This window comes from Ambystoma mexicanum, chromosome 8 (genome assembly GCF_040938575.1).
Source record: "Ambystoma mexicanum isolate Mex_15411 chromosome 8, UKY_AmexF1_1, whole genome shotgun sequence".
Classification (NCBI taxonomy): Eukaryota; Metazoa; Chordata; class Amphibia; order Caudata; family Ambystomatidae; genus Ambystoma; species Ambystoma mexicanum.
The window spans coordinates 216,120,599-217,274,031 of NC_090929.1; the positions used below are offsets into that span (position 1 = coordinate 216,120,599).

General features: G+C 46.7%; 1 protein-coding gene across 1 annotated transcript; it reads right to left on the reverse strand.

Annotated features, from left to right (window-relative positions):
* Positions 1–268,326: 268,326 nt before the first annotated feature.
* Positions 268,327–917,069, reverse strand: DBH (dopamine beta-hydroxylase). Its single transcript, XM_069609630.1, has 12 exons — positions 916,680–917,069; positions 805,837–805,983; positions 803,344–803,601; positions 644,574–644,750; positions 640,932–641,034; positions 501,359–501,525; positions 453,699–453,842; positions 451,806–451,844; positions 445,767–445,826; positions 401,480–401,607; positions 385,369–385,528; positions 268,327–268,924 (listed from the first exon to the last, which is right to left on the reverse strand). Exons 1-12 carry the CDS (start codon positions 917,019–917,021, stop codon positions 268,793–268,795), a joined length of 1,857 nt encoding a protein of 618 aa, XP_069465731.1. The 5' UTR covers positions 917,022–917,069; the 3' UTR covers positions 268,327–268,792.
* Positions 917,070–1,153,433: the final 236,364 nt, after the last annotated feature.

The following is a 1,153,433-nucleotide window of genomic DNA, read 5'->3' on the forward strand; positions in this document are numbered from 1 at the left end:
GTAACAGGGGAGACACGGGGCATGAGCGGGTGGTGGGGGTAACACAAGGGAGACACGGGGCATGAGCGGGGCGGTGGGGGGTAACACAAGGCAGACACGGGGCATGAGCGGGGGGTGGGGGAACAGGGGAGGCACGGGGCATGAGCGGGGGTGGGGGTAACACAGGAGACACGGGGCATGAGCGGGGGATGGGGGTAACACAAGGGAGACACGGGGCAGGAGCGGGGTGTGGGGGGTAACACAAGGGACACACGAGCATGAGCAGGGGTGGGGGGTAACAGGGGAGACACGGCGCATGAGCAGGGGGTGGAGGGGAAAGGAGGGGGACACGGGGCATGAGCGGGGGGCGGGGGGAGGAGGGGACACGGGGCATGAGCGGGTGGTGGGGGGAACAGGGGAGACATGTGGCATGAGCGGGGGGGTGTGGGGAACAGGGCAGACACGGGCCATGATCCGGGGTGGGGGGAATACGAGGGAGACACGGGCCATGAGCGCGGGGTGGGGGGAACATGAGGGAGACACGGCCATGAGCAAGGGGTGGGCGGGAACACGAGGGAGACACGGGCCATGAGCAGGGGGGGGAACACGAGGGAAACACGTGGCATGAGTGGGGGGTGGGGGTACAGGAGGGAGACACGGGGCATGAGCAGGGGGTGGGGGAACAGGGGAGAAACGAGGCATGAGCGGGGGGTGGGGGGTAACACAGGAGACACGGGGCATGAGCAGGGGGTGGGGGGTAACACAAGGGAGACACAGGCATGAGCGGGGGTTGGGGGTAACACAAAGGAGACACGGGGCATGAGCGGGGGGTAACACAAGGGAGACACGGGGCATGAGCAGGGGGTGCGGGTAACACAAGGGAGACACGGGGCATGAGCGGGGGGTGGGGGGTAACAGGGGAGACAGGGCATGAGCGGCGGGTGGGGGGAACAGGGCATGAGCAGGGGTGGGGGGTAACAGGGCACACACGGGGCATGAGCGGGGGGTGGGTGGGGAGAACAGGAGAAGGACATGGGGCATGAGCGGGGGGTGGGGGCAACAGGGGAGACACGGGGCATGAGCAGGGGTGGGGGGGAAAGGAGGGAGACACGGGGCATGAGCAGGGGGTGGGGTGGAACAGGGGAGACACGGAGCATGAGCGGAGGGTGGGGTGGGAAAGGAGAGAGACATGGGGCATGAGCGAGGGGTTGGGGGAAAGGAGGGAGACATGGGGCATGAGCGGGGGGCTGGGGGGAAAGGAGGGAGACATGGGGCATAAGCGGGGGGCTGGGGGAAAGGAGGGAGACATGGGGCATGAGCGGGGGGCTGGGGGGAAAGGAGGGAGACATGGGGCATGAGCGGGGGGTGGGGGGTAACCCAAGGGAGACACAGGGCATGAGTGGGGGGTGTGGGGGAAACAGGGCACACGGGGCATGAGCGGGGGGTGAGGGGGAAGGAGGGAGACTCGGGGCATGAGGGGGGTGGGGGGTTGGAGGGGAGACACGGGGCATGAGCGGGGGGTGGGGGGAAAGGAGGGGACACGGGGCATGAGCGGGGGGAGGGGGGAAAAGAGGGGGACACGGGGCATGAGCAGGGGTGGGGGGAACATGTGGGAGACACGTGGCATGAGTGGGGTTGGGGGGTAACACAAGGGAGACACGGGGCATGAGTGGGGGTGGGGGTAACACAAGGGAGACATGGGGCATGAGCGGTGGTGGGGGGTAACACAAGGGAGACACGGGGCATGAGCGGGGGCGTGGGTGGTAACACAAGGGAGACATGGGGCATGAGTGTGGGGTTGGGGGGATCAGGGCAGACACGGGCCATGAGCGGGGGGTGGGGGGAACATGAGGGAGACACAGACCATGAGCGGGGGATGGGGGGAACACGAGGGAGACACGGGCCATGAGCAGGGAGTCGGGGAACAGGGGAGACACGGGGCATGAGCAGGGGGTGGGGGGTAACACAGGAGACACAGGGCATGAGTAGGGGGTGGGTGGTTACACAAGGGAGAAACAGGCATGAGCGGGGGTGGGGGGTAACACAAAGGAGACACGGGGCATGAGCGGGGGGTCGGGGGGTAACACAAGGGAGACACGGGGCATGAGTGGGGGTGGGGGTAACAAGGGAGACACGGGGCATGAGCGGGGGGTGGGGGGAAACAGGGAGACAGGGGATGGGGGAACAGGGCACACACGGGGCATGAGCGGGGGGTGGGGGGAACAGGAGAAGGACACGGGGCATGAGCGGGGGGTGGGGGCAACAGGGAAGACACGGGGCATGAACAGGGGGTTGGGGGGAAATCTGGGAGACACGGGGCATGAGCAGGGGGTGGGGTGGAACAGGGGAGACAAGGCGCATGAGCGAGGGGTGGGGAGAACAGGGAAAACACGGGGCATGAGCAGGGGGTGGGGTGAACAGGGGAGACACAGAGCATGAGCAGAGGTTGGGGGGAAAGGAGAGAGACACGGGGCATGAGAGAGGGGTGGGGGGAAAAGGATGGAGACACGGGGCATGAGCGGGGGTGGGGGGGAAAGGAGGGAGACATGGGGCATGAGCAGGGGTTGGGGGGAATGGAGGGAGACATGGGGCATGAGCGAGGGGTGGGGGAAAGGAGGGAGACATGGGGCATGAGCGGGGGGTGGGGGGTAACACAAGGGAGACACGGGGCATGAGAGGAGGGTGGGTGGTAACACAAGGGAGACACGGGGCATGAGCGGGGGGTAACACAAGGGAGAAACGGGGCATGAGCGGGGGGTGGGGGTAACACAAGGGAGACACAAGGCATGAGCGGGGAGTGGGGGGTAACAGGGGAGACAGGGCATGATCGGGGGTGTGGGGGAAACAGGGCACACAGGGCATGAGCTGGGGGTGGGGGGAACAAGGCACACAGGGGGCATGAGTGGGCGCTGGGGGGGAACAGGGCACACATGGGGCATGAGCGGGGGGTGTGGGGAACAGGAGAGAGACACGGGGCATGAGCAGGGGTGGGAGGGGAAAGGAGGGAGACACGGGGCATGAGCGGGGGGTGGGGGCGAAGGAGGGAGACTCGGGGCATGAGCAGGGGTGGGGGAACAGGGGAGACACGGGGCATGAGCGGGGGGTGGGGGAACCGGGGAGACACGGGGCATGAGCGGTGGATGGGGGTAACACAGGAGACACGGGGCATGAGCGGGGGGGTGGGGGGGTAACACAAGGGAGACATGGGCATGAGCGGGGGTGGGGGGGTAACACAAAGGAGACATGGGCATGAGCGGGGGTGGGGGATCACACAAAGGAGACACAGGGCATGAGCGGGGGGTGGGGGGTAACACAAGGGAGACACTCGGCGTGAACGTGGGGGGTTGGAGGTAACACAAGGGAGACACGGGGCAAGAACGCGGGGGGTGGGGAGAACAGGGCACACACGGGGCATGAGCGGGGGGTGGGGGGTAACGGGAGACACAGGGCATGAGCGGGCGGTGGGGGGGAACAGGGCACACACGGGCATGAGTGGGGGGTGGGGGGGAAAGGAGGGAGATACGGGGCATGAGCGGGGGGTGGGGGGAACAGGGGAGACACGGGGCATGTGCAGGGGGTGGGGGGGAAAGGAGGGGGACATGGGGCATGAGCGGGGGGTGGGGGGAAAGTAGGGGGACACGGGACATGAGTGGGGGTGGGGGAGGAGGAAGACACGGGGCATGAGCGGGGGGGTGGGGGGAACAGGGGAGACATGTGGCATGAGCGGGGGGTGGGGGGAACAGGCAAAACACGGGGCATGAGCAGGGGGTGGGGGGAAATAGCACAGACACGGGGCATGAGAGTTGGGTGAGGGGGAAAAGGATGGAGACACGGGGCATGAGCGGTGGGTGGGGGGAAAGGAGGGAGTAACGGGGCAAGAGCGGGTTGGGAAACAGGGGAGACACGGGGCATGAGCAGGGGGGTGGGGGTAACAGGGGAGAGAGATACGGGGCATGAGCGGGGGGTCGGGGGAAGGGGAGAGACACATGAGGCATGAGCAGGGGGTGCGGGGAAGGGGAGAGACACACGGGACATGAGCAGGGTGTGGGGGGAAGGGGAGAGACACACGGAGCATGAGCGGGGGGTGGGGGGAAAGGAGGGAGACATGAGGCATGAGCGAGGGTGGGGAGGGGGAAGGAGGGAGACATGGGGCATGAGCGGAGGTGGGGGAAGGAGGGAGACATAGGGCATGAGCGGGGGGTGGGGGAACAGGGGAGACATGGGGCATGAGCGGGGGGTGGGGGCTAACACAAGGGAGACATGGGGCATGAGCGAGGGGTGGGGGGTAACAGGGGAGACACGGGGCATGACTGGGGTGGGGGGGAAACAGGGGAGACAGGGCATGAGCGGGGGGTGGGGGGAACAGGGCACACACGGGGCATGAGCAGGGGGTGGGGGGGAAAGGAGGGAGACACGGGACATGTGCAGGGGGTGGGGGGAAGGAGGTGGACATGGGGCATGAGCGGGGGTGGGGTGGGAAGTAGGGGTACATGGGGCATGAGCGGGGGGTGGGGGGTAACACAAGGGAGACACGGGGCATGAGAGGAGGGTGGGTGGTAACACAAGGGAGACACGGGGCATGAGCGGGGGGTAACACAAGGGAGAAACAGGGCATGAGCGGGGGGTGGGGGGTAACACATGGGAGACACGGGGCATGAGCGGGGAGTGGGGGGTAACAGGGGAGACAGGGCATGATCGGGGGGTGTGGGGGAAACAGGGCACACAGGGCATGAGCTGGGGGTGGGGGGAACAAGGCACACACGGGGCATGAGAGGGGGCTGGGGGGGAACAGGGCATGAGCGGGGGATGGGGGGAACAGGAGAGAGACATGGGGCATGAGCGGGGGTGGGAGGGTAAAGGAGGGAGACACGGGGCATGAGCGGGAGGTGGGGGCGAAGGAGGGAGACACGGGGCATGAGCGGGGATGGGGGAACAGGGGAGACACGGGGCATGAGCGGGGGGTGGGGGAACAGGGGAGACACGGGGCATGAGCAGTGGATGGGGGTAACACAGGAGACACGGGGCATGAGCAGGGGGTGGGGGGGTAACACAAGGGAGACACGGGGCATGAGCGGGGGAGTGGGGGGGTAACACAAGGGAGACATGGGCATGAGCGGGGGTGGGGGGGTAACACAAAGGAGAAATGGGCATGAGCCGGGGTGGGGGGTCACACAAAGGAGACACGGGGCATGAGCGGGGGGTGGGGGGTAACACAAGGGAGACACAGGGCATGAACGCGGTGGGTTGGAGGTAACACAAGGGCGACACGGGGTATGAGCGAGGGGGTGGGGAGAACAGGGCACACACGGGGCATGAGCGGGGGTGGGGGGTATCGGGAGACACAGGGCATGAGCGGGCGGTGGGGGGAACAGGGCACACACGGGCATGAGCGGGGGGTGGGGGGGAAAGGAGGGAGACACGGGGCATGAGCGGGGGGTGGGGGATACAGGGGAGACACGGGACATGAGCGGGGGTGGGGGGAGGAGGAAGACACGGGGAATGAGCGGGGGGGTGGGGGGAACAGGGGAGACAAGTGGCATGAGCGGGGGGTGGGGGGAACAGGCAAAACACGGGGCATGAGCAGGGGGTGGGGGAAACAGCACAGACACAGGGCATGAGAGGTGGGTGAGGGGGAAAAGGATGGAGACACGGTGCATGAGCGGTGGGTGGGGGGAAAGGAGGGAGTCACGGGGCAAGAGCGGGGGGTCAGGGGAAGGGGAGAGACACACAAGGCATGAGCAGGGGGTGCGGGGAAGGGGAGAGACACACGGTGCATGAGCAGGGTGTGGGGGGAAGGGGAGAGACACACGGAGCATGAGCAGGGGGTGGGGGGAAAGGAGGGAGACATGGGGCATGAGCGAGGGTGGGGAGGGGGAAGGAGGGAGACACGGGGCATGAGCGGAGGTGGGGGGAAGGAGGGAGACATGGGGCATGAGCAGGGGGTGGGGGAACAGGGGAGACATGGGGCATGAGCGGGGGTGGGGGCTAACACAAGGGAGACATGGGACATGAGCGAGGGGCGGGGGGTAACAGGAGAGACACGGGGCATGACTGGGGGGTGGAGGGTAACAGGGGAGACAGGGCATGAGCGGGGGGTGGGGGGAACAGGGCACACACGGGGCATGAGCAGGGGGTGGGGGGGAAAGGAGGGAGACACGGGACATGTGCAGGGGGTGGGGGGGAAAGGAGGTGGACATGGGGCATGAGCGGGGGTGGGGAGGGAAAGTAGGGGGACACGGGGCATGAGCAGGGGGAGGAAGACACAGGGCATGAGCAAGGGGGTGGGGGGAACATGGGAGACATGTGGCATGAGCGGGGAGTGAGGGGAACAGGGGAGATATGTGACATGAGCGGGGGGAACAGGGGAGACATGTGGCATGAGCTGGGGGGGTTTGGGGGAACAGGGCAGACACGGGGCATGAGCGGGGGGTGGGGGGAACACGAGGGAGACACAGGTCATGAGCGGGGCGTGGGGTGGGACAGGGGAGACAAGGGGCATGAGCAGAGCGTGGGGGAGACCAGCGGAGACAAGGGGCATGAGCGGGGGTGGGGGGAATGGGAGAGAAACACGGGGCATGAGCGGGGGGTTGGGGGAAGGGGAGAGACACACGGGGCATGAGCAGGGGTTGTGGGGAAGGGGAGAGACACACGGGGCATGAGCGGGGTGTGGGGGGAAGGGGAGAGACACACGGAGCATGAGCGGGGGGTGGGGGGAAAGGAGGTAGACACGGGGCATGAGTGAGGGTGGGGAGGGGGAAGGAAGGAGACATGGGGCATGAGCGGAGGTGTGGGGGAAGGAGGGAGACATGGGGCCGGGGGTAGGGGAACAGGGGAGACATAGGGCATGAGCGGGGGGTGGGGGCTAACACAAGGGAGACATGGGGCATGAGCGGGGGTGGGGGGTAACAGAGGAGACACGGGGCATGACTGGGGGGTGGGGGGTAACAGGGGAGACAGGGCATGAGCGGGGCTGGGGGGAACAGGGCACACACGGGGCATGAGCAGGGGGTGGGGGAAAAGAGGGAGACACGGGACATGAGCAGGGGTGGGGGGAACAGGGGAGACACAGCGCATGAGCGGGGGGGTGAGGGGAAAGGAAAGGGACACGGGGAATGAGTGGGGGAGGGGGAACAGGGGAGGCACAGCGCATGAGCTTTAGGGGTGGGGGGAAAGGAGGGGGACATGGGGCATGAGCGGGGGGGTGGGGGAACAGGGGAGACATTGGGCGTGAGCGGGGGGTGGGGGCTAACACAAGGGAGACATGGGGCATGAGCGAGGGGTGGGGGGTAACAGGGGAGACACGGGGCATGACTGGGGGGTGGGGGGTAACAGGGAAACAGGGCATGAGCGGGGCTGGGGGGAACAGGGCACACACGGGGCATGAGCAGGGGGTGGGGGGGGAAAGGAGGGAGACACGGGACATGTGCAGGGGGTGGGGGGGAAAGGAGGTGGACATGGGGCATGAGCGGGGGTGGGCGGGAAAGTAGGGGGACATGGGGCATGAGCGGGGGGTGGGGGGTAACACAAGGGAGACACGGGGCATGAGAGGAGGGTGGGTGGTAACACAAGGGAGACACGGGGCATGAACGGGGGGTAACACAAGGGAGAAACGGGGCATGAGCGGGGGGTGGGGGGTAACACAAGGGAGACACGGGGCATGAGCGGGGAGTGGGGGGTAACAGGGGAGACAGGGCATGATCGGGGGCGTGGGGGAAACAGGGCACACAGGGCATGAGCTGGGGGTGGGGGAACAAGGCACACACGGGGCATGAGCGGGGGCTGGGGGGAACAGGGCACACACGGGGCATGAGCGGGGGATGGGGGGAACAGGAGAGAGACACGGGGCATGAGCGGGGATGGGAGGGGAAAGGAGGGAGACACGGGGCATGAGCGGGGGTGGAGGTACCGGGGAGACACAGGGCATGAGAGGTGGATGGGGGTAACACAGGATACACGGGGCATGAGCGGGGGGTGGGGGGTAGCACAAGGGATACATGGGGCATGAGCGGGGGAGTGGGGGGTAACACAAGGGAGACATGGGCATGAGCGGGGGTGGGGGGGTAACACAAAGGAGACATGGGCATGAGCGGGGGTGGGGGGTCACACAAAGGAGACACTGGACATGAGCGGGGGGTGGGGGGGTAACACAAGGGAGGCACAGGGCTTCAACGAGGGGGGTTGGAGGTAACACAAGGGAGACACAGGGCATGAGCGCGGGGGGTGGGGAGAACAGGGCACACACGGGGCATGAGCGGGGGGTGGGGGGTAACAGGAGACACAGGGCATGAGCGGGGGGTGGGGGGAACAGGGCACACATGGGCATGAGCGGGGGGTGGGGGGGAAAGGAGGGAGACATGGGGCATGAGCGGGGGGTGGGGGATACAGAGGAGACACGGGGCATGTGCAGGGGGTGGGGGGGAAAGGAGGGGGACATGGGGCATGAGCGGGGGGTGGGGGGAAAGTAGGGGGACACGGGACATGAGCGGGGGTTAGGGGGAGGAGGAAGACACGGGCATGAGCGGGGGTGGGGGGAACAATGGAGACATGTGGCATGAGCAGGGGGTGGGGGGAACAGGCAAAACACGGGGCATGAGCAGGGGGTGGGGGAAACAGCACAGACACGGGGCATGAGAGGTGGGTGAGGGGGAAAATGATGGAGACACGGGGCATGAGCGGTGGGTGGGGGGAAAGGAGGGAGTCACGGAGCAAGAGCGGGGTTGGGAGAACAGGGGAGACACGGGGCATGAGCGGGGGGGTGGGGGTAACAGGGGAGAGAGATACGGGGCATGAGCGGGGGGTCGGGGGAAGGGTAGAGACACACGAGTCATGTCCAGGGGGTGCGGGGAAGGGGAGAGACACACGGGGCATGAGCAGGGTGTGGGGGGAAGGGGAGAGACACACGGAGCATGAGCAGGGGGTGGGGGAAAGGAGGGAGACATGGGGCATGAGCGAGGGTGGGGAGGGGGAAGGAGGGAGACACGGGGTATGAGCGGAGGTGGGGGGAAGGAGGGAGACATGGGGCATGAGCGGGTGGTGGGGGAACAGGGGAGACATGGGGCATGAGCGGGGGGTGGGGGCTAACACAAGGGAGACATGGGGCATGAGCGAGGGGTGAAGGGTAACAGGGGAGACACGGGGCATGACTGGGGGGTGGGGGGAACAGGGCACACACGGGGCATGAGCAGGGGGTGGGGGGGAAAGGAGGGAGACACGGGATATGTGCAGGGGGTGGGGGGGAAAGGAGGTGGACATGGGGCATGAGCGGGGGTGGGGGGGAAAGTAGGGGGACACGGGGCATGAGGGGGGGAGACACGGGGCATGAGCGGGGGGTGGGGGGAACATGGGAGACATGTGGCATGAGCGGGGAGTGAGGGGAACAGGGGAGACATGTGGCATGAGCGGGGGGAACAGGGGAGACATGTGGCATGAGCTGGGGGGGTTGGGGGAACAGGGCAGACATGGGGCATGAGCGGGGGATGGGGGAACACGAGGAAGACACAGGCCATGAGCGGGGGGTGGGGGGGACAGGGGAGACAAGGGGCATGAGCAGAGGGTGGGGGAGAACAGGGGAGACACGGGGCATGAGCGGGGGTGGGGGGAAGGGGAGAGAAACACGGGGCATGAGCGGGGGGTTGGGGGAAGGGGAGAGACACACGGAGCATGAGCAGGGGTTGCGGGGAAGGGGAGAGACACATGGAGCATGAGCGGGGGGTGGGGGGAAAGGAGGGAGACAGGGGGCATGAGCGAGGGTGGGGAGGGTGAAGGAGGGAGACATGGGGCATGAGCGGAGGTGGGGGGGAAGGAGGGAGACATGGGGCAGGGGGTGGGGGAACAAGGGAGACACGGGGCATGAGCGGGAGCGTGGGTGGTAACACAAGGGAGACATGGGGCATGAGTGGGGGGTTGGGGGGATCAGGACAGACACGGGCCATGAGCGCTGGGTGGGTGGAACATGAGGGAGACACGGACCATGAGCGGGGGATGGGGGGAACACGAGGGAGACACGGGCCATGAGCGGGGGGTTGGGGGTACAGGAGGGAGACACGGTGCATGAGCAGGGAGTCGGGGAACAGGGGAGACACGGGGCATGAGCAGGGGGTGGGGGGTAACACAGGAGACACGGGGCATGAGCAGGGGGTGGGTGGTTACACAAGGGAGACACGGGCATGAGCGGGGGTGGGGGTAACACAAAGGAGACACGGGGCATGAGCGGGGGGTCGGGGGTAACACAAGGGAGGCACGGGGCATGAGCGGGGGTGGGGGTAACAAGGGAGACATGGGGCATGATCGGGGGGTGGGGGGTAACAGGGAGACAGGGGGGGGGAACAGGGCACACACGGGGCATGAGCGGGGGGTGGGGGCAACAAGAGAAGGACACGGGGCATGAGCGGGGGGTGGGGGCAACAGGGAAGACACAGGGCATGAACAGGGGGTTGGGGGGAAATCTGGGAGACACGGGGCATGAGCAGGGGGTGGGGTGGAACATGGGAGACAAGGCACATTAACAAGGGGTGGGGAGAACAGGGAAAACACGGGGCATGAGCAGGGGGTGGGGTGAACAGGGGTGACACAGAGCATGAGCGGAGGTTGGGGGGAAAGGAGAGAGACACGGGGCATGAGCGGGGGGTGGGGGGAAAAGGATGGAGACACGGGGCATGAGCGGGGGTGGGGGGGAAAGGAGGAGGTGGGGGAAAGGAGGGAGACATGGGGCATGAGGGGGGGGTGGGGGAAAGGAGGGAGACATGGGGCATGAGCGGGGGGTGGGGGGTAACCAAAGGGAGACACGGGGCATGAGAGGAGGGTGGGTGGTAACACAAGGGATACACGGGGCATGAGCAGGGGGTAACACAAGGGAGAAACGGGGCATGAGCAGGGGGTGGAGGGTAACACAAGGGAGACACAAGGCATGAGCAGGGGAGACAGGGCATGATCGGGGGGTATGGGGGAAACAGGGCACACAGGGCATGAGCTGGGGGTGGGGGGAACAAGGCACACACGGGGCATGAGCGGGGGCTGGGGGGAACAGGGCACACACGGGGCATGAGCGGGGGGTGGGGGGAACAGGAGAGAGACATGGGGCATGAGCGGGGGTGGGAGGGGAAAGGAGGGAGACACGGGGCATGAGCGGGGGTGGGGGCAAAGGCGGGAGACACGAGGCATGAGCGGGGGTGGGGGAACAGGGGAGACACGGGGCATGAGCGGTGGATGGGGGTAACACAGGAGACACGGGGCATGAGCGGGGGGGTGGGGGGGTAACACAAGGGAGACATGGGCATGAGCGGGGGTGGGGGGTAACACATTGGAGACATGGGCATGAGCGGGGATGGGGGGTCACACAAAGGAGACACGGGGCATGAGCGGGGGGTGGGGGGTAACACAAGGGAGACACAGGGCATGAACGCGGGGGGTTGGAGGTAACACAAGGGAGACACGGGGCATGAGCGTGGGGGGTGGGGAGAACAGGGCACACTCGTGGCATGAGCGGGGGTGGGGGGTAACGGGAGACACAGGGCATGAGCGGGCGGTGGGGGGGAACAGGGCACACACGGGCATGAGTGGGGGGTGGGGGGAAAGGAGGGAGACACGGGGCATGAGCGGGGGGTGGGGGGAACAGGGGAGACACGGGGCATGTGCAGGTGGTGCGGGGGAAAGGAGGGGGACATGGGGCATGAGCAGGGGGTGGGGGGGAAAGTAGGGGGACACGGGACATGAGCGGGGGTGGGGGGAGTAGGAAGACACAGGGCATGAGCGGGGGGGTGGGGGGAACAGGAGAGACATGTGGCATGAGCGGGGGGTGGGGGGAACAGGCAAAACACGGGGCATGAGCAGGGGGTGGGGTGAACAGGGGAGACACAGAGCATGAGCGGAGGTTGGGGGGAAAGGAGAGAGACACGGGGCATGAGCGGGGGGTGGGGGGAAAAGGATGGAGACACGGGGCATGAGCGGGGGTGGGGGGGGAAAGGAGGAGGTGGGGGGAAAGGAGGGAGACATGGGGCATGAGCGGGGGGTGGGGGAAAGGAGGGAGACATGGGGCATGAGCGGGGGGTGGGGGGTAACAAAAGGGAGACACGGGGCATGAGAGGAGAGTTGGTGGTAACACAAGGGATACACGGGGCATGAGTGGGGGGTAACACAAGGGAGAAACGGGGCATGAGCAGGGGGTGGGGGGTAACACAAGGGAGACACAAGGCATGAGCAGGGGAGACAGGGCATGATCGGGGGGTATGGGGGAAACAGGGCACACAGGGCATGAGCTGGGGGTGGGGGGAACAAGGCACACACGGGGCATGAGCGGGGGCTGGGGGGGAACAGGGCACACACGGGGCATGAGCGGGGGGTGGGGGGAACAGGAGAGAGACATGGGGCATGAGCGGGGGTGGGAGGGGAAAGGAGGGAGACACGGGGCATGAGCGGGGGTGGGGGCAAAGGCGGGAAACACGAGGCATGAGCGGGGGTGGGGGAACAGGGGAGACACGGGGCATGAGCGGTGGATGGGGGTAACACAGGAGACACGGGGCATGAGCGGGGGGTGGGGGGGTAACACAAGGGAGACATGGGCATGAGCGGGGGTGGGGGGTAACACATTGGAGACATGGGCATGAGCGGTGATGGGGGGTCACACAAAGGAGACACGGGGAATGAGCGGGGGGTGGGGGGTAACACAAGGGAGACACAGGGCATGAACGCGGGGGGTTGGAGGTAACACAAGGGAGACACGGGGCATGAGCGTGGGGGGTGGGGAGTACAGGGCACACTCGGGGCATGAGCGGGGGTGGGGGGTAACGGGAGACACAGGGCATGAGCGGGCGGTGGGGGGGAACAGGGCACACACGGGCATGAGTGGGGGGTGGGGGGAAAGGAGGGAGACACGGGGCATGAGCGGGGGGTGGGGGGAACAGGGGAGACACGGGGCATGTGCAGGGGGTGCGGGGGAAAGGAGGGGGACATGGGGCATGAGCAGGGGGTGGGGGGGAAAGTAGGGGGACACGGGACATGAGCGGGGGTGGGGGGAGTAGGAAGACACAGGGCATGAGCGGGGGGGTGGGGGGAACAGGAGAGACATGTGGCATGAGCGGGGGGTGGGGGGAACAGGCAAAACACGGGGCATGAGCAGGGGGTGGGGGGAAAGGAGGGAGTCCCGGGGCAAGAGCGGGGTTGGGAGAAGAGTGGAGACACGGGGCATGAGTGGGGGGGTGGGGGTAACAGGGGAGAGAGATACGGGGCATGAGCGGGGGGTCGGGGGAAGGGGAGAGACACACGAGGCATGAGCAGGGGGTGCGGGGAAGGGGAGAGACACACGGGGCATGAGCAGGGTGTGGGGTGATGGGGAGAGACACACGGAGCATGAGCGGGGGGTGGGGGGAAAGGAGGGAGACATGGGGCATGAGCGAGGGTGGGGAGGGGGAAGGAGGGAGACACGGGGCATGAGCGGAGGTGGGGGGAATGAGGGAGACATGGGGCATGAGCGAGGTGTGGGGGAACAGGGGAGACATGGGGCATGAGCGGGGGGTGGGGGCTAACACAAGGGAGACATGGGGCATGAGCGAGGGGTGGGGGGTAACAGAGGAGACACGGGGCATGACTGGGGGGTGGGGTGTAACAGGGGAGACAGGGCATGAGCGGGGGGTGGGGGGAACAGGGCACACACGGGGAATGAGCAGGGGGTGGGGGGGAAAGGAGGGAGACACAGGACATGTGCAGGGGGTGGGGGGGAAAGGAGGTGGACATGGGGCATGAGCGGGGGTGGGGGGGAAAGTAGGGGGACATGGGGCATGAGCGGGGGGTGGGGGCTAACACAAGGGAGACATGGGGCATGAGCGAGGGGTGAAGGGTAACAGGGGAGACACGGGGCATGACTGGGGGGTGGGGGGAACAGGGCACACACGGGGCATGAGCAGGGGGTGGGGGGGAAAGGAGGGAGACACGGGATATGTGCAGGGGGTGGGGGGGAAAGGAGGTGGACATGGGGCATGAGCGGGGGTGGGGGGGAAAGTAGGGGGACACGGGGCATGAGGGGGGGAGACACGGGGCATGAGCGGGGGGTGGGGGGAACATGGGAGACATGTGGCATGAGCGGGGAGTGAGGGGAACAGGGGAGACATGTGGCATGAGCGGGGGGAACAGGGGAGACATGTGGCATGAGCTGGGGGGGTTGGGGGAACAGGGCAGACATGGGGCATGAGCGGGGGATGGGGGAACACGAGGAAGACACAGGCCATGAGCGGGGGGTGGGGGGGACAGGGGAGACAAGGGGCATGAGCAGAGGGTGGGGGAGAACAGGGGAGACACGGGGCATGAGCGGGGGTGGGGGGAAGGGGAGAGAAACACGGGGCATGAGCGGGGGGTTGGGGGAAGGGGAGAGACACACGGAGCATGAGCAGGGGTTGCGGGGAAGGGGAGAGACACATGGAGCATGAGCGGGGGGTGGGGGGAAAGGAGGGAGACAGGGGGCATGAGCGAGGGTGGGGAGGGTGAAGGAGGGAGACATGGGGCATGAGCGGAGGTGGGGGGGAAGGAGGGAGACATGGGGCAGGGGGTGGGGGAACAAGGGAGACACGGGGCATGAGCGGGAGCGTGGGTGGTAACACAAGGGAGACATGGGGCATGAGTGGGGGGTTGGGGGGATCAGGACAGACACGGGCCATGAGCGCTGGGTGGGTGGAACATGAGGGAGACACGGACCATGAGCGGGGGATGGGGGGAACACGAGGGAGACACGGGCCATGAGCGGGGGGTTGGGGGTACAGGAGGGAGACACGGTGCATGAGCAGGGAGTCGGGGAACAGGGGAGACACGGGGCATGAGCAGGGGGTGGGGGGTAACACAGGAGACACGGGGCATGAGCAGGGGGTGGGTGGTTACACAAGGGAGACACGGGCATGAGCGGGGGTGGGGGTAACACAAAGGAGACACGGGGCATGAGCGGGGGGTCGGGGGGTAACACAAGGGAGGCACGGGGCATGAGCGGGGGTGGGGGTAACAAGGGAGACATGGGGCATGATCGGGGGGTGGGGGGTAACAGGGAGACAGGGGGGGGAACAGGGCACACACGGGGCATGAGCGGGGGGTGGGGGCAACAAGAGAAGGACACGGGGCATGAGCGGGGGGTGGGGGCAACAGGGAAGACACAGGGCATGAACAGGGGGTTGGGGGGAAATCTGGGAGACACGGGGCATGAGCAGGGGGTGGGGTGGAACATGGGAGACAAGGCACATTAACAAGGGGTGGGGAGAACAGGGAAAACACGGGGCATGAGCAGGGGGTGGGGTGAACAGGGGTGACACAGAGCATGAGCGGAGGTTGGGGGGAAAGGAGAGAGACACGGGGCATGAGCGGGGGCTGGGGGGAAAAGGATGGAGACACGGGGCATGAGCGGGGGTGGGGGGGAAAGGAGGAGGTGGGGGAAAGGAGGGAGACATGGGGCATGAGGGGGGGGTGGGGGAAAGGAGGGAGACATGGGGCATGAGCGGGGGGTGGGGGGTAACCAAAGGGAGACACGGGGCATGAGAGGAGGGTGGGTGGTAACACAAGGGATACACGGGGCATGAGCAGGGGGTAACACAAGGGAGAAACGGGGCATGAGCAGGGGGTGGAGGGTAACACAAGGGAGACACAAGGCATGAGCAGGGGAGACAGGGCATGATCGGGGGGTATGGGGGAAACAGGGCACACAGGGCATGAGCTGGGGGTGGGGGGAACAAGGCACACACGGGGCATGAGCGGGGGCTGGGGGGAACAGGGCACACACGGGGCATGAGCGGGGGGTGGGGGGAACAGGAGAGAGACATGGGGCATGAGCGGGGGTGGGAGGGGAAAGGAGGGAGACACGGGGCATGAGCGGGGGTGGGGGCAAAGGCGGGAGACACGAGGCATGAGCGGGGGTGGGGGAACAGGGGAGACACGGGGCATGAGCGGTGGATGGGGGTAACACAGGAGACACGGGGCATGAGCGGGGGGGTGGGGGGGTAACACAAGGGAGACATGGGCATGAGCGGGGGTGGGGGGTAACACATTGGAGACATGGGCATGAGCGGGGATGGGGGGTCACACAAAGGAGACACGGGGCATGAGCGGGGGGTGGGGGGTAACACAAGGGAGACACAGGGCATGAACGCGGGGGGGTTGGAGGTAACACAAGGGAGACACGGGGCATGAGCGTGGGGGGTGGGGAGAACAGGGCACACTCGTGGCATGAGCGGGGGTGGGGGGTAACGGGAGACACAGGGCATGAGCGGGCGGTGGGGGGGAACAGGGCACACACGGGCATGAGTGGGGGGTGGGGGGAAAGGAGGGAGACACGGGGCATGAGCGGGGGGTGGGGGGAACAGGGGAGACACGGGGCATGTGCAGGTGGTGCGGGGGAAAGGAGGGGGACATGGGGCATGAGCAGGGGGTGGGGGGGAAAGTAGGGGGACACGGGACATGAGCGGGGGTGGGGGGAGTAGGAAGACACAGGGCATGAGCGGGGGGGTGGGGGGAACAGGAGAGACATGTGGCATGAGCGGGGGGTGGGGGGAACAGGCAAAACACGGGGCATGAGCAGGGGGTGGGGTGAACAGGGGAGACACAGAGCATGAGCGGAGGTTGGGGGGAAAGGAGAGAGACACGGGGCATGAGCGGGGGGTGGGGGGAAAAGGATGGAGACACGGGGCATGAGCGGGGGTGGGGGGGAAAGGAGGAGGTGGGGGGAAAGGAGGGAGACATGGGGCATGAGCGGGGGGTGGGGGAAAGGAGGGAGACATGGGGCATGAGCGGGGGGTGGGGGGTAACAAAAGGGAGACACGGGGCATGAGAGGAGAGTTGGTGGTAACACAAGGGATACACGGGGCATGAGTGGGGGGTAACACAAGGGAGAAACGGGGCATGAGCAGGGGGTGGGGGGTAACACAAGGGAGACACAAGGCATGAGCAGGGGAGACAGGGCATGATCGGGGGGTATGGGGGAAACAGGGCACACAGGGCATGAGCTGGGGGTGGGGGGAACAAGGCACACACGGGGCATGAGCGGGGGCTGGGGGGGAACAGGGCACACACGGGGCATGAGCGGGGGGTGGGGGGAACAGGAGAGAGACATGGGGCATGAGCGGGGGTGGGAGGGGAAAGGAGGGAGACACGGGGCATGAGCGGGGGTGGGGGCAAAGGCGGGAAACACGAGGCATGAGCGGGGGTGGGGGAACAGGGGAGACACGGGGCATGAGCGGTGGATGGGGGTAACACAGGAGACACGGGGCATGAGCGGGGGGTGGGGGGGTAACACAAGGGAGACATGGGCATGAGCGGGGGTGGGGGGTAACACATTGGAGACATGGGCATGAGCGGTGATGGGGGGTCACACAAAGGAGACACGGGGAATGAGCGGGGGGTGGGGGGTAACACAAGGGAGACACAGGGCATGAACGCGGGGGGTTGGAGGTAACACAAGGGAGACACGGGGCATGAGCGTGGGGGGTGGGGAGTACAGGGCACACTCGGGGCATGAGCGGGGGTGGGGGGTAACGGGAGACACAGGGCATGAGCGGGCGGTGGGGGGGAACAGGGCACACACGGGCATGAGTGGGGGGTGGGGGGAAAGGAGGGAGACACGGGGCATGAGCGGGGGGTGGGGGGAACAGGGGAGACACGGGGCATGTGCAGGGGGTGCGGGGGAAAGGAGGGGGACATGGGGCATGAGCAGGGGGTGGGGGGGAAAGTAGGGGGACACGGGACATGAGCGGGGGTGGGGGGAGTAGGAAGACACAGGGCATGAGCGGGGGGGTGGGGGGAACAGGAGAGACATGTGGCATGAGCGGGGGGTGGGGGGAACAGGCAAAACACGGGGCATGAGCAGGGGGTGGGGGGAAAGGAGGGAGTCCCGGGGCAAGAGCGGGGTTGGGAGAAGAGTGGAGACACGGGGCATGAGTGGGGGGGTGGGGGTAACAGGGGAGAGAGATACGGGGCATGAGCGGGGGGTCGGGGGAAGGGGAGAGACACACGAGGCATGAGCAGGGGGTGCGGGGAAGGGGAGAGACACACGGGGCATGAGCAGGGTGTGGGGTGATGGGGAGAGACACACGGAGCATGAGCGGGGGGTGGGGGGAAAGGAGGGAGACATGGGGCATGAGCGAGGGTGGGGAGGGGGAAGGAGGGAGACACGGGGCATGAGCGGAGGTGGGGGGAATGAGGGAGACATGGGGCATGAGCGAGGTGTGGGGGAACAGGGGAGACATGGGGCATGAGCGGGGGGTGGGGGCTAACACAAGGGAGACATGGGGCATGAGCGAGGGGTGGGGGGTAACAGAGGAGACACGGGGCATGACTGGGGGGTGGGGTGTAACAGGGGAGACAGGGCATGAGCGGGGGGTGGGGGGAACAGGGCACACACGGGGAATGAGCAGGGGGTGGGGGGGAAAGGAGGGAGACACAGGACATGTGCAGGGGGTGGGGGGGAAAGGAGGTGGACATGGGGCATGAGCGGGGGTGGGGGGGAAAGTAGGGGGACATGGGGCATGAGCAGGGGGTGGGGGGTAACACAAGGGAGACACATGGCATGAGAGGAGGGTGGGTGGTAACACAAGGGAGACACGGGGCATGAGCGGGGAGTGTGGGGGAAACAAGGCACACACGGGGCATGAGCGGGGGCTGGGGGGAACAGGGCACACACGGGGCATGAGCGGGGGCTGGGGGGAACAGGAGAGAGACACGGGGCATGAGCGGGGGTGGGAGGGGAAAGGAGGGAGACACGGGGCATGAGCGGGGGGTGGGGGCGAAGGTGGGAGACACGGGGCATGAGCGGGGGTGGGGGAACAGGGGAGACACGGGGCATGAGCGGGGGGTGGGGGAACAGGGGAGACACGGGGCATGAGCGGTGGATGGGGGTAACACAGGAGACACGGGGCATGAGCAGGGGGTGGGGGGGTAACACAAGGGAGACACGGGGCATGAGCGGGGGGGTGGGGGGTAACACAAGGGAGTCATGGGCATGAGCGGGGGTGGGGGGGTAACACAAAGGAGACATGGGCATGAGCGGGGGTGGGGGGTCACACAAAGGAGACACGGAGCATGAGCGGGGGGTGGGGGGTAACACAAGGGAGACACAGGGCATGAACGCGGGGGGTTAGAGGTAACACAAGGGAGACACGGGGCATGAGCGCGGGGGGTGGGGAGAACAGGGAACACACGGGGCATGAGCGGGGGGTGGGGGTAACGGGAGACACAGGGCATGAGCGGGCGGTGGGGGGAACAGGGCACACACGGGGCATGAGCGGGGGTGGGGGGTAAAGGAGGGAGACAAGGGGCATGAGCGGGGGTGGGGGATACAGGGGAGACACGGGGCATGTGCAGGGGGTGGGGGGGAAAGGAGGGGGACATGGGGCATGAGCGGGGGGTGGGCGGGAAAGTAGGGGGACACGGGACATGAGCGGGGGTGGGGGGAGGAGGAAGACACGGGGCATGAGCAGGGGGGTGGGGGGAACAGGGGAGACATGTGGCATGAGCAGGGGGTGGGGGAAACAGGCAAAACACGGGGCATGAGCAGGGGGTGGGGGAAACAGCACAGACACGGGGCATGAGAGGTGGGTGAGGGGGAAAAGGATGGAGACACGGGGCATGAGCGGTGGGTGGGGGGAAAGGCGGGAGTCACGGGGCAAGAGCGGGGTTGGGAGAACAGGGGAGACACGGGGCATGAGCAGGGGGTGGGGGTAACAGGGGAGAGAGATACGGGGCATGAGCGGGGGGTCGGGGGAAGGGGAGAGACACACCAGGCATGAGCAGGGGGTGCGGGGAAGGGGAGAGACATACCCGTGCATGAGCAGGGTGTGGGGGGAAGGGGAGAGACACACAGAGCATGAGCGGGGAGTGGGGGGAAAAGGGGGAGACATGGGGCATGAGCGAGGGTGGGGAGGGGGAAGGAGGGAGACACGGGGCATGAGCGGAGGTGGGAGGAAGGAGGGATACATGGGGCATGAGCGGGGGGTGGGGGAACAGGGGAGACATGGGGCATGAGCGGGGGGTGGGGGCTAACACAAGGGAGACATGGGGCATGAGCGAGGGGTGGGGGGTAACAGGGGAGACACGGGGCATGACTGGGGGGTGGGGGGTAACAGGGGAGACAGGGCATGAGCGGGGGGTGGGGGGAACAGGGCACACACGGGGCATGAGCAGGGGGTGGGGGGGAAAGGAGGGAGACACGGGACATGTGCAGGGGGTGGGGGGAAAGGAGGTGGACATGGGGCATGAGCGGGGGTGGGGGGGGAAAGTAGGGGGACACGGGGCATGAGCGGGGGGGAGGAAGACATGTGGCATGAGCGGGGAGTGAGGGGAACAGGGGATACATGTGGCATGAGCGGGGGGAACAGGGGAGACATGTGGCATGAGCTGGGGGGATTGGGGGAACAGGGCAGACACGGGGCATGAGCGGGGGGTAGGGGGAACACGAGGGAGACACAGGCCATGAGCGGGGGGTGGGGGGGACAGGGGAGACAAGGGGCATGAGCAGAGGGTGGGGGAGAAAAGGGGAGACACGGGGCATGAGCGGGGGTGGGGGAAGGGGAGAGAAACACAGGGCATGAGCGGGGGGTTGGGGGAAGGGGAGAGACACACGGGGCATGAGCAGGGTTTGCAGGGAAGGGGAGAGACACACGGGGCATGAGCGGGGTGTGGGGGGAAGGGGAGAGACACACGGAGCATGAGCGGGGGTGGGGGGAAACGAGGGAGACACGGGGCATGAGCGAGGGTGGGGAGGGGGAAGGAGGGAGACATGGGGCATGAGCGAAGGTGGTGGGGAAGGAGGGAGACATGGGGCAGGGGGTGGGGGAACAGGGGAGACATGGGGCATGAGCGGGGGGTGGGGGCTAACACAAGGGAGACATGGGGCATGAGCGGGGGGTGGGGGTAACAGAGGAGACACGGGGCATGACTGGGGGGTGGGGGGTAACAGGGGAGACAGGGCATGACCGGGGCTGGGGGGAACAGTGCACACACGGGGCATGAGCAGGGGGTGGGGGGGAAAGAGAGAGACACAGGACATGAGCGGGGGTGGGGGGAACAGGGGAGACACAGCGCATGAGCGGGGGGTGAGGGGAAAGGCGAGGGACACGGGGAATGAGCGGGGGTGGGGGGAACAGGGGAGACACGGCGCATGAGCTTGAGGGGTGGGGGGAAAGGAGGGGGACATGGGGCATGAGCTGGGGGTGGGGGGAAGGAGGGGGACACGGGGCATGAAAGGGGGTGGGGGGAAAGAGGGAGACACGGGGCATGAGCGGGGGGTGGGGGGGTAACACGGGGCATGAGCGGGGGGTGGGGGGAACACGAGGGAGACACGGGACATGAGCGGAGGGTGGGGGCAACAGGAGACACACGGGGCATGAGCGGGGGGTGGGGGGTACACGAGGGAGACTCAGGGCATGAGCGGGGGGTGGGGTGGAACAGGGGAGACATGGGGCATGAGCCAGGGGGTGGGGTAACAAAAGGGAGACACGGGGCATGAGCGGGGGGTGGGGGAACAGGGGAGACACAGGGCATGAGCGGGGGTGGGGTAGTAACCTCGAGGGAGACACAAGGCATGAGTGGGATTGGGGGGTAACACAAGGGAGAAACGAAGCATGAGAGGGGGTGGGGGGTAACACAAGGGAGACACGGGGCATGAGCGGGGGGTGGGGGGTAACACAAGGGAGACACGGGGCATGAGCGGGGGGGTGGGTGGTAACACAAGGGAGACATGGGGCATGAGCAGGGGGTGGGGGGTAACAGGGGAGACACGGGGCATGAGCAGGGGGGTGGGGGGGAACAGGGCACACACAGGGCATGAACAGGGGGTTGGGGGGAAGGAGGGAGACACGGGGCATGAGCGGGGGGGTGGGGAACATGGGAGACACGGGGCCTGAGCGGGGGTGGGGGGGTAAAGGAGGGGGACACGGGGCATTATCAGGGGGTGAGGGGATAGGAGCGGGACACAGGGCATGAGCGGGGTTGGGGGGAACAAGAGGGAGACACGGGGCATAAGCGTGGGGGTGGGGGTGAACAGGGGAGACATGTGGCATGAGTGGGGGGTGGGGGGAACAGGGCAGATACAGGGCATGAGCGGGGGGGTGTGGGGGAAAGGAGGGAGACATGGGGCATGAGCGAGGGTGGGGGAACAGGGGAGACCGGGGCATGAACGGATGGTGGGGAGAAGGAGGGAGACACGGGACATGAGCGGGGGAACGGGAAGGAGAAACGGAGCATGAGCGGGGGGTGGTGGGAAAAGGAGGGAGACACGGGGCATGAGCGGGGGGTGGAGGGAACGGGAGGAACACACAGAGGATCAGTGGGGGGTGGGGGGAACAGGGGAGACACGGGCCAGGAGCGGGGTGGGGGGAAGGGGAGAGAGACACGAGGGCTTGCGCCTCACTGCCTTGAAAGAAACATTACTGCCTACAGGTACACTCGTGGCCGATGCAGAGCCGACGCAGACCACGTCTACACTGTGCAGGCAGCAGATCCCGCTCCTATTGATAAAGCCTCTAATGCGATAAACAAAGATGGCGGGCGTCTCTGAAAATAGACGCACTGCACGCTTCACGGCAGCCAATAGAAAAGCACGTGAGATGTCTGCGGACATGGCGCAAGCTGCTTGCCCAATCCCCGTCCTGTCCGCGGAGCGAACAGGGAAGTGTGTCCGCGAAGCGAACACAGATATCACTTATTTTTTCTGACCTACTTTTTGGTCATTTAAATAAAAACTACTGGACGGATTTTGTCCAAATTTTCAAAAGCACGCTTTCGGGACCAAGCCGCTGCTCCTGGTCCAAATTTGGTGAAAATCCGTCCAACGGTTTGAGCTGTAGGCGTGAGCAACGTTTTTTCCCATTCAGTCGATGGAGAAAAAAAAATATTGGGACCCCCCTATAACTTTGCTCCCCCTGGACCGAACCTCACGAAACTTTGCAAGGAAATTCAGAGTGGGCCATATACTTTTTTTGCAAAGTTTGGTGAGGATTCGTCCAGGGAGAGCGAAGTTATAAGCCACCATGTGATATATATTCACTGAGAAATCTTTATTAAAGGGATATTATGGTTAAGTTGCACTAACAAAACCCATGAAATTCAGTGAGAGAACGTTTTTAAAGGGACATTATGGTTACAGTGAATTTCATGGGTTTTGTTAGTGCAACTTAACCATAACGTCCCTTTAACAAAGCCTTTTCAGTGAATTTCATAGGTTTTTACCAGTGCCTCTTTATTAAGCTAAACGTTCACTATATTATACACCCACCACCCCAATATGGCAGATACACAGTCCATGGACAGCACGGTATTCAGCGGACGTCGGGCAACATTTACAAGGCTCAGAAACGTAGGGGAGACCTAAAAAAGATGTACCTATCAACCAACAAACAGATGTACCTAAAATCACAACTAATGTTTACAACGTTCAAATATACCTTTTTGTACAAACAATCACGATAAAAAATACAAATTACTTTTTTTTATATAACACACATTAGAATGGAATGCACCAATCACAAACCATAAATATACACTTCATATAATCTCCTCACTACAACTCTGCATACAGATTAAAAAACACCAGGTGCTTATTGAACAACACATTCTCACTAAATAGCAATTGCATTGCATTTATTTTTGTTTTTATTAGCTTTCATTACATAAACTTGTGTTATAAGACATAAGCCCTTTTTTTCTCACAGAAAAGGCAGGCATGTTGAATGGTTAGAGGAGAAATTTCCAAAAGAAGAAATGAGTAACAATAACATCTCGAAAGGTATACAATAGATAATTTAATGTCACCAAACTATGTATTTTGTACACACCTCACTAAAATAATAATTTCCATTTCTCTTACAGTACATAGTTTTCATGAAGGAACACCACCCTGGTTTAATCATTCACAATCCCAAGAATCAGAAAGAGAAGTCCTTTCCCAACATTAAATACTGAAATCATGGATTAACCAAGTAATGATTTTAAGGAACTTTTACAGTACATCAACAATAATGTCATTAGAAATGTTCCCTACCACTGTTCTTCTTGCACCTTGCATGAGCATAAAGAACGGACGAACGGACGAACGTTGAGAACGGATGAGCGTAGAGTGCGGACGAGCGCAAAGTTCGAATGTGCGCTGAGATCGGATGAGCATGGAGAGCGGATGTGCATGGAGAGCGGGTGAGCGGATGAGTGTGGAGAGCGGATGAGTGTGGAGAGCGGGTGAGTGTGGAGAGTGGGTGAGTGTGGAGAGCGGGTGAGTGGGATGAAGCAGATGAGTGTGGAGAGCGAAAAAGTGAACGTGTAGTGTGGATGAGTGTATGGAGCGGATGTGTATGTGGAGTTGACGAGTGTGTGAAGCGGATGAATGCGTGGAGCGGACAAATACATAGAGCAGATGAGTGTGTGGAATGGATGGACATGCAGAGCAGACGAGTAGTATTGTCAAGCCGACGAGCAGTATGTTGTGCCGATGAGTGGTTGGACCGGATGAGTGTTGTGGACTGAATGAGTGTCTAATCTGGACGAGTATATAGACGCGGAAGAATGTATGTGGTGCTGTTGAGTCTGTGGAGCGGATGAGTGTACAGAACAAATGACTGTGTGGTGCGGGCGAACGCATGGAGCAGATGGATTTGTAGAGCGGATGAGTATGCTGAACGGAGCAGTATGCTGAATGGATGAGTACGTGGAGCTGAGGAATAGTATGTTGAGGGTATCAGTGGGTAGACCTGATGAGTGTGTAGATCATAAGAGCGTACTGAACAGAGGTGTATACAGAGCGGTTGAGTATACAGAGCAGACAAACGCGTGGCCAGTCAAAAGTACAAGCTCGGGGTAGACTGGAGTGCATGCGCAAGGACAGGAGTACATACGTATGGAACACATGAGAGCATGCGTGAAGCTCACTGGAGAATGTCTCCCCTGTTCCCCCACCCCCTGCCTCACTGGAGAATGAAGGACAGACTTGAGCACGCAAAGTGAACCAGAGTACTTGAATATGTCGAGTAGACATGAATGTGTAGGACAATCCTGAACACCTGAAATGAACAAAATGCATAGAAGGGACCTGCCCGCACGGAACTGCGTGACAAACATAATATGCTTTGGAATGCAGGGAACTTTTGAAAAAACATACATCATACCACACCCCACGCTTACTCTCTCCCTTACACCACCACTCAACTACAACACAGAGATACTATGACACCATTCGGTATAACTGTTCTCATATCTACATCTCCCGCTCACTCCACATCACTCTAAGTAAACATTGCTGGTTTCACACCCCACAGCCAGGCGTTCTCCTCAGGCCTAACGCAACCACACTCGCTCTGGATAAAGCCGGCCAGAGAACACATACTCCTGATCTCTCAACCACCACACCTACCGCTAAGAAGCAGCTACCACTTGAATTCCGCACCAGCTGCACACATACCTGGTGCGCACACGCACTTTTTGGACTCTCTCTACTCTCTCTACTGACCCGAACTTCTGTTCCCATGGGCGTTCAACCTACCAGCGCCTTCAGACCATACCAATGGTATATAAGGCGCTATATAAATGCAAAATAACATAACATAACATAACCTGTCCCCCTTGTCCCCAGCAATCATCCCCAACAAATTCTGAACATTTTAATCACAGACGATTTGATGAAACCTCTCACCCTTCCTCCCCTAATGATTATTGTACACAAGTTCCTAATTATCTCATTTATGTTTCCTATTCTGATACCCCATCCCTTTATTGAATAAATATTTGTTTTGTACTACAAATGTTTTCTTTATTGTTGTGTGGTATTAGCTTCTTTTTTTAAAACTCTCATTTTGAGTCCACGGACTACACTACTGTCCAGGGTGTCCGCACTCAAAATAGAGGTGACCCCCGGACAGGCACGATGTCCGGGCATGTCTGTTTTCGTGCAGCACATTTTTCATTAGTCTGCGGAGGTGCTCCCGGACAGGTGGGATGTCCGAACTTGTCCTTTTTCTTGTGACATACTTTTAATTAGTCCATGTTCTACAGACCTCTGGCAGCTGCGCCCTGGGATTCGCACCTGGATGATGTCTGGGAACACCCATCGGGGTCGCAGACGTCCGGCGACATCATGTGACCATGCCTGTGTGGCGTGATGGTGGTGTACGCGAATGGTGTCTGTGGCCGCTGTAAGGAACTCATGGTGGCAACAGTAAATACAGACACAAGTAAACACAGTTCAAGGGTGTTTATTGAACAATGAATGCAGGGTTTAAAAATGCCTAAACTAAACCTAAATCTAAAATGGGAACAAGTTTCGACCATCAAATGAAAAATAAGGCAGTCCTATTGGCGTTGCGTCAAAATAAAAGGCCTACGTAAAAAACAAAATATTGCCAAATTCTTACAACTAATTACAGAAAGAGTGTGGGATTGGGTTTTCAATAAAGGAAAAAGTGTTACCAAATAATAAGTCAGGATGTGATTGCCAGGGGTCTTCCTTCCCCATGTTTTGAGCTTTCCCAGCACGAGCCAACAGTTCCATACCAACTATCAAGTTCTTTGATGGTTAAGTCTCTTTTCAATAAAAAGTCTCTTGCCTTTGAGACCTGAAGTATCCAACAAACAAACACAAAGTTCTGTTTCGCGTAGACCTTGGGGGATGGCTTCTCCCCTGGGTCCCCCTCTTTCGGTCGTTGACCCTTCACAAATCGTATTCAACAAATAAACTAATAAGTTCCTTTTCCAATTAACTTTGGGTGGTAACTATTCACCCCTGGATCTCCCTCTTTCGGCCTCAAACCACTTTCACACAATTCTTCAGGCTTCACCCGTTTTTGTTGACTTCCCTCTGCCGGGTTCACTCTTGTCAACTTTTACAACACACTGTTCATGAGCTTATTTCACAAAGCGGGATTAATTTCCCTCAGCTTTTGCAATCATCTGTCAGTCAAAGACGGTACAGAGGATTTTACAAGACAGCTGTATGACCACTTTGAACTCTTTTCGCCTCTTCCCAAGGGCTTCTGGTGACGGTAGTTTCTACCATCAGGTAATCGCCCAGAGTTTCCTGCATTAGAACCCACGTGGTGCCTGACTCCTCTGTGGCTGGTTTTCTCTCTCTTTCCTCAATCGTATCTTTAAGACTTTCAATGTTCAAATGAACTGTTGGCTACTGTTCGTTCAACACAGTTCAGTTTCTTATCGATTCTCCCCTCGACTTACTGGCTGTGATGAACCGCTTGGCTTTATTTATACTTTTAGTCAAGGTTAGCACCACTGAGATCAGCGTCCTTCCCCGGCTTGGTTATCAGCGGAGGAGGGTCTCGCGTATCATTGACGTCTGTTGCAATACACGTTGGCTATTGTTCTTTAGTCTTAGGTTTCCATCTGCAGAGGTTTCACAGGCCTTGGTCGTGAAGGGAAAGGCTGTGTCTTTCCTTGTCACCCCCTCGGTATGCGCTTTCTTTCACCTCCTTTTGAACTGCCATTTTGAGTTAGCTCTCACGTTGTGCGGTCTGCCTTGCTCGTCCTGTGCTCTTGTGCTCCACTTTTATCACTGTGGGGAAGGGAAAGGGCTGTCATGTTTGTGTGATTCTGGTCAATTGCCTGACCATGCCTGATCCTTGAATTGGGACATGTCAGGTAAACAGCTCTGCTTTTAGTCTGTTGTCTTTCGATTTGTGGAAAAGTGTCAGTGTTGGAAAAGTGGGGGGCAGTGTTTTGTAATATCCTACATGGTAGGATTGGGAAAAGGTGTTGAAAGAAGGGGGATAATGCATCTCGGCCAGGGGCCTCCTGCTCCCCAAGGACAGCCCATCCATGTGATCCTCCCTCACTGATCCACCATCAGGAACTGGATCCAATAATGATCGCCATGTCCTGGCCACCTGGATGACAGATCCCTGGGGACTAGATAGGGAGACACCTTCAGGTTTCTCACATACCCTTCTTCCATGCAATGTAGTCACATTTGTTTTACAGGGGAACCTGGAAAGAAAAGTCACAGTTTCCTCGTCTTTTCCTTTTCGGTGTTCCACAGTGAAACAATAGGATTGTAGGTCTAGAAACCATTGTATGATCCTAGGGTTGAAGTCTTTACTTTGGCTAATCCAAACTAGGAGTGAGTGGTCTGTAAGAAGTCTGAACTTTTGTCCCAATAGGTTGTACCTAAGATGGATAATGGCCCACTTCATGGCCAGGGCCTCCAGTTCCAACAGAGTCATTTTTTTCAGGTAGGTACAGCTTGCAGCTGGTGAATAATATAGGATGTTCCAATCCATCGCAAACTTGTGACAGGAGGGCTCCTAACCATGTAAGGGAGGCATTCTTCTGTAAACCAACTCCTTAGAGAAGTCGACTACCTTTAGGATTGGGTTCTGACACAGTGTCTACTTCAAGGTGCTATAACATATCTCATCCTTGTCATTCCAATGAAGTTTCTGGGGTTTGGTATTCTTAAATTTATCTGTCAGCCATGCTGTTTTGTGTGAAAAGTTGGGGATACACTTTCGGTTATCCTATTAATGTGAGAAATGCTCTGAGATCTCTTTTGGTCTTGGGAGTTGGTGAATCTAAGGTGGCTTTTACCTTCTCATGTTGTGCTTGTACATTCCCGTTCCCTACAAAAAAGCCAAGATATTTATGGCTGATTGGGCCAATCTGCATTTAGCTGGATTAGCAGTTAGGCCAGCGTTTCTGAGGACTTTCATGAAGGTATAAAGATGGAAGAGTTGATCCTCCCAAGACTTACTATAAATGACGATATCATCAATATAAGCTCCACAGAAATCAGAATAAGGTTGTAGGATTTGATCACAAGGCTTTGGAAAGTGGCTGGCGCATTGTGTAGACTAACAGTTAGCACTTTAAATTTGAATAATCCTAGCAGCATTGAAAACACTGTATTTTCCTTATCTGGTCCATATACGGGAAGGGTTGATAGAAAGGTTGCTGCTCCGGATTTATCAATCAGGTCGTCGATGTATGGCATGTGATAGGCATTGAATTACAATATGGAATTAACTTGACAGAAGTTCATACAGAATCTCCAGGAACATTCAGGTTTAGTCACCAGCGCGATAGGAGAGGACCATGAACTTGAGGATGGCTCAATAATATTGGCTTTCACATTTTTTTTGACTTCCTCCATCACTACCTGCTTACGAGCTTCTGGGAGTCGATAGGGTTTTAAGTGTACCACTTTACATTTAGGTGTTCTAACATAGCGGTATGTACCTTTTACTCTTCCTGGTTTTTCCAAGAATACATCAGGAAATGAAATTACTACATCCTTTAAATCTTGTTGGTGTTGAGTAGATAACTCAGAAGGAATTAAATCAAAGTTATCTATGTCTTCGGGAAGCAGACGGGCTAGTACTTTGGCATGGGTGGCTGACGAGTTCTCTTTCCACTCTTTCAAGAGATTTACGTGATATAATTGGATTTTCTGTTTTCGATGTGATTGGGCTTCCTCTATAAGTACAGGTTCCCGTTCTTTCTACTACTTCATAAGGTCCATGCCACTTGGAGACCAGTTTATTTTCTGAAGTTGGTAAGAGGACCAGTACTTTCTGTCCTATGGAGAAAGATCTTACATTCACTTTCTTGTCAAAAGTAGCCTTTTGTTGGCTCTGAGCTTTTTCCATATGAGTACAAACTAAGTCTCAGACCAACTACATATGTTCTTGCATTCGGGTGGCAGTTTGTAAAATGAGAATAGGGGCCTCTTCTTATTCTTCCCAGGTTTCCCGGAGCATGTCCAGGACATCTCTCGGCTCTCTTTCATAGAGTAATTCAAAGGGAGAGAAACCAGTGGAAGCTTGGGTGGTTTTCCTCACTGCTAATAGTGCCCATGTGTTCATTCTGTCCCAGTCTTTCACATCCTTGTGTATCAGTTTTCGGAGAATTAATTTTAAGGTTTTATTTAATCTTTCTACTAAGCCATTGGTTTGGGGATGGTACACAGAAGTTCACAAGGTGGTAATGTGGAGTAGCTCTTTGACTTCGGCCATAAGCTTATTCATAAAATTTGAACCCTGGTCCGTTAGTATTTCCTTGGGAAAACCGACCCTGGAGAAATATGTTAGAAGATGTTTAAGGATCTGCTGGGTGGTATTATTTCACATTGGGAATGCCATGGGATATCAGGTTGCATGATCCATGATCACAAGGACATATTTATTGCCTAATATGGAGGTTTTAAGCGGTCCAATTATGTCCATAACTATTTTCAGAAAGGGGATTTCTATAATCAGCAACGGGTTCAGAGGAGCAGGTGATGGGATCTCCGTACTGGTCTTTTGACATTGTTCGCATGTCTGTATGAAAGTGTTTACATCGGCGTGGATACCTGTCCAGTATAACTTTCCACCAATATGTGCCTAGGTTTTTTTGGATGTCCTAAATGCCCCCCGATACCGGTAAGGTGGCAATGCATGATATCTATAACAATCTTTCGGTGGCTTTTGGTTATTACTAATTGCATTTTTACCATCCCTTCTGGGGAGGTTTCTTTTCTGTAAAGCAATCCTTGTTTTAGAAAGAAAAAGGAACTCCCCATCTCTAAGCTGCCTTCTCCTGGAATTTTGTTTCAAGCAGAAACTTTACTCTTGCACAGCTCCCAGACCCATTCTACGATGATCTGGCAACTTTTCACAACTTTTCAAGGCCTTTTTGCGACTCGGTAGTCCGCAGAAAGTATCACTATTTATTTATTTATTTATATTTATTTATAAGGCGCCAGTTAAAGGCCCAAAGGCAAAGTGGCATCAACAAAGACATACGAAACAGAAAGGCAGATTCCCATCAAATCAAAGGTCAGGTCCCGCATTAGCAGAACAGAAGGGTCTTAAATCACTATCTGCGGATGGTTCCTCAGAAGGGGCCCACCCATTACTTTTTCTCATTCTCAATCTGGCAATCCAGGAGAGAGCACCAGCTTTGCAGATCTGTTTGGCAGAATGTCTTGCAGACCATAATGGCATCTATTATGGCCATCTCTCCTTCCCAGCCACCCCCACCACCACCACCACCTCAACAACCCGGAGAGCCTGGAGAGGGGAACAGGTGTGGTAATGCAGAAGAGGAGGATCAAGAAGAAGAGGAGGATGAAGTGGAGGAAGTCTGTGTTACTAGTACTCAGAGTGAGTCCTGGGAGTGGCACTTTTTCACGTTGGAAATGTCTCAAAGGCTTGTGCAAGCAAGGTTCAATGCACTGAGTGCAAATTTGTAATCAGTCGCGAGAATACCTAGTTTGTATTCCTATGGGACTACACCAAATAGGCCCACCGGAGGGCTCTGAGGAAGGCAATAAATATCTTTCTCAGGTAAGAGCAAGTTGACTTCCTCCGCACCATCAACTTCATCTGCTTCTGTCACCACAAAGGATACTCCTTTGGGGCAGAGGATCCTGGCAGCGGCTTCACAGGCCATACAGAAGGCTGTTGACCCTTACCTTTTGAGTGTTACAGTACTATGCATATACTGTGATGCACCGATCTGTAGGGGGGAGCAGTTTCGGAGTGCTTTCGAGGCTGCGGTCAAGGAGCATAAGAAACACTGCCACCAACCTGATTAAAGCCCACCTAACATCTTCCTCTCTCCACATGCCCCTTTGTCCCTGTGGTTGGCACCACTCCCTTCCCTCCCCTACCTTGCCTCTACTGAGAAAAAATGCTGAACAAATACAACATTTTAAAAATACAAAGAAAGTTTCCTTTGGGAGCCACCTTTCACAGTTTAAAAATATATGTGCAAAAAAGAAGTTCCTGGCCCTTGTGCATCCTGCAAAGTCTGCGGACAGCACGGTAGTCCTCAAACAACCAAAGATTTGAGGCGTGGGACAGTTGGAATCATTGTAATTGTTTTGCGTTCGAAAACTGTGGCTCTGGAGGCCACCAAGGATGGGGGGTAACGGTTGCCTGAATGCGCTCCTCCGTCACCCAGGAGGTGGGCTTTACTCTGCCCGAAGTCCGGTAGAAATTGGTGCCAGTAAAGAAGAGATTCAGCTCCCCCACCACTTTAGATTTCACGCTGTTTGGAGAGAGAAGGCCCGGGGCACGGAGACACTGGAGTGTCTCTGACACTGCTGACCTGACTTGGAAGTAGACCGCCCAGCTCCTGCTCCCTTGCTAGGATATGAGGGAGCCAAAGGTGAGAAGGAGTCCCGGGTGTACACCCAACACACAGGACCATTTGCAGTGCTTCGTGCCCCCTCCCCATCTACAATACATAGACCCAGCCCCCCTTTGGGCCTTGAAGGAGGCTTCACGGGTCAACCTGGGCTGCCGGCATGGACATCAGAGCATGTAGTGCTCTCAGCTCCTTGCACCATGGTGCCTTGGAGCCAAGTCCCCTGGCAGCCGTTGGTGAAGGTAGCCCGAGCGCTGAGAGACGACCCTGGGCTGTAGTGTGTGTGAGGCCAACACATAAGGCTACAATGGGGTTGCAAGGACTACAATGGGGGTGCAAGGGGGGCCCCCAGAACTGGGGAGGGTGCCCACTTCACCCAGCAGGGCCCCAGGACCCATCTGACCTTTTTTGGTCGGGTGGTGATGAGCATACAATACTAGGATGCTCTGGAACACCTTGGGCCCTCCTACTGAGTGGGTGGCCCGAGCCAGGGACCAGAGCCAACCTCAAGACCATACAGAGGACCGGAGAGTGAGGTGAGGGCCCGCTGGACTGGGGCGTGTGCCTGCCTCACTGGATCTGGAGGCCTCAGGAGCGCAGTCGAGGGATGGTGTGGAGGTGTGTGGCCCCCGTCCTCAGACTCAATGGAAAGGGGAATGACAAACTGCAGGAAGAGGGTTAATGGAGACTGCAGACTGGGGCCAAACGTATGGAGAGCAGCTTGGTCCGGGGATCTTGCACAGGCCCCGGGGGCTTATAAATTGGGACTGTACAAGGATGACATGCTCCTGGATGTGGCAAACTCGTTGACCTCCATGCAGGCGGCTGTAGCTGTGTTTGAAGAATATGGCTGCAAGGAAGGCTTCAATATAAAAATGGGCAAGTCGGTCCTTTTCCCCTTGGATAGACGCAGGGATGGTGATGTTGAGCGATTCTCATATCTGGGCATGAGGGTTAGTATGGGGACGCTGAGGTACCTGGGCATTACAGTCACTAGATAACTGAAGGATCTGTATGAGGAAAATCCGCCCCCCCTGATTATTGGACTGGAGACGGACCTAGCAAAATGGAATAAGCTTAGCGTCTCATGGATGGGTAGGTTGAACGCAATTAAAATGGTAATATGCCCCAAGATCCTTTACATATTTGAGATGCTCCCAGTACAGATCCCTGACTCCTACTTTAAAATAACCAAGGGCACTCTCATGCGATTTCTCTGGCAGGGGAAGAAACCACGGGTCTCTAACATTGCACTTAGTCTCTCGAAGTCTACATATGTAGAGGGTTCCTGTACTTATCCTGTAGTAAGCTTCTCAATAAGCATCTTCTCTTTTTTAACCACTGTAGCAAATGCCATTCATTGCAACTTTCATCACTTGCTCACATGAAGCAACAATTAATTGGCATGCTCTGCATTTAAAAATGTTTCTTTTTACAAGCATGTTCATGAAACTTAAACAATGCATATGTGTATGTACAGCAGTACTGTGTCACTTTTTAATAAAATAAGGGAAAAACACATAAAATAGACCTGTGTACCATTTTAAAGTGGCACTTAGTGTCTGCCAGTTTAATATTTTGGCAGCACATGCATACATCCCAACATTACCCATTACAATGTGTAGGTGCTTCTTAAGTCTTTCTTTTTTCCTTTGCATTCTGTCATTTCCAATACCACTTCTCCCATTATACAACTGAAACTACAAATCCCAGAATGCAAAGAAAAAAACACGACTGATCTTCAAGATTTGAAATTGTGACATGTACATCAAATAAACATAGAAAATGTTGTGCTTTTCAAAATATTTTTTGGGAAGCATTTTACGAAAGTTAAAACATGCATATCTTCATTTACAGCAGCACCGTGGCATGTTCTCATAAAAGAAAGTAAAAGCAGAAAAACAATAGATTTGTACTCCATTTGAAATTGGCACTCAGTGAGTGCCAGTTTAATATATTAACAGTACATGTATACTTCCTAACATAAGAGGAAGAAGGTCCTATAGATAAAGACCCTCACACCCCCTGCAGACAGATTGTAAGCAGTGGAGGGTGATTATCATTCAACTGGATTCAAAGAATAAGGACTAAGGTAGGACATACTTTTGAGTTTTTCCTATAGCAAACACTGAAAGAGTCATATGTTCTCAGTACCTGAAATATTGCCATCTTTCTTAATTCAGTGGGGATCCACTTGTTTGAAATGTCCAAGGAGTGCACTTATACCTTTTGAGAATTGGAAATCCGTCCTGTTCGAGATAAGGACCCGAGTGTCCTGAAATCCAGGTGAATGATTACCCAATACTTGCAAGTTAGATCTCTTGACAATGGAATAGATATGAATTTGTACATTGATGAGATTATATTCTCTTTAGATTGTAGATTCTGATTAGAAGAGTTTGGATATATGCGTTATCAAGTTAACTGCTCCTGATGAAGGCTAGTTTAGCCAAAACACATAGAGCGTGTTATTAATGAAGGGACCAATTGATTGATTTTTTTGTTTCTCATACTTTTGTCATTTAAAGATTAAATACTATATACTGCTAGATATCAAATTGTTTGTTATTGAATACTGTATAAATGTTCTGCTTAAAAGTGATTACCAACGTTTCCTAACTACTGACTGGAATCAGTTGATTGGTGTACAGGGGGTGCAAGGGCCTTTATCTATAGGACTTTCTTCTTCCTCTTGTACATTGCTCTACCTTGTGCCAGGAGTGTTACTTCTCGCCCCCACCCGCACCCTGAATTTAATTTCTTACACCTACTTTGATTCCTCACCTTCTCTTAATTTTCAAATAAGGTGTGCACATATAGAGATATTTTGAGGTGATTTACTTCCTAACATAACCCATTTCAATCTTCAGCTGCTTATGCAGTCCTACTTTTTACTCTACATTCTGTGACTTGTGCTCCAACTTTCACAATGGTAAAAGTGGAACTACAAGTCCCATAATGCAATCACAAATCTAGGACTACATAAACACCTACAGATTAGAATGCATCATATTGGCACGTATGCATATACCCTTACACATTTCACTTCTAACCACCAACTGCCATTTAAAAGTGTACTACAAATATTTTCCATCAACTTTTCTTCTCTTTTTGCAAAATGTTACAGAGCTTCTACAAATGCACATACGCAGTTCTTAACTTTCTTGAAAATGATCCTAAAAGCCACCATTTTTAACCGTCCACCAATTTCATTATTTTTTTCTTCACCACTCCGCCTTCCATTGAAAATGTGAACCTTGCTTCGTAAAAGTACTTCGCCATTACCACATATCACCACTAACTTTCTTTTACAATAGTAGTAAAGAAGCACATCACTGCAATCAACAACCGAAAAATGAATACCCTTTGCATCCAACAAAGTAAATACATTAATGTACCAGGTACATGTATGTAATTAGAGCAGCACAGTTCCACTATATATACTACCCCAGACTTCTCTTTTCAAACCAACCTTTATTTCACTCTAGCCCATTATATTCCACCATTCACACTCCTACTATTCCCACCTACACACCACCATTGCAACACCCACTCTGTTCCTCAAAACAGCACAATCACCATATAGATTCCAACACACTACCACTACCTTCCGTACTAACCCAACACCATCACAGCTCTGTATGTTCGTAATCTTCCCACCCACACCTAATATAGCAACTCACAATCAAACAGCACTATATTCATCTCTGCAATCACACCCACACATCCATGCACCATATATGCATATACATTGCACAATTTTCACAACAAAATTACTACTAAACAGCAACTCCATAGAAAATTGTAATTGTTGTTGTTTATTTGTAAAGTGCTTCTACACAAGTGAAGTGCTTCATAGCACTTCAAGGCGGGAAGGGAACAAGGGAATACAGTCTTAATTCTTAGGCCTTGAAGATTCCGAATGATCTAACAACAATAAATAGCATACTAGGCCAGAGGCATATCTACTGGTGAAGTGCTTGACAAAGGGTGAGGGAGAAAATTAAAAAAAAGGGATGAGGGAAGGGACATACAGATCATGCACTACAGTACTGGTATGGAGAACTTTTCAGATTGCTTTGTGGTTGGTCATCCAATGCGCCTATGCATGAGTATTTGAAGCACAACCGAAACTAGGAGGGTACAAGAAGGAGGACTGGACAGACAGACTTGCTTGGCCTAGAACATTCAAGGTTGAGTAAGTGCGCAGAAGAGGAAGTCCAAGGGAGGGGGAGGGGGACAAGTGTGCTCAATCCAGTAGGGGGCAGGGTTAAGTGCAGAGTGGTTGCCCCTATCATGGGCATATTGCAGTAGCGGCAGGCAAAGTTCAGAGGCCCAGAGGCAAGTGCAGGACTGGTGGGGGAGCCTGGCACCTGTGAGGTTCTAGAGGTGCACCAGGTGACCAGTCAGTTAACTGAGCAGGGGGAAAGAGAGAGGAGGAGGGAGGGAGGGAAACAAGTGGAAAGAGGGATGCTGGCAGTGGAGAGTGAGAGAGAAAGAGGAAGATAAGAGGCAAGTCTTGAGGAGTTTCTGAAACTTGAGGAGGTCTGGCTCAAGATGAAGAAGTAGGGTAGCTGTTCCAGAGGGAAGCACCTGCCCAGTATAGGAATCTGCCCCAAATCTCTGTTTGGAGAAACGGCTCACCTGCAGAGAGTTGGAGGAGGCCGAGCAAAGGGCTCTAAAAGGAGACTATTTGGGAAGAGAGTGTTGTAGACAGTAAGGGCCCAGGCCCCAGAAAACCTTGTGGACTATGCAGAAGGTCTTGAACTTGATCCTTGCAGCCATGGGGAGCCAGTGGAGAGATTACAGCACCAGAGAGATGTGGTCCCTGGGTTTGAGGCCAAGGATAAGTCTTGTGTTTCTGTTCTGGATAAGTTGAAGAGGTTGGAGAGTAGAAGTAGGAAGACTGAGAAAGAGAGTGTTGCAGTAGTCAAGCCTGGTGAGAACCCTGGCTCTGGAGACAGTGAGCCTCTGGGGGAAGGTGAGAAAAGGCAGAATACCTCTATGGAGGTACAGCTGGTACTTGGGACTTTTTGGACATATTTGAGATGTGATAAGAGAAGGAGAGAGTAGAGTCGAAGATGACTCCCAGATTTTTTGCTTCACTGGTGGTTGGGGGCACAGGACCAAAGGGAGGCCAGCCAGAGTGAGAGTGGGAAAGTGGGAGCAGGGGTCCCAATGGGGACAATCTGTTTCTTGCTGGCATCAAGGCAGAGGTCGTTAGCAGCACAGCAGGACTGAATTCGGACAGACAGTCAGGAATGAGCAAGGAGGAGGAAGAGGCTGAGGGTAGCCTGAAAGAGAGCTATGTGTCATCCGTATAGCACTGAAAGGTGGAGGTGAAAGCAGAGATTTTGTGGGCCAAAGGGGCCATGTAGACATTGAAGAACTAGGGGGATAGATTAGATCCCTGGGGGACACCACAAGTAGAGATGGTAATAGCGAAGAGAAAGGACTCAAGTTCCACCTGAGAGGAACAGTCAGAGATAGAGGACACAAGCCACACTAGGGCTTGATAAATGATGACCAGGGTATCACGGATATGGGAGATCAGAATGTTGTGGTTTACTGTATCAAAAGCAGAGGAGAGGTCAAGGAGAATGAGGACAGAGTGAGAGTTTGAGTCAAGGTTTGAGAGCAGGTCTTCACAGGTGTTCAGAAGAACAGTTTCCATGCTCTGGATGCTCTAAAGCCAGACTAATGGTCATGGAGATAGTCAACAGATTCAGTGTGGAGGGTAAGCTGAGAGATATCCAGCTTCTCCAGGAGTTTTCCAAGAAAGGGGTGATGGAGATTAGCGATAGTTAGCCAGAATAGAAGGGTCGGCAGAGGGTTCTTTGAGCAGAGGGTGCACAATAGAGTGCTTGAGAAAAGTAGGGAAGACTCCAGTGGCATAGGAGTGGTTGCATAGGTCTGTCAAGGCTGGAGCTAGTGATTCAATGTTGTCCCTGATGGTTTTGGATGGGCAAGAGTCCCGCTGTTTGGAGGAGGCTTTCTTAGACCAGGCTTGTCTAGAAACCTCCTCAGGTGTGACAAGGGAGAGGGAGGAGAGAAGGGGAGAGGTGGGGTGGCTAAAGGGGGCCAAGGGGATGATGGTGCATCAGTGGGTGTGGAGGAGAGAGAGGACAGGATGTCCCTTATTTTGGCATTGAAGCGTGCAACCAGGGCCCCACAAAGGACCTGGGTGGGTGCAATCGAGGAAGAGGGTGAAGTAGGGTTGGCGAGCTCCTTACAGACTTTGGAAAGTTTGGCTGTATTGTTGAATGCTGCGGAGATGCAGGCTTGAATGAGATGTGGGCTTGAACATGGACTCTTTTCTTGTTCTGAATGCAGAATCTATATTGCCTTTGCAGAAGGCGGCAGGCCAGCTTATCAGAGGGTGCAACTGAACAGCCCCATTTCTGCTCCGCTGCCCTTGTGTTTACAGTCAGGTAGATCAGAGTCATACCAAGAGTCGGACCCTCATGATAGGGGCAAGGATGTTGAGAGTATTTGTGATGGAAAGGTGAAAGTTTGAGAGGGCTGTGTCAGGGTGGGAGTCAGCTGTAAAATTAGGCAGAGGCGAGTAGGTGGAGGTAAAGGAAGCTACTAACACTTTGTTCATGGGTCGTAAGACCTTGTAGGTGGGAGGCAGTGCCGGGTGTGCCAATATTAAAGGAGAAGAGAGCTTCAGGTGAAAGGAACGAAGATAGTGATCTGTCCATGACAGAGGAGTAGTGGGAGGGATAGAAAGAGGGATATCATTGGAGATGAGTGCAACCAAGGTGTGGCCAACAGTGTGTGTCGGACCAGAGGGTAGAATGGAGGGATAGAGCGAGTCACATAGATTGTGGAAAGCTCCTGAACAGTCAGGAGAGTCAAGATGGATGTTGAGATAACCCAGTAGGAGGAGTTGGGAGGCGGAGGACAAGAGAGAGGATGCCATGTCAGCCCATTCTGAGAGGAAGAGGGTGGAGTGGCCAGGCGGCTAATTGAAGGTGGCCGGAGTAAGACAGGAGACAGTGGAGAGAGAGAGCCTGTAGGATAGGCATTGAAAAGAGGAGTAAGCCTGAGTGAGAATGGTAGAAACAGTGATCCACACAGGATAGACCAGGGCAATTCACCTGCCTGGCCTGATGAGCCCGGTATGAGAGAGGAACTTGTAACCTTTTTGAAGGTCTAAGGATTTACGGGGGTGGGGTGTTCACCGTTCCCACCCATAACCGTTGCATGTGCCAAAGAGGTAGAGGCAAGAGAAGGCAGAGAGGCCAAAAGTAGTGCAGCCAAGGGAGGTGGGAGAGTAGTCAAATGTAATGGAGCCAGTGGAAGAGGGGCTGCCGAGGGCAGGGAGCCCAAGATCGGTTGGCAGCGGGTGGCATGGGTACCAGTGTGGGAGAGGACGTCAAGGTCAGTGCTGAGTGTGTGGACGAGGGATCCAGGATAGAAGATGTCAAAGGAGCCATAGTAAGAGAGGCAGTGTGGCAAGGTGGTGGCAACAATGCCAGGGAGGCTTTAAGTGCAGTTGGCAAGGCAGCCAGTGAATAGGAAGGTGGAAAGGTTATAAGGCGAGGGAGGATCCTATAAAAAAAGGAAGTTGAGCTGACTTTAATGATGGCCCTGGAAGTCGAGGAGGAGTTAAGAAGAACCCCCCAGTAGGTGCCACAATTGATGTGTGAGGAAGTGTAGGCAGAGAGCAGAGCAACCATATGCAGAGTCCATAAGTCGGGGAAGGAACGACGAAGAGGATGTCGGTGAGAGTCTCTCTGTCGGAATCACTGACATAGGTGTCAGTGATAGTTAGGCCTGGGCTGGAACCAAGTGTGTCCTTCTCAAGTTTCTTCCTGTCAGACTTAGTGAGCAGTGAAGGGTAGGAGATAGAGAAACAGTTGGAGAAGATAGGCAAGATGGAGAGCACCATGAGGGGTAAGAAGGAGAAGAGTCAACAGCTACCCCTTTTACAACCGTGCAATAGTGGTAGGCTTGAAGGAGGCAGATAGCTAGTTTATACAAATACTAGCTGATGCAGGTCACACATTGGGCCTCATTACTCGGATGGCGGTAAGGATTTAACGGTACCGGTAAAATACCGGTACCGGCAAATCTTTACCGCCTTACTACGAGGTCCCTTTGCGGGTTGGGGTTTTAACGCCTGCTTTTTGCAGGCGTTAAAAACCAACCCGCAAAGGGACCCAGGGAGCTAATTACGGTACCGCATTCATATTCTTATTTTTTTAAAGTTTGTACGTAGTCACAATTCGATTCCGTTGTATTTGATACATTTCGCGAGATAATTCATCGATTTTTTTCAAAGCTCTAAGAGCCTTATTTTTTTCACGCTTCTGGGCTTTGCAGAGAGGGTCAAATAAATGTCGATGTTTGGTGTCAGCGTTTTTTTTTTTTAGTAAAATGTTGTAATGCCGCATGAATTATTTCGGCATAGATTAACTCCATTGCACTAATGGAGATTCCCTCAGATATGTTGCGGTTGGAAATAGCCAACGTTACATATTGTACATATTGGTTACATAGGGCTTGACTCCATCTAAGAGAAACCTGTGGGAGATCTATTTTCGCACAGCATTGTAGAGGGATCAACTGTCAAAGTAGGACAGTTATTTTTTAACTTGCTCAGTATTTGTGCGTGAAATCCATAGGGCATCTGATTAATTATTAGCGGTGATGATGTTAAAAGCAAATTGTGCATAACGAATATAAAGTCAATATTTGATGATTTTGCGTCCCTTGACCATGTGGTCCAGGCCCCCTTTATTAATTGGTCTAGCCATGAATTCACATTTTTCCATAACGGTCTTAAGTGCCACAAAAATCGAGGACATCTCTTCGTGTATATCCTTAAAGAAGCCTCTGAAAGACCATATCGGGACATTGGTGAATATATATATATATATATATATATATATATATATATATATGTACGTATATATATATAACAGATTAGGTAACATGACCATCTTGATCACCGCTAACCGGCCACCTAGTAATAACGGTATGTGTCACCTGTTCTGCAGCTTGGGCCCTAATTGCTCAACACATACATAATGGTTGCGAGCACATACAACCTCCTTAGATTTAGCTATGTCAATGCCTATGTATATAACTCCGTCTGGATACCATTTCAAGTTGTAGCTGTCGAACGGTTCACATGACTCAGTAAGAGGAAACATCTCAGTCCTAGTATAAATGACTGTGAACCCTGAAAGCTAACCAAACACAGTGACGTCCCCCATTATAGGGTCCATATTCCTTTCCGGGTCTTCAATGTATATGAGGATATCGTTCGTATCTTGCTCCCCGCATGCCGTGCCCTAATTAAAGTGCGAGGTATCCCTCCCAAGCAACATTGGTTCTGACGGTAACCAATTTACTCTCACGCTGGCTGTGGGTTACGTATATAAAAGTTTCACATACCACACAAACTGCAGACCAAACCTGCATTTGCCAATACAGCAAACAGAAATTCCTAGAAAACCATATTAAAAGCCTTCTGGGCATCAATCGACATTGCTATAGCATTCAATTCAGGAGTAATTTGTGCCATGACATTAAACCGTCTATGTATATTAAGCACGGTAGATCTACCTGGGATAAACCCAGCCTGATCTGGGTGAATTATACGACACATCTAAGGTAACAACCTGTTTGGCAAAACTTTAGCAAAAATATGTGTGTCTGTATTAATGAGTCACAACTGTATATAGGAGCCATACTCCTCTGCCAATTTATCAGGTTTTAACAATAGAATGATAGTTGCTTCTCTCATGGTGCATGGAAGAGTCTTGGCCACTAATGCTCATCCTAGACTTCAATAAACGTGGGGCTGGAGTGTGCCACACACTTTGTGAAAATCCAGTCCAGGCGCTTTATCAGGGGTCATGTCTTCTATGGCATGTAGAATTTCATTGAGGTTAAGCGGTTGTTCTAGCTGCTCTCTGGTCACCCCAGATAATTTCGTTAGAGGACTACCATCCAATAATGCATAAATACCCCCATATTTTGAGCTAAAGTTTCAGTATAAAGGTTGATGTAGAACTCCCAGAAAGTTTCAAGAATATCTTTGTCTGCGTAACATATCTCCCCACATGTATTGCGTATCAAAGAACCAATTCCTGGGCCACTCTCCAGCTTACTTAAATGGGCTAAGCTCTGTGCAGGCAGATCTCTCTCCCCATATTTCATGGCTGCTTGCGGCCAGAAGAAATATTTGGTTTCCCTATCTGCTGGCTCTCAGTACTTATCCAAGGCTGCCTTGATGAGCGCAAGGTTCCCCACATTAGGTGCAGTCTCATGAGCGACTTCCAATTCACGGAAATTCATCCTTCTGCATTTCAATATTACTCCTTATGGTCTTAAGTACCCCTAGTTCAGTTGACATGGCAATAAAACCTATATAAGCTTTAAACACCCGCCAAACGGTGCTCACCTTTCAGCTCAACCCACGTTTCGATCAAAGAATAGATGTATTTGTTCCCCAATAGTCGTCTCAAATGATACATCTTGTAGCACCACATGTTTAAAGATCCATGGGGCTTGCATTGTCCACCTAAAGTTATGTGTAATGTTATGGGTGAATGGTCAGAATACTTTCATGGGAGTATCGTAAACTGTTGTACATTATGTAATAGTGGCCATGAAAGTCAATTCTAAAAGCCATATTATGCACTGAGGAATAGAAGGTATCCTCTGGGATGTAGGGATCTCAATGCATGTCCATTGTTGACATACCCCACAATACTGTTGATATACCACTCAATATTACCCGTGCTGCATGAGTAAGTGATCTTGCCCCGCACTCCGGGTGGGCCTCTGTAAGATTCCAATTAGAATTTTTCTCCCCACCACTAATGAGCAATGCTTATGAGTACGCCTCACACATGGCCAGAATCTGCGTATAACACTCTGAATCCTCATGTGTAGGGTCATAATGTCCACCAACATCAGTTCCACACCATGGGCCTCATTACGACCCAGGCGTTAATGGGCTAGCGGTGCCGTAAAAGGCTGCGGCGCCGTTAACCTATTAGCGCCTAATTACGAGGTCCCTTTCCGGGACCCGACCTTAACGGCTGGTTTTACCAGCCGTTAAAGTAGGGACCCGCAAAGGAACCTTGGTGCTAAGTACGGCGCCGTAATTTGCGGTACCGTACTTAGCGCCTTCCCCATTCCCATTGAGCCCTATGGGGCAAAAATGGGAATGGGGAAGGGCCATGGCGGCATGGGGAATTACCGCCCCGCCAACCTTGGAATGGGGTGGTAATTCCCCATTCCGCCATGGCGGACACCAGCATGGACCATGGTGCTAATTGCACCATGGTCCTCCGCCTGGGTCGTAATGAGGCCCCATGTATCTTACAGTGCACTATTCCAAACCTCCCTTCCAGGTCTGTGTGTTTTTAAACATAGGTGAATTTGATGTGTTTACGTACAAGAATGGAGACACCTCGCGACTGCATAGAGCAGATGGTAAAGAGCCTGTTAGCGCCCCAGGTCCTAGCAAAGGCAGTCCTAATTCTGTTTGTGGCATGTGTCTCTGGTAGAAATAGCACATTTATCTGATGCTGGTTTATACACACTTGTAGTTTGCGTAGTTTCACAGGGTTGTCCATTCCCTGAATATTCCGAAACATTACTCGGATGTCTGCCATGCACAAGCGCACACCCCTCGAGGATGATGCCTTTCATTCCTGGTCACTACAGCTTGCAGCAGCCTCGCAAACCGAATGTCCCAGCCAGGGGAGTTGCTAGGTCTGGAGAAGACCCGTGGCTAAGCTGATGTTGGAACTGTTGGCACTGGGGGCTAGCTAGCCTTTTGGCTCTAGCTCCTGGGATTCTATCCGGGGCTACAACGAAAAGATCAGGGGCTCTAGCCCCCTTAGCCCCCCCCCTAGCAACGCCCCTGGTCCCAGCCCAGCCATCAATGGCAGCAATGATGTGTTGGCCTCAATAATGTGCACAGCTAACGTGCAAAAATAAAGTTTCCCACAGTGTTATAGCCGGAGCTTGGCAGGAAAGAGCATAGCACATTGCACTGCACACTCCCAATGTAACTTCGTGACCCCAATGTTTTTATCCGTTCAGCTTGAACCAACATAGAAAAGTCCAGAAATACATGCACTCTACTCAAACCATACTGTAGTGTGCCCTTTTCTCTGGCTAATTACAGGATCCACTGATCTCTATCTTTGTAGCTGAGTATCCTTGCAATGATGAGTCGCAGAGCAGCACCAGGCCTAGGCCTGAGGGCCTGTGCCGTATGAGCCCGCTCCACCGCAAACTGCATAGAAAGGGCAGGGTCTCCTAGTATTTATTCTAGAAAGTCCTCCATCTTCCCCCTGTTTGTTGCCTCCGGAATACCCACTATCCATAAATTACTGCACCTCAAGCGCGATTCGATGCCATCACATTTTAGGGCAAGCTGTTTAACTTGTTTTTCCAGTGTCATAGTTTGAGCCTTGACCCCAATCATGTCACCCTCTGTGCCACTGATTCTAGCCCCCGCCTCTGTTTTTCTGGCACTTTCCTTATCCAGCTTGGAACGCAACAAGGTAATATTAGCTGTAATCTCATCCAGTTTCCCATTCACAGAGTTTAATTAAGATTGCATACTTGTGAGGAGCTGGTGCATTTCCAGAGTATCCACAGGTTGAAGGGTAGCCTCCATAGGTTCCTTGACTGCAAAAGCCCCCCTTGGCTTTGCACCCTGCTGGGTATAAGTCTCCACGCTACTTTGCTTCTTGGTTCCGCCACCTCCGTTAGTCATGGTTGTCTTGTGTGCAGTACTCCATTAGGGTCCTGCAAAACCAGCGAAATGAGGGTCCAACCACCTCCCCTATTCACCAGCAGGACCATTGAAGGTGCCCTCTAGTAGCCCCACCAGACACACACCAGCCAGGGGATCAGCACACGAGCGCACCAACCTGTGTTTTGTCAGCTGCCAGCTAGAAGCACAGTATCTTTTAGTAATGTGCAGTACCCTCATGCATGAAGTTGGTATCCATTCCAGAAACACCCCCCTACCAGATATCAGTCACTGTAGGAGGTCCAGTGCAGTCCAGGCTCAGTAGTATGCCAGTAGGCCTTCAGGATCACACATGCCATTGAGGAAGTCTACGGTTAGGTCTGGCAGGTTAATGAACCAGACCTGATAAAAGACTGGAAAGGTTCATTTTGTTTGGAGGATAGGAAAAGAGGTTCACTCCAAAAGATTGGGGAACAGTGTATTGCTTACAGAGAAGGTTCCCTCCAGTAGAAGGGTGAACTGTGTTTTATTTTATGATTTAGAAACTTAAGCAGAGAAAGAGGTTCCCTCCAAGTGGGAGGAGAGCCGTGTTTGTTTAAACAGACAAAGGAAATGATTCCTCTAGAAGATTTGAGGAACTGTATTTAGTTCATACAGTTTGTTCATGAGCAGAAGCAAGATTCCAAGAAAAGGTTCTTCCCCGGAGTTTGAGGAACAGTGTTTTATTTTTGTTGGTTAGAACTTACAAGCAATAAACATTTAACCATATATTCCTTGCTCAAGAACTTTGCCTTAGAGTCTACATCCATAGTGAGAGGGGCCTCCTTCCGGGTGAATAAGACATCCAGTTTTTCATTAGTGAGTTGAAAGTGAAAGGGACATAAATGGGTTTAGACACAGGATGGTGTAAATTTGACTTTCGGGACAACCTGACTGGGTTGTTAGTACTTTTGTTGAGGTAGGGCAACCCCTCATATTAATTAGAGCAAGATAGGCTTTTCTTTTCATTTGCAAATAAAGGTTGATAGCGAACCTGTAGTTATGCTTATGTTGGCTTTCCCATAGGAAGAGCAGTTTTGGGAAGGCTTTTAACTTTGGCGCTGTGCAACCAACCTGCACAAAACTTTGCAAAACAGATATAAACCTAACTCTCAATTGTTTGTGCAGTTCCGTCCAGGGGGACAATGTTGTATGGGGGACCTAAACTTTTTGAAATCCAGATAAACTTTAATTTAATGGGAAAATATTTTTTATGCAGCTAAAGCTCGAACCGTTGGAGGTATTTGCACCAAACCTGCATGAGGAGCAGCGTTCTGGTTCCAAAATCATGCTTTTGCAAATTTGGTAGGAATCCGTCCAGCAGATTTTTAAAAGATGGTTGAAACATAGATTCAAAGAAATTGTGATATCTAGTTTTTTTCCGCTGACTCACTTCCTGATTTGATGTCTATGGATGCGTCTGGACCAATCATGGAGCCTTGTAACATTCATACACATCGAGTAAGGGTGCTGATTGGTCAATTGAGAAATGTGAGGTCCACCAAAAATTTTGAAATGGATAACATGTTGGATTAGGGAACTGTGCCTGTAAAATCCACGAATGTTGCAGTAAGAACCAGATTACAAAACACAACAAACTTGTCTTACAAATGAAACAAACTCATTTGAGGCAATGGAGGGTGATCATGGGGTGGAATATGCCTAGAATAGGGCAAGAATGTCCCAAGACTGCGAACATCTGAGATGTTCAGCGACATTAATGCATAAGTATACATATATTGATTTTACAAGGTCTGCAGTACCAACCCTGTAATTATGGTTAATTTGGCTTTCCCATAGATAAAACACCTTTTGGGTGGCTTATGAATTTGGTGCTATGTGGATCTTCACCCAGGACCCAAAATCGGGCTTTTTCATAATTTGGTGTTAAGGGCCATGAGGGACCAGCTAAGTGGGCATTGGGCCTGGCCTGCGGTTAAATGATCCCAAAACTTGAAAAAATGTTGATTGACTTGAATGGGATAGAAATTTCCGGTGCAGTTGAAGTCCAAAATGGTGGTTGGATTTTCACCAGACTTGCGTGAGGGTCTTCAGTCATGTCCCAATAGTGTGCTTTTGCTAATTTGTGATTAATCCATCCAGTGTTTTATTTTTTCAAAAGTGCCAAAATGTAGGTATAAGAAATAGTGATATAACATTGGGGCCTAAGGCAGGGCCTGTGGCCAGATTGTCATGTGGGAAATGGCCCCAGACATTGTGGGCACTGGCCATGCCACAAGATAATGGCTATCGAGTTAAAGTGGGCACTGGACCTGGTCTGTGGCAATGTCCTATGTCTACTCTGAGATGCTTAGTGTGGCCTGCAACATGGCTGAAGCATATGCACCAGGGATTGTGGTCACTGTGAACAATGCCTTTATGGGGAATAGTGGACACCAGACCTGACAGCAGGCTATTTGTGGATATTGAGGGTGGTTTGGTGTGACTGTGGTCATGGTTAAGGCCTCATTCCCTTGGAAATTCAACTATGACTTGCATTCCCAACATGTGCTGCTCAGAGTAACACACAGACACACAGTATGCTCTGCAAAACATGTTTGTTAAAGGAGCTTTCTGGTTCTGCCATGCATGTTAAAAGTGGAATAATTAATAACATGCACGCATGCTGGAACATCATGAAACACCCTCAGCTCTGAAAAACGTTGAAATTCAGTAACCAACTTTGTTAATGGGTTATGCTTAAGTTGCCCATATAAACATATATGCAATTCAGCGAAGAAATGTTGTTAGAGGGACATTATGGTTAAGTTGCTCCAATGAAAACCTTTGAAATTCAATGAAAACACGTTGTTATAAGGGAAGTAATGGTTGCAGCGCAAAATCGAAAAACTAAATGAAAGTGCCAGTTATGGTGATCTATGCAACCATAATTTGTGCCCTGTACTGCTCAGGCTAACTCCCAGGACATTAATGGTGACATCACAAAGATGACATCCTCACAGTCCTTCTCCATCATCACAGTATTTGTCCATCACAATCCTTCCTCAGTCTTTTTTCATCCTTCTCATTCATCATAGTCCTTCCCCTTGTCACTGTCCTTCTCTTTCTGCACAGCCCTTCCTCCCAGTCCTTCTTAGCTTGTATGTTTTTAGCTCAGTCAATCCATTATGACTGATAAACATGCATACCTATAAATGTAAAATGCAATGAATAACTGGAAAAACCCAACTATTGGGTTTGCCAATGCTTGCTCTTATTTGTGTGTGCATTTGACATTTGCGAGTGAGAAAAGAAATCGGGATTCTGCACCCCTATTAACTGTAAATGTTAACTATTCCCCGTTACCCTAACTAGTATGCCGTTAATAAATGCCATGTTGGAAGGACTGGTCCCCCGTGCAAGCACAATAAATGCCTGTGACACCTACTGATGTACAGCACCCCATTGCTTCATAAACCTAGATTTGCATTCTGCAAACTCCCAAGATAACATAAATATGAGAAAGTGTTGACCAGCTAAGAAACAGAATGCTTAAAGCCATAGGCTCATTTAGACCTGACACAGATGCTGTGGCTGTTAATATTTCACAAAAGTTTCAATTCTTTTATTGCTATATGCTACATGTATTTAAGTGTGCTCTGAAGGCATGAAGAGGCAGCCCGTTGGCATTATAAAAAAGACTTTAAATAAATAAATAAAAACATTACAAGCTAAACAAGAATGTGGTTGGAGTGCTATAGACCAACAAGAACAGGTTCAGTGACATGAAGGACCTGGTGAACCCGGGCAAGAAAGGAAGCAGACAGTGCTTCATTTCACTTTATGCGAGAGAAGGATATTATTCCAAGCCTAAAAATGGAAATTTCAATCACCTTGCTCAACCGGCATCAATGCTGACCAGCTCTGACATAGTACATATGCATTCCCGGGTTACCCATCTACCTCCCTGGCACTTTGGACTGAGGGAGCAGTGTTGGTGATGTGACAGTGATCAAGCCATTGAATCTGTATATTGGCATCCTCCTGCGTGTTCTTAAGCAAAGACGAAAAATTATACACATATCTGTTAAAGCAGTTGCGCAAATGTGTTTTGCGCAATATGAGAAACCTGACCTCAAGAATCCCTTATTCAGGTGGCCAGGACACGACCATCTCTGTTGGATCCAGTTCCTGGGGGTGTACTAGTGGGGGAGGATCACCTTGATAGGAGAACCCGGGATTATGCTTGGGGGAATATCTAAAGTGAGACACAGTATTATGCTGAAGAAAGGGATGTGGAAGACAAGCTTCTTGAAGTGTTTATAGGTTGCACTCACACAACCTCCCTTTCACTTAGAAGGTCTCCTTTACTTAGATTCACCAACCCCTCCATACATAACCAATCCTCTAAAGCCCCAAACCCTGGTACACTCAGAAACCATCCCTCTCAGTATGTCTGTATTCCTGGTCCCTGCCCGAATATTCCTAGTCATTTGTGTCCCCATCCTTCTGATTATTACTTTCTACATTCCCAACCTGATCAGACAAAATACTACGATTCCCACAATCCCCTTTTTTCATGTCATGAACCCACTTATTCCTGCTTACCCAGCAAACCCTACCAAGCCCGCCCCTCTGATTGTCATCTTCCAAAATGCTGGTCTATTATGACAATACTACTGTTCCCACAACCCCCTATGTTCTGTTATTCATCCCGGTTATTCTCGTCCATTGCACAAACCTTCCCTGTCCTGTCCTACTTCAACCCCTACCTTTTCCGACACTAATACTTTTTCACACCTAAGACAGTGGACTAACATAAAACCTGTTTACCTGACATGTCCAGACACTAGAGACAAAGTCATGCAATTGACTTAGATCTCACATACCGGATGGCCCTTCCTTTTCCCCACAGGGATAAATGGTAGAGCAAGGGAGAACAGGGAGAGCAAGGCAAGCACATCAGATGCGCAACAGTTCAAGAGAAGGAGAAAGGCGGCAGGAATCGAGAGGGTAACGAGGAGAGAAGTGACCTTGCCCTTTTCGTCCCAGACCCTCAGAGCCTTTGTGGAAAAGAGCCTAAGACCGCAAACAATAGCACAAGTGGCCTGCAGCAGATGTTAATGGTACACAGGGCAAACCTACGCTTATAAGCAGGAGTGAGGGAAGCTCCCATGCCCATGGTACCTGGTACTGGCCTTGGCTCCAGAAAGGCAACAGCCAAGCGGTTCATCGCAGCCGGTGAGTCGAGGGCAGAACCGATACAAACCGGGCTGTGTTGAGTAAGAATCGTACGATGAATGAGAAGGATGAGTAAGTGGCACGTTTTTGAACCAAAGCTGATGAACATTGAATGAACTGTAAAAACTGTGAAGTGGAGACCAGCAGCAGAGGGAAACTAGCACCACGTGGGTGCTAACTCAAGAGACTCTCGTCGAGCCCCATGTGAGAGAAAACCACAGATACCAGAAGGCCATAGGAGGGCCAGCGAAGTAGGTTAAAGTGGTCATACAGAGGGTCAAGCAAAATCCCTGTACAATCGAAAGACTTTGATCTACAAGCACTGTGAAAGAAAGGGAAGTGAATCACAATGATGACAATTGTGAATGTGAAGTAAAGAGGGGTGAAACTGTCACCCAAACAAAAGACATTGAGAAATTGAGGAAGGAGAAATCCTGCAAAAGACAAGAGGGGGCTGAGCCTGACCGAGGGAGATCCAGGGGTTGAAGCCATCACCCAAATAAAAGACATTGAGAAATTGAGGGAGGAGACATCCCGCAAAAGACAAGAAGGGTCAGAGCCTGACCGATGGAGATTCAGGGGTGAGGCCATCACCCAAGAATATAAAGAGAAGAGGGCTTGAGCCCGACTGAGGGAAATCCAGGGGTGAAGCTATCACTCAAAGTTGTTTGATAAAGAAAGGGTGTTTATTTTGGAATACGATACGTGAAGGGTCAGCACCCAGAAGAGGTGGACCCATGGGTTAACCCATCACCCAGCGAACAAACTTTCATTTGTTAAAGGAACTTTAGTGTTTTTGTTAGTTGAACATGTCAGGACCCAAAGGCAAGAGGCTTTGGAAGGAAACGTGACTTGGCCATCGACGGTATGATATGATATGATATGATGGGTTATTTATGATGCGCTTAATACCCAGAGGTTTCTAAGCGCGGACCCGGGGATTGAACCTGTGTTGCTCTGTGTCATGTTGCTTCCAAGGTAAACACGTTGCCCCTGAGCTATTCTCCCGAGAACTGCCATTGGAACTATCATCTAGTGCTGGAAAGCCTGAGACTGTACTGTGCTCCTCGCTCCCATTTTACCCAGTGGTCAGAAAGTGGGGATGGGAGACCCAGGCTACTGCATCCTGACATATAATTTGAGAACACTTCTTTCTTTTCTTGAGAACTATCCCACACCCATTTTGTATTAAATGTAAAACTTGGTAATAGGTTCCTTAGTTTAGGCCCTTTTTTATTTGACACAAGGCTACTAGTACTGCCTTATTTTTCATTTGATGGTTTACGTCTGCTCCCATCGTAGAATTAGCTATAGAATAGGTGATTTTCCAACCCACATGCAGAATACATTGTTCAATAAACATCCTTGAACTGTGAGGGAAGATAGCTCAGGGGCAAAGTGCTCGCCTTGGAAGCAAGACGATACGCAGCAACACAGGTTCGATACGCGGACCGCACTTAGAAACCTCTGGGTATTAAGCGTGTTATAAATAACCTATCATATCATATCTGTATTACTTGTTGTCACCATGAGTTTCTCACAGGAAGCAGCATCTACGTGTGTGTGTATTCAAGTCCTAAGTGTGTTCACACCACTTCAACATGCACTGGACACCTGCCTCACGTGTGGGATGTTGTGGTCAGTCCTCTACCGATGCACGGTCTGGAAATACAATTGTGGTTATGTGCCTTAAAATGACTGTCCCTTCACATTTTTCATTTACAAAAATCCCAGATCCATTTGGGTGTTGAAATGTAAAATAATAATAATGTGATATTATTATTATGGTTGTTATTATTATTATTATTTTTTATTATTATTATTATTATTATCAATAATAATAATAATAATAATAATAATAATAATAATAATAATAATAATATATATTTTCTTTTTACATTTCAACACCCAAATGGAGCTGGGATTTATATTATTATTAATATTAATATTATTATTACTATTATTATTATTATTACTATTAATAATAATAATAATAATAATAATAATAATAATAATAATAATAATAATAATAATAATAAAATAGTAAAACACGAACAGGCTCATGAAAACATAAAAATGCTCTTTCTCTCTTTCTATTTTGGACAGATTAAGGGCTTGATTCATGGAATTTCATGCGCCGTGAACCTGGACTTTGCACGTCATTCTGCGCTTAAAATCCCCTTTGTCGATTACTGGAATCGGCATTGCAGGCCTTTTCGGGACCTTACAGGGACTTCACGCTGGTCGTGCACAACTCTGCATGCATTCAAGTGTGTTGCGCGAAGCTCCACGCAGAGTGTGGATCGGGCCTGTGCAGAGATTAAAATAGGGGGAAGCACATGTATATTCCCCATTCTCCATGCAGAATGAGGAATAACAAGGAATGACGTGGAGTGTCAAAGGACGTCCTGCGCAAGGAAATCACACACCCAGCACCACGCAAAACTAAGCATATTCATGGATCTGACCGCGCAACATCACGTTGGGGAAATTAGCACACAAATCTCCCGATGACACCCCCACGCGAAAGCAGGCGCAAGGCCCCAATCGCATAGGAACCATCTCGCAAAGGTAAGGTCCAGGCGGGAATTTAGGGGTGTGTGCATGAAGTTGGGGTGCCGATCGTAGCAAGGGGTGCACGTTTGCAGAGTAGCGGGGTGCAGCTGTGTTTGTGGGGTTTATGCAGTATTGCTGGGGTACATTACTTTGCTGATGAGGAGGGGCCAGCGGTTGGTGTACGTGCCTGGATTTGCTTTGCCTGGAGTCATGTCGTTGGCATTCTGGCTGCTACTTGTGCATAGTTTTACTTTTTTGGTCGAAAATCCATGAATACGCGCAGTGCGCACAGAATCTTTTACATACAGAACGTTGCATTATTTAATCACATTTCTATGAATCGGGTCTTAAATCTTTTAGGAGTACATATATAAGCATTTAATGTAGAAAACAGCAGTGCACTTTCCCACGCACTTTCCATGGCACAGAGTAGGCCCGGCACAGATCTGCTCCAAATGAAAGTGTACCGCACTGTGAATCAGGTTAAACATTGTTCTGTGGCATGGCCTGCTGTGCGCCCTCATCTTGAGGGAGGGTCAATTCTCGACAGTGACTGTGCCTGTACAAACAGATTTTGGGTGTGTATATTCACTTTTATGGATCTGTCCAACCATCGAAAGTGGGTGTGGACTAAACCTAAGAGTCTGGCCAAGGCAAATTCCTAGAGATAACTATCTGGAACTGAGCAGCTTACAACCTATCCCTGACGGCTACACACAGAAACTCATGGTGGGCCTCATTACGACCCTGGCGGAGAACCATGGTGCAATTTGCACCATGGTCCATGGCGCTAAGCTGCCAACTCCGCCATGGTGGTTGGCGGACTTACCGCCCCATTCCGACCTTGGCGGGGCGGTAAGTCCCCAATCCCCATTTACCCTTCCCCATTCCCATTTTTGCCCCATAGGGTATAATGGGAGTGGGGAAGGCGTTAATTACGCCACCGTAAATTACGGTGGCGTAATTAACAACAAGTCCCGTAGCGCCATGGATTTTTCCGCCTGCAAAAAGCAGGCGTAAAAATCACCATGGCGCTACGGGAACTCGTAGTCAGGCGGAAAGGGGCGCCATGGTTTACGCCGGCGTAAACCCCTTTCCGCCAGGGTCGTAATGAGGGCCGGTGTCTTGAAATATGCGTTCATGACCTTTATTAACTCATATTTTAAATTGATGGTGATGATGACTTTGAGTTATATGCATTGACATTTTGGCCACGATTCATGGAATTAATGTGCGCCGAAAATTCCGGCGCAGAAGTGGCAAAACGTGCGAATCACAGGAAAAGTGCAAAAATCGCAGTGCAACTGCGAAAATCGCAGGGAAACCAGCGCACATCGATTCATGGAAGTCCGTGCGCGAGAAAAATATTGGATGTGCGCTGAAAAAGTGTGCAGCGCACGCCGGCGCACAGGTCATCCAACGGCGTGTGCCACGGCCGTTGCGACATCGCACATAGCGCGGCGCACATAACAAAAGTAGGCGGAACACGGGGTGTAACACTCGGAATGGGGAACAACGCGTGAAAATATGGGCGTCACGGGAGAAGTACAGGAGGCAAGTGCGCGGAACGCCCACACGCTCGCCTACAACTCGTATTCATGGAATCGAATAGGGCAAACCAGCGCACGGTCAAAGACGTGCACAGGGCCAAACAAGTCCGCCACAAGAAAGCAGGCTGTAGCGTCCCTGCGCCTGAAATAAATGTGCGCCAAAATGTGCGCTAACAAAAAGCACCTATATACAGCTATGACGAATGATCTATACTGTGGCCCTCTAGGACAAATGAGGTGCAAAGGGGTACCGACAAACACGGACACCCGCTGTGTGAAAAATAGCGTGTGCGTGTATTACGGGGTGTGCGGGAAGTTTCACACGTGATTGGCCTGGGTACGTGTATTCCGGGGTGCGCGGGAAGTTTCACACGCGATTTCAGCAGGGTACGTGTATTCCAAGGTGCGCGTGAAGTTCCACACGCGAATTTGCAGGGTACGTGTATTTCGGTGTGCGCGTGAAGTTCCACACGCGATTTCAGCAGGGTACGTGTACTCCGGGTGCGCGGGAAATTCCACACGCGAATCCAGCAGCCTACGTGTATTTCTGGGGTGCCGGGGAGTCCTACATGTGAATTGACCATGTGGGTCCTCCCAGCTGTTCCCTCTACACCCTCCACGGCCCCTGCAGACGGCCCACACCACAGGGGACTACCCTGCACCCCTGCACATGTCCCGCAGGCAGCCCATCCACCATTGCCATGCCCCCCAGCCAACCCACATGTCACCTTGCACTACTGCCCACCAACGCAAGTCCCCCTGCACCCCCACCCCCCCACAGTGCAGGGCACCCTCCCCCAGGCCCCCACTCATGTCCCCCTGCACCACCACCCCCCAGCATCCAGGGGCACCCTCCACCAGGCCCCCACTCCTGTCTCCCTTCACCCCCACCCCCCAGCACTGTGGGGCACCCTCCACCAGGCCCCCACTCATGTCCCCCTGCACTCCCACCCCCCAGCATCCAGGGGCACCCTCCACCAGGCCCCCACTCCTGTCTCCCTGCACCCCCACCCCCAGCACTGTGGGGCACCCTCCACCAGGCCCCCACTCCTGTCTCCTTGCACCCCCACCCCCCAGCACTCTGGGGCACCCTCCACCAGGCCCCCACTCATGTCCCCCAGCATCCAGGGGCACCCTCCACCAGGCCCCCACTCCTGTCTCCCTGCACCCCTACCCCCCAGCACTGTGGGCCACCCTCCACCAGGCCCCCACTAATGCCCCCCTGCACCCCCACCCCACAGCATCCAGGGGCACCCTCCACGAGGCCCCCACTCATGTCTCCCTGCACCCCCACCCCCAGCACTGTGGGGCACCCTCAACCAGGCACCCACTCCTGTCTCCTTGCACCCCACCCCCCAGCACTGTGGGGCACCCTCCACCAGGCCCCCACTCATGTCCCCCAGCATCCAGGGGCACCCTCCACCAGGCCCCCACTCATGTCCAACTCTTGTCTCCCAGCACCCCCACCCCCCACCAGTCAGGGGCACCATCCACCAGGCCCCCACTCATGTCCCACTCATGTCCCCCTGCACCCCCACCCCCAGCACTGTGGGCCACCCTCCACCAGGCCCCCACTCATGTCCCCCTGCACCCCCATCCCCAGCACTGTGGGGCACCCTCCACCATGCCCCCTCTCCTGTCTCCCTGCACCCCCACCCCCCAGCACTGTGGGGCACCCTCCACCAGGCCCCCACTCCTGTCTCCCTGCACCTCCACCCCCCAGCACTGTGGGGCACCCTCCACCAGGCCCCCACTCCTGTCTCCCTGCACCTCCACCCCCCAGCACTGTGGGGCACCCTCCACCAGGCCCACACTCATGTCTCCCAGCACCCCCACGCCCCAGCATACAGGGGCACCCTCCACCAGGCCCCCACTCATGTCCCCCTGCACTCCCACCCCCCAGCATCCAGGGGCACCCTCCACCAGGCCCCCACTCATGTCCCACTCATGTCCCCTTGCACCCCCACCCCCCAGCACTGTGGGGCACCCTCCACCAGGCCCCCACTCATGTCCCCCTGCACCCCCACCCCCCAGCACTGTGGGGCACCCTCCACCAGGCCCCCACTCATGTCCAACTCATGTCTCCCAGCACCCCCACCCCCCAGCACTGTGGGGCACCCTCCACCAGGCCCCCACTCACGTCCCCCTGCACCCCCACCCCCCAGCACTGTGGGGCACCCTCCACCAGGCCCCCACTCATGTCCAACTCATGTCTCCCAGCACCCCCACCCCCCACCAGTCAGGGGCACCCTCCACCAGGCCCCCACTCATGTCCCACTCATGTCCCCCTGCACCCCCACCCCCAGCACTGTGGGCCACCCTCCACCAGGCCCCCACTCATGTCCCCCTGCACTCCCATCCCCTAGCACTGTGGGGCACCCTCCACCAGGCCCCCACTCCTGTCTACCTGCACCCCCACCCCCCAGCATCCAGGGGCACCCTCCACCAGGCCCCCATTCCTGTCTCCCTGCACCCCCACCCCCCACCCCCCAGCACTGTGGGGCACCCTCCACCAGGCCCCCACTCCTGTCTCTCTGCACCCCCACCCCCCAGCACTGTGGGGCACCCTCCACCAGGCCCACACTCATGTTTCCCAGCACCCCCGCCCCCCAGCATCCGGGGGCACCCTTCACCAGGCCCCCACTCATGTCCAACTCATGTCTCCCAGCACCCCCTCCCACCACCAGTCAGGGGCACCCTCCACCAGGCCCCCACTCATGTTCCACTCATGTCCCCCTGCACCCCCACCGCCCAGCACTGTGAGCCACCCTCCACCAGGCCCCCACTCATGTCCCCCTGCACCCCCACCCCCCAGCATCCAGGGGCACCCTCCACCAGGCCCCCACTCATGTCCCACTCATGTCCCCCTGCACCCCCACCCCCAGTACTGTAGGGCACCCTCCTCCAGGCCCCCACTCATGTCCCCCTGCACCCCCACCCCCAGCCCTGTGGGGCACCCTCCACCAGCCCCCAATCATGTCCCCCTGCACCCCCACCCCGCAGCATCCAGGGGCACCCTCCACCAGGCCCCCACTCCTGTCTCCCACCCCCACCCCCCAGCAGTGCGATTTGGCTGGGTACGTGTATTACGGGGTTCGCGTGAAGTTCCACACGCGATTGTCCGTGGTGCGTGTATTTCGGGGTGCGCGTGAAGTTTCACACGCTACTGGGCCTGTGAGAGTGGGGTACGTGTATTCCTGGGGTGGGCGGTAATATTTACTCGCGACTGGGCCTTGGAGAGCGTGTCACGTGTATTCCTGGGGTGGGCGGGGAGATTTAACCGGTCGCCTACAACGCGCCAAAAAAAAAGCTCCAATCCGGAAACACAGTGCACGTCCCGCGCAGCATAAAAGAGTGCGCAAATAACAAACAAGCTCAGACGCCAGGATGAACATACCGTTCCTAGCAGCAGTGGCCGTGGGATACCCCAGGAGGAGGAGGAGGATAGTCACGGCCCGAATCTTCACACCCAGAACCGGCCTATTTGGTATGCCTGATGACCAGGTGTATGGGAGGTACAGGTTTCCACCACACATAATACTCGACCTGGTCAGTGAGTGGGAGGATGACCTCACATCACCCACCCTGTGCACCCAAGCTCTCAGCCCCCTGGAGAAGGTCCTCAATATATTGCACTTCTTGGCTACCAGATCATTTCAGCGGACAAGTGCCATAGTGGGGGGGGGGTGTCACAGGCCACGCAGTCACGTGCCTACACCAGGTGTTGGCCATCATCACTGCACGCCCATCAGTCCGCAGGCACATATACCTGCCCAGAACACCTGCAGAAAGGCAGGCTGTCAGCCAGGATTTCTACAGGGTGGCACAATTCCCCAAAGTGCTAGGTGCCATTGATTGCACCCATGTGGCTCTACGTCCCCCCAGGGCATCTGAGCACATCTATAGAAACCGCAAGCACTGGCATTCCATCAACGTCCAGGTAGTATGTGATGCCAAGGGAATCATCACCTCAGTATATGCCAACTATCCAGGGTCCACCCACGACAGCTTCATTTACAGGATGTCAACCCTCAACCGGGACATGGAAGCTGGGCGGCATGGCGATGCATGGCTGCTTGGTGAGTATAAATGCCACAGCACACGCATGCATGACAGATACAGAGTAATGTCACTACCCCACTAATGATACCCATCACCACCTCCCCAGGGAACAGTGCCTAACCTCTGAGCACCCACATGATGACGCCAATTCGGATCCCCATCACGCCTCCCGATGTAAGATACAACACAGCCCATATTGCAACCTGGGGCATAGTAGAGCGCACATTTGGAGTGCTCAAGTCACGCTTTCACTCCCTTGACCGTTCTGGCGGGCAGCTGTTCTACGCTCCCCCAGTAGTGTGCAGGATCATAGTGGCAGCATGTGTCCTGCATAATGTTGCAACACGCCGGGGCCTGGCTGTGGACATGGAGGGGCCCCCACATCCCCAACCACATGCACGACCGCTGCGCATGGGAGGGGAAAGGGCACGGGGTGAGGCAGCCCGTACGCAGCTGGTGGCTAATTACTTCACATAGAAATCACACCCCTGTGGAGTGCACACAGCCCTGGCACATACCATCTGACAATCAATGATGACTTAATCTGACAATTCTGATGAATTAAGGGACAGTCAACTGTCAGAACCATAGCAGCCTGAGATTGTTCACCTGGAAGTGTCACAATGTGTGCATCCCTACCTACACAAACACCACCAATGCAGTGTTATCAAAAGCCACACTTCTATGCAGCAAAAATGAATATCCACTTGCAAAATACAACATGAGAACAGTGCCATGTCACCGAACCCCTCCCTGGCACCGCCACACAACACACCATGGCATGTCATGCTATGTGAGAGCAAAAAAATTAATCCCCACAACATGACACAAGTGTCACGAACTACAGTGTCCCTAATGGAACCTGGCCACACATGAAATGCTCACAGTAATGCAGGACCAACAACACACATTACCAAATACTTACCAATAATACTAATCACCTACACAACCTCCAACCTACCCTAAACATGAAAGTACGGACTTAAAGAATTGGTAGCCTCACTACCTGATAATGCCAACACTTCGAACACTTCCAACTATACAGTGTTAGCGCCAAGCAAAAGTGTAGGTGCACTGCTTACAACATGGACTCCAGTTCCAAAGTAGACCGCCTTGTGAAGACAAGAGAAATGGACCTGCAAATTAGGAGGATGAGATGGATGCAGAGGCACATATCAATACACCATGCAGTGTACAATACAACAAAAATATGCACTAGGAATGTATACACAGTATTGACTACAGACTGTGCACACATCAAATGGGAGTCCAACGTCACCGTGTAAGTCAATGTCACTTGGGCACACCCTTTGCAAGCCCATGGAAACGGGAAGCAGGAGGGGTGTGTGTCACACAAACCCAAGCATCTCACCCAAATTCAGGACAAGCCTCATGTGCCCAGCCACAATACAGCGTATGCTCACGGGAGCCACACAAGGCAACACACTGTCCAAAAAATCAAGAATAAAAATAAATAAAAATAAAATAAAAATAAAAAAATAAAAAATAAAAAATGGCCATTAATGGGCCCGGGGGGCTGGGGAGGCCACCCAGGAGGTCCGAGGACAGGGTGCACACCAAAACCCACCTGTGTGGATCTTACGGAAAAAAACACCTCCATGGGCTCATGGCCTGCACGGCTACCCTATTGTGGGAGAATCGCTGCTGTCGCTCTCCTCACCCTCTGCAGCTGCATCAGGAGATGGTGGCACTATGGGAGGCAGCCCACGCAAAGCCGTAGTCTGGTCCTCCATGGCAGCAAGCATGCGGGTGTGGAAGGTCTGGTTCTGGAGGATAATCGTGCGGAGGTCCCCATGCAACAACTCACGGGATGCCCGGACCTCCTCCCTAGTTGCCTGCATCTCAGCTGAGAGCGTACGTGTGAGCCGCTCCAGCTGCTGTTCTGTCCTCGTGTTAGCTGAAGCCTCAAGCTCAACCAGAGTTGCCCTGAGCTGACAGAGTTCCACCCTTAGGGCTTCCCTGTGGCCCTGGGACTCAATCGAAATGGCTTCCCGCAGAGTCTCCAGTGCCGCCCACCTGTCCCTGTTGGATGCCAACATGTCCTCCCTGTGTGACTGGCTAATGGAGTCTGTTGCCTGCTGTAGTTGTTCAATCAGCCTTTCTTGGGGGACAATGGAAGTGGCCACCCTATCCATGGCCTGAGCCATTATCTCAGTTGATGCTGCCTGTTGGTTTGCCATACCGTATATGGATTGCTCCCATGCGGTATTGCCAGGTGGCATACGGCCACCGCGTCGGCGGGCACCACACCTGTCTGGCGCAAGGCTAACTGCGCCTTGCTGTGCCGGCACTGCCTGAGGCTGCAGGACTGCATTCCCCCTCTGATCTGCTGGCCCAGGAACAGGATCAGATGTAGGGGAGTGTGACCCTGCATCCGTAACCACCAAAGGCGGACCTACCAACACTGACATCCACATTGAGGGTTCTACGCCTGGTGCAGGTGGGTTGGACAGTACAGAATCCCTCCCAGAAACACTTACCTGCGACAGCACATAGGTCTCATCATCCGAATCAACACCTGACTAGAGCTCGGGGGAGGTGCACCCAGAGACACCCCTTGAGATGACGGTCTGCAGCAAGTGTGGGTTCTCACCCACCACCACACCACGTCCCTCACTGGTGCCCGGTCGGGCCTGAGACCCCTCCTGGGTCTGCACCATCTCCACAACCCCAGCAGTATCAAATGCGTCATCCCCTGCAAAGACATGAAAGAAAAGAAATGGGAACAGGCATTAGCACCATGGAACACAATTAGGGCTGAGAAGCAACAGAAACAGTACTTCATTGACACATGTCCCACATGACTATAACCCTCCCATGCATGCACAGTTGCTGCGTATGAAGGGGAGGCAAATGGCACACATTGATGACACCAAGATGGAAGACCAACAAATTTGCTGCATGCTGGCTAGCAGTGCCATCACACATTGGCCTGTGATTGGCATGTCCTATACACATACATGACACATGCCATCACACAGATGGCATGTACCCTAACCATGTCACACATGTGACAATAGGACTGAGAAATGCCTAGTGAAAGTGGTGGAATGCAGACAATCAGCCTGAATGAACACAGAATAATGTGCAACTATGTTGTGGCAAGATGACACTTCAAGGGCAACTGGCATGAGGTTGGGCTGAATGTCTACTGTTGCCAGAAGGGATACTGCAACACCCAAATCCTGGTGCGCAGAATGTATTGGATGAAGCACATGGGTGACCCAAACCACTCAGGCACACACCCCCTCACCTGGCACGCAATCAGAAGCACTCACACACAATGCACATGGATGACACACACATGCATGTGCACTCACCGGACAATGCCTCGTAATCTGGCAGGTCTCCCACGCCTTGGATCTGTTCCTCCGTGAAGTAGGTCCCAGCAACATACTCATGTGGAGTGAGTTTTATGTCCTTTGCCGGAGACCCACCTCCAGTCACTAGAGTTGCGGCATGACTTGAGGCCAGCTTTTTCTTTGCCCTGCGCTTAAGGTCATTCCAGCGCTTGTAGCAATCATTAGCTGTGCGCCTCACGAATCCAAGGGCACTTATGAGTTCCGCAATGGTCTGCCAGTGTGCATGACGTTGTGCAGGTGTGGTCTTGTATCCTGCAGTAATCACCATTTTGCTGTCATGTGCGGACACATACTCCACAAGTGCATCAAGTTCGGCCTGATTGAAGCTGGGCTTCCTTGGTGGGCCGGACTGTCAGCCGTGTCTGGGACATCAGCCTGTACTGGACGAGCACTCTTCCTCTTCCGCTTGGAAGGTGGTGGTGATACTGAGTGTCCTACGCCGCTCTGGACACTAGGGGCAGGAGCCCCGGTCGACTGTGGACTAGGAGTGTGGGAATGAACACTCACCATGGGACTTGGTGCAGGCATTAGCTGAAGAGTGATGTAGTCAGGGGGAACATCAGCAGGATGGACTAGGACCGACACTGTCCTGGCTGGGAGACTCAGAGCTGGGGTGGATGGAGCCGCAGCTGCCCCTGCAGCCTCCCCACCCTGCCTACTCGGGGCAGCAGATGACATAGCTGCCCCTGATCCACGTGGGCTGGTGACACCAATGTGCACCGCCACACGTGGCCTAGACCTGCTGACCTGGAAGTCAGCCATGGAGTCACCCTGTGCCAGGTCTGGTGCCACAATGGGCTGGTCCAACAAGGGCTGAGCAGGGATGGTGTCAGCCACGTTACCCTCAACCAGGGGGGGGGCATGGGTGTCCCTGACTGGTCACTCACACATGGGGGGCTAGGGGCACCCTGCAAGTCCTGGCCACGTCCCCTACCATATCCACCACGGCCACCTCTTGTGGCTCGCCCACCTTTGCCACCCTTACCGCATGCTCGCCTCCCAACCATGGCACTGATGTTGTTGTTTGTATGGGAGTTGCAGTAAACTATTGTCCTGGGCAATTGGGGGTCAAAGGGGTAGGGTACTAGATGGAATTCGCACCCTAGTGCTCTAGCAAGGCTGTATGTGACCCCTGGGGGAAGATGACAGGTCACGCAACGCACAGGCACCCCGAAAAAGGGAGATAATGTGCATGCAACCCCTCCTAGACCACGTGCGTGGAAAAAAAACCCTGCACTACGCTGTGGGACCCAGAAACACAAAAATTAACGTATGCTTGTCACACGCAGCCTAGACTGACCTCTGAAGGGGTAGGCAACACACGGGGCAAGCACAGATGTCAAATACGTGCGTGACTCACCGTCTGCCAGGAAAAATCGCATGGAAAAGAATTGTACGCTGTCTGAGGAGACAGGACAACAGGAGAAGTGAACGCTGTTTGAGGAAACAGGCCCAGGAAAAAGACAAGAAGAGAAAACGCTGTCAGAGGTAACAGGGAGTATGAACTTGGAACGCTGTGAAGTAAATCGCGTGTGAACCGACAAGAAGTACAGATTTCACCCACTCGCTCTCCATAAAAAGCACATACAAGGAAATGGCGTTCTACACGTACCTTTTAAACATGCCCACACTTCCAGCGTCACTTCCGCGTGTACGCACTAAGGCCCCATCCTCCAATTACACGAGCTGACACTCTGACGTGCAGTCATTGGACGTGTAACATGCACCCGTGTACAGGGAAACGCCCGCGCACGCACGTCACAGACGCGCATACGTGCTGGTGGCCTTTGGGCCAATTAATTCGCGTACGTGTGCTGACGCGCTTACGCGCTAAGGCCCTTTCCTCGAATTACATGCAGACATGCTGGATTTTCACGTGCCAAATCACTCCGTATCAAGCTGGCCACGTGTAAGCACACGGAAGACCACGCTCCTGCCCAGAAGGCCGAATTACTGCCCCCCAGAGCCCCAAGCACGCTCCCACCTGCCATCTGCTGCTGCCTGATTGCCTGCTGCCCACGTGCCCTGCCATTTGCTGCCTGCACATCAGCCAGGGGTACTGTTGCTGTGACCACCCCTGCTGGGATTCCATCGCTCCACAGCCCAGCCCCAGGACCCAGTTGCCCACCCACTCCTGCCTCTGGGGTTGTCATGTCGGGCACTGCAACATCTGGCACCACTGGCAATCCCCGGCCAGAGAGGCAGAGGGGCACCAGCTTCACTGCCACCGAAGTTGGTGCCCTGGTGGAGCAAGTCCTGGGGCAGTATGATGCCCTCTTCGGAAGTTTGACAAGGAAGGACGGACTCGGATCTGGACGGACATTGTGACTGCCATCAACATGGAGGGGGTGGCAGTCCAACTATTCCATCATGTCAAGAAGCGCTGGGAGGACTTCAGGTCCAGGACCCTCAACAAGGCCCAGCACCTCTTGAAGGCAGCGGATGCTAAGGGGCGCCGGTGCCACTTGTCCGACGATCAGATGAGGGTCCTGGAACGCATATCCCCAGCGCTCCATGTCCAGGTCCTTGAGAGGCAGACCCGTCTGGAGTCGAGCGGTAAGTGTACATGCATCATGATTGTAAGCTGTGCGTGTGGTGATGTGCCAGTAGTTTGCAGGTTGCACATGTGTTTTTATGGGGCCAAGTATGGGTAAGGGGTGTACAGGGCCGTGAGGCTAACACATGCAAGGGCTCTCATGTGTGAGACATGGATGGTGCTTGTGTGTGTAGGCTTGCATGCCAAATGCAGTTGTGTGGACACACATGTTTGGATGAATGTGTATGTAAGTAGGCATGTTCGTGATGTCACACATGGATGTTGTTTTCAGCTGCATGTATCAGCACTGTGTACATGTGCATGTGTGTGTATTTGGCAAGGGTGCAACAGTGATGCAACATGGATGCATGTGACAGCGGGATGTGGAAGCCTGATTGGCAGATGTGACATGGATGCCGATCTGAACACTGCGACAGTTGGCAGAGGTGTACACATGCATGCAAGTGTGGTGGTGTGTGTGCATGTGTAGTGCACTCCCTGTGTTGCATGTGATGTATGGCTCACCTTTGCCTGGTCATGCTGTTGTATGTGTATGGATGGTGCTGGCTGTTGCGATATGGCTGTCGTATGGCTCCTGTGTGCGAGTTGAAATTACATGTGTGTTGGCAATTGTGATGCCAGGTCTGAGGTTTGCCAATGCCACTCATGTACAACTGTCATGTGTGTATGTGTCCATTGTACAGTGCCCTGATGCCTGTGTTTTATTTCTCCCTGTCTGCAGCGTCAACTGATGAAGAGGGCGGAAAAGGTGCTGTGGAGCACAGCGGCGTGGATCGCACCGCCAGCCGGAGACGCAAGGCCTGGCTCCCCTCCCAGGTTGTGATCTCGTCGGTGAGTGAGGAGTCCGATGCCACGTCCCAGGCCACAGCTGCCGGGGGGAGGTCCAAGAGGCGGAGGTCGGAGTTGGACTCCTCGGCAGCAGAAGGGGCAGCTGGGACCCCACAGGTCCAACGGGGGAAGATGGCACGGAGTCATCCAGGTTGGTGGGGGGTTTGGTGGAGGAGGAGGCCGTGCAAGCAACAGAGATGGGGTCTGGAGGTGGGGATTCCACTGGTGCTAGTGGTGCAGTGCAGGACCAGGGACAGGAGGCAGCACAGGCCGCCGCAGAGGTGCCTGTGTGCAATCTGTCCCTGATCCTGTCACTGCATCATCTTGCAACAGCAGGGATGCCTACGTCCAGACCCGTTTTCAGGCAGGGGAAGAGCTCACAACAACTGGCCTTCCTCTGCCTGCGGACGTGGCTATCCAGGTCCGGGTTGAGCCTGTCCTGACTGGTGTGGCGTTGCGTCAATGGGCCATGCGAGGTGACCTGCAGTCTTTCCATGAGGAGACTGCACGTCATCTCGAATGGCTCGTTGACCGCGTCGGCCTACTGGGACAGGTCACCCAGGCCGGATTCCTCCGTTTGATGGGGCTTGCTCTGACCCCCTCCTCAACTGAACCCCCTATGCGCCAGCCGTCCTCCGTGCCATCTTCCCAACCATTAGTCACCTGGGTGCCCTGTGGAGCTGCCTCTGACGGTGCGGCCAGGCTGGTGGAGGAGGCATCCCTGCCACAGTCGGGAGTCGGACGTCCAGCAGGGGTGGCCACATTAACGACTGCACCCCAGCCGGTGGAGAATGTGCAGGCAGCAGGAGCCAGTGCACGGGCACAGGCACAGCAGCAGCAGCAACGAGGTGGGAGCCATGATGGCTCGGGGCCTTCGACATCGGAGGGGCAGGCATCGGCCAGAGGGCAGGAGGACCCAGGACGGGAAGTGTCTTCCGTGTGGCAGCGGTTGGGCCACGTCATAGATGCGGAGCGGCAGCGGGCGGAAGAGGCACGGCTCACGATGGTCAGGGTGGAGAACTCCATGCGGAGGGCCCTGAGGCGGGCCGAGTGCCTCGAGGCAATCTGCAGGGAGTTGGAGGTGAACATGTCGACGGCCCTGCGGACCCTCGGGGCCATGGAGGAGGACCGCCTCCGGGACATTGAGAAGGAGTTCGATGATGCCCTGGCCCGGAACATCCCGAAGTGAGCCGTCGGACTGGCCCGCTCCCCTTGGAAATAGTTCTGTAGTTAGTGTTAGGTTTCCTTTGGTTTTGCATTTTTTTTGGACATTTTGGACAATGGGCCACATTTTTGTATATAGTTTTTTTTATTAGGTAGTGTTATTAGATTAGGTTTCATTTCTTCTGTTGGGATCATGGACCCTGGATTGTTTATCTGTATATAGTTGACTGTTGGATTTTCTATTTTTTTTTTATAATTTACCCATGGAGCAATGGTTTTCGATTTTAATTTTCCATTGGATTTACTTTTGTGAACTGTGACTCTGGACACCTTTCCTTTGGATTATGATTTGTGGTTTTACATTGTTTTACGGACATGCTGCTTTCTTTTTTTTAATTCCCATTTTCGTTGTTTATTTTTGATTCAATTTATGTTGCTTTTAATACATATTTTTTCTTCAAACTTCAATATGTAGTATCATCTCATTGGTTTCATGCATATCATGATATGGGTTTTGACATTCACTGACACCCATTGTGTGTATGTGATGGACATGTGTTCATTTACAAACTTGCCATTGGGGTTGTATCATGTAATTGCCATTTCTAAGTGGGTGGATGCAATACTTGCGTGGGTGTTTGGAATTTGGAGGCTGCCCATAAGGCCCAGGGATCTAGATTGTGATGACGTGTTGGCTGGGGGACATGTGTGTGGGCCTGGTGGAGGGTGCCCCTGGATGCAGGGGGGTGGGGGTGCAGGGGGACATGAGTTGGGGCCTGGTGGAGGGTGCCCCACAGTGCTGGGGGGTTGGGGTGCAGGGGGACATGAGTTGGACATGAGTGGGGGCCTGGTGGAGGGTGCCCCTGACTGGTGGGGGGTGGGGGTGCTGGGAGACATGAGTTGGACATGAGTGGGGGCCTGGTGGAGGGTGGCCCACAGTGCTGGGGGGTGGGGGTGCAGGGGGACATGAGTGGGGGCCTGGTGGAGGGTGGCCCAGAGTGCTGGGGGGTGGGGGTGCAGGGGGAAATGAGTTGGACATGAGTGGGGGCCTGGTGGAGGGTGCCCCACAGTGCTGGGGGGTGGGGGTGCAGGGGGACATGAGTTGGACATGAGTGGGGGCCTGGTGGAGGGTGCCCCTGGATGCAGGGGGGTGGGGGTGCAGGGGGACATGAGTTGGACATGAGTGGGGGCCTGGTGGAGGGTGCCCCACAGTGCTGGGGGGTGGGGGTGCAGGGGGACATGAGTGGGGGCCTGGTGGAGGGTGCCTCTGGATGCTGGGGGGTGGGGTGCAGGGGGACATGAGTGGGGGCCTGGTGGAGGGTGCCCCACAGTGCGGGGGGGTGGGGGTGCAGGGGGACATGAGTGGGGGCTTGGTGGAGGGTGGCCCACAGTGCTGCGAGGTGGGGGTGCAGGGGGACATGAGTGGGGGCCAGGTGGAGGGTGGCCCACAGTGCTGGGGGGTGGGGGTGAGGGGGACATGAGTTGGACATGAGTGGGGGCCTGGTGGAGGGTGCCCCACAGTGCTGGGGGGTGGGGGTCCAGGGGGACATGAGTTGGACATGAGTGGGGGCCAGGTGGAGGGTGCCCCTGGATGCAGGGGGGTAGGGGTGCAGGGGGACATGAGTTGGACATGAGTGAGGGCATGGTGGAGGGTGCCCCACAGTGCTGGGGGGTGGGGGTGCAGGGGGACATGAGTGGGGGCCTGGTGGAGGGTGCCCCTGGATGCTGGGGGGTGGGGGTGCAGGGGGACATGAGTGCGGGCCTGGTGGAGGGTGCCCCACAGTGCTGGGGGTTGGGGGTGCAGGGGGACATGAGTGGGGGCCTGGTGGAGGGTGGCCCACATTGCTGGGGGGTGGGGGTGCAGGGGGACATGTGTGGGGGCCTGGTGGAGGCTGCCCCTGGATGCTGGGGGGAGGGGGTGCAGGGGGACATGCGTTGGTGGGCAGTAGTGCAAGGTGACATGTGGGTTGGCTGGGGGGCATGGGCATGGTGGATGGGCTGCCTGCGGGACATGTGCAGGGTAGTCCCCTGTGGTGTGGGCCGCCTGCAGGGGCCGTGAAGGGTGTCGAGTGAACAGCTGGGAGGACTCACACGGCCGATTCACGTGTAGGACTGCCCGGCACCCCCGGAATACACGTAGGCTAATGGATTTGCGTGTGGGATTTCCCACTCACCTTGGAATACACGTACCCTGCTGAAATCATGTGTGAAACTTCACGCGCGTCCCGAAATACACGTGCCCAGGGCAATCACGTGTGGAACTTACCGCGCATCTTGGAATACATGTGCCCTGCTGAAATCGCGTGTGGAACTTCCTGCGCACCCCGAAATACACGTACCCAGGGCAATCGCGTGTGGAACTTCCCGCGAACCCCGTAATACACGTACCCTGCTGATAACGCGTGTGGAAGTTCACGCAGACCCATAAGACATGTACCCTGATGAATTCGCGTGTCAGACTACACATGCACCCCTGATATACACGTACACAGGCGAATCGCACTGCTGGGGGGTTTTGGGGGGTGGTAGAAAGGAGTGGGGGCCTGGTGGAGGGTGCCCCTGAATGCTGGGGGGTGGGGGTGCTGGGAGACATGAGTGTGAGCCTGGTGGAGGGTGCCCCACAGTGCTGGGAGGTGGGGGTGCAGGGGGACATGAGTTGGACATGTGTGGGGGCCTGCTGGCAGGAGCCCCACAGTGCTGGGGGGTGAGGGTGCTGGGAGACATGCGTTGTTGATCAGTAGTGCAAGGTGACATGTGGCTTGGCTGGGGGGCATGGCCATGGTGGATGGGCTGCCTGCAGGGTAGTCCCCTGTGGTGTGGGCTGGCTGCAGGGGCCGTGGAGGGTGTAGAGGGAACACCTGGGAGGACCCACACGGCCAATTCACGTGTAGTGCTCCCCACGCACCCCTGAAATACACGTGCCCTGATGGAATTGCGTGTGATACTTCCCGCGCACCCCTGAAATACACGTGCCCTGATGGAATCGCGTGTGTTACTTCCCGCGAACCACTGAAATACACGTTCCCCGCTTGGCGTTTGCTGTTTGGCAGCCCTGTGAACTGGTCCAGGGTTAGCGCAGCCCTTTGCGATGAATTGGGAATTTCAATGGCTTTTCCTTGCGCGAGGGTGTTCTTGGGTGCGTAACTGGCGCTGCTGCAGGGTCGCTGCGCCACTCTGTGCCATGGCTGGTTTTGGAGGCTAAAATCCATGATGAATACGCTGTGCGATGAAATGGATTTTATCGCACGCGGCTGGCACAGTGTATCGCACGGGGACACTGTGCGCCAGCCGCGTGCGCCACTTTTGTGCGAAATTATATCAATTACCCTGTTTGTGTGAAATGACAAATTAGAAAGTGATATGTCTAAATATTGCAAATCAGATAACTTAAAAAATGAACCAAAATAATGTTTGTTTCTGCATTGATTTGGAATCCCATGATGCCTATTTTACAGACTTTGTAAATGACTGTGACATTGGTATGTTGGTTCAATAGGACAAGACATGTGTTAGCATCCTACCTAACATGATGCTTGCAGAGTGGAGCAGAGACTGCACTGAATGAAGAGGCAGTTAAGCAACTGTCGCATAATAAATCCAGCCAAGTAACGCAAGCCAGGATTTAGGGTATGCCTGAATGAGGATACTGCGTGACACAGGCAGTGCATCCTGAAGCTTAGCGGGCAGAAGTTTCACTGCTGCTTGCTTCTCCTTACTCCACCATATGAACCAGTGGGGTTGGGAGGAGGGAGCTGGTCGTAGTGTGGCAAGCAATGCTACCATCACTATCTGATTGCAGGTGGTGGTGCCCCCTTTCCCCACCGATCGCATAAGGGTTCCCCTCCACTCTGACATGCTTGAACCACTGTGCAAGGTGAAGCCACAGAGGCAGGGACTTCATTTCACCAAAATGCCAGCGGTAGCAGAAGTGACATCACACGACCCTTGACCCCTGATGACATCACAGGAAGTGATGTCATTTGACCCCACCCCGAAGTGATATCGCAGGAAGCGATGGAACATGACCTTTTACCCGTTGACAAAACAGGAAGTGGCATCACATAGCATTGTACACTACGGAAAATATGGTTACGATATCACTATAATGTGATGTGCATTTCATACAAGAATGGATCGCCATATGTATCGTTAAGATCAGTGTGTATAGGCCCATATTACCAAATTACTGTGAATGCAAGCAGACGTTCATGACCAAACGATAATGATGTGTTATTATATAGCACTTAAGCGCTTTATATAGAAAAAATATACACTCAGTATCACCCAGCCTGTGTTGGTACTCATTTATCGACCTCAGAAGGATGAAAGGCTGAGTTGAGGCGTTTAATAACAGACTATATCAGTGACTCGCCCCCTGAAGTGTGCCTGAAATAAACCTTTAATGAGTTTAGCAATTATTGTATAGAATTCAAGAAAGACACATTGTTTGGTATTCCTATTCTTTCTTATTTAGGGTCAGTGCTAAAAGTGTTAGACTTGTGGCACTCCTGTCCTTATTTTTTTTATTTTTTTTAAGGGGCCTGAACAAGAAAGCCAGCCACTCCAGAAGTAAAGAGCCACATGGTGCTGGCCACAGCCCAGGAGCTTGCATTACAAAAAATGAAAATTTAAAAAAATAGAACAGTTTTTTTTTTTTTTTAGAGATCGCAAGGGAGACCACAGAAGTCGCAAGGGAGACCTCAGAGGTCGCATTTGCGACCTCTGGCGACCCCTAAATGACGTCCCTACACAGAGGTCTCTCGGGTGAGCTGTGGGCCACCTCTGGTTACCCCAGAACTCTGTGTTCTCTGTCCCATGAGGCAAGTCTGCTGTGCTGGAAGAATGCCTGTTGGAAACTCTTCCTCCTGGCAGGTTCTTGCTGGCTGGAGGGATGCCCTCGAAAGTCAGGACACTTCTCTGCTTCCAAGACTTGGGAGGCATATCACAGGTTTTTCAGAGGCACCCTTCTGCCAGACATGTAGCTTGAGGCGAAAGAGTTATAACTCATGTATCCTTTTGCTTGCTCACCTGCTTCCAGTGCTCCAGTTAAGTCCTTTTTGGTCAATGTTAAGTCTACAAAAAGCAACGATGTTCACAGAGTGTACAGTGTTACAAATATGACTTCCGATTGTGAAGCCTCAGAAGCATTCGTAATGGTGGATATGCTATTAGGTGTTTTCCTTGTTTGCATCCCAAAGTTACGCTTTCCACTCTCTTTGTCTGGACTGGCAGTTTTAGAAGTAAAATGGATATTATTTCTTGCATTTAGCTATCGGAGCTCAAAAGCCGAAGTTAGACGAATTCCACTTTGTTGATTTCACCTGACAATTGTCTGAATTTTTTTTGTTAGCCTGGAAGTCTACTTCCTGAACGATACACTTGGACGTATTTTGACATCCAAATACATGCAATAACTTTCACATTTGTAGGCTTGAAATGTTATCCTTCTCTGCCAACAAGCTAAACGAAGCACTGCCGCTCCCTGTTGTGTCCTGGAGTGAGGAACTCATGGTGGCAACAAGTAAGACAGACACAAGTGATCACAGTTCAAAGGTGTTTATTGAACAATGGATGCATGGTGGAAAAACACCTAATCTGAACCTAAATCTATGATGGCAGCAAGCGTCGACTATCATATGGAAATAATGCAGTCTTCATGGCGTCATGTAAAATAAAAAAGGCCCTACAATAAGAAACCTATTGCCAAACTCACAACTAATACAAGAAGGGTGTGGGGTGGTTTTCAAGAAAAGAAAGAAGTGGTCATAAATAATATGTCAGGATGCTGAAGCTTGGATCTCCCTTGACCACATTTTGAGCACAGGGTAAGGTGGGACCATGGAGCACAGCACACACTCAAGCTTTCCCTGTACGAATAGACAGTTACACTCGCAGATATCAGGACCGTCGATGGACAAGTCTTGTTTCCTTGAAAGTCTCTTGCCTTCGAGGGCCTGATGTGTTCAAATAACAAAACAAAAGTTCCTTCAATAATTGAACAAAATGAAAGTGTGTTTTCTGCTTTTGCGTTGGGTGAGGATTCTACACCCCTCGGCTCCCCTCTTCTGGGGCTGACACTTGTTCCTTGGTGGTTTGGGTGATCGGTTGTCACCCCTTGGATCTCCCTCTTCCAGTTTTAGATACTATAACAGTTCTTATCGATGTCAAAACCTTTGGGGTTGGGATTTCCTGATCCTGTGAGCCTAATAGGATTCTCAAGAAAAAACAACAAACACAAAGTTCTGCTCTATATATTTCTCGGGTGATAGATTCACCCCTTCGGTCCCCCTCTTCTGGGCACTGACCTTTTCACAAATTGTATTAATAAATTGTATAACAGTTCTTTTCTCCTTGAATTATGGGTGGTAACTTTCCACCCTTGGGTCTCCCTCAGCGGGGCTCAGACTTCTAAAATGACAGGTTGGATAGTGCTTCTCGTTGCCTTATACTGTCTCTTGGTTTCTCCCTCGGTCGGGCTCGGACCCCAAATGACAAGCAGGACAATGCACCTCTCCTTGTCTTCCTAATGTCTTTTCAAACAGTTCTTAGTGGACATCCCTTGGCCAGGCTCACGTTTGTCAACATACTATTCCCTGGGACTTTAGACTTGCCCCCTTCTTGTCAGCATCTCTCGGTCGGGTTCATACTTGCCAACTTCACATTCACATTTGTTTGCAGGATTCACTTCCCTTGCTTTCTCAAGTTTGTAGATCAAAGATTTTCGACTGTACGGGATTTTGCTTGACCTCCTGTATGACCACTTTGACCTAACTTGGCAGCTTTCCTATGGCCTTCTGGTTTCTGTAGTTTTATTCACATAGGGATCAACCAGAGTCTCTCGCGTTAGCAACCACGTGGTGCTGGTTCCCTCTGCAGCTGGTCTCCCCTCAACACTTTTACAGTTCTTTTGAACCTAGTTCACTTTGCCACTTTGCATCTTTGCAACTTTCATCCACCACAGCCTGGCTCTTATCGGCTCTCCCCTCAACTCACTGCCAGTGATGAACCACTTGGCTTTCTCCGTAACTGGGTTCAAGGCCGGTACCATGCTAGCAGAAGTTTCCCACGCTCCCGCTTATCAGGTCGATACGCCGCGTAGCATTGATATCTGATGCAGCATATTTGTGCTATTGTCCTCGGTCTTACGATTTCTTCTGTGGAGGTTTCGCGGGTCTGCGCCGGAAAGGGCAAGGTCATGTCTCTCCTTGTCAGCCTCTCAATATTCGCTGCCTTTCTCTTCCTCTTGAACTTCCGGACCTAGATAGCTGTCTCGTTGTGCAGTCCACCTTGCTTGTCCTGTGCTCTCTTGCTCCACCTTTTTTCCCTGTGAAGAAGTGAAAGGACTGTCAGGTGAGTGTGATTCTGATCAATTGCCTGACTTTGCCTGACCCTCGGGTTGGGACATGTCAGGTAAACAGGTTTAACATTAGTCCATTTATATTGCAAGAAAGTGTTCTGGTTGAAAAAGGAAGGTGGTAGAGTGCTTGAGTATCCTACGGGATGGGTGAGGGAAAAGGTGTTTTAGGAAATGATAGCCTTATTGGTAGGGTTTTTGATAAAAACTCAGAAGGGTGAGATTGGTAGGTTTTGTGAAGCAACCGGGAATGACCAGGATTATTATTATGAAATAAACAAGGAGGATTGTGCGGACTATAGTGTTTTATCAGAGGAGGTTGGGAGTGCAGGAAATAATAATTAAAGGGACGGGGGATGACTGGGAGTGTTCGGGTATGTAACAGAAATACAGGGATCTTGGGAAATATAGTGTCCCATGGCACTGGGGTTTGGGTTCTTAAAGGGTTTACCATAGGCAGGTGATTTGTTGGCTTTGGATGAGCAGGATTTGTTGGGAGGAAGGGGGGTGAATTTGGAGTAGCCTACAAAAGCTTCATGGACTTCACCCTCCTCACCTTCTTCCCGGTATAATACTGCATCTCTCCCGGGATATTTTCCCAAGCCCAACCCCCGGTTTTCCCATCCAGGTGATCCCCCCTCTCTATCTCACTATCCTAGAGTTGGCAGCTGTGGGCATCGGTCCTCTCCAGGCCACCTGAATAAGGGAGTCTCGAGACTGGCCTGGGAGATTACCCTCAGGGTTCTCACACTGGGTTTACCAGGACACTTGCCACTCAACCATTTCTTGTTGGTCTAGAGGCCACTGCCACTGCCTAATTCTTAGTTTACTTGTAGTTTTCTACTTTAGGTTCTGCTGAGTTTTATTATTCTATTGTTTCGTGATATATGATCCCCGCCAGTTTAGTTAGTTTCGGGTTAGATGCGGACAGCTGTAGGCTCCACACATGTATCCTCTCCTTGGTATATTCAACGGCATTACCGTCTTGGTAATAGAAGTGTTTTTAAAGTAATTGGATGAATTCCTGGAGTTTGAGCTATTGATGACGTTCTAGAGGCTCGTGTGGTTGGATGACATCCCAGAGGTTTCTTGCATTGGATGCGTTCCATTGGGATCATGGGTGTTAAATACATTTAATTGGATTCACTGGCTTCCGAAGGATAGTCGAAGCGTCTGCGGTTGTTGGATGAATTCCCAGAAGTTCATGGGTGTTTAATTAGATTTGCAGACATTGGAAAAGATCTCACATGTTCTTGGAATTTGCAGGCGGATGCGTGAAAATATTGAGTTAACTATGCAGAAGAGTAAAAATCTTGATTGGAAAATGTGGGATAGGAAAATGCATGGTGCATATGCCTTACATTTGAAATAGTGCAGCATCTAAGAATAATGCAGATTAAAAAATATATATATACCCTCTCCACAGGCATTGAAGTAACAAACGGGGAATACTCCCTATGCCCCCCCATATCCTCTGCATTCCCCTACCCACCCAAAAACCCTCTCCCAAGAATCTAAACTATCATTCACATAATAGCTATTTCTGAAAATCCACGCTTAACCCAGATCAAACTAAACTCAGACCAGATGCGTTTTGCTGAATTGCTGGAAACGTTTGAGGATTCAATCTGTCAAGGCCCCTCCTCCCCCCCCGGAGAATTCCTTCGAAGGCCCTAAAACAATGCTTCATGGCAATGTCTTGGCCGGGCAGGCCACCGTACGACAGTGGGCTATGCTGCCTATTCATTGCCCAGACCCTGTACTGTTTTCTTCAGTTTACAGCACGCGCGGTCCTGCTCATGCTACAGAGAGGGAACATACTTTTTTCAAATTTTAGAATACGTGGATTTGCATGTGCTTGAAATAGAAAATGCTTTTTTCTTTGTCTGAAATGACAATGGTGCTGGTAGTAGAAAACTAGGCTCACCCACTCTCCACCCACCTAACCTATGACTGGGCGATATGCTGCCCCCTGTTTCCTTCCATGGTTGCTTCTTGACCCCTTGCTGCCAAGTTAGCTCTAAAATGGGAGTAATCCATGTATCACACGACACATCACATAGCATGTGCAGCACATACGATTTAGCACATAGCCCTTCCTACAGGCCCCACCTCAACTTGACATAGGTAAAAGAAAATTGGTGCCAAACGTGAGTGGGTCCACTCATGCTAGGCATAGGAAAAATACTTTGTCTATCAGGGTAGTGGAAGGGTGGCACCACTAATTCCTAGAGAAGAGGGTTAAAGAAAGGGCACCTGTTGAAGAGACCTTGGGAGATGGGTTTCTGCTGGTTCATCCTTCCTCTCAAGAGACCTGCAAATAATTGTGGGTCGCCACATTTTTAAATCATGGTTCTTCAATATCCATCCCATTTAGGGGACAGTTCAGCCCATCAGCTCATATCCTACTCTGTTAACATAATTCAGTAGAACATTTGGAATGTGAGAAAAACATAATCCAAACCCTTCAGACACTTGTTTTTCTGTTTTCTTTATTAGTAATTCAACATGTGTTCCACATTTTCTTTTTTGGTAGCATACATTAATTAATAAAGGGGCCCTGTTGTTAGATGAGTTTAATGGACATTTTGAGCTTCGAAAATATTACATGTTGTGATTTTATGTTGACATTTGTATAGCCCTTACCATGAATAAAATCACCCCAAATCACTGATGTTAACCCTATAAGTGCCGAGGAGATTACACATACACCACTCTGAAGTCCTAATAAAGAGCCCTTACTATAGCTTTTGGTTGTATGTATATGTCCTAAATTAAGGGGTTAGACAGTGAGATCTGTGCACACCTAAATTCCAGGGACGCACAGTGTAATGTGTTTTTCTAACCAAAACTTTGGGGGTCCTCACTGGGGGTCCTCAGTGAGTGTGGGACTGAAAGGGCGGTGCTGTGATTGTTACGGTTACAAGTAATCAGAGAGCAGCATTGACAGAGGCTTAACCTTGATGTGGCGCCCAGCCTGGTATTTGGAGATATACTCTGTCAATGTGTGTGTCCAGCTGGAATGTTGCCCTCACATTGAGGGTACATGAACTATAGGGGGAGGTGAAGGGTACTGGGCAGGCTCAGCAGGGGATGCTAATGTTATGACACACATTTAAGGGCCCATGTGACATAGCTGCAGGATCTACAACTGTGTTTATTGCTAACTCTTCGTCAGTTCTTACAGCACACTGTATCAAATGCATAGAGTGATCAGCACTACCAACAAATCAGTGGCCGGCATGCAAAAATAAACATTGGCTCGGTACCACAGGAAAAAAGAAACAGATTATTAGTTTTAATATGAGTATAACCCTTTTCATGTAGGAAGGCTGTTTTTCCAGAAAAATAATTAATGTGCATTCTCGGCAAAAGAAGCTGTTAACATTTTTAATTGTTGTTACAAGATATTCTGTCTCTTTTAAAAATTGTAAAATGTACATTTCTAATTATCATTTCCAGTATATATTGTAGTCATAATACGAATGTTACACTTGTCTTACTGAGCAAAGCACATTATCAAAACAGAATGACTATATAATGATGCTATGATAGAAGGCTTTAATTTCAATATGAACAGCACACTGCAATTGTACTATTTTAAAACAGCCCTATGAAAAAAGGGGGAAATGTACCAATGAAGGTTCTTAGATGCTTTCCATAAACTCAAAGAACATTTGGGGAACATAAGAATGACCACAGGTTTTTATGTTGGACAAATATGTATGTGATAAAAGGGTTACATGCTTGTATCACTCGATGCACAATTCCCACGGAGCGTGGTACTCATTTCATTTGCCGAGAGGTTAAAGTCACTAAATAAAATCGCACCATAACATTAATGCTTTTGTAGCTATGAACCACATATACTCATTTGGACCAGCTCTGGGATGGGACATCAGGCTGAAAAGGTTGCAAAATCGGTCCCTCAATTGAGGTCCAAGATCCTGGGAGCTGTTGTGCATCTAATTTCTGGAGAAGCATGATGCATGTGGGATTCTCTCCGAATTTTAGAAGGGGAAGGGCTGACAGAAGAAGCCATAGTCTCAGGGCAAAGATGATTGTGCAAATGCACAGACATTTGTAGATAATTATACATATATGTATTTATATGTTCAAGGAAAAAACTTAGTTGCAGGGACGTTAAGGTGAGAATTTAACACAACAAAACCCCTGAAATTCAGCTAAAGCCACTTTAACTTCACGCCTCCTGTTGCACAGCCTATGACCACAATGATGACATCACAGATGACATCACTAGGAACTTCACTAATGACATACACAAAAGTCAATGTATTGGATAATATTTAAAGATTACTGTTACTTTGTACAGTATGTGTTTTATTTCAATTTTGGCATGCTAATCACTTACAAAAGACACACATAAACCAATATGCATCCATGTGCATGTTTTAAAGCGAATGTTGAATTTTAAAACCTAATTTCTTTTCTATAGATATACAAATTTAGAGTAATAATCACTTTTTTGTACAATACACGTATGGAAATCTTAAATATGTGTGCACATTATTTTACAATAAAACAATTGAGTATTAACATGTTTATTGTAAAACATAGTAAATAATTATGGTTCAACATGTGTCTATTTAGTTATACAATTTTTGTTGTATATGTATATAGACATTATATTATAGTGAACATGTCTTAGATATATGTGGCACAAACAGGAACATTTTTGCGCTTTGAAACCCTTGTGTATAAGCGTATAATAAATCAACATTCTAAGCAGTGTACTATTTATAATTCAGATATATTTTACCAAAGTACTATATAGGAAAGATTCACGTAGTGATATGATGCATGTGTTGCTCTTTACTGTTTTAAACAATGTACTCACTGTTATGAACTATTCTAAAATGCTATGTACAAACGTAAGGGTGGTCTAAATATGGGCAAATACCTAGAGTGATCGCATGTCTGATGCCATTAGTTAAATAATCATTGATGCCATATATGATGTGATTAGCAATGTCACCAGTGATGCTATCAGTGATGTCATCACTGAAGTTAAAGATGACGTCAGCATTGATGTCATCATTGTGGTCATAGGATACGTGCAACAGGGGGTGCAAAGTTAAAGTGGCTTTAGCTGAATTTCAAGGGTTTTGTTGCATTAAGTTCTCACCTTAATGTTCCTGGAATGTTTTTTGCTTGAATTTCAAGGATTTTGCTATTCCATAGATTTGTTCCGCACAAGGCCAGTCAGCACAGACTTCAGCCATGCCCACTGTCCATTTTAAAACAAAACCAGACCACTAGCCGTGGCCTTTGGCCATGGCCGGTGGCACGACCACTCTATATTTTAAAACACTTGCAACCCATCGCTCAAAGACCTTCATCAATCACAAACTGATTTTGACCTGTTTTGACAGTGGTATTGTTATGTATAAAAGATTGCAGGCTTTAAGAACTAACAATGTTTTTAGACAATGCGCACTGAGATAAAATGATTTGCCATGGATTACAGACTTTGGCTAAGCAGCGTGCTACAAGCCCCTTGTTTCTGGCTGGTCTCGTGGTGACTGTTGTGATACATCTCATAACCGCAACCAACCGCATTAAAGCAGAACGGAAAAGGTAAACAAATGACCGGCTGCAAGAATAACATATGGCCCCATAGCGAAAATCAAAAGCAGGCACCCATGAATGTACAAACAGTAAGTGAACATGTATCATAAAGTGAAATATAGAAATGTAGTTCAATTGACATTCCCCTTAGAAGAATGTGCGCAAGACAAAATAGCATTGGACTTTTAAAAAAAGTAATGAACGCCAGAAAAATAACCTTAGAGGGGAAATGTTCCAATAAATATGCTGGCACAGTATAAAATGTGCTCACATTTTAAATCCAGCAATCTGTGCTGAAATATTTCCTTGAAAACGAAAATCCCAAAATGAAAGTGTTTGCGGTCTTGTACGTAATTGTCTGCACTGGGAACATGACAACCTGAGTAAACTCATGGTAGCCAAATACTTGAGCAAGCTTGCCAACCTCAAAACACCCCAAGGGGTTGAGTCTGCCCTTTGAAAAAAATGTAAGCTGTGCACCCACATGTGTTCTTTACGTGTGCTCTGAAAAGCAGCCACAATCAGGGGCAAACAACTGCACCAGTCTCCAGGATTGCAAACTCTTTTCACATTGTGGGCAAATACTCATGCCTTACTTGCCCTCTCCTCATTTCTCCTCCTAACCCCTGTGCTTGGCTTTCAACCATACTCTGCATTATAAAGATAACTTGAAAATTACACATACCATAGTGTCACACAAATTTGCAAACCCATATAGAACTATGTTAGGCAAAATGTGTACAACAGTGGCATTATTCCCCCATCTTGAATGGGAGGCTTCAAATAGCAGAATACAATTCAGCAAAAGGCAATCAAATGGTCTCCGATTGCAATACTTTCAAGGACTGACAGTAGCACAGTTTAAGAAACAAAATAATGCAAATGCTGTGTGTTTTCTTAGTGTGTTATGAGATATTTAAAACTAAGAAAGCACACAGCATCCATGTATGTGGGCTGTCTCCCAAACCATGGAGTAACTGGGACAACCCCTGCTTAGCTTGAAAGCGAGAAAAGCGATGGCCCGCTCAGGCCATGTTGATCTAAGTGGTCTTATAACTTGGGCTCATTTATTAGGCAACATTGCCTGGAGGGGCTAGCTGGCCTCTTCCTTGCTTTGAAGCTAAGTAGGGTTGGTCCCGGTTACTGCAGGGATGGGAGACCAGGATGCTTAGGGCCAGTGGTTTTTCACCCCTGAAATAGCTGTAAAAATATAGTTTTTAAAGAATTATGTATAAAGGTTTGCAGGCGTTTTGAGCTCACAATGCTTTTCTGCAATGTGCAGTGAGATTCAATTATTTGCCATGGATCACACACTTTGGTTAAGCAGCATGCTACTAGCCCCTTGCTTTATGGCCAGTCTCTTGGCGACTGTTTTGATACATCGCACAACCCCAACCAACTGCATTTAAGAAGAACAGAAAAGGGAAAAAAGTCACTGGCTGGAAGAATAACATATGTCCAGGTACTTTTGGCGCATAGCGAAAAATTAAAAGCAGTCACCCATTAATATACATAGAGTAAGTGAACGTATTTCTTAAAGTGAAATATACAAATCTAGTTCAATTTACCTTCCCATTAGAAGAAAGTGTGCAAGTCAAAATAGCATCGGACTTTAAAACAAAATAATGAACATCAGAAAAATAACCTCAGAGGGGATATGTTCCAAATAATATGCTGCCAAATTATAAAAGGTGAACACATTTTAAACCCAGCAGTCTGTCATGAAATATTCTGTGGAAAATAAAATCCCAATATGAAACAAGGGTTTGTGGTCTTGTACGTAAGGGTCTGCACTGGGAAAATGACAACCTGAGTAAACACATGGTAGCCAAATACTTGAGCAAGCTTGCCAACCTCAAAACACCCCAAGGGGTTGAGTGTGCCTTTTGATAAAAAGTTATGCTGTGCACCCACATGTGTCCTTTACTTGTGCTCTGAAGAGCAGCCACAATCAGGGGCAAATAACTGCACCATTGACCAGGTTTGCAAACACTCTTGCCACATCGTGGGAAAATACTCATGACTTACTTGCCCTCACATCATTTCCCCTCCTCACCCCCATGTCTGGCTTTCTACAATACTCTGCTTTATAAAGATAACTTGAAAAGTACACATACCGTAGTTTCACTCAAATATATAAATTCTCATAGAACTATGTTAGGCAAAAAGTGTACAAGTGTGGCATTATCCCCCCCCCATCTTGACTGGGAGACTACAAATACCAGAATGCAATTCAGCAAAATGCAAGAAAATGGTCTTTGAGAGCAATACTTTCAAGGACTGACAGTAGCATGGTTTTAAAAAAAATAATGCTGTTGCCATGTGTTTTTTTAGTGTGTCATGAGGTACTTAAAACTAAAAAAAACACCTGACCTGTCTCACATCTATACAGTAACCAGGACCAACCCTGCTTAGCTTCAAAGCAAGTAAGGGCCCCTCAGGGCATGCTGCTCTAAGTGGCCTTGTAACTTGGATCATTTATCTGGCAACATGGCCTACATGGTCTGGCCCATTCCTCACTTTGAAGCTTATTATTATTATTATTTTATTATTAAACAGGTGCCGTCTCGGATGGGTGACCAGGATGTCTATCGTGTCACTGGCCATGGCCATTGATTTATTCACCCCTAACATCACATAGCTGTAAAAATATCTTTTTTTTTTAAAAAAAAACATATTTTTCTATAGCCGCTGGTACAGAACTCCAGATACCCTTAGCTATCTGTAGTCGTATTAATGCCACACATATCAGAAATACGTCCAGAAAAAAATGCTTTCCTCCCCATGAGGCCTTCACCAATTGACCCCCTCCTCTACCTCTGCTTCCCACACACCCATGATGGGTTACTCACCGTCCCTGCCCTCTTCCATTCCCTCCTTTCCGTGACGCAGTTTGCTTTTAAATGCCGGCTGTTTGCAGCTATTCTGTCCATAGCGGAGGCTACAGAAAAGCTTTGTGTTGCAAACACAGTCGTTAGACCTCCTCCAACTCCCAAATGTCACTTGGTGTCCTCTTGCCTCCCACCCCCACCTCTAGACTGATGGCATTTGCATGTTTATTGACCTACAAAAGGCTTTTTCGCTGCGTTTCATTTTCCGATACCTTCGACTATAGCCGTGGCTATCTCTCACATCGAGCAAAAACAAAGGTGTCTGTTTCACTTCTAAAAAACACCTGGTTTTGGAAATGTATCAAAGACATAGCTATCTATTTGGAGAAGGGAGCACCCCATTCTCCATCAAATATTTAAAACACGACTGGACAGAATGACCCCAATCCACAAAAGGCCCCAAGTCAGCGCTTCGTGCCCAATTTGTTTCAGAGCTGGTCCAAATCCGTTTAGCGGTTTGGGCTGTGTGGTCTGGCAAAAATTGACCTTTTTTCTCTATTGGAAAATGAATGGGAATGAGGATGCAACTTTGTTTTTTTCTTTTTATTGTTTTCTTCATAACTTTTTTTAAATAAAAAATCCAAAATGTGCAGTCTGGAGGGGGCGGGGGTGGGTGCTAGCATTCCCAATTGACTTGAAAATTCTGGACAAATCCATTGCATGAGTCAAAAGTTATTAGCAATTCATTTTTTCGATGTTCTTATGGAGTCCGACTCACCTTAAATATAGGGCAGCAACTGTATATTCAATGAAAAAACTTAGTTAAGGGGACGTTTGTTATGGTTTAGTTGCACTAATAAAAACCTATGAAATTCAATGGAGAAACGTTGTTACAGGGACATTATGGTCACAGGTAAAACCGAAAAACCACAGAAATTTGACAGTTATGGTAAGCTAAGCAACCATGAAACAGAAGGTGATGCCAGGAGAAGAACACTATTCAGCAGAAGGAAGGCAAGAAGCTAGTGAAATCAAATCATTTGTCTCATTTTATTTTGACTAGAATATGTAAAAAATTCATTAAACATTTTAATCACTTAACGTTTATAAAAAACATTTGTAAAAAACATCCTAAATGTCAAACATCCATACATTCACTCAATCTAAGTAATTTCATAAAACATTCAATTATTCAAGGGTATTCCAAAAAAGGAAATATACTTCATTTCCAGTAAACAATTAGAAATATTTCTAATTGTTTCTGTTCCATTGTATGTGCTTACCTCAAGACGCCAGTGAATGCTGAGGTTCCCAACTTGGGTTTTGTAAGCTATTCAACCATAACATCACTGATGGCATCACATGTGAAATTAATTTTTATGAAAAGTCCCTACAAGGGGTTGTGTTTATAATGTTGGTAAAAAGATGTCAGGGGTGATTGTGTAATGTTAAACATGTAATAACTAGCTAACAATTCAAGACTTACCAAACACTTGTGCTAGTACAAACAATACATACGAAGACCCACAATGCATACAAATTAGAGGCACATACAGGGAAACTAAAGTAAGGAAGAAAGAAACAGCATCATTAGAAAAGGTTAATAGCATTAAAGTTTATCTTCATGTATACACATGAATTGTGTGTTTGAGGCCTGCTATTGCCCCATGTATGTGCACCATGAGCTGAGACCAAACCCTAAGGAATGTACTTTAAGAACATATGACAAGGTTAACGTCTAGATATACAGCACCTTTTGAATTTTAATATTCTGAATGTCAGTGAACAAAACCACCTGGCCTAGATATTTCAATGAACAAAAATAAATGAGCCAGATATGTGATGTCATGTGTGATGTCATCAATGACATTTGTGATATCATTTTTTATGTCCTGGGTGTTAGTCTTAGCAGTGCATGGTGGTGGTGCGAGTTATGGTTTCTTAGCTTACCATACCTGGCGAATTCCTGAGGTTTTTCTGTTTTACCTGTAACCATAACGTCCCTGTAACAACAATTTTCCATTGAATTTCGTAGGTTTTTATTAGTGCAACTTAACCATAACCTCCCTTTAACAATATTTTTTCATTGAATTTCATAGGTTTTTATTAGTGCACCTTAACCATAAAGTCCCTTTAACAAAGTGTTTTCATTGAATTGTATAGGTTTTTATTGGTGCAACGTGACCATAACGTCTCTTAAACAATGTTTCAGAGAATTTAATGTGTTTTTACCAGTGCATGCTATTTCCCTACAACTTACTAATATCATACTTACCCCAATAAAGCAACGTTTGTGACCAATTTACATTTCACCTTAAAACTCTGCCATTTCCCACCTTCTAGCATCATTTTTAACACTTCTATACTTTTTCCACTGTTTTTGCTTCCGTCGACGTCCGCGAAAGTCTGACGTCACTGTTGACCTTCCGGACAGTGCCACGTGACCATACAAAGTCTCAATACGTTTTTCCAACATTTCCATTAGCATTTTGTGTTATGCTAATGAGAATAATGTGGTGTTCATCCCCCGTTCCACTGACTGGAACAGGGGATAACGGCCCAGCAGCCCAAGTTATCGGCCCAAGCAAAGTGTGTCTGTTGCGCCCTGATGCCTGCAGGCTTTGGCATGTTATAAATAAGTAAATAAATAATGAGGGTACCGGACCATTATCCTCCATTGCAGCCCCTGCAATGGTGGATAAAGGCCATTAGGACCCCTGGTTCCCAAAGCGAGAACCCAGTGTGCTAAAAAATTGATTTTTCTCCCAACAGCGGTACACATGCAGCGTTCCGCTTTAGGAAGGAAAATCCTCTTCCAAGATGTCCACCATGGAAATTGAAGGCGGGGCTCAGTACAGAGCCCCTCTTCCCTTTGCGTGGCAGCCTGCAGAAGGCGAAGTCAGAACCCTATGACCAAATTACTACAAGCACATTTTTTCTCTTTCAAACCTATCCCACCTGCGAATAACTTTATCACATAGCCGGTGCCAGGTGGACATGGCCACTTTAACACCATTTTTCTTCCCTCGCGGTCAAGGCCAGTAGACAGATTGCCCGAGTCATGACCTTATACAATGACCCAGACAATCTGGCCACTGCCCATGGCTACAGGCTATACCTCAGTAACCAAAGGGATATCACCATTTTTTGTACCTACATTATGACACTTGTCAAAAAATAAAACACAGGCACGTTTGCAAAAACATGCTTTCAGGTCCTTGCCAATGCTCCTTACACGAGTTTGTTTGAAATCCGCCCATGTTTTTTTTTTTTTAAATGTGAAAATGTATGTACATACAATAGTCATATAACTTAGCCCCCAAATTGACAAAATTCATTCAAACTTTACACAAACATTCAAGGATGGGTCTATAATCTTTCTGAAAACCTTTGTCCTCATTCCTCAAACATCAACAAAGATAAGAGCCATCTAAAAATGTTAAGACCCCCTCTAAGTTAGCCATCTCTTGAGAAAATCCCACCAAACTTTGCAAAACCGTCTATATCTAGATGTAAAATCGCCTTGCAATCTTTTGTGCTGTTTCATCAAATGGCACCACATTTATAAGCCTTTACATTATTTTGGGAACCCCCTCTAATTTCGCCCCACTTAACAGAATCCCACCAAACTTTGTAAAGCCTTTCAGTACCAGGTCTAGAATTCCCGTTTCATTGAGTGGCGCCAATGTTATAAGCCATCCAAGAACTGCTGCTGAACATCTGAAGTGTCCCTGAACTTCACAGGACTGTTTGCGAATACACGGACCGTTTGCGGACTTTTAGGGCGAAAAACACCTGTTTTTTTGGCTTCTTATGGCCATATCCCATCCCATCCTCATTACCCCCAACTCCCCAGAGATTGTTTATTGAGTTTGACAAGTGCAATGTTGCGTTTATTTACTTTTTTCTACCGCAGTGTCCGCAGACATTGGTAAAAGTCTGCAAATCCAACATGGCGGGCGTTTCAGGAAAACCAACGCATTTCATGCGTGTCCCCATCCAATCTGCAGGCGTGCCCGATGTCCATGGACTTCGTGTCGCCCGATGGGCCAATCAGATCACTGTCCACGGACTGAACAGGGAAATGGGTCAGCGGAGCGAAGCCAGATATCAGTTTTTTTTAACCTACATTTTACCTGTTTTTAAAAATACTACTGGACATATTTTCACCAAATTTACAAAAGTACGCTTTCGGGACCAAGCCGCCACTCCTGCCACAAATTTGGTGAAAATCCATCCAGCGGTTTAGGCTGTAGGCGTGAGCAAAGTTTTTTTCATTCAGTCTATGGAAGAAAAAAAATTGTGGGTCGCCCCTTATAACTTTGCCCCCCTTGACTAAACCTCACCAAACTTGCCAAAAAAATTCAGAGCGGGCCATATACTCTTTTTGCAATGTTTGGTGAGGATTCGTCAAGGGGGAGCGAAGTTATAAGCCGCCAAAAAGTGTTCTTCCTATGAGTTGAGCAACTTAACCATACCTACACAGCTGCTACCGCAGGCCGTGTAATTTTTATATATATACAGCGGTTGCGGTCCTATATTTAAGATGAGTGCCATGAGCCATAGGAAATCCCAGGATTCTATTGCCAATAACTTTTGACTTGCTGTCCTGATTTGGCTAACATTTACCAAACAACATTGTTTCATACCCATCCCCCCCAGACTTGACATTTTGGGATACATTTGTAAACATTTTAAAAGTTATTAAGAAAGCAAAGAAATGCTATTTTCGGCCTACTCCCATTAATTTTCGGATCAAGAAAAATTCAAAAAGTTGTCAAGCCGAAGTGCAAAAACCGCTGTACGGAATTGGACCAAATAAGAAACAACTTGGGCACGAAGCATTGCCTTAATTTCCGGGACAGGTTTGGGGTTATTCCGTCAAGTAATTTTAAAATATTTGATGGGGAAGGGAGTGCCCCCTTTTTATTGCTCGATGGGAGCGATTACCGTGAGAATGTGAAAATGATATGTGCAAAAGAAGCTCTTTGGAGGAGGAGAAAGGATGACATTGCATTAGGTTAGAGGTGGGAAGCAGGAAAGAGCACATCATGTGAAATTGGGGAGCTGGGGGTGGTCTGGGGAGTCAGTTACAGTGTGGGTGTTTTCGCATATCTCACAAGATTAACACAGTAATAACACAAGACACCCTTGGAAATGAAAATGCGTCGCACAAAGCAAAGAGAGAAAGGGAGTAATGGGCAGGGGCCAAGGAGGCTGAAATAAATTGAGGTTGGTGGGGTCACCTAGGGAAAACGATGGAAGCACATGGGGTAATCCCCCCTACCTTTCTTCCCTCCTCTCTTTTTATTCACCCTCCCGCTCTCTCTCCGCTCAGCAGACCACTACCTCCTCACTGTACCCCCAGCCCCATGTGCCTCCTTGCGCTTCCGCTCCTTCCAACTCTTGGCCCCCCTACACTGGAACTCCCTCCCACTCTCCATCCGCTCCACCCCCACCTACTCATCCTTCCGCTCCTCCCTAAAAGCCCTTCTTCTTCTCTCCCCCCCGACTCCCCTTCCCTACCCCTCTCCCCTTCTAACCAAACCCCCCCTTCCCCTCCCTCAGGATCTCAAATTCACCACTGATACCACTTATGACCTTTAAGGTCAACAGATCACTCCCCCTTCCCTAACCCTCCCCATCCCCCCTTCCTCCCACTCCCAGACCACAATACAAACTCTGGAACCCCCTTCACCTTCCCCCACACACCCCCTCCTCCTTGTAACTTGTTCTACATTTTGTGCTAATGACTTGACTCATGTGTGTAAATATGCTTCTCTTACTGTTGTACCAGTTGTTATATTGTAAAGCGCTTTGGCTTAAAGCGCTATATAAATTCAATAAACATAAGATTACTACGAAATTACCTCTGCGATTATCGGGGGATAATCAAGGAAATGGGACCTGAGGAAAAACAATAAATGGGGACTTCTGTTGTGATCACATCTACTAGGCAGGGGGAAATTGGTCTTTGTGCCAGTGGCCCTTGTGAGTGGGCCCCAAAGAAACCTATTGATGCAACATGTGCAGCGGCCACAGATGTGGTAAGTGATGTTGATCTTAACTGGCATCCCCTCTGTCTCAAAGCCCATGAGCACATACATAACAGATGAGATTCACAATGACCAACAAAATTGGAGGCTGGCAAGATAGCTCAATGGGATGAGCGATTGCTGCTTTGATCTGTGTGTGATCTGTAGGTCGCAGTTTTGAATACCGGCTATGCCAAATCAGCTTTTCATCCTTCCAAGGTCAATAAATGGGTACCAACTCCCATTGGGTGATATTGTATGTATATGTGTTCTATGTAAAGTGCTTAGGCATAAGCACTAAAAATATAACACATGATTAGATTCTTGGGGTCATCATCAGGGGGACACTGAGTTAAGATGATCATCACTTCTGACATCTGCTGAAATTCAAGGGTTTTGTTGCGTTAAATCTGATCACCTTAACTGTGCCTTAACTAAAGATTTTTCAATTCATTTATCTATATATTCAATGAAAAACCTTAATTAAAGAGACTTTAAGTTGAACATTAAATCCAACAAAAGCCTTGAAATTCGTCATTAAATTCGTGCAAAGCTACCTTAATCCCTCGACCCCTGTTGTGCAGCGTATGACCAGAATGATGAAATCACTAGTGTCATCACTAAATAAATCCTATATGACATCACTGATTACATCACTGATGACATCAGACATAGCATCATATTTGACTTGACTGATAAAAGCACTGATTATATCAATCACATTTTCCACTTTTAGGACTATTTTCTTTAACATAAAATATATATACATCATTTATATGTCCATTTTATTCTGCTCTAATTTCTTTAAATTTAGTGTATGGCCCACAATTTGAAGTACGTACAAAAATGAATACAACAAGAAAATAGTATAGTATGTAAAGATTCAGTTCCTTTGGCATGTCATCTGTTAGAGTGGAATAACAAGTCATAATTTAGAAAATAAATAATTGAAAGTAATATATGTAATGTAATGTAACTGAATTTGTAGAGCACTGACTAAGGGCCGGAGGCATCTAGCCGCTGGGAGAACAATGGGTGAACAATGGTGAAATTAACTAGAACTCAACAGTAACATAGACACATTCCATTTAATAAAGTGTGTTTTCAAAGCTTTCCGGAAGCTTTGAAGATCACTTATCTCCTGTAACTGCCTCAAAGCTGGTGCCAGATAAGAACAAGCTCAACCTCCTGCCCTGGCAAGACGGGAGCGTGGAACTAAGATTCCTTGTGGGGGCAAAAGGAGTCTATTTGTCCTGGAGATATTCTTAACAGGCACATCGGTAATGCCGGTGAACAGTCCAGAAAATCTTAAATTTGACATGACTGCTAATTGGTAGCCAGTGCAGCTGCTGAAGAAGGTCCTTGCAGTGAGCCAAGTGTCTAGCTCCCAAGGCCAGCCTAGCTGCCGGGTTTTGCAATAGCTGCAACATCTGGATTAGTAAGTTTGGTTGACCAAGATAGATGCCATTGCAATAGACTATTGATCCTAGTATGGAAGCTGATACAACTTTGGCTCGAGAATCTGGCAGAAAAAAAGGTAGTGTTTTTTACTACATATTTAACTTTAAAAAACCTGAATTATAAACCGCTGAGACTTTAAGCTCTCAGGAGCCAGACGTTAAGATTTTGATACCCAAGCTTTTTACTGATTTGCTAGGGAGAGGGCAAGATCTGAGTGATTCACACAAGCATTCCTTGGTCCAGGCAGTCTGCGCTGTGACAGGGCCTGTGAACATGATCTCTGTTTTTTCTCCATTATGTTTTAACCAATGTTTAGCCATCCACTCCTCTACTGCTTCTAAACAGTTACAGAGCTTGCAGAGGGAGTCCAGAGTTTGGGAGTCTAAGCAAAAAAGTAACTGAGTGTCATCCGCATATGTGTAGAACCGTATCCCATGTTCCAGGATAAGATCTGCGAGTAGACAGAGATAAAGATTAAAAGGAGAGGGGACAGTGAGGCCCCTTGGGGGACACCACAAGTGAGAGCAATTATTCGGATAAAAAAGAAGTGAACCAAGCCAGGTGAGGCCTGAGATTCCTGCCTGTTGCAGGCACTGAAGCAGGATGGTTTGGTCGATTGTATCAAATGCCACGGAGTGTCAGTGAGAATTAATACTCCGACCTCTCCACGGTGCTGGAGAAGAGCAATGTCATTCAGGACAGAAATCAACACCTCCTCAGTACCCCTAGCAGTAGAGTAGCCAGATTGAACTGGATGCAGAAGAGCCTGGGAATCAAGCCATTGCTTACCCCCCCCTTGGGGAGTAACAGTGGCTTCCATGAGCTTAATGATACAGGCCAGTAGTGAGATGGGCTGATAGTTGACCGCAAGGCCCGCATCAAGCTGTGGTTTCTTCAATAGAGGAGAAACAAGTGCATGCTTGAGGGTAACAGGAATAGAACCCATCATAAAAGACTAAAAGACACATGAACTGCTGCTGTAAAGAGGGGAACAACAACCATAGGCAGAGACTGGATAAACCAGAGCAGAATCGAGTATGCTGGTGAGCAGGATTTAATCTTTGTTAGAGATAATAATATCATATGTAACAGGCTCAACGGAAGACATCCTGGCCATATTACTCATTTGAACAGAGTCAAGCTAGATTGTCTCTAGACACCTCAGACCACAATCCGCTACTGCTTGCAGGATTTTTTTAATCTTTTCATCGAAAAACAAACTAATAGTGTCACATTGTGCTTGTGCCTGCAAAGGGTCAATTGTCAGAGAAACACTTGAAAGCCCCTTTGCAACTTCAAAAAGATCATGAGCCGCACAGGTGGTTGATAAAATGTGATTTTTCTTTTTCACACTTTTCATTTAGAAAACAATATGTCTATATACTATTTTTATAATAAGCACAATAGAAAATGTACATCTGTACATTTAGCACACAGTATTCAACATGTTTCTATTTTTATCTGTTCCTGTTATCATTGTTTTTGCTAATGTATTTACATATTATATTATCTTACAAATATCTAAAGTACATTTGCAACAATCAGGTAGATTCTATGGACTAGACTATTTTAATTGCTTGCTATTAAACAACATTAAAAATATTTCTAAAATAGAACATGTTTATATTTTAAATGTCATTCTTTAATAAATGCTACAAATGAATGCTCAACAAGTACGCATATCATAGGTGTGTACCCTTCTATTGTTTTATGTCATGTTCTTATTTTTATTAAGTATACTGATATAACATATGTAAGTGAGTGACCCAAAAATATTTTAACATATATAATGAGTGATCTCGCATCTGATGTCATCAGTGATGAAATCAGTGATGTCATATATGATGTAATTAGTGATTTCACCAGTGATGTAATCTCTCATGCCATCATTGTGGTCATACGCTGTGGAACAGGGGGTGGTAGTTAAGGTGGATTTGCCTGAATTGTCTGTCGAATTTCAAGGGTTTTGTTGTGTTAAATTTTCTCCTTAACGTCTCTTTAACTAAGGGTTTTTCACTGAATTTGAAAGGTTTTGTTGCAATCTATTGTTCATATTAACTGTTTTCAAACAAAGTTTTTTTTCTGTGAATTTCAAAGGGTTTGTTGCTATGTGTTTTTCACATTAAATCTGATCACTTAACTCTCTCTTAACTAATGGTTTTCACTGAATTTCCAGGGTTTTGTTATACCATAGTTTCTTTAGGGCCCACTAGCCATGGCCTTCTGCCATGGTCAGTGGCCGCTGTGCATCTTGCACCAATAGGATTCTTTGGGGCCAAATTGCCATAGCCTTCAGCCTTGGCCACTGTACATATTGCACCAATAGGTTTGTTTAGGGCCCACTAGCCATGGCCTTCAGTCATGACAAGTCAGCACGTCTATCCGCGATTCAGGATTGGTGCGCCTCCAACGATCTCTGCCTTAGTGCCAGTAAGACAGAGATCCTTCACATTGGGAACTCTGCGCCTGCTTTCCCTCTCTCACTCTGGCCGCCTGCCTTGGGCCCTCTTCCTTCGCCTTCTTGCGAGTCAAAAAACCTTAGTGTCATCTTCGACTCCACTCTCTCTTTCTCTACTCACATCTCGGATGTTGCCAAGAAGACACACTACCAGCTGTACCGCCTCAAAGGGACTCTTCCCTTTCTCACTATCCCTCAGAAGCTCACTGTCTCCAGAGCCCTGATTCTCTCTAGGCTGCACTAATGCAACAGCCTCTTTTGCAATCTGCCTTCCTGTACTCTTGGCCCTCTGCAACTAATGCAGAACAGGACTCCGAGACGAATCCTTGCCCACAAGCCCAGGGACCGTAGCTCTCCAGCCCTGAAATCTCTCCACTGGCTCCTGTAGCTGCAGGGATCAAGTTCAATACCCTTTGCATTGTCCACAAGGATTTCTGGGGCCGGGCCCACACTATATCCGACTCTCTCTTCCAAAATACCTTCCTTCTCAAGCCCTTCCCTCAGCTACCTCCAACTCTCTAAGGGTTAGACGGTTCTCCAGGCATAGAGTGGGCGAAGATCTCTCTCCTCTGCAGGTGCCATCATCTGGAATGGCCTCCCTGCCCATCTCAAACTTGAGCCGGACCACCTGAAGTTGCAGAAGCAGCTCAAAACCTTCCTCTTCTCTGATTTCTCTCTCTCCCTCCCCTGCTGACCTACCTGTCTGCTTTACTGACCGCTTGGCTACCCTTAGAGTCTCACTGGGTTCCAGGCTCTTTCTTGGTCAGTCACCCTTGTACTGCCTCCGGGCCTACCACGCACTTAGGGGATGTAACTGTAACCCTACAGTCCCTTGTTCTCCTTGCACTACCCAGAGCTGCGCTGCCCTGGCTGCACTTACTCAGAGCATTGCTGCCCTGTTTTCCTCTCCTCCCTCACTTGCACTTCCCCCCTCCCTTTCCCCTTGCACTTCTCATTCTTGCACTTGCATGATCTGAATGACACAAGGTCTAGTAAGATCATTTGTCTTGTCCTCCCTCTGTCTTCCCTCCCTTGTCTTGTCACGCCTAGAAACACTTGTGTACAGGCGAGTTATAAATGACTAATCATATCATGGCCTAAGGTCTTGGCCACTTTATATGTTATTCCAATAGGTTTCTTTGGGGCACACTAGCCATGGCTTTTTGCCTTGGCCACAGTGCATACTGTACCAATAGCTTTCTTTGGGGCCCTCTATCCATGGCCTTCAGACTTGACCATTGGCCTTGGCCACTGTACATGTTACACCAATTGTTTTCTTTGGGTCTCACTAGCCATGGTCTTCCATCCTGACCAGTGGCAATGGAATTTGACCGTGTCCACTGCACATGTTGCACCAATAAGTTTCTTTGGGTCCCATAGCTATGGTCTTCGGTTGTGGTCACTATACATGCTACATCAATAGGTTTCTTTGGGGCTCTCTTAGCCATGGCATTCGTCCGTGAACATTGGTCACGGCCTCTGGCTATGGCCACTGTTCATATTGCACCAATAGGTTTGTTTGATATCCATGGACACTGTTTACATCACACATTACATCATTGATGACATCTCTGATGTACTGTTGCATCAGTAATCTTGTGAGATTCCGGCAGTCTTCTTCAGATAAACCAGATCTTTTCAACCCGTAACTTGCTCCCCAACCCATCATAACATCCTCAACTTCACATGGTGTTGTCATGGCCACTGGTCACGTGCCAGTTACTTTACATCCTGCAGGGTCCCAATGGACCCAGTCTTGGCGCCTACTGCAGCAAGCTCATTATAAAGTGTGCTCTGCACACGGAATGTTGAAGGCACGTGCATCTGGACTGGGTGGGGCTCTAGCAGTGCATGGATGGCACGTGCAGAAGACAGGAGGATTGGCAAGGTCGGGCCTCAAGGCAGGGCCTAAGGGGAGTGGCTGGGGCCAGGCTATATAAACCGGACCCACCTGTATGCTGGCGCTTCAAGTTAGTCTGCTAGAACAGCGTGATGCTTACCGCTGTTCAGAAGACCTTTACCTGATTCAGCACAAGCATCTTCAGTCTCCAGAACCCTCCAGCATCTTACCTGGAATCAGTCAAGCCCTCGCTGGAAGCGTTGCTATCGCTTCCCCTTCTGCAGCTCCCGTGCGAATCTTACCTTGAGGTCAGCCACACCATCGCTGGAAGTTCAGCTACCTGCTTTTACCTCTGAAGTCTACGCGCGCATCTTACCTGAGTCATCCACGCCATCGCTGGGAGTATTGCTACTCACTTCCGACCCTGCAGCAGCCGCACGCATCTTACCTGCTCCTCCGATCCTCCGCGGGTACCGCCTAGCATCCTTACCTGTCCCGAACTCTCATCAACACGGGACATTATTCCGTCGCAGCACCCTCGCGGATCTTCATCTCCGGCACCCGGCAGGAGTTCGGAAACTGCTCACCACCAAACACTGTCCCGCTGCACCTGCAAAGGGAAGGGGAAACACAAGGTTAGCAATTGCATAGACTTTAACACGCTAAGCAGCGAGCTTCTGGGAGAGGCTACTTACCACAAGTAGGTCCTCCAGAATAGATCTTTATCACCACACTCTCCTGGGTCATCTTCATACCCATGAGAGAGAGAGCAAGGACAATCACAGGTTACGGACAATAATCATTGGGGAAGATTTTCACAACCAATACAAACAATAATCATAGTTATAAAAACCTACCTTCAAGACGGAATGGTCGCAGCCGGTCTGGAACTCCACGCTAAGGACCAGTGACCCAACTAGGTCCATCTACAGTGCCCCTGCTAGGAGAGAGCAGGACGGAGAGCTCACCCTTACATCAAAACAGGTGAGCCTGCATGGGCAAACTCTTGCTCACTACTTTCTGTCACGACAGGGTTGAGGGGAATCACGATGCCACCACGCCCTTCTCACTGCCTCTCATCTTCTCTCAGGAACAGTGCCAGTATCCAGGGAGGGCTCCAACTGCGCTCCAATGTCCCCGCAGAGACCAGGTGAGCGTAACAGAATGCGAAGCCTCTCCAAATCTCTGCCTGGGGGTTATGAATACCTCAGAGACTGACCAGTTTGCCCAATTGCTAGGGGAACTATGAGCTGAAGTGCATGCCTCCAGACAAGAGACAAATTCGTTAAGAAGGGATCTCAATGTAGCACGAGAACGAACCGACAAACTGGCAAGGCAGGTGCTTCAAACTCATGCGGGGCAAGTCCCGTTACCTGGAATCGCACCAACCCCTTTGCCACCATCACCACCAGTGCAAGATGTTCTCTGAGGGGCTGTACCGTTGGCTCCACCTGAACTGTTCACTGGCGACCCCAACAAATATGCAATATTTATGAATCATTGTCGCCTGCACATTTTGTGCCATCCAGGAGCATTCCCGAACGACAGTTCCAGAGTGGCTTTTTCATACTTTCGTATTTAGGAGGCAGTGCAGCAGACTGGTCAATACCATTGGTCAATCAGGATGACCCAGTACTTCAAAATTTTGGGGAGTTTCAACGGGAATTGGAAAAGTTGTTTGCAAGACACTCCCAAGGACAGGCTCTAGATAACGAACTATTGTCCCTAAGGCAGGGTAATCATGATCTACTGACATATATAGTCACCTTTAATCGCCTCATTGCACATACCAACTGGCCTGAAGAAAAAAGGACCACATTATTCTACCGAGGTCTACGTGGGGAACTACAGGACGTGCTAGCCCACGTGGTCAATCCTCCTGCATGTTGTGCAGAGTACATTAACCTGACGCTGCAACTGGATCATAGATTACAAGACCGAAAATTAGATCGCACAAGAACTGAAGGGAGATCAGTCTACATGCGACCCCGGGACAACCAAGGCAAGGCTCATGAAGCAACTGAACCCATGCAAATCGGGGGGTTAGGGGCCCCTATATCTAAGGCAGAGAGGGGGGAAAAAGGAGGCAACAACAACTTTGTTTATATTGTGGCAAGGCTGGACACTTTCTGCTAGATTGCCCAACAAAACCACCCAGGAAAACTGTAGGGGCAATGGACAATAACGATAACGAGCAAGACCAGGACCTGGAAAACTCCAGCACCCGACAAGGGTAGGGGTCCCCTTGTCGAGCGAAATGAAGAATGTAGTTCAGACCTCACATCTAGTCATTCCGGTACTTATAGTCCACCATCAGCAACCATTGAGGGTACACGCCTTGGAGGCGTATATCGACAGTGGAGCAGTAGGTAACTACATTGATCAGGATCTAGCCGCATGAATTGGCCTCCCTCTTCGGCATAAATCACAGGCGGAAAATGTAACTGCAGTGGATGTCTCTCAATTATGCTCTGTACACGTAACGCAGCACACCGAAAAAGTTATGCTAATATGTCAGGACGGTCATCGAGAAGATATCTATTTGATCTTATTAGAGCACCACAGTTCCAGATGATCCTAGGAATGCCGTGGCTGGAGACCCATAATCCCAGAATAGACTGGAAAACACAAGTGCTGACCTTTCCGCAGGAATGTGCCAAAACCTGTTATCCTAAGAACTTGCAGAAACCCAAAATTAAGGCAAAAGAACTTCTGGCTCTTACAAGCACCTTACCCCCGGAATATTTGGACTATCAGGACGTAGTCCAAAAAGAACAAGCAAATACTTTGCCCCTGCATAGACCCTATGACTGCCAGATCGACCTGATACCCTGGGCTCAAATCCCGTGCAGTCGAATATATTCTTTGTCTGAGCAAGAAAATCAAAACCTACAAACCTAGCTAGATAAGTACCTATCAAACTGATTCATTTGTCCATCTAAGTCCCTGGCGTCCTCAGCGCTCTTCTTCGTACCCAAGAAGGAAGGTGACCTCAGCTCGTGCATCGATTACAGAGCATTGAATCAAATTACGGTTAAGAATATATAACCTCTGCCACTCATCCCAGAATTACTCGATCAGGTAAAGAGCGCTCAAATCTACACGAAGCTATACCTCCGGGGGGCCTATCACCTCGTATGTGTTAAAAGTGGTGACGAGTGGAAAACAGCATTTCGGACCAAATACAGACTTTTCGAGTATCAGGTGATGCCCTTCGGGTTATGCAATGCACCAGCGGCATTCCAGTTCTTTACAATCGATGTACTTCACAAACTATTGGATGTTTGTGTTTTCGTTTACATCGACAATATCCTGATTTATTCGCAGTCCAAGGAAGATCATGTTGGCCATGTAAGAGCAGTGTTGGAGAAGCTCCGTCAGCACCGATTGTTAGCCAAACTGGAGAAATGCTCCTTCTACATCACGGAGGTCAATTTTTGGGATTCATGCTTACTCCACACAAGTTCCAATGGACACACGCAAGGTTGAAGCTATCCTCAAATGACCATCCCTGACATCTACCAAAGGGGTACAAAGTGTGCTAGGGTTTGCACATTTTTATAGACGATTTATACCACAATTGACCGTCCATCCAATCACATCCCTTCTAAAGAAGAATAAAACATTCTTTTGGTCCGTCGAGGCTGAGAGCGCCTTTCAGGAATTAAAACAAGCCTTCACCTAAGCACCTTTACTTCGACATCCTCGGCCGGATGTACCCTACGTGGTTGAAACGGATGCCTACAGTATTGCCATTGGAGCCGTGTTATCGCAAAGGGACCCTGAGACGGGGCAACTCCATCCCATAGCCTTTTGGTCCCGAAAGTTTTCTGCACCTGAAAAGAACTATGCAATTACTGACAAAGAACCCCTTGCGATCAAAGGAGCTTTCAAGACTTGGAGACACTACCTGTTAGGGGCAAAACACACTGTTACTGTTATTACTGATCACCGTAATCTACAATATTTAAAAACAGCCAAAGCTCAATCCCCACGTCGACTCTGTTGGGCTTTATTCTTTGCTGAGTACGACTTTGTAATAACCTATCGACCAGGAGTGCATAACAGAAAGGCAGACGCTCTATCAAGAATCAGAGAGGACTAAGACGCCTTCAACCCATCCGACCCCATAGCCATTATTCCCGAAGAATGGATTCAACATCAGATAGCCTTAACTACTTGCTGGGAAGACTTAAAGATTGATCTCCAAACTCAGATGGACCAGACAGCCCAAAAGAAATGGTTGAGTAAGAGGGATCAATACTCCATCAGAAATAATCTGCCATACTTTCAGGGAAGGCTATATGTTCCAGACAAGGAAATATGCACTAAAATAATAGCAAACTATCACGAGTCATTGGTGGAAGGACACCCTGGGATCACTAAGAATAGAGCCAAAATCCATAAAAACTATTAGTGGCCCTCTTGGAGGAAGGATGTGGCCCAGTTTGTTACCACTTGCGGTGTCTGCGCACAAAACAAAGCCCAAAAATTAAACCCTGCGGGGCTATTGAGACCATTAGGAGTACCACCAGCACCATGGCATACATTGTCAATGGACTTCATCACCAACCTGCCACCCTGTGATGGATTTAATACAATACTGGTCGTGGTAGATCTATGCTCCAAAATGGCACATTTTATTCTGCTGAATTGACTCCCCACCGCTGCTACTCTGGCCACAGTATTCCTGGAACAGATCATCCGACTACATGGTTTCCCATCTGTACTGGTTTCTGACCGGGGAACTCAGTTTGTTTCGTCCTTCTGGAAAAGATGTTGTAAACTAACCCAAATTGACCTGCGTCTTTCCACGAGTCACCATCCCCAAACCGATGGTCAAACGGAAATAACGAACCAGACTCTGGAACAATACCTGAGATGTATGTTGCAACAAACAATAGAGTCCTGGAAATACATCTTCTGGTTATGTGAATTTACATACAACAACTCTATTCATACCAGCACTGGAGAGACCCCATTTTACACAATGAATGGGCGACACCCAAGAACATCCTCCTTTGATCCCCTTGACGAGTTGGAGATGCTAGCTGTTACATCATTGCATAAGATACTCGCTCAGTCTCTTAAAGAAGCCACCGAAAACTTGAAAAGCGCTAAGGAGCAACAAAAGAAATTTGCAGACCGACATAGGAGAGAGGCTCCACAATATCACGTTGGAGATAAAGTGTGGTTGGCATCCAAAAACATCCCATTAAAAGTACCCCATGCCTTTCGGCCATGATACCTGGGACCATACCCGATTAAAGCCATCATAAACCCTGCAGCCATGAAATTGGATTTGCCAGCCAACATGCAAATCCACCCAGTTTTTCATATCTCTCTTCTAAAACCAGTGAAACCAGACACTCGAATTTCAACACCACCAGAACCGGAGATCATCACAGGAGAACTTGAGTATGAGGTAAAGAACATCCTGGACTCCAAGAAAGTACGCTCAAAACTTTATTATCTCATTCATTGGGAGGGCTACAAGCCCCAGGATCGTACTTGGGAACCAGCCGAATTTGTTCATGCTCCACAACTCATCAAACAATTTCACCGGAATAACCCCACCAAACCGGGACCAGAGAGAAAGACCGGCTTGAGAGGGGCCTTGAGGGGGAGTGCTGTCATGGCCAATGGTCATGTGCCAGTTACTTTACATCCTGCAGGGTCCCAATGGACCCAATCCTGGCGCCTATGGCACCAAGCTCTTTATAAAGTGTGCTCTGCACACAGAATGTTGAAGGCACATGCATCTGGACTGGGTAGGGCCCTAGCAATGCATGGATGGCATGTGCAGAAGACAACAGGAGTGGCAAGGTGGGGCTTCAAGGCGGGGCCTAAGAGGAGTGGCTGGGGCCTGGCTATATAAGCCGGCCCCACCCACATGCTGGTGCTTCGCGTTAGTCTGCTAGAGCAGCGTGACGCTTACCGCCATTCAGTAGACCTCTACCTGATTTAGCACAAGCATCTTCAGGCTCCAGGACCCTCCATAATCTTACCTGGAATCAGCCACGCCATCGCTGGATGCGTTGCTATCACTTCCCCATCTGCAGCTCCCGCGCGCATCTTACCTTGAGGTCAGCCACACCATCTCTGGAAGTTCAGCTACCTGCTTTTACCTCTGAAGTCTACGCGCGCATCTTACCTGAGTCATCCACGCCATCACTGGGAGTATTGCTACTCACTTCCGATGCTGCAGCAGCCGCACACATCTTACCTGTCTCCTCAGATCCTCCGCGGGTACCGCCTAGCATCCTTACGTGTCCCAAACTCCCATCAAAACGGGACCTTCTTCCGACACAGCACCCTCGCAGATCTTCATTTCCGGCAGCCGGCAGGAGTTTGGAAACCGCTCACCAGCAAACACTGTCCCGCTGCACCTGCAAAGGGAAGGGAAAACACAAGGTTAGCAAATGCATAGACTTTAACACGCTAAGCAGCAAGCTTCTGGGAGAGGCTACTTACCACCAGTAGGTCCACCGGAATAGATCTTTATCACCACACACTCCTGGGTCATCTTCCTACCTAAGAGAGAGAGAGAAAGGACAATCACAGGTTACAGACAATAACCATTGGAGAAGATTTTCACAACCAATACGAACAATGATCATAGTTATAAAAACCTACCTTCAAGATGGAATGGTCGCAGCCGGTATGGACCTCTACGCTAAGGACCAGTGACACAACTAGGTCCATCTACAGCGCCCCTGCTAGAAGAGAGCAGGATGGAGAGCTCACCCTTAAATCAAACAGGTGAGCCTGCATGGGCAAACTCTTGCTCACTCCTTTGTGGCACGACCGGGTTGAGGGGAATCACGACGCCACCACGCCCATCTCACTGCCTCTCATCTTCTCTCAGGAACAGTGCCAGTATCCTGGGTCCTCGATAACACAGCGGCTGAGGGAGAGAGTCGGTCCACAGGAGCCAGGTCCAGGAAGGGCTCCAACTGCGCCCCAACCTTCTCTGCCACTCCTGACCTCTATCCTGATATGAATGCTATTGCTAGGGGTATTTATATACCGTCTACATCCAGGCCATCTAAGCGCTGTTGTTCAAAACAATCCGTGTTCCCCTAGGACTGACTGCATAAAAAAAAGAGTTTTGAGTCTCTTTCTGAAGTCGAGACTGTTATTAAACTCTGTAACGTTGTGGGGAGTTCGTTCCAAAGTTTGATGGCATCCTTTTTCCTCCTCCAAATAGCGCTTTGAGTTCTTTAATTTGCCGCTTCAACCGGTAATATCGCAGGAATATTTTGAATCGAGCAAAAAAGAAATGGCAGCTGTTAATTCCAGAAAAGTCTCTCAGCCTCTCTGCTGCAAATCTACAAAGCTGATACAGGGGTCACCCTCATGTCTCTGTCGAATATTTTAAAAACTACTCGATGGATTTACCCCAAGACAGTCAAGGATATTAAGTCAACGCTTTGTGCTGTTCAAAAATGTAACTTTTTTTCTATGGGAAAATTAATGGGCTGAAAACTGTTCGGTTTTGTTTTCTTAACATCTTTTTAATTTCATAATGTATTGTTCCCAACAGTTGCAGTTCGGGGACTCTTGATAAATATTTCCTTTGAAAAATGTCATCCAAGTCCATCCAGCAATGCCAAAGTTATTAGCAATAGAAATATGCAGTAAAATTGCTGCTTTTTCATTTTTGAAAATCCTCTCAGCCTTTCGGCTGCAAAGCACAGTGGGAAAAACGCAGCTATAATTTTGGGAGAAGGGTGCACCCTCTTCCCCGTTAACTATTTTCAAAACTATTGAACGGTATAACCCCAGACCTCTCCTGGATATCGTTCTTCCTATTTGGTCCAATTCTGTCCAGCGTTTTTTGCCCTGCACTGCACAGACATTTTGACTTTTTCTCTGTGGGAAATTGAATGGGAGTAGGCCGAAAACAGTGTTTTTTGCTTTCTTAGTAACATTTTCATTTTTTAACAAACCTTTCCCAAAATGTCCAGTCTCTGGGATAGGGGAAGAGGAGAGGGCCTAACAAACATTTTGTTACCAAAATAACAGCAAATTCCGTCCTGCAAGTCAAAAGCTATTAGCAATAAAATGTTCAGGTTTCCTACGGGACTAGTTACACATCTGACCTATAGTGCTGCGTCTTCTGCAATATAATATATATATAAAAAGAAAAGGGGTGAGGCGCGCACTCCAAGTGCTGGCCAATATACTACCTGAAAAAAGAATAACTGGGTTAAATCCCAAAGTGTCCAATTCACTGGGTTAGATCCCAAATGTTGCAAAAAATGTTCACAGGGTTGGATCCATTCTGCTGCATTTTTACTGATGTTCTCCTCCTCCTAGCGCTTTCGTGTCCCAACACTCTTCAGGGAGGCTGTGTTGACTTTCTTTACAGGTGATTCAATTAAATTGCTAACCCAATTATTATTTTTAATCGGCTGCACAATTTCAAAGTGCCCAGTGTATTGCACATATTAAACACAGTTCATCCTCAGCCTCAATGATTAGTGCCTTCTGCCCGACCATACACATATGTGTACATGTATCCAGAACGCTATTACACACCACTTGCTTTGGCAACGTAAGGCTCAGGCCCATCTATTATCATTTTTGTTCCGTTAGGGTACTTTCTGTCACCCAGATGCCCCAATTACCAAGATTATTTCTGCATGAAGACGCTATGTTGTCAGATTTGGTATCTTTCTAAAAGTGGAAAAATGAGGTCAGGTGCAGTGAAAGTGTTTGCTATACAGAAACATTTCAAAAGCAATGCTTCCTTATACCTTCTCACTACACATTTCTTCACCCATTTCACCTTGTGGTACTTACACAAAAAAGTGTGCACAGGTCAGTGGTAATGGTGTTGCTTGCAATATTTCTGCCATTAGTGCACTTCACTTCACAAGGTTTGTTGTGATTTTGTGCACACGTTAGAAGACTACTTCTTTGCCTTCTGTACGCACATTTTTGCCAAACATATTCACTGTATGTTCCACACATTTATGTCAAGTTCATTGCGCACGAACAAACACCTTTGTGTTTTACATGTGGTAGTGTTTTCATACTTCACAAGTATCGTCATGTACATAACAAATCAGCGGTACGCCTTTCGTCTCTGAAGGATAGGATGTAGGTATGCTTACTGACCACAATGTCCGGGAGGTAAATACTGCCATTTACTGGTTGGGTCAAAACATTGTATTGCAGTCGCCATGTCCACCAGGCACTGCCTTTCTGTTAAAGGTGTTGCTGATAACCACACATTTTAGAACAAATACAAATCTTCTTCACCCACTACGGTCACACGTTTTCCTTTTTTACTTTCTGGCAACTGTAATGGAAAGCGCAAAAAGACTTTCTATGCAGCGGCCGCCTTCCCTTTCCATGAAGGCCATCTTGGAAAAGGATTTGTTTTCTTCAAACGGGAATGCCGGAGGCGTTCCGGTTGAAGATAAAAAATCCTTTTTTTTGGTGCAATGGGTTAGTGCCATAAAATCTGTATTGGTAATGGCATTCATCCCCCATTTCTTTAGGGTGGAATGGGCTTTACTGATTCAAAGACCTCTTTATGCACTCTTGCTTCTATTGTGGTGCAAACTTGCCCTGTTGAGTTGTGAACGGGAAGTGTTGCAGTTACAAGTTCGTACAACAATATACAATGTCCTTCCGCACTATCAACGACTCACCCATATTATTTTGAAGTGTGTATGAGTTCTGCACCATGTGGCAATGCTGTGCAACAGCATATGCTACTGTGCAAATCGTAGAAAGATGGGCAGTGAAGTCAAATGTTGCTTTACAGTATGCTTATGTGTTACTATTGGAATCCTTCTAAATGCTCAACAAAGATTTTGGTCAACTTATGTTATGAATCACTTACAGTACTGCCAACCTATGCAAATAATTCAAAAAACGTTTGTCAAAGGGACATTATGGTTATGTTGCCCTACTAAAAATGTCCAAAATTCACTACATAAAAAAAAAAAACATTGTTAAAGGGACATTATGGTTAAGTTGTCCTATTAAAAACCTATGCCATTCTGTACAAAAACTTTGTAAAAAGGATGTTATGATTACAAGTAAAATCTAAAAACCCCTGAAATTTGGCAGTTATGGTAGGCTAATCACCCATTGTTCCCATCAGCACTCTGCACTGCTACCACTACCACCCCAGACATAAAAGATGCCACCACACATGTCATTGATGCCATCACTGACACCATCACATCTTTAGCCCCTTTCTTTTATGTCAGCTAAGCAACCATAACTCGCTCCACCACCGTGCACTGCTAAGACTAACACCCAGGATATCAAAGACGACATGACAAATGTCATTGATATCACTGATGACATCAAATGTCTGGGTTACTTATATTGTGTCATTGAAAAATTTAGGCCAGGTGGTTTTCTTCACTGACAATCACAATATAAAATTCAAAAGGTGCTGTACATGAAAACATTAACCTTCTCATATGTTCTTAAAGTACATGCCTTATGGTTTGCTCTCAGATCATTGTACACATGCATGGGGCAATAGGAGGCATCCAACAGAGAATTCATTTGCATACAGGAAGATAAACTTTAATGCCATTAACATTTTCTGATGATGCTGTTTTTTTCTTCCTTCATTTAGTTTCCCTGTGTGTGCCTCTAATTTGTATGCATTGTGGGTCTTCATATGTATTGTTTCTACTACCACAAGTGTATATGCAGTCTTGCATTGTTAGCTAGTTATTGCATGTTTACCATTACATAAACACCCATCACATCTTGCTACCAACATAATACACATAACCCCTTGCAGGTACGCATTTTTAATTGCCATTATTTTCACATGTGATGTCATCAGTGATGTCATCAATGACATTTGGTGCCGAAAGCCTGCTTTTGTAAATGTGGTGAAAATCTGTCCAGTAGTTTTTTTTTTAAAATGACCAAAAAGTATGTAAAAAGAAAATTGTGTTATCTATGTTCGGTCCGCGGACACTTTTCCCTGTTTGCTCCGTGGACAGTGTCCTGATTGGTTAAACGGCTTGCGTCATGTCCGCGGACATACGACATGTCCGCTGATGTGATAGTGAAGAGCGTGAAGTGCGTCAAATTTTTGGAAACGCCCGCCATCTTGTATCCGCGGATGTCCGCGGACAGCGCAGTGTCAAATGGTGGGGAAATACAATTTTGGCAAGTGTGTTGGTCTGTAAGACTGTTTGGGGATGGTTGGGGTGTAAGAGATGGTTCGAATATTGTATCTATTTAGGTGGTAGGCACCGCTGTTGTGTTTGTTGGGTCCGCGGACAGTAGCGCTGTCCTTGATGTCCGTAATCGTCCCATATAGGAATGTCCTAAGGACACTATACCTGTCAGTACTGTTCGCAGGCAAGTTGAAACTGTTCTAAGAACACACGCGGTGTCCGGGATATCCGTAATTAAACGGAAATGGAGGTGTCCTAAGGACACTCTACCTGTCAGTACTGTTCGCAGGCAAGTTGAAACTGTTCTAAGAACACACGCGGTGTCCGGGATGTCTGCAAATAAATGAAAATGGAGGTGTCCTGAGGACAATATACCTGTCCGTACTGTTCGCAGGCAAGTTGAAACTGTTCTCAGAACACACGCCGTGTCTGGGATGTCCGCAAAGAAATGAAAATGGAGGTGTCCTGAGGACACTATACCTGTCCGTACTGCTCGCAGGCAAGTTGAAACTGTTCTAAGAACACACGCAGTGTCCAGGATGTCCGCAAATAAATGAAAATGGAGGTGTCCTGAGGACACTATACTTGTCCGTATTGTTTTCAGGCAAGTTGAAACTGTTCTAAGAACACACCTGGTGTTCGGGATGTTCGCAAATAAATGAAAATGGAGGTGTCCTGAGGACACTATACCTGTCTGTATTGTTCGCAGGCAAGTAGAAACTGTTCTAAGGACACCCAAGGTGTCCGCGGACATTAGAAATGCCATGAAGCCTAGTTAAAAATGTTTGATTCTGTGGGTGTGATCATAGTTAAAATGTTTGATTATATGGGTGTGATCTATGGGTCGAAGGCCATGCACTCAAGACTGACTCTAGGCCCTGGCAGCAACTACCGCAGCATATCACACTCATCGATCACACACATAGAATCAAACATGGGTGTGATGTATGGGTGTGATATGTTTTGGAGTTGTGGCCAGAGTGTACTCAAGTCTGAAGTTATAAGTACTGAAGTTATAAGCTACTATGGGTGTGATATGTTGTGGTGGTTGTGGCAGGGTGCATGGGTGAAGGCTGTAGGCTGTAGGCTGTATACTCAATACTCTAGGTCCTGACCACAACCACTGCACCATATCACAGCCATAGATCACACCTATGGATTTGATTATTTTTCAAATGGTTTCAATTATACTTACTGCCTAATTTGTTGACATTCAATACATTTTTTACATGAGTTTGGTACCTGGAGGAAGTATTTTTTTTCACGTTCTGTGATAAAAGAAAAGAGCATGTTAGTGTATGTATTCTATAAAGACTTATTACATTTCATAATAGATATTTAAGCTTTTTTTTTAACCATCGTATTTGGTTTACAAACCAGTGTACTGTGCATTTTGCTCAGTTTCTGTTTTTGTTTTTGAAATCATTGGGTCTGTGGGAAAAAAAATCCTTGTCGGATTAAAAAACCCTTTTTTGTTATTCTACAGTCTATTTGTTTCCTTTCAGTGTTTACTTCTTGTTTCTGGTTATTATTCTATCTGTTGGATTGTTGCAGATTTCTGAAGCAGTTACATATCTGTTGGTGTATTGTAACTGTCTATTTTTTTGTTACAATTTATTGGTATTTGTTTATCTCTTTGGTTGTTATACAATCTTGGGCTAGTTAAATACCTCTTGGCGTATTCTAACAGTTTATAGTTTTTTAATAGAATTTTTTTTAATGTTGAAGTACAGATTAGTTATTAAATTTTGGTTTTAAGAAGATTAAAAAAGTGTTTGTAAGATTTCCTGGTAATCTCTTCTTTAGAGTAACCATCCACATTTTTGGTTGCAGATTTCTGAAGCAGTTAGATACCTGTTGGCGTATTCTAACTGTAATTATTATTTTTTTTAATTTAGTGGTGTTGATTTATCTGTTTGGTTGTTGCAAAATCTTGGGGCAGTTAGATACCTGTTGGCGTATTCTAACAGTTTTTTTCTTGTTATAATTTAGTGGTATTCATTTATCTGTTTGGTTGTTATAGAATCTTGGGATATTAGGATACCTGTTGGTGTATTCTAACAGTTTATAGTTTTCTAATTGAAGTTTTGTTAATGTTTAAGTACACATTAGTTATTAAATGTTGGTTTTAAGAAGATTAAATAAGGGTTTATAAGATTTGCTGGTAATCTCTGCTTTAGAGTAATGGTACTATCATTACATTCGAACCATCCACATTTCTTTTTTATATATGCAGTGTAGTGACCTGCATTGGTTATGGCTCCTGCGTGGTAGATTATACCTATTGTTGTGAAGGTTTTTCTACCAAGTGATTCTTGAGCATGTGTGAATCCAGTCAGCTTGCAGTGTTTTTGGTACCATCTGCATTGTAACGTAGAAACATTAGTATTAAGTATTTACTATGTGTTTGTATTAGTAAGGTGGAGGGATTATCTGTATTGCAGTTAGTACATAATCTGCCATGGTTTGCATGTTGTACAAGTTGCTGAAATGGAATGGATTCACAATTTGGTATGGATACATACACAAAGCGCTTGTTAGGGATTTCTTCTTGTGTAACATTGTTGCAGAGAGTGCAGGTATGTTTCCACATGTATGAAATATGGAAGATTTCATTTATAGGTATGTTTTTTGTTTTCCAATACTTGTAGTAAGTACATTAGAAATTCTTGTGGATCTTCGTGTGAGTTTATAGTGAGTTTTAACATTCCAGCACAGTAGTCCAATTTTTGTCTTATTCCGTGAACACTATACGTGTTGTCAGGATTGTTTTTTGAGTTTCTGTGAAGGACTAACATTTGCAAACAAAATTGGTCTATACTGTGTAGGTAAATGTTGTCAACAATTGGTGGCAATTGAAATAGAATAATCATTGCTACATTTGCATAACAATTTACACCAGTTACATTTGAAAATTTAAATGGTCCAGGTAGTTCTGTGTCCAAGTCATTTTTTCAGAGTGTATGTTGCCTCTCTGAAGAAGTATCTAAGAAATCTAAGTATCTAAGTTACTTTGACTAATAGGTTCTTCTTAACTTATGGTATGAAGTATTAGCTTCTTTTACTCTCTTTGGAGGATTTGTAGTCAGATTTTGTTGCATTTCTGTTTGAATTAGTTTTCTTTTACGCTTTATTTTTTGCGGAACAGGATATGCTTTTAGATTGGGGGTGTATAGTGAACATAGTCTATTGTATTCTAGAATGCAAGGAATATCAGCGTTGACTTTACTTGCATCGAAGTTGATTAGAAATAGACCTTCAAGTGTATGTAAGCGTGATAGGGCTACGTAGCTCATGCTTTCTTTAAAGTCTGTGCTACCAATATCTATCAATGCTTTGTCTAGGGTAAGACCTTGGGATTTATGAATAGGGACTGCATATGCAAGAGTTAGAGAAAATTGTTCTCTACGTAGATACATGTCTTTGAAGAGAAGGAATCGAGCTGTTGAGCGCCCTATCCTTTTTACTTCTGAAAGTTTGTCAAAGAGTATATTGACAAACTGAATGTTGTTGTCACGTGGGTATGTTTGAAAGCCAACAACTGTACCCAGTGCCCCATTAACTAGTCCTTGCTCCATGTCCAGGTTACATTTAAGCATTACTCTACAGTTTAAGGATAATTTTAATATTTTGTCCAAGCCAGCTGTGTTGGAGATTGAATTTTCTAAGGTATTTAGTCTTGTTGTGGCTTGTTGACACATTGGTAGTGTAATACCATGTACGTCCAGTTTGTCTGTGGAGGAAATTTCAATTATTGGTTGCATTTCTTTTTTTTAGCATTGTTTCATTGAATTTGGAACAGCTTGCAAGAGTTGGCATGAAGGCCATACAATTGACATTTTTTTGCGCTAATTGTTCCATACCATCAGTAGCACATGAGTTATCGCCATAAAGTGCATGGATGTGCTGGGTTTTTAATATTGTTTGTGCTTCTTGAGATAGTACACCAACTCTAATACTTTTTAAAATGTTGGCGTATATGAGGTCTGTAGATTGGTGCATGTTTTCTGTTAATTCTTTGTATTGGAAATGTTGCCAAAGGTTGACATTTCCATTAGGTTGGAGACAATGCTCATTTCATCTATTAGTAGCATTTTCATTTGTTTTAACACTCTGTGTAGTTCTATTGCAGCTTCTGTAGAACGTTTATAATAATCTAATTTGTTTTGGTGCTCTACTGGAAGGAGTAGTAATCGGTGTAAAGTGACGCCACCTATGTTGTAGGCAGCTAAACCTGTGGGGGCAGTTACAACAGCTGACAGTTTGTTGTTTGTCAATTGTTGAAGGAACTTGCTTATGATTTTGATTAAGAATGTTTTACCTGAACCAGCTTCACCGCTGACGTATAGTAGTCTAGGTTTGTAATTTTGGCAGGTACATTTTTTATTTTCATGTTGTACACCATGTGCAATTTCTTTTGTTACTTCTTCAAAAATGGTGCGCTGCTCTTTGTTTAGTTTTGATTGTAGTGCAGTTAAGTATTCTGTATCTTCTTCATAGTGACACATGGTATTTTCTACTTCTGTCATAGCTAATTCTGCCTCATTTGCTATTAGTGGCTGTCCCAGTGGTTCTTGGCTTCCCGTTACAGAAGGTTGACTACTGTCGGGAGTGTCCTTATCTAGTTGGGCCTGGAGTTCTTCTTCATGTTGCTGTTCATTTTGCAACATTGTTTTGTACTGCATAAGGTTCACATCGGTGATAGTGCTTTCATTTGCTTTGAAAGCATCTTCGTAGCCGTCATAGTTATCTAGTAACTCTTCTTCTTTTCTTCATGGTTTAAAAAGTTGTAGGAGGGACATGTAATATAGTTCTTTCTGTTGAGGAGTTTTTAATGACAATTAGATATGATTAATTAAACTTGGTTTGGTAAGTTTTACTAAGCTGCCTTCACAATCTGTTACTCTATATCTACCTTTGCTTTCATCAGGTTTTATATTATTTTTGTATGCAAAGTTTTGGGCTATGCAGTATAGACACATGTTTTCCAAAGTGGTACTCCTGTTGGGGTAGTATGTGTCTAGTAAATTGTTTTTCAAAATGCCTTGATGGCTGTTTGGATCATTTTTGGCTATTGTTTGTCATCATATTATTTGAGAACTCTTTTTCTAGATTTAGCAGGACCAAGACTTAGCCATACTATATTTTCAGATTTTCCATACAAAGCAGTACCGGTTAAATGATCGGCAGCTTCGTAGGCACCACATTCTCTATGAGTGAGCATTTTTATGTCTAAGCTGTACAATTTCTGAGATAGTGTTTTGTCTGATGATAGGTCATTCCAGAGGTCTTGAAGCTCTGTTTTTTTCTGCTTTTGTTAAGTATGATGTAACATATCGTGCAACTTCAGTGGAATTGTCTGCAATGTACTGCACATCTATGTGTGCATTCCATAAGTGGGCAATGATTGCATTGTAATCATTGATATATTTTGATTCTTCTGTTCTTTTTAAGTAATACGTGTTCTTAGGTGATTTACCTTTAACACTATGTCTAACTGAAGACATGAAGTTGTTTACTTCACCTGTTTCTGTAACTGGTCCAGGGAAACGAAACCGGCATTTGGTGTAGTATTTCCCTTTCTTTTTGTATTTGCGACGACAATATTGGCCACATTTGTGTCTTTGAAATTGTACAATTTGTGCATGAAGGTCACTATTTGTTGTTTGTGAAGGGATTTCACAAGTGACATATTTTTGGATGAACTGCAAAACAGTGGCATCACTGTCCTGACCGAATTTAGGAGCATCTTTAATCCATAAAAGCATGTGGATATGTGGTGCTCCTTTGGCTTGATATTCTTTTCTCCAAAAGAAGTGTTCCACTTCTCCGAGTGGAGGAACAGTTTTATTACAAATAAAGTGCAGCACAGCAATGAAACGATGATGGAAATATCTTGAAACATTAACAGGATCTAGAGAGCAAAGTTCTGCAGGTGTTAGTATATCTATGTTTGTTTTGTTTTTGTTTGCTATGCGTAGGAAATCATGTAAATCTTCCCATGCATATTCTGCACAACTTAATGTAACAACCCAAGTGGGTGGTCCAAGGTTTCTGATCATACAACGTACATCTCTGTGACGTCGGAACCAGTATTCTTTTGTACCACGCATGTTTGCAAATAGATTTGTATACCTTGATTGTAAAACCTCACCTTTTTCTTGCACTTTTTGTATTAATTGTGTAGCTGACATATTTTGAAACTGTGTTCCCGATTTCAATATGTGTGCAACTCCGTAACATAAAGTTGCTAGTTCACTTTCAAAGAGTAGGTGGAATATGTATTCCACATTTTGTCTAAATCTGGGAACTTCAGAATACATTTGTAATGAACGGTATTCTGATGCTGTTATTTGGGTGGGTCTGTCATCGTATCTTCCTCCTTTGCCAGTAGGAAATAGTAGAGGAAAAGCATGTGCTTCTATACTTTTTTCCCATATGCTCTTTGGTGATCCTTTGGTTTGTCGCATTTGGTACGTTTCTAGTGCATCATCTATGCTGTCTTTAGAGTGCAATGGATGAATTGTATAATGGTCTAAAATATTGGATACTGCAGCTGGATCCAGAAGTTCAAATTGACCAGTTTCTCGTGACTCTAGAATTATTTCAGTTGTTCCCCTTAAGTTTTCTCCAATATTTATTTCTTTGTTGTACTCATTATTGTCTTTTAGATATTGCAAGGCTTGTCTAACGTTATGTAAATTGACGAGTTGTTGCCAAATTGTTTTGTCTTTTGTTGGTGCACCATTTACTAAGATAATTCAAGATTGTTCTATTGGACGTTGTACTCCTAGAGTGTGTACATTTTCTGTCAGATTTAATGGTAAATAAACTACTTTGCCACAAATACCTTTCACCAATTCAGAGGGAGGTAATTTTGCTGTTTTTGGTTGAAGACGTATTATTGCTTGAAATGGGTGTACTGTTTGAATTATGATGCTCTCATATAAATTGAGTTGTTGTAGGGGTTTTGGTAGTGGAAATAATTCCAAATTATTTGTGATAGCACATGAAGGAGTTTGGTTGTTGTCAAGTTTTGTAGTGCAGTAACAGCAAAGTATTAAAGGGTAAGTTATTTCATATTTGTTTTCTGCTATAAGGTAGAGAGCTAATTCAAACCATTTAGAATCTTCATTGTCGTCTATTTTGTATGTTATGTCTATAGTTTTTGTATTAGTTTTATAAAAAGTTCTGCGGCAACACACACACACATGGTTAGGTATTTCAGCGGATGTACTATTACATTTTAGTATTTCTTTTGTGTATGTGTATAGTAGAAGGTTGCCATGTGTACAATTGTTGCTAGTTTGTTGTAAAGGTATTGCATATTGTAAGGGGCTTTCACTTTCAAAATATTTTTTCTGGATATGGTCAATTTATTCAAGTAGTTCTTTGGCTGTACCATGTAGAAGATTGTTATTTTAATTGGCTAGTGCTAATGCAGGACTTTTAGCATACTATGTTTATAGACTAGATTTCTTATAGTTGGATGATGTGTTGATATCATTTTGATATGATGGAAGGTGCTTTTGCAAATTGGTCCTGAAATGCAGGCTAATGAATGTCCTTGTAGCCCTGTGTATGTACACACTAGACAGGTATCCATATTTTGTAGCAGTTTCATTTTGATTTTGTCTTTGCCTTTCACATATTGATTGAGAAATTGGCGTCAAGATTTGAAAGATTTTTTGGGAATGTTACACATTGATGTGCATGACCATTTGTATACTGGATGTTTTCGTCCAGTCAAATGGAGAGGTAATTCTGAGTTTTCAGGGGATATTTTTGTAAGCAGTTTTTCTTGTTCCATTATGGTATTATTCATTTTTTCATAACCTCGTCCACTGCTACGTATAGCAATCGTATTTGTTTGCTTTTGTTTGTATGCTTCTTCATTAAAATATGGTTCTGTGTTTGTGGTGTGACTCCATTCACCTCCACAGATATTTAAGAAGTTATTTTTGTTGACATTCCGTTTATTGAGAAGTCTTTTTTGTAATTTACTTATTAGTTTTGTTAGTGGTTTCATTCTTTTTAACACTAAAATAAATAATTTTCTTTTGAGTAGGATTGCACTGTCTATCAAAGCTTCTAATATTAATTTTATACGGTAGGTTTTAAGGGTTGTGTATGATTTCTCTCCTGTTTTTATAAGATTTTGAATGACTCTGTGGCGGAAAATTTTTGCTAAAATATTTGTTTTGGTTTGTTTACTTGCCATTATATCAAGATTTATAGGAGCAGTTTTAGCAGTAGTGGTATCTGAATTCTTGATAATCGTTTTCTGTTTCGTTTTACATATCGATAGAGGAGGCAAAGTTTCTGTACTTGAAACATGTTTTGTTTTGCTAAATGACTGTATTAGCTATTTTGTTTGATCTTTTTGTACAAATTCTGCTAGAGATGATGCTTATTTTGGATACTTATTTTTTTCATTTGCTCTTCTTCTACGTTGTTTTCTACGCACTTGTTTTTTGGTAGGCATTCTTTGGGGTCTGTTGAAAAAAATAAAGAAGGTATGGGTTGGGTTGTTCTGCGATGCATGTGTGCTGTGTGCATGAGTGTCTGAGTATGATGGTAGAGATGTATGTGATGGTGTGTGAAGGCTATTCTTCTATTTGAGTGTTACTATACTGGGGTTCAGATGACAGTAGAAAGTAAGCTAGTGGTGAGGAGAAGCACAAATACTACATCTAATGGTATAGAATTAAAACAGTTCTTTGTTCTGCAATAATAACATTCTGGAGGCTGAGTTATGTCATTTGTGCGCGGAAAAACGGGGATTTGTGCAGCATTCTGCCTGCAAATCCCTGTTTAACAAATGGGTATTTGTGGGCATGATGGTGCACTAATCTTTTTTTTGGTGCACAAATACCATGAATCAACCGCACAGTGTGTTTGAGAAACAGTAAGAATATTATGGTAGTATTGTACTTACCTTTTTGTGTGGAAAGATTAGGTTTCTTCTGAGTTGTTGTTAGTACTTCGGATTCTGCTGCTTTTCAAGAGAGTGCTCTTCACTGTAATTGTAAAGGAAAGAAGTTAGTAATTTTGTGTGTATATAGTATGTAGTTTCCTTTGACTATGTGCAGCCTTCATATTGTATGTACATTATGTTAGTTCAACATGCTATGCAAATAAGTAGAATAGAAAGTGCATGAAGCGTGATTGGTTTCTTAAGGCTGTGTTATTGGATGTTAGGAGACAGAAGAAATAATGATATACTTATGTTGCAATTTTTATAAGGTAAATGGCAGATACTCTATAGAAAAGTATGGAATGTATGCATTTGTGAAGGTGTGGGTAATAAATCAGAAGGATGTGATGTACAGGTAGTGGTGGTATTGCAGTTGGGAGTTTTTCAATGTTAGTGTTTATCTGTGTGAGTGTTTGAAAGTGCTTGACCTTATCCTGGCTGTGTGTAATTTTTTATATAGCTGTGTATGTAAACATTTGTTTAGATAGCAGACAGGTTTGGAAGTAACAGTTGATTATAGTAGATGGGAAAAATGACAGTAAATTCATTTTATAGATTATACAGATTAAGTGACAGTTACTCTGTTTATATGCATTCATAAAATGTGTATTTGGACTGTGCAGAAAATATGCACACCTGTAGTTTGTATTCATGCATGTGGATATGCATGCAGCTGCAAGTAGAAATCTTGGAGACTTGTACAGTAGTTTTTGTAGTAGGTGCTTTCCAATGATATTAGACTTGTACTCAGAGTAATCTACAGTACATTTGAAGTGCTGAACTCTGATGATGCAGTTAGATGTAGAGGTCTTGAATGTGATTGGTGGATGGTTGTGTGACTGTTTAGCTGTATCCAATGAGGGAATGGCACAGAGAGTGAAAGGGAAATGGTAGAAGGGCTGTCTAGCTTACGATATGTCAGCGGACATAACGGAAATCCGCGGACACCGTGAATTACATACAGGGATTTTGGGGTGGAGAGGCATGCAAATGAGAATGAGCAGAGGAATTGACTGTTCAGTAAAGCTTGGTGGGTGTGTTGTGTAAGAAGACAGTTTGTCAGAAGGTCTTTTTCCTGAGAGAAGAACAGTTAGCTATGGCTGTGTGGTTCAGAAAACAGATTGTCTGGATTTTGGGAGACTCATGGATACATTGGTTGGAGGTGCATGCACAACGCTGTGGAGTAGCTGCAGATCTTGGATTCCCTCATGTGGAAGTACACTGGCATGGAGTATGCGGAATGAAGTGGCTAGACTTGCTACCTCTCTGTGCTAGTTTGCAGACAGAGCATCATCCAGACATAATTATAATTCATTGTGGCAGGAACAGTTTGGGACATGTGTCAGGAATTTCTTTGCAATTTGTGATGAAAGAAGGACTTGGGAAGGTCATGGATATGTTTCCAAATTCCCAAGTAATTTTTTCTCGTATTGCCCAAAGACAAATATGGCTGCGTTCTTCTTCATTTGGTCCACAAATGGAGAAAGCGAGGTGTAATGTCAATAAGGCTGTTTGTGCCTTTCTAAGAGATGTTGGCATATCCTCTTTTCACAATGCAAACATTTTGTTTCGTAGCACAAACATTTTTGATAGAGATGGAGTCCATCTTACTTATGCTGGTAATCAGATTTTTCTGAGAAATGTACAAGATGCATTGCGTCCTTTTGTGAAATTACAGCAAGCTTTTTTGCAGTAGGTGTTGATTTTTTAAATTTTTTCAAATACAAAAAAATACCACAAAAGGCTCTTTTCAGAGCCACCACTTCTTCCCAGATAAAAGTGAAATAATTTTGATAGGGTAACACCCCAAAATTTTAGAAGTTTGCAAACTGTCCGCGGACTTCTAAAAAAAAAAAATCAGTAGCCTGCTCAATTTATTTCCCACTTCTATTTTTTGACTGTGAAAGGCGGCTCTGAAAAGAGCCTTTTTTTTAAAATTTGTGTTGTTTTGTATTTTTTTTGGTTTTTTACACATGACACACTGGGAGAGGAGGGGAAAGGAGGGTGAGGGGGGACACCAACAACAGGGATAAGAAAGGGCGGGTGGAGAGAGGAAGATGTAGGGTGGGGCTTACTTAGGTAATGAGCAGGTCTTCTCGTGCTCTGAGATCAGAGTCTCAAAAGCACTTTGAAGTCTTTCCCCCTGCACAGTACTGCATCGCAGTACACACACAAAACTGTGACCCTCGAAAGGTAAGGCTCATCAGCATTGTGAATGGACTGTGAGGCAGCTGGAGGGATGCCCTCTCCCACAGGAGTGTCTCTTGTGGTGAGAGGAGCGGAAACAGAGGATGAAGTAGAGGAACTCAACCTACTACGCTCGTTGCAAGGTACAACATTACGAACGGCCCTACCGTGGAACAACTTTAGGTGACGCTTCATAGTAGTCATACCAAAGCTGTACGAACCAGGCCTCACGCGACTCAGTACCATTTTGCACTCATTGCAGGTGAATTTGTTCGTTCGCGCCTTGGATACATTACCATGAATGGGTAATAACCACCACACCCAAGAATCACGGCGAGTGCTGGTAGTAGGGACTTTCACTACCTCATCCTCATCATCCTCTTCATCCTCCTCTGCATCCTCACGCCTGTTCCCCTCTTCAGGCCCTTGGGGAGGTGGTGGTGGTGGTGGTGGAGGGGGTGGGGGTTGTGCTGAGGCAGATGTAGCACCAGGTGGCAGTAGAGGAGCCATGGATGCCATCAGGATTCAGAAGAAAATCTTCAAAAATTGGCAGCAAAATGCACCGTGTTCTGTAAGGTAGCCAGAAACACAATGAGGATGAGCTCTGTGGTGTGGCCTTTTATAGGGGTGCTGGTGCACGGTTTGCGGACACTCGCGCTGTCCGCGGACAGGGTGAACATTCAAAAAGTGCTCATTTTTAGTATAAAATACTGTGGATTGCCAGAAAAGGTACTTTTAAAATGTTCGGGGAGCCGGACAGTGTCCGCAATTTAGGACACATGCTCAGCGTGGGTGCAGTCACATGATGGCACTGCGAACATGTCTGCGAACAGAAGAGGTGTTCGCAGGACATCAAATGCACGGGAACAGTTGTGCGCATGCGCGTGGGTGTTCGACGGACAGTGTTTGGGACCTGAAATTAATTAAAAGTGCGACACAAGCGACGCGAACACTAATGGACAGGCGCAATGTTCGGAGAACTTACAGGTGTGGTGCGCATGTGCGTAGATGTTCTTTAGGCAGTATGGACAGGTATAGTGTCCTTAGAACACCTACATTTTTGTTAATTGGACATCCGGGACACTGAGTGTGTTCTTAAAACAGTTCCAACTTGCCTGCGAACAGTACGGACAGGTGTAGTGTCCTTAGGACACCTCCATTTTGATTAATTGCGGACATCCCAGACACCGAGTGTGTTCTTAGAACAGTTTCAATTTGCCAGCATACAGTACCGACAGGTATATTGTCCTTAGGACACCTCCATTTTGATTAATTGCGGACATCCCGGACACCGAGTGTGTTCTTAGATTAGTTTCAACTTGCCAGCCGACAGTACGGACAGGTATAGTGTTCTTAGGACACCTCCATTTTGATTAATTACGGACATCGCGGACAACAAGTGTGTTCTTAGAACAGTTTCAACTTGCCAGCGAACAGTATGGACAGGTACAGTGTTCTTACGACACCTCCATTTTGGTTAATTGCGGATATCCCGGACACTGAGAGTGTTCTTAGAACAGTTTTGACTTGCTTGCGAACATTACGGACAGGTATATTGTCATTAGGACACCTCCATTTTGGTTAATTGCGGACATCCCGGACACCTTGTGTGTTCTTAGAACAGTTTCAACTTGCATGCGAACAGTACGGACAGGTATAGTGTCCTTAGGACACCTCCATTTTGATTAATTACGGACATCACGGACACCTTGTGTGTTCTTAGAACAGTTTCAACTTGCCTGCAAACAGTACGGACAGGTATAGTTTCCTTAGGACGCCCCCACTTTCGTTTGATTACGGACATCCCGGACACCGAATGTGTTCTTAGAACAGTTTGGACTTGCTTGCGAACATTACAGACAGGCATAATGTTCTTAGAACATCTCCATTTTGGTTAATTGCGGACATCCCGGACACCTCGTTTGTTTTGCCTGCGAACAGTACGGACAGGTATAGTGTCCTTAGGACGCCCCCATTTTCGTTTGATTATTGACATCCCGGACACCCGCACTGTCCGTGGACACCTCAACTGCTTTTTTTTTTAAATAAAAAAAAACAAGAAATGAATGAGGACACATATAATAATTTTACTTTATTATATATAGATGTAAAATTTATGAAAGAAAAGGGGAAGCAGAAACTGAGACAAACACAGGAGAATTGGGGGTTTCAACAGGATTCATAGGAGGTGAAGAAGGGATGGAAGTCTCATCAAAACGTTTTTGTTCATGGAGAGGGTTTGGGGATAATTGACTGGGATATGGTGAGGGGGGACAGGTACATGTGGGACAATGGTATCTAGTTTTTTCTTTCAAGTGATCCTCCACAAAGTTTTTCAAATTGTTGAAATTTGCCATGAGCATGTCAATTTTTTCTTCCATGTGCTGGAGAGTCTTATCCAATATTTCTTTTGGTGTACTATTTTCAATGTTTGTATGGTCTGTACAAAAAAAATGATTTATATGTTATAAGTAATACTTATGAATTGGTTTATATGGAGAAGTGTCTACTATTAGGTTCACTATCTTCAGACATTTCCTCACGTGGGAAATTCTCCTCAAGCCACTCCAACGTACTGGACATTTCTGTGAGTAAAGAAAATGATATCACTTTTTTTGTCTCTAATACAAAAATTTTACAAATATATAATAAAAATGAAGTACACTTACTAGCTTCTGGTAAATTGTGTTCTTACTGGTTTGTAGCTCTGCTGTTGCTTCTAGTTATGCAGTTTCTGTGAGGTAATTATGTTGGAAGCCTATCTTTCTTCTTTTGGTATATTCCATTTTAGTACTTATTCAAATGAATGGTTGATGTGTTACATATATGGGTTACACTTCTTATTTATTACTAGATTTAGAGGGTAATTCATAGAAATTCGCACAAAAGTGGCGCACGCGGCTGACGCACAGCGTGCCCGTGCGAATGTCTGCACCAGCCGCGTGCGCTAAAATCGATTTCCGCGCACAGCGTATTCATGGATTTTCGCATCCAAAACCAGCCGTGGCGCAGCGTGGCGCAGCGACCCTGCAGCAGCGCCAGTTACGCCCCCAAGAAGGCCCTCGCGCAACGAAAAGCCTTCAAAATCCCCAAATAATCGCAAAGGGCTGCGCTAACCCTGGACCAGTTCACAGGGCTGGCAAACAGCAAACGCCAAGCGGGGAACGTGTATTTCAGTGGTTTGCGGGAAGTTCCACACGCGATTGTCCTGTGTACGTGTGCATCAGGGGTGCGTGGGAAGTAACACACGCAAAAGCAGCAGGGTACGTGTATCTCAGGGGTGCGCGGGAAGTATCACACGCAATTCCATCAGGGTACGTGTATTCCAGGGGTGCGCGGGAAGTATCACACGCAAAAACAGCAGGGTACGTGTATTTCAGGGGTGCGCGGGAAGTATCACACGTGATTCCATCAGGGTACGTGTATTCCAGGGGTGCGCGGGAAGTATCACACGCAAATACAGCAGGGTACGTGTATTCCAGGGGTGCACGGGAAGTATCACCCGCAAAAGCAGCAGGGTACGTGTATTTCAGGGGTGTGCGGGAAGTATCACACGCAAAATCAGCAGGGTACGTGTATTTCAGGGGTGCGCGGGAAGTATCAAACGCGATTCCATCAGGGTACGTGTATTACAGGGGTGCGCGGGGAGCACCACACGTGAATTGCACGTGTGGGTCCTCCCAGGTGTTCCCTCTACACCCTCCACGGCCCCTGCAGGTGGCCCACACCACAGGGGCCTACCCTGCACATGTCCTGCAGGCACCCCATCCACCATGGCCATGCCCCCCAGCCAACCCACATGTCACCTTGCACTACTGCCCACCAACGCATGTCCCCCTGCACCCCCAGCCAAAAGGGGCAGCCTCCACCAGGCCCCCACCCATGTATCCCATCACCCCCACCCCCCAGCCACCAGGGGCAGCCTCCACCAGGCCCCCACTCATGTCTCCCATCACCCCCACCCCCCTGCCACCAGGGGCAGCCTCCACCAGGCCCCCACTCATGTCCAACTCATGTCTCCCTGCGCCCCCACCCCCCAGCCACCAGGGGCAGCCTCCACCAGGCCCCCACCCATGTCTACCACCACCACCACCCCCAGCAGTGCAGGGGCAGCCTCCACCAGGCCCCCACTCATGTCTCCCACCACCCCCACCACCCAGCAGTGCAGGGGAAGCCTCCACCAGGCCCCCACTCATGTCTCCCACCACCCCCATCCCCCAGCTACCAGGGGCAGCCTCCACCAGGCCTCCACCCATGTCTACCACCACCCCCACCCCCCAGCAGTGCAGAGGCAGCCTCCACCAGGCCACCACTCATGTCTCCCACCACCCCCACCCCCCAGCCACCAGGGGCAGCCTCCACCAGGCCCCCACCCATGTCTACCACCACCCCACCCCCCAGCAGTGCAGGGGCAGCCTCCACCAGGCCCCCACTCATGTCCCCTATAACCCCCACCCCCCAGCTACCAGGGGCAGCCTCCACCAGGCCCCCACTCATGTCCCCTATCACCCCCACCCCCAGCCACCAGGGGCAGCCTCCACCAGGCCCCCACCCATGTCTACCACCACCCCCACCCCCCAGCAGTGCAGGGGCAGCCTCCACCAGGCCCCCACCCATGTCTCCCACCACCCTCACCCCCCAGCAGTGCAGGGGCAGCCTCCACCAGGCCCCCACTCAGGTCTCCCACCACCCCAACCCCCCAGCCACCAGGGGCAGCCTCCACCAGGCCCCCACTCATGTCCAACTCATGTCTCCCTGCACCCCCACTCCCCAGCCACTAGGGGCAGCCTCCTCCAGGCCCCCACCCATGTCTACCACCACCCCCACCCCCACCCCCCAGCAGTGCAGGGGCAGCCTCTACCAGGCCCCCACTCATGTCTCCCACCACCCCCACCCCCCAGCCACCAGGGGAAGCCTCCACCAGGCCCCCACCCATGTCTACCACCACCCCCACCCCCCAGCAGTGCAGGGGCAGCCTCCACCAAGCCCCCACTCAAGTCTACCACCACCCCCACACCCCAGCAGTGCAGGGGCAGCCTCCACCAGGCCCCCACTCATGTCTCTGTGCACCCAACCCCCCAGCCACCAGGGGCAGCCTCCACCAGGCCCCCACCCATGTCTACCACCACCCCACCGCCCAGCAGTGCAGGGGCAGCCTCCACCAGGCCCCCACTCATGTCTCCCACCACCCCCACCCCCCAGCAGTGCAGGGGCAGCCTCCACCAGGCCCCCACTCATGTCTCCCACCACCCCCACCCCCCAGCCACCAGGGGCAGCCTCCACCGGGCCCCCACTCATGTCCCTATCACCCCCAGCCCCCAGGGGCAGCCTCCAGCAGGACCCCACTCATGTCTCCCTGCACCCCCACCCCCCAGCAGTGCAGGGGCAGCCTCCACCAGGCCCCCACCCATGTCTCCCACCACCCCCACCCCCCAGCAGTGCAGGGGCAGCCTCCACCAGGCCGCCACTCATGTCCCCTATCAACCCCACCCCCCAGCCACCAGGGGCAGCCTCTACCAGCCCCCCCCCATGTCTACCACCACCACCACCACCCCCCAGCAGTGCAGGGGCAGCCTCCACCAGGCCCCCACTCATGTCTCCCACCACCCCCACCCCCCAGCAGTGCAGGGGCAGCCTCTACCAGGCCCCCACTCATGTCTCCCACCACCCCCACCCCCCAGCCACCGGGGGCAGCCTCCACCAGGCCCCCACTCATGTCCAACTCATGTCTTCCTGCAACCCCACCCCCCAGCCACCAGGGGCAGCCTCCACCAGGCCCCCACCCATGTCTACCACCACCACCACCCCACAGCAGTGCAGGGGCAGCCTCCACCAGGCCCCCACTCATGTCTCCCACCACCCCCACCCCCCAGCCACCAGGGGCAGCCTCCACCAGGCCCCCACCCATGTCTACCACCACCCCCACCCCCCAGCAGTGCAGGGGCAGCCTCCACCAGACCCCCACTCATGTCCCTATCACCCCCACACCCCAGCCACCAGGGGCAGCCTCCACCAGGCCCCCACTCATGTCCCCTATCACCCCCACCCTCCAGCCACCAGGGGCAGCCTCCACCAGGCCCCCACTCATGTCCAACTCATGTCTCCCTGCACCCCCACCCCCCAGCCACCAGGGGCAGCCTCCACCAGGCCCCCACCCATGTCTACCACCACCCCCACCCCCCAGCAGTGCAGGGGCAGCCTCCACCAGACCCCCACTCATGTCCCTGTCACCCCCACACCCCAGCCACCAGGGGCAGCCTCCACCAGGCCCCCACTCATGTCCCCTATCACCCCCACCCTCCAGCCACCAGGGGCAGCCTCCACCAGGCCCCCACTCATGTCTCCCACCACCCCCACCCCCCAGCCACCAGGGGCAGCCTCCACCAGGCCCCCACCCATGTCTACCACCACCCCCACCCCCCAGCAGTGCAGGGGCAGCCTCCACCAGACCCCCACTCATGTCCCTATCACCCCCACACCCCAGCCACCAGGGGCAGCCTCCACCAGGCCCCCACTCATGTCCCCTATCACCCCCACCCTCCAGCCACCAGGGGCAGCCTCCACCAGGCCCCCACTCATGTCCAACTCATGTCTCCCTGCACCCCCACCCCCCAGCCACCAGGGGCAGCCTCCACCAGGCCCCCACCCATGTCTACCACCGCCCCCACCCCCCAGCAGTGCAGGGGCAGCCTCCACCAGGCCCCCACTCATGTCTCCCACCAACCCCACCCCCAGCCACCAGGGGCAGCCTCCACCAGGCCCCACCCATGTCTACCACCACCCCCACCCCCCAGCAATGCAGGGGCAGCCTCCACCAGGCCCCCACTTATGTCTACCACCACCCCCACCCCCCAGCCACCAGGGGCAGCCTCCACCACGCCCCCACCCATGTCTACCACCACCCCCACCCCCCAGCAGTGCAGGGGCAGCCTCCACCAGGCCCCCACTCATGTCTCCCACCACCCCCACCCCCCAGCAGTGCAGGGGCCGCCTCCACCAGGCCCCCACTCATGTCTCCCACCACCCCCACCCCCCAGCCACCAGGGGCAGCCTCCATCAGGCCCCCACTCATGTCCCCTATCACCCCCACCCCCCAGCCACCAGGGGCAGCCTCCACCAGGCCCCCACTCATGTCTCCCTCCACCCCCACCCCACAGCAGTGCAGGGGCAGCCTCCACCAGGCCCCCACTCATGTCTCCCACCACCCCCACCCCCCAGCAGTGCAGGGGCAGCTTCCACCAGGCCCCCACTCATGTCCCCTATCGCCCCCACCCCCCAGCAGTGCAGGGGCAGCCTCCACCAGGCCCCCACTCATGTCTTCCATCACCCCCACCCCCCAGCCACCAGGGGCAGCCTCCACCAGGCCCCCACTCATGTCCAATTCAGGTCTCCCTGCACCCACACCCCCCAGCCAAAAGGGGCAGCCTCCACCAGGCCCCCACCCATGTCTACCCCCACCCCCACCCCCCAGCAGTGCAGGGACAGCCTCCACCAGGCCCCCACTCATTTCCCCTATAACCCCCACCCCCCAGCCACCAGGGGCAGCCTCCACCAGGCCCCCACCCATGTCTACCACCACCCCACCCCCCAGCAGTGCAGGGGCAGCCTCCACCAGGCCCCCACCCATGTCTCCCACCACCCCCACCCCCCAGCAGTGCAGGGGCAGCCTCCACCAGGCCCCCACCCATGTCTACCACCGCCCCCACCCCCCAGCAGTGCAGGGGCAGCCTCCACCAGGCCCCCACTCATGTCTCCCACCACCCCTACACCCTAGCCACCAGGGGCAGCCTCCACCAGGCCCCCACCCCTGTCTACCACCACCCCCACCCCCAGCAGTGCAGGGGCAGCCTCCACCAGGCCCCCGCTCATGTCCCCTTTCACCCCACCCCCCAGCCACCAGGGGCAGCCTCCACCAGGCCCCCACTCATGTCCCCTATCACCCCCACCCCCAGCCACAAGGGGCAGCCTCCACCAGGCCCCCACCCATGTCTACCACCACCCCCACCCCCCAGCAGTGCAGGGGCAGCCTCCACCAGGCCCCCACCCATGTATCCCACCACCCCCACCCCCCAGCAGTGCAGGGGCAGCCTCCACCAGGCCCCCACTCATGTCCCCTATCACCCCCACCCCACGCAGTGCAGGGGCAGCCTCCACCAGGCCCCCACTCATGTCTCCCACCACCCCCACCCCCCAGCAGTGCAGGGGCAGCCTCCACCAGGCCCCCACTCATGTCCCCTATCACCCCCACTCCCCAGCAGTGCAGGGGCAACCTCCACCAGGCCCCCACTCATTTCTCCCATCACCCCCACCCCCCAGCCACCAGGGGCAGCCTCCACCAGGCCCCCACTCATGTCCAACTCATGTCTCCCTGCACCCCCACCCCCCAGCCACCAGGGGCAGCCTCCACCAGGCCCCCACCCATGTCTACCACCACCCCCAACCCCCAGCAGTGCAGGGGCAGCCTCCACCAGGCCCCCACTCATGTCTCCCACCACCCCCCAGCCACCAGGGGCAGCCTCCACCAGGCCCCCACCCATGTCTACCACCACCCCACCCCCCAGCAGTGCAGGGGCAGCCTCCACCAGGCCCCCACTCATGTCTCCCACCAACCACACCCCCCAGCAGTGCAGGGGCAGCCTCCACCAGGCCCCCACTCATGTCTACCACTACCCCACCCCCCAGCCACCAGGGGCAGCCTCCACCAGGCCCACACCCATGTCCACCACCACCCCCAACCCCCAGCAGTGCAGGGGCAGCCTCCACCAGGCCCCCACTCATGTCTCCCACCACCCCCACCCCCCAGCCACCAGGGGCAGCCTCCACCAGGACCCCATCCATTTCTCCCACCACCCCCACCCCCCAGCAGTGCAGGGGCAGCCTCCACCAGGCCCCCACCCATGTCTACCACCACCTCCAATCCCCAGCAGTGCAGAGGCAGCCTCCACCAGGCCCCCACTCATGTCTCCCACCACCCCCACCCCCCAGCCACCAGGGGCAGCCTCCACCAGGCCCCCACCCATGTCTACCACCACCCCCACCCCCCAGCAGTGCAGGGGCAGCCTCCACCAGGCCCCTACTCATGTCTCCCACCACCCCCACCCCCCAGCAGTGCAGGGGCTGCCTCCACCAGGCCCCCACTCATGTCTACCACCACCCCACCCCCCAGCCACCAGGGGCAGCCTCCACCAGGCCCCCACCCATGTCTACCACCACCCCCAACCCCCAGCAGTGCAGGGGCAACCTCCACCAGGCCCCCACTCATGTCTCCCACCACCCCAACCCCCCAGCCACCAGGGGCAGCCTCCACCAGGACCCCACCCATGTCTACCACCACCCCCACCCCCACCCCCCAGCAGTGCAATGGGCAGCCTCCACCAGGCCCCCACTCATGTCTACCACCACCCCCACCCCCCAGCAGTGCAGGGGCAGCCTCCACCAGGCCCCCACTCATGTCTCCCAGCCAACATGTCACCACAATGGAGATCCCTGGCTCTTATGGTCAGCCTCCAAATGGCAAACACCTACCCGAGTATTGCATCCACCCACTTAGAAATGGCAAAAACATGATAGAAGCCCAATTGCAAGTTTGGAAATGAACACATGTCCCTCACATACACCCAATGGGTGTCAGTGAATGTCAAAACCCATATCATGATATGCATGAAACCAAAGAGATGATACTACACATTGAACTTTGAAGAAAAAATATGTATTAAAAGCAACTAAATTGAATAAAAAGTAAACAAACAATAATAGAAATTAAAAAAAAGAAAACAGCAGGTCCGTGAAATAATGCAAAACCACAAATCATAATGCAAAGGAAAGGTGTCCAAAGTCACAGTCCATAAAAGTAAATCCAATGGAAAATTAAAATCGAAAACCATTGCTCCATGGCGAAATCATAATAAAAATTGAAAATCCAAAAGTCAGCTATGTACAGATAAACAATCCAGGGTCCATGATCCCAACCGAAGAAATGAAACCTATCTAATAACACTACCTAAAAAAAAATAACTATATACAAAAATGTGGCCCACTAACTATATAACTATTTACAAGGGCAGCGGGCTAGTCCGACGGCTCACTTCGGGATGTTCCGGGCCAGGGCATCATCGAACTCCTGCTCAATGTCCCCGAGGTGCTCATCCTCCATGGCCCTGAGGGTCCGCAGGGCCGTCCACATGTTCCCCCCAAACTCCCTGCGGATTGCCTCGAGGCACTCGGCACGCCTCAGGGCCCTCCGCATGGAGTTCTCCGTCCTGACCATCGTGAGCTGTGCCTCTTCCGCCCGCTGCCGCTCCGCATCTATGGCGTGGCCCAACCGCTGCCACACGGAAGACACTTCTCGTCCTGGGTCCTCCTGCCCTCCGGCCGATGCCTGCCCCTCCGATGTGGAAGGCCCCGAGCCATCATGGCTCCCACCACGTTGCTGCTGCTGCGCCTCTGCCCGTGCACTGCCTCCTGCTGCCTGCACATCCTCCGCTGGCTGGGGTGCAGTCGTTGATGTGGCCACCCCTGCTGGACGTCCGAATCCCGACTGTGGCAGGGATGCCTCCTCCACCAGCCTGGCCGCACCGTCAGAGGCAGCTCCACAGGGCACCCAGGTGACTGATGGGTGGGAAGATGGCACGGAGGACGACTGGCGCATAGGGGGTTCAGTTGAGGAGGGGGTCGTAGCAAGCCCCATCAAACGGAGGAATCCGGCCTGGGTGACCTGTCCCAGTAGGCCGACGCAGTCAACGAGCCATTCAAGATGACGTGCAGTCTCCTCATGAAAGACTGCAGGTCACCTCGCATGGCCCGTTGACGCAACGCCACACCAGTCAGGACAGGCTCAACCCGGACCCGGATAGCCACGTCCGTAGGCAGAGGAAGGCCAGTTGTCGTGAGCTCATCCCCTGCCTGAAAACGGGTCTGGACGTAGACATCCCTGCTGGTGCAAGATGATGCAGTGACAGGATCAGGGATAGGATTGCACACAGGCACCTCCGCGTCGACCGGTGCTGCCTCCTGTCCCTGGTCCTGCACTGCACCACTAGCACCAGTGGAATCCCCACCTCCAGACCCCGTCTCTGTTGCTTGCACGGCCTCCTCCTCCACCAAACCCCCCACCAACCTGGATGACTCCGTGCCATCTTCCCCCGTTGGGCCCTGTGGGGTCCCAGCTGCCCCTTCTGCTGCCGAGGAGTCCAACTCCGACCTCCGCCTCTTGGACCTCCCCCCGGCAGCTGCGGCCTGGGACGTGGCACCGGACTCCTCACTCCCCGACGAGATCACAACCTGGGAGGGGAGCCGGGCCTTGCGTCTCCGGCTGGCGGTGCGATCCTCGCCGCTGTGCTCCACAGCACCTTCTCCGCCCTCTTCATCAGTTGATGCTGCAGACAGGGAGAAATAAAAAACAGGCATCAGGGCACTGTACAATGGACACATACACACATGACAGTTGCAAATGAGTGGCATTGGCAAACCTCAGACATGGCATCACAATCGGCAACACATATGTCATTTCAACTTGCACACAGGAGCCATACCACAGCCACATCGCAACTGCCAGCACCATCCATACACATACAACAGCATGAGCAGGCAAAGGTGAGCCAGACATCACATGCAACACAGGGAGTGCACTACACATGCACGCACACCACCACACTTGCATGCATGTGTACACCTCAGCCAACTGTCGCAGTGTTCCGATGGGCATCCATGTCACATCTGCCAATCAGGCTTCCACATCCCGCTGTCACATGCATCCATGTTGCCTCACTGTTGCACCCTTGTCAAATACACACACATGCACATGTACACAGTGCTGATACATGCAGCTGAAAACAACATACATGCGTGACATCACGAACATGCCCACTTACATACACATTCATCCAAACATGTGTGCCCACACAACTGCATTTGGCATGCAAGCCTACACACACAAGCACCATCCATGTCTCACACATGACAGCCCTCGCATGTGTTAGCCTCATGGTCCTGTACACCCCCACCCATACTCGGCCCCATACAAACAGATGTGCAACCGGCACACTACTGGCACATCACCACACGCACAGCTTACAATCATGATGCATGTACACTTAACGCTCGACTCCAGACGGGTCTGCCTCTCAAGGACCTGGACGTGGAGCGCTGGGTATATGCGTTCCAGGACCCTCATCTGATCTCCGACAAGTGGCCCCTGCGCCCCTTACCATCCGCTGCCTTCAAGAGGCGCCGGGCCTTGTTCAGGGTCCTGGACCTGAAGTCCTCCCAGCGCTTCTTGACATGTTGGAAGTCGCGGACTGCCACCCCCTCCGCGTTGATGGCAGTCACGATGTCCGTCCAGATCCGAGTCCTTCCTTCCTTGTCCGTGCGCACACTTCCGTAGAGGGCATCATACTGCCCCAGGACTTGCTCCACCAGGACACCAACTTCCCTGGCACTGAAGCTGGTGCCCCTCTGCCTCTCTGGCCGGGGGTTGTCAGTGGTGCCAGATGTTGCAGTGCCCGACATGACAACCCCAGAGGCAGGAGTGGGTAGGCAACTGGGTCCTGGGGCTGGACTGTGGAGCGATGGAATCCCAGTCGGGAGTCTTCGGTTCCAGCAGGAGTGGTCACAGCAACAGCACCCCTGGCTGATGTGCAGGCAGCAAATGGCAGGGCACGTGGGCAGCAGGCAGTCAGGCAGCGGCAGATGGCAGGTGGGAGCGTGCTCAGGGCTCTGGGGGGCAGTAATTCGGCCTTGTGGGCAGGAGCGTGGTCTTCCGTGTGCTTACGCGTGGCCAGCTTGATACGGAGTGATTTGGCACGTGAAAATCCTGCACGTCTGCGTGTAAATCGAGGAAAGGCCCTTAGCACGTATGCACGTCAGCATGCATATGCGATTTCATTGGACTAAAGGCCCTTAGCGCGTAAGCGCGTCTGTGACGTGACGCTAGCGGGTGTTTCCCTCATTACACGTGATGACAGAGCACACCTGGATTTCCACCAATCGCGTGTGACACTTCCTGCGCACCCCAGAAATACACGTACCCAGGCCAATCGCGTGTACGCTCACTTCCCTCCGATTACATGCGATGACACTCTGACGTGCAGTTTTACCACGTGTGCTCGCATATGCGATTTCATTGGCCCAAAGGCCACCATGCGCAGCTGTGACGTCACGCGCATGGCCGTAGAGAATGGCGCGTGTAAAAAAAGAGATACACGTCCGAGTGTCAAAGCGCGTAATTGGTGGAAATGGCCTCATCGCGTATGCGCGTCTGTGACGTGTGTATAAAAGGTACGTGTAGAACGCCATTTCCTTGTAAGTGCTTTTCGTGGAGAGCGAGTGGGTGAAATCTTTACTTCTTGTCGGTTCACACGCGATTTACTTCACAGCGTTTCCAGTTCGTACTCCCTGTTACCTCTGACAGCTTTTTCTCTTTTCCTCTTTTTCCTGGGCCTGTTTCCTCAAACAGCGTTCCCTTCTACTGTTGTCCTGTCTCCTCAGACAGCGTACAATTCTTCTTTTGGCGGGGGTGTAGCCAACGCGCACATGCGCATATTTGCATATTTTTCACGCTTTTGTTCCTGGCAGACGTATTTAACATCTGTGCTTGCCCCGTGTGTCGCGTACCCCTTCAGAGGTCATTCTAGGCTGCGTGTGACACGCATACGTTCATTCTTGTGTTTCTGGGTGCCACAGCGTAGTGCAGGTTTATTTTTCCACGCACGTGGTCTAGGAGGGGTTGCGTGCACCTTACTTCCCTTATTTGGGATGCCTGTGCGTTGCGTGACCCGTCATCTTTCGCCAGGGGTGACATACAGCCTTGCTAGAGCACTAGGGTACGATTACCATCTGGTACCCAACCCCTTTGCCCAGGACAATAGTTCACATCAACTCCCATACGCACAATAACATCAGTGCCATGGCTGGGAGGCGACCAAGCCGTAAGGGTGGCAAAGGTGGCCGAGCCCCAAGTGGTGGCTGTGGTGGATCCAGTAGGGGACCTGGCCGTGACTTGCAGGGTGTCCCTAGCCCCCCATGTGTGGAGGAGCAGTCAGGGACACCCATGCCCCGCCCGGTTGAGGTTAACGTGGCTGACACCATCCATGCTCAGCCCTTGTTGGACCAGCCCACTGTGGAACCAGACCTGGCACAGGGTGACTCCATGGCTGACTTTCAGGTCAGCAGGTCTAGGCCACGTGCGCCGGTGAACATTGGTGTCATCAGACCACGTGGATCAGGGGCAGCTAGGTCATCTGCTGCCCCGCGTAGGCAGGCTGGGGAGGCTGCAGGGGCAGCTGCGGCTCCATCCACCTCACCTCTCACACACCCAGCCAGGAAAGTGTCGGTCCAAGTCCATCATGCTGACATTCCCCCTGACACCATCACACTTGAGCTAATGCCTGCACCAACTCCCATGCTCAGTGTGCAATCCCACGCTGCTGACCCTAGTGTCCAGAGCACCGTAGGACACTCAGGATCCTCACCACCTTCCAAGCGGAAGAGGAAGAGTGCTCGTCCAGTAGAGGCTGATGCCCCAGACACGGCTACACAGTCCGGCCCGTCAAGGAAGCCCAGCTTCAATGCGGCCGAACTGAATGCACTTGTAGAGTATGTGTCCGCACATGACCGCGAAATGGTGATTGTTGCAGGATCCAAGACCACACCTGCACAACGTCAGGCACACTGGCAGACCATTGCGGACATCATAAGTGCCCTTGGAATCGTGAGGCGCACAGCTAATGAATGCTACAAGCGCTGGAATGACCTGAAGCGCAGGGCAAAGAATAAGCTGGCCTCTAGTCATGCCGCAACTCTAGTGACTGGAGGTGGGTCTCCAGCAGACGACATAGAACTCACTCCACATGAGCAGGTTGCTGGGACCTACATCACGGAGGAACAGATCCAAGGCGTGGGAGAACTGGCAGATTACGAGGCATTGTCCGGTGAGTGCACATGCATGTGTGTGTCATCCATGTGCATGGTGTGTGTGGGAGGGCTTCTGTTTGGGTGCCAGGTGAGGGTGTGTGTGCCTGAGTGGTTCGGGTCACCCATGTGCCTCTTCCTATACATTCTTGGCACCAGCATCTGGGTATAGCAGCATCCCTTCTGCCAACATTAGACATCCAGCCCAACACCACGCCAGTTGCCCTTGGAGTGTCATCTTGCCACAACATTGTTGCTTATTTACCTCTGTTTATTCAGGCAGATTGTTTGCATACCACCACTTTTACTCGGGATTTCTCAGTCCTATTGTCACATGTCTGACATGGCTATGGTACAGTGGACTGGCTTAGTTTCCTGGACATGATTAGTTTAGACATGTCCCTGTGCTATAAGACCATTTTGGACTGGCAGCTGCAGGTTAAACATTTGAACCATTTCAATGAAAAAATCAATCAATTATATGAGCAAACTGGACTGAATGAACAATTGGTGACCTCCTCTCCCTCTTCACTTCATGGCTAGGGTACATGCCATCTGTGTGATGGCATGTGTATTTGACCTGCCTATCACTGGCCAATGTGTGATGCCACTGCTAGGCAGCATGCAGCAAATGTGTTCATCTTCCATCTTGGTGTCATCAATGTGTGCCTTCTGCCTCCCCATCACACGCAGTGACGGTGCATGCATGGGAGGGTTTTAGTCATGTGGGACATGTGTCAATCAAGTAGTGTTTCTGTAGCCTCTCAGCCCAAATTGTGTGCCATGGTGCTAATGCCTGTTTCCATTTGTTTTCTTTTATGTCTTTGCAGGGAATGACACACTTGATACTGCTGGGGTTGTGGAGATGGTGCAGACCCAGGAGGGGTCTGAGGGCCGACCGACCACCAGTGAGGGACGTGGTGTGGTGGTGGGTGAGAACCCACAACTGCTGCAGGTCGTGCTCTCAAGGGGTGTCTCTGGCTGCACCTCCCCCGAGCTGTATTCACGTGTCGATTCGGATGATGAGACCTATGTGCCGTCGCAGGTGAGTGTTCCTGGGAGGGATTCTGTTCTGTCCGACCCACCTGCACCAGGGTTAGAACCCTCAATGGGGATGTCAGTATTGGCAGGTACGCCTTTGGTGGTTACGGATGCAGGGTCACACTCGGCGACATCTGATCCTGTTCCTGGGCCAGCAGATCAGATGGGGAATGCAGTCCTGCAGCCTCAGGCAGTGCCGGCACAGCAAGGCGCAGTTCGCCTTGCCCCAGACAGGTGTGGTGCCCGCCGACGTGGTGGCCGTCAGCCACCTGGCAATACCGCATGGGATCAATCCATATACGGTATGGCAACCCAACAGGCATCATCATCAGAGATGATGGATCAGGCCATGGATAGGGTGGCCACTTCCATTGTCCCCCCCGAAAGGCTGATGGAGCGACTACAGCAGGCAACCAACTCCATCTGCCAGTCACACAGGGAGGACATGTTGGCGTCCAACAGGGACAGGCGGGCGGCACTGGCGGGCGGCACTGGCGACTCTGCAGGAAGCCATTTCCATAGAGTCCCAAGGCCACAGGGAAGCCCTGAGGGTGGAACTCCTTCACCTCAGGACGACTCTTGTTGAGCTTGAGGCTTCAACAAACAGAAGGACAGAACAGCAGCTGGAGCGTCTCACACGTACGCTCTCAGCTGAGATGCAGGCAACTAGGGCGGAGGTCCGGGCATCCCGTGAGTTGTTACATGGGGACCTCCGCACACTTATCCTCCAGAAGGAGACCTACCACACCCGCATGCTTGCAGCCATGGAGGAACAGACTAGGGCTTTGCGTGGGCTGCCTCCCATAGTGCCACCACCTCCTGATGCAGCTGCAGAGGGTGAGGAGAGCGACAGCAGTGATACTCCCACAATAGGGTAGCCGTGTAGGCCATGAGCCCATGGAGGTGTTTTTTTTTCGCAAGATCCACACAGGTGGGTTTTGGTGTGCACCCTGTCCTCGGACCTCCTGGGTGGCCTCCCCCACCCCCTCTGGCCCATTAATGGCCATTTTTGATTATTTTTTTGTTTTTTTATTTTTATTTATTTATTTTTTTATTTTTGGGACAGTGTGTTGCCTTGTGTGGCTCCCGTGGGCATATGCTGCATTGTGGCTGGGCACATGCAGGCTTGTCATGAATTTGGTTCAGATGTTTGGGTTTTTGTGACACACACCCCTCCTGCTTCCCGTTTCCATGGGCTTGCAAAGGGTGTGCCCAAGTGACATTGACGTACATGGTGACATTGGACTCCCATGAGCTGTGTGGGCAGTCTGTAGTCAATATTGTGTATACATTCATAGTGCATATTGTTGTTGTATTGTACACTGCATGGTGTATTGATATGTGCCTCTGCATCCATCTCATCCTCCTAATTTGCAGGTCCATTCCTCATGTCTTCACAATGCGGTCCACCTTGGAACTGGAGTCCATGTTGTAAGCAGTGCACCTACACTCTTGCGTGGCGCTAACACTGTATACTTGGAAGTGTTCGGAGTGCTGGCATCATCAGGTAGTGAGGCTAGCAAATTTTTAAGTCTGTAATGTCATGTTTAAGGTAGGTTGGGTGTTGTGTAGGTGATTGGTATTCTTGGTAAGTATTTGGTAATGTGTGTTGTAGGTCCTGCATTACTGTGAGCATTTCATGTGTGGACATGTTTCCATTAGGGACACTGTAGCTGATGACACTTGGGGCATGTTGTGGGGATTAATTTATTTCCTCTCACATTGCATGACATGCCATGGTGTGTTGTGTGGCCGTGCCGGGGAGGGGTTGGGTGACATGGCACTGTTTTCATGTAGTATTTTGCGAGTGGGTATTCATTTCTGCAGCATGGAAGTGTCTTTTGATGACACTGCATTGGTGGTGTTTGTGTAGGTAGGGATGCACACATTGTGACACTTCCACATGAACAATCTCAGGCTGTTATGGTTCTGACAGTTGACTGTCCCTTTGTTCGTCTTAATTGTCAGGTCGAGTCATCATTGCTTATCAGATGGTATGTGCCAGGCCTGTGTGCACTCCACTGGGGTGTGATTTCTATGTGAAGTAATTAGCCACCAGCTGCGTACGGGCTGCCTCACCCCATGCCCTCTTCCCTCCCATGCGCAGCGGGCGTGCATGTGGTTGGGGATGTGGGGGCACCACCATGTCCACAGCCAGGCCCCGGCGTGTTGCAACATTGTGCAGGACACATGCTGCCACTATGATCCTGCACACTACTGGGGGCGCATATAACAGCTGCCCGCCAGAACGGTCAAGGGAGCGAAAGCGTGACTTGAGCACTCCAAATGTGCGCTCCACTATGCCCCGGGTTGCAATATGGGCTGTGTTGTATCTTACTTCTGGAGGCGTGATGGGGTTCCGAATTGGCGTCATCATGTGGGTGCTCAGAGGGTAGGTACTGTCCCCTGGTGAGGAGGTGAGGAGGTGATGGGTATCATTAGTGGGGTAGTGACATACAGCGGCATTCATACTCACCAAGCAGCCATGTATCGCCATGCCGCCCAGCTTCTAGGTCCCGGTTTAGGGTAGACATTCGGTAAATGAAGCTGTCGTGGGTGGACCCTGGATAGTTGGCATATACTGAGGTGATGATTCCCTTAGCATTACATACTACCTGCACTTTGATGGAATGCCAGTGCTTGCGGTTCCTATAGATGTGCTCAGATGCCCTGGGGGGACATAGTGCCACATGGGTGCAGTCAATGGCACCTAGCACTTTTGGGAATTGTGCCACACCGTAGAAATCGAGGGTGGCAGCCTGCCTTTCTGCAGGTGTCCTGGGCAGGTATATGTGCCTGATGTTCAAGACCTGGTGTAGGCAGCGTGACTGCGTGGCCTGTGGCACCCCACCCACTATGGCACTTGTCCGCTGAAATGATCCTGTGGCCAAGAAGTGCAGTACATTGAGGACCTTCTCCAGAGGGCTGAGTGCTTGGGAGCACAGGGTGGGTGATGTGAGGTCATTCTCCCACTCACTGACCAGGTCCAGTATTATGTGTGGTGGAAACCTGTGCCTCCCATACACCTGGTCATCAGGCATCCCAAAAAGGCTGGTTCTGGGAGTGAAAATTCTGGCCCTCACTAACCTCCTCCTCGTCCTTTGGTAACCCACGGCCACTGCTGCTAGGAACGGTATATTCATCCTGGCGTATGAGCTTGTTTGTTGTTTGCGCGCACTTTTATGCTGCGCGGGTCGACGTACGCCTGCCTCATGCTGGCGTACGTGTTTCAGGAATGGACCATTTATTTTTCGGCACGTCGTAGGCGAACGTGTGAATCTTCCCACCCACCCCAGGAATACACGTAGCACGCTCTCCCAGGCCCAGTCGAGAGTAAATATTCCCGCCCACCCCTGGAATACACGTACCCCACTCTCACAGGCCCAGTCGCGTGTGGAAGTTCACGCGCACCCCGAAGTACACGTACCCAGGCCAATCGCGTGTGGAACTTCCCGCGCACCCCGAAGTACACGTACCAAGGCCAATCGCGTGTGGACCGTCACGCTCACCCCGAAGTACACGTACCCAGGCCAATCGCGTGTGGAACTTCCCGCACACCCCGTAGTACACTTACCCAGGCCAATCGCGTGTGGAACTTGCCACGCACCCCGAAGTACACGTACCCAGGCAAATCGCACGGCTGGGGGGTGGGGGTGATGGGAGACATGAGTGGGGGCCTGGTGGAGGCTGCCCCTGGTGGCTGGGGGGTGGGGGTGGTGGTAGACATGGGTGGGGGCCTGGTGGAGGCTGCCCCTGCATTGCTGGGGGGTGGGGGTGCAGGGGGACATGGGTGGGGGCCTGGTAGAGGCTGCCCCTGCACTGCTGGTGGGTGGGGGTGGTGGGAGACATGGGTGGGGGCCTGGTGGAGGCTGCCCCTGCACTGCTGGGGGGTGGGGGTGCAGGGGGACATGTGTGGGAGCCTGGTGGAGGCTGCCCCTGCACTGCTGGGGGGTGGGGGTGATGGGAGACATGAGTGGGGGCCTGGTGGAGGCTGCCCCTGCACTGCTGGAGGGTGAGGGTGGTGGGAGACATGAGTGGGGGCCTGGTGGAGGCTGCCCCTGCCTGCACTGCTGGGGGGTGGGGGTGGTGGGAGACATGGGTGGGGGCCTGGTGGAGGCTGCCCCTGCACTGCTGGGGGGTGGGGGTGGTGGGAGACATGAGTGGGGGCCTGGTGGAGGCTGCCCCTGCAGTGCTGGGGGGTGGGGGTGGTGGTAGACATGGGTGGGGGCCTGGTAGAGGCTGCCCCTGGTGGCTGGGGGGTGGGGGTGCAGGGGGACATGAGTGGGGGCCTGGTGGAGGCTGCCCCTGCACTGCTGGGGGGTGGGGGTGATGGGAGACATGAGTGGGGGCCTGGTGGAGGCTGCCCCTGCTCTGGTGGGGGGTGGGGGTGATGGGAGACATGAGTGGGGGCCTGGTGGAGGCTGTCCCTGGTTGCTGGGGTTGGGGGTGCAGGGGGACATGTGTGGGAGCCTGGTGGAGGCTGCCCCTGGTGGCTGGGGGGTGGGGGTGGTGGTAGACATGGGTGGGGGCCTGGTGGAGGCTGCCCCTGCACTGCTGGGGGGTGGGGGTGATGGGTGACATGAGTGTGGGCCTGGTGGAGGCTGCCCCTGCACTGCTGGGGGGTGGGGGTGATGGTAGACATTAGTGGGGCCTGGTGGAGGCTACCCGTGGTGGCTGGGGGGTGGGGGTGCAGGGGGACATGAGTGGGGGCCTGGTGGAGGCTGCCCCTACACTGCTGGGGGGTGGGGGCGATGGGAGACCTGAGTGGGGGCCTGGTGGAGGCTGCCCCTGGTGGCTGGGGGTGGTGGTAGACATGGGTGGGGGCCTGGTGGAGGCTGCCCCTGCACTGCTGGGGGGTGGGGGTGCAGGGGGACATGTGTGGGAGCCTGATGGAGGCTGCCCCTGGTGGCTGGGGGGTGGGGGTGATGGGAGACATGAGTGGGGGCCTGGTGGAGGCTGCCCCTGCACTGCTGGGGGGTGGGGGTGAAGGGAGACATGAGTGGGGGCCTGGTGGAGGTTGCCCCTGCACTGCTGGGGGGCGGGGGTAGTGGGAGACATGAATGGGGGCCTGGTGGAGGCTGCCCCTGCACTGCTGGTGGGTGGGGGTGGTGGGAGACATGAGTGGGGGCCTGGTGGAGGCTGCCCCTGCACTGCTGGGGGTGGGGTAGTGGGAGACATGGGTGGGGGCCTGGTGGAGGCTGCCCCTGGTGGCTGGGGGTCTAGGGGACATGAGTGGGGGCCTGGTGGAGGCTGCCCTTGCACTGCTGGGGGTGGGGGTGATGGGAGACATGAGTGGGGGCCTGGTGGAGGCTGCCCCTGGTGGCTGGGGGGTGGGGGTGGTGGTAGACATGGGTGGGGGCCTTGTGGAGGCTGCCCCTGCACTGCTGGGGGGTGGGGGTGGTGGTAGACATGGGTGGGGGCCTGGTGGAGGCTGCCCCTGGTGGCCCGGGGGCGGGGGTGCAGGGGGGCACGTGTTGGAGCCTGGTGGAGGCTGCCCCTGCACTGCTGGGGGGTGGGGGTGGTGGGAGACATGAGTGGGGGCCTGGTGGGGGCTGCCCCTGGTGGCTGGGGGGTGGGGGTGCAGGGGGACATGTGTGGGAGCCTGGTGGAGGCTGCCCCTGGTGGCTGGGGGGTGGGGGTGGTGGGAGACATGAGTGGGGGCCTGGTGGAGGCTGCCCCTGGTGTCTGGGGGGTGGGGGTGGCGGTAGACATGGGTGGGGGCCTGGTGGAGGCTTCCTCTGCACTGCTGGGGGGTGGGGGTGGTGGGATACATGAGTGGGGGCCTGGTGGAGGCTGCCCCTGCACTGCTGGGGGGTGGGGTGGTGGTAGACATGGGTGGGGGCCTGGTGGTGGCTGCCCCTGGTGGCTGGGTGGTGGGGGTGCAGGGAGACATGAGTTGGACATGAGTGGGGGCCTGGTGGAGGCTGCCCCTGGTGGCTGGGGGGTGGGGGTGTTGGGAGACATGAGTGGGGGCCTGGTGGAGGCTGCACCTGCACTGCTGGGGGTTGGGGGTGGTGATAGACATGGGTGGGGGCCTGGTGGAGGCTGCCCCTTGTGGCTAGGGGGTGGGGGTGCAGGGAGACATGGGTGGGGGCCTGGTGGAAGCTGCCCCTGCATTGCTGGGGGGTGGGGGTGGTGGTAGACATGGGTGGGGGCCTGGTGGAGGCTGCCCCTGGTGGCTGGGGGGTGGGGGTGCAGGGGGACATGAGTGGGGGCCTGGTGGAGGCTGCCGCTGCACTGCTGGGGGTTGGGGGTGATGGGAGACCTGAGTGGGGTCCTGGTGGAGGCTGCCCCTGCACTGCTGGGGGGTGGGGGTGATGGGAGACATGAGTGGGGGCCTGGTGGAGGCTGCCCCTGGTGCCTGGGGGGTGGGGGTGGTGGTAGACATGGGTGGGGGCCTGGTGGAGGCTGCCCCTGGTGGCTGGGGGGCGGGGGTGCAGGGGGACATGTGTGGGAGCCTGGTGGAGGCTGCCCCTGCACTGCTGGGGGGTGGGGGTGGTGGGAGACATGAGTGGGGGCCTGGTGGAGGCTGCCCCTGGTGGCTGGGGGGTGGGGGTGCATGGGGACATATGTGGGATCCTGGTGTAGGCTGCCCCTGGTGGCTGGGGGGTGGGGGTGGTGGTAGACATTGGTGGGGGCATGGTGGAGGCTGCCCCTGCACTGCTGGGGGGTGGGGGTGCAGGGGGACATGTGTGGGAGCCTGGTGGAGGCTGCCCCTGGTGGCTGGGGGGTGGGGGTGATGGGAGACATGAGTGGGGGCCTGGTGGAGGCTGCCCCTGGTGGCTGGGGGGTGGGGGTGGTGGTAGACATGGGTGGGGCCTGGTGGAGGCTGCCTCTGCACTGCTGGGGGGTGGGGGTGGTGGGAGACATGAGTGGGGGCCTGGTGGAGGCTGCCCCTGCACTGCTGGGGGGTGGGGGTGGTGGTGGTGGTAGACATGGGTGGGGGCCTGGTGGAGGCTGCCCCTGGTGGCTGGGGGGTGGGGGTGCAGGGAGACACGAGTTGGACATGAGTGGGGGCCTGGTGGAGGCTGCCCCTGGTGGCTGGGGGGTGGGGGTGGTGGGAGACATGAGTGGGGGCCTGGTGGAAGCTGCCCCTGCACTGCTGGGGGGTGGGGGTGGTGGTAGACATGGGTGGGGGCCTGGTGGATGCTGCCCCTGGAGGCTGGGGGGTGGGGGTGCAGGGGGACAAGAGTGGGGGCCTGGTGGAGGCTGCCCCTGCACTGCTGGGGGGTGGGGGTGATGGGAGACCTGAGTGGGGGCCTGGTGGAGGCTGCCCCTGGTGGCTGGGGGGTGGGGGTGGTTGTAGACATGGGTGGGGGCCTGGTGGAGGCTGCCCCTGCACTGCTGGGGGGTGGGGGTGATGGGAGACATGAGTGGGGGCCTGGTGGAGGCTGCCCCTGGTGGCTGGGGGGTGGGGGTGCAGGGGGACATGGGTGGGAGCCTGGTGGAGGCTTCCCCTGGTGGCTGGGGGGTGGGGGTGATGGGAGACATGAGTGGGGGCCTGGTGGAGGCTGCCCCTGGTGGCTGGGGGTGGGGGTGTTCGTAGACATGGGTGGGGGCCTGGTGGAGGCTGCCCCTGCACTGCTGGGGGGTGGGGGTGCAGGGGGACATGTGTGGGAGCCTGGTGGAGGCTGCCCCTGCACTGCTGGGGGGTGGGGGTGATGGGAGACATGAGTGGAGGCCTGGTGGAGGCTGCCCCTTCACTGCTGGGGGGTGGGGGTGATGGGAGACATGAGTGGGGGCCTGGTGGAGGCTGCCCCTGGTGGCTGGGGGGTGGGGGTGATAGGGGACATGTGTGGGAGCCTGGTGGAGGCTGCCCCTGGTGGCTGGGGGGTGGGGGTGATGGGAGACATGAGTGGGGGCCTGGTGGAGGCTGCCCCTGGTGGCTGGGGGGTGGGGGTGGTGGTAGACATGGGTGGGGGCCTGGTGGAGGTTGCCCCTGCACTGCTGGGGAGTGGGGGTGGTGGGAGACATGAGTGGAGGCCTGGTGGAGGCTGCCCCTTCACTGCTGGGGGGTGATGGGAGACATGAGTGGGGGCCTGGTGGAGGCTGCCCCTGGTGGCTGGGGGGTGGGGGTGATAGGGGACATGTGTGGGAGCCTGGTGGAGGCTGCCCCTGGTGGCTGGGGGGTGGGGGTGATGGGAGACATGGGTGGGGGCCTGGTGGAGGCTGCCCCTGGTGGCTGGGGGGTGACGGTGATAGGGGACATGAGTGGGGGCCTGGTAGAGGCTGCCCCTGCACTGCTGGGGGGTGGGGGTGGTGGGAGACATGAGTGGGGGCCTGGTGGAGGCTGCCCCTGGTGGCTGGGGGTTGGGGGTGGGCATGGCCATGGTGGATGGGTTGCCTGTGGGAGATGACCAGGGGTGCAGGGTAGTACCCTGTGGTGTGGGCTGCCGGCAGGGGCCGTGGAGGGTGTAGAGGGAACACCTGGGTGGACCCACATGGCTAAATCACGTGTAGCATTCCCCGGCACCACCGAAATACACGTACCCTGCTGAAATCGCGTGTGAATCTTCCCGCGCACCTCAGAATACACGTACCCAGGCCAATCGCGTGTGGAACTTCCCGCGCACCCCGAAGTACACGTACCCAGGCCAATCGCGTGTGGAACTTCCTGCGTACCCCGAAGTACACCTACCCAGGCCAATCGCGTCTAGAACTTCCCGCGCACCCCATAGTACACGTACCCAGGCTAATCGCGTGTGGAACTTCCCGCGCACCCCGAAATACACGTACCCAAGCCAATCGCGTGTGGAACTTACCGCGCACCCAGGAACACGCGCACACGCTATTTTTCACACAGCGGGTGTCCGTGTTTGTCGGTGCCCCTTTGCACCTCATTTGTCCTAGAGGGCCACTGTATGGCCCATTCATCATGGCTGTGTATGTGTGCTTTTTGTTAGCGCACATTTTGGCGCACATTTGTTTCAGTCGCAGGGGCGATGGGCCCGCAGTCTTGTGGCGTACTTGTTTGGCCTTGTGCGCGTCTTTGACCGTGCGCTGGTTTGCCCCATTCGATTCCATGAATACGGGTTGTAGGCGTGCGTGTGGGTGTTCCGCGCACTTGCCTCCTGTACTTCCCCCGTGACGCCCATATTTTCACGCGTTGTTCCCCATTCCGAGTGTTACGCCCCGTGTTCCGCCTACTTTTGTGATGTGCGCCGCACTATGTGCGATTTCGCAGTGGCCGTGGCGCACACTGTTGGATGACCTGTGCGCCGGCGTGCGCGGCGCACATTTTTAGCGCACATCGAATATTTTTCTCACGCACGGACTTCCATGAATCGATGTGTGCTGGTTTCCCTGCGATTTTCGCACTTGCACTGCGATTTTCGCACTTTTACTGCGATTCACATGTTTTGGCACCTCTGCGCGGAAATTTTCGGCGCACATTATTTCCATGAATCGACCCCATAATGTGTATGTGTGCTGGTTTGTGAACTTGTGCAGTGTTCATATGGTATGATATAACAATTTAAGATACCCCCTGACTTTTTGGGTAATGTTGCTGTTGTTCGCGTCTGTCCGCGGACATACAAAGAGTCCGCGGACATCAAATTCAGTAGCAGGGGTTCAGTATGTTCTAGGTTACATGTATATAAATTCAGGGATACTATTGTTAAGCTGTGCTACTAAACACCTATGAAATTCAGTAAAAAAAAAACTTTGTTAAAGGGACGTTATGGTTAAGTTGTGCTACTAAAAACCTATGAAATTCAGTAAAAAAAAACTTTGTTAAAGGGACATTATGGTTAAGATGCGCTACTAAAAACCTATGAAATTCAGTAAAAAAACTTTGCTAGGGGGATGTTAGGGTTCCAAGTGGAACCGAAAAACCCCTGAAATTTGCCAGTTATGGTAAATTAAACACCCATAACTCGCGCCACCACTGTGCACTGCTAAGACTAACACCCAGGACATCAAAGATGACATCACAAATGTCATTGATGACATCACTGATTACATCACATATCTGGCTCCCCCTTTATTCCTTTACCTGTATATCTAGGGCACATGCTTTTCTTAAGTAACAGGCAGGAAATAACAATTGAAAAGGTATTATATTTGTAGAGTTATCCCTCAAGTATGTTCTTACAGTAATTCTCTTAGGGTCCAGTCATATCATATGAAACATACACATAAAGGAAGACACAGGCTTGAAAGACAGCAATGGTTTCTGTGCATGAAGATAATCACTAGGGTTATCACCACTTTCTGATAGTTCTTTTTTTATTACTGTACTTTATCTGTATATATTCATATTTGTATACATTGTACTCACACTACTTTCTTTAGGGTGCAGTCACATCATATAGCATAAACATAATTAGTTAGGTTATGAACACTTTCTGCTACTACTATTGCTTTTTTGCTTACATTACTTTCCATGTATATACTCATATTTGTATGTGTTGTTATTTCTTTGTGTATTGTCTGTAGTAAGTAGGTTTTATTAGCTACTTATTACATGTTTGACAGTATGCAAAACTGTAATAAGAAAGTAGTTATCATTTCAGTATTGAATATGGCAAAATTATGAATATTTGCATTTCCATCATGTATGCTGCACACAATGCCTATGTTTCTACATGAGTACGTTATTAAACTTTGTAAGCAATATTCAATCAACACTACAGCTAAGTCAATGCCTAGCCTGGGATGCTGAGGAAAACCCTTATTGATGTATTTTTATAACCAGTTCAGTACTCTGGATGACAACCCTTGTATAACACCCCCCTCTTAGAATCCCCCTGACCCCACTGAGCCAAGAAGTAGGTTTGTTTTGCAAATTTAAAAGGTTTATTTGGACAATTCAACAATATATATCTATCACACTTTATAAATAAATTGATAACTGATATCACACTTCAGAATACGACCGTGATCAACAATGGATAATGTTACAGGGGTACACTGATTTGGTTACTTAGGAGTAGTGTAGAGAATGAGGTAGCTGAAAATGCTTGATGGTTTCAAGGAAATGCAAGGTGGAATAAAATGCAGTACAGAAATAACTTGTTATGATTTTAGCAAAAGGTAATATGATCACTTTTTCTTTTGACAATTCACTCCCCCCCTATGCAATAAAAGAAATGGAAGGAGAGCACACAGTCGTCAAGAATCCCAACAAATCACACTTTATAATGCAACACACAGTTCCAGTTCCCCCAGCAAGCTTAGAGAAAACAGGGATGAGTTTTAAACACAGGCGAATTACTTTAATGTGGTTTGCAAGGAAGTGAAAAGGTGCTAAAATTGCTTTTAATTCCCTCTAGAGGTTCAGGCTAGGTGATGGCTACTTTATATTAGTTCAGGCTCACTTTGACAATACTCTATGAATGATTAGCAGATTGCAAACGAATTTTAGCAAAGAGAAGCAAAAAGCTGCTGATTTGACAAGTGGAGAAAGTGAGCCAAATTCGCAAATCGCGGTAAATTTCGCGAGTGCGTGAAAAGTAAAAGGAAGTCGGTTCTAGGTTTGTTGGAAAGCCTAGAATCACAGCTTTAAAATTAAAGTTAAATTTTGTTCCTAGCCCAAACGGTTCCAGAGATACGGACGATTTAATAAAGGTAGATTTTCAGATTAAAGTAAAACTCAAAATGACAGGTGACAGCTTGCAGCTGCAGAATTGACAGGTGACAGTTGTGCAGCTTTAAAAATGACAGATGACACGATTTCTAGGAGGCTGTTCCACTTAGGTTAAAATAGTTTGGATTAGATTATTTTAACTAAGAGATTGGTTCTGCACAGTTCTGCTAGGTACTCACAATATCAATTTGAAATAGGCCTCGTCACGGTCTGGTCAGGTTGGACGGGACTTCCGGCGGGTGGTTCTGAAGTCCCGGCTATCTGGGTCAGCTCTGCTCTCTGGGTCTGTCAAGCACCGGATCTGCTCACAACGGTCTGGTTTGTGGTTCTCTCGGGTTCCAGATACAGCACTGCTTTCTGGGTAATGCTACAGGTTCTTGCAAAAATTCTTGGCAAAATTCAAACAGCTCGCCCGGCTGTTGAATAGTTTGGTTGGTTTTGAGGCCTGCTGAAGAGGATTCAGCTGGTGGATTCAGGCCTCTCTGCTACAAATTCTGGAGTTAATTTCTGCTACAGGTTCTGGAGATTGATGGATTTGAAGTCTGGATCTCTGGATGTGAAGTCGTCGGTCAGCATGCTCCGCAGCAAATGGAATTGACTGTCTCTACCTGTCCCAGCAGTCTCTTTTAATGTGTTTTGAAAAGTGGGTGGAGAGGCTAGCATCCCTAAGCCTGCCCCTCTCTTGATTTGATAGGTCAATAGATTCTTTGGTCCCTGATTTGGGAAGGGATAGTGTGTCAGAGTGATGTCATTTTTATGACCTGCAGAAATGACACTCCCCTGGTCAATGTGCACACAAATCTATTCCTGATACAAATACATATTTCCCAGGTACACAGTTGTTTGACATCACATACACACATCATATATTACAAAAGATAGTCCCTGTCCCGACTCTGGTGTTTCTAGGAGCTTGCATTCAAAAATGGCAACTTATTTTCGATTTTAGTGGGTTTTGCAACATTGGTTTTTCATCAAAAATTATACAAAGGTACATTTCCCTTCCACATATATCCCAGTAACTTTCCATGTCTCTAGCTTAAACACATTGTCTACAATAATAATAATTAGCTGGGTTTTGCCCCAGAACATGGTACAAATTGGAGTTTGGACTCAAATCGTGAGGGCATTTTTCAAACTAAGACTCTCAAAGTTGTACATTCCTGTCATTTGGTTACAATAAATTATCACTGTTTCTATAAAATATATATTTGTTGCAATTCAACCCCCCAAGTGTTTGGGTCCGCCTCCAGAAGTCTGGGTGGGTCAGTGATCACATGTCTCTCCTTGCTGGCAGAGGGCTGTTGACAGGAAACACTCAAAATTAACATACCCCATTCAACAGAAAGAGCCTTTTGCGTGGGCTCCAGCAGGCTGCCTGGAAGTCTCTCCTCAATCAATCAACAGTGTCATGTGATATCCTGCCTCCTGGGGTGGAATCTCTGAGGTGTTGAGGTTTCCCAGCCTCTTGGCCTCTGGGAACAGCAGGTGGCTAGATTTTCAATTAACTAACAAGCTTTGAAGTCCCTGCCCCTCTTGCAACTCCTAAATACAGTTTCCCTGTCAGAGTTTAGACCGCTAGCGCCACCTTGGGGAATTTGTCGGTACTGCATCCATTTTTGAGTTGTCTTGAATTACTGCATTTCAATAGAGTGGTCTTTTGCTTGATAGTATAGGACCCTTGCTTAACATTGTTTTGATGGCATCCTTACAGTAGAGTGGTGATGTGGAACCCCCCACAAGAAGGTTGTATCTTTGGAGTGGTCTCGTGCCAACTGCGCAGTTCTCCTATTCTGGCGTGAATGTGGGCGGCGATAGCTCATCCCCACATCCACCCAATCTATTGATTTAGTTTGTTCTGGGATAGAATAATGGGCGGCGACAGCTCATCCCCACATCTACCCAGTCTATTGATTCAACATGGGTCAAAACCCTTGACAACTTGATAGAATTTATAATAGAATGTATTTATAATGCATTAAGTAGCTCATGATATTTATTCCAAGGATCCTTGACACTTTTTTGTGAACATTATAATAAGAATCCATTGGACAGACTTTTTATGAAAAGTAAATGCACATGTCATGTAACCAGTGATGTCATCAATGACATGTGTGATGTCATCTTTGATGCCCTGGGTGTTAGTCTTAGCAGTGCACAGTGGTGGCGTAAGTTATGGTTGTTTAACTTACCATAACTGGTGAATTTCAGGGGTTTTTCGGTTTTACTTGGAACCATAACATCCCTTTAGAAAAGATTTTTTTACTTAATTTGATAGGTTTTTAGTAGCGCAACTTAACTATAACGTCCCTTTAACAAAGGTTTTTACTGAATATATATATATATATTACACAGGCTGCAGTAGCGGCCATGTAGTTATGGTTAAGTTGCTCAACCCATAGGAAGACAACTTTTTGGGAGGCTTATAACTTCGCTCCCCCTCGACGAAATTGCATCAATCTGAAAAAAAAAGTATATGGCCCGCTCTGAATTTCTTTGGGAAGTTTGGTGAGGTTTCGTCCAGGGGGACCAAAGTTATAGTGGGTCCCACGTTTTGTTTTTCCATAGACTGAATGGACAAAAATGTTGCGCACGCGTACAGCCCAAACCGTTGGACGGATTTTCATCAAATTTGCAGCGTGCTTTTGTAAATTTGTTGATAATCCGTCGTGTACTTTTTTAAAAAGCAGGTAAAATGTACATCTGAAGAAATTACTGATATCTGGCTCCGCTCCGTGTTCCCATTTCCCTGTTCGCTCCAACGTCAAAAGTCTGATTGGTCTGGAGTGTGGCGTGATGTTGGCAGAGATTGGACATGCCCGGTGGTTGGCTGGAGGGAAGCGTGATGTACGTCATCATTTTGGGGAACGCCGCCATGTTGTATCCGAGGATAGTGGGTGCTGAAAGGGACTGGAAAACTTGCTTTCCGGCATCTGGTGGTGGGAAGAGTGGATGGAAATGGTGGGGGAGTGTAGCCGTGCGTACTGCACCAATTCGTGGGTACCTCCTCAGGCGACTAGCTTGTGTGGTGAATGCAGGCAGCCTTTGTTAGGTCCAAAGGCAACCTCTTTCTGTGGTGAGTGATGTCAGGCTCAATTGCAGATGGGGAGTGGATTTCACATGACTATGTTGTGCGTGGTAAGCCCCTAGCACCTTGAATGCATGGCTGGAGGCGTTGCACCAAAATGTATGCCCACTGGTTGCAAGTAGGTTTCACATTGTTGCCTTGTGTGTGTGGTTTGTCAGCATTGTACACATTGTTGGTTGCATGAGTGTGGTGATTGTTAGCACATCCTACAGTTTTGGGTGCATGGCTGGAAATGATGCAGTCAACAGTCCTGTAGTGTGTCCACTGGGTGAAGTGTTGGAATACTGTGTGTATAGAAGAGCATAGGGTTTCAGTGGATGTTTTATGTGGTTGGGTTGTGGCCTTTGTGCAGATTACTGTGTACTGTACTGTACTGTGATGTATTAGTTCTGTGTACTTAATAGACTCCTGGGAGCAGGGGCAATGTTCTGAAGATGTTGTGGTTTGGTTGGCAGTAGTAAAATACTATGTGAATGGAAGTGGTTAAAGGTGCTAAAGGCTGTGTTATGTTTGTGGATTTTCCGAACTGCCTACATTTTTGCATGCATGGCTGTATTATGGTGCAGGGGTTGGGTAGGAGTGCCGGTGTTTGTATTACGTTTGTGGATTCTGGCACCTGGCCACATGTTCGCATGCATGGCTGCATTATGTTGTGGTGGGTGTGGCCAAGGCCTAGGCTCTTGGGTGCATGGCCAAAGGCCGTGGGCCATAGGCCATGCAACCAAGAGCCTAGGCCTTGACCACACCTACCGCAATGTAATACAGCCATGCATGCAAACACTGTGATACTGCTATATGGATGCCACAAGTATGTTTATGGAATCATTTATTTTTTCCCTTCGCTCCTTAGGTAAGTTGTTACAAGCATACGTTGCTGCATCGTACACAGTTTTAACTCTTCATCTCTCTGAGGGTGGTCACTTTTAAAGAATGGTTGTGTAGGACATTTTAGACTTGGTAGAGCACCAGATGTGAGCTGACATGCGTACACTACCATATGCTTGAGGTTATTGCCCTTGTTGCACACTAGGGAGCGACATGCCACAAATTGTGTTTGCTACGGTTTTCCCCTGATAAGAACCTTTATTTAGGAAGTGCAGTAAGATATTGCGCCATGAAAGGAATTCCTCTGCATCTCACATTTAAAAAATTGACACTGTACACAGCCACCCAAATACAGTTAAAGGTGTACTTCACATACGCATTGAAGAGATGTGTTCTTTATAGAAATACTTTGGAAATAAAACATATCCCATTACAACAAAAGGAGCAATTCACAATGGCCTACCCTTGGACTACATAATTGGGTATACAAATCTCTTTAGCTACATCTGTATGCTATTTTTCTTTTCTCCCCCATTCAGCATTGATCATCCAGATAACGATGAGCGTCTTCACACCGCTTATGGTACTCTTGTAATGATTGTTCCACAATCCGTTGCCATGTGAAAGGGGTCACACGGCCAGTAAGGTATCAGGTATATGCGAATGCAGAAGAATAAGAATACATTTCAGTAGCCATTTTCAGTGGCAGCATAAAGAACAAGGGCTCTGAGGGAAAGATGTCACACAGGGCCTTAGATGGCCGGTTCATGCACCTTAGGGTGAGGTACTGGGTGTTAATGAGTATTGCTGGATGTTCATCCACAGGCTTGCTGTCTGTTTTGTAGGTGCCACTCTCCTTCCACGGCTACACACATGCCCTTCCTCTTTCAAACGTTGCCAACAGACCCTTCTTTCATGTGTTTGCTTTTCACAACAGATGTCACTGGCAGTGAGTGTCGTCAGACCCACGGCACATTCTCTTTCTTTGTGCCCAAACAAACATACAAAACAAAATAATGCTCCTACTTGACCGCTCTGACTGCAGGAGGTGTTTTCCAAACCATTCAACAGTACAATATTAGCTGTTGGTGCCTGTCTGCCAGCCGAGTACTATATGCGCCTCTGACCGTTATTATTTTTAATACAATGAAGGTGCATAAAACTCTTCATTGTTTGAATGGTCATTGTAAGGACCATACCGCAAATCTTTTAGCACACGCTTGAACATACAGTGTAGTATTTCAGTGCAGCAGTTGCGTTAATTTTCACTGTTGTACTCCATACATAGGTTTGAATGCCCTGGAAAACCATGTGAACAAAACAAACACCAATCATAGTGCTCATTTCAGTTGAATGCTGCAGAAATGGTACTGTAATGCAGTATGCATGATTACTCTTATAAAAACCACTACATTGCAAACGGACAAAGTGTACGGTACGTTAATAGTTATGCACACAGAGCTGCATCCTACTACATTTGAATCCATACACACATGTTATGTATAGTTGTACTTACATAATTTCTGCAAATTCCATGGTTGCACTGTGTCTCCAGGAAATCGCACAGTACGGCGTAACTAAACATTTACAGACAACCTTTGCGGAAAATGTGCGCTGCGACAACACAAAGTTCCCTTTTATTTTCTTTTTAAATTGCATAGAACCTCTACAATTGGAGCAATTCATGCGTACCATTCAAGCCTATTTTACAATGAGCTTTTCCCCTGTTGATAGAGAGGTATGGTAGGTTTTCATTTCCGCCCACAATGCGGCTACAAAAACAAAATCAGGTGGCAACGTGTTCACATTTCATCATGTATTTCCGATGCTACGTACTCCAGTTACGTAGAACTTACTTTTACGTACATGGAGACATGCTGGTACTTTATACATGGTGCAAGGAATATACAGTTGACACAATATATGAATGTAAATGTACTTCCCCTATCTACTATTTATATGTGCAGTGTCTTACGAATCAACAGTGGATGTTGGCAGACTGTGTGTGCAATGGCTGCACATACGTGGGTGTTGGAGGGCCATTTTACGCACTTTTGTGGCTTTGGGGAAGGAGATGTTTGGGCCTCTCCTTCATGAAAGGAAAAAAAATGTCTTTACAACTTCTTCAAAGATTGTACGTGCTTTCTAATGTATGCAGTGTAGTGGCCTGACCTGGTTGTGTCACCTGTGTGCTAGATTACGGCTATTGGTGTGAACGTTTTGTTGCCTAATGATACCTGTCTGTGTGTGAAGGTAGTAAGCTTGCAGTTACTTTTCTTTCCATCTTCATTGTACGTTGAAAGCATTCATATTACATATTGCCTATGGGATTGTATATGTAAGGTGAAACGATTATCGGAATTGCAAGGCCTAGACAATATGCTATGGTTTGAATTTTGTACCACATGCTGAAATGGAATGGAATCACAGTTAGGTATCGATACATAGAGAAACATTGTTAGGGACTTCTTCCTGAATTACATGATTGCAGAGCGTGCATGTATGTTTCCACATGTAGGAAATATGAACAATTTCATTTATGGGTATGTTTTTGCTTTCCAATACTTGTACTACGTAGAGGGAACTTCCTGTGGATCTCCTTGTCTGTTTAACATGTATTTACCATTCAAGCACAGTAGTCCATTTCCTGCCTTATTCCTGAGACACTGCAACTGTTTCTAGGATTGTGTGCAGCATTTCTGTGCAAGCCTATTATTTCTAAACACATCTGGTCTGAGACGTTTCAATAAATGTTTTTAACAATTGCTGCCATTTTCAATACACCATTGCTTGATACATTTGCATAGTAATTTAGACCACTTGTATTGGAAAATTTGAAGCGACCAAGCAGTTTTGTGTCTGAGTACTTTTTGCTTGCTGCAATTTGTAAACTAGATTTCTTACACTACAATGGTGTTTTGCTAGCATTTTGACATGGTGGAAGGTGCTTTTGCAAGCAGCTCCAGAAATGGAGGCTAACAAATGCCCTCATACTCCTGTGCATTTGTTCACTGAACAGGAGTTCACAGTTTGTAGTATTTTCCTTTTTCCTTTGTCGTTGCCTTTCAAATGGTGCTTGAGGAACTGCTGCAAGGACTTGATAGGTTGGTTTCTTTGCTCTTGTTTGTATGATTCCTCATTCAAGCGTGCCTCTGTGCTGGTGGTGTGCTTCCACTCAACTGTACTGATGTACCACAAAATGAGGCTTACTATATTGAAATGGAAATAGACACTCACGAGTTCAAACAATAATATTTATTACAGCCCGGACTGGGTTCTCAGTGCCCCACGATGCATGAGTGCAGATACTGTGGCGGGAGAAAGCCCTGGATAGCCAAAGTCGCATACATATATTCTATACAGAATCACATATAATACACTTGATGAGCCCCCTCATGTGATAGGGTCCATAGGGTTCATGACCTTTCCACATAGGTGATATTACTGAGACAATGTTTTTGTATTCTTCCCCGTCCTCCTATTGACAATTTACTGTCTGTGAGCAGAGCAAAGCAGTGCGTGGGGGCATATTGTGTTCCCTGGTACAAGGTAACATTTGCTGTACAGTTTATCTATGTTGCTCTTGAAGCCTGAGGTCAGTCTGTACTAAAGCTTGGAAAACAGGATTTTCACCAGAGGAGCACATTGTAGCTGCACATTTTTACAATTAATGGTTCAATGGAGAAACATGGTTGAGACAGCCGGACATCTAACTTATAGATTAGCTTTGCATCTGCAAAAGCTTCAAGGTTCTACTGTGTAAGACAAACAACACGCTCAGCAGAATGTGCATTCCTGTCTTGTAAATAACAGATAGTTCATGCCACAGTCTTCTAGCGCGTTCAGCGTGAGAAAGGCAAAAATGAGCACTGAACTGAACATTGCACCCAAGATGGCAAATAAAAAAAATGGCAATGTGGCCACCATTAGTGTGGCAGTAGGTTTGAAGCATGATGCGAATATGCTTAGGCCAATATGCATACCTCTACGACACTTTAAACTAAATATATTTTCACAAAACCTCCTTTTGGCCTAGGGCAAGAGTATCATCCAAACATGGCATCCTAAGATTGCCAGGATGCAGAGTCATCATCAGAACACCCTGAATCATCACTATCATAGACACTGATGCCAATGAACTCTTTTATAGCAACATCCTGCATGATCAGTGCATTGGTGATGTGACCAGGCAAGTGTGGCTTTGGTTTCAATTTTACTAATGAACGTGCACAACAATCTCCTCTCCTGGGACCCAGGACAGGTAGACATTAGATGCAGCAGCAACAAAATAGAACTATACCAAGGATTATAGCCAGAACAAAGAGTATCTTCCATCCCAAAGTTCGTAGTTGATTCCCAAACCATGTACTAAGATCCCAATCCCCTCTGGGAATATGAACTTCTGAACCCAGAATATGTAGTTTTTTAATGGTTTGGAAAATGTTGGGGGTGGAGTCAGGTACGTAAATGCAACATGCGGACCCAACCATTTTGCATACACCACCACACTCAGCCAGGATGACGTCTAATACCATCCTGTTCTGAAGAGCCACTAGTCTAATGGCCTTTTGTTCCAGTGTCATATTGAACATGATATCGGTAGTTTCATTGATAGTTTTCTCCAATATCCTAGCCAATTTCCTAATATCTTGAGAGTTAATTATCTGTCCCCAGAACGGAATCATTGATTTAGCAATATCACCCAACACTTGCAGGGGAGTGTCACCTTCTATTTCCCTTCTAGGATGAGATTTCAAGATATCGGCAGTTGAAGGCATATATATTGCAGGCAAAAGTATCCCTAAATAGCAGGTACCCTGCCAATCTTTAGGTAACCAAGGATAATCTTCACTCCCACAGATGAAATAGATTTAACCCCCTATATACAGAGGCCTATCCTATTTCACTAAAACAGCTGTGTTCATGTATTTATCAAATGAGCCCATAGGTCAGGAACTTTCTTTTCGTGAACAGAATGTGACAGAGGCAGATTCATGGTTGACAGCGTATGATGGAGGAGGGACCTCCTTATTTCCTACAGGATCCCTGTGTCCTCCCTCTGGAACAGCCTCCCTGCCTCTCTGAAACTTGAGGAGAACCATCTCTGGTTCCGCAAGCACCTCAAGACCTTCCTCTTTGCTTCTGCATTCTCTCCTCCTCTACCCTGCTGATCACCTGTCTTAATCTGAAACTGCACTGGTTACTTGGCTACCCTCTGTTCTCGGGCCCAGGTTGTCCCCCAGCCAGTTGCACACCTGCCCTGCCCCCCTGGCAAACCTTGCACTTTGGGACTGTTTCTGTATCCCTACAGACCCTACTAGCACTTGATACCTGATGTCTGCAGTTACCCTTGCACTTGTCACCAGCTGGCTGCATTTTTATTTATTGTCTTTATTTATTTTACTGTTATCTTATGTATTGCACTGCCCCCTCCCCCTTTCCCCTGCACGTTTCCGCTTCCCCCCTCCCCTGCACTTGCGAGATCTCAATGTCACCTGGCCTAGTAGGATCGTTGTCTCTGTCTTCTCTCTGTGTCCCCTCCCTTGCCGCGTCATGCCTTGAAACACTTGTGTATATGTCCGTTATAAATGCCATATCATATCTTATCATATCATATCATATCATACAGGAGTCATTTTAAAGGAAACCATTGATTGGTAGGGTCGGAGATATTTGCCAGAATGTTTGGCAGTGGCAATATTGAGGGTGTTTTTGTTTGCAAACACTGAACATCCTAGAGGCAATAATACTAGTCGATCGAATTCATAAACATTCATTCCATCAAAATTACCAGTGGTGCTGTTGTTCCATCATCCAAAGAACAGCGCCCTGAATGCGGCATAACATGCAGTAGACAGAGGAAGAGGATGAATATACCAACCTATCCCCTTCTCGCCATGTTGTGGCAGATGTGAGCTAACCCAGCAATTGGTTTTATTCAGATCAGCATGTGTGGCATTCATGATCATCAGGATGGTGTTGTTACGATAACCCCCTCTGTGACTGAGGTCACGTGGACAAAGAGTGTTTGCGTACACGTGTAAGGGAGACATAGTGGATGCACTAACATTTGGCAATAGAGCATTAAGTGGATGTGCACTTTCCAAATACCATAGCACCGGTATCATTGTGACCATAATGTAGGGTATCACCGAAATTATTATCCATTTTGTCCTTGGGGACCATGGCCCTTGATATACAGGCCCATCAATCTGAAAATGTACCATGTCCTCATTTAAACGAGCCGCCCCAAACGCGGGCATAGTCCTTCAGTGTCCGTTAAGAAGCTTCACTGATAGGCTTTATAAGTTCATCCGTTGGTGGCACCTGACCACGTGGCCAATCTTGCTTGTAGTCTTCTTTGCCGCTCCCTGCCCCTTAGCTTGTCCAGAGGGGAATGATGAGAGAATGGCACAATGTTGGATTATTCGTTGGTGCAGTAGTCCTGCCACACTTTCCAATTATATTACAAAACATAATGTCAATCCCTCAACTAAATCCAATTTAGTGGTTGAAACTTGTACCTCAAAGCTCCAGGTACTGAATGGTCGATGAACAAGGGATCGTCGGCCTCCGAAGGAACCATGTCAGAAAATCCAGAGGGAGAAGAAATAACTGTTTCCCCAGGCCCCATGGACCCAGGAAGTGGTTTTGTATTACTCTTGGTGTCGATCAGTACAGGCACATGATGATCGACCGCCCTTCCTGTCGCAATCATTGAAAGGCAAAGGCAGTGGCACTCATTTCACATGCGTTGCGTGTATCCAATTTTTTTTGCCGGTCACACGTACTGCTGTCTGCGTGACCAATAGCACTCGGTAAGGCCCCTTCCAGCGCTGTGCAATGTACGTTTTCCTCTTGAAATTCTTCAATAGCACACATTCCCCAGGCCAAATTCGATAGCCTGGGCCTGCATATTTTCCAGGCAGGGCTGCTCGAACCTTTTGGTGAATCAAACGCAAGTTTTGAGTCAACTGGTCACAATAGTCAGACAGTAATGGGTATTCTATCTCAGCCAACTTTTTAGGTCTCGGTGCTTTCCATACATTTGCAGGCCTCCCCACAGTAATTTCGTCTGGGGAAAGTCCTGCTTTTGACTGTGCGGATATCTGCATTGAGAGTAAGGCTATTGGAAAAGCGTCAGGCCATTTCAAATTGCTGTGCGCACACACTTTCGCTAATTTATTCTTCAAAATACCGTTATGGTGTTCCACCAAACGGGCACTCTGAGGATGTCTTGCTGAGTGAAAACGTTTATCGATCTGTAATCCTTTACAAATTTGCAGAATGACATCAGCGATAAAGTGCGGTCCATTGTCGGACTTATTGACTCTCGGCAGGCCGGACCCAGGAAAATATTCCTTTAACATGGCTTTGGCCGTCGACAGCACAGTGTTGTCTTTCAGGGGGAAAGCTTCTACCCATTTTCTAGAGGCGCAAATCACAACTAACATGTATCTGTAGTTTTGGCAACGTTCCATCTCGATAAAATCAAAATGAATTACTTCAAATGGTATTGGGACGTCAAAAACTACACTTTGGTGTTGGCGTGCCCTTCTCAATGTTGTGTTCAAGACATATCATACAATTCTGAACTAAAAGTTCAGCAATTTTCAGGATATTATCATTATACCAAACGTGATCTAAATGCTGGAATATCTTTTTTGCACATATGTACGCTGGACCATGAACCATAGTGACTACAGCAGTGACATAAGCATTGGGCAGCATCCATCTTTGCTTCTCATTGTCTACACAACACCCTTCAACATCCAATACCGCCAGATTATTACTCCATTGTTTCAGCTACTCTGCTGTTGCTTCAGCCTGAATTTCTTTCACACTATAGACCCCTTCTTCCATTGAATTAGTGTCAGTAACCCTTTTCACCGAATCCAACACGTACATTCCCGAGTGTGGATCGGTAGCAGTCTGTTTGCCAATTCTATTGGCAAAAGCATTTCCTTTTCGTACATCGTCCGTCACTTTATGGTGTACAGCGCATTTCATTATTGCTAACTGTGTAGGAAACCTTAGTGCTGATAACAATTGTACTGTACTAGTAACGTACTTCTCGATTTCGTTCCTTCACTCTTCTTGCTCTGCTTACGTGGAACTTTATGAAATTTGATCCACATCCAAATCAAAGCTTTCAAAACTAAACTGAAAACACACCTCCTTGCTTCTGAACTCTCCTCTTCACCCACCACTCCTGCCCATGACACCCCTCTTTTCTCCCCAACCCATCACTTCCCTCGCTTCTCCCCTTATCTCTAGCACTTATAGATGATGACCTCATCCCTTTTCCGACCTGCTGGTCAGCCTACACACACTCTAAAAGTGGACAACTTCTTGTCCTAAGTATGCTCACCATGGTATCTGGTATCTGTTCCACTTACCCCTACACTAACCTGTTCATTTTGTCAGTTGAACACTTCCCAATTTTAAGAGGCTCGCTGCCTCCTGTACAACAGCTATAGCACCTCTGAACGCTCTTTTGTTATCCGATATGTGTTTGATATAAATAAATACACACTTTTCTTTTCAACAAAAAAAAGAAAGACAGGACAGTGACATTTGGTGAAGGAAAGGGGATGGTTTCATATCAGACTAGAAATGGGGAAGGGAAAAGAGGATCACATATCTAGATGGAAAGTAAGGGGTGTTCTGGAAAGCCCGTTTCTGCCATAATATTTTTACCCGGCGAATTCTGAGAGAATCTTGTGGGATTCTTATTATAACATTAGTAGATGGGGTCAGAAAAAAAAACATCCCACAAACCACTGAGTGGGGGTAAAGGGAGAGGGACACAGAGGATTTACACAAGAGTTTAAGTCAGAGGACCGTGAAAGGATAAGAAAACATTGGAATCTCAATAGGGGTTGGGAAGACCTTTACATTGTCTTTTTTTTAAACTTTCTTTATTGATTTTCAACAGATTGATAGACCACGAACATATCAGGTATTGCATATACATTACACGTCCATAACTTCCCCCATACCACCCTCCACCCCCACCCCACCCCCCAAGACTCCGATCAACTCCACTGTTCAATATCGAGCCAGTTCAGAGGTCAGGGCTGGCTGATCAACTGAGGGGTCATCCACCGCTCCAAGGTGGAGTAATGGCACGGTCAGCGACACCCAGCGATGTAATTCCTCACTGGAGTCCAGCCTCTGTTCGTGGATAGCGGTTTCCCACGCTCCGGTCTCGGCTGCCAACCACTTAGTGAGGTCGTTCCACCATTGTGCTTCAATCGGGCCTTTGGGGCTCTTCCAACACATGGCTATGCGTCTTTTAGCCGTGATATAAATTAAGTCTTTGAGTCTATTTAGGGGTTTGTTTTTGCGATCACGGCTGCACCTGCCCAGGATGCAGGCCACAGGGCTATGTACGTCCAGTTCAATGTCTGCTTTTGCCACCCTTCCCCGCACCTGCATCCAAAAGGAGCGTATCGCTGGGCAACCCCAGAACATGTGAGTCATTCCCGCCTTCGGCTCATTGCATTTAGGGCATAGCTGGATGGCTGCGCCCTTGAAAGACGATATAGTTTCCGGAGTTAGGTAAGCCCTGTTGGTAATGTATAGTTGGATAAGTTGCAGACGGGCGTTTCTGGAGATTTTCTTGTGATAGAGGGTTACTCCTTCCCATTCCTTGTCGTCAAATTCCCGGCCCAGTTCGTGCTCCCACTTCCCTCTGCTCCTGAGCTCATTCCTGGTCGTGCCTAACATTAAGGCTTCGTAGAGCCGTGAGGTCTCGTGGCCCCCCTCGGCGGTGTTCAACATAGTCTCAATAATCTCGTCCTCCGCTGCAAGAATGGTCGCCACCGGCCATCTGTCTTTCATGGCCTGGATCACTGCTCTGTGGAGCAGAAATTGTCCTGTAGGTAGCTCCGAGGACTCGCTCAGGTCGGAGAATGTTAGGATTACCCGATCCTGAACCAGGTCTCCGAGGGTGGCCACCCCGCAGGGCTCCCACTGTGCTCGCGTTTCCAGTTGCCCCCACGGGCGATGGGTCATGACTGCTGCTATGGGGATCTGTGGGGAGTACGGATCAGGGGACCCCAACGTTCTGCAAGCCCTTCTCCAGAGCCGAGTTCCGAGCTGTACCAGATAAGGGTGCTGCCTTAGGGCGTCCTCCTTGACCCAGAGTAGGTCCCTGAGTAGGAAGCCTGTCAGAGCTGGTTGGAGAAGTCTGGTATCTGTGGTGATCTCATCGGCCATCCATCGCATCACATGTCTTAGCTGGCTTGCAAGGTAGTATAGTTCGAAATTGGGGACTTTCAGACCCCCTCTTTCGTAGGGTCTTTGAAGTGTTTCCAGTGCTACCCTGTGCCTGCCCCCCTGCCAGAGGAACTGCCTGCATAGTTTATTGATGTCTCTAAAGAAGGAAGGGGGGATGTTGAAGGGCACGTTGGTGAAGTTGTGTAATAGGCGTGGAAGTGCTACCATTTTGAGGAGACCTGCTCTCCCGGCCACGGAAAGCGGAAGCTTCCCCCAAAAGTCCATGGAATTTGCTAGGGCATCTTTAGCTCTGACTGTGTTGAGGATGTGTTCTGTGTGGGGGTTACGGTGTATAGTGATTCCAAGGTATTTGAAGGAGGTCGACTGCCATTGCAGATCTAAGGAGGGCAGGGATCTGAAGTTTTCTCTGTATAGTGCAGCAAGCGGGTAGAGGCAGGACTTGCTTTTGTTAATACGGATTCCTGTGTGAATTTGGAAGCATTCTAGGGTTTCAAGAATGTAGGGCAAGAGGTGTTCGGGGTTGTGTAAGTATAGCAGGGTATCGTCAGCATACATGGAGACCAGATGAGTTATCCCGTCGATCTCAATGCCCCCATCGCCATACTCCTGTCTGAGGTATGCGGCCACGGGTTCACTGGCGATGATATAAAGCATCGGGGAGAGAGGACATCCCTGGCGAGTGCCCCTGTGGAGAGACCACGAGTCAGAGTATGTCTTGTTGGTCCGCACCCTGGCAGATGGGTTGGTGTAAATCAATTTAGTCCAATTTAAGAAAACAGGTCCTATTCCCATTTTTATCATGGTGGCATATAGCCACTCCCAGCGCACAGAATCGAAAGCTTTGGTGGCGTCTAATGACGCGACCGCGTATTTCTGGGGCCTCAGTTCCGTGCTGTATATAACGTGGTGCAATCTCCGCAGGTTCTCGGTTATGGAGCGCCCTGGCACATAGCCCGTTTGGTCCTGGTGGATTAAGTGTGGTATTACCCTACGCAATCTGTTCGCTAGGAGAGAGGTGAGGATTTTACCGTCAACGTTTAACATGGAGAGGGGCCTATAGGAGCCGCAGTCCGTACCTTCCTTGCCAGGCTTGAGAAGGGGGATGATAACGGCTTCCCTCATGGTGTCGGGGAGGGTGCCGCGCTCATAAGCTTCGTTATACACTTGGGTCAGCAGAGGAGCCAGAGTTTCCTCGTAAGTTTTGTAAAACTCACCGGGGAGGCCATCAGTACCAGGGGCTTTTCCAGAGGGGAGGGATCTAATGATTGCTTTTACTTCGTCGGGAGTGATGGGCTCGTCTAGTGTTTCGGCCATCTGTGAGTCTAATTTAGGCAGCTCAATGATGTCTAAGATGTCTTCAATGCTGGTATCAGCCTCGGGCGGGGTCTCGGAGTAAAGATTATGATAGAAATCTGAAAAAACTGAGTTGATTTCAATTTGGGTATGTGCCGTGGTGCCATCCGGCTTAAGAATTTGGCAAATGGGAGCTCGGGGGGTCTCACTTTTATACAACCAAGCCAGGAGTTTCCCGGGTTTGTCTCCTAGGGCGTGGGTTCTTTCAATGTGTTTAGTATAACTCGATTTACCCAGGGATTCCCAGTGTGTTAAACAGGTTTGCTTCAGGTCGGTTATTTTTTGTAGGAGTTCAGGGGTTAAATCAGCCCTGTTTTCCAATTCACCCAGCTCCGCTTCCGAGCGTTCCAGGGAGGATGTGATGGATCTACGGGCCCCTCCTATGGACGCAATCATCTCCCCTCTTATGACTACCTTGTATGCCTCCCATGCAGTGCCCATGTATCCGACGCTATTCAAATTTCGTTCCCAGTACTCCTCGGTGTAGTCGCTTACGTGTTCCCGAAGGGTCGCGTCATGGAGGGCTTCGGCTCTAAGCCTCCAAGTGGGGATCGGGGGTCTAGGCGGGAACACTTCCCAGGTGGCCAGCAGCGGGGAATGGTCAGACAGGACCCTGGGCAGGTAGAGGGCGTCGCTAAACATAGCTTGCTGTTCTTGGCTTACAAACAAGTAGTCCAGCCTCGTGTGGACAGCATGGGGAGGGGAGTAAAAGGAAAAAACTCGCTGATCAGGGTGCAGTTCTCTCCACAAGTCTCGGAGTAACAGCTGGTTAGTCAGTTTGGACAGAATCTTGGCCGGGGGGGATGGGCGGGTATGTTTATCATCAGATCTATCTTTTAGAGGGTCTAGGGTGCAATTGTGGTCACCTCCCCAAATCATGACGCCGTCCCTGTAGGGGCTGAGCCTTGGGTATAGGGAGTGGAAGAAAGCGGTAGCGTCGTGGTTGGGTGCATAGGTGCTAATTAGGCATACCTCTCTGCCTTCGATGGTGCCATACGCTAGTGCCATCCTACCTTCATCATCAGTCTTTGTGCTTATTAGTCTGAAGGGGGTGGTTGGGTCAACCCATATCAAGACTCCCCTTGCATAGGAGGAGTAGGAGGATCCTATCAAGGTTCCTCGCCAAGTTTTGGCCAATGCTTTAAGTTTATCAGCAGAGAGATGGGTTTCCTGAAGCATGGCAATCCCGGCTTTGCACCTTTTCAAGTATGCGTGGACGCGACGTTGTTTCACATAGCTATTCATGCCCCTGACGTTCCACGTGATGATTTTTATCGTGGCAGCCATGGGTAATAGGGGGTATAGCGTCTGTTTGGGGGTGCAGGTAGGGGCCGTGTCAGCGGCAAGAAGCATGTAGGGGATGTCAGTGGTCTAAGCGCTCTTAGATAAGGGTACATAACTGTGAAGCAACTGACTCTTGTTCCCCCACTCGGTGGCTTGGGTGTCGCTTGGCTTAGGGGCTGAGTGGTCCTCGGGTTATGTATTCTGGACGTCAGTGGTCTAGTGGTTTCCCTTCCCCGGCACCTAACCTTCGTGCCAACTCCCATATTCCCTCCCCCCCGTAACTTTAAACAACTCAAACTAATAACAAGTCGAGCGAGGTATCCCCCGTCATGACTATCCCGTTTCTGCTCCATTAGACCGTGCATTGGTCGCCTGGTGCCCTACGGGCGGGTATGGGTATACCCAAAAAAAAAAAAAAAACAGGAAAAGATTCCGGGGGTGGAAGAGTGTTCGACTCTGGTGCCTCGCTGCTAAGGATCTGTTCAGCTGTGACAAGCTGGCACTTGCGTGGAGGGGACCATGGGGGTCCTCGGGCCCAGCGCCGCCAGCGTGGTGTGGCTCAGCGCGGTCGTCGCCCCTTCGCCTCTATGTCGGGGATCTGTTCCCTATCCATCCAGTCGCGGGCCTCAGACGGAGTGTCGAATAGGTGGGCTTTGTTGTTGCGTATTACTTTCAATCTAGAGGGATAGAGGAGCATGTAGCGCAGTCCGGCGGCCTTCAATCTAGCTTTGGTATGTATGAATTGAGCCCTCTTCAGTTGGACCTGGAAGGTGTAGTCGGGGTAGATGGATATTTTGGCCGAGTCTCTGAGGATCTGGCCGCCCGACCGCGAGTAGGCCAGGATGGTCTCCCGGTCTCTGTAATTAAGAACCTTCGCTATTACTGGTCTGGGTGGGGTGCCAGGAGGGGGTCTTTTGGTGAGGGATCTATGGGCCCTCTCGATCGTAAAGCCTTGGGACAGTTTCTCGGCGCCAATCTCCTGTAGCATAAGGTTCTCCACGAAGTTCGTGGGGTCGGATCCCTCAATGCCCTCCGGCAGGCCCAGGAGGCGGATGTTATTTCGGCGTGCCCTCCCTTCTGCCTCTTCGGCCCTTTCCTCCAAGTTCTTCACTCTTTGCCGCAGTTCGTCAACATCTCTGAGGAGCTCCACTTTGGTTTCTGTATTTTCGCGCACTTGAGCCTCAAGTGTATCAGTCCTGTCGGCTAAGGAGCGGACGTCCTGGCGTAGGAGGCCCAGATCTATGGCCACCGCGTCAATTTTTTGCTCCATGGTGGTCTGGAACAATTTAATGGCCTCAAGGATTTGGGCATTGCTAGGTTCAGTGGCCGTTCCCGGGAGGTCGGGTTGTGCGTCCAAGGTTGTGCCGCTAGAGGTTTCGGAAGCGATGGGGCCCCCAGCAGTGAAGGTATCTATGGTGGTTTGGCGCTGTTTGGACCTGGCTCCTTTGGTGGACATGGCGGAGGGCCTGGCGGATCTTGTCTACGCTAGCGTGGGCCCGGGGCGGATGGAGCCGTTCGGGGTGTTACGCCTCGGGGTTCCAGAGGATATGGTGGGCAAAGGGGGTGGGGGAATGCAGGTCTTCCCCCGGCTCACCTCGTGGGCTCAGCGACGCCCGGGCCTTCCGTTCTTCTCTCCGGCCACCACTCCAGGGGCTCCGCTCTCGGCAGGCTGCGTGCAGCACCCAGGCCGCGCCGCCCTTCGATCTCCGCTCGCGTGTCGAGTCGCGTGTGCCCTCCGCTGGTCAGGTGCAGTATCGGGGCTCCGGGCCCCGCACGGGTTGATGAGGAGGAGCAGGGCGGGTAGGCCGCTCGGGACTCCGTCAGCGGCACTGGAGGCAATGCACGCGGCTGAAGGGCTTCCTCTCTCGGCCGGGCATCCAGGTCAGGCAGGATCGTAGGCACCGTATCCGATCAGCTCAGCTAGCGCGGCGCCGCGGTCCGGGCGCGGCTCTGGTGTAAGGGCTGCCGCGTATCTCAGCGCGAGGGAGCCGCCATTTTGGCTTTGGTGGGCGGCGATTTTCCGTGCGGCAGCTCTTACTTCCTAGGGTGCCTCCGGGCTTGGAAAAACAGCCAGCGGGTGCAGGATGGTAGCAGCGTTCGATGAGAAGGAGTGCAGGCTTCAGGGGTTCACATTTAAGTAGGAAAAACAGCTTATGTTGGTCGCATCGGACGGAGCGCACCCAGAGCACGTCCTCTTCACATGGCGGTTAGCCACGCCCCCCCAAGACCTTTACATTGTCAAGCGTTTTTCTGTTAACAAGTGAATGATTATTGTGGGACTAAAATACTGCATCGATGTACCCATGTATTCTTAGCATGATAATTTCTTGTGGGAATAAAAGGAGGAGGGTAAGGAGACCTGAACCAATGGGCACAGTGTTTTTGCCAAATTGGTGCAAAACGTACAGTGGTCACGAGGACCATATTGCCGAATTGTAGAAACCCAGCCAAAGCGATCTGGTTTCTTATATGGAGAGGAATAATTGGTGCAACATGGCCAATGGGCTCTTTGGAAGATATTGCTTAATTGTTGCAATGTGGACTGAGGGCACAGTCGTATCTGGTTAGTTACTAGGGAGGACTTGTGGGACAAAGTTGGTAGAATGGGGCTACTGGCTATGGCCAAAAGCATGGCAGTAGCCTTATATCCTTTTAAATAACTGGTGCAAAATACACATGGTGCACGGCTGAAGGCTGCAGCCAGTGGACTCTGCAGAAGATGTAGCATAACAAAACCTTTGAAATTCAGTGAACAAAACTTCAGTGAAAACAGAGTTAAGATAATCTAATTGATCACACGGTCAATTCTACAAACTGGCATTAAGAGGACTTTTATGAAGAATTGTTCAAATGTTTGAAATACATTTTTGCCCATAGCAAAGGCGCATCATGAATTTGAATTGAATATGAATTTTGAAGTATTTATAAATGCACACACAACAAACCAAATCGTATCCTGGTGCAGATGGAACAAAGAAATGAAACTCAGAAGGCCAGGAGGACCAACTGAGTAAACAATACTGTACAGCAAACAAAAATAATCAAAATCACAGGTTTATTTAAAAAGATGAGTTTTGAGACCTGCTCTAAAGGTCATCAGGAAGTTGGCTTGTCTCAGATTTAGCGGAAGACTGTTCCACAATCTGGGCCCGGTCACTGAAAAACACTGATCACCTCTGGACCTATACTTCATCCTAGGAATTACAAGGAGGAAGTGGTCCTCCGACCTAAGAGTATGAGTAGGTTGATATCGTCTCAGTTTGTCCATTAGGTATGCTGGTGCCATGAAGTGCAGACATCGATAAACCAAACAACCGTCTTAAATTTAATCCGATCTTCCATTGTCAGCCAATGTAGTGTTCGACGAAGACCGGATGTATGAGTATTTTTTGGTACACCAAAGACCAGTCTGACTCCAGCATTTTGTGCTTTCTGGAGACGATGAATTTGATTACTTGATGCTCCGTCCAAAAGACCAATGCAGTAATCGAGATTTGAATTGACCAATGCTCCCACCACTACAGCACGATCTACTTTAGGCACGTAGGGTAGGGCTTCGCGCAAGAGTTGGATGTTATAGAATACGGACTGTACCTTGGCTGAGACCTGGTCATTGCACCCCAGGTTGCTCTGCCCAATACAGCCCAAATTCTTGACCTTGGTGGAATATTTAAGGCTAGCCCCCAGAAATTGAGGAGGAGGGGGACATTTTCCTCCTGCAAGGAGATGTTTAGGCCCAAACAGAATCACCTCTGTTTTTTTTGGGTTCAATTGCAGCCAATTTTCCTCCATCCAGGTGCTGATCTCATCTAGACAACTAGTGACCACAGCAAGAGCATCCTCTACATCATCAAGTCTGATGTACAGCTGAGTATCATCAGCATAAGAGTGAAACCTGAGATTATATTTTTCCAGAATATTCATCAAGGCACGGAGATAAATATTAAACAGAAGTGGGGAGAGAGCCGATCCCTGTGGCACACCACAACACTGAGAAAGTATTTCTGAGAGGAATCCCCCTACTCGAACACTTTGCTGGTGGTCGGTAAGAAAAGATGTAAACCATTGGAGTGCCCCGGGACCCACATTGATTAGGTTTTTTAGGCGATCTAGCAAAATACTATGATCCACCATATCAAATGCGGCTGAGAGATCATGCATTACAAGCATGAAAAGTTTCACGGCATCTCCTGCCTGTAACATGTCATCCCAGTCCGCTGTGAGTGCAGTCTCTGTCCCGTGCAATGGGCGAAAACCTGACTGCAAAGGTTGAAGTAGGCAGTGATCTTCGACAAAGTCCTGCAACTGTTTAGTCACTACCTTCTCTAAAATTTTGCCTTGCCAGGGAAGACCCGCAATAGGGCGATAGTTGCCATAATCTTCTGGATCCAATCCAGTTTTTTTTAACAAGGGAGTAACAATCGACATTTTCAAAGTATCTGGGACAAGCCCCTGAGCAAGTGAAAGTTTGACGAATTTAGTCATAAAAGGTGTGAGTTCCAGACAAAGTCGTTTGGCAAACGAGGCTGGCAATGGTAAAAAAGAATCATTTGTGGGTTTAAGCTCAGATAGAAGTGGTGTTATATCCTCGGCTGAAACTTGCTTAAAATCAAACTGAATTTTTTGTCCCACATAATCTAAAGTAGAGCTAGACACCACAGATTCCGAAACCGTATCTCGCTTTCTATAGGACCTAATATTTTCTTGAATATTCAAAATTTTTCACTGAAAAAATTATTTCAACCATTAGCATGATTTACAGATGAGGTCTTCACTGGTGCATGTGTGCTTGGGTTAACGAGATCAGCAATGGTTTTAAACAATTTTTGAGGAATGCATTTGGGGCAGAAATCCAAACAAATCCCTTGAAATGCAGTGGGTATGAGAATTGGCAAACATCTTAACTTGGAGTGCCCCCATTATTCAGCCCATGAGTTCATACATGACATTCATGTAGGAATTAAGAATGAGATAAGCATTTCGAAGGCCAACAGTTTGGGATTTTGTGTAGGTGTGGGAAAGGCGTTTGTTACGCACTGACTTAAAGGTACTACCTGGCCTCAAGATCCCAACAGCTGGAAAATTGAGATTATCTAGCTGCATGATGTCAATACATGGACAATGACTACTACTCATTACTGTTGGTTTTGATGTTGTTTGTGTTTAACAGGGCTTCAGTGCATGGAACACATATAAATTAAGTGGCTGAGGGCAAACTTACTTAAGACTTTTTAATTACACCAGTAGCCATTTACAGGTGCAATTAATCCCTTGACGCTAAGCACAGTCCTGAGAAGATACACTGGCAGGCTAAAGTTTGATGTTACTGCCTGGTATAGAGAGAGCTCAAAGAGATCCCAGGGAAATGTGTTGTGGCGGGGAGAGGCAGGTGGCGGACGGGAATGGCCATAGGGATTGGCATGGCTATAGGCAGTGAAAGGGAGGCAAATAACCAAAATCCACCAACAAGCGGTGTGTCCCTCCTCAAATGTCATCTCCCTCCTACCTGTACTTCAATGCAATCGTTTTGGCTCAAAGGTGATGCTTAAGCCCAACCTAATTGCCAAACTAAATTTGATATAATGGGGACATCTATGGTGGGGACTCCAAGTTAAGATGGTCGCCATTTCCCATACCCACTGAATTTCAGGGGTTTTGTTGTGATAAATCTGATCATCCTGTAATAACTTAATTTTTTTTGCACTGAACATATAATAAATAATACATCTGAGAAGTCTTCAACCATATTTTATAGCGAGATCTTCCCCAAGCAAAGATTGTGGCTGCCAAAGTAACAGAAAAGCCTACGGTTAGCATTAGCCATTGCAGTAATGCTTTCCTGTGGTGGGAGAGTTTTATCTGACTGATGTTCATGTTTCTTAGTAGCATATGGCTATTGGAGGTTTTGGTCCCTCGTGGGTATGGTGTCTGATGAAGGCAGCTCACAGGTGCTGTAAAGTGCTAGAAGGAAAACAAAGCAATGCTGAAGCTAATTTTGGTGGTGTTCCTGGACCTCACGCTGGGAGTGTTGCAACTGCATTTTGTTCTCGGGGGGATAAGGGTTCTCTCTTGTCTTCCAGTGCCCATTATTAGTTCCTTGATTCAGGGGCTTCTCTACTTCTTCTTTTGTTACTCATCGGGTGCTGTGGTAGTGCACATTGTGGTTGGCAGGAAACAGCACAGACAGACCAGGAAGTGTGCCAAAAGTTTATGTAGGACACCAGTGGTCCTCCAGTTGCAGCTGTTGGAGATGAAGTTGCTGGTCAGCTTCCATGTTGGCATAGTCGTGTAACAGCAGTCCCATGGAGATTGCTTCAGTAGCAAGGCAGTATTTACCCTGACGAAAAAGGGGGTCCGTCCTGGTGGAGTGAGGCAGGCTGTGATGAGTGGGCCCAGCAACTGCAGTTATATAAAAATATAATGGCAGGATCTGTGTTTTTTGTCACTGGATGGACAGAAAGGGCAATTTCAGGAAAAGCAGATACTGGAATGGTGTTATTCTGAGATCCATGTGGATCTCCAATGAAGTGCAAAGTACTGGCTCAGGGTCCACCGTGCCTATCGGAAGATTGGGGTTGGGAAGGTGGTCATAGTCCCAATCCCATTTTCGCATACATTCAAAACTGAAGTTATGTCCCTCTGTGCCAATTACTTCCCATTCATTGTTTCTGACAAACACATTAGGCTGCATGGTGCAAACGGGTATGCGTGCTGGGTCTGGAAAGCCATACAAACGAAAATAATGAGTTATATGGACACCCTTCTAGCACAGAGCCAGCAATCCTAGAATGATCTCATGTAAATGGGGAGGGGAGAATCAGACAATTGCAGACTCTTCAAACTACTCGTCTCAGTACTTTTTGCCTCAAACTGAGTTTTAAACATTACTAAATTGAGTTGGGCCTGTAAATGATTGGTCTGACTTCAACAAGCAAGCCTACCACAGCTTCAACAAGCATCAGACCTCACCAGTGTACCTACCAGCTTGTCTGAGAAACTCTGTCTTGGTGTGTAATCAAAGTGCTGTCTCCAGAATCTATCTCTCCAGCTTTAGCTTCACTTCCCTGCCTCCCTTTTCACTCCCGCTTGCTCTTTAACTTTCTTTGCCTATAATCTGGCTCCTCCCTATCTCTCCTCGCTTCTATCTTTCTACTCGTTCTGTATGCTCCGAATCCTTGATCCTTGGGTCCTTTACTCTGCTGGCACCTCTTCATTGGAATGCACTTCCTCTTTCTCTTCATTCTTTTTCCTCCTACCCCATATTCCGGTCTCATATTAAGGATTATCTCCTTTTCTCCTAAATCTTTCAATACTTTATTTCACTATTTGCACCATTTGTGCTATTGTGTAAAGTGCTTTGGCGGAGAGCGCTATATAAATGCAAATAAAATACAAAATACAAATGTTTTGTGAATGGATGCGGACTATAAATTCAAAGGGGCTAATGAAAACAAACAAAAAAGAACACCCCTGTGCAACATATAAATGTCATGCTCCATAAAGTTCTCCCATTTTCTGTAATGAGCAGGTCACTTTTTTTCTCACGGGTGATGTGTAGCTTCTGGGATGACCAAGCAGCGAATACACATGCTGCAGCATGACCCCATGAAAACATACTTGTTGGGCTCCCAATGTTGATGTGGGATCGCAGTTCTACAAAACGGGGTTTGATGAGACCTTTGTGAAGAATTGTTAAAACGATTGAATTACATCGTGATTCATAGCAGAGGGCCATCATGCATTTTAGGCTGTCCTCCAGCTCGCTGCCTTCCCTCTTTCTAGCTCTTGCTATGTGCTTCTTGGTGCTGCTTTCTCCAACTCCCTCTCAACCGCAACCTTAAATTTCCCACCACAGACTAACGCTTGGAAATACAGGTGTAGGCGCACATTTGCAATGTCCTCTCCAGCGAGCATCTGCACTGAGGGAGCACTACAGTGGTAATGGGCGCGGTCTAAATGCTGATTACATTACATCACTACATCACATGACAGCAGCAGCGTATGGCATGCCTGTGCAGGCTGGGGCAATGCACAGAATTGTCCGGAATTGTCATTTTTTCACTGCATTTGCCCCTATTTCTGTTCCGAACAGGTGCAGGTGGAGGCCTGGGCATTTACTGATATTTGTGAGTGCAACACATTTGTGAATACAGGGTGCAGTCAGACATGTGAGGCGAGCCAGTGTTTCCCCATTTGCCGAATGTGCAAAAAGAGGCATGAGAATGCCCAAATGTCTGATGCCCATTTTCAAATGTCTCCTTATAAATGCATAATTGCACATCTCTGTACGTTCCCATTTGGATATGTTTATGCAAGTGCGAAAACAAATGGAAACAAGCTTTGGGAATCAGGCCCAAAGTTACTAAGGCAACAGTTGCTGTGCAATTTCCATCCGTCGATGGAGCAGTGGAGCAAATGGCACATTTGCAGCTTAAATTATAAACCGTGCAGCCTGTTGGAAACGATCAGTTATCTGTCTGCGGTAGAGATACTTAAAACGCCTGCACCTGCTCTGTGCGGAAAGCTGCCCGCAAAACCAGGCAACAGTGAGGCTTCATGGGTCTGCAACCTTGGCTCTCAAGATGTTTTGTACTATAACTCCCATCAGCCCTAAGCAGCATAGTCAATGACGAGGGATCATGGGAGTTGTAGTCCAAAACATCTGGAGAGCCACAGGTTGCAGACCCCTCCTTTAGAGAGATTCCCTGTCATCACACGAGACCTGGTTTCACATCTGGTAGTGTCTTGCAATGGTGCTGTCAGACTATTGGTAAAACATTGAATGTTGTCATAAACAATGCTTTGGTGTGCAGGATGCTATTTCTGTGTGCTGACCTAGACTGAGTTAACCGAGATCTTCTTTACTGCCATTGGTGAATTAGGATTAGCCCACGTGACCGTATATCGCTTAAACGCTGCGCCATGCTTCCATTGGCTGGCTGAAGCAGTATATGGATGGAGGCGCCAATCGCGAGTAGGGTGTGGGGGTTGCAGTCTGTAATCGGCGCACCATACTTCGCTGCATAAATTTGATGCATGAAAAGTAGTGATTCGTTTTCTGAGAGGCAAATGCACACCTTATTTGATTGGGAAAGACCAATTGAATGAAATGTCTATATTTCACTTGAACAACTGTTTACTTCCTGTAATGCCCCTTGTCACTGCATATGTTAATGAGGCCCCCACTTTTTGTTAGGACTTGTGACGTAACTCGGACTTCTATAGCGCTACGTTTGCCATTTGAGACTCCTCCATGTGCGTGATATTTATATTCAAGAAAGGAAATGCAAGGGCATAGGCATACGGGCACTGCCCAGACAATATAGGCAATGTGGATATATATAGATCCTGGTGAAGGGCAGACAGATGCAAAACCAAAGTCTTCGGCCTTCCACAGAGACCTCTGACAAATGACGCTTCTAGCGCTTAAATATGGCGTTCGTTGGCTGACGCCCACATTATGTGACTTCAGGGGAGGCCTGCGTCTCAGGGTGCCATGCAGTGGCCCAGGCCAGAGGCGCAGGGCCACTGCCTGATTCTTCTTCTGTCCGATGTGGCTGTCTGCGCTGCAACTCTTTCTAGCTATGCAGCCGTTTGCAGTTCCTAGACACGTTCAAAACAGGTATAAAACAACAAGTTGGCGATACCTAAAACATCCAAACAAACAGCCGGTCAGATAGCACAGCGAGTTGATGGCTCACTTTGACATACGTGCAGAGCCTGCCAATCCCAGCAGGGTCAAACTCAGCCTTTCATCCTTCCGAGGTCGATAAATGAACACCCTTCGCTCACCCCATGCGGGGGGGGGGGGAGGGCGGGGGCAGCCCCACAGTTTGAAGACCACTGCACTCTAAACAGACCTGAGATCACCAAATTCATGTTGCATAGTGAAAGGGTGATCCACTAAATTGTAGTGACCAGGGAGTCCCGACAGGGACGGCGTCAGGGCCTTCCAACTCCTTCAGCTGAAAGGGGCCTCAAGCCCCAGGTGGGCATTATATTCCATTCTATGTAACTTTCGTTCTTGGGCTAAAAATGTGCGCTTTGCAGTGCTCAGTTTATAAATTATGTTTGCTGGAGCCCTTCTGGCTGTCACTTTCCTGGAGTATAAAGAACTGTCATCACCTCTTTGCTTTTTTACACCTGGTCCTCCACATCATCCACTTGCTGACAAAGAAGGATGTATAGCTTTTAAGTGGGCATTTAGTGTTTCAGATCCCTTTTGGCTGCCATGATAATCTGCAGCTATTAACCTCCGGCTCTATTTCTTTGTCCAGATTAGAATGTATGCACCCCACGTGCGCCTAACACTGTTTCCCACTTTAAGCAAAAGGGCCCTCAACCAGCAGGTTGAAATGGGTGCAGCATATGCTCAGCTGGGCCTGGTAATGACATGTACAAACAACTCTGGATTGGGAATGCTATGAATTCTTTAGGGACTGGTCAGGGATTGGGGTCATGGCAAACGACCCTGTAATTTTAGAGGCCACCATGTTTCTGCCCGCGCTCAATGAGGCAACAGGCCTCAGGTGCAGCTCTTCTCATTGGTGCCCAGAATCAATAGCGCGGGGCTCGTGCACTGCCGTGAGACGGGGCTTCCTCTCGCTTCTCACTGCTTCATCAGGCAGCGTTCCTTGCTGAGGTTAAGTGCCTCGCCTGCTGGAGAGCTGCGCTGTCATAAGCAATTAGCTCCCACCACGGATACAAATAGAATGTGAGCTGCCGCACCTGGTGCTTGGATCCTTCCACAAAAGAGGACGGGGAAAGGGATTGCGGGGAGGGGAGCGCAGGGAGCTCCTGTAATAATAATGATACCATATCCCAAAACGCCAATCAGAGAGTCGTTCGAGTGGCAGGCAGGGGTAGGCTAGGTGAGCGCACGTCCCCAACGTCTGCATATCCACACTGACATTATTGCCTTTGAAAATGAGCACGAGAAATACTTGTGGAGGTGCATTGCATTTTGCCGTATGTGGGGATGGGTATCAATGTAGGGTGACCAGACTTCCCGGTTTTGCCGGGACTCCCTAGAATTGGCTGCTCTGTACCCCTTTCTCAGGAATTTTTTTCCATTGGAAAACTCAGTGGTCCCGGTTTTTGGTTTTAGGTCGTCATAGCTGTCATGCAGGAATGCACACTCTTGCACAGAAATAATGCATTCTACACCTTAAAACAGTGCTAGTTTGTAATAAATTACTTATAATATGTGTTTATTCGAACAGTAAGTAACACTTACTGAAGTCTAGTGCTTGGACAGCCACTGTTGAAAGTTACCCCTACTTTTATGTTAGTTGCCTTGTCTCGGTTTTTTATTTTTTAAATCTGGTCACACTATATCAATGAAAAGAACAGTTTCTGACAGGCAACAATGAGTAGCTTTATCATAGCGGTATCATCCCCCATTGCCTTCTCCCCCTGTCCAGTGGGGGGAGTTAGACCATCGACCATATCCCTTACTGTCCAATTAATAAACACAGACACGTGTTATACATTTGGAAACAAAAAGGTCACATTTATTGGAGCAATAACACAATACGGGACAGGGCCAGCCCTAAACAACATCATGGTTCACAACCTTAGACTTCTAAGGTAGCACATAAGCAGGGCAATGTCAAAGTTCTGAATGTTCCGGTGCCCCCTTGCCGCACATGGATTTATCAAGGCACCGGACATACGCTTCAGATTGTACTGCACGCCCATAAGCAGGGCAATGTCAAAATTCTGAATGTTCCGGTGTCCCGTTGCCGCATACGGCATACGGCTTTATCAAGGCACTGGACGTTCGCTCCATATTGTACTGCACGCAGTACTTCTTCCTCGGGCCACTGTTGGTGAGGAATCTCAACTGTCCCTAAGGGACCCAGTGGCCATCATCCAAATTTGGTTCGAACGCAGCCATCGGGACACCGCCCATGGTTGAACCTGCTGCGTCACACTCCTCCCTGGCTAGGACTGCCCCGAATGGCAGTGAGTGACTGGAAAGAGGCTGAGATACCAGTCCCCCGTACCTTATATCCCGTCCCCAGGCACGCACCGGATGTGCAAGCCCTGGCGACGCCCCTTCCTTCCGGAGGAGGAAAGGTGCGAGTTACCTGCACTGGGGAGGGGGCGGCCAGAGAGGTGGCCCGCAATGCGGGCTGTCCCTCTAGCGCCCCCTTCAGGAGTTGGGACATCCCCTGAGCAATGGGGCTGCTATACAGAGCTAGTTGAAGTGGGATAGGCAAGGTTTGAGATGGGTTTACAGAGGACACTATACATGCCAACATTATCCATTCAATTCGGGGGACACTAGTCCAGTCTCTGTTTCAACTTTCCTTCTGTATTTTTTTGCTTAGTCCCGGATTTCCACATTATAAAACCCAGGACTAAAAATCCCATAGTGCAAAGTTAAACCAAGCCTAAAATAGTGTTTTTCCCAAATGAATGGATAACGCTGGCATTAGTCACATGTGGGAACAGCAGTGGTGGAGGATTCTGCGATGAGGTGGCCTTTTTGAGCTGGGCGACTTGCAGTGCCGTGATAGCAAAGATTGAAGGACCTCATGTTTGTGGTGCATTGGGTGAGCTGAGTGTGACGTGTACAAGTAGGTTGGAACTGCATGGAAAGCGACTACTGAGGGTTGACGTCCCAAACCTATGAGTGATCTTCATTACTCTTATTTCCAGTGCAAGCCGGCTAATGCCAGAATTCCCCTGGAATGATACTCTAGGAAAAGCTGACTTCTCAGAGTGTGGCTCTGGGGAGGGTTGATCCCTGCCTGCCCAGCAACACCAAATGTGACCCCTTTAGCCAAGCACAGGATGAGAAGCTTAGAGCAGTGTGTGGCCACTGTAGGAAAACCATTATTGACGCAGGGCTCACCTCATGGGGGCGGGGGGGCTCACAGTTGCCTTACTTTCCCCAGAAAATTCCTCATGGGCAGGGGCGCCACCAATGGGTGGCCAAGTGAGACCATGGCCACCCTTAATAAAAACACTCCACCCCATCCCCACCAGCCCATTCAGTTATGTGTGTTTGTTTTGGCGTGCTACCCCAATATTTCCAGTTTGGCCTGCCACTCAATTCTGTGGTAGGGAAAGGTTTTGTATCTTTCCTATTTGAATTGATCCTGCAATGGGAGCTTGTGATCCATGGTATTGGGTGCTAAAATGAAATGTATAAGTGCAGTGCACTAGAATTGTCGAGCTGGCAGTTTATCCGCAATGTCAAGCTCAAACTGGTGGTTTTGTAGGAATGTCAAACTGGGAGCTTATTGGGAATACCAAGCATACTAGCAATGTCAAACTGGGAGCTATTTGAGAATATCATATTGGATGCTAATCGGAAATATCAAACCGGGAGTTTGCTGGGTATGTTGAGCATACGATGTATGTCTAACTGGGAACTTACTGGGACTGTCTACTGTGACAAATCAAGGAAAGTTGTCACTTCTTCCAAAGGGGGAGCACACCCCCTCTGAAGATAAGGAGGTGAGCCTGCTCTGCAACACCCTCCCTAGGGGTCGAGGCAAGTGGGATCTCACTGGGAGAGACTCCCTCTTAGGAGACAAGGACTCCCATTCCTGTGAGGAACTCCCTGGGACAAGAAACATGATGGCATAAATGGGACTGTCAAACCTGTCAAATCATGTTAAGAACCGGGTTGGGCTGAAGAAGAAGCTAACAGATGCAATTATTCAGAAGAAAGAGAAACTGTCTCTTTAAATGAGACAAACCAATTTACTTGGACAAGTGGTTTAAAAGACGCGCAGTCGTCAAGCAGTGTGACGAATTAACTTACGGGCAACAGTGGTCCAAGGATGAATATCGTTTTCTAAACCATCAATCAGCCCTGCACCACTAGTACATCATCTACGCAAGTTTGTGGATCATTGGTTAGTTGCAACACAGTGAAAATACAATTATTACCCAATGATAAAAGGGACTGTCCAGTCAAGGTTGTATAAACATATTTACTTTATTATTATGACACACATTTCTAGCACATTACAAAATACAACCCACCCAGTAAAAAAATGCAGAGGAAAGACAGTTTCAAAGAAGGAAAAGGGATGCACTCTAGATACTGACAGGAGGGTAGTCGGTAAAGTAATGAATCACAATAATTCAAGGATACTTGGTTTCAACACAAAGAAAGCAGTGGGTTGTAAAATGTCACTGGGGCCTTCAGAGAATGACCAGGGGGACAGAACCACAATGTGCTTCGTGCTTGTAGAAGTTCTTAGTGCTCGACAGCCAGAGCCAATTTCAAGGCGCTGTGCAGCTTCTGCGGCAGAGTTCAAGAAGGGAGACAGATGCGGGTATTAGGCGGCAGGCAGTTTAGCGAGAAAGGCTGGATGGACGGCTGCAGGCTGGCCTACATGGATTTGGGTGATAAAATCATAGCTGAAGTGTTCCAGGGAGAAAAGACGAGAAGTTATTTTACCGAAAATAACTTTTGGTATTCTCTCACCCAAACATTTCAGACAATCCCTTGCCGCCCATCCCCTTACTTACATGTGGGTGGCACACCTCCTTGTGTGCTGCCGTCTCCCACATCCGTCTGAGATGCTCGTTCACTTCAGTTACGTGTATAGGAACCGGTGCCGCAGGGTCCGGTTATCTTTTTTTTCTTTCTTTTTTTAATACTTCATTGAGTCGGGAGCGGGGGACACCCCCACGACCATTGCTCACATTACAGTGAAGAAGGGTGTGGGGCTAACATTCTTTACTGTAATGTTTTCTATGACATATTTGTTTGAATTTGTAGGTTATATGAGATTTTCATATACCCTAAATTCGGTCAAATATGCCTAAATTATTTTCCCAGTCTTTTTGGGTGTTACCGGCCTACACATTGGCTTAGGGTCAGCAATCGTTGTCTCAGTGCTGGTCGTCAGTTCCGAAGCACTGGTTGAGGTGTTTCAGATGGCTTTAGCAACTGCTGCATAGCAACAGTGAGCGGTGAATCGGATGCAGCACAAGGGGCTCAACTGGCTTGAAAATGACCTTTAAGGTCGACATCAATAGATGCTTGTCAATGCACTCTTCCTTGCTTCTCCACTGGGCTCATGTCATACTTTAAGGTGGATGGGCCAAAGCTGAGGAGAGTGTTGCAGGCAGATGCCTTGTTCTTGGTTTCGTTCAGAGATTCTCTGGCACTTTCCCACCTAGGAAACTGCTGCAGAGCCTTGCAGGGCACGCTGTGTGCTGGCTGGGTACCGGGTCTGGAGCTGCCGAGGATTCCCATGATTCACTATCTCCCTCTGTTCCCTGGGAGATGTTAAGGGGAGGGATTTTGCTTCCCTCTTGGAGGTCCTGGCCTCCTTCACTGGAGAAAGATTTAAGGCAGACTGTACTTTTAGCCAGGTTCAAATGCTGAGTTCTGCTTCTTATTCCTTGTAAAGTCTTCAAGTGATCTGCCCAAAAGAGGGTCTCAGCCTGACAGGGGGGACAGCGCCTGTAGGCTGTGTCCAGCCAGAGTACACTGTAATAGGCCAGAGGACAGGGTGGGGGGGGTCACATCAATATTGTCAACATTTAGCAGAGTATCTAGGCCCATCAAAACCAGAAATAATGGAAGACTCAGCCATGGGGCAAAGTTTTACTGTCTTTATTCTCCAATAGACAGGGATCATACAGGAAATCAAAAATCTCCAACAATCACAGCTCCTGACTGGGTGTCACCCGATTTTGTACCCCTGTGATGTCACAAAACATCAACTCCATCCCAAGAACCTATGAGATATCCCATTTGGGTTGCTCAAGTCTGTGTCCTATGGGGCCAATATACTTTAGAATCTTCATTGGTCTATCATGTTAGGGGGCCTTGTCTGAGACTTCCATAGAAATGATCTATTACATTGTTGCAGGGTTGCACGAAGACCATTGGCCTGTGCAACATTCTACATCACCCCATAATCAGAGCATCTGGGTTGGCTGAAGCGGGTCCTTCCAGGCCTGGGACCTGGTTCTGTTCACAGGGCTCGGTATACCTTTACAAGGTAATGGGAAGGCCTATGTGTCCCCATTGTTGCCACTGGTCTGATCACCTAGCTTGAGAGAGTGCCTTCAGGTTGCAAGTTTTGATGGGGAATGCATGTATCATTCTTCTCTGCTTCACTGGGAACTGCTTCTCTTCTTACCACGAGTAAATAGCCATTGTTCGATTCGGCCGGGTCACGTGTGTCAAAGACCGCAAAACAAATCCTTTTTGTCTGCAATTATGAGAATTTTATGGAGAATTCTTTCAGGTGGTTCACTACCATGGGAATCGGAATTTCCCACCTGCCCTTTTCCTTGGCTGCGAACACCGACTCTGTGCTTCATGCTGCAGAGCCTGCACCTCTCCCTCCATGTATTTGAGGCCTGTGGTCTCCTGTCTATTCACTAGTCATTGTATGGTTTTCCTATATGTAATAATATCTTCTTAGAGAATAGTCGCGACAGAGCCCTATAGGTTCCTTACATGTTCCCGTAGCTCCTTATGATTAGTGGCAATAAAGTGGTTGCAAGCTTGGTCCACATATATGTTTGGCTTTCTTGCGTTTCTGCATTTGCCGAAAGAAAAGAAAAGCTTTTGGCAGTTTTTCATGTATAACTTCTACAGAAGGTATAAGCATGTTCTTCATGTATACTTATGTGTGTCTGCGTATCGCCATGCAGGAATGCAAATTTGCTTCATGACTAACGCTGCTATGTCGTGATGTCACTAGTGTCGTTGTCAACGTTGGATTTTGCTGTCAGTCAACTTGGTCCATTGATGGGACTTCTGTCTCTTTGAAGCCGTCAATGGGATGTGGCTTGAAAGGTTGTCTGAGAGAATATCTCTTTGCACATGTAGGATACATTGGTGCACCTGGTGGCTGGCCGAACTGCGAGTTACATCTTTCATTCTTCATTCTGCGTGTTGACATTTACATAGGGCACATGCAGGCCATTCCAGGGACCCCTTCTTCAACACGAAACGTATGTGTATGTGATGCGGTGAGCATAGGTCAATGTTTGGATTAGCCCCACACCTTTTCCGGAGGTTGATCTACCATCATTCAATTTCATATACAATTTAAAAAGCCCAGGTGAGCACACAACTATTGTGCAGATTGTCAAATTCTTCACATGCCCACCAGCCTCAACATGCAAACCTCCACCGTCCTAAATGTCTGGTTCATCATCAAGACGAAAGTAGCAGCTGAGGCCATCTGCATTTCCATGCTGGGAGCCTGGCTTGTGCTGGATGGCCACATATAATGCCAGTAGGTATATGGCCCAACGCAAAAGTTTAGGGTTCTCCCCTTTCATGGCCATTTACCATTGAAGAGGCGCATGTTATGTCTAGATCATAAAGTGCAACCCAAAGATGTAGGGTTTCAGCTTCTTTATGGCCCACATGACAGTTTAAGCTTCTTTTTCAATGATGGTCCAGTTCCTTTCCCTTTTTGTCAATCACCTGCTAATGTAAGTGATAGGTTGCTCTATCCCTTAAGAGTTTAGCGGCACTAACACTGCTCCAATCCCAAAATCACAGGCATATGTCTGGATAATGAACTCCTGACCATAATCTGGCACTTTCAGAACTGGGGTCCTGCACAATCCATCAATCAAATCCTGAAAGAAGGTTTGACAGGCGGGGGTCCAAGCTACCTTCTTTGCAATTTTCTTGAAAGTTACATCATTCAGGGGCATGGCAATGGTCCCCTACCCGTTGATGAATGACCGGTAGTACCCAGTGAGACCTAGAAAGGCTCTCACCTGCGTCTGTGTGGTGGGGGTGTCACAATCCTTCACAGCCTGTACCTTTTCTTCAAGAGCTTGTTTCTTACCTCCACCGACGGGGTGTCCTAGTTAAGTCACTGTGGCTTGCACTATCTGGCACTACATGGCCTTGATGGTCAGACCTGCATTCTGCAGTGCCTAAATAACTTCTTTCAGGTGGGTTAAATAATCCTCCAAGGTGTGGCTGAACACTGCAATGCCGTTTAAATAGGCAACACTGACAATTTCCAGACCAGACAAAACCTGCTTAACCAACCGCTGAAAAGTGGCTCGGGCATTCTTCAATCTGAAAAGCATCACATTCTGAATTCATTGAATTCTCCTTAATACTCTCAGTATCAAACATTTCTGGAGAATATGCAACCCTTTTGGATACTGTTTGTGACTTTGTTCCCACAAGAGATAAAGTGTGTTCGTTTAGTATGCACTGTGCATTTATTGACTGCTATGGCTACTGGGAGCTGTAGTGCCTTCATAAGCCTGTCCAATAGAGACGCATGTTGCACTGGAGTGCTGTCTGCGTGGAGGTAGCTCCTCCTTTTCCAACGTGACAAGCCTGCGTGTATGGTTGATGTCACTGTACACCCTTCACTTCCTGCCCTTAATATTATTTAAGTGCGACAATACGTGCTACTAATTTTGCTGCTTGCGATGAAAAATGAGACGGTAGTCTTGCACTCGCTACCGCATCGAATTCCCCATTTAATCTGTGTCTTACTACAGCGGTGCCTGATTGCCTTTCCCCACTAGTATGATCAATTTTTGAAGAACCATCAATAAATAGAATCTCGCCTCTGGCTAAAGCATTCTCCTTCTCACATGTATATCTTCATAAAATTCAACATAATTGGCACAGTCATCCACATGATCCCCTTCTGCTATGGGTTCAGCTATAAATGTGGCTGGGTTCACTATTTTACATCTTACAATCTTAATCATCGGGTTAGAAATCATTACCTCATAAGTCAAAGCTCTTTGGGATGTTAATGTGCCCTTGGGTTTCTCTAAAATGGCAAACAAGGCATGCTCCACGTAAAGGGTCATAGAGCAGCCCATTACGATACTTGTGGACTTCTCAATTGCAAATGTGGCAGATGCCAAAGATTGTTCACAAGGGATGTGTCCTCTCATAACTTGGTCTAGATTTCCACTATAATATGGCAACGGTTTGTACCCCAATGTGATTCTTCGTGTAAGCACTGCGGTCATGACTGTCCCATTAGTGTGTGAAGACAAGTAAACTTCCTCGCCATAGTTGGGAATCCCTAAAACTGGGGCTGTACAAATTGCTCGCTTCAACTCCTCAAATCCTTTCTCCATTTCTTCAATCCATTGTATTTTTGCCTTTGCAGCTTGTGTTTTCTTTAATGCTTGCAAAGTGGTTTTGTGTACGTGATATAGTCAAATACCCAGGCTCTAATGTCATTACATAAAGCTAGAAACTGCTGCATTTGCCTCACAGTGTTCGGTTTGGGTGTTTAATAATAGCCTCAACCCTTTCAGGTGTCGCCTTCTGTCCTTCATCCGAGATTAGCTGACTTACTTATAACACCTCTTCTTGACAGTACTGTAACTTCTCCTTGTCCACCTTATATCCTTTGTCTGCTAAAATAGTCATTAATTAGACAGAATCTTGCCTACACTCATCCTCTGTGGTGCTACAAATCAATATGTCATCTACGTATTGTATCACCACGTTTTTAAGATTGATATTGCCTAGATCCATCTGCAGGACTGTATTCAAGATTGATGGGGACTCACAGTATCCTTTGGGCAGCCGAGTTTGTTTTAGTCTCTTTTGTTGAAACCTAAATGAAGTCAAGTCTTGGGAGTCCTTATGCAACAGGATGGAGGAAAACGCATTTTTCAAATTGATCACTGTGAAATATCGAGCTCCTACTGGGATGCTACACAATATTGTTGGCGGATTAGGGACTAAACGAAACTCTGCATCTACAATTGGGTTAAGAGGTCTCATATCCTGGATACATATCATGACCCCCCTTAGATTTCTTAATCAGATATACCACAGCATTGCACAAGGATGCTTATGGCACCAGAATCCCCTGATTCATCATGCTGAAATAGGCCCTCATTCTGACTCAGGCGTTAAGGGGTTTACGGCGCCGTAAACGGCGCCGACCCTTAACGCCTGATTACAAGGTTCCCTTTGCGGGATGGCTTTTAACGGCTGCTTTTTTGCAGCCGTTAAAATCCATGCCGCAAAGGGACCTTGGCGATAATTACGGCACCGTAATTTACGGTGCCGTAATTATCGCCTTTCCCCATTCCTATTATGCCCTATGGGGCGAAAATGGGAATGGGGAAGGGTAAAATGGGAAATGGGGATTTACCGCCCCACTCACCTTGGAATGGGGTGGTAAATCCGCCAACCACCATGGCGTAAACATAGTTTACGCCATGGTGGTAAGGGTACGACCCAGGCGGTAACTTACCGCCTGGGTCGTAATGAGGACCATAGTCTGATATATTCCTTCATCTGCTTCTAGAGACATGGGGTACTAATTTGCTCCTGGAAAAATTAGTCCTGGCTTAAGCTTTATTTTAACCTCCCCTATCCCCTTTAATAAACCTACATCATATGGGCCTGTAGTCCACAGTGAACTCAGCACCTTTAGGAGACCCTCCTGAAAGAAGGCTGGTTGTTGACGCATTATCGCCATTCTTTGTGGGATTTCCCTTTTCTCTATACTTATCCAGGATCTAATGATCATGAAGAACACTATTTCATAGTTTCGGTCTTCCCTGAACATATCATTATCAGTTATATCAATCAATTTGTACCCCTCCTCAAGAGCTATCACTGTTCTTCATGGTCCACCCTCATTGTCTATCTCTTTGAGCATTGCCATCTTTTTCGTGCAATAGCTGCTTTAAACTCTATCGAATAGTCTGTTCACCCTCCTCATCTATATGCATTTGTGGTCTAAATAAAAACTCATCAGGTATTCTCACAATCTTTCCTACCCGGCCAGGTAGCCATGTCAGTAAAATGCTTACCCCATGTACAATAATCTCTGAGTCTACTAGAACGCCTTACAGAGTCACTTGCCCTGTGAATGCCAGTATAAATTCTCACACGTTAAAATAGTGCATTCCTGGAGTGCAGCACACTATTCCTTGAACAGTGAATGAAATCGTCATGTGAGTTTTGTAATTAAATCTCTTCCTAAAATGTTAACTGTTGTCTGTCGTGAGAATAACAAAAGAACATACATGTCACATTCTCCTATGGAGACTGATAATTTATCAGTAAAAGGAACTCAACTCATAGCTCCAGAGAACCCTTGAGCATTCATGGCAATACCTGACATTGGATATTTCCCCTCTCGTATACACAAACAAGTTGTTCCAGTGTCTACAAGAAAAGAAAAGGATTTGCCTCCTATTGTCACATCGACCCTTGGTTCCTTTTAGGGGTCTGGTGTCACAGATAGTACTGAACACATCAAGTCACCCTGTGAGCTGTCCTATTGAGGATACAAGCTCATCCCTTTCCCTGTGAAAGGGTTTCCTCCTACCACAGTGACACCTCCTATTCTAGATGTCAATACTTGTCCTGTATTTGCATACTGCTGTGTCTGCCTAGGGGCTTGTTGCGACTGCCCTTGTGGTGGATTCATTTGTGCTTGTCCCTGCTGTTCCACCTGCTTTGCTTGTTGTCTTTGATAAGATGTGTGATCTTGAGCAAAGGCCCCTCTGATCTGTGTGCTGCATGGTGGAGAATAAGCTGTCCCCCCTCTGGAAAATTGGCCATTTTGTACATTCCTTTGACTCCTGCATACGCGCACCATATGTTCTGTCATTCTACAATTCCAACATACTGGGGGAACCCTTCTGTTAATCCCTCCTTGGTTATATCCTCTCTGGGAATTCTGGTTCTCATTATTTGTATTTTGAAACCCACCTTGGTTATTCTGAAATCTGCCTCCTCTTCCTCCATAACCCATACCTCTGCCTTGTGGTGTCAACCCATACCCACCTTGCTCTATCTGGTGCAAATTATTCGCCTGTAATGTACCTATTGTTTCCTGCATTCCCAATCCTTCTCCACTTGTCAGTACCGCCCCTTCTATGGCAAATATTGACAACTTTTTCTGGACTAACGTGGCTTCCTCAATCTTTCTATTATCATCTTTTTTCTTATTCTTTTCTTGTAATAACCAACAATGGCTCACTATTGTCAACTGTATCTCAAGGCCATGGTTTTGCTTCCATCCCTACTTGTTTTTTCATCTGTCTCTTTACTGGCTCAGGCAACCCTTGGCACTGAATGTGGTAAAATAATGCCACTGTCTTTTCCCACAGCTCGCGAGTTTCTAGCTGCCATTCTCCTGAATATCCTGAATGTAGGCAATAGGGTCTTCATCTTCCTTAATTTTTTGTGTCATAATTGCACCCATATCGATGTATCAGGATACTGTAGCCTGAGAGCCCTCTCTACAATTATTAAACGTTGCTCCATCGTGTGCTGTTTTTTGTGCAGTCACACGTGAATATCCCGCTCTCCTCCATATGTCATCAGCCCTCTCTCCAAGAATTTCAATAGTCTATTATTGGGATGACACACTCTGCCCTTGAACATAAATTGATCACAGTTACTGCTAATATATCATCAATGATATAAATGCAATTTGTATTTGTATGTTGTAATTATTTTAATAGCTTGAATATAGAAGGATGTCAGCTGACACGTGTTTCGACAAGCAGTCATTTTCAAGGCAGTAGTCCAATGCTATACTGTCTAAATTGGTATATTTGATCTTTCGCAGTAAATGTCTTTCCTAATTAAATTGGCGCCACAGTGATGTAGCATGTAGTTCTTTCAAAAAGTAGGAAAATTACATTTTCTAGAATGTCCGCCCCTTTCTGGAATTGAGGCATAATTTTCATAATTTCATCTTGTTGGTAAAATCCAACAAATAGAAACTATAGCAAGGGCTCGATCCCTGCACACACGCTTTAACAGGGATCAAGCCCTTGCTATAGTTTCTATCCATCGGGATAATATACCAAGAATGCTTACCTGATACATTTCTTGGATTTTACCAACAAGATGAAATTATGAAAATATTCAAGCTATTAAAATAATTACAACATACGAATACGAATTGCATTTATATCATTGATGATATATTAACAGTAACTGTGATCAATTTATTTTCAAAGGCAGAGTGCATTATGCCAATCATGTACTATTGAAATTGTGTAATCTGTAGGTGCTTATGGGTGCACTCACTTCCTGTTTTTGGCGACCCAAACTACTGGTCCAGTGAGCACAATGCACACTATTGGGCCCATTACCCATACCTTTACATTTAGTGTTCATTCTCTCTCCAAGAATGGCTGCCAAGAGACCTTTATATGCCGTATGACCAGCATATTTCCTCCTGTCATTTTTTCCAATGTGTATATTCATTTCCCAGCCCCCGAAGTCAAACTAGGGAGTTTGCATTTTAAATTATCCTTGTCCATCTGTGGCCATGGACTATATTGTGGTTGTGCCCAAGGGGAACTGTGTGAACCCCATTCCATAGTCAGATCCCATTATTAGTCTATCCATTTTATATTTATTTGTATTTATTTGTTTATACTGCGCCGAAGCCCGCAGCATCAGGGTGCACACAAAAAGACACAGACAACAAAAAGAAGACGGGACAGCGGATTTGTTATTACAGCTGGCTAGTCATTTATCTAAATAGTAGTGTTTTTTGTTCCTTTCTGAAAGTCATTTGGTTTGATTCTAGTCTCAAAAGACATGGTAGGCCATTCCATATTTGTGCTGCTTGTGCGGCAAATGAGCATCCGAGCCTTTTCCCTATTTTGGTGCATGTGTATCTGACCAAGCCTTGGGCTTCAGATCTCAATGGCCGACCCGGTTTGTAGAGAGTTATTTGTTATTTCAGATAAGCAGGAAATACTCCATAGATGCAGTGATGCACAATGGTCAAATATTTAAAGGTGATACGGTCCTCTAGTGCTAACCAATTAAGTGACCTTCTGTCTGCTGAAATATGTTCCCTTCTAGTTTTCTGTCTGATAGTTCTCACCCCGTTATTTCTTATGGTTTGACATTGCGCAATGAAGCCCTGATTAGTTCCAGGCAGCAGGGCATTACCATAATCCAATCTCAAGGGGATTGTGGCCCTGGCAATAGTGGCACAATTATTTTCACTCAAGAAGGGTCTAATAGATTTGAGGAGCCTCTGATAATACTGACAGTTTTTCTTAAAATAGGCCACGTGTGCTTCAGCTCCAAGGGATGCCTCCAGATACACACCTAGGTTTTAACTTTGGCTAATACCAGAACATTTGAATCTCTGGTACTGAAGGAGGTGTAATCCGGTTCAAGTTTGGACCTGGCCTGAGATCAACCAAAAATCATAAGCTCAGTCTTACTTCAATTCAGGCAAAGCCAGTTTGTCATCATCCAAGCCTCTATGATGTTGTAAATATTGGCAATTGTGATATTATCTGTGTTATGGCACCCACTCAGTTCAATCACCAATTGGGTGTCATCTAGATAGTTGGTAAAAAACACCCCTAGGTTGTTAAGAAGAGTGCAGAGACACCATAGGTATATGTTGAACAAAAGGGAAGAGAAACTCGCCCTTTGGGTTACTCCCCAGTTGATGGAAAAGGGCAGTGAAGACTGACCATCCCAGTAAATTTTGGAGCTCTGTTCCGCGATGAAGGATGTCACCCAGTCTATGGATTCCTGCGAGCAACTACCCGATAACTCTAAGGCCTCTTGAAGCTTTTGATGGTCTAGCAAATCAAAGGCTGCAGATAAGTCCAAAAGTACTAGCATGCTGGTTTTTCCCCTGTCCATCATGTTAAGCATGTTGGTTTTAAGATCTAGCAAAGCGGTTTCAGTACTGTGCGATCCTCTGAATTATAACTGCTGTTTATGGAGAAGATGGTTTTCATCCACAAACGCTTGAAGTTGCCTAGTTGCTGTCTTATCTAGGACCTTCAATAAGAAATTGCAGTTTATTATCGGGCGAAGGTTGGCCGTTTCTTGCTGGTCTAGTCCTGGTTTTTTAACCAATGGATTTACTGTGACCGTTTCTATAGCAACTGGTACCTTGTTATCTCTGAAGGCAGCATTAACCATTCTGATAAAAAAGGTGCAAAGGTGTCTATGTTTTCCAAGATTAATTTGTGAGGCAGGATGTTTACAGGGCACACAGTTTGTCTTATAGAGGAGAGAAGAGTCTTCATACCCTCTAGGGCTAGAAGGCTAAACTTGAATGTGCTCCTACCTGAAGGGTTAGGGTCTAAGCTGGTAAAGGTTGCTTGCACTTGGGGAGATACATGACAGGAATTTATAGCCTCACAGGCCTTTTGGATTTTATTGTGAAAGGCAAGCTCAACTTGCTCACAGTCTTCCTGAGAGGGTTGAAATGGAGGTTATAGCACTAGGGGTTTTTCGCTGATTTCAGTATCTGAAATAGTTTGCCCGTGGAGTTAGTGGCTGCAGAGATTTGTTTGTTAAAGAAATTCTTCTTTGCATCGACAGTTTTTCTTTGTATCATTTCTCCAATTCCTTCCATTTTACTTTGCTGACTTCTGAAGGATCTTTTAACCATTTTCTTTCCATTTTCCTCTTTTCTCTTTTGTAGTTGTAGGTTTCCATGGTAGGAATGATCATCCCTCTCTATCTCCTTGTCGTTAATGACATTAACATGCTTACATATGGTTGAGACTCTCCCTTCTCACTGTGTGATCATCCTCGGGGACGGTCAGGATATTCTATGGGGACTGATGTTCTATCTTTAGGCTGTTCCAGATTTGACCATCTCGCTTTTTTATCCATTTGCGTGCTTCCTTCAGGGGCGCATCCGCTCCCTCCTTCTGCCCCAAGACCGGACTCTCGTTCCTCGTCTGACATGTCCAGGCCCCCTCTAGTGTGACTATCATCCTTCTCACCCTTGTCTAAGTTCAGTCTGCTCAAAGACAATGCCCGACGTTCATCACTGAACAGATTTCCCTCCTCACTTCGTAACTGAGGTACTGGGGATCGATCATTGTTTCCTCGAGTTCCATACTCACTGCTTCGTCTTAACAGTTGATAGGCCTTATTTCTCCAATGCTTTCCGCATCAAATCTTTCTTCTTCTAGTGCTACTCTAAATACTGCTCACGTTACTTTCTTTATTGGAAGAATCCCTTCCACTCTGCCCCATCATATTTCTGGGCTCATCCTCATTTGTTCTTTATGAATGAGATTGGCATCAAAACCTTGCTGTCTCCTTTCACGTTCTATTTCTTCATCTACTTCCCTTCACTTTCTTGCATCCTTTCTAATTCTTTCTTTCCCTTGCCTTCTTTCTTCTTCTCCTCTTCTTACTCCTTTGCTCCTTTCCTCTTCTTCACTTTGTCCCTATAATCTTTTGTCCCTTAGTCTTTGTGCATCTTCCTCCTCTCTCTTTCTTTCCTTTCTGTCCCTTTCTTCTTTCACTCTCTGTCTATTGTCATACTTTCTTTGTTCTTCTGCCTTTTCTTCAATGTTCTCTTGCTCCTCATGATATATCTGTTCATGTCAATCTTTGCTTTTCCTTTTCTGCTCATCCTCTTTCAATCTTGTCTCTAGTTCTTTATCCTTCTTTTCTTGTTCATAATTATCTCCTCTTTGCCTAACTTCCTCGATACTTTTCCCATCTATCTTGAGTAATATCTGTCCTCCCATCCATTCATTTTGTTCGAGTGCTAGCCCGTCATGTCAGCCATATCATTTTCTCCTTCGCATCTCTTGATTTCTCTGTCTATATCTGTCTTTAAATTCGACCACTCACTTATACCTTCCTTGTCTTGTATGAATTCAAAAATATCTTCCTTTCTTTTGTCCCCAAGTCCAGGTCAATCCCTTGCGTTTTGCATCACCAACACAAAGGCTCCAAGCCCTTCAGCATAAACACAAAAGTTCCAAAGGGATATGTATTTTAAGTCTATATAGGCCCTCAACCGTGCCCCAGCCTCTCACTTTCAATTTCTTTCCTTGGTTCCCCTCATTTGGGCTCAAACCATTTCACTTTACTTTCCCGGGGTACCCTACCCATAGCTTTATTCTTTAGAGTTTGCTATGCCTTATGGGACTCGTAATCTTTTACACAGTTCAAATATTTGACAAGATTGAACAGTTCACACAATCTTCTCAGGCTCTCTTTAGCCTTGCCTTTAACAAAATAATGTCTCTTTAAACACAATTACTCAGTCTCCCTTGTTTGGACTCTGACCCATTTCAAACATAATTTCTGGGTTTCCCTCGTTCGAGTGCGGACCACTTTCAAACACAATTTTTGGTTCTCCGTCGTTCGAACTCATACCCGTTTGAAAAATAATTCCCCCCCACCCCCTTGTTCGAGCTAGGACCCCTTTGAAACACAATTTCTGGGTCTCCCTCGTTCGGGCTCAGACCCGTTTGGTTCCCAAAAAGGTTATCACAGCTCAATTCCTTTAGGCTTCCCTCATTCGGACTTGAGCCTAAACACAGTGTGCAGAGTTTTTCGAATGGGCGTACTTTCGTTTTCCCCCGGACCACTCTGTTACTTTTATTTTACACTTCAATTTCACTTCATTTAAAAAAGAACTTCAAGCCCCATAATGCCGTTGAAGGGTCTTTACATGTCCTGCTTTCATTCTGAAATTCGAAGCTCAGGTTCTCACTCCAGCCACACATGCGCTCACAAGGATTTCCTCTCTCTTGCCATGAGACTCACCCGGTTAGAGTGCCTCTGGTGAGCAACATCTCCAGAGTTCTCTGGGTTGAGGTCAGGGTGTTCCCAGCTGCCCCTCAGGTACCTGGGCTACCCTTCATATGCCCTGGGGAAACGAGTAATTTGGTGGGCAGAGTCAGCAGGATATGACCTTCCCTCTCTGGCTCTTGGAAGGCACAGCTCCTCAGCCCTGCTGCAGCCCTTCAACAACACAGGATCAGGGTCTCGGCCCTCAGCTCCCTTCCAGGTTCTCCAGGGTTCTTTCAGCACCCTGCTATGCTATCTAGCTCCTCTGGTCCACACTGCATCCCCAGCTCTCTCAAAGTGTGTCTCAGTGCGCCACATTTTATACTGATATGGAGGGTTAATTGGAGTCAGATGGGGTGGCTGACCCTGTCTGTCCTCGTTAATGGGTCAAGATGGAGACTGCCCATAGGAATCCCTGGTACATTGGTTCCTATTGGCAATCTTCATAGTTCTGTTTCTCTTGTTCTTCATCCCAGTGGTTTTGAAAGAAGGGAAAGGGGAGGAAGCATGGGAGTTGTAGTTTTCCCTAATGATGAAGGAAAACTTCTGTGTTTGTCAGGGTGAAGGGGGCAGATGTTTTGTTGTAGGTGAATGGGTTTTAGATGATAATGTACCAGAGCGACTGTGGGGATGTCAAATAGGGGTATAATTCTTCTCCTATGCCTCCCTTTAATGTTAGTTCCTGTTGGAATTGGGGAGGGGGCAACGGGACAGGATTCATAACAACCTATAAGGTGGAAGAAGTGTTGGTTAGAGGTTTATCAGAAAGGGGGGAATACCACATCTCTCCCGAGGGCATTCCTCCAACTGTCCTCAGGGACCCACTGCTCTGGTGATCCTCCCGCACTGGTCCGCCCCAGGGTCTGGTTCCAAAGGCAATGGCCGTGCCCTGGCCACACGAACAAAGAATCCCAGAGGGCCATAAGTGAGAAAGCCCACAGGTTTCTCACAGTACCTTCTGGACTCCGGCTTGGGTGTGGCCTGGGCCTGGGCAATAGAACTGCACCTCTAAGCCCTGGAAAGGTGCTTGCGCAACTGTGTCAATTCTCATAATGTGTTTGTCCATAAACACACTACTAGGCTCACAGGAGATCAGCTGCATGCCACATTCGCAAGCACTCAGTCTGAACAAAGAAATGGAAAGGTATTCTTCTCAACAATGTATTGGGCAGTGGAGGGGAACAGCATGTCCTCTCTTTACACTCATTCCAACCTCCCACTCAAATCTGCCCCATAGACATGTCACTGCAAAGCTTCCTACAAAGACAATTGTTAAAACAAATTCTACAAAGTGAACTCATTTATCAACACATTGTGACTTTGGAGACAAGTGCAGGATGACCCCTTCTTTCATACATGGGTGCCCCCTGCTAAGTCCACCATAGCTGAGCACCTTGTTGGTCTAATGGTAGCACCGGCCCTATCCATACCTATGTTGAAAAATGTTGGGCAGTTTCTCTCTATTTTCTTTAGGGAACCACAACTATCAGCAGCCCTAGCGGTGGACCATCAAGAGAGCATCCCACAGGAGCGACCAGAGAGGTGCTGTGTACCAGTACACCACAAATGGCAACACAATGTGATGAAGACTGTAGGCGACAGTAGACAGACGTCCAGAGAAAGTGTCAGCACATATGTTGGACGCCACAATCTACTCCATGGCTGCTCACTTGTAACCAAGCTCCTGCCTTCAGTGTTATGTGTACTGGTGTTACTCCCTTTAATAGCCCAACATCATGTGGGTTGGTGGTCCACAACTGCTCAGGTACATATTCTAAGTCTGCTTCAATGAAGGGGCAGTGGGGTCACAGCGGCCATCAGGGGGTATTGTACTCCTCGATGCTGTACCATGATCTCGCAGGGAATGCAAATCTCACAAATTATTTCTCCATCACTGTCATTATTCTCAAACAATTCTGCATCTCTCATTTCCTTAAGAGATACAGTGGGGTCAAGGCAAAACTCGCACCTGTGCCTGTCTGTCTCTAGTACAACCACTCTCTTTCCTGACACGAATTGCCCTTGCAGGCCTATGGACAGTATTGTGCCTGCCACCTATTCTGGGGACACTACAATGCAAAAGATAAAATCTGTCTGCATGCTCCAACTGCCCTTGGCAATTTGTGGCACCGCCGCCACAAGTACTGTTAGTCCATAAATAAACATGTCTGGGTCTACGGGTATCCCCCAGGTCACTACATCCCCTGCCATTACATGTATTATCATCATTGCTCTTATTGCACACATTCCTGGCATGGCACAAACAATACCTTGATCTGTGAATGAAATCATCATGATTAACTTGCTGAGCAGATCCCTGCCCAACAAGTTGACAGGAGAGCCTTCAGAATACAATAAGGAAGTGTGCACCACTTTCCCTGCCACCTTTAAGTCCAGATGCTTTGTGTACAGAAGCGTAGAAATAGCCCCAGAGAAGCCCTAAATGGTGAGGGTTTTGCCCGATAATGGGAAGTCCCCCTCACTGATACATGATTTTGCAGCACCCGAATCAACCAAAAAAATTAATTGCTTGTTTGCTATCTCTGCCCCCACCAAGTGTTCCTCGTCAGGGTTGAGGGTCATCGACAGGACAGGACACGCAAGAGTTCTCTGTGGGCTGTCCTAGTCAGGATATGTATTTGTCACGGGAAACAAATAGGGGCTTTCCCCCACTATGGCTGCACCTCACAAAGGGGCCACCATACCATTTGGTGTTCCGTTGAATGGGGTTGTACCACCTCCTGTTGGAATATGTGTTGGGGTGTGTATTGTTGTACTGCTTGCTGCTGCTGCGCAAGTGGACCAGATATATGTTGGGGTAATTCTGTGTAGGCCTGGTGTATTTCATAGGGTATGGAAGTCATGCTGGGTGTCAGCCCTTGTGAGGGCCCCTGAGTTGGGGGGCCATAGTTATACCCTATCCTTGGTCTGCTCCTACACTCTCTTGTAAAATGCCCCCATTTCCCAAAGTTCTAACATTGTGAAGGCCCCACTCTCCCCTCCCCCTCTGCACCTCATTCCCCCAAATGTCCCTCCCCTTGCTCCTTGAAACCTACCTCTTCCCCGCTGCTGTCCTCCTTATTGCCACTATGGGCCGGGGCACTGTGGAACCCTGCCCCACTATCCTTGCCCTCCCTCTGATGAAACCACAGCTTTTCTAATGTTTGCGAACTCTTGGTTGTTTCCTTCCACCCCTGTCGGCCCCCGCATCGATACTGATGTCTCCACTGCGATTTTAGCTAATTTGTTTGGGACTAGTTTCACTTCCTCTGCTTGCCGTCTCTGCGCTGTTTCCTTGTTGTGCTCCTTTTTTTCTCTTGCAATGGGGTATTATTATGCTCTTTATTTCGGCCCACCCCTTTGCCTCGATGCCCACAATTTTGTCTAGTGGCTTCTGCACTTCTTTGGGTAGGTCCTTTTTAATGATAAAGTAGAAAAAGGGTATTGACTAGTCCCACAAGCTACCCGTCTCCACTCTTCACATTTCCTGAACTTTAAGAATAAACTGAGAGCGGCCTTCATCATCATCCATAGTACATTGCATTATTGATTGTAGGTCAGGTGGGTCAGGGAACGCTCGCTGCAGCGCATCCCATATATGTGCCCGGATCTTGTTAAATAATGTTCCAATTTGCAGACTTTAAAAAACAGGACAGGGGGAATCTGTGTCACCCTGCATGGAATGATATTCTAGACTCTCATTTAAACTGTAGAATCACCATTGACTGAGTGCACTCTTCTAAACATGATTTAATCCAGCTAAAATACTTCCCATTTACCACAATATCCTGTAATCTGGTCAGGAATCTTTGACCTTCATAAATTAAACGCTGTAAAGCTGAAACCTTTAAAATCTCTTTAAAATAAGTTGCCAAGACACCGTCCATTTTGTATAAGAAATGAGGGATTGAGGTCAAAAAGCAAGGTCTACAATCAAATTATGATGGGTTCTTTGCCACAAATCTAGCATTTGTTAAAGCTGATTTACCATTGCTAACTTTGTTTGACATGTTTTGGATACATTTTAGGTAGATTTGTCGCAAATGATTTTGTGGTATCCATTGTGGTATCCATCGAGACTATATCAAGGTGCCACAGAGAATGCTGTGGTCGGGTTCCCCTAAGTGAATATTGTATTTATCTTCCTTATTAGTTATTTTACGCGTGTGCTTCCAAATATTTAAATTAGATAGGACTTCGATTACCTCCTTGTCCAGGGGAAATTAGACCTTTAAAAATTTCAGACGATCTCATGTGGGAAGTGATAAGCCTAATATAACCTCAACCTTGCAGATGGATGCACATGGGTTTGCCCCCAAAGCCAGCCTCTAAAAGCAAAGAAAGACAGACTCTGATCTACTCTTCCCTAGAACCAAATGAGCTAGTAATAATAAAATAAGATTTTAAAAGAACATGGAGACCAAGGCTGTGCTATGTGTTTATTGGCAATTTGTAAGGCAACTAAACACACCTAAAAAGAGTGCTGTAATGATCTTGTACATAGTGTGGTGTCTCGTAATGTGTTTTACCAAGCTGTCTGAATTTGCATGTAGCATCTTCTCCCTACCGTTCAATCTCCCAAAGCTTGCCTCCAAAAGAAGGAGAAGACAGGCTCCAGTATGTTCTTTTGATATTTTCAGAATGGGCTTGTATGACCCTGAAATGTCTGGGTTTCCAAGGAAAAATCCCAAAATCATAAAACAACATATAAAAACGAAACACAACTATCAAGTCACAGTTGGGCATATTATCAGTATTATGTGAGAAGGCTTAAAACACCCCCAAAATGTTTGTGATTGTTGCAGTGGGCATTGCCCTGTGTCATGTAGTGTTTATTAGTTATCCGACCCATGAAGCATGTGTCAGTTGAGGTTTTCACTGCCACTTTCTCACCTCCCCATTCCCCTTTGGCTGACTCTAACCCTCACGGGGCCCTTTCCTTGCTCCACTCTGCTATATCTGATACTCTTGATATTCTTGCCCCAGTCATGAGAATCCGCCTGAAGCCCAAAGCCAAGTGGAACTCCTGGTACGATCAGACCTCGCCACCCTTACACGCAAGTGCAGGGTGCCCGAGAGGAAATCGCTTGCTTCATGCACATCCTCTGAAAAATCGGCCTGCCGCCTGCTCCAAAGGCAATTCCGCCTCTCTGTCCTCACCAAGAAGAGAGCTCTTATCCAAGCCTGCGTCTCTGCAGCATCTAACAACTCAGCCGAACTATTTAAATGCTGCAAGGAACTGGCCTCTCCTACTCCAGTCCCTTCCCACAGCCCGCGCCTCTCTCTTCATCTTTTAAACTCGGGACATCCTGTCCTCATTCTCCTTCTCTCTCCTCCTTTGCTCTATTCCCTGCTCTTCCTCTGGCCCTTCTGCAGCCACCTCTCCTCCCTCCTTCTCTGCCTTTCCCCTGTTCTCCGCAGATGAAGTTTCGAGACAAGTCTGATCTATGAAAGTCTTGTCTAAACAGGTTCACCCCTGTTCCTCCAAAACCATCAAGGACCTCATCGACTCCCAGGCTCCTGCCCTGGCCAACTTCTGCAACCACTCCTTTGCCACTGGAGTCTTCCCATCTCCCCTGAAGCACTCCCTTGTGCACCCTCTTCTTAAGAAACATTATGCCAACCCCTGCAGTCCGGCTAACTATCGCCCAATCTCAACCACTCCCTTCCTGGGCAAACTCCTAGAAAAACTGGCCATCTTCCAGCTTAATCTTCACACTGAATCTGTTGGTTGTCTGCATGACCAGCATTCTGGCTTCAAAGCTGCGAGAAGCATGGAAACTGCTCTCCAATCTTGATTCTAACACTCCTTGTGTCCTCATCTTGCTTGATCTCTCTTCTGCCTTTGACAAGGTCCACCATGTCATCCTGCTCAATTGCCTTAGTGATAACCTGCGTATCACTGGTCAGGCCCTGGTTGGCTGACTTCTTTCCTCTCTGACCGACCCGCCCAGGTCCAACTTGGGCCCTTCCTCTCTGCCATCTTTTTCTCTACCTGTGTGTCCCCCAGGGGTCTAACTTCTCTCCCTGGCTTTTCAACCTATACCTGGCACTTTTTGCCCACCGCATTGCCACTCCCTGCCCCAACTTTCAGTGCTATGCGGATGATACTCCGCTCATTTTCAGGCTACCTTCGGCCACTTCTTCTCCATCTCTCATCTCTGACTGTCTGTCTGCTATCCAGGAGTGGTGTGCCGCCAATGACCTCTGCCTTAATGCCAGTAAGACTGAGATTCTCCTCATCGGCACACCCGCTCCCTCCATTCCTGTCGCTCTCTGGCCAGCCTCTCTTTGACCGCCTTCCGCTCCAACCTGCGAGACTAAAAACCTCTGGGTCATCTTCGACTGCACACTCTCCTTCTCTACTCACATCTCTGATGTCTCTAAGAAGTCACACTACCAGCTGCACCTCCTCACAGGTATTCTACCTTTCCTCTCCTTCCCCATTAAGCTCATTGTCTCCAGAGCTCTGGTTCTCTCCAGGCTGGACTAATGCAACAGCCTCTTTCTAAATCTGCCTGCCTCTACTCTCCGCCCTCTGCTACTCATCCAGAACAGGACTGCAAGACTTGTCCTTGGCCTCAAGGACAGAGATTGTATCTCTTTAGGACTGAAATCTCTGCACTGGCTCCCAGTGGCTGCGAGGATCAAGTTCAAAACCCTTTGCATTGTCCACAAGGCCTTCTGGGGCCTCAATACCTTCAACTCTCTCTTCCTAAATATCTTCCTTCTCGAGCTTATCACTCATCTACCTCCAACTCCCTCAGGGTCAGTCGCTTGTCCAAGCAACGAGTTGGTGGTAGATCTCTTTCTTCGCTGGGGCTTCCCTCTGGAACAGCCTTCCTGCCTCCCTTAAACTTGAGGAGAACCATCTCCTGTTCCAGAAGCACCTCAAAACCTTTCTCTTTGCTTCTGCCTTTTCTCCTCCTCTCCCCTGCTGACCTCCTGGCTGAAATGGTATCTGCCATGGTTACCTGGCCACTCTCTGATCCCAGGCCCAGGTCCCTCCCTCGCCATACACACACTTGCACCTCCTGCCTGGCAACCCCCACACTTGGTGACTGTTTCTGTATCCCTACAGTCCCACTACCAGCACTTGACACCTGATGTCTGCACTCACCTTTGCACTTGCCACCTGCTGGGCGTTACTTTTACTTATTGTTATTATTCTATACCCATGTACTGCACTGTCCCTTCCCCCTCTCCCCTGCACTTTGCCCCTCCCCCATCCCATGCACTTGTGCAATCTGAATGACACCTGGCATAGTATGATCGTTGTCTGTCCTCCCTTTGTCCCCCCCCCCCTTGCCTCGTCACGCCTTGAATCACTTGTGTATAGGCGTGTTATAAATACCATATCATATCATATTGATTTATGTTTTATTGAGAAGGGAACACCCTAGTTCTATTAGATGAAAGTGCATGGACACTGGCAGAGCTACTGACATGGAAGGGTCAGAGAGATGTGGCAGGATGTACAGTAATCTTTAAACGGCCCTGCTCAGGTTAATATAGTGGTAGTGCTAGTGGGCTTGTTGCCAGGAGGATAGCTCAAGGGCAACGTATTTGTTTTGGAAGCAAGACAATGCACAGCAACACAGGTCCGAATCTCTATCCTGCTCTTAGAGACTGGTCTCTGGTATTAAGAGCATTATAAACGATTAATTAGTTAAGTAATTAACTAATACAGCTGCTGTGTTTTTTCATGGTCAGTTTCTGTGCTGTGAGGGTGCTCGTAGATTGATAGGTGAGTGAGGTGTTTGGGAAAGGGAGAATTGGTTTGTGACCTTTGAGGAGTCTTGTTATTGGAGTTTTAGTTCTAGACTGAACCAGTTGCATTCCAGCCTTCTGTTGAGTTGAAGGAAGAGTTGCTCTTGCGCTATTACCCAATGGGATGAGTCGTTTTTGCTGTTCTGAGTGTTCCATTTTATGATTGTAGGGGGTGTAGTTGTCTTCTATCTGAGCGGAAAAAAGGATCTGGGGAAACCAATCTGGCTGAGTCTGCCCCTCAAGTTGTTCTTGGTTTAGGCTTTAAGAACAGACATGTTGCATATATTGGAGAGGTTGCTCCAAATGGGATCTAGCTCTATTTCATCCTGATTTGTGGAGTTGGTGCTCTGATCAGTCTTGGGTCCACATTTGTGATGGTTATTGTGTCTGCCCTTTAATTGTTGCTATTATATGTGACTTCACCGACCAAAATTACAGAGTGGTAGATTTAATCGAGAACGGAACACCGGCCCAAACCCCTGATTTTCTACCCTTATAACGCCACCCCAACCCCATACCGACCCATTTTAACCATTTACTCCACTTCCCTTTATATATTTATTGAATCTTTTCTGTGTTTTTCTGTGTTATTGTCCGCTTTGTTATGTACCACTCTGTAATGTTTGCAATAAATTGACTGGATACCAACTGTTGCATGTCCTTTCTGACTCAGCTGGGTGGTTCTGGTGGGTTTCTAAGAGCCTGGTTACAAGTTGTGTGGTAACAGTAATGAAGGAAGTATTTTGTCAGACTGCCGTTTTAGCACTCCATGAAACTATGTGTTTCGAGCCTCATATACGGAATAGTCATAGGGCTGGAAGAAGAGTATGAGAGTGGTTGTTGTGGTGTCACAATCGTATGTTCCATTTTAGTTGAGTTTAGTTTTAGTTGCATTGACATCATCCATGAATCAAACTGTGAGACGGCAAAAGGTTCCTGTAATGCGTTCAGAACAAGAAGAAGAAATTGGGATTATTCATGGGGCTCTGGTTAAGAATGTACATTTACACATTCTGGCTATCAGAACCAGCACCTCTGAACCGCCTAACATGGGGCCCAAAATCATCTGATAGCCACTCACTGGGAAATGACGAAGGACACTGCTGACCCAAGTCAAATGCTAAAAGAAAGAACAGTTTCATTCCCCTTTCTACACCATATTTGAAACAAGCTCCAAAGCATTTGGTAAGATGTCAGGGTGGAAGGACACCTGGAATGTTGCATGGGGAATGCCAAAGCCATAAGAATGCTCAGTCTAACTTGACCTTCCTGCTCAACCTCCATACTAACCAATTTATTGTCAGGGACCCACAAAACACCAGGGCAGGAGTCATGTGGAAACACTTCCCCACTGGCATGAATGCTGTTTGCATTGAGGATGGGAAGCAACCCCATGTAAGTCAGAAGGGAATCATTAATACTGCTTGAGCTCACAGATCTCCGTCCTTTGAGACTAGCAGTAGCAGAGGGATCCGTGGAAGAGGTGTAAAAGCAAAGAGCCTCTCATGCAAAATCTCAGAAGGAGAAATGTCTGCAGGGAAGCAACGAGTTGCAGGTTTGGAGTCCCAAATCTCTTGAACAGCAGACAATAAGTCTTCTGTCTCGGGGAGTGCTCCTTTGTAGTAGATGAAACTCCATATTGTCTGCAAGGAAATTTGTAAATTCCCTTGTGCGCTCAGCTTTGAGAGAAAGAAGGTGACTCTATGCCCACAGACCCATGATGAAAGTGACAACCATCAGAGTCCAACATTTTGGCAGCCCCAGCCATTTTAACTCACATCACAGCCTCATGTATTGTAGTTGTAGATCAGGACTTAATTGAACAGATAATAGTCATGAAATTCCCCAGAGAAAAAAAGATTAAAGCCCGCTCTTTCCAATTGGAATATGTTTGGCACTCTCCCCTGCACCATCCTGGATTCAAATCAGGCTAGATTCTAGGCACATAAGGGAATTGACACCAAGTACCAATTCACAGCAAACCAGCCACACTAAATAGAGGGAGTGCTTAGCCTTGGGAACCTGTTATGGATTAGCAGGGCCTAATCTGATGTCTTCATACAAATCCACCCTGCTTTCTGGAACAGGTTTACCTCCCTGATGCTATATACCCAACAACCTTGTAAAGTCGTCCTTGGATCAGTACAGCAAGTGATCATCCATGCAAGCAATGATTTCTAAGTGTAGGCACCTTTTTTCTCATGAATATTAATGAGGGACATCCTAAAGATCCATCAGAAGTCTGGCCCTCGAGGCCTGGAGTTGGACATCCCGGCCTGGAGGTCTAGCTGGTGATTTGATCCAGCAGATGTCTAGAGTCCTTAGTCGTGCTCATGCAGTAATTCCCTTCGCCAAGCATGGACATTTCCGCTTTCTGAAATTCACAGAGAAGAACCCTTAGATTTTTGTCCGAGCACAACAAAAATACATCACTGAGGGATTCTGGTGAGGTGAGGGTCAGTGAAATATTTCTCCTACGTTTTAGGAGGAGGAGCAAAAAAGAAAAAAATCACAGGAGATTGGAAACAGGGTTTGTCAGCAAAGACAGCTGTCGCCCAAAAGTAATGAGTGGGACGAAAAAAAGTAGCGAAGCTGCAAAATGCGGTGTCCAGACATTTGCTCGACTGAAAACTGGTCGAAAGACATTTGGTCGACGCAATTTGGTCGAAAACCAAATGGTCGAATGTTTTTTTTAAATTATATATACATTTTTTGGGTTTTCGTTTTTAAAAAAAGGGTTTTTTAGAAAAAAAAGGGGATTGGGGGGGACCAATCCCCCCCCCCAAAAAAGGGGTGAAAATAAAAATAAAAACAATTCGACAAAAAAATTCCGCAAAATGCATGTGTGTGTCTCAGAGGTAAAAGGGCTGACGTGGACACATTTCATTTCCATGTGGGAAACTTCACCTCTGCTGTGTTCCTAGCACTGAAAGTAATTTGAAGGTGCTCAAGACTCATTGGGGCTCATAAATATTTACCGGCACCTAACTTCCCGGTGCCACCAGGGATTTACAAACCTGGCGGCCCAGAAAGTCAGGCACTGGTAAAATGCTGTTCCCCATTCCCATAGAGTTCTATCTATGGGAGTGGGGACCACGGAACGACCGGCACCATTGCTAACAGTGCCGGTGCTTCTCTGACGGTCTGCCTACTGTGGCTGCTGTGCCCGGCAGGGTCAGACCTGTCATGCACGGCGGCTCCGGCAGGCAGACCTGTAGTATGCCACTTCAGAACCAATGGTGCTGGAAGCTTACCAGCACTGTTGTTTCTGGACCGGCATACTTGTAATGAGCCCCATTGTCATAAAAGTGCGCTGCCTGGGGACTAGTGCTCCAGAAGTTGACACATAAGTTAATTGTGCTTTCTTATGTCATCTTTTGCGGTGTTATGTTGAGCTATTTTAGAGTATATTTACAGGTACAAGTATGCTGGTATGCTATGTGTGGGTGTTTGGATTGTGACAACAACCAAACAAACCACAGATAGCCTCGCACAACAGCGTGTGAAGGCTACCAACCGAAAAAACAACTAAGCTCAGTGAACGGTGTAAACCGAATTGAAGCAGCATAAAACACATCACAGCTAACTCGCTCTTTTCTCCCACTCAGTCCCAGTAACCTCCCACCCAACTCACCCTTCTTGCCTTACAGATGCGCCATAGCGCCAGGCGGCCATGCAGGTGTTGATCATGTGCGGTATACAAATCATTTAACATAACGTAAAAGAAGCCTAGAATATCGTATGCAGCGCCTCTCTGCAAATTGTGAGTACATATTTTCCATACATCTTTGTAAGCATAGCAAGAGATGCTGATCAATATGTCACTGAAGTTGCCCATTCTGTCCCAGCGGAAGGATTCTCCCCTTTGCAGGATGCATTGTCAGCATGTCCACTGAGCAGTCAGGATGAAGATCTGCCAGGGATGACAGTTCTGCAGAGGCTTGGAGAAACTGCAGAGTTCATATAGCTCTATGAATAAGAGTCACTCACGAAAGGCGAGCCATTAAAGAATTCCCATAGCAGAGACACGTGTTACTGCTTGCGTCTGCACAAGCTCAGGTGGACACTTATTATGCATATATCAGAGCTCTGTTGAAGAAGGCAAGTAGAGAGGACAGCATCAGGAAGGCCTCATATGTCGTTTTATGGATTGTAAAATCATAAGACCATGTTTCTTTGTTATGATAATCTTTAAAAAGGTGATAACTCCTTGTTAGGTCTAGCTAGAGAGAGCTTGATCTCTGACAGATATCCTGAATGGGTATGTAGAGAGACCCTGCTGTCAACCAACTGTTCCATGATCAGCCGTGGACTGACTTACAGGGAACTCTCGAGATGTCCTGGTAGGCCTCTGCACCATGGTCATGGGCCACTTTTATGAGTGTACCTGGGTTTTATGTTTGCTTTGCCTTTCCTCCCATCCACACCACTCCTTCCTTGAACATTTCGTCCTCCCCTATCGAATTATAGAATTTATTATGAAGCTTCCAGTGTGTTTGTTAAAAAAAAAGTTGACCTATTTGTTCAGGTTTTCTTGTGGGGTAGCCCTGCTCACAAGGGATAATATTGCTCACTACGTTCGCACACACAGTGGGGCTCATTCCAAGCATGCCGGTCTGCAAACAACGATGCCAGTAAGCTTACCGGCACCATTGTTTCCAGACTGGCCTACTACGAGTCTGACTGCCGGAGCTGCTGTGCCTGACATGTTGGACCCTGCTGGACACAGCGGCCACAGTAAGCAGACTGTTACGGGAGCACCGGCACCATTATTAACAGTGCCGGTGTTTCCGTGTTCCCTATTCCCATAGAGTACTACCGGATTCTCTGTGAATGAGGAATTACAATTTACCGGCGCCTGACTTTCCGGAACGTTGGGGTTGTAATCCCCCGGTGTTACTGGCAAGTCAGGCAACAGTAAATCATTACGGGCCTTGCAGCAACCTTCTGGCAGTACCGACACGGTTACTGCCTGACTCTTAATGAGCCCCAGTTTAATGTAGCCACTTTCAAAAAAGATTCCTCAGCCACTTTTCGATTCCAACCCCTCACCACACATCCCCCTTTCATGTTTCAGAGAGTAACTTTCAAGGACAGTTTCATCTCTTGTAAAGAAGTATCTTTAAAGAGTAGGACACACCTGGCAATGTCACTGTGTGTGTGTGTGTGTGTGGTGTGTGCGTGGTGTGTGTGTTACAGCTACCTGATAATGTGTACAATCAGTCTTGGGTTTCCTTGCATGTGGCAACTCATAGCTTTAACATATAATGAGGCATTATAGTGAACAACGACATGCCAGGGGAAAGTGTTTGTCAGGTCGTCTCCTCTGCAAGGGCTTGCAGCCCGCCCACATCGTTGTGTGGGCAGACCGCTGTTGCAGTCTCATCTTCCCCTGTGAAGGGAAGTGACGTTGGGCTAGGGAGGGGGCGAAGGGAAGTTCGGCAGTTACTGCCTGTGTGAATAAAAAGAAGGTTGAGAGTGGTCTGGCTCCCGCGTGATACGTTCTTTGCTCGGTTACGGGGTCCGCGCAAAACCCGACACTGGCGACGAAGGGGTACATGGTACCCGCTCGTGCCGACAGGAGGACCGCAGTCGAGCGGTGTCAGCGCGTCGGCGCACCTCCGCTCCCGGAACCCGGGAGACACGCAGAGGACCGCGGCCGAGCGGCACAGGCGTGTCGGCGCTCCTCTATAACCTGCAAGATCCCGCCGCTGAACCCAGCGCACCTGCAGAGGCTGCCGGCACCCACGATTGGCACGGAAGGCCCACGGCGAGCGCAGGCCGTATGCGTGTGCGCAACCAGCCTGTGCGGAGGGCCCAGCTGGCCCACACGTGTCGCAGGCAGCGACCCAGCCTTCTCTCTCTCCTCTCTCCACCCGGCAAGCCCTGGGGGGCCACACAAGGATCGTCTGAAAAAGGCACAGGAGGCACGTGCTACAGCACATTAACCCTCAAGGCCACCAGGACGTCAAGACAGCACGAGGCCTCACAGAGACACATCAGGCCCCAACCAGAGCGTGCCTAGCACCGAGGACATGTCCGCCCCAACAAGCCCAGCAGCGTCCTCGTCCGGTGGATCGGGAGCCGCAGTTGCTGACCAGCAACAGGCACAAGGTTCAGGTAACACTTCTCAAAACCTGCCCATACCTGGCCCATTCAATGTCAGGGACACCTCCAACCTGGGACCCAGATGGGTCATATGGCTTAGAGATTTCAAATTTTACACGAGGGGCAATCGGCCTCACTGATGACGCAATGCTAAAAAACACCCTCTTCATGACGCTAGGCTCGGCCGTCAGGGACATAGCTGGTGAACTGATGAATGTAGACACCGTCACGTATGGAGAACTTCATGGGAAGCTTTCGGAATACTTCACACCCCACACAAACATCGACTACGAGCGCCATGTGTTCCATACCACAAGACAAGAAAAAGTGGAGTCGCTAGACAACTTTGTGATGCGCCTACGCATCAAGCTCAAATACTGTGAATTTCACAAATACTCCAACGAGGAAGCACTACGATCCCAGGTCATAGCTGGCTGCATATCTCAACAGTTTAGAAAGCAACTCCTCCAAAAGCAAAGGTCCCTCGAGGAAATCCTCACCCTTGCCAGAATGGAAGCGGCAGTTGAGTCGCAGCTGGACAGCCTTGGCAAGGTCACCATCCAACATCAGACGCCCAGTGCTGACACAATCAATAAACTATATGCCGCCCCCGCACAAGGTGTGAAACACTCGGATGCCACGTGCTACCGCTGCGGGTATGAATATCCACACGTGGGCGAGTGCCCAGCAGTTGGACAGAAGTGCGCCGCCTGTGGCGGAATGGACCACTATAGAGCAGTCTGCAAGAATGCACCCGGCCCAGGGCCCAGTAGACCGCGGCAACAGGAGAGAAGAAGAAGCTTGCGGCACAGCCCGCCCGCAGGGAGAGGAGAAGAAGACCAGACAGGTCCACGGAGAGAAGATAGGACCAGGAAGAGTTCATATGCAAGGGATGACCGGAAGACGTCGGACGGCTCTACATAATCCCAAAGGAGGATATTCGTCCGATACATCGAGATGCGCTCCCCATCAGGCAGCGAATCCCAGTCATCAGAGGACGACCAACGTAAAAAGAGGTATGTGTGGGCACTCAACAACGCCACAGCCACCCAACACAGTCCGACGCTCCCACTACAAGTCAACAACAGGCCCCTAGAATTTCTTATTGATACGGGAGCGACAGTCAACATAATAAGTGAACAAGCGTATGACTCACTCACCAACCCGCCAAAAATCCAAAAGGCAACAGTGGACATTTACCCATACGGAGCCACAACCCCACTACCCTGCAAAGGAACCATCTCTGCGTGGTGTGTACACAAATCGCACGCGGCAAAGATTCCCCTGCACATTCTGAAGACAGAAGCCAACAGCGGATGTATCCTCAGCTTTAAGACCGCGGTCGAGATGGGCCTGGTGCACATCCTGTACCAACTGATGGCCCACAAATATTTCGCCAGACCGGACGCAATAGAACTGAACTTATTCAAGGGTCTGGGAAAATTGAAACACAGAAAAGTACAGCTGCATATAAACACGGACATACCACCTGTCGCCCAACACTTTTGTGGAATCCCCGTGAACATACAGCGCCAAGTCGAAGAAGAACTAGACAAGCTCATCAAACTCAATGTCATCGAAAAAGTCTCAGGGCCCACTCCATGGGTATCCCCCATCGTCCCCGTCCCCAAAAAGTCACCCGACGGATCAATACGCCTGTGCGTAGACATGAGAAGAGCCAACGCAGCAATCGAAAGGGAGAGACATCAGGCTCCCAGGATCACTGACATGATCCACCTTCTCCACGGGGCGCAGGTGTTCTCTAAACTGGACCTCACAAAGGGATATCATCAGATCGAGATCGCCCCCGAGTCCAGGTACATCACGACTTTCGTCACGCACCTGGGCTTATTCCAGTATAAGAGACTCAGTTTCGGGATATCCTCCGCGGCCGAAATTTTCCAGGAGGAAATACACTGCGTAATCAGGCACGAGCCAAATTGTCTGAACTACTCAGATGATGTCCTGGTATTTGGCAAGACCAAGGAAGAGCATGACACTTCTCTTCACAGGGTGTGCGAAGCACTACAAGCAGCTGGACTAACCCTGAACAAGGCAAAATGTGAGTTCGGAAAAGGCTCATTACGATTTTTCGGCCACATCTTCTCCAGCAAAGGAATGCGCCCGGACCCGGAGAAAGTAGCCGCGCTCAACTCAGCCACACCCCCGACAAACACGACGGAGCTCCGGTCTTTCCTGGGTCTGGCCAGCTACTGTTCCAGGTATCTGAAGGACTACGCGACGATCAGCAACCCTCTGCGCTTGCTAAAGCGAAAAGATCAACCCTATACTTGGTCCATGGACTGTCAGAGAGCATTTGAGGCAATTCGGGACGCCATCACGAACGCCAAGGACATGGCCTACTTCGACGCCAAGAGATACACCGAAGTGGTCGTGGATGCCAGCCCCGTTTGCCTGGGTGCCATATTGACGCAAGTGAACCCGCAAGACCCCACGAACGTGTACGTGGTGGCGTATGCCAGCAGGCAGGAGCCTGACCCCACGGAACAAGCCTATTCCCAGGCGGAAAAGGAAAGCCTGGTGGTGGTGTGGGCATGTGAATACTTTCATTTGTTTTTATTTGCAAGGAGTTCACCATCATCATAAAGGATCACCAGGCTCTACTCACAATCTACGGGGACCCCAAATCAAGAATGCCACCGAGAATAGCCCGCTGGGGTTTACGTCTGCAGGATTACAAGTTCGTCATCAAGCACTGCCCCGGAAAGGAACACAACCCAGCTGACTACCTGTCCCGCCACCCCACCGGCCCGGCCAGCACACAGCCATCCATCGCCGATGAATACCTCAACTACATTGTTCACCACTTGCAGCCATTGCCCGTGGGTTGGGCGGACATCATCACCCATTCGGAGCAGGACCCCGCACTACGAATCGTACGTCACTGCATACAAGAAGACAGGAGGGCACACATGCATCTGCAAGCGAGACAGGAACCGGAAGAGATCCAAGAGGACATCAAGCACATAGATCAGGTCCGAGACGAACTCTCCATAGTCGATGATCATGTCATACTAAAGGGATGCAAGGTCCTCCTGCCCAAATCGCTTCGCACCAGAACGATCCAAGTTGCACATGAAAGCCACCGAAGAGTGGCCGCCACCAAGCGATTACTAAGGCAGAAGGTATGGTTCCCCAGGCTAGACGCAATGGTGGAAGAAATGATAGGCCAATGCGCGACGTGTGCACAAGTAGCACCCCTGCCGCACCCAAACCCTCTCCACATGTCACCACTACCAGGACACGTGTGGGAGGAGCTGGTGGCAGATTTCTTCGGACCCCTGAGAGATGGCACATATGTGATAGTGCTCATAGATGAACATTCCAGATTTCCAGAGGCACAAATCATTGACAGCACTGCAGCCTCCAGCGTCATCCCAGCATTGGACCGCATGCTGTCTATCTACGGAATACCCAAGGTCATTAAATCGGATAACGGAGCGCCGTTCATGAGTAAAGACTTCGAGAACTTTTCAAGATACATGGGGTTCCAGCACAGGAGAATAATGCCACGATGGCCACAGGCCAATGGCATCGTTGAGAGATTCATGGCCAACATCAAAAGGACACTACAAATAGCGGCTGTACTCAACAAACCTTTCGAACAAGCCCTCTATCAGTTCCTCAGAGATTATCGCCATACGCCCCACAGCACGACGGGCATATGCCCTGCTGACTTAATGTTCCGCAGACCGATCCAGACGCGACTGCCGGAAGACACGTACTCGGCAGAAGCAACGCCAATCGAACAGGAGGCCAGAGACAAGGACGAGGCTGCAAAAGCAAAAATGAAAGAGACAGCGGACCACAAGAGGAAAGCGCAGGAGTCACACATTGAACCTGGAGACCAAGTGTGGTTGCGGCAACCCAAACAAAGAAAAGAGGACGCCACGTTTGCACAAGACCCGCTGACCGTCACGCAAAGGAAGGGGACAATGATCACGGCACAGCGGACGGACCAATCCTCAGTCACTCGTAACGTGTCGCACTTCAAGCCCTGGAGGAACCACACAGAGCAAGTGCCAGTCAGATTTGGGTACAGCGATGAGGACCTCAGTCAAGATAATCCCTAACTGGGGGAGTGGGAGGCATCGGAAAGTGTCGACAATCAGGTGTCACAGGGACAGACAGAGAGGACACCGTGCAATCGCGGCCAACCCCAGAGAAGCCGCATAAAACCACACAGACTCATAGAAGAAATGGAATGAGAAGGGACAAGCATCTTACTTGTTAAAAAGGAGGGAGATGTCAGGTCGTCTCCTCTGCAAGGGCTTGCAGCCCGCCCACATCGTTGTGTGGGCAGACCGCCGTTGCGGTCTCTTCTTCCCCTGTGAAGGGAAGTGACATTGGGCTAGGGAGGGGGCGAAGGGAAGTTCGGCAGTTACTGCCTGTGTGAATAAAGAGAAGGTTGAGAGTGGCCCGGCTCCCGCGTGATACGTTCTTTGCTCGGTTACGGGGTCCGCGCAAACCCGACAGTGTTCATGTTCCGATTAATGTTTTTGAATGACATGTTCAGTGTTAGCCTGAAGTGAGAGGGAAGTAGAATGTGTCGTTTTGTTAGTGTATTCTTCTCATTACCCTATTATGCTTGACAAGCTTTTCCAAAGTAGAACACATTGTTGTGTATAGAGAACACTATGGGCCTCATCACTAGTTGGGCGGTAGCCCTCAAATGCGGTGGTAACAGGGTTATTGCCGCAATTAAGGGTTCACCAATCATGGGGTAAACACGCTTGCAAAATGCCGATTTTTGGCACAATTATCATGCAGTAATACCGGGGAGTAACATCTACCGGCCAACCCATGATCCAGCAGTAATACCGCCAGATGGGTGGGTGGTAATGTAAATAAAGTTGGACGGTACCGCCCAAATCGTGATGAGGCTATGTCTGAAGAATTTGACAGAGCTGGTAGCCATGTTTATTTTCCTGTCACTGTTCATCCTTTCAACTCTCTTCATTTGATCCTTTTTAAGCGATACTGTGTAAAAATAAAATAAAAAGATGCACGGGTATAACGTGACATGGCTTCAAATCCAAACACGAGAATCAAGGGCATGCAAAAGAGTACTGGGTGCTTTCTTGAGCTGGTGTGATAGTTGGTGGTAATGGAAGTCAAAACACAATTAAGACTGCTAAAACAAACAGGGAGCTTAGAAAGATCTCAGGCTTTCATCAGTCCAAGCATTGGGAATTGTTATTAATGACAAGCATGTAGCAATACGCCATGGCTAAGATGGCATAAGACGTATTTGCCTTATGCAGGCTTTAAAACAAAACGTTCCCTCTTCTTTTATAAATCGCACATGTTGGATTTGCCAATGCTTGTTATGTTTGCTATGTAAACCCGGAGGCCAGGCCAATACACGCATTACAAAATACATTAAAATGACATGATTGGCAAGAATTACACCGATAATGTTTAGCTTATGTGAGAGGCTGGCTAAATATCATTGATAGAACATAGAATTCAGAGACTGAAGGTTATTAAAAACACAGTTGTGAGAAGGATAGGATGTTCTTAGTATCCTGATAAAGTGAACAGGGGCATCTTATGGAAGATAATTGCATATGCATGGATGGTTGCTCTTTATTTCCGTCCTTCGATACAGCTCCATTCATCATTGCTCCACCAGACTGCCTAGGTTGTACGTACATTCATTTGAGCTTTGTTTAACAGCTAGGAACCCTGATCTTCCTAGGAAGGTTGGTCTTGAGGGTTAAAGTGGAGAGCGATGGTCTGGAAGGTTTCCCAGAGCGATGCCAGAGGTTAAGATTAATTCTAAACCTTCCAGCCATCACCTCTTTTGTTTTACTTTACCTAAGGTGGGAACCAGGCCATTATCCATCCTCTTGCAAATGACGATCTCTTAATGGCCTGTTCATCCCGAGCCCAACAGAAATTAATTGACAGTGAAGCCACATTGATACAGGGTTGAGGTAATATTAGCCTCAGCATTAGTGTAATATTTTGTATTACATATTCTTTGCAGCAGTTTCACTGCAACAAATACCATTTGTGCTCTTTAAAGCACTTGTGTTAATGATTGAGATGTAAAATATTGGAAACATTTGTAACCCGATACAGATTTATATTTTCTATGTTTATTTGCCATGTGGCATGCCCGTTTTATCCAATTTATGGTTTGATCTGATGGATACATTTTGGGGGTAATTCATAGAATTCGGCGCACAAGTGGCGCATGCGGCTGGCGCACAGTGTGGGCGTGCGGCAGTCTGCGCCAGCCGCGTGCGCCAAAACCAATTTCAGCGCACAGCGTATTCATGGATCCTAACATCCATAACTAGCCGTGGTGCAGAATGGCGCAGCGACCCTGCAGCAGCGCCAGTTACGCTCCCGCCCTGTGCGCCATGAACAGCACACAAATCCAGTACATGGTGCAAAGGCCAGTGGACCAGCATACAGCCCCCCAACCACGAAATCACCTTTAAAACTCCCCACGCACCCCTCGTACCCCGCTCGCGCTAGCGAAATCGCGTGTAAAACTCCCCGCGCACCCCTCGGAATACACGTACCCCACTCACCGTAGCGAAATTACGTGTAAAACTCTCTGTGCACCCCTCGGAATACACGTACCCCGCTCAAGCTAGCAAAATCGCGTGTAAAATTCCCTGCGCACCCCTCGGAATACACGTACCCCGCTCACCCTAGCGAAATCGCATGTAAAATTCCCAGCGCCCCCTCAGAATACACGTACCCCGCTCGCGCCAGGTAAATAGCATGAAAAAAGTCCCCCCTGTGGTGTGGGCTGCCTGTGGGGCATGGCCAGGGTGCATGGGCTGCCTGTGGGGCATGGTGAGGGTGGATGGCAGCCTGCGTGATTTTCGGGGGTGCGCGGGAAGTTTCACATGCAATAGGCCCTGTGCGAGCAGGGTACGTGTATTTGTGGGGTGCGCAGGGAGTTTCACATGGGATAGGCCCTGTGCAGCAGGGTACATGTATTTGTGGGGTATGCGGGGAGTTTCACACGCGAAAGGCCCTGTGCGAGCAGGGTACGTGTATTTGTGGGGCACGCAGGGAGTTTCACATGCAATAGGCCCTGTGCGAGCAGGGTATGTGTATTTGTGGGGTACGTGGGGATTTTCACACGCGATAGGCCCTGTGCGAGCAGGGTATGTGTATTTGTGGGGTGCGTGTGAAGTTTCACACGCGATAGGCCCTGTGCGAGCAGGGTACGTGTATTTGTGGGGTATTTGTGGGGTATGCAGGGAGTTTCACACGCGATTTGGCATCATGGGCCCTCCCGAGCGTGCAGTTTCCCCCCTCAACATGCCCTGCAGGCAGCCCACACCACAGGGGACTACCATACAACCTTCACCATGCCCTGCAGTCAGCCCACATGGCACCATGCACTTGTAAGCACACTTGTGAGCCCCTGACTCATGTCCCCCACCCATCCACCCACCCAGCATTGACGGGCACCTGCCAGCAGGCCCCGACTCATGTCCCCCTGCACCCACACCCAACCAGAATTGATGGGCACCTGCCAGCAGGCCCCGACTCATGTCCCCCTGCACCCCCACCCACCCAGCATTGACGGGCACCTGCCAGCAGGCTCAGACTCATATCCCCCTACACCCCCACCCACCCAGCATTGACGGGCACCTGCCAGCAGGCCCCGACTCAAGTACCCCTGCACCCCCACCCACCCAGCATTGGTGGGAACCTGCCAGCAGGCCCTGACTCATGTCCCCCTGCACCCCCACCCACCCAGCATTGACGGGCACCTGCCAACAGGCCCCGACTCATGTCCCCCTGCACCCCCACCCAACCAGCAGTGACGGGCACGACTCATGTCACCCCCCAACACGTCATCACGATCCACACTGATGGCCCTTATGGCCACCCAAATCCCACCCTATGCCACCCCAGTCCAAACACCCAACCAAGTATTCCATCCACCCCACATTGAATCCCCCATCACATGATACATCCCAAATGGCAAGTATGCACACCAATACATGTCCATCACACACACACAATGGGTGCAAGTGAATGAGAAAACCAACATTGAGTCATGCATGAAACCAATGAGAGAATAACACACAAATAAAGTATGAAACCAAAATGTATTAAATATAAAAGCAAGGGAATTAAAGAAAATCACACAATAATAGAAATAATAAATAAAAGGCTGCATGTCCAAAATAAATGAAAAAAAATATATGAATGCAGAATCAAAATAAATCCAAATCAAAATGGCTCCAAAGGGTTCGTCCATCAAACCAAATCCAAAAGGAAAAAAAATCCATTGCTCCATGTTAAAAAAAAAGACAATATTGAAGTCGAATCCAGTCTTCAACTATATACAACGTACAAATCCAGGGTCCATGAGCCCAACAATCCAAATGAAACCTACAAAAAACCCTACCTAATAAACAACTATATACAAAAAGGTGGGGCATAGTCCATGCGCCCCAAATGAAAGAAAAATAGAAAGGAAACCTAACACTAATTAACTATATACAATGGCGGCGGGCAAGTCCTACGGCTCACATGTTGATTTCCCGGGCCAGGGCACGATTGAACTCCTGTTCTATGTCCTTGAGGCGGGCCTGATCCATGGCCCAGAGGTTTCACAGGGATAACGCCATGTCCACCTCCAACTTCCTGCAAATTTCCTTGAGGCACTTAACCCCCCTCAGCAACCTGAACATGGAGTTCTCCGCCCCGACCATAGTGAGCCATGCCTCTTCCGCCTGCCGCCGCTCCGCATCTATCTGCTGGCCCAACCGCTGCCACACAGAAGACACTCCCAATCCAGGGTCCTCCTGCCCTCCGGCCGGTGCCTGCCCCTCTGATGTTGATGGCCCCGAGCCATCATCGCTCCCACCTTGAGCTTGCTGCTGCCGTGCATGTGCCCTGCCTGTTGTTGCCTTCACGTCCTCCTCCTGCTGGGGTTCAGTTGTTTGGGTTGGCAGGGATGTGTCCTCCACCAGCCTGCCCGCTGGGTCAGGGGCAGCTCCACAGGGTGCCCAGGTGATACATGGGCAGGAAGATGGCATGGAGGATGACTGGCGCATAGGGGGTTCAGTTGAGGAGGGGGTCGCTAGAAGCTCCAGCACACAGAGGAACCCAGCACTGGTGACCCATCCCAGTAGGTCGACACGGTCTGCGAGGCATCCGAAATTATATGCATTGTCCTCACGAGAACCCTGCATGTCATCGAGATATGCCACCTACACACAACGCCACACCAGCCAGGACAGGCTCAACACGGTCCCGGATTGCCACGTCCGCAGGGAGAGGAAGGCCAGTTGTTGTGCGCGCATCCCCTCCCTGAAAATGGGTCTGGACGAAGGCATCCCGGCTGGTGCCGGATGATGCAGTCGCAGGATCGGGGACATGATTACACACAGGCACCTCCGTGGCCGCCTGTGCTGCCTCCTGTCCCTGCCCCTGGACTGCACCACCAGCACCAGTGGAATTCCCCCCTCCAGACCCCATACATGGGCCTTTCACAGCCTCCTCCTCAACCAAAGCCCCCACCAACCTGGATGACTCCGTTCCATCTTCTTCCATAGGCCCCTGTGGGGTCTCACCTGCCCCTTCGGCTGCCGAGGAGTCCACCTCTGACCTCCGCCTCTTGGACTTAACCCCTGCAGCTGCGGCCGCGGACGCGGCACCAGACTCCTCACTCCCCGACGAGATGACAACATGGGAGGATCCCTGCCGCTGTGCTCCACAGCACTGTCTCTGCTCTCTTCATCAGTTGACGCTGCAGACAGGGAGAGATAGAACACAGGCATTAGGGCACTGTACAATGGTCTGATATACACATGACAGTTGCACATGAGTGGCAGTGTCAAACTTCCCTCATGGCATCACAGTCCCCAACACACAAATCATTTGAACCCACACACATGCACAAATTAACATCAATGTAGCAAGCAACACCATCCATGCACATACAACAGCATGAGCATCCAAAGAATAGCCTGATGCTACTTCGTGTTGTTTCGCGCGCCATCACAACTTCACAGCGGATCAATGACGTATCTCTTCTTTTGGCGGGGGTATTGGCTATGCCTGTTTTTCATTATCACGCTAGCCTGACAGTGAGTCGCGCACGCTATTTGTCCCACTTCAAGTGCCCCTGTGTATCGCATACCTGTTTTCGAGGTCATGGTAGCCTGAGTGTCCTACACATACGTGTTTTTCGTGTCCCTGGGTGCCACTGCGTACTGCAGGAGGTTAATTCCACACACGTGGGCTACCAGGGGTTGCGTGCACAGTTTTACTGCAGTTTTGGGGTGCCTGAGCGTTGCGTGACCCGTCACTTTATCACCGGGGTCACATACAGCCTTGCAGGTGCAGGGGTGCTGTTAACATCTTGTCAAAAGTAATGTCATCTGCTGCCCCGACCAGCCGGGTGCTGGCAAGTGCATGGGCAAATGCAGCCGACACCACCCCAGTTGTGAGTCTACCAACCAGGACAGTCCCGGTCAATGACCCTGGCACAGCGGATGTTGCTGCGCGGGTCCATTCCAGGACACCCAGCAGCCACTGACGCAAGTCAGGGCTTCCGTCCATGTTCCAACTGCAACTCCCTCGGCTCATTCCATCAGCGCCACTTCCCATACTGATCAGGCTGGCATTTGCCAGCCAGGGCCCAGACCAGCGTCCAAGAGGAGGAAGGTTGCAGCTGCAGTAGAGGCTGGGACCTCAGACACAGCTACGGCCTCCGGCATGTTGAGGAAGAAGCCTTTCTGCGTGTAGGAACTGGACTTTCTTGTGGACTACGTGCGGGAACACAACTGTGACATGCTAGTGGGGCCGAATTGTCAAACTACGGCTGCCCATCGTACTACCCACTGGAAGCAAGTTACGGATCATGTGAGTGCATTCGGCCATGAGGTGCGCACAGCTCAAGAGTGGAAAAAGCATTGGGATGACCTCAAACGCAGCACTAAGGCGAAGCGTGCCTATAATTACAACATGACTGTGGTGACTGGCAGTGGGCCACCACCTGAGGAGGAAGACCTCACTCCGCACGAGTCAGTTGTTGCAGAGTTCATACCAACAGGAATGGTCGAAGGAGTGGGAGAGATGCTGGACTTCGATGCCCCGTCCAGTGAGTGTTGTTGCGTGTTTGTGGAGGCCATGTGTGTTTTGCTTGTGTGATGTGTTGTGCTTGACTGCCACTACATGTCATGTGTACATGGTTCTCATGTGCAAAATGCAATGCTTCACTGATGCATGCCTGCTGTGCAGGATAGTGGACATGTAGAGCAGACGGGGACTGTCCTCATCACCACACTTGCACCCTGCTCACATGCTAGTCACCCGGCTGCCCCTCCGGTCCATGTTCCAGCTCACTGGCTCTTCTGCATGTAGCCTGGGGTGTCTTTCCTCTCAGCACTGGGACTATGTCATTGCATGACTGACGTGCATGTGTCCTCTGCCTGCATGCGGGTACTCCACGTAGGCATGCTCCTTTGCCCCTCCACCCCCCCTGCACCACAATTTGACCATGGCACTGGTGTGCATCATGTTGGCGTACTGCCCTGGCCTGTTTAAGGCTCCTGTGTACATGCAAACTTCCACCAGCCAACCTGCCCGACACATGCAGTGGGGTACATCCTCTGTCCTTGATGCAGGGTGTCTCACTTGGACTGTGCAGATGGCAGATGCTCCGCAGGGACATGAGTGCCCATTCATGCTCCATGTGCATTCCATGCATGCCCCTACGTGTCCTTGACAGGATGATCATAGTAGTACGTGTCCAGGCTGACCTACATTTCATGGCAGTTGATCATCAATTTCATGCCCACTCTGGCTCAGGCCAGCATCACCCACAGGTTTAGGGTGTCACAGTCTGTGTAGGGCACAGGCCTCACCCTGTTTCTAGCCCACTGACTCTGTTCAACTGGTGTAGTAGCTTCTGCACACATGGGTGTACTACTGAGGGTTCAACATGTGTCCTGCTTACTGTCCCATCATCATCTGCTGTGTCAGTTGACTCAGATGATGCAATTGATGCTAGTCAACACTGTCTGGCAATAGACAGGTCTCTGGTCACCCTTTTGTTGCCATGCAATGCCTCCCTGCATTTTCACTTAGGGGGATTGGGGGGTTTGCCTGTAGCCATGCACCAATTGCATGCACATTGCACTTGATGCCTGAACTTGCCCTTGCACTGCCTACACGTGTATTGGTAGACTTCATAATGTACTTGTTCATGTAGATAGTGGGTCACATACACATGTTCTGCACTGCATCAACCCACCTCTGAGCCGGGTTACACAATTGTACATGACTACTCACTGATCCTATGTCAAAGTCACCTGGCATGTATGGACTGTTTTTCATCCCTTCTCTGTCATGTATGCGATGGGCACAGGTGCATCCTGTGACACATGCACTCAGTGTTAGGACTACCTAGTGGTTGTTTAGATGAGTTTATTGGTCAATGTCCGGCCTATTCCAACTGGCATAGGGCACTGATTGGATGTAGCCTGCCAATTGGGTTGTGATGACTGTGGAGCATCCTTCACGTGTGTATGTGTGCACTTCCACATACATCAAAGCAAGCAGCGTTATAGCTGCTTGCTTTGGTGTATTGGATGCTGGTCATGTTCACAATACAGGTGTATGGGGAAATGGGTGTTTTTGAATGCTTTCACACGCACATATGCAAGCAGTTTCAACGTTGTGTGGGGCAACATTGCGACTACTCACTCATGTGTTTGTGAAAGTGTCCAATTACACATGTGTCTTCCGCAGCTTTATTGTTGACAGAGTAATATGTAGTTGATAGACGTTTCTGCTGGTGAGATTTCTGCATTGCGCACGTTATGTGGCACTGGCATGATCCCAAAGGTTCACTGTTGTGCAGTATGTGTATGCCCAGGCCCACTTAGCTACTATGGTGGTTCCTGGGCATGTAGATTTCCACAGGGAATGATGTAAGAGGGCACATTCATAGCCCAATGTGGACAAACAGGACCTGAGGGCTGTTGTGGAGGCCTCATGTCCTGCTGCTCGGACAGTACAGGGCGTTATGGTCACTCATGCCTTTGCTTGTGACATTCACTATTTCTACATGGCCCATGCCACCCGGTACGGGGTGAGCTGCAGATGGATGTAGCTATACTGACGATGATGCTTCAGTGATGCATGGCTACATGCATATTACCTTTGTCATTGTGTGTTTGGATTCACTTGCAGCAGTGGCCAATTTGCAGTTCAGGCATGCTTATGGTGTGTTGCATCTCTTAGTTGCCATCTGTCTTTTCTGCCTGTGACATGTGCCGGACAGAGGTCGTGTCTGATGGAGTTCATATACTACATTTTGTAATAGTGTAGGCTTTGCTATTTACACACATCCATTTCTGCTTTTGGGATGTGTTTGCATATCAAGGCCATGGATGCATGCCAGGTTCTCATTTGTGTGTCACATGTCTGCTTCGTGTGTTGGCTGTGTATGTGATGTCTATGTGTGTGTGTTTCATGTGCTTCTGACATGTGTACTAATGATAATCTTTTCTCCATTTTCCAGATAATGATGCAATGGATCCAGAGGATGGTGTTGTCATGCCAGACACAAGGTTGCTATCACACCAGCAATCCAGCACAAGTGGGTTTTGTGGGGTGGTAGGCCACGAGAACCCACTTGTGTTCCAGACCATCTTGTCTAGGGCTGGCAACGAGTCTAGCTCGGGTGATCACTCTGACGACAATGTCGAGTTGGATGTGCATCGGGTCCATTCGTCAGGGGTGAGTGATTCTGATGTGGACGCTCCTCTGTCCGCGACACCTGCACAGAGGGGCCAGACGGTGGTGGGTCCTCTGCCTGGGGACACAGGGTCACCCTCCACTCAAGTTGCTGATGTGCCTGGGGCATCAGGTCGACGGAGGAATGTAGTCCTGCAGCAGCGGGTGGTGCCAACCCAACAAGGACGTCGGCTCTTTGGGCCCTGCAGGTGTCATGCCCGGCAACATGGTGGCCGCGCACCACTGGGATATACTGAGTGGGAGCAAGCCATGGTTGCCAATTCAGAACACCAAGGTGCAGCAATTGATAACATCGCTGAGAGCATGGAGCGTGTGGCCCAATCTGTGCTACCCCCTGCTAGGCAGGTGGAATTCCAGCAGCGGGCGGCACAGTCCATGGCCCGCTCGCTCAGGCTGGGCATGGCGGCCCAAGACAGGGCACACTGGGCTGAAATGGTGTCTTTGCGTCAAGCAATTGCTGCTCACCCACAGGCACACATGAATGCCCTGAGGGTTGAGTATGATTGCCTCAGATCTACTCTGGGTGTGCTCTTGATGTCCCAGAGGAAGTGGTCAGAGGGGAGGTTGGAGCAGCTAGAGAGTGTCATCTCAGCTGAGCTACGTGCTTGCCGGGAGGTATACCAGTTGTCGAGCCAGGCCATGCAGGAAGAAAGAACTCTGTGCTACACGTTCTACATTGCAAGTGGAAGCACGTGTATCAAGCGAGGTCAAAGGAGAGGTTGGAGCAGCTAGAGAGTACCATCTCTGCTGAGCTACGTGCTTGCCGGGAGGTATAACAGTTGTCCAGCCAGGCCATGCAGGAAGAACTCCGTGTTACACTTTCTACCTTGCAAGAGGAAGCATGCGTATCACGCAAGGTTCTACATGCTGACCTACGTGTCATCGCCGCACAGAACCAGATTCACCAGACCCGCAGACTTGCTGCCGACGAGGGGCAAGCTGCACCTAGGCATGGTCAGGGTACTGTGCCACATCAACCTTTTCAGCCAGAGGGTGATTTGGACGACGAGATATCTGCCACACAGGTCAAGCTGAGCAGGCATTGAGCCCATGGAGGATTTTTTTTTTGTCTCAACATCATTGCATGTGGGCGTTGAGGTGCACCCTGTACCTCCCCCCTCCTGAGTGCCTTCCCCCCGGGTAGTATGTGGCCATTTCTGATTTTTCTTCTTAGTTTAGTTAGTTAATATGGTTTATGATAGTTAGTTTAATTAGGTAATGTTGGTTTTTTATAGTTAGTTTAATTAGTTAATATAGTTTAAAATTGCTTGTCTATTGTGCATTCATGTGACGGTGTGGTGCTTTGTGGCTTTTGAAAGCATCCACTGTCTGTTCCAGCTGGGCCCTTCAAGCTTGTCTTGTGTATGTGTTTGCAGCTTGGGGTCCTTACTCACATAGGCCACTCCAGCTTCCCTTATCCATGGGCACGCAAGGATGGTTTGGTGTAACAAACATTTACACAAGGGATTTGGACTGTCATATCTGTGGACTGTCTGCTGCTGTACTACTTGTGTTAACACCCCTAGTGGGGATTGTGGAGGTTTTATCGACAGCATTTCTGTGATCAATTTGGGTGGGATCATGATTGATGTGTCCATTAATTGATCTAGATTGTGATGTATGTTATTTTCATTCCTGTATATGTCCTTGATGCACTTCATGCTGTAGACAGTAGCCTGCACCCTTTGCCTGTCAAAGTCACACTGATTGTGGGATGAGTTCTGATGTAGGTCTATAACATGGCTCAGTGACAACCAGCATGAAGACACACACACAGGGAACTTTCAAGCATTATTTATATGTTTTATGCTCTTTCTGCAGGACAATGAGCCTCCACACCACCTTTGCCAGCGGACACAGGGCTTGTGCTGAGACGTCCAATAGAGGCAGACGTGTTTCCAGGAGCTCCAAGCAAGGTGAGCAGCACAAGGGGGCCACACCGCACCCAACCTTCCACCAGGCCACTTGCACATGCATGCTAAGTAGCGCCACTGATGGGGAGCTTCGCCAGATATTGTTGTAGAAGCGCACAGTACAGCTAGGATGCGTTGAGAGACAAATGCCAAGTAGCTTTACAAGTTGTCAGTGGCACACGCAGGGGCCGTCGCACATATCCTCCAGTCCCCACTGATCCTTAGAAGCTGAGTTATTAGCGCAGTAGCATTCCGAGCCAGAAACCTATACAGCGCACAGGGACACCCAGCGAGGCACAGACTCGTGTGCAGTGCATATCATTTGCATGTGCAAATTGCCATTTGCACTACCTATTGTAATCCACGGCTGCCAGAACACGACTTGTACTGAAGTCGCACCTTGCTATACGCGTCTAGCAGGTCACCCAGGGACCATTCTATCATGTGTGATTCTTGACGCATTGGTCTTCCATTTACCACGCGCCCACGTGCGCCTGCCTTACTGCATTGACAATGTATGAACCATCTCAGGGGCAAGCTAACGTATATGTACATAGCAGCAGACAAGTGTGTTTGTTTGTGGAGAAGTCACTTACTTTGGGCAGGAATGTTGTTGTGTGTGTGTTGTAAACACACAGATTAGTAACTCACACTCTCTTTGCAGCATTGAACTGATCCTGTTACCGGACCTGAGAGTGCATAGGCAGGAGGCCAGCACTCACCCCAGAGATAAGTCTCTCTTTGTCTTGCATTTCACTCATTTTGTATTATGTGCATGTAGAACATGATTTCTCTGATTGAGTATGTGTTATTGTCAATAGTTGTATTTTGTATTTTGCCTACTTTCCCTTGCAAATCCAACTCCTCTCTCCTGCCCCTCTTTCCTATTATCCTGAATACCAATGCCTGTCCAACCAACGGATCCCTGACCCTCTTTCCCCACCGCGGTCTCGGAGGCCTGTGTAAGTTTTACCTTGCAGGCACCCAGACCACGTAGGGGGTGGTTGGTTCGTGCCACTCCTGCGCCTGGAGCTGTGACACTACCCATCAGTTGTTGCATTCTCATTGTATGTTGTTTCCGGAAAAAGGTACCCTTCCTGTTGAACCATTGTTGAACTGTGCCACCTTGGTAGTTCGATCATTCTGCTTATACATGTGCCAGGACTTTTTTTCCACTTCGAGTAATCTACTGGAGACTCTTCCAGGGTTTTTTTGTGCCGAGAGGCGTTTTACCTAGTTTGGGGGTTTGGCTCCTTGGAGTTCTCTGCGATTTTGTATTTTTACCAGTCAAGGAGGCCTCTGAGGGGGCTGGACCTTATTTACACGCAAGGTGGAACATGAAGACCAAGGGGTAGGAGGATCCTGTAGCCAGGTAGACTAAAAGGGAGAAGGCTACATACCCTAGACACAGTTGTTCAGAAAGTCATGATGATGTGTAAATGAGGGAGGGCCTCTTGTTGTTGGACAGTAAGCCTGGGCTATAGTGTTTGGGCACTCTCTGACAATGTCATTGTGGGGTACTATGTACATGATGTGCTCTGCTGGTCAATGGCTGTGTATAGGACACTGAGGGTCACTTGATTTGACATGAATATATTGAGTGCATGTCCCTACTGACACACACAGTTGCACAATGCTCCACCACACGTACAACCACCCTTCCATGCCCACAGGTGAACACATATATCCTTCTCGGGCACGCTGTGTCCCTGCAGCGCATGATCAATTAACATTTGGGGATCCAGGACATGCATCAATGGTAAAATGTGTTAATTTGTCCTTTTGATGTGATGCTCAAGGTATATCGCCAACACAATGGCTGCTCACTGTGCTCTGTGCTGAGCAGTGTGTAGCAGGAGACACACACAGCACACGGGTTTGGGAGTTGCAATTTTGCCTTGCCCAATGTGCATGTGAAGAGGCATTCAGTGCTGTGTTGAAGCTACCACTGGTGTACAGCATTTGTGTATGACTTGGCAGGTGTGGGAGGTTGTTGTCAGTCATTTCATCTGATTCTATTTCAGGCATCATTGTCTCAGGCCACTTTCCATTCATCACATGTCACTTCGTATATTATTGGTCATGTGTTGGCCTTTTGCTGTTACATGCCATGTCATGGTGTGCAGACAAGGGTGATGTTGTTTGGGAGGGTTTGGGTGACATACCACGGATTGTCATGGCCTGTTTTGCGGGGGGGGGTGTGATACACATCTTGGATGTGTTCCTTTTGGTCACACGGGATTGGTGTTGTGTAAGTAGCTGCGGATGCACACAATGTAGCACTCCCATGGCAACATCCTCAGGGTGGTAAGGTTGTGACAGTTGACTGTCTCTTTGTCATCATCGATTGTCACCTGGTATGTGCCAGGCCTGTGTGCACTCTGCAGGGGTGGGAGTTTAGGGGAAAAATGTGGCCACAAGCAGGGTCCTGGCTGCCTCGCCACTTGCCCTTTCCCCTCCCATGGGCAGCGCCTGTGCCTGTGGTTGGGGATGTGGGGGCACCACCATGTCCACCTGCACACCCTGCCGTGTTGCAACATTGTGCAGGACACATGCTTCCACAATGATCCTGCACACTACTCGGGGTACATATAGTAGCTGGCCGCCAGAGTGGTCAAGGAAGCAGAAGCGTGACTTGAGCACTCCTAATGTGCGCTCCACTATGGCCCTGGTTGCAATATGGGCAGCGTTGTATCTTACCTGGGGTGGTGAGGTGGGGTTCCGGATTGGCATCATCATGTGGTTGCTCAGAGGGTAGGCACTGTCCCCTGGGGAGGTCGTAATGGTTGTGATTAGTTGGGTTTGTGTATTTGTCTGTGTGTGGCATGCATGCATGTGCACAGGCATTTGTACTCACCTAGGAGCCATGTGTCGCCATGCTTCCCAGCTTCCAGGGCCTGGCTCAGGGCGGACATTCTGTATATGAAACTGTCATGGGTTGATCCAGGGTAGTTTGCATAGACAGAGGTGATGATTCCTTTTGCATCGCATACAACCTGCACGTTGATGGAATGCCAGTGCTTGCGGTTTTGATAGATGAGCGGCCACATGGGTGCAATCTATGGCACCGAGCACTTTGGGGAAGTGTGCCACCCTGTAGAAGTCCTGGACCACGGCCTGCCTTTGTGCGGGTAAAGATTGAAATAATACCAGGTATGTTAGTGTCCGTTTGAAAACTATCGCTCTTGTTTTGAGGCTAATGCCTTTCTGGGGAATCAATATTTCCATGTGCTCACAAGATTGAAGTACATGATACCAACAATGATTTTTTCTGTCTTCCCTTGGACAGTATGATGAAGTAGACTTGTTGCATTATTAAAAGGTGAGTGCGTGCATTCATTTTATTGAACCACTTGGTGTTTCATATAATTCAGAGTAACTGAAAGTAGCGTTTATTTTACCCTATTGTAGAGGCAATCTATGATGCCATGTGTGCTGGATGCTCAATGAGTCTAATCACCTCGCTGAACTCTTCAACCTGTCCTTTGTCTAGTCTATCTTTCTCTCTGTTTTGAAAACAGCCATAGTCAACAGTCACCTAAAAAACGCAAGGCACCGACCCGAACTGACCAGCACACTTTCACCATTTATCTCTACTTCCACACAACTCTAAAGCACTTAAAAGGGTTGTGTTCAATCGTCTTATCAATTTCTTAGACATCCACTGCCTTTGAGACCCCCCTACAAGCAGGTTTTCACTCCTGTCACTCTACAGAAACTCTCATGAGTGTGTCCAGCTTCATTGGCTTTGCTTAGCACGCAAACCTATCCTCTATACTAATGCTCATTAACCTGGCAGCTGCCTTTGACACTGTGATTCACACTGATCGCCTTAATACTCTTTTTCTTCTTTGGATTTGCGATCAAGCACTTGAAGCGATTGAATCCTACCTTGCACCTCACCAATTCTCTGTCTCCTGGAGCAACGACACCTCTCAATTCACTCCTCTAACTGTTGATGTTCCACACTCCTCTGTCTTTGGTCCGTTCCTCTTTACACTCTACACCTCTGCTCTTGGGTCATCAATCTCCTCCTTTGTGTTCTCATACCAACTGTTCACAGACAACACCCAGGTCTTCTTCTCTTTTCCAGAACTCTCCTCTGATCGCTCTAAAAAAATTCAACTGCCTCTCTGCCAATTAAATATGGATTTGCACTCTCTGATGTTCAACTCTACTAAAATAGAGTGCTCTAGTTTCCTGCAAATAGTGCTCTCTCATCTCTTCCTCTGCCTCTTCAGTTTTCATCTGACACTCTCCCCTACTCTTCTTCAGCTAGGAATCTCGGCATCATCTATGACCCTTCTCACACTTTCTAAAATGTACTCTCCAAAACTGAAACAGCAGCTCTCCTCAACCTCCTAAATATTAGGAAAATCAGGCATCTCCTTCCTTTCAACACCCCCAAACTTCTCTTAACAATCTTTGTCTTCTCTACACTGGACTACTGTGCCAGCATCCTCTTTGGTCTCCCCAACTATGCTTTTTTTCCTCTCAATAAGATAATTAACTTTGCTACAAAAACTCTCGTTGAACTCCCTCACTTCACACCCACTTCCTTGTACCATCACCAGGCTGGATGCCTGACGATGAAAAACAGTGCCATATTTCAATTTCTTCTCCTCATTCTCAAATTGATCCACAGTAAGGCACCACTGTATCTATGATTATCTTTCCAACTCTACAAGCCTTCTCATCATCTCTACTCTGCCTCCTCGACTATCCTTGTGGTTCCTCACCCTCCCTATGCTTCATCTCACTTCCGTTCTTTCTTTCTTCTATTCCTATTGCAGGGAATTTCCTTCCCCCAGACAGCCAAGAAACAGTCCACACAGATTTGTTCAAAAGCAAACTAACATCCTTCCTCCTTGCCTCAGAGTTTCCCTGTTAACCTATCTCTCATCTGCCTGCTATCTAAGGTGTTCCCTTGCCTTTAACCTGCCTCTGTCCATCACTTCCTCTGCCTCCACCCTAGCACTTCACCCATCATGGTCACATCCCAAGCACAGCTGGCCGTACCATCTACCTGCACTTAAAAATGTCAAATGTTAATTGTCCTGAATCTATGTATGTCCTTTTATGTATTGGTCCGGTCACTTGTCCATTTACTCCCCTCAAAACCTGGTCAGAATGTCCCTCTAACTCGTCCCATTGTAAGAAGCTCACTGCTTCCCGTCAAATCGAATTTCTTATCTATTGCATGTTCTTTTGTGATCAAAAGAGCATTGTTCGCCTGTATATATATATAAACAAATACATACATAAATACATAATGTCACTCTGTTGGGAATTAGTACAAGGTGTGGCTCTACCCTACAAATAATTAGGGTAAGCAGATAACATTATTATGGCTGGTGCGTTTCCGTGTGAACTATAGGGATTACTGCTCCTTCCAATTAGATTATTGAATCACTGTAGTGTTTATATATTTTCAAACTGGACTAAGGGAGTATTTTTTTCATTCTTTTTTTATGTTGTTTTATTTATCAGCCCTGAAGAAGACAAAGCCTCTGTATCACGGGCATTTGTCGAAACCTAGTAGTTAATAGACGTTGATTGTGAAACCTTTGAATGCCTTGAATATATCAATAAACATTGGTGTTTTTAATCTGACTTTGAGCTATTGAATACGTGGGAGAATCTCTTTGTCTGCTTCTTTATCTCAGGAGTATCTTTTTCTGAGAACTTTGAGTTTTGGGTAGCACTTTATTTGTATGTATTTATATTGAAATATTATTGAATGTTCTTTTAAGATGAATTATTGATGTATTGATAAAATGTACTCTTTGTATGTGTCTAAATGTATCATTTATTGAATGTGTGTGAATAAAATGTTGATTGTTTCTTTGCTCTCAATCCAGTGTTCAAATGATTGAGGATTAATGCCTATGTTAATTTAGTTCACTCCTCAATGCTTTGTATTTATTTATCTGATGTAGAGAATTTCCAGATACTATTGACGAGGCTCATCGTTTGGCTTGCAAACCACCTCCTTATTTTGGGTTCTGTCTTCTGGTCCTGGGTCCACAGTTATAAAGAAGCAAGAAGAAAAGGATGGAGTTCAAGGGTGGGATCGTCGGGGTTATCAGTAGAGGCTGAGTCCCGCCATCGCTTTATACAAAGCAAAGAAATGACAAACATGATGTTTGCAGGTGGATCACAGGGTTCAGAAAGGTAGACACGGTGGTAGCAGGGGACAATACTTACTTACTGCCCATTTTTTTTGGGCAGGGCAGACAACGTCAGTAGATATTTCTTTGATAGCATCGAAATTTGCCCTCTATTTTCGTGGTGCCCAATCTGTGCAACATACCAAAGTGATTCTGCACGAATAATCTGGTGTAAGTGGCACATTATTAAGGATAGGAAAGTGCACTGATTGCTGCCGAACGGGCAGCGTTTGCATATATTATTGAGACAGTCAACATTTTCAGGCACAAGTATGTTTTCTTTGTGAATTCGTCCAATTTCCGATACAAGCCCATAAAAGTTCCCTACCTTGAACACATTTCTTTGTGAATGTCAAGTTTTAGGCCTAACCTACTCCTTTTGTAGCATAGAAGTGCACTTGGCGTCCTTTCTCCATTGGACCCTCAGTGAATGCCGCTGCCTGCAAATGAGAGCTGGGCAGAAACTATTTATTTTCACAGACTCATTATATAGGGTTGAAGGCGGAAACATGTTATCCTCTCTTCCAGGAGTCTTGCTGTCTGGTATACAGGAAAATCAAATCAAGAAACAATTTGAACCACAGGTCAAAGTAGGCCAGAACTAAAGGCTATGACGTTCCCTTACTTTTCAGGGAAAGCTGCCACCGTTCCCTTACTTTTGTGAACCAGATTTTGGGGGAAAGCTGCCATCTTTCCCTTTTGTGAATCGGGTACCATTCTAGGTCAGCATGAAAGGGAACATTGTATTTTTTTTTCCTTCTCTGCTACAGGGGATTCGAACATGGTAACACTCCAGTGTACCACCATACTGGTGCGCTGTGTCACAGATGCTGGTGGAATGTTTTCATTAATTTATAGTAACCGCTTGGGTCATGATGCCCACTGCAGAGCAGCCACAAAACACCGCTCGGCAGAGATCTATGTTTGTCTTCTGCAATTAAGCATGGATTGCTGCAGACACAGGGCCTCATTACAAGTTTATCAGTAATTCCGTGGCAATTCTGCCAAATTACATCCAAACTCAATTACTGTTACTGGCACTTGGTCCCATGAAGCTACCAAGTGATTTCAATTTCAAGTGGGCTTAACTCCCCATGTGGTGGATTTTCGGCCGGCATAATTACTGTGCAGTGAATCCATTGATTTTTTACAGTATAGTGGAGGATTTACCTCTCTGGAGGTCAATCTGCTAATTGTCCTCAAAAAATCGTCTGATTTAACACGCAGTAATTACACCAGCGGTAAATCTGGCAAAAATTATTATTTGGCGATGTGGAAAAAATGGTGGTAATTCTGTTACTGCCTAAAAAAAGTGCCAGTAACAGAATCACTGCCACTTTTATTCCAGCACGGCCACATTTGTAATACGGACCATGTCTGTACAAAGGGCTGGATGTTTGTGTCTATAGGCCTGAGTATGTCCCTTAAGAGGTGCAAATGGTGGGTGATTGGAATGGAGAGGCTGCTTAAAGACATGCTAACAGTGGTCATTGAAATGCATTTTCTTTCACTGGTTTTAGTCAGTCTTGAGTTACTGTTGAAAACCACAGCAGAGTGGGGTGGAGTAGAGGAATGGAAGGACCCAGGTATAGGGTTTGAATTGGGCAGGGTGAGTATGGCGGTCGGTGGGGGTGGTGACCCCTCATTGGGATCAATATTGAGGTGCATTCATTTTTGTCAATATGGATTGGTACTACATGTCTGAGACTTTGTTTTTCCCCAAAGCCTTTAGACTCAGCAGCTGAAGACTGAAAACACCTGCTGCCGGTACTGCTATCATACGATCTGAAAAGCATTACAGTACTTTGTGCTTATGAACAAGTTTGACATGCATGATCAGAAGTTTGTAGAGTGCCAGTACTAAATTAGCGGAAATAAGTGCTCCCACGTTTTGGCCTTTAACTCATCGATGGCTCATCCACTGATTACCTGCTGTGGTCCTGGACGCTGTGAGAGTGGAGTAGGGTGATTGCGTGCTGTGTTCTTCCTTCAAATGAGTGTGCCCCTAAAGTAGAGAGGGGCAGTGTGTTCCCCCAGAGTACACATTTCAGAGGTCCATTTCATATGTGAAGTCAATTTTGACTTCCCATCCCAGCTTCAGAATACCTGGCCAATTGTGTAAGTACTTGTGCATTTGATGGGAAGCACTGTCAAAAGTTTGAGAATTTAGATTTCAAAACCTGCTAATGAAGTGAGTGTTAATGTGTCAGTGGTTTTGGTAGCAATATCAGGCATATGAAAGCAATGCCTGTCATATAATGCAGTAGAGCCAAGAGTGGTTGGCCCTCGGCATATGATCCAAACAGCAAGCACATGCATGGCAAATGTATGTGCTATACAAAAGCCAAAACTATTGGCTGTTTCAAGCTCTGTGATATTAAAATATCTGGAAGTTGTACAGGTCAGGATTGAGGCACTTGGTAAGAGCTGTGCAATGTCTGGAACTATCATGTCTGCTACTATCCTTCCTACTCAGACCTACTCTTCCTTCGAATGCCTCGCCTGCAGGCTTGATGTCTCGCCAACCCTCTTGTTGACTCTTGCCACCATCTAAAGGACCCCTGGTCCGGTCTCCCTCTCCCTCCTGGAGTGGTCTGAGCTCACATCTTTTCTTCTTGTCTCCACCACCAAGCTTCTCCTCCTCACAGACTTCAATATTCACCTTGACTCTCCTGACTCGACCTCTGGACTCTTATGCAGTCTCTGTGATTTTCTCCCCCTTACCATTCATCCCTCCAGTCTGATGCACTCAGCCGTACATACCCTGAATGCTCTCATCTCAGCAGCCAACCCCTTCCACAAGCCTCCCACTACACCTCTCACCTGGCCTAACCATTCTCTCATGTCCTCTCACCTGGATCCCTTTAGGTCCCCCGGATAAACCTCTGCCTGCACTGCCAGTCTCGTTATCTGCCATTCGACCGATGAAGCAAATGCCATTTTCTGCTTTTTCCTCCATTTCATTCCCCCCCCCACTCCTGCCATGGACTCCCACACTAACGTTGCCCTTGCTAATCTTCATCTCTCTGTCACCAACACCCTGGACATCCTTTCCCCTGTCATGAGGATCCGTTTGAAGCTTGCCTCAAAGTGCAATATCTGGTATGACTCTGACCTAGCCTCTCTGAAACATAAGTGCAGAGCAGAAATGCAGAAATGGTGGGCATCACGCACATCCTCTGACAGACTGGCCTGCCGCATGCTCCATAGGCAATGCAGACTCTCCATCTGCTCGAAGAAGAGGGCACATATCCAACCCTGCATCTCTGGAGCCTCCAAAAGCAGGGGCAAACTGTTTAAAATCTGCAAGGAATTGACAAACCTACTGCAGTCTCCTCTTCTCCCCTGCCAACCCTGACCCCATATACTTCACCGAACTCCCACTTCTTAATCCAAAACTCAGGACATCCTGTCCTCACTCTCCTCCATTCCCCTCCCTCATCCCTTCCCAGCTCTCAGGCCGCCCTCTCCCCTTCCATCCTACTCTCCTCTTTCTCGCCCATAGCACCGGAAAAGGTCTCAAGACAAGTCCTCTCTATGAAAGTCTCCTCCAAAGAGGTGCTCGGCTGCTCCTCCAGAACTATCAAGGACAACATTGCCTCCCTTGCGCCAGCCTTGAACGATTTTTGTAATCACTCCTTTGCCACTGCCTCCTTTCCGCTACCCCACAAACACTCCCTTTTTCATCCTCTCCTGAAATATCCATCTGTAGATCCCTCCTGCCCGGCTAACTACCGCCCTATCTCCATTACCTCCTTCTTGGGCAAACTCTTGTAGAAACTGGTCATCTCCCAACTGATCCAAAAAACTGAATCTGTTGGTTGTCTCCAGGATCTCCATTCTGGCTTCAGAGCAGCCAGAGGCATGGAAGCTGCTCTACTGAACACCATATAAGACATGCTCTCAAATCTTGATTCCAACACTTGATCCTTTCTTATCCTTCTGGATCTCTTCTCTGCCTTCCACAGGGTCAATCATGCCACCAAGACAAATCGGCTCTTTGACACCCTTGGCATCACAGGCCTGGCACTTGACTGGTTGACCTAATTCCTCTCCGACCGACCTTCCCAGGTTCAACTTGGCCCTTTTCTCGCCCCTATCACACTCTCCACCTGCAGCATCCCTTAAAGCTCTGTCCTCTCTCCATGGCTCTTCAACATCTACCTTGCCTCTCTGGCCCACCTGATCTCCTCCTTCTCCTTCTCTCCCTACATCCAGTGTTATGCAGATAGCACGCAGCTCTCCTTCAAGCTTCCCTCTACTCTCTCCTCTTTCGCCTCTCTCAGCTCTGACTGCTATTCTGGCATGGTGTGCTGTCAATGATCTCTGTTTTAAAGCCAGTTAAACTGAGATCCTTCTCATTGGGACCCCAGCTCCCTCCTTCCCTCCTACCGCCTGGCTGCCCTCTATGGGTCTCCTCCCTTCAACCTATTGTGAGTCAAAAATCTAGTTGTCATCTTTGACTCCTCTCTTTCCTTCTCTCCTCACATTGTGGACCTTGCCAAGAAGGTGCATTATCATATGCACCACCTTAGAGGCCTTCTCCCTTTCCTCACTTTCCCCCACAAACTCAATGTCTCCAGAGCTCTGGCCCTCTCTATGCTGGACTACTGCAACAGCTTCTTCCTCAATATTCCTTTATCCTCCCTTCACCCACTTCAACTAATCCAGATTAGGGCTGCAAGACTTATCCTGGGCCTCAAGCCCATGGATCACATCTCTCCATCCCTAAAATCTCTCCACTGGCTCCCAGTTGCTGCTACAATCAAGTTCAAGACCCTCTGCATCATCCACAAGACTTTCTTGGGCCTGCTACCCCACTGCATGCAACTCTCTCTCCCTAAATACCTCCCTGCTAGAGCCCTTAGTTCTTCTAGCTCCAACTCTCTGCAGATCAGACGCTTCACTAAGCTGAGAGTGGGGGACATATCTCTTTCCTCCTCAGGAGCCTCCCTCTGGAATGGTCGCCCTGCTCCTCTCAGGCTTGAGCCAGATCTCCTTAAGTTATGGATGCTCCTCAAGATCTTCCTTTTTTTTTCTTCTTCTTTCCATCTCCTCCTCCCATGCTACCCCCTGTCTGCAGCAGTGACTGGCAGCCTGGTTCCCTCTGAGTTCTACAGGACACCAGGCCCTCCCACCCAGTCCACCCTCCTCCTTGCACTTAGCATGTGGACCCTCACCCCCCTTCACCCCATGCAATCCCTGGCACTTGCCCTCCTGATCTCCCCTTGCACTTGCCTAGCCCCTTGGCCCTCTTTCCTCCCTCACCCTTCCCTTGCAGTCTCTCCTGTTTACCCTGAACATTCCTTCCCCCCTAGCACTTTGCATTTCACACAGAGCGGCACTGCCCCCCTTTCCACTCACTTTTTGTTACTGCACTTGCACGATCCGAACGTCACAAGGCTTAGTAGGACCGTTATTGTTATTGTCTCCGTTGCCCCCAGTTTTTTTTGCCTTGTGGCACCTTGAAACACCATTTGTTGTATATGCACCATACAAATATCCAATAAATAAAAATAAATAAAATGTGCACTCTTTTATTGATCTGGAGAGGAAGCCAGGACCAACACTCCTATCTAAATACTTAGGCTGAGGCAATAAACAACAAATCATCTATGCAACCTATAATGTCTGCATGAGATAGACTCCCCTACAGGGAAAGACCAGCGGCATCTGCATGAGCGCCTCATGCAAGGCTATATGAATTCTGTTGTCTGAAGGAGTGAATCTTCGTTGAGGACGTTCGAATGGGGGATGCTCATTTGATGTGGATGTTGGGCGAGCCACATCCAAATGCACGGATCTTCACTGAAGGATGAGACCCGGGATGTTTGAATTAGTGAGGCTCATTTATAATATGAGGAGTCTAATGTCAGAGTGAGTGAGGTGCTTTGAAGTTTAACGCAGTGATGCATGAATGAGTGAGACTAACTTGGAGTCGTAAACAAGTGGTTTATGAATGAGCGAGTCTTCATCATAGTGTATGAAGGTAATGATGACTGAATAAGTGAGCCTCCACTGTAGTTTTCAAAAGCGATGGTGATTGACTGAGTTAGGCCCCATTAAACTACAAAAGGCCAATAATGACTGAAATAAGGAGGTTCCATGGGGTGCATCAATGCAGCTTCTTTGAATGACAAATGAGGCAAGCAATAACTGAACGACTGAGTTTTCGATCACATATGAGGCCACAGATGTCTGAATGAGTGAGGAGCCATAGAACACAATGAGGGCAGTGGTATTTGAATAAGTAGATGCTACATTGAAGTATATGCAGCCAGTGAGGTCTGAATGAGTGACTCTACACTGAAGAAAGATGTATTCATAATTATGTCTAGGGGAGAAGAATGTTCTTTTGATCACAAAAGAACACACAATAGATAAGATATCCAATTTTGCAGGAAGCATTGAGATTCTTACAATGGCGTAAGTTTGATTGACGTTCTGACTGGGTTGTTGAGGGGGGTCAATGGAACAGTCAATGGGGACAATGCATGGGTGAACATACATTGCTTTAGGGTAATCAACATTAGTTATTTTTAAGTGCAGGTATTCAGTACGGCCATCTGTCTTGGGGATGGGACCATGATGGATGAAGTTCTAGAATGGAGGCAGAGAAAGTGAAGGATAGAGGCAGGTTAGTGACAAGTGCAGAGTCTTGTGAGAAGTGAGGTGTACGACATTCTGTGCAGCAGAATTGTCTTTGTAGACGTCTTTCCACTTTATTAATTGCCGGAGGAGGATTGTGAATCTGAAAGCATCCCGACCCATTGGAGCGGTCCATAGTCGGCTCAGAGTCTTGTGAGAGGTGGAGGTGTACGACATTCTGTGCAGCAGAATTGACTTTGTGGAAGTCTTTCCACTGTGTTCATTGCCGGAGGAGGAGCGTGACTCTGAAAAGCATCCTGACCCCGCAGAGCGGCGCAGAGTCGGTGCAGAGTCTTGTGAGAAGTGGAGGTGTACGACATTCTGTGCAGCAGAATTGGCTTTGTGGCAGTCTGTATTCATTGCTGGAGGAGGAGCGTGACTCTGAATGTATCCAGACCCCGCGGAACAGCGCAGAGTCGGGCTGAGTCTTGTGAGTCTTTGGAGGCTCTGGTGGTTCTGCTGTGTGCAGCCTCGGCAGTAGAAACAACTGCTAGATCAAGCAACGTACTTTACAATGGTTTATTGTATATTTGTGCAGGCCACAGATGGAAGCTGAGCAGACGACGCAGGCGAATCTGACGAGAACGCCCTTGCAGCCATTGACCTGGCTGCATTTGACGAGAGGAGCTGATGTTCTAAGGGATCTAAGGGGCGCATCGAATGATCTGCCAAAGCATAGAAGGGAATGCTCCATGTCACAAGTAAGCAGGTCTGTGAGCTGTCTGTGCGAGTGTGATGCCATATCGTCTCCTTGTGAACTTAATTGTTCAAATGATAATAAAGGAGAGACAGAAGAAGACTTGCACAGTAGATTGGACGGGGCATTTAAGTGTCACTGCACCTGCAGCAGTGTGAAGTTAAAGAGCTTGCCAAAAGACAATCCCAGCAGTAAGATTCCTTATGCAAGTGGAACGCCTAGTACATCAACAGAGCTGAGCAAGTCCAGCTGTGAGGTGTCGGAAGTAGTGCCCAATCTATTTGATATTGTCCACCTTCCGAACCTCTGGTTCTGTTATTACGTGTCTTGGCATGGAGAGTTTTACAAAGATGACAGAATATACAAAATTCATGCTCATGCACAGAGCGTGATCGATTGGAAGCCGTGCCCATGAAATCTGTCAGCAAGTCACCACAGAAATGCTGTGGTAATGATCATTCAAATGAGGAGGGGAATGTGACATCAGAATTTTTTCAACAAAATCTGATGCCGGCATATGACAAAGAAGACCTAGAGGATTTACCCATGACTAATGCAATGCCCTCGATCTTTATCAGCGGAAGAGGAGGAAGGCAAGGCCCCTAGGAACATCTCCGCCACAAAGAGTGCTGATGGCTCCATAACTTACATGGTGAGGTCGGCTGACAAAACTACGTTTTGGATTCCCAACAGGTTCCTGAGGTGAATGAGGTGTTCCACAATATATAGCATAGTGTGAAATGCTTTCAAAGTTACAACATGTTGTGAAGTAATGCTGAATGTATCTTTTTGGGCTCAAATTAAAGAAGAAAATCTTTTGCTCTATCTGACAAATTGCTACATGACATAACACAAATGAACAAAAACCTAAACAATAAAACCCGAAAACCCACAATAGAGAATGGGAATTTGGAGTTTGGAAGGCAAGTTTTTGGAGACTCTGTAACACTAGGGATGAATACAGGGACTAAAACAGCAATAGTCTCCATATGTTATGAAAGAGCGCAAACACACTGAATAATTGATCTCAGCTCATCGCCCACATTAAATTGCTCACAAACAAAGGATAGTCATTGCCAGAGACGATCTGATGAGCTCAACAAACACACTGGTCAAAAACAAATTAACAAACACTTAAGATTAGAAAAAGCAAACTCAATTGAGGCGTGCATGTCACAGCTGAACAACGCTCTAGTGAGACACCTTCTAAGGAGACCTTGTCGGATTCCTCTTTTATTGAACAAACATTTCCCAAAATAAGACAAACTGCATACAAAAGAAGGATGCCTAAACACGACTATAAGGCTGATTTGATGGACTTGGCTAAACTAGTCCTTCGAGACCTAACCTACAACCTATAGTCATGTTGACTGTGACTATCACTGTTGCTCCATATCTCAAAATGTATGAAACAACTAAATGAGAACCTTAAAGATTTAACTACACTAACTGCTCTAATGAATTCTAAATTAGTAAACAGAGAAGTTGAATCGGATATGAACAAAATGAATTGATGGCTGAAAACAAGCTAATTGAATGTACACAAAAGTATTTAACAGAGCTAGGATGAAACAACATTGATGATAAAAGATTATTTGCAGAAGGGGCTAGGGAAGCCACGGACCTACTAAAACATCAACAGAGTTTACATGCTCAGACCAGCTTGATTACGCATGAAGAACAGGAACCTTGTAATCAAAGAACACTGAGACATTCAAAACATGAAAGAATACAAAGTGTAGGGGTGATAAAAAAGCAGAATATAAGGAGGGTCAAGAAATGGCTCCAGGGGAAAGTTGTCGAAATGTGCTTGAAATAACGGAGGAAGTAGAGATCGCGGTGCCCATGGTGAATAGGCTGGAGACACAACAACTCAGTTTGGAGGAAGTGGTTTTTCCTACACCTTCTACCTCAGCTAATGGTGATGGAATAATTGGAAACCTTGAAATCGAGGAGATCAAAAGACTAAACAACACATGGATAAGGAGGGAATTTTTTCCATCTTTACAACAAACCCAAATGGAAGGAAGCCAAACACGAGCAATCACATAAACCTCAAAAAAACAAAAAATCAAACTATAAGGAAAAAAAGGATAACTAATAACTCACAAATATTCCTAAGGAACGTTAGAACAGTGAATGTCACAGTCAACATCGAGCGCACCATCAATACATCCAGTAGACCCAAGGAACATATACCTCCTGCCACTACAAATGGAAATATGTGTGATACTGAGGTAACTGATCAGGAAAAGAATGAGATAGCGGAACTGATAAATCTATCAACATACAAGGAAGAAGAAGAGCCAGAACAAGAGTGTCTTCAAAAAGCTGTAAACGTGCAAAACGATGCTGAAGATAATCATGAGGAGTCATGCGAGGATACCTTGGTACATAAAGAAGGGCACTAAGGTTGAGATAAGAACATATAATTAAAGGTTTAGAATGTGTCATACTCTTCCTCCAACTATTCATTTACTCTATATGGACTCTCAACAGATCTTTTGTAGATCCTTCCAGCCAGATTCCCTAGTACATAGGTGGATACCACAAATTAGTCATACACACACACGTGTAATGCTCACCTGGTATCCACCGGGACGTCACTCATCCTGTTCTGACCTCTTACGACCTCAAACCCTTCCCTGGAGTCTACTCGACTGGAGACTGGGCCTGAAACACAGGATTGGTAGAGTTTAACTCACTATTGTCTCTGTGTGCTTGAACCCCTTCTTCCCCGGGGTCCAACCCTTCCCTTTAATCCACAGCTCACCTTGTTTTCTTGGAAAGTGTGCTCTCTGTCCTGCTTTCAGTGCAGTTGCGCGTTGATTGATGCAGGCTCATTGCTGCCTAGTTACTTCACTGGCAAGAGTCCGACAGGTGAGTATAATGAGTCTTTTGAACAGTTCTCTAACTTTGTTCCTTTCCTTCCTTAGATGATGGCTGGTGTCGGGGATGGCAACGTGCTGCTGAGATGAGTAGCACTAAAGGTGAGTGAGAGTGCTATGCACGATGCAACCCTTTTGTATTTGTATTGAACTGAGTTCTCTTTCTGTGTCTTTTAGGTGCCGCAACGTTTTCAGTGTGGATGCCGGTTATGAAGAAGAAATGCAGCGACTAAGCGCGGTATGCAGCGCCTCTAGATGTTTCCACGCTAACCTGGAGTGTCTTTTCCCTCTTGCAGATGGATGAGAAGTTCCGGAGACAGCGTTCCCCCAGAGCGGCTGGGATTCAGGTAAGCGTTTGAAGGTCGTACAGTCTTTAAAAATAAGTGAAGATTTGCTGAACGCTTACTAATGCCTTTTTTCTGTTCTTTTCCCTTTTCCTTAGGAAGCGGCGTGCCGGGATGGGAATGACACCGCCGAAGATGCCCGCAGAACAGAAGGAGCGATGAATGATGGGCAGAAGCGCCGCAAGGTAAGGCTGTTCCTAACGGTGTTCTTGTTCTTGCAGGAGCTGAGCGCAGAAGGAAGATGCAGGCCTACTGGAGACCTATCCGAACACGGGTGTCACGCTGCAGGTGCAGAAAACACAAAGCATGTTTCTCAGCCTGGGCGTGGCTTAAATAGTCTCTGGGTATTCCAGGTGTCTTTGGGCTGAACCACACCCAAAAGACTAGACTGCACATGCAGTTCTGGGAACCGAAATATGTGGGGGCATCCATCTTGTCCCCATCAATGCACTACAGGTCCAATCCCCAATGTTATCCTATGGTAGTGAGTGAGTCTGGTGCCACAAGCGCCAAGTCTGACTCCAAGTGGGTCTTTGGAGGGATGGAGAGGCCCTTGAGGGCCATGTAGGTGATCGTGGCCTGGCTCCAGCCTGACATCTTGGAGGGCTGGGGACATGAGGGGCAGGAATCATGACAGCACTCCCCCCCAAGGCCCCTCTCAAGGTGGCTCTTCTGTCTGGTCCTGGTTTGTTTGGATGGTTTTGATGAAATCGTCTAAGCAAGCGAGGTGCATGGATGTACTCACAAGGCTCCCATGTCCCGTCTTGTGGACCATACCCCTTCCAGTCTACTATGTAGTATAATTTGGAACTGACGTACTTTGAATCCAGGATGTTCTTGACTTCAAATTCTGGCTCCCCGGCGACTACTACTGGCTGCGGTGGCGTTGCTACCCGGGTCCCAGTTTGAACAGGTTTAAGGAGAGACACGTGGAACACAGGATGAATCTGCATGTTTGACGGCAGAGCTAGTCTGACCGCCACAGGATTTATAACAGAGGTGACGTTGAATGGAGTCAGGTATCTTGGATGGAAAGTTGGGGTTCAATTAATGGACACGTGTTTAGACGCCAGCCAGACTTTGTCTCCCACTTGGTAGTTGGGGGCCTTTGTTCGGTGTTGATCAGCAAACTTCTTTTGGCGATTCTTAGCTTGAAGTAGGTGTTCAGCTGCCCTTTTAAAGGTTTGAGAAATGGTTGTGTGCAAGGTTTTGACTGCTGGCATTTCCAGGGTTGTAGGAACTTCCAACTCAGAAGTACGTGGGTGCCTGCCATACATGGTATAAAAGGGTGTCTGCCCAGTGCTGGTGCGCAGGGAATTATTATAAGCATATTCAGCTATCCATAATAGGTCGAACCAGCTTCCTTCAACTTGGTGTAACATGCAATGCAGATACTGCTCGAGCTTCTGATTTGTCCTCTCAGTTTGACCATCTGTTTGGGGATGGTGACTGGTGGATAGCCGGATGTCGATCTGGGCCATAAAGCAGCATTTTCTCCAAAAGTTAGATATGAATTGAGTACCTCGGTCTGAGACCAAATCTGAAGGAAACCCATGGAGCCGTACGATGCCTTCAAGAAATACCTTTGCCAGAGTGGAAGCAATTGGGAGCCCCTTAAGAGGAATGAAATGTGCCATTTTCGAAAATAGGTCCACACCACAAGAATAGTGTTAAACCCTTGACTGGGTGGTAAATCAGTCATAAAATCGAGGGACAACATGTGCCAGGGTGCTGGTGGGATTACCAATGGTTGTAATAGCCCAGCCGGTTTCTGCTTGGATGACTTGTTTTGAGCACACACTCCGCAAGATAGGATGAATTGGATAATGTCTTTACGCCACGTGGGCCACCAATAATTTCGTTTTACCTTGGCTAGGGTTTTATCGATTCCGGGGTGGCCCTCAATCAAGGAATCATGATAACCGGACATGACATGTTCTAGTAGGTCTTGGTTTGGTAAGAATAAATGATTCCTGAAGTAGGGCAACTGATCTTTTATCATGTAATGTTCTCCTTGTGCACTCCATGCTTGTAATTACTCCGGACTCATCAGGTTTTGGATTTCTTCATGTAATTCTTTCTGAGTTTTGGTTGCTGTGATTCCTAGGAGCATGTCACTCGGGATGATTGCTATTGGGTCAGGGGTCTGATACCCTTGCTCTTCCACCCCTATACGGGAAAGGGCATCGGCCTTCCCGTTTTTCACCCCTGGTCGAAATGCAATCACGTAGTCATATTCAGCAAAAAAAAGAGCCCAACGTAGTTGTCGTGAGGATTGGGCCTTTGCCGTTTTTAGGTACTGGAGGTTCCGGTGGTAAGTTATTACGGTGATTGTGTGTCTGGCGCCCAAGAGGTAGTGCCGCCATGCCTTAAAGGCTGACTTAAGTACCAGGAGTTCTTGTGATAGCATAATTGAGTTCAGGGGGTGTGAACTTACGCGACCAGAAGGCAACAGGGTGTAATTGGCTTGTTTCGGGGTTCTTTTGTGAGAGGACGGCTCCCATAGCCATGCTTTAGGCGTCTGTTTCCACCAGGTATGGGAGATCAGGGCGAGAGTGGCATAAGATTGGGGCAGATGTGAAACTTGCTTTGAGTTCCTGGAAAGCTTCCTCTGCTTCTGTTGTCCACTGGAACCTTTTGTTGCTTTTCCTTAGCAATGACGTGATGGAATGCACGATTTGCGAAAATCCTGGGATGAACCGGCGGTAGAAGTTTGCAAAACCCAGCATACTTTGAACCCCCTTGAATGAATTTGGGGATGGCCAGTTCAGGATAGCATCTACCTTGTGTACATCCATTCGGATTCCATTTGGGCTCAGAATAAAGCCCAGGAATCCCACCTCAGAGACGTGGAATGAGCACTTTTCGAGCTTGGCGTAGAGCTGGTGTTGACGGAGTTTCTCCAATACAGATTGGACGTGTTTAACGTGGTCCTGCTTTGATGCGGAATATGCTAGAATATCGTCGATGTACGCTAGAGCACAGGCATCAATCAATTCCCGTAGGACATTGTTCATGAAGTATTGAAATGCTGCAGGCGCGTTGCAAAGGCCAAAGGGCATTACTTGATATTCGTACAAGCCGTATTTGGTGTGAAAAGCAGTTTTCCATTCGTCCCCCTGTTTTACGCGAACAAGGTGATATGCCCCCCTCAGGTCTAATTTTGTGTAGATTTGGGCATCTTTGACTTGATCAAGCAATTCAGGGATCAGTGGCAGGGGGTAGCGTTTTTTTCACGGTAATCTGGTTCAGTGCACGATAGTCAATGCACGTTCTCAAGTCCCCCTCCTTTTTCGGTACGGAGAATAGAGGACTGGCTGCTGGAGTCTTCGAGGGACGGATGAACCCGTTTGCCAGGTATTGGTCAAGATAGGCCTTCAGGTGCTGGTTTTCTGGTTCCGTGAGTGCGTAAATTCCCCCACAAGGGATTTGTGCGCCGAGTATCAGGTCGATTTGGCAATCATATGGTCTATGCGGTGGCAGGGTATGAGCCTGTTCTTTCTGAAAGACATCTTGAAAGTCCTGGTATTCACTTGGTAGGGTGCCGATTGCCACAGCCGCAAGCGTGGAGGTTCTGGTGTCTATTGGTTTTTTCTCTTGGTGATAACATGTGTGGGGGCAGGTCTCGGGAAAGGCCAATTCTTTTGCTCGCCAATCGATTCGAGGATTATGAGCTACCAACCATGGCATTCCCAAAATCAACCGGAACTGTGGTGCCTTAAAGAGGTCGAAAACGATAGATTCTTGGTGTCCATCCTGGCACAGAAGGGTTAAAGCTGCAGTGCATTGAGATACTGGACCAGAAGCTATTTCCTTGCTGTCGACAGTGGTAACAGTGTCGGTGGTTGATTTAGGGCGTAACGGAAGCCCCATCTTTGCCGCAAGATCCTGGTCGATGTAATTCCCAATGTCTCCACTGTCAATGTACACTCTTACTGCGTGCATCCAAGATGGTTGTTGGTGATTGATCAAGACCACAGAATGGGAGGTCTGTAGTTCACTTTCTTCGCTCGACAAGTGGACCCCTACACTTGCCGGGCTGGGGAGTTTTCCGATTCCTTGATGGTATCTTCCTTGTCCGTGGCCTCTACCGTCCTCCTCGGTGGTTTCACAGGGCACTCTTTAAGGAAATGACCTGACCTTCCACAGTACAGACATAATTGCTGCTGTCTCCTTTTATCCCTTTCTGCTTTAGTCAAGGGGATCTGACCCCCCCTGATTTGCATTGGTTCTCCTGAACCTTCCGTTGTGCGTGCAATATTGTCCTTTGAACGCACATACATAGGGCATGGGTCCGGTCTGGTTCGATCTGATCTTCGGTCCTGCAACCTATGATCCAGTTGAACAACAAGGTCAATGAATTCCGAGCAGTCTTTTGGGGGGTTCACTACTTGTGCGAGAACATCCTTGAGCTCCCCCCGCCACCCCCAATGAAATAACGTGGTTCTCTTCTCCACTGGCCATTCTGCTTCAACTACGAGTCTATTGAAAGTGGCTTTGTGTTCTCTAACGCTCACCTGGTATCCACGGGGACGTCACTCAGCCTGTTCTGACCTCTTACCACCTTGAACCCTTCCCTGGAGTCTACTCGACTGGAGACTGGGCCTGAAACACAGGATTGGTAGAATTTAACTCCCTATTGTCTCTGTGTGCTTGAACCCCTTCTTCCCCGGGGTCCAACCCTTCCCTTTGATCCACAGCTCACCTTGTTTTCTTGGAAAGTGTGCTCTCCGTCCTGCTTTCAGCACAGGGGTGCCTAGTTACTTCACTGGCAAGAGTCCGACAGGTAAGTATAATGAGTCTTTTGAACAGTTCTCTAACTTCGTTCCTTTCCTTCCTTAGATGATGGCCGGCATCCGGGGATGGCAACGTGCTGCTGAGATGAGTTGCGCTGAAGGTGAGTGAGAGTGCGATGCGCAATGAAACCCTTTCGTATTTGTATTGAACTGAGTTCTTTTTCTGTGTCTTTTAGGTGCTGCGACGTTTTAAGCGTGGATGCTGGTTATGAAGAAGAAATGCGGTGAGCAAGCACGGTATGCGGCGCTTCTAGATGTTTCCATACTAACCTGAAGTATCTTTTCCTTTTTGAAGATGGATGAGAAGTTCCGGAGACAGAGTTCCCCCAGAGCGGCTGGGATTCAGGTAAGCGTCTGAAGCTCGTACAGTCTTTAAAAATAAGTGAAGATTTGCTGAATGCTTACTAATGCCTTTTTTCTGTTCTTTTCCCTTTTCCTTAGGAAGCGGCGTGCTGGGATGGGAATGACACTGCCGAAGATGCCCGCAGAACAGAAGGAGCGATGAATGATGGGCAGAAGCGCTGCAAGGTAAGGCTGTTCCTAACGGCGTTCTTGTTCTTGCAGGAGCTGAGCGCAGAAGAAAGATGCAGGCCTACTGAAAACTGATCCGAACACGGTGAGTGTCATGCTGCAGGTGCAGAAAACACAAAGCATGTTTCTCAGCGTGGGCGTGGCTTAAATAGTCTCTGGGTATCCCAGGTGTCTCTGGGCTGAACCACACCCAAAAGAGTAGACTGCACATGCAGTTCTGGGAACCGAAATATGTGGGGGCATCCATCTTGTCCCCATCAATGCACTACAAGTCCAATCCCCAATGTTATCCTATGGGAGTGAGTGAGTCTGGGGCCACAAGCGCCAAGTTTGACTCCAAATGGGTCTTTGGAGGGACGGAGAGGCCCTTGAGGGGCATGTAGGTGATCATGGCCTGGCTCCAGCCTGACATCTTGGAGGGCTGGGGACATGAGGGACAGGAATCATGACAACACGACATATCTAATCATCAATAGATTCCTCCAGTCAGATTTTTGACTAACCAAGTGGATACTGTATTCCAGTCATCGATAGTTATGATGTATTAGTCATCCTATATTAAAAATGCGCTCTCCTTAAACATCTGTATCCATATATTAAAATGCTCTCTCCTGTAACATCTGCATCCATTGATTTAAGATCCCTATAGGGTCATCCTTTCAATCCCTTTATTTTTGGACATTATACCTCATGAGCACTTTTTATCGTCACCTGTTGAACGGTTTTTTCAGCCATCAGGTTGACAGACCACTTCCTGTATTGGATGGGTCTGCCCACAATCTCCGTTAGAACTCACTCAGGTTAACCGATCGCGATTACGTTGCGGTACGTCGCCATGTTGTGACGTCACATGTTTACATGTGACTTTACGATGCACATGACGTCATTACGTACGTGATGCCAGACGCCATTTTAGCGCCTGCTTTTTGCGAGCTCCAAGCATAGCAGCACTCGTTCTCGAATTGAAGTTCGAGAAGGATCCTACTTTCCAACTGCTCCTCCCAGCGATTTTCCTAAGGTAAGACCCTACAGCTAGTCTAATAATGGCATACTAATGGCCAAGTAATCAGTTTTATGACTGATGGCTCATCACTTCCCACAATACCTTGTCTCTCCACTATTAGGAGGTCTTGTTGAACAAAGAGTGATCTGCCTAATGGCACTCTGCACTTCTATCTGACTCATGGGAATCACTTAATGGCAGGTACGCTGCCTCCATTCATTTAAGCTAGATTGATGCATAATGGTGCTCTAATTGCGTAAACAACTAGAACCCCCTTGATGTTTTTCTTTTACCAGCTATAGCAAATGAAACACCATCAGAATCACTGGAATTCCATGTTATTCAAGCCTCCCTACAGGAATCCTACACAGACATAGGACTAAGGTACTTTTCTCTGTCACCCCTCCCCTATCCCCCAGATGATACATACAACAAACCTCCATATTATGCCTCATTACGACCCTGGCGTTAACCATGGCGCTATTAGTGCCATGGTTGATGCCGGTAAATTACCAACTCCGCCATGGTGAATGGCGGAGTTACCACCCCATTCCAAGGTTGGCGGGGCGGTAATTCCCCATTCACCATAGCCCCTTCCCCATTCCCATTTTTGGCCCATAGGGCTCAGTGGGAATGGGGAAGGCGCTAATTACGGCACCGTAATTACCTCCTAGGTCCCTTTGCTGTCCCTTTGCGGGTTGGTTTTTTAACGCATGCTAAAAGCAGGCGTTAAAGTGCAACCCGCAAAGGGACCTCGTAATCAGGCGTTAAGGGTTTAACGGCGCTGACACCTTTCACAGCGCCGTTAACCCCTTGACGCCTGGGTTGTAATCCGTTACTAAGTAGATTCACTTTTGAATTATAGGGGATTCACTTACCTAGACAATCTACTGGAAGTGATCTTGAACCACTGCTGTCACTACAACATTAAAGACAACCTCGGGGCACCTATGCGAGGTAGGAAACTCTATAATGTATGGTAGACTCTATTATTAAGCAACAGCTGTGAAATGTGTGCTAGCCAGATTCTGAGCATTATGATCTCTCTTATAGGTATCCTGAAAACTCAACAGTGAAGTTTAGAAAATGAAGAAGGTCTATGGAGATGAATAGACTTTGACTCTAATAACTACTCCTGATGAAGAGAATTTTCCCAAAATGCCTTGAGAATACTATGTACCACTATCTGTGAAAAATAACACAGACTGTTACATACCTGCATAATTTTGCATTATATTTAATTTATTTGCACTTGACAAAACTTGATGTTTGTGAATATGTGAAATTTTATAATTACCAACAGAATAATTTTTGTGAATAAACAAATATTTGTTATCTTGGAATTACGGTGAAGACTATATATTATAAACATTACTAAAAAGTAACTGGTGGTAGAAATATCAATGTTTAACCTTTTATTTGTAAACATACATTGTATTAGTAAAACAATTACTTTCATAATTATCTGTTAAATACTCTTCTTTAAATATGTTGACTCATATGGCTATACAGAACCATTTTTAGAAAACCATACATATTAACTGTCTAGTGACAGTACTCTGAGTGTGCAGGGGACGCGAGGGGTCCACAACTTGTGGATACTCTTCCTTCTTTTGTTTTCTAAAACTCACAACCTACTGTCAGGGTTGTGTCACTCTCCTCTGCACCTCATTACTTATGTACAAACTAACAAACAGGTCCATTACTAAACTATTCAGGTGTGCATATGTGTTCATTTCCCCCTTCCATAAAGAAGGGCCCCCAGTAAAGTATTATCAAGCGTGCAGACTCATACTCCCGAAGGAGACACCAAAGCCTATGATTGCTGAGGTGTTGGACTCAAGTTTCTATGCACTGGATGAAAAAAGACAAAGATCAATAGAGCTGCAGTCCAAAGCAGGAGGATGGAAAATAAAGGTGGTTGGTCAGAGACAATTGCTGCTCAAGCAGGGTATAAAAATGATGATGAAAACACAAAATGTATTTTGTAAGAAACGAAATATGGATCATGAAAAGAAAACTGAAAAAACCCTCAAAATCATGACAAAGTACATGTTTCAAAGAATGAAAGTAAGCAGTGCAAAAATCAATGGCTCAGAGGATCTCATAAAACAAACTCTAAATACCTCCTAATACCTATACAAGATGGATTAATCCTGAACAGAAACAATGTACTGCGCTTATTACATCATGTGCCATTGTTGAGGAACATTGAATCCACAGATATCAAGATCGTTGAATTTGTTGAAGAGCCGTATTATGATAGTTTGCTTACACATTGATTCAAGGTTCATTTGTGATCTGCGGCTGGGCGCTGCGTCTGTTCTACAACCGTTTGGATTTTAAATCTTTGAAACTAGAGTCGATCATAACGTCGGTAGAGATGAGATATCTAACAAGGATGCCAATGACTATCATAAAAAAAGGTGAAAAAAATACACATTGAACCACAATCTGCACCCATGGATGATTGGGTGAGAAAGAAAATATCATTGTTCGCTGCCAGTCGGACAGCACTCTTCGAGAGCACAACTGGGAGAGCGGATTAAAATCACAGTTCAGTGTAATCAAAAATAAACTGATAGTGCAACAAGCAAACCTGGCCCAAAAAATGATAAACAGAAAGTTGACAACTGGAACTGGCTGGCAAAAACCCTTGGAGGACCCAATTACAGCTATTGCCCCAACTTAGAAAAAAGAGAGAAGCTTTGGTTTGGCACATGGAATACCAGAGGACATTACCATCTGTTTAACATCGCAGAAGACTGGTCGGAGTGCTTTGATATATTGTGTCTTCAAGAAACGTGACTTGATGAATGCCCAATTGTTGACAACTTCAGAATTGCTATGAATCCCGTAATTAGAAAATCCAAAGGTCAACTGTCAGCTCGTCTCATAACTCTTGTCCAGAAAAGTTTCGGATTTTCAATTTGTGACACTAAAAACATTACTTCATATATTCAAGTATCGGTGATTGAACTCAAAAAGAAATCTAAAAAGGGAAAATTTAGAACTTATATTATAAATCTATATTGGCAGCTCAAAGTCGCTGGCATGGTAACATTTGTTCATAAAATGATGGAAATCATTGACGAAGTTAAAGCAGAAGAACCCTGGTCAAACATTATTCTGTTGTCATGATCTCTGCTTCCAAAAGGTCAGGGTTTTCCCAACTCCCTTGGAAGCAGATCCATAACCCAGGTTCCGAGTGCCAACCAGTCCCAATTGGGACCTTTTGGACCCAGTCCTGGCGCCAGTGGCACCAGGCTCATAAATATGCCCAGTCCCAGCGCTGGAAGCGCCGGGCTCATAATGCTTGGGTGGACTTACCTGCAGCAGACCATGCTGCTTACTTGCCTGCCAGTTGAGCCTCTGATCCTCTTCTGTTTGGAACTACTTTTCCTGTTGGGTGGGGCAGGAGCCACTCCCTAGGTTCAGAACACTGGAACTCTTCTGGAAAGCAGGAACTCTTTTCTTACCTAGGCGTGGCTGTGGAAGGAGACAACTAAGCACTACAGGAGGCTATTTAAACCACACCCGATGGATGTATCTTGCTTTGCGTTATTCTGCATCCTCTGCAGCAGAACGCTCATCGTGTCTCCTGCATCTGATCCTGGGCCTAAGGAAAAAGGCTTACCATCCTGAATCCAGTCTTCAGCAACACCTATAAAGACAAGAAAGAACAGGTTAGCATTACGGTCTTCAGTGACAGCGCTTCACTTACCTGGTCCATCGGCTGTCACCAACGCCTCGCGCTGCATTCCGGCATCTGAAAGACAAAGGCTTACCTACTCTTCGTGCGCTCCGGAGGTCTTCGCACTGCATTCCGGCATCTGAAAGACAAAAGCTTACCAACTCTTCGCACGCTCCGGAGGCCTTCGGCGCTGCATCCCGCATCTGAAAGACAAAACAAGGTGCGTTTAAAGACATTGGGGAACTTTAATACTCACGTGCCATTACTCCTTTCCACATCTAACCCAGTGGGTATTCCGGCACCCTGCAGCCGCTCCGAACTTGTACCTGCAAAATAAAAAGACAGTTAGAGCGCATCGTGAAGCAGGCAACAAGCGCTTACTTACGTGCTTCCAGGCGCTTCTATTCATCACACGGGCTCCATCTTCAACTCACTTCAGCCCGTCATCCGCCATCGCCGGAACCCTGCAAAACAAGAGACATCATTACTAAAGACTTTTAAAGACATTAGAATTACTCGAAACTTACCGTTCGTGCAGTAAACGACGGACAGCAGTCCTCTGAAGTCAAGAGGCCTGCTCCCCTTATCCAGTGAAGAAACTGGTTACAGCACCCTGCCCCGAGACAGATGGAGAGCACGGCGTTCACTTACCTAAGACATCTTACCCTTCGAGTCAGACATACAGTGCACAGAGGTCCAGCCCAAAGAGCCAGCCGTGTGTTACACATCACCTTTGAAGATACGGTATACGCCCAGTCAAGACCGGCGCCTCTACGGGAATCAGGTGAGCGTTACAGAACGCAAAGCCTACCGCAAAACTCCCGTCCAGGCACTATGGAAACCTCAGATACCGACCAGCTAGCCCAGTTACTTGGGGAACTAAGGGCAGAAGTGCATGCAGCCCGTCAGGAAACGAACACTCTAAGAAGGGAACTGATTATTTCCAAGGAGCGAACAGATGATCTCGCTAGACAATTGCTACAGTCACAAGCCGGACAGACCCCGCTACCCGCATCTGGGGGAAATCTTCCTTCTACATCCTCTATGAATCCAGTGCAGATCAACCTACCTGGGAATGTACCTCTGGCTCCGCCCGAACGATTTTCTGGTGACCCAAAGAGGTTTGCAGTATTTATCAATCAGTGCCGGTTGCATTTCTTATGCCGGCCAGCAGCCTTTCCAACTGATCAAGCTAAAGTAGCTTTCGTGCTTTCGTACCTTAGTGGCAATCCGGCAGACTGGTCGATCCCTCTAGTAAATCAAGATGATCCGGTCCTCCATGATTTTCAAGCTTTTCAGCTCAGTATGAAAAAACTGTTCGCAAGACATTTACAGGGGCAGGCCTTGGACAATGAGCTTCTTTCGTTGCGACAAGGTAATCAAGACCTTTTGGTTTATATTGCGTCTTTCAACAGACTGATAGTGGAAACTCAATGGCCTGAGGACAAAAGGATTACGCTGTTTTATAGAGGTCTACGTGGAGAGCTCAAAGATGTGTTAGCCCAAGTAGTGAATCCCCCACAAGATTGTTCGGACTATATAGACTTAGTCGTTCAAATAGATCACAGACTGCAGAACAGGAAGGCCGATCGTTCCAAGTTTGATGCTCGAGTATTTTCCAAACCGCCAACTCCTTCCAAAGGAGTAGACTCCGGGGAACCCATGCAAATAGGGGGCCTGAAAGGTCCTCTAACACAAAAGGAGCGGGAAAGGAGAAAACCAGTTCCGTGACCTCGCATTTCGTGATACTTATGGTCCTCATTAGCCCTGATAATCCGGATCGATTACATGCAATTGAAGCTTATGTCGACAGCGGTGCCATCGGCAATTATGTGGATCATGAAATGGTTTTGAGGATGAATCTAACTCTTTGTCCCAAGGCTGTAAAGGACGTCATTACTACGGTCGATGGTACGGAGATAGCCTCCGGACCAGTAACGCATACCACTCAAGAAGTGACGCTAGTAAGTCAAGATGGACACCATGAGAAGATCGTGTTCGATGTGATCAAGGCCCCTCAGTTTCAGATTATTCTAGGAATACCTTGGTTAGAGAAACACAATCCTCTGATCGATTGGTGAGCAAGAACGGTCCAGTTTCCAGAATGTGTCTCTACTTGTCACCCTCCACCTGGTGTTGCACTGGCAGCAATTTCTTCAGAGACTCCCCAGTTACCTCCCGAATACCTAGAATACCAAGATGTTTTCCGGAAGGATCAGGCTAACTCTCTACCTCCTCATAGGTCTTATGACTGCCAGATAGACCTGATACCTGGATCTACTCCTCCTTGTAGTAGAATTTATGCCCTCACCGAGCCTGAGAACCTTCACCTTCGACAATACCTGGATCAATACCTGGCAAATGGGTTTATTCGTCCTTCCAAGTCCCCTGCTTCTTCAGCTTTGTTCTTCGTTCCAAAAAAGGAAGGAGACCTTAGAACTTGTATAGATTATCGCTCCCTGAACCAGATCACCGTCAAGAATAGATATCTGTTACCTTTGATCCCTGAGCTCCTGGACCAAGTCAGAAAAGCATGCATATATACAAAGCTGGATCTTAGAGGAGCCTACCACTTGGTACGAGTAAAAGAGGGCGATGAATGGAAGACGGCCTTCCGCACCAAATATGGGCTATTTGAATATCAGGTCATGCCCTTTGGACTTTGCAATGCCCCGGCCGCCTTTCAATATTTTATGAACGATGTCCTCAGAGAGCTCATAGATGTGTGTGTTGTTGTTTACATTGACGACATCCTCGTTTATTCTTCATCGGAATCTGAACATCGGAAACACGTGAAAATGGTCCTCGAAAGATTGCGTCAACACAAACTTTTCGCTAAGTTGGAAAAATGTGTTTTCAACGTGACTGAAGTTGAATTCTTGGGATTCATATTATCACCTAGCGGAGTGCGTATAGATTCAAAGAAGGTCGATGCAGTTCTCAAATGGCCATCACCATCCTCCGTAAAAGGTGTGCAAAGCATGTTAGGCTTCGCTAACTTTTACCGTAGGTTTATCCCCGAATTTTCTCGAATAGTCCAGCCCATCACTGCCTTGTTAAAGAAAAACAAACGTTTTGAATGGTCTACCGAGGCGGAACAAGCTTTCCAGGATTTGAAGACTAAATTTATCTCTGCACCAATCTTAAAACACCCTCGCCCCAAACTCCCCTACATCGTGGAAACTGATGCTTCAAGCCTTGCCATGGGGGCAGTTCTATCACAAAAGGACCCGGTAACCAATCAGTTGCATCCCGTGGCATTTTGGTCCCGCAAATTCTCGCCTCCTGAAATCAATTACACAATTACTGAAAAGGAACTTCTGGCTATCAAGTCTGCCTTTAAGGCTTGGCGGCATTATCTGCTGGGGGCCCGACACACCGTTACTGTGATTACGGATCACCGAAACCTGCAATATTTGAAAACCGGAAAAGCCCAATCCTCTAGACAACTCCGTTGGGCATTATTCTTTGCCGAGTTTGACTTCATAATTACCTATCGACCTGGTACAAAAAACGGTAAAGCTGATGCCCTTTCTCGGATGGGAGTGGAAGAACACTTGATCAACCCTAAACCTGTACCAATCATTCCCGAACAAAGAATTCTGGGTGTAATCGCCACACAATCCATAGAGGAAGTTAAGGATAAAGCCAGGCAACTTGTAACTCCAGCAGACATACAGAATTGGCATCTGCAGGGAAAGGACTTTGCAGTAAAGGACAACTTATTGTATTTCCAAGAACGATTATACCTGCCCAGCACAGATTTACAGAAAAAAGTAATCTCTTGTTATCACGATTCTTTAACGGAAGGACATCCCGGTATGGCCAAGACCTCAGAAAAGATCAAGCGCTACTTCTGGTGGCCGTCTTGGAAAAAAGATATCAGAGACTTTATAATGTCCTGTGGAGTATGCGCCCAAAACAAGAGTCAAAAGGAAAGACCAGCAGGCCTCTTACGCCCTATTGACATCCCACCTCGCCCTTGGCATACGCTTTCTATGGACTTCATCACCGATCTACCTCCATGGTCCGGATACAATACGATTCTAGTAATCGTGGACTTATTCTCCAAGATGGCGCATTTCATTCCGCTCAAAGGCTTGCCAACAGCAGCAACTCTGGCCTGAGAATTTCTCGAAAACATCGTCCGACTGCACGGTTTTCCTTCGGTTCTAATTTCGGATCGAGGTAGTCAATTTATTTCTCATTTTTGGCGAAGTTGCTGTCGGTCGGCTCAAATTGATGTGAGACTTTCGACCAGTCACCACACTCAGACCGACGGGCAAACCGAGAGGACCAATCAAACTCTGGAACAGTATTTACGCTGCATGCTGCAACAAACTGAAAAAACTTGGAAAGACATCCTTTGGATAGCCGAATATGCCTACAATAACTCTGTCCATTCGGGAACTGGGAAAACCCCGTTTTTTCTTTTATACGGCAGTCACCCTCGAACCTCGGAGTTGGATCCCCTCCAAGATCTTGAAACACCAGCAGTAGACTACCTGCATTCTACAATCACCCAAGCCTTTAAGGAAGCTGTTTCTCACCTTCAAAGGGCTAAAGAACAATACAAGAAAGGAGCAGATCAACATCGGAAGGAAGCCCCTCAATATCAAGTAGGGGATCAAGTCTGGTTATCCACCAAATATCTACCTCTAAAAGGGCCACGCACATTCAACCCAAGATACCTTGGTCCCTATTCCATCACTACCATAGTAAACCCAGTAGCGGTCAAGTTGGACTTGCCCCCGCACATGAAGATACATCCGGTCTTCCACGTCTCTCTATTAAAACCCGTGCAACCTCAAACCCGACTATAAAAATCTCCAAAACCTATCCTAGTTGATGGAGAACTCGAGTTTGAAGTCAAAAGCATTCTGGACTCCAAGATCTCCAAATCTAAATTATTTTACCTAATTGACTGGAAAGGCTACGGCCCCCAAGAGAGATCCTGGGAACCTGCTGAATATGTCCACGCTCCTCGCCTAATCAAAAGATTTCACCGAACATTTCCTGACAAGCCAAAACCCCCGGAGAAGCCCGGTTTGGGAGGAGCCTTGAGGGGGGGTACTGTCATGATCTCTGCTTCCAAAAGGTCAGGGTTTTCCCAACTCCCTTGGAAGCAGATCCATAACCCAGGTTCCGAGTGCCAACCAGTCCCAATTGGGACCTTTTGGACCCAGTCCTGGCGCCAGTGGCACCAGGCTCATAAATATGCCCAGTCCCAGCGCTGGAAGCGCCGGGCTCATAATGCTTGGGTGGACTTACCTGCAGCAGACCATGCTGCTTACTTGCCTGCCAGTTGAGCCTCTGATCCTCTTCTGTTTGGAACTACTTTTCCTGTTGGGTGGGGCAGGAGCCACTCCCTAGGTTCAGAACACTGGAACTCTTCTGGAAAGCAGGAACTCTTTTCTTACCTAGGCGTGGCTGTGGAAGGAGACACCTAAGCACTACAGGAGGCTATTTAAACCACACCCGATGGATGAATCTTGCTTTGCGTTATTCTGCATCCTCTGCAGCAGAACGCTCATCGTGTCTTCTGCATCTGATCCTGGGCCTAAGGAAAAAGGCTTACCATCCTGAATCCAGTCTTCAGCAACACCTATAAAGACAAGAAAGAACAGGTTAGCATTACGGTCTTCAGTGACAGCGCTTCACTTACCTGGTCCATCGGCTGTCACCAACGCCTCGCGCTGCATTCCGGCATCTGAAAGACAAAGGCTTACCTACTCTTCGTGCGCTCCGGAGGTCTTCGCACTGCATTCCGGCATCTGAAAGACAAAAGCTTACCAACTCTTCGCAAGCTTCGGAGGCCTTCGGCGCTGCATCCTGCATCTGAAAGACAAAACAAGGTGCGTTTAAAGACATTGGGGAACTTTAATACTCACGTGCCATTACTCCTTTCCACATCTAACCCAGTGGGTATTCCGGCACCCTGCAGCCGCTCCGAACTTGTACCTGCAAAATAAAAAGACAGTTAGAGCGCATCGTGAAGCAGGCAACAAGCGCTTACTTACGTGCTTCCAGGCGCTTCTATTCATCACACGGGCTCCATCTTCAACTCACTTCAGCCCGTCATCCGCCATCGCCGGAACCCTGCAAAACAAGAGACATCATTACTAAAGACTTTTAAAGACATTAGAATTACTCGAAACTTACCGTTCGTGCAGTAAACGACGGACAGCAGTCCTCTGAAGTCAAGAGGCCTGCTCCCCTTATCCAGTGAAGAAACTGGTTACAGCACCCTGCCCCGAGACAGATGGAGAGCACGGCGTTCACTTACCTAAGACATCTTACCCTTCGAGTCAGACATACAGTGCACAGAGGTCCAGCCCAAAGAGCCAGCCGTGTGTTACACATCACCTTTGAAGATACGGTATACGCCCAGTCAAGACCGGCGCCTCTACGGGAATCAGGTGAGCGTTACATCTGTGTGGTGACTTAAATGTAAGCTGCATAGATAATGGTAAACAGGTGCCAATAAATTTACAGCACCTAGCACAACAATGGTGCAACGAGATGGAAATGAGAGACATGGTGATGCTCAATGGAAATACACCAGGTGATATACCCGCCAAAAGACCTGGAAGAGAGATATACAAGAATCTGTGCTTGATTATATTTTTGCATCTGGAAATTTGGCCCAAAGCATAGAATCTTTGCAGGTAGTTCACATGCCTGAAAGCGATCACAATTTGGTAAAAGGGTCAATGGCAGCGCCACAAATATCGAGATCTCAAGATTGGAAGTATGATGTGTCAGTAGACTGAAGTCGGGGTAGACTCTGACTCAAAGAAAACGATGTGAATACAATAACTGAAGGTGATCGCAATAGCCTTGGGGGAAACAGTGTAGAGTATTCACATCTAGTAGAACAGCTTGAGGAATGCTCTCAGGGCCTTCGTAATCGTGCTTTTAAACCCAAGCATTCATATGATATCCAAATTGTGAAAAGAAAACTTGAGCTACGCAAAGAACTCAGACAAACTTTAAACAGGAATAAAAGCACTCTGACAATTGACAGAAAAAGAATTAAACAGAAATATAAAAATTGACTGATTGCACATGAATGGGCAGTTGAAGAACAAGATGCTGAACATATGATGAAATGCCTGGCAAATAAAAACTCCTCTGAGTTCTGGAAAGTCATTAATGAAGACAGTATTACACAAAAGGCTCTACTAAACAACATGGTGACAGATAAACAATGGGTCACGCATTTTGGCCAGCTATATAAAAAAAAAAGGAGAGACAAAAGAACCATCCTTTCTGATAGTAGATCATTGGGTGATCAATTTTGAAAAAGAGGACATCTTAAGTACCATCAAAAAGACTAGCTCATCAAGGGCCCATGGCCCAGACGGCTTGACTAATTACACCTTGAAAAATAATCCAGAGGCGTGCATGGAATTCTGTGCTCTTCTGTTCACAAAGATAGCTGCTGAATGCTCTACTCCCACATCATAGAAGCAGGCAATTGTGGTGCTTGGTTTTAAGAAAGGCAACAGAGCAAACGCAATGGACTATCATCCAATCACACTGTTGGACGTTTTAGGTAAAATCTACGCCACACATTTACAACAGCTCTTGTCTACCTGGATAACAACTAGTCGACAGTTTTGATCTTCAACAATCAGGTTTCGTCAAAGGAGTAGGCTCTGGTCTAAATTTGCTTCTTATTAACATAATCAAAATGGAAGCTATAAGAAGAGACACAAACATCTATCTTGCATTCATAGATTTATCACATTCATTTGATAGCGTGGATCGTGAAATTCTCTGGACAAAACTTGAGAAGTGGAAATGGCCGCCTAGCTTGCTAATGGCTATAATAGATATACATACCAACACAGAAGTTAAGATTTGACTTGATGGCTCTGGAACCTTATCCGCCCGTATAAAAACATTCCGCAGAGTTAAGCAAGGATGTCCCTTAGCATCAATCCTATTTAACTTATTGCTGTCCGATATTGGGGACATCTTTGAAAGTAGGGCGTCATTTCCACTGAAAATCCATGGAACACATGTGAGTTGGCTACTCTATGCTGACTATCTTGTCCTCCTGGATGTAACACCAATCGGGCTGCAGCGGAAACTACATGCTTTAGAACAATATGTTGCAGCAAATGGGCTGTGCATCAATCCCAAAAAATCAGAAGATTTAACAATCCAAGACCTGAGAAAGAACAAATCCCAGAAGGGGAAAAAATTCCAATGGTGCCTGAAAAAAACAACCCATTATAAGCGTAATGCACACCAGGTATCTAGGAATGTGGATTAGCTCAAGTCTGAATGATACCCCTTGGGTAGAAAAAATAAAGGCCAAATGCAAGCAGCTTGCTGTACAAGCAGCAGTTCTAAACAATAAATTCAGCAGATTTTCATTGAAGCCGATATTCAACTTTTACAAAAAGAAGGCAGTCGCAGCTATGATCCATTGGGCCCACTGTGCCCTGGGCTGATCAGCGACCGTGTGGGCCACATTGGAAAACATCTTTTGGACCAAAGTTTTGTGGTTAGAAAAGGGAACACCCACCTCATGAATCCGATACGTGCAGGGTTTGCTATCTATAAATGCCATAATTTCATGGAATATGCTATCAATGTATCGAAAGATGATCATGAAGAATGGGCCACCTCAACTCAAGATTTTACAAGATCCAAATGGCGGACACAAAGATAACGTCCTCACGTTATGGACGGAAAACTGTGAGGGAATTCTAGATAACCTTGGCACTAATAAAAGTACCTTGGAAAACAATCCTCATTTAGTTAAGAAGAAACTCGGGGCACAGGATTGGATTGACACAGGGGACCTAAGAAATAAACACACAATCATGCAAAATGTGCCACAAGAGGCTAAAGCATTGAACAAGATTCCAAAATATCTAGAAAAATTTCCGGACAGATACCAATGCACTTTTTTAATGAAATTTCAGCTGAATCAATTTAGAACAAAAGAAGTTCAAAGCCGATGGTCCAAGAACACAAAAACTGACTTAAATTGTAGGTTCTGCAATTTACAGGATGAGACCTTAAAACATTTAACACTGTTTTTGCACAGCCCTGAAAATGGAAAGAACAAAACATCCGGACAGGTTGATAGCAGATCACATTTCCTTGAGCGCTGAAGAATGGCAGCAAATGTGTTTTGACGAAACAAACAACAAACTGACATTTGCATTGACGTTTTTCTTGGAGGTAATTGTACAGCGACTCTCAATAGATTCTTGTGGCTGTTGAAAAGCAAATTAATGTAGCTATGAAAATGAACTATTAGCTCTGATCATGCTATTTTATTTTTCCTTGTGTTGTGTAAATAAAACATATATTTTTTTAAGGTTTCTAATAAACAAAATAAAAAAAATTTAAAAAAAAGAAAAGTTATCTTGAAGGCAGATGAGAGGTAGGTTAAGAGGGTAACTCAGAGGCGAGGGGTAGGCTTTCAGTTTGGTTTTGAACAAATCGGTGTGGACTGTTTCTTGGATGTCCGGGGGAAGAGCATTCCATGCAATTGGAGCAAGAAGAGAGAAAGAGCACTAGCGCGAGGAAGCACAGGGAGGGTGAGGTGCCACAAGGGTAGTCGAGGAGGCAGAGCAGAGATTAGAGAAAGCTGGTAGATTTGGATACAGGAGGATAGATTTGTGAACCCGGAGAAGAGATTTAAATCTGGCCCTGTTTTGCATTGTCAGCCATCCAGCCTGGTGACAGTAAGAGGAAGTAGGTGTGATGTGAGGGGGTCAAAGCGAGTCCTGTTTGCAAAGTTAATCTTGTCAAGAGGACAGAAAGCATAGTTCGGGAAACCAAAGAGGATGCTAGAGCAGTAGTCCAGTTTTGAGAAGACACACATGGTTAAGAGATTCTTGGCAGTGTTCAAAGGAAGGAGATGCCTTATTATTTGAATATTTAGGAGGTTGAGGCAAGCCAACATTGATGTTTATGAGATGAAAGTAGAGAAAGTGTGAGAAGAGTCATATATACACTGAGAATTCTAGCTGAAGAGCAGTTGGAGAGAGTGTCAGATGGGAGCTGTATAGGCAGTGGAAGAGATGAATGAGAGACAGTTGGAAAGAGTTTTGAGGAGATTTCAGTAAATGATAATATTTCGGTTTTGTCTGTGAAGAGATGGTACTAGAACCCAAAGGAGGAGATATGTTCCCCAAGAGCAGAGGTGTAGAGATTAAAGATAAGAGGACCCAAGGCAGAGCCTCATGGAACATCAACAGTCAGAAGAGTGAGTTGGGAGGTGTTGTTGTCCCTGGTGGCAGAGAATTTGAGATGTGCCATGTAGGATTCAATCCAGGCATAGTCTCAATCGCGATTCCCAAGAAGAGAGAGAGTATTAAGTGGATCAGAGTGATCGACAGTGTCAAAGGCAGCAGACAGTTCAAGGAGAATTAGGATTGAGGATATGTTGCAGTGCTTAGCAGAGGTGGGCAAGTTGGGGACCTTCATGAGAGTGGTTTCCGTGGAGTGACAGGGGCCAAAACCTGTTTGTAGGGGGCCTTGACGGTTTTGGATGTCTAATAAATGTGTAAAACATTTGAACATAACCTTTTTCAGCACGTTAGAGTAGTGTGGATGGGGATACACAGGGCAAAAATTAGCTGGTATGTTCGGGTCAGCCCCTTTCTATTTTGGGAGAGAGACGACCATGGCCATTTTGAAAATATGCCCTCTCCTTGCCCTTGGCCAGACCACTCCTTTATTGAATTTAACCTATTACAACCTAACATATCAAGGCATATTGTTAAGAACAGCACATGGAGCACTTGTCGGAACTTACCTAAACTCTTTCCTGTAGCAATGGAGGTTTTTATTGCACCGTGAGCCAGGAATGTAGCAAACCTGGACTCAGTAACATAAATAGCAAATCTACATCAAGAGGTTACAACTAACGCCATTACTAGAATTGCCCCATTGAACACCCGACATGTACCATGCAAAAAAGTGAAAACATGGTACTCACCTGAATTGCAGAGGTTAAAATGAGACAAACATAAATGTTTTAAGATCTGGAAAAGCACTGAGGTGACTGATGACAAGGTAACATATACTAGAACAGACAAGCTATGCAAAATGGCCATTATAGAAGCAAAGAAAATAATGTATGATGCTAGAATTGCAGAGGCTGAACAGGACACACAAGAATTATTCAAAATCTTGAAGGAATTGGAGAATCACTGGACGTAAGAAATGGTGGGTCCCATCAAAGATGTTGTATGGTGTACCACAATCCAAAAAGCCATGTTCAATAAACATAAGAAAATGAAGAATAACATTGATCTGAAGATGGAAACATTAAATGTGATGAAAAAACATGAGAACCTGGCCCATACTATTGTGGAGGTTCCCCAGACTGTCTGAACAGATACTTTTAACTTCAATATGTCTTCTGTCTTTGTTAGGGACTATTACTAAATTTGCCAATTCATCTTTTGAGGAGAGTCTTGTGCCCAATGAGCTAAAAAATCACCCCACTTCTGAAAAAACCTAAGCTTGACTCCTTGGTCCCTGCAAACTATAAACCTATCACCAGTACATCTTCCATGCTACAAATACTCAATTGTGTGGCATAGGAGCAAATCTGAGATCACTTGATAAAGAATGCCATTCTTAGCATACGGCAGTCTGGGTTTAGGCCGGGTATGGGACTGAGACAGCATGGTTAGCTCTTAAATCATCAATGGTCCTGTTCGTGTTGCTGGACCTTTCTGCCTCATTTGATTTGGTAGATCATTCTTTATTGATTGATAGTTTGCAGAAGGTAGCACATTTTTCTGAGGATGCTGCAGCTTGGATTGAATCCTTTCTGGTGGATATACAAGTACGGGTGTTCAGTAAAAGCGCAGAAGCAACCCCTGAATGATGACTGCAATACGGGGTCCCACCCGGAGCCTGTCTCTCCCCATCCTTGCTAAATATCTTTACTGTCCCACTTTTCCAACTGCTCAAGGAGAGGGGCTTGGGATTTACAAATTACGCAGATGACACGCAATGAGAAATGCCCCACTACAGAGGACATAAAGATGGTCAATCAGGTTTATAGATTGATCCAGACCTGTATGATCTAGAATAGCCTCGCACTTAATGACAAAAAAATGGAGCTGATGGTGGTAGGCTCACCGACTAGAATACATAAATTAGACCCAGTGGACCAATACTTCCTGCTGGCAGGATGCAAGATTGCTACCCAACAGAGAGTAAATACTATGGGTGTATTTTTGGATCACGCTTTAACTATGTGGGCTCAAGTCCATAGCCTGGTCTCTACTTTTGCCTATCATATTAGAATCCTGTCCCATATACAGCCTTTTCAATCAAAAACAAGTTGTGTCACAGTTGCAAGAGCCATCATAAGTACACACATGGACTATTGTAGCAGCCTGCTAGTTGACATCAGCACGGGGGACTATGCCAGGCTGCAGGCAATTCAGAATAGTGCAGTCAGAGCTATCGAAGGGCTAAATAGGAGAGCTCATGTGTCTGACGCCAGAAGAAATCTTCATTGGCTTCCCATAGAAGCAAGAATATCCTTCTGTCTATTGGCTATAATTCACACTTGTCTAGCAGGGAGCAGCCCAACACACTTGACAGAAACCCTTAAGAGAAAGCTCAGGTAAGAGCCCTGAGATCCAATGATACCAATCTTCTAATGGTACCCGGGACCAAATTGACCACGGTGAGCAAAGGTGCCTCTTTTGCAGCAGCACCAAGGACATGGGATTCGATTTCTCCCAATCTCAGAGGGACTGAATCCAGAGAAATCTTTAAGAAGAGACTAAAGACCTATATGTTTCGGTAGGGTCGCTGTAATTTGGCTAGTCATTTATTTAGCCCTCTGACCTGTAGATTTCTCGGGTTTGTGTATGTATGTCAGTTGGTGTGTTTTTTTGTTTTGTTTATTGTGCTCCCATATGCCTCTGGGCCCTCGGTGCACGTTACAAATTAAATAACATAACAAAACACATATCAGTGTTCAAGTGTTGCCAAGATGAGTTGGACACAAATATAATTGGAATGAAGTTACCACAACCATTGAGACATGTTAAAATGCAGTAGGTAACAGTAATTGCAATCCAAAACCAGAGCACTTTGCCGTGGTTTTTGATTTCATGTGTCTACGTGTGCAGCGTATGAGGCCCCCACCAAAGGATTTGTGGTAGACAGATAATAAAATAGGCCACATTTGAGCACATGGGTCTAGTAACATGTGTCAAAACATCGAAGATGTGAATACCACTTTGTACATGCGTCTTAGCAGTTTTTCCTCCCAGAAATAATATTTGGGAAATGTAGTGCCAAGTGGTGCATTTGCAAGCACATAAAAGCATCATCATCAATGTACCCCCGCTATGACTCGAACCCGCTATTAATGGAAGTTAGCGGGTTGTGATTTCTGCCTCAATAGGTTTTAAAAAAATGTAGTAGCAAATGATGCATGTTATGTTATGTTATGCACATGAGACTAGGGCTATTGGACCGGTCATAATATAGTGGGATTTTAAGACCATGTGACGTGGAGTGATGGTGTCCTAGCCGTAGGGATAGTTTGAAGGTTTAGTAACCAGTAGAATTCATCAAAATAATGGGCTGCTGCTCATCAATAATGGGCGACTGGCGTATTCCCAGCTTCCCTATTAGGTAAAGCCAGAACAAGTCTGTGCTTACAGTGTCAATAGTGTCCTTACTGGGGAAAAGGCCACCATGCATTTCTTCCTATGTTGGCAGTGTTGGTATTATTGGGCAAGGCCAACCTCAGTGTGTGGTTACAGTGACACTACTGGCCTTACTTGGCAACAGCATCACAAGTGCTTTCGTACTGTTGCCCTACTGACCTTTCTGCGTGATAATTGACAACACTGGTGTGTTCCTATAGTTTATTTATTTATTTGCATTTGTATAGCGCGCATCGGCCCTAGGACATCGTGGCGCTTTTAAGGATACTTGCTTAGACAAAGAGCATAGCTTATAGGGTTACAAGAGCATACAGCAGTTTAGACATGCATTTCAGTTACGGATTGGGCAATTAACATGGAGGAATCCACAGGTCAGGTAAGGTATGTCTGAAGTGTCTAAGGTGGCTGGCCTAGTGGAATAGTTGAGTTGTACTATGTGCTTTTTTGGGTAAAGCCACCATGACTGTTTTCACAGCGGAAGTACTGGCATTATTGGGTAAGGTCAATGGCAATACGAGTGTGAGCTTAAAGTGCAGTTCTGTCCATATTGAGCAATGCCATCATGAATGTGTTCTTACAGTGGCCAACTAGCATCATTATGCAAAGCCAACAGAAGTGTGCGTTTTCAGTGGCAGTACTAGCAACAATGGCCAAACACATGATGAATTTTTCTTATAGTTGCAGTAGTGGCCTTATTGGGCATAGCCAAAGAAAACATGTTCATACAGTGACAGTACTGGCCTTAATGGGCAAGTATATCATAAGAGTGCTCTTACAGTGGTATTGAGCAAAGCCACCACAAGTAGTGTTTGTTTTAAATTGAAGAGTATATTTCAAGCAGTGGGCCCTTGACATTTGCATTTCCATGCAAGTTAGCCCCTCCGTGCAATTTCAAACATTAGAAATATGAAATGTAAAAGAGAAGTGTTAACCTTGGCAGATTTGAGTTAACACATTTGTTTTATGCTTTGTGTTGTGTCGCCTGTGGCCCCTAAGGGAACATCTAGTAATAAAGACACAGACACCATGGTAATAAACCCATTGTATTAAATGTGTGATGTGTTTCTGTATGTATGTGAGTGCTGTGTGTGTATTTGAAACAAACTCAAGCCCACTATGGGGCTGGATGGAATGCTAACAGAAGAAAGAAAAGAAAACAAAGGAAAAGAACTCCCCGGAACAATATGGGCTGAGCAGGGGAGAAAAGAATCTAGTAGGATTTAAAAAAAAGAAAAACAGTTGAAAAAAAAGCAGAAAAGTGTGAAGGGAGAGGAGAAGTAGAAAGATTTACATGAGGGAGGGCACTTAGCACCCCCACAAGGCCTACATTAGTCTATAGCATCAGAGATATTCAGGGGGGGGGGCAAGCTGCTGATGATAGGGGTAGCTCGGCTGCCCCGGGGTCGTGTTGGTGTCGGCCCATCCGAGGGCCAGACCGGATGGGCCCAACATCTTAAAGGGCCCAGGCAGTCGGCAGGGTGCTGCCTGGGTTGAAACCGAACAGACCAGCCCAGGCCATGTGTGGGGGGCAGCCCAGACCAGGCTGCTGGGCTGGGCCCCCTTTGGCCCGCCTCGTGGCCAGTGATGCAAACCCGTGCTAGAAGTCCTACTGGGCTGTGTATGGTAGGCGCAACCCAGGAGGTGAATAGCAGGGAAGTCCACTCCACCCAGGAGGGGGGAGGAATGTAAAGTAAACTCCTGGGCTAGTTTAGCTAGCCAGCCCAGGAGGAGGGAGGAAGTCTCAGGCTGCTCCAATGAGAGTAAAAGCCGGGTGAAGACCAGAGGCCCCAGCCCGACATCTCACGATGCATTGCAGAGGGGGCAGGCGTAGAACACACCACAGTGCGTGGCAGTGAATGTGGCGGCATCTCCATTGCTGTGGGGATGCCACCTGAAGTTAAATCGGCAGCGGGAGTGCAGTGATAGTAGCGGCATCCCCACAGCAAGGGGTTGCTGTCTGAAGTGAATATGGTGGCCGAGGGCCATGGCTGTGATGTGGTGCAGACCCCATGCTAACGGGGCTATCCGAAGTTTGTAAAGTATGCAGCGGGTGCAGCAGTGAATGCAGGTATGCCCCCAGCCAACGTGGCCCGCCCAGAACATTTGGCGAGGGGCCCAGGGAGCAGCGATGATCCCTGTAGCTCCCCAGCCCACGGGGCCCCCAGAAGAATCAAAAGGGCCGTTAAACAGTGTTGATGGTGGGCAGGCCCCCACTCATGCAGGGGTCCACACAGAAGATGCAGCAGAGCTCGGGACTGCACAGTGAGTGAGGGTGGCCCCATGTGGTGTACATGCACCCTGAAGAAAGAAGAGGGACCAAGGCCCCATCATACATCAGGGGACAGGCCCCAACCAGCATTGCATCCATCCCTTAAGCCAACTGGCAGAGCCACCAGAAACAGACCCACAGAAGGTACCGCAAAAGGGGTGACTGTGACATAACTAGTGTTTTATATGTTGTATGTAAATATGTATGTATGTATAGTTATATGTATATGATATGATATGCTATGATATTTTATTTATAGCACCCCCATACACAGGTGTTTCAAAATGTATATATTTCATGACTCTTAAGTAGGTTCATTGTTAAGTAGAAGGGAGTGTAGAGTTTGGGGTAAGTATTAGGGGGAATGTTATGTAGGTTTAAAAGGTTAGTAAGTATGTTAAATATATATAAGGACATTAAGTAAAAAGGGGTGCAAGTGAGATACTCTAGGGTGAGGCAGCGGGATAGTAGAGTGCCCTGTCTGAGGCTGCCTAGCGAGATGGGATCACCCACAGAGGCCATCCTCTGGCCTGACACTCCAAGTGGACGGTACCTGAGCATAACAGGTCCCCATTTAGTTGGTGCTCACAATGGGGGGAATCCTAGGGTAAAAAGTTAAAATTAGAATTATGTGTTTTATAAATAAAGAGGGGTCCCTGTAAAATTAATTCTGGTGTCTGTCCATTGGAACTCAGGGTGTAGCCGATCTCCTGTTAACAGCAATTTTATTTGGCAGGTGCATCACTGCTTCCTGTGTAGGTGGTCTGGTGGGTGGTATCCAGGAGTGGTATGCCGTCAATGATCTCTGCCTTAATGCCAGTAAGACAGAGATTCTCCACATCAGCACACCTGCACCCTCCTTCCCTGTCACTATCTGGCCGGCCTCCCTTGGCCCTCTTCCTGCTCCCACCTGTGAAGCTAAGAACCTCTGGGTCATCTTCGACTCCACAATCTCCTTTTCTCTTCACATCTCTGACGTCTCTAAGAAGTCAAACTACCATCAGTGCCTCCTCAGAGGTATTCTTCATTTCCTCTCCTTCCCCCAGAAGCTCACTGTCTGTAGAGCTCTGGTTTTCTCTAGGCTGGCCTACTGTAACAGCCGCTTTCTAATTCTGCCTGTTTCTACTCTCCGCCCTCTGCAACTCATCCAGAACAGGACTGTGAGACTTGTCCATGGCCTCAAGACCTGGGATCGTATCTCTCCAGCCCTGAAATCTTTTCATTGGCTCCGAGTGGCTGCAAGGATTAAATTCAAGACCCTTTAATTGTCCACAATGCTTACTGGGGCCTGGGTCCACACTACCTTACCATATCATGGGAACTGCCCCTGCTCGGGGGAAGTGAAGAGTACACCCTTGCACGGACTGGGGTCGGAAAACAGGGGCACTGCCAAGAATTGTCTATAAAATGTGCAACACCTCTCTTTAGCACATTTTCTTCCAATTCAAGGTACTGGAAAATCACCCCTAATTGAGTTCTTAATACATCAGCAGTACTGCCCTTAGTGGGAAAATCCATTATGAGTGAGTTCTTAAAGCTGCAGTACTAACCCTTTTGGGCATAGCAATCATGAGCATGAATACAGTATCAGTACTGCCCTTTTTGTGCAAAGCTAACAAGAATGTGCTTTTAGTGGTGGTGCTGGCCTTGTTGGCAAAGTCATCATATGCATGTTTTTACATTTGCAGTGCTGTTCTTTTTGGGCAAGACCATCATCAGTGTTAATTTACAGTACAGTATTTGAATTATTGGCCAAAGCAACAACAAATATATGCTTACAGTGGCAATAGTGGACTTTTTGGGCATATCCATCATGAGTGTGTTCTTGCAGTTTCAGTAATGTGTGTGGTCTTACAGTGACAGTACTGTTTTTATTGGTTGAAACCAATACAACTTTGGGCAACCCCTTCATTGATGTTTTCTTACAGTTTCCGTACTGGTATTTGGAGCAAAGCCAACACAAGTGTGCTATTACACTGGCAGAAATGGCTTACTTTGGCATCACCATTCTGAGTATGCCCTTAGAGTTGCAACATTGGCCTTACTGGGCAAATTCATAATAACGTTGTTTCTTACAGCGTTAGTGTTATTCTTACTGTGCAAAAGCCAGAATAAGTGTGTTCTTACAGTGGCAGTACCAGCCTTTTGGAAAAAGCCAAACCAAGCATGTTCTGACAGTGGCGTTACTATCATTACTGGGCAAAGACAACATTATTATGTTCTTACAGCAGCAGTACTGGCATTATTGAGAACCACCTCCATAAGTTTCTTCTTTTCGTGGCAGTACTGGTATTTTTGAGCAAAGCCAATACAAGAGTGTTTTTGTATGGCAGTAGTGGCATTAGCGGGCAAAGCCATTGCGAGTGTGTCGTTACAATGTCTATACTGGCATTATTGGGCAATCCAACACAAGTGTGCTCTTGTATTGGCAATAAGGCAATCTGTCGCCACAGCCAATATGAACATGTTTGTTCAGTATCAATACTGTTAATATTGGACACACCCAACATATGTCAGTTAACTGATATACATTTTGATCACTGGAATTCAGAAAATACATTGGAACATTATCTTGTGTTCTGCTGGGGTGCTGGCATCTATTGGATAGTTAAATGTGCTACTCCTCAGAACAGACAGAAATGTGCATGCTTTTTTTACACAAACTTTCGCAGGGCGTCTACTAAGAAATGCAGGCCTGAAAAGTGATGGCTGGAAGGTTTTGAAGAAATAAACAAAAACTGGGGCAACCTTCCAGACCATCAGTATTTAGCCTGCCACCCGTTTTCAGAAGGGAAAACAATGTATGCAAATCAGACTTGGTCCCACCTCAATTGCTAGCCCCCGCAGCCCCTTGTAAACAAGTAACTCCAGGCATGTTTTTCCTGTGTGTCATCAATACCCTGAGCTCCTCTGCATAGCAAGACCCACATCTCCCGTTGTGTGAATAGTGATGGCTGGAAGTCTTTCAATGAATGAAATATCACTGGCACTGCTCAGGGCAACCTTCCAGGCCATCTGCCTCAGCTTGCCATATCACTGCAGACGTGAAAAGACCATATGCAAATCACGCTTCCTCCGAGCCCAAAACCGGGACTGCATTCCCATAGTTGCAAACATGACCCATTCCAATCTGTAGGTTTTTTTTTCCAGCCTTCTGTTTTTTCTTTGAATTCTGGGATTTGTAGTTCTGTGTTTCCAATTACAAAAGTCAGAATACAGGTCCTAGAAGGCAAAGTAAAAACCAGGACTGGATAAGCACCTACAGATTGGAATGGGTCATGTTGTCAACTGTGCATACCGGACTGCTGTGTCACAACCCATCTGCAAAAGATGCTGGGGTTGCATTTTGAAATGCACAATTTTAACCCATTTTTTTTTATTCTGCCTGGGAGACATCAGATCCCTGCTCCCTCAGGCCAACCTTTTTTTGCTCTCTCCCTCGTGGTCATTGCTCTTAAATGATCACACTCCTACATCGAACGTATTCACCATCTGCCAGTGTTCAAAACATACCTTGAAGATGTAAAGGGCATTTCACCCGGGCCTGCGCATTCTCACCAAGGAACTTTCTGGAATCTTGGGGGCAAGTGGCCCACCGTTAGGCACCTTTGACTAGCACAAATGAGCAGAAAGTTGATCACTTAAAGACACACGTTTCTGGGAGTTCCATTTGAGTGCATTTTCACACTCTGCACTATGAACGTGTGCACGCTTTCCCCAGCGGCATGGTGCATGCTGGGGCGTTTCCTTCACGTTGAGAACTGCAGGGCAGGTTGCACGTGTAAGGGGCTGATGAGCTCTTTGGGGATTTGGGGGGTGCAGTGACATGATGCTGGGCTTCCCTTTCGACATTGCTGCATTCGTGTGCCTTTACATTCTCTAGTTAAAGGGTTGAATCTTGGCCACTTGTACATACAAGCCGCATATTTGCTCAGTTTGAGTTTGCCAGCCTGGGAAAGGATTGTCAGGTGACACATATTCGCCAGGACCCTGAAATAATTATGGAGCATTTCTGGCAAATACTGCAATGCCTGGTAGCATCACACACACACTTCTTCTGTACATAAGATAATGTTATCATGGATAGTTGGGCAGCCATGCCACTGTGTGGCCATTATGCACTTGCTAGCTCTGCAAAAGATCAAACATGACGACTGTTGACCAAGACACCTAGGTGGGTATGTGTTCTCGTATTGTGCACTTAACTGGGAGGCAAACTCGAAGATGACATCTGGCCACGTTGGCCGTGCACTGATTAAGAACAATTTCTGACAAATAATATGCATGGCTGCGACAGACAACAAATGCCAAGTACAACACATTTAATCATGGATAGTTATGCGTGCAGGCCACTTGTTTTCCGCTTACCAGCTTTGCAGGCAATCTAAGAGGACCATTTACCCTAGGAATGGAGGAATGCAAACGTGGTCCTCTCAAGAGTTTCCCCCATGAAACCCAAACTCATGACATGTTTCCTTAATTCTACGAACTGGTCCATCAAACTCCTCCTGAGGGCAGCATCTGATAGGTCGCAGGGGCAATATGTTAAAGTGTTTGCCACTCAGAATGCCCGCCTGCTCCAGGTAGATAGGGCCAGTAGAGCTGCAGCAGGACTTTGGCTTGGGACTGACTTAAGCCGTCCAAGCGCACCCCCCACCCCACACATCCCACCAACCTCCATATGATGTATGCTCTCAGGTTGCCATTGCTGTTTAATCCCTGCACGAACTACCCTTACTCAGCCACAATGCACAGTCAAAAGGTGACAGGTCTGGCTCACAAGAAACATTTCACAACACTACGGTGCGAAGTGTTGCTTGCAAGCTACACTCATGGGAACACTGATGTAAGTGCACCTGGTCCATGACTTGTCCCTAAGTGCTCGATGCTACAACTGCTCGTCATTAGGTGTTCACCACTTTGGACAAGTAGGCCCGCTAATCCAGGGGAGGACTGGCAACATTTGGCCTGGGGGGCAAGTTTACTTCTCTGGCCCATAGTGCAATAAATAACTCAAGCCCATAGTGCAGCGCCCCAACTTCATGAACAAGTAATCTCAATACCAACCTCCCTTCCTCCCACACATTCTCAAGTATATAGTAGACAATATTGCCATTACTTTCCTTTTATGAAACATATTTTTCAGTTATTTTTGTGGTTTCTTAGAGTGCCAGGCCCCTAGAAATTATCTGACTTACCAAACAAAGTAAATTAGAAGTATTTTGTTATTTCACCAGGATCATATAATTGGTGAAATGGAAAAGCTGGCATTTGAGCCTTTGTCAAGATGTTATAGTTTGTAATCGGAGGCGGTGAAGCTAAAGAATTCAGTGCTAGCTGAGCCATTGCTCAACCATGGTGTCTGGTTTTGCTCTCAGAGTCAAGCATGAGCTGTCATGACAAATGACCTGTACCTGGCGTCCTGCCTCCCAAACCGACAACACAAAACACATACATGCACCCTGTGTACCAACCCCGACGATGTAAGACCCTCTCTTGTCTCTTGCCTCTTCACTAGCATGCTTAACATACACTGTTAAACATGAGTTATAGAGTAACACGACAGTATAAACCAGTATGAGTAAGGCTTTCTTCCAGATAGTTAAAGAAAATAATGCACAGTGATGAAAAAGCGATTTGTTCAGGATCCCAAAATGTATGAAGTGTGGAAGGGGGGGATTTGAGCCCTGTCTTCCTGGTTCCACAGTTTCCAATTCAGAAAGCGTGGGAGACTATACGTTTTCTCGTATTCCATCTTCAATATTAGAAACGAAAAAATACTTTCTGCAACGTTGTTATTCAAGGGCTAAACTAGTCTACTGGTCAATAAATCTGGTTTTGAAAGCACCAATTTATCTACAAGGTGGAAGCCTATTAATCATTTGTGTCCTAAAGGGAACACATCTTACAAACAGACTAATATTATAATTATAATTAAAATATACTATAATACTATAATTTTAATCTTAGTCTGTACAATTGTGTGTACTTTCAAATGTCACATGATAACGCACCCTGAACAAATATAAAAGAAGTAGTAATTGAAACATATGCCCGTAAAGCAAGTATCCATCCATTAGCCAAAAAAAAAAGAAAGGATTTCAAGCCAGCCCCACAATAGAGCGCAGTGGCATGCAGGTCAGACATAGATCTTGGACAGACCGGCCAGAAACCGGCCCCCACTCCCCAGGGACACGATTTCGGCCCGGCCACAGGACGAAAGGCAGAGGGGCCAATCTGACCCGGCACTGGAGGTATGCCAGAAACACCACCTCTTCTGGTAGTAAACTTTGAGATGGGCGGATTTCCTGAAAAAATGCGATCGGAGCTGATAACTTTTTTTATTTAGCAGTATTGAAACATCCCCCCAACTCTGATCCCTTAGCTTGTAGCCTTCTAATAATGAATACCTGAATATTACATCTTTCTATGCGTTGTTTTCAACTATGTCCAAAAGTAAGTACCATCATCAATCCAGCAGTCATTTCTATAACCACTATATAAGTAACCTACATGGGTGATATTCAACTCTTTTTATATGAACACACTGGTGACCAAGAAATTCACCAGAACATATGGGTAGTGTTCAAGCAGATTCGAACCGAGGACCCACTCTAATAAGATATGGACCCTTATTTCCTTGGCAGGTATGAGTTGTGATGCACTACTGAGGATTGCAACAAACCCAGGGTGTATGCGGAGCAGTGGTGCCAACATTACTATGCAGGGTCACATAATCTGTTACTTAAATGCATACCTTGCCACTGTGCAGTTTGAACATGACCCTGCAGCCTAGACTTCTCTCCCTCTCACTCACTGTGGAGGCCCATTTGTAGGGGACATCCAGGCTCATTTACAACATTGCTGAAATCAAGACAAATGCCACGCCCCTTCTACAGAGAATCTGAGCCGGCTTTGCAGCATTGGGTTCCTTTGTGGCTGGCTAGATCCTGAAGGATTTCGTTTTTTTTCAATTATTTGCTTTACATTTTGGAACTCTGGCCCATTGGGCAGCAGCCCAGCCAGGCTGAGGCATTTGCCTCTTTGCCCCCCTTGCCAGTCTCCCCCTGCTCTAAAGAGGTCAACTCGTCCAACCGGTCAACCGCTTAATGAGGAGAAGGGGCCCCAACCTACCAGGTGAGGGGGCTGGGACGGTTTGCGTGTGGGGTGAACGCATGTGGGTGTGAGTTTGTAAGGTGGTGAGGGGGCAAAGGTGGGGGAATGCATGGTGGGGGTAATATGGGAAGTGTCAGGGGAGGTGTGGAGTTATTAGGGAGTTTTAGGGGTGCGTGTCTACAACAGTGAAAGGGGGCAGGGATGGTCGGAGGTGGTGTGGCACAGCAGTAGTGGGTGACAGAGTCTGGGGGATGCGTAGCCGGGAAGGAAAGGGTGGTGCAAGGGGGTTAAAAGGAAGAGAGCAGGTAGGATATTGGGGGAGAGGGAAAAGGGTATTAAGGGGAGATATAGGGATTCGTTTTTGGGAGAGGGGGATAGCGTTTGCTTATATGCATAACCTGTGGTCGAGCATTATGCCACTGCTCATAGGGATTAATAGGGTGCGGGCAGTGGGAGGGTTGCAAAATTGTGGTCGGGCATAAAACCCACGAGCAGGTTCTTGTCTACAAATAGACACACAACTGGTCCAACTAATTGCATAAAAGACATACCTCATTAGCACACATCCAGTATAACAATGAACAAGTCCGGATTCCAAGAATATCCCTGTGACATTATATCCAGTGGTGGACTGGGAACCAAAAGAAGCCCTGGAAATAATGTTCAAAGTGGCCCCATATTAGACATTTTCAGCAAGCCTAATCCTTTTTCTATGAGAACATCTGGATATAAAATAGGTTACCATGCAAAAGAGGTCCAGGGTTCAGAGGTCTAACGGGAAATCTCCATAGTTTCCTGTAAGCACCCCTGACTGGATCGTATCCCAGAAGTGCTAAGAACTGGTTCATTGGACAGCACCAGCAATATTCATTATTTCTTGTTAGTTTTTCAAAGCTATTGTAGTGGGCTGGCAACAGCTTGCTGCTTGACATTAGCTGTTTTCCAGTAAATATTCACAAATCCATTGCCTTCATGCCCCTCTTCTTTCCAATCGCAAGGTACCTGAAAATGAAAACAGGGCCTGTCTGAAGTTATAATAACAGGACAAACCTTTTTGGATTTGGCATTCGTTTTATTGAGCAGCAAGTATATAAAGCTGTCACTGAACAATCCAAAGTGTCGGGTGCAGGCGTTTAGAGGTTAAAATAAATGCAACTCTTAGGTTCTCTATAGCAGCAGACGGACACATGTAGGCAGCATACATTTAGGAGGGGCACGGTCTACAGGCTAATGGAAATATTCATGGGTTTGCTGCAGCCTATGGTAGACCCTTCGGGCCATGAGTTACCTGCCAGGCATGGCTCACTTGTGACTGACCTTTTCCCCAGCCCTGCTGGCCTTCCAGCGGCATCGGTCTTTAGAAGGGGCCCTGTATTGCTGTCTAAGTCTGACCCGATAGGCTCCACCATGGATTGGCTCCTTAATGCCATCACAGAATCCACGACAAAGGGTGGGACGCGTCCTATGAACTGCCATATAACGCCTCTGTGGAAGGTCCCTCTGTCCCCCGTCCGTCACTAGGTCCTTTGGGTGTCGATCTTGACAAGTGTCGGGGTGGCAGAGGCACGATGGTGCGGGTGCTGGCAGCGGGGGGCTGGGGCTGGTAACTTCTGCGTCACTCGAGGTAGCGGTTGCTTCTCCCATTCTCCCTGTGTAATAAAAAAAACGCGATTTACTTCATATCTACTCAATGCACTTATGGCAAAGCATCAGAGGTCACTATTTTGAGAAACATAAAGGCCATGCTCGTCTTTCCATTTCATGTATGTGCTCGTTTATTCATTTACTCATTGGGACGTTGTAAAGTGTCAACTGCAGCAAGTCACTTCGTGGCACTCGCTGAGCAAAATGGAAGGGCCAAGGGACAGCTGGCCATTCACATGCTCCGGAGAGCGTTGGATCAGGGAAGTGCAACTAAATGAAGAGCATACATACATAGGGCCTGATCACAGATTCCTACATGACAACAATACGCGCTGCTTTTGGGAGACGCTGGTCCATCCAGGTTTTAACTTTGCATTCTGGGACTTGCAGTCCGGCGTTTATAATGGGACAATCCATGACTACAAGTCTCAGAATGCAAAGTTAAAGCTGGGCTTGGAACAGTGTCTCTCGAATGGAATGGATATTGCTGTCATGTATGTTAGTTAATCTCCTCTCGAAATGCTGCCAAACAGCATCACTAGGAAAGGAAGCTGCACGAAGCATGTGCTCATTTGAAGGTTCCACATGAGTCTAAATAATGCAGACCCTTCCATCATTGCCCATCTTGGAGACACATAGGGCGCTGTTGGGTTTTCATATTAAGGCATGTGTAATTACCACATGCTGTCTTTGCCGCATGCAGTTAATGCTTTTGTGTGGCAGTAATTACTGGTACACACAAGCTGGCAGAATGGAAGAGTTTCATCTCTCAAACTCTGAGTTTGACACACTGGTAAAACATCCAGTATTTTAAGAGTCCTAACGTTAAAGAAAGGGTAGAAGCCTTAGTTAATGAGCATCCATTAATGCCACGGCTCATTTTAAGCATTCGTGTGGCGTAGAGGAGAGGCAGAACGCAACTACTGTTTCCGATGCCTCCTTCCTCCGCGCCATATAAATGCTCCCGCATTTGCTGTTGCATGGATTTTAATGGCGGTGCAAATGTCGGAGATCCCTATGGAGTCGGTCAGCTTTACGCACGAGCATAAAACAGGCGGACCCCATTGGCATCCACTGTAATGCTGTCTGCCACGCGCACATGGCAGACAGTATTTCCAGTTACAAATGCTCAATGTCGGACATTGTTTATTTTTTACTGTGAACACTTCTTACCATGCGCTCATGGCAAGCTCTGTTGACGAATGAAAATTAGACGCTCTCCGACATGTGAGCATGGCAAAAGTAAACGCTGCTTGGCATGCCAGCTTGCCAGGCAACGTTTACTCACTTATCACTGCAAAATATACCAGAGACCCGCCATCAAATTACGTCTATGAGCAACATGAGCTCCCAGATGCCTTATCACCAGCACCAAAATTGCCTTTGCAGCCATAGTCGAAGAAGAGAACACAGTAAGACAGAGCGCCATAGGGTGAAGGATACCTGGAAGTGAAACATGAGACTCAAAAAAAGTGCCAGGAATCCTGTGTTGGAAAACCGGTGATGCAAGCAAGGGTTGCACGGCAACGGTGGGAGGACAGGAGAGGGATGGCAGAGCTAAGAGAGGTAATGTCAATGCTGGCTGGGGCAATGCTAGTTACTAAGGATGACCGTTTTTTAAAAGAGGTGTTTATTTATTTATTTAATTTATTTATTAGCTTCCTAATCAGTCCCACCTTCCATGCACTAGCATATGACATAGCAGGCCACACCATGAACATCACAACCGCTTCCTTGCACGGTGGCCGGTATTGGTGTGGAATTGTCTGCTATTTCTGCCTATTTGTTATGCTACGCTGTATGCAATGCTTTGTTAATCGTATCCTGCAAGTCCTTTCTTTATCACCACATGTTTTCGTATAGATTAAGGAGATGGAGGGCCAGGTTTATTCCCCAAGTAAAGTGTACAGAGGGAACCGCTTCCATTTGAACTTTTGTGCAAAAGAGCAGTTTGTGCAATATTCGTAATTTGCACCATGTTGCAGAACATTGAGGAGTAAAGACGAGGCAATTTCTGCCTTTACTCTTCACTTTTCCACTACACAGTGGAAAGAGTAAATGCTTCTTCCAATTAACAATTGCTGGCGGAAATTGATTCCTATGGAATCAGCCTGCTTAAGCAGTTGGTAATTTCAGGAAGATTCCAAAGGAATCCATTGCATTAACACCATAATTCAAATCAATGCTAGCTTAATGCACCTGAATTGTGTGGCGATGTAGACATTATGCCCTCACTGCTGTCCAACTCTGCCATACAAATGCACAAAGTTCGGCTGATTGGAACAAATAGTGGTAAACACATTTGCCAGCAATTTGTATGAATCTGTCTCAGAACGAAAATGCCCCATGTGTTCTTATGAGGAAATTAATGTACATGGATACATCAAATCCTGGGCAATTGATGAGAGGGCGCCTTGAAATAGAATATGGGAAATTGACAGTGGACCAGATGATGGTAGGAGAGTGGTAGGACGCTAAATGGGTAGAATAAGCACAAACATGGGAAGAGAAGGAGTATGCACAGGGCGATGCCATAAATATATGCAGTGGTGGAAGTGAAGCTGGAATGATGGGGGGCATTCGATGGTCAGAATAACGCCCTTCTCCAACATAACACTATGGTCTCCTGGAAGACAGCCACACTGGCCAAAGTGCTGCAAGGCCATGCTGATGGCAGGTAAGCACTTTACAAATGGCACATAACAGTTACACGAACTCTACTTGGTCTGGACTCTCACTGTTTCATGTTAAACCACTCGTGATTCCCTTCCATTGCCCAGGCTTCTTTGAACCTGCTACTGCTTTCTAAGCTGCTACTGCTCGTGGCAGATGACAGGGTGATGCTCTCTCCGAAATATTACAACAAGGCACTCCTGATCTCCTCCTTATTTTAAATGAGAACTAGCGTCAATCATATTGCTGATAAATATGTTCCTTGGGGGTCGCTGTGGGTGCATTTGTCTCCATGTTACTTAGGCACAGGGCTTTTTTTTTTAATCCGGATTTTTCCTTTGACAAATCATTGCATTCTGGGTAATATATTATTCATTCATAGTGGGGGGAAAAGAAAAAAAAAGTGGTTTGCAGGTAGCAGGGGAGAACAATTGGTGAAAATAACAACCACCGGTTTTAGCGGCAAGATGCCTAATGGAGAATGGCTCCAGTGTATAAATGTCGCAAATACAAATATAAAACACATAGGGTTTGCAGTGGAAGAGATATAGTCAATTGGCCTCATTTTGAGTTTGGCGGTAATTCGGTGGTACATTTGCCATATTCTTAGGAAATTAAATTAACATTACCTCCACTTGTTCTCATCGAGTTACCACAGAATTGCAAGTGATGGTCATTTCCCATTTTTGGAGTCCTTAGGACTCCATGGGAATTTTTGGCAGATTTACCACTGTCAGAGCAATGCCTGTGTTATTGTGGCTGGCAAATGGCCTCATGTCCCTTTCAGAGAATTCTGGATTTTTAGTCAGCAGAAGTTTGCAAAGTAGAAATTGAAGGATACAACGTGCAAAAAGAAATAAAACACTTTCAGAATGGAAAGTGATATCGACTGAAAAGCCACAGCATTCTTAAGGTACGATACCATACATTACACAAGTCCACTTGGCACGCATACATGGGTTAAAGAACGTGCAGCTGTAACGTAGTCCTAAACAGGATTAACAATGGTGTCACTCTGAAAGCAAGAATTTGTACACATGACCTAATTATGCTTGGAACTTTTGAACTTTATGGGGGTTATTTTGCCCCGCCCCGGACTTTGCAGAGAGGACTGCACACGCATTCACTTCCGTGCATGCAGTCCCCTCCAAACTATTTCATCCTTTTTATTAGGGTTCGTAAATTTGGCAAGGAAATCCAGACAGACCCTGTTTAATTTATACCAGTGGTCCCCAACCTTTACATTGGCAAGAGCTACTTGTAGTTATTGGCCAATAGGCGTGAGCTACTGGGGTGGTGAGGTGCACGAGCATAAGAATGTGTACCAACATTTTGCATGATCTTCAAAAACATAGTTATTAATTATTTCTTCTTAGTAGCTGTCTCACAAATATTGTCAAGCACATCCGAATGTAAGAAACCAGTCAGGGCGGGACATTCAATGTGATGGCTGACACTGCAGGCTACCCACCAGTGCTCAGTAACCTGGTGTGTAGCTTGAAACAGCAACATAACTCAGATATTGTCAGACAAGATCAAAGTTTTGATATCAGGACATTCATCTGAAAAAGGCAGATTCGCAGAGATAGGCCATCACATTGGCTGATAGTGAAGATATCCTCCTTGCCTTAGTGTTTACACCTAACTGCACAACTGACATGGCAGACATACATTCAGAGCAGTTTTTAAAATCTCTTACAACAGACTAAGCCACTGGAATCACTGTGCTCTTCTTCACAATTGCACTATCTATAAAAATACATTTGGTCTTCATCAAATAATTAGAAACTTTGAAGGATGCCTCACCCAACAGGTCACAGAATTGAGCCCAGTATTAAAAAGCCAAAGCCTAAACATTTTTATGTCAAAATAATTGGCAAGTTGGAAAAAATAAACATGTGGAAACCATGTAATCAAGTGATATGCAAACAAAAGTGTAAATCACAGGGCTAAAATAGCATTCAGTTTTTTAGGATTATTTGAAACGTGCATGAATATATAACAACTACGCTGCAAGACACTGCCCACTGCTCTACTGAGGCGGCCAGTGGGTGCTCTCTTTCCTCTCCAAGAGGATGACGAGAGTTTTCTTTGCCGACTTTGTAGCAGAAGAATATGTTCTGGAGTGTAGGGTGTCCCAGGGCTCTTGCCTATCCCAAGGCTTTTAAACATTTTTATTCTGCCTCTTTTCAGTTGCCTGGATCTGGAAGGGGTTGGATATGCAAATTATGCAGATGAAACTCAGTGTCTCTTTCCCCTTTCCATCAATCATGAGCTTGAGTCACAGGCCATTAATAACACGTATAATCGCATCCATCATTGGATTACTACTAATGGCCTGGTACTGAGCAATGGGAAGATGGAGATAATGTCAGTAGGCACAGCCTCCAAACTACATAAATCGGATACAGCGTATGGCTCTTTTAGAATCTTTGACTGCTTCTTAACAACACTCCCCAAAGTTAAAACTATAGGCCTTATACTGGAGTCAGAACTTACTATGAAATCACACGTCAGTAGCCTGGTATCTTGTGCTTCCAACTAAGTCAAGCTACATGTACAGGTGTGACCTTTTCTTGATAAGGCAGACAGCGAAACACAGGCCCGTGCAATTATTGGATCTTGCCTGGATTACTGTGCCACTCTTCTGCAGGGCATTGGAAAAACAGAGATGAATCAGTTCCAGGTGGTCCAGAAAAATGCAGTTAGGGCAGTGACTGGCTTGTGCCGTATGAGCATGTTTCTGCAGCAAGATGATTACTTAATTGTCTGCCAATACAGAAGCAAATCCAGTTGCATGCCTGTCTGTAGAGCAAAAGTCCAGCCTATATAGCCAAAATGATTAGATGGTTGCCAGCTAGATGAGCACTATGTACCAATAACACTGGTCTGGTGGAAACCCCGGTATCCAAACTCTCCCATGTCCACAATGGCTGCTTTTCAGTGGCCGCACCTGAACTCTGGAATGCCCTCCCACCGGATCTTAGAGTGGGTAGGGCAATCTTGACTTTTAGGCGCAGGCTAAACACTCTGTTATTTGAATAATTTAAGTGTTTTGCTCCTCTTCTGGCTTCCCCGTCTTGGCTGTCTTAATTGTTCTTAATTTCATTGGTTTGTCTGTTGCTTGTCTTGTCTCTGCGCATCTATGCCCTTGAGCATTCTTCCAGCGCGCTACAAATTAACGAAATAAATAAATAAACACAACTCAACCAGACAATATATGAATCGTTATATTAACATTTTGAGCAAAGAGTATGGTTGTCGAGAGGGGTGTTTTATTCATGATGCAACCTTTTGCCCTTTAAGAAGGAGGCAGTATCACAGATAATAGCTGCCCCTCCACGCAGGAATCATGCAGGTCATGGTGTCTGGTGCATTGGCACATGGCCATGCCTGGCTCACATGTACAGCTCTCGCAGACATATTAGAATTTGTCATGTGTAGGAAATTACTTGTAAATTGTATGGTTTTTTGCCCATTTGCAAAAACAGTGCTCATAAACTGCACCATTTCAACCAAGTATTTAAAGTCTGACAATCCCCTGCCAGAATGCAAACATATGCATACAGGTTCCCCACAGATCTCTGTAGATGTCTCGGTTTGTGTACATAGCCAAAGGGGATCAACCCCACTAATTGTTCTCCCATCCAATGTCTCTCCTCAATGTTCACTGCCTGTATTCACCACCCTGTTTTGTACAGTGCTCTGGTACTAGGTTTAAGCTATATGAATCCTACACATATCAAAATATATATCAAAATATATACATACAACCCACTGCTCACTTTTCCCACCTAATTACTTAATTTGTACTCTTTGTTTGTAAAAAATAGGCTGAAACAGAACTTCCAAATCATGTATTAAAATGTCCAGGCATTGATAGGACATGTCATTTTGCATTCCTATTTAGTGTTATGAATGTAAGCGGATAAGCACCAGAATACAGTGCAGCTAGTAGTTTTCCAAATTTACTTAACAATGTAAAATTGCAGTTAGCACTTGAATTCCTTTATTGGATACTCACCTCCATGTCATGGCAAATTCCATATTAAGTTATAAAACAGTTGGGGTGTTACTGCCTTAAAACAGAGAAGTCTGTTTCTTCAAAGAAAACAAATTATTCACAGTTTTACCATAAACAGCAACATGTAACATTAGATGTACCCTTTTCTAGCAAATTGGGACTCATATGTGTGTCTCTTTTCCAACACACATACACACACATGCTGATGAAAAAATGATTACTGCTGTAGCTTTATTTTCCCCACTCTGATTGAAACCCACAATACCGGCATGCAAAGTAACACTAACTGCAAAAAATCTAAAGATTCACAGTGAGACTGAAATAATTAAAGCCCCAGCTGTGTTTTACATGGCATGCAGATTCATACACCCCTTCCCTTTTGTAATCAGTGATCATTTGCAACTCTTGGTGACAATGACCACTACACACATGTCCCCATTTATTTTTGTTATTGATAGTTAACCCCTTATTGGACACTGCCCCAAGCCCTTGAAACCCAGATGCAGCCCCTCCTCTCACTGTGCGCCTAGCTTTTGACTGCTTTGCAGGAAGAGAAGCGAGGGGCATGTCAAGGGGCTCAAGGATGTCAGACAAAGAAATAAATGCACAGTGTTCATTTTGGTGTCTGATGCAAAGAACTACTGGGAAACCTCAGGCAATCTACCAGTGGCTCGCAATCTACTGGTTGTAGACCCTGGATGTATACCATTAACACAATTTATCATGAATGCCTTCTGACATCTCTGTGCATGGCGAGGGAAATTTACATGGATTTGTATGAAATCTGCAGGCTTTGAGAAGGTGCGGATTCCCTAGGAATCAGTAGCATCTCCACCTACATCCAAACTGCATGCAGGTGGAGATGCAGTCGGATTCCTTACAGAGAGTGGATTGGGGTGGTGAAATCATAAAGTTTGATCTCTGCCCCCACTCTATTCTAGGGGTTCCATGTAATTTCACTGACCCCTCTTTTTTATGACGGGTATTTTGCCGCTGGAGTTTTGCCGAAAAACTTCATCAAAATGTGTTTTTCATTATTTTTGGGGTTCCCACTCCCCAAACCCCCCGTAAATTATATTTTTTTATTTACCCTCCCCCAACCCTTTATTTAACCTTTCCCACCCACCCCCACAAAAATTTCAGAGGAGAAATTTTGCAAAAATCCTGTGGCAAAACACCTGTCGGAAACAAGGGTGTCAGCAAAAGGACGCAATACCATATTAGGAATACAGGAAAACTTAATTTTTGTGAGAAGCATGAATAGTATATTTTGTGAATGCAATTTACAAATCATTTGTAAGGCCCATCAGGAGAGAAATAATTATTTGTGTATTTTTGCACCAGTTTTATGCAGCAATCCTCAATAGCTAGACGAAGAAAAATAAGATCTGCATGTGTTTTGGGCTGTTGTTTTGCTGAAATCTTGAGACTCGTGTATTCTTCAGCAAACATTTATCATGCCCACTCATACTTTACATAGCAGGGAAGTTGAAGAAAGATGGAAAGTTGTTATTAACAGGTGGTTCTGACAGAGGATTTATTCCCATAAAGATCTGTAATAATAACGCCTATTAGTGTAGTGCCTTAAAGCGTGAGTAATGCGGCATAATTTTATATGATGTGGCAGTATTGTTAAAATTAACATATGACTCATCATCTTTAATATAGATAAAACATCTTCTAAAGGAATAATGTCATAGTGTACATTTGTGTTTTTTAACCTGAGAAGCAGGACTTCTGGGTGCAAATGACCATCATTTATAGATTTAAAAATGTAATTGTAATGTTTTTATTGAGCATGAGCGTAGCTTCAAAAAGCAGTAGAACACAGCATGGGTTACAGGAATACTTTAGATGGTTATGGGGGAAGAGTCCCTGCAACATAGCATCAATTGCTATGTATCAGAGTCTTGTCTGAGCTACCGGTCAGCACCCCCATTGAATATGCCATGAGTGAATTTGGCATCGACACAGCTAATATGTCTTAATAATTCAACAGGCCATGTATTACAGGAAGCTCATGAAAAAAACGCGCAGGCACCTGGAGTGCCACTCTATTAGCTTCTATAAATAACCTAACAGCTCTTAACAAACAGGCAGCATGCACACACAGGTGGCTGACTGGAGCTAGGTAGGATGCAAGAGTAGGCAGTGGCCGCAGGGATGGATCACAAGCTAATTACAAGCAACTGTTAAAATGTCAGGTAAAAACATACGATCAAGAGGAGATTTGGGTCAATTTGGCCACTAAAAGTGCAAGTAGTAGTAATAGTAGTTTGTCATTTATATAACGCCTTTTTCTCATTAGTATGGCGTCAGCATGCTTGTGAGTGAATGCCCTTGGGACCGCATTCCAAGTATATAGAGTGTTGGATAGAGTAAAATGTGGTTGCAGATTGGGGTCAAGATAAGGGTTAGGTGCATGGCTGTGCTCCATTAAGCAACCCAAGATAATCAGGCATGTAAATGGGTGCTGGGGGAGATCAGGAGATTTAGAGCGTGCGGGAGAACATTTGCTATGTGACCAGCTTGACCGAAATACGTTGAAGCTGCATTCTAGTGCCAGGGAATTTGTTATGTGTCCAGCTGGACAGAATTTCATTGTAGGTCATAGCTGCAATCTGATGGCTGTTGTGCTTCGTGTATTGGAGTGTGTGTGGATGCGAGCGCGTGTTGGTTGGTTGCGATGCCTGTGGCTGATGTCCATCTGGTGGTGTTTGACTATGTACCTGAATGCTGCACTCAGCGCTTTGCTTCAGTGTTGCTGAGCGAATTCGAGTTGTCCTGACTGACATTAGCACTTTACAATGCATTTGTAGATGTTCTGCCTGTCAACAAAGCTGTGACAGAGGCGGCATATGGTACCGTGAAGAGAGGGAGAGGGGGAGAAAAGAAACTTCAGGTTGCCGCAGGGAATAACCATCTTTTTAGAGCCTTTCTGAGGGAGAGGAAGTCTTTATTGCAGTGGATGTGTAATGGTTGTAAGTTCCATATGGTGTGGGATTGGATGGAGAAGGCAGATTCTTCCATTCTGATGGAATTGTAAGGGGGATTATGAGGAGGACCGCAGAACCAGATTCAAGCTTTCTGGTGGGTTGGTAGCGTGTGAGCTTGTCCTGGAGGAATTCTGGGCTAGCATTATGGATGGTGCAGTATGTGATGCACATGAACTTGAAGGACACACTTTGTCTGACAGGAAGCCAGTGTGGTACTCTAAGTGCTGGGGTGATATGTTCTCTGAGTGAAAGGACAAGGAGGAGTCTGCATGTGGAGTTTGGATTTGTTGAAGTTGGGAGCTGGTAAGCTGGGGTGCCTAGATAGAGGGAGTTGGCATAGTCTAAGTGGGAGATGATGATGGCAAGGATTGCAGCTACTCAGTGTGGATAGGAGAGGCAAAGGAAGATTTGCCTGAGGAGGCGTAGGTGGAAGTTGCAGGTTCTGGACACAGTGTTGATGTGGTGACAGAGTGATAAGTCTGAGTCCAGCATGTAAACAAGCTTCTTTACAGAGGTGGATGCCGGGGGTGGGGCTCCTACAGAGAGTGGCCAACGGGTCGGCTTGGGAACGAGGGATATTTTACTGCGCATTAGGATTTCAGTTTTGCCAGAAATGAGGAGGAGGAGGAGGAGGTGGTTGCTCATCATCTAGTGCAGTGGCGGCTGCTTACATAGGGTGGGGGGGTGCCGCCCCCCCCCCACCCAGGCCCCCCAGGAGTGTGCAGTAGACTGCATGCAGAGAAGTTCAAGTGAGAACATCAGTGTTTCAGAGCGGCAGATTAATTATTTAAGTATAAATAAATAATTACTCTGCCGCTTTGCAATTGAATCTTCATGTGGCTGGGCCTGCCACAGTGCCATCAGAGGGGCGCGTCCCATTTTACAGAGCTTTTGCAATGGTAAAGTGCGTGGAGCTTATAGCTCCACGCACTCTACGTAAACATCCTCAATCTAGGAGGCTGGCGGGGCGCTAGAGGGATGGCCCAGCCAGCATTATAATCTGCGCGCAAACAGCGCACCACCTGGATGATTGACCTGCGTGGGTAGCAACAAGTTAAAGGAATATTCTTCATTGGCTGGTGGCCAGCCAATGACAGAGTGTGGTGTGGGCGGGTTGGATGGCGTCTTCTCGAGGGTTCTCTCCCTTCTTCAATCACTTTGCTGCATCTGAGCTGCCCGAGGGAACTTCCACAGCAGAGCCTACTTGCTTCCCTTGACGGACGGATGACGGTGCAGGGTGCAACCTACCTGGTAAGTGCAATCCGTCTAACTTAATTTCTTCGAACTAACTTGCAGCACACAAGCCAACTAAAGTGTGAGGTTACTTGTAGGCCCTGGCCGAGACCAAGAGGCATTAAGAGTCTTAGGGGCCTGGCTCAGCCTACATGTAACCTTGCACTTTAGTTGGCTAATGGAGCCGCGTCGGCATGCTTACTGCTTATTGAAGATTGATTACTTAATAGTCAATCTTCAATAAGGGTGCTGATGTGTCGCCGACGAGGACTTCAGTTTTTGTCCCTGCAGCAGCCTCCTGGCCTTCATTCACGGCCAGGAGGACAGTGCTCTGGGGATGCTTCCCTCACCCCCCTGGGCTGTTGGTCCTCCTGATTATGTCTCCCTCCCTGGCCCTGTAGTATAAGACGGGAGGAGGGAGGGGGTGTGCTCAAGTCTGCTGCTAAAACGGAGACTTGAGCTCCCCCCTCCCTCGTCCCCTTTGAGTGCCATTCCTGTAAGTCATATAGGCTATAGAGCTGTGCGGTTTGAGCCCTGTAACCTTTTGTATGCGACTCGCTTGCAAAAGGTTACGGGGCTCAAACCGCAGAGCACCTCGATTTTAAATGCTTTAAATGCTATATATATGACATATGATACTTTGGACAGGTGGTGTTAAAAAAAAAGGAAGAACACACATAGCACAATTCCAAGAATCATACAGTCGCATCGAGGAGCTGTGCGGTTTGAGCCCTGTAACGGGACTCAAACCGCAGAGCACCTCAATTTTAAATGCTATATCATATATACATAAAATAAACCTTTTGCATGCAAGTCGCATGCAAAAGGTTACAGGGCTCAAACCGCACAGCTCCTTGATGTGACTGTATGATACTTGGAAATGTGCTATGTGTGTTCTTCCTTTTTTATTGTTTAGTAAACCAGCTGTCCAAAGTAGCATGTTGCATGTTTAGCGAGAAAACGTTCTGGAAAAAAGTATGTTAAGACTTTTATTGTCGCATTCAAATATAGTACTAATTGTAAAAAATGGTGTAAACTCGTTCCATGGAACGACTCAAGCCTAGTATTTCACAACTCAAGGGCACTAAATCTGCCATCATGCCATGAATAAATGAAGCCTACCCCTGCCTAACCGGCCATATCTTGCTGTATTATGTGCATTGTTGGATGAGGCCTGTGTCGTCCCACTACACATGAGACGTTTTGGGATATTTGCGACCTTCCTCTGTGGCTGGACGAGAGTGAGCAACTCTGCCTGTGTTTCCGATTGTATTCTCCCGTGTTTGCTGCTTAAAAACACAATAGGGAGACTTGTGCTAATCAGACCATTACCTACTCCCACAATATCGTGGCAATGATTTCCCAATTGTGCACAAATAAAATGGAAATCTTGTGGCAAAGGTGTGCACACTGTGCTGTATTAGCTTTTTGAGGGTTTTAGCATGGTTGGGTCACATAGTTCCTGCTATAGAAGATACATACACACAACAGTTTCTACAAGTCTTATTGTCATCCAGCCACATCAAGGTTACACACCATGGTTTTGAAGCAACACGCCCATGGACAGATAATTCATTTATTAAGGATTCACGATCGCAAAATGCGTTGGATTTTTCTTTCGGTCCTCTTGGGAAATGGATTAATATGGGCATGTATTCATTAAAGATTTTTTTTTTGTTTTCTACCCATCAACGCTTAGTACTATTTTCAATAATAGTGGGAAACAATAGCAACAATGGTGTGTACCATAATGGGCAGTGACATTACGCGGTAGTGCTTAACTATGAGTGTCTGTATTTCTAGATTTCTTGACGCTGTCAGAGCAGTCACACGGACAGAAAGTCCTTATTTACAAGTGTTTGCGTGTCACTGTCTGTGCTTCCAATCCTTTCTGGAGAGGTGGGACAAACAAGATGAAAGGAATTGAGTTTCGGTGTGAGCTTCTTAAAAACAAACCATTTTCTTTATTATTTGTTCTTCCCCGCCTAGGTGCACGCCAACAATTTGGACATTTGTCATGGAAAATTTTGTGCAATTTGTCTCGATGGAGTGGTTTGACAAAATCCATAAAGCCACAAAACCTCTGTGGAACATAATGCTTTCATAGTGTGCCCTTTAAAAATAAAGAAACATTCTCATTAAAACCAAACTTACTGACTGATATAAAGGAAGGATAAACATGTTTGTTTTTCACCAGTCTACTGAATAGTATGCAACAGTTTTCAAAATCCAACTTCTTTCAAACATTATTTTCCTCTTAAAAACAAAAATCTTTTCATGGTATACGAAGCCAAACTAAATGCTACCTTGGGCCGGGAAGATAGCTCAGGGTGAACACGTTTGTCTTGGAAGCAAGACAACGCAGAGTAACACAGGTTCAATCAAATCGCAGTCCCACTAAGAGACTGTTTTCCGGTATTAAGTGCGTTATAAAAGATGCCATTAAAGCAACTGAACTTGCAAATGACACTTGTGAATACTATGGCAATAGTATCCAGTTACTGCTGGCCGAACAACAATATGAAGTTCGTATACTTCGAGCTCAGTCACAAGGAAAATAGGCTCTTTACAATAAAGGCAGTGCTCCTATTTTTCATTAGGTGTGTTTTGCTTATGTCCTGTATATATCACTGCATCTGTGATTAGCATCCGCAATATCATGTGTGAAGTCATGAGAAGTGCATGACAGAGGTGAGTTGTGGTTGACATGCAAACCATAACTAGCAGAGAATATCTGTAGTTTTTAGGGTTTGCATTGCAACCATAACCTTCATTCAAGTAAACATGTTTTGACAGCCATTAGAGGTAGGACAAATGTTGCATTAATTAAGTGGTTAACAAGTCATATTTTATCTTAGTTTCTCCCCTTTCAGAAAATGCCTAAAATCCCACCTTTGTAAGAGGATGAATGGATATGAATGCCAGCAACAGCATGAGAAAATTATATTTTTACATCATTACTGGCTAGCTATGTAATGTATTTCTTTATGCATACACCATAGTACCAGCTTTTCTCAATACAATCTGCTGAAAGATACACCATCAAGCTTGCACACGTACGAATAATCTACCACCATTAGTATGTAAAACCTAATGCTTTTTATGTCATATTTCGCTGGGTTTGGACAGTAAATTGCACATTTTGGCAGCCATTTTTCAAAATATTTTGCGGGGGAGCACCCCCTGCAACCCACTTGGGTGGTGTGGGCTCGCCCGCTGCACGCGCTCGCTCCCAATTCACCCTTCAAAATGTACGACCCACCAGCTTTCAAACTCACTGTGGTCGATTTCAGCGAGGCAAGAGGCGAGGTTGGGGCAGCACAATGATTGGGGGATCTTGAGAATGATAAGGGTATCATCCGTGTAGCTATAGCAGGTAGGTTTACAGAGAGAGTGAGTGCCAGTGAGTGCCAGGAGGGCACTAAGGTAGAGGTTAAAGAGGAGAGGGGACAGAGAAGCTCACTGTGGGACCTCTTTAGGAACATAGTGAGATGAGGAGGAGAAAGGGGGACGAAGCATGATTTTGCAAGCAGTTGAAAAGGAATGAGGATATCCATCTTAGAGCAAAGTCTCTGATGCCTAGGCAGTGGAGTTTGACTGTGAGTATGGCATGGTCAATGGTGTTGAAGGAAGCAGATAGGTCAAGAAGGATGAGTGCAGCACAGCCTTATATGTCTGCTGTTCTTTTAAAACCATACCAAATGGACACAAGAGGGGATTCTGTTCCTTAAAGGGGTCTGAATCCAGGTTGGATGGGGTCAAGAAGGCAGTTAGATTCTGTGAATAGGTAGAGCTGCTTTGAGGCTTTGCGGTCAAGTATCGACTATATTAACACACAGTTTGAGGCACCCTCGCTAGGACTTTACCTACGCGAATGTCCCAATTCTTCAATACAAATGGATTATATAAGGTTAAAATATCTAGTGGACATGTTGGATAGAATTGGAACTTGTGTTGGAATTCTCAAAAAACAGCACGCGTGATGATATTGTGTAGTCAAGGTAATTGAACCAGCAAAACATCTGAAAGGTTTGTGCTCAACACGTGCACTAGATAGGACGCAAGTACTACGGGCATCTGGACAAACCATTTAGTTGATGAAGAGGAAATCTGGCAGTGTTTATTAGAGGGGAATGACATTAGTTTCATTTACCACGTGACTGCTTTCTGGAGGGCCATAAAGTGTTAGCTAAATTAACTAAACACCGATGTCCCGAAAATTGGACCAACTGCAGGACTGTTCTGATGCTTTGTTAAGTGGCATAAAGGAAAGGCTCTATGTTGAAGTAGCTTACGGGTAACCCTGAAGTAACACAGGGCTTGAAAATTGAATATTTATAAGGGGGATTGGTAATATTCATGTCTGGCTTCTGTGGCATAAGGTTATAAACAAGGAACTTATTAAGGTCGAAATGAGGCATGTCTGATGTTTTATGAAAAGCCTATTAAATATAGGTTGTATTATAATTTATAAAAAAAATAATTGCTGGCATACAGCTGTGCCAGACGGGGCTACTTCGCTGCTCAATTTTTCTTCTCAAAATCCCTTTCTGCAGACCGCTCAATTTTGCACTGTTTTGGGCTACTTTTCAGGACACAGGGAATCACTTGAAAAATTGCACACAAAAAACATGTACTTTTATTTTACACTATGCTTTTAGCCATATATTTAATATTCCTAGATTTAAATACATATTTCAACAATACTTTCACAACCAATCTATGTATGACAAAAGCAAAATGGGACATGTTTTCAGGGTGGTGCGGTCGGAGGATACTGCATGGGTTGTTTTGAGGACATTAAAGCTTGGGAAGTGGTGGAGGAGGGGCAGGTTGTTCAACGATGCCAGGACCACACTTCAGTCAAGTGATGAAGACAGGATTTAGACAAGAGTGCAAGGCACTTGACCAGATATCTCAAGTCTAGTTGGTAGAATTAGCTGTTGATGTTTGGCTTTCAATATTAATATGTTTTATAGAGATGTGAAAAGTACACAAATAATAATAAATCAATATGGAAATGTCTAGCCATTACCTGTCACATTGTTAGTCGATTGCGCTGTACCACAGAGTGCTTGTATTTCTCTCATTCTTTTTAATATCTGTATGAAGCCGCTCCATGACATTTTGGTAGATCGCAGAGCCTTTAATCAGAATTATGCAACGGATACTCAAATCATGAACCTCCAAAAAACATGGCTCATATCCACTTTATTTGCAGTCAGATTTAGCACTGGATGGCTGATAACTTGTTGGGTCTAAATCAAGAAAACAATGAAATCATGCTTGTTGCATCTCCCCATTCAATCACTAATGTTTTAGCAGGTTTTCCTGAATATATAGTCGCAGAGCACGCTATAAAGGTCTCAACTAAAGAAAACACGTTACGCTTTATCTTGGAGTCTGCCCTTTCCCTGGACTGCCAAGTAAATAGGGAAGGGGTATATGGATCGATCCAGGAGTTGGGTGGATCTGCCTGAATGGCTGAAGTGGTAACATTATGCCCTCTCCAGAATAACCAACTGTTTAGAGGCCCTGAAGACTCCATGAAAAAGGTGCCAGCAAACATCTAATCTGGGTGAAGCCCCAGTTGTCACTTAACCTGAAGCCCAGACTTCAGAACCAAGGTAAGCATATCCCATCACATGGGGATTAATGACGATTAGAATCCCAATTGGCTCTCAGGAAAGGAGGGCATGAACAGGGCCAGGCATGACTGCGTCAGGCATTGCAATGCTTGGTAATGCACACAAGAGTTAGCAGGCCCCCCCCATTGAATGGCTGGCCCCCTGCCCCAGCGGATTGGCCCATGAGAGTTTTGGGTGTAATCTGAATGGGCAGAGAGACTAGATACTTGCTAACAGGATTTTGTAATTGTAATTGTAACTGGTTATTTATAACGTGCTTAATAGGTTTCTAAGCGTAGACCCGCGGATCGACCATGTGTTGCTCCGCGTCGTCCTGCTTCCAAGGCAAGTGTGTTGCCCCTGAGCTACCCTCTCAAGACATAGTGAATGAGCTGGGGTGCCGCTGCACAGCTTCTGTCCAAACATGGTCCCTCCTTAGAGAAATGTACTTCAACTTCAGACTGGAGCAAAGCAGGAAGTCCGTGTTCCTTATGCCCTTTTTGTGGGTCTGCCACTAATCACCTAAATCCAGGCTGGGACCCTTTAATTCATCAGCTTAACTTATTTTGACCTTGTCACCTGTGAGCTGGACTAAATAACACAACTTCTTGGAAATGGTGGACAATCATCATTTAGGTCCCCAAGGAACAAGGAGGAGTTGCACGTCGGGGATAAAAGAGAAGAAGGCGTAAGATTGGCAGGGATTGTAGGGGGACATAACACAGCCTAGGCACTGCAGAAGAGACCAGGCATGTGTTCTGCACTTGTGTGCATGCTAGCGAGACTCCCAGAGTCACTAATCTGTGCATGGAAGATCTTACCGATCACAGAGACCATTGGGGGGGGGCATCCTCGGCACTTTCCCAATAGATAACCGAGCTATCATCAGAAGAAGACTCCATCTGGCTGGTGCACATCCCCATCCTCACTTTGCCTTGTGTCATGACAGCCTGACCCTATGCCGTCTCAGGCATCCTGCCAGATGGCAGCTTTTCCAGGTGTCACCTCATGGGCACCTTTCCACTTTAGGAGCATCTCCCCCTAGACTGATACCAAAGCCGAGGGGGCAAGGGTAGATATTGCAACACCGAACAGACACTATCACCAGAACTGCAAAAACACACTCCTAGGAGCTATTGCAATTGAGAGTGAGCTGGAGATGGACTTTATTTTGTTTCCCCTTATGTGGCACTGTCCATGTTGGCTGTATCCACTTACAGGCGAGCACATTATAACTTGGGACATGGTTACCCTCAGTTTAGAAGTCAATAAAGTTAGATGCTTTTATTGTATTATTTATTCAGTTCTATTGAAAATATTTGATTGCTATCTTGAGTCCGGGCATGCTATAATAGGTTACCTCATCTGTGTCCATCCGGTGCCTTTTATCTCAGGAATGTTTTTGAATATCAAGTAGGGACGTACCATATTGCTCAAAAGCATAGGGGTCTATTGGCCCAAACATTACTCTCTTTGAGACGTGCACATTTATTGAATGGAGGCAATCTCTACAATTGCCCTAAAAAAATACAATAGGATGACATGAATAAATAGTCCAATACAAATCAATCATATCACACACTATGATCAAAATTCCAATGACATTCAATTAAAACTATAACCTACATCGAAGACATTTTTTAAAACATAATGCAAGAGAGGAAGATAAAATGTGCTGACTTTAACTCAATTACAAGAAAACAATTTCAGAGTGTGAAGTATATCTCAATATAAAGATAAATACAAAATGCAGAATGGGAATCTGGCAAAACTAATATATGAGGGTAACGCTATGCAGACTTCCCTACCCCAGCATCCTTTTACCATCGGTAAAAGATATTTCTTCCTAAATTTTGAACAAACACTAGATCAAATGAAATGTGTCCTCCCTTGTAAGCCCATTAAAGGAAAATCTTTTTCCAAATAGTCTAATCCCGGAACTAACCCTGCTTCCTTTTATGAATTACAGGTTAGGCCTTAGGTGCATTAGAATGGCTCCTTCCTCATACTTTCAAACCACATCAAGTTATTCCTCAGACCAGTTGTGTTTTTTTGCATAAGATAAAATGTTATGCTCTGTTTCCTTGCTTCCTTAACTTCTCTGTTACACATTCTGGATAAGAATTCTTGTGTGATCTTCCTGCAATTATCATTGTTAAGAGCATCAGGTTTGCTGTGTTTCTCCTCCAGTTCAATTCATTATTAATATGAGCCAGTCAGAACTACCTTGAATATCAGAATTCAGGACATCTTCTACTAACAATTGAGACAGATGTTCATTCTTGCAAAGTCTTGCCCAATAAATTACTGGTGGCAGAGCTATGCAGTCCTCAATATAGGTTGGGCCACATTCAAAGTACAGGTAGACCGAAGCTGTCATTGTTGCAAAGAAGCAAGATGGGCCGCTATATACCTGAGTCTGTGATTTTGGAAAGAATCTTACTATGTACATTATATTTAAGCATGTGTAGACAATTATATATTCAGAGGGAAACCAGTTTCCCTATTCAGCTGAAGGCCCCTAACACAGTTTAGTTTAACCCATTCTGGCATGATTTGTTTGGACAGTGCTGAGAAAAGACTTAGGGCTCCAAAATGGAAATACCTAAGGGGTCTGCATGATTCAGAATCATGTAGACCATTCTAGTTATGCGTGCATACCACATATGGTAAAGGTAAATCTGTTTGGCAGTTTTAGCAAAAGTCGCAAGGCCAAACTTGAAGTGACCCAACAAACCGCTACAAGGTATAGGTATTCATCTCAATCCCATCCTGACAATGCTGATTAAGCCCACAAAACATACTTTTGTGTCACGTTTACTGTTGGATATACCACAATACTGTGACAAAATGACTACATCCCTCCAGGAGAACAAGGATGGGTAATGGCTCAACTGCCTACTCAGCCCTCCCACAATCCTACAAACCACAGTGTTCTGTGGCACCTTGAAGAGACTGTTTATGCTCAATAGAATTACAATAATGATCTCAAACCAAATAATCTGGCAGACTCAAAGACTATGGCAAAGTACTACTTCATTGTCAATTTAATAAAGTAGGAAGATCTCACAGACATCGACTGATGCATGCACACTGACATATCAGCTTGATTACATGGAGGTCTTATACCCCAATATGCATCATCTATGACGTCATTCAACGTGGCAAAATATAAAACCTATCAAGGGAAGGTATTGGTTAAGGGAACATATCTACCTATAGACCATATAAGGATTAGTACATCATTGGCTACCCCTTATCTGTAGGGCACACCTTGAACTGCCTCTAAATACGCATATAGTACTGATTATAGTGAACAAAACAACAGTGGATAGGTCTATGTATACATTGCATGTTAGGTTGTCCCTCTGCTCCACTGATTGGTTGTCATGCCATCCCAACCTTAGACTTGTGGTTCTTTAGCAGCACACACGTGAAACAAAACATAGGTGTTTGAATCCAGTCATACTTCTCCCCGTTTTCCCAAATTAGTCCATCATCTCTCATCGGTTAGCCATCAGCCAAAGTCTTTTATTTGTAGTTGACCTTTTTGCCTGTTCACCGGCCTGGAAGATTCAAGCGAATGTGAGCACATGACTATCTTAGCTTGAGGTTCTAATGAATAGCCTTTATTTTTGAATTCTGAGTCACATGAGAAGAGACCACAAATGTGTCAATTTCAGCCTTCTATTAACTGCCAATTGATTGGATTATGCAGGGTGCTGGCGCTCCTCTTGGCCTCTAGAGACTTGCTTGCTCTATCTCGTATGAACTTTGTATACATTTAATTGACCAAAAATGTTGGCTCTCACAGATGTTTTCTTCTTCTTTCATCTATGAAGAATGCCCCACATTCAGAGCTTATCCATGTATTCCCTTTGTGCTCTGTGCTTATCAGCCGTAATAGCCTCCTTAACTCTGGGCCAACATTGACTCATCGTCGGGTCTGCACACAGATCTGTTTTTCCGCATCTCCTGATTCTACAGCCTCGGCCTGTCTCGGATGTAGCTTGGTTAAGTTCAACGTGAGCCAGCATCCATTTTCCCATTATGGCAGTGATTGCCACAGTATATATTCCTCTATAGAAAGCTTCTGTATGTTTTCTTTCTACCTTGCGTTACTGCGTATTTACAGGTATTGGTCCCTAAGTTACTTCATCTTCTTATTTCCACAGTGACTTTAGCTTTAGGTACATGTTTCTCTTGGTGCTTCAGTAACATCGTTACTCCTAAGTATTTTCATATCATTTCATCATAGGTTCTTATGTCTTCTTTATGTCATTGCTCTGCCCTCATCAGATTTCACTTAACTTACATCCATGATGTCCATAGGTGCATTCTGACATCCATCCATGTGGCATCCTTTCAGACTGCATCCTTCCATGCTTTCACTGTGAGGGCGCGTTCCGTATGGCTGTCTGAGTGCATAACGTCTCTCGTACACTCGGTGGGGTATGCAAACAATGCAGGGTGTCCCATTTATTGCTCTTCTCTGACTCTTCCAATATGACGGCGGTGAGGGGGTGGAAACTGGTGAAAAAGTGTCTACCTGCTTCTCTTGAACATTGATCCCAATCATAAAGGTGAAACTGGCAGAGTTAAGAGATCTGCCTCCTCCTTTGCATTTTGTGGAAGTGGGGGTTGAGGGCAGGCCGAACTCTTAAGAGGGGTCTGAATATAGTATCAGTAGCAACACAAACAGCAATAGTATAACAGTCCAAAGTAAAGGAATGTCCAATCAAGGTTCTAAAAAAATAGATATACCTTAATTAAACACACCATAAGCAATATAACTGCACTATTAACACACAAACAAAAACCAAAAACCCATCTCTGTGGAAAGAGCAACGTATATGCAAAATGTAGATGGTGAAAGCTCCCTGAGTAATGTAACAAAGATGAAAGGCAATAAACTGCAAACAGTGTTACCAAAAAAGGACATGTTGATGAAAATGGTGTAAACTGGTGGTTTATCACTCACTAGGGTGCAAAAGGTGGACTAAGGTGTCTGGGGCCTCTCAACAGTCACTTTATCAGTTCTTGTGCGGCGCGACTGATTTGTAACAGCCTTTGTTTGGGGCCAGAACAGATTATGATGCAGTGGGTCATGCTGGCAAGACAGGCTTTGAGTTGGTTCGAAGTGGAGCTTCATGTTGTTTGAAGGAGGCATTCACAAATGAAAATTGGGAGCCTCACCAGTGGCAGTTTGAAGGTTGAGCTAATTCAAACAATTGTTGAATTGTATTGTATTGTATTCATCATTTATATAGTGCCCTTTTCCCATTTGTATGGCCTCAATGCGCTGTGCGGTTGGAACACCCTTGGTGACTGCAGTCCATGTGCAGGAGGTACTAAGAGTTTAAATTAAATATGCTCGTGTGAATATTTGCCGAGTTAGATGGGCTGGCTAGGCTCCAGTGAGCATCCCAGAGGCCAAGCACATGGTTGGGTGCTGTTGGATGTTTAGGATAGAGTTCTAGTGCTGAAGATTCAATGTGTGCACTGCTAGACAACATTTTGTTTGTTTGTTAGTTCTTGCTGTATACTAATGGCAGAGGTGTTGAGGTACATCAGGGGTTTCAGTGTGGGCGGCTATGTGTGTTGCTAGACTGGAATAGCATGGCCATAGCTGAGTTCTAGGATGCATAGATGGGTGGCTGTGCATGTCGCCTCTGTGCACAGACATGGGATAAGGTATACATACTGTAGGCGTGGCTGGAGTCTGACTACAGTGTTCTTTTCTTGGTTCAGTGCGATTGGCTGTCTTATTAGTTGCTTTCTTCCTACAATAAAAGTGTGAGCAGTGGAAGAGTGCAAAGTGGGATGATGGGCTGGGTTTGAGGGGAGGATGGCAGTTTGTTACAGTGTGCCACTGTGAATGCTGCCGGCATCCGTGTGATATTGGGGGATAGGAGTGTTGTTGTGCATGGGTCAGCATTTCTGTGGGCCTATCGAGTGTAATGTGGGGGGCGGTTTCAAGCAGAGGAAGGGAAAAGCCAGGTTTTGAGGACCTTTATGAATGCCATGTGATTGTCAATATTGTGGATGTGCAGGGGTAGGGAGTTCCAGATGATTGGTGCTTGGATGGGGAAAGGGGACCTGCCGACTCTGGGGGAGTTGTACTATTGGACTTCTAAGAGGGATGCTGTGGGAGATGTGAGAGTCTTTGAGGGATGGTAGCGGGTGACCTTCTCTTCAAGGAATTCTGGCCCTGTGTTGTGGATGGGCCGATGGGTAATGCACATGGCTTTAAGGGTAGTGTGTCGGCCAATAGGGAGCCAATGGAGGAATCTCAGTGTAGGGATTATGTGTGCTCCGGGAGGTAGGTTAATGAGCAGGCGGGCTTCAGCAATTAGGATTCTTTGCAGTTTCCTTAGCTGGAATGCTGGTGTGCCTATGTAAAGACAGTTTGCATGGTCTAAGTGTGAGAAGAGAATGGAGATGATGGTGGAGAAACTATGAGGGTAGTCAAGGTAAGTGAAGATACGTCTTAGGATGCATAGGTGGAAGAAAAATGTTCTGGAGACAGAGTTCACTTTGTTGGTACAGGGATAAATTGGTGTCCAGTGTGCAACTGAGGTTTTTCACTGAGGTGGGGCTTGTCGGTGGGGGGCCTAGAGATTGTGGCCAGAGAATAGCCAGGGAATAGGTCACGGGAATAGGTTGCGGGAGCAGTGATGCTTTTCTGCAGACAATGATTTCAGTTTTCACAGGATTGCGTGTGAGATTGTTGGTCGTCATCCAGTAGTCAATATCCGAGAGGCATGATGACAGATCTGGATGGTTGGGACCTGGTGATTTTGGGATTTTAAAGATGATCTGTGTGTGATCTGCATAGTTGCAGCAGGTGAGATTGTGGGAGTGGATGAGTGCGGGCAGAGGGTTTAGATAGATGTTGAACAGCAGAGGACCCCTTTTGTTACTGGTCGTGAGGTGGAGGTGAACGGGTGGAGGAGCATGATTTGAGAAAGATTAGATATGAAAGAGGAGATTCCTAAAGCGTATAGCCTATATAGGAGGATGGTGTGATTAATGGTATCGAAAGCTGTAGAGAGGTCAAGAAGAATGAGTACAGAACAGCCATCTGCATCAGCTGTTCTTTTTAGGTCATCCCAGACAGACACTAGGGAGGATTCTGTTCATCGCAGTGGTCTGAAGCCAGATTGCACAGGGTCCAGGAAGTTGTGGCTTCAGTGAAAAGGCCAAGCTGCTTCTATGCTGTGCCATCCATGAGTTTGTCCATGAAGCGGGTGGTAGAGATAGGCCAGTAGTTCTGGGGGAAGAGTGGGTGGAGTGTAGGTTTTTTGAGGAGTGGTTTTGATGTAGGAGGTTTTTAGAGCTTCCAGGAATGTTCTCGATGTTAGGGAGTGGTTGAGGATTGGACATGTGATACTGCCTGCACAGGTTGAGACTAGGATATTTTTGTGGAGGGTGGGTGCGCGAGGGTACTCAGGGGAGCTTGATGGGTGGCTTTGTGCTAGAATCAAGAGGAACTCCTGGTGTGTGATTGGAGTGAAAGGAGTGAACGTTTGTATCGAAAGGGGGTTTCAACAGGGGTTGGGCTGTGGGTGGGTAGGGGGTGGGGCATGTGTTCCAATTCAGAGATGATGGCGGAGTGTCTGTCGAAAGCGACATTGTAGAAGTGTTGTGATAAAGTGTTACATAGAGATTGAGAAATGGGTCAGGGGGTAGAGCAGGCCAGGAAGTTGAATTCAGAAAGGATTCAATGCACTTCCTTGCTTGGGTTTCTAGTCTGTAAGATCTTTTTAGTATTGCTAGGGCGGTTTTGTTCTGGGCCACAGCGATGGTTCTCTAGGTCAGTTCCAGCCGGTGCCTGAGGGATTCTATTGATTTGAGATTGGTGGTGTATCACCTGGGTGTGGGTCCTGATCTCTGGGAGGACTGTGTATTTGGGATGAGGGGTGTAGGGGCATTTAGGAGCCAGATGTTGAAGAGTTTGATGGGGGGGCAGCCCTTCCTGGCGGGAAGGTGTTGGGAGAGAGGAGAGGAGTGAGTTGGAGAGATCTGCGGTGATAACGACTTTATTCCATAGCGGAATGAGAGTTGTGGGGGTTGGTGGAAGTCTGACGTGATCTTGGGTGCGGACCGCAGCAGTCAGTGATACAGAGAAGATGATCACTGAGTCATCAGTCCATAATATGGTGTGTGGGGGCAGTTTGGATATGTTTGCAGTGGTGAAGATCGCATCGAGGGTGTGACCCCCAGTGTGGGTGGGTGTGGAGATAAGTTGTGTCAGGGTGAATGCTTCTAGGTTGTCTGTGAGGGATCCGGTCATGGGGTTAGAAGGGTGAGTCAAACCAGATGTTGAAATCTCCTAGCATGGTAAGTTCTAGATGGGGATTGAGGGTGGTTGTCAGAGCATTACTGAGTGTGTATACAAAGTGTGTGTTGTAGCCAGGGGGTATGTAGATAAGTATGATGAGGGTTGTTTTGCTCCCAAGAATTGGGCACATAACCAAAAAATTAAAGTGCTCAGTTGGGCGTAATTTAATGCAATTCAAACAACAGCCGACACGTGTTTCGAGCAAGAGCTCTTCTTCCAAGGCTGCAAAATTATGAACATATTTTGTACATTTTTGACAATCAAAGTGTTAGGCTGAGCAACAATTGGACATGAGACAGAACCAAAGACCATACAGTAAGCATTAGTGTGGCATATAAATTAAACGTCACAAAATTTCCCAACAAGATATGACAAATTGATTAACATTGCAGAGTATAATAATATAACATGGCACAATAAAATTAAACATGAAAGGATATATAGTCCATTGATCATTGAAGTTAATCGAACCGTCGAATCAATGCCATGAGTAAAAAGGAAGGAAAGAGATAAATGTGCATGAATGATGGGAATGGCCCCGTAAATACAAAGCTCGGCACGGTTGTGTCTAAATGCATTACAGTTAAAAGGAAAGTATTTTTACCTGAGAAGACTTGGCACTAGTTCTAATGCATGGGAAAAAACAAAGAACCAGAGACACAAGGTGTTTGTAAATCAGTGGACAATTTGGATGTTTGTAAAAGCCCTAATGAATTGGCTTTCATAAATTTGTCAAAATAAATTGATTGCCTAAGGCAAGTTTACCAAAATTAACTTGCATCTATTCTTACCTTTATACATGGTAGGTAGATATCCAATAAATTTGAAATTGCGGCTCCGCTGTAAGCAGAAGAGAACAACGTTAGCCGCTTAGCGTATGAAGAATTAAATAGCACATGAGAGAGGATAGTATATAAATTGTAAAAGCATACCTATATAAACGCATGTGCGTATCCAAACGTAGCTGTCAAGCAGACCCATTGCGATGTAATGGAGTAAGAATGGACCAGGCACGCGGCATCGGGTAGAGGAGGAGACAGGGGGAGACAGGAGAGGAAATATCTAATTAGTCAATTAATTGACACTCACGAAGGCGAGACGGTCACATGCGCATAGCCCCAGGGCGAATAGTCCATAGGGGTCGGCGCGAAAGACCTGCACTTACCGGCGTTTCCACCCGACTGATGAGAAGGAGCCTCACGCGTGATGTCTGATCTCGTATTTACAATGCGGCCAGTGCCATGTGAACAACTAGAGCTACATCGTGAGCTTGTGGCGGCCATGTTGGGTGTAGGCCAAAGACCTATTCTACATGCACGGGTGTGCGGCTAAGTTAAAATTCAGAAACCAGTAATATCATTAAAGTTAAATTAATGGACGAATTCCATGGACATGGGGATGCCGCCGAAGTGTAATTCGGGGAAGGGGACTATATTTAACTAGTACCCAGCAATGTTCACACAAAGCGTAAGCAATTGAGTCTTGTTATAAGTCCAAAAAATTTGGTTTTAAGTCACCTGAGAGAGACCTAATAAATCCGGCCAGTGCCAGGGATGAGCCTGATTAACAAATAAGGAAGATATAATTGGCCATGATTAGTGGTCCCAATGTCCCCCACTTCTCGATGCTGTGTACTTGCAACCCAATAGAAGTAGGAAAATTCCACTAAACAGTGGTCAAGCCATAGTTTGATTAGAAGTGATCAGTATTGTAAATACCGGACAGTTCCCATCATCATTTATCTATAAGTATGTATGGAACCCCATACTAGTCTGATGTTGGTAATACGCACAGACTTCAGAGAAACACAGATAGTTCATGATCGCTTTTGAGGTCATTGGATACGGTTTAATATTGACAAATTAACCGTGCTTCCAATTGTCTCAATTTGAGGGTAAGGTTCCCTCCACGTTGTGGTATGGACACTTTGGCCATGCCCACAAATTTGATATGTGATTTGTCATCATGCTGATGGGATTTTTGCCAGTGCATGGCAAGTGGATATTTAGACTCCTGGTTTCAAATAGTAGATAGATGTTCGCGTATTCTCATTTTGAGAGGTCTGATAGTACTACAAATGTAGTGTTTTCCACATAGGCATACAATGCAGTAGACACAGAATTTTGTATTACAATTAATGAAAGAATTCACTTTGAACATTCCAAGTTTACCAAAGTCAATATTTGAAGTCTCGAGTGCATAACAACACATTGAACATCTTCCACATTTGTGGAAACCGTGGTCAGCTTTCTGAGAGAGCCAGTTTGTGGCAGGTTGAAGGTTAGACATAAATGAAGGTGATAGGATGTTTTTGAGGTTGCTTGCTTTGCTGTAAATAAAATTTGGAGTTTCATCCAACCATGGTGAAATCTCATGGTCTAGCTGTAATAAATGCCAGTGGCGTCGAACAATTTTGTGCAACTTTGAGCTATCTGTGTTATACCTTGTAATAAATTTCAATTTATTCGTATGAGTAGAGTTGTGTCTAATTTTAGGGGTGAGTAGATCCACCCTCTTCATGTCCTGTCACCTTCATTTATGTCTAACCTTCAACCTGCCACAAACTGGCTCTCTCAGAAAGCTGACCACGGTTTCCACAAATGTGGAAGATGTTCAATGTGTTGTTATGCACTTGAGACTTCAAATATTGACTTTGGTAAACTTGGAATGTTCAAAGTGAATTCTTTCATTAATTGTAATACAAAATTCTGTGTCTACTGCATTGTATGCCTATGTGGAAAACACTACATTGGTAGTACTATCAGACCACTCGAAATGAGAATACGCGAACATCTATCTACTATTTCAAACCAGGAGTCTAAATATCCACTTGCCATGCACTGGCAAAAATCCCATCAGCTTGATGACAAGTCACAGATCAAATTTGTGGGCATGGCCAAAGTGTCCATACCACAACGTGGAGGGAACCTTAACCTCAAATTGAGACAATTGGAAGCACGATTAATTTGTCAATATTGAACCGTATCCAATGGCCTCAAAAGCGATCATGAACTATCTGTGTTTCTCTGAAGTCTGTGCGTATTCCCTACATCAGACTAGTATGGGGCTCCATACATACTTATAGATAAATGATGATGGGAACTATCCGCTATTTACAATACTGATCACTTCTAATCAAACCATGGCTTGACCACTGTTTAGTGGAATTTTCCTACTTTTATTGGGTTTCAAGTACGCAGCATCGAGAAGTGGGGGACATTGGGACCACTAATCATGGCCAATTATATCTTCCTTATTTGTTAATCAGGCTTATCCCTGGCACTGGCCGGATTTATTAGGTCCCTCTCAGGTGACTTATAACCACATTTTTTGGACTTTTAACAAGACTTCATTGATAACGCTTCGTGTGAACATTGCCGAGTACTAGTTAAATATAGTCCCCTTCCCTGAATTACACTTCGGCGGCATCCCCATGTACATAGAATTCGTCCCTTAATTTAACTTTAATGATATTACTGGTTTCTGAACTTTAACTTAGCCGCACACCTGTGCATGTAGAATAGGTCTTTGGCCTACACCCAACATGGCCACCACAAGCTCACGATTTAGCTCTTTTTGTTCACATGGCGCTGGCTGCATTGTAAATCCGAGCTGAGACATCACGCGCAAGGCTCCTTCTCATCAGTCGGGTGGAAACACCAGTAAGTGCAGGTCTTTCACGCCGACCCCTACGGACTATTCGCCCTGGGGCTATGCGCATGTGACCGTCTCGCCTTCGAGAGTGTCAATTAATTGACTAATTAGATATTTCCTCTCCTGTCTCCCACTGTCTCCCCCTCTACCCGATGCCGCGTGCCTGCTCCATTCTTACTCCATTATATCGCAATGGGTTTGCTTGACAGTTACGTTTGGATACGCATATGCGTTTATATAGGTATGCTTTTACAATTTATATACTATCCTCTCCCATGTGCTATTTAATTCTTCATACTCTAAGCGGCTAACGTAGTTCTCTTCCACCTACAGCAGAGCCGCAATTGCAAATTTATTGGATATCTACCTACCATATATAAAGGTAAGAATAGATGCAAGTTAATTTGGGTAAACTTGCCTTAGGCAAGCAATTTATTTTGACAAATTTATGAAAGCCAATTAATTAGGGCTTTTACAAACATCCAAATTGTCCACTGAATTATAAACACCTTGTGTCTCTGGTTCTTTGTTTTTTCCCACGCATTAGAACTAGTGCCAAGTCTTCTCAGGTAAAAATACTTTCCTTTTAACTGTAATGCATTTAGACACAAGCGTGACGAGCTTTGTATTTATGGGGCCGTTCCCATCATTCATGCACATTTATCTCTTTCCTTCCTTTTTACTCATGGCATTGATTTGACGGTTCGATTAACTTCAATGATCAATGGACTATATATCCTTTCATGTTTAATTTTATTGTGCCATGTTATATTATTATACTCTGCAATGTTAATCAATTTGTCATATCTTGTTGGGAAATTTTGTGACGTTTAATTTATATGCCACCCTAATGCTTACTGTATGGTCTTTGGTTCTGTCTCATGTCCAATTGTTGCTCATCCTAACACTTTGATTGTCAAAATTGTTCAAAATATGTTCATCATTTTTCAGCCTTGGAAGAAGAGCTCTTGCTCGAAACACATGTCGGCTGTTGTTTGAATTGCATTAAATTACGCCCAACTGAGCAATTTAATTTTTTGGTTGTGTGCACAATTCTTGGGAGCAAAACAACCCTCATCATATTCTATTTATGTGCACACTGTAGGCAGGGTGTTCACACACTGCTCCTAGTTGCTGCCCGTCAACCATCTTACCCTTTGTCAAATGCGCCAAAACCTCAACTGTCCTTTTCTGCCACAATCTCTTTTTTATGTAGATAAGTAGGAAGCTGTGCGAGGCAGAGGGTCAGAGTTGGAGTTTCACCTAAAGGGATTCAGCGTCTTTGGTGTTGGCTGAGGTGCCCTTAATTATTAGTGGGAATTGGTGTTTGTGTTGTGTCCTCCACCCCTTCGTGATCTGTTCTAAACTGTAACGTTGTACCCAGGTGGGAAGGTCTCATCCACAATGGGCTCGTGATCATCAGCAACCAGGTATCTGTGATGAAAAGGATGCCTGGATTTTCCTCTGTGATGAGGTCAAAGATGTGGAATTTGTTTTTGGAGACTGACCTGGCATTGATGAGCGCACAAGAGAGTTGGTGGGGAATGTTTGCAAGTGGTGGATGGTTAGGTTGGGAAACGTAGGAGGAACGGCAGTGTAGGAATGGAGTGTTGCCGGGGGTTGGAGGAAGGTGTGAACAGGAGGGGCGTTAGGGAAAATGGTCTGGTTGGGTGGGCAGAGGAAAAGGTGTGGGCTGTGGAGGGTGTGGGGCAGTGGCGTGGGGAATTGGAGTTGGACCATGGGGGATGGGAGAAGAGGGGAACAGGGCTAGATACAGATTGGATGCTGTAGGTGAGGTTCGGGTGCTATGGTGAGGAGGCAGGGTTTGGGATCTGGGTTGGAGACTAGGAGAAGGTGGGAGGGGCCTGGTGTGGTCGTGGTCTGGGCCATTCGGTTGGCCCATTGGGTGTGGGTGAGAGTAAGGAGGGGCTGTGGAGGTTGGGGTTTTGGCCAGGGTTGCATTGCTGTGCTAAGAGAAGGCAAGCATGTGTTGGAGACGGGGGAGCTATGTTGGCTGGGCGAGGTGTGAGCAGAGGGTGCAGCTGAGATTTTAGCGGGGGGCATCTGATAAAAAGTTTGGTTTATCTGGCGTGCTTGGTGATCCAGAATATTCTGGGGGTTAATGTTTTCTGATCCCGCTCTCCATCTTGCCGCTCTTGATTGAGCGGAGCAAGATCAACTTGTAGGGTGTAGCAAGTGGGAGGTGGAATGTTAGGATGATGGGCTGTGCATTCGGGGTAGCTGAGTTAGAATGTGGAGAGTCTCGTCAGGCCTACTGGTGCACAAGCGTGCGGCTCTGATTTGGCCAGTGTGTGGCATGGTGTCTAACCTGTGGAGGGGTACATCAGATTATGTGCTGAAGTAGAGGGGACACATTCAACTCGGCTTGTACGACTGGGATACCACACTAGGTGTGTATTTACCTGGCTTTGAGCAACTGGTCAGAGTATTTGGAGTGGGTTTGGGCACCTGGATAGAGGAAGTTGGCAGAGGGTGTGTGCACCTAAAAGTGGGGTACCACAGTGGACAGTAAAGCATAATAGCTCCTAGCTTTTGGAACACTTGGATAGCGCTAGAAACACATAATTTGGGATGCAACAGTAGACGGTATAATACAGTAGCACCTAGATTTGGGACACCTGGATAGAGTGATCAAGGCCTAAAACGGCATACCACAGTCGACAGTGAAATACAGTAGCACCTAGTTTTGGGACTCCGAAATAGTGCTTAAATGGGCCTACAACAGTAGTAAGTAAATTGCAGTAGCACCTTGTTTTGGGGCACCTGGATAGCACCTAACGGCACCTACAACTGTAGACAATAAAATACAGTATCACATAGATTTTGGACAACTGTATAGTGGGAGAAATGCCTAAATGGGGATACACCAGTAGACAGTAAAATACAATGACACCTAGCTTTGGGACATCTGGATAGCGGGAGAAATGCCGAAATTGGGACACCACAATAGAAAGTAAAATACAGTACCATCTAGTTTTGAGATACCCAGATAGCGCTTAACTAGGCCTACAAGAGTAGTTAGTAAGCTACAGTAGCACCTACTTTTGGGACACCAGGATAGTGAGAGAAACATGTAAATGGGGATATGAGAGAAACACCTAAATGGGGATACAACAGTAGACAGTAAAATACAGTAGCACCTAATTTTGGGGCACATGGATAGCGCCTATATGACCCTACAACAGTACTCAGTAAAATACAGTAGCACCTAATTTTGGGGAACCTGGATAGCACTAGAATTGGCCTACAACAGTATTCAGTATGATACAGAAGCACCTAGTTTTGGGGAACCTGGATAGCGCTTATATGGGCCTACAACTATAGACAGTAATAGACAGTGCCATTGCTGCGAGTAAAACAGTGGACAGTTTGCATGGATGAGAGATGTTGCTATCTGACCCAATCTATCTAGATGTGATACATGGCTGACTAACACAATCTATCTAGATGTGAGATATGGCTGACTAACACAATCTATCTAAATGCGAGATATGGTTCAGTGATGGTTCGCCTAGGCATTGGATGTGGCTAACACATGAATGCGCAACTGACTACGGGATTTTAGATGATATTATGAAAGGAGAATAGGAGAATAAAATGGGTTGGACAGTCTAATTGGGAACAGTAATTGATGGTCCCCCTGTCTGGACCATTGCCTACCTTGTGAGGCGCTGCTGGTTGATGGCTGCAGGCACCACAGGCTAACACAGGCCAACATGGTCTGGGGCTCTTCTTCTGGAGCTGCCCTTTGCATCGGTGTCATTAGCCAGTGTGGGCTGCAACAGGCAGGGGCTGCCCTAAGTATTGTACTCATTAGGGCACCAGGCCCAATTAGGGGTCGGGCGGGGAGCTGGGCTGGGGAGAGGGATTCAGCAAGAGGGCTCAGAGGCCCTTAGCATGCCGCAAAACGGTGGAAAAATGCCCACCACAACAATGTCTTAAATACAAGCAATCACACAATTAGGCCACATTTACAATTAGGGGCACATACCTGCTCATGATGCCTGCAGCAGCTAGGAAGACTGTGCCGCTCGATCTGCCAGTGGTTACACCCACTTGCACATCCACTACAGGGCACCAAGCTAAATCAGGGGTACGGCAGATGGGGAGGTGGGCTGGGAGAGGGATTCAGGAAGAGGGAGTGGAAGCCCTGAGAACGCCAGGAAACGGCGGAAAATGCACAACAATGTCTTAAATACAAGCAATCACACAATTAGGTGACAATTTTACAATTAGAAGCACACACCTGCTCACGATGCACGCAGAAGCTAGGAGGCAATTAAGCTCCTGCTTTCAGACTAAAGTGTTAGGTTGACGCCAGCAGCCAATTGTTACACATGCCCGATATTTCTATCCAAACATAGCAATGTGACATTCACTTTTTTGGGAATGTTGTGGATAAAGGAGAACAGAAACACATTTAGTAGAAATGTAATGAATAATGAGCTGTATAGAAAATTAACAAACATCTAAACTAATGTGAAAGTTAGGTTTGCGGTGCAACAGTATCTTGCTGTTCGCCAGAGGAAGCTTCTGCTTACTGGATGATACATTACATCTTTATTTTTATCCCTGCACAAGTACTAAATAACCCACGAAGTGCATGTCCTACTTGGGAACAGACAATTCAGACAAATGTGAGTTCATAAATGAACAAAGCAAAACAACAGGTTTTACAAAGTCAAAGAGCAAAAAGCATGTTTTGGTGGGCTGCATTATTAAAAATGCTTTATAATCGTTACAAAAACATACACATCAAAACATAACCTAAAATATCTGTCCATATTACCACATTATCAGTTGCATACTATTGCTTACCTTCGGATTCCGAACACAAAAGCGAGTTTTGGTTCAGCGGGCACACAGTCATTTCCAGCCTCGCAAACCATTCTGTTCATTCGAATTTCACAGCTGTACATTTGTCTGTACTCCGCTTTCCTGTAAATAAGCTACCTCTTAGATTTGCAACCTCTGGGTCCAGTCGACGAGTAATGCTATGCTTTTAGCGGACCAGATCAAAGTCCGGGTGGTATGAAACTGTGATCCTTACGGTTCTATACAGTATGCAAAGTGACAGCAGTTCAAAGTCATTCACAACAGTGAGCTGTTGTGCGAGCCAAACAGAGGATGCGCTCTATGGGTACGAACAGCGGTTTGAAGAAGATTGCAGAAGTGCCAAAAGCAGCATCAAGTGTCCTGGTTGGTTGAAGGCATTCAAACTCAGTTGACTCATGAGTTGACTCATTCACAATAACAGTTCGAAGCTTTGGAATTTAGGAATGCAGCTGCTTGGCTTCTTCTAGTGCTGTGAGTCACAATCCAGGAGCTCGGGGACGAGAGTACTCCTTTTTAGCTTCTCTCACACGAGGGGGAGATTAACTGGCACCTGTAGGAGTCCTTACAGTGTGGACAAGTCAGTTCCAGTGATGATTATTAGGGGCTAGAGATTGCCTCTGCCTTGGAACACCTGCTTTCACCGCACAACTGGAGGACTTTGAAAAGGACTGCCCTCCTAACAGGGCATACATTAATTATTCTGTTCACCCTGCAAAGGCCCAAACGAATGAAAGGAGGAGTGGGGGACCCCTTCCTCATGAAGGCAAAAGGTCACACAGGCTTGGGTAAAAGGAATCCTGCTCACAATCAAGATGGAGGAACCCTTTCTCCATTCCATTCTGCTCTGACTGACTGTCTAATTCCACCCCCTTCCCAAGCCTGAAACTTCAAATACCTGTTGTTGTGCAACACCCTGGTGTGAGGCTGGCCCTTTTGTTTAGGATGTGCCACTTTGAAGCTTTGTTCACAGGAGGCCGATATTGGGTGCTTCCTGGCCTGGAGAGAGGTGTGGCACAACCTCACAAAGGATCAAAGAGAGACAGTTCTCCATGCCCATTGTCCTGCTGGCTGCATCAGAGGCAGGCAGTCTAGGGTAAAGGCACACAGCATGATGTCCATGGCTGGCCCAGGCTCAAGAAGTTCACAAGAGTATGCTACAAATTAGATGTTTCTTTTATACTAATGTGAACTATCAGTCACTATGCCAAATCCAATAGTGGTGCTTTTGGAACAGAGGTGTAGATTTAAATCCAACCTCTGTCGCAGTGACTTTGCTGTCAAGACAACTGTCAAACAGGCCACCTGTGATCTTTGAACAGACTCTGTGCCACTGAAGAGCAGGAGATGCAGACCAAGAATACAGATGCAACAGGGTTAGGAGCTTTCTGAAAGGGGGTCTGCTTGGCAGACCCCCTTTTCTGAGATCGATGTTCTACATTATTTTTATTATTCATACAAATCAAAACAGCCCGGGCTTCCATACCCATGCCAGATGGCGATCATTCACAAATACGCATACATTAATCAGTGTGAATAACTCACTTGAATCTGGAAGTTTGCTACAAGGTCTCATGTGATGCCACCATGCTGCCATTCGACTGGTGTGTGCAGGGTATGATCATGCTTGCGTGGCATGATACATGCCATGCCCCGCACAGCTTGAACATTGGCAGATTTGCACAGGTATCCGTCCTCTGTTCTAGAACTCATGTTAACCACCATTCTCCTTGAAACTCTTTGCACTCAGTAATGCTGCTTGTTAGCAGTCCTGTTGAAACTTAGCCCATAACACAAAAAGTAGGTCTTCGTTCAGGGGCGGCCTTAAGGGCAGCAGCGCCCTGGGGGAACTGCCCCCCCCCTCGTCCAGCGCGCCCCCCTGGCTAACAGGGGGCGGGGTGGAAGGGGGCAGGGCCAGGATGGGCAACTTTTTTTCTTTTTTTTTGATCTCCTCGCTCTGGCGAGGAGGTTAAATAGGTGCCGTTAGCACCCCATTGTCATTGAATGAGCCCGCCATCGCGGGTTCATTCAATGACAATGTGGCGCCTTCCACACCTTCTGCCACCACGCCAGCTCGGGGGAGCGCCTGAAAGACTCCCCAGAGCTGGCGTGGTGGGGGGCTAATGGCGCCTTTTCTTGTGAAAAGTGTCCACGGCAGAGGGGCGCATTTAAATGCACCCACTGCCGCGGGCACCTTTTTCAGTAAAAGGCCGCCTGCTGCGCCTTGTCCCACAACGTCAGCTCAGGGAGCCCTTGAAAGACTCCCCCAAGCTGGCGTGGCAGGGGCAAAAGGCGCCCTGGGAGGCGTGGCGCCCCGGGCGGTCGCCTGGCTCCCCCCCTAAGGCCGGCTCTGTCTTCGTTGAGCTACAGCTCTCAGTGTTACACCGAGCAGCAGCCTCTCACGAGAGACGAGGCGGGAGAAGCTCACGTCTCTTGTTTTCCTTCTCAAAGGAAACGTGGGTGGACGTGGAATGACAAGTATCTGTCATAGATTCCTTCCTTGGAGGAAAACATTTTACAGAGGACCATTGAATACATAATGGAGCTTCGAAACAGGAAGGGCGAGTCTTAAAAATGTAGCACAATTAGAACTCCATGTTACTCTATTTATCCATCCCTATATCTCAATCCACCTGTCCCCGCCTCAATGCTGCTATGTTAAATAAACTATGTTAATGCGTGCACTGCAAGCATTTTCAACAAGTTTTGTTGATCGATTCTGAATAAAAAATGTGCAAAATTATAATGAATTTGATGTCAATGTTAGAAATTCCAACCCCCAAAACCAGTACGGGATCGGGGTGATTTAAGTTCATGAAATGTACCTTGGGAGTGAACCAGTGATTAATTGGAGGAATGTGGGTGGTAACTATGAATTAATGGGAGAAATATTGTTGCACTCCATTAATATTGTGGCGTTGCCCGGATTTCTTGATATACTGGGCTTGCACATTGTACATGTGGGCCTAGGCCAGGTGCTCCCATAACTAAACGAGATCTACCTGAGCATTTTCGTGATCACAGGCACAATGCCCAGGACACATGTGTAACTATTATGGGCTGTTATAGACTGTTAACTAAAAAGCTGAGACACGGTTCATCCATCTACCAAAACGGAGAATTATGTGAGCCCTCTTAGTTGGACTACTGTACTAACAGGGCACACAACTAATGACACTGTGATAAGGGCAGCTGCTTGTAGACATTATTTGACAAGGTCGTGCAAGTTGTTGTTTGTCATATGCCAAAAGAGGTAATGTGCAGACCTGATGGAAATTAAAGAAGCAGTTTAACAAGAAAGAGGCTTAGTTTGTGATGGTCTCTTTTCTCTTGGAAGATTAGATTGCTAACTGGAGTGTGTGGGGGGCTTCACCTGCACTCTTTCAGTGAGCATCACTCAAACGTTCACATGTACTCAGCATGCTTTTATAGGTAAATTAGTAACATTCACTGCATCTTGGCGAGTACTGTAAACAGCTTTAAAGCATTTGAATAATTCATACTGACATTACTCAAACTAATGGTTTGTATTCGTTTGATTAAATACATAAATATTTAGCCACTAGGCAGCCCTTCCACAATTTTCACACAAGCATAGTTTCTCTTCAACCATTAGTAAATTCGTGCAGTTGATAGCCTATTAAAGGAAATTGTGACTATAGATTTTCTAAAGCTTGCTAATGCTAAAACACAAAACAGCACACACAAAAAGCTAGTTTGTTCACCTAACATTGTTCCATCATGCCACCCCTGTTTCTGAAAAAATGCTGTAAAACCCTCACAAATCATGTAATGCACTGGCATTTGTAGCAGATGCTATGTTTCATTCCTGTGTGTATTACACATGCAGGACTACATGTACCAGAAAGCAATCTGATGTGAGCCTATAAACTATAAACGTATTACTATTTTTTTTAGTAGCATTTGGTTTTACAGTTAAAAAACCTTAAGCTTTTTTTAGTGTTTTTTTTAGAAAAAAAATACAACCTTCTAAAACAGAAAAAAAGTAGAAAGAAAAGTATAAAACACAAGAATCATTTTAACAAACGTTTAAGCCTTTTAGGAAAAGGAGAAAAAAACAAAATACATTTAAAACACAAGAAGCAAGAAAACAGTTAAAGTTCTAGAGTGAAAAGGTAATTCTCCATTAACATCCTTAACGAGGTATGATGTTATCTCCGCCAGTGGTTACGTAGAGCTCATCTGTCCTCATGAGTAGATCTTTCAAGAATCCCAGGACAGCTATAATCAGCAAATTACTGTCTCCAAAAATGTTTGTTGCCCACCACTCGGCTACTGTTCTGGTTGTGAATTTCTGAACAACTTTGCCCATCCATCTGTTCCCCTGGGTGTTTAAAGAAGGGCAGAACATAATCAGGTGCTGTATAGCTACCATTTGCTCCACACACCACCTACATACGCAATCTCTCTGGTCTTTCATTTTTCTTACATAAATTACTTCTTTAGTAGGCACTAAATTCATCAGCAGTCTCATTGACTCTTTTCTGCACCTGCTGCATGGGAATTTTTTCAAGTACTCTTGGGGATTTCCTCTTGCCCTGAGGTTATGGTCTTTCTGGCCATACAGCTTTAGAGATTACACATTATCTCTAGTGTAGATCCAGTCTCTTCTGAGCTGTTCAATTCTTTCAATGTAGACAGGCAGCAGTTTTTCCAAGTGTTTAGCCTCAAATCAACCTCTTGTTGCAGCACCCGATTAAAAACCTTAAAGCCTCCTTCTGGATTGTTCAAGAGGCATTTGTGAAAGAAAGCCAATGTTTTCCATTGCACAATTGACCGGAGTGAGTTAATTCCCAATTCTTCTTGCACAAAGTCAATAGAAGTGCATGACAGGGGACCCAACACCCCTCTCCAGTAAATAAACTCCAATTTTATAAGTGAGGAATGTGTATAATCAATGAACACCAGACACGGCACAACACATTTCTGCAAACTAAACTATGATTGTATCACTTTAAGAGCTACTCAAAGCCTAGAATAGCCTGTGTTATGATCACCTGCTTGCAGTCATTGTTTGACACCTACAGGTATATTGGCACTATGCATAATGTGCATACCATTGGCAAACATGTAAATACATGTTTAGATCTAGTACAAGCAAATGTACAATCCTTTTAAGCTAGGTGCCAAGTGAGATTTCTGCCAGTACAATCTGCACATGTTCAGTTATTACTGGATTTCTTTTTAGATGCAGAGTCTTTCTGCAGAGCCCACTGTGTTTTCCTTTGTAGCAGAGAGTTCCATCTATGAAAAAGCTCTTACTATGGCTCTCCAGCCACTGTTGTGCACACTTGTACACTTGTACACTTGTACATCGAGACAGCACAGCTAACACCCAGCAGTCAGAGAAAGGAAACACTGCTCAGCTAGTGTTTAGTGCTAGTGTTTAATAGTGGGTCCAGGATCCATCCCCTCTCCTGGGTGCAATATGGCACAATAGGCCTTGGAGAAAAAAAGAGCAGTCTTTGTCCTTTAGGCCACAGCCTGACTATGCTGCTGTATTAATGGAAGAGTGGGAAAAGGGTGGGACAAATATTACAAGCAGTAAACTCAGCATTACCAAAACATTTGTCAAAATGAACTAGTACTTTGAAATCTAACCTTTACATATTTTGTGAAAGACAAACAGTGATAGAGGTACATGCTTTAGTCAATACTAATTAACAACGTGGTGCCCCTCTGGGTAGCATTCCATTTTTCTCCATCTGTTTCCTTTCGGAAGGAGGTAAACTGGATGCAAATCATTCTTCAACATGCCCCCTGAGGGAGCAGTCCAACCCAAACAGCTGAGTGATGCTCCTTCTCCACAGGACCATAGGCAACTCCGGAAATGTCTCAGCCTTGTTAAGCCTCATCAGTGAGGTGTGACTTGATTCCCCAATTGTAACAAGCCAGGGATCCACTCCCTTGAACAGAGAGATGATCACCAAAACAACAGAAGGTGTTGGAAGCAAATGCCTAAGCGCTCACTTTTTAACCATCGGGTGATTCTTGGGGGTGTCCTCCCTTCACAGACCAGATGAAAAAACTGTCTGTTACCCAGAGTGACTCCTAGTGGTTGACTAACAAGTGCATGAATCACTTTTCGAAATTCTTACATGCACACAAGACCGTTTGCATATGTTTGCAGGCGTCTTCTATAGCTCAATAATGTCACTTTTCAGTGCTTGGAGCTGAGGTCGTTGGATGAGCAGGACTGCCTCTGGATTTTAAGTGCCTCTGTGGATCTGCCCACCATCCCTGAGCATGTAACACTCAGCTAGTCCTTGCCGATCTAAGGGCTGCTGGTTCCTGAACATCAAAGGCAGGGTTCATTTTTTGTTGATCCTGTTGATCCCTTGTAGAGCGTGAAAAGTAAGGGTTCTAGGAAGTACTTGAATGCTGATAGACTAGACAATGCTCTCGTCTCAGCCGAGTTCATGGGCTAAGAATCTTAGCACATTGTTATGATTTGTGTGTCAATTTGAAATGGGTGTCCATGCTTTTACTGATGGTTTATTTATTTATTTAAATTTGTAATAACCCACCAACTCGCCCAAGGGCCTCAGGGTGCCCACGGAAGAAAAAACAAGAACTCAGAGTCAGGGAGGCGAGAGTGCCTTTAGATTGAGGGTGCGTTGAACATGAACGTTTTCAGCCATTTTATTTAAAACTCAGTCGTGTCTTAGATTATTTTGAGTTCAGGCGGAATGATGCTCCAGATGACAGGGGCCGCGACATCAAAGCTTGCCTTCCCATACTTAGCCAGTTGGAATCTAGGCTGTACAAGTCTGGCCTCGTCCTGTGATCCAAGGGAGTGCAAGGGTAGATATGATTTCTGGTCCTCTGTGAGGTAGATAGGTGCCACATGGGTCAAGTACTTGTGGGTTAGGGTCACGATCTTATGAGACACACGTTGCCTCACGGGAAACCAATGCAGTTCTCTTCTTGCCTCAGAGACACGATGTTGTCTGGAAATGGCCAGGACTGCTCTTACTGCCCCATTTTGGGTCACTTGAAGAGCGCAGAAATTCGACATGGCGGTGCCGGCCAGGAGGCTCTTACAATAGTCAATCCGTGAGTTGACTAGGGAAGAGGCCAGGAGAGACATGTTTTCCTGCGAGAGAAAGGGGTGACTGTGGCTAAGAAGTTTGTTAATGAGCCCACAGGATGCGCGAGTCTTAGCGACATGCTGCCTCATGGTAAGTTCTTCATCCAACATAACACCCAGTATTTTGATGCTCATGGCGACCGGTAGAGTTGTATTGGTGATGGAAATGTTAGCATAGTCTGGGGCCTGTTCTGTAAGGATCTCAGTTTTCTCCGTGTTGAGGGCCATTGAATTCACTGGCATCCAAGAATGGATGGTGGAGTATATGGAGTTGATGGCCTGCGAATCGTAGGAGTAGGTCCCTGAGAGTTTTAGGATGATCTGAGTGTCAGGCCACCCAGGTCATCGAGAAAAAACAGAAGTGGGAGAATAAAGATGTTAAACAGGGTGTAAGAAAGGGAAGAGCCTTGGGGTACCCCGCAGCTAAGTAATGTGGTTGTGGAGCAAACATCGTCTATAGGGACCCTAGCAGTACGGGGGCCCAGAAAAGAGGCTACCCACTGTGTTTCTGTACTGGAAAATCCTACCAGGGATTGCAACCTGGTTACCAGCAGTTCATGGTCGATCAGGTAAAAAGCAGCGGAAAGGTCCAGAAACATAAGAAGGGCTGGATGGCCTTGATTGATGATAGAGGATAGATTTGATTTAAGGTCAAGCATGGCGGTCTCCCTGCCATGTTGAGCTCTGAATCCGGTTTTCCAGTGTGACCGGGATGTGGTGCAGGATTAGCTGGTGCACTGCTTCTTTAGCCCTACAGGCTTTACATCAATGCACATAGTTCTGAACTGAAGTCGCTCCACAGGAAGCCATTTAAGCTTTAGTTGCTTGGTTTTGCGTAGTGTGAGGTTCTCTGGAACTCTATTACGATATTATGAGCTCATCCACAGAAAACACAGCAGTAAGCGAGGAGAGAAAGAACAAAGACTCTGTTGAGTTGCATCCGATGGTTATACAGAAGGAAAACAAGGACCTTTGTTTTAGCATCTTGAGCAGGCTGTTGGCATTCTTGGTGACAGCAACATGTTGTTGTCTGAATGTGAGGTTATGTAGACTACACCCCCCATGTTTTTTTTACATTCTGAGCGATGGTGAATAGTGCCCCGATTTCATAAGGCCATTGGAAGGGTTGAATGCTTCCACCTATATCAGGCAGAAAGGATAATCCTTCAACAAGTTGTGGATCTTGTCATTGCTTGGTTCGAGGCAAAAAGCAGGTCTACATATCATCAGTGAACATCTGGAATTGCAAATGGTGTGAGGTGTTGATCTGCACCATGGGAGACATGCGCATATTGATGGGCAGCAGAAATAGGGCAGGTCCTGGAGGGCACTGCAGGTGATATACTTGATCAGTAGGAGCAGAAGCTGGTTCAGCTTCATTCACGGTAATTCACCATGACAGATTAGATGCATTTTAACCCCATCCCGGACATATTGGCCCAATGTGTTGATCAGAGAATGAGTATGTCATACTCTACTGTGCCATAGGCTGTAGATGGTTTGAGGCTGATCAAGACATCTGAGTCTATTGCATCCAATCAATACGTCATCCCTGAAGTCTACCAGTGTGGTGCTTGCGTACACTTGAAAATGTATGAAAAGTTGGTTGGATTTTAGAAGGTGAAGAGGGGACTGATGGGTATTTTAATCGTAGGATTCAAAAGGTTAGCATGTCTTCACAGCTTGGCCGAGCCCTGAGGTTTGATATTGGTTGATTCTGGTTACTTCCCTTGACTAAACTTCAGCCATGTTTGCAGTGCTTGGATGCGTGCTTTGATGCTCGGTGATTAGTGGACCACAATTAGCTTTTGAAGCCTTATTCAACGTCTTGCAATAGTCAATCATGTGAGTTTCACAGCAGGCTCTGTTTACCACATCCAAAGTTCTTCTCCATCGTCGGTCTAGATTTCGGCCAATCTGTTCTTATTGGCTAGATCTAGTCCTGGAGGAGGACGCATCAATCTGCTTTGTTGAAAAGCTCGTGGGCAAATCCTCTGAATCCAAGTACCAGGCTGCCACAGAGCCAGGCGCATGCTTGAAGAGCCTCCTGAAACCCTGCAAAGCGCTGAGAAATGGAAAAGCATCCAGGTACCTAAAAGTGCCTAGAACCTGACTGGACCTGAGAAACTCGAACAGTGCCCAGAACCTGAGATGTGATGAGTGAGAACCTGCACACTCTTCTGTTGACTAAAGCGCCCCATGTCCGTTTTGAATTTTCTATATTGGTTCGAGGACTCTGTCATTATTTTGCTGAGGCGTTATTTTCTGCAGCCTCATGATTCTGATTGGGGATTTGGAGATGCTTGAATTTGCAAAAATCTGTCTTTTTGTTGACTTTTTATGAACAACATTGGATGGAATGGTTACTTTCTATTAGGTCCTTTAATACATTTATACAGACATAAATACACATCTTAGAAAATACAGGTGCAAGCCATGGTCAATTAAAAACAAACATAATACACGAGGGTATTTCTACTTGAAGGCTGGTCCATATCCAAAGCAGCGGGAAGCATGTCAAAGTGCAGAAGTGGTTCAGAGCCCTGGAAAAGGCCAGGGGGCATTTCTGATGTACAGGGTATAGAGAACAGCGACCCACAGTGGCCACTTTCCCCAAACGCTGTGAAAGACCTCCAAGGCCTCCTCCCTGTGTCTAATAGCCGCTCTCTGGAGCAGCAACCTTAGCAGCCCAGGGTCAGCACCCACACTCTGCAGCCTAGACCGCGCTACCCTTAGTCAGAGGGTTGTAGCACCCTGTCAATGAGCATCCTGTGGAGGTTGAGCTTATTCAAACCGTGATGTCCTTGTCCTCCCAGAAGGCTTGTTAAAATACAGTGTACAGATGATCTTCCTGCCCTCCACCCAAATAACATAAACGCAGTTCTCTCCAGCCAAATGTATGCACACTGGAGAAAGTGGGATCAGGGAGGCATTCCTGTAGACATTGTGGCGCGAGAGGGAACTACTGCATGCCTGGGACCTTCCTTCTAACTCACTGTCTGACACAGTTTCTTTCATGTTTACCCTCCTGATTTCTCACTCAACCTCATCCCTCCTCTCCCCCCTCCTTGATGGCACTGCTTCACACGTGCCTACCCCTTTATCATCTTCCTCATAGTGCCGCGAAGGCGCATGAAGGCCACTGTAAGCACATGTTGTTATATATAACAATTTTGAAGGCTAATGCATAGCCCTAATTTGTCTTATGAACCAATCACAGTTTCCAAGAGAAATGTAGTATGTGTGCCAGAAAACCAGTTCCTCATTGAGGAAAGCTAAACAACCATAAACATTATTATATTAGCTTTACACCATTAGAGAACGTTCAAATATGAATTATTCAAGTGATGGCCCTTCCTCAAAAAGTAATCACTGCATTAGATTGTCTAACATGTAAAACAGGGACATGATGCATCAATTCTGCAATGAGTCTTTTTTTATTATTTGCTGTTTTGCACATGTTCACTTTGTAATTTAAGTGGGGAATTGTTTCGCAAATTACAATGAGGAAATGGTTTTCTGACACATATACTAACTCTCTATTGGACACTCTGATTGGTTCAATATGTATTTTTCTAAATAAAGAATATAAATGTTATTATGATCTAATTGGCTCCCACTGACCCTTCGTCTTCTTCATTCAGCTTGGAGCCCTCTAATAATGACGTCATTTAACCCATTCCAGCCCACCTGGTTGCTTATATTACATTTCCTTCCCCAATGCCCATGAAGAAGGGGATACCCGTCCTTTAGTTCTGGCCACAGTAAGCACTACTCAAAAAACCTACACATTTACCTACAAACGGTATCTGGGCTTTGCATCTAATGCATTTTCATCGAATGCATTTGCCTCGAGGCATTTGCATCGAAAAACATGCATCAAATGCATTTTTTGGGTGGTAAGGTTTGATTTGTATTGTGGTGGGATTTAAAGGTAAACAAAAAACAGGGGTATGGGGGCACCAAAAAAAAAAGAAAAAAAACCTTTGATGCTAATTTTTTCGATTCAAATGCTTTAGAAGGAAAGGTATTAGATCTAATGAATGCAATGACTATAAACCCCTTCAAACACCCCCTTCGCGTCCACTATTTCAAACATTTGTGTTGCATTCCTTTTGGAATTTTTTTGACTAAAGAAACGGACCCACATTTCACAGTGATTTGGGAAAATGGGAGAGGAATGTATTGCTCAGATTAGCCAGAGGTGTCAAGTGACACGTATTCCATGGACTTGTTATGTTCACTCGATTGCATACCTTGCTCACCGGCCATTTGTGTGGACGCCTCCTGCTCTTGAGGGTCTAAAAGAGAGGGGGCTGGGTTTGGTTAGTGGGGAGAGAGGGGAACTGCAAGATGCATTTGCTGTGTCTTGATGAGTGCAGCTTGGTAGCACCTGGCTATGGTGAATGGTTTCATTTCTAGGGTTTTCACGTCGAGAGAGTACCTGCGCCCGGAGGGAAGACCTGTGTGCCGGTAGTGCGAGGATGCATTCGTTTGCACTGTGACAGGTGCGTGTATGTGAATAGTGTAGCATTCTGGTGCTTGATGGCTGTTGGCAGGGCGGCTCAATTGCCATACGTGCATGCCTTAGTTGGCATGCATATTACGTGTTGGAGCATAGACTTTGAGATTGTTCGTGTGTTAGTGAACATGCAAGTGAAACCGAATGTAACTATGATAATCGATAAAGAAAATGATACTAAACACATGAAAAGACACATTTAGATCATTCGTGTTTATAAACCAACACTATTGACTTTATAGACACGGGTGTTTTGTAATTCCTGATCAACATGCCTGTGCTGTTGACTAACCTATCACTTCATGTCAGACTGTGGAGACACTCACCGATGCACAAGTAGCAGGACACATCCCCATTGGCTGAAATGCCTGGTTGCTAAAAACAATTATTCACTGAATTAAGCAGTAGTCATTTCATCACTGACCTGGACCAATATAGCAATGAGTGCAAGAAAGAAACAGTGAAAGAGGCGCACACATGCAGAAAGAAAGACAGAACGAGAAAAAAACAGGAGATACAAAGGAAACTGAGCAAACGCAAGAGAGTAAAAGAGATAGAAATATTGGTCAAAGGGAAAAGAGAGAACGAGAGACAGACAGACAACTAGCACCTTGCCAATAATGGCATCCTTCCAATGCCATGGTAAGGCTCTGCCACTATCTGAAAGCACCAAGGCTGCATTTAGAGCAATAAGTAAAACGCATTGTGCCGGCTTAACTTTAATTAAGGGACATCAGGTATTTTAATTAAATGTTGGGAAACATTGATCCCATCCTGGAGGTAATTAATTTTCTCGAACACCTTGACTGCATGTCCCGAGCGTGCAGCAGGGAAGCGTCACTGTTACTTCTGCCACTATGCGGATTCCTCGAGGGCCTTTTGTGAGTGTACCGCTTGCTCGCCCGTCAATCACTGGACATTGTGATGGCCAGTGCGTGGACGCCTCTTCCTTCCTTTCTCAGGCATGGCTTTGTTCAGAAAGGCCCGTGAACCAAAAATAACTAGCTTTTGTAATGTCTGACTATGGATAAAAATGGGGCCTTTGTGGACACATTAATGGCAATTAACTCTTTACATTGAATCCCAGTACATCGTCTCGGGAGGGCAACCTGCTCCCCTTGAAAGCAAGATGACACGGAGCACCAGAGGTTCGATCCCGGGGTCCGTGCTTACAAACCTCTGGGTATTAAGCGTGTTATAAATAACCTATCATATCATCACATCATATCATATCAAGGCCACGCACATGGTGCATTCAGTCTTCCTGTTTGTTGGGTCATCCCTTATTGTAAAGACATTCTCCAGGTAGACTCCAGAACCTTATCATTGATGGCTGCTTCCTCATGGAACACATGACCCGTGGAAGACAAAAGCACTTCTTATCAGTGTGTGTTGTAGATACTCAAGACGGCCATCATAGTATGCTACTACTTGTGAAAGTACCACTAGGCTTCCCTGTATGTGAATATGAACCTTTCAAAGCCTGGTCACATTATATAACATTTATTTAATTATGTATAGTACTTGTGAAGTTTGGAAAACCTCACCGTTAGGGCCACGTCATTGCTCCTTAGGTTATGTGGAGGGAAGTTGTGTCAGCTCTGCTGATAGTACTTTAGTCCTTCAGAAGAGGAGGACAGATGGGCCAATTCCAACGAATATGTTTCTTGCTGGAAGGCTTCACTTTTAGCTCTTTCCCAATGTTTGGTGGAGTTTGCTGGGTCCCAGTAGGACTTATTCAAGTGGACACACATCTAGGTACCATGAACTTTTTTGTCTTTCCTTTGCACCAATTCCCTCTAACTCCTGAAAGCAAACTAAACCTGGGAATCTTTAACATAGGCTGAAGGCAGGAGAACGAAGAGTCCCAGCCTTTATTAGTAAGTGACCGTAGACCCAATAAACTTTGTGCATGCCACACAAGATTTCAAAGTTTATGCCTTGCTCCAATGGGTGCACGACTTCAAGGCGCAAGTGATAAAGCAAGTTTGTTTGTTATTTTGAAATGTCTGGTAGTACTGTTCCCACCAGGTGCTGGTCGTAGGTCTGGTAGTCTTGCTCCCACCAAGGGGTGCATGTAGGTGATGTATGATGTGAAGTCCCTCTATCAGTACCTTGGTTAGCATTTCGAGGTGTTAGGACTAGCATTTTATCAATCTTTGTGATTTCACCTGACTTATTTCTATGAAGCTTTTTGGTGACCCAGATGACTATCTAGAACATTTTGTGAAAGAAACATGTTTTTTTTTACTTCAGGGAAAAATAAAGACAAAAACGGCCACATACCACGTTTGCTAATTACACCACACTAATTTTAGTGACCCAGGTTCTAAATCACACAATAGAGCAAGTGTCTGCAACTTGAGGCTAAGGCTGATGGAGTTGTAGTCTAAAACATCTGGAGTGCCAAAGCTTACGACCCTGCAACAGCATGGTATTCGTCCAGTTTCCTGAATTACATTTCTCTCTTTGCTATGAGCAGTGTACAGATGATCTTGCATTGGATTTCCAAGACTTTATGCTCTCAGGTTAGTAATGCTGAGAGTTTATCTGTCTTCGTTGAGGGGTCATAAATGTGAGACGGACACAAAGGTAACATTTTCTCAAAATTTGCCATTTATTTAAAGTAAAAAGGGGTTCTGATAAACTCCTAACTTTCCTTAACCTAACAGAAAGGACCCTTCTTAGCTAACTTAAATTAAAGTAAAATGACATAGTGTCCAAAATATCTCTGACCCTCAAACTTAAACATACAATCACATTAACCAAGGAACATATGGCTGACTTTTGTTTCAACAAAAAGTCTTTGTTATTCAAACTTAAATGTTCTTGGAAGTACTGTTGGGACTTACATTACAGTTCTGTTTCAACACAGTTCTGTTCAAAGAAATTGAAAAGACTTTTTCAACCTCTGTGTCTTTCCCAGAGGTATCACACATGTCCTTTTCACCACAGTTGTTTGATAACTCAAAAATGTCAATGTTTTCCACAATATCCTTCTTGAAAGGATGATTGACTTTCTTACTAACCACAGGTTAAAAAATGTTCTGTTCTAATGTAACAGTCGCTTTAAAGAAATTACTTCTTGTCAATCTTTCTCAGTACTTCTTGAATAACACACTTTTGCCAGGATAGCAAGAAAAATAGCAACTTGTTTAAATAATGTGATTACTTGTCAAACAAAGAATACAGTACATGAGTTCTCTCAATTTAACAGAGGTTCGTTCCACATATCTTTCTGCTGTAAAGTTATCAAACCACCTTATTTTTTCCTGGTCCACTCGCCTGCTAGGACTAACCACCATAAGTGTTTACTGGTATACTCGCCTGCCAGAAAGAAACATCCTACAACTAACTTTCAACTTGGTTGTAGTATTGATTCCAAGATCCTGTCAACCAACCTTTAAGTATGACTTCAAGTTCACTTGATGGTTGGCAATGAGATATACAATCTTTCCCAAAAGTATATCTCCGAAAAGGGGTTTTGTATATTGGATGCTTTAAAAAAAGTTTACCACAATAGCTTGCTGATGATAATGCTGATTATATGTCTCTCCCAGTGGTTGTCTTAATATTAATTGCTCATAGTCTCGTGGGTGTGGGTAATGTTGATTAGATGTAGTAAGATTTTCAGTTTCACTGCGCCAACACAATAAATGAGGAGACACTGCTTAAATTGCAGATTTATTGCGTGAACCTGTGTACAGCCTGACACGTGTTTCGAGCAATCCCAGCTCTTCCTCTGAAGCTGGGACATAAGATATGGAATATAAATTGTGCAAATTGTTGCCAATTGAAAAATTAAAAGGTAAAAGAAAAGAAATTTAAAGAAAAACAATATATTGGAAAACAATATTTCATTGTGACACAAAAATTAAATGTGTACAAAATTGCATGATCAATTGGTGAAAGAATGGGGCGGGCGGTATCACAAACCAAAGTTGAGAAAGGAGTTTCCATTTGATTAGTAAATATTCATCAAGATTGACAGGCCGATTCATGTAATTCCCCTCAAAAGTGTCGCACGCGGCTGGCGCACAGCGTGCCTGTGTGAATGTCTGCACCAGCCGCGTGCGATAAAACCAATTCCTGTGCACAGCGTACTCATGGATTCTCGCCTCCAAAAGCAGACGTGGCGCAGAGTGGCGCAGCGACCCTGCAGCAGCGCCAGTTACGCCCCCAAGAACGCCCTCGCGCAAGCAAAAGCCATCAAGATCGTAAAACCATCGCAAAGGGCTGCGCCAACACTGTACCAGTTTACCGGACTGGCAAAAGTGGGGAGCGCGTATTACGGGTGTCGGGAACACGCGTGCGCGAGAAGATTCACATGCGATCGGGCCAGGGGGAGCGTGTGCGTGTATTTCAGGGGTGCGCGAGAAGTCCTACAAGCGAATGGCCTGGGTGCGTGTATTCCAGGGGTGCGCGAGAAGTTCTACACGCGAATGGCCTGGGTGCGTGTATTCCAGGGGTGCGCGAGAAGTTCTACACGCAAATGGCCTGGGTGCGTGTATTCCAGGGGTGCGCGAGAAGTTCTACACGCGATTGGCCTGGGCGCGTGTATTTCAGGGGTGCGCGGGAAGTTCCACACGCGATTGGGCTGCGTGCGTGTATTTCAGGGGTGCACGGGAAGTTTCACACGCGATTGCCCTGGGCGCGTGTATTTCAGGGGTGCGCGGGAAGTACCACACGCGATTGGGCTGCGTGCGTGTATTTCAGGGGTGCGCGGGAAGTTCCACACGCGATTGGGCTGGGCGCGTGTATTACAGGGGCTCGCGGGTGGTTTCACACGCGATCGGGCCTGGGGGAGCGTGTGCGTGTATTTCAGGGGTGCGCGAGAAGTTCCACACGCGATTGGCCTGGGCGCGTGTATTTCAGGGGTGCGCGGGAAGTTCCACACGCGAATGGCCTGGGTGCGTGTATTTCAGGGGTGCGCGGGTGGTTTCACACGCGATCTGGCCTGGGGGAGCGTGTGCGTGTATACCAGGGGTGCGCAGAAAGTTTTTAACGCAATTTCAGCAGGGTACGTGTATTTCAGGGGTGCCGGGGAGTCCTACATGTGATTTGCCAGTGTGGGTTCTCCCAGGTATTCCCTGTACACCCTCCACGGCCCCTGCAGGCAGCCCACACCACAGGGGACTATCCTGCATCCATGGTCATGTCCCGCAGGCAGCCCACCCAACATGGGCATGCCCCCAGCAAAGGCACATGTCTCCTTGCACTAATGATCACCAACTCATGTCCCCTTGCACACCCACCCCCAGAATTGCGGGGCACCTGCCAGCAGGCCCCCACCCATGTCCAACTCATGTTCCCCACCACCCCCACTCCCCAGCACTGTGGGGCACCTGCCAGCAGGTCCCCACCCATGTCCAACTCATGTTCCCCACCACCCCCACCCCCCAGCACTGTGGGGCACCTGTCAGCAGGCCCCCAACCATGTCCAACTCATGTTCCCCACCCCCCCACCCCCCAGCACTGTGGGGCACCTGCCAGCAGGCCCTCACCCATGTGCAACTCATGTTCCCCAGCCAACATGTCATCACAATCTAGATCCCTGGTCCCTATGGTCAGCCTCCAAATGCAAAACACCCACCCGAGTATTGCATCCACCCACTCATAATTTGCAATTACATCACAGAACACCAATTGCAAGTTCCGAAACAAACACATCTCCCTCACATACACCCAATGGGTGTCAGTGAATCTCAAAACACATATCATGAAATGCATGAAACCAATGAGATACCACACATTGAAGTTCACCAAAAAAAATATGTATTAAAGGAAAAATAAATAGAATAAAAAATGAAGAAACAGAAATGTGAATGTACAAAAATTAAAAGAAGCATGTCCGTGAAAAAAAGCAAAACCAAAAATAAAATTCCAAAGTAATGGTGTCCAAAGAAAGCCATTGCTCCATGGTTAAAAAGTGAAAAAAAAATACAATCCAACAGTGAACTATGTACATGGGAACAAGCCAGGGTCCATTATCCCAACAAAAGAAAGGAAACCTATCTAACCACACTAACTAATAAAATAAACTATATACAAAAATGTGGCCAATGTCCGAAAGGTCCAAATAAAATCAAAACAAAAATGAAACCTAACACTACCTACATAACTATGTACAAGGGCAGCGGGCTAGTTTCACGGCTCACTTGTGGATGTCCCGGGCCAGGGCATCATCGAACTCCTCCTCAATGTTCCGGAGGCGGTCCTCCCCCATGTCCCCGAGGGTCCGCAGGGCCGTCGACGTCTCCACCTCCAAACCCCTGCGGATTGCCTCGAGGCACTCGACCCGCCTCAGGGCCCTCCGCATGGAGTTCTCCGCCCTGACCATTGTGAGCCGTGCCTCTTCCGCCCGCTGCCGCTCCGCATCTATGGCGTGGCCCAACCGCTGCCACATGGAAGACACTCTCTGTCCTGGGTCCTCCTGCCCTCCGGCCGATGCCTGCCCCTCCGATGTTGAAGGCCCCGAGCCTTCATGGCTCCCACCACGTTGCTGCTGCTGCTGTGCCTCTGCCCGTGCACTGCCTTCTGCTGCCTGCACATCCTCCGCCGGCTGGGGTGCAGTCGTAGATGTGGCCACCCCTGCTGGACGTCCGACTCCCGACTGTGGCAGGGATGCCTCCTCCACCAGCCTGGCCGCACCGTCAGAGGCAGCTCCACAGGGCACCCAGGTGACTGATGGGTGGGAAGATTGCACAGAGGACAACTTGCGCGTAGGGGGTCCAGATGAGGAGGGGGTCGTAGCAAGCCCCATCAGACGGAGGAATCCGGCCTGGGTGACCTGTCCCAGCAGGCTGACGTGGTCAACGAGCCATTCGAGATGACGTGCAGTCTCTTCATGAAAAGACTGCAGGTCACCTCGCATGGCCCGTTGACGCAATGCCACACCAGCCAGGACAGGCTCAACCCGGACCCGGATAGCCACGTCCGTAGGCAGAGGAAGGCCAGTTGACGTGAGCTCATCCCCTGCCTGAAAACGGGTCTGGACGTAGGCATCCCTGCTGGTGCAAGATGATGCAGGGACAGGATCAGGGACAGGATTGCACACAGGCACCTCCGCGGCGGCCTGTGCCGCCTCCTGTCCCTGGTCCTGCACTGCACCACTAGCACCAGTGGGATCCCCACCTCCAGACCCCATCTCTGGTGCTTGCACGGCCTCCTCCTCCAACAAACCCCCCACCAACCTGGATGACTCCATGCCATCTTCCCCTGTTGGGCCCTGTGGGGTCCCAGCTGCCCCTTCTGCTGCCGAGGAGTCCAACTCCAACATCCGCCTCTTGGACCTCCCCCCGGCAGCTGCGGCCTTGGACGCGGCACCGGACTCCTCACTCCCCGACGAGATCACAACATGGGAGGGGAGCCGGGCCTTGCGTCTCCGGCTGGCGGTGGGATCCCCGCCGCTGTGCTCCACAGCACCTTCTCCGCCCTCTTCATCAGTTGACACTGCAGACAGGGAGAAACATAACACAGGCATCAGGGCACTGTACAATGGACACATACTCACATGACAGTTGTACATGAGTGGCATTGGCAAACCTCAGACATGTCATCACAATCCCCAACACACATGTCATTACAACTCGCACACATGAGCCATACCACAGCCATATCGCAACTGCCACCACCATCCATACACATACAACAGCATGATCAGCCAAAGGTGAGCCAGACATCACATGCAACACAGGAAGTGCACCACACATATACACACACCACCACACTTGCATGCATGTGTACAACTCTGCCAAGTGTCGCAGTGTTCAGACGGGCATCCATGTCACATCTGCCAATCAGGCTTCCACATACCGCTGTCACATGCATCCATGTTGCATCACTGTTGCACCCTTGTCAAATACACACACATGCACATGTACACAGTGCTGATACATGCAGCCAAAAACAACATACATGCGTGGCATCACGGACATGTCTACTTACATACACATTAATCCAAACATGTGTGCCCACACAACTGCATTTGGCATGCAAGCCTACACACACAAGCACCATCCATGTCTCACACATTCCAGCCCTCGCATGTGTCAGCCCCATGGCCCTGTACACCCCCACCCATACTCGACCCCATACAAACAGATGTGCAACATGCACACTACTGAATAATCACCACACGCACTGCTCACAATCAGGATGCATGTACACTCACCGCTCGACTCCAGACGGGTCTGCCTCTCAAGGACCTGGAAGTGGAGCGCTGGGGATTTGCGTTCCAGGACCCTCATCTGTTCTTCCGACAAGTGGCCCCGGCGCCCCTTGGCATCCGCTGCCTTCAAGAGGCACCGGGCCTTGTTCAGGGTCCTGGACCTGAAGTCCTCCCAGCGCTTCTTGACATGTTGTAAGTCGCGGACTGCCACCCCCTCCGCGTTGATGGCAGTCACGATGTCAGTCCAGATCCGAGTCCGTCCTTCCTTGTCGGCGCGGGAACTTCCGAAGAGGGCATCATACTGCCCCAGGACTTGCTCCACCAGGACACCAGCTTCGGTGGCACTGAAGCTGGTGCCCCTCTGCCTCTCTGGCCGGGGGTTGTCAGTGGTCTCAGACGGTGTTTGCCCCGACATGACAACCCCAGAGGCAGGAGTGGGTGGGCAACTGGGTCCTGGGGCTGGGCTGTGGAGCGATGGAATCCCAGTCGGGAGTCTTCGGTTCCAGCAGGGGTGGTCACAGCAACAGCACCCCTGGCTGATGTGCAGGCAGCAAATGTCAGGGCACGTGGGCAGCAGGCAGTCAGGCAGCAGCAGATGGCAGGTGGGAGCGTGCTCGGGGCTCTGGGGGGCAGTAGTTCGGCCTTCTGGGCAGGAGCGTGGTCTTCCTTGTGCTTACGCGTGGCCAGCTTGATACGGAGTGATTTGGCATGTGAAAATTCTGCACGTCAGCGTGTGAATCGAGGAAAGGTCCTTAGCGCGTAAGCGCGTCAGCACGCATACGCGATTCCATTGGACCAAAGGCCCTTAGCGCGTATGCGTGTCTGTGACGTATCGCGCACGGGCGTTGCTTTTCGTGGGGTGCGGTGCATGTGTCTTGCAGGCGTTGGGGTTCACACGCTATTACTTCACAGCGGGTGGGTGTTGGCTACGCGTTCTTCTGCACGCAAGGCAGACGGTGAGTGGTACCCTGCTCCCCCACGCCCGATCGCGTGTGAAAACACCCACAAGCCCCTGGAATACACGTACCCCGCTCCCCCAGGCCCGATCGCGTGTGAAAACACCCGCGGGCCCCTGAAATACACGCACACGCTCCCCCAGGCCCGATCGCGTGTGAAACCACCCGCGAGCCCCTGCAATACACACACACGCTCCCCCAGGCCAGATCGCGTGTGAAAACACCCGCGAGCCCCTGGAATACACGTACCCCGCTCCCCCAGGCCCGATCGCGTGTGAAACCACCCGCGAGCCCCTGCAATACACGCACACGCTCCCCCAGGCAAGATCGCGTGTGAAAACACCCACGAGCCCCTGGAATACACGTACCCCGCTCCCGCAGGCCCGATCGCGTGTGAATACACCCGCGAGCCCCTGCAATACACGCACACGCTCCCCCAGGCCAGATCGCGTGTAAAACTTCGCGTGCACCCCTGAAATACACGCGCACAGGCCAATCGCGTGTGAGTAACTTCTCACGCACCCCTGAAATACACGCGCCCAGGCCAATCGCGTGTGGAACTTCACGCGCACCCCTGTAATACACGCACACGCTCCCCCAGGCCAGATCGCGTGTAAAACTTTGCGCGCACCCCTGAAATACACGCGCACAGGCCAATTGCGTGTGAGTTACTTCTCGCGCACCCCTGAAATACACGCGCCCAGGCCAATCGCGTGTGGAACTTCACGCGCACCCCTGTAATACACGCACACGCTCCCCCAGTCCCGATCGCGTGTGGGCCTTCTCGCGCGTGTAGGACTTTGGCGCACATTTTTTTCCTGCGCAGGGACGCTACCGCCTGCTTTCGTGTGGCGGACATGTATGGGCCTGTGCGCGTCTTTGGCCGTGCGCTGTTTTTCCCTATTCGATTCCATGAATACGTGTTGTAGGCGAGCGTGTGGGTGTTCTGCGCACTTGCCTCCTGTACTTCCCCCGTGATGCCCACATTTTCACGAGTTGTTCCCCATTCTGCGTGTGACGCCCCGTGTTACGCCTACTTTTGTTATGTGCGCCGCGCTATGTGCGAATTCGCTGTGGCCTTATCGCACGGCGTTCGATGACCTGTGCGCCAGCGTGCGCCAGCGTGCACCGCGCACTTTCTCAGCGCACATCCCCCATTTCGCGCGTGCACTGGCTTCCATGAATTGATGTGCGATGTTTTCTGTGCGATAATCGCACTTGCACTGCGATTTTCGCTGTTTCTCTGAGAATCGCATGTTTTCGCACGCGTGCGCCGTTTTTTCGGCGCACGTTGATTCCATGAATCGGCCTGTAAGCGTTTCACAAAACACATTAGCAATTATGCAATGAGCAAAAACATGGAAAATAATGAGTGGGTACAAGTAATCATACATTTTTAGAAAAGCATAAATTATGAGGAAAAGAATTGTAAATACCGTAGTGCAGATGAATTTACATGTGCAAAAAGGTCTGTAACGCAAATTATGTTGTAACATGATGGAAAGGCAGAATAGTCATGGGGGAGAGAGGGAGGAGAGAAGCAAAGCGGTAAAACAATCATTAGTCCTTCAGTTGAGGTAATCCTTATTCCTCAATTAGGTGCCCACAATGTTAGTATAAATAACTAAGTTATGGTAAGGTACCTTATAGCGGAGAAAATTCTGATGCAATCGTTTCAGGTAAGTTGTGATAATGCTGTAAGAACACATTTGTCTGATTAATACACTGGCATATAGAAACTATTATTTAACAGTGGCAGGCTTGCGTGACTTTACCTTCAATGTAAGTTTAATAGGCAAAATAAATTGTTAAAAAGGGGCAAACATGTACCTTAATTAGTAGACTTCACAGTTGCGCAAAAATAATATATGGTGTCCATACCGGATGCATTAGGAAGCATTGCGGCATGGTTTCAAATGTGCGGGTGCACATTAGATGAAAGCCCGGCGTTGTGACATGGAAAAAAGAAAAGAAAAAGAAATCCAAATAACTAATTAGGACTCATCAGATGTCTTTCCACGTTACTGTCCCTGGATGATCTGAGTTAAGGATCCACTGAAACGACACAGGCTGGTTCTCATTCGAACGCCGGTCTGTGTGTTTGTTAATAAGGTCACATGTGTTTGATGTTTGAGCGGCAGTCTGCAACACTTGGTTTGCAAGACGGCCATCTTTGAAAGACTTTGACAACAGTTGTTTGCAATGAGCATAACACAAACTGGCATGGCCAGTATTTGTCATGCAAAATTATTGTGCAGGTTCAATGTTTAAACAGTGAATAATTAACAATCATGGGGTGAATCGTGGATTCCAAATTCTAGATACCCAATTGTACTTGGGACAATACTCGATATGTTTACTGTAATGGCATCTTGCTAAGAGATGAAAACAAGATTCATCCCCAATTATTGGGATCGTAATGTGATTATTATGCAAGAATCATTATTCTGATGTACATGCCTGATTAGACCAGATAGTGCATTTAAAAAAAAAGAAAAATATAGTTTTTTTTAATAAATAAAATGACCAGATTGTATGGGAAAATTAGTTTCATATGATACATGTTATGTTTGCCTATGCAAATATGCCACAAGGTTTCTAAAACCTTCCCTCCCAAAAAAATTTTTTGTACCCCTGTATAAATAGATTGGTTAACAATTGAAAGGTGTGCATATACAATTAAATCACACTCAATGACAGGCAAAAATTAATTCTGGGATGTGGATAAGTTGACAATTAGGTACCGGGCTTCATGAGCTTCATAAATTACAGGGCTTCATAGGTAACGTGGAAAGACATCTGACACGTCCCTAATTAGTTATTTGGATTGCTTTTTCTTTTCTTTTTTGCATTTGCATGTCGCAACGCCGGGCTTTCATCTAATGTGCACCCACTCGTTTGAAACCATGCCACAATGCTTCCTAATGCATATATTATTTTGGCGCAACTGTGAAGTCTACTAATTGAGGTATATGTTGTCCCTTTTTAACAATTTATTTTGCCTATTAAACTTATGTTGAAGGTACAGTCACGAAAGTTTGCCACTGTTAAATAATAGTTTCTATATGTCAGTGTATTAATCAGACAAATGTGTTCTTACAGCATGATCTCAACTTACCTGAAACGATCGCATCAGAATTTTGTCCCCTATAAGGAACCTTACCATAACTTAGTTATAATAACATTGTGGGCACCTAATTGAGGAATAATGATTACCTCAACTGGAGGACTAATGATTGTTTTACCGCTTTGCTTCTCTCCTCCCTCTCTCCCCCATGGCTATCCCGCCTTTCCATCATGTTACAACATAATTTGCGTTACAGATCTTTTTGCAACTGCAAATTCATCTGCACTACGGTATTTCCAATTCTTTTCCTCATAATTTACGCTTTTCTACAAATTTATGATTACTTGTACCCACTCATTATTTTCCATGTTTTTGCTCATTGCATAATTGCTAATGTGTTTTGTTAAACGCTTAATCTTGATGAATATTTACTAATCAATTGGAAACTCTTTTCTCAACTTTGGTTTGTGATACCGCCCGCCCCATTCTTTCACCAATTGATCATGCAATTTTGTACACATTTAATTTCTGTGTCACAATGAAATATTGTTTTCCAATATATTGTTTTTCTTTAAATTTCTTTTTTTTACCTTTTAATTTTTCAATTGGCAACAATTTGCACATATTATATTCTATATCTTATGTAGCAGCCTCAGAGGAAGAGCTAGGATTGCTTGAAACACGTTCCAGGCTGTACACCGGTTCATACAATAAATTCACTGCAATTTAAGCAGTGTCTCCTCATTTATTGTGTTGGTGCACTGAGACTGGAAATCTTACTACAGCTTATCTTTACCGTGAAGTGCCGGGGCAAAGCACACACACACTCTGGTCACCTGCAGCCTCCCTACTGCCTAATCTAGCTAGTGAGCGCAGGTTTCCAAATTGGCTTTTTTCGCTCATTAACAGTTTCTAATGTTGATTAGTGACTGTGCCCACTGGTGTTTTCCCCAAAGACGTTTGACAGCCTCTTGGGTGTGGGTAATACTGGTTATGCACCTTCCCCTATTGCAATCCTTTATAAGGGAACTTTCTTCTTTGCCACGTAAAGTCAGTTTGTTTGTTTTTTTGGCATTCATTAAAGTTTTGCTTTACATTCTCAATTGTTCGGTATTCAAAATGATCGTGTGATGACAGCTTTCGCGTATGGAGCACCCCAGGGTTAGCATATACTCTCTGCCAACTCACCGGTTCTCTGTGGTGGCTCCCTTCTTCTGTCTTGCTTCACAGCGTTCCTCCAGCACTACGTCTGCAGCTCCTGTTGCTCCCAGAGCCTCTGGTAAATTGCGTGGCAGTCTTTGTGAGTACTGGCTGCTCAATTGATCTTCTGCATTTGAGTCAATCTGCCTTGTGCTGCTCAGGGGACATGTCTCCTGTTGAGCTGGGCGTCTTCTTAATACGCAGCTCTCCGCAGCGTGTACTCTGCAGTTCAGCTTACTTTTACTTTTTGGGGTGACAGATGGGCTTCTTCTTAGTACGCTGCTTTCTGCTGTACGTACTCTGATGTTCAGCTTACTTTCACCTTTCGGGTGACAGCTGGACTTCTTCTGAGTTCGCTGCTCTCTGCTGCACATACTCTGCAGTTTAGCTTACTTTCACCTTTCGGGGTAACAGCTGGGCATCTTCTTAGTACGGTGCTCTAAGCTGCATGTACTCTGCAGTTCTGTTTACTGTCACCTTGTGAGGTGACTACTGCTGGCAGGCATCTCTCTGTGTCTGCTCCTGCACCTTGGATGCCTTCAGAGTTTCCTGCACGACCATTCACAACTCCTGGGTCTGCTTGATCTTCATTTCCTTCATTCTCTTCATTTTTATTGTTCCCAGCTCAGCCTTATCTTGGGTTTTTAATATCCCACTCAGGTGCTTTGAATGACAACAATTAGAACAAACCTTTGATTAGTCATTATTCTGAGTCCTCATTGGCTCTGAGCTACTGTTCATCATCCAAGTACTTTTAGCATTATGGGAACTGAAGTCCATATAAGAATGCGTAACATTAAGATGTTTCATATTACTTTTAACTAAGTCAGATTGTTCTATGAACTGAGTGTTATTAAAGTAAGGAGAGGTTGTAGAAAAGGGTTTTAATTCCATATTAGAGACAGGATTTCTCATTAGGCCAGAATTATGAGAATTCAAGGCTTTTATCTTTAATTCCGAGCTTTTGAGGTACCAACTTTGTTCTGTTTAAATGGCTTTTTATAACAGAAATTTTGGTTTTTCATATTAGAGGGACTGGTACATTGGTAGAAAACCATTACCTTTCTGGGAATTAATTCATATTTATCCTCAGAAGAAGATGAATACCATGTCCCCCCTAGTGGAGTTATCACTTCCCCTTGACAGTCGTCTCCACCCATGTTATCCTTCCCCCTGGTTCGGATCAGGTAGTGGTTGCCTTCCCTTGACCACATGAACGGAGAGTTTAGGCCAGGGTTTGGTGATGACTCTGCAGGATCTATCACACTTAATTTTAAGAATCTGCAATATCTGCTGGTTGGCTCATAGTTCATCAAGTCAACAATGTTATACTATGAAAAATAATGTATACCAAAAGTCCTATAAGAATTCAAAGTTTATCTCAAACTTGAAGTAACAAAAGCAAATTTACTACCAAATCCCTTTTGTAAGAAAAACGTATGTGTGACATGAGGGCATAAAGAACATTAAATGACTGCCACCAAGGGTACCATCTGATACCCTTCTAACCCTCTTACACAACTCCCTTGCTGCCCCTGTTCACGTAGGCAATGTCAGGGGCTGAAAGCACTAAGCGCTTTCAGAGACTTATTTTAGTCCTGCCTTTCTTGCCCATTGTCCCATCCTTAATCCCTCAGTACTTCTTATTTCCTGCTGTGGGTTTAAGGGAGGGACATGGGGTTGGAATGGCTTATTCCACAAGAGATTGACAACAGGATGTTCTGGATACAATCAGGACAGGAATAGGCTGGTCAGGGTGAGGAGCAGGATGCATTCTCAGTTCTCCCATCCCACCTGCACCACAGTGCCAGACTAATTTGCATATGGCTGGTCCCCTTTTGGAATGGTATAGACAGATTAAAAACAATGGTATGGAAGGTTTCCCAGAGCGGTGCTGGTGGTTAAGGTAGCACCAAACCCATGTACTGGGACTCAGGTCACCACGTGGAACTGGATAGAGTCCTAAGGAGAGCACTTCCTGCTCTTTTTCTGTATGCACCAAATGCGCATAGCTCTGTGCACGCTTGTCTTTCCATTTCTATCTACATCAGGGGTGGCAATGCGGTGTGCAAGCATGTTCAAACACACATTTAGTTGCTTGAGGCTGGACTAACTAGATCAATGATGGCAGTACATGTAAATCTGGGGCTGTACCTTTTATATGATGGGAATCATTCACAGATGAGATTTTTTCCACCATAAAATGTGAGTTTAGGCAAAGGGTGACAGCATATAGAGATGTGGTTTACCTCACATATGATGGATGTGCCATGCATGTGAGGAATCACTGCACTATAGTTAAGGTGAGTGGCATGAGCCATAGGAAATCCCAAAAACTCTATTGCTACTAACTTTTGACTTGCATTAAGGATTTGCCCAATATTGTCCAAAAGAAAACATTGTCATGGCCACCCAGAAAGAAATTAGGTGAAAGATTTGTTAAAAGATTAAAAGGATACTGAGAAAGAAAACAAATGTTTTCTCCCAACTCCTTTTCATTTTCCCATAGAAGAAAAGTCCAAATGTTATCAAGCCAAAGTGCAAAAACTGTCAGAGGGAATTAGACCAAATAAGAAACAACTTGGCCACGAAGCATTGACTACATTTCCAGGACAGGTTTGGGGTAATTCCGTTCAGTATTTTTAAAAATATTTGGCAGGGAGGGTGCTCCCTTCTCCCAAAATATAGCTATATCTCCAACGGTGCTTTGCAGCACAGAGGAATTTCAGAAATTAAACACTGCTATTTTATTTTCCTCGATTTGAGCAATTACCTCAGTGATATCGGCGAATTCAAAAACTAGCACAAAAAGGAAGGATGGAATTGGGGAGCACCTGCGAGGACTTTTTAATTTTCAACCATTATCTGGTAATTATAGGGGGACTATAGGTGGAATGGAAACAGAGGGAAAAAAATAAATGGGGGGGACATCTGTTGTGATCACATCTACTAGGCAGGGGGAATGGGCCTTTGTTCCAATGCCATTGGTCAGTGGGCCCCAAAGAAACCTATTGGTGCAGCATGTGCATTTGTGAAAATGTATTTTCTATAATACTGCCTGATACTAAATATTAGCCTAAGCACATTCGCATTGCATTGTTATATTGCATTGAAGGATCCTGAAACAGGCTGACTACACCACCATTTTGATCGCCTCCTGCTTTCTGTTCCATGTTCATAACTTGTGTTTTCGGCTTCAACAGAGCAAGAGGAACTTTGTGCTGCTTCATGATGTTACATTAGATAAGAATTTTGAAGCTGCTAAAGTGGATTGTTTATCCTGCACTGAAAAACCTTGAAGCTAAACAAAAGCTGTACTGATCAGTAACATAGATGCCATCTGTTCCAGCAGTGCCTCCCTGTTCAAACAGTAAAGTAGAATAATGAATAGCTGAACATGCCCTTCTGCAGAAATCCTTGTTTTCTCTCCTTGGAACTAACTGACTTTAAGCTCAAGAACAAATGGTAGACAAATATAAGCGAGTAAAATGAGAAATGTTACCTTGTGTCTTGTATTTGGAAAACATGTAAATTGTTTGACGGAAAACAGCAAACTATGCAATGTTTAAATATGAATTAGTTATGTAGTTAGGTCACAATCCCTAGGTTATGTGTTATATGAAGAGGGGATGGACAATGTGTGCAAGGCTGTGAAGAATTTGTATAAGTATGTGTACTTGTGGAATGTTCAGTTGTCTCTCATCTCACAGTGTCTGCTTGCACACATTGTGGAGTGTTGAGTGGCCACTTGTTAATAAATTAATTTGTAACTTTCATCTTGTGACTGGTGTATTTCTCTTATTTGGTAATAAGCCTTGATATTTTTAATCTTTCAGATGACGCCCGAATAGGGACCCTCAGGATTGATGCCACATCGCTTGGAAAGGACGAGGCCACCGGACCGGGATTGAAGAATGACGGGGCGCCATGTAAAGTGAGATGTGATTCCTCCGCAGTACTGCACGCCCGATCCCTGGACGGTGGGCAGCGTTTAGAGGGCAACATGACGAGGGTCCCGATGTCGAGGCTTGTTTGACGAAAGCGCCAGCCATGACAATTGATTTCCATTTGGACCTTTGTTGGTTGAAATCAGGCGAGTTGTGCCCCGATTCATACAAATCCTGATATTTGTTTGGTTGTAAGTGTTGTGTTTGCAAATACAAATGTTGCGAGGTAAGATTGTGATTTAACTATGCCTGGAAAATTGTCATCCTGTCGCTGTATTTTTCCGCAGGGAAAGACATTCTTTGAAACATGGCCAACCGCGCCATCCGCAGGGTCACAGGGTTATCAAATGTGTTGTAAGTACAGCCTGGGAGCTATCATATTTAATGCTATTTGGCACAGACAGACCAGACATGTTCCCGAGCTTCAGTGGCCAGATTATAGTAGTTCTGAAATTGCCCGCTTAGAGAATTTGGAATCTGTATTGTTGAGAAAAAAGGCTAGACCCGCAGCATTTGATGCTGTTAGGGATTGGAGGAAGGAAGGTATGCAGCGACTCAAAAGTAGAGAAAAGCATGTGCGTAGACACATGACAAATGCTGAGAAAGCATTGTTGCATGATCAGCAGAAACAGTCACAATCCATTAGAGGTATGGATAGGGCTTTCCAACTAGAAATGCAAAAGATATATCCCTCTCAGTGAGGGAGGTTCTTCCAAGATTAGTTCCAAAAGTAGACATTCCAGCTGACGCCGGAACAGGAACACTTGCCACCACTATTGCAGCACATTATATCTCACATTTTGTCCATGTCCTGGTTTCTACACAAGAAGTAAATATCATTAAGCAATCAATACCAGATATTAGAAAGAATCCAGCAGGACTTTACAAAGAAATAGAATCTGTCTTTCGTTTGTCCGTTTTTATATTGAGCGATATAGATTTGTTGTTTCCTGTGACCCTTCCTGCTGATTTATGTAAGAAAATTAGAACTGTAGATGATCAGGCAGGATGGGTGATACATGGGATGCTTTTGGTACGAGCAGATGGGGAAAAGAAAGCCGGCGAGAAACCACCACAGGTGATACTGATGTTGCTAGATAGAATAGTGACTACATTTAAAACTCTGGTACCCGAAAAAAGAATGACATGGGATACGCTTACAGCTTGTATGCAAGGGATGTCAGAGGGTGCAACGGAGATTTGAGCAAGTATTTCGGGATTTTAGAGGTCAAGATTTAAGTACAGAGCCAGGAAAGAGGTTGTTTGTTGACAAGTTTGTGCATGGGTTGTTGCCTGAAATAAAATCACTTATTATGACTTCTGAGAGTGCATGGCAAGCGAAATCACAATCCATAGTGCTACATATGGCCAAGTATTATGAAAACAGGGTTAATACAGAGAAGGAGAAGGTGGAAAAGAAGAAGGGAGACTTGAAGACTAGAGTGTTATTACAGCAAATAGCTAGAGGAGCTAAAGGTGGGAATACCCAGTCTAGAAGCCAATTTATGCCACAGGGTGAAGCAGAACTGGGTACCGTGCATATAAATCAATGTGCACATTGTAGACAAGAGGGTAATTGGCGAGTACAATGCCCGTTCCTTCAGCAGAGATCGAATAGCACATATGGTACCATGGGTACACGATCCATAGGGGGTCCTGGTAGAAATCAGTTTGCACAGAACCAACAGGCACCACCACAAGATAATCAGCAACAGGATGTTAATAGTGGGAATATTTTTGATAATCCTTCGAATGCCTATTTTTCTGAAGATGTTATATCTGATGATATACTGTTCTGTTAGGACAGCCCGAAACAGGGTCTGGAACCAATACCTATTCCTGTCGATATGAAAGGGCCCTACCTTGAAATGGAGGTGGGGAATAGGGAGCATCTCTTTTTAATAGCTACAGGGGCACAGAAGTATTCTATTGATCATATGCGGGTTCCAGATATTCCACTGTCAGGGCAGAGCAACATTTCAGTAGGGTTCTCTGCTACACCAGTGGTTAGTCTGGTCTCTTGGCCGGTACCAATTTCACTGGGACCATTCACTGATTCTTGTCCATTTCTATTGCTGACAAATAGTGGCGAAAATGTGTTGGGATTGAATTTATTGAAGAAATTGAATGCTGTGATTTACTGTTCTCCAGATGGAGTGTACTTAACGATTTCACCCCAACAAACTTCTGTTCCACAATTTTTGTCTATGCCTTCACCAACTGAATTAAATAAGGTTCCCACATGTTTATGGGCAGTTAATGACAACAACATTGGAATTTTACAGGTTGTGCCAGTTAAATTTATTTGGAAACCAGGTGTTAAATGGCCACGTATTCCGCAGTATATGATTTTGGTCGAAGGTGAACAGGCCTTGAAAAGTATTGTTTCAGATTTCATACACCAAGGTGTGATTGAAGAAATTGTGAAATGATTCCAGTACGGCTACATATTTTAGTATTGTGGGTTTGAAAAACGCTTTCTTTAAATTCCTGTGACAGCAGATATTTGTTCGTGTTCACCCTAGTGGGACGCTCATTCACGTTCACTCATGTGCCTCAAGGGTACACTGAGAGTCCAGGTATTTACAGTAGAGCGTTAAAAGAACAGCTTGATATACTTGAATTGCTTTCCACATGCATGTTGCTCATCTATTTAGCAGAGCATGAGCATAAGGTTTTGTTGAAGACATTTCAGTATTGTCGACATAAGGTTGCCTATCTGGGCTATCTCCTGTTGAAAGAGGGGAGAAGGCTGACACCTGAACGGATACAAAGCATCTCTGATATGTCTGTTCCAAATACACAGAAGGAGGTCAGAGCTTTAAATGGCATGGCTTCATATTGTAGACAGTGGATTCCAAATTTTTCATAGTTGATAAAACCTATGTTGGCATTGACAAAGAAGGACATTTATTTGCCATTGGTGTGGAACATGGATTGCAAGAACACTTTTGATTTGCTTAAGGCTGCGTTGTGTTAAGCAGCAGTTTTGGGCACACCAAATTACAAAAAGGGCTTTGTTTTGTATGTGCATGAACGTGATGGCTGTTTTTGACACAGGAACATGGGGGAAAGAAATTACTGTGTGGCTATTTTTCCTCCACTTTAGACCCTGTTGCATGCACTTTGCCAAAATGTTTGAGAGCTGTAGCTGCTGCTGCTGCATCTGTAAAACAAAGTGAGGGTATGGTGTTAGGTCGCTCTTTAACCGTGATGGTACCCCATTTCGTAGACATTCTATTAAACAGAACTCAACATCTCACATCAGTTCGACTAACAAGGTACGAGCTGATTCTAATTGCTCCGCATATCCAAATTAAGAGATGTAGTTCATTGAATCCGGCTGAAATATTGCCTTCTCCACAAGAGACAGTGCAGTGACAAGATGTCATATGATTGCCTTTATGTTACAGAACAAGAAACCAAGGTCAGAGTTTATTTGACTGATACACCTTTAAAGAATCCACAAGGGGAGCTATTTTGTGATGGCTCCTGTTTTAAGCTACCGGATGGTACATCCACCGCTTCTTATGCGATAACCACATTAAACACTATTGTAGAGAGCAAACAAATTCCACACAATTCTGTGCAAGCTGCAGAGATAATTGCATTAACTAGAGCTTGTGATATTTCTGAAGGGCTTAGTGTAAACCTATATACACATAGCCAGTATGTATTCAGGGTGGTTCTTAATTTTGGCCGTCTATGGGCTAAAAGGGGATTCATAACATCACATGGGACAAAAATTCAACATGGCACTCTGATAATCCAATTGCTATCAGCACTTGCGCTTCCTACGCAACTAGCTTTAACGAAGCACACCGCACACCAGAAAGTGATGGACGATGTGAGAAAAGGAAATGCTTTTGCTGATAGCATAGCAAAACATACCACTACTGCTCTGTACTCTAAAATGTATGAGCTCGATTCAGCAAGATGGGTCACTGATACTTGCATGATAGAGTAAGGGATTAGCAGTGTATAAGACATTTAGGCTGAACCTACTCCAGAAGAAATCAAACAGTGGGCTGAGGGTCCAGCGAGTCTAGACGATGAGGGGTGTTGGGTGGATAATGAGAAACAAAGATAGATGCTGCCCAACGACTATGTTACTGTTATAGTCACCATGGCTCATGGCCCAAAACACATATGTGATAGGAAGATTTGGTAATAAGCCTTGATATGACCGCACAGTGAAGAACAGGGCTCTCCCCCTATGAGATTATCATGGGGAGACCAGCCAATGTATGGAATGCACAGAGACCAAAATGATTGACGGACATTGAATATCCGATTTTGTCTGATTATTGTGATAAATTGACTCAAAAGTTGTGTTTTATTCACCAACAGGTACGAGCAGCCCTACCTGTAAAATATGAGGGTCCAAGTCACTGACTCCGACCGGCCGAGTGGGTCTTGGTGGAGAATTTTGAGAGGGGACCTGTCTTGCACCTTGCTGGAAGGGACCCTACCAGATCGTTTTGGCTATGCAAACAGCTGTACGAGTGAACGGCAAGCGACTTTGGATTCATGCGACGCATGTGAAAAGAGTTGCTCTTCCTTTGCCGTATGATAAAGGGGATGAGAAGGAAATTGATGATCCCAATGCTTCAAGTGAGCCACCTCTGATCAATACCAATAAGATAGAGAGTGCTAAAAAATTGCTTCCTGAGCCCATGGGGCTTGGGGAGACCACAGCTTCTTCATTTTCTTCTTCACCATCAACCAACGTTGCTTCTTCATACTTTTCAGAGAGCGAAAACGCCCTGTTTGCTGACCATTCTCTACCTGGTGTTTAAGGTACAATCTGCGACCACGAAACAGGAATTAGATTTAGGGCTTGACATTACGTTAATGTAATAGAATAAGAAAGTGTGACTAGGATTCTGCACCCACAAGAAACCAACGTTGAGCCAGTCCCTCGTCATTCCTCTTCTGCATACGATAAGAGGCAGGGACCAGCAAAGTTACCTTCAAGCAAGATTGGCCACATGGTGAAGTTCCACCAACAGATGAACTGAAAAGAAAAAGCCCAACAGTGAGGCTTCTTGACGGTTACTGAGAAACTATGCCTGTGTTTTTGGCCGGTCGTACTAATGATGACATTGGGCCTCGTTACGAGTATGGAGGCAGCCATGCCCTTAATAAGGGTATGGTTGCTTCCATACCGGGTTCCAGTACAAGTTTCTGTGAATGAGGAATTACTGGGTCATTCCGACCTTGGAGGACCCAGTAATTCCTCATGCACAAAACCATTCCCATTTGAGCCCCCATAGGGCTCAATGGGAATGGGGCTGGAGCTAATAATGGGCCCATTAATAACAGGCCCGTTATTAGCTCCTTGGTCCCCTCACGAGACCTGGAAAGGACATCTGGTTTTACCAGACGTGTGTTCCGGGTCCCGCTAGGGGACCTCGTAATCAGGCATCCCATAATGAATGGTGCCGGTCCCGTACGGCACCCTTCATTATGGGAGCGTCTGCCTCGTAATGAGGCCCATTGTCTGTTTTGCTGACAATAGGCCTGTCCATCAAAGGCCATGGGCCCCTAGGACCAAATGGATACTGATCACAATAAAAACTTGTATTGTAATTACATAGACACTCATATTTTGGTATTTGGAAATTATGCATCCACTTGATACTCTATTGCCGACTGCAAGTTTATCTACCATATCTACCATGTCTCCACCATATGTGCATTTGCATACTTTTGGTCCTCGGGACCTCCGACATTGAGGGGGTTATGATAACAACGCCCTCTTGATGATTATGAACACCACACATGCCATTTTGAATAAGACAGACTGCTGGGTTGGCACATGGTTCAGGGACCTAATACGAACTGGAAAATATTTGCAGTTCTGATGTTGATCCTTGGCATTGTACTGTTTTGTTGTTATTGCATACAGTGTCTTCCTGACATTTTGGTCCATGATAGGGGGAAGCTGTGCAAAAGCCATTGGTAAACTAGAAACTAATACATCCACGAGAAAATGTTACTAATGCCTTGGTAATGCAGAATGCCACCATAAAGGAATTCATGGCAATCAATGTTTATGAAAATAGGGAATCAGGATATTCTGATGATGATACGTGCTCTTCGGATGATGCTAATGTTTGAATAATGCTCTTGGCTTAGGCAAAAAGGAGGGTTTGTGAAAATGTATTTTCTATAATACTGCCTGATAGTAAATATTGGCCTAAGCACATTCGCATTGCACTGTAATATCTTATTTAATGAACCTGAAACAGGCTGACTATGCCACCATTTTGAGTTGTCCACCATTTTGTTCACCTCCTGCTTTCTGCTCCATGCTCAGGACTTATGTTTTCGGCTTCAACAGAGCAAGATGAACTTTGTGCTGCTTTATGATATTAACTTAGATAAGAATGTTGAAGCTACAAAGGTGGATTGTTTATCCTGCACTGAAGAGCCTTGAACCTAAACAAAAGCTGCACTAATCAGTAATTTAGATGCCATCTGTCCCACAGTGCCTTCCCTGTTCAAACAGTAAAGTAGAATAATGCATAGCTGAACGTGCACTTCTGCAGAAATCCTTGTGTTCTATCCTTGGACTTTAAGCTCAAGAACAAATGACAGATAAATATATGCAAGTAAAAGGAGGAATGTTACCTTGTGTCTTGTATTTGGAAAATATGTAAATTGTTTGATGGAAAACAGAAAACTATGCAATGATGTCTAAATAGGAATTAGTTATATAGTTAGGTCACAAACCCTGGGTAATGTGTTATATGAATAGGGGCTGGACGATGTGTCCAAGGCTGTGAGGAATTTGCATAAATATGTGTACTTGTGGAATGTTCAGTAGTCTCTCATCTCACGGTGTCTGCTTGCACACATTGTGGGGTGTTGAGAACCAAGTGGCTACTTGCTAATAAATACAATTGTAACTTTGACCTCGTGACTGGTGTATTTCGATTATGTGATAGTAAGCCTTGATTCTTTTAGTGGCCAAGGCCGAAGGCCATGTGGAGTGGGCTTGAAAGAAACCTAGTTTATTAAAATACACAGTGGGCATGGACAAAGGCCAAGCTCACTGGCCATGGCTGAAGGCTGTGCAGTGGTCACAGATGGCGAGTTAAAATTACCATCACTTCCCACATCCACTGAATTTCAGCGGTTTTGTTGCGTTAAATCTGATCACCTTAACTGTATCCTTAATGAAAAAAACAATTAATATATTGTAAGGGGCAGAGAAAGGAGATGGATACACAGGTGCATGGTGATTGCTGTACACTTTTATAAATCAAGAAAATAAAGAGTAATCCTAACTTTTCCTACTTCTATATGTGGGTCCCTGCCTCAACTAAAATTCTAACAGGGTCTGTCAGAATGTCCTTGTAAACTAAAGAGTCCATTGTCCTGTATCAAACTCACTAATTCTGTTCCTTACACTTATAACTAAACTAGAAGGTTGCATCAGTATTCTTGGCCCAGGAGAAGTAAACCCTTCTCCTGTAATGGGTCGCACAGTTCTGGTTGCAAGTTCTTAACCAGGGGGACTGACTCCTTTCCCCTGATTTTAATAGTTCACAAAGGCCTGCTAATCCTATAACACTCGGGTGTTCACTGTTTCTTCACTTCAGGGGCAATTACTCCCTTGCCCTGGATCACCTGTTCTAAATACAGTACTCGTCTTTCCAGGGGGAATGAATTCCTGCCCCCAGTCTCTTGGCTTTAATCCTTCTGGCTTTACTGTTTCACATACAAAACCAGGAGGAATGACTCCCTTACCCTGGTGTACGATTTTCATGTTCAACTTTCTTAATAGTCGAAAGGATGACTCCCTTCTCTTGACTGTGGCCTTTGTTTCCTCATCGTGGGGGAATGACTCTCTTCCCCAGGTTTCTCAGCCCTTTTCAGCACCCATCTCCTGGTATCTTGGTTTCAAAGTCAATACACACTCAACAGTACCCAGGAGGAATGACTCACTTCCTCTGGTAATCTTCGGTTCTCACATTCTTTTTTTCCTAACAGTTCATACACCAGTATGGGTCTAGACCCAGTTTTCCCCAGTATGGCCAATTTGGCTTTCTGGCTTTCTAAATACTCACACAAGGAAGATGGCCTCTCTCTCTTTACAGCTTTTGTTGTGGGTCAAAGACCTGTATCTCTTTCTGCAATGTATTGGACAGACTTGGTTCACTATCCTGCCAGGCACTGTCCCTAAGAAGATGAGTTACCAAGTGCTTCTGACTTTTTCTCCCTTCATTGGACAAACTTGGTTTACTAACCTGCCAAGTAGTGTTACGGGGAAGATGATTTGTAAATCTTTGTGGCTACCAGACCATTATTGGATAGCTAATGGTCTCATCTTGACCACTTGGACAAGGAAGATTACTTTGATATTTCTCTTAGGTTCTCCTTTTTGAGTTGGGGGTCCTAGTATTTCCCCTAGTATATCTTGTTATGTGTGGGTTTCTTTTCTTGCTCCTGTACTGAGGATTCTTGCCACTGATATCCTTTGTGGTTTGCCATGAGATTGCAAGGTTCTGAACAGCCTGCCTGATAACCCTCGTACCTTCTGCACTGTTCTGGAGGGCTCAGACCTGTCTCAGGTCCCGCTTTCCGCTTCGGGTTTGTCGTGGCTTCTGTGGTCTTCCTCTGCTTTGCGCTGGCTCCACAGTCTCTAGTCCCTCACAGTACTTGGGTCTTCACCTGACCACATGGTCTAACGCCTTTGCAGTACTGGACTACTGTTTTCCTAGCTCTCAGGTAGATCCTTCAGTGTCGGACCCAGGAACATTTCTGTCCTCCTGCAGGCGTACCGGTCTGCAGCCTCTTCTCATGCAGCTCTGCATTCCTGCTCAATGCTCTTTGAGGGATGGCTTGACTTGGCACTGGGTACATTGTATGTTTTTATGTTGATTGTTGCAATACGTTTCCAAAAATAACTAGAATGCTCATCTATGTTCCAAGGACAATAGTTCTGCACCTCCTCCTTGTCTCAGTACTTATCATATAAGTCTCCCTTGGGTAGTCAAGCTCTTCTTCGTCTCAGTAGGTGTCTGACCTATGGCCCTACACATCTGCATGGGGTTGGTAGGTATGGTATTGGGGTGTACAGTGTAGGGGGGATTTGTGAGTGTAATGTTTTGAGGTGTTTATACTGCGTTCTCCCTAGATGTTCGTCCTTGTCCCAGGGGTGGGGATTCTCTCCACATGGGATCCACCCACTCTGTACCATCACCAGGGGAACTATCGGTTAGCAGCCTCACCTCCTTGGCCTCAAGGGAAGGGGCTCCCCTTTGGGGAGAAGTGGCAACCTCTAGGGATTCATCACAATAGATATAGATAAAGTCAGTCAAAAAGAGTTGATTACATCTTGTGCAACAAAACCCTTGAAATTCATCAGATGTGGGAAGTGATAACCATCTTAACTCGGCGTCCACCCATTGCAAAGCTCATGACCACATAAATCATATCACATAAGAGATTCATGATGAGACACAAACTGACATCATGGGGGACACCAATGGATGGATGCTGAGTTAAGATAGTCACCAATTCCCACATCCACTGAATTTCAAGGGTTTTGTTGCATTAAATCTAAGTACCTTAACTCTCTCTTAACTCATGTTTTTTCACTGAATTTCAATTGTTTTTTGTATTATAGTTTCTTCGGGGTCCACCAGCTATGGCCTTCAGACATTACCAGTGGCCATGGAATTCCGCTGTGGCCACTGTACATGTTCCATCAAATATTTTAAGAGCGGGAAGTCCAAAGCCATGGCCTTCATCCATGACCAGTGGACTGTGCCTAGCGGCTGGGGCCCTTGTCACCCTACTGACCTTAGGATCCACTGCCTTTCAATCATTTCCACTGGCCCATTGGGCATAGTCTTCAGCTGTGCCTGTGTCTGCTTTGCTACACATTTTTGTAAAAACAAAGAAAGCCTTAGTCAGAGGCTTCAGGGTCCACTGGCCATGGCCTTTGGTTGTAATGCTGGCCCACATATAAAGAAATATTGCTGGTGGCTCTACGTCCATTGCTCATGGGCATGTCCACTGTACATGTTGCACCCATTTTTCCAAAAGACTCATATCTCCCTATCTACTAAATGTGATCTTTGTAGGTGTAAAATAATGTTGTTTCCACTTCCCATTCCCACAATGATTTCTTGGGAATCATTGATGATTATGCCGATTCCCACAAAGCTATGTGCCGATTCCTGTAACAACGGGAAGACTGCTTGAACATTTAAAAAAATCTTCCCTGTCCTCACAGGTATTCACCATGTGTCCCTCCCCTTTCCCTGGTCCTCTACCTGCCTCAATGGCCTTTTCTCTCCCTGACCCTCGCCTATTACGCCTGCAACTCTTTCTTTTATTTGACACAGTTTCTTTTCTGAGCGTGTCTTGCGGTGTTACCATAGCAATATAGCAAGATTCCCCTGGGTTTCCCCTGATAAGATGAACATGTTCTACCCATAACTGGCTCATCAACCCACCCTCAACTTCTCCACTTCAAAACCCCTCTCCCCACCTCTAGCCTGATGTGAATTGATCCCTTTGCCTCCCTCAAATAGCATTTTGAGAACTTTTCATTTCCGGCTTTCCGCTGTATTAACTTGGGAATCGGTCGCATCAAGAAAACAAAATGGCAGGTTTTTATTTCTGAAAAGCCTCTCAGCCTCTCTGCTGCATAGAGCCACGTTTTTTGGAGCATGTGGCACACCATTCTACGTAACATATGGTAAAAGCTACTATACCGATTTACCCCAAACCAGCAAAAGGAATATGTGCAATGCTTTGTGCCTAAATTGCTTCTTATTCTGTTAAATCCATCTAGCGGTTTTCGTGATATAGTTGTTCAATTGATTCTCTTTTTCCCCATGGTAAAATGAATGGGACTATGCTAAAAACTGTTATTTATTTTGTTGTCTTCATATATTGTTAATTCTTTGACACATTCTTTCCAAAACTTTCAGTTTCGGGGGGTCCGTGGCAAATGTATTTTTTGGGGAAAATGTCATCCTAACCCAGTCAGCCTCTCAAACATTATTAGCAATATAATTTACCTTTTTTTATTTTCAGAAGGGGTTAAACCCATTCAGTGAATTACTACGGAATATGCTGTTTTTAATCACTTGATAAAAGCATGCAGATTCCATTGGAATCCATTGTCAATGCTGTCTGCAACGCATACATTGTAGGCTGTATTTACATTTTTGTTTTTATTGGAGAGTTAAAGTGATGAATTAAGGCAAATTTGCCTAGTTTTACTCTTCACTTTTTAACTCTGTTTTGGAAATGTTTACAATTGCCAGCAGGAGGCAGAACATCACACAAGTACTTATGTATGCATTCAAATAGCAGTCTTTGCAAAATTACCCAAAGTGTTTTAATGAATATTTTGAAATGTGTTTTTTGGAACCCTTCTTTTGTTCGCATGAGATTTTACCAAGAATTTATAGCAAAATTACTGCAAATTTACAGCAGAATTATCACAGAAATGTCTTGCATTGTTGAAAAACAACATTGCGGATTGCCATTTCTGAAAAGCCTCTTAGCCTCTCTGCTGCAAAGCAACAGGGGAGATATATGAAACTTTGAAACTTTGAGCAGGGGCACCCACTACACAAAAACTACTTGATGGATTTATCCCAAGCAAGCAAAAGAAATATCTGCAACGCTTTGTGCCCAAATTGTTTCTTATTTGATCCAAATCTGTCCAGGGTTTTTTGTGCTAAGGATGTTCAATTGATGCACTTTTTCCTCTATCTCTATGGGAAAACGAATGGTGCTATGCCAAAAACAGTGTTTTTTTGTTTTCTTACTAACTTGTTCTTGTTTTAACAAATGTTTTACAAATTTCCAGCTTAGGGCTGGTGGGTCCCATGGCAAACGTTAATTTCATCTAAATGCATCTAGCGACTCTAAAGTTATCAGGATTAGAATTTTCAGAAAAAGTCTATGGGCTTCAACTTAACTATTAAAAACCTTTCACCTGAAATGTGAATTGGAATATTCCATTTGAGCCAAGTCACACTGCCACAATGTCACCTAGTAACCATCACTGGAAATTCACCTCCAGTTCAGAGGAGGGCGTGGGTATGCAATTTGCTCAAATATAAGCCTTTTGCACCAGAAAATTGCCTTTGTCTACAGGGCAGTGCTACTTTATACATATTTATTATTTAATGTTTTGCTTATAGTGCAAAACCAAGCTCAAGAGAAGCAGAGCACTTTACAATAGGAATGTGCCAGCATTGGGCTTGGCATTTTATATAGTAATGCAGTTTTGTTGACGGCGGAAGAGAGGGATTTTTAATAGTCTGGCAGGTATTTTTGAAAGGGCTATATAACTTAATTGAACCAAGACAGACATTTCTCAACACTGCAAACAACTACATACCTGGTTTCGCCCTTACTAAGAGTCATTAGTACAGTTTAGTCTGGCAGTCTTATGGTTGGACCATCGGGGCATGTTTAGCAAACATTAGGGATCATCAGTGTAGTATGGTCAGGCTGAACCTATTTACCTTAACCGTCCCTCAACTAAATGTTTTTCACTGAATATGTATAGTGTCAAAGGTGAATTAACCAATACACACCAACTCTCAAAATTCAGTTCCAGAGTGGGTCCAAAGACAGGCCTTCCATCTTGCTCTCTTTTCTTCTGCCCCCTTACCACCATAGCCAATACCTCCCTAAATCCCAAGGTTATTACTAGAGATTGGTTGCCCCTACAGTTTATAGTTTTGCTGGCTAGTCATGAGGGCCTAAATGCAGCAACCCTATCTTTCTTACTCCCCCTGGGGCCTTTCAGGTGGATCATAACCTGGGGCCCAGAAAAAAGATATCAAGAAGTGGTGTCTTCCAACCACCCAGGTCTCACTCAATCTTATCTTTAAAACTATCACATTCCTTGCCCTGAATTTCATGCCTTCCTTTCCATTCCCTCACTCTCTGCCCTTCTCTTCCTCCCATTCTGCTCTTCCTCACCCTCTCTTTTTTATGCTCTTTATTCCTGCAATGTTCTTCTCTCTATCCCCTCCTCACTTTAAAGCTAAGCAGGGTCGGCCCTGGTAACTTAATGGATGGGATACAGTCCACAGTCCCGGTTGCATGACACACTAAGAAAACACAGGACACCCGCATGATTTTTTTTAAAAACTGTGCTAGTGTCAGGCCTTGAAAGAATTGTACACTAAAATTCAAGCTACCAGGAGGCCCACATGAAAAGAACAGCTACATCTGGTAAGGAGCTGCTAAAAAATGGAGAATCGCAAATCCAGCTTGCACATGATGTGAGGCAAACTAGAAGAAACTTTTGTTTTAAATATATATATATGCATATATATATATATATATATATATATATATATATATATATATATTTTCAATGAAAAAAGCTTAGTTAAGGGGACGTTATGGTTAAGTTGCACTAATAGAAGCCTATGAAATTTAATGGAAAAACATTGTTACAGGGACGTTATGGTTACAGGTAAAACCGAAAAACCACAGAAACGTGCCAGTTATGGTAAGCTTAGCAACCATAACGTGCACCACCACTGTGCACTGCTAAGACTAACACCCAGGACATCAAAGATGATATCACAAATGTCATTGATGACATCACTGATGACATCACATGTGAAATTAATGTTGATGAAAAGTCCCTACCTACAAGGGGTTGTTTTTATTATGTTGGTAACAAGATGTCAGGGGTGATTGTGTAATGTTAAACATGTAATAACTAGCTAACAATTTAAGATTTACTACACACTTGTGCTAGTACAAACAATACATATGAAGACCCACAATGCATATAAATCAGAGGCACATACAGGGAAACTAAAGTAAGGAAGAAAGAAACAGCATCATCAGAAAATGTTAATAGCATTAACGTTTATCTTCCTGTATACAAATGAATTGTGTGTTTGAGGCCTGCTATTGCCCCATGCATTTGCACCATGAGCTGAGACCAAACCCTAATGAAAGTACTTTTAAGAACATATGACAAGGTTAACATTTTGATATACAGCACCTTTTGAATTTTAATGTTCTGATTGTCAGTGAATAAAACCACCTGACTTAAGATTTTTCAGTTAACCAAAATAAGTGGGCAAGATATGTGATTTCATCAGTGATGTCATCAATGGCATTTGTGATGTCATCTTTGATGTCCTGGGAGTTAGTCTTAGCAGTGCATGGTAGCTTAGCTTACCATAACTGGTGAATTTCTGAGGTTTTTTGGTTTTACCTGTAACCATAACGTCCCTGTAACAATGCATTGCCATTGAATTTCATTGGATTTTTTAGTGCAACTTAACCATAACGTCCCCTTAAATAAGATTATTAATCGAACTTCATAGGTTTTTATCAGAGCAACTTAACCATAACGTCCCTTTAACAAAATGTTTAATTGAATTTCATAGGTTTTTAGTAGTGCAACTTAACCATAACGTCCCTTTAACAAAGTTTTTTCAGTGAATTTCATGGGTTTTTACCAGTGCATGCTATTTTCCAACAACTTATTAATATCATACTTTCACAATAATGTCCTTGCCACTACTCCAAGGAAGAAAAATCTATGTTTTATCACCCTGGGTTCCCGCTTTGGGAACCAGGGCTGCTAATGTTCTTTATCCCCCATTTCAGGGGCTCCAATGGACGATAATGCTCCAGAGCCCTCCTTATTTATTTATTTATTCATTCATTTATTTACAATGCACCGAAGCCCGCAGACATCAGGCTGTGTGGTTACAGTATTGTTTGAGGAAGATGAGGTGGAGGAACACAGCTTACTACTTGCTGAGAAAGGAACAACTTTTCTGAGAGCATTGTGGTCATTGGACTTGGTGTGGCGGCGCATGCAGATAGTCCCGTAGGAGTACTGTCCAGGTAGTCTGCGACTGAGTACACAATTGTACTCAGTGCATTTCACTTTGGTAGCTTTAGCCTTTGGTACACTCCCAACAGTAGTAAAGAACTGGCACACCCATGATCCTCTACCTCATCTTCTTATTCCTCTTTATTGGGCCTCATTACGAGTCCGGCGGTGGTCGTGCCGGAAAAACCGGCAGGCTGCCGCCGGACCCGAAATACCATTCCGCCTCCGTGATTGCCGGAATCACTGGGGCATTACAACCCCAGTGACCTGGTAATTCCGGAGGAGGAATTCCGTAAATCCCCATTCCCATGGGGTTCCGTTAGGACTCAATGGGGATGGGGACCATGGAAACACTGGTTCCGTCTGTGACAGAGCCGGCGTTTCCATTTCTGCCTGCATGCGGGTGGCATTTCTCCCACCAGGTCAGACCTGGCGGGAGTGACACCTCCGGCATGCAGAACTCGCAATCACCCGGTCCAGAAAGAACAGTGGCGGCAGATTTACTGCCACCGTTGTTTCTGGACCGGCTGGGTCATAATGAGGCCCATTCTATTTGAAAGTAGTTTGCTTTTTTTGTGGTGAAGGTCCTCCAGCTGATGGTGGTGGTGGCTCTTGGGGAGGAGGGTTGGCAAAAACGAATGCCATTTTTAAGCTAAATAGCAGTTTTGATAACATTCGTACAAGAATGTACTGTGTACTAGATTGTTAATGGATAATGAGTACGAGAAGGTGTAGTAGGTGTGAAAGGGAAATTTTGAAGTTGAAAGTTCCTAGATCAGTACGGAATACAGTTCCGAACTGTCTTTGAAGCATGGATCCGATCACGAAATGCAGACACCTTTGCAAACACGTTACCATGCTGCCCGCAAGCGTATGGTAATGTGGGAGTGTCCAGAAGGTCTGCGATGAAGTCAGATGTTCCTAGACGTCTATGGATGCAAAATTATTTTTTAAAAGTTGCAAAAAGTGTATGTAAAAATGATTCTACAAGGTGGGAAATGGCTGAGTTTTAAGGCGAAACTTTGTAAATTGGACAACAATTTTGCTTATTGGGTAAGTATATTAGTAAGTTGTAGGAAAATAGCATGCACTGGTAAAAACCCATGAAACTCACTGAAAAAACTTTGCTAAAGGGAGATTATGGTTAAGTTGCACTAATAAAAACCTATGAAATTCTATGGAAAAACATTGTTACAGGGACATTGTGGTTACAGGTAAAACCGAAAAACCTCAGAAATTTGACAGTTATGGTCAGCTCAACAACCATAACTAGCGCCACCACCGTGCACTGCTAAGACTAACACCTAGGACATCAACAATGACATCACAAATGTCATAGATTTGGTGAAGTTTCATCACGAGGCTGCAATGTTATAAAGGGGTTCCAAAATGTGTGGATTTTCCCATGGATGCAATGAAAAAAAAGATTTGCTCACGCCCACCGCACAAGCTGCTGGATAGATTTTCACCAAATTTGCGGCAGGAGAGGCGACTCGGTCCCGAAAGTGTGTTTTTGTAAATTTGGAGTAAATCCATTCAATATTCATTTTAAAAATGACCAAAAAATAGGTAAAAATAAATGAGTGATATCTGGGTTCGGTTTGAGGATTCACTTCCTTGTTCAGTCTGTGGACGGGCCTCCGATTAGTCAGGAGGGTGAGGTGAAGCCCACGGACATGGAACATATCCACTGATTGGTCAATACAAAACATGAGATGCGTCAGATTTTTGGAAACGCCCGGCATGTTGGATTCCTTGGACAGTGGCAGGTGTCCGTAGACCGCACCGTAAAAACATATAAAACAATACAACATTGCACCTGTCAAACTAATGAAACAATCTCTGGGGAAGAGAGTGAGGATGAGGATTGATATTGATATTGATATTTTATTTCTATCGCGCTCATACACAAGTGTTTCAGAGCGCGACAAGGCAAGGGAAGGGGAACAGAGGAGAAACAAAAACAACAATCTCACTAGGCCCAGTGACATTGAGAACACGCAAGTGCATGGTATAGGGGGAGAGGGAGAAGTGCATGGAAGGGGGAACAAAGGAGAGTGCGGAACAAGGAGGAAAAAAAACATAAATAATAACAAAATGAATAAATAAAAAGGCAACAAACAGAGCGAGTGCAGCTAGCAAGTGGCAAGTGCTGGGTTTAAGGCAGCAGCCTGGTAGGTCTGATAAGTGCAGGAAGAACAAAAAGGGGGTGGGGGCTGTATGGGTACAGATACAGACCCCAGTGCAAGGGGTGGCCAAGAGGAGCAGGTACCTGGGCCCGGAGGAAAGAGGGTGGCCAGGTGCATGGTGCCCAGGGTGAGTAGAATCAGCAGGGTAGTGGGGGGGTAAAGGCAGAAGCAAAGAGGAAGGTCTTGAGGTGCTTCCGGTACGTAGATGGTTCTCCTCAAGTTTTAGATTGGCAGAGAGGCTGTTCCAGAGGGAAGCCCCAGCCGAAGACATAGATCTACCCCCAGCTTGTTTCTTTGAGAAACAACACACCCTGAGGGAGTTAGAGGTAGAGGAGCGGAGTGCTCGAGATGGGATGGTATATGGCCGTAAAAAGCCCAACAAATTTGTGCTTTTTCAACTCGGACGTCTGCGAACAGTCCTAATGTCTGGGGCAGTCCAGTGATGTTTGTGAATATCTGAGATGTTCCGGGACATCTATGCCTATTTCTGCAGTACAGTGTCTAGAAAATCAGTTTTTGGATGGCTATAACTCAATGAAACTGCATTAAACTTCAGGATTTCATTCTAGACTTGACTCTGAATGGTTCTGCAAAGCGTGGTGCTGTTTTGTCAAGGTGGAACACAATTAGATGGGGGGGTCCCAAAATATTTTAAAGGCTTTTAAATGTGGTGCCATTTGACAAATCTGTACAAGTTTGCAAAAAGATTTTAGGTCCAGGTATGAATGTTTTTGCAAAGTTTGGTGGCATCATGTCTATAAGGGGCAACATTAGAATATATTTTAAAGGCTTATACATGTGGTGCCTTTTCACGAATGTGGACAAATGTTTTCGGAAAGATTATAGATCCAACCTTCAATGTTTGTGCAAAGTCTGAATGGATTTTGTCAAGTGTGGGCTGTTATATGACTATTGTATGTACCTGCATTTTGACACTTTTCAAAAAATAGAACATGGGTGGATTTGTAGCAAACTCGTGTAAGTAGCATTGGCAAGGACAGGAAAGCATGGTTTTGCAAATGGGTCCTTGTTTTATTTTTTGAAAATTGTCACACTATCAGGGACGCCAATTAGGGGTCGCCAGGGGACCCCTGAGGTCTCCCTTCCTACACCTGTGGACTCCCTTGCTACCCCTAAAAAAATTCAATGTTTTTACCAAATTGATGCTCCTGGGCTGTGGCCAATGCCACGTGGCTCTATGTTTCTGGAGTGACTCGCTTTCTTGTCCAGGCTTTGTTAGAAAAAAGCAAGGGGTTCCACAAGTGTAACACTTTGAGCAGTGACCCTAAATAAGAAAGAATAGGCATAACAAATAATTTGTCTTTCTGGAATTCTATACAATAATTGCTAGACTTATTAAAGGTTCTTAAACACCTCAAATTCAAAATGCAGACAAAATCCTCCAAAAGGCATTTAGAGTAGAATAAGCATCCATTTCGGACTATGTATTTTGCTTTTCGCAAGTTGCAGTTACAGCATTCTTTTTCTGTTGATACATATGGTGATCCTTTCTTGTATGAAATGTATATCACGTCACAGTGATATTGTAACCATATTTTTCATAGTGTACTTAGGAACAATGTTATGTGATGCCACCTCCTATTTTGTTAAGGTGTAAAAGGTTGTGCTCCATCGCTTTCCGTGATGTCACTTAAGGTGGGGTCAAATTACATCACTTCCTGAGATGGTCATGTGATGGCACTTCTGCTACCCCTGACATTTTAGTGAAATGATGCCCCTGCATAATGTAGGTACAAAAAAAGTGATATACCTTTGGTGACTGAGGTATAGCCTGTGGCCAGGGGCAGTGGCCGGATTGTCCGGGTCATGGTGACCTGGACAATCTAGCTACTGGCCATGACCATGAGGGACTAGCAAGATAGTCACCTTCTAGTTCAAAGATTAGCTGTGTATCGTTGGCGTAATTCGTAAAGAATACACCATCGCTTTCCAATAAGTCGCAAAGACTTCTCCTGTAGAGGTTAAATAGCAGTGGGGATAAGCTCGCTCCCTGAGGGACTCCAAAAATAATGAATGCAGCCTATGAGAATGTATCCCCCCAGTGTACTCTGGTTCGCCGATCGTTCAGGAATGATGATAGCCATGCCAAGGCGGCCAGAGAACAGCCTGCTAATTTGTCAAGAACATTTTGCAGTAACTGGTGATCCACCAGGTCAAACGCTGCACTAAGATCAAGTAACATCAAGATCCCTACTTTGCCTCTATCCACTATTTCAAGCATATGATTCTGTAAATCTAACATAGCGGTAACAGTGCTATGAGCCGCCCAGAAACCTGATTGCTGCTCGTGAAGAGTTCCCTGGCCTTCAAAATGCTTTTGCAGTTGATTGGTCGCTATCTTGTCGAGAATTTTTAGAAAGAGGTTAGAGTTTGTGATTGGGCGTAGGTTACCTGGGTCTTTCGGATCTAGGACGGCCTTTTTGACCAGGGTGTAATGGTCATCTCTTTAATTTCCCTAGGCACTATGCCCTCTTTAAACGAGGCATTTACTATCCTGGTAAGAACTGGAGAGAACAGTTCTTTATTGTGTAAGATGACTTTTGTCGGCAAGATGTTCTCTGCGCACAACATTGGTTTCATTTTAGCCAATACTGAGGACATCTTTTCCTCTGAAACTGGTGAAAAACTGGCTGCTTCTCCTGATTTGGGAAGATCTGCCGGAAGCACTGACTTGCCTGGATCCTCTCTAGAGACAATAATGTCGTCTCTACCTTCTGTACCTTGTACTAACTGACAATCTTCCTTCATGGGAGCAAAAGGAGGGGTAACCGCCTCGGGTATTTCTAGACCCTTAAGGATCTCAAAAATGTTGCTTGTGGCATTAGGAGCTGCCGCTATTTCCGTATTGTAATAGTTTGCCTTTGCTTTTTTTATGCCTTTCCTGTATTTATAGTTTGCGCATTTCCAATAGTCTTTATTTTCGGATGTGGGATTTTGTAGCCATTTCCTTTCCATGGCTCGTTTTTCCAATTTTTATTTATTGATCTCCTCGTTATACCATTTATGATGGTTGTTGTTTTTCCTCACCAATTACACTTTCAGGGGAGCAACCTGTTCCACCAGATCAGGCTTGTGGGTGGTATATTTCAGTAGCATGTTTTCACAAAGATCTTTGTCTTGAAATGTATCTATGATCCTTAATAAGCAAGGTTTTAATTGCTCTGGGTCCAGATTTTTTAAATGGTGTCCAGTTAAAGTCTCGAAAACAAAAGGAACAAATGCAAAATGTGAGAGTGCATTCGACCGAAAATCAAAGGATCGAAAAAAAAATGTAAATGTATTTTTTTCTGCTCTAGTTTAGCTTTAAAAGGGTGTTTTTACACCAAAAACGGAGGTTTGGGGGGTGACCCCACAAAAAAGAAGAATTCAATCCTTTTTTTCAGTCGAATTGACTTGACCATTTGTCATTCAATCCTTTTGATTCAGTACTATGACCTATAACCTTTTTAAATTTCTGCTTAACACCTTAATGCAAGGGTTGTTTATTTGTTTAGCCGAGTCATTCAAAAGTGACCAAACAATGGTCTGTCCAAATACAGGGTTCAGTAGTAACCTACTGGGTCTTCAAATTCTGTGTTATGGCCCAGTCTAACTGGTTACCTTGTGGGGTTGTGGGTTCGTTTTTTTTATCACTGTGAAGTCTATATTTTTCATAAGTTTCTCCATTAGGATGGCATCCTTATCTGCTGTATTCCCTCTCTATCTGTTAAAATCTCCCAGCAGCAAAGTGGCTGTGTTTATAAGGCAGTCGTTAGGTGTGTGTCTGAATTTGAGATGAACATTTTCACAGCCACTCCATGTTAGGTTGGCTTTGAACAGCTTGATATAATATCTCGCTATAACAGCCACTCCTCCACCTGCCCAACACTCACTGTTTTTATTATATAATATTTATCCCTCTGACACTGCAGTCTCACAAACGGGTCCAATGGGGTCTTTTAACCATGTTTCCGTAATGCATATCAGATCCAATTTTTTCTCTATGAGCAAATCATGAATATTATACGCATGTTTACTCATGAACACATATTCAACAGTCCAACTTTAAGGGTTTTTGGTAGTGCGATGGGGGTGTTGCTCCTGTCTCTTACTTGAACCGGTGCCTGAGTTGGTATAAGGTTGTGTTGTCCCTCCCTCTTTTACATGACTGCTTTGTTCCCGGGTCAGGTTCTCCCTAGTACCTTGTTTCGATTCCGAAACCTTATGCACTTCAATTTAATTAGTTTTGCATTGTGTTTATGAAACCAGAACTTGGCAGGCAAGTAAACCAAGTCTGTGTTTCAGACAAAGAGACCTGGTAGAAAATGAACTAGGTCTGTCAACCAGGGTCAGGGACGTACCACTGTTTGGAGAAGCATCCAAACCACTCTTCTTCATTGTAGCACCTGTTAGAGAATGGGACCTGGTCTGCCAAACAGGGTTAGGGACACAACACAGTGTGAAGGAGCATCCAAACCACACTTCTTCATCAGAGTATGATATGATATGATAGGTTACTTATAACATGCTTAATACCCAGAGGTTTCTAAGCGCGGACCCGGGGATCGAACCTGTGTTGCTCTGTGTCGTTTTGCTTCCAAGGCGAGCACGTTGCCCTTGAACTATCCTCCCGAGACAGCACCTTGTATCAGAAGGGAACCAGGTCTGCCAACCAGGGTCTGGGGCCCCCAGAGACAGAGAAGAAGCTTGAGCAAGTCTGGGGAAGGGAGGCATTCCCTCTCCAATGCTTGAACTGTGTGAAAAGCCTGAGGAAGGTTGGGGAAGGGAGACATTCCCCAATAGTTGAGACTGAAATTGGAGAACTTTCAAACCAAGAAATGCCTTTTGTCCAGGGGAAACAAGTCATTCCTCGTGACCAGGAAGATATCCTTTTGATTTAGTTAATAAAGTGTGAGGGTCAGAGATAGGATTCTGCCATAGGACTGTGGTCTCTTGATTTGACATCCTGACTGAGATATTCGTATTTTCGTTTGTGGCAGGGAACCTCCTCTTAGAATTAGGGCAAAAAAGGGCTATCTTTTCATTTATTTCACTTGAATAAAAGTATGTGACAACCAGTATGCCACCTCTGTGCCAGAGTCTTCTTCCCTACCTGTACACTAGGTAATCGTGGAGACAAATGATGTCCTTTGTGCTATTTACTCACATGTACAATTGAGTATCATATTTGTAGATGGCTATATGGGGATTTTTAAGGAGATTGCCCAGAGGCTCCATGTAAAGGTTAAGAATTATTGGTGAGAGGATGAAGCTTGGTGCACTCCACAGGAGACCTGGAGTCGGTTAGAATGCAACAAGTTAATCTGGACAGCCTTGTGTCTGCCTGAGAGGTAGGTGATGTACCAATTCAGGTCAGTGGCAGACAATCTCATCCCATCCTGTCAGCAATAAGGAAGAGAAGGATGCAGTGGTCGATGGTGTTGAATGCAGCGAGAGGTAAGGCAGGAAGAGCAGGCATGACTTGCCCTTATCGAATGATTTGGAGAGCACCATCCTCCACCAACATGATGGTGGCTGTATCGATGCTACACTTTGGGTATAACCCTGACTGATAGTCATTTAGGAGGTTGAGTTGTTTGTTTTTGATGAATAGTTGTGTAGCAGCTACTTTTTTCAAGATTTTGACAATAAACAGGAGGCTCGTAATGGGCCTGTAGTTGGCCAGGTCATCTCGATTTATGATTGTTTTTTTCAAAAGAGGTCATATGAGACCAGTCTTGAGGGTGTCCGGGAATGATTCTTCTGTGAGGGAGGTGAAGAGGGGGTCCAGAGTGCAGCCCTCCGCCCCATCAAATTCATGATGAGACAAATGGCCAGAAATGCTCACAGCCAGCCATAATATCCCAGACGATTCTGGGGTGCACCAATGGTTGACAAGTACACAGAGAGATATCTGCTCAGCCAGCCATACAGACCAAATACAATGCAAATCTTTACATGTGTAGGAGAAGAGCCGGAGATTCCGGACAGAGATACCTATATCAACAGCCTCGACTGAGCACCTAGAAGCCGCGGTGCTGAGGTCACTAGTGACACCACGACTTAGCATTGTTAGACATAAAGCATGTTCGCAGTGCTGCACTGCATCAGACGAACACACTCATATACATGAAGACCATGCTTACACAGTTCTATAGCTAGAGGACAGATACATATACATACTGTCAGTGCTTTTATTAATTTTCCATTAGCCAAATGCAGTAACACAGAACCGCAAGGCACTATCGATCCTGTGCAAGCTTGCAGATGCTTAATGCGAACACCGCTATGAGACTAAAGGGATATATATGGGACCTGGTAGGACCCTGTGTGTCTAACATATAGAGAATCTAGCATAACATGGACAATGTAGAAATCACATTATAATGGTTAGTGAAATTAAAGTAGGCCCCAAGCCACTGAGCATGAGATGAAGCAAGGCTGATTCAGTCTGCACAGAGAGCAAGATGTGCAAGACAGGCTCACAGCCAAGGTCAGAGATACAACGACACATTCCAATCTCCAGACGAAAAGGGGACCAGCTGCAGAGAAATGGAATACATCCTCATAATTGGGAGCTGCAGAGCTCAATTTTGTTGTCTCTAAACATGTAGTCCAACCAAACGTGACAATGAACAATCATCAGTGGTGGGAAAGAGGAGCCGGTCTCAGCAAGCCAGACACAGACTGCAACAAGTGGTGTGACGTGAGGTGCACATTCTCATAGGCAAAGGTGGTATACACAAGTTACAATGCAGACACATAATCATTTCACATCACCTTGAAGAGGTGCACAGAGCTGACAACCAATTCCGATCCCAGCCCTGGGGAGATCAGCTCTAGCCAATTACAGAATAGAGACCCAGTTGTGAATTGCAAGGGGCACGGACCAATGGTAAAATCATTATTCTGCAACAATGTAATAGATAGTTTCTTGGGGATGGACAGGCGAGCCACCTGACATGCAAGGACCAGTAGAATAACACCTACAGGGTGCCCTATAGGTAATAACACTCTTGATGCCCAATCCGCCATGCTTATGGGTTATTTCGGGAAGGGCCCAAGTGATGATGCCATAGTCACACAAAACTGGCCTGTGTGCAAGGAGAAGATGAGATGTACCAGAGAATTCCTGTTTTCTTGTATTGATTTATTTGCAATAAACCACAGTTGTACTTACCATTGGCTGAGTTCTCCATTTGTTATGGGGAAGGTGTTGGGCCCTCTAGGTCGGTAGACCCACAGTCAGACTCTGGCATACCTGGGAGTCCACCCAACAAGGTGGTAGCAGAGCTGATCGTTGACTGCACCAGCCTGGCATGAAGCTGACTCCTCTGCCGCAGAACCTGAGAGGCTGCAGGACCCTCACATATTTTGAGAAAGACGGGGAACATGTACCCGTGGAAAGGCTGTCAGGAGCCAGATTGGAAAATATCCTGCTCAAGGTCAGAGAGGCGTCCAGCAGAACAGGACAGGGAAGTGGCAGCTTTGCGGGACGCAGCAGCCGAGCAGCATCAGCAGATCACGGAGCATAAGTATCGGCCAAGCCACACAGCAACTGGGGTTGTGACGGGGGTATCAAGTATTGTGGAGTGTTAGTTAGCATTGTCTAGCATCATAGAGTATTGTTGAGTATTGTCGAAGTGTTGTCTAATATCGTCAAAGTTGGTAGGAACAGGTGCAGAGGTAGATGTCCTTTATCTGTGATTAGGATACATTCGGGTTAAGAGGTATACGGTTCTGGTGAACAACCTAGTCTATTGACTCAAAGACACGGTTGACAGGAGTATGTAAATAGTGGATTTCCTGTGTGTTAGGCATTTTAGCTCGGATCATACATTACGGTATCCCCACAAGATTTAGCGAGGGAGCTGACTGAGATTGCCGAAGGTGATTCGACTGGTTAAGAAATGAGGGGGCGCATTATTTGCTAGGCGACGCGGCAGGTACAAATCGAAAATGAGAGAATAAATGGTGTACTCTGCCTGGAGGCAGGAAGACAGCTGTGGAGTTGTGTCGGGGTTGTGTGTATTTTCGTTAACATGTTTTAGCATTGTGTGTGCTGTGATTGACTTCTTAGCACTACCTTGTTTAGTAAATCGGTGACGTCACCCGTAGGCTTGCACATAGGACATGGAGAGCACAAGACGGTGAGAAGCTAGCATTGGAAAACTTGAGATGGTCAGACGAGGTGAACAAGTGGCAGTGCGTGGAAGGAGCATGCGCAAGATTGTGGGTGTGCCTGAGGCGGCAGCGGTTGCGGAAAAGGGGCTGTGCGCTGCATGGAGCACGGCTGATAGACTGTTCAGCCAGAGAGGCTCATAGTAAACTGGAAAAGTATTATGATTACATTGTGCCTTTTTCCCTAAAAGAGGATTGTCAAATCCCTCGATTTGAGGTCAGGTAAAGGCAAGAACAAATCACAATGTATCAAGGGACATGCAGGGGAGACACGCCCTTACAGCACCTGTGTAAGACCCTCCCACCCTACAAGGACAAGATCTGCAAGTATCGCATAGAATGGTCTAAAAGCACAGAGGGGAAGTTAATTAAACCCTGGCCACCTTGCAGACGTTTCGCCAAGGATATGCAGCAATCGCTATTGGCACTCAAACAGGGTGCCTATAAGAGGAAGAAGCTAGCCAGCCGCAAGGCTATATTGGAGCTGTAGCGGATGTTTCAGGAGGGTGAGGGGGATGCAGTGAGGCGTCAGTGGATGCTGAGCCAGCAAGAGGTGCAGGGGCCCATGGTCCCTCCCTCCGCACCTCTCCACGTTCTTCCAAGGTGCAGGGCATCTGACCACTGGGAGAGGAGCAAGTGGCGAGGCACAGAAGGACCCAAAGGAAGGGCTCGGGAGCATAGCCACCAACAAATGGATAGGGGGACAGATCCTTCTGAAGTTGGAATGGAAAACAGAAGGGGGGACAGAGGGATCAACAAAGACAATCAAAGGTTTAAGAGGGAGGCACAAAGCAGCAGAGTGGGGTGAGATAATAATAATAATAATTATAATTTGCATTTATAAAATGCTACAAACCCTCAGGCATCTGAGCGCTGCTTATTTTACCTATGGTGTGTGGTGCTCATTTATTGACCTTGGAAGGATGAAAGTCTGAGTTTGGCCCTGCCGGGATTCGGCAGGTTCTGCACCAATGTCAATGCGAGCACTCTTCTCACTGTGCTAGTGAGATTCTGAAAGGAGTGGGGGGGGAGTGAAGATAAAGCTGAAACTAGGAGCAATATTACCCAGAGTCAAGCAATACTCATTCTCAAAAGAGGTAGATGAGGGCATTTATGAAACAATTGCAGCACTAGCAGAGTGGTGCATTCTAGTACCATCAGAGTCCCCAGAGTCCCCATGCAACACAGCAGTGTTTTCCAATAAAAAAATAATGGGGGGGGGGGGATCATGGCATTTTATCCAGACCTTATGCCCTCTTAATCACATTGTAGAAGCAGAGTATCCTCTGGTTCCAAATCCAGGGACAATGTTGTACAGAATGTCGGAGGAAGCTGCATGCTTCATGGTTACAGACTTAAAGAATGCATTTTTCTCAGTACCACTATACCCATACTCACAAGACTTGACTTCCTTTAAGTATAGAAACCAGAGGTGGAGACATGCAAGACTTCCTCAAAGCTACTGCAGTTCACCCTCTATATTCAATAGGGTCCTCCAGATAGACCTAGGAAATGTACAGATGGAGAGCACAGACCTACAGTACGTAGACAACATTTTGATTTGCAGCACAACAGAAGACCAGTGTAGAAATAACTGAATGCATATACTGACAGTGTTAGCTAACAAGGATACAAGGTGGACAAGGCCAAACTACAGTACTGTCAGAAGGAAGTGCTGTACCTTGGAGAGACGATCTCACAAAATGGCCGACAATACGCAAGACAGCCAAACCCACGACAGTGAGACAAATGCAGCAGTTTTTAGGTTATGCAATTACTGCAGGGCATGGGTTTTTGACTACAGCATGTACATGAGGCCTTTACTGGGGGCGTTGAAGAAAGCACAAAAGGGACACAAGACAGTACGATGGACGACATAGATGACTGAGGTATTCAGTGAGCTGAAAGAAGCAATTTGCGCAGCTCCGGTGATGGGGATCCCAGATTACAAAAAGGAAATGTTACTGTTCTCACACACTGATGGAGTAGTGATGATGGCAGGACTGACACAGAAGATGAGTTTGGGGCACAAACCCATAGCATACTACAGTGGAAAACTTGACCCAGTAATGAGATGACACTGCCAGTGCACACAAGCATTGGCTGCTGCCACAGTCGCAGTGGAGAAATCAGCAGGGACTACCATGGGGCGCACCACCACTCTTTACGTGGAGCATGCCCTCTTTGCGATACTGCAGAAGCCAAAGAGCACACTGACAACACAAAGAGCATCAGGGTACAGGGTGATACAATCAAACGCATCACTAAAGATAGTGAGGTGCAGACGTGGTAACACAGCAATCTTTCTAGCAGAAATTGTACAGGTGGGAGACTAGGCACAGGACTGCATAGAAAACATACAGGAATTCAGTGACACCTGCAAGGTACATGAGGTCACATTTGATGGGGGAGATGTGCTGTACATTGATGAGTCTTCGACAATTGACCAGAAAGATGGGGTCAGGCATACAGACTTGCAGTGGTAAGGTTGAGGGAATATGGAAAAAGTGAGGTAGTAGCCAGCGTGCGGTTGCCATCACACTATTCAGCACAAGCAGCAGAATTAGTGGCCCCAATACTAGCATTGGTGCATAGCAAGGGAAAGGAAGTGACAGTGTACTCTGACTCTACACATGTGATGTCAACAGTACACTCAGGGCTGTCACGATGGTTGAGGAGAGAGGCTTCAGGATAGCTGATGGGATGCCAGTACAGCATGCACTACGGTTGGGCAGACTAATAGAAGCTATACTGTACCCCTCACAGATAGCAATAGTGAAGTGTCAGCACGCAACAGAGGGGAACATCCTGTCTCAAGTGGAAATGAAGCAGCAGACTCAGAAGCAAAGTGTGCAGCATAGCTTGGAGAATTACTAGAAATGGAGTCTGTGTCACATTACCCGAGATTATGAATAATGATACTGAGGAATTGTACAATCATTATCAGAAACACAAATAATGGAGCTGCATGGAGCTGCACACAGAGAGGAGATAGAAATGTTCACCAGGAGGGGATGTACAGTATCTCCGACAGATGCAGTATGGCGACAGAAAAACACAGGGAAGGTGGTAATACCACTAACATTATTGAACACTGCAGTGACACATTTACACTATCCAACACACACAGGAAAGGAGATAATTGCTGCCCACATTGGAGAAAGATGGTTCTTTCCTAATTTGACAGAACATGTGGCCGAATTTGTAAGCAATTGTTTTACATGTTATCAGTTCACTGCATGACATACACTAAGAGTCATGAGAGGAGCCATACCTCGCCCAGTAGGTCCATTCCAACATTGACATGTCGACGATGTTGACATGATCCAAGTGTGACAAATATAACCCTACATGATAGTGGTTGTGTGCCCATTTTCCCCATGGATTGAGGCAGGCCCTTGTTCACACACTGACGCTCTCAGAGCAGCGAAGTTCCTGGTGTGGGAAGTATTCCCAAGATGGGGCATGTGTGAGGTCTTGTGGTCTGACAATGGCCTTCACTTCGCCAATGAGATGTTCAAGCACATAACTACATCATTGGACATTCAACATGAATTCTCCTGGGCTTATGACCCGCAAGCAAATGGGGTGTGTGAATGCCTGAAGGCCTTTTGAAGGAGACAATAGCTAAAACAAAGAAGAGTGCGAACAACAATTGGCTCCACTGTTTGCCACTGGCACTCTTTGCATTAAGGCAATAAACCTGGGTCCTATCACCATTTGATGCCCCATGAGGTGGTGACAGGATGGCACATGCAACTCCCACTGGCTCCTCCCACTAGGGCACTGAAGAACGCTGAAAGTATTGCAGGAGTGTTAGGCCAGGACATTTTTGACTACATTACTTCCTTGATTGCTATTGCCATTTATATCTCTCACCAGGTACAACAACACCTGGAAGGCCCAGAAAACAGTGGAAAAAGCAACAGCGACAGCAGACCCAAAGATTGTGCATCAGAGAGACTTGTTCACTTTGGGGACTCAGTTTTGCTGAGGAACTTTGTACGAGGGTGGGATGCTGCCAGATTCAGAACCCCACATCATCGAGGCAATAGCAGACAAAGTTGTCAGATTGGCGGTAAAGACTGTGTGCAATCACCTCTCAGACGTGAAGCCCTACCAAGCAGTGGCCTCACCTGGCAATGATCAACAACCAGAGGAGCAAAACAACAATTCGGAATACACTGCCTGGTGAAGAGCACCCAATGGTTACTCGCTCGGCGGCAGCAGAGCTAGTGAACAAACTGCTGATAAACTATGCTGTCTTTTTGTTAATTTATTCTCTGCATACATTCTTTGAGAAAGTCGACTCTGATATTTTCTAATTGTTCATGTTACCTACTGACTACCACCCTGATACGTTCTCAGACCAATTTGTCCATAATGTCAGAAGACCCAGCATGTTCCGAGCACAATCACCCTGAGTGTATTATCTTACTTTCGTAGAATATTTGGCCCAAGCTTACCCAAAACTAGGCCAAGGAAACCATTCTGTTCTCACCATATTAAAAGACACAGGAGTTAGGGATGTGCAGGAGCAGGTGTTCGTCTTTGCGATTAATGACTATATGGTTCACAGGGCTTAGAGATTATCTTCATACTAACTCAATAATGCTAATTCTTGTGCATTTCAGGGCGGCAACTATATCATCAAAGGCTGCACAAGGATCCAACAGCACAGGTAAAGATGAGTGAAGTAGTAAAAAATGTTATTATTATGCTGTGTCTCTTTATTCCAAGTGTAGTATTTGCATTCATATTCTAGAGAATTTCGTTTTTTGCTAGATCTACCACTGTAACCTCTACTAACATTACTGTTTTAGTGTACTTCCCATGTTGAATGTGGGAGAGGGTTCTGGAATGTGGTCAGAGCAAGCTTTGAGAGAATGTAATTGTTTAGGGATTGACGGTTGGAGATCAAGGTGTGGGTGGATGTGCTGGGCGCCTATTCATATACCACTTGAAGACAAATACAGTCTTGTATGTACTTACACTGGGGACAAGGATTTGGCCAACAAAAAACCCCCACTGTCCACCAACTATGTTGCTGCTGTGCCCGCGTGCGGCTACCCATCCCGTAATCAGAGAGCACCCAACAAACTGGAGCAAACCGCTGCAAGCCACTCCCCTTTCGCCAGCAAGGCATGAGCACCTAGGCACGGTATGCAGCGGCCTGCTTCGTACAGTGTGCGCATACCAGGAGGAGGGAGCGTGAAGCAGCAGACTTCAACTGCACAAGGCCTGCGCAGAGTGCGCTATCCTCAGCCCCCATAAGTGCCTCATAGCAGCGAGCTAAACTCTTTTTGATAAGGGAGAGGGTGCAGACCGAAAACAACGTTGACTGCAGCGCGTAACAAAAGGGAGCAAGGGAGTCACGAGAAAGAGTGTGTACGAGGATCAGAAAACAGCTGTCTAATGGCACGCATGCACACAAGGCACAGATCACGACTCAATGAGCTCAGGCACACTGGGCCAGCCAAGCAATATTGAATGAAGGCTGCCCTGTAAACAGTACCATAGCCTTCAGTGACTGACACACGTTCCACAAGTGAAGGAGACACAGTTTTTGACTGTTACCCTGCGCATAATTAAAGAAAGGTGCAACAGTGAACCCCTCAACCTGGTGTAACAAGATTAAAAAAAGGGGAAGCTTTAATCTCCCTTTTGTATTAATGCGAACATCACAATTACCAGCAGGAGCAAAGTACTCTATTGAACATTTCTAGCAGCAAAGGGCAGCAATTTGAATATGGCAGTGTCAGGCGAACTGGGTCCCTGGGTTTTTATGGCAAATCCGAGTCCTGTCAAAATTAATTGGGGTCCATGGAAAAAAGGATTTATGCAGTATGTAAGGGCTGCCTGCGGAAAAACGATATCAGCAGAATGGAAAGTCTTGCTTTTGATACACTTCTTAGGGTACAAGGGCCAGTGAATCTACGAAACCTTACCGGAATTATGTGAATTGGACCAAGAGAGTGGGATTAATAAATTGGATGCCACCTTGCACAAGCTTGATCTCCATTTCGATGTCAAAACAAGCAACATCCTCGAGAGGTACAACGTTGGCATGAGGGAACAGGAAGAAGGAGAATCTGTGGAGGAGTATCTGACAGCTCTACATCATTAGTCCCTTAGTTGTACATTTGGGGAGAAGCTGGATGAACATAGGAGGGATCAATTTATGATCCATTTTTGTAACGACAAAATAAGAGAGGAGTTACGGCTAAAAGATTAACCCAGTCTGGATGAGGTGGTGTCAATAGTAAAGCGCGTCGAACACACAATGGCGTGTGTTGCTAAACTCAACAGGAAAGAAAACAAGAATGTGGCTAGTGAAATATTAAGGGTGGGAGAGTCAGGAAAGGAGACTTCCAGAGTAAAGAAAAAGAACAATAAGGGGAATAGTCAAAGGGCACGTGACATTCCTGATGATAAAAGTGATAGGACAAAAAGACCCAAAACGGACGAAAAGCTGTGTTTTAGATGTGCTAGTGGCAACCACTTTGCAAGCTCCCCTGTGTGTCCGGGTAGGAGAGTAACATGTAGCAAATGTAAAAGGTGGGGCCATTATGCTAATTGTTGTAAGACGGATTCAATTGGAGGTGGAAGGAACGTATTGTGGGCAAGATATCTAATGAGCTGAAAGCAACAGATTGGCATACCTTGCATAAAGGGAGTAGCTCTTTGATATAGGACTACATATTTACTGATGACTATTTGTCGGGCAGATGCGTTTCCTACTCTGTGTTTAAGAATGACTGGAGTGACCACGGTATATTGACGGCAGTATTTTACATGGTCGTTATATTTAGAGAATTCAGAAGCCAGCTGAATTTAATCACAAATTCGGCAGGCAATGCAATCCGCCGGATAGACCCCAAAATTAATTTCTTAAACCAAAATCTGAATGCCATTATGAAGAGTATCACCCTAGCTTGGAAAATGGATAACTTCAATGTGGAGGGGACCCAGAGCTTTATTTCTAATTTGGTTTCTAGGGTGCGCTCCCTACCGGGAGCCAAGACTAGTAGATTAGACGGACCATTACACTCTTATAACAAAGATCTTTCTACTGCTAAAACCAATATGAGGAGGGAGATAAGACAACTCCAGGGTAGCATAGGAGATGGTCCCGTTTGTTCTGATCTCATCAAAATTTTGAAGTACAAAAACTACTGCATAGCAATCAAAGGTGTATTACTTCAGTATGATTCAGAAATTATGCTTGGGCATCTGATCAACTCACTTGTGAGTGCATTTTGGTCACTTACTAATGGCCAGGACCCTAATTTTGTAGTTTTACAACTCAACCACATTCCGGAGTCAGAATGGATTTCTTATTTTGAAAACATATTTGGGTTTCTGCAAAACAATAATGCAGAAGATTTTGACATTAATCTGCATAGTTGCAAGTATAAGTGGCAGTTGATGCTGGAAATTACAACTATACAATCTCTTATTAAGAAATGTAAAAAATCTAGAGCCTCTGGCCCGAATGGCATCACTAGGAATATTCTTAAAGCCGACCAATCCAACTGGGCTAATTTGTCCTTTTTTTAATTTGGTGATATCATTTGTTTAGGGATTACTCCTGTTTCATGGAGTACGGCCATGTAGTTCTGATTTTTAAATGTGCCAGCATGGGCGAGTGAAAAAATGACCAGCCAATTTGTCTAGTAGACGCGTATTGTAAGATCTTTTCTGCATTTCTCCTGACCCACTTGGAACAATGGGCCTTGGAAGCCACCCCATTAAAAAAATTACAGACAGGTTTCCGAAAATGTCATTAAACCAACATTAATTGTTTAGCGGTTCAGTGCATTCAAGAGGTGCCTGGCTAATGCCCGAAGGCTGTACTTATATGGCCTCAGTCGATTTATCGGCAGCATTCGATTGTGTAGATCGGAATCGGCTATGGGCTATACTGGCAGGATGAGGCATGCCGGTAGGACTCTTAAGGCTCATAAAAGGGGTTTACGACAACTGCAGAATACAGGTTAAGTCAAAAAGGGGACCTTACCAAAATAATTCACTCATATTGGGGAGTCAGGCAGGGCTGTGTGCTGGCCCTGTGGCTTTTCAATCAATACTTATCAGATGTTGCTGAAGCTCTAGGCAACTGTGGCCTTATTTCCCCAAAGATTGGACGGGAGATAATAGCATGGTTGGCTTATGCCAATGCTTTCCTGATCTTGGATGAAGCTAGGTTAGGCTTGCAGAGACTGTTAAAGGCCTTTGCTGGCTATGCCAAAGACAATGACCTCATTATTAATCCCAGGAGAACAAAAAATCCGGGCATTCTCAAGGATAGGGAACCAGCGTTCCTGTAACACCTGGAATATTGAAGGGATAACTATTAAGAATACCCCTAGTTTAATATGTTTGGGGTTTTATTTTATGGCCCATAGAGGTGTAAAATGTGGTTTGGATATCCTGATGCAAAAGGCAGCCCAATTGCAGTGCCAGATAGTGGAAATTGACCGAAAGTTTAGTACATTCTCTATAAAAGGTTTTTTTAAGGGAAAATTTGCACCAAATGTAATTTTATGGTCTTGAACTCCAAAACGATATGAATTTCAAATCATTACATAGTATTGAGGGCAGGATGTGGAGGAAGATCCTTGGTGTACCAAATGCAGTTCCTGTGGCGGCCATCAGGTATGAACTTGGGGCCATCCCCTAAAGGAGTGGCAGTTACTGATGCTCTCAAAAGGAGTAGCTCTGCTTGTGGATTTGCTGTATCAGACTCTCGGTGCGGCTCTAAATAGTAGAAGTGAGCTTCATTGTAATGCCAGCTACCCTCCCTACTTGGAAAGAGATGCGAAACAATATTGGTAAGAACTGGTCCTGATTTGGTGACTCTTATTAATAACCCTTTGAAGACAAAAAAGGCCCTTTTTGATACTGACTGGGCATCGACTATTGATGTATTCCACTCCTATGCATCCATGAATCATTTGGCCCATGAGCATAAATGTCGAGGATCTCTCTCTAATATCCTTTCTCAATTCCCTAATCACTATTATTGGGGGCTGCTACTTGGGCTGCGCTGGAATTTGCTACTGACCTATGAGATCTTACTTAGGAGAGGGCTAATCACGGAGGCAGAGAGTGGCTGTAGATTTTGCAAATCTAAGTTGGAAACAATAAAGCACTTCGTTTTTGATTGTGAAGCATTAATGTTTGTAGGTTCTCATTTATGAGGTCTCTACTAAAATATCGAGCAGGCTGCTGTGAGGATACTATTTGGAAACGCTGCCTTGATATCCAGAATGTACATGAAGGCCTAGCTTTATCCGCCTTCATAAAAAGTCTTAATTTGCTGTAAGGTCTGGTGATTACATGTACACCAAATGTAGTGTGAATGACCAGTTAATAAGTAGTGAAGACCCTTGGTTTTAGGAAAGAAGATGGCTTCTCTCTTTTTTCTTTTTTACGTATATGTTAATGTTAAAGTTAAAGGATATTTATACCGTGCACTATCACCACCAGAGTGGTCCCCTGGTGCTCTGGCGGCTCTAAAAGAGGGGGGTGAGTTAGTGGGAATGAGCTGGAAAAATGCAAGATAGCAGTGATGTGCTGTTGGCAGCCTCAGCCAGGTGGGTCTGTCGGCTGAGCTTGGGGTGTTTTACGGTCGGTAGTCGTTGTGTGCTGTTGTGCAAATATATGTGCGGTTTGTTTTGTTGTTGCAGTGTCATGAAGTTTGTGCGGTTTGCTGCGTTTAAGGCTTGTGGTTGTGTTTGGTTCGAGTTTGAGAGGTGTATGTAGAGGAGTGAAATTGTTAGTGGGTTGGTTATTGCTTCATGATTACACACTTGGTCCGGGATTAGCAGGAGAGTCGTATATCAATCATTGCATTACATTTCTATCTAGGTGCCACGCAGGCTAGGTTGGGGATTCTATCTAATTGCAGAGTATGCTAACATTTACAATTCTATCTAGATGTGGCACATGCTAAGCTTAGGAATTCCCTCAATGTGTGCATATGATAACATTCACAATTCTATCTAGATGCGACACAGGCTAGGTTGAGGATTCCATTTAAGTGCAACATATGCTAACATTTACAATTCTATCTAGATGTGGCACATGCTAAGCTTAGGAATTCCCTCAATGTGTGCACATGCTAACATTCACAATTCTATCTAGATGCGACACAGGCTACGTTGAGGATTCCATCTAAGTGCAACATATGCTAGCATTTACAATTCTATCTAGATGCGACGCAGGCTAGGTTGGGCATTCCATCTAAGTGCGGAGTATGCTAACATTTACAATTCTATCTAGATGTGGCACATGCTAAGCTTAGGAATTCCCTCAATGTGTGCACATTCTAACATTCCCAATTCTATGTAGATGTGACACAGGCTAGCTTGGGGATTCCATCCAAGTGCGCAGTATGCTAACATTTACAATTCTATCTAGATGTGGAGCATGCTAAGATTAGGAATTCCCTCAATGTGTGCACATGCTTACATTTACAATTCTATCTCGATGCGACGCACGCTAATGATTATTACTCCTGTCTAAGGTAACATAGGCTGATCTTGACTATTCTCTATGGGGTTAGGTAACATTGGCTCTAGTTGACACTGGCTTTGCGGACCTACCAATGATATATAAAGCACTATAAAAATGGCAAGTAGCATAACATAACAGTATGTTGGTGCGCAGTGCAGTGCAATATTATAGTTCAGCCAAGAGTGTATTTCAGTTGGTGGTCACTACTCACTTTAGTATGCATGTTGTAAATCTATGGTTGTCAATGTCATGGAGAGACATGGTAGAGTGTTGAGGGCTTTCTGGAGTAGAGTGAATGCTCTACCCCCACCCATGTCACACTTACAGCTTTATTGGTGTCTGTTGGCTGCTGGCTTCCTATGTTTCCCCTGCAGATACCTGCAGACACATCTTGGGGGTGCCTGTGTGGGAGCCACCCTTTGCCTTGGGTCCCTTAGCCGCAGGGGATGCACGGGCAGGGGGCTGTCCTGGGACGATCAGTGTTGAAGGCTAGAAGGACCAATCAGGGGCAGTGGGCCGGTTGTAGTGGCGGGAGGAAAGCATGGTAGAGCGAGGGAGCAGGGGAGGGAGAGGAGGCAAACAGGCCTAAAGAAGCCATAAAGATTGCTAAAAGGGAGCCCAGGGTGGTCTCCCAAGGCCACCAATCACCTGCTCAGCCACCTGGTAATAGCGAGCACAGTGTTAGGTCCACCAAAGCCCGGCAGCCTGGGAAGCTGGAAGGACCAATCAGGGGAGGTGGGCGGGTTGGGGAGGTGGGAGGAAGGCACGGGAGAGCGAGGGATTGGGGGGAGGTAGAGGAGGCAAACAGGCCTAAAGAAGCCCTAAAGATGGCTAAAAGGGAGCCCAGGAGGGTCTCCTAAGGCCAACACTCACCTGCTCAGCCGCCTGGTAATGGCAAGCACAGTGTTTGGCCCACAGAAGCCCAGCAGCATTGGAAGCTGGAAGGACCAATTGGGGGCGGTGCGGGAGGAAGGCACGGGAGAGCGAGGGAGCGGTGGAAGGGAGAGGGGGCAAACGGGCCTAAAGAAGCCCTAAAGATGGCTAAAAGGGAGCCAAGGATGGTCATCCCAAAGCCACCACTCACCTGCTCAGCTGTCTGGTAATGGTGAGCACAGTGTTTGGCCCACAGATATGTATATGGTTAGTTACTGGTTAGTATGTGTTACTGAAGAAATTCTTTTTTTTGTATTGAGGCAATTTGTAAATAAGGAAATATTGTTTATGATTTTATGTCTGTAGATGTATTGCCTATTTATTTAGATTTATCTGAATTGTATCTATGCCTCTACTTATGTTTGATGTTGTTTGTTTTGTTAATTTCTAATGAGAATTGTAAAGGTTTAATTTAAACCCAAGTACAAGAAGAGAAAATAGGAGTAGTAATGGTGAATATGGTCATGTGTAGTGAGGAAAGCGACTTTGCCAGTCCATTTGCTGATGTGTGTGTGAATGGAAAATCAGTACGGAAGATGGATTTGGGTGCAAAACTATCATTGATGTCACTTGAGGTATATGAGAAAGTGGTGGGTGGTAAGGTTAGAGAGTTATTGTCATCGGATAAGAAACCCAGAGGGTACAATCTAGGAAAGATCAATGTCAGAGGATGTTTCATTGTCCACCTACAGTTTACGGGGAGGGAAACTCAGGGCAAGAAATGTTGGTGTATGTAGCCAAAAGTGTCGAGAAACTATTGGGATGCAGAGAGCAAAGAGGTCTAAAATTAAGACTGACCCCAACAATGAAGAGCAGTTATTGCATGAAAGTGGGAACATTAGTATGGTCGAGAGGTACCACAAGGTGTTCTCAAAGGACCTTTGATGCATGAAAGGCATGGTACATAAAGTTGCCTTTAAGGAGGGGAGTATCCCTGTGGCAGCAAAATTGCATCCAGTACCCATGATGTTGAGAGATAGGGTAAATAATGAGTTGAGAAAATTAAAAGAGGCTGGCATAATAGAGCCTGCTGGGAGTGCTGAGTGGGTTTCCCCCTTGTGGTAGTAAAAAAGAGCAGTGGAGAGTTAAGATTGTGTGTAGACTTAAGAGGGCTAGATAAATGTGTTATTGCGGAAAGGCATCCCCTTCTAAATATGACAGCAATGTAGCAATGATAGGGAAGGCAAGGTTTTTTGGGAAACTGGATATGGCTTCCTCATATCATCAGATAAAGCTTGATGACCGTTCATAAAAACGAACCGGTTTTATCACATATGAGGGCATATTTCAGTTCTGCAGAATGCCTTTTGGACTGGTCTCATTCTCATCGTTTTTTCAAAAAGTGATGGATAGACTGTTGAGGGATTTGGATGATGTGCATTGCTTTCAAGATGACATTCTGGTATGTGGAGACAGTTGGGAATAACATGAGGAAAATGTAAGGAAAGTGGTGAGTATTTTGGAAAAGAGGGGCATCACATTAAAAGCTGAAAAGTGTGTTTTTGGTAAAGAGGTGGTAGAGTACCAGGGACATGAAATATCAATGGAAGGGCTGAGGCCCAAAAAGACTTGGTGGATGGGATTAAGAAGATAAAAGATTTAAAGATGATGTGTGTTCTTTTCTAGGGATGATTGAATTTTATCAAAAGTTTGTATGCAATTTTTCGGACAAGATCGTGAAAATGAGGATATACTCAAGAAGGGTGTGGAGATTGTGTGGGATGGAGACTGTGAGAGGGAGTTTCAAATGATAAAAGGGGAGATTGACATGACAAGGCCACTGTCCATGTTTGATAACAGGAGGAAGGGTGTCATATCTGTAGATGTCAGTGACTCTGGGATTGGGGCAGTATTGACACAGATTGAGTAAAGTGGTCAGAAGTGATTGTGACTGATGCATCCAGGATGTTGGGAGGAGCGGAGAAGAACTATTCTGTGTTTGAAAAGGAGGCCCTAGCGTGGCACTGGGGGATGGAAATATGTCGATATGTTGCGTGGGGTGCAGAGTTTATCATCAGGATGGATCATAGGCCATTGAAAGTTATTTTTCAAAAGAAAGGACTAGAAAAAGTATCCAGGAGTGTAGCTTGTTGGGTGGCCAGGATGAGAGGGAGTTTCAAATGATATCTCATCTCATGTGATAGTTGAGTTTTTGCAGCATGTGTTTGAGAGGGAATGCTTACTGGAGTCTGTGTTGACCATTAATGGGAGGCAATTTGTTGGAGGATGTTTCCAGGACTATCTCAAACGTTGTGGAGTGAAGCACTACAAGATTGTGGTTTATCAACAGCAAACCAATGGAATGGTGGAAAGGGTAAATCGCTGTGAAATGGAGGCTGTTCGAATGGCATGAGCATGACGGAGGGATGAGAAAGTGGCTGTGAGGAATAGGTTATATGACTTGCGATTGACCCCACATGCATCCACGGGAGTGAGTCCTTCTCTAAAATGTTCAGATGTCTTTCTTGTATATAGTTCAAGTTGCTTGTGTTGAGTCTACTATAAAGTTGCAAATGCAAAGTATCAGGTGAGGGAGATGAGTTGTATTGTACTTCCCATATGGAATGTGGGAGAGGGTTCTGGAATGTGGTCAGGGCAATCCCTGAGAGAATGTTATTGTTTAGGGAGAGACAGTTGGAGATTGAGGTGTGGGTGGATGGGCTGGGGGTCTATTGCTATACCACTTGAAGACAAATAAAGTATTTTATGTACTCACACGGCATGCAGACCATCCTTCCTTTCACTTACCCCAACCCCAGCAGGTGGAACAACCATGTCAGGTGGACAGGAGAGTACTGCAAGCATGGTAAGGAGAGGTAAGCACAGTGTTGACACAGACATGAAAGGGGTAAACCTCTATCTCACTGACACTGATCGAGTGTCTAACAACATGTGGTAGAAGCACATGACAAAAGTAGGTAAGGAAACCACCAGGGAGAGCTGACATGTCTGCTCATTAATCCCCTATGCCATGAGTGATACCATAACGTTTATAGCAACTGAAATACCCACACAAGAGCTCAAGACCTGATGTACCTGTCGATGGTAACAACGCGAGGGAGATTTCAAGGGAAAACAGCAACATTGAGATGGATGTCCAAAGCAATGTTCCCGTTACATAAAGACACTTGACATGATGAACAATTATTAGCAGTTAGACAAAGCAATACAGTATATAACTGATGGGCCACAGTCAGGAGACACAAAGACCATAACGCTGATGCCCTTGCCTTGCCCATTCACAAGGGTGAAGGAGATCAGAGGAGAACCTTGGTGCTTGGAAAGACCAAAGATACTCATGTATGGTCAAGTATACACAGAGGATGAATGGAAGGATGGAGTAGTGGGAAGCAAGGCGCTCACCCTAGCACAATCTCCAGTGAATAAAGTACAAGAAGAAAATGATAAATGCCTGAAGGAGTGCAGTGAAAAATTGCTCACTTGGGTGGAGAATGAAGCTGGACCGATGCCTATAATACCCCTGAAATCGCCAGCACTCTGTTACCAAAATGACGGTGAGGTGGAAGTAGGGGAGAATACGGGGTGCTAAAGCATAGAAAAGCATGCAGCAATGAAGACAGGCACTGCAGTACTGATGGATCACTACTGAACCTGCGCATCCAAGGAATACGATAAGCTGCCACCCAACTGGCGAAGAGTTTGCTTGTTGGTACATATCAATATTCCATTGTTGGCCATGCCACAAAGGATGTAAAGCTTGATGACGTTCCAAAGATGGACACTAACAAAAGGAATAAACGGTCTGTAGGAGAACAAACAGACAAAGGAGAAAGTTTGGCAAAGACAAGTAGAGTGAAAAGAAGCAACTATTTCTCACAGAAATCAGAAGCAGCTCTGAATGAAGTGCCAGCAGAAGATAGGTTGTTCAGCAGAATGCAAATGTTCTTTGCATCATTTGTTCCAGTTGTACAGACATATTGGAATGCAAAGTGGCTGCAGATTACCCGGTGGCAGCACATGATTATGATAAACTCTACAGTCAATTGGTTCAACGCAATAAAGGAAAAGCTCAGAGCAGTAAGGTTGGTGGCACACTAGCATAGATATGTTCTGGATTTGCTCACAGCAATGGAAGGAAGAGTTTGCGCAAACATTGGGAGTTCCTGTTACACATTCATATCTGCCAATGATGAAGATAATGGTACACTAACAGAAGCGGTAGCACAGCTATCTCAGATGCATGCCAAGATGGAGGAAAAAGCAAAGGGGACTGGCAAGGACAAGAGCTGGATAGCATACATAGGGTGATGAATGCCGTGATGGCTATCAGATGAGCTAAAGGTGATATTGGGAGCCCTAAAATTGGCATGAGTGACACTATGTGTGGTGAAGATATGTATCGTCCAGTGCCGAAAGTCAGCAGAGGAAACTGTTGGAGTCAAGGTGCTGATGGATGTAAACATAGGAGGCGCAATGGACAAAATAGTGGAGGAAAGAAGCACGCTGCCAGAGAGAATAGCAAACAGTGAAATATTCCCACTTGAGGCAATAAAATTAGATCATTTGTTTGATGTGAAATACTACGAAGGAAAGTGGGTGTGGTACAACCCGGAAGGAGTGTGCAGTTATATGGAATGGACTTTTGACAATCATGTGAATTACTATGGACACCTCGGAGGGATTGCGAAAATATGGCAACCAAGAGCTAAAGGCCTTTTTTATTATTAAGCATTTCTTTAGTTTACAATTTAAACTTGTTATGCTTACTAATTGCTACCAGAACTCCTAAAAACATCAACATACCAAGTATTATCCAATACAAGATACATAAATAAAATTAAATAATGAATAAAGTGAGCAAGGGGGATGACACAGAGGATATATTAGCACATGAGAGGTCTCAATAGAGAGAAAAACAAGGGAAAGAAGAAGAAAAAGAAAAGCTAAATCCTTCTCTCCTTCTCCAACTTCTCAGAGATGACCTCTGACTGTGAGCTAAAGGCTTAACATATCGGTATGTGGTTGACAGGTCGACCAGAGGGGGGACTGAAGAGGGGTCCCAAGACCACCCCACCATCCCATCAAAATCATGACGAAAAAAACGTCCAGAAATGCTCACAGCCACCAATCTTATTCAGACGAATCCCAAGTGCACCAATGATTGACAAGTACACAGAGAGATATCCACTCAGCCAACCATACAGACTGAATACAATGCAAATACTTACATGCAAAGGAGAAGAGCTGGAGATTGTGGATGATGCTGAGGAGTGCATTGAGCGCAAGGCCTGTCAATTGTTTATTGATGGAGGCTGGAATGATATCATCAGAGTAAGAAGTAGGTTTGAGGGAGACAATCATTTTTAGGAGATATGGGTGAAAGAGAGGAGAGAATTCAGTCCGAAGAGGCAGTGTGCATGCCAGGGTGCAGGGGATGATAATGCTGTGACAGGTTGATTTGATGGTCTCTCATATTATGTCTATTTTTTCAATAAAAAATTGGTTGATTCTGTCCCATTTCTCCTGAGTTGCCTGTACCTCGGGGTCAGGTGAGGGTTTGGTATAATGGTTTAGTACTTCAGTGCTCCTGACAGAGGCTGCTGCAATGTTGGTGGAGTAGTGAGTAGCTTTGGCCTTGGTAATCAGAATCCTATGGTGTGCACATAGAGTTTTGGTGTTGACGAGGTCTCCCGAGTTATTGGTTTTACAGCACCATTTCTCTAGGGCTCTGATTGAGTGTTTGTTGGAGGCTTATGCGGGATGGTTTGGTCTAGGCCAGGATGGATTTTAGTGGGACTTGAGTCTCCATCAGTTTCATATCAGAGTTTCTGAATAATTCCTGGAGGCCCGAGGCATTCCCTGTGGTGGGGAAGTCTGGTGGGAAGTCTGCAAAGATTGCTTCTAGCTCATTGACCGGGAAGGTTTTGAATGAGATGCATTGAATGAGTGGGCGTTTAGCCTGACCTTTGTGAACCATAATCGACTGGGTGACTGATAATGGGATGACATCGTGGATAGATTGGTCAAGTGTGACAGCGTCTGCAGAGGTAATGCAGGGGAATAATGTAAAGACTATGTCTAGGGTGTTGCCTTTATTGTGCATGGGGGTGAGCACAAATTGCTTAAGGTCCATGGAAGCAATTTGTGTGAAAATAGTGTGCTTTGAGTGTGGTTGTCAGCCTTTGACTCAGGAATGTTAATATCACTGAGAAAGACATCATTTTAATGTGCTAATTTGTCAGAGGAGAGCAAGCTGGAGATGTCTGAAATGAAAGTCACTCCTGTGAGGTGGTCTGTAGATGAGGTGGAAGGTGATGGATTCCTTGTGTGATAGAGGGTACCTGCAAAATTAGTTTTTTTCTTGGAGAAGGGATGATGGAGCATGGCCATTCCTGCCTCCTGCCCTTGTGCAGTGGATGGGGTAAACCATGTTTCAGTGATGTACAGAGCATCCAGGATGTTGTACGAGATGAGGTCTACAATCTCTGCAGGGTGAGCGACTTCTGAGGGAGCATTGATCAACATGAGAGGGCGTGTGCATGTGGCCCATGGGTGTTGGATGGGGCAGGTTCAATGTTGATGAGGTTCGCTAGGGTAGCTTGCTAGGGCTACCCAGGGCACTTGGCCTTTCGAACCCTAGTGATTAGTTTGATGGTGAAATGAAGATTAGCGGGTCAGGCCCTTGACACTATCAGGTCAGAACAGGCACAAACAGGTGAGGTCCTTGTCTTTGCGTGTCCTTTACTGATGATGCCGGCAATGAGGGAACCTAAGGAGGACATATTGTATAGATGGTGGGCGGAGCAACTGAGTGGCAGGACCAGTAGCCTATTCAATGCTGCCTGCATGGAGCTGGCCTACAGTCCTTAAGTAGAGGCTTGGAAGGTGTGAAAACTGGAGGTGGGTGGAGCAACTGAGTGGCAGAGCCTGTGACATGTGTATTGAAATATCCACATGAAATGCTCATGTTTTGTTTCCAATTCACTATGAAAGACTTCACAGTGCAGAAGGGGATGTCAAATGCTTGAAAGCAATAAAGAAAGGTCGAATTTATGATGGTGTGTGGTTCTATAGGAGAGCATTTATGGTCGATAAGAGAGAGGAGAGTGTGTGCCTGCTCGTGGGAGAGAGAGAGAAAGGATGAGAGAGAGCGTTATAGAGAGACATAGGGAGGTAGAGTGAGTGGGGAAGTGTGGATCTATGGGAGAGCATGTGAGGACCAGAAACAAGAGGATAGTGTGTGTGAGAGTGAGAGTATGGGAGAACGTGTGAAAAGTGAAGAAAGAAGAGCAAGGTTAAACAATTCAGAATTTGCCATTTAATTATGTGGGAAATCCTTTATTGGATTTTCTTAATAACGAGTTTGTGCATACACATAGATGCTGTTGTTTATTTGAAAGCACTTCACATTCTGCTAAGAATATATCATTATAAATAAATCATTAGAAGATAGTAACTTTCCAAGAATCTTGCAGCTCAACATTTTTGGCGACTCAATGCAACCGTCAGTGGAATTTATGGCCGAACGTTTGACCTGTTATAATACCATGTTCACTGGAAGGCGTTCTTATATAAAATAATTCTAATGAGACACGGAAGAGATTGACAGACCTATTGCCTTAATGCAGCTTGTAAATGGCTGGGAACGGGCCTTATTTCATCATTTTATGTGGAACCCATAATGCCGGGACATTTATGCAAGAAAGAATTATGAGGAATTGAATTAACTTGTAAGCAATTTAAAAAATAAAAACGTCATGAAGGTGAAATATTATCTCTGGGATGCTTAGGTTTGACTAAATAGGTTTTCACAAAACCCTGTAAAATTCCTAGACTGATAATTAAAGATTTCAAGGAATCAAGCTGGGGAGATGTGGGTCTTTCGGGTCCTGTTTTATTTTGGTGAGAAGTTCAGGTTGTTCTTTGTACCTTTATTTGATTATTTATTGCTGTTTTCTTGTACGCTGCACACTGCTTGGGCGGCTTCAGGCTGCTATACGAGCTTACCTTGATTTCAATGTACTGTAAGTCCAGATATTTTAAGAAAACAGAGGCTCTGTGAGAGTGGCGGCCCTCACTCGCAACATTGTATGTTTTGGTCCTGGATGTCCAATACTTTACTAAAGGACACAGGGCAGCCAGAGCGGTCCAGTTGCTGGGTACTTTACAATCAAGAACAGGTGTAATGAGAAAGTTGTGAAAACCTTGAGAGGTGGCCTCCTGGTAACTTGAAAGTCAAATGTACAATATTTGCAAGAGTTACACCGAGTAAAGTGCAGCTGTGGAGTAGGTAAGAGATCATGGGGGGACGATTCCAATATCTCAAAAGCATCCTGCACTTATCTTGAAGACAAGCGCACAAATTTACCTGCAATCTTTGGGAATGAAAAACTTAAGAGTCCTTCGGTAAGAGTGGAAAGGTTGCCTGTCTTCCTGGAGGCAGACACGGTTTTCTTCCTGACTCAGAAATGGTTATGGAGCTGACCACTCAGGTTGGTACTCAACAGCCATAGAAAAGTATTGGTGGCCTCCAGGGGTGGATTGGGAACCAAAAAAAGGCCCTGGATATCATTTTCAAAGTGGCCCATATTACACATTTTCAGCAAGCCCAGCCCCTTTTTGATGAGAAAATGTGGAAATAGAATAGGTTACCATGCAAAAGAGGACTAGGGAGCAGAGGCCGACCAGGAGTTCCCTATAGGCCAGTCCACCCCTGGTGGCCTCATTCTGAGTCCAGTGGTGCGGTCAAAAATAGTTTAGTGGTCAAGTGTCTGTACTGGAATTGCTATCACTTTACTGCCCCTTTACCACACTGTGAAGTGGAGGGGCCCTGGACAGCATGTAGCTGGAGAGCTTTCCTCCACTTTACAATCAAAAATTGGAGGAATACGGTATGGGAGAATTGCTGCCCATTATAATTCACCCAAATACTCCACGAGGTCCTAGGGAATGCAAAAATGGCGATTAACGACACGAAGTAACCGGATATGGGTGACACATTAACACAAAGTAAGTGAATATGGGTGACACGCTCACATGAAGTAAGTGTATATGGGTGGCACGTTGACACGAAGTAAGTGAATATGGGTGGCACGTTGACACAAAATAAGAGAATATGGGTGGAACGTTGACATGAAGTAAGTGAATATGGGTGACATGTTGACACAAAATAAGAGAATATGGGTGGAACGTTGACATGAAGTAAGTGAATATGGGTGACACGTTGACGTGAAGTAAGTGAATATGGGTGACATGTTGACACGAAGTAAGTGAATATGGGTGACACGTTGACACAAAGTAAGTGAATATGGGTGGCACGTTGACACAAAGTAAGTGAATATGGGTGGCACGTTGACATGAAGTAAGTGTATATGGGTGGCACGTTGACAGGAAGTAAGTGAATATGGGTGACACGTTGACACAAAGTAAGTGAATATGGGTGGCACGTTGACATGAAGTAAGTGAATATGGGTGACATGTTGACACGAAGTAAGTGAATATGGGTGGAACGTTGACACAATGTAAGTGAATATGGGTGGCACATTGACACGAAGTAGGGGAATATGGGTGACACGTTGGGTGATATGTTGTCCTTGTTTGGGGGGTGGGAATGGGTATGATAAAGCAGTTGTGTGGACTGCTGGTAATTCACGAACACAAACACACAGAAGGGTGATTAGTGACCTTTCTGTGCATAAAGTGAAAAGGGGGTGAGAATGTGGCCATTTGAGATATGCATCCCTTCTCTTAAAGGAAAATATTTTTACTTTGCTGTTGGAGACACAATGATGTTTTACGTGCACGTTGTGCAGAGGTAAAAATTGGTGGTATTTTGAGGTCGATGTCAACCCCATATACAAAGGCAGTGGTAGAAGTGTATCAAAAAACTAGTGGATCTGTGACCCTGGCAGGGGACAGAGTAAGCAGGAAGGGAGCAACATGCAACACATTTTTCAAGCATTGCAGCCATGCTGGTTGACAGCCAATTGAGTTGAAACAGATCTAATTTGAACTTGAACTATTATTAGGTGTTAAAGTGGAGAAGTATGAAAAAAGTAGCAGGCCTGTTCACAGTAAAAAATAAAAGTAGTGGAACGCTCTCCCAACAGTTCCTGCTCACTTCAACCACTGAACATAGGTGTTTACTGCATGCATTTTCCTCAGACTATTGCTAGATGTAAATACCTCATGACTCCATAATTAAGCAGACTGTAACTCTTTTGAAAAGCCTCCTTTTTTATCATTACTGCCTAACTTGTAATTATGGCCATTGTGTTCTTTGAGTAAAGTTGTATTTTGTCATCATCTCTCTGTGGCAAAATAACAGCCACTTGGCAGTGCAGGGGCACTTCCGAAGGCTCCTCTTCGTAGGACTCAGAGCTGACATTGAGAATGGATGTTCCCTCCACTCCAAGGGCCGCAGCTCCTTTGCAGGAATGCTGGACGTCTTACATGAGACAGGGCTCTTCTAGGACAGCAGCAGAAGTTGGTCACCAGGTCTTCTTCCAGCCTGACTCCGGTCTCCTCACAGGTCTTACAGCTGGACAGAATTCTTAGCTCCTTCAATTTCTTCCAGGTTCTCTCTAGAGTGGGTGCAGGGGTCCTCTTCTTATCCTAAAAGCCAGATAAGAGCTGTAACTCCCACTAGCCAATGACAGATCTTCCCCCCAACACGCACACCCCCCAACAGTGGTCAAATCAGGACCACTGGTGGCAAAACCATGCATAAGACTCAGGCACAATGAAACCAGTTTGTGGATTTGGACCAGACAGTCCCAACCCACTTCCTGGCAGCAAACACCCATTGCCCTCCAGTAGCCTGCCAAAAGCCTCTGCTTTACCGGGAACTGGATTTTATATAAGGATTTTCCTGGCCTCACAGGCCTGGAAGAAGGGTGAAAGACAAGATGGCCAAGGCAAAAGTGAAAAACCTTGTGACATGGCCATGTTTGACCACTACCCACAGTTAGTAGCTAAATGCGGTAAACGCGATAAGGTTCAAATGAAATACACCAAACAATACCAAAAAGTAACTGCTGCCACCAGCTTATCCCTGTTGCACATCTAGAGTACCCAAAAATCCTCTGAGTGTTAGTCTAGGGAAAAACTAAAAGTGTACCTCATTGTCCTGCATTGTGAGATGCATTTTACAATGATAAAACGTTTCCAAAGTGATAACAATTTAACAAACGTGGCAACTGTGATGCGGGAAATGCATTGGAGGGACAGGACCTCCATGACCTTGTCCTGTACTCCCTTTTCATTTGTGGTCTGTGCTGTTTTCTGCACAGGAGTCCAGTTGGGACCCCCTGGGAGTGCAGCTCTTCCTCTTTTTCGTCACGGTGAATAGAGACCCCTTGGGATACCCTTATTGGCACCCATGTCTGGGGCTACAACCCTGTACCCCTAGTGTATGTTTTTGGGCACTTGTGTGTTGCCCACAGAGCAGGGTATGGGCTGGTGGCAGCTTCATGCTGATGACAGGAGCTCTGAGTATCCTCCTGTGTGGTATATCCAAGCCCTGCCATAGGAATCAGTGGATTCCTGATAGAAGGTAAAATGACCCCTTCGTTCTATTGCCTGTTACCTTGTTTTCCCAAAGTCCTGGGAAGCCTGACCCTGTCCCTTCGCCTGACTGGCCGTTGGGTGAAGAACCATATATGGTATTTTGGGGAAGTCCAGGCCAGACTGGCTGGAGCCTTCCCAGTGACTGTATGTTGTGGGTACACCCTTGGGGTGGGACCTGTGTGAATACAATGTGTGACCAATATGCATTCTATGTTATGAATGTCTGGTTTCAGTGTGTCCGACTCAATGAATGAGCCAGCCCTGCCTGAAACTGACATAAATGAAGTGTGGTGTGCTGAAAGGCTATGTGCTTGCCCCAATCCACATTCCTTGTTATGGGTGTCTAGGTGGAAGTGAAAGGCCTGAAAGCCTGTGAGCCTGATTGGCTGCCTGCCTGCATGAATGTTGTTTATGTTGATACACCTTACTGAAAGATGTGTATGCTCCATTATAACTGCCAGCAGTTGATGCATTTGAATGGAATCTAAAATATAAAGGCCTCATCACGAGTGGGGCGGTAGCCCTTAAATGCAGCGGTAATACTATTACTGCCACATATAAGGTCTGCCCAATCTCGGGCTGGCAGCATTTAACTCCAGCTCTAAGCTGGGGTAAGTGAGCTGCAAAAATGCTGGTTTTTGGTGCAATTACTGCATGGCAATAGCGCCGGCGGTAATTGTGTCAAAAATTCCCCATTGGACCCAATGGGGAATGGGAAATTACAGTTACCACCCGTCCCGTGATCCGGTGGTAATACCACCGGAGGGTTGGGCGGTAACGCAAATACAGTTGGGCAGTATCCCAGTCGGGATACCGCCCAACTAGTGATGAAGATGTAAGTGTGGTACCACATAGCATTGCATAGATTTGACGTTATAAAATAACCAGAGAACAAAGTGTATTATTGAATTATGTATATATATCTGAACCTTATTTTTATATAAAGAACTGTCCAAGCACATAACATAGTGTGTGGACATTCGTTTGTGGGGGATTGGGGGCTCACTGTACTTAATAACTAGTCTGCATCACCTCCTTAGAGCTTAAGCCTTGGTTGCTAGTCCCTAGCTACCATACAGAGAACCTTGGCTTGGGTGTTCTGTGCCTCTACTCTGCGATATAGAGGGCAGAGGTATAGATACACCCTCCAGTTTTTACAGTAACAAATTAAAAATGCAAAGGGAAACAATGTTTCCTAATACTGACAGCCTGAAGGACATGTCAGTCTCCCATTGTCAGATGAGCAAAAGCCAGTATAGTGAAGCTTAATGCTTCATTGCACTGCAAAAAGCACAGGTCGTAATCAAAAATAAAAGCAAAATGTTTGGGGGTCCATAGAAATCAAAGATAAGGTGCTGTAAAGAGAAATCTTTCCTAACACAAGGTATAATTTTTCATCACCAAATGCTTTACGGCTTTGATGCTGTCCACAGTTCTTTTTGCACTATTTCAGAACTTCAAGTACCAGCATGCCTAAACCCCAGGAGACCGTAGCAGAGCAGGCAGACAAACCAGAGATCCAAGCTCAGATGCAGAAACACGCACATTCACTGAGCTGCTCACCCTACCCTATCAGTAGCAGTCACTGTGGTGAATATAGTCAGCATAATGGAATGAGCACCGGATCATGTAGGGGCCGCTAACAAATGCAAATCCTGTGTGGGTAAAGGGGGCGGGGTCAACAGCGGCTATTGAAGATTTACCATGTAAAGAGACTCACCCTCGGGGAAAGAGGAGTGGCAGATTGTCCTTTTGGGAAAGATAAAACAGCGGACCAATGGAAAGAGGGGGTAGAAACAAGAAGTGAAGAGTACAAAAGGGCAGTGAATGGAAGACTGGAGGAAAAAGTGTTTGGGTGAGGTCAGGTGGAGTAGTGGTGGACCAAGAGTACAGGCAGAGGATGCACTGTGAAGAGCAGTGTGAAGGAGCTTGAGGTGGTGCAGGAGATTGTTACAGGTATTTGCTGATAGTTGGAGAGTGTGGTACTAGATAGAGTGAAGCTGTGAATGAGTGAGTGCCTGTGAGAGTAAGGTTGTGAGAGGGAGAGTGGGTGTTGAGAAGGATGGGTGAGTGAGAAGAGAGAGAGGAGCAGAGGAGAGGAGATAGGAGTGAGAAGAGTACAGCTAATGAAAGGAGAGGAGAGAGAGCAGAGTAAGAGAAGGGAGGAGAGAGAGAGAGAGGGAGAGAGAGAGAGAGAGAGAGAGAGAATCAGAGGGTGAAATGAAGAGGTGAGTGGTGGAGGAGAGGTATAGAGAGAGGGGGAGGGAAGAGAGAGAGCATGTGACCATCAGACAGAGAGATGAGCAGAGTGGGAGAAGAGAGAAGATGAGAGAGAGAGAGACAGTATGAGAAGAGGGGGAGTGAAAAATCAAAGACAATATTAAGGACATGTGAGAAAGGGAGCAAGTGGGTGAGACAGTGAAAGGAGCAGGGCAGTTGTTATTGGTCCAATCAATAGCCTTACCATTGACATTACACCTGGGAAAGGACCCTTAGAATTAGGGAACCCTTAGGAGGTCCATGAAGGAGTTAGCTAGATAAGGCTATCATGGAAGACAGATTGAATGAATAGCAGGTTTTACCAATCTCTAGTCTGAAGGCAATGCGGGGTTGTAGGGAAGTCTGGGCTAAGGTGAAGGGAGCCAATGTGAGCTTGAGAGTGAGAATCCCATTATAATTGCCCCACATTGCAATAAACAAGTAAAATACCAAATCGTTGTGTGTTGTATGACATGAAGTCCCTTGAACCATACTTTGGAATCTGGGAGTTTGAACAGCCATTCCTGACACAGGGTAATACATGTACTTTCGTAATTTCACATCACAATCAAATTGCTCAATCATTGGCTAGAGCACATTATTTGAAAAATGTGACACAACACTGAAATATTAAGGGGAAATATAGAGCCTGATATCCTACACAAGTGCTGTAGCATTTTACAAAAATGTTTAGGGTATGCAGTGATTATAACAAATCCAAAATAACAAATTCCCTAAAAAAGGGGTTCAGAGTGGGAATAGCGGTTTTAAGGGTGGAGGAAAAGTGTAAGGAACAATAAAAAGGTGGGTATTGGGGGTGGGTGAACCACCCTAAAACAAGTACAAAGTAATTTGATATTTTGGAATTCGTTATTTTAGTATTAGTTGTAATTGGATTCGTTTTTTTTCGGATTCAATGAAATCACATGAAACCAATGTTTAGACATCCTTTTCTTTTCCCAGTTCAAATCTTCATTCAGGCGTGCCTGTTTTTTTCAAGAGTACACGTATAGATCAATATTTCCCTGTCTTAATGGTTTTTACTGATGCCAATCGAACAATGTCTGCATTATTTGTTACTCATTCAGAATTCAGTGGTAAGAGTAAATCTGGTGGTATTTTCCTAATACCGATGGATTTACCAACTTCCCAATTTAAGGTTAAGTCGAAAACCGGCAGTGGTATCCATCTGGAATCCTTTCCTGCGTTACCGTATGGAAGCCATTGTAAATTCTGAGCCTTTTTACCATGATTCATCTCCTACGCTGCAGGTGTGAGATGTGCTCTTCTGCATTATTTAGTGCCCCTCGCTGCGCTCTGTCACTCAGGTGAATTCAGGTGAATTCAGGGGAAATGTTGATGTCCTTCCATGGAAAGTATTCTCTGCCACCACCAAACTTAAATCATTTGCCATGCCAGTGCGGCCGCAGAAGCCACCTGCCCCACCATGCCCCGGCACCAAAAACTGCCTGTGCCATTGGTTTACAGGTCCTATTCCGAAGATATAATCATCCAAATAGGCATTATGAACCTTAACAGTATAAAAGGTTTCAGACGTACTACCAAATGAACATTTATCACAAGGCACCAGCTTACATACCATATCTAATTTGTAGTTTCCAGGATCATAATATAAATCATATTATATATCTAAAATCAGAAGTAATGTGTCCCCATTTATTTGAAGTTTAGTCATCTGCCTGTGACACCTGACTTCCCTATTTCAATCTCGTTTCTCTGTTCTCTTCCTTGTTTTTATCCCCCATCTCTCCATCACCTCCGTTCATGCTCCTTTCTCTCTCACGTGTTTGCTCATCTGCACCTATCTAACCCACACAACACTCGACCTTCTCCCTTCTTCCAACCACTGGTCTCCCTTTCCTCCTCTTCTTATCTCTCGCACCGCATGTCATTGCCCCTTATCTCACTCCTCCACATCTCTCTTTCTCCCCCTTCTATTACCTACCCCCTACAACGTGTCTCCCTCATCCCATGTAATCCCTTAAACATGCCATCAACTCCCCTCTCTCTATTTCTATCGCCCACCCTTTTTCCTCATAGTTGCTCCATTCTCCTACTCCTGCTCCCACTTTCCCCGCTGTACTTCCACCACTTGAGCTATTACAACACTCCTTTCAACACGTCATATTGTCAGAGCCACCTTTTTCTCAACCTTCACCTCTCGCTCATTGTTTCTACTAACACCTCCTCTCTTACCGCCTCTACCCTCTCTCCCACTCCAATCTTTCAGACATTCCCTTTCACACCTACGCCCTCTCACACCTACCCCCTCTCGCCCCTCTGCCCCCCTCCTTTCTCAACACCTTCTCTCTCACCCCTCTCTTTCTCTCTCTTCCTTCTTTTGCTTTAATTTGTCATGCCTTATTCCCTGCACTCCCTCAGTCATATTGCTATCACAAGCTGTACCCCTTCCCAACTTCCTGCACTCGCGTTCACCCCCATCTCATCTCTGGGGAGGGCTGGAGGGGTGCCCGATGCTGGCAAGCTAGAGCATTGGGAATCCCTTCTTAATGGGGGAAGGAAGGTGGGATCATAGTCTGCGTCTCAGGGTGCTTGGGTGGGCTGCAGATCTGAACAGTTTGGGCTCAAGACATAGACATATGCGTGCCTCGTGGAGACTTGCAGGCACATTAGGTCACAGGTGCACACACATGGAATGACCTAATCCTGAAGTAAAATAGGTCATAGCTGCATCACAACCTTACTAGGTGCACATGGCAGCAAAATGCCAGGTGAGAGTAAGTCAAAAATGGGCTGCTTGTTTGATGCTCTTCTTGTATTGGTGTACGTTTTGGTCACCACCAGGAGCTCTAATAGGTTGGACGTATGTTGGGTATTGCAGGATTTAGAGGTATCTCCAGTGAATACATGATTAACCATTACTGTTCCCACTTCACCTTTTACTCATGCATTTTCACCATTGTGATTGTATGAATAATTATGACCTCTGAATGACATTACTACACTAATTCATTATGCTTACATTCCAAGTCCGGTCTTGCATTCTGCCATTGCTTCCTGGCCACCACGAAGAATTGCGTTAAACTCCCTGTTCCCATATTTAGCACTTACTTTTTAAGGTAGAATCTTCATACGATAAATATGGTGCATGGTTTTGCTTTTATTGCATTACATTAGATATTTGTTCCTAAAATGCACACGTCAGGATCCGGGATTCAGGATAGCTCAGGAGAAACAAGACAACGCAGAGCAACCCAGGCTTGAATCCCCGTGCGTTATAAAAAATTAATTAATCAGTATATTTGGAAATGTTTATATATAGTACATGAAGGCACAGGCTGTTCCATTTATATTGTTTAATTGCTGTCGGAAGGCAGAATGGAAACCATCCAATAGAGACATATGCAGAGCCTTTTAAATGTATATATGCTTCCTGATTGATGGGATGCGAACTATGTCCCTGCACCAAGAAATAACAAAATCCAGATAGTGATGACTGGGCCCCCGATTTACCCATGCAAAGGGGGCTGGCCTTTGTTAGAAGATGACAGAGACTAGCACTGGGCCTCCATGCACCAGTAGGAGCAAGCTATGCCATGCCATGGCAGACTTACCGGGAACCTGACGGCCGAGGACCTGTTGCAATGCATGGAGATGGGTGCAAAGTCATATAGAGATTTCAACACATCTTTGCTGAAGGAGTTCCAGGGAACGGAGGAAAACTGCTCCGTGACAGAGGTCTGAGGGCACGTGCAGATCTCTTCATCATTAAATCTGGTGAAAAAGAAGCAGGACAAAGCAATGTCAATATTGGTATTTTTCTGATCTTGTTAGTAATGTGCTCGGGACAGTGGTGTGTCCAGGGAGTGGCCTGGGTGGTACATGCTACCCCTGGAATCTGATTGGCCACCCCAGGTGCCACCACATTATCCTAAACTATGATCATTATGTGTGTGCACTCGTACTTCATGCCACCCCCCCCCCCCCCCCCCCGCAAACCCCCTAAAACTCATTAACTCATTAAACATGTACACGGAGCCTGTGGCCTAGAAGTGTGTTTACAGGCTTAGCCACTGTTACAGAACGTTGTCATTCAGGTGTTTGTTAACCCTCCCATATTATTTTTACATGCCTGCGTTTATTGTGCACTGGGAAGTGATTGGGGAATCTAGAAGGAGCCGTTCCTTTTGCTCCCCTAAGCCACTCAGTGAAATGCACGAAAAGAGAGCTACATAAGGCTTACATGTTAAAGGGCTAACCAATCACTCTGTGAGTTGGAGCTTCTGGACTCTGGTCACAGATGATGTGATGGTGTTGGTGCACCCAATGATAGGGGGCGTGTGGTGTGCGTTAATGACAGCATGTGCTAAGCAGACGGGAACCAGATGTCTTCACTTTGGCCCTAAGAATCTGAAACCTGGCTTTAGTTGAATGCATTTTGCACAAGAAGGTATAACTCCATGCACACGACCTCCGTGAAGCCGGCTTCAAGGAAGAAGTAGGGCCTTCCTAGGGAGTAACATTGGCTTTAGGGTGAGATGGTGAAAATTGCACAGGTGCAGAAACACCTTAGAATTTATCACGATTATTGCAGTGCATGATCACTTTAAGAAAGTGACTAAAACATATATGTTTTTCTTTTCCCTATTACACACAATGAGAAATGCAGTAACTCTATTTCATTCAAGGTAATGATAGTAAATTGGTACCCACGGACTGAATGTAGTGGCTGCTGAACCCACTCAGCTATATCACCAGTCCAGTATATGTGCCAGCATTGAGATTGTGTTTGGAGAGGAATATTGCCACTGTCAAAGAACTTCAACTATCACTGTAGCTTGGGAGTGAGGAACTAAGTTGATGCATATGTTTAGAACTCAATTTCCTTTTATTTAGGGTATTTATTGGGTTTCGGCCAAAATTACTGAATCCAATTTACCTACCCCAGCAAAACACCTAATATGCATACCACAAAAAGTTCGAACTACCAAAAGTTAGAACCTTTTGTGGTATGTATATTAGGGTGGGGTAGGTAAAAAAAAAAGAAACACAAAGGCTGCGGGGGCTGCAGAGTTGTCCCCCGCAACACCCCGCTCACTATACTATAAAGTATAATGAGCGGGGTGTTGCGGGGGACACCCCTGTAGCTGACCAGAGAGAAAAAGAAAAATTAAAAAAAATGACCCTGTGGCGTCGGTTCTCGATCACGGAAGTGAAAGGGAACTGGCCATGCAGGGACCAGCGAGTCTGAGGGGGGGGGGTGTGGGTGGGGGCGGTGGTTGGAGGGGGGTTAGAGGTTCTTTAGATTTGGGGTTGTTTTACATTGAATGACCGAATGGGAAATGTACAAGCAATTTTGCATTACGTACATTTCCCATTCGGTCATTTCCGTCGCAGTTATTTCTGTAGCGGTAAAACAACCCCAATTAATTTATTGAGAGTGAACTTTGCTTTGAAAAGTGATGGAGTGTTGTATATTGATAAAGGTTAAAGGCTGACGTTAGATGTTTAATGAGAACTGTCCGGAATGGATTAAACTGTTCAGTGTTGTCTATAAAATGTGTAAAACAAGGCGTTTAAGTGACTACGGGGCAGCATAGAAGGACTATATGTGAAAGGTGTCATGCCATAAACAGGGGAGTCAGGGGTTGTGAGATAGAAAAAATAGTATGCAGAGGCATGTTACAGGCAGACATGTATTAATGGGAGACTGGAAAGAGGTCTATACACTGAGAAGACAGCTGGTGATGATGACAGAAAACAAGGTAAATCTGATTATCTACCATAGGAGCATTTTACACCAATCTAGTGCACTGAACAAGATTACCAACAGCAACCCCAGTGTTTCAGCCTGTGAAGCGTGTCCCCTGGCCATGTGAGGATCAGTCAAATTTGATAGGAAACACAGTGAGTCGATCGTAGAATGTGATCCACTTGGTTGAATTCTCAATGAAAGAGAGAGTCCTTCCTTAACTATTTTGGCTAATTTGAAATAGAAAGGTAATTGCTAAGGGCTGATAAGATATCATTTTGACAGTCATATGGCCACCCTTATTATGTATTTTATACCTGCCCACGCCCACTTAAGTTTTGATTTTTGCTTTAAATGGTGATTGAATGCTAATAAGCTTTAGTGATATTTCAGCCTACTTTTACTAGGCATAACATAAGCAGTGTTGCATGCAATTCTGTAGGTTTGCTAATTAAATTGACACTTATGTATCACAGCTAGTCATTTAGAGTACTGTGTTCAATGAAAGCATAGCTCGCCATGCATTGCTCTCTTGCTCTCAGAGCTCACTCAACACTCTTTTCTCTGTTCACTGTAATTTCAAAGGAGCTAATGGAGAGCGAGGGCAGCAGTAATCCTCTCCTCCACTCCTCAAAGTGCCAAAGGCCTGTGGGAGTGCTAGGCAAGAAAAGGTATTTGTCAAATTGAACACAGTTAGCTTTATAAAAGTATCATCCTGATTCCAAATATTTGGAAAATAACACAACAGATTAATTTTACTTTTTAAAAGACAGTCACAATTCAAGATTTTACATATTGCATAATGACAGTATTGCTACTGTAAAACACTGCATTGTCTCCATGCTGTTCAGTAAAGTTTAGGTTAGTTAATCTAAAGCTCATAGTGTCAACTATATTTCATTTTGATTGGGAAGATTTGTCATATTGACGAGTGAACACATTTGAAAGTGTACATGATCACATGGCCACAATATTTTGATGGCAATCCTAGTTCTGGGATCTGCTGGTTACACTGTCCGACCCAATCCACCCTTTCCCCGCCACCACCACCACCTACCAGTTAGACCGACCTTTCCAGCCCTTCCAACCCTGGAAACCTGGAAAAACACTGCCCCCACAACTTCCCACAAAGTCACCTGCCTCCCATACAATGCCCGCTCTGTGGTAAAAAAATAGACACAGCATCTAAGATCTCCTAACCTCAGAGAATCCCAATCTCATCCTAATCATGGAAACTTGGTTCTTGGACAATCTCAAACCAATCGCTCATGAAGCATTCCCACCGACTTGTTACTCATCACCCACAAAAGACACTCTAGAGGAGGCGGATTAGCAATTCTCCACAAAGCACACATCTATTACCTCCACCGAAACACAAACAGGCACTGCTAACTGTGAATCCCTTCGAGTCAAACTCTCTCTCCTGCCCACTCTCTACACAGCTTCCTACTCACCAACAGGCCCCTCTGATATGACAGACATTTTGCCAACAGCCTATGTGACTCACTAGCGGCCACATTAGTTAACTACCCTGCGCTCACCCTATTGGGGGACTTCAATATCTGGTTCGACGTGCCCAACAACTCCATGAATCTACCACTGGTCGACAGCCTAGAGGCCCTCAACCTCACCCCATATATCACAGGAACCATGCACACTGCTGGTCACACCCTTGATGCCATGCTCATATCCTCTAACCTCATCTCCACATCCACCCCTAGACCCCTCATCTGGACTAACCACTCTGCTATACCTTTCTCTCTCCTCACATTGACGCAATCCCCCAAGGCCTCCTCTATCCCTACATATTAGTGGAAGCTCTGGAACAAGGTCAAGGTACTACTGGACATGGATTAAGTGATGCTATGCACCCTCCCCTTACTCCTGGCCACAGATAGACATTTACACATAGAGCTCTTTGACTCCTGGATAAATGACTCACTCCTTCACCAAAACCACTCCAAGACTGCTCCCTCTCACAAAGGACCTACCCCCAAATGGTTCACCCCCACCTTAAGACACTAAAACCCATAACCACTCCCTCAAAGGCAAATGACAAGCCTCCAGAACCCCACAAAGCATATCAGTGTTCTCCCACCAAAATTACAAATCAGAGATCCGAAAGGCCAACAAAGCCTATTATAATAAAAAGATAAGGGGCTGCCGTAGCAGCAGTAACTAGCTCTTCGGGATCATCACAGAATTCCTGAAAACCTCCTGAATCTGCAACACCCTCTCTGAACATTTCCACAATACAGCCCTAGACAGGATGGCCACCTTCAACACCAAACACTCCAGTCTGTCTGCCTGCCCAAAACCTGCTCTACAAGAAACAACCGTCGCCCCAAGAACCTTTAGTTCTGCTCCTTCAACCCTATCTCGAGTGAGGAGTTTGTGAAACTACTATCCGACAGCTGACCATCCAGCTCCACTGTCGATCCTTTTCCCGCCTCTCTACTCAAAGAAATATTCACCTTCACCTGTGCAGGAGAACTGGCGAGGTCCATCCTCAATGACTCCCTCACCTGCGGCAACTTCCCAGAACCCTTCAAAATCGCACAAGTCAAACCTCTTCTTAAAAAAAGTACCCCTCAACCCTCTCCTACCAATCAATACACACCCATTTACAAAACCGATCCTTAGCAAAGGTCATCAACCGCACTGAATACTCACAGGTTAATGGTTTAGTGGAATCCAACAATCTCCTAGACCCCATGCAATTGCAGCCACAGCCCAACATGGCTCCCCCTTGCCTCCCCAAGCATTCAGAAGCTATGGGAAAGAGCTTGGAGGCAGCACCTGATAAAATGACTGCTGCCCGAGGACACCTGGAACACACAGCTATGCAGAAATAAATTTGAAGCAATCTGATTGGGCAAACTACAAACAAATGAACTTGCCCCCTCCAAGCCTGGTCCATAAGGCCTTTGAACCCCAAGAGCCAAAGGAGCCACACATACTCTGCAATCAACAATATGCCTGTGTGCACGAAGGTAAGCCTGATGTACCTGAGCCCAAAACTGTCTTAATTGACAAGAATGTCCTCCACATTACGCCCGTGGGTATGGTGCATTAAAAATAAATAAATACAAATAAATCAAATTATCTGATTGTAATGTTGTGCAAAAATCACTCACCCTAAACCCGTGCCATTTCCTCCGACCTGCCTGCTACGATAACCTGCTCCTGCCTCACATTGCTAGACTCCCCTATCCCACAACAATACCACACAATACTGTAACACCCATCCCTACTTACAGTGAGGCGCTCCAATGCGGATAGCGACACGCTGAGTATTCACACCCTACATACTGCCTAACAAAGTCTGCCAGCATCTCCTCTAATGTGTCGCTCGACGCGCACATCAATTAGCAGCGGCATACAACCTTGTTGCTCTCCCCCAAGCTCAATGTAAACTCTCTGAGCCCACATTACGATGCCTGGCAATCCCACCCCCCAATGCCTCCCATGGCCTCATGCAAGCATTGCCGGCTGATCCTGAGGTCCCGTTACTCAGACGGGACATCCTGATGCTGCTGCAGCCCACCCAAGACATCCTAAGCACATTCGTTCGAGGAAATCTCATCATAGCCGTGCCGAAAGCTGCACAAGCCCCAAGGCTCCCGCCCACTAAGGTCTGGGTCCTCTGAAGCCCCTGACCACTGCATCCTTCCATAAGGACCTACACCAAGGCACCAAGGGCATCACAGCTCCTAATCCCATGACTCCCATTGTAGGTAATATACCTGCCTTACCATCACTGCCATCCTCTATGGTAGTAAGCCCCATGGTCCCAGTCACTTTACAGGCCAGAAATAGTAGGCTCTGCCTAAGAGCAGTCAGGGGGATCCCACACTGCCAACCAGCTACTACCATAACTAGAAATGGCAAGTTAGGTGCAAAGCCGTGCTATTCACCTAAAGTCTTCCTAAAAAGAGACAAGCCTACACTGGGCCACATGCCAATAATAAGCATTCAGCCCACTAATTAGTTTACCAGTGACAGCAATAGCATTCAGTCCAAAACGCAATCGACTAATGGTGCCCTAGTAGCCCTCAGCTCACCAAGCCCACTAATAGCAGCCAGTACCCTACTATGAATAGTAGTAGACAGGCCACCTCTACCACTAGCAGCAGCCACACTACCAGTATCAACATAACGAAGCACCATGTTCCCTCTTCCCCTGATACTAAAATGACGTCACTGGTGGCCTAGCCCTCTCTGCTCTTAAAAAGAGTCCTCATAAATGCCAGATCTATCCCTGCTCATGCCCTAGACATAATTGACCTTATCACCTCCCAAGACTTGGATTTGCTTGCCATTACAGAAACCTGGCTTCATCAAGCTTCTGGTCCAGCCTTGTCTCGAGCAATACCCAACAGCTTCGCTATCATGAGAAGTGACAGGATCTCTTTCACGCATTTTCAAAGATTCCCTCCAAATAAGACCCTCCAACATCTCCATGGAGGGTGTGATGCTCGAAATGCATTGGAGGGACAGGGCCTCTCTGTCCTTGTCCTGTAGTCCTTTTTCATTTGTGTTCTGTATTGTTTTCTGCCCAGGAGTCCATGTGGGACTTCTGGCAGTGCAGCTCTTCCTGTTTTTGGTTTGGTGTAGAGACCCATGGGATACCCCTATGGCACCTTTGTGTGGCCCACAGAGCAGGGTATGGGCTGGTGGCAGCTCCATGCTGAATTTGACAGGTGCTCAGAGTATCCTCCGTTTTGGGATACCCAAGCACTGCCATTGGAATCAGTTAATTCCTGATAGGAAACAAGATGGCCCCTGTGGCCTCTTGCTTTCTATTGCCTGTTACCTTGTTTTCCCAAAGTCCTGGCAAGCCCTGACTCTGTTGCTTCCCACTGACTGGCTGTTGGGTGGAAGTTCCATATATGGTGTTGTTGTGAAGTCCTGGCCAGACTGGCTGGAGCCTTCCCAGTGACTGTATGTTGTGGTACACCCTGTGGGTGGGACCTGGGTGAATGGAGTCTGTGACCAATATGCACTTCTTTTTGTGGATGTCTGGTTTCTGGTATGAGAGACAAAGACTGAGACAGCCCTGCCCAAAACTGGCATTCATGCAGTGTGTAGTGTTGAATGGCTAGGTACTTGTCCCAATCCACATTCCTTGTTGTGAGTGTCTAAGAGGGAGGAGTATGGCCTGAATGCACTGTATGCCTGATTTGCTGACTGACTGCTTGAATGCCCTTCTGTATGATTGGCTGCTGAGTGTGACTCATCAGTGTGGATGAGAGACAAAATAGTATATCTGGGGCCCTCTCACCACTGGAAATTGTTTAGAAGCTGAGTTGACATTTGAAGAGTAACTGGAACTGCTTATCCTCGACGCCCAGCTGGAAGAAGAAGAACTGCTGCTGCATTTGCTTTGACTCGATCCAAAAGCTGTCGAGTTCGTCGAAGGACTGATCCGAGAGCGGACCTGGTTAGATGCCCTCTTCCCGTGCTCCGAGGGACCATCGAGCACCGATAACCTTTGCCGAAGCTCCCTGGAAGTCAGACCCTCGATGGGAACCACCGAGGAGAACAAAGTGACGCACCTGAACATTGACGCCGTTGAAGTCCATTGCAGTTGACCAGGGTTCGGAGTATTGCCGTAACCGCTGGAGGCCCGTCGAAGCTGTGTTGCCCAGAAGAGGGGGCCGCTTGACGCCATGCCGCTGATGACCGGAGCCGCGCGCTCCCTTTGCCTAAGACTGTCAAATCGAAGGACTCCCTTGTACACACCGTTGACTACTTTATCCCTCCGGAGAAATTCAAGGATGCCGACGCGCTGAGGAGAATCCGCCGGTGGGTTTCCCGCCACCCAAAGACCACAAAGACTTCCACGACTCGACGCTCTTGTCGGGCCACAGTTTTTCAGAAACTCTTTGCGGTCCTGAACTATCAAACGCTGAGGTGCTACGCACACCTCATCCTCACAGGACGTCACCGATGAGCACCGCCTGGATCGACGCTGTGCTCTCAGCACCCTCAAAACTTTCATGCTCAACGTCCATTTGGATGCCACCCTCTCTCTCGCGCGACAAGTTAACTCGATTGACGCTGCCAGACAATTCCTCACGGTGTCCGGTCAAATGGTCGAAAATAAAAGATCGAATGACCAGACCATTTGATCGAAAGTCAAATGGTCAGAAAAAAAATGGTCAAATTTATTTATTTATTTATTTATATATGTTTTTAGTTTTGTTTGGTAAAAAAAAAAAATGCGACCATTTATTGGACCATTTGACTCGATCAAATGGCATTCGATCATTTGGTTTTCGACCAAATGACTGGTAACCATTCCTCACACCAACCAGTTGCCTCACGATTGCTCGAGTGGTCACCAGTGCAAGTCTTGTTTACTGCAAGGCCCTCTTTGCTGGCACCTCTAAAGAGAATATCAATAAAATGCAGGTAATCCAAAACAAGGCCTCATGTTCAGCAGTCAACATATCAAAAAGAAATCACATATCAGCAGCAAGAATGGAGCCCATTGGCTCCCCATTCACAAAAGGATTATCTTCATAACACTCTCTAATACACACAAATGCCTTTCTAACTCAGATCCTGCGTACCTGGCAATAACAATCGTGAGAGTCAATACCAGCAGACCGGCAAGGTCAGTCCACTCACACTGCCTTGCACTACCGAAATATAAATGAGCTAGAGGAGGAGGATCTTGCTTCCCAATGGTGTCAGCCAAGGACTGGAATTTACTCCCACCCACCTTAAGAGGAGAGGAATCATATTGGGCCTTCTGAAAATCATTAAAAACTTGGCTATTATCCTTAAACACTCAACACGTAGGCATGAACTATGTGTGCCTATGATTAGAAAAATGTATGAACTCTCAGTATGTTTTTAATGTACTTTCTCCAAGTTTCTACTTGTATGTAACTGCTCTCACAACAGCACCATGATGCCCTTGGGCTTAGGCGCTTTACAAATGCAAAGAATAAATAAATAGAAATCAGGTTTCCATCCGATCCACGAAAGAGAAACCACACTGTTTTCTATCTGGGATGAGCTCGAAGGCATAGCAGACTCAGAAGTATGCAGAACATGTGTTCTTCTTGACCTCTTGGCAGCGTTTAACATCATTAACCACATGATCCTCTTTGCCAGACTGCACTCCATATGAATACGAGATTCAGCACTCCCCTGGATCGCCTCATTCCTCACTAATAGATATCAAATCACCATTTTCCCACCTTTCATCTACAGAGTACACACAGTAAATACTGGAGTACCTCAAAGTACCTGCCTCTCACCCCTTCTCTTCAACCGTTATATGACCCCTCTGCCCAGGATCATCCGCTCACACAACCTCACCTGCTATAGCTATGCGGATGACACACAAATCATCTTTTACAATTCCTAAATCGACATCCGACCCTCACCCTGACCTAGCAGCGTGTCTCACTGACATTGACTACTGAATGATGACTAACCATCTCCTTCTGAACCCAGTGAAAACGGAGATCATGGTATTCAGCAAAACTGCTCTTTTCCTGCAACCGACTCACTTTCTCCCCCGACCACCACCACTGTCAAAAAACTTCACTGCACAATGGACTCAGACCTAACTCTGTCTCACCATATCAACAATGCCTCCAAATCCTGTCATTTCCAACTAGGTTTCTGAAACACATCCTCCCTTACCTCACCTACCCCAATAGACTGGCTGCAATTCTGTCCGTTGTCATTTCCAGACTTGATTATGCAAACTCCCTCTACCTGGGTACACCGGCCCAGAGGCGTTGCTAGGGGGGGGCTAAGGGGGCTATAGCCCCTGGTCTTTTGGTTGTAGCCCCGGATAGAATCTCAGGAGCTACAGCCAAAAGGCTAGCTAGCCCCCAGTCCCAACAGTTCCGACATTAGCATAGCCCCGGGTCTTTTCGAGACCTAGCAACACCCCTGCACCGGCCTACCAACTAAATAAACTCCAAAGAGTCCAAGACATGGCTGCCAAACTGCTTCTCACACTGGGACGAAAGGACCACATAGCACCTGCTCTCCACAACTTTCATTGGCTCCCAAATGGACATAGGGCCACCATCCAAATCCTGTGTATTACTCACCGAGCAGTGAGGGGCCACATATACCTACAAGAAAAGATCACGCCTTACCACCCAACATGCACCATAAGATTAAGCACAGCCTTCATCCTAGTGGTCCCTGCCTCAAATCTGGCAAGGATGGAAGGTCTGCCTACTCAACCCTGGTGCCAACTTTGTGGAACTCACCGCCCCTCCGCATTAGACACAGCCAAGAGTACATGGCTTTCCAGAAAGCACTCAAAACCTGGCTCTTCCCCTAAAAACACATAAAGAACCACCCTGACCACTCAACTTACCACCACATCCAAGCAATGGTTTGGAAACCCCTTTAATACAGGTCCTTCAATAGTCTCTCAGGCCAGGAGATATCTACGTCCAACTAGCTGGAGCCATTGCCCTAGATTTGAATCCCGAATCATAGTAGCACTTATGTACCTACATCATGACGAAGTTGAAATATTGCTTTCCTCTACCACTTCCTCTACCAGGTATACACCATGCTCTAAAGCCAAGAGATATCTTTCTCCAATTATCTGGATTGATTGAGCTAGACTCGTAACCCAAGCACTAATAGCACTTATGTACCATCGCCTTGATTGAGCTTGATCATTGCCCCCTCCGAATATGAACTACACCATCAGTCCAGGAGATGCCCATCCTTGCTAATCATGCTCATCTGGAAATCTTTGAGCAGAACTACATACTGAGGGCCTCTCTAGCACCTATATTGAATCAAAATGATTTGAGCCAGATCTGGTTGTCATCGTCCAACAGACAATGTCAATAAGCCATTGCAGACCCAACAAGATACTGGGAGGACCTTAGCCTAATAGCCCTGAACTCCAACGGGAGATTCCATCCCCTTGACGGGCACTGGAAGATCAGGAACAGGGTCCCCCTCGAATCCACACACACACACTCAAACACACCAATATGCTAACTCTCTCCTCTGCACCAACAAACATTAAAATGCAGCTATACCCCTCGATTAATTCGGCCTAGCATTACACATCCTTATACACCCTCATGATCACCACAACAGTCTCCAGAACGTAGGTATAAACCACAAAAATCGGCTAGCTGCACTTATAATCCCACTCACAAACGCCACTGCCACCAGAATGCAGCTACCCAAGTCCATTTGGCCTTGGTGCATACATTCTACGGATCTCTCAAACAACGCACCACACTTAGCACTAGAATCCGCCCTGGCTGCACACAAACCGAGTGCACACAAGCACTCTTTACTACACTATTCTCTCCACTGACCTGGACTACGGTCCCCGGGGGCATTCAACCCAAAGCACTTTGGAATCATAACAATGGTAAAAGGTGCTATACAAAGGCCCAATAACATAAATGGGTGAGAGTTTCATAGGTAGGTACCCAAGAAAAAAAAAATATTCTGGTTTGTTTTGCAAAAACAGCTACTTAAAAAGTGCACCCATAACAGGCACCACTGCCAAATTACGAGGAGACTCCAATATGAGCTCCCTTGTGTTTCTGCAGGTATTCTCACATCCGCCACATTATTTTACAGCATGGAGTCTGAACAGGCATGGAGTGTGAACCACTGCAGGAAGTCTACACCGTTTTGTGGGTGGAATCCACATGTCTCTCTGTGGGATCAGTCTCATGATCCCTCGGAGTAGCTGAATTCCGACCAACTTTGCTAAACAGGAGGCGAAGTATGTCGAATTCATTTGTAATGACGGCAGCCATGTTTTTCATGACGGCCACGATGGCTGATCTCCGTTGTGTGTGGTTTAGATTGTCTCTAGGGAGCAGAGCCAGGAGCATTCCCCCTCACCCCGCCCCCACCCATAAGAGCAGAACTAGGAGCATTCCCCCTCACCCCCCCCCCCGCATATTCCCATTCCTTTCCTTCCTGACTCCCCTATAATGAGATACTCCGGAGGATATGAAATAGTGGCTGGTCACCACAGAGGGGGGTGCAGACGTGCACTCTCTGCCGGATGCCCACCACTTAGAATGAGGTTGCAGGGCAGGGGAAGTAACACCTGCGGCCTTCAAGGAAGAAAGACAGGCCTGGCAGGAGGAGGAACATGTAAATTAGTTTCATGGAAATAGAAACGTTTTAAAAAATGTTTAAAACATTTTCTACATGCTTGACAAGACAGAAATGTGAAGTAGGACCAGATACCCTTTCTATTATCATGTGATTTACACATGTGCCAATAAACACACATTTGCGGACGGCAAAACATGAGAGCATGCAGTCTGTGTACTTTGTGCCAGGCTCAAACCTGTATTTATTAATGCCCTTTCTACAGTACGCGTACCATATACAGGAGATCTTACTTTGAGTCTGCAGAGCATGGCCTTCCCCTGTTGTGTGTGTGTGTGTGTGTATTTGTCCTGCTGTGTGTATTATTCTTGTGTCTCATTCATTTAGCTTATGTTATGCTAGACTAATGTCACCAACCGAGCATGTGTGCAGCCATCCTTAGCCTGAAAAACAGCTAAAGTCTGCACTGCTGAGACCCAAAAGGCAAGACTGATGTCAGAGAAATTGTAGCCTCACATACTACATTTGCAGCTGTTTGAATTCACATATATATTCCTCAATGTTACAAAAATGTTCATGTTAGGGTGAGTGCTTGGTAAAATGAAATGACCAGCAAGCCCTGCATGCATTTATGCACGTTGTCATTCAGCATAACACTCTTTTATCACAGAAATATTTGTCAAATATAAATATCAAATATAATTCTCATGGTCCCAAAACACTCTTTTGTTTTTATGCAAAACAGCCTTGACCTATCACTCGAGCTATTTCTCCCTTTACCCTTATCATAGGGGCATTTTTAAAGAGTACAGTACAAGCGCATACCACACTTTCCATAGTGGAATGATAACCTGGTTGCATTTCAGAGTTTAAATTGACATTTTTGTGACTCCCTGAAAAAGTTTCAAAATATTGGGCTCTTTTCTGTGGGGTATTAGTCACCTTTTGTTAGTGGTCCATGCTCCCCTTGTCCCTGCTACTACCCCCTCCTTTTCCTTCATCCTTTTTACACCACTTTTCAATCTTTCTTCCTTTTTTGTCATATTTGTACTTAACTTTGCATACCAAAACATAAGCATAATCGCTGCGGGAAGATGTCAGAATGGTGTTGTGAAATTGTATTTCCCAATTGTTTTTGGTTTACTGTTTGCAAGTCTGATAACTTTCTATGAAAACATAATTGACATTGGTATTTTAGGTTTTGATAATGTGTTTTGCTCAGTACGGCAGGTGCAACCTTCCTATTGTGCCTACACTATATTCTGGAATTATTAGAAATAAGCATTAAACCATTTTAAAGAGATTCACTTTCAGTGTTGATGGAATTAGATAACCTTTCTTTATATGCATGGCAGGCAGCGTTTACAATGGTTTCCCATGGAGTCGGTTTGCTTTTTGCTGGTGAAAGAAACAGGGGAGTTCCATAGGAATCCACAGCATTTGCACAGGTATAAAAATCCATGCTGTGCAAATGATATAGTATTTGTATGGTGGAAAAGAAAAGGGGCGCAAGAACTGTAAGTCACTTTCCTGCTCCCCTCTCTGCCATATAAGATAATGAAAATGAGGCGCACGTAAATTAAATGCATAAAAGCCTTCTATGCATTTCCTTAGCATGAGCTCCATGTTGTCGGGGATGTCGGGGTACGCTGCTACTGACTTCGGTGACATCACTTTGATTTGCCCTCCAAAATCATTTAAATGTCAGTTGCTGCCCCAAATCACGAACACACTGTTGTCCCTTGATTGGTTTCTCATTGGATTGAGGACCTGCTTTCCAGGATTCTACCCGATCAATTTTAAAGCGCCTGAGCTGGCATTTTCATTTTACAAAGCAGCAGTTCACAGGGTGGAGAAAGCGGCCTTGAGCGAGGAAGAGACACACAAGCCCACATGAGCAGGCCTGGACAGAAATTAACCAGACAAGCTGTCAGAAATGTGCCCGTGCAAATCCAGCACTTATCAGAGCTAAGTGTTTATTTTCAGGAACAGTACATATTTTTTAAGCACATGCAGGCCTGTTTAAATCAAGTGATCACTTTAATTTGTAATCGAATTGCTTTAGGAGCTGCCTGCTAAAATGCCTTTGGCCTAAAGTTAATATTGTCATTGCTCAGAAGGAGCCATGGGTGGGGATACGAGAAGGGGTAGAGTGGCCACAGATCCCTGATGTAGAACATAAGCCTTATAAGAACAGTTAGGAAGGTGGGATCCTTGGACCTCTGGGACTGGCTCTGTCTATTCCTCCCTAACTGGTAACTCTGGTATGTATCAAAGAAAGTAAGTTTCCAATTAAGGAAACTCTCGTCCCCTGCACACTATCTTAGGTCTATGAAAGCCAAACCAATGAGTATAAGAATAACGTATTACGAAAAGTTAGCCTATATTTGTTAAAAGTGCATAGATATATTAGTGGATACATTTAAAAATCAGTTCATCCAATGATGAAACACAATAATGTTTGTTATTCAAAATACATGTAATATGCAAGACACCCAATGTGTTTCGAGAGTTCATCTCTTCCTCAGGAGAGTAGCTCCATCAAATATTACTAGAAATAATCCAAATAAAACTCATCCGAGTATATTCGTAGATTCCATCCATTGAACACAATTGAAATACAATCCATAAACTTATCCAGGAGAAATCATGAGTTTGAAAATGTACCTCATAAGTTCCATCGTAGTATCTGCACCAATGTAGTGAAAAGGTGATCCGAGATGGTCAGTGCAAAATCACAAAATAAATCTAGGACAGCAACTCTGCTCCTGACAATTCACAACACAATGAAGGGGGTGTTCTATCAATCTCACCTCGTTGTATTAATTGGATGGAAGCCATGCATACACTCTGTCTGGTTTATTTGGATTATTGGGAACTAACTTTCTTTGATATTATTGTACAGTCCATGTGCCAGGGCTGTTTTTTTTCTCCTCCGCAACTGCATCTCCCATTATTTTTCCCAACACTACTTAATCCTACTTACCTCTATCAACACTAACGTGTGCATTGTGCAGTACACACAATAACTCATCTATGTAACTACCTTACTCTTCTCTAAAATGTTCTTCTAACTGTGACCTTAAGTAGCCTATCCTTCTATGTCCATATTAGTGTTTCCTCTTCCTGCACACCTTGGTGTATGCTTGCTTCATAGCTATGTTTGAGGTATAGAAAACGAATATTTGGATCAATAATTCCAACAAAGCTGAAAACTACAATTAATAATGGGAACCAAATGAATACTTTTATATGATAGTCAGAAGCACTAAAGCAGACATGGAAGCAACTGAACGCATTTATCCAAGTTCAAGAAAGACATATGCAATTTCCCAGCAAGATTTTTTTTCACAAAGACACTCTGTTTTAGTTTAACTTCAAATTAATAAGCAATATACAATTTAACACAGCAAAGTGAACGCTAAAACATGGAGCAATGCTTTTTTCTTTGTATAAAAAAAAAGCATTACCCCAAATACAAGCTCATAATACAACTTTGCTCTTTGTAATATTATACAATAAAACTGCGTTTCATTTACTAGCATATTTTCTGAATGTTCTTCACCTGCTGGTAAGCTAAGTGTTTTAATTTACCACCGCCAGGCCAAAACCTATGTTGCTATTACCACTATATGCTAGTAGCTGTGTGGACGTCAGGAGGTGGGAATTATTGCTCGGGATAACACCCCTTCCTCAAATTATGCCACTTGGTGACTTGGTGGTGGGTCATTATCGCAGGAACAGAATTCACACTTAAATGCAAACTTATCTGGTCCGCTCTGAGCAATGTATTTAGGTTTTAGAATATTAACTCCAAAGATTCTCCAATGATGTCACAGCTATTGGTCCAAAACAAGCACATCTCACTGGCTTACACTCACCGGTTCACAAGATGGAAGAATTTCTGCAGATAGCCGAGATCCACTGCACTCTTGCAAAGCTCCAGCCTTGTCTCAGGGTAATAATGGACATAGTTGACACACATTTCTTCCAGGATGCTGAATCCTCCCTTCACAGAAAGAAAGAGACACAAAAAGACAGTTGGCATGGAGGACATTTGTTACAATGCAAGAAGAAATCTGGGTATCGTGGAATTCTATGTACATGTTTGCTTCTTTTATTTACATTTACATAAACACTATGCAATGTTAGAAGTATGGTATCTTCATTAGACCAAAGCATATTTTCTGAAGCATACTTTCATGATGATATGTGTGACAAATCAAATCAGTTTAAATGTGGAATGGCTGGATCTTTTGGGAGTTTTCAGAACATGGCTTTGCTGATGAAGCTCTTACCGTTGTTCACGCACACCCGGGCGAGAACAGATTCCTTCCCCTAATTTAACTGAATAGGGATGACTAACTGTTCTCTAATCGTCTGAATGTCAGCTAAACTTTGAGCTGGTTTCTCATCACTCTTGACTATGGAATTGGGATTTTCAGATTGTGAATTAGTATAGAATTTCAAAGTATTTCCTTGCAGTGTGGAATGCCACTTGAAACTGGAAGGGAGGTTGATTTTCAGAAATGGAGAGGAGTCCCCCTCACCAGTTTGTTGTCCTACAGCACTTACTGTCACTTCAGGTATTTGGTTGTTTTGAAAATGGAACTCAATATGATCATGTTTTTGTTCAACCATGTGGCATGTGCCATTTAAACTAACATGGTTGACACTATGTTTTAATTTTATTGGGCGTTTAGTCTGGGGACCTTGTTCACACTGTCTATTAGGGGGGACAACCTTTGCAGGATATCATTCCAAAGTAGCCAGGGTGTGCCCTACGGAATGACGACTATGACCCTGGTGTTTCACCTTGTTTCGCCCGATTTTATTTTCCAGACCTGCAGTCTCCTCGACAGGAATTTCTTTCCCATCGAAGTTTTGAAGTTGTCCAGGAAGAGGGGTGAGAGGGATCTGGTATCTCTCCCCCTTCCTGAATTCAGCTGATCAAAGGCCTTCTTTGACAGAAGAGTTGCTTGGGATCCACTTTCCAGCAGTGCCGACACTGTACACTTCCCTTGTACGTGGACCGGGGCATAACATCTTCCCTCCTTCTCCTCAAGGGGGCAAAGATAATGTGTGTTTTGGGCAAGTTGGTTGGTCAATTTCCTGATTCTTGACTCCGACACAGAGGTAGTTTGGACATGATTCTGTGTGGGAGCTTGGGGACCTGCAAGAAAAATGTGATAGTTGGATATCTGTGGAGTTTTGGGCTCCCCTTTTTCTGATTCTGGGCTGCCCCTCCCCCCCTTTCTGGAGGCAGTCACCAGAATAGGTTTGGACAGTGTGGTTTCCTTGATTATGTGAATGTGAATGTTTATGTGAATGTTCATTATTTGATAATGCGCTCCAAACCCAGAGGTAGCCGGGCGCAGCAGGTACAAGATTACTTAAGCTTAGGTTACATACAGTGGATACAATCAGCTGATGCAATACATGTCATGTTACCATATTTACAGTACATATATACAAAGGTACAAGATAAGGGTACCTCACAACCCACAGAGGGCAGTGAGATGGTCTGTAGTCCAGGTTTCAGAAGTATCAAGGCAGTTGTATGCAGTGATCCAGGGCCTAGTGCAAGGGTTCAGTTTGTTAGTTGTCGTTGGTCCAGATCCAACTTTTCACCTTGCATCTAAATCTGGAGTAGGGTGGATTAGCTCTCAATGCAATAGGAAGTGCATTCCAGGCTTGGGCAGCTCTAACAGGGAAGCTTGCTCCACCCTCTTTTGTTCGCCTAAATCTAGGAGTTTCTAGTAGGAAATGGTTAGAGGCTCTGGTGTGTTGACTGGAAGATTTTCTGGTCAGTCTGGCCGAGATGTAAGGAGGTGCAGTATTGTTCAGTCCTTTATGGGTGAGAGATAGCGTCTTGAGAAGAACTCTGTCACTGATTTTTAACCAATGGTGGTCTTTCCTAATATTAGAGATGTGTGCTCTGCGGGGTATGTCCAAGGCTGCTCTAAGAGCATTATTTTGCAATATTTGCATTTTGTTTATGACAGTTTTATTGGCGCCGCGTAAAGGGCGTTACAGTAGTCCAGCTTAGACATTACTAATGCGTTAGCTAGTGTGATGCAATTGGTTTTAGAGAGGTAGGGTCTGCAGGTCCTAATTAATTTGCAGGTTTACGCTGTAGAGGAAGCCAAGGTGTTAACTTGTTTTTTGAGAGATAAAGTGGGATCAAGGTAGAAACCTAGTGTTTTTACCTCAGTTGCCACCTTAATTATATTGCCATCTATATTGAAGGCAAGATAGTTGGGGCTGAGTTTTTTAAGGTTAGAGTCGGAACCCAGGATCAGTATCTCTGTTTTGTCGTCATTTAGGCAGAGGCCGTGGGAGGCCATCCATGCCTGAATGAGGAGGTAAATCTTGTTTACTGTAGCTGTGTCTTTGACAAAGTTGACAGATAGTGGTATGAGGATCTGCGTATCATCCGCGTAATTAGTATAAGTTACCCCAGTCTGTCAAGTTTGTCGAAGAGTGGCTTAGTGAAGATATTGTACATTGTGGGGAGACATATGAACCTTGTGGGACATTATCATTCTGAGTTTCAATAATGTGCGATTCTGACTCAGTCCCCACATCCCCCCAGTCTTCATTAGGATCTCTTGGGACCCATTTTTCTTTGGGAGGAGTTCCCCCATTCCTGAAGGAGAAGATCATTTTCCCAGAATCCTCTAAGGATCCTTCCCCATCAAATTGTAGGATACTAATCTCCTCCACAAAATGGGCCTTTTTGTGTTCTTTATTTCTCCTACCCACCCTCTGCTCCCTGGGTTGAAGACTTTCGAGGGCAGGAGATTTTTGTTCCAGTTCCCGGGTTTCCAGGGGCTTTTCACGAGTGAGGAAGGAAGCTTCCTCTAAGGCTTTACACCTCCCTTCCCCCGTGCCTCCTCCTCTGGAACCGGTGAGTTACCGGGGTGTTCTCCCCGTCAATGTTCTGGAGTACCGGACCCCTGGTTTGTGGTGTTCTGAGCCGCCATGTTCATCTGAGGGTTCTGTTGAGCCCGCAACATGCAACCCAGATCCTGCGACAGGTTCTGGACCTGGCACTCCAGTTGGGACACCCGTTCCGGCTGGTACGGAGGTCTCTGGTCAATCCTTGGTGATTCACGGGAAGGGTAACTATCCCTTCTCCCATAGTACCCTGGGTTTGGAGAATTTTGGTAACCCTCCACCCTTGGCCTCCACTTTGCCGGATTTGTTTTTCTGGGCTATTGAAAGTGGGGAAAGAAAGGAGGGTGGTTCTGTAGGTTGGGGTTTTGAGGGTACCGGGGAAAGAAGCTCAACCCGGCATTTGGGGGATTACTGCCCTCCTTGGGAAAGTTAGGAGGGAAGTTTCCTGGGGTGGTACCTACCTGGTTGGATCCCCCCTTGGGCTGGGGGAGTCCACACATACCCCAGGATGGGTCTGTTACCCTTGTATCGTGGGCTGATGTAATCAGGGAGTTAGGGGTCCCATTTGTGGGATTACCTCCTTGACTACCGCCTGTCTGGGATTCTGGTTCTTTGATTGGATGGATTTTGTACAGGTATATTTTTAGACCCCCATCTCCAGATCTAGAATGGGGGCAACCTTCACCTCTGCCACCTTAGCAGAAGCAGGGGTGTTGGCTGGTTTGGGGTTTTTGTTTGTGTTTTTGTTATCTGCCGGTTTTTGCACCTCATGAATGCGGGCCGCCTGTTCTATGACCCAGTCCAGTGATCTCTTCTCATGAAAGTCCCTCACCAGCTGGGTCATTATATATTTGGGGAGTGCATGAAAGAAGGTGGTGATGAACTCCCGACTATCTGTGTGCACCCTCCTGGTAGTCTTTGCAAAGGCGCGTTTAAGCTCCTGAAAAAATTCTTGTGGGGCCTGATCTTCCCCACACTGCAAATTCCAGGCCCCCTTGTGGGCCTCTTGGGTGTTTCTGTGTGCAGAGAAATGTTTTAAGATGGCCGCCCTATAGATGGATCATCTTGAGTGGTTCTTATCCTCTAGTCCCGCAAAGAAAGGGGAGTATTCAGGGGAGAATGTCCATTTCGCATACTGTATGCAATTCTGGCTGTCCTTCATATGAAAAGTGTCCAACATTTGTTCATATAATTCTAGGTGTTGCCAGACAGAATACTTTGCATTTTTATGATATGGAGTTATAACACTCCTAATGGCCTTGATCTGCCTAAGGGGATCTTTTTGCATGGCTCTCTTAATTTTGTTTGCCTTCTTGGTTTTAGTCACCCGAGTCCACTCATCCTCAGGCTCAGAGGCACTGCTACTGGAAGTGGCTTCTTAATCCTCTAGGCACTCCCTTATTCTGCAAGCTTCAGAAGGGCTTGCAGAATGTTGACACCTAGTTTCCCTATTCCTGTGGTGCTCATATGAGTCTTCTGACTCTCCCCTGCTCCCAGGATTAGCAGAGTACCCCCCCCCCCCACTGCCCTAACTGGGTAGAGGTCTTCAGGATACTCTTTTTGGGCTTTATTTCCTTGAGTTACCGACCAAATTTCATAAACTGGTCCCTTGGAAGGCAATATTTTTGTGGATCCAATTCCCTGACTCTCCCCTCAAAGGGGTCTTTCTGGTCGAGGTATCAGCCCTAACATTTGGGGATCTGTACAGAAACGACCGTCCATCAATTTCCAGGGGTCTAGGGGGTGCTGAGCTATCATTCCCATCTTACCAACCCTATTGAACTCTGCCATCTTCATGGCCCCTGGTTCATATGAGCCAGTAGACATGAAGCTGGCAGTGTTCATGGTATTGAATAGGTTGGAGTCCCTGAGTACAGAGGTCCTTATGACATGATCAGGGGTTTCCCTGTCCCTCTCTACGTGTTCAGGGTCCCTCCAGTTAGAATTTAGTCTAGCACCCTCTTTCTCTAATCTTGCTACCTTTTCTTTTTCAACCGCTATTTCCTGGTGATAAGCAAAAATCTGAGCCTTTTGTTCATCTATCAAGACCTTACTGGTCTCAATGATTCGCTCTTGCACTGCTACTTGTTGGTGGAGTCCATCAATCTTTTCACAGAGGGCCTCATTGTCCCTCTGTGCTTCCTGCATGTTTTGGGAGTACTGGGACATTCTCTGTTGCAAGTGATTCAGTGTGTCTTTGGCTTGGGTTTTCTCTTTCAGAGCACCTTCTACCCGTCTGGTGTGCTCTAGTAGCTTCCCATGCCCTGTTCTTAATTCCTTTAAGCCATGAAGGGCCAACTTACTTTCCTGTAACAAGGTCCTTAAATGGCTTATTTACTGGCCTAGGGCGTTTTCCTTTGAATTAGGGTGCCCCTCTGCTCCGCCAGGTCATCTCTTTGTTTTTTTATAATGGTGGATTTCTGGCGTTCCTGATCAAATTCCTCTTGAGAGTGGAGGTCTTTTACAATTAATTTATTATTTTCCTCTTTTAATTCGTCTATCTGGTCCATTTGCTCTGCGCAGGCTCTATTAAACTGTAATTGTTGCGCCAGCTTGTGTTGACACTCTTGCAGAGTTAACCCTTTCCTGACACTCCTCTTTTAGTGCCTGTAATTGGGTGTCTTGGTCTGCATTCTCTTGCTGTAGGAGAGCCAGATCTTCTTTTAATTTTGTGACAGAATCCCTAGATTTAACCTCCAATTCCTGGCTCTCCTGTAGCCTTTGTTCTACTGAGTGTGGATCATTCTGGATTTTCTCTCATAATTCCATTTGATTCTGTGCCAGAGCAATGTTTTCAGTGTGCTTTTCCCATATCAGTCCTATGTGGAGGTATAGGTAGGACGCAATTCTGGCAATTTTACTTTGCTCCTCTTTCATTTTTAGGGCCATGTACAATACTCTAAGAGCTTGGTGTGACTGGCCATTGTCTTGCCATATATCCAGGTCCATTGCAGTGACTTGTTGCGTGATTTCCTGTAGCAAGATATGTTCATTCTGTTCTGGCCACTCTCCCCTGACAAAAAGTTTGTGCAGGCGGTGCTCCCTAGCCATACTGATTTCTACTGGGATAGCCATTTAGAGAATGTTCTTTGTTTATGAATTATTTCAGGGTTGATTTACTTTTACAGACCGGCCTGGTGTTGGAGTATTTGTTTTGGGAGGTGCTTGTACAGTGTAGCACAGCACACCAACCAAGCAAAGTGTCACTAGGCTGAAGGTTAGTCCGGTGTGCCAGACTGTCACGGGTGGTGAATCAAACTCAGAATCACAGCACGAGCCCCCAAATCTGTTAAGTATTTCAATCAGGCGATACACCCTGGTCTCAGCCTAGTATGCAGCGCACAACCAAAATGCTTATTTTGTTATATATGTAGGTTCAATATTTGATAGATACACCACTCATATCACATACACCTTTTCAAATACCCCAGGTCACGATGGACCGGGAATCAGGCTGGTTGGTAAAGGTAATATGTATTTATTTATTTAAAATTCAAATCAAACATATACTTTTTAATAGGGAACAGCAATCACCAATGTGGTGACAATAACAGATAGGAATGTGAAAAATGTCCTTAAATTGACCCTTTAGCAACACAGATGGAAAACATGGCAAATAGAACACTGTTGGCCTGTTTGGAAAGATAGCACTTAAGTTAAGATTTCCCCATGCAATATTACTCAACCCACAAATAAGCAATTCTAAATAGATACAAGGAAGCAGCAGGTAATCAGGAATGAGGAATAAGAAACATAATTCAAATACAACCTTCCCTCCCCAAACAAGAAAGAAAAACAGATTTGAACCTTTGCAATGTTAAAGAGACACTCGGAAATGGCTGAATAAAACAATGATTGTGTGCAGAAATCCTTAAATAAGTACAAATCTTTATGGGAGCAACACTGGAAAGTTACTAGCAATCATAAGCAATAGTTTGAGCAAAAGTAAACAATTTGAATTTGAATGGAAGGTTTAAAACAATTGATAGCAAAAATAACAAGTGTAAAATTTAGCAACTTTTGCAATTCCTGCCTGAAAGTAACCAAACGGTTTTTAATAAAAATGGGCAAAATTCACTGATTTTGAGTACTAGAGCATTCAGGCTAGAATACCAAACAGGGACACAGTAAGCTCTAGAGTTGATTCCTGACTTCAACCCCGGATCCCCAGCACCCGCCCTGGCGGAACCAGTGCGATCAATCAAAATAGAATTGATAGTTTAGGATTTACACAAGATAAAAATGACTTAAGAAATGGTGCTTAGCAAGATAAATCAAGGACAGGATTGCAATAAGGATTCTGACAATTTTACAAGTTAATAAGGTAAGGAACGGATGGTTTAGAGATTTGGATAGGACAAGGCAAGGTAAGGTATGCTATGGTTTTCCATGATTCCTATTAATACTTACAGTCCACTTTAATGTAGGATTTTGGACAGTCAAGGGTTCTGGTCACCACACGGATCTGGTCTAACAAAGGACAGCTGGGCAAATCTGGCGGGACAGGATCCGCTGGGCCGTTCTGGTCACCAGACCACACTGGACTGGCACTTCTGGTTACTGGATACTACAGATCAGCGGGGTGGCAAGTCTGCAGCAGGCATGCATCTAGTAGCCGCAAGCCAGGCTGGATCAGAATGCTTCCCTTGAGTTTTTGGGATTTTTTTAGAATTTGAGGCTTAGCTGAAACTGGGGTCAGCAATGCATAGGCCTTGGCTTTGTAATGAAAATCTGGAATCAGGATCAAACAGTATGAAGAAATCAGGAACCAGACGCCACACAGGAATTCAGGAAGAAAGTCAGGAATCAGTGTGTACTCTGTGTGCTGTCAGGGGCCCTTATTTATCATGCCAGATAACATCACTACAGTATATGGCAGGGGCAGGCTTACTATCCACACCCCTAATACTAGGATTGTTCAAGAGCATAGTTTCCGCCTTGCCCACAGCTGATTGGATCACAGAAAAAGTATGTCATGTTTATGGGGTGATTTTTTACAGTGTTTAGAAACCTCCTGTAGCTACTGGAACCAAAATCTAATTTTGCCACAAACACATATTTATGCAGTTGCAACCTCTGAGAAAATCAAATACACAGGTTACATATTTTGTGCTTCATATTTCAATCCAAATCGCAAGTCTGTGGGACTTGGTTTTGCCTTGCTCACACATTTTGGTAATTTTAAACATGAAAGATTTGGCCTAAAATTCCCCAACTTCGTACACAGATGCACATTGTCCCTAGGGATGTATGCACACAATGTTATGTTGGCAACATCAATACTTTGTTTTTTATAACTTCTGTTCCTCATGCAGTAATGAGTTCTACCAAGTTTTCAAAGGAAGAGCATAAAATTAGATTTAGAACTACAAACTTTTCATATTTTTCCTAATTCGTGATGTAAAGTTAAATGTCTTTAAAGGTCAGTTACAAAATAGCCTTTAAAACCAAAAGGAAGTCCATTGTTACTTGATCAGTTTTTTTTTCTTTCCCCCCCAAATGCTGTCAATTGGCACTTCCTACAAGGCAAAGTGGATTTTCCAGTCTTAATTGAAGTTTTTATTGCCCCTTTGGTGAGTGTCCCAGCCTGCTGTTGTCTCATCCTGGGGCACAGATGAATGTCTGATGAGAGCATGAACCTCCATTGTCCTGCTTCATTCAAAGGGCCTCATTACATGGACGGCGGTAACCATGGTGCTATTAGCGCCATGGTTGCCGCCGGTATTTTACCAATTCGGCCTTGGTGAATGGGGGAATTACCGCCCCATTCCAAGGTTGGCGGGGCGGTAATTCCCCATTCACCAAGGCCCTTCCCCATTCCCATAATGTGTGGTCTGACCACACGTTAAGGACGGAACCCGCTGAGGGACCTCGTAGTATGGCGCTAAGGGATTACCGGCACCGGTGCCCTTACTGGTGCCGGTAATCCCGTAGTGCCATCCGTGTAATGAGGCCCGTCTTTTAAGCTAGCAATTAGCACTTTCTTGTCCCATAAGTTTATGAGGTGTCACCCTTTCTCAAGGCTAGCAACTGGCAGAGCAAGTTTTATTTATAGCTTGCCAACTTAGCCTATGAGTTTTAGCCTTCATTCTCTCATTTTAAATCTTGACTTAAACAAAACCTGTGGAATCAAAACAGTTTATAGGTGTACTTTTACCAGCAACAAATCCTTTTACATTGCTAAGTAAGCAGGCCTTCACACAACAATTTACTTTTAAATAGGTGATTTTCTCTCTTCAGTCAGAAAAAGCACATTTTACTATTTCTTTAAATTCGGTTTTCATCTCCAGCAAATACACACTTTATGCAGTTATAGTTCTTTTCTTGAGTGTTGGAGTTGTTTTGCAGCATGGATACATTCAAACAGGCATCTATTTAGAGTCTTTCTCTGAACAGCTGATTTTTAGATACATTTGCAAAGCAAAAAGAGACATTTATTGTGTAAAAGGAAAACAAAGCCCCTGGTTGATTTTTCAAAGATACTTTTGACAGGAGCTGTCATTCAAGAATTAGGCCCGGTTCTGCTGAGACACAATGGATGATCCTGGGCATTGCAGGGCCTTTTTAACCACAGTGGTTCATAAGGACTGGATGAGTTTAGCGCCAAGCAGCACTTTTAAAGGTTGAAAAAGGTGTCATTTTAAAGAGGCATTTTGGGTTTTCAACAAAGTAATGATGCCTCTTTCACTTCACTCCATGTTAAATGTTGCAGAGCACACTGGCACATTCCTGAAGCGAGTACTCTGTTGCCCTCCACTTGAAATGTGTGTTGCAGGGTGGTGCAGCCATTTTCTGGTTGTTGCAAAAACGCAGTTTAGAGATCCTGAAGCACGCTGCAGTCAGTGCGTCCATTTTGCTGTTTCTTGCACCACTGCAGCAAAGTGATGTAGTAAAGCGCAGCTAAGTGGGTTAATTTATCCCACACTCCTTTCGTCAAGCTGAGCTGCCAGTACCCTACAGTGAGGTCAAAAGTACTCACATGCATGGCAGTGGTGAGCTAGTCAATGAGCTCATCTGCTCAAGAAATGGGGTGGGCATCTGTTTTCGTGAAAGAATTTAGACCCCTATAGTCAACACAAAAGCAGACTTTAGTCTTCCATCCAATGAGCTTTTTAGGGACCAGTACCAATGGGCTAGCCCTGTTAGGGGCAACATCTTTGAAATTTCCCCCTTGATGGTGTCCCTTACCTTATCAGACTTCCAGTGAATTCTGTTTTTCACCATCTTACTGTCTCCAGTGTCCACATCATGGGTGCACCAATCTGCGAGGCCTGGAGTCAGCAAAAACAGACGGGCAAACTGTCCCAGTAAAGGATAACAGTCAGTTGCTTGATACCTTTAACTGAGACATCTTTGGCTTTAGTGTGCGGGCGGTCTGCAAGGGTACCTGTCTCCTCCTCAGTCTCTCCCTCTGTCACTAATGCCATGACCAAGTCATCCCGCCTATAATAGGGTTTTTAGCCGGTTGACGTGAAAGACCCTGCACATCTGTTTAGGCCTTTGACGTAAATGCGATAATTTACCCCACTAACCTTTTCAGGTACACAGTAAGGCCCAGTCCACTTGTCGTGAATGGTACTTAGTTTGACAGGTTCCTTAATCCACACTCACTGGCCTGGAGAATAAACTGTCACTGTGGCCTTCTAGTCATACCCGCGTTTCATCAGATCCTGACTGGCCTTTCGATTTTCTTTAGAATGTTCCATGTACATTGCCATTCTAGACTGAGCACCAAGTACATAGTCCACCACATCTCGAGTGAGGGAGGAGGAGTTGCCCTCCCATCACTCTCTCACTAGACTGAGGGGACCTCTTACAGGGTGTCCAAACAGAAGCTCAAATGGACTAAACTCTCCTCCGTTCTGTGGCACCTACCTTGATGTGAACAATAAGCGTGGCTGGAAAATATACATTTTTCTCCTCAGGTTCTCTTCCAAGCCACCTATCATGCCTTTTAGGGTCTTGTTGAAGTTTGTTCCCCTGTCAGAAACAACTTCCTTGGGGAAACCAACACAGTAGAATATCCCAATCAGAGCCTTTGCAACCGCAGGGGCTTTGATGCTCCTTAGAGGGACAGCCTCAGGGTACCTAGTGGTTTGGTCGGACACCTCTAATATGTATCTGATCCATAGGCTGTTTTGGTTATCCAATGGACCCACAATGTACATGCCTATTCTCTCAAAAGGCTGCCCAACCATGGGTAGTGGAATTAAGGGCGCCTTCATGGCAATGTCTGATTTGCCAGAAGCTTGACAAGTCAGGGAGGACTGAACACATTCCTTAACTTTTACACCAAACTGCGGCCAGTATAATTGTGCAGACAACCAATCTGATGTCTTAGTCACTCCCAAGTGACCTGCTTAATGATTCTGGTAAGCCAAATCCAATAGGAACTTTCTGTGGCATTGGGGAATCACCAACCTTCTGGTGCTCCCTAACTCAGAGTCTTTTGGCTCACTGCACAGGAGTACATCCTCGCAGCACACTTTGAACAATCCAGAGGCCTCGCCTTTACCCTGCTCCTCCTCCTGCAGGCCTGCCAGAGTGGGAAACTCTTTGTGGGCTTTAAATAAGTCAGTCTGATCTGGGCCCTCAGATGATGTAAATCTGGTCCTCCACCTCAGATTCATAAACTGCACCATGCAATTCTGAAGTCACTGCCCCCCACCCCTAACCCCCTAAAAAAGCAGGGTTCTCAGTGGCTACTGGTCCCTCTTCCGCAGGAGTGGGTGTCCCACCAGTGTCATTTATCGGCCATGCCGGTCCCTCACAAATTCCTTCTGGAAGCACTCCAGGCCTGCAACTATCTTGTTGTCAGGAAGATCATTATCCAACAGACATGGGGCAGGGATTTAGTCTTTCCCAACTTCACAGTGCTGGGCAGTTTCACCCTGCCAACTGAACTCTACTATCACAAAAGGGCACTTACTCTTTCCATCAAACCCATTGACTCTACAATCAGGTCCATTAACATACTGTCCTGGCCAAACCCATGTCTGTGTGACAGCAGTGATGCTAGCTATGGAGTCTCTGACCGCAGGAGTTTTGTTCCATTGATACACACTTGTTCTAAGAACAGATGAATATTGTTGGGAACTGGGACCTCTACTGGAGATCTGGTACTGTTGCCACTCAGTTCAACCAGTCCACATTCAGCCACTCCTTGGCCTTGTGGGACATCCTCTGCTAGGAGACCCATGTTAGGACTGGACTTGAGTATGAGATGACTGGACCTGAGTGTGTGCAGAGTTTGAATGATGTCAGTGACTGAGTGACGTTATGTGTGTGGAATGTTGGATGAGTTGGAATGTTGTCTTGCGTGAGTGGTCCACCTTAGGGAGTTGAAACCATGTAGCCTGGTCCTGTCATCTTATGTGCCTAATTGATGTAATTAATAAAGTAACAAATGCTGCCTTACCTGTGCTGCAATGAAGGACTCCTTCAGCGTAACAACCCACACTCATGATGGCCTCCTGCATAAGTCCAATATTCACTATTGCTTGATTGGGTATGGCTTGCAAGCAGGATCTCCTTTCTTATGGCCCAGCTCCTTATACAAGAAACAACCTTTGGGTTGTGAGAATGCAGGTGTCCCAGTGTTACGGTTTCTTACACTATTCCATACTTGGTGCACAGCTGAACTAAAGTTGTGGGGTTTCCCTAAATGCTTTTGGGAACCTGACTTAGAAGAAGAGTGGGTTGGAACTTTGTCCTTCCCATCCTTGTTAACTGTCTTGTCAGAGGATTTCTTTTCTGGTTTAGTAGTGCTCGCCTGAGCTTTTCTCTAAACTTGAGTAATGACAAACATGTCTGCACTTTTGGCATGCTCCCTAGCGTCGGTAATAGACTTGTCCACAAGATGCTGGTATAAGTCGACCTCACAATTCTTCAAGACATGCTCACACAAAATTAAATTGTATATCACTTTAAATGTGTCAACTTTGTTACCAGACACGCACCCACTCAGATGTTTCAATGAAAAGTGTGTGAACACTTCAAATGTCTGCCCACTTTTCTTTCCAAGCTCTCTGAAGCTCTTCATATACTGTTCTGGGGTTTTACAGACCTTTCTGAGAAGGGCTGCCTTCATGCTCTCATAAATGAACATTTCTTCATGAGTTAACAGAAGAACTGCATCACTGACCTGTGTCAGTAAGCGACTCATCAGGGCTTCATCCCACAGTACCCCTCCATCTCCTGTAGCTGAAGGGCAAGCTCAAGCACTTCAAACCACTTCAAAGGCCTGCACTAATTCTTTGCACATGTGCTGCTTGGGCTTTTTCTGGGCACCTTGGATTGAACCACCACTGCTGCCCTCGCTAGAGGTTGATCTGTGAGCCTCCTTCTTCTCTTCTACTGCCAGCATGCACATCTCTATGGTGACCTTGTATCGCTGTTTCTGCTCCTCCAGCACTAGTCTCTGTCCTTCAACAGGAGCTTTCCAGCCGATTCATCGTTTACAGCAGGAACAAGTTCAAAGCCACTTACAGGCTCTGCCAAGGCCTGGGACCTGCAAGATGCCACACTATCCCCTGGAGTGTTAAGAAACCAAACTTGCCTCCCTGAAGGGTAGTTGGGGAGAAACACTACTCAGGTTGTCATCCTCTCCATCTTCCACCACCCCTTGTGGAACAGCTTCTGTATTCGGGTACATTGGGCATATCCCATCCACTGGGGTCTCTTTCCCAGCAGCCCTGTCTTCTACTCAAGCTTGGAGGCTGATCAACAGCTCAGCTTTATTAATCCTGGTGCTGTGGGGAAGTGCCCTCTCTTGACATAGAACACACAGGACATCTTTGAACATGCGTTTCACAGTCTCTATGTCAAGATCCATGATTATAAAAAAGTACCTTTCAGTGTTCTAAATGTTGACGGCAACATTACTTGTATCGTTGTGTGATTAAGCTGTGCGCAAGGCTCCAACTAGATCCTACTGCCTGCCACCAATGTGACTAATCAAATTCTGGGTCACCAGTGGTTCAGGGGTAAATATCGGTTTCTAAACCATCAAACAGCCCCACACCTCCAATATCGCATAATGCATCTGAACAGATTGGATTAAACAAGCATACAATTAAAAATATAAAGCAATTTGGGTATCGTGGATGGGGTGGCATGCTCATCTCCTCTAAAGGTCGTGGATCGTGGGTTATTTGCAACACAGCGAACATACAATTATTACCAATTGATACAAGGAGTCTCCAGTCAAGATTTATAAAAATATTTACTTTATTATTATCACCACAGACAATCTAATAACACTACTAAATACAAACCACCCTGAAAAGGAATGCAGATAACAGAGTTCTGGGCTCACTCCCCCATGACACTAGGTACAACCCACCTTCTTCTCTGCTGTCATGATAGAGTCTCTCTGGTTAATGGTTCTCCCTGTGTGGTTCCTTTTTAAAGCAGCATATTTCCCTTGAAGATGCTGAGAGACCACACTATCTGGCTTCTGCAAACAATATTCTTGTATCAAATGAATGCGGTGCCCCTAGCAAGGGTTTTCTACTGCAACAATAGACTCAGACATGGCAGTTCACTGTCATTGATACTGAGAGACTGGAGCTTGCTTGAGGTTAACACAGTTACATATGATGTTTACTGTACTTCAGTAAAACCTCTTCAATCGTATTATGTACTATCATATAGCTACATGTATTTTTCCCAGTTATTTAAGGTGGCCAGGTTCTGCATTTAGCATAATTTTGGAAAGTGGCCATATTCTGCATTTAGCCCAATTGCATAAGGTAGCCATATTCTGCATTTAGCCTAATTGTGTAAGGTAGAAATATTCTGCATTCAGCCTAATTGTTTAAAGTAGCCTTGTTCTGCATTTAGCCTACTTTTGTAATGCAGTCATGTTCTGCATTTAGTCTATTTTTGTGAGGTAGCCATATTCTAAATTTAGCACAATTGTGTAAGGTAGACCTGTATTGCATAAGGTGATTTCTAAAAGCAATCATTCAAGGTCTGTCTACGTATTTTAGGTCCTGCTCCCCATTTAATATATGGATTTTCTTAATTTGATCACATGACTTATTTCTAAGCATTTTAGGCGCAGCTCTCCTTTTTGAATCTAGGTGATACGTAACACTACTCTTTGTACATAGACGGAATTTAGGATGTAAACATTGTTGTTTGTACAGCCAGCCCATTTTCTCCCTTTGCACACTGCACATTCGTAACTTAGTGGAAGACACAGGCTCATTCCCGACACCCTGTACTCACATATAACACAATCACTATTGCACAATACTTCTATCATAAGAATGAAGCTAACTTTAATGACATAAAATCAACTTGTAGCTTCCCATTTAATTCTCTATCTCCTTAAACACAATCCTCCCCTGTTTAGTTCATAGTTTACCTCCACTGCGCCCATCCACACGTTATTCTGACATGGGTGACTAGCAGGGTCTTGGCCTCCCTCACATAACTTTAATAGCTGAAATGCACATGTGCATAATAGCACCTCCCAGTTCTCCCAAACTTGGACTCCGGTCCCTCCGATGGCGTTCAACCAACAGCGCATTAGGGCCATAATTATGTTGAAAGGCGCTATACAAATGACAGTAATTAATGAATGAATAAATGAATGAAAGCTTTGTTGGGTTTCCAGTCATCTTTGTTATCCTCTGTAGCCAGGTCCCATGGGGGTGGTTTGAAGTACTCTCTGTTTGTATGTTAATTGCTGCCACCAGCTACAGGGCTAACAAAGGAGCCGGGTGGTTCAATGGAGCCATTGTCAGTTAATCAGGCTGTCCATGGTAGGGGGAGTCACGATGGCAAATACATTTGTTCACCAGGGATAAGTACTATGACTAGGGAAAACATTTCCCTGATCGAAAAAAGCATGGGAATGATATATCTTGTTACACTAGGGCTACTGTTGCCCTAATTGTTACACTTGCACTGGTGTACAGGTTCTGTAATACTGCTCAAGGGGAGAAGGGGCAAGGAGACACATATTCAAAACACAGATACTCAGTGGAAGTAAGGCGACTTGGGCAACAGACAGAGATGCGGAAGGAATAAAGAAACAGAGAAGAGACATTTACACAGAAAGGGACACAGAAACACATCAGAAGTACAGAAGCACATCAGGACTACATTGACTCAGGTGGCACTAAGAGGTGCAGAAGGAACACAGAGATTCAGAAAGCATTCAGGGGTATAGAGGCAGTATAGTGGCACAGGGATAACAGAGACACAGAAGGAGCACAGAGAAGTAGAAGTGGTGCAATGGCACAAGGGAATCACAGGGATACTGAAGGTGCATAGAAACAGAAGAAGCATAGAGATGTAGAAGTGGTACATTGGCATAAGGGTATCACAGAGACACAGAAGGAGCATAGAGACACAGAAGGAACACATAGATATAGAATTGGTACCTTGGCATAAGGGTATCACAGAGACATAGAAGGAGCACAGAGACACAGAAAGAACACAGAGATGCAGAGAAACACAGAGATGTAGAAGTGGTACAATGGCATATGGGTACTACAGGGACACAGAGGGGCACTGAAACACAGAAGAAATGCAGAGATGTAGAAGTGGCACAATGGCATGACGGTATCACTGGGACACAGAAGGAGCTCAGAGACACAGAAGAAACTCAGAGCTGTAGAAGGGGGTACAATGGAATGAGGTTACCAGACACAAAAGGAGTACAAAGGCACAGACAGGCGCACAGAGAAGAGAGAAGGGGCAGAGGGGGACACGCCGGAAGCACAGACACGTAGTAGGATTACGGAGAATCGGGCAGCAGACAGATATACAAACGTAGCGCTGAAACAGAAACAGAACATTTAATCATAGTTTTGTGACATAGAAACAACACATTGACACAAAAAGGCCACGTGGGAAGAACGCATAGAGAAACATGTGAGAAGCACAGAGACACAACAGTAGTGTGATTAGAGAAAGAAAGAAGGGAGAGGGAACCATGTGATAAGTACAGAGACACAGCAGGAGTACAAAGATTCATGTATCAGACAGAGATGCAGAAGGAACTAGGAGACACAGAAGGAATGTAGACACACAAAACGGTCATATCAACATAGAGCAGGCACGGTGAAAGAAAGAAGGGACAGAGAAACATGTGAGAAGCAGAGAAACACAGCAGGAGTATGGAGTCTCAGGTGACAAACATTGATACAGAAGGATTGCAGCGATGCAGAAAGCATGCAGGGGTCTAGAAATGGTACAGCGACACAGAGGGATCACAGAGACAGATAGTGGAAAATAAACACAGAACGGGTACAGAGAAACAGAGAAGGGGCAGAGAAACATAGGTGGGGCACAGATGGGAAGACGCCAAGCTAAAAATAGTGACTTTAGGATGAGAAATAGGTGAGGATCCACTGCAAAATAAATAGAAAGAGTTTGAAGAAAACTAAGAGGGGTGAAGGGAAATACAAGGAGAGGGACAGAGTGCAGGAACAACAAGAGGCTGTCCCACAGGCATTCTGCAGCACAGTAACTGATATCCAGACATTCTGCAGCACAGTAACTGATATTCAGGCATTCTGCAGCACAGTAACTGATATCCAGACATTTTGCAGCACAGTAACTGATATCCAGGCATTCTGCAGCACAGTAACTGATATCCAGACATTTTTTTTAATGCTGAATATATATGTTCAATTAGACATTTGATAACATTCCCTTGAAAGCAATTGGCATCACTGCACTGTTCTGTGACCACAGCAACGTGTTTACATCTGGAATGATGCTGCGCTCTGTATCAGACTGTCTTATTTATTCCAGGTCCACAAAAATCATATGAAATTCTCTTTTTGGTTGTATTCTTCGAAACAATATTCAAAAAATTATGTTCCAGTTATTGATACATCCGTAATCCGGCTCTCCGATATGGAGAATGCAGCAAACACATCATTCTTAAGGTATGTTAATTGATTCTACAGGGTACAAATTTGTAATGTTATTCACATTTCTAAATGTAAAACATAATCAACATTTTCAGGGTAATTCATAGAATTTAGCGCACAAGTGGCGCACGCAGCTGGCGCACATTGTGCACGTGCGAATCTCTGCGCCAGCCACGTGCCCTAAAATCCATTTCCGCGTACAGCGTATTAATGTATTTTAGCTACCAAAACCAGCCGTGGCGCACAGAGGCGCAGCGACGCTGCAGCAGTGCCAGTTACGCCCCCAAGAACACCCCTTGCGCAAGGAAAAGCCATCAAAATCCCCAATCCAGTGCAAAGGGCTGCGCTAACCCTGTACCAGTATACAGGGCCGCCACACAGCACACAGCAAGCAGGGAAAGTGTATTACTGGGGTTCGTGGGAAGTTTCACACGCGATCGGAGTGTGGTACGTGTATTTCGGGTGTGGGCGGGAAGTTTCACACGTGAACGGAGCGTGGTACGTGTAATTCGGGGGTGCGTGGGAAGTTTCACACGTGATAGGCCCTGTGCGAGTGGGGTGCGTGTATTCCTGGGGTGCACGGGAGGTTTCACACGCGATCGGAGCGGGCTACGTGTAATTCTTGGGTGCACGGGAAGATTCACACGCGATTGGCCTTGTGCGAGTGGGGCACGTTTATTCCTGGAGTGCGCGGGAGGTTTCACACACGATTGGAGAGGGGTACATGTAAATCGGAGGTGCGCGGGAAGTTTCACACACGATTGGCCCTGTGCGAGTGGGGTACGTGTATTCCTGGGGTGCGCGGGAAGTTTCACACGCGATAGGCCCTGTGCGAGTGGGGTGCGTGTATTCCTGGGGTTCGCGGGAAGTTACACACGCGATTGGCCCTGTGCGAGTGGGGTACGTGTATTCCTGGGGTGCACAGGAAGTTTCACATGCGATTGGCCCTGTGCGAGTGGGGTACGTTTATTACTGGGGTTCGCGGGAAGTTTCACGCGTGATTGGCCCTGTGCGAGTGAGGTACGTGTATAACTGGGGTGCGCGGGAAGTTACACACGCGATTGGCCCTGTGCAAGTGGGGTATGTGTATTCCTGGGGTGCACGGGAAGTTTCACATGCGATTGGCCCTGTGCGAGTGGGGTACGTGTATTACTCAGGTTCGCAGGAAGTTTCACACGCGATTGGCCCTGTGCGAGTGGGGTACGTGTATTCCTGGGAGGCGCCGGAAGTTTCACACGCTATAGGCCATGTGCGAGTGGGGTGCGTGTATTCGTGGGGTTCGCAGGAAGTTTCACACGCGATCGGAGCGGGGTACATGTAATTCAGGGGTGCGCCGCAGGTTTCACACGCGATTGGCCCTGTGCGAGTGGGGTACGTGTATTCCTGGGGTGCGTGGGAGGTTTCACACACGATCGGAGCGGGGTACGTATAATTCGTGGGTGCACGAGAAGTTTCACACGAGATTGACCCTGTGCAAGTGGGGTACGTGTATTCCTGGGGTGCGTGGGAGGTTTCACACGCGATCAGTGCAGGGTCCGTGTAAATTGGGGGTGCGCGGGAAGTTTCAGACGCGAAATACCCTGTGCGAGTGGGGTACGTGTATTCCTGGGGTGCACGGGAGGTTTCACACGCAATCGGAGCGGGGTACATGTAAATCGGGGGTGCGCAGGAAGTTTCAGTCAGGCAGCAGCAGATGGCAGGTGGGAGCATGCTCAGGCTCTTGGGGGGCAGTAATTCGGCCTTCTGGGCAGGAGTGTGGTCTTCCATGTGTTGTTGCGTGGCCAGCTTGATACAGAGTGATTTGGCACGTGAAAATCTTGCACGTCAGCGTGTAATTCGAGGAAAGGCCCTTCGCGCGTAAGCGCGACCGCACGCGTACGCGGTTTCATTGGACCAAAGGCCCTTAGCTTGTAAGCGCCTCTGTGAATTGACTCGCGTGGGCGTTTCCCTCGTGACGTGGCAGCGCACCTGGAAAAACTGCATGTCCGTGTGTGGATGCATGTAATCCGAGAAAAGGGCCTATGCGCATAAGTGACGTGACGCAAGCGGTCATTTCCATCAACACGGGTGCATGTTCATCGTACATGTCCAAAAACTGCACGTTCCGAGTATCAGCTTGTGTGGGCCGCTTTAAAAGGTACGTGTAGAACCCCATTCCCTTGTACATGCTTTTCGTGGAGAGCGAGTGGGTGAATTCTGTACTTCTTGTAGGTTCACACGCGATTACTTCACAGCGTTTCAAGTTCGTAATCCCTGTTACCTCTGACAGCGTTCTTTATTCTTTTTGGGCCTGTTTCCTCAAACAGCATTCACTTCTTCTTTTGTCCTGTCTCCTCAGACAGTGTACATTTCTTCTTTTGGCGGGGGTGTTGCCAATGCGAACACGCGCGTCTTTTTCACATTCTTTTTCCAGGCAGACGGTGAGTCGCGCACGTATTTACCATCTGTGCTTGCCCCGTGTGTCGCGTACCCCTTCAGAGGTCATTGTAGGCTGTGTGTATTACACGTATGCTTATTTTTGTGTTTCTGGGTGCCACAGCGTAGTGCGGGTTCATTTTTTCATGCACGTGGTCTACGAGGGGTTGCGTGCACGTTATTTTTTGATTTTGGGCTGCCTGTGCGTTGTGTGACTCGTCATCTTCCCCCAGGGGTCACAGACAGCCTTGTTAGAGCACTAGGGTATGAATTCCATCTAGTACCCTACCCCTTTCACCACCAATTGCCCAGGACAATAGTTTACTGCTACTCCCATACGCACAACAACTTCAGTGCCATGGTTGGGAGGTGACCAAGCGGTAAGGGAGGCAAAGGTGGCCGACCTTCAAAAGGTGGGTGTGGTGGGCGCGGTAGGGGACATGGTCAGGATTTGCAGGGTGCCCCTAGACCCCCATGTGTGGAGGACCAATCAGGGACACCAATGCCCCCCCCATGGTTGAGGGAAATGTGGCTGACACCATCCAAGCTCAGCCCTTGTTGGACCAGCCCATTGTGGCACCTGACCTGGCACAGGATGACTCCCAGGCTGACTTCCAGGTCAGCAAGTCTAGGCCACGTGTGGCGGTGCAAGTTGGTGTCACCAAGCCACGTGGATCTGGGGCAGCTATGTCATCTGCTGCCCCAAGTAGGCTGGGTGGGGAGGCTGCAGGGGCAGCTGCAGCTCCATCCACCCCAGCTCTGAGTCTCCCAGCCAGGACAGTGTCGGTCCAGGTCCATCAAACTGACATTCCCCCTGCCAACATCACACTTCTGCCAATGCCTGCACCAAGGCCTATGGTCATTGTGCATTCGCACACTCCTACTACCCAGTCCACCGGTGCTTCTGCCCCTACTGACCAGAGTGGCATAAGCCACTCAGGCTCCGCTCCACCTTTGAAAAAGAGGAAGAAGGGTGCTCTGGCACAACAGGCTGAGACCCCAGACACGGCTACACACTCCGGCATGTCAAGGAAGCCTAGCTTTAATGTCCCAGAACTTGATGCACTTGTGACCTATGTGTCGGCACATAGCCATGAAATGTTGGTGACTGCAGGGTGCAAGACCACACCTGGTCAACGTAGGGCACACTGGCAGACCATCGCAGACAGCATAAGTGCCCTTGGATTTGTGAGGCGCACAGCTGATGATTGCTACAAGCGGTGGAATGACCTGAAAAGCAGAGCAAAGAACAAGCTGGCCTCAAATCATGCCGCTACTCTGTTGACTGGCGGTGGGTCTCCACAAGAGGACAACAAACTCACTGAACACGAGTCTGTTGCTGGGACCTTCGTCACAGAGGAACAGATCCAAGGTGTGGGAGAACTACCGGATTATGACGCATTGTCCGGTGAGTGTGTGTGTGTAATCCAGGTGTATGTTGTTTGGGTTACGGGTTCTGATTGAGTGCCAGGTGAGGGTGTGTACTCCTGAGTGTTGTGGGTCACCCATTTGCTTCCTCCCATACATTCACGTGCCTTGGATTTGGGTATGACTGTATCCCTTCTGCCCACAGTTGCCAATTACGCCCAGATTAGTGCACTTTACCTTGAACTGTCATCTTGCAACTCCATTGGTCAGATTTTGTAAGTTTTCATTCAGGCTGATTGTTTCCACTCTCCCATTTTTAGTACGCATTATTCTGCCCTAGTGCAACATATGTGATATGCTTCGGTCATTGTTTACAGCCCACACTGGGCCACTAATTTTGCCTGGTTATGTTAATGATTACACCATTCAGGCCGATGGAGTATTAGGCTGCAGACATTTTTTATTAGGGCCTGTTTGCATGTGGAAGATGACAGATGTTTCCTGTAATGTTAAAGTGACCAACTATTGATCAGCCCACAATGACTGTGTTATTGGACACTGGATGTGTTTCAGTGTGTGGCACATGCATATTTTGCAACACTATTCAGCATCAATCTTCGCATTATGTCGATGTGACATGGATGTGTGACAATACTCATTCTTGACATATTGCTTTAGTTTTGTGATTTACTGTGGCTATGCTACATGACATCTGTGTGGTGGCATGTGTCATGTATGTGTATTGGACATGCCACTCACAGCTGATGTGTGATGCCAGTGCTACCCAACATGCTGCAAATGTGTTGAATTTCCATCTTGCTCTCTCCAGTGTCTGCCTTTTTGACTCCACTTCCAACTCTTTGACAGTGCATGCATGGCAGGGTTATAGTCATGTGGGACATGTGTAAATCATGTACTGGATCTCTGGCTTGTCACGGCCGATGTGTGTGCTATGGTGCTCATGCCTGTTTCCATTTGTTGTCTTCCATGTTCTTGCAGGTGATGACGCACTTGGTGCTGTTGAGGTTGAGGAGATGGTGCCGACCCAGGAGGAATCTCAGGTACGACCGGGCACCAGTGGGGGACGTGGTGTGGTGGTGGGTGAAAACCCAATGTTACTGCAGACCATACTGTCCAGGGGTGCCTCTGGGTGCACCTCCCCAGACCTCTATTCAGGTGCTGAGTCGGTTGATGACACTTATGTGCCGTCGCAGGTAAGTGTTTCTGGCAGGGATTCTGTTCTGTCCAACCCACCTGCACCAGGGGTAGAACCCTCTAAAGGGATTTCAGTGTTGGTAAGTCCGCCTTTGGCGGTTACGGATGCAGGGTCACATTCCACAGCATCTGATCCTGTACCTGGGCCAGCAGATGAGAGGGGGAATGCAGTCCTGCAGCCTCAGGCAGTGCCAGCACAGCAAGGTGCAGATCGTCTTGCCCCAAACAGGTGTGGTGCCCGTCGACGCGATGGCCGTGTGCCACCAGGCAATACTGTATGGGAAAACTACATGTACGGTATGGCAACCCAACAGGCAGCATCAGTAGAAATGATGGCTCAGGCAATGGAGAGGGTGGCCACTTCCATTATCCCCCGTGAAAGGCAGATGGAGCAACAACAGCAGGCAACAGACTCCATTTGCCAATCACTCAGGGAAGACATGTTGGCATCCAACAGGGACAGACGGGCGGCACTGGAGACTCTGCGCAAATCCATATCAATAGAGTCCCAGGCCCACAGGGAAGCCCTGAGGGTAGAACTCCATAACCTCAGGCAGAGTCTGCTTGAACTTGAGGCTTCCCGAAAAGTTAGGGCAGAACAGCAGCTGGAGCAGCTCACATGTTCACTCTCAGCTGAGCTGCATGCAACACGTGAGGAGATCCGGGCATCACACGAGGCCATGCGTGCAGAAATGCAGGCAACCTGTGATTTGCTGCATGGGGATCTCCGCACTTTAATCCTCCAGAATCAGACCTTCCAGACCTGCATACTTGCTGCCATGGAGGACCATACCAGGGCTTTGCGTGTGCTGCCTCCCATAGTGCCACTGCCTCCTGATGCAGCAGCAGAGGATGAGCAGAGCGACAGCAGTTCTCCCACAATGGCATAGCCGTGCAGGCCATGAGCCCAAGGAAGTATTTTTTTTTCCGCATCATCCAGGAAGGTGGGTGTTGGTGTGCACCCTGTCCCCGAACCTCCTGGGTGGCCTCCCCTACCCCCCTGCCCCCACATGGCCATTTTTGATTTTTTTTTTTTTTACACAGTGCGTTGCCTTGTGTGGCTCCCGTTGTAACGCTCACCTGATTCCCGCAGAGGCGCCGGTCTTGACTGGGTGAATGCCGTATCTTCAAAGGTGATGTGTAACACACGGTTGGCTCTTTGGGCTGGACCTCTGTGCACTGTATGTCTGACTCGAAGAGTAAGATGTCTGCAGATAGAAAATATGGGATTAATGAACTGGGGTTATTGGGTGCCTCTCTCCTCCTCCCTTTCTCTTCTCCTGTAGAACCCCAAAGGTTAACGCCCTCACCTTAGGTAAGTGAACGCCGAGCTCTCCATCTGCCTCGGGGCAGGGTGCCGTAACCAGTTTCTTCACTGGATAAGAGTGCTGGCCTCTTGACCTCAGAGGACTACTGTCCGTCGTTAACTGCACGAACGGTAAGTTCTGGGCACTTCAAATGTCTTAAAAGTCTTTTGTAATGATATCTCTTGTTTTGCAGGGTTCCGGCGATGGCGGATGGCGGGCTGATGAGAGTTGAGGATAGAACCCGCGTGAGGAATAGAAGCGCCTGGAAGCACGTAAGTAAGCGCTTGTAGTCTGCTTCACGATGCGCACTAACTGTCCCTTTTATCTTGCAGGTACAAGTTCGGAGCTTTAGAGAAGCTGAAGGGTGCTGGAATACCCACTGGATTCTGCGTGGGAAGGAGTAATGGCACGTGAGTAATAAAGTTGCCCAATGTCTTTAAACGCACCTTCTTTTGTCTTTCAGATGCGGGATGCAGCGCCGAAGGCCTCCAGAGCGTGCGAAGAGCTGGTAAGCTTTTGTCTTTCAGATGCCGGAATGCAGTGCGAAGACCTCCGGAGCATGCGAAGAGTAGGTAAGCCTTTGTCTTTCAGATGCCTGAATGCAGCGCGAGGCGTTGGTGACAGCCGATGGACCAGGTAAGAGATGCGCTGCCACTGAAGACCGTAGTGCTAACCTGTTCTTTCTTTGTCTTTACAGGTGCTGCTGAAGACTGGATTCCAGGATGGTAAGCCTTTGTTCCCTTAGGCCCTGGATCAGAAGACACGATGAGCGTTCTGCTGCAGAGAATGCAGAATAACGCAAAGCAAGATTCATCCATCGGGTGTGGTTTAAATAGCCTCCTGTAGTGCTTAGGTGTCTCCTTCCACAGCCTCGCCTAGGTGAGAAAAGAGTTCCTGCTTTCCAGAAGAGTTCCAGTGTTCTGAACCTAGGGAGTGGCTCCTGCCCCACCCAACAGGAAAAGTAGTCCGAAACAGAAGAGGATCAGGGGCTCAACTGGCAGGTAAGTAAGCAGCATGGTCTGCTGCAGGTAAGTCCACCCAAGCATTATGAGCCCGGCGCTTCCAGCGCTGGGACTGGGCATCTTTATGAGCCTGGTGCCACTGGCGCCAGGACAGGGTCCAAAAGGTCCCAAATGGGACTGGCTGGCACTCGGAACCGGGGTTATGGGTCTGCTTCCAAGGGATTCGGGTAAGTCCTGATCTTTTGGAAGCAGAGATCATGACAGTACCCCCCCTCAAGGCCCCTCCCAAACCGGGCTTCTCCGGGGGTTTGGGCTTGTTAGGAAATGTTCGATGAAATCTTTTGATTAGACGAGGGGCGTGGACATATTCTGCAGGTTCCCAGGATCTTTCTTGGGGACCGTAGCCTTTCCAGTCAATCAGGTAAAATAGTTTAGATTTGGAGATCTTGGAATCCAGGATGCTTTTGACTTCAAACTCGAGTTCTCCATCAACTAGAATAGGTTTTGGAGATTTAGTTAGTCGGGTTTGAGGTTGCACGGGTTTTAATAGAGACGTGGAAGACCGGATGTATCTTCATGTGAGGGGGCAAGTCCAACTTGATTACTATGGTAGTGATGGAATAGGGACCAAGGTATCTTGGGTTGAATGTGCGTGGTCCTTTTAGAGGTAGATATTTGGTGGATAACCAGACTTGATCTCCTACTTGATATTGGGGGGCTTCCTTCCGATGTTGGTCTGCTCCTCTCTTGTATTGTTCTTTAGCCCTTTGAAGGTGAGAAACGGCTTCCTTAAAGGCTTGAGCGATTGTAGAATGCAGGTGGTCTACTGCTGGTGTTCCAAGATCTTGGAGTGGATACAACTCCGAGGTTCGAGGGTGACTACCGTATAAAAGAAAAAACAGGGTCTTCCCAGTTCCCGAGTGGACAGAGTTATTGTAGGCATATTCGGCTATCCAAAGGATATCTTTCCAAGTTTTTTCAGTTTGTTGTAGCATGCAGCGTAAATACTGTTCCAGAGTTTGATTGGTCCTCTCGGTTTGTCCGTCGGTTTGAGGGTGGTGGCTGGTCGAAAGTCTCACATCAATTTGAGCCGACCGACAGCAACTTCGCCAAAAATGAGAAATAAATTGACTACCTCGATCCGAAATGAGAACTGAAGGAAAACCGTGCAGTCGGACGATGTTTTCGAGAAATTCTCGGGCCAGAGTTGCTGCTGTTGGTAAGCCTTTGAGTGGAATGAAATGCGCCATCTTGGAGAATAGGTCCACGATTACTAAGATCGTATTGTATCCGGAGCATGGAGGTAGATCGGTGATGAAGTCCATAGAAAGCGTATGCCAAGGGCGAGGTGGGATGTCAATAGGGCGTAAGAGGCCGGCTGGTTTTTCCTTTTGACTCTTGTTTTGGGCGCATACTCCACAGGACATTATAAAGTCTCTGATATCTTTTTTCGAAGACGGCCACCAGAAGTAGCGCTTGATTTTTTCCGAGGTCTTGGTCATACCGGGATGTCCTTCCATTAAAGAATCATGATAACAAGAGATTACCTTTTTCTGTAAATCTGTGCTGGGCAGGTATAACCGTTCTTGGAAATATAATAGGTTGTCCTTCACCGTAAAGTCCTTTCCCTGCAGATGCCAATTCTGTATGTCTGTTGGAGTTACCAGTAGCCTGGCTTTATCCTTAACTTCCTCTATGGATTGTGTGGCGATTACACCTAGAATTCTTTGTTCGGGAATGATAGGTACAGGTTTAGGATTGATCAAATGTTCTTCCACTCCCATCCGAGAAAGGGCATCAACTTTACCATTCTTTGTACCAGGTCGATAGGTAATTATGAAGTCAAACTCGGCAAAGAATAGTGCCCAACGGAGTTGCCTAGAGGATTGAGCTTTTGCGGTTTTCAAATATTGCAGGTTTCGGTGATCTGTAATCACAGTAACGGTGTGTCGGGCCCCCAGAATATAATGCCGCCAAGCCTTAAAGGAGGACTTGATAGCTAGAAGTTCCTTATCAGTAATAGTGTAATTGATTTCAGGAGGCGAGAATTTGCGGGACCAAAATGCCACGGGATGCAACTGATTGGTTACTGGGTCCTTTTGTGATAGAACTGCCCCCATGGCAAGGCTCGAAGCATCAGTTTCAACGATGTAGGGGAGTTCTGGGCGAGGATGTTTTAAGATCGGTGCAGAGATAAATCTAGTCTTCAAATTCTGGAAAGCTTGTTCCGCCTCGGTAGACCATTCAAAACGTTTGTTTTTCTTTAACAAGGCGGTGATGGGCTGGACTATTCGAGAGAATTCGGGGATAAACCTGCTGTAAAAGTTAGCGAAGCCTAACATGCTTTGAACACCTTTTACGAAGGATGGCGATGGCCATTTGAGAATTGCATCGACCTTCTTTGAATCCATACGCACTCCGCTAGGTGATAATATGAATCCCAAGAATTCAACTTCAGTCACGTTGAAAACACATTTTTCCAATTTAGCGAAAAGTTTGTGTTGACGCAATCTCTCGAGGACCATTTTCACATGTTTCCGATGTTCAGTTTCCGATGAAGAATAAACGAGGATGTCATCAATGTAAACAACAACACACACATCTATGAGATCTCTGAGGACATCGTTCATAAAATATTGAAAGGCGGCCGGGGCATTGCAAAGTCCGAAGGGCATGACCTGATATTCAAATAGCCCATACTTGGTGCGGAAGGCCGTCTTCCATTCATCACCCTCTTTTACTCGTACCAAGTGGTAGGCTCCTCTAAGATCCAGCTTTGTATATATGCATGCTTTTCTGACTTGGTCCAGGAGTTCAGGGATCAAAGGTAACGGATATCTATTCTTAACGGTGATCTGGTTCAGGGCGCGATAATCTATACAAGTTCTAAGGTTCCCTTCTTTTTTTGGAACGAAGAACAAAGCTGAGGAAGCAGGGGACTTGGAAGGACGAATAAACCCATTCGCTAGGTATTGATCCAGGTATTGTCGGAGGTGAAGATTCTCAGGCTCGGTGAGGGCATAAATTCTACTACAAGGAGGAGTAGATCCAGGTATCAGGTCTATCTGGCAGTCATAAGACCTATGAGGAGGTACAGAGTTAGCCTGATCCTTCCGGAAAACATCTTGGAATTCTAGGTATTCAGGAGGTAACTGGGGAGCCTCAGAGGAAATTGCTGCCAGTGCAACACCAGGTAGAGGGTGACACGTAGAGACACATTCTGGAAACTGAACCGTTCTTGCTCGCCAATCGATCTGAGGATTGTGCTTCTCTAACCAAGGAATTCCTAGAATAATCTGTAACTGAGGGGCCTTGATCACATCGAACACGAACTTCTCATGGTGTCCATCTTGACTTACTAGCGTCACTTCTTGGGTGGTATGCGTTACTGGTCCGGAGGCTATCTCCGTACCATCCACCGTAGTAATGACGTCCTTTACAGCCTTTGGACAAAGAGTCAGATTCATCCTCAAAACCATTTCATGATCCACATAATTGCCGATGGCACCGCTGTCGACGTAAGCTTCAATCGCATGTAATCGATCCGGATGTTCAGGGCTAATGAGGACCATAGGTATCACGAAATGCGAGGTCACGGAACTGGTTTTAACGCTCGGCAAGAGGACCTCTATTCTTGTCGGGCGAGGTCGTTTCCCTGCTCAGAGTTTGTGACCCTGGTAACTGCAGCTCCTACTGCCTTCTTGGCTGGTTTCACCGGACAGTCTCGAAGAAAGTGCCCCGAGTTTCCGCAATAGAGGCATAATTGCAGCTGTTTTCTCCTTTCCCGCTCCTTTTGTGTTAGTGGTCCTTTCAGGCCCCCTATTTGCATGGGTTCCCCGGAGTCTACTCCTTTGGTAGGAGTTGGTGGTTTGGAAAATACTCGAGCATCAAACTTGGAACGATCGGCCTTCCTGTTCTGCAGTCTGTGGTCAATTTGAACGACTAAGTCAATATAGTCCGAACAGTCTTGCGGGGGATTCACTACTTGGGCTAACACATCTTTGAGCTCTCCACGTAGACCTCTATAAAACAGCGTAATCCTTTTGTCCTCAGGCCATCGAGTTTTCACTATCAGTCTGTTGAAAGACGCAATATAAGCCAAAAGGTCTTGATTACCCTGTCGCAATGAGAGGAGCTCATTGTCCAAGGCCTGCCCCTGTGAATGTCTTGCAAACAGTTTTTCCATACTGAGCTGAAAAGCTTGAAAATCATGGAGAACCGGATCATCTTGATTAACTAGAGGGATCGACCAGTCTGCCGCATTGCCACTAAGGTACGAAAGCACGAAAGCTACCTTGGCTTGATCAGTTGGAAAGGCTGCTGGCCGGCATAAGAAGTGCAACCGGCACTGATTAATAAATACTGCAAACCTCTTTGGGTCACCAGAAAATCGTTCGGGCGGAGCCAGAGGTACATTCCCAGGTAGGTTGATCAGCACTGGGTTCGTAGAAAATGTTGAAGGAAGATTTGCCCCTGATGCGGGTAACAGAGTTTGTCCGGCTTGTGACTGTAGCAATTGTCTAGCGAGATCGTCTGTTCGCTCTTTGGAAATAATCAGTTCCCCTCTTAGAGCATTCGTTTCCTGATGGGCTGCATGCACTTCTGCTCTTAGTTCCCCAAGTAACTGGGCTAGCTGGTCGGTATCCGAGGTTTCCATAGCGCCTGGGTGGGAGTTTTGCGGTCGGCTTTGCGTTCTGTAACGCTCACCTGATTCCCGCAGAGGCGCCGGTCTTGACTGGGTGAATGCCGTATCTTCAAAGGTGATGTGTAACACACGGTTGGCTCTTTGGGCTGGACCTCTGTGCACTGTATGTCTGACTCGAAGAGTAAGATGTCTGCAGATAGAAAATATGGGATTAATGAACTGGGGTTATTGGGTGCCTCTCTCCTCCTCCCTTTCTCTTCTCCTGTAGAACCCCAAAGGTTAACGCCCTCACCTTAGGTAAGTGAACGCCGAGCTCTCCATCTGCCTCGGGGCAGGGTGCCGTAACCAGTTTCTTCACTGGATAAGGGTGCTGGCCTCTTGACCTCAGAGGACTGCTGTCCGTCGTTAACTGCACTAACGGTAAGTTCTGGGCACTTCAAATGTCTTAAAAGTGTTTTGTAATGATATCTCTTGTTTTGCAGGGTTCCGGCGATGGCGGATGGCGGGCTGATGAGAGTTGAGGATAGAACCCGCGTGAGGAATAGAAGCGCCTGGAAGCACGTAAGTAAGCGCTTGTAGTCTGCTTCACGATGCGCACTAACTGTCCCTTTTATCTTGCAGGTACAAGTTCGGAGCTTTAGAGAAGCTGAAGGGTGCTGGAATACCCACTGGATTCGGCGTGGGAAGGAGTAATGGCACGTGAGTAATAAAGTTGCCCAATGTCTTTAAACGCACCTTCTTTTGTCTGTCAGATGCGGGATGCAGCGCCGAAGGCCTCCGGAGCGTGCGAAGAGCTGGTAAGCTTTTGTCTTTCAGATGCCGGAATGCAGTGCGAAGACCTCCGGAGCATGCGAAGAGTAGGTAAGCCTTTGTCTTTCAGATGCCGGAATGCAGCGCGAGGCGTTGGTGACAGCAGATGGACCAGGTAAGAGATGCGCTGCCACTGAAGACCGTAGTGCTAACCTGTTCTTTCTTTGTCTTTACAGGTGCTGCTGAAGACTGGATTCCAGGATGGTAAGCCTTTGTTCCCTTAGGCCCAGGATCAGAAGACACGATGAGCGTTCTGCTGCAGAGAATGCAGAATAACGCAAAGCAAGATTCATCCATCGGGTGTGGTTTAAATAGCCTCCTGTAGTGCTTAGGTATCTCCTTCCACAGCCTCGCCTAGGTGAGAAAAGAGTTCCTGCTTTCCAGAAGAGTTCCAGTGTTCTGAACCTAGGGAGTGGCTCCTGCCCCACCCAACAGGAAAAGTAGTCCCAAACAGAAGAGGATCAGGGGCTCAACTGGCAGGTAAGTAAGCAGCATGGTCTGCTGCAGGTAAGTCCACCCAAGCATTATGAGCCCGGCGCTTCCAGCGCTGGGACTGGGCATCTTTATGAGCCTGGTGCCACTGGCGCCAGGACAGGGTCCAAAAGGTCCCAATTGGGACTGGCTGGCACTCAGAACCGGGGTTATGGGTCTGCTTCCAAGGGATTCGGGTAAGTCCTGATCTTTTGGAAGCAGAGATCATGACACCCGTGGGCATCCACTGTATTCCGGCTGGGCACATGCAGGCTTGTCCTGAGTTTGGGTTAGATGCTTGGGTTCGTGAGACACACACCCCTCCTGCTTCCCATTTCCATGGGCTTGCAAAGGGTGTGACCAAGTGACAGTGAATTGCACAGTGACGTTGGGCTCACATTAGCTGTGTGGGCAGTCTGTAGTCAATACTGTGTAGACATCCCTAGTGGATATTGTTGTTGTATTGTACACTGCATGGTTTATTGATATGTGCTTGTGCATCCATGTCTTCCTCCTAATCTGCAGGTTCCTTCCTCATGTCTTCACAAGGCCATCTACTTTGCAGATGCAGTTCATGTTGTCTGCAGTACACTGAGACATTTATGTGGCATCAACACTCTACAGATGTAAGGGGTCAATGTGCTGGCATATTCAGGTTGTAAAACAACCACTACTTGAATTTAGTATTTTCATGTTTTTGCATTTTTCCATGGTGTGTTGCAGCATTGTGTTGGTGGTAAGTATTTGGTAATGTGTGCTGTTAGTTACACATTACTGGGAGCATATTGTGTGTGGGCAGTTTCCATTAGGGACAGTGTACTTTGTGACACTTGTGTCAGGTCTTGTGGATTGCTTTGTTTGCTTTCACATTGCATGACATGCCATGGTGTGTTTGGTGGTGGAGCTGGGGAGGGGTTGGGTGACATGGCGCTGTTCTCATGTTGTATTTAGCAAGGGGGTAATGAATTTCGCAGCATAGATGTATGTCTTTTGATGACACAGCATTGGTGGTGTTTGGGTAGGTAGGGATGCACACAATGTAACACTTCCAGGTGACCAATATCAGGATGGTATGGTTATGACAGTTGAGTGTCCCTTATGTCATCATCATTGATTGTCAGCTGGTATGTGCCAGGGCTGTGTGCACTCCACAGGGGTGTGATTTTAGGTGAAGTCATTAGCCACCAGCTGCGTACGGGCTACCTCACCACGTGCCCTTTCCCCTCCCATGCACAGCGGGCGTGCATGTGGTTGGGGATGTGGGGGTACCACCATGTCCACCGGCAGGCCCCATCGTGTTGCAACGTTGTGCAGGACACATGCTGCCACTATGATCCTGCACACTACTGGGGGAGCATATAACAGCTGCCCACCAGAGCGGTCAAGGGAGCGAAAGCGTGACTTGAGCACTCCGAATGTGAGCTGCACTAGGCCCCGGGTTGCAATATGGGCTGTGTTGTATCTTACCTCGGGTGGCATGGTGGGGTTCCGAATTGGCGTCATCATGTGGGTGCTCAGAGGGTAGGCACTGTCCCCTGCGGAGGTGGTGATGGGTATCATTAGTGGGGTTGTGACATTACTCAGTATCTGACATGCATGCATGTGCAGTGGCATTTATACTCACCAAACAGCCATGTATCGCCATGCCGCCCAGCTTCTAGGTCCCGGTTTAGGGTTGACATTCTGTAAATGAAACTGTCGTGGGTGGACCCTGGATAGTTGGCATATACTGAGGTGATGATTCCCTTGGCATCACATACTACCTGCACGTTTAGTGGTCGTGGGATACCGCAGGAGGAGGATAGTCAGGCCCAGAATTTTTACACCCAGAACCAGCCTTTTTGAGATGCCTGATGACCAGGTGTATGGGAGGTACAGGTTTCCACCTCACACAATACTCGACCTGGTGAGTGAGTGGGAGGATGACCTCACATCACCCACCCTGTGCCCCCAAGCTCTCAGCCCCCTGGAGAAGGTCCTCAATGTACTGCACTTCTTGGCCACTGGATCATTTCAGCGGACAAGTGCTATAGTGGGGGGGTGTCACAGGCCACGCAGTCACGCTGCCTACACCAGGTGTTGGCCATCATGACTTCACGCCCATCAGTCTGCAGGCACATATACCTGCTCAGAACACCTGAAGAAAGGCAGGCTGCCGTCCAGGATTTCTATGGGGTGGCACAATTCCCCAAAGTGCTAGGTGCCATTGACTGCACCCATGTGGCTCTACGTCCAGGGCATCTGAGCACACCTATAGAAACTGCAAGCACTGGCAATTTTTGCCCCATAGGGCATAAGGTGAATGGGGAAGGAGCTAATTACGGTACTGCAAATTGCAGTACCGCAATTAGCACCGAGGTCCCTTTAAGGGTCCCAACTTTAACGGCTGGTCTACACCAGCTGTTAAGGTCGGGTCCCGCAAAGGGACCTCGTAGTAAGGTGGTAAGGGTTTACCGGTACCGGTGCCCTTACCGGTACCGGTAAACCCTTACCACCTACCATGTAATGAGGCCCATCAACTTCTTGGAGCTAGACAGACAGTCACCATCGTCACAGATCATCGCAATCTACAATATCTGAAGACTGCTAAAGCGCAATCATCATGTCAACTCCTCTGGGCTCTCTTCTTTGCGGAATACAATGTCGTCATCACCTAGAGACCCGGAGTACGCAATGGAAAAGCGGACACCCTGTCTCGCATGAGTGAGGGAGAAGAGGCATTCACTACACCAGACCCCGTGGCCATCATCCCATAAGGACAAATCCAAGGCATGATTGCCACAACCACCACTCTAGACAACTTAAAATCTGACCTGCAACACTTGAAGTGTCCACCAGTGAAACAGGAATGGCTAGGGAAGGGAGACTGGTATACGATCGTGGACAACCTACCATACTACCAAGGATGATTGTACACCCCAGATAAGAAATTACAGAATCAAATCATTGAAAACTATAATGATTCATTAGTAGAAGGGCATCCGGGAATAGCCAAAACCCAAGCTAAAATAAAGAAATATTACTGGTGACCAACTTGGCGAAAGGACATTGTCCAGTTCATCACCACCTGGCACCTGTGCCCAAAATCAAAGTACTGCAGGTCTGCTATGTCCTTTAGAAGTACCCCCAGCACCTTGGCATATGCTATCAATTGATTTTATTACAGACTTTCCCTCCTGTAAAGGATACAATATCATCTTAGTCATTGTAGATCTGTTTGTGTCATGATTTCAGGAACCCCTAAGGCTCAGGGAGGCACCTGGACTAAGAAACTGGCCGCCTGGTGCCAAAACAGGCCTTTGTGTGCCTTTGGCCCTTCCAAGATGGCCCCCAGCTTGAACCAGGCAGTGTTATCCAACAAGGCCCCTAGAGGGCCTCAATGTGGATTCTCATGGTGGTCTAGTGGATCTGGGTGGGCCCAGGGCTATATAAACCCCGCCCTGGGCCACACCCAGTGCTTAGCGTTTTCTTTGACTGCTAGCGTGACGCTTGCCTGTCACGGAGTGCCTTGTCCTGCATTTCGGGTCAAGACATCTGCATCCAGTTCTGCACGACGTGTCAAGACCCATGCCTGCAGCCTCGGGAAGATCAGGAACTGCACTACGAGAGTCAAGGCTCAGAAAAGAGGAACATCACTACATGAGTCAAGACCCAGGCATCTACCGGAGCATACGCAGATCATGGAACACCTCCGACTCTGCTTCTGGTCTCCCGCTGGTGTTTGCCGCGCCTCTGCATCCCGCACTCCGGCGCATCTGCAAAGACATTAAAACACAGAGTCAATGGTGCTCAGAAGGAACGCTTATCCCTCCCACCACCCGCGCATTACTTACCTGGCCTGAAATCATCCAGTTAGTACCCGCGCCGGCCGTCATTGAGCCACCGCACCTGGGGAAGATAAAGAAACAGACATCATTAACATGGGATAGAAAAGACAGACATTAATAACACGTGGATAATCAAACACGTGGTGTGAACATTGCAACTGAACCCACGGTGGGTGTGAGGGTGTCGCAGCAGGCCTGGGCATCCTAAGAAAACACAACTGAAAAGGAACTGGGAGTCAGCAATAATCTCAGTGAAGTAACTGAACTGAACTGGTACCAGCCCCAGTGAAGGAACTGGGAAGGGCGTACCGCACCAGTAAAGGAACTGGACATTTTGGTGAAAGAAGAGCGCTCCTGAACATCCAGACCACTCCTGCTGCTCTGACTACTGAGTGTTCTAGCCTGCAGTGGGCAGAGTGGAGGGAGTGTTTTGGACCACATCTGAAAGCATCCACAGACCGGACCCGGACCCGCCGACAGTCCGGACCTGGCACTCCTGCGGGGCCCCAGAGGTAAGCGCTACAGTTTTCCAAAATTGCCCACCTTATTCCCCTGAAAGGTCTCCCAACTGCTTCTACTCTGGCTACTGTGTTTTTGGAACAGATAGTCCGACTACACTGGTTCCAATCAATATTGATATCAGACCGAGGAACTCAGTTTGTCTCTGCATTCTGGAAAAGGTGTTGTAAAATTGCCAAAATCAACCTACGGTTATCTACAAGCCATCACCCCAAACCGACGGCCAGACCGAACGGACTAACCAGACCCTCGAGCAATACATTAGGTGTATGCTGCAACAAACAAAGGATACCTGGAAGGACATACTTTGGTTAGCAGAATACGCACATAAAAACTCCATTCACACCAGTACGGGACAAAGCCCATTCAACATAGTGTACGGTTGACATCCACAGACATCTGTTTTCGACCCACTCAAATCATTAGAAATACCTGCTATAACAACCTTACACAAAACCGTCAACCAGGTTTTTAAGGAAGCAGCAGAGCATCTTGCCAGAGCCAAAGAGAAACAAAAGCAGTTTGTGGATCGACACCGAAGGGAAGCTCCCAACTACCAAGTTGGAGACAAGGTTTGGTTAGCATCCAAAAACATTCCCCTGAAAGGACCACGGGCCTTCTGTCCCAGATATCTGGAACCCTACACTTTCTAGGCTGTGATCAACCCTGTGGCAATGAAATTAGAATTACCGGGCCACATGCGGATCCACCCAGTGTTTCATGTCTCCCTCCTAAAACCATTGAGACCAGGTACGTGGATCTGTACTCCACCAGATCCCGAAATAGTTGAAGTAGATACAGAATACAAAGTTAAAAGGATCCTAGACTTTAAGATGGTCCAGTCCAAGTTATACTACCTTACAGACTGGGAAGGTTATGGACCCAAGATCGGACCTGGGAACCCAGTGAGAATGTCCACACTCCACGATTAATCAGGCAGTTCCACCACAATAACCCTACTAAACTAGGTCCAGGGGGGAAACCACCCATGAGAGGGGCCTTGAGGGGGAGTACTGTCATGGCCACAGGCCCCAGTACACAAAAGCCACACCATCTAGTGATGGGGGCAATGGGTCACTTGACTCACTTATGTTCCTTTGGGACCCATAAACAGAGGGGTCCTAGCTGGACTCAGTTCTGGCGGCGTTGGTACCAGGCTCATATAGAGATGTGAGCAGGAACTTTCCAGGAGCTGAAACCCTTTATTCCAGAGAACATCCTCATGTGCTGACTCATCTGGTGTGGCTCCCTAGGCCTGGTCTTCATGTGCTGACTCATTGGGTGTGGCAGGGTGTAGCAGGCAAGCTGAACCTGGTGGGCATGGCTTCAGAAACTCAGCTATAAAAGCTGCTCCATCCTTAAGGCCGGTGCTTCACGTTACTGTGAACTCATATGCAACGTGATGCTCACCGCTGCTTGGACCAGTTTACTTACACCTCCAGGAAACCAGTGCTTCATTGATTCATCTGGAGACTCATCTCCTTACATCCAGTGATCTTGATCCCGATGCTGCAGCACTCCACTCCGCATCCACGAACTCGGATCCTGTGAAAAAGAAGAAAGACAAGGTTAGTACATCCGTCCAAGGGCCGCGCCGCATATGAACGCTGCAAGCCCCCTAGTTAACAACATATCAGCTACTGTACCACTGCAGCTTCGTTCCTCATTCCCTCCGGCTGCCGCCTCGAGCTCCACAGCTTCTGTCGTGCCAGCAACATCACCTGCAAGGGAAGAAAGCAAAAGAGCAAACATCAAAAGTGGAACAGACAGCAACACAAGACAACAAACTTTACATACAACAAAAACAGACTAGGAAAGACAAAGGCAAACAGGAACACTTACCTGAAGTATAGTGGCTTAGTCACAACAGGACTGGACTACCATGTGCAAGGGACCAGTGTAGGAACTCGGTCCAGATCATACAAGTGCCCCTGCCAGAAGCAGCAGGACATGTGCTCGCCAAAACTAATCAACAGGTGAGCTTTCCAGGGACAGCGCATCCCACGGATACCACAGTTTGGGAGAAGGGGTCTGGAAGGGGATCAATCGCACAAGCTGGCATACTCACGCCCCCTATTCTCCATGCAGGAGCAGTCCCGAGCAGCATCACCTATTACCAACAGTCACCACATAAGCGCAGAGGGTGAAGTCGGACCCGTGCAACCTCACCCCCGGGAGGGCTGCAACCATGCCCCAACTCCTTCACAGAGACCAGGTGAGAGTAGCATTAATATTGCCCTCTTTTTGAATTTGCATGTCAGTGATAACCAGGATTTTTGCCGTGACCCCTGAGTTCGCTTGTCGTGGAAGTATGAAAACCTGTTAGCAGATCTCTGTAATTTTGCCAAACGCTCAACTACATTGTAAGGCTTGACCTCAGTACTTAAATAAATAAGTATTGTGAGACAGGCATGGTATTAAGAGCGATGACAACGACAACAGATGTTTAGTTCCAAACAAAACATTATTAATAATCAGGATGGTGTAACGCCTGACTTGCTCCATGCTATGGTGCGATTTCCCCTACCTAAAGCTAAAAAAAGCTCACATTTCTGCATACTTAACTCATATAAAAATCCACACCACCACCTTCTCGCACGGCAAAGAGCACGCACTTCACCACACTGCAACAACAAACAAACAACACATAACTCACACCAACAGCACACAAGGACTCACATCGATCCGATATTCACACCCAAGCTCAGCGCACAGTGAAAACTGAACTGAAGCTGCCAACAGGACATCAACTTTCTCACTTTCCTACTCCCTCTTCCCCGATTAATCCCTGCACCTTCTTGTTTGCAGATCCGCCTGAGCAGCTGGGGACCAATCCCATTGATGAAGGTGTGCGGTTCAAATACCATTAACATTAGCATTGACTTTAAAGAAACTAAGGAAAGTCTGTGTTTGCAAGTCCAACATAAGAATTGGTCTATGTCAAAACATGTGCTTGTCCTCACAACTATAAATAAACATGGTGGGGCATCTTCTCAGCAAAATATAAGTGTTCAAAAGTAAATGTTAAGCTACTTGCAGCTTGAGTTCTTTTTGAGTTCCCCATCCCAGGTTCAATACAGTTCTAATGTAGGTTCACTTCAATAGAGTTTGGTCACGTTCTGAAATGACCTTCTTCAAGTTTGAGTGCATCACAATTCACACCAAACTGAGGTCCTGGACTTCCCTTCCCCAAGTTCAAATATAACACATTTCACAAAAAACAAAGGACCTTGGACTCCCTTCCCCAAGATAACGTCATTGTGTTTTTTGGCTCTCAGGGTTCACTTCCCCAACACTTTAACTGAGTATTCATATTGTCTCATCTGTTCAAAGTTCACCTGAGCATTCATATTGTTTCACGTGTTTAAAATTCACAACCCACCTTTAGATTAGCTTCACCAATTGTTTCACACTTCTTTGCAGTTTGTTCACCATTCAGGGTTTCCTGGTCTAGGCGCAGTTATCAGACCACACAGTCCACCCATCACAGGTCATGCAACCAGTAACCCTATACTTTGTCTGTGGCTTCATTCTTATGGTTGTAACTTTCACATTGTGAGATTTTCTGGTCGAGGCGCAGTTTTCAGACCACACAGTCCATCCATTACAGTTGCACAACCATACATCTCCCCAAAGCTGGTGTATCCCTTTTTATGGGCTCTTCTGCCTGGGGTTTTCACTTTCCACTCTTGTATTCCTTGTAACACTATTTTATACCATTTCTTCATGTTTGCAGTTATAACTGTTATTCTTTATTATCTTTGCCCTTTGTAATGCTCAAACAACTCTTCAGTTTGATCACATGCTTTTAATTCTTTTCATATTGTGTTTTACTGACAACGTGCCACTTGATACGTCCATTTTACTTCAAGTGTTCATTCACCATTCAGAACAATGTAGTTTTATTCAAATAACAGCTTTCTTTCAATTCGGTATTCAATATATGCGGCATTGACTTGTGGTCGCTCAAACAGCGACCTTCTTTCAGTTCAGTATTAAAGAAATGCAGCATTTATTTGTAATCACTCAAATAGTGACTTTCTTTCAGTTAGGTATTGAATAGATGCAGCATTCTCTTGTGCTCTCTCAAGTAACAACTTTCTTTTAGTTCGGCATTCAAAAAATGCAGAATTAATTTGCATTTGTGGACCGGTACTCAAGGGTGGACTGGGAACCAAAAGAGGCCTCGTAATAATGTGCAAAATGTTCCCATATCACACATTTGCAGCAAGCCCAACCCTTTTCCTATGGGAATATTTTGGAAATACCACAAACAAGAGGTCCTGGTGCAGAGGTCTACCGGGAAATCCCCCTGTAGCCTAGTAAACCCCTGCTGTTACTTATTTTTGGTCCTTTCAAGCGCTTCGATCTCCCCAGTGTCTTCTGACACTTACCTGCTCTTTGCAGCTCCTCCCCATGACTCTCCCGAATGGGAAACCAAACCGCCAGCTCGCCTGTCACATCGCCATGCACACACCGGCTTTGGTGCTCTGCACCAACTCTGCTACATAGTAACACCTGCTGCTTGCCTTCCTATACGAGGGTTCCCGGTCCTGCCCAGTCCCTCTAGCAGGCCTCCCGGAAACATTGCTGGTGTCTTGCCTTCCTGGTCCTCTAGCAAAATGGATTCTCTTCTCTCTGTTACTGCTTCTGCTGCCCGTATGCTTTTGGGCTCAGCCTTTTATTCTCTTTTCTATTCTTAACAGACTGCAGTTGAAGTGAGTTAAACTCAATTTCCAGACCATGTGTAAGCCTGTTAGTGCGACATGCCTGATCTTCAGTATTGGATGCATCCAGGCCCCTCTTCTTCGTCCCAGCACTAGAGTGGTGTTTGCAATAGTAAGTGTGCACTACTCTTAGCTGTCTCTTCCTCTTCTCAGTACTTGGTAGGAAAATACAGGGAAGGATGGTGTTAGATTGACGCTGTCCAGTTATATTTTAAAAAAAATAGTTTCTACATACAAAAGTTTTGAATAAAAAGTTTTGAAAAAAAATTTTTAGAATGCATTTTTTTCATGTTACAGGTTTTATTTGTTTCGTATAGAAAAAAAAGTTTGTTTTAAAAAAAATGCATTCAAAACTTTTTTTCCGATGCTTTTGTGTCGAAACCTTTGTATGTAGAAACTTTAACTGTCGAAAAAATCACTATAAACCAGATTGACAATATACCATGAAGACTGAGGGAGAGTTAGGTAGGTCAGTGTTAGTGAAGGGGGATACCATGTCTCACCTTCAGATACCCTCTCTTCAATCCCCAAGGACTCTCCTCCCAGGTGATGCTCCCTCGATTGTCCACCCCAAGTGTTGGGATCCAAAAGCGTGGCCCTTCCGTGGCCACCTGAATAGAAGATCCTCGGGAGTAGATGTGAGAGTACCTTCAGGTTTCTCACGTATCTTCTTTTAAGTGGCAATAAGCACCTTGTTGTAAAAGCTGGCTACTCTACTGATCTTCCAGCTTACTACTCTACCACCGTTGTGTATTAACTGTGAGGTGAAGGCCAAACCAGAACCAGTCCTGCTCTTGTCCCAACACTATTCCAGTATGACAGCATTGTGTTCCAGAGACCTCAAAACTAGAGATTCTACCCCACCAGTATATGTAGACTATATAGGGACTAAACCTCCCATCATCAAAGGTGTAGTGTCCTGACATTGAAAATGAATAATTCCATTGATAGCCCTATAACTTTTTTCTAGCGGTATTGCTTGAAAATATTTGCAATAAAATGCTGATGCGCGTTTATAGCACATTTGTCACTGACGAAAATGCCAAAAACCCATTGTACTGAAAAAAGGGGAGCAGGGTTTACAGGGGTGTGCCCTGCTCCCCTTGAACGGTATCCTCGGTTCAAGGGTTGCAGGGGTGTCCCCCGCTTCCATTACATGAAAGGCAGGGGACAATAAAGATAAAATGAAAATGAAAAAAAATGGACCTTGCAACGGAGGTTCCAACGCACTTTTGGGTTAGGGAACTGACGCCGCAGGGAGAGGGGCGAGACATGGGAAGGGAAAGAAGGTAAGTGCGCCAGCAAGAGTATAAAGGGGTAGCTGGTAAGGGGGGTGTGGAACATAGTGATCTGCTTGATCACTGCACGCCTCCATTCTCAAATTTAACATGTTCTTATGCGAAATTACGGGGTGAGCAGCAATCACAGTCATCATCTCTAACAGGATATCCCATAAAGGTTGTGCTTTATCTGAGAAATATGGATCTGCCAAATTTGGTCTAGTTAGATGTTGGTCATCTACATCTTCATTTTCACAAAACAGGTCGGTCCCTCTCTCCCTTCCCGGTTTTAGATTGAAATTTCCCCTAATAATTACGGGGCAGGCACAGGGACCCAATTCCGAATCATATGCCATTATCAGGCCCTGGAGGACTTCCCAATTGTGTTGTTCTAAACATTTTGCAAGCCAAGACTTTTTCAACCCCTAAATGTTGGCATCAGGAACAATGCATTTGGGCTGGATCTGAGTACCTGTGCTATAAACGGCAAGGCCACCAGAGGATCCGATGGACATTTTCTTGGAACATAAATTCGCATGGCGACTAACCCGATGTGAATTCTCATGCATATTTTCTCAAGTGTGGACGTACTGAAGACCAATATTTCTCCTGGCAGAACATGTATGTTGCGTGTTAATTCTCCTGACACATGGAACATGACGTGTGCTTGATGATATAATCTCTAATGGAGATTACTTATCCTGTGGCACACACACGTTTCTGATAGGCCGCATGGTGGGCTGTGCTCCGAAGCATATGCATAGCTTACACTGAATCCAGTCTGTAGTTCGAGCAGTGACAGCTTCTTATGGAAACACTTGAGTGCATTTTCAACTGCACAGGAATTATACTGCTGAATACTGTGGCGGATTGTGACATATTCGGTTATTTAATGAGCTCTAACTGTAGAGCCTCCCCTCAATCATAAGCACTTTTTCAACAAAGTAAATGGAAAGTGCACTTTAAAGGTGAAATGCACCATGACGCTGCCCTCAGTGAGCTTTCATAATTGACAAAGGATCGGAACCTGTGCTTCACAAGTTACCCACAGCATTTAGCATAAACCCACTGTTTTATCTTCGCAGGATTGATATCTGTGACCTGCAGGTTGCACACAGATCTGTAAAGCAATTGCACAGATCCACTGCAGTATCTTACTATCTTTTATGAGTGTCACTCGTGACTGTAAGGTTACCATACATCTATTTAGTACATGCATTAACCCATCCACCTACCCTATTTGCATGTGCTTACATACACATCACTATAGTAGGTGCATTAAACATTGAACTAGTGCACTGCGATCAGTGCCCGAAACCGACATTGTAGAGCCAGATCTCTGAGGTGAGCATGTTGACACCTTGAGCTAGCTCAGTAGATTTTGAACCTGTGACCTGCAGTTTACACACACATCTTTGAAATAAGTATCTTAATGCACTGAGCCAGCACACTAAGATTGGAAACGTTGCCCTGCAGTTTACAGACTGATATTGGAAGTCAGTAGGCTAACACCCTGACCTAGCTCACTAGCATTGGCAATTGTGATCTGATGTTTACACACAGTACACCAACACTGTGACCGCTCTCCCTAAGGATGGAACCTACCAAATGCAATTTATTCACACATCTTTTATAAATGCATTTTGACACTCTGAGTAATCTCACTAGGGTTGGAATCCTTGGCATGCAGTTTACTCAGAGATCCCCGAAATAGGCACCTTTATGCACCGATCCTGCAAACTGGGATTGGTACCTGTGACCTGCAGTTTACAGACTGATCTGGGAAGTGAGTCTGTTAAAACCCCGAGTTAATTCACTAAGATTCAAAATGGTGAACTGCTGTTTACTCAAAGATCTCGAGGTAAGTACAGGAACACCTTGATCATGCCGAGTAGGGTTGGAACCTGTAACCTTCAGTTTACACACATATATGTTGATATGTGTATGTTAAGACTCTAATATATCTCACTAGGACTGGAACCTTTAATCTGCAGTTTACTCACAGCACTTTCATATATGTATATTCAGTAACAGACTAATCGACTTTTTTTACTGCACCGCCGAACTCGCAATGAGGCCCATTGTCTTTTCTTAGGCTTTCATTCTTTACAGCCTGATACTGTAACATGCCACTGAGCAGTGTCTGTGTACAGGCACACAGAGCCTAGTAAAACTAACAGTGACGTTGAGATCCCCGTTGAGAACAGTTGTCAGATCAATGGGGCTGAAAGACAATTCACCTCCAGACACCCATGCTCAGAGAGAACAGACCCTGCCAAAAGAGCTCACTGGTTAAGCGCTCGCTTCTGGCATGGGGTAAGCTTCCAGTTTCCAAGTTTGAATCCCAGCAGCACCAACACAGTCCTTTAATCTTCTGATGTGAGTAGAGCAGTATTGCATATGCAAGGTGCTTAGAAGTAGGAGGAATCCGGAATCAGGCGCTGTGAAAAAAACTGATATTGTTCTTGTTGGACATTTTGATTTCCCTGGCAACGTGCCAGCTGGCGCTGCTTAAATATGCACGAGTGAAGGGAGTTGCAGCATGCAGGCTTTAAATATATACGTATTTATAACTGGAACAAATCGTGTTAGCTGCTCTGAATAGGTTTGAATGCAGACCTTTGTTTTGGGGGTTTATAAAAGACACGTTCTTCCCAGCACACATGGGTGAGACCGGCATGCTACTGTGCTCGCAGTGATGGCATGCTACTGTGCTCGCAGTGCACCGCATTTATTCTGGAGACTGCAGGTGCGAAGCGGGTCGTGATGAGATATTGAGTACATTTAAAGGTGCAGTTAGTGCCTAGTGCAGAAAGGGTTCCTACCACAGTAGCGCTGGTCCTGTCTTCCGTGTTGTACGTGCACGAGGTGATGAGTAAGTCCCCCTGTGTAGGAAACACAATGTGGAGAGATCACAGACCACACAGTGCCATAGTGCACATAATACATCTGAGCTCAAGAGACACCTGAGGATAAAAACATGCACATCTTTGGTCTTGAGTGACAAGTGGGGAACGAGACAGAATGAAGCCACAGAGACTGCTACAATGATGAAGGTAAACAAAGAGAGAGAGAGGCAAAGACAAGGGGATAACAGAATGAAATAAGAGAAACACAGATGCAAAGCAAGGGGGAGAATCAAGGTTTAGGTCAATGAAATAGAGGTGGAAAATAGAGGGTGAAAAACAAAGAGAGTGAGGGAAAAAGAGAGGTAAAAAGAGAGACATATTATACGTCCCCCAGGGGTTGTCTACACTTAGCTTCATAGCCTATAATTTGGCTCTCTTGTGCACAGGCTGCATGGGTATTGCTCCACCTCCCCTCCCAAGAACGACCTGCATTCCTTCAAAAATTACTCACCCACAGAACCCTCAACATCGTATCCCTAAAACTCACAAGAATTGATTACGTAAACAGCCTCTACCTAAGAATGCCAGAAAGACTCACCAAGAAACTACAACAGGTGCAAAATACAGCAATACGGATCATGTTAAGACTAAAGAGAAGAGACTACATCACTCCAGCACAGAAAAAGCTTACACTGGTTACCAGTAAAAAAAGCACGTCAATTTCAAAGCACTCTTCATCGCCCACAAAGCGTTGCACAGACAAGGAGCTGAATTCCTCAAAAATAAGATTAGCCGGTATCACCCAGGAAGAGAACTAAGATCCAGCAACGACCTACAAAAAGAGGCGACACACTACTAAAAAAGGAAATTTGGCAGAACAGCATTCTCACATCTAATTGCTAACATCTGGAACACCATGCAGCAAAGTAATTAGATCCACAAAAGACCACATCGCCATCTGTAAACTGCTCTAAACCTGGCTATTTAGCAGACAATGACAAACTCAAAGCTACACCAGCAACAACACAAAATACAAACAACTAGAGACGAAACGAGTTGGGCCAAAGAACCACAAACAAGAACCTGGCTAAATACGTCAAGCGGCAACCAAAGAGCCACACCAGATGCTCTAACAAACTGATGGATTTACTAACCCATCTTCCCCTTCCTGCTCCTCTGACAAAAATGACGCCACTGCACCAGACCTTGGACTAGCCACACTACACAAAAACAAACCAAGAATCAGTACTATGGTCACACCCAGAAACTCCAGATGATGAAGCACACCTAGAATGAACCACCACATAGTCTATAAAACCATCTATAATGCAATGACACACCAAAATACTGGATCCCTTATGGACACTATCTAACCAGTGTGCACTACCAAACCCACCACAGCCCCAAACACAAAACACTAACACAAAATACTACCACACCCAAGGCACTAAATCATACCCATATAGTTACAATGCAAGCAACCTCTCGCACAAACTCCCACATGCAAAACAACACTCACAGACGCCAGTAACTTCTGGTTCTGTACCTATCCTCTGAGCCTAACCCAACTAACCTACCCACCCCCATCTCTTGAAGAGCCATGGAGGTGCCTGGACACTGCCCTTGGGTGGTAGCGGTGCACATTATAAATCAACAGAATATAACTTATCAGCCATATCCTTCATACAATCAGTTCAGATGGACCCTTTGCTCAGGGATTAGTTGCAGTGACTCCTTAATTTCGACACATCCCCCACCACCACCTAAGGGGTATGTGTTACTGCCACTCTTATGGAATGTGCACATACGCCTTCTCCGCCACATTACTGGCACATGTGGGCTGGAATCCTATAATTATGCAGATGATTCACAACTGTTTCTCAGGTTGTGAGGTAACAACAATACCGCATCGGATTGACTGCGGGAACATCTCCTGCATATTGATAGCTGGATAACTCTTATGCAGCTCGGTCTGCACCCTAAAAGGACTGAGATGATCATTTCTGAGCCCAGTCATGGGCTGTGGTCTCCTGATTTCTGGCCTCTGAAAACGGTATGCAGTCTTTGCATCAAAACTTTTTCCATCGAGGGATAGTCCAACACATTTTTTCCATCAAATGCATATTTATGGGGGGTAACGGGTTAATTTTGTTTCAGGTGGGTTTTTAAGGGTTCAAAACAGGGGGGAGCCCCATAAAAAATCTACATAAAAAATAAAAATGCATTTGATTGACCTTTTTCAATGGAAATGATTTGATGGAACTATTCCTCGATGGAAAAGGTTTGATGGAAAGACATGTAACCTCTGAAATGGCACTCCACTGATGGTTAATGATGTTGTTTGGCATGCAGGCTTTGATTTCGCAAGATGTCACTGCTTTACCACATCCCAAAGTGGAAATAATTCTGTTGACTTCACCCAGGCACGTGAGAATACTTGTCTCAATTGCACTAAAGGAGCCTATACGGGACTCCCAAAGTATGTGCTGAATCACTTTCAGACAATTCAATCAGCGGCATCTAAGAATATTCTTAATCTTCATAATTAACATTCAGCTAAAGATGCGATGGAGCCCCTTCATTGGCTGCCAATCTCTCAGATGATTCTGTTTAAGGTTATCTGTGTCATTCATGTGCCCTCTTCCTCATTAACATTCTGCAAAATGCGCCTTGCAGCCCCTTCATTGGCTGCCAATGTCTCAGAGGATTTTGGTTAAGGTCCTCTGTGTGATCGATAAACCATTTTGCTCAGGTAGAGATGTCATGGAGCCCCTTCATTGGCTGCTAATCCAGCAGAGGATTCTGTTTAAGGTCCTCTGTGTGGTCCATGAGTCTTCTTTCTCATTATCATCAACTACAGATACTTCAGGTCCCTTCATTGGCTGCCAATCTCTCAGACGATTCTGTTTCAGATTATCAGTGTCTTTCATAAATTATCTTTCTCACTAACATTCATGTAAGGATGTCATGGAGCCCCTTCATTGGCTGATAATCCCTCAGAGGATTCTGTTTAAGGTCCACTGTGTGGTCCTCATCATTCTCATTATCATCGACAGACTCCCGGGGAGTCCCTTCACTGGCTGCCAACCACTCAGATTTTCTCAGATGATTCTGTTAAAGATTATCTGTTTCTTTCTTAAGTCATCTTCCCCATTCACATTCAGTTAAAGGTGCATTGGAGTCCCTTCATTGGCTGCCAATCTCAGGCAATTCTGTTTAAGGATCTCTGTGTGATTACAAGCCATCTTCTTCATACATATTCAGCTAAAGATGCCCGGGAGCCTGTTAATTTACTTCCAATCACATAGGATTCTATTTAAGGGCCTCTGACAGATTCATAAGTCATCTTCCTCCTGATCATGAGATGAGGACGCTTTGGTGTCCCTTCTTTTGCTGCAAATCTCTCAGGAGATTCTGCTGAAGGTCCTCTGTGTGATCCATAAGCCATCTTCCTCATTCACATTCATCTTAAGACGCCCATTCATTGGCTGTCAATCTTTCACACCATTCTGTTTAACTTGCACTGCGTGACTCATAAGACCATACTTGGCTTATGCGCCGCATTCATCTCAGGTCAGTTCAAAACACTTGAACTAACTAGAACATCACTTTCTTGTTATGCTATTTTAATCGGTTTTTAGACTGTATCAGGCACCACCTGATTGGTTATTTTAAGTTAACTTTGCCCAAGTTTCAGTGCTCTAGACCTGGGGGGGGGGATATCTGTGAGCCCAGAAATTGATTATGCTCTTTCTGGAATTGGGCTGCACTGCTGAGCTTCCGACTTCAACTTCAACCTTTCTTAAAGAGTCTCATGGGCTTCTGGATCCCTATGGGGTTGGCTCCCATCCCCCTACAGGAACATAGTTCCCTCCACTGTCAATCTGGGATGAGCGAGCATCCAGGCGGATGCTGTAGTTCAGAGCTTGGATCAGGTATCTTTAATAATCCAGATGATGCACAGTTGCTTGTAAAAAGATCAGATTTTGGTGAGTCCTCCATTTCTTTTCCATTGTGTTGGTGTTCCGTTGATATCTGCATGAGTGACATCTCTTGAAGCTGATCCCAAGCAATAAAGAGATTTTAATTGTTGAACCTAAGCCCAATACCTGGCAGTCATCCCTCTGGCCAGTCGAACTTTGCAGTTGCCCCTCTCCTGCTCAACATGTCCATAATCTAGTAGTAATCCTTGACAGTAAATCGTGAGTGATAGATAGCTACCCAAAGTGCGCCTGGGTAGTGCCACCCAACCTCTGGCACCTGAGAACTCGGAACCTGATTCTGCCACGGTTGGGTCAGGAACACTATATCTGCTGTTTCAGATCAGGATTCTCAAGGAATGTTTATGCAAGCAGCTTGTATTTTGGCTAGCCATTGCCCCTTGTGCCCCACCTGCAGTAACTCCAATATGCCACTCCGCAGGCTATTACAGGAATTAAGAGCAGAGGTATAGTTACTTCTTCTCTCCGAGCTTTAAAATGGCTCCTGATATCAGCCCATGTGAAACCTGAATCTCTGTGTATGGCACCCCAAGTTTACTATGGTCACAGCCTCCATAAGGAGCATGGATCATCATTACTGGCCAATCTTCTAACCAAATAAAAGGATTTGATGTGCGAGGTACAGTCTCCGCTTTCAAGCAAGTTACTGGGCCTGATCACGACTTTGGCGGTAACGCCGGTGGATTTCCCGCTGGCGGTAATAGTGCGAATATTCAGCGGATTTCCCCCCAGCTCAGAGCGGGGTGAAATCCGCTGAATTTCTGATTTGGCGGACCCTTAAATCCGGCGGTAATAGTGCTACCGCCAGATTTAAGGGTTACCGCCAAAGTCGTGATCAGGCCCACATCCTCTAAAACACTCCCCATGTAACACCCAGTGTCCAATCAACAAGGTTTCTTGAGCTCCAATTGGCAGCCTTTATCTACTGGACAGGGAACAACCGTTATCCATGTTGAACTCTTGGGTTGGCATCAACAGAGGCACACGCGTGACGTGCTCTGAACTGTGGACTTCTATCACATCTGGGTTCCCATTGGTGCTCTTGTCAAGACTGAGTTCCAGATCTCTCTCTCCCTCAGCTGCAGCATCTTATCTCTGAATGTTCCCGTCCACTCATCAGGCAACCACTCAAACCAAGCACTCGCAAGCTGCCTCCTGGCACTCTCATCAACTCTCCAATCACACTACAGGAATTTGCAAGGCCAGCCAATGACGAAGAAGGACCTGGCATCTCACACATTTACATTGGCATGTGCCGATGTGATACGTTTTCAGCAGCTTTTGGCACCTTGCACCATCTGATTGTGGACCTTGTAAAACTTTTACCCAGAAAACCTGCACAGGGTCACATAGTCCCGAATATTATGACCAGGGCCCTAGAGTCAAACACTGGATGCGCTCACCCACCTCCCTTACGTCCCCTACAGCATACACATGAATCCCTCCGAACCCCTCAGCTCCCACCAATTGGTACTGCAGGCACGTCATCAATAACCCCAAAACACATCCTACAGGCGCACTATACACTCTGGGTATTAGAGGGCTTATGCAGAGTACAATACAGAAGGGGAGGGGGGGGGGAGGAGAGAGAGAGAGAGAGAGAGAGAGAGAGAGAGAGAGAGAGAGAGAGAGAGAGAGAGAGAGAGAGAGAGAGAGAGAGAGAGAGAGAGAGAGAGAGAGAGAGAGAGAGAGAGAGAGAGAGAGAGAGAGAGAGAGAGAGAGAGAGAGAGAGAGAGAGAGAGAGAGAGAGAGAGAGAGAGAGAGAGAGAGAGAGAGAGAGAGAGAGAGAGAGAGAGAGAGAGAGAGAGAGAGAGAGAGAGAGAGAGAGAGAGAGAGAGAGAGAGAGAGAGAGAGAGAGAGAGAGAGAGAGAGAGAGAGAGAGAGAGAGAGAGAGAGAGAGAGAGAGAAAGAGGGAGAAAGCAAGACAAAGCTAGAAAGGGAGTGACAGAGAAATGGAGAAAAGAAGAGGAAAATAAGAAGTGAGTTATTCCAAGATATTAAAACTTGCACTTACCGGTAGAACCTGGAACACTTTTTTTAACATGCGGATTTCCTAAAATAAAACAAGGACATGGTTGCTATGGGAGATGGGAAACTGTATACAAGTGTCCCTACTTGACTGAATCTCTGCAGCCTGGCTGCAGTCCATGAATTGATGCTGAGAGCTTTAAAAGGAATAGTAAACGAGCTAGAATAAGTGTCTGTGGAAGGGGGGGCGGGGGCGCAATGCGGTGCCTGGGTGAAATGGGGCGTGAATCGTGAAAACAGAAAAATGGAACAGTGCAAAGGAGAAAGGTGTCCAACGTAAGAAGAAGGCATGACTGGGCATACAGGCTGAAGTGGAGGAGGGGGTGAGAGCAGAGGAGGGAGAGAGCAGTGTCTGATGGGACATAGGCGGAATGGGAGCAAGCACAGAAAAGGAGGGGTTACAAAGTGCATGCAGTATTGGAAGATCTATCCACACATTGGACTCATTACGGGGTTTGCCTTTAACCGGCGGTAATTCTGGTGGGTTACCCGCAGACCCGCTTTACTGTTGCTGCTGCTGATATTCCGGTATTATGGATGCCGACAACGGCAATAAGATCCCATTCCATGGAGTCAGATAGGACTCCATAGAATGGGTTTGCTGCATAGCGGGCACCAGTAATACCGGTGCCGGTGATTGTGGCAATTTGGTGGTAGGGGCCTGAACTACCAGCAGGTCAGGCCTGCCGGAGGATCAATGCCCATACTGGCAAACTTGGAGTGTACTGGTCGGTTAAAATTGCCAGAGCCGGTATCACTGGCATTCTTTCCAGCATTTTTACCAGACCAGCCCACCCATAATGAGTGTTTAAACCTCTTTGGACTCATTTTCAACCTGCAAAGAAGCCAAGCGCACCTTCAATATATTCACTCTCGAAAGATATATGAGTCAATTCCCCCTATCCTTCCTGGCCCTGGGACTCATTGCAACTTGAGAGGAGATTTTTGTAGGAGGGAGCGAGGAAGGGGGGTGTACAGAGCATGAGACCAGTGTATGTGATGGGCGGATGGGAGTTCCTTTTTTGAGGAAAGAATTCGGGACCAGTATAATAGGGATGGAACAATAGTGCATGACCAGTGTCTGCAACCTTTGCCTCTCCAAATGTTTTGGATTGCAACTCGCATCAGCCTTAGTGAGCACAGACAATGGCGAGGGATCTTGGGAGTCACAGTCCAAAATGTCTAGAGAGCTGAATTACGAACCCTATAGCTTGATCAGGTGTTAAATAGCCAAGGGTGGATACTGGAATGCTACACCATGCAGGTCTGTGGAAGAGGCCTGAAGGCTAACTCCACTGATCACCTTCCTAGCGCTTTACCAAAGTCATTAGCCTCTGTGCACTACTGTTCCTTACTGCTATTACCTCTTGCTGCTCTGATGAGACTCATGTTTCATCGTGCATAATATAAAATAAAAATAGAATACAATAAAAAATCAATGAAATGCAGAAATTGGGTGGGGACTTGGCGTTGCCAAGTGAGGATAGGTTTCAAACCAGAAAATGTATGGGTAAATACAGCTTAGCAATTTATTTTTTGAAGGTACAGGCTATATCCCTCACGCCACATACGTTTTATTATTTACGTGGCTAAATAAAACCACGTAAGGAGAGAGAGAAAGCATTGAAACACAGCTTGAATGTGAAGATAATGAGATGGCTGACACACAACATACACACATCAAACCATGAACAACATGGGAGATCCCAGAATCTGTGCAGCTGATTTGTCAATTCATAGAAATTCCTGGTGCCTTTGGACAGCAGGGAAGGAAAGGAAGCTTAAGGGAACACTTATTTTACAACATACCACAGGCCCAGTGGGACTATCACAGGATCCGATTAGGGGGCAAGGAGCAGACACTCATCCCTACATGTACCTGGAAATGTGGACTGTAATGCTTGTCTTCATTTACAATGCCAATTTCTACACCTTCGCGGGCTAATATGGTGCTCACTTTCCTTCCTGTCAAGTGAGTGTGCAGCTGGGAGGCAAAGATGTGGATCCCACCAGGAGGCAGTGCCTGGAAGACATACATATGAAACATTGTCATTGCATTAGACTTGCATTGTAAACACTCCATTAGTACATCATATTTACAACCCAAGGCTATCTCTGAAAAGTACTGGCCAGAATTGAAAGGTGGATGGAAAACTCATCACCCCAAACGTGATGGAGGCGCCCTGGTCTTTGTTGAACAACCCAATCATCCTTGTGGAATCACACATTTTCACACCTGGGCAAGTGCCGTTAGTCAAACAGGTGGCTCTAACAATGGTCGAGAATGTACATTCTCTGCCCGCTGTTCCACTCACCTGAGGCCGGTCCCTGGGTGGCGCCATCTTTTTTTTCTCTCCAAATATGGGGAGGCAACAGGGAGCCTCTTCATGTTGCCTCACCATCCCCCCTAACAAATCCAACCACTCCCACCCTCTTCCTTTCCTCCCCACTTACCTGCTGGACCAGAGATGTATTCTCCTGTCCCGGTGCTCTTCCCGCTCCTGGCCACCATAGACATGGAAAATGGACTTTTTACTATGGGACAGCCATCTTGTTTTTTTGCGTTTCCTCAAGAGATTGGCGTCGCTTGTGCAGCAAATCTCCAGAGAAAAAATTAAATAAAACACACCCTGTATAAACCCTGGGATGCGAATGGATTTCACCCCCGCTATAGGGGTGGCCATGGCCTTTAATGTCCTAGGTTTGGGCTGGAAGTCGTTAAAGGTCATGTCCACCCTCCATAGCAGTGGCGAAAGCCATAGTATAGAACTGAAGATCATGCTGTGATTTGTGGGATACATCCTAATGACATAGCATAGCATGACATAACAAGAGCCAAACAAGACCAAAACCTATGATTCCTATAAGAAACATTTCCGTACTGTACATGTGTGAAGATTCGCATATAGGTGTCCGGGACACTGTAGTGCACCGCCGAATCAGCCCTAGTCAGGAAGCGAGAAGTCCCATGGGATTTGTGTAAAGAGATTCTCTTCTAAAGCAGATAGTGTTTATATTGTTTGCTGTATGTCATTGTATGGGTCCCTATAGTAACTGTTTGCACCACTTCATATTTACAGTGAATTAGGAGACTTTATATTTACCAGCAACATATTATTTTAGAATATGCGTGTGGGGTGACCAGGGTGAGGCACGCTGTAGCTTAATAAGTTATTGGGACAGAAGAGTTGTTAATATTTGGACTGCTGCGGTTAATATGGAACTATTAGGTTACCCCACCCTAAGATTAAACAAGAAAATAACACTGGTGTTCCATAAGCACCCGCTGTCGCATACGTATTAAGGTGAATCTAGTCCAAACACATTATTCATAGTATTTTATTCTATGTTTGATACTGTTGTAGCCAACATGTGTTTCGACCAGTTTGGTCCTTTTCAAGGCACAGTATAAAATCTTATTCCTCTTGGTTACGATATGAAGAGAACTTCCTGTGTTGGCACTGTTTTCACGGTGAAAATATTGAAGACGCTGAGCATGTGACCAATCCTCTGTACAGCCCCTCAAGAAATCAATATCCCAATATGTGGTGCCAAATCTTTCTCAATTTCCTTTCGACCTGAAATCTACTTTGGGTTCTGCATGTCAGCGTCCTGCCTTTCGGCCGTGAGATGATCCAGTGAGCTTTGCACAGGAAATTCTCTTCATATCGTAACCAAGAGGAATAAGATTTGATACTGTGCCTTGAAAAGGACCAAACTGGTCGAAACACGTGTCGGCTACAACAGTATCAACTATAGAATAAAATAATATGAACAATGTGTTTGGAATAGGTTCACCTTAATATGTATGCGACAGCGCATGCTTATGGAACACCAGTGTTGTTAACATATTATTATTATTATTATTATTTTTTGTTTTTTTTATAGTTCATTACAACTTGTAAAATATCTACTGGAAATAGCAATTCAACAAAACATTTTAAAACACTCACAATCATTACAGTCCTCCAAGGATTTCATATCGAAGTATCCTGACAGATAGCTTCCTATCATTTAACGTGCATTATTCAGCCATGTGACCTTCTAATTTTTCTTAGTAAGCTGTTAAAGCAAAGATTATTTTCGTTACTGTTCCATTTGACATTAAATTCCACCACTCCTCAGGACCTAGATTTGGTTGCTTAATAATTTCTGGTCCCAGATGAGTAGATCTCAGAAGAGTTAATTTATTGCAATATAGCACCAGGTGTTTTAATGTTTCTGGTTCGAGTTTACAGAATCTACAGTCTACATCCTGATTGTTGTCCTTCTTTTTTATGTTAGCTACAGATTTTGTTTGATCCGAAATTTCAGGAAGATATTCCTTCATTTTTTACATGGGAAATTTTGGAGGTATTTCGGAAGAGTGTTAAATGCCCTTGTTTCTAAGGCGACTTGCGCCATACTTCTGTGCAGCACTTTTTTGTCTGAGTTTTCGCACCAGTCTTGGTTCCAAAGCTTCTTTTTGACTGCTTAGTTGCTTTAAGATGTCTGCACAGGCTAATTTCCATTGATTTAGGATCGATTCATTGTGCTGTTCTCCCACTGAGCGAAGAATTCGATATTGGGCTAAGTCATCTGCTCCTAGAACTTTCCTGTATACCATGAGCATATTCCACATCACTTTAGCATTGATAGATGTTAGTCCAAGTTCATATCTAATGCAAGCGATGGGCGTTCCTCCAGGCAGCATTAGTACTCTACTACAAAAGGTGTTTTCGCACCAAGACCATGGGGGTCATTCCGAGGTTGGAGGTAAGGGAAAAATGATGCCGGTAAAGTATTACCGGCATTCCTTACCGCTACGGGCTATTCTGACCAACCAGACCGGTATTTACTGCACCGTAAAGTAAGATGCTTTAAATAGCGGTCAGGGCGCGCGCACACGACACACCATGCCGGCATTACCGGCATGCCCTAAACAGGACCTGATCTCAAGCCATGCAGACATGCAAATAACGTTCTACTGAAGCCCGAAAAATACCTTACCGGCATGGAGTAAATGCCGGCATCGCCAAGAAGGTGTTAAGAACCCTGATCAGTGTTTCCAAGAGCCACAGGTGCACACAATCAGCACTGGTGGAGGCAATGGAGTCTGGCTCAGCACAAAAGGAGCACACCCACAGACCACACACCCTCCCACACCAAGATTATACCAATAGTAGTAGCACTACTGGAGCTGGAGGCCCTGCTTGCAAGGTAGCAACAACAACAACAACAGCAACAACAACAACCACAGCCCCCACCACAGAGGATACACAGGAGGAGAAGGAGGGTGAAACAGGCCCAGCATGCCCCACCAGTGCAGCCACCGTTACCATACCGGCAGCCCACAATCCCTCGCATCAGAGCCACCCCCTTCAACCTAACACCAGAGCAGATCCACACCCTGTACCGACTTGACCGTGACACCATCACCACCATTGTGGACCTGATGCATGACGACATAGTGCACCTAATAGAAATACGCACCGCCATCCCCCCTCTACTGAAGGTAGTGTCTGTGCTCCACTTCCTTGTCACTGGCACCTACCAGCACACAGTGGGGCACATGCATGGCATATCACAACCCATATTTTCCCGGATACTGACCCAAGTGCTGAATGCCCTCCTCAAGCACACAAGGGACTACATATCCCTACCATGGACTCCCCAGGAGATATTTGATACAAAAGTTGCCTTCCATGCACTGGCAGGCATGCCAAATTGTATAGGTGCCCTTGACTGCACCCACGTGGAGATGGTGGTCCACATGCCATGGAGGTGGCGTATCGTAACCGCAAGCAATACCACTCCATCAACATGCAGATGGTATGTAACGCCAGCAAGATCATCACACATTGCTGTGCCCGATATCCAGGATGAACTCATGACTCTTTGGTCATGCGGAACTAAACGCTACCACGCTATATGGAGCGACATGCTGGATGACGTGCCTGGCTGCTTGGTGAGTTGCCTGACTGTGCAATGGCAGTGCATCAGGGTTGTGAGGTGGGTGGCTGCATACTCCATCTGGGTGGGAAGGGGGGGAGATGCATACTCCACCTGGGTGGAAATGTTGACGCCAGTGCACGATGTGCACCTCACCGAACACTGTGCTCCAAAGCAAGTGAAACGGCACATGACTACCAAATCCCACAGTGATGAAGTAAGGCTGACACCTTACACTACATGACTAACAGGTAACCAGGCCGCATTCAACAACACATGCACCACTCATCGGCGGCCCTCACACACCAAAAGGGCATCCTGCACTATGCACTGCATATGTACTATGCCGCTGCCTCCAGCATATCACCACACAGGACAGTCATCCCTGAGAGTGCATTGAAGTGATCCTAACAGGGATACCACAGCGTGTCACTGGTTCTGCACATCCATAGGAGTGCTGCAAATCACCATGGTACTGATCAGTGCAGAATGACGAATTTGCTACTGACTACAGCCAACACTCCCTACTACCAAATCTCACTGAACACAACACATCAATGATTTTACCCCAAGACTGCTGCATGCATATACGATGCACGTGCAACAAGATGTGAGTGCACACCATAAACCATCTTCAAGATGCTACCCCCTCTATCATTCCATTGCACAGGACACATGGGGGGCCAGAAATGGGGTCAATGCATCCAGGGAATGTACGTATGGGCAGAAATCACCTGCTGCCATGTAAGACTAGTTCAGTTGTCCGCCATGAATGTACGGACACTTACCTTCATTCCCCTCTCATGCAGGTGATGGTGGCTATCCCTTGAAGCCATGGCTCATGACCCCTGTCCGAAACCCACAGAACAGGCACGAGGAGGACTACAATCACTCCCATACCCGTACACGTGTGGTGATTGAGCAGACCTTTGACCTGTTGAAGGCATGTTTTCGTTGCCTCAGCCGGTCGGGTGGGGCACTCATCTACAGCCGTGAGAAGGTGTCCAAGATCACCATGGCATATATAATGCTGCACAATAAGTGCATCCGTCGGAACGTGCCCCTGCCCCCTGACATGGAACTGCTACCACCTGATGATGATGAAGGGGAGGAGGAGGAAGAAGGGGCAGGGCAGCATCACGGTGCCGATGCACAGGAGGGACGTGCCGTGCGGCAAGCATTGATTGGACAATATTTCTGACACACAAGTCAGCAGAGGGTGTGAGGATGTCAGGATATCAGGCACTGGGTGTGGGGATACATGTACACTATGCACTGTGCAATATTAAATGACACATGCGCAATGATGAATGTCCACTCTGTTTTTTTTAGATGAACAACCGGTGTATTTAAAGTGAAAATTTCAACGTGAAAATACAAACCCTCCAACATCCTCCCCTCTCCCCCTCCCACCACAACTTCCAAACACACCCTCACCACCTCCCCCTCCCACCACAACTCCCAAACACACCCTCACCCCCTTCCCCCTCGCACCACAACAATCCCACACTAGTCCCATAGGGTCCACAAAGCCCACATGTGGATGGCAGTAATGTCACTGTGCGCTCCTGGAGCCAGGGGGAGGCATGTCCTGGTGGCGCAGTGTATGGAGCGACTGATGGAGCGGGCTGGTCTGGATCGAGTTGCTAGTTGAGGGGGTGTCCTCATGCTGGGGCTGTTGGGCAGGATGTGCAGCCTCCAGAGCATCGGCTATGCAGCCGAGGACCTCACGTTGCTCCATGGCGGTAGTGTTCGTTATGGTGCGGTTCCTGCCGGTAGTGAGTTTTTCGGGCATTTTTGCACCATTGCGCTACATCCATTACCAGCATGGTGCAAATCTTGTGCCCATGAACTCGTAATAGTGCACTTTTAGCGGTCTATTGCCAGCACGGACACGCTATTTGCGCCATGCCGGTAATGGACGGAACTTACCTCAAAACTCGGAATCAGGGCCCATATGTCTGCCGAACACCCCAGCATCGCCTCGCCACCAAAGGTCAAAGCCGGAATCACCTTGGCTTTGTAAAATTTAATTAGCCGTTTCAACGAAAAGGTCCCATACTTTTTATTTAATACAGACCCTTGGGCCGCCAGGCAGACATATTATTCTAGCCATCAGTGAAAAGCACATGTTGGCTGGAGAATATTAGACAGTTGGCCTCATTACGACCCAGGCGGTAAGTTACCGCCTGGGCCGTGACTTTACCACCATGGCGTAAACTACGTTTACGCCATGGTGGTTGGCGGACTTACCGCCCCATTCCAACCTTGCCGGGGCGGTAAGTCCCCAATCCCCATTTACCCTTCCCCATTCCCATTTTTGCCCCATAGGGCATAATGGGAGTGGGGAAGGCGTTAATTACGCCACCGTAAATTACGGTGGCGTAATTAACTCCATGGTCCCTTAGCGCCATGGATTTTAACACCTGCTAAAAGCAGGTGTTAAATCCGCCATGGCGCTAAGGGACCTCGTACTCAGGCGGTAAGGGTCGGCGCTGTTTACGGCGCCGTAAACCCCTTACCGCCTGAGTTGTAATGAGGCCCAGTGTTAGGAAAGGAGATATTTTGGATAGAGTGTTCAAAATTGATATTAATTGTATATATATATTTGGGGCAGCAAGGGATCCAGGACTTTTTAAAGTGCACTTTAAGTGCTGTAAGTAGGTTTCTAAAGATCTCATTTGATAGTACCCTAAAATGGCTCGGAGGTGGTAAAACATGCACAGGCAAACTCTCTGCGTGTTCTAGTGCCTCAGAGCCATTTTGATTCCGATTCCATGGATGGAGCGAGGCATGAAGTGGGACATTTCCTCGTTGGGTTTCCCCACTGCATGCAGGGATTCCACCAGCATCCCCCATGCATCACATTTTGGTGTGGGCAGAGATGCTAGGATCCCTATGGATGCAGCCTGCAGGTGGTGGTCATCGCATGTAATGATGACTGCCTTGTATGTAGATCGCTGCTACAATTAACTGATAACTGCTCTCACGCATGGGGAGACCACTCAGATCCTTGTTCCATAGCTGGTAAGATAACTGGTAAGATAGCGCAGCAGGTTAAGCGCTTGCTACTCAGACCTGTTGCCAGGTTGTAGGAATAAGTCACCGAAAGGCTGACTCAGCATTTTATCCTTCCGCGGTTGATACATGAGTTCCAACTTCAGTTGGATAATAATAACTGTATATAGAAATGTTCTATGTTATCTATGTTGGCAAACATGCTACATCAATAACTTATTATCCACACAAGGAGGAAAACAGCACATAACAGACCACAAACACAGATGTAATTCGGGTCTACCCGGACATAAAAGGTGTATTTGTAGAGTGCACGTTCACCATCAGAGGGGCATCTTGGCGCTATTGGGAGATAAAAGATGTTTATTGTTACCCAACTTAACGTTACTCCTTTTATTGGCCTCCGAAGAAGGAAAGGCTGAGTGAAACTACCAGGTTTTGAACCTGTGACCGTGAGGTCAAACACAGTCCCCAGTAGTGGCTGCATTAGTCCACTGAGCCACAGACCCACCTTTCTTCCACCCGGACATACAACCTTCCTTCATCATGTCATTATATTAGTGCTAAGGCATTGGCATACATTTTTATTAGCAGCAAAGTAGCGGTTTTAAAGTGCTGTTTATGGTTTGTCATAAAAATAAATAGAAGGGAAAAAGAGGAAGGTAGATAACAAAAAAGCTGGAATACAGATGACTTTTATGTAGAGCATCTTAAGTACTTAAAAAATGGCATGGATCCAAGGAAGTAATTGGTTACCTGGCTGACACTTAAATTATGCCCTACTGTGCACTCGAGTGAACGCAATGGGGGCTTGCTGACACGAGCAAGCATACAGCCCCCGGCTCTGACTGGTTTATAGGGCATTAGACCTGGTCTATAGGGCAATAGGGCAATGCCCGAATCAAAAATGCAAAATGCTAGTGTGGGGCAGTTTTTGTTGTTGCTCAAAGTGGGCCACTTTTTTATCCTATGTGGGACAGTTTGATGAGTTACTTTACTATGTGGCTAATAGTTTTGACCATTGTTCATGAATAAACATTCTTTAAATTGCACACATTGCATCACATTGTATCCAACCCCCGCCCCCTCCCCCTCTTCCCCCTTGGGCACTAGTCAAACGATCTGTCACAAAAGGAATGACTTGCCATTTGCAACTGTGGGGCACTTTTTCCTTGGTGCCGAGAACATTGTATGTCAGTCCGACACTGTACAGCCCTCATTTGTCTGCCGTGCATTTCAGTGGATGCGCCACACATGGTGTATTTGCTAAGGTGGGGTAGTAGCCCCAGCATACATGTTTTACTCCAATAGAGATATTAAAATGAATTATGAGAATAAATGTTCATCTAATGCACGAACATTCCCGACCAGCACTTCAGCAAACAGACAGAAGTTAGACATTACTGCTGCATTATTTGTCCCTGGACAACGAGGCACAGGGCAATGCTGGCTCTGGGCCTAAGGATGGGAGATTGCAAACCTTTCGTAATACTGGACGCAAGCCTATATGGGATCTTAGTCAACACGTGACCCACTGCTATGTGTTCAAATTCACTAGCCAAACATTGAAACGTCTTGATATGTGCATCTCTAAATCCGTGCATGCTGTCTCCTTTGTGGCTTGGCGGTTTGTGAAGGTTGAGCTTCTTTGGTTTTGGCCATTAGTTGGCTCTGAAAGCACTGCCTATGAGCTAAAACTATTGTCATGGGAAGTAAAGATCGGACAGGTGTGAGATGTTTGGAAGGACACACAGCGTGTGGGTGATTTTGGGTTTTCCCCCCACCCATTGTCTGCTCATGGACATTCCCGACCATGCACCTCACAGCCCAAAACACATCCACCAGGGATCACTCAAAGTCTATCTCTCTGCTTTTTGAGCAGCAATCTGAAAGGTAATGTTATGTTATTAGTCTTTTATATTGTAAACATCATGACTGGATTGATTCTTTAAACCAGCTAAACCAGTTCCTGATGTTAAAAAAAACAAGAACAATAAAAAACGCCTTCACCAGGTGTGCCTTCAGATGCATGATTTATTAGCAGTATGTGGGTCCTTGCATCTGTTCTTTGCAGTGAAGTTCCTTTTAAAACAAGCATTGCCAAAAGCAACAGTTTTGGCTGTTGTAAAGGCAGTAGACATTTGCCAGGCACAATCAGTATACATCTAGGTACAAGCACCATTTTCCAGCCGTTGCCATCTTCTAGTCAGGTAGAACCAATATGACAGAGGTGAAGAATGCAAAACGTATGTTGTTTACATGTTCATTTGGGAAGCATACAGAAATACAAAAATGCCTTCTAAAAAACAAACACTCCACCAATTTACACTTGCCCCCAGTCATCTCAAGGAAGTGAGTTTCACACTAGAGAAAGCAACAGAAACGGCTTACCATATGTACTTTATTGTATGATATAATGTCTATGCAGGTCATTATGAAATAATTGAAGTTATGCATGTTCAGCAATTTAGAGAGCGAGTAGGAATACTTTGCTAAACCCAGCATGGCTTCTGTGCATGTGATTCAGGACAGATGATTAAAAGAAGAGGCCTCCAAGAATAATGGAAAGGCCCTACCCGTCCTGAGAGCTGAAGATGTCTGTAAAGAGCCCAAAATCCATATAAGTGAGCATTTCTGTGGGCACTGATGCCCCTAGAGTAGAGTTCACCTTGTAAAGAGGAATAGCAGAAATGTTGAGAGACAGATGAATATGTCATCTATAACTAATGCCCCTCCCCGGCCCAATACCGGCCAGGTGAGAAACGTTATTCATTGAGGCAACCATACCGGCCATATCCCTATCAGATGAAGCAAATGATGAGCACGATGTGAGCTAAAGATGGAGAGAATGACCAGACAGGTGATAGAACCATACACAGGCATCCACTAGACATGAAGCACACATGAACTCAACACAAAGAAAATGCACTAGGTCAAATATGCATTTATACATGAAGGATATTAACATTTGCAACCATAAAGACATGAAGAACATAATATAAGAAATGCATATGCTGAATGCAACACAAACGATACGCAAGTGTAGCTCACTAATATAGAAATACAGCAGTAATGAACAGCCATTTTTTTAAAATGGAAGATGCATCACGCTTCTAAAGAAAACAAAAGGCCTCAAGGCATTACAAGTAATCAAAAAGCTAAATAACAAAATGAAGATCCGTGCAGAGCTCAGACAGTAGCTCAAAGCCAAAGACAAGGTTACGAAGAACTTAGGGACGATCTGCACACTGCATCGAAGACACCCAATAGGGATTCCCAGGACGCAAGAAGTATACTCCCAAACGAATTAAAATCTGGAAAAGTACAACTGTCCATTCTGAACCAGATGTAGGTTAATTATAGGTTAAAAGGTTCTATGAAGAGTACGCTCAAGCAAGTTCATAGTAGTAGAGAAAGAATACTCATAAATGCAGGGTGAAATAATTCAAAAATGTGGTTCTCTCATACGTGAACCATAATTCAAGAACACTGTCTTTCCATTAGTACGGTCACAGATAAAATACCTGCTTTGTCCCTCACACCATCCAGACATGGGGTGCCATGCAAGCTTAACTTCAAAGATGATCACCCAGGCATATGGTCTAGAAGATGAGGGATGGTATTTTTCTGAACTTAAACAATCAGCTTGTGTATCTATCTTCCCCTACTGCCAATGTAGCTATTTTTTTGATGACCTGTCAGTTGTTGAAAGTCTGTCAGCAAGATGCCAACCAATGAAAACGCCCAAAACTAGGCCCCCTAATACGTATTATGCAAACCAATCATTTGTTTTAAAGGTGATGTCTTATTTTTGTCATGAACTTGGAGTTGGTCCCAGGAGGAGCCAGTAGATAAGTGTTACCCAATTAGAGGGTTAACCCTTATAGAAATATATCTGTAGTGTATTCCCTAAACAATCCCCTCACCCCATAGGTTTTGCATTATGATATTGTCATTATGACATGTTTTTGGTTTAAAATACAATGTTTTTATAAAGGGTTCCAAGAGTCACAAGCTTCAATCCTTGTATGCTGTTGCTGCTTTATGAGCTTTGGAGCTCTTCACCTGTGTATAAGCACTGTATAAATACACTATAAATAAATAAATAAATGTTGGATTGTCAATAAAGCAGGGTTTGTCTTTCACTTTGACTATATCAGTGAGTGCAGGATTTTACAGGCTCTCATTTCTGCTTAAACTGTGCGTCTTCAGACCATCTTAACATATGGTAGCAGAACTGATGGTTGTCCAGACCACTCAGATTGTCAAAGTTTCCCTGCCGTGGGCTGAAGACTGCAGGGTGACATGTGGAGACTGGTATCAGGCGTGAACAGAGAAAGGTTGACAAGAGCACCCTTGGATATATTCCTGTCTGATCCTCTTGGGACGCACCATAGGGCAGAGGGCGGCTGGCTGATTGGGGAGAATCTATACCGAAGGCCATCAGCTGATCCATGGATGTAAGTATATAACATTGGCCTGGCTACATGGAAATCGGGGGGGGGGGGAATTGTTTGTATATTGGGGAAATTGTGTTAAAATAATGGATGGATGATGATGTACAGCCTGTGACAAGGTAACAGAAGCCTACGCAATACCCCTCTTGACAAGGTATTAATGGTGAGGAGATATCCTGGGACAAGGTCACAGAAGATTGCATAGTACACCTTGTTTCAAGGTAATATTGATGAGCGATTACATAATCAGGAGTTGGGAAGACAGCCCTATTGTATTTGTAGTGTATTTGGTTATTTTATTATGTATTTAATTTGTTATATTTTAACATAAACTTTTTACATATTTAAATTAGGAAAATATAAATTAAAACAGGTTACTTTAAAAATACATTACATTACATAACTTAATACTTGTACTTCTCTCAATAGTACAAGCACAGAAAAACAGTCACTCTTTTGGCCAATAGGCAACATGAGATCAGCACAGCAATAAAAATGACATAGGCACAATAGAAATGAAAGGAATGTTGTCAAAAATGAGAATGCAGTCAGCTTAGCATAGATGACCATATACCTGTCACTCTGCATCAAAATTCTGACTTCAACGTCTTCGACATATTCAACATATTCTGCCGAATAGAATAGTAAATGAGACATATGCAATGGCACAGGTCAGTGGTGAAAGTACATGTGCCGCACTTCATTAGCACGCAGTTTTATATCTGACTGATTAAGTCCTTTTATACATATCTGGTGGCCAGTTAACCCCACTCAGAGGCTTGTCAATCATCCCTCACTTCATCTGGCATATTCAACCCTCCACAATCTTCCATACTCTAAACAGTGTCAGATGTAGCACCCACCCCCCACCCCCTTTTAAGGAGTTGATACATTGCTTCCAAATATCATTGTCTTGGATGGATTCTAAATTATGAGTGTACCTTCCCAGAAGTTGTATGTAATCTGCCCCCATCCTTTATTTTTGTAGTTATTGCTGGCACCAGCCGGAAGTTGTAAGGTGGTTTTGTTTTAGTGAAAAGAGAATTTCTGTGTATACTGGTGTATTGTGTGGAGGACAAACGTTCTGGTTTGGACCGAAGGGTGCGGTCTCGGGTGTGGGTGGCAGTTGTAGTGTCAACCGAGTATTTTGTTGCGACACAGAAGGTGTGGTTTTGGAGGTAGACGTTGAAGCATTGGGAGTAAAGGGAAAAATTGTTGGGGAAAGAGTGTGAAGGAGGGGTAAACAGGAGGTAAGTTGGAATTGAAATAGAGGTTTGATAACCATTGATCAACTAAATTGGGAGATACTCCCCTTATTCATTTATGTAAAGCATTTCCCCGGTACAAGGACAAGATTGTCAAGCACTACGCCCAATGGGTTCAGGACACTATGGGAAACATGTTTATGTCTTTGCCGCAGAAGGACACTCTTTCGAGATTAGTACTGCAAGACATGACAACGTAATTACATGCTGCATAAAAAGTGAAGCAGTTAGAAAAATGATTAGCTATTCTGGAACTGTGGAAAACGTATGGGGATGAGACGGAGAAACCAACTGTGAACGAGTGGATGCTTAATCAGCATGAGAAGGGGGCACAGCACCCACAGCTCCTCCTCCTCCCCAGTGTAATGATCTGTCTCCCGGAACACAGGGACTATACCCATTACAAGAATAAAAGGTGCCGGCAGAATACACTAACCCCACATATGTGCCCCCTGCATACAGCAGTGCAGATGTTATAGACAAAGTAAAAATAAATAAGCACAACTCAGTGTCCACATGCAATGAATATGATGAATGTTGTGAGTTACAGGAAAAATTGACAGAGGCCGAAGAGTAGTTCTAGAGACAAGGCATGGCAATAGGTAGGATATGGCGATTTCCCCAAATTAATGGGTGGGAGGACAAATAATGCTTAAATTAGATGGAAAGGGTATGGACGATTTTAAAGAAAGAGAAAGGCAAGGCAGAGAAAGACAGGAGAAGGAAGAGGGAGAGAAATGGGAATAGGAAAAAATAGAAAGAGAACAAGAAAGAGAATGGAATGAAGAAGAAAAAGAAATAAACAAGAGGTAGACAGAGAAAAGGAGAGGAAAAGAGAAGAATAAAAGGAAAGGGAGTGACTGAGAGATACTGAAAGGGAAAGAGAAAGGAACACATATGAAGAAAGGGACAGAGACTGGAAACAAGAAATGGAAAGGAGATGAAAAGAAAGGAGTTGGAAAAGATGCAGCAAGGAAGTTGATGACATACTCAAAAAGCATACTCTTCCAGATGAAGCCACAAGAAGAAGGATTGGCAATTTGTACAGAAAGGATGGGGTAACTAGCATAGCAAAGACAAGAGGAGGGTCTCCACAAGGTTAGGGTAGGAACGTATTGGAAGAGGTAATAACTGGGACGTATATAACAAGTCTCCTTAGAAGACTAGATTTTGAAGACAGGGAGGACGATGAAGGAGATGAAAGTGATGATACAATGTTTATAGATGAGGAGGAAGAGGCCGTATGAGAGCCTCTACAAGCATGAGGATAAGGAAAGAGACAGCGTGATCAGATTTGGAAGAACCAGAAAGGAGGAAGTCAGAATCTGTAGAACATCCAAGACATCCAAAAATGCAATCAAGCGGCTTGATGAGAGAACCCTATATGTCAATAGGTGGAGAACCTTACTGCAGCAAAAGAAAGTTAGCATAACAGAAGCTGTTATAAAGACAAAGGGTGCAGCTGCACTCGGACAAGGGACAGGATTGACACAGTTCTCATTGTTAGAGAAGGGGCGACCGGACCGCTGCAATATATTCCATGGACATGGATGGACAAAAACGATTTAGTCTGTAAGCTGCAAATGCTGACATCAGGACCGGCAAGTGGATTTATGAATTAGAAAGAATGTCAGCAGGAATTATGTTAGCGGTAGGTGACATGAAAAGCTCGCTTGATGCTGTAATAGGGGTGAGGTAATGGGGGAGAGGGCATATGACATTTGGAAATGAGCGGACTGTCATGGAGTGACGGCTGAGAACACCACTCATGATGGAGCATCTTTTAACAATTGTACGGCTGATGTATGGAGAGCCCTTAAGGTTCAGTATCCCGATTCCTCGGACATGAGTGCAATTATGACACATAAAATGCATGACGATGAAGACCGGTTACTTATATTCAAGAGATTCAGAAAAAATGGTGGCTAGAAATGGGGGAGCCGTTGGACAAAACTATATTTATTTTCACATATTGTGCCAGGGGCTGCTGGAGGCCATGCAGAGATAATTAAAAAAGATAATGGGAATGGGAGCAAACACATGGCCAGAGATTTAGAGATTCGGTTTACTCTAGTTCACCACTGTCTGTTAAAACAATAAAAGGAAGAAAAATTATTGGGGAAAGAAAGCTGGAGGAAGCAAAACTAATTACGAAAAAAAATATCAATGTTTTCAGTGGAAGGAGCAGTATTAACCCGTTGATAAGGGCTAGCTATATGGGAAGCAAAGCAGGTAAAACCAATAGGTAACAGGAAGGGGAGCATGTAATTATTTCCTGCCCAGAGGCAGAGGGTTCAGATTTCAGGCTTCACAGGGAGGCGGATTTAATGGAGGACTACCTAGGTTTGGAGGACAGTCACAGAAATGTCGGACATGTGGAAATTTGGGGCACATTTCCTGGGTGTGTAGAAGAAGTGAAGGACTACAATAGTATTGGCCGGATCAACGAAGTGGGAAACCTTATCCACCACGTTAAAGTATAGAACCACCTGAATATTATGCTCAAGATCACAAGCATCAAACACAAGTGCCACAAATGCAACCACCAGCACAGCAAGGACAGCCAATGCAAGTGCAACAAGTGCCAATGCAAGCACAGCAAGCCCCTATGCAGACAAAGCAGATAGCAATGCAAACACAAGCACCTGCACAACATAATACAATGTCAACATTGAACGCAAATGTAGTGCCACAGACACCCACACTCAGGATAGGGGGTGTGACAGTAGTAGGAGGGAACCCTTTTACAAGCACAGGACTGAACAAGTACCCACAATAGGACAGCCCACAGAAAGACTTGATGTGCTCCATCCTATCAGTTACACCAGACCCACAAGCAGAACCCAGATTCGGGGTAACCATAGGTGACAAAAATGTAGATATGGCAGTGACTCGATCTTGTGTTAGAGAGGAAAAATACCGGGCATTGGCATAAATGCACAAGGTTTTTTTTGGGGTGACAATTATGGTTCCTTTTACTGATGACTTACCTATTACTATAGGAGAACACAATCTTTCTATGCCCTTAATGTATTCCCGCAAGATGGCAGTCAATATACTGGGAAGAGATACTATGTTCTACCCCAGGGATTCATTATGTAAATGCACAAGAATTCATAACAGCATTCTATGGCCAGAAAAAAAAACAAAGGGGCATACCATTAGACCCAGAAGTATTCCTTTACAGAGTACACATACTGTTTGCATGGCTTACAAGAATACAGGGTAGACTATTACATCCCAATCAATCCAGGCCTGAGGCAATGTCCTTCCTTCTCACTGGGCGGAGGCCACTAGTGGGAAAAGGCATGATTTCTCTCTATTTAAGTTAAAAACCATACTCTCAACCAAGCCATCCTCACCAACTATTGCACCAACACAACAGTTCACTTCCTCCTGTAAATCATGGACAGAGTCGCTTACCTGCAAATCGAGGCATTCCTAGAACTCCACCATATTCTGGGCTCCCGACAATCTTGCTTCTGCCCAAAACATGGGACTGAAACAGCACTCATAGACCTAAAGAATCAACTCGATGCTGCCAACAATCAGGGCTCCTTTTCACTCCTCCTACTGCTGGATCTCTCAGCGGCCTTTGAACTTGTCGACCATAGGACCCTATGCCAAATACTTTCCTCCTGAGCCCATTTCTCCCCAGACACCTCCAGCTGGATCTCTTCCTTCCTGGCTGAAAGAACTTCCAGAGTCTTCACTGGTGAGGCTGCCGCCACCCCCACACCTACCTCATGTGGTGTACCACAAGGCTCCTGAGTCTCACCAATGCTATACAACACATACACCAAACTTCTCTTCAACCATTTGGATTCCTATGACATTTCCTACACTAATTATGCAGATGACACCCAAATCCTCATCCTTCCCACCAGCTACTATCCCACTGACTCCCTCGAAATAAATGCTATCTATAAAACTATCCACACCTGGATGGGCGCCAATAGCCTCTGCCTTAATGATGATAAAATAGAACTTGTCATCATTGAGCCTCGTCTCAGCCTAGCCAAACTCCACGAGTCACACAAAACCTTCATCATTGACGGCCACCTGATACCGGTAGCTGCCTCGTTCAAGACTTTAGACATATACTTGGACTTCTCCCTCTCCATGACCCGACAGGTCAACCATATTGCCTCTGCCTCAGGCTACGCCACCAAACTCATTAATGCCACCCAAAACAGGCTTGAAATAGCCTGTGCCTTAATAGGATCCAAGCTAGAATATTGCAACTCCATACTTTGCGGAACATCGGAAAAAAACCTCCTAATCCCCTATGGGCGGAATTGGACGTAGGCAGACCTGATCACATCTCGCAGGCCAGAAAGGCTGCTCACTGGCTGACGGTCAATTACAGAATTTAGTTCAAGACACTCTCCACCACCTACCGTTGCATCTCCAACGACGCACCTCAATACTTGGCTGAAAAAATCACAAAACACCCCTCAACCAGACCACTGAGATCAGGCTGCAAACACTGCCTTGTCATCCCAAGATTCACAGGAAAAGAGCCAGTGGTGCTAGCTTCCTTGCCCAGGCGCCTGCCCTCTGGAATTGGCTCCACGCCACCTGCGAGATGAACCATCATACAATACCTTCCGGAAACACCTCAAAACCCAACTCTTCAACTAACTTTCTCCCGTCTAAGTCCCCCCTCCTTTCATCCTGCGTAACCAGCACATAGATGCCTATGGGCTTTGTGCGCTCATTATACATGTACAAAATAAATAAATATTTACTGCAATGCCAGAGAGCTTTGCATAATTATCAGACACCTTGGTATATATGTGAGGTTATAAGCAGAATCCTAAATATATCAAAGCATAGTGTCTGCATACATAGAGATCAAATGATTGGTTCCATCAGCCAGTATGCCTACTCCAAGGAATTCTGCTCTCAGAAACACTGCTAGCGGCTCCAGTCCAGAATAAATAGCATCTGGGACAACAGACAACCCTGCCTCGCTCTTTTTCCAGCATCCAGGATTCTGATATGTTACATGTGGATTTCACCCTGGCTCGAGTCAGGCTCTACATCATTCTGACCCATCTCAGGAATGCCTCCCCAAACTGGACCTTCCAAGGACTGCGTATATCCAATTCGATATAACCGAGTTAAAAATCTTTAATGGTGTCTAAGGAAGCAACTGCACAGTCCTTGTTTAGTATCTCTGTCCTGTCAATAATAAATTGCAATCTGATTAGATTTAGGTAGGTGTTCCTACCAGGGAAAAACCTTGTTTGGTTATGTGTATAAACGAGTTGATGACCTGTCACAATCTACCTGCCAGCAGGGCACTTAGAATTGTGACGTCTTGCTTCATCATCATTATCCGTCCATATGATTTAGATAGGTGCTGGCATAATCAACGTCTCCCTCATACTTAGGGGTAGTATCCCCTACTCAAAAGCAGACTGGTCTGTTTTCAGCAACTTCAGGACTAACAGCTCAATAAAAGCCTTATAGAATTCCTTAGGGAGGTCGCCTCCCCCGGTGTCATCTCCGACCTCAGGTTTGCTACCACTGCATGCAATTGCAGTTCCGTAAGGTGTGCATGTAGCAATTCTACCTGTTCACAAGGCAACGTAGGAAAGGTAATCTGAGATAAGGTCTACTCAATGATACGTCTTAAATATAGCAGCCACTTTCCTAGAGTACTTCATCATATTGTTTAAAAATGGCATTCATCTCTGATTGAGCCTTCCAAGTTTCCCCACATGCATCCTGAAGTGAACTCATCATAAGCCTAGGACTCTCTTCCCTGCTTTATCGTCATGTTCATACATTTTTCTACCTCCACTTGATAAGCATATCTGCCAAGACACTCTCATTTCTCAATACATTTTTGTCGTAGTTTAACAAGTTCTACCTCCTCTGTGATCTGAAATCAATTGGCATTTTCTTACGCTTCAATATTGTTTCCATCTCAGACAACTCATCTAACAGTTCTTCGAACCCTGCCCACGTTAGGGATAGCTTCCCCCAGTAAAACCACCTTGAAGGATTGTCAGATCATGCAATAGTCCTCCACACTTCCCTCGTTAATCTAAAAAGAATCCTCTAATTTTCTCCTCCAGGTGAGAGCTAACCTGCAGGTTTAGTAGGGCCTCTGCCCTCGGCCTGCAGGTCGGTACCAGGGATGGAGTACCTCTATCTGTTAAGATGGAAAATAACAGGGTGTGATCTGACAGTGACCTCACCTTGTATGCTGCAGCCGAGAATGTGTGTACATTTTCTTCTCCCGTAAATCAGTAGCCAATACCAGTCTAAAATGTATGTGGGGAAGAGTAATAAGAGTGGCCTCTGCCCATGCCATTTTAATACCACCACACATCCACAAGGATCAGGTCACTCACTATACTCAGTAACGTCTATGTAGGGGCGGGTTAGTGCATTTGCTATCTGATCTTTTCAGTCCAGGGTTTAGGGTACAATCAAAGTCTCCTCCCATATCCAGAAGGAGTTCCTAAACGCATATTTTCCCGTTTAATTAATAGAATTGCTTGGCATCATGATTTGGGGCATGGAAAATGATTGATGCACAGTTCTCTGTTATCCAATGTCCCACGTATAATAGCCAACCACCCCTCAGTGTCACTATGGAGATCTAAGACCTTAAAGAGAACAGAGGCGGCTATAGCTATCCATGTCAAAAGTCCTCTGGAATGGGCAGAGTAAGTGGAGCCATGGCCCTGTCCGCCCCACCTCTTAAGGAGATCGATCTGTTTAACCTCAGTTATATGGGTTTCCTGAAGCAATGCAATGGACGCATTTGACCCCATTACAAGTGTGCCGGTCTTTGAATAAGGAAACCAGTAGCAGCGAACCAGCTCCCTTTGCGAACCGCCACACTACAACTGTGTCTCCCTGGGCCGTTGCACTCTCTGCAGCTCTGATCTGTTGGACACAATGGCCTCAGAAGGCAGATTTGTCACAGAAGCACTGGCACCATTAGCTTCTCTATCCCCATTCCAATGGAGTCTAATGGGATTGCATGGGAATGGGACTTATACTTTTCGCAACCTGATATACCGGGCCACCAGGACTTGTGATGTCGATGGGATCTCAGGTGGCGGAAACAGTCTTACGAGTCAGGGGGCAATGCGCCGGTACCACAGCAGATTACCACCTGACTCGTAATGAGGCTCAATGTCTTTTCGAATATGCCCAGATTCAATTTTTTGGATAAAACTGTTCAGACCTCTGGCATTCCATGTTTTGATAGTTAAATTATTACTCATCAGTTGCATGCACCACATTTAGAGCCCACCCGGCCCCACGATCCAGCTATGTCCCATGGGTCCCAGATCCATATATTGTTTTCCAAACACCTAGCATCTCCATAGATGGGCAAACTGAAAACAGCATTGGGCAATGACAGTGAGGAGCGCCCGTGTTCAACCACTCTTACAACATCGTGTAGCCAACAAACCATCCTGCATCGCATATTTATGAATGGAACAACATAAACATAACCAGCCAACCACATAAAAAACGGAGAAATAGAAGGACCTTAAAACATTGTGTAAGTCTGTTCGAGCAACGCCCCCTATTCCCACCACCCAAAGTGGGGGAAGCAACAGGGGAAAGGAATACCCTACATTGGGATTTCGCAAGGGGTCCACAAGTGCGGGTTTTTCACCAAACAGTTGGAATCACAGCTCAAACTTGACCCCATGAGGATCTCGGAAAATCGAGGAAGGAGTTCTGTATGACAACCCAGTAAATGCAGTCTCACCCCAACCCAAAATCACCCCTCTTGCTATATATACTCCACCACCAAGACCCAGGGCCACCACAGAGACCATTCACATTGCAACGCTTCCAGGTTGGACCGGTTTATAGTGATACATTTGAATGACATTATGTCGAAAGTCATACTGTCGAAAAAAAAAATTGAAAAAAGAAATTCGAATGTCTATTTTTTATTGCTTTTTGTTCAAAATGGGTGGTTCCCCCCAATCCACTTTTTAAATTTCTTTTTTTGTTTTACCCCTTGTTTTTACACGCGGAACCCAAAACAAACATGTAAATAAAAAAATAAAACATTAAAAAAAAATGTATGACATTTTTTTTTTAAATTATGTCTTTCGACATAATGTTTTTGACTTTTTCACTGCCTACCGGTTGGACCCTTATGCTCATTCGTATTTGTATCTCGAAGTTCTGACTTCTTGTTAATGTGCATCCAGCAGTGGGCCTCCTCATGGCTATCAAAGAAGAGCAACCTCCATTATGTATGATTTTCAACTGGGTATACCAACATATATTTTAGCTATTGTTGATGCAGTCTCTCCTTTATCGATACAAATAGATTCCACCTCCTCTGGACCTGAGCAGTATAATCCATGAAGATATTCAAGTTTTCTGAGGCTCTGCATATCAACCCCCTCTGTGGAGAATTTCAAAATGTCCCTGTGTCTCTGAAGTTCATTACTATGGCAGTGATTGGTCTGGGAGGGGCTACCGAAGGAGGATTCTTAGCAAGAGACCTGTGTGCACCTTCCGATTGCAAATCCCTGTGACAACTTACCTTGGCCTGTTTCCTGCAAGAGAAGGTTTTCAACATTGTTGGTGGGGTCCGCACCTTCCTCTCCTTCCAGAAGGCCATGTATTCTGATGTTATTATGACATGCAATTCCCTTCACGTCTTCCACCCTGGGGCCGACTGGGAACCAAAACAAAGGTCCTGGAAATAATGTTCAAAGTGGCCCCATATAACACAATTTCAGCAAGCCCAACCCTTTTCCTAAGACAAAAGAGGCCCAGGGTGCAGAGGACTGCTGGAAAATCTCCAGTGTTCCCTTTTGGCCAATCCACCCCTGCTATGCCCTTACTCTCCAAAGTGGCCTTCCTGTTCTTTTGATCCTCACCAAACTATCTAGTTCCATAGTAGATTCGATCATTTCAGCAATTTGAGTCTCTGAAATACCAACCCTCTCCGACACAGACCTTACTTCCTGTATAAGAAGGTTTACATCAATTTTCACATCATCGATCTTTGTTTCCAAGGAGGTGCTGTGCAAAGCCGTGATAGCTTCTAATATTTACGCGTCTCCTGTGTGATCAGGAGGTGGGGGTATATGTTGTATAAGGTCACTGGTACCCAGTTTATCAACCCTTTGCAATGGTCCCTGAGAGTATGACTCCATTTTGGCTTGCTTCGCTTGTGGCAGAGTGTTTAGTGTCCGCAATTGTCACTGCTTCCAGATACCCAGGCAGGGTCGGGGTCAATTCGGAAGAGATTGCAATTACTAACTCCAAGTGGTGGTCCTATACACCACTAGATCTGATCATGCAGAGCAGCTGTTAATGGCCTACCAGGAGTAATCCGTGGCACCCAGTGCATGACTTTGCACAGTCACAGTCAATACCTTTCCTGTGTAGGTCCTATGTGGGGACAATCACAGACTCACCTTCCTCCAGCACCCCCTTCCAAGGGGTGATATGCCTTCCTCAGTGTTGTCAGCCCAGTTCTCAAAGAGTGGCCCAGACTCTGCCTTACAATCACTGAACACAACAGCCAATTAGAGTCCAACCCAATGCCGGTCATTGCAGGAGCAGTGCCCAGGATCCATGGGACCAACGTGTGTGCCTTCTGATTAGGAACTCCGAACTACAGGATAAGGGAGACAGGTTCTGTCTCTTCTGATGCTCCTCAGTGGCACGTCCTGTCACCTCCATGCGCGCCATATTCCAGCAGCACACCACAACAGAAGGCTCCTTTCTAAGCTACTGCCATGCTTCATGGACTCAAGGATAGAGCAGCTTTGGCTTCGTTGATCAGAGGCATGTTTGAAGCACGCTGTGCCGACTGCCTAGACCGGGACTCCATTGCGGGTGCGGCTGCCGTTTCCACATCTCATCACCCTGTACCCATGCCAGAGCAGTCGGGGTAGGCTTCCACAGCTTCAGGTAAGGTTTAGAGCTGGCAGTAGGGGTAGTAGTCTATCATTATTAAAAGGATCAGCTGGAACTCTGGGATTCCACATCCTCACACCCATTACTGTTGGCAGCCCCCCCCCACAGGGTGTAAGTGTTATACCTTACAGCAGTGTGACTCACTTGTGGGAGGAGTGCTTAGCTCATTGAATCTGAGTCACACACCTGTAAGAACCTTCTCACTCTTTGGGCATGAGTATTTTAGTGGAAGCACTCTCTCCCATTGAGGTTGAAGCTCACTACTGTGAGAGCTGCTTGAATGATTGGATGTGAGTCTGGCTCTCACAATTTGGATGACAGCGGCAAACCTTCACTACTTGGGCACTAATTGAAAGTGAGTATAATGACCTCCATCACTATCTCTCTCAGTATATTTCACATCTAAGAACGATGATTCGGACACAGTGGTGGAATATCTTTGGGCAAAGACTTTTATTAGCAGAACAAGTTTGGAAAATGCATCTCTATCCCTAAATACTATGAGAGGGTTCCCTGCCTCAAAGTAAACTAATGAATATGTCAGGAAGTCTGAAAGTAAAATGTCTATCACTGCTGTGTCAAATACTGCCTTCTTTCCCTACCACTTACACTCTAAGATAACTGTGCAAGGGTATTCTTTTCTAAAAGAAACAGTGTTCTTTGTGTTCCCAATAAACAGAAACGTTCTCAGGTTGGCTTGTAGTAATGTGAAGAAAATACATTTTCAAAACTATAAAGTTCCAAGACTGGGCTAGCGCTCCTTTCCTCTAACAAGATGCTGGATCACAGATAAGGTAAAGTCTCTTATGTTTCCAGCCTTTATACCCTATTGACTTGGGATCCCTCTATGTCAAGCATAGAATTCACTCGATTACTCCTAGGGTCTTTGTCCTCCTTGTTCTTTATCTTCTATGTGAGGGTGAGTCCCAGACTTGCAAAGGTGGTTTGGCGTCTTCCCTTGCCAACTGAGTAATTCTCAACTAAATTAAAACAATCTTCTATGTCGGTGCAAGTCCAATACTCGCAAAGGTGGTTTGGTGACTTCTCTTGCCAAACAGGGTCATTCTGAATAAATGTCTCTTTCACAGGGTCACAGCCCTTGGTTTCTGATATGGGCGTGGGTCCCAATCTCGCACAGTGGCGTTACTCCGCCTTGGTTCACTCTCCGGCAAAGTCAGCAACTGTTTTGATTCTCTTTCGGGTCCCAGACCCTCTCTTCTGGGTGCAGGTTCCAGGCTCACATGGTGATGTTGCTCCCCCTTGGTTTACTCTCCTGCCAAGTGAGCAACTGTCATTGATTCTGTTTTCGGGTCCCACACCCTCTCTTTCGTTTCTTCCATTTACTCTCGAGCTCCCCAGACCTCTAACAACCTCGGGTAAACCTGCATAACTGTTCTCTTCTCCTTGAATGGTACTGGCATTTCCCTAGTCTCTGTGTTGCTCGCTGAAGCTCTGACAGCTTTTTGGAGACAGGCGGGCTCTGCAGTGCTTCAGGCAGCATCTCTCTTCTCTGGGTTGCACATCCTGCATTGCAAGTGGTTAACCAGAGCTCGAGTAGCCTCGAGGTAAGAACAGGCGCCAGCGCACTCGGTCCTTCAAACTTGGACTGCTTCCTTCTGCTTGCTTGCGGCATACAAACTGCTGTGCCTTCTCGTAGACCAGTTCTCTGAGAAGGCTTATCTCATTCAGGCTCGTCTCTCAGCTTTTTGACACCTGAGTTCCATTTTAATGACTGTACCACCCAGCTGCCTCCATTCTGGCAATTGCCATTTCAGAATAAAATAGGCCGCTCACTTCGTTTTTTTGAAGTGATCTTCTTCGTCCCAGTACTCATTTTACCCTCTGAAGGAGGATACTTAGAGTCCTTTCAAATTTCGGGTTTGTCAAGGATATTAAGATGATCATGTTGATAAACTTTACAACAGAGTATGTTAGTTTTCCCTAGAAGTGGGGGAGGATTTGGTATTGGAGAAGGGGCTGGGGTTATCAAGGCAGATGAATACCACATTCCCTGAGATTAATCATCCCTAATTCCATAGGGGGCATCCTAATACCATAGGGGGCTTCCTTCCCTATGTGATCCTCCCTCAGTACACCACTGCATGGCAAAGCTCTCCCCCTAGGGAAGAAGGGACAACATCCTCAGATTCATCATAAATCTCACTCTTTGGTTGAGTGAGTCTCACACCACTAATTGTCAGTCTCACTTCTGTAAGCACATTCCCAACACTGGCTGTGAGTCTCATCACTGGGAGAACTGTCCGGATCATTTAGTCCTACACCTCTGAGCACAGTTTTGGCCATTGGGAAGTTAAATGATATCCCAGCATACAGTTTCACTCTTAGATACACCCAATGATCCCATTCACTTTAATTGAATCAAACACCTGGAAAACAATGTATTTATGTTAACATGTTAAAAATTCCATCCCAGCAAGCTTTGCAAGCCATTCAGTGCCATCTTATTAGAAATGGTCATTGCATGCTGGGGACCACCAAAGCAATTTTAAACATTCACAAGGTGGAGGGTAAAAGAAAAGAGTAAAGCCAGGCAAACTCGCTTTTAGTCTTTAATGTTATTCTATGTTGTATGGAGAAAAGAAATACCACCTGCAAATTATGCTTTGTAGGTGGATTTTATTAATGGTTGCCTATGAAATCAGTCTGGTCTTGAGTATGTGCAAAACCAAGGTGGATTCCAGAGAAATCCATTTGTTTTAAGCCTGCATGAATATCTCTTACGGGCATGAAACTTAACTTAATGATGAGATGGAGGAGGCCAGTATGGCAGAGATTTGATCTCTGCTCGGTTCCCTCTTCTGCCTTTAGCGTTGAAAAAGAGAGCTGACTAGTCAAATGAGGCATCGAAGCTGAACACTTTGCTTTTATACCGCGATTTACGACTGCAGCCATTTTAAAACATTTTATGCATACTGTTCTTACTGATAAACTAAATCGTATGTGGAAGCATCCTTTCGACTGAGGCACCCACTGAACTTCCACTTCTATTGGCTAATTTCACTCAGCTGAACAGCATCATCTATCTATTCACCTCCTGTTTCAATTCTATTGATGCCCACCAGCTTCAGGTCTTTCACTAAAGAAGTGTGCATTCTTTGGTCAATGTACACTGGTACTTTGGGGTCTTGCAGAAGGCATGATTTTCTTGTTTACCGGGCTCTCTCTAGCCTCTTCATGCATTGCCAGTAGATTTTTGTATGTGGCGTGTAGTCTCTCAAGATTACTTTTTGTGTGTGCGCTTTTTGAAGCAGAACGGATCCGTTGGTTTACTTCTTTTGAAGTTGTATTTTTCTAAGTGCTCTGTAAATTGTTTATAATCAAGGCTTCACACTAATTTCCATTTCCTATGGCATCAACTGGTTTTTACAGTAGAATTTTTAAAGCCTCCTTTTGCTGGCGTTGACACAATAAACACAACAGAAAGTCTACACCACCTAGTGCATGCATTTTTATGAGGATGGTTGATCTATCTGTCTTAAACCTTCCATAACATCAGTCAAGCAGTTATACCTCAAACACATAATACAAATTATTCATTGAAAAAACAACTCAATAACTGAATCTAAAACACTAATGCTTTAATTGCATATCTGTAATTTAAATATGGAAATGTTTGAGACACCAAAATAGATGTTGACTGGGCCACTTTTAAGGCTTGAAAATCCTTTCAAAGGAGACCTTAGAAATAAAAATCCAACCACAAATGACACAAAGATTGAAGATTGTATGTATTTTGTTGGCAGTAATCTTGATGAGGTCGAACACCATAGATTGACACCATGGGAATGACTCATCTATTGCTAGTTTCTGATGACAAAAACCAGCCTCACCTTTTCCGCACTAAAGCTCCCATGGAGTATGCTCTTTCTAAACATGCTCCTGCACTATTATGAAATATTGCCACACGAGAGAGCAGTTATTCCAAATCAGCATGTATTTTATGGGAAAAATAATCCTCAAAAACTATCACCAGTGGTATACAACAAACCATTAAGACAAACGTTGACCTAGTTTGAATTTTACTTGCCGATCTAATTTTCTGATAGATGATAAAACACTATTATTCTCATCAATTAAACATCAGATTGGCTTCTCTGAACACTTCAAGTGTCACTTTATTACATTCACCTAAATGCATTTGACAAGCAGCTTGATACACATACTGTCCCGTACCCCAACATACTTAACACATCTCACTATAACATAAGAGCATAATGTTACATTCTGTGACATGACTAACACAACTACCTATAGTAACATACCAGAATAACTGTTCTCTCCCTAACATACCAGGAAAAACAAACAAGATAGACAAATCAGCATTAGGGCTGGTGCAAGGATTCTTGCCACCATAAGCGAATGGTAATTTTGATGCCCCCACTACCAACCCCATATGTCTGGACTAGACTCACCCCTCAAAAAAAGATGCATCCTCGCCACTTCACATACATGTCTTGCCCACTACGTTCACATGCTGCAGTTTCTCCATAATGTTTTAGACTTGTTCATAAGAAGGTAAAATGACATTTCTCTCTCTTGCACACACAGTATATAATCTACAGGCAGGATTAGACACCATGACCAGATCAGGAAGGATGAGCAATACAAATAGGCAGCAAACATGAAAAATCGATATAATCTTAATTGAAAACAATGCCCCTCGGGTCTGCTATTGAGAGCCATTTTAATTGCATACAGTAGGCACTATTTTTAAAGGTTGTTGGAAGGAGGCTATCACTTCCTTTCACCAATCCCAATGGCTTCCTGCGAGCATGCCCCGATTCGCATGTGGAAGTAACACTGGCCTTGCTTGCCTATCTCTGCCTCCGCCCTGCCGTCATTAGGCGTCCACTAAAGGTAGTGGCAGAAACTGCTGCTCAAGTCACTGAAAGTGAGAGCTTTTTAGTGGCTCTCAGCCACTTTGCTACCACCGCTACTAGTTCTGGGTGGTGGTAGCCCCTGCATCCTCTTTGCAGGGATCAGGGATGTCAGAAAATTACCCTTTTCACAACTAAATTCATACTTGAATGGAGGGGAATTCCTTTAACATCTCGGATATGGAGATGAGAACAGGAGTGAGCCTGCCCCTGCCATCCCCAATCAGGTGGTACACTACCCAAAGCACCATGTGGTGTTTCAGGGAATCCACCTGGTGACCCTCTTTAACCAGAGTGATGACAGCCAATGGGCTGCCATTAGGGCTGGATACGAAAATGGGACAGTCGCTCTGCCTCCCGGCCAGATCAAGTGGTGATGAGGTGAACGTTCTGCTTCCACCAGGTTTTCTAAATAGGGGCTTTAATGCACTTTCCAGCTGGACGTTTTTACCCATTTTACTGGCCCAATGTTCTTGAAAGTGTCCAATTTCTCACAAATTGCCCAAGAAAGGTCCCCCTGGTCTTACTCAATTGTCTGTGTAAAGTCATTAATTGTGTTTCATGAATGTGTGTCACACTGAATTCCTAACTCACTAAACGGTTGCAGTACTGGCACACACAATGAAATCTTTATTCACATACAGAAAATACTACAAATGCAGAAGATGAAACCTCCCGAACATACAGGAAATGTACCATATGGGGATCGGTAAAAGAGTCCTTATACAAAGAACAATGACTGGGCAGAGCAGCATTTAAAGCGTCCACCACTTATTGGTACCATTATGGTTAGCAGCACTGCACGCTACTATAACACCAAATAGGTACACCATTGGAAGCAGGAGGTCCAGATTCCCACACAGGTCCCAATAAATCACAGTCTAGGCAGCAGCGCTGCAAAGTTTTGAAACGTACAAGCCTTCCTCACAAATATACCACATACAGTTACTATATGCATAGGACCAGGACAGGCTTCCCTCACAACCATAACAGGTACGAGCACTGCATAGGCAGGACCAGCACAGGCTTTTCTCAAACAGGTACAACATAGACCAGGCTATTGCAATCGTTACTCGAAATCTATCAGGAAGCCCATAGACAGGGGAGATGGAGGCTTTCCACAAACAGCTTCCATAGCAAATAAGTATATATACAGGATGGGCAGGGTTGCTGCAAGATTCAATCTAAAACAGATAAAGCATTTATACAAGAGCCACCCTCTAACACAAATGGTTCAGCATGGTCATGTTGAAGGTGCTCCCAAAATAAGGAGATGCCAGCATCCCTCACAAACAAGTATAGGTATGGAGTTTGCAGGCCAGTACATTTCCCCTCACAAGTGGTTATTAGTAGAGCATGGATACCTGTATTACATATTTCCTAGCAAATGGGAACTGCATGATGTCACATGCCCTAGCTAACCTTGCTAACAACCCTAACAACACTTTCATAAAAGCATAGGTTCACCTGCCCTCGCATAATTATCAAACATTGCAGCAATAACTTCCTAGTATAATGTCACATGCTGTGTCATGACTAACACATGTAGCAACCCTAAAATAACAGCAAGATATTGCATGGTATAACATACCTGAATAAGCACACAACCTTAACATGACAGTATGATATCACATTCAGTCATATACCTCAAACCTAAAAAGCTAACAACTCTATACATTAGCATCTTTTTACCTGCCCTCATATACATGCACTTATCTGTTGAATGGCAGATTTTAGCTCTGGTTTACCCATGTATTTATTATGAGACTAGTATTTGTCAGCTATAATTGTATTTATCATATGCCTTTTGAAAATGGATATGTGTTTTATATATGTGTTCGTACTTGAAGGCTTTAATGCCAAATAAAAGTTATTTAACTGACATATACAAACCAAAAATAATACTCTTAATTTTCCAGCATAATGTTGCATGCTAAGTCACACCTAATGAACATAAGAACTCCAAAATAAAGGCATAACATCTCATACTCTAACATCACATATACTTGAAAAACCTAACAACACTAACATGGCAGCATATTGTCATATACCCTAAAAATACCAACATCTAATGACTAAGACAAAAAGCATAATGGCACATTTTTTAGTACACCTGATACACGTACACTTAAATACATCATAACGTCACACACAAAAACATTCCTAACATAAAGCAGCAGTGTAATGTCACATGCCCTAGCATACTGGTAGACCTAACAACCATAATCGCCCAGCATTATATCACATGACATGCTTAATAATGCCATGCAGTCTTATATACTCGGCAAACCAGAGTAATGGCAAAGCTGCATAACTTTACCTGTCCTAGTAAACACAAAGTCAACTAAAAACCCTACCATAACATCGTAATATGACATGCCCTGACATACATTAAAGCCCCAGTTTACCAGTCAGAAGCCACATGCCACCTAGAAAACTACCATGAATGGCATACCCAGAAAACCCAACATAGCATCATATATATAGAAATATCTAATCATATATGTGCATTGGACATGCACAAATCCTCATACTCTGAAACTCGGATTCCCCTCTCAGTCCATCTTTTCTAAAATTCCGTATATTCCAAAATGGACAGAACTTGGAGCCCAATAGAAAAACAAATGTTGCAGTCATGTTTTCCTCACTGCCAAATTCTGAGGATGTCCAAATGGCTATTTATAGTTCAAGGTTGAAGATGGTGTAATGTTAGTGTGAGCATTGTGAACAATTAATTGAGCACAAATACCATTGTTAATTTGTACTTAATGTTTCATGCCTGCAACTCCTTAATCGCAGACACAATTGTCAAATACAAACCAATGTGGCCATTCTTATGTTCCCAACATGCTCTTCGATTTTATGCAAAGCAGCCAATAAGCCTTATCAGTGTTATTTGTCTCCTTCACCTTTCTTATAGGGTATTTTGAAAGAGTACAATAGGAAATAATGAATATGGTTATTCTAAGTTTTAATTAATGTGCTTTGCTCAGTAACTCGACTTTAATGTTCTGATTTTGACTAGACTATATACTGGAGGTTGTCACATTTTAAAACAAGCCATTTTGTAAAATTGTTAGGCTTAGCTTATTTTACTGATGATAGGCGCCGTTTTCTTTCTTAAAATGTCTAGCCTTCCTTTCTTCCTTTATTTTTAGAAAGGGTCGTGCTCTGATTCAAACCAATTATATGTTTCTTCTGTTAGTAGCAAGGCAATATTTAATGGAGACACACACAGAGGGTGGGATAGCAGGTGAGCAAGATGGAGAAAAAGAGAGAGGGACAAAGAGAGAGAGACACACACACAAACACACACTTGGAGAGAGCTGACGAGTGAGAGAAAGGCAGATGCACAACGAGAGAGAGGCACATAGAGAGGGAGAGATAAGGATGCCCAACAGAGAGAGAGAGAGAGACTGGGTGAGAGAGGCACATAGAGAGAAAGAGGAGCAAGCGAGAGAGAGAAAGTGAAAGAGCGAGGGAGAGGTACTGAAAGAAGAAAGGGGATAGCTAGAGCGAAATGGGACCATACTGAAAGAGAGTGCACTTGTGTTCAAGACTGCACTGAAGCAAAGATAAAGAAAGAACAAAACCAACACCATGTTTACAGAGGAATGGGAGGAGAGAGAGGGGTGGGGAGAGAAATGGAGCGAGACAGAGAGGTAGTGAGAAAAGAGAGAGGGTGAGAAGAGAGATCTATATCAAGAGAGCGACAGACCACATTGACACAGAGAAAGTGAAGAAAAGAGTCTGCAGACAGAGAGTGAGAGCATGCCAGCCTGCAATGACAGGAAGCAATGAGAGACCACATCTAATATTGCAACTCTCACCTACAGAGAGACAGAGTGTGCCTCATTACAAGTTTGGAGATATCTTGGTGGTGCATCAGCCAAAATACCACCAAACCGGATTTACCGTTACCACCACTTGGTTCAGCCGAATTACCGGTGGTGGTAGGAAGTGTTAGTCCACATTTATTGGCGTCCATAGGAATCCATGGGGATTTTGGCAGAATTATGCTGGTGGTAATTCTGCTGATCCTGCTGATTTCTGTGCGGTAAGGTGGTGGATCTCTAGCTCATCACCAAATGTATAATACGGAGGTGCAGTAATGCGGCACTAATGTAGTGTTAACCGAGTTACTGCTGCATTACCACTGTTTTTTTCTGCACTGCCGTACTTGTAATGAGGCTCTTTAAAGAGTGAGGCAGAGAGATAGAGAGAGAGAGAGAGAGAGAGAGAGAGACAGAGACAGAGAGAGAGAGAGAGCGAGAGAGAAAACACAGCGAGATTGAGCATTCAATACACTTATGATACACTTGGTACAGTTAGTAAGTGAATAATATCACATGCCCCTAACTAATCTTCTAAACTGAATAACCGTAACATGGCAATATAATGTTACCAGCCCTATACATATAACAGGCTAGCAATGATAACATAACTGCATGATGCCACATGCCACAGCATACCCAATCCCAACCAACCTAACATAACAGCCTAATGCCACACTCACTAACATACTTAACAAACCTGCAATTGTTGACATAACTGCATATTTCCTCATGCTATAAAATACCTGGCAACCCTAATATCGTGTCTTGTCACTGGATATCACCTTATGTCTCTCTTAATCCACTGCAATTTGTGAGGTTTAAGCTGCAACATAAATGGAAATAGAATCTCTTTAGAGATAGGAGGACCGTAGTGACACTTCTTATCCCGCCCACCTAGTGTTGAACAGTGACAACACGGGCACGGGCCGTCAAATGAGGAATAATTATGGCCTTTCTGCTTGAGAGGGTATTGTAGTAGGAGTACTATAATGGGCATGACAGAAAAAACCAAGAGAGAGAATTGAATTACCCAGACCCGTAATTTGCATAATTACACGCTGCTTATCTCTTCGGTATACAATGCCTATTTGAATAGGAAGTGGCCACGGCGTGATGGCGGCACTTCCATTCTTCCGCGTGCCTTTTTCTATACAGTACTGAATTAAAGCTCATCCATCTTATTGCGAGTGGCGGGCCGAGACGGGCGGGCACAGTTTTCAATGGGCTGGCAAAGCAATGGTGCTAAGGGAAGCGCAGATTAGGCAGATGGTTGTCAAAGAGAATTTAATCAAACGAGGACTCATCATCCCCCGCCGTGCCTGGATGACACTTTCCGCTATTCTTTGCCTCAGCAGATCATTATGTTTTATATCCCTGCCAGGATTCCTGCAGGCAACACAATAGGGGGAAAAACAACAGGTGTTATATTTAGAATAATTGACAGGGGTTAACTCGGAGGAGTGTAGCGACGGTGCCCGCCTCAATCTTTGACGCAGCCTGGGTGAGGTGATCCTCATTACCCTGACAGTAGGGCTTTGGAGACATCCTGCTTCGTCATCAACTTTGCTCTTCTTTGACACTTCACGTCCATCTCCTGCAGGCTATCTCTACAATGCCAACTTGGCTTCTACGTAGTCCTAATTTTAGACGCGGGGATCCAGTATGATCACTAAGACATACATTCATTGAATTAAGGCACATGCTTTCTAATGATTTCCCACCTGACCAAATTGTATTTTAGTGGCAAAGCAAATCATCTAATTTCTCCCTTCGAAAAAATGTTGGGACACTTGAAATAAGGCTCATAGCCATTAGTAAGACCTAACTTTCCATGTTATGAATTGTATCAGAGGAGGTGGTCCTCTTGTGTGACTCTCATCTTGCTCAGTGATAACCCTCCTCACCATTAGAAGTAGATATCACCATCAGCAGTGGACACCCACCAGTATCAATGGTATATGGCCACCATACCAACAGCAGTGCAAAACCATGTCCATAAGCAGTGTATATATATGGCCATCACTATGTTATGGTGTTGTATTAATTGTCTTGAACCATGAATTCCTGAAAACTCTTAACCATACTATGCGGTCACTGCCAGCAGTACAGGGTCATCCATCCGTGAAATATGACCACTGGCATCAACAGGTTTATGGCAACCACCATCTGTAAGCAGCCATCCCAATATTTGCTGTTCACTGCCACCAGTAATATCTGTCCACAACAAAGAGTGCACCCGTTAGTATAATACGACTACCACACTCAGCAATATGGCCTCACCACCAGCAGTATGGCCTCCTCACCAGCAGTGTGGTCTCACCACCAGCAGTGTGGTCTCTCCACCAGCAGTACGGCCTAACCACCAGCAGTGTGGTCTCACCACCAGCAGTGTGGTCTGCATATGGTTTCAACCCTGAGCAAATGGCCACTGTAATTAATATGGGAACTCAGTGAACAGTATCTACCCTCGTCATATGCCTGCCACTGTTGCTCTCCATGATTACAATATGCAGGATATGGCCATCACAGTCTATATCACAATGAGCAATATGGGGTCACTCCCAGCAGTATATACCCACCACTATGTTATGGTACAGTGACTGGATACCATAACAAATGTATTCATCACCTACCTAGCCTCTTAACCATACTAATTAAGGATTAAGGCAGGCGCTGCCCTGCAAATGATTTAGGGAAGACCCAAGCCCTTTTCACCTTAATCTGCAAGAGAAGGCCGCGTTAAAGATAGAGGGGGTCATTACGAGTTTGGAGGCAGCCATGGTGCTGTTAGCGCCATGGCTGCCTCCAAACTCGTGTCCGGGTCCGAGTTTCCTGAATGGGGACTTACCGGATCATTCCAACCTTGGAGGACCCGGTAAGTCCCCATTCAAAATACCCATCCCCATTCCCATTGAGCCCCCATAGGGCTCAATGGGAATGGGGAGGGAGCTCATAATGGGCTCATTATTAGCTCCCTGGTCCCTTAGTGGCTCCCGCTAAGGACGGCTGGTTTTACCAGCCGTCCTTAGTGGGACCCGCTAAGGGACCTCGTAATGCGGCGATAAGGGGTTAACGTCACCGGCATCCTTACCGGTGCCGTTAACTCTTTACCGCCGCACTGGTAATGACCCCCAGAAATTGTGTGAGTAGCATGTCACACATTTTTACAGAAATTGCGGCGGCCAATCTTCCAATGGCACTGCCTTTCCCAAAGGATGGAATAAAGAAAAGTTTTTGATGCACAGCAAGTTGCTAGAGATGATTGAAGGTCCATGGGCATAGTGATTATGGTGGACAATCTACTGGTATTTAAAAGATGTGTGTGCATGGATGACATTGCACCAGGGATCATAGCGGGCTAACTGGTTCTCTTATTAGTATAATTCTTCCAGCTTCAGCTTTATATGAAGAGCACCCGCAAGGTATGCCACCACCATCAGAAGTATGGCGGAAAGTGTGTAAAGTGTTTGGCAGTGTCGGTGGGTTGTGCTGGTGTTCTTTACCCGTCCTGCATATTTAATTGGAATTCCCAGCTGTTCTGCACATGGAGCCTGGATCATGGAGACTTTTAAACCCATTGCCCTTAGCGGAAAGTGTGTAAAGTGTTTGGCAGTGTTAGAAAGTGAGTGGTTTATGGATTATGGATTCTCTCGAGAGCTCAGCTGAGTAAGACTTTAACTTTGGCAGCTCATGTTTATGCCTTTAGTGTACAAACAAGCAACTATGATAACGAATCTGATGCCCTGTTGGGACGTGCACCTTTATAGTGGGGTGCGTTGGTTTTAGTTCCCACGAGTGTGCCCAGACTGTTCAACACTTTGTTTTTTACGAACCTTGCGCAAGCGGGAAAGTAGCTATCTTGAAGGCCCCCGTCCTGTGGGGCATGTTATCGAGGCTGTGTGTACCCTGACCCTGGACAATAAAAGCACAGTATAACTACTTGAGGTGCCATAGAGGGTATACAGTAATAAAATTGCGGCAAAAATGTTGCCTGTACAAAAAATTGCGGCAAAAATGCTGTGGTTTGACCCGGTAAAGGTGTACCCCATTATACCATTTAAGGGGAGCTGGGGTTGCGGGTGTGTCCCCCGCTCCCATTAAATGGTATAATGGGTCTGGGGGTTGCAGGGGTGTCCCCCGCATCCTTTACATGGATTGTGACGGTAAAACCACAGACTTTTTGCCGTGATATTTTGTGTAAACGGCCATTTTTGCTGCGATTTTAACACATGGAACCCCATAGAGGGGCTAGAACTTCCCCAAAAAGAAAGAGAAATAATTGTGGACCTCCAATTTGAAGAAACCCTTTTTCCTTTTCCTTTTCTTAGGTTGTAAAAGCTAGTAAGGTGCAGGGGAGGAGAGACGGACTCTGGTGGCTCCTCAAGCCATAGGGCGGGCACTGCCCGTGGCCCGCTATTTTCCTTTCTATCTGAAGTCTGGAATCAAAACAGCTAATAAGCTCCTCCATTAGTCTCTGAGTCTGTCAATCTTCGACTTTTGGGGTTTTAAGTTATAGGAGCTTCTAGGAGCTTTTATTACACATTGCACATTGGTTTAACAAGGCCCAGGATTAGGAACTGCACTTCGCATTTTGCATTGAAGCCACTTTGCTTGCCACACTTTAGGGGCTGTGAGTCACTATCTGAGTGTCTCTCCCCATTATAGTGGTATAGCAGTGGTTAAAGTTTACATTTTCTTTCTTCGGTTTAATAACTTTTCTATAGTGATAATATACTGGAGAGTTTGTAATGCATTAATTGCCTTCATTATTTATTATTAATTGTTGTTTCTATCTATTACTAACTGCCGCAGGGGTGTTTGTATACCACTTTTTTATTTTTTTTATTTGTAAACTATTGAGAGTTGTTTTTATCCAAATAATATTTTTATTCCTGCAGCATTCTTTTTACCATTTGTTGTCTGTTCTTACCTCTTTTCGGATTGTGTTTTGAGTTCTTTTGGCCCTTGCTCTTTTTTCAGGGAGGTAGCAGGTAAAGGAGGAAAAAGTACATTTCACATTGCACTTTGCATTTGCACTTTGCATTGGTATCTGCACTTTGAATATTGTAATCCTTTTTTCTTTGATATTATATTAGTAAGCACTTTTGCACTTTGTGCCTTGCACCCTGTACCTACCTTTGATAAACTTTAATACTAACAAAACATACTGAGTGGCCCCATAATGGTAAAAAGGAAATTAAGAGAGGACGGTGCATTGGGGAAACAGGCAAATAGTGCCAAAAAACAAAAACAAACCAGAGCTCCTAAAGCTCCGAAAGCAATCTCCAAACCTTTAACTAGGACCCCAAGGGGAGCCAGGAGGGTGGTCCCTCAACTTTCTCTGGATTCCTATCTAACAACGATGGCTGGAAATATGTCAGATAGGATCCAAATTACCGAACAAGCCATTTGGGAGGCTGCTTCATGTATTGGGGTCACGGACAACAGGGGTTTAGGGGGGACCCCATGGGGGCCATGCAAATTGGGGACATCCCTGATAAGGAGGTTGGGAGGGAGAAGACTCGGGTGGGGGATGACTCTAAAATGGCCTCAGGGAGTAAGGCCTCTGCCTTGTCTGGTAATAAAAATACCAGTGTAGTTCAAGTGGTTGCAGGAGAGGGCAGGGAGGGTGAACTAGAGGAGCGGGGGGTTGTCTCCGCTTTAGGGGACTTTTCTTCTTCCTCAGCAGCAATAGAGGATGAAAGAGCCATGCTTGTTAAAAAATTGAAGCCACTTTTCCAACTTCTGTTCCCGAAAATTTGAGTTGATCAAATGACAACTCCAGAGGAGGTGAGGTAGATGGAAACATTGGAAGCTACCCATGTTCTCCTTCAGTCTTTTAAAAGAAAGAGGGGTTATGAGCACTTAAGCAATACTTGATGACTCCATTCGAGATTTAAAACAGCGAGTTGAAGAACTCAGCCATGTTAGTGAGAAGGGGAGACCAGATATTCGGCCTAGCTTGAAAATGGAGGTCAACAAGGAAGGACAGGATGGAATGGAGGGAGTTGTATCTGGAGGATTTTCATCAGGGGTCGCTATGAGCCTGCCTATTGGGGGGTCCTAGCCAGAGTGCAGATAACCGAGGGGATCTCAGCCAAAAGACAGCATTGGAGAAGGTTGAAGATATAAGGCAAGCATGCAGTGAAACAGCGGTGTTAATTCTCCCCCCGGCAGCGGTCCCACTCGTGGGAGTGATAATGGGAGTTCAGGGCCTGTCGAAGGGTGTAGTAGAAACTATGACATCCCTGATGAATAAGGCCAGGCACTGGATCGATACCAACTTGATGGGTCCTAGTATAAACCAAAATCTAGTTATAATGGCTAGACGAGTGGGATGGGTTGGTCCGAATAGAAAACGAATTGAGGGGGATTGTATTGTGGTTACTTTTTCAAACCCTTTAATTGCTAGGCACATGGGGACCTGAAACCTAACAAGAGGCCTAAGGGTCAATGGTTCAAAATTGGATAGTAGATTGGTGGGTTTAGACTACTTTTATCCACAAGCGGGGCAGTTGACGGCTTTGCCAGGCACGAATGGGGAAAGGTATTCTATGGGGGACTTTAGAAGAGGGGAGGCAGCCACTCAAGTGGGCTTGAATGCTTCTTGCCTGCCACCCTGGGTTAAGGTAGGTGGAAACTACGCTGAAAGATTGGGGAGGGAGGTTCCACCTAGGGATGTAGTCCTTCGTTATCAATTTGAGCCTTTGTCCATTTTACATGAGCAGGACTGACTGGGAACTGATTTGCCTTTAATCTTGGAGGAGCCACCAGTTAGTGCACTGAGCAGTGAGTCTGTATTATCGTTGGTTGCTCAAGAGATAAAGTTTATCTCTTGGAATACAGCTGGTTCTAGGGGGAAGCTGGATGAGAATTGGAAATTCTTGCAATGCCATGAGATCATCCTCTTACAAGAGACTTGGGACTTAGAAATCCCACTAATGGATGGTTATGCCTCCTATGGTATCCCGGCTAAGAACAATAGGAGCGGGAGAAGTTATGGGGGCTTAGTTCTAATGGTTAAGGATTCATTACCCTGTGCGGTGGAAGTGGTAGAGACTAATATGAACTTTTTATAACTTTTAATGTTAAATCCCCCAGGTAAGAAAAGGTTTGACCCCCTAAACTGTTATAATAGTCCGAATAAGGAAGAGGGGGACAAATGGAGGAAGGTGAAGGATTTCTTGGATAAGTTCATGGAAATTGACGGGGGGACCCAGTCTCGATTAATCTGGGGGGTGATTTTAACATCAAAATGGGGTGTGGTTTAGCACACGATCTGTATGAACCTTTGGAAGACCACCTCTTACAAATATCAGCACCTAAAATGGAGGACATCAGGATTTGTGCAAGGGGTCTCCAATTGAGTGCCTGGCTGATCGAATGAGGCATGAGATCGGTGAATGGGCAGATTCACCCAGACCTCTCAGGGAAATGTACTTTTAATAATCATTTGGGCTACTCACTATTGACTATCTTTGCCTCTCGACAGATCTGTGGGAGACTATTGTAAGTTTCGATGTGCCCATAGTGGGTAATAGTGATCATTATACTTTGGTTTTAGCAATGGGTGGGCTGTTGGCAGGGCTAGTGTACTCCAATGACATTCCATGTCAAGTTGAACTGGATATGGTGTCCCTTAGGCGTATTAAGTGGGGGGAAATTCAGGGTTCGGGGTGCACCTAAAAACATTGGCGGGATTAGAAAGGGAAATAATGGGAATCCTTGAGAATCCAATTGACGCCGGGGAAACAGTGAAACTTTTAATGGTTATCTTAAAGTCTCTGAGTTGGTCTTTCTTGGTGGCGCCAACGCAAAAAGGGAAGGGTGGAAATCGGGGTTGGTTTGATCGGCCAATTTAGCATTGCTGAAAGCTGTAAAATGCTCTTTGCCGGACAGATGTAATATCGTTCGAGCTCTTCAGAATATCGTAGGGCGATTGAGCAGAGGATAAAGGGCAATTGAAGCCCAGATATGGGAAGATTTTTTGCAAACTAATAAGCTAAATGATGCCATAGCCTTTTGGGAATTTGTAAAGGGAGAACATACCGTCAATGATGGATGGAAGGGGACCCATGTGGGGGCGGCACAATGGGTATCTCATTTTGGTATGCTTTTTGGCACTGGTTTAGCCAATAAGGAGAGGGAGTCTGGGGTGTCATGTTACGTTTTTCTGTGGAAGAGGTTGCGAAAGCAATGGGGGCCCAGTCTTAATTGGATACATATTTTAACATTTTTGGCCGGGTGCTACTGGGACATATAGAGAGTTGGCTTGAGGAGAGGGAAATCCTGACTGACATTCAGTTTGGTTTTCAACCTGGTGTGGGAACGTTGGAACAGGTGTTGAATCTATATCTCCTGGTATCTAACTATGTTTTTTGTAAAGGCAAGGTGGTTTATCTTGCCTTTATGGACTTAAACACAGTATTTGACAAAGTAGATTGATCCAAATTATGGGCTGTGCTTGAGTCCATGGGGTGTCCTGAGGCCATCTTGGGGTTACTACAGGAGTGGCATACAGATAATAAAGCCAATGTCTGTTTTGGACCGGGAGAAAAGTGTACTGAGTATTTTGATATTTGGTTGGGAGTCCGGAAGGGGTGTGTGCTAGCCCCTATCCTCTTTACGTTGTACATACAAGGTTTATTGCAAGCCTTGCTGAATACTGGTGCAGACTTCCTGACCATTTGGGGTAGGCCTTTTCCGGTATTAGCATATGGCGAGGACAAAGTGCTTATGGCCAGAACAACCAGGGCTCTACATAATTTGGTTGACACTTATGTCGCCTTCATGACAGGATTGGGCCTTAGGGTAAATACAGCTAAATCAGCAGTAATGACCTGTAAAAGCAGAAGAAAGCTTATTAAGATGTGTACCATTGTTTGTTGTGGGGAAGTAATTCCACAAGTTGCTGAATACGACTATGACTATTTGGGGGTGAGGTTTTCCAAAGTCTTATCGGGCAGTGCCCATGTGAAAAAACAATCCCTGAAAATGAGCCAATATCTTGGGGGCCTATACTGAATTTCTATCAAGATGTAAAGGACAACCCATGGAATCAGCTCTTAAGGTACACTTCTCACAAATGGAGGCAGCTACCCAATATGGAGGAGCTTTGTGGGGTTACTCTAAGCCTGGTGATTTACAAGTAAGGAGAAGCAGCTTTTAAAAAAATCTTTGGGCCGCCCAGCATCGTCTTCATGTGCTTCTGTCCATAGGGAATTGGGGATGGCCTTTTGGGAAGATGATTGGGCGGCTGCACCGAGTAAGCTATGGCTGAGTCTGTGGGGAAATAAGAATGCAACTTTATGCCACTTCATTGTAAGTAACACCCTAAACAGAGATATGTGGTTTAAAATGCCTTGGTTAAGGGCGGTTAAGGACCTTTTGGGTCAGTGTCATGTTTATGTTCAGTTCCCCTGGTGGTAGGGTTACTGTTGGTAGAAGTTAGAACATTAGAGGAGGTAGTGACCATAGGAATTGTTGCTAAGTGTGCCTTGGTGCACGGGTCTCCCATGGTGACAATTATCATAAGAGCATGAGCAGGATCTCAAATTTGCAACCATACTTGGTCTGGGCTGGGAAGAAGCATTACAGTTGGCTTATTACTAGGGCCAGATTTGACACTTCACTTCACACAATGACAAATAACAAACAACTAAAGGTGACATTTTTCATTTCGGTACTGTATGTTCCAGTGAAAACATTTGCATTGGTTCTTGGAGTATAAAACATGCACACCTTTTAACGTTTTCAAAAACACTATGAGAAGAAAATATCCTCTCTTGGTTTTGTGTGTGTGTTGTTTTTATGAAAGACAAATGCCATTCGTCCTGTGCATATTGGTTGGTCTTGCAAAGCCAATTTAATGAAATGTGCATATTTCACCTTGATATGCTAATTTCTGGCAACATCACATCCTATTGAGTTTGTAAGATGAGTCCCCCCACTTTAATGTTTAGGACTTGACCCCTGGATCATCCTTTACCGTGAGTATATAACAGACTTTTGTCAAAGAACTTCCCTTTGCTAAAGGAACATACTGTTTAAAACTTCAGGGAAAATGTATTATTTTTACCACCATCTTTGGGAGGAATTGAAAATTGGAATAATAAAATATGTGATATTCGATTGTCTACATTATTGTACGATTATTCTTTAGACCTCGACCTACTTATGACAATGAAGCCGCGATCTGGTGATGGCGACCAACCTGGTCCCGGGAAGGGTTTTTAAGAACTTACAAGTTAACTGTCTCACCAATTTGACATTTGAAATGCCCTTGCCCTTACCGGACCCAATGAGTGTAACAATATGGCCCTATGGTGGCGTTCTTCCCTTGCACCTGTTGCATCAATGTATACGTGCAGTTCCTTGAGCCACCTTTCACATCTTGGTGCTAGGCTACTTGTATCAGATATGCCAAAGTGTTGCATGGCTTGCAGATGTTAAGTTTTGACAATTATTCACAATGAATAAAATATCAACAATGGAGTATTTCAATAAATCAAGGAGACGGCTGATGAAGAGCCGTTAGCCCCCGTCTTTCACATTACGGGGGTTGCAAACCACAAGAAACTCCACAACAGAAAGGGGACAGGGGTCCTGCCCTTAACACAAATAATAACAATAGAGAGAGGAAGTTACATGTCCTCCTTGCTTAACAAAAGACTTAAGGCTCTCAACCAATTTCTTCAATCCATCTAGACGGTTTGCGAACTACCCTTCTGGATGGGCTTCGCACAAGGGGAGTGTCTTCCACATTGCGGCCACTATCACTACCATCGGTGTCCACCCCTCCACCATCCTTCTCGTCCTTTCCTCTTTTCTCCCAGGACGAGGTCACTAGACAAGTCTGATCTATGAAAGCCTTGTCAAAACAGGTTCAAACCTGTTCCTCTAAAACCATCAAGGACCACATTGACACCCTTGCGCCGGCCCTTGCTGATTTTTGCAACCACTCCTTTGCCTCAGGATCCCTCCCCTCCCCTCTGAAACACTCACTTTTGCATCCTCTTCTCAAGAAACCCACAGCTGATCCTTCTTGTCCAGTTAACTATCAACCAATTTCCATTACTCCCTTTCAGGGCAAACTCTTGGAAAAGTTGGCCATCTCTCAGCTTAACCTTCATTCCAAGTCTGTCGGTTGTCTCCATGACCACCAGTCTGGCTTCAGAGCAGCCAGAAGCACGGAAACTGCTCTCCTGAACATCCGTGAAGATTTGCTCTCCAACCTTGACTCTAACATTCCCTCTGTCCTCATCCTCCTCGATCTCTCTTCTGCCTTCGACACGGTCAACCATACCATCCTGCTCAACCTTCTCCATGAAAACCTGGGTATCACTGATCAGGCTCTGGCCTGGCTGACCTCTTTCCTCTCTGATCGACCCTTCCAGGTCCAACTTGGGTCCTTCCTATCATCTATTTTCCTCTCTACCTGTGGTGTTCCCCAGCTGGGCATAGTTATATCCACATCCCTAGCATTTCTTTTGGTCAGGGTTGCGTTTAGAGGTGTGCACGGGGCATAAGGATGCCGGTGCTGCAGTTTGTGTAATTTTGATGTTGCTCAGCATCAGAGAGAGGGCAGAGTCCGCCCTCGCAAGTTGAAGGATTTTATCAAGAGTTTTGCTTTTTTGTAGTAATTTTTTCCTGAACTCAGGTGATTCGCACCCTGTGATGGCTTGTGGTTTTAAGGCCTCCTCTGTGGAATAGCAGTGAAAATCTCATTATTTTTGCCCTTTTGCTGAGTCTCATGACAAAATTGTCCATGTTCTCCCCTTTTTCATGCGTGGAGGTGTGGAAAATATGTTGCTCACTGTCCACGTTTTTCAGTGGGGCAAAATAATTATTCAGTGAGTCAATTATGCCCTGAAAAGTGTCAGGTGTGTTTTCTGGCATTTCAAATAAAAGTTCCCTCACTACCGGACCCACTGAGTGTAACAATATGGCCCTATGGTGGCGTTCTTCCCTTGCACCTGTTGCATCAATGTATACGTGCAGTTCCTTGAGCCACCTTTCACATCTTGGTGCTAGGCTACTTGTATCAGATATGCCAAAGTGTTGCATGGCTTGCAGATATAAAAATGTGTGTCCTTCCTCCTCTCTGGGCACTGGATTGCGAGGGGTCGACTGTGACTGAGGGCTCTGTGAGCTGCTGCCCACCTCATTGTCAGAAATGGTGGCTTGGGCACTTGTGGGAGCTGTGCTCACCTTTGAGTGGAGATGTGTGCACTGCACGTGCTTGGGCAGCAAATGTCTCGGACCAGTTGACCCAGAGAAGCAGACACGTCTTCCTGGGCACATTTCCTCATGTGCCTGGTGTTAGACATAGCTCTCAACTCACACGCTTTTGGCGGGTGTCACCCGCCTTGTAAAAGGCTGACTCACCCGCCAAGCCTCCTGCACGCCCATTCATTCCAATGGGCGTCTCACCCGCCAAAAACAAAATCGGGTGATTTCACCCGCCATTGCAACACAAATGGTTGAGAGCTATGTGTTAGAAATCCCTGGAGAGTTCCTCCGTGGCGGTGTATGCAGTTTTATATATCTGTGGAAATGCACAATGAAGTTTCCTCTTGGCGGTGCACCGGTACTGCCAGCTGTGAACCTAGATAAAGATGACTTCCCCCGTGGCAATGAAGATTGGGCGCTTCATTGTGCAATGTGGTCTGGGGCGTGGCCGTGTGAAAATATAGCTGGTGCGTCGTCGCACAACGCAGGCAGGAATGTAGCCAAGCGGAAATGTGGGCTGCAGTGTGCGCAGCAGGAGAGCGGCTTTCCTCGGCTGCGCGAGGATGCAGGAATGCAGCATATGAAGACAGTCGCATGCAGACCCGAGGCACAACCACTGTAAAGGACTTGTGACGGCGTGCCGTGGATAGCCTCGTCACCAATGTTAAGTTTTGACATAGATTCACAATGAACGAAATATCAACGATGGTGTATTTCAATAAATCAAGAATATGGCTGATGTAGATGCAGCTTATTTAATTATCTAGCGTAAACTAAACTGGCGCGAAGAGCCGCTAGCCCCCACCTTTCACTTTACGTGGGTTGCAACCCACAATAAACACTACAACAGAAAGGGGACATGGGTCCTGCCCTTAACACACATCATAACAATAGAGAGAGGATGTTACAGCTAAGTTGATAAAATAATTCAATCATGTTACATATGTGTTTAACTGTTGGTCCCTTGCTATCGGATGGTGAACTAGTTCTGCTGCACAAGGAAGCGCGCAATGTTCTACCCGACTGCCCTTTCACACCTCCTCTCTGTTTCCCCTGACTGCATATTGGAGTGGTTTGCTCCTCGTGCAGGCTCTGACTGGTCTGAAGGGGAATAGGCCCAGGGCCGGACCAAAAACACAAAATGCTGGTGTGGGCCAGTTTTTTGGGTCAAAGAAGGCCAGTTTTTTTGCCAATTTGGCCCAGTTTGATGAGTTAATTCACTCTGCGGCTAGTAGTTTTGACCAGTGTTGCTGAATAAATATTCTTTAAAATGCACAATTTGCATCACACTTCCAACAACAAGCTGCCCCTTGGTTACCATTCAAACACTGTCATAAAAGGAATGCATTTCCATGTGCAAATGCGGGCCCTTTTTCATTGATACCCGGAGACAATTTTATGTCCCAGTCCGACCATGTCCCCATGTACCATGTTACAAATCTTCAACAAATAGAAACATGTAAAAATGATATAAGCACACATATATGGTATTTGCAAACATGACGGAGCGCTGCTACCGTGAAAGAACATGATCTGTTCTCTGGGGAGGTGCACGCTCAGGCACGTTTTAGCTCACTGTACCCCCAGAAATGTGGAAGCCCCACTACTGAGAACGCACACGGCCAAATAACCTGTGATATGGGGAGGTTTCCACTGAAAGATGGTGTCTTCTCCCTTCCCTCTTTAGGGCTTCGAGTTTCTTTGTCAGACTTCGTTTTTTACCTGCTTCGTTTTCTCGTACCTACCACACATTTAGAGTGTCATTGGTGAACATGGACCCTTGTGTACTACCTTGGCCCCCAATACAGCCTAACATATATTCCATTTTGAATGAGGATTCATAGCGCCATATTCATAAATCCGAACAGCCTCTAAGCACTACCATCAGTAATGAAGTACAAAGCAACCCACACTACATTGTACATAATTGCATTGAATGCTCACACTACAGCAACCTTTCACATGATAGAGTTCAACAAGCTATGCTTAAATGCATCATAATGAAGTAATGAAGGGGCTCATTTCATTTGCTCAAAGCCATCAGCTGGTGCTGACTAGAACTAGAGAAGTCCGTGCAAAGGGAGGCATTGTTTACAGTCAAGGGGGTGGGGGTGGGGGGAGGGGGTGGAGCGATGCTAAACTGAACTTCGGCCCTGTCCAGATTTGAGGGCAGAAACTGGCTTGTGTGGTTTGTGCTGAACATTCTGGGACAGACAGACTGACTACACAGAAGAGCTGTCCCATTTATCCTGGGTTGCAACCAGAAAGTAGGACACTCTTCCTTCCCTGGCAAGAGGTGAGTGCATGCCTGTGTGAATGATGTTTGGTGGAGGGCGTTTGTTTTAAAATTATTTTACTGTCAGCATATATTATTAACGCTTTAGATGCGGTCAAGTCATTGGCCCTCATTACGACCCTGGCGGAGTGGGTTTACGCCAGCGTTATTCGCGGCGGACCCGTCCGCCCTACTACGAGTTCCCGTAGCGCCATGGAACGTTTTCCGCCTGGTTTTTCCGGGCGGAGAAATCCATGGCGCTACGGGACCTTGATGTTAATTACGCCACCGTATTTTGCGGTGGCGCAATTAACGCCTTCCCCACTCCCATTATACCCTATGGGGCAAAAATGGGAATGGGGAAGGGTAAAATGGGGAATGGGGATTTACCGCCCCGCCAAGGTCGGCATGGGGCGGAAAATCCGCCAACCTCCATGGCGCTATCGGCAGCTTTCCGCCGTGCTCTGCGGTGCATTTAGCACCGCGATTTCCGCCAGGGTCGTAATGAGGGCCATTGTCATTACTAACACAAATCAAACCTAAAGTAAGGTTTAATGAATGGCACTGGAGCCTAGGGATTGCATTACCAACGAATCAATCTTAAATCATTGTTAATAGCAGCAAACATCTCCAGCCAAACACATTGACTATGGTTCATGTATGTATCTAGTCAACATGTATGCGCTTTGTTTTTCATCCAGTTGGAGCTTGTTTAAATGAATGTGCAGATATGCAAATAGAGGTGTGTTTTCACATTCTTTATATCTTTATCTGTATTGTCTGTAAGATGACTATTCTTATGGAGTTCAACATCTGTGAATTCTTGTAAATCAATACTTCCATTATCTGCGCAGACAGGAATCTTCTACCAAACTATCCACCAATGTTTTACATTTCTGGCATAAGACAAGTTTGAACCTTCTAAAGAGGGGGAGGGCTCTGGACATGGCAGTGCAGAAGCATGCCAACACACCCCCTGAGGTTTTTGTTCTCGATACACTCAATCCACTGGACTCTTCTCAGTCCTCAGATGGAGTATTAACCTCTTACAGCATTAAGGGTTGGGCTAAACTGGCAAGTTGGATATGTTTTTTCAAAAAACATGTCAAGGTGCCAATTCCAGCTAGTAATTAGAACCGGTAGCCCCTCTTTACTTCGACAAATACACTTACTTTGTCATACACTTCACCAGGCATTTAGTTTGTCATGCCATTGTCATGACTTTACTTTTCATCTTCACATTTTGAAGATGGTAATGGATGTAGTTAGGGATATTGTAAGGTTAGGTTTGGGGTCATAAGGTAGCAGTGGGTACGAATATGAGGTAGAAAAGAAGGGGAGTGCAAGGGGTCTCCCCCTGCAATGACAAAGTAAATGTCTAGCGAAGTCATTGTAGACTAAGTAAGTGCTGGTGAACTGAATGCTGTCAAAGTAAAGGCATACATCTGTTAGAATGTGCATATACATCCAAACGGTGATTCTGTGATTTCTGGAGTTACATACATCCTAAGAGGAACGAAAAGCCCATTGGGCCGAAAACTCAATCACACATAACAGGACCGGATCAGGTAAATCACATTACAATCATGACATTATTTTGAGTTCTTGCTTGTAAGAAATTGCAATCATGTATTACCGGTAATCACATCACATGTACTCGCCCACAACCCTGCTCCAACTTCTGTGTCCACTCACCATCTGTGTACATTTATCCGTGCAGTAGCCAGTCAAGACAAAGTCAACTTCCTTTGGTGGGATTGCCATGACTGGTGTGTATACCAGACCTAGCTCCATTATGCCTGCATCGTACCTCCTGAGCGTGGGCGTGTAATGAAGTCGGATCCCAGAAGAGTCATGAAGACCTAACAGAGTGATGAAAGAATTCGACATTACAAGACCAACAATAGTATGGAATAGACAGGAAATAAACCATTGGGAATCATTAAACTTCCTTACATTTATTTGTTATTTGTAACAAAGGATTACTGTTCACCTGGTGTTTTTGCAGATGCTCTGGCGGTTCTCCTTAGCCGAAAACATTACGTTCCATGAGGAATATTAAAAAAGCAACTTTCCTTACTCCACTCTCAGGATTCATATCTTTAGATGACTGATGTTAGTGTTTTCTAATATCTTTGTATTGATCATTTGAAAAGCATGAAGACAGCTTTACTGCCATGGCTCATCTGCTGAGGTTGGTATTTGGTAGCAAACAGTAGCCCTTTACCAATGACGAAGTCCCTGAAAACTGGTCTATTGTTAGGAATTCTCAAAGCATACACACCATACAATTTGAACGTTTTCTTTCCGCTTTGAAATAATTATGTTTACATGTAAAACAAATATAATCCAGAGTAGATAGATTGAGTGATCGTAGCAAAAAACATGGGCCAAAATATGACCGCCAAGGTGTGCCACAGAACTGTTACGTATACAGTCCTGAAGAAGTGTCAAGATGGTGTGAAACACATGTTGACTATGGGCATTGTGAATATCTATTCTGCATATGGATGGATGCATCATATATGGCAACAGTAGCACACATGTGTGCCTTTTGAAAACCTTGTGTACTTCATATACAAAAGTTAAACAAATAGTTCAAACTAATCACAGAAATAAAAGACAAATACTCAACAAACTCCTGCTGTCTTTTCTTGAATCCACACACATACACGAGGAAAACCACCCCATTCGTGGGCCACAGGTGTCAGTCCACGTGTCTACTGAATGTCTGACCCTCTAAATTACCTTTCTAAGCTCCCAGAGATGAGGCATTTACTTTACTTTTACGATGTAGTGCAATTAACAAATACCATAGCCACCAAATTGATTTAGATAATAGAGCCCTGGGTATAATCATTTCCACATTAGGAAAAAACATTTATGTAGGGTTTTTTTCTACATATAAGACACACACACACATTCAACATTTTAAATGCACAGGACACTAATCTTAAATTCACCGAACAACGTGAAACAACAGAAGTGGTATTCTTGGATATTAAGATCAAGATAAGAAATGAAGTAATGACGACAGAAACAACAAGTACAAACTCATTGCTTCATACGGTAAAGGCACACCCGAAATGCCTAAAGAATAGTATACCATACGGTGAATTTTTAAGATGTAGGGTTTTTTTCTACATAGAAGACACACACACACACACACACACACACACACACACACACACACACACACACACACATATATATATATATATATATATATATATATATATATATATTCAATGAAAAAACTTTGTTAAAGGGACGTTATGGTTAAGTTGCGCTACTAAACACCTATGAAATTCAGTGAAAAAATGTTGTTAAAGGGACGTTATGGTTCCAAATAAACCGAAAAACCCCTGAAATTCGCCAGTTATGGTAAGCTAAGCAACCATAACTCGCGCCACCATGGTGCACAGCTAAGACTAACACCCAGGACATCAAAGATGACATCAAAAATGTCATTGATGACATCACTGATGACATCTCATGTGCATTTACCTTTCATGAAAAGTCTGTACATGGGATTCTTATTGTAATGTTAATAAAAGTAGTGTCAAGGATCATTGGAATCAATATCATGAGGTACATAGTGCATTAAGCAATTAATTAATCCAAATAGCATTGTATTATGAAGTTTGTTCCAATATACTAAGGTACACATGTAGTAACATAGGCATAGTTTGCAGGAGACATGATGGAGATGCAATATTAAAAATCTTGCCATGTTAAATACTAAAATTATAAATGCTTTCTTATTAGAGTTTTGCATACTGTGAAACATTTAATAAGTACCTAATAAAACCCACTTACTACATGATCGCATTACTGCACACAAAACACAAACAGAAAACTACACATAAAAATATGAGCACATACAGGGAAAGTGAAGTAACCTAACTGATTATCTTCATGCACAGAATTGATTGCTGTGCTTCAAAGCTACTACTTCCCTATGTATAACTATCACATATTGTGACTAGGCCCTAAGGAAAGTAGTGTAAGTGCAATGTGTACAAATATGACCATATCCAGGGAAAGTTCAGTAATAAAAAAACAACAGAACTATAAGGCAGTGTTGATAACCTTATTAATCATCTTCATACATAGAAAGCATTGCTTTTTCCAAGTCTGTGTTTTCCCCTTTGTATATGTTTCATATGCTGTGAGTGGACACTAAGTGAATTACTGTAAGTACATATTTGTATAAGTATAAGTTTATAAATATAGTACCTTTTAGAATTTTTAGTTCCTGACTGTTACTGGCCTAGATATATCAGTAAAGGTAAAAAGAGTGAGCCAGACATGTGAAGTCATCAGTGATGTCATCAATGACATTTGTGATGTCATCTTTGATGTCCTGGGTGTTAGTCTTAGCAGTGCACCATGGTGGCGCGAGTTATGGTTGCTTAGTTTACCATAACTGCCGAATTTCAGGGGTTTTTCGGTTTTACTTGGAACCATAACGTCCCTTTAACAACGTTTTTTCACTGAATTTCATAGGTTTTTAGTAGCACAACTTAACCATAATGTCCCTTTAACTAAGTTTTTTCATTGAATTTCATAGGTTTTTATTAGTGCAACTTAACCATAACGTCCCCTTAACAAAGTTTTTTCATTGAATTTCAAAGGTTTTTATTAGTGCAACTTAACCATAATGTCCCTTTAACAAAGTTTTTTTCTTTGAACTTCATAGGTTTTAATTAGTGCAACTTAACCATAACGTCCTCTTAAAAAAGTTTTCCTTTGCTTATAAATTTGTTCTTGGATCCCAAAGTTATAAGCCACTATGGGTGTGATATGCTGCGGTGGTTGCGGCCAGGGCATAGAGTCTTGGGAGCATGGCCATATGGCCATGCTCCCAAGACTCTATGCCCTGGCCGCAACCACCGCAGCATATCACACCCATAGAGTCAAACATTTCAACTAAGCCAAGTGAGCACTTTTATTGTCCGCTGAGTGTTCTTAGAACAGTTTCAACTTACTTACAAACAGTACGGACAGGCATAGCGTCCTCAGGACACCCCCATTTTGTTTATTTACGAGCATCCCAGGACACATGATGTGTTCTTAGAACACTTTCTACTTACATGCGAACAAAACGGACAGGCATACCGTCCTCAGGTCACACCTGTTTCATTTATTTTCGAACATTTCAGGACACCGCGTGTGTTCTTAGGACAGTTTCAGCTTGCTTGCGAACAATTCAAACAGGTCTAGCGTCCTCAGAGCACCCCCATTTTGTCTATTTACTTGGAACAATTTCAACTTGCTTGCGAACAGTACGGACAGGCATACCATCCTCAGAACAACCCCATTTAGTTTATTGATGAACATCCCAGGACACATGATGTGTTCTTAAAACAGCTTCAACTTGCCTGCGAACAAAACGGACAGGCATACCGTCCTCAGGAAACAACCATAACGTCCCATTAACAAAGTTTTTTCATTGAATTTCATAGGTTTTTATTAGTGCAACTTAACCATAACGTCTTTTTCAATGGATGAAGACCACTAGCATCCTAGGTTCTCAAAGTGGGAACCCGGGGTGGTAAAAAAAAGATTTTTCTTCCCAAACCGGTACGCATGCGGCGTACTGGTGTAGGAAGGAAAATCTTTTACCAAGATGGACAACATGGAAAGGGAAGGCAGGGTGTATAAAGAGAACACAACAGGGCATCGGCGGGGGGTGGGAGTGACCAGGAGAGAGACACGGGGCATGAGAGGAGGGTGGGGGGAACAGGAGAGAGACACGGGACATGAGCGGGGCATGGGGGAACACAAGGAAGACACGGGGCATAAGCAGGGGTCGTGGGGTACAGGAGGGAGACACAGGGCATGAGCGGGGGTGGGTGGAACAGGAGAGAAACACGGGGCATGAGCAGGGGGTGGGGGGATGGGAGAAAGACACGGGGTATGAGCGGGGGATGGGGAGGAACAGGGGAGACACAGGGCATGAGCGGGGGGTGGGGGGGTACAGGAGGGAGACACGGGGCATGAGCGGGGGTTAGAGGGACAGGAGGGAGACACGGGGCATGAGCGGGGGGTGGGGGGACAGGAGGGAGACGCAGGGGATGGGGTGGGGGGACAGGAGGGAGACACGGGGCATGAGCGGGGGGTGGGGGAACAAGAGGGAGACATGGGGCATGAGCAGGGGTTGGGGGGATGGGAGAAAGACATGGGGCATGAGCGGGGGGTAGAGGGGTACAGGAGGGAGACACGGGGCATGAGCGGGGGGTAGGGGGGACAGGAGGGAGACATGGGGCATGAGCGGGGGTGGGGAGAACGGCAGGGAGACACGGGGCATGAGCGGGGGGTGGGGGGAAACGGCAGGAAGACACGGGGCATGAGCGGGGAGTGGGGGAGAAACGAGCACAACACGGGGCATGAGCGGGGGAGGGGGGGACACGGGCACAACACAGGGCATGAGAGGGGGGTGGGGGGACATGGGCACAACACGGGGCATGAGAGGGATGTGGGGGGACACAAGCACAACAGGGGGCAAGAGCAGGGTGTGGTAGGACACGGGCACAACACGGGCATGAGCGGGGGGTGGGGGAGGACATGAGCACAACAAGGGGCATGAGAGGGGGGTGGGGGGACACAAGCACAACACGGGGCATTGGCTGGGGGTGGGGGGGACACGGCCACAACACGGGGCATGAGTGGGGGTTGGAGGGACACAAGCACAACACGGGGCAAGAGCAAGGGTTAGGGTAGGACACGGGCACAACAAGGGGCATGAGCGGGGGTGGGGGGACACGAGCACAACAAGGGGCATGAGCGGGGAGTGGGGGGACACGAGCAGAACACGGGGCATGAGGGGGTGGGAGGGACAGGAGCACATCGCGGGGGGTGGGAGGGACACAGGCACAACACGGGGCATGAGCGGGGTGTGGGGGAGGACACGAGGACAACACGGGGCATGAGCGGGGGATGGGGGGGACACAAGCACAACACGGGGCATGAGCCGAAGTGGGGGGACACGGGCACAACAAGGGGCATGAGCGGGGGTGGGTGAGGACACGGGCACAACAAGGGGCATGAGCGGGGTGTGGGGGAACACAAGGAAGACACAGGGCATAAGCGGGTTTGGGGGGTACAGGAGGGAGACATGGGGCATGAGCGGGGGGCGGGGGGAACAGGAGAGAAACACGGGGCATGAGCAGGGGGTGGGGGCAACAGGAGAGAGACACGGGGCATGAGCGGGGGGTGGGGGGCAACAGGAGAGAGACATGGGGCATGAGCGGGGAGTGGGGGGAATGGGAGGAAGACACGGGGAATGAGTGGGGGGTGGGAGGGACAGGAGGGAGACATGGGACATGAGCGGGGGCGGGGGGTGGGGGAACGGGAGGAAGACACGAGGCATGAGCGGGGGTGGGGGGAATGGGAGAAAGACACGGGCATGAGCGGGGGGTGGGGGACGGGAAAAAGACACAAGGCATGAGCGGAGGGTGGGAGGACGGGAGAAAGACACAGGGCATGAGTGGGGGTTGGGGGGTACAGGAGGAAGACACAGGGCATGAACGGGGGCGGGGGGAACAAGAGGTAGACACGGGGCATGAGCAGGGGTTGGGGGACGGGAGAAAGACACGGGGCATGAGCAGGTGGCGGGGGGAACGGGGAGACAAAGGGCATGAGCGGGGGGTGGGGGGGTACAGGAGGGAGACACCGGGCATGAGCGGGGGGTAGAGGGACAGGAGGGAGACACGGGGCATGAGCGGGGGGTGGGGGGACAGGAGGGAGACACGGGGCATGAGCAGGGGGTGGGGGACAGGAGGGAGACGCAGGGGGTGGGGAGACACGGGGCATGAGTGGGGGGTGGGGGAACAAGAGGTAGACATGGGGCATGAGCGGGGGTTGGGGGGCATGAGCGGGGGGTAGTGGGGTACAGGAGGGAGACACGGGGCATGAGCGGGGGGTGGGGGGTACAGGAGGAAGACACGGGGTATGAGCGGGGGGTGGGGGGACGGGAGGGAGACATGGGGCATGAGCGGGGGTGGGGGGAACGGCAGGGAGACACGGGGCATGAGCAGGGGTTGGGGGAAATGGCAGGAAGACACGGGACATGAACAGGGGGTGGGGGAGACATGAGCACAACACGGGGCATGAGCGGGGGGTGGGGGAGACATGGGCACAACACAGGGCATGAGAGGGGGTGGGTGACATGGGCACAACACGGGGCATGAGAGGGAGGTGGGTGGGACACAAGCACAACACGGGGCAAGAGCAGGGTGTGGGTAGGACACGGGCACAACACGGGCATGAGCGGGGGGTGGGGGAGGACATGAGCACAACAAGGGGCATGCCACAACAAGGGGCATGAGAGGGGGGTGGGGGGACACAAGCACAACACGGGGCATGAGCTAGGGGTGGGGGGACACGGGTACAACACGGGGCATGAGTGGGGGTTGGAGGGATACAAGCACAACACGGGGCAAGAGCAGGGGGTAGGGTAGGACACGGGCACAACAAGGGGCATGAGCGGGGGTGGGGGGACATGAGCACAACAAGGGGCATGAGCGGGGAGTGGGGGGACACGAGCAGAACACGGGGCATGAGGGGGGTGGGAGGGACACGAGCACATCGCCGGGGGTGGGAGGTACACGGGCACAACACGGGGCATGAGCGGGGTGTGGGGGAGGACAGCAGCACAACACGGGGCATGAGCGGGGGTTGGGGGGGACACAAGCACAACACGGGGCATGAGCGGAAGTGGGGGGACACGGGCACAACAAGGGGCATGAGCGGGGGTGGGTGAGGACACGGGCACAACAAGGGGCATGAGCGGGGGGTGGGGAGGACACGAGCACAACACGGGGCATGAGTGGGGGTGGGGCAGGACACGAGCACAACACGGGGCATGAGCAGGGGGTGGGGGGACACGAGCACAACAAGGGGCATGAGCGAGGGGTGGGGGGACAGGAGCACAACACGGGGCATGAGCAGGGGTTGGGGGAGGACACGAGCACAACATGGGGCATGAGCGGGGGGTGGGGCGACATGAGCATAAAACGGGGCATGAGCGGGGGGTGGGGGAACACAAGGAAGACACGGGGCATAAGCGGGTTTGGGGGGTACAGGAGGGAGATATGGGGCATGAGCGGGGGGTGGGGCGAACAGGAGAGAAACACGGGGCATGAGCAGGGGGTGGGGGCAACAGGAGAGAGACACGGGGCATGAGCGGGGGGTGGGTGGGACAGGAGGGAGACACGGGACATGAGAGGGGGCGGGGGGTGGGGGGAACGGGAGGAAGACACGAGGCATGAGCGGGGGTGGGGGGAATGGGAGAAAGACACGGGGCATGAGCGGGGGGTGGGGGATGGGAAAAAGACACGAGGCATGAGCGGAGGGTTGGGGGACGGGGAGAAAGACACAGGGCATGAGTGGGGGGTACAGGAGGAAGACACAGGGCATGATCGGGGGCGGGGGGAACAAGAGGTAGACACAGGGCATGAGCTGGGGTTGGGGGGACGGGAGAAAAACACGGGACATGAGCAGGTGGCGGGGGGGACGGGGAGACACAGGGCATGAGCGGGGGTGGGAGGTACAGGAGGGAGACAAGGGCATGAGTGGGGGGTGGGAGGGACAGTAGGGAGACACGGGGCATGAGTGGGGGGTGGGGGAGAGGCGGGCACAACACGGGGCATGAGAGGGAGGTGGGAGGACACAAGCACAACACGGGGCAAGAGCAGGGTGTGGGGAGGACACGGCACAACATGGGGCATGAGCAGGGGTGGGGGAGGACATGAGCACAACAAGGGGCATGAGAGGGGGTGGGGGACACAAGCACAACACAGGGCATGAGCTGGGGGTGGGGGGGACATGGGCACAACACGGGGCATGGGTGGGGGGAACGGGAGAAAGACACGGGGCATGAGCGGGGGGTGGGGGGATGGGAGAAAGACACGAGGCATGAGCGGAGGGTGGGGGGACGGGAGAAAGACACAGGGCATGAGTGGGGGATGGGGGGTACAGGAGGAAGACACAGGGCATGAACGGGGCGGGGGGAACAAGAGGTAGACACGGGGCATGAGCAGGGGTTGGACAGGAGAAAGACATGGGGCATGAGCAGGTGGTGGGGGGAAAAGGGGAGACACAGGGCATGAGTGGGGGGTGGGGGGTACAGGAGGGAGACACGGGGCATGAGTGGGGGGTGGGAGGGACAGGAGGGAGACACGGGGCATGAGCAGGGGTGGGGGGACAGGAGGGAGACACGGGGCATGAGCAGGGGGTGGAGGGACAGGAGGGAGACGCGGGGGTGGGAGGACAGGAGGGAGACACGGGGCATGAGCGAGGGGTGAGGGGAACAAGTGGTAGACACGGGGTATGAGCCGGGGTTGGGGGGACGGGAGAAACACATGGGGCATGAGCGGGGGGTAGGGGGGTACAGGAGGGAGACACGGGGCATGAGCGGGGGGTGGGGGGGACAGGAGGAAGAAACGGGGCATGAGCCGGGGTGGGGGGGATGGGAGGGAGACACAGGGCATGAGTGGGGGGTGGGGAGAAACGGCAGGAAGACACGGGGCATGAGCGGGGGGTGGGGGAGACACGAGCACAACACGGGGCATGAGCGGGGGCTGGGGGAGAGGCAGGCACAACACGGGGCATGAGAGGGGGTGGGGGGACATGGACTCAACACGGGGCATGAGAGGGAGGTGGGAGGACACAAGCACAACACGGGGTAAGAGCAGGGTGTGGGGAGGACACGGGCACAACATGGGACATAAGCAGGGGTGGGGGAGGACATGAGCCCAATAAGGGGCATGTGAGGGGGATGGGGACACAAGCACAACACAGGGCATGAGCTGGGGGTGGGGGGACACGGGCACAACACGGGCATGAGCGGGGGTTGGGGCGGACACAAACACAACATGGGGCAAGAGCAGGAAGTGGGGGAGGACAAGGGCACAACAAGGGGCATGAGCGGGTAGTGGGGGGAAACGAGCAGAACATGGGACTTAAGGGGGGTGGGAGGGACACAAGCACAACACGGGGCATGAGCGGGGGGTGGGGGAGGACACGAGCACAACATGGGGCATGAGCGGGGGGTGGGGGGGACACAAGCACAACAAGGGGCATGAGCGGGGGTGTGGGGGACACGGGCACAACAAGGGGCATGAGCGGGGGTGGGTGAGGACACGGGCACAACAAGGGGCATGAGCGGGGGGTGGGGGAGGACACGAGCACAACACAGGGCATGAGCGGGGGGAGGGGGAGGACACAAGCACAACACGGGGCATGAGCGGGGGGACACGAGCACAACAAGGGGTATGAGCGGGGGGTGGGAGGACAGGAGCACAACACGGGGCATGAGCGGGGGGTGGGGGAGGACACGAGCACAACACAGGGCATGAGCGGGGGGTGGGGGGGACACGAGCACAAAATGGGGCATGAGTGGGGGGTGGGGGAGTACACAGGCACAACACAGGGCATGAGCGGGGGGTGGGGGAGGACATGAGCACAAAACGGGGCAAGAGCAGGGGGGTGAGGGGAACACGAGCAGAACATGGGGCATGAGCGGGTTTGGGGGTACAGGAGGGAGACATGGGGCATGAGCAGGGGGTGGGGGGAACAGAAGAGAAACACGGGGCATGAGCAGGGGGTGGGGGCAACAGGAGAGAGACATGGGGCATGAGTGGGGAGTAGGGGGAATAGGAGGAAGACACGGGGAATGAGAGGGGGGTGGGAGGGACAGGAGGGAGACACGGGACATGAGCGGGGGTGGGGGTGGGGGGAACGGGAGGAAGACACGAGGCATGAGTGGGGGTGGGGGGAATGGGAGAAAGACACAGGGCATGAGCGGGGGGTGGGGGACGGGAAAAAGACACGAGGCATGAGCGGAGGGTGGGGGGACGGGAGAAAGACACAGGGCAATAGTGGGGGTTAGGGGGTACAGGAGGAAGACACAGGGCATGCACGGGGCGGGGGGAACAAGAGGTAGACACGGGGCAGGGGTTGGGGGGACGGGAGAAAGACACGGGGCATGAGCGGGTGACGGGGGAACGGGGAGACATGGGGCATGAGCGGGGTGGGGGGGATTGGAGGGAGACACAGGGCATGAGAGGGGGGTGGGGGAAACGGCAGGAAGACACGGGGCATGAGCGGGGGGTGGGGGAGAAATGAGCACAACATGGGGCATGAGTGGGGGTTGGGGGAGAGGCGGGCACAACACGGGGCATGAGAGGGGGGTGGGAGGACACAAGCACAACACGGGGCAAGAGCAGGGTGTGGGGAGGACACAGGCACAACATGGGGCATGAGCAGGGGTGGGGAGGACATGAGCACAAGAAGGGGAATGAGAGAGGGGTGGGGGACACAAGCACAACACAGGGCATGAGCTGGGGGTGGGGGGGACACGGGCACAACACGGGGCATGAGCGGGTGGTGGGGGGAACGGGAGAAAGACACGGGGCATGAGCGGAGGGTGGGGGGATGGGAGAAAGACACAGGGCATGAGTGGGGGGTGGGGGGTACAGGAGGAAGACACAGGGCATGAACGGGGGCGGGGGGAACAAGAGGTAGACACGGGGCATGAGCAGGGGTTGGGGGGACGGGAGAAAGACACGGGCATGAGCAGGTGGCGGGGGAACAGGGGAGACACAGGGTATGAGCTGGGGGTGGGGGCTACAGGAGGGAGACACGGGGCATGAGTGGGGGGTGGGAGGGACAGGAGGGAGACACGGGGCATGAGTGGGGGTGGGGGGACAGGAGTGAGACACGGGGCATGAGCAGGGGGTGGGGGGACAGGAGGGAGACGCGGGGGTGGGAGGTCAGGAGGGAGACACGGGGCATGAGCAGGGGGTGGGGGGAAAGGAGGGAGACGCGGGGGTGGGAGGACAGGAGGGAGACACGGGGCATGAGAGAGGGGTGAGGGGAACAAGAGGTAGACACGGGGTATGAGCGGGGGTTGGGGGGACGGGAGAAAGACATGGGCGGGGGGTAGGGGGGTACAGGAGGGAGACACGGGGCATGAGCGGGGGTGGGGGGGACGGGAGGAAGACACGGGGCATGAGCGGGGGTGTGGGGGATGGGAGGGAGACACAGGGCATGCACTGGGGGTGGGGCGAAACAGCAGGAAGACACGGGGCATGAGCGGGGGGTGGGGGAGACACGAGCACAACATGGGGGCATGAGCGGGGGGTGGGGGAGAGGCGGGCACAACACAGGGCATGAGAGGGGGGTGGGGGGACATGGACTCAACACGGGGCATGAGAGGGAGGTGGGAGGACACAAGCACAACACGGGGCAAGAACAGGGTGTGGGGAGGACACGGGCACAACATGGGACATGAGCAGGGGTGGGGGAGGACATGAGCACAACAAGGGGCATGAGAGGGGGATGGGGGGACACAAGCACAACACAGGGCATGAGCTGGGGGTGGGGGGGACACGGGCACAACACGGGGCATGAGCAGGGGTTGGGCGGACACAAGCACAACATGGGGCAAGAGCAGGGGGTGGGGGAGGACACGGGCACAACAAGGGGCATGAGCGGGGGGTGGGGGGACACGAGCACAATAAGGGGCATGAGCGGGGAGTGGGGGAAACGAGCAGAACATGGGGCATGAGGGGGGTGGGAGGGACACGAGGACAACAAGGGGCATGAGCGGGGGCTGGGAGGGACACGGGCACGACACGGGGCATGAGCGGGGGGTGTGGGAGGACACGAGCACAACATGGGGCATGAGCGGGTGGTGGGGGGGACACAAGCACACAAGGGGCATGAGCGGGGAGGGTGGGGGACACGGGCACACCAAGGGGCATGAGCGGGGGAGGGTGAGGACACGGGCACAACAAGGGGCATGAGCGGGGGGACACGAGCACAACAAGGGGTATGAGCAGGGTGTGGGGGGTACAGGAGGGAGACATGGGGCATGAGCGGGGGGTGGGAGGGACAGGAGGGAGACACGGGGCATGAGCGGGTGGTGGGGAGGAACGGCAGGGAGACACGGGGCATGAGCAGGGGGTGGGGCGAGAGGCAGGAAGACATGGGGCATGAGCGGGGGGAGGGGGAGACACAAGCACAACACAGGGCATGAGCGGGGGTGGGGGGACACCGGCACAACACGGAGCATGAGCGGGGGTGGGGGAGGACGCGAGCACAACACGGGGCATGAGCGGGGGGTGGGGGAGGACACGAGCACAACACAGGGCATGAGCGGGAGTGGGGGAGGACACAAGCACAAAACGGGGCATGAGCGGGGGGTGGGGCGACACGAGCACAAACGGGGCATGAGCGGGGGGATGGGGGGAGGACACGAGCACAATACGGAGCATAAGCAGGGGGTGGGCAGGACACGAGCATAAAACAGGGCATGAGCAGGGGGTGGGGGAGGAAACGGGCACAACACGGGGCATGAGTGGGGGGTGGGGGAGGACACGGGCACAACACGGGGCATGAGCGGGGTGGGGGAGGACACAAGCACAACACGGGGCAAGAGCATGGGGGTGAGGGGGACACGAGCAGAACACGGGGCATGAGCGGGAGGTGGGGGAGGACACGAGCACAACAAGTGGCCTGAGCGGGGGGTGGGGGAGAACACAGGCACAACACGGGGCATGAACAGCGGGTGGGGGGACACGGGCACAACACGGTGCATGAGCAGGGGGTGGAGGAGGACACGGGCACAACACGGGGCATGAGCAGGGGGTGGGGGGGACACGAGCACAACAAGGGGCATGAGCGGGGGGTGGGGGGATACGAGCACAAACGTGGCATGAGCAGGGGGTGGGGGAGTACACGAGCACAAAATGGAGCATGAGCGGGGGGTGGGGGACACGAGCACAAAACGGGGCATGAGCAGGGTGTGGCGGAGGACACAGGCACAACACGGGGCAATAGCAGGGGCGTGGGGGGACACGAGCAGAACACGGGGCATGAGCGGGGGGTGGGGGAGGACACGAGCACAACAATGGGCATGAGCGGGGGATGGGGGAGGACACGGGCACAACACGGGGCATGAGCGGGGGGTGGGGGGGACATGGGCACAACACGAGGCATGAGCGGGGGTGGGGGAGGACACGGGCACAACATGGGGCACGAGCGGGGGTGGGGGGGACACGAATACAACACGGGGCATGAGCGGGGGGTGGGGGGACACAGGCACAACACAGGGTATGAGCGGGGGGTGGGGGGGACATGAGCAAAACACGGCGCATGAGAGGGGGGTGGGAGGACATGGGCACAACAAGGGGTATGAGCGGGGGGGTGGGGAGGACATTAGCACAACACGGGGCATGAGCAGAGGGGTGGGGAGGACACGAGCACAACAAGGGCCATGAGCGGGGGGTGGGGGAGGACACGGGGCAAGAGCAGGGGGGTGGGGTGGAACACGAGCAGAACACGGGGCGTGGGGTGGGGGGACACTGGCACAACACGGGGCATGATTGGGGGGTGGGGGGGACACGGGCACAACATGGGGCATGAGCGGGGGGTGGGGGAGGACACAAGCACAACACGGGGCATGAGCGGGGGGTAGGGGGACACGAGCACAAGCGGGGCATGAGCAGGGGGTGGGGGAGGACATGGGCACAACACAGGGCATGAGCACTGGGTGGGGGGACACGAGCACAACAAGGGGCATGAGCGGAGGATGGGGGAGGACACAAGCACAGCACGGCGCATGAGCGGGGGTTGGGGGGACATGAGCACAACAAGGGGCATGAGCGGGGGGTGGGCGAGGACACGAGCACAACACAGGGCATGAGCGGGGGATGGGGAGGACGCAAGCACAACACGGGGCATGAGCGGGGGGTGGGGAGGACATGAGCACAACACGGGGCATGAGCGGGGGGTGGGGGGACGCAAGCACAAACGGGGCATGAGCGGGGGGTGGGGAGGACACGAGCACAACACGGAGCATGAGTGGGGGGTGGGGGGACACAAGCATAAAACGGGGCATGAGCAGGGGGTGGGGAGGACACGGGCACAACACGGGGCATGAGTGGGAGGTGGGGGAGGACACGGGCACAACACGGGGCATGAGCAGGGTGGGGGAGAACACAAGCACAACACGGGGAAAGAGCATGGGGGTGAGGGGGACATGAGCAGAACACGGGGCATGAGCGGGAGGTGGGGGAGGACACAAGCACAACAAGTGGACTGAGCGGGGGGTGGGGGAGAACACAGGCACAACAAGGGGCATGAGCGGGGTCTGGGGGGGACACGGGCACAACACGGGGCATGAGCGGGGGTGGGGGACACGAGCATAAACGGGGCATGAGCGGGGGGTGGGGGAGGACACAGGCACAACAGAGGGCATGAGAGGGGGGTGGGGGAAGACACGAGCACAACACGGGGCAAGAGCAGGGGGGTGAGGGGAACACGAGCAGAACATGGTGCATGAGCAGGGGGCTGGGGGGACACGAGCATAAAATGGGGCATGAGCGGGGGTGGGGTAGGAAACGGGTACAACACAGGGCATGAGCGGGGGGTGGGTGAGGACACGAGCACAACATGGGGCATGAGCGGTGTGTGGGGGTGGACACGAGCACAACACAGGGCATGAGCGGGGGGTGGGGGTGGACATGAGCACAACAAGGGGCATGAGCGGGGGGTGGGGTAGGACACGGGCACAACACGGGACATGAGCGGGGGGTGGGGGAGACATGGGCACAAAACGGGGCATGAGCGGGGGGTGGGGAGACATAGGCACAAACGGGGCATGAGTGTGGGGTGGGGGGACACGGGCACAACACAGGGCATGAGCATGGGGTGGGGGGACACAGGCACAACACGGGGCATGAGTGGGGGTGGGGGGACATGGGCACAACACGGGGCATGAGCGGGGGTGGGGGGGACACGGGCACAACACGGTGCATGAGCAGGGGGTCGGGGGACACGAGCACAACAAGGGGCATGAGCGGAGGGTGGGGGACGACACAAGCACAACACGGGGCATGAGCGGGGGGTGGCAGAGGACACGAGCACAACACGGGGCATGAGCGGGGGGTGGGAGAGGACACGAGCACAACACGGGGCATGAGCGGGGGGTGGGGGGACACGAGCACAAACGGGGCATGAGCAGGGGCGTGGGGTAGGACACGAGCACAACACGGAGCATTAGCAGGGAGTGGGGGGAACACGAGCATAAAAGCGGGGGTGGGGGGACAGGAGGGAGACACGGGGCATGAGCGGGGGTTGGGGGAACAAGAGGTAGACAAGGGGCATGACCGGGGTTGGGGGGACATGAGCAGAACACAGGGCATGAGCGGGGGGTGGGAGGACAGGAGGGAGACACGGGGCATGAGCGGGGGTTGGGGGACAGGAGGGAGACACGGGGCATGAGCGGGGTGGGGGGACAGGAGGGAGACACGGGGCATGAGCAGGGGTTGGGGGGAACAAGAGGTAGACAAGAGGCATGAGCGGGGGTTGGGGGGATGGGAGAAAGACATGGGGCATGAGCGGGGGGGTGGGGGAACAGGACGGAGACATGGGGCATGAGCGGGGGGTGGGGGGTACAGGAGGGAGACATGGGGCATGAGCAGGGGGTGTGGGGCGTACAGGAGGGAGACACTGGGCATGAGCGGAGGGTGGGGGGACGGGAGGAAGACATGGTGCATGTGCGGGGGGTGGGAGGGACAGGAGGGAGACACGGGGTATGAGCGGGTGGTGGGGAGTAAGGGCAGGGAGACACGTGGCATGAGCGGGGGGTGGGGGGAGGGGCAGGAAGACACAGGGCATGAGCGGGGGTGGGGGAGACACAAGCACAACACAGGGCATGAGCGGACAACACAGGGCATGAGAGGGGCTGGGGGGACACGTGCACAACACGGGGCATGAGCGGGGGGTTGGGGAGGACATGAGCACAACACGGGGCAAGAGCAGGGGGTAGGGGAGGACACGGGCACAACACGGTGCATGAGCAGGGGGTGGGGGGACACGAGCACAACAAGCGGCATGAGTGGAGGGTGGGAGAGGACATGAGGACAACACAGGGCATGAGCGGGGGGTGGGGGGGACACGAGCGCAATATGGGGCATCAGCGGGGGGTGAGCGAGGACACAAGCACAACACGGGGCATGAGCGAGGGGTGGGGGAGGACACGAGCACAACACCGGGCATGAGCGGAGGTGGGGGAGGACACAAGCACAACACAGGGCATGAACAGGGGTGGGGGAGGACACAAGCACAACACGGGGCATGAGCGGGGGTTAGGGGGACATGAGCACAAGCGGGGCATGAGCAGGGGGTGGGGGAGGACATGGGCACAACACGGGGCATGAGCAGGGGGTGGGGGGACACGAGCACATCAAGGGGCATGAGCGGAGGGTGGGGGACGACACAAGCACAACACGGGGCATGAGCGGGGGTGGGGGGGACACGAGCACAACAAGGGGCACGAGCGGGGGTTGGGCGAGGACACGAGCACAACACGGGGCATGAACGGGGGGTGGGGAGGACGCGAGCACAACACGGGGCATGACCGGGGGTGGGGGAGGACACGAGCACAACACAGGGCATGAGCGGGAGTGGGGGAGGACACAAGCACAACACGGGGCATGAGCGGGGGGTGGGGGGACACGAGCACAAACGGGGCATGAGCAGGGGCGTGGGGTAGGACACGAGCACAACACGGAGCATTAGCAGGGAGTGGGGGGAACACGAGCATAAAACGGGACATGAGCAGGGGGTGGTGGTGGGGAGGACACGGGCACAACACGGGGCATGAGTGGGGGGTGGGGGAGGACACGGGCACAACACGGGGCATGAGCGGGGTGGGGGAGGACACAAGCACAACACGGGGCAAGAGCATGGGGGTGAGGAGGACACGAGCAGAACACGGGGCATGAGCGGGAGGTGGGGGAGGACACGAGCACAACAAGTGGCCTGAGCGGGGGGTGGGGGAGAACACAGGCACAACACAGGGCATGAGCGGGGAATGAGGGGGACCGGGCACAACATGGGGCATGAGCGGGGTGGTGGGGGAGGACACGGGCACAACACGGGGCATGAGCAGGGGGTGGAGGAGGACACGGGCACAACACGGGGCATGAGCAGGGGGTGGGGGAGACGAGCATAACAAGGGGCATGAGCGGGGGGTGGGGGGATACGAGCACAAACGGGGCATGAGCAGGGGGTGGGGGAGGACACGAGCACAAAATGGAGCATGAGCGGGGGGTGGGGGGACACGAGCACAAAACGGGGCATGAGCGGGGGGTGGGGGAGGACACAGGCACAACACGGGGCATGAGTGGGGGGTGGGGGAGGACACGGGCACAACACGGGGCATGAGCGGGGTGGGGGAGGTTACAAGCACAACACGGGGCAAGAGCATGGGGGTGAGGGGGACACGAACAGAACACGGGGCATGAGCGGGAGGTGGGGGAGGATACGAGCACAACAAGTGGCCTGAGCGGGGGGTGGGGGAGAACACAGGCACAACACGGGGCATGAGCGGGGTTGGGGACACGGGCACAACATGGGGCATTAGCGGGGGGTGGGGGAGGACACGGGCACAACACGGGGCATGAGCAGTGGGTGGAGGAGGACACGGGCACAACACGGGGCATGAGCAGGGGTTGGGGGGACACAAGCACAACAAGGGGCATGAGCGGGGGGTGGGGGGATACGAGCACAAACTGTGCATGAGCAGGGGGTGGGGGAGGACACGAGCACAAAATGGAGCATGTGTGGGGGGTGGGGGGACACAAGCACAAAACGGGGCATGAGCGGTTGGTGGGGGAGGACACAGGCACAACACGGGGCAAGAGCAGGGGGGTGGGGGGGACACGAGCACAACACGGGGCATGAGCGGGGGGTGGGGGTGGACACGAGCACAACAATGGGCATGAGCGGGGGATGGGGGAGGACACGGGCACAACACGGGGCATGAGCGGGGGATAGGGGGGACACGGGCACAACACGGGGCATGAGCGGGGGTGGGGGGGACACGAGCACAACAAGGGCATGAGCGGGGGATGGGGGGATACGAGCACAAACGGGGCATGAGCAGGGGTGGGGGAGGACACAAGCACAAAATGGAGCATGAGCGGGGGGTGGGGGGACACGAGCACAAAACGGGGCATGAGCGGGGGGTGGGGGAGGACACAGGCACAACACGGGGCATGAGTGGGGGGTGGGGGAGGATACGGGCACAACACAGGGCATGAACGGGGTGGGGGAGGCTACAAGCACAACATGGGGCAAGAGCATGGGGGTGAGGGGGACACGAGCAGAACACGGGGCATGAGCGGGAGCTGGGGGAGGGCACGAGCACAAGAAGTGGCCTGAGCGGGGGGTGGGGGAGAACACAGGCACAACACGGGGCATGAGGGGGGCATGAGCGGGGGGTGGGTGTGGACACGGGCACAACATGGGGCATGAGCGGGGGTGGTGGAGGACACAGGCACAGCATGGTGCATGAGCAGGGGTGGAGGAGGACACGGGTACAACACGGGGCATGAGCAGGGGGTGGGGGGGACACGAGCACAACAAGGGGCATGAGCGGGGGGTGGGGGAGAACACAGGCACAACACGGGGCATGAGGGGGGCATGAGCGGGGGGTGGGGGTGGACACGGGCACAACATGGGGCATGAGCGGGGGTGGTGGAGGACACAGACACAGCATGGTGCATGAGCAGGGGTGGAGGAGGACACGGGTACAACACGGGGCATGAGCAGGGGGTGGGGGGGACACGAGCACAACAAGGGGCATGAGCGGGGGGTGGGGGGATACGAGCACAAACAGTGCATGAGCAGGGGGTGGGGGAGGACACGAGCACAAAATGGAGCATGGGTGGGGGGACATGAGCACAAAACGGGGCATGAGCGGGGGGTGGGGGAGGGCACAGGCACAACACGGGGCAAGAGCAGGGGGGTGGGGGGGACACGAGCAGAACACGGGGCATGAGCGGGGCGTGGGGGAAGCCACGAGCACAACAATGGGCATGAGCGGGGGAGGACACAGGCACAACACAGGGCATAAGCGGGGGGTGAGGGGGACAAGGGCACAACATGGGACATGAGCGGGGGGTGGGGGAGGACACGGGCACAACACGGGGCATGAGCAGGGGGTGGAGGAGGACACGGGCACAACACGGGGCATGAGCAGGGTATGGGGGGAGACGAGCACAACAAGGGGCATGAGCGGGGGGTGGGGGGATACGAGCACAAACGGGGCATGAGCAGGGGGTGGGGGAGGACACAAGCACAAAATGGAGCATGAGCGGGTGGTGGGGGGACACGAGCACAAAACGGGGCATGAGCGGAGGGTTGGGGAGGACACAGGCACAACACGGGGCATGAGTGGGGGGTGGGGGAGGACACGGGCACAACACAGGGCATGAGCGGGGTGGGGGAGGTTACAAGCACAACACGGGGCAAGAGCATGGGGGTGAGGGGGACACGAACAGAACACGGGGCATGAGCGGGAGGTGGGGGAGGATACGAGCACAACAAGTGGCCTGAGCTGGGGGTGGGGGAGAACACAGGCACAACACGGGGCATGAGCGGGGTTGAGGACACGGGCACAACACGGGGCGTGAGCAGTGGGTGGAGGAGGACACGGGCACAACACGGGGCATGAGCAGGGGGTGGGGGGGACACAAGCACAACAAGGGGCATGAGCGGGGGGTGGGGGGATACGAGCACAAACTGTGCATGAGCAGGGGGTGGGGGAGTACACGAGCACAAAATGGAGCATGTGCGGGGGGTGGGGGGACACAAGCACAAAACGGGGCATGAGCGGGGGGTGGGGGAGGACACAGGCACAACATGGGGCAAGAGCAGGGGGGTGGGGGAACACAAGCACAGCACGGGGTATGAGCGGGGGGTGGGGGTGGACACGAGCACAACAATGGGCATGAGCGGGGGATGGGGGAGGACACGGGCACAACACGGGGCATGAGCGGGGGGTGGGGGGGACACGGGCACAACACGGGGCATGAGCGGGGGATGGGGGGACACGAATGCAACACGGGGCATGAGCGGGGGGTGGGGGGACACGGGCACAACAAGGGGCATGAGCGGGGGGTGGGGGGGACACGAGCACAACAAGGGCATGAGCGGGGGATGGGGGACACGAGCACAAAACGGGGCATGAGCAGGGGGTGGGGGAGGACACAAGCACAAAATGGAGCATGAGCGGGGGGGGGACACGAACACAAAACGGGGCATGAGCGGAGGGTGGGGGAGGACACAGGCACAACACGGGGCATGAGTGGGGGGTGGGGGAGGACACGGGCACAACACGGGGCATGAACGGGGTGGGGGAGGTTACAAGCACAACATGGGGCAAGAGCATGGGGGTGAGGGGAACACGAGCAGAACACGGGGCATGAGCGGGAGCTGGGGGAGGGCACGAGCACAAGAAGTGGCCTGAGCGGGGGGTGGGGGAGAACACAGGCACAACACGGGGCATGAGCAGGGGGTGGGGGGGACACGGGCACAACACGGGGCATGAGCGGGGGATGGGGGGACACGAATACAAAACGGGGCATGAGCGGGGGGTGGGGGGACACGGGCCCAACACGGGGCATGAGCGGGGGGTGGGGGGGACACGAGCACAACAAGGGAATGAGCGGGGGATGGGGGGATATGAGCACAAACGGGGCATGAGCAGGGGGTGGGGGAGGACACAAGCACAAAATGGAGCATGAGTGGGGGGTGGGGGGACACGAGCACAAAACGGGGCATGAGCGGGGGGTGGGGGAGGACACAGGCACAACACGGGGCATGAGTGGGGGTGGGGGAGGACACGGGCACAACACGGGGCATGAACTGGGTGGGGGAGGTTACAAGCACAACATGGGGCAAGAGCATGGGGGTGAAGGGGACACGAGCAGCACACGGGGCATGAGCGGGGGTTGGGGGGAACAAGAGGTAGACAAGAGGCATGAGCGGGGGTTGGGGGGATGGGAGAAAGACATGGGGCATGAGCGGGGGGGTGGGGGAACAGGACGGAGACATGGGGCATGAGCGGGGGGTGGGGGGTACAGGAGGGAGACATGGGGCATGAGCAGGGGGTGTGGGGCGTACAGGAGGGAGACACTGGGCATGAGCGGAGGGTGGGGGGGACGGGAGGAAGACATGGTGCATGTGCGGGGGGTGGGAGGGACAGGAGGGAGACACGGGGTATGAGCGGGTGGTGGGGAGTAATGGCAGGGAGACACGTGGCATGAGCGGGGGGTGGGGGGAGGGGCAGGAAGACACAGGGCATGAGCGGGGGTGGGGGAGACACAAGCACAACACAGGGCATGAGCGGACAACACAGGGCATGAGAGGGGCTGGGGGGACACGTGCACAACACGGGGCATGAGCGGGGGGTTGGGGAGGACATGAGCACAACACGGGGCAAGAGCAGGGGGTAGGGGAGGACACGGGCACAACACGGTGCATGAGCAGGGGGTGGGGGGACACGAGCACAACAAGCGGCATGAGTGGAGGGTGGGAGAGGACATGAGGACAACACAGGGCATGAGCGGGGGGTGGGGGGGACACGAGCGCAATATGGGGCATCAGCGGGGGGTGAGCGAGGACACAAGCACAACACGGGGCATGAGCGAGGGGTGGGGGAGGACACGAGCACAACACCGGGCATGAGCGGAGGTGGGGGAGGACACAAGCACAACACAGGGCATGAACAGGGGTGGGGGAGGACACAAGCACAACACGGGGCATGAGCGGGGGTTAGGGGGACACGAGCACAAGCGGGGCATGAGCAGGGGGTGGGGGAGGACATGGGCACAACACGGGGCATGAGCAGGGGGTGGGGGGACACGAGCACATCAAGGGGCATGAGCGGAGGGTGGGGGACGACACAAGCACAACACGGGGCATGAGCGGGGGTGGGGGGGACACGAGCACAACAAGGGGCACGAGCGGGGGTTGGGCGAGGACACGAGCACAACACGGGGCATGAGCGGGGGGTGGGGAGGACGCGAGCACAACACGGGGCATGACCGGGGGTGGGGGAGGACACGAGCACAACACAGGGCATGAGCGGGAGTGGGGGAGGACACAAGCACAACACGGGGCATGAGCGGGGGGTGGGGGGACACGAGCACAAACGGGGCATGAGCAGGGGGGTGGGGTAGGACACGAGCACAACACGGAGCATTAGCAGGGAGTGGGGGGAACACGAGCATAAAACGGGACATGAGCAGGGGGTGGTGGTGGGGGAGGACACGGGCACAACACGGGGCATGAGTGGGGGGTGGGGGAGGACACGGGCACAACACGGGGCATGAGCGGGGTGGGGGAGGACACAAGCACAACACGGGGCAAGAGCATGGGGGTGAGGAGGACACGAGCAGAACACGGGGCATGAGCGGGAGGTGGGGGAGGACACGAGCACAACAAGTGGCCTGAGCGGGGGGTGGGGGAGAACACAGGCACAACACAGGGCATGAGCGGGGAATGAGGGGGACCGGGCACAACATGGGGCATGAGCGGGGTGGTGGGGGAGGACACGGGCACAACACGGGGCATGAGCAGGGGGTGGAGGAGGACACGGGCACAACACGGGGCATGAGCAGGGGGTGGGGGGAGACGAGCATAACAAGGGCATGAGCGGGGGGTGGGGGGATACGAGCACAAACGGGGCATGAGCAGGGGGTGGGGGAGGACACGAGCACAAAATGGAGCATGAGCGGGGGGTGGGGGGACACGAGCACAAAACGGGGCATGAGCGGGGGGTGGGGGAGGACACAGGCACAACACGGGGCATGAGTGGGGGGTGGGGGAGGACACGGGCACAACACGGGGCATGAGCGGGGTGGGGGAGGTTACAAGCACAACACGGGGCAAGAGCATGGGGGTGAGGGGGACACGAACAGAACACGGGGCATGAGCGGGAGGTGGGGGAGGATACGAGCACAACAAGTGGCCTGAGCGGGGGGTGGGGGAGAACACAGGCACAACACGGGGCATGAGCGGGGTTGGGGACACGGGCACAACATGGGGCATTAGCGGGGGGTGGGGGAGGACACGGGCACAACACGGGGCATGAGCAGTGGGTGGAGGAGGACACGGGCACAACACGGGGCATGAGCAGGGGTTGGGGGGACACAAGCACAACAAGGGGCATGAGCGGGGGGTGGGGGGATACGAGCACAAACTGTGCATGAGCAGGGGGTGGGGGAGGACACGAGCACAAAATGGAGCATGTGCGGGGGGTGGGGGGACACAAGCACACAACGGGGCATGAGCGGTTGGTGGGGGAGGACACAGGCACAACACGGGGCAAGAGCAGGGGGGGTGGGGGGGACACGAGCACAACACGGGGCATGAGCGGGGGGTGGGGGTGGACACGAGCACAACAATGGGCATGAGCGGGGGATGGGGGAGGACACGGGCACAACACGGGGCATGAGCGGGGGATAGGGGGGACACGGGCACAACACGGGGCATGAGCGGGGGTGGGGGGGACACGAGCACAACAAGGGCATGAGCGGGGGATGGGGGGATACGAGCACAAACGGGGCATGAGCAGGGGTGGGGGAGGACACAAGCACAAAATGGAGCATGAGCGGGGGGTGGGGGGACACGAGCACAAAACGGGGCATGAGCGGGGGGTGGGGGAGGACACAGGCACAACACGGGGCATGAGTGGGGGGTGGGGGAGGATACGGGCACAACACAGGGCATGAACGGGGTGGGGGAGGCTACAAGCACAACATGGGGCAAGAGCATGGGGGTGAGGGGGACACGAGCAGAACACGGGGCATGAGCGGGAGCTGGGGGAGGGCACGAGCACAAGAAGTGGCCTGAGCGGGGGGTGGGGGAGAACACAGGCACAACACGGGGCATGAGGGGGGCATGAGCGGGGGGTGGGGGTGGACACGGGCACAACATGGGGCATGAGCGGGGGGTGGTGGAGGACACAGGCACAGCATGGTGCATGAGCAGGGGTGGAGGAGGACACGGGTACAACACGGGGAATGAGCAGGGGGTGGGGGGGACACGAGCACAACAAGGGGCATGAGCGGGGGGTGGGGGGATACGAGCACAAACAGTGCATGAGCAGGGGGTGGGGGAGGACACGAACACAAAATGGAGCATTTCGTGGGGGGACATGAGCACAAAACGGGGCATGAGCGGGGGGTGGGGGAGGGCACAGGCACAACACGGGGCAAGAGCAGGGGGGTGGGCGGGACACGAGCAGAACACGGGGCATGAGCGGGGCGTGGGGGAAGCCACGAGCACAACAATGGGCATGAGCGGGGGAGGACACAGGCACAACACAGGGCATAAGCGGGGGGTGAGGGGGACAAGGGCACAACATGGGACATGAGCGGGGGGTGGGGGAGGACACGGGCACAACACGGGGCATGAGCAGGGGGTGGAGGAGGACATGGGCACAACACGGGGCATGAGCAGGGTGTGGGGGGAGACGAGCACAACAAGGGGCATGAGCGGGGGGTGGGGGGATACGAGCACAAACGGGGCATGAGCAGGGGGTGGGGGAGGACACAAGCACAAAATGGAGCATGAGCGGGTGGTGGGGGGACACGAGCACAAAACGGGGCATGAGCGGAGGGTTGGGGAGGACACAGGCACAACACGGGGCATGAGTGGGGGGTGGGGGAGGACACGGGCACAACACAGGGCATGAGCGGGGTGGGGGAGGTTACAAGCACAACACGGGGCAAGAGCATGGGGGTGAGGGGGACACGAACAGAACACGGGGCATGAGCGGGAGGTGGGGGAGGATACGAGCACAACAAGTGGCCTGAGCGGGGGGTGGGGGAGAACACAGGCACAACACGGGGCATGAGCGGGGTTGAGGACACGGGCACAACACGGGGCGTGAGCAGTGGGTGGAGGAGGACACGGGCACAACACGGGGCATGAGCAGGGGGTGGGGGGGACACAAGCACAACAAGGGGCATGAGCGGGGGGTGGGGGGATACGAGCACAAACTGTGCATGAGCAGGGGGTGGGGGAGTACACGAGCACAAAATGGAGCATGTGCGGGGGGTGGGGGGACACAAGCACAAAACGGGGCATGAGCGGGGGGTGGGGGAGGACACAGGCACAACATGGGGCAAGAGCAGGGGGGTGGGGGAACACAAGCACAGCACGGGGTATGAGCGGGGGGTGGGGGTGGACACGAGCACAACAATGGGCATGAGCGGGGGATGGGGGAGGACACGGGCACAACACGGGGCATGAGCGGGGGGTGGGGGGACACTGGCACAACACGGGGCATGAGCGGGGGATGGGGGGACACGAATGCAACACGGGGCATGAGCGGGGGGTGGGGGGACACGGGCACAACATGGGGCATGAGCGGGGGGTGGGGGGGACACGAGCACAACAAGGGCATGAGCGGGGGATGGGGGGACACGAGCACAAAACGGGGCATGAGCAGGGGGTGGGGGAGGACACAAGCACAAAATGGAGCATGAGGGGGGGTGGGGGGACACGAGCACAAAACGGGGCAAGAGCGGAGGGTGGGGGAGGACACAGGCACAACACGGGGCATGAGTGGGGGGTGGGGGAGGACACGGGCACAACACGGGGCATGAACGGGGTGGGGGAGGTTACAAGCACAACATGGGGCAAGAGCATGGGGGTGAGGGGAACACGAGCAGAACACGGGGCATGAGCGGGAGCTGGGGGAGGGCACGAGCACAAGAAGTGGCCTGAGCAGGGGGTGGGGGAGAACACAGGCACAACACGGGGCATGAGCGGGGGGTGGGGGGGACACGGCCACAACACGGGGCATGAGCGGGGGATGGGGGGACACGAATACAAAACGGGGCATGAGCGGGGGGTGGGGGGACACGGGCCCAACACGGGGCATGAGCGGGGGGTGGGGGGGACACGAGCACAACAAGGGCATGAGCGGGGGATGGGGGGATACGAGCACAAACGGGGCATGAGCAGGGGGTGGGGGAGGACACAAGCACAAAATGGAGCATGAGTGGGGGGTGGGGGGACACGAGCACAAAACGGGGCATGAGCGGGGGGTGGGGGAGGACACAGGCACAACACGGGGCATGAGTGGGGGTGGGGGAGGACACGGGCACAACACGGGGCATGAACTGGGTGGGGGAGGTTACAAGCACAACATGGGGCAAGAGCATGGGGGTGAAGGGGACACGAGCAGAACACAGGGCATGAGCGGGAGCTGGGGGAGGGCACGAGCACAAGAAGTGGCATGAGCGGGGGGTGGGGGAGAACACAGGCACAACACGGGGCATGAGCGGGGGGTGGGGCGGACACGGGCACAACATGGGGCATGAGCGGGGGGTGGGGGAGGACACAGGCACAACATGGTGCATGAGCAGGGGTGGAGGAGGACACGGGTACAACACGGGGCATGAGCAGGGGGTGGGGGGACACGAGCACAACAAGGGGCATGAGCAGGGGGTGGGGGGATACGAGCACAAACAGTGCATGAGCAGGGGGTGGGGGAGGACACGAGCACAAAATGGAGCATGGGTGGGGGGACATGAGCACAAAACGGGGCATGAGCGGGGGGTGGGGGAGGGCACAGGCACAACACGGGGCAAGAGCAAGGGGGTGGGGGGACACGAGCAGAACACGGGGCATGAGCGGGGCGTGGGGGAGGCCACGAGCACAACAATGGGCATGAGCGGGGGAGGACACGGGCACAACCAGGGCATAAGCGGGGGGTGAGGGGGACACGGGCACAACATGGGACATGAGCGGGGGGTGGGGGAGGACACGGGCACAACACGGGGCATGAGCAGGGGGTGGAGGAGGACACGGGCACAACACGGGGCATGAGCAGGGTGTGGGGGGACACGAGCACAACAAGGGGCATGAGCGAGGGGTGGGGGGATACGAGCACAAACGGGGCATGAGCAGGGGGTGGGGGAGGACACGGGCACAACACGGGGCATGAGCAGGGGGTGGGGGGATACGAGCACAAACGGGGCATGAGCAGGGGGTGGGGGAGGACACGAGCACAAAATGGAGCATGAGCGGGGGGTGGGGGTACACGAGCACAAAAGGGGGCATGAGCGGGGGGTGGGGGAGGACACAGGCACAACACGGGGCATGAGTGGGGGGTGCGGAGGACACGGGCACAACACGGGGCATGAGCGGGGTGGGGGATGTTACAAGCACAACATGGGCCAAGAGCATGCGGGTGAGGGGGACAGGAGCACAGCAAGTGGCCTGAGCGGGGGGTGGGGGAGAACACAGGCACAACATGGGGCATGAACGGGGGTGGGGGGGACACGGGCACAACATGGGGCATGAGCGGGGGTGGGGAAGGACACGGGCACAACACGGGGCATGAACAGGGGGTGGGGGGACACGAGCACAACAAGGGGCATGAGCGGGGGGTGGGGGGATACGAGCACAAACGGTGCATGAGCAGGGTGTGGGGAAGGACACGAGCACAAAATGGAGCATGAGCGGGGGGTGGGGGGACACGAGCACAAAACGGGGCATGAGCAGGGGGTGGGGGAGGACACAGGCAAAGCAGGGGGGTGGGGGGGACACGAGCAGAACACGGGGCATGAGCGGGGGTGGGGGAGGGCACGAGCACAACAATGGGCATGAGTGGGGGATGGGGGAGGACACAGGCACAACATGGGGCATGAGCAGGGGGTGGGGGAGGACACAGGCAAAGCAGGGGGGTGGGGGGGACACGAGCAGAACACGGGGCATGAGCGGGGGGTGGGGGAGGGCACAAGCACAACAATGGGCATGAGTGGGGGATGGGGGAGGACACGGGCACAACACGGGGCATGAGCGGGGGTGGGGGGGACACGGGCACAACAAGGGGCATGAGCGGGGGGGTGGGGGGATACGAGCACAAACGGTGCATGAGCAGGGTGTGGGGAAGGACACGAGCACAAAATGGAGCATGAGCGGGGGGTGGGGGGACACGAGCACAAAACGGGGCATGAGCAGGGGGTGGGGGAGGACACAGGCAAAGCAGGGGGGTGGGGGGGACACGAGCAGAACACGGGGCATGAGCGGGGGGTGGGGGAGGGCACGAGCACAACAATGGGCATGAGTGGGGGATGGGGGAGGACACGGGCACAACACGGGGCATGAGCGGGGGTGGGGGGGACACGGGCACAACACAGGGCATGAGCGGGGGATGGGGGGACACGAATACAAAAGGGGGCATGAGCGGGGGGTGGGGGAGAACACAGGCACAACACGGGGCATGAGCGGGGGGTGGGGGGGACACGGGCACAACACGGGGCATGAGCGGGGGATGGGGGGACACGAATACAAAACGGGGCATGAGCGGGGGGTGGGGGGACACGGGCCCAACACGGGGCATGAGCGGGGGGTGGGGGGGACACGAGCACAACAAGGGCATGAGCGGGGGATGGGGGGATACGAGCACAAACGGGGCATGAGCAGGGGGTGGGGGAGGACACAAGCACAAAATGGAGCATGAGTGGGGGGTGGGGGGACACGAGCACAAAACGGGGCATGAGCGGGTTGTGGGGGAGGACACAGGCACAACACGGGGCATGAGTGGGGGTGGGGGAGGACACGGGCACAACACGGGGCATGAACTGGGTGGGGGAGGTTACAAGCACAACATGGGGCAAGAGCATGGGGGTGAAGGGGACACGAGCAGAACACGGGGCATGAGCGGGAGCTGGGGGAGGGCACGAGCACAAGAAGTGGCATGAGCGGGGGGTGGGGGAGAACACAGGCACAACACGGGGCATGAGCGGGGCATGAGCGGGGGGTGGGGCGGACACGGGCACAACATGGGGCATGAGCGGGGGGTGGGGGAGGACACAGGCACAACATGGTGCATGAGCAGGGGTGGAGGAGGACATGGGTACAACACGGGGCATGAGCAGGGGATGGGGGGGACACGAGCACAACAAGGGGCATGAGCAGGGGGTGAGGGGATACGAGCACAAACAGTGCATGAGCAGGGGGTGGGGGAGGACACAAGCACAAAATGGAGCATGGGTGGGGGGACATGAGCACAAAACGGGGCATGAGCGGGGGGTGGGGGAGGGCACAGGCACAACACGGGGCAAGAGCAAGGGGGTGGGGGGACACGAGCAGAACACGGGGCATGAGCGGGGCGTAGGGGAGGCCACGAGCACAACAATGGGCATGAGCGGGGGAGGACACGGGCACAACCAGGGCATAAGCGGGGGGTGAGGGGGACACGGGCACAACATGGGACATGAGCGGGGGGTGGGGGAGGACACGGGCACAACACGGGGCATGAGCAGGGGGTGGAGGAGGACACGGGCACAACACGGGGCATGAGCAGGGTGTGGGGGGACACAAGCACAACAAGGGGCATGAGCGAGGGGTGGGGGGATACGAGCACAAACGGGGCATGAGCAGGGGGTGGGGGAGGACACGGGCACAACACGGGGCATGAGCGGGGGGTGGGGGGATACGAGCACAAACGGGGCATGAGCAGGGGGTGGGGGAGGACACGAGCACAAAATGGAGCATGAGCGGGGGGTGGGGGGACACGAGCACAAAAGGGGGCATGAGCGGGGGGTGGGGGAGGACACAGGCACAACACGGGGCATGAGTGGGGGGTGCGGAGGACACGGGCACAACACGGGGCATGAGCGGGGTGGGGGATGTTACAAGCACAACATGGGCCAAGAGCATGCGGGTGAGGGGGACAGGAGCACAGCAAGTGGCCTGAGCGGGGGGTGGGGGAGAACACAGGCACAACATGGGGCATGAACGGGGGTGGGGGGGACACGGGCACAACATGGGGCATGAGCGGGGGTGGGGAAGGACACGGGCACAACACGGGGCATGAACAGGGGGTGGGGGGACACGAGCACAACAAGGGGCATGAGCGGGGGGTGGGGGGATACGAGCACAAACGGTGCATGAGCAGGGTGTGGGGAAGGACACGAGCACAAAATGGAGCATGAGCGGGGGTGGGGGGACACGAGCACAAAACGGGGCATGAGCAGGGGGTGGGGGAGGACACAGGCAAAGCAGGGGGGTGGGGGGGACACGAGCAGAACACGGGGCATGAGCGGGGGTGGGGGAGGGCACGAGCACAACAATGGGCATGAGTGGGGGATGGGGGAGGACACGGGCACAACATGGGGCATGAGCAGGGGGTGGGGGAGGACACAGGCAAAGCAGGGGGGTGGGGGGGACACGAGCAGAACACGGGGCATGAGCGGGGGGTGGGGGAGGGCACGAGCACAACAATGGGCATGAGTGGGGATGGGGGAGGACACGGGCACAACACGGGGCATGAGCGGGGGTGGGGGGGACACGGGCACAACAAGGGGCATGAGCGGGGGGTGGGGGGATACGAGCACAAACGGTGCATGAGCAGGGTGTGGGGAAGGACACGAGCACAAAATGGAGCATGAGCGGGGGTGGGGGACACGAGCACAAAACGGGGCATGAGCAGGGGGTGGGGGAGGACACAGGCAAAGCAGGGGGGTGGGGGGGACACGAGCAGAACACGGGGCATGAGCGGGGGGTGGGGGAGGGCACGAGCACAACAATGGGCATGAGTGGGGGATGGGGGAGGACACGGGCACAACACGGGGCATGAGCGGGGGTGGGGGGGACACGGGCACAACACAGGGCATGAGCGGGGGATGGGGGACACGAATACAAAACGGGGCATGATCGGGGGGTGGGGGAGAACACAGGCACAACACGGGGCATGAGCGGGGGGTGGGGGGGACACGGGCACAACACGGGGCATGAGCGGGGGATGGGGGGACACGAATACAAAACGGGGCATGAGCGGGGGGTGGGGGGACACGGGCCCAACACGGGGCATGAGCGGGGGGTGGGGGGGACACGAGCACAACAAGGGCATGAGCGGGGGATGGGGGGATACGAGCACAAACGGGGCATGAGCAGGGGGTGGGGGAGGACACAAGCACAAAATGGAGCATGAGTGGGGGGTGGGGGGACACGAGCACAAAACGGGGCATGAGCGGGGGGTGGGGGAGGACACAGGCACAACACGGGGCATGAGTGGGGGTGGGGGAGGACACGGGCACAACACGGGGCATGAACTGGGTGGGGGAGGTTACAAGCACAACATGGGGCAAGAGCATGGGGGTGAAGGGGACACGAGCAGAACACGGGGCATGAGCGGGAGCTGGGGGAGGGCACGAGCACAAGAAGTGGCATGAGCGGGGGGTGGGGGAGAACACAGGCACAACACGGGGCATGAGCGGGGCATGAGCGGGGGGTGGGGCGGACACGGGCACAACATGGGGCATGAGCGGGGGGTGGGGGAGGACACAGGCACAACATGGTGCATGAGCAGGGGTGGAGGAGGACACGGGTACAACACGGGGCATGAGCAGGGGGTGGGGGGGACACGAGCACAACAAGGGGCATGAGCAGGGGGTGGGGGGATACGAGCACAAACAGTGCATGAGCAGGGGGTGGGGGAGGACACGAGCACAAAATGGAGCATGGGTGGGGGGACATGAGCACAAAACGGGGCATGAGCGGGGGGTGGGGGAGGGCACAGGCACAACACGGGGCAAGAGCAAGGGGGTGGGGGGACACGAGCAGAACACGGGGCATGAGCGGGGCGTGGGGGAGGCCACGAGCACAACAATGGGCATGAGCGGGGGAGGACACGGGCACAACCAGGGCATAAGCGGGGGGGTGAGGGGACACGGGCACAACATGGGACATGAGCGGGGGGTGGGGGAGGACACGGGCACAACACGGGGCATGAGCAGGGGGTGGAGGAGGACACGGCACAACACGGGGCATGAGCAGGGTGTGGGGGGACACGAGCACAACAAGGGGCATGAGCGAGGGGTGGGGGATACGAGCACAAACGGGGCATGAGCAGGGGGTGGGGGAGGACACGGGCACAACACGGGGCATGAGCGGGGGGTGGGGGGATACGAGCACAAACGGGGCATGAGCAGGGGGTGGGGGAGGACACGAGCACAAAATGGAGCATGAGCGGGGGGTGGGGGGACACGAGCACAAAAGGGGGCATGAGCGGGGGGTGGGGGAGGACACAGGCACAACACGGGGCATGAGTGGGGGGTGCGGAGGACACGGGCACAACACGGGGCATGAGCGGGGTGGGGGATGTTACAAGCACAACATGGGCCAAGAGCATGCGGGTGAGGGGGACAGGAGCACAGCAAGTGGCCTGAGCGGGGGGTGGGGGAGAACACAGGCACAACATGGGGCATGAACGGGGGTGGGGGGGACACGGGCACAACATGGGGCATGAGCGGGGGTGGGGAAGGACACGGGCACAACACGGGGCATGAACAGGGGGTGGGGGGACACGAGCACAACAAGGGGCATGAGCGGGGGGTGGGGGGATACGAGCACAAACGGTGCATGAGCAGGGTGTGGGGAAGGACACGAGCACAAAATGGAGCATGAGCGGGGGGTGGGGGGACACGAGCACAAAACGGGGCATGAGCAGGGGGTGGGGGAGGACACAGGCAAAGCAGGGGGGTGGGGGGGACACGAGCAGAACATGGGGCATGAGCGGGGGTGGGGGAGGACACGAGCACAACAATGGGCATGAGTGGGGGATGGGGGAGGACACGGGCACAACATGGGGCATGAGCAGGGGGTGGGGGAGGACACAGGCAAAGCAGGGGGGTGGGGGGGACACGAGCAGAACACGGGGCATGAGCGGGGGGTGGGGGAGGGCACGAGCACAACAATGGGCATGAGTGGGGGATGGGGGAAGACACGGGCACAACACGGGGCATGAGCGGGGGTGGGGGGGGACACGGGCACAACAAGGGGCATGAGCGGGGGGTGGGGGGATACGAGCACAAACGGTGCATGAGCAGGGTGTGGGGAAGGACACGAGCACAAAATGGAGCATGAGCGGGGGTGGGGGGACACGAGCACAAAACGGGGCATGAGCAGGGGGTGGGGGAGGACACAGGCAAAGCAGGGGGGTGGGGGGGACACGAGCAGAACACGGGGCATGAGCGGGGGGTGGGGGAGGGCACGAGCACAACAATGGGCATGAGTGGGGGATGGGGGAGGACACGGGCACAACACGGGGCATGAGCGGGGGTGGGGGGGACACGGGCACAACACAGGGCATGAGCGGGGGATGGGGGGACACGAATACAAAACGGGGCATGAGCGGGGGGTGGGGGGACACGGGCACAACACGGGGCATGAGCGGGGGGTGGGGGGGACACAAGCAAAAACGGGGCATGAGCGGGGGGTGGGGGAGGACACGAGCACAACACGGAGCATGAGTGGGGGGGTGGGGGGACACGAGCATAAAACGGGGCATGAGCAGGGGGTGGGGAGGACACGGGCACAACACGGGGCATGAGTGGGAGGTGGGGGAGGACACGGGCACAACACGGGGCATGAGCAGGGTGGGGGAGAACACAAGCACAACACGGGGAAAGAGCATGGGGGTGAGGGGGACACGAGCATAACAAGCGGCATGAGTGGGGGATGGGGGAGGACACGGGCACAACACGGGGCATGAGCGGGGGGTGGGGGGGACACGGGCACAACACGGGGCATGAGCGGGGGTGGCCGAGGACACGGGCACAACACGGGGCATGAGCGGGGGGTGGGGGGGACATGAATACAACACGGGGCATGAGCGGGGGGTGGGGGGACATGGGCACAACACAGGGCATGAGCAGGGGGTGGAGGGTACACGAGCACAACACGGGGCACGAGAGGGGGGTGGGAGGACACGGGCACAACAAGGGGTATGAGCAGGGGGTGGGGGAGGACACAGGCACAACACGGGGCAAAAGCAGGGGGTGGGGGGACATGAATACAACAAGGAGCATGAGTGGGGGGTGGGAGGACACGGGCACAACATGGGGCATGAGCGGGGGGTGGGGGGTACACGAGCACAACACGGGGCATGAGAGGGGGGTGGGGGGCACACGAGCACAACAAGGGGCATGAGCAGGGGGTGGGGGAGGGCACGGGGCAAGAGCAGGGGTGTGCGGTGGAACACGAGCAGAACACAGGGCATGAGCGCGGGGTGGGGGGACACGGGCACAACATGGGGCATGAGCAGGGGGTGGGGGGCACACAAGCACAACAAGGGGCATGAGCAGGGGGTGGGGGAGGGCACGGGGCAAGAGCAGGGGGGTGCGGTGGAACACGAGCAGAACACAGGGCATGAGCACGGGGTGGGGGGACACGGGCACAACATGGGGCATGAGCGGGGGGTGGGGGAGGACACGAGCACAACACGGGGCATGAGCAGGGGTGGGGGAGGACACAAGCACAACACGGGGCATGAGCGGGGGGTGGGGGGACACGAGCGCAAGCGGTGCATGAGCGGGGGGTGGGGGAGGACATCGGCACAACACGGGGCATGAGCAGGGGGTGGGGGGACATGAGCACAACAAGGGGCATGAGCGGAGGGTGGGGGAGGCCACAAACACAACACGGGGTATGAGCGGGGGTGGGGGGACACGAGCACAACAAGGGGCATGAGCGGGGAGTGGGCGAGGACACGAGGACAACACGGGGCATGAGCGGGGGGTGGGGGAGGATGCAAGCACAACACGAGGCATGAGCGGGGGGTGGGGGAGGACACGAGCACAACACGGGGCATGAGCGAGGGGTGGGGAGGACATGAATACAACACGGGGCATGAGCGGGGGTGGGGGGACACGGGCACAACACGGGGCATGAGCGGGGGTGGGGGGTACACGAGCACAACACGGGGCATGAGAGGGGGTCGGAGGACACGGGCACAACAAGGGGTATGAGCAGGTGGTGGGGTAGGACATTAGCACAACATGGGGCATGAGCGGGGGGGTGGGGGGGACACGAGCACACAAAAGGGGCATGAGCGGGAAGTGGGGTAGGGCACGGGGCAAGAGCAGGGGGGTGGAACACGAGCAGAACACGGGGCATGAGCGCGGGGTGGGAGGACACGGGCACAACATGGGGCATGAGTGGGGGGTGGGGGAGGACACGAGCACAACACCGGGCATGAGCGGAGGTGGGGGAGGATACGAGCACAACACGGGGCATGAGCGGGGGGTGGGGGAGGACACGAGCACAACAATGGGCATGAGCGGGGGATGGGGGAGGACACGGGGACAACATGGGGCATGAGCGGGGGGTGGGGGGACACGAGCACAACACGGGGCATGAGCGGGGGATGGGGGAGGACATGGGCACAACCCGGGGCATGAGCGGGGGGTGGAGGAGGACACGAGCACAACAATGGGCATGAGCGGGGGATGGGGGAGGACATGGGCACAACACGGGGCATGAGCGGGGGGTGGGGGAGACACAGGCACAACCCGGGGCATGAGCGGGGGATGGGGGGGACACAAGCACAACACGGGGCATGAGAGGGGGTCGGAGGACACGGGCACAACAAGGGGTATGAGCAGGTGGTGGGGTAGGACATTAGCACAACATGGGGCATGAGCGGGGGTGGGGGAGGACACGGGCACAACATGGTGCATGAGCAGGGGGTGGAGGAGGACACGGGTACAACCCGGGGCATGAGCAGGGGGTGGGGGGGATACGAGCACAACAAGGGGCATGAGCGGGGAGTGGGGGGATACGAGCACAAACAGTGCATGAACAGGGGGTGAGGGAGGACACGAGCACAAAATGGAGCATGGGTGGGGGGACATGAGCACAAAACGGGGCATGAGCGGGGGGTGGGGGAGGGCACAGGCACAACACGGGGCAAGAGCAGGGGGGTGGGGGGGACACGAGCAGAACACGGGGCATGAGCGGGGCGTGGGGGAGGCCACGAGCACAATGGGCATGAGCGGGGGAGGACACGGGCACAACACAGGACATAAGCGGGGGTGAGGGGGACACAGGCACAACATGGGACATGAGCGGGGGTTGGGGGAGGACACGGGCACAACACGGGGCATGAGCAGGGGGTGGAGGAGGACACGGGCACAACACGGGGCATGAGCAGGGTGTGGGGGGACACGAGCACAACAAGGGGCATGAGCGGAGGGTGGGGGTATATGAGCACAAACGGGGCATGAGCAGGGGGTGGGGGAGGACACGAGCACAAAATGGAGCATGAGCGGGGGTGGGGGGACACGAACACAAACCGGGGCATGAGCGGGGGGTGGGGGAGGACACAGGCACAACACGGGGCATGAGTGGGGGGTGGGGAGGAAACGGGCACAACACGGGGCATGAGCGGGGTGGGGGATGTTACAAGCACAACACGGGGCAAGAGCATGGGGGTGAGGGGGACAGGAGCAGAACACGGGGCATGAGCGGGAGGTGGGGGGACATGAGCACAACAAGGGGCATGAGCGGAGGGTGGGGGAGGCCACAAACACAACACGGGGTATGAGCGGGGGTGGGGGGACACGAGCACAACAAGGGGCATGAGCGGGGAGTGGGCGAGGACACGAGGACAACACGGGGCATGAGCGGGGGGTGGGGGAGGATGCAAGCACAACACGAGGCATGAGCGGGGGGTGGGGGAGGACACGAGCACAACACGGGGCATGAGCGAGGGGTGGGGAGGACATGAATACAACACGGGGCATGAGCGGGGGTGGGGGGACACGGGCACAACACGGGGCATGAGCGGGGGTGGGGGGTACACGAGCACAACACGGGGCATGAGAGGGGGTCGGAGGACACGGGCACAACAAGGGGTATGAGCAGGTGGTGGGGTAGGACATTACCACAACATGGGGCATGAGCGGGGGGGTGGGGGGGACACGAGCACACAAAAGGGGCATGAGCGGGAAGTGGGGTAGGGCACGGGGCAAGAGCAGGGGGGTGGAACACGAGCAGAACACGGGGCATGAGCGCGGGGTGGGAGGACACGGGCACAACATGGGGCATGAGTGGGGGGTGGGGGAGGACACGAGCACAACACCGGGCATGAGCGGAGGTGGGGGAGGATACGAGCACAACACGGGGCATGAGCGGGGGGTGGGGGAGGACACGAGCACAACAATGGGCATGAGCGGGGGATGGGGGAGGACACGGGGACAACATGGGGCATGAGCGGGGGGTGGGGGGACACGAGCACAACACGGGGCATGAGCGGGGGATGGGGGAGGACATGGGCACAACCCGGGGCATGAGCGGGGGGTGGAGGAGGACACGAGCACAACAATGGGCATGAGCGGGGGATGGGGGAGGACATGGGCACAACACGGGGCATGAGCGGGGGGTGGGGGAGACACAGGCACAACCCGGGGCATGAGCGGGGGATGGGGGGGACACAAGCACAACACGGGGCATGAGAGGGGGTCGGAGGACACGGGCACAACAAGGGGTATGAGCAGGTGGTGGGGTAGGACATTAGCACAACATGGGGCATGAGCGGGGGTGGGGGAGGACACGGGCACAACATGGTGCATGAGCAGGGGGTGGAGGAGGACACGGGTACAACCCGGGGCATGAGCAGGGGGTGGGGGGGATACGAGCACAACAAGGGGCATGAGCGGGGAGTGGGGGGATACGAGCACAAACAGTGCATGAACAGGGGGTGAGGGAGGACACGAGCACAAAATGGAGCATGGGTGGGGGGACATGAGCACAAAACGGGGCATGAGCGGGGGGTGGGGGAGGGCACAGGCACAACACGGGGCAAGAGCAGGGGGGTGGGGGGGACACGAGCAGAACACGGGGCATGAGCGGGGCGTGGGGGAGGCCACGAGCACAATGGGCATGAGCGGGGGAGGACACGGGCACAACACAGGACATAAGCGGGGGTGAGGGGGACACAGGCACAACATGGGACATGAGCGGGGGTTGGGGGAGGACACGGGCACAACACGGGGCATGAGCAGGGGGTGGAGGAGGACACGGGCACAACACGGGGCATGAGCAGGGTGTGGGGGGACACGAGCACAACAAGGGGCATGAGCGGAGGGTGGGGGTATATGAGCACAAACGGGGCATGAGCAGGGGGTGGGGGAGGACACGAGCACAAAATGGAGCATGAGCGGGGGTGGGGGGACACGAACACAAACCGGGGCATGAGCGGGGGGTGGGGGAGGACACAGGCACAACACGGGGCATGAGTGGGGGGTGGGGAGGAAACGGGCACAACACGGGGCATGAGCGGGGTGGGGGATGTTACAAGCACAACACGGGGCAAGAGCATGGGGGTGAGGGGGACAGGAGCAGAACACGGGGCATGAGCGGGAGGTGGGGGGGACACGAGCACAGCAAGTGGCCTGAGCGGGGGGTGGGGGAGAACACAGGCACAACATGGGGCATGAGCGGGGGGTGGGGGGGACACGGGCACAACATGGGGCATGAGCGGGGGGTGGGGGAGGAAACGGGCACAACACGGGGCATGAACAGGGGGTGGGGGGACACGAGCACAACAAGGGGCATGAGCAGGGGGTGGGGGAGGACACAGGCAAAGCAGGGGGTGGGGGGGACACGAGCAGAACACGGGGCATGAGCGGGGGTGGGGGAGGGCACGAGCACAACAATGGGCATGAGTGGGGGATGGGGGAGGACACGGGCACAACACGGGGCATGAGCGGGGGGTGGGGGGGACACAGGCACAACACGGGGCATGAGCGGGGGTGGCCGAGGACACGGGCACAACACGGGGCATGAGCGGGGGGTGGGGGGACATGAATACAACACGGGGCATGAGCGGGGGGTGGGGGGACATGGGCACAACACGGGGCATGAGCAGGGGGTGGGGGGTACACGAGCACAACACGGGGCATGAGAGGGGGGTGGGAGGACACGGGCACAACAAGGGGTATGAGCAGGGGGTGGGGGAGGACACAGGCACAACACGGGGCAAAAGCAGGTGGGTGGGGGGGACACAAGCAGAACACGGGGCATGAGCGGGGGGTGGGGGAGGGCACGAGCACAACAATGGGCATGAGTGGGGGATGGGGGAGGACACGGGCACAACACGGGGCATGAGCGGGGGGTGGGGGGGACACGGGCACAACACGGGGCATGAGCGGGGGTGTGCGAGGACACGGCACAACACGGGGCATGAGCAGGGGGTGGGGGGACATGAATACAACAAGGGGCATGAGCGGGGGGTGGGAGGACACGGGCACAACATGGGGCATGAGCGGGGGGTGGGGGGTACACGAGCACAACACGGGGCATGAGAGGGGGGTGGGGGGCACACGAGCACAACAAGGGGCATGAGCAGGGGGTGGGGGAGGGCACGGGGCAAGAGCAGGGGTGTGCGGTGGAACACGAGCAGAACACAGGGCATGAGCGCGGGGTGGGGGGACACGGGCACAACATGGGGCATGAGCGGGGGGTGGGGGGCACACAAGCACAAGCACAACAAGGGGCATGAGCAGGGGGTGGGGGAGGGCACGGGGCAAGAGCAGGGGGGTGCGGTGGAACACGAGCAGAACACAGGGCATGAGCACGGGGTGGGGGGACACGGGCACAACATGGGGCATGAGCGGGGGGTGGGGGAGGACACGAGCACAACACCGGGCATGAGCGAAGGTGGGGGAGGACACGAGCACAACACGGGGCATGAGCAGGGGTGGGGGAGGACACAAGCACAACACGGGGCATGAGCGGGGGGTGGGGGGACACGAGCGCAAGCGGTGCATGAGCGGGGGGTGGGGGAGGACATGGGCACAACACGGGGCATGAGCAGGGGGTGGGGGGACATGAGCACAACAAGGGGCATGAGCGGAGGGTGGGGGAGGACACAAACACAACACGGGGTATGAGCGGGGGTGGGGGGACACGAGCACAACAAGGGGCATGAGCGGGGAGTGGGCGAGGACACGAGGACAACACGGGGCATGAGCGGGGGGTGGGGGAGGACGCAAGCACAACACGAGGCATAAGCGGGGGGTGGGGGAGGACACGAGCACAACACGGGGCATGAGCGAGGGGTGGAGAGGACATGAATACAACACGGGGCATGAGCGGGGGGTGGGGGGACACGGGCACAACACGGGGCATGAGCGGGGGGTGGGGGGTACACGAGCACAACACGGGGCATGAGAGGGGGTCGGAGGACACGGGCACAACAAGGGGTATGAGCAGGTGGTGGGGTAGGACATTAGCACAACATGGGGCATGAGCGGGTGGGTGGGGGGGACACGAGCACACAAAAGGGGCATGAGCGGGGAGTGGGGTAGGGCACGGGGCAAGAGCAGGGGGGTGGAACACGAGCAGAACACGGGGCATGAGCGCGGGGTGGGGTGACACGGGCACAACATGGGGCATGAGCGGGGGGTGGGGGAGGACACGAGCACAACACCGGGCATAAGCGGAGGTGGGGGAGGATACGAGCACAACACGGGGCATGAGCGGGGGGTGGGGGAGGACACGAGCACAACAATGGGCATGAGCGGGGGATGGGGGAGGACACGGGGACAACATGGGGCATGAGTGGGGGGTGGGGGGACACGAGCACAACACGGGGCATGAGCGGGGGATGGGGGAGGACATGGGCACAACACGGGGCATGAGCGGGGGGTGGGGGAGGACACGAGCACAACAATGGGCATGAGCGGGGGATGGGGGAGGACATGGGCACAACACGGGGCATGAGCGGGGGGTGGGGGGGACACAGGCACAACCCGGGGCATGAGCGGGGGATGGGGGGACACGAGCACAACACGGGGCATGAGAGGGGGTCGGAGGACATGGGCACAACAAGGGGTATGAGCAGGTGGTGGGGTAGGACATTAGCACAACATGGGGCATGAGCGGGGGTGGGGGAGGACACGGGCACAACATGGTGCATGAGCAGGGGGTGGAGGAGGACACGGGTACAACACGGGGCATGAGCAGGGGGTGGGGGGATACGAGCACAACAAGGGGCATGAGCGGGGGGTGGGGGGATACGAGCACAAACAGTGCATGAACAGGGGGTGGGGGAGGACACAAGCACAAAATGGAGCATGGGTGGGGGGACATGAGCACAAAACGGGGCATGAGCGGGGGGTGGGGGAGGGCACAGGCACAACACGGGGCAAGAGCAGGGGGGTGGGGGTGACACGAGCAGAACACGGGGCATGAGCGGGGCGTGGGGGAGGCCACAAGCACAATGGGCATGAGCGGGGGAGGACACGGGCACAACACAGGACATAAGCGGGGGGTGAGGGGGACACGGGCACAACATGGGACATGAGCGGGGGGTGGGGGAGGACACGGGCACAACACGGGGCATGAGCAGGGGGTGGAGGAGGACACGGGCACAACACGGGGCATGAGCAGGGTGTGGGGGGACACGAGCACAACAAGGGGCATGAGCGGAGGGTGGGGTATATGAGCACAAACGGGGCATGAGCAGGGGGTGGGGGAGGACACGAGCACAAAATGGAGCATGAGCGGGGGTGGGGGGACACGAACACAAACCGGGGCATGAGCGGGGGGTGGGGGAGGACACAGGCACAACACGGGGCATGAGTGGGGGGTGGGGAGGACACGGGCACAACACGGGGCATGAGCGGGGTGGGGGATGTTACAAGCACAACACGGGGCAAGAGCATGGGGGTGAGGGGGACAGGAGCAGAACACGGGGCATGAGCGGGAGGTGGGGGGGACACGAGCACAGCAAGTGGCCTGAGCGGGGGGTGGGGGAGAACACAGGCACAACATGGGGCATGAGCGGGGGGTGGGGGGGACACGGGCACAACATGGGGCATGAGCGGGGGGTGGGGGAGGACACGGGCACAACACGGGGCATGAACAGGGGGTGGGGGGACACGAGCACAACAAGGGGCATGAGCGGGGAGTGGGGGGATACGAGCACAAACGGTGCATGAGCAGGGTGTGGGGAAGGACACGAGCACAAAATGGAGCATGAGCGGGGGGTGGGGGGACACAAGCACAAAACGGGGCATGAGCGGGGGGTGGGGGAGGACACAGGCACAACACGGGGCAAAAGCAGGGGGGTGGGGGGGACACGAGCAGAACACGGGGCATGAGCGGGGGGTGGGGGAGGGCACGAGCACAACAATGGGCATGAGTGGGGGATGGGGGAGGACACGGGCACAACACGGGGCATGAGCGGGGGGTGGGGGGGACACGGGCACAACACGGGGCATGAGCGGGGGTGAGCGAGGACACGGGCACAACACGGGGCATGAGCGGGGGGTGGGGGGGACATGAATACAACACGGGAGATGAGCGGGGGGTGGAGGGACACGGGCACAACACGGGGCATGAGCGGGAGGTGGGGGGTACACGAGCAGAACACGGGGCATGAGCGGGGGGTGGGGGAGGGCACGAGCACAACAATGGGCATGAGTGGGGGATGGGGGAGGACACGGGCACAACAGGGGGCATGAGCAGGGGGTGGGGGGTACACGGGCACAACACGGGGCATGAGCGGGGGTGGGCGAGGACACGGGCACAACACAGGGCATGAGCGGGGGGTGGGGGGACACGGGCACAACACGGGGCATGAGCGGGGGGTGGGGGGTACACGAGCACAACACGGGGCATGAGAGGGGGGTGGGGGGCACACGAGCACAACAAGGGGCATGTGCAGGGGGTGGGGGAGGGCACAGGGCAAGAGCAGGGGGGTGCGGTGGAACACGAGCAGAACACGGGGCATGAGCGCGGGGTGGGGGGACACGGGCACAACATGGGGCATGAGCGGGGGGTGGGTGAGGACACGAGCACAACACCGGGCATGAGCGGAGGTGGGGGAGGACACGAGCACAACACGGGGCATGAGCAGGGGTGGGGGAGGACACAAGCACAACACGGGGTATGAGCGGGGGGTGGGGGGACACGAGCACAAGCGGTGCATGAGCGGGGGTGGGGGAGGACATGGGCACAACACAGGGCATGAGCAGGGGGTGGGGGGACATGAGCACAACAAGGGGCATGAGCGGAGGGTGGGGGAGGACACAAGCACAACACGGGGCATGAGCGGGGTGGGGGGACACGAGCACAACAAGGGGCATGAGCGGGGAGTGTGCGAGGACACGAGGACAACACGGGGCATGAGCGGGGGGTGGGGGAGGACGCAAGCACAACACGAGGCATGAGCGGGCGGTGGGGGAGGACACAAGCACAACACGGGGCATGAGGGGGGGGTGGCGGGGACATGAATACAACACGGGGCATGAGCGGGGGGTGGGGGGACACGGGCACAACACGGGGCATGAGCGCGGGGGGTGGGGGGTACACGAGCACAACACGGGGCATGAGAGGGGGTCAGTGGACACGGGCACAACAAGGGGTATGAGCAGGTGGTGGGGTAGGACATTAGCACAACATGGGGCATGAGCAGGGGGGGTGGGGGGACACGAGCACAACAAGGGGCATGAGCGGGGGTGGGGGAGGGCACGGGGCAAGAGCAGGGGGGGTGGAACACGAGCAGAACACGGGGCATGAGCGCCGGGTGGGGGGACACGAGCACAACATGGGGCATGAGAGGGGGGTGGGGGAGGACACGAGCACAACACCGGGCATGAGCGGAGGTGGGGGGGGACACGAGCACAACACGGGGCATGAGTGGGGGTGGGGGAGGACACAAGCACAACACGGGGCATGAGCGGGGGGTGGGGGGACACGAGCACAAGCAGTGCATGAGCGGGGGGGTGGGGGAGGACATGGGCACAACAGGGTGCATGAGCAGGGGGTGGGAGGACATGAGCACAACAAGGGGCATGAGCGGAGGGTGGGGGAGGGCACAAGCACAACACGGGGCATGAGCAGGGGTGGGGGGGACACGAGCACAACAAGGGGTATGAGCGGGGGGTGGGCAAGGACACGAGGACAACACGGGGCATGAGCGGGGGGTGGGGGAGGACACGAGCACAACACGGGGCATGAGCGGGGGGGGGAGGACACGAGCACAACACGGGGCATGAGTGGGAGTGGGGAGGACACAAGCACAACACGGGGCATGAGCGGGGGGTGGGGGGACACGAGCACAAACGGGGCATGAGCGGGGGGGTGGGGGAGGACACGAGCACAACACGGAGCATGAGCAGGGGGTGGGGGACACGAGCACAACAAGGGGCATGAGCGGAGGGTGGGGGTATACGAGCACAAACGGGGCATGAGCAGGGGGTGGGGGAGGACACGAGCACAAAATGGAGCATGAGCGGGGGTGGGGGGACACAAGCACAAGCCGGTGCATGAGCGGGAGGTGGGGGAGGACACAGGCACAACACGGGGCATGAGTGGGGGGTGGGGAGGACACGGGCACAACACGGGGCATGAGCGGGGTGGGGGATGTTACAAGCACAACACGGGGCAAGAGCATGGGGGTGAGGGGGACAGGAGCAGAACACGGGGCATGAGCGGGAGGTGGGGGGGACACGAGCACAGCAAGTGGCCTGAGCGGGGGGTGGGGGAGAACACAGGCACAACATGGGGCATGAGCGGGGGGTGGGGGAGGACATGGGCACAACACGGGGCATGAACAGGGGGTGGGGGACACGAGCACAACAAGGGGCATGAGCGAGGGGTGGGGGGACACGAGCACAAAACGGGGCATGAGCGGGGGGTGGGGGAGGACACAGGCACAACACGGGGCAAAAGCAGGGGGGAGGGGGGACACGAGCAGAACACGGGGCATGAGCGGGGGGTGGGGGAGGGCACGAGCACAACAATGGGCATGAGTGGGGGATGGGGGAGGACACGGGCACAACACGGGGCATGAGCGGGGGGTGGGGGGGACACGGGCACAACACGGGGCATGAGCGGGGGTGGGCGAGGACACGGGCACAACACGGGGCATGAGCGGGGGGTGGGGGGGACATGAATACAACACGGGGCATGAGCGGGGGGTGGAGGGACACGGGCACAACACGGGGCATGAGCGGGAGGTACGGGGTACACGAGCAGAACACGGGGCATGAGCGGGGGGTGGGGGAGGGCACAAGCACAACAATGGGCATGAGTGGGGGATGGGGGAGGACACGGGCACAACACGGGGCATGAGCAGGGGGTGGGGGGGACACGGGCACAACACGGGGCATGAGCGGGGGTGGGCGAGGACACGGGCACAACACAGGGCATGAGCGGGGGGTGGGGGGACACGGGCACAACACGGGGCATGAGCGGGGGGTGGGGGGTACACGAGCACAACACGGGGCATGAGAGGGGGGTGGGGGGCACACGAGCACAACAAGGGGCATGAGCAGGGGGTGGGGGAGGGCACAGGGCAAGAGCAGGGGGGTGCGGTGGAACACGAGCAGAACACGGGGCATGAGCACGGGGTGGGGGGACACGGATACAACATGGGGCATGAGCGGGGGGTGGGGGAGGACACGAGCACAACACCGGGCATGAGCGAAGGTGGGGGAGGACACGAGCACAACACGGGGCATGAGCAGGGGTGGGGGAGGACACAAGCACAACACGGGGCATGAGCGGGAGGTGGGGGGACACGAGCACAAGCGGTGCATGAGCGGGGTTGGGGGAGGACATGGGCACAACACGGGGCATGAGCAGGGGGTGGGGGGACATGAGCACAACAAGGGGCATTAGCGGAGGGTGGGGGAGGACACAAGCACAACACGGGGCATGAGCGGGGGTGGGGGGATACGAGCACAACAAGGGGCATGAGCGGGGAGTGTGCGAGGACACGAGGAAAACACGGGGCATGAGCGGGGGGTGGGGGAGGACGCAAGCACAACACGAGGCATGAGCGGGGGGTGGGGGAGGACACGAGCACAACACGGGGCATGAGCGGGGGGTGGGGGGGGACATGAATACAACACGGGGCATGAGCGGGGGGTGGGGGGACACGGGCACAACACGGGGCATGAGCGGGGGGTGGGGGGTACACGAGCACAACACGGGGCATGAGCGGGGGTCAGTGGACACGGGCACAACAAGGGGTATGAGCAGGTGGTGGGGTAGGACATTAGCACAACATGGGGCATGAGCGGGGGGCGTGGGGGGGACACAAGTACAACAAGGGGCATGAGCGGGGGTGGGGGAGGGCACGGGGCAAGAGCAGGGCGGGTGGAACACGAGCAGAACACGGGGCATGAGCGCCGGGTGGGGGGACACGAGCACAACATGGGGCATGAGCGGGGGGTGGGGGAGGACACGAGCACAACACCGGGCATGAGCGGAGGTGGGGGAGGACACGAGCACAACACGGGGCATGAGTGGGGGTGGGGGAGGACACAAGCACAACACGGGGCATGAGCGGGGGTGGGGGGACACGAGCACAAACGGGGCATGAGCGGGGGGGTGGGGGAGGACACGAGCACAACACGGAGCATGAGCAGGGGGTGGGGGGACACGAGCACAACAAGGGGCATGAGCGGAGGGTGGGGGTATACGAGCACAAACGGGGCATGAGCAGGGGGTGGGGGAGGACACGAGCACAAAATGGAGCATGAGCGGGGGTGGGGGGACACAAGCACAAACCGGTGCATGAGCGGGAGGTGGGGGAGGACACAGGCACAACACGGGGCATGAGTGGGGGGTGGGGAGGACACGGGCACAACACGGGGCATGAGCGGGGTGGGGGATGTTACAAGCACAACACGGGGCAAGAGCATGGGGGTGAGGGGGACAGGAGCAGAACACGGGGCATGAGCGGGAGGTGGGGGGGACACGAGCACAGCAAGTGGCCTGAGCGGGGGGTGGGGGAGAACACAGGCACAACATGGGGCATGAGCGGGGGGTGGGGGAGGACATGGGCACAACACGGGGCATGAACAGGGGGTGGGGGACACGAGCACAACAAGGGGCATGAGCGAGGGGTGGGGGGACACGAGCACAAAACGGGGCATGAGCGGGGGGTGGGGGAGGACACAGGCACAACACGGGGCAAAAGCAGGGGGGAGGGGGGACACGAGCAGAACACGGGGCATGAGCGGGGGGTGGGGGAGGGCACGAGCACAACAATGGGCATGAGTGGGGGATGGGGGAGGACACGGGCACAACACGGGGCATGAGCGGGGGGTGGGGGGGACACGGGCACAACACAGGGCATGAGCGGGGGTGGGCGAGGACACGGGCACAACACGGGGCATGAGCGGGGGGTGGGGGGGACATGAATACAACACGGGGCATGAGCGGGGGGTGGAGGGACACGGGCACAACACGGGGCATGAGCGGGAGGTACGGGGTACACGAGCAGAACACGGGGCATGAGCGGGGGGTGGGGGAGGGCACAAGCACAACAATGGGCATGAGTGGGGGATGGGGGAGGACACGGGCACAACACGGGGCATGAGCAGGGGGTGGGGGGGACACGGGCACAACACGGGGCATGAGCGGGGGTGGGCGAGGACACGGGCACAACACAGGGCATGAGCGGGGGGTGGGGGGACACGGGCACAACACGGGGCATGAGCGGGGGGTGGGGGGTACACGAGCACAACACGGGGCATGAGAGGGGGGTGGGGGGCACACGAGCACAACAAGGGGCATGAGCAGGGGGTGGGGGAGGGCACAGGGCAAGAGCAGGGGGGTGCGGTGGAACACGAGCAGAACACGGGGCATGAGCACGGGGTGGGGGGACACGGATACAACATGGGGCATGAGCGGGGGGTGGGGGAGGACACGAGCACAACACCGGGCATGAGCGAAGGTGGGGGAGGACACGAGCACAACACGGGGCATGAGCAGGGGTGGGGGAGGACACAAGCACAACACGGGGCATGAGCGGGAGGTGGGGGGACACGAGCACAAGCGGTGCATGAGCGGGGTTGGGGGAGGACATGGGCACAACACGGGGCATGAGCAGGGGGTGGGGGGACATGAGCACAACAAGGGGCATTAGCGGAGGGTGGGGGAGGACACAAGCACAACACGGGGCATGAGCGGGGGTGGGGGGATACGAGCACAACAAGGGGCATGAGCGGGGAGTGTGCGAGGACACGAGGAAAACACGGGGCATGAGCGGGGGGTGGGGGAGGACGCAAGCACAACACGAGGCATGAGCGGGGGGTGGGGGAGGACACGAGCACAACACGGGGCATGAGCGGGGGGTGGGGGGGGACATGAATACAACACGGGGCATGAGCGGGGGGTGGGGGGACACGGGCACAACACGGGGCATGAGCGGGGGGTGGGGGGTACACGAGCACAACACGGGGCATGAGAGGGGGTCAGTGGACACGGGCACAACAAGGGGTATGAGCAGGTGGTGGGGTAGGACATTAGCACAACATGGGGCATGAGCGGGGGGCGTGGGGGGGACACAAGTACAACAAGGGGCATGAGCGGGGGTGGGGGAGGGCACGGGGCAAGAGCAGGGCGGGTGGAACACGAGCAGAACACGGGGCATGAGCGCCGGGTGGGGGGACACGAGCACAACATGGGGCATGAGCGGGGGGTGGGGGAGGACACGAGCACAACACCGGGCATGAGCGGAGGTGGGGGAGGACACGAGCACAACACGGGGCATGAGTGGGGGTGGGGGAGGACACAAGCACAACACGGGGCATGAGCGGGGGTGGGGGGACACGAGCACAAGCAGTGCATGAGCGGGGGGGGTGGGGGAGGACATGGGCACAACAGGGGGCATGAGCAGGGGTTGGGGGGACATGAGCACAGCAAGGGGCATGAGCGGAGGGTGGGGGAGGGCACAAGCACAACACGGGGCATTAGCAGGGGTGGGGGGGACACGAGCACAACAAGGGGTATGAGCGGGGGGTGGGCAAGGACACGAGGACAACACGGGGCATGAGCGGGGGGTGGGGGAGGACACGAGCACAACACGGGGCATGAGCGGGGGGTGGGGGAGTACACAAGCACAACACGGGGCATGAGTGGGAGTGGGGAGGACACAAGCACAACACGGGGCATGAGCGGGGGGTGGGGGGACACGAGCACAAACGGGGCATGAGCGGGGGGGTGGGGGAGGACACGAGCACAACACGGAGCATGAGCAGGGGGTGTGGGGGACACAAGCATAAAACGGGGCATGAGCAGGGGGTGGGTGAGGACACGGGCACAACACGAAGCATGAGTGGGGGGTGGGGGAGGACATGAGCAGAACACGGGGCATGAGCGGGAGGTGGGGGAGGACACGAGCACAACAAGTGGCCTGAGCGGGGGGTGGGGGAGAACACAGGCACAACACAGGGCATGAGCGGGGGGTGAGGGGGACACGGGCACAACATGGGGTATGAGCAGGTGGTGGGGGAGGACATTAGCACAACACGGGGCATGAGCGGGGGGGTGGGGGGGACACGAGCACAACAAGTGGCCTGAGCAGGGGGTGGGGGAGAACACAGGCACAACACAGGGCATGAGCGGGGGGTGAGGGGGACACGGGCACAACAAGGGGTATGAGCAGGTGGTGGGGGAGGACATTAGCACAACACGGGGCATGAGCGGGGGGGTGTGGGGGACACAAGCACAACAAGGGGCATGAGCGGGGGTGGGGGAGGGCACGGGGCAAGAGCAGGGGGGTGGGGTGGAACACGAGCAGAACACGGGGCATGAGCGCAGGGTGGGGGGACACGGGCACAACATGGGGCATGAGCGGGGGGTGGGGGAGGACACGACCACAACACCGGGCATAAGCGGAGGTGGGGGAGGACACGAGCACAACACAGGGCATGAGCGGGGGTGGGGGAGGACACAAGCACAACACGGGGCATGAGCGGGGGGTTGGGGGACACGAGCACCAGCGGTGCATGAGCGGGGGGTGGGGGAGGACATGGGCACAACACGGGGCATGAGCAGGGGGTGGGGGGACATGAGCACAACAAGGGGCATGAGCGGAGGGTGGGGGAGGACACAAGCACAACACGGGGCATGAGCGGGGGTGGGGGGACACGAGCACAACAAGGGGCATGAGCGGGGGGTGGGCGAGGACAGGAGGACAACACGGAGCATTAGAAGGGGGTGGGGGGACACGAGCATAAAACGGGGCATGAGCAGGGGGTGGGTGAGAACACGGGCACAACACGAAGCATAAGCGGGGATGGGGGGACACAAGCACAACAAGGGGCATGAGCGGGGGGTGGGCGAGGACACGAGGACAACACGGAGCATGAGCAGGGGGTGGGGGGACACGAGCATAAAACGGGGCATGAGCAGGGGGTGGGTGAGAACACGGGCACAACACGAAGCATGAGTGGGGGGTGGGGGAGGACACGAGCAGAACACGGGGCATGAGCGGGAGGTGGGGGAGGACACGAGCACAACAAGTGGCCTGAGCGGGGGGTGGGGGAGAACGCAGGCACAACACAGGGCATGAGCGGGGGTTGAGGGCGACACGGGCACAACATGGGGCATGAGCGGGGGTGGGGGAGGACACGGGCACAACACGGGGCATGAGCATGGGGTGGAGGAGGACACGGGCACAACACGGGGCATGAGCAGGGGGTGTGGGGGACACGAGCACAACAAGGATCATGAGCGGGGGGTGGGGGGATACGAGCACAAACGGGGCATGGGCAGGGGGTGGGGGAGGACACGAGCACAAAATGGAGTATGAGCGGGGGGTGGGGGGACACGAGCACAAAACGGGGCATGAGCGGGGGATGGGGGAGGACAAGGGCACAACACGGGGCATGAGCGGGGGTTGGGGGGACACGGGCACAACACGGGGCATGAGCGGGGGAGGACACGGCACAACACGGGGCATGAGCGGGGGGTGTGGGGGACACGAATACAACATGGGGCATGAGCAGGGGGTGGGAGGACACGGGCACAACAAGGGGTATGAGCGGGGGGTGGGTGAGGACATAAGCACAACACTGGGCATGAGCGGGGGGTTTGGGGGGACACGAGCACAACAAGGGGCATGAGCGGGGGGTTTGGGAGGACACGGGGCAAGAGCAGGGGGGTGGGGTGGAACACGAGCAGAACACGGGGCATGAGCGCAGGGTGGGGGGACATGGGCACAACACGGGGCTTGAGTGGGGGGTGGGGGGACACGGGCACAACACCGGGCATGAGCGGAGGGTGGGGGGACACAAGCACAACATGGGGCATGAGTGGGGGGACACGGGCACAACAAGGGGCATGAGCAGGGGGTGGGGGAGGACATGAGCACAACACGTAGCATGAGCGGGGGGTGGGGGGACACACTGCATAACACAGGCATGAGTGGGGGGTGGGGGGGACATGAGCACAACACAGGGCATGAGCGGGGGTGGGGGAGGACACGGGCACAAAACGGGGAATGAGCGGGGGATGGGGGGACACTACCGTGGCCATGTAATATATATATATATATATATATATATATATATATATATATATATATATATATCATGCCATTGTTGGAACCCATGCATATACAGCCCACAATTAGTAACAAACTTGGTATTATGTAGTAATAAATGACTAAAGAAAATATACATACCACTATGTGAGCAGGTTATACATGATTATAATGCTTTTAGTGGGTTTAGCTTGTATGGCAAGATACTTGTGTTCTCAAATAACATTGAATTGGACTGAATGCGTTAAATTAATAAACGAGGAATATCTGTAGTGGAAGTTGTTAAAAACATCATGTACAACTACCACCCACCTCAAGAGCAAGCATTTATTTCACTCTAACCTAAAATAACATGTTTACCCTCCATAAGTGAAGCTTGACCTTCTAAGGGTGCATATGCCTCTGTAAGAGAACACTGAACGACCCTACTGGCTTGACCATGCACAGTAGAGGCCATACACCAAGCATCCTGGACAGCAGGTGATGATAGTAGCTTCCCCCACATAGAGCCCTTTTACTCTGGGTCTAGATTACAACATTATTCACGTGAGGCCATCTTTGATTAATGAATTTGAAAGTGAATCCCGGTGAACTTGCCAGTGGTGCAGTATTACAAAAAGAACGGTAGTACACTTTTGTACTCATCTTCAATGCACTAACTTCAGTCGCAGAGAACATTAGATATTCCTCTTCTGTGGCATGGCTTTTTAGTTCTGAAAATGGTTCATAAACATTTGCAATGTCTATAAAACGTCCAAAATACTGCAGAACCTGAATAGCAGACATGTCAGTGGAATTGTGTGTGCTCTCTGCTTATTCAAACACTATTAGTGAACATCATAATTGTGAAAATGATGAAGTAGGCTTCCCATTGGACACATTGTAGGCTAAACAAGCCATAACAGCCCAGAATTTCTCTTTATGCCACAGATTTCTCAATGCATGCCCCCCACCTCTCTCCTTCCTGCTGCTGCCACCATCTCGCTCCCCTTATCAAATGCGCCCTCCACTGGGCCCGCTTACCTTTTCAATGCCAGTGCCCACATCCCTCATCACCTCAGTGCTGCCCATCTCTCACGGCACATTCCCTTTACCCTGCTCTTTAAATCATGAAGACTGTCATTTTGCTGAGGAACCTATTTGTATAACTCTTGCTATATCAGCAGATATGTGTTGCAAGAGGGGCGTTCTTAAGTGGCAAACTAGAGGGTCTTTCTTAAGCTGCCAGTCTTTCACCCATAACAACACACCTGTCTGCATTCACAGGGCATATGTTTCTGTTTGTATAGGAAATGTGGGGATAAAGTATACTATTTAGATATACATGTGTGCCCCTAAAGTTTTTCAATCTGACGTTCAATTAATTTTAAAATGATTGACGTGATCATTAGACTCGAAAATGCCCCTTGCCCCTTAGTCTGTAAATGGGAATTTGCAACACATCGTTTTGTACTCAGCAGTGCTCTTACTGTGTTGGAGGTATATAGTGGGCCTAACCCCGTTAAATTGAATGATAGTGTCTTTAGCAAGATTGCTATTTGGCCCCATGAAATCGACCTGCATATTAACCTTAGTTGTCTCCACTGCTCAGGTCCCTATTATGAGTCCATGTTAAACTGGATAGAAAGGAGCGTACATGTTTGTATTCAGCACCAACACGCCACCACCAAACGGTGTCCTATATACGAGCAAGTGATCCGAGCCCAAAAAAGATTAATGCGATGACTGGTGAGAAATGTTACAAACAGTAGCAATTTTCTCATGCAGGCCTATTTTCTTTTTATTAGTGAAACAAATTAAGTTAATCACACTATCTAATACAACACGATAAGCAAATTAGGTTTGGTATGAGGGCTCAAATGACATATGCCATTTCTCGACATGACAATCGTCACTTCTGGAGTCTAATTAATATGCCAAATGTAGTTCTTGAAATTGCCTTTAAAGGTATCCTGCATCTGCTTAAAAATATACAACTTAATTAAAGCTGATTTGAAATAATAGAGTCTGATTGCCAATGTTCTTTCAGCAATTCCCACTTCACAGTATGTGCTTTTATTTCATGTTATGTTTGTTAGTTTTATGATCACTCCTCTGACATCTGCCGTCTCCTGGAAGAACTCCATCTGGATGTTCTCGGTCTGATTGAGATGTGGTTCATGGCCAGCTCTGTCAAAAGCTTTGACACTCTCTTACCTGATGGCTACAAGATCCTGTCCGCGCCCAGCACCAACCATCCCGGCAGGGGTGTAGCCTTGATCTTCCCAGACTGGACTCCTGCTTTTATCATTCCTATGCATGACCACTCCTCTTTTGAATGCCTGATCTGCAGGCCCTCTCGCTCCTGGCCTTTCTCTCACTATGGCCACCATCTACCGGCCGCCCAGCCAGGTAGCCACCTTCCTCTCTGAGTGAGTGGATCTCTCCTCCTCACTCCTTGTCTCTACCTCTCAACCTCTCCTCCTCGGAGACTTAACATTCACCTGGAAGCTTCGTGTCCTTCTGCAGGACTCTTTTGCAATCTCTGTGACTCCCTCTATCTCTATATTCTTCCCTCTGGCCAAACTCACTCTGTAGGGCACAGCCTGGATGTTCTAATCTCCTCAGACCTCTCACCACTCCACTCTCCTGCAGTGATCGCTTTCTCCTTTCCTGCCATCTCTTTCTCTCTACCCCTCAGGCCAAACCGACTCCAGACCTGCCACCTACATTCTCGGTCATCTGACCCATGAAGCGTGTGTCAGTGAAGGCTTTCGCCGCTACTTTCTGTCTTCCTTCTGTACCTTTGGCTGACTCACATCCTGACACAGCCCTCTCTAACCTCCATCTTTCTATCTTTGACACTCTTTATGTACTTGCCCCTGTCATGAGGATCTGCTTGAAGCCTAAATCCAAGTGCAACTCTTGGTATGACTCACACCTTGTCACCCAGAAATGCAAGTACAGGGTGACCGAGAGGAAATGGAAGGCTACTGGCACAGCCTCTGACAAACTGGCCTGCCGCTTGTTACAAAAGCAGTACACACTCTCTGTCCTCACCAGGAAGAGAGCACTCATCCACGTCTGTGTCTCTGTGGCATCTAAAAACTCGGCCAAACTCTTCAAAATCTGCAAGGAGCTGCCTAGCCCTGCTGCAGTCTCTACCTCTCCTGTCCCTTCACAGGCCCTCTGCACTGCCTTGGCCTCTCATTTCATCTCTAAAACTCAGGACATCCTGACCACCCTCTCTTCCTTCTCCTACTCCTCTTCCATGCCTTGCTCGCCTGTGGCTTCCTCTCGACCTACCTTCTCTTCCTTTTCCCTGTTCACCCCAGATGATGTTTCTAGACAAATACAATCTATGAAAGTCTCGTCAAAACAGGTTATTCCCTGTTCTTCCAAAACCATCAAGGACCACATCGACACTCTTGCTCTGGGTCTGGCTGATTTTGTGCAATCAGTCTTTTGCCACTGGAACTTTCCCCTCCCCCTGAAGCACTTCCTTGTGCACACCACCTCAAGAAGCCCTCAGCCGATCCTTCCTCTCTGGCTAACTACCGCTTGATCTCCATCACTCCTTTCTTGGGCCAACTCTTGGAAAAGCTGACCATCTCCCAGCTCAATCTTCACGCTGAATTTGTTGGTTGTCTCCATAACCATTGGTCTAGCTCCAGAGCTGCCAGAAGCATGGAAACTGGTCTCCTGATCATCCGTGCAAAGCGTGAAAGCCTGCTCTCCAACCTTGACTCTAACCTTCCTTCTGTACTCATTCTCCTTGATCTTTCTTCTGCTTTCGACACAGTCAACCATGCCATCAGCTCAAGCACTTCTGTGATAGGCTGGGTATCACTGATCAGGCCCTGGCTGACCTCCTATCTTACTGACCGACCCTCTGAGGTCCAACAGGGGTCCTTCCTCTCTTCTATTTCTCTCTCTAACTGTGGTGTTCCCCAGGGGTCTAACCCCTCTCCCTGGATGATCAACCAATACCTGGCCCCCTCATCCACTGCATAGCTGCTCTCTGCTCCAAATTTCAGTGCTATGCAGATGACACGCAGCTCTCTTTCAGGCTCCCTTCGGCCACCTTTACCCGTTCTCTCATTCCTGATTGTCGGTCTGCAATTCAGGAGTGGTGTGCCTCTAATGATCCCGCCTCAATGCCACTAAGACTGAGACCCTCCTCATCGGAACACCGGTCACTCCTTTTCTCTCTCTGTGGCTGCCCACTCTGGTTCCTCATCCTTCTCCTACCTCTGAGGCTAAGAACCTTGGGGTCATCTTTGACTCCACCCTCTCCTTTTCTCCTCACATTTCTGACATCTCTAAGAAGTCAAACTATCAGCTGCACCTCCTCAGAGGTATTCTTCCCTTTCTCAGTTTCCTTCACACGCTCATTGTCTACAGAGCTATGTTCCTCTCAAGTCTTGACTACTGCAACAGCCTCTTCCTAAATCTTCCTGCTTTTACACTCCCTTCTCTACAACTTATCCAGAACAGGACTGCAAGACTTGTACTTTGCCTCAAGCTCAGGGAATGTATCTCTCCAGTCTGAAATCTCTTAATTGGCTCCCAATGGCAGCAAGGATCAAGTTCAAGACAATCTGCACTGTCCACAAGACTTTCTGGGGCCTGGGTCTGCACTACCTCCAACTTTCTCTTCCTAAGTATCTCCCTGCTTGAGTTCTCTACTAATCCACCTCCGACTCTCTGAGGGTCAGCCTCTTTTCCAAGCAGAGAATTGGGGGAAGGTCTCTTTCTGTGGCTGGGGTCTCCCTCTGGAACCACCTCCCTGCCTCTCTCAAGCTTGAGGAGAACCATCTTTGGTTCCGGAAGCAACTCAAGACCTTCCTATTCGCTTCCGCTTTCTCTCTTCCTCTCCCCTGCTGATTACCAGTTTGTTCCATGCACCTGGTCTCCCGGCCACCCTCTGAATTTGGGACCAGGTCCCTGCCTGTCCAGGTGCACCTCACACTGCCTCTTGGTCCCCCTAGCACTAGTGGTCTGTATCTGTTACCCTACAGTCCACCCACTCTTTGCACTTATTAGCCACTGGCTTGCTGCACCCTCTGATTACCGGCCCTTAGCCACCCGTTGGCAGCACTCTGATGCCTGCACTTCTCCTTCTCCCCTCCCTTTTGCACTTCTCCATCCCCCCGGCCCCCTTTGCACTTTTCCCCTCCACTTGCACAATATGAATGACACAAAGCCTAGTAAGATCGTTGTTTTTTCCTCCCTTTGTTTTGTCCTCCTTTTCTTGTCCCACCTAGAAACACGTGTGTAAAGGCACGTTATGAATGCCACATCATATCATATAGCACCCCGCTGCCATTTACAACCTCTCTTGGCACTTTGGGACCTGCAGACAAATGGGATAGCTTTGATTATTAGGAACAGAGGGAGCATTCCAAGACTGGTTTGCTGTTGTGTTTGTGCTTGCTTATCAGAAGAAACTGGTCTCAGTTTACGAAGTAAACATCTAGGTGTTCTAGATGTATTGTACGTGGAGACTTTGTATGGCTGTACCCTAAGGTTGTGTGTCTTTTTGAAGTTTGTTATTGGAACATTTCAGTGTAATGGCTGTGTGGGGTGGTCGGTGGGTTAGTGTCTTTGGATCTATGTGGTGACCTGTATCCCTTTCTCATGTTGTGTTTGTACTTTGTGGTGGTACTGGTCATTGAGTTTGGTCTAGAGTGTGAAGTGGTGTGGGGAGATGTGAGTCCCGCTATTGTGGGAAACGTGAAAAGTGAGTAGGCTTCAGAGCAGACAGTCAATCGGAACAATCCAACATTGCACCACAGTATTGGTGCACACTTATGGAAGTAAAAGGAAAACAACAGGCAGTATAATGAAAACAGCATTTCAATTGTTTTAAAAAATGTGCAAACTTCTACAGATATTACATACATGAGCCAAAATGACCTATCCATCAAATAACAAAAATGTTGTTTTGAAGTATCTACATGTATTTACAAATTCAATGGCAGGGAAGGGGTGAACAAGGTGTAAGGGCTATTGGAAGGCAAGTAGGCTTTTGGTTTGTGGCAGAAATGGCGATTAGGTCACATTCCTGATTTCTGCAGGGAGGTTGTTCTAATGTTTGAGGAAGTGCACTGTCAACACATGCCCCGTCCTCCATGTCTGTTACTGTGGAACCTATTAGAAACGCACGTTTTGGGGGGCTGCTCTTGAGCAATGTAGCAACAGCCTTTGATCATGATTCTATGCTCAACCGGGACAATTTCAGTGCTGTCAGGGAGGAGGACATGAGGTCACATGGTTTGAGACAAACCAATGAGACAGGCTGCCTTATTCTGGGTGGCTTTGCAATAGCCCAGTCTTGATAGATCCAGGACAGCGGTGCTTTTCTGTGCTGTTCTTAGCTAGGGGAAGACTTTCTTCATAATGTGACCTGGAAATAATTGCTTTGCGTGGTCAGGTTCATTTGAGGGATGAAGGACAAACTGCTTTCCAACAATACCCCTAAGCTTCTCGTTGTTGAGGAAGTGGGAGGGAACCCCAACGGCTCAGGCAGGTTGAAAAGCAGGGAGAAAGTCACAGGGGCTAAGAAAAAGGTTTCCGTTTTTCAAGGGCCGAGGCAGATTTTCTGGAGGAATGTGGGAATCCAATAGTTTACAGTGGATCCTGCTGGTATGAAGTCTAAGATCTGGGAATCTTGCAGATAGATCTGGGGGTGCAGTGTGAATGAATGTCTCTACCAGAGCTCTCTTATGAACATCAAACTTGCAAGGGGAGATTATGGAGTCTTGAGACAGATGATATGCCAGCCGGGTGGTCATGACAGGAAAAACCTTTTAGGTCGTTTCTGAACAGATTCCATGCGATGCCACCGGGGGCAAACTGATTTGACATGATGCAATTCACTTGTTAGAAATGAATTGAAATTATGCAGATTCCATGCCGACACATGTTTCAGACTAACGTCCTTTCTCAATGCAACAGTTATTAATGTTGTCCATTACTATGTAGGGTCTTTTCCAGATTCAAAATGGATGTGGTGTCCAGTGTGGTAGTTTAGCCAATAAAATAAAGAAGTCAATCTTTCTAGTCGATGGCCTGTTAGCCTTTAGATTGTTGTGCGGTTACTCCTTACGTAGGTAATGGTGAGGTAAAGTGTAACAGATGCCGGCTGGTGTTAGTGCAGTGCTAAGCCAATGCTGGAAGAAGAGGTAACATGTATGCCGCCAGCGTCAGATTTCAGCTTCTGCTGACTTCTGAGTCATCAGAGTTAAACAGCAAACAAAGGTTCATTATTATACAGCAACTGAATGCCTCAAACCTGGATGTCATTCTACCCAATAGGAATGTGTTTCAGCCCCTTTTCCCCTTGACTTTATCAGACCCAGACCAGTAGTGTCTACGAAATGCTAACTGACATGATTAGTATGACTGTGAGACTTGCAGCTCAAGAACATGAAGGGAAGCGACTGCAAACAATACTGGCCTGCAATCACCCTCTTTATCTTATAGAATCACAGTTAACTGGAGGCACAGGGTGGGAGTTATAAGCATTTGTGAAATCATTGCAAATAGAACATTTTATATATTTGCCAACTTAAGTTGGGACTCGTTTATCGATCTCAGAAGAATGAACGGCTGAGTTGAACTTGCCAGGATTCAAACCTGCGACCTGCAGATCACATGCAGATCTCAGCAGTGAGTGATCAAACTGCTGAGCTATCTTACCGATTATACCACAAATAATGAGAGACAGAGGGCATTAATAGCTGCACACCAGCAACTAGAAATCCAAGGCTTATGGCCCTCAACATTCATGATTGAATCCTCCCTTTACTTAGACGATGAATGCCTGCAATACTAAGATGTTCTAATATGAATTGACCAAAAGTGAGACATGACATATTAATTGTGTCCCATGAAGACCTTTGCAATGTAAAAAGAAAAATCAGGATCAAACAGCATATTTTTCTCATTGTACCTGTTAACACCCACAAGGGTGGAATTCATAGCTCTGGCTCTAGAAGTGGAAGCGTCCATGCTGTACCAGAACTACTTTCAGAAACAGGAACGGTAACACCAACAGGGTTGTAGAAACCAACCACTCAGTCGTAGAAAGACTACCATCGCAAGCTCCTTCTTTTATAGAGGTTTGTGGGATAGTTTGACCCACTCAGCTATGCTTACTACATCATGTTGCTGCTTTGGGGCAAGAAACAGCACAAAAGGGCCGCGCTGACTCCTGTGCGCGCCAAAATCTTGAAACTGTGTTTTGTAATAACCAGAAAATGGCTGCACTGGCCTGACAACACACATTTCAGGTTGGGTGGATCAGAGTACTCACTGCAGGAATGTGCCAGTGTGTGCTGCAACATTTAACATAAAGTGAAAGGAAAGAAGCAGCATTACTTTGCTGTAAACCCAAAATGCCTCTTTAAAATGTCATCTTTTCAACCTTCAAAGTGCTGTTTGCTGCTAAATTCATCAATTCCTCCTGGACCACTATGAGCAAAAAGGCCCTGTAATGCCCAGGATCAGTCTTGAGTCTCAGGGGAAACGGGCCTCATTTAAATGACAGCTACTGACAAATGTATCCTTGAGAAATCAGCCAGGGCCTCTGTTTTCATTTTCCACAGGGAAACACAGCTATTTCTTTGCAACAAGTATCAAGAATCAGCTGCCAAGAGAAAGACTCTCAACAGAGGCATGATACATGTATCCATGCTGCAAACAACTACGGCAGTCAAGGAAAGAAATAGAGCTGCCCAAAGTGTGTATTTTCTGCAGAGGAAAACCAAATTTAAAGAAATAAGTTAAATGTGCTTTTAATTAAATGAAGAGCAAAATCACCAATTTTTAAAGTATATTGTTGTATAAAGGCTTGATTATTTAAAAATGTAAAAGGATTTGCTACTGTTAAAAATCCACCTGTAAACTGTTTTAATTCTATAGGTTTAAAGTAAAGATTTAAAATGTGGAAATCAAAGCCAAAACCCAGGCAGAGTTGGCAAACTATATATGTATAAAAAAAACCTGGTCTGCAAGTTGCTAGCCCTGAGAAAGGTTGACACCTCAAACTGCTGTCACAGGAAAGGCTTATTGCTAGCTTGGAGGTTTTGAATACCCAGGACAATGGGGTGTTCCAAGTTGCATCAGACATTCATCTTTGAGGCAGGCAGAGACAATAGCAGGCTAAGACACTCACCCTTCAAGTGGGATGGGCAAGAAACTTAAATCAACAGAGAGAGGCCTCATTCTGCTTCAAAGGAATTGACACTTGCTTACAGTTGAAAGAAAGAAAAAAAACTCTGCCTAAGGACAATAGACTTCCTTTAGGTTTTAAAATGTCTATTTTACAACTGAACTTTCAAGATATTTAACTTTGCCACAAGAATGAGGAAAATGTGCATAATTCTAAATCTAATTTTAGGCTATTCATTTGAAAACTTGGTAGAGCTTTTTACTGTGTAAGGAACAGAAGTTATAAAGAATCACTGATAGTGCGGTAAGTATTAATGTTGCAAATATAACATTTTATACACATATTCTAGGGGTAAGTGCGCATCTATGTACAAAATTGGGAAATGTTAGGCCAAATCTTTTATGGTTAAAATTGCCAAAAGGTTGCAGAAAGACTAAACCAGGTCTCACAGACTTGGGGCTTGGATTGAAATGTAACCCACAAAATATGTAACCTGTGCATCAGATTTTCTGAGAGATGAGAACTGTATAAATATATAATTGTGGGAAAATTAGATTTTGGTTCTAGGAGCTAGGGGGGTTTCTAGACATTGTAAAAGTAATACCATAAACATGACATCCTTTTTCTGTCATCAAATCAGCCAAAAGCAAGGCGGAGACTATGCTCTTGTCCAATCCTAGCATTAGGGGTCTGGACAGTAAACCTGCCCCTGTCATATACTTTAGTGATATCATTTGGCATGATAAATAAGGGAACCTGACACACACAGAACCACACTGATTCCTGACTTCGTCCTGATTTCTGTGTGGCGTCTTGTTCCTGATTTCTTCATCTTTGTTCCTGATTGCTGATTTTCCTTACAAAGCCAAGGCCTATGCATTGCTGAACTCCTTTTTCAGCTAGGCCTCAAATTCTAAACACATCCCAAAAAATTGAGGGAAGCATTCTCATCCAGTCTGGCTTGCTACTGCTTGATGCATGCCTGCTGCAAACTCACCATCCCACTGATCTCCAGTCTCCAGTAACCAGTGCAGTCCAGTGCAGTAACCCGAGGTGCCAGTCCAGTGACCACAACCGCCCATCTGATCCTGTTCCGCCCGAGTTACCCAGCTGTCCTTGTTTAGACCCGTTCCGTGTGATGACCAGAACCCTTGACGGTCTGAAATCCTAAATTAAAGTGTTTTACAAGAACTTGGCTATGTTGGTCAGGTCTAGCATGGCGACATATTTCTTCTGGTAATTATTGAGAATGTTATTTTCTCTCCGTTGAAGTCAACCTTCGGTCGCGTCCCCTTGGGTAGTGGTTTAGCCAAGCGAAGACCACATGAAAAATGTTTAAAACAAGAAAGAAATCCCAGGTTGAGACTGCGCCCAATTTTTCAGAACGTGGTTTATTATATTAATGCCCTTTCTGATGACACGTGTTTCGGTCCCTTATAGGACCTTTTTCAAATCAGGATTTATTTTCACCTACTGCCCCTTAATGGGTTAAAGCAAATAGTAGTCGCTCATCAAGTCTCGGGTTAGATCCCTGCCAACACTGTTCTTGAGTCTAATCGCGTAACGCCGATTATCCAGAGCGGCTTTATTAAAGTGGACTGTAAGTATTAATAGGAAGCATAGAAAATCATAGCATACCTTGCCTTGTTTTGTTCCATCCCCATCTCTGAACCATCCTATTCTTACCTTAAGAACTTGTAACATTGTCAGAATCATTATTGCCACCTTATTGCCATCTTGCCTTTGATTCTTTGTGCTAGTGATAACTTCTTTAAATAATTTTGTCTTGTGAAATACTAAACCTTTATCCCTCCTTCGGGTAATCGAACTAGGTCAGCTAGGGCGAATGCGGAGGTGCTGGTGTTGGTTCCGCGGATCAACACTAGAGCTTACTGTTTTTCAATCTGGTAATCTAGCCTGCATGCCCTAGTGTAGAGCCTAACTTTCCTTGTAAAAATTGATTTCTGTTTTCTTTTTCGTGCTTTATTTTCCAAAAATGCCTCTCCTTCAACATTGCACAACTCACTCAATTTAATAGCGAGAGACTTCATTTAAACTCTGGATTATACCTAAGACCTGTAACTACATCCCAACCTAAAAACCATACTCAATTTATTTTTTAAAACCGTTTGGTTACATTTAGGCGGGAATCCGCATTTCTGAAAAGTTTTACATGTGTGATTTTCAATTTCAATTATTTTCAAACTTTCATTCGGATTTAAAGTGTGTACGTTTGCTGAAAATATAGCTCATGATTGTTAGCATTTTGTCAATGTTGTTCCCATAGAAATTTGTATTGATTTAAGAACTTTTGCACACATTCATTGTTTGACACAGTCATTTTCGAATGTCATTTTAAAAGTGTATGATTTCCAACCTGTTTTTCTCTCTTGTTTGGGGAGGGACGGTTGTATTCAAATTATGTTTGCTGTTCTTTATTCCTGAATACCTGCTGCTTCCTTACATCTGTTTAGAATATTTGTGGGTTGAGGAATGTTGCAGGGAGAAATCCTAACTTAAGTGCTATCTTTCCAAACAAGCCAAAAGTGTTCTTTTCTCTGGTGTTTTATATTTTGTGTTGCTAAAAATGAATTTAACTACCTTACATACCTTCTTATCTGTTGTTGTCACCACGTTGGTGATTGCTGCTCCCTAATACAAAGTGTATGTGTGATTTGAATTTTAAATAAATAAATATTACCTTTATCAACCAGCCTGATTCCTTGTCCATGGTGACCTGGGGTATGTCTAGAAGGGGTGTGATATGAGTGGTATATCACTCAGAATATTGATCCTATAGACATAATGAAATAAGCATTTCAGCTGTGTGCTGCTTACTAGGCCGTGACCAGGGTGTACCGCCTGATTGAAATACTTAACAGGTTTATGGTGATTTTTGTAAACATTGCGTGTAAAGAAAGCTTTCATGCCTTGATAGGCCAGTTTTAACATCATACACAATACCAAAAAGTTCTGATACCATTTATTGGACTAACTAAAAATATTATGTTGCAGTGATAAAATGCATTCACTTTCCAAAGACCCATAAAAGTTTATATTGGATGGGGGTCATTGAGCTTGATCTGTGTCCACCATGTGATGAACAAATCTATGGGATATCGAACAATTATACATGAAGATATACAAGCTTGGATTGTGTGTGATTAGCAATCAGGAAGCAACACTATGTTTAGTAAAATTACAATGGAGTTGCATTGCTTCTATTCAAAGATACATAGTGCACGCTATCCACACAAATATGTTTAATGTTGCCTACTAAAAAGTACCTAAATAATAAGATTTTCAATTTTAAAATATCGAACTCTGGATCAAATGGATTATTTAATTTTAGAATGATGGTAGTGTTAGAAGCGTGTTTACAAACAATGTAACACTTAGAACCATACACACTTAGACATGACATGTAGTAACACTTACAACCATACACAGTTAGAAAATAAAATATGGTAACACAACCATACACAGTTAGACAATGGGCCTCATTACACGGTAGGCGGTGAGCCATGGTGCTATTAGTGCCATGGCTCATGCCGGTAAAATACCGGCACCGCCTTGGCGGAAAGGGGATTTACCGCCCCATTCCAAGGTTGGAGGGGCGATAAATCCCCCTTCCACCATTGCCCTTCCCCATTCCCATTTCTGCCCCATAGGGCTCTATGGGAATGGGGAAGGCGCTAATTACGGCACCGCAATTTTGCGGTGCCGTAATTAGCTCCGAGGTCCCTTAGCGGGTTGGATTTTAACGCCTGCAAAAAGCAGGCGTTAAATCCCCCAACCCGCAAAGGGACCTCGTAGTAAGGCGGTAAGGATTTACCGGTACCGGTATTTTACCGGTACCGGTAAATCCCTACCGCCATCCGTGTAATGAGGCCCAATGAATTGTAATGACACTCGAAAAGAGGCTATCATAAAGCAAGGGCACTATTAATATATGAAGGAAGGGAATAACCAATAAAAGAAGCAATTCAAATTGATATATGCAAAGTTACAGTTAAACTGTAGGCACAGAATCAACGAAAAAGAGGAATGCATATTACTTTAGTGGAAATACAGGATCCCTGTAAATCCCGTTCTGGTTAAGTTCTGGCATAGAGCGGCAGAGTTGGAAGTGTCTTTTTACGTTGTGGAACATTCCACAGATTAGGCTAGGACACCCAATCGGTTTGATATTTCCGCTTTATAACGGCCACACATCAACAAGACTGATTTAATTCATCCGTTGTGTGTGCAGCCTCTAATAGTGTAAATAGCACACTAGTGGAGGGTTTCACCTCAAAAGTCCTCGCAGAAAGCCATCCCCCTGGCAATCCCCACCCCAGACACACTGACCCATACACACAAACATGCATGCACACTCGCGCTGACACACTCTCCCGCCCGCTCCCTTCCACATGCCACACACAGTGCCCATCTCCCTCACAGGCACAGGCAGACACACTCTCACACTCTCACACACCAAAAACACCTCAGGCACCAGCATCTTTCCTCCGCTGGCCCGGTCGCACCTGTTAGCCCCTGCGCGCAGTCATGTGCGTCGCCGGGGTTAGTTTGATTTTGAAAGAATCTGATCAGTCTTTCTAAACAAGAATTTCATTCCATACGCACACAACCAACTTGAAATGCACGTGAGGAATGACTGGGTATTATTGCATGATAGTGGGCAACACAACATGGTTGGTTCGTGTGTGTCTGATCATCATTGTCCACTAGCAATGAAAACACCTTCACACACACTGGTGACCTTGGTCTGGTTGCAGGTTGGTCAGAGAGCTACATGCATGAATGAATCACTGCCTAAATCGGTCTGCAGGCTGAAGGAGTGTGGTCAGAAGCATGACGTGGGAGACATGGCATCTCATTTGTGGCCAGTGTGCTGGTAGTGATGTTAGAAACCCATATCACAGGTTCACTCCTGAACGAGTACTGTGCCACTTATAAATAATTCTATTATAAGCTAAGGTACATGAGTTTTTTAATGGGTTTTGCAGGGAGTAGTGGGATTTGTGCAGACCATGTTAAGGATCAGAACACAAGGTTTCAAAGCTTAGAATTGCACTTTCTATGTTATGTTAATTATTTGTGTTTGTGCATATTGTGGCAAATGCACTGGTTCAGCAGCAATATCCAACCAATCAGTGGCCTGCTCACAAAATGAAACATTATCTTGATGCTCACAAATGAGACAAATCATGGAAAACACTATTATATAACACAAAATGGTTTAATTTCACTAACATTGTAATCAGTCTCATTTTAATATAATACAATATTTCTAACTAATGATCACTTATCTTAACAGTATATATTATACTCAATATAGTAGTGTTCCCTGTCCTACTGAGCAAAGCACATTATATAAACATAGAATAAGCATTTACAGCATTTTCCAAGAAAAGGTTATCCTTCTAAGGTGGCCAGTTTGGTACACTCTAATTGTAGTCTTTGAAAAACCCGGATGAGATTAGGAGAGAAGACAAATAGAACCAATGAGGGTCCCTGGCGTGTTTGCATAAACATAAAAACCATATTGGGGGCATAGGAATGACCACAGATCTTTAAATGTGACAAATGTTTCTTTGATAAAAGGGTTGCATGGTTGAATCACTAATTTCACAATGCACACCGGGCTCAGTGAACATTACATTTTTCACTCACCCTAAGTGTTTATACTGATGAACCATACATACCCATTCAGACAACCTCACGATTTTGATGTGAAGATAAAATAGATGATACTTCTGTCAAGGCACAGGCATCCGAGTGCCTCTGAAAAATGTGTAAGGTACGGCCTTAAAAGAGAAAGTGTCGAGAATCTCTCGGGGTATGCTTAGGTGTGAATATGTACACTCCCCAATTAATAGACATCCTTAGAGAATGATATACATATAATATGTCTGTTAAGATGGCATCCACAATGATTCAAACGTGGGTCAGGGAAATTAAAGCTTGCAGTGGCACTTTAACTTGTGGATAGAAACGCTGACAATAAAATGACATGCATCTGCGTTCATTCTAAGACTTCTGCTCTGGAATTTGGGGATGGAAGACAGAGCGTGTAGTACATGACAGTGAGGCTCAATGACACTGACCTCATGTAAAGTCACTCTCCCTCTCTTCCCAGACATGTGCCACGCACAAACATCCTCCTTGCAGCCCTTGTGTGAAGTTGTAAATGCACTTATCAAAGCAGCCAGTGGCAGACATCATGCACGAGCCTCTATGCTATGGCATTCAGGTCATCTTTCTGGCTGCCTGCAGTGCTGTGCAGAAGGTTCGTGGTGTCCAGCCAGCTTCATCAGTGAAACGAGTATGCTATTCAGTGGCACAGGTTTGATGACTTTGAATGTATTCACTATGTTCCAAAGTTGGCAGCACATCAAACTGAGCAAAGCACATTATATAAACATAGAATAAGCATTTACAGCATTTTCCAAGAAAAGGTTATCCTTCTAAGGTGGCCAGTTTGGTACACTCTAATTGTAGTCTTTGAAAAACCCGGATGAGATTAGGAGAGAAGACAAATAGAACCAATGAGGGTCCCTGGCGTGTTTGCATAAACATAAAAACCATATTGGGGGCAAAGGAATGACCACAGATCTTTAAATGTGACAAATGTTTCTTTGATAAAAGGGTTGCATGCATCGTTGGTTACATGAGATCTTTGCGGATCTAACATGACAGCTAGCGACAACTCTAAAGTCAAACTCAAAAGCAAGTATCTATTCCATAAGGCCTGAAGTGCTTCATTAAAAGCAACTGGGAATGCATATGGAGATTGAGGGGACGATTGTTCTCTTGCTTTTTGTGACTTGCACCAGGATTAGATCAGAATTCCATGAGATCAGATCATAAACAGCCAGAGCCTATAGATAGTGTAGAGGCGCCTCACTATCCGCCACAAAGCACTGCTCAGGAGCAAATGCAAGACGGGCTCGCATCATTCTAGCATAAGTCTTCAAGCACGTTGTTTTCTTTTTCACTTGTGCTATCAATTTACAGATCATGCCCATTTACCATGTGTAGTTGTAGTTAGTTAAAGTTTGAACACTGTCCACCCTTATATCTCTCCCAACCCTCCATCATTCTCCCCTCATCCCATTTTCCCGACACTCTTCTCTCTCTATCGCAATTCTCCCTTATCACCCAGACTGTACTTCTGCCAATCCATCCTCCTTTTCAATTGACCCTTTGCAAAAACAAATTATTAAGTAAGTTTCAACTGCCACAACCGCTCACCTCTGAACCTTACTCAACCTTGCTCTCTCACTTGTCATTTTCCCAGCCTGTTACAAATCAACCATAGTCATACGGATCCTCACCAATACAACTGATGACTCCAACAACGCCTCACTCTACAGAAATATATAGCCCCTCCCCTACCACTCTAAAACCCTTGAGAGAATTGCATGTAACCATATGGCTCATGGTAAACTCACTTGCTGACGACCTCCATTCTGGAGCCTGGTTCAAACACCCCTTTGAGACTGCACTCACCCAGATCACCTTCTCGTTCTAATGCCCACCACTCACACCTCTCCCCCATTCTCAAACTTTGAAACCTTTCAGCTGCCTCTCACACTGTTGTCATGCATCCCTCCTCCAAACTGCTTCCCTCATTGGCTGCAAGAACACTGCACTAAATTTGGTGTCCTCCTTTCTCGCTGACTGCTCTTTCTCCATCTCATAGGATTCTGGTAACTGCTGCCTGACACATCTCCCTGTACGTGATCCTCAAGGATCAATCCTGAGGCCACTTCTCTTCATCCTGTATACCCCCTTCATTGGCAAACACATTCCCTCCTTTGGCTTTAACTGTCACCTTTGTGAAAACAATACTCATATGTTCTTCTCCTTCGCCTCCTTCACTCCTGCAATCTCCAAGTGCATAACCAATGGGTGGCTCTGCTCAGCCTCATGCCAAACTCTTCAAAGATACACATCGTCTGTGTCCAGGCCTTCTTTGCAAACCGTATTCTCTCCTCTATCATTGTTTCCTACTTAGCCTCATCGCTCCCTCTCCAGTGCTTGGCTTCTTGATATCCTATAGATTGCACATTGGGGTTCGCTTTGAGGGAAAATTGAAACTCTTGAAGTTCTGTATGGCCACTGCCACTGCAGTCTGACCCAACCTCCTAAATATTGCATGAAACCTGCCTTCACCTCAGCCTCCGCTCAACTAAAACCCTTATCTCCACTCTTGGGCTCAGCAAACTGGACTATTGTGCAAGCTTACTTCTTGGTCTACCTCTCTATTCTTTTGCTCCCCACAGCAAAGTCTGCAATATTGTGACACAATTGTTTTGCTCTCTCCTTAAATTCCTGCTACCTCTCATTGATCCATCATTGGTCATTGGTTTACCACTCATTACGTAATTTATGCATCTCACTGCACTCACTCCCTTGAACTCTCCACTCCTCAAACTGTCACTCCATATGCCAGGTTTAGTTATCATGTGTAAGGTTCTGCCATCAAATGGCAAATGCAAACTGAAATTCCCCAGTGAGGCCACCCAATGGCAGGCAATGCGTTGAATGCATGAAGCAGTCCCCATATGTGATGTTCAGCTTCACATGTCCATATGGCACCCCTCTGCATTGACCCCACTCTCCTGCACTTTGGCACCCACATCTATCTCAACCCCACGCACATCGCCTTCCACTAACAGACTCTCTAGTGGCACCCTGGCAGGCCCCTGCGTCCCGCCTCTTTAATCTTCAGGCCCTAATACATTGGGCTCAGCCAGACAGCCCTTATAGGACAGGTTTATCTCTATATGGACAATTTGTGTAGCCTTGGTCGCGCTCACGCTAAATGTTGTGCACTGACTGTTTAGCCAGACAGGTAGGAAGGGTTCTTCAGACTTCAGATTCATGACTGCATGCCTTGGAGTAGTTCCTGGCACAGGAGTCTGGGGTTGTTATGTTAAAGAGTCCTGTAACATTAAGTCCTCAGCTTACAGTCTGGCGTGTCCGCCAGATCACAGTATTCACAGGCGGGAGTGGCCGGAATCTTTCGGATGGTTACCTGCCCCTTAAATTTCATGCCCTAATGTAGTCGGTCCATGGGCTCATCATTATATTGTTTTTCCAACACTGCGATTTGACACTGGGGCATATTGCAACCCCTTATATACAATAGAAGCCGGCCGCGCGCATCAAAGACGGTCGACTTAGGGATCGCACATAAACAGATTTGGTAAGCACAAGCGGGGTGCTATGGCATACTACATCTGCTGGTGAATTGGCCATGGAGGCTAAATACTAGGCAATCGGGACATGGGGTGCACAGAGTTATCTCCTCACCTCCCGAACGTGAGTGAGCAGTGATTTCATACCCCACCTTAGAAGTACTGAGCGCCTGGTGGCCGTGCTAATCTCTGTCCCGACCCAGTGGTTAACTCACGGGGGGGGGAATGGTTCAGCCCCCACATGTGGCAATATACTATCCCTTAGGGGAGACAGAGATCCTAGTGGGAGAGCTGTACCTGTCCCGGTCCTTCTTGTATCGGCACACAGGTACTTATCTGTCCCAGTTGAAGAACTGACACCAAAGTGTACAACTCTAAGGCCATTCCCTGTCCTTTTATCTCTAGCGTTGAATCTGATCATCCTCAATAGCAGCCTGGTCGGCCCTCTGACCGCCGCTCCTGCTTGGCCAGGTCATCACGTTGAGCCGGGTGAGAAGGGTTCGTGGTTGTTATTTTAAGCAGAAATGTAACATTTTAATATTTACTTTGAACCATGTTTACTTACACAACCTCCTTACAGCACAGGGTCCATACGATAGCAAAATCTTTGCTCGAATATTGGAGGTTAGATAAATGAAGTACTTTCGATTAAGAATGTATTATGCCCAGAGTTTATTACTACACTAAGCTAGTTTACTTGTTGTTCTTTTAGGTTTACAACTGTATCTATGATCACTCCAATAAGGACATTATTTGAACATTGAGCTTCAAAGCCCTGAGGATGGATTTGTTATCCGAAACACGTTGGCAATTGTTTATTTACATTGGAGCTTTTTTGGTTAATTTGATTTGCGTTAATTTGACTTGCATTTAAGGATGTATGATTTGTTGCACACAAACTGGCATTGAAGTGAATCACGCCTGACTTTTTACATGCAAGATGTTTTTACACTCACAACACCAATTATGGTTGATGTTGTTCTGTACCAAGGTGAATTGGTCGATGTCACCTCTGGATTTGTATAAAGAATTATGTTTTAAATATGAATCATTATCACTAATTATGTGTCTTTACTTTGTGTGTTGTGTCGCCTGATTGTGTTTTTCACCCAGACAATATTAAATTCTGAATTTCAACCTAAGTGAATGTATTTAACCATATCATTGATGTTTCTTCAATTCATATAAACTTAACGGTGGGCTAGGTGTGTTGAATCCTTCCGCACTACCTACCTGCACCAATAAACTTCATTGCAGGACTTCGGTCACTATAGAGGGTTCTATGTTCTTTCATCGTTGGGAAGTATTACGCCTGCCTTTTAAACGTGTATAACATATCGAAAAATGTCATCCATTTTTTTGTTTGGGGGTTCCACTCCACCAAACCCTCCTCCCGCCCCTATTTTTAAGTATTCTTGACCCCCCAACCACTTATCTACCCTTTTCCACCCCCCGCAAATGTGATGACATTTTTCTTAATTGTAGTCACTTTTAAAAGGTAGTCGTTATACTGCCTGACGAAGAAACAACAACAGGCTCGGTATAATTCTATTTTCGTTACTGAGTCTCTGCAGGGCTAGAGACTTTACTCTGCTGCACCAGAGGTTATATTTACGCTCTTAAGGGTATGAGATGCATAACCTTAGGGTAATTGTGCATCCTAAGTGAATTCTTGTTACACCAGTAGTGCCCCAGTCCCCGACACTTTGCTTCCCCTTTCTTCTGCCAGCACAGGGGACACATGCCAGGAGCTTCCTCTTACCATAACCCTTTCTGGTCGACACGGCCTATACCACTCCCAGCATCCACCACGCCAGGAACTTGCCAATGCTGGGAGGGTGGAAAGAGGCGTGTCCAACCATTGTCCCTTGCGGATTCAGCAGCCACTGTAAACATGCCCTGGGGCTAGCACAAGGATGAGGGCTGGGAAACCTCTGAAAGCCAACGCAAGTCTCATTCAGCTGTGTTTCCATCCAGCAGGAATCTGTGTGCCAGGGGTCACACGTGCAGCGCCATGTGCGACAGGGGAGTCACCAGCAGGGACAGCTGGTACCCGTGTTGGCCCCCAATGACATCCATGTAGAAAGGGAGAAATGAGAGGCACAGCAAATGTTAGGGAGAGAACATTACATGGGGCTGTGAAGTGAAATGACAAACTCCCTTTTTGCAGTACTGTGCCCTCCCACGGTTACTGGGAAGATAGCTATAATCTGTAGGCATAGTAGAACGTCTTCAGGACATTACATAATGTATTCAGTTTATTCTGGTAATTCAATATTAACATGTGCCTTATTGTTCTGCCCCAGTGTCCGTAAAGCCTATGGTTGAACCTTTAGCTGCGAGTGTCTACCCTGAAGACACACAGAGCCAGAGCCAGCGCGTGCATAGACCAGACCAGAAACAATAGAAACATGGACAGGAGTCAGGATTTATCTGCAGCACCCACTTTGTCTCCCAGGATTGCACACACACCTGGCCAAGACATTAGTGGGTCAAGAGGGCAGAAAGTAGTGATGTCATTTTTAAAATGTTGAACAGGACTTCGTGCATTACAAATGCCCTGCCCCGTGTTAGAATGCACGGTTTTCTTGTTCGTCAAATTGACAAATGCGGACAGATTGCGATTACGTTTACTTATCTAAAGGCGTCTTCACGGAAAGATAGTACACTTGTTATCAGCAGGGCTGCACTGGAAACCAAAAGAGCCCCGATAAATAATGTTCAAAGTGACCCTTTATTCCACATTTTCAGCAGAACCAACTATTTGCACCCTGGGCCTCTTTTATGTGGTATTTCCACATTTTCCAATAAGGAGAGGCCTACTGAGAAATCTCCAGAGATCCCTATAGGCCAGTCCACCCCAGCTCAGGTGCAGAGGACTACTGGGAAATCTCTAGAGATCCCTATAGGCCAGTCCACCCCTGCTCAGGTGTAGAGGACTGCTGAGAAATCTCTAGAGACCCCTATAGGCCAGTCCACCCCTGCTCAGGTGCAGAGGACTACTGGGAAATCTCCAGAGACCCCTATAGGCCAGTCCACCCCTGCACAGGTGCAGATGACTACTGGGAAATTCTCAGAGATCCGTATAGGCCAGTCCACCCCTGCACAGGTGCATAGGACTACTGGGAAATCTCCAGAGACCCCTATAGGCCAGTCCACCCCTACACAGGTGCAGAGGACTACTGGGAAATCCTCAGAGATCCATATAGGCCGGTCCACCTCTGTTCAGGTGCAGAGGACTACTGGGAAATCTCCAGAGACCCCTATAGGCCGGTCCACCCCGGCTCAGGCGCAGAGGACTACTGGGAAATCTCTAGAGATCCCTATAGGCCGGTCCACCCCTGCTCAGGTGCAGAGGACTACTGGGAAATCTCCAGAGATCCTTGTAGCCCAGTCCACCCTACAGAGGTGTAGAGGACTACTAGGAAATCCTCAGAGATCCCTATAGGCCAGTCCACCCCTGCTCAGGTGCAGATGACTACTGGGAAATCTCCAGAGACCCCTATGGGCCAGTCGCCCCCTTCTCAGGTGCAGAGGACTACTAGGAAATCTCTAGAGATCCCTATAGGCCAGTCCACCCCTGCTCAGGTGCAGAGGACTACTGGGAAATCTCAAGAGACCCCTATAGGCCAGTCCACCCCTGCTGAGGTGCAGAGGGCTACTGGGCAATCTTCAGAGATCCCTATAAAACTGTCCACCACTGCTTTTGAGCCATGCCCTAATTTGACAAAGCCTCAGGTGTTAGCAGAGAAGAGCATTTAACTAAAAAGCCCAGTTCCGCCCTACATCAGGTTATTAGCTTAATCACTTCCCCCCTCTCAATTCTCTGGAAGCAAACCTTGTACAAGAGCCTGGAACAGAGAAGATCTCCTTTTTATTACCAGCCTTAGGTGATGCAGAAGACCAGGGCGCAGAGACTGAAATACTTGTGTGTCGTGCTCTGGTGATGGTTGAGGGAGGAGGGTGAACTGATGAGGTTTCGCCAGGGGCGACAATAATTAGCAGGGAAAGTTTCCCGGTGACGAGTGTGTCTCCGGATCTTCAAGTCAGTTTCAGAGAAAATGTCAGCAGATAATGATCCCTCCGGTTATCAAGCCTGTCTCAATACAACTGTGTTAAGAAGAAATAACCTTGCAGAAGGAAGGGGGCGGGGAGTAGGCATCCTTTCCCAAGCAACGCTACATAAACACAGCACACGCAAAGCAAGCGTGGGTGGGCTCTTCTGCGTGCCCGCCGCCCCCTGTCCCATCAGTGTCTAGTCGGGTTTCTAGAGTTGATGAGCTCAAAGGGAGTGGGTGTGTATGGCCCACATGCAGATGGACGTGATATAGGTGACCAGCAGCACCGCAGCCACATGTGACAACTCTATACCCCCATCTGCTTACAGCCATACCACCGTTCTTGATTTACAGATCTCATTCCAGATGTGTACGAAGCTTCCTACTAATATTATGACGCGCTCACAGCTGTAGATAGCTTTTCATACATAGATGGGAAATCAACTGAGGGAGCATTCTGCGCTCTTTTGCACAATGCACAATGCTCCGGATAAGTAATGACTATCTATAGCTCATTCAAGTGCTCCTGCTAGATATGCACTGATAACTGATATAGCGTATCTCAAACCCACACACAACTGATATGATTCCAAGGCTAAAGTTGCAATATATCTTGCCTTAGACAGCCTATGCTGTCCTTAAATGTCCTATGTGTCATGTAACGCGATATAGGACCACAGCTGAAAAGATGCACTTCAAGGCCATACTTTTAACAAATAATGTGCACAGGAAACACATTAAACTTCATTTCCACCTAAGTCCACTCAAGGTTCCTTTTGCCCTTTTCCCTCATCGGCTTCTTACTTCCTTTAAACGTGCCCCTTTGTCTCCATACCTTCCCTAGAAATACGTGGAATGTGATAGATGAACAGGCCGGTATCGGGCGGGTGCCAGCGCTGGAGGAGTCCAGCCGTGAGGCTCGATCTCCACATCTAAAGGAGTCATTTCGACTCACCCGCTTCCACCTGTCCTCTGCTCGCTTGAACTCAAGCACATCAAGATCCTTTGACATCCTTGCTCGGCCTCCACCGGGAGTTCCAGCAAGCTCGAGACACTTCGATGAACATGCTGCTCCCAGCTAGAGAGGAGGGAGGCAAAACGTGATGCTTGCAGGGGCCCCGACAGGCTGTGGCTGAGGGGAAGGCCCATCATCTTTCCCCCAGGGCTCGACCTGTGACATTACATCCAGACAAAGGGACGTGTATGAGTGGGGAACTGCTGCTGTTCATGACTTAACAGCATCCGTGCTCAGATCCAAGCTTTGCCTGGTCATCTATTGAAAGGGGTTTAACCCTTTTATTTGTGATTTTACAAATGGTATGCATAATGTGCATAGCACCAAGATACTTATATATGTAAAGCAATGACTACAAGCAAATGACTAGTAGAGCATGTTTATTAAAACACCCAGATAAAAATAAGTATAGTTACTTCAGCTATGGGGGACTCTGCTCTGGGCCGAAGAGTATAATGTGTAGGCCAACCTTGCACGGCATCCTGGCTACACCACTGGATGCTTGAATAAATGCTTTGCTACCATTGACAATCCCTTGATCGGTCTGCTCCTCTGGGCTTTTTCAGAATGGCACCAACCACAAGTAAATGAGTTGTAGCCCTGGCCTAGGGAGTACGTTGCTGGGCCTTTTTCCCTCTGCAAGGGGGCACAAGAAGCCGGGGATGCATGCTCGCCTTGTCCTAACTCGACATTATTAATCTCTGGAATAGCACACACATACCATTCAAGCACTGCCCAGATCTATGTGTAACTGGCATCCTAGACCAGAACCCCAGCAGGTCTGACTCAGGGTTGATGACTAAACGAGTTTGAGTTGGGTACTAATAACGCCTGTTCTTTACAGTCCTATAAAATGGCAAGTCTGCAGTAGCAAATGATTTGTTAAAATCATGTTAATTGTGTCCATATTAAAGCTGGCCACTTGTTACACCTGTACAGTATCAGACTTGCCCCCACGCTCCAACAATTCAGAAAAGAACTGAAGACCAACATCTTCAAGGAATCTTTCCGCCCCAACACCTAAACGCTGCCTGTCTACTCCCCACCACCCGGTACAGCTGCACCCCCTCCTCTGTGCCCCACTGTATGCTACTCCCACCCTGCTGAGTATCTGTATTGTTCTATACCACTGTAAAGTGCTCAAATGCTTCTCCAAGCTAGGTCCACACTCAATGAATATCATGATAATAACATTAATAATAATAAAAAGTAGGTGGCATCCCATACTGCAAAGCTGGCTTCCTAATAAAAGAGAGGGAATTGAGCAGACAGGCAGCTGATGAGATGGCAGCAGAGGCGATGTATCGCATTACACGCTAACATTCTCCTCCGATCATCAAGTGCTGCTTTGGGCAAACAACTGCATATTTCAGAACTCTGTTGCCTTACATCTCCATCAGTCAGAAGTGGTTTAGAAACCACAAGGGAGCACTTAGTAGTCAGCAGGATTGCAATAAGTGATTCAGGCGTGCAGTATCTCTGAATTGTTGGATGCCATGACAGATCCAGACATCACTGTGTGCATCCCACCATCTTCTGCATCAATACTGCAACGTAATGGTACTCAATGTATCAACCTGGGAATTAGGAAGGGTTGCGTCAGCAAAGCGGGGGTTCAAAAATTGCACAATGAAGCCTTGCCCTATGCCAGATTACAGTGAAGCATCCATCTGGTGATTAACCACTCACGTGCCCGGCTGCTATGCAAGTCTACGCAAAAAGGGCTCCTATTTTAAAGTGCGACGTGTTTCCAATTCACTGAAAGTAAATTGCAGAAACTGCAGATTGCATTTGTGATGATGCAATCAGACATGAGAAGTGGAATACACGGACCTTGTCAGTCTGTTAGTATGCATGCATGTGTGGGTTGTATATTGCGCAAACCTCCCTAGCAAGAAAGATCTCTGTACCAAAAAATGTGAAGAACACAGAGTCACGGAAACATAGTGTTGGCTTCAGAGGCAGACATGGTGTTGTCAGGGGTGTCATAACAAAAGGTGTTCCTTGATGTGAGGTGTTTTCAGTTCCATCCTGAATGACAGGAGGTTTGGTGCCAATCTGATGCACATCATATGTTATTCTGTAGTCCAGGGACCAGATTACATAAACGTTGCACCGATGAAGTGCAATGTTGCACGGTATTAACACTAGGGCAAAGTTTGCCTCATTTAAAAAAAAATAATGGGACATATCGGAACAGTATTGCACCATGACAAATGCAGTTTGGCATGGTACAAGCACCAGGGCAAACATTTCCCTCGGACACAAGAGATACATGTTCACTGCATTTTTGCACTTTGCTCTGGTGAAAAAGCATTGAAAAAATATATTTTTTGCACTATGGCAATTTTTTCACTCGTGCCTATACCATGCCAAACGGCACTTGTTATGGTAAAATCGTTTTCTTATATGTCCTAATGCTTTTAGAAATCGGGCAAACTTTGCCCTATTGATAATACCATGCAACTTTGCACTTGCACTGATGCACATTTTCTGTAATCTGGCTCCAGTTGTGTGGCAGGAGAACTTTTTTATGGTTCTTTCCTTTTTATGTCTCTTACATACTAGTCTGGTGATGTCCTAGCTTCTGGTGCTCTAGAAGCTTCTAAAAAGTGTGACTTTTAGCCAAATATGTTCTGTGGGAGCACAATTATATTCCACTGTTTACGTTCAGTGGCGTCGAAAGGAATCAAATTTAGGAGGGGCACACGGTGGTCCAAAGACAAAAGTATGGGGGCACAGACAAATGTAGGGGGGGGCGCCTATGAAAGGTAATGTGTGACGTCACAAGCGCTCCTTGCACTTCCCCTCCCATCAGAATGCAGGCACGAAACAATTCAGTGGCTAATAGTGGCTAATAGCCCATCATGAGCAGTTTCATGGCTACATTCTGATTGGGAGGAGCTGCAAGCTGCTCGATCACTGCTCGTTTGAGACAAAAGGAGTCTTGTATTGTGATATACAGCCATTTGCCTCAGTGAATGTCACAAATAACACCACGAACAGAGAACACAGTCACTGCTCGCCTTAGGTGGGGGGAAAAGGGGGAACAGGACTTCAGAGGGGGGGCACTGGCCCCCCCAAACCCCCTCTAGCGACGCCACGTTCCCTTCATGGACACAACATTGTATTTAATTGGTCTATGTTTATGTTTCCATTGCGCTAGGGTTTTTGCACATTCTAACTTATAGGGCTGGGCAAACTAACAAAAGATCATTATGAGATCACAGTCATTATGGTTGTTGGAATATTTGCATGAGACTGCAGGTACAATATTATCTGACCACAGCTAACATGATGAAATACTGAGTCTGTGTTAAGGTCCTTGGTGTTGTAAAGCAGCATGGAATTCAGAACTATAACAATGAAGAACTACAATTTGCACCACATGGGGGAAGTAGGGTTGGTGTGGGTAGAAATCCTGCCGGTGAAATGGAATTGGCGAAATTCACCAGCAATTCCGTTCCGCTGGCAGGGTGAATTACCACATTTTGTAGAGCAATTTTGAAAGGGTTTTTTTAATGGATAAAAAACACACACAAAAATGAAATTTCGGCAACAAAACGAAATTTAAAGGAAAAACACCCTTTACCACCCAAAAAATGGGTGGGAAAAGGACCCAAACTGCCAATTCTGCTCCAGGGACGAAATTGGCAGATTTAGCAAAATTCGTCAGGACAGAGTAAGTAGCTCAGCCATTTCAAGAAGTTTCTTATCATGTTATCAGGTGCAAAATTTACATAGGAAGGTGCTGGCGGAATAATACAGAAAAAGCAGGAGGCCTAGATGGAACTTGCTCATGAAGCGGGAGTAAGGCATATTCTCAGGACTAAAAGACCATCCATGGGCAAGTGATTTCATGATTGATTTGCTTTCCATTTGTCTGCATGATTCTTTCTATAAACCTTGGCCCACATCTGTCTCGTTTGGCATCCCCAGAGACCTTTTAGCATCCATTAATATTGAATTTATTTACTAGTTCTGGAAGATAGCTCAGGAGCAACACACTAGTCAGAGCAACAGAGTTTTGAATCCTGAGCCCGTGCTTAGAAACTGGTTCACTCTGGTATTAAGTGTGTTATTAAAGAACAATTAGTTCTAAATGATAACCACCTTTGTAGCATAGGGGCTGATCTACCTGTGAGGAAGATTTTGAATTCCAGTGACAGCGTCCTTATTGCAAGGACACATAATTCCCTGCAACAACTGATGCATGTATTTCTTGCCCATATGAAATTCCTAGAACTCAGCTGTAATGCCTTTAAATCTGTGGCTTTAACTTTCGGTACAAAGAAAACATTATGTGGGATCTGTTTTACCGCAGGGAAAGACTGGATCAAAAATTAATGTTAAACAGGTCGACTACCTAGGCATTCATTTTACCTATCGCCCAATCACATGGGGCATACTGACAAACAACCAATAGGCATGGCACAAAACACTGGTGGTATCTTTACATTTGCTGATGACTTTAAGGTGCAACCACTCACCTATAGGATCAGGGTGTAGATAGCTAAACAAGTCGGTGTATGCGGCTGTAATGATAAAGTAAAACTCCAAGCTGTCCTTAATATATTCTGCAAACGATTATTGAAGCTTTCCAACTCGTCCCCAATATTCATTATGCACTCGGAAATAGGGCTATAGTATATAGATACAGAGATTTCCCTTGCTCCTGTTTCTATTTGAGTGTAATTTCCAATGATAAGGCCTGGTTATCAAACACACGGATTACTAGTTTAAGAGCACGGAACAATACAGTAAAAATCTCTTGGCTAATTTATGTGTTAATCCGCCTCGATGAGGTAGGGATCCTAAACCAGCTGCCATTGTGCAGTAACACCTTGAAGCGTCTCTTGTGCTAGATGGAATTACCCATAAAGATCTGAGACCAAAGAATCGGGCAGACTCAGAAAATATGGCAAAAATTACGTTATTCTCAATTTAATAAAGCAATGTGAACTGATGAACAATGGACTGTTGCTCGCACACTCACAAGCAAACTTGTTTATACCAGGGTTATCTACCTGAATATGCGCCATCTATCAAGTCATTCTACAGCACAAACTGCAACACCTATTGAAGGGAAGGATTACTTAGGGGAACATATGTACCTACGGTATATATAGGGGTTAGTACTTCATTTACTACCGCTTATCTGTTGGGCACACCTTGAACTACCTCAAAATACATATAATACTGATCATAGCAGAGAAAATGATAGCGGATTGGTCTGTGCAACATTGTATAGCATGTTGCCCCATTGACCCTCTAATTGGTTGGCATACTCATCTAACCTTGGACTTTTGGCTCAATAGCAACATGTAAGCAAAATGAAACCCAAGTGCTTGAGTCACAGCAGATTACTCCACTCTTTCCCAATTAGTCCATCGTCTCTCATCAGCCTAACCATATGTCAAAGTTTCCCATCTGTAGTTGACATTGTAGTCTTCTCTCTGTTCTGAGACTCTAGAGGGAGTGTAAGCACACCTCTATCTTCATCCGAGGCTTAATGAATAGCCCTTGTTTTCGTCTTCTGAATCACATGTGAAGTGACGGCAAATTTGTCAATTTCAATCTCCAATGTACTGCTATTTGAGTTATTTACTTATGCTGGGTTTTATGGCTTCTCTTTGCCTCTGGAGATTTGCCCACTCTTTCTTGTAGGAGCTTTATCTATTGTTAATCGTCCAATACTTGGCACTTGCACATGTTTTCTTCTTCTTTAATCTTAAGAGAAATATTTGTTATGTACATGGCTTATCTGAGGTAGCTGAATTGAATCTTGACATGAGCCGTTGTCTTTTTTTCTAACATGGTGGTCCTTGCCACATTTTCTTTTCCTCTATAGCAAGATTCTGCATGTCTCAGCTACCTTGCATTACTGCGTATTTACACTCATGGGTCCGCAAGTTTCTTTAACTTCTTTGTATATGATAAATGTAGCATTTCATACATGTTTCTATTGTTACATCACTTACTTCATCATTCTTAAGTATTTTCATATTGTTTCTGTATATCCTTGTATATCTTCTTCATGACATCACTCTGTGCTCAGCAGATTTCATTCAGAACTACATGACGTCCATTGGTGCATGCTGACATCCTACCACTCTTTCAGTACAAGGCAATATTTGGTATGGTTGCCTGAGTGCATATCATCTCTCATACACTCAATGTGGTATAGGTACAACACATGAGATCCCACATACAGTTCTTCTGCTGCTGTTGGAGTAAGATGGTGGTGAGGGGGCATGAGCTAAGAAAAATGCATCCACCTGCTCCTCTACATTCCCACCTCTGGTTGAGTCCTCGTCCACATTCTCCACTTTAATCTTCTTCATCTTCTCTGTATACTTCTGTTTCTTTCGAATCCATATATTTGTCCCCCCTTCAGGTGACCTACGTTCTTTATATGTTCATTCACACTCCAGGTCATGTGACAGCACTCTCCTGATGGTGGACAGAATATCCATGTCCTACATATTTTATATGATCCTTAGGGTAGTAGAACTTTTTTTCCTGTAGGTGCTAGGGGACCTTTCTTCACATTCTGACAGGTACTTGCGTCATCCTGCATTCTATCACAAGCTCCAGCATCTATACCAATCATTATCTACATCCCAGTAGCTTTCTTGGCTGTTTTCTGGTACTGTCCCAAGATGATCCTTAGGAGACAAAATCCTAGCAATACCAACACTAGTATTGTTCTGAGTAATTTGAAGGCATTGGCCAGCGAAGTTGGATTCCATGATAATAGAAGTGAAAAGCAGTCATCTCCATCTGTCTCATCAGCTCAATTTTCCATCTTCGTATGCAGCGTCATCAGCATAGTTATTGCTTCCATAAGGGTTCCGTTTTCTGCATCATGGGATGGTGTGTATGTACAGAAAGAAGTCCCGACCTTGGTGTACATGCCTCCTTCCATTGCTGTAATTAGGTCCATGACATGCCAGTTCTTGAGAGTTATCAGCCTTATGTCTCTCAATTCCTCTCTTATTAAATTGAAGCCCTTTATTGTTGAATTGATCATTTGTAACAGCTCCCATCTGGTGATTTGCAGCCACTTGGCGTTCACTGAAGTCTGGAGTCCTGGAATTAATATAGATGTCATTATCATTGCTGTCTCGATGAACAGTTTATGCTCATCTGGAATGTCTTCATAGGTCTTTATTGATGTGGATAAAAAGTAGATCTCTCTTTTCATCTGGCCAAGATTGAGAGACCTGTTCCTCCTGTGGTGATCATTCATTTTTGGAAATCCATCAATATGGAGGTCACTTTGAGGGATCACTTATGCTGGAACATGTGTTACTACAAATGGAACACACTCCTCACCAATTCTTAGTCAACTGCATGTAAGCTCTGAATCCACAGGCCCAATATCGATTAATCAATACTGCAGTTCCTCCATTCTTCCCAGGGACCTCGAATGTCTGTCCACATCCTTTGCTTTCTCCAAACAGAACAGAGTCTTCATTCTTGAAGCATGTTGTTGCATTCTTTAGTGGTATTATAGATACTGGGCTAGCGTATTTTTTGACCCATGTTTGTAATTTAGAGTATTTGGTCAATGACTCTAGGCATCTCTCATCCACTATTTCCAATATGCTTACTGGTTCCTTCTTCAATAAGTGTGCAGGACAAGATAATAGTCCTTCTTCTGTCGGTACTGATGGCAACACACCCATACACAAATAGCTGAGGTCTCTCCAAGCATCCTGGTTCGCCTGATCTTTCAGTCATGTCTGAGCAGTCCATTCTCCTCATTCAATGACTTTTATTCCTTCTCCAATTTGGGCTGAGTACATGAGTTTTTTGCTGGGCCACCCCATCCCACTTTTCATCCTTCTTGCTTTCACATACATCTCTTCATATGGAAATGTTCCAATTGGTTGACCATTTTCCTTCAAATTGCCCTCTGCTCGTACATGCTGCTAGATGACTGAGACATATTGCATCATGTGCAGGCATTTCCTTGGCAATGAATGTCCGTGCTGCGTTCATGGCGTATGCTATTAAGGGACAGACATAGCAGATTTCATCTGATGTTCTCTCTCCTACATCCTTCATGTGCTGATACCATACATTATTTTTAAATGAGCCAAATTATCAAGCTCATCACTATCTTCATCTGGGGCTTTATGAAGAGCCCTTGTTTTAAACTTCTGAATCCTGTGTGAAGAGAGCTCACATTTTTCCTTTTCAACCTCCTATTTACTGCCATTTGATTTACTTATGCTGGGTGTTCTTGCTTCTTGGCCTCTAGAGACTTGCTCACTCCATCTTGTTGGAGCTTTATCCATTGTTAATCGCCCAATACTTCACTCTTGCAAATGTTCTCTTCTTCTTTAATCTTTAGAGAAATATGTGGTACATACATGGTTTTTCCGCTTGCCTCCCTTTGTGCTTTGCAATTATTCCTCAAAATAGCAGCATTGATCCCAGGCCAACTTAAACTCCTCTTTATTTTGTTTTATTTTAATTTTCAGTTGTTTTGTTTTAGTTGTAAGTACAACTTTTTAAAAAAACATACAGATTGATTCAAATTTTAGGTTCAACATACTTGAAATAGTCACCAAAAACAGATATCAATTTGATTAACAGGTGTGATTTGCAAGGATTTAAGATAAGTTATTAATAAAAACATCATAAGCCAACACATCCCTAAGATCTGTAAAATTCCTTAATTAAAATTCAAAAGATTTACAAGGATTTAGGATGGGTAATTAATAAAAACATAATAAGCCTACAATTCCCTGAAATCTTTAAAAATCCTTGATTAAAATTCAAAATATAGACACACGTTGTAAGAATATGAATAAAAAGGATCTGGACTAAAGCATGAGTTGAAAAAATTGTTAATAAGTGGAAGGATAAGATAAACAATGGAGGATTACAAGTCAAGTCAATCAACACTTTACATTGAGAATCGGGTTTCACTTCATGCTTAATGGGTCAGATAGATAATGATTTAATTAATTAAGAACAGGATCATTAGATACATTTAGTGATAAAAGAAACTTTACCATTGCAGTGTTTAGTGATACTTGTTTCGCATTAAAGATATATGACCACATCTGTTCTTTAGACATCATTTAATATTTACCAAGGTATTTGAAAAAACCCTCTTTCCTCAGAAGTGCTAGGGCGGGACACACAGTTATGAGATGTGATAAGGTTTCTTGACATTCAATTAGTTCAAAAAATCTGCATGTCACATCTAGATTTAGAGTCTTGTTATAACGAGCCGTCTGGGTTTTAGTAGGCCAGAGATTTAGGTGCAGTCTTAGGATGGAGAGAGCATATTTGGAGTTTGGAAATTGTGCCAAATATGATGGCATCATGTGAAAAGATTTAAGTTCAAATGCACATGCTCAAAATATAGAATAAGAATTGCTGGTCTCCCAGGTTACACGCCAGTCCCAATGCAAAAGCTTAAGTTTAGCTTTATCTGGGAAATCAAGTAATAATTGGACAGAAATATCAGCATCTGTTAATATACTTTTGCAATGAGTTACCCACGACTGCAGGAGGCCATTCTCAGTTACAGTTATTTATGGCAGGTGTTAGCACAGGAAGCAAAGTAGTAGTAGTGGTCATATTCAATAAACACTTTCTGTAAGTGGATAACATCTGCCAGGCTACCATTGCAGATAGAGATATTAACCCAAGTTCATATCTCATGAATGAAATGGGAAAATTCAGAGGAAGCGAGAGAATGTTTTTCCAATAGCTGTCTTCGAGTAGGTCCCATTTGGGGCAATTATAAGGTAGATTTGCATGTGCTCCATAGATAATTCTTGGTGTTACTCTCTGCTTATAGTAAATGTTTGCTGGATTGAATGAAAATGGTCCATAGTTATATTGAATTGCTTTACCTTGGGTTGTTAAATGTTTCATTTTCATCCTTAATTCATGTTTATAAGGTAAGTCTGATCTGTGCGTATACACATTCTGGCCAAAATATCTGTACTCTGTAACTTGCAAAGTGAGGTTTTTGTGAGTGTCGAGTTACATTTGTATTTAGATTTGCTTGGATTGTGCTGAAAGACAATAGCATTCGATTTGTGTACATTTATAGTTAGATGGTTTTCACTGGCATAGTTGGTTAATGCAGTGAGCTTTTGCTGTAATCCAAATAATAAAACAAGGTCATCTGCATAAAAAAGGCAAGAAATGTCTTTCGTGCCAATTTTTGGTGGAAAGGATCGAATCAGCTCAAAGGCCTTAATACTATCTTTAATACAACAATTGAATAAAATCGAGGTCAGGATGCAACCTTGTTTTAAGCCTACAGTAGTAGAGATTGTGCCTGAGTGTAAATCATTGTTTGTGAGTTTTATTTTTACACATGTGTCTAAGTAAAACTGATAAATTAGGTAAAAAAAATACATTGGAGAGTTGTTTTTTAAAAGTTTTTCCCATAAAACATCACAAGATATAGAATCAATAAAAGCTAAAAAAAAAAAAAAAAAAAACGGGTTGCTTGAGTGATATAGCTTGTTCCTTTATGGCCAACAAGAGGGTTAGAATAAAAAAGTCCCCAATACAATTTACAAAGATGATTGATGAACATCAACAAGATTGGCTGAATGGATCCATAGGGTAAGGTCTCTTAGAACAAATCTTGCAAAGATCTTCCCCAGTATATCTGACAGAGCAATGGGTCTATTATTAATGGGGTCACCCCGATTGCCCTTTTTAAATATAGGTATAATTATAGATTGTAGGTAAATAGATAGAAATCAGGGTGAGAGATCCGAGAGCAGCTGTCGAATTTTGAAGCTATTTTATTTTGCCTTCAAAATGATTTTGCACACATTAGTATTTTTACACATTTACACAACTTTCGATAAGCACGAAAGGTTAGGCGGACAGATATTTCTTTTTTTTGCGAAATACAAATGAGTATCGTCCTCTTTTCTTGCGGAGGAACAATTTTCACAGTGGTGCACAAGTATACAGTACAAGTGATTGACGACAGAAGGTGTCAACGGTGTGCAGCCCAGGACTGTGGTAGGTCCAGGGGTACTAGAACGACAATAGTGAACACAACACTTTTCTACAAACACATATAGACAGGGGTTGTGCCACAGAAAATCGACACGACAGTGTTTCGGCCAAGCTGGGCTGGATTACGCCCGGGGTGGTGGTGGCCTTCATCAGGATGCTTTCTTGCTACAGGTTCTGTCCGTAAAAGAAATCTGTGGGGGAAGGTGGAGAGCTGTCAGGATCTCGGGTAGTTGAGGTTTTATTTACGTATTAATAAATAATGGCTGAATGGTGCCTAACAATACACTTGGAGTGTATTGTCATTGAACAGCTTACCGTCTGCTGTGGTGCAGCGGTGACGCTGTGCTGGAGTCCTGTTATGGTTGCCGGACTCTTGGAGACATGGGAAGACTCGTATGATTAGGGTCACTCAGGCTGCTACTTAGTGCCTATGGTCTCTGGGAGCTGTAGAGATAAGGTAAGTGTATCGTTAGCCACGTAGGTGAGGGAGTCAGTGTATTTGAAGCACAACACAGGCCCATGTACATCCAGCATGGGATGTGTTGGAGTGGTGAGTGTTGGACCTGGAATGATGAACACCGATGGTGTGGGTGTCTCGTAGGAGTGGTGTTTGTCAGCAAAACGATCGGGTGGTGCCAATCGAATTCGTATCCTGTCGGTGGCAGGAGTCTAGTTAAAAAAGCCACGGTGAACTATGGGCTGTGAAACCCAGTTTACTGTGATTGAAAGTGATACTAGCGTGCAAGAGGAGATACGATTTTGTGGTAGGTGCAAAAAGTCCAGAGTGCTGGTGCGCGATCAGAGTGGAAGCTGGCGTGTTTTTTGGTATATGCAGTTAGCCAATCTTTTTTGCACGCATGGTGCCATCGTGCGTGTGTAGAAGATGTCTACCAAAGGCTAAAGGCTTCTACAGTGCACGAGTGGGACTATCAAAAGACAGTGAGATAGGTAGGAAATGCTGGAGGTACCTAGGCTGTCTGTTCCGAACATTTGAAAAGAGCGAAAGAGCCTAAAGCTAAAAGGTGACTTACCGGAGCCTGTGTTGGCTGTGTCTGCACTCCTCGCGGTAATGGATGCTACTGAGGGGTGCAGACACCATAGGTTAAAAACAGCACAGCCGTGCCGGCCAGCCAATGGGTGCGCAGGGTGAGGAAAAGGTCAGATTGAGTGATGACCGTGGTTATTGGTGTTTGACAATGGGCCAATAGAGAAGAGGCATGACACGCAACACATGAGACCCGTATGTATGTACTCCTGTCATGGAAGACTTAAAGAACAGGCTGGACTATTGTGTACTTGGTGCAACGGGAGTGCGGCAGGAGGTTAATGGATACTAAAGGACGTTGATGGTTTGAAACAATCAAAAGTCAGAGATTTAACATAGTTTCATTCAAAGTCTGTTGTGTGCTGAAGACTCGATGTACATAAATTGGTGTAAAATCCACATATACGCATGACAGTATAATCGGTATAGTTGCTTATGTGATTAAGGCAGGATCATACAATGCTGTATGTACACAGTTGTTCAATGGCATATATGTTGTTGTTACAAAACTGCAAGGAAAGAATATGCAAACATACAGTGTCATATAAAAGGACAGCACTCGGGGACGACCTGTTTTGGACAATCGCCAGGGGAGTCTACGGGGGTCACTTAGTCAATGCTTGTTTATAGTGGTTTTCAACAAGTTGCTGATGGGGTTGAACGTGGTGACACAGACCGTCCGGTCTATGGGTTCCTTGGTGTTGTTGGTCAGACAGATAGTGCGGTCGGTGTTGGCTGCTCTTTTGCGGGCCACTTTGATGGATTTTTTGGGATAGCCTCTTTCGCTTAGGCGTTTCTGGAGTTGTTGGGCATGATGTTCGAATTTGTCTTTGTCCGTACAGTTCCTGCGTACACGAAGAAATTGTCCATACGGTAGGTTGTATTTGAGTCCTAGTGGATTTTCTTCTCTAGTGGTGGTATTCTGTGAAAGTGTGTCTTCTGAGTTCTGTTTATTAGGAAGGTATATTTCAAAAAAGTATTTAAGTCTCAGAGTACGGAAGAATCTTCTGAGTTCTGCCTCAGTTCTGAAGGAATCTACTTTTGTGGCAGGGATGAAAGATAACCCTCTTTGTAGTAATGTTTGTTCTGCGTTGAAGGTGGGTATCGTTGTCATGGTTGGTTGGAGTACCATTGTCTCGTCCTCATGTACTGTCCTGATTGCCACTAGAGAAGAAAATACAACAGGACTGAAACCAAAGTCCAATTTTGTACCACCTTCACACACTATTCCTAGTGAATTTGATACTTTCGAGAAGCTGGTTACAACCGCTGTGAACACAGGCATAACCAACAAAAACTTCTACCAAGAAAATCTCAACAAAGAGGAAAGAAAATCCCTAATCGACCTCAACGAAGACCTATCCATCACCATCAAACCAGCAGACAAAGGCGGCGGGATTGTCTGTATGAACACCACAGACTACAACCAGGAATGTCTACGTCTTTTAGCCGATACCTCTTCATATAAGAAAATAAACAGAGATCCTACCAAGAGATTGCAAGAAGAGATCCTCAGCCTTACAAAACACGCTGAAGACCAGAGCTGGATATGCGAAGATGAACGACATTTCCTCAACAAAACCCACCCAAGGATACCAGCCTTCTACATACTTCCGAAGATTCACAAACATGCTACTAAACCACCCGACGTCCTATCGTCTCGGCCTGTGACTCACTTCTGGAGCCTCTATCTCTGTACACTGACTTCTTCATGAAGCCATTTATCGGACATATGAAGTCGTACATCAAAGACAGCACTGACACGATGAAGGTCCTACAGAACATACACCTATCCGCCAACTCCATTCTGGCTACCATGGATGTACAGGCTCTTTACACCTCCATCCCCCAACAGGAAGGACTGGAAGCTTTAAAAATCTGCCTCAACAGAAGAACCGACATCACGACCACTCCCACCAACTTCATCCTGGAGTGTATCAGATTAGCAATGACCGAGAACTTCTTTCTTTTTCAAAACCAGATTTACCAGCAGGTGAAAGGCGTCAGCATGGGGGCTACCTTTTCCCCTGACGTAGCCAACCTATACATGGCCCAACATGAGGACGACAACATTTACCATGATGACAACCCTTACAAAGCTCACATCTTACTTTGGCGCCGATACATCGACGATGTTCTCCTAATATGGGAAGGGAGCAAAGAACTTTTGCTTGAGTTCCACAAATGGCTAAATCAGAGAAACTCCCACATACAATTCACCATCGAATGGGATCACCAAGCAGTAAATTTCCTGGACCTCCACATCTACTGCTCTGGAGACTCTGTAAAAACAGAACTATACAGAAAACCAACCGACAGGAACAGCCTACTCCATTTCACTAGTTTCCATCCACTAGGACTCAAATACAACCTACCGTACGGACAATTTCTTCGTGTATGCAGGAACTGTACGGACAAAGACAAATTCGAACATCATGTCCAACAACTCCAGAAACGCCTAAGCGAAAGAGGCTATCCCAAAAAATCCATCAAAGTGGCCCGCAAAAGAGCAGCCAACACCGACCGCACTATCTGTCTGACCAACAACACCAAGGAACCCATAGACCGGACGGTCTGTGTCACCATGTTCAACCCCATCAGCAACTTGTTGAAAACCACTATAAACAAGCATTGGCACCTGATAAAAAACAAAGGCACTTTGGACAAAAAACCTTTATTTGCTTTTAAAAAGAACAGGAACCTTAGAGACATGTTGGTACATACATTTCTCGAACCAGAAAAACAACAAGACACACTATGGGGCCTACCGCCCATAGTAGGACACTACTCCTGTGGAAAGTGCATTGCATGTCGCTACAATAAGACCAGCAAGACATTCACGCATAAAAATTTCATGTGGACAATGCGTAGCCATACGAACTGCGAGATCAAAAACGTAATCTATGTGATAAAGTGTCCATGCAAGCTCATGTACATTGGGAAAACAACCAGACCCATTAAACAAAGGATAAGTGAACATCGATCGTGCATCAAGAACTCCATACAGGATAAACCGCTAGTGGAGCATTACAGCAGAAAAGGCCACACCAATGAGCAATTTACCTGGACCATCTTACAACAACTACAACAACAAAGAAGAGGAGGCGATGTCAATCTAGCGCTCACGAGGCTCGAACAGAAATGGGTCCACAGACTGGACACAGTTAGAACTGGACTCAATATCATCGTAGAGTGGAAACACTTCTGGGACTAAGTGACCCCCGTAGACTCCCCTGGCGATTGTCCAAAACAGGTCGTCCCCGAGTGCTGTCCTTTTATATGACACTGTATGTTTGCATATTCTTTCCTTGCAGTTTTGTAACAACAACATATATGCCATTGAACAACTGTGTACATACAGCATTGTATGATCCTGCCTTAATCACATAAGCAACTATACCGCTTATACTGTCATGTGTATATGTGGATTTTACACCAATTTATGTACATCGAGTCTTCAGCACACAACAGACTTTGAATGAAACTATGTTAAATCTCTGACTTTTGATTGTTTCAAACGATCAACGTCCTTTAGTATCCATCAACCTCCTGCCGCACTCCCGTTGCACCAAGTACACAATAGTCCAGCCTGTTCTTTAAGTCTTCCATGACAGGAGTCCATACATACGGGTCTCATGTGTTGCGTGTCATGCCTCTTCTCTATTGGCCCATTGTCAAACACCAATAACCACGGTCATCACTCAATCTGACCTTTTCCTCACCCTGCGCACCCATTGGCTGGCCGGCATGGCTGTGCTGTTTTTAACCTATGGTGTCTGCACCCCTCAGTAGCATCCATTACCGCGAGGAGCGCAGACACAGCCAACACAGGCTCCGGTAAGTCACCTTTTAGCTTTAGGCTCTTTCGCTCTTTTCAAATGTTCGGAACAGACAGCCTAGGTACCTCCAGCATTTCCTACCTAGCTCACTGTCTTTTGATAGTCCCACTCGTGCACTGTAGAAGCCTTTAGCCTTTGGTAGACATCTTATACACACGCACGACGGCACCATGCGTGCAAAAAAGATTGGCTAACTGCATATACCAAAAAACACGCCAGCTTCCACTCTGATCGCGCACCAGCACTCTGGACTTTTTGCACCTACCACAAAATCGTATCTCCTCTTGCACGCTAGTATCACTTTCAATCACAGTAAACTGGGTTTCACAGCCCATAGTTCACCGTGGCTTTTTTAACTAGACTCCTGCCACCGACAGGATACCAATTCGATTGGCACCACCCGATCGTTTTGCTGACAAACACCACTCCTACGAGACACCCACACCATCGGTGTTCATCATTCCAGGTCCAACACTCACCACTCCAACACATCCCATGCTGGATGTACATGGGCCTGTGTTGTGCTTCAAATACACTGACTCCCCCACCTACGGGGCTAACGGTACACTTACCTTATCTCTACAGCTCCCAGAGACCATAGGCACTAAGTAGCAGCCTGAGTGACCCTAATCATACGAGTCTTCCCATGTCTCCAAGAGTCCGGCAACCATAACAGGACTCCAGCACAGCGTCACCGCTGCACCACAGCAGACGGTAAGCTGTTCAATGACAATACACTCCAAGTGTATTGTTAGGCACCATTCAGCCATTATTTATTAATACGTAAATAAAACCTCAACTACCCGAGATCCTGACAGCTCTCCACCTTCCCCCACAGATTTCTTTTACGGACAGAACCTGTAGCAAGAAAGCATCCTGATGAAGGCCACCACCACCCTGGGCGTAATCCCAGCCCAGCTTGGCCGAAACACTGTTGTGTCGATTTTCTGTGGCACAACCCCTGTCTATATGTGTTTATAGAAAAGTGTTGTGTTCACTATTTTCGTTCTAGTACCCCTGGACCTACCACAGTCCTGGGCTGCACACCGTTGACACCTTCTGTCGTCAATCACTTGTACTGTATACTTGTGCACCACTGTGAAAATTGTTCCTCCGCAAGAAAAGAAGACGATACTCATTTGTATATCGCAAAAAAAAGAAATATCTGTCCGCCTAACCTTTCGTGCTTATCGAAAGTTGTGTAAATGTTTAAAAATACTAATCTGTGCAAAATCATTTTGAAGGCAAAATAAAATAGCTTCAAAATTCGACAGCTGCTCTCGGATCTCTCACCCTGATTTCTATCTATTAACCTACAAGTACCCTCCTGGGCATATCAGGACTTTGCCAGGCGCCCTTTATATACTCTTAATTATAGATTGTATCCATGAAGTGGGAATAAGACCAGTTCTTATCATTTTGTTATAGATAACTTCTAGAATTGCAGCCCATTCAGACGGATGTCTTTTAAGAGTCATGTTCGCTAAATTATCAGGACCTGGTGCTCTTGATGGACTGAGTTTTTCAATGATGAGAACAATATCTAGTTGATCAAAAGTTAGTTCAGTAAAATCTGGAGCAGAGAGAAAGGATAGTGTCTTGGCAACTGTAGAAGTCGAGAAAAGAGCAGAAAAACTGGATATCCAGGCTTGCTCACTTACACTATTTAAAACTAGAGTGGCTGCAGCACAGCCATTCGATTCTTTCAGAAGATTCAAAATCTGTGAAGATAATTTAGTCATAATAGCCATTAGCATTTGTTCTGCATTAGCTTTTTTTTTGTTAAAGTTGATTTGCCTGGTGCTATTTTTATACTTGGTTCTTAGGTTATGTCTCTGGAATGAATGTGTAATAGGAGAGATTGTTCTCAGTGCTCATCGATAGTTTTTTTTCAAAGTGTGAACGTCTATGTCATCAGTATACTTATGCCTGATTGACAGCCGATTTGAGGTAGAGAAACACTCTGCAATTAGTTTAATGCAATCAGTATATTCCAAAGATTCTTCTGAACTGATGCTCTCTAAGGATGTTGTCAGTTGAGACAGCAGTTTCCTTAATTTTAATGGAGTCCATATTAATTGGTTCCTCCCTTGGTTAAGGGCCAGTTGGGGTTGGTAGTATCAGCCGCTGGAATTATGCAAGGAACCCAGCTAGTTTCCAGAATATTGTGGTCACTTGCTATTGTTGTAATTACTCTAAAGTTTTCTACTCGATGAACAGAGTTAGAGGAGATGAAAACATAATCAATAGACGCGAGAGCTGCACCTCTTGACCAGGTATGAGCTAGTGGGGTGTCATTTGAAGGTGTGCCATTAAGCATGGTGAATTTGCAAATCTTCATCAGTGTCATCCCCTATTGGCTCTGTTAGAAGATTGGTTGGTTTATGATGAAATACAATTAATATTATAATCCCCTGCTATTGTTGTTGTCTGAATTGTACAATCAAGTAGAGTTAGATCAAGCATAGTTTCTATATGGCTTAAAAAAGATCTTCATTTATGGCTATTGGATTCCAGTATAAGTTTATAAGAGCAGTCTGGGGATAGAAAGGATGATTAGGGTTTACTGTACGTAGCTTAACTAGTTGAATCCCAGGCATAGGGGAATCCCAATTTGATACATCAATTTGGGAGTTAGGTTTATCATCTGCTAATAACCCTGATACTGGACGTCCTATGGCAGATTTTATTGCTGGAATCCAAGCAATTTGAAAGTCTGTCCATACCGGTTGCAAAGTAATCCACGTTTCCTGTAGTAGGATAATATCATGCTTGGCTAGATTTTCAGCTTCAGAGTTGGTCAAATGGGAGAAGCCTCTATTATTCCACACTACCATGGAACAGGAGTGGAACTGTTGGGTGATTTGACTCTAATGTTTTTTCGAGTAATTGGTCTTGGATATTTAGATTGTATCTGAGGTGGCCGCCCATCAGAAAGATGTGGAAATCTTGATGCCGAATTTTTGTTGTTATCACATTTTCAACAGACAAACTGGCGCTTGACATTTAATTCTTTCATGGAACTAGCGAGATATATTGCTGCTGGAATTATCGAATGTTATCGGGTCGTTGTGGTATCAAATCTGACATGGAGCCAATTTGTGCACAATTGGTTTGCAGCATTGAATGTTCTTTTTGAAATTGTAGGAGGAACCCTCGAGTTTATAACTTTTTCTGGTTTTCCATATGAAGGTTTCTACTAGCTGAGATGGTATATACAATTCAACTGTGTCAAATTCTAAATCATTGATGAAACTAATAGCTTTTATATAATCAGATTAAATGTGTTCTAATTCTGGGATAGAATCAAATGCAGTGAGAAGGGTCATCCTGTTAGGGAAAGGGTCTGACTGGAGTCTATCTACCATGGTTAGGAATATTTGATCTGATTCTTCAAGCACATCATTAGTTGGAATTAAATTGGAAGCCAAATGAACATGTGTGAGTTTGAGATCTGGAATTAGATCACAAGTCGAATGAGTATTTGTGGGTTTGAGATCTATGGGATACAATTGTTTCTCATTGTCTTGACTCAATGTAGGTTGTTGGACTTGACTACTTTGTTGCATAGTGTATTGTTTGGTAGGGATTAGATCAGAGGCTGTATGAACATTCAAGGTTAGAGTTTGAACTCTCTTTTGCTCAAGCGTTCTGAAATTTGGAAAGTCAATATCTAGATTGACACATATTTACTGTTGAGGCTCTGCTGTTTAAAGTTGTGGATAATTAAGGGTCTGGTGTATGATGTCTATTTGTGGTGGGTTGAAAACCGAGTAGACAGAAAGATTCATGAGATCTTCATCAATGGTTGCAGCTGTGATAATATCAACATTAGGAACATTTGCATTTATATTAGGAACATTTACATTTAACTTAGCTGAAGATGTGTTACCTTTTTTCTCTGTCAGTGGAATCATCACAGGAGGGACAGAGGCTTGTGACTGTGATGGAGATAGTATAATGGGATCACTCAAATCCAAAATATTCTCTTGAGCATCTTCAATTTGCTGCTTTCGATTTGGTAATTTCAGGCCATCAATGATTTTTTGAGATTTTTGATTAAAGTTTTTCTTTTGCGCAGTCTGGTTTTTTGATTTTTTTTGGTTCAGAGGAAGGGCACTCTGTTTATGTTTTCTGGATTCTTTTTTTCTGATGCAATGTTGGAAACCAATCAAAGAGTGGTGTTTCCCCAATGTCAATTGTGTCAGGCACTGGATTCACGATATTGGTGTCTACCAGAGCTGAATCAGAAATAGTTTGGGGAGCTAACAACATCAGTAAGTCTGTTTCATTATTAGACAAAGGAACATGATTCTTAATTGGTTGTGCTGGGAGAAACAAGCCAGCTTCTTGTGGTACACTCAAAATCAGATGAGATATGTTATGTTTGTTAATTGAGTTTTGTCAGTAGATTGGCACATTAGTTCCCAGGCAAGCCAATCAACCTTGGAGGAAAGTAGTTGCAGGTTAAAATTGTGCTTTTCACATTTCTTATCTATAGCTTCAAAGAGCGTTGTCAAAGTTACCACACTCGTGTTAATAGCACCAAGAGTTGAATCTAGAGACAAGGATGCAGGATGGGGAAAGTCAAAGCATGGCCTAGGGGTCGGCTTGGCAAATGAAGCTATTGATGAATTTCCAGAGTATGATGAATTGTAAGGCTCAAGATTGTCTCTGTCTGTGCAAAGTACCAGGGAATTGGAAAGAATTGACACGGGTTGGCTTGGAATCTCACTGTGCCTTGTGTCTCTAGTAAGGTCTATTGGGGGTAAGATAGTTTGGAATATCAATGGGGATTGAAAAGATTTCATGTTCGTTACTAGTGCTTGCAGGAGTTAGACATTGCTGGAGAGTTATGTCTGAAATTCCGGGCGCTGAACTTCCTTGAGGCAAAATAGAATTTATGGCATCACTGCCTCTTAATGCAACACGTGCGTGCAAAGGCAAAGAATGCGAATCTAGAACGTTCAGAGAGCCGTTTTTGCTAGTGTGGCAGTATTGTCTAATGTCTGCTCCCTTTGTCTGTGCGTGTTTCCCATGTGTGCAGGATTGATGGTTAGAGTGATTTAGGGGCTTAGAATGTGGCAGATTGACTGAAGACTGTGGCTGTTTTTCGTAAGACAGAGCTGCTTTTACTGGCATGGCAGTTAGGCGATAAGTTGCCATTGAAAAGAATGAGGACTAGTTATTACAACGTGGGTTTCACAAACAAAAAACAGTGGATGGTAAAGGGGAGGTAGCACAAGCACAAGGCGCAGTGGAGCAGCGGACAGCTGACATCACTTGCCTCTGCACTCTGCTGATGCGCACTGGTGATGTGCGTGTCTGCATGGTTTTATAGTGAGTCACCAATGAGGGGGGCGTAGAATAGCCTGAAAGGAAAAAGGAGTGAACTTAGCCATAATAAATGGATTTAAAAGACCAATGGTAAACCAATGGAGTGGTACATAAAACCAATATAACAGGATATGAGTCCAAAGTAGTAAAGGTTGATGAAATATTGCCTGTTCGTCCTGGCGAGCAGCAGGTTGTAGGAAGTAGCAGCTAGCAGAGGTGCCAGCAGACACAGCTGACAGCACTCGCCTGTGCACTCCACTGACTCCTCTTTATTCTGCACACAAAACTGTTTCTCCAACGTCTCCTGACTCTACCTCCCTGGTCTGTCTCTAAGGTAGCTGAATTGAATCTTTACATGAGCCGACATCCATTTTTTCTATCATGGCCGTCCTGGCCACATTATATTTTCCTCTATACCAAGCTTCTATATGTCTCAGCTACCTTGATTACTGTGTATTTACACTTATTGGTCAGTAAGTTACTTTGGCCCTCATTACAAGTCAGGCGATGGACCATGGTGCTATTAGCACCATGGTCCATGCCGGATTCCGCCATGGTGGATGGCGGAATTACCACCCTATTCCAAGGTGAGTGGGGCGGTAATTCCCCATTCACCATTTGCCCTTCCCCATTTTTGCCCCATAGGGCATAATGGGGATGGGGAAGGCGCTAATTACGGCACCGTAAATTACGGTGCCGTAATTAGCACCAAGGTCGCTTAGCGCCTTGGACTTTAACGCCTGCAAAAAGCAGGCGCTGAAGTGTGAATCAGGCATTAAGGGTTAACGGCGCCGATGGCGCTGTTAAACCCTTAACGCCTGACTTGTAATGAGGGCCTTTGTCTTCTTTCTATATGATTACTTTAGCATTTCATACATGTTTCTCTTGTCATTGCAGTAACATTGTCATTCTTAAATATTTTCATATTGCTTTTTTATGTCCTTCTTCATGACACCACACTGTCCTCGTCCAATTTCACTCAGCACTACAAGATGTCTTTTGGTGCGTGCTGACATCCTTCTAATCTTTCAGTACGGGGGTATATTCGGTATGGGGACCTGAGTGCATATCATCTCTCAAACACTTGATGTGGTATGGAGACAACACATGGGGTCGCAAATACAGCTGTTCTCCTGCTGTTCCAGTATGATTGTGGTGAGGGGGCGGGAGCTGGGGAAAACCCATCCACATGCTCCTCTACTCCATCTCGCCTGGCCTCGAGGATACATCTGAAATTGGAGCTAGTACAGCTGTGTAAAGTGCTGCTCGAAATTCCCATTGAAATCAAAGAAATTGCCATAACTCTGAATCAGGCTATTCGTGCCTTATTCTTCGAGTCGGGACTGCGGCCCTATGTTACGTACAGTCATTTTTTGAAAGACAGAAGTCTACTAACAAAATTCCGATTTAACGGTCTTTTTATGACTAAGAATGTTAAACAAAATGGAATTGTGAGCCCTGGCCCTTTGCATCAATTTTATATTCACACGCTGAAACTGCATTCCATGTTATTTGTATTGTCCATGTATTAGATGGTGCAAGTCTGCCTTTTTTTTTATTTTAATAATTTTTTTTATTAAGGTATGTAGTATACAATCATAAGGTCATAACTTCATAAACATAATGCAGTGAAACCTTTACAATAGTATAGGTTAAACAATGGTAAAAGAAAGTGTTCCGAAAGAGCAGTTAATTGAGTACACTGTGTATAATTAGGAGTTGAGCATTTGAGGAACAAATTGTCAATGCAATTGAAAACATACGCGAAACAACTATAGCACAGTGTTGTGCAAAACTTAGTGTAGAACGATTTCTGCATTATGATGTCTTAAGTGGGGGAAGACAAAACAAGACTGACATTTGATAAACACGAGATGTGAGGGGAGGGGGGAAAAAGAAGGGAGATAGATATTAATGAAGAGAGGCACATTGGCATATATTACAGTAAATATTCAGTTGAGTGATCAGAGAATAAAACCCTAAATAGAAAATCCTGGAAGAAAAAGGGTATTAGATTTATACAACAAATCATAAATAAATCATCTATCCTTTCCTTTCAGCAGCTTAAAAATCAATTCTCAATCCCCAACACAGATTACAACTTCTATAATGAATTAGTATAATTCTTGCTTTGACGCTCTCCACAGCTCCTCCAATGATATTCTGACTCCTGATGCCTCAAGATTGCTACATTTCACAATGCCCACTGACACAAAGGCTTCAACATTCTACAACATTCTCATATCATCCCTGAAGTTGTGCTCAATACGCCACAAATGGGAAGATGACTTTGGATACATTTTAAACGATCACACATGGTCTAAGCTCTTCTCTAGAATCAAATATATCTCAACATCAGCAAATAAATCCCAACATTTTTTCTTCTTTATACACAGAGCTTTCATCACACCAGCCAAACTATTTCTATCCAATATCAATAACAATGATAATTGTTGGACATGTGGAGTCACTCCTGCATCGTATGAGCACATGTTCTTCTCATGTCCCTATACCCTTAAGTTTTGGCAACAAGTGTGGAAATACCTTAACTCTATTTTTTTCACTGACATACCACTTTCATTTATGAATATTGTTTTAGGTAGTCTGGCTATTACCACCCACTTGCCCTCTGGTGCATCCAAGCTCTATGATATTTTTATTTGTTTGGCTAAGAAGTGTATAACTGCCAATTGGAAAGATTCTCGTTCCTTGTGTATAAGAAGCTGGTGGAACAATATATGTCTCACGCAAAAGATGGAAATGTGCATGGCAAAAAATCTTAATTCTATACCCAGGTTTAATGCTAAGTGGTCATTTTTCATTCGCTATCTGAATCACTTTAATGTAACCACGCACGGAATGTGACATCCTCAAATATCTCATACTCCTTTGATGCTCCCAAGATCTTTACATGTGAATATTGATCCGATCACACAAGTCTGTCTTTATTTTCCTCACCTGGGCACAATTGCCACTGTTTCAAGGGCAGTGTCAATATTTCTGCAAGCGATAATCACAATAAGGAGGGTACACTTGCAGAAACTCTGATAACAAATAGTGAGCTTTATAGAATGTTTAATATTTGGTGTACTATAAAATCGGTAATTGATTTGATTTCAAATGTGGTCACTTGCTTTGCGTTTTTTGGGACCATCTAATTTATTCATAACCAAATATTAATGTATTATTATTATTATTATTATTATTTGAATCGGGTACACGTGATTGCTTTGTAAAATCGGGTGCTGTTTTAACCCATCTTGCTTTTAAATCTGCCAGTGTTTGTATTTCTTTGCAATGTAATAAAATGTCTCTCTTCCTTATTACTCTTCAGTGTTACTATTGCGTGTGGTTCGATTCTGCCACAGATGGGAAATGGTCATAGCCTTGTATGTGATGCAGGCTGCTTTGATGGTGATACATGCATGGAGGGTTAAGCAGTGTAGAACCTTAATGAATGGGATTATAGTTGTACTTCTTAAACCATTTGATGAGATGGGCTGTGGTGTACAGGACAGCTTTAGTGGGGCCTAGAAGTTAGATGGGAAGCAAGACAATGCAGTGCAACACAGGTTTGAATCCCGATCCCGCACTTAGTAATCACTTACTGGTATTAAGCATGTTATAAAAGAACAATAAAAAAAAAATATTATAAGTGTTGCCCCTGTTGAAATGGGAAAACGTAAGGGCCTGCTCAATTCTTCTGATGGCTTGGGAATTGAGTAAGTGCTTGATTATCTGGAGGAAAGAGCGGTCATTCCACTGAGTCTGAATTTTCTTTGTGATTTGGTTGTTCATGGACAGGTCACAATCGCTGATGAAGCTGAGGTCTCTATTACTGGATACAAGCTGATGGGAGAAGCCATCAACTTTAATTTCTGTCATGCAGTTCTGGGATTGTGTTTGGCAGAACCCCCAGCCCTCCTCCCCACCCCGCCCATTTCTTTCATTGCATTATGGTTAAAAAAATAACCTTTTGCAAAGTAAAACAAAACAGACAAAAAATCAACCAAACAGTATAAATCACCTAAATACATCATTGGCATCCTTTCCAATAAAAATCAATTCAGTTTATCACTAGTATAAAAAAAAGATATTTCATTAAAATACCCAAAATCCATGCAAATAACTTAACTCCACTTTGCAGAAATAGTTCCATTTCAGTTAAAACCAATGTGCTCCACATATCTAACTGTATCTAGAGCCTATAAGGTCTGGGCCCCACTAAAAATGAACACCCAAACTCTATCCCCTGAAATTTCCCTAAAATGGTTAAAATATATTTTTAAGAACTGATTTCTCGATACATCCAATTCAATACATGAAACAATTAAATGTCTAAGGCTTTCAGCCTCTTAATTGCTTTCACTTCAAATTCAAAATTTAAAGAAATCTTATTTCTGTGACAGTCCTTAATCGTGAGGCACCAGTCGAATTTCCATAACGTCTTCTTGGCATTTTCTGGTCTCAATATTAGAGGTTCGATACTGGAGACCACCCCTTTTAACCAGATCAGGCATCCCTCCCTCCATTCTCTCAACACACCAGAATGAACATCTGTAAGAGATTTAAACAGAGCTCGGAGGATAGAGTTTGCCTGGCCTAATAATATTTTCCTGAAAAGGCTTATACATCTTCACTTCATTATTGCAGATAAAGAAAGAAGGCCCAACTCATAATGCAAAATCTGAATTGGTTTTCCCTTGGGTAGCCCTGGAACTCTTTTCCAAAAGAGACTTTCCCATTTGTTCCAGTCCACATTTTTCAAAACCATGGTGGCTTCCATAAGATAAAATCGGGACAATATTTTGTTCATAAAAAGTCACCAAAGGTTCATAGGCAAACCTCTGATATTTGTATGCAAAACGAGACCCTGTGAAGCTGCTGTTAGGATCTTTATTCTCAGGTGGTTGTAATATTGAGTTTCAGCTTCAGAATCATTGACAAGGATCCCCAGGTATCTGTATTCTGAAACCTGCTGTAGAGGCAAATTGTATACTTTCAACCGGGGGATAGCTGTCTTATTCCCTTGACCCAATTTAAATATCATCACATTGGATTTTTAAATATTTATCCTAAAATCATTGCCAAGACAAAAGTCCTCCAGCTTAGCCAATTGCCTTTGGAGGCCAACCAGAGTTTGGTCCAAAAGGACCAAATCATCCACGTACAAGATCCATTGGATTGGACCTTGCCCGATTCTAGGGGGGGAAGGAACGTGCTTGCAACAAGTAGATCCCAATATCAGAAATTAAAATATTAAATAATGCAGGTATCCTGTTTTAAACCCCTGAATGTCTTAATGGGTCTTGAAAGGGTTCCCTGATAATTTAGTCAGACCTGGGTGGATGTATTGATATAAAGGTCCCTTATGATGTCTAACAGGTACGATGGGCACCACCAGGTCTCCAATTTAACCCAAAGTCTTGCTCAGTCAACTAAATTGAAAGCGTTTTTAAAATTCACAAAGTCCCAAAAAACTGGCTGACCCGAGCAAAAAAGTTTTTCTTTAAATAGGGTGAAGGTGGTCATGTTTATAGAAGTTCCCAACTCCGGATAAATCCTGAATGAAAACAGTCCAAGTCCTTTTCTTGATTTGGCCAATTTAATAGCTGCCTGAATACCAGCTCCGCAAACATTTTTCCTGTAATGTCGAGAAGGGCAATGGGTCAATAGTTTCCCGGATCAGACCTAATACACGTCTTAAAGATAGGTACAGTCACTGACCTTCTCCAAGTATTCAGAACACTCCTAGTTTCCAAAATAGCCATAAACATTGTAAACAATATATTGTCCCACTCTTCGGGGAAAGCTTTAAGCATCACATTTGAGAGCCCATCAGGGCTCAGGGCTCTAGAATTACTTAACTTCAGAATTATCACTTTGATATCATCACAAGCAAAATCCAAGGCCCAATAATCATTCGAAGCTTCAACCCCTGTTTTCAAATTGCCCACCTTCGAGTAAAATAAGGTTTCCAAATGCTTCGCCTATCGATCTTCTGATATTAGGTTTGCCTGCAAACCTAACTGATGAGAAATCAGTTTAGCATTTAGCAGTGCCCATATACCCGCACTGTTTAGATTCAAGAACATTCAGCATTACTTCTGCATCTGTTAGCATCATAATACACAGGTGACTCTTAATCCAGTTATTTATCTCTTGCTTTATATGTTTAATTTCTGTACAGCAACCCTCCCTCTGTGACTGTGCAACTTCCCTGATTAAGTTCCTAGTCGTCTTTTTTTTTAGCTTGAACTTCTGCATCAAATGAGTGCTTATGTTGACACACAGGCCGGAGCTTTGAAGAGCCCTTTGTGACAAAGACATTTAGAATAATAGGATAGTTGTGTATTTGATGCACGTTCTCTGATAGCAAGGTATTAAAAGCCTCAGGGGAGGGGCTAGACCACTTAAAACGTTTCACACCAGAGTCTACCACTAACTTTACTCTATATTGATCTGTTCCCTGCAAAGGCGGCAGTGGAAATTCCCATCATGTCGTAACCAGGTGGTAGTCGATTTTTGTCTGGACGTTTACCTCTAAATCTTTTATCCACCTGTATAAATCCCAGGACACAAACATCTAGTGTGGACAAAGAGGACCCACTAATCGAGGTCAGATGATGGAGGATGTCACCCGGAAGCGTCCCATTAGCCATCAAAAATCTATTTATTAACTCCATCCATAACTTGGTTCTTGACTGGGTATACACTCATTTAGGCATGATATATTAAGGTTCCCCATAATGATCAGACCCACAATTTGCTAATCCATTTCACAAACATCAAGCATTTCCATAACAGACATTATACATTTTTCTGTGATTATCATTCTAGGGTTTCAGTACAGGTTCAGCAGACCCACCACCCCCCTCGCTTGTCCCTCCCTGTCAACCACGATAATTTAGACAATTGGACAGACATGTTTGCATGTAACCAAGGAGTCAGAAGTAGGCCTATACCATTCCTACATGCTGTGATAAGGCTTGCAAATGGTGCACCTGCCAGTCTTCTGCCCGCGTTGACCTGTAACAATGAGTATCCATCTAAGGCTGGGGTTGCTAACAAACAAGTTTCTTGCAGACAGAACACATCCAAAATACCTAAAGGATTATCCTGCTCATGGAGAAGGTGCTTAAATCTGCTAGTATTCCAGCTACCCATTTGGATCTTCCCCACCTCCTCCAGCACCTGACATTAATTGTTACCTGTCTTCACCAATAATGCTTCTGTAAGCCAAGACCAATCCTCTTCTTAATTTCTTTTTTCCTCCCCTGAATACCAAAACTCCACATGTCTATACCCCAGATCCTCCCTGTAGCAGGTCACCCTTAGTGGATCTAGATGGCCGGGGATAACCCTACCTATTGACTCAACACAAAAACGATATCTCACATGATCTTTCTCCCATTCTGAAACCTCAAAAATTACAAATCTCAAAAACCAAAACTGGAGCCCCATTTCCATAATTGTTTGTGTTATAAATCTCAAGGGGATGTGCAAAAATACTCGATCTAATTCAGAGTCATTTACTAATACAATCTGGTCTATTGGCCTCATTACAAGTCACCCGGTATGGAAATAACGGTGGCGGTAAACCCGCCGCCACTGTTATTTCCATACCGGGTGATCTCGAGTCCTGCAGATGGAGGTGTCATTCCCACCAGTTCTGACCTGGCGGGTTTAACGCCACCCACCTGCAGGGGGACGTGGAAACACCGGCACCATCGCGAGATGGTGCCGGTGTTTCCACTTCCCCATTCCCATTGAGTCCTACGGGACTCAATGGGAATGGGAATTTACCGAATTCTGCCTGCGGAATTCCCGGGTCACTGGGGTCGTAATGCCCCGGTACTTCCAGGAATCACGGAGGCGGAATGGTAATACGAGTTCGGTGGTAACCTGCCGGAATTTCAGGCACGGTTACCGCCGGACTCGTAATGATGTCTTTCGAGTCAATAAAGGACACTTTTGGAATCAGCTGGAAAAGTCTCCTTACATTTATTCAATGCAATAGTGTAGACCCCCCGGTTTCCTAACAGACATTCAAAGAGCAAACAGTCACCCATTGATTGAACTATTCTCTGTATGTTGGATGGCTCTGCTAAACCATCTTCATCTGTGTTAATGAGGAGAGTGGATTGTTCTTACTTTCAAAGAGCTTAATCTGCTCTCCTCCAGTTTTACAGATAATGGGGGTAGACGAGCCAAATCTGGCTCCAACTCTTTGGAACTCATTGTAGGTAACAAGTCAGAAACTGGCCCTGTCACTCTAAGACAAACCAAGGGGACCTCCTGGGAGTCCCTTAGAGGGCACTTCTTGTGTACATCGGGGGTCTCTGCATAAAAAGTGAGAGGTGAGGGGTTAGAAGGTAAGTCCTCGCAATCACATACAACCAAATGCGTGCTCAGGTTTAACAGATCATTCTCCAATGGAATGTGTATGCTTTCTCCAGCCAGAGCCAGATCTTCTCCACCCGACTGCTCATCCCCAGTGGAGAGCCTCACGCTTTGAGAGACTGGTTTCCTCCTCTGACTCTTTTCCCACTCCCTCTGATGAAAGGCCACTGCGCTTGCAGGGGGAGGATCAGGCATGGATCGGGTGAAGTCCTTGGCCCCAGTTACATGGGCTCTACTCTACCCCTTTTGATTTTTAGATTTCTTTTGACCTTTTGTCGATTTAGGTCCCCCTTTGATAGGGTAAAAAATCTCAAAAGGGCTGTCGAGGTTCTGCCATGCCCAAGGGTAACTCTGCCCAGGGAGTAGATCTGCAGTCATCTGAACTTTGGCCTCTCAGTGTTCGGGAGACCTGAGACTGCAATACAACCACTTCTTCCTGCTGGCACACCTGAGGTCCTATAGGCAAGGTTTCGACACTCTGGAGTACAACGGTTTGCACTGCCAGTGAGGCACCCGTTACCTCTCCTGATCGAGTTAGAATCTTTATCTCAGAGTCTGATCATTTGGACAGTAACGAGTCTGATAACAGAACAGACCTTTCATTAAGCATATCATACAATTAGGAGAGGCATGTTCATTGCTGACAGAGTCAAGTCGATCCAAGGCGGGGTAAATTGGAGGGGCCAAGGGAGCGTCTTGGGGTGGGATGGATAAAGGAGGCAGTGGATGATGAAATTGATGAAGTCGATGAGGGTGAGTCAGAGTAAAGTATCGGGGACACCAATAGATTCCTTGTGTGTTCAAAGTTCACCCTCTCCAACAGTGACTCTCTCCGGGTCTCCCGTCTCCCTACGGCTCCCTCCCCTTCAGATCAGTGAACAGCCTCTTGACCCTCCAATGCACCCTGTTCAGTTGGAAACACCACAGAGACATCCTTATCCCCCACTCCCTCCACTCGACTGTTAGCAACATGTTCTCTTAAATCTCCATTATTGGTTTCAGAGAGTGAACTTGTGCCTTGACGGTGACGTCCTCCATGTGTAGGTGTTCATCATTATTACCTTGGTCATGATCTCTAGAGATGTCGATGGCCACTAGAGAGTTCAAGGATACTTCACACCCTCCCTCCTTTACAAGGGCCCCACCTGTTGCTGACTCCACTTGGCTCGACACCTCTATAACAGTGGTGTCTGTAACTTCATCGAATTATATGAGCCATGCCACTGGGTACCCGGAAAGAGGAGGCGGTAGAGTAGGGTGGTGGGCTACCTGTGGGCTTTCCATTTCCAGATTATTCTCCACTGTGTTTTTTGCAATTAGAAACTGAGGAATGTCCGACAAGTTTTCCGAAGTAGGATTGTTTTTTTTTTTTTTTGCGGACAATCTGGAAACTTTGTAGAAACAGTCTGCTTTTTTACTTTGGGAGGGAGTTTAACGATTTTAATTGAAACACCCCTCCTTGTCCGCCTCATAGCACCTTTCAGAGGCATAGCAGATTTCAGAGTATATGCGTAGTCAGTGGTGGAAATGGAAAAAATGTGGTGGGGGATCCCACAAGACCCGGGTGGGGGAGGAATTGGGGAAGAGGGGGCGTGGTCTAGAGGGGGCGGGGTTGGTAGTGGCCAGCTGATCAGATAAATACTTAAAAAAAAAAAGAAAAAAAACACCCACAAAGGCAACATTGCCTTTTACCACAGGGCTTTAAGTGGGACGGGGCCTGCCGGAGCTCAGCCCCGGCAGGCTCCGAAATTTCAATTTGAGCCGGGGCCCTGTGGGGCCCACTGATCTCCCCTGCCAGCCCCGGCCACTACACGAAAAGGATTTTTTTCTGAAGCCTCAAGCTCTCGCTCATGTGCAAAAGCTTCAGGCTCCAGAAAAAAATGCCTTTCAGCCATAATGGTGGCGCCGCACCTGCGAGGCATCCCTTTAAGCAGGAGATGCCCGTGGGCCGGTGCCACCATTGTGGAGAGAAACGTGAGGCCACTGGAAGCTGAGGCCGTTTTCCTGAAGACTGAAACTCTGCGAGTTTCAGTCTTCAGGAAAACGGCCTCAGCTTCCAGCGGCCTCATCCTTTCAGCCTTAATGGTGACGCTGCCCCTCCCCAGCTGCCATGGGGAAGCGTCACCATTAAGGCTGAATAGGCGAGGCGCTGTCCCTTGCCAGGCAAGCCTATGGAAAGTAAATGCAGAGATCAGCACCCTCTCCCCCATGGGAGAGGGTGTTGATCAATACAAAAGGATGCCTGGCAGGGGTGCCAGTTGCCCATTGAGCCGGGGCTCTTCAGGGGGGCGTGGCCTAACGGGCCAGCGGGAAGCCTGCAGTTAGGCCAGGCCCCCTTGATGAGCCCGGGCTCATTTTGTTGTGCCAAAAAAAGAAAAAAAAAAACGCCCGCGAGGGCAGCGTTGCCTTCAATGCTGATTCCTTTCAGCTGTACATGTAGTGAGCATTGTGCATTACACATCAGTGCCAAAGCCGCGGTAAACAGACGCTTTTTTTTTTTTCTTTCTTTTTTCCTGCGCGGTTCATGGGCTTGGGCGGCTGACTCTGGCCGGATCCCGAGATCCGACTACACATCTGGTGCCGGATCTCGGATCCGCCGAGAGCCGGCCCAATGACCAGCACTGTGCGTAGTACCTTGTTGCCTCAAATATCGATGATTAGCGTGGAGAGCCAACCCCTAGACCAACCCAGGCCACAGGACATTGCTGTATCTCCAAGGCCCACCTAGGTCTCTCTGGGCAAACCGAGCACGAGCGGAAGAACCCCGTAGCAACTGGATTCTAAGTCACTCCATCTTGCTTACGAGAAATATTAAAGAAGCTATATTAGGAAGTCAGGATCACTGACCTTCATAGAAAAAAATGATCACGATAAAAAGTCCAAAACAGAGGCACACGCAACTCTGAATGTTCCACTTACTGGCATTCAAGTCCGTAGGCTGAATACAATCCATAGCTGCTTTGCAGGACACAACACTGAAATTCACTCCCGCAAATTTGCACCGGTGGGGATACATGGGTTCACAGGTCCTCTGCAGAAAACTCTGTGAGCTGCTTCCTCAAACCACGACCCCTGCCGAACACCGCCAAACACTTGCTGCGCTTTGCGGGACTTCCTGCTTTTAACTGGGCGTACTGCAAACATGTTTAAAGAGGCCAAGTGCCTTAATTAGAACTGTAGAGCAACACCACAATACAGCTGCCTCCTCTCACAGCCAACCATTTGGAGCAACTTGCTGCACTTCACGGGACTTCCTGCTTTTAAATGGGTGTAAATCAAACAGGTTTAAAGCGACCAAGCGCCTTAATTAGAACTGTAGAGCAACACCACAATACATCTGCCTGCTCTCGGTATCAGGTAATATTATCCCCACCAAAAATATCGCCGTACATGTGGTCGTCGGGAACGGCCATAGGCGATATTTTTGGTGGGGATAATTTATGAGGTAAATGGATGGGGGCTTGCAGGGGTGTCCCCTGTTCCCTTTTAAAATATATGAGGGTTGCAGGCAGGGCTTTAAGTGGGGTAAGAAATCGAGGGGGGCCCTCATTTCGGGGCGTGGCTTGTGGGAGGGGCGTGGCCTAAAAAGTACGCAAATCGTAGGGTATACACACAGATATATATAAATGTTATATATTTGTGTGCGTACCTTACTATGGTGTGTGTACTATGCAAGCCATCTTTTCTAAACATAGAAATATGTAACATATTCTATGTTTAGAAAAGATGGCTTGCATAGTACACACACCATAGTAAGGTACGCACACAAATATATAACATTTATATATATTTGTGTGCATACCCTACGGTTTGCCTAGTTTTCAGGCCATCTTTTTTAAACATTTCGGGTTTATAAAAGATGGCTTTGAAAGTACACAATTCAAGCCGTCTTTTATAAAGCTTTGACTACAGACAAAATTGTCCGTCGGCAAAGCTTTATAAAAGATGGCTTGAAATGCTCTGATTACTTACCGGTAATCTTCATTACTCCTAGTCCTACTCTTCCTCGTCACAGTACTTACTTCATGAGGCCCCTGCCTCCGACACAGGACCTTCTTCTGTTTCTTTAAATTCCTATAACTCCTCCCCCACATCCAAGTCACTCAGTTTCATATTACCAAGCCAGAGCATGGGACCTTCCCCGCAGGGAGGGTGAGGAGGGTCGTCAGTACTGTGACGAGGAAGAGTAGGACTAGGAGTAATGAAGATTACCGGTAAGTAATCAGAGCATTACCTCCACGTCCACTCTTCCTCGTCCCAGTACTTACTTCATGAGGTATACCAAAGCAGCAACGGGGAAAAGGTCCCAATGAGTCACAGAGCTAAAAACAGTGCAGCAAACACACCCACAATAACTCATAATTCACATCCCCAAAGATAAAACTCCAACCACGAAGGAACCAACCTCCCCCGAGTGGGAGAAACTCAACCCATAGCGGTTGATGGAAATCCCTAGACCAGCCAAGGTGGCAGCCATACAAATCTCTTGCAGAGAAAAACCCTCCTTGCATCGGCCCAGGAAGCCGCCAAACCCCTGGCGGACCGCCCCTGATCGTGCGCAGCCACAGGCAGGCCAAAAGCCATATAGGCACTGGGATCACAACCCGGAACCATCGGAAAATGGAAACCACAGATGTGTTTTGCCCAGCCCCAGCCGGACCACAAGGAATCAAAAGACTATCAGATTGGTGGGAAAAAGCAAACCTAGCCAAATACTCCAACACGTCCCGCCGGACATAATGTTAAGCCAAGCCACCTCCTCATGCATTCTCGGATCATGAAAGAAGTCAGGGAGAACCAGATCCTGTGAGGTATGAAAACCGAGATACAACTTAAGGGAGGAACTTCGGACCACACCTCAGCAGCACCGAGTCTGGCAGCACCCTCAGGAAAGGAGGGTGACATAAGAGAGCCCCAATCTCCCCAAGCCTACGGGCAGAAGCGAAGGCAATAAGAAAAGCAGATTTCAGTGTAAGATGTTTGATATCAATCTTGGAAAAGGGCTCAAAAGGAGGCCCTTGAAGGAACCGTAATACAAGAGGGAGATCCCAAGGGGGAAGCCCTTTATCAGAACACCTTCAGAGTGGAGGGTCTAAAAGCATCCATTATGTACTCAACTACAGGATCTGAGAACCCCTGAGATATCAACCTAGACTGAGCAATAGCCACACTGCCCATTGCATCCAGTGGAATTCCAACCGCAGATCCCCTTGAAGGGGACACGGCCACCTCGGAATCAGCCAAGGTTCCTAGGACCGAAGCTCCAACAGAGAGGGGAGCCAACTTCGGCGGGACCAGAACTGAGCTAACAACAACACAGTCACCCTGGACACTCTGATGCGCCAAACCACCCGGGGCAGAAGGGGAATAGGCGGAAAGGCATAAAGGAAAACCCCAAGGCCACTGTACAGAGAGGGCGTCCATTCCCCAATCCCCCTGGCCTGAAACCGAGAGCAGAAGAGGCGAACTTCTGCTGAGGCCGGGGATGCAAACAGGTGTAGAACCGGGGACCCTAATCTGACACAGGTCACTGCAAAGACTTGGGCCAACAGGACCAGTTCCGCCGAGGAGTGAAAACCGGCATCTGAGAAGATCCGCTTGAACATTGTCCACCCTTCTGATACGTGAGGCCACCAGAGACACCAGATGAGATTTCTCCCAGGTGCCTATCAGCGCTGCCAGAGCATTCAAGGAACAGCCGGAACCCCTTTTGCAGTTGACATATGCCAAGGCCGTCGTATTGTCCGATCGGATCAAAACCGCCGACCGTCCAGCAACTCCTTGTAGTACACCAGAGCTTGGACAATGGCACAACTCTTGCCAATTGGATGATCACCGGCTCTCCCCAGATCTCACAACCCTTGAGCTGAGAGGACCCCCAATGTAGACCCTTTCTGCTGGCGTTGGTAGTAAGAGAGGCCACAAGAGGATGGACCATGCACACCTCAGCCTGTAGACCTGAAACCCCCCGCCACCACAGCAGGGAGACTCGCAGCGCTGGGGACACCGAAAGCACAACTACGAAAGCCGAGACGTCGGAAACCAGTGGGAGAGAGTGTAAGACACCAGGGGACATAACCGAAGACGGGCTCAAGGAACCGAAAAAACGCAAGACGCCACGTGCCCCGTAACTTCAGCAACAGGCGAGCCGAGACACACTGCCTTCTGAGAACCCAGCCTAGACCAGCCAGCAAGCGCCCCCCCTGCACAACATCCAGAGTACACTCTCCCCAGACGTCCGGACAAGCAGTGCAGGGTCTTGAGACCCATAAGCAGTTGACACATCCTAGAAGGCATAGGGACCAGGAACACCCGCAAGTAGAAAACTTGACCCTGAACAGGGAGAGGAACGGGCAAGACGGTAACCCACAACAATCCTTCCTAGAGAACGGATCCCATTGCCAACTACTTGGACCGTGAGCTGGGTACCAAAGTCCTAACCATACAAACCTGGACAGGAGGAGACAGCAACTGCAACCGATACCCCCCTCCGGAAGGAGCCCATTACCCAGGAAGCCGAACCCCACAGGTCCCATACACCTCAGAGAAGATAGAGACGAGGAGCCAGGGAAAACCGCCAGTCACTGCACTTGGCACAGAGGAAAATCACAGGACGTTGAAGCATGCCTGCGCCACAATATAACAGCATGCTTGTCAGCCCACAAAAAGATCCGACTTATCAAAAGGAAGATACAGGATAGCCCAGAAGTCCAGCAGACCAGGGCCCCCCCAGCCGACAGAGGAGCCACCAGGCTGGCGTCAAAAGGGCAGAGTACTGTCACAAAGCAGGGCAAAGCAATCCATCCCGGATAGCAGACATCAAAGGCAACCCCCCACCTGGGGTATTCCTACACTGGAAAAACCCACTGAAGTGACATCCCCCTCCACCGGCACCAGGGGCTCTGAGAACCCCTCTAAGCACAGACATGTGCCACCATGTGCCATATCACTTCCCACAAGTCTGAGAGGAGGCGTGAAAGCAACACGTCAGCACTGTCACCCCACGACAAGAAGCAGAGAGGCCTCACAACAAAAAGGGAAGGCTAGGCCATACTGCCAAGTGCTTGCCATTATTTCCAATAAAGATGTGTATACAGAGCACGAGGAAACGGCATGTTGAAGGAGACAAGATGGCCATACCAGCAGGAGAGGGGAAACATATCAAGCACAGTCCTCCCCTCTCCTTACCTTCCCCCAGAGAATGCAGCTAACATCCGGTGCATCCTGTGCTGTGTGTGTCTGAGGAGCGGGTGGTATGTGACATGCCTGTGACAGAACAGAGCCCCCGCACTTTCAAAGACTCTCTGCCACTGTCACCCCACGACAAGAAGCAGAGAGGCCACACAACAAAAGGGAAGGCTAGCCCATACTGCCAAGTGCTTGCCATCATTTCCAACAAAGATGTGTACACAAAGCACGAGGAAACGGCATGTTGAAGGAGTCAAGATGGCCATACCAGCAGGAGAGGGGAAAAATATCAAGCACAGTCCTCCCCTCTCCTTACCTTCCCCCAGAGAATGCAGCTAACATCCGGTGCATCCTGTGCTGTGTGTGTCTGAGGAGCGGGTAGTATGTGACATGCCTGCGACAGAACAGAGCCCCTGCACTTTCAAAGACTCTCTGCCACTGTCACCCCACGACAAGAAGCAGAGAGGCCACACAACAAAAGGGAAGGCTAGCCCATACTGCCAAGTGCTTGCCATCATTTCCAATAAAGATGTGTACACAGAGCACGAGGAAAAGGCCTGTCGAATCAAGATGGCCAAAACAGGAGGAGAGGGGAAAAACATCAAGCCCAGTCCTCCCCTCTCCTTACCTTCCCCCGGGCCATGCAGGACCCGGGACACAATGCTCACGCTGCAGTCCGGAGCCCAGCAAAGAACCGAGCGAGGCAATCCCGCTCAACTGTGACCCCACCCCCACAGGTGGCCCAGGAGCAGCGCTGCACCTGAGGGAGCCGAGGGCCCCGCCACACAGCCCCCCCCCAGGGGGCCAGCAATCGGTGCTCCCCAGTGCCACGCACCGGGAAGAAAAAGTCCAACCTGCCGTAGGCAGGAAAAATTAAACTGAGTGACGTGGATGTGGGGGAGGAGTTATAGGAATTTAAAGAAATAGAAAAAGGTCCTGTGTTGGAGGCAGGGGCCTCATGAAGTAAGTACTGGGACGAGGAAGAGTGGACGTGGAGGTAATGTGTACTTTCAAAGCCATCTTTTATAAACCTCGAAATATGTCGAGGAATCCCCAGGTTCGCCGAGGGTTAGACACCTCGGCGACCTGGGGAAACAAAGGGACAGTAACTGCCTCTGGTGACCTCTCACGCGAGGGGTCACCAGATGCAGTTACTGTGACTGACGGAAGTGACAGCCAGGCACAGCATCGCTGTGGTTGGCTGCCACTTCTGTCAGATCGCCTGACTTCATTGCAGGCGCATCTCCCGTGGCGGCTGCGGCCGCGACGGGATAATGCATCCTGCCAATGTTGCGGGCGGTGGGACGGGGCCCCGGCAGGGCCCCGGCTCATCCCCACTCTTTGGAGACTGCCGGGGCCCGGCCCCGGCAGGCTCCGGCCCACTTTAAGCACTGCCCGCAGGTTCCATGGGGTAATATCGACGCAAAAATATGGCGAAATCTTTGTATGGCAATATTTTTGCGGCGATATTATCACATGGAACCCCTGCTCTCACCGCCAACCATTTGGAGCAACTTGCTGCACTTCACGGGACTTCCTGCTTTTAAATGGGCGTAAAACAAACAGGTTTAAAGCGACCGAGCGCCTTAATTAGAACTGTAGAGCAACACCACAATACAGCTGCCTCCTCTCACCGCCAAACACTTGCAGCACTTCGATGTTCTTGAGGGAGCAATGGGGAATTTTTGTCAGTTTGTTTTGCACCGGTGAGAAGTAAGCATTTGCTGCAGTATTATAGCTTTGTCAGTGTGATATGTCCAGCCCAGAGGTCGAGATGGAAATCACTTTATGGCTGTGGGTGCAGTGAATACGGTTCCATGTAATAATGTCGCCACAAAAATATCGCCATACAAAAATGTCGCTGAAAAATTGTCATTTTTTGTGGACAACATTATTGCATGGAACGTGCGGGGGACACCCCCGCAACCCCCAATTTTTTTAATTCATTTTTTTATTTTTATTTGTTATTTTTTTTACATTTTTTTTACCCCTATCGCCACATATATGGTCACCCAAATAATATCGCCACAACATTTTCCCGGCGATATTATTTACGGCGACCATATATGTGGCGATATTAATACCTGATACCGTAAATACCAGGTTCAGCATATTGCCTGTGAAGTATTTTTGTTTTGTGACCAGATGTTTGATGTTTAGTTTGTCGAAGATATTGAAGGCGCGTCATGTCTGACAATCTACATTTCCCCTCTACCTTGATTTCCTCAACATGCACTCTAGAGCATATGGAAGAAGCAAGAAGCAGAAGAAGCCGGGCAGGAATTAAGGAGGGGAGACATGTGATGTCATGCACATTATACAATATTCATATCTTCTGCCAACCTGTCAGACCTCCCTTAATTCTATTATCAACCACTTGCTTGCCTACCCTGCTCTGGTCACTTTCTGCTCTCTGCCATCTCCATGCAGCGCATATACACGCTCTACATATCTCCTCACCACATTCCTCCTGCCAAAGCTACCACTGTGAACCACATATACCAGGCTCCTTATCCACTTATGTTATGTACCTTCTAAATCGTGGAGCATACTTAGTTCTCAGGCTCCCTTTCCACCCTCCACCGTGTTGCTGCCACTTCTGTTGAACCAGGAGACTTCCTCAAATACCCTTGCTTTTCCCACCTTTCCAGGACATGGGCACACAGGGTATTATTCACTAATGTTTCATCCACTTGCAGGGGCCAAGTGAGCTCGCAAGTGTATATTATGTTTCCATGCCTCGGATTACATCATTGCCGCAGGAGAATCTGCAACCCACCTGCGCAAATGGTTTTGCATGAGCAGATTCCTTCCACACACACACAATTTGCCAAAGAGGCAACCGGTGGAGTGGCTGCCACATTCCTAAGCACTTCCCTGATTCAGGATGTTATGGCACTGGGAAAGCAGCAACCCTGCCCATTGTGCCTGCTCTCTCCTGCCATAGCGCAGCCACTGGGAAAATACACTGATGTCAAAATTGGAAAAATACACTGATGCCAAAACAGACCATTTCAGCATTTCTAAGATACTGATAGAAGTGCTCCTGCAAAGCATAACTGAATCTACGTGTGCTCACATTTCAAACCCTTAACATGGTTGCAAATATAAAAGTGCCTTTTAGATAGCTATTTACGGTGACATGGACTTTAAAACCCATGCCCAGTGGGCACTGCCACGAGGGTCACCCGGTTAGCAACATAGGGCATTTTTGACAAAGTATACACTGGAAGGTTGGCAGAGTCAGTGTGCCTAACTCACCTCCAAAGGACATGCTATTGGGCACTGCAGGAAGATTCACTGTATCCAGGGTATTATGCAGTGTGCAATGCAGGCAGGATACATGTGCTGGGCCGTGTCGGAAGGACATGTCCTAGATACAATGACTAAGGAGCAAGCCCGCAGGCCATATCCAGTGGCACTTCAGGTGGACAGGTCTGGACATGGCAAAGGCTATAATACAGGTACAGGCACCAAGCCATGCCCACTGCATTTAATTGTACTGTGCTCTAGGTCCTGCCACAAGCCATACCCAGAGGGAATTGTATATTAGCGGTACTGTGCCTTGGACATGACAGAAACCATGTCCTGTAACCCTGAATGTAGGATCACTGTGCTCCGCACCTGTCCACAGGCCATGCCCCAAAGGTACTGCAGGATAACCGTGTCTCGGACACAATGGCTTTCCATTCCCAGTGGGCAATAAAGGTAGGGCCATTATGCCCAGGATATGTACAAAGGCTATGTAGCAGGTACAGAAACAGCTAGGAATACGCTGCAGCCATTCCTAGTGAGAACTCAAATTGGAATCACTTCCCCTGATGGGCACTGCAGGTATGTTTACTATGAGCACAGTAACGGCAGCTTGGTATACAACATCAATAAACATAAACATCGGAGAAATTCACAAGAAATATTATTTCAAGAACAGTTATGGTCAATCTGTAACTAAATTTGCTGTTCAGCTGTAAACTATATTGCTTGCAAATGTAAGAAAAGTGCCCAGATGCCTCAGGCCTTGGTGCACTATATAAATAAAATACAATACAATACAATTCAACCTTCTGTAATAAAAGCCTTTCAAATTAATTTTAAAAAAACGTTAGTTTAAGAAATCTTATGGTTATAATGCAAAACGTGACTCACACTGAAATTCACCAGTTATGGGTAGCACAAAAGCGTATCTCAACTCTCTGTGCAAACAATGGGCCTCATGGACATGGAGGGTGGCAATGCCATTTTTAAAGACCTTCTGGCAACTACACTGGCACCCCTAAAATGTCACCTGCATTCTTCAGTAAGATTCATCAAACTGCACTGGCTTCGACTGCAAGCCCATATCATCTTCACATCCTGTTGCATCGTCTACAAGGCTATCCTCCTGAACTGCCCAAGGTACCTCATCGAGACATCATCTGAGATCAACCAGAAGTAAGGAAATGTACAGACTTGAATTACAATGTTGTAGGAAGGAAAGAACCAGAAGACAGGCCTTCTCTGTCTTCGCTCCAAGACTCTGGAAACTCCCCCCATCAACATTAGACTTGCCCCATCACTTCCACAGTTCAGGAAAGAGCTCAAGACCTTTCTAGGTCCACATAACCTGCACTCCCCATGCTACCTGAGACTCAGTGAACTGCTCCCCACTGTCTCCCCTGTGTTTGCTTCTAGATCCCTTTCTGCCAATTGCCCACCCTCCCCTGTTAGCTCCCCACTCCTTTTTTCTCTGCTTCCCTCACTGTGTTCTTCCCCCTATGATTGTAAAGCGCTCCATTGCTTCCCAAAGCTAGGTCCAGGCTCAATACATCCCCTAATAATAATATTAATAATATCATGTTAGTGAAACAGGATAAGAAAGGCACATATGGACATACCACACATTTTACACAATTTAACATATATTTAGGGAACTGGAAATGCTGTAAAATATGTAGCAATGTCATGTCTACCTTACCATACTCCAGCATGTTCTCAATAAGTCTCATTTTATATGGGACGATAATTTCTCGTAGAGGAGCACAGCTGCCAAATTATAAAGGAGTCTGAGATAGTCTACAAGCAGCAGTGGCTGTTATTGGGGCACAGAAATTAAGGCATTCCCAGGTTTCTCTACATTTTAGACCTAAAACCAAACACAATTGTTAATGCCTCCTGCAATGTACGAGCGAGGTGGACCTCATTCACATGAATCCGTATGGATTCTGCCTGGTTTCTAAAGGAGTCAAAACAGACAGGATCCAAAGGTATATCAGGATCTCCGCCTGCATGAAAATTCGAGGTGTTTGGAAAGGGAGGAGTGTTTGTATCACAAAGTTGTTGGAGGAGGCAAAAGTGGACTTTCTGCTCGCCCCCAAGGTCCGGGCTGTAAATTCGCCAACATGGCTGAGATTGTAATTCATTGATGGAGAGCATTTCTTCACCAGTAAATCATGATCCGTAGACTCCTCTTGCCTGCATCAAAATGACTCCCTAGATTTAGAAATGTGAGTTCACGTGTAGCGCCTCACGAGGATCAGTTATTCACAAGCGCTATGAAATCTCAGGATTGGTTGACTGGCTCTGGCTACCGTTAATGTTGAGACTGTCGAAAAAGGTTGACGATGCTGAGTTAGTGGTTGTTAACATAAGGGCTAAACCATGCATTTATGCATACTGTCCAGACACTTTTAAAGGGGTCAGCAAGTGGTGTCAGGCATAGGCTAATGGGGCCTAGGGAAATAGACCTGTGCTCAGTACGGCACACAAGGTCTGCCTCATTAGTATGCACGAGATAGCTTAAGCTTAAGCACAAGTGCTTCATTTTGCAAAGCAGCAAATGCAGGTAAGGAAGCTTGCAAGAGATGACAGGCTTCCATACTCCTATTCTCTTTCACAAAGTGCAACACAGGTTGCATTGCAACTTTATGGAAGCACGAGTTGGCTTCAGGGGACTGCTGCTGATATCCCCAAAGCCGACTCCTGCTCCATGCACACTAGAAGCAGTCTTCCATGCTCTGCGCCCACCCTATGAATTATTACACACTTCTGTGAGCGGTCAGTAAACAGCCCTGCTTTGAGACCACAACTCTGGTTGTAAACTCTGGATTAATTCCATTGCGAGTGTCAAGGATGGGAAGAACGCGCTAAATTCAGATTTTCTATTTTCAAAACCATATTTTTTTACATTTTTTGCTTGTGTATGGTTTATTCAAACCTTTACAAAAAACATCAAAAAACAAACATTTAAACAATCATTTAAAACAATCATTAAAAAAAAAAACAGCGAAAGAAAATGTATTCACATTATACATAGACAACTCTACTGACAGAAAAAGACAAGATATAAAATGTAATATTCGTTGTGCTCAGATATTACATAAACAATTTCATAAACAATTTCATAATCCTGGCATAACACATTTAGCTATATGGTGTTATGATTTTATAGATTTAAGCTTTTAATAAAACCAGATAGGGCCAAGCCCTCATGAGTGGTTTGGATATTTAAATATCTTTCCATGCCCACTCATCCTCAATCATAATAAAGTTGAGTTTTAGGAGTTCCAGATATTTTACCCTAAGTGGGTGAAGAATCACACATTCCATAAACAAATGTTTTAAAGACTCCTCCTTGGCCAGGCAGAACCTGCATCCAGCCATATCCACGGGGATCACCCCTCTTCTGACTAAGATGTCTCTAGTGGGGAGGACATTCCATCTAGCTCTAAGGACAATACCTCGATATAATCTATCTGGAAATTGTAGAATAACCTTTGAGGCAGATCCACGGGCTCTATGTTCGTGTTTCAAGTGCACCAGTGAAGGATAAGAATGGAATGTATCTACAGTTTCACACCAATCAAAATTGAATAATGCACGTTTTACATACATAGGATTGCAGATCAAAGACTCAGTTGTCATTCCAATCTTTTCCAAGATGGCCTCTGATCGATCCCTTAAGGAAGTCAGTGTACTCGAGTGATCTAGGTTTCTATCTAATAGGTGATACAATGTGTTTGGCACTCCAGTTTTAATTTTTGCATACAGAGATATGCAAGCCCACTGTACCCGAGCCCATATTGATACAACACCCAATTCAAATCTAATTGCAGAGATTGGGATTGCATTTTGCATACATAGCAATCTTCTCCAAATACGGTCCTCAATGTGATTACGTGACTCGGTCACTCTCTCTAGGGCCAGTTCCAGGCCATAGATCAGTTTGGGTATCATTTTCCTCTCATAGAATATCAGAGCAGGCTTTAGAGAAAATTTACCAAACTTTCGTTCAATTCTGACCACCTGTGCTTCTAACAATTTTGCCTTATCTAATATCCATTCAATTAAAGGCTTAGAGCCCGGGTAGGCTGAGATATTGAAACCCAAATATCACCCAGACTTAACCAATTTCAAAGGAGTCACCCCAACTTACCAATAAAGCCTGATGTCTTGCCCCTTGCTTTTCTAAAGGACAGAATTCGAGTTTTGGAGGGATTAATTAATAAACCATTTATTTTAGCATATGCTTCAAAATTTATTAAAGACCGTTGCAACCCCCACCTTGGTGTTATCAAATATCAACAGATCATCAGCATATGCTAACCAGATAATCTTGTCCTTGCCGATTTTAGGGGCCAGCAATCCTTCTTTGGCAAGTGAGATGGCTACATCTGAAAAGTATTGGTTGAACAGCCAGGGTGCCAGAGTGCAACCCTGTCTGACCCCCTGACATGATCTAATTCTCCTTGATAAACCTCCTTCTTGGTTCAAACAAACCGGACCCCACAGTTCTCATTGACCCAACTAATTAATCTCAAGAGCCCTACAGGTAGGCCCCAACCAGACAGTTTTAACCACAACCTGCCCTGGTCAACCCGGTCAAACGCGGCAGTCAGGTCAATTGAAGCCATATACGTGCAGCCGCCCGCTATTGACCATGCCGCCTCTTATACCCTCTTCAGGACCAGGCAGTTGACATTGGTCAAATGACCCCTTCTGAACCCATCTGCATCAATTAAAGAAATCGGATGATAAGCGCCGGATCCGTCCTGCTGTCACACTTGAAGAGTGGTACAATATGTGCTGTGTTCCAGGATACAGGGGTCATCCCTGAGGACAATATGTCGCTGAACTCCAGGCGCAACAACTGGGCCCACAAATTAGGATCGTCCTTAAATGTATTATTTGTTAGGCCATTTGGGACTGGAGCCCTAGAGGGCTTACATCTGGTGATTAATTTTAAGATGGTTTCTAGCTCAACTTTTGGGTTCCACCTAACATCTCTAGTCAAGTCCAAAACAAATGGTGGGTCCATCGATGATTTCCCAAATCTGCTCTCCAAAAATTCAACCTAATCTTTTTCTGAAATTGAGTTTGACTGGCAAATTGAGTAGTTTGGGTCCTGCACATTGACCAAATACCAAAATGCACTTGCATTTGCAGAGATTACGGTTCCAAGCATCTTTTCTGAGTCATTTTGAAGCATTCCAGATTTAATAAACTTACAATAATTCTTATATGATTACTTAACCTTCCCTATGAACTTTCTGCACACTGCCTGATCTTGATTAGTACTCTGAATCTGCGTTATTGTTCTTCTTAGCCTCTTTTTTGCAGATGCTACATCAGAATTATAACAATGGGCATGCCTAACTTGGCAAAAACCATTTGTTCTCATTCTCGAAGCCATTTTATCAGTCATTTGACTCACAAACGACTGGAACTCAACTGCATTCAAATTTAGGAGTTTCCAATAATAGGTTGAACGACTCAATGCGTGATGTCTTTCAAAGTTCAGGGCACGAATCTTAGGGTCAGTCCACTTGACAGCATTCCGCCCTACCTTGGCTAGTAAATTTTATTTTTGCCCACATTTTCTCACATTAAGAACCCAATTAAATTGTGCCGTTAGAACGCAGTGGTCGCTCCAATCATTTTTGAGTATTTCAAATGACAGCACAAAGGTCATCAGGGAGGAATCTACACAAATGTAGTCAATCAGAGAGGAACTGTCCCCTCTGTGCCAAGTATGCCATTTACTAGAATTCCCTGATTCATTGCTATTCCCAACCAGTGGAAAGAGTCCCCTCCCTCCCAAATTCATTAGCCATTTCTGAGCAGTCGCTTCCTTCACTGAAATACCCCCACCAGTCAATTACAATTCCCCCAATCTGTCAGAATATACACAATTTGCATTTAGATCTCCCATGACTATGACCCTGCCATCTGGGTGGTTTTCCATTGACTTGTCCAGCACCCGACACAGGCCATCTATGAATGGGCCAACCAGTTTAATACCTTTGTGCCAATAGATATTAAGTAATAGTAAATTAAGCAAGCCGTCTATTGACCTACAGTCAACCCCAATACACCAAAGGGCAAATTCGCAATTGCCTCCCCACTAAGACCGAGGGAAATATCTACAGCAGTCAAAAGGCCCCCGATGGTCTCCCTCCCGTCCCATCTCTAGCCGCTTGGATAAACACACTATAGCCGTCCAGAGTGGGTGCTGAGGTTAGCCATGTCTCTTGCAGACAAATACAGTTCGCCTTTCTCAGGGTTTTCATACATACAGGATTTGTAAATAGGTGGATATTACCTCGAGTATTCCAAGATTTCAAACATAGCATTATACTCTTCCAATTATCTCCCACAGGTGGAGTCTATTTATGGGACCAATTTTTGCCATAAAGAGGAGATAATGGATGCCCAATCCATATCATTCGACGCCCCCACCTGGGCCAACCTATCGGTAATGGCGGCAGCCATGGGAACACTAGCAGTAGATTGGCTCATCCCATTCTTAACAATTCCCTTCTTTAATTCCTGAATGAGAGAAATTTCAAAACCCATCTCTGCTAGTTCTTCTTTTTGAGTAAAAATGTGTTCTCTTACTAGCGGAGAGGACAGAAACATGATACTTCTACTCAAATCTTCTCTAACTGGGAAGGAAACTCTCCCAATATCTGCTGATGACACCAAAGCCAGGCTTGGGATAGATGCAAAAATGGTTAAAATGTTTGCCCGATTCAAGCAAATCTGATAGTCTGAACCTAGAGTGCAGTGGATCTTAACTTGATGAGTTGCATGGCCCCCACTCTTCACCTTCTGTTGTGTGCCTATTATCCCTTTGAGTGCATCGGAGTAAGAATGTTTTATTGGAGTGATGCCCGCTGGACCATAGCACAGCTCTGCATTCACTACAGGAGCACCAGTGGGACCTCGAACAGTAGTACTTGAGGGGTAGTGAAAGCGCTGCAACAAATTCTTCACGTTGGCTGACACTCTAGGGTAGTTAGATTCCAGGGGGAGGTCAGCCACCTCTTTGAGGAATACTGATTTTCCCATTCCAGATCCTGCCACCACCCTGTCTATAGGGAAAGTAGGATTAGGACATGGGAGGGGCAAATGTGTACTAGGAGTATCACCTGTGTCCAACGTGGGTCTGGCAAGGTCATTTATAACACTCCGACTCACCACCGGCACCTCATTTGGGACTACAGGGGGCTTTACTGTCTAGCTTGCATATACCATTTTCCCATCCACTTTATTCCCCAAGATAAATGAGGTAGTTGCCCCCTCTGATGGACCCCAGATAGACAGAAATTGACTGAAAAATTGATTGAATCTACCAGGACCTCCTCCCAGCTCACCCCAAGACCCAGTTAAATATGGGAATAGGGTTATGGGAGAATCATTCAGTCTCACGCCCTGATTCATATTGGTAGCTCCCCCTACCTTTGTAATGTCCGTACACTTTACCAGTGACTCTATGATAGGATTCCGGAGGGCCGAGACCCCGACCACCCTATTTGGTATAGATGAAATATTCTCAGATGTGTTCTGAGCTACCAACACTGGTTCCGGTAATTTAATTACCTGTTTGGGAACGGGGGATAGTCTAGCCTGAAACAGAGTCCGGTGGGCCTTTCTTAAAGATAACAATCTGTTTTTTTTTTAGCCTCCGCCCTCCGCTTCAAAGCTTTACCTTTCACAACAGTAATAGTTTTGTTTCAGAAACTGGGGGGTTCTCTTGCACTTTGGCTAGGGACCCTTCACCCTCCATGGGTATATTAGCCACCGCCTCTACTGGTAATTTATCATTAGTAATATCAGTTATATCCACCACAGTCCCAGTAGTTCCCTGTCCTGGCAGATTAGTTAAAGGGTCCATTCCACTAGATGATGACCTCGCTCCCATATGGGTTTGGCTGATCGTTTGAACCCAGATCATCAGAGATTTCAATGACAGACCCCAAGGCATTATCAGAATTTGCCTTAGGCTGTGGTGCAAATGTAATTTGATCCTCATCTCTCATGGACAAGTTACAAACCGAATCTCAAACTCTAATTCCTCAAGTTTTGAAGTAACATTAGTCAATATAGTGTTGGTGGATTTCAATTCGGCCCATATGTTGTCATATAGGGCAACAAAATAATTTAACACCATATTCAAAGCCGATACAGTAGGGTGATATAGGCGAATACGTTCATCCACCTCCTTCAATGTATGGTGTAACTCTGAGGAGCCTTTGTGAACTCCCAGGTCCTCCCTCGTTGGTAAAGGAATTTGACGGTCTTCTTGGTTGTGACCAGGTGATTCCTCATTTATGACATCCACCAAAGGTGTTGGTGAATCAAAAGTAGTGGCATTAAGAGGCCTCTGAGACTGTGGATTTGAATGTTCCGTAAGCAGGGCCTCCAGTTCGTCTTCTGCTTGATCAGCCAATTCAATGATGCTAATGTCTGTCAGATCTCCAAGCCCCCCAAAATTGGGCTGCGTAGCCATCACTGAATGGTCCAACATGGCTGTTCCCTTTAGGACTGGTAAGGATTTAATCTCAGTGCTTGTGGTAACTGTTTTAACAAAATAATGGTCCATAACTCTTTGACCTGAGATGGGCTTTAAGAGCTGCATTAAATTAGAAGCTCGAGGGGCAGAAACATTTGAAATTACTACTTTACCCCCTTCTGATACACTTGGGGTGTAATAGTTGAAATAGGAAGACTTTCCAACATTGACTCTACGGCCTTTGTTCTGTTGTGGATCCCTTTACGGATCGGGCTTATTGTTTCAAATACACAGGCTGGTTTAGTAGGCATATGAATTGTTTTTGCAGCTGTTTCTGGACTTCACATGCCTGAACCTCATCATCAGTAGTAAATGTTATCCCTGTTTGTGGTGGTAGTGGGATATTTGCCATGGTGTGTATACTTTGCCTATTCTTTGCAGGTATTAAAACATCCCCCAGCTGGGTACCACTAACTCCACAGGGTAACAGCATAGGCTCTTGTAAAGGTGTACGTAAGCTCACTCCACTTCGTAGTCCTGATCTCATTGGGATCAATCAGCAAGAAAATGACTGGACAGAAATCGGGTCAAAGGGTAAAGACAGCAGCCTCAACCGCAGTCCCCAATTCAGAAAATGTGTCTGAATGAAAAAACAATAAAAAACAACCTCAGCCAAAGTTATAGATGCTAAAAAAATAAATAAATAAAAACACTTTGCTTATTGCCCTAATAGGTGTGCTGTTTAAAACACCAAAGTTACAAATAAAAAAGACAATGGGTTCAAAGAGGACTTGCCTCAACAGTCTTCCACTGCAGTACTCTTGCAAAGCCAAGTGACCTGTTCCAAGCACAGAGCACAGCAAACAGCCAAACAGCACCAGTCCTTCTGCCACCAGGGCTTACGCCGCGAGGGTGGTGCTGGCTGCAATTTGAAGTGTCCAGGGAAGTCACATGATACTGTCACGTGAGTGAGTGTAGCTCCGTCTCCCTACAAGCAAGAGCCGACTGCTCGCAGTGCTGTGAAGGGACGACCAAGGAGCTTCCTTTGAGCACACCAAAGTATCTAAAAGCACACCAGGATTAAGTTGATACAAAGCTTCTTCGGAGGTAAAAATGGCGCCACTCGGGTGGCGCTGGCTGCAATTTGAAGTGTCCAGGGAAGTCACGTGAGTGAGTGTAGCTCCGTCTCTATCAGCAAGAGCCGACTGCTCGCAGTGCTGTGAAGGGGCCAAGGAGCTTCCATAGAGAGCGCACCAAAAGTATCTAAAAGCACACCAGGAGCAAGTTAATACAAAGCTCCATCAAACAGAGGTCTTTGCAAAAAGATCTGCAGATTAATATAGGAAAAACGAAGATTTTAACCCTACACAAAGGGTCAGGTAAACTGAAGCAGACGTTTTCAAGGGGCCCGAGTCCATTGGTGATTGAAACTGTTAACTCCTTTAAATATCTTGGGGCTCAAATCTGTAAAAGTGTAGTGGAATGCTGCAATTTGGTCATCTTAAAACAGAAAACAGCAGCGTTGGCCAAGCATTGCCAAGAGTTGCCAATGAAGCCCTAATCTTGAAACATAAGTACTGTTGTTACTCATTACAGCCCTACTAGACTTTTACAAAGGAAAGGTGATACCCACTGTGACATACGGTGCAGGCGCTTTGTTAGGGCTTCCAAAAAAACATTAGGCCAGCCTGGAAGGGGTATTCTGGAAAAGGTTCTTGGGTCTTGCCCAGTCAGTCCCGATCCAGATTATTAGAAGATAATTGGGCCTAACCTCCTTGAAAACATCCCTAGAGTGGAAAACTCTGACGTTTTGGGGGAAATGGTCAAAAGAATGTCCTGTCCCGATTTTGGCCCTTATAAAAGCAGAGGTAGTAGTAGTAATTGTTTTTAAAAACGCGCAGAGGTTTCTAAGCGCGGACACTGGGAGCAAACCTGGAAAGTGGAGGAGGCTGTGCAGCGACAGCTTGAGCCTCTGAATGTACAGCCTTATCAGATGTTTTGAGGTCCTCACTGGAAGTTCTGTAGTTTAATCCGTCTAAGGTGAAAAGAAGCTTTGGGAAACAGACTGGATTTTAACTTGTGGGGACGCAAATACAAATAAACTGTTTCGTATCTTAATGAAGGAGACAAGCGCATTGGGCCAGATCCCAGAGTACAGGTCTCAATTTATGAGGACCCGATTTCACCTCTTTGAGAAAATGGAGGTTATATTGGTAAGAGCTGAGCTGCGCTGGGAAAGGGTGACATGCATCTGTAAGGGTGATGACTCACTGGAAAATGTGCCTCATTTATTTACTTGCTGCACAGCATTAACCTCACAGAGAACAAGATACTTTTCTAGTTTTTTGGAGGGATGTTCTACTTTGTCGGCAGATGAATGGTGGTCTCTATTATTGAGTGGGAGAGAACTCATTGACTATTGCAGCAGTAACATTCTTGAAAGAATGCTTAGGACTTTTGAGTAATAAGAGGAAAGATGGGATTTAAAGATAATGAGGGTTTTGTTAAAGTTTGTTAAACTGATTGATGGAATAGGAATTTACAGAATGAAGGGAAGTCCAACGCTCTGATCCTGAGTATTATCGTTTAGTATTAGTCCAAATAGCTTAGGAACGATAGCTTAGAGTAGAAATGCTTCTTAGTCATCAGATTTTATAGCAGAAGAAATCTTTATGTTGGTATCAAATGTAGCATGGAGTCAGCCGACGTGTTTCGACCCTTACGGTCGTTTTCAAGGCCTGATGTTAAGTAGCAGATATTAAAGGGAATGAGAGTATGACAAGTATGTCTGTTGACTGTTAATCCAAATCCTGTGGAATGTTATAAAGGGGCCCAATACCCATCTCCTTGCAGTATGAGCTCCAAACCCCAATGGGATTACCAGTTTATCCAATCATTTACATTACTAGAGGGACCTGTATGCTCACAAACTAAGTGGTCTTTTATTTCATGGACTTCGAATACCATAATCCTACGTAGCCGTGCTGCATCTCTAGAGCGCATCATCGTGTGCACTCCAGGTAACACTGTCCGACAAAATTAGACGGAGCAGACACCTTGACCTCGCTGCTTTGGGAACCATTGCCTGTTTCACTGGGCAAATAACAAGGTAAGTAAACAAACAGAGTCACAGGGAATGGTACTACTGTGCACAGTTTCGCTAAAGCGGACATTTAATGCGCCGCTGGGTGCTTGTGTTTACTTTGGCAGCCCCGCGGCTTCATAGAATCTATCACAGACTTCTGGCCTTCAGCCAGCGGCACGCGAGACCCAGCCAGTGGCCGCAGTAAATAAGTAAGCATTTTTCCATTCACAATGTTTCATGTATGAATATCGATATTTTCCCATGCATTGGAACCTTACAGGCTTATGCATATTCCACATGATTACTTCTCTCCTCTGCAGGCGTCTCAAGTACGCATCTGCCCCAATTGAAAGCCCTGCACTACATTGGGCCACAAGATTCTGTAAATAACATTGAGTACCAACCCACTAATTGGAATTATCACAGTTTGCTCTACTTTTTAGTTTTCTGAATATATATGCCCTCTCATTCTATAGGACATTGAACACGACGTGAAGCGCCATTTTGTTGAAGCATACACAATGGGATCCATTTCACTCCATCGGTTCACCATTCCCTTAAAGTCTCAGAGGAGGTGAGCGGTTGTTATACAGTCAAATCAGACAGCTGTATGTCTTACCCAGTCAAGGGTTTTTGAATTAAAATAGAGATGACAATTCTTTTTATTTATTCATTTAATTTTTACTATTTTCTAGATCAAAGGCTCCCTTGCCACACACCCCCCACTTTTGTTTTCCACCAAGAGACAACGCAGATTCAGCGATTGCTCTACTGTCCTGAAGAAGGTTGAATATTAAGTCACTTTATGAGGAGATTGTGTTTCCTCGCCAAGAGAACTCAACCGAAACATGTTGACAACAGTTTTCCAACCATCTGAATAGAGACAGAGGGACTCATTGTAAAATAAATGTTTAATTTACAATTGTTTGATCCACCACTGTGATATGAATAAGCTATCACTCCTGTTTTTCTATCCTTTGTTAATATGATGAATGTATTTAGAAGTTGTGAATGAGCTTTGTATGGAGGGATGTGCTGCGTTTGGTATCTGGAGCTAGATTTTATATGAAGATAATCACTGTATATAGGTTTGTATAATATGGTATGTATGTGTACAATAAATCGAAAGCTACTATGGTTTAAACAATAGACAGCTGTCATCTCTAATCTAGTTGGCCCATTGTTCTTTATCCCATGTACTCAATGAGTACAAAACATTGGGCACCAATATGACCTTAGACATACCCTTTTTAACACCAGCCTGAGTACAGACATGGAGGTATCTACTTCTGGTGGTATTCCAATTGATAACCAACAGCAGTAAAAATACCACTCCTTTTCAAGGTGATACCCCTGTGAAAGTCCTCCAAGTTTTATCTTCTTCCTAAAAAGTCCTCAGACATGTTTTTAGGTTTTTAGCACTAGAGGAGGATGCACAATAAAGGGATGCCCACCCGCAACCTTCACATTTTACACATAATAGGGTTAGAATTGACTCATTCATAAAACAAAACGTGCATTCACTTCTATACTCATGTCACTTCCAACATGAAAATGAGGGTGACACTTGACAGAAGAACGACACTGGAAAATGGTATGTTATACTTATGGAATGCCTCTCGCGGTACTCAAGGAATACTACTTCCGTTGCCACTGCTGAATGCAAAGCTGGAATTGGGAGGATATTCAGGAGTACCCTACTGATAGTGGTAATTACTTCCAAAAGAACAATCTTTCTAACTTGGACTGAGGCCATATAACTCCTTATCATTAACCTTGTACGAGTGCAAGCAGGTAACAGCGCTGGCCCTCTAAGGATGTTAGCTCAACTCACATGGCTATCTTGGAGGCTAGTGGGTTATTGGCATGTTCTTTACCTCCTAGGTTTGTATAGTATTTTAGAAAACTGCGCGCATGTGTGTGTGTGTGTGTGCATGTGTTGGGGGGCTTACAGAAGGTACTTCCTCTAACCTTGGCCACTATATGGGAAAGAAAAGGTTCCACGCATAGGCGTGTCCAGGGAGTGGTGTGGGGGTGGCACGTGCTACCCCAGGAATCTGATTGGCCACCCCAGGTGCCAATCCATTATCCTAAACTATGATCATTATGTGTTTGTGCGCTCGTACATCATGCCACCCGTCCATAAGTCAATGCCCCACTTGGGCCACTTGGACACACCACTGGCTCCACGTGGGCTATGAGTTGATTTCTAACATGGTATGGTATCTGGACTTTAAATTGCATTCTTACCTGAACATTCTTTGGATGATTAACTCTGTATCCATGTGCCATACATTTCACATCAAGATAGTTCAAGGACTGTATGTGAACACTACTGCCACATTTCTCACGACTTGTATTTACTTACTTATGTATTTTATTGAGATCTCGAGCATCCCTTCCCAACCATTAGAGGCATTAGGAGAATATCAACTCTGCCCTGAAACTGTATAAGTCACACTACCACCACTCTGCACAAATCTCCATGCAATGGTAATCTTAGGTAAATTCACACATCTCATCCCAAGAATGTCTGTTCTCACACATTAAGCACACAAGCATTGGGGATGGGGGTCGAACAGAAAACAAGGGTCACAGTTTTCTTCCTCTCTGACCAACACCTCAACTCTTGTACCTAAAACTAGCGCAGGCATTCTCCCTACACAGGATCTAGACATGAACACCCATTGGCATCAGATCTGGCATCCATTCTTCTTTCACTCTCAGAAGCCCCGGGCGTTAATCCCTCCAAATGTATGTGCGCCCGCAGAGAAAAGTGCGTTTGCACAACCGTCATCTATGGATGCACTCCGTATAGCTGCAAGCAATCTGCCGTTCACTGATTCAACAGAGTTGTCTCTTTGTATGGTTTTTCATTTTACAAAAGCGTAGCTCAGAGGATGACTTTCAAAGGTTTACAGCAGGGTAGTTGTTATGTTACATATGAAGACATGAAGCAGAATCAGTGAATATACAAATCATGTTTTGCCAGGTTCCCTGTAAACCTGTGGCACAATGTGAGGAAGATAGCCTCCACAACTGAGTACCACGTCAAACAGCTCTGCACCCTGCAAGAGAGATAGGCTAGCTCAGGCCAACCGAGGACCTATATCCTTTCAGACTCATACGGTTTAGGGAACAACCTGATTTAGCATCATTCCTTCATAATCCCAAAGAGGGTAGCTTTGCCCCCATTGGCTCCTCAGTCAATTGTATGCACGGAATGTCTAGATCGCTTGTGCTTCACAGGATTACTTTTGCAACAACACATCAGTAAGTGGATAAAACTCACCTCTCTTATGGCTTCCTGAATCCAGCTCTTCTTCCCTGTTAGTGAGTGAACAATTGAATGCTGAATTCTTCTTCTCAAATATAGGAAGATCCAACATGGAGGTATTAAACAGTGACCTTGCTCGGAACACTCGGCTGCCGTAAGCCAGATGTCCTGTTCATCAATTTTCTGACACCGCTGGTTCGTAGCCCAACACTCTGAAGGATCCAGAGTGAGGTCATGTGAATGGCCCCCATCAGTGCTGTGCAAATGAGCCCTGGGGCCTTCAATATTGTCATAGGATTTGGTTGGTAGTGGTTTAGGAGTTGGTGCATGGGGAACAGCAAAATAATGGAATGTCCAATGTCACAAAACAAGCTAAGTTCCATGACTAAAGAGATGAACGTTCATGAGTGGGAAGACTGAAAGAGCCATGGCAAAGAGAGGAGTTGAGGAAGAATGGATGAGTGTGGATGAATTTTTACATTAAATGACATTTCTCTGAGTTATATAAACTCTAGTTTAGTGACATAAACCCTTAATCTCTAAGCTCATGCTATTGTTCTGGAAGCCCTTTACAGATTAATATCCCTTATATGTATTGTGGTGTAGCCCTTTGTTGCCCAGAATGCCTGCACAGCAGCCTTGTAGTTCTCTACTAGGTAACTCTCAATTGCCAGATGACCAAACAACAATTACCTCTGCATGGCCTTGATGCTCTACTCGCTTCATGAAACGCTGGGACAAAATCCATGATGATCTGATGGCCCAACATCAATTATCTGTGTAATCCCTTAAATGTCTCATGAAATTCTGGGACAAAGCCCTTTATGTTCTCATGAAACTCTGGGACAAAACCCATGATGATCTGATGGCCCAGCATCAATTAACTGTGTAAGCACTTAATGTTCTCATGATACTCTGGGACAAAACCCATGATGTTCTAATAGCCCAACATCAATTAACTGTGTAAGCCCTTAATGTTCTCATGAAACTCTGGGACAAAACCCAGGATGATCTAATAGCCCAACATCAATTACCTGTGTCACAGGTTTCCCCCCTTCTCGCCTGTCTATATTGCCTGATGTCCTCCTTAGGTGGAGTCTTCTTTCGTATGGTTTGGGACTTAAATAAGCCCGCTCGGCCGTCCTCGGCTTCCAGATTACGTTCAGCTTCGATGTCCATGATCACGGGAAACTCCAGGAGTATTCAAGAAGGTGTTGGGGGCGCGCGGAAGCGGCACAGAGATTCCGGGAAGTAGAAAAGAGGGAAGAAGTCGGAAAAAGGGAATCCAGGGGCCAGGGGATAGCAAGTAGCACTAGAGAAGGTTTGGAACACACGTTCGATCACAGCTAGTAGCAGCGTTGAGACGCGCGGGGCCGCAGGGGTGTGGCTTCTTTATAGAGGACGCGGCATAGAACGTGAAGACTGGTGAGCAGCGTGCTGAGCTTGCCGCCATGTTGGTAGTATTATGGAGTGTAAGGCCCGACGTGACAGGGAACAGGAAGCCCAGAAGGGGCGAGTTCGATGGTTCATGACAGCATGCCTCCTCCGGAAACTCGTTCCACCGGGTTTGCCCGGGTGTATGAGATGGAACCTTCTGAGTAGCCTGGGGGTATTTAGATTTGAGATAGGTTCCCAAGTGTGTTCACTAGGGGGATATCCTTTCCACTCCACTAGGTACTGGAGTTTGCCACGTCTATATCTAGAATCGCAAATCCTGGAGACCTCATACTCCAGTTGGTCATTGATGATTACTGGTTTGGGCCGAAGGTTAGTTTGAGAGGTCTGAACATATGGCTTTATTAAGGATGTGTGAAAGACTGGGTGGATTTTCTTCCAGGAGTCTGGAAGCTTGAGTCGGTAGGCCACTAGGTTGATGATTTCCTTTATAAGGAATGGCCCATAATATAGAGGAGCCAATTTATTTGGTCGCAAATGCCGTGGTAGTAGTTTCGAGGACAGCCAAACCTTATCCCCTATTGTGTAGGAGGGGCTTGGTCTTCGTTTGGAATCTGCATACAGTTTGGTCTGGGTCCTGGCATTTTCTAATTGTTCTTTGGCTTCTCTTTGATTATTTATGAGCATTTCAATCCAGGAATCGACTGTTGGAACTGGTGTAGGATGAGGAAGGATGGAGGGTAGAACCGAAGGGTGGAATCCTTGGCTACAGAAAAAAGGACTGGTCTTAATAGCAGAGTGGTCCGAATTATTATAGGTGAATTCTGCCACTGGTATTAAGAGGGACCAATCGTCCTGGACCTTGGCAGCGAAGCAACGGTGGTATTGTTCCAAGGTTTGGTTTACGCGCTCTGTGGCTCCGTTGGTTTGGGGATGATATCCTGAGGAAAGAGCGCGTTGGATTCCTAGTATTTGGCAAAGATGTTTCCAGAACTGAGAAATGTATTGGGGCCCTCTGTCTGATATGATCTTGGAAGGGAGTCCATGCAGTTGGAATATGTGTTCCAGGAAAATTCCAGCAAGTTCTGACGAGGATGGTAGTTTAAACAGAGGTGTAAAATGGGCCACATGGGTGAACAAATCAATGGTGACCATGATGGTTGTGTATCCCCTGGAAGGTGGTAATTCCACAATGAAGTCTGTTGCTATGAATTCCCAAGGCCTTGTTGGAAGTGGAGGTTGCTGCAATAAACCTGCTGGTCTCTTGTTGTCATGTTTGTTTTGATTACAGACAGAGCATGCCTGGATATACCTTTGTACATCAGTTTTCACTCCAGGCCACCAAAATTGCCTTTGTATTAATCGGAGGGTATTGGTAATACCACGGTGCCCAGAGTAAAGAGTATCGTGACAGAGATTTATTATCCTTTGCTGTAGTTTTTGTGTTGGGATGACCAATGCATTGTCTTTGAACAAGTATCCATCTTTGGTCTTTAGTTTACACTGGTTCCTGTCCGAGATACCTTTCCAGAGTTCCGAGCATTGAGTCTGACTGCGGACTTCATCTATGAGCCTGGTCGCCTGGGCTACAATTATTTTGTGGGGAAACATCTTGGGAAATGCTCAGTCATCAGGAGGTTCAAAGTCAGGGCGCCGAGACAAGGCGTCAGCAATTACGTTTTGTGTTCCCGGAACATGGTGAATTTGGAACTGGTATTGAGCAAAGAAGAACGCCCAACGGGCCTGACGGCTGTTCCTGCATTCCAGGACCTGTAACACTTGGAGATTTCGATGGTCTGTCCGAACCTGGACAGGATGTTTAGCTCCTAGAAGTAAATGACGCCACTCGGTGAAGGCTTGACGGATGGCTAGAAGTTCCCTTTCTAAGACTGAGTAATGAGTTTCACTGGAGGTCAATGTCCGTGAAAGATAGGCAATAGGATGTTCCAGCCCGTCATCTAGTTCCTGTTTCAGAACTGCTCCGATGGCATAGTTAAAGGCATCTGTTTCCACTAAGAATGGTCGATTTATATCAGGTTGAACCAGGATGGGGGCTTGTTTAAATTCTGTTTTTAGGTGTTGGAAAGCCTTCTCCTGGGCTGGGGTCCATCGATAGGGAGTATCTTTTTTCAACAAGGAGATGATCGGTTGAACAATCTCGGAGAAGGATGGTATAAACTTCCGATAGAAATTGGCCAAGCCCTGGAAAGATTGTATCTGTTTTACAGAGGTCGGAGTTGGCCAGGATAGTATGGCTTTAACCTTGGATTGATCCATGCCTATGCCATCTGGGCTAAGGACAAATCCTAGATAGTGAACAGTGGAAACATGAAAAAGGCATTTCTTGGGTTTTGCTAGAAGCTTGTGTTCGCGTAGCCGTTGTAACACTGATTTAACATGTTCTTCATGCTTCAGAGGATCCTTAGAGTATATCAAAATATCGTCCAAGTAGACGATGACGAAAAGAAATAGGATATCCGAAAACACCTGTTCCATGAAGCGTTGGAAGATTGCCGGAGAATTAGAGAGTCCAAAGTGCATGACCAAGTATTGGTAATGACCGAAGGGTGTTCTGAAGGCTGTCTTCCATTTGTCACCTTCTCTAATACGAATCAAGTGATAAGCACCCCTAAGATCCAATTTGGTGAATATTACGGCTCCTCTTACGGCTTCCAGGATATCCGAGATCAAGGGTAATGGATAACGATCCATAAGGGTGCACTGATTAAGACCTCGATAATCAAGACAAGGGGCCTCATCACGACTTCGGTGGTAACCCTTAAATCCGGCGGTAGCGCTATTACCGCCGGATTTAAGGGTCCGCCGAATCAGGGCTTCCGCGGATTTCACCCCAGCACTGAGCTAGGGGGAAATCCGCCGAAAATTTGCGCTATTAACGCTGACGGGAAATCCGCCGGCAGTATTAGCGCGAAGATTCTCCATTGAGCCCAATGGGGAATGGGGCGTTCCCGAATGGGCTCAGTGGGGAATGGGGACTTACATTACCGCTGAACTCGTGATCCGGCGCTATTAGCGCCGGGGAGTTCGGCGGTAGGGCTAATACCGCCCGCGCTAATAGGGTTACCGTTACCGCCCAAGTCGTGATGAGGCCCAAGGTCTGAGTTCCTTGGTGTCTTTTTTAGGAACAAAAAATAATGAAGCTCCAGCCGGAGACTTGGATGGGCGTATGGTGCCATTTTTTAGGTTAGTATCTAGGTATTCACGAAGGGCCTTTTTCTCTGGTTCAGACAGGATGAACATCCTTCCAAAGGGAATCACGGCTGAAGGTTCAGTCTCAATAGGACAGGCCTCAGGCCTGTGGGGTGGCAGGGCTCGAACAATAGCAGAAGAGAACACATCAGCGTATTCCTGGTAGGTTTTAGAAACCTGGATGATGTTGGAGACCATAAGAGGATCTTGCTGAGTTGTTGAATGTTCTTCTGATGTTGTCGGGGAAGGATCCTGGAGCAGTCAATGGGACATAAAAAATGAGGAACCTAAGAACAGGGAACCAGCTGTCCAATTGATGTATGGGTTGTGTTTTTGTATCCAGGGCATTCCCAAAACCATTGGGTAATGGGCAGATTTTATGATGTCAAACTTTATCCTTTCTCGGTGATGGTTTATAGCAAGCTCAATTTCCTTAGTCTGAAGGGTTATGGGTCCAGAAGAAAGAGGTCTTCCATCAATTGTTTCTACAGGTTGCTGGTCGTTCCGGGATTCGTAAGGATATGGTGTTTAAGGACCCATTCCTGATCTATGAAAATTCCCATGGCCCCGCAGTCCAGTAGTGCCAGAATGGGGTAGGATTCCTTCTCAGATGATGATAGAAACGCCTTTAAGACTACCAGGGAGTTTTGTCGAGGAGAGTTCAAGGATGGTATAGATGTGGAGCCTGCATCTCTCTCCCGAAACTGAGCTCCGTCTAGGACCGGGAGCTGGCGTTTCCCGAACGCCGTGGAGGGTCTAAGGGACATTCTCTGACTAAATGCTTGTCCGAGGCACAGTACATGCATAAGCCAGTATGGATCCTTCTCAGCCTTTCTTGGGGGGATATGGGTCCACGGAAGGCCCCTAGCTGCATGGGTTCAGGTTCATTTGTAGGAGCAGGAGAATCTTTGGATTTTGAAGGGCTCACAAGAGAATTTTTTTGGATGGTTGACTTTGGTCCTCATTACACGGATGTCGGAGAACCATGGAGCTATTAGCGCCATGGTTCATGCCGCTAAAATACCGGCACCGCCTTGGCGGAAAGGGGAATTACCGCCCCATTCCAAGGTTGGCGGGGCGGTAATTCCCCCTTCCACCATTGCCCTTCCCGATTCCCATTTTTGGCCCATAGGGCTCAATGGGAATGGGGAAGGCGCTAATTACGGTACCGCAAATTGCGGTACCGTAATTAGCTCCCTGGGTCCCTTTGCGGGTTGGTTTTTAATACCTGCAAAAAGCAGGCGTTAAATCCCCCAACCCGCAAAAGGACCTCGTAGTAAGGCGGTAAGGATTTACCGGTACCGGTATTTTATCGGTACCGGTAAATCCTTACCGCCATCCGTGTAATGAGGCCCTTTGTCTTCCTTTTCTCTGCCTTTCTTTCCTGGATTCGGAAATCAATTTGTAGAGCAAGATCCATAAGTGCCTGGTAAGAACTAGGACGTGCTACCCTGGCTAATTCATCCTTAACATCTTCATTTAGCCCTCTTCGAAAGAGGGTGAAGTAAGCTTCGGAAGGCCAACCCGCTTCTTTAGCCAATTGCTTGAATCGAGTTACGTAGGTGAGCATGTCCTGAGAGCCTTGCTGGAAATCGAGTAAACGTTCTTGAGCACTAAAGACCTGTTCTGGGCGGTCAAACATAGTTTTTAGTGCTTGAATGAATCCATCATAATCATCCAAAAGAGAATCTCCGGTGTTAACTAATGGTGTGGCCCAGGCTAAGGCATTCCCGGAGAGGTAAGAAATAATAAAGCCCACTTTAGCCCTGGGGGTGGAAAAATAATAAGGTTTAAAGGTAAAGTTGACCAAACAAGAATTCAGGAATCCTCGGAGGGTTTTTGCACAGCCGACATATTTGTCAACAATGCCGCCCAATAGCACGCTGTCCTTTGAGGCAGAGTCGTGTGAGAGTACCAATTGTTTCAGCGCGGCGTTCTCCACTTTCAAGTTCTGTACTTCGTTCGATAGTTCTTGCATGCCACGCATAAGATCCTGGATGGCCGCCTCCATGTCTGTATCGACTTCGGTCAGGTGGAGTCTCAATCTGTCACAGGTTTCCCCCCTTCTCACCTGTCTATGTTGCCTGATGTCCTCCTTAGGTGGAGTCTTCTTTCGTATGGTTCGGGACTTAAATAAGCCCGCTCGGCCGTCCTCGGCTTCCAGATTACGTTCAGCTTCGATGTCCAGGATCACGGGAAACTCCAGGAGTATTCAAGAAGGTGTTGGGGGTGCGCGGAAGCAGCACAGAGATTCCGGGAAGTAGAAAAGAGGGAAGAAGTCGGAAGAAGGGAATCCAGGGGCCAGGGGATAGCAAGTAGCACTAGAGAAGGTTCGGAACACACGTCCGATCACAGTTAGTAGCAGCGTTGAGACGCGCAGGGCCGCGGGGGTGTGGCTTCTTTATAGAGGACGCTGCGTAGAACGTGAAGACTGGCGAGCAGCGTGCTGAGCTTGCCGCCACGTTGGTAGTATTATGGAGTGTAAGGCCTGCCGTGACAGGGACCAGGAAGCCCAGAAGGGGCGAGTTCGATGGTTCATGACAACCTGTGTATGCCCTTAATGTTCTCATGAAACTCTGGGACAACACCCATGGTGATCTAATAGCCCAACATCAATTACCTGTGTATGCCCTTAATGTTCTCATGAAACTCTGGGACAACACTCAGGATGATCTAATGGCCCAGCATCAATTACCTGTGTAAGTCCTTAATGCTTTAATGAAACTCTGGGCCAAAACCAATGGTGATCTAATGGCCTAACATCAATTACCTGTGTAAGCCCTTAATGTTCTCATGAAACTCTGGGACAAAACCCAGGATGATCTGATGGCCCAACATCAATTACCTATGTCAGCCCTTAATGTTCTCACGAAACTCTGGGACAAAATCCATGGTGATCTAATGACCCAACATCAATTAACTGTGTAAGCCCTTAATGTTCTCATGAAAGTCTGGGACAAAACTCATGACGATTTAATAGCCCAACAGCAATTACCTGTGTAAGCCCTTAATGTTCTCATGAAACTCTGGGACAAAACCCAGGATGATTTGATGGCCCAACATCAATTACCTGTGTAAGCCCTCAATGTTCTCATGAAACTCTGGGACAAAACCCAGGATGATCTGATGTCCCAACATCAATTACCAGTGTAAGCCCTTAATGTTCTCATGAAACTCTGGGACAAAACCCAGGATGATCTGATGGCCCAACATCAATTACCTGTATAAGTCCTTCATGCTCTCATGAAACTCTGGGACAAAACCTATGGTGATCTAATGGCCTAACATCAATTACCTGTGTAAGCCCTTAATGTTCTCATGAAACTCTGCGACAAAACCCAGGATGATCTGATGGCCCAACATCAATTACCTATGTCAGCCCTAATGTTCTCACGAAACTCTGGGACAAAAACCTTGGTGATCTAATGACCCAACATCAATTAACTGTGTAAGCCCTTAATGTTCTCATGAAACTCTGGGACAAAACCCAGGATGATTTGATGGCCCAACATCAATTACCTGTGTAAGCCCTTAATGTTCTCATGAAACTCTGGGACAAAACCCAGGATGATCTGATGTCCCAACATCAATTACCTGTGTAAGTCCTTAATGCTCTTTTGAAACTCTGCGACAAAACCCAGGATGATCTGATGGCCCAACATCAATTACCTATGTCAGCCCTAATGTTCTCACAAAACTCTGGGACAAAAACCATGGTGATCTAATGACCCAACATCAATTAACTGTGTAAGCCCTTAATGTTCTCATGAAAGTCTGAGACAAAACTCATGACGATTTAATAGCCCAACATCAATTACCTGTGTAAGCCCTTAATGTTCTCATGAAACTCTGGGACAAAAGCCAAGCAGGTCTGATGACCCAACAACAGCTACCTGTATAAGCCCTTAATGTTCTTATGAAATTCTTGGACAAAGCCCTTAATGTTCTCATGAAACTCTGGGACAAAACCCATGATGACCTGATGGCCCAACATCATTTATCTGTGTTGCCCTTAAAGTTCTCATGAAACTCTGGTACAAAACCCACGATGATCTGATGGCCCAACATCAATTACCTGTGTAAGCCCTTAATGTTCTCATGAAACTCTGGGACAAAACCCAGGATGATCTAATAGCCCAACATCAATTACTTGTGTATACCTTTAATGTTCTCATGAAACTCTGGGACAACGCCCATGGTGATATAATGGCCCAACATCAATTACCTGTGTACCCCCTTAATGTTCTCATGAAACTCTGGGACAAAACCCAGGATGATCTGATGGCCCAACATCAATTACCTGTGTAAGACCTTAATGTTCTCATGAAACTCTGGGACAAAACCCATGGTGATCTAATGGCCTAACATCAATTACCTATGTCAGCCCTTAATGTTCTCACGAAACTCTGGGACAAAAACCATGGTGATCTAATGACCCAACTTCAATTAACTGTGTAAGCCCTTAATTTTCTCATGAACGTTTGGGACAAAACCCATGACGATTTAATAGCCTAACATCAATTACCTGTGTAAGCCCTTAATGTTCTCATGAAACTCTGGGACAAAACCCAGGATGATCTAATAGCCCAACATCAATTACCTATGTAAGCCCTTAATGTTCTCATGAAACTCTGGGACATAACCCATGATGTTCAAAAAGCCTTACAGTTCAGAGTCGTGTTACCTTTAGACAGTCTCACTGCCATAGACTGAGCTGCTGCACAGCTGTTGATAGCAGAATAACTTTTCAATACATACTTCGACAGTCCTGAATGCCTTAGCGTCCTTTTAACACTATGTTACCAAGTTCCAAATAGTTTACTATCCTTTAATTGCACAGTGACGCAGACTTTGATTTGACTTTTTCTACAAAAAACATTAAAAGGACAAGCAGTCAGTGCCAGATTAAACCCTGTGGATGCTAGGCTGTCGAAATGTCACACCCCCCCAACCCCCTTAGTAAATTATCTCCTAATACGGTTTTAATTGTATGCACCGCTTTATTTTGATCCATTGTTGCAGTGCCCCTAAAAGGAGTGGGGCCCATAGGCCGGTGCCTACTTGGCCTAATGGATAATCCAGCACTGCAAGCAGCCGTTAACGAGGCAGTCACACCATAAACTCCGGGAGCCACATTCTGACATTTTGACCACAATGTCACGAGTCTGAATGCTCAATGTTTAGTCTAGAGCAAGGTACATGTGATAGGGCAGAGTAGGGCTATTTAACAGATAGCTGGTTGCACTAGGAGGAAACTCACTCAACAGGTTGCAGGTTTCTGACAACACATTATTCTCTTACCTTTTAGTTCCAGGGGATTGTGGTAGTGAACCTCAAGTCGTAAATATTTAGAAGAGCCTGGTCCTCCAAAGGCAAGTCCAGCATCTTCTGGGTAATAAAAAGGCTGAAAGGATAAAGGAAGAGTGTGAACAGTGCACACTAGCATGTGCAGATACTGCCGGATCACGGTCACACTCCAGTGCAGATACGTTTCAAACAACGTCTTGAGATAAGCAGAAGCGCCGAGCAGCATCTTGGGTAAGTGTGATCTGTGTGATCTGTACATGGATATGTGTAAAGTCATTTCCATTGAGTGCAACTGAATATACAGCAGTAAACTGCATGTCCTTGCAGGTTCCGATCATGAACCCAGAACACGCCTTTCAATGGTACCAGCAGTGCCTTCGGAGACCTCTGATTGGTTAATCAGAAGCAGCTTAGATGGTGTCAAGTCTCTGAATACACCTGTATTAATTTGCATCAAAATGTCATACTGCGTGGTGTGCTGGCCATGTGTTGGTGGAGTTAGAAACTGGCGTTGAGCATATATTTTCCTATATGTTTCTCCTGACTTCTGTGCCTTCATTCTTTGAAATACCTCTTTCTTTATAGCATGACGAAAAATTGAAATAGTGCCAAGTTCTCCCAGAGGAAGTGTAGAGCAGGGTGTAGCTCTGAAAAGGGCTGTTATGTGCCTCTAGATGACTATCAGTGGCGCGTACCAATGACTAAAGCCGGGGCAGTACCCACAACATCCAAGCACCATACAACCTTGCTGATAAGTCGTCATGCCCTTCGTGGGGTGAAACCCCTGGCATCCCACTCAGCATGGAACAGACAAGTGGCAGACTGCCCTCCGAGAGAATGGGGGTCCTTACGACCCTGGCGTTAAGGGTTTAATGGCGCCGTAAAAGGTGTCGGCGCCGTTAAACCCTTAACACCTGATTACAAGGAACCTTTGCGGGACCCGACCTTAACGGCTGGTTTTACCAGTCGTTAAAGTAGGGTGCTGCAAAGGGACCTTGGTGCTAATTACTGTACCGCAATTTGCGGTACCATACTTAGCGCCTTCCCCAGTCCCATTGAGCCCCATGGGGCGAAAATGGGAATGGGGACGGGCCATGGTGAAATGGGGAAATACCGCCCCGCCAACCTTGGAATGGGGCGGTATTTCCCCATTTCACCATGGCGGACTCGTTACAACACCGGCACCAACCATGGTGCTAATAGTGCCATGGTTTAGCGCCGGGGTTGTAATGAGGGCCAATATCTTCTGGGTCAGCCATCTGCGCTGATACACAGAGGGTGTTCATGGGTGCCCACACAGATCCTTTGGCACACAGATGCTCACTGTGCGAAAAGCAGATGTGTACTCAGGCTTGTTTTAGCTATGCCACATGCGTACAGTGTCTTATAACTCTTGGAAGAGTGCCACTCCCTTTGCTCAACCAAAGTAGCATGCTGCCACCTTCCTGATCCTCCATCTTACTTCCGTCCCACTCTGATTTTTTCCCTGAGCACTTTGGAGTTGCTCCATACCAATGCACTCTCTATGCAAGCAAGAGTCATAACATGATATAGAATAACATACCATGACCTATACCCAAAATCTTCACCCCTTACCCAGTGGAGTGTTTGTACCTTTTCATGTGAAATCTGAGGCAGGCAGGAGAGAAGAATGCTTTTGGCCTTGACAAAGACAATACTAACCAATTATCAACGTCAGTGCGCCTCAAAACCAGTTTGGCACTATAGCAGTGACAATACCACTAGAAGGAATTGCCATTTTCAATGCTGGTAGCAGTGGCATCGCCCAATAATTATGAGATTAGTGTTATTCCCCATTCTGAAGTCCCATTGCATTTCAGTGGGAAATTGCAGTATTAACACTGGCGGTATTAACGCTAGCACCGTTGCAACCATTTTGTTTTGGCGGGAAGGCCACCCTGGTTGGAAACCCATCGGTTGATCGGTAAAAGAAGCTGTAAAGGTATTACTGCATATCTGTACTCATTACCGTTGAACTTGCAATGAGACCCAGTAACCTTGGAGCTTCAGCCCTTAACACTTAACTTCAGCCACTTCAAAACAAGATGACAAATGGGGTAAATTGCATTTGTATGATGAAACAATGATATGGGCCCTCATTACAACACTGGCGCTAAACCATGGCGCTATTAGCACCATGGTTGGTGCCGGTGTTGTAACGAGTCCGCCAGGGTGAAATGGAGAAATACCGCCCCATTCCAAGGTTGGCGGGGCTGTATTTCCCCATGGCCCTTCCCCATTCCCATTTTTGCCCGATAGGGCTCAATGGGAATGGGAAAGGCGGCAATTACGGTACCGCAAATTGCAGTACCGTAATTGCCTGCAAGGTCCCTTTGCGGGTCCCTACTTTAACGGCTGGTCCAGACCAGCCGTTTAGGTCGGGTCCTGCAAAGGGACCTCGTAGTAAGGCGCTAAGTGGTTAACTGCGCTGCAGCCTTTTACGGCGCGTTAACCACTTAGCGCCTGGGTCGTAATGATGCCCATGGGGTAGAACTCATAAGATTGTAATCCACTCTCATCAATGACCTGCAAAGGGTATGTCTCTTCTAGCCTTAGAAGGTTGCACTTTTTCCACCGAGAGCAACAATACTCTAATTCTATTGTGAACCTTCAACCCAGACGTTCAAACCTGAAGTTGCGATGGGATGAAACAGCTTCAAGACACCTTTCTCTATTTTCTCATGTACTTGTGTTCTTATTATGCATTTGAATGATAAGGACATGAAATCTGCAGGACTTGAACAGCCAGGCCCAAGAGGCCCTCACACACGGCAAAAGCCACTCTATAGAAAGTCCATTAACATAACATCTCACACATGAAGCAGCCCTGTCAGCATTCGACCCTCCCCCCAAAGCCTGGCTTTCCTTCAACACTGGTAACAGCGTTGTTCAGGCACTGCAGCTCACAAGTAATTGGCATTTTGTAATTTAGCCAATTTCATTAGGAATGATGACAGAATACGAAGCAGATCAGGGATCTGCTCAGTGTGTGCGCCTGGTGAGTTCACATTCTTAATAATTCATCTTTCATCAGTTCTGTTTTTGCGTGGATGGTTGCTGCGGACCATGCTGATTGTGGAAACCAAGGGTGCTCTGGTATGGCAATTCTAAGCGCCCTCATAGTGTGCCACCAGCACTTGGTCACTAGGGGCCACTATTTTATATCTAATAACATCAAATGGAGCCCCATTGTAATCAGGTGTTGACTGGGAACCAACAGAGGCCCTGGTAATATTGTTCAAAGTGGACCCGTACTGCACATTTTCAGCAAACTCAACCACTTTCCTGTGAGAACGTTTGGAAATAAAATGCAATAGAGGGCCATGGTACAGAGGACTACCAAGAAATCTCCAGAGCTCCCTATGGGCCAGTCCACCATTGATTGTCATGCACAGAGGTGACAAAGCAGCATTTTGTGTAGGTTGGCATAAATCCCTACCCTGTTCCAGGCGGAAGCACAGACGATGTGTGCGGCCCTCAAGGCGGACAGTCGCCTTATATATGAAAATAAAAATGCAAAACACGTGAAGTAAGAGTCATAACCACATCCATGGGGCCTTTTTTATAAGGTGTGTTCTTGAGAGCAACATTAGGAAATAGCCAAGATTCACCAACCTTAGCGCCCATGGCCCACGCTGCCAGGACGTGGCGGCAGTAGTTTAGGCGTTCCGGTTTCATCTTCGAGTCGCAGGGCCCGTTGTAGTTGGGAAAAGTGTCGAAGTTGGCCGCGCATTGGAAGACCTCCATGTGATGGACCACAGCCTCGTGACCTTTGGTAATGACAGGCTCATACTGAGGGGATAAAAGACATCATTGCTGTGACCACCATTAATACCAAAACAGATCAGTGAAGCCATCCTTTTTATCATCAGTGGAGTGAGACTTAGGCTTATCTCCAAGGCCACAATCAACGATTCACCCATGAACATCATCTCAACCAGTGCAACAAATGTCTCAACACCAAAGAAGAAAGCAACCATGTCACTTTTTTAGGTAAATGTAAACACAATGGGGGACATTACGACTTTGGAGGTGGCCATGGTCCTATTAGTGCCATGGCTTCCTCCAAAGTCGTGTCCGGGTCCCGGTTCCTTGAATGGGGACTTACGGGGTCATTCCAACCTTGGAGGACCCAGTAAGTCCCCATTCAAAATACCCATCCCCATTCCCATTCGAGCCCCATGGGGCTCAATGGGAATGGGGAGGGAGCTAATAACGGGCCTGTTAACTACGGGCCCGTTATTAGCTCCCTGATCCCTTCGCGGTAAAACCAGCCGCCCTTAGCGGGACCCACTAAGGGACCTTGTAATTCGGAGGTAAGGGGTTAACGGCACCGGCATCCTTACCGGCGCCGTTAACCCCTTACCTCCAACCTCGGAATGAGGCCCAATGAATCAACCGCCCTATAAGTGAACACAACTTCATTTAACTTCAAAGTTTAAAATGCAGAAATATCATGGCTGCAAAAGCACTGATAAATGTATCAGCCTGCATTTTATAAATGATTCAAAATAAATAATGCCATCTATAAGGGACATAATACCACCCTTCGCAATTTTCTAAGCACTCGCCGTTGTAACCAGTGTAGAAAATGAAGATGGGCCTCATTCCGACTTTGGAGGTAACCACGCTGCTATTTGTGGCATAGCTGCCTCCAAAATCGTTCCTACTGCGCCCTGGTGAATGGAGTAATTACCGGTCCATTCCAAGGTTGAAGGGACCGGTCATTCCACATTCACCAAGACCCTTCCCCATTCCCATTTGAGCCCCCATAGGGCTCAATGGGGAAGGCACTAATAACGTTACCGTAAATTACGGTTCCGTTATAAGCAGTAAAGTCCCTTTGCGGGTCCCGTTCTTAACACCTGCTAAAAGCAGGCGTTAAAGAAGACCCGCAAAGGGAACTCGTAGTAGGGCGGTAAGGGTTTAACAGCACCAGTCTCATAACCGGTGACCGTTAACCCTTACCGCCCTACTCGGAATGAGGCCTGATGTCATTGCCCAGGAGCCCACATTCTGATCAAATGTGGAACTCCAACCCAGTTTTCCTGGACCCACAATTGAAACGACCGCATCTTCTTTCAGAAACTGAATGCAATTACTTCCTCTTGATACGGTTATGAAGGTAAACAAAGCACATTACATTTCATCTTTAGTTTGAAACACATTAGTCCAGCTATTTTATGTAGTCGACTGGCATGATGCCTGGTTTGAAGCTCTTCCATTAAGGCGGGAACTGATTAACAGAGGGATACATTAAATTGGCAGTATGCTACACTGTATGATAGACCTCTAAATCCCTGGATGCCAGAGTCACACACAATATGGTTAAATGGAGAAGTGTATGTAGGAGTATATGGTTCGACTTGTGGTTCCGTGGATGCAAGATATCATCCCTGGATGCCAGGATGGAACACATTAGGGCTAAATAGAGAACTATATGACAGAGTAGCTGGTTAGTGTTTCGATTCCCTGGGTATGCAGTTTGCAGTTCACCCACAAGACTGTACCGTCTCCCTTAAAGTGTACTGATGCCACTGGGTATGCAGTTTGCAGTTCACCCACAAGACTGTACCGTCTCCCTTAAAGTGTACTGATACCACCATAATACTGACACACCATCAAGAAACGAATACACTGCAGAATAGCATGAACGCTGCCATGCGCAGGCATTGTTGTGCCATTCTATATCAATCCGATTAGGCATGGAATGCTCCTACATCCCTGCCCAGCTCCGAATAATCCTCTTCCTCCCCTTCTATTTCACACAGCACCGAGTTCTGAGTTTGGAACAATCTAGGATAACTCCAAGATAATTAAGTGCTTCCAGTCATGTCCTGCATGGAACAGGATCAAACCCAAGTGGTTATGGCTCTCTATTTTACCTTGCTGGCAGAGAGAAGGCAGATACCATTAAGGTTACTACTGCAAACACCTAGGGAGTGATTCAAAACAACCGTTAGTTACTCTCACTTATGACTTAGGGCATCATTGCGAGATGGGCGGTAGCCATGGTGCAATTAGCACCATGGCTGCCTCCCATACCGTGTCCGAGTCTGGTGTTGTTCAGTGCAGTCCGACCCTGGCGGGACCGGTAAATCCCCTATGAACAACCATTCCCCATTCCCATTTGAGCCCCCATAGGGCTCAATGGGAATGGGGAGGCCGCTAATAATGGGCTCGCAAATGGCAAGTCCGTTATTAGCGCTCTGGTCCCTTAGCGGGACCCGTAAGGGACGTGTGGTCAGACCACACGTTCCTTAGAGTTCCCTCCAAGGGACCTCGGAATCGGGTGGTAGGGGATTAGCAGCAACGGTCTCCTTCCCGGTGCCCGGTATCCCTTACCGCCCGACTCGTAATGACCCCGTCACACTTGTGGTTCTAGGTGTAAGTGAGGAGTAAGTGAGAGGTACATCTAGTAACTTGCTCGTAAATCAAATAACCTTTCCCCAGGAGTAAGCAAAAGTTATAAACTGTAACATCTTGGTCACTTAACCCTAATTTCTTTCAGGAATATATCGACTCAAATGCTACATATTTCCATACACCAATGGTCGTTCTTCAGAAAAAAATACACCATTCAATGCAGTGCAGGAAAAACAAACTGCTTAGATAGCTGTACTCGTGCCACACAAACAACAAGCATCCACCCTTCACCACAATATATTTAGGTAGGGGGATCAAAACATTACAATTGGAGTGAATGGTGGCTGCGGAATGCAAGAGCAGTAGTAGTGGTGGGTCAGAGTAATCAAGGGAAAGTAGAAGGAAAGGAGAGAAGTCGGGGGAGCTGGGAATCTCCTCAAAAGAGGCGGAAATCAAACACTGGAAACATTTATCAGGCCAAAGTTTGAGTTTGCCATTAATTCGCTCTATTCATATAAAACTTCTCCCCTAAACCTTCCACCAACCTTGGTACTATATAGGCTGGATAAGCCAATCAACATCCATTTGACATTCTCAACATTCACAACCTGTTGGAAGGCTGGGAGTTTCATTTCTTGGGGGTTTTACTGGCAATTTTACAACTCTGGTGAATACCCTTCTACCAGATGGAGACACAATAGTTGTGAGATATAGGGGGTCATTACGAGGTAGGAGGTAGCCATGCCGCTATTACCGGCATGGCTACCCCCTTACTGGGTACCGGGTCTGGGTTCCATGAATGAGGAATTACCGGGCCATTCCGACCTTGGAGGGCCTGGTAATTCCTCATTCAAGGAACCCATCCCCATTCCCATTCAGCCCGCATAGGGCTGAATGGGAATGGGGAGGGTGCTAACAACGGGGCCGTTAATAACGGGCCTGTTGTTAGCATCATGGTCTGCTCGCGGGACCCGCTAAGGGCGCCTGGTAAAACCAGGCGTCCTTAGCGGGTTCCCGTGAGCAGACTCGTAGTGAGGCAGTAAGGGGTTGACGGCTCTGGCACCTTTACCGGCGCCATTAACCCTTTACTGCTTCACTCGTAATGACCCCCATAGACTTAATGAATTTGGAGGGTGGGTGGTGTTTATCTCACCTACATATGTCTCAAACACCATAATAAATAATCTAATACCATTGCCATCATACATTGACATTCTGGTGGTGCTTCCTGGCTTCATGGTGAGCGGACTAATCTCAGGATCAACATATAGGGCCTCATTACACGGAATGCGGTAAGGGTTTACCGTTAACGGTAAGGGTACTGGTACCGGTAAACCCTTACCGCCTTACTACAAGGTCCCTTTGCGGGACCCGACCTCAACGGCTGGTTTTACCAGCCGTTAAGGAACGGGGCCGCAAAGGGACCTTGGAGGCAATTACGGTACCGCAATTTGCGGTACCGTAATTGCCGCCTTCCCCATTCCCATTGAGCCCTATGGGGGCTCAAATGGGAATGGGGAAGTGCCATGGTGAATGGTGAATTACCGCCCCCACACACCTTGGAATGTGGCGGTAAATCCGCCATTCACCATGGCGGACTCGGTATGGTACCGGCGGCAACCATGGCGCTAATAGCACCATGGTTACCGCCTACCGTGTAATGAGGCCCAAAGTGCCTCATTACGAGTTTGGAGGCAGCCATGCCACTAATAAGGGCATGGCTGCCTCCAAACTTGGGTCTGGGTTCCCTGAATGGGGAAATACCGGGCCATTTTGACCTAGGAGGGCCTGGTATTTCCCCATTCAGGGAACCCGGACAATCCCCATTCCCATTTGAGCCCCCATAGGGCTCAATGGGAATGGGGAGGGAGCTAACAACGGGCCCGTTAATAACAGGCCCGTTGTTAGCTCCCTGGACCCCTCGTGGGACCCGTAAAGGACGTCTGGTCTGACCAGATGTCCAGAGCGAGTCCAACAAGGGAACCTCATAATAGAGCGGAATGGGTTTAACGGTGCCGTCACCTTTACCAGCGCCGTTAAACCCATTCCGCCAGGGTCGTAATGAGGCCCCTAAAGTTCAGTGAAGAGAATCCTTATGTGGGATGTTTTTACCCATGCATCCAAGCCCTACAATAAAACTGTGCAGTACTGGCATGGAAAACATCATGATGGCCAGAACTCCCCAGAGAGTGCACAGGGAAAACATGAAGAATAGGCTGCCACCCATTTTCGCCTATGTTGTGAGCACATTTTTGCCTATGTTGTGAGCACAGGAGGGCACTGCCTAAAACCACCAGTGGGCTACACACACAGTAGCCTGAAACCATTGGGAATGGCAATGCTGATTGCCAAAAAAAGCAACTCAGAACTGTGGGGAATTCATTTTCTTAATCCCAAAAATGGCTGCATTACCAGTACTCACCACTATCAGAAAGCCGGCGTTTTAAAACCACCAGACTTTTGTGTAAAACTGAACAAATGAAACAAAACCAGACCAAGGAAAGACTTGCTAAGAGGTGGATACAATGTAAAACTATATTCTGAAATGACTTGAAGGAAGTAATTATTTAATGTATATGTAAAAATTGTCAGTTTGATTTGAATGTAGAAAACTGGGAACAAAAAGTGACATTTAGCTGAAACCTGGCTTAATGAAACTGGATTCTGCCTGACAACTACCCCCGACAGGAGTTGAAACCTGCTCAGCCACTCCCCTTGCCAAAAGGAGTTGTCACCTCTCTGATTAGATTAGGGGTGGAGCAGCTGGGGACTACAGGGAGTTGAACAAAGGCCTGTCCTGGACTCAGGCAAATGTTATATTGGGGGGCCTTAAAGTGGCTTCCTCTTAGGGGAAACTGGGAGGGGCAGTGCCTCTGCTAGCAGCTGAGCTTGGGGGAAGTGGATAAACCAGTTATTCCACCCTGTGATGTGGGAAGCCACAGCCCTTTTTGACAAGATAGATAACTCATAGTGCGGACTTGTCAGAATTATATAAGTTATATCATTATTTTTGTGATTTTTCTGTGAACATTTTGAGACGCGTTAGGACCCTGTGGTGTATTCTGGGGGGTTGCTAGCGGAAAATAGGGTCTCACTCCAAATGTCTGCATGTTAAAAATCTGACACTTCATCAATTAATGTCCATACTCCTTGCGCACATGTGTGTAATTTTGGGTAAATGTCCGATATTGCAAAACCAGTTAAAAAGCGCAAAATGTTGTCATTTTTGAATGCAAGCCCCCAGGAAGATCAGAGGCGGACAAGCATGGACCATAAGGAATATATAATGTGCACATGTAATTTCAACAAATTGTATATCTGGGAAGGATGTATTTGAATCAAATATAGATTTGTGGGCAAACTGACCAGGGGAGGATCCTCTGACCCATAAACAGACTTCATCATGCTGACAATCCATTTCCTTCCCCCAATCATGGGAGAGGGGAGAATTGGGCCAATGACAAGTAGAGAGGGGCAGGCTTAGCTAGGCCCAGGCACACACCCATTTTCAAAACACATAAAAAGAGACTGCTGGGACAGGTAGAGACATTCAATTCCATTTGCTGCGGAGCATGCTGACCGACGACTTCACATCCAGAGATCCAGACTTCAAATCCATCAATCTCCAAAGACCAGAACTTTACCTCAGAACTTAAAGCAAGGGCCTAAACCCACAAACTGATAACTCTTCTCAGCAGGCCTCAGCAACCTTAAAATCATTATCGAACTATTCCACAGCCGGGCGAGCTGTTTGAATTCTTTTGCCAAGAACAATTGCCAGAGACCAGACCAGAGATCCAGAGTGACCCAGACCGCTGTGAGCAGAACCAGAGAGCTGACCCAGATCACTGTGAAGTGCCGAGACCAGAACTAGAGTCCAGTCCAAAACCTGACCAGATCCGTGACGAGGCCTAGTTCAAATTTATATTGTGAGTACCTAGCAGAACTGTGCAGAACCAATCTCTTAGTTAAAATAATCTAATCCAAACTATTTTAACCTAAGTAGAACAGCCTCCTAGAAATCGTGTCATCTGTCATTTGTAAAGCTGCACAACTGTCACCTGTCAATTCTGAAGCTGCAAGCTGTCACCTGTCATTTTGAGTTTTACTTTAAATCCGAAAATCTACCTTTATTTAATCGTCCGTATCTCTGGAACCGTTTGGGCTAGGAACGAAATTTATTTTTCATCTGAAAGCTTAGAATCTCAGCTTTCCAACAAACCCAGAACCGACTTGCTACTCCTTATACTTTTGCCATGATCACGATTCACGCACTCGCGAATTTTGCCGTGATTTGCGATTTGGCCTGATTTCTTTACCTGTAAAAAGATAGCAGCTTTTTGCTTTCCTCTGCTAAAAAATTGTTTGCCTCTTAATAACCATCCCTGAATCATTGCTAAAGTGAGCCTGAGCTCATCCCAAGTATCTCTCACTCACCCTGAACCTCCTAAAGGGAATTAAAAGCATTTTCAGCATATTTCTCACTTCATTGCCACCACATTCAAAGCACTTGGGCCTGTGTTTTAAAACTCATACCGGTTTTCTCTAAGCTTGCTGAGGTGGGAATTGAATTTCGTATTGTATTTGATTGCATTCCTGAGAACTGTGTGCTCTTCTTTCCATCTCCTTCCATTTCTTACATTGCATAGGGGAGGGGGGTGAATTGCCAGAGAAAAAGTGATTATCTTATCTTTTGCTAAAATCATATCAAGTATTTCTGTACTGCATTTTATTCCTCATTGCTTTTCCCTTGAAATCATAAAAGTATTTTTGCTACTTTATCCATCCTATACTAACTCCTCATTGATTATAAAGAAGTGTGCTAGTGTCAGATTACCCATTGTTGATTAACATTATATTTATAAGGGCGATATCGATAATTAATTTATTATAAAAGCGTGGTATCTATATTTTGTTTTATTTCTCACAAAACCTTTTAAACTTGCAAAACAGAACTACTTCTTGGCTCAGTGGGGTCAGGGGGATTCTAAGAGAGGGGTGTTATATAGGGGTATTCATCCAGAACTCATGAACTGGACATAAAGATAGCTCAATAAGGGTTTCCATTCAGTATCCCAGACTAGGCATTGACTTAGCTGTAGTGTTGAATTGAATCCTCTTACACTTATCATGAGGAATCTTAATGTTTGACCTCTTGCCTCTTTCAGAACCACTGTGATGCATTGGGCATATCCATCTGTCCATCCACTCCAATGCTTTAGGGAGGGATAACTTCGATTGTTGCCTCACCTATTTGAGGGGGAGCCTCTCTTTTGCCATTATCAGTATTATCTCTTTCTCTCATTGGACCACCATATCCTCACTACAATTTGTATTTGTATTTATTTTATTTGTAAAGCGCATCCGGGCCCGAGGGAAACTGTGCGCATAGAGGTAACAAAGGTGGTTCCATACAAGCAATTACAGACAATTATGTAGTTACAGATTTACAGATAAATAAACGAAAATCACACGGATGCATTAGACAGATTACATAAGGTATTTACAGTGGTACAAGTGTGCTGTTAGGGAGTGTGACGGCCAATTAAATATGGGCCGCAGCTAGATCCTGGTTGGAGAGCCAATTCATGACTTTGTGCTTGAAGGAATAGAAGGAAGGCACAGCTCTTACTGTGGTAGGGAGGTTATTCCATAACATGGCTGCCAAGACTGTGAAGCTGGCCCCATCTGCTTTTTGCAGTTTAAATCTGGGTATGCGCAGATAGTGGGTTATGGTGGATCTTAGTGGTCGCGTGAAAGTGTGCTCAAGAAGCGGTTTGGGAGGTATTCAGGAGCGCGGTTCGCTTGACACTTGTGAGTCAAGGTGAGTGTTTTCAGTGCTATTCTTTGGTCAATAGGTAGCCAGTGCAGGTTACGTCTGGTGTAAGATATATGTGATTTCCTCGGGATGTTAAGAGCAGCCATATGGCTTGTTTTGTGTTACCTGGAGTTTATTGATGTTTCTGTGGCTAGTTCCAAGATAAAGAGCGTTACAATAGTCAATCTTGGACATTATTAAGGTTCTAGCAAGAATGATGCAGTTAGCAGTGGAGAGGAAGGGACTACAGGCTGTTATCAGTTTGCAGGTATAAGTAGCTGCTGATGCCACAGCTTTAGTTTGTCTGTTGAAAGATAAGGTGGAATCAAGATAGATGCCCATTGTTTTAGTAACATTGGGCACCTTCATGGTATTCCCATCGATAATGAATGCTTTGAATGATGCATCAGGTTTGTTGAGTCTAGGGCGATAACCTAGAATAAGTAACTCTGTTTTTTCATCGTTCAAACAAAGCCCATGGTGGGCCATCCAAGCCTGGATGGTCGCATAGACCTTAGTGAGGGTGATTGAGCCCAATACATGGTCACCTGAGATGGGGTGAGTATCTGGATGTCATCCGCATAATTTGTGTAGGTGACACCCAGATAGTCAAGGATATCAACGAGTGGCTTAGTAAAAACATTGTAGAGGGTGGGGGACACGCAGGATTCTTGCGGTGGTGGTAGTTGAAAATGCTACATAGTTGCAATGGCTCTGCGGAAGTGGTAGTTGAAAAGACCCTCAAGGATCTCTTAGCCAGAAAGGATTTAATCCAAGAAGTGGCTTCGTTTGAGAAATGTGCAGCGATTTTAAGGTGGTGACAAAGGATTTGGTGATCCACCAAGTCAAAAGGGGCTGATAAGTCAAGCAATAGTAATAGAGCCAGTTTGCCTTTGTCTTTTAAGTCCTCAATCTGTGTTTTTAAATCAATTAGGGTGGTTTCTGTACCATCTCTAGGTCGGAAACCTGATTGGCGAAGACCTAGGAGATTGTTTGCTTCTAGCTAGGCTTGAATTTGTATGTATGCTGCGCGGTCCAGAATTTTTAGAAGGAAGGGCACCATTGTGATGAGTCTGTAATTGGCAGGGTTGTTAAGGTCAAGGGTAGGTTTTTTGATTAACTGGATGACCCAGGCGTCTTTAAGGTTGTCAGGGACAGTCCCAGATTTAAATGAGGCATTAATGAAAGAGGTGATAAAAGGAGCTAGTTCGTGAGCAGCCTCTTTAATGATTGGGGCAGGGCATGCATCGCCTTGGCAGTTGGATGGTTTTATCTTTTTAATGATGTTTTCTACTTCCCAAATGGAGAGTGGGGAGAAGTTGAAGGGATTGAACGTGCGTATATGAGTAGTGTGGTTGTTGGTAATGGGGTTATCGGGATGGTTTATAGGCAGGCTACATTTTTAGGACTAGGAGGATTAGATTTGATGGTGAAGGTGTTGTTATAATGATCCGACCAAATGCATGGTGTGAAAGATCCGACACTGATGGAGCAGTTCAGATCGGCAAGCCAATCCAGAGTTCTTCCTTTACTATGAGTTGGTTTACGGATGTGTTGAGTGAATCCTGAGTTTACTAGTAAATTGGTTAGGACTTGTGCTGCCAGATCCTTGGGGTCTTGATAACCTTGGTTAAGATCGCCAAGTAAGATAATTTGAGTGTTGGGCTTAGTATTAGCTGAGATAAGAGCTGATATGTTTTCGACAAAGTTGTTAATTGGGCCTGGTGGTCTGTAGATAAGGTGCATTGTGGCTGTTTGAGTGGGAGATATCTGCAGTTTGACCTTTAATAGCTCTGCAGAGTTAATGTGTGAGCTTAGTATTTGTCGCAAATGGAGAGATCTTTTAAAAAGGAAGGCTACACCTGCACCTTTGGAGAAGGAGGAGTCTCTATCACATCTAATGATGGTGTAGTTCTCTGGTACTGATAAAGATAGTGAAGGGCCCGATGCTGCATGTAGCCCTGTTTCTGTTACGGCTGGGAAATCCAAGGCTTCAGATTCGATGAATTCAGCAATGTCTAGTACATGTGCTGGGATAGATCTGGCATTGATAAGGGCACATTGGATCAGGGTGTCTTTAGCCTTGTGCAGAGTGGTGTTATGAGAAACAACTTTTTTAAAGATGACGGTAGGAGTGGCATTGCTTAAGCAGTGGCCTGGTTTAGTTAAGGAGGAGGTTGAGTTATAAGGTGTTTGCAGTGTAAGTTTAGATCCTAGTCTTATGTTACTGTATTTGGTGGAGCATGGTTGGTTAGGTGTTGGTTTGGTAGTGAAGTGTTTGATCCATAAGCTGGGTTATTCAAATATTGATTCGGTGCGGGTGTAATAATTGCTAGATCCATATTGGGGGGGTAGGTTGCGTGGTGGCAGTTAAATTGAATGCCTGATTTGTAGCAATTAAGAATAGAGATAAGACATAATAAGAGGAATAGACCTAAGGTTTGATGTACATGGTACATAGTGTACTGCAAGTGGATGGTAGTCCAGTATAGTCAAATGGGATACTGGCCTAGTACGTTAGACTACTGGACACATTTAACAAATATACGGAAGGCGATGGGCTGCACATTTGGTGTATGATGTAGGCTATAGGCTACACATTTGGAGTATATTGCATAAGGCACTACAGTATTCAGATAGGCAGTGGGCTACACATTTGGAGTACTACACGTGTATAGTGCATAAGTCACTAAAGTGTGCAGATAGGCAGTGGGCTACACATTTGGAGTACTACATGTGTATAGTGCATAAGTCAACAGAGTATGCAGATAGGCAATGGGCTACACATTTGCAAAATAGTGCATAAGGCGCTATGATATGCAGATAGGCAATGGGCTACACATTTGCAGTATATTGCACGAGTCACTACAGTATGCAGATAGGCAGTGGGCTACACATTTGGAGTACTACACGTGTATAGTAGATAGGCAATGGGCTACACATTTGTGGTATAGTGAATAAGGCGCTATGATATGCAGATAGGCAGTTGGCTACACATTTGGAGTCCTACACGCGTATAGTGCATAAGTCACTACAGTATGCAGATAGGCAATGGGCTACACATTTGCAATATAGTGCATAAGGCGCTATGATATGCAGATAGGCAATAGGCTACACATATAGTGTGTGGCACTACAATAATCAAATAGGCATGTATGCATAGCATTAATATTGTATAAAGGATGAAAGCCTGTGCTTACTTATGGGTATAGACATAGTTGCAATGATTTGCTCAAATGTAGCAACAAACAGATACAATGCAGTGGTTGTGCAGTGAAGACAATGAGGGGCGGGACAACAGCGATGGGCAAATCAAGCCGAGGAAGCCGCCACTGTTAACACTAGTGTCACAAGTAGTGTGAGATCTCATGGGCCCTCAGTCTCATGGTATTGCCCCACTGATTGTGCCCCTGCAGATCACACCTATGAGGCAAGGTACAACCATCCACTTTTCAGAAACCTTTGATAGATTAGCTGTCTCTTTCGGCCATCCAGATTATGTCTTGCCCAGCTTTCACTTAGAATACTCCAGAACGCTTGAATTCTTGGCCGCTAACTCAAAGAAAACACATACAAGGAAAAACTAGTTTGACACTGAGGTGACACTCACGAAAGTAAAAGAAAAGAAAAGAAAAGAAAACAAAAGAAAACAGACTCTTGAGCAAACATGGAAGATGCCCCTTATTCAGGAGGACAAACTGGCATATTTGAGGTATTCTAGAGGTATTCCAGAGGTTATTGTAGCACCATAAAATTGACAAGGAATGCATGTCTGCATAACCACATCAAGTAGCTCCCAACAGGTCACGTGAAAGTTTCAGTATCTGGAGTAAACTGTCCCTCCATCTTGAATGCTTGTCCACCCCTCTTTCCTTAACAATTCCTGGCAGATAAACTATTGTACTTCTTCCAGGAAAGAGTGAGTTTTCTTTTTAAAATCTTTAATTTAATTTTCCACAGTGTTACAACATCATACATCCATACAGCCAAATGATGTATTGTACAGGAGTTACTTCAACAGCCCATTGTCAGGTAAGCAAGTTCACAAATCGTTTACAGCACTACATTTCCGTCATCCCCCCATCTCCTTTATTGATCAGGTACTGGCGGAATCCTCTCCAAATGTCCCTTGGTTGACTAGTTAAGGTCAGCAGGCTGGAGTACAACTCTTGCTTGTCGCTTGCCTAGGTCATATCACTCACCACCCACTCTTCAACCGTGGGGGGTACTTTACTCTTCCACCACATCAATATAGCTTGTTTAGCCAGCAAAAGTCCTATATTTATAAGTTTACACTTCAAGTGGTTAATTTTAAGCACATAGCACAATAAGCATGACAAATGTTACCATCTGACAGGCTAGTCCACCATTTCTTCCAGCGCATCACACAGCTTACCCCAATACACGGAGAGTGCCCCACAAGACCACAACATATGCATTAGATCAGCATCCTCATTTCCGCATCTCGGGCATTTCCCCATGGCTGTCACATACATTTTCTTCAGCCGGGCCTGGTTGAGGTGTACCCTATTCAGTATTTTGAAGTGAATTAGCCTCTGCCTGGAGTTGAATGATATCTATTTCGTAAGCTTGCACAATTGCAGCCAATGTGCCTCTGTGAAAGTGACAACCAGCTCTCTCTCCCACAATCCCTTGATATGTGGTGCTTGCACCATCCTCGTCGACAACACCAGTTTATATAACGCTGAGGCGGTTTTCTTCATCGTACCACAGGAAATTACATAGTTCAGACTCTGATGTGACGGCGGTTCTTGCTGGAATCCATCCCACACAGATACCACCGCTGAGCAGAGTCTAAAGTATTGTAATTTCTGTAGTGGGGTGTCCCCTACATGTATCTTAATATCATCCCAGGGCACAAACAAGCCATCACGGTACAAATCCCCAAAGTGTATTATTCCCACTCCCCGCCAGTGTGATGCCAACACTGCGTCTTGTGACGGATCCAGATAGGGCGCATCCCAGATAGGCATACTCAGGCTGTACATTATAGTGTTCATGGGGTGTTGAGATAATCTCAACCATGCCTGCTGTGTGACTAACACCAGATCCAGCTGGTTGATATTTCCCAGCCTCCCCATGGCCACCCCATGCAGCAGTGTAATCTTATCCTTCCCCTGCCTCTCTAAGTCCATATATGATGTGTACTGCCTGCCCTCCGTCCAATGCCTAGCATAGTATGCTTGTGCTACCAAATAATACAATTTGTAGTTTGGAGCTGCCAGCACCCCCTGCTCGTACGGCAATGTAAGGCATTTCCAACAGACCCTTACCTGACCCTTCCACACGAATGTGGATCATGCTCCGGTTATCTTCATGAAAAAGGATCTACCCAGCCACAATGGTATCATACTAAAGATACAAAATAGCTTGGGCAGTATAATCATTTTCACAAGTGCCACCCGTCCCATGAGTGAGATAGGGGGCTGGTTCCAACGTTCAAGTTTAGTAGATATTGCATTGGCCAATGTGTCGTAGTTAAGGGAGCATACCAGATTTGCTGAGCATGCTTTCTCTACACCTAGATATTTCACCTGCTGGGGCATCCATCGCAGTCTGAACAGATTGCTAAATTCACCCATTGTGTCCGTCAATGGGAATATTTCATACTTGTTGCTATTCAAACAGAGACGTGAGTATTTCCCGAACTCTTGAACCACTGCTAGTATCCTCTGCATGTATTTCCCAGGGTTCCTCACATACATCATGATGTTGTCTGCATATAGTGTTATTAACTCCACCCATCCAGCTATGGGAATACAAGCCGGTGCGTGTCGTGCACTCATGAGGTCTGCCAGGGGTTCAATCAACAAGGCGAATAGCAGCGGCCAAAGCGGACAACCCTGTCTGATGACTCCCGCTAGAGTCAGTAATGAGGATAGCACCCCATTCAGACACACCCTAGCACACATTTGCGTATATAGGATTTGCACCCACCAAATAAAGTTTGGGGTGAACCCGTAGTTATGTAGCACACTAAACAAGAATGGCCAGTATACAGTATCAAATGCTTTCTGCATGTCTAAGGATATTGCGACCTCCTCTGTATCTTGTGGTACCCTCGCCAATATATTATAAAACCTCAGTATATTTGATGCTGTGCTCTCTCTTGTACGAATCCCGCCAGATCCTCATGCACCATGTAGGGCATTAGTAGATTAAGTCAAGAGGCCAATATCTTAGCGAATATCTTCACGTCCGTGTTGACAAGGGACAGTGGTCGATATGACACACAATCTTCTGGTGGCTTTCCGGTCTTCAATTACAGGGTGATGACCGTCTCCCGCATAGTGTCCAACAAAATGCCAGATTCCAGACCCTCAGTCCACACTGATAGGAGGCTAGGAGCCAGAGCGTCCGTGAATTCCCTGTAAAATTCCACACCCAACCCGTCTGAGCCTGGGACCTTCCCTCCCGGTAAGCTTTTAATCTGCTCCTTTATTTCACTCAGCATTATAGGTGTATCCAGCGCATTGTGAGCGTCTGTCAACAGCAGCATCATGGGTATCTTGGCTAGATATTCATCGATCTCACTGCTTGTAGCCACACTTCGGGGTGAATAGAGGTTTTCATAGAAGCAGTAGAACACCTTGCAGACCTCTTCCACCTCAGTAACCACCACTCCATCCTGCTTGGTAATACACGGAATGGTCGAGTTACCTCTCTTGCTATGTACCATATGTGCTAGGAGCCTTCCCGGCCTCTCCTGCTCCCCAAACCTGTGTGGTGCCACCGGCCTATCAAAATAGCGCCAGCTCTCTGTCTGTTGCTTCTTGATATTCTTTCAGTTGTGATTTTATTTCTCTGCTAATATGTGGTCACAGGTTCCGGCATACTCCATCTGTAATTTCACTAGGGAATCCTCTTGCCTCTTAAGTTCTTTCCTAATATCACGGAGTACGCCAAATTCAGTGGACATTGCTACTCCTCGCATGTTAACTTTAAATGCTTGCCATAAACCAGCATGCTTACTCACTGTTCCCTCGTTAGTTTCAAAGTAGTCAGTGACATGCTGTGCCGTACTTGACCTAAACACTGGGTCTAGCAGGGATGTGGCCTTGAAATGCCATTGTGTTCTCTGGGGGGCTCCCTCTGGGATGTTCAGCAGGAGCGACACAGGGGAATGATCCAACAGTGTTCTGGGTAGTATTTGGGTCTCTGTTACCGAACTCAGCACCCTTTGCGATGTTAACCAAAGATCTATATGGGAATGCATATCATGCACTGTCGAGTAGAAAGTGAAGGCCCTCTGCATCCCATGTAACGAGCACCAAACATCGCTCAAGCCCAGATCTGCAATGTGTGTGTATATTGTATGTGCCACACTCGTTAGGGTTCTGGGCGTGACAGATGTGTGATCTAGATCTATGTCAAGTATAGTATTAAAATCACCTCTGCTGATCACTTGTGCAGTGGGAAACCTGGCACATTTTCGAAACATTTCCTTGTAGAATTCTGGATCATCTACGTTAGGACCATATATGTTCATCAGTAAGACTTCTGCACTTCCCAGCTTCACATGTATAATCACATATCTGCCGCAAGCATGGCTTTTTGTTGTGTAATGTGTGAATGGGAGTGATCAGTGAACCGGGATCATAACCCTTCGGGCCCTGGTCGAGTAAGAAGTGTAATAGCGGTGCTCTCCCCATCCCGGGGCAACCTTGCACTCCTGGTGTTCTAATAGATGTGTTTTTTGTCTGTTCACGTATGCCATCAACTTACACATCTTCATGGGTATGCCCAAGCCTCTCACATTCCAACTCTGTAACTTTACCCCAGTTGGCCCACTTTTAGCCATCGTCTCTCATATGTCTCTGAACAATCTCCATAAGCGTGCACCTGCTACCAACTTGGCAATAACATGTTGTACTCAACCTGTGCATTTATATTACTATTTCACCCCAACTTCCCCCAAATTCCCCCCTCCCCCATAGTACCCCACATTTTGACTAGGTTCCACCCCATTCATATACCCCTCTCTCTACCCTGTTTAACAGAACTGTCCACTCGTGTTAGAGGCGACTGCCTCCGCAGTAATTAGAGTTCCCGGCTTGCACATCATTAAAACCTTATCTGGGCTAAAAGCATTATGAACACCATAAACCAACATTACCAAAACACATCATGAATTTGCATAGTTATTTACGAGGTACAGTACATCCCACATTTTGAGTACCATCACGGGAGTACTACACAGCCCTTTGTACACAGTACATACCCACCGGTCTGAGCTCGGACCTCGATGTAACTTTTATTCAAGCGTTACCAAGAAACAATTATAGCTATCATATGCACCAGTGAGGTCCAGAGCCCTCAGCATGCTCGGTATCTTCACAGGTATACTGCACAACATCTTTTTAGTCACTCCCCTTCTTCGGCAATTGCTTCTCCGGTAGGGGAATGTTGGCCTCCACAAACGATGCTGCTTCCTCTGGCAATGTGAAAAAGCAGCCTTGCCAGGTATAATATAGTATAGGGTATTTTGCACTCTCTTAACAGCTTTCTGACCCTCAGGAATGTGCACCTTTCTTGCTGCATCGCCAGCGTATAATCCGGGAAAATACGAATCACACTGGAGCCTATCTTCAGATCTTGTTTCTCTCTCGCGTCCTTTAAAACCATGTCTCTGTCCCTGTAGTTCATTAACTGTGCAATTATTGGCCGGGGGAACGCACCTGGTTTAGGTCTTGCTGTCAGTGTTCTATGCGCACGCTCCACTACAAACATTTGAAACCAACCCAGGTCCCTCAGCAGATCTTTTAACAGTCTCTCTACAGCCAGTTCCATGGGGCCCTTCAGGGTGTCTTCTGGCACCCCTATGAAGCGGACATTGTTTTGCTGCAATCTCGCTTCCAAGTCTTCGCACTTCATCTTGATAGTGCCTAGGTCTTTCACCATAGTTGTCAGTGTGCTCTGAAATGCCTCTATGGCATCCTCTGATGTGCCAAACCGCGTTTCTGTTTCTGTGATGCGCTGTGTAGCTTTTTCCAGCTGAGCCCACATCGTGGTAATGCTGATAGTGTAGCAATCTAGCTTGTTGTTAGTGAAAGTGAATCCTTGCCGCTTGATGGTCATGACTCCCTGTAGACCGGCGGGTGGCGATGGTGGGGTTATCACTGACAATTCTTGAGCTCTTTCCTCTCGCTACCAGCATCTATTAGCTTAGCAGTTGGCTTAGCAAATGTGTCCATTGTACCACTTTTTTGGGGGGTTCTCCCTTAAGCATTATACTGTACCGCTGGATGACTTTACAGCATTCAAACTATGTGTTCTGTGATGTAAATAGGTCTAGAGATCTTTTGTTTGTCTAGCAGTAGCACTCCGTTCCATCTGCCAGCCTCATGCTCGAAAAGCCTTCCTAGATCAGCTGACATGGGTGCTAAATGATCTTTGCGGCATTAGCTCCACGCTTTCCACCCAGGCACTACTTTGTTTTCCATTTGTGTGTTTCACAGGAAGGGGCAGCGAATCAGCCCTTACCCTCTCTCTCAGGCTGTGGGGGCAGAGAAGCTAGAGCGAGATAGTCAGGTTTACCGAGTGTTCATGTTAGTTTCCCTCTTAAGGACCGGGTGCCCCATCTGAGAGACGTAACTGCAAACTCGAGTAGGGGGCAGCCAAGTGAGACCGACACTGGGTGGCAGCTCTTGAGTCCTTGTGCAGGCTGTGATACCCCAAAACATCCATATCACGGGACCTTGCCTCTTGTCTTGCCCCAGGAATGTAACTAAAAGCACTGCTGGCACGTCAACTGTGGCCCACCTTCTCCTCCTGAACCACCTGGTCGGGGTTCTCAGCATGTTCCCCTTCCATCGGCCAGTCCCCTCAGTCCAGGCCCTGGACTTCAGAGTAAGATGTTAAGTTGTCTTGGGGTAGCAGGCAGGGGAACACAAAAATAAAAAGTAATACTTGCAGGTTAGAACCTGCGGGAATCAGCCTTTCTGGGGGAGTATATGGTGAGCAAGTGTTTCAACGCCTACCTTCTACGGTGATGGACCAGGTCTCTGTATTCATCACGGATGTTGTCTCAGCCATTCCAGAGTAGCTGGGAGCACGCAGTCACCCCACTCTGCCGGGTCTTTCAACAGGCTGTGTTATCTCGTGTGGCGTTGCAGCGCCAGTAGGCCAATGCCGTTAGGTCAGCAGCGTTAATTCCCACAATATGAATCCGGATTTTTGCAGTCTTCATCCCAGGGATCCAATATGCCCATTGGCAGTTTGCTTATGTCCCTCCAAGTGGCTTGTCTTGTTGCATAATGGCAGAACCCACGCGTGTCAAGTGAGGTCTATGCAGTCAATCACTCCTGCAGGGTCTGAAACCTCCATAAATGGTTTCTTACACATGGCCCAAGGCATCGGTTGCCAAATCTCAATGACCGCAAAGTTCAGTTTGGATTTTAGCCCGTTGGACAGTGACTTTCCTCAGAGCCTCACCGTGCTCCACGCTCACTGTGTGTTGTTTGGGGCCACGGCGAGAAGCAGGCCCTCCAGCCTCCTCCACTGCCCGCTTCGGTAGCGTTGGGCTTATATGGGTCAGAAACCTGACGGCTTCCTCCTCCCCATGGCACGGGACGGGCTCAGTGAAAGCAGGCACCATCCACCCCAGTGTCTGTCAGTAAGACGGTGTGGCAGCGAGCAACCCTGCTCTCTTGCACTCAGTCTCTCTCTGCACCGAGCCTCTGCACCTTCGTCTTCAGTGTCCGCAAGTAGTTGCTAGGCCCGCCCACGCAGGAGGCCCTCTCAGCAGCCGTAGTTCCCCCTCATCAACTTCACCCATCACAAGCCCGCTGAACTCTGCCAAATATCTCTGGTACCGCTGGAGTAATCGTTCTGATTCTTGGTCAGGTTGTGCTAGCCCCCTTCATACCTCCTTTGAGTTAGTCTTGTGACAAGCCCTTCCTATTTATTGCCAAAATTATGCCGGAACGCTCTGCACACCAAGAGAGCTGACACAGAGGCGTCCATTTGGCCAAACGCGCAACAGCGCTCCAGGAAAGAGTGAGGTTAATCCAATCTATCATTGTCAATCATCCACATCTTTCCACCACCATCCACCTGTGGACATCATAACCACTGTGAAAAGAATGAGGGCATCATCTGAACAACTCTTCACAGAACCAGCAACGATAATCATAGAGAAAATTAAGTTTTGCTTCCTAGCCTAGATTTTATTTTATTTTGTTGTTCAAAGTGCAGACCTAGTTTGAGAGCAGCAGAGCACTGTAAAGACTGTGGGTAGCCATTCGATTGGACTGGAATCTTTTAACAGTATCGCAGTACTGAGAGTTTTGGTCTGTGCATACATTTGGATTAACCCATGTCCAGGTGGTGTTGAAAAAGCCATGTTTTGAGAGATTTGTGAAATTGGAGAATTGGTGGGTGGGCATTCCAAACCAATATTAGGTTTGAGCAATGGTCGAAGTGTACGAAAAGAAGTAGTGAAGCTATGTTCCCTACTGGCATGCACCACTCCCCACAGACCCCATCGCCACGCCCCTCCGATGCACAATAAAAACCCCAAAACACACGTGCCTGCTCTTTAAGGAAACGTCCTGTGCAGTGCACTGAAAGTGCAAGTTCCAACCTCTACCCACACCTTTATTTTAAAACGAAATCGTTCCGGAACGGTTCCTTTTTAAAATAAAAGTATAGGAATGGTAAAACTTAATTAAAAGAAGTATAGAAGCACCGCTCCCGACCGCTCCCACCCACTTCGACCACTGGGTTTGAGCTCCAAAGCGTAGGTGCGTGACAAGAGAAGGATTATTTGTGGGTCCTCTTTTTGCTGAATGATTGTGAATTGAGCGGCTTGGTAATAAGGTGTGCTGCAGCCTGGTGGACTATTTTTAGGGGAACCAAGTGAGCAGCTGTGAGCCCTGTCAGCAGGGCATTTCTTACATAGATATGTGGAATGCAAGGGCCTGCGATGAAATACCTGTGATGGGATGTAGGTCTTGATTTTGCAAAGGATGGATAGCTGGAGCCAGTCCATTTGGGACTTCTTAGCTATGTGTTTCTGACATGACGGGCTGCTGTAAATGATGAAACCTAAGGATTTTGCTGAATACGAGAGCTGTAAATGAAATCCTTCTAGGTGCATTTCATGTGCCATTTTTGGGTAAGTTATTATTTAGTGGGGAGTGGATGACAGCTAGGTAATTGTAAACATGACCAATATCCAGTGCACTTTTTACTCTCATGTACAACTGAGGATTGTCCTCGTATTGGTGGTTGGCTATATTGAGATCTTTGCTGAGTGTGTCCAGAGGCCCCAGGTAAAGGTAATAATGATTGGTGTTCATCTAGAGGGCCTGATGTCTGCCCAAAAGGTAGGAGGTAAACCAATTCAGGACAGTGCCAGAGAATTCCATCCTGTCAGAGAGAAGGGAGAAGAGGATGTGGTGATTGATGGTGCCAAATGCAGCCAAAGTTTCAAGGAGGACGAAGAGACACACGTCTCCCTTATTCATGATTTGTGGGTCATCATCCACTACATGGATGGTGGCTGTCTCAATGCTACCTTTGAGGCAAAACCCTGACTGTCATTTATGAGGTGTAGTTGTTCGATTCTGGCGAGTTGTTGTGTAACAACTATTTTGTCTAAGATTTTGCCAATAAACAGTAGGTTAGTAACGGCCGCTAGTTGGCTAGGTCATTTGGGACTAGGGTTGTTTTTTTCAAAAGAAGTCATATGAGACGAGTCTTGGGGGTGTCTGGGAATGACCTTTCTGTGAGGGAGGCATTATTGATGCTGAGGACTGCCTAGAGCACGAGGCCCATCAATCGTTTACTGATGGAGGCCTGGATGATATCGTGAGAGGAGGAAGCAGGCTTGAGGGAGGTGATTTTTTTTGGAGTTCTGGGGGAGAGAGAGGAGAGAATTCAGTCCAGGGGTAAGTGTGTGCACACTGGAGTGCAGGAGACACAAGGGTGCGGGAATTTGGTTCAATGATCTATCTGACTGTTCTATTTGTTCAATGAAACAGTTGTTCATTCTATTGTATTTTTCCAGAGTTACTGGCAACTCAAGGTCACATGAAATTTAGTACAATGTTTTAGTACTTCAAAGAGGGCTTTTCTTCTGGCTGAAGCTGCTGCGATGGTGTTGGAGTAGTAAGCAACTTTGGCCTTGATAATCAGAATGCTACGGTCAGAGCAGAGAGATTTGAGATTCGTGAGATCTCCAGGGTTGCAGTTTTGCACCACCATTTCCGTAGGACTCTGATTGAGCTTTTTGTTGGAGGCAAGCTAGGGGGTACACCAAGGGATAATATTGTTTGTTCTTAGTATGGGTGGATTTTAGGGGGATATGAATGTCCACTAGAGTCATAGCTGAGTTGTTGGATAATTCTAAAAGGACCAAGGTATTCCCTGTGGTGGGGAAGTCTGCAAAGCTTTCTTCTCGCTCATTCACCTTGAAGGTTTTTTAAAAGCAGAGACTGAAAGAGGGGGCATTAACCCTGACCTTTGTGAGACAGAGCAAGTAGGTGATCGACAGTGGATGATGGCGTCATCAGAACAGTCATGTGGGATAGGGTCTGAGAAGATGATGAGGGGGATGATATGAGGATGATGTGAAGACTAAGGGACTCATTATGATTTCTGCTGTGTGGTAAACATCAGCATTACCGCAGCATTACCACACTGCCATACTACAAGTTAGGCGGTGAAGTCGAGGATTCGCCTCCAGCAAAACACTGGAGGAAAACCCATCAATTTACTGCCAACAATGAGCAAAATCGTGGAATTTCTGGTGGCGTTAATTCCTCCAAAAACCCCATGGAATCCCATGGACTCCAATAAATGGGGACTAACACCACCTACCACCACTTGTAATCTGGCAGTAAATCCACCAGACCAAGAGGAGGCAATTCTGTTTTGAGGTATTCCGGCAGATTTACTGCCGGAATACTGCCAAACTTGTAATGAGGCCCCAAATCTAGGGTGTTTCCTTTGTTGTACATGGGGGAGAGCACCATTTGCTTAAGGTCCATGGATTCAGTCAGAGGAAAAAGTGTGCTTCGAGTGTGGTTGTGAGAGAGAGCCTCGGGAATTCTAAAATCTCAGATATGCTAGTGAACAGGTCCCTTAGCTCTGGATGATTCTCTCAGTATCTAAAGAAAGCTTCCATTATCACTCCACGAAATAAGGCATCGGATATCACCATCATAACATATGCAGGCCGATTCATGTAATTCCTCTCAAAAGTGTCGCACGCGGCTGGCGCACAGCGTGCCTGTGCGAATGTCTGCGCCAGCTGCGTGCGATAAAATCAATTTCCGCGCACAGCGTATTCATGGATTCTCACCTCCAAAAGAAGACGTGGCGCAGAGTGGGGCAGCGACCCCGCAGCAGCGCCAGTTATGCCCCCAAGAACGCCCTCGCGCAAGGAAAAGCCACCAAGATCGCAAAACCATCGCAAAGGGCTGCGCCAACACTGTACCAGTTTACCGGACTGGCAAACAGCAAACGCAAAGCGGGGAACGCGTATTACGGGTGTCGGGAACATGCGTGCGCGAGAAGTACCACACGCGACCTGGCCTGGGGGAGCGTGTGCGTGTATTTCAGGGGTGCGCGAGAAGTATTACACGCGAATGGCCTGGGTGCGTGTATTTCAGGGGTGCGCGAGAAGTTCCACACGCGATTGGCCTGGGCGCGTGTATTTAAGGGGCTCGCGGGTGGTTTCACACGCGATCGGGCCTGGGGGAGCGTGTGCGTGTAATTCAGGGGTGCGCGAGAAGTTCCACATGCGATTGGCCTGGGCGCGTGTATTTCAGGGGCTCGCGGGTGGTTTCACACGCGACCGGGCCTGGGGGAGCGTGTGCATGTATTTCAGGGGTGCGCGAGAAGTATTACACGCGAATGGCCTGGGTGCGTGTATTTCAGGCGTGCGCGAGAAGTTCCACACGCGATTGGCCTGGGCGCTTGTATTTCAGGGGCTCGCGGGTGGTTTCACACTCGATCGGGCTTGGGGGAGCGTGTGCGTGTAATTCAGGGGTGCGCGAGAAGTTCCACACGCGATTGGCCTGGGCGTGTGTATTTCAGGGGCTCGCGGGTGGTTTCACACGCGATTGGGCCTGGGGGAGCGTGTGCGTGTAATTCAAGGGTGCGCGAGAAGTTCCACACGCGATTGGCCTGGGCGCATGTATTTCAGGGGCTCGCGGGTGGTTTCACACGCGATCGGGCCTGGGGGAGCGTGTGCGTGTATTTCAGGGGTGCGCGAGAAGTTCCACACGTGATTGGCCTGGGCGTGTGTATTTCAGGGGCTCGGGGGTGGTTCCACACGCGATCGGGCCTGGGGGAGCGTGTGCGTGTATTTCAGGGGTGCGCGAGAAGTTCCACACGTGATTGGCCTGGGCGCGTGTATTTCAGGGGCTCGCGGGTGGTTTCACACGCAATCGGGCCTGGGGGAGCGTGTGCGTGTATTTCAGGGGTGCGCGAGAAGTTCCACACGCGATTGCCCTGTGCGCGTGTATTATAGGGGTGCGCGGGAAGTTTCACACGCGATTGGGCGGCGTGCGTATATTTCAGGGGTGCGCGGGAAGTTTCACACGCGATTGGGCTGAGTGCGTGTATTTCAGGGGTGCGCGGGAAGTTTCACACGCGATTTCATCAGGGTCCGTGTATTACAGGGGTGCGCGGGAAGTTTCACACCCGATTGGGCTGCGTGCGTGTATTTCAGGGGTGCGCGGGAAGTTTCACACGCGATTTCATCAGGGTACGTGTATTACAGGGGTGCGCGGGGAGCACCACACGTGAATTGCACGTGTGGGTCCTCCCAGGTGTTCCGTCTACACCCTCCACGGCCCCTGCAGGAGGCTCACACCACAGGGGACTACCCTGCATCCCTGGTCATGTCCCGCAGGCAGCCCACCCAACATGGGCATGCCCCCCAGCAAAGGCACATGTCTCCTTGCACTAATGATCACCAACTCATGTCCCCTTGCACCCCCACCCCCAGAATTGCGGGGCATCTGCCAGCAGGCCCCCACCCATGTCCAACTCATGTTCCCCAGCACCCCCACCCCCCAGCATTGCGGGGCACCTGCCAGCAGGCCCCCACCCATGTCCAACTCATGTTCCCCACCACCCCCACCCCCCAGCACTGTGGGGCACCTGCCAGCAGGCCCCCACACATGTCCCCCAGCCAACATGTCATCACAATCTAGATCCCTGGCCCTTATGGTCAGCCTCCAAATGCAAAACACCCACTCGAGTATTGCATCCACTCACTTAGAAATGGCAATGACATGATAGAACCCCAATAGCAAGTCTGGAAATGAACACATGGCCCTCACATACACCCAATGGGTGTCAGTGAATCTCAAAACCCATATCATGATATGCATGATACCAATGAGATGATACTACACATTGAAGTTTGATGAAAAAAATGTATTAAAAACAGCATAAATGGAATTAAAAATAAACAAATGACAATGGGAAGCAAAAACCAAAAGCAGCATGTCCGTAAAATAATGAAAAACGACGAATCATAATCCAAAGGAAAGGTGTCCAAAGTCACAGTTCAAGAAAGTAAATCCAAGGTAAAAACAAAACCAAAAACCATTGCTCCATGGGTAAATCCAAAAAAAAATAAAAAATCCAACAGTCAACTATATACAGATAAACAAACCAGGGTCCATGATTCCAACTGAAGAAATGAAACCTACATAAAAATACTACCTAATAAAATAAAACTATATACATAAATGTGGCCCATTGTCCAAAAGGTCCAAAATAAATAAAAAAGCAAAGGAAACCTACACTAACTGCATAACTATTTACAAGGGCAGCGGGCTAGTCCGACGGCTCACTGGTTGTTATCATGGGCCAGGGCATCATCGAACTCCTGTTCAATGGCTTGGAGGCGGGCATGTTCTCTGGCCCCGAGGTCCTGCAGGGATAATGCAGTGTCCAGCTCCAACTCCCTGTGAAGACCCTCGAGGCACTCAGCCCGCATCAGCGCCCTCCGCATGGAGTCCTCCGCCCTGACCATTGTGAGCCGTTCCTCCTCTGCCGCTGCCGCTCCGCACCTATCTGCTGGCCCAACCGCTCCCACACGGAAGCCACTCCCATTCCAGGGTTCTCCTGCCCTCCGGCCGATGCCTGCACCCCTGATGTTGATGGCCCCGAGCCATGATGCCTCCCACGTCGAGCCTGCCGCTGCCTCCGACGCAACTGCCTGTGCCAGCACGACGGCATCCAGGCTGATGGAAACCACCAACGCCGTCGTGCACGTGCCATGCCCGATGATGCCGTCGCATCCTCCATCTGCTGGGGTCCAGTTGCTGGTGTGTCCACCCCTGCTGGACCTCCGACTCCCGACTGTGGCAGGGATGGGATCCCCACCGAGGTGGATGCATTGGTCGGGGCAGGTCCACAGGGGGCCCTGGTGGCATCTGGGCCGGAAGACGGCATGGAGTACGACTGGCGCATAGCCTCCACAGAGGAGGAGAGGGTCGCCAGAGTGCCCGACACATGTACGAGACCCCCGACCATGACCACTCCCAACTGGGCCATGTTGGCACGGTGCTCTTCGTGATGACGTGCGTGCTCCCCCCGGGAAGCACGCACCTCATCACGAATGACAGCCGTGCGCAACGCGACACCAATCAGGACCTTCTCCATGCGGCCAGGGGTCCCCTCGTCCGCAGGTGGAGGGGAGTCAGATGACATGGACATCCCCCCTACCTGCGGACGGGCCTGGGACGGGGCATCTCTGCTGGTGCATGGTGGTGCAGTCACAGCGACATGCACAGGCACCTCCACGGCGACCTGTGCTGCCTCCTGCCCCTGCCCCTGGACTGCACCACTTGCACCAGCAGGGATGCCCCCACCAGGCCCCATGTGCGGCTCAGTAGTGGCCTCCTCCTCCTCTGTGGAAACCACCAACCTGGATGGCTCCACACCGTCTTCCGCCGTTCCAAGCCCCTGTGGGGGCTCACCCACCCCTTCCGCTTCAGCCGTGGGGGCATCCACGCCGCTTAGCTCCACAGCGCCGTCTCCGCCCTCTTCTTCACTTTGCGCTGTGTAGAGGGAGACATAGAACACAAGCATCAGGGTACTGTAGAATGGTCCCATAGACAGGAAGCAACAGCAGATGAGTGGCACTGTCAAAGATAACTTCCATCATGTCCCTCCACAACACATGGGTCAGTGCAGGCAAAACACATGCAGTAACAGGCATGGCGCATGCTATGGACATAAGCAAACATGTCCAAGGGACTCTTGAAGCATACAATGTTGTTTTTGGACTCACATGCATCATGGGTCATGCCTATCACATGCACACACTTCACCTCAGTCACATCCATCTGGCCCCATACACCCCAATCACAGTGGATACAAGGATGACTAGGCTGCATCAGTGGATCTGTAAATTGTCACAGACATGTGTCATGCATCCATGGCATTCACAAGTCACAGACACGCAGGTCAGGCACACAGACATGGATACCATATATGTACCTGGCATCAGCACCCATCCCTCACCCCCACCCATGTCCAGGAACAGAGACTGCCATGCTCTCATGTGTGCAATCTGCATAGGGCTCCCCATGTCGCATTTAAACACATGCAACAACCGTGCGGTTCACACATTACTGGTCGCATATGCATTACCATGATGTCCCTGCACACATACATGCATACATGGCCTATGTCACACATACAGGCAAGTATCAGACAACCAGCACACTGCAACATGCCCTGTCTCACACAGCAATGCTTGGCCACTTACCGCTCAACTCCAGACGGGTCTCCCTCTCAAGGACCTGGGCGTGGAGCGCTGGGTGTACGCGTTCCAGGACCCTCATCTGGATGGAACTCATGCGGCCCCGGCCCCCTTACACGAGGCGCCGGGCCTTTATGAGGGTCCTGGACCTCAAGTCCTCCCAGCGCTTCTTGACCTTCTGGATGGTGCGGGTTGCCACCCCCTCCGCGTTGATGGTAACCACACAGTCGGCCCAGATCCTCTCCCGTCCTTCCTTGTTGGCGCGGAACGATCCGAAGAGGGCATCATACTGCCCCAGGACTTGCTCCACCAGGACACCAACTTCGGTGGCAGTGAAGCTGGTGCCCCTCTGCCCCTGTGGCCGGGGGTTGCCACTGGTGCCAGATGTTGATGTGCCCGACATGGCAACCCCAGGGGCAGGAGTGGGTGGGCAACTGGGTCCTGGGGCTGGGCTGTGGAGCGATGTTATCCGAGTCGGGAGTCTTCTGTTCCAGCAGGGGTGGACACAGCAACTGGACCCCTGCAGATGGCTGATGTGCAGGCACCAAATGGCAGGGCACGGTGGCAGCAGGCAGGCAGGCAGCAGCAGATGGCACGTGGAAGGGTGATCGGGGCACTGGGGGGGCAGTAATTCGGCCTTCTGGGTAGGAGCGTGGTCTTCCGTGTGTTTTCGCGTGGCCAGCTTGATACGGAGTGATTTTGCACGTGAAAATCCTGCACGTCAGCGTGAAATTCGAGGAAAGGGCCTTAGCGCGTAAGCGCGTCAGCACGCGTACGCGATTTCATTGGACCAAAGGCCCTTACAGCGTAAGCGCGTCTGTGGCGTTTCGCGCACGGGCGTTGCCCTGGCAGGGCTTGGAGATCCTGCATGCCTTTACCCTGCTCTGTACGTGCTTTTCGTGCGGTGCATGTGTTTTCCATCCATTGGGGTTCACACCCTATTACTTCACAGCGGGTGTTGGCTACGCGTTCTTCTACACGCAAGGCAGACGGTGAGTGGTACCCCGCTCCCCCCCAGGCAAGATCGCGTGAAAAAATTCACGCAAACCCCTGGAATACACGTACCCCGCTCCCCCAGGCCCAATCGCGTGTGAAAACACCCGCGAGCCCCTGAAATACACGCACACGCTCCCCCAGGCCAGATCGCGTGTAAAACTTTGCGCGCACCCCTGAAATACACGCGCCCAGGCCAATCGCGTGTGAGAAACTTCTCGCGCACCCCTGAAATACACGCGCACAGGCCAATCGCGTGTGGAACTTCACGCACACCCCTGAAATACACGCTCCCCCAGGCCAGATCGCGTGTGAAACTTCGCGCGCACCCCTGAAATACACGCGCCCAGGCCAATCGCGTGTGAGAAACTTCTCGCGCACCCCTGAAATACACGCGCCCAGGCCAATCGCGTGTGGAACTTCACGCGCACCCCTGTAATACACGCACACGCTCCCCCAGGCCAGATCACGTGTAAAACTTTGCGCGCACCCCTGTAATACACGCGCCCAGGCCAATCGTGTGTGAGAAACTTCTCGCCCACCCCTGAAATACACGCGCCCAGGCCAATCGCGTGTGGAACTTCACGCGCACCCCTGTAATACACGCACACGCTCCCCCAGGCCCGATCGCGTGTGGGCCTTCTCGCGCGTGTAGGACTTTGGCGCACATTTTTTTCCTGCGCAGGGACGCTACCGCCTGCTTTCGTGTGGCGGACATGTATGGGCCTGTGGGCGTCTTTGGCCGTGTGCTGTTTTTCCCTATTCGATTCCATGAATACGTGTTGTAGGCGAGCGTGTGGGCGTTCTGCGCACTTGCCTCCTGTACTTCCCCCGTGACGCCCACATTTTCACAAGTTGTTCCCCATTCTGCGTGTGACGCCCCGTGTTACGCCTACTTTTGTTATGTGCGCCGCGCTATGTGCGAATTCGCTGTGGCCTTATCGCACGGCGTTCGATGACCTGTGCACCAGCGTGCACCAGCGTGCGCCGCGCACTTTCTCAGCGCACATCTCACATTTCGCGCGTGCACGGACTTCCATGAATTGATGTGCGATGTTTTCAGTGCGATAATCGCACTTGCACTGCGATTTTCACTGTTTCTCTGCGAATCGCACGTTTTCGCACGCGTGCACCGTTTTTTCGGCGCACGTTGATTCCATGGGTCTTTCCCCCTTTGTGATGGCTTGGCAGGAGAAGTGTGATGGTCTGGAGGGTTGCCCAGAGCAATGCCAGGGGTTAAGATTAACTGTAAACCCGCCAGCCATTTATTTGGAAAATAAATGTGATAATGTGCTGTGCAGGACAAATCCCATATAGTGGAAAACATGGCCTTCCGATGCAAGGCAAAGAACATAGAAACGCCCTACTTAACTCCAGCGCAGAAAAGCATTGTCAGCAAAATACTAAGTAACAGTGTCAAACAGTTCCCCAGGAGACTCCACTTGTAAGCATCTGGCTACAGGGCATCGAGAGCAATCTTTGGTCCAACTTTTTCTTGAACCTCACAGACACTAACCGCATCTAAAGACTTACAAATGAGCAAAGCCTTCGCAAATAGCTGACCAAGGATCTGTTTAGGTTGGATCGACGCCAGATGTAGGTCCATGACACAGTTACATTTTTGCAAGAAGGATGTACCTCATCATTTACACTGTTTTTCTAGCGTTTCCGCTTCCAACCCAGTGCGTTACTAATTATAGAGGAAGTATGTTTTATAATAAGCACAGTTAATTATTATTTCCATTTTTATGTTTTAGATTTGCACAGTTCTTGCTATTTTTTCAGTCATAGTATGGGGCAGTTGTTCTTGTATTTATTAATGTTTTTATTTTTAAAATTGCATTTTTTGTTTTACTTTTCTTCCCTGTTAGTTCTCAGGAGAAGCTGTGCACTCATCCTGCTGGTGAAACGTGAGAGCAAATGTTCTCTTTTTTGCAGACTTTGATAATTTGATTTAGGTGGCAGGCACCATGTATGGGCTTCTCCACCCTCCCTCATAATGATAGGCAGTGACAATTATCACAACTGTAAATAGCAAGCTGGCTTATCGCATTACACATATATTACTGTTAGAACACTGCATCTTTGAAAAACACAAATATGGTAGGCAGGATAAATCATTAAATTTCGAATTAAAGGACTGTGGGCCTCATTCCAACTATGCCGGTCTGGAAACACTGTTGCTGGTAAGCCTACCGGCACCCGTGTTTCCGGACCGGCACAGTATGACTCTCCAGCCGAGTGCCATCCTGCCCGCCAGGGTCAGAACTGACAGGCGGGACGTAACTGCAAACTCGAGTAGGGGAGAGCCAAGTGAGACCGACACTGGGTGGCAGCCCTTCCGTCCTTGTGCAGACTGTGATACCCCAAAACATCCATATCACGGGACCTTGTCTCTTGTCTTGCCCCAGGAATGTAACTAAAAGCACTGCTGGTGCGTCAACTGCGGCCCAACTTCTCCTCCTGAACCTGGTGCGGGTTCCCAGCATGTTCCCCTTCCCATCGGTAAGTGCCCTCAGGCCAGGCCCTGGACTTCAGAGTTAGATGTTAAGTTGTCTTGTGGTAGCATGCAGGGGAACAAAAGATAGAAACCCTATTGTAGTACTTGGAGGTTAGAACCTGCAGGAATCAGCCTTTCTATGGTGAGCAAGTGTTTCAACGCCTACCTGCTGGCAAGTGCAGTGCAGGACCAGGTTTCTGTATTCGTCACGTATGCTGTCTCAGTCGTTCCCGAGTAGCTGGGAGCATGCAGTCGCCTCGCTCCGCTGGGTCTTTCAACAGGCTGTGTTATCTCGTGTGGCGTTGCAGCACCAGTAGGTTAATGCCGTTAGGTCAGCAGTGTTAATTCCCTTCTTCCCAGGGATCCGATATGCCCGTTGGCAGTTTGCTTATGTCCCTACAAGCGGCTTGTCGTGCCACGCAATGGCAGCACCCATGCGTGTCAAGCGAGGTCTATGCGGTCAAACACTCCTGCAGGGTCTGAAACGTCCATAAATGGTTTCTCACACGTGGCGCAGGACATCGGTTGCCAAATTTCAATGACCGCAAAGTTCAGTTACGATTTTAGACTGTCGGGCAGTGACTTTCCTCAGAGTCTCACAGTGGACTGCGCTCATTGTGTGTTGTTTGGGGCCACAGCGAGGGGCAGGCCCTCCTGCCTCCTCCACTGCCCGCTTCAGTAGTATTGGGCTTATCAGCATCGGCAACCCAGAGGCTTACTCCTCCCCACGGCACGGAATGGGCGCTGTGAAAGCAGGCACCGTCCGCCCATTGTCTTTCAGTAAGACGTTGTTGCCTCGAGCAGCCCTCCTCTCTTGCACTCAGTCTCTCTCTGCACCGAGCCTCTGCAACTTCATCTTCAGTTTCCGCAAGTAGTTGATAGGCCCGCCCCCGGCGGAGGCCCTCTCAGCAGCTGTAGTTCGCCTCTGCACCTACGCCCATCATGAGCCCGCTGAACTCTGCCAAATATCTCTGGCACCACTGGAGCAATCCTTCTGATTCTTGGTCAGGCTTTGCTAGCCCCTTCATACCTCTTTTGAGTTAGTCTTGTAACAAGCCCTTCCTATTTATTACCAAAATTATGCCAGAATGCTCTGCACACCAACGGATCTCACACAGAGGCATCTATTTGATTTGGCCAAACGCGCAACAGCTCCCCCGGAAAGAGTGAGGTTAATCCAATCGATCATTGTCAATCATCCACATCTTTCCACCACCATCCACCTGTGGACATCATAACCACTGTGAAAAGAATGAGAGCATCATCTGAACAACTCTTCCCAGGACCAGCAACGACAATCATAGAGAAAATGATGTTTTGCTTCCTAGCATAGATTTTATTTTATTTTGTTTTGCAAAGTGCAGACCTAGTTTGAGAGCAGCAGAGCACTGTACAGAAAGTGGGTAGCCATGCGATTGGACTGGAATCTTTTAACACTAGCGCAGTATGTCTGTGCATACATTCGGATTAGCCCATGTCCAGGTGTTTTTGAAAAAGCCATGTTTTGAGAGATTTGTAAAATTGGAGAATTGGGGGTGGGCATTCCAAGCCAATACTAGGTTTGAGCTCCGAACTGTAGGTGCGTGACAATAGAAGGATTATTTGTGGGTCCTCTTTTTGCTGACTGATTGTGCTTTGAGCAGTTTGGTAAAAAGGTTTGCTGCATCCTGGTGGACTGTTTTTAGGGGAACCAAGTGAGCAGCTGTGAGCCCTATCAGTAAGGCATTTCTCCCATCGATGTGTGAGACTAGAAGGGCCTGCACTAGGTATGAATGTCCAGTGATGGGATGTAGGTCTTGATTTTGCAAAGGGTGGAAAGTTGGAGACAGGCCATTTGGGCTTTCTTAGCTATGTGTTTCTGACATGACGGGGTGCTGTAAATGGTGAAACCTAAGGATATTGCTGAATACGAGAGCTGCAAATCAAATCCCTCTAGGTGCATTTCATGTGCCATTTTTGGGTAAGTTATTGTTTAGTAGGGGAGTGGATGATGGCTATGTAATTGTAAACATGGCCAATATCCAGTGCACTTTTTACTCTCATGTACAACTGAGGATCGTCCTCGTATTGGTGGTTGGCTATATTGAGATCTTTGCTAAGTGTGTCCAGAGGCCCCATGTAAAGGTTATAATGATTGGTGTTCATCTAGACAGCCTGATCTCTGCCCCAAAAGGTAGGAGGTAAACCAATTCAGGACAGTGCCAGAGAATTCCATCCTGTCAGAGAGGAGGGAGAAGAGGATGTGGTGATTGATGGTGCCAAATGCAGCCAAAGTTTCAAGGAGGACGAAGAGGCACACGTCTCCCGTATTCATGATTTGTTGGTCATCATCCACTATCCGGATGGGGGCTGTCTCAATGCTACCTTTGAGGCAAAACCCTCACTTTCATTTATGAGGTGTGTTTATTCGCTTCTGGCGAGTTGTTATGTAACAACTATTTTGTCTAAGATTTTGCCAATAAACAGTAGGTTAGTAATGGGCCTGTAGTTGGCTAGGTCATTTGGGACTAGGGTTGGCTTTTTCAAAAGAAGTAATATGAGACGAGTCTTGGGGGTGTCTGGGAATGACCTTTCTGTGAGGGAGGCATTAATGATGCTGAGGACTGCCTAGAGCACGAGGCCCATTAATTGTTTACTGATGGAGGCCTGGATGAAATGGTGAGAGGAGGAAGCAGGCTTGAGGGAGGTGGTTGTTTTGAGGAGGACTGGGGGAGAGAGGCGAGAGAATTGATTCCAGGGGGAAGTGTGTGCACACTGGAGTGCAGGAGACATAAGGGTATGGGAGTGTGTTTCAATGATCTATCTGAGTTACTGGCACTTCAAGGTCACGTGAAATTTAGTACAATGTTTTAGGACGTCAAAGATGGCTTTTCTTCTGGCTGAAGCTGCTGTGATGGTGTTGGAGTAGTTAGCAAGTTTGGCCTCGATAATCAGAATACTACTAATTTACCCTGACCTTGTGAGACAGGGCAAGTAGGTGATGGACAGTGGATGATGGCGTGGTCAGACCAGTCATGTAGGATAGGGTCTTAGCAGATGATGAGGGGGATGATATGAGTATGATGTGAAGAGTAAGGGACTCATTATGATTTCCGCAGTGTGGTAACAATCAGCATTACCGTGGCATTACCACACTGCCCTACTACAAGTTAGGCAGTGAGGCCGAGGATTCACCTCCAGCAAAAAGCTGGAGGTAAACCCACCACTTTACTGCCAAAAATGAGCTAAATTGTGGAATTTCGGTGGCGGTAATACCTCCAAAAGCCCCATGGACTCCTATGGACTCCAATAAATGGGGACTAACACCAACTACCACCACTTGTAATCTGGCAGTAAATCCACCAGACCAAGAGGAGGCAATTCTGTTTTGCGGTATTCAGGCAGATTTACTGCCGGAATACCGCCAAACTTGTAATGAGGGCCCAAATCTAGGGTGTTGCCTTTGTTGTTCATGGGAGAGAGCACAATTTGCTTAAGGCCCATGGATTCAGTCAGAGGAAAAGTGTGCTTCGAGTGTGGTGGTCAGAGTGAGACTCGGGGATGTTAAAATCTCAGATATGCTAGTGAACAGGTCCCTGAGCTCTGGATTATTTGCTCAGTATCTGATGAAAGCTTCCATCATCACACCACGAAATAAGGCATCAGATGCCCCAGTCATTGCATATTGTCTTTCCCCTTTTGTGATGGCTTGGCAGGAGAACAGTGATGGTCTGGAGGGTTGCCCAGAGCAATGCCAGGGGTTAAGATTAACTCTAAACCCTCCAGCCATTAGTTTGGAAAATAAATGTGATAATGTGCTGTGCAGGACAAATCCCATATAGTGGAAAACATGGCCTTCCGATGCAAGGCAAAGAACATAGAAACACCCTACTTAACTCCAGCACAGAAAAGCATTGTCAGCAAAATGCTAAGTAACAGTGTCAAACAGTTCACCAGGGGACTCCACCTGTAAGCATCTGGCTACAGCGCATCGAGAAGAATCTTTCTTCTGAGTGAACCCTGGTCCAACTTTTTCTTGAACCTCACCAGACACTAACCGCATCTAGAAACTTGCAGATGAGCAAAGCCTTCGCAAATAGCTAACCAAGGATCTGGTTAGGTTGGATCGACGCCAGATGTGGGTCCATGACACAGTTTCATTTTTGCAAGAGGGGTATACCTCATCATTTACGCTGTTTTTCTAGCTTTTCCGCTTCCAACCCAGTGTTATGCCCGTAGTTGTTGCGTTACTAATTATAGAGGAAGTACGTTTTATAATAAGTACAGTTAATTAATATTATCATTTTAATGTTTTAGGTTTATGCAATTATTGCTATTTTTTCATTCATAGCTCTGGACAGTTGTTCTTGCATTTATTAATGTTTTTATTTTTTAAATTGCATTTTTTGTTTTACTTTTCTTCCCTGTCAGTCCTCAGGAGAAGCCGTGCACTCTGCTGGTGAAACGCGAGAGCAAATGCTCTCTCTTTCTGCAGACTTTGATAATTTGATTTAGGTGGGAGGCACCATGTCTGGGCTTCTCCACCCTTCCTCATAATGATAGGCAGGGACAATGATCACAACTGTAAATAGGATGCTGACTCATCGCATTACACATATTTTACTGTTAGAACAGTGCATCTTTGAAAAATACAAATATGGTAGGCAGGATAAATCATTATATTTCGAATGGAAGGACTGTGGGCCTCATTCCAACTGTGCCGGTCTGGAAACACCGGTGCTGGTAAGCCTAACCGCCAGGGTCAGACCTTTTCACCGTTGTTAACTTTGCCGGTGCTTCTGTGGACCCCATTTCCATGGAGTTCTATTGGACTCCATGGGAATGGGGACTTACAAAATTACTGGCTCCTGACTTCCCGGCTTCCGGGGTCGGAATACCCTGGTGTTACTGGGAAGTCAGGCGCCGGTAATTCATTACAGGTCCGGCGGCAGCCTGCCCGTTTTACCGGCACGGTCACTGCCAGACTCGTTTTCAGTTTTTTTCTGGAAATTCAAGTAAGAAGGCTCATCTTGTAGACATCTTGTAGACATCTTGTAGACAAGGCGGCAGAGCATTCCAGAAAGTAGCTGCTAGGAAGGTGGAGTTAGCTCCACCAGCACTTTATTGGGGTGAATCTCAGTGTTACAAGAGATGTGGAGGTGAAGGATCGTAGGCACAGTGGTTTAGTCTTTTTGGCAATGTGCTGGTTGAGGTAGGTAGGTGCAGTGTTGTGGATACATAGGTGATTGAATGACAAGATTTAAATTCAATGCAGGCTTTGATAGGTAGCCAATGGGCCTCATGTCTCACTAGTGAGGTATGGTTAGAACGTTTCATACCCCAAACTGCCTGGGTGGCCTTAGTTCTCGATAAATTGTAATTTGGTAAGGTTTATTGTTGATTTCCCTGCAAGGATGGCATTACAACAGTCCATTTTGCTACCAATGATTGCTCTGGCTAGGCAGTTGCCCGAGGTCAGACATTTTCTGCCAAGTAGGCAATGGCTTTAATGTGTTTTTGCATATTAAGTTCAGCGTCTACGTAAACCCCCAGAGTTTTCACGTGACTAGATTTGGGGGTGATGTTTCTATCAATGGAGAAAGAGGAAATGGCTGGATCCAGGTTCTTGAGCTGGTGCGAAGAGCCTACGATGAAGAGCTCTGTCTTATCATCATTCAAGCACAGATGGTGGTTTGCCATCAATGCTTGAATGATGCTATATATCCAATTAAGGTTAGCAGAGTCAATTCTATGGTTACTGGTGAGTTTCAGAAGTACTTGCATATCATCGGCAAAGTTGGTATAGTGGGTTTCATGACTGTCCAGCTGATCAAAGAGGGGTTTGGTATGCATAGTGTATAGCGTTGAAGAAAGTCACAAGCCTTGTGGTACACCGTAAGAGACAGGGATGGAGTCAGCTGCTTCCGAACTGGCAAATACCCTGGAAGAGCGTTTATGCAGAAAGGAGTTGACCCAGCTGTCTGCGTTATTGGAGAGGTTGAAGAGGGAGGTAAGGTGTTGGCAGAGGATATCATGATCCACGAGATCAAAAGCCACAGATAGATCGAGTAGGAGGAGGATTGCGAGATCTCCTGTGTCTCAAATGTTTTAGAGCTGGATCTTCAGGTCAAGGAGGGCTGCCTCCGTGCTGTGTCTTGGCCAAAACCCAGATTGTTGCATGCCCAGAAGATTGAGGTTTTCCAGGTAGCTTCAAATTTGAGTGTAAGGGGTGTGGTCAAGTATTTTCAGGAGTTAAGGCACGGTCTTGATGGGATGGTAGTTGGTGGAAAGGGTAAGGTTGAGTGCTGTTTTTTGTGACCCAAACGTCTTCAATGGTTTTAGGGACCATAAATGTGACAAAAGAGGCATTGATAAAATTAGCAATGATGAGTGAGAGGGGCTCAGCACACATCTTGATCAGGTGGGAAGGGGAGATGTCTCCTTTGCATTAGATGTTTTCAGGTGAAGGATGGTGGAGAGAACGTCAGAGGGAGTGACATGGGAAAAGTTGAAAGGGGGTGTGATGGTCGAGGTGTGGGTCATTATTGGAGGGTGGCATCTGTGATAGGGAGCAAGGATTGTTTGAGGATGTTTTTGTCTCTGAGGTTGTGGGTTTTCTTGGGAAGGGCAGATTGGACAAGGGAGCACCCGACTTTGTCCCTTAGGAAGCTGACGACGGGAGGTGCTGGGGATTCAAGCTCCTTGAAGATTTTGAATAGTTCTCTGGTGTTTCAGCTAGCTTCATGGATCCTAGACTTGTAGACGTTGGCTTTAGTGGTGATGATAGTGGCTTTGTAAGTTTTGGCTAATGGAGAGAAAGGCCTCTTTTTTGTTAGTGTTTTTTTATTTTTTTATTTTGCAGAGGTGTTCTTGAGTCCTTTTCTGTTTTGCGGAGGGTAATCATTTTGTCAGTGAACCAGTTGTGGGTGTTCCTTTTTTTGTGTCATAGTTTAGAGAGGAGCATGCAGATCAAGTCTGTGTAGTGGAGTGGCATTGTAGGCGGAGAGGATTGTTTCTGGATCCTCACTCTCAGGCAGTAAAGCCAGGGAGGCACAGATGGTGGGTTCAAGCATCTCCTTAGTGAGTTTGCAGGTGTGTCTTGCAGGTGGGGTGATTAGTGACTGTATGGGTTGTATTCCCTCTGGGAGAGAGGGTGAAGAGGATCAGGGAATCATCTGACTAGGGTAGTGGGTTGATGGAGGAGACTGAGATGGGTGTGTTCAGATTCAAGATGCAGTCAAGGATCCAGACTTTTGTGTGGGTAGGAGCAGTAGTGACTTCTGTGAGGTACAGCTCTAGAAGCGTGTCACTGAGGGCTGTGGCCTTTTTGAATCAGAAGGGTCCTTGAATCTGAGGTTGAAATCGCCCAGTATTATGAGTTTGGTCATAGGTTTAAGGAGCAGTGAGAGGAGAAGAGGTATGTCAGTATCTGAGGAGCAGATGTTATTAGTTTGGTGTAATGGAGTACAATATTGATAGTAGTTTGTGGGCAGGGCTCAATTTTGGTGAGTAGGAGTTCGTAGCCCAGTAGAGAGGGGAAGTTCTGATGGGGAGGGAGGATTTGTGGGGAGGGAGGATTTGGAGATAATCACAGCTCGTCCACCTGGGGAGGCAATTCTGTATGTCCTGAGAACAGAATAGCCATTGGCAATGGTGAGCGATAGTGAGGGACATGCTGCCTCATACAACCAGGTTTCAGTGAAGGCGAGTAGGTCCAGCTCATTGTCCAATATCAAGTCATGTATGTCCATGGCATGGGCACAGAGTGAGCATGTGTTTATGAGTACACAGATGAGATGATCAGGTTTAGATGTGGTGAGGTGGAGGGTAAAGGTGTGGGAGTCTGCTTCTAAGCGGGTTGTGTAATCTTAGTGGAGGGTGTGGGTAGTGCAGTCAATTGGGGAGATTGGGTGCGTGAACAGGAGCTTCTCTGGGTGTTGAAGCCTGATCGGTGATTCAGGGAGTGGGTGGTCTATCTGCACCAGTACACGCTTGGGGGCGTATTGTCCCATGGAAAGTGAAGATGTCCTTGCTGGGTATCAATGGTTTAGTGGATGTGAGTATGGGATATGCGCTCGAAGGGCAGTGGTTGGGTTGGAGTCAGGTGCATTGGTTCAGACCTGGAGAGTAGTTGGATCCTATGATATGATATGATATGATATGATATGATATGTTATTTATAACGCGCCTATGCTCAAGTGTCTCAAGGCGCGACGAGGCAGGGGGGGGCAAGGGGAGACATACAACGATCCTACTAGACCAGGTGTCATTCAGATCGCGCAAGTGCAAGGGAGGAGGGGAAAGGGAGAAGTGCAAGGGGAAAGGGAGACGGGAAAGTGCAGTACAGGGTAATAGGATACAGGAAAGTAACAAGGGCCAGCTAGTAGCAGTGCGAGTAAGTGCAGATAAGTGCTGGGAAGGAGGGGCTGTAGGGATACAGACACAGTCCCGTAGCGCAGGGGGTGCCAGGGAGGCAGTGCAGGGGCGAGTGGCTGGGCCAAGGACAGAGAAGGTGAGTGGCCCAGTTGCAGATTCAGTGCAGTTTAGTAACTTTAGCAGGGGAGAGGGGGAGAGAAAGCGGAGGTGAAGAGGAAGGTTTTGAGGTGCTTCCGGAACCGGAGATGGCTCTCCTCAAGTTTTAGGGGGGCAGGAAGGCTGTTCCAGAGGGAGGCCCCTGCAGCGGAGAGAGATCTGCCACCAACTCGTTGTTTGGAAAAGCGGCTGACCATGAGGGAGTTGGAGGCGGATGAGCGAAGAGCTCGAGAAGGAAGATATTTAGGAAGAGGGATTTGAAGGTGTCTTTGGTGGGTTAGTTGCATCCATCAGTATCAAGGGAGGAACAAAGGGCATGGGGGTAGGTTGCGAATGGGCACACTATTGGGTTTAGTAGGTTCTAGTATGGGCTTAGAAGGCCAGTGAATAGTGAACTGGTCAGGAGGTTCGTGGGCAGCCATGGGGGAAGAAGAAGGGACTTGGGTTACGCAAAGAATGGTGGTGGTGGCAGGGGTGATGTGCTGAGGGACAGAGCCCTAGGTAAGGATGCCACTAGGGGAAGCTGGCCATGTGGTACATCAAAAGGCAGAACACAGGTTCTATTGTTACTGATGCTCCAGTCTGGGGAACCTTTGGTGGGGTTAGCTGAAGGGTAGGGCACTCGGTAAGGACACATGCCCAGAGATGGCGTGGAGGGTGGTGCCTTAGGCAGGTGATACATTGGCAGTGTATAAAGGTATCAGCCGGGTTATTATCAGCACTGAGGACTTGAAGATCAGTGGAATCAAGCCTGGATACGGGCAGCAAATGGAATTGCACACTGTTGTGGGTTTCACCGGCACCTGGCAATGAAGCAACATAAGTAAATGATAACTTAATGGTAATCATCACCATAACTGGTAACATCTGCGATATAAAACAAACAAAAACACAAGTAATGTTATCACTATATGAATTACACAGCGACTAATCACTGAACACATATGGTAAATATTTCTCAAAATAGTTGATCCATGTTTAAATACATGTACAAAAGTATGTCAATGATAAAGCAAGGACTGTTGTGAAATTAAAGTCCTCAGGCATTTAGAGCAATTCTAGGATTTATTTACTCAGAGCTTCAGCGACAGCAGGCCCTGCTCTCATACGCAGCCTCTAACTGACTTGTTCGAATGTCACACAAAGATAAACACTCCATGGTAGAATGACCTGAAATCATAATGTAATCAGAACCTAACCAAAAGAGAACATGTAAATGGAACTACAGAATAAAAACATGCTTAACATTCTAAACAATATCTAAACAGTTACATATATAAGTATTTTTGATAAAGTGAACACACCCAACACATCTCCTCCCTTACAATTGTGAATGAGCTTACTCCAAATAATAGTCTTTCAACCAGAGAGGTTTGTTTCTTGTCCTCTCTGAATTTGCATTCATGTTGATATCCTTTGTCACAGTACTACTCAATCTTGCTCCACCCAAACACTCATCATCAGTGCTATTGTCACATGTTTCCGGGTCCTCTGCCTCACCATTCTGATTACACTTTACTAATTTACCCATGGACCAACACTCTCCCCCCTCCATGATGACCACATTACCTCTCACTACAGCAATCCTCTTCAGACCAATAAACTTACTCTCTAGACATTTGGGAGTCAATCTGGGATTCTTAACAAATACCAAATCTCCCTCTTTCCAGTTTACCTTTCTGGTTTTCTTATCCACATCAAACCTCTCCTTATATTCATTTTGTGCTTCCCTAATGAGTGTCATGCTCCTTTCTCTATCTACATTGACACTCCTTGCCATGTTTAACCAACCTGGGCAGAGTTTCGTACCTGGTTGCCTACCTTTTAACGACATGAATGGAGAAAATTTGGTGACGGTATGTGGAGTAGTGCAATAATTCCAAATAATTTCTCTCAAAACCTTCTGCCAGTTTTGACCCGATGCCATGGCCAGTTGCAGACCACCATTCACAAATCTATTTGCCCTTTCCACCAGGCCGTTGGCCCTAGGGTGGTATAGGGCTGTCCTAGAATGTCTTATGCAATATTTCTTGAAAAAGGCCAACATTTTATCAGAACAGAACTGAACACCATTATCTGAAATAAGTTCAGTAGGGAAACCCTCCCTATGAAATACCTCTTCAAAAAACAAAATCATTTCGGAAGTAGTGGCTTCAGAATCGGCTTCCATTCAATCCACTTTGAGTGGTAATCAACAAGACAACCAAATATTTAAAATCATTGCCCAAATTTTGCAATGGCCCCACCAAATCTACAGCAACCTTTTTCCAAGGTTCATTAGGCACAGTTACCGGATTTATGGGTGCTTCCCTTACCACTTTGTTCTTATCACTTCTCTCGCACTCCCTACAGTTCTTCACACACCTCTCAACATCACTACCAACTCCTGGCCACCAAAAGGATTGTCGGAGATGTCTCTTTGTGCCACCCATGCCTAAATGTCCTTTAGCGGAGTAGCGGAGTAGCGGAGTAGCGGCAGAGTAGCAGTCGGAAGCAGAGACTGCCAGTTATTCTACGTTCCAGTCTTTCTACCGTGGTTACTTTTCAAGATCACCTGACCAGCCTTTAAAAACTCCTTGCTCCCGCGGAGCGGCCGCGGAGTAGCGGCAGAGTAGCAGTCTGAAGCAGTCTATGGCAGCTATGGACGCTGGGGACTCTACTCTGCCGTCCCCGCATACTGCAGAGAAAAGCGTGAACGATTTGCAGCAAAGGAGCTCACGCTCGCGCACTCGGGCTGAAATGGAGGGACTATATGTACAAAGCAGAAGAAACCCTTTGCCACAGTCAAATTTGCCTAAACTGACACCCACTGAACAGCTGCATAGCCTACTGAGTCCTTTCCGAAGAAATGAGCCCACTTTATTGACTCTAGAGACTAGTGGGGGCTCTTGCCCGAAAACAACTTGGGGCAAAGATAAACCATCGGCAGAGTCATCTTCTCCAACACGGGGGTTTCAGCCTACGGCTCAAGACTCCTACATTACTGAGCTGGGAGAGATGGATTCCCGGACCGTATGCCGAATAAATGATGAAACATTTAAAAACTCAAAGGGCCGCTCCGAGGCTCTTCAGGAAACTCTGGCCGACGACTCATGTGGAAATGGCCGCGTCTTCCCAACGGTGTGTGCTCCGCCGTCTGTCGGAGGACTGACAGCGTCGAGCTTGGCGCAGCTGATGGAGAACGGTCTTGGAGATCGAACTCAAGGGCCCGCGGGGCCTCTGGTGATGGACCCGGGGATCGCGGCGAGGCTCCCTACGGAGGGACCGCAGGGACAAAAATCTACGGAGGAGGAAACAGAGGAGAGCGAAGCTCGACAAGCACCGGCTGAATCAGAGGGCCCTCTGGTGGCCGCCACGGGAAAGACCACGACTGAAAACTCGATTGAAGAGCCATTCCAGGATTTCCACAGACCTGATACCCAACTGAAAGACAGCTCAGTGGGTACGGCAGGAGTAACATCTCTGAAACCCCCATGGGAGACGACAATACCTGCTTTGAAAAAATTGCCCTTATTAAAATAAAACGATCAGGTGGAAAATACAAACCACCTAAAAGACTGTCAACCAACAAAACCACCTGTAAGGCAATTAGAAAAAGGGCCGTGCTGTAAAAAATTGAAAATTACTCAAAAACCAAATAACAACTCGGTGGCTAAAATATACCCCGAAATTGTACAATCAATTCCAGGTCAGCTGCCTGAATGCAAAGGCTTTGACTTCAAAAACGCTGGAAAAAAGAGAAGAAAAAGACAAATAAGGCGAGTACTAGAATGTACAAACAGCAAAAGCCGACAAGAAACTTCCATATTCTCGCCTCAGAGCAAGGCAGATTTTTTTGTGAATCCTAGAAAAAGGAAACTTGATAACACACGAGAAATAACTGATAGCGAAATGCTGGAAGTGGTGCACTGTGCAGAGGATTTACAGCCGGAAACATCTCCTTTGGGACTGAATATTGGAGACCCAAATCTAGAAAGCCATAACAATTTACCTGGTTGTGCCATAGATGAGCAAGATAAACTCGCGTCCAGTCCTCCCCCTACAAACGAACCCATGGGGGATGAGAATCAAGTAAAGACACCAGAAAAGGAGCCCGAAAGGGGCAGCACTAAATCGGCCAGCTCTGGGATAAAAAAATCCCAACTAATAATAATAATGAAAAACCCACATCGATTAACTCTATAGAAAGCAAGGATCCAGAAGACTGGCTTGCAACAGCTGAGGACGTTAACATATCGACACATGAGCCAGACGCATCTGAAACAGGCACGCCAATCAGGGATTTTGGGAGAAACCCTAGACATGATTCCTTGGTAGCGAATACACCGGAAAAAAAATTGTACATGGTGACTTTGATGGCCGCGGTGGCAGTTGCCATGGCCCCTTCACCAAACTGTACGAGGCTATAAATGACTCATTAAAAGACAACTGCGCTCTACTAGCTACAATGCACACCAAGTTTGTTTATCTGGAGGGGTATGTTACCGCCATGGAAACCGAAAAGTTAAAGGCGGATGCATCAAGACCATCGCCGACAGGGACAGGAGAAAAGATAACAAATACTGGAATTGTATACACTGAAAAGGGTGCCCAAACACGGGATAATGTGTCAACAAAAACTCAAGTGCCTACAAAACCAATAAAAGAAGCCGAGGTATTCATTATAGAGGAACCTTCTCTTACTCAGCCGCTAACAATGAGACCTAAGTCTACAAGTACACATCATCACCCAAATGTAGCAAGGAATGACTCCTTGCCTAGCGGACATAAACCAAAAACAATGCAAACTCCGGCTTCTAAAAAAAAATATCTGCTCTAAAAAACTTCCCAAATAAGAGTATGGATTCTGTTATCAATAAAGATTTCTCCATTTTTTCAGAATGTAAGTCATCAGCTATATCAGCCGCCTACAACGAAAAACAACTTGTGTTTTGTTTACCAGTCCAGGAAATGAGCTTCAACGATAGGAAGAAGACACAGACGGCGAAAATAAAAGCAAATACTGACACAAACTGTTTAATTTCAACAAATATAGAGACATCCAACACACCAACAGGTGTAAATGAAATGGATACCTCCAAAGCTTTCATAACATCAAAGTGCACAGAAGATCTCCTGATGGATGAAGTGCTTGACAACCTAAATCAACCCTGCGGATCACCGACCATAGAGAAGGGCCATTATAACTTAGAACCACAAACAGATGGAGGCCAAACAGAAACAGGGGATGAAAGAACATTTTTATCACTAGAGGATCGTTGTAAAAAGATCTCCTGTAATGCAAACTGGGGTCTTGCAAAGCAGGCAAAAGTTGGACAAAATATTGTTAACAATGGCTCGCAAAACTCAGACTCAACAAAAGATTTAGGATTTTGGGATAAAAGGGGAGAAAAACAATCTCCCACTATACCCGAAAAAGAGGTAGTAAAACAAGACAGACCTGAGTACCGCACATGGAAAGAAGACAGAAAAGTAAATAGACATGAAACAAAACAGGAAAGACATGAAAAAAAATCCGAAGGAAAGGCCCAAGGTCGAGGGGCGATGCCCAAAAAGTATTTTAGAGGCACTCCAGCCTTTAAAATTGAACAACTTGGAAACTGTCATGACTACGTGATCTTGAACAGGAAAACTGTTATGGAATTACTACATAGTATCCCGAACTTAAGATCAGTGAATTCCAGAGATCTGGAACTAGTTGAGCCCTTTCATGAAGGACGCCAAGCGATGACCCATTTATTCATTTCCTCTACATCAGTTAAGCGGAGACTGTGTGACTCCGTGAAGTACTTCCTAAAAATGGGTTATGATATCATTGAACTGGGAGAAGAGAGAGGAGCAAAAGGAACAGATTTAAACAATCTGAGAGAAAAAAAACAGTCCCAGAGGAAAGAAAAAAACCCACGAGGTGATTACAGAACCCAAGAAGACAGGAGTCAAAAAACAGACCTTCAAATATACTATAAAAATGATAACTCAGAACTTGGAGTCCAGAAAAGGAAGAGGCATCTGTCTAAACGAGAACATGGCCAAGAAAGGACAACAGAGCCAGACTCTGGGTCTTCCGCTTTAGGGCGCATAAACAAAGATCTAGACACCGAAGTGACGAAATATGATAGAAAGCCAAAGGGGCGAGCATTGCAGATCAAAAGAACGTGCACACAGGAGACAAAAGTGACAATCAATACCAAAGGAACAAAAGAAAATCTAAACCCTCTACAAAACCTGTGGGCTTGGCTCCCGAAAGAGTTGAACTCTCAAAGCAACAAATAGCAACTCATCTCTGGCAAAAACTGTGGAGACGACCTGAAAAGAGGCCAAAACACAAACCACGCAAAACTTTGCTCATGGAATACGCGAGGGTTTATGCACCTCACTGTACAGAACGAAGTGAACTTCGCCTCTTTCGACATAATATGTTTACAAGAGACATGGCTTACTACAAAGCCTATTCTTGATGGATTTGAAATTGCTTTTGCGACTGCCAAAAAGGGACAAAAAGGACGACCTTCCTCTGGCCTGTTAATCGCTGTAAGAGAAGGAAAAGGAATGAAATTGATTAAGATTCTGACTCTGTCTCTCTTGATGATCTCAGTACAAGTCAAATGGAAATACTGGGATATACAAAAAATGAAACCAGTTTCAACAACAGCTATCATTATAAACTTGTACTGGTATCCTGAAGCTATCTCCAATCAGGATTTTCTGGACATGGTCGAACTAGAAATAGACAAAGCTTACATCGACCACTTTGAAACACATCTATTAGTCTGTGGAGACTTAAATGCTGTATGCACTGACAACCAAATCAAAACCAAAGCCAAGGCTAGGGGAAAAGCATGGTCACTACTGATGAAAGCCAAAGATCTGACAAATGTGAGCTCAACGTTCCAGAACTTGGACCAGCTGCCAACTTGGGAAGGTCGAGGCTTGGTGGCAACAATAGACTACATCTATGCCTCGACAGCCTTACTGTCTATTATCTCATCTTTTGACATCATTAAAACAAAGGCGAGCGATCACAACCTTTTGTCCTTAACTTGGCCAAACGTCTCTCATGAACAAACATCCTCGACCCCAAAGCTCGAAGTAAATACAAAAGGAAACCGACTTGCCTTGAGCTTGGACAACGTCATTTCTTTGACGAAAAACTACATCAAGCTAGAACAAAAGGTGCAAGCTGACAATTTACCAGACTATAGTACCTTATTGAATGTCTTCAAAAAACCAAGATTGCAAAATCGCATTAATACGAATAAGTCAATCCACACCTATGACAATCTTTTAGTTGAAAAAAGACGCCAACTTAGGAGAGTCAAGCGAAGACTATTAAAACACAGCTCAAACCATAATAAACAACTATGGTTAAGCGAACAAAAAATCTACAAGTCCTGGCTGAAAACTCATCGTCTTGCGATGTATCAAAAAGACTCTGAACATATGCTGCGATGTATAACCACTAAGGACTCGAGAACCTTTTGGGCTTTAATCAACGCAACGGATCGGATAAACTCGGATGCTTTCATAAATGGCATTCCGGAAGCCAAATGGACAGCGCATTTTGAAAACCTCTTCTTTAACCGAGAGGGCATGTTAACCTACAAACTTTACAGACACTGAACCTTGGATTGAGCTTCAAGATCCGCAGGACATTTTATTCATCTTAAAAAAACTGAAAAATTCCAGGACACCTGGGCCAGATGGCCTTACAAACAGACATTTAAAAGAACACCCTGAGGCATGGGCCAATTTCATAAGCGAGGTATTCCAAAGATTGACAATTGCAAAGGTACTACCGAAATCCTGGACAAATGCAGTGGTTGTACCTATTTACAAAAGAGGGTCGAGGGACGACCCAAAACATTTACGGCCCATTGCTTTGCTGAACGTGATTGGGAAGGTGTATGGTTCGCTACTTTTACGACATTTCCTAAGATGGGCAAAGGAAGCACCCTGTGAAGATCCTCTTCAATTTGGCTTTAAAAAGAACGTTGGAACTACAATCAATATTCTAACGATTAACATCCTAAAAAACAAAAGCCAGTCGAGAGGGACCAGAACTTATATGGCCTCATTGACCTAAAACAAGCTTTTGACGAAGTCTATAGACAGAGACTATGGGAGAAGCTAAGATCATGGAAATGCCCTGAACAAATCCTACACCCAATCATGGCTTTACACACAGCCACAAAGATACAAGTGAGGCTTGATAATCAAGGTACACTTTCGGAGGAGATCCCAACCAACCAGGGGGTCAAGCAAGGATGCCCTTTGGCTCCTGCACTCTTCTTGAGTTTCATTGGAGACTATAAAGAAACAGAAGAAAAAATAAGATCTTTTCCACCGCAAATTGGTCAGATGAAAATTTCAAGAATCATGTACGCGGACGATATCTTAATTGCTGATCAAACCGCAATAGGGTTGCAGAGACAACTAAACAACCTCGCAGAATACATAAATGCAAATGGTCTTGAAATAAATAAACAAAAGACCAAAATCATACTCCTTGGCAAAAGAAGAAATAAAGGTGACTCTTTTACTTGGTTCCTGGAAGGCGAACAGATTGAAATAGTAAATGAATTTAAATATTTGGGCATTATTGTGGACAATTCATCCAAGGAGCTTGCAATGCAAAAACATCTGCTTCAAAAAACAAAGAACTTAACATCGCAAGCAAAAGCGATTGACAGAAAATATGGCCGTTTTTCACTTATCCCAATTGTGGACTTCTACAGGGCAGAGGTTGTCCCTACACTGGTTTACGGAGCTGAAGCGATGCTTGGGATACCACAAAACATCTGGAAAAAGATGGAAAGTCAATATTGGAGAGAAGTCTTGAAATTACCTAAATCAACGCCAATAGCCCTGATTAGACGTGAAATGAGCCAGCTCTCACTTGTCTCTATAGTGGAAAGGAACAGCATGATGCTGTTTAGAAAATTACTGTTGGAAAATCGTCCAATACTTGTGGGAGCAATAAACAAAGAAGCTGAAGAAGGCGGTGTGGCCAGTCTGACCAAATGGTACAGAATCCAGGAAGCAAAACTCGATCATATCCAATGCTCAAAAAAAGATCTAATAGAAAATCCGACAAAAATCCCAAAAAAACTAAACAAGTTGGATTGGATATGTACTTTGGAAAAGGCAGCCTCATACAAACTAACTTCACATTTGCCACATACTGCTCACAAACTACACAAACTTCAACCATATTTATTTATTTATTTATTTATTTGCATTTTTAAAGCGCAGCAGCTGCCCTGGGGCATCATGGCGCTGTTACAAGAAGGTTTACTTGACATGTTGAATCGGTTACAGGAATGGCTGTGGTTCCAGGGTTACATAGGAACCATAGCCATGATACAGAAGTAATTTCATATGTGAAAAAGTATCCCAATAGAAAGCTGAGGAATACTTTTCTAAGAGCCAACCTCAATTTACTACCCACAAACGAAATCTTAGAGATAAGAGGCCTGGCCAATACAAATACGTGTAGATTCTGTAAAGATCTGAGCACAGGGGAAACAATTGAACATTTGTTGTTAAGATGCCCAGGAGTCGACTCAATAAGAGGACCTTACATGAAAGAAATCTTAGCCGCGGCCTATACCTATGAGGTAGAGACCTGGTGGCCGAGATTGATTGGAGGCGGTAGAACCACCTGGGTAACTGCCATGGCAAAAATCCTGGACATAATTCTGTCAACGGTCGAAAAAGGCATATAAGCAAAATGGAAAGAAAGAAAGAAAGAAAGAAAGAAAGAAAGAAAGAAAGAAAGAAAGAAAGAAAGAAAGAAAGAAAGAAAGAAAGAAAGAAAGAAAAAAAGAAAGAAAGAAAGAAAGAAAATAGACAGTTCACTTTTAAAAACCCTCGGGTTATATAAAGTATAAAAAAAAAATGTCCTTGATGGGCTATGCCCACTAACCAAGACCTAATGTTGTTGGGGGGAACAACTTTACTGCCCTTCCTAAGTTTGGAACAATCCTCAGAGAGATTTAATTAATCTTTTATGCTGAAGTACCTGTCAAATTTCTTTTCAATAAGATTTCTGTGAGGCCACCCAGTTTTAGTCCATGTTTTTACTTGTGCCAGCAGCACATCCTCCTCATCAGCACCTTCCCATTCATCTTTTCCAATAGCCTCATATTCAATTTCCGAAATACTTATACCTTGCAATATAGCCATCTCACCAGAATCCTTACTCTTCGTAGGTAGCCTGGACAAGCAATCTGCTACAACATTCTCCCTGCCAGGTATGTACACCACTTTGAAATTGTAAGCGAATAATTCTATCATCCACCTCGAAATCCCAGGAGATCCCTTAGCCCACTCTACACTGCCCAAAAGCTGGACCAACGGTTTATGATCAGTTCTCACTATAAAAGCCTGACCCCAAAGATAAAACTTAAAATGAGTAACAGCCCATGCAATCTCCAAGGCCTCTCTCTCTATAACAGAGTAGTTTACCTCCGCTCCCCTTAACGGTCTAGAGGCAAATGCAATAATGTGCTCAACTTTCCCACCATCATATTGAGATAAAGCTGCACCGAGACCTAGGGTGCTTGCATCTACAGCCAACACAGTTTTCCTGCCTGCAACAAAACCACCCAAAGAAGGTGCCTGTATTATACACTCTTTGATATTTAAAAAGGCTTCTTGACACTCACTCGACCACTCGTACCTCACTCCTTTCTTCAGCAAATCCCTCAATGGAGAGGAAATTGTGGCAAAACCATTTACAAACTTATGGTAGTACTCCGCCAGTCCCATAAACGAACACAATTGCTCTTTGTCCTGGGGCTGGGGAGCATTACTGATACTTTCCACAAGTGAATTCTTTGGAGAAATACCATCACTAGAGATTTTGTGGTCCAGGTATTCCACTTCTTTTACAGCAATTCTACATTTGTTCCTTTGAACAGTTAGACCAGCTTCCCTGGGTCTACTCTGAACAGCTCTCAGCATTTCATTGTGTTCATTCTCATCATTGGCAAACACTAAAATATCATCTTGAAAAACTGTGACCTTTTTCAAACCCTTAAGAACTTCCTCCATCACTCTCTGAAATACAGATGCAGCCGAAGCCAATCCAAATGCATGGAAGTGTATTTATATATACCCTCGGGAGTGATAAAAGCAGTCAAGTATTGAGACTCTCTAGATAAAGGGACCTGATGATAAGCTGCTGAAAGGTCAATGACTGAAAATATATTTGGTTCGCCCACTGTAGAAAGAGTCTCTGAAATGTTTGGAAGCGGATGTCTCTCAACGATAATGTTCTGATTCAAACTACGTAGGTCCACACATAACCTCAACTTCCCATTGGTCTTGGCTACTAATACCACAGGCGACAACCATTCTGTGGCCACGACTGGCTTGATGACACTTTTGCCAATGAGATCGTCCAATTCATCTCAAAGTTGACTCCTCATGTTCAGTGGCACTTGTCTCCCTTTATGGACTACAGTTAGTGCACCATTCTTGAGTTTTATGGGATGCTCAAAATCCTAAAGCGTCCCTAGACTGTTAGAAAACACCTCAGGAAAATCCTTGAACGAGACATCCTCAATTTCTGCAATAGTTACTGCGTTGGGGGCACTTGCTTGTACCCTAACTCCCAAACTTCTCTGCTCCTCCCAACCTAACAAAGAAGCACCTTTCTTGGCTACTAAGATGTTGGCTAAACATTGTCTTTCTTTGTAGAATACTCTCGCAGGAAATCCCCCCAAGATCTCTATTGAAGACTCGCCATAACCACAAGCTCTAACGTCAGTGGGACAAAGTACTGTATCGCTCTTCATTAATGTGTTCACCAAAGTGTCCTGTGATATTATGGTCCAGGGAGAGCATATGTCAACTTTCATGACGAGCTCACAGCCATCAACGTGGAACACATCTACTTGACCCTTCGTCTCCCCAGAGATAGCCAAAATCTCAAACACATGCCTGGGAGTGGGCTCCTGCGTGCTCAAGACTTCTTGTATGTTTTAATTCCTTCAAACATTTTCCTCACTACTAGCCCTGCTTTCTAATCTGGGCACTAGTAGATTAATGGACGAGGGTTTACAAACACCTGTGAAATGGCCTCTACCCTTGCATTTAAAGCAGTCTGCAAACTTGGCCGGACAAGATGGGTAGTTGGCCCCATGTTTGGGATTCCCACACCTGGTGCATTAATTCCTCGCATTCCAGTTCCCCCTCCTACTAGTGGGAAAGTTTGCCATTTTCTTCTGATCAATGGCACACACGGAGACAGTTGGGGAGTTCTGCTTATCAATCCTGAGTTCCTTGACATACTGGGACGTTTGTTCTATACTCCTTGCCAAGTCAACAGCCTCTTCCAATTTCATATCTTTAGTGAGAAGTTTCTCCTGAATCTTGATGTTATTAGTACATCTGACCAACTGGTCCCTCCTAATCAGCGAGTCAGCTAGATGCTCAAATTCACATAAAAAGCTCAAAGATTTCAAGCAGGCAACATAGGACTCCACAGACTCCGACTGATCTTGAGTCCGCTGGAAAAATGTATGTCTTTCAAAACTGACGTTTTTTCGTGGTTCAAAATGCCCCGCCAACTGCTTGAGGGCTAGGGCGTATTCATCTGCATCTCCAGCTTCAGGTATCTGATTTCTAGCCAAGCCATCAAAGATTCTACATCCTTCCACACCAAGATTATGGAGTAAAAGGGCTTTCTTGCGTGCTGAACTAAACCTGCCCCCTCCCATTGCCACAAGGTAATTTTTCGAATATATCCTTCCACCTATCCCACCTGATAGAGGGACAGCCCGGTTCATTCAGGAAAGAGACAGGAGGAGGTATAGTTGCAGCCATGGTGGAAAAATGTGCAAGCTAATTCCCTTTTCACAGTCGAGAAAATGGTTGTCGAATAGACTGAGCAATTCAGGTTTAACAGTATAATGCAGGAAACAATCCAATTAAATATGTGATAAATCACGGCTCCTGTGACTTGCACCCCTGATGTTCCCTTTGTAGGAATGCAGCGAAATAACAGTCTTGTCAACACAAATACAGGTAATTTGAAAAGGAAGAGACAATGACAGTATCAGAGGCTGCTGTGTCTCTCATTCCGTTCTCTGCTGCACGGAAAGAAAAAAAAAATTGACATCATAAAGGCCTCAGGCAGCTCCAAGGTGTGTAGACAAAGTTGCCAGGCAGTCAACGTCACAATGAGGAGTGTCAGCTCCAGGCCGTGGAAACAAAGTAGCCAGGCAGTTCACGTCACAATGGGGAGAGTAGGGCTCGGCAGGCTATCCAGTTAAATGGATACATTTCCTATGCTGTGCATTTCATAGACGTCGACGTGTGGGGGCGGGCGCGTGAGGCTGCGAGAGACCGCTCGTGAGCAGGCTCGAGCGGAGCACAGTTGGCCCTGTCATGCGGGAGGCCTAGGGGCGGGCACCACAGCGTATCCAGCCCCCCCCTCCGACACAATTCCTCCTGACCTGATGATCGCCCCGGAGTGGGGTTGCTGCCTTCCTCCTCCCTCCTGCTCTTTTATTTATTTATTTATTTATTTTATTTTTGTATAGCGCCGGTAGCCCGCGGGCATCAGGGCGCTTGTACATAAAACACTGATACTGCAAGACGGACAACAAGAACGAGATGGACGATGAGTACAAGTAGCTACTGCCTAAACAATGTCCCTGAGAGATGGCCTTCGCCCAAATTCTCATCTAAAGAGTGAGAATTCTCGCCAGCTGTCACACACGCAGAGAGGGAGACGCTGCAGAGCGAGTGAGGCTTTTGAAGTTGCCGGCGGCACTGAGGCGGGTCCGTGCGATAGCAGATCCTCGTCACCAATGTGAAATTAAAGTCCTCAGGCGTTTAGAGCAATTCTATGATTTATTTACTCAGAGCTTCAGCGACAGCAGGCCCTACTCTCATAAGCAGGCTCTAACTGACTTGTTCAAATGTCACACAAAGGTAAACACTCCATGGTAGAATGACCTGTAATCATAATGTAATCAGAACCTAACCAATAGAGAACATGTAAATGGAACTACAGAATAAAAACATGCTTAACATTCCAAACAATATCTAAACAGTTACATAAAGTATTTTTGATAAAGTGAACAAACCCAACAACTGTTGAATTATATCATGACCTTCGGTCAGTTTCACAACTATGGCGAGCCAAGAAGGCATATATTCTGTTTCTATGGTTTCATAATTTTTATTGAAGGTTATCGTAAAATAAGAGATGTTAGACACACAATTCATCCTCACATCTCAGGTATGGGTACAAACTACTTCTTACTAGAGCCCATGTAGGAAACTGTAAAAACAAGTACCAGGTCTGTGACACAAATGAGCCTCCACCCATTATCCAAGAAGCCTCTGAACAATCGGACAGAACTGATGAACAACAACGAAAATCAACGTAAAAACCTTCATAAGAAAAAAAGGGTGAGTGGATGAGATGGAGGTGTCTGAGGAAAGTATAAGGGGTGAAGAAGGCAAGAAAACCAGGAGTTATTTGGGGGAAGAGAGCCAGAAAAGAACGAGAGGAAGGAAGAAAGGTGGAGAAAAAGAAAAGACAGCTACTGTAGCAGTGGGATGGTCATGAGCAGAGTATTGTCACAATACTGAATGCGTGATGTAGCAAATCATGTATGACATCAACTTCAAATAAAGCCTTCATTCTTAATTAATCACATACTGCTGTCATGCTAATTAATTGCACTGCATTCCATTGAACTAGCAATTAGATGAATTAGAAGTACAGTTTGATGTTCTAGGCAACTGCTAGGCTAATAGTCAGACACTGTATATTACTATCAGTTCTTACCTATTCCTATTCTCCTAGGCACGGAGTATGCGTCAGGGGAGGGTGTGCGGGGGGCAGAGATGGGCAGATCATTTATTTTTATTTTTTAGCATTTTTAAAGCGCACACACAGCCCGGGGGCATCGAGGCGCTGTTACAGGAGTTGTTTGTATTAGTTGTGTAGTTGTTTGTCTTAGTTGCATATTTATAACATGCTTAAATACCCAGAGGTTTCTAAGCGTGGACCGGGGATCGAACCTGTGTTGCTTCTTGTCATCTTCCTTCCAAGGTGAGTTCGTTGCCACTGAGCTATCCTCCAAAGATTCATATTATTTGAATGTGTCAGTGGGATGGGGTTATGGAGGTTGGATTGTACTATCTCAAGTGGCAAACCCCTTTCTGAGGCTAAGTGTACTTCCCCTCAGAGCCGACCCATATGAGCGCAGTTCAGGAAATCCTCAAGCCTGTACCATGTGCAAAGGTCATGAAGGTTGCCCATGGCTTTCCTCAAGGGAAAGCTTTCCATGCAATGAGTATAGACCACCGGATTTCACCAGCTTATCTTAGACAAGGAATGTGCGCTCTCCAGTTGGAAGTTATTACCTTGTGGGCAATTCCTATCAAGGCATCAAACAAGGTTTGTCTACTTTTATTTCCCCTGGAATCAAGGGTTGACACTTCCGCACACAACAGATGAGAGTGACAACTAATCTTTCACATTACACACACCCAGAATAATTGGCCATATGGACGCCCAGAAGGAGCATGAACATGTACAATCATACAGCATATGGTGTAGAGAGCCTCGGGCCTCTTGAATGACCAGAATAGAACGATCTGTGAGTGCTGCTTTAACCATCCCAGCCTAGAGGGGCGCAGAAGGCCCTATTGTATTGCATGTACAGGGTTTGGGTAGTCGATGCCAAAATAGAGGTCTGTCTAATCCTTATCCGGATGTTAGGTCGAAGATCCACAGTAAAAGATACCCCACACTCTTCAATCCAGGCCTGCTCAACCTTATGATTAGAGTGAGGTTGAGGGGGTGGAGGATATGGTTCTATAAAAATGGATGATGCCGATGATTGGGGGCATTTGACAGTGCCAGTGAATAATGCGTGTGAGTTTGTGCTTGTCCGGTAGCATCCCACTAACTGCCAGTATTGTGGGAATTCCCCTGACGGTATGTTGTGACTTTCTTGCAGCTCCTGGAAACAGAGCCTCCCCGGGCCATACCTGGTTGTCATAATATCTCCTCACTAACCCATGTAGGCCAGAATGTTGGTTTTCCATCCATCCCAATACAATCATTGGCCCTGATTGATTTTGGGGCTTCCGCTCCATGGTTTTTCTGCATTCTTAATCCAAGTCTACAGAGCCTTGCAGGTGTATGTAATTATAGACATGTTCTGAAGTGGTGGCTTAGCCTTCAGACGTGGGATGGCACACGTTCATAAGGGTGCCACCAGATCTGCCTCAAGCGCAAGCCACCTAGGTGTATTAAACTGGGTATGGTTTGAGAACAGCCTAATCCCTGTATGATTGTAAATGCGTCCAGATACCTCAGGAAGTGTGGGAAAATGACATTGCCTTGAGAGGGGTGTAATATGCGACTGTATAGTAAGATTGTTGCCTTCTTTTTACTCCATAAGAATTGAGTGAGAATTGTATTAATTGATTTGAAGAACTGTGGCAGCCGATTCAGGGCAACATCGAAAGGCCATACATAATCACTGGGGATGCAGACATTTTGATTGTTTCGAACCTAACCCACAACAAGTGAAGTGGGGTTCACTTAGCAGGGTTTCAATCTGGGAAATTATTGCTTCCGCATTCACTTGTACTGTGTGGTGGATGTCATTAAAGAAGTTGATGCCAAGATACTTAATCCTGATTGGTTTGCAAAAGAAGCCTGCTTTAGTTCAATGTTCTTTGAAACAGCAGCATGATTCCTGTCTTGCCTACATTCAATTTGTAGCCATAGACTTCGCAATACTGTGCAATCTCGAGTAAGAATGGGCTTAAAGATTCATGCAGATCTTCCAGCGAGGCTAAGATGTTGTCGGCATATGCAGCCATCTTGATCTCTATTGTGCAGGTGCCCACTCCTTTGATCGCCTTATTGATCCTTATACGGTACACGCTGGAGCAGCGTTGCAGCATGAGAATGAATAAGTGGGGTGATAAAAGGCATCCTTGTTGTGTGCCTCATTTTAGTGAGAAAAACAGGGAGAATGTGCTGTTTAAATGTACGGCGGATCTAGGCTGAAAACTAAGGAAATACATTTTGATTCAAAGCCATGGCATCTCAAAGCTTCTTCCAGGAGGGTCATTCCCACTGGGTCAAAAATCTTCTTGGCATTGAACGTTACCTCCGCCCAGCTCCCAGGCTATGTCTGTTTTCCCAGCCATGTCAATTATGTCACAGAGCAGGCGTGTGTTCACTGATGACCGTCTCCCTTTCGCGAATCCGGTCGGATTTTTATGGATCAGCTATGGTAGAAGGGGATCCAGTCTCATGGCCAACGTTTTTGCAAAAATGTTTGCCTCTATGTTGATTAAAGAAATGGGACTGTCGTTCTTCACTGAGGATGGATCTCTGCCTTGTTTCAGAATAACATCTATCATGGCCTCAGAAAAATATCCGGAGGGTTCATATTGTCACACCCACTGCTTCAGCTTCATTTTCTCACAGAGGTCGTGCAGCTCCAGCACACCTCATTCCACGGAGTGTGTGCTTTGCTCACCGAACGGCTCACAGAACGGCTAGACCGTTCTATATGCAGTGGAAGCTTTTCCATACACTTCCTGGTTGGCAGCAGCGGCAGGGGATTCACTGCTAGAGTCCACGTGTTCTGATCACGTAACTCTGCCTCACGTATTTAGTCGTACAACAGCGTTTACACTGCGCTTCTGATTGTTTGTCTTGGTTTACTGGGAAGCCGTGGCTCGTTGAGCCTTCCTGCATTTTACGGCGCTCTGCAATTATTTCTTCATTCCCTGTAGATCGCCGCTGCTGGATTCTGTCTCCTGCTACTTTCCTCAAGCAGGACTTCCTTATTATGGCGGTGCCCCAATTTCTGCCGCGGGGGTGGGGAATGCGTCCATAGCAGCGTTGCATTTTCCTGCATTATCCTGATTGCCCCGCAGGTGTTCGGAACTCCTCCGATCACACCTCAGAGAGAAATATCAAGTAAGCGTTCTCAGGCTTTGCCTAACCGCTGCTGCTGTTAACTATTGGAACTCTATCCATTCTGCTTCCATAACCTACCATCATAAGGTACTGGAAATCTCCTCTGGTATTTTCTGCAAACAGTACGTTTGGGTTGACCTGCATCAATTAAGTTGGACATTTAGTTCGAGTATTCAAGGTCAATGGAACTTTCTTTTCATCTCATATCCCAAGAAGAAATGGGGTTATGTTTTCTTATGAACATTGATATTGGATACCATTAGATACCACTCTGGGGTATACTTGAAGCTTGCAAAACACCCCAGAGCTAATCTCAATCATATCCTTATTGTACTCCCAAAACTAAGCAAAGGTTCGATTTGGCCTGGGGGTGAGCAAATGAAAGCACTCAATGTATGCAGGGGAGTGAGACAGGGCTATGTCCTGGCACCCCTGCTTCGTAACATCAACAGCTGAGAAATTACGGACGTATTATTAAAGGAGTTCCAGGTCCACCCAAAATTGGGCTTAGTGAAGTTTCCGGCCCTTTTTACGCCGATGATGTGACAATTTTATCAACCACCCCATCAGGTCTAAAAAGGCCCTCTCAACTTTTGAGCTCAAATCCAGAAACCTAAATTTGGATCTAAATGGTGAGAAATCTAAGATCATGGTCTTTACGCCTCGTCTGTCCAAGTGTGGGTCTAAATCCTTTCATGATGCTCCTCTTGAACAGCTAAATTATTTTGATTAGCTGGAAATTAGGTTTCAGGAATTTGGGAGCTGGGCGCCACTAATAGTGAATTCTAGTATTAGTATGGAGCCAACAAATTACTCATGTACTTTTGGAAGATTTTATTTTTTTATTTTTTATTATTATTTAGGTTTCAGGAATTTGGGAGCTGGGTGCCACTAATAGTGAATTCTAGTATTAGTATGGATAAATATGATGGGGCTAGAAATTCCTGTTTTGTACATCATGGCAGCGGTGCAGTTTCCCCTGCTCTCAATTTATTTCAGAAACAGTCAATTCAAGTAGATTTCTATGGTGAAGGTGTATGGGGCTACACAGAATCAAGCAGACTGCAATCGTGAGAGAGGAATTCTTTTTAAAAAGCTATTATTATTACCTCAAAGTACCCCATCTTCACTAACACATCTTGAGTTAGGTATTCTTCCAGTGGTGATCAAGGCAAAGTACGGGCCAGTTAAATACTCGAAGAGATTGTGGAGCCAAGAAGGTCTAAAAACCCTACCGTGACACTTTGTTACACTTCTTGACTCTGGAGGGAGGCAGAAGTTCGAAATGGCCTACCAATGTAACAAATTGTTTATTTGTTCTCAATTTCAGTAAATTATGGGACGAACCGGCTACTTGCCAGGCAGTAGGAAAACAGACTGTTAACTTAGCTATTAACAGCCAGCTAAGAAACCGTCTAATTGGTGATGCCCTGAAAATTATCCGCTGGACTCAATTACATTAGCTATAGATTGTCTGAAGACGTTACAGCATATATTGATACAATCAGTGCGGCTTATGAAAGATATTTATACTTCCATTTCAGACTAGGGACCCTGGTGGTCACAAGGGTCACTTATTTATGGAAGTCAGAAGAGTCTGCTATTTGTTCATCGTGCAAGATTGCCAAAGAGAATGTATTGCAGTTCATGTTAATTTGTCAAAATACTTTGATGATTAGACCTAGATATTTGAAACCAGTTTTCATTTCAACTGGGATTGGCCATACAAAGGAGGCATTGGGCCTCATTCCGAGGCTGGAGCTATCCATGGAGTAAAGAGCACCATGGTAAGCAACCATGGAGCTATTTACTCCATGGAAATCCGGCATGGTGAATGGAGTAATTACCGGTCCATTCCAAGGTTGGAGGGACCGGTAAGTCCCCATTCACCATACCGGTTCCCCATCCCCATTCCTGCCCCCATAGGGCTCAATGGGAATGGGGAAGGAGTAAATTACGGCACCGTAAATTACGGTGCCGTAATTTACGCCAAGGTCCCTTTGCGGGTTGGATTTTTAACGCCTGCTAAAAGCAGGCGTTAAATGCCAACCCGCAAAAGGGAACTCGGAATATGGTGGTAAGTGTTAACGGTCACCGTTGCCATTAACGGTGACCGTTAACCCTTACCTCCAGCCTCGGAATGAGGCCCATTGTTATACTTATGTAATCCCCAAAGCGTAAGCGTCGTATTTGCCACAGTGCAATACATTTATAGAGCATGGTTACAAGAGTGGTAAAAAAATGGACAGGGTGATTTTTGTCACGAAAGTGTTCTACCTGTGAAATTAAAAAAATTAAATTAAACGGTTGCCGAGATTATTCTTTGATATGATATGATAAGTAATTTATAAGGCGCCTGTGCACAAGTGTTTCTAGGTGCAACAAGATGATGGGGGGGCAGAGGGAGGACAAGGCAAATGATCTTACTAGGCCTTCTGTGTCATTCAGATTGTGCAAGTGTGAGAACGATAAGTGCAAGGGGAAAGGGAACGGGTGCAAGGGGGAGGGGAAACCATTGCAGCATCCCCTGGTAAGTGCAGCCAGGGCAGCGCGGCTCTGGGTAGTGCAAGGAGAACAAGAGACCTAGGGTTACAGCTACAGCCCCTAAGTGCGTGGTAGGCCCAGAGGCAGTGCAAGGGTGACTGATCAAGAAAGAGCATGGTATGGTACCCATTGACACTCTGAGGGTAGGCAAGCAACCAATCGGTACAGCAGACAGGTAGGTCCGGTAGATCAGCAGGGGAGGGAGAGAGAGAAATTAGAGAAGAGGAACGTTTTCAGATGCTTCTGGAGCTTCAGGTGGTCCGGCTCAAGTCTGAGAGGAGCAGAGAGCCCATTCTAGAGGAAGGCACCTGCAGAGGAGAGAGATCTGCCCCCACTCTCTGCCTGGAGAAGCGTCTCACCCTTAGAGAGTTGGAGGTTGCTGAGCGAAAGGGCTTGAGAAGGAAGGTATTTTGGAAGAGAGCATTGGATGTAGTGCGGGCCCTGTCCCCAGAAGCCTTGTGGACAATGCAAAGGGTCTGGAACTTGATCCTTGCAGCCTCTGGGAGCCAGTGGAGGGATGTCAGGGCTGGAGAGCAACAGTTTGCAAAGGTAGCGGGTGCCCCTCTCTCTACAGAACAAGGCCTGATAACCTGTTCAGTGGTTATTAACCACTTGAGAGTTCGCAGCCACTGCTTTTACTCACTGTGCCTTTCACAGATGGGAAATATCCATTTGCATATCAGTCTTTGTCCTGCCCAGGGGCAGTCCAGCACCGAAATGCCATGGCAATTCCAACCTGAACGAGAGTACCACCAGCAACCCCATACACATGTTTCACCCTTGTTGGGGATCATCAGTGAGGTGAAGCTGATGCCTCTCTAAGCACAGTGAGAGGGAGACCACGTCTGGTTGCCCCCAGGAGACCTAGGGTTACCAATCCCAGGTTCCTTGAAATTTAGTTTGCAAAGGTAGCGGGCGCCCATCTCTCTACAGAACAAGGCCTGATAACCTGTTCAGTGGTTATTAACCACTTGAGAGTTCGCAGCCACTGCTTTTACTCACTGTGCCTTTCACAGATGGGAAATATCCATTTGCATATCAGTCTTTGTCCTGCCCAGGGGCAGTCCAGCACCGAAATGCAATGGCAATTCCACCCTAAACGAGAGTACCACCAGCAACCCCATACACGTGTTTCACCCTTGTTGGGGATAATCAGTGAGGTGAAGCTGATGCCTCTCTAAGCACAGTGAGAGGGAGACCACGTCTGGTTGCCCCCAGGAGACTTAGGGTTACCAATCCCAGGTTCCTTGAAATTTAGTTTGCAAAGGTAGCGGGCGCCCCTCTCTCTACAGAACAAGGCCTGATAACCTGTTCAGTGGTTATTAACCACTTGAGAGTTCGCAGCCACTGCTTTTACTCACTGTGCCTTTCACAGATGGGAAATATCCATTTGCATATCAGTCTTTGTCCTGCCCAGGGGCAGTCCAGCACCGAAATGCAATGGCAATTCCAACCTGAACGAGAGTACCACCAGCAACCCCATACACGTGTTTCACCCTTGTTGGGGATCATCAGTGAGGTGAAGCTGATGCCTCTCTAAGCACAGTGAGAGGGAGACCATGTCTGGTGGCCCCAGGAGACCTAGGGTTACCAATCCCAGGTTCCTTGAAATTTAGTTTGCAAAGGTAGCGTGCGCCCCTCTCTCTACAGAACAAGGCCTGATAACCTGTTCAGTGGTTATTAACCACTTGAGAGTTCGCAGCCACTGCTTTTACTCACTGTGCCTTTCACAGATGGGAAATATCCATTTGCATATCAGTCTTTGTCCTGCCCAGGGGCAGTCCAGCACCGAAATGCAATGGCAATTCCAACCTGAACGAGAGTACCACCAGCAACCCCATACACGTGTTTCACCCTTGTTGGGGATCATCAGTGAGGTGAAGCTGATGCCTCTCTAAGCACAGTGAGAGGGAGACTACGTCTGGTTGCCCCCAGGAGACCTAGGGTTACCAATCCCAGGATCCTTGAAATTTAGTTTGCAAAGGTAGCAGGCGCCCCTCTCTCTACAGAACAAGGCCTGATAACCTGTTCAGTGGTTATTAACCACTTGAGAGTTCGCAGCCACTGCTTTTACTCACTGTGCCTTTCACAGATGGGAAATAGCCATTTGCATATCAGTCTTTGTCCTGCCCAGGGGCAGTCCAGCACCGAAATGCAATGGCAATTCCAACCTGAAGGAGAGTACCACCAGCAACCCCATACACGTTTTTCACCCTTGTTGGGGATCATCAGTGAGGTGAAGCTGATGCCTCTCTAAGCACAGTGAGAGGGAGACCACGTCTGGTTGCCCCCAGTAGACCTAGGCTTACCAATCCCAGGTTCCTTGAAATTTAGTTTGCAAAGGTAGCGGGCGCCCCTCTCTCTACAGAACAAGGCCTGATAACCTGTTCAGTGGTTATTAACCACTTGAGAGTTCACAGCCACTGCTTTTACTCACTGTGCCTTTCACAGATGGGAAATGTCCATTTGCATATCAGTCTTTGTCCTGCCCAGGGGCAGTCCAGCACCGAAATGCAATGGCAATTCCAACCTGAACGAGAGTACCACCAGCAACCCCATACACGTGTTTCACCCTTGTTGGGGATCATCAGTGAGGTGAAGCTGATGCCTCTCTAAGCACAGTGAGAGGGAGACCACGTCTGGTTGCCCCCAGGAGACCTAGGGTTACCAATCCCAGGTTCCTTGAAATTTAGTTTGTAAAGGTAGCGGGACTGGAGAGCTACAGTCCCTGGGCTTGAGACCAAGGATAACACTTGCAGCCCTGTTCAGGAATAGTTGCAGAGGGAAGAGTGTAGAGGAAGGCAGATTGAGAAAGAGGCTGTTGCAGTAGCCCAGCCTAGAAAAAATCCAGGGCTCTGAAGACAGTGAGCTTCTGGGGGAAAGTCAGAAAGGGAAGAGTCCCTTTGAGGAGATGCAGATGGTAGTGGGACTTCTTAGCGACTTCCGAGATGTGAGGAGAGAAAAAGAGAGTGGAGTCGAAGATGACACCAATGTTTTTTGCCTCACAGGAAGGTAAATGAAGAGGGCCCAAAGCGGGCGGCCAGAGTGAAAGAGGGAAAGCAGGGGTCTCAATGAGAAGCATCTCCATCTTACTGGCATTAAGGCAGAGTTCGTTGGAGGTGGACCAATCCTAAATCGCGGATAGACAGTCAGGAATGAGCGAGAGAGGAGTGGAAGCTGAGGGGAGCCTGAAGGAAAGCTAAGTGTCATCCTCATAACATAGAAATTAGATGACAAGGTAGAGATCAGGTGGGTCAAAGGGGCCAAGCAGAGGTTGACAACCCATGGTGAGAGGATAGAGCCCTGGGGAACGTCACAGGTAGAGAGAGAGATGGCAGACAGAAAGGGACCAATTTGGACCTGGGAGGGGCGGTCCACGGGGAAGGATATTGGCCACTCCAGGGACTGATCCGTGATGTCCAGGTTTTAACGGAGTCAATTGATCCAGATGGCATGGTTGAGTGTCAAAAGAAGAGAAAAGATCAAGGTGGATGAGATCATAAGGAATGCTGGAATCAAGGTTAGAGAGCAGATCTTCACGGGTGTTCTGTAGAGCAGTTTCCATGCCTTTGGTAGCTCTAAAGCCAGACTGATGGTCATGGAGATGACACGATTTTCCAAAGGTTTGCCCAGGAAAGGGGTGATGGAGATTGGACGCTAGTTTCCCGGGCCGGTAGGATAGGCAGATGGTCTCTTGAGGAGGGGGTGCACACTGGAGTGCTTAAGGGGAGGGGGGAAAGTTCCAGTGGTTTAAGAATGATTACAGAAATTTGCCATTGCTGGAGCGAGAAGGTCAATATGGCCCTTCATGGTTCTGGAGAACAAAACTTTCACAGATCAGACTTGTCTAGAAACCTTCTCAGGTGTTGTCAGAGAGGAAGGGGAGAAAGGAGGAGGAGAGGGAGAGATGGCCAAATGGGGGCCGAGAGAGGGAGAGGAACAGGAGATAGAGGACAGGATGTCTTGAGTTTTAGCAGAGAAGTGAGAGGCCAGAGCTGTAAAGCGGGCCTGGGAGGGAACAGGAGAGGTAGAGACTGCCACAGGAATGGCTGTGTTGTTAGAGATAGCAGAGACACAGGCTTAAATGTGTGCTTTCTTCGTGGACAATACAGAGAGTCTGTTCTGCCTTTGGAACAGGCGGCAGGACAATTTGTCAGAGGATGTGCCTGAAGCCATCCACTTCCTCTCAGGCTCCATGCACTTGTGTTTCAGGACGGCGAGGTCAGAATCATACCAAGAGTTGCACTTTAAGGTAGGCGTCAACCAGATTCTCATGACACCAGGCAAGAATGTCCAGGTTGTTGGAAATAGAAAGATGCAGATTAGAAAGGACTGTGTCAAGGTGTGAGTTAGCCACAGGAGTAGAGGAGCAGAGAAAGTAGAGGCAAAGGCATCCACTGACACACGCTTCATGGGCCGAAAGACCGAGAATGTACGGGGCAGTGCTGGGGGGAGGGGCTTTTCCTGAGGGATAGAGAGTTTCAGATGAGAGGAGAGTAGAACGTGGTCAGTCCAAGAGCGAGGAGTGGTGAGAGGTTTAGGGAGGGGGATGTCTAAGGTGATGAGAACATCCAAAGTATGTCCGGCAGAGTGTGTCAGGCCAGAGGGTAGAATGGAAGGAGATAGAGTGTCACAGGGGTTGCGGAAAAGCCCAGTGCAGGGATTAGAAGCCTACAGGTGGATGTTGAGATCTCAGAGTAGGAGAAGTTGAGAAGTAGAGACAACGAGAGAAGAGGAGATGTCGGCCCATTCAGAGAGGAAGAGGGCAACCTGGCCTGGTGGCCTGTACATGGCAGCCACAGTTAGAGAGAGGCCAGGAGAGAAAGAGAGCCTGCAGACCAGGCATTCAAAGGAGGAGTTGGCCTGCATAGGGATGACAGGCCTGGACCCACTACGGAAAGATCAGGGCTATTCCACCTCCAGGATGGTTGGATCTTGGTTTGGAGAGGATCTTGAAGCCCACAGGAAGGAGAGCATCAAAACTCATGACAGAACTGGCCGTAAACCATGTCTTGGTGAGAGCAAGGACATCTAGGTTGAGTTCTTCGAGGAGGTGACAGATGTCAGAGGAGTGTTTGACAGCAGAACGAGAGTTGAGAGTAGCGACGTGGAACAGGTTGCCACATTTGAAAGACTTCCGTGCAGGGGTACACGCTTGAGGTACACCCTGCAGAGGTGGTAGAGGGGCCCAAGGGTGGGCAGAGGAGGAAGCTGAGGGTGCCAGACAGAAGGAGTAGCAGGAGAAGAGAGGAAGTTGATAAGATGCAGGAAACGGCTATCAAAAAGGAGGAGATTGGGCTGAGGGCCCTGAACCAAGAAGGTGCCGTTCAGAAAAACATTAATAATGGTCTCGGAGTAGTGGAAGGGGGCCAAGTCGACCTCCCACCTAGAGCCACCATTAATAGTAGAGGAGGAGAAAGGAGAATGAACAGAGACCATATGAGGGGTATATAGGTCTGGAGAGAGAACGACAAAGAGTATGTGTGGAGGAAGCACTGGTGTAGGTATCAACGACAGAGCGGCCTGGGTTGGAGACCAGGATTTCCTTATTGATTGTATTTCTTCCAAACTTAGTGAGAGATAGGGTAAGAGATAGAGTAGCAGCTGGAGAAGATGAGAGAGAAAGAGAGCACCAGAGGGGGTGTGAAGGAGGTAGGTGAAGGAGAAGGGGTGAGAGAATAGAAAGAGATGCACAGCCCTCTGGCACACAACTCGGAATGCGCAGGGGGAGGAGGAGATGGGGGTACGGGTCACAACAAGGGAAGACACAGGGGGGAACCACTAACTCACAACAGTGAAAAGCATGCCTTGGCTAGGTGGGAGTCTAGAGAGAACCAGCAACCAGAACCAGCAACAATGCCACAATCCATAATGCGAAAGCATCCAGATTCTACTTTCCTAGAATGGTAAAAAAAGGCTACGTTTTTGAACACAGCACAATAAAACACACCAAGATTTGGCTTTCTTAGAAGGGGAAAAGGCTAAGCTTTTGAGTACATCAAAATACAACACACCCAGATTCGACTTTCATCGGAAGTGGAAAAATAAAAGCTATGTTTTTTTAGCGCAGCACATTACAACACACCTAGATGCGACTTACCTGATAAGTCGCAGCAGGTTGATGGCTGCAGGCTACGTGCTACCATGGTGGACACTGTCACACACCACTGGAGATGGCCTTATCCTCTGGTCCTTGGCCAAGGGGGATGCTACAGCAGGGGTGCCTTGAGTGGCCAATTTAAAGGGCCTGCCAACCAATGGGAGCGCATTGGGGGGGAAGCGGAGGGCCAACAAACAAGGAAGCAACCAGGACAAAGGGAGGGGGGAGCGAGCAACCACACACTGCGGTGCAAGAATAAAACTTTTACAAATGCACAACTTTCTGTGCCATGGTGCACCTGTCCTCACCCCAAAACCGGATGATGGTGAGGATGGCCTGTGGGGACAGAGGGAGAAAACACATGTCGGCGCATGCTTGCCTGTTGTCTGAGCAGGGGTTGGGGCCCTGGCTCTGCCTGGTCCAAACAGGCCCAAACAGGAATTGCCCTTTTATTCATCTGCCCCTCGCTTCTGACGCCCAGGCGAGAGATGCCCTTGCTCTAAGAGTTGAGAACAGAAAAGAAGAGTTAAGGCTAAGAAGGTTGGTGGTGCTTGGGGCAGGTGACCTAGATCCACTTGCACCTTCTCATCAACTGCAAAGGAAAAGAGGCTGGACGGCATCTTAAGTAGGGAAAAAGAGCGGCAGGCCAGGAAGACACCAACAGTTTAAAGTGATTGACAGTTCGGTGGGGCTTAGGCCAGGTGGCCTAAATCCACTTGTACCAACTGCAAAAGATAAGAGGCTGGGGGGCTGATTAAGTAGGGAAAAACAGCGTCAAACCTGGAAGGCACCAACAGTTTAAAGTTATTGACAGGTGGCCGGGGCTTAGGTCAGGTGGCCTAGATCCACTTGCACCTGCTCACCAACTGCCATAAAGGCTAAGAAATGAATTTAACACTAATTTTAAGTCTGATATGTAGGGCACTGTTCTTTTACCCTTTTGCCCGTTTCGCTTCGTTTTTCATGTAGGCCATGGTTCGTTTCCGGCCCAGGAGAGGTAGTAGAACTCAGGGGCGGATGGTGTGTTAGTATTGATGCAATCTCTCTTGGGTTTAACTGTAAATCATCCTGGGTCAGATCCTCTCCTGTCTGTATCACGTTTGAATTATAAAAGAGTCTCCAGCTTCCTCAAGTTGGTTGACAGCCTCTAAATACTTCCATCACTCTTGACATGTACTGCCAGATCAGCACGTTTTAGTATGTTGGCTCGTATATCTGTGCTTGTACCCGCATTTAAAAGTAGTCTTTCAAACTTCTTTGTTGGGTAGATGTAATTATGCTTCAAGGAGTAGATCTCACCCATAGTTCTGTGTCATTCAGTAAGAAAGTCTCTCCTTTAATTGATCTGTTATGGCAGTCCGACCGTATCATTTTATTAAACCTGTATTAGTTGATTTACTTGTTGTTCGAGGTGAGTGTAGATGCTTTTCGAAGAGATTAGTCTCAACCATGTAGCTCCCTGTCACAGAGGAGATTACGGATAAAGTTGCGGTTGAGATTAATATTGGAACTGTGGCCAGATTCCTTCCGCTTTCAACGATTGGGGACTGTGTGTTCTGAGACAAATGAGACACATTCAAGATTCGCACCGCTGCCACTCGATTTGATCTTAATGTTTATCACTATTTTCATTAGTTCCAATTTCTGCCTCCCTTACTGGAATCGCTGGAGTCGCTTCCAGTTGTGCCTGCATTTTGGTTGTTTTGATCAATTTGTGGCTGCTTCTCAAATCATTCGTATGCGTTTATTTTGTCTGAAAAAAGAACAAAAAGAAACAAGAAAAGATAAAAATAGAACCCCTCTTTAATAAGAGCCAGTGAAGATAGCTGTTTTGATTTCCAGTTGTATCTTCTATTGGGTGTTTCCTGTTTATATTTTCAGATCCAGTACCACTTGTGGTTTAATTGGGAATTTAAACAGACTGACCCTATTGTTAGTATCAAATTATTAAGTCAGTCCCACAGACAGGCAAAAAGCGGTGTTGTTACAATGTTGTCACAATGATACACAAGTTCTGTGAGAAATATATGTGCCACACAGCGTGGTTTTGCTTTGAAAATGGACACGATATTCGATAGGGATGACCAACAAGTTTGAGCCCCTGACAGCACCAGCAAAACTAACATCCAGAAGCTAGAGAGGCTCAAAGGTACCACGGCCCGCAGTCACTACCGAAACGAACCAAGAACAAAAAAATACTCAGTTTATAGAGTGATTGCAAATATCATCTCAGAGTCTGCAGCTGTACGATCAATAGGGGGCTCAAAGGCTCTGCGCCCCAAAGTCACCCACCCCTATTCCAGCGTAGAACTTCCTTGAGGAAAGCACAAATAGAGTTCCACCGGTCGATACATTTATGCAGTCGAATTATGTTTGTGAGAGTCAAAGGAGCAAAACTCCTGTTGATAATTACCAAAATTTAACAAGGAATGTTTAATAGCTTTGTTGTCGATATCCAGATATCCACATATCGGCCTATGAAGAAGTCTGACTCCCCGGCGAGTTCACTGGTTTCTGCCGCCACCATTCACCTCTCGCCTCGTTGCTCCTCAAACTCCCAAACAACTGAAAAGCTTGACTCCCATACTTGACTCCCACACTTCACGCTCGTGCTTCCCGTAGGCTGGGAATTTTATAGCAGGTTCTGAAGAATGAAAGGGCCAGCTGCTGCCACATATCTCGCAGTAGTAACGATTGGAAAATAAACGGTCCCTGCTGCAATCACTGAAACATTTGACTCCCACATTTCGCTGATGTCAATAGTTCCCACCCCAAGAACGCTAAAAGTTAATTCTCCTAACCGTCCATAAGTGGCCTTGGCTGGACGAATTGCAAAATTGTGTGAAATGCATTTCCTCCCCTCACAGAGAAGAGCTGTATTTGAGCAAAGATAATGGACAACACAGTCAGCATTCGATCGTTTGCACATTGCACTTCCTCTGCATCTGCTGTGAACATGAGTGAGAGCATCCTCATTTTGAATACGGCATGCTTCTGTAACTTTTGACTTGCCAGCTTGTTGCACTACAACTCCCATCACCCCTAGCTAGCATAGCCAATCATGGCGATTATGGGAGTCACAAGGCCTCATTACGAGGCTGGCGGCCGCATAATGAACGGTGCCAGTAAGGGACCGGCACCCTTCATTCCGGGTCGCCACATTATAAGTTCTGCTGTGGCTCCCGCTCTGTATGCCTGGCCCCTGTAGGGTCTCAATGGGAATGGTGACGTACCGGGTCCCGGTCACGCGAAAGGGAATTACCAGGCCCTCCAAGGTCGGAATGGCCTGGTAAGTCCTCTTTGCTGGACCCAGACCCGGAAACGAGTTTGGAGGCAGCCATGCTGCTAAGCACGGCATGGCTACCTCCAAACTCGTAATGAGGCCCATAGTCCAAAATACTTGGAGAGCCACAGCCTGCTTTCCCCTGGAATATGGGGTGCACTCAACAATCAAATACGAGGGTGCACCCCTTCCACCTTTCTTCTTGAGTGTCTGACTGTGCAATTGCACACTGAGAGGCCTGCCTGAACATATGCTTTTCGGAGCTGTTCTTTCTGGTGGTCTCTTGTTCAGTCTGATGCACATCTGTGAACATTTTCCCTTTAGAACATATGAAAGCGCACGTGCAAATGCAAACCCATCCTTGCGAACTGGGCCCTTAGAACAGAGACTTTGAATGAACAGCACTAAATTATTATGGTCTACGATTTCCGAACTTGATTTTAGTGTCCTTTGCTGGCTGCTTGACTGTGATGTCCAACGCTGTACTCGCGGTTCTAAGAGGAATGATAATCTCTGCTTTGAAAACCCGGCCTTGCAATTTGCATCGATTTACTGATTTGTAATTTAACAAATTCTTATGTTAAAGTTCTCGAGATTTTGCGTATAGCAAGTAATCACATTTGAACCTGTTGAAAATATGGCTGATATCTCGCCTGTGTGGTTCTGTTAACTTGCTGAATTTCAAAATCTGGATATATTTGACCTGATTTACAAACACGTTTTTCAATGGGATTGCAACATTGTAAAAGTTTTTTGCAAATCAGGCCCATGGTATCATGCTACCAACACTTAATGTACATTTACGTAAGGCACTTTTGAGTTGATGTGCTGTCTCTGAAAAGGGGTGTGTCCTGAGGGGCATTTAGCCAATTGTAAATAGAAATATAAACTTTCATTTTCCAAGCCTCAAGCTCGACCCTACCTTTCTTAGTCATTGCGGTTTTGAAAATAGAAATATGCCACACTGCCCACTAAAGGCATGATTTCTTGCTTTTTTCATCCACCCCTTCTGCAGTCCCTCCCCACCTGACATTTGAACCATGCTAAGGGCCTCATCACGACTTGGGCCGTAACGGTAACACTGTTAGCGCGGGCGGTATTGGGCCTACAGCCGAACCCCCCGGCGCTAATAGCGTCGGATCAAGAGTTCGGTGGTAATGTAAGTCCCCATTCCCCACTGAACCCATTCGGGAATGCCCCATTCGGGTTTCCCGCCGGCGGTAATAGTGCGAATTTTCGGCGGATTTCCCCCCAGCTCAGAGCTGGGGCGAAATCTGCCAAAGCCATGATTCGGCGGACCCTTAAATCCGGCGGTAATAGCGCTACCGCCAGATTTAAGGGTTACCGCCGAAGTCGTGATGAGGCCCAAAGTCTAGCGAGGATGAATGGACTCCCAAACCCAGGTTCCTGGGCTCAAAGGGATACTCAAATATTCACATGTTGCCCACATTTCTGTGCGGGCAATCCTCCAATACTTGAGGTCAATTTGGGGAGTTTCATGCATGAAGTTTGAGGAGAACCCTATTGTGACAAATCAAATTCCGGGGTACCACTGGTCATGGGGTGAATATCGATTTATGAACCATCAATCAGTCCCACACCTCTAATACACCGGAATGGATCTGAGCAGATTGGTTACAATTAAATTTATGAATGTCCTTGTCCAATTTTGCTAATATGGACAGAATTTCAGGTTTATCTCCTCTAAATGTCGTGGATAATTGGTTATTTGTAACATAGCAAACATACAATTATTACCAAATGATAGGAGTGTGTAGTCAAGGCTGTATACAAATATCTACTTTATTATTAACACAAACAATGATCTACTAAATACAACCCACCCTGTAAAGGAATGCAGAGAACAGGCAGTTTCTAAGAGTGAACAGGGATGCACTCTGGATGCTGACAGGAGGGTAGCTGGTATGGTTCATATCCACAATAGATTTTAAAGTTCTGATGAATCAACTTCCGGGGCACCAGTGGTCCACCGATGAATATCAGTGTCTAGGCTATCATCCAGCCCCACACCTCTGGTGCACCAGAAGGGATCCAAACTCATTGGAATAACAAGCAAATCATAAACCTCCTTGCCCAGTTATGGTAAAATGGATGGAACGGCAGGCTTATATCCGAAAGGTCATGGACCATCGGTTAGTTACAACACAGCAAAAATACAATTATTACCCAATGATAAAAGGGATTGTCCAGACAAGGTTATATCAAAAATATCTATTTATCTCACGACAGACAGTTCTTGCAAAACTACGAAATACAACCCACCATGTAAAGGAATGCAGAGAATAGACAGTTTCAAAGAAGGAAAAGGGATGCACTCTGCATACTGGGCCTCATTACGACCCTGGCGGTAAGGGGTTAACGCCAGCGTTAGCTGCGCCGACCCCTTACCGCCAACTACGAGGTCCCTTAGCGCCATGGCGCTTTTAACACCTGCTTTTAGCAGGTGTTAAAATCCATGGCGCTAAGGGACCATGGAGTTAATTACGCCACCGTAATTTACGGTGGCGTAATTAACGCCTTCCCCACTCCCATTATGCCCTATGGGGCAAAAATGGGAATGGGGAAGGGTAAATGGGGATTGGGGACTTACCGCCCCGCCGACCTCGGAATGGGGCGGTAAGTCCGCCAACCACCATGGCGTAAACGTAGTTTACGCCATGGTGGTAAAGTCACGGCCCAGGCGGTAACTTACCGCCTGGGTCATAATGAGGCCCACTGACAACCACAACAGTTTAAGGATACTTGGCGTCAGCACAAAGGGAGGAATGGGTCTTAAAATGTCTCTAGAAGCCTTCACAGAAGGACTGGGGGGATAGAGCCACAATTTACATTGTGGTGCAGGTGTTCTTGGTGCTGGACAGGGTAGAGTCGGCTTCAGGGCACTTTGCAGGCTTCTGCAACAGAGTTCGAGACGGGGTCAGCTGCGGGTACCAGCTGGTAAGAAGGTTCAGTGAGCGAAGCTGGATGAATGGCTGCAGGCTGGCCTACATAGCAGCTCAGGGTCAGGAATTATTGTTTCAATGCTGATCAGAAGTTCTGAAGCAGTGGTCAAGATGAGGGATATCTTTCAGCAATGGCTGCTTGACAATGGTCAGCATTGCCGTCGGTTGCCGATCGAGGAACTTGACTGGCTCTAAAATGTCCTTTAAGGTGGATGTCGGAAGTTGCCAGTCGAGGCTCTTCTTGTAAGGAACTGAGTGTCCTCAATTGACAGACACTCCCATCCCCTGCACACCCTTTTACTGGTACTAGCCAGTCAAAAGTTAAAGAAATTCATGGAAAGTTGTAAGGATTCAAATTCCAAGCTGTTGTGAACGAACATTAATGTTTGAAGTTAGTTTTTTTATAGTTTTGACTCAGTTGTGCAATTCATACTGAAATGATGTATTCATCATCAGTGTGCAGTCCAAAAATAAAGTAACAAAACATTAGTTTAGAGCTTGACGCATTTCGGGATATTGGATCTCTTGATCAGGAGAAAATAAACTTTGTATTCAATTGATTCGGTGATGGTACTTAAACTTCAAAGATATATGTAAGGCAAATCAAAAAGTGATATCAGTTACTATAGATGGCATTTACCAGTGTCTATCCAATTTTACAGGACAATCAGTTGTATTGAAGGAGTCTCCTGTATCTTTGGAATATTCCACCCAGATTCACATCCATCTGTTTCTTAGATTCTTGTATTCGTCTTACAGTACGGCTATTTTAGCATATTACTGGGTCTGTTTAATACAAAGATCAATGAATTATGGTCTGTCTCACTGTGGTTATCATTTATAAAGTGGAAATGTTGAATGCTGATAAGGAAAACGTACCTTACTGGAAGAACCCTGAATAGGGAATGGCTGCTCAAATGTAGTAGAATCCTGAGTGGTCATTATGATTGTCAATTAATGTTATGATCTAAAGTGGGTACATGAACTTTGTTTTAAAATTAGTATTCTACATTGTTTAAAGACAGTAACATGAAGACAAATAATGATAACACAGACCAATGGGTCTGTGTCCTTGTTCGAGCAGTACGAATAGAGCAGTGTTTTTCATTCAGGCAGTAATTGCTTTGGGGAATGGTTTCTCTTCCCTAAAATGACAACATGTGCGTCAACGTTAGACCAGGGTTGTTTATATAATCCCTGCAATATATTTTCCCATGTGTTGCAAAGTTCAATGACTCACCCTTTTGAAAACTTTGGTCGTCAGTTGACAAGTAGCATTCTGCTGTGCTGCGGCAACGTGACATGGACGCTCTGCGCATCAGTATGCTTGTTTGGGAGTTTATGTTTATGCCTGAAGGACCCCTCGTGTTCCTAAGGATCTATAAAGCTACAACAAGAATTCCGATTTCCATTCTAATAACCACCACAGTAAACACGCAAAAAAGACTGCGTCTCTGGTAAATTCTATGGTTACATATGTAACTTGGTAAATTTCTCACACAAATGGCAAGCATAACATCTCATCTGTTTGTCACAGTGTTCAAATACGATGATTTGGAGTGGCAATTATAATTATATTCATCTAATTATAGTTACAGACTCACCAGAGTATGTTGTCATCATTTTGCATTCTCAACATGTCTTGTTGTTACATAATCCTTAATACTCAACATTAATGCAGTTTCTATTTTCATGTTTTGTGTTTGCAAAACAATGTATCAACAGTCAAAATGTTTTTTGTTTTTTTAAATATCCATTGATTGGATAATGGAAAACACAATGAACGAGCACAATAAGTAGAAAAAGGAAATGTCATAATAGTCTCAGGTATGTCAAATACAGATTGGTTCTGGTCAGATCTCTACTTCCTTTCATTGTATTTGCTATTAGAAAGCTGGATATTCATCACCCAATGTGTCTTAAAGGAACACTGCTGGTGCGTATTCTTCATTGAGGCCAGTTGGGGCCATAGCATCCAGTTAATGGATCAGAAAATGTCACGTCTCGTTAGTGCCAGGTTCATGTCACCTCCTCTCTATGGACTTTTGACAGTTTCCAAAACTACATATTTCAACTGTGCGATGGAGTGGTGCATTTCTGTGAAGTGTCTGGCGAGGTATGATTGTTTGTCTTGATGTTAGACTTGTGTTCTGTTAGTTTTTCCTTGAGTTTGCAAATGGCTTGTCCAACATAGGATTTGCCACATTTAAGGTCATAAATTAGAAGTTTTGAGTCACAAGTTGCAAATTGTTTAATGTTGATTTTCTGTCCAGTGCAGGGATGTCTAATTTGTTCTCCTGTTTGGACATTATGGCAATGACTGCAATGTAGACTTGAAAAGGGTCCTGATTTGGGTTTGCCTAAAAAGGTCTGTTTGCCGTGATCCAGTTTCTCTGCTTTAATCAGTTCATCCTTCAGGTTTCTCCCTCTGGTGAACACAATCTTCAACCTACATTCACACTCCACAGCAACACCGTTTCCTAGCATCATCAACAGTGGTCGAAGTGGGCTGGGGCAGGTGGGAGCGGTGCTTCCCTAACCTTTTGAATTAAATTGTACTGTTCCTATACTTTTTCTTTAAAAAGAAACCGTTCCAGAATGGTTTCATTTTCAAATAAAAGTGCAGGAAGCAGTTACAACTGCACTGAACGTTCCCTTAAACAGCAGGTGCGTGCATGTGTTTAGGGGTTTGTATTGTGCGTGGGAGGGGGTTTTGTGATGGCGTTTGTGGAGAGTGGGGGCAGGCTGGTAGGGAACATAGTCCCACTACTTCCTCTTGTACACTTCGACCACTGCTCACTAAGGAGATTTTTAGTAACTACTTTGCATCCACATAACACACACACTTTATATCACATTTACAATGTTGGCTATCCATCTTACACACTAAACTTAAAATCTTAAACTTAATGCAAAAGCATACACAATATCTCACCAACCAATACAGGAAGAAGCACTTTCACCAATAAGGACAAGTCAGAGCTATTGGCTTTGCCAATGCTTTTGCTTCTTTCTTTCTCGGGCATTAATTTATTTGACATGTTTAGTGTTAAGAAAAGGAAAACACATTAAGATTTCAAGCGCCTTAGCAGTAGAGTAACTAGTCTCGTGGAGCTATGAGCCTGACTGCTGGAGGTTGACGCTTTTCCATGAGGCATGAGACCTCTGCTGGGTGATCTAACAGCCGCCAGATCCTGTCACCCTCCCGCCTCTGTCAGTCCCAATCTGGCTTCGGCTGCGCCTCACGATGACTGCGAACTCCTCAGTGTCACATCTCATGGCGCCAGAAATTAATCAGCAGGATTGTCTTGTCAGCTCTGTCAAAAATGTTCTTTTAGCAGAGGCAAGCTCTTTTCTATTACATTTTCCCCACAGCTCCAGAAACTGTTAGGGAAAAGTTATGCAATGCTATTTAAAATAACCGTTCCTCAGCAGCACTGCACCGAATTATGCATGGGGAGCCATCAACAACCAGGAGCAGCAAAGGGGAGGGGAAATGTAAGCCGCCCTTCATTCCATGACGCGGTAGCGTCCATTTTGAAAAGCTCTAATCAGGAGTGTTGCTAGGTCTGGAAAAGACCCGGGGCTATGCTGATATCGGAGCTGTCGGGACTGGGGGATAGCTAGTCTTTTGGCTGTAGCTCCTGGGATTCTATCTGGGGCTACAACCAAAAGACCAGGGGCTACAGCCCTCTTAGCCCCCCCCCCCAGCAACTCCTCTGGCTCTAATTTACATGCCCTTGGGGATTGAGATATTAACAGGAAGACTATTCTGAACGCAAATTTGGTTTTCGGACAAAAAATAACTCACAGAGTAATTACTTAACTGTATTGCTATAATGTGCATTTTACATTTAAAATAAATCCGCATTGGTAAAAACGATATTTGCACTGATTCCAAATAAACCTAATTAATGTTGGCTCTGAGCTTCTGTAATAATGAAAACCCTGGGCACAAGGTTTGCAAACCAAAACTACGTAGGGCAATGTCTTAGTATTGTTAACATAATACACGTATAACTAAAACGTATAACAAGCAAGCCTACAGTGGCATGATATGTTCCGTCAAATGATTTATGTTTGATAATAAACCAAATGATCTTCTTAGTGAAATAATTATCACTTGTAATTGCAATGAGTTAATTATTACATTTCTCATCTTACTAGAAATGAAATGTGTATGTTAGGTCTGTGAAGGCATCCTGAAGTAAGACACAGACAACAGATTCACTTTTCTAAAATGTATGGTTTATTTCTTTAATGTCAGGATGGAGTAAGGCCTAACTTGCCCTATGCTTAGGTGGGATTTCCCTACCTAAAGAAACCAAGGATAGTCTGTCTCATAAAGTGGAACTCAAAAGTCTGTCTGTGTCCAAAACCTATTCTTGCCCTCACAACTAAATGTTTGATAATAAACCAAATGATCTTCTTAGTGAAATAATTATCACTTGTAATTGCAATGAGTTAATTATTACATTTCTCATCTTACTAGAAATGAAATGTGTATGTTAGGTCTGTGAAGGCATCCTGAAGTAAGACACAGACAACAGATTCACTTTTCTAAAATGTATGGTTTATTTCTTTAATGTCAGGATGGAGTAAGGCCTAACTTGCCCTATGCTTAGGTGGGATTTCCCTACCTAAAGAAACCAAGGATAGTCTGTCTCATAAAGTGGAACTCAAAAGTCTGTCTGTGTCCAAAACCTATTCTTGCCCTCACAACTAAAGATATACAATGTGTAGGGATGTCAGCAACCAAAGAAACAATTTTCAACGTAAAGTTCCGAGCTTCTTCGAGCTCCAGGCTTGCTTTTCAACTTCTCCTTCCCCAAATTCAAAACAGTTGAACAAAAATACCAAGTTCAACACAGTTCCAAAAAGTTTCGGGGTTCCCTTCCCTAAGATCAACACAATTCCAAAAGGGCGTCGGCGTTCCCTTCCCCAAGAAGGCAGTTCTCCTGGTTTCAAACTCACAGTCAATTCATCTGTCTAAGCCTTCAATAAGGATTCCAACTCCACTTTGTAATCTTTCAGGCTTTTCAACAATTCACTTAACTTGTTTTTCTCTTTAGTCACTTTAACACTTGTTACACAAAACAGCTTCAGTTTCTTAACTTTCCTTAGTTCACTCCAGGTAGGGGTCACTTGGTCTGGGTGCAGTTATCAGAATACGCAGTACACCAATCAGAGGTCATGCACCGATAACCCTTGGCACTTTATAATGTTGGTTGATTCTCATTGGACTTCCTTGCCAACGCAGGCTTCTTCTCTGCCTCTGTGTCATTAGTCTTGACTCCTCGGCTAAGCCTTTGCCCACACTGCCAGTCTCATTCTCTGTCATTTGACCGATGAAGCGAGTGTCAGTAACTGCTTTTTGCCGCTGCCTTCATCCCTCCACAATTCTGCTATCAAATCCCACACTGACTCTTCCCTTGCTAATCTTCACCTTTCCATCTCCAACATTCTAGAGGATCCACATGAAGCATGAAGTGGAACGAAAAAGCTTGACTTCCTGCACATCCTCTGACAAATTGGCCTGTCTCCTGCTCCAAAGGCAGTACAGACGCTCCATCCGTTCCAAGAAACAGGCCTACACCCAAGCCCACATCTCACAACAACACGGCTGAACTCTTAAAAAATCTGCAAGGAACATGTCAATCCTACTTCTATTTCTACCTCTCCTCTTCCCTCCCAGGCCCTCTGCAAAGCTTTGGCCGCCCACTTCACTACCCTCCTATCTCCCTTCTACCCCCCTACTCTCCCTCCTGTACCCAGGCCACCCTTGGCCCCTCTCTCTCCTTCCTCCTTTATCTCCTTCTTCACACCCACAGTGTCGGATGAGGTCACCAAGACAGTCTGCTCTATGAAAGTCTGCTCGTCTAGAACTATCAACATCGCCTCTCTCGCTCCCTCCTTGGCTGAGTTCTGTAAGCATTCCTTTGCCGCTGGCTCCTTTCCATGATATGATATGATATTGTATTCATAACGTGCGTGCTTAGACACAAGTGATTCAAGGTGAGACGAGGCAAGGGAGGGGAAACAATGGGAGGACAAGACAACAATTTTACTAGGCTAGTGAAATTGAGATTATGCAAGTGTAGAGGAGAGGGAAGGGGAAAATGACAGGGGAAGGGGAGGAGAAGTGCAAGATACTGGATCAAACATCAAAGAACAAGTAGTGTGGCCAGCAGGTGGCAGTCCAAGGTTAGGGGCGGACAACAAGTGTCTGATAAGTGCAGGTAGGGGGATTGTAGGGCTGCAGATACAGACCCAAGTGCATGGTTGCCAGGAGGCAGTGCAGGCCTGCAACTAGGAGGGCAGGGACCTTGACCCGTAGTTCAGAGGGTAGCCAGGAGACGAGTGCAGTATCAGACAGAAGATCAGCAGGGAAGAGGAAGAGGGAAGGCAGAAGAAAAGAAGCAAGTGTTAAGATGCTTCCGGAACGGGTGATGGTTCTTCTCAAGTATCAGAGAGCCAGGGAGGCTGTTCCAAAGGTAGGAGCCAGCCGAAGAGAGAGATCTGCCCCCAACTTATTGCTTGGAAAAGTGACTGACCCTCAAGGAGCTGGAGGTGGAGGAGGGAAGAGCTTGAGTAGGAAGGTACTTCTGAAGAGAGAGTTGGAGGTATTGTGGTCCCATGCCCCAGAAGGCTTTGTGGACAATGCAGAGGGCCTTGAACTCGATACTTACAACCACTGGGAGTCAATGGAGAGATTACAAAGCTGGAGAGATACGACCCCTGGGCTTGAGGCCTGTTCTGGATGAGTTTCAGAGGACCGAGAGTAGAAGCAGGCAGATCTTAAAAAGAGGCTGTTGCAGTAGTCAAGCCTAGAGTGAACCAGAGCTCTGGAGAAAGAGAGCTTCTGGGGGAAGGAGAGTAAAGGAGGAATATCTCTAAGGAGTGCAGTTGGTAGTTTGACTTCTTAGAGACGTCAGAGATGTGAGGAGAGATGGAAAGTGTGGAGTTGAAGATGACCCCGAGGTTTAGCCTCACAGGTGGGAGCAGGAAGAGGGCCAAGAAAGGCTGGCCAGAGAGTGGCAGGAAAAAAAGGTGAAGGTGTGCCGATGAGGAGGACCTCCATCTTACTGGCATTCAAGCAGAGATTGTTGGCCTACAGCACTCCTGGATTGCAGACAGACAAACTGGGATGAGAGAAGGAGAAGAGTCGGCAGAGGGGAGCCTGAAAGCGATCTGATTGTAGTCCTCATAGCACTGGAAGTTGGAGCAGAGAGCAGCAATGCGATGGGCGAGAGGTGCCAGGTATTGGTTGAAGAACCAGGGAGAAATGTTAGACCACTGGGGAGCACCACAGGTGGAGAGAGAGATAGAGGAGAGGAAGGACCCAAGTTGTAACCGGGTGGGTCGGACCGAGCAGAAAGACATCAGCCAGGCCAGAGCCTGATCAGTGATACCCAGGTTATAACAGAGCTGGTTGAGCAGGATGGCATGTTTGACCGTGTCAAAGAAGAAAAGAGATCATGTAGGATGAGGACAGAGGGAAGATTAGCATCAAGATTAGACAGCATGTCTTCATAGATATTCAGGAGAGCAGTTTCTGTGCTTCTGGCTGCTTTGAAGCCAGACTAATGGTCATGGAGACAACCAACAGATTCAGTGTGAAGATTAAGCTGGGAGTTGGCCAGCTTTTCCAGGAGTTAGTCCAGGAAAGGAGTGATGGAGATCGGGCGAAAATTAGCCGGAAGGGAGGGGTCGGCTGAGGGTTTCTTGAGAAGAGGGTGCACAAGAGAGTGCTACAGAGGGGAAGGGAAGGTCCCAGTGGTGAAAGAGTGGATGCAGAAGTCGGCCAAGGCTGGCACGAGGGTGTCAATGTGGTCCTTGATGGTTTTGCAAGAACAGGGAAGAACCTGTTTTGACAAGGTTTTCAGAGATCGGACTTGTCTATAAACCTCATCAGGGGTGAAGAGAAGAAATGCAGAGAAGGGAGCGGGGTGGCCGCAGGGGGCCAAAGGAAGAGGAGAGAGTGAAGGGAGAAGAATGAGAGTTGTAACCGGGTGGGTCGGACCGAGCAGAAAGACATCAGCCAGGCCAGAGCCTGATCAGTGATACCCAGGTTATAACAGAGCTGGTTGAGAAGGATGGCATGTTTGACCGTGTCAAAGAAGAAAAGAGATCATGTAGGATGAGGACAGAGGGAAGATTAGCATCAAGATTAGACAGCATGTCTTCATAGATATTCAGGAGAGCAGTTTCTGTGCTTCTGGCTGCTTTGAAGCCAGACTAATGGTCATGGAGACAACCAACAGATTCAGTGTGAAGATTAAGCTGGGAGATGGCCAGCTTTTCCAGGAGTTAGTCCAGGAAAGGAGTGATGGAGATCGGGCGAAAATTAGCCGGAAGGGAGGGGTCGGCTGAGGGTTTCTTGAGAAGAGGGTGCACAAGAGAGTGCTACAGAGGGGAAGGGAAGGTCCCAGTGGTGAAAGAGTGGATGCAGAAGTCGGCCAAGGCTGGCACGAGGGTGTCAATATGGTCCTTGATGGTTTTGCAAGAACAGGGAAGAACCTGTTTTGACAAGGTTTTCAGAGATCGGACTTGTCTATAAACCTCATCAGGGGTGAAGAGAAGAAATGCAGAGAAGGGAGCGGGGTGGCCGCAGGGGGCCAAAGGAAGAGGAGAGAGTGAAGGGAGAAGAAGGAGAGGGTCAAAGGGTAGACAGGATGCCCTGGGTTTTAGAGATGAAGTGAGAAGTCAGGGCTGTACAGAGGGTATGGGAGGGGACAGGAGAGTTAGAGAACGCAGCAAGATTGCCAGTTCCTTGTAGATTTTAAAGAGTTTGGCTGATTTGTTAGATGCCGCAGAGACGCAGGATTGGATGTGAGCTCTCTTCTTAGTTAGGACAGGGTATCGGTATTGCCTCTGGAGTAGGTGGCAGGACAGTCTGTCAGAGAATTTACAAGATGCCAACCACTTCCTCTCTTGCATTTAAGAGTGATGAGGTCTGAGTCATATCAGGAGTTGCACTTGGGTTTGGCTTCATACGGACCCTTATGACAGGGGCAAGTACATAGAGCGTGTTGGAGATAGCAGAGAGTAGAATAGAAAGGGCTGTGTCAGGGTGTGCATCAGCCAGAGGTGCAGGAGGGGGAGAGAAAGATGCAGCAAAAGCCTAAACTGACAGAGGGTTAGAGAGAGAGGGATGAAAGGGGAAGAGAAAGTGGTCACTTGAGGAGAGAGGAGAGGTGAGAGGGTTAGAGAGGCGGAGTTCTGAGGAGATCAGAACATCAAGAGTGTGCCCTGCAGAATGAGTTGGGACAGAGGAAAGAAGGGAGAGAGAGAGAGAGAGAGTCACAGAGACCACAAAAGAGTCCAGTGGAGGGATTGGAAGCATCCAGTTGGATGTTGAAGTCTCCTAGGAGGATGAGTTGAGTGGGCAAGTCCAGGAAGGAGGTAGAGAAGTCCACCAACTCAGAAAGAAAGGAGGAGATCTGACCAGGTGGTCAGTAGATGGTAGCCACTGTGATAGAGTGGCAAGGGGAGAGAGAGAGAGAGAGAGCCTACAGACCAGGCATTCAAAGAGGAGTACGCCTTCATAGGAATGATAGAGGCAGGAATCCATTCCAGGAACACCAAAGTTACACCCCCACCGGAACTGTTGGATCTGGGCGCGGAGATGATCTTGTAGCCCTCAGGGAGGAAAGTGTCAAAGCTCGTGACAGAGCTGGCTGTGAGCCATGTCTCAGTGAGACCATTGACATCAAGGTCGAGTTCTTCCAGGAGATGTCAGATGTTAGAGGAGTGTTTGACAGCTGAGCGCCAGTTAATAGTGGCGAGGTGGAGAAAGTTTTCATCCTTAAAAGACTCCAGGGGAGGGTCACAAATCAGAGGTATTCCCTGCGGAGGTGTAGAAGGAGCCAGAGGATGGGCAGAGGAGGTCGGAGGAGAGGGGAAGACAGCAAAGGAGGAGGAACAGGGCACCAGATAAGTGGCAGAGAGTGGAGGCAAGGAAGCCAAAGAAGGGAGAGAAGGGACAATGGGAGAGGCAAGGACATTAATAAGGCATGGGAAGCATCTATAAAAGAGGAGGAGGTTGGCCTGAGGGCCTTGGACCAAGACAGAGCCATTCAGGTAAACATTAATGATGACCTCAGTGGAGTGGAAGGAAGCCAGGAGGGACTCCCACCGCATGTCACCATTAATGGGAGAGGAAGATAAAGGAGAGAGCACAGAGACCACATGAGGAGTCCATAGGTATGGCGAAGGAATGACAAAGAGGATGTCGGTGAGGGTCTGTCTGGAGGAAGTGCTGGTGCAAGTACAGATGATCGGGAGGCCTGGGTTAGAGACCAGGATATCCTTTTTGAAATTCTTCCTACCAGACCTATTGAGAAGGGGAAGATAGTCGATAGAAACGCAATTGGAGAAGATAGGAGAAACAGAGAGTACCATAGATGATGCAGAGGAGGGGGAAGAGGAGAGATAGGAGGGTTGGGTGGGGAGAGAGAGAAGAGCGTCAGGGGGAGACACTGGGGGAGAACACAGGGGGGTACAAGCAGAAGAGAGAGAGCGAGGCAACTACAAGTGGTATGTAGATAACTAGCTGAGCTAGTTGGAGAGCTCAGAAGAGAGCACAAAAGTACAAGGCAGTATGGTATGTTATGTTAAGACGATTTCTAAAGCGCACAATCACCCTAAGGTATCTTAGCGCTAGAGGGAGGGGTCCGCAGCCAGGACCAGAGCAAACTCATTTTAAAATAGGAATGTTTTAACGGCTTTTTTAAAGGTCAGATAATTAAGAATGTTCTTAATGGCCAGTGGTAGCTCATTCCATAGCACAGCAGCTGCTATGGAGAAATCTCTTCCTCCAATCCATACCCGTTCACAGGTAGGTACCACCAGCAGGTCAGCATAAGCAGAGCGCAACCTGCGACTGGGATGGTAACGGGTAAACATAGCTTGAAGGAATTCTGCACCCTGGTCATGGAGAGCACGATGGACGATGCACAATGCCTTAAAGTTGACATGTTGGGTCACCGGGAGCCAGTGCAGGGCTCAAAGAACCGGGGATATGTGAGCTTTATAGGGCATGCCTGTTGCCACACGCGCTGCTAAGTTTTGCAGGCATTGTAATAGTTGAATCAAACCCTTCGGTTGTGCCAAGTAAAGAGAATTACAATAGTCCAGCCGGAATTTCACCATAGCCGGCACAACTTGTGGATGAAGAGGGGCAGAGATCATGGAAATCACTTTCTTTAGTACTTTAAGTTGGAAGTGGCCGGCTTGGCACACAGCTGCTACTTGGTTGTCCATAGATAAAGAAGCAGGCAAGACTACACCCACGTTTTTCACCTTGCCCACCAGAACAGGGAGGGGACCAAGGGAAGAAAGCCAAAAGGAGGATACCCAGAGGGCAGGATCAGGGAAACAGCCCTCCACCAACACCTCATTTTTGTCTCATTTAATTTGAGCCAATTGCGGTTCATCCACTCCCCTATGGCTGCCATGCACCTCCGCAGGCATGACAACATCTTAGCCTGATCGAGATCTAATCGGATCCGCATCTGAGTGTCGTCGGCATACAAGTAGCACCTGACGCCGAAGGAGCGGATGAGACACACAAGGTCCCAAATATAGATATTAAATAAGATCGGAGACAGGGAAGAGCCTTGCTGCTCTCCGCAAATAAGATGGCACGGAACAGAGAGAAAAGGGGGCATAGAGAGGGTCTGGGTGTTATCCGCCAGGAATGAAGTGAACCAGGCTAGTACCTGCCCAGATATTCCCATCTGGGCAAGATGGGACAGCGAGATGGGGTGGTTGACGGTGTCGAATGCTGCTGATAGGTCTACAAAATCAAAGCATCCACTCCTCCTACGTCCACCAGCCTGGCCATATCATTTGGACAGCGACCAGAAAACTCTAGGTGCCTCTGCCAGGATTAAAACCAGACTGAGCAGGATCTAAGAGGTGAGAGGATTCAAGGAACGTAGAAAGCAAGGGTGACACCAGAGATTCCAAAAGTTTTGAAAGGAAAGGAAGAAGAAAAATGGGACAGCAATTGGACAGAACAGCAGGGTCCAGAGATGGCTTCTTCAGAAGGGGGATAACCCTGGCAGCCTTCAAATCCTGTGGGAACAGCCCTGAATGACACAAGTTGTTGATAGCCACGGTGATCTCCCTGAGGAGGTCTGGGGAGATCTTTTTCATAACTGTCAGAGGGACGCGATCAGAGGGGGAGCAGGATTTGATTTTTTGGATGGCAGCCAGTACCATCTCTCAGAGAACCTAGGGAAAACTGACCAGCTCATAGGGCCAGCAGGAGCTGCGGAATGAGTGAAATTATTCTCACTGCACAGAGAAGCAGTTGCCGCCGTATAGATGTTCTGGCGAATAGTTTTGATCTATATAATAAAATAATGTGGCAAGGCATTGCACAATTCCTGAGTAGTTGTGACATTAGGAGTCAGTTTCACGGATGAAGAAAGAGACTTAACTGCTGAGAAGAGAGCCCATAATGAGAACTCAAGTTTCGTAGTTAGGTATAGTGTTTTGGCTGCTTTAATAGCTGCTGAATAAACTGCAGAACAGTCCTTGTATTGTATTTTTAAAATAGGATCGTAGCCATTCAAGCTCAGCCTGTCTCAATTTGAGCCGTGCAGCCTTCAGGAGATCTGAGTAGCAGGGCTCTAATGGCAGTCTGCAAGGTTGAACAAATCGCAGAGGAGCCACCACATTCACTGCATCTAGCAGTGCCTGGCAGAGAAGGGAGAGAGAAACTACTGGGGCCGTCTTACACTTAGCACTAACTGAGAAGACCATGCCTTGAATGTCTGCGGAACGCCATGAGTGCTGCCAAATTCTGCCAGCAGGGATCTTAGGTTGCATCCCCACTGCCTCAAGCATGCAGGACACCAAAAGGTAGTCAGACCACAATATGGGTTCGACTGACTGCACAGTCAGGAACGGTTCTATGGCAAATATCAGATCCAGCGTGTTGCCTAGCTTATGCGTAGGACTTTTCACATGCTGCTGTAGTTCAAGATCAGACAAACTGTCCAAGAATAGATTAAGGGCAGGAGGTCAAGGTTGATTACATTTCAAATTAAAATCCCCCAGAACCACCAGATGAGTGTATTGCAACTGGAGCTCTGCCAGTAGATCAGGGCAACGTTCTACATTTAGTATGATGAACAACAACCAGGTTAGCAGGGCAACAAGACCAGAGCAGTCAAAGAAACTGAACCCAGAGGAAGGAAGAGCACAGCAGTACAAACGACAATTCACAGAAGCACAAAGAACACAGGGCAGTATGGTGCACAACAACCAGGTTAATGGGCACCAAGAACCAGAGCAGTCAGAGAAAGAGAACCTAGAGGAAGAAGAGCACAGCACAGCACTACAAAGACAATTCACAGAGCAAGAACCAGAGCAGTCGAAGAAGGAGAAACCTAGAGGAAGGAAGAGCACAGCTGTACAAGAGACAATCCACAGCAACAACAGAACAGATGATGGACGAAGAAACTAGAAGGGGGAGAAAAATCAAGGCAGAACATAGAGCAGTGGATGTAAGAAACAGCAAAAAAGACGGTCACGTGGCTCACGTGAATGAGGGATTGTGAAGGAACGCATGGGCAAAGGACGCACAGTGCACGCACAAGGGATGAGGGGTGCAAGGAACCAACGCAAACCAGGATCGCATGGTCACCACAGACTAGGACGTGCAGGCGCAAGATGGATGGGGGTGGATGGAGCGCTGGAACACACAAACACTAAAATGCGAGGACCAGCTCAGTCCGAGGATGCGTAGCGGGCAGGCAGGGAACGGAAGGGATGAGGACGCCCACATGATCGAGGGAATGCAAGGGAACGCGCAGTCCAAGGATGCGCGGTGCGAGCAGCCAAGGAATTGGAGTGCGAAGTAATAGAGCAATCGCGGATCACGTGGGTGCACGCAAAAGGGGGCACACCAAGGACAGAGTGAGGTGGAAGCACACGCACTCACGAGAGTGGGAGGGGCCACGCAAGTCAAGGATGCGCAGATGAGACATGGATGGAATGGGCGTGAAGGCAACGTGGTCAGGGATGCGAGGGGCCATGCACGTCAGGGGCGAGAGTCACAATCACGCATGTGAGGGGCCACCTACAACAGAGACGTGCAGCACGTGAAAGCCAAGAATGGAAGTTGTGTGGATGCGAACGCATAAGTAATGCATCTGGCCATGCAGGGAGAGAACCGGAAAAGAGGTCAGACTGGAGGGGCGAGAGGGGAACTCAAGGAGGGATGGGAGGGGAAAGCACAGGTAGGGAGCAGCAGGGTAGGGGTGCACTCAGTAAGGGCAGGGGCCGGGGCAGAGGCAAGGTTGCGGGACGCAGAAGGGGAAAGGCTCAAGAAAAGAGTTAAGAAGCACAGTGGAAGCTAACTCCCCAACCCCTTACCTGGTGGCCACAGACATGAGGGTGAATCGTCTGCACTCAATGGCCCTCATTACGACCCAGGCGGTAAGTTACCACCTGGGCCGTGACTTTACGTGGTTGGCGGACTTACCGCGCCATTCCGACCTTGGCGGGGCGGTAAGTCCCCAATCCCCATTTACCCTTCCCCATTCCCATTTTTGCCCCATAGGGCATAATGGGAGTGGGGAAGGCGTTAATTACGCCACCGTAAATTACGGTGGCGTAATTAACTCCATGGTCCCTTAGCGCCATGGATTTTAACACCTGCTAAAAGCAGGTGTTAAATCCGCCATGGCGCTAAGGGACCTCGTACTCAGGCGGTAAGGGTTGGCGCTGTTTACGGCACCGTAAACCCCTTACCGCCTGAGTTGTAATGAGGGCCAATGTCTGCGCCGCAGACCACGTTCATCGCTATACACGTGCGTTGCTCAACACCGCAGACTTGTCTTGCGAGGGCTTTGCCGCAGTGGGTCTTAACCTAGGATTTTATAGGCTCGGTAGCATATACGTAACAAAAGTGGTATGTGTCATCGTCGGGCAGTGTATCCTACACACCTGCATTGCTGAACACTGCAGCGTTGTCCTGTGAGGGCTTTGCCGCAGAACGTCTGAACCTCCGATTTTATAGGCTCGGTAGCGTGGGCATAGCAAATGTGTTACATGTGATCGTCGGGCAGCGTATCCTTTGAACCTGTATTGCTCAACAACGTAGCCTTGTCCTGAGAGGGATTTGCCACAGATGGTCTGAACTTCAGATTTTATAGGCCCGGTAGCGTGGATGAAACTAACATGTTACATGTCGTCGTTAGGCAGTTTATCCTGTGAACCTGCATTGCTCAACACTGTGGCTTGTCCTGTGAGGGGTTTGCTGCAGAGGGTCTGAACCTCGAATTGTATAGGCTTGGTATCATGGACGTAACAAACATGTTATGTGTCGTCGTCAGGCAGCGTATCCTGTGAACCTGCGTTGCTCAACACTGCAGCCTTGTCGTCCTGTGAGGGCTTTGCCGCAGAGGCTCATCCCTCAAGCACTCCCTTGTGCACCCCTCTAAAAAAAGCCACCTGCGGACCCTTCCTGCCCAGCTTACTACTGCCACATCTCCACTACCCCTTTCTTGGGCAAACTCTTGGAGAAGCTGGTCATCTCCCAACTAATCCATCACACTGAATCTTTTGGCTGTCTTCACGACCACCAGTCTGGCTTCAGTGCAGCCAGATTCACGGACACTGATCTCCTGAACATCCTTGAGGACCTGCTCTCAAACTGTGACTCCAACTCTCCCTCTGTTCTCATCCTCCTCGATCTATCCTCTGCCTTTGACAATGTCAATCATTCCACCCTCATAAATCGGCTTCATGAAACCCTAGGAATCACTGACTGGGAATTGGATTGACTGACCTCCTTCCTATCGAATAGGCCCTCTCAGGTTCATCTGGGCCTGTTCCTCTCCTCTGTCTCACTCTCCACCTGCGGCATCCCTCAGGTTTCTATCTTCTCCATTGCTCGTCAACATTTACCTTGCCCCTCTCGCCCACCTGATCTCCACCTTCGCTCCTCATTTTCAATGCTATGCTGATGACACTCAGCTCTCCTTTAAGCTTGCCTCTTCTTCCTCCTCCCCTTCCTCCTTTCCTTCCTCTCTCATTCCCAACTGTCTGACTGCTATTCAGTGATGGTGTGCTTCTAATGATCTCTGCCATAATGTCATTAAGAGAGAAATCTTTCTTATCCGGACTCCTGCCCCTTCCTTCCCTCCTACTGTCTGGCTGCCCTCCTTGTGCCCCCTACCCTCACCCTCTCGTGAGGCATAAAATCCCGGGTGCCATATTTAACTCCTCTCTCTCCTTCTCACCTCCCATCACTGACCTACCCTTTCATAGTTGACTCCTCAGAGGCATTCTCCCTTTCTTCAACTTGCCCCAGAAACTCTATGTCTCCAGAGCTCTGGTTCTCTTGAGGCTTGACTACTGCAACAGCTCTTACTAAATCTCCCTCTCTCCTCCCTCCACCACCTTCAACTAATCCAGAACAGGAACGCAAGATATATCTTTGGCCTCAAGTCCAAGGACTGCATCTCTCCAGTCCTAAACTCTTTCCACTGGCTCCCTGTGGTTGCAAGGATCAAATTCAGGACCCTCTACATCAGCCACAAGGCTTTCTGAGGCCTGCGACCACACTACATCCAACTCTCTTTCCCTAAATACCTCCCTGCTAAAATTCTTCAGTCTTCTAGCTGTAACTCTCTGCAAGTCAGACGTTTTTCTAAACAGATAGTAGGGGGTGGATCTCTTTCTTCGGCAGGAGCTTCCCTCTGGAATGGCCTGCAGCCCCCCTCTGTCTTGAACCGGATCTTCTTAAATTCCGGAAGCTTCCCACAACCTTCCTTTTCTCCTTTTCCCTCCCCTTCCCCTGCTAGTTCTATCTGTTTCTATGCTTCTATGTCTGGTGGCCTGCATCCCTCATGAGCATTCTGGGACAGGCCCTCCCTTGACCAGTCTCCCCCTTACTATTACCAGCACTTGCCCTTGGGTACCCTTCCCTAACCAACCTACAGAGTCTGGTCCACCATCCTTCCCTTGCACTAGCTTACCCGTGCCCCCTTGTCTGAGCATTTTCCCTACTGGGCCTCCTTTAGCACTTGCCCAGTCCCTTGACCCCTTCCCACTTGCACTTCACCCTCTTCCATTCTCCCTGCACTTCCGGTTACTGCACTTGCACGATCCGAATGTCACCAGGCCTAGTAGGACTGTTACTGGTATTTTGTCCCTTGTACCCACCTTGTCTTGTGATGGCTGGAAACACGTTTTTATGTATAGGCACCATACAAGTGCTGAATAAATAAATAGAATAATATATGTACTGCTGTTTCACTTTGACAGTCTCTTGACTCTGCCAGAAGGTTACTTTCACACAACTCACTATGTGGTGTTTATTTATTGTCACCACCTTGCGTTTACACTGTCCAATAGTACTTTTCATTTGCTTCACTTGCTTCCCAAGCTTTCATTACTGATTTTCACTTGGCTTGTACTTTCACATTATTCATAAAGAGTTTTTAATTGGTTTCACTTTGTTCGTAAATGCATATCAATTTCTTTTCACTCGTGCAGTGTTTGTATGTATTTTGCATATCTTTTTCTCAGTTTGGTATTCAGTAACTCATTAAAAACTTTGCAGCTTGCTCGGTATTCAACATTTTCCATTTGGTCCTCAGACCCATACGTGACAAGTTTTCACTCAATTGGCTTCTTCCTTTGCCGACACCAAGCCCATGCTTATATGGCACCGCGCCAGCATACCTCAAGAAAAAAATCTCACGATACATCCCGAATCCTTCACTGAGATCAGAGGATCAAGGCAGGATCAGAGTGTCTCCCCCCAGCTGAGCAACAGGCTCGGGCAGAGCCTTCCCTGCTCTGGCAGCAAAGCAGTGGAACAACCTACCCTTAACCCTCCGACTTGAACCAAGTTACAGGACCTTTAGAAAGAACCTTAAGACATACTTATTTAAAGGTGGCAAGCAGCGCCACCTCTTCCAAGCTTTCTTGCTGCTGTCTGAAGCGTATTGGAGACATCCTTGTCCCCCCGCTCCAGCTGGGGACATGCAGCTCAGGGATCTGCAGTGCTCTCGACCCTCTCGTGGCCTGTTCTGGCCCTGGCGTCTTTGACGCTTTCCTGCAGTGCACATCATCCTTTTCGCTGGCACCTCTCCAGCCTGCTCCATGTCGGATTGTCGTGTCCTTCTGTCCAGGTGGGTCTCTCTTGCCCAGTCGCTGTTTTCTCCTTATATGCACCTGTAGCCCCTCAGTTGGCTACAGGTGTAAGTCCTTTACCTGACCTCAATTACTTTTGTCTATGGGACATGCCTGACCATTATATTGGTCTTCCACAGTCCCCTTCTTCGTTCCAGTAACAAAGTGGCGTGCACAGGTGGGAGTGTGCATTACTCCTAGTTTCCTCTTCCTCGTCCCAGTCTTAAAGGGATATGCATGTGGGACAGTTGGTTTGTGTGGCAATGGGGAGGACTGTTGATAACCTATATGTGCGGGATGAGGGTAGGATGTATTTTGACAATTCCGTGTTTGAACCAGAAGAGGTGAATGTGTGTCTAGCCTGCCCATGCAAGAAATTGTTCACATTATTGTTCTCCTCCCTGTCTCTCTATACTGCTAATTTACCCAAGGGTTATTTTGAAAGGAAGAAAGAGAGGGGGCTTTACAGTACCCTATAAAGGCTTCAGGAAATGAACGTGCATTGTGAAATGGAAACGGGGGATACCGCGTCTCACTTAAGGACATCCTCCTTCCTCCTCCCAAATCTGCTCCACCCAGGGTCCTCCCTCACATATCCACGCCCAGTGTCAAGATCCAAAAGCAATGGCCTTTCCCTGGCCACCTAAGCAGAGGATATCGGGGAGAAGGAAGTGAGGACACCCTCAGGTTTATCACAGCTCCCAAACCATCGCCCAATACTACTGCTGTTCCATTTCCCATTTGTGCCAGTTTGGCTAAACCTTATAAAGGTTTCGGGAAATCGTGGTAGTGCTGAGTTCCAGTTAACAAATATTCACGCTAAGTTCAATGTCGAGTATGTGGCTCGAACAAAGTCGCTTTCAGTAGTGGTTTGGAGACCAGTGGCCTCAGCTAAACCTGCACTATGCCAACAGACTGCTTTGGTGCGTTGGCACACATCATGAAACAAGGAGGCTAAGCCCTCTGGGTCCTCATTCCTTTTTGGTGAGGTTATGTGGCAGGGCATAGGTGTTGTTCATTAAGCAACCATATACTGATGGGGAAGTTATACTGACGAATTGAGAAGCATAATCCAATAAGTGAAGTGAATTACTTGCTGAAGTACATTAAGATGAACAGAAAAACATATGCATAATCCCATTATTACTGGCTAAGGAACATGTAGTGGAATACATACAATGCCTAACTGTATGTTTTTGCATTGTATGTGAATACATACAATGCCTAACTGTATGTTCTTGCATTGTGCACATGGTGTTTGTGGAAGCAGACATCCATGTTCGCACACACCACATGCGTCTTTCTTATCAGCCTGACTGCTCCCGCTCTGTCCTGGTCACTGGGAGTTTTGTATTTGTAGTTTGGGAGATGACCCCTGCAAGGATCACAACAGTTAGTGAGTTGCTAAATGCATGCCACAAATGCTATGAGGGGGTGGAGCCCCCTCAACCCCCCAGCAAGGAACGCTTTGAGGTAGAAGGTGGTCACAAAGATGGAGGCGGAAACTGATATGAATCACAGCCTTTAACTGTCCTGTAATCAGTGAGACAATCTGCTGTGCTGGGATCGAGACCTGCTTGTGATCCTAGGCATACATGTATGAGAGACTATGAAACGTGGGCCTACAACAGACCTCACCAGTAAATGAGAGCAAGCTATTTGTGAATCCGAATCACATTTGTCTTGTAGCTTACTTTAAAAAATGACCATACAAAAACAAAACTCTAAACTACTCTCTAAATCTAATATCTAAACTCTGTGAATGCTAAACATTAAAGTCTCTAAACTTAAACCTTTCTAAGCTCTAACCTCTGACCTCTATATGCAAAACTAACCTCTGACCTCTATATGCAAAACTATCTGTAAACTGTAAACTATAAAATGACTGTTAACTATACACTAGACTACATATTGCATTCTACTGTGGTCAAAATGCAATAAAAAGTACTTTCTACATACCTAATATCGTGATATTCTAAAAGCAATATATCTGTTTTCTTTTCTCAGACTGAAAGAAGCATGAGCTGCAGCCAGGACCTTCCAGTGGTTCGGGGCAGTTCCAGAAATGAGAGTTTAAACAGATTCTGGACGTGCACCTGAATAAAAGACAAAATCCTGCACTCACACCCGCGCCAACTGCACTGACAACAACACACCCTTCTGGGACCATGGGAGAGGAAAAATGGCAAGTTACAGGACATGCAGAATCAGCTGCACCATATGGAAGTCAACATTAGGCATTTTGAGGAGAGACTAGACAGGGCTTTCTGCAGGGCTTGACCTTTATAGTCTCCTTGCCCTTGTTCCAGCTGTTTCCTTTTTCATGCATCATTTTATGGTTATTTATTTGTGATTGGACAATTGGATACTAGCGTTCCTTTTGCTTTTACATGCGTGTTTCTGTGAATTAACAGCCTTAATTTTCTCTAATAACATGTGTTTGTATCCCGAAGATATAGTATCTGTTATTGTATAATGTACAGCTCAATGGGCCTACTAGACAAAGTGACACAGTCTCCATGTGAGTTGTGGTTGGATGTTTGCATGATGTTGGTCTCTTCTACAACTCTTAAAGGCTGACACCTTCTAAACGATTGTTCCTTTTTCTGCAAAATGTCACTAAGTACATTAAGTGAAATGCTTACCATTGGTTAAGGTTCAATGTGCAGTCAAGAAATAAATCTACATGTATAAAAGTGAAAATGTGTGTATTTGTATCTGGGTTTGTGGCAAAGCATTGTTCCTTATACAATTCCACACCATTTCACCAATCTTGCACGGTATTTTGCATAGTTAACTGTTAGGATCCACCGGATATTACTGGCTACATGACTTGTGGACACTCCGCCCCTTTACCCAGATTTCAGCACAAGTAAACATGTGTGGATATGTGGCTTGGCAAAGCGTTGTTCCTTATACAATTCCAAACCGTTTCCCCAATCTGCACCACATTTTGCATAGTTACCTTTTAGGGCCCTCCATACCTTAATGACTACCTGACATTTAGACACCCCACCCTTTCCCTGGATTCCAGCAGATCTCTACATTTGTTTGTGTGTTTGTGGGTTTGTGGCTTGGCAAAGTGTTGTTCCTTATACAATTCCTCACCGTTTCACCAATCTGCATGCACCACATTTTGCATAGTTACATGACTGGCTACATAACATTTGGACACTCCACCTCTTTCCCTTGATTTCAGTACCTTCACACATGAGACGGTTGCCTGAAATTGGCAAAACCTAATGTAGTCCTAGAAAGACTGGTCCTCATCCCTAGAATGCATGGTTTCTGGGACATTTGCATCGCAATGCACCACAACAAACTGCACCATGCCAGGATGAGGCAACAGGCGGGGAGAGAGCATGGTAGGTCCCAGTATGCAGAAGTGCACCATCTCTCATCTCCCCCTAACGTCTGATCTGGGGTATGTCATCGAGCCACACACGCCCATTCTTAGTGCAGTTTACTTCAGAGAATTTCACCAAGGTGTCTAATCACTAGACATCCAAGATATGTATGATTAGACACCTCGGTGACATTTATGGTTTTAAATTCTTGTGAGCAGAGAGAAATATAATTGGTTTGACTTCCTCTTGTGCTCCAATGTCGGTTTATTCTGGATTTTAGAACATTTTGGTACTCATTATCAGTATGGCCAATGAACTAGTTACACAATTTGACATCTTAAAAGCTTGGGGAAAGTATTTTCCTCTATCCCCTACGCCTATACAAGCGGCGCTCCAGCAGACGCTGGGGCAAGACATCTCAGGAGGAATAGTCAGTGGAGGTTGGCGTGCAAGAATAGCTATGTGCTTTTGCTTGTCACTGTATAAGTAAGGTTGGCATAACTGGACTTTGCTGTGTGTTCACATAGTGGGCTTTTGGTTCAGGTCACGTGGCCGCTTTAGGTCCTATGATATGTGTTGAGTCAGTTGCATGCTGGTCTTTATCATCTTTTTGACCTGGAATTGGTTAGTGAAAAATCATTTCAGCAAACAGGGTTTTGTGGGAACATTTCTCTGTGCCCCCTTCGTTGATTCGGCAGCCAATGCTTTGTAGAATTGAATCTTTAGTTACAACTGTTGGTGGAGTCCGTAAAAAGCAGTGCCTAGAGAGCACCATTTTTTATGCTAATTCTCACAAGTACACATTTAAATGCACAGAAAAGCCTTATTTATAGGAATTAACTTGTGCCCGTGAAAAATGTGGTGACTCTTTGAAGATTGAAACATTTTTTCGGATGAATTTATGAAGAGTACAAAAACAAAGTTTCTAAACACAGCCTTCAGTTTTTCAGTATTCTTGATAAGAATTCAGACCTTGCAGGTGTAACCTGCGGTTAAATAAGTGTATGACCTACACATATCCATACTTCAGTCAAAACGATAGTTTGGTGGACATTGGGAGCTAGGAAAAGCAATTTTCTGAAGGAAGTCAAATTTAGATGATCCGATAGGATACTGGGAAAAGGCAGCCATAAAATGAAAATATGATGATGTGAATTCTAGTCGATTGCACAATGCACATTATTTTCACTCACAATCGGGCAATAATCTGGGGTTTTAGATCTCAGATCTCTCCAGTAAAAATAATTCTCAAACAATGCTGCTGGGAGGGTTGATGCACGGATGAATGGCACCTCATGCAAAGGACCAGTTTGAATGCACTCCACGCACCTAATCCTGTGTGAATAAATACAGCAAAACCCTTGAATCACCCACACGCTTCACTGTATTCCGGTGATTGGGCTTCTGCCAAACGTTTAATAGGTTTGTGCGAAAGATTTGGATTGAGCTCGTGATAATTTATGCTGATGAAATGTTGCTGTAAACATTGATTTGAAGAGGCCAGACCTTTTCCTGCCAGCACACGTTCAAAGATTGTAAAGTATGCAAGGAATGGAACAGATCAGAGGTTCAGAACCTTCCCTGCCAAGGATGGCAAAAGAAAACCAAGCATCTACTCAAGGGCTTTAACACGACTGTTTCTATAATACAGGATCCACAATTAACTCTTTGTTTCCAGTTAGCAAACATAGAATCTTTAAAACACTTCTTGCAAATTGCTTAAAAATAGTAATAGAAATGAACAGAGAACCGAGAATGAGCAGAGTATGCAATTCTTTGCTTTGCTTTGAGAAATACACAGGTCACCTTATTCACAAAGGTGGGCTGCACATTTCCAGGATGCTGTGCTTCTGTAAAAATTATGCACTGGCCAGACCCTACTGTACGTTTCTGTTGGGAGTATATATGACGTTCCTTGCACCCACATGGGTGCCGGGCATGCATTTCATCTTTGCGGGCCCTAAAAGGGTATGTCATTGTGAAATGTTAAAAAAAAGATGAAAGCATTTTAATCCTGGTTTGAGGAATAGTACGTTTAGTGGTACAGAACTGGTTCAAGCAGGCACTGTTCCACATTTAGGCAGGATCGGGTGGTAATGGCCCTAGTGAAGCAGCACGTTCATTCAAACAAAAATGTACCTAAAATAGACACCATGGAAATGGAAGAGGCGGCTCTGAGCCCATCATCCATTTCTATACAAGCCGATATGCGGAGGGTAGTGGCAGTGCTGCCACCCAGGGATGAAGGTATGTGGGGCAAGGGGTTGAAGACGCAAGGCATCGATGATTAGCAATGACCGGAGCAAAGGGAATGGTGGGGGAAGGTGGTGGGGTAGATGAGACTAGCCTTCATGTTGCTTGGAACATGGGCTTGTACTCTCAGGTTTAACCGTGTTCTGAGCAACCTGCTTGGCTGGCTCCTCCGCCCCGGGTTGTACTAAAAAAAAAATGCAGGAAAAGATCCATGCATTGTATTTCTGGATTGATGTGTTCCATAAACGCAGAGGGGGATGTGTTTGTTCCCTGCACATTGTAATCTGCAGATCATTTCTGAATTCGAGAAGCATATTAAAATGTGCAGAAAGACCCCCTTATTTGTGAAAATGTACAAAGGGGATGAAAAAAGGAATCTCAATGTGTGCATCTGTGATGCACACATTTAACTTTGTCAATAGGACTTAACTTCTCAGTTGCAAGTGATGTGTTCTCAAAAAAGGTAGCAAGCACCCCTCTCCAGAAAGAACATGGCATGATAACCTGTTCTGTGTTTTTTTTCCAATGTTGAGAGTCCACAGCCATCACTTTTTGGTCACTGTACCTTTCACAGATGCAAATTATCTATTTGCATATCAGTCTTTGTCCCTCTAATATGGGCATTCCAGCACCAACATGCTATGGCAATTCCCTTCTGAACAAGCAACCTCATACACGTGTTTCAACCTTGTTGGGCCTCATCAGTGAGGTGGAGCTGTGGCTCTCTGAGCACAATGAGCAGGGAGCCACGTTTGGGTTCCCCCAGGTAACTCAGGGTGCCCAACCCTAAGTTCCTCGCTAAACATTGTTCAAAAAAGGTAGCTGGTGCCCCTCTCCAGAATCTTACATTGAGTAGGCTGCAGTATGGTAACTGTATATTTCCTTGTTTGTTACCTATCATTTCTTGCGTCTCAGTTTTCTGTTAGGCTTTCTTTTCCTGAGTGTCTCTTGAGGCTGTTGTTCGTGTAATTTGTAGTTGGGGACTCTGTCTTTTCATTGAGGAGTTCAATTAAATTTAATGGAAGGGTTTATTTGTTCTGGTTCGTGTTGGTTGCTTGTTTGTTTGTTCATGTGTTTTTTTCAGTCTTTAATTATGTAAGTAGTGTGAATGGTTAGGGATTCAAATTTCTCTCTGATTCTTGTTGGGGGTTCTTACCAAAGTATCTTTTGAGTTGCTCTGTTTTGTGTGTTGAGATGTTTGTTTTGGTGTCCTGCAGGGGTCCAGGTATGCTTGGGTCCTTTGATTGTGGGCTGTTTGTTTACTGTTGAGGTAGGGTCATAGGTGGAGAGGTAGCACGATATGTACTCTGTTTTTGTACTTTTCTTGGTCTGTATCCTCAGTCCATTTAGTGTTGTCCGCAGGGTTTTTGGGATGTTGCAAATTCTGCTCAGTGGTTTCTGTTCTGCTGGGGTACGGTTTCCTTCCTGTTTCTGTTTCCCTTTCTATCTTATTTCTTTATATTTCTTGTATCATTGCATGTTTTGTGGTCTCTGTTTCTTGTTCTGGCGCTGGCCTTGCAGTATATTCAAAGGTCAGATGCTCTCCTGGGTGACATTCTTCACTTTGAATTAGTGGTGCAACCATCTGCTCTGGTGTACAGTGGTGTCTCCCTCACTGTGGCTTTAAGTTGCAGCCTCTGTTTCAGAGGCAGATTTTAATTGTGACATATTGTAGTATATTCCAGGGGTGCATGCAGTCTTGGGTCAGTTATTTCCTGGTCTCCAGTTAGATGGGTGTGTTTTGATGCTTTCCCGATTTCCATATAGATTGGTGTGCTCTGATGAATAGCACAGTCTGCCGCACTGTGAATGTTGCATTGTGCCATTGTTTTTATATATATTTGTATGTGGTGATTGTATCTCAATCTCAGAGTCTCACGTGTATTGGGTGCTGATGGTCGCTATGGGCTTTGTCACTGTATGGGGTTCGCAGTGGCGAAGGCCTCTCTTTGGTGGTTGTATTTCATTCTCTGAATGCTGTTTTTATGCCTCTTGATCCCCTTGTGTTGATGAGTGACTTAGAGTGGGTGTGTTCTGTAAGGATATTTAGCAAACAGCACAGAGTACAGCACTACTACATAGGTAGCAAACAGCACAGAGTACAGCACTACTGCACAGGTAGCAATTTTTTTTTTGCAGCACCACCACAAGGGTGCGGTGCATTGCTATGTGTGTTACCAGATTAACAAGGAAAGACAGGCCACTCAGTCAAAAACGATTTTAACATATAAGATGCAAATCTATTTTTACAGTTAAAAGCACATGTGCACACCCAAAAATGCACACTATTTTTCACCTGAAATGCCTATGGTGCGAGAGACACATTTGAAAATAATAACTAACCTTACTGACAACTAACATGACTAATGAAACATAATCCACTAATAAAAATGTGTCTCCACTGCAGAATTAGGCCTATTCTGAAAGTGAACTTTTAAACGCACATCCATTTTTTTTTCTGTTCTCTCTGCTGCCCTGTCCACATAACTACAGGAAATCAGTTGGTTACAAAGTATTACTATAAAAATGAGCCATTGTGTAGAGAAGGAGGAGATGGCGTGATTAATTCTGATTGGAGCAGCGTCATAGCAAGTATCATGCTAGAGGGAGTGATCAGGCTTTTGCTGGGGGGTTTTTGAGAAAGGAGAAAGGCAGTCGAGATTGGGGAGAGCTGAAAGAAGGACCTTTCCACTGGCTGAGGCGTTCCTATCTGCAAAAGCTGAGAATTCCAGGCAATGACCCCGGTTTGAGAAGGCAAGCGTTCCTTTTTACTGGAGTTAATCTTCAAGGGAGCCACATTCACAAAGAGAACAGCCAAAGAGAACAACTAAAAAGATAAGGTAATTACAGAAGTGTGGGAGCTGAGTGTGTACGGTAATATGCAGTCAGTGTAGGATTCCTGTGCATGCCTTAATCAAATGCTAATGTTGCAATTTGAGTTCTGTTCTCCGCCACTCTCTTTGCAGTGTGTCATAGACAATGCTTTTACTGTACCATTTTATTTATTTCTGTAAAGAATGAGATCGTGTTTAATTGCAACTTTTATAATACAGAAAAATATTTGAAAACAGACAGGTGGTGTATTTACTATTTACCATTACAATGCTGATGATGTGGGGAGATTTTAAACAGTGCAATGGTCATTTTAAGACAGATGTGTGCATGTCAGATTCAGTATGAACAGTTGTGAGTGACTGTAGCATAGCTCGTTGGAGGTACATGAGCCAACGGGAAGAGAGACTCTCTGAACATAGCTCCCTACCGTATATAAGGTAGTGGAAATTACCACAAGATTACCATATATAGCTCTCTGTCGTAAATAAGTCAGTGAGATCGCCCATGGTGGCACACTAACACTGAAAAATGTGGTATTCCTAAAATGTAGGTCTGAGATCTCTCTAGTGATTACACGAAAAATCTAAGCAAAGATAAGGGATTCTGGACATTGGGGCCACAAATAAAACAAGGGAATTGTGCTCATCAAAATACCACCAACCGCGCCTACCACCCACGCATACCAAATATGCATGCCTGGGTGCTGAAATAATGCATGTTCACTGTATTATTGTTGTACATGGCCCAATCTGAATACAAGGAGTGATTGTTGCTAAGTTATATTTCGGCGGTAAGAAAATACCGTCAGGCCCCAAATCTCCACAAAATACCCTACATATTTATGGTGCGTTGCAGGCCGGGAAAGTGATCATAGAGTACCTACTGGGCGTGGCAAGTGTGTCTCACACTGCCATTTGCACATTAAAGGGAACCCATTTTATAATAGCAGTGTGCAACTAAAAACGAATTTCAGAATGTCACAAAGGGAAACCACATTCTCAGATCTAGTGCAATATTTAGAGGCAAAGTTATTTGCACATGGGAATTGGTCTTCGAATAGCACGTTAGAATGGAGTAACCGCATTCAGGGTGAGGTGCAGAAAGAAAAACTAGACAATATTTTTGCAGAAGGCAGCATAATTCAGGTCTGCCTTACAAGATTATTGAATGCAGTCGATAAAAGTGCAGAGAAAGACTGTTTAATACGGCTATGCGGCAAAATATGGTTTATTTTAAAGAAGTCCCTGCGAATACAAGAGAATGATACTCAGCTAATTAACAGGTTAAAGACTGAATTAGAGGGGGCAAGTAAAAATCAGGAAATGTTGAGAGCAGAATTGGATGTATGCCAAAAAGACATGCAATTAAAATGCAGAGACTTTGATACTCAGTTATCCAAAAGCAAGAAACAATTTGAAGATAGTGAGCAAGAATTGGCACACTTAAAAGCCTTAGTGGATCACATTAGGCAGGATAAAGATGAGGTTGTTTCAGAAATGCAGATTTTACAAAAAGAACATTGTGAAAAAGAAGGTGATCTCCAGAGTGCAGAACAAGAAATGATTAAAATGATCCAAGAAAGAGACAAGAGAAATAAAGAGTTCAATGAATGCCAAATGCAAATGTGCGAAATGCAGGAGGTGATTAATAAAATGAGTGATGAAAATAATTATTTGCATGATGAAGCCAGCAGACTCCTTAAAAAGTGTAAGGACTTAGAACAGCAAATGTGCATTCCCAGGTCCCAGGAGAGGCGGCAGGGTACCACATTCTATGGAGTGGAGGTGAATTCTAGCTCTGCCCAAAGAGCTAGTGCCCCAGTGACTGGGCCGGTGACTGAACTTGGTTGCAGCGCCCTTGGGGGATTTGATACTCCCATTGGGGGCAGTCACCAATCTCATACACCTGAAAACAGGATTGACTCACAAAATAGTGCAATTCCATGTATTGCAACAAGTAGCCCCATAAAAATAATGAAATCCATTAAAGCCCTGATCAAACCATTTAAAAAGGGAGGTGAATGCTGCATTGAGGATCACTTAGAAGCGGTGCATGACATTTGTAAAGCACTCCAGATACCTAGGGAACAGTACAGACAATATTTTCATTTAACTTTAGATGCCCCGACGGCCAGCATCATAAGGGGATTAAATGAACAGCAGAATATGACATGGCTGGAGTTTGAAAAAGAAATTAGGCGTCATTTTTCTCCTTTTCAGTCATTGCAGGAGGCAAAGAAAGTCGCGTACACAATTACTGCTGGAGCTAATACATCCCCTGGCCAATTTTTACAAGACTTAAAAAGAGCATTCTCTCGCTTTGATGTATCTTTTGACTCAAATTCCAATGAGTTTAAAACTGCATACTTCTATGGGCTACAGAAAGACATCATATCCCAATTGGTCCGTGAATTTGACCGTGACAAGTCCCTTGAATGGATTGTACATCAAAGCACAAAGCTATATGAGGTACTCTATTGTCAGGGTAGAGAAAGTGATAAAATGAAAGATACCAGGCCTAAATCTAAAGAACCCTCAGCCACAGTAATGGAAATCAGGTCAGCCAAAATGTCCCTTGAGTATGCTCAAAGTCAAGGTAAAAATAATGTGACACCTGAACAAAGGGGTAATCAACAAAGATCGCCATTTCCTGTACCAATGTTCCAAACACATGATCCTAGTAATAGAGAGAGCTACAATAGCCCTAGGTATTTAGGGGATAGACCCCGGGTAGGATATCGGCCTGATATGGCAGGTATGAACAATAACCAGAGACAAAATCAAGATCAAAGAAATGATGGTCCCTACCAGTCATTGGGGACACAGAGTAGGTTTGATCCCAACACCATGATATATGGTAATAAGGATAGGCCCCGATATGTGGATCGATTTACTGATAATGGAAATCAACATAGGGGCCAGTACCCACAATCTGAGAGACAGGACATGAGGCAAAACGTGAACTACAGTCCACGCCAGTACAATGATTCCCCACCAGGGGACTATAATCAAAGGATGGGTGCAACCCGCTCCCCTCCACAAATGAATCAAGAGTTCAGAAACCATCCCAACCGACATCAATCACCTGAGAGGTATCAGAATAGATCCAATCAGGGGGAAAACAACCAATATCGACCTAGGCCACAGAAAGAGGATCCTAGAGAGATGGAAAGGTTCCAGTGCCTTGAGGCCCAAGTGAAAATGTTAGCTGAGCAAATAGGAAAGCTCTATACAGCGCAAAAACAACCTTCCAAAGAGGGGGCTGATGGCCATAGCAATGACCGGGGGGCTTCCGAAAAGTGACTAAGTACTCATGATAACTGCAGTGCCAAAATGACAGATTGCTCTGATATAATTTTGCATAACGACTCTGAGATGCCTAATGGATTAAAAATGAAAGTACCAGTAAATGAAATTGTGATAGAAAGTGCAAATACTTCTAAAAAAGAGTTACGGTTTAACTTAGAGCTAAATAAAACAGTAAAGATTTGCACAAATGAAAAAGAAACATTAGGAATTCCAAAAGAACAAAGGAACAGATTTAAGAAAAATGACTCATGCATGGGGAATACCAGTGAACAGGGAGTAAGTGGGGATGCCATAGCTCCTTCCCTGGGCAAGCAAAACAATGACCAAACACAGACAGAAAAAGGAAATACTCACAAGGAGGGTACAAGTCAATCACCTGAAGAATTCTTTGAGCCACATATTTTTGAAGAGGCTGAAAGGGCTGGTATTACACTAAATGATCACAAATGCACAGAATTAAAAAATGACAAATTGCTGAATGATGTTGTTACACATGTTCAGTTGGAAGGTTGTAATGTGGTCTCTGATGTTACCCAGATGGATGGGCGAACAGTGGCCACACTCCAAAAAACCTCTGAACATGGAGAAATGAATAAAATATCTCGCACAGAAATGGGTAAAAAGGAGGGAAAAATGTCTTTTCAGTTACCAATGTGCTTAGCCAAAAGTGAAAAAGATCTGAGAAAGGTGAGCCATGAAATCAGTAAGAATTCACATTTCTTATGTGTATTAGAGGAAGTTGAGGACAGATATTATGCACCCATCACTGTAGAAGAAAAATGCCACACCTTTGCTATGATTGACACTGGCGCACAGGCCACAATTATGTCCAAGGAGCTGGTAAAGAGTATCAATGAAGGGAGGCCTCCACAGAGTCAGATCACAGTGAAGGCAAATCAAGGCCCAGTGCATAACTTTAATGGGGAGGAGGTGCCCATCATAGGTGTAACTGAGGTTGACATAAAAATAGGAAAGCACAGAATGAAACAAGAGGTATTGATCACATCTATTTGTGAAATTCCATTTCTGATGGGGACAGATTGCCTGAAAAGATTGTCTCCTCTCATAGATGGGGTGAATGGAGTGCTGTGGTCCTTAACCAAAAAACCATTGAGGCCTAAGAAACTAAAATCACAAAACAGCAATATAAATGAATGTCACACCGTTGCCAAAACAAATGATGCTGTGGAGGTATATCTCCAGAATAGCTGCATACCTAGTGTCACTGTTATATTAATGTGTCAAGACAAAATGCAGAGCGACAATGAAAAACTACCTGTACAAATATACTTGGACCCAAGGAAAGATTGGCAGACTGCCATAGATGAGCACACATTACGTTTCTATTTAAAAGAGAAAACATGCAAACAGAATATTGCTCCTAAAACAGATTCAGAAAAACACATTACCACTCTGGCAGAAATACACATGGAAGATGAGCAATCATGGGTTCATGTTGGTATAAATGATTATCTTAAAACAATAAAAGCCACTTTAGCACTTGAACATGAAAGGAGTTTCATTAATGAGAAATTGTTGCAAAAAATTATGGAGAGGGAAGAATTCCCGAAATTTAGGATTAAAAACCAATATGTTTCTGGGTTGGACAGTCCAGACTTTGAAAACCGAATTGCAGGCAGATGCATGCTTAAAATTAGCATTGGGCAGAAAACAATTTACCATAATGTATGGATAGTGAGTGGAGCACAAAATGAATTTTACATGGGCAATGACATCATGCACAGAATGTGTATGGTGTTAGATTTCCTTAATCAAAAAATATGGTCACGCCTAGGTGGTCCGGCACCTGAATTTGAAGACAAAAGAAGGGCTTATCATTGTGCACAACTGGTTCCTTATGCAGTCGAATTACAAATGAGGAAAAATACTATTATTCCTGCATTTACAAAACAGTTTGCAATAACACTGAAATGCAAAAATGGACAGCAGATGAAAGGCTCTGATGCATTTGTATGCCTGAATGAATCCATAAAACAGCAAGGCCTGGATTATGAATACATTCCATTGGTAGACATTGGTGAGGGATCTGTAAAAATCATGGTAAATAATAAAGGTTGTCAGGATATTCATTTAGAGGAAAACTCCCCATTAGGAATGGCCATACAAAAATCACATTATACGGCAGATTTAAATAACATGGTGATTGGGAATATTCCTGAAAAATATGTAGATGCCAAGGGCGAGTTGCCAGAACACCTGGACTCTCAGCCCAAAGGAATATTTAAAATTTATTCTGTGTATCCTTATGATTCAAATGAGACAGTGTGCTGCCATCAAGAGGATTGCATAATATTTAATTTAAATGAAAATGAAACAGGAAATCAGCCCATTGAAGTGGAAGCTGATATGCCAAAATATTTAAAAGTGGCAGCTCTACAAAAAGACACAGCCACACAGTTAGAGGAAAGCGCTGAGATTCCCTTACCAGAAGAGTTTCCAGAATTTTCCAGAATGGTAGAAGAGCAGATCTCCTTAGCGAATGCATGTGACAGTGATAAGGATAGGGACGACCTGAGGGAAATATTTATGGAGTTTAAGGATGTTTTTGCAAAAGATGCTTATGATTGTGGTTTAACTGATTTACATGTGGCCACACTACCAGAAGGTTGTAGCAGAAATCCAGTGTTTGTACGCCAGTATAGACTACCGCTGGCATGTTTAGAATCATTGGCAGAGATTATTAAAAATTTGGAATCACAGGGAATAATCAGGCCCATTCATAGCACATCCAATACGCCTATTTTAGGTGTGTTAAAGCCAAATGGTCAATGGCGGCTGTGTGCAGACTTAAGAGAGTTAAATAAAAGAGTACCAATATCTAGATGGCCACTGCCATTCATTGATCAGGGCCTAGCTCAGATACATGGTTCAAATGTATTTACCACATTAGATCTCACCTCTGGATATTGGTGCGTGCCATTGGCAGAAGAGATACAACACTTATTTTCCTTTACATTTGACAGGACTCAATATGCCTGGCTTAGAGCTCCATTCGGGTACATCAATAGTGGGAGTGAATTTGGCATATTTTTGAGAAAGGCCATGCCGGATGCAGCGGAAAGAGGAACAATAGTTTATGTGGATGATGTCCTGATAAAAAAATGAAAGCCTGAAAAGCCATTTTGATGAAATAAGACATGTACTTGGCCAATTGCAGAAAGCAGGCGCCAAAGTATCTTTGCAAAAAGCACAATGGTGCAAGAAAAAAGTGAACTTTCTAGGGCATGAAGTGACTGAACATGGGCTAAATCCACAAAGGAAGAAAATAGAGGCCATACGAAGATTAAAAGATCCTAAAAATGTGAAAGGAGTAAAAAGTTTATTAGGGATGACAGGCTATAACAGAAAGTTCATTGAAAATTATGCAGAAATCACTCAACCATTGACTAAACTGCTTAAACTGAATACTCCCTGGAAATGGGAAAGAGGGCAGTCTGATGCAGTGGCTAAATTAAAGGAATGTCTTGTAAAGGCACCATGTTTAGCATACCCCATAAAGGACAGGGATTTCTTTATAGAAATAGGTTTTTCTGAACATTGTATGTCAGCAGTGTTATCACAAAAACACGATTTGAATCGCAAAACCATTGCATATGCAAGTAAGGCATTTTCCCAAGTTGAAATGAAATTTAATGAATGTGAAAAGGCCCTATTAACCACTGTGTGGGCGCTACAACATTTCCGCCCCATTGTTCAGGGAGAAAAGGTGATTATTGAAACAAATCATCAACCTTTGCAATTTTTAGAGAGTAAAAGAATTAGATCAGGCAATCTAGCACAATCCAGAATCACTTCATGGACGCTGGCATTACAAGGTTTACCCGTAGAAGTGAGATATGGACAAAATAAAAAGAGCCCAATTGCTCAAGGGTTAGCTGACTTACATGACTGTGCAGCTGAACAAATACCAAATGAAATGGAAGTGGAAACTAGTTTACAGGAATTTGAACAATCACCACACAAAGCTTTTGATGAAAAAACATGCAAGGATTTGCCAACTGTATATGTGGATGGGTGTGCTTTTCACATTGAAAATGACAGTAATAAACAATTAGTGGCAGGAATAGGAAATGTCTGGTTGAAATGTGAAGGCGTTCCTAGTATAGGGATGAGGATTGGAGATAGGAGCAGTCAGGTGGCGGAATTGGCAGCCATTTATAAAGCAATTGCTACTGCAGTTGATAAAAAGTTCAGTGAAATTGTCCTGGTGACTGATTCTGACTATGCACGGAATAGCTTTGTGGAGTATTTGCCTGGTTGGAAAGCAAGAGGCATGGTTACATACAACAAAAAGCCACTTAAACATGGAAAAATGATACAAGCCATAGACAAATTGGTGTCAGAAAATAATTTAACAATATACTGGAGAAAAATTCGTGGGCATTTAAAAACACCAGGAGAGGATAAGGAGGGAAATGATAAGGCAGACCACCTGGCTAAGATTGGGGCTGTGATGGGAGAATTGCTACCTATTGATTATTTAATGGGTGAAATACAAATTGATGCAGTCACACGTTCTAAAGAACCAAAGGAGGTAGATCAACTGGTGGTGCAGTGGAGTCATGACACGCCAGACCAAGATTTGATTGAGTCACAAAAGAATGATCAAATTTTGGGAATCTATTATAATCATTTGATAGATCCTGAACAAAATCCTTTAACAGAAAATGATTGTATGGGAAAAGAAGAGTTGAGGGTGTTATTAAAGAACAAAACACGAATTAGATTACAGGATGGACTCATGATTAGAGAGTCCATAACAGGGCAAATACAGTGGGTAGTACCCCTTTCATTCAGAGGACTAATGCTACACCATGCACATGATGCCATAACTGCAGGCCATAGAGGTTCACAAAAAACATTAGAAATACTAAAAGATTATGCTTACTGGCCACATATGTCCCAAGATGTGGAATTATATACTAGAGGATGTCTAGTATGCGCCCAATTTAAACCTGCTTCACCAATGCATAGAGCACCATTGATGAAAAGAGGCCTAACTCTCCCATGGTCAGATTTGCAAATAGACTATGTAGGTCCTTTAAAAAGGTCGAGCAGGGGACACCGTTATATTTTGAGTGTGGTATGTTTGATGTCGAAGTGGATTGAGTGCATTCCTGCACCAGATTGTAGTGCGCAAACAGCAGCCACATTGCTGGTGAACCATGTGTTCTCAAGGTTTTGGTTGCCACAAAGAATTGAGTCAGACAGAGGAAGTCATTTCACAAGTACTCTAATGAGTAAGGTATGGCAAATACTAGGTGTGAAAAGGAAACTACATATCGCATATCGGGCGGCGTCTTCAGGTACAGTTGAAAGAAGCAATAGGTCTGTTGTGGATATTTTAAAGAAATTTGTGGCAGAAGCAGGTTCCAGCTGGGATTTGCGTTTACCATTGGTTTTGATGGCAATCAGGTCGACTCCTGCCAAAGCAACAGGTGTTAGCCCCCATGAGGTCTTAACAGGTAGGAAAATGGTGTTACCACAACACCTACTATACAGAACACATGAGCAAACCCTTGTGAGTGCATCCACAGTTCATGAATATATTGATGAACTGAGGAGGCATTTGCAACATGCATTTGCCTTTGTGCAGAGAAATCTGGAAAGAGCTGCTGACAGTGCAAAATCATATTATGATAAAAAGACATCAGTAAAGGAATACAGTGTAGGGGATCAGGTGTACAAGTTTCATTTTGGAAAAAGTAAACAGAAAAATTCTAAATTTCTAGCAGCCTGGCAGGGGCCATTTCGAATTATAGATAAGGTCTCTCCTGTGGTTTATAAAATTTTGAAAAATGAAGGTGAAACAGCAATAGAGCAGTTTGTCCATGTAAATCAAATCAAACCATGCCATCCCAGACATGAGATCAGGCAGCTTGAGCATGTAGAGACAGATAAAGTCCTTTAAAAAAAAAAGAGAAAATAAATGGGTGTAATCAGGAGGCAGTGACAAAGAAGTTAAAAAAAAAAAGTTGATTGTTATGATGGTACATAAACACTGTAATATATGTAAGGATATATAATATAAATAAATAAATAAATAAATAAATACATAAATAAATAAATAAATGCACATATAATGGAAGCTCATGGTTGGTGTGCAGAGAGAAAGTGTGTTAAATATTGAATATCTGCTTGTTTTCTTTTAATTTGTGTTTAATTTCAGAAAAAAAAAATGAAATATTTTTACCAACCATGTTTTATTTTTGGCAAAAGGATGAAGTTAGTATTATGCTATGTACTTAATTTGTTTATTCTCTATTTTGATTTAGACAATTAACATTATTTGGTCGGAGGTTCCGAGATCAGAGCCCACGGGAGAGACGATGGAGTCCTGGAGTCCCCTGGATGAAGACCAAAATATGCCTGCCTCCAGGTGGAGGTGAAGACAAGATAACCAGAATGCTAAAAAGGATGACTCCTATGGATCTAAGATTGCCAAGATGGAAGTGTACTCGAATGAACCGAATAACATCGCTGGTCGGGACATATCAGAAGCGGACAAGAGTGCTGACATATGGAGTTCCACGTATTTATTATTTTAATTATTTATTTTAATTTGTTATATTAATTATTTGTTTTAGTTAGTTGTTTTATTTCTTTGTTTTTAATTGACTTGGAAAATCTAAACTTAAAGTAATGCCACTTCAACTGAGAAGGCAAATGTGGAATATTTTGTAACTAATGAACTCAGATGAATACTGTGTTGATTGCAAATTTTTCATTGATGCACATGAATATTCATTTTGTTGGATTGCTATATTGTAAAAAAAAAAAAAAGAGAGAGCAAGTTGTTTTTAGGAATTGGCTTGGATTGTAGCCAAGTTCTAAAAACAAAAGGAGGGTATATGTAAGGATATTTAGCAAACAGCACAGAGTACAGCACTACTACATAGGTAGCAAACAGCACAGAGTACAGCACTACTGCACAGGTAGCAATTCTTTTTTGCAGCACCACCACAAGGGTGCGGTGCATTGCTATATGTGTTACCAGATTAACAAGGAAAGACAGGCCACTCAGTCAAAAACGATTTTAACATATAAGATGCAAATCTATTTTTACAGTTAAAAGCACATGTGCACACCCAAAAATGCACACTATTTTTCACCTGAAATGCCTATGGTGCGAAAGACACATTTGAAAATAATAACTAACCTTACTGACAACTAACATGACTAATGAAACATAATCCACTAATAAAAATGTGTCTCCACTGCAGAATTAGGCCTATTCTGAAAGTGAACTTTTAAACGCACATCCATTTTTTTTTCTGTTCTCTCTGCTGCCCTGTCCACATAACTACAGGAAATCAGTTGGTTACAAAGTATTACTATAAAAATGAGCCATTGTGTAGAGAAGGAGGAGATGGCGTGATTAATTCTGATTGGAGCAGCGTCATAGCAAGTATCATGCTAGAGGGAGTGATCAGGCTTTTGCTGGGGGGTTTTTGAGAAAGGAGAAAGGCAGTCGAGATTGGGGAGAGCTGAAAGAAGGACCTTTCCACTGGCTGAGGCGTTCCTATCTGCAAAAGCTGAGAATTCCAGGCAATGACCCCGGTTTGAGAAGGCAAGCGTTCCTTTTTACTGGAGTTAATTTTAAAGGGAGCCACATTCACAAAGAGAACAGCCAAAGAGAACAACTAAAAAGATAAGGTAATTACAGAAGTGTGGGAGCTGAGTGTGTACGGTAATATGCAGTCAGTGTAGGATTCCTGTGCATGCCTTAATCAAATGCTAATGTTGCAATTTGAGTTCTGTTCTCCGCCACTCTCTTTGCAGTGTGTCATAGACAATGCTTTTACTGTACCATTTTATTTATTTCTGTAAAGAATGAGATCGTGTTTAATTGCAACTTTTATAATACAGAAAAATATTTGAAAACAGACAGGTGGTGTATTTACTATTTACCATTACAATGCTGATGATGTGGGGAGATTTTAAACAGTGCAATGGTCATTTTAAGACAGATGTGTGCATGTCAGATTCAGTATGAACAGTTGTGAGTGACTGTAGCATAGCTCGTTGGAGGTACATGAGCCAACGGGAAGAGAGACTCTCTGAACATAGCTCCCTACCGTATATAAGGTAGTGGAAATTACCACAAGATTACCATATATAGCTCTCTGTCGTAAATAAGTCAGTGAGATCGCCCATGGTGGCACACTAACACTGAAAAATGTGGTATTCCTAAAATGTAGGTCTGAGGTCTCTCTAGTGATTACACGAAAAATCTAAGCAAAGATAAGGGATTCTGGACATTGGGGCCACAAATAAAACAAGGGAATTGTGCTCATCAAAATACCACCAACCGCGCCTACCACCCACGCATACCAAATATGCATGCCTGGGTGCTGAAATAATGCATGTTCACTGTATTATTGTTGTACATGGCCCAATCTGAATACAAGGAGTGATTGTTGCTAAGTTATATTTCGGCGGTAAGAAAATACCGTCAGGCCCCAAATCTCCACAAAATACCCTACAGTTCTCTCGCTGGTTTGGCCTTTCCTTGGGTTGGCGAGTGACTTATATTGTGTTTGTTCTCCTACTGGTTTGATCTTTACTTAAGGGGTCCCGTATGGTTCCTGCTGTGCAGTGAAGTAGTTCTCTCAGAGGTGGTTATGAATCAGTCTAAGACATACTGTGTGGTGTAACTAAGCACAACTAAAGTCAAATGAGACCAGGCCCGATTTAGTGGGTGTTGTGGGCGAAGAGTGTACTGGCGAAGGAACACAATATTATCTAGATTCAGGCTGAAACCTTACCAGTGTGATGAAGTACCTTACCTGTGTGTTGCTAGATAGGGCCACATCTATGCTTGTGGGGATGGGGCACGCCTCAATCTCCTGAACCGGAGAGAACCCCAATGGCATCCAAATTTAGCATAATCTCTAACTTTTAACAATAGCAAATCCTCAGAGGGCATCACCATTTATATTATGGCAGGCTTTCTAGGACAGCAGGGTTTCACACAAGAACAAACCTCAGAGCGCAGCAATATTTAAACGATGGCAGGGTTTTTGAGTCAATAGGATTCAACGCAGTGACAAAACCTCAGAGTGCAGCAAGATGTAAAATTACGGCAGGATTTCTAAGGCAGCAGATTCAGCACAAAAGCAACACCTCAGAGCGCAGCAAGATAAAATCAGTGGCACAGTTTCTATATGGCAGCAAGTGTTTAAAACAATAACAAGCCTCAGTGTGCAGCAAGAATTAAACTATGGCAGGGTTTGTAAGGTCAGCAGAGTTTAACACAATAGCAAAACCTCAGATCGCAGCGAGATTTAAATTATGGCTGGATTTGGAAGGCAGCAGGGTTTAACACAATAGCAAACCTCAGAGTGCAGAAATATTTAAAATATGGCAGGGTTTTTAAGTCAGCAGGATTCATCACAGTAGCAAATCCTCATTGCACAGCAAGATTTAAATCAGTGTGAAAGTACCTATGTGGCAGGGTTGAACACAAAATACAACCGCAGTGCACAGAAAAATATTCAACTATGACAAGGTGTCTGAGGCAGCAAGATTCAACACAATAGCAAAATCTCAGCGTGCAGCAAGATTGAAATCAGTGGCAAAGTTCCTATGTGGCAGGGTTTTACACAATAACCAACCTCGGAGCACAGCAAGATTTAGGTCAGTGGTAAAGTTCCTATGTGCCAGGATTCAACACAATAGAAACCTCAGACCGCAGCAAGAGTTATGTCAGTGGCAAAGTTCCTATGTGGCAGAATTTAACACAATAGCAAAACCTCATAAAGCCACATGAATGAAATCATTGGCAAAATTCCTGTGCGGTAGGATTCAACACCAAAAAAATGTTGTCCAAAGTCAAATAAAAAATAAAATCAATCCAATGAAGAACTATGTACAAAACATCCAAGGGTCCATGAGCCCAACTGAACAAAGGAAACCTACAAAAAACCCTAACTAAAATGCAACTATATACAAAAACGGGAGCATTGTCCGTCGACTCCAAATCATAAGAACAAACAAAGGAAACCTAAAACTAAAGAACTATATACAAAGGCGGCTGGCAAGTCCAGCGGCTCACTCCGTGGTGTTCCGGGCCAGGGCATCATCGAACTCCTGTTCGATGTCCCGGAGGCGGTCCTGTTCCATGGCCCTGAGGGTCCGCAGGGACGACGCTGTGTCCTCCTCCAACCCCCTGCGGATTGCCTCGAGGCACTCTGCCCGCCTCAGGGCCCTCCGCATGGAGTTCTCCGCCCTGACCATTGTGAGCCGCACCTCTTCCGCCTGCCGCCGCTCCGCACCTATCTGCTGGCCCAACCGCTGCCACACAGAAGACACACCCCGTCCTGGGTCAACCTGCCCTCCGGCCGATGCCTGCCCCTCCGATGTTGAAGGCCCTGAGCCTTCATGGCTCCCACCACGTTGCTGCTGCTGCTGTGCCTCTGCCCGTGCACTGCCTCCTGCTGCCTGCACATCCTCCGCTGGCTGGGGTGCAGTTGTTGATGTGGCCACCCCTGCTGGACGTCCGACTCCCGACTGTGGCAGGGATGCCTCCTCCACCAGCCTGGCCGCACCGTCAGAGGCAGCTCCACAGGGCACCCAGGTGACTGATGGGTGGAAAGATGGCACAGAGGACGACTGGCGCGTAGGGGGTCCAGTTGAGGAGGGGGTCGGAGCAAGCCCCATCAGACGGAGGAATCCGGCCTGGGTGACCTGTCCCAGCAGGCTGACGTGGTCAACGAGCCATTCGAGATGACGTGCAGTCTCTCCATGAAAAGACTGCAGGTCAACTCGCATGGCCCGTTGACGCAACGCCACACCAGCCAGGACAGGCTCAACCCGGACCTGGATAGCCACGTCCGCAGGCAGAGGAAGGCCAGTTGACGTCAGCTCATCCCCTGCCTGAAAACGGGTCTGGACGTAGGCATCCCTGCTGGTGCAAGATGATGCAGGGACAGGATCGGGGACAGGATTGCACACAGGCACCTCCGCGGCAGCCTGTGCTGCCTCCTGTCCCTGGTCCTGCACTGCACCACTAGCACCAGTGGGATCCCCACCTCCAGACCACGTCTCTGGTGCTTGCACAGCCTCCTCCTCCACCAAACCCCCCACCAACCTGGATGACTCCGTGCCATCTTCCCCTGTTGGGCCCTGTGGGGTCCCAGCTGCCCCTTCTGCTGCCGAGGAGTCCAACTCCAACCTCCGCCTCTTGGACCTCCCCCCGGCAGCTGCGGCCTGGGACGCGGCACCGGACTCCTCACTCCCTGACGAGATGACAACACGGTAGGGGAGCCGGGCCTTGCGTCTCCGGCTGGCGGTGGGATCCCCGCCGCTGTGCTCCACAGCACCTTCTCCGCCCTCTTCTTCAGTTGACGCTGCAGACAGGGAGAAACAAAACACAGGCATCAGGGCACTGTACAATGGACACATACACACATGACAGTTGCACATGAGTGGCATTGGCAAAACTCAGACATGTCATCACAATCCCCAACACACATGTCATTACAACTCGCACACATGAGCCATACCACAGCCATATCGCAACTGCCACCACCCTCACACATTACAGCCCTCGCATGTGTCAGCCCCACGGCCCTGTACACCCCCACCCATACTCGACCCCATACAAACAGATGTGCAACCTGCACACTACTGAATAATCACCACACGCACTGCTCACAATCAGGATGCATGTACACTCACCGCTCGACTCCAGACGGGTCTGCTTCTCAAGGACCTGGACGTGGAGCGCTGGGGATATGCGTTCCAGGACCCTCATCTGTTCTTCCGACAAGTGGCCCCGGCGCCCCTTGGCATCCGCTGCCTTCAAGAGGCGCCGGGCCTTATTCAGGGTCCTGGACCTGAAGTCCTCCCAGCGCTTCCTGACATGTTGTAAGTCGCGGACTGCCACCCCCTCTGCGTTGATGGCAGTCACGATGTCAGTCCAGATCCGAGTCCGTCCTTCCTTGTCGGCGCGGGAACTTCCGAAGAGGGCATCATACTGCCCCAGGACTTGCTCCACCAGGACACCAACTTCGGTGGCACTGAAGCTGGTGCCCCTCTGCCTCTCTGGCCGGGGGTTGTCAGTGGTCCCAGATGGTGTTTGCCCTGACATGACAACCCCAGTGGCAGGAGTGGGTGGGCAACTGGGTCATGGGGCTGGGCTGTGGAGCGATGGAATCCCAGTCGGGAGTCTTCGGTTCCAGCAGGGGTGGTCACAGCAACAGCACCCCTGGCTGATGTGCAGGCAGCAAATGGCAGTGCACGTGGGCAGCAGGCAGTCAGACAGCAGCAGATGGCAGGTAGGCGCGTGCTCGGGGCTCTGGGGGGCAGTAGTTCAGCCTTCTGGGCAGGAGCGTGGTGTTCCGTGTGCTTACGCGTGGCCAGCTTGATACGGAGTGATTTGGCACGTGAAAAATCTTGCACGTCAGCGTGTAATTCGAGGAAAGGCCCTTAGCGCGTAAGCGCATCTGCACGCATACGCATTTTCATTGGGCAGAAGGCCCCTCAAGCGCAAGCGCCCCTGTGACATGATGCGTACAGACGTGCATGGGCATTTCAGCGCGCGTGAAAAACTGCACGTCCGCGTGTAATACGAGGAAAGGGCCCATGCGCGTAAGCGCGTGTGGAAACTGCACGTCCGCGTGTAATACGAGGAAAGGGCCCATGCGCGTAAGCGCTTGTGGAAACTGCACGTCCGCGTGTAATACGAGGAAAGGGCCCATGCGCGTAAGCGCGTGTGGAAACTGCACGTCCGCGTGTAATACGAGGAAAGGGCCCATGCGCGTAAGCGCATGTGGAAACTGCACATCCGCGTGTAATTCGTGGAAAGGGCCCATGCGCGTCTGTACGCGTCACGTCATAATAATAATAATAATGAACATGGGTTCATTAGCTTTATGAACATTGGGGGTGTAACATGTAATTTCCATTTCCATGTGGGTGAATGGGTTACTTGGTAGGGCTTTTTGGCTGTGGAGGCTGACCATAACGCACATGATTGGGGATTGTGAGGACCTGGTGGAGGGTGCCCATGGTGGCTGGGGGTTGGGGGTGATAGGGGACATGAGTGGGGGCCTGGTGGGGGCTGCCCATGGTGGCTGGGGGATGGGGGTGGTGGGAGACATGGGTGGGGGCCTGGTGGAGGGTGCCCCTGGATGCTGGGGGGTGGGGGTGCAGGGAACATGAGTGGGGGTCTGGTGGAGGGTGCCCCTGGATGCTGGGGGGTGGGGGTGGTGGGAGACATGAGTTGGACATGAGTGGGGGCCTGGTGGTGCTGCCCCTGCACTGCTGGGGGGTGGGGGTGATAGGGGCCATGAGTGGGGGCCTGGTGGAGGGTGCCCCTGGGTGCTGGGGGGTGGGGGTGCAGGGGGACATGAGTGGGGGCCTGGTGGAGGGTGCCCATGGTGGCTGGGGGTGGGTGGGAGACATGAGTGGGGGCCTGGTGGGGGCTGCCCATGGTGTCTGGGGGGTGGGGGTGGTGGGAGACATGGGTGGGGGCGTGGTGGAGGGTGCCCCACACTGCCGGGGGGGTGAGGGTGGTGGGAGACATGAGTGGGGGCCTGGTGGAGGATGCCCATGGTGGCTGGGGGATGGGGGTGGTGGGAGACATGGGTGGGGGCCTGGTGGAGGCTGCCCCACACTGCTGGGGGGGTGGGGGTGGTGGGAGACATGAGTGGGGCCTGGTGGGGGATGCCCATGGTGGCTGGGGGGTGGGGGTGGTGGGAGACATGAGTGGGGGCCTGGTGGAGGGTGCCCCTGGATGCTGGGGGGTGGGGGTGGTGGGAGACATGAGTGGGGGCCTGGTGGAGGGTGCCCCTGGATGCTGGGGGTGGGGTGGTGGGAGACATGAGTGGGGGCCTGGTGGAGGGTGCCCCTGCACTGCTGGGGGGTGGGGGTGATAGGGGACATCGGTGGGGGCCTGGTGGAGGGTGCCCCTGGATGCTGGGGGGTGGGGGTGCAGGGGGACATGAGTGGGGGCCTGGTGGAGGGTGCCCCTGGATGCTGGGGGGTGGGGGTGGTGGGAGACATGAGTTGGACATGAGTGGGGGCCTGGTGGTGCTGCCCCTGCACTGCTGGGGGGTGGGGGTGATAGGGGCCATGAGTGGGGGCCTGGTGGAGGGTGCCCCTGGATGCTGGGGGGTGGGGGTACAGGGGGACATGAGTGGGGGCCTGGTGAAGGGTGCCCATGGTGGCTGGGGGGTGGGGGTGGGTGGGAGACATGAGTGGGGGCCTGGTGGAGGGTGCCCCTGCACTGCTGGGGGGTGGGGGTGGTGGGAGACATGAGTGGGGGCCTGGTGGAGGCTGCCCCTTGTGGCTGGGGGGTGGGGGCGGTGGGAGACATGGGTGGGGGCCTGGTGGAGGGTGCCCTTGGTGGCTGGGGGGTTGGGGTGGTGGGAGACATGAGTGGGGGCCTGGTGGAGGCTGCCCCTGGTGGCTGGGGGGTGGGGGTGGTGGGAGACATGGGTGGGGGCCTGGTGGAGGGTGCCCCTGCACTGCTGGGGGGTGGGGGTGATAGGGGACATGGGTGGGGGCCTGGTGGAGGCTGCCCCTGCACTGCTGGGGGGTGGGGGTGGTGGGAGACATGAGTGGGGGCCTGGTGGAGGGTGCCCCTGCACTGCTGGGGGTGGGGGTGGTGGGAGACATGGGTGGGGGCCTGGTGGAGGCTGCCCCTGGTGGCTGGGGGGTGGGAGTGGTGGGAGACATGAGTGGGGGCCTGGTGGAGGCTGCCCCTGGCGGCTGGGGGGTGGGGGTGGTGGGAGACATGGGTGGGGGCCTGGTGGAGGGTGCCCCTGGTGGCTGGGGGGTGGGGGTGGTGGGAGACATGAGTGGGGGCCTGGTGGAGGCTGCCCCTGGTGGCTGGGGGGTTGGGGTGGTGGGAGACATGAGTGGGGGCCTGGTGGAGGGTGCCCCTGGATGCTGGGGGGTGAGGGTGGTGGGAGACATGAGTGGGGGCCTGGTGGAGGGTGCCCCTGGATGCTGGGGGTTGGGGGTGCTGGGTGACATGAGCAGGTGTGCAGGGTAGTCCCCTGTGGTGTGTGCTGCCTGCAGGGGCCATGGAGGGTGTACAGGGAATACATGGGAGCACACAGCCAAATCGCGTGTAGAATTTCCCGCGTACCCCTGTCATATACGTGCCCAGCCAAATCGCGTGTGGAACTTCCCGCGCACCCCTGAAATCCACGTACCCTGACAAATCGCGTGTGGTACTTCCCGCGCACCCCTGAAATCGACGTACCCAGCCAAATCGCGTGTGGAACTTCCCGCGCACCCCTGAAATCCACGTACCCTGACAAATCATGTGTGGAACTTCCCGCGCACCCCTGCAAACCACATACCCTGACAAATCACGTGTGGAACTTCCCGCGCACCCCTGCAATCCACGTACCTTGACAAATCGCGTGTGGAACTTCCCGCAAACCCCTGAAATTCACATGCCCTGCCAATTCACGTGTGAGACTTCCCGCGCACCCCGGTATACACGCACACGTATTTTTTGTCAGCGGGTGTCCGTGTTTGTGGGTACCCCTTTGCACGTCATTTGTCCTGGAGGGCCACAGTATAGGACATTCATCATGGCTGTATATAGGTGCTATTTGTTGGCGCACCTTTTGGCGCACATTTCTTACAGGCGCAGAGACGCTACCACCTGCTTTCTTGTGGCGGTTCTGTTTGTGCCTGTGCGCTGGTTTGAGCGTGCGCTTTTTTGCCCTATTCTATTCCATGAATACGTGTTGTAGGCGAGCGTGTGGGCGTTCCGCGCACTTGTACCCTGTACTTCCCCCGTGACACCCACATTTTGGCAAGTTGTTCCCCATTCCGAGTTTTACGCCCCGTGTTCCGCCTACTTTTGTTGCGTGCGCCGCGCTATGTGCGATTTTCGCTGTGGCCTGTGCGATTTTCGCTGTGACCTGACGCACGCAGTTAGATGGCCTGTGCGCCAACCTGCGCCGCGCACTTTTTTATCGCACATGCGATGGTTTTCTCGCGCACGGCCTTCCATGAATCGATGTGCGCTGCTTTTCGTGCGATTTTCGCACTTGCACTGCGATTTTCGCTATTCCACTGCGATTTGAACGTTTTTGGCCACTTGTGCCGCGCTAATTATTCCATGAATCGACCTGTGAGTGTCAGCGGTTGAGTACTCTTGGGAGGTGCGAAAACTACCTGTATATGTTGTATTTATTGACTTTTCCGCTGCGTTTGACACCACTGTAAGGGAAAAAATGTGGATAAAATAAGCATAATGAGGGATCCCACCAGGGTAACTATACATGATACAGCTGTTATACTCAGAAACATCTGTTAGAATTCAACTGGATGGTGAAGGACGATTGTCTGAGGCTATCCCAAAAGTATGTGGAGTAAAACAAGGATGTAGTCTAGCAGCCACGTTATTTAATCTCTATTTGGCCGGCTGTATGAAGGTGATGGATAATTCTGCTACAGATGCGGTGAAGTTGAGCAAGACACACTTAGCTCGGCTAGGGTATGTGGATGATCTGGTCCTGATGGACTACACACCAGTAGGGCTCCAAAATAAGTTAAATTGCCTGATAAAATTCTCTGAAACGTATGGCTTGGTAATAAATATAGCAAAACCGAAGATGATGGCCTTTTGAGGCACCACAAAACAATCCTGCTACAATATATATAAATGGACGGTGAAAAAAGAAGTCATCGAAAAGGTTGAATGTTACAGATACTTGGGAATCTTAATAGAACAGAAGTTGTCATGGAAACTGCATTGGTGTGAGACAAAACTTAAATGCTTAAAGACAGCAGGTACTCTTAGTCAATTCATAGGTAGGCAAGGTGGTGTCTCGGTGAATACGATGTCATTGCTTTATTCCAGTAAAATAATATCTTGCCTACTATATGCGGCAGAGATATGGGCAAGTAGGTATTAAAATGAAATAAACAAAGTGGAAGAAAACATTTTTAAATGGCTTTTTAGACTGCTGTCATCAGTATCATGTGAATATATTTTATTGGAATGTGATTTTAGATATGCAACAGATGTTTTAGAGTACAAATCTGCTATGTTATATGTGAAGTTAAGAACGCTGACAATTAACACCTTTGTGAGGGAATTGATGGAAATCTTTGAGGAACGAGAGCATGACAAACATCCTAAAACCTTGTATGCGCTATATTTAACGTATGTGAAATGGGACAAGGGGAATGCCTTAAGATGGCTAGGCTTTTCGCATGCAAAGATTAAAAAGTTACTACAAAGTGAGATTTATGGTTGTGCTAAAGAAAGAGATATGATCTCTCTCTCTCTCTACTAAGTCATCCAGTGGCCTACTTTTAGAATACTGGTCAATTGAAGCGTTGAAACAGAAATTTCAATTTGCCTTTTCTAACACGTCTATAGTCAGTTTGCATTTTAGGTTTAAGTTTAATAGATGTGACACCATGGAGATACTAGGTGCAAAACTTGGCATCGAGAGAAGATTAAGACTATGCAGACTTTGTGGGCTGTAAAAGATTGAGATGGCTAAAAACTTAAGAGGTGACTGTGAAAGTCTATGTAAACTACGTACCAAATATTGTCTAAGATATAAGAACTCGTTTCTACCTGAAGAGATTGAAAAAACATGGCAAAGACTGATGGAAGGAAATAATTTTTCCATATGATGAGATTTTATGAGACTATTTTAACAATTTTAAATGAGTTATCTGATGGAATATATATATTTTAATGGAAACATGTAAAATTGTGTTGATACTGATGTGTGTTTTGTATATGTAAAGTCACTGCTGGCTATGAACATATTAATAATAAATAAATAATCTAATCAGGATAAGGGTGGGTGTGGGTTAGGCAGCGGAAGAGGGCAGGGTCTGGAACCAGAGGGAGAGCGTGGTAAAATGGAGAGCTGTTGATGCTGGCACCCAGTGGGGAACCTCGCTTGGGCAAAGGCTGTGTGGTGAGGGCTAAAGGACTCAGAAGTAGGAGGTCATTTTTCACCTCGTGCATGCAGAAAATGGACCAAAGTTTTACGTGAGACTTGAATAGTCGCCTGGGCTTCCTGAAAGTCCTCTACCAATCAGGAGAGGGTTGGGTGTGGGTTAGGGAAGGGAAGGGGATAGGGACAGGATGCAAAATACAGTGCTGATGGCACTGGCACCCAGCTGGGGACCTGGCTTGGGCAAAGGCTCTGTGGTGGGGGCTAGAGGCCTTACCTCGGCAGCAGGAGGTCAGTGTGCACCTAATGCGGTCAAATTCAGCACTTTTTATGTTTAGCCAAAGCTGACAACTGAACCATGTCGCAAGGGTTTCTATTTATGTAATGAATGAAAATGTGTTGTTTATGATGAGCTAAATTACAAGAAGGCTATGTCTTTGCACCAAGCACCAGAGGGCATTGTATTAAAGAGGAACTCGAGCAGCACCAATCTCAGCTGAACTGGTGTTCACCTTCAGATAACAGAAGCTTGAATAGTTATACAGTGTAGTGCCAGCTTTATGCAGGGCTAGCACCACATGTGTTTCCTGTTTCATCTAATGATAGGAGACTTGCAGCATGATCAGTGAAGGAGGGGAGTTTTGTAATGTTCCGGTGAACACCAGAGAAGTTAGCGCCTTCCCGAAATTCAGGTGGACCTGAGAAGATTTGAATAACTCAGGGAGATCATTCATATAAGTGTTTCAGGCTTAGGGAGGCTAGCCTCCCGCAGACATATTTTTCCTGAGTTTACTAGTGTAGATGAGTCATTTGCTGGCTTATCGAGGGTTTGTTGCTGGTATGTATGGGATCATCAACGTAGACACATTTTGAGCACCCATGTTCATCAGCTCCCATTGAGCAATTATGGAACCTTGAAGGAAACCCTTTGCTCCACTGGGTTCCACAGTTGGGATTCTAGGAAGAGTTTTGATCATATCTTAATTAACACAATTAACGTGGCTGCTCATTTTTGGACGAGTCATAACAATTTAATATTGTATTTGGATAGCCAGAAAGCATGCAATTACATTTGTCCAAGTGGGATAGTAACACGACTGTCAACAGATCTATCTTTTCATTCCGCTCTGAATGGCAGCATGTTTTTTTCAGTGGCTAGAGTTTAATATGGGCCCTTTTGCATATTGCAATGGCCCGTGGCATGAACAAGAGGGCCATATCAAAGACGGTGATGGGAGAAGAGGGGTACCAAATGTGGGTGTCCACAGAAGGTGCTTGATGTTGGTATTGAATAGGATGACCTCTGTTTTATCCGACATTGTCCGAAATGCGTTGGCAATATTGCTTTTTGGCAGAGGCCGCTCAAAATTGTAATTTTAACGCAAATATAGCTTGGTCTTGTGTGAACAACAATTTTGGATGTTGTTTTCTTTGAACTACAGCACATTAATAATGGTTACATAGACAATCCTTATTAATGTAGTTCTAGCTGTTTCAGCTAGACCAAGGGTGCGTAACCCTCACCTCTGGATTTTTAGCCTAGGTCCACACCTCTGTTATAGATTCAATGCGGTGTGGAGGCATTCTTTACAGGGTGTGCACCCCAAACCTGATTTACAAAATGTTAACTCATTAAGTTAACGTGGTCACGTACCTTCAGTAAGCAGTGCCCACTCACCCACGTTGTGCTCTGTTTTATCAGTGCCATTTCAGTGGAAACACTCTGTCATCCTTTTCGTGGATTCAGGCAATGTAGGATGTGATTACTGTCCACTGAGCGTTGTCTGGGCCATTGCATCATGTTCTTAACGTCATTAGAATAGCATTGCACCAGCAAGGGAGATGTTCAGTTCAAGGGTTTCAAGGAAATCTTAAGGAACAGAGGGGATTTGATAGAGCCCTTAGGAAGTCCGAACATTTTAGCGGTCCTTTCTGAGAGAAAGTGGGCAACTTTGAGTTTCACTGAGGAAGGATTAAAAACAAGACTGCACTCCAAAAACAAATGGCGTGAAAGCTCTCTACACACATAAGTTTGGTGCAGGTCCGCGTAAAGCCACTCCGCAAAATCTATGCAAAAATCTCAGTTAGACAGTGAGAAGACCACACACCAAGGACCTCTTGAATTCCCAAATAACGTAGAAAAAATGTCATATAAAGTCAACATGATATATTTGTAGAAGCAAAGCCTAAGGTAGGTGAAGAAAGAGTACCACGTTTCGCACCACAAAGTGCATGTTCACACACCGGATTTGGGAATTCAACAGGTCCATGGTGTGCGGTCCTCTCGCTGTCTATGTGAGTGTTTTGCAAGTATTTATTAAGGTGTATGAATTATCAAGCATATGTTAAGTAGCTGAAACGTCAAACAGGATTAGTTAAGTAATCAACAAAGGCCTTGAGGAGGGTTTCTCTTATGTGTGTACATGTTGATTCTGTGCGCTAGTTAGTCATGAACCTGATTGACAATTCTAAAGTTGTATGTTGTCTTCAGGTTATTTATGGATCATGAGTAGGACTGTTCCTTACAAGAGTTTAGAAGAGGTTGGCTTTGAAGGACAGATTGGAAAGCAAATGATAGTGAGAATACAGAAAAATGCATTTGTCTTGTTTTGCTATCGGAAGGTGGGTTGCATTTTTAAGCACTGTTGATACTAAGCCCAATGCCATGCAGGTGGGATTTGTTTCCTTCAAGAAGTATTCAGAGGATGCTTGTATCTGAGAAGAGATTTTTGGTAGTGCCAGACTCTGATACATCTATGAAGGAGTTGAAAGTAGCCGCTGGATCGTTAGTGTCTTTGGTCATGGTTGCATAATGGAGAAAGGGGCAATACAATTCGTGTCATGTTGAGTATCATGATTATAAAGAAGGCAGAGAGGTCATCACTTAGCCTGAGTAATGTTCTTGAGGATTTCAAGTTTGGAATGCTCATTGTAGATACTTTTGGAGCTCAGACTTCTTGTTTGGGGCCTCTTTGATACCCAATTGATGGGACTATTTCTTTGATGTACAATGGATTCTGGATATCTATGTGTTCATGCTTTGTGTGCACATCTGTCTGTGTAATTTGGGAACTTGTTCCAGATTCTGTTGAATCTCCCATTGTTTCTTTTTAAGGCTGTTAGTTCTCCATGTCACATTTTGAGGTATTATTTTCTTTTGCTTTTAGTTGTCTACTTAGTTTAGTTTCTATTATGGTTAGGACTCTTGATATGTCCGCAAGGATATCTGCTAGTTTGTTGTTGGGCAACATTCCATGTTCTGGGTATGTGAAGCCAATAAAGACATTGCTGAAGGCCACTGATGAGGTGTAATTTATGTGTCAGAGATCTGATAGTGCGAGTGGACCCTTTCTCTTGATGTTGAGGCAGACACCGGGCCTCGATATAACACAATAGATGAGACAATGATCCTATAGGGACAGAGTCCTTGTCATCAACATTGATATTATGGGAGAATGCAAGGACTAGTGTGTGGCCCCCGTTGCAAGTTGGTCATTCGTCCCATTGTGAGAATGTCCGGTTGGACACGTTGGTCATCGGCTGTTGAGCTGGTGTGCAATTTGGATCATATAGCCACATGTTGAAATCAAGTATTAAAAACAGGTTAACACATAGCAATAGATTGTGGAAAATACGCTCTGACCAGTAGCCCATAAAGGTTTTTTCATAAGTGTGTGTGAGTTTTGCATCACTTTCTGGAGTCTTCAAATTTAACTTCGACTTAGTTTGTACGTTTGGATTGTGATAATAAAGCACACCATTTACTTCTGGGTGTTTTTAGTTAAATATTCAGTCTGTGAAAATGGTATGCAATCACCAACACATGTTTCATTTTTAAATAATAGCGTTTACTGAAGAGGCATATCTTTAAACTGTGAGAGATAAGTATATGAAAGCTTGACTCAATATGCAATCATTCTGCAAACAAAAACGATTTTGGGTTAGAAACAAAAATAACGCAAATGAAGCTGTGCAGTGTAAACATAACATCTTCTATAGGGATAGTTATAGGGCTGTTATACACAATTGCTGAAACAAAATAAAGAGATACAATATGTTTTTTTGTAGTAATCCTTGGTCATACACTTCTGCCATTGAACTCATGGCTGCGTGCCTCATAGCCGGTTCTCAGTGGCCAAGATGACAGAGTCGGTCCAAATGTAATTTCCAAAACACATACAGACCACAGTACAAAGTCGGAGATGTATAGAAGAGTGTCTAAGGTACTCTGCACATATCTTTAATGACTGTGAAGGACTGGGTTCGCAAAAGATGTTAATGTTCCTCAAACGAGGTACTTCCTTTATATGAACCTAACAAGAGACTTACCAGTGCGTTTACAATGTGTTAGTGACACATTTCGAAACTGCAAAAGGTTAACAAAAGGCTAGGCAAGGTGGAACTCCTGTTAACAACTGTATCGTTCATTAAGCAAGTACTTATGTTAATGTGATGTATGAACTGAAACTGTGTCCATGAATTTAAGCACATGAGCAAGATTTACGTTCATTTGTTATTGAGAAAATGCAGTGTGAATGTGTTTGCACAAAAAATAAATGTCTGAACAAGTTTTCATTAAAAGATGTCCCTATAGGAGGCCGCGGGGGGGGGGGGGCATACATTAAGGTTGCATAATATGCGTGCTGCCAGCCCACAGAACTGAAATGGGATCTGAGCCCAATTGCTCCCCACAACCCACCACTAAGGATCTCCCCCCGAGGCAGAGGGAATGCCCCTGCCACCGACGAGGTTTCCGAGCAGCGAGGACGAGGCACTGTGGTTTCTTGGGTGCTTTCACAGTACGCTGCACACAACGGCAGTGCGGGGTCATCCTGCTGCGTGTTGCTGCTCCTATCCCCCACCGTGCACTTTGTGAGTTTGGCCAGGCTGGGCCAAGAACTCGTTGATGGCATGTCTTCTGCTTCACCCAAGTGGAGTCCTGGTGTGCCTGTCAAAGAGGTGAGTGGGGCCCTGAGAGTACAGTCTGCACCCCTGAACAACATTCCTGGTCATTGGTCTCACCCCATCCCAGTCCAGTATTTAGGGGCTGTACGTGGGGTCTCTGCACTACCTGCACTAATTTCTGGTCACCCGTTGCCCCCTATCTCCACTTTCATAGGTGGAGAATCATTATTGGACTTCGCCTGTCCACCCAATTTCACGTTTTGAAGATCTGGAGATCTGCTGGTAGGTGGGTGCCATTGCTGTTTTCCTATATTGGCCTGTGCACTTAAAACCATTTTCCCTGGCAGGAGGAGGGAGGCCCCATAATAATCATTGCGAAGTCCCCTTCCTTGAACCAGGTGCGTGGGCTTGAGCTTAGAGCCCTTTAGGAACGTGCATGCAATGGATGGGTGTACACAGAATAACTCTGTGTCCAAATAGCCAAACCAACTCAGGAAGATGGCAAAGTACTGTTTTATTAGAAATTATCTAAAACAGGTTGTTACAAAGAACATCAATGGACTTAAGCTCGATTTCTCTCAGCAATCTTTTCACAAATCATATATTTTATATATACAAAATATGTCAGAGGTGACGTCATACTATGTGGCAAATAATGAAAAACCTATTAGGGATTGGGACTGGTTTAAGGGGAACATATAAGTACATTATCTAAACATGTCATCTTCAGAAACTTTAGATAGATGGTTTCAATTAGCCCAGCATCTCTCATCACCCAAGGCTTCGGCCATGAAGATTGTCTTTGAACTTGGCCTTGCAAAAGTATCCTTGTCTTCAGAATACATGGGAGTGCCGGCACTAACTATCGTGTTCTGGTACTCCAAGTCTGAAATATATCATCCTTGGCTCACGTGACAGGAGACCACGATTTGGTCCATTTTACAGATTTTATATGTCTTAAATGAATAAAACTTGACACTATGGCCCTCATTACGACCCTGGCGGAAAGGGGTTTACGCCGGCGTAAAGCATGGCGTACCTTTCCGCCTGACTACGAGTTCCCGTAGCGCCATGGTGATTTTTACGCCTGCTTTTTGCAGGCGGAAAAATCCATGGCGCTACGGGACTTGTTGTTAATTACGCCACCGTAATTTACGGTGGCGTAATTAACGCCTTCCCCACTCCCATTATACCCTATGGGGCAAAAATGGGAATGGGGAAGGGTAAATGGGGATTGGGGACTTACCGCCCCGCCAAGGTCGGAATGGGGCGGTAAGTCCGCCAACCCCCATGGCGGAGTTGGCAGCTTTGCGCCATGGACCATGGTGCAAATTGCACCATGGTTCTCCGCCAGGGTCGTAATGAGGCCCTATGTGTGTTCCTTCTTTGCACATTAACAAGGGATGATTCATCCTTCACACATTTGCTCCTTTCCAGAATAGATAGCAGACCGTGGCTGCTTCAGTCTTGACTCCAGGCCAGACAATCTTGCCATGCAGCTCCACGATTCATCTTATTCTTGCTGCAACATAGTTGTCCCTTCCTTCCTAATGGGTCCTGACTTACTAAATTCATGATACTGATGTCCAGCTTCTATACAATGACAGCTTCACCTGCATTCTATTCACTACGTAAAGCCAGCTTTTATGATGACTTGTGTGTCAGAATCTGTACAATTATTGAATGATTGATTCTCTGCAGCACTTTGTGCACGTGTAATCTGCTTCTTCGTATTTAAAAGTTCACTTGATTCTTTATTTCGTCATTCGGTTCTATATGATCCATACATCATCTTCAGCCAGTACCTCTTGTGACATCACTAGCTTCTTTCTTTTCTCCTTTTCATATTCCTTCAGGGAATTTCTCCCTTAGGTTGTCATCACTTCACGGATACAGTTGGTAGGTTGTCTCAACAAGTATCTCCTTTCGAACACACATTAAGGCATTGGTTCAACATGAGACAATCTCAAGGTCTCCAACATATGGGGGGTTGGCGGGCAAGGTTTCCTGCAGAGGCATGCAGCTGCTTCTCTACAGGCTTGTATTCACATGGAAATCATTGAAAGTGTTACAGGGCCCACATTATGACCATTTCCGAATTAGATAGCACCAACAAACTTGAGTGCAGGACTGCATAACGTCACAGGAGCAGACCTTGGCATCAGACTCATATTGTGTGAGTCCCTTCTGTCCACAAATTGCCTAGGCATGGAGGTTGTGTGTAACATCTCCCTTTTGGTGGTCTGCTGCTAGAGGGGCTTAAAGGGTTCTATTCTGAGCAGACATTCCTCGCGAGAAAGTTGCAAACCTACTGATAGAGAGAATATCTTCCAAAAATACAAATACCCTATGGCAACATTTTCTGGTCAGAACGCTGAGGGAATACTGTTGTTGGTCATGGCTGAGGACAGGATGTCCCCCTATCATGATATTGTGGTTTTGTTGGAAGAAATACACAGCATTTGGACCGATATTGCACATAGACTTGATGGTCTGCACAAGAAGGTTGAAGCATTGGACGACAGGTTACAGGGCCTGGAGGCCAACCAATCTTCAGTGGACATATTACAAACCCAGATGGGCATGAGGATTTTGAATTGAAAAGACGTGAAGTAGCCATAACCATCAAAATTGACAATTTTGAAAATAGGGAAAGGCGCAATAATCTACGATGTTTTGGCTTCCCGGAGAAAGATGGGGAGACTGAAAGTGATATAATTAAGCCAATACAGGTCATCAAGACATTGTTTGATAATAACAACACAGAACCGGCCATAGATAGATCAGACAGGGGATGGGGTAGCCAGAGGGCCCGGGACGGTGCTTGCAGAATTCCCCTACTATGAAGAGAAGATGAGAATTTCGGACAAGGCAGGAAAAGAAGGTCCGGTGACCAGTGGAGACATGAAGATAACGATCTTTCCAGACCTTTTTCCACTTTTACTTTAGCGAGACGCCATCTATGTACCCCACTTATGCAATGGCTAAATGGAAAGGTTGTGCCAATGATCAGGATTAAAGTCCTGGGCACTGAGAAATTCTGGAGCAGCCCACAAACGAAGACAAATGCAGAATCACAGTTTCTAGAAAGTTCAAGAAGATGAACGCTCCCTCACCTAACAAAAGATGACTGCTTGCCCTGATTTCCATGTTTGATATGTAGTCCAGCATGATAAGAGTGTGATGTCGGGTTTCACGTGCTGGTAGACCCAGAGTATGAGCAACAGGAAGGATTCTTAGGGGAGTTATGGGCTGCTCTTGAGTGGGAGTGTTCATGTGTGGTAGTTGGTGTTTGACACAGGGGGGTGTGTATTTTAGGCCCTGTAAGGCAGTTTGAGGGGGTGTCTCAGTACTATCGTATATTTGTTGATGTGTTCCCAGTGGGTTGTGATCTAGTGGTGGTCTGGTCTATGAGTGTTTAGCAAATCTGTTTTTGACTGGACACTAGGTTTGGGGGCAACGTGGAAATTACGGTTGCTTTGTCGGGATCTTTGCAGTTATTGGCTTTCTAGGATTCTTGTTTTACGGTCTTTTGCACGTTACTTTTCCGAGCATGAGAGGTGACTATTCTGTGATAAATGTTTTTTGGTGATTCACGAGAGAAGCTCTCTGTTGTTTTCGATGGCTAATAATGGTGGTTTGCTTACCGTGAGGTCCCTCAATGTGAGAGGACTGAATTCCCCACTTAAAGGTCTTTGTTCCTTCAAGAGTCTACCCACTATAAAGTAGATGTTATGTTCCTGCAGGAAATTCATTTTCTTAGGGGCAGAGAACCATCTCTGAAAAGGAGATCAGTTGAAGTAACCTTCCATTTATTGAGTACTATGAAGAACAGATGGGTGGCAATTGTAGTGGGTGTCCGCCTGGGATTGAAGGTCGAACAGGAATTTAAAGACCCGGAGGGTAGATATATTTTCATCAAGGTGACTTTACGGGGGATATAATTGACCTTGGGTTCAGTGCATTGCCCTAACACAGCTAAAATCCCCCTTTTGGGAGTTGCTCACAACCAAATTGAAATTGTTTGTGGGAGGCTGTTTGATAGTCGGGGGTGACTTCAATAAGGTTCTGGATCACCTTACAGATAAGAACAGAGTTGGTAATGTTCCCACTCCTCCAACTAGGGACCTGGAGTCATGTCAATTTGCAGAAATCAACTGGGATATTCACTTGTTACCACAGATGGGGATGATCCACCCTTTATCTGCTATTCACACATAGACAATTCCTTTTCGAGGATAGATCTTATCCCGATTGATGATGGTCTGAAGAGTTATGTTGTGGAATCTAGTTTACCACCTGTACTCTGGTCTGAACATGAGATGGTGCTAGTGAAAATTAGAGATTGGGCGGGTGAGATACATAAAGGCAGGTGGATGTGTAGTGATTTCCTGCTTAATGATAGAGAAATTGCCCAGGAATGAACAGCATCAAGGATTGTTTTAATTTTAATGACAATGGAACAGTGGGGTTTAAACCCTGAGGGAGGGTTTTAAAGCCACAATACAGGGAGAACTAATAGAAATTGGGTCCCGGAAAAAAAGAGGATGGCAGAGTGAGGAAATGCACCTTCAGGATAAGATAGCCACAATTCAACCAGGTGGCCCGACAGGCAGGTATATCTCATCATCGTCTACATAAAAATGGAAGCATTACAAATCCCAATGCAAGGCCCTCTTGGTACAAGATATGGAGAAGAAACTTCTTTTTTTAAAACAGAAATATGATGAAAAAGGGGAGAATGCAGATAAGATCCTGGCCTGGAAGCTAAGAGAGATGACCAAATCTAAAAGAGTAACAGCGATTCCTTCCATGGATGGCCAATTGACATACGATAATGGGGATATTGAAATGGAATTTCATAATTACTGTGGGAGCCGATATAGAACAAGATATAGCTCAAAATTACAGGCATCTCGCTGGAGACATCTACTGCCTTGTAATACCTGACAACTAATGAGGAGATAGTCCAAACCATAAGGCATATGATGGGAGGCGCTGCCCTTGGGGATGATGAGTTCTCGGTCTTTTATTTTAAAATATACCATTTCCCTCTGGCACCTTTCCTTGCAAGAGTGTTCAATGCCGTCCTGGGAGGAGGTGATCTCCCTGATTCAATGTTAGTTGCTACCATTGCATCCCAAAAGAGGGGAGCAACCATACATCATGTGCCTCAATCTCCCTTCTTAACATACACATTACAATTCTGGCCTAACTGTTTGGTAAGAGACTGGAGGGGATTCTTCCATCATTGATTCTTGGTGACCAGGTGGGTTTTATCAAAGGCAGACAGGGCTCTGATAACATACAAAAGACAATAGATCTCACACACCATGTGCAGGCTCAGGACATAGATTCTTACTTGCTCTGGTCAGGCTCTGAGAAGGTCTTCGACAAGGTACAATGGCAATATAGGAGCAGGGCAGTTGAGAAAATAGGTCTTGGCTAAAACATTTACGAAAATGGTTTGCAGCCTTGTATAAGTCCTCTACCGCTAGTGTTCTGGTTAACAGCAGATTGCCTGCCCCATTTGAATTGTCCAGAGGAATGAGGCAGGGTTTTTCCTTGTCTCCATTAGCTTTGAGGGAGGAGTATAAAGCCATCATTTAGATACCCAAGGAGTTGATCAATATTATTGGATTGAATTACGACCCTGTCTTTGATGCGTTGAAATCTGAATTGAAGTGATGGGACGTGGTCAAGCTTTCATTGTATGGGAGGATGATATTGGTAAAGATGAATGTATTCCACACTTGCTTTTCTTGTTCTCAACTATCCCAACTGGACATCATGAGACAGTTATTTTAAAGACTTGAACTTGATTATTAGTATATTTGTGTGGCGAGGCAAAATGCTGAGAATTAAGAGAATGACGCTCACACTTCCTAGGGAATGTGGGGGTTTTGGCTTCCCAGATTTTCAACTGTATCATAAGGCGGCCCAACTGAGGGTGGCCCCTGAGCATATGAGGGATGACCTAGCAACTAATTGGTCATATCTCGAAGATATGGTGTTGCGCCCCAAGAAAGACAGAGACCTGCTCTGGGCTGGTATCCAGTCATTATACCTTATACAAAAAGTCAATGTATGACAAATAGAAAACAATGTAAAAATATTGAATTAAAAAATATATATTTATGTGGGGGTGGGGTAAGGGGTTAAATCTGCTGGGGAGGGGTTGTGCAGAGTATTAAACAAGGGGCAACAGCGGGCTTTTGGGGGACCCTGCGCTCCCCAAAAAAATCACATTTGTTTGTTAAAATTACATAGAAACCTCTAGGCTCCGTTGGGATCTATTCCTGTCACTGGTAGGAAACATTCAACCTTAGGGGTGCTATGGTCCCTCTGGCAAAAAGGAGGCTTGAATGACAAACTAACCTCACTCTGGGGAGTTACTGATCCGAAGTAAAATGATATCCTGGCGTGGGATCTCAAACCGTTTGAGAAAGGTATTTATTTGGCTTTCACGAGGAAAGGGGATCCTCTCTAAGCTGTTTAAAGCACTGGTTACAACGGATCCATTGGGTAGACAGAAGTTTAAATTGTATTGGACGGACCTGGGATGACACCTGGGATGCATTCTACATGATCATGTTCCATGCTCATCTTTTTCTAGCTGTGATGGAACACAATTTTTAGATTTTACATGGATGGCATCGGGATCCATTAAAACTTTCAAAGATGTATGCGGGAGTTCCCCGCTGTGTCCACACCAATGTTGGCAGATAGGGTCGTTGTCACACATGTGGTGGTACTGCCCTAGAATACAAATCTTTAGGTCCGAACTGCTGAGTTAGATGAAAGAGGTAATGGCCGCACAATTTACGTTAGACCCTTTGCAGATGTTGTTGGTTATTCTGCCAAATAATATGGCTGAGTATAGATTACCGAGAATGTGGGATGCAATGTCCCATGCCGGCAGACTGCTGATAGCACAACATTGGAAAAATGTGAGACCCCCCAACAAGATGGAATGGTTGCAGAAGCTGTGGGATATTTTCATTATGGAGAAATTGACGGCCATGGGGAATGACCATGTGGGATCTTTCCAGGAAGAATCGGGTCTGATTATGGCCAAATGGGGGTTCCAAAGGCCCTAGATGGGAGAGGGGAAGCTGTGTTTTTCCTGCAGTAGAGTTTCAGTGTTGCCAGTTTAGGACTGTTCCCCCGTTGATTTTCTTTTAGCTTATTTGTTTGGGCTAGAGGAGTGTGGTTGGGGGGGGCTGGGAAGCGGTATTAATGGAAACCACAAAACGTTGGTGAGACCACAAAACCACAAAACAGGGCCTCGGTAGTCTACATGTATAGATTTACGTGAATTTGGTTTGGAGTTATATTTTGGAGCTAAAAGAGAATCTGGAGAACTGGAACAGTTGTTTTGTATGGGGTGGGGGGTACAACTCTGTAGTTTCTATTTTTTGTTGGAGTTCAAAGCAATGAGCATGTTGGATTTTCATGAAAACTCAATATAAATTACTGTTTTAAAAAAAAGTTTTCATCATTGTAACATGAAGCAGTCCGCTGTTGTTAAGTTGCCCAATTTAAACCATGTGTTACATCAAACAATTGACTCAATCATATGATTTGTTATTTGTATAGTTTGAGGAGTTTATGTCAATCACATTGTAATTTGATTAATGTTATTAGGTATGTGTATCACATCCAACATTTGCCAATGGTTTGCTGATGTCAGTATTACAATCTCATTTTTGATGCTCCAACACTCAATCATCTGCTGGTTGGATCATTTTGCCTGAATAGACTCAATTATATTTACTTTACAAAACATACACATCATCTGTTGACCAACAGTTCATACATGATTTGAAGAAATTAGTAAAATGTGCATTTGTGAGGTGTACTATCATGACTTTTTTTTAAATGTAGGAATGAAGTGATGACAGTTTCTGCAGGAAAAGGTGCTTTGCCTAAGAGATGCACTTTTCACATAAGCTGTTTCTAAAAATTGGCGTCAGTGTTGAAACCTTGGGGTGGACTTCTTTCCCGGTAGGGTGCCTAACTATATCATAGCATACTAGTATCACTGACCCTATCAGTACCAAAATATACCTGTCAGATGAAGTGTGATATTTATAAGAAAGACTGCCGGGCTCCCCCATGCCTGGCAGCAGTGGGCCTTTTTTGCAAATAATGAGACATTGGGCCTCATTACGACCTCGGCGGTAGCCATGCCGCTATTTGCGGCATGGCTGCCGCCGAAATCGCGTCTGGGCGAATGAGGAATTACCGGGCCATTCCGAGTTTGAAAGGCCCGGTAATTCCTCCCTCCAAGGACCCGGACCCGGTCCTTCCCCATTCCCATTTTGGTTTGACTAGGCGTTTCTTCCTGGGTCCTGCGAGGGGACCTCGTAATGAGGCGGTACGGGGTAAACGGCGCCGGCACCTTTTACGGCGCCATTTACCCCGTACCGCCAGGGTCGTAATGAGGCCCATTGTTTTAAAATTCATTGGTATGTCCAATGTTCGGGCACACATGGTGACTTTGCTATATCATCATAGAAATTAGATGGTATGTGTTAGGAAAGATTTCATATTGTAGGTAATTTTCCTTCCATGTGGCAACCCCCAAACATTTTGCTGTTCTTTTACACCCTGATCTAGACTTTGCCAGAGAAGCACAGCCTTCCGCCGCACTCCTCTGTGCTTTCGCTCCATTCTTATGGGGAAACTGACATGCCCTTAAGACAGTCAGTACCGGGAAACGTTGTTTTCCGTAGTTCTTTTCTCATGTTGCATCTTTCGTGCAACATGGCACAAGAGGGCACTGTAAGCTAAGTTACTGCACTCTTGGGTCTCTAGTGATTCTACCGTCCCTAGAAACTCTCGATGGATTATAACGAACTGTGCAAGTATGTCACGGACGGGACTGGTGGCAGCAATCGTTTCTTTGTGTTTTGAACTCCCTTTTGCCCTGTTAACCGCGCTTCTCGCGTTTGGCCAAAATGGGTGGCCTGGCTTCCAAAATGGCCAGACCAAGAGGTTCTTTGTCCTGTCCGATGACCGTCTTGCCCCTTCACCCTCCCCAGGTCGAGCGGACCCGGGGCCATCCTTATTTGGGCATGTACTTTCCCGCAAAACACAAATGCTTTTGCAGGCTTCTACAGGCCGGTTGTGAGAATCCAGGATGTGGGCTGGGATGTCTGGTCCCAATACACATCCTGGGTGCCAGAGATTCTAGTGTGTCTTGAATGCCTGGGACCACCGTGGTCCCTGATAGGTCCACGTATGGTGTGAGTGTTTTGTGAGCAGATCTCCCATTGGGCCCTCTCCATTTTGGCGCAAAGGGAACCCTGGATAAGAGGAGGCTGGAAACACCACTACCATGTCGATCGCCCGAGTTCTCACGAACAAAGGATAAAGGAGCCAAGTATCCTGCAACTAAGAAGCTGAGTCGAGGAATCGCTGGTGACCCGCTGAAGGTTTGGCACCCTGGACTGCTGTCGTCCTGTGAGACCCCTCTGCCTCTGATTGAACGAGAAGTCCTGTACTGGCGCTTCGACCCTTTAGAATAGTGGGAACAATTATTCTCGGCATCTTCACCAACTCCTGTACGTAAGCCTTCGGAACCGTCCCTAGGCCATCCATCGGACTGACCAGCCTACACAGGAACCTTGCTATGTTACCGCCGTCTGGCTGCTGCTGAAATCCGAGCCCTCTACACTCTCACACGCTTCGTACACTTGGCATTCCCAGGTCTGAAGTGAGAAGTGTACATTGGGCCTGGAATACAAGCGGCTGCCGAGTTGCCTTGCTGAGGTAACCATCTGTGCGTGTTCGCTGCATTTGGGACACCATCGACCCTGACTTCTGCTGCCGCAGAATCTACACGGCGCCGACACGTCCCTCTGATCGCATCTGAACCTGCCAGTGAAGAAACTAACTCGGAGAAGCCTGGGTCTGCCTGCATCAGGGACCGGTGAGTAGTCAATAGCTGAACCGGTCTCCCGCCTGCAGAAGCCTGTGGCTTTCCCCCGCTATTGAAAATCAGCACCCCTTTCTCCGTACTCGCGCCCTGCTTCTGCCCACAAGTGGAGGCTGCGCTTGAGTAGCAGAGGTCTGTTCGCCATCGTTTGTTCACCTCTCTGAACTGCCTGATTTCCCCGAAGAGACACCCCTTGGCCCGTTGGCACCCGCGTGTGCAGGTACTTTTGAGCACAAGGCTCCACTCTTCATAGGGCTCGGACGTCCTTCTAGTTAGGTGGCCTCTGAGGTGGAACTGGGTCTAACGATTACTTGCACTTCCTGTTTTCCTCCCCATCTAGGTGGTCTACATATTTCGTGCTTCTAACTCCTTAGACCCCTTGGTCTTGTATATATTGTATTGATTGTGATGTGTTGGTTTACTTGAGTTTTATTGTGATTCTTTACTATGGTCGATGTTACAAAGGCCTTGTAATAAATGTGTCTATATTTTTAATATAACACCTGCCTGGAGTAATTTGTAAGTGTCCTTGCTTTGTATACTCATTGCAGGCTTTCAGTCACCCTCACCCCTCTTGAGACCTAGTCTTGACCGCCGCCATCGCTACCCTGATTGGTCTGGCTTGTCCAGAGGTTACCCTGTTCCAAGAAACTAGGCTGGCCTTCTGAACCTCTGCCCCTCCAGGACAGAGTTCAGAAATCCATCTTCACAGTATGTCCTTCTAAATATGATGCAGCATATTGCCACAGGAATATTGTGTGTCATGTAGTATGAGAAACCTGAGGGTATCCTTACACCTACTCCCATTGTATCCTCTCCTCAGGTGGATAGGCAAAGGCCATTGCTTTTGGATCCTGACCCTGGATGTGAAGATGCCAGGGAGGATCACCTGGGTGGAGCATCCTTGGGGATTGAGGAGAGGATATCCACAGCAAGACAGGGTATTCCCCTTTTCAAAATGAGAACCAACAACACCCTACACCTGCCTTTATAGGCTGTTGTAAACCCTCTCCCCTCAATCCCTCAGTCATTCCACTATAGTACTGGGACGAAGAAGAGGTAACTAGCAGTTTCTGTTGGCCATGGGATATATTGGTTGCATTCCTGGTTTTTCGTGTGTTTCTACGTGTGCCAGTGTTTGTTCGTAGACATAGGTTTCAAGCAGTTTTGCAGAATAGGAATGTTTGTAATCAGTGTGTAGTTAGAGAGGTCTTCCACATCGCCTGTAGTGTCCTTGATGAGTGGTTTGATGTATGCAGTTTGGAAGGACCATTGTACTCTCCCCATTGAGAGTGATTGATTGAAGATGTTTCTGTGTTATTCCAGTGGTGTGCTTTCTGTGAATATTTATTTATAGATGTCTGATGGGCAGGAGTCCATTGGTAATCCTGCTTTATTGCTAAGTTTCACCAGCTTGATGAATCTCTTTACTCTCTTACTGATATTTGTGTGAACTTTGCAGGATATTCAGTTGTTCCAGGGTCATTGGAGTGTGGTGCGCAATGCGTTGTCTGGTCGATTGGTCCGGTTTGTATGATCCGATGGATGTCAGTGATTTTATTCTTAAAGTGGTCTGCAGGGTTGTTGCATAGTTTTTGTGAAGGTACTGGTGTGTTGTTGCATCCAGGTGGGTTTCTCATCTTATTTATGATATTGAAGAATTATTTTTTGGTGGTGGTTGCTGTTGTGATTCGTTTGTCGTAGTATTTCTTTTTGGCTTTGATAATTTCCTTCTTGTATGCTCTGATTTGTTTTTGGTAGTTTTTTCTTTTCGCCTGGTCATAGTTTTTCCTCTATTCTACTTCAAGTTTCTGTTTTTTTTTTCATTGTACCGAGGTGGGTTGTGAACCATCTTACCACTACTTTGTTTTGTGAATGGGTGAAGAGTTTTTCCGTGAAGATGCTGTCTACTGCATCAGGGATCCATTTCTGAATTAGCTCTGCTCTTTCATTTAGGTCATTTCAGTCAAGGTTTGCGGTTGGTGGTTTTTGAGGATTCCAGTTGTTCTTTTAAGTTGCTATTTTTGATGGTATTCCAGTTTCTTTTCCAGATCGTGGGGAGCTTTTTTGGCTGTTTGGGTGCTTTGACTGGTAGTTGGATCATGAATGGTATGATGAGGTGATCATTCCATAGTATTTGTATTGGTGGCGCAGTAGAGATCAGGTTTATGTTGATGAAGATTGCATCAAGAGTGTGCCCTGCTGTGTGTGTCACTCCTTTTACCATACAGCATAGTTTCATTGTCTCAAGTTGCTTGATTAGTGATTTTTGAGAGTTGGCGTTCTCTTCTTCAAACCAAATGTTGAAGTCCCTGAGGATGATGAGGTGGTCGTGTTTGATTGCTATGTTCTTGATGGCTTCTATGAAGGTGACTACGAAGGTTGCATCATAGGTTGGCGGTCTATAGATGAGTATGAATGTAAGGTTTGTTTTAGAGTTAGCAGTCAAGTGAAGGACGAGGGATTTGCAGTTTCTGATGTTTAGCGGGTCATCTGTTTTTATTTTCAGGTGTTCTTTGTAGGCTATTGCAAGTCCTCCTCCTTTTTTCCTATTCTGTTCATCTGTGTGCATTTGAAATTTCCAGGTAGGCAGCTGTGTAGTGTAACTTTGTAGCTGTCATCTAACCAGGTTTCTTTGACAAATAAGATGCCTATTCCACCATTGTAGAGTAGATCATAGATCTCTGTAGCACGTTTGAACATTGATCTACCATTGATTAGATTGTAGTGTATTTTATAGCACTGTTTTGTTTTGTTTCTAGTTTCTTCATAAGTTGGTCTTGCTGGTGGTTTTCTTTATTGCTCTCAGGATGTGCCGTGTGTTCAGGTGTTCAGTGGGGTCTGTTTCGTTATTTGAGTAGATCTGCTAGGTTTTGTATTGGGTTGTTCCTGACCTCTTTCGGTTCCTCTTCAATATCACATTGCAATTGCTGGATGTGCCGTAGTGGTTTAGTGATATATGGAGTGGTGGTGGTGTTTTCCCATTTGGTCTTTCCGAGTATTTCTGGTCTTTTCTGGTGCAGTCCTCTTATCTTGCCGGAGTGTCTAGCATCGTTGGCTATTGTGACATGTTCTGTTTTGAGGTCCGTCACTAGGTATGGTGTTAGGTACAAAGATTTTCCCTTCTCTTGGAGTTTGGCCTGTTTTCTGTCATGCTTGTGGGTGTGTGTTCTGTTGTTGTGTCTGTGTTCATTGGCGGTGTGCCATGGTGCAGTTCCATTTGATTTATTCTTTCTTGCAGTTTTCTCTCACATCGTCTCGTTCTGTGTTGTGGCATATTGTGGTTCCTTGGAATCTATTAGTTTAGAGGTTTTTTGTTATTGTGGTTGTTAAACTGAGGTTTGAAGGTTCTCGCAAGTCGGTTGTTTACTGATATTTCATCTGGGTTTCTGGTTTGGTTATTGGTGTTTATCTTGTGGTCCTTTTGGTTGCAGTTGTTGAATCAGGGGTAGTGTACCCTAGCGGTTCGGTTGTTTGCCAGTGTTTTCTTTCTGTCTCAGATTAGTTTTTTTCTCTTTTTCTTTTTCAATTTTGTTTATATTTGGGGACCTATGGTTGATGTTGTGGGAGGCAGGTTGTGTGGTTGGCTAGCTGTTGAACTGGTAAAGGCCTGGGGGTTGCATGTATTGGGGGAGGGTGTTTGCAGTGGGGGCTCTACCGACTGTGCAGTTACAACTTAGATCATGGGGTGTCGTGTTTGGTGCAAGAGCAGGGATGTCCAAGCCCGCGATTGGTGAATGTGTCTGTTACGGTGGTTAGTTTAAGAGGTACCTGCAGCTTGGCTAATGGGCAAAGCAGTAGTACTCAGCTTGTGGGACAGTCCCTGGAGAAGTGTAGCCACATAGGCAGTTATGAAAACGAATCATTTTGAGAACTTTTTTCTGATAAAAAATGGTTCAGAAACCAAACCCCACAAGCGGAAACTACCAAGAGTATGGAAGAAGGGGACTGAAATGTGGGAGAAAATGAAGTCATATAATAGCACATATGGACAGTCGCATACTGGTCAAGTAGTGTGCACATGCAAAAACCAAAACCTGCAATGTAGCAAACAAGATGGATTTACATGCGAGCATCTGGTTTTGCAAATACTCCAAGGGCCAATAAAAACACAATTATCCTAAAATGCTTTGCATGGCATGAATAACTCTACAAAGTGCTACACATGGCACAACAGTACCTTTTCCAATTAAAATAACTTCATTTATCACACAATGAATGAATACAAGACATATATATATATATATATATTTCCCAAAAAAGCGTTTAAAAAAGAAAGGCAGCAAGTGGAATGCACTCCAGTGAGCAGCTGTGGGGAACAAATGTCCTTTCAGCAATTAGGACAAAAAAACCACCACTGTGATTCCTGGCAACACAGTTTTACTTTATTAATAAATGCAACAGGAAAAGAGCCATCCTGGCTAAAAACGATGCGTTTCGCGGTAACAAACCGCTTGGTCACGTAGGTTATTATATATATATATATATATAACACAGCCACTAGCGTGGCTGGTTAGTTATGGTTACGTTGCTAATCCCATAGGAAGAGCACTTTTGGGCGGCTCATCACTTTGCTCCCCCTGGACGAATGCACATCAAACTTTGCCAAAAAAATATATGGTGCACTCTGAGTTTTTTTGCAAAAAACTTTGCACACACCTATAGCTCAAACCACTGGATGGATTTTCACCAAATTTGCAGCAGGAGCATCAGCTTGGTCCCGAAGGCATGCTTTTGTAAATTTGGTGAAAACCCGTCCAGTAGTTTTTAAAAAAATGACCAAAAAGTAGGTCTAAATTAGTAATATCTATGTCCGCTATGCGGACACACTTCCCTGTTTGCTCCGTGGGCAAGATATCAATTGGCTAACTGGTCGCGTCATGTCCGCGGACATGTGATGTGTTCACTGATTGGATGGTGAAGAGCGTGAAGTGCGTCAGATTGTTCCGATGCGCCTGCCATCTTGGATCTGTGTTTTGGTGTCCGCGGACATCACCACAAAAACATATTAAAAAATACAACATTGCACTTGTTAAACTTATCGAATACTGTCTGGGGAGGTGATGGTTGATGAGGATGGGATGGGATATGGCAGCAAGAAGCAAAAAAGTGGTGTTTTTTTGTCACAAAAGTCATATGGTATATTTGGAGGTGTTCCACAATATAATGTGCGTAAAGTACAGGCAAAGGACTAATGTGTCTGTGTTAAAATGTATTTAAAATAATAATGGAGTCAGACTGCCGCCCCCTAGAGTCTGGCATCTGAGGCATCCACTTGCAGTGTCTGATGGAAAGAAAGGCCCTGCACGTGTATGAGAATATGTGTTCTCATGGATGCGTTGAGCCATGTTGTTGCAAAGTGAGAATGTATTTAGATTCTGAGTGAAGGTCACCAGCTTTCATTTTCTGGTTGCGAGCTAAGGAAGCCCACGCTTGGGACACAAAGTATAAGGTTCAATTGTTTTTTGACCTTGAGAGAAAGGGAATATTCCGTAAGGAATCAGTGAGAGGAGGTTTGTAATAATGAACATTTGATAAGGTTGTGCATTTCAAAAGTGTGCAAGGAACATGTAAATTCAGTTCATGAAGAATCTTTGATGCGAGCGCAGTGAGCGTTATGGTCTGATCTACGCCAAGAGAATGGAAATGGTGAATGTAATGTAAGTGTGATTTTGACAAATTTATACCAGAACAAGCATTAACTTATTATTATCTGAAGATTAATTTTGGGTTATATTCTATTCGTTTGTTCTGTGTTTCTTATTGTAATGTAACACAATACTATCTTTCTGTGTGGTTGTCTTTTTTTACGTGGTTATGGGGAGTGCAGGATCTAGGTGCATGTAGACTATCACTAGGTTCACCTAGGTTCAATGCTAATATTTCATTAAAATGTCATGTATGACCACATGGAATTGTGTATCAATTTCCACGTTGTTTTCTTTTTGTTGAGATTGTTTGATGTGTGTGCCAATCGTTAGTTGAAACTCTATGCCGAATTAAAAAGTCAATAGATATGTTGTAATAAAGTTCGGGTATTGATACACATTTTCTGTTATGTTTTCCAAATAGCAACATTGTGCCTTTCTGCGATTGTCATAGATTCCAGATGCCAGCTGATGGCTTCTTCAGTCGTCAGCTGCACGTAGTTTTCAACAGTTGGATCACAGTGACTGTTTTTTGGGACGATCGCCTAGGGCCAATGTGTCCGTACGCTGTACTAACAATTAGGAGTAACATAACATCCTTTATGGTGGTCTACACCCAAGTTGATTCAGAAGACCTGGAATTCACTGTGCGACCCAAGGGGTTCTTTTATCGAAAACGGAAAAAGAACAACGTGTGCCTCACGATTAACATTTTGGATCACGAGCGAAGAAACAAATTTGCAATTTGATTTAATATGGGAATAGTCGGATGTTTTCAGAGCGTTTATTGTGAAATAAAAGTACTTTACAAATTGTACAGTGTTATTATTTTCTTTTAAAGAACTGTTTAATATTCCGAATTGTGATGTGCTTTGTTAGTCGATGTGTGTTGATTTTCGGGTTCTGCGTCACGTCACGTAGGTGATTATGGGCGCGTTTGGATACGCTGAAGAGGAACGTCACTGAGAAAGGTGTAGAATATCACTAGGGTTGGTGATGTGAGGGTCAGGGGCGTGGCATATGATTTAGTGACGTCAGGGCATTTTACCTTAGGCAGATGCAGAAATAGCACAAGATGGACACGCCCTGCTGCCAGATTTGTATGTTTTTAAAAGAGGAAAAGTGATGTAAGTTGAATTGGAAATGTTTGCAATAGATTAACGTATGTATAAAAATACATGGACGAACCCTCAGGACAAAATTATTTTCTGAGCATTGCACTTGTGAAACTTATGAAATAATGTTTGGGGAGGTGAGGGGTGATGATGATGGGTGGGACATTTCTGACGTGATTTCAAATGAATTTACAAAGTTTGGTGGGATTTTGTGCAGAGCTTATATGATGATTGTATGTGCATTCATTTGACAGTTTTGAAAAAATAAAACGTGGTGGATTTCCAGCAAACTTGCGTAAGGCGCATTGGCAAGGATCAGAAAGCATGGTTTTGCAAATGTGGCAGTGTATTCTTATTTGACAAGTGTCATAATGTAGTTAAAAAAATAACGGTATAGCTTTAGTGACTGAGGGGTAGGCGGTAGCCAAGGGCAGCGGCCAGAATGTCCGGGTCATGGAATAAGGTCATGATCCGGACAATGTGGCTACTGGCCATGACCAGAAGGGACAAAACATAGGATTAAAGTGGCCATGTCCACCTGGGACTGGCTTTGTGGTAAAGTTATTTGAAATTAGGATAGATTTGAAAGGGAAAAAAAATGTGCTTGTGGTAATATGGTCATAGGGTTTTCTTTTTTCCTTTTACAGGCTGCCATGGAAAGCGAAGAGGGGCCCTGTATGGAACCCCCGCCTTCCCTTTCCATGGTGGCCATCTTTGAAAAGGATTTACCTTCCTATACCGGGACGAAAAATCCTCTTTTTTAGTACCACAGGTTACCGCTTTGGGAACCTAGGCTGCTAATGGCCTTCATCCCCCATTTCAGGGGCTGGAATGGAGGGTAATGGTTCACAGACCTGGTTATTCACCCTCGCTTTGCTTGGGCTGATTACTTGGGCTGCTGAGCCAGTATCCACCGTTCCAGTCCGTAGAACGGAGGATGAACGCCCAAATATTCCCAATAGCATTCACAAAATGTAAATGGAAATGTTGGAAAATCTTATTGAGTCTATGTACTTTACTGAGAAATATAAAGTAGATGGAGTCTATGCGGTTTTCTTTTTTGGTTCTATTTTTTACCTGTGAAAGGTGGTTCCTAAAGAAACATTTATTTTGTTTTTGGATGGATTTTTTTTTTTTGGCAGGAGAGCTTAGAACAAAAAGTGGGGAGTGAAATGAGGGAAGATGCACCAAACACTAAGATGGAGGGGCAGGTGGACAGGGCAAAAAGTTGCGCCTGTGTTATTTCTAAGGTAGGGGGCAGTGTTTCTCATGCTCCTTGATTACAGCAGTGGTGGTGTCTCTTGGGGAGGAGGGATGGGCTTAGCTGATGCCATTTTAAGATAAATAGCAGTTTTGGTAAAGGTTTGTACTGTGTATTAGGTTGTTAATGGATGAGTAGGAATAGGTGTTGGAGCTGTGCAAGGGAAATTTTGTAATTTGAAAGTTCCTAGGTCATTAGAGAATGCAGTTGCAAACTGTCTGCGAAGCACAGATTTTATTGTGAAGTGCTTACGGGTTCTCGGACACGTCATCATGCTGCACGCCAGTAAATGGTCATGTGGCACTGTCCGGAAGGTCTGCAATAAAGTCAGATGTTTGTAGACATTATGGTTAAGTTGCACTAATAAAAACCTATGAAATTCAAAGAAAAAACTTTGTTAAGGGGACGTTATGGTTAAGTTGCACTACTAAAAACCTATGAAATTCAGTAAAAAAAACTTTGATAAAGGGGCGTCATGGTTCCAAGTAAAACCGAAAACCCCTGAAATTCGCCAGTTATGGTAAGCTAAGCAACCATAACTCGCGCCACTACCGTGCATTGCTAAGACTAACACCCAGGACATCAAAGATGACATCTCAAATGTCATTGATGGCATCACTGATGACATCATAGGTCTGACTCGCTCTTTTTTCCTTTAGTGATATATCTTGACCAGTGATAGTTAGGAACAAAGAAATCAGAAAGAACTATATTTGTAGACTTATACTTCAAATATGTTCTTACAATAATTCACTTAAGGAGCACTCAGCTTATGAAACATATACATAGGAAAAATACACACTTAAAAGATATCAATGCTTTCTGTGTATGAAGACAATCAGTAAGGTTATCAACACTTTCTTATTGTTCTGCTGTTTTTTATTACTTCTCTGGATGTTCTCATATTTGCATTTGCATTACTTTCTTTAGGGTGCAGTCACATCATGTGATATTTGTACATAGGGAAGTAGTAGGTTTGAAGCAGAGTAATCCTTTCTGTGCATAAAGATAATCAGTTAGGTTGTAAACACTTTCTGCTTCTACTGCTGTTTTTTTGTGTCCTTCATTTTCTCTATATATACTCATATTTGTATGTGTTGTGTCTTTTGGTTTTGTATGTAATAATGAAATTATGTAGTAAGTGGTTTTATTAGCAACTTATTACATGTTGCACAGTACACAAAACTCTAATAAGAAAGCATTTATCATTTCACTATTCAACATGGGAAGATTATGAATATTGCACCTCCATCATGTATGCTCCACACAATGCTTATGTTTATAAATTAGTAGCTTATTATACTGTAAAGAACTTCATAGTAGAATGCTATTTATATCAATAAATTGCCTAATGCATTACATAGCTCAAGATATCTATTCCAATGATCTTTGACACTTTTTATGTCAACATTATAATAAGAATCCCTTGTACAGGGTTTTCATGAAAAGTAAATGCACATGTGATGTCATCAGTGATGCCATCAATGACATTTGTGATGTCATCTTTGATGTCCTGGGTGTTAGTCTTAGCAATGCACAGTGGTGGTGCAAGTTATGGTTGCTTTATTTACCATAACTGGCGAATTTCAGGGGTTTTTCAGTTTTACTTGGAACCATAATGTCCCTTTAACAAAGTTTTTTTTACTGAATATATATATATATATATATATATATATATATATATATATATATATATATATATGAACTTAGCCTTATAAATATATACTGCAATGTAAGTCCAGCAATAATGGCCTTCACAACTTTGCACATATTGGTGTTTAACGAATTCTTAGCACAAAATGCACTGTGTATATTAAAAACCATTTGGACAGCTTATTTTTGTATTTTTATTTAATTTTGTAGAACCTGTTCAATTAAATCAAAATGGTGCAGTGGTCTGGGAGTTTTCTGTGATACGCCCATAGAAAGGGAATGCCAGATAAACGAGAAGTAAAGTGCAAGATAAGGGGAATCAAAGTAAATGGTTTGGGATGATTACTGCAAAGTGTGAGCAATAAAAACTGGAAACTATTCAATACCAAGCTGAATGAAAGCTTTTCATGAGTATAAAAAAAAGCTTTTAATGAACCAAAGTGCAAATGACAAGTTAGTGTGAAGAGCAAATACCATATATTGCACGTTGAGAGCAAATATGATGAAATGCAATATAAAGCAAGTATGGGACATTGCTAAGGAGTGTGAGAACAATGTGGTGAAGGGAAAAGAGCACCACAAATTGAAATATATAACTAAACTCATGGCGGCAAAGCCCAGAGACTGATAAAGAGTGAAACACATTGTGGCAAAGCCAACAGGCTGGCAAAGAGAGAGCCAAGTGAGTGTGAATCAGAACACAGGTGCAGCCCTGTGATGGGTGGACTGTGTGGTCCGACAACTGTACCTAGACTGGGTATACTCTAACTGTGAAAGCCAAAAAACTATACATAAAGTCATTATAAGTGCCTGCACGAGATTGCTGAAATGAAGCAGAAAAAATCAATCCTGTTGAACTATCAATAATTAGAAGTATAAAGTTGACCTGGAACTGCTTTTGAATATTGAGAGACTGACTTTAAGTACAAGTTGGCAAGCTGAGCAAGCTGGTGTCTTGGGGAAGGAGAATCCTGAGAATCATTTTTGAACTGTGTTGTTTTCTTGGGGAAAGGAACTCCGAGATCTTGTTTTGGAACTGCGTTGTCTTCTTGGGGAACAGAACCCAGATATGCCTTTTGAGACTTTGTGGAACTGTCAGGAACTTGGGGAAGGGTCGCCGGAAAGTAAACCCAGAGCTGGAGGAAGCTCAGAACTTTATTTGGAACATTATTTATTTTGATGCTGACATCCCCACACATTGGTTAGTTTTAGCTATGGGGGCAAGTGTAGGTTTGGACACAGACAGCCTTTTAAGTTGAACTTACTGACTCGGACTATCCTTAGTTTCTTTAGGTAGGGAAAGCCCAACTCAACATAGGGCAAGTTAGGCCTTCTACCATCGTGATATTTAAGTAAATAAATCATTGTTTATTTGAACTTTTAATCTGTTGTCTGTGTCTTGCTTAATGATGCCTTTACAAATGGTGCCAGAGGTGGGATGCGGCTCAACCAATAAAAGTTGGGGGACCCTAACATTTGAAAAGCTAAGTGCCACAGCATCAGACCCATCAGCCACCAAAGAGTGCTCTATTGTGTTTGCTATTTGTAGCAGTAGGGAGGAGATTATTCTCCCAGGGGAAAGAAGTCTGATACCCACTGATTTGATCCTAAATCCACACCCTGATACAGATATTAGACTAGCACCTAAATTGGGGCTGGCATGGAGGTTTGGAATTGATGTATTAGCCATATTTATAGACCCAGACTTCGGAGGTGATGTTAAGGTGTTCTTACACAATTGTGGGAAGGATCCATTCCAAATCCATCAAGGGAATACAATTGCTCAAGGGGTACTTGAGAAATCAATGTTCCCTAGAGTTAAGGAGGAATCGGGGAAAGAGGGAACAGATAGGGGAACTTGAGGTTTTGGAGAGGCATATGAAACAACTGATGCCCCTCTCAACCCAGAACCCAGAACAACAACAGAATAAGAACACAAAATATAAGTGTTGGACACAGCCATTTTTTTTTTAATTTACTGTCTCAGATTATCCTTAGCTTCTTTAGGTAGGGAAATACCACCTTAGCATAGGGCAAGTAAGGCCTTCTGTCATTCTGACATTTAAGTTAATAAATCATTTTTATTTGAACTTTGAATCTGTTGACAGTGCCTTGCTTCATGTTGCCTTCACAGTACATAAAGGGAGGTATGGACATAATAGTTTTTAACCCAAATAAGCCTGATAGACTTGTCATTCTCTGATTGGCACTGCGATTGGATGCCACAGCTGAAAACACTGACCCCTTTTCTTTAAACTGGAAACACTTGCCTTCAGCCCAACCTAGAGAGGCCCTTTGTCAAACCAAGTGACACATTACACCCTGTTCTGTAGTGAAGGGGAATTCTTATGGTGAAGCAAAGCTAGTAACAGACACTAAGAGGGTGTACAACAGTGGGGAATAAAGAAAGAAAGAGATGATAGCATTCAACAATAGTCTCTTTCTTAATCAAGAGCCAGAACATAGGCGGACCTACAGCAGACTTTGTGCTCAAGCACATTAACATGTACTTCCACCGTTGCAGAGCTGCATGCAGGCTCAGCAACAGCCACCCATACATTCTGCCAAAAACAAGCAACTTGGAACTGATGCAAAAGAGAGAGGATATATCATTTAGGCTATGTCCCTTTTGAAGAATTGAGAGGGTCTCTGAACACACAAGTTCCCCAATAGAATGTGTGCAGATATGGAGTGGGAAAGATAAACTGTGTTGGTTACCTTGCTGGAAACTGAAAGACTCAAAGCCAAGGGAGCGAAGACAGGAAAATCCATAATGGACAAATACCATTTTCTTAATGTCCTTGGTTAACAGAGGGGAGCTTATTGAGAGAGTTAAGTAGCTCTGTCACCGGTTGGACCACCATATCACCTTGTGGTGGATTGCTGGTTGGCTATCGAGTCCCCCTTTAGACAATTGAGTCTCTGATTAAATTAGTATAACTGGCCTACTTTTAGGACACTGCCCCGTGACAGAACACCATTGAGGTTGCTCATGGCCATTAAATCAACCTGTCCAAACCCACACTGTACCATTAACATCAAAGACTAATGTTGAACTAGTGGTTTAGGTGCTAGGGACAGTTATTGACCACCATGGAGTATATTGGGCTCTAGAGTCTAGTTAAGTATCCTATCATTACCCTAACCCAAAGGTTCTTAAATACTGTTTTTGTTTTACCATACCTTTTAAATGAATGGATTGTATTTTGTTGGTCAATCTGCAATTCAGTATCTAAGCCTCAGGCCTGCAAAGTGTAGAAATCCAGTTTGCCTGTTTTGTTTCCTTTCTTTCAGACCTACTGTAATTTAGCATTATTAGTGATTTAGTAAAGAGTGCCACATTTCTATAGATTTGACTGGACATTGCTTTTATTTAGTTTTTACTGTGCCATTGTTGCATGGACTTTCCCGCCGTAGACTTTACTTTCTGGAGCTTTTACCTTCCCTCTGCCATCCCTACCCTAGGCCAAATAGAGATATGTTGTATTCGTCTGTCTGAAGGGATATGCTTTATTCATCTGTCTCAGGGGATATGCTATATTCATGCTAAATTCATCTGTCTGGGGGGACATGCTACATTCATCTGTCTGAGAGGATATGCTATATTCATCTGTCTGAGGGGATATGCTGTATTAATCTGTCTCATGGGATATGCTATATTCAGGGGATATGCTATATTCATGCTATATTCATCTGTCTGAAGGGACATGCTGTATTTGCCCCCTGGGGAAGGGCCATTGGACAAACAGGTGGCTGAAACAGGGGGAGAGAATATACATTCTCCGCCCGCTATTCCAGCCACCCAAGGCACTTCCCGGCAGGAAGCATTTATTTTTATGTGGGGAGCCAACCGGGAGCCTCTCACTGTTGCCTCATCAGTCCCCCCCAACCCAAACAAAGCCTCTCTCCCACCCTGTCCCTCCCTCCACACTTACTTGCGGGAACGGAGCATTGAGCTCCAGACCGCCGGACCTCCCATTCTGGCTGCTGCCGTAGAAATGGAAAAGGGAATTAGCCCCTATGGTGGGGCCATCATTTTTTCATCCCCCACTCTTCGAAATTGGCTGCCCAAGCGGCACCAATCTCCCAAAGGGAATGAAAGGCAGCCATTCACACCCCAGATGAATCCACCATGGCTTGGGCTGGCAGGCTGGCGGGTTGGTACCGGCCATGTCCGCCCCCATGCCGGGGCGTGAAAGCCATATTCATTTGTCTGAAGGGATATTCTATATTCATCTATCTGAGGGGTTATGCTATATTCATGTGTCTGCTGAACCCTTTTTAATGGCACACCACTAAGCTGAGCTGTGGTACAAGTATTGACACAGACAACTATGCTCCACCGGACACTTTTTCTGGCCAGCAAGGACTTTGTCAAAGTAATGAACTGGAAATACTGGAAGCCATGTTTAACATGGTGGCAGGCTTTGCATGGTTTAACCCATAGTACACTTTTATTGGTGTAATTGACATAACATCTGCTAACATGAAAGCATGTATGAACTACCTATAAACAAATGTTGTACGAAATGAAGAATTGGATTGAGTGTTGTACAATCTAAAAGGAATATTTAATACAGACATGCCTCAACTGAATGGAAAATAATATACCTATTACTACTGGTACCCTCACTTACTTCGAAACAGATCATTCCTTGTGGAGGGATTGACCACCGTGCGAGAGATTGAGTGCAGGATTTAATGTAGGGATTTTAATGATTCGATGGATTCTCACCAAGGGATAATTGGTATTTCCCGGGCTACCATATCTAACAATGCATCATTATGAGAATCCTCTTTCATTCCAAGGTGGTTATTCGTAGTGGCGGTTCCGATGAAAAAAAGCACGTCGGCCACCATTGGAACAGATCCCTAAGGACGACACCTGCTTTTTACACCCATTAAAAAGAAGGCAACATACACAGGAATCCCTAACCATTATAATATTGATGCCTGAGGAGATGCATGGGAATTTGCTGCATGTAAGAGAAAACAAGAGCGGAAGCTGTTGTCAGATATTCTCCTCAAGTTACCTTCTCCAGTGATGCATATAGAACCAGTGTGGGCCAGATTTACACGCTCATCTCAAATGCGCTATTTCTAGAAAAGCTCAGGTCACCATATCCACAAAGGTGTTCTGAGCATTTCAGGGGGAGCTGGACAGTGGTGTAAAGATGCACTGTCCAGCCCCTTGCATACATTAGTGTCAGGATTGCACTGCCAACACTAATGTATTACAGGCTGCCAGCAACCACAGAGACATGGTGAAATGATTATTTTTGAATCATGATCTACAGCCGCAGTACCTTTGTAGTCCTTCATACTTGTGGCATCAGAGATTGTGTTCTCTGCTCGGCACATAGAGATCACCATGATGGTATGAGTTATGTTTGTCTACAGAACTCTCTTTTCAGCTACCCTTTTCAGCTTTTTGGTGTTGTTCTGAAGAATAACCATTAGCTATGAAATCAAAGAATGTCCTTTGTATAACTTTACTTTGTCAGAAACAAATGGCTAGAAGATATTTAGTTCTACATAGACCCAGGTCGTTACATCTGCTCTTTTTATCCAAAACATTTTTGATTATACAACAATTGCATATTGAATCTAGGTTTCATACAATCATTGTTACAATTGTTCCTATGTTTTCAATTGTTTTCCCAAAGTTTAAAATACATATATGCCCAGAGCAAGTGGTGTTGTGTAAAGCACGAAATACATGCTGACGATTGAACATTTATCGGAGATTGAATGATCAAATAAAAAAAATTCTAGCAGAAATAGAACTGATTGCTACACTGTGTTGTCACACAAAATGTAAAAGTAATGTGTATATTGATTTTGAAGATTGTAGTTGTTGAACTCTCTGTCTCTCCTACCCCACACACATGCAGGCGCACACTATCCCATGTGTGCGTGCGCGGCGAAACCCACATACACACACATTTGCTCATATTTTCATTATAGGACTACTCTGCAGCATAGTCCTTATTGCCAGTGTTTCAAAAATATAGCTTTTCTCTGTTGTACATGGGAACTATTTACAGTGCTGTGTGCAGTTGTCTCCTAGCCCCCACTCCTGTGTAAATGTTTCCCATAACCCAGTGGATGATAAGCAATTGGGTGGTTCTACTATTAGGGAAGATTTTGATCCAGAGGTTTTCGAAAGAGAGGTTGTGAAGATGACCAATCCACCTCCTGCATTAGCCTCTTTATGTTAATCAGGCGGTATAAGCATTTCACAAAGTTGAGACAGTCTATGCAAACTAGGTCATGACAGGGCTGAGGATGAAACCCTTTGTGATCTCTAGGAGAGGTTGGATGTTCAAAGACTGCATTGATCAAAGACTTTTCTAGATTGTTGGATTTGGGGACGGTCTGCTGGGCAAAGGATGGTGGTTCTTAAATTGATATGTCCATGTGTGTTTTGTGGTTCTGGAAGAGGTGAGTAGCGGAATTGGGATTCTTTTACGAGGAGCCCAGTGAGGGCTGTAAACTTTCAGTGAGATGATAGTTCTGAGGTACTGGAGTACTACTGGATAGTAAGCAGAAAGGAATCTGGTGGAGGCGCAAGTGTGACTCAGGAGAGAGAGCAGGCTAATCAACTAGGCCTAGTGCACGCTGGCAGGGTGTGAACAGAACAAGCACCGAAGATGCAAATTAGGAAAAAGAGCAGTTGCAGATGGCTACAGGTACTGGGTGTTTTAATTATCATTGTGTTTGAAGCATTTCAGCATATAAATGGAAAGTGCAAAACATTCTGCTGATGCTCTTTTCTGCAAAGGACTGGATATCACTGGGTCCACTGGTTAGATTGTTGCAAGGTGAAATTCACCTGGGTCGAAGGTGGCGGCCATGCCACATTGAAGGTGGGGTATGTCCATGCATCAGATCTGTTCATTACATACTACATTGTACGAAGTATACAAAGAGTTCCAAAAGAATCATGGTGGGAGGAGCAAGAGGAGCAAGAGGGATGTGGAGATACTACTGGGCCAGGGGGCTGAGTTTTGGGGTACGGGACGAGGGTTGGAGGGATAGGGGATGAGTCAGGAGGGTGGGACATGTGGGGGGTGTCCTATCACGTAATGGACATCCATGATAAAGTCAGCATGATATGTGTTATTAGTGTCTAAACTTGCATTACAGCAAGTCTAGTCATTTCTTAATGTGGCATGGTATTTTTACAGGGCATCAATGATAAAGTAAGCATGATAAGTGTTATTACCTGTCTAGACTGGCATTTGGGTTCAGACAGTATAGTTATTTCTTACTCAAGGCATCTATAATAAAGTAAGCATGATAAGTGTTTATTAACCGTCTATACTGGCATCGGGCCGCAGTCAGTCTAGTCATTTCTTACTGCATTGTATATTTGCCTGGGCTGCTATGATAAAGTAAGCATGATAAGTTTTACTACGTGGTTAGATTGGCATTTTGGTGCCATTCTAGGTATGTCTAGGTAGGTAGGGATGGCATTTTTTACTGTGTATCATCAAGGCTACAGCAAACATGGTAATTGTCATTAATTGTCTGGCCTACATTGTGCAGCCAGTTTGGACATGCTTTCTTATGGTGGCATTGCATTTTTAATAGGAAATCAGTAAGATAGCTCAGCGGGGTGATCTGTGTGTGATCTGCAGGTTGCAGGTTCAAATCCAGACAAGGCCAACTCACCCTTTCATTCTTCTAAGGTTGATAGATGAGTACCAACTTCGGTTGGGATGATAATTGTATGTAAATATGAGCTATGCACAGCACTTTGATGAAAACGCTTTACAAATAACAAATCATTAAAGTTAATGCTCCTTCACACTGAAAGTGACTAGCATCCATTGGATTTTTGTATACTGTATTATTGCAGTACAGGCGATGTAGGGATTTTCATATGAAGACAATACCCGACATGCAGCTATAATTGAAACAATTTGGACGTAACTGGCCATACAGTGTTGAAGAGGTATATCTATCGAAGTGCCTCTGCCTATTTTTTGTGTGTTTATATTTAATTAAAAACGTGAACACATTTTTAATGATATACTTCACAACTCTTCGTTCATTATAAATGCCAATACATTACCTCAGACACAGCATTCTAAAAAAAAACATTACATACATTAATTCATTCAACACAATGCAATATAATATAATATTCTATATACCTATCAGGGCCTCCCTTTATAACCCTCAAGATTGCATTTCCCACTTATCCAACAAATTATCCCCTTCCCTACTTCATAATGGTGGACTAATTGAGATAACAAATGTCCCTCCCAACTTTTTTGTATATCACTATTCAAATATTCAGTAAAGCAATGGTCATTAAGACACTGTATCCATACACGAGCCTAGCCCACTTGACTTCACTGTTTAAATCTCTAATCTCCTTATGAACTTTCCCAAACACAGTATCCTCAGCTATAGTGTTGCGCTACAGCCAATCAGCCAACGTTTTAGCATTTCTGCTAACTCGGTCTTTTACAGAGCCAACAATTTCTTTCTTGCCAAAGAATCCCTCTTGTGGGACTACACCTTTGTAGAGATCCTAGTAAGTAAAGATAAAAGCGCATATAAATGTAACAATATTTCGGCCCTGGGAATCTCATCACAGAGGACAACATCTCCTTATATGTTCTCAGGTGTGTAGTTAGCTCCCTTTGTAGTTTATACAATGACATTCTCTGTATATCTTTCCCCATTTTACAATTTTCGTTTTGTTGTACATCTTCACCTGGCTTTCCATAATTGTAAGCTTGTCTGAGTCGATTTCAGCAAGAATTGGGTGACAGCAATCTCCAAAATTGCTCAATGTTGTGTCATAATTATTGCTTAAAGATATATTTAAATCTTCAACTATCGAACCCCATGGGGGAACCAATACAGCCTCTGCCTATTCTGTACTATTGGGTATAATCCAATTATATCATGGCCTGACCCATGGCACATGAAAGCAGCACCCTTGTTAAAATGTGGTTGGTATCTAAAATATTGTTGTCTACTTCAGTACGTATTTGGTATTTTAATATGTTTACATTTATATATTTTTTTTACTCCCATAGGTGACTTTTAATGAGGAACTGATGCCATCTGGGTCAAAGGAAGTGACATCACTTACTGTGATGTCATCAAGTCTGTGATGTCACTTCCGCTACCTCTGGCATTTTGGTGAATTTGACGTCTCTGTGAGCTCTTCTCTCAGCCCACTGTTCCCTAGGATAGTTAGGTGATAGAGATCTTCCCAATATTGGATGTCTTTTGTCATCACCACGCTGGCAGAAATGAATCAAAGAAAGAGAGGGTGCTGATTTCTAATGAAGGCAACATGTCACAGGGGATTGGTCTGAAGCAAGCCTACTGTAAGGGGTCCAATCCGGGCTACTGTAACGAATGCCCATTGTGTTATGACATCACAAACACAGTACCTTGCCTGTAGTAAATGGGGGGCAAGAAGTGGTAGAGAGCCCCAACAGAAAGAAAGACGGTGGAACTCCTCTCCTCGGCTTCTTCTCCCTTCTGGCTATTATAACAGTATCCTCGTCCAATGCCTCCTGACTTCAAAGGGACTTCTTTGGTCAGCATCTTGGTGTGAGAGTTGCTTTGTTAGTTAAGTTCTACCTTTCAAGCAATGGCTGCTAGGAGACCTGCTGGGGAAACTTCCCGTGCCCTGAGGGAAGGTGTTGCCCATTCTGCAGAGCAATCAAAGAGTCGGCAATCTTGCCATTGTTGCACATTGAGGTAAGGGAGGCACATCTGAAATTAATATACATCATTCCTGTCATAGATGGGCCCTGCTCATTGAACAGACAATATTTGTGACCATGCCACAACTAGTCATGGCTTATATTTAAAGATGCACCTGCCACCAGAAAGACTAAGACAAACAATTATTGGATTTGGAAGTAGAGGTGCACAAGATTAAAAATCTACCTCTGCCTGAAGGGTGGGTCTGATTAGTAGGCCTCCCTTACAGAAACATAATTACCTATATCATTTTTTATTACTAAAACTAAAACAGCCAGGGCTTTAACACCCTTTCAGATGGCAATTGGCTACACCCGGCTTGTGTCTACATGATTTCCCCTATTTCATTGTGGATATTGGTGAATGTAACATACAATTAAGCAAGGTTCGCACGCCAGCAAAACATGTTTTGTGTGAATATGAGCAGGTATTTTAGCTTCTTGCCAGCATTATAGATGCAATAGTTATGTGAGAACATGTGGTTGGTGTGAATATGCAAAAATCGCATTGGGTACTTTTTATTAGCATTCATAATCTGGAGGTGGGTAGGATAGGTGATATCCATGCATAACTATTCTCCCTGATGGGGGATTTATCCATTTGGGAAGGGTGGCATTTGGGAAATCTCGTCCCTTTTGACATTCTGCAAATTAGCACCCACCACAGTTGAAAAATCCAATATAAATTTCTGAATACCTATGAATGTTTAACTGTTTACTGTAAACAGGTTTTAATTCTGAAACACAATGTTGAGGTTCACCAGGTGTCAGCAGTCTAGAAATATTTGCCAGAATGTACTTGTGATATGTAAGATTTGACAAGCATTACTCTAAAATGTTCAAAGTTATGGGAAATAAGAATGGTAGTCCCATTGGGAGAGTAATGTTACATTAATGGGCTTTAGCTCGCCATATGGGGAACATATTTAGAGAAACAGTTGCATGCATTTGAATAACCTTTTTAAAACTCTTCGCTGGCTCATCACAAATTTCAGAATGAGATGTGGGTGGTATATTTCATTGAGATTTATTTTCTTTGTTTAGTTTCATGCGGTATCCATCACATTAACACCCCATCCCACCCCTACCCACCTGGTCCTCCAGCATTCTCACCCCCCCCCCTTCTCCATAGATCGTTCTAATTCCCCCCACAATGGAATCTACCATGGTGTAGCTTAACACTTTGTAATGTATGTGGCTGAAACGTCATTCTTCTCTTACAACAACTGTTTTAGCGAATCTGGTTTAAGGATGTCAATTGCATGTTCAGAGAGAGTTGGGGGTGATTTAGATTCCAGAGTCATGGCTAAATTGAATTTAGAGATTAGTTTCAGTGGAAGGAAAAATTGCAAGCAGCAAAAGAAGTACGGGCTGTAGGATCGGTAGGATGAGTATTTAAGAAAGAGCAAATAATATAGACTGCTATGCATCTCTGAATGTTATCCACATAAAAAGCACATTCAACTCCACAGTCAGCTACCTTCGTAGGTTAATGCATACATTGCTAATAGGTCTGTGTAGGGACAAGTCAGCCTTTTTGCAGTGTATTAAATATTTGCTGTGGAAGCAAATCATTGTGAGGTTTCATGACTGTGTGATGGTGCAGCATCATGTGCTGCCTTCGACACCTCCCAAACAAGAGCAGAAATACAAAATAAAACTCTTTTAGTGAAGGATTTTAGGCCGTGTTGTTGTTTTAGCAAGTTGCCTTGTTGGATTTTAGATTAGGAATACAAGTACAATAGAGATAGTTTTGCCACATTTAAGGGAACTAGTTTTGCTGCACTTCAGGTAGCATTAGGTTGCTGAAGAGACAGCCGATTTAGACAACAATGAAAGGTGGCATGTATGGTTGAACAGAGCACACATAAGAGCAATTATTTTCATTCCTGACAATAACTACTTGAATACACAAAGCTTTGATCGCCAGGTGCACTACGATCCATGCAGAAACATTGCCAAAGATACAAAGTTAAGCTGCATAAACATCGCCACCAACAACATGTTAGTGTCATCGCACCCATGGTAGAATGCATTAGTGAGACCAATAAATACAGGAGATTGTTTTCTGCACACAGGGCCCTGCCATGTTTTTTCTAAACATGTTATTCATCCCAGGGTCTAATTAGAAGACTGTGCACCTGTGTTGGCAACATATATCGAGACGAAAGTTGCAGAATGAACTATTCAAGGTTAGGGAAGGAGTCTGGAATCATTGGGCCCGAGCATGGGAAGTGAGATGGGCATATTTGTTCTTTCTTGGAGCCAAGGCCTCGAAGGATGCAACATCCAAGGCCATCCTAAGGAGTGCCAACTCTAGAAATACTTTTTATCACTGTCAGCATGAAACCTGCTGTCCAATGAAACTGCAAGTTGATGATGTTCATAATGATGGCGTTAAATTAATGGGTTGGACTTGGGTGGTCCTGGAGATCGTGGTTTAGCCAATGGTAGATTCCACTGTGTAGGGTTCGATAGGGTCCTGATTAGCATAGCCAATTACTATGTTAGAATTGTACTAAATGTTATTTTTTGCATTTATGCAAATACTGTGGTCTTCCTCTTTATAACCCTTGGCCCAATGTTTTGAGTTTCTTTGTTTGTTCCTGGCTGTTACTTTTGCAAAATAAAGTATCAAAGCACCTTTTTCCTTGCACATGGTGTGCTTCATTACTTCATTTCATTGGATTGATTTTGGGGACACTTATACAACTGATCTGTACGCTTCAACATGTAGGTTTGGGGCAGAGCCAATCACACCAGGCATGTTTGTGTCTTTTCGTCTTTCTGAAGTGTGCACTATGACAATGAGGTCAGACATGGCACATTTGGATGGTCTATGGGTCTCAGACAAAGGTATTACATGTGCATTACACAGATTATGATATGATATGGCATTTATAACGCACCTATACACAAGTGTTTCAAGGCGCGATGAGGAAAGGGAGGGGAACAAAGGGAGGACGGACAACAATCCTACTAGAGCAGGTGTCATTCAGATCGTGCAAGTGCGTGGGAAGGGCGCTGGGACAGTGCAGTACATGGGAAAGATGATAACAATAAGTAAACGGCCAGCATGTGGCAAGTGCATGGGTAAGTGCGGGCATCAGGTGTGAAGGGCTGGTAGGGGGGCTGTAGGGATACAGAAACAGTCCCCATGTGCGGGGGTTGCCAGGTGAGCAGTGCAGGTGTGTGACGCTGGTGCCGGAAGGACCTGGGCCCGAGATCAGAGGGTGTCCAGGTAGCCAGTGCAGTTCAGGTTACAGCCATGAGGTAGCCAGTGCAGTTCCGGTTACAACCATGAGGTCAGCAGAGGAGAGGAGGGGAAAAGGCAGAAGCAAAGAGAAAGGTTTTGAGGTGCTTCCGGAACCAGAGATGGTTATCCTCAAGTTAAAGGGAGGCATTGAGGCTGTTCCAGTGGGAGGCACCAGCCGAAGAAAGAGATCTACCACCAACTTGTTGCTTGGAGAAGCGACTTACCCTGAAGGAGTTAGAGGCAGATGAGTGAAGAGATCCAGAAGGAAGATATTTAGGAAGAGAGAGTTGAAGGTATTGAGGCCCCAGAAGGCCTTGTGAACGATGCAGAGGGTTTTGAACGTAATCCTCGCAGCCACTGGGAGCCAGTGCAGAGATTTCAGTCCTGGAGAGATACGATCCCTGGGCTTGAGGCCAAGGACAAGTCTCACAGTCCTGTTCTGGATAAGTTGCAGAGGTCGGAGAGTAGAAGTAGGCAGCTTTAGAAAGAGGCTGTTACAATAGCCAAGCCTAGAGAGAACCAGATCTCTGGAGACAGTGAGCTTCTGGGGGAAGGAGAGGAAAGGAAGAATACCTCTGAGAATGTGCAGCTGGTAGTGTGACTTCTTAGAGACGTCAGTTTGCTTACTTTAGTGTGATTGAGGGTGCCATAAGTAAAATATGAAATGTTCATAGTTTGCACGTGAGTAGAAACGCCTCTCTGCTGAGCATGGGTCTCAAAATGGACCTTCTCACAAATACCTCCTTGTTATATCTACTCTGATGGAAAGAGTAGAAATCAAATGCTGTAGAATCCTGCCTTGTGAAACTCCTTGACCTTCATAACTGATATGGAGAAACCTAGCGAATATCAGGACATAGTGTGTGTGTCCTCATGACTTTATACATTGAGGATGGACACACAAAAGTACTAGCCATCACAATACCTGCAACTCTAACAGTAGATGCATTTTAATTACATGTTCACCAGATGCATGGGAAATTGTTTTTCTTCCTAGAGCTACACACCTATGGGCACATGTGTCACATAGCTCAGGGATTTGAAACCCAAGTTGTTCTCATTAGAACACATAAGAAAATACTCTCCTTCATCAACAGGAAATTAAAATTCCTCCAAACGTTCCATTCAGTCAGTCATTCAATTGTCACCTATGCGACTGGGCAGTGACTGCAGAGCATTATATCTTAATCTATGTCAGAAAAATAAAGTAGAATGGAAGTGCTTTTCCATACCATGACAATGTGGTGTTTTGGGAAGTTGTCCGGAAGCTTCACAATGTAGCACCAGTAGGTGGTTTCTTGGTTGGGGATTAAGACCTGGGGTGCAGTTATCTCCATTGTTTTGATATCATTGGGGAGTTCCGGGGTGATGAGGTCAGTCTTCAGCAACTGCACCCTCTGTAGCCCTTTATGGATCGTTGAGACATTGATCTCTTGAAGGGAGGATGATGGCTTGTCCAAGAGCCCATAGATGAGGTGCACTGTCCCATCCTTGCAGGAAAGCCAATGAAATAAAAAAATAAAAAATCATTGTTCTCATAGAAAAAAGTGATGCAAATAGTGAAAAACAGTCAACACATACAACCAATAGTATAGATGATATTGAAGGGAGAGTGCAGATTTAAATAGCTGTAAAAAGGTCTGGGGAGAAAGAAAGAGAGGGGGAGAAAGAGAAAAAAGAGAGAGAGACAGAGATAGAGGGGGGAGAAGCACACTGGTGAATGGAGAGAATTATAGCTAGTTTTTTCTGCAAATGTTAACGTTGATAGATCAATAGTAAAACAGAAGAGATGAAGAGTAATGAAGGTCAACAGATGGATGAATTACACAACTGAAAGGTGATAAGGAAAACATGATGACGTAGAAGGCCAGATGTTGCTTGATGTAGACAGGTAGAGGTGTATTGATGAGCTAGAGGTCAATAACTCAAGAGCTGATGTTTGGTTGAAGAAAGGAGGTTTGTGCTGGTGAATAGTAGGGTATAATTGGTCTAGAGAGTTTTGACTAGTAAGTAGATCAGTCCTCAAGAAAGGAGATACTGCAGGTAAATATGCAGTGATGAAAACAGGAAGAGGCTGGTGGTTCTCAAGGCTTTTTCCAAGACTAATGTGAGGTTAATGGAATAAGATTTCAATAGAAGGAAAGCCGTTGCTGTAAGAAAAGTCGTTAATAAGATAGATAAGTGAAGAGTAATGCTGTGAATTAAAGGAGAGAAAGGAGTTTATGGGTATATCTTGTGCACAAAAGCAGGGATCCTGGGTAAAGATATTGGCAGATGGGAAGAGAGACATTGAGATGAAGGGATTGGTGGATGCAGAGAGATAGAGCTTGAGGAAGGCAAAGTAGCAGGGGGTTAAGCAAGAACCTGTGCAAGTTCAGCCATGATAATAGTTTCCATAAGCATGTGTCAAAATACCACCTCCTTATTTTTACCAGTATCTTGTCTCAGACAAATGAATACAATCTCTATTTCAAAAGGTTGATATCTTGCGAAAGTATTTCCCTTCCTAATGCTTAAGACTGCATCCCTGTGACTGTGGGATGTAGCCTTCTCACTTGGACTACTGCAATATCTGTTTCACAACCCTCTCTAGGAAAAAGGAGAATCTGCTGGAAAGTTCCTTAAATATGCCACTGAGATTCACCGATTTCTTCAGCTCTACTATGAAGGCACTGGAATATGACAAGACAAAGTATCTTCTTCTCTACTTCAAACCCTGCTTTGCTTGAAGGGTTGTTCATACCCAAAGGCTACCTCATTTGTATAACAGGATCTGTTAGCAATGTTAGCATATTTACTCTTGGAACTTTATATCCAATCGAAGGTCCTAATTACTCTTCCCTCTCCTACAGGATAACCACCAATGGGGAGAAAAGCTGTCAACACAATACACCCTTCCCACAAGTGCCAATCCTCCCCCAGACAAAAATGGCCATGCAAGCCTTCTGCTGCCCTCTAACATAGCTCTCAAAACTCCTGCCATTTTATATCCAGTGGTCAAGCTTGAGGTTGAGGGAGTGCCCGCCTTTCTGTTCCTACAAACCCAATCTGGAATTGCTACATGTTGCAGACATTACTTGCCACGCTGGAAGGCTATAACATCATGGGCCTCATTCCATGTGTGGCAGTCCAGAAATAAGGGTGACGGTCGCAGCGTACCAGCATAATTTCCAGACCGCCACACTCCAACTCACAGAAGCACCGGCACCCTTAACAACGGTGCCGGTGCTTCCATGAACCCATTCCCGTGGAGTCCTATGTGACTCCACGGGAATGGAGACTTACAGGATCCGTTGCCTGACTTCCCGCTCCGCCGGGACTTGTAATGTCAGGCAGCGGATTCGGTGTTACGAGGACGGTGGCAAACCATCGGCTGCATCAGCAAGTTTTTGCTGTCCTCATAATGATGCCCAATGTCTCAAAACACAACATAATAATAATTCTGCTTATATTTATAGTTATAATGCATACACCATCAAACAAATTCTAAGAAAATGTTTGAGATTATCTATTTTCTTAGAAAAATGGCAATTAGAAGAACTGAAACAATTCAGCATTTCCTTTGGAGTATAAATTATGAAAACTTTCCTGCTCCAATTCAAATAAAATACCACAGATACAAAGGTGCATGCATTTGGGCCTCATGTTTGCAACTATTTTAGGCATAATCTTTAAAATAAGTGGTTTCCTGGTTCTTTTAGCAGTGATATCACATGACTCGGTACCTCAATATGGTAATCCTTGGGGTCACATGTGCTGAATGCTCGCTTGAAGATCAGGTACAGCCCTTTTTCATTTTTATGGGCTTCCAGAAGCTGGTAGTCCTGTTGGGAATCCATGTGCAACCGTCCATCTTGGTCACTCCAAGCATCCTAAAGATCCAGGATTGCAGAGGTTCAAGATTATATATTTATTTTCTCACAAGTGCATAGGTTATTCATTTTTGCAGTCATCATATTAATACATGTAGTGCTAAAGCGACATAGTAAGGGAAGGGAGGAGTTTAGGTTACAAACGAGTTACATTCATTAATTGCATGCTTCTAGGCCTATAAACCTAATGAATTTGAACAGAGACTTATCTCTGATATCCTCCCACAACCTTGTACTATGTATTTCCAATTCTCTCCTAGTTGAAACTCAACCTCAGTGCTCTGTCTCCATATTGCCTCACTTTGCATACTGCTACCCCTCCTTGACTTCTAACAAAAGATCATAAAGAGACCATACTTCTCGATCCCAGGCAAACATGGAAGTCGCCTCCCGCCGCCACCAAGGAAATATATGATGGATGCCCTTGATTGCCTTGGCACCTCCCCATAAGGTAAGCTCTGCAGTGCTGAATGCGGATTGACCACTATTGCAAATGACATTTTGAGAAAATTACATTTTAAATCACAATTTCCTCGTGCTACGATCTGGCGCACCTCATTGCACCGGTGAGCAGCTGTCCCATCGTCTCATTGTGCAACCCGTTGCACCCACACATGATCACCAAGAGAGAACTCCTCTTAAAAATGGCTGCCGCGCCATCCGCACAGGAGTGCTTTTCTACTGCAGCATGCATGAGGCTGCGCTGATTGATTGGCTGTCTGTCTAAGTAGGCCATTCAGGGAGCTAGCAGGCAAAAGCCAGCCCCCACCAAAGGCCTACGCTCAAGGCCCCTGTCCCGAGCCTGTCAGAGCACGCCGGAAGCATGATAATACAACCACTTAGTTCACACATTCCTGCCGATCCCTACTGCCCTACATCCTTACCATTCACAAGCTAATCTACTCCGGCTGCACTCCTGCACACCCAACAATGGAACTAGTCTCACGCACCACCGTCAAGAGTCACAACCGATCAGCAGCCCCTTACGGCTGTGCTTGCCTGCATCGCAGGTCTTGACTGCCAAGCATACTCATTCACGGTGAAGACAATCTGATGCAAGACACTTTATGCCCACGAGCAATACAACAAAATTGTCTACTCACCCCTGCCAATAGAACAATTCTGCTCAGAATATCGCGGTCTGTGAATAATCATGCTTATACTGCGACCTGTGCACTATCCCTGATAGTCACTGCTAAATATGCTCATTGTTGAATTCTGCTGTGCTCCCACCTGCCCAACCATTGCAATTCAAAGCTAGATGTGCCTATGCCCATCCTCACTGCCCGATTTTTTGCAATTGAAAGCTAGATGTGCCTTTGCCTATTCTCACTGCCTGACTTATGCAATTCGAAGCTAGATGTGCCTATGCCTGTGTTCAATGCCTGATGTTTTGAAATTCAAAGCAAGTGTGCTTATGCCTATGAGTATTTCCTGCCTGACTATTGCAAATCGAAGTTACTCAATGCTTACTCTGTGCTACACCTACATGGGACCCTCTACATGACCCTTGCAGGTTGAACCTAGATGGGCTTATGACTCAAACTATGCCTGTTCATTAAGCATCATATCAAACTGCGCTCCCACCACACTCCCTGCCTGCCCACTCAAAGTCACAGACAGACTCTCTCTCCACAGCATAGGGTCTACCATTTGTACTCTATACTCAGAGGCCTCCATTAGACAAGCCTGCCTATCAATCGTAAGCAAGCCTCACCAGGGCTCTTCCCCATAAGTCTAGTTTTATTCCACCTTCAGTGAGTAGTACACTGATTTAGGACTAGTACACCTTCAGACTACCACCTAATTAGGACTAGCATACCGAAAGCACCATGTCGCACACTGTGGAACTACCCAACAGCACCCCAAAATCAACATGCAGAGCAAACACCCATATGCAAATGGCACGTGTGCTCCCCGCCTCAAGAGATATCCCCCATTCCCACCTTCTCCCCAAGAACCACCCATTCCCGCCACCCTTGACCCCACAAAATACATCCCGGACCACCTATGAACAGAAAACTCCAAACCTCAGAGAATCTAATTATGATCCTCCCTCACCAAATACTGCCAAATACTCCCACCCATGTCCCCTTCAACTAAGAAAGGAACCCCTAGCCTTCTGCCATTTCCAAAACATGAGATGCCCAACCAAAAAGAGTACGCTGGATAAACCCCTAGCTAACTTGAGAAACAATGAGGTAACGCCATCATTATCTAACATCAAAGGCACTCTCATCAATGCTAGATCCCTCATTGCTCAAGCATTAGACACAGCCAACCTCATCACTTACTTAGACCTCGATTTCCCAGCAATTACAGAAACCTGGCTCCACTCAGCAGCCAGCCCTATCCACTCCACGGCTATCCCTGAAGGATACACTATCCTTAGGAAAGATAGAATCGGTTCTAAAGGAGGGTAGGTGGCACTCATTGTCAAAAACAACATCCAAATAAGGACCACCAGCTGCCAATCCTCAGCCACCTCCACCCTCACTATCCACCTGATTTGCAGACTGCCCGGCCCTTTGACATCCTTTGAGTAAGATATAGCCTCCCTCCTCACCACCAATACCAAACCCCAATCTAAAATCATAATCATGGGAGATTTCAACCTTGGCTTGACCGACCCATCCGACTCCCAGGCTACCACCATTGCCAACACTATGCAATCACAAGACTTTAACCACAGAATCACAAGCCCCACCCGTGACAAAAGACATAGGTTAGACTGGTTAGCCAACTTAAACTCTCACACCAACATCCTAGCGAACTCACCATGCCCGTGGTCAGACCACTATATCATCCAATTCAACATCAGCTTTTCACCCAAGCCCAGTGCTCCACCGCAACCCATCCCAGCCGCTCTCACAAGAAACCAGAAGAACATCACACCTGACAACATACTTCACCTACTACTCCCCATCATCAGTCATGTAAACACCACGACTAACCATACAAATCTAGTAACGCTCTACAAGCAAACTCTACAAGAGTCTATCGACAAAGTAGCCCCACTATGCCTTTGCAAACCTAAACTGATTGCTCATGCCAACTCATGGTTCATTAGCAACCTAAAAAACCTTTGCACAGCCAAAAAAACAGCAGAGAACAACTGGAAAAGAAAAACACAGACGTAAACAAACAACTTTTCAACTCCTCAGAGTCTGAATATAAGACTGCCACGCAAAGAGTAACAACTACAATTTGAGAATCGAGAATGCCAACTCTAACTCCAAATAACTTTTCACCATACTTAGGGAGCTTGAATCACCTGCCCCTACCCCAGACCATTGCACCAAGGACATTACCTGGTGAACCAACATCCAAAATGCACTTTGTGACAAATTTGCCTCACTTCACAACAAAATTAAAGCCAAAACAACTAAGCTTGCACCAACAAACGTGCAACCTGATCTGCCCAATCCCAACAACCTCCCCATCCCCAGATTTGAATTCACCCTAATCTCCACTGTGGAAATGCTAAAAATCTTTAAGGGCCTAAAGCCATCCAGATAGCAATATCCTCTGTCAACATCTAGAACACACAGCCCATGTCTCAAAGAGTGCCATAAAATTGATGAAATCCTTCATGGCAGACCAAACCATGAGAGTCTTCTCCTCCACTGCAGCAGTATAACCTTTCCCTTTCACATGGAGAGTACCACAACGGTCCTGCATCTCTCCTACTCTCTATAATGTGTTTACTAAGCCGCTCTTCGACCTCCTCGACCTCCTCGACAAACGGGGTGTCACATACACCAACTATGCTGATGACAAACAAATACTCCTTCCCATCAAGGCAACTTCGACACTGACACGAAACTCTTCAACAACATCTACCTCATTATTCAAGTTTGGATGGCTCAACATGATCTCTGTCTAAACAACAAAACAAAAACAAAAACTACTATTAATTGGCAATCCCACCAGACTTAACTCACTACCACAAGCCTAAAAATCCTTCAATATTGATGGTAACAACATCACAGTGGCCAAGGAGGTAAAAACTCCAGGAGTCTACTTGGACTCATCTCTATCCCTCTCCAGACAAGTCAATGCCATCAGTTCATCAGCAGCATACACCGCCAAACTTATCACAGCTTGCAGACCCTTCCTAACGACAGACAACTGTGTCACATTAGCCAGAGCACTCATCCTTTCGGGAATTGATTACTGCAACTCCCTCTTTACAGGCACAAACAACTATAACATGAACAAGTTGCAAAAAACACTAAACAATGCAATCAGAGCAGCCCTCAACATCCCCAAAAAAGATATCTCCACAGCCAGGCAAAACCTTCACTGACTCCCAGTACGGGACCGTATCCCTAACGCACAACTGTTTGTCCAACAATGCCCCAGCATACCTTACCAACCAGATTTCCAAAGCAAAGACAATCAAACCCACCCATTCTGCCTATTCACACTTTCTCAATATCCCAAAATTCAAACTGCAAAAGACTGGAGGCAACAGCTTCCCAGTAATTGATGGCAAACAGTGGAATGATATGCCACTAGCACTAAGAGCACACTTGCCGCTTTGGTTGTTCCGAAATGACCTGAAAACTTGGCTGGTCTCAAAATAAGGTTGCATGTAACCTGTATGTAATGTATTAATCAATGCAGTGATGTATGAAAAACTGTACGTAACTTAACATTGATGTAAGTCCTGCGGCCTCACTGTAACACAACCACAGCATATCAACCTGTAGCCATAGACTTAAGCAAAGCGCCCAGGTGCCTCAGGGCTTGGCTCACTCTATAAATGTACAAATAAATAAATAACAGACCTCTAGGGCTCTCCTGCTTGGATTGCGTTCTGGACTGTGGTACAACAGCACTACAAGAAATGACATGTCTGTATGAACAACTACATGCTTGAAAACAGTGCTGCCGAGTGTGTGTTGTGGACAAGGGATACAGTTCCAAATGCATTATCCCTCCCATTGATTGACATAGAGACACCCAGTGGCAACATGATAGGCAGTGTCTTTCAAGGCTGTATGGGCCATGCGTTGAATACAAATTGAGGCCAAAATAGAGATGAGCTGTGCCAATAAAAAAAAGAGCACTGTGTGGACGAATTTCACTCTCAAGCAGCGTCTTTGCTCTTTTACACAGCACATCACTTGGGGAATGTCTCCAAGCTCGCTCTTTGCAGGGATATTTCTGCTCCGTTATACACCATTGCATGTGCAATGTCTCCACACTTGCTCATTGCTTACGGCAATATCTCTGTTCCACTACACACCTCATCAGATGTGCAATGCTTCTGCATTCCCCATTGCTGGCATATCTCTGTTGCCTCCATTTATTCTCCGGCATAGTCTTAAATCATCTCCACTTCCTCTTTAATGTTTGATCAATGCACCACCATGAATCCTTGCAACTGGCCAGCATCTTCTTTTTTCCCTCACTGATGAAAAAGTTCTCTGCCACGCACAACCTATCACATGTCCAATGTCTCCCCCACATTCCTGTTGGATGTTCCCTCCATATTTTCCCAGTTCATACCCAATGTCTCTCCTGTACTGCTGGGACAAAGCAAAAACAAAGAGGTGATGGCTGGAAGGTTCAGAATGAATCTTAACCTCTGGCATTGCTCTGAGCAACCCTCCAGACCATTGTTCTTCACCTGCCAAGCCATTACAGAAGGGAAAAGACCACATGTAAATCACCTCTCATTCCCCAACATGCACCTTGGCACAACATTAAAGTGCTCGAGGTCGGATGAGCAAATTATCGACCAAGCAAATTGTGTTCTTCTTATCGACTAGTGTAGTAGAGTGCCAGCCAATGGCAAGGTAGATTGAAATGTATAATTTGTGGAACGATGTATCTAGGAGGAATAATTTGTTGTGAAAGAATCAATAGTAAAAGGTTCACCTATAGGTAACTATGTTTTGTATTCCACGAAACAACCGAGTGAGCGAGCAGAGGTTTGTCTGATGATTACTTACTATGACATTAGCTGTGATGAATATCTGGTTTATAATCATGTTGTTTCCAGCACCATTTTGAGATTGTCTTTTGTACGCTCTCCCAGCGGCCGTTTGTATCGCGATACAATTGGGTTTTCTCATGCACGTGGAGTTAAATCGTTACTGAGTATTTTTCTCTTTATTGGTGTATTTGGAAACAGCATCATCCAACTGATGTTCAACATGCAAGTCACTAAAAGCTACATATGGCAGGGCAGGAAAATATATTGCAGCACGACAACGATCATCAATGAGAAAGACAGAGGATGTCGCAGTTAGGTGCAGACGTGGAAGGTGTGCAGATCTGAGCCAATGAAGACTAGGGAACAACAACAGATGGAGTTATAGAACAGCATTAGGAGGCTCCCCCATTTAAAAGGCAGACAATAATATTGACGAGAATGATAATGATGAAGCCACATCTAATGATCATTTAGAGTCCAGATGGTAACAAGCATTCCTGCTGTAAAACAGTAATACCAAGATGGAAAAGGAGAATAACACCACAGATGGGGAAGCGGTAGTAGTAAAAATGGAAGCTCACCAAGGTCGGACTGGGACATACGATTGTCTTGGGCACCAATGAAAAGTGGCCCACAGTTGAAAATGGCAATTCATTCTTTATGTGACAGACTGCATAGTACCCAAGGGGGAAGGACTTGATAAAATGCGATGCTAATTGTGCATTTTAAAGAATATTCATTCAGTACCACTGGTCAAAACTACTAGCTGCATGGTGAAGTAACTTGTTGAACTGACCCACAAGGGTCAGAAAAGTGGTTCCCTTTGACACAACAAACTAACCCACACTAGTATTTTGCATTTTTTGGATTGGGCATTGCCCTATTCCCCTACAAACCAGTCCTAGCCTTAAGCTCACACCACCTGCATGAAGTCTCTTAGAAAGACAGACCTCCTGTCACAGATCAGCAGTCTCTTTGAAGGGCAGACCTCCTGTCGCAGATCAGAAGGCACATCCAGATCAACACCAGCACCACCTACACCAGAAAATCACAGGCACAGGAAACCAGCCTGTGTGTTACTTGCCCGGTAGTATGAAAGTCGAAATTGTTGCAGAACTTCACAGAGAATAAACAGAAACCAAATCTAGCAACTTTGAAACTCTGCCAGAACATGTCGAGCTAAAGGAAGGAAGGGATTAGATTGGGTTCCACACCTGTGTGGTCCCATATGCACAGGGACAATTCGCAGACATTGGAGGAAGTCAAAATAGCTGATGTGTGTCACTATCCCTATCATCTGACAAACAGCATACCTCCACTAGTTCACACAATTACCCTTGAAAGTCAGTTGTATCAATGGTCGGGATTGGGAATATGACACCATGATTTAGCCCCTGTACTCCATTGGTGCATAGCAGTGATCCCTCATTGTGTCAGGGCAGTGTCATGGATATATTTGAGTGTGGTGAAAACTATCACTAGTAACCTGAGCCCTACTTTATTGTGGTAAACACTGGATTCTGAAAACCTTATAAGAAAAGTCAATCAATGCTGGAAAATTCCAGGGCAATATCTTTTCTTTTCACAAAGAGGTTCTGTAACTGTACAACATTATTATGGGGGATACAGTGGGGCAGGTAATACAGCAAGCCATGGCCCAAAAAGTTGATGTTATCATGGACAGGTAGACTAGTGGTTAGAGTATTGACTACATGGACGTCACAGTACAAAGGGTGTCCTTTTTCAAACAGCCAAAGAGTGGTCTAGGAGTAATTCAATGGGGCAGCAGGTGTATGATGTTTGGCACCAGGCAGCTTTGTGCATGCAATAGATTATGCACAAAGGTCAGGCTAAACACCCCTTCACTCAACACCGCTCAGATAAAACCTTCCTGATCAATGAACTAAAAGCAAACTTGGCAGATGTCCCTGCCACTGGGAATTCCTTAGTCCTCCAAGAATTACTTAGCACTACTGATATAAAACTAGTGGACAATCATGCCCCCTAAAACCCACCCATGTTAAGGCCAAAACTCCCCCACCTTGGTAAAACCCCAAGCTCACCTCCAACAAATGCTCTATTAGAGCCCTATAGAAAGGGTGATGCAAAATCATATCCCTAGAGATCTCGCCAACCTCAAATCTCTCTGTGCCAACCATAAGATTCTGATCACTGAGGCAAACGCTGCTGACTACTACACCAACACTGGAGCAGCCTCTAAGAGGTGCAAAGGCCTCTTCAAAGTAGGAAATCATTGTACCAAGCCTGCACCTGACCTGAGTTGCCAGCAACTCATGCAAAATATGACAGAATCTATGACTTTCCCTTCAAAAATATTTTTAAAAAACAACAGATCAACAAATCAACCTACCCCAAACTTAGCCCCCCCTTCATTCCAGGGTGCACACATTCCCTCTTGACTAAACTATAACCCCCTGGACTGCCTAAAAATCTTACCTCCATGAAACCTACCTCCTACTCTGACAATATCATTCTGGCCTCCATCACTAAGCAATTTACAAGCCGACATTCAAAGCATTTCTCACTATCATTAAAACCTCCCTCACTAAAGGGTAATTTTCGGGCACCCTAAAGACGGGTCTCAAATGACCTCTTTTGAAAAAATATCCCTACACCCAGAGGACCGCGCCAACTACTAGCCAATTAGGAACCTCACATTTATCCACATTTTGGAAAAAGTAGTCACTATACAACTACTTGTCAGAATCAAACAATTACCCCTCCTACACAATTATTAGTCATAATCCCGACCCAAGGGCAGCATCGAGACAGCAACCATGCAGGTGATGGATGATGCCTTTTGTGACAGGGCTGGTGAACTGGCCCTGTCAAGGGAGGGAGGGAATCCCCCTAGAGCACAGTGCTGATGTGTGTGTCGCGAGGCTCCCTCCCCTCCCTTGCTTATCTGCAACAGTAGCGCTCTCCAACACAGAGAGCACCAGTGGAGTAGCGGTACAGAGGGAGACTGTGGGTAGAGGACACCGCAGTTGGGCTCCTGCTATGCCACGGGGTATAACGTATGGAGCAACACTAGCAGTCCCCCGATGTGATGTGGCAAATCTACAGCAAGTGGAGTGGTGACCAGTACAACACTGGTTGCCACGGGGGGAACATGGAATAAACCCACTAGAACACCAGGGACTTTGTTTAAACATGGGAGAAAGCCCACAGCAGGACCTGTAGATCTTGCAGAGCCAGTATAGTCTCCATGCAAGAAATGCAGCAAAAAAGGGGCTGGGCTTACTAGCCTTTTTAAGCCCTGACAAGCTCTCCCATTGCCTCCCCTTGTCACACACCCTGAGCCAGGTAGGTAATTGGACAGGGCAAGTACCTAATACTGGAAGAGGGTGGGGTCTTTAAGAGGTGTGTGTGAGCGTGCAGGTGTGGCTTAGTTGGGTGAGGACAGGCCGTGGTGGAGGACGGTCAAGAGACAAGTGGAGGTGAGATCGATTGGAGTGTGGAGGTTATTATTAAGGAGAGGGTCTCTGGAGTGTTTGCGCTAAGAGTGCACGGTGTGAGTAGTCGAGGTAGAGTATGAGTAGTGGTGGAGTGGAGTTGTGGTAGTTGGGAAGAAGTCAAGTAAGAAGTGGGAGTAGTGAGTGAAGGAGATAAGTGGAAGAGTGGTAGTGGGTGATAGAGGGGTGAGAAGGGCACCATGTCCTGTGTGTCCCTGGGGGTTACACCAGGAGTAAGAGAGAGAGGCGAGCAGGGAAGGATATCCCTGGGAATCCAGAGTTAGAAAGGCAGTAGTAAGGTGGGATTGGTAGTAGCGAAATAGGAGCATTAGGAGACAGAGAGTGTGTAGAATGACAGTGAGGGGGAATAGGAGTAGCTATTTATAGATGGAGAGGAAGGAAGGATGAGGCGTTAACAGAGACATAGGGATAGTTGAAGGTACAAATTCTAGTAAGAACAGTAGCAGGAAAAGAAGTAAGATCGAAGGATGGAGGTTGGAGGGACAGTAACTTGGCGGGAAGAGAGCAACTTAAGAGGTCGGTATAGCGAAGGGTCAGGTATGAGAAGGTGTAAAAGGAGTGAGACTGACACAGGGGACGAAATAAGGCACCAATCCCTATTCCCTGAGACTACTAAGCAGTTATAGGAGTGGGAAAGTTATAAGATACCTAGGGAGGCAGTTAGCCATTGTAATAGGGCTACCACCCAAACCACCAACTGTTTTAGAAAGAAAACAAACAGCTAGTTGTTACAGTTGGCTAGCACTAACATCCCTGATAAGGACCCCTGGGCTAGGGAGGACGAAAGCCCGGGGAAAGGTTGTGCAAGAGAGGGATGGCCCTAGTGCCAAATAAAACCTCAAACCCTGAGCATCCTAAAGGAATCAGCAAATTTTGCACTGAACCAAACTGTGAATTAATAATAAAAACCCTTGAACTTGTCATCAGAGTCAGGATGTTTTTTTTGTTTGTGGTGGGCCACCCCGTCACACTTCCAAATCACAGAAGTGTGACTCATGCCTCCATGTCCATAATATCCTGGCTACTTTCAACAGCTTCGACAACCACATCCCCCTCTTCACTTACAGGGTGGAATTCACTGGCACTGTCCTGAATTGGTTTCCCTCCTACCTCTTGGGCAGACAACAGGCCTTTCAGATGAACAAGTTGCATTCTAATAAACACACAGGAGTTCCCCAATTCCCCATCCGGTTGCAGTCCTCTTTAACCTTTACAAGAAGACTCTGGTAGCCTCTTCAAATATTCAAATAAATCCATGAAGCAATGTGTGGATGAAACACAGTTATAAATGAGAATAAAAAGCCCACAGGACATCGTTCATCTCTGTGACTACCTCACAATCATCCAGTCCTGGATGTTGACTGCCTCCCTCAAACTAAACATCCTCATAGATCCTAATGCAAAACAACAACTTGTCCAACAATGGCTAAATGATATGCGGCTAGAAGATTTGATCCGCAACTCTCAGATTCAACACAATCCTTATGCTTCACCATAGACAGGAGCTTACCCTTACAGGAAAACACAGGCAAGAAGGGCCAAAGGGATACTCGCCCTGGGTGATGTTGTGGAAAAGGGGGTGAGGGGTTGGGCATCTCTCACTCCAGGAATTGAAAGCTGAATATGATCTTCCTATGTCTAAATATTACCTCTACATTCAATTTACTCATGCCTACACTGCCAGGAACTTTCATGACACTCCTTCATACTCACCTTTGGAAATGAATATAATACCCGAGAAAATAGAATCCAAAGCTATCTCAACATTGTACCATGCCATTATGTCATTCACGCTGCACACATTAATTCATCTTAAAGCAAAATGGGAAACTGATATAGGGGCTCTCAATGTAGAGGAATGGGCCAAGGCACTTTTTTCCAACGTGAGGCAGCAGTGTCATCGAAACTATGTCTGGTACAACTGTTGTTCAACTTTTGATTGTTTTCACACAACCGTGCTAATGACCTGACTATTGCCTCACTGAGTTCTCTAGTTTCCTTCTCGAGGGACCTGTAGAGAACGTAAAAGCAAGAAAATGTATTTGACAAATATTTGTTATTTGATTTGTATAACTCAGGTACCACACCATATATGTTTTAATGTTGAATATCCTATGCTTTTACACTTACTGCACACAAATTAAATAAGAACTGCAGTATACAGACTTTTTAAAAAAACCTGTGTCCACCGAGTCATGTTGTGACAAATTTAGGATTCAGTATTTCTATTTCAGCAGTTAGACCTCCATGACCTTGATCAATTGTGTTGTTTATACAACTGAAAATCCTACATAGAATTAACTATGCGCAAACATCGCATTTTAGATGTGGCAGAGTGTGTTATCAATACTGCTTCTGCTGTAAAACTGCTGACAGCACCTGCTCCTATCTGGCTATGCCCTATGATACAGAGGTTTTGGCACACAGTCCTTGATAAAATGACTAGGGTGGTGGGATGTGAGATACCGGATGATCCGAAATTGTTACTCCTAGATATGCATGAATTCTCTTTTGTTGATGTTAATGTTAAAGGGTACTTGTACCATACACTATCACCACCGGAGTGGTCCCCGTGGCACTCAGGCGGATCTGAAAAGGTGGTTGTGAGAGAGAAAAGGGGTGGGGGTTGAGGGGAATAGTAGGGCATAGCAGGAATAGGTAAAGTGAGAGGTGTGATGTCCTGTTAACAGCTTCAGTTTGGTTTTTCACTGTTTGCTGAGCTTAGGTGTGATTTTCCGGTTGGACTGATTCCCATGTTTTGTTGTGCAAGGTTATGTGTTGTTTGTATTTTGTTGTAGTGTGGTGAAGTGCATGCGGATTGCTCTGCAGAGATGTGGTTGTGTGAGTTTCTGTAGGAGAGGTGGTTTTGGAAAATTTAGGTTTTAGAGTTGGTTTAGCAGGGTTTTTTTCTTACCTCTTTGTTTTCAGCTTCTGTTCTCAACTTCTCTGGCCATCCTGTGTGTTGGATATTGTGTGGCAGCCTAGTCGGCAGGCACTTCACGGGTTGATGGTTTTCCTATGCAGAATTATGGCAGTTTAGAGACCATTAAGTTAGGGGCTTGTGCGTCCCTCCCTGGGCTTCCTGTTTCCAGCTGAGTGTATGTTTCCTAGTTGTTCCCTTCTGATTCTGATGTGAAGAGCCAATTTTTAAGTAGTTTTCTGAATTTCGTTGATCCTTTGTATTTCTTATATTTTTTGATAGGCAATTCCAGGTTTTTGCTGCCAGGTGAGAGAAAGATGATCCTCTGAATGTTCTTTTATTGTATGGTTTTGGTTCTAGGTGCATGTCGTTGCTTGATTTGAGTGGTCCAGGCGGTAGATGGTTATGTTCATTGTTAGGAACTATGCTCCTTGGCTGTGGATTGCTCTGTGCATTATGCATATTGTTTTGAACCTTACTCGTTGTTTTATCGGTAGACAGTGTAGCATTTTCAGCTCTGGGGTAATGTGTTCTCTTCGTGGTAGTTTTAGCAGAAGTCTGGCCACTGCATTTTGGGTACGCTGAAGTTTCTTTAGTAGGTGTTCTGGCATTACTAGGTATAGGGCCTCATCTCGAGTTTGGCCTGAGCCCTTAAATGCGGCAGTAATGGTATCACCGCTGCATTTAAGGGCTGGCCAAATCACGAGTTGGGCGGAAAATGGCAATTTTGTGCCGTTTTCTGCCAATTTTGGTGCTATTACTGCCGGCTCAATTACCCCCAGTGGTTGTACCTCTCACCAAACCCATTGGATCATATGGACCCAATCGGGAGCAGGGATTTACTGCCCCACTGCAACTCATTATCCGGTGCAAATTGCGCTGGACCGAGTTGTGATAGCGCTATTGGCATTCGGCGGTATCTGGGCAGCTACCGCCCCCAACTCATAATGAGGCCCATAGGCTGTTGGCATAGTCTACTCTGGTCATGATGAGTGAGATGATGTTGAGTGTTTTATGGGTGAAGGAAAGGAATGGTAGGATCCTTTTTACCGTGTGGCGGAGGAAGTAATATTTCTTGATTACTGTGCTTACTTGTGGCTCTAGTGTTTTAATCGATATGACAAGCTCTTCATAGCCATGACGTTGATGATTGTGAAACATAACATTGCAATGCTATGGTGGGGGTGGGAAAATGCCAAGTTATGCAAAATGCTACGCTGACAGTGATGTTTGTATGATGATTGAGGAACAAATGTATAATTCCAGCAGGTGCCCCTATGCATTTCATAAGATCTGGGATAAGTGAAGGATTGCTTGATTGGGCCGAAAGGATGAACTGGGGTATGGTGTAATGTTGATGATATACATGTAGCCTTGATGTTTTTTTCTGGTACAAAAGACCACAAAGGTGATGTTCCACCTAAAGCTTTGTTACGAGAAATGTCAATAAAATGTTTTATTTTTAAAAGAAGAAGGTTCAAATGGCCTGGCTGCAAATATCCACCCTTCGCACAATAAAACCCTTCATCCTGCCGCAGGTCTTCTAGACCATGGTGCAGGCCCTTGTAGATTAGCACATCGGTGGGGGAAACACCACCCTGACAAGGCTCCCAGCCACTCACTTGTTCCCCTTAAAATCAGTCCACTACTCTGCAGCTTGCCTCATTATGAGTGCATGGACATTTGACGAAATCACCCACGTCTTACGTGAACTACACTGGCTTCCTCTCCAGGCCAGGATACTGATCAAAACTGTGGTGGTCCACAGTCCCGAGGTTTCATTAGTGAGTTATGAAATAAATAAATAAACTGATGAAACTAATCCATGGGGCTACTAGAGCAAGGGTGGGTGATTCTCCTTTTCAGGACTCTCCTCCCAATGGACTATTCTGTTTATTTTCCAAATTATGTCAGTCTTTGCTCCAGTCTCTATTGTTTATTATTTTTCTGTTGGTGGCCTTTGGTTAGTTAAAGCTCTCTTCATTGTTGGCACAGGAAAAGTGGTATCCTATTTGAAGTGGGCTCAGCAAGTTCACCAGACCTATTGACTACAAACATTTCCGACCATCCTAGGTTACTGGGACAAGGTCTCTGGACTAAGGCCAGTGGATACTTTGTTCTAAGCTGCTTTGGACATTGGGCCCTTCAGTAAGACTGGACATGTTTATGGGGCAGAGACCCTACACTTCTATACTGTTAAAGGACCCCAGGAAAACACTTAAATGGCAGCATTACTAGGGTTTACAAAACAAAATGTACACAACAGAGCCTACCCAAAATTAGCAATTATATATTAGCAGACATTGTACATCTCTTGCCTGATGGGGCGAGACTGGAAGTCATATGGTGGCAGCCATGTTGAACCAGAAGCAGAATGTATAATTCTTTGTTATCAGTAGCACAAAAGGACTAGCCTCTGTAGGAATGGGTTCATTGTGTAAAGTGGGAGGCTGGAATAGTGTGCTAGAAGGTCTAATGTACACCTTTCAGAAGTTTCAATGATCAAGTGCTCACACCTCTATATAATCGCGGGCCTCAGGGGTGGGTCGGGTTCATTAGGAAGTAGCGCATTAATGCGTGGAATGCTGTCTATTTATCTTGCAAGCAAACTAAGAATTCAACTTTTTTTTGCTATCACATGAAAATTATATAAGAATGAGTTTACACTAACGATATCATAAATCTCATCTACAAATCAGTCATGAGTAGCACACCAGCATACCCGGTGGCTAAGCTCCACATAAATGCACATGCTCCTCGCACAGCAAATCAATCAACGGACTTGGATCACAACTCACTCTCAAGGAGAGGACCCACAAATAATCCTTCTCTTATCATGCACCCGATCTTGGTAACTCAATCCCTTTATCTGCTCCGAATGCCCCCACAATTCTCCAATTTCACAAAGCTCTCAAAACGTGGCTTCAGTGCCGATACCTGAGCCAGGGCTGATCACACATGATGCACAGGCTAATGCACAGACTGCAAATCACAGTATTGAGCTACTGTTAGAAAACATCATCCCAAATGCTGGCTACCCACACCCTGAAAACCACTCCACTGGTCTCCAACTAGGTCTGTGCTTTAAACAAAAACAAAAATAAAATAAAGGGATTTATGATAGATGCCACCTGGCAGTTAACATCTGTGAGAATGTTAATGAATTGAAAGCATAGTGCCTAAGGACTGGTAATTTGCAATTGGGTGTTGTTGCAGTAGACAATATATCAAATGTCCTTTGTCCTTATGAATTGGCAAGACAATGCATGACCCCTGCTTTGTGCATGTCCTTCCCCTTATGGTCAAATTTTTTATCAGCAAATGTTGTCTTGTGAAAGAAGTGGTTACCGTGGCTCAGAAGATAAACTCTAATTTATTTCCTGATTACCATCCCAAAGATCAACTATACCAAGTGTAAGTGTGGCAGAAGTTGGCACTGCTCAAACTAAAGATGTCAATGGTCACTCATTAGATTCTACTTTGCACATGCTGGTCAGGACGTCTCCACAGATTACAGCAACACTCACATGGTGGGATATGTTAACATATTGTCACTGTAAGCTGTTGTCTAATGTCTGCTCTGCGCTATGACATTTCAAGGAGGCCACATAGCCGAGTAGCATTCACAATACATCCCAGAGCAAAGTTCTTCCTCTGGTGAACTTGCTCAAGCTCCCCCTGACCAGCATGGAAACAGCCACTTCCATGGCAGGTAATGCCAATGTGGCACATCTGTTGAGGGACTTTTTCTTCAACTTCGCACATTAATAAATAGTTAGTTGAGATTAAAGGTTACATTGGTTAGGGGGGATTGCTCAGGGGCAACGTGTTTGTCTTGGAAGCAAGACAACGCAGCAACACAGGTTTGAATCCCGACCACGCACTTAGAAACCAATCTCTGCAATTAAGCACATTATAAAAGAGCAATTATAATTGAGTACTTGTTGACCTTCACATTTCAAAGTAAAAGTGACTGCTTTTCATCCATACATTTCGTGCTAGGGGGACATGCAGTAGCAGCATGCGTCAAAGGAGGAGGCACTGTTCACATGTGCAAGGGTGCTTTGCAACAGTACTTGCAACATCAATTACTATTGCATGTATTGCATTGCATTCGGATTTATATGTTATATGTTTACATTTTATGTTTATTTAAAGTGTAATGTGTAGATTAAATGTAGGTATTAATTTAATTTAATTTATTAGATATATTCTGTATTTTATATTGATTGTTTGTGTAAAGTTCAATTTGAACTAATTCACAATAAATATATTATTATTACATCAATTACTATAGGAATGCAGCCAGCAAGAAGAGCACTAACCAAACCAAATGGGGTCATCTACATTTTGAATGGCACATTCCTGGTTGGCAGTGGCATCACTGGGCAGTATTTCACCAATGGAAAAGCTTTGTGAGCAGAGCAGGGACAGTCATCAGGGATACACATCTGTGGAATATCTGTGGTTACCCACCTCAGTGACTCAGGCATCTTAAATAACGATGGATCATCAACAAGAACAGACAGTGAGCCATCAGCCTCACAAATATGTATTACCTATCCACTAGACAACATAGTAAGTGTTAATGGCCCACTACAGGACTGGTAAAACAAGCAGTCCATGTGCCCAGAGGCCCTTTTGTAAGCTATTTTTCAGTTGCTAAGCTGCCCTCTGGCAGTATGCAGTGCACGTTTTTAGCGTGGCCAGCCCTGTTGTCTCTTATCACAGGAGAAGTTTCAAAGTGACACATGTTGAACAGTTGACTTTTATAAAAAATGAGCAGTCACTCATTGTGGATGATTATGATTATGGAATTACACCTACCAATAGCCAACAAACCAACCCAGATGATGGAGATGATAATTTGTCACCCAGAAGATGTCAGACACTGAAATGTGGAGTTGGGATGTTTTGTGGTGTGTGCAGTTGGGAAATACATAGCTTTCGATAGCTTTGGTAGTGCCTGTGACAAAGAGGTCCTGATCAGTTGCCATCTTACACATTCCATTGCATTGACTAAACTGCATGTAATGTAGTTGAATCATGATCACGCAGCGGTCAGTCATTTCAATATTTTCCCAAATGTCTCAGTTACCCTTTAAGGTTCTCGGGATTTTCACAGGGCAGAGCCTCACAGTAAGGCTCTCTGTTTTTATTTACAGGGCATAGCCACCCTTTAAGGTTTGCAGGTGTTTTCACAAAGCACAGCAACTCAGGAAGGTTCACATGCTCCCACATATGCAACAGGAACCAATTAAATATCTCTGGATTTTCCCAGTACACAGCCACCCTCCAACGTTAATGGGTTCTTTCACAGGGACAGAAATTTCATAAAGCTCTCTGCTTTTTTTTCAAGGGCACAGCAGCCCGCTAAGGTTCACAGGTCTCACACAGGTAGAGCAACTTTTTTCTCGGGTGTTTCACATGGCACAGCAAGCCCCTATGTTTCATGGGTTTCTCCGCAGAGTGCAGCTATTCCTTAAGGTTATCAGGATTTACATAGCGCATAGCCGTCCACTGAGGTACTTGGGCTTTTTCACAGGGTGCAAAAACAAATTAAAGTTTGCAAGCTCTCCCACAGAGCATTTACCAAAGTTCCCCAGCTCTCCTACAAATTGCTGTCACACTCACGAGTGGTGGATCCCCCTTATGACCTCAAACCCTTCCCATGACTGCCTCATTCCTACAGGCAGAAGATCAGTAGAGCTACGGTTGCCTCCTAAGGCTGTCTGTGACCAATAGGCAATCTAGTTCCCTAGCACTGACCAAATTCCCGCAATAAAGGCAGTAGGTTCCCCCATGCTACACAATATGGCCCAGGAGTTCCTGGAAAAGGATGCATGCTGTTACTGGTGCACAGCCCACAAACGCCTGTGAGGGTCATGCTGGCAAAGATGGCCTACTAATGGCCACGATTACTGGTGCCACTCACGCAGAATGGGCTGGCCCATAGCAAACCAAATCCAAATGGCACCAGGATGTGCTAGGACCCTCCTCCTCACTAATGCTGGAGGCGGCAGTGCTGGCTGCATAGCTGCTTGCCTCTCAGGACACATGTCTCTAGTACACTCTAATGTACCACGTAGACCTTTATTTGATGAATGATGTGATGTTGGAGTGTTGCAAGACGCTCACCAAATTAGGTGTGTCTATTTACTCAGAGGTCAAAAAAACGTTATCAAAAAAAGGTTCAGCAAAGGCAAACACAAGTGGTCCTGGGCTGAAAGGGCCCTGCCAGGCACTTTTAAATAATACGTTTGTCAAAGTTGAGGAGCTATTTACCACTTTGCAAGCAGCCCACTGCAAGAAAGGGGAAGCTCCTAGAGATGAAGCGCCATTAAGTGTTAAGCTGTTTATTTTTAATTTTCCAGATATTATTTTAGAACAATTACATGGGAGCCCCAGAGCAAAACACCTGGTTGATAGAGAAAAATCATTTAAAAGACTAATGTATGCTATCAGACTGAGTAATGTGATTACAACGGCAGAGAGTAAGAGAACGATACACAATGGCTTGCCAGGGAGGACACTCTGGGTTTTTAAGGCCATTGGACAGTGGAGTAGAAAACTATCTGATACGTTTTGTTCAATCTGTAGCTGAATCTAAGGTGGGACAGGCAACTTCTCCATGTATAGCCCTCCACAAGTGGATTTCAGATAAAGACTATCAAAAAGCAATCCCTGCCACCACCGTTGTGCCCCAAACGCCCCACATTGTACTCCCTCCTCTCATATTATTGTTAGTATCTAAGGGGCTTTCAAAAACACAGATGGATGGATCTGTGGTCCAAGCATACGAGTAATATTTCTATTTGTTGTGCTAATACTTTGTATTATTGTTCATAGCATGACATATGTTAAGAGAAATTGCAAGATGGTACTTGGATGACAAGATATAGATAACTGTTAAGAGATATTTTATATCGTTCATAAGGTAGGGGCACATCTTTAAACCACTTGACCAAAAACAGTGGATACAGTGGCTGCCTCCTCCCAATCTAGATTTTGTAACGTTGATCAAAAGGGTGCCAGAGAAGCACAAACTACAACTAAATTGGTATGCGCCGACAAATAAAATGTATCCAGAGTTACTTAGTCCATACTTAATACATTCTGTATCCTGGTCTATGTATGATTTATTACTCTTTCCCCCATGAAATGAATGTGAGAGAATTGTGCAATATTATCACTGTAGCAGGCCAGAAGTTATGGTTGGCAAGGCCAGCCAGGTTACTTGCAACGGGTCAGCTATAGTCCCCTTAAAATGTTACTTCAGGAACCACCAGTTTATCATTACCTCTGTCTGCTGTACAGGTGTCATTCCATTTTCTTGACAGTTCAAAGGGTGCAGCCATAAGCCTAGCACAGTAGCACAGTAGAGGACATTGATATTCTTGAGAGGTAAACATCATTTTGGAGGTCAGTGTGTAAAAAAGCAAACAGTGCAACTGCAGATTTTAATGTATGTGTACAGGGGTCTATCTCTGGATGATCTATTGGGTCGGATGCAGAAGGCAACTGGCCCTCTACCTGGGGTGCAGCTGACAGACATTGATATCATAGGTTATTCATAACCTGCTTAATACCTTAATACCCAGAGGTTTCTAAGCGCGGACCCGGGGATCGAACCTGTGTTGCTCTGCGTCGTCTTGCTTCCAAGGCGAGCATATTGCCCTAAGCATACTCCCTGAAATCGGTGGACCCAGAGAGTCTTCTCAGCACTGTTTCAGCAAAATCCCATTCTACCAACCAGGCAGAGACCTAAGATTCAGAAACAACAAACTATTGGAAACCAGAAGGTTTTGCAGAGAAAGACACGGAGGCTCTGCCTTTTCCACTATGGTGGGCAAACACTGGAACCTTCTACCAAGGGAAATCTGCATCCTACAGAACCACCTGAAATTCAGTAAAAGTCTAAAATCCTGGCTCGTCAATGTTAGCAGACAACACATTTAACCTACACCCATCAAGCAGCAGAAACAACACTCTTGAAGTGATCAGATTTCATGCCCAGACACAACCTAAGGGAATGCCATACCTGCTACCAACCATCGGTCTAGAACACAAGGCACAACACTCGGACACCTATAATGCATAGTAGACAACAACCTCAAACAGGACATGTTCACAGATCAACCACTAATGCTAAACACCTCTCATCATAATTCAACCGACAGCAAGGCTGATAATTTGAAAGCTCTATGGAAATCCCCAAAACACTCCCTACCTTTTAACTAACCATCGCTTTTTCTGTACCTTACTCACCACACACACAAATGCAAACCAGCAAATCACACACAACCTTTAAAAAACCATCTCGCCCAACTTTGATTATCACAAACATACTCCTCTTTCTGCAACCAATATAGCCTCTGGACACACTATATGCAAAAGACTATCCTTCTGGCCATAATACCTTTGATTCCACCTACACTTCTCACCTACAAATCTCACCAGGACACAGAGTTCAGAGTACTTCAGATGCAACCTCAACGCAAAGAACGACAATCTTTCTTTTTCCTCTCCTCACAATAACCAAACCACCCACTATCTTCCAGATCCACTAGAGCACCTAAAGATCATGCAAATAGCAGCAGTGCATGATACAACACATAATAACCAAACATGGAAATCCATTTCAATTTAAAAGACCAAAATAGTGAGGTCCTCCCAAAGTTCAGCAATCATTTTGCTGAGACGTTCACGCTTTCCGCGGCCAACTCGCCGCTTGCTCACAACAGTTAGTCTCTTTGTCAACAATACATTTAAAACAATGAACAGAGACAGAGAAAAGGGGTAGAGGTTCAGAGTGGAAAGAGGACTTAGTTAGCATATATATAAATATGTATTACATGGCCCGCAGTAGTGGCTTTATAGTTATGTATAGGTTGCTAAACCCATAGGAAGACCACTTTTTCAGCGGCTTATAACTTTGCTCCCCCTAGAGAAATCCTCACCAAGCTTTGCAATAAAAATATATGATTTGATTTGAATTTTACCAGCAATTTTGGTGAGGTTTCGTACAGGGGACGGGAGTTATAGGGGGGTCCCAAAAATGTTTTTTTTCTCCATAGACTGAATGGGCAAAAACTTTGCGCATGGCTACAGCCCGAACGGCTGGATGGATTTTCACCAAATTTGTGGCAAGAGCGGCAGCTTGGTTTCCGAAAGCATGCTTTTGTGTGTTTGCTGGAAATCCAACCAGAACTAGTTGCAACAAACTGAAATGTACGTCTCAAAAAATTAGTGATATCTGACTCTGCTCCGCGGACCCATTTCCATGTTCGCTCCATGGACAGAAGTCTCATTGGCGTGGTGTGCATCAACATTTTTGGGAAACGCCGCCATGGTGTATTGTAGGACAGTGCTGCGCCGAAAGGGACTGAGAAATATAATGTAAGGCATGTGGTGGTGGGAAGAAGGGATGGAAAGGGGAGGGGAGAGAGAAGTGGTTAATATGAAATGTGTGATTATTAGGTGGACGAAGATGGTGGTGTGCCTGCAGTATCCGTGCGTACTGCACCAATTTGTCAGTCCCTGCACAGGCAACTACCAGGTGTGCTGAATGCAGGCAGCCTTTGTTACGGCACGATAACTCGTGCCGCAAGCTCTTACTGTCATGCCTGTTGCCAGATGATTTGCAGAAGGGGAGTGCATTGGAAAGCATATATTATGCCATGTGGTGGTGGGAAGAAGGGATAGAAAGGGTGGGGAGTGAGAAGTGATTCATCTGAGATATGTCAATGGTAGACAAAGACGTTGATGTGCTTGCAGTATTCGTCTGTACAGGGCCAATCCGCGAGTCTCTGCACAGGCCACTACCATATGTGTTGAATGCAGGCAGGCTTCGGTATGTCAGAACAGCTGGTGCAGAGAACTCTTTCCATGGTGACTGGTGTGAGCTCATTTGCAGAAGGGGAGTGCATTGCACATGACAATCACATTGTAAGATAGCGTGTACAACGGTGTGTTGCATGTGGTAAGTCTGTAGCCCATTTGATGCACAGATGGAGGCCTTGCACCAACAACCATGCACCGGAGGTGCAATTAGGTTTGACATTGTTGCCTTCCGTGTGTGGTTCATCAGCATTGCATACATTGTTGCAGCCATGGGTGTGGTGCTTGTTAGAACATTCTACAGTATGTACTCCATGGCTGCAGCTGATGGAGTGAACAGTTCTGCAGTGTGTGCACTGAGTGCAGTGTTGGAATACTGTCAGTATAGAAGCGGGTAGGGTTGAAGTGCATCTTCTATGTACATGGATACTGCAGTGTGTGAAGTGGGTGCAATACTCAAATAGTGTGTGCAGAGAAGTGGATAGGTGTGAACTGCATATTTCATAGGATTGTGTATTGTCCATTGTGCGGAATGCTGACTACTATACTGAACTATGAGGTATTGCTTTTGTGTACTGAATTGAGAGCTGGGAGCAGGTCCACTGCTGCAGAAATTCTTTTGGTTTGGTTGGCAGTAACCCCATACTGTGTGAATCAAAGTGGGTATGGGTGCCAGAGGCTGTCGAATGTTTGTAGAATCTGCTAACTGTTGCATGTTTCCATGCATAGCTCTGTTAAGGTGCAGGGGTTGGGTAGCAGTGGTGGTGGCTGTGGTACGTGTGTGGAGTGTGATACTTGGGCACATGTTTCCATGCATGGCTGCATTACGTTGCGGTGGGTGTGGGCAATGCCTAGACTATTGGGTGCATGGCCAAAGGCTGTAGGCTGTAGGCCATGCACCCAATAGGCTAGGCCTTGCCCACACCCAGAGCAGCAATGCAGTTTAAACTGCATCTGTCAGAGGGTGCTCACCTTTACGGAATGTTTGTGGACCACATTTTACTCTTCATAGAGCACCAGAAGTGTGCTGGCATGCATATATTGTTGCTTCCATGGGTGCGGTCATGGTTAGGACATCCTACGTTTCCGGTGTATGGCTGGAGATTGTGCATTGAAAAGTCCTGCAGTGTGCCCACTGGATGCAGTGTTGGATCACTGTCAGTATAGAAGAGGGTAGGCTTGAAGTGAATGTTCTATGTGCTTGGATATTCTGGTTTGTGTAGCTTCCTGGGAATAGGCCCAATGTTGTGAAGATTGCATGGTCTGGTTGGCAATGATACGATACTTTGTGAATGGAAGTGGGTAAGGGTGGCGGAGGCAGTGGTATGTTTGTGGACTCTGCTAACTGTTACATGTTTCTATGCATCGTGTCTTATGGTGCTGGGGTTGGATAGAAGTGCTGCTGGCTATATTACGTTTGTGAATTGTGGTTTCTGTCCACATGTTTGCATGCATGGCTCCATTATATTGTGCTGGGTGTGGGCAAGTGGTGGACTCTTGTGTGCATGGTCAAAGGCGTGCTGGGTGCCGCTCTGGATGATTTTTCATGATGACATTGTGTATTTTATTCCAGACCTTTGTACTGAAGGTGCTTTGGAAGCACACGCAATGTGTGCTTGGAGTGTTGAACGGTAAATATGGAGTGCTGTATAGAAATGATAGTGTTGGCTGCAGGGTTCTTAGCTGTGATTGCTGCATGCATGCATGATTATTTCACAGTACTCAATGGGGGAGTGCTGGAAGAAGAACAGTGGATAGGGGAGAAGGACTGTCCCTGCTTCACTGGGGTGTAGCCCTTGCTGTAGCTGGGAAAGTGCATGTGTCACATCCTGCCATTCTCATCATGGTGGACATGTGAATAGAACTCTGGGGATTATGGAATCAGGTGTCAAGGATGTGGTTCGCAGGAAGGGGTGGTACTACTTTTTCCCAATACTCTCTGTGTAATGAGGTTGGTAGAGATGGAGAGACACACAGTGCTGCTCGTGGGTTATACCTTTGTGCAACATCTTCACGGGTATGCCTCGCAAAGAGACGTTGCTGCTATTTTTGGGTTGGAAGGAGTGGACGATTTGTGAGCCAATCTCTATGCGTGCAGTTTTGGCGGGATGGTTTGTCTTTGCAGATATGTCACCTCTATCGTTACTAGTCAAATTGTCGTGGTACATTATGGAAGTCTACAGTTGGGTTATATGTTGTGTGGACGGTTGCTCCATCACCTGAAGAAGTTGATGAATGCAGTGAATCAGATTTTTCCCACAGCCAAGGTCGTTTTCTCAGCCATTCCACCAAGAGGAGTATGGGACCATGCCGGTGTAATTTGTCCCCAGCCAGAGATCGGAAGGTGTCTTATAAACAGAAGCGTCTCTGCATTCATGTGCACTGATGGAATGTTCTCCACACACTATGAGAGCATGAAGTTGCAAAAGATACACTGCTTCCATGCAAATGGCATTCTTTGAATGCCATTGGCAATACCATTTTCGTTTACACTGTGCAAGAAGCGTTGACCATAATTTGGTCAAAATTGAAGGAGGAGAAACAAACAGAAACTCATACAGAGAGAAAAAACAAAAACAGTTGTTTGCAAGCAATACAAAAAGTAACAAAAAAAAGATCGAAACCTTTCAGAGGGCCCACTAAAAACCCAATCCAATACCCTGTTTCACACTCCGCCCCCCCTTCCTAGCACAAAAACTCTGCAGATTCCACTGGAGTTTCAGGATTAACCATGCCACATCCGGGCATTTTCAGGATGGGAGCCATGGAAATGGGACTGTGGAGGCTACAGTATTACGCAATAAGGTTTGTGGCCGTGGTATGCATGCAAAAACTGTGGCAGAAGGTCTCTTTGCACAAAGAAGTGCCGAAGGCTATGCTGGAAGTGTGCAAGGAAAGGACCAGGCATTCTGTTTGTATGCATGCACTGTATGTACTTTTGTGAAGTTGGTAACATGCATTCAATGCTGCTTTTGTGCAATTCTTTTTGAAATGTTTGCAGTAAGTGGGGTATTGCGGAAAAAAAACTGTAAAGTGTACATGGTAAGTGGCAGGCACCCTGTTGTATGAATGCAATGTGTGTATGGTATCATATGATGTGAAATTGTATGATATGCCATTTATAATGCGCCTATACACAAGTTTTGCAAGGCGCGATGAGGTAAGCGAGGGGGAACAGAGGGGAGACAGAGACAATGAACCTACTAGGTGTTAAGCGGCTTCACTTCAACACTACAGCTAAGTCAATGCCTAGTCTGGGATGCTGAGGGAAACCCCTATTGATATATTTTTAGGTCCAGTTCATGTACTCTGGATGACAACCCTTATATAACACCCCTCTCTTAGAATCCCCCTGACCCCACTGAGCCAAGAAGTAGGTTTGTTTTGCAAATTTAAACGGTTTATTTGAGAAATATAACAATATATATCTATCACACTTTTATAATAATTTAATATTGGATATCACATTTAAAATATGACAGTGATCAAAATGGATAATGTTCTACTGGTAAACTGATTTGGTTACTTAGAAGTAGTATAGAGGGTGAGGTAGCTGAAATGCTTTATGGTTTCATGGAAATGCAAGGTGGAATAAATGCAGTACAGAAAATAAACTGATATGGTTTCACAAGAGATAATATGTTCACTTTTCCCCTGGTGGCAATTCACCCCCCCCTATATGCAGTGCAAGGAGATGGAAGTAACACACACAGTCTTCAGGAATACAATCAAATACAATACGGAATTCAGTCCCCCCCCCCAGCAAGCTTAGACAACAGGTATGCTTTTTAAAACACGGGCAAGAGTGCTTTGTAATGTGGTGGCAAGGAAGTGAAAAATGCTAAAATTGCTTTTAATTCCCTATTGGAGGTTCAGGGTGAGTGGTAGACACTTTAAATCAGTTCAGGTCAGCCCTAACAATGGTTCAGGGAAGGTTATTAGGTTGCAAACGAATTTTAGCAGTTCAGGCAAAAGCGGCTATCTTTTTACAGATAACAAAATCAGGCCAAATCGCAAATCGTGGTAAATTTTGTGAGTGCGTAAATCGCGATTGCGGTAAAAGTATAAGGCGTATGAAGTTAAATCTCATTCCTAGGCCAAACGGTTCCAGAGATACAGATGATTTTGTGAAGGTAGTTTTTCGGATTTAAAGTAAACTCGAAATGACAGGTGACAGCTTGCAGCTGCAGAATTGACAGGTGACAGTTGTGCAGCTTTAAAAATGACAGATGACACGATTTCTAGGAGGCTGTTCTAATTAGGTTAAAATAGTTTGGATTAGATTATTTTAACTAAGAGATTGGGTTCTGCACAGTTCTGGCGGATACTCACTCCTAATTTTGAAATGAATGGGCCTCGTCACGGATCTGGTCAACATGTCCAGCGGCGGTTCTCTCTGCCCGGCGGGCCAATCAGGCACCGGTTCTGCTCACAGCGATCCGGATCTCTGGTTCCGCTCACAGCGGTCTGGGTCTGGTCTGCGGTTCCGGCAAAAGTTCTTGGCAAAGAATTCAAACAGCTCGCCCGGCTGTTGAATAGTTTGGTTAGGTTTGCTGGATTCTGAAGGCCTGCTGAGAATACTTTTGCTTGCAGTGGGCCTTCTAGGTTCAAAGTTCTGTAGTCTATGGGTCCCTGGTTCTGGTCTCTGTCTGGATGGGATGTCGGCCGTCAAAACGCTCCGCACAAATGGAAAATTAATCTCTCTACCTGTCCCAGCAGTCTCTTTTTATGTGTTTTGGAAGTGGGTGTGTGCGTGGCATAACTGAGCCTGCCCCTCTCTTGATTTGATAGGTCAATAGATTATTTGGTCCCTGATTTGGGAAGGGATAGTGTGTAAGAGTGATGTCATTTTTATGACCTGCAGAAATGACACTCCCCTGGTCAATGTGCACACAAATCTATTCCTGATCCAAATACATATTTCCCAGGTACACAGTTGTTTGACATCACATACACACATCATATATTACTAAAGATAGTCCCTGTCCCGACTCTGGCGTTTCTATGAGCTTGCATTCAAAAATTATACAAAGGTACATTTCCCTTCCACATATATCCACATATATCCCAGTAACTTTCCAGTAACTTTCCATGTCTCTAGCTTAAATACAGTGTCTACAATATTCATAATTAGCGGGGTTTTGCCCCAGAACATGGTACAAATCAGAGTTTGGACTCAAATCGTGAGGGCATTTTCCATACTAAGACTCTCAAAGTTGTACATTCCTGTCATTTGGTTACAATAAGTTATCACTGTTTCTATAAAATATATATTTGTTGCAATTCAACTCCCCAAAGTGTTTGGGTCCGCCTCCAGAAGTCTGGGTGGGTCAGTGATCCCATGTCTCTCCTTACTGGCAGAGGGCTGTTGACAGGAAACACTCAAAATTAACATACCCCATTCAACTGAAAGGGATATTGTCTCTCTCCTCCAGGCTGAAGGGGAAACCCCCTCCCTCTCACTCAGAAGGGCCATGTGATATCATGCCTCCTGTTGTGAGTCTCTGGGGTGTTAAGAGTTCTCAGCCTCTTGGCCTCTGGGAACAGCAGGAGGCTAAGATTTTCAATTAACCAACAAGCTTTGAAGTCCCTGCCCCTCTTGCAACTCCTAAATACAGTTTCCCTGTCAGAGTTTAGACCGCTAGCGCCACCTTGGGGAATTTGTCGGTACTGCATCCATTTTTGAGTCGTCTTGAATTTGACAGGAGATTTTTGCTATTATTTTGATAGGCATCCTTACATTAGAGTGGTGGTGTGGAATCCCCCACAAGAAGGTTGTATCTTTGGAGTGGTCTTGTGCCAACTGCGCAGTTCTCCTGGATTCTGGCATGAATGTGGGCAGCGACAGCTCATCCCCACATCCACCCAGTCTATTGATTTAGTTTGTTCTGGGATAGAATAATGGGCGGCGCCAGCTCATCCCCACATGTACCCGGTCTAAGGATTCAACATGGGTTAAAACCCTTGACATAGGCCAGGTGTCACTCTGATCGCCCAAGTGCATGGGGAGGGGAAAGTGCAGTACATGGGAAGAGGATCAAATGACACTAAGTAATAATACGTCCTGATTGTGCCCAGTACAAGGATAAGTGCAGACATCAGTTGGTGGTGGAACTGTTTGCGATACAGAAAACAGTCCCCAAGTGCAGGGTTTGCCAGAAAGGCTGTCCAGGGGTGCTACTGGCAGTGGAGGTGGCCTGGGCCCAACATCAAAGAGTTACCAGTGGAGAATCAGTTGGCCAGGTAACCAGTGGAGAATCAGTTGCAGCCAGGACGTCAGCCAGGGAGTGGAGGAGAAAAAGCAGACGCAAAGAGAAAGGCTTTGAGGTGCTTCCGGAACCAGCAATGGTTCTCCTCAAATTTCAGGGAGGCAGGGAGGTTGTTGCAGAAGGAAGCCCCATCCGAAGAAAGAGATCTCCCACCAACTGGTTGGTTGCAGAAGCGACTGACCCTGCGGGGGTTCGAGGCGGATGAGGGAAGAGTTCGAGCAGGGAGATATTTAGGAAGTGAGAGTTGAAGGTATCGTGGTCCCACGGCCCAGAAGGCCTAGTGCATAATGCAGAGGGTTTTCACCTTATTCATCGCAGCCACTGGGAGCTATTGCAGATATTTCAGTCCAGGAGAAATACAATCCGTGGGCTTGAGGCCAAGGATAAGTCGTGCACTCCTCTTCTGGATGAGTTGCAGATGGCGGAGAGTAGAAGGAGGCACATTTTAAAAGAGACTGTTGCAATAGTCCAGCCTAGAGAGAACCACAGCTGTGTAGACAGTGACCTTTTGGGAACTTGCTTTAGGTTGGTAATTTGTAGCATTGTCGGAAGTAAAGAAAAGAGTTCTGTTTCGATATACAATGTATGATATGGGTAAATGACAACGTTGCACGCACATACCAATTGAAGTGCCACTTGATGGTAGGGATGGGAGAAAAAACAGTATGCTTTTCAAGAACGTAATGGGCTCTCAGTGGCAGATACTGTGTGCAGAGGCACTTATAACAGAGTTGTAAACATACTGCATAAAAAGTATGCATACCTCTATTTTGTGGTGATGGATGCTCATGTGGATTTTTTTGGCAATTTCAGTGCAACAAAAGGATCATTACACTTACTTCGCACTAATAACAACCTATCCATATTATGGTTACAAGTAAAAACAACAAAAAAAAGAAATTTGCCAGTTATGGTAACCTAACCGTAACTTGCCCCACCACTGTGCTCTGCTAAGACTAACACCCATGACTCAAACATGACATCAACTTAACCATAACGTCCCTTTAACAAAAATTTTTGTCAGTGAATATATATATATATCCTGAGCACCAGAGCAATTCGCAAGTGTCCCAAGTTGACAAACAAGGGAAAATGAAACAATCCTACTTCTATAACTAGGAAAACTAAAATACAACTCCCTGCAGATGCAGTACTACTCCTATTACAATACTACAACAAAATACCAAAAAAAACAGTACACAACAAACACACAGCGGGGAGAGTAAATATATGTTTTTCATTATGTTACACTTAATGAGGGCCAATGGATTTAAAAACACACCACACTACACAAGATTACACATAGGACCAACAACAAAGAGATAACATTACATATTTCACAAATTGTTAGATGCTCTAAAATACATCCATAACAGTCAAAGTGTGAGCCAGCCCCATGTAACATCCTTGTCTCACTGTGATGAAATGACGTCTGCTCTGTAGGAGTACAAGGATGAGTAGTGGCTAAACTGCCTTCTCAGCCCCTATACTTCTACAAACCAACAGATATCCCAATCATAATAGCAAAATGTGCACAGCCAAGAGATATACCTGCTTCACATTGTGTGGTTACATTGGCTGTGGGAAGTCTATACTCTCAAAAAGGGTGTGAATATGAGCTACTAGCAACTCCAAAATCACTGCTCCAAAACAAAAGATTGTCCAACCAAGGTTCTATAATAAAATATACTTTAACTAGACAAATCAATCATACAACTCCTCCTGACCACCTAGGCCACCACGTCGCCCCTCACATCACCTGACTCGCTAGACGCTGCCCACCCCTCTCTTCCCTACTATCTGGTACAGCTGTACCCCTCCTTTGTTCCCCTTGATATCCTACCAGCAGCTGTATATCTGTTCTGTTCTTACTTCTGAAAAGAGCTCTGTAATGCATCTGTACTGCTGTATAATTCTGTAAAGCGGTGTGTTGCTTCTCGAATATAGGTGTCTGCTCAACAAATACAATAATAATAATAATAATAATAGTAATGATAATAATAATAATAATATTAATAAAAATAATAATAATAATACCACTATTAAAATCACTATAAAAACCCATACTATCTGAAAGATGACAAAAGATGCAGGGCAGAAATGTATAAGCACTCTGGATACTTTCTCAAAGTGGAAAAACAGGCAAGAAATGCAACAATGTTGTTAAAAAAAAAGATATGCCTAAAAAGGTGCAAAACGGATTTAAAGTTATCTAGTGCGCCAAAAGATTAAACAGTGGGACAAGGTCACTTGAAAATACCTGATCCCACTGTTAGGTGGTTTGATAGTGTCGAACCAGGCTTCGGACTGTTGTGCTTGTGGGTAAAACCAGGTTTGAAGGCATCAAGTTATTTTGGTCCCAGGCGGAGAGTTGGCATTGAGTCGGATTTGAGCGGGTGCTCCGTGCGGTTCAAAGGTGTCAAATGGATTACCAGCAATGGTTTGATGATTGATGTTTGGTTCAAAACCTTGAGTGCCGTTGGTTCAGGTCAATGACTGATGTGATGGCTATGTGGTTCAAGGTGAGCTTTTATGCAAAGTCCTGGAAGTTGGTTGCTTGGTTCAATGCAGCGTTTTGAAGTCATCTGCACTGTGCGTTATTGCTCGAGCTGGGCAGGTGACGAGGCTCTGGTGGGGCGATGCGGGCAGCTGTGGTTTTATGTTCAAGTGTGTGCCAAATGCTGCGCCAGCGGATCCTGCTAGATTGGATGTGGTGAACAAGGTTCAAATATGGTACAATTGGGTTGAGGGGATGAAATGCAGGCCTCCTGGCTGTTCTGGCTCTCAGGAGGCCAGGCATCCCAGACTAGCAGACAAGATGAGTCATTATTCTAATTTCCCCAACCTATTGGAAGCTGACCAGTACCTGCAGGAATCCTTCACCTCCATTAAGGTCCTGGGTACTAGTTTAGCTGGAACAAAGGAAGGTTTTGCTCCAGCTTAACCAGTAATGTGCAATGGGAGTGGTTAGGGATCAGAGCTTGTCTCTGCCTTGGAACACTCCTTCACCACAATGTCTGCGGGATTTGGATAGACCAACTCTCCCAAAAGAGGCCCTAACAAATTCCTTCTTAAGTCCTTCAAGGTCCAAAAGTGAATCACAGTAGGTGTGGGAGAAACCCTCGTATATAGGCACATTCCCCCCGGGGGTTTGGAGGAAAGCATGCCTGCTTTAAGGAATCCAGTACATGTTTTTGTGACAAATGCCCCTTGCCTTCTGATGTAATACCAACAGTGCCTTGTTCTGCATGACATGGATGGTATGCGAAGGAGAGAAAAGCTTATAGAAAATTAAGATGGAGGAACCCTTCCTCAAATCCAATGATGATTCTCACACTGTACTAACACTGCCACATTCCCAGCTACATCTTAAAAGGCTCAGTAGTGTGCATCCCCTGAGTTTGAGGTAGGCCTTTGTCATGGACTTTAAAGCAAGGCTCTCTTGACATCGCCAGCTGGGAAATCCCAGGCCTGGCAAGGGGTGTGTTGCCTTCCCCCAGAAAGTCAATGGTGGCATGCATCTTGTTGTTCTGCCTCATCCACTGGAACACAGACAGGCAGGTGTATGAAATCCACATATATAGCCTCCCATAGCTGTTTGAGCTCACAGGGATGACACTGGTATGCTAGAAATTAGAGAAGGCTTTCATAATTATGTGAACTATCAACCACATACGCAAATAGGTATAGCTTATATTTGAAGATTAATCTTCCACCAGGTGGGTAGTTTTTCATACTTAGAATGGTTTTGGAACATAGATCTAGATTCAAATGGAACATCTGTGGCAGTCACAGCAGCTGTCACATAGGGCACCTGGGCCTTCTCAACCAGCTCTGGAGAGCACAATACTGATGAAATAGGGCATCAATGGGCATTATTCTTTTGGCATGGAGTTTAATGAAAGGTTTGGTCTGATTAGCAGACCACCCATTCAGAGATGGAATTGCATCCATCATTAAATTATTTAATACAAATCAAAGGAACAGGAGGTAAAGCTGCATGTTATATAGGAAGACTGGCTTAGGTGGTTCTGATTGGCTCAATTGAGTCTGTCAAACCTGCCTCATCACCCGAGAGGACCCTGATTGGCTAGATGAACCAGAGAAATGATCCTGGTAGTCATCATGTCACTCCTTATTAACAACAAATCATCACACGCGACCCAGAAGAAGCCATAAGTTAGTCACCGATTCATCTGAGCATAAAAACCCTTCTGATTCTCCTTGTAGGGACAAATCATCTCTTAAAGATGTGTCTTGTTCTACAATCCCAATTAGGATACTTTTGTCCAGGCATAGCCCAGACACATTACTTATAGTGTTGCTAAATGGGCTTGAATAATGCTTCTAAAAATATACCAGAGTGATATCCAGGGTCCGAAATTGCAGGGAGCTATTTGGTTCCTGGAAGAAGCCTTGGAGAGCCTGGTTTGCTTGAAATCTGCAATCAGCTACTTGTGTCTCCCCTTGCCAACTGGTGTCTTACAAACATTCATATGTGACAGTACCTTTCAGTATTCAAGGATGCTATGGAAGAAGAACTAGGACACATCTATTCACATTTGAGCATAATGATCATACATAAAGGTCCAAAGGTTAATGCTTGAATCTCTTTTGGATTTTAGTGCATCTCATTAAGGTAGGCTTAACCTACACCAATCTCTGTGGCCCATTTGGCACTAAAAAAGGGTCAAGCCCCTCTTTTAGGCAGATCATCTGAAGACTTTGCAAGTAGAAACAAGAATAGCTCATTTGGACCCTGGCTGAAGGTACAGTCTGTCTTACAGCTTCCACAAGTGAAGGAAGGCCAGGATTTCCAAAGTGGGAAGCAAGATCCCTCACCTAAACATCTCCCAGGGAACATAGGGAGATACTGAATCTAGAGGACCCTCCAGCAGCTCCAGAACCGGTATCCAGCCAGCACACAGCGTGCCCTGCTAGGCTCTGCAAGCAAGCTTCCTAGGTGGGGAGTGCCAGACAGTCTCTTAAACAAATCAAGGACAAGCCTTTGCCTGCAACACTCTACTCGACATTTGGCTGTCCGCCTTAAAGGATGACATGAGCCCAGTGAAGAAGCTAGGAGGAGTGCATTGACAAGCATCAACCAGATTCCGCCTTCAATGACATTTTTGAGCCAGTCAAGCCCCTCGAGCTGCAACTGAATGCACTGCTGAATGTTGTCACACTGCAGTCGCTAACACTGTCCGAGATGCCTTGCCCAGTGCTTCACACCCGCCAACCAGCACTGAGACAACAATTTCTGACCCTGAGCCGCTGTGTAGGCCAGCCTGCAGCCGTCCGTCCAGCCTCGTTTACTGAACTGCTTGCTGGGTGAAACCTGCAGCTGCCTCCCATCTTGAACGCTGTTGCAGCAGCTGAAAAACGTCATGAAACCAACTCAACCCTTTTGAGCACCAAGAACTTCTACAAGCACATGGTACATTGTGGTGTTGTCCCCCTGGTCCTTCTCCACCGGCCACTGGTGACATTTTACCCATTGCTCCCTTTGTGTTGAAACCAAGTATCCTTGAACTGTTGTAATTAATTACTTTACCAACTTCTCTCTTGTCAGTATCCTGAGTGCATCCCTTTTCTGTCTTGAAACTGTCTGTCCTCTGCATTCCTTTACAGAGTGGGTTGTATTTTGTAGTGGGCTAGAACTGTCGCAAAATAATGAAGTAGATATGTGTATACAACCTTGACTGGACAGTCCCTTTTATCATTGGGTAATAATTGTATTTTCGCTCTGTTGCAACTAACCAACGATCCACGGCCTTGTAAAGATATGCCTGTCGTTCCGTTAACGTTACAAAAAATTGGACAAGGAGGTTTATAATGTTCTTGTGTTTTCAATCTGTTCTGATGCCTTTGGATGGTTTAGAAACTGATATTCTTCCGTGGACCAGTGGTGCCCCGGAAGTTGATTCGTCACATCAAGGTCTTTAGGTCTGCGTTGAGGCGTGTTGTCGAGCAGGGCAAGGCTGTGGTTATCAAGACATTGAGTAGTCTAGCGACCAAGAGTCAGGTTTGTAGAGCTATAAAACATCAAAGTACTATAATATCATGCACTGAAATCCAGGGCTCAAATTTGCTACCAGAGTTCTGAAAGGTACTAGAATCGGAGGACCTGCAGCAGTGCCATAAAACCAATAATAGAACAAGAGATACTCTGGGTCAGGGATGAGGTGCATTGTCAAATGTCAGCATTGAATTCCTTATTAGAATACCAAGGTCTGAGGGCCCAGACTGGAATGTGTTGGTAGAGCGTTGCCTGGATACCGCCAATGACATGTCGGGGGCTACAGGGAAGGGCTGGGGTGTCTTGCTAGAGATCTGTGCCGATCCCTTCACTGGAATATGAAATATTGACATTCACAAATGAGAAGGCAGAACCCCAACATTACTGGAACAATGCAAATAGTTTTTTAAAACAATCCATCTCATTTATTTAGGAAAAACTCTACGAAGTTGTTATTATTAATCATGTGGCATTATTAGTACACATGTTTAAGAACACTGTTAAAAAAGAAGAACGTAGAGGAGATATGTGCAGTGAATGCGCTGCCTTTGCAATGTACATAGTGGCATTGCACTTCGAAATTCACATTTTGAAAAACAACGTCATCAATGCAAGTTCTTGTTCTGTGCAAGAGGAAGAGGGTAGGTTGCCTGCTATGCCGTCCTTCCTTGCCACGTGCAAGTGTAACTATTCCAAAGCGCGCGTGGTCCGTGGCTGACTCTTTCCCTTCTGCTTTCAGGGGCTGCACCATTCAGGGGTCCGTTAGAGGTCCACTGAGACTATTGGCATCCTCACAGTGCAGCTCTTGTGCACTGGAGGCACCGTTCATTAAATGCAGTGCACCCAAAAGTAACAGCACGTCTGCAAAACCTCTGCTCAGCCTAGCAGCGAAATGTTTTTTTTTTTTAAACATGTTATTATTCAATCTCAAAAGAGTACACAGAGGGAGCTGACACTCCCGCGCACTGTTGACACGCGTTTCGACGCCAAATACTGGTCCATGGACAGGAGCCTACTCTCCCTCGCAGGCATCAGTACAAGGGTTATACGTTTTCTTGCACCGGCCAATTTGGCATCCCTCTCCAGTACATTGCAATGGGGCCAGATTTAATGTTGGATAGATCAAAATGTCTCCTTGTGTCGCACAACTTCTGACACCATACATAGATGACAGGAATTGCCCTAATGCAGCATTTGCCCTGCCACAGCCCCTGTGTTTGTTGCTTTCTGCAATGAAGCAAACCTCAAAAGCCACCTTGTCATTACTGATGAGGTTGCCTGCAGCCATTTTGCTCTGTGCATGATTTCAACATTGGCACAATGCAAAGGACTTACCCTAGTTCTCTAAAGAAATCTTTGAGGTCCTCACTATTTGTCTATTTTGGTTTTGTAAAACACCAATCACAAACACAGTCACTTCTGAGCACCCCAAGTGAAAACAGAGGTAAAGGGGCTGGACCTTCAAGTCTTGAAACATTCAGTAACAAGCAAGTGCCAATGAAGGAGCGGGGAGGGGAGTTGAAAGCAAAACTACATGAAACGACACAGTCCATAAATGCAACTGGAAGAGAGAGACAGCAGGCACTTACTAGACAGGCTTAGAGTAAGTGAATGTAGAGTCAAATCCACAAAATGGGTCCAACAGATACACAGGGGGGCTCATGCTCTTCAGTGACGTAACGTGAATGAAAAGTGTAAAGACCTTGCGTAAGGCTTTTATGCCTTTCATTTGCGACATGCCACATTTGCATAAATTGCTATGGTTGGGAGGATGGGCAGAACGCAAATTGCATTTCCGCCGCCAGCGATCGTCTCTGCCATGCAAATGTCCCAGCATTTGAGCCGGTATGCATTTTCATGCCCACACAAATGCTAGGAATTCCCATGGAGCCTGCTGGGTTAATGTGCCAGCATAAAGCATGTGGACTCCCCAGGGATCCATTGAAAACACTGCTTGCCATGCTTGCATGGTAGGCAGCATTTACAATTACAATTAAAAGCTGCCTACCATGCATGGTAGTCAGCAATTCATTGTAATTATAAACGCTGAATCTCATGATCACATGGTAGGCAGTGTTTGCTCATTTGCATGGCCGAGGGCACAAGGCGGAGTACAAAGAAAATGACCAAGATTTCGTGGCTGGCGCTACACCTGAGTAGAAACGTACCAGAACCCCTCCATCAAATTACAGTATTATATCAAATGAGTTCTGGGGTGACTGGGCTTCAAGGTTTCACAGCAAAAACACCTCCAAGTAAGGGGGTAGTAGAAAAGAGGTGGAAAAAAGGCCATGGTTAATGGGTGTGAAATGTCCTGTCAATGAGTCGCATACAAAATACAAATGTCTTGGCGTTTAAGGCCCTGTTTAATGTGAAAGGAACAGAATGACCCAGGCGTTGCCAGGAGGAACGGAGCCCTGTCAGAACTTAGGAACAGATGGCTCCTGACACTACAAAAACACAGCTCCGAAAAATAAGATAGGCAGACTGGCAGCTGACGAACACCATTGTCTGAAATGTGAAGGCTGGCATTGCTAAACAAACACATTAAACAGCCTTGGGAGGGGGTTGCTCTAGAAATAGAATACATTTCAGCAACATATTGTTATTTAAAAATAAACACATGAAATGTGTTTTCTACGAACTGAAATTAATTGTGGTGTGCTCAGACGCTCATCAAAGTTGATGGATATTTAGTTGGTTGATTGGGGGTTGGAGGGGTTTTGCCATGCCTGGCGTGGTATTGACTGAGGTTTAAGAAGCAAAGACATTACTTAGTAAGGGAGAGAGGATAGGAAGAGCGAGAAAGAGAGAGGGTGAGAGCGAGAGAGATATGAGGAATTTGTGTGCTTGTTTAGGATATTTGAGACAATACGAGTCTGCCGGTCCGGAAACAAGGGTGCCGGTAGCAACGTACGGCACCCTTCCTGGACCGGCAGACTTCAACTCTGCTTACCTGGGCCTGTGTGCCTGGCAGGTCTGATAGAGTTCTCACGGAACGCAACAGTGCCGGTGCTTGGGACTAACATTTTCTGCTGCCGGAACTTGTAATGTCCTGGTGGCACTGGGATATCAGGCAGCAGATACAGTGTTTCAGTCCGGTGGCAACCTGCCCGTAGCACCGGCTGTTTACTGCCGGACTTAGAATGAGGCCCGATATCAGTGGTTTGAACATTTTTGAAAGTTTATAAATATTTCTAAATCGGTTAGTGAACATGTGCAAGATGAATTCAATTGGTTAACAACCAATATCCCACCGTTTTTAGAAATGTTACATTTTTGAGAAAAGAATGAATGACTTTATGTTGCAAGTTATTAAGCCTATTTAAAAATGTAACCAACAAATCGCAGCATTCCTTTGTGTTAATGCAACTGTTGCAGAGATTTGTGGGACACCTTGATGTTAAAGGGAAGATTCTGAGTGGTCAGCCTTTCCTCCTAGCACGATAATATGCCCCGAAAAATTAATATCTTATTGCTTTTCCCAGATTTATTTGTAAAAGTGTTTTAGAGGTATTGACATCTGTCAAGGGTGTTAATACAATGATGCAGGTAATGTCATCTAAGAAAGGGTGGTCTGCTCGTCAAATCCCCCTTTGAGTAAGCTCCAGGCCAAAGGAATTGTGGCATGTTGTGACGAATAAACTTCCGGGGCACCAGTGGTCCAGGAATGAATATCGGTTTCTAAACCATCAACCAACCCCACACCTCTAGTAAACCAGAAGGGATCCTGAACAGATTGGAACACAAGTCAATTATAAAACTCCTTGTCCAATTTTGGTAATGTGGACGGAATGGCAGGCTTATCTCCGAAAGGTTGTGGTTCACTGGTTAGTTACAACACTGCGAAAATACAATTATTACCCAATAATAAAAGGGACTGTCCAGTCAAGATTGTATACAAATATTTACTATATCATTACTACAACAGACAGTTCTAGTACACTACAATTACAACCCACACTGTAAAGGAACACAGAGGACAGACAGTTTCACAAAGGAAAGGGATGCACTCTGTGTACTGACAGGAGGATCGTTGGTAAAGTAATCAGTCTTATAGTTCAAGATTATGTAGTTCCAGCACCAAAGGGGCAAATGGTTGTAACTGTCTCTAAGGGCTTTTGGAGAGGGACTAGGGGGGCAGAACAACAATGTATCTGGTGCTGAAGGAGTTCTTGGTGCTCAACAGCTTCGAGGCAGTTCCAGGGTACTTTGCAGCCTGTGAGAAAGAGTTAGTGGCAGGAGACAGCTATGGGTACCAGGCAGCAGGCAGTTCGCCAAGCGAGGCTGGATGGATGTCTGCAGGCTGTCCGGCGCGGCGGCTCAGGGCCAAGAATCATCATCTATGCACTGGTTGGGGTATCTGGAATGCTGGTCGAGGCGTCTTGGACGGCTCTGGTGACTGCGGCCTGACAACAATCAGTGGTGCAGATGGATGTGGTCCGAGGATTCGACTGTCTCAAAAGTTTCCTTTAAAAGACAGAAGCTGGATGATGATCATGTAGCACTCCTCCTAGCTTCTTTGCAGGGCTCATGTGCTTTCAAGGCAGATGGCCAAAGTTCAGGAGGGTGTTAGCAGGCGACAGCCTTGTCCTTTGTCCAGAGACTTTCCGGCACTTCCCACCTAGGAAGCTTGCTGTCAGAACCTAGCAGGGCATGCTGTGTGCTGGCTGGGTACCGGTTCTGGAGCTGCTGGACAGGCCTTTGAGTCTGGTATGTCCCTCTGTTCCTTGGGAGATGTTTAGGGCAGGGTCCTTGCTTCCCTCTTGGAACTCCTGGCCTTCCTTCACTGGCAGAAGATGTAAGGGAGACTGTACCTTCAGCTCAGGTCCAAATGAGTCCTTCTTCTTACTCCTTGCAAAGTCTGCAGATGATCTGATCAGTGAGGGGCTCAGCCCTGTTTTAAAGCCAAACGGGCCCCAGTGATTGGTGCAGGCTAAGCCCACTTTAATGAACCAATCCTGGGTTCCTACCAACAATCTTCAGTGATGCTTCAGGTCAGAATCAGAGTGCTTGACAACAGACAGGGGAGGGATGACAACATATACTTCTAAGTGCCACCCCTCTTCCCATCTGCCGTACATCAAAGTGTCTCCCTAATTAACTGAGCCATATGCAGCGCTTGGTCACAACAAGGGCCTCCTTTGAAGTAGAGGGTTGCAGGCAGACTTTCACCTCCTACAATTCATATTCTTCCCTGCTCTGAAAGGAGTGGTTCCAGACAGGACATTCACTGCCCTTTTATACCAAGGAGGGGTTTTAGTGCCAAGTTGACACATTGCATTACAAAGAGGTGTTGGTCTCTCGTCTCCATTGTCACTTCCTGCACCCAGGCCTTCCCTGAGGCCTGCTAATTAACATTGTTCAGTATTCGCTGCCACCAACAAGATGTTACAATGGAGAGGCAAATCCATGGTGCCTTGAAATGCTAATCAGGCTGCCCATGGCCAGAGGTTTTGATGTACCCACAGCTGTTAGGTGTCAGCTACACATGACAGGGGAGGGCAGCGCTGGTAAGCTGTGTCCTCCCAGAGTACATGACTATTTTTCTGCTGTGCGGTGAGTGGTGAAAATATGTGCGGGAATGACCCCACATATTTTCCAGAGGGTGATCTCCCATCATTCATTCTTTTTAAATAAACAAAAATCAAAAAGCCCAGACGGACACACTCTCTGCGGATGGTCGAATTCCTCACACATGTGCCCTGCTGCATACGTCTTCTCATCTGCAGCTCCTGGTCCCCAGTGGCATAGAGCAATTCCAGAGGTCATAGCTGACCTATTTGACAGTTGCTGTGGCAGCCAATTCATTGCAGTGCAGACATTGCATTACATTTTACACCTATGCCCAAATTCCATATGATTAAGATAAACTCCTCACCTGGTTGTAGCGTAATCTTAAAATATATACAATACCCTATGCGGTATGGTGGTGGACGGTTTACATAATTATAACGAAACACATATGATCTGCATCATACACCTGTCATCACTGGAGGCCCAGATCAGCTGTAAAAAGGTGCTGTGTATTCTAGTCAGACTTCCTATGTCTGTCAGCCAGCAGAACAAGAGACTGAAAGACTAAAGGGCCTCATTATAAGTTGCGTGGTATTCCGGCAGTAAATCTGCCAGAATACCACCCATCTGAATTACCGTTACTGCCACTTTGTTTGGCGGAATTACCACCAGATTGCAAGTGGCAGTGGTGGTGTAAATCCCCATTTATTATGAGTTTGTAGGACTCTACAGGTTTTTTTTTTTTAGGCAGAATTACTGTGGCAGTAATTCTGACGATTTTGACAATTGTTCCGCAGAGAGTTGGAAGTTTTACATCCAGCATAACACTGGAGGTAAATCCTTCACTCCAGGGACATACTCGTAGTGTGGCAGAGTGGGAATATTGTCAGAAATTCCATTAGTGCCATTTTATTCCCACTCTGCCACACCAGTAATGAGGCCCTATGATTTTCTTTAGATCCTTTGTGAGGTTGAGAAAACCCTCTCTCTTAGCAGGACAGCCCCTCAGCAGGACTAGTCCTGGAAAATAGGAATCAAAGGGCACATCCTATACGAAAAGAGTAGCCTCACACCATGGTGTGACATGTCAAAGGGCCTTTGATGCTACGGGCCTGAGAAGGGACAGGCTTGGTGTCAACAGGGGAAGCTCATCACATTTGGGGAGTCTCCCACAATCCTATTTCTCTCTGTACCTCTTGTTCCTTTCTGTCCTCTACACTTCCTGTAGCACAAACCACTTTAGGTATGATGCCAGGAACGAAATATTGCATGTTACAAGAACAAACATTTGACTCCTTAAAGCAGGCCCACTCACCTGTGCACTTTTGCAAATATAAGAGGGGTCTACCACCCCTTCTTCAATTCACTTTTGGACCAACCAGGCAGAAGGAGTTCATTCAGACCTATCTTTCCAGAGCCCTCTCCCAATGAGGTGAAGCTTGAGGGTTCCAAGGCAAAGACAAGCTCTGCTCCCTAACCACTTTGCGAGTGACCAGCTGCTGGAGCAAGACCTGCATCTCTACCAGCTACAAAGGCACCCAGGACCTCACTGGAGGTGATGGACCCGTGCAGGTGTTTTCCAGCCTCCCCCGTGTTTGTAAAATGAGAGCAAGGACTTATCTTGTCACTGAGCACCTGGATTGGGACACACAGAATCCTGAGAGCAAGAACAGTTGGAATCCCTGTTTATTGCCATTGAAACAGTTTGAGCCATCTTCAAATCATGTTTGACAGGCATCAAAATATCTAGACCTCTCGGGGCTTCTTTTGGCACTCTGTAGACCTTTGAATCGCTGCTGCTTGTACATTAGAAGCAACTCTATGCTGTACAGGACCAAGTGAAGCCTATCACCTGTACAGCTGAAACTAAAAGCTCATCAACAGACCTTGTCTCGTACCCCTTTGTAAGTGACTCCGATCAAGCAATCCCACTAAGTCAGTGCCTTGTCTGGGATGCCCAAGGGAAGCTCTTATTTATGTATTTTTATGGCAAGTTATAATCTGGATGATGAACCCTTGTATAACACCCCTCTCTTAGAATCCCCCTTGACCCCACTGAGCCAAGAAGTAGGCTTGTTTTGCAAATTTAAAAGGTTTATTTGAAAAATTAAACAATATATATATATATATATATATATCACACTTCTATAAATAAATTGATAATGGATAGTACACTTGTGAATATGAGCAGTAATCAGCAAGAGGTAATCCTACAGTAGCACCGTTCTTGGTTACTTATGAATAGGAACAGAAGAATAAGGTGGGAAAGAATGCTTTATATGGTTCAAGGGAACGCAATGATGAATGAAATGCAATACAGAAAATAACTTGATATGGCTTCAACAAAAGACAATGTAATCACTTTTCCTTGACAATTCACTCCCCCCCTTTATGCAATATAAGGAGATGGAAAGAAGAGCACACAGTTCTCAGGAATGCAATCAAATACAATACGAAATTCAGTCCCCCCCTAGCAAGCTTAGAGAAAAACAGGTATGATTTTAAAACACAGGCCCAAAATGCTTTGAATGTGGTGGCAATGAAGTGAAATGATGCTAAAATTGATTTTAATTCCCTGTAGAGGTTCAGGGTGAGTGATATCTAGTTTATATCAGTTCAGGCTCACTTTAGCAATGCTCTATGAGTAACTAGAAGGTTAAAACGAATTTTAGCAAAGGAAAGCAAAGGCAAATATTTTCACACGTGGCTGGAATGATTGCAAATGTCAAATCGGGGCAAATTAGTCGCGCGCGTCGAGCGTAATTATGGAGGCACTATACGGAGTAGGAAGTCGGTTCTAGGCTCGTTGGAAAGCTTAGATTCTAAGCTTTAAAAAGACAGTTAAATTTCCAGAGATACGGACGATTTTGTGAAGGTAGTTTTTCGTATTTTAAATTTAAAAGTTCAAAATGGCAGATGACAGTTTTCAGCTGTAAAAAGGACAGAATAACACACATGATTCCTATGAGGTAGTTCTAAATAGGTTAAAATAGTTGTAATTAGATTATTTTACACTAAGAGATTGGTTTGGCACAGTGCTAGCTGGGTACTCACACTAGATTTTGGACAGGAATGGGCCTCATCACGGATCGGGTCAGGATTGGCTGCGGTCCTCTCGCCACTTGGACTGGTTCTGCGCACAGCACTTCACAGCGATCTGGTCTGGGTCTGCTAGCGGCACTGCACAGCAATCTGGTCTCTGGGTCTCCGGTTCTGTTATCGGTTCTGGATACAGCATCTCTGGTTCTGGCAAAAGTTCTTGGCACTGATTTCTGGATACTGCTACAGGTTCTTGCAAAAGTTCTTGGCAAAGAATTCAAACAGCTCGCCCGGCTGTTGAATAGTTTGGTTGGTTTTGAGGCCTGCTGAAGAGGATTCAGCTTGTGGATTCAAGCCTCTCTGCTACAAATTCTGGAGTTAATTTCTGGTCTCTGGAGATTGATGGATTTGAAGTCTGGATCTCTGGATGTGAAGTCTGAAGTCTCCCGGCAAAGCGTCCCGCAAGAAAGTGGAAAGTGAATGTCCCTACCTGGGTTTCAATGTTCCTTTTATGTGTTTTGAAAATGGGTGTGTTCCTGGGCCTAGCTAAGCCTGCCCCTCTCACTTATCATTGGCCAAGCTTTCCTCTCTCCCTTGATTGGGGGGAAGAAATGGAGTGTCAGAGTGATGCTGTAGGTTTTATGGTCAGAGGAACCGCCCCTTGTCAAATTGCACACAAATCTATTTCTGACCCAAATACATATTTCCTAGATACACAATTTGTTGAAATGACATGTACATATTACAGATTCCTTATGGTCCATGCTTGTCCGACCCTGATCTTCCTGGGGGCTTGAATTAAAAAATGACAACTTAATTTCGTTTTTAATTGGTTTACCAATGTTAAATCTGTATCAAAAATTACACCAATATACACCCTCCTTCTACACACATTCCAGCTATTTACTAGGTTTCTAGCATAAACCCGGTGTCTATAATATCAATAAATAGCGGGGTTTGGTCCTAGAACACCGTAGAAATTGGAGTTTGGACTCAAATCGTGAGGGCATTTTTCATACTAAGAATCTCAAATTTGTACATTCCTGTCATTTGGTTACAATAAGTTATAAATGTTTCTATAAAATATATATTTGCTGCAATAGGAATCCACACTCAAGTCTGGCCCGCCCCTTGAAGCTGGGTGGGTCAGGGATCACATGTCTCTGCTCACAGGCAGCTCTCTGTTTACAGTCAACATTCAAAATTAACATACCCCATTCAACTGAAAGGGGCTATTGTCTCTCTCCTCCTGGCTCAAGGGGAAACCCCCTCCCTCTCACTCAGAAGGGCCATGTGATATCCTGCCTCCTGTTGTGAGTCTCTGGGGTGTTAAGAGTTCTCAGCCTCTTGGCCTCTGGGAATAGCAGGTGGCTAAGATTTGGAATTAACCAACAGGCTTTGAAGTCCCTGCCCCTCTTGCAACTCCTAAATACAGTTTCCCTGTCAGAGTTTAGACCGCTAGCGCCGGTTTGTGGACAAAGCTGGTACTGTACCCATTTTTGGGATCTGTCTTGAATTACTGCATTTCAATAGAATGGTCTTTTGCTTGATAGTATAGGACCCTTGCTTAACATTATTTTGATGGCATCCTTACAGTAGAGTGGTGATGTGGCACCCCCCACAAGAAGGTTGTATCTTTAGAGTGGTCTTGTGCCCATGATTTTAGCAACTTTTTGACATAAAAAAACGGATTTTGAACAGAACCACCTTTCTTTGCACTGGTGGTGGCAGATTAGATGACCATTTTGGTGTGCGCAAACTGCACAGTTCTACTGGATTCTGGCGTGAAGGTGGGCTGCGACAGCTCATCCCCACATCCACCCAGTCTATTGATTTAGTTTGTTCTGGGATAGAATAATGGGCGGCGACAGCTCATCCCCACATCTACCCAGTCTATTGATTCAACATTGGTCAAAACCCTTGACACCTTGATGCATTGTGTCATGCATCGAGCAAAACCAGTGGTTATCAACTATTCAAACCAGAGTGACATCAAATCACCACCTCATCTAACCTCACACCGGACCATCAGGGTCGCAGCTTCAAACCATCACCGGACCTCGACTCGAACTGCTGGAGTGTCACTCGTCAATCGTTACCAGTAGTCACTACACCTTGAATCAGACCAATCTTTAAAGCTACCCTGGTGCCCTCTCTGAAATGTATCACTTGTTCTGGTCACTCATTTCTCAGAATGACATCTCCCTCAGCTCAGTCACTCTTCTGCTCTGAAATGGCAGGGCTATCTAGAGACAGTGGGGGTCATTACAGGTTTGTCAGTCTGGAATTAACATGCTGGTAATAACATTTACCTGCACGTTTTTGGACCGGCAAACTACAGGTTTGCCGATGGGGTGGTTGGAATTACCTCCATCCCTGCGCTGCAGGTAATTCAGCCACCCTACCACCAAAAAACAGCCAGTATTACTGGCACTGGTGTTACTGGTGCTAGTAATACCAGCAGTAGCCTCATGGATTCCTATGGGTCTCCATGGGATGGGGATTAACCTACCCTTGCCGGCACTTGGAATCTGCTGATAAATCCTGCAGACCAATTGCCGGTAACGGTATTACCATCTGGTGGTATCCCGCTCGATTTACTGGCGGGATATCAGCGAAGTTATAATGAGGCCCTCTCGCTTCTAACGCTGGGCAGGTGTCCTACTGGAGAGTACAAGCAGGCTGCCTGGGCCGAGGGGTGGAAGTTTTGGACACCAATGATCCCAGTGAGGATGTCTCTAGAATTCTGCTTTCACCCTGCGGCGCAGAATTGTACTTAATACAGTAGAGAGTATACCAAAACCCTAGGCCCCTTTCATCTCTTTAACCATGCAGCTCTATGGGGGATCCCTGACCCAGAACATTCTGTCACATGGAGGAGCATATCAAGTTCCATATGGAAAGCGATTGAATCACCCATCTACCTGGTCAATCTAAGTATCTTTCTCACAGCCACAATTCAATTCTCACTATAGAGGAAGTAGAAATACGTAACATAGAATGATTAGAATCATTACTTGTGCATTACCATATTTCAATATAAGTACACTACATTACACTTGCACGTTTATTTTGGATTTATACTTCTGTATTTAGAATCTTTGACTTACCTACAATGAACCAGAAACCAGCTGTGGTACAGTGCGCACAAGTTTTTTATACATTCCTTTGCAATATTTTTGATTTCTCAATTAGGCTTCATACACAATGGTGGCTGTTGAATTTTTGAATTGAAGCAGCAACAATGTTTATGTCTGAGCACAGTAAGGGAGCTCAAACCTACCAAGGGAGGTTTGGGAGTTCTCTGCTAACATTTTTACAATAATGGTGTAAGTGATTTCAATCTGGCACACACCCAAGTCATGCCCGGCATGTAGTGCACAAATGAAACCCTTATTTATTTTCATCTATCAGTTCAATATTCTGAACGATATACCACTCATATCACACCCATCTCCTGAGACCCCCCCGCCCCCCGGTCACACTGAACCAGGAATCAGGCTAGTTTGCAAAGTTAACTATTTATTTATGTGTTTAGAATTTAATCACAATGGGGGTCACTACGACCCAGGCAGTAAGGGATTACTGGTACCGGTAAGGGCACCAGTACCGGTAATCCCTTACCGCCCTATTATGAGGTCCCTTTGTGGGTCCTCCCTTACCGCCTGGTTTTACCAGGCGTTAAGGACAGGACCTGTAAAGGGACTTTGGAGGTAATAATGGTACCACAATTTGCGGTACCATTATTACCACCTTCCCCATTCCCAATGAGCCCTATAGGGGCTCAAATGGGAATGGTGAAGGGCCCTGGTGAATGGGGAATTACCGCCCCCGCCAACCTTGGAATGGGGAAGTAATACCTCCATTTACCAGGGTGGAGTCGGTATGGGTTTGGAGGCAGCCATGGCGCTAATAGCGCATGGTTACCTCCAAACTTGTAATGACCACCAATATATTTTAATAGGTAAACAACAATCACCAATGGGGTGACAGAACACTGAATAATATCGTTAAGGCACTATGAATCAAGTAATGAGCACAAAAACAAATGCACAGAAAATAATACTTTTGAGTTGGTTTGGTATAGATGGCACTATGGTTAAGGGTTCCCCCTACAACACCCCTCAACCCCCCAATAGGCAATTACATAGATGTGAGGAGAGAGCATGTATTCAGGAATAGCACAAATCAAACAGAATATCACTGCCACTTTCCCCCTTCAAACACAGGAGAAAAAACAGAATTGACTTTCAGCTGTCAGAATGGCTTTGAAATTGTGTTTGGAATTGACTGAGCAAAAATACAAAATGTGGTCAAAAATACTTAAATTATTTTAAATTCCTATGGGAGCCGCTGAGTTGCACACAATCACAAACAATGATTTAGTCAAAAGAAAACATTTGAAACCTCGAAGTCCGAGTGGAAAATAATTTAAAGCTAATTTACACGTGTAAAACCTTTCAGAATTTCAATTTGCGGCAAACGTTTCCTTATGCGACATTCGCTATAACGGGTGAATCACACTGCTGTTTTGGGATCTATGGATAGCTAAGGATGTTAGGTACAAGTAGGAGTTGAATGTTCACTTCTATCATAAAGACTGAGGGAGTTATAGAGGTTTTAGTAAGAGGCGTTTTTGCAAATAGGCACGAGAATGGAAAACAGAAATGCACTTTGAAAATGACAGATGGTTTTGATTACACTAGATTATGACTATGAAAAAGAGAATGCCACAGATGCATCTTACAGTCACGTGATCAGCGTAACCCGCATGTTGTGGATACTCTACTTCTTCCTAGGATTTACTTTTCTTAATCTAATCAATAAGAAGTTAGGGTTTAATAACACAGATGAGAAAAGGGTCAGCACAAAGATAGTTCTAGCAATACTATGGTTCTGAATTAAAGATGGGATGGGTTTGAGATTGGGATCATACAATGCAGATATATTAGGGGTCATTGTTCTTCCTATTAATACTCACAGAATAAGTTATTAAATTGGACCGTCATTTCTGGTCATGGATGGGATCTGTCAAGGAAGAACAGCACATCAGGCGCGGGACTGGATCAGCTAAGCCGGTCACCGGATTTGCACAGGATCTGCCCTTTTTGTTGTGAATATTTCAATCAGCTGGATAGCGAGTTCCTCAGGCAAGCCTTGTGGTAGCAAGCCAGAGATTTTCAGGATACTAGTTCAAAAGGCCTTCTCACACCACAGCGCTTCACTGGGTTGCAAGATTAAGTTTGAGGATGTAGGCCTTGCTGAAATCAATAGTTCTCTACTGCTTTGCAAGAGTCTTGGCATCTGGATCTGGAAGGATGTTAAAGCTGGATGTAGAATGCTGGATCAGAGTGCTTCGCCGGAATCAGGAAAGTGAGTGAATCTGTGAGTTCCATGGTTGTCAGCTGTCTCTATTTATCTTTTCAAATGACATCACAAAATGGGTGTATGTGCCGGCTTAACTAAGCTTGCCCCTGTGAGCTGGGATTGGATCAAAACCTCATCTCCGCCTTGCAACTGAGTGATTGGATCAAGGCCAGATGATGTCACCTTTTATGGTTTGCTTTACAGTCCTTAGAAACCTCCCTTTAGCCACTGGTCTCAAAATTGGATTTCATCCTAAATACATATTTTCTACATGGGTCACCTCTACACAAATCACACACAAGGATTCCATATTTTATGCAGCATCTGTTCATCAAAATCCCGCAGTTGTGGGATCTTGTTTCACCTTTCTACATAATTGTGTCCTTTTTACCATGAACACATTTTCTAAATTTTCTGCAAATTACCAGAAATGTGTGCGTTTAACATGGGGATGTGTGTGTAAATTTTCACAATTCTAGTATTAACACCGTTCACATAAAACCACATATATTGCCATTCCTGTCCAGAACATGTTACACAGTTCTACCGCCTCTTAAAACGTACAGCCAAAAAGTAGATTAACAAATATGTCCTTTGTATATTTTTCACCACTTTTAATCACAATTTATGAGTCTCTAAAAATTGTTCATTGTTCATTCTTAACAGCAAAGGGTCCGCCTGGTTGTCTCTGCTTGGTGTTCAGTAGTAGGACCCTCCTTTAGGGAATTCCTTCCAGGAGCAGTTTACGACCCTTTCACACCTATGTTATCTGGGCTGGAGGATCTGCCATTGTTCATTCTCTTTCTGTAGACAAGAGTCTGGCCTAACCCCATATAACATCTATCAGTGAGTTTCTGCTGAGGAGATTTTCTTCCTTTTGGGAGAAACCTGTTTTTCCACTTCTTGCAGCTCAGCCAGGCTAATTTATTCTTAATTTCTTAAGGTCCAGCAGAAACCAAACGTGTTGCATCAAACATACATACATTACTTTCTTAGCTTTAAATCTGTGGGATCAAAAACCAACTGAGATCTGTATTCCTTTTAGTAACAATCCTTTTATGTTTGCTAACCCGTCAGACTTTAAGTTTAGATACTTTGAAGTTTCATCAGGAGCTCATCTGACAGCTGTCATTCACTGGTGGCTCAGTGTAAGGCACCCAGATTCTGACAGGAGCTGTCAGTTTACATACAATTCAGTTTGTCTTAGGAAATGTTTTGCTCTTTACACTTTATGACTTTGTATGTTCGCAATGCTACATAAGATTACATGAATTTTAGCGCCTAGCAAGATTTTGAATGTTGAGAAGTGTTGTGTTATAGGCATTTTGGAGTTTTTAGCAACAAAGCAAATGTCATTCATAGGTGCCTTTTGGAGTTTCATTTGCAAAGTGCTGCTTCTCTCTCTCTGCACTCTGTTTGCTGGTCATGGAGCCCACTGGCACCTTTTCTGCAATGTGGGAATCTATGCCACCACACATGCACCCTGGGTGCCAGGTTGTGCATCCATATTTTCATGCGTTTAAACATGCGGTTTTGGGGGGTTTTGGCACGCACAAGAGTTTTGCCACCATTGTTGCTGTTTCTTGCACCATAACTATCAGAGTGATGCTGTATAAAATGGTGGAGTGGGTCAATACATCCCACAATGGGTTCAAATGGTGTGATTTATAGCACACTTTCTGTGAAAGATTGGGTAAAAAGCCAAACTGTTTGAAATCGGTTTTGTATGGTAGCACACAAAAAATTCCAATAGTTGCAAGTCACCAACTGCGTGTGCACCAGAGCATTTTTATAACACATTTTCAAAATGACTTTGTACACTGGCAGCGGGGTAATTTTTGAACTGGAAGGGCATAAATGTTTGAACTTAAAATGCGAGAGCGACCGAACGGAGCGAGAGTGCCTAAATCAAACAAGAGGAATTAGAGGGGTGATCTCCCTGGAGAAAATGTATAAAACAATGAGTTAAAAGGGTGCATTTTACTGAACTGCTGTGAAAAATGAAGTAAAAGCAACACAGTTACAATCAGTATTGTATGGTAACAAATGAAAATGCCCAATCGATGCAAGTCACCAACAGTGCATGAGTCCATTTTGCAACACATTTTCATGATGCATTTGTCCCAAACATATGCCTCATATTAAACAATTTCATGTTGGCTCTACGCAGACATGCATGCTTCACCAGTATATGCCATTATTACCACATATGTCCTCCCAACTGGTAAAACATATCATGCCACAGAAAGAAAGTATATCCAAACTGGCTATAAAAAAGATAGGCTAGTATTCCATGCAATCACACGTATGTTTGCTTAACCTTGATTCAAAGTACAACAATGCCATGACACACAAAGAATATATGGCTAGACTGCGGGCACCAATGTAAGCCACCAATGACAGTAATAGTGCCAGTCTGCATATACTTTCTTAATGTGGCAAGGTATTGTTTTATTTGGCATCAAGGGTAATGCAAACATAATTGCTATTACCTGCCTAAACTGGCCTACATTTATTGTAGGGCAGTCTAGGCATGTAATAACAGGTATAATGTTTTTGTATTACCCATGATACACAGTACACTGCATCAAGGGTAAAGGGAATGATAAATGAAGTGTTCTCATTTGCCTATCCATGTAGGTCAGTCTAGCCACATTATAGCACTTCACTTATCATGTTTGCTTTACCCTTGAATCACGGTACTGTTCATCAAGGGTATAGAAAAGCACAATGCCATACTCCCATCAGCCCCCACCCCTAAATTTAGCGGCCTACTGAGAGGGGCCACTAAATTTAGGGGTGGGAGCTCACACACACATCATTCATACAACTCCTTCTTGCCTGCATTCCTAGTAACAAACACGCCGACATACATACATTAAATGCTGATTACATTAAAAAAAACATTAAATGGACTGCAGATACTGAACCAGTCTTGGTTAATAATTCTGAATGATCTGGTTGATCAGCAAATTGTCTGTAAATATTCTAGGAAGTGGGTCAGAGGGGACCTGGACATGGCCACATTGTTAATACCCAAACACTAGCAAACAAAGAGTATGATCCACATTGCATATTGGTTTAAATTATTATGAATACTGGGATGTATAATAGACAGCATCCCCGAAGTTACTTTCCTTATCAGACATGGTAGCTCTAGTGTACACAATGACATCCAGCATCTACACTCAACAGAACCTTACTTCTGTATGCTACAGGATGATTAAACCCTCTACTTGTCAAAAGTAGGATCTTTTGCTTTAGTTTTTCGTCTGCACTAAGCCTTGCCGGAAATGGGTTACATTGGGGGGCAGGTAAACAGGATGTGAATATAACTTTCCTTACATCTATTGCACCTCCAGCATCTGACTGAGTCTTTCAGGTTTACCTTGAAAATGTTTGAACACCCCCTATCCAATTGGTCCAGGTAGCCTTAACATGTCAATAAATATCACATTCTGCTTTGTCCTCTGCATATGGACTCTTGCCACCATATTCAATCTGACCCTGCCTAGGACAACCTCTCTCAGGTAGGTTTGATCTCCCTGTGCACCAACAACATCATTTCCAATGCTTTCCTCTATAGCTTTGTGTAGTTGTAGGTAAATACATAGTTCTCTTGTCAGAAGGTTCAATAGATCTTTGACTCATTTTAACTGACCATTGCTTCTTTGGAGACAATGAACTGTATCCACATGTGTTGGATCTCCAGTCACTCCAGTTCACCACTGCCGCACAAATATTGTAATGGTTCCACAGTAGAGTTACAAGTCGTTTCTGTATGTGCCAGATTTCTCATTTTCACTGGGAATCCAAACTATCTCTTCCGATTTGCAAATTGACCAGTTGTTTGGCCAAGTCACGTTAGTTGTGCTGGACTATGACCAGCCTCGCATTGACTTCCTTGCACACAGTTCTCTCCAGGTCAACCCAATGTGGGTTTACATGGAGTGCTTATCAAGTGTCCAGGAGCATTGTTCCAACAAAGTGTAATCATCTTCTAGACACTGTAGGCCAAATCATTCCATGTGTGCAGCTATTTTATAATTTGTTGTATCCTAACCCACACACAGTTCATCGTTTATTTAGGAATTTCACCCTTGGTTTAGAAGTATTCAAATGTGTGAGCAGATAATAACTTTTATACGACCATCCTTTTCCCTACATTACTTTTTCAAGGAATTCACAATTGTAATGTCAACCTTCTTTACATATTGAATTTGATTTCATTTTTCTGCAGGTCTAACTTTACTGATACTTCTGCCTTTCCTTTGCTAAACGTATCCCTAGCTTAGTGATGTTGTATGCCTCCTTCTCTAGATTGAATGCATTTATTTTACATTTGTGTGGGCTCTGCTGTAAGGTCATTCTAGTACACTTTCCCCCAATAGCCTAACACCTGTCCATAATCCAAATATAGTCCAGGATATGTGGTCATTCCCTGTCTGGGGGCACCTGAGCAACAACAAAGCATCCACAAACAGTAATGTCTCAGGTAGGTCCAGCCCACTTATTTTTAAACCTCTGTAAACTCCATCTGTTCTGAGACTGACGAGATATGCCCCAAGGTGATGGGCCAACGCTCTCGGTAATGGCTCGCCACCCAAGTTAAGGGCCAGATCGAAGAGAGGGTACCTTAACAAGGGCTCCGGTACTGTTACTGACAGGGTCAACTCACCGCCAAGGGGCATATCGCCATTAGCACCCGTGTAGTTCTCTGCACCGGTGCTAATGGTGTGTCTTTAAAAATACAAAAATAAATGCTGTGGTAGTGAACTACATGGGTGCCAAGAGGCATGGGAGGGAAGGGGGCTCTGGCTAGCTGTGGGATATTTTGACCCATGCCAATGTGTCCCAACACACCACTTTACAAATGGGGAAAGAAATAACAAAACATGGATGTGCTAACCCCTGTGCACGCAAAAACCTGCAAAACTGAGTGCAGGCCACAATCACAAAAGGCTGCACACCCCTGCCACACAGTGAAAGTGGGGGTGAAAACAGAATTCTCACTGCAGGAGCATGCCAGTTGGCTCTGTTCCATTCAACATGAAGCAAGGCCGCAGAATTGGGCTAAAAACCGAAAATGCCTTTAAAATGCAGCTTTGCAACCTTCAAAGTGTTGTTTTGGCGACGCTAGATCCATTTTATTTTCCAGTGAATCATTGAAATTAAAAGAGTACTGAACTTACAGATCATCCAGGTGGCCCAGAGGAGCCGGGCCTCATTGACTGACAGCAGCTAAGAAATGCATTTCATGAAAAAGGCAGCCCAGCAACATTGTTTTCAGTTCCACAGGGAAAAATGCAGCTAAAAATGGCAACATGTAACCATTTCAGCTGTGCAGAAAGAACTCCAAGCAAAGGCTGGGTACATGCATCCAGATTGCAGACAAATCCCAACACTCAAGGACAGAAATAATGCTGAATACAATTTGTGTGCTGCAGAGGAAAATCTGATGTAAAAGACTCAGTTTAAATGTGTTTTTACCTGAAGAAAGTGCAAAATCGCCTCTTTAAAAGCATGTTTTTGTTGGAAAGCCCTAATTCTTTAAATGTCAAAATCCACCTACAAACTGTGTTCATCTATATGTTTTAATGAAAGATGTAGGTAACTTAAAGTAAAACACAGTTTGGAGTAATTACAATCCTGCTTGACAGCTTCAGCCTGGGAATGGGTAACAGCTCACTGCTATCAGGAAGGCCTAATTGATATGGGGAGGCCTCACATACTCAGGAAAAATGCCCTCATTAGACATTGGTCTTTGCTTCAGGCACAGACAACAGAAGGCTTGGACCCCCATCCTCCCAGAGTAGAGGCAGGATGTGGGGGAGGCTTCTCAGTGAACTTCAAAGGACTGGCCATTTGCTCACTTGTGAAGAAAGAGAAAAAAATGGACTTGTGACTGTGGAGTTAAATTACTTATTTTGCCACAGAACTTCATGACATTTAATATGGCAGCCAAAATAAGTAGACAAATGAAAAATACATACTTTTGAATCTGAACTCATGCTAGACATTTGAAGACGTGATTGAACCTGGTACTGCATAAGGAACAAAAGTTATACTGAAACACTGATTGCGCCAAAACTATTAATGCTGCAAGTCTAATATTGTATACCCGTGTTCTAGTGGTGATTGCACAGATATGTACTGAAATGTACTGAATTAGGAATTGTTAGGCAACATCTTTATGATAAAAATTAACAAAATCCCACAGAAAGTCAAAGCCAGCTCTCACTCATGTAGGAGTTTTATCTAAATGTAAACCATAAAATATGTAATGCATGTGTCCAATTTTATTAGAGGACATAATTATAGAAATGAGTAATTGTAGGAAAGTTAAATTATGGTTCAAATAATTGCTGGAGTTCCCAGGTCACATAATAAAATATGACAGCTCTTTCTGGCTTCCAACCAGAAAAAAGCAAATGCATTTGACCACTGACAGCCTTGGGGGTGTGGATTGTAATTCTGCCCGTACCATAAACTGAATGATGTCACTTGGCAGGATAAATATGGGAACCTCTCAACACACAAGGAGACTGATTCCTGACTCCATCCTGATTTCCGCGTGACACCCTGTTCCAGAATTCTTCATCTTATCCTAATCCAGACTACTTTGCAAAACCAAGGCCATCAGCATTTGCGAACTCTTTTCAGCTAGGTCCAAATCCTGAACCATCCCAAACTTAAGGGAAATCATTTGGATCCAGTTTGGGTTGCTACCATTCATGCTTGCCTGCTGAAACTCATCATCCCGCTAATCTACTGTGTCCAGTGACCAGAAGGGCCAATCCAATCCAATCCAATCTGAGGTGCAGAACCGCCCAGCTGACCATCCTGCCAGAAGTGCCCTGCTGCCTGTAGACCCGATCCGTGATGACCAGAACCTGACGGTCCAATCTTAATTTACAGTGGACTGTAAGTATCAACAGGAATCATAGTAACCCATAGTATATTTGCCTTGTCCTACCCTAATCTCAACCCATCCTCTCTTTAACTTAAGAACCTCCAATAGTGTCAGAACCTTCTTGCAAACCTGTGTGTAATCCCAAGTGTAGCACTGCTGATTTTGTCTCATTTGTTTTACCAGACCTTGAGCCATTAGTGATTTGGATTAAATAAAGTAATTCCCATTAAGAAAACGTAGTAACTGCCACATGAAGAGTTACAAGGGGCCGTGCGTAACTGTGAAGATTCCTGGGCAGAATTCTTCTTATTCTTATTCATTAATATAGTTTAAATAAAACCAATCTGTCATTTTAAAACCAAATTTCTGCTTTTCTCAGTTGTATTTTTGTTCAAAAACGCCTCTCATTCAAACTTGCATATTTTCTTCAATTGTATAGCTAGAGACCGAATGTCCCGTTCTTATAAAAACTGCATAGTGAAATTTAGGCGGGAATTCACATTTTGCAAAAGTTTTACATGTGTGCTTTCTCATTCAGTATTTCCTACTCCCATTCTGATATAAAGTGTGTACTGTTGCTCATCTTGTAGCACATGTTTGTTCGAACCTGTTCAGTGTTGCTCCCATAGGAATTGATATCAATTTAAGGATATTTTGCACACTTTTCATTGTTTCACACAGCCATTTTCAACTGTCATTTAAAAGTGTGAAAGTTCCAAAAACGTTTTCTCTCTTGTAGGGGAGGAAAGATTGCATTCAAACCCTGTACATTGTTCTTTTATTCCTGAATACATGGTGCTTACTTACATCTGTGTAGAACTGCTCAATTGTGAATTAAGAACTTTGCAGGGGGGAATCTTAACCTAAGCGCTATCTTTTCACAAGCCAAAACTGTTCATTACCCTGTGTTTTATCTTTTGTTTTGCTATAAGTGAATTCAATTGCCTTACTTACTTTCTGAATTGTTTTGTCACCACATTGGTGATTGCTGCCCCATATATTAAAACTTATGTGTGATTTGATATGGGTGGTATATCACTCAGAATATTGAACCTATAGACACAATAAATAAGTATTTCATCTGTGCATTACATGCTAGGCGAGACCTCGGTGTATAGCCTGATTGAAATCCTTAACATAGCAGCACCCAGGACGCTCAGAGCGTGTTCTTGTTCCAGACAATACAGCATATGTTCTGAGCATCCTGATTGGCCATCGCCCCTTCCAGGGTGCTAATGATTGTCAAAATCTCCAGTACAAGATTAAATGAGCGTTGGAACAGGGGACAGCCCCATTTCCTTCAACAACAGAACTCGACTACCTCAGACAGCATACTATTTACTTCAATTCTTGACGTTTAACATAATAGGATTATATTTTTGGAAGAGTAAGCATGGTTGGAGAGGTAGATGCTTGAGTGGTAAAACCAGGGGTGGAAGTTTCAGGTTGCAAGCTAATAGCCAGCCATGGGAGGTAGCTGGTTGCTTCAATACTATTTATGCGTGTTCCATTTCTTGCTTGCTGTCTCTGGCGAATGGATGCACTCTGGTAAATCTCTATCAACATATCACTTGGCTCCATGCATTATACTGTAGAGTGGCACAGGGAAGATATTGGATATGTGAGTAAACTTTGCGATAAAGACTCTCAAATAAACTCATAAATAAATACATACATCTAGGTTCAAAATTGATACGTCATCCAAATGAGGTTCTCTATGGAAGGGACCTCCCTCTGGAACAGCCTTCCTGTCTCCCTGAAACTTGAGGAGAACCATCTGCGGTTCCGGAAGCACCTCAAAACCTTCCTCTTTGCTTCTACTTTCTCTCCCCCTCTCCCCTGCTAAATTCCTGACTGAAACTGCACTGAATGTGCAACTGGGCCACTCTTACTAATCTCGATCCTTGGCCCAGCCACTCTCCCCGTGCACTGCCTCCCTGGCAACCCCTGCACTGCGGGACTGTCTCTGTATCCCTACAGCCCCCCTTCCCAGCACTTGTCTGCACTTACCTTGCACTTGCCACCAGCTGGCCCTTATTATTTATTCTTGTTATTCTACTAACCCTGTACTGCACTTTCCCCCCTCCCTTTCCCCTTGCACTTTTCCCTTCCCCTCTACCCATGCACTTGCGCGATCTGAATGACACCTGGCCTAGTAGCATTGTTGTCTGTCTTCTTTTTGTTCCCCCTTTCCTGCCTAGTTGCGCCTTGAAACACTTGTGTATAGGTGTGTAACAAATGCCATATCATATCATATCATATCATATCATATATCATATACGTAGACGTTCAGCCATATTTCTACAGGCCAGCCATTTGTATGTGTTCACACACTACATACAAGCATCACACACAAAATACAAGTATCACATAGAAACAGGCAAATAATGGCAGACTGTGTTCAGAAAACGTCTTACCTCAGTGTGGGGCTGCAGTGAAATGAGCACAATCTAAACTGCATGTGGAATGGTACAGATGTCTTCTGCCATGAGTGTGCAGGGGAGGGTGACGATCAGATAAGAGCATTGGCCCCGTCTTGTGTTGCTGGTGTGAGCATTAAAGGACCCAAAGAATGGAGCCATCGGAAAGAATGAGTGAAATAGGGACAGATGTTCTCTGCAAAAATGTAGCCAGGTTCACATCAAGGGGAAAGGGAAACTGACTGCATTGCTCTCAGAAAACATCATTTGCTATTCCAATGTGCAGCCCAACACTGAGGTAAGGCATTTTCTGAACACTGGCCTCCATAGTCTCCAGTTCTTTTTAATTGGTGGATGTAGTGGGTGAACATATGTGAATGGCTAGAAAGTGGATATGTGGCAAAGCCTCTATGTTTACCGACAGAGAACCTCATCTGATGAAGTCCCAATTCTGCCCTAGATGAAAAGTACAAATTAGCTGATGCCCAGGCATAGTTTGACAGAATGCTGGGAGAACAATTTCAGAAATAATCAATAGGAGAAACAAATATGACACATTAAAGAGCTATAATTGGTGTTTTTGGAGAAACAATGACAAGGAAATGTTTTAGCAAATCCATAGCAAAACATATCACCATATTCGTCTTTGATGAGTGAGGGCTGAAATTGGATAGCTGGTTTTGTAGTTGAGACATTAGAACAGATTTTAGCTCATTAGTTGGGATGATATGAGGTGTTCTGGGTCTATTATCAAGTATTCCATTCAATAAAGTCATGCAAGAATATAGAAGACACAATATTTGATGACACTGTGGAAGGCTCAAAAGCCTGACCACTGCTAAATCAAAGACAGTCTTTCTGTCCTTCCGTTGTACAGAAGCACAAGCCTTGGTCAAGTATACTGATTCTTTTAATCTTATTTGTCAACTCCCGTAGGAGAGCCTATGCGATAACACGTGTTTCGGCACATCTTGTGCCTTTTTCAAATCTGGGCATTTGTTTGTTTCAAAACATTCATTTGAGTTTTCTGTTCTAAGGTCATTCTCTGCATAATTCATGGGTGTAATCCTACCTTTAAAGTAAGATTTCCTGTCCCAATGCGTCGGCTCTCCCATTGGACATGAAATCTACTGGATTAAATTTGTGGCGCAGTTTGATTGTGAGAGATAACCCTTCTATGCTTGTATCGGAGGTGGAGCATTGGCCTCTGCTTTTCTCACATAGGTGACATGCAACTTACCTGAAAGTTTAAGGAAATTGGTTGCAGGGTATAAGACGTTGATATCAGCAAACCCCATTTCTAACATACAGCACTTCCTCTGTAGTGTTTGGGAACTTGGGAAGTAAGTAGAAGGACTTTGTTATCTGTGTTTCCTTGGGCATGGCTTCAACATGCCCAGGTTCATATGGCACAGTGGAAGACTCAAAAGTCTGATCATTGCAAAGCCAAAGACAGACTTTGTGTGTTTTATAATTTTTCACAAAAGCACAATCCTAGGGCTTGTTGAAGTACACAATCCTTTTGGTAACCAATGATAAGAATAGGTTGTTTTGCTCAATTTTCAGGGATGCATTTGAAAACATAGCAACTTCACATTTCTGGCATACAACCCCTCCCAAAGGTTGTTGGGAGCCTAGAAGAGCAAGAACATATCTTTTCCATCAGTGTTTTCTTGGCACTGGCTTCCACATGCACACGCTCACCATACAACAGTGGAAGGCTCAAAACTCTGACCACTGCTAAAGACATGCTTTGCTTTGTGTCCTTAAGCACTTTGCAAAAAAGGGCAAGCCTGGGGCTTGGTCAAGGATAACCTTCTTGTGGAAACCATGACATAACCTTCAGGTGGGATTCATAATCAGGATGCTGGTGGAGGGTAATATGATTGTCAAGGTAATCATATCTATGAGGGTGATTCTTCCTCTCCTCTGACTGGAGAGGTTGACTAAATTAATCGGGAAGAACAAAGGGTGCACAAATTCTGCCCTACATTTTTAGTTAATAGATGTTGTTTTTATTTGTACATGGAATGAGTTTTAAAGAGAAGGCAACTCCCACTGCAGTTGTTTTCTATCAGATCTACAGGATGGTGCTGCTGGGAACCTAGTGTGTTGGATTTCTTCCTTCAAGAGACTATACATGTTACACACGGGATTGTAATTGTCTTCTTAGCTTGAGTACTTGGTCACTTGAGCTATTTTATGAATGTTTTTTTAATTAGTTACAATGACTTACACCTAGCTCATAGCTTGCAAGACATAATATTACTCAACAGAAGTCCATCATGTCCCCACTTCCTCTCCCTTACCACTTACATTATGTTTTCCCCAGGCATACTTCTATACACCTCTTACTCTTGGAGCTGACACTTCTGTCAGCTGGATTGGCAAACCCAGTGATGTCTCTTGACACAGGAATTGTTTTTTACAAACTAATCTAGGGAAACCACTCACACTACTAGGGCTCAGTTGAGCAAGCACCTCTCAAGTCCATCTTGCAATGACTCCCTAATTACATATTGTGCCATACTTCACTGGGTCTAGATATTGCCATCACAATAAAACTGCTATGATCCGAGGTGTACTTTCTTGAGTCCTTCACTCATGCTTCCCAATAACTTCTCACATTTAACAAACACCCATCCCATATTTGACCCACATATCACCTTTGATTCTGGTCATTCTATTGTCTCATTTCTCTTTCTTATCGCCTCCTTCAATACCGCCCACATCCTTTCCACAGACTAATGTCTGGAGACACATAGGAAGGATCGCAATATGCCAGGTGCTGTAAGATGACTATGGTAGTGATGGGCACTGTATAACTACTGGATAACATAACACAACATACAATACATTCCGTGAGCCAGTGGTAGCTATGCATATTCCTCCAAAATGAACTTTATTTAGCACCTGGAAAAGAAAATCCCAATAGACATCGATGATTGCTTTTCAGAGTCCTCACTCATGATCCCTCTTTTCATGGACCCATCAGTGTAACATTGTAGAATGCCTGCTAACTGGTGAATCTGATGCTTGACATTTCCATCCCTCTCAAATCCTGCCTGATCTCTATGCAATAACTTCCCCATTATGTCTTTCACTCTTTTGATGAGGATCTTTGAATCAATCTTGGGCCTCATTACGAGGCTGGCGGTAGCTGTGCCTGTAGTACAGGCACAGTGGCCGCCGGTATTAATTTTTTCCGGCAGCCAGAAAAGGCCAATTACTGGGTCATTACGAACTTGCCAGACCCGGTAATTGCCCTTTTCTGGGCGCCTGAACAAATTGTTCCCCATTCCCATTTGAGCCCTCTACGACTCAATGGGAATGGGGAAGGTGGTAGCACTGGTACCGTTAATAACAGTATTGGGGCTACTGTCATGTTCTGCTCGCGGGTGCCGGTATGGGTGGCTGCAAACGCACTCGCGAGCAGAACTCGTAGTTTACCGGTATGGTAACAATGGTACAGGCAAGCTTACCGGTACCGTTTTTACTGTACCGGCAAACTCGTAATGAGGCCCAATGTTTATTAGAGTCACCACTTTCTAGTAGCTACAGATTTCTCTGTCTCTTCCCAGCTGTGGCATCACGCTAATTGCTTACATTTGTAAGGCTTTATGGAACCTCCTGTCTTCAATTGCTGTGTTGAAAAGTGAGCAGAACATTAACCCCTGTTCTTCCTTATGATGGATGTAGAATTCGATCTGAAAGCCATCAGGCTCTGGACTCCTTTGCTTCATTGATTCCAGGGGCCAGTTTATTTCTTCGACGGATACCACTGCATCTAGCGTCTCCTTCTCCTGGAACGATATTGCCTGTATGTTGAATCCCCTTCAGACAGTCCTGTATCGCTGCCTTATTTGCTTGGTCGATCTGGTACATATTTGAATAGAATTTTGCAAATAACTTTCGTCTTATATTGCAGGTGTCCTTAGAGATTCTCTAAAAAGGCAAAACAGGATTTAAAAGTCCATGACGCTCATTATGAGTTTGGTGGTATCTCTGCGATAATATCACTGAGATACCACCACATGGTATTACTGTTACCGACACTTGGTCTGGTGGTAATACCACTGGTGGTATTACCTCTGGTGGTATTACTGCTGGATTACAAGTGGTGCTGTGGCAGTGCTGGAGGTTTTGAGTTACTGCCAGCATGAATCTGGAGGTAACACCTCCCCTTTACCTCCAGAAATCTTCAGAATTACCACCCAGTAATTCCACCAGAGGTAATACCACCAAACTTGTATTTTGGCAGTGAAGAAAAAATGGATGTAACAGAATTATCTCCATTTTCTTCCTGCTCTGTCAAACTAATAACATATCTTTAAAATATTGAAAAGAAGGCAGCCTTCTTTATCACTTTTTTTCCAATAACATTGCTACAAGAACATTATTTCAAAGCTTTATCAGTATAGATTCTGTTGATTTGATATGTTCTCCATACCATTTATTAAATATAGTTTAATCCGGTTTATGCTTTCACCACCCTCCTAATGCACTTTCTCTGGCGCTTCTCGTGTCAGGTTGCTGTAAATTCATGGCTTTTTTCCTTGTTTTTGCTGTTGGTTTATCTAATGAAACTACTTCTTAGATTTGTTTTCATCCCAATCTAGATTAGTGGTCATCTCTCACTCTGCTGTCATTGGTTTCCAGGAATTCAGCAATGGCCTTCTCTTTTTGTTTCCCTCAGCTCGTCATCTTCCAATACTGTCTCGGGAGGATATCTCAGGGGCAACTTGCTCTCCATGGAAGCAAGACGACACGGAGCAACACAGGTTCGATTCCCGAGTGCGCGCTTAGAAACCTCTGGGTATTAAGCGCGTTATAAATAATCTATCATATCATATCATACTAGTGTTTTGGCCTAAATTGAAGACCTGGAAATTGTTAATGCATGAATTTGCTTCTTTAACAGCCAGATACTGTATGCACCAGGGGCCAGATTACAGAAACCGTAGGGCAAAGTTTGCCCTATTTCTAAAAACAATGGGGCATATTAGAAAACCATTGCACCATGATGAGTGCAGTTTGGCAATATATACGAACAAGGCCAAACATTGCCCTAGTGCAAAAAAATCTATATTTTTGCACCAAGTCAAAGTTTGCCCCAGGTTTAATACTATTCCATAGTAGCCCTGAGGTAAACATTGTCCCCGTGCAAAAATGCTGTGAAAATGTATCTTTTTTGCACGAGGAGGACAATGTTTTCCCAATTCTTGCCCAGGTTCTTCCACCTTGCCACATACACTTGCTTAGTAACCTGATCTGTTATGATGGAATATAAACACACCAAGGGCCTCAATCCCCATCTGTGTTATCTAGTTTTTAATTTATTCCAGGCTTTGTTTCACCCCACTTACTGTAAATGCGCATATGGTTACTCATGAAGGCAGCACGTCTTCCTATTTATTCATAGAGCTCGGAGGAGTTTGCTAGTGGAGCTTAACACTGAGGTGACTTCGAAGAGGAATTGCCGAAAGGCAGGTGGTGGCAGTGGGTTAGCTTTCTTTCCCAGTTCCTTTCACAATATTGCCACTTTGCTGAAGGATTTGCAGTTCTGGGACTGTGGTGGAGAATAAGCCTGCTATATTGCAAGACTCTGGGCCTTCCATTTCACTGTTTTTAGCGCGATTGCTCGCTGAAGAATGCTATCTCTGATGGAACATTATTGAAACATGGCTACAATTTGCCTAGTGTGTGGTTGTTACCCTTGGATAGTAGGTTTCCTGCTCTGAAAGCTTTCTCTATTTTAGGTCTGCCTTTTACCATTTCTCAAATGCTTCGCGTGGGACTGTGCATGTTCCTATAGGAAACAGTTTTACCCAATTTTTCCCCAGATGTACCTCTCATGTGCAGACTGTTTTGCCTGAGTCTTGAACTAATAACAGCAACAGTTTTTTTTAGTCTAGGACAGATTCCTTGACCTCAGTATAGGCTCTGTAGCTGCTGCCCGGTATCCCTTTGTAGCCTTTTGTCAAATGAGAAATTATATCGTGTCTCCTATCCTATATAATAAATATATGTATATTGGCCTATGCCAAGTTGCTAACAAGTCGCTTGCGAAGAAATCCGTGTCGCAAGGTCCCGACCTTAAAATCAATGTAAGCCGCCATTTTAGGTCAATCTGCCATTTTAGGTTCGCTTTGTAAAGTCACCCGGTGAGTTAAAATGGTGGACGATTTCATTCTGGAATACAACATGGCTGTCTTGACCTCTGTATGTAGCTAATATGTAACTTGCCTGCAGTCCACTTGTTGAGGTCGTGAACTGAGACCTTGTCCTTCGTTGACCTGTGTGTAAAGGATTACTTGTGCAATGAAACTAATCCACGAGCATATGTTAAGAACAATGTATTCAAATACTGAACGTAGAACACTTGTTTAACTACATTGTATTAATGTTTGAGAAGACTGCATGGCAAATCCCAGAATACACAGTTGCCGTATAGGCTTGTTGATATATGTATTAAAAGAAAACCAGTTACATGTGGATGTGTGGAATTCGGCATGAACCCTAGATCGGTGATGTATTAGTGGAATATTAATCTGAAGTAGGGCTGGACATTGTGCTCACGAAGAGTATAAAAGACCAATGCATTTTAATATACAGTGTCTCTCACTGAACACACTGAACCACGCTGGAGTTCGTTGTGTTGCACTGAGGACCGATAGCTATCTGATTTTGCTCTGTTCTACATAACTGGATTCAGTATAAAATAAAGTACTTTGTATGTTCCTTTGTAACCCGTGTTCCGTGTATATCCTTTTGGGGTACTCAGCATCGATATTTTGATTTTGTTTTCACAGTTGGTGTCCGAATAGGGACCCTCAAGATTGATGCCGGATTGTTGAAGGTTGATGCAGGCTATCGGACTGTGTGACAAAAAGGGCTCCACTGAACGAGACGCGACACCTCAGCAGCGCTGCACAGCCCGATCCCTGGACAATTAGCTTGTGGTCCGAGACGGCATCTTGACGAGGGTCCACTTATCGAGGCGGGCAGATTTGCCGAAATCACCATACACGATGTAAGATTAGTTAGGTAAGATTCTTTGAAATCCGATCGGACCTCCTTAGGTTTGTTCAGGTGAGCCGTGACCCGACTCTTAATTCAACCCTGATAATTTGAATTTGGCGCATTGTATCTGCAGACACAATTATTGACCAGGTAACACCAATAATTTGATATGCCTGGGAAATTGTCTACCTGCTTCAGGGAGTTGTTCCGCAGCGATAGACAATCTTTGGATTTTAGCAGTCCTGCACCACAGGAGGGGTCGCCGGCATGTACTATGTACTGTAAGCATGGCATTGGAAGTATAGTATTTAATGACATTTGGCACAGACAAACCAGACATGCCTCCAAACTTCAGTGGCCAATCAATGGTAGTTTTGAAATCCCTCGTATTGAGTATTTAGCGACAGTTCTATTAAAGAAAAAGGCTAGACCTGCAGCATTTGATGTTTTGCAGAATTGGAAAAAAGAAGCGTTTCAGCAACTTAAAAGTAGAGAAAAACATGCGCGCCGTGATAAGATGAATGCCGAAAAGGCATTATTGTATGACCAAGATAAACATTCTGAATCAACTAGGAATACGGATAGGGCTTTCTCACTTGGAATTCAGAAAATCTATCCTTCCAAAGACCTCCATGCTTCCGATGAATTTATAGACAAATTGTTAAATGAACGAAGGCCTGGTGCCTCTGCGCTACCTCCGTATGTTTCTCTTCCTGCTGCTTTGCCTCTTCCTCCTGCTATTCCCGCTCTACCTGCTGTTGTTTCCATTGTTCCTGCTCCTCCTAATGTTCCTCTTCCTCCAGCTCCTCTACCTCTTCTTATCGCACCTGTAACAGTACCTCCATTGAACTTATCTGCTCCCTCTCTTCCAAATGGTCCTGAGCAGCTTGTAGTCGATCGAGGTGCAGGGTCGAAGGTTGTCACTCGCAATACTGTACCACCAGAGAAGAAACATGATTTGATTGCATGGGCTAAGCATTGTATGGAGAGGGATGATCAAGCTAATGTTTTTGCCACACTTTGTAATATGGACAATTTTCCTGAGAAAAAGGTTTTTATTGAAGGTTTAGGGATTCATTTATGTGTAATGTGGGGAAAATTAAATGATACAGATCTCCCGCAAGGGTTAAGGGATCTAAATACTTTAGTGTTTTCTAGAGACCCTGTGGAGAAAGTAAATGAGCATGTCGAGAAGTTATTTGGGTATAGAAAGGAGTTAGAAAAATTGCAAAATGAGGATGACGAGGGGGAAATTATGTATGTGAAGAAACGGTTCCTTCCTTGTCGTAAATCGATATCCGAGGAAGCACAAATTTGTACAAAGGACGCGCTTAGATGGATTTCAGATATGTCGATAACTCCAGTTGAAGTATATGACACATATAGTCAGTATACGCTAGAAATGCAGAGGAAAGTGATACAGGTAATGATAGAGTACCTACGGGATGATTGTGTAAAAAGAAAGATTAATTGTCCCACAGAGTCATTGAGTATTTATAAGAGAGCTTTTTCACTTGACACTTCTTCGACTGCTTTAGCGCTCGACTTAGCTCTGTTGCTTAGTAAGCATTCGGAGTCACCTACTTCTCAGTTGCCTATGAGAGAGGTTCCTCCGACATTTGCCCCAAAGGTTGAGATTGCGGCCGATGCTGCATGGGGTATAGTCGCTGTGGACATTCCTGCACATTATGTATCGCAGTTCGTTCATGTCCCGTTCTCAAGACAGGAAGTGAATACTATTAGACAATCTATTGCTGATATTAGGAAAAATCCAACAGGATTCTATAAAGAAATAGAGTCCGTCTTGCAGTCCTCAGTATTCACCTTAGGAGTTATTGATCTGTTATTTCCTGTACTCCTGCCCGTAGATTCATGGAAAAGTTAGAACTATAGATGACGTGCCAGGGTTGGGAGATACATGGGTGAATATAACTAGACTCGATGGAGAAAGGCCAGCTGGTGAAAGACCGCCTCAGGTGATACTAACTTTGCCTGATAGAATCATTGCAAAATTGAAAACTATAATTCCAGAGAAAAGAATTAATTGGGAAAAACTTATGGCTTGTGTCCAAGGGAGGTCTGAGGGTGCTACCGAGTTCTTTAATCGGTTCGAACAGGTATTTTTGGATTTCAGCGGACAAGACCTAGGCACAGAGTCTGGGAAAAGGTTATTTGTGGACAAATTTGTGCGTGGATTGCTGCCTGACATCCAGTCAAAAATCATGTCTTCTGAGAGTGCTTGGCAGGCGAAGTCCCAATCAGAAGTGCTGCATATGGCTCAGTACTACGAGAACCGTGTCAATAATGAAAAAGATAGAGTGGAAAAACGAAAAGGTGATTTGAAGACTAAAGTGCTATTAAAGCAAATTGTTAGAGGCCCCCGAGGGGGTAGTTCTCAGATTAGAGGTCCGTATGTCCCGCAAGGGAATGTGCCCTTGGGTCCTGTGAACATTAACCAGTGCGCCTATTGGCGTCGAGAGGGTCATTGGCGTGCACAATGCCCCGTCCTTCGACAGAGGTCGAATAACATGTTTGGGAATATGGGTAGACGATCCAGAGGTCGCCTGGGTATAGGGGGCCCTGGTAGAGGTCAGTTTGCACAGGATCCTCAGCAACCTTTTTCACAGGATAATCAGACTCCGAGTGTGGATGCAAGGAACATATTTGATCATCCTTCTGCTGCATATTTATCTGAAGAGCTTCCTTTTGATGACATTCTGTTTCGTTAGTATTGCACGAAGCAGGGTTTGGAACCTACACCTATTCCCCTCAATCAGAAAGGTCTCTACGTTGAAATGGTGGTGGGAAATAGAAAACATCCATTTTTGATAGATACTGGAGCACAGAAGTGTTCCATTGATCATTCACGGGTTCCAAACATTCCACTGTCAGGGCAAACCAATGTTTCTGTAGGGTTTTCTGGCACACCAGTTGTTTGTCCGGTTTCTTCACTGGTACCCATTTCTTTGGGTCCCTTTACGGACCACTGTCCATTTCTGTTAACTTCTAATTGCAGAGAGAACTTGCTGGGGTTGAACCTGTTAAAATAATTGAATGCAGTGATTTATTGTTCTTCTGATGGAGTGCGCTTAACGATTTCACCACAGCAATTTTCTGTCTTGCAATTCTTGACTAGACCTTTGCCGCCAGATTTCAATGATGTACCAGAGAGCTTATGGGCTGTTGACGACAATGATGTCGGTGTTTTACAGATTGAGCCTGTTAAGATAGTTTTGAAACACGGAATTAAGCTGCCACGCATTCCCCAGCATAAGATTTCAGTTGAGGGCGAGCGAGCTCTGAAATGCATTGTTTCTGATTTTGTGCATCACGGGGTGATTAGAGAACTTTCAGGAAGTTTATGCAATAGTCTGATTTTGCCCGTGTACAAAAAAGGCGATAATGCAATTCCATTCTGTTTCATAATTGATTTACGTGCCACTAATAAGGGCGTCCCTCCGCAATTTCCAATTGTGCCTGATGTGACGACAATATTAACCATGATTCCAGCTACATCTACTTACTTTAGTGTTGTGGATCTAAATAATGCTTTCTTTAGTGTTCCTATACACAAGGATAGTAGATACTTGTTCGTGATCACCTTAGGGGGACGCTTGTTCACATTTACTCGTGCATCTCAAGGGTACACAGAGAGTCCTAGCATCTATAGTAGGGCTTTGAAAGAACAGCTTGATGCCCTTGAATTGCCCTCTACTTGTACATTGCTTCAGTATGTTGATGACTTGCTTTTAGCTGCTGACTCTGAGAGCACCTGTAAGGAGGGCACTGTGTTATTGCTTATCCATCTAGCTAAGCATGGTAACAAAGCTTTGCTTAAAAAGTTTCAATATTGTTGCCAGGAGGTCACCTATTTAGGCTATCTCCTGTCAAAGGAGGGAAGAAGATTGACACCTGAAAGAATAAAACACATTTCTGGCATGTCTGTCCCAAATACACAGAAGGAAGTTAGAGCCTTGATAGGTATGGCTTCTTAATGTAGGTTGTGGATCCCAAATGTTTCACTAGTGATCAAACCGATGTTGGCTTTGACTAAGAAGGGCATTTCTTCACCATTGCCGTGGAACGCGGAACACCAGCAATCGTTTGACTTGCTTAAGACTGCATTATGTTCTGCACCAGTTTTGGGCACACCAAACTTTGAAAAGGCCTTTGTGTTGTTTGTGCATGAATGTGATGGATGTGCTTTGGCTGTATTAACGCAGGAACATGGAGGGAAGAATAGGATGTGCGGTTACTTTTCTTCCGCCCTTGATCCTGTAGCATGCGCTTTGCCAAGATGTTTGGGAGGTGTCGCTGCTTCTGCTGCATCTGTAAAACAGAGTGAGGGAATGCTCCTAGGCCATGATCTAACCCTGATGGTGCCTCACTCTGTAGATGTTCTACTGAACCGAACCCAAACGCAACACTTCACTTCTGCACGGTTGACAAGATATGAATTGATCTTGTTTGCTCCTCACATTCAAATTAAGAGGTGTTGTGTTCTTAATCCGGCTGAACTCCTACCTTTCCCACAAGATGCTACTTGCGGCGATGAAGAGTCACATGATTGTTTGTATACTACCGAACAAGAAACAAAGGGTAGAATTTATTTGAAAGACACTCCTTTGGATAATCCGCAAGGAGAGCTGTTTTGTGATGGCTCCTGCTTCAAACTTCCGGATGGTACATCCACAGCTGCTTATGCAATCACCACATTAAGCACGGTCGTGGAAACCAAGAGAATCACGCATAACTCTGCGCAGGCCGCAGAGATTATAGCATTGACCCGAGCTTGTGAACTTTCTGAAGGGCTTGCAGTAAACATATATACTGATAGTCAGTATGCCTTTGGGGTGGTTCACAACTTTGGGAGACTTTGATCAGAGAGAGGGTTCCTAACTTCACATGGCACTAAAATCCAACATGGCTCCCTAATAGTACAACTACTCTCAGCGCTTGCACTCCCTACTCAGTTAGCTGTTTTGAAATGTGCAGCACATCGAAAGATTACAGATGACATAGGGAAAGGGAATGCTTTCGCTGATCAGATAGCTAGACAAACTGCTGCTGATCCTCTAACAGAGATGTATGTTTCAAGGGATACTGTAAATGCTTATGGAATGGATGAGGGTGTTGGGTCTGTATGAGATATCCAAGCTGATGCCACGTTAGAAGAATCCAAGAGTTGGGCTGAAGGCTTGGGGAAACTTGATAAAGACAGGTGTTGGGTGGACATAGCTGAAGGGAAATGGCTACTCCCTGACGCGTTTATAAGGATGATGGTCATCATGGCCCATGGTCCTATGCATATATGTGCCCAAAAGATGACAAAGATGTTAGAAAAAGTTTAGGCAAATGACAAAATTTCAATAATTGCCCAGCACTATGTCCAGGATTGTATGATTTGCCTACAACACAATGTGGGAAAGGGGACAGCAACTCCAAGGGGAAGTTTCGGGCCACCCTCTGTCCCCTTTGAAGTTATCCACTTTGACTTTATTGAAATGGAACGATGTAACAATAAAAAATATGTGCTGGTGGTCATCTGTGCTTTTAGTAAATGGTTTGAGGCTTCCCCGTTAAAGATGCTACAGCCATGACTACAGTGAAAACTATGTTAAAGGAGTACTTCCCGTGGTTTGGGCTATCAAGAGTCATCTGGTCAGACAATGGTCCACATTTTGTCGCTGCTGTAATTCTGCAGATATGTGCAGCATTATAGATCGACAAACGGTTCCATTCGGCCAGACATGCTCAACGTGCCGGACTAGTAGAAAGACACAATGGTATCACCAAGAACAAGCTCGCTCAGACATGTGCCGGCACTAAATTAAAATGGCCGGACGCCTTACCGATCGTGTTATTATCCATGCGTACAACCCCTCAAACTCAGACTGGGCTCTCTCCATTTGAGGTGGTAATGGGGAGACCTGCCAATATCTGGAATCTTCCTAAATGTAATTCGTTAAAGAATGTTGAAAATGTATTACTTTCAGATTATTGCAGCCAGTTGACCAAAAACCTGTATTTGATTTATCACCAGGTACGAGAGGCTTTACCTGTGTGATACGAGGGCCCAGGCCACAGGATATGGCCTGGAAGTTGGGTGCTCATCAAGGCATTTGAGCGCTCTTCCTGCCTTGCACCTCGCTGGCGTGGCCAGTTCCAGGTCCTGTTGGTCACCCAAACAGCAGTGCGAGTCTCTGGAAGAAAGAACTGGATCCATGCGTCCCATGTCAAGAAACTTCCTCACCCAGTGCCACACGTTACAGAAGAAACAGAACCCCTCGCTAATGCTGCAACCAACTATCCCAAAGCAGTAAATAGCGCTGAGAGTGTGTCGGAGAATCTTTCTGAGCCCGTGAGGCTTGGGGAAACAGCCTTTTTGTCTCCACACTCTCCAAAAGCTTTGCATCCGGAAACTGCTGCTCCAAATTGGGCATCTTCACTTGTCTTTGATACGTTGCTTCCAACGGGAAGTGACGACACATTGTTTCCGGATCAATCAGTACCAGGGAAAGCAAGGTACAATCTGCGTCCAATAAAATAGACTTACGGCACGGTTCGGCTATGCATTCGAAGAAGGAAAGGATCATCGAGGGCTTGTTTTTGTCCAAATTTGAGAAAGGGGATTCTGTTGTCAAGGGTTGTGGAAGGACTATGAAGTTACGCGACCGGGAGGTTGCCAGCAACAAACATTGGGGTTTCCATTTGAAGACTACAATGCCTGCCACCGCTCCCGCTCGTATGGGACTTGTAAATGATGGGGTGACCAACCGGGACAATGGACAATATTCCTGGGCCCCGAAAACGTATTGCTGTGTTTTTATAATGATATTTGGGTTTTTAATAGTCACTGTCTTAGGATTCTGGTACCTTGAGGAAATGCATCCTTTAGAATCCTTGTTGCCCACTGAAAATGTACCTGCTGTTCCTACTCCCTTTGTACATTTGCATACTCTGTCACTAGGGGCTCTCAGCATAGACAATGGTAGCACAATAATACTCTGCTACTTATCATGAATGCTACGCCTGCCATTTTTAATAAGTCTAACTGCTGGGTCTGCTTACATTTGCCGCAACACGGGATAAGGGGCTAGGTTGGTATATTCATACTTTGCCTTTGACAACTGCTTGTCATGCTTCTCTTAGAGCACTGTTCTTTGGCTGTTTGAATGACAGCATCTCAGGGAACTTTGACGGCACTAATTTGAATAGTTTTGAGAAACGTGTTTTGACTCCCCTGGGATGCTCGCTTTTTGCAAACAGAAGTAAACCTAACGTTGCTTCTATTAGGCCTTCTGATAGACTGTCTCGTCCTTTCCAATCTTTGATTTCCTTTAGGATGGCTCTGATAGGCAATAAGGATGCCATGCCTCTTTCTTACACTGTTAATCATAGCCCCGATTCAGTTTCTTTTTACATACAGAGGAATGGAACTCAGTCAATGGGAGATTTTCTAGGTTGTGCCAATGTTGCAAATTTGACTGGGGAAAACAGACCTTTGTATGTAGGCGAACCTGTCTACTTTGTCTGCGGTAATAAAGCATTTCCATGGTTGCCCAGTGATTGGCAGGGAACCTGTTATTTAGGGATCCTGTTACCTGGGGTGTGTTTAGTTAGTACAAAAGAAGTTTCAAAGGCTCGTCCACGACGAGACGAGAATGGTGACACTCCAGCAAAAATCTTGGGAGATAGAGCAAAATCAGTTGTGCCATTTTGGGGGCGGATAGCGAATTCCGAAGATATCAGAAGACTAGCGAGAGTACTGGAAAGAACCATCAACGGGACCAGGAACATACTCTATAATATGACATTAGAACAGAAGGCGATAAGACTAGTAGCACTTCAAAACCAGATGGCATTAGAGGTCATTCTGGCTGAACGTGCTGGAGTGTGTAAATTAGTGGGGTCCGCTTGCTGTGTTTTCGTGCCAGATTCCTCCCCAACCATCTTCAAGGCAATACAGAATCTGCACGTCCTTAGTTCAGAAGTGCATGTTCCCGAGGGAAACTGGGATCTTAGCACTTGGTTCTGGGATTTCTTGCGATCTTGGGTTTGGAAGGTACTATCAGTTTTGCTGATTATTTTGGGAATCCTGTTGTTTCTTTGTTGCTGTATTCAGTGTCTACCTAGTATATGTTCGATGCTAGGGGGATGTTGCGCACAAGTGATAGGTACGATAGGACATAAAGTGTATGCCCCAGATAAACCTTCCAAAGAATATGTGTTGAAAGAAATTTTAGCAAATGACCTAATGGCAATAGATATCTCCGACAGTGGTTCAGGGTGCATGGACAATGATGCATGGAGTTATTTGCACGGAGATCCAAAGTAGTTTTAGCACTTGGCATAGGCCAAAAGGAGGGTTTGTCAAATGAGAAATTATATTGTGCCTCCTATCACAACAAATATATGTATATTGGCCTACGCCAAGTTGCTAACAAGTCGCTTGCAAAGAAATCCGTGTCGCAAGGTCCCGACCTTAAAATCAATGTAAGTTGCCATTTTAGGTCAATCCGCCATTTTAGGTTCACTTTGTAAAGTCACCCTGTGAGTTAAAATGGTGGACAATGTCATTCTGGAATAGAACATGGCTGGCTTGACCTCTGTATGTAGTTCATATGTAACTTGCCTGCAGGCCACTTGTTGAGGTCGTGAATTGAGACTTTGTCCTTCGTTGACGTGTGTAAAGGATTACTCGTGCAATGAAACTAATCCGCGAGCATATGTTAAGAACAATGTATTCAAATACTGAACGAAGAACACCTGTTTAACTACATTGGGCCTCATTACGTCCCTGGCGGTAAGGAATGGCCATTACCGGCATGGCATAATCAACGTGTCCGTGCTGGCCAGAGACCGCTAAAAGCGTCACATTACGACTTCTCGGGCACGAGCATTGCGCCATGCTTGTAATGTAATCACTGCCATGCCGCTAAAGGCCGTAAAACCCCACTTACCAGCATTGTATGCCGTGCAAATAGCACCTCCGCCACCCTAGCCATCGATATTACCGGTCACCGCTAATAGTGGTGACCGAAAATAGCGGGAACCGCTATTAGCGGCGACCGCAAATAAGCGGATCCGGAAGTTGCATCACCGCACAGGAACGGGAAAGAGCACAGCGGTCATCTTTAAAAACACAATCCATTGCCATCCTTTTCAACCAATGGGCACCTGACCCCCACAACTTCCACGAACCTTCTCCAAAACCCATTCCACATCATAATGCCTAAAGTTTTGAAAAAGCCCAGAGATCAGCTGCGACAGGAGCGCTTTTCTAGGGAGGAGTTAAATATGTTGGCTGAAACCCTACAAGAGCATGCCGATGTAGTCTTTTCAACAGAGATGACCAGAACGGCACTGATGAGAAAGAAGGCCATATGGGCCATGGTAGCCCAGAGGGTCAGTGCAGTTGGCACAACACCCCGCAATGCCAGACAATGCAGAAAAAGGTGGGACTATCCAAGCCTCCGCGTCAGGAGTATAATGCATCCCAATCTGGGCATGGCGACTGGCGGAGAAGCTGAGTCGCCCATCAAACTGCAGCCGTGGGAGGAGATATGTGCTGCAACCATAGGCACAGAGAGCATAGAGGGGGTTAGAGATATGGAGAGAGGAGACCCGACATCAGGCGACGCAGGTAGGTGCCTTAAATCCAGCTATGCAAAACTCAACACAATGAAGTCCAGATGTTTGTGAAGTGCAATGATGCCTAACAGAGTCCACACGACACATTAGCACAAGACTGCCTACAGACAGTGCTGACCTCCACCTTGTACACATGCATTATGCACACCCTTTCTGTAGCCACCCACATGCCTCCATGCTTCTACCACCTAAAAGGGAGACAACCTGCATGTCACTGCCTCCAATGTGCACCATCTAGTAATCAAAATGAATGCAGCCATCACAATTCCTGCTCAATGTCCACAGACCCATCACTAACCCTTTCCCTCCTTTGGTCCACCACAGGCTCTCATTCGGACAGTGCCGATGAGGACAGAGGCACTACACCTGCCAAGAAGCCCAGGCCCGAAGACCCAAAACACCGTCCCTCCACCTCTGGTGTCAAAAGAAAACCACCACAGCAGCCAAAATCCCACAGTACATCACAGGCCACGGCACTGATGTGCAGCCAGTCAAGCACTACGCCACCACAGACTACAAGCATCCGCCCATTGGTGTCTACTGAAGGCACTGGGTCCGCAGGAAGCAGCACCATTGGTGAGACTTCCGCCACCGCAGCTAGCTCAGACAATGATGAAGGGGATATCGATGTTGTCATGGCTCCCCCGACTGGCCCCCTGCATTCCCCCGACCTCTCCCCATGCAGGCAGCATGACAATGGCATACAGGAGCAATCTCCTGAAATTTCCTGGCTGGCCACTCCATGCCCAGTAGCAGATGGGCAGGAGGGGAGCAGCACAATGGACACACCAGAGCATCATCAACAGGCCACAAAACCCAGGAGTCGATGCATGAAATTATCACGCGGCAACAACAGCTAAGCTCCCTCTTGACACAGCATATCGAAGAATGTGCCAGCGCAAGGGGGAAAATCCGTGTGCAGAAACTGTAAAGGCTGCCATAGAGTCCACCTATAAGGACATTTGTGCTGAACTGGCCACGGTGCGGCAGGTACTTTCTGAGCTTGTCCAGACAATGAGGGACATGCGTCCCTGTGAGCAGCCCAGTTCCTCCTCGGCTGCCAGTTCTACCCAAACCAGCCCCGTCGGCAGATCGGGCAGGAACCTGCGGCATACAGACAGGGGTGCACCGGGTGCCGGGAGAGGGGGGTGCCAATAGAGGCAGCCACGTGGACCAATGCCACATGATGCACTTGAGCACAGACATCCACACCATGTTATGGAGAGTTGAGGGGGGAACGGGGAGTGGGTGTGTTGGGGAGTTGAGGGGGGAGGGTGGAGTGGGTGTGTTGGGGAGTTGAGGGGGAGGGGGAGTGGGTGTGTTGGGGAGTTGAGGGGGGAGGGGAGAGTAGGTGTGTTCACTTATATTTACTATTTCAATTCACATTTTGGTTATGCACAAATCACATGTGTGGACATTCCTCATTGCGCACGTGTGTTTAATTGGTGAACAGTGTATAGTGTGCATGTCCCAGAAACAACCAGTGCCCCAAGTGCCATCTCCATGTGAGACTCCCCTACTTGTGTGAGTCCGACGCATGTCACGTCCCTCCTGTGCATCGCGTACTTCCTGGGGTGCTGTACCATCCCCACCCTCCTCATCTTCTTCGTCAGGTGGTTGCTGTTCTGCGTCAGGAGGCAGGGGCACATTCCGTCTAATGCAAATATTGTTTAGCATCACACATGCCATGACAATCTTTGCCACCTTCTCATGGCGGTACAGGAGTGACCTACCAGACCTGTTGAGGTTGCGAAACCGTGCCTTCCAGAGGGCAAATGTCTGCTCAAACACCACACGGGTTCGTGTATGGCCATGATTATAGTCCTCCTCTAGCCTGTTCTTTGGGTTCCGGACTGGGGTAAGGAGACACCGCTTCAAAGGACAGCCTGCATCACCTGTATGTGGGCAACAATGTATGTGTAAGTTAACTCATCATGTTTAACCTTATTGAGTGATACCATGGCATGCATTTGTTTCTGCATCTCAAGCCCATTTCCATGCATGGATGGAGCCACACAATGTGAGTGCTATGTGTGTATTCCTCATATGGACTGTTTTGCATGACATCGACTAGTGTGCGCTGAGGGGTCCAGTTACTTGTGAGTGCACATGCACTGTGTTTGTCCACGACGGTTATTTCTGTGATGTTGCAGATGTCCACTAATTTGTATGCTTTCATCCTGGCAATGGTGATGTCAGCCTCATGATGCTATCACTATGCACAACAAATGGTGTCATGCAATGTAGTTGGGCATCTGTGTCAGTGTAGTGGTGTATTGATGTATTTGACCCTCATGTGACTCCTGTATGCGCAGTGGTGGGGGACTGGCCTTTCAGTTCATGGTGTTTTGTGGTGTGTATTGGCTATAGTCATTGCTTCTAGCTGCATTTTGTTGAGGGAGATGCGGTCTGATTTTGTACAGTGCACATGCAGATGTCTGTGGGATGGTTGGTACACTGCTTCATTCGCATGGTAGGGCTGCTTACATCTTGCATTATGTGGTCAGGTGTCAAGTCCAGTCTGGGCTGTTTTTGGGAAATGAGTTTGCTCCATTTACTCTGGCACTCACAGCTAGGTAACGTATGCATCTCTCCCCCCCATCTCAGCAAGGTGAAGTATGCATGTATGCCTCCATCACCTACCCACATCACATTTCCATGAGCCTAACATGCGACTCACCGAGTAGCCAGGATCTCTGCTCTGCATGTCGCTCCATGTAGCGTTGAATCGTGAAGTTCTGCAGGACCAGTGAATCATGGGTTGATCTGGGGAATAGGGCACAACATTGTGTGATGATGTAGTCGGAACCACAAATTCAACATAGTCAATGGCGCCAATGCAACCAGGTATGCCAGCCAGTGAATGGAAACCAACTTTGGTGTTTGAGATCTCCTGGGCATGCCGTGGTAAGGAAATGTGTTTGTCTGTGTGCTTGAGGAGGGAATCAGGCACTTGGTTCACCGTAAGTGAGGGTAATGTTTGTGAAATGCCATGCAGTTGCCCAACTGTGTGTTGGTAGGTGCCTGTGGCCAGGAAGTGGAGCACAGACACTACCTTCAGTAGGGTTGGGATGGTGGTGCGTGATTCAATGAGGCTGACTATGTCGTCATGTATCATTTCCACAATGGTGGTGATGGTGTCCCGGTCCAGGAGGGACAGGGTGTGGATCAGGTCAGCGGTTAGGTTGAATGGACTGGCACAGATGCGTGGAATTGGGGGGTGCCTGCGTGGTGGCACTGGCTGTGCTGGTGGGGCATGCTGGCCCTGCCTTGCCCTCCTTTTCCTCCTGCGCCTCCTCTGTGCTGCCTGTTGTTGTACTTCTTGTAGTTTTTGTTGTGGCACTTCCACTGCAATCAGGTCCTGCAGCCCCAGTATTGCTAGTGGTGTTGGAATCATTGAGGAGTGTAACTGTGTGTGGGGAGGGGTGGGGTGTGCTCCTTTTGTGCTTGCCCAGTCTGTATTTACTCCACCTGTGCTGATTGTGTGCACCTGTTGCAGCTGGGAACACTGCACATGGCCATTTACGGTTGGTCTGAAATTACGTTATTAGCGCCATGGCGCTAAGGTACTTTACGGCCTTCACAAGGGCGGTATTTACATGTCCGCGTGACTCGTGATGTTCACGCCTTAGCACCATGGCGGTATTTCCGCCATAGGAATCGCGTGCCCGCGCCCTTGGCGCTTTTAACGGCACCATTGATTACGGTGCCGTTATTAGCGCTATCTCGGATCATAATCGGCCCTAGTGATAAGCGATTCCGGTAATCCTTTACCGGCATCGTTTTTCGCTTAACGCCAGGGTCGTAATGAGGGCCATTGTATTAATGTTTGAGAAGACCTGCATGGGAAATCCCAGAATACACAGTTGCCATATAGGCTTGTTGATATATGTATTAAAAGCAAACCAGTTACATGTGGATGTGTGAAATTCGGCATGAACCCTAGATCGGTGATGTATTAGCGGAATATTAACCCGAAGTAGGGCTGGAAATCGTGCTCACGAAGAGTAGAAAAGACCAATGCATTTTAATGTACAGTGTCTCTCACTGAACACACTGAACCACACTGGAGTTCGTTGTGTTGCACTGAGGGCCGATAGCTATCTGATTTTGGTCTGTTCTTCGTAACTGGATTCAGTATAAAATAAAGTACTTTGTATGTTCCTTTGTAACACGTGTTCGGTGTATTTCTTTTTGGGGTACTCAGCCTCGATATTTTGATTTTGTTTTCACACTTTGACTCAGCAGCATCTGCTCTCGCATTTCATGTTTTCCCGCAGTGCAGTGAGTAGGGTCATGTTGCTCTTGCTCTCTCTGGATATTGAGGTAAGTTTTCAATATAGAGCCAGGATCTCTCCTTTGACATTGTGTTCCATGCTTTCTGGACTTTTTTTTATTTATTGCAGTGGGGAGAGTGCGGTTTATTCAATTTATCAGACATGATGGCATTTACATGGTGTACGATTTCAAATCCAGGTCATTCAAGGACGATGACGTGGGAGCCCCGTCTTTAAGATGCCATCCTCCATAAGAGCAGGTTCTTGAATCCTCTCTCTGTATTGTTTCAGGCTTAAAAGCACACATTTTGAATATCTATTTAGAAGAATGTTGATCTCACTCTTTCATCGTTCAAATTGACTCCAGATTTAATCTCCTCTAATATGCCCATTATCGATAATCCTCACACTTGCAGACCCTAACACTTTCCCAGACTGTTTTACATTATCAAATGAGCCACACATGTTGGTCAACAATGGTTTCACAGAGTTTCCATGCCTCTGTCACATGAACAAGGAGGAGAATGTCGATTGTTTTATCCACGGGGGCATGAACAGAAAGAAGTGCGCTCCCCATTCTGACTGAGACACTGCTACTGCATCATCCAGGAATGTCAAAAATGAAGCTCATGAGAGGAGTCCTTTAGCTGCGCCCTGCTGTAGAGGAGGTCCTAGACATGGCCTGCACCCCTGGCCCTCATTTCGAGGTACCAGGAAAGTACTTGACAAGGTATGTGACGTATGAGGAGCAGATGAACCAACAAAGAGCTCAACTGGAACTCTGTGCAGTGTACATCAGAAGAGCCATACCTGTTGAAGCGCCTATAACCAGACAACCCTGGGCAGCACTGTACCCTATCAGACAGCCATACCAGCCGCTGATACGAAACGATGAATAATTACAGACTGTCCATGAGGAGACACAAAGAACCTTGATGGAAGGCAAATGGTAATGACACCAGGGCCTGAGTAGACTCGCATATGAACGAAGGTAACACACCAGTGCGAGCAGCCTCGAAACCAGATTCAAGAGATACGAAAAAGGAAACAATGTTGAAACGTAAGTAAACGTTGCTGTAAGACAAGATGGAAGAATCTAACCAGCTAAACTCGTGTAAATAGGCTTGGAACACAAGAAGCTTAGAAAACGATATGGCTTGCAATGCTTAGTAGAAGAATAGAGCGGCAAGCACCAACCATATTTCTACCCCAATAAGGCACATTATACAAGTGTGACTCCATTTTGTAATGCAGAAGTATGCCCAGGCGGCCAGAGGTGGCCTACTAGGCCAGGTTTCATATTCCAGCTAAAGCCAGAAGAAAGAGCAGAATCGAAACTCAACAAGGAGCAGCTCAAGCTTGGGAAGTCGAGGTCAACCCAAGGAAAGGGGGAGAGCGGCAAAGCTGGAGAATTGAAACTCCAGAGCATACCAGCCTGCCCCGTGAAGGTCAAGATAAAAGGGGCCCAGGCAGGTAGTGAGGCTAAAGAAGAAACAAATACACACACAGCTTGAAACTGAAGCAGATTCAAGGTGAACTGACACTTGACCAGCCAGGCGCGAAGAGGTAACACTGACTGATGTCATCCCAAACCCGAGGATGACATAGCTTCTCCAGATAAGAGACTACAGTTTCATGGCCATACCCAGCCAACTAATTGACACATAGCCCTAAACTACTGATTGATGGAAAGGAGGCAGGGTGAATCCTGGGGCACAAGGCACCTGGGTGTCCATTGTGCATGCTGCTAATTAAAGTGGAGATTTATGCTTAGGGGTGTAACTTGCCCAATCACAATGGAGCATGAAATCTAGGGTCCTATAGACACTATAACCAATTAACCAATAGGACGTCGTAGTTGTAGTGATGTCTATCATGTTTGAAGTAGAGGGTTGGGCGTAGACGCCCACCCGATAAGAGTTATCCAATCCGCATGCTCTATTGTCATATACAGATATAGCACCTATACTTAAGTTACCTTTCCTAACCAATTATAATGCATGATGAATTTGTAGAGTTAGACATCAGTAATGATGAGTTTTGTGTATAAAAGATGCTGTTTGTATGAGGTTTGCGGAAGTTGGAGCGAGACAGGTGATCGCAACAGTGCTGATTTCCAACTGTTTCCCTGTTGGATGAATATGTCAATAAACAGACTTCCCTTTGCCAAATTATTGAGTCGTGTTGGAGTAAGTGAATCCTGCACCCCCATCCCTCACATGGTGCAGCTATCTTGTGTTACAGGTACTAGAGGGTGATCACTGACCTATGAGCCCGTTGGTGAATATCTCGCCCTCCTGTACACTCGGTAGTGTGAGGATGGTTATGGCCATTAACTATTGATTATATAATTTTAAGACACCTTTAGACCGACGGCACAAAGTAACTCTAGGCCTTCGGCAATATCACGAGTACTAGGCCTTCGGCAATATCAGGAGTACTTTCGTCATTCCGGCTGAGTAGGCTGAGAAGCTTCCCGTGGACAATGATAGTGTAAGTCCATAAAAATCTGTAGTGGGTTTGAACGACCCCGCCTTTCCAAGCATAACCGTTCTCATTCCCACGGGCAGCCAATTGGACAAAAAGAACGCAAGAGGCTGAAGAGGAAGGGGCGTTGATCCCGAAGCTCCAGAGAGGAAAAAGATGTGAGCGATGAGTGAAACGATAAACTCGTTACTTTGGCAAATGTCTTGTAGGCATTAGAACAAGTAAGGGAAAGGTAACGGAGGGTGGCGGAGAAAAAATAAAATAGTCAGAAGTAGAGAAGCCTGTAATATATATAAGGGTTAATGACTAGAGCGTAAGAGATAAAAGGTGGTTACCGGGGGGTGATCCGAGATAAAAACGAAAGAATACCAGGGGGGCACCTGAGATAAAAATGAAAGGATTACCGGGGGGACACCCGAGAGAAAACGAAGGATACCAGGGGCTACCTGATATAAAAATGTAAGGATTTGCCTTGTTCCTGTGCTTTAATACAGCGGTCAGAAGAAACGTGAACTCATAGCCCAAATAATAAGGGACAATTAGACTACAGTGACGTTTAAAGACGCATCAAAGGAGTTTGTTTAAACTCCAAGACGGGGTATTGATTAGAAGGCAGGTATATGTATGACCAGCTGGTGTCGGTCTAGTCGGTCAAGTGTCTGTCATATGTGTTCTGTTGTACGTCAAATGTAAAAGAACTGTATCGTTGATTGTTTGAAATGAAATTTGGTTTTACGCGATTCTGTAAAATGAGGGGATCGCCAATGAATTGATGGTTTAGAGTCATGTGATAGTATACATTTTGGTGGGAAAAGATTGGATTGGAGCTTGTGTATCTGGTGCTCGCTCATACTAGTAGAAGGATAACAAATTGTATAAATATTGTTGGTGACGGAATTGAAAATGGAGAAGTGCACCCCACTTGCGCATCTGTGCACCCCACTTGCGCATCTGTGCAAGCAACTACCTAAGCATGCACCTAAACTAAAAAAGTACAGCACAGAGTGGGTTAAGGGTACCGCCCACAAGATGTTTATGCCTTGGCCACAGAATGGGTCCCTATCTAAAGCCGTCTTACAACATATAATGACTTATCTACATGCCACATACACAGGCAAAAAATTTGAGAAACGCCTTGCTGTTCTTGAACTGTGGAAAATGTTCGAGCAGCCGAAGGGGGACGAACCGCCCACAAACTGGATATTAAATGTATTTACGGAGGGGGATGAGACGCCTACCATGCCACCAGCCCTGCCTGAGCCAGTCATCGAGGGAAGTAAGTCAGAGGGACTCTACCCTCTAAGAGAAATTAAGGCAGGCACGGGGTAGAGCAATCCCACATATGAGTCGCCTACGTACAGTAGTGATGACAATAAGGGAAAGGAACAAGAAAACAATCTTGCCTCCGCAGTCCCGAGGGACAAGGAGAGATGCGACGGTGAAAGGAAGGACCAGGCACAGAGTTGTGCACCTCCTGATTAGGAGAGAGATGGAAAGAAACAGAAAGGAAACAAAGGCAGAACTGATGAGATAACATTTGCAAAAGACAAATGGATGGGAGGACAGATATTGTTGAAAATAGATGGAAAGGGAAGTGATGATGTGAGACCGAGAGAGAGGTCTGATGAGACACAAAGGAGATAGAGAGAAAAAGAGATGGAAATAAGGGATGAAAGGATAAGAAGGAAGTATAGGCTGAAGCGAGAACAACTGTATCACGAAGAGCATGAGAAACAGCGCAAGCTCAAACAGAAGGCAGCCTACGACCAGTACAAACAAAATAAGCAAAGGTTGGAAGAAGAGCAAAGAGTACGTGAGAAGAGAGGGAAGAGAAGAGAAAATGAGGAAATTAGAAGGGCAAAGGAACGTAGAAACGAAAGGATGAGGGAAGTAGACAAGGCTAGAGAAGAAGCGAGGAAGCGCAAGGAAGTAGATGAGGAAGCAGAACGTAAGTGCAGACAGAGGGCACAGGATCTTGAATATTTGGAGCGGGAAGTTAAAAAATCCAATCCTGTTGTAGAATGGGAAGACATAGAAGAATGATTTCCTGCAAACGACTCAGTGCAAGGTATAAGTGGGACAAATATTGAAGATGACTTCGACACCAGAAGCATCGGGGAAACGATTGATAAAATATACAATGAGATGGGGCTAGAACAGATATCGTATGGGGGAAGGGAAGATGAGTGCTTGGAGAGCACTCAGCTGTATGAGGAGGTCACTCTAAGTAGTGGGAACAGGGGACTGTCCCTGGACATACTGGAGATTGGGCAGAACGAAGAAGATGCAAGGAGTTGTGTAAACTGGGAGTATTCAGAATCTGACTCCGGTGGGGAAATGGAGGATGAGGCACACGAGGAAGGGAGACGGTGCTAAGAACGGCTCCCAGGGGACCGAGGGGTACGATGGTCAGACGCTAGCGAGTACGCTACTAGGACACCGAAGTCTGCCGTGCAGTCTGACCGACATGTAGGAACACCCCACGGTCAGAGGGGGGCGTCAGCACCTGCCTATGCAGACAGATTAAGGGCTTTGCCAGGGAGACGGCAAGGTGGGACTGCCACCCCAGCGGTAGACAGGAGAGGTATGGGGAAATTCCAATTCCCGCTGCTAGAAAAAGGAGGAGCAAGATCACAGTATATTCCATAGCCACACATGGATCGAGAGAACCTGAAAAATAAGCTTCCAATGCTGACATCGGGAGCTGGGAAGTGGATACATGAGTTAGAGAAAATGACAGGGGGTGTCACCTTAGCTATAAGGGACATTAAGGGCCTCCTGATCGCCATACTCGGTGAAAGGGCAGACGATGTATGGAAACTAGCTGGATACCCTAGGGTAACGATAATGAACACATCACATGACGGAGCGCCATTTAACAATTGTAGGGCAGCAGTATGGAAAGCGCTTTGAACGCTATACCCAGACACTTCTGATATAGGAGCCTTAATGACTCGAATAATGAAAGAGTCAGAGGATCCGTTGATTTTTATCCAGAATTTTCAAGACGCGTGGGTGCTCGAAACGCATGAGTCTTGGACGAAATCTATCCCTGTATTCTACCATATATTGTGCCAAGGGTTGCCTGAACTTGTGCAAAAACAGCTCAAGAAATTAGCAGGAATAGAAGCTATACCATGGGCCGAAATACAGTTGACAATTGCACACTACTGTAGATTGTTGCAAGAAAAGAACCGCAAAAAGGAGGCAACTCGTAAGGGTGAGGAGGCGAAGCTGGTACAAAAGAAACTCTCAAAGTATGCTCTCGCAAAGTATGCAGCTGAACCAAGCGCACAGCAAGCGACTAACCCATCTCAGAATAAGCAGGGTAGCGTGGGATTTTACCCGAGGGGAAGGGGTTTTGGAGGAAGAGGATGGCAGAGTAACGAGGTGGTAACCAAGGATGGTTTCGAGGCAACCAGGGATGTTTTCAGACCAACCAAGGTGGAGTTCAAAGCACGCAGATGGGCAGTCCAGCTACGCCAAATGGACAGATGGCCCGACCACCGCCAGTGTGTTGGCTGTGTGGAATGACAGGACATGTGGCGCGCATGTGCAGAAGCCAAGGCATGTGGCAAAATAGCCAAGGAATGGGGGCAGGCATGGTGAATCAGCCTGTCGTCCCGCATCAGGGCAATGCACAGAATCACTCAGTGCAGCAGCAGACGTCTGGTTTGCAGCAAGGTGCACAACAAGGGGTTCAACCCACGAACATGGGGAACATGCCACACGGACAATCCCAGCAGGCACCACCACAAATGTCTCAGGGCACTAACTCCGGAGGGTGAGTCAACCCTGGAAATGGGGGAAATCCACAACTATACAATGGACTGAACTTATGTATGAAATAGGACAGCTCACGGGGGACTCTGATGTGCTCTATCCTATCAGTGACACCACACCCTAATAGGGAACCTAGGGTGAATGTCGTCATAGGGGGTAACAAATATTCCTTCTTAGTTGACACGGGTGCAACACGCTTGTGCATACGAGAAGGCAAGTTTTCCTTGTCCGGCAAGGCCATAGATACTCAGAGTTTCACAGGAGCTCCCAGTAGAGTTCCCTTTACGGACATGCTCTCAGTCTCTGTGGGAGAGCGCAAAATGAATGTACCCTTATTGTATTCACGTCAGACCCCAGTAAACATCCTGGGTCGGGACTTAATGACTAAGTTGAATATGACAATCCAGGGACGTCATTTGGGGGTCGCCAGAGGTCGCAACTGCGACCTCTGAGGTCTCCCTTGCGACCTCTGTGGTCTCCCTTCTCCCTTGCGACCTCTGTAAAAAAAAAAATCCTTTTTTTTTTAATTCTTTCATTCTTTTTTTTCGTTTTTTGTAATGCAAAGTCCTGGAGTGCCTGGCTTTCATGTTCAGGCACTTTAAAAAAATAAATAAGAACAATAAGAACAGGAGTGCCACAAGTCCACACTTTCAGCACTGACCCTAAATAAGAAAGAATAGGAAACCAAATAATGTGTCTTTCTGGAATTCTGTACAATAATTGCTAGACTCATTAAAGGTTTATTTCAGGCACACTTCAGGGGGTGAATCACTGATTTAGTCTGTTCTTAAACGCTTCAACTCAGCCTTTCATCCTTCTGAGGTCGATAAATGAGTACCGACACAGGTTGGATGATACTGGGTGTATATTTTTTCTATATAAAGCTCTTAAGCGTAAGTGCTATATAATAACACATCATTAACATTTGGTCATGGACGTCTGGTTGCATTCACAGTAATTTGATAATATGGGCCTATACACACTGATCTTAATGCTACATATGGCGATCCATTCTTGCATGAAATGTACATCACATTATAGTGATATCGTAACCATATTTTTCGTAGTGTACAATGCTGTGATGTCACTTCCTGTTTTGTCAATGGGTGAAAGGTTGTGTTCCATCGCTTCTCGCGATATCACTTTGGGGTGGGGTCAAATGGGGTCAAACTTCCTGTCACTTCCTGTGATGTCATCAGGGGTCAAGGGTCATGTGATGTCACTTCCGCTACCCCTGGCATTTTGGTGAAATGACGTCCCTGTGACAATCTCATTTACTGAAAATGGTATAGTGTGCTCCACTCCAGGAATGCATTATTCAAATGTGTGCAAAATGATCAGAGCATACTCATGGCGGGATTGCCAGGCCTCGCTGATAGAACTATGAGGACACCTGATGAGTTCCTATTCAAACCTAGAATACCTATGCATGAAGAAGAGGGACAAGTGTTTCCCTTAATGATACAATCTGCCGCTGTGAGAGGGAAAGTGGTATTGGTCGAAGGATATGATGACGAAGGCAGACAATGGTGCGCGATTATCGCCATCGAAGAAGGGTGTCGAGTGACTGACGCCACCGATGATGATCTTTTCAAAGCATGCTCTGACCTAGAAGAGACAAGGGTGGAAGTGAGTCTCATATTTTGGGTCAAAATGATCAAACGGGAGGTGCCACAGAAGATGATGCTGGCACTGATACGTCCTGAATACTTCGAAGATGACATGGCCCAAGTGCCTGTCGCAGTATGGACTACAGGGCCCTATGATGTACGCCCCCTGAAGGGGGCAGGTGAAGTGAAAATTAAACTGAAACCAGGAGCAATTTTACCACAAGCGTGACAATATCCCATGACCAGAGAGGCAGATGAAGGGATCGCGAAGGCGATTTCAGCCATGATGGAGCAGGGCATCCTCGTGACGTCAGAATAACCTTGCAACATGGTAATTTACCCTGTCAAAAAATCAAAGGGAGGGTCTTGGCATTTAATCCAAGATTTAAGAGCAGTGAACGATATTGTTGAAGCTGAGTTCCCTCTAGTCCCCTGAGGCAAAATATTTCACAGTGATTGACTTGAAAAATGCGTTTTTCTCAATCCCGTTGCACCGTGACTCACAAGACCTGACGTCATTTACTTTCAGACAAAGGAGCCTGAAAAGCACGAGGTTGCCACAGGGGTACTGTGAGTCTCCATCCATTTTCAACAGAGTCCTGCAGATGGACCTAAGCAATATTGCAGTAGATAATGTTGTTTTGCAGTATGTGGATGACATTCTGATCTGCAGCATCACTGAGGAACAATGCAGGCGTGACTCCGTCCAGCTACTGACTATCTTGGCTGAAAAAGGATATAAGGTTGATAAGGAAAACTTACAATACTGTCAATAAGAGGTGCTGTACATAGGCCAGCTAATCTCACACGAAGGGAAAAAGGTAACCCCAGAAAAGGCTGAAGCTATTATGAACACGGCTAAACCGCTCACGATAAAACAAATGCAAAGCTTCTTAGGCCTATGCAATTACATCAGAGCATGGGTTTTCGATTACAGCTTGTATACAAAGCCCTTGCTTCAGGCTTTAAAGAAAGCCCAGGCAACAAAAGAAAAATCGAATGGACTGAGGCAATGGAGAAGGGGTTTGCAGAACTCAAGGGGGCGATTTGTAAGGCCCCAGTTCTCGGGATTCCTAATTATGCAGAGGAATTCTACCTGTTCTCACATACCAATGGCAATTTTATGACGGCACTACTTGCTCAGCGAACCTCGCTGGGGTATAAGCCCCTAGCGTATTACAGCGGGAGTCTGGACCCGGTCATGAGGGGCCACTTCCCATGTGAACAAAATCTAGCTGCTGCTGCATTCGCCATTGAAAAGGTGTCATCCATTGTGAAGGGATGCTCCATGACATTGCACGTTGAGCACTCACTATTCGCCATACTAGAGAAGCCAAAGGCCACACTGACATCTCAGAGAGCATCCGCATATGAGGTGATTATCTCCAACCCATCGATCAAAATAGTTTGATGTAAAACTGTGAATCCAGCTACGTTCATAGCAGAGCCAGTCACAGAGGGAGAACCTATACACGACTGTGCGAATTATGAGGAATTCTATTATGAGATCCCCAGGGTAAAGGAAAATGCCCTGGCAGGTGGTGAGATCGTGTGCATTGATGGTTCATCAAGAATCAATCAAGAGGACGGACTGAGGTATAAAGGCGTGGCCGTGGTAAAACACCTAGCAAATGGGGAGTTTCAGGTACTTGTCAGTGCGCAAATACCATCTCACTATTCTGCGCAAGCTGCAGATCTATTGGCGCTGATACTTGCCATTGAGAATCATGTAGACCAGGAAGTAACAGTGTACAGTGACTTTGCCTATGTGACATCTACCGTGCACACAGGCTTAGCACGCTGGAAAAGGAGGGGCTACCTCCGAGCAGACGGCAACATGCAGCCTTATGGGACAGGTTGATAAGAGCACTACAGCTCCCAGTGGGCATAGTGGTCGTGAAATGTGCCGCCCACCCTAAAGGGACAGATTTCGTGTCACGTGGAAATCACAAAGCGGACACGGAAGCCAAGCGTATGGCATCCAAGAATGAAACAAAAATGGACGTGGAGGTGGCAAGTACCCATGAGAGGATGATGGTGCATGAGCCACACCTGAGGCCTATAGTAATATGGGGCAGTCTCAGCTAATAGAGCTCCAGGGGGAGGCACCTCAGGAGGAGAAGAATTTGTGGAAGCGTTGAGGGTGTTCCTTGAACCCCTCTGACGGTTTGTGGAGGCAAGACAGCACTGGTAAACCAGTAATGCCTGTTGCCCTACTGAAGGTAGCATTGGAGCAATAACACTACCCTATACATAGGTCAAAAGAAAATCTCGCTGCAACGCTCGCAGAAGACTGGTTTACACCGAATTAAGCAGAGCATGTTGCGTTCTTCATGGTGAACTGCATAATCTGCCAGAAATTCACCACTGGGCACACATTAAAAGTAGTGAGAGGAGTTAACCCCCAGGCCAAATGGGCAATTCCAGCACTTGCATATCGATTACGTCGACATGATTCAAGTATGCAGTGGGTACAGGTATTTAATTGTGGTGGTGTGTCCATTCTATAGATGGATAGAAGAAGGTCCGTGTGCACACCAAGACTCTACCTGTGCTGCCAAATTTCTAGTGAGGGAAGTGTTCCCTAGATGGGGGATGTGCAGGTAATGAGCTCAGACAACGGGGCTCACTTTGTCAATGGAGTTTTCGAGCAGATCAGCTTGTTGCTTAGTATAAAGCACAAGTTCTCGTCGGCGTATCATCCGGAGGGGAATGGCATATGTGAGAGGCTCAACGGCTTTCTAAAGGAGAGGATAGCCAAGTTGAAGCTCACATTAAAAAAGGGATGGTTGCACTGTCTACCACCGGCATTGTATGCACTTCGGAACCAACCTGGTTCCGACCATCATCTCACACCACACGAGATAGTCACAGGCAGAAGAATGAGGACCCCTGAGATAGAGCTAGATGTGATGCTCAGCCAACAAAAGAGGTCTTGTGGACAGAGATGCAGGATTACTTGAACTGTATGACATCCAGGGTCTCTGTCATTTCAGGCCAGCTGCAGCGATGAAGAAAAGGGTGCTGTGCAGCACAAAACACAACAGGAAGTGCTGAAACAGACACCGCACAAAGTCTACATGCACCTCTCGTCTTCCCTGGTGATGCTGTGCTTATAAGGAACTTTACAAGGAAGACGTGGGATGAGCCACGATTGAATGGCCCTTTCATCGTGGAGGACTGCACTCCAGCCGTCAAAGTCCACGGCAGAAGGGCATGGCTCTTCCTGAATGACATTGAACCTTATATAGGAGAGAGCCCTCCGGTTGCATCCAACTGCGAAGAAACCACAGACAACGAGAAAGAACCTCAGCACGTGCAGACAAGATCTATGGCGAGGAAGAAGGATGCATGAGCAACAAAATAAAGACAAAAAGAACTCTGTTTTAAATTGTGTCTTTTAACAAGACATTTCCTCAAACCAGAGAAAGGTGATACAGAACTATAATATGGGCACTCTGTGCATCCTAATTGCATGGTAAAGAGAAGCGCATCCGAAGCCACAATAACGTTGATAACACAAACTTTTGAATCAAATGACACAAAGCATTGTAAAACCTAAGACTCTGTTAAACTACAAATAAGACATTTCTGAGAACTTGACATAGTATCCTGAAGCAACCAGTATCAAGACGTTGTTCACAGAACTAATGGTAGCTCCCAGCAGAAATCTCACGTGGGATGTGCTCACCTACTTCCAGCTGGTGGTAATATCATATCCGTCTCTCATAGGGAGAGAAACCAGTGGCATAGACTTTATTCGAGAACCTGCCAACAAGAAAATAATCTCCCAGCTGCTGACAGTCATCGCGGAAGCCTTCGCCGAGCTACCCGAGCACAGCGAAAAGGACACAAATGCTTCCACCGCTGGTAGACATTGATTAACTCACCTTCACTTTGTTCTTTCAAATAATTGAGAAATGCCCAGGACACGTCGGGAGAACAACTGACACATGCACTTTCATCAGAGACCCAAGAAACCTAGCTCAATTGAACCAGCTGTGGACTAAACTAAACTATCTAGTGACAATCCACGCAACAGGAAAGTGCAGAGACTGTTCGAATCAAAAGAAAAGCATGTGATCAGGACCCAGCAAAGCAGGACAAATGTCCCTATCCCCAGAAGACAGTAGATTTGCATACCACGTCTTCTTTCACCTCATTGAGAACTTTCCAAGACTTGTGGGGAGACCTAACAATGTCAATGTGCTCGCATTCCTCGGAGATCCAGTAAAGAATGATCCGCTGAACATGCTCCTGTGAGCCATTGTAGCACAGCTGAGAAGGAATAATGTCCATCGAATCCTGAGGAGATCCTGAGATCAAGGAGACAGAAACACAGTTCTTCAACTTTCCACCGCGGGACAGATCAAGGAGAGCAGAGACAAGAACTACACCATCTTATTTTTTCCTTTTTTACTTTTTCCTCTAGTTTTCCTTATTTGTATTCTTATTTTTTCCATGTTCACTTTTATCTTTATTTTTGTTTTTATTTTTACGTCATTTTACTTTTATGTGATTTTTAGCAGTTCCATCTTTTCATTCTTTCTCATTGAACAGGTTCCAGCATGTCCTCAGGACCAAGGCAAATTCGAGGAGTACACTGGGACTATACCTACTATAGATATGCATTATGAATGTGATGTACCAAAGATGCTAGCCTAACCCTTTCCCATAGTCTAGCAAAAGGAACTGCACTGCATACCCAGAGATTACTGTCATCACTCGCAAGAGGGGGGACACTTGAAAAGCACTTGTCACTTTAGAAGTAATGAACGCTTGAGCTACGAGATCAGAGCAAGAAAATGAATAAATAACTGACTATGGACTTATTCGAAATGGAGCCCAGAACAGTAACTCGGTAACTTAGTTATACCACCAGCAGAGGGGCGCCCCCGCTTCCCTGGGAGGAAATGCTGCCAGATGTCCAACAAGTCTATCATGTGTATATGCCTAGTAATTATAATTGTCTTTCTGTCATTGACTATCAGACCTGCTTTCTTTATTGGTGGACGAAGCATCCCAATTTCAGTGCATCCACCAGATAATGAACGTCTGGGGCCTACGAAAGCACCCAGAACCTATATAGTGATTCCAGTTCCAAAAAAGGCTGATGGTAAAACAAACAAGCTGAAATTAAATGTAATTAGCAGTATTTCATATACACTCGGGGTAATGAATGAAGAAAAAGGCTGGCGACAGTGTCAGCACGGAGTGAATGAAAATGTAGCACTAACCACTGCACGCACACAAACACTGAATGCACACGAACAAGGGCAAGTGTCAATGGCTACAGGGCCTCAAACCAAAACATCAGAAAAAGAGAAACTGCCTACAGAACGAAAAGCTCCAGAAAATAGTGGCAATAACCAGGAAGAGCCAAGTGAAAAACCAAAAAGAGAGGGCATCGCAAAATCACTCAAAAGGACAGAAGTAGCCACAAAGGAACTCACAGACAAAACACAAGTGCTAATGGATCATCTGTTCCCGTTCATAGTCAGAGCTAAGAAACTACACAAGGAGCTGAAAATTAGAACTCCAGAGACTATAGTAGCAAGCACGCCAGCTCCAATGCAAGGAACAAGCATCAGGCCTACAACACAGCCACGCGCTGGGAGATTGGTGAGCCAATGGTGATTAGAGGAGGTCTACGAAAGACTGCACAAGGGGAGGAAAAGAAACACAAAACCTTCTCCCACCACAGCGATATAGCCAAGGGAACCTGTTCCACCGAGACGCCCAGAGTGTTAAAGCAGCACAGACGCATTCAAGGACATAGTTCTAGCAAACTACAGAAGAACGCTGAGAATCAAGAGGAGCCCACATGAAGATAACAATGAACTCAATGATTACCTGGATAGCACAGCACATCTTGGAAATAACATAGGGTATCAGCACATGAAGGAAGTAGGACGAGGACAATCAGTAGGAGAATGCTTCGTCTGTGCACTCCTACCATGCAGACAGCATGGGAAAATCCAAGATCTTCATAGCTGTAGACATTGATGTCCCCACAGCACACTGTATGTCACACGTAACAATGTGCAACATCAGTGGACAGTTTATGGGAAGAGACGCATCGCTGATATGGGCCAACGAAAAGGATTACCCAGATGAAGATAGCTACATCCAGGACATCAGAACAAGAAACAGGGCACATACTAGGAATCACATGATCAAGTACGAGAACCCTGGCATCAAAGGGTCAGGGATAAGATAGGAAATAAACCCGAGACTGAACGTCCAAGGAAAAACTGCAGAAGAGGCTAAAATCTGGAAGAACAGAGGCCAAATGCAGATCTCGGGGTCAGTAGTTTCCCCAGATGGATTGGAAGAAGGAGTAGTAATCTGCCGAGCTTCGATGGTCCTTGGAGCCTGCCAAGAAGCAATAGAGAACTCACAGAGGCTATGCAAACCTCTATGGCCGAAACTGGTAAGACTGCTAACATGGGTCGAAGACAGAGGAGGGCCCCTTCAAATAGTATCACTGGAAGGCCCGAAACTATGCTTCAGTAGTAATGGCACGAGAAAGATGGGAGAGAATGTAAACTGCGGTCGAATCTTTGAAGCTCCAGGAATGACACAAGGAACTGCAGTCATCATGGACCATTACTGAGCGTGTGGATCTAAGGCATACATAAGACTGCCGAAAAGGCAGAATACCTCAGAAGAGTGCAGTTGTTAGTGGGCCTTCTTGGCTAGGTCCATTATGTGTGGAGAAAAGGAGAGAGTGGGATCGAAGATGACACCAAGGTTTTTGTCTCACAGGAAGATGAAGGAAGATGGCCCACAGAGGGTGTCCGGAGTGAGAGAGGGAACACAGGAGCAGGGTTCCCAATGAGAAGAAGTATCTCTGCCTAACTGGCATGAAGGCAGAGATCATTGGAGGAGCACCAATCCTGAATCACGGACAGACAGTCAGGAATGATCGAGAGAGGAGAGGAGGCTGAGGAGAGCCTGAAAGAGAGCTGAGTATCATCCGCATAACACTGAAAGTTAGTGGAGAAGGTAGAAATCAGGTGTGCCAAACGGGCCAGGGAGACATTGAAGAGGATAGAGCCCTGGGGAAAACCACATGTGGAGAGAGAGGTGGTGGAGAGATAAGTCCCATGTTGGACCTGGGACTGTTAATCCAGGAGTAAGGAGGTCAACCACTACAGGGCCTGATCCATGATGCCCAGGTTCTCGCAGAGTCGATTTATCAGGGTGGCGTGATTGACTGTGTCAAAAGCAGATGAAAGGTCAAGGAGGATGACACTGAAGGAAGGCTGGAATCAAGATTAGAGAGCAATTCTTCACAGGTGTTCAGGAGAGCATACTCTGTGCCTCTGGCTGCTCTGAGGCCAGACTGATGGTCATGGAGACAACCAGCAGATTCAGCGTGGAGAATAAGCTGGGAGATGGCCACCTTTTCCAGGAGTATGCACAGGAAAGGAGTGATAGAGATTGGGCGATAGTTTGCCGTGCAGGTAGTGTCGGCAGAAGGCTTATTAAGGAGAAGATGCACAAGGGAGTGCTTGAGGAAAGAGAGTACGGATGCAGTGGTGAAAGAGTGATTGCAGAAATCGGCCAAGATTGGAGCGAGGGTGTCAATGTTGTCCTTGATGGTTCTGGAGAAGCAGGGGAGCACCTGTTTGGACAACACTTTCATAGATCAGACATGTCTAGAAACATTGTCAGGTGTTATCAGAGAGAAAGAGGAGAAAGGAGGCTGAGATGGGGAAGGGGCCAGAGGTGGGGAGGGGGAGGTAGCGGGAGAAGGAGAAGAGAGCGAGGACAGTATGCCCTGGATTCTAGAGGTGAAGTGAGAAGCCAGAGCCATACAGAGGGACTGGAAGGGGACAGGAGAGGTAGAGACTGCAGAAGGATTGGCCAGCTCCTTGCAGAGTGTGGACCATGTTGATTGAGTGAGGTATGTGCACTTTTTTGCTATGAAGTGCAAAAAAGTGTGTTAACTTGTTTTTGCTTGTGTCAACGCTTTTTTCACTTACTAGTGCACATGAGCACAATTACACGGAAGGGCTCAAAGGGCTAGGAAGTGAAAACATACGGGGTCCCCTCCATTCAATTAACACTTTCAGTGCCAGTGAATCATTTTACAATAGAAACAAGATCCAACACCTATTGAATTAATATAGTACTAGCGCACAGGCCAACGTGCAGGTTTTCATTACCACAGTAGGACTACTATATATCCTAAGCCAAAATCTCCCTCTAGTAGCGGCAACAGGTGAAGCTACAGCATCAGACAAACATACAGGAACAAAACTGCATCCGTACATTTATTGTTTTGTTAGATTAGATGTTGTTGGCATGTTCATAGATACATTTTCCAGACCCTTCTTCACCGTTTTTTCCGTGGCATGCAAATGCCTGACCATGAGCCCGCATTTCTGGCTTCTCAATGAACAGATGTTTGCATTCTGGTACTTGTAGAATGAAAAACAAAATTGAGGTGTGCCGGTGTGGTGAGGCGCTGGGTTAGAACTAAATTTGAGAAGACAAACTAAAGTCAATGAGACCCCTACAAACCAAATAAGATTGGGTTGCTACACGAAAGAGGGACCAGCAGTCACCTCATAAACTGCTAATAGATACAAACACTTGAAATTGTCACCTCTAAATGATTGCGCAGCCCTGAGCAAATGGTAAATGTCCTATTCAAATTGAGTGTGTTACTGGACAACAGATACGGTGAAACAAAGAGTCGAAAGCAAGTAGATTCTTCAGTCAAAATACGCTGTTGAAACAGATTTTATAAAATGATGCAAAAACAAGACTGCCGACACGTGTTTCGACCCAGAACAACGGGTCCTTTTCAAGGCAAGACGTATGTTATTCAAACTGCGTTGGAAAACCCAAAGCCCTCCTGGGGGGGCAGATATATGGGCCAATTCTAAAGTAGTTGATTCTCCTCAAGAAAATAAGCAGCAAATAACTGAAGCAGTCTCTGTTACTGATACAGTGTGGTACATTCCCAGAACATGGGAGTTTGGTCAAACGTTGCAACTGTGAGTTCAGGGGCTGGTTCCCCACTGTGTCCAAAGTCCAAACGCTTCACGAAATCAGTGTTGTGAACTGCACAACACTGATTTCACTCTTTGTTTCACCGTATCTGTTGTCCAGTTACACACTCAATTTGAATAGGACATTTACCATTTGCTCAGGGCTGCGCAATCATTTAGAGGTGACAATTTCAAGTACTTGTAGAATGGTTGTCCTCATTATAAGTAGATTGCCCTTGCATTGGGTAAATGAACCACTGCAGAGATCTGTGCATACCAGAAGGCAACTACTTTGATTGTGTCTGGTGCAGGCAAGAGGTGGATACAGTGAATTCAACTGGCTTTAATACTAATGTCACATATAATCTGTCTCCATAAAAGCCCAATTTGTGTGAAAAACAATGTGTCTAGAGAAGCCAATTTTGGGCTGTATTGGGCTACTTTGTAGGGTGCCATAATATTTGTTTTCTTGCATCTGTTCATTGCAGAGAATTCCCATTGAAAAGCATTAACAAACCAGACTTGTTGGCTCTTGAATAGGTGTGGTGTATGCCTTTCCTGGGCTCTGCCAGCATGTGCCCACATACTCACACCATTTGATAGATGTTGCTATTTTATGAATAGGTAGTACCATTGTGGCAATGCCTGGAAAAGTCCTATCCAATGGCTGCACAAAAGCCAAACCTGGTTGAAATACAGTAAAATGTCCAATGAGCAGTAAAGCATGAGTTAAACAACAAACACATGGTTTATGCATTGTGTAACTAATGTTTTGCCGGGTTGGAGACTTAAAAAATGATACACAATTGGCCTCATTATAAGTATAATGGTCCGTTAACAACAGTGCCGGTGAGCTACCGGCACCGTTGTTACCGGACCGGCATACTCTGAGTTCTGCGAGCGGGTGCCTTTCAGCCCGCCAGGTTTGACCTGGCTGGCGGAATGGCACCCAGTCGCAGACTTTGATGGTAGCACCGGCACCATTCATTAATGGTGCCGGTACTACCGTCCTCCCCATTCCCATTGAGTCCTATGGGACACAAATGGGAATTGGGAGTAATTTGTCCAGGCACCCGGCAATGGGGAATTACAGGGACCGCCGGGGCTGTAATGCCCCGGTAAGTCCCCATTGCCGGGCGCCGGAAAAAAAAATTACTCCGGCGGCAGCCATGCCGTTTTTACCAGCAGGGCTACTGCCAGAGTCATTATGAGGCCCAATGACTGTGGCAACAGCAATAAAAACAGGCATTGTTTTGAAAGCAGCCTGTTTTTTTCAACCATATCATAGAGCAGAATTTGACGGTAAGTACACGGTTATGAGGCTAAATAAGGCTAAACAAAATTACCATTCGACCTCATTACAATTTTGCTGGTCCGCTGACAACGGTGCCAGTAAGCTACCAGCACCGTTGTTACTGGACCGGTAAACTACGACTTCTGCTCGCGGGTGCGTTCCCACCTGCCAGATCTGACCTGGCGGGCGCCCCGGCACCCACGAGCAGACCATGTCAGATGCACCGGCACCATTCACAAATGGTGCTGGTGCATCTGGGTTCCCCATTCCCATTGAGTTCAATGGACTCAAATGGGAATGGGGAGCAATAATTACCGGCACCTGGCAATGGGCAATTACCGGGTCAGGCGGGGCCGGAATGCCCCAGTAATTGCCCATTGCCCGGTGCTGGTAAATTCATAACTCCGGCGGCAGCCGTGACAGTATTTACCATCATGGCTACCGCCGGAGTCATAATGAGGCCCATTGTGTGTATGCGATAATATTTGCTACTGCGGGAAGTATTGATAACAGTAAAATGCCAGGCCTGGAAGGAAGTCAGGTGGAAGAGCTTTCAGCACTTGGACAGCTCCCTTACTGGTGCAGGTGTGGAATATTCTAAGCATGAGAACCCCTTGTATTGAGAATGTTCAGCACTTGTGCAGCATGCTGCAAGATATGAGGGTGCCAATAGTAAGCATGGAGACCTGTCAGCGCTTGGACAGCTCCCTTACTGGCGCAGGTGTGGAATATCCTAATCATGAGAACCCCTTGCATTGAGAATATTCAGCACTTGTGCAGCATGTGGGGTAAATGTAAGGCCTAAGGCAGACCCCCTTACAACAAAAACAGCATTTCAGCAGTCACCCAAAAACGGCTGTGCTTTTGTCGCTAAGCACATGTGGGGCAAGATTGGCTCGGCACTGTTGTTCTGCCATTTCAAAAACTCAAGGCTGCACAAGCAAATATCTTGCATTCCAGACTGCATCGCACTGGTGCCTCCGTGCATTTCCAAAATCACAAAGTTGTGTCTATTTAAACACAGTCTACCGTGAATTGCATGTGAATACTATCAAATAAGGCCATCCCTCACTGAATGGCATTGTTTTCATCAAGTAAAGTCCATGAAAAGCAAAAGAATTCTGCTTTAAGTCTGCACGGCTGGAATTGACATTTTGAAATAAATCAACACACGCAAAGTGCTTCAAAGGTAAGATGCTCTCTCTTACATCGTGTCAGTTACCAAGAATCTATTTTCAGCACATCGCTGTTTCCAGAAACTGACCAGATCTGCGAAGAGCCTTTCAGAAAGTTAATGCAAAAGAAACCACATTTTGTGACAGTAACAGGAGAGAAAAAGAACACGTGTAAACCTGCTTTTGCCAAGCAGAAAATTGACATTTGTAAAATTAAATGTGAAATAAGACTGTGGCTCGCACAGAAACACAATTTTACATATGGGGAGAGGGGCTAAAGAAATATGTTTATGGTGCTGTTTTTCCCCAAAAGACAAATCATCCCAGCTAGGCCCAGGAGTTTCTTTCAAACCAGTTTGGCAGGGAGGCCAATGTCGCACCTACCGATTAACAGATACTGCAAAGGACATGTGCTCTGTTCTCTTGGACCTGATAATGTGATAATTACAGGTCCCCCTAGACTGCCTGGCAGAACTGCCCCAAGGACAAAGAGTGGGGGTGAAGCCCTGGGTTTTGCCTCATAGATGTGATTTTCTCTCCATTCATTCCCAGTATCCACAGGAGGACTTGAAAGGGTAGTCATGCAACCCCTTGAGCAAGCCAAGCCTGGCAGGGACATTTGGCTGTGGGGGGTTGAGGACCGCCCACAACTGGGAAATATTCACCCTATTGAGTTGAAAGAGCTATTGTTCATTATGACATTTGTTTCAGCACCCTAAATATGCAACAATTCAATATTATGCCAGTATTTAATATGATTTTTGGACAAGTAAAATAAGACCATATGTGTCTTCCTGGCAGGTGGTGGACTGGAATGGCAGTAAAAAGGCATTTCTGAGTGAAGCATACATGGCACAGACATACAATTTGGGGAGAACATGTCAGATACTAGTATGCATATATGTAGCCATTTGCAGAATTGTAGATGATATGTGTCTCCTGAAAACTGCAAAATTTTGCCGAAGAGTGACGCAACATTGCACAGAATGGCATTCAAACCAGCATATTCCTTGTAAAATATGGGATCTACATATCTGATTTTTTTGTTGGTAACTATTGTAAATATGGAATTTTGTTTCATAACTCATTTTGGTGAAAAATAGGCTTGTGAGACAATGGGAGTTATAAAATCACACACTCATTAACTAAGGCCACTTCCCCTAAAGCAATCAGCTCAGAGGGAGGTGGGGGAATCAGCAGCCTGACCTATCCTATGCAAGGGGTAAGTCCAGAGTAGTTCCGCCCATATTGTAAAAATCCTATGATGTCACACTGCCTACTTAAGGGGGTAGACAGGGAGGCACAGGAGATTCAACATCCACAATTCACCCTGCAAGATTCCAAGACTCCAGAACAAAGTCCAGAGGTAGCTGACCCAGATCCAGGCAGAACCACCTACCCAGAACCACCTATCCAGAACCTCATTCATCCCAATTATTTAGGGAGAAAGGAGGAAAGGCTTCTGACCTATTTAGGAGAATCCAGTGACCAGAGCTTTTTGTCCATCTGATTCATCCCGCTGTCCACAGTGATCAGACTTTGCCCAGCTGTTCCCATCCAAGAGAGCCCAGCCGTCCCTGTGACCAGTTCTCTTGACCTCGCTGCTCAGTGACCAGATCCTTGGCCCGCTGTCCAGAAACCCGGCTGGCTGTCCAAATCACCCAACTCAAGTGTATTTTGTAAGTATCAACATCAACCGCACCCTAAAACTGCGTATCCTGCTCTTTTCCATTGCAATTTGTTCAAATCCTATAAAAAAACAGTAATTTCCCAAATTGTCAGTATCCTCTGTTTAGCCTTTCTCTAGAAGAATCCATGGTAGCATATTTGTTAGCAGCTTGCTTTTCCATTTCTTTCAAGTATTTGTGTAAATCCTTAGTATTATTTGAAATAAATTAATTAATTCCCCTATAAGGAGGAACGTTGCGTGAGCTGGTTAAAATTGCAAATTAACCCTCTTGCGTGCAATGTCTTTCTTTCATAATATAGCCATAAAAATGTTGTCTTAGTAAAACTAGACAGTTTGCATCAAAAACCGAATTTGCCCAGGTCTTGTGCTTTTCTCTAAAGAACGATTTGCCTTTTTCCCATATAAACCCCATAACATCATCCCATAAGACATATCCCTTCCCCTCAGTATCCTATCCGTTCTGTGTCTTTGTTTCCGATCCCAAAGCCGATTTCCGATTTTGCCTGCTAAGCCCATTTTCTTAGCTGTTTCCCATTTTAAAGCCTGTGTGAAATAAGAAATTGAAATTTTGCCACAGTGATTTTTGCAGCATTGTTTTCCTCCCAAAATCGATTTTCTCGCCTGTGTCATGTTGATTTAGTACCCTGCTCAGTAGCCTGTAAGCTTCCTTGTCTCTTTAGTACAGCCACAGGAAATTCAGTCTTATTTATCCAACCCCAAATGCAAACTGATCTCTAAGTAACAAGTTCAATCCGCGTATGCTATTTCGCTCAATTTGAAGGTTTTAATTTTTCGTTTTTGACCTCCTGTTCTGGGGTGGTGGGTCAAATTTTTCAAAAACGTGTTTTTCCTCTTCTTGCTGACTCCTTGCCACTGCTTTCCATCCACACAGAATTCCGTTAGCAGGTGTTTGGGGGAGTGTTGCAGGGGGAGGCATAACATAAGTGCCATCTATGAGTGTGAAAAAAAATAATTGTGCTTCCATTTTTATGTAAAGTTTCTATCGATGAAGTCAGAAAGTTGAATTAATCGTAGTATACCATGCTGCATTATATTGTCACCAGACTGGTAATTGCTGCCCTAAAAGTTGTTTTGTTCTGATTTTTCATTTGAATTCTAAAAATAAATAAATATTTATTTGTTACACACCGGCCTGGTTCATGGTCCACTGCGACACGGGGTGTTTGTTAAGTTGGGTGTGAGATGGGTTGGGAGCCACTTTAACAAAATAAAGAGACATTTTTATTGTGCGCCACATGGTCAGTAAAAAAAATCACTGGCTGGAGTGTGCCGTGCCATAAAATCCATTGCACGTGTGCTGCAAGATCTGAGGGTACTAATAGGTAGCATGGAGACCTGTCAGCACTTGGACAGCTCCCTTCCTGGCGCAGGTGTGGAATATCCTAAGCATGAGAACCCCTTGTATTGAGAACGTTCAGCACGTGTGCAACATGCTCTGAGGGTGCCAATAGTAAGTATGGAGACCCGTCAGCACTTGGACAGCTCCCTTCAGGGTTTGAGGCTGAGATCCTAAGAATGAAGAAAGTTCACCCTTCGAAATTTGCAATCCTGGTCATCATTGACCCAATAGTGAGCAGGAGTTTCTCTCCTAAATTAAAGGGTTAAGCTAGCAGAAGTGCCTTGGAAGCAACACGAAATTACTCAAATTGGGAACAAAAGGGGATGGCAGCCAGTGCAGGTGAATCAAAATAGGGGTTGTGTTGTCAAACTTCTGAGCAGCCCCCAACAGCTGTGCAGCGGAACGTAAGACTGTTTTGAAAGCTTTGAAGGAAGAAGGAAAGCAGTTACACCTTATCAGCATCCGAAGCAGGGTCGGACTGGGACATACTTTTGTCTATGGCACCAATGAAAAAGTGGCCCACAACTGCAAATGGCAATTCATTCCTTTTGTGACACACTGTTTGAATACTACCCAAGGGGGAGTTTTGTGATGAAATGTGATGCAAATTGTGCATTTTAAAGAATTTTTTATCAGCATCACGGATCAAAACTACTAGTCGCATTGTTCAGTAACTCCTCAAACTGGCCCACATTGGCCAAAAAAGTGGCCCACTTTGGCCAAAAATACTGGCCCATACTAGCATTTTGCCTTTTTGGTTGGACCCTGTGCCTATTGCCCTATAGGCCAGTCCGACCCTGTCCAAATGCAATAAGACCCATGACTGCACAACTAATCGAAAATTTTCATGTAAAAGAAATGGCTTGGTTTGTCTAAAAACATCCAGTTGGAAATGACATGTCTGGCAAAGCATGGCAGTGTGGGTGGGGCGCTAGGTAAAGGAATAATCCAGAAGGAATCCTAAAGAAGATTCAGACCAAGGAAGAGGACATTTTCCGTAAGATAAACAACACTGAACTTTAGAATTGTGAGATTTAAAACAACAGAGTCTAGGATTTGGAAGTGGATTAAAGGAATGAAGTACCGCCCTGCCTTCTATGGCACAGAGTCTTCAGTCAGCCAATGCCACGCATGGAAGGCACCTCGAGATAGGAGTGTGTGTTCCCTACAAGCTGATGGAAGGAGACGCCTGAGATCAGCTACAGAACGCCCAGCAACACAGGCTAAAAAACACTGAGTCAAGACCAACACCTACCACAGTACAAGTATCATGACGAGGAGCCAAAAAACCTTCGAGGAACGCCAACAAGTCTGCGCAAATTCACCTGGTTGGAAGGGCGCAGGTGGGCTATAAATGGCAGGAACCAGCAAGTTGTGTATACCAGCATGAAAGTCCCCGAGGTCAGTTAAGAAATTAGATAACTGTGGGAACCTGAGCTAGAATGAAAACTGTCAGTAACGGTTGCAGGCGTTACAAAGGTGAAGAGAGCAAGGAAATCATATTAAGGAAGCCTGGCGACAGACAAATGTCATTCATACTCGAGCCACAGCCACATTTGTGGATGGCCCCTTTAAAAACGCGGTGACTAATGAAAATTTGCGAGCCAATAAGGAGAGGGCAGGCAACATTTCATGAACCACTCTGCTCTCGGCCCTCTGAAGCACCCTTATTGCCCTTTGTCCACTCAGTTTATAAGCCAACTGGGGCCAGTGCAGCCGCCAGACCACATAAAAAATCTTTATTGTATTTCTAATGTGGATGTAAGAAAAAAGTATTGTTGCATGGCTACACCTCCTCTCATACAAAATAGCTAAAGTGTTTTTTCTATTTCTAATTTCGCCTATTCATGGTGGAATAAAGAACAATGGCATATTTCCGTTTCTTTTACAATTGCTTTTAAAATAAAATAATTCGTTTTTTTTATCCCGCAGCCCTACATGGTTGCTTTTGCACCTTTATGCATTTGCATTGCCTTTTTAGCTCTTTTTTTTTTACTAACTGCCTTACCTTTCATTTACGCCATCCTTTTTAAAAAAAATTAAAACTCTTACCCTTTTCACATATGTTTAGCTTGTGAGTGTTCCCTGAAAACGAGCAAAACCGATCAAAATGTAAAACCGGGGAGAAAACCATATGATCACCCCCCTTCTTTCCTCTATACCCCTGAGCATTGTTTAAATATATTTTGCTGTTTCACCAAAAAACGAGCAAAGCCTATGTTATTGTGCCAATGCTAACAATGTACATGGCCCTGGCTTGAGTAAACACTCATTTTTGCCTGAATCACCTGAAAGGTACGAAGGTTTGAAGACCACGAACCACACAATATTCTGGTGGTGGAAGTTGTCCTCAAACTGTGTGCACTCTGCTAGGAGATACCTAGGAATCGCAGTACTCTCCCTGGTTCTTCATGCTTAATATTTGGTGTACTTGTTGCAATAATCTTGTGGTGTCTCCCTCGCCACACTGCCTTCAAAACACACACTATTTTATGATTCCACCACAAAGTGCCTACTTCCCGTTTGAAGTAGCATCCGGAAAGCATTCCTGTTTGTCATGGACCGCAAATAAATATGTAGAAACGCATATACAAATGTGTTTAATAGTGAGGCCCCCACATTCTGCTGTCACTTTATCCATCAATAAGCAAATTAGAGAAAGTTCAGAAAACCATACCATTCGAGTTCAGGGGGCTTTAACATTCGTATAAAGACTCAAGTAGGGGAATGTGAACTCCTCCCGAAGTCAGCTGCAGAATTTCAGGGATGGCAGTTGGGGGTGGCAACCAGCATCCCTGGACACGTACAATGCTCATCATGGCCACCCTCCCGACCCCTAATACTCCCTGAAAGGTGTACACTGTTTTCACACATGTTTTCTATTTCTAATGGAGACCAAGGATGCCCCAGGACATGCAGCGGTCTGCCAAATCCTAGTAGTGTTGTCATGCATGTTATGTGGCTGTGGGGCTGCGTATGGGTTGGCAGACGTCTTCTCCTCCCACAGAACTATACCATTTTACATCTGAGTGACCGCATATCTCTGGGGTGAATCTCCATAACATTTCTAAAAGTTTGCGTTGCATGAACCACCCAAAGTTCTGGTAATTCCAGTTTTGCACAATCCAGTTCGCTCATAGCTACAACTAACCAATTGACCACTCCAGGGAAGTAATTTGACAAATACATTTCTGTTCTTGTCCTAGTATAAATAGAGTTGTTCTTCCCTTCATGTGAGATTCTGTGCAGAAACTCAAATGAGGACTAACTTTGGTGGGAGAAAAGAAGAAGAAAGTTAAAGCAATGAACCAAGGCCCTGATTCATGGAATTATTTGTGTGATAAATCAGGACATTGCACGCCCAACCGCTCACACAACTCAGTTTGTCGATTCATGGAATCGTCTGCGCTGGACTTTTTCGCACAGTGCAGGGACTTCGCAGAGGCTTGGCACCTCTCTGCGAACGGCTGAGTGCCTTGCGCAATACACCTTGCAGAGCTTGGGTGTGGCCTGTGCATAGACCACAGTCGGGGCTGTAACATGCAAAATGGAGAAGACAAAGGGAAAATGTGGGCGTTACGAGGGACAGCTCGCAGGCTGTCCATTGCATGCTCACAGACACCTTGCAGAGCTTGGGTGTGGCCTGTGCATAGACCACAGTCGGGGCTGTAACATGCAAAATGGAGAAGACAAAGGGAAAATGTGGGCGTTACGAGGGACAGCTCGCAGGCTGTCCATTGCATGCTCACAGACACCTTGCAGAGCTTGGGCGTGCCTGTGCATAGACCACAGTCGGGGGTGTAACATGCAAAACGGAGAAGACAAAGGGAAAATGTGGGCGTTACGAGGGACAGCTCGCAGGCTGTCCATTGCATGCTCACAGACACCTTGCAGAGCTTGGGCGTGGCCTGTGCATAGACCACAGTCGGGGGTGTAACATGCAAAATGGAGAAGACAAAGGGAAAATGTGGGCGTTACGAGGGACAGCTCGCAGGCTGTCCATTGCATGCTCACAGACACCTTGCATAGCTTGGGCGTGGCCTGTGCATAGACCACAGTCGGGGGTGTAACATGCAAAATGGAGAAGACAAAGGGAAAATGTGGGCGTTACGAGGGACAGCTCGCAGGCTGTCCATTGCATGCTCACAGATGTTTTTAATGGAGCATATTCATGAATCGGCCCGCGCAACCTCTCATCAAGGAAATGGCCATGCAATGCATTCAAACTCTCCGCCACTCGAAGGCAGGCGTGCAGACACTTGCGCCTAGGAATCTCCGTGCAGAGGTAGGATCAGGAGTCAGATTTAGGGGTGCGTGCATGCAGTCGGGTTCAAATCACACTTGGGGGTGCTAGCGGGGTGCAGGAACCGTTTATGGGGTTTACACATATGTGTACCAGTAAATCATGATTTTTTTCTATACGTGGTACACATGTTGAGAGGGTGGTGGGAAAAGTTACGGGGGAACCAACGCACCACAGCCGGGGTGCTGGCTTGGCTGGGGTGGGTTTGCAGGCTGTTTTTCCCAGAGCATGGCTAGGCGTGCAAGGAGAGCACAAAGGTCTGTTCCCATGGCTGGAATGACTCTGCATATGGCCGAGTCCCGGGAGTTCTGGCCCCGACTTGATCATGGGATTTCTTTGGGTGGATAGTTCCATGAACACGCACGGTGCACAGGTTCGTTCTCAGCACGCAGCCTTTGCGGGATCAATGCACACTTTTCCATGAATCAGGCCCTTAACCTCTAAGGCCCTTCCATCCCCATTTCATTCCCCGCACTTCTTTTCACCTAACATTGCCCCCTTCACTTCGTTCTGCCTTCACTCTTACTACACTGTTTGAATGATTTGTTGTGCTATGATACTGAGTGGCAATAAAAGGTGATTGATGAGGCTAGTTAAATCAAGACTGTTTTGAGTGCACTTGTATATTTGGTTCTGCCTTCAATATATACTAGAAGCTGGCTTATTTATTTGCTGAATGAACCCCTCAAACCGAATCGGTTCGTGGGGCCGCACAGCAGTAGGCATTATGACAGTTAAAGAGATACATTACGGCGCTGTTAAATTATAATTTAAATGACATTCTGGTACATTTATTATAGCACGTGCATGATAAGATTAGGATGATTGCCGTAATGGAACAAATAATACATGTTCATTTGAGCGAAGACCAGCTGATGTGTTTATCTATCAGGCCTCATATATCTTAGCACAGCCTCGTCGGGGGCATGGGCTGGGGCATAAAGGGACAGAAAATAGACACAGGCAACAATAAAATAATGACAAATAACTGCAAATCGCTTGTCATTACTAGCTATATGGGTTTTATGGAGCCACTTATAGCAATTACTGATTTCTTTTGGATCAATAACATTGCTCAAACCCCCAATTAGTATTGTGCATTAACTCAACATTAAGGTCCATTTCGCTCCAGGAAAGTGGGTAAAATTGTCCTAGGAACGTTTCCCACACTTGTCAGACGGGTTGGCCCTTCGTGCCATGATCTATTGCCCTTTAGTTAAGAACCTGGCTGTGGAATGTTCTAAATAGTACTGAGGGCTGTTGTGCCATTACAACCGAGTACAGCAGAAGCTAGAGGAATTATTGCAACTAGGACCTCAGCAGATGCCCCTGGGATGTCTTGTCATTTTTTAATTTTTTTTTTATGCATGCACACGGACATTCCTTTTCATAAATGAAAACAAAACCTTCTCATCATGGCTGCTGACCGAAACGGATAGTGCGAGAAAAAGAAAGCACCCCTTCCTATTTCCATTGTGTTCATTGTGACTCCCAGAAAGGCGGCACTGTAGGTGGACAATGGGTGGTACATGGGACAGCTGTCATCATCAGCAGATGCAGGCCGTGTTCCGAGAAATGTGATTGGCTCCAGTGCCCAACCATGGGGTTAAACCCAATCTAGCTATCGGTATCAGGGACATCCATGGAAGGGATTCCACATGCATGTATGTCTTCGAAACAGCAGCTAGTCAGCTGAAGGAACTCCTTCGGGTGCTAGTAGCCAACTCCCTATGGCAGGTATTTGCGATCAGTGCCCTCAATGGATTCTTATGGAGCTAAAGGCTTTTTAAAGGGGCAATGGCATGCACTGGGCCACATAGACAACATCCACCTGAACTGGATATATCACCTATGTGGTCTCAGAGTGCATGGCTTGTATAGAAGTTGACTTATTTTGCCCCTGCCTGTGATATCAGACCTCAGTCTGTGGAATAAAATGAGTAGTGAGAAGATAAGAGGAAGGGAAAGTGGGTGAACTACTGCAGACACTGGCGTGGCTCAAATTCGTGAGAGATATCATAAGAAACTAATTTACAGAGTTAAAGAAATAGAGTTTGAGACAAGAGCGGACATGAAGTAAAGAAGAGGAGGATCTGATATCCCAAAGAAGTGAGTTTCAGAGCTTAGGGCCAGGAGTGAGAAGGATTGGAGAGAGGAGGATCTGATATCCCAAGGTAGTGAGTTCCAGAGCGTGGGGCCAAGACTGAGAAGATTTGGAGAGGGGAGGATCTGATATCCCAAGGTAGTGAGTTCCAGAGCTTGGGGCCAAGAGTGAGAAGGATTGGAGAGAGGAGGGTCTGGGATTCAGATAAAGAGAGTGGGGTGGGGGCACGTAAAATAAGAGCAGAGTGGAATGATAGATGGGAAAGTCCATGAGAACTTTTGTAAACAAGAGAGAGGAAGTGGAAAAGTATACGGTTGATAAAGGATAGCTAGGCGAGAGAACGAAGAGAGGGGGATATAGAAGAGTGAGGCGCGAGCAGGCAAAGAGTGCATGTGGCTGAGTTGAAAAGAAATTGTAGTTGGGCAAGCTGGTAGACGGAGAGGCTGATAAGAAGAGAACGTGTTGTGAATGCTGTAGAGTTGAAATCTACATGTGCGAACAATAGAGGACATATGAGGAGCAAACGAGAGAGTTGTGTCAAAGACGACATCTAGATAACGAGGAGGTAAAGTTAAGGGAAGAGAAGAGGGGGGAAATGAGACATTATTTGGAGGGAGAGGTGGGGGACAGAGCTGGAAGGGAAGAAAAAGATATCAGTTTTGGATTCATTTCAAGAGTAGAGATTGATCATGCATCCAGGATTGGACGGCAGTAAGACAGGACGAAATAGTAGTGTGAAGAGACTCAGAAAATGAAGTGAAGGAAACAAAGATCTGCGAGTCATCAGCATAAACAAATGATGACAGCCCAATGTAGACATTAAAGTAGAGGAGAGGTAATCAGAGAGAAAAGAAGAGGTTCAAGGACAGAGCCTTGAGGAAAGCCATAGAGAAAAGTAGTAGAACATTTCTTGGCTGCTAAACCACAGGCCAGATGTGGCCTATTCGTGAATAGACTGTGAGAAAGGTGAAAGTAGCTGGATAGCAAACTGTAAGGATGAATTGATATAGATCTCTGGACGCATTCTCCGTTATGTTGCAAGCCTGGCACTCAAATAGCAGGTGGGGGTGATACTCTGATAATACAATGCATGAGAGTGCAGTTCCAGCACAGCTCAGGATTCCTGTGTGGAGGGCTGCATATTTTACATGACTGTATCACACAGGCTATGGCACACTATTCCTATCTGACAGTACCCCATAAGGCTATGGCACACCTGTGTTACCTGAATGTGCCACATATGGCTATGGCACACCCGTGTTACCTGAATGTGCCACATAAGGCTATGGCACACCTGTGTTACCTGACTGTACCAAATAAGAATAAGGCACACCCGTGTTACCTGACTGTACCAAATAAGAATAAGGCACACCCGTGTTACCTGAATGTGCCACATAATGCTTTGGCACACCTGTGTTACCTGAATGTGCCACATACGGCTATGGCACACCCGTGTTACCTGAATGTGCCACATAATGCTATGGCACACCCGTGTTACCTGAATGTGCCACATAAGGCTATGGCACACCTGTGTTACCTGACTTTACCAAATAAGAATAAGGCACACCCGTGTTACCTGAATGTGCCACATAATGCTTTGGCACACCTGTGTTACCTGAATGTGCCACATACGGCTATGGCACACCCGTGTTACCTGAATGTGCCACATAATGCTTTGGCACACCTGTGTTACCTGAATGTGCCACATACGGCTATGGCACGCCCGCCCGTGTTACCTGAATGTGCCACATAGGGCTATGGCACACCCGTGTTACCTGAATGTGCCACATAATGCTTTGGCACACCCGTGTTACCTGCATGTGCCACATAAGGCTATGGCACACCTGTATTTCCTGAATGTGCCACATACGGCTATGGCACACCCATGTTACCTGAATGTGAAACATTATGCTTTGGCACACCTGTGTTACCTGAATGTGCCACATACGGCTATGGCACGCTCGTGTTCCCTGAATGTGCCACATACGGCTATGGCACACCCATGTTACCTGAATGTGCCACATAATGCTTTGGCACACCTGTGTTACCTGAATGTGCCACATAAGACTATAGCACATCTGGGTTACCTGGATGTGCCACATAATGCTGTTGCATGCTGCTTGCTTGAATAGTATGTTATGCCTCAGTAACACCACATCACAGCACTTCAGAGCAAGCAGAGCCACTTCAAGCCATTAATCGAAGTGCGTAGAGAACACCACTAAATGGCCTCTCAGCCCCAGCTGTTCGGGAGCAGCGATAAGTGGCTGACCATGAAAACACTTTCAGGTTAGAGTGGCTTTCAGTATGAAGGATCCTCTTTCCTTGCAATGTAGGTCACGTGCAGATAGATTTGAATGTCGTTGACAAATGAGTGGAAGCTTAAGTGGTCCCGAAGGACAACCAACGTGGCTTTGTCATTGATATCATCGAGTAGGAGGAATAGTTGGGATCTCTTGGTGTAGTGGTGTAATGGATTTGAGGTAGGTAAGTCAAAGCGGGCATTCTGGTGTTCAGTGTTTGGTGGCTTAGCAGATTCAAGAGAGTAACAGAAGGTAAAACATTGTGGTTTGGCTGATGAAGGTCTGCAGGCATCCGAGACAGGAAGGTGTGGCATGGATCATGGTGTGTGCTCATTGGCCGGAGAGGACATGTAGGATAGTAAAGAGAATGTCCAGGGGAATTTGCTTCGTCTTCCATAGGTTACTTCCTCTCAGTTATGCCTGGAAATTGATGATCTGACACATTATTATCAGTATTAATATTATTAATAATAATAGATATTATTGTTATTCTTATTATTATTATTATTATTACACCTATTGTCTTTCCATATGCAGTTGTGTAGCTGATGCATAGAGAGGTCGATAGTCCCAAAATCACACATTGCGTATGCTAGGAAGCTGGAATTGAATGTGTGTTGCTCCAATAACACCCAATCAATAATTACCCATCAAATAGGCAACACTTCCTTGACCTGTCCTACAACAGAATAAAAGGCGGGCGATACCATGCAACTTCAGCGCAACCATTCAGAGGAGCATTGTGCATTACTAATATTTCAGATTAATATATATGCGGTCATATGGTGGGGCGAGAGGTCACACCTGTTTTTAAGCTTGCATTATAAGCACATATGACACAGCAGGCATTCCTGCTCCAGCGGCCAGAATCAGTTCTTACCCCAAAGTAGGAGTTAAATCCATCGCTCCAGAGCACCGCCATGTCTGCATCCTCAAAGCCGCCACGGTCAGACATGCCAAAGAGAAGCCCAAAGCGCAAGTCCCTGGCGAGTATCTGAAAGTACAGCACCTCTTCCGTGTAGCTGACATTCCACGAGAGCTGCAGCTGTCCCTGGGGGTCCAAGGGCACCGTGTAAGGGAAGGGTGCCTCCTTCGGGGAGGTGCCCTGCAGGGCCGCCACCAGGATCACCAGGAAGACGGCCACCATGGTGAAATAGATGGAGACGGCCTCGCGCAGCTTGAGGTCCGGGAAGGTGCACAGCTGCCGGGCAGCTGCCTGCATGCTGGGAAGGGAGTAGGAGAGAGGTGCGGCGCAATCTTGGCCTCTGCCATTTATCCGCCAGCCACTCTATGCAGCTCGGGTCAAATGCACTAACTAATTGCATTTGGTGGTTGGGAAATTCGATTGTCGCCTCATCCCTCTGGACAAACACTTTTCATTCTCTGCCTCTACCTAATTGTCTATAATTGTACATGGACACTGTCAGGGCCAATTGAAGTGGACTAAGCTGATTTCCTTGTCTCTTGATCGTAAGTCTGCCGGAGTGACTGCTCACCTGCAGTGTGCCTGGGTCTGGCAAGAGAAGCATCCCTCGTTCACTCCATTTCCCGCTCTCCTAATGTCTCATGGTCCAGTTTCCACACCTGACTTCATTCCCCATCCATGACGTTACCCATGTTTCTGTATGCTGTTTCCATTGTTAAGTCTTTTTTCCTCACCCTCTAACTCTAAATGTCACTTTTTGGTTACATGTCACGCTTGTTATTGCTGAATCTCACTCACTCTCCTTCCTCACCGCTCTCCCCATTGCTTTCTTTGGGTGCATCTGTCAGACTAGTCACTTCACGTCTCCGTCGTTTCCTTTCACGAATGTCCCCTTGGCATTTTCAGTAGCCGCTGTCTGGCTGTCTTGCTTGCCACTTTGGTTCACCATCTCTGTCCTATTTGTATGTCACACATTCCATTGAGTTCCCTGCACTTTATTTTATGTTTATCAGTAGATTTAATTTCCATGTGTTGTCTCCCTCGTTTATTATTTATTCTATTTTGTCCTCATCTTTATTCTATCACTATGGTGTTAATTTGGAGCAGTACACAGGCTTATTTACATGTTCATGCCTTTCCGCTCATATCCAGTCTCTAACCTCCATTTTCCAATGCTAATATGATCTTTGCTGCCTGGCTCCCTCTTTCTCGATCTTTGTTTCTTTTCCTTGTCACTGTTTCCTCTCCTCAAAGTCTCTGCTCCTCTGTCACTCTGCTTTTTTCTGATTTCCTATTCGTTCACTCTACACCCACTTTTTCTTCTCTCCTTTTCCTCCCCCTTTCAGAGCTGTCTTTCCCCTCCCTTGCAACATTACCATTCTATCTTTCTCCTTTCCATTTTGTTCTCTGTCTCGCTGTTTTTTAGCCAGTGATGGAGCAGGGCGAGCATGATTGTTTGTTTGTTTGTTTTATTATTTGTAATGCGTACCAGACCCAATGGTATCAGGGCGCAGCAGTTACAGGAATATGCGAGGCTTAGTTACATTGAAAACATAGAGTGAAGTGCATTACTTACAGAAGCAAAGAACAGGATAAGCAGATAATGCAAAGTATTATTATTCATTATACACTAAGTGTGGTTGCCCCAGAGGGATAGATTGTAGAGAAAAGCGAATAATTGTAGGCTGTCTCAGACGAAAGTGCGAGGATGATCAGCTCCATGGCATGCTTGGATGGAACCGAGTATACTCGCGTTTCTTCCAATTGCTATCACTGCCTCTATCACATTGAACTGAAAGAGAGATTAGGATAGGAGAGCAGCATCAAGCCCAAAAACTGGCAACCTGAAGCACTGTCTGGGGCTAAACGCGCACCCCTGTTGCATCTGGCAGGGGTAGCTCAGTATCTGTATCAATTCCTTGCTCCCACCTCTTTTACCCTACTTTGCTCTCCACTTGATTTCAGTTGTAACCGCGTACTGACATAATAGTCCCTTATTCTTGAATTCATTCTCTGCACCACACCCTTCCTGCTCCGGCAATGCACTCAGCTCATCTTTCCAATGCTCCCAGGCCACTCTAGTCCTGCTTCACTGCTCTTATGCCCAGACTCCAACTACTCCCCCCTACTAACAGCTCTGCTCTACAATTCATGTCCTTTTTCCTAACAGAGAAGTGTCCAGCCCCATCCAATACTCCTGGCATCTGTACCCATAACCCTCCTCTCAAATCTTCTTGCTGCCATTGTCACCCCAGTCCATTCTCGCCACGCCCTGGTCTCCCTCTAGTCTAGGAAGAATATTCACTCAGCCTTTCAGCTCCCGACCTCTGCATTTGACGAAAATATCAAACACCCACAAACTCTATCTCTCTCACCACCACCCCCCCACACTACATTTCCCTCTGACAAAAAATGCCTCTGTCCCCTTCTACCACCCTACGGACATAACTCTATGCAGTGTATGTGCTATTACTGTACATTTAAAAAACGAGACTCTGCACTCTTTGGGCTTCAATCAATAGATACTAAATCTAATCTCCCTTAACTCTGGCATGCTTCTAGCATAATGCACTGGCTCTTAAATCTAATCTCCCTTAACTCTGGCATGCTTCTAGCATAATGAACTGGCACCTAAATCTAATCTCCCTTATCTCACGCATGCGTCTGACATCATTCATTGGATCCTAAATCTAATCTCCCTTATCTCACGCATGCGTCTGACATCATTCACTGGATCCTAAATCTAATCTCCCTTAACCCACCCATTCATCTGTCATATTTCTCTGGATCCTTAGACTAATCTGCCTTAACTCACCCATCCTTCTGGAATCATTCATGGATCCTAAATGTAATCTCCCTTAACTCAACCATACTTTTGACATTAGTCACTGTATTTGAAGCCGAATCCCATTTAAATCACCCATGCTTCTAGTATTATTCACTATATTCTAAACCTAATCTTCCTTAATGCATCCATGCTTCTGGCATCATTCACTGGATCCTAAAACTGTCCCTCACTTAACCCACCCATTTTTCTGTCATCATTCTCTGGATCCATATCCTAATCCCCCTTAACTATCCCATGCTTCTGGAATCATTGATATGATATGATAAGTAATGTATAATAATGCCTGTAGACAAGGGGTTTTAGGCACAATTCACAGATCCTAAACCTAATCTCCCTTAACTCACCCATACCTACTGTATTTGAAGCCTACACCTACTTAAATCACTCATGCATCCAACATTATTCAACCTATCCTAAAGCTAATCCTCCTTAATGCATCCATGTTTCTGCCATCAGTCACAGGATCACAGACCTAATTTCCCTTAACCCAACCATGCTTCTAGCATCATTCACTGGATCCATAGTCTAATCTCCCTCAACTCACCCATGCTTCTGGAATCACTCCCTGGATCCTAAACCTAATCTCCCTTAACCCACCCATACCTTTGGCTTTATTCACTGTATCCTAGGCCTAACCCTATTTAAATCACTGATGCTTCTGGCATAATTTACTATTTTCTAAACCTAATCTTCCTTAGTGCACCCATGCTTCTGCCATCAGTCACAGTGTCCTAAAACTAATCTCCTTTAACTCACCTATACTTTTGCCAGTATTCACTATATCCTAAAACTAATCCTCCTTTGCTCACCCATGCGCCTGGCATTATTCACTGAATCATAACCCTATTCTTTCTTAATTCCCCCATGCTTCTGGCATCATTTACTGTATCTGAATCCTAATCTTCCTTAATTCACCAATGCTTCTGTCATCATTCGCTGGATCCAATGCCTAATTTTACTTAACTCATCCATACTTCAGGCATCATGTACTGCATCCTAAAACTAATCTCCCTTAACCCACCCATGCGTTTGGCATTAGTCACTGGGTTTTAAGACTAATACGATTTCAGTCACCTATGTTTCTAGCATTATTCACTATATCATAAGTATAACCTTCCTTAATGCATCCATGCTTCTGCCACCAGTCACAGGATCCTAAAAATAATCTCCCTTAACTCTCCCATGCTTCTGGCATAAATCACTGGATCCTAAAAAGAATCTCCCTTAATTTACCCAAGCGTCTGGCATAATTCACTTGATCCAAAGCATAATCCAATTTAACTCATCCAGGACTCTTGCATCGTTCACTGGATCGAAATCCCAATCACTCTTAACTCACTCATGCTTCTGACATCATTCATTGGTTAATAAGCCTAATTGCCCATAATTCACCCATACCTCTGGCTTTATCTCAGTTCTTCATTTCCATGTAGCACCACCTCCCTGTGACCTTTGGTAGCCACCTCTACTAGCCTCTATAAACAAAATGTTCCCACTGTTAGTCTTGTCCCCCTCTATTAATCCGCACACACTGTCTGACTTGGTTTAAATTCTGTTCTCAACTCCCTCTATAGCCCTGTTTGAAATCATGCTGCATAGCACACCCTCTCCCCGCCTCTAAACCCAAGCCTCCATTTTCTAACCACACTGTCCTACCAAATCCTATCAATGTCCTATCAGCAGTCCAAATATAAAACGTTCTGCACTAGTCTTGTGACAACTACCGCTCCTGCACTTTGGATCCAAGATATAATTATTGTTGCCCTTATCCATCTGGTGGCAGGGTAAAAACTAAGAATAAACTATACCTGGTTATGGTGTAGTGACTTATAAGAGCAAACAAGTATTAAGGCCACACCAATGTGATATGATACAAGTGTAAACCCTGTGAGAGAAGCCCAGATAAGTGAGATAATGTGTATTCATTGCAGCATTGCTCTCTTTACTGCTCTCAATTAGACAATAGGAAAGGATGCTGTCCTCCTTTGATCTTCCAGCAGGAAGGTAATGCTGCTCCTCGAGAAAAGAAACTCCCGCTTGGAGATCTACTGGGAACCTTGCTTTCAAAAGGGTGCTCACTTAACAGCCTCAGACTAGTAGGTTGTACACCAGAGGGCATTTGAAGTTGCAGACATGGGATGTGGCAGAGTTAGAGTAGCCAGAAGGGGAACTGGACCTGAGAAAAGGGTTTACGCAGCTTCCTGTCTGTGGGCTCTCTCGCCTTCATGTCTCTTCAATTTCCTGTAGAACAAAGAACATTGGGTATGATGCAAGAATACAAAGGACCCTTGACACAGCAAAAGGGGTTCAGACCCTTACAGCAGGCTTGCTTTTGTCCAATTGTAGAGGAGGTTCCGGACATGACCTGCACCCCTGCCCCTCAGTTCGATCTGCCAGGCAGGTACCCGCCAAGGGGCATGACGTATGATGAGCAAATGAACCAACAGAGAGCCGCACTGGGATTCTGCCCAGTATACATTAGGATATCCTTGCCTGTTGAAGTGCCCATAACAAGACAACCCTGGGCAGCACGGTACCCTATCAGACAGCCATACCAGCCACTGATACAAAATGAGGAAACCTTCATGCGGTCCATGAAGAGACCCCAAAAGCCTTAATGGAAGGCCAGTAGAAATGACTTAAGTGCCTGAACAGACTCGCAAATGAACAAAAGTGGCTATCGAACACAAGCACGCCAGTGCGAGTAGCCACAAAAATAAATGTAATGGACACAGAGAAGAGACAATGTTAAAATGTAAGGAAATGGTGCTGCGAGACAAAATGGAAGCAACCGTCCTGTTAAACGTGTGTAAATAGGCTTGAAACGCAAGATGCTAAGAAACCGATACTGCTTGCAATGCTTAGTAGAATGAAAGAAGCGGCATGCGCCTACTATATATCTACCTCAAGAAGCACATTATACAAGTGCAACTCCATTTTGTAAAAGCAGAAATGTACCCAGGCAGCCAGAGGCCTGACAGGCAAAGTTTTCGAAACCCAGCCAAAGGCAAGAGAAGGAGCGAAATCGAAACTCAACAGAGAGCTGCTCATGCCTAGGAAATCGAGGTCAACCAAAGAAGGGGAGGAGAGCATCAACTCGCAAGAATCAGGCACAGGAGCATACCAGCTCGCCCGTGAAGGTCAAGATAAGAGGGGCCCAGGCAGGTGGCAGAGTCGAAGCAGAATTAAATGCAATAAAAGCTGGAAACTGAAGCAGATTCATGGTGAACAGACACGTGACCAGCCAGGCACGAATTGGTACCACCGCCTGATGTCATCCAGAACCCGAGGATGCCATAACTTCTCCTGATAGGAGACTACAGTTCCGAGGCCATACCCAGCCAACTAATTGACACATAGCCCCAAGATACTGATTGATGGAAGGGAGGCAGGGTGAAACTTGGGACACCAAGCACCCGGGTTTCCATTCTGCATGCTGCTAATTAAAATGGGGATTTATGTCTAGGGGTGTAACTCGCCCAATCACAATAGACCAAGTAATCTATGGTCCTATAGTCAGTAGAACCAATGAGACGTCGTACTTGTAGTGATGTCAATCACGAGTGGTGTAGAGGGTTGGGCATAGATGTCCACCCGATAAGAGTTATCCAAACCGCATGCTCTGTTACCGTATACAGATATAGCACCTATACTTAAGTTACCTTTCCTAACCAATTATATTGCATGATGATTTTTGTAAAGTTAGACGTCAATGATGATGAGTTTTATGCATAAAAGTGGCTGTTCAACCAAAGTTCGTGGAAGTCGGGGCGAGAGAGGTGATCGCAATGCTGCTGATTTCCATTTGTTTTCCCTGTTTGATGTACTTGCCATTAAACGGACTTCCCTTTGCCATCTTACTGAGTCCTCATTATTGAGTTGTGCTGGAGTATGTGAATCCTGCACCCCCTGTCCTCACATGCTGCAGCTATCTTGTTTTACAAGCTCAGGAGGGTGAGTACTGACCAATGGGCTCGTCAGTAACTTCCTCCCCTCTCTGAACACTATCACCTGTGGACTTTTACCTTTGTAAGGAAGGGGTCTCCCACTCCCTCCTTGATATTTTCCTAGACACTAAGAAGTAGACGTTGCAGGAACATAGTTGGGAGCGCAATCTATTCCAAAGTTCTCTGCCATAGTTGTAAGACAGGTGCATTCAAAGAAGAGGAGATTGATATAATCTAAAGATCCCTGTGGCCAGTGGGGGTGAACTGATGTGGATCAAGGCCTCAACTGTTGTCTACAATAGAACCTTGCACCTTCTCACTGAAGGTTAAAGATGCCCTCTAGGTGCCAGTCATGCTCCCTGGAGTAGGAGTTAAACTGAAGAACTTATCTTGTCCCTGGGGACACTGGATTGGTCCTCCTAGCAACCCAAAAGTCAAATAGGTCTGGGTCCTGATTCCCACATTGAACCACATCTGAGCTCCACTGACCTGAAAATGTCCTACCTGCCGGAAGCTGCTTTGTGTCAGGTGCCATTGAAGTCTGAACCGCACCCCATGTCGGAACAAGTCAACCAGCACACCAACGCAACACCAAATCTTCTCACCAGTAGGTTCCTTGAAGCCAAGCTCAATGTTGTGTAACCCTCAAAGACAGGAAGAATGTACTGTGAGGAGGCCCTTTCATTCAGGCCCATAGTGACTTTTGAAACCTTTTTCAACATTTTCTTTAAAACACATATGCTTAAAAGTCACATTTCTGAACTTGGCTACATGATCACTCATGGTCAAGTTCCCTAACTGCAAGTTCTGCATTTTCTCTTCTTTTGCCACATTGGTGGATTTTCTTGTTTTTCTTATTACTTATTGCATTCTTGAACTGCATCAACCTGGCAGGTCACAGACTCTAATGGATTAGTGGCATGGTTCATACACATATCTGAAGTGTTTCCATGCATTCCCAACAACCGCCACACATTTACATCAAGGGATCTCTGGCAAAGCTCCTAAGCCTCCCCAGACGAAGAAGTGAAAACTAACCTGGACATCAAAATATTTTTTTGTATAGGGAATATTTTCAATATATCCAATATATCAATATATCTAAATATTTTTAAACTGCTACGCTGAAATGAACACTCTTTGGGGAATCCAGTTACCCCACGTTCGAAATAATTCTTTTGGACCCCTCTACCCAATTCAGTGTTGTCAGTCTTAACAGCTTATAAAAAAATGTGTAGTGTTGAACATATCGGCAGGCCTATGTACTGTGGATAATATGTGGCAAAGTGATGGCATATCCATTGGCACAAATGGTTTTATCCTCAAGCATTGCAATGTATTATTCCTGAAGATTTATAATCACACTATCGCCTCTCGTCAGGGAATGTTAGACTCCTTCTCAGGAAAATTAAGAACCTTTTCAGGAAAATACATAAAATCAAGAAACTTGAAGCACAGCAGAGAAGGCACATTGGAAATTCCATATCCATAAAACGTATGATAGAACCATTGCACAGAAAAGAAATCTCATCAGTTCATAAATAGCCTGGCTCAGGATGACCTTGACGGAAGAGTACTAATTCATCCCATTTAGGAGTTCAGCCAATTTGTGCAAACCTGTAATTTATCACCAACTAAGAGATTACATCCTGGACTCCAAGCAGAGAAAAATGTGCCGTCATTAAGGCCCCCAGGCTGATAAGGAAGAGACAGAGGGATATAATGTTCTTCTTCGATAGGGAGAGGAACTGTTTCAATCCTTGCTGCTCTCCTGGTAGAATCCATTGGAAAACTGGGCATCTGCAAGAACAGCTGAAGGGGAGAAGCCTTATTTTGCAGTGATGCAAAATGTGATAAAAACTGAATTATGTGCTAATGACTTTTTAATAGAGGAAGATGCAATACAAATTCAATTACTTGGAAAGTATTATGTAGTTGATTATGATATGAGATGATAGGTTATTTATAATGTGCTTAATACCCTGAGGTTTCTAAGCATGGACCCAGAGATCGAACCCGTGTTGCTCCGTGTCGTCTTGTTTCCAAGGCGAGCATGTTGCCCCTTAGCTATCCTCAAGAGATGTAAAGTCTATAAGTGTAAAGGTGCACCCAAGATCACACAATTAGTCAAAATCATACTCAATGATGAAGGACTCAGGTGTGTATCAACACCCAGCCTTATTCAAACAATGAATCCTACCTGGGACAGCATACAGTCATCTAGTTCTCATAGCACTCAATATTTTTGGTGGCAAACAAGTTTTGTATAAGAATTACATCACCAATGACATCACATTGTATTATCAGCCTACAAAACCTACAGGGAATTGGGGTTGTTTAATGGCTCAAATTTAATCTATGATACAAAGGGTTTAGTTACTATATTGGTCTATTCTTATCTGATGGCTCCGTCTGGACCCATCCCACTATAGATACTATTGCTAATAGATCATTACAGGGACAGATAATCGGTTGGCATTATCCATCATTGGTAATGTGGCATAGGTACATTTAGTTGGTTGGCAATTAGCTCATCAACCTTGGACACTTTGATGAGACTTCAAGATATCAGAAGGACATAGGTGGGGGAAGAGAATTCTGTAGTACGCCATGAATCTAATTAAAGAATACGCCTAGTCATCCCGAAACTATGAGGCATCTCCTTTCCTTTGTACTTGGCCTTGTGCCTCATCTGGTGTATGTGTGTGCACTGAGGAAGTTCTGCAGGTGCCTTATTTGTGTTTGGCTCATGATGAATAGTCAGTGTTTTTCATGTCAGAATCAAATGTTAGGGTACTGTATTTGAGAGTGGATTTCCTTCTATTAATTAAGGATTTAGCTTACTCTGACATAAATGCTGTGCTCCTTGTGGCCACTAGTAATGCTAGTCAATTACTGTCTATGATGTCTTTTGGCTTTACTGATCTTGTGCACTTGGACATCAAATGGGTGCTTGTGTTTTTATTACAATTGAGGGACTTGGGAGTATACCACTTCCCATCCTGGGAATCATTATCTTGTGCCTGCGTTCTGTTTATCTATTTGTTTCTGAACTTGGCCCAGGTTGTGAGCTACTGTCTGGGCTCTTCATGAAAAACATATGTTTTTGAAAAATTCATCACCTTGGGGTCTGAGCCCTTGCTAATTTTGAGGCCTGCTGCAGCATCTGCATTAAGAAAATAGTTGCACTCCTGTCTTCCTGTTTCCATATTGGTGACCTATAGCCACATCTATTTGTCTGATATATCTGTCGTATGATGATGTATCTGCCCGTGTAGTCAACAACTTCTCTACCTATAAACCAACTGCCCTACTGGTGTAATGAGTCCCTTTCTTGGTACACAGGAACCTCCTTTACTTTTATTCTGTGTTGCACTATTTAACTTGCACACTATTTGAGCATTCTATAAACTTCTTTTGGTCCTTACTTGTGTCACATCCCATAACTAGTTATTTAAGGCAGATTGCGTGTGCATTCACTTTCATTAAGCATATTGTTTCATGGGTTTTGGTCTAACTCATATTGTCAACCAGCCCTAGGTTCATGGAGTGGTAAGACTGTCTCAGTCTGTAACGTCTCTCATCCTTGCTGTAATGGGGCGAGGTCGGGCAGAATTTGGTAATGACATATTAATGTGCATCATCACATAGGGTTGGGAGTTTGTATGGTATGTTAGTGTATGGAAATAATGGTAGGGTAGGGTATGGTATGGCCCGGTATGTTATGGCATGGTATGCATCATATGGAATAGGTAAGGTTTCATTTGTTATGTGTGCTGTACTAATATTGCTATTGAGGGGATAGTGAGGAAGGGTATGGAATGGTTGTGGTTGGCAGCCTCGGGGATAGGACAGTATGGCATGTTTTGGTATGGTAAGTTTGGTGTAGTATGCTATGCTAGGGAATGCTGTGGCATGGAATGGTGTGGTATGGGACGGTAGGGTATAGTAGGTATGGTTTCTAGTTCAGTATATGGACTGGACAGTTTTACACTGACTGCAGTTATTATGTCAGGCACAAATATACTATGTTGCAGAAATCCAGTCAGTTACTATTTTTAGGGAGTGAATTTGCAGGCATGTGAGACAATGGCAGTTTGTATTAATGGGCACTCCTCTCAAAGATCCCAATATAGCCATTAACCAATACGCAGCTGATACTCGGTTGTACATGAGAGTAAATAGTGCGCAGGACATAATTCATCTCCACAAATACCTAGCCATCATCTTGACCTGGTTGTTGACCTCAGACTAAACCCATCCAAGACTGAATGTGTCCTCATCAGTCTGCACGCTAAATAACAACTTGATATGCGCCTAGGAGGATTTGATTCACAACCTTCAGACTCAGCAAAATCCTTAGGCTTAAACATCCTGTCCTTCCAGAAAAACATAGGCAAGAAGGTCCGAATATTCTGTTTCAGATTCTATAACCTTTGAAAAATGAAAAATGAAATCCTTCATCCCACTGCAAGACTTTCAGACAGTAGTGCAGGTCCTTGTGTTCTCTCACATCAAGGGGAAAATGCTGCCCTTAGATGACTTCCTGATGCTCACTTGGCTCTCCTAAAAGCAGTCCATCATTCTGGAGCAAGTCTTATTATGGAGCACGGAAATTTGACCGAATCACTCCATCCTACGCAAACACATTGACTCCAAGCCAGGATACTGTTCAAGACTGCATGTATCATCTACAACACAGCCACGAGTAGCACACCAGCACACCTGGTGGCTAAACTCCACATATCTGGTGGCACACGCTCCTCGCGCAGCAAATCAACCAACTTGCTTAAATCAAAACTCGTCTGCAAAGAGAGGACCTGCAAACCTTCTCTTGTCATACACCCACCCACTGGAATTTGATCCCGGTGTCTGCTCGGAATGCCCCCACAATTCTCCAAAAAAACTCTCAAAACAAGGCTCTTGCAAAAACACCTGACTAAGGACTATTTCCAATGGACACACAACTAATACACAGACCTCACAGTACTATGCTACTGTTAAAAGATGCCAGTCCAAATGCTGGCTACCCACTTGTACGGAGCCCTGCTGCTCTGAGCTGGGTCTGCACTTTAAACCATAAAATGAAGTAAAAATAAAATAATAGACAATATTGGGCCTCATTATGAGTCAGGCAGTATGGCCGTAATAGTGGAAATGCAGTGGTAACTCTCTGTTACCACTGTACTACAGCAACGTTACCACACCACCGAACTATGGGTTTTGAGGTCAGGTGGAGGAAAAACCTCTAGCAAAAAGCATGGGTCAATTCCACTACCCCGCTGCCAACAAACAGCAATTTTGGCAGAATTACCACCAAACTCCCCATGGAGTCTTATCGACTCCATAAATGGGGACTAACCACCATGCCACCACTTGTAATCCAGTGGTAATTCCGCCGGACCAAGTGGCTGTAATGGTAAATCCGCTTGGTGGTATCTTGGTGAATTTAAAGTGGAGATACCACCAAACTAGTAGTGAGGCCCATGTTTGTTGCCAATCACAAACTTGAAAATGGTATCCTGGCTCATGGGAGTGTTATATAGCCAAAGAACCACCGGCATAAGAAGATGATCAACTAAGTGGGTTGCACTTAGTGGGTTTCTCTCTGACCATTCCCTTTGTTTTGTAGGGGTTACATTTAGGTCTGTTACTATTCATGCAGTCACTTACAGCTATGTTGATATCATCACTTGCTTTTGATCAAGGCAAGGGAACTCTCAACAGTATTGTACATGGAGGTGCGTGCTGCATTGAATTGTCCTTGAGTTTGATTGCTTGTTTCACTCAGTAGCCTTGCCTTAGGAGTCACAGTTTCAAAGGTTATGCTCGGTCATTGTGAGACGGATTCATAGCACGTAAGCATATACCACACACAAAATGGTTCCTTTGGGAACAGGTGCACATGTGAAGCAGTACAGAAGAAACACTGGCAGTGCTCTAGTGGGAAGTCATGTCATGAAGCATGGAATGGAAGATGTGCCCATGACCCGGAATCCTGTGAGTAATCCGAGGATCAGGTTGAGCAAAATAAGAATAACAAATGTATTGCACATTGATAGAGCACTGCTTTTCTGTTCATGGAACTGAGTTTGGTTATCTTCCGTTGTCCTCTCTGCATATGTATACGTCAAGTGATCCTGCTAAATTTGGAACCCAACAGCACTGACACATATTACATTGTATGCGTGCTTACTGAATTCATGAGTGATTTGCAATAGAAGCTGTTTTTTTCCCTCAATGTTTGCAGTGTTGTATGCAAAATGTTGCAGAATGTCTGTGTGGGTTTGCCAGAGGCCACATGAACCATGTCTGGAATATATCAAGAAGCTCAGAAGTGTGTAACCGAGACATTGGTCTAGTGGTGGTATAATTCTAAAGAGTTCATTGTCTGCATTGATCAGGCACAGGAAATACAGATGCACTTTCAATATATCAACTATATTTACAGCCCTTCTGTAAACCCTTTCTGCAAGCCCATGGCTTCTTCTGCTGCTCCCATGTGGGCAAATATATGATACTTCGAAGCTGCTAAGTTGTGCTGGTAGAATAGGTTCTGTGGTTTCGGTGTGTTCATTTTTCAGCGGATTTTCATACTATTAATGGTCTATTAGCACCAACTCTGATTTTACACATTTTTACACTGTGTGTTTCAAACTCATGACATGATGCAATCTGCGCTTCACACTTTGGTATTGTTCAAGATGTTTCACACCAAAAAGGTATTCATCGTAGGCGGTTTTAATTGAAGTTGTTTCCAGATTTTGTCTCTTCAGGATATGTTACAGTCTGCTTAAATTAATCATGAACATATTTTAAAATCTCATGATAAGGACATTAAGACTCACTCATTTACTATATATTCAAATTACTTTGTATTCATTCTATCCATCTTTATATTTTATGTTTCATTCCTTTTTGTTTTGTTTGTTTCAAATTTGGTATCTATTTCTCTATTTGCACTCTCTCTCCCTCTTTCTCTATCCCTCTCTCTTCCTCTCTCTCTTTCTTTCTCTCTTTTTCTTTCTTTCTCCGCCCCTTCTCTGAAATGTATGTTGCAGTTTCATTTTGGCATTGACTTAAGCACTTATGTTTTGTGTTAGTGCGGCAACAGTGTAGCCAGGACTTCATCAGGTAGCAATGGGACAGTGGTACAGACTCCTTGTCAATGTTATTATTTTACCCATCATAAAGACAAAGAAAGATGTCCTTTCATTATTAACAGGGCTCAAAGCGTTAAGTCTCAACCAAAGTGCATGCATGCTTGATTTAAATGTACCCTTTTAAATAGATGCTCAACCAGGATATCTTTTTTGGTTACTCAATAAACAGGCCGATTCATGGAATTAATGTGCGCCGTAAATCTCCGCGCAAGCGTGTGAAAGCGTGCGAATCGCAGCGCAAGTGTGAAAATTGGAGCGCAAGCGTGCAAAAGCCGTGCACATCGATTCATGGAAGTCCATGCGCGTGTAAATCCTGGGATGTGCGCTAAAATCCTGCGTGGCGCACGTGGGCACACACGTCATCAAACGGCGTGCGCTACGCATTTAGCGAAAGCGCACATAGCGCGGCGCAACAGAAAAAGTGGGCGGAACACAGGGTGTAACACGCGGAATGGGGAACAACGCGTGAAAATGTGGGCGTTACGGGGGAAGTACAGGAGTTAAATGCGCGGAACGCCCACATGCGCGCCTACAACACGTATTCATGGAATCGAACAGGGGAAACGCGTGCGCCAAAAAAGACACCGTTCCTTGCAGCAGTGGTCGTGGGACACCGCAGAAGGAGGAGGAAAGTCATGCCCAGAATTTTTACACCCAGGACCAGCCTTTTTGGGATGCCTGATGACCAGGTGTATGGGAGGTACAGGTTTACACCTCACATAATACTCGACCTGGTGAGTGAGTGGGAGGATGACCTCACATCACCCACCCTGTGCTCCCAAGCACTGAGCCCCTTGGAAAAGGTGCTCAATATACTGCACTTCTTGGCCACTGGTTCATTTCAGCAGACAAGTGCCATAGTGGGGGGGTGTGACAGGCCACAAAGTCACGCTGCCTACACCTGGTGTTGGCAATCATAACTGCACGCTCTTCAGTCTGCAGGCACATATACCTGCCCAGAACACCTGCAGAAAGGCAGGCTACTGTCCAGGATTTTTACGGGGTGGCACACTTACCCAAAGTGCTAGGTGCCATTGATTGCACCCATGTGGCTCTACGTCCTCTCAGGGCAACTGACCACATCTATAGAAACCGCAAGCACTGGCATTCCATCAACGTGCAGGTAGTATGTGATGCCAAGGGAATCATCACCTCTGTATATGCCAACTATCCAGGGTCCACCCATGACAGTTCCATTTACAGAATGTCACCCCTAAACCGGGACCTAGAAGCTGGGTGGCATGGCGATACATGGCTGCTTGGTGAGTATAAATGCCTCTGCACATGCATGCATGTCAGATACTGAGTAATGTCACAACCTCACTAATGATACCCATCATCACCTCCCCAGGGGAAAGTGCCTACCCTCTGAGCACCCACATGATGATGCCAATTCGGAACCCCACCACACCACCTGAGGTAAGATACAACACAGCCCATATTGCAACCCAGGGCATAGTGGAACGCACATTTGGAGTGCTCAAGTCACGCTTTTGCTCCCTTGACCACTCTGGTGGGCAGCTGCTATACGCGCCCCCAGTAGTGTGCAGGATCATAGTGGCAGCACGTGTCCTGCACAACGTTGCAACCTGCCGGGGCCCGCGGTGGACATGGTGGTGCCCCCACATCCCCAACTACATGCACGGCCGCTGCGCATGGGAGGGGAAAGGGCACGTGGTGAGGCAGCCCGTGCGCAGCTGGTAGCTAATTACTTCACCTAAAATCGCACCCATGTGGAGTGCACACAGCCCTGGCACATACCAGCTGACAATCAATGATGATGACATAAGGGACAGTCAATTGTCACAACCATACCAGCCTGAGATTGGTCACCTGGAAGTGTTACATTGTGTGCATCCTTACCTACCGAAAGACAACCAATGCTGTGTCACAAACAGACACACATTCATGCTGCATGAATGACTACCCCCTTGCAAAATACAACATGAAAATAGCGCCATGTCACCCAACCCCTCCCCATCTCCGCTACCCAACACACCATGGCATGTCATGCAATGTGAAAGCAAACAAAGGAATGCACAGCACATGGCACAAGTGTCACAAAGTGCACTGTCCCAAATGGAAACAGGCCACAGACAATACGCTCCCAGTAATCAAAAACAAACAGCACACATGACCAAATACTTACCAGCAACACGATACAGCAACACAGGATAAAACATTGCCAAAATATGACAGTACAAAATCAAAGTAGTGCAAGTCTTACAACCTGAATAAGCCAGCACATCGATCCCTTCCAACTGCAGAGTGTTGCTGTCAGGCAAATGTGTCAGTGTACTGCATACAACATGATCTGCATCTGCAAAGGAGACGGCCTTGTGAAGACATGAAGAAGGTACCTGTGAATAAGGAGGAAGACATGGATGCACAGCACATATCAATACACAATGCAGTGTTCAATACAACAACAATCCCCACTAGGCATGTACACACAGTTTTGACTACAGACTGCCCACACTGCTCATGGGAGCCCAATGTCACCGTGTAAGTCACTGTCACTTGATCACACCCTTTGCAAGCCCATGGAAAGGGGAAGCAGGAGGGGTGTGTGTGTCAGGAACCCAAGCATCTAACCCAAACACAGGACAAGCCTGCATGTGCCCAGCTGGAATACACAATGGATGCCCACAGGAGCCACACAAGGCAACACACTGTAAAAAAAAAAAAAAAAAATGGCCATGTGGGGCCAGGGGGGAGGGGAGTCCACTCAGGAGGTTTGAGGACATGGTGCACACCAACACCGACCTGCGTGGATGTTGCAAAAAAAAAAAAACCTCCATGCGCTCATGGCCTGCACGGCTATGCTAATGTGGGAGAACTGCTGCTGTCGCTCTCTTCACCCTCTGCTGATGCATCAGGAGGTGGTGGTGCTATGGGAGGCAGCCCACGCAAAGCCCTGGTATGGTCCTCCATGGCAGCAAGCATGCGGGTGTTGAAGGTCTGATTCTGGAGGATGATAGTGCGGAGATCCCCATGCAGCACCTCTCTGGTTGCCTGCATTTCTGCACGCATGGCCTCCCGTGATGCCCGGATCTTCTCCCGAGTTGCCTACAGCTCAGCTGAGAGCGAACGTGTGAGCTGCTCCAGCTGCTGTCCTGACCTTAAATTTCGGGAAGCCTCAAGTTCACTTAGAGTCTCCCTGAGGAACTGGAGTTCTAACCTCAGGGCTTCCCTGTGGCCCTGTGACTCTACAGAAATGGCTTCTCGCAGAGTCTCCAGTGCCGCTCGTCGGTCCCTGTTGGACGCCAACATGTCTTCCCTGTGTGATTGGCAAATGGAGTCTGTTGCCTGCTGTTGTTGCTCCATCTGGCTTTCAGGGGGGAGAATGTAAGTGGCCACCCTCTCCATTGCCTGAGCCATCATTTCAACCGATGCTCCCTGTTGTGCTGCTATACTGTACATGGAGTTTTCCCATACAGTATTGCTTGGTGGCGTATGGCCACCGTGTCGGCGGGCACCACACCTGTTTGGGGCAAGGCGATCTGCACCTTGCTGTGCTGGCACTGCCTGAGGCTGCAGGACTGCATTCCCCCTCTGATCTGCTGGCCCAGGAACAGGATCAGTTGTTGTGGAGTGTGACCCTGCATCCGTAACCGCCAAAGGCAGACTCACCACCACTGACATCCCCATAGAGGGCTCTACCCCTTGTGCAGGTGGGATGGACAGAACAGAATCCGTGCCAAAAACACTCAACTGCGACATCATATAAGTCTCATCATCCGATTCAGCACCTGAATCATAGAGGTCTGGGGAGGTGCAACCAGAGACACCTCTGGACAGTATGGTCAGCAGTAAGATTGGGTTTTCACCCACCACCACACCACATCCTCCACTGTTGCCCGGTCGTGGCTGAGATTCCTCCTGGGTCTGCACCATCTCCTCCACCTCAACAGCATCAAGTGCGTCATCACCTGCAAAAACATGAAAGACAACAAATGGAAACAGGCATGAGCACCATAGCACACACATAGGCCTGACAAGCCAGAGATCCAGTACATGAATTACACATGTCCCACATGACTATAACCCTGGCATGCATGCACTGTCAATGAGTTGGAAGGGGAGGCAAAAAGCAGAAACTGAGGACACCAACATGGAAAAGCAACAAATTTGCTGCGTGCTCGGTAGCACTGGCATCGCACATTAGCCTGTGAGTTGCATGTCCAATACACATACATGACACATGCCAGCACATAGATGCCATGTCGCATAGCCATGGTACATTTGACAAGTACAGCCATATGTCAGTGAATGAGTACTGTCACCCATCCATGTGAGATGGACATGATGAGACCAAAAATGCAAAATAGTGTGACAATACGCATGTGCCACACACTGCAACACATCCAGTGTACAATGATACAGTGATGGCATGCAGATGGATACATCAATGGTTGGTCATTTCAACATGACACGAAAAGACTATCATATTCCACATTCAAACAGGCCCCAAAAATGTTTGTGAGCAGGCCCCTACTCAATCAGCCTGAATGGTCTAATCACTCCCATAACAAGGTAATAAATGTGACCCAATGTGTGGTTTAATCAATGACAGAAGCATGTCACATATGTGGCATTAGGGCTGAAAAAATGCATTGGAAAAATGGGAGAATTAAAACAATCAGGCTGAATGAACACTGAAAAATTCAGAACAATGTTGTTGCAAGATAACAGTTGAAGGGCAACTGCAGTAATGTTGCGCTAATTAGCTACTGTGGTCAGAAGGGATATTGTCATACCCAAATCCAAGGCCGCTGAATGCTTTGGAGGAAGCACATGGGTGACCCATACCACTCAGGACTACACACCCTCACCTGGCACTCAATCTGAACACGTCACCCATGCAACATACACATGGATTACACACACATACATGGGCACTCACCCGACAATGCTTTGTAATATGGTAGGTCTCCCACGCCTTAGATCTGTCCTCTGTGACAAAGATTCCAGCAACAGACTCATGTTCAGTGAGTTGGTTGTCCTCTGGTGGAGACCCACCGCCAGTCACCAGAGTAGAGGCATGATTGGAAGCCAGCTTGTTCTTTGCTCTGCGTTTCAGGTCATTCCACCACTTGTAGCAATCATCAGTTGTGTGCCTCACAAATCCAAGGGCACTAATGTGGTCCCCGATGGTCTGCCAGTGTGCCCTACATTGACCAGGTGTGGCCTTGCACCCTGCAGTCACCAACCATTTGTGGCTATGTGCCGACACATATGCCACAAGTGCATCAAGTTCGGCTTCATTAAAGCTAGGCTTCCTTGACGTGCCGGAGTGTGTATCCGTGTCTGGGGTCTCAGCCTGTAGTGCCAGAGCACCCTTCTTCCTCTTCTTCTTCAAAGGTGGTACGGATCCTGAGTGGCTTACGCTGCTCTGGTCAGTAGGGGAAGAAGCGCAGGTGGACTGGGTAACAGAAGCCTGCAAAGGCACAATGACCATAGGTCTTGGTGCAGGCATTGGCTGCAGGGTGATGTTGGCAGGGCCAACGTCGGTTTGATGGACCTGGACCGATACTGTCCCAGCTGGGAGACTCAGAGCTGGGGTGGATTGAGCTGCAGCTGCCCCTGCAGCTTCCCCACCCGGGCAACTTGGGGCAGCAGATGACATTGCTGCCCCAGATCCACCTGGCCTGGTGACAGCAACTTTCACCGCCACACGTGGCTTAGACTTGCTGACCTGGAAGTCAGCCTGGGAGTCATCCTGTGCCGGTTCAGGTGCCAAAATGGGCCGGTCCAACAAGGGCTGAGCTGGGATGGTGTCAGCTGCGTTTCCCACAACCATTGGTGGGGGCATGGGTGTCCCCGATTCGTCCTCCACACACAGGGCTCTATGGGCACCCTGCAAATCCTGGCCACGTCCCCTACCACGCCCACCACGCCCACCTTTTGGAGGTCGGCCACCTTTGCCTCCCTTATTGCTTGGTCACCTCCCAACCATGGCACTGATGTTGTTGTGCATATGGGATTTGCAGTAAACAATTGTCCTGGGCAATTGGGGTGAAAGGGGTAGGGTACTAGATGGAATTCGTACCCTAGTGCTCTGGCAAGGCTGTATGTGACCCCTGGGGGAAGATGACGGGTCACCCAATGCGCAGGCACCCCAAAAACAAAAGCACACATGCACGCAACCCCTGGTAGACCACGTGCATGGAAAAATAAACCTGCACTACGCTGTGGCACCCAGAAACACAAAAAAAGGGTACGCATGTTACACGCATCCTACAATGACCTCTGAAGGGGTACGCGACACACGGGGGCAACCACAGTTGGAAAATACGTGCGCGACTCACCGTCTGCGTCATCGTGTGCGCATTGGCAACACCCCCGCCAAAAGAAGAAAAGAACACAGTCTGAGGAAACAGGGAGTACGAAATGGAAACGTTGTGAAGTAATCACGTGTGAACCGACAAGAAGAACAAGATATACCCGCTCATGCTCCACAAAAAGCACTGACAAGGAAATAGAGTGATACTCGTACCTTTTAAGCCTTACGCCAAACGTCACTTACGCGCTTACGTGCTAAGGCCCTTTCCTCCAATAGCACGGTGACGTGCAGTTTTCTCACGTACTGATTCACTATGCACCCGTGTTGTGGGCAATGCCTGCGCGCGTAACATCACTGACGCGCTTACGCGTTAAGGGCCTTTCCTCGGATTTCACACTGACGTGCAATTTTTTCACATGCCAAATCACTCCGTATGAAGCTGGCCACGCGAATACACACGGAAGACCACGCTCCTGCCCAAAAGGCCATTTTCCTGCCCCCAAGAAACCCGAGCACGCTCCCTCCAGCCATCTGCTGCTGCCTGCCTGCTGCCCACGTGCCCTGCTATTTGTTGCCTGCACATCAGCCATCTGCAGGGGTCCAGTTGCTGTGTCCACCCCTGTTGGAACAGAAGACTCTCGACTGGGATACCATCGCTCCACAGCCCAGCCCCAGGACCCAGTTGCCCACCCACGCCTGCCTCGGGGGTCGCCATGTCGGGGCAAACACCATCTGAGACCACTGGCGACCCCAGTCAGAAAGGCAGAGGGCCACCAGCTTCAGTGAGAAGGAAGTTGGTGTCCTGGTGGAGCATGTCCTGGGGCATTATGATGCCCTCTTCTGAATATCATGCACCAACAAGGAAGGACGGTGGAGAATCTGGGAGGACGCAGTGGTTGCCATCAACACGGATGGGGTGGCAACCCGCAGCATCAAGCATGTCAAGGAGCGCTGGGAGGACTTGAGGTCCAGGACCCTCTACAAGGCCCGGCGCCTCATGGAGGGGGGCCGGGGCAGCATGAGCAACATCCAGATGAGGGTCCTGGAACACGTAGCCCCAGTGCTCCACGCCCAGATCCTTCAGAGGCAGACCCGCCTGGAGTTGAGCGGTAAGTGGCCAAGCATTGCTGTGTGAGACAGGGCATGTTGCAGTGTGCTGGTAGTCTGATACTTGCCATTATGTGTGACATAGGCCATGTATGGATGTGTGTGTGCAGGGACATCATGGTCATGCATTTGAGACCAGTAATGTGTGAACCACATGGATGATGCATGTGTTCCAATGCAACATGGGCAACTGTATGCAGAATGCACACATGAAAGCATGTCAGTCTCTGGTCTTGGACATGGAGGGGGTGTGAGGGATGGGTGCTGCTGTCATGTACATGTCTGGTGCACATGTGTGTGTGTCTGAGAAGTGCGTGTGTGACTTTGAAACGCCATGGATGCATGACACATGTCTGTGATGATGTGTAGATTCACTCATGCAGTGCCGTCACCGTTGTATCCACTGTGTCTATCCACTGTGTCTGTGGGGTACAAGCCATGATGCATGACCCTCGGGTGATGTGTGTACATGGGATCAGTGTGAGCCATGATGCATGTGAGTTTGAAGGCAACATTTTGGTTAACAGAGGCCCTTGTACATGGATGCTGATGTTGGTTGCAGGTGCTGGGATTGTTTCTGCATGTGTGTTGCGTGCATTCACCCATGTGTTGTGGAGGGACAGGATGGAAGTGACATTTGACAGTGCCACTCATGTGTTATTGCTTCCTGTCTAGGGGAATATTGTACTGTACCCTGATGCTTGTGTTCTATGTCTCCCTCTACGCAGCGTCAAGTGAAGAAGAGGGCGGAGACGGTGCTGTGGAGCCAAGCAGCGGAGATGCCTCCACCGGGCGAAGACGCAGGCCCAGCCACCCTCCCAGGAATTGCCATCATCCGGGAGTGATAGGGCTGGTGCCGCGTCTGCCACTATGGCTGTAGCGGAAGGGCCAGGTGAGCCCCCACAGGGGCTTGCAATGGCGGAAGACGGTGTGGAGACATCCAGGTTGGTGGTCTCCACAGAGGAGGAGGAGCACGCTACTGAGCCGCACATGGGGCCTGGTGGGGGTAGTACCACTGGTGCAAGTGGTGCAGTCCAGGGTCAGGAGGCAGCACAGGTCACCGCGGAGGGGCCTGTGCATGTCGCTGTCCTTGACCTTGTGACTGCACCACCATGCACCAGCAGGGATGCCCCGTCCCAGGCCCGTCCGCAGGTAGAGGGGAGTGCCACGTCATCTGCCTCTCCACTACCTGCAGACGAGGGGTCCCACGACCGTATGGACTCCGTCCTGGTTGGTGTCGCGTTGCGCATGCGTGACATTCATGATGACGTGCGTGCTTCCTGGGCGGAGCACGCACACCATCATGAACAGCAGCGTCACGACGTGGCACTGTTGGGAGGGGGCCTGGTCGGTGGGTTCTTACATGTCACACACTCTGGCGGACCTCTCCTTCTCTGTGGAGACTATGCGCCAGTCGTTCTCCCTGCCGTCTTCCGGCCCAGATTCCACCAGGGCCCCCTGTGGACCTGGCCTGACCAACACAGCCAGCTTGTTGGAGATCCCATCCCTGCCACATCGGGAGTCGGCAGTCCAGCAGGGGTGGACACCCCAAGAACTGGAGACCAGCAGATGGAGGATGTCCAGGCATCGGACAGGGCACATGGACAGCAGCAACAGCAGCAGGCTCTAGGTGGGAGCAATGATGGCTCGGGGCCATCAGCATCAGAGTGGCAGGCATCAACCAGAGGGCAGGAGAACCCTAGAATGGGAGTGTCTTCCGTGTGGCTGTGGTTGGGCCAGCGAATAGATGCGGAGCGGTTGCGGGCGGAAGAGGCGCGGCTCACCATGGTCAGGGCGGAGTTCTCCATGCGTCGGGCGTTGAGGCGGGCATAGTACCTCGATGCAACTCGCAGGGAGTTGGAACAGGCCATAAGTGCATCCCTGCGAGACCTCTGGGCCAGGGCAGAGGCCCGCCTCCGGGACATCAACATGGAGTTCGATGATGCCCTGGCACGGGACATCACAGAGTGAGCCGCAGGACTTGCCCACCGCCATTGTATATATTTAGATAGTGTTAGGTTTCCTTTGTTTTTCTTTTAATTTGGAGTTAATGGACATTGCTCCACTTTGTGTGTATATAGCTTTTTCTTCATAGGACTTTTTTTTAGGTTTCCTTTTGTTTGTGGATCATGGACCATTTGGACTTACATTGTATATAGTTGCAGACTTGTACATACTTTCTTTTTCTATATTCCCATGGATCAATGTTTTTATTTTTAGTTTGGATTATGTTTTTATTATGGACATTGGCAATGGACCACTTTTTTATTCTACATGATTTATTATTTTTTTTTTTACTTCATTGGATTTACAATATTTTTTTTCTACATCGGTCATTGTACATTGATTTTCATTTTACTATTCCTCCAAGTCAGTTCTTTATGTTTTTAAAACATGTTTTATTACTTCTGAATTGGTGTTGTGTTCTGTAATTGGTTTTGTACATGTCTCATTGAACATTTCCGTAGTCACGTGTTGCCACTGTGTGGGTACGTTGTGCATTCCTGCATGGGCATGATGGTTCATTTCGACTATCATGGCATGGGTAATTTGGGAGTGGGTTCTGTGGATGGTTGCATGCTTGGATTGGGGGGGCAAGGGGGATTAGGGTTGGCTTTAGGGACATGGGTCTGTTTTGTTTGGACATGTTGTTTGTTGGGACATGAGTCAGGGCCTGCTGGCAGGTGCCCCTCACTTCTGGGTGGGTGGGGATTCTGGGGGACATGAGTCAGGGCCTGAGGCTCACTGCTGGGGGTTGGGGGTGTTGGGGGACATGAGTCAGGGCCTGCTGGCAGGTGCCCATCACTGCTGGGGGGTGGGGGTGCTGGGGGACATGAGTCGGGGCCTGAGGCTCACTGCTGGGGGGTGGGGGTGCTGGGAGACATGAGTCAGGGCCTGAGGCTCACTGCTGGGTGGGTGGGGGTGCTGGGGTCATGAGTAGGGGCCTGCTGGCAGGTGCCCATCACTGCTGGGTGGGTGGGGGTGCTGGGGGACATGAGTCGGGGCCTGAGGCTCACTGCTGGGGGGTGGGGGTGCTGGGGGACATGAGTCGGGGCCTGCTGGCAGTTGCCCATCACTGCTGGGTTGGTGGGGGTGCTGGGGGACCTGAGCCGGGGGCCTGAGGCTCACTGCTGGAGGGTGGGGGTGCTGGGGGACATGAGTTGGTGATCACTAGTGGAAGGTGACATGTGGGCTGGCTGGGGGGCAGGGTAGTCCCCTGTGGTGTGGGTTGCCTGCAGGGGCCATGGAGGGGGTAGAGGGCACACCTGGGAGGACCCACACTGCCAATTCACGTGTGGGACTCCCCGCGCACCCCACTGGATACATGTACCCCGCCCTGATAGTGAAATCGCGTGTGAATCTTCCCGCGCACCCCTGAAATCCACATACCCCGCTCGCACAGGCCCAATCGCGTGTGGGACTCCCCGCTCACCCCAGTAATACACGTACCCTGCTCGCACAGGGCCAATCGCGTGTGGAACTTCCCGCGTACCCCAGAAATACACGTACCCTGCTTGCACAGGGCCCATCGCGTGTGAAACTTCTGCGCACCCCCGAAATACACGTATCCTGCTTGCACAGGGCCAATCGCGTGTGAACCTTCCCACGCACCCCAGTACCCTGCACTGGCCCAATAGCGTGTGAAACTCCCCGCACAGCGAGGTATATGTATTCGGTGGGGTGCGCATGGAGTTTTACAGGCGTTTTCGTGGTTGGGGGCCTGTGCACCATGTACGAGATTTGTGCACTGTACATGGCGCACGGGGAGGGGTTGGGGGCGTAACTGGCGCTGCTGCAGGGCCGCTGCACCACTCTGCACCACGACTGGTAATGGATGATAAAATCCATGAATACGCTGTGCGCGGAAATGGATTTTGGTGCACGCGGCCGGCGCAGCCTGTAGCACGCGCACACTGTGTGCCAGCCGCGTGCGCCACTTGTGCGCTAAATTCTTTGAATTACCCCCAAAAGTTGAACATTCATGGAGACTTATCTCATTTGTATTTGTTGTGCATCTGTACGGTGCTTACACATCAAGTAAATTGTGTTTCAATAGAAAAAAAAAGAAAAGCTTAGTCTTTGTAATATCGACTAAAATGGCCCAGTCAGAAAGAAAATTGAGCACAAATGAGGCGCATGCATCAATTTACCAGCCATGCAACTCTCACATGTAGACCAGACTTTGCAAGGACCAATGCCATTTGACACTGTGGGCAATCTTCGGCACGCCCGGGTTTCTGGTATGTTTGGCTTCTGTTTCTGTCTGGACATTTGTTCTGTTGCCTGCCTGTGTCTTCATTTCAAAGGTGGCTATGACTTTCCAAATAGGGCTGTTTGCTTTTGAGAAGATACTGTAAAAGAAGATCGACTTCAAATGTGCTGTTCTGCCACTGGTAGCAGAGGAGGCTACATGTTTGTGGGTAGTGATTTCCATCGTCCTGGGAGTGTGTTGGCAGCGGTGGTCGTGACACCCCTGTGACTGTTCCAGGGGAATGTGAAAGAGGAGCACATTTCTGCAGTTACTTTCTTGTGAGCTTCAGGTGAAACCTCTTCCTCTCATGTGTCACAATTCGTGCAGAATCCATGTTTCTTGAAAATAAGACAACTGAGATCTGTAATTTAGGTGTAAGATACAGCTAAACTTGTGTGAATCCTGATATTTCTTTCTAAGTGCTGGGGAATTCCATTGGCCAGACCCAGTGGGTCGTAATCCCTTCCTTCCCAAATACCCTGCCCCTTTCCGATCTGGTCTTTGAGCACCTGATGTCTCTGTTGATAGTGTTATCATTGCTGACAGTCTGTGTAGATTATTAAAAATGTGCTCGAACATTCCATCAGAATATATTGCCTATGAGTCACATACATGGGTAACTCGTTTCACCATTGTGTTGCATCACATACTTATCGATAGAGTTACGTTGTTCAAAGATCTGTTAAAGCGTGTATTGTATTGGGTTGGATTCAATTGGATGGATGCCGCCTGTATAAGGCCAAGCTAGGGAAGGTCATTCGTGAAGAAGTCTTCTCAGTGCGTTCCTGGCTTTGCAAGAATGTTTGAAATGGCCACAGGTTTTGGTACACACGGTTATTACATAAGCAAACTCTTGTCTTTTTTTTTCTCCAGGAAGTCCTGTACTATGAGGTTCAAGTAGTGCTCAAAACAGGCAGCACAGCAGTAGTGTAACACCCTTCATTGCACACACAATGTTGCTGCAATTGTCATTGGCAACAGATCCAAATGTTAATACCTTTGGTTCAAGCTATCATAAAAAGTGCTGCACATATAGTGTGTTGCCTGTCCACTCGTCCACATGTCTGTAGGCACATGAATATATGCATATGAATATATCACCTACATCTCAATGGGCCTGATGCAAACCAAATTTACAGCCACTGCCATAGAGAGACGTAAATCACATATATATATTCAATTATGTATCACTGACAAAGCTAATTGTTGCTATTGCACAGTGTAATAGGTCCTAATGCCTAATATTGTATGGGGAAACTGTTTACTTCAGTTGAGTGTGGCAAGGTTGAAGGAATCAATGAGTGTCACACCAGCTCTTATGTTTACGTAATGGCCACATACGTCAGCTTTAAATTGCACAATGCCTTGTATATTTTCATGGGTTTCATTACTTATTTGCACTCTTGGCTCCCTTTCACCTCTTTGCCCTGGCATGTCTGTTAGTAATAGCATCATTTCTCCAGCAGCTCAAATCGAGATTCCACCCTGGCCAAGAGGTCATGCATATGTGGCTCTTGTAGCATGGATGTTGATTACTTCTTCCCTGGTCCCTTTCTCCCATTGTCGTTCGCTGCATTCAGCTTTAGACACAGCCTATTATTGACTCTGCCACTTCTGACAGCTGGTTTGGCATTCCCAGATTATAACTTGGGATTTGAATCAGGTGCATACACATCTCACCTGACACTTCTGCCCTCCACACTTCAAGGGCTTCCAGTGCACATTTCAGGACTAGCAGACAATCATGCTTCCACTAATTCTAGTACTTCTTCCTTGGTGGCCTTCACTGGAAAATGCTTGTTATTACAGGTTTTCTTATTTTCAATCATTCTTGTTCGGAATTACTCCCGATCCACTAACTACCATAACATACACCCCTACTTATACAATGATGTACCCTTTACCACAATCCCATTGTAACTCCCCAATGTGTTATATGTGTTCATCCGGCTCCTATTCTTGCCACTCTCCACCCCTACACTGTCCTCCCTTTTTTCCTTTCTTCTTCCTACACAGACTTTGTTCTGATACCCGAGGGGAGGGTTCAATACGCAGTATTGCTGGACAAGATGCCAGTGCCATGGGACTACTATGAGGGAGATTGGCACAATATAAAAGCTTTATAAAATAACATAACATAATATGAATGGTGAACATGGCAGGCTACATCAGTGCTTTTCCAACTGTCACTAAAAGTGTTATATGTAGATCTGAGACCAATTCCATGGAAACATATTTGCAGTTGGCTACCTACTATTTTGGACAAACAGCTTTAACAAATTCCCATAATCCTCTGGTGCCCATCCAATAATAGAGCAGGATTTGAACTGTCAACATTTTGGCCAGATTTCTGTTGTAAAACGCATCAAAAATACTTGTAGTGGTACTTTGTAAACTTGTTGAAATCAGTCTTGATGCTGGATTGTTTAATAGTGAACTTCGAAAGTGTGCTGCCAGACTTGTCAAAAGGGTTACCTGGCTCACTAATTGATGACTATGAAATGGCAGGCTATTGCTCTGCTGCATGGAGGAGGATACAGGGACTATGAGGCTTGATGCACTGGCCAAATCTTTAGGATGTGTTCTGAAAGCTCCTTCACTATAAATTACCCACATTTTTACTTTTCCACTTAATGACTATTTAATAAGTGACTTCACAACCCTTCAGCGCCATTATGTGTGCCCTGCTTCTAACGATGACCATGCTTTTTACAGAGTGTACAAATTGCAACATGATCAATAAGCGTACCAATATGATAGGTTATGATATGATAGGATATTTATAACATGCTAATAACCGGAGGGGTCTAAGCGCAGACCAGGGGAACAAACCTGTGTTGCTCCATGTCGTCTTGCTTCCAAGGTGAGCACGTTGCAGGTGAGCTATCCTCCCGAGACAAGCAAACAAATCTGTGATCCTTAATGCAGGGTTTTGAATATACTAGCAATGTCAAGACAGAGCTTCCAATTCTGATTGTAATGTTGGCACATTCTGTAGTGAACCTCGTAGAAGATCCCAGGACCCTTATAACTCTTAGATGTGTGTTTCTTGTTGCCACGGTGCTTCCAGCTGTTCTTAGATTGTTTCCCCTTCTCTGGCTTGATTTCTTTATCTTGGGCAAACATGGCACAGATGGGTAGCACATATATTGTTTGCTTTGTGCTGTGTGTCTGTTACTCCTCAATTGCATGATCATCATCATGTGTGTCTGTGATTTGTACATGTTCCTTTTACCAGGGAGTGTAGGAGTCCTTAGTGGGTCACTGGCATCACCATCATCAAACAAAAAGGGGATATGGTGAGAATTAGCTTGCATTGTCTCTTTTATCACCATTCTGACCGTCATCTTAAATCAGTACCTGTCTGCATTCATAGCTGACCTCTTTGCTTTTTCCACTGCTTGCCCCTCCTCATTTTACTATTAAACACCCCCAAAGATTGTCTCAATTACTACAGTGCCAATCACTGTCTTTCCCCCCAAATGTATTTGTTCTAAATTTTATTGTTGATTGGTTTAACCAAGTAAACCTTTCAGATACTTATACAGTCGTTAAAATGCAGACATACAAAATCACTTTACAAAATATACATTCCATATCTATATACACATCTTATACTCGAACAGACTCATAAAAGTACTGTACAACCTCTAAATACAACTAATCAATCTTTCCTATACATTATAAATCCTTTAAATATTCATTGTTAATGACACAGACTGACCAGAGAAGCTAGCTGACCCAAATGTTTGTGCTTTGTTACAGGCAGTCTTGTATACAAATTTACAAAGGAATTTAGTTTGTATCTCCATTAAGGTGAGATACTCCGCTAATAGATGTTTAAGGGTTTCTTTCATAGCGGCCTCTTTACAATATCGGCCGGTGGGATTGCGTGCTTCATCCATGTTTCTTATCTATAATATAGCTCCCGTTCATATTAAATTAAACGGCAGACTCATAAATTGGTATCTGATCAATTGTCTCAATGACAACCTGGGCATCACTGGTCAGGCTGTAGCCTGGTTGACCTCCTTCCCCTCTGATCGACCCTCCAAGGTCCAATTGGGGTCCTTTCTCTCCACAACCGCTCTCTCTCCACATGTGGTGTTCCCCAGGGTTCTAACCTCCCACTGTGACTCTTCAACCTTTACATGACACTTCTGGCCCCTCATCTCTCCTTCTCTCCTAACGTTAAGTATTATGTGGATGACACTCAGCTCTCTTTCAGGCTCCTCTCAGCAGCCTCTCCTCTCTCGCTGGTTTCTGACTGTCTATCCGCGATTCAGGATTGGTGTGCCTCCAGCGATCTCTGCCTTAATGCCAGTAAGACTGAGATCCTTCTCATTGGGACCCCCGCTCCTGCATTCCCTCTTTCACTCTGGCCACCCTCCTTAGGACCTCTACCTGCACCTTCCTGTGAGGCAAAAAACCTTGGTGTCATCATCGACTCCACCTTCTCCTTCTCTTCTCTCCTCACATCACAGACATCTCTAAGAAGTCCCACTACCAGCTGCACCTCCTCAGAGGTATTCTTCCTTTTCTCACATGCCCCAGAATCTCACTGTCTCGAGAGCCCTGGTTCTCTCTAGGCTGGACTGCTGCAACAGCCTCTTTCTTAATCTCCCTGCCTGTACTATTTACCCCTTTACAACCAATACAGAACAGGACTGCAAGACTTGTGCTTGGCCTCAAGCCCAGGGATCGTATCTCTCCAGCCCTGAAATCTCCCCACCGGCTCCCGGTGGCTGCAAGTATCAAGTAAGTTCAAGACCCTCTGCATTGTCCACAACGCTTTCTGGGGCAGGGGACAACACTACATCCAACTCTCTCTTCCTAAGCATTTTCCTTCTTGAGCCCTCTGCTCATCGACCTCCAACTGTCTGAGGGTCAGATGCTTCTCCAGGCAAGGAGTGGGGGTAGATCTCTGTCCTCGACTGGGGCCTCCCTCTGGAACAGCCTCCCTGCCGCTCTTAGACTTGAGCAGGACTACTTAAGATTCTAGAAGCAACTCAAGACCTTCCTTTTTCGCTTCTGCTTTCTATCTCAAGCTCCCCTGCTGATGTACCTGTCTGCTGCGCATACTGGCTACAGGCCACCCTCTGAACATTAATGGATATCGGGCTCCTTCAAAATGAGTAGCTCCCATGCACTGCCTCCAGGCCACGGTGGTCGGTCAAAAAACCGAAAACAAAATATCGAATTACCAAAATCTCGAATCCAAAATCTCAACAAAAAAAAATCTTGAATTATTTATTTATTTATTTATATGTATTTGCGGGTTCAGGTAAGTATAAAAAAAGGGTAAAATAAAAAAAAAAAAGGGGGGTTGGGGGGGAACCCCCCCCATTTCGAAATAAAAACGTATTAAAAAAAAAATTCGAGATTTTATTTTTCGAGATTTTGAATTTGAGCTTTTTTTTCGAGATTTTGTAATTCGGTTTTTTCACTATAAACCCCAGGCCACACAAGCACTTAGGGACTGTATATGCAACCATACAATCCCCTGCTCCTTGCACTTACTTGAGCTGGCCACCCCAGCAGCACTTACTTGAGCTTGCCTATTGCACTCTCCCCCCTCATTCCCCCTGGCACGTGCACGATCTGAATGATACAAGGCCTAGTAAGATTGTTTGTTTTGTCCTACCTTTGTCTCCCCTTCCTTGTCTTGTCATGTCTATAAGCACATGTGTACAGGCACGTTATAAATGACATCACATAATATCACATCATATCATACCTAAGAATCTTTTTAGCTCGGAGGTTTCGTTAGACGTGATGCAGCAATTTTCTTTGGATCTATCTTTATGCCTTGATTTGACAAAATGTATCGAAGATAAGAAACTGAGGATAAATCAAAAAAGGCATTTCTCGGGTTTGGTTTTTAAACTATTCTCTTGGATACCACAAATTACCTCACACACGTGCTCTAAAGTCTTGGAAAAAACAAAATGTTGTCCAGGGAGATGATGACTGAATGGAGGAGGAATGGAGGCGGAGATCAGAATACAAAAACATTTGAAATACGGCTGGAGCGTTTTCTAGTCTGAGCAGCATGATTTTGTACTTTTAGAGGCTGAAAGGGGTTCAAAAAGCCGTTTTCCACTCATCCCCAGCAGGTATTTTCACCAAGTGATAGGCACCCCATAAATCTAATTTGGTGAAAAGACGGGCAGATCTTACGGGCTTGAGAATATCAGGGATGAGAGGAAGCAGGTAGTTATCTTTAACTGTAATCTCATTCAATCCACGGTAGTCAATACAAGGATGTAATTCATTTGTTTCCTTTTTCGGATGAAAAACAATGATGCTCCTCCAAGAGATTTGGATTATGTAATGAAGCAATTTTTTAGATTTTCATCCAAGTAATCTCGTAACACCTCCTTCTCTGCCGGGGATAATATAAACACCTGACTGAATGATCTATGAAGCAGTCATCTGGTCTGTGTGAGGTAAGGTCTTTTCTGTCGCATTCTGAAATATCTCCTGAAATTGGATATACTTGGCTGGGATTAGAATGGCAAATATCAAGCAATATTGTTGCTTTTTCTACATTTCGTCTGAATGATCGGGTTTAAACAGGGTTCTCTAGACACTTAGAAACACATTGTTCTGAACCTAAAAATAAGGTTCTAGCTTTCCAATTAATTTGAGGGTTGTGAGACTCCAACCATGGTATTCCCAATATCACTGGGGAATGTGCTGCAGTGATAAGATCTAATGCAATATTTTCCGTATGACGATGAATCCTCATGATTACTTCAAGGGCGGCTTCGGTAATGCGTCCACTGCTTAACGGTCATCCGTCCAACCCTTCCACAGGTACAGGTTTGTCTGAAAGGGATGCCCATCTTCAGTGCCCATGTTTTGTCCATAAACAATCCTGCTTCGCCCAAATCCACCATAGATGTGGTTTTAATCTCAAGTGTGGGTGGATATCGGAGAGGCATCTTAATGTTAAGCAATGGAACTGAATTCCTCTCTGAGCGTGGTGACACTTCAACAATTAAGGGACTTGGTAAAGACTCCCAGACTAACGTCCCTCCTGAGAACGGGAGCTGGTGTGTCCCGCTCTACGAGGGGGGCCGATATGCATAAATGTACAAGATGGTCACAAGATCTGCATTACATACATAAACCTTTTAGGCATCGTCTCTTTCTTTCTTGCTCAGTCAATGGTCCCTGAGGGACTCCTATCTGCATAGGTTCATCCTCTGATGTAGTTTTGGGGGAGCCAAGCATCAAGGGAAGGGACTGTGTGCTTCTTTGTCTCTTTCTTTCCAAATTACTTTCCTGTAATCAGCAATCCATTTGGATGACAAGTTTGATAAGGTCTTCAAAAGAAGTCAGTCTTGGGACCCTTGACAGTTCGTCTTTTATGTCCTCAGACAAGCCCCTTCAGTATAATGTAAAACAGCCTTTGTCAGGCCAGGCTGTCTGTTGAGCCAACTGCTTTAAACAAGTCGTATATGTTAGGACGTATTGGTTGCCTTGGACAAAATCCAACAGTGTATCTTGTTTTGTATGCGTCAATTGAGGTCTATCAAAAATACCTGTACAGGCTGTCAAAAAGGCCTGTGAGTTATCTAAAAGTGGGCTCCCGGGGATAACCAAGGTAGTAGCCTAAGATAAACGCACCCACCATGGTATTGCTCTATAGCAGCACCACATAACTGAGGGTTCACTACTAGCACCTCCCGGGGTTGCCATGGCTTGTTTTAGAACAGCATTTTCGGTCTTAATGTTCAGGACCTCCAAGGTATAGCCTTGCACAGCCACACTTAATTATTGTACCTGTTCCATCTTTTCTTTCTCCAAATGGCATCTCAGCCCGTCAGCAACAATCATTACCTCTGGAGCTTTTCTTGTTGTATGAGTAGAGGTAAAGCCTATCTTCTGTAGAAGCCACTCCGCTTCTTGAAAATGTGACAGAAGCAAAAGTGGCTGCTTAGACCCAAAAATATAAGGAAGAAAAATCCCTTGTAACATGGTTAAAAAAACTCCAGCAATTGAAGTGATTGAGGATGAAGCAGCACAGCATAAGTATGTAATTCCAGTTGAAGGCAAAGAGCAACTGTATCCCCAAATATCAGCCAGATACAATGCTGAGTTCAGGACAACAGGGAAATTAAGTCAACACATAAAGGACAGGAGGAGGAAAATCATTCAAGCAGAGGATTTGCAGCGTAGTGTAGTGTAGGGTGAGCAGGGTGAGTCAGGCTCATCAAGTGATGCTTACTAGGCGCAAGGAAAAACAAAGAAACACATGGAAAACAGTAGCACTGGTGCAATAGGAAAAGAGCTCATTACGACGCACCATTATGGAAGGAGCATCTTTAGCCCCACACAAGACTCCATGCTGGTTGCATAGATGTCATCAGAAGAGAGCCGGTGTTACAGCATCAGAGTGATGGCAATGGGAGTCAGCCATCTTGGTCTGGGCTTCACAAGCGTCCAGCATTGCAATAGTGACAAGGGGCAAACGTGTTCCCGAAACCCTGTAATGCATCCGGAAACGCTGAAACCCAGCTTCCCATAAATGTAGAATCTCCCAGTAAAATGCTAGTAGGTTTTCAATTCCATAAATTGCTTTGGTACTACTTTTGGTAGTACTTTAGTTTTGTAGTATTTAATGTCAGGGAGTAAGCTGAATCTTCCATATTTGTTAATTGTCTTCATTCTGGGCATCATCTTGTCTATAGTGGTGTGCAGCACCACAACAAGGGCCCCATGTTCTTAGACCCAAATACTGGTACTGCCAGATATTTAAAGAAAAGGGATACTTCCAAAAATAACATTATCCATTGAGAAACCCCTTCTCTTCCTGCAGTTATCCAGTCTCATGATCTGTGTTTTTTATGTATTCACTGTTAGATTATTATTTTCTGAATATCTGTGCAGTGCCAATTTGTGTGATCCATGACCAACATAGCAAAAGCCTATGCCAACCAGTAAAGTCTTCTATTCCCCAATCTCGAAGAGGCCATGGCTGCAGCTTCCAAGGATTCCTCATATCAGATATATAGATATTAAACAGGCAGGAAGCAAGCACGCATCCCAGCCTTAGCCGCTTACCTGATACAACCCTACTTGCCATAGTTCCCCACAGGTCTAAACGTACCTGGATACAAGTATCAGTGCGCAGCTACACAAGTATACTTAAGAGACCTGATGGTAACCCACACTGTTGCTAGTTTTTCTCATAATCTCTTTTGGTGTACCATGTAAAAAGCTGCTGGCTATCTATGAATCCCTATCTATGAATCCCTATCTATGAATCCCATGGAGAATTATGAAGCTATATGGCTTATTAGAGTGTGATGCTATATTTTGCAAGATGTTTACAATTGTTTACAATTGTCGTGTTAAATGTTAAGTGTTATCCCGACCCCCTTGGAAATCCTGATTGAGCACAGATGTCCTGTTTGCGTTGCCCATGATTCAGGTTCTCGAAGTATTAGCATAAATAAATTTTACTCTTCACGTCCGTAAGTCTAATGGGTTGATGATTATTCGGATTCAACCGATTACACTTTTTAAAGATGGGTACTACATAAGCCACATTCCATGTATCAGGGGTACTTCTACACAATATAATATTTGTAAAGAGAATTCAAGTTTTGTCTGTTAAACCGTTAGGGCCCATAGCTCTAGAATTGCTCACTCTGCTAATTGCAATGAGAAAATGTTCACATTCCAAACATAAGCTCCTTCTGCACGCACCTTATTAAGAAAACATGCTGCATTTTACCTATTAGGGTTCACAAGTTTTTATCTTGATTGGCACTCATAGCTGCTAACATAACTGCAGAATCCTTTCGCGGCATCAAATATTCATGTTGTTTGAGCCAATATTTATGTGTCTGCCAGCACGTTTTGGATGCTACTATTTGATTTTTAAGAGATTCATTGTTTAATTCTCATTTCTTTAGTTTCATGTCCCTATCAAATGTGTGTGTATGGATAAGAGTAGCATGTGTACTATTATTTAGAATATTACTAAGCATTTCCTTTAGGCAATAATTCAATACAGAATGTGTAAAGTTATTTTTTCTTTCCATTGCATTAAATACAAAATATGCTCTACCCATTATGCTATTAAATTTCCCAGTGTTAGTTGCATTTCATTTAAATCCTAATGCCAGTCTCATTGACCAATACATTAATAGTACATTTTTCATCCTGTGGCCCAGATCCAGTCCAAAGTCAGCTGTCATCATATTATGATAGCTGATGTCAGTTTTCTTTTATCCTAAATCTGAAACATTTCTGAAACAGGTATGTGCTCAAACATATTTAAATGATGCTCGAGGAAGTGGCAGTTCCCTCCTCGTCCCCTTCAACATTCCAATTCAGTTTAATGAGGTGCAATTTCTTAGGAAAATTTGTCCAAGCACGTATTTTTCTGTATTTTTCCATTGTATCAGTGCCAGCCTTGGTACATTTAATTTCCTTTAGCTTTGGGTCAGCCATATTAAAATCTCCAGCTAGAATAACATGCCCCCTTCCTAGCTTCAAACAGAACTATTCTAATATATGTGTCTATTCTAGGAGGAACTTAGCAATTTCACATTTTGTCCGGTTCCAATATATACCAATTATAATAATTGGATGTTCCATATTTTCAAGCACACACTTGTATTCCACAACTAAGAAACCATAATAATTTTGAGTTTCTCACACACCTTTTACTGCACCATGTGTGAGAAACTCAAAATAATTAAGTTTTTGCAACATAGTAGAGGAACTCAATGGCCCTCATTACGACCCTTGCGGAAATCGACTGACCGGAGCGCCACAGCGTAAATAGCGTTTCCGCCATTGCACGAAGGAGCAAAGTGCGGCCCATTCCGACCCATCGGGCACGAGCACCACGGCATGGCGGAAGTGCTAAGTCCGCAATGGCGGAAAAGACCCCAAAACGGCCCACACCGCCGCCGTACGGGGCCCCAGGTGCAATACCGCCACCCCTCCTAGCGGTCACCGCAGTGTGCGCCTACCGGAAAGTACGGTGGCCGGAAATATACGGAAACGGAAGTTAAAACACGGGCCCGGAACGGGAAACATCCCGGCGTACACCTATAAATACACTAAAACCACACAACCACTAAAAACACTACCCTGAGACACACCCCACCCCGTCAACCACCCTAGCGAAACCAAGAAAAATGGGAAAAGCAGCGAAGAAAGCGTGCGACCGCAAGCGGCAGGTCCACTTCTCCCGTGAGGAACTCACCGTGCTAACAGAGACCCTCCAGGAGAATGCTGCCGTGGTCTTCTCCACGCAAATGACCAGGACGGCACTTGCAAACAAGAAGGCCATATGGGCTCTGGTGGCACAGCGGGTAAGTGCGGTGGGGACCGCACCCCGCACCCCACAGCAATGCCGCAAGCGATGGGACGACCTGCGGATACGCGTCCGCAGCATACTCTCTGCCAACCGCAACATTGCCACAGCCACCGGGGGAGGTCCTGAATCACCCATCAAGTTGACCCCCTGGGAAGAAATCTGTGCCTCCACCATCGGAATGGAGAGCATTGAGGGAGTCGGAGGGATGGAGAAAGGAGTGCAGACATCCGAAGATTCAGGTAGGTGGGCCAGACATAACAAGCCACACAGTCCATCCATGTGAAGCACCATGCGTCCACATAGTGCAACAGAAACACATGTCCAGGATAACGTCCACACACATCGGCCTGATAGCGCACGTTAAAACCCACAATAAATACATAAATAATTAAAAACCCCTAATACACGCACTACACGTGCAGCAGGCACACCCAAACTGCAGGCTGCCAAACAACTGCACCCTCACTCCACACACAAATCAAAGCACCTCCAAGGCCCCGACCCAAATCACCCTCAGGTACCACCCCAAAGCATGTGATACAATGCCATTCCAATTCCCACAGACCCATCAATAACCCTCGCCCTCCTTTACTCCACCACAGGGTCCGATCCAAACGACGAGCCACAGGACACCCCTACCAGCACACCTGCAAAGAGGGCCAAGACCAACGGCCAGAGACCCTCCACCTCAGCTGCACGCATCAAGACACGGCAGCAGCACAAATCAGGTGGTAGCACAGAGGAGGGAACATCAACAGGCACCCCAGCAGCCAGCATGGCCACAACACCACCACCACAGGTCCCCCCAATGGATGCCACAGAAGGCACTGCCTCTGGTGGCAGCAGCACCATAGGTGACACCCCATTGATGGCAGCATGCTCGGACACAGAAGACGGGGATGTCGAGGTCAGATCCATCCATGACCTGTCCAAATCCCCCTGTCTGTCCCATCCCGTACAACATGAGGATACCACGCAGGGGCAGCCACAAGACGACGACTGGCCATCCCCCCCAAGCCCTGTGGCAAGGCAACATGAGGACAACAGCCCCTCTGTGACACCCCCGCAAATGGGCATGGCCCAGCAGAGGCAACAGTCCCTCGACAAGTTAATCGTCCAACAGCAGCAAATGGCCACACTCCTCAAGGACCATGCCGATGAATGTGGGGGCACCAAGGCAGACATAGAAACATCAACAGAGACACTTAGGGCAGAAATGGAGAGATGTACAGAGACGCTAAGGGCACAAATTGAGAGTAGCACCGAGAGCCTGAGAGTCCAAATGGAGAGTAGCACCGAGAGCCTGAGAGTCCAAATGGAGAGAAGCACCGAGAGCCTGAGGAGGCAACTGCATGCGACGTCCAAAGACGTATGTGCCGAACTTGCCGCAGTGCGCCGTGTGCTCACTGAGCTCTCGCAAACCCTTAGGGACATGCATGGACGTGAGCAGGCAGACACATCATCCGTTGCAAGTTCCGTCCAGGGCAGCCCCCAACGTAGATCAGGGAGGAACCTGCGCTCCACAGGCAGGGGTGCCCCTGATACCCGCAGAGGGGGCTTGCAATAGCGACAGGCCACTGACAATGAGCATCTTTGGACACTGGTGTTCGGGTGGGAGGTAGGAGGGTGGAGGGGGTGTGTTGGGCTCACTTGGGTGGCGGGTCGATAGGGTGTCCAACATGATATCACATATGCCATAAAAAGTGCACGATCACCCAATGAGATGTGTGGACATTGATCTTTGTGTACTAGGCCATCATAGGCGTACAGTCCATATTGTGCATGTCCCAGACACACGCAGTGCCACGAGTCCCGTGTCCATGTATCAGCCCCCAGGCGTGAGTGCTAGAAGCATACATCAATGAGATGCTGACGGATGTCACGGCCCTCCGGTGCCTCGCAGACTCCTTGAGGTGCTGCCACATCCCCACCCTCATCATGACCATCATCCGGTGCTTGCAGTTCAGCGTCAGTGGGCATGGGCACATTTCTACGTACGCACATGTTGTGGAGCATGACACATGCCATGACCATCTTTGCAACCTTCTCATGGCGGTACAGGAGTGCCCCGCCAGACCTGCTGAGGCAGCGGAAACGAGTCTTCAGTAGGCCGAATGCCTGTTCTATGACTACACGGGTACGTGAGTGGGCATGGTTGTAGTCCTCCTCATGCAGGTCCTGTGGGTTCCGGACTGGTGTGAGGAGCCATCTCTTCAGTGGATATCCAGCATCACCTGTATGTGGACGATAAACGTAGGATGTGGAATGCCATTGATACGTACGCACACCCCCCCCCCCTTCCTGCCAGTACATTGCCAAATCACATACCCCACATCATCATGCATGCAATGAGACTCACCGAGTAGCCAGGATCTGTACCCTGCGTGTCGCTCCATGTAGTGTGGTATGGTAGAGTTCCTCAAGACCATGGAATCATGGGTTGATCCAGGGAATCCGGCACAACAATGCGTAATGATCCTGTTGGAGTCACACACCATTTGTACATTCAGGGAATGAAATTGTTTTCGGTTGCGGTACTGGGCCTCCATGGCATGTGGGACGACCAATTCAACATGGGTGCAGTCGATGGCACCAATGCAACCCGGTATGCCGGCAAGTGCATGGAATCCCACTTTTGTGTTCGTAATTTCCTGCTCCGAGCGTGGTAGGGAGATGTAGTCGTCTGCGTGCTGCAGGAGGGCATCGAGCACTTGGAATAGTGTCCGTGAAAACAGTGGCTGTGATATGCCATGCAACTGTCCGACTGTGTGCTGGTAGGTGCCTGTGGCCAGGAAGTGGAGTACAGACACCACCTTCAGTAGGGGTGGGATTGCGGTTGGGCTATCTATCATGCTGACTAGGTCAGCCTGTGTCATGTCCACAATGGCGGCTATGGTGTCCCGGTCCAGACGGTAGAGGGTGTGGATCTGCTCATCAGTGAGGTTGAACGGATGTGCTCGGAGGCGTGGGATTGCGGGCTGCCTGCGTGGTGGTAGTGGCTGTGCTGCTGGGCCTTGCTGGCCCTGCCTTGGCCTCCTCCTCCTCCTGCGTCTCCTCCGTGCGGCCGGTTGTAGTTGGTGTTCGTCTTCTTCTTGGAGTCGGAGCACTTGCAGTGCAATCAGGTCCCCCAGGGCCAACATCGCGAGTCCTGCCGGTAGCATTTCGCTGTGGTTGTGGGAGGAGACTGTCTGTGCAATTTATGTGTTTTCAGGCTGTATGGCCTCCACCTGTGGTGATTGATTCCACCTGTGCAAACGGCTCTCCCCTTTGGCCGAGCACGTCCCGCGCACTACGCTGCAATTCGGGTAATGGTATCTTGCTATTGCAATCATGTATTTGTACCCGATGGGCGTGTAAGATTGGTTGATATGTTCATTCTGCTGTGGTCCCATTGTTTCCCATACTATCTGTGCAGTCGCGAACAGACTTGTGAAGGGTCAGTGGAACGTAGTACTCGAGTAACGGTGGGCCCTCATGCATCACTGTACCGAGTTGCAACGACGGGCGGGGCGTCCCATTTGTGGGTGAAGGCAGTTGCCATTTTCACACACAGCCGCACTCGATGGAATAATTAGTGATTTCAAACGGCCACAGATGCCTTTTCGACGTGATGTTGCAAATGAGGAATTCGAAGGGCGGCGCTTTCGGTTTCCAGCTAGCGGCGAGGAGATGCCCACAGGTCTGACTGCAAATGTAACGTTCTATTGTTCTATGTCCTTGAGACAGGGCCCATGGCGAGGGAGCAATGATTGATATGAATAGTTTGGGATGCGCAATAGCTACGTGGGCGATGAGGCCGGCCATTCCCAAATACATGTTACTTCACAACACTGGATTTACGGGTTGGGGCACTGTGGATGTAGCAGGCTGCATTACGCACAGACTCAATGGACGTTTCTAATGTCATGTGAGTAATTATTCAGGCGTTTTGATCCCGGGATGAGGGAATGATGAATGGATGCATGGGCAGGTGATTTGGTGCAGAGTTTGCCATGTACAGGGCTTCTTGGGATCTATCCGCCTCCCCTACGCTATGTGATGCAGGGCTGCCATAGTGGGACCATCGTCTATCTGGCCTTGTTGAGCCCTCCCTGTCTCGACGCGCCCTCAGACACTTGTGTCCATGCACGTTAACATTCCCATCAGATGGATTCTGTTTTGGCAGACGCATGCACAGGTACACTCGTTCGTGATGGTGTTTACACCTAGGTATAGATGGTTATGAGTCGCAAGTGGCTTTGGGGTGTTGATGATCCTTTGGAGTGGGCTGGCATGCATATGGCTGTGGATTTCGTGTGCTCATTGAAGTGAGTTGTTCGAATGTAGTTCTGATGGCCATTCTGTTCTTGTTCTTTTCTTTTGGTTGACAGGTATCTCCTCCCCTTTTGCCACTGCCATCTGTATGCCACTCCTGCAGATGGATTTTACTCCCGACACCTGCTGCTTCGTGTTAATCGGTGGAGCAGCATTACGATCTTATGGGACGATCGCCAGTGGCCCACATGCCCTTACGCAGTACTGGTGGCTCGGAGCAACATTTCGGCCTTTCAGCTGGACTAGTGCCTCCCCATTGGGATGGCCCTGCGGTTGTGTGCGCTTCCTTTTTGCCTTTTCGTACGTGATTGTGGCTCTGTGTACCATGATGGGACAGGGCGTCACACAAGTAGTGGCTGGTCTTTTCTTGCGGATGCAGCCCACAATGGTGAAATGTGTTTTGGAGTTCATGGCCTGATGGCTGTATGGGCTTGGTGATTTTGTTGTGCATTAAATTTCTATTCTGATTTGGGCCGTGTAGCGTTTTTCTTTGCAAGTGATGTGGCATGTGCCTATATGTGGGGCGATGTATTGTGAGGAGATCTGCATTGGGTTCCTGCTTCGGGGTTTAGTTGCGTGGTACTGTGCTGGGCGCGTTTGCCTACTGAGCCCGTGAGGTCAGGGATGGGGGCTGCCTATATGACAGTTTGGATGTTGTCATGCTCAGGGGCGGGGGATTGGGTTTTGTGTGACAGATGGCGGTCAGCCAGGTGGACTGGTGGAATGATGTTATTTTCGGAATGTTGCTGGTCACAGGTGCCTGTGTTTGCGTGCGTTTCGGGGGGGGGGGACTGTGGTCATGTCCATTGGGATGGCTTCTGTATTCGTGCCATCTGTGCCCTGCAGCTCCCATTGGCCCCTGTTGTGTTTCTTTTGTTCGTTGGCATGCATGGGTGCTTTCTACATTTCAATGGTTGCATTGTGACTTCATTGCACCTACAGGGAGTTGTACTTTGTGGGCAGGGAGCGGTGTACAGGCACTCAGTGGGGCCGTTTACGGTTGATTCGCGATGCCGTACTTCTCGCCATGGCGGAATGGTCCATTCCGCCATGCCTGATGGCGTTAGGTACATGTCCGCTAGGGTCGGAATTGGCGTACCGTTGCACCATGGTGGTGTTTGCGGTTTGGCATGGCGCGCGCGCGCGTGCTTAGTGCAGTTAGCGTTGGCGTTCACTACGGTGTCGCTAATGGCTTCGTACTTTGCGGTGACGGGTCATAGTCGCACCGAGCGCTATTCGATGGCGGTATTGCATTTCCGCCATCGTTTTCCCCTTTCCGCCAGGGTCGTAATGAGGGCCAATGTCTCCGTAGCTTCCCACACCAATGCGACATTTTGTTTCAACAGAAACAAACTCCAGAAAATCCGTTTGCGGGGGCCCTTAGGTTGATATCCCCTATAGAGTTCCTCATCACAGGACTATCAAGATACCATAATACCCTGCCCATGTTCTACCAATCTTGGAGCTCGTGGTGTTTCTCATTGCTATTAATTGACCCTGTTAGGGGCATCCCAGGTTACCCTGAGTAGACAACTGTCTACATATTAGAAACCAGTCCAAGTGCCTAGGCACTGTGAGCCACGTTTCTTGGATTATTGTTCATGAGTATCCACTTAATTTTTCACATAGTTTTTTATTTTTACATAGCTGTTTTTGGCAATGGTTATTTCATAGTAATACTAAGATTTTCATACATTGTTCCATGCTAATGCTCCGGCCTATCACCTTTGTTTTGCTTACTCCCAGCTATTAGGGCCACCGGAAGCCAGGACCATTCCAGGTTTCTCCCTATGGTAAATTGTTTTACACTAACCTCCCTTCCCATCTGTTGTTCTTTGTTATTATAAAATATAATCTTTAAATGCTCACCTCCAGCAATCTGTGGACAGTGGTTTTCACAGTGCAGCAAGGATTTCCTCAAACACCTACTGGCCTTTATGACCTCTCTCTCGCTGGATAGAATAACGAGAGTGACTAAATTGGCCCGTTTACTGTCCATAAATTCCAGAAATTCAATGTAACCAGAGTCAATAAGCCTCAGCGTATGTATATCCTATAACAAAGTTAAAATGTTTGCTCTGTTAATAGGGGGCAGACTTGTTTCAGGTAACATACATTCCAGGACAATACTTGGGGCTCTCTTTTGTGTTTTTCTGAAACATTGTGTAGACAATTTATCCTGGAGAACCAATACCTCCACATCCCTATCAACCAAGTTACTTAAGCAAGAACATGTCTGATACGTTTTTATAGTAGTGAACCTTGTAACAGGTAGACTAACATTGTTGCACCTAGGATTCGACTTGAGTGTATATCGTGCAGTGGTTTTCAACCGAGCCTGGTGCTAAAATGCAGTACACACATTGCCCTTAACAACTTCCTGACTCAGTGTTTGAGTGCCAGTCTCCTTCTTTCCACTGTACTGCCACTGTTGTTCAGAGTCCACCTGAGATGAAACTTTCAAGGGAGTTGTATCTTCCCCATCACAGTCTATTACACTACTAAGATCCTCAGATTTCTCCTTGATAGTCTTAGCCTTCTGCTTTCTCCTAGTGGATTTGGCTTGAAGTGTCAATTTAGACAATGTCGATGTTGCCCATCTTTCCTGTAGTGTTAAGACTCTCAATAATTTCCTGAAGGATTTCCTATTAGGACTTACCTTTTTTTTATTTTTCGATTTCTTCATTTGTTGGTTATTCAGGATCACTGTTTCCCTCGTAGATGTTATTGTTTCCGGGATGAGATCACACAAATCTTCTATACTGGCACTCCCATTGAGGTCTTCCTTGCTCTATTTGTACTTTTGCTTCTTTTCTGGTATTTTTTCAGACTGGGGCATCAAATTCGATAGCACTGAATCTGGAATGAGCTCAACGATGGTTTTGTTAGTGTCACCATTATTTATTTTCGGCTCATGTCCACAACTACCATCAATTTATCCAATGTCCTCCGTTATCACCTCTGGTACATAAGGCAACACTGTCTCAAGACTACCCATGTGCCTTGTTTCTGACCATTGATACCTATCCATCTTGTGCAGTATTCTGTTTGTTTTTATCCCATAAAGCATTTATAATTAATTGGATGTTGTTGAGGCATATTGGATGTTGTATAAACTTTAACCTAACGTTATCTTAGATGTTCACGATTGTCATTAGCACCATAACACTGCAAATCCCTCCTTGTACAATTCATGCTCACCCCCTCACTCAGTCACAGCATCCTGCTTATATATCAACCCCCATGATACAATAGAATCTTTATGGACTCCCTAAGTGATTACGAAGCAGTCACTATTGTCTCCCACCTCCAGCTCACAGTATTAGGATATTTCAACATTGTGGTTCAACATCCCTCATAACTCTATGACCCAATCTTGTCTGGGCCACCTAGAAACCATGCACCTTTCACGGTTAGTCTCTGGTCCTACTCACTCTGCTGGTCACATCCAAGATGCAATAATCAGCTCACCAGACCTCATAGCCACACTACCACCATGCCCGACAACTCTGCTATCCTCTTCACCCTCTCCTCTATGGACCCACCCACCCCTCTGGCAGCTCAGGGGATACAAACCCACTCCTGCATCTGGAAGAAAGTGAAAGTAACTCCAGACCCGGCAGACACCTTATTCAACTCCCTTACCTCCTCTCTCCTCCATTCGGGTCAGATCATCATCCCCAACTTTGATCACTGGCCTTCTGAAGCACTCAGTTCTACCACCCACATCAGATCCTTATCTAACAGACAAGGTTTCTCTCCAAGCCCTAAACAAAAAAAAAATCCAAGAACCTCATCCTAGAGCACAGATGGCAGTCAGACCCAACATCATCCAACAGATTGGCCTTCACCACCCAACTCAAAGTTTACCAGGCAGAAATGTGCAAAGCCAAATTATTCTACTACTAGAACAGAATCTCCAATGCGCCGCACCCTGCAAGGGAACATTTGAAGCTTATATACAACTATCCCTCTTCCTTGAATCCAACCAGACACTCGACACCACCCAATATGACCTCAGGCCCACACAAGGAATCCTGCCTAGTCTCTATTGGTGATGATCTTAAAAGACACATATATTTGGAAGGCTGTGCCAATCTAATGCTACTCGACTTCTCAGCATCATTGGATAACATTGACCACTTCATCCTCAATGACAGACTTCACACACTTGGAATCAGGGCCTGAATTGGATACCCTCCTTCCTCTCCAACAGATCCCAAATAGTACACATGCCCCCATTCTCCTTGGCTCCCCACCCAGTCACCCATGGAGTGCCACAGGGTGCCTCACTCTCACCACTCATCTTCAACCTCTAGCTGAGCCCCCTTTCTGCACACATTCAATCCCATGGACTATTGTGCTATACTTATGCAGTTGACATGCCAGATCACCTTCAAAATCCCAAGCCCCATCTCCACCTCCCAGATCTCGCAACATGTGTCTCAGAAATCAAACACTGAATGATGATGAACCACCTCCTTCACAATCCTGGCAAAATGGAGATCATGCTGTGTGGGAAGACTGCCCTCCTGCCTGCCCTCAATTCGTGGCAACACAACCCTATGTCCACCTCCCACCATCTCCAAAACAGTAAAAATGTTCAGCTGCATTATTGACGTGGACCTAACCCTATGCCATCACATCAACTCTGTGAAAAATTATGTTACCTACACATTCGCACCCTCTGCCATATTTTTCCTTACCTGACCTTCCCACACAGAGTCTCAGCGATTGTTGCTACATTCTTTCGTGCATAGACTGTGCTAACGCCCTATACCTATGGGCTCCCACATCGCAGATAAGAAAACTCCAATGAGTATAAAACACAGCCGCGTGGCTTCTCCTAGCCCTAGGTCCTAGAAAAATCATCAGCCTTGCCCTTCATGTCCTTCACTGTCTTCCAATCGGGCGATGATACAGCTTCCAGGCAATGTGCATCACCCATCATCATCATCAAAACAAGGTACTGGAATGCCTCCATCATAAATGTACACACTACAGGCCTAACAGAAAACTGAGATTTGGCTCAGTAGTTCGTGTGATTCCAGTGACAAAATCAACCCGTATGGGAGGGCTCCTCCTTCTCAGTCCAAGCGCTCTTCATCTGGTACTCCCTCCCATTAACCATCCGTGACATAGAGGACCACCTCACCTTCAAGAAGGCTCTCAAAATGGGTCTCTTCCCACAGCACCCTCATAGACTTAGCCCGGATCGCGCTCATGCACAATCTACCGCCCACTCCTCTCGGGGAACTCAGCCACACACGAGGAGCCTATCTAGGTGGGACATGGCTCTTCTTAACCATGCCTTTATGAAATGCTCATCATGACTAAATCTATCTATGCTTCAGTCTGTCTTTCTTCATTACAGCCGTGCTCCACTGGGGGTTCAGGTTATACAGCCACACTGCAATAAACACTGTTTGACTACACCCACCCTAAACATACATCACCTCTGCCCGAATGGCACCTCCCATTGAAAAATAAATATAATCAAGTGAGAAAAATAAAGGCATCTATGTGTTTTCTGTGAACTACTGCTCTCTGTGGGTGTCCGGTTAGCCTGGAGTAAAAAACTTCACAATGTCTAGATTAGGCATAAATGTCACATGGCATATTTATTGCTTGTCTGAAAAGGCAAAACACAAACTAACACAATAAACCCAAAAAACAAACTAACATTACAAACTTTACATTTGCAGTGAAGTCATGGGCCAGCTGCCCGTCCAGCCAATTGACTCCTCTCAGATGTAGGGATGGCCAAAGAGGATCAGAAGCCAAATCTATTTACCAGACCCAACTGCTCTCCCTCTGACACACAAGCCTGTACTACTCTTACAGCCAAGGATGCTATCCTTTCTAACATTGCACGTACCATGCTTCAATTCTGCCCACGGGTAAACATCATATAAATACTTTTCACAAATATTTAACTAAACAAAGAAAAACATGTTTATACACATTAAACACATTACAATCAACTACTTTAAATAAATCTCGCCCTTCCCCTTGCTAACAACCTAGGTGAATAGTTTGTTCCAGGAGGCGGGGACTAGCCCAATAAAATGATGATCATTTTCTGCAAGAAGATGATAGGCATTTCTACCAAGGCAGCACGTCTGCAGGTAAGAAAGCTGGGTTTCTTTCCAAATGAAACGCTGGTACATATCTACTTGGCATACGCATTGCAAGGCAACCATTTCTGCATAGATTCTAATTCGCTGAACCAAAGCAGTCTTTCTTGTGAAACTAATCGCATATGCATGTGTGTATGCCTGCAAAACTTGAATTGCATGCTTTTGGTGGTGCCGGTGAAACACTTTGCAACTTTGTGATGTTTGCAAAGGTTTTCAGTAGACCCTGCCGCTTTCCACAGCCACACATAGACCAAGGTATATCTGTCCATCTAACCAAAACAAATGGCACGTGACATGTTGAAACAGAGCCACTTGTGAGACTCACCCAAGCAGCATGTGTCACACAAGTAGTGCGTCGTCTGGGATCCTGATGTGATTTAACCTGGTAAAATGCAGACATGTGGTCCTGAAGTGAAAACAATGCAGCCTCCTTCACTAACACAAATCCCTCAATAACATTGGGAGAGAATTCCTCTTGATCATGATATGATATGTTATGATATGATATGGCATTTATAACGCGCCTATACACAAGTGTTTCAAGGCACGAGATCATCACATTTCAATCAGAATTCCCCATATCTTCACAAAAGCAGGTTTGCATACGAAAAGCGGTTAATGATGACACCCACTTAACATAATCACTCAGGTTCTTCAGACCAGTGTGACACAATCTTTCACAATTATTGGGCCTCATTACAAACATTATAACAATCTTTCACAATTATTGGGCCTCATTACAAACATTATAAACCCGCCGGACCGCCTGATCCCGACTCCTGCAGGCGGGAGTTGATATTCCCGCCAGGTTTGACCTGGCGGGTTTAACACCGCCCGCCTGCAGGCGGACGACGAAACACCGGCAGCATTACGAGATGCTGCCGGTGTTTCCATGATCCCCATTCCCATTGAGTCCTATCGGGCTTAATGGGAATGGGAATTAACACACAGTAAACTTTGCAAAAACCTGGAAAACATGTTGTCCAAAGAGTGCCAAGTGCATCAACAAAGCGTAGTTTTTTTTTGTCTCCGGACTCGAATTAGACCTAAATAGTGCCATAACCTGGTGAACATTTGCGTTCTATATTCCTTCATTTCTAGAATATTTTTTGATGAGTTTCTTGCCAAATATTTGATTTCGAAAAAACTAATTGAAATAAATATCTTTTATTTTGGGGGGTCGCCCTAAGCCCACCCTTCTCCTATAATGTAAACCCTATTTCCAAACCCCCTACACCTTATGTACCCTTACCCATCCACCCCTACATGATTTCTTTTTAAACTTTGATTTTATTATAATTTTCTTAATATAACAAATAGACTCAATGCATGTTCAAAGGATATACATTCGACTGGCCCAATAGCCCCTGCCCCTCCTCCCCGCCACTCCCCACCCCAATACAAACCCACCCCCCTGATAACTTAATCAAACTTGAACCATCATTTTGGGAGTATCCTTGAAAGCTCTTTGTGTCTGGAGCTTGGGAGTAAATGTGGTCGTTGACTTCTTCTATGGCTGTATTTCGTCCACCGTCCCCCGGGCCGTGGGCGCCCGTTCCATCTTTAGTTCCTCCCTGACCCCATCCCCGTCAGCCCCCGCCGGGGCCCGTACCGGACATCAGTGAACGTCCCATCCCCAGGTCTGCTGCACCCCATACCAGTTCGCTTGGAATGAGCCAGAGTCATTGTTCATCATTGCCGTTAGTTTGTCCATTCAGAACATATTCTTTACCTTTTTCAGCCAGTCCTCCTTTGAGGGGGTCTCTGGGCTCTTCCATTTCTGCGCCAGGGCTACCCTTCCCGCCCTCAGCATTGTTTCCCACATTCTAGGGTACCTGTATCCGTGTCCTCCGGAGGGAGACCCAGCAAAATCGTCAGAGGGTTCTGGGGGAGTAATTCCTCTGAGACTTCAGCGATCCAACCCCTTACCTTCTCCCAATACACCTGTACTTTTGGGCAGTGCCACCACATGTGGCACCTCGTTCCGGCCTGGTCACAGCCCCTTGGGCAATTGGGGGACACTCCCAAGAACATTTTTGACAACACGGGGTCTCTGTGCCAACCCTGCAAAATCTTTAAGCTGTTTTTCATGTCTGCTGTGAATAAATTCCCGTGGAATGCTATTTTAAATATCCTTGACCAGTTGTCCTCCGAGATCTCCTCTCTTGCCAAATCGTTCCAAAATGTGCGAAAGCCCCTCCTCTCCACTAAGTTAATAGTGTTCAGGATTTTGGAAATCCCGGATACCGCCCCCTTCCTTGAGGTTGCTGTGTCGAGTAGTTTCTCAAAGGGGGTCAGCTGTCTCTTCAAGTTTTAGCCCCATGATTGGTCACAAAGGATGCCCTTCAGGCGGAGGTATTCGAATATGGAGAGGGACCCCTGCCTGAGAGCATCTCTCAGTTCCTCATATGCTAGGAATTCCCCTTCTCTGAACATCTGCCCCGCCCACTCCATTCCCGAGTCGGACCAGGCCTGTGCATTGCAGAACCCCCTACTTCCCAGTTTGAGGGGGTGTCCCCAGAGTGAGGACATCGGGGACGGCCACGACGTTAGGTATGCAGTGTGGGGGCCCTCCTTCCAGATTGCCCAGAGAACTCCCAGTGTCGGGTGGGATTTAAGTCTGTTCGGGATGAATCTGCGTGGAGCCCACAGGAGGTCTCAAACTTTAAGAGGGTGGGCGTCCATGTCTTCCATTTAGGACCAGTAGGATCCCATCCCCTCTTTCATGTGTTCTAGGAGGACGTGCAACTGGGTGGTGCGGAAATAAAGTTGAAAATCTGGCAACCCAAACCCTCCCTCCTCTCTCGGTAAGGTCAGGACAGCCTTTGCGGTCCTCAGGGTCCTACCCTGCCATATAAACTCTCGCACCGCATTCTGTAGAGCCCTGAAGGTTTGGTCGGGGATGCTGGTTGGGAGAGCAGTGAAGAGATACAGTAAACGTGGTAGTATATTCATCTTTACAGCCGTCATGCGGCCGTACCAGGACAGAATCATTGAGCCCCATCTCCTTAGGTCAGCGGTGATCCCTACCATTATGGGATCATATTTGGTAGGGGCAAGTTTTGATAGATCCCTGGTGAGGAGGACGCCCAGTTAACGGATAGAGACCTTCCCCACTGTTATCCCGTTGAGCCTGTCCAAGGAGTCTAAGCCCGGGTCCCGTGTTCTCATGTGGAGTAGAACTGATTTAGATGCGTTGATCTTTAGCCCCGAGAAACGCCCAAATGCGGCCATCAGGGACAGGAGGGGGGGGAGCGAGGAGCCAGGATCCACCAGGTAAGCCAGAATATCATCCGCGAACAGGGAAAGCTTGAATTCTACTTCACCTCTCCTAACCCCCTTGATGTCCGGGTGTGCTCTAACTGCTATGGCCAGGGGTTCCATTGTAAGGACATAGATCAGGGGAGAAAGTGGAAATCCCTGCCTTGTTCCCCACGAGAGGGGGAATGGTTCTGACAACCTTCCATTCACTTGTACCCTTGCCATCGGGGCTTTGTATAGTGCGGCCACCCATTCCCCAATTCCCAAAGCCCATTTTCTGGAGGAGGAGTTCCATGTATTTCCACTCGAACCTGTGGAACGCCTTTTCCAAGTCCAGGGAGAGGACACTCGCGTCGGGGTCCTAACCCTGGGCATAATTAAACAAATCTATGGTTTTGCGGATGTTGTCTGAGCCCTGTCTTCCCCTTATGAACCCCACCTGGTCTCCGTGGACCAGTTCCGGCAGTATCTCCTCCATCCGCCTCCCAACTACCTTAGCTAGGATCTTTACGTCAATGTTCAACAGAGATATTGGGCGGTAGGAGGAGCACTCCGTAGGGTCCTTGCCATCCTTGGGCAACACTACAATTATGGCCTCCATCATGGAGTCTGGAAGAGTACCCCCTCCAGCACTGCATTAAACACCTTTACTAAGTGCGGGGCTAGAGTCGAGCGAAACCTTTTATAGAAGTACACTGTGAAGCCGTCCTCGCCCGGGGAAGTGCCCACCTTCATCCCGCTGATCACGTGTTCCACCTCGTCCTCGGTTACCGGACCCTCCAACCTCTCCGCCATCTCCCTAGTCAGGGCCGGGATTTGTATAGAGTTCAAGAACCCTTCAATCTCTGCCTCACCCCCGTTAATTCTGATGAGTATAATTTTTCATAGTATCGGCGGAAGGCCTCTCCTATGTGGGGCGTGTCATGGCCTATCAACCCCTCTTCGTTCTTCACTGCTTTCACCATTCTACTTCTCTGTACCTCCCTCAGTTTCCAGGCTAGAATCCTATCCGCCCTGTCCCCCTTTTCATAATACTTTTGCTTAACCAGTTGAAGATTCCTTTCTGTTTTGTGTAGGAGGAGGTCCTTCAACTGGAGCCTATAGTCGTCCAGGGCGGCTACCTGATCGCGATCTGAGGGTTCTACTAGGGGGTCCCCGGCTGGAGTTGGGCTATTTTCTCTCTCAGAGACCTCTCCTGGGCTTCCCTTTCTCTTTTTTTCTGGGCTCCCTTTTTGATGAGGACTCCCCTTAAGGTTGCCTTAAAAGCGTCCCATAGGGTGTGCGAGCCTACCTCCCCATTATCATTGAGCTTGAAGAATTCCGTTATGGCGTCTAGCACCTCCTGTGCGTGGACCTCATCCTTCAACAAGGAGTCGTTACATTTCCATCATCCCCTGCGGTCGCTTAGCCATCCCCTTGCTATGGGGACTCGGACCAGGTCATGGTCTGACCAGGGGATGGGGTCAACCCTGTGGCCAGTGACGAATGGGTGTAGGGTCTCATCCACTAAGATGTAGTCTATTCTGGAAAATGATGTGTGGATGCCTGAGTAATATGTGAACGAGGGGGCGCCCGTCCTGGGGGTCGGGACCGTGTTCACCAGGCCTAATTCCGAGTTAACCCTTTGGAAGTTTCGTGCCATGGTCTCGTCTGCTGCCCTGGAGATCTGTGGACCAACACGTTTCCTATCCTGGGTTGGGTCCAGGACCATGTTGAAGTCCCCCTCCCCACCACCGTGCCTTGGACAAATAGCTTGAGTCTATCCCTCACCTCTTCCCAGAATTGAGTTTGGCCTTCGTTTGGACCGTATACTACGGCAAGAGTAAGTGAGGCACCCTGTAGCGACCCCCGTACCAGCAAATAACAGCCCTCTGGGTCTTTCAATATGGCCTCTTTTTCAAAGCCAACATTCCTCGCTAAAAAAATGCCCATCCCTCTCTTTTTGCCCTTGTAGGATGCACAAAAAACCTCCCCAATTCCTCCCCCTGCATTTTGGGCTCCTTCCCCCGTGCCCAATGAGTCTCTTGCAAGAAGAGAAGGTCAAGGTTCGCCCTTCTAACTTCCCTGCAGACCAGGGACCTCTTTGTGGGGGTGTTCAGGCCCCATACGTTGAGGGAACCCACTCCCAGGGCCGGCCGACTTTAAGCCATAATCTAGGTTTTCTTCTCTCTCGGTCAACATCTTCACATTACCCTTCCTTGCGCGCTCCCTTAGTTTTGTTTTACGCTCCCCCTCTCTCCCCTCCCCCCGGGTGGGCCTGAAACGTTTCCCCAACTGCCCCCCATTCCCAACCCCAAACTGAACAACCCCAATTTTCGTGTGCCCCCTCTCCCTCCTCCCCGGCATCCAGCCAGTTAGTTCTGCCATCGCTGGCTTTTGGCCGGACCACCAGCCTGCCCACCTAGGCCAGGCGATCCGTGTAAAGCTTGTCGCTTTGAGTCCCCCCTGCCCCCTTCCAGATCGTCCCTTCTCTGGACCCCTTATACTTGCTATTCGTGGGGACGCTGTTAGTGGTAGAACCTCTGAGTCATCACTCCTCTGTCCAAAACTTGACGGGTCGCCCCGTCCTCAGTCCTCAGAGTCGTTCCGTTCTCCGTCCTTTGCGGGTGACGGAGTATTCATTTTTCTGAATTTCCTCGCGCCAGTTTTCCTTCTCCTGTCTCCCGGCGGGCCAAGGCCACTTGGTCTGCCCATCTCTTGACCCGATGGGCCCCTCCGGGGGATCGATTCTGCTACGTAATCTTGGATGGCTTCCCCTATGTCATCTTCCGTGATCAGAGTTGACCGTTGACCCATATATTCGAAAGCCAGGGAGAAGGGGTAGCCCCATCTGTAGCGCACTCCCTTCTCCTTGAGTAGTTGCGTTAGGGGGCGGCACATTCTGCGCTTGGCCAGTGTATAGGTGGAGAGATCCTGGTAGATTGAAATCTGGGCATAATTGTAAGTGATCTCCCGGGCCTTTTTGGCCTCCTCCAGCACTTTTGTCTTTTCCGAATAGTAGTGGACCGGACCAAAATCAACCGGGGGCCCCCTGCTCTGCCCCCTGCCCTGTGCACCCTATCGAATGTGAGTTCCGTTGTCATCTCTTCTGCAAACAGGAGGGTGATAATATCTCTGACCGCTCTGGTGATGTCTCTCTCTGTTTCTCCTTCCATTTCGGGTACCCCAAAGATTCTGAGGTTGTTCCTCCTTTCCCTGTTTCCGAAATCATCCATCTGCCTGGCCCGTTCATCGTCCCACTTCGACCCCTACATGTTTTGATGAGGTTTTTCGAAACACATTAGGCAAAAATCTCATTGAGAAATATTCTGGTGAGGAATGAACGCTGCACCAACATTTGAACTACGATGAATTTGTAATGCATGATCTAATGACCCTATTCTACCGCTACCCTCCTAGATTGGATCTCCTAGAAATTGTTGAGCCACAATTTAATATCGCCTGGTCCTAATGAAGGCTTGCTACTCACATGTGTGGACCTTAGACTGACCTCTACAATTAAACATCTATAATGAACTTTGTAGATTAAATACATTGGAAATTGTCTTTCACCTGAATTGCTACTTACCTGATTTTAGTTAAATATTTTGCTTATTAATGTTTGCATTATCATTTCATGTATTTTTCATATGAAATGTTTAATTCTTGTATAATATTCAGTGTAATAAGTATGCTGTGTCCCACCTCATGGGCAATTATATAACTTACGATCTAATGTTGTACATAATGTTAGATGTTGTTCGATGTTTGTATCTGTATTTTATTTTATTTATTTAACACCTTTTCTAAAACGCTTTAGAAAATTCATTAGATACATCATTACAATAAAAATGAGGCAGAATGATTAACAATCATCAAAGACTGATTAGAAGAAATAGAAAGAAGGTGATGGGTTTACAATTGGGAACATAAAATATGATAGGTGGAAGATGCACACATAGGGAGGGAGACATCATTCCAATGCTTGGGTGCAAGAACTGTGAGTGAATGGAATCGAGGAGAAGCACAAAGTGATTTCAGAACGACAAGATTAAATAGAGATTGAGAATGAAGGGAGCGGGTAGGCGAATAGAAAGAAATGGGAGAACAAAGATATGAGGGAGAAAGACCATAAAGAGCGTTATTGATAAAGCAAAGAAAATGCAAAATAGGATAGAGATCAAAAGAAAGCAAAGAAGCAGAGTGAAGGGAAGGAGTAGTAGAAGAACGTAAAGAAAGCTGCAAGATAAGATGAATGGTGTGGGATGTTTTAACCCACTTTTGCTCTGCCATGCAGCATCACCGTGTTCTGATGGTGCCAGAAACATCAAAATGGCCGCAAAACCCTTGTGCACGCCAAAACCTCTGAAAATCGCACTCTGCAAAGCACAAAAGATGGCTGCCCAATCTACCAAACATGTTGTCAGTGGTGGAACAGAGATTTCACTCCTGAAATATGTCTCTGGGCTCCACAACAAAGTGAAAATGGAGTACAGAGTGAAAAGCAGTGCTCTGCTAAAGGAAATCCAAAAATCTTGCTTTAAATCTTTTTCTTTGTTGCTGAAACTGCAGAATGCCGGTACAAAACACCCTCAAACATCCCAAATTCTTGCTGGGTGCTACAATTCACTAAGTATAAGAAATCATTGTCAACTTACAATGTATTTAAAAGCTGAAAGTATCAAAGAAACATCCACAACAAAAGTTTCCTGCCTGTGGAATCTGACAAAATCTGGGCGCAGTACCCTCGGCCACCTTAATGACAGCTGTCAGAAGCCTGCATGATAAACTTTAAAACCTGTATAAACTGAAATCAAATGTTTGAAATCTAAGTGACCTGCTACTGAGAGTAATCTATGTTGTAATTGTTTGAGCCCATGGTTTATAATCTGGAATAAGTGTTATTGCTGCAAGTTTGAAATCACAAGTTTGTTTTAAGCCAAGGAAAAATGCAACAGAATTAACATTTAAATTTAAACCTGGCTAAAAGCGACCCAAACTGGAATAAGAGCTTTGCTCATAGAGGTGAGGCCTCTCCCTCCAGCTCCTCTTCAGCAGGAAATCACACCTACGTGATGATTATAGGGTGGGGGAAGAATTTGATCGGCAGTGGGGAAGAAGACAATGCACATCTTCCAGCCAAAGGAAATGCGAGGCGTGAAGGGTCGTAAATGGCATCTGCCCCAGAGAAACAGGGAGGAGATGCTCCTGGGTCCCAGGGAGAGACCAAAGGAGTGGAGCTAAACAACCATTTGTTGCTTAACAAGGACAAAAGACACATTTTAAAAAGACTGATAACTTACTATGTAAAATTGTGCAAAATATAGAAATAACTGCATTGTTAATGTAATTTCTGGATGCACGGGTGAAAAGGCACCAGAAATCTGTGACAGGTTCTGTGAAGAAACGGCGGAAAATGTGATATTACACAAAATGTTTTTCTGATAGAAGTATGAAACTTTATACACATATGCCCATGTTCAACGTGCACATTTGTAGACATTTGCTCCTAAATTGGACATTGTGTTCCGGATAAAAGGGCAAAATTCTGTGAAAAGCAGACACAAGATCCCACAGCAATGGGGCTTGGAGGAGTATCTGCTACACAAAATATGTAATCTGTATGTGTTATTGTTATAGAGGTTGCACCTGTGTGAATATGTATTGTATCAAAAGTAGATTTTGTGTTCAAGAGGCTAGGGGTGGACTCTAGGCCTCATAAACTCACACCATAAAGCTTACACCATGTTTTTCTCCTCCTATCAAGCGATAGAGGAGACCTTGACCAATCTCTGTCAAAGGGGCAAGCCTAGGATAAACCAGCACACACACCTTTATCATAATCATAAATAGGGACAGCTCAGCACTCAAAAAGACAGACAGATTCACCCACTATCCGAATGCTGGCAGAGCACCCTGCTGCAGAACTGTCCATCTTACTTGCTCCAGACTCCAGAAGAAGTGCCCATTGCATAGCTGAACCATTTTCAGCTAGGCCTTAAATTTCCAGGACTAGAACCAACCCCAGAAACCTAAGGGCAGCATCAAAAAAAAGACAGCCGGGCTGTGCTGTACTGCTTGCCTGCTAAAATAATTATCATCAGAATAAAAAGATCCAATCCAGTCCGGTGCCGTGCTGTGACCAGAACCATTGCAGATCTGATCCAGTCCTGTGCCGTGCTGTGAACAGACCCAGTTCAATCGAATGTGCCCAGCTGTCTATCCCAGAACCAGATTCCCTTCCCTGACCAGAAATCTTGACGGACCAGAATCCTGACGGTTCAGTGTAAAAACATATCTAGTGAGTATCTTTAGATAGACCTGTGCCACTAGCATAAGTACTGTCCATAGTTAATCCCTATCTTAAACCCATCCTATCTTGTGTTTAGAACCTGATTTTGTTAGGAGTATTTTTGAATTGTCAGAACCTTTCTTGCGCTGAATTTCTCTTATTTGTATTCTAAAATCATAAGTCATTAGTGTTGTAAGTAAATAAAGTGGACCCCAGAAAGAAATTGAGTATCCACCACATGAAGGGTTCCCTGGCCAGGATCTGTGGAGATTCGTGTGTGGCATTATCTTTTTCTATAGTCACAATCTAGTGTAAGAAATCCCATTAGTTTTTTTTAAAAGTGATTCCTGTTTCCCATTCCTGTGCCTATCTCGAAAAAACAACCTCCACTAAAACATCCATAACTTCCTCAGTTTTTGTGCTAAAAACAAAATGTCAACTTCTGCTTGCAGCTAACTTCCACATCTCTAATTCACATCTAAAACAGCATCCCAAATCCATACAGTTCTCCCGTGATCGCGATTACTGCGCACTGAAAAGTTTGCCACAAATTTCGTTTTAGGGAAATTCTGACACGTGTAAAACAGCTTTTGATTGCTTCCGACCTTAATTTTAAGATTTCACATTGTTTCTTAGTATCAAATTATTGCTAGTGTTTGTGTGCAACTATCCACAGTGGCTCCCATAAGAGTTTAAACAATTTCAGCAAATTAAACCATATTTAGTGTTTTTACCCAATCCATTCTCATGATAACTTTAAAACCATTCTGACCGCTTGCCAATCAATTCTGTTTTTCTCTTGTGTTGCTGGGGGGAAATTGGGATTGATATTTTGTTTGAATTCTGCCATTCCTGAATACCTGCTCTCTCTCCTCTTATATCTTCACCTTGCCTGTTGGGGATTGAGTGGTATGCAAGGGGAAATAGTAACCACACTGCTATTTGATCTCAACACACACACAAAAGTATTATATCTGTGGTGAATAGTTTTGCTCACTATTACTCCTTGTGTATTAAAGAGATCATTTAGTGTTACATCACCCCATTGGTGATCATTGTGTACCCATTAAAACATAGTATGATTAAATTGTGAATACATAAATAAATATTTTAACTTTGCAAACCAGCCTGATTCCTAGTTCAGTGTGACCGAGGGGGTTCCAGGAGAGGGGCGTGATATGAGTGGTACATCGTTCAGAATAAAAGAACTTTTAGAGACAAAAATAATAAGGATTTCAGTTGTGCATTACACTCTAGGCATTGACTTAGGTGTGTGCTGGATTGAAATCACTTACAGATTGGGGCTTGTTATGAGATTTCTGAATTAGACATGCCACTTGTGACAGTCTAACACAATGTGCTAACTGACGGTACATACACCTTGTTGGGCTGTCACACTGTGCTACACTGTAAAAACACCCTTCAATAGAAATACTCAAAGGAGTTTGGCCTGTTTTGCAAAGGTGAAAGTAACCATGAGATAAGTTAGAAGGAAATTAACATTTCCGTAATGGCGACCCCAGTGGAAATCAATATGGCAAAATAACACCTATTGCACAAATTGTTTGTCAGGGGTGAATGGGTTGAGCAGGATGAGAATGTTTGGCTGCAGGAAATCAAACAACAAGCCACTGCCACAGAATTAGATACATGGCAGGACCAGGGTCCATTACATCAGGCACTTAGTGAACTGTATATGGCCCCAAGGGTAAAAGAAGAGCAATGTAAAATTGCCAAAATAGCAGCATACCTGTACCTCCACATTGGAGAAATACAGGAAAAATATGCCGAAAAACTAGACATGGCAAAAAGGCAAATACAATCCCTAGAGAAGACTCAAACTGATCTGAACTCTGCAGAGCAAAGGCTACAAAAGAGCCAAGAATCAGAGAGTGAAACCAGATGGTACCTGACAAAAGTAGAAGAAGATCTGGTTCTCCTGCAGCAAGAGAGGGTAGAGTAAGACACCAAATTACTGACACTGCAAAAAGAGTGTCAAGAAAGGTTGGACTCTTTAAAACAGAGCCAACAAAAACTGGCGAAACAATTAACTTTTGACAGAGTCTGTGCAGAACAGCTCCACATCTTACAAGACCAGATAGACCAAGTAAAAGAAGAAAATAATAAATTAATTCTTAAAGACCTTGAATCCCAAACAGATTTTGATGAGGAGCACCAGAAAGCTGGTGCATTCAAAAAACAAAGGGACAAACTGGCTGCACAGAGGGGTACTCTAAATCAGGAAAGGGACACCTTAGGCCAGGAAATCAATTATTTAAAAACCAAGGTGGAAGAAAATCACCTGGCCCTTCAGGGACTGGGTGAACTCAAAATGGACTATGAAAAGCTGTTAGAGCACACGAGGAGGGTGGAAGAGGCTCTGGCAAAGATTTACCAGGCCAGTAAGGACAGCACTCAGGAGGTGAGCCTCCTGCAGCAAAAATTGGCATACTACTCTCAAATCAGACAGGAAGCACAGAGAGAAAATGAGGCTCTCTGTGAAGAAAAATGACAGGCTCCATAGACAAATAGCCTTGCAGGAACAACTAATAGAGACCAGTAAGGCCTTAATAGAAGAACACAAGGGTCAGATTCTTGCATGCCATCAGGGAGTAGGGGCTGAGAGAGATGAGGTCAGATGGGAGAGGGAAACCCCTGAGCATAACCTCAGGAACCCTGGCACCAGAGACTTTAATCAATTCCATTCCATGGACTATGCCACCCCCATGTCAACTGGCTCATATGAGCCAAGGGCCATGGGGATGGTAGACTTCTACCCAATGGGGAATATGGGGCTAATAGGTCAGCGCCTCCCAGAAATGGATGGGCGGGCATCCATGTATAGGTTCCTAAGTGCTAGGGCCATCTTCTCTGATCAGGGAGACTCCAGTGAGGGGAGAAACAGAGAAATGGATCCTCATAAATATCTCTTACCCAGAGATCACACAGTAACATTTTGTGGGGAACTCCCTGAGACTACGCCCACTAAGAGCCTACTAAAAACCTCTTCTCAGCTAGGACAGTGAGGGGGGTACTCAACCAATCCGGGGAGCAAGGAAGAGTCAGAAGACTCTTCTGAGTACCACAGGTCCCTAGAAACTAGGCCCCCACACTCTGCCAGCCATTCCCAAGCTCGCAGAATCAGGAAGAGTCTAGAAGACAAGACAGCCACCTCTTGTAGCAGTGCCTCTGAGTCAGAGGATGAGTGGACCATGGTGACAAGAACTAAAAAGGCCAACAAAGTCAAGAAGGCTTTACTCAAGGATCCCCTGAAACAAATAAAGGCTATTAGGAATGTCATCACGCCCTACCACAAAAATGCCAAATATTCAGTTTGGGAGCACCTTGTTTGAGCAGATGATGGAGACTTTCCATCTGAAGGACAGCCAAAGCTGTTTTCAGTATGTAAAGTGGACATTTTACTCCAGCTTCTTTGCGGGGCTGGAGGAACAGAACCATTCTAGATGGTCGACCTATAGGGCGGCCATCCTGAAACGTTTTTCCATTCATGGAAACCATCAAGAGGCTTGCAAGGCAGCCTACAACTTACAATGTGGGGAAGACCAGGCCCCACAAGAATTTGTTCAGGAATTAAAACGTGCCTTTGCGCAGGCCACTAGAAGGGTGCACACTGACAGTAAGGAATTTGTGAACACCTTCTTCCATGCTCTCCCTAAGTATATTATGACCCAGCTAGTGAGGGACTTTCATGAAAAAAGATCACTAGACTGGGTCATTGAACAAGCAACGCACATCTATGAAGTACAGAAGCCGTTGGAAAATAAAAATAGTAGCAAAAACCCCAAAACAACCAACACCCCTGCTGCTGCTAAGGTGGCGGAGGTGAAGGTTGCCCCCATTTTAGATGTGGAGATGGGGTGACCTAAGAACCTTCCTGCGCAGAATTCAACCAACTACACACCCAGAAGGCCCTCGGGCCAATCCCAAACAGGGAGCCAGGGAGGTAACCCCACAAATGGGACCCCTAACTGCCCTGACTACATCAGCCCACACTACAAGGGAAATAGACCCATCCTGGGCTATGTGTGGACTCCTCCAGCCCAAGGGGGGGGGTCCAACCAGACAGCAGGAAACCCAGGAAACTCCTTTTTTTCCCCAGGAGGGTAGTAATCCCCAAAATGCCAGAGCGGGTGTCCCAACTAGAACGCCAGGTCCAGAACATGGCCCAGGATCTGGGTCGCATGCTGAGGGCTCAACAGAACCCTCAGATGAGCATGGTGGCTCAGAACTCCTCGAATCCAGGGTCTGGTGCTCCAGAACAATGACAGGGCAAGAACCCCGACAACCCACTGGTTCCCAGGGAGGAGGCACAAAGGGAAAGGGGGTGCAAAGCCTTAGAGGAAGCTTCCTTCCCCACTTGTGAAAAGCCTCTGGAAACCCAGGAACTAGACCAAAATCTCCTGCCCCCGAATGTCTGCAACCCAAAGAACAGAGGGGGGCTAGGAGAAATAAAGAGCCTAAAAAGGCTCATTTTGTGGAGGAGGTGCAAATCTTCCAGTTTAAAGGAGAGGGATCCTTAGAGGATCCTGGGAAAAGGATCTTCTCCTAAAGAGATGGAGGAACTCCTTCCAAAAAAAAAATGGGTCCTAAACGATCCAAACACAGACTGGGTAGATGTGGGCACTGAGTTAAAACCGCCCATCATCAGTACCCAGAATGACCAGCACGAAAATCCCCTGGTTCAAACCCAACCTGGTGACTGCCTCCAAAAAGGGGGGGCAGCCCAGAATCAGAACCAAGGGAACCCAAAACTTCCCCCATATCTAGCTGTCACCTTTTTCTTACAGGTTCCCAAGATCCCAAACAGAATCCTGCCCAACTCACCTCGCTGTCAGTAACCAAAGCAAAGAAACTAACCCACCAGTTGGCCAAAAATGTGCATTATCTTTGCCACCTTGAGGAAAAGGAGGGAAGATTGTATGCCCTGGTCCAGTTACAGGGGCAATGTACAATTTTGGCACTGGTGGACACTGGATACCAAGCCACCCTTCTGTCAAAAAGGGCCTTTTATCAACTGAATTCAGGAAGGGGGGAGAAAAACCAAATTCTCTCACCCCTTTTCCTGGGTAACTTCATAACTTTGACGGGAAGGAAATTCTCATCGAGGGGACTGCGGATTTGGACATTAAAATTGGGCGACACAAGGTGAAGCACCCGGTCATAGTTGTGACTCCAGAGGGCACACATTGTTTACTAGGGAATGACATCCTGCGTAGGTTGTCTCCCCTCATAGATTGTGTGAACAAGGTCCTCTGGACCCAGACTAACCGACCAATAAAACTGAAACAGAGAGACAACTATGTCAGTTTAAATGGCACATGCCACATGATTGAACAAAAACCTGACCAAATAGAAATTCACTTCCAGAATAATCAAATCCCAGACATTACAGTAATTGCAGTAGGACAACAAACTGGTGATGGGGAGTCCTCCCTTTTTCTGAAAATCAACCTCCCTTCCAGTCTAAGGTGGCATTCCACACTGGAAGGAAACACTATGAATTTCTATTCAAATTCACAATCAGAAAATCCCATTCGTATAGTCGAAAAAGATGAGAAATCAGCTCAAAGCTTGGCTGATATTCAGAAAATTGGAGAGCAGTTGTTCATCCCCATTCAGTTAAATGAGGGGAAGGACTCTGTTCTCGTCCGAGTATGTGTGAACAACGGTAAGAGCTTCATCAGCGAGGCCATGTTCCACAAACTCCCAAAAGATCCAGCCATTCCCACATTTAAACTGTTAGACAAATGGGAAATGGATCTGGAAACACCCAATTCCAAACATCTCCTGCCTACCAGGTACATGCTCAAAATGTCCATAGGCAACAAGAGCATAGTCCATAATTGTTGGGTTGTGGGAGATGTCCCTGCTGCACTTTATTTAGGCAGTGACATTCTCAATCGCTTTGCCATTAGTTTGGACCTAATAAACTTCAAAGCTTGGTCCTGATTAGTGGGTAATCCCATGGACTTTGATGACCCAGAGAAAGCATTTCGGTCAGCTCAACTGCTAGCATATGCAGTTGAAATTCAGATTGGAGAGGAAGTCACCATCCCAGAACTGACCAGACAATTCTCACTGGAAGTAAAAATTAAAAGAGGACAGAAACTGAAAACCCTGACGCCTATGTCCATCTCAATGCTCATTTCCAACAGCAAGGGTTGGGGGTAAACCCAACATCACTAGTCAACATAGAACACGACACCATTCCAATAGAAGTGGATAACAGCGACCTAAAGAGTATCACTCTTGCCGCACGCACCATTATTTGAATGCCGGTTAATGACCAACATTTTTCCATAGATTTAGGTAATGAACTGTTAGGACCAATCCCCAAGGACTGTTTTGACAGTGATAGCGATCCCCAGCAACACCAGACAGGATCTTCACCCGGCATGGGGGGAATTTCCTGGTGTACTCTTCCTGCCTTTATGGTAAGGAAGATGTGACCTGTGACGTCAGGAGGGATGCGGTAATCTTTCAAGTCCACGAGGACTGCCTTCCCCACCTGAAGCCATCAGTCCAAATCAGCACTCTGACCAGCGACTTCTCCACCCAGCTGGAGGAGGCCGCTGAGATAGCCAAACCAGAAGTCTTTCCAGGCTCCAGGCAGATGGTTGAAGAGAGAGTCAACCTAGCTGATTCCAGCGAGAATCTGGAGCAAAAGCAAACATTTAAACAAGTTTTCTTAGATTTTCAAGATCTCTTTGTGGTGGACTCATATGACTGTGGTCGCACCGACATTCACACAACAACAATTTCCACGGACCCTGTCATGACTCCAGTGTTTGTGAAGCAATATCGCTTGCCTCTCGCATCAATGGAGTCCCTTACTGAAATAATTAAGAACCTTGAGTCCCGTGGGATCATTCGTCCAGTTCAAAGCACCTTCAATAATCCGGTGCTGGGGATTTTGAAACTAAATGGCCAGTGGAGACTCTGTGCTGACCGAAGGGAGCTCAACAAATGGGTGCATACTTCCCGATGGCCTCTTTCCTACATTGACCAAGGGCTGGCCCAGATCCAGGGGTCAAAGGTGTTCACGGCAATAGACCTGACCAATGGGTACTGGACTGTACCTGTCAATAGGGAGGACCAATACAAGCTGGCCTTTACCTTCGGGGGGCAGCAGTACACTTGGAATCGGACTCCCTTTGGATACATGAACTCCAGCAATGAATTTAACATCTTTCTACACAAGGCCATGCCTGACGTGGGTGAAAGGGGTAACCTGGACTATGTAGATGATGTTCTAGTCAAAAGCTAAACTGTGGAGGAACCCATAGCGGAGATCCGTTATGTTCTGACACAGTTGACGGCTGCCGGAGCAAAACTCTCCTTTCAAAAGGCAGACTGGTGCAGAACCCGTGTCAATTTCTTGGGGCATGAGATAACACCTCAGGGTCTTTGACCCCAGGAAAAGAAAGCAGAAGCACTCCAGAAAATAAAAGACCCCACAACTCTGCGGGAACTAAGGAGCTTCATTGGACTAACTAATTACAGCAGAAAGTTCATTGAGGATTATGCAGAGGTCACAAGACCCCTGATCCTTTTTTTGACGGGGGGTCAAGTGGGAGTGGGGATCGAGAACAAGCCGAGGCAGTAAGACAACTCAAAAGAAGCATCTCACAAATGCCTTGCCTAGCCTACCCTGTCAAAAACAAGGAATTCTTCTTGGAGACAGGATTCTCAAATACATGCTTGACTGCAGTATTATATCAAAAGCATGACAATGTCAATAAAGTAATCTTCTATGCGATTAAGACTTTTTCCTCTGTGGAGGAAAAATTCAACGATTATGAGAAGGCACTCCTGGCAACGGTAAAGTGTATTCAAGGTATGTATATGCCCCACTACATGAATAGTAGTGGGGAAAATTCCATAACCATGCTCTGTTCTGTCTCATAGCACTGAAACCAAGGATTTTAAGTACCAAGGAGGACCACTTGGGGACCAGGAGGAAAGACCCAAGAGGCCTGGAGTATCGCTCCATAGTCCCATCCAGAACCGGTGAGGAAAACCTGTCGATCCAACACTGATGGGAGAAGTGTCAATCTGGAAAAGTGAACACCCTTCATTTGAATGACAGACGTAACTTGATGGCCGTAGGCCAGCCGTCTTATTCACCGAATTATAGAAATATAGACTGTTATGCTTGACCAACAAGCGGCCATTTTAAACACAGCAGAATCGCCATTTTGTCTGTTAACCATTGCTCATTGCATTCTGTCCAAAACTGCTTTGCAGCTTGCAATTCTTGCGGTTTCTGCTTACTCTGCTCAACTGTTAACATTGTTGTCTGAATATGAAAGGGCAAGGTCGCGGGACTGGGGAGTTCGTTGAAAACTCCTCATGAGTAGCCTAGAAAGGAATGCCCACGCTCCCTCTCTGTAGCCTTGAGGGAGAGCTGCAGGGCATTTAATCACTTCACAGCTGCCAGCCAGTCTCGTACGATGGTAGAATATGTTAGAATAAAACAGCTAAAGGCTTGAATTATGCTCTTCCTACGGCCCCCCTTCGCAAAACCCTTTAGAGCGTGTCGGCTCCCAGGACACGAATAGTACCTCATAGATAGCAAAGCATGGAATGTGGCTCTTCCCCCGTGTGCAGCTTGCTTCCAAGAACAGAACCACCGTGTTCTGTTCAACAACTAAAAGATGCCTCCACACTTTCTAAATTGCACATTGTTACTAGAATAGACATCGAAAGTGTCATAATTGTCATACCCGTCGGAAATGTCCATCGTCATCCCGAGTTCAAAGAAACTTAATAAAGGAGGGTGTTAAACATGACATAGCTGATTGTATGATATGCATTTTGTATATATGTAACTGATTTACGTAATTCGCTCTCTTGCGTCCCTCGAGGTCTAGGAAACTCACGTCGCGGGGCATGAGACCAGAATTGGCCAATTGGGACTATTTTTGCTTGCAATAAACCCTAGCATTGGGAATTTGAACCTTGTGTCTGGCGCATCTTTTCGTGTATGGTTATTGCCTTGTTTCCATATCACGAGGGACCCCTAGGGGCCCCTTTCAAGATGGCGCCCAAATAGCGATCCTCCCCCACCAACCTGATTTTTGGTAGAGTGTTGATTTTTCAAATTCAAACGTCCAGGTAAAGGTTAGCTAACCAAAGGGGAAGGTTAAAGAAACATGCCTGGAGTACTGTCCACTTTAGCGGGGCTTTTCAGCTGCGGTAGACAGTCCTTGGAATATGGCCAAAGTGCACCGCCTGGGGGAACGCCGGCTTATGACATGTATGCAAAATATGTTGTGGGTGCGATAATATTTTGTGAAATTTGGCATAGGCAAACTAGAAAGCAACCCGACCATCAGTGGCCGATTAATGGTAGCTTTGAGATTGCGAGGATAGATAACCTAGAAAGGGTGCTGATTAGGAAAAAAACGCCACCCGCAGCTTTTGAGACTGTCAAAGATTGGAGGAGGGAAGCAATGCTCCGATTTAGGAGTAGAGAGAAGCATGTGCGTAGGCACAAAACGAAGCTTGAGGTAGCAGAAGAAAAGGAGGAGGAGGAGTGAACGGCAAGTCTACGACGGGAAGGGAGACGTGACCAAATGAACATAGAAGGAATATACCCGCAGCGGAAACTACACATAGCAGACGAATTAATGGAACATTTATTAACTAACACAGGCCCAAAACCAGATTCGAAACCAAACACGCCAGTAGTGACTGCGCAGGCCCAACCAGTAGCTCTCGTACCCCCTCCCATAGCCCAAGCACTTCCCCTCACGCAAGCTTTAACCCAAGCCCCACCCACAGCTCGAACCCTCCCACAAGCGCAGACCGTGGACACGCAATTTCCCAGCACCCAAGAAGGCCCTTCACAAATGCCACCTGTGTCACTTGTCCCATCCGCACTTCCCGCTCAAGAGACAGATTCAGCACCATCCGCCCCTCCCGAAGTCGAAATTGAGACCGGGGAGGCGAGAGGCGGGGCTAAAGGAACAGGATTTGGATGGGTAACTCGAAGCGCGATCAGCAAAGAAAGAAAGATTGAATTACGGCAAGAGGCAGAAATGTACATAGAAGGAAACGATGGGACGACAGCATTGGCCTCATTGTATGGGTACCGAAGAAGCGACGAGAGGCAGGTAGTGTTGGAATGCATGTGGAAATTTTGGTGGCAGAATAGAAAAAGATACTTGGGAATTTACCGCCACAGCGATTGTTAGATTTGAATAAGTTAGCACGTAGTGAGCAAAAAGATGAGGATGTAAGAAAACGTGCACAAACTCATTGAAGTGAAAAATGAAATGGAAGACAGATGTGCTGAGATGCTTGCTACACCTGAATATAATAGTGAGTGTATTAAGAAAGGCAGGAAGGAGGCGTCGAGGTTGTATATGCAAAAATCGTGGCCGAGAGTTTTTTCAGGTGGTACAAAGCATTTGCCGGTACCGGGACAAATAGGTGATAAACAAAGGTTGCAGGTATGGGTGGGGGAAACAATGCGATGGATGTCGAACAAAAGAACGTCAGTGAAGGAAGTAAGTGAGATATGTAATGGGTACCCATTGGGGATGAGAAAAGAAGCGATGCGAACCATAGTAGGAGTGTTACTGCAGCAGGTCATTGGATACAATAGAGGTAGAGGAAATGCACAAGGCAGAGGAAATTTGAATAATATGCATGGGGTGTCATTGGGAGTAAATCAATGTGCGTACTGTAAGGAGGAAGGACACTGGCGAACTCAATGCCCACACCTACAGAATAGAAGTGGGTTTGGTCAGAGAAGGCCTCATAGAGGACATCAGGGGTCAAACGGCCCAAGCAGAAATAGCATGCAGCAGCAGCAGGGATAAACCAATGGAGGTACTCAAGACCAATCCTATGGTCAAAACCAAAATCAGGGTGGGCAGGGCCAACAAAGAAATGATCAGAGTGGAGGACACCGAGGGGGAATGGGAATATTTTTGATACACAGCCAAACACGTATTATAGCAGCAGCGGTGACTACACATCGGACGATGTGTTATTTTCGCGATAGGACAGCCCACGGCAGGGGTCGGAACCAGTGGCTATTCCCGTGAATCAGAGAGGACCCTAAGTAGAAATGAGAGTCGGGAATAAGGAGCACCGTTTCCTTGTAGATACAGGGGCACAGAAGTGCTCGATAGACCACCACTTGGTTCCGGAGATCCCACTGTCGGGGCAAAAGAATGTTTCTGTAGGGTTCGCAGGTACACCAGTAATTAACCCCATGTCCGAAGCTGTCGCAATTACAATAGGACCATTTACGGAACAGTGTCAATTTCTTTTGACAGAAAATTGTGGAGAGAACTTGCTAGGATTAAATTTGTTGAGAAAATTGGGGGCAGTCATAAATTGTACGGCAGATAGGGTGTTCCTCACGATGTGGCCTCACGATGCACCGGTGACGGAATTTATGTCAAAAGCGTTACCAGAAGAGCTAAGTAGAGTACCAACCTGTCTGTGGGCAATGCATGATAACGATGTAGGATGCTTGAAAATAGAGCCAGCAAAAATAACTTTGAAAGAAGGTGTTACACTACCATGAATTCCCCAGTATAATATTTCTGTTGAAGGTGAGAAGGGATTAAAAAGTATTGTTACTGACCTGGTGAGATTGAGGGTGGTTGAAGAAATTGCAGGTAGCACGTGTAACAGCCCGATTCTTCCAGTTTACAAGAAAGGAGGCAATGAAGTACCCTATTGTTTCATAATTGATCTGCGCGCATTAAACAAAGTGGTAGACCCACAATTCCCTTTGGTCCCAGATGTCACAACGATATTGAGAATGATACCGGCCACTGCAGAATACTTTAGTGTAGTAGATCTGAAGAACGCCTTCTTTAGCATTCCAGTGGATAAAAGCAGTAGATATCTGTTCGCGTTCACTCTAGGAGGTCGATCATTCACATTCACACGTATTCCACAAGGATACACAGAAAGCCCGAGCATTTACAGCAGAGCGCTAAAAGAGCAGCTAGACATGCTAGAATTACCAGAAGGTTGCGTACTCTTGCAGTACATAGATGACTTATTACTAGCTGCTGACACAAAAGAGATCTGCAAAGAAAGTACTATATTACTATTGACACACTTAACGACCCATGGTCACAAGGCAAGTTTGAAGAAATTCCAGTATAATCAGAAGGAGGTGTCTTATTTGGGTTACCTACTTTCGAAAGAAGGGAGAAGATTAACACCCGAACGCATAGAAAGTATTTCTAGTATGCCTATTCCAAAAACTCAAAAAGGAGTGAGAGCTGTAATAGGCATGGCCTCTTATTGTCGGCAGTGGATCAGTAATTTTGCGTTGATTGTGAAGCCGATGATAAAGTTAACTAAAAAGGATGCAGTGATGCCTTTACAGTGGGATGAGGAATGTCAGAAAGCGTTTGAGCAATTGAAAGCTGCATTGTGTGCTGCGCCAGTTTTAGGCACTCCTAACTATAAAAAGATCTTTAGACTATTTGTGAGTGAGAGTGAAGGATGAACATTGGCGGTTTTGAGACAGGAACAAGGTGGAAGAAATAGGCCGTGCAGCCATTATTCTTCCGCGCTGGACCCTCTAGCGCGCACACTACCACGATGCTTGCGATCCGTCACAGCGGCTGCTGCGTCAGTGAAACAAACGGAAGGAATGGTATTGGGTCACACTTTAATTCTGATGGTGCCACATGCTATAGACGTTCTATTAAATAGGACACAGACGCAACACCTCACCTCAGCTAGACTGACAAGATATGAGCTCATCTTGTTTGCACCCCACATCCAAATTATGAGGTGTAGCACATTGAATCCTGCAGATTTAATGCCACTGCCCATAGCAGAAATTGGTGACAACGAATCACCACCCCATGATTGTTTAATGGTCACTGAAGAAGAAACAAAGGGAAGAATTGACTTGAGCGACATCCCACAGAAAGAGCCAGATGGGGAGTTATTTTGTGACGGCTCTTGTTTTAAATTACCTGATGGCACATCAATGGCCGCATATGCAATTACTACCCTAGAGAGTGTTGTAGAAAGCAGAAGATACCCCTACAATTCGGCACAAGCCGCAGAAATAATAGCACTGACCCGAGCCTGTGAACTCTTTGAGAATTTGAATGTGAATATTTATACTGACAGCCAGTACGCCTTTGGAGTGGTTCATAACTTTGGCCGACTTTGGGCTGAGAGGGGTTTCTCGACATCACATGGGGCCAGGATTCAGCATGGCCCTTTGATTGTGCGATTGTTGTTTGCACTCACGTTTCCAAAGCGCCTAGCTATAGTGAAGTGCGAGTCGCATAAAAAGGTAACATGTAAAGTGGGAGAGGGAAACGCATTTGCAGACAGGATTGCGAAGCAAACAGCCACAGATTTGGGAAATAAAATGATGACAGTACAGACTGAGGAAGTACCTTGTATGATAGAGAATGGAGTTGCCACAGTCAAAGAAATGCAGGCTGAGGCCACGACCGAAGAGATTCATAGGTGGGCTGAGGGCTCTGCTGAGTTAGATTTGGAGGGATGTTGGGTGGACAAAGAGACCAAGAACTGGATGTTGCCAAATTGTTACGTAACCGCAATGGTCACAATGGAGCATAGCCCTATCCACATTTGCGCGAAGAAAATGGTACAGCATTTATCCACAGTATGGAAAAATGAGCACATAAAAAAGAATGCAGGAAGGCTAGTGCAGAATTGTATTACGTGCCTGCAACACAATGTAGGGAAGGGAACCGTGACTCAAGTAGGTAGTTTTGGCCCACCCTCTACGCCATTTGATGTGATCCATTTTGATTTGATAGAAATGGAAAGGGCAAGAACTACAAATATGTGTTAGTGTTGATTTGTGCATTCAGCAAGTGGGTGGAGGCATATCCTTTAAAAGACTGTACTGCCATGTCAACGGAAAAAGTAATGTTGAAGGAATATTTCTCCCGGTTTGGGTTGCCCCGTGTCCTATGGTCAGACAACGGCCCACACTTTGTGGGTGCAGTAGTGCTACAGATCTGTGCAGGTCTGCAGATAGAGAAGAGATTCCACAGTTCCAGGCATCCCAGTTCTGCCGGGCTTGGGGAGAGACATAACGGAATCTTAAAGTCAAAGATAGCTAAAATCTGCGCTGGGAGCGTGTTGAGTTGGGTGGATGCATTACCCCTAGCGCTATTGTGCATGCGCACGTCTGTGCAGGCTAACACTGGGCTCTCCCCCTATGAAATTATAATGGGGAGACCGGCAAATGTGTGGTGCGCACCGCAGCCCAAAAGATTATGTGAGGTCGAGCATCCTATGTTAAGCACGTACTGTGGCTTTTAATGCAGAAGTTGCGTTTGATTCATCAGCAGGTGCAGAAGGCGTTACCAGTGCGATACACCGGACCGGGGCACTCGCTGGAGCCTAGAAGTTGGGTCTTAATAAAGAACTTTGAGCGGAAGACAGCATTAGCACCCAGGTGGCATGGCCCCTACCAAGTACTTTTGGCAACGCAAACGGCCATCCGAGTAGACGGACGGAAGGCATGGATCCACGCGACACATGCCAAAAGATTCCCAGGACTGCTGACAACTTCCGACGACCAGAGAAAGGAAACGGTCTCAGAAACGAAAGAAACTGTTGCCAGTCCATTGTCACAGCATCAGCCTGAGCGAGAAGTGAAAGTTGAAACAAAGCCCAAGCGAGAAGTGAAACTCGAAACAGAGCCTGAGGAGGCTGCCAGTAAGGGGAGAGGGCGAAAAGTGCCCCAACGTTGCTCAGCCGAAACAACATCACTGTCGAGCGACACAAACCCTGCATTGCAAACACAACCAGAAACAACGCGTGTACCCCTTTGGCACCCACCAGTTTCTGCAAATGCACCAAAGCCAAAGAAAGAAACTACATCATTGCCACGGAGCTCATCGCTACCCATCATTGTGCCAGAGGCTGACACTGAGCCTGATACTGGAAGTGCAACGGCACTATTCACGGATCATACAATACCAGGAGTGAACCAGTATAATTTGCGGCCTCGACAGGCAAAGTGATCCACAGATCTTTGGTGCTTTTCTTTTTGCCTTTGGTTCCACTCACGGACGGAGTAGGAGCCAGGGGCATAGAGGAGAGAAGTGTGAGAGTTGTGCAAGTCGGACAATTCAAGACTCACGGCTCCTCGGTGCGCTTATGAAAGTACATGTGTCAGGAGCCAGAGCAGGACAAGCTGGACGCACATAAGTACTAAGGCTGACAGAGTACATGTCTCCTAAGCCAGAGCGGGACAAGCTGGATGCACATAGTACTCTATCAATAAAGAACTGTTCAGAAATCGTCTGAGCAGTGGGAGAAAGAACAACTAATCTTGCTCGGAGTGGATAAGTGATATAGGCTGTGAAAGGGCTGGCAGAATTGAACTGTGACATTTTTCGTTGAACTTTTCTGGCATCGAGAATGAGAGACATTTGCGACGAACTTTGCCAGCAAGAAGAAGGACGATGAAGAACAAATCAAGACCGGTTTCAGCCTCCTCCTGCACCCCTGCTGAAAAGATGATAGATTTAGAGACTGAACATTTAGAGAAAAAGCATGGTAAAAGGAATAAGGTACTGATTTGGACATTGGTCCTGTGTTTCTTAAGTATGGTAGTACCAACAATAACAGCTATTACACTATGGTTCCTGGAGTACGCGCACCTATTAGAAACACTTTTGCCAAAAGCAGCTAGTGAAAGCCCGGTTCATGTAATCACTGGTACTTTGCCCCCAATGGAAGAAAGACATAGAGAAGGACACGGCAACAATACATTGTTGCTCATCATGAACATGACCCATGTGGTTTTAAAGAAAAAGATTGCTGGGTTTGTGCCCATTTACCACAGCACGGTGGGAAAGGGATAGGCTGGTATGTACAACCGTTACCATTGATTTATTCATGTGAAGTATCATTGAGTGCAATGTTCTTTGGGAAATGGAACAAGAGTAATACGGGTCAGCTAGATGAGACCAATATGAATGAATTTGAGGAAGTGATCATGAGACCTGTGGGTTGTTCCATATTCCACAAAGCTCGCGTGTTTTCACCAGATCCCATGAGGAAGAATACACGAAAGACAACAAGACTAGATAGATTACATAGGCAAAATAGACCAACCCCGCCAGCAGAAGAAACATCAGTAATGACATTTCGAATGAGGGATGAATGGAATAAAGATGCTCTGCCCCCTGCCTATACAGTGGATCACAGCCCCGAAACTGCTCCCCTATGTTTACAGAAAAAAGGTTCCTATAAAGTAGGAACGTTTAGCAACTGCCTGAACACAGTGGTTTTAAAGCACGAAATAGAACCCGTGTACGTAGGGGACCCTGTTTACTTTATATGTGGGAAAAAAGCATATCCATGGTTACCTAGGAACTGGGGAGGTACATGCTACCTAGGTCTACTATTTCCAGGAGTGTTCCTCTTGGAGACAGCAGAAGTAGCCAGACAAACAAAAGGTAGAACTCAAAGGAGTAGCGAGGATGGAATGATAGCAATAGATATAGCCAAATCAGTTATACCATTCTTGTCCCAAATAGAAAATTCTTACAATATAAGAAAACTGTCTAGAATATTAAAAAATACAATAGATTCAACAATGGATATTTTATTGAATATGACGTCAGAAGAAAAAGGAATAAGACTAATGGCACTCCAAAACAGGATGGCTCTCGATATAATATTAGTTGATCGTGGGGGAGTTTTCAAACTCGTAAAAACTGCATGCTGTGTGTATATAGATGATTACTCCACTACGATATTTAAAGCAATCCGGAAATTACATGTCCTAAATTCCACACTCTCTATTGAAGAGGAGGGTTGGGGGATAGGATCCTGGTTTTGGGGATTATTGCGGTCTTGGGGATGGAAGTTAATTTCGATACTAATGATGGTACTTGGTATATTCATAACATGTTGCTGTTGCATACAATGCTGACCAATAGTTTGCACTGAAATAACTGATGGATGTACTAAGGGATGTGTGCACATGGTGTCGAGAGGAAAACAAACGCATGGCCAAAATAACAGAGACACTGATGAAACAAAAACAGTAAAACAATTCATGGCTCTAGACATTAATGATGAAGATGATGCTGATAATAGCATGAAAGGTTCAGACATAGATACCCCAGACTTATCCTCATCAGAGGAGGATAAAATGAATGAATAAGACGTTTGGCATACGGCCAAAAGGAGGGTTTGTCAATCTGGAAAAGTGAATACCCTTCATTTGAATGACAGGCGTAACTTGATGGCCGTAGGCCAACCGTCTTATGCACCGAATTATAGAAATATAGACTGTTATGCTTGACCAACAATCGGCCATTTTAAATGTAGCAGAATCGCCATTTTGCCTGTTAACCATTGCTCATTGCTTTCTGTCCAAAACTGCTTTGCAGCTTGCAATTCTTGCGGTTTCTGCTTACTTTGCTCAACTGTTAACATTGTTGTCTGAATATGAAAGGGCAAGGTCGCGGGACTGGGGAGTTCGTTGAAAACTCCTCATGAGTAGCCTAGAAATGAATGCCCACGCTCCCTCTCTGTAGCCTTGAGGGAGAGCTGCAGGACATTTAATCACTTCACAGCTGCCAGCCAGTCTCGTAAGATGGTAGAATATGTTAGAATAAAACAGCTAAAGGCTTGAATTATGCTCTTCATACGGCCCCCCTTCACAAAACCCTTTAGAGCGTGTCGGCTCCCAGGACACGAATAGTACCTCATAGATAGCAAAGCATGGAATGTGGCTCTTCCCCCGTGTGCAGCTTGCTTCCAAGAACAGAACCACCGTGTTCTGTTCAACAACTAAAAGATGCCTCCGCACTTTCTTAATTGCACATTGTTACTAGAATAGACATCGAAAGTGTCATAATTGTCATGCCAGTCGGAAATGTCCATCGTCATCCCGAGTTCAAAGAAACTTAATAAAGGAGGGTGTTAAACATGACATAGCTGATTGTATGATATGCATTTTGCATTCTGATGTATGTAATTCTCTCTCTTGCGTCCCTCGAGGTCTAGGAAACTCACGTCGCGGGGCGTGAGACCAGATTTGGCCAATTGGGACTATTTTTGCTTGCAATAAACCCTAGCATTGGGAATTTGAACCTCGGGTCTGGCGCATCTTTTCGTGTATGGTTATTGCCTTGTTTCCATATCACGAGGGACCCCTAAGGGCCCCTTTCAGAAGCAGATGACTTTCTCCACCTGGACTAAAGAAAGAACATCCCAATCTCCCGACTTCCCCTTGACGGTCGGTCAACCTCAAGTCATGAGGGGGCTCTGTGGGATGGGTTAACCCACTTTTGCTCTGCCATGCGGCATCACTGTGTTCTGATCGTGCCAGAAACATCAAAATGGTCGCAAAACCCTTGTGCGCACCAAAACCTCTGAAAATCGCGCTCTGCAGAGCACAAAAAGATGGCTCCCCAATCTACCACGCATGTTGTCAGTGGTGGAACAGAAATTTCAATCCTGAAATATGTCACTGGGCTCTGCAACAAAGTGAAAATGGAGTACAGCAGGAAAAGCAGTGCTCTGCTAAAGGAAATCCAACACTCTTGGTATAAATATTTTTCTTTGTTGCTGAAACTGCAGAATGCTGGTACAAAAAACCCTCAAACATCCAGAATTATTGCTGGGTGCTACAATTCACTTAGTATAAGAAATCATTGTGAACTTACAATGTCTTGAAAAGTTCCAAGTATCAAAGAAACATCCACAGCAAAAGTTGCCTGCCTGTGGAATCTGTCAAAATCCGGGCACTGTACCCTCGGCCGCCTGAATGACAGCTGTCCGAAGCCTGCATGATAAACTTTAAAACCTGTATAAACTGAAATCAAATGTTTGAAATCTAAGTGGCCTGTTACTGAGAGTAATCTATGTTGTAATTTTTTGGTCCCATGGTTTAGAATCTGGAATAAATGTTCTAGCTGCAAGTTTGTTCTCACAAGTTTGTTTTAAGCCAAGGACAAATGCAACAGAATTAATATTTACATTTAAGCCTGGCTAAAAGCCACCCAAACTGGAATAACAGCTTTCCTCATAGATTCAAGGACTCTCCCTCCAGCTCCTCTCCAGCAGGAAATCAGACCTAAGTGATGATTATAGGGTGGGGAAGAAATTGGTCGGCAGTGGGGAAGAACACAATGGGCATCCTCCAGCCAAAGGAAATGCGAGGCGTGAAGGTTCATAAATGGCCTCTGCCCAGGAGAAACAGGGAGGAGATGCTCCTGGGTCCCAGGGAGAGACCAAAGGGGTGGAGCTAAATTAACTACGACAAAAGGCATATTTTAGAAAGACTGATAATTTACTATGTAAAATTGTGCAAAATATAGAAATAACAGCATTGTTAATGTAATTTCTGGATGCAAGGGTGAAAAAGCGCTAGAACTCTGTGACATGTTCTGGGAAGAAACGGCGGAAAATGTGATATTACACAAAATGTATTTCTGATAGAAGTATGAAACTTTATACACATATGCCCATGTTCAACACGCACATTTGGAAAAATGTGCTCCTAAAGTGGACATTGTGTTCCGGATGAAAAGGGCAAAATTCTGTGAAAAGCAGAAACAAGATCTCACAGCGACGGGGCTTGGAGGAGTATCTGCTACACAAAATATACACAAAATATGTAATCTGTATATGTTATTGTTATATAGGTTGCACTTGTGTAAATATGTATTGTACCAAAAGTATATTTTGTGTTCAAGAGGCAAGGAGTGGAGTCTAGGTCTCATAAACCCACACCATAAAGGTGACACTCTGTTTTTCTCCTCCTATCAAGGAAGAGAGGAGGCCTTGACCAATCCCTGTCAAAGGGGCCAGCTTAGGATAAACCAGCACACAAACCCCTTTATCATAAGCATAAATAGAGACTGCTCAGCACTCAAAAAGACAGAAAGATTCACCCTCTATCCGAATGCTGGTGGAGCACCCTGCTGCAGAACTATCCATATTACTTGCTCCAGACTCCAAGGAATTTGGCAAAGCAGAAGGGCTCATTGCATAGCTGAACCATTCTCAGCTAGGCCTTAAATTTCCAGAACTAGAACCAACCCCATTAACCTAAGGGGAGCATAAAAAAAAGACAGCCGGGCTGTGCTCTACTGCTTGCCTGCTAAAATAATTATCATCAGAACCAAAAGATCCAGTCCAGTCCGGTGCCGTGCTGTGATCATAACCATTGCAGATCCATTCCAGTCCTGTACCATGCTGTGAACAGACCCAGTCCAATCCGATGTGCCCAGCTGTATATCCCAGAACCAGATTCCCTTCCCTGACCAGAAATCTTGACGGACCAGAATCCTGACGGTTCCGTGTAAAAACATATCTAGTGAGTATCTATAGATAGAACTGTGTCTCTATCATATGTACTGTCCATAGTTAATCCCTATCTTAAACCCATCATATCTTGTTTTTAGAACCTGATATTATTAGGAATATTTTTGAATTGTCAGAACTTTTCTTGCGGTAAGTTTCTCGTATTTGTATTCTAAAATCATAAGTCATTAGTGTTGTGCGTAACTAAAGTGGACCCCAGAAGTATCACGTGGAGTATCCACCACGTGAAGGGTTCCATTCTCTTGTTCTATAGTCATAATCTAGTGTAAGAAATCCGATTTGGTTATTTTGTAAAGTGATTCCTGTTTCCCATTCCTGTGCCTATCTATCTCGAAAAAACGACCTCCACTGAAACATCCATAACTTCCTCAGTTGTTGTGCTAGAAACACAATTTCAACTTCTGCTTGCAGCTAACATTGACAGCTTTAATTTGCATCTAAAACCGCATCCCAAATGCATACCGTGGTCTCGATTACCATGCACTGAAAGGTTTGCCACAAATTTTGTTTTTGGGGAAATTCTGACACGTGTAAAACAGATTTTGATTGCTTCCGACCTTCATTTTAAGATTTCACATTGTTTCTTAGTATCAAATCATTGCTAGTGTTGTGTGCAACTATCCAAAGCGGCTCCCATAAGAATTTATATAATTTCAGCAAATTAAACCATATTTTGTGTTTTTACCCAATCCATTCTCAAGATAACTTTAAAACCATTCTGACCGCTTGCCAATCAATTCTGTTTTTCTCTTGTGTTGCTGGGGGGAAATTGGGATTGATATTTTGTTTGAATTCTGCCCTGAATACCTGCTCTCTCCTCTTATCTCTTCACCTTGCCTGTTAGGGGATGAGGGGTGTGCAGGGAGAAATATTAACCACTATTTGATCTGAACACACACACACACACAAGTATTATTTCTGTGCTGAATAGTTTTGCTCACTATTACTCCTTGTGTATTAAAGAGATAATTTAGTGTTATATCACCCCATTGGTGATCATTGTGTACCCATTAAAACATAGTATGATTAAATTGTGAATACATAAATAAATATTTTAACTTTGCAAACCAGCCGGGTTCCAGGAGAGGGGCGTGATATGAGTGGTACATTGTTCAGAATAAAATAACTTTTAGACATAAATAAATAAGGATTTCATTTGTGCATTACATGCTAGGCGTTGACTTAGGTGTGTGCCGGATTGAAATCACTTACAATGTCAGAATTAAAAACAGAGCATAAAGGGGTAAAATGAGACTTGGGAAGACCTGATAAGAGAATTGAGAAATAGTTTAAATGAGAAAAGACAAAGAGAATAAAAAAGGAGCTTAGTAGCCTCAAATGATAAAAAAGGATGAGCGTGCCAATGATTATAAAGATGGAAATGGGCAGAGCAATCAGTATTGGAAATATGTAAAAAAACGGAAAGAGAGGGGTCAAAAATGACACCAAGATTTCAGCTGGAGGGAGAGAAAGTGAGAAGCAATGCATGAAAAGGAAGACCAGAAGGAGGGGAAACAGGGGAGGGGGAAGAAGCAATGAAAATAATCTCTGTTTTAGAGGGGCTAAAATGAAGGCACCATGAGGCCATCCAAGAGTTAACAGCACGTAGGCAAAAAGAAACTGTGTCGTGAAGTAAAGGAGAAAAAGAGAAGACACTTTTTGAATCATCAGCATATAAGTAACAAGAGAGACTAAATGAAGAAATAAGATCAGATAAAGTAATAGTATATAAAGAAAAAAAACAAGAAGACCAATAACAGAACCTTGAGGTACTCCATAAAAAAGTGGATAAGATGAGGAAGGCTGACTAGCCCAGCAAACAGAGTAAGTGCTGTTAGAGGGATATGAGTTAAACCATCTGAGCACAGACCCAGAAAAACCAAAAGTTGAAAGAGAAGAGAGTAGAATAGAGTGATCAATAGCATCCAAACCAGTGGAGAGATCAAGAAGAACAAGACTAGAGGTTAGATTATTGTGTCTTGCAGATAGTTAGGATTTAGAACCATGAAGTTAAAAAAAATCATTGTAATGGGCATGACAGAAACCAGATTGCAAATGAGGTTGAAGGGAATGAAGATAAAGAAACAAAGAAACTTGAGTGAATATAGCTCACTCGTTTGCTTATATAGAATTGAAAGCAAAGAAATAGGATGGAAATTAGATGGCGGAATAGGATCTAGAGAAGGTTTCTTAATAATAGGAATGATGACAGCATGTTTAAAAGAAGAGGGAAAAGAGACTGATTCAAGTGAGCTATTAGCAATGCTCAGGTTCACTTTAATTTTCATGCATCATTTTGCAAAATTGCATAGCATATTTTGTGCAATGTTGAAAAACAGCTTGAAAAAAAATGGGAATTATATTTAATGAATGTCTGTAACAGTTATTTGAAAAATCAGGTTGTAGGCTAAAAAATGTGTTGTATTACTTGAAGGCACTTCTAGAGGAGGAACCTCAGCACTTGAATGGGAAGACACCATGGTCTGGAAAGCCACAGACTTGATGAGTGAGAGTAAAACCCCAAAATCCATGAAAGCTTGGTTATCCAGACAGATTAAAACAAACAAACATTGGCAAAGCCAATTGGATATGATTCTCTCATGTGATGGGCAGCCTTAAATTGTCTAATAAAGCCTCCATATACCTGGTATATTCACCCATATGCCAAGGTATAAGCTCCTATTTGCATGAGCTGCCTTCATACCAAGGACCGCTTTGGAAAGCCAGACATGTTTTCATGGTCCTCGTATAGTCATCTCATTTAAATTAAGGCTCACCGGGCAGACCAAATGCAGTCTCAAATGCTCCAATAATGCTCTTGCATGCCTGGAAAATCACCAGAGGTGACCTATGGCCTCTTGGGTGCTGCTTTCATAAGCCAAGTGCAGACTGAAATGCCCAGCTCTTGCAGGGAGAGGAATAACCCCTGAAGCGCAGGCACCAATTAGGTGGCAGGGGATTTAATCACGTCACATTTGCTAATTATTTTATGATTTGTCATGGCCATAGAAATAGGGAAAAAACAATATTTCTGTGTACATGGCCAGCAATTCAAATACATATGCATCAGCCCTTCTAGAACTAATTACAATTTCCTGGAAGGGAGTGAATTCCACGGTGGAGCTGCAGGAATGTTTTAATTGTCTTCTGGTTCACTTAGGCGTGGAAAATATACTGTTTCCAAAGGCACTGTAAACGTCCTTCAACCAAATGAGAAAACAAAAAGAAACCCGCAGGCGGTTTTCTTTGCTCCTCGGCTGGCTTGGAATAATTTTGTAAGTGCTGACAAACACTTATTCTCAATTTTGGTGGGTCCACATATAGAAACAGAAAGTTAATGTTTCTATATGCAAAACCCACATTTAAATGTCAATCAGCACACCAAAGAATAATTTGGACTGTTTCAAATGGAGGGCCTGTCCACAGAGTTCTAACTATTTATTTTCATCGTGCAGTGAGGCGTAGAAACAATTCCGTCTACTGGCATCTGGCAGGAAGTGCTTGAAAAACATAAAAAACATTGAGCCGAGCCACAGATCACGTGACTTAATCACGTGACTTAATGTAGTTACTAGAGCTAGGAGTTCTCCCTTGCCCTTCCTTGTTAAAGCATTATTAGAATGACTGTTTATGCAATTGATAGACACGTTATTTTCTTTCAAAATAGAAGTGGTTTAATTTGACAAAATGTGGCTTATTTAAAGTCAGCACAGAAAATAAGTGGCATCTCCAAAAAATGTGGGCTGCGAAACCTTTGGGTTCTAATTTAGTTTATCCCAGGTGGTGGTCACAGACCACACTTCACAAAAATGCAGTTCACAATGTCACCTCCTCCCCTTCTGGGGTGCGTGTCTACCTTTCCTTAGGTCAGAGAAAGTTCAGCCAGAGGGAGGAAGATGCGGACTGGTGAAGAGAGTGGCAGTGGGCACTGCCCCTTAAATCAGAGTGGAAAATAACAGTGCTTTCATTCACTTGTTTTAGAAGAATTCATGGAATGTCATTCCTAGGTGGAAGCTTTTCTAAATGCATATGGCATCACGCCCATGTTACCAGATACGTTTAGAGTTGGTTGTTTGATGTAATTGTCTATGGAAAGAAAAATGAATGTATTCCTACCTGTGTCTGCCTCAATGATGACACCTTCTTCAGTGTTCATCAGTTTGTCAAGTGCTCTCCATTCTTCTGAAAATGTCCCAGTCATATCTGACATTGTAAACAAAAGAGAACATCTGTGAAGGAGAAGACAATTATGGGACCAACATGCCAATTCGAAACTCACTGAAGTGGACTTCTCCAGAGGATAGCTCAGGGGCAACGCACTCGACTTGAAAGCAAGACGATGCAGAGCAACACAGGTCCAATCCGCGGGTCCGTGCTTAGAAACCTCTGGGTATTAAGTGTGTTATAAATCACTAATTATATTTAATTATAATTCTCTGAATGAGTGATCACATTACTAGACAAATTCCATGCCTGACTGATAGGAGGTCTTCCCGAGAATTTTTTTTAAATAATGTGTTAAAATTGTGTATTTTACAGCATGCTTTCTGTGAAAACATGAGTAAAAAGATCCACAGTTTATAACCGGATTTGTAGGGGAACACATGAAAAAATCCAATAGATGGCAAGAAACAAACAGTGCACAGGAGTATTTTCTGGTGCATTTTCATGATGCCTTTGCCCCATTTACCCATGTAAGAACACTCATTATGTTGGCTCTCCCTATAATGTATGTAAAGGATATCATGCATGCTAAAGTGGGAAACATGTCTATGCTGGCTGCAACAATGTAGGCCAGTATGCCCACATAAAAACACTCAGCATGTTTTATTTGCTCATAATATCTGTAAACAATGCAATACCGCTGTATGAAAACATGTCAATACTGTCTGCACAAATGCAGGCCATCATATCACCCTAAAAGCACTCATTCTGCTGGTGTTTTCTATAACAGTAAAAATGCCCATGCCACTGGAAGAAATCATGTCCTTTCTAGCTGCACCAAAATAGGCCTGTTTGACCAAGTAAGAATTCTCATCATGCTGGCTTTGCCTGTAATCACAGTAAAACATGATGTGCCACAATAAGTAAAGAGGGCTATACTGGCTTCATTTATGTATGCCTGCACATAAACACACTCATGTTTGCTTTCTCGTTAATGCCAGTAGAAAATGCCATGGAAATGTCCATGTTGCCCCCACCAATGTTAGCCCCACCATCTCCACCCAACCCTCATGTAGTCTCCAACCCAGGCCTCCCTTTCGCTGACACCTACACTAGTGCCTGCTCCAAGGAAACGCTCACTGACATCCTCTTTTTCGTGCTTTCGCCTGACCTATGGACCCTTCATATGGTCTCTGTGCTCTCTCCTTTCTCCTCTTCTCCCATTAATGGTGGCACCCGTTGGGATGTCCTCTTGGCCTCCTTCCACTCCTCTAAAGCCATCATTAATGTCTATGCTAATGGGACTGTCTTGGTCCAAGGCCTTCAGGCCAACCTTCACCTCTTTGATAGACGCTTCCCATGCCTTATCAACTTCCTTTCCTCTCCTGCTGTCCCCTCTCCTCTGTCCTTGGCTACCTTGCCTCTACCCTCCCTCCCTGCCCCCTCTCGTGCTCCTTCTTCACCTCCTTCTTCTACACCTCAGCAGGGCGTACCTCTGATCTGTACCCCTCCCCGGAAGTCCTTCAAGGATGGCAACCTTCTCCACATTGCCACTCTTAACTCTCGCTCTGCCATCAAGCATTCCTCTGATATCTGTCTCCTTCTTGAGGAACTGGACCTTGACGTCCTCGGTCTCACTGAGACATGGTTCACGGCCAGCTCTGTCACCACCTTTGACACACTCCTACCTGACGGTTACAAGATTCTCTCCATGCCCAGGCCCAACCGTGCAGGGGGGGTGTTGCCCTTATCTTCCCTGAGTGGATTCCTGCCACTGTCACTGTTATGCAGACCTAATCCTCTTTTGAATGTCTTGTCTGCCGACTCTCTCTCTCCTAGCCATTCCCTTACCGTGGCTACTATCTATCGGCCACCTGGTCAAATTTCCTCCTTCCTCTCTGAGTGGGCTGACCTCTCCTCCTCACTCCTGTCCTCAACCACTCAACTCCTCTTTCTTGGTGACTTCAACATCCACCTGGATGCCTCCTGTCCCCCCACTGGACTCTTTCGTGACCTATGCGACTCTCTCTCACTCTCTATTCTCCCCTCTGGGCCTACTCATTCCGCAGGGCACACTCTTGATGCTCTGATCTCTTCTGACCTTCCCCTCTCCGTCCCTCTCTCCACTGCTCTCTCCTGGAGTGATCACTTTCTCCTATCCTCCCACCTCACCCTCCCTACCCCACAGACAAAGCCACCCTCATCACTGCCACCCACCATCTCGGTCATCCGATCCATGAAGCGCGTGTCAGTTGAGGCCTTCGCTGCCACCTTCTCGCCCCCCCCCTCCCTCTTCGGCTGACTCGCACCCTGACACAGCCCTCTCCATGCTCCACTCTGCTATATCTGACACTCTTGATGTCCTTGCCCCTGTCATGAGAATCCGCCTAAATGGCCATATGTAACTCCTGGTTTGACTCGGAACTCGTCACCCTAAAACGCAAGTGCAGGGTGGCTGAGAGGAAATGGCGTGCTTCGTGTTCATCCTCTGACAAACTGGCCTGCCGCCTGCTCCAAAGGCAATACCGTCTCTCCGTTCTCACCAAGAAGAGAGCCCTTATCCAACCCCTCCTCCCTCCTTCTCTGCCTTTCCCCTTTTCTCTGCTGACGAGGTTTCCAGACAAGTCCGATCTATGAAAGTCTCGTCTAAACAGGTTCACCCCTGTTCCGCCAAAACTATCAAGGACCACATCGACTCCCTGGCTCCTGCCCTGGCTGACTTTTGCAACCACTCCTTTGCCTCTGGAGTCTTCCCCTCCCCCCTCAAGCACTCCCTTGTGCACCCTCTTCTTAAGAAACCCTCTTCCGACCCCTCCTGCCCGGCTAACTATCACCCAATCTCCATCACTCCCTTCCTGGGCCATCTCCCAGCTTAACCTCCATGCTGAATCTGTTGGTAGTCTTCATGACCATCAATCTGGTTTCAGAGCTGCCAGAAGCACGGAAACATCTCTCCTGAACATCCGTGAGGACCTGCTCCTGAACCTCTACTCCAACACTCTGTGGGCCTCATTACGACCCTGGCGGAAATCGAAAAACGATGGCGGAAATGCAATACCGCCATCGAATAGCGCTCGGTGCGATCATGACCCGTCACCGCAAAGTACGATGCCATTAGCGACACCGTAGTGAACGCCAACGCTAACTGCACCAAGTAGGCGCGCGCGCGCCATGCCAAACCGCAATTACCACCATGGCGCAACGGTACGCGAATTCTGACCCTAGCGGACATGCACCTAACGCCATCACGCACGGCGGAAAGTACCATTCCGCCATGGTGAAAAGTACGGCATCGCGAACCAACCGTAAACGGCCCTACTGAGTGCCTGTACACCGCTCCCTGGCCACATTGTACAACTCCCCGTAGGTGCAATGAAGTCACACAATGCAACCAGTGAAATGTACTAGTCATCCATGCCTGCCAACGAACAAATGAATCTCAAGAGGGGCCAATGGGAGCTGCAGGGCACAGATGGCACGAATACAGAAGCTATACAAATGGACATGACCTCAGTCTCCCACCAAGAAACGCACGCAAACACAGGCACCTGTGACCAGCCATATTCCGATAATCACATCATTCCACCAATCCAACTGGCTGACCGGCATCTGTTACACAAAAGCTAATCCCCCGCCCCTGAGCATGACATCATCAAAACAGTCATATTGGCAGCCCTTATCCCTGACCTCACTGGGCTTCGTAGGCAAACGCGCCCAGCACAGTACCACGCAACTATACTCCGAAGCTGGAACCCAATGCAGATCTCCTCACAATACATCGCTCCCCAAATAGGAATATGCCACATCACTCGCAAAGAAGAACGCTACACGGTTCATATCAGAATAGAAATTTAATGCACAACAAATTCACCAAGCCCATACAGCCATTAGGCCATGAACTCCAAAATACATTTCACCATTGTGGGCTGCATCCGCAATAAATGACCAGCTACTTCTTGTGTGACGCCCTGTTCCTTCATGGTACACAGGGGCTACATTCTCGTACGAAAAGGCAACATGGAAGCGCCTAGAACCGCAGGGCCGTCCCAATAGGGAGGCACTAGTCCAGCTGAAAGGCCGAAATGTTGCTCCTAGCCACTAGTACTGCGTAAGGGCATGTGGCCCATTGGCGATCGTCCCATAAGATCGTAATGCTGCTCCACTGATTAACACGAAGCAGCAGGTGTCGGGAGTAAAATCCATCTGCAGGAGTGGCATACAGATGGCAGTGGCAAAAGGGGAGGAGATACCTGTCACCCAAATGAAATGAAAAAGAATAGTATGGCCATCAGAACTTCATTTGAATTACTCACTTCAATGATCACACCAAATCCACAGCCATATGCATGCTAGCCCACTCCAAAGGATCATCACCACCCAAAAACCACTTGCGAATCATAACTATCTATATCGAGGTGAAAACACTATCACAAACGAGTGTACCTGTGCATGCGTCTGTTAAAACAGAATCCATCAGATGGGATTGGTAACGTGCATAGACACAAGTGTCTGAAGGCGCGTCGAGACAGGGAGGGCTCAACAAGGCCAGATAGACGATGGTCCCACTATGGCAGCCCTGCATCACATAGCGCAGGGGAGGTGGATAGATTCCAAGAAGCCCTGTACATGGCAAACTCTGTATCAAATCATCTGTCCATGCATCCATACATCATTCCCTCATCCCGTAATGAAAACGCCTGTTTCCATGCTCACATAACATGTGAAATTTCCATTGAGTCTGTGCGTCATGCAGCCTGCAAAATCCACTGCGCCCCAGCCCGTAATTCCAGTGTTGTGAAGTAACATGTATTTGGGAACGTCCGGCCTCATCGCCCACTTCGCTATTGCACATCCCAAACTATTCATATCAATCATTGCATCCTCGCCATGGCCCCTGTCCCAAGGACATTGAACAATAGAACGTTATATTTGCAGTCAGACCTGTGGGCATCTCCTCGCCGCTAGCTGAAAACCGAAAGCGCCGCCCTTCGAATTCCTCATTTGCAACATCACGTCGAAAAGGCATCTGTGGCCGCTTGAAATCACAAATTAATCCATCTAGTGCGGCTGTGTGTGAAAATGGCAACTGCCTTCACTCACAAATGGGAGGCCCCGCCCGTCGGTGAACCTCGGTACAGTGTTGCATGAGGGTGCACCGTTACTCGAGTACTACGTTCCACTGACCCTTCACAAGTCTGTTCGCGACTGCAAAGATAGTATGTGAAACAATGGGACCATAGCAGAATTAACATATCAACCAATGTTACACTGCCATCGGGTACAAATACATGATTGTAATAGCAAGATGCCATTCGTTGAATTGCAGCGTTGTGTGCGGGACGTGCTCGCCCAAAGGGGAGAGCAGCTTGCACAGGTGGAATGAATCACCACAGGTGGAGGCCATACAGCCTGAAAACACATAAATTGCACACCCAGCCTCCTCCCACAACCACACCCACTCCGAAATGCTACCGGCAGGACTAGCTATGTTGGCCCTGGGGGACCTGATAGCACTGCAAGTACTCCAACTTCAAGAAGAAGACGAACACCAACTACAACCGGCCGCACGGAGGAGACGCAGGAGGAGGAGGAGGGCAAGGCAGGGCCAGCAAGGGCCGCCAGCACAGCCACTACCACCACGCAGGCAGCCCGCAATCCCACGCCTCCGAGCACATCCGTTCAACCTGACTGATGAGCAGATCCACACCCTCTACCGTTTGGACCGGGACACCATAACCGCCATTGTGGACATGACACAGGCTGACCTTGTCAGCATGATAGATAGCCCAACCGCCATCCCACCCCTACTGAAGGTGGTGTCTGTACTCCACTTCCTGGCCACAGGCACCTACCAGCACACAGTCGGACAGTTGCATGGCATATCACAGCCACTGTTCTCACGGACACTATTGCAAGTGCTTGATGCCCTCCTGCAGCACGCAGACGACTACATCTCTCTACCACGCTCGGAGCAGGAAATTACCAACACAAAAGTGGGATAGCATGCACTTGCCGGCATACCGGGTTGCATTGGTGCCATCGACTGCACCCATGTGGAATTGGTCGTCCCACATGCCATGGAGGCCCAGTACCGCAACCGAAAACAATTTCATTCTCTGAATGTACAAATGGTGTGTGACTCCAACAGGATCATTACACATTGTTGTGCCCGATTCCCTGGATCAACCCATCATTCTATGGTCTTGAGGAACTCTACAATACCACGCTACATGGAGCGACACGCAGGGAACAGATCCTGGCTACTCGGTGAGTCTCATTTCATGCATGATGATGTGGGGTATGTGATGCGGCAATGACCTGGCAGGAAGGGGGGGGGGTGCGTACGTAGCAATGGCATTCCTCAAAATTCCTTTATTGTCCACATACAGGTGATGCCGGGTATCCACTGAAGAGATGGCTCCTCACACCAGTCCGGAACCCACGGGACCAGCATGAGGAGGACTACAACCATGCCCACTCACGTACCCGTGTAGTCATAGAACAGGCATTCGGCCTACTGAAGACTTGTTTCCGCTGCCTCAGCAGGTCTGGCGGGGCACTCCTGTACCGCCATGAGAAGGTTGCAAAGATGGTCATGGCATGTGTCATGCTCCACAACATGTGCGTACGTAGAAATGTGCCCATGCCCCCTGACGCAGAACTGCAAGCACCTGAAGATGGTCATGATGAGGGTGGGGATGTGGCAGCACCTCAAGGAGTCTGCGAGGCACAGGAGGGCCGTGACATTCGTCAGCATCTCATAGATGCATGCTTCTAGCACTCACGCCTGGTGGCTGATACATGGACACGGGACTCGTGGCACTGTGTGTGTCTGGAACATGCACAATATGGACTGTACGCCTATAATGGCCTCGTACACAAAGATCAATGTCCACACATCTCATTGGATGATCGTGCATTGTTTATGGCATATGTGATATCATGTTAAACACCCTATCGACCCGCCACCCAAGTGAGCCCAACACACCCCCTCCACCCTCCTACCTCCCCCCCGAACACCAGTGTCCAAAGATGCTCATTGTCAGTGGGCAGTCGCTATAGCAAGCCCCCTCTCCGGGTATCAGGGGCACCCCTGCCTGTGGAGCGCAGGTTCCTCCCAGATCTACGTTGGGGGCTGCCCTGGACGGAACTTGCAACGGATGATGTCTCTGCCTGCTCACGTCCATGCATGTCCCTAAGGGTTTGTGAGAGCTCAGTGAGCACACGGTGCACTGCGGCAAGTTCGGCACATACGTCTTTGGACGTCGCATGCAGTTCCCCCCTCAGGCTCTCGGTGCTTCTCTCCATTTGTGCCCTTAGTGTCTCGGTACTTCTCTCCATTTCTGCCCTAAGTGTCTCAGTTGATGTTTCTATGTCTGCCTTAGTGCCCCCACATTCATCGGCATGGTCCTTGAGGAGCGTGGCCAGTTGCTGCTGTTGCAGGATTACCTGGTCGAGGGACTGTTGCCTCTGCTGGGCCATGGCCATTTGCGGTGGTGTCACAGAGTGGCTGGTCACCTCATGTTGCCTTGCCACAGGGCTTGTGGGGGATGGCCAGTCGTCGTCTTGTGGGTGCCCCTGCGTGGTATCCTCATGGTGTACGGGATGGAACAGACAGGGGTATTGAGACAGGTCATGGATGGATCTAACTTCGACATCCCCGTTTTCTGTGTCGGAGCATGCTGCCATTAATGCAGTGTCACCTATGGTGCTGCTGCCACCAGAAGCAGTGCCTACTGTGGCATCCATTGGGGGGACCTGTGGTGGTGCTGTTGTGGGCATGCTGGCTGCTGGGGTGCCTGTTGGAGTTCCCTCCTATGTGCTGCCACTTGATTTGTGCTGCTTCCGTGTCTTGATGCGTGCAGCTGAGGTGGAGGGTCTTTGGCCGTTGGTCTTGGCCCTCTTTGCAGGTGTGCTGGTAGGGGTGTCCTGGAGCTCGTCGTTTGGATCGGACCCTGTGGTGGAGTAAAGGAGGGCGAGCGTTATTAATGGGTCTGTGGAAATTGGAATGGCAATGTATCACATGCATTGGGGTGGTACCTGAGGGTGATTTGGGTCGGGGCCTTGGAGGTGGTTTCATTTGTGTGTGGAGTGAGGGTGCAGTTCTTTTGCAGCCTGCAGTTAGGGTGTGCCTGCTGTACGTGTAGAGGGTGTTTTTAGGATTTTTAATTATTTATGTATTTGATGTGAGTTTTAAAGTGTGCTATCAGGCCTATGTATGTGGACGTTCTCCTGGACATGTGTTACTGTTGCACTATGTGGACACGTGGTACTTCACATGATTGGACATTGTGGTTTTGGCATTGTTTTATTTGGGACACCTACCTGATTCTTCGGATGTCTGCACTCCTTTGTCCATCCCTCCGACTCCCTCTATGCTCTCCATTCCAATGGTGGAGGCACAGATTTCTTCCCAGGGGGTCAACTTGATGGGTGATTCCGATCCTCCCCCGGTAGCTGTGGCAATGTTGCGGTTGGCAGAAAGTATGCTACGGACGCGTATCCGCAGGTCGTCCCATCGCTTTCTGCATTGCTGTGGGTTGCGGGGTGCGGTCCCCACCGCACTTACCCGCTGTGCCACCAGGGCCCATATGGCCTTCTTGTTCGCAAGTGCCGTCCTGGTCATTTGCGTGGAGAAGACGGCGGCAGCATTCTCCTGGAGGGTCTCTGTGAGCACGGTGAGTTCCTCACGGGAGAAGTGGACCTGCCGCTTGCGGTCGCACGCTTTCTTCGCTACTTTTCCCATTTTTCTTGGTTTCACTAGGGTGGATGACGGGTTGGGATGTGTCTCAGGGTAGTATTTTTAATGGTTGTGTGGTAATTGTGGTTTTATAGGTGTACGGCGTGATGTTTCCCGTTCCGGGACCATGCTTTTACTTCCGTTTCCGTATATTTCCGGTCACCGTACTTTCCGGTTGGCGCTCACTGCGGTGACCGCTAAGATGGGTGGCGGTATTGCACCTAGGGCGCCGTACGGCGGCGGTGTGGGCCGTTTTGGGGTCATTTCCGCCATCGCGGACTTTGCACTTCCGCCATGGCGTGGTGCTCGTGCCCGATGGGTCGGAATGAGCCGCACTTTGCTCCGTCGTGCAATGGCGGAAACGCTATTTACGCTATGGCGGTCCAGTCGGTTGATTTCCGCCAGGGTCGTAATGAGGGCCTGTGTGTTCTCATTCTGCTCGATCTCTCTTCTGTCTTTGACACTGTCAACCATGCCATCCTGCTCAACCGTCTCCGTGATAACCTGGGTATCACTGGTCAGGCTCTGGCGTGGCTGACCTCTTTCCTTTCCGATCGACCCTCCCAGGTCCAACTGGGGTCCTTCCTCTCTGACATCTTTTTCTCCACCTGTGGTGTCCCCCAGGGATCTAATCTCTCTCCCTGGCTGTACAACCAGTATCTGGCACTCCTTGCCCACTGCATCGCCGCTCTCTGCCCCAACTTTCAGTGCCATGCGGACGATACCCAGCTCCTTTTCAGGCTACCCTCGGCCTCCTCCTCTCCTTCCCTCATCTCTGAATGTCTGTCTGCTATCCAGGAATGGTGTGCCGCCAATGACCTCTGCCTTAATGCCAGTAAGACTGAGATTCTACTCATCGGCACACCCACTCCCTCCTTCCCTGCAGCTCTCTGGCCGGCCTCTCTTGGCCCTCTTCCTGCTCCTACCTGCAAGGCAAAAAACCTCGGGGTCATCTTCGACTCCACACTCTCCTTCTCTCCTCATATATCTGATGTCTCTAAGAAGTCACACTACCAGCTGCACCTCCTAAGAGGTATTCTTCCCTTCCGCTCCTTCCCCCAGAAGCTCACTGTCTCCCGAGCCCTGGTTCTCTCGAAGCTGGACTACTGTAACAGCCTCTATCTTAATCTGCCTGCTTCCACTCTCCGCCCTCTGCAACTCATCCAGAACAGAACTGCGAGAATTGTCCTTGGCCTCAAGCCCAGGGACTGTATCTCTCCAGGACTGAAATCTCTACACTGGCTCCCAGTGGCTGCGAGGATTAAGTTCAAAACCCTCTGCATTGTCCACAAGGCCTTCTGGGGCCTGGGGCCTAAATACCTTCAACTCTCTCTTCCTAAATATCTTCCTTCCCGAGCCCTTCGCTCATCTGTCTCCAACTCCCTCAGGGTTAGCCGCTTCTCGAAGCAACGAGCTGGGGGTAGATCTCTCTCCGCGGCAGGGGCCTCCCTCTGGAACAGCCTTCCTGCCTCCCTGAAACTTGAGGAGAACCATCTCCGGTTCCGGAAGCACCTCAAAACTTTCCTCTTTGCCTCTGCTTTCTCTCTCCCTCTCCCCTGCTAAATCCTTCACTGAAACTGCACTGAATCTGCAACTGGGCCACTCTCACCGACCTCGGTCCTGGGCCCAGCCACTCTGCACTTGCACTGCCTCCCTGGCAACCTCTGCACTGCGGGACTGTCTCTGTATCCCTATAGCCCCCCCTTCCCAGCACTTGTCTGCACTTACTTTGCACTTGCCACCAGCTGGCCCTATTTATTTATTTATTTTATTCTACTGACTTGTACTGCACTTTCCCCCTCCCCTTCCCCTTGCACTTTTCCCTTCCCCCTACCCCTGCACTTGCGCGATCTGAATGACACCTGGCCTAGTAGGATCGTTGTCTGTCTTCCCCTTGTTTCCCCCCTCCCTGCCTCGTCGCGCCTTGAAACACTTGTGTAAAGGCACGTTACAAATGCCATATCATATCATTTCATATCATAACACTCATCTTATTGGCTTTCCACATAATGGCAGGAAAAAGTGTATGCAACTGTAAGAACACTTGTACATGCTGGATGCTGCTGCACCAATGTATCCCCCCCATCAGTGTCACTCTCCCCGGCACACACGCACACATGCATGCATACACACACACACGCTCACACATACATAGAGGCACCCATAGAACATTCACGCAATGTCATTCACATTCTCCCCCATACAACATACACTGCCTCATTCACAAGCGGAGCACTCTCTCATTCACATGCAAAACAAAAGGTATTCACAATGTTATCGCATTCACAAGATAACTCACGCACTTCAACATGCGTACTAATTACGTATTTAGAGGTAATTCAAGGCATGCCTTACAGATAAGAGGCAGCCAATGATGTACTAACCCCTATGCATACCATAGATACATTTCTTCCCCTAACCAATCTCTCCCTTCAGTAGGTTTTGCAATTTGCCACGTTGGATGACATCATAGATGATGCATATTGGGGTATATAACCTCTCTATAAACAATTTTGTGTGTGAGTGTGCGAGCATCCGTCCGATGTCTGCCAGTATTCCCTGCTTTAATGAACTGAGAAAAAAGTAGTATTTTGCCATATTCTTTGAGTCTGTCTGGTTATTTGGTCTGAGATCTTTATTGGTAATTATATCTAGCACAACAGATGCTTCAAGGTGCTAGAGCACACCGTTTTCCCAGGGGGTGGAGGCACACTCTTTCCTGCTCTGTGTCAATAATGTGGGCCAATAATAAAAAGTATCTTGTGAAGAATCCAACAAACACCCTAGTTGGGGTGAGATTTATTTGGCTCTGTGCAAGTAGGGCCACACCTGTTTGAATGTTCATCATCTGCCACTGCACCACTCCATTGTCCTCATTACAAGTATGCTGGTGTCGAAATTCTATCCTGGTAATAGCGTTTACAGGCACAATTCCACAACAGCATGCTAGAAGTTTGGTGTTAGGATGGCTGGATTTACCTGCATCTCCGAGCTGCTGTTAATTCTGGCACCCCACCACCAAAAAATGCTTGTATTACCAGCACCAGTATTACCTTCCCCCATGCAGTCCAGTGGGACTGCATGAAATGGGTAATACCAGCCCTTACCGCCACTTGTAATTTGCCAGTAATTCCAGCAGAAAAGGTGGCAATAACGGTATTACCGTTTGGTGTTATACCACTGGATTTACCAGCGGGAGACCACAAAATATGTAATGAGGCCCATCTGAATTCCACACCTTCTTCCTTGCACTACTACATTGCTCAATTTGTCATCTTCATCCTCCTGCTAGTCGCTCGCTATGGACTGCATTAGATTTTTGGCAGTAAATCAGTGGTAAATTGACCAATTTGCTGCCAAAATCCTTTACCGGTATTGACACTCAGGCCCCGATTCTCATCAAGGTGTTAAGTACCGAAAAGGACGTTAAAAGGGTTAACGACCTTTTCGGTACTTAAGACCTATTCTGAAGGTGGTGTATTCTTCTGAAGTCGGAAGGAATGCGCCACTCTCAGAATACATGTGGCGGTTGCTAGGATGGGTTGGAAACAAACCTAGCAACCGCCACATTTGTAAACTGGCTTTTTGGAAGCCTATGCTTGTGGCACTCCTCCAGTTTAATATGTGCGCTAAACTAGCACACATATACGGTACCCTTTTGGTGCTGTTAAACTGGAGGCGTGCCACAAGAAGCCTTGTTACACTCGTGTTGTATATGGACACTTTCATGTACACCAAAGCAAGCAGCTTCAACGTTGCTGCAACGTTGAAGCTGCTTGCTTTGGTGTACATGAAAGTGTTCATATACAACACACTGGTGTATATGAACACATTCATTTACACCAAAGCCAGCAGCTTCAACGTTGCAGAATGCAACGTTGAAGCTGCTCGCTTTAAATGAAGGTGTTCATATACACCACACGGGTGTATATGAACACTTTCCTATACACCAAAGTAAGCAGCTTCAACATCCTGCAATGTTGAAGCTGCTCACTTTAATGTATCTGCAGCATTTTCGTTAAATAATGATTCCCTCGTTATTTAACGAAAATGCTGCTGAGATTCTGCAATCCGCCTGTTTCCATTAGAAACAGGCGGATTACAGCGAAAGCACTATCGTGCTTTGCAAAGATGCCCAGGCCCACATGAGAATAGTAGATAAATAGAATCTTTCATTATGGGGTAAAGTCAATGCCCTGAAGATGAATCTGGCTCCCAAGATAAACTTTATAACTAGTATGCTTCCTCTAAGAATAAAGTGTAGTTATTGGAAAGATCTAGACCGCCTTGTTCAAGAATTTTTATGGGACAGGAAACCGCCCAGACTTAGTCTATGGAAATTACAACGCCCGATTCATTTGGGTGGTCTAGGAGTTCCAAATTTTAAGGCCTACCATTTAGCATTTTCTGCTCATTCTTTTGTTCCGTTTTTGGATGGTAAACTGGACAGATGGGCGGTGGCGGAGTCGAATGCATATGGGCCACTGGGCCCGGAGGCACTGTTGACCACCAACACAAAGATTCTGGGTGGTAGTTTGTTAACTACGTCCTTTTTGCGCAGCTCTTGGATTGAGGTCTTGACATTGCTAGGTAGGGACGCTTTTAAGTATAGGAATGCCTCTATCTGGCTGAATCCTAAGATTAGAGATAACTCGAGGACAATATTTTGGCCCGATTGGTTCCTAATGCATGTTAAAAAGATCTCTGACTTAGGCAATGATGTTCGGTGGCTGACTGCTGCTGAGCTGAGAGATAGATGGAGTTTTGAGGATTTGTCGGACTCAGCTTATAGACGACTCAAGAGGTCTGTTGGTGAAGTGGACTGGACTGACACCTTTGACATAACTTTTTTTCTGACGGATTCTAATGGGCAGGGAGGTGGTTTAGCCAGTAGGTTGTACAAACTCTTTGTATCGTATTTTCGGAGCAATGACAATTTACGGGAAGTGTGGAGTGAGAGAATCGGGTCTGATATTGATCTAGAGGCCTGGCGGAATATATGCGGAAATGTCTCATTATGTTCGCTGAATCTGGGCGAAAGGTCTAGACAAATTAAGATCCTAAACCGTGTGTATTGGTGTCCGGAAACCTTACATAAAAGGGGCATGACTGACAATGCGGATTGTTGGGGTTGTGCTCAGGAAGTGGGATCATTGGAACACATGCTATGGAGCTGTGTGCGAGTCAGGGCTTTCTGGAATGATATTTGTGAGGTGTGTGTCAGAATTGTGGGTGAAGGGTGTGTCCTGGATTTTAAGACAATGATTCTAGGGGAAGATTCTGAGTTGGCTGAAGTCAGATCTCCCCTCAAGAAATGGCTCTTCAGAGCAACCATTGTAGCTAAAAGGTTGATCCTTCGAGGATGGAAAGGCCAGACCCGTCCGTCATTTGAGGAATGGGTTCAAGAAATGCATAGTCTGTCTAGAACAGAAAAAATGATCTACAAATTGAAATGTAAATTGTCTTCATATGAAAAGATTTGGAACATGTTCAATGATTTTATGTAATCCGTTTTTTTTTGTTTCCATTTCCTGTTGTTCCTCTGTACTATGATATTGTTCTTATATATACTTGTAAATAAATAAATAAAAAAAAAAAGAGAATAGTAGTGGTGCCTGGGCATCAAGAAATGGCGCAGTGAGTCGTACTATTTAGCACAGTCACTGCGCCAAGATGAGAATCGGGCCCTCAGTTGTAGGGGAATTACCATAGGATTATGAGTGGTGGTGTGGCAGTGTAAATCCCCATTTTCGGAGTCCAAAGGACTTCATGGGGATTGATGGCTGATTTACCACTAGCAGTAATACTGTGTGATAAATCCATTGATTATTTGAAGTAAAGTGCAGGAATCCCCTTCAGCTTTTTGCTTGAGTTCAGGCCACCATTTAACCTGCAAACTCGGAATTTTTTGGTGGGGTAAATGTAGTGGTAATTTCAGAACACCACTTTCTTTCATGGTAACAGAATTAATTCCACTTTTACATACCTCTGAATTCCGAGTTTAGAGGTAAAGTGGTGGATTCACCTCCAGCAGCAAGCTGAGACGAGAACAAATGTGGGAATAAAATATGTACTTTCTTCATATAGGGCAGTGGCCAATTTCCTGGTGTTTTTCTGTAATGTATTTACTCCTTGAACGGTTAAGGAAATGATGCAATGATATTTCTATTAAACTAATAAGAAGAACTAAAATGCAATAATGTTTGAAAAGGAAACCAATCAAGAAAACATGGAATCTACAGTCTCGTGGGGCTTAGGGTGAACATATGCACGCTTTATGCGAATCTTCCATTTAATGAAAACATGTTCAGTGTCCCAAGATAAAAAACAAATCATTTAACTACAAGAGCCAAGATTTCCATATCCAATTACTGTTACGGAACTAAAACGAGGAAAACAAAAATGCCTTGAGTTGAAGCCTTTCCTCTAACATGCTCAGGAAAAGTAAAATGCCGATGCAGCATATCACGATGCAACATTCATAGAGAATAAACATAGCACAAGCTCCCTTCTCTTGCTAATCAAATACTAATATTGAACCCATCTGACAAAGTTGTGTATTATAAATATTCAGGCACCAGTTGAATTTAAACAAGTTTCTTGGTAACCACCCTGCGTATATCTGCTCTGCACCTCCCCATCACAAACCGCAACTGCCCGGTACAAGGGTAACCATTTTGGGCTTCCATTAATGCTCAAGGTGTGAAGGTTCTAGGAACCCAGTAAATGACGTTTCCAGATTTACCTGACATACCCCTTTTGTTCTACCAAAATCCAGATGAGCAGGGAAGAAAGAGAGTTGCAAAGTAGGGGTTGAGGGAAAGGAGCTGGCAAGCGTGTAAAGTTCTGTTTTTTAAAATGTTTATCAATAAATAGAATGATGCAGATAACTTCATCTTCGAGAGGGTGATCTGCTGATCAGATATCCCTTTCATAGCTCCATGTCAAAAGCAAAGTGAACGTGTGCCATGCTGCATCAGAAGCCTGGCCCACAACACCTGCCCCAAAAGTGGCATAGAGCAGGTAGAAAGGTCAAAAGTGCTCACTTGACAGCCGCAGTGAAATCCAAGTCTCTGTGGTGCAGCAACAGCATTTAAGACATGCACCCTGTATCAAAATTACAATGATCATAAGTGCCCCAAGATGATATGATATGATAGGCTATTTATAACGTGCTTAATACCCAGAGGTTTCTAAGCATGGAACCGGGGATCGAATCTGTGTTGCTCCATGTCATCTTGCTTCCCAGGCGAGCACGTTGCTGCTGAGCTATCCTCCCGAGACTCAGCGGTGGCAGGGTAAACACTAAAAAAAGCTATGTCTGAATTTAGGCATAATGCATGATGCTACGCATGATCCTGGCCACCACATCCAAATGAATATTGTATGTGTCAACCCCTCTGAGTCAGCTCTCCTGTGAAAGGTGATATGTATTCTAGCCGAATGGGTTGAGACTGACAAATGGCAGGACAGGAAACTGAATGGCCATGCCTCTTCTTTGATTTCTTTGTAATGGGAGGTAACACCCTCAGTCAGAGACAGCTACACAAGAGACAGCTGTCCCGGCCCAGGCATCAAAGAAGCAAAGTCATTGAAAAGGAATAGCCTGACACTCGGGTGATGCATCACTAAAGGTCTTTGTTCTTAGTGAGAAGGGAAGGGGACAGGAATGGAGTAGGTAGGAGCACTATGTTCAATGGACTTACAACATTTTTTTTCTCTTTGTCTCTCTCTGTCTTTCCTGGCCCCGCCACCTTTTTGGGAGAAAGGCACTTTGGGTCTGATGTTAGAAGGGCAAGGTCCATGGCTTTGAAGAACAGGGATTGAACCACTAAGGTAGACTTGTTTTCGTCCAAATACCTGGGGAGTTTTGCCTTTAAATGAAGGAATCTTCTACCCCTTCTGCTAATTCACTCTGAAACAACACCTGAGAAGAACTCACTGGACCTACTTTGGGAAAGTTGTGATTTGCAATCCCCTCAGCCTGAGGTATAATGGAGCTGTCCAACACAGAAGAGAGGTCTGCCAACTACCCACTCCGAGGGCACATTGAGGTGACCTTTGCGGTGGAACAGGACCTGTGACTCTACACTGGAATCCCCTAAAGTGGGTAGAGCAGATCCCGAACAGAACCATCCTGACTTCGAGTCCCTCTACGTGGGCCTCACAGCATCCGGAGGACCAGACCAGCTGGAGCTCCCCATTCTGCCACACTGAACTGGTTGCACAGTATTCACCGCACCTTGAATGAGAGGAAGATGTCGCCACTGGCTTTTGCACTCCTCCACTGATCCAAACTATATTACTTGCACTTTGAACCAGCTTGACGTTGCATCGTGCCCTTGCTGAGCCTGTTACCTGCTAGGCCGTAATCAGCTGCTTAACGCCGAGACATGATCTAAAGTGCTGGAGATTCACACGTTGACTCTGGCCAGGAGTTACAACCATGGCTCGACGTGTCTAGCCCGAGAATGGCTGCTTCACTGAACCTCACCTTGGAGCACACAGATTCCCAGTTTGAGGACCGTCGCCCACCAACTCAAACTGCTGGAGCGTCACGCATAGAGCCCTCCCAGTGGGTAGAGCCTGACTCGGCTTGGCCCAACCTAGAAGAGACCATGGGGAATACCCCAACCTACATCACTGAAAGCCTTCCTTCGACCGCACAGAGTAATTGCATTCACCGCTGCTTGATGCCTGCTTGCTTTTTGATCCCACATGACACAAGGTTCCAAACTGAGCTTATTCCGCTTGCATCAACATTCAGCACTGGGTTTGACATCGCCAACCAAAGAACCAAAACCAGGTACTGTTGACCATGAAATTCCCCCTAAGTCCACTGGGACCCTAGAGACTGGTTTAGGTCACCTAAGACATACTTTCACTCAAGACATACCCTTTTGTGGTTGGTATTTGCTTGTAAGTCTGTACTCACACCCAGACTGCTACTTTCTTCAGTCGGTTGCATCTCTATGGTCTTCCACAGGGATGGATTTTTGTACAGTGTTTTTCTATTAGTTCTATTGCAGATGGAGTGTTTAATTAAGTATATCTATTTTTTTTATAAAACCTTGAATGGACAGTCCCTTTATTTTGGACAGTGGTAGTGTGTTGTTTTAGTTACTACTGAATCACATCCTCATTCCTCTTAAAAGCATAGCCTTCCCCCTGCCCACGTTATCACAAAATGCAAAGGAGGTATATCACAATATACCTTCATCATTGCGTTGGCTTTTGATTTGCAGAATTGTGAGGGCTGAGTGAGAATCTTTACTCCTGCTCATCCTTGTACTCCTGTAGGGCAGAATCAAATGTATCACAGTTGCGCAGAGACGTTCCTGCTCCCAGGGTCTCACAGAAGGCTCTCCTCTGGGGTAGGTCTTGACAACGTCAAGATAAGACCAACTTTCTCCATTCTCAAGGGTACCATGGACTTCCCGCTGGCCTTCACCAACACCAAGGTTCAGACCCAGGACACCCCTACTAGAGTATGTGTGGTGTCCTCACTTTTGCCAAATCCACTGGTGCCCATACACATCTCCTTTGCTACTGTCTTCTAGTCCTGATAAGATCCAGACTTGCATCTTCATGACCCTTTTCAGGACCACTGTTTACTGCTGTTCACCTTGAGCTTGACATTACCGGCCAGTCATGGTGTGTTTAACTAGCTTGCTGGCTTGCATCCTTGAATTAACACAAGTGGCTCCACTCCAGTTCTCAAATGTCAGGCTAGTTTACAAGCAGAAACTCTCCAGTTCAATGAGCTTGCCAATGCTAAATCCATGCTATTACAGGAGAATGTGTTTATCTATTTGACCAAACCAATGGCAAAGGGATGATATTAAGTGCTGCAGTGCTGGGCTACATTGTGATCGCTCAGAAAGTGCAGAATCCCCGACAATGGAAACAGGGCTCCATTGTCCATTCTGAGTTCATCTGGTACTCTTTTGCGATCATAGCTTGTGGTGAAGAACTTGATTGCATGTAGGTCTGAGACCTCACATGACTTCCGCCTATCCACCCATTTTGATATGTAGTCCATGTGGTTAGTATGAGCACCTTATACAAATCAAATCAAATGTCTCAAATAGCTTTGCTATTTCCATGTACACCTTTGACTTGGCCTAGCCAGCAACCTCCACCGTTTGTCAGGGTTGAATCTCTGTGGCCTTTCTTTTGTTCCTCATTGCAGATAGACTGCAGTCCTTAACTATGTTCTCAAAGTCAGAATACATTCCTGGCCACCAGTCATTTCCTCCCAATCTTTTTGTTGTCATGCTACAGCAAAAGTGCCCTTTATGAGCCAAATCCATGACTTTTCTGTTTATTCCAAAGGGAGGAGCTACAATCCATGCCCTTTTTATGCCTGAATCACCATCTCTGAGTTCCTAGAAAATGCCCTTCTATCCAGGCAGTTCGTGCTTGACGGTCTCACATCTTTCTTCAGTATGCAAATTGGAGACTATTCAACAGTCTTTGTCAAATGCTGGAATGAAATTGGCTGCCAGATAGTCACCAAAATTGCTGCTCTTGTTCTCCCTCAAACTCATTTTCACAACCTTTCCATGATAACCTGGAAAGGAAATCAGTCATTTAATTATGGCACTGAGGAAAATAAAACACACACATGTTTGTGTTAACTCTGTGATATCCACTGCTTACTTGCATATTTGCAGAGACATATTGGGACTCATTACAAGGCTGGCAGTAGCCGTGCCTGTAATACAGGCATGGCTGCAGCCGGTATTTTTTTTCCGGCACCCAGGAATGGTCAATTACCGGGTCATTACAGCTTTGCCGGACCCAGTAATTGCCCATTCCTGGGAGCCAGAAAATATTCTTCTGCATTGCCAATAGAGCCCCATAGGGCTAATTGGGAATGGGGAAGCCAGAGGCACCGGCGCCGGTGCATCTGACCTGCTCTGATCGCGGGTGCTGGTACGGCTGCCAGATCAGACCTGGTGGCCGCAATGGCACCTGCGAGCAGAACTCATAGTTTGCCGGTCTGGGACTATGGTACCGGCATGCCTACGGGTACCAAAGGTCCCAGATCGGCAACCTTATAATGAGGCCCAATGACTTGCCTTTTTTCTAAGCATGTAGACCAGTTTTTTATAATCTGTCTCTATTGCTATCGGAAGTCCCAAAATGATAGTCTTGAAATCAGGCACTAAAATACCCATAAAAGCTTCTCTCACAACTGCTTGGTAGTTATTTTCAGAAGACACCATAGTGACTCTGATTTAGATTTTGAGGTAAGGTTAGTGATTTTTGAAAATCTGATATACTAAAAGTAAATATACTCTGGGTCTCTTTTCGAGTTTGCCGGTAACCCGCTGGTGCTACCGACTACCGGCGGGGTGCCGCTGAACTAGCAACGCTGTTTCTGCCACCTGATATCTCAGTGTCACCAGGACATTACAAGTCCCAGCGGCACAGAATATAAGGCGGCGGAAAGTGTAAGTCCCCATTTCCATGGATTCCAATAGGACTCCATGAGAATGGGGACACAGAAGCAATGGCAACATTCCTAACAATGCCAGTGCTTCTGTGACAACTCCATGTACCGACAGGTCACACCTGCTGGGCCCAATGGACCAGCAAGGCAGAGTTGGAGTGTCGCGGTCCAGAGATGGTTCCAGTATGGTGCGACCGGCCCCCTTATTTTGGGGCCGCCAAACTCAATGTACTTTTATACTTGTTTAGAATAGCCACAATATCAGCATGAATGTTTTCCTGAAGAAAGGCTAGAAGATAAACCCAAAGATACAATGAGATAACAACATCAGATCTACCTGATCGATATCCTTGAATTATAGCAAAGGAGTTGTTGTTATTGCATGCATAAGAATACAAGGTATATTAATTTGTGAAAGAATGTCTGCAAAAACTACTACATGTTGACTGTCTAAATTAATTTTGTATTTACATGTCCCTTGATTTAATCCTCTACCTTCAAATGAACTGATCATATGCATTTTTCAAAACACTGTAAATTAGATAACTTATTTGATAGTGGTTTATGTATTAAAGTGCTTTTATGGAGATTGTCCTGTGGGATGTTCTGACCCACTGGCTCTGCCCTGCAACATCACTGTGTGTTGCTTTCATCAAAAACAACAGAATGGCCGCCGAAAAGCCTTATGCGTGCTAAAAATCACTGAGAAGTGTGCAGGGAAACCTGAAAAATAGGCCGCCAATCCATTTTGCCTATGTCAGTGGTAAAATAGGAGACCACACTGCCAAAACCTATCATTGGGCACAGAGTGGAATAGAACTGCTTTAAAAGGCAGTGCTGCATTGCCAGGAAAATCCAGAAGTGTTTAAAATCCATTTTTCCTTGGCTGTTGAAAGTGCAAAATCATGGTTCCCAAACAGCAGAGAAGATCCAACATCCTTGTGGGGTGTTCACCATCACCTTATTTAAGGAATCCCCATAAGCACAATGTCAGGAGAAGCACCTTCATCATAAACAAAAATCCACATTCAAAAGGTGCTTGCCTGGGAAAAATATGTCAGATATGGGTGCAGTACCGCCGGTTTCCTGTATCCAAGCTGTCATTTTCCTATACTATCAGTTTAAAACTTGTGTCTTAAAATCAAATTATTGAAAAGAAGAGACTTGCCATCAAAAGCAATATGGGTTGCTACAATTCAATTTCTATGTTTTAAAAAGACTGGAATGAAGAGATCTATGTATATATTTGTTGAAAATGTAAATTGTATTTAAAAAAAGACCATTTTAAACAGTGTTTTAAAAGTGAACTAATGTCAACCACACTGGACTTCAAAGACATGCCGCAGCTTCATTCCAAACAAAGGAATCTTCCCCCTGCTCTCTGCTCAAGGACTGGCATTGAGTTGTTAATGGAGGTGGGAGGAGATTTTGGGCCTGTTGCTCTGAGTGGAGACAAAAGACTCCCTTGACTGAAGGGAAATGCAAATTCGGGTGTAAACAGAGACCAGCTGCCAAAGGAAGAGAGGCCCAGGTTGCTCTTGGCCCAGCCCAACCTTGGAGGTGGGACTACACTGAAATGTGTATCTTAAAATCCAAGGAAATATGTTTTTGGAAAAAGACTCATAGAAAACTGTGTAAAACTTGAAAAAATATTTTTTAGGTTGTTAATATGAAAATGTTGCTCACAGTTTGAAACTACTCTGAAACCTGTGCGATATTCAGAGACCGGACCACTAAAATGTTCATGTTGCAGCAATTGTGATAATGCTAGGGATACGAAAATATACAGGATTATGCCCAGATGCACATGTATGTGGAAAAATGTGTACAGATCTGACACTGGGTAACCAACTAAAGCGCGGAAAACTGTCAATTTTGAACCGAAACTCTCAAGAAGATGGGGCGGATATGTGCTCTATTAAATATGTGATGTGAATATGTATTATTAGCAAGTTGGTGATATTGTAAATATGCTTTATATGAAAAATAGGTTTTCTGTGTAGAAACAAAGGGGAGGTTTTTCCCGGGATTGTAAATTGCAGCATCACTATGACACTAGATTTCCTTCTCAAATCAGGAGAGGGGAAATACTCTGACCAATCGGATTCCTAGATGGTGGGCTTAGTATAATCAGCCTACCCACACCTTTGGGAAACATATAAATAGGGACTGTTTATGACCTGAAGACACCCACTTTCACCCATTAACTGATTTACTGGCGAAGCGCTATGCAGGAGAACCCAGATCCAAGACTCCAGAACTCTGAAAGCAGAAGGCCCAATTCCAAAGCTGAACCCTTCTCAGATGGCCTTTAAAATCTTACAACCTGATTTTACCCCCAGTCTTCCAAGGGGCATATCAAAAATTGAACAGCCTGGCTGTGCTGTTTTCTGCTTCTTGCCAAGAACTCTTGCCAGAACCCAGAGATCCAAACCATTAGAGCGGAGCGGTAACCAGATAGTTGTAAACTCCAGAACCAACCTATCAGATCCAGTCCAGCGTGCCATGCAGAGACCAGAGTGCCGTGCTGAGTGCTGAACCGGGTGCCTGAATCCTGTCCGGTGGGCTAGCAGAATTCCAGTCCAAAACCTTTGACCAGATCCTGATGGGCCTATTCCAAAACCATAGTTGTGAGTATCTATAGCATAGAATTGTCCATAGCCAATCTCTTAGCTTTAAGTAATCCAATCCAAAACTATTCTAGGATATCCATAACTTCATTGTACAATCTCTTTTGTCTTTTCTGAATCTTTCCCTTACCCGTATAGTACTTTGATAATTAAAGTGATAATATCATCTTTGCGCTAATAATTTTACTGAAGAAAGACAAGTGTCTTGGTGGGCAAAAGTCAGAGCGGAGGCGCCGCTGTCCTGGTGGATGTCCGTTGGGTATCTTGCATCTTCATAGCCTCCCTTAGTGTAAAGAATATCTGTTGGTAGATTCAAAAGCGCATCTTTTCATTTGAAAATATTGACTCTTTTTGAGAAAAATCGACCCCTAATAAAACCTTCATAGCTTCTGAACCGTACATGCTAGAAACAAGATTTAAGTGTCCAATTGAAGCTAACATCCTCAGCTTTCAATTGAACCTAGAAGCATTCCTTATACTTTTTCTCTAATTTCGTTTCTCGCGCGCTGAATTGGCTCAATTTCATCACATGTAAAATAGCTATTTCTTACATCCGACCTCAGAATTCAGTTTCCAATCTGCTAGTTATTTAATCATCAGTGCTAGTGTTTACCTGAACCTATCCAAAGCGGCACCCACTAATTGTGAATCCCATTTAGAGAATTAGATCATTTTTTTTGCATTTTTCCCATTCATTACAAAACCACATTCAAAAACATTTGACCTGTTTTAAAATCATTCCTGTTTCTCTCTGCTTGCTGGGGGAATTGGGATTGAAACTGCATTTGTTGAGTGTGTATTTCCTGACACCTGTTTCCTCTCCTTCCATCTCTATATTGCATATTAGGGGGGATTGAGTAGAGTGCATGGGGAAAGAGTGATTACATTGCATTTGATTGAATTCATATCAAGTTTTATTTCTGTGCTGCATCAATTTCCTATCAATGCATTTCAATGAACCCACACAAAGTTTTATTCTATGCTACATTATTCTTCTCATCCATACTCCTACTGATTAAAGAGATAGCTGATTGTGATATCACCCAACTCTGAGCATTGTATAAATATTAATAGTATGATATCTAGATATTGTTCAAATTCATGAAAGTGTGATATATATCTTGTTCAAATTCTTAAAATAAATCTTTTAACTTTGCAAAACAACCTACTTGGTTCAGTGAGACCGGGGGGGAGGGGGGATTCAAAGAGAGGGGCGTGATATAAGGGTACATCATTCAGAAATAAAATAACGTATTAGACATACAAATATATAATTAAGGGTTTCAATTGTGCATCTCATGCTAGGCATTGACTTAGTTGTATTAGGTGTAGTGCTGAGTTGAAATCACTTACAGATTGGGGGCTTGTGCGCGGGATTTCTGAATTAGATATACCACTTGTGACAGCTTAATACAGTGTGCTAACTGACAGGGTACATAAATCCTGTTGGGCTACCACGCTGTGTTACACTGTGAAAATCACCCCTCAATAGGAACCCTCTAAGGAAGCGGTCTGTTTTGCAAAAATAAAAGAAAACTTCTGTAAATAAGGAAGGAAATTAATATTTCCAGAATGGCGACTTTGGTAGAGATCAATATGACTAGAGAACACCTATTGCATAAACTATTTGTAAGGGGTGAATGGACAGAGCAGGATCAGAATGTGTGGTTGCAGTCAATCACAGAACAGATCACTACAACAGGGTCAGCCATATGGCAAGACCAGGGTCCATTACGTATGGCCCTGAGTGAACTATATATGGCCCCTAAGGCAAAGGAGGAGCAAAACAAGATTGCCAAAATAGCGGCATATCTATACCTATATATTAGAGCCATACAGGATAAATATGCTGAAGGCCAAGATCTGGCAAGTAAGCAACTGCAGGCATTAGGAAAGGCCCAAACTGATCTGGACTCTGCTGAGCAGAGGCTGCAGAGGAGCAAAGAGTCAGAAAATGAAAGTAGGCAGTACATAATCAAAATAAAAGAGGACATGGGTATACTGCAGCAGGAAAAGCAGAACAGGATACCAGAATGCTGGCCCTGCAGAAGGAGTATCAAGAAAGCTTGGACTCCCTACTGCAGAGCCAGAAAAAGCTGCAGCAACAAATACATTTCAACAGGGCATGCGCAGAGCAGATAGTCACCCTGCAAAGCCACCTAGACAGAGAGAAAGAGGAGAGTAATACATTAATCCTGAAAGACCTGGACACCCAGGCAGAATTTGATGAAGAGCGCCACAAAGCTGATGCGCTTCAAAGATAGAGGGACGACCTGTCGGCACAGCGGCAGGCTCTTGCACAGGAAAGGGACACCTTAGGCCAGGAAATCTGTCATTTAAAAGAGAAAGTAAAAGAAAATCACCTGGCCCTTCAGGGACTGGGTGACCTCCAAAAAGACCATCAAACATTGTTAGAGCACACCACGAGGGTGGAAGAGGCTCTAGCAAAGAAGGACCAGGCAGTATGGACACAACTCAGGAGGTAACCCTCCTGCAGCAAAGACTGGCCCAGTACTCAGAAACAACCCAGGAAGCACAGAGAGAAAATGAGGCTCTCTGTGAGAACAATGACAGGCTCCACAGACAGTTAGCCATGCAACAGAGACTGATAGAAACTAGTAAGGCCTTGATTGAGGAACAGAAAGCTCAGGTTCTTGCATGGCAACAGGGAGCAGGTGCTGATAGAGATGAGGTTTGTTTGGAAAGGGAAACACTGGAGCATAACCTCAGGAACCCTAGTACCAGACGCCTTCACCTCTTCCAATCCCTGGACTCTGCCACCCCCAGGTCCACTGGCGCACATGAGCCAAGGGCCACGGGGATAGCTGATTTCAATCCAATCAGAAATAAGGGGCTCATAGACCAGCACCACCCAGGAATGGATGGGCGGGCATCTGGGTATGGGTACCCAAGTACTGTGAAATTTAATGGGGAACTCCATGAGAGTAGGCCCACTAAGGGCATCCTGAAAACCTCTGCCCAGCTAGGACAGTGGGGGGGTACCCATCAAATCCTGGGAGCAAGGAGGAATCAGAAGACCCCTCTGAGCGCCCCAGGACACAGAATCCAGGAAAACCTAGAAGACCAGACGGGCACCTCTGGGAGCAGTGCCTCTGAGTCAGAGGAAGAATGGACCAGGGTTAACCCAACTAAGAAGGCCAATAAGGCAAAAAGGGCCTTGCTTAAGGACCCCTTAAAGCAAAAAAAGGCGATAAGGAGCGTCATCACGCCCTATCATAAGAACGCTAAGTATTCTGTTTGGTAGCTTTTAGAGCTCTTTGAGCAGATGATGGAAATTTTCCATTTGAAGGACAACCAAAGCTATATTCAATATGTGAAATGGACATTCTCACCAGAATATCCAGCTTTTTTGCGGGGCTGGAGGACCAAAATCATTCTAGATGGTCCACCTATAGGGCGGCCATCTTGAAGCATTTCTATGTGCACAGAAATCCTCAGGAGGCTCGCAAGGCAGCCTACAGCTTGCCATGTGGAGAGGATCAGGACCCACAAGAATTTGTGCAGGAATTAAAGCGTGCCTTTGCGCAGACCACCAGAAGGGTGAGCACGGACAGAAAAGTATTTGTAAATACTTTTTTCCACGCTCTTCCAAAGTACATCATGACCCAGCTAGTGAGAGATCTTCATGAGAAAAGACCACTAGACTGGGTCATTGAACAGGACACCCGAACTTATGAGGTGCAAAGGCCCATAGAAAACAAGAATATTGTTAAAACCCCCAAAACAACCAACACCCCTACTGCTGCTAAGGTGGCAGAGGTGAAGGTTGCCCCCATTATAGATTTGGAGATGGGGGGCCTAAAAACCCGCCTGCACAAAATCAGAGCAATCCCAAGCCCAGAAGGCCCTCGGGCCAGTCACAAACAGGGAGCCAAGGAGGTAGTCCCACAAATGGGATCCCTCACTCCCCTGACTACATAAGAACCCGCTATAAGGGGAACAGACCTATCCTGTGTTATGTTTGAACTCCTCCAGCCCGAGGGGGGGGGGTCCAACCAAACAACAGATAACCCAGGGAACTTCCCTCCTCACTTCCCCGAGGAAGTCAGAAATTCCCCAAATCCTGGACAGAACTTCTTCCCCAGGTACCCACAAAACTTTCAACCCCAGAGCAATCCATCCTTCTTTCCCCACTTTCCTGAGCCCAGACAACCTAATCCGGGAGAGGAGAGGCCAAGGGTTTAGGGATATCCAAATTTTCAAAACCCAGGGTATTTTCAGAGAAAGTGAAGCTACCCTTCCCGGGATCAGCCCAGGGGATACATCGGAACCCTCTATCACCCTGAGCGGGTGTCACAGCTAGAGCGCCAGGTCCAAAACATGACACAGGATCCTGGTCGCATGCTGAGGGCTAAACAGAACCCTCAGATGAGCATGCCGGCGCAGAATGCCCCCAACTCCGGACCTGGTGCTCCAGAACAATTACGAGGGCAAAATCCTGACAACCCACCGGTACCCAGGGAAGAGGCACAAGGGGAAGGGAAGTGTAAAGCATTGGAGGAAGCCTCCTTCCCCACTTGTATAAAGCCCCTGGAAACCCAGGAACCGGAACCAGAATCTCGTGTCCCTGAAAGTCTGCCACCCAAGGAGCAGAGGGGGGGTAGGAGAAACAAAGAACCCAAACATACCCATTTTGTGGAGGAGGTACAAATCTTCCATTTTGAAGGAGAGGGATCCTCAGAGGATCCTGGGAAAAGGATCTTCTCCTTCAGAGATGGTGGAACTCCTCCCAAAGAAAAATGGGTCCCAAAAGATTAAAATCCAGATTGGGTAGATGTGGGGACTGAGCTAGTGCCGCTCATCATCCAACCTCAGATTCAACAACATGAAAATCGCCTGGTTCAAACCCATCCTGGTGACTGCCTCCAAACACGGGGGGGGGCAACCTGAACCGGACCAGGGGAATCCAAAACTTCTCCCATATCTAGTTGTCACCTTTTCTTTCAGATTCCCTAGATTCCAAGCAGAGTGCTGCCCAAATCTCTTCTCTATCAGTGTCCAAAACTAGAAAACGAACCCACCTGTTGTCCAAAAATGTCCATTATCTGTGCCCTCTTGTGGAGAAGGAGGGAAGATTCTATGCCCCGGTCCAAATTCAGGGGCAGGGTACAATTTTGGCACTGGTGGACACTGGATCCCAAGCTACCCTTCTGTCCAAAAAGGCCTTTGATAAACTGAATTCAGGAAGGGGAGAGAATTACCAAATCCCTCTCACCCTTCTTCTTGGACTACTTCAGAACTTTGACGGGAAGGAAATTCCCGCCGAGGGGACTGCGAATTTGGACATTAAAATTGGGCGACACAAGGTGAAACACCCGGTCATAGTTGTGACTCCAGAGGGCACCCCTTGTTTACTAGGGAATTACCTCCTGCGAAAGTTGTCACCCCTAATAGATTGTGTAAACAAGGTCCTCTGGACCCAGACTAGCCAACCAATAAAATTAAAACAGAGTGTCAACCATGTTAGTTTAAACGGCACCTGCCACATGGTTGATCAAAAATCTGACCAAGTAGAATTTCACTTCCAGAACAACCAAATACCAGAAGTGACAGTAATAGCAGTAGGACAAAAAACTGCTGATGGGGGGGTCCTCTCAATTTCTGAAAATCAACCTTCCTTCTAGTCTAAGGTGGCATTCCACACTGGAAGGAAACACTCTGAAATTCTTTAACAATCCACAATCAGACATTCCAACTCATATAGTCCAGAAAGATGAGAAATCAGCTCAAGGCCTGGCTGATATTCAGCAAATTGGAGAGCAGTTGTTCATCCCTGTTCAGTTAAATGAAGGGAAGGACTCTGTTCTCGCCCGAGTGTGTGTGAACAATGGTAAGAGCTTCATCAGCGAAGCCATGTTCTGCAAACTCCCAAAAGATCCAGCCATTCCCACATTTAAACTGATAGACAAATGGGAAACGGATCTGGAAACACCCAATTCCAAACATCCCATGCCAAGCATGTGTATGCTCAAAATCTCCATAGGCAACAAGAGCATAGTCCATAATTGTTGGGTCGTACGAGACGTCACTGCCGCCTTTTACTTAGGCAGTGACATTCTCAATCGCTTTGCCATTAGTATGGACCTAATAATCTTCAGAGCTTGGTCCCGATTAGCGGATAATCCCATGGGCTTTGATGACCCAGAGAAAGCATTTAGGTCAGCTCAACTGCTGCCTTATGCAGTTGAAATTCAGATTGGAGAGGAAGTCACCATCCCAGAAAGGACCCGACAATTCTCCCTGGAAGTGAAAGTAAAAAGAGGACAAAAATTGTAAAACCCTGATGCCTATATTCATCTAAATGCTTCTCTCCAACAGCAAGGGTTGGGGGTGAACCGAACACCACTAGTCAATATAGAACATGACACCATTCCAATAGAAGTGGGTAACAGTGACTTAAAGAGTATCACTCTAGCCGCAGGCACCATTATTGGAATGGCGGTTGATGACTGACCTTTTTCCAGAGATTTAGGCAATGAACTGTTAGGACCAATCCCCAAGGACTGTTTTGACAGTGATAGTGATGACAACACAAGACAGGATCTTTACCCATCATGGGAGGAACTTCCTGGTGTACACTTCCTGCCCTTATGGTATGGAAGATGTGACCTGTGACTTCAGGAGGGATGAGGTGATTTTCCATGTCCATGAGGGCTGCCTTCCCCACCTAAAGCCACCAGTCCAAATCAAGACTTTGACCAGGGACTTCTACACACAGCTGGAGGAGGCCGCTGAGATAGCAAAACCAGAAGTCTTTCCAGGCTTCAGGCAGATGGTTGAAGAGAGAGTCAACCTAGCTGATGCCTGTGAGACTCTGGAGCAGAAGCAAAGATTGAAACAAGTCTTCTTGGATTTTCAAGATCTCTTTGCTGTGGACTCATATGACTGTGATCCCACCAACATCCACACAACAACAATTCCCACGGACCCTGGCATGACTCCAGTGTTTGTGAAGCAATATCGCTTGCCTCTCGCATCAATGGAGTCCCTTGAAAAAATTAAGAACCTTGAGTCCCATGAGATAATCCATCAGGTCCACAGCACCTTCAATAATCTGGTGCTGGGGATATTGAAGCCGAACGGCCAATGGAGACTCTGTGCCGACCTTAGGGAGCTCAACAAATGGGTCCATACTTCCCGATGGCCTCTTCCCTACATTGAGCAAGGGCTGGACCAGATCCAGGGGTCACAGGTATTCACTGCAATAGACCTGACCAATGGATACTGGACTGTACCTGTCAGTAGGGAGGACAAATACAAGCTAGCCTTTACCTTTGGGGGGCAGCAGTACACATGGACCTGGACTCCCTTTGGATACATCAAATCGGGCAATGAATTTAACATTTTTCTACATAAGGCCATGCCCGACCTGGGTGAGAGGGGTAACCTGGCTTATGTAGATGATGTACTCATAAAAAGCTCAACTGTGCAGGAACACATAGCGGAGATCTGTTATGTTCTGATACAGTTGAGGGCCGCCGGAGCAAAACTTTACTTTCAAAAGGCACAATGGTGTAGAGTACCCGTGTACATTTCTTGGGGCATGAGATTACTCCTCGGGGTCTCTGTCACCAGGAAAAGAAAGTGGAAGCACTCCAGAAATTGAAAGACCCCACAACTCTGCGGGAACTAAGGAGCCTCCTTGGACTGACTAATTACAGTAGAAAGTTCATTGAGGACTACACAGAGATCACAAGAACCCTGATTCATCTTTTGAAGAGGGGGGGGGTCAAGTGGGAGTGGGGTCCAGAACAAGACAAGGCAGTAAAACAACTCAAAAGAAGCCTCTCACAAGCGCTTTGCCTAGCTTACCCTGTCAAAAACAAGGAGTTCTTCTTGGAGACACAGTTCTCTAATGCATGCTTGACTGCAGTATTATACCAAAAGCATGACAAGGTCAATGAAGTAATCTCCTAAGTGAACAAAACTTTATCCTCTGTGGAGGAAAAATTCAACGATTGTGAAAAGGCACTCCTGGCAACGGTGTGCGCATTGAAGAATTACCGCCCGTTTATACAGGGGGAACACATCATAGTGGAGACTCCACACCAGCCTCTGCAATATTTCCAAAGTGACAGAATCCAGGACGGAAATGTAAGTAATTCCCAAATTATTTCCTGGATTCTGTCAATGCAAGGCTTTCCTGTGGAGGTCAGATATGGCCAAAACAAGAAGAGTCCACTCGCGCAAGGTCTGGCTGACTTGCATGATTGTGCCTGGTTTCCAAAGGAACCAGGCCAAACAGTGCATATTTTTGCCTAGCTGGAGGGGTCCTTTTGAAATTGTAGACAAAATCTCACCAGTCGCCTACAAGATTCACATCCCCAAAGGCAGTTTTGCAGAGGGGGAAGATAAGTGGGTCCAAATTAACCAACTAAATTGTTGCCATCCTAGGCACACTCTCGGCAACTGGAGGAGTCTTCTGGAACCCCAAAGTGGGTCACTCCAGCTCCCTAGAATTCCAACTATAAAATATTCCACATATAGTCCATAAATTACAATCGGAAAATGTATCCTGATTTGTCAAAATGCATGTGTCGGCCCAACTACATTAATAGTGGTGGGGAAATGTCTACAAATATCTTTTTGCTTTGTCATCCTAGAATTGGAAACCATGGAGACTAAAACCAAGGAGGACCACCCAGGGACCGGGAGGAAAGATCCAAGGGGCCCAGGGTATCGCTCAATACTGACATCAGGACTGGGCGAGGAGAACTGGTCGATCCACCCCTGATGGAGGAAAAGATGATGAAATTTGCCATTTTTAGAACCAAAAGAAAAGAGACTGATCATCCCAGTCTTGCGACTTCCCATTGATGGACGATCAATGCCAAATCACAAGGGGGGTTTGTGGGATGTTCTGACCCACTGGCACTGCCCTGCAACATCACTGTGTGCTGCTTTCATCAAAAACAACAGAATGGCCGCCGAAAAGCCTTATGTGTGCTAAAAAACCGCTGAGAGGTGCGCAGGGGAACCTGAAAAATAGGCTGCCAATCCATTTTGCCTACGTCAGTGGTAAAACAGGAGACCACACTGCCAAAACCTATCATTGGGCTGCCCACAGAGTGAAATAGAACTACTTAAAAAGGCAGTGCTGCATTGCCAGGAAAATCCAGAAGTGTTTAAAATCAGGTTTTCCTTGGCTGCTGAAAGTGCAACATCATGGTTCCAAAACAGCAGAGAAGATCCAACATCCTTGTGGGGTGTTCACCATCACCTTATTTAAGGAATCCCATAAGCACAATGTCAGGAGAAGCATCTTCATCATAAAAAAATCCACATTCAAAAGGTGCTTGCCTGGGAAAAATATGTCAGATATGGGCGCAGTACCGCCGCTTGCCTGTATCCAAACTGTCATTTGCCTATTCTATCCGTTCAAAAGTTGTGTCTTAAAATCTAATTGTTGAAAAGAAGAGACTTGCCATCAAAAGCAATATGGGTTGCTACAATTCAATTTCTATGTTTTAAAAAGACTGGAATTAAGAGATCTATGTGTATATTTGTTGAACATGTAAATTGTATTTTAAAAAAAGACCATTTTAAACAGTGTTTTAAAAGTGTCAGCCACACTGGACTTCAAAGACATTCCACAGCTTCTCCCCAAACAAAGGAATCTTCCTCCTGCTCTCTGGTCAGAAACTGGCATTGAGTTGTTAATGGAGGTGGGAGGAGATTTTGGCCTGTTGCTCTGAGTGGAGACAAAAGACTCCCTTGACTGAAAGGAAATGCAAATTCGGTGTAAACAGAGACCGGCTGCCAAAGGAAGAGAGGCCCAGGTTGCTCTTGGCCCAGCCCAACCTTTGAGGCAGGACTACACTGATATGTGAATCTTAAAATCCAAGGAAATATCTTTTTGGAAAAAGACTCATAGAAAACTGTGTCAAACTTTGAAAAATCTGTTTTTTATAGATTGTTAATATGAAAATGTTGCTCGCAGTTTGAAACTACTCTGAACCCTGTGCGATATTCAGAGACTGGACCACTAAAATGTTGATGTTGTAGCAATTGTGATAATGCTAGGAATATGAAAATGTACAGGATTATGGCCAGATGTCATGCGCATGTATGTGGAAAATTGTGTACCGATTTGACACTGGGTAACCAACTAAAAGTGTGAAAAATGGTCAATTTTGAACCGAAACTCTCAAGAAGATGGGACTCAGGGCGGATACGTGCTCTATTAAATATGTGATGTGAATATGTATTATTAGCAAGTTGGTGATATTGTAAATATGCTTTATATGAAAAATAGTTTTTCTGTGTAGAAACAAAAGGGAGGTTTTTCCCTGGATTGTAAATTGCAGCATCACTATGACGCTAGATTTCCTTCTCAAATCAGGAGAGGAGAAATACTCTGACCAATCGGATTCCTAGAGGGTGGTCTTAGTATAATCAGCCTACCTACCACTTTGGGAAACATATAAATAAGGACTGTTTAGGACCTGAAGACACACACTTTCAGCCATCAACTGATTTACTGGTGAGGCACTCTGCAGGAGAATCCAGATCCAAGACTCCAGAACTCTGAATGCAGGAGTCCCAATTCCAAAGCTGAACCCTTCTCAGCTGGCCTTTAAAATATTGCAACCTGAGTTTACCCCCAGACTTCCAAGGGGCATATCAAAAATTGAACAACCTGGCTATGCTGTTTTCTGCTTCTTGACAAGAACTCTTGCCAGAACCCAGAGATCCGAACCAGTAGAGCAGAGCTGAAACCAGATAGCTGTAAACTCCATAACCAACCCATCAGATCCAGTCCAGAGTGCCGTGCAGAGACCAGAGTGCCATGCTGAGTGCCGAACCGGATGCCTGAATCCTGTCTGGTGGGCTAGCAGAATTCCAGTCCAAAACCTTTGAACAGATCCTGACGGGCCTATTCCAAAACCATAGTTGTGAGTATCTATATAATAGAATTGTCCATAGCCAATCTCTTAGCTTTAAGTAATCCAATCCAAAACCATTCTAGCATATCCATAACTTCATTGTACAATCTCTTTTGTCTTTTCTGAATCTTCCCCTTACCCATATAGCACTTTGATAATTGTAGTGATAATATCATCTTTGCGCTAATAATTTTACTGAAGAAAGACAAGTGTCTTGGCGGGCAAAAGTCAGAGCCGAGGCGCCGCTGTCCTGTTGGATGTCCGTTGGGTATCTTGCATCTTCATAGCCTCCCTTAGTGTAAAGAATATCTGTTGGTAGATTCAAAAGTGCATCTTTTCATTTGAAAATATTGACTCTTTTTGAGAAAAATCGACCCCTATTAAAACCTTCATAACTTCTGAACCGTACATGCTAGAAACAAGATTTAAGTGTCAAATTGAAGCTAACCTCCGCTGCTTTCAATTGAACCTAGAATGCATCCCTAATACTTTTTCTGTAATTGAGTTTCTCGCGCGCTGAATTGGCTCAATTTCATCACATGTAAAATAGCTATTTCTTACATCCGACCTCAGAATTCAGTTTCCAGTTTGCTAGTTATTTAATCATCAGTGCTAGGGTTTACCTGAACATATCCAAAGCGGCTCCCACTAATTGTGAATCCCATTTAGAGAATTAGATCATTTTTTTGCATTTTTCCCATTCATTACAAAACCACATTCAAAAACATTTGACCTGTTTTAAAATCATTCCTGTTTCTCTCTGCTTGCTGGGGGAATTGGGATTGAAACTGCATTTGTTGAGTGTGTATTTCCTGACACCTGTTTCCTCTCCTTCCATCTCTATATTGCATATTAGGGGGGATTGACTAGAGTGCATGGGGAAAGAGTGATTACATTGCATTTGATTGAATTCATATCAAGTTTTATTTCTGTGCTGCATTAATTTCCTATCAATGCATTTCAATGAACCCACACAAAGTTTTATTCTATGCTACATTATACTTCTCATCCATACTCCTACTGATTAAAGAGATTGCTGATTGTGATATCACGCAACGCTGAGCATTGTATAAATATTAATAGTATGATATCTAGATATTGCTCAAATTCATGAAAGTGTGATATATATCTTGTTCAAATTCTTAAAATAAATCTTTTAACTTTGCAAAACAACCTACTTGGTTCAGTGAGACCGGGGGGGGGATTCAAAGAGAGGGGCGTGATATAAGGGTACATCATTCAGAAATAAAATAACTTATTAGACATACAAATACATAATTAAGGGTTTCAATTGTGCATCCCATGCTAGGCATTGACTTAGGTGTATTAGGTGTAGTGCTGAGTTGAAATCACTTACAGATTGGGGGCTTGTGCGCGGGATTTCTGAATTAGATATACCACTTGTGACAGCTTAATACAGTGTGCTAACTGACAGGGTACATAAATCCTGTTGGGCTACCAAGCTGTGTTACACTGTGAAAATCACTTCCTCAATAGGGACCCTCTAAGGAAGCGGTCTGTTTTGCAAAAATAAAAGAAAACCTCTGTAAGTCAGGAAGGAAATTAATATTTCCAGAATGGCGACTTCGGTAGAGATCAATATGACTAGAGAACACCTATTGCATAAACTATTTGTAAGGGGTGAATGGACAGAGCAGGATCAGAATGTGTGGTTGCAGTCAATCACAGAACAGATCACTGCAACAGGGTCAGCCAAATGGCAAGACCAGGGTCCATTACATATGGCCCTGAGTGAACTATATATGGCCCCTAAGGCAAAGGAGGAGCAAAAGAAGATTGCCAAAATAGCAGCATATCTATACCTATATATTAGAGCCATACAGGATAAATATGCTGAAGGCCAAGATCTGGCAAGTAAGCAACTGCAGGCATTAGGAAAGGCCCAAACTGATCTGGACTCTGCTGAGCAGAGGCTACAGAGGAGCCAAGCGTCAGAAAATGAAAGTAGGCAGTACATAATCAAAATAAAAGAGGACATGGGTATACTGCAGCAGGAAAAGCAGAACAGGATACCAGAATGCTGGCCCTGCAGAAGGACTACCAGAAAGTTTGGACTCCCTACTGCAGAGCCAGAAAAAGCTGCAGCAACAAATACATTTCAACAGGGCATGCGCAGAGCAGATAGTCACCCTGCAAAGCCACCTAGACAGAGAGAAAGAGGAGAGTAATACATTAATCCTGAAAGACCTGGACACCCAGGCAGAATTTGATGAAGAGCGCCACAAAGCTGATGCGCTTCAAAGACAGAGGGGCGACCTGTCGGGACAGCGGCAGGCTCTTGCTCAGGAAAGGGACACCTTAGGCCAGGAAGTCTGTCATTTAAAAGAGAAAGTAAAAGAAAATCACCTGGCCCTTCAGGGACCGGGTGACCTCCAAAAAGACCATCAAACATTATTAGAGCACACCAGGAGGGTGGAAGAGGCTCTAGCAAAGAAGGACCAGGCAGTATGGACACGACTCAGGAGGTAACCCTCCTGCAGCAAAGACTGGCCCAGTACTCATAAACAACCCAGGAAGCACAGAGAGAAAATGAGGCTCTCTGTGAGAACAATGACAGGCTCCACAGACAGGTAGCCATGCCACAGAGACTGATAGAAACTAGAAAGGCCTTGATTGAGGAACAGAAAGCTCAGGTTCTTGCATGGCAACAGGGAGCAGGGGCTGATAGAGATGAGGTTTGCTGGGTAAGGGAAACAATGGAGCATAACCTCAGGAACCCTAGTACCAGACGCCTTCACCTCTTCCAATCCCTGGACTCTGCCACCCCCATGTCCACTGGCGCACATGAGCCAAGGGCCACGGGGATAGCAGATTTCAATCCAATCAGAAATAAGGGGCTGATACTGTGAAATTTAATGGGGAACTCCATGAGAGTAGGCCCACTAAGGGCATCCTGAAAACCTCTGCCCAGCTAGGACAGTGGGGGGGTACCCATCACATCCTGGGAGCAAGGAGGAATCAGAAGACTCCTCTGAGCGCCCCAGGACACAGAATCCAGGAAAACCTAGAAGACCAGACGGGCACCTCTGGGAGCAGTGCCTCTGAGTCAGAAGAGGAATGGACCAGGGTTAACCCAACTAAGAAGGCCAATAAGGCAAAAACGGCCTTGCTTAAGGACCCCTTAAAGCAAGTCAAGCCATATCATAAGAACGCTAAGTATTCTGTTTGTATGCACTTAGAGCTCTTTGAGCAGATGATGGAAACTTTCCATTTGAAGGGCAACCAAAGCTATATTCAATATGTGAAATGGACCTTCTCACCAGAATATCCAGCTTCTTTGCGGGGCTGGAGGACCAAAATCAATCTAGATGGTCCACCTATAGGGCGGCCATCTTGAAGCATTTCTATGTGCACAGAAATCCTCAGGAGGCTCGCAAGGCAGCCTACAACTTGCCATGTGGAGAGGATCAGGCCCCACAAGAATTTGTGCAGGAATTAAAGCGTGCCTTTGCGCAGACCACCAAAAGGGTGCGCACGGACAGAAAAGTTTTTGTAAATACTTTTTTCCACGCTCTACCAAAGTACATCATGACCCAGCTAGTGAGAGATCTTCATGAGAAAATACCACTAGACTGGGTCATTGAACAGGACACCCGAATTTATGAGGTGCAAAGGCCCATAGAAAACAAGAATATTGTTAAAACCCCCAAAACAACCAACACCCCTACTGCTGCTAAGGTGGCAGAGGTGAAGGTTGCCCCCATTTTAGATTTGGAGATGGGGGGGCCTAAAAACCCACCTGCACAAAATCAGAGCAATCCCAAGCCCAGAAGGCCCTCGGGCCAGTCACAAACAGGGAGCCAAGGAGGTAGTCCCACAAATGGGATCCCTCACTTCCCTGACTACATAAGTCCCCACTATAAGGGGAACAGACCTGTCCTGTGTTATGTTTGAACTCCTCCAGCCCGAGGGGGGGGGATCCAACCAAACGACAGATAACCCAGGGAACTTCCCTCTTCACTTCCCAGAGGAAGTCAGAAATTCCCCAAATCCTGGACAGAACTTCTTCCCCAGGTACCCACAAAACTTTCAACCCCAGAGCAATCCATCCTTCTTTCCCCACTTTCCTGAGCCCAGACAACTTAATCCGGGAGAGGGGAGGCCAAGGGTGGAGGGGTACCCAAACTTTCAAAACCCGGGGTATTATCAGAGAAAGGATAGCTACCCTTCCCGGGATCAGCCCAGGGGATACATCGGAACCCTGTATCACCCTGAGTGGGTGTCACAGCTAGAGTGCCAGGTCCAAAACATGACACAGGATCCTGGTCGCATGCTGAGGGCTCAACAGAACCCTCAGATGAGCATGCCGGCACAGAATGCCCCAAACTCCGGACCTGGTGCTCCAGAACAATTACGGGGGCAGAATCCTGACAACCCACCGGCACCCAGGGCGGAGGCACAAGGAGAAGGGGAGTGTAAAGCATTGGAGGAAGCCTCCTTCCCTACTTGTATAAAGCCCCTGGAAACCCAGGAACCGGAACCAGAATCTCCTGTCCCTGAAAGTCTGCCACCCAAGGAGCAGAGGGGGGGGGGTAGGAGAAACAAAGAACCCAAACAGACCCATTTTGTGGAAGAGGTACAAATCTTCCATTTTGAAGGAGAGGGATCCTCAGAGGATCCTGGGAAAAGGATCTTCTCCTTCAGAGATGGGGGAACTCCTCCCAAAGAAAAATGGGTCCCAAAAGATTCAAATCCAGATTGGGTAGATGTGGGGACTGAGCTGGTGCCGCTCATCATCCAACACCAGATTCAACAAAATGAAAATCCCCTGGTTCAAACCCATCCTGGTGACTGCCTCCAAAAACGGGGGGCGGGGGGTCAACCCGAACCGGACCAGGGGAATCCAAAACTTCTCCCATATCTAGTTGTCACCTTTTCTTTCAGATTCCCTAGATTCCAAACAGAGTGCTGCCCAAATCTCTTCTCTATCAGTGTCCAAAACTAGAAAACTAACCCACCAGTTGTCCAAAAATGTACATTATCTGTGCCCCCTTGCGGAGAAGGAGGGAAGATTCTATGCACCGGTCCAAATACAGGGGAAGGGTACAATTTCGGCACTGGTGGACACTGGATCCCAAGCTACCCTTCTGTCCAAAAAGGCCTTTGATAAACTGAATTCAGGAAGGGGAGAGGATTACCAAATTCCTCTCACCCTTCTTCTTGGATAACTTCAGAACTTTGACGGGAAGAAAATTTCCGTCGAGGGGACTGCGAATTTGGACATTAAAATTGGGCGACACAAGGTGAAGCACCCGGTCATAGTTGTGACTCCAAAGGGCACCCCTTGTTTACTAGGGAATTACCTCCTGCGAAAGTTGTCACCCCTAATAGATTGTGTAAACAAGGTCCTCTGGACCCAGACTAGCCAACCAATAAAATTAAAACAGAGTGTCAACCATGTTAGTTTAAACGGCACCTGCCACATGGTTGATCAAAAATCTGACCAAGTAGAATTTCACTTCCAGAACAACCAAATACCAGAAGTGACAGTAATAGCAGTAGGACAAAAAACTGCTGATGGGAGGGTCCTCTCAATTTCTGAAAATCAACCTTCCTTCTAGTCTAAGGTGGCATTCCACACTGGAAGGAAACAATCTGAAATTCTTTACCAATCCACTATCAGACATTCCAACTCCTATAGTCCAGAAAGATGAGAAATCAGCTCAAAGCCTGGCTAATATTCAGCAAATTGGAGAGCAGTTGTTCATCCCTGTTCAGTTAAATGAAGGGAAGGACTCTGTTCTCGCCCGAGTGTGTGTGAACAATGGTAAGAGCTTCATCAGCGAAGCCATGTTCTGCAAACTCCCAAAAGATCCAGCCATTCCCACATTTAAACTGATAAACAAATGGGAAACGGATCTGGAAACACCCAATTCCAAACATCCCATGCCAACCATGTGTATGCTCATAATCTCCATAGGTCACAAGAGCATAGTCCATAATTGTTGGGTCGTACGAGACGTCACTGCCGCCTTTTACTTAGGCAGTGACATTCTCAATCGCTTTGCCATTAGTTTGGACCTAATAATCTTCAGAGCTTGGTCCCGATTAGCGGATAATCCCATGGGCTTTGATGACCCAGAGAAAGCATTCAGGTCAACTCAACTGCTGCCTTATTTTTTTTTAAAAGTATTTTATTGATTTTTTTGGTGAGGAAATACGTGCAATACAACATGAAATTAAACAGTGATTCAAACAAAGGAGGAAATGGTGAAGGGGGGAACAGAAAAGAGGGAAGGAACAGACAAAACAACGACAGTCTTCATGTAGTAGCGAACTTTTCGGTGGATGGATGGGTCAAGTCCAGTGTCACAGAGTTTCAGGAAGCAGGGGAGGTCGCATACAGGGTCTGTCCGTTCGGGCTAGGTGCAGGGAGTTAGTGTCGGTATGATGCTATGGGATTTCAGGGGGGCTTGTAGTCGGCGCTGAAGCGTATGTCTCTGAGGAGGGCCTTCCAGGATTCCAAGGTGCCACTCTCTGTTTCGCCGCTTGACGTGATTCCTTCTTGTCAGGCTCTGGTTTCGGCTACCATCCATCTCTCCATCTCTTTGAGCCAGCGTTCATGCCTAGGGCCCGATGGCGTCTTCCAAGCCATCGCAATTGTTCTCTTAGCCAGGATGCATGAGATGTCCATTAACCTAACAGCATGTTTGAACTTGCTGGGTCTGGGGTACTTCCCCAGTAGGCACTCGCCGGGAGTCCATTCGTACCTCCGCATTCCGGCGTCCATGCAAGTCTGTTTGGCTTTGGACCATAGTGTCAACGCCCTAGTGCAAGTCGAAAACATGTGGATCATGTCCGCATTATCATTCCCACACCATGGGCATGATGGGGAGGATGACTTGTTGAAGGAGGCAACCCTATGTGGGGTCATGTATGTCCTATACAGGACGTTCAACTGAATCTGGCCGAATCTAGCATTCCCAGACACTTTTTTGGGAAATATTAACACTCTTTCCCATTCTTTATCCGTGATCGGGGTCTCGAGGTCTGCTTCCCATCTTGCCCTCAGAGCTTCGCCTTTAGGGTTGGGTTTATCACATAGTCTGTTATAGAGTCTGGAGACTGGTCTCCAGCCATCCGTGAGGTCGTGCATTTCTTGTAGTAGAGGGTCAGGGGAGGGCTCCTCCGGCCAGCCGTTCCATTGTATCTTGGCGGTCTGCTTGAGGCGGTGGTACCAGAGAAACTGGCCCAGGGGTATTTCTTCAATGGCCTTTAGAGATTCAAAGTCCCTGAATTCCCCGTCCTCAAACATGTCACCCCATGTGTATATGCCGGCTTCTTCCCACCTCCTTGCTGTGGAGAGGTCTGCCTCCATTCGGCAGGTGTCTGCCAAGATAGGGTTATCCGGAGAGTACGGGTGTTTCACTCGCCTGATGTAGCTGGACCTGGCCCATATCCTCCTACCTAGGTCAATCACTTGTAAGGTGACCGGGGATTGCCGTGTGGGGTGCCATAGGGTTTCCTTGGGGATCACGTTGTTCGAGGTTTGCCTCAGTAGTTCCGTTTCAGCTGAAGGTTCGTCCGAGAGACATTTCGTTATGTGGCTTAACTGGGCAGCTAGGTAGTATAACTGGAGATCTGGTAGCTTTATTCCTCCCTCTTTATGTGGCAGGGAAAGGATGGATAGCGACAGTTTGTGTCTGTGAGGACCCCACATGAAGTCCTTGATGATTGCCTCCAGTTTCTTGAAGAAGGGCGGTCGGACATAGTGACAAATATTCACGAAGAAGTATAGGAATCGGGGGAGTATGATCATCTTGACTATCGCTGCTCTGCCTACCATGGCCAGTGGGAGCTTGGACCAGAATTTTATAGAGCGTCTAAGACTTGTGGTGGCGACTTCTGTGTTATGTTCATGCGTGAGTAGCTGGGTGTGGCTCATGTTGATCCCTAGGTACCGGAACTTGACCAGTTGCCACCCTATTCCTAGTCCTGGGAGATCGCTTTCTGATATGCCACATAGGCCCGCCAGGGGGAATGCGGAGGACTTACTTCTGCTGAATCTGATCCCCGAGTACTTCGCGTAATTGTCGAGCACCTCCAGTGCTGTTGGTGCATTGACCTCGGGGTTTCTTAGATATAGGAGAACGTTGTCCGCGTATAGAGATATTATGTGGTGTACGTTGCCCACCTTGATGCCAGCGTTGAAGAGCTGCTGCCTGAAGTATAATGCGATCGGCTCCAGGCCCAGTATGTACAGCATGGGCGATAACGGGCACCCCTGTCTCGTTCCCCTTTGTATTTCCCAGGCTGCTGATACCATTCTTCCCGTTTTCACTCTTGCCATTGGGGAACTATAGAGGACCTCGATCCACCTGATGAAGCCCCCTCCGAAGCCGAATCTCCTCAAGACCTCTCTAATCCATTCCCAATATATGGAGTCGAAGGCCTTGATAGCGTCGAGCGACAACACCGCCAGGTCTTCATCTCTTTCGTATGTTTCGGCCATTACATGTTGTAGCCTCCTAAGGTTAGCTGTGGTGTTGCGCCCAGGCACAAATCCGTTCTGGTCCTCATGGACAATGGATCCCACCACTCTGGCCAATTTGCCAGCTAATATGGATGTGAGAATCTTAGCATCATAGTTTAGCATGGCCAGAGGGCGATAGGACTCACAGTCGGTGGGTGATTTGTGTGGCTTGAGCATGGGAACGATTATGGTCTCTTTCATGGTGTTGGGGAGGACCCCGTTCGTATATGCCTCCTGGTAGACTTCGTGAAGAACTGGGGTGAGGATGGGCTTGTACGTTTTGTAGAACTCAGGTGGGAGGCCGTCGCTGCCGGGGGCTTTGCTGTTAGAGAGGGACCTGATTGCCCCTTGCACATCCTCAAGAGTGATCTCCATTTCCAGTTCCTCTCTCTGCTCGGCTGAAATTCGGGGGAGTTCTATCTCCTCAAGAGTTTCTATAATGTCTTCCGTAGGAATTTGTGCCTTGTGGGCATACAATTTGGAGTAGAATCTGGCAAATGCGTCGTTGATCCCCAGCTGTGTCGTGTGGGATGTCCCATCGGCGTCCCGTATCTCCATTGGGAGGTGTTTGGGGTGTTCTCGCTTGCAGAGCCAGGCCAGTAATCTCCCTGGTTTGTCCGATTACTTGTGGGATCTGATGGTGTATGTGGTGAAATCGAATTTCTCCAGTCTTTCCCAAGCTTTTTGACATTCTGCTCGAGCTTCCTTCAATATGTTCTCGGCCTCTGTGGAGTTGTCGTGGGTGGACTCTAGTCGGGAGATCTCTGCTTCTTGTGCTTCGAGTGTTGTCTTTAATTGCCTACGAATTCCGCCGGCTCTCGATATAATTTCTCCTCTGGTCACCACCTTCATAGCTTCCCATAATGTGCTCCAGGAGGATACCGACCCCATGTTGATTTCCAGGTAATCTTCCAGTTTTCCGGCAAGGTCTTACCTGAACTCAGGGTCTTCAAGTGCCGCAGTCGGCATCCTCCACATAGGGATCGGGGGTCTGGGTCCCTTCAGTTGCCATAGCATGGTTAGTGGGGAATGGTCGGAGATCGTTCTCCCCAGATATTCTGTGGCTGCGGCTCGTGGGGCGAGCTCCTTGTTGATGAACAGATAGTCAATTCTTGTATGGACTCCGTGCGGAGCTGAGTAGTGGGAGTAGGTCCTCTCGACTGGGTGGTGTTCCCTCCAGATGTCCACCAGGTTGAGCTGCTCCAGAGTTTCCTTCAGGGCCCGGGGTGCGAGGTTGCTCGGGTGGGGGGGAGGCAGCGATCTGTCCATGCTTGCGTCAGCGACGCAGTTGAAGTCGCCTCCCCATATAAAGGTGCGGTCCCGGTGCTGAGTCAGCTTTGCGATCATTGTGGTGAGGTACGCCGGTATCCCGTGATGTGGGAAGTATGAGTTGACCAGGCAAACCGGGGTCTGTTCCATTGTGCCCCAAATCACTACATATCTCCCTTCTTTGTCTAGCTCACACCCCTCCATCTGGAAGGGCACATCCGGGCTTATCCATGTTAGCACCCCTCTCGCGTATTTGGAGTAGGGGGACCCTCTCACAGTCCCAGCCCATCGGTCTGCAATCTTGGACATGGCCTCCGTCGTGAGGTGGGTTTCTTGAAGCAGTGCAATCAAGACTTTCTTCCTTTTGAGATAGGACTGTATGCGATTACGTCTGAGGTATGAGCCCATGCCCCTCATGTTCCATGTCATCACAGTAAGCTGTGCCGCCATCGGGTCTGAGTTTCGGGTCTGGCACGGGACTCCGTCCCTAGGGTTTGGCTCTGCTTTAGTCCGCAGTGAGCGGGTTGTAAGGGAGATACCACTGGCTCCCGATCTCCCGGGTCAAGTCCTCGGCCCATCCCGGTCTTTGTTGGCGAGAGAAATATGAACACTGTACAACTAGTGAAACTAATAACAAAACTCAAACTGGTGCGCCCAGCAACTACAACATTGTCGCGGTGCTCAGGCGCTCTCGAGCCGTCGAAGCCCATCCGGGAGTCAGGCGCGAGCTGGGTCAGGCGGGTGCCTGGACCAACTGGATTCTACGCTGGGGGTGGGGCAAGGGCCTGGCGGCGGAGCCGAGCGAGGCCGTTTCCATATGATAAACTGAAATTGGATTACATTCTGTGTTCCGGCGTCGTATTTGCTGGTTCTTACTGTTGCTTGGGGGTTACTTGTGAGATCCGAAGGGGTTAGGCCTCAGTCCGTGAATTGTCCTTGCCATCGGGCAGGTTATTATCCTCTAGCCACATGTTGGCTGCGTCTGGATTGTCGAGGAATACCACTCTCTCCTTATAGATGACCCTGAGGCGCGACGGGTATAGTAGTCTGTATTTTAGGTTCAGTTGGCGGAGCCTAGCTTTTATCGGGACAAATGAATTTCTCTCTCTTTGCACCTTCTGCGAATAGTACGGGTAAATGGAGATTTTGGAGTCCCCTCTTTCGATGGGGCCAACCTCCCTGGATCGCCTTAAGATAGTTTCTCTGTCCTGAAAGTTCAGTATCTTAGCAATTATTGGTCTAGGGTGCGATCCCGGGGGGGGGGGCGCCTCTGGAGGGACCTGTGGGCCCTTTCGACCGAGAATCCCTGTGTCAATTTGCCGGCCCCAATTTCTTGCAGCAGAAGGGTTTCGACGAAGGATGTGGTGTTTGACCCTTCCTTTCCCTCCGGGACACCTAGGATCCTAATGTTGCCCCGTCTGGCCAAGCCTTCTTCCTCTTCCGCCCTCTTCTCCAGGAAGGCGACTTTCCTCCTCAGGTGGGCGATTTCAGACTTTATAGCTGTGGTGGCCGCAGATGTTTCCTCTGTTGATTGTTCAACGGTCGTTACCCTCTCAGCTAAATTGCGAGCGTCCTGGCGAATTAGTTGGATGGCTATTTTGAATTCGTCGATCTTGGAGTCTATGTGCGTTTTTAGTGAAGCTATGGCTTCAAGTATCTGAGAGTGATTATCGGCGGCCACCCCTTCGCTCGTCTGGGCAACTTCAGAGGGACTGGCCCTGGCTTGAGTGGGGGTCTTCACCTTGGTGGAAACAAAGGAGTCCATGGTGGCAGCTCTGGTTTTGTTCTTGGGGGCCATCTTGAGGTGGTGGTTGTGGATGTCCTGGGCCTCAGAAGCTAGGTAGCTTACGGGGTTGCTAGCAAGGCCCTCTTCCTATGCTGGGCTTGGGGCCCTAGACGGTATTTTGCCAGCCCCCGGACCTGGGCGTGCGCCCTCCGGGGGTGGATATCAGAAGAATAGGGATATGCGGGGGGTCCCTTTCTCAGGTGTTGCGAGGTCTCACGCACCTTGTCTTGTGGGGCCGGACTGGTGGAGTGTCCCTCGTCACGTCTGTCTTCTCCTTCTGTGCATCGGGTGCTGGGCGATCTTTGCCGGGATCAGATCTGGCACCGTCCCAGTGAGATGAGCCGCAGTGCAGTCGGTTGCGACTCGGGATTGGGTTTGTCGATGTGTCCTTGTCCACGATCGCCCAGCCGCGCAGGTGTTTGCCGTCCCGGAGCTTGGTTCACCTCAGTGGGCCGTGCGTAACTACAGCGGGGCCCGCGTGGTGCGCTTCCTCAGCGTATGTGATCCGGCCCAGGTGACCCCGCGCTGTGCAGTGGGAGGGCGTCCGGGCTGCAGGCTTTGTGTTGGTGCCAGTTGGGCGGCCCCCGGGGGGGTCTTTCTCCTTGTCATGCTTCCGCTTCGCCCCTCCAGGCCTGGGAGTCCGTTGGGGGAGGGGTTCCCCTCAGAGGCTCCGCTATGCGGTGCGAGGCGCCATCTTGGATTCAATCGGAGCGGAGAGGGGGAGAGCTGTCTTAGGGCTACGGTAATGTCTAGGAGGTCCGATTCAGTGGGCCCGATGGTGGTTCAGATACAGGTCCTTTTCCCACAACAGCACGTTCTTCTCCGAGGGCTAGAGCTTCACATGAGCCGGAGAAAAGGATCAGGAAACGGCGTTTCGGCAGGAGCTCAGCAGATCAGCTACCGCTCGCCATCGGCGCCAAGCCACGCCCCCCAACTGCTGCCTTATGCAGTTGAAATTCAGATTGGAGAGGAAGTCACCATCCCAGAAAGGACCCGACAATTCTACCTGGAAGTGAAAGTAAAAAGAGGACAGAAATTGTAAAACCCTGATGCCTATATTCATCTAAATGCTTCTCTCCAACAGCAAGGGTTGGGGGTGAACCGAACACCACTAGTCAATATAGAACATGACACCATTCCAATAGAGGTGGATAACAGTGACTTAAAGAGTATCACTCTAGCCGCAGGCACCATTATTGGAATGGCGGTTGATGACTGACCTTTTTCCAGAGATTTAGGCAATGAACTGTTAGGACCAATCCCCAAGGACTGTTTTGACAGTGATAGTGATGACAACACAACACAAGACAGGATCTTTACCCAGCATGGGAGGAACTTCCTGGTGTACACTTCCTGCCCTTATGGTATGGAAGATGTGACCTGTGACTTCAGGAGGGATGAGGTGATTTTCCATGTCCATGAGGGCTGCCATACTCACCTAAAGCCACCAGTCCAAATCAGGACTTTGACCAGGGACTTCTACACACAGCTGGAGGAGGCCGCTGAGATAGCAAAACCAGAAGTCTTTCCAGGCTTCAGGCAGATGGTTGAAGAGAGAGTCAACCTGACTGTGATCCCACCAACATCCACACAACAACAATTCCCACGGACCCTGGCATGACTCCAGTGTTTGTGAAGCAATATCGCTTGCCTCTCGCATCAATGGAGTCCCTTGAAATAATTAAGAACCTTGAGTCCCGTGGGATAATCCATCAAGTCCACAGCACCTTCAATAATCTGGTGCTGGGGATATTGAAGCCGAACAGCCAATGGAGACTCTGTGCCGACCTTAGAGAGCTCAACAAATGGGTCCATACTTCCCGATAGCCTCTTCCTTACATTGACCAAGGGCTGGACCAGATCCAGGGGTCACAGGTATTCACTGCAATAGACCTGACCAATGGATACTGGACTGTACCTGTCAGTAGGGAGGACCAATACAAGCTAGCCTTTACCTTTGGGGGGCAGCAGTACACATGGACCCGGACACCCTTTAGATACATCAATTCCGTCAATGAATTTAACATTTTTCTACATAAGGCCATGCCCAACCTGGGTGAGAGGGGTAACCTGGCTTATGTAGATGATGTACTCATAAAAAGCTCAACTGTGCAGGAACACATAGCGGAGATCTGTTATGTTCTGATACAGTTGAGGGCCGCCGGAGCAAAACTTTCCTTTCAAAAGGCACAATGGCGTAGAGTACCCATGTACATTTCTTGGGGCATGAAATTACTCCTCGGGGTCTCTGTCCCCAGGAAAAGAAAGTGGAAGCACTCCAGAAATTGAAAGACCCCACAACTCTGCGGGAACTAAGGAGCCTCCTTGGACTGACTAATTACAGTAGAAAGTTCATTGAGGACTACGCAGAGATCACAAGAACCCTGATTCATCTTTTGAAGAGGGGGGGTCAAGTGGGAGTGGGGTCCAGAACAAGACAAGGCAGTAAGACAACTCAAAAGAAGCCTCTCACAAGCGCCTTGCCTAGCTTACCCTGTCAAAAACAAGGAGTTCTTCTTGGAGACAGGGTTCTCTAATGCATGCTTGACTGCAGTATTATACCAAAAGCATGACAAGGTCAATGAAGTAATCTCCTATGTGAGCAAAACTTTATCCTCTGTGGAGGAAAAATTCAACGATTGTGAAAAGGCACTCCTGGCAACGGTGTGCGCATTGAAGAATTACCGCCCGTTTATCCAGGGGGAACACATCATAGTGGAGACTCCACACCAGCCTCTGCAATATTTCCAAAGTGACAGAATCCAGGACGGAAATGTAAGTAATTCCCGAATTACTTCCTGGATTCTGTCAATGCAAGGCTTTCCTGTGGAGGTCAGATATGGCCAAAACAAGAAGTTTCCACGCGCGCAAGGTCTGGCTGACTTGCATGATTGTGCCTGATTTCCAAAGGAACCAGGCTAAACAGTGCAAATTTTTTGCCTAGCTGGAGGGGTCCTTTTGAAATTGTAGACAAAATCTCACCAGTCGCCTACAAAATTCACATCCCCAAAGGCAGTTTTGCAGAGGGGGAAGATAAGTGGGTCCAAATTAACCAACTAAATTGTTGCCATCCTAGGCACACTCTCCGGCAACTGGAGGAGTCTTCTGGAACCCCAAAGTGGGTCACTCCAGCTCCCTAGAATTCCAACTATAAAATATTCCACATATTGTCCATAAATTACAATCGGAAAATGTATCCTGATTCGTCAAAATGCATGTGTCGGCCCCACTACATTAATAGTGGTGGGGAAATGTCTACAAATATCTTTTTGCTTTGTCATCCTAGAATTGGAAACCATGGAGACTAAAACCAAGGAGGACCACCCAGGGACCGGGAGGAAATATCCAAGGGGCCCTGGGTATCGCTCAATACTGATATCAGGACTGGGAGAGGAGAACTGGTCGATCCACCCCTGATGGAGGAAAAGAGGATGAAATTTGCCATTTTTAGAACCAAAAGAAAAGAGACTGATCATCCCATTCTTGCGACTTCCCATTGATGGACGATCAATGCCAAATCGCAAGGGGGTTTGTGGGATGTTCTGACCCACTGGCACTGCCCTGCAACATCACTGTGTGCTGCTTTCATCAAAAACAACAGATGGCCGCCGAAAAGCCTTATGCGTGCTAAAAATTGCTGAGAGGTGCGCAGGGAAACCTGAAAAATAGGCCACCAATCCATTTTGCCTACGTCAGTGGTAAAACAGGAGACCACACTGCCAAAACCTATCAGTGGGCTGCCCACAGAGTGAAATAGAACTACTTGAAAAAGCAGTGCTGCATTGCCAGGAAAATCCAGAAGTGTTTAAAATCAGTTTTTCCTTGGCTGCTGAAAGTGCAACATCATGGTTCCAATACAGCAGAGAAGATCCAACATCCTTGTCGGGTGTTCACCATCACCTTATTTAAGGAATCCCATAAGCACAATGTCAGGAGAAGCATCTTCATCATAAAAATAAATCCACATTCAAAAGGTGCTTGCCTGGGAAAAATATGTCAGATATGGGCGCAGTACCGCCGCTCGCCTGTATCCAAGCTGTCATTTGCCTATTCTTTCCGTTTAAAACTTGTGTCTTAAAATCAAATTTTTGAAAAGAACAGACTTGCCATCAAAAGCAATATGGGATGCTACAATTCAATTTCTATGTTTTAAAAAGACTGGAATGAAGAGATCTATGTGTATATTTGTTGAACATGTAAATTGTATTTTAAAAAAAGACCATTTTAAACAGTGTTTTAAAAGTGTCAGCCACACTGGACGTCAAAGACATTCCACAGCTTCTCCCCAAACAAAGGAATTTTCCTCCTGCTCTCTGGTCAGAAACTGGCATTGAGTTGTTAATGGAGGTGGGAGGAGATTTTGGCCTGTTGCTCTGAGTGGAGACAAAAGACTCCCTTGACTGAAAGGAAATGCAAATTCGGGTGTAAACAGAGACCAGCTGCCAAAGGAAGAGAGGCCCAGGTTGCTCTTGGCCCAGCCCAACCTTTGAGACAGGACTACACTGATATGTGAATCTTAAAATCCAAGGAAATATCTTTTTGGAAAAAGACTCATAGAAAACTGTGTCAAACTTTGAAAAATCTGTTTTTTATAGATTGTTAATATGAAAATGTTGCTTGCAGTTTGAAACTACTCTGAACCCTGTGCGATATTCAGAGACTGGACCACTAAAATGTTGATGTTGTAGCAATTCTGATAATGCTAGGAATATGAAAATGTACAGGATTATGGCCAGATGTCATGCGCATGTATGTGGAAAATTGTGTACCGATTTGACACTGGGTAACCAACTAAAATTGCGAAAAATTGTCCATTTTGGACCGAAACTCTCAAGAAGATGGGACTCGGCGGATACGTGCTCTATTAAATATGTGATGTGAATATGTATTATTAGCAAGTTGGTGATATTGTAAATATGCTTTATATGAAAAATAGTTTTTCTGTGTAGAAACAAAGGGGAGGTTTTTCCCTGGATTGTAAATTGCAGCATCACTATGACGCTAGATTTCCTTCTCAAATCAGGAGAGGAGAAATACTCTGACCAATCGGATTCCTAGAGGGTGGTCTTAGTATAATCAGCCTACCTACCCCTTTGGGAAACATATAAATAGGGACTGTTTAGGACCTGAAGACACACACTTTCACCCATCAACTGATTCACTGGTGAAGCGCTCTGCAGGAGAACCCAGATCCAAGACTCCAGAACTCTGAAAGCAGAAGGCCCAATTCCAAAGCTGAACCCTTCTCAGCTGGCCTTTAAAATCTTGCAACCTGATTTTACCCCCAGACTTCCAAGGGGCATATCAAAAATTGAATAACCTGGCTATGCTGTTTTCTGCTTCTTGCCAAGAACTCTTGCCAGAACCCAGAGATCCGAACCAGTAGAGCAGAGCTGAAACCAGGTAGCTGTAAACTCCATAACCAACCCATCAGATCCAGTCCAGAGTGCCGTGCAGAGACCAGAGTGCCATGCTGAGTTACGTACCGGGTGCCTGAATCCTGTCTGGTGGGCTAGCAGAATTCCAGTCCAAAACCTTTAACCAGATCCTGACGGGCCTATTCCAAAACCATAGTTGCACTCTTGTGAGTATTTATAGCATAGAATTGTCTATAGCCAATCTCTTAGCTTTAAGTAATCCAATCCAAAACCATTCTAGCATATCCATAACTTCATTGTAGAATCTCTTTTGTCTTTTCTGAATCTTCCCCTTACCCATATAGCACTTTGATAATTGTAGTGATAATATCATCTTTGCGCTAATATTTTTACTGAAGAAATACAAGTGTCTTGGCGGGCAAAAGTCAGAGCAGAGGCGCCGCTGTTCTGGTGGCTGTCCGCTGGGTATCTTGCATCTTCATAGCCTCCCTTGGTGTAAAGAATATATGTTGCTAGATTCAAAAGCGCATCTTTTCATTTGAAAATATTGACTCTTTTTGAGAAAAATTGACCCCTACTAAAACCTTCATAACTTCTGAACCGTACATGCTAGAACCTAAAACCACATTCCACCTCCTTATAGTTTTTCTGTATTCTCATTTCTCGCGCACTGAAAAGTTTGCTGCGAATCCGCATTTGGCTCGATTTCATCACATGTAAAATAGCTATTTCTTAGCTTAGTGATTACATTGCATTTGATTGAATTCATATCAAGTTTATTTCTGTGCTGCATTAATTTCCTGTCATTGCATTTCATTGAACCCACACAAAGTTTTATTCTATGCTACATTATTCTTCTCATCCATACTACTACTGATTAAAGAGATTGTTGATTGTGATATCACGCAACACTGATCATTGCATAAATATTAATAGTCTGATATCTAGATATTGTTCAAATTCATAAAAGTGTGATATATATCTTGTTCAAATTCTTAAAATAAATCTTTTAACTTTGCAAAACAACCTACTTCTTGGTTCAGTGAGACCGGGGGGATTCAAAGAGAGGGGCGTGATGCAAGGGTACACCATTCAGAAATAAAAGAACTTTTAGACATAAAAATATATAATTAATGGTTTCAATTGTGCATCCCACGCTAGGCATTGACTTACAGTTCTTTAGTATAGCCTTATAGACTGAGGGAGGGTTCATTATAACAGGATAATGACCCTCCACCAAGTTATGGTCTTGGGCGAAGTTGAAGGGAAAAGACTCCCAAAGTCTATAAGGCTATTACACAAAATAATTTGGAGCTATCGCAGTGAAGGCAAATGTTACTTTAATAGCCTGTGAAGTAAGTAGTCAAATTGAGTTAGTAAATAAAACATGTTTTTGTTTTGTTTTGTGGTATTTGCATAAGGTTGCCTTCATAAAATAAGCATGTTTATAATGGAGCAGGTTAACAGGTGCGTGCATTTGGATTGATTAAAAAGTAATCAATTTCTCTTCAGTAAAGTGAAAGCATTTTCCAATGTATTAGCTTTATCGTTGATAAATATTGTGTTGCAGCAAAAAAGCTCAGAGAAGATAAATATCTTTCCTGGAAAGTGCATTGTTGTTTCCCTGTTTGCTTTCGAAGACAGAATGCTCAGAATGAAGTCAATTTCGGTAGTTATTGGCTGCTCTCTGAACATTGGGATTGTCTGAGAGGAGGTCAATAAATCTCTCCATGTGTTAATGTCAGTTATAAGATGCAAAAACGTCAAAGATTGTTTTTATATCCATTGAGGATGAAACACCATTAGAGTATGTGTTGTACAATATAATGTTATTAAAAGTCCCATCCCATTTCCCAGCTAACACCCTTTCTTTTTCACATTCAGAAAGTCACAACACCCTATTTAGATGAACAGATGTGTCACACCTCTTTATTGGAAGACATTGAGGAATCTGCACTCCATCTTTCATCTTTCCTGCATCTTTCTGAAACTGAAGTTGTGGAGTAGCTTCAATACCTGGTGATTGGTCGCTGCAGTGGTATGGGGAGTTTCCTTTCAGCCTCTTTCTGTATGCACTGTGTGAGGAGAGTTTGAGGCCTGTGGTTGGCCTCTGGTGGAACCAACCAGAGATTATGCCTGCTGTCTCAGTATCCTACCAAAGCCATGTTCTACCTTCGATGGGCATTACCGTGAAGTATAAAGTCCCAGCTCCCAACAGAACTCAGTACATGAGCAAAAGAGAGTGAGCTTTGAGGAGGCTCTTGGCCATCAAACCAACATACTAAAGAAGGTGGAACATGCTTCAGGGGTTCTTATATCTCAAGAATCCCTGCACTGAAGAATGGTTATGCCTCCTGTGAACGTTATGGGAGGCAAAAAGGGTCCTTGTCTCCGAGAACCTGCAGAAAACAGCTTACGATAGTGAGTGGCAATTCCCTTATCTGCCAATTCTCAGATCCTTCTTGTACATGTGGTACAGTCTATATATTCGAGTGAGAGAAAAGAAGGAGGGAGTGAGTGAGAGACAGGGGGAGAGAGAGAGAGAGAGAGAGAGAGAGAGAGAGAGAGAGAGAGAGAGAGAGAATAACAGAGATGGGAAATGGTGGAGAGAGACAGGGGCATAGAGACAGAGATAGACAACAAGAAAGAGAGACACAAAGAGACATGGATTGTTAGTGGCAAGTGAGAATGTGAAATGTGAACTGTCTGCGGGAAACCTTGGTAGGAGTGTAGGAAGGATGCCAGTGTTGTCCCCCTATAAGCCCCCCCCTTCACCTAACAGTCTCACTTCTAAAATCTCCTGCCACATTGCACTACACACATAAATCCCCAGAGATGGCTGCCACAAGCCTAGGCATTAGCACATTAATAGCAACCGGGCTATGACCAAGCTCATCTCTGCAGCCTTATTATACACCTTCTTGTCAGTGTATTAGTTCATGTGTTCTGCCTGTCAGATAACACATCCCCAGGGGTTCTGTCAATCCTATTGGAGCAGATCAGCACTCAGGACCTGAGTACTTCTGATGTACCTTTCAAAGCCACTGGTTTTACACTGCCACAAACAACCTCCCTTCCACTTATGTTTCAGAGACACTCTATAAGACCCCTTTATATCACATTACATTACATGACCTTACAAATGCTACATTGTCCTGCTAGGTTGTCTATGTTTGGGTGAACTGAGTATTTGCATTTGGATAGCGTGATATCCTTTAGGATATCCTATAGGACAACTCACACTTTAAAATGGAATCGGATAGTCTACCTCACACTGAAGGAAAGCATAATTACAAAGAGCATAACCCTGATCACCGCAATACTGTCAGGGGTGTTTGAACCCATACAGGCAATAGAGTTATTCAATGTTAAGAATTAATATATCATCAGCATTTCACACTCTATGTGGTAACTCCCACAAAAAGAGACACAGGATGGTTTAACAAAGACTCCACTAGAGCCAAACGTTCCCTTTCAGCACTATTAACAAAACCCTTTGGATATTGTTGTGGCTATAGCTAAATTCAAACAATCTCTCCAATCCCGCATGAAAGAACTGGAATATCAGGGTGTCCAGTCATTATCTCGAAAACAAAATGTCGAATTACAATAATGTCGAAGCAATAATGTCGAAAACAAAAATGTCGAATTGTTTTTTTTTTAATTTACATGTTTTTTTGGGGTTCCGGTGGTAAAAAAAGGGGGTAAAACATAAAAAAAAATTTAAAAAGGGGGGTTGGGGGGGAACCCCCCCCATTTCGAATAAAAATCAACAAAAAAAAAGAAATTCGACATTTTTGTTTTCGACTTTATTTTTTCGACATTATGACTTTCGACATATTTGTATTCGAGATTATGACTATAAACCGAATATCAGGCTTGGGATGAGTTAGAAGTAGCAGCGGAAGATCCTAACGCCCAAAAATGTGGCACTTAATCACGCTTGGTCCATCTTATAGAATGAAGGCTAACAAACCTAACACTGTTGTGTCAGATATGGCTAGGCTAGGACATTTCTCCACACTGTATAATTCAGGCATATCTTAGTTTGGCCGAGGAGGCAGTGTTTGAGGCAGTTTCTGGCCATGCAGTACCAACAGTTGTACTTTTGGTAATATAATTAAAGCTTGCTATTACTAAACAGAAACTTAAATTGCTACCCTGGACCTGACAGTATCCCTGTAGATGTGCTCCAGTTAGAAATGTAACTGTGGGTGCCGATCCTCACCATGGGTTTTAATGTGATCATTGCATGTGGGACCCCTCCAATTTATTGGCGTTTGGCAATAATCTACCCAATCTTCAAAAAGGGTGACAGGGCAAATCTGGTGTTTTACAGAGTGGCAAATCCGAGCAAACCTTACATCTTTACATGATTGTCGCTGGTTACCTTTATCTAAGGTGAGAACAAATATATGTGTTGTTTATGGTCCTGAGCACAGCCTTTGACACGGTAAACTGCCCAAGCTTTGGGACATGCTCAGGTCTTTGGATTTCCCATCCAAACTGGTTACACTATTGATCAACTTGCAACACATCACCAGAACCTGTGTGAGGAGTAGTGACCAGGGACACTGAACTGGCTAATTTTCATTTAACTCAGGTGTCGACAGTGCTGCATCCTAGCCCCTCTTCTCTTCAACTCATACATAAACGGTCTATACAAAACTCTAGTTATTTTAAAGGCCAATGTCCCATGCATAGGGCACTGCAATCTGTCAGTTGTAGCCTACACCGACGATACAATGCTGACTGCAAGAACTCCCAGAGCACTTCACATCTTATCACGGCATACGCTGCCTTCATGAAAAAAGTTGACGTCCAGGTTAATGTGGGTAAATCTGTAGTCATGGTTTGCCTTCCAAATAGGGCACGACAGTCACAATGCCAAAAATGGATACTAAAGACATCAAAGTCCCAGGTGTCATGGAATTTGATACCTTGGAAAATGTTTTTTTCAACCAACCTTCTGGGTGGCACAAACTTACCATTCACTTCATGAAAATGTCTAGGAATTAGCCACTGGATAGAATCTTGAAAGTAAATAACAGCACAGCCTTTACGCCAGCTAGCTACTAGCCTCGTTCTGGGGCTTTTCTGAAGTGGCTGATCTACAAGTGGCAGAGAACTATTTAATTAAAAAACTCTTTGCCCTTCCTCAATCAGCCCCAAATTCTGACACTCACCAGGAACTAGGTCTCTTTTTCTTGACTTATGTTCTTATTATACAGCCTGTTTATCACTGGATACGCATATGGATGAACCCAAAGTCTGATTCCACTCAATGTGTTATCCTGGAAATGTTAGGCAAAAAGGTAGGCAGAACGTTATCCTTGATTAACCCACCCGAAGACACACTTGGGGAAAATAGGTTGCCAGAGCTACCTGCTGACACCACAAGGTTTGGATCAGATTGTGGCTTCCCAATTAAAAGCCAGGATGTTGGCTTTTATGCACAAGAGGCTAGAAACCAACAAACTAGGTACTCGTTCTAACGAGCGCCACCGCATCTGATGATACTTGCTATCTGCTGACTCTCCTCGGACGCCATAGCGTGTTTTGCAATTTGTGAGGCAGGCATTGTATAGAAGAAACTGTATATTAACTGTGATATGGGGTAGTTACACCTGCCTTTTGTTCTCCATAGGATTGTTACCAATGATTTGAGCATGACATCCACTGTCTCCTGAGTTGTCCTTTGCAGACATGTAAAGTACTACGGTGGGCACTGAGGAATGCTTGGATTGACTCAGGGGGTCTATACGATACTTGTGTACCCATAATATGCTGTTCCTAATTAATGCAAGCAATTAGCACTTCAGGCCAATTTTGAATATGTATTAAAAATCCGAATTATGTTGAATAATGGTAAATCAAAAGCATTACTTCCACATGCAGGCTTTCTTAACTTGTCTTATTTTAGCACAAATTTACTGACGTGACTGTATATGGAATAGTGACCATATGAACATCACTTTATAGCGCACAGATAATGCCCTCTAGAGTCAGATCCTATCTGTTTTTTCATGTGTGTGTAGTTTGATGTTAGATTTTTTTCAATAGACAGCTATTGGGATCAAGGTATTTTGAGCTGTTTTTTTAGTTTAATAATCTTTATTGAGATTATAAGAGGTTAAGAACAATAAATAGTAATCACAATGCAGATAATGAAGAAAAGTAGTGATAATCAACATATAAATGAAGGCAACAAGGTGAAACAGTCCATGAGCTAATAACCAAAAGAGTGAAGCCATGAAACTAATTAGTGAGGAAATTCATATGCACCAAAATCTGCAAGCTAAACAAACTCATGAGCAGAAGGCTTACAGGGGAACAGACAGGGGGACACACACCTACAGATCCAAGCTTACCTCGAAACGCACAACATTCTTGGAAAAAGGCAATCAGGTTTCCACCTGCGCCATAGTACAGAGTCAGCACTACTCGACCTCAAGAGCCAACTACTTGAAGCCATGGACAAAGGCAAGACCTATTTTCACCTACTCCTAGATCTCTTGGCTGCCTTTGATTTGGTCGACCATAAGATCCTGTGCATGGGACACTCACCAACACAGCACACTTCTCCCAAGAAGCCACCGACTGGATCACTTCCTTTCTGGAGGGTCGAGCAATGAGAGTCTTCTCAGGCCAGGCATCCGCCCAGCCATCACCTACCAGCTGCAGAGTCCCACAAGGCTCATGCACCTCCCCCACCCTCCACAACATCTTCACCTTCCCCTTATTCAGTGACCTAGAAGACTTCGGCATAGCCTTTACAAACTATTCCGATCACCCAAATCCTCCTAACTCTAACAGGTAACTATGAGCAAGACCTCAAGACACTCCAAGACACATATGCACGTATCCAGGCTTGGATGGCAGCAAATGGTCTATGCCTAAATGGGGAAAAAAACGAAATACTGCTAGTAGACCCCAAAGAAGCCTTAAAAAAACTAGAAGACAACTATAGTTCTTTCAGCATCGAGGACACCATCATTAAAACCTCATAAACAGTCAAAACACTCAGAGTTTATCTGGACTCCACCCTATCAATGGACAGGCAAGTCAACGCCATCTCATCAGCGGCTGCGCTCACATCAAAAATCATAAACGCTGTGAGACCATACCTATCTCATAAAAATTGCCTCAACATCGCAAGGGCCACATATTGTGCAAAACTTGACTACTGCAACATTCTACTCCTAGGCACCTCCAATAATAACATCAACAGATTACAAATCACACAAAACAGTGCCCTCAGAGTCGCACTCTGTATACTCAAGAGAGAGCACATCTCCCAGGCACGGAAAGATGCCCATTGTCTCCCGGTCAAAGAACGCATAATATTCAAAGTCCTCATCATCACACACTCATAATTGCCCAGTCTGCCCCAGCTTACCTAGTGGAAAGAATACACCAATCACCAGCCTACAGATTGAAATGTGACCAATATTCACACCAACTCTCAGTCCCTTCATTCAACAGAGCTAAAGCAGGCGGCTCTAGCTTTGAGGTTCTAGCCCCTAAAGCTTGGAACTCACTCCCACTCAGTCTAAGAAAAGAAGAATCCCTGACAACCTTTATGAAAGCTCTAAAACAAAGCTGTTCAACTAGACCACCTTATGTCATGCATTTTCTCTAATGCTTTCCATTTGTAACCTGAAACACCTTCTCTACAATGTCATATACTGCTGTATACATCTACTCCTGCAATAATGTTATAACCTGCACCGAATGTATACCCTGTAAAACCTGTATAACATGCACCAAGTGAATATCCTGTAACAGCACCACGGTGCATCCGGGCCGCTGGGTGCTTTATACATCCAAATAAATAAATAAATAGAACAGAGGGAAGGAGAAAGAGGAAGGGACGCACAACAATATGCTACTTGGAATCATTAATTCATAACATTGACAAAATCTGATGATCAAATATAAAGGAGCAGGCAAAGCACTGAGCACTGTAGCAGATAAAATATAAATCACATATAAACAGCTCAGGAACTATGAGATGACATACTAAAGTAGTCTAGATAACACATAAAATGAGCCCATTTGGCATTATACTTGGGTATAACGTCAAGGTATGTAGCCATGCATAGTTCAATTCCTTGCACATGACAGATGTTGTTCCACCAACCTTTAGTGGATATATTATGTGAATCTTTCCAGTTGGTAGTGATAAGCTTATGGGCCAGGGCAATTAACACATCTAATAGCTTGGCAGAAGCATGTAAATTAATAGCATTGACAGCTAAGCTACACAAGAAAACATTCAAAAAATGTAGAGAAGTTTTTTATTGATTTAATTGTTGCTTTCATGGCTCACAGCCGAATAGGTTTACATTGATAATGATGAGTAACAGATGCTGTATTCAAAACTATTGGTATCATTATAATTATAATAAAATAAAAATGAGCATACCATAATCTTGCCTTCAGTGTTTAACAATATCCAATACCCCCAGAATGTCCTCAATTTCTAGCACTATTTAAACACAATGCAATCCAGCCAGACATCAGGAAACAAAGGTGTGAAATCACATGCAAAACTAAAGAGTGAAATATTGGTCTCACCGCAAAAAGGGGGTTGAGTCCAACTGCTGGATAACCCCTCTTCTTCATGACATCACAAGCAATCCCAGATATGTGTCAGCCTCATTGGGCATCATCAGTGACGTGTAGCAACATCTGGGCATATTTGTCCCACTCTGGGGATTTTTACAAAACTAAAGAAGGGTGGCTCAGAGGTTTTGTTTTCAAGTCATCAGCATTGCCCAACTTGTACCTGTAGATCACCCCATACATTGCAATAATTACGTTTTTCATGCTAAGAGGTGTGATACAAAGCAGATGCAATGGAATATTCTGGGACTTCCAGAGGTACGCAGAGATCAATAATATTTGCATTAAAAAGTATGAGTTGGAATTCCTTCTCCCGCAATAGAGCATCCCTTGTCTACAGTTGACTGATTTTGTATGGAGACTATCTTCTTGTTATGACAGAACTTACTGTCCTGTCATTGCATGAGCATATGGTTAATCTCACTCTTCTAGATTGGGTTGTAACAACACCGGGGCCCACGGTGAAGGCCCTTGCACTACAACAACTAGGACCCCCGGCCATTACCACCCGATCCAGCCCACAGGATCAGGTGTTATTGACATAATAGAAATGTCCTTGAGGGTATCATATCATTCTACAGTGAGAGGGAGGGATTGGGCCTTGGAAACCAGCGCTCTACACAACACAACAACAGGAAACCTACTTGAAATGAAATAAGGGATCTAACCCGGTCAAGCACGCATTTTATTTTGTCTTCCCACTCCTATGCTTAAATCAAGAGACTGATGAATATTGATTGGGAAACCTTCCGGTTCTTTGGACCAAGAGACGGTTTTGAAAGATAACGGGACCAGATATTTTCGGCACAGCGCATCCTCTATTTAATACTCATATAGGGATTAGGTTGGACAACACAGACTGAACTGTCTTGAGGACAACCGAGTGGCGGTCAAAACACATGTCGGCTGAATAAATTGGCTGAAAAACCTGGCCATTGAAAGTATTAAAACTTCTTTGCAAACTTGTTTATTTTTGTGACAAATGTACTTTATTCAGCATCTTGTGTATAGGCGCGTTACAAATGGCATATCATATCATATCATATCTTCAGGCTTACGATACCACCACTAACCAGTAGGGTAGAGCGCTGATTTCCAAGGTCCAATCCCTTCCCGCTCACTGTGTATTACACACAATAGGCCTGTACAGGTGGTCTATAGGTCTTGGTACACGCGCCCTCCCACTACACCAACTATTATTTGGGCACTAGCACCTTCCATGTAAAGACCGAACCTGTATGCAATCATATCATTCTACCTCTAAAATAATGAAGATCTACAGAGTGCCCACCAGAGTAACAACTCCCCAAACTTGCTGGGGGTATGCAGGGAAGCCTCTTGTCTTCTTGTCCTGCTGAGGGGGTACACAAATGTGCTGAACTGCTTTATGGAAGTGTGGTATATATATTTGTAGTATTGGAAGATGGTAAGAAGTCATCAGGAATCAGGTCAAACACTGGAGACTTAGGTATATAAAAATGAGTAAGTTTATTTATACGTTACAGGGCAAGTTAATTAGGAAAGGCAGGAGCTAAATAGGTAACATCCTTTCAGTTAGGTTCTCCCATCCTGAAATCCCAACTGTAGCTATTGGAACACCAATGTCCCATATAATTCTAAATGACATCACTGTATTCCACTATCTGCACAGTGTGCACCCAGTACAGATAGATACTATAAATGCTACAATATTATACCACACTGACACAAGCCAGAATCTGCAATTTCATAAAACATAAAATAAAATATCATCACAAAATATCATCAATTCCTCTGTTAAAATAATTTTATTCCACTGTACCCCATATTCGATAGAGGGCCATATGTATTGATGTCAAGCTAGAGTTTAAACATTAGAGCCAAAAGTCTTCACTCTTTATGACCTCATAATGACTTACACATTTTTCCAAATTAGTCATATAGATCAGTTCCAGTTCACTACAGCCAGACATAACATGACAAGGTGTTTCCAAGATGTGGGTAAATTTGCATATTCTGCAATATCTATTTGTAGATATATGACCCGTTCGGGTGCCAGTAATAGACAGCACCAGTAATTGATTGGTGTGCAGTCTCAGTATTAAATTCCACACCTTTGGGTCCAGACATTGCATTAAATAGTTTTATGGTGAGAGGTGCGAACAGGAAATTCTTCCCGAATTTTAATATGACACCAGTTTTTCCGAATGGGAGAAATGTGCATTCCAGTCTCATAATAATAGGTTTTTTACTAAATTGGCTTTTGAGAACATGATAGCTTATACTCCCAACATTACTACATTTGTCAGGGGCCCAGTTTATTAGATCAAAAGTTGCCCTATTCACCAGGACAAAAACATGCCATGGACCTAAGAGTACTTAGGAACTTTTGTTTTATTACAATCAGCACCAAAACACCTGGAGTTCAGCAGAAGAAGTTCCCTGCCTTTGGAATGCCATTCTGCCTGCCATTTGTCCCTTGAGCTGCCATTTGGGGAGCAGGCAGCCCTTTCATTGACCGTCCCAGCCCATGTGTCACCCATTAAATCTCGGTTCTGGAGACAACCCACTACCTCACATCGATTGAAAAGGCTACACAGTCACAGGCCGATGCTACGTGGACCTGTTCAGTCCTTGTAGGTCATATGCCAACGATTCTGCCCGAGTACTCTCTCCATCCAGTTTCCAAACAATGCAGAACAAACACGTGAGACACATTTCCTAAATCTGTGCAATCAATTGTACGCACTTCCCCAAATCCATGTGCCAAATGTATCCTATATATTGCATTTCTTGTTTAGCTAGGATCCTGTGATTTCTTAAAATGCTTTTCCTACTCGTCTTGGAGCATGTGATTTCTAAAATTGTGTCTCTTGATCACCAACGACACTGTGATTTCTTAAATTGCATTTATTTGTCATTTGGAAATATTGCTTAAATATAATTTCCTTGTTGACTAGAATCCTGTGATTTCATACATTTCATTTCTTGGCCCCAGGCGAACTTTTGACTTCTTAAATTGAATTTGATGAGTGACTAGGACAAAGGAACTCCATCAGCGCTTACCTACCATTCTCCCTAAACCTGCTAATCTTCCTTACTGTATTACGCTCTCTCTTGCTGCCCTCACTCTGTCCCATGGCCTCGCCCAACCCTCTCTCTTCCCCCACTCTGCTGGGACCCATTCCTGTTCTCACTAGCCACATTATTCACTCACCTCCAAAGCACCACTCGGGCAACTCTTCTAACTACAATATCAACCAATTATTTTCCTTCATCTGCTCCATCAACTGCTTCCTCTATCCCTGCTCCCACTGTTGACCCCACCATGGGTATTTAGAATGCTCAATCCCTGTGCAAAAAAACAACAACTAACTTCTCATGAATCATTTCAATTCTCATCACCACAAACACTCTGAAATGACTGTCACTGAAACCTCGGTTCCCTCCCATGACACTGGCAGTCTGCCACCCCTTCACACTGACTTTGTCTCTTTCTCTCATCCCCCTCATCTCTCCAAAAAGGTGTGCAGTTGTTCTCATGACCAGCAATGACACCTGATGACTATATTGTCTTCTCTCTAATTTCCCACTCTCCTCCTATGAGCATATCTTGCACCCTCTTCTTGCTCCACCTCTCTTACTTGAAACACTCCCATCTGATGTCTGTGCCATCATACTGTGACTAATGCACTACAGCCCCAACTTGTCTCCACTCTCTCTGGCAACTCCCTAGTAAACATACTTATCCTTTAAACCCTCACTAACGGCAACTCTCTTAATGTCATATTCCTATCTTCCACCCTCATCTTTGCTCCCTCCTATTGTGTCCTCAAGCAGGTACCTACCCTTCTAGTCAGCTTCTGAGGACAGAAATGCATCAATTTGTATGCCATTCATGCAAAAAACGATCCTCCACTCACCTCACTGCCTTTAAGGAAAACCTAGTGAACATGACCACAGTTCCTGACGGTGCCCAATCCTCCTTTTAAACAAAACGTATTTCCTCTCACTGCTTGCACACTCTCAAACTATATATGACTCTCAGGTTATGCTTCATACCCCAATTACCACCCCATGTCCTACTATCTCTCTCTGCCAATATCATTGCCTTCTACTTCTCCACTAAATACACCAAAATATGGGACTCCTTGTCCACCCTTCTATCTTCCCATCCCTCCCTTATTCTCCCCTCCTCCTGTCTTCCCCATGCTCTCCTCTATCTCGCATCTCCCCAGCGCCCCCACTGAATTTCTACCCATCCTTAGCTCGGCCAAACCTTCCTACACTCCAATTGACCCATTTGCAGTAGAGGTTGTTAAGGAACATGCACCGTCACATCTACTCACTTTTCCACCTTATTCTACCTATCTTATTGAAGTTATCTCTCTCAAACAGTATAATCCTGGGCTGTTAGATAACAGCAAAAGTCATTCCACTCCTATAGAAAACAACAGCTGAGCCTAACAACCCCTCATTCTATAGACCCATGTTAAGCGGCTTCACTTCAACACTACAGCTAAGTCAATGCCTAGTCTGGGATGCTGAGGGAAACCCTTATTGATGTATTTTTAGGTCCAGTTCATGTACTCTGGATGACAACCCTTATATAACACCCCTCTCTTAGAATCCCCCTGGCCCCACTGAGCCAAGAAGTAGGTCTGTTTTGCAAATTTAAAAGGTTTATTTGAAAAATTAAACAATATATATATCACACTTTTATAATAAATTAATAATTGATAGCACACTTGTGAAGGTGATAGTGATCAACAATGGATAACGTTACAGTGGTACACTCTTTTGATTTGCTTAGGAGTTGATATAGATATGATAAAGTAGCTGAGAGTGCTTTTATGGCTTCAAGGACAATGCAATGATGAATGAAATGCAGTACAGAAAATAACTTGATATGGCTTCAACAAAAGACAATGTAATCACTTTTCCTTGACAATCCACTTCCCCCCCTATGCAATGTAAGAAATGGAAGGAGAGCACACATTCTTCAAGAATCGCAACAAAATGCAATACGAAATTCAGTTCCCCCCTAGCAAGCTTAGAGGAAAACAGGTAGAGGTTTGAAACACAGGCCCAAAATGCTTTGAATGTGATGACAATGAAGAGAGAAATGTGCTAAAAATGCTTTTAATTCCCTCTAGAGGTTCAGGGTGGGTGATATCTAGTTTATATTAGTTCAGGCTCACTTTAGCAATGCTCTATGTGTAACCAGTAGGTTAAAACGAATTTTAGCAAAGGAAAGCAAGAAGCTGCTAATTTTTACACGTGGCTGAAATTGTGCAAAATGTCAAATCGCGGCAAATTTACTCGCGCGCGTCGAGCGTAATTACGGAGGCACTATAAGGAGTAGGAAGTCATGTTCTAGGTTCGTTGGAAAGCCTAGAATCTTAGCTTTAAGATGAAAGTTAAATCGTTCCTAGCACAAACGGTTCCGGAGATACGGACGATTTCGTGAAAGTAGTTTTTCGGGTTTGAAATTTTAAAGCTCAGAATGACAGATGACAGTTTTCAGTTTTAAAGACGACAGAATGACACGATTCTAGGAGGCAGTTCTAATAGGCTAAAAAAGTTTGCATTAGATTATTTTAAACTAAGAGATTGGTTTTGGCACAGTGAGTACTCACACGATATTTTTGAAATAAGCCGTCAAGGTCTGGTCAGGTTGGACAGGACATCCGGCGGTTCTGCTCACAACGTCTGGGTCAGCTCTGCTCTGCTGTCCTGGGTCTGCTAGGCACCGGTTCTCTGGGTCGGGTTCTGCCTTCTCTGGACACAGCACAGCTCCTGGTTCTGGATGTTTCTGTCACAGGGTTCTAGGCCAGAATCAAACAACTCAGCCCGGCTATTTGAAGAGTTCAGTTGCAAAAGATTTTGAGGCCTGCTGACAAATACTTTTGCTTGCTGTGGGCCTTCTTGGTTCAAAGTTCTGTAGTCTCTGTTTAGCTTGGAAGTCTAAGTGTTGGATCTCTGGATGTGAAGTCGTCGGTCAGCATGCTCCTCATCAAATGGAATTGAATGTCTCTACCTGTCCCAGCAGTCTCTTTGTATGTGTTTTGGAAGTGGGTGTGTGCCTGGGCCTAGCTAAGCCTGCCCCTCTCTACTTGTCATTGGCCCAATTCTCCCCTCTTCCATGATTGGGGGAAGGAAATGGATTGTCATCATGATGAGGTCTGTTTATGGGTCAGAGGATCCTCCCCTGGTCAATTTGCCCACAAATCTATATTTGATTCAAATACATATTTTCCAGATGCACAGTTTGTTGAAATTACATGTACACATTATATATTCCTTATGGTCCATGCTTGTCCGCCTCTGATCTTCCTGGGGGCTTGCATTCTAAAATGACAACATTTTGCGCTTTTTGACTGGTTTACCAATATCGGACATTTACCAAAAATTACACACATGTGCGCAAGGAGTATGGTCATTAATTGATGAAGTGTCAGATTTTTAACATGCAGAAATTTGGAGTAAGACCCTATTTTCCGCTAGAAACCCCCCAGCATACACCACAGAGTCCTAACACCTCTTAAAACGTGCACAGAAAAATCACAAGAATAATGATATTACCTATATAATTCTGACAAGTCTGTACTATGAATTATCCATCTTTTTTAAAATTATGCTCTGGCCCAGATGGGTGTGGTTTAGGTTCCAAAGCACATGGGGGAAGCTTCTGTCTGCCCCCGCCTCCAGCTCGGGTGGCTCCCAGAGGCACTTCTCCTCCCACTTCTCCCAAGAGGAAGCCACTTTACGGCCCCCCCAATATAACATTTGCCTGAGTCCAGGACAAGGCTTTGTTCAACCTCCTGCGGTGCCCCACCACTAATCTAATCAGAGAGGTGTCAACTCCTTTTGGTGTGGAAGCAGGATGCAGCTAGGCCTGGGAAGAGTGGCTGAGCAGGTTTCTCCTGTTGGGGGTAGTTGTCAGGCAGAATTCAGCTAAATGTCACATTAGTTCCCAGTTTAAATCAAACTTACACTTTTTACATATACATTAAATAATGACTTCCTTCAAGTCATTTCAGAATATAGTTTTACATTGTATCCACCTCTTAGCAAGTCTTTCCTTGGCCTGGTTTGGGTTCCTCTGTTCAGTTTTACACAAAAAGTCTAGTGGTTTTAAAATGCCGGCTTTCTGATAGTGGTGAGTACCGGTATTGCATCCATTTTTGGGATCTGTCTTGAATTACTGCATTTCAATAGAGTGGTCTTTTGCTTGATAGTATAGGACCCTTGCTTAACATTGTTTTGATGGCATCCTTACAGTAGAGTGGTGATGTGGAACCCCCCACAAGAAGGTTGTATCTTTGGAGTGGTCTTGTGCCAACTGCGCAGTTCTCCTGGATTCTGGCGTGAATGTGGGCGGCGACAGCTCATCCCCACATCTACCCAGTCTAAGGATTCAACATGGGTCAAAACCCTTGACAAAACCCCCGGCCCGACTACGCTTTGATTCGAGTCGAGGGGAAGTCGGGTGCCAAGGATGTTTTGAGCCCTGTGCTGGTATGTCCGCATTATCTTCTTCCAATTCTGTAGATGGCACAGTTCAGCATCTTTTCCTCCACCCAGTTGGATCAATCGGTTCTCCTCGCCGGTCCAGATGGGAATATTGGGCGGTACCCCGGGCCCCTCAGGTCTCTGCTCCCGGTCCCCGGTCGTCCTCCTTGGTCAGTGTCCATGGTTTCCTCTCTCCTAGGATGATAAAGCAAAAGCGGCAATACACTTTCCTAGACATTTTTCCACCACTATTAATGGTGTGGCGAACATGTACATTTTATACATCCGAATGCATTTTGCAGTCTGATTTTAAAAACAATATATAACAGGGAACATTTGCATTACGTTACTATATTTTTGATATGTGGAATATTTTAGAGTTTGAACTGACATACTCTGGAGCGGCCCCCTCTGGTATTGCAGAGGACTCCTCCAGTTGTTGCAGAGTGTGCCTGGGATGGCAACACTTTAACTGATTTATATGGACCCACTTGTCTTCCCCCTCTGCCAAACCACCTTTGGGGATGCGGATCTTGTAGGCCACAGGGGAGATTTTGTCTATAATTTCAAACGGTCCCTTCCATGTAGGCAACAATTTTCGCTGTTTGGCCTGGTTCCTTTGGAAATTGTATAGATAGACCCGGTCCCCCACAGTATATTTCTTCCTGGTGGTCTTCAGGTCGTAGTGGGTTTTCATGCTATCAGCTGATCTTTCTAGATTCCGCTGAGCATAGGCAAAAGCATGCTGAAGGTATTTCCTTAAATTCTCCACATACTCATGAGTTGTGGAGGCATTTATCAGTATCTGCTCTTGGGTCCTGTAGAGCAGATGCTGGAGAAGCACCATCTTGCGTCCAGTCATCAACTCAAATGGTGACATTTTAGTTGCAGATGAAGGGGTAGATCTGATGGCCATTAGGACCAGAGGTAGTCGGATATCCCAACTTGGCCCAGAATCTGCCACAAACATTTTTAAGATGCTCACAATTGTTCGGTTGTATCTCTCTACTGCTCCAGAAGAAGCTGGTCGGTAAGCAATGTGTAGCTTTCTTTTGACCCCCAGTATCTGCCACATCTTTGTCATTACTTCACTGGTGAAGTGGCTACCCCTGTCTGACTCAATCCTTTGAGGTAGACCAAAACGGGAAAAGATGTGGTTAATCATCAGGGCAGCTGCTGTTTCTGCCTTGCAGTTTGGGGCTGGGAGACATTCCACCCACTTGGTAAACAAGCATGTAACGGTCAACATGTACTTGTTTCCTCTAGACGAGCGAATTACAGGGCCTACAAAGTCGATTTGCAAATCTGACCATGGCAGTGTCACCCCCCTCTTTTGGAGAGGCGCATGGTGTGTGAGGGATGATGGCTGAAATTGTGCACACACAAGACACCCCTTCAAGTATTGGTCGAGGTCCTGCCTCATGTGTGGCCAGTATGCAACCTCTCTTAAGATTTCCAGTGTTGTGTGAAACCCCCTATGACCGTCAGTGGCCGCATCATGGGCGTGACTTAACATCAGGCTTCGGAATGAGGTAGGGACCACCCACTGATCATGGCCAGCTTGGGATTTCCTTACCAACAAACCGTCTTGGATTCGGAACCTTTTTGGACATTTCATCAACACTCTTAGGTCCTCTTGACCCAATGTAATCGGTATCCGTCAGGGGAAAGTTCTCAGGGTCCTCAATGTGTTGGTAAAACTTACCAATTATTGGATCCCCTTCTGAGCTGTGATTAAATCGGCATCAGGGGTCTCCTTACTCCATTGGGCAGTAGAAAGATCATTGTGAGCATTTGTCTGGGACCTAGTGATAGCAGTGACCTGGATTTCCCCCAACAGGGGCTCTATCTCTATTAGATCCCCTTGGATGGCCCCGGTTTTAGCCAGCTGATCAGCTAAGTCATTTCCAGTTTTGTCTTGTCCCTCTACTTTGGAATGACCCTTGATCTTTTTCCAGTAGATGGTCATCCCATTCGAGGTGACCAGATCATCAATGTTTTGGATTAACTTCCCATGTTTCAAGGGTTTGTTATTAGCACATAACATGCCTCTGGTTTTCCAATTAACCAGGTACTCCACGAACCCGTTCCGTACATAATCCGAATCTGCGATTATGACTAGTTCGTGGAGTGGATGTTGGACAGCAGTGAGGATGGCCTGATGCACAGCCATCAACTCTGCCACCTGACTACTTCGGGGACCAATTTTGTATCCAGCAGAGGGTTCTGGGGACTCATTCACCCATGCGTTCCCTACGCCGGCCACCAGTTCTTTCTCCCCGTTGTTGTCAACATGGTAAGAGCATCCATCCACATAGACAGTGGGCATTCCCTCACACTTGTCTTCTTCAAAGACTTTGTGTGGGGAATTAAGGTATGCCTCCATGTTGTCCTTGATTTTTAGACTTTCGTCCTCGAGACAGTTTTCTCTGGCACAATCATGCAAGTCAGCCAGACCTTGCGCGAGGGGACTCTTCTTGTTTTGGCCATATCTGACCTCTACAGGAAAGCCTTGGATTGACAGAATCCAGGAAGTAATTCGGGAATTACTCACATTTCCGGCCCGGATTCTGTCACTTTGGAGGTATTGCAGAGGCTGGTGTGGAGTCTCCACTATGATGTGCTCTCCCTGGATGAACGGGCGGTAATTCTTCAATGCCCACACCGTTGCCAGGAGTGCCTTCTCACAATCGTTTAATTTTTTCCTCCACAGAGGATAAAGTTTTGCTCGCATAGGTGATTAATTTATTGACCTTGTCATGCTTTTGGTATAATACTGCCGTCAAGCACGTATTAGAGAACCCTGTCTCCAGGAAGAACTCCTTGTTTCTGACAGGGTAAGCTAGGCAAGGCGCTTGGGAGAGGCTTCTTTTGAGTTGTCTTACCGCCTCGGATTGTTCTGGACCCCATTCCCACTTGACCCCCCCTTCAAGAGATGAATCAGGGGTCTAGTGATCTCTGCGTAGCCTTCAATGAACTTTCTGCTGTAATTAGTCAGTCCAAGGATGCTCCTTAGTTCCCGCAGAGTTGTGGGGTCTTTCAGTTTCTGGAGTGCTTCCACTTTCTTTTCTTGGGGACAGAGACCCTGAGGAGTAATCTCATGCCCCAATAAATTAACACGGGTTCTACACCACTGTGCTTTCTGAAAGGAAAGTTTTGCTACGGCGGCCCTCAACTGTGTCAGAACATAACGGATCTCTGCTATGTGTTCTTCCACAGATGAACTTTTTATGAGGACATCATCTACATAAGCCAGGTACTCCTCGCACCAAGGTCGGGCATGGCCTTATGTAGGAAAATGTTGAATTCATTGCCGGAGTTGAGGTATCCGAAGGGAGTCCGGGTCCATGTGCACTGCTGGCCCCCAAAGGTAAAAGCCAGTTTGTATTGGTCCTCCCTACTGACAGGCACGGTCCAGTATCCATTGGTCAGGTCTATTGCAGTGAATACCTGTGACCCCTGGATCTGGGCCAGCCCTTGGTCAATGTAGGGCAGAGGCCATCTTGAAGTATGGACCCGTTTGTTGAGCTCCCTAAGGTCGGCGCAGAGTCTCCACTGGCCGTTTGGTTTCAATCTTCCCAGCACCGGATTATTGAAGGTGCTGTGGACTGGACGGATTATTCCCCGGGACTCAAGGTTCTTAATTATTTCAGTAAGGGACTCCATGGATGCGAGAGGCAAGCGATATTGCTTCACAAACACTGGAGTCATGCCAGGGTCCGTGGGAATTGTTGTTGTGTGGATGTCGGTGCGACCACAGTCATATGAGTCTACCGCAAAGAGATCTTGGAAATCCAAGAAAACTTGTTTCAACTTTTGCTTCTGTTCCAGAGTCACACATGCATCAGCTAGGTTGACTCTCTCTTCCACCATCTGCATGGGGCCTGGAAAGACTTCTGGTTTGGCTATCTCCGCGGCCTTCTCCAGCTGGGTGGAGAAGTCCCTGGTCAGAGTGCTGATTTGGACTGGAGGCTTCAGGTGGGAAAGACAGCCCTCATGGACCTGGAAAATCACCTTATCCCTCTTGAAGTCACAAGTCACATTTTCCTTACCATAAGGGCAAGAAGTGTACACCAGGAAGTTCCCCCCATGCCGGGTGAAAATCCTGTCTGGTGTTGTATTGTCCTCACTGCCACTGTCAAAACAGTCCTTGGGGATTGGTCCTAACAGTTAATTTCCTAAATCAATGGAGAAATGTCGGTCATCAACCGTCATTCCAATAATGGTGCCTGCGGCTAGAGTAATGCTCTTTAAGTCGCTGTTATCCACCTCTATTGGAATGGTGTCATGTTCTATGTTGACTAATGGTGTTGGGTTTACCCCCAACCCTTGCTGTTGGAGAGAAGCATTTAGATGTATATAAGCATCAGGGTTTTTCAATTTTAGTCCTCCTTTAACTTTCACTTCCAGTGAGAATTGTCGGGTCCTTTCTGGGATGGTGACTTCCTCTTTGATCTGAATTTCAACTGCATAAGGTAGCAATTGAGCTGACCTAAATGCTTTTTCTGGATCATCAAAGCCCATGGGATTATCCGCTAATCGGGACCAAGCTTTGAAGTTTATTAGGTCCAAACTAATGGCAAAGCGATTGAGAATGTCACTGCCTAAGTAAAAGGCGGCAGTGACGTCTCGCACAACCCAACAATTATGGACTATGCTCTTGTTGCCAATGGAGATTTTGAGGATACACCTGCTTGGCAGGAGATGTTTGGAATTAGGTGCTTCCAGGTCCATTTCCCATTTGTCTATCAGTTTGAATGTGGGAATGCCTGTATCTTTTGGGAGTTGGTGGAACATGGCTTCGCTGATGAAGCTCTTACCGTTGTTCACACACACTCGAGCGAGAACAGAGTCCTTCCCATCATTTAACTGAACAGGGATGAACAACTGCTCTTCCTTCCAGTGTGGAATACCACCTTAAACTGGAAGGAAGGTTGATTTTCAGAAATAGAGAGGACACCCCATCACCAGTCTGTTGTCCTACTGCTATTACTGTCACGTCTGGAATTTGGTTGTTCTGGAAGTGAAATTCTACTTGGTCAGATTTTTGTTCAACCATGTGGCAGGTGCCATTTAAACTAACATGGTTGACACTCTGTTTTAATTTTATTGGTCGGCTAGTCTGGGTCCAGAGGACCTTGTTTACGCAATCTATTAGGGGTGACAACCTTCTCAGGAGGTCATTCCCTAGTAAACAAGGGGTGCCCTCTGGAGTCACTACTATGACTGGGTGTTTCACCTTGTGTCGCCCAATTTTAATGTCCAAATCTGCCGTCCCCTCGATGGGAATTTCCTTCCCGTCAAAGTTCTGCAGTTGTCCAGGAAGAGAGGTGAGAGGAATACGTTAATTCTCCCCCCTTCCTCCATTCAGTTCATCAAAGGCCCTTCTGGACAGAAGGGTAGCTTGAGATCCAGTGTCCACCAGCGCCAAAATTGTACCCTGCCCTGTACTTGTACCGGGGCATAATATCTTCCCTCCTTCTCCTCAAGGGGCCACAGTTAATGCACATTTTTGGACAACTGCTGTGCTAACTTTCTGGTTTTGGACATTGCTAGCGAAGAGATTTGGACAGAATTCTGTGAAGAGCCTGGGGAATCTGAAAGGAAGAGTTGGCAACTGGAAATGGTTTCGGGTTCTGGGCCGCCCCCCCCCTTTTTGGAGGCAGTCATCAGGATGGGTTGGACCCATGGGATTTTGGTATTGTTGGTTCTGGGATGAGATGTTGGGCGGCGGTTGCTCAGTCTCCATATCCCCCCAGTCTGGATTGGAATCCCTTGGGACCCATTTTTCTTTGGGAGGAGTTCCCCCATCTCTGACGGAGAAGATCCTTTTCCCAGGGTCCTCTGAGGATCCACCTCCCTCAAATTGGAAGACCTGTACCTCCTCCACAAAATGGGTCTGTTTGGGTCCTTTGTTTCTCCTACCTCCTCTCTGCTCTTTGGGTGGCAGACTTTCAGGGGTAGGAGATTTTGTTTCTGGTTCCTGGTTTTCCAACGGCTGTTTACAAGTTGGGAAGGAAGCTTCCTCCAAGGCTTTACACCCCCCTTCCCCTTGTGCCTCCTCCCTGGGAACTGGTGGGTTATCGAGGTGCTGCCCCCGTCATTGTTCTGGGGCACCAGGCCCAGAGTTTGGGGCATTCTGCGGTGGCATGCTCATCTGAGGGTTCTGTTGAGCCCTCAGTATGTGACCCAGATCCCGTGCCATATTTTGGACCTGGCGCTCAAGTTGTGAAACCCGCTCAGGCTGATACGGGCTCTATTTTCTCCCCTGGGCTGATCCCGGGAAGGGTAGCTATCCTTTCTCTGGTAATACCCCGGATTGGGAAGATTTGGGTACCCCCGCACCCTTGGCCTCCCCTCTCCCGGATTAGGTTGTCTGGGCTCAGGGAATTGGGGAAAGAAGGATGGATGATTTTGGGGCTGGAAATTGGGTGGATACCCTGGGAAAAAGTTCTGCCCAGGAGTTGGAGAATGTCTGCCCTCCTGTGGGAAGTTGGGAGGGAAGTTCCCTGGTTTAGGTGCTTGGCTGGATCCCCCCCCTTGGGCTGGAGGAGTCCACACATAACCCAGGATGGGTCGGTTTCCCTTGTAGCGGGGACTGACATAATCAGGGGAGTGAGTGACCCCATTTGTGGGACTACCCCCTTGGCTCCCTGTCTGTGACTGGCCCGAGGGCCTTCTGGTGTTAGAGTTATTTGGTGCAGGCAAGTTTTTAGGCCCCCCCATCTCCAAATCTAAAACGGGGGCAACCTTTACCTCTGCCACCTTGGCAGCAGCAGGGGTGCTGTTGGTTTTGGGGTTTTTCTGCGCATTATTTTTATTTTCTATGGGCTTCTGCACCTCATAGATCCGGGTAGCCTGTTCAATGTCCCAGTCTAGTGACCTCTTCTCGTGAAAATCTCTCACTAGCTGGGTCATGATGTATTTGGGCAAGGCATGGAAAAAAGTATTAACAAACTCTTTGCTGTCAGTGCGCACCCTTTTTGTAGTCTGTGCAAAAGCACGCTTTAACTCCTGCACAAATTCTTGCGGGGCCTGATCCTCCCCACATTGCAAATTGTAGGCTGCCTTGCGAGCCTCTTGAGGATTTCTGTGCACAGAAAAATGTTTCAAGATGGCCGCCCTGTATGTGGACCACCTTGAATGGTTTTGATCCTCCAGCCCGGCAAAGAAACTGGAGTATTCTGGTAAGAAGGTCCACTTTACATATTGAATACAGCTTTGGCTGTCCTTCAAATGGAAAGTCTCCATCATTTGCTCATAGAGCTCCAAGTGTTCCCAAACAGAATACTTGGCGTTCTTATGATAAGGCGTGATGACACTCCTTATTGCCTTTATTTGCTCCAATGAGTCCTTAAGCAAGGCCCTTTTTGCCTTATTGGCCTTTTTGGTTCGGGTAACCCTGGTCCATTCATCCTCCGACTCGGAAGCGCTGCTCCCAGAGGTGCCTGTCTGATCTTCCAGGTTTTCCCGGATTCTGCGAGCCTGGGAATGGCTGGCAGAATGTGGGGACCTGGTCTCCTGTGTCCTGTAATGCTCAGAGGAGTCTTCAGATCCCTCCTTGCTGCCAGGATTTGATGGGTCCCCCCCCCACTGACCTAACTGGGCAGAGGTTTTCAGGATGCCCTTAATGGGCCTACTCTCCTGGGGTTCCCCACTAAATTGCACTGTGCTTGGGTGCCCATACCGGGATGCCCACCCATCCATTCCTGGGAGGTACTGGCCTATGAGCCCCATACTTCTAGCTGGATAGTAATCTGCCATCCCCGTGACCCTGGGCTCATGTGCGTGAGGGGACAGGGGTGTGGCAGAGTCCAGGGACTGGGAGAGATGAAGGCCTCTGGTACTAGGGCTCCTGAGGTTATGCTCAGGAGTTTCTCTTTCCCAGCGAACCTCATCTCTATCCGCCCCTGTTCCCTGTTGCAATGCAAGAGCCTGCGCTTTCAGTTCCTCAGTTAAGGCCTTACTAGACTCTATCAGTCTCTCCTGCTTCGCTACCTGTTGCTGGAGCCTATCATTGTGCTGGCAGAGAGCCTCATTCCCTCTCTGTGCCTCCTGATTGGTCCTGGAGTACTGGGCCAGTCTCTGCTGCAGGAGGGTTACCTCCTCAGTCCCATCCCTACTGTCCTGCTCCTTTCTTGCCAGAGCCTCCTTCACCCTCCTGGTGTGATCTAGCAAGCCCTGATGCTCTTTTTGGAGGTCACCCAGCCCCTGGAGGGCCAAATGATTTTCTTCAATTTTTCTTTTTAAATGGCAGACTTCCTGGCCTAAGGTATCCCTTTCCTGACCAAGAGCCTGCATTTGTGACTCAAGGTCATCCCTCTGCCTTTGAAAGGCACCAGCTTTCTGGCGTTCTTCATCAAACTCTGCCTGGGTATCCAGGTCTTTCAAAATCAATGTATTGCTTTCCTCTTTCTCTCTGTCTAGTTGGATTTGCAGGGTGGCTACCTGCTCTGTGCATGCCCTGTTGAAATTGATCTGTTGCTCCAGCTTTTTCTGGCTCTGCAGTAAGGAGTCCAGACTGTCTTGGTGCTCCTTCTGCAAAGCCTGAATTCTGGTATCCTGGTCCGTCTTTTCCTGTTGCAGTCTATCCATGTCCTCTTTTATTTTAATGATATACTGCCTACTATAATTTTCTGACTCCTGGTTCCTCTGCAGCCTCTGCTCAGAAGTGACCAGGTCAGATTGGGCCTTTTATAACACCATCTGTTGCCTACTTGCCAGATCTTGGCCTTCAGCACATTTGTCCTGCATGGCTCCCATATATAGATACAAATATGCCGCTATCCTAACCATCTTGTCGTGTTCATCTTTAGCTTTAGGAGCCATGTATAATTCACTCAGGGCCACATGTAATGGACCCTGATTTCTCCATGAATCTGACCCTGTTTCAGTGACCTGTTGCGCAATTGCCTGCAACCAGACCGTTTGGTCCTGAGGAGTCCACTCACCTCTCACAAATAGCTTATGTAAGAAATACTCTCTGGCTATTTTGATGTCTACCAGTGTCGTCATTCTGGAATTTGAGTTCCTTCCTGACTTACAGAAGTTTGCATTTTATTTTTGCAAAACAGACCGTTTCCTTAGAGCGTTCCTTTGAGGAGTGCTTTACAGCGTAACACAGCGTGGTGGTCCGACCGGATGTATGTCTCCTGTCAGTTAGCACACTGTATTAATCTGCACAAGTGATAGATCTCACCCAGAATCTCCGGCTACGAGCCCCCACTTTTTTAAGCGGCATCATTTCAACACTATAGCTAAGTCAATGCTTAGCCTGGGATGCTGATGGAAACCCTTATTGATGTATTTTTAGGCCCAGTTCACGTACTCTGGATGACAACCCTTATATAACACCCCTCTCTTAGAAACCCCCTGACCCCACTGAGCCAAGAAGTAGGTCTGTTTTGCAAATTTAAAAGGTTTATTTGAAAAATTAAACAATATATATATATCACACTTTTATAATAAATTAATAATTGATAGCACACTTGTGAAGGTGATAGTGATCAACAATGGATAATGTTACAGTGGTACACTCTTTTTAATTGCTTAGGAGTTGACATAGAGATGATAAAGTAGCTGAGAGTGCTTTTATGGCTTCAAGGACAATGCAATGATGAATGAAATGCAGTACAGAAAATAACTTGATATGGCTTCAACAAAAGACAATGTAACCACTTTTCCTTGACAATTCACTACCCCCCCTATGCAATGTAAGAAATGGAAGGAGAGCACACAGTCTTCAAGAATCCCAACAAAATGCAATACGAAATGCAGTTCCCCCCTAGCAAGCTTAGAGGAAAACAGGTAGAGGTTTGTAACACAGGCCCAAAATGCTTTGAATGTGATGACAATGAAGTGAGAAATGTGCTAAAAATGCTTTTAATTCCCTCTAGAGGTTCAGGGTGGGGGATATCTAGTTTACATTAGCAATGCTCTATGTGTAACCAGTAGGTTAAAACGAATGTTAGCAAAGGAAAGCAAGAAGCTGCTGATTTTTACATGTTCCTAGCTGTTCTGACTTGAGTGTCGTGTAGACCGATGAGTCCTCTGTCCCCAAGTGACGCACAGGGGAACTTAATAGAAACCCACTGTGCGACCTTTGAGGCCACAGGTGGGAGATGTCTTCCCAGATCCACGGAGCCTCTGGAACACCGATGCTGCTGTCGAGAAGGAACGGGGTTAAGTACCAGGCAATCACAACACAGTCAGATAAACAAAAGGATCTAAAATGTCTTACCTATCTGGTGTAAGGGTAACCCAGGTAACCTAGTAGAGAGGCTCGAGGCTCAGTTGATGCGGCGGTCCCTGGAATGGTAGAACCGCAGGTTAGCGTGGATGAAGGGCTAGCCACCTGTAGGAGAGAGGGCTTGACTTGAATCCCAAAAAGGGAAAGGGCGTAGAAGTTCAGCAAGGTAACCAGGGATGATCCAAAGGCAAGTCGAGGTGAAGTCCAAAATCCGGCAACAGGTTAACAGTTCCAAGCAAAGGTACCAAAAGGGGTGTCCGAGGGAGTCCGAGGTAGAGTTCCGTGATCAAGACAGCAAGGAGCAAGTAGTAACGCCAAACAGGGTCTGAAGCCAGCTGAGAAGCAATGAGTGTTCTGTCTCTCAGACCTTTATACTGTGTGTCTGGGAGTCATGTGACGTCTCTGGATCATGTGACGTCCAACAAGGACACGTGACTCTGGATCACGTGACCGACGTGGTGACGTAACACCGCCTCTTCTGCCATACGATCTCCAAGGCAATTGCCAATGCAGAAAGGGCTGCAATCGAGCCCGTACACCAAAGCTGGTACGGGGTTTCCGGTTCTTTGGGTTAACCGAATCACCTGAGCCTGGAACCGTGGGAGGGGATGGTGGAGATATGGGAGCAGTGTTCTGATGTGTAGCGAACTGGTGTGCAAAGGATCGTCTAACATAGCCCCCCCCCAACGGCCCACGACCCCGTGGGCTGGACGGATGATCCTTATGGAAGCGGGTTACCAGCCGAGGGGCGTTCAGATCCAAGGCGGAAACCCAAGAACGCTCCTCCGGGCCGTAACCCTTCCAATCCACCAGATATTGGAGCCTACCCCTAAACCACCGGGACCCTAAAATGGCCGACACCTCAAAGACATCAGGAGAGGACAGGGACACCGGTGCAACAGGGGTACGAAGGCGGACAGAATCGGGGCAAGGCTTGAGGAGGGACACATGGAAGACAGGATGGATACGCCAAGAACTAGGAAGCACCAGACGAAAAGCCACCGGATTCACTACCTGTGAGACCACATACGGGCCGACAAAACGAGGTAGCAGTTTCCGGCAACCCACTAGGCGAAGGTGACGTGACGACAACCAGACCCTAGAACCCACCACCAGAGGGGGAGCAGCCAGACGTTTGCCATCCACACGGGCCTTCATGGCGGTCTTCGCTTCCGTGAGATGCACCACAGTACTAGCATGTACAGCAGACAGATCCCTAAGACACGTCGTGGCCGCAGGATTCGAAGAACCAGAAGCATCAGGGACTGGCAAGACCTTGGGATGCTGGCCGTAGAGGGCATAGAAAGGAGAATAACCTGTAGCTGAATGAGCCGCGTTATTGTACGCGAACTCAGCAAGCCGCAAAGCGGCCAACCAGGAGGTCTGATGTTGCAATATAAGGCAGCGAAGATACTGCTCCATAGATTGATTCGTCCTTTCGGTCTGCCCATCGGTCTCAGGATGATATGCCGAAGAATACCTGGTATCAATGCCCAACAATTTAGTCAACGACCTCCAAAACCGAGAGGTGAACTGTGATCCTCGATCGGATATAACGACCGAAGGGAGGCCGAATAACATGAACACATGTTCAAAAAACAAGTCCGCCAAGACCGGGGCCGAAGGAATACCTTTACAAGGGACAAAACGAGCCATTTTTGTAAACGTGTCCACCACTACCCAGATGGAGTCAAAGCCTCGTGATTTGGGGAGATCGGTAACGAAATCCATAGTCAGTGTATGCCAAGGCCTGGGCGGAACTGGAAGTGGAAGTAGCAACCCAACCGGTCGGCCTCTCCGATGTTTAGCCTGAGCACACACTGCACATGAATTGACATAGCAGTCTACATCGCGCCTCATAGAGGGCCACCAACACCAGCGCTTGAGAAGATCTAAAGTGCGCTCTTGACCGGGATGGGCATTAAAAGGGGCATCATGAGACCACTCAAGGGCCAGATTACGAGTGTCAGGTGTGGGAAGGAATAGACGTTCATGTACGAAAGGCAACCCATCAGAAAACACGGGGTCCCATTCTCGCAACTGGTCGGAGTGATTGCTAGTCCAAGATCGGACCGAGTCTAATAACGACAATGAAGGTGTACAAAGACAAATCACATGACTCTTTCCGAGAACAGTGTCAGGAAAGGTTGGCAACACGACCCCCCCTGGGGAACGTGACAAGGCGTCTGCTTTTCCATGTGCAGTGCCAGGACGATGCATGATACGAAAGTCAAAAGAGGAAAAGAAAAGATGCCATCGGACCTGTCTGCTATTAATGCACTTCAATGAGGCCAGATCCTGCAAATTCCGGTGATCTGAGTAAACCGTGATGGGATGTTTGGCCCCCAGAAGATGATGGCGCCAAACACGAAAGGCATCCATGACAGCCAAGAGTTCTTTCTCCGTAACAGTGTAATGAGTCTCCGTACTGGAGAACTTACGGGAATGGTATGCCACTGGATGTAATTTGCCTGTTGTAGGACACGTTTGTGACAATACCGCACCAAGAGCAAAAGAAGAGGCATCTGCCTCTACTATGAACGGAAGATCAGGATTGGGGTGCTGGAGTACCGGTGCGGTAGTGAAAGCAGTTTTCAGAGCCTCAAAAGCCTCCTGTTGTTCCCCGTGCCAGTGGTAGGGTACCTGAGGACTAGTCAGAGCCGTGAGCGGCGCAACAATTGTGGAAAAAGAAGAAATGAAACGTCTATAAAAGTTAGCGAATCCCAAAAAGGCCTGCAAGGACTTGAGTGTTTGGGGTACTGGCCAATCTAAAACTGCTTTGACCTTAGATTCGTTCATGGATAACGCCCCAGGGGTGATATGGAAACCCAGAAACTCAACAGAAGTTTTATGGAACTGACATTTCTCAGGTTTGGCAAATAAGGAATGTTCTCTCAAACGGGATAGTACTTCTCGTACATGCTTTACATGGTTATCAACATCACGAGAAAAGATTAAGATGTCGTCCAAATACACAACCATGTAAACGTCCAGAATATCCCTGAATATGTCATTCATGAATCGTTGGAATGTGGCTGGGGCGTTACATAGGCCAAAAGGCATGACTAAATATTCGTACAAGCCGTAACGAGTACAGAAAGCCGTTTTCCACTCGTCTCCCTCGCGAACGCGTACTAAATTGTATGCGCCACGTAGGTCAAGCTTGGTGAAAACGGAAGCATGAGTTAATTGGTCCAGAAGTGGGGTGATTAACGGGATTGGATATCTATCCTTTTTTGTGATAGCGTTAAGACGCCGATAATCCACACAAGGGCGTAAATCCCCCTCCTTCTTGGGTACAAAGAATATGGGACTTGCTGCTGGTGAAGTGGAGGGACGGATGTGTCCTAAACGTAAGGCATTCTGTACATACTCTTTCAATGCTTGTTCCTCCGAAGGGGACAAAGAATAGATCCTGCCCGAAGGGATAGCGGAATCAGAAAGCAATTCGATTGGGCAGTCATATGGTCTATGTGGAGGAAGTACCTCGGAAGCGCCCCGATCGAAAACTGATTTGAATGCATTGTACTCAGGAGGAATCCCAGACACCAACCCCCCAACAGTATGCGAATGAACAATCTCTGGATCATCAATAGTGAGCTGAGCTAATGCTCCTAAGGCCCGAGAAGGTGTGTCAGGGGCTTGATGGACCGGGAGACAGTAATTCTGACAGACTTCGGACTCGAAGAGTACAGTGCCTGACTGCCAATTGATCAGTGGGTTATGTTCACGTAACCATGGAATACCTAGTATGATACCAAATTGGGGTGTGGTAATTAAATCAAAACATATGGTTTCTGTGTGTGTTTCTTGTATGTTCAACAAGAGGGGTGCAGTTTGGTGTCTAACAGGACCAGAAACCAATGCAGAGCCGTCTACGGCTTGGACATGTTCCGGTCGTGTTTTTACCACTAAAGGTAGGTTGAGGGAATGGGCCAAATCGATATCTATGTAATTACCAGTGGCACCTGAATCAATGATGATATTGACTGCATGAAGAAGGCCTGTAGAGGGACATAGGGTAGCCTTTACAGAGACGGGTTGGACACGAGCAAAGGCAAGAGAGGTACCCGGAGATGATGACGGGACACTCGACCTGTTCTCCGGATCTAAGGTCGAGCCATCCGAAAATCCTGGCTCTTCTTGGGACGTCGAGGACACTCTTTCACAATATGTCCAGTGGTGCCACAATAAAAGCATGCATTGTCCACCCTTCTACGTTCCCTCTCTGTGGTTGTGATAGGACTACGTAAACCTCCCACTTGCATAGGTTCTTCTGTACTGGAAGCAGGAGTACTAGCAAGATTAGGATGGGAAGAGACCCCCAACTCAGCTCTACGCTCTAATCGTCGTGCATCTACCTGCAAGACGAGATCAACCAATTCCTGATACTGAGTAGGCATAGAAGGGATCACTGATAAAGCATCTTTCATGGGGTTACTCAACCCCCTATAAAAGACCACCGCCCGCTTGTTTTCTGGCCATGATGTTTCTGCAACTAGCTGATTGAAACGGGTGATGTATTCTATCAAAGTCCTTCTACCCTGAGTCAGTTCCAAAAACTCCAAATCCCTGGACTGCGCCTTGTGTCGGGTATCGAATACTCGAGACATTTCTAGAACCAACAAATCAAAGTCGTAAAGGACTGGGCTATTATTCTCTAGCAGGGGATTAGCCCAAGCGGCAGCCGTTCCGGCTAAATGGGAGAGGGCAAAGGCGGCTTTAGTAGTGGAAGTAGGAAAAGCCAAAGGTCTGCATAAGAAGTGTAACTTGCACTGATTAACAAAGGTTTCGAATTTCTTGGGGTCACCTTGATAGCGTTCCGGAGCAGCCAGGGGGGAAGGAGATGGGAGGATCATTGGAGTCGGGACTGTAGAAGTAGCCAAGGGAAGGGGTGTAGTGAAGGAGCTGGCATCTCCAAACTCAGGGTCTGCAGGAAGGGAATGCTGAACACTTTGTATGGAATCCAACCTTTGGTGGATCACTGTGTTCGCGGCTGCCATATCTGCCCTTAATATTGTAATTGCCTGGACTAAAGCAGCTATGGGTTCTTCCGTGGATCCCTGCATCGTCAAACACGACTATACGGCTTCTCAGTCTGTTCTGACTTGAGTGTCGTGTAGACCGATGAGTCCTCTGTCCCCAAGTGACGCACAGGGAAACTTAATAGAAACCCACTGTGCGACCTTTGAGGCCACAGGTGGGAGATGTCTTCCCAGATCCACGGAGCCTCTGGAACACCGATGCTGCTGTCGAGAAGGAACGGGGTTAAGTACCAGGCAATCACAACACAGTCAGATAAACAAAAGGATCTAAAATGTCTTACCTATCTGGTGTAAGGGTAACCCAGGTAACCTAGTAGAGAGGCTCGAGGCTCAGTTGATGCGGCGGTCCCTGGAATGGTAGAACCGCAGGTTAGCGTGGATGAAGGGCTAGCCACCTGTAGGAGAGAGGGCTTGACTTGAATCCCAAAAAGGGAAAGGGCGTAGAAGTTCAGCAAGGTAACCAGGGATGATCCAAAGGCAAGTCGAGGTGAAGTCCAAAATCCGGCAACAGGTTAACAGTTCCAAGCAAAGGTACCAAAAGGGGTGTCCGAGGGAGTCCGAGGTAGAGTTCCGTGATCAAGACAGCAAGGAGCAAGTAGTAACGCCAAACAGGGTCTGAAGCCAGCTGAGAAGCAATGAGTGTTCTGTCTCTCAGACCTTTATACTGTGTGTCTGGGAGTCATGTGACGTCTCTGGATCATGTGACGTCCAACAAGGACACGTGACTCTGGATCACGTGACCGACGTGGTGACGTAACACCGCCTCTTCTGCCATACGATCTCCAAGGCAATTGCCAATGCAGAAAGGGCTGCAATCGAGCCCGTACACCAAAGCTGGTACGGGGTTTCCGGTTCTTTGGGTTAACCGAATCACCTGAGCCTGGAACCGTGGGAGGGGATGGTGGAGATATGGGAGCAGTGTTCTGATGTGTAGCGAACTGGTGTGCAAAGGATCGTCTAACACTAGCACAAACGGTTCCACAGATACGGACGAATTCGTGAAAGTAGTTTTTCAGATTTGAAATTTTAAAGCTCAGAATGACAGGTGACAGTTTTCAGTTTTAAAGATGACAGAGTGACACGATTCTAGGAGGCAGTTCTAATAGGCTGAAATAGTTTGGATTAGATTATTTTAAACTAAGAGATTGCTTTTGGCACAGTGAGTACTCACACTATATTTTTGAAATAAGCCGTCAAGGTCTGGTCAGGTTGGACGGGACTTCCAGCGATTCTGTTCACAGCGTCTGGGTCAGCTCTGCTCTGCTGTCCTGGGTCTGCTATGCACAGGTTCTCTGGGTCGGGTTCTGCCTTCTCTGGACACAGCACGGCTCCTGGTTCTGGATGTTTCTGTCACAGGGTTCTAGGCCAGAATCAAACAGCTCAGCCCGGCTATTTGAAGAGTTCAGTTGCAAAAGATTTTGAGGCCTGCTGACAAATACTTTTGCTTGCAGTGGGCCTTCTTGGTTCAAAGTTCTGTAGTCTCTGTTTAGCTTGTAAGTCTAAGTGTTGGATCTCTGGATGTGAAGTCGTCGGTCAGCACGCTCTGCAGCAAATGGAATTGAATGTCTCTACCTGTCCCAGCAGTCTCTTTTTATGTGTTTTGGAATTGGGTGTGTGCCTGGGCCTAGCTAAGCCTGCCCCTCTCTACTTGTCATTGGCCCAATTCTCCCCTCTCCCATGATTGGGGGAAGGAAATGGATTGTCATCATGATGAGGTCTGTTTATGGGTCAGAGGATCCTCCCCTGGTCAATTTGCCCACAAATCTATATTTGATTCAAATACATATCTGCCAGATACACAATTTGTTGAAATTACATGTACACATTATATATTCCTTATGGTCCATGCTTGTCCGCCTCTGATCTTCCTGGGGGCTTGCATTCAAAAATGACAACATTTTGCGCTTTTTGACTGGTTTACCAATATCGGACATTTACCAAAAATTACACACATTTGCGCAAGGAGTATGGACATTAATTGATGAAGTGTCAGATTTTTAACATGCAGACATTTGGAGTAAGACCCTATTTTCCGCTAGCAACCCCCCAGCATACACCACAGGGTCCTAACACCTCTTAAAACGTGCACCGAAAAATCACATGAATAATGATATTACTTATATAATTCTGACAAGTCCGTACTGTGAATTATCCATCTTTTTCAAAATTATGCTCTGGTCCAGATGGGTGTGGTTTAGGTTCCAAAGCACATGGGGGAAGCTTCTGTCTGCCCCAGCCGCCAGCTCGGGTGGCTCCCAGAGGCACTTCTCCTCCCACTTCTCCCAAGAGGAAGCCACTTTACGGCCCCCCAATATAACATTTGCCTGAGTCCAGGACAAGGCTTTGTTCAACCTCCTGCGGTGCCCCTCCCCTAATCTAATCAGAGAGGTGTCAACTCCTTTTGGTGGGGAAGCAGGATGCAGCTAGGCCTGGGAAGAGTGGCTGAGCAGGTTTCTCCTGTCGGGGGTAGTTGTCAGGCAGAATTCAGCTAAATGTCACTTTAGTTCCCAGTTTAAATCAAACTTACACTTTTTACATATACATTAAATAATTACTTCCTTCAAGTCATTTCAGAATATAGTTTTACATTGTATCCACCTCTTAGCAAGTCTTTCCTTGGCCTGGTTTGGCTTCCTCTGTTTTACACAAAAGTCTGGTGGTTTTAAAACACCGGCTTTCTGATAGTGGTGAGTACCGGTATTGCATCCATTTTTGGGACCTGTCTTGAATTACTGCATTTCAATAGAGTGGTCTTTTGCTTGATAGTATAGGACCCTTGCTTAACATTTTTTTGATGGCATCCTTACAGTAGAGTGGTGATGTGGAACTCCCCACAAGAAGGTTGTATCTTTGGAGTGGTCTTGTGCCAACTGTGCAGTTCTCCTGGATTCTGGCGTGAATGTGGGTGGTGACAGCTCATCCCCACATCTACCCAGTCTAAGGATTCAACATGGGTCAAAACCCTTGACACCCACCTCTCAACAAGAGTTTTATTTGATTGAATGCAATGCTCTCCATTAAATAAATCATTCAAGCTCATATTGTTATCTTGAACTGAAATATGAAGTTATTTATCTTAAACAGATAAAGCAAAGTGGAAGGCAAACATGTGATGTTGTAGGCTTTAAAGAAAAACAAGCTTATATAATTTAAACTGTGCTTCCACATGTTTGTTGCCACATTGCATGGGGAACATATTGGGTTGCACAATTTGTAAATAATCTGGAAAATGCCACTTAAGAATATTCACTAAACATGACAGCATAAATATAATATCTGCCAATAGAACAATATATTATTTGAGTACAGCCGATATGTTTCCCGACCAAGAGCAGTCATCCCAGGGTGTGAGCTGACCTTGAGAGGTATTTCCAGGAATTGGGTCATTTTTTCAGCATCCTTAGCACTTCTCCACAGTCCCCAACCACCCAGCTCCACTTCACCCTAACTGCCTTCACCACATTTGATTGGTTTTCCAGGTCACAATACCCGGAAACACCGCAATTGAAGTTTTTCCACAGGGCAGCCTTGCCCAGGCAGTCGGCAAAGAGCACAGGCAAAGGGTGCCTTCCATGGGCACCTAACATCCGTGTTTGCCTGTTAACCTGTGGCCCTAGCCCTGACAGTCACTACACTCTCTACCGATAGCTACTCCCAGGTAAGGGACGTCGATCTGAATCTTGACTCTGTTTATATTTGCCCCACCTATATGTGTGATTGTAATTGGCTACACTGGCATTTCACTTTCCAGTTTTGTTACTATGTTGAATCTCACCACTCTTGTGCTTTGCTGCATTCACATCCTGCTTCCCTGAGTGTCCCTATTTGGGTTGGCTGCTGTGATTCTTGCCACCACAGTATTTTCCTCAATTGCATTCAGCAACCATATTTGGCCCCACTTACATTTCGTTTCCCAGTTAGGTCATCCTGAATTTCAACAAAGTTGGATTTTCCCACAAGTGCATTCAGTTAAGCCACACTTGCATTTTGTCCCCCAGTTTTGTCACTGTGTTAAATGTTGTAACTAGTATATTTTGTCTACATTTGCATCCTGCTTCCCTGAGTGTTTCTCTATTAGGGTTTTTACTTTTGTATTTTGCCACTACTCCATTGCGTCTCCCAGGGCACTCCTACTTGTAACTATGTCACTTTGTGTATCACCATTGTTTATAATTTGGCCAACTTTGAGTTCTGCTTCTCAGGGTGTTCCAGATGTACATGTGCTACTTCAAATCTCACCAGTCTGTATTTTTCCACATTTTCTTCTAGGAGTGTTCTGAAGGTAGGTTTGAGATGTTTCAAATATGGTACAAAGGACAAAATAAACATTAGGAGACATCAACTGAATTTGATCAAGGAATTGGCAGAGGATAATACGTTCAAACTAAAACCAGCCGACAAAGGTGGCACACTTGTACTAATGGACACAGATGTCTACAACAAAGGCTGTCTCAAATTGCTACAGTACCCAAGAACATACTTGATCCTAGACAGTGGTCCAATTTCCTCCATAAAAGATATTGTCAAGAAAACAGTAGACAAAGCTCTGGATATGGAATGGATATCTGAATTTAATAAGTGAATTTTTAATCAAAATATTTCCAATCACTCCACTGTTTTATGCACTACCTAAGGTACATAAGAACATTAGTGATCCCCCGTTTAGACCCATGGCAGTAGGAACAGAAAGCATTTTCCATCCCGTGGCCATTTATTTGGATAGGGCCTTGCAACCTTTGGTACTGGAAACAACCACCAACCTTAAAGACACAGTCCACCAATGGTAGGGTATGATACAACATGGATGCACTTGTCCCCTTAATTATAAGATACAATCACTCAGTGCTGTAGCAGCATGGGAAGGTCACCCAACTTCCCTAAAATTAAACAGTAAATGAGAAAGTATGCTGCTATTGTAGCACTGTGACCCCTAATAGATTTACTAGAACAAATCTATTTAGTCCAAGAGTAATTTGAATAGCATCATAAACAACAATTTCTCTTCTTGATGTCTTGATTTATTCTCAAGAACAGCAAAAATACAGCCCACAGGTGTTTCAACAAGGCTGTTAAAATAAACATAACAAGACATTATGGGCCTCATTACAAGGGTGGCGCTCCCGTAATGAAGGGTGCCGGTACGGGACCGGCACCCTTTATTATTGGAGCGCCTATTACGAGGTTCCCTTTGCGGGACCCGGAACAGACATCTGGTGAAACCAGACGTCCTTTGCGGGTCACGCGAGGGGAAGAGGGAGCTAATAACGGGCCATTCGTAATGTGCCCGTTATTACCTCCCTCCACATTCCCATTGAGCCCTATGAGGGTTCAAATGGGAATGGGATGGGTTCCTGCAAGGAGGAATTACCGGGTCTTCCAATGTCGGAATGACCCGGTAATTCCTCATTGTAGGAACCAAGTATTGGAGCCCAGTATGGAGGCAGCCATGGCGCTAATAGCGCCATGGCTGCCTCCATACTGGTAATGAGGCCCTATAAGTTTACAAAACCATGACAACAGTGTCATACACCAACACCATTATGAAATGACAACATTCCAAAATAAAATCAGTCCAAAACATAAGTTATTACATGCCCATGTTGCAAATTGACATCAGGTTGGGTGAGCAAATAAGGAAGATAAGACACAATAACACCAATCAAACTTGACTCAACATCTTCTTATTGTTGATTAGATACATTTGGCTGCTTTGGTTGACTGATGTGCCCAATGGCTAAAAAATATAATAATTTCAGTGTACTACCCCAAATCCTCCAACAATCCCAAGTTTGCCGTGTGTGAACTGTCAGCTTCTAGAAAGGTGTGGGTGAATACAAGACCCATGTAAGCGCAAAATAAGGTCCACTCAAACTTTGCATATGACCCATGAGATAACTGAATGCATATAAAACTCTCTAGTCCAAAGTGCCTAGGTGACCCTGAAATAAGAAGCCATGCTAATAACAACCTAGTGAGTGGTGTGATAATTCATCCTATGCTGGAGTGTAATGAACTGAGACTCACCAATAACTTCAAAGTGACAGAATTCTAAATTCAAAGAAAAAGTTTTTGTTTGCTGTATTAATTATTATGTAACAATGGGCCTCATTACAACACAGGTGCTCCTGTAATGAAGGGTGCCGGTACGGGACCAGCACCGTTCATTACGGGATGCCCTATTACGAGGTTCCTTTGCGGGACCCAGTAAGGACGCCTGGTAAAACCAGGCATCCTTAGCAGGTCCCGCAAGGGGACCAGGGAGCTAATAACGGGCCTGTTATTAGCTCCCTCCGCATTCCCATTGAGCCTCAAATGGGCTCAAATGGGAATGGGGATGGGTTTTTCAATGAGGAATTACCGGGTCCTGCAAGGTTGGAATGACCCAGTAATTCCTCATTGAAGGAACCCGGTACTGGAACCCGATATGGAGGCAGCCATTAGGCCCAATATAAACTAATAGTCGCGATCTAGAATATACATTGATGGGAATAGCTTACCCTGGTGGATTATAATCAGTATGTTCCCCCAGGATAGAAAGTTCTGTCATGTAGGGTCCTGTATAAATGCGATTAAGAAGATGCTCCTAATGCACCCAAAAATGTATGTGGGATATGTCCCAGTTCGTGGTTCTGGAATAAAAGTTTTTGGGTGAAATATTATGGACTACAATACTTGCTAGTCTCGTATTAAATAACAATGTCAACGCTTGGTTTGTTCATCCTATTTATATTCAGGTGCTCATCTTTGTTCTTACGTGCTGTTTGCACTGTCTGTGATTCTATGAAGTATACAGTAAATGGCATCCTGAAGTGTTAAATCGGTGAACAGGAAATGGCACTCGAGAAAATTATGAAATGAAAATTCACGTTTCTGTAACAAATACCTAGAATACACAAGACGGGTTTGTATCAGAGAAAGGCCTTGTCATCAGACACTGTCTTTCTTAAAGACACAGTGCATTACCTAAGACTACTAAAAGAAGTACAAATGAATGATCCCACACTGATCCTATTCACACTTGCTGTGAATAGTTTATACACATCTATTCCACACAACACGGGAATAGATGCTTTGGAATGGTTTCTCCTAATACATGAAGAAACCCTTATAAATAAGGTGTTTGCTATTGAACTCATGAATATAATCTTATACAATAACTGCTTCTGTTTTAACTGAAATTTCTATCTGCAAATAGCTGGAACATCCATGGGTTCATCTGTAGCACCGTCCTACGCAAAAAAAAGGTATGTTTTACTTTGAGCAGACCTATGTACTCGAGAAGGAACCTTGGAAGAATAAGATAGCATTTTGGAAACATTTTATCAATTATATTTTTGGTATTTGGCAAGGAACAACTGAGGAACTACAACAATTTCAGACGTACCTTAACAACTGCTATAAAAGAATAAAATTCACTCTTGATATGGGTAAATCCAACATCCATTTTGTGGATGTCAATATTGAGAAAACAGGAGTCAAATTTATCACTAATATCTATAAAAACCTACTGATGCTAACAATACTATACACTTCAGACGTTTTTACCCGACACACCTCAAAGAAAACGTACCCTTCAGTCAATTCTTGCGATTAAAGAGAATGACATCAGATGTTACACATTTGTGTAATGAATATGAGAACATGAAATTGAGATTCAGAGAATGAGGATTTCCAGACTAAATCATAGGGAAAACTATTAAATGAACCAAACCGTTGATAAGAGACAACCTTCTGAAAAAAACAAACTAAAAAGGTCAATACTAGAATGATTCATACTTTAAAATTCTCCAGTCAAAGTTACCAAATAAAGAGAGTTAGTAATAAAATTTGGGACCTGATCAAATCAGATCGCAACCTCAACAGACTATTCCCTGACCCACCAATGCTGGCTTTTAAAAGAGGTAGAAACTTTAGAGACCATCTTATTAGATCAGAAAAAACAAAAAGCAACATCAAGTGACCTTGAGAAAACACGTATGTTTGCCTCAGTTGTCAACATTGGTCCAATCTTATAAAGGGTGACCACATCAGACATCTGAACAGTGGGAAGAAAATTCCATTAAAGGACTATGCTACTTGTGAAAGTAAAAATGTAGTGTATGCACTACGATGCCCATGCAGGAAATATTATGTCGGGAAGACCACCCGTAGAGCTAAAGAATGCTGGAGTGAACATAAGTCAAACAATAGAACTGGTAACACAAAATCACCAGTGTTTAGACACTTTCAAGAAAATGAACACAACATATCACAATTACGATGTGTAATACTGGAAGTGATTCATCCCCTACCAAGAGGCGGTGACCGGTCAAAAAGATTGGCCCATAGAGAGGTGTATTGGATATATAAACTAGATGCCATGACACCTTTGGGACTAAATGGGGAGTACTACCTTGGCCCCATCCTCTAAAGAATCATCATTAACCCATACACTAATAATTTGAGAAAATAAAGAGAAATAACATAGTAATTTGGGTAGACCTGTAGCAATAATGGCAATAGTCCTGGATGATACATGACTCCACAGACACCTATTAAGAATGGGAACTCCACTGAGGAGACAGATCTGAAATGAGGTGTAGAAGAACATATCTTTTGTGATTTGTGACATTAAGTGTTTATGTAAAAGGTACAGACTAACTGTACAACTATTAAGAGTGTGAATCCCACGAGGAGACAGATTATAAATTCTGTAAATACTGTATGTCCGTCTATTACTTGAATGTTATTTGTACAAAATGTTTATTTCATCCACCTGATTATCTCCTTTATACAACAGGAGAAGTTTTAGATCTCAACATCATTATTATATCGAATTAGGACCACCCATGCGACCAAGAGAGGATATTCAATTTAAAATACAGGCAGAAAAGGAGCAGAGTACTGACTCATATAAATTGTGGATTTTAATAGTCCCCAGATTCGATCCAATTTATTGTCATACTTATTAGGACACATTGCTGGATGGTCATTGCTGATAGCATTTGGCTGTCCATACTAATATCTAGAGAATAGCCTTAGATCCAATGATGTGAAGTGTCCCTGCAGCTCCATATTGTGATCTATTTAGAACACACCGCCAACATCTATAGTTCCATTGGGAGAAAATAATATCTTACCATCCACCAAGGGAAGATGGTACACTAAAAACCCTCTGTTTAATAGAAATCTTTGTTTAACAGAACTAAACTTTTTGTTTCCAAAAACATTGTGATCTTAATTGATATAGAGTTACACTAAATATGGATTCTCTTCTCAAATAAACTTAACACTTTGACCATTAGAAACAAATAATAGGTTCTTTGAATGCTAACTTAATATTTGAAAAGCAACATCTGATCTTTTTTGAAAGTTGTAATTACAATGTACTATTTTATTTTTAAACCCTCTGTTTAATAGAAGAAATCTTTGTTTAACAGAACTACATTTTTTCCCTAAAAGTTGTGATCTTAATTGATATAGAGTTACACTAAATTTAGATTCTCTTTCCAAATAAATGTAACCCTTTGACCATTAGAATCAGATAATAGGTTCATTGAATACTAACTTAATATTTGAAGAGCAACATCCGATCTTTTTTGAAAGTTGGAATTATAACTTACTAGTTTATACAATAGGATATGACCCATCATCTTGTCTCTTACAAGTGAGCTTTCCCAAAACACTAATATACCTAGTTTTTTTTCATTAGCATGTCTCAATGATTTCCCTAAACATTGATGACACAGTCTTTGTTTACATATGATGTCATTCATGTTATAACGTGATGAAGTCACTACTAATCAGTGCTATTTAAAGCAGCCATTTTGATTCTAACAACGACCTCGCCTTGAGAAACAGTAGCATGCTAGGAGCATCCTTGATATAGCTGCAGCAAAGTAAGTACCACACTAGCCTTTTTTTACTTTTCTTCAAAATCTAACCTTTTATGAAGGTCGAATTTTTGAAACTATGACCAAAGGGGCTTATTTTAAAGCATTTGCATTTTTACCTTCAGAAAGAAGAAACACTGTATTCCTCTGTTGATTTTGTCCCAACAATGATCCATTCCAAGCCACTTTTGAAGTAGGACTTGGTGTTTTACGCAAAGGGTAAGAATGTTTAAGAATTGTACACTACTCAGACATCTTGTGTAGAAGGACATGTTTACTGATGATACCATAATTTTATAGGAAACTTCCTTTGATGTTCAAGCGTAAATTGGGCACTTGAGGACACCAATCTTCCAGTTCCTGCTTCACATAGATCAAGCTCTATTAACAGATTTACAAGATTCCACTACCCACAGGGGTAAGATGAATTCTTCTTCTTGTTGTGCACTAGACTTGATGAATAGTTAGACGATTCTATGTTCTAGAACTACATTTATTTCCTTTCCTTAAATTGTTTATTTTTTATTTTTTGTACGTTAGGCATCCTCTGAGAACTAGTTAAACACTGGAAGATTTTTTGATTGAATAAGATACACGAGTAAGGTCAGTATTCCTTTAAGATGTTATATTTTAGGGAAATTTAACCCAATACGTAAAGGAGGAATTAACAGATGGCTGAAATTGAAAACATTTAGAAACACTTTTGAATCTTGCAATTGCAGTGATTGTATTTGGCCAGCTGAGATCAACAGTGAGAAGGAAGCTAGGTAGATGATGAGCAAGGATCATAAATAATTAGTTTGAAATGGTATTTTAATGTTCTCAGTATTAAAATTGAGTATCTATAGAATCCTACAAAAGACCAATAATTCCAAATTCTAAATGTAATTGAAATGTATAGATTATGTGGTATGACTCAAATATCAGCTAATGAATTACTGACATTTATGTTTGAATATTTTATAGATAAAATTTGAAAGCATAACATGCCCCCGAAGAAGAGAATTGTCTTGAAATGCTTTGGGCCACATGAATAAAAAATGTTTTATGTTAAATTCATATTTAATGGTGATGTCTACTTACTATAACAAAATTGTTACTTAAATAGCAGCAACTGAGATTGTACAAAGCCTATAGTAACCAGGTACCTTTAGTTTAAAGGACCAGAATTAACTCTAAAACTGTTGGGCTCATTTGAGCCATTGAAGGTGTGCAGGGGATGGGTGTGCCCTAACTGGGAACTTTTTCTGTTTTCTGAAGGTAGGTTTGCCCATGTGATTCTCTCCACTGCTGTATTTTGACACAAATGCATAGTGATTCCCAGTGTTTTCCAATCTGTAATTCTGCCAAGGTGAATCTCGATACTGTTTGAATAATTTCTCACACTTATAGTCGGCTTCTCAGAGTGTCCCAAATGTGGGTATGCTACATTGAACATTGCCTCTGTTACATCCTGCCACACATTTGACATGCACACTATTTTTGTTATAGTCCCCCTAAACATACATCACCCTCAGGCCGAGCGCCACCACCCATAGAATACAGTTTCCATGCAAATTTCAGTCCAGCTGTTCACATAGCTTGACTCCTTTGATAATTTGACGTGTCACCCACCCTCACACCTGATAATATGCGCTGATGTTAGGCATCTTGCCAGTCCCTTCCTAGCTTGAATTAGGCTTTAAATGCACACACACATATGACCGCTCCTCGCACTATTTCTTAACTCAGATCACGGTTTCCAGAGGGTGTTCAACCTCACAGCATTTCGAGTATGGCAGTAGGTGTTATACAAGTGAAAAATAACATACCATACATACTTATGAATATAATGATGTAAATAGCTAATCCATATCACAAGGTACGCGATAAATCTCCCATAAATTTAACATCCTGTGAAACTAAGCTGTGATCTTTCGTTCACCCAAACTGTATGTTTGTGAAAGTGTCCGCTCTTTTGTTAACCTGGAATGAGCATGTCCATTATCCATCACTTTGATCTGAGTCAATGGCACATCTGTGTTTACCAAGGACAAACAGTCATGTTCCCAAATACATGTAAATGTGAGGTATTTCACCACTAAAACCTCAAATCCCTGGCCTTATTTTTATATGCTTATCTGAAAGCCCACACAGGCAGGAGATTGATGAATGAATTGCCAGTCAGAAACAGTGACTTCCAATAAACATATGTCTACATAGACCCTATCTTCCAAGGTTGGTAGAGCATTAAGGCCTCATGAAGAGCACAACTTGCTGGTAAAATAGCTCAGACAGTTGAGTTCTTGCTGGTGCAATTTGTGTGTGATATGCAGGTTGAAGTTTTGAATCCCGGCAAGACCAGCTCAGTATTTTGTCCTTGAGATCGATAAATGTGTACCAATGCTTGTTGGGTGATATTGTATGTAAATATGTTCTATATTAAGCACCTTCCTGACAGCACTATATAAATGTAATTAAAGCTCAATTGTAAAGTTAAATGTGCACCAAATGATGCATTTAAAAATGGCCATGGGAAAGAAATGTATATTTATAACTTCAGAGCCATGCATCTGATTTAAAAAGTAAAGATAGATCTGAATTCAGAGGAAAACACAAATCACATGAATATTAATGTGATAAATTAATGCATAGTTTAGTATCTCTCTTATGCATGCAGTGACTTGAACGTAAAGCATGTCTCTGGATTCAGAATCTTTTAACACATCTGAATATACATGTATTTATTTATTTTCATTTTTATAATGTGCTGCATGCCCATGGGCCTCAGGGCACACAACAGGAAAGACAAGACAAACAACAGAAGCAGGGTCAAGGTCAAGGGAGGGCAATCAACTCAGCTATGTGAGGCGTTGTTGGCCTGATTTGAGGTTGATATCTCATCAGTATCACATGGTCATACAGGAAATTATAGGAAAATAAATATTCCTGCTCTATTTTGTTTCCACATTCCTGGGGGAGAGTGCTAACTCGCAGCTAACCCATCGCTTTATGACACAGTGGATTCAATGGGCTTATCACAGGCTCTTTACAATCGAACAATGTTCCCTCAAATGATGCTGCATGGGGGAAGGTTGCTGAGTATTGCGGTGGTTCAGAGGAAGGAGTCATACTCTTTGAGGACATTTCCAAACGTCTTCCATTTAAATGATGAGAGAGCAGTCTAGCTTTCCCTATTCTAAAGAATGTCCCTACCTATCTAAAGTAACTAAAGGTGCCCGTCTCATCAGGAAGTCCAAAAGAAAGAATGGTCCTCCATTCAAATCTAGTTCTACCCTGACCCTACCACTAAGACACTAAAGCTAAACAATCCCAGGAGATTGGCTTGAATCACCTGATGTAACACATTTTTTCGAATACCTCTTTGTTTCAATATCTTTAATCTTGTTGCTATTTATTTAGCAGGATCTTCAGTAGCTCTTGCAATTCTTCTGCAACATTCTTGGGTTTGAAGTTCTTTTTAGCAAAGTATTTATTGCAATCTTCCTTGGGATACCTCCTCACTTGTTGGTTGGAGTTTTTAGATCCCCAACAGTCTATTGATCCAGGATCTGGCACTTAACAGTGGTTTTTGCCCACTTGATGTTTCTCCACTTAACAATTCACTCTTTGTCACCACTTTCTGTATTATTACTAGCCTTTATGTCAGAATGTCTTGTCATATATGCTAGTTGCTCATATAGTATTTCCCCTTTATTATTAGGTTCTGGTTTGGACCCTTCATAGACTTCCCAGTCAGGGTTATTCAATTCCTTCTTTCTCAGCATTATACAGTTCCAATTACATAGGTTTACATTCAGTAACCCCTCGTGAGTACTGGGACAAGTTCCTCTTCTCGTCTTCCATTCTCCCTGTTACCTCTCAGCAGGCTGGGGAATGTCACTGGTTTTTGCATTTTCTTGGGAGCTTGTTTCCAGTACTGGGTTTCTCCTTCCTTCTCTTCGTCATGCTCTTGTCCTCAGCTGTCCTGCTATGGAGCAGGCGGTTGGGAAGCTGCTCGTGTTCCCAATATGACTCCCTAATTCTTTGTGTTTATAGGTTGCCCATTTTTGGCTTCCCTTACACCGTCTAGGGGCTTTACCACTTGCAAGCTGCTCATGCTTCCTGTTGCATTCTCAGATGGTCTCAGCGTGTTTGATTGGACGCCCTGCCCACCACGGTAGAGACAGTGTCTCAGTCTACCATTCAGCCACTCTTCAACATTTGCAGGCTCGACAACTGTTCTCTGGTCTGCCTCCTTCAGGAATGCTCACATCCGCAGGCTTCCCCAGCCTAGGATAATCTCTGCCTCTCCAGCTTCCTCCTCTTGCCCCAGTTAAGTATGCATGAGTATCATTACCGTGTTCATGCTGGTAGATTCCAGTATTACCCTCAGCCAAACAACTATATAGTAAAGTAGTCTTTTTAGAAATTAGTCCCATGTATGTTCCTAGGTTGTTTGGCTTAGGGAGATCATCACAGGAACGGGGGTCCTTGTCCCCTAAGGAGAAGTCTCTCCCAGTGAGGTCCCACTTGCTCAGATCCTAGGGAGGGCGCTGCGGAGCAGGCCAGCCTCCCTATCCTCTAACAGTGAGACTCCCCCTTGGGGAGAAGGAATGAATACCTCTGATGCATCACAGTATTTAAACTCAAACACATAGGCATCGAAGTGAGTTTTGGGAAAGCGGAACAACAAGAGAGCCCATCTGGTAGGAGAAAATACACATTTGGATTGCAACTGGAAGTTGTTGGTGGAAAATATCCATACATGGGACTTTTTGCAGATGCAGCTGAATCCAGAGCCCTTTCCCAAACCAGAACCAGATTGCCTGGGATGGATTTTGGGAGCAGGTGGACAGAATGAAAGGAGGAGCTTTTCTGGCAGTGCTGCTTGAGGCCAGTTGATGTCCCTACTTGGCCTTGGCCTTTGAAAGACAAGGCAAAATAGAGTGCAATGACCTCAAATTATATATACAAGGGTCATAAGAATTAATCAAGTTCCAGATAGCAGTTGAAAGGCAGTGTGGGGAACTCTGTTTAAAAGCTATTTCTCTGAAAGGGGGCATATCACCAAAACAGATTTGCTTTGTGATTGATGATTGCAACTGATTGAAACCCTAGGTTGCTTCATGAAGCAATTTGGGATCTATGGAGGCCTTAGATTTCCCAAATTGAAATGTTGAATGACAAACCATTGGGATTGGTTGTTGCCATAGTTAATAAAGTGATTGAAATCTAGTTCTTAATGAACTCATGAAATTGAGGTATTGTAAGGGTGAACCTGATTTCTTGGGAAGTGTGAGAGAGTTAGTTGCTGTCATTCCAGCATTATAAAAACAAACAGATTTCATCAACCAAAACCTTTGAAATTATGAGTAACCAATTCAACACCACATGTTGGTATCTATGATCAAACTATGAACCAATAGTTTGTCACAGATAAGGTCATTCATTTTAGATTTCATTTAACCCAAAAATAAGAGACCCATATTTTTCTATATTGTGAATAATTTACCATAGTTTCAGGGAAAGCAATGTGGAATCGTATTGTTTTACACTTTATTTTGGGAATTGCTTTCCCTTTTTTAATCAAACAGCCAATGTCAATTGTTGTCAAACTGTGGTTTATGTTCTGTAAACTAGCTGACTGTCTTTAATTTCTTCATTTATTTATTTCAATACAACTGAATATTTAGATTAAGAATGGATTGTTTCTTGCTCCAGGTTGTGGGTTAGGATTGCCATGGTGGGGATATTTAATTGTAAAGAAATCAAGCACAAGAAATAAAAACATATTCCATTGTCAGAAGTTATTACATTCCCTACCACTCTAAATGTTGTCTTAAATCGTCAACTACATTAAGGTAAACTCACTTGCTGACGCCCTCCAATCTGGTTTCTGTCCAAACACCAGACAGAGGCTGTACCACCTCACCAATTGTCTTCCCAATTCTGACAACTCTCGCCTCTCTTTCATTCTCATCCTTCAGGACCTTTCAGCTACCTTTGATACGGCATCACACTGCAAATGATCCTCCCTCTTCAAACTCAAACAGCTCCAAGAACTCCATGCTTGAATGCGTAAACCCCATCTCTCTGATGGTTCCTTTTCCATCTCATGGGATTCCAGAACCTCCTTCCTCAAGGATCAAGCCCAGGCCCTTTTTGATAGCAGCACTCTGATATTCTTATCCTTCCCTTCTTTCATGCATGTAATATCTGAATGCATAAACAACTGCGTATCTGCCGACTACCACCCTGCCTCATCTGAATATTTCAAAGACAGATGTCACCTTTTTCCCTGCATCAACACGAACCCCACTCTCTCCTCTCTCATTGCTACCCCTCTCACCTCACAAGATTGGGTTGCAGCCTGGGGGTTCCCTTTTCCAGTGCCCTGAAAGTCTACCAGTTCATCATGGCTACTGCCTCTGCAGCCAGACTCAACCTTCTACACATTAGAAAAATCTGCCCAAACCTCATGCACCAATTTAAACCCTTGTCTGTACTCTCATGCTCAGCAAACTGGACTACTGAACAAGCCTACTTCTTGTTCTATCCCGCTACTCTTTTGCTCCACTCAACAAAGTCCTCAACTTTGCCACAAGCACCATTTTCAACCTACCGAGATCCTCCCCCTCCTCTATCTACTGTCACCACGTGGGATGGCTCTTTAATCTAAACTCAATCTCTCTTTAAATTCCTGCTACTCGTTGTTTAATCCATATATGGTCTTGCCCTCCCCTACTATTTCCTTGCATGCATCGCACAGTGCTTTCTCACTCTCTAAGCTTCTCATTTCTCCACAGCCTATCAGTCTTTCATTCCCTGTGCCTCCTCCTCTGTTCACCACTTTCCATGTTTGCACAAATCAATGGGCACTTCAATGTACAGAAAACAATGCGCGTTGCATGAGAGGGTAATTCCTGATTTAGGCCCTCATTACAACCCCGGCGCTAAACCTTGGCACTATTAGCACCATGGTTGCTGCTGGTGTTGTAACGAGTCCGCCATGATGGAATTGGGAAATACCGCCCCATTCCAAGGTTGGCGGGGCGGTATTTCCCCATTCCATCATGGCCCTTCCCCATTCCCATTTTCGCCCCATAGGGCTCAATGGGACTGGGGAAGGCGCTAAGTACGGTACCGCAAATTGAGGAACCGTAATTAGCACGGAGGTCCCTTTGCGGCACCCTACTTTAACGGCTGGTAAAACCAGCCGTTAAGATCGGGTCCCGCAAAGGGACCTCGTAATCAGGCATTAAGGGTTTAACGGCGCCGACCCCTTTTACTGCGCGGTTAAAACCTTAACGCCAGGGTCGTAATGAACCCCTTCGTTTTTAAGGGGAACACCAATGGTATGAACTGGTGTTATGCCTCTTGCAGGTCTGTCCTTCAAATCATGTTTGTAGCATTTCACATAGAAATGTGCTTAACAGCCTATCACTGTTAAGTGCACTCCCAGCACCCACCAGGGTGCTCTGAGCCGTAATACATTAGTCTTGGAAACACGCTCAGACACTAGTGTATGCAAGGGGGCAGGCCACAACATCTTTTTTGCTGCTGTGCAGTAGCCCTGCAATACACAGGTCCCCGTGGAGAATTAGGTGACCTGCATATATTTCTAAAGTAAATGCAGATTTAAAAAAGCACAGCCTCTGCTGATGACACACAGATATATAACAAAGATGGGCGTAATGTAAAATTTGAGAATTTGGGTTTGAGCATGATAGCAGTCAGGTATTGGACCTACCATAAGCTAAAGTCTGATGAAAGGGAGTCTATATGGCTAGCCGGCCCTGACACCATGGGGTCTCTTCCAGTTGGATGTGTAGTAGTCAATGGGGCTCATTCTGAATTGCCCAGAATACTGTAAAGGTGCTGGTAATAATGTTTACTGGCACTTTTGACTGGACCGGCCAAGTATGGGTGTGCCGGAATACAGTTGTCAAAATTACCAGCGCTGGTATCAATGCATCTGGAATTACCGGCACCATTATTACTGGCACAAAAAATACCGGATGGGTCTTAAACCTCCACCGGTAATACCGGCACAATGGTATCAACGGCATATGCCGAGCTTGGATTTGTTGGTAATACCGGCAAAAGCTAGGCTGAGAAACCTCCACCTGAAAACAGACAGTTAATGCATTCAGGTGTGGTAAATGAGGCCATAGATGCACCCAATGCACCCAGATGCACCCACTTCATCCTGGAAGAGTACAAAAGGCCACATCTTCCACAAACACACTTTCCTACAATACCATGCTGCCAATGATCGCAGTCGGCATCGACATGCAGCTGCTCCAGGCCAACATAGAGCTGCAGGGTCTAGAGGACTAGCAGAGGGACCAGGAGGCAGAGGAGGAGTCTTGTGAGGAGGAGACAACAAGCAAAGTGTGTGTCCATACCCTATGTAAGGGTCACACCATGGATACCCACTGACATGCAAATCCTCACCCTGTACCGCCTCGATAGGGAGAGCATTGCATATCTCCTCAACCTGATCCAGGAAGGCATCAGGAGCAGGACTGGCATCAGGACAGTGAGACCACCTCTGGTAAAGCTGGTGTTGGTCCTGCAACTTCCTTGCCACTGGCGCATTCCAGCACACTGTGAGCCAGCTGCAAGGCATTTCGCAGCCTACGTTCTCGGTACTGCTGGGTCAGGTGCTGGACCCACGCCAGTGGCATGTGGGACAGCACATTGTACTTCCCACCACACTGGCACAGGTGAAAACCACAAAAGCAAGATTCTATGTCATAGCATGCATGTCCAATGTGTTGGCAGCCCTGGACTGCACGCATGTTGAACTGGTGGCACCTCAGGCCTTGGAAGAAGTCTGTAGGGGGCTGGAAGCAGTTCGATTCACTTGATGTCCAGGTCACCAGTGATGCCGACCTCATATTCACCCACTACCCAGTTTCCTGGATCAATTCATGATTCCATGGTCCTGCGGAACAGCACACTGCCAGTGTACATGCAGAGGCATAGAGGCCAACGTACCAGGGAATTGGGTGAGTATAAGTATCACACTAACCTTGCTGTACAAGTGGGATGCAGAGAGGGATCACCTACACATCGAGAGGTCTTGCCCTGACAAGGCCACATACATGCAGGACCCACCCACACACCCAACACATGACAGACTGCAATGACTCACAATGTAGCATTGAATGGCCAAGACATGCTACCCCAACAGGCCAGCCACACACATTGAACCACAGGTACTAAAATGCAACATCATGCATCCCACTACATGCATGGTCTGCAAGGGGGAGGGGCTAGCCCGCCTAGGCGTGTTCAAAGTATGTCCAGGGGTCCAGGGCCCCCCCCTGGAAGTTTGGACAGCCTGCCCAGCCCCATACTCCCTTGGTGCGAGCTGAATGGTTCAGGCAACGACCTTGGTGTGTCCCACCAACACCATTTGATCCCATGGGGTGTCCATCATGTCATGGCCTGAATACTATTGCCATTCATGTAATTTCAACCTGATAAACAGCAACTGAGGGACATGACATTGGCATTTGACATGGAATGTAACCAGGGCAACATGTATTTATATCCATCAATTGATCCACACAGACGCCCGCACTTGTAATCCATAACCCCATCAGAAACCATGCATGGGAGCAATGCACAGGGCCACACCACCCAACATGGCATATTGGCTTGACTAACCTTTCATGCACTGGCCAAGGAGGCTACGAGTGTTGGCTGTGCGCAAGATGTGCCATGACAGACTGAACAACCCCCTGAGAAGTTGACTCAACATGCAAAGGCCGGAATGTGAAATAGTGTAGTGAGATGAGACATGGGACATGTATGCACAGATTGTGTATTGAGATGCAGCAGTTACAGGAAACTCATCCACAGATTACATTGATTGACACCTATTCCTCTCTCCTTGCAGGGGACTCAGGATACTCACAGATTCCGCGGCTGATGACTCCTCTTAGGAATCCTCTGATGCCACAGGAGGTCTCAAACAACCAGGCCCATGTCAGGAACAGGGTGTCAATTGAGCACACCGTCGGCTTGCAGAAGGCCCGCTCCAATTACTACCTGGACTGTAGGTGCACTCATATACAGGCTGGACAAGGTGGGCTGGATAGTGCTGACATGTGCTACGTTGCATGACATATGCATCCGCCGCAACATACCCCTACCCCCGTATGTCAACATGCTACCCCCTGATGGGGATGATGAAATTGTGTGGCACACATGCACACACTGAACATGTAGAGGCCATGCTTGGGTGATTGATCACAAGGTACTCAATGATGACTTCTTTTTATGAGGATACCAAATTTCATTACCATTGTACCTTAATGAAGTGAATATTGACTGTGCACATTAAACACATTCCCTCAATAAGGAATGTCCACTCATAGCTTAATGTGAATTTGTATTATCCTACAACATGCAACATGAAACCAACTTCGCCACAACAGCATCACCCCTCCCCAAACACCCACCCTCAGCAAACCCTCCCCAAACACCCAATCTCAGCACACTATCCCCAAACATCCCTGGCACACCCTCTCCAAACACCCACCCTCACAACATCCTCTCCAAACACCCAAAATCAGCACAGACTCCACAAACACCTAAAATCAAAATCACCCCTGCAGTGTTAAAGTGTCATTTCCGTGGCCTATTGGACTTGGGGGCATGCTCCCAGGTGGTGAGGTGGCTCAGTGAGCGGTGCCTTGGGGGACTTGGGAGGCTTGGAAGTGAGCCATCAGTGGGTGTTGCAGAAGTGGATGGCTCAGATCCCTGGGCATGGATGAATTGAAGAGTCAACTGAATAGCCTGGTTCAGCGACTCTGCTGAGGCCAAGGTCGAATCAATGAGTTCACGCACCCTTTGGCTGACTGTCACCATGGCAGCAGTAGCATGCCCAGTGAGCGTGCCATATGCCGGGTGCATCTCTGTGAGCAGTCCCACATGGCCTGCCTTTCCTGGAGCTGTTGGCGCACAAGAGCATGTGTGCGTTAACCTGCTCCCTCTTGATGTTGTCCAGCTTTGCCCGCATTGCTCGCAAGTTGGACTCAGGCAGTGGAGGTGGGCTGTGCAAACTTGGTGGCTGGGCTGGGCTGAAATAAGGTGTTGTGTCATCTTCGTACTCCTCCTCCTATTCTTGCCATTCATTGGAAGGGACATGGGCCCTGCCAAAAAGTTCCTGGGGCCGCAATCCATGTGATGGGGATGCTGGAATGCTGGTGCTGGGGGAGAGGTGGCACTGTCTGCTGACATGGGTGTTGTTTCCCCTTCAGAGCTCAGTGGGATATCCAGAGTGGTGCTGGTGGCAATGGTGGTGGCGGTGCTGGTGGCGGTGCTTGTGCCAGTGCTGGTGGTGGTGTTGGGCCAGCATTGCTGCTATGCTGCTTGATCCTGCTGGCAGGTGGTTTGGCCTGTGTAGGGGTGGGGGCAGTTGAAGTGGCTGCGATCGAGGGTCTGGCCTCTTCACTGTCTGTGGACAGTGTACATGTTGGAAATGTAATGACATAGTGTTAGTCATTTGGTGGACATGTCTGTGGGCTTGCACTACACTCATGTCACAATATATGTGTCTGAGAGTTCAAGATTTCAGGTGGGTCACTTGGGTGCTATTGCTCTGATGGGTGCCCATGCATGTATGTGGTGGTGGTGCCTGCTAAGTATGTACACTGTACATGCATGTGTATGTTTACTGTTGGCCAAGGTGGGTTTTTGTGATGGCTATGTTGGGGTATCACTTACAGATGAGACTGAGAGTAATGAAAAACTACACCTTAATCGTACCACTCTGGTACTGGGATAAGGAAGATGTCTGCAGAGTATGGTGTGAGTCAGGTGAACTGGATGATCTCCAAACAGCCCTTTCAGATGAGTAGCAGTACCCTCGAGATAGATGGGGCTGAAGAGTCATACTCATGCATCAAATAACCAACTCAATAGTTTGCCAAAGTTAGTTCATAAACAAGTTCATAAATCGGGGAGTACAACGAAAATCAGCAATCGCTCGATCTTCTCGCTCTCTTTACTTTTAGAAAAAAAACAATATTTATAGCAAAAACTCATCATTATTGATGTACAACCTGCGCACATACTAACGTCATTCTATGTGGCAACCTTAAAAACCTAACATGCAACGTAATTGGTTATAGGAAGGTAACTTAACATAGGTATTATATCTGTACACAGTAATGGGGAAAGGGGATTGGATAATCAATGTCAGGTGGGGCAACTAAGCCCTCCCTTCAAAATGGCCCCTATGAACGTCACTAAAAGTACAACGTCTCATTGGCTCTACTCACTATAGGACCCTAGATTACATGGTCCACTATGATTGGGTTGGCATCAATCCCACTCATACTTTTCCATCTACGTCTAGCAGCACGCAGAAAGAACATCCAGTTGCAGAGAAGCTTGTCCGCACTCCAGCATCCCACTAATTATGCTACAATCAATCATCACCTCAGTAGTCATGTGTCAATTACTTCTTTGTAGTTTGGCTTTGAGTCTGTTCTGTGTTCTGAGAACTTTTAAGGAGTACGGACATGGCGGGGATCCATGCGTAAGTGTGAAAGTCTCACTCTTCCAGCCTGCCTTTGTCACTTGACTGGAAACTGTGAAATCGGCATTTCTCCATGTCTTTTCATATATTTGATTTAATTCTACTGGTCCTCTGACGTCTGTGGCTTATCTTGACCTTTCTGAACAGGATCCTCTGTTCTCTTCTCAACTTAATTGTATCCAATGTCGGCTTATTCCAGCCAGATAAGACCTTGGCTTCTTGGCATGGTCATCCTTAGGTGAGTTTTGCTCTGTTTCGATTCTAGATTTTCTTGCTGCGACACACTCCATTTGAGGCCTTTCGTAACCTTTGTTCAATTCTTCTCACATGCGTAGTGGATTTGCATTCATACATAAAGTGCTTCCTGAGGTAAATACTTGTAAACGTTTGGCGCTTGCTGCAATATATTAGCTATTAAGCATAGCAAGCTTCACGATTTTCTTTGCGTCTTCCAGTTACTTGCATCTGGACACGTTTAAACCATTTAAATATCTTCATCATATATGTGGGATAGGCTTCTTCATCTTGTGCCCAAGCTGTCACTTATCCATGGCATCTCCTTTATATTTTGTCTCTTTTCAGTATTCTTACGTCATTATATCTTCTATATGTGCGTCAGTCTGATTTCTTATGACATCATCATTCATCTTCCTTCATTATCTTCTTTGCTTCTTTGGGAATTTTATTCAAACAACCGTCATATTGTTTAGAATGTTGGTATGGCTTTTTTAATGGATACCTTACTGTCCAGGTTTTCTTAGGTGTCGGTATATCAATAGGTGCTGTTACACTGATAGGTACTGGACAGAGCCCATGTGCTGCTCTGTGCTTATTTAACTGTTCTTCATACGTCACATACTATGGTGTGAACTCAATAGGCAATGGGAGGGGGGCAACTGGAGTGGGGGCGATACTCTCACTTCTTCTTCACAGGAATGTCCCCTTAATCGTGGTCAGTCAAAAGTAATGAAGGATCTACACCTGCAACCTGTTAAGGGGCTGCAGGTCTATCATGAGAGATCCAAAATACACCACAGGGAGAATTAGGGAGGCCTGTGGGTAGGTGACCAGCAGGGGACGTGTTTTCACAGTGGCCAGCCGTGATAGGACCTGGGGAGGAGCCAGGACACCAGCCAGCAGCCCATAGAGGGAGACTCCATGATGAGTAACCAGCAGCCAGAGCTGCGAAGCTTAAACGGAAGTGGGACACCGTCCATCCCAATGCTGCGGAGCAACACGCATGTGCCAGGCAGACCTTGGTGTGTGAGCAGGGCTTTCAGGAGCTGGCCCTCTGACCTCAGAAGCAGCAAAGGAGCAGCCGGAGCACAGAGGAACAGCGCTGAGGAACGAAGAGTGTTGGGGAGAGAGACTCGACAACCAGGGCGGTTCCTAGCGGGCTGTGACCAGGTATTGAATTAATGACGTGAATGGAAACTTGAAATTATGACTTATTGAATACGTATTGAATACCAAACTGAATAGAAAACTGGAATTAAGCTTATCTAATGAATACCAAATACAAAATTGAATGGGAACTTGAAATTAAGCATATCAAATGCATATTAAATACTGAACTGAATGGAAAGTTGAACTTAAGCATATTGAATATTTTTTGAATACTGAACTGAATGAAACCGTACAATTAAGCTTATTGAATCTGGAATTGAGTAAAACTTTATGGGCAAAAGGATATAGCAGAGAACAGCCAAAGAGAACGTGTACAGATGAAAACAACATTGAGGAAAGAGCAGAAGTGTGAACGAGTGCCATAAAAGGTGGGACATGAGCAAGACCACAACATAGTGAACTTTATGAGAAAATGCAGTGCAGCCAGGCCAAAGACTGGTAAGAGGTATGTGTCACGTCATGACAAAGCCAAGATGATATGCTGGAGAAGCCAGAAGAGTGTAAATACTGCACATAAGGCCAAGAGGCCAATAAAGATAAAACCTAGGAAAGTTACTCTGTAACTGAGGAGCTTACGTATCCTGGTTGCACTACCTGTGATGGGCGGATTGTGTTGTCAAACAAAAACTCCTAGACCAGTGATCCTTGAACTGTGAGATCTCAAGACAATGTGAAATGAACTAAGGAGAAACACTGCAAGTGAACTGGTGAGGCAATCCAGAAAGAGGGTCAGGCTGACCTTGAGTTGGGTTTAAACTTTTTTGAAAGACTGAAACAAGTACAAGTGGCTGAGCTAAAGTCTTGGGGAAGGGAACCCTGAGACTTGAGGAACTGCAAGTATTGTCTTGAGAACGAAGTCTCAAGACCCTTTTCTTTTGAAATATGTTGCTTGGAACTTGGGGAAGGGAGCCCCGAGCATTGTGTGGAACTTTGTTATCTTGAACATCTTGAACTTTTTTGAGCTTGGGGAAGGGGAACTTAAAAGGAAGCTAAGAGCTGGAAGAAGCGCGGTCCTTTGTGTTGATGGCCATTACTTTGATTATTGACATCCCTACACACTGTTTAGCTTTAGTTGTGAGGGCACGCATAGGTTTTGGACACAGACAGGCGTTTTAGTTGAGGTCTTTGGCTCAGACTTTCCTTAGTTTCGTTCAGGTAGGGAAATCCCACCTTAGCATAGGGCAAGTTAGGCCATCCCGACATTTAAATTAATAGATATTTTTTGTTTGAACTTAAAGTCTGTTTCCTGCGTCTTGCTTCATGATGCCTTCAGAGCGTTCACTGCCCATTATCTGTGCCTGCCATGTGTCAAACCATTTCCCATGCCCATTCTGTGCTTGCAATTGGGCGGTACATGCACATGTACATGCAGTGGTACTTACTGCAATTATCTTGGCTCCCTGCTCCGGCCTCAGTGCAACCTATGCTCTCAATGCCCTCCATAGGCAGGATACTGTTGGCTGTCTCCATCCAGGGCATGAGGCCAAGGGGGTCCACCGTGCCTCCTTCAGTGGCAGCAAACTCCCTCCTGTACTTGGCGATGAGGCCACAGACCCTTGCCTTAAGGTCCTCCCACCTCTTCCTGCAGTCACTGTTGGTGCAGAGGAAAGTTCTGACAGCAGCCACCCTTGCCACGACTTCAGCCCATAGGGCACTCTTGTGCTGGGCACTGGTACTCCTGTATCTGCTCCCGAAAAGTTATTCGGCATGCTGGACTACCGTATAAACCAATGCGATGTGCTCCGCATCGGAGAGCTTGCTGTTTCTGAGCTGGGGATCTGAGACCTGGGACCTTTATTCCTGGGACATGGTTCTGATTAAATTCTGGGCCTGGATCACTGCAAGCCCAGGGGGATTCAGGATGGATTGTGCTTTTAAAAGGGCTGCTGCAAGCCTTCCTGCTTTGGTGGTGACACTATTACCGGCGCCAGTAAAACCGGCACCGGTAATACCTGTGACCCCATCAATGCACCGGTATTACTGGCAGTTCGGGTTCCGGTATCAGTATTACCAGAACGCATCTACTGGTAATGCCGGCACTGTGTTGTTGTCACTGGTAAAACTGGCATACTGGTATTACCATTTCCGGCAGGGCGATGTGAGCGCACCGGCGGACTCATACTATGCCAACGGTATTTTTTACTGGGCCGAATTAAATGAGCCCCATTGTCTTTAACCCCTCTTCTTGAGAACAAAGTGAAGAAACGAAGAGTTGGGCTATATATAGATTTTTCTATGTCTTCTCAAATAGCCTCAGTCCTTAAATCATTATTCTTTCAACTTCATAGATTGAAACACTTCATCAATTGTATTTCAAAGAATGAGGGGGCCATCATGGTAGGTGTATTAACCAAATCAACTGCCTATATAGAGGGCTCTTCCTTATGTTTTCAATATTCTACAGACTGGGGCAGAAAGCAGCTATATGACTGACTTTCTGCCTGTGGAAAATATATAATAATATTTCACAGCTGAGGAGTTCCCTGCATTGGTTCCCAGTGAGCAGAAACTGTGCTTCTTACCTATAAATTCCTCCTCAACCCACAGGGTAGGTAATATGTTTGTAGCTTTCTAGGATGTTGAAGCCCTATATTTGGGGACATGCTTGTGAGGAAGTAACTACTGCTCTGCACTGAGTACAGGTATTAGTATTGGCTAAACTGCTTACTCAGACCCACGTTACCGCTAAACCAGGAGGGATCCAATCATAAAGGTGAAACAGACACAGCCTGAAAGGTATATCTCCCTTGCTTCTTATGACGGTGCAGGTCAAGGGTAGGCTATCTCTTCAGGAGGAGTGTGAGCTGATAATCTCAACAACACAAACAGCGTTAATACAAAGGTTCCAAAACAAAAGAATGCTAAATCAAGGTTCTATCAAATTAAAAACTTTAATTAAAACAATAAAATACGAACAACTCATTAAAAACACCTATGTAAGAGAGACACAGCAAAACCAGACTTGGAGGTCAAAGGGCATTCTGAGTTAATATGTAGGAGTGTTCAGGCAAAAACAGCTTGGTTTGCACATAGATGCCGATAGAGACATGGAGAAGTCAACATACTGAGCGCACAAAACAATTTTCTAAGGAAATTAATTGAACAAATAGGAAGAAACACTTAACCAAAATAACTATGGAATGATTATGGAAGACCAAAGAAGACAGATTGGATAATTAACAAAAACCCAAATGTGTCACTTGGAAAAGAGAAGATCCTAGAGAATAAGAAACAAAGTTCTTGTTGAAAAATAAATTGAAGTTCCAATCCGACCGCTCTATTCCGATACCACAGCTATTGTGAGATGACAGTTGAAAATCAAATGTATTCCTGTCCTGAAGATGGCCAAAAAACATATCAAACTACGACGCCAGAGATGGTTTCTAAAGCTTTTTTGATAAAGGCCAAAACATATGAACATATCTGGAAAGTTTATATCATAATAATATATAAACTAGAATAAAATACCTGTTGATTAAAAACAGTGGTTCCGTCACATACTAACCTCACATTGAGCATTTGCTGTTATGAAATGAAATTGAATCATTGAAAATTGCTGTAGGCTTTTTTGCTATTCAGTTGTTTTAACATCTTTTTTAGACTGTTTGATTGAATAAAATGTGTATGATTTAATATTAGTATTACTTTGTATGGTCTGTCACTTTCTGTGATTCACATGAAAGAGACAAAATACTACACCTAAAGTTCGGAAGCAAGCGGATTGAGAAAGGGGTAGTTGAACTGATCTTTCTGTGTTTGTACATGTGTTCAGGCAAAAGACTTCAGCAGCAATCTCAGAGAAGGGGGTTCAAAAGTGAGCATAGTCCTTTAAAATAGACCAAGGGGACAGGGCCTCTCAGACATAGATGGATTCTTGTCTTGGTTGCTGGACATCATCCAGCCAGACTTCTAGGTACTTTCACTGCGGTCAAGTTGAGACATTTGTGTATTGCTGTCCTACTAGTGAGTCAGTGTTAAGTCGGATCAAAGTGCAATCTTTACATTCATGAGGGTCGAGTCGATGACTTCCAAAAGTTCAAGATGCTATTCGGGTCAGTGGTGAAATGATGTTGCTGGTGGATCCAGTCAGCATTCGAGATGGGTGAGTCGATGACTTCCAACAAGTTGAGTTGACCTTTGAGTCAGTTCCTTCTACAGAGTCGAGCCACCTATCGGTTTGGGACAAAGTGGTCCGCTTCAGCAGGTCAATCCGGGGTCTACACAGCTTGTAGTGCAGCAACTGGTTCTAAGATTCATATATTGCCAACAACAGTACTACTGGCCCTGTATCGTCTCCAAGTGCATAGTGCACAGTGAAAACGTCTCACAGCAGACAACCCAAGGTGATGAAGTAGGGTAGCTTCCTCTTGACTTCTTGGTTGCAGGGAAGGCCAGTCCAAGGTCTCCAGCACAAGATGAGTCCTTTAGTTCTGTACTTCCACTTCAGGACTTTGCTTGGCACCTACAGGGGGTCCTTCACCTCCAATGAGCAGGATCCTGGTTCCCTTGCACAGGCATCAGAGAGGTCTTGGTTCACAGAACTTCACTCCACTGTTCCCTGGGGATGGGTAGGAGCAGACCTTGCCTCGCCTTAAATGCCTTCTGTCTTTACCTACTGGCAGAGAACTTTGGAATGGATTAAATTCAAAGTCCTCTGAATCCCTCTTCTTGTCTTGAGTGTCCAAAGATGAATCAACTAAGGAGAGGATTTCCTCTGCTTATAAAGTCAAAATATCACAGCGGATTGGTCAATAGCAAGTTTGCTGTAAGCGATCCAATCTGGGCAGTTGTAACACTTGCCCTTTGCCTTTGACATCATACCCAGAGTGCCTTGTCTGCAGGAAATAGGTACAATAGGACGTTGTGGAGAACCCGAACAGAAACAGGTATGGTTGAACCCACTCTCAACCTACCTCTCTCCTTTGGGTAATCCAACTCTGCCCCTTCAAATGGCAGTTGACTTCAAGGGGGCTCTAGTGGTCAGCATCCTGGTGTTAGTGTGGCTTTATTATATCAGTGATGCCTTTGAAGCACTGATTCCCAGAGGATATCCTGTGGAGGGTGTCTGTGCACTGAGAAGAAGGTGTTTGCCATCCCCTGGGGGGGGGGGGGGGGTAAAATAGGAAGCTTACTGGCCCTTGTCCCGCATGGCAGTTTTGGAGACATGCAGGCCAGATGCCTAATACACATTGCCCTGCCATAGATGAGCCCTGCTCTCAAATTTTACATAGTATGATATCACTATGATATAAGGTTATGTGCCTACATAATTGTGAGGCCATAGTAGCCACCATGCCACAACCTGTCATGACTTATATTTACAGTTTAACGTACAATCAGGCAGATTGGTTACACAATTAGTATAATGTGAAACAGAGGTGCACACAATCGGAAAGCACCTCTGCTGTCGTCCTGGGTGTCAGCAGCTGTCAGGAATGCACATGTTGCCTATACACCTGCCCTATTGCCACTGCAGGGAAGGGGATGAGAGTGTCAGGAGACTATCTCAGCACAAGCACATGTTTGCAATGTCATTTTGACATGAAGCGTTTATGAAAGGGGGTGTGATTAGCAGACCTCCCTTTCAAAAACATGATATCCTGCATCATATTATTTATTTTAAAATTAAAATTAAAAACTAGGGATTGTATGCCCTGGCAGATGGCATTCTGGCACAGTGCCTTTCACTTAGCAGAGGCTAGCCAACTCAAGTTCACTCCTTTCAAATAAAATGATTACTGGCAAAGGTTTTAGAACTTAAGGTCCCACTTTGTGGCATAATCTGCTGCCTCCAACCTAGTTGCTTCACAATCAGCCCTTAAATGGTGGCCCTTTGCTTTGATGCACTAAAAAGATTAAATGAGGATATATTTTTTCAAACAATTCTTTATTCACTTAGTCGTTGTATCTTAAAAGCCACTATAGCTGGCTAATTAATTTGTTGGACATACATATTACAAAATAACACATACAAAAAATGACATCATTTAAAATACATTGCAATGTTCATACATATAAAATATCATAAAATGCAACGTGAAATGTTAAAAATCCTATTAATGTACCACACCACAATCCGACCCTGCGTACATGTGATGGAGTACCTTCAGTGCAACACTAATACATATGGATCCCCAATGTTTGAAAATCCTGAGGACAAAACCTTAAATATAAGTGTCCTCATCATTGTGAATCAAACATCATCAACAATGGAAAACAACCATAGTCTTGTTGATGATGTAGTACCGGTGCCAGTGGTTAGGGCAAACCCAGACTCCATGAAATGGGAATTTACTGTCGTTGCTAGTGCCCATACTATCCCAGTAACACCAGCATATCGAGTGCCGGTAACGCTAAGGTGAGTTTACGAGAAACACGCCAGTGCTATCGGCAGGTTACCAGCAAACTGGCAATGAGACCCACATTGGCACCTCCTTTGCCTGACCGTGTAACGTAGCACCTCTTAAAACAGCCAATGCGGGCTCTGATTTTGAACTTTGCTTTGGCTGTTATACCTTAGGTCATTGCTTAGACTGTTGGCAGAGCTCTGATCCCTATTGCGAAGTAGCCAACAAAAAGTCCTTTGGTAAGCTTGAAGGAGAAACATAGCGCAGGCAGAATCCCAAAAACGCCCTTCCCCAGTCTGTGCTGCTTTGCTTTTTCTAATGCTTGATGTGCTGACGATACATCAATTCTGAGCTCAATCTTCTGCAAATGCATGCCGCACAGGACTTACGAGCACGCTGGCACACTTATCATTGTGGCCGCCTCCGCTCTGTCTTTCTGGTAATTTGTGTAAGCAGAAGAGGCTTTTCGCTTGTGGAATTCTGCTCTCTGGGGCCAGAGGCAATCAATCCCTGCAGGTTCAACTGCACCCTGTGGCTGAAGCCACTGCTTCACCAGAATGCCGGCCGTGGTATCAGACTCAGCAGACGGGCATCCACAGCTCCTTGGTCAGGTCTGCTCTGCTCAGAGGGACCTAGGAGAAATGAGTCAATGCCACACTACAGTCCTGGGGATGCAAGCCTATAACCCCCTCCCGCACAGTCAAAGTTACCCCAGAGGAATAAGGCGAGGGCAGTCAACAGAGTAGGTGGTCGCTTTGTGGGTCTGGTGACTGCTGCTATGGGCAGGGTCCCTAGGTTTAACCTTGCAAAGTGATATCTCAGGCAAGTGAACACAGGCAATGCAATCAATGCCCCCAAACTAGAGTGGGGACACGAGCATTGTTCATGTTTCTCTCAGTCGTTTAAATTCACTCACGTGTATACTGCAGACCCCCCCTGCTTTCTAATTGTACTAGTCACAGTTCCAATCTAGTGGCCTTTCGCTCGGGACAGTGTACGTGTTTAGGCTGTATTTTGGCACTAAACCTTCCCTCACATGCAATGGCCTGATATGTTCTTAGGCTGCATTTTGGCACTACCCTTCCCTTACATGCAATGGGCTGATATTTTCTTGAACTGTATTTTGGCACTAACCCTTCCCTCACATGCAATGGGCTGATATTTTCTGTGTGGCGGTCTCTCTGGTTCTTGATGTTCACAGCCTAGTGGTTGCACCCCAGCTAGGGCAGCAATCTGGATTTGTGTTGATCAAAGGGCCCTGCTGCTACACCCCACTTTTACCCTGGACAGGTTCAACATGCTTTCCCAGATAACGTGTATCGTTCCACCAACGCAGAGGGAGTAGGAACGGAGCACTAGGATTAGGGGGACCAGACTTTGAAAATAAAAAACGTTGACTGCCATAAACATAAAAAATAGGACTGGCGCCCCAGCCCATTCAAAGCATCACCAGCCCCACACAGCTCCCCCTATTGTTGCATGCCACCCCCCTCCTGGGAGCTTGGATCTCATCGCCTCAGGGGCTGTGGGTTTTGGAGAATCACCTAGTTTTTCATCGAGCAGTGAAGACTGTTCTCTTTCATTGAGATTGGCTGATGGTTCCTTCTCTGCTGGTTACCATGTGACCAACCCAATAAAAGGTTCTGGCTCGTCAGTCGAACAAAGAACTGACTCTGGTGTGATTCATTGTAGCACCATGCTGGTGCCACAAAGTATGCAGCAGGTCCACTGGCGGGGCCCTGGATCAGGACGGTGCCCCTGCCGGGCAACACCGACCCCAAAGAATAATTGTGCTGTGTGACCACGGCTGTCTGTACAACCCCAGCATGGGTGCCCCCATAGCAGGGGCTGCCGTGAACTGGGTACCCCCAGCATACGTGTCCCACTCCGGTGTTCCGAAGTCAGCAGGCCTGACCCCTGACTGCCCTGAGCTGGGTGGGCGCAGCTCTCTGTTGGATGTCGGGTGATCCCGACATCAGCGGTGGTCCTCTCTGGTGATCAGGGAGCAGGCCACAACACCTACACACACCGCTGGGCAGTTCCAAATTAAAATAAATACAATTTCCAGCACTGATCCTGTATATAAACTGTAGGTTTGGTTCCGACAGTAACCGTGGTAAATAGGGAGATTTAGGGCTGGTTTTGTAGCCAGTCTCCTGGTGAAATCAGTAAATGGATGCAGTTCAAAACAGGAATATTAGGGGGTTCAAGCTTACCCTGGAATAATGGACATCTGATAAAGTCATAATGCGAATTGTTCTGTTTATCATACATATGGTATTTTATTGTTGCATCTCTCCCTCTCTTCCAAAACCGGGATGGGATTTTTTTTTTAAACACTCAGGACAGGGGGTCAGAGGAACCAATTGCGGGGCCGTCCTGGCAACACCGGGACGTCTGGTCACCCTACCTAGGCCGTATGACCTCAGTCTGTGATATTTCAGACTTCATCACCCCGCCCCGGCTGATCCCGTCGATATCAGAGGCAGCGGGAACCAGGCCATCGCTCGTCTCCTCTTGCAAAAGCTCTGCGTCCATTTTCTAATTTAGCATTTCAGAAGGCGCGTATCGGAGGCAGCAGGGCCCGCGCAATCTGAATGTCGCAGCGTGGAAGGGAATGGGAATGCGGTGGCTGCCAAGGCAGAGCGGCTGGCTTGCGTGGCGGAAAAAACACAAACATTTCTAATAGGATTCTGCCGTTCCGTCAACATGTCATGTTGTTTTCCTTTGTTGCCGCGGGTAACGGAGCGATACAGCGACAGCAGGACACGGGTCCACAGTGTCTCTACTTTCGCATTTTGCTTCCTTTCTGTGATTGGCCGTCCTCCATTCCGTCATTCATTTGGTCTGTGGAGGGTTGTGGGTAAAGCAGCCAACACATTGAGTTATGATTTAATGAGTGTGCGCTCTGTTGTGGGAGGTAACACAACCGAACAACCTGGGAACACAAGGTGTGGAGCCAGTGTACTGTACGTGGGACGAGTAGGCAAGGATAGGTGCTTTTTGGTAACCACGCGTTTTGCCATGTTTCGCCTCCCGTTCTGGCAAGCGAGTTGCATAACGAGAACATGCATGCACGTTGTATCAGTGCAAAAATATTATTTTCAATTTTACCTACAATGCATAATAATTTATAACGTATTTTAGTTTTGCTCACAACATACATTGCTAGATAGGTGACCACCTCACAATTCCCCCTACACTCCTGACAATAGCCCCTTCCCATGTTGTGAAGTAGACAATGAATTTTTTTAACGAATTGAAATTAGAAAGTGACACGGATAGTGTTGAAATTACTATGGAATAACTAGGATATGTCATGACTCTTCTATTTTTCTCATTTTGAGATTGCAAGTCTTTCTTTACTTATTCGTTGTCTTTCTCTTTTATTTTATTCCTTTTTACCATGTCTTATTGTACTAGTTACATGCCAAATCTAGACGTCTGAATGATGTAAATGAATGTAAATAATGACCATTTTAAAGATTTGTTTTGGGAATGTATTATATATATATATATATATATATATATATATATATATATATATATATATATATATATATGTATGTATATAAACAAATAATTTGTTTTGTATTGAAAGGTTGAATGTTGCAATACAAAAAAAAAGAAGCAGAATCACTACTCTTTGCGTGCACTGACCGTAGGGAATTTACTTATGCATGGCTCTTGGCCAATCAGCAACCACTCTTTTCTTCTATCTATTTTCGTCCCACCAGCCAAGCCCTTCTAGCACGCTCCATGTTTCCTTCTGACCATGTGACGTTCCTTTTCTCTGTGTGCCACCCCTTATCACCCACTACCCATTTGCCGAATCTTTGTCAAACCCTTAATGCCAGATCATGCTCTTCGCTCTCTATGCGCGACCACGCCCACTCACTACTGTTCCTTGTCTCTGGTCCAAACCCTTCCTGGTGGGTATTGATCCTTGTCTCTGTGGTGGTCCCTTTCCCCAGATCACCAACTCTGTGATATCCTGCCTGCAAAAAACACTCTCCAGGCTCAAACAGTATCAAGGTTGAGTGGCTTGCTCATAGCCATTGCAAAGATTGCCACATATATTTTCTTGAATCCTTTCCCAATGGCCAGTAGTGTCATCCTCTATGCTGCTGCATCTTCCAGGCAAAGCGAGGAAGATCGAATTGGAAGGGCAACAAGATCTGGGAACAAACAGAGGGGGAAACCGAGGGGCAAAACTGTAAACAGTTAAAAAATTCTAACATTTCAACAAGAAGCCTCACCCAGATGGAAATATCAGTCCTATCATTAGGACTCTCATACAGCCCAACCTTTGCCTACGACTACACAGCTGCCAGGATAGATCTCTACAAGTTCATGCGAAAACTGAAGCTCACCAAGTTCTTCTCAACTCAAGTTGGGCATAAAACGAAAAAGAAAGATCTAGACACAGAAATTGCGTCCATCTTATCAGAAAAAGATATAGCCACTTTATCATGTATAGAAGAATTGGACTCTACTCCTAATTCTGAAAACATGAATATAGAGGCAATGGATGACAATATATTGGCAGAACGGTATGGTATCAATACTAACATGAGCCGCTTTAGCAAATTTAAGCCTAAATCAACCTTCTGCCCCAATATTGAATGTAGCCCCATTGATATTTTTGAAAAACTGGTGATGAGAGACCTGAAGAACCTATCGAATTCAACCAATATGGAACATAAAAATCTCAGTTCTACACAAAGATGTGCATTGGAAATATTGAAAAATGACCGCAACATAGTTATTCGACCTTTAGACAAGGGAGGTAGTATAGTTGTCATGGATAGCATCAGCTATTTCAAAGAAGCCAAGAGACAACTGGATGACACCTCATGCTATGAACTAGCGGATAAATCAATTCTAGCGACTACCAACAATGAATATTATGAATTATTGTTCCATTGGTGTGAAGCAGACCTACTAAATGAAGATGAATTTAATTTCCTCAAAAATGCTCATCCTATCACCCCCATGATCTACTTTAATCCAAAGATTCACAAGACTTTGATGGATCCTCCAGGACGTCCCATAGTGTCTTCAATTGGTAGTCTTTTAGAAAATACGTCCAAGTTCCTGGACCATTTTCTTCAGCCATTCGTGCTAAGTCTAAATTCATATATTCGAGACACATCAGATCTTTTATTGAGATTGTACGAGGTCAATTGGGAGCCCAATTATTTTCTTGTCTCCCTATATGTGGTGTCCCTGTACACCTCTATACAACACCAGCATGGATTGAATGCATGCCGCCACTTCTTGAACAGCAGATCTGTGAGTTATCGACAGCACAACAAGATGCTGCTAGATATGCTGAAATTCTGTCTGGAACACAATTGTTTTCTCCACAATGAAGCCATATACAGACAAACCCAGGGCACTGCTATGGGGTCCTGCATGGCGCCCACTTACGCTAATCTTTATATGGGATGGTGAGAAACGACCGTTGCATGGAGTGAAGAGCTTGATACATTTACTAAGCATATAGTTATGTGGCATCGATTTATTGATGACCTGTTCCTGATATGGGATGGCACTGAGAAAGATTTAGAGAAATATATCACTATCTTAAACACGAATGCACTTAATTTGAAATTAACTAGTACTGTTAGTAAGGATGCATTGGTTTTTCTAGACGTCTCCCTACCCATTGATCAGAATGAATTAATAACCACTTTGTTTAGGAAAGAAACAAGCTCTAATTCCACGCTTCATGCTCGTAGCCACCACCCAGTAGCTCTTAAAAAATCAATTCCTTATGGAGAATTCCTTAGGGCTAAGAGAGTATGTAGTAAAGAGGCAGATTTCCAGAAAGAAGCCAAAAATATAGGCAAGCGATTCGTGAACAGAGGATATTCGAAAAGTACAGTGACAGAATGCTTTGAGAAAGCAGATAAAAAATCGAGGAGAGATTTATTCAAACCTAATCCGAAACCCAAGAATGAAACTATAAGATTCATAACAGGTTACAACCAGCAAGCCAAAAATATTAGAGCAATCATGAAGAGACACTGGAATATATTAACAACTGATAGAGATCTATGTGAAGTATTAGAGCCCAAACCCAGTGTGACCTTCCGCAGAGCACCAACGATAAAAAATATTTTGGCACCAAGTACTGTGGTAACTGAAGTAACACAATCTAGTTGGCTTCTTGGTAATCGTGAAATTGTGGGGTTTAAGAAATGTGGTAAATGCAAAATGTGTAAACATGTCTTTGAAGAATCTCCTACTAGTGTGAATGGAAAACAGTGGAAATATAAGCAAAAAATAACGTGCCTAACTAATTTTGTAGTCTATATGATCACATGCAGTTGTGGACTACACTATATAGGAGCCACCATAGGCCCACTGAAATTGCAAACTTTGCAACACTACAGAGCGATTAAAAATGGAGATCCGACATACCCACTGGCGGTACATTTTCGTGAAAAGCATAACAGCAATGCATCTGAAATGAGCTTTGTGGGACTAGCACACATACCACTACACAGCAGACTTGGCAATAGAGAATTGAAGCTACGCCAATTGGAAGCCAAGCTAATCTGTACATTCGATACCTTAAAACCAAATGGTTTGAATGTGGATTCAGAGTTATATGTCTTTTTATATGATTAACTATGCTTTTTCAGTTATCCACACTCGCTATTTATCTCTCCCTTGAATTCTGTCCTTGTAACCATTAAGCAAGTGATGTTACATTTGTTTTCTGGACTGTTTTCATCTAGCGACAACATGTTGAAACATCAATTTACACTGGATGCTAAGTATTTTTAGAAACACTAACCCTTTTTCTAGCTTTCATGCACCTTTTTTACACATTTTGATTGAGAACCATTTTGTACAGTTTTTAATAATGAATTATTGACTTGTGAAATGTTGTATGTTATGCTGGGCGCGTATTAGTATCAAGCATCCATTCATTGGATCAGTCAGAATAGACTGTCAGGCTTTGGCGTGCTCGCTGCACAGTGTTGTAAAGCATTAAGGACAACTGTCCCTATGAGAACGATATAGGTTGTTTTTTATCAATGCACTAGCACTTTATACACGTTGAAACCGTGACAACATTAATACTGTACTACTTGACATAGGATGACATGCATTAGCACTTTCCTATCCTGTTTGACACATTATTTCACCAACCATGCACATGCATGAGGTTGGCAAATTTTAAACTAGCAGTACCATCATGCACTGCTTTCAACCTGAAAAGTATATTCCCTTTTCATTATAAACACACTGAGACATTTTAAATTATGTTCACATTCTGTGCGAGCAGGAAACAGCTGAAGCCTGGCAGTAGTAGCCGCGGCCGCTTTGTTGCATTCAATCCATCTTGCGGATTGTTTGCCACACCTTGGAGAAATTTCTTTCTTTCAAGGTGAGGTAACGAAAATTACAGTAGCGCACTTGCGCAATATCTCGTAATATTATTGCTGCATTGCATTATCGCTTAGGCATGGAGATTGGGCTCCTCCGAGACTTTCTAATTGCATGTGCCGGCAAATTTTTTTGTTGGCCCCTAAAAAACAGTTTTAAGCATTATGTATTAACTAATTGCAGTAAAATGGTTGGATACTTCAAGATGGTGGATTTACTATCAACTTTAACCATAGAGTTCTATTGTAGAATATACCTAACTGATGATTACATAACATGTGATTGTAAAATGGGAGGAGCCTAATACACGGCCTGCGAGGCTATTTAAAAACGAGAGTTCAGTAGTTGGAATCAACTATAAGCCTGAAGAAGCTCATGAGTCGAGCGGAACGCGTGGCATTTTTCCACCCGTTGGGGTGAGTGCTGCTTCATGCCTGGTCTGACCAGACATTGCTATGTATGCTCTTTTAAATGATTTTGTGCACTACTTTTGATAATTAAAGAAACTTTTAAACTCAGCTAATTGTCGTGAGTGCTTGGGCAAAGCTTTGGTTAAAGTTGTAGGCAACATGCATTGCTTATCTTGCATTTTTTCTGACATTCTTTTGAATTTGTAGAGCCTAGCCTGCTCTAGCCCTACAGCACCAGCCCATTAATGAGGCAGAGCGCAGTTTTGAGGCCAATTCCCGTTTTTTCAAAATATATATATATATATATATATATATATGAGAAGAATGCCTTTTAAAAAGACAGCAGGTGGAATGCACTCCAGAGAACAGCTGCAATCAAGAACCAGTATCCTTGCAGCAAAAGAAAGTGGAAAGAAACTCCTCAGCACTCCTGGCAACACATTTTCTTTATTGGTATGAGTACATCAGGAAGGAAAACAAAGAACGACGCGTTTCGCGGTGCACAGACCGCTTGATCACGTGGGGTTTATATATATATATGTATAAGTTTAGAAACAAATAATTTGTTTTGTATTGAAAGGTTGAATGTTGCAATACAAAAAAAGAAGCAGAATCACTACTCTTTGCGTGCACTGACCGTAGGGAATTTACTTATGCATGGCTCTTGGCCAATCAGCAACCACTCTTTTCTTCTATCTATTTTCGTCCCACCAGCCAAGCCCTTCTAGCACGCTCCATGTTTCCTTCTGACCATGTGACGTTCCTTTTCTCTGTGTGCCACCCCTTATCACCCACTACCCATTTGCCCAATCTTTGTCAAACCCTTAATGCCAGATCATGCTCTTTGATCTCTATGCGCGACCACGCCCACCCACTGCTGTTCCTTGTCTCTGATCCAAACCCTTCCTGGTGGGTATTGATCCTCGTGTCTGTGGTGGTCCCTTTCCCCAGATCACCAACTCTGTGATATCCTGCCCGCAAAAAACCCTCTCCAGGCTCAAACAGTATCAAGGTTGAGTGGCTTGCTCATTGCCATTGCAAAGATTGCCACAGATATTTTCTTCAATCCTTTCCCAATGACCAGTAGTGTCATCCTCTATGCAGCTGCATCTTCTTAGAATTGTCTTGCAACCTAGAACATTTAAAGACGTGTGTGTGTGTTTGTGTGTGTTTGTGTGTGTGTGTGTGTGTGTGTGCGTGTATGACACCAAAACTGTTCACCCTCTAAACACCCTCATGCTATCTGATTGGCAACTCCCTTGCCTGACCAGTTTATCTTTCAAGATCCTGACCAAGTAAATAGGTGCATCCCATTAAACATTAAGCTGATCAAATAGCACTGTGAGTGGAATGCTCCCTTTGATGTCTGTGCATGAGCCTACTGAGGCAGGTTCGAATCCCGGCAGTCGATAAATGAGCACCACACACCGTGGGTAATAATAAGCAGCGCTCAGATTCCTGAGGGTTTATGGCACTATATAAAAAAGCAAAATCATAAAAAAAAATATATAATTATAGAGATCTGCAGGCCTTTCATCGCCTCTTAAACATTATTCTGTCAAAGACTGAGAGCCAGTGCAGGGATGTTAATCAGGCAGGCAAAGGATGATACTGTGATTAGGACAGACAGGTATAAAGTAGTAACATTCTGATACTTCTTGGGGGAGTTCAGCTAGTGCCCTTGTAGACCTGCAGGGATGGCATTTGCATACTTCAACTTTGTTATATAAATAGGAACATTGTATTGGGGGAAAATGATATTTGGAAGGAAGATCAATAGGACAGAGGCAGATATTTTCTCCATGCTATCTGTCATGTCATTGAACAACATGCCCTGTAAGCAATTCATTAGGAAAGAAGAATTAGAAGTGTGATTAGAGACGCAATTCAGCTTTATAGACCCTGCCTGAAGAGTTATGATTAGATTTGGTACGTATTGAGCGCATATGCTTCAGGAGGCACCTTGGCGCTAAGAACCAGCAGAGAAGGAATCATCAGCCAATCTCACTAAAAGAGAACGGTCGATGAAAAGCTAGGTGATTCTCCATAGCCCACAGATCCTGAGGCGACGAGATCCAGAGCTTGGGGGCTGCACCTGAGAAGGTGCGGCCGCCAACGCAAGAGAGCCGGATCCTAGGAACCGAGATAACAGCGTTATCCTAAGAGCGAATCACACGGTTAGGGACATAAGGCCGAAACTTCTGCTGCATGTGCCCTGAAGTGGGCAGGGAAGGCGTTTAATGGATTTACGGGCCCATAACGTCTGGTACAACCCGAAGGAGGGAGTTCTATAATAATATAAGTTATTATGAGACAAATATGTCAAAATCGTAGCCCCGCAATTACTGCGTATGTACCAAGAGGCATAAACTAGGGGTCCCCTACCTACGCCGCTGATGGCCACTAACATAACAGTCCCCCTAAAACCTGGGAAAGCTGCCAAAAAAGTGTGAATCATACCACCCACTGCCATTGCTGAAGACAGTCTATAAAGTCCTTGCCAAAATAATAACAAATCGTATGCTCCTAAATATACACAACCTGATACATCCAGATCAGGCCAGCTTCATAGCATGTAATACCAGACAATGGTACCTGCATAGAATGTTCAGTACACCCTAAGCACTTTCTGCTACACTTGGATGCCAGGGAAGCATTTCACACTGTTCAATAGCAGCTCATATGGAAAACACTGCCAATGCCTTTTGTATGATAGATACACATCCCTAATGGCTAGATTTATAACACACACAGACATTTCTCTAAACTTAGAGCTCACCAAAGGCACCAAACAAGGATGTCTGTCATACCCAAGCTTCTTCGCATAGGCAACAGAACCGCTGGCCCAGTTATTGAGGCTGACACAAATTGAAAGAGGCATCTTGCTTAGTGGGAGATATTTCAGATTTCAAAATATAGATGTACCACCCCATATAAGGAGTGAGCAGTGGTTGAGCAGGAATATTCTCATAGATGTGACATTGATCTGAAATGCCAAAACCCCACACAAGAAGTTAAATACTCTGGCAATTACACACTGGACATGGCATACAATTGCTGACACACTTGAACTTAAACTATTTCTGCCATGAAATCTAAAATGCTAGCATACTCTAGGCATGCAACCAATGTGAGGTCCATACATAGACTTGGCATGGAGAGTGCTGGGAATCCATGTATGGGGAAACATGGTGTCAGAAGGTGAATTATTCATGCTGGATGAATCCCTTGCGATGGAGGGCAATGCATAAGCATCCAGAATCTATATATATATATATATGTAAATGGAAACAGATAAGTAAATCTCCTTCGCTAAATAGAATCAGAAATTGCCTCAAGCAATTGGAGAAGAACAATGGCGTGAGATCTGTGGTCTGACCAGAAGTATCTCAATAAGATCAAAACTGGCGATAATACACTACAAATGTATATACAAGGACTGTATTACCAACCGGCCCAGAGGAAGAACTCCAAGCCTGGCAAATCAGACGAATGTCCAAAGTGCGCCATTGCCCTTGCACATTTCCTACGTAAGGTGTGGGAATGCAATGAAATTTCATGTTTGTGAGGAAGGATTACTAAAGAACCAGACAAGATGTTGAGAGAAGCTGTAAAGCAATCTATGGCCTCATGGTTGCTAGGATTTGATGCTGAGGAAAAAAAGTACTGATTCACTAGACTTGCACTGTTTCTGGCTAAACGATATACAGGATTGCGCTGGAGGCAAAGCAAACCTGCCTCATTTGAGGATTGGATTAAATATATAATGCAGGTACACACAAACGAAAGAGACCCCTGCAATCTGTAACCAGCAAAATCTTGGCTGTAGGATTTCAGGGACATGTTTCGATCGAATAAGAGAAAACATCAGGAGTATGATAATGATACTCATGGATGAAGTTCAGCAAGCCATTTTAACAAAGAGAAGCACCTGGCTGGGCAGGTAACAAGCCACTATACCACAAAGAGACCTGTACTGACCAAAATGTAACTATATGTAAACTACTGAGATGCTAATGTAACTAGCACTATGTAAATAATGAAGTGTAGCTTTAATGAATGGAATCTGTTATGTCATACGTGTTTAATGTGGAGTTGATTAAATGAATATATTATGTGCTGGTATGTAAAGGCATGGACTAACTAAGTTTTACACAAGCATCCAAACATTTAATGCAAATATGTTTAAAAAATAAATTTAGAGATTTTAGATACATACAGAGAGTAGTGAGCAAGTTAATTAGCAGAAAGAGGAGAGGAAATGGTAAATGTCATGGGAGGTGTGAGCAAATTAAAATTTGCAGGGGTGTTTTCGAAGGCAGGAAACAAGGGTTATGAAGTAGAGTGATTTCACAGAGCCCAGTGCAGAAGTGAGGGCATCAAGGGCATTTTTGCAGGCTTTGGGTATAGTGGTGGTCTGTGATTTAAGTCAGCATCAAATGCAGGATCAGACTGGGACAGGAAATAGGCGCAGACATCCAAAAAAAAAGTGGCCCACCCCTTGCCTCAAAAGTGGCCCATCCCTTGCCTCACGACCCTTAACCTCTAATGACATCACCAGAAGTGATGTCATTTGACCCCACCCCAAATTGACATCCCAGGAATCGATGAAACACAACCTTTCACCCCTTGAAAACACAGGAAGTGGCATCAAATAGCATTGTCCCGAAGTACACTGCGAAAAATATGGTTATGATTTCACTAATGTGATATACATTTCATACAAGAATGGATCACCATATGTATCATTAATATGTGTGTGTATAGATCCATAGTGTCAAATTACTGTGAATGCAAGCAGATGTCCAAGGCCAAATGATGTTATTGTATAACACTTACGCTTAAACTCTTTCTAATAGAACAAATATGCACGCAATATCACCCAGCCTGGGTTAGTACTCATTTATCGACCTAAGAAGGATGAAAGGCTGAGATGGACTTGCTGGGATTTGAACCTACGGATCACACACACATCGCAGCAGTGAGCGCTCAACCCACTTAGCTATCATATCGGCTATAGTAAAATGAGCAATTATTCTGTGGTGAATACCATTAAACTGGTAACTGCGATTTAACAGCAGACCAGTTAAGTTCATCTGCAGGTCTGGTGCAAAGTTGGCCGCATGTCAAGCCAGCATGCATCTACTTTCAGGCTTCAGTTGTTGGCAAAATAGGGAAATCAGCGCACTCACAGAACATCCAATACTCGGATCACTCGTTACCTCATAAATGCAAACAAAGATCCTCAACAGCATGCCAGTGAGATGGGAAAGATAGACACATTGCAACAAAGCATTCAGTCAATGGCCACTTGATGTGCTATGGTCAAATACTTGTACACTGTACAGAAGCTTTTAGGCACAAGGATTTTGTCAAGTGACCGAGGACACCAAGATGGAATGTCTTGTGATGATCGTAACAGAGACAACCGCAGAAAAAGACATGCTATTAATGCAATTTACGAAAGGCAAAATACATAGACCGAAATGGATGCTTATTGTACTCTAAAATTCATTGTTTATCACTAATATCACTAATACGTATTGTAAGTGATTTCAATCCGGCACTCACCCAAGTCAACGCCTGGCATGTAATGCACAACTGAAATCCTTATTTATTTGTGTCTAAAAGTTATTTTATTCTGAACGATGTACCACTCATATCACACCCCTCTCCTGTACCCCCCGGTCACACTGAACCAGGAATCAAGCTGGTTTGCAAAGTTAAAATATTTATTTATGTATTTACAAATTAATCACACTGGGCCTCATTACACGGACGGCGGTAACCAATGGCGCTATTAGCGCCATGGTTCCCGCCGGTATTTTACAGAGTCCACCATGGTGAATGGCGGAATTACCGCCTTATTCCAAGGTGTGTGGGGGCGGTAATTCCCCATTCACCATGGCACTTCCCCATTCCCATTTTTGCCCCATAGGGCTCAATGGGAATGGGGAAGGCGGTAATTATGGTACTGCAAATTGCGGTACTGTAATTACCTCCAAGGTCCCTTTGCGGGTAAAACCAGCCGTTAAGGTAGGGTCCCACAAAGGGACCTCGTAGTAAGGCAGTAAAGGTTTACCGGCACTGGTACCCTTACCGGTACCGGTGAACCCTTACTGCCATCCATGTAATGAGGCCCACTATGTTTAATGGGTATACAATGATCACCAATGGGGTGATGTAACACTAAATAATCTCTTTAATACACAAGGAGTAATCGTGAGCAAAACAATTCAGCACAGAAATAATACTTTTGTGTGTGTATTCAGATCAAATACCAGTGTGGTTACTAGTTCCCCCTGCACACCCCTCAAACCCCCAATAAGCAAAGTAAAGAGATAGGAAGAGAGAGCAGGTATTTGGGAATGGCAGAATTAAAACAAAATATCAATCCCCAACTTCCCCCCAACGACACAAGAGAAAAACAGAATTGATTGGCAAGCGGTCAGAATGGTTTTAAAGTAATCTTGAGAATGGATTGGGTAAAAACACTAAATATGGTTTAAATTGCTGAAATTGTTTACATTCTTATGGGAGCCGCTTTGGATAGTTGCACACAAATACTAGCAATGATTTGATACTAAGAACCAATGTGAAATCTTAAAATTAAGGTCGAAAGCAATCAAAAGCTGTTTTATACATGTCAGAATTTCCCTAAAACAAAATTTGCTGCAAACTTTCCAGTGCGCGATAATTGCGATTACAGGAGAACTGTATTGATTTGAGATGCGGTTTTAGAGGGGAATAAAAGCTGTGGATGTTAGCTACTAGCACAGAAACTGAAGAAGTTATGGACGTTTTAGTTGAGGTAGTTTTTTTCAGATAGGCGCAAAAATGGGAAACAGGAATGCACTTTTAAAAGACAAATTACCCTGATTCATGGAATTATTTCCCTGAAAAACGCAGATTTGTGCGCCTTTCTGCCCAGAAATCCCTGTTTGAAGTATGGGGATTTTGGGGGAGAAAGGAGCGCAAATCTTAATTTTTTCACGCAAATGATTCCATGAATCAGGCAGAAATGGGATTTCTTACACTAGATTATGACTATAGAAAAAGAGAATGCCACACATGAATCTCCACAGTTCCTGGCCAGGGAACCCTTCATGTGGTGGATACCCAATTTCTTTCTGGTATTCACTTTAGTTACTCACAACACTAATGACTTATGATTTTAGGATACAAATAAGAGAAAGTCAGAGCAAGAAAAGTTCTGACAATTCAAATATTTTCCTAACAATATCAGGTTCAGAAGACAAGATAGGATGGGTTTAAGATAGGGATTAACTATGGACAATACATATGCTAGTGACACAGTTATATCTATAGATACTCACTAGATATGTTTATACAGGGAATCGTCAGGATTCTGGTCCGTCAAGATTTCTGGTCAGGGAAGGGAATCTGGTTCTGGGATAGACAGCTGGGCACATCGGATTGGACTGAGTCTGTTCACAGCACGGCACAGGACTGGATCAGATCTGCAATGGTTCTGGTCACAGTACGGCACAGGAATGGATTGGATCTTTTGGTTCTGATGATAATTAGTTCAGTAGGCAAGCAGTACAGCACAGCCCGGCTGTATTTTGGTTCCCCTTAGGTTTCTGTGGTTGGTTCTGGTTCTGGAAATGTAAGGCCTAGCTGAAAATGCTTCAGCTATGCAATGGGCCTTTCTGCTTTTCTACGGTTCTGGAGTCTGGAGCAAATAAGATGGATAGTTCTACAGCAGGGTGCTCCGCCAGCATTTGGATAGAGGGTGAATCTGTCCCTCTTTTTTTGCCCTCTGCTGTCTCTATTTATGCTTATGATAAAGGGGTGTGTGTGGGCTGGTTTAGCCTAAGCTCGCCCCTTTGACAGGAAATGGTCATGGTCTCCTCTCTTCCTTCATAGGAGGAGAAAAACAGTGTGTCACCTTTATAGTGTGTGTCTATGAGGCCTTGGGTCCACCCCTAGCCTCTTGAACACAAAATCTACTTTTGGTACAATACATATTTCCACATGTCCAACCTCTAAAACAATCATATATACAGATTACTTATTTTTTGCAGCAGATACTCCTCCAATATCTGTCGCTGTGGGATCTTGTGTCTGCTTTTCACAGAATTGTGCCCTTTTCATCTGGAACACAATGTCCAATTTAGGAGCACATTTCTACAGTTTGTGCCCGTTGAACATGGGCACACGTGTATGAAGTTTCATACTTCTATCAGAAATACATTTTGTGTAATATCACATTTTCCGCCGTTTCTTCCCAGAACATGTCACAGAGTTCTGGCGCCTTTCACTCGTGCATCCAGAAATTATATTAACAAAGCTGTTATTTCTATATTTTGCACAATTTTACATAGTAAGTTATCATTCCTTTTAAAATGTGTCTTTTGTCCTTGTTAAACAACAAATTGTTGTTTATCTCCACCCCTTTGGTCTCTCCCTGGGACTCAGGAACATCTCCTCCCTGTTTCTCCTGGGCAGAGGCCATTTACGACCCTTCACACCTCGCATTTCCTTTAGCTGGAGGATGTCCATTGTCCCCTTCCCCCTGCAGAGCATATTCTTCCCCCACCCTTTATTCATCACTTAGGTGTGATATCCTGCTGGAGAGGAGCTGGAGGGAGAGGCCTTGCCTCCCGGAGGAAAGCTGTTATTCCAGTTTGGGTGGCTTTTAGCCAGCCCTAAATTTAAATGTTAATTCTGTTTCATTTTTCCTTAGTTTAAAACAAACTTGTGATTTCAAACTAGCAGCTAGAACACTTATTCCAGATGTGAAATCATGAGCTCAAAAAATTACAACATAGGTTACTCTCAGGAACAGGCCACTTAGATTTAAAACATTTGATTTCAGTTTATACAGGTTTTAAAGTTTATCATGCAGGCTTCTGACAGCTGTCATTCAGGCGGCTGAGGGTACTGCACCCAGATTTTGACAGATTCCACAGGCAGGCAACTTTTGCTGTGGATGTTTCTTTGATACTTTCAGCTTTTCAGGACATTGTAAGTTCATAATGATTTCTTGAACTAAGTGAATTGTAGTACCCAGTAAGAACTTTGGATATTTGAGGGTGTTTTGTACCGACATTCTGTCGTTTCAAAAACCAAGAATAACGATTTCAAGCAAGATTTTGGATTTCTTTTAGCAGAGCACTGCTTTTCCCTCTGTACTCCATTTTCACTTGTTGTGGAGCCCAGTGACATGGAGTGAGATCGCTGTTCCACCACTGACAACATGCATGGCAGATTGGGCAGCCATCGTTTTGTGCTTTGAAGAGTGCGATTTTCAGAGGTTTTGACGCGCACAAGGGTTTTGCGGCCATTTTGAAGTTTCTGGCACCATCAGAACACATGGAAGCCGCATGGCAGAGCAAAAGTGGGTTGAATCATCCCACAGAGCCCCCCCTCATTATTTGAGGTTGACCGCCTGTCAAGGGGAAGTCGGTAGATTGAGATGTTCATTCTTTCTTTTTGGTCCAGGTGGAGAAAGTTGTCTGCTTCTCCCATCAGTGCTTGATCGACATGTTCTTCTCACTGGTTCTGGATGGGAGTATGGAGCAATACTCCGGGCCCCTTGGGTCTTTCCTCCCGGTCCCCGAGTGGTCCTCCTTGGTACTTAGAATCATTTATTTCAGTGCTATGAGACAGAACAGAGCATGGTTATGGAAATGTCCCCACTACTATTCATGTAGTGGGGCAGATGCATACATTTGACATACAAATGACAAAATTCACCACCTGTAATTCCTATGATTTTAACAGGTGGAATGGTTTTAACAGTTGGAATGTTCTAGGGAGCCGGAATTTCCCCCTCTGGGTTTCCGGTTGGCTCCTCTATTTGTTGCAAAGTGTACCTGGGATGGCAACTCTTCAGCTGGTTGATGTGGACCCACTTGTCTTCCCCTTCTGCCAAACTGCCCTTGAGGATGCAGACTTTGTTGGCGACTGGTGAGATTCTGTCTACAATTTCAAAAGGACCCCGTAAAGTAGGGAGGAATTTGCGCTGTTTGGCTTGGTTCCTTTGGAAATTGTACAAGTAGACCTGGTCTTCTACTTGGTATTCTTTTTTAGTTGTCTTAAGGTCATAGTGGGTCTTCATAATGTCTGCAGATCTTTCTAGATTCCGCTGAGCATAGGCAAAAGCATGTTGAAGGTGTTTTCTCAGATTCTCAACATACTCATGAGTTGTGGAGGCATTTATCAAGGTCTGCTCTTGGGTTCTGTAGAGCAGATGCTGGGGAAGCACCATCCTTCGTCCAGTCATCAGCTCAAGCGGAGGCATTTGTGTTGCAGAAGAAAGGGTAGATCTGATGGCCATCAGGACAAGACGTAATCGAATTTCCCAACTTGGCCCAGAATCTCCCAGACACTTTTTAAATATGCTCACAATAGTCTTGTTTTATCTCTCAACTCCACCACTACAGGCTAGCCGGTAGGCAATGTGTTGTTTCCTTTTGACCCCAAGTATCTCCCACATCTTTGTCATCACTTCGCTAGTGAAGTGGCTACCTTGGTCTGACTCAATCCTTTGGGGTAGTCCAAAACACGAGAAGATGTGATTGATCATCAGGGCAGCTACTGTTTCTGCCTTGCAATTTGGGACTGGGAGACATTCCACCCATTTAGTGAACAAGCATGTCACGGTCAACATGTACTTGTTCTCCCTAGAGGAGGGAATCACAGGCACGATAAAATTGACTTTGTAAATCTGACCAAGGCAGTGTCAACCCCCTCTTTTGGAGGGGAGTACGTTGTGTGTGAGTGATGTTGGCTGAAATTGTGCACACACAAGGCACCCCTTCAAGTATTGGCCGAGGTCCTGCCCCATGTGTGGCCAGTATGCAACCTCTCTCAAGATTTTTAGTGTCGTATGAAACCCCTGATGACCGGCGGTGGCCGCATCCTGGGCGTGACTTAGCATCAGGCTTCGGAATGAGGTAGGGACCACCCACTGGTCATGGCCAGCTATGGATCTCCTTACCAACAAACCGTCTTGGATTCGGAACATTTTTGGACATTTCAGCAACACTCTGAGGTCCTCTTTCCCTATATAATCGGTATCCGTCAGGGGAAAGTTCTCAGGGTCCTCAATGTGTTGATAAAACTTAGCAATTATTGGATCCCCTTTTTGAGCCGTAATCAGAAATCAGCATCTGGGGTCTCCTTACTCCATTGTGCAGTTTAGAGTTAATTGTGAGCATTTGTCTGGGACCTAGTGATAGCAGTAATGTGGATTTCCCCCAACAGGGACTCGATCTCAAGTAGATCCCCTTGGATGGCTCCGGTTTGGCCAACTGATCAGCTAGGTCATTTCCAGTTTTGTCTGGTCCCTCTACTTTCGAATGACCCTTGATCTTTTTCCAGTAGATGGTCATCCCATTCGAGGAGACCAGATCGTCAACATTTCGTGTTAATTTCCCATGTTTCAATGGTTTATTATTAGCACATAGCATGCCTCTGGTTTTCCAATTAACCAGGTGTTCCACAAACCCGTTCCGTACATAATCTGAATTCTGTTGCATTTTTCCTTAGTTTAAAACAAACTTGTGATTTCAAACTAGTAGCTAGAACACTTATTCCAGATTTTAAACCATGGGCTCAAACAATTACAACATAGGTTACTCTCAGGAACAGGCCACTTAGATTTCAAACATTTGATTTCAGTGTATACAGGTTTTAAAGTTTATCATGCAGGCTTCTGACAGCTGTCATTCAGGCGGCCGAGGGTACTGCACCCAGATTTTGACAGATTCCAAAGGCAGGTAACTTTTGCTGTGGATGTTTCTTTGATTATTTCAGCTTTTCAGGACATTGTAAATTCACTATGATTTCTTGAACTAAGTGAATTGTAGCACCCAGTAAGAATTTTGGATGTTTGAGGGTGTTTTGTACCAACATTCTGCCTTTTCAGCAACCAAGAATAAGGATTTAAAGGAAGATTTTGGATTTCTTTTCGCAGAGCACTTATTTTACCTCTGTACTCCATTTACACTTGTTGTGGAGCCCAGTGACATGTTTCAGGAGTTAGATCTCTGTTTCACCACTGACAACATGCATGGCAGATTGGGCAGCCATCTTTTTTGTGCTTTGCAGAGTGCAATTTTCAGAGGTTTTGGCGCGCACAAGGATTTTGCAGCCATTTTGATGTTTCTTGCACCATCAGAACACAGGGATGCCGCATGGCAGAGCAAAAGTGGGTTGAATCATCCCACAATATTTATCACAAATACAACAGCACAGCAACTCCAGGGGGAACCGTGCCCCCTGGAGTGGCGGCACGGCGACAGCCGCCGGCCCGACGCAGCCCCGTCCCCTCAACTTTGTATGCTGCAGCAGCATGTGAATGATGCATGCATCACAATGTATGATGCACACATCATGCATGCAAATAAATCATCAAAGCAAGGTAACATGTGTTACCTTGCTTTGATGAATTATGCCATTGCAGGTATTTATTTCCCCAAAAATATATATCTTTTTTCAAAATCTTTTTTTTTCACATTTTTTTTTGTTGTCCAAACCATCCCAGGCATGGCCAGAAACCGGTCCCCAGCCCCCAGGGATGATTTCGGCCCAGCCACGGGCCGAAAGGCAGAGGGGCCAATCCAACCCTGATCAAAGGCCAGAACACATGTTTGTTTTGAGGGTCTGGATTTCAGAGCTGATCCAGGACTGACAACAGGAATGTGAAGTTGTGAATGTGCATGCAGGGTAGTGTTAGTTAAAGGGAACCATAAGTGCATACTGAAAGTAAAATAAATCATGGTCAATGAAAGAGGCATGTATAGGTAAATAGACAGGGGAGAGACCCGCACACCATCAAGGTAAGGGGCAATAGAGTCCGGCTTGAATTACGTTTTGAAAATTGAAGAGGGAAGAGAAGGAGTAGAGTGTGGAGGGGCTGAGATGTTAAAGTGAACAATGGAGTGATCAGAATGAGAGTTGTCAATGGATATGTCAGAGAAGGAGAGCGAAGTACATTGAAAGAGAAGGTGAAGAGATTTCTCACCTGAGTGCATAGGCTGGCCATGGAGCAAATTGAGGGAGTGGTCTGAAAGGAGGGAGATAAGTTCAAGATGGGTTGCTGTGGAGGACCTGGGAAGGTTAGAGTCTGCCAACATATCAATGGGAATGTCAGTGGGAAATCACTTGAGAAGAAGGTTCAAATCAGGAAAGAAGTAGTTGAGAGGGTCAGCACTGAAATACTGCCAGAACAGTTAGAAGAGTAGGATGGAGGAGTTGGCTAATGGAATATATAAACAAGGAAGAACTGATGTCAGTGTGGGAGTATGGTGAAAGCTCTGAGGCCTTTAGCAATAATTTAAAACACTCTACCACCCTTCCCAACTGGTCATGGAGAGTGGAAGAATGTTGCAGCATCAGTGTGTTGAGGCGATTGTGCGGCAGAATCATGAGGGAAGATTAAGGTTTCTGTTGAAGTAAGAATTGAAATTTGACGGTGGCTAATGATGTAAGAAGACTGGTTGCAGAGTGTGCATTCCCGGGGTCAAGGGTAAGAGCGATATGTGGTGAGGGAGAGCTGCGGTTGCTGTGTGGTAGGCTGAAAGTTGATTGGGAAATATGAGGTTGGAGAATCTGGGAGAACCAGGGTGTTGTGATGGAGGGTTTTGGGTGAATACAGGAGGAAGTAGATGGATAGCTCAGAGAGACAGAAGAACGTACAACACGTTAGTTTGAAGTATAGGAGAGAAGGGGGAGAAGAGTGAGTACAACGAGAAATGAAGCAAAGTAAAGGTGCATCATGGAAGGTGGAGGAAATAGGCAGGTGAACTCAGTAGAGCAAGGGTGCAGCCCAAGATGGAAACTGCATGTGGGTGCACAGAAAGTGAGGGGTGGAAAGGTTGGCTAGGATGGAGCAGGTATAAGTTCTGATGTGCGCTAGAATTGGTATATAGGTAGACAAAGATTTTTTAACAGGCACAAAACAGGGATGTACCTTTTTCCTATGAGGTGAAAGCAGCTCTGCGGAGAATGGAGAGTCAAAGTGTCGAAGGATGTGTGGAAGCAGGAGTCACACAAAGAACATGTACTCAAAAGTCCTACTATGAGGTAGGGCTCTGATCCTAGGCCCTTTCCAAAACCAATAGGCCCAAACGGAAGTTGCCCTTTGTCACTCTTGGCCTTTAGATGTGGCTGCATGGGCTTGACACCCAGGATAAACTCAACAACAAGGCAGGCAGTGTGTCATAGGAACTTTTGGGAGTCAATCTGAGTGTTCAATGTGGCCTACAGACTTTCAGCCAGGTTGCTAAATGGTCCTGTGTTTTGTAGGCCCAATGAGCTTATTTTTTCAGTTAGGACCCTCAGAATGTGCACAGGATCCTCAGGGAACTCAGGATGTGGCAAACACATCTAAAATGAAAAACAAGTCACATTATGTGGTCACATGACCATCTGGCAGCCAATCCGAGTGCTTAAAATGGCTTCCAGACATTCAGTCAGGGTGCAGGCAGGGTCCTGGCTGTTGTAGGTCATGGGAGCTTTGTTTTTCAGGTGTAGGGAGGGCTTAGGTCCTGTCTAGATGGGCCCAATTTGCTGCACTACTAAAAACAATGCTCAATAATGGAGTACTCAGAGTGCACAGTGAAAGCGATGTTGGTTAAGGGCTGCCTGTGGCTGCATTATGCTCTGAACTTCCTCAACGCACTTAACCTATTTCAACGCACCCAATGCCTTTTTGAATTACAAGCTGACGGTATGAACCTTAATTGACCACTGTTCACGCCGAAGAATTGGAAGTACTAATCCAGCGTGACACTTACGTTTTGTATGTGTTTCTAAGTGACGAACTGCAGATTTTTTTAAGTGCCCTAGCACCGCCCACTATTACCCACAAACGAATTACCCACAGGACTCATGCTTTTTGCGCGTGTGCTTTTTGGGAAAGCGCTGTTAGTTAAGGGCTGTCCGTGGCTGTCTTGGTTTGGAGTACCAGGGGGAGCGGGACAGTTAGTTCTTATGAATCTAGCTGTTTAGCTGCTTAGTTGTCTATGCCCATCCCGGTCTGATCAGTCATGGTGAATGCACGTCTACATTGGAGCCTGCAACGCTCTCAGCATGCAATGTACTTGCTTAAAACAAATATGCCCCCATTGCTAAAACCCATTACAACTGTATTGCGAGTAGAATCAAATTAATCAAATCTTTCTCCCGCTCAACTTGCAGTAAAGAAAGCCATTTTGGCGGTGTCCTCCGCTCTCCACAAAAAACCTGGAGGGATTGATATTTGCTGTTACTACTCCCCATATAACAAATCTCTGTCTCTGACCCTTGAAGATCCCACTGTGTCTAATGAAAGGATGTGCGCCTTAAATTTTCCAACTCAAAATGCTGTCACCTTCCCACCCCCCTCAAAACTTCACGCACCGGGGATGAATGGCTCTTCAATTAGCACTGCTGCTGCTTTCGCGGTGGCCAAAGTGACAGCAGCGCCTGCCACTCTGTTGCTCATTCACTCTGTCTAAAAGCAGACTGAAAGAGAAAACATCACTAAACCACCACAGTCTAAGGATGTAAATCTAAGCCTTTTTATTACTGCGGCTTTGGGGGTTGCTGGGCTGCACTTTCCTTTAACTGAAGATAGCCCAATAGATCTAACTGCACAGTCAAAGCTACAATTACCATCATTTGGAATTCCAGTGTCTGTTTAGCAACCAAACCATGTAATTTGACGAGAGTGAAAATCTATCACCGTCACCACTGATGTTTGAACGCTCACTGCAAAACCTAACCATGTCTCCAATTTCCTATTGCAATCCAACACCCCAGAAATTGATACAACCAACAAAATCTCATTTTTGACAATGTAGCACTCAATCAAACAATTTCTTCTACTCCTTTGGTGGAATTAACTCTAAACGCCATCAATACCATGTTGTCCTCACTATTCAAATTATTTGAGGTCTTGGATGGTAAAATAAATCGACAGTCTGACTTGTTAAAAATGATGTATCATCAACAACTTAATAAGTAGTTAATTTCAGACCCTAAGAGACATGTGCCGATTGAAGCGACTGCATCATACAATTATGCTCATAGCAATTCTATGAAAAATAATGCTACAATTTCCAGCTGTAGAGAGTCCAATAGGCGTGCAGGATTTGATGTGCTTCCCATGTTTGTTAACATCATTAAACCACAAGAACTGAGCAAGCTCTCACCCCACTCTTCACCAACTTCTCCATCTTTAAAGGACAAGAGGCAATCAACGGGTCCTGCAGGCAAAACAAATCCAAATAAGACATATAACATCTTCGACCCATTGCTATCAACAAAACAAACTGCGAAACCGAATAATCGTGCCATACAGCTGAAGAAAAAATCTAAGAATATTGTACATGCTCAAGCCCCTAGTACATCAGCCACAAAAAGTTTTGGGAGAGGTATTTCGCTCAAAAGATCTCAGAATGTGATCTTGACCACTACTGGTCGAAAACAACAATAAAACAATAATACAGTCTGTATCTGAAGATATATCTCATTAAAATGCTCTTACTTACCATCCTTTAGATGACTTAGTTGAAGCAGTAAATCAGGATGCTCTTGAAGGAATCTCCTCTGCTGCTCAGGTCAACCCTACTAAGAATACAGCGACTGTGCCGTTTCTCATACAAAATGACTTAACCAAATCTTGTTTTGCATCAACCAACTTGGATTCACGGCACGTGGAAATGCAAACTTCATTGCAGTAATTCGGTAGTAAACAGAACACAGCAGCTCAGAAGACACCAGATATTGTATGTACAACCTTTTTTACCAACTGCCTGTCCTCTTGATTTACCGCAACATCAAATATCAATTGTAAGGGACATGGACACTTTGATGATGGTGAACAAACTGAAAGCAAAACAAACCATCACAACCAGACCACCAGTGCACCAAACTGAAAACAAACCAAAGGCGGAATGCTATTCTGCACACTTCCATCACTTACTGCTAAAATGCAGATCAGCTGCCTTTCCGTCATTTGACTTAATTACAGCAAGTGTCCTAAATATCTTTGATGAAATTCCAAGCGTGCATGATGTCTGCTCAGTGGATATAAATAAAATTGACTTTACACATCACAATGACCTTACTGTAGTCAGATTATTAATGCAATCTGGTGTGGTCTTTAACACCCTATGGCAAGTCAAGAAAGACCTTTCTGATCTTGACTTTGAATTACAGCGAGACCTGTTGCCTAAGCCCTTCGAGCCAGAAACTGGACATCTATAGGCCCAGTGATCCAAGCGTCTACAAGTAGAAACTCTATGACACTCTCTAATCGGTTTTCTGCACTAGTTGTGAATTCAAATCCATCTAACACTTTGCTAACAAGATCTGAATCTTCCCCACGGTCATAATAACTCAGATCAAACTCACAGATATCAACCCTTTTGACCAGTTGGAACACCAGAGGGCATGTGCACTTGATGAATAGCCTACAGCATGGCCTCAACAACTTTCACATTGTTGCACTTCAAGAAAAGTGGCTACTATAAGATCCCACAGGAAAAGGGTATGGGTATGAGATATCTACTGTCAAAGCTATGTCATCTGGCAAGGGACGCCCGTCCGCTGGATTATTAGTTGCAGTCCAAATAGCATGTGAACCATGGGCTTCCCCAAATAACTTTGTGCAGCTTGTCAAAATCATTCAAGGATCTTACACCTTAGCTCTCATCAATTTTTATTGGAATCATTCTAAAATATCAGACAAATGCTTTATGGAAGATGTAAACACTCCCATGTCACTGAATGCTTCTACACCTGCTATTTCAGCTACTATTTTAACAGGCAATCTAATTCTCCATTTATTTGATGATATAAGGACCCAGGACAGCCAGATTATCCATTAATGGACGACCTTTATAAAGACTGATTCTTTATATTTAGCAAATGGTGCGCTGCCTGGAGATTGTCCGCCTCAGTATAAACTGTCAAGATGATGTCAATATTCCATCATTGACTTTGTATATTTGGATAAAGTTACTTTTTCAAATGATGATCATTTAGAGGTGATCAAAGAATCTCATAGCTATCATAACATGATAATACTAACATGGCGGCAAATTTAATCAGATATTCAGACAAGTAAGTCTCTGTACCCTGGTCGATTAAACATCAACCATGGTAACAATCGCTCCCGCTGGTCCATTGTGAAATTAGGGCAGCTTCAAAACATCTTGGAAAATTATCAAGAATCCATTCCAGAACATGGACAGTGTCCAGTTGACCACTATGTTACTGTGCTGCAGCTTTTTTCTGTATGCTCTTCCAATACAGCAAAACCATCTCACGGTCCTAAGCATGCTTATGATCGAGAGCTTTGAATGAAGAAAATAGAATATTGCATGAAGAAGCGAGCTTCTTAACATCTTGATCCTACTGATAAGACGCGGGTCTTAAAATCTCTCAAAACCCAGTACCAGAATTGGATATGAAGTTTACGCGCATAAATGTACCAGCAAGATGGAGAATTTATGTTGCGAGTGCTAGCGTCAAAATCATCGGCAGCAACCTGGAACATTCTAAACAACACAACTAACACACCCCAAGAAGCACCACAAATAAATGGTGTCACGGCCAATGTGTGGTACGATCATTTTCTCCTTCTCTGTGCGACTCTGAATTTGTCCGCAGGTCTACAGTTGACAGAGGAAATATCAGATATAGAGCAAAACAGCTCCACCTTCGATCTTGTCATCACCAATGAAGACATTATGTATTATATTTAAAAAATCCTGTTGATCAAGGGCCCTTGGTCCAACGGATTAAGCAATAGCATGTTTAAAGAACACCCATTGGAATGGGCAGCTATTCTATATGAGATATTTCAGCAAGTTATAACCAAGTTCATGGTTAAATTCAGTAGTAATACTGATATATAAAAAAGGAAACAGACAATCGCCAACAAATTACCACCCAGTCACTCCAAGCAAAATATTTACTTGATTCAACATGGATAAATTCAATCAATGGACCTTGGACTCTGGAAATTGTGATATGAATCAAATGGGTTTCGTAGCTGGATTGGGACATCAGTAATCTTGATGCTCATCTCCTCTATTCAAGCGCAAGCCCGATCGCAAAAGCAACCCCAATATATTTCAGCTTTATAGACTTGCGGGCAGCCTTCAATTCTGTTTCAAGACATCTTTTGTATGCAAAGCTTAGAAGAGCAAATTGCCCGATGTCCATATTGACTTTCATCATGCTATTTCATACAAACACCTCAACACAAATACGGCTTTCTCTGAATGGTCTGTTAACACAACAAATTCCTACCTGTAGAGACCTGAAGCAGAGATGTATCCTTCCTTCAGCCCTCTTCAATTTCTTCATTGCAGACTTGGTGAACGACTTTATGCTCTTGTTGACCGATGCACTGAAGTTGGGTCCTCACTGTATTCCATGTTTATTCTATGCAGACAATTTAGTGTTGATGTCTAAGACACCAAAAGGACTACAGCGGATGCTTCACACTTTGGATATCTACGCTACTAAAGATTCTCTAAACATCAATTTAGAAAAAAACAAAGTGATGACATGTCCAGGTACAAAGCACAAGAAAATAACTACTAGAACCTGGACTTTCTCCCATACACCTATTGAACATGTCCGTCAGTACATCTACTTAGGTTTCAACACAAATGACCATCCAGCTGACACTCCATGCTTAAGTTTAATTTTATTTAAAATGCGCGTGGCCATCTCACAAGCTAAAATCATACATGCCAAGATAGGAAAGTTTTCATGCCTACCAATCTTAACCTTTTTCAAACAAAAAGTAGCTCCCCAAGTATTATACGGAGCAGAAGCTTAATAAATGACATCAGAACTATTTTGGATAAGATTGGAAGGAAAGTACGGGAAAGAACTTTTGTGTTTGCCTAAAGCCACCCCCATTGCTCTGGTTAGACATGACTTGGGTATATCTTCCTTGTATTGCTTAAACGTATGGAAATTATGCTTAATTTACAGAAAGTGTATATTGTGGGCAAATGTAAACTATTTACTGTCTGTGTTGGCAAACTTCTTTAGGGCATCAAAGCTCATATTTAGTGTATAATGGATGAAAATTGTGAATAATGAATTAGCCGCAGCAGATGTTATTGATGACATTCTATTGAATGACCCAACTTGTGCAAAGCACAAACTACTACTATTTGACTGAATAAAAACATGTCAACTATGTACGAACTACAAAGATTTCAACAAGAACCCATTTATTCCAAAAGCTGTGTGAATGGCTGAGGGTTATATGACCAAATGTTCATTCCATAAGCTTAGAAGTACATGGTTGTGATTAAGGCTCAACTTGTGGCCAACTAGACAAGCAATGGCTCGTCGTGATATAATATCAACCAATCAAAAAAGATGTCGACACTGTCATAAAATGTATCATGATAAGACGCTAAAGCATTTACTAGCGGAATGTGCCAGCTTGAGTGCGCAGCATAACTTATACTTTAGACGACTGTTCTCACATTATCAGACTCTAGATGTTGAAACCTTTTGGATTCTAGTCTTTACAACTGATAACATCTCTGTGAGAATAGCCATAATTAATTCTTTGGAAGCTTTGGATTGGAACAACGAAGAGTAGAAATGCCCAGTTAGTTCTTACATCTGTGCGGAGCCTGCTGATGCAGGTTCGAATACCGGCAAGGCCAAACTCAGCCTTTCATCCTTCCGAGGTCGATAAATGAGCACCACACACTGTGGGTAATAATAAGCAGCGCTCAGATACCTGAGGGTTTTTAGCGCTATATAAATGCTAAATTATTATTATTGAGTAAAAAATGATGTATAAACAGTTTTTGATATGTTTATTAACTGCTAACTTAAATGTTGAGAATTACTGTGTATGTTTTGTATGTTCCTATTTAGGGCCTGATTCATGGAACATTTTCCTATGGGATTACAACATTATAAAACAGTTCCATGAATCAGTCCCTTAGTTTTCACTGTGTTAGTTGAGACTTCACCAGATGAACTTATTTTTTGTTTTTGTCATTTATAGTCAGTTAATCACATTAATAATGTTAAAACAGGTCCATGAAATGTATTATTTGGAATAATTGTACGATAATCAATACTATTGTAAGGCAGAAAATAAATTATTAGTTTTTTTACTTTCTGTAAAGTTTTTATCAAATATTGAAAAGTTGATATAATCAGCTAAATCAATAAAAAACTGAAAAAAGCACAGAATCGCTGCAGGAATCAGCATGCAAGCAGATCTCAACATTTCAATGAGTGTGAGTGGATTTTGTACAAAAAATACAGAATCGGGGTTGAAAGCCCGCGATCCAAATTTTCGAGGGACAAAATACTGAAGATTATTTTTCCGAAATAATCTTCAGTATTTTCTCCCCTGAACATTTCCAACTTGGACCCCGCCCCCACCCACACCCGCACCATAGCCCCACACCCTTACTTACCTTGTGTCCCCGTGAGGCTTGTTCCCTTTCACTTCTGTGTTCAGGAACCGGCGTCACAGGGTCCTTTTTTCCCTTTTTTTATGGGATAGCTGCAGAGGACACCCTCGCAACCCCACTCACAATATAGTGGGCAAGGGTGTGGGGGACACCTCCGCAGCCCTAGCACTGATTGTGTGACTTGGTTGAACTTAAACTATTGCCGGTCAGATAGCACAGCAAGTAGGGCGCTCGCTTTGACATCCGTGCAGATCCTGCTGACGCAGGTTCGAAACACGGCAGAGCCAAACTCAGCCTTTCATCCTTCTGAGGTCGATAAATGAGCACCACACAGCGAGGGTCCGTAGCACTATATAAATACAAACAAACAAGCTTGCTCATTTTGGCCAGTTCCGAAATACGCAAGCAATGATGTCATAATACGATATCAATTACACAACCTATGTGCTTAGGATTGGTTATCATGTTAAGATATATAAATAATACAAAAGTGTTCATTTCCTCATATCTGGTGGCTCCCCCTGAGCCCAACCCATCATAGATAATAGTTTCACTACATCATTACATTGACCACTAATTGGCTGGTGTTATTCATCATGGGTGGTCTGCAAGAGAGATTTCTATTGGTTAGCACTTTACTCACCAACATTGGATACTTTGACGAGATGTCAAAATATGAGAGCCACATAGTGTAGGGGGAGGGAGAAGTTCATGTTCGGCATTAATTCCATTAAAAAATAATCCCCATCATTCCCAAGCCATTTGATTTATGACTGGTTTTCCTTCTGATCCCTGTTCCCTGAATGTATGGTGTATGAATGCAGCTGTGATATCATTAATGGAATGTCATGAGAGTGTCTGGAATGTTTGAGGTTGAATGTGATTCCACCCAGGGCAGTAGGAAGATGTAATGTGGGCTGTTGGAGCCAGTGGGCTCTCCTTTGTGCTTCCTCATCACCTTTATGTAACTGACGTGGCCTGATTAATGCATCTCTCTGACAACTTGCTGGATGATGTGAGGTTGTTGTGGATGCACAGTTTGCATGGTTGATATGTGTGTTTTTTTTTTCGTGACCAGTGGTACAAGGCCATGCCTGTTTTTTGCTGGTCAAGAATGGCTCCAGCTTTTGGGACAGGTATCTAGAGGCGAAGGCCATCACTGGATGGAGGACTTTTCTGAAGTTTGATCTCACACGTCAATGGCGTTGTATTTTCCTGTGCGGAAAGGAAATACGAGTTGATGGTTTGTCATGTTGAGCCATTATTTTTTTCTCCAAATGTTTGTATTTTTCTGGAGTATTTTCTGGAATCAACCTGTAATCCCTTTCAGATGATTTTGGAGGACTTCGCAACTCTTTCCATCTCCTTGTGCCGGCACTCAGCTAGACCAGTTTTGGGCAGTCTTCTTAGCTGTGTTTGACATAGGAGACTCAGGGTTTCTTGCCAACACTCTGGTGTTTTGGTTTCATTGGGCGTTTGTTGACCAAGTTCATTCTCACTGTGCAGGTCAGTTGCCGGAATGTGTGAGTGCTGAGTGTGTGTCAGGTGAGAATGTTTGTTTGCTATAGGTGTGGTTATGTTTACATCCAGCTCATGTGTCACCTGGTTGAAATGGTCTGTGATGATGGTTAGCTCTGTTTTTGTAGAGGTGAAGCGGGCCACATACCAGCCCATATACGGGCAGTTTGTGCTTGGGGGTGGCAACCTTGAGGTTCGCCAGTGGCAGTGGTGGACGGGAGGTGTATTGGTTCTTCATGACCGTCCAGAATGTACGTTTGTTGGCCCAATGTGGCAAATGTAGCTCTCCAATGTGGCAGGCTTGTGACCCGCCAGTGGCAGTGGTGGGTTGAAGGTGTTTGTGTGATGTTGTAGTGGATGTGGTTTGTTGCAATGTTGGTGTACTGCCGCTACCCGTGAGTTAGTTACGTTTGGTTGGTCAGCCATCTCCCTGCCAGCTAAGCAGATGTGCCTGTGTCAGGTGTGCAGGTGTATGGTGTGTGTGTGTGTGGTGCCTGGTTGCAAAGTATGCGCCCTATGTGGTGTAACAGAAGGAGCAGTGTTATGACTGGTTTTCCTTCTTGGTCCCTGTTCCCTGAATGCATGGTGTAGGAATGCAGGGTGTGATGTCATGAAGGGAATGTCACATGAGTGTCTGGAATGTTTGAGGTTAAATGTGATTCCATCCAGGGCAATTAAAAGATGTAGCCTGGGTGGTGGGAGCCAGTAGGCTCCCCTATGTACTTCCCCATCTCCTTTATGTACCTGATGTGACCTGATTAATCCTGTAACCTAATTAAAGAGTCCTGAAGAATACCTGCGGCCTACCTGAGTATCCTTTTGAGCATATCTTACATATAAGAACTTAACAATGTGGCCTATCTGTTCCTCTGTTTTTGGCTTTGTATAATCTTGTGGCTGTATGTGTGCTATGGAGTTCAGCAGGTGTCTTTTACGTACTTGGCTCATAATGAATAGCCAGTGCTCTTCATGTTTTCATGTTTTCATCATGTGTTAGGGGACTGTGTTGGAGAATGGATGTCTTCCTATTTACTGGGCTTTTATCTAATTCTAACCTGCATGTTGTATTCTTTGTGACCATTTGAGAAACCCTTCATCGATCTGCAGTAGATTCTTTTGGCATACTGATCTCATGCATCTGGACATTAATGGTGGGTTGTGCTCTTATTGAACCTTAATTAGCTTGGGAGTCTACTGCTTCTCGTCCTTGGAACTGTTATCTCGTCCTTGCATTCTGCACATCCACTACCCCTTTCTGTGCTTCTGAAATTGGCGCTGGCTGCAAACTATTTCTAAAATAAATGTGTGTTTATGAATTCCACATCTTGTCTGAGGCATTGCTGACTCCCATGCCTGCTGTGACATGTGTGCTGGGAAAATGACTGTACTTCTGTGCTTCTTGCCTCCATATTAGCAACCTACATTAGTTTCTGTTAATGTTACATTCAACTTGTGCATCTGCCATACGTTGCTTTCCCTGCCCATGTATGCTGCATCTTACCTGCCTAGAATTACATTGGCCTTATCAGTGTAGTGAGTCCCTCTCTTGGTATTCTGTAATCCTCCTGCCTCAGATGCTATATACAGCACACAACTTGTTTTTTCTACTCTCAAACTGTAATCCCTACTAGTTTCGCACACAACATAACACATTCTTTATGGCAGAGGCATGTACATTACATTGATTGTTTAAAGTATTGTTTCTTGGAATCTGCCTTAGTTTGTCTTGTCTGTCACCCATAGATTCATTGTGCGGTTGGGCTGCCTCTGTTGGTATTGTTTCTTAAATGTATAGTAATGGTGAGGGGTAGGGCCAGGAATAGGTACTTGAGCAGGGGCAGTAGGTGATACTTGTATTTTCATATGTCCCATTACAGGCCCATGACCCATGGTATTGCCCCCAGGCAAATGGCTACAATGCTGTTAGCACCCAGTCACCGGCCCAGCTACAAGTGTTGACCCTCTTATAAACAAAGAACAAGAAACAAAATCAAAAAAGGAAAAAACCTTTTCAAATGTGGCCACCTCGCAACTCAGGGTCACCTGCCAGGGCTCAAAAAACCCTTTTAATTTTCAAAGCAGACAATGAGAAGATGAGGGGGGAGTTAGTTACAGTTGGAGATGGGAAGACCAGACAGGGTACTCCCATGATGGAACACTTATGTCCTAGGACGGCGCTGGTTGAGGAGGCACCCGAAGGGGTTACTGAGATCCCAAAAGCTATCAGGGTTTGTGGAATGTTGTGCTACACTAACAATTATTGCCCAGAAGACCTGGATTCTGATTGGCTGGTAGGATCCAAACATTGTCTTAAGGATGCTTCACTAAAGCTGTGCTCATCTTTAAAATGACACATGATCTAACAGATTGTTTTGAAAATTCATCGGTTTCTCTAGTATAAATACGTTTCTTCAGAAAAAGTCTCCTATAGTGCCGTCATGTTGGACGGAATACAACCGGGGTCCAAAAAACATCCTTTGCATGTCCAAGCAGCAACCTCCTTTCCTACAAAAGCCATTTCAATATGTTTGTGTATGCATGAAATCAGACATCTGAAATGCAAGTCTTTGTAGATTTGGCTGAATCTTTATTTTGTCAAATTGATACCCAAAGACAAGTGGCTGGAATTTCAGTCTATCCCCTATGGTAGGTGTCTGCAACCTTTGGCTCGCTAGATGTTTTCAACTACTGCTCCCACCAACCCTAACCAGCATAGACAGTCGTGAAGGATCATGCTACATTTTGTCCAAAACATCTGGAGAATGTAGCCTGGAGTTGACTGTGTGTCCCCAAATTACCTCAGAGAAAATCATTTTCTGAAAGCAGGAGTGGGTCAGTAGTAGAGAGCCTGTGAGTATAACCACATCATACGCTCTTACGCTATCTTTGGCTTGCCAGTTTAATGCTCTCCACGGTTTCTTGAATAGCTGTTTATTTCTTTATTTGGTTGAGCCATACTTACTGCTTGCAAATGCAAAATGTGCTGCCCAGGTTGCTTTACGTGTGAAGGTCAGCCTTAAGAATGTGAAGTAATATACCCTTACATTTATTTTGAAAGCAGAAACCAGCCATAGCATTACATTATATTTGGGCATATTGTATCCGGTATATGCCCTCTTTCAGTACATTGGAATGGAGTCACAAAATAAACCCCTCTGCCGAGTTTGCCAGGCCGATAAGATTATTCTTTTGTCACTCAAAGAAAGACCCTCTTTAAAATTAATATATGAACAACTAATACTGAGGTCATGTTGCCACTAAGAGTTGTGTTTTTTCAAACGTTATGCGGAGCAGAGGCAAAATAATGGCAGGTCAAGTGGTAAGGTTCGTGTTAAAGTCTAATGATAAAGTCACACTACATTCTCATGGGAGATGTTGGGATCACAAAAAATCTTGTTTCCAAATGTTTGCTAAAACCCCAAATATTCCACGGAATGTTGGTCCGGTTCCTCGTTATCTAAGAGTGTCCACTGGCCATGACAGCAATCCATTGACAGTGGACCACCGACCCATAATCATAGTGTGTAGCTTGGAAAAATATTACTAATATTTAAGATGACATCTTGGAGGCTATAGCAAAAACACAATGTTAGTACTATGGCTGGTATGCAATATAACATAAAATAAGCCAAGAGGGACACAACTAATATATATATATATATATATATATATATATATATATATATATATATATTAGTGTTTCAAGGTATGCAAATGATCCTAAGTGTTGACACTAGATGTATCATGTTTAAATTTAACAAAGTTGTAATAGGAAGAGATATAGCATAACAAAACCTTTGAACTTGAGTATATTAAAAAATACATTTGTTTAAGTGACCTTAAGAATGTGGATTAACAAAAGAAAACCCTTGCAATTTGGCAGGTGTTGGAAGTTACACCACCCTAAGTCTGGGCCCCTCCATAGCGCAGCCCATGAGCACACTGATGGCATCACAGATGACATTGCGGATAACATCACTCACATATATAAACTCAGTGCGGGAAAATCTTATGGTTAAGACACAATTGAGATGATCGTATTCATCCCAAGAACAAAAAGCATGACATTCAGCACATTTGGGAAGGGACAAGAATACTAACTCAGAGTGCCCCCAGGAGGTCCTTTTCTACTGACATTGCCCATCCCTGCTATGATCATGTACGTGTTCCTGGGCTCAACAATGAGGGAGGGGTGATCTGAATTAAGATAATTGTCCCCTCCCATATGCACCAAATTTCACAGATTCTGTTGCGATGAATCAGATCATTTTCCTGTTTTAACTGACATTTTGTCATAATTTTCAAGGGTTTTGTTATGCTTTATCTTCCCCAGGGCCCACACTCCATGGCCTTTCCCATGGCCTTTGGGTGTGATCACGGTCCAAGTTGCACCATTTATTATAAAGGACCAAGGCCCACTGGTCTACAGCCAGGGACCATATCCCCCAGCCTAATAACTAACCCTATGCCACCAGACATAACCTTCGGTCATGGTCAGTCCACATAGCAAGAGTAAGGTCCACTCACCATTGGTCCATGGCCCCCCTTCTTTTTGGCCCCCTCTTTTCCTCTCCACATTAGCGTCCCCTGGGAAATTCCAGTGTTATGAATCTGTGATTGTATTGATGTTGCCTTCTTGATAAGCATTTCTGGTGTAATGTATAATTTGCCAATTGCCATGGAAATGGAACACGCTCAAAAATGTCAAAGTCTTCCTCATCCCCACTTCTATTTTACATGTGCATCCCCTCCTTTCTAGGTGACCCACCTGACCCACTCTTTGTAAATACTCCACGACCCTCTCCAACTAACATCCTTCAATTCCTGTGGAAGATTGTTTTCACCTTTCATGTGACATGTCCATCCGTACATTCAAAACGAAAATGGTCTGTCACAAAACAGGCTATCCAGCCACTCTAAACTCTCCCACTACACATCTTGTCCTCCTTTCGGATCCCCACCTATACCCCATTGTGAAACCACCATTTTCCACTTTCCAAATATTGCTATGAGCCCTTTTCATTTTTAGCTTCCAGTGCATTTACTATGGAAATTGCGCAAATCGACCAAAAGAGTAAATGCTGGCTTTTCATTCCTGAGAAGTCTCGCAGCTGCAAAACACCGTTTGAGATGCATAAAATGTAACGTTTTATGAGGCCGGGTAATGTCCTTCTCTGTCAAATATTCTGGATAGATTCACACCAAACCAAAAAAGGCTTCTCTGCAACACTTTGTGACCAACTTGTTTGCTATTTTTTTGCAAATCTGTCTAGCAGTTTTCACTCTACAAGTGTTGAATGGACGTGCAATTTACCACAATGGGAAAATAGAAGGAGGTAGGGTGTAAACAACTTTTTTTTGTTTTCCTAATAACTTGTGAACCGTTTAACACATATTCCCTAAACCTCCTGTTTAGCAGGGCCCATGGCAGACATTTCTTCAACAAATGTTGTCCAAATCCATCCAACTTAAGACGATTCTTATTAGCAATAGAATTTTGCTGAAGGTCAATGCAAATAGGTTTGAACTTAACTATAGGATGGTAAATTAGACCTGTGAAAAGTGCCAGGGACCTTGGGTAAAGCTTCGGCAAGGCTTTTTTTACCCTCACCATTGGAGGCCTCCAGGTGGGGTAGGCCCTCCAAATGTTGAGAGGTAGATACCTTGTGGCATTTCTATATAAGTATCAAAATAAGTGCCACTTTGCTCTTTTTTTATAGATATAACCATGGGATATTTGATCCGTCCATTTGCAAGTAGAACACGCCAATTCTGGTACTCATCATTCACTTTGTGCTCGCAGGACCTACTATAACACATACGTGTAACTGTATCCTGGTATGTGCTGAATTTTGGGACCACTTGGTTGGATCATTAGCCACTTCCAGGTCAAAGATAGAGAACTTTATTCATGGATTTCTATGTGACTACATTTGGAATGCTTGTATGTTTGTTAGTTTATTGGCTACTTGTAGATCTTAGCATTCGCCATTGATTGGTAGGGATACCTTGAGGCAGATTGTCATGTTACTGTTGAGTGGTAATTGAATGAGGCTTGCAATTCTTCTGTTTAGTTAACCATGAGTTGGGAAGGACGTGAACTTTGTCAGACTTGTGAGGTTTTCTGACGATTAAATGAGCGTCCAGGAATGCAGAGTTGAGATGTCGATCTTGGAGCGGCTTTGAAACCTGAAACACGTGCACAGCAGGCTACCGAGGTGTCCAATCTCATCCCTGCAAATGTGTAGGAGAAAGTGGTTTGGAAGTTATAGAGACTGGTAATGTGCGGTTACATCTGTGATGCCTCGGTGGGACCCTAGGTTGAGAAGGACACAAGCATTGATTGTAAAGGGGAGTGACTGGAAGAACTATATTTAAGGGAAGTACTCTAACAGTGGAATATGCGTTATGTGTTGTGACAGAGTGTAGATTGATAGATTCACCGTGAGCTGTAACACCACGCAATGAACCCATCGATTTTTAGCGCTAAGGTGCAGGATTTAACTCAAGAATTTTGCTGGCAAGCGACATTGGGACAGAGGTGATAGCACTATAAGACTGTGGGGCTCCCCCATGGGATACAAAGTTCTTTCGTATGGACGACCTTGAAGCTAGTCACTGTTACAAAGTCCTTAGCTTCTGAGGAAGAGTAGGAAGTTCAATTGACGGGGTGCCAGTAGCGAATGTCAGTGGCGGTGGCAGCACATGGTCGATCGGGGATGATTTGGTTGAAGAGCGCTTATGAGCATAAAGTTTGAAAGACTGAGTAGCGGAATATAGATTCAGCCAACAAAGGGGTTGGCTGATGCATGGATGTATTTCAACACACTGGAAAGACAACCGGCAAGCTTGTACAACAGCCAATTTGAAAACATTCAAGTGTTGCTTCAATTTCTCTCTCAAAGCTGCCTTGATGAAGAGCATAATTGCAAGTATCAGAGCGAGGTCGTTTTGGCAGAATGGTGGCCAGGAGCCAGGAGACATGGGCTTGTCTATAGAAAAAGCAACATTTCTTAGCTATAAGTTATTCAAATATGAAGTGAGATTGCACTGCCTTTTTTTTTTATAGTATTATCGATAAATATGTCCTGGAAAAAAATACCTGTAAATGTACTCCATGATACCTCGATATACTTACAAAAGGATTTGACCTCTGACATAGGGCATCATTTCCAAGCATCAATATCAAAGCTTAATTTCTTTGGAAACATCTGTTCATCTTTTGATGGAGTATGCATGCAATTTGGCCGTGGGCTGTAGAGCTGAATTCATGTTTGCATATGGTACTCCATGCAGAGCACGGGAGTATTTGGGGGCGGGGGCGACCTGCTTCATGAAGGTGGATGTGAATTCATGAATAATGAAAGGCGCTCCCCCCTTCTCAGCGGGTCCATCACTGATCTGGTGCGGCAGCTTTGCAGATATAACTGGCAAATGAATATTTGATATCAGTGCGCTCCAGTTGCAGCCGTAACCTTAAGCACATTTACAAACATTGCGTTTTGTCTTCAAGCTTCCTTCTCCGGAGGTCAATAACAAACTGTATTCCCACGCTGGGATCCTGGCGAAGGAAAAAAAGGGTGAAGGTGTGTGCGTGATGGGAATCTTTGGGGAAAGACCTGGCTGGGTGAGAAAGCGGGATTCAAAATAGAAAAAAGGTAGTACGTTGCGGCAGTGATGTGTGTGCGGGGTGGAATTTGCAATACGAGAGGAATATTTACATAAACTCTCCCATTCCCTTAAATGCATGTGCCACCGGGTCATGCTTTCATGTAATTTAATTAAATCAATCATTAATGTATGATTAGCTCCTGCTTTGAAGCAGCCTGTGAGCTCTTTGTGTTTGTTTCTTGCAATGGTTGCAATTTTATGTCGGCTTAAGAAAAGCTGCGCATGTCAATAAAGTTAGCTGCGGGGAATGTATGTACCAGTTGCCCCCTTATGGCATGGCAGGAAGGGCATCACGTGACCTCTAACAAGGGACAGACTGGGGCATAAAATCTACCAAGGCACCAACAACGGGCCCTACATTTGCCCATCGCCATTTGTGACTTTTCGTTACATGCTGTTCATATTTTCACAAGAATTATAGCAAATGGTGCATTTTGAAGGACATCAGTAAGTAATATTGGTTATGAATGTCAACTTTACAGTGCACTAAGTCATCAAACTCGCCCACATTAGCCCACAGAATTGGTACATATTGGCCTGTTGTGACGAAACAGCTCTTTGGTCATTGCCCCAGTGCCCTTTAAGTCAATCCAAATGTGTTATATATATTAGGGTATTTATAATGCGCCTATACAGCAAAAGGTGTTTCAAGGCGCATCAAGAAAAGGGAGGGGGTGGTGGTAGAAAATCAAAACAATAACGTTCCTACTAGGTCTTGAGACATTCGGACCGTGCAAGTGCAGTAACAAGAATGCAAAGCGGGTGGTGAAGGATGGGGGCACAGGGACGAAGACAACAATAACGTTCCCACTAGGTTGTGAGACAATTCGGAGCGTGCAAGTGCAGTAACAGAAAAGAGGGAGATGGGTAGGAGGGGAAGTGAAGGTGGAAGTGTGAGGAATTCCACCGCCAGCAGAGGGAGTGCACTCACCTGGGCTTAATTGATTTTTTTGAAAATGAAAATGAATGATGGAAGACCACCCTCTGAAAATTGCCAACAGATTGGCATTGGCTGAGCGAAGTGGCCGTCCCGGAATGTAGGGGCCAAACTAGTCCTGGAGATATTCCTCTGCCTGCCAATAAAAGGCTTTGTGGACCAAGCACCAGGAAATAAATTCGATCCTCTGGGCAAGCAGGAGCCAATGAAGGGCACGAAGTACAGGACTTATGTAGGCTCCATAGGGGGAGTTGGTTGCCATTCTAGCTGCTAAGATCTGCAGCAGTTGTAGGTGTGTATGGAACCCAAGGGCTGTGCCAAGTAGAGCGCATTGCAATAGTCGATACGACTGGTATTAATTATGCTACTGCCAACTGTCACAGATGTTCAGGCAGGAAGCGAAGTACTTTCTGCAGCACTCTAAGAAGGAAGTGCCCAGTCTTGCACACCACGCTAAATTGAGGTGTTATCGATAGAGTAGGTGACAAAAGGATCCCTAAATTCCTGACCACCATCACCGGGATAGGTAGATCACCCAAAGTTGGGGGCCAGAAAGAAGATTTCCACGAAGATCAGGAACCGACCACCCAACTTCAATCCTGTCCCCATTCAGCTTCAGCCAATCCGCACTCATCCAGCTACCTACTGCCGACAGACACTCCCGCAGTTCATGGGCTGCCGCTGCTTGGTTGTGGTCTAGTCAGATCAAGATCTAAGTGTCATCTTTGTAGGAGTAACAGCGGAAACCATAGGAACGGATGAGGCGAACCAGCAGCTGAATGTAGATCTTAAAAAGCATGGGGGACAAGGCAAAGTCTTGCGGGACACCACAAGATAGTGTAAAAGGCAATGATAGAAAAGGGTTTAAAGAGAGTGACTGGCTCCTGTCAGTTAGGAAAGACACAAACCAGGATAGGACGGACCCTGAGAGGCCTGCTGCCAGCATGCAAGATAGCAGGATGAAGTGGTTGACTGTGGTGAATACAGTAGGCAGATCTAACAAAATTAGGGCACCCACTGCGCCTTGGTCAACCAGCATGGTAAGGTCATCAGCCACCGACACCAGGACACTCTCAGTGCCACATCCTGGCCAAACCCCGGATTGAACGTCATAGAATGTTGAAGATTAAAGAAATGAAGAAAGAAGAGGCTCTATCAGAGACTCTAGCAGTTTCATAAAGAAAGTGGGAAGAGCAATAGGGCAAAAGTTAGCCAACACCGAAGCATCCAGGGAAGATTTCATTAAGAGCAGTCTCCTGCTTCATTTCAGAGGGGATCAAGCCTACCTGACAGGTATAATTTACTGCCTCCACAAACCTGGCTACCAGATCGAGTGCCAAAGAGATTGCCAGATTGAACATTCTCAGAGCCTTAGGGCCTGGAGTGCTGCCAGAGGCTTTGTGGGAAGGGCCGGTGTGGCTGGTAGCCTCTAGTCCAGTTCCACAGACTAGTGAGTCACCTACTCCTGCAGTAGAGTGGCTGGTAGCCACTGAGGACCCTACTTTGGTAGCAGGGGACTCAGTGATTTCAGAGTTGCCTGGCGCAGCACAGGAACCTGAAGTGGAGCAGCAGGTGGGCCCAGACCTGAAAGGCCTGCCCGAGCTGGATGGGTTTGCATCAGCTGAGGGCCCAGTTCAGACTGACTTCTTCACAGCCCACAAATAGTGTCCCTCTCTGCCAGGTCCCGTGGAAGCAGACAGAGGAGCAGGCTAAGGGCGAGATTCCTGGAATGTTCAAAGTGTACTGGGAGGATGGACTACTGGACAGTGAGTCACAAGACTCTGAGGGCGAAGGTACCAGGAGGTTGGTGATTCCACAATGCCACAGAAAGTTCCTTTTGTATTTGGCTCATCAAATTCATTTAGCGGGTCACTTGGGAGTGACTAAGACATCAGACTGGTTGTCTGTGCCCTTTTACTGGCGGCAGTTTGCCGTACAGGTTAACGAATGTGACCGGTCCTGCCCGAATTATCAAGTTTCTGGCAAATCAGGTGGTGCCACACATGCCCCCTTAATTCCACTATTCATGATTGGGTGGCCTTCTGAGAGACTAGGCATGATTATTCCGGATCCTTTGGATCCTCAAGCCAGCTCCGGGAACAGATATATCTTATTTGTGGTAGACCATGCCACAGGATACCCTGTAGCTCTGCCTCTGAGGAGCATCAAAGCCCCTTTGGTTGCAGAGACTCTGATTGGGATATTCTCCTGTGCTGGATTCCCCAAGGAAGTTATTTCTGACAGGGAATCAAAATTCATATCAGTGTATATGAAGGACTTGTGGGAAGAGAGTGGTGTCACCTATAGGTTCTCTACATCCTTCCATCCACAAACAAATGGTCTCCTTGAACGGTTAAACAAGACCCTGAAAGGCACGATAGGTGGCTTGGAAGAGCACCTGAGGAGAAAATGGGATACTCTCCTGCCATGCCTTCTGTTTGCCTACACGGATGTGCCACAGAACATAGTAGGCTTTAGCCTCTTTGAGCTTCTGTTTGGACAGCCTGTACCAGGTCACCTAATGTCTAGTGAAATAGGGATGGGAAAGCAAACCCACATCCTCTACACGATATGTGGTGGACAAAGTCCTTTGGTCTAGAATGGCAAAGTACACAGAACTGTCAACCAAGAACCTAAAGGCCAGTCAGGAGCTGATGAAGCACTGGCACGACCAGAAGGCCACATTAACAGCCTATTCTCCAGGTCAGTGGGTGTGGATTAGGGATCCTGTCAAACCCAGTGCCCTTCAGGACAAGTGGACTCGGCCTTAAAGGGAAGGTCTAGTAAAATTTTTTATTTCAAAAATAGATAGGCCACATAAAAAAAAAATACTAGCATCCTCCGTTTTAAAACTTCCAATGTAAAATTTTGAGCTATTCAAGCTCAAAATTCGAAAAAGCAAGCACAGGGGCGCAGCCATTTTGTGAAATGGAGGCCCTCCTGTGCTGGCTTTTGCTCTTGCGGCACTAATGAAGGAAAAGCCAACCAGCTGTAGTAAACAAAGTCTACCGCTGGGTGGCTTTCCCTTCATTAGTGCCGGACTCGGAGGACGCGGACCGGAGACCAGAGCAGGAAAGCTGCAGCTGAATCTCGGTAAGTGCTATTTAAAAAATAAGCACTAGCTGCGTTTTTTTTTTCTAAGTTTTCCAGGCTGGAGGAGCCCGGAAAACTTAGAAATAAAACCGCAGCTTTAAAAATGTTGTATTTATGTTTGCGGTCGCTTTTGACCATCCCTTTAATGTGTGCTGGAAAAGGTCAGTGGGGTGAATTATCTCACTGATGTGAGAGGACCTAAACAAATGTGCAGGGTCTTTCACGTCAACCGGCTAAAACTCCATTATATCTGGGATGTCTTGTCATGGTTTTAGTGACCGATGGAGAGACTGAGGAGGAGACCAATCCCCTTCCATACCTCTTGAACACTAAATCCACAGATGGGTCAATTGAAGGTGTCAACCTTGCAACCTACCTGTCAGAACAGCAACTGACAGACTGTTGCTGTTTACTGGGACAGTTTGCCGGTGTGTTTTCACTGACTCCCGGTCGCCCAGATTGGTGCACCCATGATGTGGACACTGGAGACAGTAAGCCGGTGAAGAATAGGATTCACTGGATGTCCGACAAGGTCAGGG

What these genes read in the sequence shown, in the direction of transcription:
- DBH (XM_069609630.1), bottom strand. Translation starts at nt 917,021, where the DNA reads ATGCAGGCAGCTGCCCGGCAGCTGTGCACCTTCCCGGACCTCAAGCTG. An exon ending in CCAAGGATTACCATATTGAG is followed by an intron (nt 803,602 to 805,836) that starts GTACCGAGTCAT and finishes CTTTCCTGCAAG; the next exon opens with GATGGGACAGTGCACCTCAT. An exon ending in CAATCCCCTGGAACTAAAAG is followed by an intron (nt 501,526 to 640,931) that starts GTAAGAGAATAA and finishes TCACTCTGTTAG; the next exon opens with GTCTTCATGACTCTTCTGGG.